The following is a 1,153,433-nucleotide window of genomic DNA, read 5'->3' as shown; positions in this document are numbered from 1 at the left end:
ATCAACAATATTACTGCCCTAGATATGAGGTAACTAGGATTTGTCAAGTAGTATGAATTATTAGTAAAAAAACAAAATTAGGAATCCTTTTCTTTCTTTATAAACTAAAAACATTTTTATAAATGAACACCATTTCTTCACTCCATTTTCTCATACCTACACCCTCATTTCTCTCTCAAAATACTCCTAACTTCATACTTGATCATCTCCAAGCATTTTCCCCATCATTTAGCTTCAATTACAAGCCTTAAACACCATAAGAAAACTCTTTCAAGAACATATCAAAATAACCACTCATTTGAAGAAGTTTACTTCCAACCTTTTGATCTAACTCCACCACTATTTGATTCCAAGATTATTTCTTATCTTTTGCAGTAACTTTATCCAAGTAACTTGAGGTAGTAACCTTGTTCATAATCTTATTCAATTCATATTCATATAGCTATCTTATTTTGTGGTATAAAATTTTAACAACAAGAACATAGTTTGAATGATTTCAAACTTGTTCGCAAACTAAATAGATCCTTCTAACTTGACTTTTAAAACACTTCAAGACCTGTAATATATCATAATGATATGCTAACCTAACAAGATATAACTTGGTTTTACAAAGAACATCTTAAAAACTGAATCTACGTCGTCGGAGTGCAACCGGGGGCTGTTTTGGGTTGGATAATTAAAAACCATTTTAACTTTGAATTGGAAGTTCATGTTCTGGAAAAATGATATTTCTTATGAATATGTTAACACATAAAAATTTCATGGTTTAACTCAAAGTGTAAGTATTTTTAGAAAAATGATCATTAAATGTTGTTTTTATGATGGAAAATGATCACTTTCATAAGTTTCACCAAAGTTTGACCTATAACCTATGATTTTGAATTCAAACTAAGGTATTTTCAGTTCATATTCTTAAAATTTGACTCGATACAAGGAAGTGGCAAGTTGAACCAACAAAAACGGAGTTGTAATGAAGAAACTACGACTAAAACAAGATTGGGTATCCGAAGCTAGTTTAGCTACGAAAATATTTGGAGAAAAAGTAAATTAATCATATCTTTTCTAATTAATATGATATTTTATATATAATTACTTATGATTTGATTTTATATATTTCAGGACCACCCGTAAACAACACGAGAAGATTAATCATAAGACCTCATGATTGTACGCAACACGTCATTTGACAACACGGTACTTTATGTACGCAACACGTCATTTGACAACATGGTACCATGGGTCGAGATTAATTCTGATCAATACGAATATGATGGGGTCTTTATTTATTTTATTTAAGCAACTAATTGTGGACCACTAACATCGGACTGCTAACTACGGACTAAGAAAATATTAAAAGTATTAAAAGTATATATATATATGTAACGATTACTTAAAAAGAAAATATGTTGATATATTATATATATGGTTAGGTTCGTGATATCTATCGGAGACCAAGTCGAATTAAATACCTTCAAGGCAAAAGTGAGTTTCATTTGCTCCCTTTTTAATTGCTTTTGCAATATATATTTTTGGGCTGAGAATACATGCGCTGCTTTTATAAATGTTTACAAAATAGACACAAGTACTTAAAAATATATTCTACATTGAGTTGTACCACTGGCATATTTCCCTGTAGCTTGGTAACTACTATTTACATGGGTATTGTAAACGCGAATCCTGTTGATAGATCTATCGGGCCTGACAACCCCAACCGGACTGGACGACTAGTATTCAACGGTTGCACAGTACTTCGTTTTGGTGACTACACTTGGTACGGTGTAGTGAGATTTCATAATAAAGGGAATATGCGACGTTGATTAAATGTTAAGTATGGTTACCAAGTGCTCAACCACTTAGAATGCTTTACATACACTTGCGAGTGTATTATGTTTATGATTATGAAATCTTGTGGTCTATTAACATATTGAAATGATTGTTATGATAAACCTATGAACTCACCAACCTTTTAGTTGACACTTTAAAGCATGTTTATTCTCAGGTACGAATTAAGTCTTCCGCTGTGCATTTGCTCAATATAAGGACATTACTTGGAGCCGATCATCGCAATGGGACCAAATGTTGATGACTTCGTCCAGGTGGATTAGGACGGGTCCTTTCAGATTTAGTCACCGTTTTTTTTCAAATCGTGTATTTTTTTCAAGATCTATCTAATGACAAACTGCCATAGGCAGTTTGTCCCAAATATTTTTCAAAACGAGGCCTCGAAAGCCCATAATTTTGCCTTTTTGACTGTTTTGAATATCATTCCTATTATTTATTTTGTGTATGCATGACTTAGCATGGTACATATTGTTTTAAGGCCAATTATTTCACTCGGAATGTAATTATGTATAACACATATAAATTTGAATTTAATGTCACTTCATTAAACACGCTTTTTTAAATCATTAACATGCGCCGCCAGATGGAGTACTATTTGGCGGCGGATAACCTTCGGTTTCAGATTATGCTGAAATTCTCGAGATCACCCTAAAATGACCCTAACATCAAGCCTCTTGGATAGTGTCTTGACATTCGAGGTCGTCAGGATGCCGAAAAAAGACATCTTACTCATTTTTAATCTTCTCTTTGAACGTTTTTAGTTTATATCGTATTATTTGTTTTGTGTATGCATGACTTAGCATGGTATATATCGTTTTAAGGCTTATTATTTCGCTCGCAATGCAAATATATATAACGGGTATAAATTTGAATCTTATGTCACTTCATTAAACACGTTTTTTAAATCATTAGTATGCGCCGCCAGATGGAATACCATTTGGCGGTGCATAACCTTCGGTTTTAGATTGTGCTGAAATTCTCAACATCACCGTAAAACGGCCGAACGAGCAAGACTTTCTGAACGTGCTTTCCATTCGAGGTCGTCTAGATTCCAAAAAATACATCTTTCCTAGCAAAATCGCACCACGCACCAAACACCATCGACGGTTCGTGGTGCTTGGTGTTTTGTGTCTTTGTCCAAAATATTCGATCTATCGTTTCTTTTGACTCGTAGCTCCTATTTAGTCACCGTTTTTTTTCAAATCATGTATTTTTTTCAAGATCTATCTAATGGCAAACTGCCGTAGGCGGTTTGTCCCAAATATTTTTCGAAACGAGGCCTCGAAAACCCTTAATTTTGCCTTTTTTGACCGTTTTGAATTTCATTCATATTATTTCTTTTGTGTATGCATGACTTAGCATGGTACATATTGTTTTAAGGCCTATTATTTCACTCGGAATATAAATATGTATAACGCATATAAATTTGAATATAATGTCACTTCATTAAACACGCTTTTTTAAATCATTAACATGCGCCGCCAGATGGAGTACTATTTGGCGGCGCATAACCTTCGGCTTCAGATTATGCTGAAATTCTCGAGATTACCCTAAAATGACCCTAACATCAAGCCTCCTGGATAGTGTCTTGACATTCGAGGTCGTCAGGATGCCGAAAAAAGACATTTTACTCATTTTTAATCTTCTCTTTCAACGTTTTCATTTTATATCGTATTATTAGTTTTGTGTATGCATGACTTAGCATGGTATATATTGTTTTAAGGCATATTATTTCACTCGCAATGCAAATATGTATAACGGGTATAAATTTGAATCTAATGTCACTTCATTAAACACGTTTTTTAAATCATTAGTATGCGCCGCCAGATGGAATACCATTTGGCAGCGCATAACCTTCAGTTTCTGATTGTGCTGAAATTCTCAAGATCACCGTAAAATGGCCGAACGAGCAAGACTTTCTGAACGTGCTTTCCATTCGAGGTCGTCTAGATTCCAAAAAATATATCTTTCCTCACAAAATCGCACCACGCACCACACACCATCGACGGTTCGTGGTGCTTGGTGTTTTGTGACTTTGTCCAAAATGTTCGATCTATCGTATCTTTTGACTCGTAGCTCCGATTTAGTCACCATTTTTTTAAATCATGTATTTTTTCAAGTTCTATCCGTTGGCAAACTTCCGTAGGCAGTTTGTCCCAATCATTTTTCAAACGAGGCCTCGAAAACTCTTAATTTTGCCTTTTTGATAGTTTTGAATTTCATTCATATTATTTCTTTTGTGTATGCATGACTTAGCATGGTACATATTTTTTTAAGGCCTATTATTTCACTCGGAATGTAATTATGTATAACGCATATAAATTTGAATATAATGTCACTTTATTAAACACGCTTTTTTAAATCATTAGCGGCGCATAACCTTCGGCTTCAGATTATGCTAAAATTCTCAAGAACACCCAAAAATGACCCTAACATTAAGCCTCCTGGATAATGTCCTGACATTCTAGGTCGTCAGGATGCCGAAAAAAGATATTTTACTCATTTTTAATCTTCTCTTTGAACGTTTTCAGTTTATATCGTATTATTAGTTTTTTGCATGCATGACGTAGCATGGTATATATCGTTTTAAGGCCTATTATTTCACTCGCAATGCAAATATGCATAACGGGTATAATTTTGAATCTAATGTCACTTCATTAAACACGTTTTTTAAATCATTAGTTTGCGCCGCCAGATGGAATACCATTTGGCGGCGCATAACCTTCGGTTTCAGATTGTGCTGAAATTCTCAAGATCACCGTAAAACGGCCGAACGAGCAAGACTCTCTGAACTTGATTTCCATTCGAGATCATCTAGATTCCAAAAAAGACATATTTCTTTGCAAAATTGCACCACACCCCTAACACCACTGACGGTTCATGGTGCTTGGTGTTTTGTGTCTTTGTCCAAAATGTTCGATCTATCGTATCTTTTGACTCGTAGCTCCAATTTAGTCACCATTTTTTTCTCAAATCATGTGTTTTTTTTCAAAATCTATCTAATGGCAAACTGCCGTAGGCGGTTTGTCCCAAATATTTTTCGAAACAAGGCCTCGAAAGCCCTTAGTTTTGCCTTTTTGACCGTTTTGAATTTCATTCATATTATTTATTTTGTGTATGCATAACTTAGCATGGTACATATTGTTTTAAGGCCAATTATTTCACTCGAAATGTAATTATGTATAACACATATAAATTTGAATCTAATGTCACTTCATTAAACAGCTTTTTTAAATCATTAACATGCGCCGCCAGATGGAGTACTATTTGGCGGCGCATAACCTTCGGCTTCAGATTATGCTGAAATTCTCGAGATCACTCTAAAATGACCCTAACATCAAGCCTTCTGGATAGTGTCTTGACATTCGAGGTCGTCAGGATGCCGAAAAATGACATTTTACTCATTTTTAATCTTCTCTTTCAACGTTTTCAGTTTATATCGTATTATTAGTTTTGTGTATGCATGACTTAGCATGGTATATATTGTTTTAAGGCCTATTATTTCACTCGCAATGCAAATATGTATAACGGGTATAAATTTGAATATAATGTCACTTCATTAAGCACGTTTTTTAAATCATTAGTATGCGTCGCCAGATGGAATACCATTTGGCGGCGCATAACCTTCGGTTTCAGATTTTGCTGAAATTCTCAAGATCACCGTAAAACGGCCGAACGAGAAAGACTCTCTGAACGTGCTTTCCATTCGAGATCGTCTAGATTCCAAAAAATACATCTTTCCTCGCAAAATCGAACCACGCACCAAACACCATCGAAGGTTCGTGGTGCTTCGTGTTTTGTGTCTTTGTCCAAAATGTTCGATCTATTGTATCTTTTGACTAGTAGCTCTGATTTAGTCACCACTTTTTTAAATCGTGTATTTTTTTCAAGATCTATCCGTTGGGACACTGCTATAGGCGGTTTGTCCCAAATATTTTTTGAAACGAGGCCTCGAAAACCCTTCATTTTGCCCTTTTGACCGTTTTAAATTTCATTCATATTATTTCTTTTGTGTATGCATGACTTAGCATGGTACATATTGTTTTAAGGCCTATTATTTCGCTCGGAGTGTAATTATGTATAACGCCTATAAATTTGAATATAATTTCACTTCATTAAACACGCTTTTTTAAATCATTAACATGCGCCGCCAGATGGAGTACTATTTGGCGGCGCATAACCTTCGTCTTCAGATTATGCTGAAATTCTCGAGATCACCCTAAAATGACACTAACATCAAGCCTCCTGGATAGTGTCTTGACATTCGAGGTCGTCAGGATGCCTAAAAAAGACATTTTACTCATTTTTAATCTTCTCTTTCAACGTTTTCAGTTTATATCGTATTATTAGTTTTGTGTATGCATGACTTAGCATGGTATATATTGTTTTAAGGCCTATTATTTCGCCCGCAATTCAAATATGTATAATGGGTATAAATTTGAATCTAATGTCGCTTCATTAAACACGTTTTTTAAATCATTAGTATGCGCCGCCAGATGGAATACCATTTAGCGGCGCATAACCTTCGGTTTCAGATTGTGTTGAAATTCTCAAGATCACCGTAAAACGGCCAAACGAGCAAGACTTTCTGAACGTGCTTTCCATTCGAGGCCGTCTAGATTCCGAAAAATACATCTTTCCTCACAAAATCGCACCACGCACCAAACACCATCGGCGGTTCGTGGTGCTTGGTGTTTTGTGTCTTTGTCCAAAATGTTCGATCTATCGTTTCTTTTGACTCATACCTCCGATTTAGTCACCGTTTTTTTTAAATCATGTATTTTTTCAAGATCTATCCGGTGGCAAACTGCCGTAGGTGGTTTGTGAAATGTCCCGTTCTTATTGATTAAAAACGTTCCATATTAATTGATTTCGTTGCGAGGTTTTGACCTCTATATGAGACGTTTTTCAAAGACTGCATTCATTTTAAAACAAACCATAACCTTTATTTCATCAATAAAGGTTTAAAAAGCTTTACGTAGATTATCCAATAATGATAATCTAAAATATCATGTTTACACACGACCATTACATAATGGTTTACAATACAAATATGTTACAACAAAATAAGTTTCTTGAATGCAGTTTTTACACAATATCATACAAGCATGGACTCCAAATCTCGTCCTTATTTAAGTATGCGATAGCGGAAGCTCTTAATAATCACCTGAGAATAAACATGCTTAAAACGTCAACAAAAATGTTGGTGAGTTATAGGTTTAACCTATATATATATCAAATCATAATAATAGACCACAAGATTTCATATTTCAATACACATCCCATACATAGAGATAAAAATCATTCATATGGTGAACACCTGGTAACCGACATTAACAAGATGCATATATAAGAATATCCCCATCATTCCGAGACACCCTTCGGATATGATATAAATTTCGAAGTACTAAAGCATCCGGTACTTTGGATGGGGTTTGTTAGGCCCAATAGATCTATCTTTAGGATTCGCGTCAATTAGGGTGTCTGTTCCCTAATTCTTAGATTACCAGACTTAATAAAAAGGGGCATATTTGATTTCGATAATTCAACCATAGAATGTAGTTTCACGTACTTGTGTCTATTTTGTAAATCATTTATAAAACCTGCATGTATTCTCATCCCAAAAATATTAGATTTTAAAAGTGGGACTATAACTCATTTTCACAGATTTTTACTTCGTCGGGAAGTAAGACTTGGCCACTGTTGATTCACGAACCTATAACAATATATACATATATATCAAAGTATGTTCAAAATATATTTACAACATTTTTAATATATTTTGATGTTTTAAGTTTATTAAGTCAGCTGTCCTCGTTAGTAACCTACAACTAGTTGTCCACAGTTAGATGTACAGAAATAAATCGATAAATATTATCTTGAATCAATCCACGACCCAGTGTATACGTATCTCGGTATTGATCACAACTCAAACTATATATATTTTGGAATCAACCTCAACCCTGTATAGCTAACTCCAACATTCACATATAGAGTGTCTATGGTAGTTCCGAAATATATATAGATGTGTCGACATGATAGGTCGAAACATTGTATACGTGTCTATGGTATCTCAAGATTACATAATATACAATACAAGTTGATTAAGTTATGGTTGGAATAGATTTGTTACCAATTTTCACGTAGCTAAAATGAGAAAAATTATCCAATCTTGTTTTACCCATAACTTCTTCATTTTAAATCCGTTTTGAGTGAATCAAATTGCTATGGTTTCATATTGAACTCTATTTTATGAATCTAAACAGAAAAGGTATAGGTTAGTCAGAAAAATAAGTTACAATTCGTTTTTGTAAAGGTAGTCATTTCAGTCGAAAGAACGACGTCTAGGTGACCATTTTAGAAAACATACTTCCACTTTGAGTTTAACCATAATTTTTGGATATAGTTTCATGTTCATAATAAAAATCATTTTCTCAGAATAACAACTTTTAAATCAAAGTTTATCATAGTTTTTAATTAACTAACCCAAAACAGCCCGCGGTGTTACTACGACGGCGTAAATCCGGTTTTACGGTGTTTTTCGTGTTTCTAGGTTTTAAATCATTAAGTTAGCATATCATATAGATATAGAACATGTATTTAGTTGATTTTAAAAGTCAAGTTAGAAGGATTAACTTTTATTTGCGAACAAGTTTAGAATTAACTAAACTATGTTCTAGTGATTACAAGTTTAAACCTTCGAATAAGATAGCTTTATATGTATGAATCGAATGATGTTATGAACATCATTACTACCTTAAGTTCCTTGGATAAACCTACTGGAAAAGAGAAAAGTGGATCTAGCTTCAACGGATCCTTGGATGGCTCGAAGTTCTTGAAGCAGAATCATGACACGAAAACAAGTTCAAGTAAGATCATCACTTGAAATAAGATTGTTATAGTTATAGAAATTGAACCAAAGTTTGAATATGATTATTACATTGTATTAGAATGATAACCTACTGTAAGAAACAAAGATTTCTTGAGGTTGGATGATCACCTTACAAGATTGGAAGTGAGCTAGCAAACTTGAAAGTATTCTTGATTTTATGTAACTAGAACTTGTAGAATTTATGAAGAACACTTAGAACTTGAAGATAGAACTTGAGAGAGATCAATTAGATGAAGAAAATTGAAGAATGAAAGTGTTTGTAGGTATTTTTGGTCGTTGGTGTATGGATTAGATATAAAGGATATGTAATTTTGTTTTCATGTAAATAAGTCATGAATGATTACTCATATTTTTGTAATTTTATGAGATATTTCATGCTAGTTGCCAAATGATGGTTCCCACATGTCTTAGGTGACTCACATGGGCTGCTAAGAGCTGATCATTGGAGTGTATATACCAATAGTACATACATCTAAAAGCTGTGTATTGTACGAGTACGAATACGGGTGCATACTAGTAGAATTGTTGATGAAACTGAATGAGGATGTAATTGTAAGCATTTTTGTTAAGTAGAAGTATTTTGATATGTGTATTGAAGTCTTTCAAAAGTGTATAAATACATATTAAAACACTACATGTATATACATTATAACTGAGTCGTTAAGTCATCGTTAGTCGTTACATGTAAGTGTTGTTTTGAAACCTTTAGGTTAACGATCTTGTTAAATGTTGTTAACCCAATGTTTATAATATCAAATGAGATTTTAAATTATTATATTATCATGATATTATCATGTATTAATATCTCTTAATATGATATATATACATTAAATGTCTTTACAACGATAATCGTTACATATATGTCTCGTTTAAAAATCATTAAGTTAGTAGTCTTGTTTTTACATATGTAGTTCATTGTTAATATACTTAATGATATGTTTACTTATAATTTAACATAATTAACCAAGTGTATCAATATCTTAATATGATTCATATGTACCTAGTAAGACGTTGTTATAACGATAATCGTTATATATATCGTTTTCGAGTTTCTTAAATTAATAGTCTCATTTTTATGTTTATAACTCATTGTTAAAATACCTAATGAGATACATACTTATAATAAAATCATGTTAACTATATATATAACCATATATATGTCATCGTATAGTTTTTACAAGTTTTAACGTTCGTGAATCACCGGTCAACTTGGGTGGTCAATTGTCTATATGAAACATATTTCAATTAATCAAGTCTTAACAAGTTTGATTGCTTAACATGTTGGAAACATTTAATCATGTAAATATCAATCTCAATTAATATATATAAACATGGAAAAGTTCGGGTCACTACAGTACCTACCCGTTAAATAATTTTGTCCCGAAATTTTAAGTTGTTGAAGGTGTTGACGAATCTTCTGGAAATAGATGCGGGTATTTCTTCTTCATCTGATCTTCACGCTCCCAGGTGAACTCGGGTCCTCTACGAGCATTCCATCGAACCTTAAAAATTGGTATCTTGTTTTGCTTAAGTCTTTTAACCTCACGATCCATTATTTCGACGGGTTCTTCGATGAATTGGAGTTTTTCGTTGATTTGGATTTCATCTAACGGAATAGTGAGATCTTCTTTAGCAAAACATTTCTTCAAATTCGAGACGTGGAAAGTGTTATGTACAGCCGCGAGTTGTTGAGGTAACTCAAGTCGGTAAGCTACTGGTCCGACACGATCAATAATCTTGAATGGTCCAATATACCTTGGATTTAATTTCCCTCGTTTACCAAATCGAACAACGCCTTTCCAAGGTGCAACTTTAAGCATGACCATCTCTCCAATTTCAAATTCTATATCTTTTCTTTTAATGTCAGCGTAGCTCTTTTGTCGACTTTGGGCGGTTTTCAACCGTTGTTGAATTTGGATGATCTTCTCGGTAGTTTCTTGTATAATCTCCGGACCCGTAATCTGTCTATCCCCCACTTCACTCCAACAAATCGGAGACCTGCACTTTCTACCATAAAGTGCTTCAAACGGCGCCATCTCAATGCTTGAATGGTAGCTGTTGTTGTAGGAAAATTCTGCTAATGGTAGATGTCGATCCCAACTGTTTCCGAAATCAATAACACATGCTCGTAGCATGTCTTCAAGAGTTGGTATCGTCCTTTCGCTCTGCCCATCAGTTTGTGGATGATAGGCAGTACTCATGTCTAGACGAGTTCCTAATGCTTGCTGTAATGTCTGCCAGAATCTTGAAATAAATCTGCATCCCTATCAGAGATAATAGAGATTGGTATTCCATGTCTGAAGACGACTTCCTTCAAATACAGTCGTGCTAACTTCTCCATCTTGTCATCTTCTCTTATTGGCAGGAAGTGTGCTGATTTGGTGAGACGATCAACTATTACCCAAATAGTATCAAAACCACTTGCAGTCCTTGGCAATTTAGTGATGAAATCCATGGTAATGTTTTCCCATTTCCATTCCGGGATTTCGGGTTGTTGAAGTAGACCTGATGGTTTCTGATGCTCAGCTTTGACCTTAGAACACGTCAAACATTCTCCTACGTATTTAGCAACATTGGCTTTCATACCCGGCCACCAAAAATGTTTCTTGAGATCCTTGTACATCTTCCCCGTTCCAGGATGTATTGAGTATCTGGTTTTATGAGCTTCTCTAAGTACCATTTCTCTCATATCTCCAAATTTTGGTACCCAAATCCTTTCAGCCCTATACCGGGTTCCGTCTTCCCGAATATTAAGATGTTTCTCCGATCCTTTAGGTATTTCATCCTTTAAATTTCCCTCTTTTAAAACTCCTTGTTGCGCCTCCTTTATTTGAGTAGTAAGGTTATTATGAATCATTATATTCATAGATTTTACTCGAATGGGTTCTCTGTCCTTCCTGCTTAAGGCATCGGCTACCACATTTGCTTTCCCCGGGTGGTAACGAATCTCAAAGTCGTAATCATTCAATAATTCAATCCACCTACGCTGCCTCATATTCAGTTGTTTCTGATTAAATATGTGTTGAAGACTTTTGTGGTCGATATATATAATACTTTTGACCCCATATAAGTAGTGCCTCCAAGTCTTTAATGCAAAAACAACCGCGCCTAATTCCAAATCATGCGTCATATAATTTTGTTCGTGAATCTTCAATTGTCTAGACGCATAAGCAATCACCTTCGTTCGTTGCATTAATACACAACCGAGACCTTGCTTTGATGCGTCACAATAAATCACAAAATCATCATTCCCTTCAGGCAATGACAATATAGGTGCCGTAGTTAGCTTTTTCTTCAATAACTGAAACGCTTTCTCTTGTTCATCATTCCATTCAAATTTCTTCCCTTTATGCGTTAATGCAGTCAAGGGTTTTGCTATTCTGGAAAAGTCTTGGATGAACCTTCTGTAGTAACCAGCTAGTCCTAAAAACTGGCGTATGTGTTTCGGAGTTTTCGGGGTTTCCCACTTTTCAACAGTTTCTATTTTTGCCGGATCCACCTTAATACCTTCTTTGTTCACTATGTGACCGAGGAATTGAACTTCTTCCAACCAAAATGCACACTTTAAAAACTTAGCGTACAATTCTTCCTTCCTCAATACTTCTAACACCTTTCTCAAATGTTCACCGTGTTCTTGGTCATTCTTTGAGTAAATAAGTATGTCATCAATGAAAACAATGACAAACTTGTCAAGGTATGGTCCACACACTCGGTTCATAAGGTCCATGAACACAGCTGGTGCATTAGTTAAACCAAACGACATGACCATAAACTCGTAATGACCGTAACGTGTTCTGAAAGCAGTCTTCGGAATATCATCTTCTTTCACCCGCATTTGATGATACCTGGAACGTAAGTCAATCTTTGAATAAATAGACGAGCCTTGTAGTTGATCAAATAAGTCGTCGATTCTCGGTAGTGGGTAGCAGTTCTTGATGGTAAGTTTGTTCAACTCTCGGTAGTCGATACACAACCTGAATGTACCATCTTTCTTCTTGACAAACAAAACAGGAGCTCCCCACGGTGATGTGCTTGGTCGAATGAAACCACGCTCTAAAAGTTCTTGTAATTGGCTTTGCAGTTCTTTCATCTCGCTGGGTGCGAGTCTGTAAGGAGCACGAGCTATTGGTGCAGCTCCTGGTACAAGATCTATTTGAAATTCAACGGATCGATGTGGTGGTAATCCCGGTAATTCTTTCGGAAATACATCGGGAAATTCTTTTACAATGGGAACATCATTGATGCTCTTTTCTTCAGTTTGTACTTTCTCGACGTGTGCTAGAACAGCATAGCAACCTTTTCTTATTAGTTTTTGTGCCTTCAAATTACTAATAAGATGTAGCTTCGTGTTGCCCTTTTTTCCGTACACCATTAAGGGTTTTCCTTTTTCTCATATAATGCGAATTGCATTTTTGTAACAAACGATCTCTGCTTTCACTTCTTTCAACCAGTCCATACCGATTATCACATCAAAACTCCCTAACTCTACTGGTATCAAATCAATCTTAAATGTTTCGCTAACCAGTTTGATTTCTCGATTCCGACATATATTATCTGCTGAAATTAATTTACCATTTACTAATTCGAGTAAAACTTTACTATCCAAAGGCGTCAATGGATGACTTAATTTAGCACAAAAATCTCTACTCATATAGCTTCTATCCGCACCCGAATCAAATAAAACGTAAGCAGATTTATTGTCAATAAGAAACGTACCCGTAACAAGCTCCGGGTCTTCTTGTGCCTCTGCCGCATTAATATTGAAAACTCTTCCGCGGCCTTGTCCATTCGTGTTCTCCTGGTTCGGGCAATTTCTAATAATGTGGCCCGGTTTTCCACATTTATAACAAACTACATTGGCATAACTTGCTCCGACACTACTTGCTCCGCCATTACTCGTTCCGACACCATTTGTTCCTTTCGTTCTATTAACCCCTGGTCCGTAGACCTCACACTTCGCCGCGCTATGACCATTTCTTTTACACTTGTTGCAAAATTTGGTGCAGAACCCCGAGTGATACTTTTCACACCTTTGGCATAGCTGCTTCTGATTGTTGTTGTTGTTGCGGTTATTATTGTTGTTGGGATGATTGTTGTAGTTGCTGTTGTTGTTGTTGTTGTTGTTGTTGTTGGGCCGTTTGTTGTAGTTGCGATTGATGTTGCGATTGTTGGGATAATTGTTGCGATTATTGTTGTAATTGCTGTTGTTGTTGTATTGGTGATTCTTATCACCGTTTTCCTCCCACTTTCTTTTGACTTGCTTCACATTGGCCTCTTCAGCAGTCTGTTCTTTAATTCTTTCTTCAATCTGCTTCACTAGTTTGTGAGCCATTCTACATGCCTGTTGTATGGAGGCGGGCTCGTGTGAACTTATATCTTCTTAGATTCTTTCCGGTAATCCTTTCACAAACGCGTCGATCTTCTCTTCCTCATCTTCGAACGCTCCCGGACACAATAGGTACAATTCTGTGAATCGTCTTTCGTACGTGGTAATATCAAATCCGTGGGTTCGTAACCCTCTAAGTTCTGTCTTGAGCTTATTGACCTCGGTTCTGGGACGGTACTTCTCGTTCATGAAGTGCTTGAATGCTGACCACGGTAGTGCGTACGCATCATCTTGTCCCACTTGCTCTAGATAGGTATTCCACCATGTTAACGCAGAACCTGTGAAGGTATGCGTAGCGTACTTTACTTTGTCCTCTTCAGTACACTTACTTATGGCAAACACCGATTCAACCTTCTCGGTCCACCGTTTCAATCCGATCGGTCCTTCGGTTCCATTAAATTCCAAAGGTTTGCAGGCAGTGAATTCTTTGTAGGTGCATCCTACACGATTTCCTGTACTGCTAGATCCAAGGTTATTGTTGGTATGTAGCGCAGCCTGTACTGCGGCTATGTTTGAAGCTAGAAAAGTACGGAATTCCTCTTCATTCATATTCACGGTGTGTCGAGTAGTCGGTGCCATTTCCTTCAAAATAGTCAAATGGAACAAGTTAATCATACAGAATATTAAGAGTAGTTGATAGTATTTCGTAGCATAATATGAACTCATTTATAAAAGCTTTTTCTTCATATTAGCGTTTTATAAGTTTAAATTCGGGTAGTACCTACCCGTTAAGTTCATACTTAGTAGCTAATATACAATTCAACTACTACAATTCTATATGAAAAACTGATTATAATAATATTTCGCGTTCAAAATTTTACACAATATTTTACAAACTTACAATACCGCTTATTTTACATATAGCATGAAATATAGCACACAATAAATTTGATACAAGATGGTTGTGAAGATAATTCTAGCTAGTACACAAGTCGTTCAGCAAAGGCAATAAAGACACGTAATTCATACGTCCAGAAACAAGTCATGCATTCTGGTTTTACTAGGACTACTTCCCATCCTTGGTCTTGTGGAACATAACCGTTATGGCTGTTGATAAGACAGCGTGTTGTAACGTCGTCAAAGGGACGAGGGTTATGTAATGTCCAACAGTCCCGTAACAATCTAAAGACCTCATTTCTTACCCCAATTACCGACTCCGTCACTTGTGGGAACATTTTGTTTAATAGTTGTAGCCCGATGTTCTTGTTCTCACTTTGGTGAGAAGCGAACATTACTAATCCGTAAGCGTAACATGCTTCTTTATGTTGCATGTTACCCGCTTTTTCTAAATCACGAAGTCCAATATTCAGATATATTGAGTCAAAATAATTTCTTAACCCATTGCGTAAAATAGCATTTGGGTTCCCCGCAATATATGCGTCAAAGTAAACACATCGTAACTTATGGATTTCCCAATGTGATATCCCCCATCTTTCGAACGAAAGCCTTTTATAAACCAAGGCATTCTTGGAACGTTCTTCGAATGTCTTACAAACTGATCTCGCCTTAAATAGTTGTGCCGAAGAATTCTGACCGACTCTAGACAAGATTTCATCAATCATGTCTCCGGGTAGGTCTCTTAAAATATTGGGTTGTCTATCCATTTTGTGTTTTTATACTGTAAAATAGACAAGAGTTAGATTCATAAAAAAAAAAAATATACTTATTAATACAAGCAATTTTTACATATATCATAAAGCATAAGCACACTATATTACATATATTACACCACACGAATACAACTATCTTATTCCGACTCGCTTGTTTCTTCTTCTTCGGTTTTGGTTCGTTTTGCCAAGTTTCTAGGGATATATGATGTTCCCCTAATACGAGCCGTTATTTTCCACATTGGTTTAGAAAAACCTGGTGGTTTAGAGGTTCCCGGGTCATTGTTACAACTTAAGGACTTCGGGGGTTGACGATACATATAAAGTTCATCGGGGTTGGAATTAGATTTCTCTATTTTTATGCCCTTTCCCTTATTATTTTCTTTTGCCTTTTTAAATTCAGTTGGGGTAATTTCTATAACATCATCGAAATTCTCGTCGGAATCCGATTCATCGGAGAATTGGTAATCTTCCCAATATTTTGCTTCCTTGGCGGAAACACCATTGACCATAATTAACCTTGGTCGGTTGGTTGAGGATTTTCTTTTACTTAACCGTTTTATTATTTCCCCAACCGGTTCTATTTCTTCATCCGGTTCCGATTCTTCTTCCGGTTCCGATTCTTCTTCCGGTTCCGACTCTTCTTCCGGTTCCTCTTCGGGAACTTGTGAATCAGTCCACGAATCATTCCAATTTACATTTGACTCTTCATTATTATTAGGTGAGTCAATGGGACTTGTTCTAGAGGTAGACATCTGTCACATAATATCAAACGCGTTAAGAGATTAATATACCACATAATATTCACATGTTAAAAATATAAAGTTTCCAACAAAATTTGTTAAGCAATCATTTTTCAAGTAAACACGGTCGAAGTCAAGACTCACTAATGCATCCTAACAAACTCGATAAGACACACTAATGCAAAATTCTGGTTCTCTAAGACCAACGCTCGGATACCAACTGAAATGTCCCGTTCTTATTGATTAAAAACGTTCCATATTAATTGATTTCGTTGCGAGGTTTTGACCTCTATATGAGACATTTTTCAAAGACTGCATTCATTTTAAAACAAACCATAACCTTTATTTCATCAATAAAGTTTTAAAAAGCTTTACGTAGATTATCCAATAATGATAATCTAAAATATCCTGTTTACACACGACCATTACATAATGGTTTACAATACAAATATGTTACAACAAAATAAGTTTCTTGAATGCAGTTTTTAGACAATATCATACAAGCATGGACTCCAAATCTCGTCCTTATTTAAGTATGCGATAGCGGAAGCTCTTAATAATCACCTGAGAATAAACATGCTTAAAACGTCAACAAAAATGTTGGTGAGTTATAGGTTTAACCTATATATATATCAAATCATAATAATAGACCACAAGATTTCATATTTCAATACACATCCCATACATAGAGATAAAAATCATTCATATGGTGAACACCTGGTAACCGACATTAACAAGATGCATATATAAGAATATCCCCATCATTCCGGGACACCCTTCGGATATGATATAAATTTCGAAGTACTAAAGCATCCGGTACTTTGGATGGGGTTTGTTAGGCCCAATAGATCTATCTTTAGGATTCGCGTCAGTTAGGGTGTCTGTTCCCTAATTCTTAGATTACCAGACTTAATAAAAAGGGGCATATTCAATTTCGATAATTCAACCATAGAATGTAGTTTCACGTACTTGTGTCTATTTTGTAAATCATTTATAAAAGCTGCATGTATTCTCATCCCAAAAATATTAGATTTTAAAAGTGGGACTATAACTCACTTTCACAGATTTTTACTTCGTCGGGAAGTAAGACTTGGCCACTGTTGATTCACGAACCTATAACAATATATACATATATATCAAAGTATGTTCAAAATATATTTACAACATTTTTAATATTTTTGATGTTTTAAGTTTATTAAGTCAGCTGTCCTCGTTAGTAACCTACAACTAGTTGTCCACAGTTAGATGTACAGAAATAAATCGATAAATATTATCTTGAATCAATCCACGACCCAGTGTATACGTATCTCGGTATTGATCACAACTCAAACTATATATATTTTGGAATCAACCTCAACCCTGTATAGCTAACTCCAACATTCACATATAGAGTGTCGATGGTTGTTCCGAAATATATATAGATGTGTCGACATGATAGGTCGAAACATTGTATACGTGTCTATGGTATCTCAAGATTACATAATATACAATACAAGTTGATTAAGTTATGGTTGGAATAGATTTGTTACCAATTTTCACGTAGCTAAAATGAGAAAAATTATCCAATCTTGTTTTACCCATAACTTCTTCATTTTAAATCCGTTTTGAGTGAATCAAATTGCTATGGTTTCATATTGAACTCTATTTTATGAATCTAAACAGAAAAGGTATAGGTTTATAGTCAGAAAAATAAGTTACAAGTCGTTTTTGTAAAGGTAGTCATTTCAGTCGAAAGAACGACATCTAGATGACCATTTTAGAAAACATACTTCCACTTTGAGTTTAACCATAATTTTTGGATATAGTTTCATGTTCATAATAAAAATCATTTTGTCAGAACAACAACTTTTAAATCAAAGTTTATCATAGTTTTTAATTAACTAACCCAAAACAGCCCGCGGTGTTACTACGACGGCGTAAATCCGGTTTTACGGTGTTTTTCGTGTTTCTAGGTTTTAAATCATTAAGTTAGCATATCATATAGATATAGAACATGTATTTAGTTGATTTTAAAAGTCAAGTTAGAAGGATTAACTTTTATTTGCGAACAAGTTTAGAATTAACTAAACTATGTTCTAGTGATTACAAGTTTAAACCTTCGAATAAGATAGCTTTATATGTATGAATCGAATGATGTTATGAACATCATTACTACCTTAAGTTCCTTGGATAAACCTACTGGAAAAGAGAAAAATGGATCTAGCTTCAACGGATCCTTGGATGGCTCGAAGTTCTTGAAGCAGAATCATGACACGAAAACAAGTTCAAGTAAGATCATCACTTGAAATAAGATTGTTATAGTTATAGAAATTGAACCAAAGTTTGAATATGATTATTACATTGTATTAGAATGATAACCTACTGTAAGAAACAAAGATTTCTTGAGGTTGGATGATCACCTTACAAGATTGGAAGTGAGCTAGCAAACTTGAAAGTATTCTTGATTTTATGTAACTAGAACTTGTAGAATTTATGAAGAACACTTAGAACTTGAAGATAGAACTTGAGAGAGATCAATTAGATGAAGAAAATTGAAGAATGAAAGTGTTTGTAGGAATTTTTGGTCGTTGGTGTATGGATTAGATATAAAGGATATGTAATTTTGTTTTCATGTAAATAAGTCATGAATGATTACTCATATTTTTGTAATTTTATGAGATATTTCATGCTAGTTGCCAAATGATGGTTCCCACATGTGTTAGGTGACTCACATGGGCTGCTAAGAGCTGATCATTGGAGTGTATATACCAATAGTACATACATCTAAAAGCTGTGTATTGTACGAGTACGAATACGGGTGCATACTAGTAGAATTGTTGATGAAACTGAATGAGGATGTAATTGTAAGCATTTTTGTTAAGTAGAAGTATTTTGATAAGTGTATTGAAGTCTTTCAAAAGTGTATAAATACATATTAAAACACTACATGTATATACATTTTAACTGAGTCGTTAAGTCATCGTTAGTCATTACATGTAAGTGTTGTTTTGAAACCTTTAGGTTAACGATCTTGTTAAATGTTGTTAACCCAATGTTTATAATATCAAATGAGATTTTAAATTATTATATTATCATGATATTATCATGTATGAATATCTCTTAATATGATATATATACATTAAATGTCTTTACAACGATAATCGTTACATATATGTCTCGTTTAAAAATCATTAAGTTAGTAGTCTTGTTTTTACATATGTAGTTCATTGTTAATATACTTAATGATATGTTTACTTATCATTTAACATAATTAACCAAGTGTATCAATATCTTAATATGATTCATATGTACCTAGTAAGACGTTGTTATAACGATAATCGTTATATATATCGTTTTCGAGTTTCTTAAATTAATAGTCTCATTTTTATGTATATAACTCATTGTTAAAATACCTAATGAGATACATACTTATAATAAAATCATGTTAACTATATATATATAACCATATATATGTCATCGTATAGTTTTTACAAGTTTTAACGTTCGTGAATCACCGGTCAACTTGGGTGGTCAATTGTCTATATGAAACATATTTCAATTAATCAAGTCTTAACAAGTTTGATTGCTTAACATGTTGGAAACATTTAATCATGTAAATATCAATCTCAATTAATATATATAAACATGGAAAAGTTCGGGTCACTACAGTTTGTGCCAAATATTTTTTGAAACGAGGCCTCGAAAACCCTTAATTTTGCCTTTTTGGCAGTTTTGAATTTATTCATATTATTTCTTTTGTGTATGCATGACTTAGCATGGTACATATTGTTTTAAGGCCTATTATGTAGTGACACGAACTTTTCCATGTTTATATATATTAATTGAGATTGATATTTACATGATTAAATGTTTCCAACGTGTTAAGCAATCAAACTTGTTAAGACTTGATTAATTGAAATATGTTTCATATAGACAATTGACCACCCAAGTTGACCAGCGATTCACGAACGTTAAAACTTGTAAAAACGACATGACGATATATATATGGATATACATATGGTTAGCATGAGATTATGATAAGTAAGTATCTCCATAAGTATATTAACAATGAGTTATATACATATAAACAAGACTACTAACTTAAGGATTTCGAAACGAGACATATATGTAACGATTATCGTTGTAACGACATTTAAATGTATATATATCATATTAAGATATATTAATATATCATAATATCATGATAATATAATAATTTAACATCTCATTAGATATAATAAACAATGGGTTAACAACATAAATTGAGATCGTTAACTTAAAGGTTTCAAAACAACACTTACATGTAACGACTAACGATGACTTAACGACTCAGTTAAAATGTATATACATGTAGTGTATTTAGATGTATTAAAATACTTTTGGAAGACTTCAAGACATATATCAAAACACTCATACTTAACGAAAATGGTTACAGTTACTTTCCCATTCTTTTCTTTCATCAAGAATTCTAGTCGTATTCTTACCCGTATTATACACAGCTTCAAAACGTACTTACTATGGGTATATACCAATAGGAACTAGCATGGGATTCCAATCTTGATTATGTCACGTATGACTAATCAATTTTAACTTCTACCATGAGCTAGTCAACTAACTAGAACTCCTTTTAACCCTACTCACCACTCACCAATTACCACTCATCATTCACTCCATTTCACTTCCAATTCTCTTTCTAATTCTCTCTCAACACACACACACACACTATTATGAACGTATTTTTCCAGTAGTTAATTATCATCTTCATCAAAAATCACTTCAATAATCAAGCTATAATCATCATTGGAAGAACACTTCAAGAACACTTCAAAAATCCCTTCAAGTTTACTAATTTACTTCCAAGCTTTCTAATCCATTCCAAGTAATCATCTAAGATCAAGAAACCTTTACTATATACAGTAGGTTATCTTTCTTATTCAAGGTAATATTCATATTCAAACTTTGATTCAATTTCTATAACTATAAACTATCTTAATTCGAGTAAAAATCTTACTTGAACTTGTTTTTGTGTCATGATCCTACTTCAAGAACTTTCAAGCCATCCAAGATCCTTTGAAGCTAGATCATTTCTTGTCACTTCCAGTAGGTTTACCTACTAAACTTGAGGTAGTAATGATGTTCATAATATCATTTGATTCATATATATAAAACTATCTTATTCGAAGGTTTAAACTCGTAATCACTAGAACATAGTTTAGTTAATTCTAAACTTGTTCGCAAACAAAAGTTAATCCTTCTAACTTGACTTTTAAAATTAACTAAACACATGTTCTATATCTATATGATATGCTAACTTAATGATTTAAAACTTGAAAACACGAAAAACACCGTAAAACCGGATTTACGCCGTCGTAGTAACACCGCGGGCTGTTTTGGGTTAGTTAATTAAAAACTATGATAAACTTTGATTTAAAAGTTGTTATTCTGAGAAAATGATTTTTATTATGAACATGAAACTATATCCAAAAATAATGGTTAAACTCAAAGTGGAAGTATGTTTTCTAAAATGGTCATCTAGACGTCGTTCTTTCGACTGAAATGACTACCTTTACAAAAACGACCTGTAACTTATTTTTCCGACTATAAACCTATACTTTTTCTATTTAGATTCATAAAATAGATTTCAATATGAAACCATAGCAATTTGATTCACTCAAAACGGATTTAAAATGAAGAAGTTATGGGTAAAACAAGATTGGATAATTTTTCTCATTTTAGCTACGTGAAAATTGGTAACAAATCTATTCCAACCATAACTTAATCAACTTGTATTGTATATTATGTAATCTTGAGATACCATAGACACGTATACAATGTTTCGACCTATCATGTCGACACATCTACATATATTTCGGAACAACCATAGACACTCTATATGTGAATGTTGGAGTTAGCTATACAGGGTTGAGGTTGATTCCAAAATATGTATAGTTTGAGTTGTGATCAATACTGAGATACGTATACACTGGGTCGTGGATTGATTCAAGATAATATATATCGATTTATTTCTGTACATCTAACTGTGGACAACTAGTTGTAGGTTACTAATGAGGACAGCTGACTTAATAAACTTAAAACATCAAAATGTATTAAAAGTGTTGTAAATATATTTTGAACATACTTTGATATATATGTACATATTTGTTACAGGTTCGTGAATCGACCAGTGGCCAAGTCTTACTTCCCGACGAAGTAAAAATATGTGAAAGTGAGTTATAGTCCCACTTTAAAAATCTAATATTTTTGGGATGAGAATACATGCAGGTTTTATAAATGATTTACAAAATAGACACAAGTACGTGAAACTACATTCTATGGTTGAATTATCGAAATCGAATATGCCCCTTTTTATTAAGTCTGGTAATCTAAGAATTAGGGAACAGACACCCTAATTGACGCGAATCCTAAAGATTGATCTATTGGGCCTAACAAACCCCATCCAAAGTACCGGATGCTTTAGTACTTCGAAATTTATATCATATCCGAAGGGTGTCCCGGAATGATGGGGATATTCTTATATATGCATCTTGTTAATGTCGGTTACCAGGTGTTCACCATATGAATGATTTTTATCTCTATGTATGGGATGTGTATTGAAATATGAAATCTTGTGGTCTATTGTTACGATTTGATATATATAGGTTAAACCTATAACTCACCAACATTTTTGTTGACGTTTAAAGCATGTTTATTCTCAGGTGAATATTAAGAGCTTCCGCTGTTGCATACTAAAATAAGGACAAGATTTGGAGTCCATGTTTGTATGATATTGTGTAAAAACTGCATTCAAGAAACTGATTTCGATGTAACATATTTGTATTGTAAACCATTATGTAATGGTCGTGTGTAAACAGGATATTTTAGATTATCATTATTTGATAATCTACGTAAAGCTTTTTAAACCTTTATTTATGAAATAAAGGTTATGGTTTGTTTTAAAAATGAATGCAGTCTTTGAAAAACGTCTCATATAGAGGTCAAAACCTCGCAACGAAATCAATTAATATGGAACGTTTTTAATCAATAAGAACGGGACATTTCAGTTGGTATCCGAGCGTTGGTCTTAGAGAACCAGAATTTTACATTAGTGTGTCTTATCGAGTTTGTTAGGATGCATTAGTGAGTCTGGACTTCGACCGTGTTTACTTGAAAAATGATTGCTTAACAAATTTTGTTGGAAACTATATATTTTTAACATGTGAATATTATGTGATATATTAATCTCTTAACGCGTTTGATATTATGTGATAGATGTCTACCTCTAGAACAAGTCCCATTGACTCACCTAATAATAATGAAGAGTCAAATATAAATTGGAATGATTCGTGGACTGATTCACAAGTTCCCGAAGAGGAACCGGAAGAAGAGTCGGAACCGGAAGAAGAATCGGAACCGGAAGAAGAATCGGAACCGGATGAAGAAATAGAACCGGTGGGGGAATAATAAAACGGTTAAGTAAAAGAAAATCCTCAACCAACCGACCAAGGTTAATTATGGTCAATGGTGTTTCCGCCAAGGAAGCAAAATATTGGGAGGATTACCAATTCTCCGATGAATCGGATTCTGACAAGAATTCCGATGATGTTATAGAAATTACCCCAACTGAATTTAAAAAGGCAAAAGAAAATAATAAGGGAAAGGGCATAAAAATAGAGAAATCTAATTCCAACCCCGATGAACTTTATATGTATCGTCAACCCCCGAAGTCCTTAAGTTGTAACAATGACCCGGGAACCTCTAAACCACCAGGTTTTTCTAAACCAATGTGGATAACGACGGCTCGTATTAGGGGAACATCATATATCCCTAGAAACTTGGCAAAACAAACCAAAACCGAAGAAGAAGAAACAAGCGAGTCGGAATAAGATAGTTGTATTCGTGTGGTGTAATATAAGTAATATAGTGTGCTTATGCTTTATGATATATGTAAAAATTGCTTGTATTAATAAGTATTTTTTTTATGAATCTAACTCTTGTCTATTTTACAGTATAAAAACACAAAATGGATAGACAACCCAATATTTTAAGAGACCTACCCGGAGACATGATTGATGAAATCTTGTCTAGATTAGGTCAGAATTCTTCGGCACAACTATTTAAGGCGAGATCAGTTTGTAAGACATTCGAAGAACGTTCCAAGAATGCCTTGGTTTATAAAAGGCTTTCGTTCGAAAGATGGGGATATCACAATGGGAAATCCATAAGTTACGATGTGTTTACTTTGACGCATATATTGCGGGGAACCCAAATGCTATTTCACGCAATGGGTTAAGAAATTATTTTGACTCAATATATCCGAATATTGGACTTCGTGATTTAGAAAAAGCGGCTAACATGCAACATAAAGAAGCATGTTATGCTTACGGATTAGTAATGTTCGCTTCTCACCAAAGTGAGAACAAGAACATCGGGCTACAACTATTAAACAAAACGTTCCCACAAGTGACGGAGTCGGTAATTAGGGTAAGAAATGAGGTTTTTAGATTGTTACGGGACTGTTGGACATTACGTAACCCTCGTTCCTTTGACGACGTTACAACACGCTGTCTTATCAACGGCCATAATGGTTATGTTCTACAAGACCAAGGATGGGAAGTAGTCCTAGTAAAACCAGAATGCATGACTTGTTTCTGGATGTATGAATTACGTGTCTTTATTGCCTTTGCTGAACGACTTGTGTACTAGCTAGAATTATCTTCACAACTATCTTGTATCAAAGTTATTGTGTGCTATATTTCATGCTTTATGTAAAATAAGCGGTATTGTAAGTTTGTAAAATATTGTATAAAAGTTTGAACGCGAAATATTATTATAATCAGTTTTTCATATAGAATTGTAGTAGTTGAATTGTATATTAGCTACTAAGTATGAACTTAACGGGTAGGTACTACCCGAATTTAAACTTATAAAACGCAAATATGAAGAAAAAGCTTTTATAAATGAGTTCATATTATGCTACGAAATACTATTAACTACTCTTAATATTCTGTATGATTAACTTGTTCCATTTGACTATTTTGAAGGAAATGGCACCAACTACTCGACACACCGTGAATATGAATGAAGAGGAATTCCGTACTTTTCTAGCTTCAAACATAGCCGCAGTACAGGCTGCGCTACATACCAACAATAACCTTGGATCTAGCAGTACAGGAAATCGTGTAGGATGCACCTACAAAGAATTCACTGCCTGCAAACCTTTAGAATTTGATGGAACCGAAGGACCGATCGGATTGAAACGGTGGACCGAGAAGGTCGAATCGGTGTTTGCCATAAGTAAGTGTACTGAAGAGGACAAAGTAAAGTACGCTACGCATACCTTCACAGGTTCTGCGTTAACATGGTGGAATACCTATCTAGAGCAAGTGGGACAAGACGATGCGTACGCACTACCGTGGTCAGCATTCAAACACTTGATGAACGAGAAGTTCCGTCCCAGAACCGAGGTCAATAAGCTCAAGACAGAACTTAGAGGGTTACGAACCCAAGGATTTGATATTACCACGTACGAAAGACGATTCACAGAATTGTGCCTATTGTGTCCGGGAGCGTTCGAAGATGAGGAAGAGAAGATCGACGCGTTTGTGAAAGGATTACCGGAAAGAATCCAAGAAGATACAAGTTCACACGAGCCCGCCTCCATACAACAGGCATGTAGAATGGCTCACAAACTAGTGAACCAGATTGAAGAAAGAATTAAAGAACAGACTGCTGAAGAGGCCAATGTGAAGCAAGTCAAAAGAAAGTGGGAGGAAAACGGTGATAAGAATCACCAATACAACAACAACAGCAATTACAACAATAATCGCAACAATTATCCCAAAAATCGCAATATCAATCGCAACTACAACAAACGGCCCAACAACAACAACAACAACAACAACAACTACAACAATCATCCCAACAACAATAATAACCACAACAACAACAACAATTAGAAGCAGCTATGCCAGAGGTGTGAAAAGTATCACTCGGGGTTCTGCACCAAATTTTGCAACAAGTGTAAAAGAAATGGTCATAGCGCGGCGAAGTGTGAAGTCTACGGACCAGGGGTTAATAGACCGAAAGGAACAAATGGTGTCGGAACGAGTAATGGCGGAGCAAGTAGTGTCGGAGCAAGTTATGCCAATGTAGTTTGTTATAAATGTGCAAAACCGGGCCACATTATTAGAAATTGCCCGAACCAGGAGAACACGAATGGACAAGGCCGCAGAAGAGTTTTCAATATTAATGCGGCAGAGGTACAGGAAGACCCGGAGCTTGTTACGGGTACGTTTCTTATTGACAATAAATCTGCTTACGTTTTATTTGATTCGGGTGCGGATAGAAGCTATATGAGTAGAGATTTTTGTTCTAAATTAAGTTGTCCATTGACGCCTTTGGATAGTAAATTCTTACTCGAATTAGCAAATGGTAAATTAATTTCAGCAGATAATATATGTCGGAATCGAGAAATTAAACTGGTTAGCGAAACATTTAAGATTGATTTGATACCAGTAGAGTTAGGGAGTTTTGATGTGATAATCGGTATGGACTGGTTGAAAGAAGTGAAAGTAGAGATCGTTTGTTACAAAAATGCAATTCGCATTATACGATAAAAAGGAAAACCCTTAATGGTGTACGGAGAAAAGGGCAACACGAAGCTACATCTTATTAGTAATTTGAAGGCACAAAAACTAATAAGAAAAGGTTGCTATGCTGTTCTAGCACACGTCAAAAAAGTACAAACTGAAGAAAAGAGCATCAATGATGTTCCCATTGCAAAAGAATTTCCCGATGTATTTTCGAAAGAATTACCGGGATTACCCCCACATCGATCCGTTGAATTTCAAATAGATCTTGTACCAGGAGCTGCACCAATAGCTCGTGCTCCTTACAGACTCGAACCTAGCGAGATGAAAGAACTGCAAAGCCAATTACAAGAACTTTTAGAGCGTGGTTTCATTCGACCAAGCACATCACCGTGGGGAGCTCCTGTTTTGTTTGTCAAGAAGAAAGATGGTACATTCAGGTTGTGTATCGACTACCGAGAGTTGAACAAACTTACCATCAAGAACCGCTACCCACTACCGAGAATCGACGACCTATTTGATCAACTACAAGGCTCGTCTATTTATTCAAAGATTGACTTACGTTCCGGGTATCATCAAATGCGGGTGAAAGAAGATGATATTCCAAAGACTGCTTTCAGAACACGTTACGGTCATTACGAGTTTATGGTCATGACATTTGGTTTAACTAATGCACCAGCTGTGTTCATGGACCTTATGAACCGAGTGTGTCGACCATACCTTGACAAGTTTGTCATTGTTTTCATTGATGACATACTTATTTACTCAAAGAATGACCAAGAACACGGTGAACATTTGAGAAAGGTGTTAGAAGTATTGAGGAAGGAAGAATTGTACGCTAAGTTTTCAAAGTGTGCATTTTGGTTGGAAGAAGTTCAATTCCTCGGTCACATAGTGAACAAAGAAGGTATTAAGGTGGATCCGGCAAAGATAGAAACTGTTGAAAAGTGGGAAACCCCGAAAACTCCGAAACACATACGCCAGTTTTTAGGACTAGCTGGTTACTACAGAAGGTTCATCCAAGACTTTTCCAGAATAGCAAAACCCTTGACTGCATTAACGCATAAAGGGAAGAAATTTGAATGGAATGATGAACAAGAGAAAGCGTTTCAGTTATTGAAGAAAAAGCTAACTACGGCACCTATATTGTCATTGCCTGAAGGGAATGATGATTTTGTGATTTATTGTGATGCATCAAAGCAAGGTCTCGGTTGTGTATTAATGCAACGAACGAAGGTGATTGCTTATGCGTCTAGACAATTGAAGATTCACGAACAAAATTATACGACGCATGATTTGGAATTAGGCGCGATTGTTTTTGCATTAAAGACTTGGAGGCACTACTTATATGGGGTCAAAAGTATTATATATACCGACCACAAAAGTCTTCAACACATATTTAATCAGAAACAACTGAATATGAGGCAGCGTAGGTGGATTGAATTATTGAATGATTATGACTTTGAGATTCGTTACCACCCGGGGAAGGCAAATGTGGTAGCCGATGCCTTGAGCAGGAAGGACAGAGAACCCATTCGAGTAAAATCTATGAATATAATGATTCATAATAACATTACTACTCAAATAAAGGAGGCACAACAAGGAGTTTTAAAAGAGGGAAATTTAAAGGATGAAATACCCAAAGGATCGAAGAAGCATCTTAATATTCGGGAAGACGGAACCCGGTATAGGGCTGAAAGGATTTGGGTACCAAAATTTGGAGATATGAGAGAAATGGTACTTAGAGAAGCTCATAAAACCAGATACTCAATACATCCTGGAACGGGGAAGATGTACAAGGATCTCAAGAAACATTTTTGGTGGCCGGGTATGAAAGCCGATGTTGCTAAATACGTAGGAGAATGTTTGACGTGTTCTAAGGTCAAAGCTGAGCATCAGAAACCATCAGGCCTACTTCAACAACCCGAAATCCCAGAATGGAAATGGGAAAACATTACCATGGATTTCATCACTAAATTGCCAAGGACTGCAAGTGGTTTTGATACTATTTGGGTAATAGTTGATCGTCTCACCAAATCAGCACACTTCCTGCCAATAAGAGAAGATGACAAGATGGAGAAGTTAGCACGACTATATTTGAAGGAAGTCGTCTCCAGACATGGAATACCAATCTCTATTATCTCTGATAGGGATGGCAGATTTATTTCAAGATTCTGGCAGACATTACAGCAAGCATTAGGAACTCGTCTAGACATGAGTACTGCCTATCATCCACAAACTAATGGGCAGAGCGAAAGGACGATACAAACGCTTGAAGACATGCTACGAGCATGTGTTATTGATTTCGGAAACAGTTGGGATCGACATCTACCGTTAGCAGAATTTTCCTACAACAACAGCTACCATTCAAGCATTGAGATGGCGCCGTTTGAAGCACTTTATGGTAGAAAGTGCTGGTCTCCGATTTGTTGGAGTGAAGTGGGGGATAGACAGATTACGGGTCCGGAGATTATACAAGAAACTACCGAGAAGATCATCCAAATTCAACAACGGTTGAAAACCGCCCAAAGTCGACAAAAGAGCTACGCTGACATTAAAAGAAAAGATATAGAATTTGAAATTGGAGAGATGGTCATGCTTAAATTTGCACCTTGGAAAGGCGTTGTTCGATTTGGTAAACGAGGGAAATTAAATCCAAGGTATATTGGACCATTCAAGATTATTGATCGTGTCAGACCAGTAGCTTACCGACTTGAGTTACCTCAACAACTCGCGGCTGTACATAACACTTTCCACGTCTCAAATTTGAAGAAATGTTTTGCTAAAGAAGATCTCACTATTCCGTTAGATGAAATCCAAATCAACGAAAAACTTCAATTCATCGAAGAACCCGTCGAAATAATGGATCGTGAGGTTAAAAGACTTAAGCAAAATAAGATACCAATTGTTAAGGTTCGATGGAATGCTCGTAGAGGACCCGAGTTCACCTGGGAGCGTGAAGATCAGATGAAGAAGAAATACCAGCATCTATTTCCAGAAGATTCATCAACACCTTTAACAGCTTAAAATTTCGGGACGAAATTTATTTAACGGGTAGGTACTGTAGTGACCCGAACTTTTCCATGTTTATATATATTAATTGAGATTGATATTTACATGATTAAATGTTTCCAATGTGTTAAGCAATCAAACTTGTTAAGACTTGATTAATTGAAATATGTTTCATATAGACAATTGACCACCCAAGTTGACCGGCGATTCACGAACGTTAAAACTTGTAAAAACAACATGTCGATATATATATGGATATACATATGGTTAACATGAGATTATGATAAGTAAGTATCTCCATAAGTATATTAACAATGAGTTATATACATATAAACAAGACTACTAACTTAAGGATTTCGAAACGAGACATATATGTAACGATTATCGTTGTAACGACATTTAAATGTATATATATCATATTAAGATATATTAATATATCATAATATCATGATAATATAATAATTTAACATCTCATTAGATATAATAAACAATGGGTTAACAACATTAATTGAGATCGTTAACTTAAAGGTTTCAAAACAACACTTACATGTAACGACTAACGATGACTTAACGACTCAGTTAAAATGTATATACATGTAGTGTATTTAGATGTATTAAAATACTTTTGGAAGACTTCAAGACATATATCAAAACACTCATACTTAACGAAAATGGTTACAGTTACTTTCCCATTCTTTTCTTTCATCAAGAATTCTAGTCGTATTCTTACCCGTATTATACACAGCTTCAAAACGTATTTACTATGGGTATATACCAATAGGAACTAGCATGGGATTCCAATCTTGATTATGTCATGTATGACTAATCAATTTTAACTTCTACCATGAGCTAGTCAACTAACTAGAACTCCTTTTAACCCCACTCACCACTCACCAATTACCACTCATCATTCACTCCATTTCACTTCCAATTCTCTTTCTAATTCTCTCTCAACACACACACACTATTATGAACGTATTTTTCCAGTAGTTAATCATCATCTTCATCAAAAATCACTTCAAGAATCAAGCTTTAATCATCATAGGAAGAACACTTCAAGAACACTTCAAAAATCCCTTCAAGTTTACTAATTTACTTCCAAGCTTTCTAATCCATTCCAAGTAATCATCTAAGATCAAGAAACCTTTATTATATACAGTAGGTTATCTTTCTTATTCAAGGTAATATTCATATTCAAACTTTGATTCAATTTCTATAACTATAAACTATCTTAATTCGAGTAAAAATCTTACTTGAACTTGTTTTTGTGTCATGATCCTACTTCAAGAACTTTCAAGCCATCCAAGATCCTTTGAAGCTAGATCATTTCTTGTCACTTCCAGTAGGTTTACCTACTAAACTTGAGGTAGTAATGATGTTCATAACATCATTCGATTCATATATATAAAACTATCTTATTCGAAGGTTTAAACTCGTAATCACTAGAACATAGTTTAGTTAATTCTAAACTTGTTCGCAAACAAAAGTTAATCCTTCTAACTTGACTTTTAAAATTAACTAAACACATGTTCTATATCTATATGATATGCTAACTTAATGATTTAAAACCTGAAAACACGAAAAACACCGTAAAACCGGATTTACGCCGTCGTAGTAACACCGCGGGCTGTTTTGGGTTAGTTAATTAAAAACTATGATAAACTTTGATTTAAAAGTTGTTATTCTGAGAAAATGATTTTTATTATGAACATGAAACTATATCCAAAAATTATGGTTAAACTCAAAGTGGAAGTATGTTTTCTAAAATAGTCATTTAGACGTCGTTCTTTCGACTGAAATGACTACCTTTACAAAAACGACTTGTAACTTATTTTTCCGACTATAAACCTATACTTTTTCTGTTTAGATTCATAAAATAGAGTTCAATATGAAACCATAGCAATTTGATTCACTCAAAACGGATTTAAAATGAAGAAGTTATGGGTAAAACAAGATTGGATAATTTTTCTCATTTTAGCTACGTGAAAATTGGTAACAAATCTATTCCAACCATAACTTAATCAACTTGTATTGTATATTATGTAATCTTGAGATACCATAGACACGTATACAATGTTTCGACCTATCATGTCGACACATCTACATATATTTCGGAACAACCATAGACACTCTATATGTGAATGTTGAAGTTAGCTATACAGGGTTGAGGTTGATTCCAAAATATGTATAGTTTGAGTTGTGATCAATACTGAGATACGTATACACTGGGTCGTGGATTGATTCCAGATAATATTTATCTATTTATTTCTGTATATCTAACTGTGGACAACTAGTTGTAGGTTACTAACGAGGACAGCTGACTTAATAAACTTAAAACATCAAAATATATTAAAAGTGTTGTAAATATATTTTGAACATACTTTGATATATATGTATATATTGTTATAGGTTCGTGAATCAACCAGTGGCCAAGTCTTACTTCCCGACGAAGTAAAAATCTGTGAAAGTGAGTTATAGTCCCACTTTTAAAATCTAATATTTTTGGGATGAGAATACATGCAGGTTTTATAAATGATTTACAAAATAGACACAAGTACGTGAAACTACATTCTATGGTTGAATTATCGAAATCGAATATGCCCCTTTTTATTAAGTCTGGTAATCTAAGAATTAGGGAACAGACACCCTAATTGACGCGAATCCTAAAGATAGATCTATTGGGCCTAACAAACCCCATCCAAAGTACCAGAAGCTTTAGTACTTCGAAATTTATATCATATCCGAAGGGTGTCCCGGAATGATGGGGATATTCTTATATATGCATCTTGTTAATGTCGGTTACCAGGTGTTCACCATATGAATGATTTTTATCTCTATGTATGGGATGTGTATTGAAATATGAAATCTTGTGGTCTATTGTTACGATTTTATATATATAGGTTAAACCTATAACTCACCAACATTTTGGTTGACGTTTAAAGCATGTTTATTCTCAGGTGAATATTAAGAGCTTTCGCTGTTGCATACAAAAATAAGGACAAGATTTGGAGTCCATGTTTGTATGATATTGTGTAAAAACTGCATTCAAGAAACTGATTTCGATGTAACATATTTGTATTGTAAACCATTATGTAATGGTCATGTGTAAATAGGATATTTTAGATTATCATTATTTGATAATCTAAGTAAAGCTTTTTAAACCTTTATTTATGAAATAAAGGTTATGGTTTGTTTTAAAAATGAATGTGTTGGGATTTAACAAGTTTTAAAACTCTTAAAACCATTTAAGATTATAATCAAAACGGAAGCGTGTAATTACAAATTAAACTTGTTAATCTTTAAACCAATTAAAGTTAAATCCCACAAGGATCAAGTTATGAAATCATGCTTACAATTAACAAGAAAAGAAGTGATTCAATACCTCCTCAAAACCAAGTTTGAGGGCTATTTTGAAGGCTTAAGATGATGATGAAGATGATAGAACAATACACCAAACCACCCTTGAGTTGGTTAAACCTTTATCACCATAAAACTTTGTTTGAAACCCACTTTTCTGCACTTGAGAAAACCGAACAGCAGCAGCAGTATTTGAGCTGAAATGTTTGATGAAAATGATGACTTAAAAGCTTCTAACTTGAAGCCTTAAGTGTAGTATACCCCAAGCTTTGAATACCAACACCACCCTTTGTATTTAGTTAGGATATAGAACACTTGAATGTGATAAAATAGCAAGCAAAGGAACCCCCTTTGAGTTCAAAACAGTTCGGCAATATGGACTGCAGAACCAGAATTTTGAAGCCTCTTTTATGTGTGTTATTCACTCTCTCTTGAGTCAAGGCCTTGGTTAATACATTAGCATGCACCTTGGCACTTGTGTGTTATTAAAAGTAAACATTAACAAGGCATGCTTGTGAGTCTTGGAGTCACAAATTCTGCACTATCTATATTATATATAACAATGTATTTATACATATATATAAACTAGATATATATATAAAACATGTATATATTTTTATGTTACTTTTATATTTTATAAACCCTTTTATAAAATATAACACAATATAATCATTTAAACTTATAAACAATTATGTATAAATTATCCAAATAATTTATCTCAAGTGATAACATTTTGAAAAACTGATTTTCTAAAATCCAAGTGTCGCGTATTTATTTAATGATCCATTCATTAAGATTAAATACGATTAAGGTGTCGGCAAGCTTGTTATTGGGTATGACCCGACTTGGATCATAACACATTAGCCACATTAATTTAATATGTCTCTCGGGCATACGAAATACCTTCAATCTCCCACTTGCACGAGAAACATATGAATTAATGCAAGTGATGGATACCACCTAACGACCGTCCATCACCCCCAATATGTTATGACTTTGTGCCATTCAATAACATCATCCCTTTCGAGTTCCCATCTCGAATATGAATAGGTGAATCTTTCATTATTTTCTTTCGTCCTAGATGTCATGTTAAATCCAAGAGACACAGAGTGATCACTCTCTTTCTAGATTTAACTTTATCAGGCCTTAGACATCTGACACTCAACGAATAAGAGGGACAAATTCCATCTTGACTACATACGTCCTAAATATGTACCTTGCATTGTACCTGAGCTCTTCCTTATGAACTACCATATTTCAGAATAGCGAAGGAAAGAATCAAGGCACAATACTTGGTAAATATCTGAACCCAATATGTATCTCAGGTCAGAGGATACAATGATATTCGCCTTTACTCAAGATTACATGTGATCAACCACAAAGGCTCCATTTAGTAAGTCTTGAGGGCGGGTCTTCCCATATTTGTATCCTACAAATATCTATAAACCTTGGTTGCAACCTTGCACCACATTCATCCCGTGAATGTATACCAATCCGAGTTCATAATAGTCTAAACCTCACATTTGCTCCCACAAACGTGATCGACTACGGAATTTAGAATAATTACTTATTCATGGATAAAATATGCAAAATAGGAACATAACTCAAAATAAATTAATACCATAATTATATTTAGTGAGTTTGAACAATTTCGTTCCGTTACAATACTTAAAACAGATCATTACCAATCACTAGAATATCGAAGCCCTAATGCACAAACATGTCCTGCATGTTTTGATCCATGTAAGAGCTTCATGAGAGGATCCGCTATATTAAGATCTGTGTGAACTTTGCGAATACATATCTTTCCTTTTTCAACTTCATCCCTTATGTAGTTGAATCTCCGCTCAATGTGACGGGTCTTTTGGTGAGCACGAGGTTCCTTGATTTGAGCAATCGCACCTTCGTTGTCACAAAAGATCTCAAGAGGGTCTTGAATGGTAGGGACCACTCCTAAGTCGTCGATGAATTTCTTCATCCATGCAGCTTCCTGAGCTGCCAATGAGGCGACAATGTACTCTGACTCTGTAGTGGATAATGCAACAACATCCTGTTTTGAACTCTTCCAAGAGACCGCACCTCCATTTAATGTGAAGACATAACCGGATTGTGATCGAGAATCATCTCGATCAGTTTGGAAACTCGCGTCTACGTAACCCTTTACAGCGAGTTCCTCCTCACCAGACCCATATATCAGAAACATATCCTTAGACCTCCTAAGGTATTTCAATATACTTTTAACAGCAATCCAATGACTGTTTCCTGGGTTATTCTGGTATCTACTTGTCAGGCTAAGAGCGCATGACACATCCGGTCTAGTGCATATCATTGCATACATGATTGACCCAATGGCAGAAGCATATGGGACTTTCTTCATTCTCTCCTGTTCATCTTTCGTGGTGGGGCACTGAGATGAACTGAGAAGTGTTCCCTTTTGAATAGGTACCAAACCTTTCTTAGAGTTCTCCATCTTGAACCTTTTCAAGATCTTTTCAATGTATGCACTTTGATTTAAACCTATCAGTTTCTTGGATCTATCCCTGTAGATCCCAATCCCCAAAACGTATTGTGCTTCTCCAAGATCCTTAATGGAGAAGCATTTGCTTAACCAAGTTTTAACACCTTGCATTGCCGGAATATCATTTCCAAATAACAATATATCATCCACATATAGTACAAGGAACATGATAGTGCTCCCACTAGCTTTCTTGTATACACAAGCTTCATCACCATTTTTAATGAAGCCAAATTTCTTGGCCTCCTCATTAAAACGATGATTCCACATTCTAGATGCTTGTTTCAATCCGTAGATTGACTTCTTTAACTTGCATACCTTTTTAGGATATTTCGGATCAACAAAACCCTCAGGTTGAACCATATAGACATCTTCCTCAAGATGTCCGTTTAAGAAAGTGGTCTTGACATCCATCTGGCATATTTCATAATCATAATGAGCAGCAATGGCAAGTAATATCCTAATAGACTTTAGCATCGCCACAGGCGAAAAAGTTTCATCATAGTCAACCCCTTGAGTTTGAGTGAAACCTTTTGCTACAAGTCTAGATTTATATGTATCCAAGTTTCCATGTATGTCGGTTTTCATTTTGAACAGCCATTTACAATCAACTAGCCTAGAGCCAGGAGGTTGCGCAACAAGTTCCCAAACTTGGTTGTCATACATGGATTGCATCTCAGCGTTCATGGCTTCCTGCCATTTATCTTTATCAATCCTTGATAAAGCATCTTGGTAGTTTATTGGTTCATCCAAATCAACCACATAGCAACCATCCATGAGAAACCCATATCTCTCAGGAGGATTACTAATCCTACCAGATCTGCGAACGTCTTGTGTATTTTGATCATCCATCTGATCACTCTCAACATTTTCATGTTGAGTGCTAGTGTCAGCCAATTGTGTATCATCTACTTGATCTTGAACCTCTTCAAGATCTATCTTCCTTTCACTTTTGCCTTCCATTAGGAACTCAGTTTCAAGGAATTCAGCCTTCCGAGCAACAAATACATTCTGCTCGGAAGGATCATAGAAATAGTATCCCATATCATCCTTGGGATATCCTATGATGATACACTTCGTGGATCGAGCATTCAACTTATTAGGGACGTAACGCTTAGGGTAAGCTTCACATCCCCATACCTTTAAGTATGATAGAGATGGAGGTTTTCCAAACCACATCTCATGAGGTGTTCGTTCCACTTTCTTGGTTGGGGCCATATTTAAAATACGAGCCACTGAGCATAGACAATAACCCCAGAATGATAGAGGTAACGAGCTTCTAGCCATCATAGATCGAACCATATCCATTAGGGTTCGGTTCCTCCTTTCGGACACACCATTAAGCTGTGGTGTCCCGGGTGGAGTAAGTTGCGAGATAATCCCACAACTTCTAAGATGATCTTGGAAGGCATCGCTTAGGTATTCACCTCCTCTATCGGTTCGAAGTACCTTAATTGTCTTATTGAGTTAATTTTGTACTTCGTTTTGATACTCTTTGAATGCTTCCAAAGTTTCGTCCTTATGTCTTAACAAGTAGACATATCCGAAACGACTGAAGTCATCAATGAAAGTAACGAAGTATCTTTCACCATTCCTAGCTATGGGCTTAAAGGGTCCACATACATCCAAATGTATTAATCCCAATAAGTCCTTAGCCCTTTCGTAGGTCCCTTTGAAAGGTGCTTTAGTCATTTTGCCTTGTAAACAAGATTCACATACATCAAACGAGTCTAGTTCATTTGATTTCAAAAGACCATTCTTTTGGAGTGTATGCATTCGATTCTTGTTTATGTGACCAAGGCGACAATGCCATAAGTAGGAATCACTCAAATCCATTTTGAGCTTCTTGGTGCTTGCTTGGTATATTGAGCTATCAAATGATGTGCTATCATGAACCAATTCATAAATACCATTCAAAGGCGAGGCCTTAAAATAGAACATATCATTCAAAAAGACATGGATATCATCATTAATAAAATTAAGATTAAAACCACAATGTCTTAAACGGGAAACAGAAATAATGTTTCGACATAAATCCGGTGCATACAAAACATTGTTCAAAATAAGTTCCAAACCACTTGGAAGTTTTAATACAAAGTCTCCTTGAGCCTTCACTTGCACTTTGGCTCCATTACCCATATAGAGACTTGATGTTCCCGCCTTATGATCACTTCTTTTGAACCCCTGCAAAGAATTACAAATATGAGTTCCACATCCAGTGTCTAATACCCATGTATTAGAAGAAGTAATACTAAGCTCTATATATACCATATATATATTACCTGAGGTTTGCCCTGCATCCCTCTTGTCCTTCAACCCCTTAAGATAGACCGGACAGTTTCGTTTCCAATGACCCATCTCACCACAACCGAAACATGGGTCTTCCTTGGGGTTTGTCTTCTCGGCTATCTTTTGCTTCTTAGCCTTGTTGATGGTTGGGGTAACCATCTTCCCTTTCCCTTTGCCTTGATAGGGGGTCCTTTTCTCTTAGCCACCTTTGGCTTAGAGGTGTTACCTTTAGATCCACCTTGATCGATTGCTAACACGGGTAAAGCCCTTTTACCCATGCTAGTTTCCGCCGTTCTAAGCATACCGTGAAGCTCACCTATGCTCTTATCCATCCCATTCATATTGTAATTAATTACAAATTGATCAAACCTTTTTGATAGGAAGTTAAGGATAAGATCGGTGGCTAACTCATTTGATATGTTTAGGTTAAGGCGGTTAGCACGATCAATAAGGCTCTTCATCTTAAGCACATAAGATGAAACCGATTGGGTATCATCCATACGACAAGCATGTAGCGCCCGAACGGTCTCGAAACACTCGACACGTGCTTGTTGAAGGAACATCTCCTTCAATTGCGTTATCATGTCGTATGCACTATGATGCTCGAAATCCTTTTGGAGTTCGGGAATCATAGTCCCAAGCATTAGGCATGAGACTTGAAGGGAGTCGTGGCAATACTTATCGTAAGAGGCCATTGCTTCCACATCATTCTCATCCAGTTGATCGGGAATGGGGTCCTCAAGTACATACGCTTTATCCTCTTGTTTGAGGACAATTCGAAGATTGCGGAACCAATCCATAAAGTTTGTATGGTTGAGTTTGTCTTTCTCTAAGAGAGACCTTAATGATAGGTTGTTCATGTTAAGTGGTGCGTTTTGAATGTTGTTGTTATTATTGGTGGCCATCTACAAAATTAACAAAGTTCGTTTAAGTATCGATTTTAATTTAACATTCAATACCCTTTAAATTCAATTGAATTATCAAATTCTAGAATCCAACGGTAAACCAAATTTCGGTTAGGTGACCTTTATCCCGCAATTTGATTTAGCTAGGTAGTCAATAAATGACAATTGCAATCCATTTGCAACTTCTAGAGTATGGGATCATGCAATCCTTTTGCATGGCATATTTATCCCATCAACGCCTATTTGTTCCTCATGCTTCGGTGACCCTAAGTTCATGATTCCCAAATCAAGTCGTCCTACTTGTATAGACTTGTAAATTTAACATACAAGTGGTTAGGTGACCTTTATCCCACAAGCATGCGAAATTTACCTTAATCATATTAGTTTGCTCATAACGGTTAGGTGACCTTTATCCCATCATGAGTTCCCTAATACTTTTAAGTGTCACACAATAGGATGGCGTTAAACTTGTTTACCTTGTTTGTAAAAGGGATTTAAGTTTTCATTAATTCTAGTTTGAGAAAACTTTTATGCCATACACCAACATGCATTTAGTGTTTGGTACTTATGAAAAACCAATTTCATGTCTTGTAATTGAGCCAATTACTTGATATAAACCAATTTATATATGTTATCCTTTTCTTGTTCCTAATAACCATTTATTAAGGTCTTTAGTTTCCTTTTCAACTTAACCATTTAAATTGCCGTTTTGCATGTCGTTAATACGTCTAATTTAACCAATTAAATTGTCGTTTTGTTTGTTGTTAACTTGTGTGGTTAATTTGTTGCAATCAAACATACAATCCATAAACATACAAACAACTACACATGCAAAATAAGTATGTTCACAATCTAGCCATTTTGGTGGACATTTGTTTAGCCGAAAACAAATGCCACCGGTTAAGGGGTTATAACACAAAGCAAGAGATTTCCAATCTCCCACTTAACCTTGCATCCAAATGCTCCTTGTGTTCTTCAAGTCTTCATCATCTTGTATCTTCATTTTTACAAAATATGTATCCTAATACATTTTTATCTAGAAAATGAAAATACAACCTATTCTATTTTACATACCAAATGTAAAACAAATTACATAGCCAAAATAATAATTAATACATGCCAAATGAATAATTATTACAAATCAATTGAATGAATTAACATTACATACAAATGAATATACCAATCATTCAACCAAACATGCAATCAACACAAGGTCTAGGCCAAGATTGTGAACATCAACATGCAACCAAATATGAACCAAATGGAAGAGCCCAAACCCACTTTTGGACCCTAACCAATTCGGCACTCAACACAAACCCACCCAAATCCAACAATTTTTGCATTCTTCTTTCATGCATGTACTTAGAATGCAAAGTTGATGGGTTTTAAAACAACAATTCGAAGCATATTTCAACAACTTCGGCTCTAGATACCATTGTTGGGATTTAACAAGTTTTAAAACTCTTAAAACCATTTAAGATTATAATCAAAACGGAAGCGTGTAATTACAAATTAAACTTGTTAATCTTTAAACCAATTAAAGTTAAATCCCACAAGGATCAAGTTATGAAATCATGCTTACAATTAACAAGAAAAGAAGTGATTCAATACCTCCTCAAAACCAAGTTTGAGGGCTATTTTGAAGGCTTAAGATGATGATGAAGATGATAGAACAATACACCAAACCACCCTTGAGTTGGTTAAACCTTTATCACCATAAAACTTTGTTTGAAACCCACTTTTCTGCACTTGAGAAAACCGAACAGCAGCAGCAGTATTTGAGCTGAAATGTTTGATGAAAATGATGACTTAAAAGCTTCTAACTTGAAGCCTCAAGTGTAGTATACCCCAAGCTTTGAATACCAACACCACCCTTTGTATTTAGTTAGGATTTAGAACACTTGAATGTGATAAAATAGCAAGCAAAGGAACCCCCTTTGAGTTCAAAATAGTTCGGCAATATGGACTGCAGAACCAGAATTTTGAAGCCTCTTTTATGTGTGTTATTCACTCTCTCTTGAGTCAAGGCCTTTGTTAATACATTAGCATGCACCTTGGCACTTGTGTGTTATTAAAAGTAAACATTAACAAGGCATGCTTGTGAGTCTTGGAGTCACAAATTCTGCACTATCTATATTATATATAACAACGTATTTATACATATATATAAACTAGATATATATATATAAAACATGTATATATTTTTATGTTACTTTTATATTTTATAAACCCTTTTATAAAATATAACACAATATAATCATTTAAACTTATAAACAATTATGTATAAATTATCCAAATAATTTATCTCAAGTGATAACATTTTGAAAAACTGATTTTCTAAAATCCAAGTGTCGCGTATTTATTTAATGATCCATTCATTAAGATTAAATACGATTAAGGTGTCAGCAAGCTTGTTATTGGGTATGACCCGACTTGGATCATAACACATTAGCCACATTAATTTAATATGTCTCTCGGGCATACGGAATACCTTCAGAATGCAGTCTTTGAAAAACGTCTCATATAGAGGTCAAAACCTCGCAACGAAATCAATTAATATGGAACGTTTTTAATCAATAAGAACGGGACATTTCATATTATTTCACTTTCAATGTAATTATGTATAACGTATATAAATTTGAATCTAATGTCACTTCATTAAACACGCTTTTTTAAATCATTAACATGCGCCGCCAGATGGAGTACTATTTGGCAGCGCATAACCTTCGGTTTCAGATTATGCTGAAATTCTCGAGTTCACCCTAAAATGACCCTAACATCAAACCTCCTGGATAGTGTCTTGACATTTGAGGTCGTCAGGATGCCGAAAAAAGACATTTTACTCATTTTTAATCTTCTCTTTGAACGTTTTAAGTTTATATCGTATTATTAGTTTTGTGTATACATGACTTAGTATGGTATATATCGTTTTAAGGCTTATTATTTCACTCGCAATGCAAATATGTATAATGGGTATAAATTTGAATCTAATGTCACTTCATTAAACACGTTTTTTAAATCATTAGTATGCGCCGCCAGATGAAATACCATTTGGCAGCGCATAACCTTCGGTTTCAGATTGTGCTGAAATTCTCAAGATCACCGTAAAATGGCCGAACGAGCAAGACTCTCTGAACGTGCTTTCCATTCGAGATCGTCTAGATTCCAAAAAAGACATCTTTCTTCGCAAAATCACACCATGCCCCAAACACCACCGACGGTTCGTGGTGCTTGGTGTTTTGTGTCTTTGTCCAAAATGTTCGATCTATCGTATCTTTTGACTCGTAGCTCTGATTTAGTCACCATTTTTTTTTAAAATCGTGTATTTTTTTCAAGATCTATCTAATGGCAAACTGCCGTAGGAGGTTTGTCCCAAATATTTTTTGAAACGAGGCCTCGAAAGCCCTTAATTTTGCCTTTTTGTCCAGTTTGAATTTCATTCCTATTATTTATTTTGTGTATGCATGACTTAGCATGGTACATATTGTTTTAAGGCCTATTATTTCACCCGAAATGTAATTATGTATAATGCATATAAATTTGAATATAATGTCACTTCATTAAACACGCTTTTTTAAATCGTTAACATGCGCTGCCGGATGGAGTACTATTTGGCGGCGCATAACCTTCGGCTTCAGATTATGCTGAAATTCTCGAGATCACCCTAAAATGACCCTAACATCAAGCCTCCTGGATAGTGTCTTGACATTCGAGGTCGTCAGGATGCCGAAAAAAGACATTTTAATCATTTTTAATCTTCTCTTTCAACGTTTTCAGTTTATATGGTATTATTAGTTTTGTGTATGCATGACTTAGCATGGTATATATTGTTTTAAGGCCAATTATTTCACTCGCAATGCAAATATATATAACGGGTATAAATTTGAATCTAATGTCACTTCATTAAACATGTTTTTTAAATCATTAGTATGCGCCGCCAGATGGAATACCATTTGGCGGCGCATAACCTTTGGTTTCAGATTGTGCTGAAATTCTCAAGATCACCGTAAAACGGCCGAACGAGCAAGACTTTCTAAACGTGCTTTCCATTCGAAGTCATCTAGATTCTGGAAAATACATCTTTCCTCGCAAAATCGCACCACGCACCAAACACCATCGACGGTTCGTGGTGCTTGGTGTTTTGTGTCTTTGTCCAAAATGTTCGATCTATCGTTTCTTTTGACTCGTACCTCCAATTTAGTCACCGTTTTTTTTTAAATCGTATATTTTTTCAAGATCTATCCGATGGCAAACTGCCATATGCGGTTTGTGTCATAACCCGTCCTAAACCATAAGGACAAATATAATAACATATGATTTCATCGCGAGGTATTGACCTCTATATGAGACATTTTTCAAAGAAAACTGCATTCGTTTTTACAATACAAACCATAACTTTTATTAAAATACAAGGTTTAAACAACATAATAATGATTATTGTTTAGCGATAATGTTAGCCTTACAATCATTATATGTGATGATAACAATACGATTTCCAACATATTTTACATTACAAATCCTCCGATATGCAGTTTTATTTTTGACATAAATATGAATACTCTAGATCTTGCTTAAATTCAACATGATGCAGCGGAAGCTTTTAGTCATCACCTGAGAATAAACATGCTTAAAACGTCAACATAAAGTTGGTGAGATATAAGTTTAATGCCGGCAGCGTTATAAATATAGACCACAAGATTTCATATATAAACGTTTTAATAAAAATATTCTAAGTTGTTGAGCACTTGATAACCATACTTAACATTTAATCAACGTCGCATATTCCCTTTATTATGAAATCTTACTACACCGTACCAAGTGTCGTCACCGAAACGAAGTACTGTGCAACCGTTGAATACTGATCGTCCGGTCCAGTTGGGGTTGTCAGGCCCGATAGATCTATCAACAGGATTCGCGTTTACAATACCTCATGTAAATAATAGTTACCAGGTGACAGGGAAGTATGCCAGTGGTACAACTCAACGTAGAATATATATTTTTAATCACTTGTGTCCATAACGTAAATCATAAAATGCATGTATTCTCATCCCGAAATATTTAGAGTTTAAAAGTGGGACTATATACTCACTTTTTCCTTGAAGGTATTTAACACGACTTGGTCTTCGATAGATATCACGAACCTAACCATATATATAATATATCAACATATTTTCTTTTCAAGTAATCGTTATATATATATATATATATATATATATATATATATATATATATATATATATATATATATATATATATATATATATATACTTATTATACTTTTAATATTTTCTTAGTCCGTAGTTAGCAGTCTGTTGTTAGTGGTCCATAATTAGTTGCTCAATAAAATAAATAAAGACCCCATCGTATTCGTATTGATCAGAATTAATCTCGACCCATGGTACCATGTTGTCAAATGATGTGTTGCGTACATAAAGTACCGTGTTGTCAAATGACGTGTTGCGTACAATCATGAGGTCTTATGATTAATCTTCTCGTGTTGTTTACGAGTGGTCATGAAATATATAAAATCAAATCATAAGTAATTATATATAAAATATCATATTAATTAGAAAAGATATGATTAATTCACTTTTTCTCCAAATATTTTCGTAGCTAAACTAGCTTCGGATACCCAATCTTGTTTTAGTCGTAGTTTCTTCATTACAACTCCGTTTTTGTTGGTTCAACTTGCCACTTCCTTGGATCGAGTCAAATTTAAAGAATATGAACTGTAAATATCTTGTTTTACATTCGGAATCACAGGTTATAGTTCAAACTTTAGGTGAATCTTATGAAAGTAATCATTTTTGTCATAAAAACAATATCTAGATAGAAATATTTACACTTTGAGTTAAACCATGAAATTTTTATGTGTTAACATATTCATAAGAAATATCATTTTTCCAAGATATGAACTTCCAATTCAAAGTTTAAAATGGTTTTTTTAATTATCCAACCCAAAACAGCCCCCGGTTGCACTCCGACGACGTAGATTCAGTTTTAAGGTGTTCTTTGTAAAAACAAGTTGTATCTTGTTAAGTTAGCATATCATTATGATATATTACAAGTCTTGAAGTGTTTTAAAAGTTAAGTTAGAAGGATCTATTTAGTTTGAGAACAAATTTGAAATCATTCAAACTATGTTCTTGTTGTTAAATTTTTACAACTCAAAATAAGATAGCTATATAAATATGAATCGAATAAGGTTATGAACAAGGTTACTACCTCAAGTTACTTGGACAAAGATACTACAAAAAGATAAGAAATAATCTTGAAATCAAAGAGTGGTGGAGTTAGATCAAAAGGTTGGAAGTAAACTTGTATACTTGGAAGGATTATTGAAGTGTTCTTGAAAGGAATTTCTTATGATTATTAAGGCTTGTTTTGAAGCTAAATCTTCATGGTAACTTGCTAAATTGAAGTAGGTTAATTAAGGCTTGTAAGTAGGTGAATTAGAGAGTAATTTAGGAGTAAGAATGGTGAGCTAAACATGGTATGGTGATGGCCTTTAAAAACGTGGCCAAGGGGGGGACAAGAACAAAAATGTAGTTTGTTATTTCGTATATTTAGTCAAGCTAACTTCCAATTCCTAATTACCTCTCCTTGAGGGCAGTAACAAGGGCTGATTAGTTGTTGATTAGGATGTTGATTTGATATGTATATACCAATAGTAAATATGTATAGAAGCTGGGTATGATACGGGTGCATATACCCTAGATATACGTATAAAAATCTTGAGAAAACGAAACGATGATTCAAATATAGCTATCTTTTGTAAATATACTTATATTGTTTTATGTATAAAATCCCTTTAAAAGTGATTAAATACATATCTATACGATACATGTATAAGCATTATAAGTTATATGTATTTATGTCAAAGAACGTTACGTATAGTTATCGTTTTGAAAACTTAAGTTAGTAGTTTCAAAATATACTTATAACTCATTGTTATTAGTACACAATGAGATGTTAAACCATCCTTAGATCATGTTAAATATATATAAATACATATATATACATAAATGTATAATTATCGTATGTTATATAGTTCGTGATATCATCGGTCAAATTGGACGGTCAACCGTTGTGTAAAACCCTTTTCAAAAACATAAGTCTCAACAATTTAGATTGCTTATCATGTTGGTAAGGTTTAATTTATGTTAATATTAATCTCATAAGTATAAAATGATCGGAAAATTCCGGGTCGTTACAGTACCTACCCGTTAAATAAATTTCGTCCCGAAATTTTAAAATTGTACCTATTTTGCGTCATCGGTAAACAAATGTGGGTACTTTTGTTTCATCTGATCCTCTCATTCCCAAGTAAACTCGGGACCCCTTCGAGCATTCCAACGAACCTTAACGATTGGTATGTTGCTCTGCTTGAGCCGTTTAACTTCATGGTCCATGATTTCGACTGGTTCTTCTATGAATTGTAGTTTCTCGTCGATTTGGATTTCTTCAAGAGGAATGGTGAGATCTTTCTTTGCAAGAGACTTCTTAAGGTTTGAAACGTGAAGTATATTATGTACTCCGGCGTGTTGTTGCGGTAACTCGAGTCAATAAGCTACCGGTCCGATGCGTTCGATGATCTTGAACGGGCCTACATACCTTGGGTTCAGTTTAACTCTTTTTCCAAAACGTATTACACCTTTCCAAGGTGACACCTTTAGCATAACCATGTCACCGATCTGAAATTCTAATGGTTTCCTTCAGACATCGGCGTAGCTCTTTTGGCGACTACGGGTTGTTTTCAATCTCTCCTTGATTTGTACTATATTCTCAGTAGTTTCGTGTATGATCTCGGGACCAGTTAATCGTCGATCTCCTACTTCATTCCAACAGATAGGGGATCTACACTTCCTTCCATACAGTGCTTCGAATGGTGCAGCTTTAATGCTCGCATGATAACTATTATTATACGAGAATTCTGCTAATGGTAGATATTTATCCCATCCGTTTCCAAAATCGATCACACATGCCCTGAGCATGTCTTCAAGAGTCTGAATTGTTCTTTCACTTTTCCTGTCAGTTTGTGGATGATATGCGGTGTTCATATCCAAACGAGTTCCCAGGGCCTCCTGTAGTGATTGCCAGAACTTTGATATAAATCTACTATCACGATCGAATATAATGGAAATAGGCATTCCATGCCTTGAAACAATTTCCTTTATGTATAATCGTAATAGTTTCTCCATTCTATCCGTTTCTTTTATAGGCAAGAAATGTGCATATTTGGTGAGACGATCAACTATTACCCAAATGGTGTCATAACCCCAGGCAGTCTTAGGTAACTTTGTGATAAAATCAATGGTAATACCGTCCCACTTCCATTCTGGGATTTCTGGTTATTGAAGTAACCCTGACGGCTTCTGGTGTTCTGCTATGACTTTGGAACAAGTTAAACATTCCCCAACATATGTTGCAACGTCTGTCTTTAAATTAGGCCACCAATAATGCGTCTTAAGATCTTGGTACATCTTTCCAATTCTAGGATGTATCGAGTATCTTGTCTTATGCGCCTCATTCAATATCAACTTCCTTAATCCACCCAACTTCGGTACCCAAATACGGTTTGCAAAATATCGAATTCATCTTCCCGTATAACGAGTTGCTTCTCATACTTCTTCATTATTTCATTTCCTATGTTTTCTTTAGTAAGAGCTTCTCGTTGAGCCTCTTTGATTTGTGAGTTGAGAGTCATGCGAATTTTTATGTTCATCGCTCGTACTCGAATTGGTTCTCGTTCCTTTCTGCTTAGAGCGTCGGCCACTACATTCGCTTTCCCGGGATGATAGCGAATCTCACAATCATAGTCGTTTATCAGGTCGACCCACCTACGTTGCCTCATGTTTAGCCGTTTCTGATCGAAAATATGTTGAAGGCTTTTATGATCGGTAAACACAGTGCATTTAACCCCATATAAGTAGTGTCTCCATATCTTCAATGCAAAAACTACTGCTCCCAATTCTAGATCATGCATCGTGTAATTCCCCTCTAGAATCTTCAATTGACGAGATGCGTATGCAATAACTTTCTTTCGTTGCATAAGGACGCAACCAAAACCTTGTCGCGAAGCGTCACCATATATCTCAAAATCATCGGTCCCTTCAGGTAACGATAAAATAGGTGATGTAGTCAACTTCTTCTTCAGTAATTGAAATGCACTCTCCTGCTCAGAAGTCCATTCGTACTTCTTCCCTTTTTGCGTTAACGCTGTTAATGGTTTAGCTATTCGGGAAAAATCTTGAATAAACCTTCTATAATAACCGGGTAAACACAGTGCATTTAACCCCATATAAGTAGTGTCTCCATATCTTCAATGCAAACACTACTGCTCCCAATTCTAGATCATGCGTCGTGTAATTCCGCTCGTGAATCTTCAATTGACGAGATACGTATGAAATAACTTTCTTTCATTGCATAAGGACGCAACCAAAACCTTGTCGCGAAGCGTCACAATATATCTCAAAATCATCGTTCCCTTCAGGTAACGATAAAATAGGTGCTGTAGTCAACTTCTTCTTCAGTAATTGAAATGCACTCTCCTGCTCAGAAGTCCATTCGTACTTCTTCCCTTTTTGCGTTAACGCTGTTAATGGTTTAGCTATTCGGGAAAAATCTTGAATAAACCTTCTATAATAACCGGCTAAACCCAAAAATCGGCGTATCTGCGTTGGTGTCTTAGGAGTCTCCCATTTTTCAATGGCCTCAATTTTAGCTGGGTCAACCTGAATTCCTTTGCTACTAACAACGTGGCCAAGAAATTGCACTTCTTTCAACCAAAACGCACACTTAGAAAATTTGGCGTATAACTGTTCTTTTCTTAACAATTCTAATACCAACCTTAAATGCTGCTCATGCTCTTGCTCATTTTTGGAATAGATGAGAATATCATCAATGAAAACGATAACAAACTTATCTAGATACGGACTACAAACTCGATTCATGAGGTCTATGCATACAGCTGGTGCATTCGTTATTCCAAACGGCATGACCAAAAATTCGTAATGACCGTAGCGTGTCCGGAAAGCAGTTTTCGGAATATCTTCTTCTTTGACACGTAGTTGATGATAGCCCGATCTTAAGTCGATTTTCGAGTACACACATGATCCTTGCAGTTTATCAAATAAGTCATCAATTCTCGGTAGTGGATACCGATTCTTGATAGTTAACTTATTTAATTCACGATAATCTATACACATCCTAAAAGATACATCTTTCTTTTTAACAAATAAATTGGAGCTCCCCACGGTGAAGTACTTGGTCGTATGAATCCTCGGTCCAGTAATTCTTTTAACTGACTCTGAAGTTCTTTTAACTCGGATGGTGCAAGTCTATATGGAGCACGAGCAACCGGTGCAGCTCCTGGTACAAGATCTATTTGAAATTCTACAGACCTGAAAGGAGGTAGTCCCGGTAATTCTTTCGGAATTACATCGGGAAAGTCTCTTACTACATTTACATCGTTAATATTCCTCTCATTTTCTTCAACTTTCTTTACATGTGCTAGGATGGCATAACATCCCTTTTCTAAGCACTTTCGAGCTTTCAAGCAGCTAATGAGATTTAGGTTTGGGTTACCTTTATCTCCGTAAATCATTATCATTGATTTATCCTTTCGAGGAATACGAATTGCCTTTTCAGCACACACCACTTCGACTCCTACTTTGGACATCCAGTCTTTGCCGATAATTACGTCAAAACTTCCTAATTCTATGGGTATCAAATCAATCTTGAATGTTTCTCCGGCTTAATTTATTTTACAATCACGGCAAATTTTATCGGCTTTAATTAGTTTACCATTAGCTAACTCAATCATGTACTTAGCATCTAGAGATAATGATGAACAATTCAATTTAGCGTAAAAGTCTCTACACACGTAACTTCTATCGGCACCAGTATCAAATATAATAGATGCTGATAAGTTATTAATGATAAACGTACCCGTAACAAGCTCCGGGTCTTCACACCCCTCTCTAGCATTAATAATAAATGCTCTTCCACGTGCAGATCCGTTATTCTTCTCTGGATTCGGGCACTGGCTCTTATAATGACCCTGTTTCCCACACCCATAACAGGTAACAGTGGCCAAGGCAGTTCCATTTGCATTGGTGGCAGGAGTCTTGGTGCCATTTGTATTTGTAATAGGAATCCTACCATCTTCAGCAAGATGACCCCTTCGATAACAATTATTGCATACCACATTACAATAACCAGAGTGATGTTTGTGGCATCTGTTACATAAAGGATTTTATCCTTTGTAACCTAAGCTTGAACCACTACCCACACCTTGCGTGGTTTCTTGTTTCTTGTTGGATTGTTGATTACCTTCCCACTTTCTTTTGTTTTCCAATGTCTTGACATCGGTGTTCTTATCCAGAATAATCTGGTCCATCAACTCGTTTGCCATGGTGATGGCTTCATGAATAGTCTTGGGTTTCGATGCTGTAACATTTGCCTTGACATTTTTAGGCAAACCATCTTTGTACAGTTCTATCTTCCGTTCTTCGGTTGGTACCAATTCGGGACATAGCAAAGCTAATTCCATGAATCGCTGATTGTAGTTGGTGAGTTCATTACCAACAACTTTCAAGCTTCGTAATTCAGCTTCCAACTTCCTATCCTCGTTCTTTGGACAATACTCGTTGATTAGCATTGTTTTGAATTCTTCCCAGGGAGTATCATAAGCTACATCTCCTCCTACGGCCTTCACATAGTATTTTCACCACGTGAGTGCACTATCTTGTAAGGTGCACGATGCATACTTGGTCATGTCCTTCTCAATACAACCACTGATTTTAAACACAGACTCAATATTTTCAATCCACCGGGTTAAACCGATCGGTCCTTATGTTTCACTGAATGATGAGGGCTTGCAACCTTGAAAAGTTTTGTAAGTACATCCCACACGATTATTTCGGTTAATTGTAGCACCTCTCGCAGCCTCGACCCATAACATTCTGTCGTTCACTCACTGATTGATGAGTTCCTCGATTTCTTGTTCCGTCATTCAGTTCAATCGCGCCATAATCTTCAATAAGAATGAAAAAAAATAATTATTCACATGGAATATTATAGATGTAGTATGTATTTACAGTACATCGTAGCTTATTAATAATATGAACTAGTTATTATTATAAAAGCCTTTTCTTCTTATTAGCATTTTATAATTATATCTAGGGTAGTACCTACCCATTAAAGTTCATACTTAATAGCTTAGTACGAAAATCAATTACTACCACCCAAATAATACTCAACCATGGAAAATTATTGCATTTCACACTTCACTATTTTACATATGCTTATCTTACATCAAACATTAAACAACCCACACTAGTAATATTATACAAAACGTTATATGATCCCATGGTTTAAAACAACAGCGTATCATTTAACCCAAAACATTTGTGTTCAAAGAAATCACTTAAAGATTATCTTGACTGTCTCCCTGCATTTTGGCTGAGGGGCTGAAGAACTGAATGCCAGGATAGAACTAATAGGAATAGCGGGAATAGGGGTGGAAGTGTCTGGTGGAGTTGGTGCCACAACATCCTCACTAAACTCGGGATTTGGATTTTCCAATTCAGTAGCCTTTCGTTTCTTTACTCTTTCGAACTTGTCTTTCGTAATTTCCTGTATTTCTTCCTCCTCAGGATCACTTTCCGGTTCCTCTTCAATTGATTCATCCGAAAATTGTGAGTCTTCCCCAAAGGTGTCGTTTTCATCATCGGACAGGTTAATGACTGGAACACCATCTGAAGATTCTGGTTCGGAGTCGCTGAATGTGATAACAAGTTCTAAGTCAGACATCTATCACATAACAACTAGCACGTTAGTACCACATAATATTTAAATATTAATTTTTAACCAACAAGGATAAGCAATAGTTTTCTAAATCAAACACGGTCAAAGTCCAGACTCACTAATGTATCTTAACAAACTCGATAAGACACACTAATGCAAATTTTCTGGTTCTCTAAGACCAACGCTCTGATACCACATGTCATAACCCGTCCTAAACCATAAGGACAAATATAATAACATATGATTTCATCGCGATGTATTGACCTCTATATGCGACATTTTTCAAAGAAAACTGCATTCGTTTTTACAATACAAACCATGACTTTTATTAAAATACAAGTTTTAAACAACATAATAATGATTATCGTTTATCGATAATCTTAGCCTTACAAACATTACATGTGAAGATAACAATACGATTTCCAACATATTTTACGTTACAAATCCTCCGATATGCAGTTTTATTTTTGACACAAATATGCATACTCCAGATCTTGCTTAAATTCAACATGATGCAGCGGAAGCTTTTAGTTATCACCTGAGAATAAACATGCTTAAAACGTCAACATAAAGTTGGTGAGATATAGGGTTAATGCCGGCAGCGTTATAAATATTGACCACAAGATTTCATATATAAACATTTTAATAAAAATATTCTAAGTTGTTGAGCACTTGATAACCATACTTAACATTTAATTAACGTCGCATATTCCCTTTATTATGAAATCTTACTATACCGTACCAAGTGTAGTCACTGAAACGAAGTACTGTGCAACCGTTGAATACTGGTCGTCCAGTCCGGTTGGGGTTGTCAGGCCCGATAGATCTATCAACAGGATTCGCGTTTACAATACCTCATGTAAATAGTAGTTACCAAGTTACAGGGAAGTATGCCAGTGGTACAACTCAACGTAAAATATATATTTTTAATCACTTGTGTCCATAACGTAAATCATAAAATGCATGTATTCTCATCCCGAAATATTTAGAGTTTAAAAGTGGGACTATATACTCACTTTTGCATTGAAGGTATTTAACATGACTTGGTCTCCGATAGATATCACGAACCTAACCATATATATAATATATCAACATATTTTCTTTTCAAGTAATCGTTATATATATATATATATATATATATATATATATATATATATATATATATATATATATATATATATATATATATATATATATATATACTTATTATACTTTTAATATTTTCTTAGTCCGTAGTTAGCAGTCTGTTGTTAGTGGTCCACAATTAGTTACTCAATAAAATAAATAAAGACCCCATCGTATTCGTATTGATCAGAATTAATCTTGACCCATGGTACCATGTTGTCAAATGACGTGTTGCGTACATAAAGTACCGTGTTGTCAAATGACGTGTTGCGTACAATCATGAGGTGTTATGATTAATCTTCTCGTGTTCTTTACGGGTGGTCCTGAAATATATAAAATCAAATCATAAGTAATTATATATAAAATATCATATTAATTAGAAAAGATATGATTAATTCACTTTTTCTCCAAATATTTTCGTAGCTAAACTAGCTTCGGATACCCAATCTTGTTTTAGTCGTAGTTTCTTCATTACAACTCCATTTTTGTTGGTTCAACTTGCCACTTCCTTGGATCGAGTCAAATCATGAAATTTTAAGAATATGAACTGTAAATACCTTGGTTTACATTCGGAATCACAGGTTATAGTTCAAACTTTAGGTAAATGTTATGAAAGTAATCATTTTTGTCATAAAAACAATATCTAGATAAAAATATTTACACTTTGAGTTAAACCATGAAATTTTTATGTGTTAACATATTCATAAGAAATATCATTTTTCCAAGATATGAACTTCCAATTCAAAGTTTAAAATAGTTTTTTAATTATCCAACCCAAAACAGCCCCCGGTTGCACTCCGACGACGTAGATTCAGTTTTAAGGTGTTCTTTGTAAAAACTAGTTGTATCTTGTTAAGTTAGCATATAATTATGATATATTACAAGTCTTTAAGTGTTTTAAAAGTTAAGTTAGAAGGATCTATTTAGTTTGCGAACAAATTTGACATCATTCAAACTATGTTCTTGTTGTTAAAATTTTACAACACAAAATAAGATAGCTATATAAATATGAATCGAATAAGGTTATGAACAAGGTTACTACCTCAAGTTACTTGGACAAAGTTACTGCAAAAGATAAGAAATAATCGTGGAATCAAAGAGTGGTGAAGTTAGATCAAAAGGTTGGAAGTAAACTTGTATACTTGGAAGGATTATTGAAGTGTTCTTGAAAGGAATTTCTTAAGATGATTAAGGCTTGTTTTGAAGCTAAATCTTCATGGTAACTTGCTGAATTGAAGTAGGTTCATTAAGGCTTGTAAGTAGGTGAATTAGAGAGTAATTTATGAGTAAGAACGGTGAGCTAAACATGGTATGGTGATGGCCTTTAAAAACGTGGCCAAGGGGGGACAAGAACAAAAATGTAGTTTGTTATTTTGTATATTTAGTCAAGCTAACTTCCAATTCCTAATTACCTCTCCTTGAGGGCAGCAACAAGGGCTGATTACGTGTTGATTAGGATGTTGATTTGATGTGTATATACTAATAGTAAATACGTATAGAAGCTGGGTATGATACGGGTGCATATACCCTAGATATACATATAAAAATCTTGAGAAAACGGAACGAGGATTAAAATATAGCTATCTTTTGTAAATATACTTATATTGTTTTATGTATAAAAGCCCTTTAAAAGTGATTAAATACAAATCTATACGATACATGTATAAGCATTATAAGTTATATGTATTTATGTCAAAGAACGTTACGTATAGTTATCGTTTTGAAAACTTAAGTTAGTAGTTTCAAAATATACTTATAACTCATTGTTATTAGTACACAATGAGATGTTAAACCATCCTTAGATCATGTTAAATATATATAAATACATATATATACACAAATGTATAATTATCATATGTTATATAGTTCGTGATATCATCGGTCAAATTGGACGGTCAACCGTTGTGTAAAACTCTTTTCAAAAACATAAGTCTCAACAATTTAGATTGCTTATCATGTTGGTAAGGTATAATTTATGTAAATATTAATCTCATAAGTATAAAATGATCGGAAAATTCCGGGTCGTTACAGTACCTACCCGTTAAATAAATTTCGTCCCGAAATTTTAAAATTGTACCTATTTTGCGTCATCGGTAAACAAATGTGGGTACTTTTGTTTCATCTGATCCTCTCATTCCCAAGTAAACTCGGGACCCCTTCGAGCATTCCAACGAACCTTAATGATTGGTATGTTGCTCTGCTTGAGCCGTTTAACTTCATGGTCCATGATTTCGACTGGTTCTTCTATGAATTGTAGTTTCTCGTCGATTTGGATTTCTTCAAGAGGAATGGTGAGATCTTCCTTTGCAAGAGACTTCTTAAGGTTTGAAACGTGAAGTATATTATGTACTCCGGCGTGTTATTGCGGTAACTCGAGTCGATAAGCTACCGGTCCGATGCGTTCGATGATCTTGAACGGGCCTACATACCTTGGGTTCAGTTTAACTCTTTTTCCAAAACGTATTACACCTTTCCAAGGTGACACCTTTAGCATAACCATGTCACCGATTTGAAATTCTAATGGTTTCCTTCAGACATCGGCGTAGCTCTTTTGGCGACTACGGGTTGTTTTCAATCTCTCCTTGATTTGTACTATCTTCTCAGTAGTTTCGTGTATGATCTCGGGACCAGTTAATCGTCGATCTCCCACTTCATTCCAACAGATAGGGGATCTACACTTCCTTCCATACAGTGCTTCGAATGGTGCAGCTTTAATGCTCGCATGATAACTATTATTATACGAGAATTCTGCTAATGGTAGATATTTATCCCATCCGTTTCCAAAATCGATCACACATGCCCTGAGCATGTCTTCAAGAGTCTGAATTGTTCTTTCACTTTTCCCGTCAGTTTGTGGATGATATGCGGTGTTCATATCCAAACGAGTTCCCAGGGCCTCCTGTAGTGATTGCCAGAACTTTGATATAAATCTACTATCACGATCGAATATAATGGAAATAGGCATTCCATGCCTTGAAACAATTTCCTTTATGTATAATCCTAATAGTTTCTCCATTCTATCCGTTTTTTTTATAGGCAAGAAATGTGCAGATTTGGTGAGACGATCAACTATTACCCAAATGGTGTCATAACCCCAGGCAGTCTTAGGTAACTTTGTGATGAAATCCATGGTAATACCGTCCCACTTCCATTCTGGGATTTCTGGTTGTTGAAGTAACCCTGACGGCTTCTGGTGTTCTGCTATGACTTTGGAACAAGTTAAACATTCCCCAACATATGTTGCAACGTCTGTATATATATATATATATATATATATATATATATCCAATAATTCATCTTAAGATCTTGGTACATCTTTCCAATTCCAGGATGTATCGAGTATCTTGTCTTATGCGCCTCATTCAATATCAACTTCCTTAATCCACCCAACTTCGGTACCCATATACGGTTTGCAAAATATCAAATTCCGTCTTCCCGTATAACGACTTGCTTCTCATACTTCTTCATTATTTCATTTCCTATGTTTTCTTTAGTAAGAGTTTCTCGTTGAGCCTCTTTGATTTGTGAGTTGAGATTCATGCGAATTTTTATGTTCATTGCTCGTACTCGAATTGGTTCTCGTTCCTTTCTACTTAGAGCATCGGCCACTACATTCGCTTTCCCGGGATGATAGCGAATCTCACAATCATAGTCGTTTATCAGCTCGACCCACCTACGTTGCCTCATGTTCAGCTGTTTCTGATCGAAAATATGTTAACGGCTTTTATGATCGGTAAACACAGTGCATTTAATCCCATATAAGTAGTGTCTCCATATCTTTAATGCAAACACTACTAATGCAAACACTACTGCTCCCAATTCTAGATCATGCGTCATGTAACTCCGCTCGAGAATCTTCAACTGACGAGATGCGTATGCAATAACTTTCTTTCGTTGCATAAGGACGCAACCAAAACCTTGTCACGAAGCGTCACAATATATCTCAAAATCATCGTTCCCTTCAGGTAACGATAAAATAGGTGATGTAGTCAACTTCTTCTTCAGTAATTGTAATGCACTCTCCTGCTCAGAAGTCCATTCGTACTTCTTCCCTTTTTGCGTTAACGCTGTTAATGGTTTAGCTATTCGGGAAAAATCTTGGATAAACCTTCTATAATAACCGGGTAAACACAGTGCATTTAACCCCATATAAGTAGTGTCTCCATATCTTCAATGCAAACACTACTGCTCCCAATTCTAGATCATGCGTCGTGTAATTCCGCTCGTGAATCTTCAATTGACGAGATGCGTATGCAATAACTTTCTTTCGTTGCATAAGGACGCAACCAAAACCTTTTCGCGAAGCGTCACAATATATCTCAAAATCATCGTTCCCTTCAGGTAACGATAAAATAGGTGCTTTAGTCAACTTCTTCTTCAGTAATTGAAATGCACTCTCCTGCTCAGAAGTCCATTCGTACTTCTTCCCTTTTTGTGTTAAGGCTGTTAATGGTTTAGCTATTCGGGAAAAATCTTGAATAAACCTTCTATAATAACCGGCTAAACCCAAAAATTGGCGTATCTGCGTTGGTGTCTTAGGAGTCTCCCATTTTTCAATGGCCTCAATTTTAGCTGGGTCAACCTGAATTCCTTTGCTACAAACAACGTGGCCAAGAAATTGCATTTCTTTCAACCAAAACGCACACTTAGAAAATTTGGCGTATAACTGTTCTTTTCTTAACAATTCTAATACCAACCTTAAATGCTGCTCATGCTCTTGCTCATTTTTTGAATAGATGAGAATATCATCAATGAAAATGATAACAAACTTATCTAGATATGGACTACAAACTCGATTCATGAGGTCCATGAATACAGCTGGTGCATTCGTTAATCCAAACGGCATGACCAAAAATTCGTAATGACCGTAGCGTGTCCGGAAAGCAGTTTTCAGAATATCTTCTTCTTTGACACGTAGTTGATGATAGCCCGATCTTAGGTCGATTTTCGAGTACACACATGATCCTTGCAGTTGATCAAATAAGTCGACAATTCTCGGTAGTGGATACCAATTCTTGATAGTTAACTTATTTAATTCACGATAATCTATACACATCCTAAAAGATCCATCTTTCTTTTTAACAAATAAAATTGGAGCTCCCCACGGTGAAGTACTTGGTCGTATGAATCCTCGGTCCAGTAATTCTTTTAACTGACTCTGAAGTTCTTTTAACTCGGACGGTGCAAGTCTATATGGAGCACGAGCAACCGGTGCAGCTCCTGGTACAAGATCTATTTGAAATTCTACAGACCTGAAAGGAGGTAGTCCCGGTAATTCTTTCGGAAATACATCGAGAAAGTCTCTTACTACATTTACATCGTTAATATTCCTCTCCTTTTCTTCAACTTTCTTTACATGTGCTAGGATGGCATAACATCCCTTTTCTAAGCACTTTCGAGCTTTCAAGCAGCTAATGAGATTTAGGTTTGGGTTACCTTTATCTCCGTAAATCATTATCATTGATTTATCCTTTCGAGGAATACGAATTGCCTTTTCAGCACACACCACTTCGACTCCTACTTTGGACATCCAGTCCATGCCGATAATTACGTCAAAACTTCCTAATTCTATGGGTATCAAATCAATCTTGAATGTTTCTCCGGCTTAATTTATTTTACAATCACGGCAAATTTTATCGGCTTTAATTAGTTTACCATTAGCTAACTCAATCATGTACTTAGCATCTAGAGATAATGATGAACAATTCAATTTAGCGTAAAAGTCTCTACACACATAACTTCTATCGGCACCAGTATCAAATATAATAGATGCTGATAAGTTATTAATGATAAACGTACCCGTAACAAGCTCCGGGTCTTCACACGCCTCTCTAGCATTAATAATAAATGCTCTTCCACGTGCAGATCCGTTATTCTTCTCTGGATTCAGGCACTTGCTCTTATAATGACCCTGTTTCCCACACCCATAACAGAAAACAGTGGCCAAGGCAGTTCCATTTGCATTGGTGGCAGGAGTCTTGGTGCTATTTGTATCTGTAACAGGAATACTACAATCTTCAGTAAGATGACCCCTTCGATTACAATTATTGCATACCACATTACAATAACCAGAGTGATGTTTGTGGCATCTGTTACATAAAGGATTTCGTCCTTTGTAACCTGAGCTTGAACCACTACCCACACCTTGCGTGGTTTCTTGTTTCTTGTTGGATTGTTGATTACCTTCCCACTTTCTTTTGTTTTCCGATGTCTTGAAATCGTTGTTCTTATCCAGAATAATCTGGTCCATCAACTCGTTTGCCATGGTGATGGCTTCATGAATAGTCCTGGGTTTCGATGCTGTAACATTTGCCTTGACATTTTTAGGCAAACCATCTTTGTACAGTTCTATCTTCCGTTCTTCGGTTGGTACCAATTCGGGACATAGCAAAGCAAATTCCATGAATCGCTGATTGTAGTTGGTGAGTTCAGTACCAACAACTTTCAGGCTTCGTAATTCAGCTTCCAATTTCCTAACCTCGTTCCTTAGACAATACTCGTTGATTAGCATTGTTTTGAATTCTTCCTAGGGAGTATCATAAGCTACATCTCCTCCTACAGCCTTCACATAGTTTTTCCACCACGTGAGTGCACTATCTTGTAAGGTGCACGATGCATACTTGGTCATGTCCTTCTCAATACAACCACTGATTTTAAACAGACTCAATCTTTTTGATCCATCGGGTTAAACCGATCGGTCCTTATGTTCCACTGAATGATGAGGGCTTGCAACCTTGAAAAGTTTTGTAAGTACATCCCACACGAGGATTTGGGTTAACTGCAGCACCTCTCGCAGCCTCGACCCATAACATTCTGTCGTTCACTCGCTGATTGATGAGTTCCTCGATTTCTTGTTCTGTCATTTGTTTCAATCGCGCCATAATCTTCAATAAGAATGAAAAAAAAATAATTATTCACATGGAATATTATAGATGTAGTATGTATTTACAGTACATCATAGCTTATTAATAATATGAACCAGTTATTATTATAAAAGCCTTTTCTTCTTATTAGCGTTTTATAATTATATCTAGGGTAGTACCTACCCATTAAAGTTCATACTTAATAGCTTAGTACGAAAATCAATTACTACCACCCAAATAATACTCAACCATGGAAAATTATTGCATTTCACACTTCACTATTTTACATATGCTTATCTTACATCAAACATTAAACAAACCACACTAGTAATATTATACAAAACATTATATGATCCCATGGTTTAAAACAACAGCGCATCATTTAACCCAAAACGTTTGTGTTCAAAGAAATCGCTTAATGGTTATCTTGACTGTCTCCCTGCGTTTTGGCTGAGGGGCTGAAGAACTGGATGTTGGGATAGAACTAATAGGAATAGCGGGAATATTGGTGGAAGTGTCTGGTGGAGTTGGTGCCACAACATCCTCACTAAACTCGGGATTTGGATTTTCCAATTCAGTAGCCTTTCGTTTCTTTCCTCTTTCGAACTTGTCTTTCGTAAATTCCTGTATTTCTTCCTCCTCAGGATCACTTTCCGGTTCCTCTTCAATTGATTCATCCGAAAATTGTGAGTCTTCCCCAAAGGTGTCGTTTTCATCATCGGACAGGTTAATGACTGGAACACCATCTGAAGATTCTGGTTCGGAGTCGCTGAATGTGATAACAAGTTCTAAGCCAGACATCTATCACATAACAACTCGCACGTTAGTACCACATAATATTTACATATTAATTTTTAACCAACAAGGATAAGCAATAGTTTTCTAAATCAAACACGGTCAAAGTCCAGACTCACTAATGCATCCTAACAAACTCGATAAGACACAATAATGCAAATTTTCTGGTTCTCTAAGACCAACGCTCTGATACCACATGTCATAACGCGTCCTAAACCATAAGGACAAATATAATAACATATGATTTCACCGCGAGGTATTGACCTCTATATGCGACATTTTTTCAAAGAAAACTGCATTCGTTTTTACAATACAAACCATAACTTTTATTAAAATACAAGGTTTAAACAACATAATAATGATTATCGTTTGGCGATAATCTTAGCCTTACAAACATTACATGTGATGATAACAATACGATTTCCAACATATTTTACATTACAAATCCTCCGATATGCAGTTTTATTTTTGACACAAATATGCATACTCCAGATCTTGCTTAAATTCAACATGATGCAGCGGAAGCTTTTAGTTATCACCTGAGAATAAACATGCTTAAAACGTCAACATAAAGTTGGTGAGATATAGGTTTAATGCCGGCATCGTTATAAATATAGACCACAAGATTTCATATATAAACGTTTTAATAAAAATATTCTAAGTTGTTGAGCACTTGATAAACATACTTAACATTTAATCAACGTCGCATATTCCCTTTATTATGAAATCTTACTACACCGTACCAAGTGTAGTCACCGAAACGAAGTACTGTGCAACCGTTGAATACTGGTCGTCCAGTCCGGTTGGGGTTGTCAGGCCCGATAGATCTATCAACAGGATTCGCGTTTACAATACCTCATGTTAATAGTAGTTACCAAGTTACAGGGAAGTATGCCGGTGGTACAACTCAACGTAGAATATATATTTTTAATCACTTGTGTCCATAACGTAAATCATAAAATGCATGTATTCTCATCCCGAAATATTTAGAGTTTAAAAGTGGGACTATATACTCACTTTTGCCTTGAAGGTATTTAACACGACTTGGTCTCCGATAGATATCACGAACCTAACCATATATATAATATATATCAACATATTTTCTTTTTAAGTAATCGTTATATATATATATATATATATATATATATATATATATATATATATATATATATATATATATATATATATATATATATATATATATATATATATATATATATATATACTTATTATACTTTTAATATTTTCTTAGTCCGTAGTTAGCAGCCTGTTGTTAGTGGTCCACAATTAGTTGCTCAATAAAATAAATAAAGACCCCATCGTATTCGTATTGATCAGAATTAATCTCGACCCATGGTACCATGTTGTCAAATGACGTGTTGCGTACATATAGTACCGTGTTGTCAAATGACGTGTTGCGTACAATCATGAGGTCTTATGATTAATCTTCTCGTGTTGTTTACGGGTGGTCCTGAAATATATAAAATCAAATCATAAGTAATTATATATAAAATATCTTATTAATTAGAAAAGATATGATTAATTCACTTTTTCTCCAAATATTTTGGTAGCTAAACTAGCTTCGGATACCCAATATTGTTTTAGTCGTAGTTTCTTCATTACAACTCCGTTTTTGTTGGTTCAACTTGCCACTTCCTTGGATCGAGTCAAATTTTAAGAATATGAACTGTAAATACCTTGGTTTACATTCGGAATCACTGGTTATAGTTCAAACTTTAGGTGAATCTTATGAAAGTAATCATTTTTGTCATAAAAACAATATCTAGATAAAAATATTTACACTTTGAGTTAAACCATGAAATTTTTATGTGTTAACATATTCATAAGAAATATCATTTTTTAATTATCCAACCCAAAACAGCCCCCGGTTGCACTCCGACGACGTAGATACAGTTTTAAGGTGTTCTTTGTAAAAACAAGTTGTAATATGTTAAGTTAGCATATCATTATGATATATTACAAGTCTTAAAGTGTTTTAAAAGTTAAGTTAGAAGGATCTATTTAGTTTGCGAATAAATTTGAAATCATTCAAACTATGTTCTTGTTGTTAAAATTTTACAACACAAAATAAGATAGCTATATAAATATGAATCGAATAAGGTTACTATGAAATGTCCCGTTCTTATTGATTAAAAACATTCCATATTAATTGATTTCGTTGCGAGGTTTTGACCTCTATATGAGACGTTTTTCAAAGACTGCATTCATTTTTAAAACAAACCATAACCTTTATTTCATAAATAAAGGTTTAAAAAGCTTTACGTAGATTATCAAATAATGATAATCTAAAATATCCTGTTTACACACGACCATTACATAATGGTTTACAATACAAATATGTTACAACAAAATAAGTTTCTTGAATGCAGTTTTTACACAATATCATACAAGCATGGACTCCAAATCTCGTCCTTATTTAAGTATGCGACAGCGGAAGCTCTTAATAATCACCTGAGAATAAACATGCTTAAAACGTCAACAAAAAATGTTGGTGAGTTATAGGTTTAACCTATATATATCAAATCATAATAATAGACCACAAGATTTCATATTTCAATACACATCCCATACATAGAGATAAAAATCATTCATATGGTGAACACCTGGTAACCGACATTAACAAGATGCATATATAAGAATATCCCCATCATTCCGGGACACCCTTCGGATATGATATAAATTTCGAAGTACTAAAGCATCCGGTACTTTGGATGGGGTTTGTTAGGCCCAATAGATCTATCTTTAGGATTCGCGTCAATTAGGGTGTCTGTTCCCTAATTCTTAGATTACCAGACTTAATAAAAAGGGGCATATTCGATTTCGATAATTCAACTATAGAATGTAGTTTCACGTACTTGTGTCTATTTTGTAAATCATTTATAAAACCTGCATGTATTCTCATCCCAAAAATATTAGATTTTAAAAGTGGGACTATAACTCACTTTCACGGATTTTTTTTTACTTCGTCGAGAAGTAAGACTTGGCCACTGTTGATTCACGAACCTATAACAATATATACATATATATTAAAGTATGTTCAAAATATATTTACAACACTTTTAATATATTTTGATGTTTTAAGTTTATTAAGTCAGCTGTCCTCGTTAGTAACCTACAACTAGTTGTCCACAGTTAGATGTACAAAAATAAATCGATAAATATTATCTTGAATCAATCCACGACCCAGTGTATACGTATCTCAGTATTGATCACAACTCAAACTATATATATTTTGGAATCAACCTCAACCCTTTATAGCTAACTCCAACATTCACATATAGAGTGTCTATGGTTGTTCCGAAATATATATAGATGTGTCGACATGATAGGTCGAAACATTGTATACGTGTCTATGGTATCTCAAGATTACATAATATACAATACAAGTTGATTAAGTTATGGTTGGAATAGATTTGTTACCAATTTTCACGTAGCTAAAATGAGAAAAATTATCCAATCTTGTTTTACCCATAACTTCTTCATTTTAAATCCGTTTTGAGTGAATCAAATTGTTCTGGTTTCATATTGAACTCTATTTTATGAATCTAAACAGAAAAAGTATAGGTTTATAGTCGGAAAAATAAGTTACAAGTCATTTTTGTAAAGGTAGTCATTTCAGTCGAAAGAACGACGTCTAGATGACCATTTTAGAAAACATACTTCCACTTTGAGTTTAACCATAATTTTTGGATATAGTTTCATGTTCATAATAAAAATAATTTTCTCAGAATAACAACTTTTAAATCAAAGTTTATCATAGTTTTTAATTAACTAACCCAAAACAGCCCGCGGTGTTACTACGACGGCGTAAATCCGGTTTTACGGTGTTTTTCGTGTTTCCAGGTTTTAAATCATTAAGTTAGCATATCATATAGATATAGAACATGTGTTTAGTTAATTTTAAAAGTCAAGTTAGAAGGATTAACTTTTGTTTGCGAACAAGTTTAGAATTAACTAAACTATGTTCTAGTGATTACGAGTTTAAACCTTCGAATAAGATAGTTTTATATATATGAATCGAATGATGTTATGAACATCATTACTACCTCAAGTTTAGTAGGTAAACTTACTGAAAGTGACAAGAAATGATCTAGCTTCAAAGGATCTTGGATGGCTTGAAAGTTCTTGAAGTAGGATCATGACACAAAAACAAGTTCAAGTAAGATTTTTACTCGAATTAAGATAGTTTATAGTTATAGAAATTGAATCAAAGTTTGAATATGAATATTACCTTGAATAAGAAAGATAACCTACTGTATATAACAAAGTTTTCTTGATCTTAGATGATTACTTGGAATGGATTAGAAAGCTTGGAAGTAAATTAGTAAACTTGAAGGGATTTTTGAAGTGTTCTTGAAGTGTTCTTCCTATGATGATTATAGCTTGATTCTTGAAGTGATTTTTGATGAAGATGATGATTAACTACTGGAAAAATACGTTCATAATAGTGTGTGTGTGTGTGTTGAGAGAGAATTAGAAAGAGAATTGGAAGTGAAATGGAGTGAATGATGAGTGGTAATTGGTGAGTGGTGAGTGGGGTTAAAAGGAGTTCTAGTTAGTTGACTAGATCATGGTAGAAGTTAAAATTGATTAGTCATACATGACATAATCAAGAGTGGAATCCCATGCTAATTCCTATTTGTATATACCCATAGTAAGTACGTTTTGAAGCTGTGTATAATACGGGTAATGTAACGACCCTGGTTTTTCCAACGTTATTTATTAATAATTATTATTATTAATACGCTTGATTAAACGAATGTATGTTATTACATTTACATGTTGCTTTAATTGCCCGTACTTGAACTTTAAATGCCCGAAACGTCTTTGTGACACCCGGAACTTGCACGAATAATATTTTAAGATATTATTTACATTCATGATTAATTTTATTAATCATTTTAATTAACTAAGATGGTTAGTTAATTACTTGGGCTTAAGTTGGACTTATTTGGATTATTTGCAACTTGGGCTTTAATTAGTGTAATGGACTCTTGAATAAGACTCACAAGCCCACCCTACTTCTTTTAATGGACATTAAGCCCACTCTTGCATACTTGTAAGTATCATTTAAACCTAAACTAACTAGTTACTTGCTTAAGGAATCTAGTTGCCTTATAATCCCCATGAACACCACCCTTTTATCCAACTTTTTCAAGCTTTTCATTCAAGTGACCAACAAACAAACCTCTTCCCCTTTTTTGCTGCAGAATGCCGAGTTTTAGATGGCCATTTAGTGGTGTTTGATTTCATTTTTCCTTCATCACTCTCACTTGTATGCTCTCTCAAAAACACACACACTTTACTTGCAAATTCCCTCAAACTTTCTTCTCTTTTTCTCTCATACTTGTAAGTGTTTGAAACAACTTCTTTTCTTCTTTCTTTGTTGATAAAAACTGATTTCATAGACTTTCATCATCATCATTTGTTGTTCTTTGTTACTTGTCTTTGATTTCTTGTCAATTACTAGTTGTTATTTACTTACTTACTTGTTATTCTTTACTAGTTACAAGATCAAACTTTCTAGTTTTGATTCTTCATAATATCTTGTATTTATCAAGAACATCCAAGAACATAATCTATCTAGTTATGTTCTACATATTTTGTTTCAAAAGATTTAAAGTTTATAATCTTTATAATTGTTACTTGTGTTCTTGTTTGTTGTATGTTACTAGAATACCACCTTCATGGTTGGTTTAGGCTTATCTTTCATTTTCTTTATTTCTTATTGTTAGTTGCTTACTACACATTTAAACAAGGACATGAAACCAACAAGAGCTTACACTTTGGTGCAAGTATCATGGATCCAACACTTGGTTGTGATCTTTCTTAGTGTTCATGAACTTGTTCATAAACTTACATGTAACCTTGGTTCATCAAACACTTACAACACTTGCACTTGAGTTATGATGGACAAACCTTGGTCAAAATGATGTTAACACATCAACGAGTTGTACACTTGAAGCTATACGCATCAAGGATGAGAACCGTGATGAACATCAAGCACCGAGACAACCGGAACTCTCCAAAACCCACTGCATTCTGTCCAAAAGTTTCTGACCTACTGCTTCTGGAACAGACCAGTAGACCTGGGCTGTTCTAACCTTGATTTTTAGATAGAAATTTTCGAGTAGATAACTTTTCATATAGGACTCGTCTTAATCCGAGTTACGGTTTAGGATTTATGGCCCTCCGATCGTTACCATGTCTTTTAACGTTGTGCAAAAATTTCTGACCTACTCGCACTTAGACCGTCGCCACGGTCAAACCAAGACGAGTTTGCTTCTGTAAATTTTACCACACTTAAGGGACTCATAGACGGAGCCATGACCACTGGTCTCACCTTAATTCAGTAAGGGTAGAGGCCGTGGTGACTGACCGAAGTCAGCCTTTGTTTTAAACGACTTTCATAAACGAGTCTTACTTGTTACCTTTTGTTTAATGATGATTGATGATGACCCTTATGACCTTAATTACGTACTTGTAAACCTTTTGAAACGACTTATTGACTTAGTGCTATTTGACTTAGGTTGAGGACGTTTGGACCGTTACTTGCACACCACTTTCCCGACTACTACCTTACCGTTACTTCTAATCATTGTGAGTTATAGCATTCCCTTTTTACTTTAACTTATTTTGGGAACTGAGAATACATGCGGATTTTATGTTTTACATACTAGGCACGAGTACATAAACTTTATATATGTGTGGGTTATACAACGGCAGAAACATTCCCTTTAGCTCGGTAACGTTTAATCATTGGTTTTTGAACCGTGAACGCGAATCTTAGATATGGATCCATAGGGTTTGACATCCCCACTCGGGCTAGTAGCGCTAGCATTTAACGAGTGTTTAATACTTCGAGGTTATACGCACTTGCCAAGTGCACTTTAAGGGGGTACATTAAACGTTAAGTTAGTTACCGGGTGCCCACGGTTAAGCATATACTTTTACATACTTTTGAAACGCTCGTTGTAGCACTGAAATCTCGTGGCCTACTTACATTACTGTTATACTTAAACTATAGCTCACCAACCTTTGTGTTGACCTTTTTAAGCATGTATTTTCTCAGGTGTTTGAAGTCGCTTCCGCTATCTTACTAGTCGTGCTGTAGAACCCGCTGCCTAGAGTTGTTATCGCATGACTACTTATGTTGCATTCAAACTTTTTACTTATGAACTTATGTTATGTAACGACCATTATGGTCACGTACACTTATTTAATGCTTCTACTTAGCGAAGCATACTTTTGATTTGTAAAACAATTGACGTATGTTATGACGTCACTTTTATTTATGAATGTAAACTCTGTTTTGAAAACGCATATAGTACTTAACCTTGTAATGATCCTGTTGTTGATGGTCCGTACATGATGATTTAGTACGGGGCGTCACATTTGGTATCAGAGCATTGGTTGTAGGGAATTAGGATGCATTAGTGAGTCTAAGACCGACCCGAGTAGGATTCACTAATAGGGCTAATCTACAACTTGTTAGTTTACTTGTTTCCGCTGAACTTACTGCATGCTGCTGCTCACTTTTACTGCTATATGCCGTATGCTACTACGTGATTTCACTACTGCATGCTATTACTTGCTTTCGATTGCATGCTAGTTTCGTACGATTACTGATATTGCCATGCTACTTATTGTTATACATGATTTAAACTGTTGGCCTATTATTTGCTTGCTTTATGACATACTGACATGGAAAATTTATTTTTCCTTGTTCAGATGTCGGACGTTCCACCTACTGACATCCCGAGCGGCTCAGGCCCCGTTGTTCCACCCACTGCTGCACCTGTTGCTGCTGCTGCTGCTGCCGACATTCCGGCCCCGACACCCACTGGCGACCCCGGTGCCTCTAGTTCTGGAGCTAGCTCTAGTGTGCCTATCCCGGCGTCTTCTTCCAGACCCCTGAGGCAACTGGCTCGCATTGGTGGCATGGAGATCCCCGCAGAGTTCGGGGAAGGTCCCTTCCGTAATCACTGGCACACACCTTGCCGACGCACTGCCGACGGCCGCTTAACCGTGATTACGCCAGGCCGACACCGACAGATGTTGGCCGCTTTCGGATATGTTGAGCCACCCGCGCCACCACCGCATGATTCAGACGACGGTTCTTCCACCGATGCTTCTGCAGACGACACCTCATCTGATGACTCCAGTGATGAGGAGGATCCCGCTGACCGACCGATTCAGGCACCTTCTACCCCGCCGAAGAAGCGGTATCGCTTCGCTGGCATAATTCCTGGTCGTACTGTCACTGACGCTTATGGTCGGCGTCGTAGGATCACTGCTCGTAAACGGCTGGTGCCGTACCCCGCCGACCCACTGATATTACCGTCTCCACCCAGAGCCGGACCATCCACTTCAGCACCACCGGCTCCACCTGCACCGCCAGCACCACCTGCCCCACCATCTTCCTCTAATGAGGAAATGAGGCGGGAGATTGAGATTCTCCAGACTCGAGTTACTGAGCTCGAGGAGCAGTTGGCTCATGTTTTGGACATCTTGTACCCACCATCGCCGTAGGACTTTGTACTAGATTCTGTATTGTAATCTCTTTTGTAATTTCATATTTCACATATGTAATGCACGAACTTATTGTAATGTATGAACTTATTATCATTAATGAATGGAATTTGTGTTGCTTACTTCTTGCGCAAGTGTTCTATTTACGTTATCATATCATGGTTTTGTGGTACTTATATATGCTTGCATTACTTGATCAACATGTGTTGTGCTGTTTTCATGTTGGTTGTTATATACTATATTATTATTATTTGCATAATGGATTTTGACTTGAGTCAAAATGTTTGTATAGAACATCATGGCCAACGGGAGATCTATCCCCACTGCGGCACAAATTGAAGAAATGATTAACGAGCGAGTCGCTGCTGCACTAGCTGAAAGACAACCCCAAGTTCCACCACCACCGCCTGTCAATCCACCTGTCGTCCGAGATGGGTGTACTTACAAGGAATTTCAAAACTGCAAGCCACACTACTTCAGTGGCACTGAGGGACCCGTCGGTCTCACCAGATGGTTCGAAAAGTTGGAATCGGTATTCAGGGTTAGCAATTGTTCTGAGGCTAACAAAACGAAATTTGCATCTTGCACGCTGTCTGATGGCGCGCTCACATGGTGGAATACCATGGCCCAAGCGAAAGGAATTGATGAGGCGTATGCTACGCCTTGGGAAGAATTTAAATGTGCTATGATCGAGGAATACAGTCCGAGAACCGAGATTCAAAAGATGGAAATCGAATTTATGCAATTGAAAACCGTAGGGAACGACCTTAACAGCTACAACCGTAGGTTTTTGGAATTGGCTCTTATGTGTCCAACCATGGTCACCCCCGAATTTAAGCGTTTGGAGAAATACTTCTCGGGACTTCCTAAGTCCATCAAGGGTAATGTTACCTCATCCAAGCCACCAAGTGTTCCCGAAGCAATGCGCATGGCGCATACTCTCTTGAATCAAATCATCCTTGACGAGCCGGAGAAGGCTAAGTTTGAAACTGTTAGTGGTGAAAAGAGGAAATGGGACAACAACCACAACAACAACAGGGGTAGGAACTATGATCAAAACCCGGCAAAACGACATGAAGGGTTCAGGCAAAACAACAACATACACAACAACAACACCAACCCCAACAACAACAACCGCACCAATCCGAACTACAAAGGAACCTTACCACAATGCAATAGGTGCTACAAGCACCACACTGGGTATTGCAATGTTATCTGTGAGAAGTGCCAACGATCTGGACATGTTGGCAAGGATTGCAAGGTTACCACTTTGAATGTGAAGCCAAACCACAACAACAATGGGCCTAAGAAGTGTTATGAATGTGGAAAGACGGGCCATTTCAGAAACGAGTGCCCTAACAAGCGTAAGGATGGCGGACCACTGTAGTGACCCGAACTTTTCCATGTTTATATATATTAATTGAGATTGATGTTTACATGATTAAATGTTTCCAACATGTTAAGCAATCAAACTTGTTAAGACTTGATTAATTGAAATAGGTTTCATATAGACAATTGACCACCCAAGTTGACCGGTGATTCACGAACGTTAAAACTTGTAAAAAAAAAACTATGTGATGACATATATATGGTTATATATACAGTTAACATGATATTATGATAAGTAAACATATCATTAATTATATTAACAATGAACTACATATGTAAAAACAAGACTACTAACTTAATGATTTTGAAACGAGCCATATATGTAACGTTTATCGTTGTAACGACATTTAATGTATATATATCATATTAAGAGATATTCGTACATCATAATATCATGATAATATAATAATTTAAAATCTCTTTTGATATTATAAACATTGGGTTAACAACATTTAACAAGATCGTTAACCTAAAGGTTTCAAAACAACACTTACATGTAACGACTAACGATGACTTAACGACTCAGTTAAAATGTATATACATGTAGTGTTTTAATATGTATTTATACACTTTTGAAAGACTTCAATACACTTATCAAAATACTTCTACTTAACAAAAATGCTTACAATTACATTCTCGTTCAGTTTCATCAACAATTCTACTCGTATGCACCCGTATTCGTACTCGTACAATACACAGCTTTTAGATGTATGTACTATTGGTATATACACTCCAATGATCAGCTCTTAGCAGCCCATGTGAGTCACCTAACACATGTGGGAACCATCATTTGGCAACTAGCATGAAATATCTCATAAGATTACAAAAATATGAGTAATCATTCATGACTTATTTACATGAAAACAAAATTACATATCCTTTATATCTAATCCATACACCAACGACCAAAAACACCTACAAACACTTTTATTCTTCAATTTTCTTCATCTAATTGAACTCTCTCAAGTTCTATCTTCAAGTTCTAAGTGTTCTTCATAAATTCCAAAAGTTCTAGTTTCATAAAATCAAGAATACTTTCAAGTTTGCTAGCTCACTTCCAATCTTGTAAGGTGATCATCCAACCTCAAGAAATCTTTGTTTCTTACAGTAGGTTATCATTCTAATACAAGGTAATAATCATATTCAAACTTTGGTTCAATTTCTATAACTATAACAATCTTATTTCAAGTGATGATCTTACTTGAACTTGTTTTCGTGTCATGATTTTGCTTCAAGAACTTTGAGCCATCCAAGGATCCATTGAAGCTAGATCCATTTTTCTCTTTTCCAGTAGGTTCATCCAAGGAACTTAAGGTAGTAATGATGTTCATAACATCATTCGATTCATACATATAAAGCTATCTTATTCGAAGGTTTAAACTTGTAATCACTAGAACATAGTTTAGTTAATTCTAAACTTGTTCGCAAACAAAAGTTAATCCTTCTAACTTGACTTTTAAAATCAACTAAACACATGTTCTATATCTATATGATATGCTAACTTAATGATTTAAAACCTGGAAACACGAAAAACACCGTAAAACCGGATTTACGCCGTCGTAGTAACACCGCGGGCTGTTTTGGGTTAGTTAATTAAAAACTATGATAAACTTTAATTTAAAAGTTGTTATTCTGAGAAAATGATTTTTATTATGAACATGAAACTATATCCAAAAATTATGGTTAAACTCAAAGTGGAAGTATGTTTTCTAAAATGGTCATCTAGACGTCGTTCCTTCGACTGAAATGACTACCTTTACAAAAACGACTTGTAACTTATTTTTCCGACTAGAAACCTATACTTTTTTTGTTTAGATTCATAAAATAGAGTTCAATATGAAACCATAGCAATTTGATTCACTCAAAACGGATTTAAAATGAAGAAGTTATGGGTAAAACAAGATTGGATAATTTTTCTCATTTTAGCTACGTGAAAATTGGTAACAAATCTATTCCAACCATAACTTAATCAACTTGTATTATATATTATGTAATCTTGAGATACCATAGACACGTATACAATGTTTCGACCTATCATGTCGACACATCTATATATATTTCGGAACAACCATAGACACTCTATATGTGAATGTTGGAGTTAGCTATACAGGGTTGAGGTTGATTCCAAAATATATATAGTTTGAGTTGTGATCAATACTGAGATACGTATACACTGGGTCGTGGATTGATTCAAGATAATATTTATCGATTTATTTCTGTACATCTAACTGTGGACAACTAGTTGTAGGTTACAAACGAGGACAGCTGACTTAATAAACTTAAAACATCAAAATATATTAAAAGTGTTGTAAATATATTTTGAACATACTTTGATATATATGTATATATTGTTATAGGTTCGTGAATCAACCAGTGGCCAAGTCTTACTTCCCGACGAAGTAAAAATCTGTGAAAGTGAGTTATAGTCCCACTTTTAAAATCTAATATTTTTGGGATGAGAATACATGCAGGTTTTATAAATGATTTACAAAATAGACACAAGTACGTGAAACTACATTCTATGGTTGAATTATCGAAATCGAATATGCCCCTTTTTATTAAGTCTGGTAATCTAAGAATTAGGGAACAGACACCCTAATTGACGCGAATCCTAAAGATAGATCTATTGGGCGTAACAAACCCCATCCAAAGTACCGGATGCTTTAGTACTTCGAAATTTATATCATATCCGAAGGGTGTCCCGGAATGATGGGGATATTCTTATATATGCATCTTGTTATGGTCGGTTACCAGGTGTTCACCATATGAATGATTTTTATCTCTATGTATGGGATGTGTATTGAAATATGAAATCTTGTGGTCTATTGTTACGATTTGATATATATAGGTTAAACCTATAACTCACCAACATTTTTGTTGACGTTTTAAGCATGTTTATTCTCAGGTGATTATTAAGAGCTTCCGCTGTCGCATACTTAAATAAGGACAAGATTTGGAGTCCATGCTTGTATGATATTGTGTAAAAACTGCATTCAAGAAACTTATTTTGTTGTAACATATTTGTATTGTAAACCATTATGTAATGGTCGTGTGTAAACAGGATATTTTAGATTATCATTATTTGATAATCTACGTAAAGCTTTTTAAACCTTTATTGATGAAATAAAGGTTATGGTTTGTTTAAAAATGAATGCAGTCTTTGAAAAACGTCTCATATAGAGGTCAAAACCTCGCAACGAAATCAATTAATATGGAACGTTTTTATTCAATAAGAACGGGACATTTCAGTTGGTATCCGAGCGTTGGTCTTAGAGAACCAGAAATTTTGCATTAGTGTGTCTTATCGAGTTTGTTAGGATGCATTAGTGAGTCTGGACTTTGACCGTGTTTTCTTTAAAAATGATTGCTTAACATTTTTGTTGGAAACTATATATTTTTAACATATGAATATTATGTGATATATTAATCTCTTAACGTGTTTGATATTATGTGATAGATGTCTACCTCTAGAACAAGTCCCATTGACTCACCTAATAATAATGAAGAGTCAAATGTAAATTGGAATGATTTGTGGACTGATTCACAAGTTCCCGAAGAGGAACCGGAAGAAGAGTCGGAACCGGAAGAAGAATCGGAACCGGAAGAAGAATCGGAACCGGATGAAGAAATAGAACCGGTGGGGGAAATAATAAAACGGTTAAGTAAAAGAAAATCCTCAACCAACCGACCAAAGTTAATTATGGTCAATGGTGTTTCCGCCAAGGAAGCAAAATATTGGGAGGATTACCAATTCTCTGATGAATCGGATTCCGACGAGAATTCCGATGATGTTATAGAAATTACCCCAACTGAATTTAAAAAGGCAAAAGAAAATAATAAGGGAAAGGGCATAAAAATAGAGAAATCTAATTCCAACCCCGATGAACTTTATATGTATCGTCAACCCCCGAAGTCCTTAAGTTGTAACAATGACCCGGGAACCTCTAAACCACCAGGTTTTTCTAAACCAATGTGGACAACGACGGCTTGTATTAGGGGAACATCATATATCCCTAGAAACTTGGCAAAACGAACCAAAACCGAAGAAGAAGAAACGAGCGAGTCGGAATAAGATAGTTGTATTCGTGTGGTGTAATATATGGAATATAGTGTTCTTATGCTTTATGATATATGTAAAAATTGCTTGTATTAATAAGTATTTTTTTTTATGAATCTAACTCTTGTCTATTTTACAGTTTAAAAACACAAAATGGATAGACAACCCAATATTTTAAGAGACCTACCCGGAGACATGATTGATGAAATCTTGTCTAGAGTCGGCCAGAATTCTTCGGCACAACTATTTAAGGCGAGATCAGTTTGTAAGACATTCGAAGAACGTTCCAAGAATGTCTTGGTTTATAAGAGACTTTCGTTTGAAAGATGGGGGATATCACATTGGGAAACCCATAAGTTACGATGTGTTTACTTTGACGCATATATTGCGGGGAACCCAAATGCTATTTTACGCAACGGGTTAAGAAATTATTTTGACTCAATATATCCGAATATTGGACTTCGTGATTTAGAAAAAGCGGCTAACATGCAACATAAAGAAGCATGTTATGCTTACGGATTAGTAATGTTCGCTTCTCACCAAAGTGAGAACAAGAACATCGGGCTACAACTATTAAACAAAACGTTTCCACAAGTGACGGAGTCGGTAATTGGGGTAAGAAATGAGGTTTTTAGATTATTACGGGACTGTTGGACATTACGTAACCCTCGTCCCTTTGATGACGTTACAACACGCTGTCTTATCAACGGCCATAACGGTTATGTTGCACAAGACCAAGGATGGGAAGTAGTCCTAGTAAAACCAGAATGCATGACTTGTTTCTGGACGTATGAATTACGTGTCTTTATTGCCTTTGCTGAACGACTTGTGTACTAGCTAGAATTGTCTTCACAACTATCTTGTATCAAAGTTATTGTGTGCTATATTTCATGCTTTATGTAAAATAAGCGGTATTGTAAGTTTGTAAAATATTGTATAAAAGTTTGAACGCGAAATATTATTATAATCAGTTTTTCATATAGAATTGTAGTAGTTGAATTGTATATTAGCTACTAAGTATGAACTTAACGGGTAGGTACTACCCGAATTTAAACTTATAAAACGCTAATATGAAGAAAAAGATTTTATAAATGAGTTCATATTATGCTACGAAATACTATTAACTACTCTTAATATTCTGTATGATTAACTTGTTCCATTTAACTATTTTGAAGGAAATGGCACCGACTACTCGACACACCGTGAATATGAATGAAGAGGAATTCCGTACTTTTCTAGCTTCAAACATAGCCGCAGTACAGGCTGCGCTACATACCAACAATAACCTTGGATCTAGCAGTACAGGAAATCGTGTAGGATGCACCTACAAAGAATTCACTGCCTGCAAACCTTTGGAATTTGATGGAACCGAAGGACCGATCGGATTGAAACGGTGGATCGAGAAGGTTGAATCGGTGTTTGCCATAAGTAAGTGTACTGAAGAGGACAAAGTGAAGTACGCTACGCATACCTTCACAGGTTCTGCGTTAACATGGTGGAATACCTATCTAGAGCAAGTGGGACAAGATGATGCGTACGCACTACCGTGGTCAGCATTCAAGCACTTGATGAACGAGAAGTACCGTCCCAGAACCGAGGTCAATAAGCTCAAGACAGAACTTAGAGGGTTACGAACCCAAGGATTTGATATTACCACGTACGAAAGACGATTCACAGAATTGTGCCTATTGTGTCCGGGAGCATTCGAAGATGAGGAAGAGAAGATCGACGCGTTTGTGAAAGGATTACCGGAAAGAATCCAAGAAGATATAAGTTCACACGAGCCCGCCTCCTTACAACAGGCATGTAGAATGGCTCACAAACTAGTGAACCAGATTGAAGAAAGAATTAAAGAACAGACTGCTGAAGAGGCCAATGTGAAGCAAGTCAAAAGAAAGTGGGAGGAAAACGGTGATAAGAATCACCAATACAACAACAACAGCAATTACAACAATAATCGCAACAATTATCCCAACAATCGCAACATCAATCGCAACTACAACAAACGGCCCAACAACAACAACAACAACAACAACAACAACAACTACAACAATCATCCCAACAACAATAATAACCGCAACAACAACAACAATCAGAAGCAACTATGCCAAAGGTGTGAAAAGAATCACTCGGGGTTCTGCACCAAATTTTGCAACAAGTGTAAAAGAAATGGTCATAGCGCGGCGAAGTGTGAGGTCTACGGACCAGGGGTTAATAGAACGAAAGGAACAAATGGTGTCGGAACGAGTAATGGCGGAGCAAGTAGTGTCGGAGCAAGTTATGCCAATGTAGTTTGTTATAAATGTGGAAAACCAGGCCACATTATTAGAAATTGCCCGAACCAGGAGAACACGAATGGACAAGGCCGTGGAAGAGTTTTCAATATTAATGCGGTAGAGGCACAGGAAGACCCGGAGCTTGTTACGGGTACGTTTCTTATTGACAATAAATCTGCTTACGTTTTATTTGATTCGGGTGCGGATAGAAGCTATATGAGTAGAGATTTTTGTGCTAAATTAAGTTGTCCATTGACGCCTTTGGATAGTAAATTTTTACTCGAATTAGCAAATGGTAAATTAATTTCAGCAGATAATATATGTCGGAATCGAGAAATTAAACTGGTTAGCGAAACATTTAAGATTGATTTGATACCAGTAGAGTTAGGGAGTTTTGATGTGATAATCGGTATGGACTGGTTGAAAGAAGTGAAAGCGGAGATCGTTTGTTACAAAAATGCAATTCGCATTATACGAGAAAAAGGAAAACCCTTAATGGTGTACGGAGAAAAGGGCAACACGAAGCTACATCTTATTAGTAATTTGAAGGCACAAAAACTAATAAGAAAAGGTTGCTATGCTGTTCTAGCACACGTCGAGAAAGTACAAACTGAAGAAAAGAGCATCAATGATGTTCCCATTGCAAAAGAATTTCCCGATGTATTTCCGAAAGAATTACCGGGATTACCCCCACATCGATCCGTTGAATTTCAAATAGATCTTGTACCAGGAGCTGCACCAATAGCTCGTGCTCCTTACAGACTCGCACCCAGCGAGATGAAAGAACTGCAAAGCCAATTACAAGAACTTTTAGAGCGTGGTTTCATTCGACCAAGCACATCACCGTGGGGAGCTCCTGTTTTGTTTGTCAAGAAGAAAGATGGTACATTCAGGTTGTGTATCGACTACCGAGAGTTGAACAAACTTACCATCAAGAACCGCTACCCACTACCGAGAATCGACGACTTATTTGATCAACTACAAGGCTCGTCTGTTTATTCAAAGATTGACTTACGTTCCGGGTATCATCAAATGCGGGTGAAAGAAGATGATATTCCAAAGACTGCATTCAGAACACGTTACGGTCATTACGAGTTTATGGTCATGCCGTTTGGTTTAACTAATGCACCAGCTGTGTTCATGGACCTTATGAACCGAGTGTGTGGACCATACCTTGACAAGTTTGTCATTGTTTTCATTGATGACATACTTATTTACTCAAAGAATGACCAAGAACACGGTGAACATTTGAGAAAGGTGTTAGAAGTATTGAGGAAGGAAGAATTGTACGCTAAGTTTTCAAAGTGTGCATTTTGGTTGGAAGAAGTTCAATTCCTCGGTCACATAGTGAACAAAGAAGGTATTAAGGTAGATCCGGCAAAGATAGAAACTGTTGAAAAGTGGGAAACCCCGAAAACTCCGAAACACATACGCCAGTTTTTAGGACTAGCTGGTTACTATAGAAGGTTCATCCAAGACTTTTCCAGAATAGCAAAACCCTTGACTGCATTAACGCATAAAGGGAAGAAATTTGAATGGAATGATGAACAAGAGAAAGCGTTTCAGTTATTGAAGAAAAAGCTAACTACGGCACCTATATTGTCATTGCCTGAAGGGAATGATGATTTTGTGATTTATTGTGACGCATCAAAGCAAGGTCTCGGTTGTGTATTAATGCAACGAACGAAGGTGATTGCTTATGCGTCTAGGCAATTGAAGATTCACGAACAAAATTATACGACGCATGATTTGGAATTAGGCGCGGTTGTTTTTGCATTAAAGACTTGGAGGCACTACTTATATGGGGTCAAAAGTATTATATATACCGACCACAAAAGTCTTCAACACATATTTAATCAGAAACAACTGAATATGAGGCAGCGTAGGTGGATTGAATTATTGAATGATTACGATTTTGAGATTCGTTACCACCCGGGGAAGGCAAATGTGGTAGCCGATGCCTTGAGCAGGAAGGATAGAGAACCCATTCGAGTAAAATCTATGAATATAATGATTCATAATAACATTACTACTCAAATAAAGGAGGCGCAACAAGGAGTTTTAAAAGAGGGAAATTTAAAGGATGAAATACCCCAAGGATCGGAGAAGCATCTTAATATTCGGGAAGACGGAACCCGGTATAGGGCTGAAAGGATTTGGGTACCAAAATTTGGAGATATGAGAGAAATGGTACTTAGAGAAGCTCATAAAACCAGATACTCAATACATCCTGGAACGGGGAAGATGTACAAGGATCTCAAGAAACATTTTTGGTGGCCGGGTATGAAAGCCGATGTTGCTAAATACGTAGGAGAATGTTTGACGTGTTCTAAGGTCAAAGCTGAGCATCAAAAACCATCAGGTCTACTTCAACAACCCGAAATCCCGAAATGGAAATGGGAAAACATTACCATGGATTTCATCACTAAATTGCCAAGGACTGCAAGTGGTTTTGATACTATTTGGGTAATAGTTGATCGTCTCACCAAATCAGCACACTTCCTACCAATAAGAGAAGATGACAAGATGGAGAAGTTAGCACGACTGTATTTGAAGGAAGTCGTCTCCAGACATGGAATACCAATCTCTATTATCTCTGATAGGGATGGCAGATTTATTTCAAGATTCTGGCAGACATTACAGCAAGCATTAGGAACTCGTCTAGACATGAGTACTGCCTATCATCCACAAACTGATGGGCAGAGCGAAAGGACGATACAAACGCTTGAAGACATGCTACGAGCATGTGTTATTGATTTCGGAAACAGTTGGGATCGACATCTACCGTTAGCAGAATTTTCCTACAACAACAGCTACCATTCAAGCATTGAGATGGCGCCGTTTGAAGCACTTTATGGTAGAAAGTGCAGATCTCCGATTTGTTGGAGTGAGGTGGGGGATAGACAGATTACGGGTCCGGAGATTATACAAGAAACTACCGAGAAGATCATCCAAATTCAACAACGGTTGAAAACCGCCCAAAGTCGACAAAAGAGCTACGCTGACATTAAAAGAAAAGATATAGAATTTGAAATTGGAGAGATGGTCATGCTTAAAGTTTCACCTTGGAAAGGCGTTGTTCGATTTGGTAAACGAGGGAAATTAAATCCAAGGTATATTGGACCATTCAAGATTATTGATCGTGTCGGACCAGTAGCTTACCGACTTGAGTTACCTCAACAACTCGCGGCTGTACATAACACTTTCCACGTCTCGAATTTGAAGAAATGTTTTGCTAAAGAAGATCTCACTATTCCGTTAGATGAAATCCAAATCAACGAAAAACTCCAATTCATCGAAGAACCCGTCGAAATAATGGATCGTGAGGTTAAAAGACTTAAGCAAAACAAGATACCAATTGTTAAGGTTCGATGGAATGCTCGTAGAGGACCCGAGTTCACCTGGGAGCGTGAAGATCAGATGAAGAAGAAATACCCGCATCTATTTCCAGAAGATTCGTCAACACCTTCAACAGCTTAAAATTTCGGGACGAAATTTATTTAACGGGTAGGTACTGTAGTGACCCGAACTTTTCCATGTTTATATATATTAATTGAGATTGATGTTTACATGATTAAATGTTTCCAACATGTTAAGCAATCAAACTTGTTAAGACTTGATTAATTGAAATAGGTTTCATATAGACAATTGACCACCCAAGTTGACCGGTGATTCACGAACGTTAAAACTTGTAAAAAAAAAACTATGTGATGACATATATATGGTTATATATACAGTTAACATGATATTATGATAAGTAAACATATCATTAATTATATTAACAATGAACTACATATGTAAAAACAAGACTACTAACTTAATGATTTTGAAACGAGCCATATATGTAACGTTTATCGTTGTAACGACATTTAATGTATATATATCATATTAAGAGATATTCGTACATCATAATATCATGATAATATAATAATTTAAAATCTCTTTTGATATTATAAACATTGGGTTAACAACATTTAACAAGATCGTTAACCTAAAGGTTTCAAAACAACACTTACATGTAACGACTAACGATGACTTAACGACTCAGTTAAAATGTATATACATGTAGTGTTTTAATATGTATTTATACACTTTTGAAAGACTTCAATACACTTATCAAAATACTTCTACTTAACAAAAATGCTTACAATTACATTCTCATTCAGTTTCATCAACAATTCTACTCGTATGCACCCGTATTCGTACTCGTACAATACACAGCTTTTAGATGTATGTACTATTGGTATATACACTCCAATGATCAGCTCTTAGCAGCCCATGTGAGTCACCTAACACATGTGGGAACCATCATTTGGCAACTAGCATGAAATATCTCATAAGATTACAAAAATATGAGTAATCATTCATGACTTATTTACATGAAAACAAAATTACATATCCTTTATATCTAATCCATACACCAACGACCAAAAACACCTACAAACACTTTTATTCTTCAATTTTCTTCATCTAATTGAACTCTCTCAAGTTCTATCTTCAAGTTCTAAGTGTTCTTCATAAATTCCAAAAGTTCTAGTTTCATAAAATCAAGAATACTTTCAAGTTTGCTAGCTCACTTCCAATCTTGTAAGGTGATCATCCAACCTCAAGAAATCTTTGTTTCTTACAGTAGGTTATCATTCTAATACAAGGTAATAATCATATTCAAACTTTGGTTCAATTTCTATAACTATAACAATCTTATTTCAAGTGATGATCTTACTTGAACTTGTTTTCGTGTCATGATTTTGCTTCAAGAACTTTGAGCCATCCAAGGATCCATTGAAGCTAGATCCATTTTTCTCTTTTCCAGTAGGTTCATCCAAGGAACTTAAGGTAGTAATGATGTTCATAACATCATTCGATTCATACATATAAAGCTATCTTATTCGAAGGTTTAAACTTGTAATCACTAGAACATAGTTTAGTTAATTCTAAACTTGTTCGCAAACAAAAGTTAATCCTTCTAACTTGACTTTTAAAATCAACTAAACACATGTTCTATATCTATATGATATGCTAACTTAATGATTTAAAACCTGGAAACACGAAAAACACCGTAAAACCGGATTTACGCCGTCGTAGTAACACCGCGGGCTGTTTTGGGTTAGTTAATTAAAAACTATGATAAACTTTAATTTAAAAGTTGTTATTCTGAGAAAATGATTTTTATTATGAACATGAAACTATATCCAAAAATTATGGTTAAACTCAAAGTGGAAGTATGTTTTCTAAAATGGTCATCTAGACGTCGTTCCTTCGACTGAAATGACTACCTTTACAAAAACGACTTGTAACTTATTTTTCCGACTAGAAACCTATACTTTTTTTGTTTAGATTCATAAAATAGAGTTCAATATGAAACCATAGCAATTTGATTCACTCAAAACGGATTTAAAATGAAGAAGTTATGGGTAAAACAAGATTGGATAATTTTTCTCATTTTAGCTACGTGAAAATTGGTAACAAATCTATTCCAACCATAACTTAATCAACTTGTATTATATATTATGTAATCTTGAGATACCATAGACACGTATACAATGTTTCGACCTATCATGTCGACACATCTATATATATTTCGGAACAACCATAGACACTCTATATGTGAATGTTGGAGTTAGCTATACAGGGTTGAGGTTGATTCCAAAATATATATAGTTTGAGTTGTGATCAATACTGAGATACGTATACACTGGGTCGTGGATTGATTCAAGATAATATTTATCGATTTATTTCTGTACATCTAACTGTGGACAACTAGTTGTAGGTTACAAACGAGGACAGCTGACTTAATAAACTTAAAACATCAAAATATATTAAAAGTGTTGTAAATATATTTTGAACATACTTTGATATATATGTATATATTGTTATAGGTTCGTGAATCAACCAGTGGCCAAGTCTTACTTCCCGACGAAGTAAAAATCTGTGAAAGTGAGTTATAGTCCCACTTTTAAAATCTAATATTTTTGGGATGAGAATACATGCAGGTTTTATAAATGATTTACAAAATAGACACAAGTACGTGAAACTACATTCTATGGTTGAATTATCGAAATCGAATATGCCCCTTTTTATTAAGTCTGGTAATCTAAGAATTAGGGAACAGACACCCTAATTGACGCGAATCCTAAAGATAGATCTATTGGGCGTAACAAACCCCATCCAAAGTACCGGATGCTTTAGTACTTCGAAATTTATATCATATCCGAAGGGTGTCCCGGAATGATGGGGATATTCTTATATATGCATCTTGTTATGGTCGGTTACCAGGTGTTCACCATATGAATGATTTTTATCTCTATGTATGGGATGTGTATTGAAATATGAAATCTTGTGGTCTATTGTTACGATTTGATATATATAGGTTAAACCTATAACTCACCAACATTTTTGTTGACGTTTTAAGCATGTTTATTCTCAGGTGATTATTAAGAGCTTCCGCTGTCGCATACTTAAATAAGGACAAGATTTGGAGTCCATGCTTGTATGATATTGTGTAAAAACTGCATTCAAGAAACTTATTTTGTTGTAACATATTTGTATTGTAAACCATTATGTAATGGTCGTGTGTAAACAGGATATTTTAGATTATCATTATTTGATAATCTACGTAAAGCTTTTTAAACCTTTATTGATGAAATAAAGGTTATGGTTTGTTTAAAAATGAATGCAGTCTTTGAAAAACGTCTCATATAGAGGTCAAAACCTCGCAACGAAATCAATTAATATGGAACGTTTTTATTCAATAAGAACGGGACATTTCAGCCACCACGTGCTAGAGCCTTCAATGTTAATGCAAGGGACGCTCGCGACAACCCCGACTTGGTGACAGGTATATTCAAGATCAACAATCTTTTAGCTTCTGTCCTATTTGATACTGGTGCCGATAGGAGCTATGTGTGTAGACATTTTTGTGATAAGTTAGATTGGTCGTTAGTTCCTTTGAAGGAAAGTATGCTTGTCGAGGTCGCCATTGGAAAACTTGAAAAGGTTGACCATATTAGTCGTGGAGCTATTATCAACATAGCTGGTGCAGATTTCGAAATTGATTTGATACCTATCAAACTGGGAAGTTTTGACGTGATCGTCGGTATGGATTGGTTGAGCAAGATAAAGGCCGATGTTATCTGTGGAGATAAAGCACTTCGCATACCACAAGGAGATGGTGAACCACTGGTTATCTATGGAGAGAGATGTACCTCGAAGTTGAACCTCATTAGTTGCGTGAAAGCGCAAAAGATTATGAAGAAGGGACGCTTTGCTGTCCTAGCACATGTGAAAGCGGTAGAAACTGAAGTGAAGAGCGTGAACGACGTTCGAATTGTGAACGAATTTTCTGATGTCTTCCCAGAGGAATTGCCTGGATTACCACCGCAGAGAGCAGTAGAGTTTCAGATTGACTTAGTGCCAGGAGCTGCACCTGTAGCTCGCGCACCTTATAGACTCGCACCTTCCGAGATGCAAGAATTACAGAGCCAACTACAAGAGCTATTAGATCGAGGGTTTATCCAACCAAGCTTCTCGCCTTGGGGCGCACCTGTGTTGTTTGTAAAGAAGAAGGATGGATCCTTCCGTATGTGTATCGACTACCGTGAACTCAACAAATTGACTATCAAGAATCGATATCCTCTTCCACGAATTGATGACCTTTTTGATCAACTACAAGGATCGAGCGTTTATTCAAAGATCGATTTGCGATCCGGATATCACCAGCTGAGGGTGAAGGAAAGTGACGTGATGAAAACTGCATTCAGGACCCGTTATGGTCATTATGAGTTCCTCGTGATGCCATTCGGTTTGACAAATGCACCTGCCGTGTTCATGGATCTCATGAATCGTGTCTGCAAGCCTTACTTGGATAAGTTTGTTATCGTCTTCATAGATGATATCCTCATCTACTCTAAGAGCGAAGAAGAACATGAGCAACACCTTCGGCTTGTGCTTGAACTCTTAAGACAAGAGCAACTTTACGCCAAATTCTCCAAGTGCGAATTTTGGTTGAAGGAAGTACAATTTTTGGGTCATGTTGTGAGCGACCAGGGTATCAAAGTTGATCCCGCCAAGATTGAAGCCATCAGCAAGTGGGAGACCCCCACTACTCCAACGCATATCCGCCAATTTCTAGGTCTCGCCGGTTATTATCGAAGGTTTATCGAAGGATTTTCTCTGATTGCGCGTCCTTTGACCGCACTGACTCACAAGGGCAAGAAGTTCATTTGGGAACCCACACACGAATCAGCATTCCAAACTTTGAAGAAGAAGTTAACCTCCGCACCTATCCTATCACTTCCTGAAGGCAGTGACGACTTTGTTGTTTATTGCGATGCATCGAAGAGTGGTTTTGGTTGTGTACTGATGCAACGATCAAAGGTTATTGCCTATGCCTCCCGCCAATTGAAGATTCACGAGCGGAACTACACTACACATGATCTTGAACTTGGAGCCGTTGTCTTTGCACTCAAATTGTGGAGACATTATTTGTATGGAACTAAGAGCACTATCTTCACCGATCACAAGAGTCTCCAGCACATCTTCGGTCAGAAGCAATTGAATATGAGACAGCGTCGATGGATCGAGACGCTCAACGACTACGATTGTGAACTCCGTTATCACCCTGGCAAGGCCAATGTTGTAGCTGACGCTTTAAGCCGAAAGGAGAGGACGGCACCTCTCCGTGTTAGGGCTCTGAACATCACCATCCATTCGAACCTCAACAACCAGATCAGAGTAGCCCAAGTTGAGGCTCTCAAGGAGGAGAACATATCTCACGAGCATTTGAACATACTTGTCTCTCGATTCGAGGTTAGAGAGTCTGGACTCCGATGTTATGCCGGAAGAATTTGGGTACCTTACTATGGAGATCTACGAAGCCTGATACTTGATGAAGCACACAAATCGAGATATTCGATTCACCCCGGTGCAGGTAAGATGTACCACGACCTTAAAGAACAGTATTGGTGGCCGAATCTTAAGAAGGACGTTGCGACTTATGTTGGCAAGTGTTTGACTTGCTCGAAGGTTAAAGCCGAACATCAGAGACCTTCTGGGTTACTTCAACAGCCGGAAATCCCACAATGGAAGTGGGAAAGGATCACAATGGATTTCATTACTAAGCTGCCGAAGACGGTGGGCGGATGCGATACTATTTGGGTTATTGTTGACCGCCTCACCAAATCTGCACACTTCCTAGCGATGAAGGAAACTGATACAATGGAAAGACTTGCTCACCTGTACATCAAAGAGGTTGTATCTCGTCATGGTGTACCTTTATCAATCATCTCTGATCGCGATCCCCGTTTTGCTTCCAGATTTTGGCGTTCTTTGCAAGAAGCCATGGGAACTCGTCTTGACATGAGTACTGCTTATCATCCTCAGACTGACGGGCAAAGCGAACGAACGATTCAGACCTTGGAGGACATGCTGCGTGCATGTGTCATTGATTTTGGAAAGGCCTGGGAAAGGCATTTGCCACTCGCCGAATTCTCGTACAATAACAGTTATCACTCAAGCATTAATGCTGCACCTTTTGAAGCATTGTATGGTCGTAAGTGCCGATCTCCTATTTGTTGGGCCGAAGTAGGCGAAAAGCAAATCACCGGACCCGAGGTAGTTCACGAAACCACGGAGAAGATTGCTCAAATCCAAGCTAGACTTAAGACTGCCCGTGATCGCCAAAAGAGCTATGCCGATCTTAAACGGAAAGACTTTGAATTTAATGTTGGTGATCGTGTAATGTTGAAGGTTGCACCTTGGAAAGGTGTGATCCGTTTTGGAAAACGTGGAAAGTTGAACCCACGATACATTGGTCCATTCGAGATCTTGGAACGTGTTGGACCAGTTGCATACCGTTTGGATCTACCAGCACAATTGAGCTCAGTTCATCCTACCTTCCATGTGTCAAACTTGAAGAAGTGTCTTGCTGCACCCGAACTCATCATACCATTGGAAGAACTTACTATTGATGACAAACTCCACTTTGTGGAGGAACCTGTTGAGATTATGGATCGTGAGATCAAAACTTTGAAACGCAACAAGATTCCGATTGTACGAGTACGATGGAATTCCAAACGAGGACCTGAGTTTACTTGGGAACGAGAGGATCAAATGATGCGGAAATATCCTCATCTTTTCCCGACTCCTCCGTCTACTTCAGCTTAAATTTCGGGACGAAATTTTCTTTAACAGGTGGGTAATGTAACGACCCTGGTTTTTCCAACGTTATTTATTAATAATTATTATTATTAATACGCTTGATTAAACGAATGTATGTTATTACATTTACATGTTGCTTTAATTGCCCGTACTTGAACTTTAAATGCCCGAAACGTCTTTGTGACACCCGGAACTTGCACGAATAATATTTTAAGATATTATTTACATTCATGATTAATTTTATTAATCATTTTAATTAACTAAGATGGTTAGTTAATTACTTGGGCTTAAGTTGGACTTATTTGGATTATTTGCAACTTGGGCTTTAATTAGTGTAATGGACTCTTGAATAAGACTCACAAGCCCACCCTACTTCTTTTAATGGACATTAAGCCCACTCTTGCATACTTGTAAGTATCATTTAAACCTAAACTAACTAGTTACTTGCTTAAGGAATCTAGTTGCCTTATAATCCCCATGAACACCACCCTTTTATCCAACTTTTTCAAGCTTTTCATTCAAGTGACCAACAAACAAACCTCTTCCCCTTTTTTGCTGCAGAATGCCGAGTTTTAGATGGCCATTTAGTGGTGTTTGATTTCATTTTTCCTTCATCACTCTCACTTGTATGCTCTCTCAAAAACACACACACTTTACTTGCAAATTCCCTCAAACTTTCTTCTCTTTTTCTCTCATACTTGTAAGTGTTTGAAACAACTTCTTTTCTTCTTTCTTTGTTGATAAAAACTGATTTCATAGACTTTCATCATCATCATTTGTTGTTCTTTGTTACTTGTCTTTGATTTCTTGTCAATTACTAGTTGTTATTTACTTACTTACTTGTTATTCTTTACTAGTTACAAGATCAAACTTTCTAGTTTTGATTCTTCATAATATCTTGTATTTATCAAGAACATCCAAGAACATAATCTATCTAGTTATGTTCTACATATTTTGTTTCAAAAGATTTAAAGTTTATAATCTTTATAATTGTTACTTGTGTTCTTGTTTGTTGTATGTTACTAGAATACCACCTTCATGGTTGGTTTAGGCTTATCTTTCATTTTCTTTATTTCTTATTGTTAGTTGCTTACTACACATTTAAACAAGGACATGAAACCAACAAGAGCTTACACTTTGGTGCAAGTATCATGGATCCAACACTTGGTTGTGATCTTTCTTAGTGTTCATGAACTTGTTCATAAACTTACATGTAACCTTGGTTCATCAAACACTTACAACACTTGCACTTGAGTTATGATGGACAAACCTTGGTCAAAATGATGTTAACACATCAACGAGTTGTACACTTGAAGCTATACGCATCAAGGATGAGAACCGTGATGAACATCAAGCACCGAGACAACCGGAACTCTCCAAAACCCACTGCATTCTGTCCAAAAGTTTCTGACCTACTGCTTCTGGAACAGACCAGTAGACCTGGGCTGTTCTAACCTTGATTTTTAGATAGAACTTTTCGAGTAGATAACTTTTCATATAGGACTCGTCTTAATCCGAGTTACGGTTTAGGATTTATGGCCCTCCGATCGTTACCATGTCTTTTAACGTTGTGCAGAAATTTCTGACCTACTCGCACTTAGACCGTCGCCACGGTCAAACCATGACGAGTTTGCTTCTGTAAATTTTACCACACTTAAGGGACTCATAGACGGAGCCATGACCACTGGTCTCACCTTAATTCAGTAAGGGTAGAGGCCGTGGTGACTGACCGAAGTCAGCCTTTGTTTTAAACGACTTTCATAAACGAGTCTTACTTGTTACCTTTTGTTTAATGATGATTGATGATGACCCTTATGACCTTAATTACGTACTTGTAAACCTTTTGAAACGACTTATTGACTTAGTGCTATTTGACTTAGGTTGAGGACGTTTGGACCGTTACTTGCACACCACTTTCCCGACTACTACCTTACCGTTACTTCTAATCATTGTGAGTTATAGCATTCCCTTTTTACTTTAACTTATTTTGGGAACTGAGAATACATGCGGATTTTATGTTTTACATACTAGGCACGAGTACATAAACTTTATATATGTGTGGGTTATACAACGGCAGAAACATTCCCTTTAGCTCGGTAACGTTTAATCATTGGTTTTTGAACCGTGAACGCGAATCTTAGATATGGATCCATAGGGTTTGACATCCCCACTCGGGCTAGTAGCGCTAGCATTTAACGAGTGTTTAATACTTCGAGGTTATACGCACTTGCCAAGTGCACTTTAAGGGGGTACATTAAACGTTAAGTTAGTTACCGGGTGCCCACGGTTAAGCATATACTTTTACATACTTTTGAAACGCTCGTTGTAGCACTGAAATCTCGTGGCCTACTTACATTACTGTTATACTTAAACTATAGCTCACCAACCTTTGTGTTGACCTTTTTAAGCATGTATTTTCTCAGGTGTTTGAAGTCGCTTCCGCTATCTTACTAGTCGTGCTGTAGAACCCGCTGCCTAGAGTTGTTATCGCATGACTACTTATGTTGCATTCAAACTTTTTACTTATGAACTTATGTTATGTAACGACCATTATGGTCACGTACACTTATTTAATGCTTCTACTTAGCGAAGCATACTTTTGATTTGTAAAACAATTGACGTATGTTATGACGTCACTTTTATTTATGAATGTAAACTCTGTTTTGAAAACGCATATAGTACTTAACCTTGTAATGATCCTGTTGTTGATGGTCCGTACATGATGATTTAGTACGGGGCGTCACAGGTAAGAATACGACTAGAATTCTTGATGAAAGAAAAGAATGGGAAAGTAACTGTAACCATTTTCATTAAGTATGAGTGTTTTGATATATGTCTTGAAGTCTTCCAAAAGTATTTTAATACATCTAAATACACTACATGTATATACATTTTAACTGAGTCGTTAAGTCATCGTTAGTCGTTACATGTAAGTGTTGTTTTGAAACCTTTAAGTTAACGATCTCAATTAATGTTGTTAACCCATTGTTTATTATATCTAATGAGATGTTAAATTATTATATTATCATGATATTATGATATATTAATATATCTTAATATGATATATATACATTTAAATGTCGTTACAACGATAATCGTTACATATATGTCTCGTTTCGAAATCCTTAAGTTAGTAGTCTTGTTTATATGTATATAACTCATTGTTAATATACTTATGGAGATACTTACTTATCATAATCTCATGTTAACCATATGTATATCCATATATATATCGTCATGTCGTTTTTACAAGTTTTAACGTTCGTGAATCGCCGGTCAACTTGGGTGGTCAATTGTCTATATGAAACATATTTCAATTAATCAAGTCTTAACAAGTTTGATTGGTTAACATGTTAGAAACATTTAATCATGTAAATATCAATCTCAATTAATATATATAAACATGGAAAAGTTCGGGTCACTACAGTACCTACCCGTTAAATAAATTTCGTCCCGAAATTTTAAGCTGTTGAAGGTGTTGACGAATCTTCTGGAAATAGATGCGGGTATTTCTTCTTCATCTGATCTTCATGCTCCCAGGTAAACTCGGGTCCTCTACGAGCATTCCATCGAACCTTAACAATTGGTTTCTTGTTTTGCTTAAGTCTTTTAACCTCACGATCCATTATTTCGACGGGTTCTTCGATGAATTGAAGTTTTTCGTTGATTTGGATTTCATCTAACGGAATAGTGAGATCTTCTTTAGCAAAACATTTCTTCAAATTCGAGACGTGGAAAGTGTTATGTACAGCCGCGAGTTGTTGAGGTAACTCAAGTCGGTAAGCTACTGGTCCGACACGATCAATAATCTTGAATGGTCCAATATACCTTGGATTTAATTTCCCTCGTTTACCAAATCGAACAACGCCTTTCCAAGGTGCAACTTTAAGCATGACCATCTCTCCAATTTCAAATTCTATATCTTTTCTTTTAATGTCAGCGTAGCTCTTTTGTCGACTTTGGGCGGTTTTCAACCGTTGTTGAATTTGGATGATCTTCTCGGTAGTTTCTTGTATAATCTCCGGACCCGTAATTTGTCTATCCCCCACTTCACTCCAACAAATCGGAGACCTGCACTTTCTACCATAAAGTGCTTCAAACGGTGCCATCTCAATGCTTGAATGGTAGCTGTTGTTGTAGGAAAATTCTGCTAACGGTAGATGTCGATCCCAACTGTTTCCGAAATCAATAACCATGCACGTAGCATGTCTTCAAGCGTTTGTATCGTCCTTTCGCTCTGCCCATCAGTTTGTGGATGATAGGTAGTACTCATGTCTAGACGAGTTCCTAATGCTTGCTGTAATGTCTGCCAGAATCTTGAAATAAATCTACCATCCCTATCAGAGATAATAGAGATTGGTATTCCATGTCTGGAGATGACTTCCTTCAAATACAGTCGTGCTAACTTCTCCATCTTGTCATCTTCTCTTATTGGCAGGAAGTGTGCTGATTTGGTGAGACGATCAACTATTACCCAAATAGTATCAAAACCACTTGCAGTCCTTGGCAATTTAGTGATGAAATCCATGGTAATGTTTTCCCATTTCCATTCCGGGATTTCGGGTTGTTGAAGTAGACCTGATGGTTTCTGATGCTCAGCTTTGACCTTAGAACACGTCAAACATTCTCCTACATATTTAGCAACATCGGCTTTCATACCCGGCCACCAAAAATGTTTCCTGAGATCCTTGTACATCTTCCCCGTTCCAGGATGTATTGAGTATCTGGTTTTATGAGCTTCTCTAAGTACCATTTCTCTCATATCTCCAAATTTTGGTACCCAAATCCTTTCAGCCCTATACCGGGTTCCGTCTTCCTGAATATTAAGATGCTTCTCTGATCCCTTGGGTATTTCATCCTTTAAATTTCCCTCTTTTAAAACTCCTTGTTGCGCCTCCTTTATTTGAGTAGTAAGGTTATTATGAATCATTATATTCATAGATTTTACTCGAATGGGTTCTCTGTCCTTCCTGCTCAAGGCATCGGCTACCACATTTGCCTTCCCTGGGTGGTAACGAATCTCAAAGTCGTAATCATTCAACAATTCAATCCACCTACGCTGCCTCATATTCAGTTGTTTCTGATTAAATATGTGTTGAAGACTTTTGTGGTCGGTATATATAATACTTTTGACCCCATATAAGTAGTGCCTCCAAGTCTTTAATGCAAAAACAACCGCGCCTAATTCCAAATCATGCGTCGTATAATTTTGCTCGTGAATCTTCAATTGTCTAGACGCATAAGCAATCACCTTCGTTCGTTGCATTAATACACAACCGAGACCTTGCTTTGATGCATCACAATAAATCACAAAATCATCATTCCCTTCAGGCAATGACAATATAGGTGCCGTAGTTAGCTTTTTCTTCAATAATTGAAACGCTTTCTCTTGTTCATCATTCCATTCAAATTTCTTCCCTTTATGCGTTAATGCAGTCAAGGGTTTTGCTATTCTGGAAAAGTCTTGGATGAACCTTCTGTAGTAACCAGCTAGTCCTAAAAACTGGCGTATGTGTTTCGGAGTTTTCGGGGTTTCCCACTTTTCAACAGTTTCTATCTTTGCCGGATCCACCTTAATACCTTCTTTGTTCACTATGTGACCGAGGAATTGAACTTCTTCCAACCAAAATGCACACTTTGAAAACTTAGCGTACAATTCTTCCTTCCTCAATACTTCTAACACCTTTCTCAAATGTTCACCGTGTTCTTGGTCATTCTTTGAGTAAATAAGTATGTCATCAATGAAAACAATGACAAACTTGTCAAGGTATGGTCCACACACTCGGTTCATAAGGTCCATGAACACAGCTGGTGCATTAGTTAAACCAAATGGCATGACCATAAACTCGTAATGATCATAACGTGTTCTGAAAGCAGTCTTTGGAATATCATCTTCTTTCACCCGCATTTGATGATACCCGGAACGTAAGTCAATCTTTGAATAAACAGACGAGCCTTGTAGTTGATCAAATAAGTCGTCGATTCTCGGTAGTGGGTAGCGGTTCTTGATGGTAAGTTTGTTCAACTCTCGGTAGTCGATACACAACCTGAATGTACCATCTTTCTTCTTTACAAACAAAACAGGAGCTCCCCACGGTGATGTACTTGGTCGAATGAAACCATGCTCTAAAAGTTCTTGTAATTGGCTTTGCAGTTCTTTCATCTCGCTGGGTGCGAGTCTGTAAGGAGCACGAGCTATTGGTGCAGCTCCTGTTACAAGATCTATTTGAAATTCAACGGATCGATGTGGGGGTAATCCCGGTAATTCTTTCGGAAATACATCGGGAAATTCTTTTGCGACGGGAACATCATTGATGCTCTTTTCTTCAGTTTGTACTTTCTCGACGTGTGCTAGAACAGCATAGCAACCCTTTCTTATTAGTTTTTGTGCCTTCAAATTACTAATAAGATGTAGCTTCGTGTTGCCCTTTTCTCCGTACACCATTAAGGGTTTTCCTTTTTCTTGTATAATGCGAATTGCATTTTTGTAACAAACGATCTCTGCTTTCACTTCTTTCAACCAGTCCATACCTATTATCACATCAAAACTCCCTAACTCTACTGGTATCAAATCAATCTTAAATGTTTCGCTAACCAGTTTAATTTCTCGATTCCGACATACATTATCTGCTAAAATTAATTTACCATTTGCTAATTCGAGTAAAAATTTACTATCTAAAGGCGTCAATGGACAACTTAATTTAGCACAAAAATCTCTACTCATATACCTTCTATCCGCACCCGAATCAAATAAAACGTAAGCAGATTTATTGTCAATAAGAAACGTACCCGTAACAAGCTCCGGGTCTTCGTGTGCCTCTGCCGCATTAATATTGAAAACTCTTCCGCGGCCTTGTCCATTCGTGTTCTCCTGGTTCGGGCAATTTCTAATAATGTGGCCCGGTTTTCCACATTTATAACAAACTACATTGGCATAACTTGCTCCGACACTACTTTCGCCATTACTCGTTCCGACACCATTTGTTCCTTTCGTTCTATTAACCCCTGGTCCGTAGACCTCACACTTCGCCGCGCTATGACCATTTCTTTTACACTTGTTGCAAAATTTGGTGCAGAACCCCGAGTGATACTTTTCACACCTTTGGCATAGCTGCTTCTGATTGTTGTTGTTGTTGCGGTTATTATTATTGTTGGGATGATTGTTGTAGTTGCTGTTGTTGTTGTTGTTGTTGTTGTTGTTGTTGTTGTTGTTGGGCCGTTTGTTGTAGTTGCGATTGATGTTGCGATTGTTGGGATAATTGTTGCGATTATTGTTGTAATTGCTGTTGTTGTTGTATTGGTGATTCTTATCACCGTTTTCCTCCCACTTTCTTTTGACTTGCTTCACATTGGCCTCTTCAGCAGTCTGTTCTTTAATTCTTTCTTCAATCTGGTTCACTATTTTGTGAGCCATTCTACATGCCTGTTGTATGGAGGCGGGCTCGTGTGAACTTATATCTTCTTGGATTCTTTCCGGTAATCCTTTCACAAACGCGTCGATCTTCTCTTCCTCATCTTCGAATGCTCCCGGACACAATAGGCACAATTCTGTGAATCGTCTTTCGTACGTGGTAATATCAAATCCTTGGGTTCGTAACCCTCTAAGTTCTGTCTTGAGCATATTGACCTCGGTTCTGGGACGGTACTTCTCGTTCATCAAGTGCTTGAATGCTGACCACGGTAGTGCGTACGCATCGTCTTGTCCCACTTGCTCTAGATAGGTATTCCACCATGTTAATGCAGAACCTGTGAAGGTATGCGTAGCGTACTTTACTTTGTCCTCTTCAGTACACTTACTTATGGCAAACACCGATTCGACCTTCTCGGTCCACCGTTTCAATCCGATCGGTCCTTCGGTTCCATCAAATTCCAAAGGTTTGCAGGCAGTGAATTCTTTGTAGGTGCATCCTACACGATTTCTTGTACTGCTAGATCCAAGGTTATTGTTGGTATGTAGCGCAGCCTGTACTGCGGCTATGTTTGAAGCTAGAAAAGTACGAATTCCTCTTCATTCATATTCACGGTGTGTCGAGTAGTCGGTGCCATTTCCTTCAAAATAGTCAAATGGAACAAGTTTAATCATACAGAATATTAAGAGTAGTTAATAGTATTTCGTAGCATAATATGAACTCATTTATAAAAGCTTTTTCTTCATATTAGCATTTTATAAGTTTAAATTCGGGTAGTACCTACCCGTTAAGTTCATACTTAGTAGCTAATATACAATTCAACTACTACAATTCTATATGAAAAACTGATTATAATAATATTTCGCGTTCAAACTTTTATACAATATTTTACAAACTTACAATACCACTTATTTTACATAAAGCATGAAATATAGCACACAATAACTTTGATACAAGATAGTTGTGAAGATAATTCTAGCTAGTGCACAGGTCGTTCAGCAAAGGCAATAAAGACACGTAATTCATACGTCCAGAAACAAGTCATGCATTCTGGTTTTACTAGGACTACTTCCCATCCTTGGTCTTGTGGAACATAACCGTTATGGCCATTGATAAGATAGCGTGTTGTAACGTCGTCAAAGGGACGAGGGTTACGTAATGTCCAACAGTCCCGTAACAATCTAAAAACCTAATTTCTTACCCCAATTACCGACTCCGTCACTTGTGGAAAGGTTTTGTTTAATAGTCGTAGCCCGATGTTATTGTTCTCACTTTGGTGAGAAGCGAACATTACTAATCCGTAAGCATAACATGCTTCTTTATGTTGCATGTTAGCCGCTTTTTCTAAATCACGAAGTCCAATATTCGGATATATTGGGTCAAAATAATTTCTTAACCCATTGCGTAAAATAGCATTTGGGTTCCCCGTAATATATGCGTCAAAGTAAACACATCGTAACTTATGGATTTCCCAATGTGATATCCCCCATCTTTCGAACGAAAGCCTTTTATAAACCAAGGCATTCTTGGAACGTTCTTCGAATGTCTTACAAACTGATCTCGCCTTAAATAGTTGTGCCGAAGAATTCTGACCAACTCTAGACAAGATTTCATCAATCATGTCTCCGGGTAGGTCTCTTAAAATATTGAGTTGTCTATCCATTTTGTGTTTTTATACTGTAAAATAGACAAGAGTTAGATTCATAAAAAAAATACTTATTAATACAAGCAATTTTTACATATATCATAAAGCATAAGCACACTATATTACATATATTACACCACACGAATACAACTATCTTATTCCGACTCGCTTGTTTCTTCTTCTTCGGTTTTGGTTCGTTTTGCCAAGTTTCTATAGATATATGATGTTCCCCTAATACGAGCCGTTATTTTCCACATTGGTTTAGAAAAACCTGGTGGTTTAGAGGTTCCCGGGTCATTGTTACAACTTAAGGACTTCGGGGGTTGACGATACATATAAAGTTCATCGGGGTTGGAATTAGATTTCTCTATTTTTATGCCCTTTCCCTTATTATTTTCTTTTGCCTTTTTAAATTCAGTTGGGGTAATTTCTATAACATCATCGGAATTCTTTTCGGAATCCGATTCATCGGAGAATTGATAATCCTCCCAATATTTTGCTTCCTTAACCATTTTATTATTTCCCCCACCGGTTCTATTTCTTCATCCGGTTCCGATTCTTCTTCCGGTTCCGACTCTTCTTCCGGTTCCTCTTCGGGAACTTGTGAATCAGTCCACGAATCATTCCAATTTACATTTGACTCTTCATTATTATTAGGTGAGTCAATGGGACTTGTTCTAGAGGTAGACATCTATCACATAATATCAAACGCGTTAAGAGATTAATATATCACATAATATTCACATGTTAAAAATATATAGTTTCCAACAAAATTTGTTAAGCAATCATTTTTCAAGTAAACACGGTCGAAGTCCAGACTCACTAATGCATCCTAACAAACTCGATAAGACACACTAATGCAAAATTCTGGTTCTCTAAGACCAACGCTCTGATACCAACTGAAATGTCCCGTTCTTATTGATTAAAAACGTTCCATATTAATTGATTTCGTTGCGAGGTTTTGACCTCTATATGAGACGTTTTTCAAAGACTGCATTCATTTTTAAAACAAACCATAACCTTTATTTCATAAATAAAGGTTTAAAAAGCTTTACGTAGATTATCAAATAATGATAATCTAAAATATCCTGTTTACACACGACCATTATATAATGGTTTACAATACAAATATGTTACAACAAAATAAGTTTCTTGAATGCAGTTTTTACACAATATCATACAAGCATGGACTCCAAATCTCGTCCTTATTTAAGTATGCGACAGCGGAAGCTCTTAATAATCACCTGAGAATAAACATGCTTAAAACGTCAACAAAAAATGTTGGTGAGTTATAGGTTTAACCTATATATATCAAATCATAATAATAGACCACAAGATTTCATATTTCAATACACATCCCATACATAGAGATAAAAATCATTCATATGGTGAACACCTGGTAACCGACATTGTAATGACCCGCACTTTTTCGATCGTTCTATACTTATAAGATTAATATTTATATAAATTAAACCTTACCAACATGATAAGCAATCCAAATTGTTGAGATTTATGTTTCCGAAAAGAGTTTTACACAACGTTTGACCGTCTAGTTTGACCGATGATATCACGAACTATACAATATATGATAATTATACGTTTGTGTATATATATGTATATATACATATTTAACATGATTAATGAATGTTTTAATATCTCATTTTGTATTAATAACAATAAGTTATAAGTATATTATGAAACTACTAACTTAAGTTTTCAAAACGATAACCATACGTAACGTTATTTGACATAAATACTTATAACCTATAATGTTTATACATATATCGTATATGTAATGTATTTAATCACTTTTAAGGACTTAAATACATAAAATCATATAAGTGTATTCACAAAAGATAGCTATATTTGAATCCTCATTCTATTTTTCACAAGATTTCTATACGTATATCTAGAGTATATGTACTCGTATCATACCTAACTTCTATACGTATTTACTATTGGTATATACACATCAAATCACCACCTAACTAGCCCTTGTTACTGCCCTAAGGTAGAGGTAATTGCTTTTGTATGATTGTTTGACAAATACACAAGATTACAAGCTTAAAATTTTGTCCTTGCTCCCCCCTTTGTCACGTTTTTAAGGACCAACACCAAACCATTTTTAGCTCACCATTCTTACTCTTAAACCACTCTCTAATTCACCTACTTACAAGTTCTAAGAACTCCATAATCATTCAGCAAGAAACCTTGAAGATCTAGCCATAGAAACAAGCTTTAAACACCATAAGAAAACCCTTACAAAAACACTTCAAGAATTCTTCCAAGAACACAAACTTACTTCCAATCTTTCATCCAATTCCATCACCCTTTTGGTTCTAGGTTCTTACTCTTCTTTTACAGCAACCTTGTCCAAGGAACTTGAGGTAGTAACTATGTTCATAACCTTATTCGATTCATATATATATAGCTATCTTATTTTGTGGTATAAAATTTTAACAACAAGAACATAGTTTGAATGTTTTCAAACTTGTTTGCAAACTAAATAGATCCTTCTAACTTAACTTTTAAAATACTTCAAGACCTATAATATATCTTAAATATATGCTAATTTAACAAGGTTTAACTTGGTTTTTCAAAGAACACCTTAAAAACTGTTTTTACGACGTCGGAGTGTAACCGGGGGCTGTTTTGGGTTGGATAATTAAAAACCATCTTAAACTTTGAATTGGAGGTTTATTTTCTGGAAAAAATGATTTTTACTATGAATATGTTAACGCATAAAAATTTTATGATTTAACTCAAAGTATAAGTATTTTTAGAAAAATAATCATTTAAGGTTGTTTACATGATGGAAAATGATTAACTTCATAAGTTTCACCAAAGTTTGACCTATGACCTGTGATTTCGAATACAAACTAAGGTATTTACAGTTCATATTCTTAAAGAGGGACTCGATCCAAGGAAGTGGCAAGTTGAACCAACGAAAACGGAGTTGTAACGAAGAAACTATGACCAAAACGAAATCGGATATCCAAGACTAATTTAGCTACGTGATTAATTGGAAAAAAAATTAAATAAATCACATCTTTCTAAAATAACATGATATTTTATATATATGTACTCATAATTTAATTTTATATGGTTCAGGATCACCCGTAAACAATACGAGAAGATTAATCATAAGATCCCATGATTGTACGCAACACGTCATTTGACAACACCGGTACTTTATGTACGCAACACGTCATTTGACAACACCGGTACCGTGGGTCAAGATTAATCTCGACCAATACATATACGATGGGGTTTTTATTTATTTCATTGGGGGTTTATTAATCACCTAAAAATGAACCATTTAAAATTGAATTACTAACATCGAACTGCTAACTACGGACTAAGGAATTATTAAAAGTATTATAAGTATATATATGTGACGATTGTTTAAAAAGAAAAGGTATTGATATATTATATATGGTTAGGTTTGTGATATCAATCGGAGACCAAGTCAAAATTACATATCTTCAAGACGAAAGTGAGTATATAGTCCCACTTTTAAACTCTAAATATTTCGGGATGAGAATACATGTATTTTATGTTTTACGATATGGACACAAGTAACTGAAAAATATATTCTACGTTGAGTTGTACCACTGGCATACTTCCCTGTAGATTGGTAACTGTTATTTACAGCGGTATTGTAAACGCGAATCCTGTTGATAGATCTATCGGGCCTGACAACCCCAACCGGACTGGACGACCAGTATTCAACGGTTGCACAGTACTTCGTTTCGTGACTACACTTGGTACGGTATAGTAAGATTTCATAATAAAGGGAATATGCGACGTGATTAAATATTAAGTATGGTTACCAAGTGCTCAACCACTTAGAATATTTTTATTAAAACGTTTATATATGAAATCTTGTGGTCTATATATATATATTGCTGCCGGCATTAAACCTATATCTCACCAACTTTATGTTGACGTTTTAAACATGTCTATTCTCAGGTGATAATTAGAAGCTTCCGCTGCAACATGTTGAATTTAAGCAAGATCTTGAGTATGCATATTTGTGTCAAAAATAAAACTGCATATCCGAGGAATTGTAATGTAAAATATGCTAGAAATCGTATTGTTATCATCACATGTAAAGTTTGTAAGTCTAAGATTATCTCTAAACGATAATCATCTTTATATTGTCTAAAGCTTGTATTAAAATAAGAGTTATGGTTTGTAATGTAAAATAAATGCAGTTGTTCTTTTAAAAATGTCGCATATAGAGGTCAATACCTCGCAATGAAATCATACGTTATCTAACTCGTTCTTATGGTTAAGGACGGGTTATGACATGTGGTATCAGAGCGGTGGTCTTAGCGAACCAGGTTTGCATTAGTGTGTCTAACCGATAAGTCGTTAGGATACATTAGTAAGTCTGGACTTTGACCGGGTCTGATTTAAAAACCATTGCTTATCATTGTTGGTTAAAATTTATATGTAAATATTATGTAGTACTAATGGGTTAGTTGTTGTGTGATAGATGTCGGGCTCAAAACTTGTTATCACATTCAGCGACTCCGAACCAGAATCTTCAGATGGTGTTCCAGTCATTAACCTATCCGATGACGAAAATAATATCTTTGGGGAAGACTCACAAATTCCGGATGAACCGACTATAGAGAACCCGGAAAGTGAACCCGAGGAGGAAAGTGAACCCGAGGAGGAAAGTGAACCCGAGGAAGAAATACAGGAAATTACAAAAGACAAGTTCGAACTAGAAAAGAAACGAAAGGCTAATGAATTAGAAAATTCAAATCCCGAGTTTAGTAAGGATGATGTGGCACCAACTCCACTAGACACTACCACCCCTATTCCCGCTATTCCTATTCGTTCTATCCAGGCATCCAGTTCTTCAGTCCCACAGCCAAAATATAGGCAGACAGCTAGGATAAGCGTTAGGCGATTCATTGAACCTAAACGTCTTAGAAAATAGACCAAACGATGCGCTGCCGTATTAAACCATGGGATCATATAATGTTTTGTATAATATTATTAGTGTGGTTTGCTTAATGTTCGATGTAAGATAAGCATATGTAAAATAGTGAAGTGTGAAATGCAATAATTTTCCATGGTTAAGTATTATTTAGATGGTAGTAATTGATTCTGTACTAAGCTATTAAGTATGGACATTAACGGGTAGGTACTACCCTAGATATAATTATAAAACGCTAATAAGAAGAAAAGGCTTTTATAATAATACCTGGTTCATATTATTAATAAGCTATAATGTACTGTAAATATACACTACATCTATAATATTCCATGTGAATAATTATTTTCTTTTCATTCTTATAGAAGAATATGGCGCGATTGAACCGAATGACGGAACAAGAAATCCAGGAACTCATCAATCAGCGAGTGAACGACAGAATGTTATGGGTCGAGGCTGCAAGAGGTGCTGCAGTTAACCCAAATCCTCGTGTGGGGTGCACTTACAAAACTTTTCAAGCTTGCAAGCCCTCATCATTCAGTGGAACAGAAGGACCGATCGGTTTAACCCGGTGGATAGAAAAGATGGAGACTGTGTTTAAAATCAGTGGTTGTGCTGAAAAGGACATGACCAAGTATGCATCGTGCACTTTACAAGATAGTGCACTCACGTGGTGGAAAAATTATGTGAAGGCTGTAGGAGGAGATGTAGCTTATGATACTCCGTGGGAAGAATTCAAAACAATGTTAATCAACGAATATTGTCCAAGGAACGAGGTTAGGAAGTTGGAAGATGAGTTACGAAGTCTGAAGGTTATTGGTACTGAAATCACCAACTACAATCAGGGATTCATGGAATTAGTTTTGCTATGTCCTGAATTGGTTCCAACCGAAGAACGGAAGATTGAAATGTACAAAGATGGTTTGCCCAAAAAGGTCAAGGCAAATGTTACAGCATCGAAACCTAAGACAATTCATGAAGCTATAACCATGGCAAACGAGCTAATGGATCAGGTCATCATGGATAAGAAAGTATCCAATACTGATGTGAAGGTATCAGGTAACAAAAGAAAGTGGAATGGAAATTATGATCGAGGTAACCAACAACAATCTTTTAAGAAACAAGAAAACACGCAAGGTGCGGGTAGTGGTTTAAGCTTTGGTTATAAAGGACAAAATCCTTTATGCAACCGATGCCACAAACATCACTCTGGTTACTGTAATGTGGTATGCAACAAATGTAATCGAAAGGGTCATCTTGCTGAAGATTGTAGGGCTGTCGTTACAAATATAAATGGTACCAAGACTCCTGCCACCAATGCAAATAGAACTGCTTTGGCTACCATTACTTGTTTTGGGTGTGGAAAACAAGGTCACTATAAGAGCCAGTGCCCGAATCCAGAGAAGAATATCGGACCTGCACGTGGGAGAGCATTTGTTATTAATGCTAGAGAGGCATGTGAAGACCCGGAGCTTGTTACGGGTACGTTTACCATTAATAACTTATCCGCATCTATTATATTTGATACTGGTGCTGATAGAAGTTACGTGTGTAGAGACTTTCACGCTAAATTGAATTGTTCATCATTACCTCTAGATGCTAAGTACATGATTGAGTTAGCTAATGGTAAACTAATTAAAGCCGATAAAATTTGCCGTGATTGTAAAATAAATTTAGCCGGAGAAACATTTAAGATTGATTTGATACCCGTAGAATTAGGAAGTTTTGATGTAATAATCGGCATGGACTGGATGTCCAAAATAGGAGCTGAAGTTGTGTGCGCCAAGAAGGCAATTCGCATTCCTCGTAAGGATAAAACGCCAGTAATGATTTATGGAGAGAAGGGTAACTCAAAGCTAAAACTCATTAGTTATTTGAAAGCTCATAAGTGCTTGAAGAAAGGGTGCTATGCTATCTTAGCACATGTTAATAAAGTCGAAAAGAAAGAAAAAGAGAAGTGCATCAATGACGTGCCTGTGGCAAGAGATTTTCCTGAAGTATTTCTGGAAGAGTTGCCGGGATTACCTCCATTTAGATCTGTAGAATTTCAAATAGATCTTGTACCAGGAGCTGCACCGGTTGCCCGTGCTCCATATAGACTTGCACCGTCCGAGTTAAAAGAACTTCAGAGTCGGTTAAAAGAATTACTGGATCGTGGATTCATACGACCAAGTACTTCACCGTGGGGAGCTCCAATTTTATTCGTCAAGAAGAAAGACGGATCTTTCCGAATGTGTATAGATTATCGTGAATTAAATAAGTTAACTATCAAGAATCGGTATCCACTACCGAGAATTGACGACTTATTTGATCAACTCCAAGGATCATGTGTGTACTCGAAAATTGACCTAAGATCGGGCTATCATCAATTACGTGTCAAAGAAGAAGATATACCGAAAACTGCTTTTGGGACACGTTACGCTCATTACGAATTTTTGGTCATGCCGTTTGGATTGACGAATGCGCCAGCTGTATTCATGGACCTCATGAATCGAGTTTGTAGTCCATATTTAGATAAGTTTGTTATTGTTTTCATTGATGACATTCTTATCTATTCCAAGAGTGAGCAAGAGCATGAGCAGCATTTAAGTTTAATATTAGAGTTGTTGAGAAAAGAACAGCTATACGCTAAATTTTCTAAGTGTGCTTTCTGGTTGAAAGAAGTGCAATTTCTTGGCCACGTTGTTAGTAGCAAAGGAATTCAGGTTGATCCAGCAAAAATTGAAGCCATTGAAAAATGGGAGACTCCTAAGACACCAACGCAGATACGCCAATTTTTGGGTTTAGCCGGTTATTATAGAAGGTTTATTCAAGATTTTTCCCGAATAGCTAAGCCGTTGACAGCGTTAACGCAAAAAGGGAAGAAATATGAATGGACTTCTGAGCAGGAGAGTGCATTTCAATTACTGAAAAAGAAGTTGACTACGGCGCCTATTTTATCGTTACCAGAAGGGAACGATGATTTTGAAATATATTGTGACGCTTCGCGACAAGGTTTTGGTTGCGTTCTTATGCAACGGAAGAAAGTTATTGCATACGCATCCCGACAATTAAAGATTCACGAGCGGAATTATACGACGCATGATCTAGAATTAGGAGCAGTCGTGTTTGCATTGAAGATATGGAGACACTACTTGTATGGGGTTAAATGCACTGTGTTTACTGATCATAAAAGCCTTCAACATATTTTCGATCAAAAACAGCTGAACATGAGGCAACGTAGGTGGGTTGAGTTAATAAATGACTATGATTGTGAAATTCGTTATCATCCCGGGAAAGCGAACGTGGTGGCTGACGCTCTAAGCAGAAAGGAACGAGAACCAATTCGAGTACGAGCGATGAACATAAAAATTCGCATGAATCTCAACTCACAAATCAAAGAAGTTCAACGAGAAGCACTTACTAAAGAAAATATAGGAAATGAAATAATGAAGAAGTATGAGAAGCAACTCGTTATACGGGAAGATGGAATTCGATATTTTGCAAATCGTATTTGGGTACCGAAGTTGGGTGGATTAAGGAAGTTGATATTGAATGAGGCACATAAGACAAGATACTCGATACATCCTGGAGTTGGAAAGATGTACCAAGATCTTAAGACACATTATTGGTGGCCTAATTTAAAGACAGACGTTGCAACATATGTTGGGGAATGTTTAACTTGTTCCAAAGTCAAAGCTGAACACCAAAAGCCGTCAGGGTTACTTCAACAACCAGAAATCCCAGAATGGAAATGGGATGGTATTACCATGGATTTCATCACGAAGTTACCAAAGACTGCCTGGGGATACGACACCATTTGTGTGATTGTTGATCGTCTCACCAAGTCTGCACATTTCTTGCCTATAAAGGAAACGGATAGAATGGAGAAACTATTACGATTGTATATAAAGGAAATTGTTTCAAGGCATGGAATACCTATTTCCATTATATCCGATCGTGATAGTAGATTTACCTCAAAGTTCTGGCAATCACTACAGGAGGCACTAGGAACTCGTTTGGATATGAGTACCGCATATCATCCGCAAACCGACGGGCAGAGTGAAAGAACGATTCAGACTCTTGAAGACATGCTCAGGGCATGTGTGATCGATTTTGGAAACGGATGGGATAAATATCTACCATTAAAGCTGCGCCATTCGAAGCATTGTACGGAAGGAAGTGTAGATCTCCTATTTGTTGGAATGAAGTAGGAGATCGACAATTAACTGGTCCCGAGATCATACACGAAACGACTGAGAAGATAGTACAAATCAAGGAGAGATTGAAAACAGCCCGTAGTCGCCAAAAGAGCTACGCCGATGTTCGAAGGAAACCATTAGAGTTTCAGATCGGTGACTTGGTTATGTTAAAGGTGTCACCGTGGAAAGGTGTAATACGCTTCGGAAAAAGGGGTAAACTGAACCCAAGATATGTAGGCCCGTTCAAGATTATCGAACGCATTGGACCGGTAGCTTATCGACTCGAGTTACCACAACAACTCGCCGGAGTACATAATACATTTCACGTCTCAAACCTTAAGAAGTGTCTTGCAAAGGAAGACCTCACCATTCCTCTTGAAGAAATCCATGTCGACGAGAAACTACAATTCATCGAAGAACCAATCGAAATCATGGATCGTGAAGTTAAACGGCTCAAGCAGAGCAACATACCGATCGTTAAGGTTCGTTGGAATGCTCGAAGGGGTCCCGAGTTTACTTGGGAACGAGAGGATCAAATGAAACAAAAATAACCACACTTGTTTTCCGATGACGCAAAATAGGTACAATTTTAAAATTTCGGGACGAAATTTATTTAACGGGTAGGTACTGTAATGACCCGCACTTTTTCGATCGTTCTATACTTATAAGATTAATATTTATATAAATTAAACCTTACCAACATGATAAGCAATCCAAATTGTTGATATTTATGTTTCCGAAAAGAGTTTTACACAACGTTTGACCGTCTAGTTTGACCGATGATATCACGAACTTACAATATATGATAATTATACGTTTGTGTATATATATGTATATATACATATTTAACATGATTAATGAATGTTTTAATATCTCATTTTGTATTAATAACAATAATTTATAAGTATATTATGAAACTACTAACTTAAGTTTTCAAAACGATAACCATACGTAACGTTATTTGACATAAATACTTATAACCTATAATGTTTATACATATATCGTATATGTAATGCATTTAATCACTTTTAAGGACTTAAATACATAAAATCATATAAGTGTATTCACAAAAGATAGCTATATTTGAATCCTCATTCTATTTTTCACAAGATTTCTATACGTATATCTAGAGTATATGTACTCGTATCATACCTAACTTCTATACGTATTTACTATTGGTATATTGTAACGACCCGGAAATTTCCGACCAAATTTAAACCTTAAACTCTATATGTTTCCGACACGATAAGCAAAAACCTTAATGTTGAGTCTAGAAAGTTTGAAATCTATATTCGGATAATTAGTTACCCTTTGACCAAGCCTGACGATTCACGAACATTTATGTGTATATACGATATATACTTATTAATTAATAGCATTAGCAAGTATTAGATATGTAATAATTGATTTGGATATAAGATTACTATATTTATCGGGAATGGATAGTGAGAAAATTTTGTTTAATAGTTAATGATCGATTTTTATACCATTATGACTGAATTAAATAATTATAATTTATCTGAAGACTTTTATCCGCCCCTGATTTACAGCGGACTACGAAATACTATCCATTTAAACTGTCGGCACATTAATCCAATAAAGAAACTGCTAAATCAATTGATTTAGTAAATTATGGTTTTTCATTTCCAACGTTCTATATGTATCACATGTTAATGTTTCTATATCCTTGACTTTCACCACCATTATTTATCTATATTATATTTATATACATATTCCAATGCAAATTGAAGACATATTATTCTTTTCTTGTATCCTGTCATTTTCACCTTCCACTTGAATTTGGCTTTACCGTTTAACACATTGCAAATTCGATTAATATTCTTTGCTTGTGGGGTTGGTTTAATTTTTTTTAAGATTTCTTATATATGCATCAATCACGAGCATACCTTCCACCATTTAACTACTAATGATGCAGTGTATATTGTATTTTCTTTAGACCACTTGCTTCCTTGTTATGTTGTCTAAGAGAATCACCAACATAAACCTACAACTCCATCACCTACAACTATCTCCCACCATCTTCATGAACTTCAATCACCATTCCATAGTCACCCTAAACAGCCGTGTGCACCATCCTCCGCCACCCCACCATCACGACAGTCTATCACCACACAACTCTACCATGAACCCTTACTACCACCATAACTATCATAGTCCATCTGTTTTTCTCTCTCGCATCTTTCTCTATGTCTGGTCCAAGAATTACCAAAACACACACCATAACCATCATTGTGAACCACCACATCACAGACCACGTTCACCTTTCCTCACCAAATGAACTCATCACCTTTCACCGTAGCACAACTACTCTCACCAATTCTTCAATCGCCAAAACTGATTAACCGGTTACTGCTATGATTCTTTATGTTTTTGGTCCAACGAGAACTCCATCACCACCCTACAACAATCGTCACTACTACCATGAGCACAACCGCCACTAACCATCACTAAAAATCACCACCTCGCCGCCCTCAACCTCACTCACTCTCTCTCTTCTTTTCTCTCTTAATCTCTATGGTAAACTACCAATTCTGTCACATATATGTTTCTGTTTATGATTCTATCGAAAACTAAACAACCCCATAACTACTTCTTCTGATTAAACTGAACACCATATCATCTCTTTAATCCTTCTCTTTTCCTTTTCTTTCTCCTGCAAGTCACGACTAATATAGTTGTTTCTATTCGATAAAGCAACTTCTGCTACTGTTATGTGATTACTTCTACTACTGTTCGGTTCCTATTTCGGTTTAAGGTCACTCACGGCTAGGTTCTATGCAAACCGAATTAGATGATGATACAATATCGGCTATGATTTATTAATGATGTGAGGATAACGATGATGATCGGTGATGGCGGCTATAATGTGTCCCTATCTGTTTCTATGCGACTAAAATCACAAATATGATTTCACCCATTTCCCTAGTTCACGAACTGAATAATGAACTCATAAGTGGGCTAGTGAAAATTTTGGGCTTATAATATTATTGCTGGGCCGAGGTTTTAATTGGGCCGAAATTACTGATTTAGACCAGAGTAATGGTAATTATGGCGGGATAAATATTATACGGGGTAATTATAAACAGAAAAACAAAACATAGCTGGATGGTTTAGAGGTGGATTTGGGAAGAGGAGGTCTCGGGTTCGATTCCAGCTGGTGATTTTTTTTTTAGAAACCGATTTTGAGGTAGCCTTCATTTTTAGTCATTACTATGATTATTATTATTATTATTATTATTATTATTATTATTATTATATGAAAATTTCCTATTTTTAATAATTTTAAGATAATTATTATTATTGTAATTATCATTTATTTTTAAACATTTAAAATTATGATTTTAACATTATTATTATTACAACAATAATTATTTTAAAAGATATAATTATTATGTATAACACAAATATAACTAATATCACAAACTATTATGTTTTAAATATATTAACTAATATAATATTATTAGATATCATATGTATATAATATAATCTATAGTAAGTATTAAAATAACTATATAAAAGGATATTAATTATACTAGATTATAAAACATATAAACTTAATTGATTAATATTATGTGTTAATATATATATACATAATTGATATAGGTTCGTGAATCGAAGGCCAACCTTATACGTGTTCAATGATGTTATATGTATTTTTACTACAAAATACATTAGGTGAGTATATAGTCCCACTTTTAAACTCTAAATATTTCGGGATGAGAATACATGTATTTTATGTTTTACGATATGGACACAAGTAACTGAAAAATATATTCTACGTTGAGTTGTACCACTGGCATACTTCCCTGTAGCTTGGTAACTAATATTTACAGCGGTATTGTAAACGCGAATCCTGTTGATAGATCTATCGGGCCTGACAACCCCAACCGGACTGGACGACCAGTATTCAACGGTTGCACAGTACTTCGTTTCGTGACTACACTTGGTACGGTGTAGTAAGATTTCATAATAAAGGGAATATGCGACGTGATTAAATGTTAAGTATGGTTACCAAGTGCTCAACCACTTAGAATATTTTTATTAAAATGTTTATATATGAAATCTTGTGTTCTATAGTTATTACGCTGCTAGCATCAAACCTATATATCTCACCAACTTTATGTTGACGTTTTTAAGCATGTTATTCTCAGGTACGAATTAAGTCTTCCGCTGTGCATTAGCTCACACTAAGGATACTACTTGGAGTCAATCATCGCAATGGGACCAAATGTTGAAGATTTCGTCCAGGTGGATAAGGACGGGTCTTTACAGGTGGTATCAGAGCGGTGGTCTTAGCGAACCAGGTCTTGCATTAGTGTGTCTGACTGGTAATTGTTAGGATACATTAGTGAGTCTGGGCTTTGACCGTGTCTACCTGTCAAAAAGTTTTGCTTATCATTTCTAGTCGAAAACCATATGCTTATCATCCTTAGGGAATTGCCTGCTTATCATTCTTTAGTCTAGACACGTCTTACTGCATTTAGTGCATCGATAGTGTATAGACAAAAATTCATATCTTAGCGCATCTGTAGACTTGCTTGTCATATGCCGTAGGTTCCTCTGTAGGCTACGAAATCTTTGGTATTATATATAGATAATCTATGAGGTTAGAATATCATTCTATATTCAAAAATCATTTCACATCGAAGATCCTTCTCATTCACCAAATTGCCCTCTTGACGATGAACTTGAAAGCACTTACTGGCGAACCTGTTCGAGAAACCATTTACCCTCTCATTTCTAGAATATCCCGTCACGATTAGATAATATCCTATATTTCGAATCTTACTCACCCGCTCGTTTCAATCGTCAATCATCCCGTAGTACTAGAAGAAGTTAACGAACTATGCGCTCGCGTAACAGGCTTTGGAGAACCTGGTGCGAAGGTTACGAACACCAGCAGCATAATCAGTACCACCATCATCGACGTCGACAGTACCCTTATCACCCTCAATCACAACCGCGTCGTAAACTTTAACATCACAATCTGTACCTCGGATATCAACATCACACGCCTCAATATCACCATCTGTACTTCGAGTATGATCTTCGTTCTACATCGATTAACTTCGCTTTACATATCGTTCTACCTCATTTATCTTCGTTCGACATGACGATTATGTAATCTCTAATGTTTTAGAGATCATGTAATCTAGTAATAACAATAAATCGAATATGAGTTTAATATCCTATTGACTCATTAAATTCACAATTTCATCCGAAGAAAATATATATGCAAGTATATTTTCATGAAGATTGTAATTAAAAATTCTTTCGTACAAACTGTTAATGTTGAAAATATTTTAACGGGTGGGTAGTACCCGAGGAATATTTAGAATTCACATTAATAAGTTACACTGTACATTCTTCGAATCTGATTCAACGATCACTTACTATCCTACTTACAACTACCGATATACGTATCCGTTCACCACAGAATAACCATTTCTACTCAAATTTCATATTTGGATTTTGACCTATCAGAATCAAACAAGTGGCATAATGAAGAAAACATTGGACAAAAATAAAAATTGTTAGAAACAAACGGATTAACTAATTGAAATTTGGTTAGGATTCCACGCTAACTGTTCCGGCTAACTGTTCCCAGCTAACTGATTAACATTTAATTTATCGCAATTTACATTCTCGCAATTTTATTTATCGTCATTTAAATTCTGTTATTTACTTTTACGCACTTTAAACGGGACACGTATGCAAGGTTACGACTTATCATATCGACACATCTATATATATATTTCGGAACAACCATAGACACTCTATATGTGAAGGTGGGAGTTGGCTATACAGGGTCGGAGTTGATTCCAAAATATATATATACTTTGAGTTGTGATCGACACCGAGACCGGTACACGGGTCACGATACGTATTAATTATGTATATTAAATTATATATGAATATATTGAACTGTTGAACTATTGGACAATCGCACTACTAGACTGCCAACTTTGGGACAATTAAAATGAATTAAAATGTTGATTATAACATATGAAACTAAACAATTCTTCAAGTTTGCCACTTGATTTCATCTCAAACCTCATTTGTACCTCAACAGTTACAATCCGCGTTCAAACCTATCATGATTCTTAAAAACACCTCGATTGAGAAGTTGAACCAGCCGCATCTCGTCTACGAAAGAAAGATTTATGCATACAGATTTGCACCTGAAAAACCTTCGAAACATAAGTTATAGTTAAAACGTATTCGCGTCGAATTCCTTATCATACATTATCAAAAACAATCATACAATTCAAGAAGCTAATTTTGTCACAGCTCCACTTCGACTTCTCAGTAAAACCACTTTTATTATAATCTTAATATATACGCATCCTTTTGCCGTCGTTACTGGAGAACCTTTTTCCACCATACTACCATCAGCGTTTAATCATCTAAAAACACAAATCTCTTAAAATCACCACGGTTTGAAAACCAATGACCCAAATTCGTTAACTTTGAAAATACTGACGAAGCAGCATGTTGTAGAAGGTCTTAATGACCAAAAAGTTGATGATAAAGAAGGAGGTGTTAGGAACACCCGATGGGAAAATTTGGTATTGAAAATCAGATTGAGCTAACCATGAAAGAGACCAAGGAAAAATACAAGGACCAAACTTTGTATTTAAAGAATCCAGATGATTCTGTTTCCGATGAAATCTTTAGTGAACATCTTGTTTCTGAATCTAAACCCTTACGGGTAAATCTTCATCATCATCCTTTGATATTAGAAATTCCAAGATATCATCGTATCTTTCATATCCTCAATATTTCTGGAAATATTTTCACAACTATTCTTATCTGCAATCATTTACCTCTCCGTAATATCTGCGTTATAATATGAAAGAAACTGTGTTAGTTTCTAAAACTCTGAAACCTTCGAAATTAAAATATGAGTATTTTGAAGTAGTGTTGGGAACTGATGCATGAATTAGTATAATATAATGAAACTTGATCAACTTCATTATATTACAGTAACTCATGTTGAGTTTCTAATGAAGCATGATGATTCATAGTACCATCATCATGTGCCATGTCACACGGCTCTTACATTCTATCCAATTCCGAAACGTATTAAGAACATATCATCTTGATAGTTCTATTTTCCTGGATATACTGGTAATTTGACAAATCAAAATCGTTCCATTACCATTTCTTTCATAGAGCATTATCTATGTTCATTTCGAATTTTATACTTACGAATTTCGGACCAACACTCGCTTGACTCGAAGTAAGGAAGGAGGTGGATTTATAGTAAAATATCCGACAAAGAAATAAAAAAAAGATTGCCGCATTAAATCAAAGAAGATCCCGATCGCCGAAAAATCAAATCTTATTACGTAAGATTTTCTTTAAATCCCGTAAAATCCGGAAATCAATCCTAATCACGCCATGTGTTGAAACGATTCCATATTTACTCATTTCATTCTTTTGTGATAGCTTCACTCATGCGCTTCACATGATCGAATCGTTTTATCCATATCTTCCAATAATGATAAAACTCTATTATTACCTTATATTCGTCATGAAAACATTCTTATTGTTATTTATGACAACCTCTACCAAATTTCGGGGACGAAATTTCTTTAACGGGGAGGTACTGTAACGACCCGGAAATTTCCGACCAAATTTAAACCTTAAACTCTATATGTTTCCGACACGATAAGCAAAAACCTTAATGTTGAGTCTAGAAAGTTTGAAATCTATATTCGGATAATTAGTTACCCTTTGACCAAGCCTGACGATTCACGAACATTTATGTGTATATACGATATATACTTATTAATTAATAGCATTAGCAAGTATTAGATATGTAATAATTGATTTGGATATAAGATTACTATATTTATCGGGAATGGATAGTGAGAAAATTTTGTTTAATAGTTAATGATCGATTTTTATACCATTATGACTGAATTAAATAATTATAATTTATCTGAAGACTTTTATCCGCCCCTGATTTACAGCGGACTACGAAATACTATCCATTTAAACTGTCGGCACATTAATCCAATAAAGAAACTGCTAAATCAATTGATTTAGTAAATTATGGTTTTTCATTTCCAACGTTCTATATGTATCACATGTTAATGTTTCTATATCCTTGACTTTCACCACCATTATTTATCTATATTATATTTATATACATATTCCAATGCAAATTGAAGACATATTATTCTTTTCTTGTATCCTGTCATTTTCACCTTCCACTTGAATTTGGCTTTACCGTTTAACACATTGCAAATTCGATTAATATTCTTTGCTTGTGGGGTTGGTTTAATTTTTTTTAAGATTTCATATATATGCATCAATCACGAGCATACCTTCCACCATTTAACTACTAATGATGCAGTGTATATTGTATTTTCTTTAGACCACTTGCTTCCTTGTTATGTTGTCTAAGAGAATCACCAACATAAACCTACAACTCCATCACCTACAACTATCTCCCACCATCTTCATGAACTTCAATCACCATTCCATAGTCACCCTAAACAGCCGTGTGCACCATCCTCCGCCACCCCACCATCACGACAGTCTATCACCACACAACTCTACCATGAACCCTTACTACCACCATAACTATCATAGTCCATCTGTTTTTCTCTCTCGCATCTTTCTCTATGTCTGGTCCAAGAATTACCAAAACACACACCATAACCATCATTGTGAACCACCACATCACAGACCACGTTCACCTTTCCTCACCAAATGAACTCATCACCTTTCACCGTAGCACAACTACTCTCACCAATTCTTCAATCGCCAAAACTGATTAACCGGTTACTGCTATGATTCTTTATGTTTTTGGTCCAACGAGAACTCCATCACCACCCTACAACAATCGTCACTACTACCATGAGCACAACCGCCACTAACCATCACTAAAAATCACCACCTCGCCGCCCTCAACCTCACTCACTCTCTCTCTTCTTTTCTCTCTTAATCTCTATGGTAAACTACCAATTCTGTCACATATATGTTTCTGTTTATGATTCTATCGAAAACTAAACAACCCCATAACTACTTCTTCTGATTAAACTGAACACCATATCATCTCTTTAATCCTTCTCTTTTCCTTTTCTTTCTCCTGCAAGTCACGACTAATATAGTTGTTTCTATTCGATAAAGCAACTTCTGCTACTGTTATGTGATTACTTCTACTACTGTTCGGTTCCTATTTCGGTTTAAGGTCACTCACGGCTAGGTTCTATGCAAACCGAATTAGATGATGATACAATATCGGCTATGATTTATTAATGATGTGAGGATAACGATGATGATCGGTGATGGCGGCTATAATGTGTCCCTATCTGTTTCTATGCGACTAAAATCACAAATATGATTTCACCCATTTCCCTAGTTCACGAACTGAATAATGAACTCATAAGTGGGCTAGTGAAAATTTTGGGCTTATAATATTATTGCTGGGCCGAGGTTTTAATTGGGCCGAAATTACTGATTTAGACCAGAGTAATGGTAATTATGGCGGGATAAATATTATACGGGGTAATTATAAACAGAAAAACAAAACATAGCTGGATGGTTTAGAGGTGGATTTGGGAAGAGGAGGTCTCGGGTTCGATTCCAGCTGGTGATTTTTTTTTTAGAAACCGATTTTGAGGTAGCCTTCATTTTTAGTCATTACTATGATTATTATTATTATTATTATTATTATTATTATTATATGAAAATTTCCTATTTTTAATAATTTTAAGATAATTATTATTATTGTAATTATCATTTATTTTTAAACATTTAAAATTATGATTTTAACATTATTATTATTACAACAATAATTATTTTAAAAGATATAATTATTATGTATAACACAAATATAACTAATATCACAAACTATTATGTTTTAAATATATTAACTAATATAATATTATTAGATATCATATGTATATAATATAATCTATAGTAAGTATTAAAATAACTATATAAAAGGATATTAATTATACTAGATTATAAAACATATAAACTTAATTGATTAATATTATGTGTTAATATATATATACATAATTGATATAGGTTCGTGAATCGAAGGCCAACCTTATACGTGTTCAATGATGTTATATGTATTTTTACTACAAAATACATTAGGTGAGTATATAGTCCCACTTTTAAACTCTAAATATTTCGGGATGAGAATACATGTATTTTATGTTTTACGATATGGACACAAGTAACTGAAAAATATATTCTACGTTGAGTTGTACCACTGGCATACTTCCCTGTAGCTTGGTAACTAATATTTACAGCGGTATTGTAAACGCGAATCCTGTTGATAGATCTATCGGGCCTGACAACCCCAACCGGACTGGACGACCAGTATTCAACGGTTGCACAGTACTTCGTTTCGTGACTACACTTGGTACGGTGTAGTAAGATTTCATAATAAAGGGAATATGCGACGTGATTAAATGTTAAGTATGGTTACCAAGTGCTCAACCACTTAGAATATTTTTATTAAAATGTTTATATATGAAATCTTGTGTTCTATAGTTATTACGCTGCTAGCATCAAACCTATATATCTCACCAACTTTATGTTGACGTTTTTAAGCATGTTATTCTCAGGTACGAATTAAGTCTTCCGCTGTGCATTAGCTCACACTAAGGATACTACTTGGAGTCAATCATCGCAATGGGACCAAATGTTGAAGATTTCGTCCAGGTGGATAAGGACGGGTCTTTACATATATACACATCAAATCACCACCTAACTAGCCCTTGTTACTGCCCTAAGGTAGAGTTAATTGCTTTTGTATGATTGTTTGACAAATACACAAGATTACAAGCTTAAAATTTTGTCCTTGCTCCCCCCTTTGTCACGTTTTTAAGGACCAACACCAAACCATTTTTAGCTCACCATTCTTACTCTTAAACCACTCTCTAATTCACCTACTTACAAGTTCTAAGAACTCCATAATCATTCAGCAAGAAACCTTGAAGATCTAGCCATAGAAACAAGCTTTAAACACCATAAGAAAACCCTTACAAAAACACTTCAAGAATTCTTCCAAGAACACAAACTTACTTCCAATCTTTCATCCAATTCCATCACCCTTTTGGTTCTAGGTTCTTACTCCTCTTTTACAGCAACCTTGTCCAAGGAACTTGAGGTAGTAACTATGTTCATAACCTTATTCGATTCATATATATATAGCTATCTTATTTTGTGGTATAAAATTTTAACAACAAGAACATAGTTTGAATGTTTTCAAACTTGTTTGCAAACTAAATAGATCCTTCTAAATTAACTTTTAAAATACTTCAAGACCTATAATATATCTTAAATATATGCTAATTTAACAAGGTTTAACTTGGTTTTTCAAAGAACACCTTAAAAACTGTTTTTACGACGTCGGAGTGTAACCGGGGGCTGTTTTGGGTTGGATAATTAAAAACCATCTTAAACTTTGAATTGGAGGTTTATTTTCTGGAAAAAATGATTTTTACTATGAATATGTTAACGCATAAAAATTTTATGATTTAACTCAAAGCAATAGTATTTTTAGAAAAATAATCATTTAAGGTTGTTTACATGATGGAAAATGATTAACTTCATAAGTTTCACCAAAGTTTGACCTATGACCTGTGATTTCGAATACAAACTAAGGTATTTACAGTTCATATTCTTAAAGAGGGACTCGATCCAAGGAAGTGGAAAGTTGAACCAACGAAAACGGAGTTGTAACGAAGAAACTATGACCAAAACGAAATCGGATATCCAAGACTAATTTAGCTACGTGATTAATTGGAAAAAAAATTAAATAAATCACATCTTTCTAAAATAACATGATATTTTATATATATGTACTCATAATTTAATTTTATATGGTTCAGGATCACCCGTAAACAATACGAGAAGATTAATCATAAGATCCCATGATTGTACGCAACACGTCATTTGACAACACCGGTACTTTATGTACGCAACACGTCATTTGACAACACCGGTACCGTGGGTCAAGATTAATCTCGACCAATACATATACGATGGGGTTTTTATTTATTTCATTGGGGGTTTATTAATCACCTAAAAATGAACCATTTAAAATTGAATTACTAACATCGAACTGCTAACTACGGACTAAGGAATTATTAAAAGTATTATAAGTATATATATGTGACGATTGTTTAAAAAGAAAAGGTATTGATATATTATATATGGTTAGGTTTGTGATATCAATCGGAGACCAAGTCAAAATTACATATCTTCAAGACGAAAGTGAGTATATAGTCCCACTTTTAAACTCTAAATATTTCGGGATGAGAATACATGTATTTTATGTTTTACGATATGGACACAAGTAACTGAAAAATATATTCTACGTTGAGTTGTACCACTAGCATACTTCCCTGTAGCTTGGTAACTGTTATTTACAGCGGTATTGTAAACGCGAATCCTGTTGATAGATCTATCGGGCCTGACAACCCCAACCGGACTGGACGACCAGTATTCAACGGTTGCACAGTACTTCGTTTCGTGACTACACTTGGTACGGTGTAGTAAGATTTCATAATAAAGGGAATATGCGACGTGATTAAATGTTAAGTATGGTTACCAAGTGCTCAACCACTTAGAATATTTTTATTAAAACGTTTATATATGAAATCTTGTGGTCTATATATATATATTGCTGCCGGCATTAAACCTATATCTCACCAACTTTATGTTGACGTTTTAAACATGTCTATTCTCAGGTGATAATTAGAAGCTTCCGCTGCAACATGTTGAATTTAAGCAAGATCTTGAGTATGCATATTTGTGTCAAAAATAAAACTGCATATCCGAGGAATTGTAATGTAAAATATGCTAGAAATCGTATTGTTATCATCACATGTAAAGTTTGTAAGTCTAAGATTATCGCTAAACGATAATCATCTTTATATTGTCTAAAGCTTGTATTAAAATAAGAGTTATGGTTTGTAATGTAAAATAAATGCAGTTGTTCTTTTAAAAATGTCGCATATAGAGGTCAATACCTCGCAATGAAATCATACGTTATCTAACTCGTTCTTATGGTTAAGGACGGGTTATGACAGACATTAACAAGATGCATATATAAGAATATCCCCATCATTCCGGGACACCCTTCGGATATGATATAAATTTCGAAGTACTAAAGCATCCGGTACTTTGGATGGGGTTTGTTAGGCCCAATAGATCTATCTTTAGGATTCGCGTCAATTAGGGTGCCTGTTCCCTAATTCTTAGATTACCAGACTTAATAAAAAGGGGCATATTCGATTTCGATAATTCAACCATAGAATGTAGTTTCACGTACTTGTGTCTATTTTGTAAATCATTTATAAAACTTGCATGTATTCTCATCCCAAAAATATTAGATTTTAAAAGTGGGACTATAACTCACTTTCACGGATTTTTTTTTACTTCGTCGAGAAGTAAGACTTGGCCACTGTTGATTCACGAACCTATAACAATATATACATATATATTAAAGTATGTTCAAAATATATTTACAACACTTTTAATATATTTTGATGTTTTAAGTTTATTAAGTCAGCTGTCCTCGTTAGTAACCTACAACTAGTTGTCTACAGTTAGATGTACAGAAATAAATCGATAAATATTATCTTGAATCAATCCATGACCCAGTGTATACGTATCTCAGTATTGATCACAACTCAAACTATATATATTTTGGAATCAACCTCAACCCTGTATAGCTAACTCCAACATTCACATATAGAGTGTCTATGGTTGTTCCGAAATATATATAGATGTGTCGACATGATAGGTCGAAACATTGTATACGTGTCTATGGTATCTCAAGATTACATAATATACAATACAAGTTGATTAAGTTATGGTTGGAATAGATTTGTTACCAATTTTCACGTAGCTAAAATGAGAAAAATTATCCAATCTTGTTTTACCCATAACTTCTTCATTTTAAATCTGTTTTGAGTGAATCAAATTGCTATGGTTTCATATTGAACTCTATTTTATGAATCTAAATAGAAAAAGTATAGGTTTATAGTCAGAAAAATAAGTTACAAGTCGTTTTTGTAAAGGTAGTCATTTCAGTCGAAAGAACGACGTCTAGATGACCATTTTGGAAAACATACTTCCACTTTGAATTTAACCATAATTTTTGGATATAGTTTCATGTTCATAATAAAAATCATTTTATCAGAATAAAAACTTTTAAATCAAAGTTTATCATAGTTTTTAATTAACTAACCCAAAACAGCCCGCGGTGTTACTACGACGGCGTAAATCCGGTTTTACAGTGTTTTTCGTGTTTCCAGGTTTTAAATCATTAAGTTAGCTTATCATATAGATATAAAACATGTGTTTAGTTAATTTTAAAAGTCAAGTTAGAAGGATTAACTTTTGTTTGCGAACAAGTTTAGAATTAACTAAACTATGTTCTAGTGATTACGAGTTTAAACCTTCGAATAAGATAGTTTTATATATATGAATCGAATGATGTTATGAACATCATTACTACCTCAAGTTTAGTAGGTAAACCTACTGGAAGTGACAAGAAATGATCTAGCTTCAAAGGATCTTGGATGGCTTGAAAGTTCTTGAAGTAGGATCATGACACAAAAACAAGTTCAAGTAAGATTTTTACTCGAATTAAGATAGTTTATAGTTATAGAAATTGAATCAAAGTTTGAATATGAATATTACCTTGAATAAGAAAGATAACCTACTGTATATAACAAAGGTTTCTTGATCTTAGATGATTACTTGGAATGGATTAGAAAGCTTGGAAGTAAATTAGTAAACTTGAAGGGATTTTTGAAGTGTTCTTCCTATGATGATTATAGCTTGATTCTTGAAGTGTTTTTTGATGAAGATGATGATTAACTACTGGAAAAATACGTTCATAATAGTGTGTGTGTGTTGAGAGAGAATTAGAAAGAGAATTGGAAGTGAAATGGAGTGAATGATGAGTGGTAATTGGTGAGTGGTGAGTGGGGTTAAAAGGAGTTCTAGTTAGTTGACTAGCTCATGGTAGAAGTTAAAATTGATTAGTAATACATGACATAATCAAGAGTGGAATCCCATGCTAGTTCCTATTGTTATATACCCATACTAAGTACGTTTTGAAGCTGTGTATAATACGGGTAAGAATACGACTAGAATTCTTGATGAAAGAAAAGAATGGGAAAGTAACTGTAACCATTTTCGTTAAGTATGAGTGTTTTGATATATGTCTTGAAGTCTTCCAAAAGTATTTTAATACATCTAAATACACTACATGTATATACATTTTAACTGAGTCGTTAAGTCATCGTTAGTCGTTACATGTAAGTGTTGTTTTGAAACCTTTAAGTTAACGATCTCAATTAATGTTGTTAACCCATTGTTTATTATATCTAATGAGATGTTAAATTATTATATTATCATGATATTGTGATATATTAATATATCTTAATATGATATATATACATTTAAATGTCGTTACAACGATAATCGTTACATATATGTCTCGTTTCGAAATCCTTAAGTTAGTAGTCTTGTTTATATGTATATACCTCATTGTTAATATACTTATGGAGATACTTACTTATCATAATCTCATGTTAACCATATGTATATCCATATATATATCGTCATGTCGTTTTTACAAGTTTTAACGTTCGTGAATCGCCGGTCAACTTGGGTGGTCAATTGTCTATATGAAACATATTTCAATTAATCAAGTCTTAACAAGTTTGATTGCTTAACATGTTGGAAACATTTAATCATGTAAATATCAATCTCAATTAATATATATAAACATGGAAAAGTTCGGGTCACTACATACTACCTCAAGTTACTTGGACAAAGTTACTGCAAAAGATAAGAAATAATCTTAGAATCAAAGAGTGGTGGAGTTAGATCAAAAGGTTGGAAGTAAACTTGTATACTTGGAAGGATTATTGAAGTGTTCTTGAAAGGAATTTCTTATGATGATTAAGGCTTGTTTTGAAGCTAAATCTTCATGGTAACTTGCTGAATTGAAGTAGGTTCATTAAGGCTTGTAAGTAGGTGAATTAGAGAGTAATTTAGGAGTAAGAATGGTGAGCTAAACATGGTATGGTGATGGCCTTTAAAAACGTGGCCAGGGGGGACAAGAACAAAAATGTAGTTTGTTATTTTGTATATTTAGTCAAGCTAACTTCCAATTCCTAATTACCTCTCCTTGAGGGCAGCAACAAGGGCTGATTACATGTTGATTAGGATGTTGATTTGATGTGTATATACCAATAGTAAATACATATAGAAGCTGGGTATGATACGGGTGCATATACCCTAGATATACGTATAAAAATCTTGAGAAAACGGAACGAGGATTCAAATATAGCTATCTTTTGTAAATATACTTATATTGTTTTATGTATAAAAGCCCTTTAAAAGTGATTAAATACATATCTATACGATACATGTATAAGTATTATAAGTTATATGTATTTATGTCAAAGAACGTTACGTATAGTTATCGTTTTGAAAACTTAAGTTAGTAGTTTCAAAATATACTTATAACTCATTGTTATTAGTACACAATGAGATGTTAAACCATCCTTAGATCATGTTAAATATATATAAATACATATATATACACAAACATATAATTATCGTATGTTATATAGTTCGTGATATCATCGGTCAAATTGGACGGTCAACCGTTGTGTAAAACTCTTTTCAAAAACATAAGTCTCAACAATTTAGATTGCTTATCATGTTGGTAAGGTTTAATTTATGTAAATATTAATCTCATAAGTATAAAATGATCGGAAAATTCCGGGTCGTTACAGTTTGTCCCAAATATTTTTCGAAACGAGGCCTCGAAAACCCTTAATTTTGCCTTTTTTGGCCATTTTGAATTTCATTCATATTATTTCTTTTGTGTATGCATGACTTAGCATGGTACATAATGTTTTAAGGCCTATTATTTCACTTGAAATGTAATTATGTATAACGTATATAAATTTGAATCTAATACCACTTCATTAAACACGCTTTTTTATATCATTAACATGCGCCACCATATGGAGTACTATTTGGCGACGCATAACCTTCGGCTTCAGATTATGCTGAAATTCTCGAGATCACCCTAAAATGACCCTAACATCAAGCCTCCTGGATAGTTTCTTGACATTCGAGGTCGTCAGGATGCCGAAAAAAGACATTTTACTCATTTTTAACTTCTCTTTGAACGTTTTTAGTTTATATCGTATTATTAGTTTTGTGTATGCATGACTTAGCATGGTATACATCATTTTAAGGCTTATTATTTCACTCGCAATGCAAATATGTATAACGGGTATAAATTTGAATATAATGTCACTTCATTAAACACGTTTTTTAAATCATTAGTATGCGCCGCCAGATGAAATACCATTTGGCGGCGCATAACCTTCGGTTTCAGATTGTGCTGAAATTCTCAAGATCACCGTAAAACGGCCGAACGAGCAAGACTTTCTGAACGTGCTTTCCATTCGAGGTCGTCTAGATTCCGAAAAATACATCTTTCCTTGCAAAATCGCACCACGCACCAAACACCATTGACGGTTCGTGGTGCTTGGTGTTTTGTGTCTTTTTCCAAAATGTTCGATCTATCGTATCTTTTGACTCATAGCTCCGATTTAGTCACCGTTTTTTTCAAATCGTGTGTTTTTTTTCAAAATCTATCTAATGGCAAACTGCCGTAGGCGGTTTGTCCCAAATATTTTTCGAAACGAGGCCTCGAAAGCCCTTAGTTTTGCCTTTTTGACCGTTTTGAATTTCATTCATATTATTTATTTTGTGTATGCATCACTTATCATGGTACATATTGTTTTAAGGCCAATTATTTCACTCAAAATGTAATTATGTATAACACATATAAATTTGAATCTAATGTCACTTCATTAAACAGCTTTTTTAAATCATTAACATGCGCCGCCAGATGGAGTACTATTTGGCAGCGCATAACCTTCTGCTTCAAATTTTGCAGAAATTCTCGACATCACCATAAAATGACCCTAACATCAAGCCTTCTGGATAGTGTCTTGACATTCAAGGTCTTCAGGATGCCGAAAAATGACATTTTACTCATTTTTAATCTTCTCTTTCAACGTTTTCAGTTTATATCGTATTATTAGTTTTGTGTATGCATGACTTAGCATGGTATATATTGTTTTAAGGCCTATTATTTCACTCGCAATGCAAATATGTATAACGGATATAAATTTGAATCTAATGTCACTTCATTAAACACGTTTTTTAAATCATTAGTATGCGTCGCCAGATGGAATACCATTTGGCGGCGCATAACCTTCGGTTTCAGATTTTGCTGAAACTCTCAAGATCACCGTAAAACGGTCGAACGAGAAAGACTCTCTGAACGTGCTTTCCATTCGAGATCATCTAGATTCCGAAAAATACATCTTTCCTCGCAAAATCGCACCACGCACCAAACACCTTCGATGGTTCGTGGTGCTTGGTGTTTTGTGTCTTTGTCCAAAATGTTCGATCTATTGTATCTTTTGACTCGTAGCTCTGATTTAGTCACCGTTTTTTTTAAATCGTGTATTTTTTCAAGATCTATCCATTGGGAAACTGCCTTAGGAGGTTTGTCCCAAATATTTTTTGAAACGAGGCCTCGAAAACCCTTAATTTTGCGTTTTTGACCGTTTTGAATTTCATTCATATTATTTCTTTTGTGTATGCATGACTTAGCATGGTACATATTGTTTTAAGGCCTATTATTTCACTTGGAATGTAATTATGTATAACGCCTATAAATTTGAATATAATGTCACTTCATTAAACACGCTTTTTTAAATCATTAACATGCGCCGCCAGATGGAGTACTATTTGGCGGCGCATAACCTCCGTCTTCAGATTATGCTGAAATTCTCGAGATCACCCTAAAATGACCCTAACATCAAGCCTCCTGGATAGTGTCTTGACATTCGAGGTCGTCAGGATGCCTAAAAAAGACATTTTACTCATTTTTAATCTTCTCTTTCAACGTTTTCAGTTTATATTGTATTATTAGTTTTGTGTATGCATGACTTAGCATGGTATATATCGTTTTAAGGCTTATTATTTCATTCGCAATGCAAATATGTATAACGGGTATAAATTTGAATCTTATGTCACTTCATTAAACACGTTTTTTAAATCATTAGTATGCGCCGCCAGATGGAATACCATTTGGCGGCGCATAACCTTCGGTTTCAGATTGTGCGGAAATTCTCAAGATCACCGTAAAACGGCCGAACGAGCAAGACTTTCTGAACGTACTTTCCATTCAAGGTCGTCTAGATTCCGAAAAATACATCTTTCCTAGCAAAATCGCACCACGCACCAAACACCATCGACGGTTCGTGGTGCTTGGTGTTTTGTGTCTTTGTCCAAAATGTTCGATCTATCGTTTCTTTTGACTCGTACCTCCGATTTAGTCTCCGTTTTTTTCAAATCGTGTATTTTTTTAAGATCTATCTGTTGGCAAACTGCCGTAGGTGGTTTGTCCCAAATATTTTTTGAAACGAGACCTCGAAAGCCCTCAATTTTGCCTTTTTTAACCGTTTTGAATTTCATTCATATTATTCCTTTTGTGTATGCATGACTTAGCATGGTACATATTGTTTTAAGGCCTATTATTTCACTCACAATGTAATTATGTATAACGCATATAAATTTGAATCTAATATCAATTTATTAAACACACTTTTTTAAATCATTAATATGCGCCGCCAGATGGAGTACCTTTTGGCGGCGCATAACCTTCGGTTTCAGGTTATGCTGAAATTCTCGAGATCACCCTAAAACGACCTTAACATCAAGCCTCCTGGATAGTGTCTTGACATTCGAGGTCATCAGAATGCCGAAAAAGGACATTTTACTCATTTTTAATGTTCTCTTTGAACGTTTTCAGTTTATATCGCATTATTAGTTTTGTGTACGCATGACTTAGCATGGTATATATAGTCTTAAGGCCAATTACTTCACTCGCAATGAAAATATGTATAACGGGTATAAATTTGAATCTAATGTCACTTCATTAAACACGTTTTTTAAATTATTAGTATGCGCCGCTAGATGGAGTACCATTTGGCGGCGCATAACCTTCAGTTTCAGATTGTGCTGAAATTCTCAATATCACCGTAAAACGGCCGAACGAGCAAGACTCTCTGAACGTGCTTTCCATTCGAGGTCGTCTAGATTCCGATAAATACATCTTTCCTCGCACAATTGCACCACGCACCAAACACCACCTACGGTTCGTGGTGCTTGGTGTTTTGTGTCTTTGTTGAAAATGTTCAATCTATCGTATATTTTGACTCGTGGCTCCGATTTAGTCACCATTTTTTTTTCAAATCGTGTATTTTTTCAAGATCTATCCGTTGGCAAACTTCCGTATGCGGTTTGTCCCAAATATTTTTCGAAATGAAGCCTCGAAATCCCTTTAATTTTTCCTTTTTGACTGTTTTGAATTTCATTCATATTATTCCTTTTGTGTATCATTGACTTAGCATGGTACATATTGTTTTAAGGCCTATAATTTCACCCTCAATGTAATTATGTATAACGGATATAAATTTGAATCTAATGTCACTTCATTAAACACGCTTTTTTAAATCATTAATATGCGCCGCCAGATGGACTACCATTTGGCGGCGCATAACCTTCAGTTTCAGATTGTGCTGAAATTCTCAAGATCACCGTAAAACGGCCGAACGAGCAAGACTCTCTGAACGTGCTTTCTATTTGAGGTCGTCTAGATTCCGAAAAAGACATCTTTCCTCGCAAAATCACACCACGTACCAAACACCACCGACGGTTTTTGGTGCTTGGTGTTTTGTGTCTTTGTCGAAAATGTTCAATCTATCGTATCTTTTGACTCATGGTTCCGATTTAGTCACCGTTTTTTTTTCAAATCGTGTATTTTTTTTCAAGATCTATCCGTTGGCAAACTGCCGTAGGCGGTTTGTCCCAAATATTTTTCGAAACGAGGCCTCGAAAGCCCTTAATTTGGCCTTTTTTGACCGTTTTGAATTTCATTCATATTATTCCTTTTGTGTATGATTGACTTAGAATGGTACATATTGTTTTAAGGCCTATTAATTCACTCTCAATGTAATTATGTATAACGCATATAAATTTGAATCTAATGTCACTTCATTAAACACGCTTTTTAAATCATTAATATGCGCCGCCAGATGGAGTACCATTTGGCGGCGCATAACCTTCGGTTTCAGATTATGCTAAAATTCTCGAGATCACCCTAAAACGACCCTAACATGAAGCCTCCTGGATAGCGTCTTGACATTCGAGGTCATCATAATGCCGAAAAAGACATTTAACTCATTTTTAATGTTCTCTTTGAACGTTTTCAGTTTATATCGTATTATTAGTTTTGTGTATGCATGACTTAGCATGGTATATATCGCTTTAAGGCCTATTATTTCACTCGCAATGAAAATATGTATAACGGGTATAAATTTGAATCTAATGTCACTTCATTAAATGCGTTTTTTAAATCGTTAGTATACGCCGCCAGATGGAATACCATTTGGCGCCGCACAACCTTCGGTTTTAGATTGTGCTAAAATTCTCAAGATCACCGTAAAACGGCCGAACGAGCAAGACTCTCTGAACGTGCTTTCCATTCGAGGTCGTCTAGAATCCGAAAAAGACATCTTTCCTCGCAAAATCGCACCACGCACCAAACACCACCGACGGTTCGTGGTGCTTGGTGTTTTGTGTCTTTGTCCAAAATGTTCGATCTATCGTATCTTTTGACTCGTAGCTCTAATTTAGTCACCGTTTTTTTCAAATCATGTATTTATTTAAGATCTATCCATTGTCAAACTGCCGTAGGCGGTTTGTCCCAAATATTTTTCGAAACGAGACCTCGACAGCCCTCAATTTTGCCTTTTTTGACCATTTTGAATTTCATTCATATTATTCCTTTTGTGTATGCATGACTTAGCGTGGTACATGTGGTGACACGGGAATTTTCAACCAAATTTAAACTTGATCTTCAGCTGAAACCGACACGATAAACAAAGTCTGAAATAATAAAGTCTCAAAAACTTTGAACCATGTTCATGTATACATTTGACCTTTGACTATTCCTGACGATTCACGAATCAATGTGTATCTAATAATATATATATATATATATATATATATATATATATATATATATATATATATATATATATATATATATACACACACATAGGTGTATATATAATAATTAAAAAGTATACGTTCATTAATTAGAATTAAAAATGTAAGATAACAATCGAAATAATTAAGTTGTTATAAAAATAAATATATATAAGTAGATATATGATAAATCTATATAGTTATAGATATAAAAGATTTCTATATTGAAGTATTTATAAAATATATAAATAATACATATTCAATAGATGTAATCGTATAGTATATAATATAAATTGTAATATAATTATATTAAAAGTAATTACAAGTTAATTATAATTATTATATGATTATTATTACATTTATTATTATTATTAATATTAATATCAATATCATTAAAACTATAATACTGAAATTGTTACATTTGATTTGTTAATAACATTATCACTAGTGGTAAGAATTGTAATTTTAACTATATGATTAATATTAATAATGCTGTTAAATATTATTATTACCATTTTCATTAAAGATTATTATTATTATTATAAATTATTATTATTATCATTATTGTAATTGTGATTATTAGAAAACAAAACATTTTATTATTACTAACATTAATAATGTGATTATTATCATGTTTATTATTTGCATTATTATTATTTATTTATTATTATAATTACTAATCTTATTATTAATATTAGTAATATCATTATTACTAAATTTATTATAATACAACTAATTATCATTATCCCTCATAAAAATTATTACTACTACTTATATATCAGTATTTTTATTATAATTATTAATATTAATAGTAGTATTATTATTAAGATATTTACTTATTAATAATTGATATTAAATATTATATATAAAAGCAGATTACACGTAACATTTCCATCTCTATCTGTTTCCTTCTATTTCTTTTCCTGTTTTCCTGTTCTACTCGTGTTCTATTGTCGAGCTTATCACCATTACAGGTCAATCTATCTCTATTATTTACAACATTTATTTAACATCACTGCAAATTGAATAATTTGAAGAACACAGTTTTATTTTTTTTTCTCCCTCTGTACGCTTCATCGTTTTTCTATTAATTCAATTTCGAGTCTTTTAACAAAATCTATAAATGTCATCGTGTTAGGAATCCAATACTTAATGTATCTGCAAAATTTCACAACTCAATTTCTTCTATCGATCACGAATTTTGGGAGTCAAACTTTTGTTTTCAAAAGTCAACTAATACGTTCTTCGTAAAATTCAAGATTTCTGTGATGAATTAAGATAAGTTAATGAATCTAATAGTTTCAGAAGGTGAATTGAAACCTATTTCGTTTTATAACTTCTGTCTCAAACGTTGCTAATCTCTAAATCAATTTTTTTTAAACCGTCGCACAAGCAGCGAGTTTTAATTTTTTTTTCTTTTGTTGTTGATCAATGACTCAATTTATAGTTTTAATAGACGTTTACAAGTCCTAAATAAAACCGCGAATTGTTATTGCGAGTAGTGATGTTGGTTGAATCATTAGAGCCGATGGAGAAGAAGATATAACACGAAAATTTTGGGTTTAATAAAATAGATACGGGGTAAGAGTCAGATAAGCAAAACAGAAGGACTGGCTGTATAGTGTGGTGCGTGAATGGGAGGTCTCGGGTTCGAGCCTCGTTCGGTGCATTGTTTTTAGGGTATACTTTTCTTCTATTTCCATATTTATTATTTCATTATTATTATTATTATTATTATTATTATTAATTATTATTATTATTATAATTATTATAATTGTTATGATTACTACAATTATTATTAATATTGGTATTAGTATTATTAATTCTATCATAGTAATTATTGTTATCATTAATATTAATATTATGAATGTTACTATCAATATTACTAAAAGAATTATAATTAGAATTTAATACTTATTAGTATTATCATTACTAATATTATTATTGTTAATATTATTATTGTCATTATTATTAGTATTATAATTATTATCATTATTAGCCTTAGTAATAAAAGTGTTACTTTTAGAATTGTTAATATTATCATTAATATTTGTATTAGAAACAATTAGGAATTATTATTAATAAAAGTATTATTATTATTAAAACATTACCATTAGAATTAAGATTGTTATAATTATTATGATCAAGTATTATGTACAAATATCAAAAATTATTATTTTCACTACCATTATTATTAAATTATACAGTTTGTCAAAAACTACTGATATTATCATTATGAGATTTATAAGTAAAAACTATCATTAATATTATTATTAACAAAAATTATTAACTTTAATATATTTTATTAGTAACACTAAGTATTATCATGATTATCATTTTTACTCATATTAATATTATTTTTAGTACTATTATAACTACTACTATAATATACAACTGATATATATATATATATATATATATATATATATATATATATATATATATATTAAAAATATATTAATACACCTATAACATAATAAAAATTAATATATTTATATAACAAAATGAAATAAATGAAACATATATATATATATATATATATATATATATATATATATATATATATATATATATATATATATATATATATATATACTATTAATATAAAAAGACTAATAAATTTATATGTATAATTGTTTGATTACAACTATGTATATTAATAAATATACAAATGATATAGGTTCGTGAATCCGAGGCCAACCCTGCATTGTTCAAATGTCGTCATATGTATTTTACTACAAAATACAGTACATTGAGTTTCATTATTCGCTTTTTATATACATTTTTGGGCTGAGAATACATGCAAATGCTTTATTAACTGTTTTACAAAATTTATATGCGTGAGTTTCATTATTCCATTTTTATATACATTTTTGAGCTGAGAATACATGCAAATGCTTTATTAACTGTTTTACAAAATTTATATGCGTGAGTTTCATTATTCCCTTTTTATATACATTTTTGGGCTGAGAATACTTGCAAATGCTTTATTAACTGTTTTACAAAATTTATATGCGTGAGTTTCATTTGCCCTTTTTACTCTTTACATTTTTGGGCTGAGAATACATGCAAATACTTTATTAACTGTTTTACAATATTTATATGCGTGAGTTCAATTGCTCCCTTTTACTCTTTATATTTTTGGGACTGAGAATACATGCGCTGTTTTTACAACTACTTTATTAAATGCTTTGAAATATATTTTAAACTGCGAATACATGAAATGATTTTATAAATATTTGATGAGATAGACACAAGCAAAACATTCCTCGAATGAATTATTATGCAGACAGAAGTTCTGCGGATTATTATTGAATTATGTGGACATGATAATTGCCACCATTGAATTATGTGGACATGATAATTGCCACCATTGAATTATGTGGACATGATAATTGCCACTATTAAATTATGTGGACATGATAATTGCCACCAGTTGATTTGAATGTTATATATCGAGAGAATGATTTTATACACAGGTTATGTGTATGTTATTTTTGTGCACAAGATATGTGTACGGTTACTATGATTTATGAAAATGGTTTCGTACACGAGAAAGATGTACTGTATTTAAAAGATATAGCATGTACATTACAGGTGGGTATAGGATTCGGGCCCATTTGTACCATGCAGGATTTAAATCTTGTGGTCTATCAAAATGATGAATTTTATTGTTTACGATAAACTTATGAACTCACCAACCTTTTGGTTGACACTTTAAAGCATGTTTATTCTCAGGTATGAAAGAAGTCTTCCGCTGTGCAATTATTCATTTAAAAGATATTACTTGGAGTCATTCATGACATATTTCAAAAGACGTTGCATTCGAGTCGTCGAGTTCATCAAGATTATTATTTAGTCAACTATAGTTGAATATATTATGAAATGATTTGCATGTCATCAGTTTTTGATATAAAGCAAGTTTGTCTTTTAAAAACGAATGCAATGTTTGTAAAATGTATCATATAGAGGTCAAGTACCTCGCGATGTAATCAACTATTGTGAATCGTTTGTAATTGATATGGACTTTGTCCGGATGGATTAGGACGGGTCTTGACAGTTGGTATCAGAGCGGAGGTCTTAGCGAATCAGGTCTTGCATTGGTATGTCTAACTGATAGTTGTTAGGATGCCTTAATGAGTTTGGACTTCGACCGTGTCTGCATGTCAAAAGTTTTGCTTATCATTTCGTGTCGAAAATTACCTGCTTATCATTCTTAAGGAATCACTTGCTTATCATTCTTAATCTAGACATATCTTACTACCTGGATTGCATGAATAGTGTATAGACAAAATTTATATCTTAACGTATCTGCTACTTCATATCTTAGCGTATCTGTCACTATAACTTTGCCTGACATTTTCCGTAGATTCCTCCGTAACTTATGGGATTTTAGTATTATATATGCATATGTAAATTATGTATTGCAGGGTACTAATCTACATCCTATTCTACTCCTTATCGAAAATCCTTCATCTGATCGTACGAGATGAATCCCTCAACCAGTTCGAATTCCTCGGATTTCGACAGCTATTCCAATATGGAGTTTCATATAAGCTCCGAAAGCAGCGTCACCAGAATGAATCAACCAATCAGCCATCCCCAGTTTATCTGATGGGTTCGTAGTCAACTTAATCAATGGAGACACGAAGAAGGCGATCCCTTCCACCAACTGAATTCACCTCTTGATGAAGAACCTGAAGCACTTACCGGCGAACCTGTTTGTAATACTATTTTCTCTCTCATTTCCTGAATATCACGCCAAGATTAAATTCTATCTAAAATTCTAAACCTTATTCATTCGCTCGTTCCAATCGACAATCACCCCGGAATATTAGAAGAAGTCAACAAACTTCGTGCTTGAAAAATAAATTTGGAGAATATGGTGCAAAATGTACCAGCTTCAGCAACATCACCAGCACCAACAGTACCATCAGTAACAGCACTAGTAGCATGAACAATCCATGCCTCAACATCTTATTCTGTACCTCGAGTATAATCATTGTTCTACGTATCGTTCTACATCGATTATCTTCGTTCTTCATGCCGATTAAGTAATCTCTAATGTTTTAGAGATTATGTATTCTAGTTCTAACGATAAATCAAATGAGTTTAATATCATATTAACTCATTAAATCCATGATTACATCTGAAGAAAATATATATGTATTTATATGTTTTCATAAAGATTGTAATTAAAAATTCTTTCGTACAAAGTGGTAATTGTGAAAATATTTTAACGGGTAGGTAATACCCGAGGAATATTCATATTTCACATTAATAAATAAACTGTACATTCTTTCAAATCTAACTCAACAGTCATTTACTATCCTACTTACATCCACAAGATATACGAATCCGTTCACCACAGAATAACCATTTTCATTCAATTTCATAATTGGATTTTGATCTATCAGAATCCAACAAGTGGCATAATGAAGAAAACACTGGACAAAATAAAATTTGTTAGAAACAAACAAATTAACTACGAGAAAAATGTTGTTAAGAATCCACGCTAACTGTTCCAGCTAATTGTTCCTAGCTAACTGATTACATTTTATTTATCGCAATTTACATTCTCGCAATTTTATTTATCGTCATTTAATTTCTGTTATTTACTTTACGCACTTTATTTATCGTCATTTAATTTTTGTTATTTATTTTTACGCACTTTAAATATCGGGACACGTATACAAGGTTTTGACATATCATATCGACGCATCTATATATATTATTTGGAATAACCATAGACACTCTATATGCAGTAATGCGGGAGTTAGCTATACATGGTTGAGGTTGATTCTACAATAATATATATAGTTTGAGTTGTGATCGAGTCTGAGACATGTACACGGGTCACGATACGTATTAATTAATTCGAATATTATATATTAAACTATATATGAATTATTGGACTATCAACTAAGGACTGCTATTATTGGACAATTAAAATGAATTAAAATATTGATTATAACATATGAAACTAAACAATTCTTCAAGTTTGCCACTTGATTTCATCTTAAACCTCATTTGTATCTTGACGAATCCAATCTGTGTTCAAACATTTCATGATTCTTGAAAAACACCTCAATCGAGAGAATAAACCAACCACACTTCATTTACAGGAGAAAATATTGGTCATATAATTGTACACCTGAAAATACTCGGAACCTGACTAAACGTTTAACACGTATCTGTGCTAATTCTTTTAGTGTTATTATTACCCAAAATAACTTGGTGATTCCTTTCAAAGTAACAAATTTTGTCACAGCTCTAGCAAGTCAACTTCAACTTTTCGTTTGAAATAATCTTATTATAACTTTGTTATATATGCGTGCTCTTTATTGTTACCGGGGAACCTTTTATATTCCACCATATTACCAACAGCCAGACCAGTAACCTCGTTGATTCTTGGCTTAAATCTCTCTGATAAATCATTATATATATTTTTTTTCATTGAAACCCTATCATATACTCATCCGCATCTTGTAATGAGAAGTGCCATACCAATTACCGGGAATCAGTAAGCAGTACTTTGAAAACTCACAGCATATCTACATCAATAGTTATATGTATAACATTTATCTCTTAGAATTATGATCTTTCATTCTGAAATTCTGAAAAGCACTCAGTCTACAAATCAATACTCTGAATGTTGAAAAAGCTGAATGAAACAGCAGAAACCGTAGACAACCGTAAACGACCTTAATCATTGAAAGTTTGATGATAAAGAATAATATGTTGGAAAAGCTCAGAAAAGTTAGAACTGGAAAACGGAATGAGCTAACCACGAAGGAGACCAAGGATAAATACAAGGAACATACCATATATTCAAAGAATCCAGGTAATTCTGGATCCGATGAAACCTTCAACGAATATCTTGCTCTGTACTCATGTTAAAATCTTGCGGAAAATCTTCCTCATCAACCATCGAACTTAGAAATTCCAAAATATCATCATTAATATCTTCGATATATCTGAGGATATTTTCATAAATATTCTCGTCCAAAATTATATACATCTTCGTGCTTCTTGTGTATCATTATGTTGGAAACATTCAATAGGAAATTTAGTACCAAAAAGAGGATTATGCGAAACTATGAAGGAAGCCGTGGACAAATCACAAAGAATAAGTTTGACTTCAAAGAATCTAAATGATTCAATGTCTGCTGAAGTCTTTAGCAAATATCTTGCTCATTACCCTAAACCCTTGCGGACAATAGTCTCCATCATCCTCTGATCTTAGATATTCAAAGATATTATCATGTCTTTCATTATAAATATCTTCGATATTTCTGAATATATTTTCATAACTAATCTTATCTGAAATCATTAATCTCTTCGTGCTATCAGTGTTACATCATATAGAAACTGTTAGTTTCTATATTCTATAAATTTTCGAGCTTAAAATATGAATGTCATTAAAGTAATGTTGGGAACTGATGCATGAGTTAGTACAATATAATGACACTTGATCAACGTGATTATATTACAGTAAGTCATGCTGAGTTTTTAATGGGACGTGATGATTCACATATCATAACGTCATCACGTACCATGTTACATAACTCTTTCATTCTGCTTAACTTCTGAACATATCAAGAAAGTATATTCTTGATAGTTCTATTCTCAGTGATTCAGGTAATTTGACAAATCAAATCGTGCTATTACGTTCTTTCTTGTTTAGAACATTAAGTTCATTCTAAGTTCCATACCTATGAATTCTGGACCGTTACTTGCAAAAAAAAAACAAAAGCATGAAGCTCCGAAATACAAGGGGGAATATAAAGCCCGATAACAACACATAAATTACAAACCGTGGATATTAATACGAATAGCAATATAAAGACACGGTAGAATTAAGAATAGTATTACCCCAAAGTAATAGTAGAAGTAACCAGATTCTTCTGATGGAAGATTGAAAAGAAGGATGACAGAAATGATAATTAGAAAAATATCAAGAATTAGAACTAGATTAAGCATTTTTACAATCCTTTGGATGTATGAATTAAGGAAAAAATATAGGAATGGTGAAAATAATGAAATGAAAGAGGTAAATTTATAATGGAAGTATCCTATAGGGCAATCGAGGCAGATGACCGCATTTAATTATAGAGATCTTAATTTCCTTATTCGCCGAAGGATCAAATCTTTTAAATCTCGAAGATTTTCTTTAAATCCCTTGAATTCCGGAATTCAACCAAGACAACGTCAAAAGTTAAAACGAAACTTCATTTATTCATTTCAATCTTTTGTGATAGCTTCATTCGTGCTCTTCGAATAATCGAATTATTTTATCTGTATTATTCAATAATGATAAGACTCTAATTATCAGCTCATATTCGTCAGGAAAACATATTTATTGTTAGCCATGACGACCTCACTCAAATTTCGGGATGAAATTTCTTTAACGGGTAGGTACTGTGATGACCCGGAAATTTCCTACCAAATTTAAACTTGATCTTCAGCTGAAACCGACACTATAAACAAAGTCTGAAATAATAAAGTCTCAAAAACTTTGAACCGTGTTCATGTATACATTTGACCTTTGACTATTCCTGACGATTCACGAATCAATGTGTATCTAATAATATATATATATATATATATATATATATATATATATATATATATATATATATATATATATATATATATATATACATAGGTGTATATATAATAATTAAAAAGTATACATTCATTAATTAGAATTAAAAATGTAAGATAATAATCGAAATAATTAAGTTGTTATAAAAATATATCTATATAAGTAGATATATGATAAATCTATATAGTTATAGATATAAAAGATTTCTATATTGAAGTATTTATAAAATATATAAATAATACATATTCAATAGATGTAATCGTATAGTATATAATATAAATTGTAATATAATTATATTAAAAGTAATTACAACTTAATTATAATTAATATATGATTATTATTACATTTATTATTATTATTAATATTAATATCAATATTATTAAAACTATAATACTGAAATTGTTACATTTGATTTGTTAATAACATTATCACTAGTGGTAAGAATTGTAATTTTAACTATATGATTAATATTAATAATACTGTTAAATATTATTATTACCATTTTCATTAAAGATTATTATTATTATTATTATGATTATTGTAATTTTGATTATTAGAAAACAAAACATTTTATTATTACTAACATTAATAATGTGATTATTATCATGTTTATTATTTGCATTATTATTATTCATTTATTATTATAATTACTAATATTATTATTAATATTAGTAATATCATTATTACTAAATTTATTATATATATATATATATATATATATATATATATATATATATATATATATATATATATATATATATATATATATATATTGCTATTACAATACAACTAATTATCATTATCCCTCATAAAAATTATTACTACTTCTAATATATCAGTATTTTTATTATAATTATTAATATTAATAGTAGTATTATTATTAAGATATTTACTTATTAATAATTGATATTAAATATTAAATATTATATATAAAAGCAGATTACACGTAACATGTCCATCTCTATCTGTTTCCTTCTATTTCTTTTCCTATTTTCCCGTTCTACTCGTGTTCTATTGTCGAGCTTATCACCATTATAGGTCAATCTATCTCTATTATTTACAACATTTATTTAACATCATTGCAAATCGAATAATTTGAAGAACACAATTTTATTTTTTTATTTTTTTTCTCCCTCTGTACGCTTCATCATTTTTCTATTAATTCAATTTCGAGTCTTTTAACAAAATCTATAAATGTCATCGTGTTAGGAATCCAATACTTAATGTATCTGCGAAATTTCACAACTCAATTTCTTCTATCGATCACGAATTTTGGGAGTCAAACTTTTGTTTTCAAAAGTCAACTAATACGTTCTTCGTAAAATTCAAGATTTCTGTGATGAATTAAGATAAGTTAATGAATCCAATAGTTTCAGAAGGTGAATTGAAACCTATTTCGTTTTATAACTTCTGTCTCAAACGTTGCTAATCTCTAAATCAATTTTTTTTAAACCGTCGCACAAGCAGCGAGTTTTAATTTTTTTTTCTTTTGTTGTTGATCAATGACTCTATTTATAGTTTTAATAGACGTTTACAAGTCCTAAATAAAACCACGAATTGTTATTGCGAGTAGTGATGTTGGTTGAATCATTAGAGCCGATGGAGAAGAAGATATAACACGAAAATTTCGGGTTTAATAAAATAGATACGGGGTAAGAGTCAGATAAGCAAAACAGAAGGACTGGCTATATGGTGTGGTGCGTGAACGGGAGGTCTCGGGTTCGAGCCTCGTTCGGTGCATTTTTTTTAAGGTATACCTTTTCTTCTATTTCCATAATTATTATTTCATTATTATTATTATTATTATTATTATTATTATTATTATTATTATTATTATTATTATTATTATTATTATTATTATTATTATAATTATTATAATTGTTATAATTACTACAATTATTATTAATATTGGTATTAGTATTATTAATTCTATCATAGTAATTATTGTTATCATTAATATTAATATTATGAATGTTACTATCATTATTACTAAAAGTATTATAATTAGAATTTAATACTTATTAGTATTATCATTACTAATATTATTATTGTTAATATTATTATTGTCATTATTATTAGTATTATCATTATTATCATTATTAGCCTTAGTAATAAAAGTGTTACTTTTAGAATTGTTATTATTATCATTAATATTTGTATTAGAAACAATTAGGAATTATTATTAATAAAAGTATTATTATTATTAAAAGATTAACATTAGAATTAAGATTGTTATAATTATTATGATCAAGTATTATGTAAAAATATCAAAAATTATTATTTTCATTACCATTATTATTAAATTATACAGTTTGTCAAAAACTACTGATATTATCATTATGAGATTTATAATTAAAAACTATCATTAATATTATTATTAACAAAAATTATTAACTTTAATATATTTTATTAGTAACACCAAGTATTATCATGATTATCATTTTTACTCATATTAATATTATTTTTAGTACTATTATAACTACTACTATAATATACAACTGATATATATATATATATTAAAGATATATTAATACACCTATAACATAATAAAAATTAATATATTTATATAACAAAATGAAATAAATGAAACATATATATATATATATATATATATATATATATATATATATATATATATATATATATATACTATTAATATAAAAAGACTAATAAATTTATATGTATAATTGTTTGATTACAACTATGTATATTAATAAAAATACAAATGATATAGGTTCGTGAATCCGAGGCCAACCCTGCATTGTTCAAATGTCGTCATATGTATTTTACTACAAAATACAGTACAGTGAGTTTCATTATTCCCTTTTTATATACATTTTTGGGCTGAGAATACATGCAAATGCTTTATTAACTGTTTTACAAAATTTATATGCGTGAGTTTCATTATTCCCTTTTTATATACATTTTTGGGCTGAGAATACATTCAAATGCTTTATTAACTGTTTTACAAAATTTATATGCGTGAGTTTCATTATTCCCTTTTTATATACATTTTTGGGCTGAGAATACATGCAAATGCTTTATTAACTGTTTTACAAAATTTATATGCGTGAGTTTCATTTTCCCTTTTTACTCTTTACATTTTTGGGCTGAGAATACATGCAAATACTTTATTAACTGTTTTACAATATTTATATGCGTGAGTTTATTTGCTCCCTTTTACTCTTTATATTTTTGAGACTGAGAATACATGCGCTGTTTTTACAACTGCTTTATTAAATGCTTTGAAATATATTTTAAACTGCAAATACATGAAATGCTTTTATAAATGTTTGACGAGATAGACACAAGCAAAGCATTCCTCGAATGAATTATTATGCAGACAGAAGTTCTGCGGATTATTATTGAATTATGTGGACATGATAATTGCCACCATTGAATTATGTGGACATGATAATTGCCACCATTGAATTATGTGGACATGATAATTGCCACCATTAAATTATGTGGACATGATAATTGCCACCAGTTGATGTGAATGTTATATATCGAGAGAATGATTTTATACACAGGTTATGTGTATGTTATTTTTGTGCACAAGATATGTGTACGGTTACTATGATTTATGAAAATGGTTTCGTACACGAGAAAGATGTACTGTATTTAAAAGATATAGCATGTACATTACAGGTGGGTATAGGATTCGGGCCCATTTGTACCATGCAGGATTTAAATCTTGTGGTCTATCAAAATGATGAATTTTATTGTTTACGATAAACTTATGAACTCACCAACCTTTTGGTTGACACTTTAAAGCATGTTTATTCTTAGGTATGAAAGAAGTCTTCTGCTGTGCAATTGCTCATTTAAAAGATATTACTTGGAGTCATTCATGACATATTTCAAAAGACGTTGCATTCGAGTCGTCGAGTTCATCAAGATTATTATTTAGTTAATTATAGTTGAATATATTATGAAATGATTTGCATGTCGTCAGTTTTTGATATAAAGCAAGTTTGTCTTTTCAAAACGAATGTAATGTTTGTAAAATGTATCATATAGAGGTCAAGTACCTCGTGATGTAATCAACTATTGTGAATCGTTTGTAATCGATATGGACTTTGTCCGGATGGATTAGGACGGGTCTTGACAGTACATATTGTTTTAAGGCCTATTCTTTCACTCGCAATGTAATTATGTATAAGGCATATAAATTTGAATCTAATATCACTTTATTAAACACGCTTTTTTAAATCATTAATATGCGCCGCCAGATGGAGTACCATTTGGTGGCGCAAAACCTTCGGTTTCAGATTATGCTGAAATTCTCAAGATCACCCTAAAATGACCTTAACATCAAGCCTCCTGGATATTGTCTTGACATTCGAGGTCGTCAGAATGCCGAAAAAGTCATTTTACTCATTTTTAATGTTCTATTTGAACGTTTTCAGTTTATATCGGATTATTAGTTTTGTGTACGCATGACTTAGAATGGTATATATCGTCTTAAGGCCAATTATTTCACTCTCAATGAAAATATGTATAATGGGTATAAATTTGAATCTAATGTCACTTCATTAAACGCATTTTTTGAATCATTAGTATGCGCCACCTGATGGAGTACCATTTGGCGGCGCATAACCTTCGGTTTCAGATTGTACTGAAATTCTCAATATCACCGTAAAACGGCCGAACGAGCAAGACTTTCTGAACGTGCTTTCTATTCGAGGATGTCTAGATTCCAAAAAAGACATCTTTCCTCGCAAAATCGCACCACGCACCAAACACCACCGACGGTTTGTGGTGCTTGGTGTTTTGTGTCTTTGTCGAAAATGTTCAATCTATCGTATATTTTAACTCGTGGCTCCGATTTAGTCTCCGTTTTTTTAAATTGTGTATTTTTATCAAGAACTATCCGTTGGCAAACTGCCGTAGGCGGTTTATAACAAATATTTTTCAAAACGAGACCTCGAAAGCCCTCAATTTTGCCTTTTTGACCGTTTTGAATTTCATTCATATTATTCCTTTTGTGTATGCATGAGTTAGCATGGTACATATTGTTTTAAGGCCTATTATTTCACTCGCAATGTAATAATATATAACGCATATAAATTTGAATGTAATATCACTTTATTAAACACGTTTTTTTAAATCATTAATATGCGCTGCCAGATGGAGTACCATTTGGCGGCGCATAACCTTCGGTTTCAGATTATGCTGAAATTCTCGAGATCACCCTTAAACGACCTTAACATCAAGCCTCCTGGATAGTGTCTTGACATTCGAGGTAGTCAGAATGCCTAAAAAAGACAAATTACTCATTTTTAATGTTCTCTTTGAACGTTTTCAGTTTATATCGCATTATTAGTTTTGTGTACGCATGACTTAGCATGGTATATATCGTTTTAAGGCCTATTATTTTACTCGCAATGAAAATATGTATAACGGGTATAAATTTGAATCTAATGTCACTTCATTAAACATGTTTTTTAAATCATTAGTATGTGTCGCCAGATAGAGTACCATTTGGTGGCGCATAACCTTCGGTTTCAGATTGTGCTGAAATTCTCAAGATCACCGTAAAACGTCCAAATGAGCAAGACTCTCTGAACGTGCTTTCCATTTGAGGTGGTCTAGATTTCGAAAAAGACATCGTTCCTCGCAAAATCTCATCACGCACCAAACACCACTGACGGTTCATGGTGCTTGGTGTTTTGTGTCCTTGTCGAAAATGTTCAATCTATCGTATATTTTGACTCGGGGCTCCGATTTAGTCATCGTTTTTTTTTTTCAAATCGTGTATTTTTTCAAGATCTATCCGTTGGCAAACTGCCGTAGGCGGTTTGTCCCAAATATGTTTCGAAACGAGGCCTCGAAAGCCCTTTAATTTTTCCTTTTATGACCGTTTTGAATTTCATTCATATTATTCCTTTTGTGTATGATTGACTTAGCATGGTACATATTGTTTTAAGTGTAGTGACCCGAACTTTTTCATGTTTATATATATATTAAATGAAATTGTTATTTACATGATTAAGTGTTTCCAACATGTTAAGCAATCAAACTTGTTAAGACCTGATTAATTGAAATAGGTTTCATATAGACAATTGACCACCCAAGTTGACCGGTGATTCACCAACGTTAAAACTTGTAAAAACTATATGATGACATATATATGGTTATATATATAGTTAACATGATATTATGATAAGTAAACATATCATTAAGTATATTAACAATGAACTACATATGTAAAAACAAGACTACTAACTTAATGATTTTGAAACGAGACATATATGTAACGATTATCGTTGTAACGACATTTAATATATATATATATATATATCATATTAAGAGATATTCGTACATCATAATATCATGATAATATAATAATTTAAAATCTCATTTGATATTATAAACATTGGGTTAACAACATTTAACAAGATCGTTAACCTAAAGGTTTCAAAACAACACTTACATGTAACAACACTTACATGTAACAAAAATGCTTACAATTACATCCTCATTCAGTTTCATCAACAATTCTACTCGTATGCACCCGTATTCGTACTCGTACAATACACATCTTTTAGATGTATGTACTATTGGTATATACACTCCAATGATCAGCTCTTAGCAGCCCATGTGAGTCACCTAACACATGTGGGAACCATCAATTGGCAACTAGCATGAAATATCTCATAAAATTACAAAAATATGAGTAATCATTCATGACTTATTTACATGAAAACAAAATTACATATCCTTTATATCTAATCCATACACTAACGACCAAAAACACCTACAAACACTTTCATTCTTCAATTTTCTTCATCTAATTGATCTCTCTCAAGTTCTATCTTCAATTTCTAAGTGTTCTTCATAAATTCTACAAGTTCTAGTTTCATAAAAATCAAGAATACTTCCAAGTTTGCTAGCTTACTTCCAATCTTGTAGAGTGATCATCCAACCTCAAGAAATCTTTCTTATTTACAGTAAGATATCTTTCTAATATAAGGTAATACTCATATTCAAACTTTGATTCAATTTCTATAACTAAAACAATCTTATTTCGAGTGGAAATCTTACTTGAACTTGTTTTCGTGTCATGATTCTACTTCAAGAACTTTCAAGCCATCCAAGATCCTTTGAAGCTAGATCCATTTGTCTCTTTTCCAGTAGGTTTATCCACAAAACTTGAGGTAGTAATGATGTTCATAACATCAGTCAATTCATACATATAAAGCTATCTTATTCAAAGGTTTAAACTTGAAATCACTAGAACATAGTTTAGTTAATTCTAAACTTATTCGCAAACAAAAGTTAATCCTTCTAACTTGACTTTTAAAATCAACTAAACACATGTTCTATATCTATATGATATGCTAACTTAATAATTTAAAACCTGGAAACATGAAAAAAACACCGTAAAACTGGACATACGCCGTCGTAGTAACACCGCGGGCTGTTTTGGGTTTGATAATTAAAAACTGTGATAAACTTTGACTTAAAAGTTGTTCTTCTGGGAAAATAATTTTTCTTATGAACATGAAACTATATCCAAAAATCATGGTTAAACTCAAAGTGGAAGTATGTTTTTCAAAATGGTCATCAAGACGTCGTTCTTTCGACTGAAATGACTACCTCTTACAAAAACGACTTGTAACTTATATTTCCGACTATAAACCTATACTTTTTCTGTTTAGATTCATAAAATAGAGTTCAATATGAAACCATAACAATTTGATTCATTCAAAACGGATTTAAAATGAAGAAGTTATGGGTAAAACAAGATTGGATATTTTTATTTTTGTAGCTACGGGAAATATTAACAATTCTATACAAATCATATCCTAGCTAACTTATATTGTATTATACATGTATTCTAATATATTATGTAATCTTGGGATACCATATACACGTATGCAAATGTTTTGACATATCATATCGACCCATGTATATATATTATTTGGAACAACCATAGACACTCTATATGCAGTAATGTTGGAGTTAGCTATACAGGGTTGAGGTTGATTCTAAAAATTTATATACTTTGAGTTGTGATCTAGCCTGAGACGTGTATACACTGGGTCGTGGATTGATTCAAGATAATATATATATCGATTTATTTCTGTACATCTAACTGTGGACAACTAGTTGTAGGTTACTAACGAGGACAGCTGACTTAATAAACTTAAAACATCAAAATGTATTAAAAGTGTTGTAAATATATTTTGAACATACTTTGATATATATGTACATATTTGGTATAGGTTCGTGAATCGACCAGTGGCCAAGTCTTACTTCCCGACGAAGTAAAAATCTGTGAAAGTGAGTTATAGTCCCACTTTTAAAATCTAATATTTTTGGGATGAGAATACATGCAGGTTTTATAAATGATTTACAAAATAGACACAAGTACGTGAAACTACATTCTATGGTTGAATTATCGAAATCGAATATGCCCCTTTTTATTAAGTCTGCTAATCTAAGAATTAGGGAACAGACACCCTAATTGACGCGAATCCTAAAGATAGATCTATTTGGCCTAACAAACCCCATCCAAAGTATCAGATGCTTTAGTACTTCAAAATTTATATCATATCCGAAGGGTGTCCCGGAATGATGGGGATATTCTTATATATGCATCTTATTAATGTCGGTTACCAGGTGTTCACCATATGAATGATTTTTATCTCTATGTATGGGATGTATATTAAAATATGAAATCTTGTGGTCTATTGTTACGATTTGATATATATAGGTTAAACCTATAACTCACCAACATTTTTGTTGACGTGTTAAGCATGTTTATTCTTAGGTGATTATTAAGAGCTTCCGCTGTCGCATACTTAAATAAGGATAAGATTTGGAGTCCATGCTTGTACGATATTGTGTAAAAACTGCATTCAAGAAACTTATTTCGTTGTAATATATTTGTATTGTAAACCATTATGTAATAGTCGTGTGTAAACAGGATATTTTAGATTATCATTATTTGATAATCTAAGTAAAGCTTTTTAAACCTTTATTGATGAAATAAAGGTTATGGTTTGTTTTAAAATGAATGCAGTCTTTGAAAAACGTCTCATATAGAGGTCAAAACCTCGCAACGAAATCAATTAATATGGAACGTTTTTAATCAATAAAAACGGGACATTTCAGTTGGTATCAGAGCGTTGGTCTTAGAGAACCATAATTTTGTATTAGTATGTCTTATCGAGTTTGTTAGGATGCATTAGTGAGTCTGGACTTCGACCGTGTTTACTTGAAAAATGATTGCTTAACAAATTTTGTGATAGATGTATACCTCTAGAACAAGTCCCATTGACTCACCTAATAATAATGAAGAGTCAAATGTAAATTGGAATGATTCGTGGACTGATTCACAAGTTCCCGAAGAGGAACCGGAAGAAGAATCGGAACCGGAAGAAGAATCAGAACCGGAAGAAGAAATAGAACCAGTGGGGGAAATAATAAAATGGTTAAGTAGAAGAAAATCCTCAACCAACCGACCAAAGTTAATTATGGTCAATGGTGTTTCCGCCAAGGAAGCAAAGTATTGGTAGGATTACCAATTCTCCGATGAATCGGATCCCGACAAGGATTCCGATGATGTTATAGAAATTACCCCAACACATTTTAATAAGGCAAAAGAGAACAATAAGGGAAAGGGCATAAAAATAGAGAAATTTGATTCCAAACCCGATGAACTTTATATGTATCGTCAACACCCGTATTTCTTAAGTTGTGACAATAACCCGGGAACCTCTAAACCACCATGTTTTTCTAAACCAATATGGAAAATGAAGGCTCGTATTAGGGGAACATCATATATCCCCAGAAACTTGGCAAAACGAACCAAAACTGAAGAAGAAGAAACGAGCGAGTCGGAATAAAATAGTTGTATTTGTGTGGTGTAATATATGTAATATAGTGTGCTTATGCTTTATGATATATGTAAAAATTGCTTGTATTAATAAGTATTTTTTTTATGAATCTAACTCTTGTCTATTTTACAGTATAAAAACACAAAATGGATAGACAACCCAATATTTTAAGAGACCTACCTGGAGACATGATTGATGAAATCTTGTCTAGAGTCGGTCAGAATTCCTCGGCACAACTATTTAAGGCGAGATCAGTTTGTAAGACATTCGAAGAACGTTCCAAGAATGCCTTGGTTTATAAAAGGCTTTCGTTCGAAAGATGGGGGATATCACATTGGGAAATCCATAAGTTACGATGTGTTTACTTTGACGCATATATTGCGGGGAACCCAAATGCTATTTTACGCAACGGGTTAAGAAATTATTTTGACTCAATATATCCGAATATAGGACTTTGTGATTTAGAGAAAGCGGCTAACATGCAACATAAAGAAGCATGTTATGCTTACGGGTTAGTAATGTTCGCTTCTCACCAAAGTGAGAACAGGGACATCGGGCTACAACTATTAAACAAAACTTTTCCACAAGTGACGGAGTCGGTAATTGGGGTAAGAAATGAGGTTTTTAGGTTATTACGAGACTGTTGGTCATTACATAACCTTCATCCTTTTGACAACGTTACAACACATTGTCTTACTATCGGTCACAACGGTTATGTTCCACAAAATCAAGGATGGGAAGTGGTATTAGTAAAACCAGAATGCATGACTTGTTTCTGGACGTATGAATTATGTGTCTTTATTGCCTTTGCTGAACGCCTTATTTATTAACTAGAATTATCTTCGCAACTACTTTGTATCAAAGTTTTATTTGCTATATTTCATGCTATATGTAAAATAGCGGTATTGTAAGTTTGCAAGTTATTGTAAAAAGGTTTGAATATGATATATTTTTTTTTGTAATTAGTTTTTCATATATAATTGTAGTAGTTGAAATGGTATGTTAGCTACTAAGTATGAACTTAACGGGTAGGTACTACCCGAATTAAAGAGTATAAAATGCTAATATGAAGAAAGAACTTTTATAAATAAGTTCATATTACGCTACGAAATACTATTGACTACTCTTGATATTCTATATGATTAACTCGTTTCATTTGACTATTTTTGAAGGAAATGACACCGACTACTCGACACACCTTGAATATGAGCGAAGAGGAATTTCGTGCCTTTCTTGCTTCAAACATAGCCGCAGTACAGGCCGCGCTACATACCAACAATAACTCTAAATCTAGCAATACAGCTAACGGCGCAATAAATCGTGTAGGATGCTCCTACAAGGAATTCACTGCCAGCAAACCTTCAGAATTTGATGGGACTGAAGGATCAATCGGATTGAAACGGTGGACCGAGAAAGTTGAATCGGTCTTTGCCATAAGTAAGTGTGCTGAAGGAGACAAAGTGAAGTACGCTACGCATACCTTCACAGGTATTGCGTTAACATGGTGGAATACCTATCTAGAGTAAGTGGGATAAGATGCTGCTTACGAGCTACCGTGGTCAGCATTCAAGCACTTGATGAACGAGAAGTACCGTCCTAGAACCGAGGTCAATAAGCTCAAGTCAGAACTTAGAGGGTTACGAACACAGGGATTCGATATTAATTCGTACGAAAGACGATTCACAGAATTGTGCCTATTGTGTCCGAGAGCATTTTTGAATATGAGGAAGAGAAGATCGATGCGTTTGTGAAAGGGTTACCGGAGAGAATCCAAGAAGATATAAGTTCACACGAGCCTGCCTCCATACAAAAGGCATGTAGAATGGCTCACAAACTAGTGACCCAGATTGAGGGAAGAATTAAAGAACAGGCGGCCGAAGAGGCCAACGTGAAGCTAGTCAAAAGAAAGTGGGAGGAAAACGGTGATAAGAGTCACCAAAACAACAACAACTATCCCAACAATCGCAACATCAATCGCAACTACAACAAACGGCAAAACAACAACAACAAAAACTACAACAATCATTCCAACAACAATAACAACCGCAACAACAACAACAATCAGAAGCAGCTATGCCAAAGGTGTGAAAAGTATCACTCGGGGTTCTGCACCAAATTTTGCAACAAGTGTAAAAGAAATGGTCATAGCGCGACGAAGTGTGAGGTCTACGGACCAGGGGTAAACAGAATGAAAGGAACAAATGGTGTCGGAACGAGTAATGGCGGAGCAAGTAGTGTCGGAGCAAGCTATGCCAATGTAGTTTATTATAAATGTGGAAAACCGGGCCACATTATTAGAAATTGCCCGAACCAGGAGAACACGAATGGACAAGGCCGCGGAAGAGTTTTCAATATTAATGCAACAGAGGCACATGAAGACCCGGAGCTTGTTACGGGTACGTTTCTTATTGACAATAAATCTGCTTACGGTTTATTTTATTCGGGTGCGGATAGAAGCTATATGAGTAGAGATTTTTGTGCTAAATTAAGTTGTCCATTGATGCCTTTGGATAGTAAATTTTTACTCGAATTAGCAAATGGTAAATTAATTTCAGCAGATAATATATGTCGGAATCGAGAAATTAAACTGGTTAGCGAAACATTTAAGATTGACTTGATACCAGTAGAGTTAGGGAGTTTTGATGTGATAATCGGTATGGACTGGTTGAAAGAAGTGAAAGCAGAGATCGTTTGTTACAAAAATGCAATTCGCATTATACGAGAAAAAGGAAAACCCTTAATGGTGTACGGAGAAAAGGGCAACACAAAGCTACATCTTATTAGTAATTTGAAGGCACAAAAACTAATAAGAAAAGGTTGCTATGTTGTTCTAGCACACGTCGAGAAAATACAAACTGAAGAAAAGAGCATCAATGATATTCCCGTCGCAAAAGAATTTCCCGATGTATTTCCGAAAGAATTACTGGGATTACCCCCACATCGATCCGTTGAATTTCAAATAGATCTTGTACCAGGAGCTGCACCAATAGCTCGTGCTCCTTACAGACTGGCACCCAGTGAGATAAAAGAACTGCAAAGCCAATTACAAGAACTTTAGAACGTGGTTTCATTCGACCAAGCACATCACCGCGGGGAGCTCCTGTTTTGTTTGTCAAGAAGAAAGATGGTACATTCAGGTTGTGTATCGACTACCGAGAGTTGAACAAACTTACCATCAAGAACCGCTACCCACTACCGTGAATCGACGACTTATTTGATCAACTACAAGGCTCATCTGTTTATTCAAAGATTGACTTACGTTCCGGGTATCATCAAATGCGGGTGAAAGAAGATGATATTCCAAAGACTGCTTTCAGAACACGTTACTGTCATTACGAGTTTATGGTCATGCCGTTTGGTTTAACTAATGCACCAGCTGTGTTCATGGACCTTATGAACCGAGTGTGTGGACCATACCTTGACAAGTTTGTCATTGTTTTCATTGATGACATACTTATTTACTCAAAGAATGACCAAGAACACGGTGAACATTTGAGAAAGGTGTTAGAAGTATTGAGGAAGGAAGAATTGTACGCTAAGTTTTCAAAGTGTACATTTTGGTTGGAAGAAGTTCAATTCCTCGGTCACATAGTGAACAAAGAAGGTATTAAGGTGGATCCGATAAAGATAGAAACTGTTGAAAAGTGGGAAACCCCAAAAACTCCGAAACACATACGCCAGTTTTTAGGACTAGCTGGTTACTACAGAAGGTTCATCCAAGACTTTTCCAGAATAGCAAAACCCTTGACTGCATTAACGCATAAAGGGAAGAAATTTGAATGGAAGGATGAACAAGAAAACGCGTTTCAGTTATTGAAGAAAAAGCTAACTACGGCACCTATATTGTCATTGCCTGAAGGAAATGATGATTTTGTGATTTATTGTGACGCATCAAAGCAAGGTCTCGATTGTGTATTAATGCAACGAACGAAGGTGATTGCTTATGCGTCTAGACAATTGAAGATTCACGAATAAAATTATACGACGCATGATTTGGAATTAGGCGCGGTTGTTTTTGCATTAAAGACTTGGAGGCACTACTTATATGGGGTCAAAAGTATTATATATACCGACCACAAAAGTCTTCAACACATATTTAATCAAAAACAACTGAATATGAGGCAGCGTAGGTGGATTGAATTATTGAATGATTACGACTTTGAGATTTGTTACCACCCGGGGAAGGCAAATGTGGTAGCCGACGCCTTGAGCAGGAAGGACAGAGAACCCATTCGAGTAAAATCTATGAATATAATGATTCACAATAACATTACTACTCAAATAAAGGAGGCGCAACAAGGAGTTTTAAAAGAGGGAAATTTAAAGGATGAAATACCCAAAAGATCGGAGAAGCATCTTAATATTCGGGAAGACGGAACCCGGTATAGGGCTGAAAGGATTTGGGTACCAAAATTTGGAGATATGAGAGAAATGGTACTTAGAGAAGCTCATAAAACCAGATACTCAATACATCCTGGAACGGGGAAGATGTACAAGGATTTGAAGAAACATTTTTGGTGGCCGGGTATGAAAGCTGATGTTGCTAAATACGTAGAAGAATGTTTGACGTGTTCTAAGGTCAAAGTTGAGCATCAGAAACCATTAGGTCTACTTCAATAACCCAAAATCCCGGAATGGAAATGGGAAAACATTACCATGGATTTCATCACTAAATTGCAAAGGACTGCAAGTGGTTTTGATACTATTTGGGTAATAGTTGATCCTCTCACCAAATCAGCACACTTCCTGCCAATAAGAGAATATGACAAGATGGAGAAGTTAGCACGACTGTATTTGAAGGAAGTTGTCTCCAGACATGGAATACCAATCTTTATTATCTCTGATAGGGATGGCAGATTTATTTCAAGATTCTGGCAGACATTACGGCAAGCATTAGGAACTCGTCTAGACATGAGTACTGCCTATCATCCACAAATTGATGGGCAGAGCGAAAGGACGATACAAACACTTGAAGACATGCTACGAGCATGTGTTATTGATTTCGGAAACAGTTGGGATCAACATCTACCGTTAGCAGAATTTTCCTACAACAACAGCTACCATTCAAACATTGAGATGGCACCGTTTGAAGAACTTTATGGTAGAAAGTGCAGGTCTCAGATTTGTTGGATTGAAGTGGGGGATAGACAGATTACGGGTCCAGAGATAATACAAGAAACTAACGAGAAGATCATCTAAATTCAACAACGGTTGAAAACCGCCCAACGTCGACAAAAGAGCTACGCTGACATTAAAAGAAAAGATATAGAATTTGAAATTGGATAGATGGTCATGCTTAAAGTTGCACCTTGGAAAGGCGTTGTTCGATTTGTTAAACGAGGGAAATTAAATCCAAGGTATATCGGACCATTCAAGATTATTGTTCGTGTCGGACCAGTAGCTTACCGACTTGAGTTACCTCAACAACTCGCGGCTTTACATAACACTTTCCACGTCTCAAATTTGAAGAAATGTTTTGCTAAATAAGATCTCACTATTCCGTTAGATGAAATCCAAATCAACGAAAAACTTCAATTCATCGAAGAACCCGTCGAAATAATGGATCGTGAGGTTAAAAGACTTAAGCAAAACAAGATACCAATTGTTAAGGTTCGATGGAATGCTCGTAGAGGACCCGAGTTCACCTGGGAATGAGAAGATTAGATGAAGAAGAAATACACGCATTTATTTCCAGAAGATACGTCAACACCTCCAACTGCTTAAAATTTCGGGACGAAATTTATTTAACGGGTAGGTACTGTAGTGACCCGACCTTTTCCATGTTTATATATATATTAAATGAAATTGTTATTTACATGATTAAGTGTTTCCAACATGTTAAGCAATCAAACTTGTTAAGACCTGATTAATTGAAATAGGTTTCCTATAGACAATTGACCACCCAAGTTGACCGGTGATTCACGAACGTTAAAACTTGTAAAAACTATATGATGACATATATATGGTTATATATATAGTTAACATGATATTATGATAAGTAAACATATCATTAAGTATATTAACAATGAACTACATATGTAAAAACAAGACTACTAACTTAATGATTTTGAAACGAGACATATATGTAACGATTATCGTTGTAACGACATTTAATGTATATATATCATATTAAGAGATATTCGTACATCATAATATCATGATAATATAATAATTTAAAATCTCATTTGATATTATAAACATTGGGTTAACAACATTTAACAAGATCGTTAACCTAAAGGTTTCAAAACAACACTTACATGTAACGACTAACGATGACTTAACGACTCTGTTAAAATGTATATACATGTAGTGTTTTAATATGTATTCATACTCTTTTGAAAGACTTCAAGACACTTATCAAAATACTTCTACTTAATAAAAATGCTTACAATTACATCCTCGTTCAGTTTCATCAACAATTCTACTCGTATGCACCCGTATTCGTACTAGTACAATACACAGCTTTTAGATGTATGTACTATTGGTATATACACTCCAATTATCAGCTCTTAGCAGCCCATGTGAGTCACCTAACACATGTTGGAACCATCATTTGGAAATTAGCATGAAATATCTCATAAAATTACAAAAATATGAGTAATCATTCATGACTTATTTACATGAAAACAAAATTACATATCCTTTATATCTAATCCATACACCAACGACCAAAAACACCTACAAACACTTTCATTCTTCAATTTTCTTCATCTAATTGATCTCTCTCAAGTTCTATCTTCAATTTCTAAGTGTTCTTCATAAATTCTACAAGTTCTAGTTTCATAAAAATCAAGAATACTTCCAAGTTTGCTAGCTTACTTCCAATCTTGTAGAGTGATCATCCAACCTCAAGAAATCTTTCTTATTTACAGTAAGATATCTTTCTAATATAAGGTAATACTCATATTCAAACTTTGATTCAATTTTTATAACTATAACAATCTTATTTCGAGTGAAAATCTTACTTGAACTTGTTTTCGTGTCATGATTCTACTTCAAGAAGTTTCAAGCCATCCAAGATCCTTTGAAGCTAGATCCATTTGTATCTTTTCTAGTAGGTTTATCCATAAAACTTGAGATAGTAATGATGTTCATAACATCAGTCGATTCATACATATAAAGCTATCTTATTCGAAGGTTTAAACTTGAAATCACTAGAACATAGTTTAGTTAATTCTAAACTTATTAGCAAAAAAAAGTTAATCCTTCTAACTTGACTTTTAAAATCAACTAAAAATATGTTCTATATCTATATGATATGCTAACTTAATGATTTAAAACCTGGAAACACGAAAAAACGCCGTAAAACTGGACATACGCCGTCGTAGTAACACCGCGGGCTGTTTTGGGTTTGATAATTAAAAACTATGATAAACTTTGATTTAAAAGTTGTTCTTCTGGGAAAATGATTTTTCTTATGAACATGAAACTATATCCAAAAATCATGGTTAAACTCAAAGTGGAAGTATGTTTTTCAAAATGGTCATCAAGACGTCGTTCTTTCGACTGAAATGGCTACCTCTTACAAAAACGACTTGTAAATTATATTTCCGACTATAAACCTATACTTTTTCTGTTTAGATTCATAAAATAGAGTTCAATATGAAACCATAACAATTTGATTCACTCAAAACGGATTTAAAATGAAGAAGTTATGGGTAAAACAAGATTGGATATTTTTATTTTTGTAGCTACGGGAAATATTAACAATTCTATACAAATCATATCCTAGCTAACTTATATTGTATTATACATGTATTCTAATATATTATGTAATCTTGGGATACCATAGACACGTATGCAAATGTTTTGACATATCATATCGACCCATGTATATATTATTTAGAACAACCATAGACAATCTATATGCAGTAATGTTGGAGTTAGCTATACAGGGTTGAGGTTGATTCCAAAAATATATATACTTTGAGTTGTGATCTAGCCTGAGACGTGTATACACTAGGTCGTGGATTGATTCAAGATAATATATATATCGATTTATTTCTGTACATCTAACTGTGGACAACTAGTTGTAGGTTACTAACGAGGACAGCTGACTTAATAAACTTAAAACATCAAAATGTATTAAAAGTGTTGTAAATATATTTTGAACATACTTTGATATATATGTACATATTTGTTACAGGTTCGTGAATCGACCAGTGGCCAAGTCTTACTTCCCGACGAAGTAAAAATCTGTGAAAGTGAGTTATAGTCCCACTTTAAAAATCTAATATTTTTGGGATGAGAATACATGCAGGTTTTATAAATGATTTACAAAATAGACACAAGTACGTGAAACTACATTCTATGGTTGAATTATCGAAATCGAATATGCCCCTTTTTATTAAGTCTGCTAATCTAAGAATTAGGGAACAGACACCCTAATTGACGCGAATCCTAAAGATAGATCTATTGGGCCTAACAAACCCCATCCAAAGTATCGGATGCTTTAGTACTTCGAAATTTATATCATATCCGAAGGGTGTCCCGGAATGATGGGGATATTCTTATATATGCATCTTGTTAATGTTGGTTACCAGGTGTTCACCATATGAATGATTTTTATCTCTATGTATGGGATGTATATTGAAATATGAAATCTTGTGGTCTATTGTTACGATTTGATATATATAGGTTAAACCTATAACTCACCAACATTTTTGTTGACGTTTTAAGCATGTTTATTCTCAGGTGATTATTAAGAGCTTCCGATGTCGCATACTTAAATAAGGACAAGATTTGGAGTCCATGCTTGTATGATATTGTGTAAAAACTGCATTCAAGAAACTTATTTCGTTGTAATATATTTGTATTGTAAACCATTATGTAATAGTAGTGTGTAAACAGGATATTTTAGATTATCATTATTTGATAATCTACGTAAAGCTTTTTAAACCTTTATTGATGAAATAAAGGTTATGGTTTGTTTTAAAATGAATGCAGTCTTTGAAAAACGTCTCATATAGAGGTCAAAACCTCGCAACGAAATCAATTAATATGGAACGTTTTTAATCAATAAGAACGGGACATTTCATTAAGGCCTATTATTTCACTCTCAATGTAATTATGTATAACATATATAAATTTGAATCTAATGTCACTTCAATAAACACGCTTTTTTAAATCATTAATATGCGTCGCCAGATGGGGTACCATTTGGCGGTGCATAACCTTCGGTTTCAGATTATGCTCCTGGATAGTGTCTTGATATTTGAGGTCATCAGAATGCGGTAAAAAGACATTTAACTCATTTTTAATGTTCTCTGTGAACGTTTTCAGTTTATATCGTATTATTAGTTTTGTGTATGCATGACTTAGCATGGTATATAACGCTTTAAGGCCTATTATTTCACACGCAATGAAAATATGTATAACGGGTATAAATTTAAATCTAATGTCACTTCATTAAACCCTTTTTTTAAATCGTTAGTATGCGCCGCCAGATGGAATACCATTTGGCGGCGCACAACCTTCGGTTTAAGAATGTGCTGAAATTCTCAAGATCACCGTAAAACGGCCGAACGAGTAAGAATCTCTGAACGTGCTTTCCATTCGAGGTTGTCTAGATTCCGGAAAAGACATCTTTCCTCGCAAAATCGCACCACGCACCAAACACCACCGACGGTTCGTGGTGCTTGTTGTTTTGTGTCTTTGTCCAAAATGTTCGATCTATCGTATCTTTTGACTCGTAGCTCTGATTTAGTCACCGTTTTTTTCATATCGTGTATTTTTTTAAGATCTATCCATTGTCAAACCTCCGTAGGCGGTTTGTCCCAAATATTTTTTGAAATGAGACCTCGAAAACCCTCAATTTTGCCTTTTTGACCGTTTTGAATTTCATTCATATTATTCCTTTTGTGTATGCATGACTTAGCATGGTACATATTGTTTTAAGGCCTATTATTTCACTCACAATGTAATTATGTATAACGCATATAAATTTGAATCTAATATCACTTTATTAAACACACTTTATTAAATCATTAATATGCGCCGCCATATGGAGTACCTTTTGGCGGCGCATAACCTTCGGTTTCAGGTTATGCTGAAATTCTCGAGATCACCCTAAAACGACCTTAACATCAAGCCTCCTGGATAGTGTCTTGACATTCGAGGTCATCAGAATGCCGAAAAAAGACATTTTACTCATTTTTAATGTTCTCTTTGAACGTTTTCAGTTTATATCGCATTATTAGTTTTGTGTACGCATGACTTAGCATGTTATATATCGTTTTAAGGCCTATTATTTCACTCGCAATGAAAATATGTATAACGGGTATAAATTTGAATCTAATGTCACTTCATTAAACATGTTTTTTAAATCATTAGTATGCGTCGCAAGATAGAGTACCATTTGGTGGCGCATAACCTTCGGTTTCAGATTGTGCTGAAATTCTCAAGATCACCGTAAAACGTCCGAACGAGCAAGACTCTCTGAACGTGCTTTCCATTCGAGGTGGTCTAGATTCCAAAAAAGACATCGTTCCTCGCAAAATCGCATCACGCACCAAACACCACCGACGGTTCATGGTGCTTGGTGTTTTGTGTCCTTGTCTAAAATGTTCAATCTATCGTATATTTTGACTCGTGGCTCCGATTTAGTCATCATTTTTTTTTTCAAATCGTGTATTTTTTCAAGATCTATCCGTTGGGAAACTGCCATAGGCGGTTTGTCCCAAATATGTTTCGAAACGAGGCCTCGAAAGCCCTTTAATTTTTCCTTTTATGAACGTTTTGAATTTCATTCATATTATTCCTTTTGTGTATGATTGACTTAGCATGGTACATATTGTTTTAAGGCCTATTATTTCACTCTCAATGTAATTATATATAACATATATAAATTTGAATCTAATGTCACTTCATTAAACACGCTTTTTTAAATCATTAATATGCGCCGCCAGATGGAGTACCATTTGGCGGTGCATAACCTTCGGTTTCAGATTATGCAGAAATTCTCGAGATCACCCTAAAACGACCCTAACATCAAGCCTCCTGGATAGTGTCTTGACATTTGAGGTCGTCAGAATGCTGAAAAAAGACATTTAACTCATTTTTAATGTTCTTTGTGAACGTTTTCAGTTTATATCGTATTATTAGTTTTGTGTATGCATGACTTAGCATGGTATATATCGCTTTAAGGCCTATTATTTCACACGCAATGAAAATATGTATAACGGGTATAAATTTGAATCTAATGTCACTTCATTAAACACGTTTTTTAAATCGTTAGTATGCGCCGCCAGATGGAATACCATTTGGCGGCGCACAACCTTCGGTTTCAGATTGTGCTGAAATTCTCAAGATCACCGTAAAACGGCCGAACGAGCAAGAATCACTGAACGTGCTTTCTATTCGAGGTCGTCTAGATTCCGGAAAAGACATCTTTCCTCGCAAAATCGCACCACGCACTAAACACCACCGACGGTTTGTGGTGCTTGTTGTTTTGTGTCTTTGTCTAAAATGTTCGATCTATCGTATCTTTTGACTCGTAGCTCTGATTTAGTCACCGTTTTTTTCAAATCGTGTATTTTTTTAAGATCTATCCGTTGGCAAACCGCCGTAGGCGGTTTGTCCCAAATATTTTTTGAAACGAGACCTCGAAAGCCCTCAATTTTGCCTTTTTGACCGTTTTGAATTTAATTCATATTATTTCTTTTGTGTATGCATGACTTAGCATGGTACATATTGTTTTAAGGCCTATTATTTCACTCACAATGTAATTATGTATAACGCATATAAATTTGAATCTAATATCACTTTATTAAACACACTTTTTTAAATCATTAATATGCGCCGCCAGATGGAGTACCTTTTGGCGGTGCATAACCTTCGGTTTCAGGTTATGCTGAAATTATCGAGATCACCCTAAAACGACCTTAACATCAAGCCTCCTGGATAGTGTCTTGACATTCGAGGTCATCAAAATGCCGAAAAAAGACATTTTACTCATTTTTAATGTTCTCTTTGAACGTTTTCAGTTTATATCGCATTATTAGTTTTGTGTACGCATGACTTAGCTTGGTATATATCGTCTTAAGGCCAATTATTTCACTCGCAATGAAAATATGTATAACGGGTATAAATTTGGTTATAATGTCACTTCATTAAACACGTTTTTTAAATCATTAGTATCCGCCGCCACATGGAGTACCATTTGGCGGCGCATAACCTTCAGTTTCAGATTGTGCTGAAATTCTCAATATCACCGTAAAACGGCCGAACGAGCAAGACTCTCTGAACGTGCTTTCCATTCGAGGTCGTCTAGATTCCGAAAAAGACATCTTTCCTCGCAAAATCGCACCACGCACCAAACACCACCGCCGGTTCGTGGTGCTTGGTGTTTTGTTTCTTTGTAGAAAATGTTCAATCTATAGTATATTTTGACTCGTGGCTCCGATTTAGTCACCATTTTTTTTCAAATCGTGTATTTTTTCAAGATCTATCCGTTGGCAAACTTCCGTATGCAGTTTGTCCCAAATATTTTTCGAAATGAGGCCTCCAAAGCCCTTTAATTTTGCCTTTTTGACCGTTTTGAATTTCATTCATATTATTCCTTTTGTGTATCATTGACTTAGCATGGTACATATTGTTTTAAGGCCTATAATTTCACTCTCAATGTAATTATGTATAACGCATATAAATTTGAATCTAATGTCACTTCATTAAACACGCTTTTTTAAATCATTAATATGCGCCACCAGATGGACTACCATTTGGCGGCGCATAACCTTCGGTTTCAGATTGTGCTGAAATTCTCAAGATCACCGTAAAATTGCCGAACGAGCAAGACTTTCTGAACGTGCTTTCCATTCGAGGTCGTCTAGATTCCGAAAAAGATATCTTTCCTCGTAAAACCGCACCACGCACCAAACACCACCGACGGTTCGTGGTGCTTGGTGTTTTGTGTCTTTGTCGAAAATGTCCAATCTATCGTATCTTTTGACTCGTGGTTCCGATTTAGTCACCAGTTTTTTTTCAAATCGTGTATTTTTTTCAAGATCTATCCGTTGGCAAACTGCCGTAGGTGGTTTGTCCCAAATATTTTTCGAAATGAGGCCTCGAAAGCCCTTAATTTGGCCTTTTTGACCGTTTTGAATTTCATTCATATTATTTGTTTTGTGTATGATTGACTTAGAATGGTACATATTGTTTAAACTCTTATTATTTCACTCTCAATGTAATTATGTATATGAAGGTTTTTCGTATGCCCGAGAGACATATTTAATTAATGTGGCTAATATGTTATCATCCAAGTCGGGTCATACCCAATAACAAGCTTACTGACACCTTAAACGTATTCAAGCTTAACGATTAAATCATTAAGTAAATATGCGACACTTGGATTTTAGAAAATCGGTTTTTCTAAAATGTTATCACTTGAGATAAATTATTTGGATAATTTATATATAATTGTTTATAAAATTAAATGATTATATTGTGTTATATTTTATAAAAGGTTTATAAAATATAAAAGTAACATAAAAGATATACATGTTTTATATATATATCAAGGTTATATATATATATAAAAACATTGTTATATATAAGATATAGTGCAGATTTTTGTCTATCCAATACTCACATGCTAGTCTTATTTTGTTACTTTTAAGGCTACACAAGTCCATATAGGCATGGGCAACTCATGTACCAAGAAAGGACTTATTCTCTCAAGTGAAACAATAGATAAATGAGCTTAAAAAAAACTGCACAAAAGGGGAGCTGCTGTCCATTTCTGGCCGTGGGGTTTTTAGTTCATAAAGGGGTTCTAAATTTTTTTACAAGCTCAATTAAGTGTCCAAAATCCTAACCACATATAGGAAGGTGTTGGTGATTAAAGCTTGGGGTATTACTTGCTTGAGGCTTCAAGTTAGAGGCTTTATTCCATCATCTTTATCAACCATATTGCTGTCCAAATTCAGCTCCTAACTCATCTTAGAGGAGGTATAATCTTCTTCCTTCTTTGTTATATGTAAGCATTATTTCATAATTGATAACTATATGGGATTCAATTAAAATGATTATGCATATAAACTTGTTTTCTTAGTAATTATGCTTCCGCTTGTTATAACTTAAAACGAATTGGTTTCATGATTTTATTAATATTAAGAAACTTGTTATTATGTTGAATTCCATCAATGGTATCTAGAGCCGAAGTCTATGAAATATGCTTCTTATATATGGTCTTTAAAACCCACCAACTTTGCATTCTATGTACATGCATGAAAGTAGAATGTAAAAATATTCGGGTTTGGGTGGGTTCATGATTTTGGCCGAATTTTAAGGGTTCCAAAAGTGGGTTTGGAACTTGCAAATTGGTCTTATTTGTTGTATATTGTAGTTCACAATCAATGCCTTGACCTTATGATGTATGCATGTATGATTGAATGGATATTTGTTTGGTTGAATGTATGTAATATTCATTCAATTTGGCTTGTAAAATTAATTATTCATTTGGTATGTAATATTAATTTTGGTTATGTAATTTATTTTATATTTGGCATTTAAAATAGATTAGGATGTATTTTCATTTTCTAGACAAAATGTATTAGGTTATATATTTTTTGTAAAAAGAAATGAAGATTCAAGATGATGATGGAAGAACACAAGATGGAGCATATGGATGCAAGATTAAGTGGGAGATTTTGAAAAATCTCTTACTTTGTGATCTAACCCTTTAGGTGACACTTGTTTTCGGCTAAACAAGTGTCCACCACCTTGGCTTGATTGTGAACATTGTTGTTATGCATGCTTGTATGATTATTGTGTTTGTATGTTTGGATGATACACGTAAAATCACATGTTAACAACTTGCAAAATGACATTATAATTGGTTATATTAGAAACAACATAAGGACTTAATAAATGGTTATTAAGAGCAACAAAAGGATAACATATAAAATGGTTTATACAAGTTTATTGGATATAAAACTTGACATGAAAAATGGACTTTCAAATGGACACACACTAAATGCATGTTAGTGTATGGAAATTGTGTTTTCTTATACTAGAATAAAGAAAACTTAAAAATCCCTTTAATACTAAAACAAGGCAAACAAGTTAAACGCCATCCTTTTGTGTGACACTTAGGCATATTAGGGAACTCATGATGGGATAAAGGTCACCTAACCATTATGAGCAAACTAATATGATTAACGTAAATTTCGCATACAAGTGGGATAAAGGTCACCTAACCGCTTGTTTGTTAAATTTACAAGTTTACACAAGTAGGACGACTTGATTTGGGAATCATGAACTTAGGGTCACCGAAGCATGAGGAACAAATAGGCGTTGATGGGATAAATATGCCATACAAAAGGATTGCATGATCCCATAATTTAGAAGTTGCAAAAGGATTGCAATTGTCATTATGACTACCTAGCTAAATCAAATAATGGGATAAAGGTCACCTAACCGAAATTTGATTTACCGTTGGATTCTAATATTTAATAAGTCAATTAAAATATAAAAGGGTATTGTTTATTAAATTTAAAATCAATACTTAAATGAACTTTGTTAAATTTTGTAGATGGCCGCCAATAACAACAACAACACGCAAAATGCACCAATTAACTTACACAACCTATCGTTAAGGTCACTCCTCGAGAAAGACAAACTCAACCATACGAACTTTATGGATTGGTTCCGTGTGACGACCCGAAAATTTCCGACCAAATTTAAACTTAACCTTTATATGTTTCCGACACGATAAGCAGAATTTGTAATGTTGAATCTCAAAAAGATTGGAACTACATTAATGTAATCAATTACCCTTTGACCGTGTTCGACGATTCACGAACAATTATGAGTATATAGATATGTATATATAATATATAATATTAACTGAAAACATTAACAAAGTATTAGATATATGATACTTTACATGAACGTATTTGTTTCGATATATTTATCGACAGAATTAAGAGATAATATCAAATGATTGAATTATCAGATACATTATGATATGATTACGGGCCTATGTTATGAGGTCCACTGTGATTTAAGAAATCTATTCTTTTTGACAACATTCGGAAAATGGTAAAGTGATTTATAAATAAGAACAAATGTGTAAATTAACGGGAACTAGACAAGGGTTAGTGGAAATTCCTGTTTAATTTCCAAGGCATGTTTTATAATATTTTCCTCGTGACCTTGATAAGATAACTATGTTAACTTTCATTTTATTTAATATGAAAATAAGAACGTGGAGTGTAAATAACTTAGATGTTGGATATCGACAAGTTAAGTAACTCGACATTTTTCATTAAGATGATTTCATACGTTTATTTAACCTTTGGACTTTATCCCTTGCTTCACCAACAGACTGTAATTTAAAAACTTGAAACTATTAATTATGAATATATATAATTCTACTTTTCTAAAATGTTTTGTGGTATAACGATTTCCATTATTTTAACCTTTTAACAAAATGATTCTTAAATATATTTAGTTTTGGAAAACAAAATTTTCATATTTATTTGATTTAGTTTCAAAAGTACAAAAAACGTTTTCAGTTTAAAAAGAACTTTATTATTAAAACATATATATCTTTTATAAATATCTAGAACCGCTTTTGACAACTCATTACTTAACCAGTATGATAAAGATAACGATATTTATATTTTATTTTATTAAATATATATAACGATTTAAATTAATATTATATATATTTATACGCGTATTATACGTATATAGTTTTATACTTTTACTATACTTTAACTTTACCTTTACTTTACTTTTATTTTATTTTAACTTTAATAATTCATACTTTAATAATTCACTTTAATAATTCACTTTAATAATTCATACTTTAATAATTCACTTTAATAATTCACTTTAATAATTCATACTTTAATAATTCACTTTAATAATTCACTTTAATAATTCACTTTAATAATTCATACTTTAATAATTCACATTAATAATTCACTTTAATAATTCAAAAATCTATTATAAATAGAATTCAATAGGTTTCATTATTTCATAGAAACTTGAAAATGTATTTCTCTAAACTCTCTCAATCGAATTACATATATATATATATATATATTTTTGTATTATTTCAAGATATTATTAGTATACATAAAATACTACGAAGGAGTTATACTCGGACGATTTCAAAAATAAGTTTTCAAACGGGATAGAGCTAAGGAAATTATGGGTTATAGTTATGGAGGTTATGGGTATTGATTGAGGGTATTGCTCGTGAGGTCAACCTAACGTTTATCATTTTCGTTGCGTCTACGTACTTTCCTACAATATTGAATCACAATATTGATACGTTCGTGAATCCGAGATAAACCTTGCACTTGTTCAGTGCCGTCATATACATAATTGCTACGAAATACAGTATTGTGAGTTTCATTTGCTCCCTTTTTAATTGCTTTTGCAATATATATTTTTGGGCTGAGAATACATGCGCTGTTTTATAAATGTTTTACGAAGTAGGCACAAGTACTAAAACTAATTCTATGTGGGTTTAAACCAGTAATATACCCTTAGCTTGGTAACATTAAACTACTTGTCTATGTACGGTAGGCGCGAATCCTAAAGATAGATCTATTGGGCCTGACAAACCCCATCCTGACTATGGGATGCTTTAGTACTTCGAGGTTATTTTAAACACACCTGATCTGGTGTACTTCAGACGGTAAAACATGAATGTTAAGGCTTGTTACCGGGTGCCTACAACTTATAGAATAATTTTAAACACTTGCGAGTGTACGGATATTTATGGAAACTGAAATCTTGTGGTCTATTACTATTACGGAAATGATTGATTATGATAAACTAATGAACTCACCAACCTTTTGGTTGACACTTTAAAGCATGTTTATTCTCAGGTATTAAAGAAATCTTCCGCTGTGCATTAGCTCATTTTAAGGATATTACCTGGAGTCATTCATGACATACTTTGAAAGACGTTGCATTCGAGTCGTTGAGTTCATCAAGATTAATATTAAGTCAATTATAGTTGGATGTAATATGAAATGGTATGCATGCCGTCAATTTTTGATGTAAAGAAAGTTTGTCTTTTAAAAACGAATGCAATGTTTGTAAAACGTATCATATAGAGGTCAAATACCTCGCGATGTAATCAACTATTGTGAATCGTTTATAATGTATATGAACGGGTCCTTTAAGTTGGTATCAGAGCGGTGGTCTTAGTGAACCAGGTCTTGCATTAGTGTGTCTAACTGATAGTTGTTAAGATGCATTAGTGAGTCTGGACTTCGACCGTGTCTGCATGTCAAAAGTTTTGTTTATCATTTTTAGTCGGAAATCATCTACTTACCATCCTTAGGAAATTACCTGCTTATCATTCTTAGTCTAGACACGTCTTGCTGCATTGATTGCATGAATAGTGTATAGACAAAATTCATATCTTAGCGTATCTGCTAAATCATATCTTATCGTATCTATTAACGTAAACTTTGCCTGACATATTCCGTAAATTCCTCCGTAATCTATGAAATCTTTTGATCTATATATATAGATATTCTATGTAGTTAGAATACCACCCGATAGCCGGAAAATCATTTCGTATCGAAAAATCCTTTATCAAATCGTCCGAAATGGAATTCGTCATCAGTTCAAGTTCCTCGGATTCCGAAATGGAATCCCACTCAAGCTCCGAAAGCAGTGTGACTGGAATGGATCAACCAATCAGCCATCATCTATTCTGGATGAATTGGGGATGGGTTCGTAGCCTCCTTAATCATTGGAGACAAGAAGAAGGCGATCCTTTCCATCCACCACATTGCCCTCTTGGCAATGAACCTGAAGCACTTACCGGCGAACCTGTTCGAAACACCATTTTCTCTCATTTCCAGAGTATCTCGTCATGATTATATACTACACCAAATTCTAGATCTTATTTATCCGCTCGTCCAAACCGACAATCACCCAGGTGTAATAGAAGAAGTCAACGAGCTTCGCGCTCGGGTAGTGGCTTTGGAGAATATGGTGCAAAGGTTACAAACACCAGCAGCAGCACCAGCAATATAACAAGTACCACCATCAACAACATCAACAGTACCATTACCACCACCAACAACAACCGCATCGCAAACCTCAACTTCACAATCTGTCCCATGAGCATCGACGTCATACGCCCTGTAGATACTAAGGAATACCACAACGATGAAGTATTGATTCATAACTTCATTGGGAAAACATTCTACGACGATTATGTAATTTCTAAAGTTTATAAATTATCTATCCTAGCCTTAACCATTAATCAAGTGAGTTTAATTTAATATTAACTCATTAAATCTATATTACATCTGAAGAAATATACACATATATTTTCATAAAGACTGTAATAAAATTCTTTTGTACAAAATATTAATTGTGACATTTTTTTTAACGGGTAGGTAATACCCGAGAAATATATAAATTCACAATTAATATGTTACATTCTTCGAATCTGATTCAGCAGATCATCCATTATACACCCTACTTTCGCAACAATATACATTCTTTTATAGAAATCAAAACAACCATACTCATTCAAAAATCTAATTACATATTCTGATTTTGAAATCGCCGAATTCAATTCAAGTTATAACCGGTATCATCACTCTTAGATTCTTACATCTTTCAAAGCTATACTTTAACTTCAAAATTGTGTTAGAACATCGTATGTATATTAACGATTATAATCTGTGTTCAAACCCTTCGAAATACCTGAAGACACTTCAAATAATGAACAATCGAGATGATGATCCAACCACATGTTATCCACAGTTACGTACCTGAAAAACTCTTGAAACTAAAGTCATAATTTAACATGTATCCATGTCAGACCTTTTGACATTTACTAGCTAAAATAACTTTTCAATCCCTTCTAAAAATAGACGGTTTTGTCACAGCTCCAGCAAACCAACTTCAATTGTTCAATCGAATAAGCCTTATTATAATGATTACCCCTTCATCATTATTACCGGGGAACCTTTCATATCTCGCCACATTTGCAGTAAACTTATTAACAACTTCATTGATCTTTGACTTTCCAAAAAATCTTTATATTTATCAAAACCCCATCATTTACTCATCTGCATCTTGTAACGAGAATTGCCATACGAATCATCAGAAATTAGCAATTAGTATTTTGAAATCTCGCAGCATGTCTACACCAACAATTATATGTGTCTATCTTCTGGACTTATATACTTTGAATGTGAAGTTTCTGAAAAACACCCTAAACTGCGAACTAGTTCTCGAAATTCTGATGAAGCAGCATAAACTATAAACGACTTTAATAATAAAAAGTTTTATGATAAAGAGTAGTGTGTTAGCAAAGCTCAGAAAAAGAGAAGATTTGGTACTGAAAAATACGGATTGAGCAAACCATGAAGAAGGCTGTGGATAAATCACAAGGACGAAATCTACCTTCAAAGAATCTAAATGATTCCATGTCTGCTGAAGTCATTATCGAATACCTTGCTCCTGACTCTAAACCCTTATGGATAATATTCTTCATCATCCTCTGATATTAGAAATTTTAAGATATCATCGTATCTTTCATTATAAATATCCTTCATATTTCTGAAGATATTTCCACAATAATTATTCTTATCTGAAATCATTTACCTCTTCGTGCTGTCTGTATTACATCATAAAAGAAACTATTTTAGTTTCTAAATTCTGAAACTTTCGAATTTAAAATAGGAATATTTTTGAAGTAGTGTTGGGAACTGAAGCATGAACTAGTATAATATAATGACACTTGATCAACGTGATTATATTACAGTAAGTCATGCTGAGTTTCTAAATGGAACGCGATGATTCACAGATTATAACGTCATCATGTTCTATGTTACACGACTCTTGTATTCTCTTTAACTTCTAAAATATCAAGAAAATATTTCTTGATGATTCGGCCTTATCCGAGGTATTCTAGTAATTTGACAAGTTAAGATCATGCCATTACAATTTCCTTCTTAGAACATTAACAATGTTCATTCCGAAATTCATATATGCGAATTCTGGACCATTACAAGCGGTGCTTAATCGCAAGAAGAAGACACGAAAGGACAAAACTCCGAAATAGAAATTGGGGTATAAATCGCAGCAAATAAAAGAGAGCATTAATTGGGGATGACAATGATTATAGAAGACAGAAGCAGGGACATCGAAATATAAGGGAAGATATAAAACCCAACAACAACCCAGAAACTATAAACCGTATATATCGATGCATATAGCAATATAAAGACACGGGAGAACAAAAAAACACTATAAAACCAAGAGTATAGTAGAAGTAAATAGATTCTTCCGGAAGTAGATGAAAAAGAAGAGCGACAGATATGAAAGTGAGGAATATATCGAGAATCAGCACTGGATGAAGCATATTGACGAATAATTTTAAAGTAAGAATTGAGGAAGAAAGAATAGAAGGTGTGAATTAAAAGGAAACGAAGGAGGTGGATTTATAGTGAAATATCCGACAGAAAAATCGAGATGAATCATCGCATTAAATCGAATAGGATCATAATTTCCTTAATCATCGAAGAATCAAATCCTATATAGATTACAAAGATTTTCTTTAATCCGGAGATCAACCGTGATGACGTCAAAAGATAAGACGAATCCCTATTTTCTCATTTCACTCTTTTACGATAGCTTCACTCATACGTTTCGAGTAATCGAATTATTTTATCCATATTTCTCAATCATGATAAAACCCTATGAATCAACTTATATTCGTCATAATAACATTCTTATTGTTAGCCATGACGACCTCGATCAAATTTCGGGAAAAATTTCTTTAACGGGTAGGTACTGTGACGACCCGAAAATTTCCGACCAAATTTAAACTTAACCTTTATATGTTTCCGACACGATAAGCAGAATTTGTAATGTTGAATCTCTAAAAGTTTGGAACTACATTCATGTAATCAATTACCCTTTGACCGTGTTCGACGATTCACGAACAATTATGAGTATATAGATATGTATATATAATATATAATATTAACTGAAAACATTAACAAAGTATTAGATATATGATACTTTACATGAACGTATTTGTTTCGATATATTTATCGACAGAATTAAGAGATAATATCAAATGATTGAATTATCAGATACATTATGATATGATTACGGGCCTATGTTATGAGGTCCACTGTGATTTAAGAAATCTATTCTTTTTGACAACATTCGGAAAATGGTAAAGTGATTTATAAATAAGAACAAATGTGTCAATTAACGGGAACTAGACAAGGGTTAGTGGAAATTCCTGTTTAATTTCCAAGGCATGTTTTATAATATTTTCCTCGTGACCTTGATAAGATAACTATGTTAACTTTCATTTTATTTAATATGAAAATAAGAACGTGGAGTGTAAATAACTTAGATATTGGATATCGACAAGTTAAGTAACTCGACATTTTTCATTAAGATGATTTCATAGGTTTATTTAACCTTTGGACTTTATCCCATGCTTCACCAACAGACTGTAATTTAAAAACTTGAAACCTATTATGAATATATATAATTCTACTTTTCTAAAATGTTTTGTGGTATAACGATTTCCATTATTTTAACCTTTTAACAAAATGATTCTTAAATATATTTAGTTTTGGAAAACAAAATTATCATATTTATTTGATTTAGTTTTAAAAGTGCAAAAAACGTTTTCAGTTTAAAAAGAACTTTATTATTAAAACGTATATATCTTTTATAAATATCTAGAACCGCTTTTGACAACTCATTACTTAACCAGTATGATAAAGATAACGATATTTATATTTTATTTTATTAAATATATATAACGATTTAAATTAATATTATATATATTTATACGCGTATTATACGTATATAGTTTTATACTTTTACTATACTTTAACTTTACCTTTACTTTACTTTTATTTTATTTTAACTTTAATAATTCATACTTTAATAATTCACTTTAATAATTCACTTTAATAATTCATACTTTAATAATTCACTTTAATAATTCATACTTTAATAATTCACTTTAATAATTCATACTTTAATAATTCATACTTTAATAATTCACTTTAATAATTCATACTTTAATAATTCAAAAATCTATTATAAATAGAATTCAATAGGTTTCATTATTTCATAGAAACTTGAAAATATATTTCTCTAAACTCTCTCAATCGAATTACATATATATATATTTTTTTGTATTATTTCAAGATATTATTAGTATACATAAAATACTACGAAGGAGTTATACTCGGACGATTTCAAAAATAAGTTTTCAAACGGGATAGAGCTAAGGAAATTATGGGTTATAGCTATGGAGGTTATGGGTATTGATCGAGGGTATTGCTCGTGAGGTCAACCTAACGTTTATCATTTTCGTTGCGTCTACGTACTTTCCTGCAATATTGAATCACAATATTGATACGTTCGTGAATCCGAGATAAACCTTGCACTTGTTCAGTGCCGTCATATACATAATTGCTACGAAATACAGTATTGTGAGTTTCATTTGCTCCCTTTTTAATTGCTTTTGCAATATATATTTTTGGGCTGAGAATACATGCACTGTTTTATAAATGTTTTACGAAGTAGGCACAAGTACTAAAACTAATTCTATGTGGGTTTAAACCAGAAATATACCCTTAGCTTGGTAACATTATACTACTTGTCTATGTACGGTAGGCGCGAATCCTAAAGATAGATCTATTGGCCCTGACAAACCCCATCCTCACTATGGGATGCTTTAGTACTTCGAGGTTATTTTAAACACACCTGATCTGGTGTACTTCAGAGGGTAAAACATGAATGTTAAGGCGTGTTACCGGGTGCCTACAACTTATAGAATACTTTTAAACACTTGCAAGTGTACGGATATTTATGGAAACTGAAATCTTGTGGTCTATTACTATTACGAAAATGATTGATTATGATAAACTAATGAACTCACCAACCTTTTGGTTGACACTTTAAAGCATGTTTATTCTCAGGTATTAAAGAAATCTTCCGCTGTGCATTAGCTCATTTTAAGGATATTACCTGGAGTCATTCATGACATACTTTGAAAGACGTTGCATTCGAGTCGTTGAGTTCATCAAGATTAATATTAAGTCAATTATAGTTGGATGTAATATGAAATGGTATGCATGCCGTCAATTTTTGATGTAAAGAAAGTTTGTCTTTTAAAAACGAATACAATGTTTGTAAAACGTATCATATAGAGGTCAAATACCTCGCGATGTAATCAACTATTGTGAATCATTTATAATGTATATGAACGGGTCCTTTCATTCCGCAATCTTAGGATTGTCCTCAAACTTGAGGATAAGGTGTATGTGTTGGAAGACCCCATTCCCGATCAACCCGACGAGGATGATACAGAAGGCATGGCTTATTGGGATAAGTATTGCGCCGATTCGGTGCAAGTCGCTTGCCTAATGCTTGGGACTATGATACCCGAACTCCAAAAGGATTTCGAGCATCATACTGCATACGACATGATCACGCAATTGAAGGAGATGTTCCTTCAACAAGCACGTGTCGAGCGCTTCGAGACCGTTCGAGCGCTTCATGCATGTCATATGGACGACTCCCAATCCGTTTCATCTTATGTCCTCAAGATGAAAAGCCTCATTGATTGCGCAAACCGTCTTAATCTCAATATATCTAATGAACTAGCCACGGATCTTATCCTAAACTCCTTGTCAAAGAGGTTTGACCAATTTGTAATTAATTACAATATGAATGGGATGGATAAGACCATTGGCGAACTTCATGGCATGCTTAGGACGGCGGAAACTAGCATGGGTAAGAGGGCTTCACCCATGCTAATGATCAATGATGGTGGGTCCAAAGGTAACAACACCTCTAAGTCAAAGGCGGCTAAGAGAAAAGGACCCGCCCATCAAGGCAAGGGAAAGGGGAGGATGGTTACCCCAACCAAAAACAAGAACAAGAAGCAAAAGGTTTCCGGACAAGCAAACCCCAAGGAAGACCCGTGCTTCGGTTGCGGTGAAATGGATCACTGGAAACGCAACTGCCCGGTCTACCTTAAGGAGTTGAAGGAAAAGAGGGATGCGGGGCAATCCTCAGGTAATATATATATGGTATATATAGAGCTTAGTATTACTTCTTTTAATATATGAGTATTAGACACTGGATGTGGAACTCACATTTGCAATTCTTTGCAGGGGTTCAAAAGAAGTAGCAAGCAAGCGGGAACATCAAGTCTCTTTATGGGTAATGGAGCCAAAGTGCAAGTGAAGGCTCAAGGAGACTTTGTATTAAAGCTTCCAAGTGGTTTGGAACTTATTTTAAACAATGTTTTGTATGCACCGGATTTATGTCGAAACATTATTTCAGTTTCTCGTTTAAAACAATGTGGTTTTTATCTTAATTTTGTTAATGATGATATCCACATTTATTTAGATAATGTATTCTATTTTAAGGCTTCGCCTTCAAATGGAATTTATGAATTGGTTCATAATGACACATCATCTAGTAGCTCAATATACCATACTAGCACCAATAAACTCAAAAGGGATTTGAGTGATTCCTACTTATGGCATTGTCGCCTTGGTCACATAAACAAGAATCGAATGCATACACTCCAAAAAAATGGCCTTTTGAAATCAAATGAACTAGACTCGTTTGATGTATGTGAATCTTGTTTACAAGGAAAAATGACTAAAGCACCTTTCAAAGGGACCTACGAAAGGGCTAAGGACTTATTGGGATTAATACATTCGGATGTATGTGGACCCTTTAAGCCCATAACTAGGAATGGTGAAAGATACTTCATTACTTTCATTGATGACTTCAGTCATTTCGGATATGTCTACTTGTTAAGACATAAGGACGAAACTTTTGAAGCATTCAAAGAGTATCAAAACGAAGTACAAAATCAACTCAATAAGACAATCAAGGTACTTCGTACCGATAGAGGAGGTGAATACCTAAGCGATGCCTTCCAAGATCATCTTAGAAGTTGTGGGATTATCTCGCAACTTACTCCACCCGGGACACCACAGCTTAATGGTGTGTCCGAAAGGAGGAACCGAACCCTAATGGATATGGTTCGATCTATGATGGCTAGAAGCTCGTTACCTCTATCATTTTGGGGTTATTGTCTATGCTCCACGGCTCGTATTTTAGATATGGCCCCAACCAAGAAAGTGGAACGAACTCCTCACGAGATGTGGTTTGGAAAACCTCCTTCTATATCATACTTAAAAGTGTGGGGATGTGAAGCTTATCCTAAGCGTTACGTCCCTAAAAAGTTGAATGCTTGATCCACGAAGTGTATCTTTATAGGATATCCCAAGGATGATATGGGATACTATTTCTATGATCCATCCGAGCAGAATATATTTGTTGCTCGAAAGGCGGAATTCCTTGAAACTAAGTTCCTCATGGAAGGAAATAGTGAAAGGAAGATAGATCTTGAGGAGGTTCAAGATCAATTAGATGATACACAATTGGTTGACACTAGCACTCAACAAGAAAATGTTAAGAATGATCAAATGGATGATCAAAATATACAAGATGTTCGCAGATATGGTAGGATTAGTAATCCACCTGAGAGATATGGGTTTCTTATGGATGGTTGCTATGTGGTTGATTTGGATGAACCAACAAACTACCAAGATGCTTTATCAAGGATTGATAAAGATAAATGGCAGGAAGCCATGAATGCTGAGATGCAATCCATGTATGACAACCAAGTTTGGGAACTTGTTACACAACCGACTGGCTCAAGGCTAGTTGATTGTAAATGGCTTTTCAAAATGAAAACCGACATACATGGAAACTTGGATACATATAAAGCTAGACTTGTAGCAAAAGGTTTCACTCAAACTCAAGGGGTTGACTATGATGAAACTTTTTCACCTGTGGCAATGCTAAAGTCTATTAGGATATTATTTGCCATTGCTGCTCATTATGATTATGAAATATGGCAAATGGATGTCAAGACCGCTTTCCTAAATGGATATCTTGTGGAAGATGTCTAAATGGTTCAGCCTGAAGGTTTTGTTGATCCGAAATATCCTAAAAAGGTATGCAAGTTAAATAAGTCAATCTACGGATTGAAACAAGCATCTAGAATGTGGAATCATCGTTTTAATGAGGAAGCCGAGAAATTTGGCTTCATTAAAAATGGTGATGAAGCTTGTGTATATAAGAAAGCTAGTGGGAGCACTATCATGTGGATGATATATTGTTATTTGGAAATGATATTCCGGAAATGCAAGGAGTTAAAACTTGGCTAAGTAAATGCTTCTCCATTAAGGATCTTGGAGAAGCACAATACGTTTTGGGGATTGGGATCTACAGGGATAGATCCAAGAAATTGATAGGTTTGAATCAAAGTGAATACATTGAAAAGATCTTGAAAAGGTTCAAGATGGAGAACTCTAAGAAAGGTTTGGTACCTATTCAAAGAGGAACGCTCCTTAGTTCATCTCAGTGTCCCACCACGAAAGATGAACAGGAGAGAATGAAGAAAGTTACATATGCGTCTGCCATTAGGTCAATCATGTATGCAATGATATGCACTAGACCGGATGTGTCATGCGCTCTTAGCCTGACAAGTAGATACCAGAATAACCCAGGAAACAGTCATTGGATTGCTGTTAAAAGTATATTGAAATACCTTAGGAGGACTAAGGATATCTTTCTTATATACGGGTCTGGTGAGGAGGAACTTGCAGTAAAGGGTTACGTGGACGCGAGTTTCCAAACTGATCGAGATGATTTGTAGTGACCCGAACTTTTCCATGTTTATATATATTAATTGAGATTGATATTTACATGATTAAATGTTTCCAACATGTTAAGCAATCAAACTTGTTAAGACTTGATTAATTGAAATATGTTTCATATAGACAATTGACCACCCAAGTTGATCGGTGATTCACGAACGTTAAAACTTGTAAAAACTATATGATGACATATATATGGATATATATATATATAGTTAACATGATACTATGATAAGAAAACATATCATAAAGTATATTAACAATGAACTACATATGTAAAAACAAGACTACTAACTTAATGATTTTTAAACGAGACATATATGTAACGATTATCGTTGTAAAGACATTTAATGTATATATATCATATTAAGAGATATTCATACATGATAATATCATGATAATATAATAATTTAAAATCTCATTTGATATTATAAACATTGGGTTAACAACATTTAACAAGATTGTAATGACCCGGACTTTTCCGATCGTTCTATACTTATGAGATTAATATTTACATAAATTTAACCTTACCAACATGATAAGCAATCCAAATTGTTGAGACTTATGTTTTTGAAAAGAGTTTTACACAACGTTTGACCGTCTAGTTTGACCGATGATATCACGAACTATACAATATATGATAATTATACATACATATTTAACATGATCTAAGGATGTTTTAATATCTCATTTTGTATTAATAACAAAAAGTCATAAGTATATTTTGAAACTACTAACTTAAGTTTTCAAAACAATAACCATACGTAACGTTATTTGACATAAATACTGATGATTTATAATGTTTATACATATATCGTATAAGTAATGTATTTAATCATTTTTAAAGGGCTTTTATACATAAAACAATATAAGTATATTTACAAAAGATAGTTATATTTGAATTCTCGTTCCGTTTCCTCAATAATCCTATACGTATATCTAGGGTACTATACACAGCTTCTAGAAGTATTTACTATTGGTATATACCAATAGAAATCTTCAATTATTGGAATAATATGTCATTCATGACATAATAAATTTTAACTTATCTTAGATATTTTCACTAAAAACCAAATTTTCAAGCCTATAAATAAGCACCATTTCTAACTCATTTTTACACATTCATTTTCCAAATTTTACTTCCAATTTTCACACACACTTGCAAGAACTCTCTCAACTTTTATTTTACTACTTCTTTCCAGCAACTTTACATTTTAAACTTGAGGTAAAAACTCTACTTCAACTCTTTTTCAATTCATATATTTATAGCTATATATATAAGAGTTTATAAACTAGAACATAGTTTGAATGATTTCAAACTTGTTTGCAAACTAAATAGATCCTTCTAACTTAACTTTTAAAATACTTCAAGACCTGTAATATAACTTAAAAATATGCTAATTTAACAAGGTATAACTTGGTTTTTCAAAGAACACCTTAAAAACTGTTTTTATGACGTCGGGGTGCAACCGGGGGCTGTTTTGGGTTGGATAATTAAAAACCATCTTAAACTTTGAATTGGAGGTTTATTTTCTGGAAAAATGATTTTTACTATGAATATGATAACACATAAAAATTTCATGATTTAACTCAAAGTATAAGTTTTTTTAGAAAAATAATCATTTAAGGTTGTTTACATGATGGAAAATGATTAACTTCATAAGTTTCACTAAAGTTTGACCTATGACCTGTGATTTCGAATACAAACTAAGGTATTTACAGTTTATAGTCTTAAAGAGGGACTCGATCCAAGGAAGTGGCAAGTTGAATCAACGAAAACGGAGTTGTAACGAAGAAACTATGACCAAAACGAGATCGGATATCTAAGACTAGTTTGGCTACGAAAATAATTGGAGAAAATTAAATAAATCACATCTTTTTAAAATAACATGATATTTTATATATATGTACTCATAATTTAATTTTATATGGTTCAGGATCACCCGTAAACAATATGAGAAGATTAATCATAAGATCTCATGATTGTACGCAACACGTCATTTGACAACACCGGTACTTTATGTACGCAACACGTCATTTGACAACACCGGTACCATGGGTCAAGATTAATCTCGACCAATACATATACGATGGGGGTTTTTATTTATTTCATTGGGGGTTTATTAAACACCTAAAAATGAACCATTAAAATTGAATTACTAACATCGGACTGCTAACTACGGACTAAGAAATTATTAAAACTATTAAAAGTATAAAAAGTATATATATGTGACGATTGTTTAAAATAGAAATATATTGATAAACTATATATGGATAGGTTCGTGATATCAATCGGAGACCAAGTCGAAATTACATATCTTCAAGACGAAAGTGAGTATATAGTCCCATTTTTAAACTCTAAGTATTTCGGGATGAGAATACATGTATTTTATGTTTTACGTTATGGACACAAGTAACTGAAAAATATATTCTACGTTGAGTTGTACCACTGGCATACTTCCCTGTAGCTTGGTAACTAATATTTACAGCGGTATTGTAAACGCGAATCCTGTTGATAGATCTATCGGGCCTGACAACCCCAACCGGACTGGACGACCAGTATTCAACGGTTGCACAGTACTTCGTTTCGTGACTACACTTGGTACGGTGTAGTAAGATTTCATAATAAAGGGAATATGCGACGTGATTAAATGTTAAGTATGGTTACCAAGTGCTCAACCACTTAGAATATTTTTATTAATCTGTTTATATATGAAATCTTGTGGTCTATATATATATTGCTGCAGGCACTAAACCTATATCTCACCAACTTTATGTTGACGTTTTAAACATGTTTATTCTCAGGTGATAATTAGAAGTTTCCGCTGCATTATGTTGAATTTGAGCAGGATCTTGCGTACGCATATTTGTGTCAAAAATAAAACTGCATACCCGAGGATCTGTGTTGTAAAATATGCTAGAAACCGTGTTGTTATCATTATATGTAAAGTTTGTAAGTCGAAGATTATCGCTAAACGATAATCATTTTTATGTTGTCCAAAGCTTGTAACAAAAATAAGAATCATGGTTTGTAATGTATAATATATGCAGTTTTTCTTTTAAAAATGTCGCATATAGAGGTCAATACCTCGCAATGAAATCATACGTTATTTAACACGTTCTTATGGTTAAGGACGGGTTATGACATGTGGTATCAGAGCGGTGGTCTTAGCGAACCAGGTTTGCATTAGTGTGTCTAACCGATAAGTCGTTAGGATACATTAGTAAGTCTGGACTTTGACCGGGTCTGATTTAAAAACCATTGCTTATCATTGTTGGTTAAAATTTATATGTAAATATTATGTAGTACTAATGGGTTAGTTGTTGTATGATAGATGTCGGGCTCACAACTTGTTATCCCATTCAGCGACTCCGAACCAGAATCTTCAGATGGTGTTCCAGTCATTAACCTATCCGATGACGAAAATGATATCTTTGGGGAAGACTCACAAATTCCGGATGAACCAACTATAGAGAACCCGGAAAGTGAACCCGAGGAGGAAAGTGAACCCGAGGAGGAAAGTGAACCCGAGGAAGAAATACAGGAAATTACAAAAGACGAGTTCGAACTAGGAAAGAAACGAAAGGCTAATGAATTAGAAAATTCAAATCCCGAGTTTAGTGAGAATGATGTGGCACCAACTCCACTAGACACTACCACCCCTATTCCCGCTATTCCTATTCGTTCTATCCCGGCATCCAGTTCTTCAGTCCCACAGCCAAAATATAGGCATACAGCCAGGATAAGCGTTAAGCGATTCTTTGAACCTAAACGTCCTAGAAAATAGACCAAACGATACGCTGCCGTATTAAACCATGGGATCATATAATGTTTTGTATAATATTATTAGTGTGGTTTGCTTAATGTTCGATGTAAGATAAGCATATGTAAAATAGTGAAGTGTGAAATGCAATAATTTTCCATGGTTAAGTATTATTTAGATTGTAGTAATTGGTTCGGTACTAAGCTATTAAGTATGAACATTAACGGGTAGGTACTACCCTAGATATAATTATAAAACGCTAATAAGAAGAAAAGGCTTTTATAATAATACCTGGTTCATATTATTAATAAGCTATAATGTACTGTAAATATACACTACATCTATAATATTCCATGTGAATAATTATTTTCTTTTCATTCTTATAGAAGAATATGGCGCGATTGAACCGAATGACGGAACAAGAAATCCAGGAACTCATCAATCAGCGAGTGAACGACAGAATGTTATGGGTCGAGGCTGCAAGAGGTGCTGCAGTTAACCCAAATCCTCGTGTGGGGTGCACTTACAAAACTTTTCAAGCTTGCAAGCCCTCATCATTCAGTGGAACAGAAGGACCGATCGGTTTAACCCGGTGGATAGAAAAGATGGAAACTGTGTTCAAAATCAGTGGTTGTGTTGAAAAGGACATGACCAAATACGCATCGTGCACTTTACAAGATAGTGCACTCACGTGGTGGAAAAATTATGTGAAGGCTGTAGGAGGAGATGTAGCTTATGATACTCCGTGGGAAGAATTCAAAACAATGTTAATCAATGAATATTGTCCAAGGAACGAGGTTAGGAAGTTGGAAGATGAGTTACGAAGTCTGAAGGTTATTGGTACTGAAATCACCAACTACAATCAGCGATTCATGGAATTAGTTTTGCTATGTCCTGAATTGGTTCCAACCGAAGAACGGAAGATTGAAATGTACAAAGATGGTTTGCCCAAAAAGGTCAAGGCAAATGTTACAGCATCGAAACCTAAGACAATTCATGAAGCTATAACCATGGCAAACGAGCTAATGGATCAGGTCATTTTGGATAAGAAAGCATTCAATACTGATGTGAAGGTATCAGGTAACAAGAGAAAGTGGAATGGAAGCTATGATCGAGGTAATCAACAACAAACTTTTAAGAAACAAGAAACCCCAAAAGGTGCGGGTAGTGGTTCAGGTTTTGGTTACAAAGGACAAAGTCCTTTATGCAACCGATGTCACAAACATCACTTTGGTTACTGTAGTGTGGTATGCAACAAATGTAATCGACAGGGTCATCTTGCTGAAGATTGTAGGGCTCTCATTACGAATACAAATGGTGCCAAGACTCCTGCCACCAACGCAAATAGAACTGCTTTGGCTACCATTACTTGTTTTGGGTGTGGAAAACAAGGCCACTATAAGAGCCAGTGCCCGAATCCAGAGAAGAATATCGGACCTGCACGTGGAAGAGCATTTGTTATTAATGCTAAAGAGGCATGTGAAGACCCGGAGCTTGTTACGGGTACGTTTACCATTAATAACTTATCCGCATCTATTATATTTGATACTGGTGCTGATAGAAGTTACGTGTGTAGAGACTTTCACGCTAAATTGAATTGTTCATCATTACCTCTCGATGCTAAGTACATGATTGAGTTAGCTAATGGTAAACTAATTAAAGCCGATAAAATTTGCCGTGATTGTAAAATAAATTTAGCCGGAGAAACGTTTAAAATTGACTTGATACCCGTAGAATTAGGAAGTTTTGATGTAATAGTCGGCATGGACTGGATGTCCAAAATAGGAGCTGAAGTTGTGTGCGCCAAGAAGGCAATTCGCATTCCTCGTAAGGATAAAACGCCAGTAATGATTTATGGAGAGAAGGGTAACTCAAAGCTAAAACTCATTAGTTATTTGAAAGCTCAAAAGTGCTTGAAGAAAGGGTGCTATGCTATCTTAGCACATGTTAATAAAGTCGAAACAAAGGAAAAAGTGAAGAGCATCAATGACGTGCCTGTGGCAAGAGATTTTCCTGAAGTCTTTCCGAAAAAGTTGCCGGGATTACCTCCATTTAGATCTGTAGAATTTCAAATAGATTTAGTACCAGGAGCTGCACCAGTGGCTCGTGCTCCATATAGACTTGCACCGTCCGAGTTAAAAGAACTTCAGAGTCAGTTAAAAGAATTACTGGATCATGGATTCATACGACCAAGTACTTCACCGTGGGGAGCTCCGATTCTATTTGTTAAAAAGAAAGATGGATCTTTTAGGATGTGTATAGATTATCGTGAATTAAATAAGTTAACTATCAAGAATCGGTATCCACTACCGAGAATTGACGACTTATTTGATCAACTCCAAGGATCACGTGTGTACTCAAAAATTGAATTAAGGTCGGGCTATCATCAATTACGTGTCAAAGAAGAAGATATACCGAAAACTGCTTTTCGGACACGTTATGGTCATTACGAATTTTTGGTTATGCCGTTTGGATTGACGAATGCGCCAGCTGTATTCATGGACCTCATGAATCGAGTTTGTAGTCCGTATTTAGATAAGTTTGTTATCATTTTCATTGATGATATTCTTATCTATTCCAAGAGTGAGCAAGAGCATGAAGAGCATTTAAGGTTGATATTAGAGTTGTTGAGAAAAGAACAACTATATGCTAAATTTTCTAAGTGTGCTTTTTGGTTGAAAGAAGTTCAATTTCTTGGCCACGTTGTTAGTAGCAAAGGAATTCAGGTTGATCCAGCAAAAACTGAAGCCATTGAAAAATGGGAGACTCCTAAGACACCAATGCAGATACGCCAATTTTTGGGTTTAGCCGGTTATTATAGAAGGTTTATTCAAGATTTTTCCCGAATAGCTAAGCCGTTGACAGCGTTAACACAAAAAGGGAAGAAATATGAATGGACTTCTGAGCAGGAGAGTGCATTTCAATTACTAAAGAAGAAGTTAACTACGGCGCCTATATTATCGTTACCAGAAGGGAACGATGATTTTGAAATATATTGTGACGCTTCGCGACAAGGTTTTGGTTGCGTTCTTATGCAACGGAAGAAAGTTATTGCATACGCATCCCGACAATTGAAGATTCACGAGCGGAATTATACGACGCATGATCTAGAATTGGGAGCAGTTGTGTTTGCACTGAAGATGTGGAGACACTATTTGTATGGGGTTAAATTCACTGTGTTTACTGATCATAAAAGCCTTCAACATATTTTTGATCAGAAACAATTGAACATGAGGCAACGTAGGTGGGTCGAGTTAATAAACGACTATGATTGTGAAATTCGTTATCATCCCGGGAAGGCGAACGTGGTGGCCGATGCTTTAAGCAGAAAGGAACGAGAACCAATTCGAGTTCGAGCGATGAACATAAAAATTCGCATGAATCTCAACTCACAAATCAAAGAAGTTCAACGAGAAGCACTTACTAAAGAAAATATAGGAAATGAAATAATGAAGAAGTATGAGAAGCAACTCGTTATGCGGGAAGATGGAATTCGATATTTTGCAAATCGTATTTGGGTACCGAAGTTGGGTGGATTAAGGAAGTTGATATTAAATGAGGCACATAAGACAAGATACTCGATACATCCTGGAGTTGGAAAGATGTACCAAGATCTTAAGACACATTATTGGTGGCCTAATTTAAAGACAGACGTTGCAACATATGTTGGGGAATGTTTAACTTGTTCCAAAGTCAAAGCTGAACACCAAAAGCCGTCAGGGTTACTTCAACAACCAGAAATCCCAGAATGGAAATGGGATGGTATTACCATGGATTTCATCACGAAGTTACCAAAGACTGCCTGGGGATACGACACCATTTGGGTGATTGTTGATCGTCTCACCAAGTCTGCACATTTCTTGCCTATAAAGGAAACGGATAGAATGGAGAAACTATTACGATTGTATATAAAGGAAATTGTTTCAAGGCATGGAATACCTATTTCCATTATATCTGATCGTGATAGTAGATTTACCTCAAAGTTCTGGCAATCACTACAGGAGGCCCTAGGAACTCATTTGGATATGAGCACCGCGTATCATCCGCAAACCGACGGGCAGAGTGAAAGAACGATTCAGACTCTTGAAGACATGCTCAGGGCATGTGTGATCGATTTTGGAAACAGATGGGATAAGTATTTACCGTTAGCAGAATTCTCGTATAATAATAGTTATCATGCGAGCATTAAAGCTGCGCCATTTGAAGCACTGTATGGGAGGAAGTGTAGATCTCCTATCTGTTGGAATGAAGTAGGAGATCGACAATTAACTGGTCCCGAGATCATACATGAAACTACTGAAAAGATAGTACAAATCAAGGAGAGATTGAAAACAGCCCGTAGTCGCCAAAAGAGCTACGCCGATGTTCGAAGGAAACCATTAGAGTTTCAGATCGGTGACATGGTTATGTTAAAGGTGTCACCGTGGAAAGGTGTAATACGCTTCGGAAAAAGGGGTAAACTGAACCCAAGATATGTAGGCCCGTTCAAGATCATCGAACGCATTGGACCGGTAGCTTATCGACTCGAGTTACCGCAACAACTCGCCGGAGTACATAATACCTTTCACGTCTCAAACCTTAAGAAGTGTCTTGCAAAGGAAGACCTCACCATTCCTCTTGAAGAAATCCATGTCGACGAGAAACTACAATTCATCGAAGAACCAATCGAAATCATGGATCGTGAAGTTAAACGGCTCAAGCAGAGCAACATACCGATCGTTAAGGTTCGTTGGAATGCTCGAAGGGGTCCCGAGTTTACTTGGGAACGAGAGGATCAAATGAAACAAAAGTATCCACACTTGTTTCCCGATGACGCAAAATAGGTACAATTTTAAAATTTCGGGACGAAATTTATTTAACGGGTAGGTACTGTAATGACCCGGACTTTTCCGATCGTTCTATACTTATGAGATTAATATTTACATAAATTTAACCTTACCAACATGATAAGCAATCCAAATTGTTGAGACTTATGTTTTTGAAAAGAGTTTTACACAACGTTTGACCGTCTAGTTTGACCGATGATATCACGAACTATACAATATATGATAATTATACATACATATTTAACATGATCTAAGGATGTTTTAATATCTCATTTTGTATTAATAACAAAAAGTCATAAGTATATTTTGAAACTACTAACTTAAGTTTTCAAAACAATAACCATACGTAACGTTATTTGACATAAATACTGATGATTTATAATGTTTATACATATATCGTATAAGTAATGTATTTAATCATTTTTAAAGGGCTTTTATACATAAAACAATATAAGTATATTTACAAAAGATAGTTATATTTGAATTCTCGTTCCGTTTCCTCAATAATCCTATACGTATATCTAGGGTACTATACACAGCTTCTAGAAGTATTTACTATTGGTATATACCAATAGAAATCTTCAATTATTGGAATAATATGTCATTCATGACATAATAAATTTTAACTTATCGTAGATATTTTCACTAAAAACCAAATTTTCAAGCCTATAAATAAGCACCATTTCTAACTCATTTTTACACATTCATTTTCCAAATTTTACTTCCAATTTTCACACACACTTGCAAGAACTCTCTCAACTTTTATTTTACTACTTCTTTCCAGCAACTTTACATTTTAAACTTGAGGTAAAAACTCTACTTCAACTCTTTTTCAATTCATATATTTATAGCTATATATATAAGAGTTTATAAACTAGAACATAGTTTGAATGATTTCAAACTTGTTTGCAAACTAAATAGATCCTTCTAACTTAACTTTTAAAATACTTCAAGACCTGTAATATAACTTAAAAATATGCTAATTTAACAAGGTATAACTTGGTTTTTCAAAGAACACCTTAAAAACTGTTTTTATGACGTCGGGGTGCAACCGGGGGCTGTTTTGGGTTGGATAATTAAAAACCATCTTAAACTTTGAATTGGAGGTTTATTTTCTGGAAAAATGATTTTTACTATGAATATGATAACACATAAAAATTTCATGATTTAACTCAAAGTATAAGTTTTTTTAGAAAAATAATCATTTAAGGTTGTTTACATGATGGAAAATGATTAACTTCATAAGTTTCACTAAAGTTTGACCTATGACCTGTGATTTCGAATACAAACTAAGGTATTTACAGTTTATAGTCTTAAAGAGGGACTCGATCCAAGGAAGTGGCAAGTTGAATCAACGAAAACGGAGTTGTAACGAAGAAACTATGACCAAAACGAGATCGGATATCTAAGACTAGTTTGGCTACGAAAATAATTGGAGAAAATTAAATAAATCACATCTTTTTAAAATAACATGATATTTTATATATATGTACTCATAATTTAATTTTATATGGTTCAGGATCACCCGTAAACAATATGAGAAGATTAATCATAAGATCTCATGATTGTACGCAACACGTCATTTGACAACACCGGTACTTTATGTACGCAACACGTCATTTGACAACACCGGTACCATGGGTCAAGATTAATCTCGACCAATACATATACGATGGGGGTTTTTATTTATTTCATTGGGGGTTTATTAAACACCTAAAAATGAACCATTAAAATTGAATTACTAACATCGGACTGCTAACTACGGACTAAGAAATTATTAAAACTATTAAAAGTATAAAAAGTATATATATGTGACGATTGTTTAAAATAGAAATATATTGATAAACTATATATGGATAGGTTCGTGATATCAATCGGAGACCAAGTCGAAATTACATATCTTCAAGACGAAAGTGAGTATATAGTCCCATTTTTAAACTCTAAGTATTTCGGGATGAGAATACATGTATTTTATGTTTTACGTTATGGACACAAGTAACTGAAAAATATATTCTACGTTGAGTTGTACCACTGGCATACTTCCCTGTAGCTTGGTAACTAATATTTACAGCGGTATTGTAAACGCGAATCCTGTTGATAGATCTATCGGGCCTGACAACCCCAACCGGGCTGGACGACCAGTATTCAACGGTTGCACAGTACTTCGTTTCGTGACTACACTTGGTACGGTGTAGTAAGATTTCATAATAAAGGGAATATGCGACGTGATTAAATGTTAAGTATGGTTACCAAGTGCTCAACCACTTAGAATATTTTTATTAAACTGTTTATATATGAAATCTTGTGGTCTATATATATATTGCTGCCGGCACTAAACCTATATCTCACCAACTTTATGTTGACGTTTTAAACATGTTTATTCTCAGGTGATAATTAGAAGTTTCCGCTGCATTATGTTGAATTTGAGCAGGATCTTGCGTACGCATATTTGTGTCAAAAATAAAACTGCATACCCGAGGATCTGTGTTGTAAAATATGCTAGAAACCGTGTTGTTATCATTATATGTAAAGTTTGTAAGTCGAAGATTATCGCTAAACGATAATCATTTTTATGTTGTCCAAAGCTTGTAACAAAAATAAGAATCATGGTTTGTAATGTATAATATATGCAGTTTTTCTTTTAAAAATGTCGCATATAGAGGTCAATACCTCGCAATGAAATCATACGTTATTTAACACGTTCTTATGGTTAAGGACGGGTTATGACATGTGGTATCAGAGCGGTGGTCTTAGCGAACCAGGTTTGCATTAGTGTGTCTAACCGATAAGTCGTTAGGATACATTAGTAAGTCTGGACTTTGACCGGGTCTGATTTAAAAACCATTGCTTATCATTGTTGGTTAAAATTTATATGTAAATATTATGTAGTACTAATGGGTTAGTTGTTGTATGATAGATGTCGGGCTCAAAACTTGTTATCACATTCAGCGACTCCGAACCAGAATCTTCAGATGGTGTTCCAGTCATTAACCTATCCGATGACGAAAATGATATCTTTGGGGAAGACTCACAAATTCCGGATGAACCAACTATAGAGAACCCGGAAAGTGAACCCGAGGAGGAAAGTGAACCCGAGGAGGAAAGTGAACCCGAGGAAGAAATACAGGAAATTACAAAAGACGAGTTCGAACTAGGAAAGAAACGAAAGGCTAATGAATTAGAAAATTCAAATCCCGAGTTTAGTGAGAATGATGTGGCACCAACTCCACTAGACACTACCACCCCTATTCCCGCTATTCCTATTCGTTCTATCCCGGCATCCAGTTCTTCAGTCCCACAGCCAAAATATAGGCATACAGCCAGGATAAGCGTTAAGCGATTCTTTGAACCTAAACGTCCTAGAAAATAGACCAAACGATACGCTGCCGTATTAAACCATGGGATCATATAATGTTTTGTATAATATTATTAGTGTGGTTTGCTTAATGTTCGATGTAAGATAAGCATATGTAAAATAGTGAAGTGTGAAATGCAATAATTTTCCATGGTTAAGTATTATTTAGATTGTAGTAATTGGTTCGGTACTAAGCTATTAAGTATGAACATTAACGGGTAGGTACTACCCTAGATATAATTATAAAACGCTAATAAGAAGAAAAGGCTTTTATAATAATACCTGGTTCATATTATTAATAAGCTATAATGTACTGTAAATATACACTACATCTATAATATTCCATGTGAATAATTATTTTCTTTTCATTCTTATAGAAGAATATGGCGCGATTGAACCGAATGACGGAACAAGAAATCCAGGAACTCATCAATCAGCGAGTGAACGACAGAATGTTATGGGTCGAGGCTGCAAGAGGTGCTGCAGTTAACCCAAATCCTCGTGTGGGGTGCACTTACAAAACTTTTCAAGCTTGCAAGCCCTCATCATTCAGTGGAACAGAAGGACCGATCGGTTTAACCCGGTGGATAGAAAAGATGGAAACTGTGTTCAAAATCAGTGGTTGTGTTGAAAAGGACATGACCAAATACGCATCGTGCACTTTACAAGATAGTGCAATCACGTGGTGGAAAAATTATGTGAAGGCTGTAGGAGGAGATGTAGCTTATGATACTCCGTGGGAAGAATTCAAAACAATGTTAATCAATGAATATTGTCCAAGGAACGAGGTTAGGAAGTTGGAAGATGAGTTACGAAGTCTGAAGGTTATTGGTACTGAAATCACCAACTACAATCAGCGATTCATGGAATTAGTTTTGCTATGTCCTGAATTGGTTCCAACCGAAGAACGGAAGATTGAAATGTACAAAGATGGTTTGCCCAAAAAGGTCAAGGCAAATGTTACAGCATCGAAACCTAAGACAATTCATGAAGCTATAACCATGGCAAACGAGCTAATGGATCAGGTCATTTTGGATAAGAAAGCATTCAATACTGATGTGAAGGTATCAGGTAACAAGAGAAAGTGGAATGGAAGCTATGATCGAGGTAATCAACAACAAACTTTTAAGAAACAAGAAACCCCAAAAGGTGCGGGTAGTGGTTCAGGTTTTGGTTACAAAGGACAAAGTCCTTTATGCAACCGATGTCACAAACATCACTTTGGTTACTGTAGTGTGGTATGCAACAAATGTAATCGACAGGGTCATCTTGCTGAAGATTGTAGGGCTCTCGTTACGAATACAAATGGTGCCAAGACTCCTGCCACCAACGCAAATAGAACTGCTTTGGCTACCATTACTTGTTTTGGGTGTGGAAAACAAGGCCACTATAAGAGCCAGTGCCCGAATCCAGAGAAGAATATCGGACCTGCACGTGGAAGAGCATTTGTTATTAATGCTAAAGAGGCATGTGAAGACCCGGAGCTTGTTACGGGTACGTTTACCATTAATAACTTATCCGCATCTATTATATTTGATACTGGTGCTGATAGAAGTTACGTGTGTAGAGACTTTCACGCTAAATTGAATTGTTCATCATTACCTCTCGATGCTAAGTACATGATTGAGTTAGCTAATGGTAAACTAATTAAAGCCGATAAAATTTGCCGTGATTGTAAAATAAATTTAGCCGGAGAAACGTTTAAAATTGACTTGATACCCGTAGAATTAGGAAGTTTTGATGTAATAGTCGGCATGGACTGGATGTCCAAAATAGGAGCTGAAGTTGTGTGCGCCAAGAAGGCAATTCGCATTCCTCGTAAGGATAAAACGCCAGTAATGATTTATGGAGAGAAGGGTAACTCAAAGCTAAAACTCATTAGTTATTTGAAAGCTCAAAAGTGCTTGAAGAAAGGGTGCTATGCTATCTTAGCACATGTTAATAAAGTCGAAACAAAGGAAAAAGTGAAGAGCATCAATGACGTGCCTGTGGCAAGAGATTTTCCTGAAGTCTTTCCGGAAAAGTTGCCGGGATTACCTCCATTTAGATCTGTAGAATTTCAAATAGATTTAGTACCAGGAGCTGCACCAGTGGCTCGTGCTCCATATAGACTTGCACCGTCTGAGTTAAAAGAACTTCAGAGTCAGTTAAAAGAATTACTGGATCATGGATTCATACGACCAATACACTTATCAAAATACTTCAATACACTTATCAAAATACTTCTACTTAACAAAAATGCTTACAATTACATCCTCGTTCAGTTTCATCAACAATTCTACTCGTATGCACCCGTATTCGTACTCGTACAATACACAGCTTTTAGATGTATGTACTATTGGTATATACACTCCAATGATCAGCTCTTAGCAGCCCATGTGAGTCACCTAACACATGTGGGAACCATCATTTGGCAACTAGCATGAAATATCTCATAAAATTACAAAAATATGAGTAATCATTCATGACTTATTTACATGAAAACAAAATTACATATCCTTTATATCTAATCCATACACCAACGACCAAAAACACCTACAAACACTTTCATTCTTCAATTTTCTTCATCTAATTGATCTCTCTCAAGTTCTATCTTCAAGTTCTAAGTGTTCTTCATAAATTCCAAAAGTTCTAGTTTCATAAAATCAAGAATACTTTCAAGTTTGCTAGCTCACTTCCAATCTTGTAAGGTGATCATCCAACCTCAAGAAATCTTTGTTTCTTACAGTAGGTTATCATTCTAATACAAGGTAATAATCATATTCAAACTTTGGTTCAATTTCTATAACTATAACAATCTTATTTCAAGTGATGATCTTACTTGAACTTGTTTTCGTGTCATGATTCTGCTTCAAGAACTTCGAGCCATCCAAGGATCCATTGAAGCTAGATCCATTTTTCTCTTTTCCAGTAGGTTTATCTAAGGAAATTAAGGTAGTAATGATGTTCATAACATCATTCGATTCATACATATAAAGCTATCTTATTCGAAGGTTTAAACTTGTAATCACTAGAACATAGTTTAGTTAATTCTAAACTTGTTCGCAAACAAAAGTTAATCCTTCTAACTTGACTTTTAAAATCAACTAAACACATGTTCTATATCTATATGATATGCTAACTTAATGATTTAAAACCTGGAAACACGAAAAACACCGTAAAACCGGATTTACGCCGTCGTAGTAACACCGCGGGCTGTTTTGGGTTAGTTAATTAAAAACTATGATAAACTTTGATTTAAAAGTTGTTATTCTGAGAAAATGATTTTTATTATGAACATGAAACTATATCCAAAAATTATGGTTAAACTCAAAGTGGAAGTATGTTTTCTAAAATGGTCATCTAGACGTCGTTCTTTCGACTGAAATGACTACCTTTACAAAAACGACTTGTAACTTATTTTTCCGACTATAAACCTATACTTTTTCTGTTTAGATTCATAAAATAGAGTTCAATATGAAATCATAGCAATTTGATTCACTCAAAACGGATTTAAAATGAAGAAGTAATGGGTAAAACAAGATTGGATAATTTTTCTCATTTTAGCTACGTGAAAATTGGTAACAAATCTATTCCAACCATAACTTAATCAACTTGTATTGTATATTATGTAATCTTGAGATACCATAGACACGTATACAATGTTTCGACCTATCATGTCGACACATCTATATATATTTCGGAACAACCATAGACACTCTATATGTGAATGTTGGAGTTAGCTATACAGGGTTGAGGTTGATTCCAAAATATATATAGTTTGAGTTGTGATCAATACTGAGATACGTATACACTGGGTCGTGGATTGATTCAAGATAATATTTATCGATTTATTTCTGTACATCTAACTGTGGACAACTAGTTATAGGTTACTAACGAGGACAGCTGACTTAATAAACTTAAAACATCAAAATATATTAAAAGTGTTGTAAATATATTTTGAACATACTTTAATATATATGTATATATTGTTATAGGTTCGTGAATCAACAGTGGCCAAGTCTTACTTCCCGACGAAGTAAAAATCTGTGAAAGTGAGTTATAGTCCCACTTTTAAAATCTAATATTTTTGGGATGAGAATACATGCAGGTTTTATAAATGATTTACAAAATAGACACAAGTACGTGAAACTACATTCTATGGTTAAATTATCGAAATCGAATATGCCCCTTTTTATTAAGTCTGGTAATCTAAGAATTAGGGAACAGACACCCTAATTGACGCGAATTCTAAAGATAGATCTATTGGGCCTAACAAACCCCATCCAAAGTACCGGATGCTTTAGTACTTCGAAATTTATATCATATCCGAAGGGTGTCCCGGAATGATGGGGATATTCTTATATATGCATTTTGTTAATGTCGGTTACCAGGTGTTCACCATATGAATGATTTTTATCTCTATGTATGGGATGTGTATTGAAATATGAAATCTTGTGGTCTATTGTTACGATTTGATATATATAGGTTAAACCTATAACTCACCAACATTTTTGTTGACGTTTAAAGCATGTTTATTCTCAGGTGAATATTAAGAGCTTCCGCTGTTGCATACTAAAATAAGGACAAGATTTGGAGTCCATGTTTGTATGATATTGTGTAAAAACTGCATTCAAGAAACTGATTTCGATGTAACATAATTGTATTGTAAACCATTATGTAATGGTCGTGTGTAAACAGGATATTTTAGATTATCATTATTTGATAATCTACGTAAAGCTTTTTAAACCTTTATTTATGAAATAAAGGTTATGGTTTGTTTTAAAAATGAATGCAGTCTTTGAAAAACGTCTCATATAGAGGTCAAAACCTCGCAACGAAATCAATTAATATGAAACGTTTTTAATCAATAAGAACGGGACATTTCAGTTGGTATCAGAGCGATGAACGATTATGGTTGGAGTGTATATATTTAGTTTTTAACATATGAATATTATGTGATATATTAATCTCTTAACGTGTTTGATATTATGTGATAGATGTCTACCTCTAGAACAAGTCCCATTGACTCACCTAATAATAATGAAGAGTCAAATGTAAATTGGAATGATTTGTGGACTGATTCACAAGTTCCCGAAGAGGAACCGGAAGAAGAGTCGGAACCGGAAGAAGAATCGGAACCGGATGAAGAAATAGAACCGGTGGGGGAAATAATAAAACGGTTAAGTAAAAGAAAATCCTCAACCAACCGACCAAAGTTAATTATGGTCAATGGTGTTTCCGCCAAGGAAGCAAAATATTGGGAGGATTACCAATTCTCCGATGAATCGGATTCCGACGAGAATTCCGATGATGTTATAGAAATTACTCCAACTGAATTTAAAAAGGCAAAAGAAAATAATAAGGGAAAGGGCATAAAAATAGAGAAATCTAATTCCAACCCCGATGAACTTTATATGTATCGTCAACCCCCGAAGTCCTTAAGTTGTAACAATGACCCGGGAACCTCTAAACCACCAGGTTTTTCTAAACCAATGTGGACAACGACGGCTCGTATTAGGGGAACATCATATATCCCTAGAAACTTGGCAAAACGAACCAAAACCGAAGAAGAAGAAACGAGCGAGTCGGAATAAGATAGTTGTATTCGTGTGGTGTAATATATGTAATATAGTGTTCTTATGCTTTATGATATATGTAAAAATTGCTTGTATTAATAAGTATTTTTTTTTTATGAATCTAACTCTTGTCTATTTTACAGTTTAAAAACACAAAATGGATAGACAACCCAATATTTTAAGAGACCTACCCGGAGACATGATTGATGAAATCTTGTCTAGAGTCGGCCAGAATTCCTCGGCACAACTATTTAATGCGAGATCAGTTTGTAAGACATTCGAAGAACGTTCCAAGAATGTCTTGGTTTATAAGAGACTTTCGTTTGAAAGATGGGGGATATCACATTGGGAAACCCATAAGTTACGATGTGTTTACTTTGACGCATATATTGCGGGGAATCCAAATGCTATTTTACGCAACGGGTTAAGAAATTATTTTGACTCAATATATCCGAATATTGGACTTCGTGATTTAGAAAAAGCGGCTAACATGCAACATAAAGAAGCATGTTATGCTTACGGATTAGTAATGTTCGCTTCTCACCAAAGTGAGAACAAGAACATCGGGCTACAACTATTAAACAAAACGTTTCCACAAGTGACGGAGTCGGTAATTGGGGTAAGAAATGAGGTTTTTAGATTATTACGGGACTGTTGGACATTACGTAACCCTCGTCCCTTTGACGACGTTACAACACGCTGTCTTATCAACGGCCATAACGGTTATGTTGCACAAGACCAAGGATGGGAAGTAGTCCTAGTAAAACCAGAATGCATGACTTGTTTCTGGACGTATGAATTACGTGTCTTTATTGCCTTTGCTGAACGACTTGTGTACTAGCTAGAATTATCTTCACAACTATCTTGTATCAAAGTTATTGTGTGCTATATTTCATGCTTTATGTAAAATAAGCGGTATTGTAAGTTTGTAAAATATTGTATAAAAGTTTGAACGCGAAATATTATTATAATCAGTTTTTCATATAGAATTGTAGTAGTTGAATTGTATATTAGCTACTAAGTATGAACTTAACGGGTAGGTACTACCCGAATTTAAACTTATAAAGCGCTAATATGAAGAAAAAGCTTTTATAAATGAGTTCATATTATGCTACGAAATACTATTAACTACTCTTATTATTCTGTATGATTAACTTGTTCCATTTAACTATTTTGAAGGAAATGGCACCGACTACTCGACACACCGTGAATATGAATGAAGAGGAATTCCGTACTTTTCTAGCTTCAAACATAGCCGCAGTACAGGCTGCCCTACATACCAACAATAACCTTGGATCTAGCAGTACAGGAAATCGTGTAGGATGCACCTATAAAGAATTCACTGCCTGCAAACCTTTGGAATTTGATGGAACCGAAGGACCGATCGGATTGAAACGGTGGACCGAGAAGGTCGAATCGGTGTTTGCCATAAGTAAGTGTACTGAAGAGGACAAAGTAAAGTACGCTACGCATACCTTCACAGGTTCTGCGTTAACATGGTGGAATACCTATCTTTTGCAAGTGGGACAAGACGATGCGTACGCACTACCGTGGTCAGCATTCAAGCACTTGATGAACGAGAAGTACCGTCCCAGAACCGAGGTCAATAAGCTCAAGACAGAACTTAGAGGGTTACGAACCCAAGGATTTGATATTACCACGTACGAAAGACGATTCACAGAATTGTGCCTATTGTGTCCGGGAGCATTCGAAGATGAGGAAGAGAAGATCGACGCGTTTGTGAAAGGATTACCGGAAAGAATCCAAGAAGATATAAGTTCACACGAGCCCGCCTCCATACAACAGGCATGTAGAATGGCTCACAAACTCGTGAACCAAATTGAAGAAAGAATTAAAGAACAGACTGCTGAAGAGGCCAATGTGAAGCAAGTCAAAAGAAAGTGGGAGGAAAACGGTGATAAGAATCACCAATACAACAACAACAGCAATTACAACAATAATCGCAACAATTATCCCAACAATCGCAACATCAATCGCAACTACAACAAACGGCCCAACAACAACAACAACAGCAACTACAACAATCATCCCAACAACAATAATAACCGCAACAACAACAACAATCAGAAGCAGCTATGCCAAAGGTGTGAAAAGAATCACTCGGGGTTCTGCACCAAATTTTGTAACAAGTGTAAAAGAAATGGTCATAGCGCGGCGAAGTGTGAGGTCTACGGACCAGGGGTTAATAGAACGAAAGGAACAAATGGTGTCGGAACGAGTAATGGCGGAGCAAGTAGTGTCGGAGCAAGTTATGCCAATGTAGTTTGTTATAAATGTGGAAAACCGGGCCACATTATTAGAAATTGCCCGAACCAGGAGAACACGAATGGACAAGGCCGTGGAAGAGTTTTCAATATTAATGCGGCAGAGGCACAGGAAGACCCGGAGCTTGTTACGGGTACGTTTCTTATTGACAATAAATCTGCTTACGTTTTATTTGATTCGGGTGCGGATAGAAGCTATATGAGTAGAGATTTTTGTGCTAAATTAAGTTGTCCATTGACGCCTTTGGATAGTAAATTTTTACTCGAATTAGCAAATGGTAAATTAATTTCAGCAGATAATATATGTCGGAATCGAGAAATTAAACTGGTTAGCGAAACATTTAAGATTGACTTAATACCAGTAGAGTTAGGGAGTTTTGATGTGATAATCGGTATGGACTGGTTGAAAGAAGTGAAAGCAGAGATCGTTTGTTACAAAAATGCAATTCGCATTATACGAGAAAAAAAGAAAACCCTTAATGGTGTACGGAGAAAAGGGCAACACGAAGCTACATCTTATTAGTAATTTGAAGGCACAAAAACTAATAAGAAAAGGTTGCTATGCTGTTCTAGCACACGTCGAGAAAGTACAAACTGAAGAAAAGAGCATCAATGATGTTCCCGTCGCAAAAGAATTTCCAGATGTATTTCCGAAAGAATTACCGGGATTACCCCCACATCGATCCGTTGAATTTCAAATAGATCTTGTACCAGGAGCTGCACCAATAGCTCGTGCTCCATACAGACTCGCACCCATCGAGATGAAAGAACTGCAAAGCCAATTACAAGAACTTTTAGAGCGTGGTTTCATTCGACCAAGCACATCACCGTGGGGAGCTCCTGTTTTGTTTGTCAAGAAGAAAGATGGTACATTCAGGTTGTGTATCGACTACCGAGAGTTGAACAAACTTACCATCAAGAACCGCTACCACTACCGAGAATCGACGACTTATTTGATCAACTGCAAGGCTCGTCTGTTTATTCAAAGATTGACTTACGTTCCAGGTATCATCAAATGCGGGTGAAAGAAGATGATATTCCAAAGACTGCTTTCAGAACACGTTACAGTCATTACGAGTTTATGGTCATGCCGTTTGGTTTAACTAATGCACCAGCTGTGTTCATGGACCTTATGAACCGAGTGTGTGGACCATACCTTGACAAGTTTGTCATTGTTTTCATTGATGACATACTTATTTACTCAAAGAATGACCAAGAACACGGTGAACATTTGAGAAAGGTGTTAGAAGTATTGAGGAAGGAAGAATTGTACGCTAAGTTTTCAAAGTGTGCATTTTGGTTGGAAGAAGTTCAATTCCTCGGTCACATAGTGAACAAAGAAGGTATTAAGGTGGATCCGGCAAAGATAGAAACTGTTGAAAATTGGGAAACCCCGAAAACTCCGAAACACATATGTCAGTTTTTAGGACTAGCTGTTTACTACAGAAGGTTCATCCAAGACTTTTCCAGAATAGCAAAACCCTTGACTGCATTAACGCATAAACGGAAGAAATTTGAATGGAATGATGAACAAGAGAAAGCGTTTCAGTTATTGAAGAAAAAGCTAACTACGGCACCTATATTGTCATTGCCTGAAGGGAATGATGATTTTGTGATTTATTGTGACGCATCAAAGCAAGGTCTCGGTTGTGTATTAATGCAACGAACGAAGGTGATTGCTTATGCGTCTAGACAATTGAAGATTCACGAACAAAATTATACGACGCATGATTTGGAATTAGGCGCGGTTGTTTTTGCATTAAAGACTTGGAGGCACTACTTATATGGGGTCAAAAGTATTATATATACCGACCACAAAAGTCTTCAACACATATTTAATCAGAAACAACTGAATATGAGGCAGCGTAGGTGGATTGAATTGTTGAATGATTACGACTTTGAGATTCATTACCACCCGGGGAAGGCAAATGTGGTAGCCGATGCCTTGAGCAGGAAGGACAGAGAACCCATTCGAGTAAAATCTATGAATATAATGATTCATAATAACCTTACTACTCAAATAAAGGAGGCGCAACAAGGAGTTTTAAAAGAGGGAAATTTAAAGGATGAAATACCCAAGGGATCGGAGAAGCATCTTAATATTCGGGAAGACGGAACCCGGTATAGGGCTGAAAGGATTTGGGTACCAAAATTTGGAGATATGAGAAAAATGGTACTTAGAGAAGCTCATAAAACTAGATACTCAATACATCCTGGAACGGGGAAGATGTACAAGGATCTCAAGAAACATTTTTGGTGGCCGGGTATGAAAGTCGATGTTGCAAAATACGTAGGAGAATGTTTGACGTGTTCTAAGGTCAAAGCTGAGCATCAGAAACCATCAGGTCTACTTCAACAACCCGAAATCCCGAAATGGAAATGGGAAAACATTACCATGGATTTCATCACTAAATTGCCAAGGACTGCAAGTGGTTTTGATACTATTTGGGTGATAGTTGATCGTCTCACCAAATCAGCACACTTCCTACCAATAAGAGAAGATGACAAGATGGAGAAGTTAGCACGACTGTATTTGAAGGAAGTCGTCTCCAGACATGGAATACCAATCTCTATTATCTCTGATAGGGATGGCAGATTTATTTCAAGATTCTGGCAGACATTACAGCAAGCATTAGGAACTCGTCTAGACATGAGTACTGCCTATCATCCACAAACTGATGGGCAGAGCGAAAGGACGATACAAATGCTTGAAGACATGCTACGAGCATGTGTTATTGATTTCGGAAACAGTTGGGATCGACATCTACCGTTAGCAGAATTTTCCTACAACAACAGCTACCATTCAAGCATTGAGATGGCGCCGTTTGAAGCACTTTATGGTAGAAAGTGCAGGTCTCCGATTTGTTGGAGTGAAGTGGGGGATAGACAGATTACGGGTCCGGAGATTATACAAGAAACTACCGAGAAGATCATCCAAATTCAACAACGGTTGAAAACCGCACAAAGTCGACAAAAGAGCTACGCTGACATTAAAAGAAAAGATATAGAATTTGAAATTGGAGAGATGGTCATGCTTAAAGTTGCACCTTGGAAAGGCGTTGTTCGATTTGGTAAACGTGGGAAATTAAATCCAAGGTATATTGGACCATTCAAGATTATTGATCGTGTCGGACCAGTAGCTTACCGACTAGAGTTACCTCAACAACTCGCGGCTGTACATAACACTTTCCACGTCTCGAATTTAAAGAAATGTTTTGCTAAAGAAGATCTCACTATTCCGTTAGATGAAATCCAAATCAACGAAAAACTTCAATTCATCGAAGAACCCGTCGAAATAATGGATCGTGAGGTTAAAAGACTTAAGCAAAACAAGATACCAATTGTTAAGGTTCGATGGAATGCTCGTAGAGGACCCGAGTTCACCTGGGAGCGTGAAGATCAGATGAAGAAGAAATACCCGCATCTATTTCCAGAAGATTCGTCAACACCTTCAACAGCTTAAAATTTCGGGACGAAATTTATTTAACGGGTAGGTACTGTAGTGACCCGAACTTTTCCATGTTTATATATATTAATTGAGATTGATATTTACATGATTAAATGTTTCCAACATGTTAAGCAATCAAACTTGTTAAGACTTGATTAATTGAAATATGTTTCATATAGACAATTGACCACCCAAGTTGATCGGTGATTCACGAACGTTAAAACTTGTAAAAACTATATGATGACATATATATGGATATATATATATAGTTAACATGATACTATGATAAGAAAACATATCATAAAGTATATTAACAATGAACTACATATGTAAAAACAAGACTACTAACTTAATGATTTTTAAACGAGACATATATGTAACGATTATCGTTGTAAAGACATTTAATGTATATATATCATATTAAGAGATATTCATACATGATAATATCATGATAATATAATAATTTAAAATCTCATTTGATATTATAAACATTGGGTTAACAACATTTAACAAGATCGTTAACCTAAAGGTTTCAAAACAACACTTACATGTAACGACTAACGATGACTTAACGACTCAGTTAAAATGTATATACATGTAGTGTTTTAATATGTATTTATACACTTTTGAAAGACTTCAATACACTTATCAAAATACTTCTACTTAACAAAAATGCTTACAATTACATCCTCGTTCAGTTTCATCAACAATTCTACTCGTATGCACCCGTATTCGTACTCGTACAATACACAGCTTTTAGATGTATGTACTATTGGTATATACACTCCAATGATCAGCTCTTAGCAGCCCATGTGAGTCACCTAACACATGTGGGAACCATCATTTGGCAACTAGCATGAAATATCTCATAAAATTACAAAAATATGAGTAATCATTCATGACTTATTTACATGAAAACAAAATTGCATATCCTTTATATCTAATCCATACACCAACGACCAAAAACACCTAAAAACACTTTCATTCTTCAATTTTCTTCATCTAATTGATCTCTCTCAAGTTCTATCTTCAAGTTCTAAGTGTTCTTCATAAATTCCAAAAGTTCTAGTTTCATAAAATCAAGAATACTTTCAAGTTTGCTAGCTCACTTCCAATCTTGTAAGGTGATCATCCAACCTCAAGAAATCTTTGTTTCTTACAGTAGGTTATCATTCTAATACAAGGTAATAATCATATTCAAACTTTGGTTCAATTTCTATAACTATAACAATCTTATTTCAAGTGATGATCTTACTTGAACTTGTTTTCGTGTCATGATTCTGCTTCAAGAACTTCGAGCCATCCAAGGATCCATTGAAGCTAGATCCATTTTTTTCTTTTCCAGTAGGTTTATCCAAGGAAATTAAGGTAGTAATGATGTTCATAACATCATTCGATTCATACATATAAAGCTATCTTATTCGAAGGTTTAAACTTGTAATCACTAGAACATAGTTTAGTTAATTCTAAACTTGTTCGCAAACAAAAGTTAATCCTTCTAACTTGACTTTTAAAATCAACTAAACACATGTTCTATATCTATATGATATGCTAACTTAATGATTTAAAACATGGAAACACGAAAAACACCGTAAAACCGGATTTACGCCGTCGTAGTAACACCGCGGGCTGTTTTGGGTTAGTTAATTAAAAACTATGATAAACTTTGATTTAAAAGTTGTTATTCTGAGAAAATGATTTTTATTATGAACATGAAACTATATCCAAAAATTATGGTTAAACTCAAAGTGGAAGTATGTTTTCTAAAATGGTCATCTAGACGTCGTTCTTTCGACTGAAATGACTACCTTTACAAAAACGACTTGTAACTTATTTTTCCGACTATAAACCTATACTTTTTCTGTTTAGATTCATAAAATAGAGTTCAATATGAAACCATAGCAATTTGATTCACTCAAAACGGATTTAAAATGAAGAAGTAATGGGTAAAACAAGATTGGATAATTTTTCTCATTTTAGCTACGTGAAAATTGGTAACAAATCTATTCCAACCATAACTTAATCAACTTGTATTGTATATTATGTAATCTTGAGATACCATAGACACGTATACAATGTTTCGACCTATCATGTCGACACATCTATATATATTTCGGAACAACCATAGACACTCTATATGTGAATGTTGGAGTTAGCTATACAGGGTTGAGGTTGATTCCAAAATATATATAGTTTGAGTTGTGATCAATACTGAGATACGTATACACTGGGTCGTGGATTGATTCAAGATAATATTTATCGATTTATTTCTGTACATCTAACTGTGGACAACTAGTTATAGGTTACTAACGAGGACAGCTGACTTAATAAACTTAAAACATCAAAATATATTAAAAGTGTTGTAAATATATTTTGAACATACTTTAATATATATGTATATATTGTTATAGGTTCGTGAATCAACAGTGGCCAAGTCTTACTTCCCGACGAAGTAAAAATCTGTGAAAGTGAGTTATAGTCCCACTTTTAAAATCTAATATTTTTGGGATGAGAATACATGCAGGTTTTATAAATGATTTACAAAATAGACACAAGTACGTGAAACTACATTCTATGGTTAAATTATCGAAATCGAATATGCCCCTTTTTATTAAGTCTGGTAATCTAAGAATTAGGGAACAGACACCCTAATTGACGCGAATTCTAAAGATAGATCTATTGGGCCTAACAAACCCCATCCAAAGTACCGGATGCTTTAGTACTTCGAAATTTATATCATATCCGAAGGGTGTCCCGGAATGATGGGGATATTCTTATATATGCATTTTGTTAATGTCGGTTACCAGGTGTTCACCATATGAATGATTTTTATCTCTATGTATGGGATGTGTATTGAAATATGAAATCTTGTGGTCTATTGTTACGATTTGATATATATAGGTTAAACCTATAACTCACCAACATTTTTGTTGACGTTTAAAGCATGTTTATTCTCAGGTGAATATTAAGAGCTTCCGCTGTTGCATACTAAAATAAGGACAAGATTTGGAGTCCATGTTTGTATGATATTGTGTAAAAACTGCATTCAAGAAACTGATTTCGATGTAACATAATTGTATTGTAAACCATTATGTAATGGTCGTGTGTAAACAGGATATTTTAGATTATCATTATTTGATAATCTACGTAAAGCTTTTTAAACCTTTATTTATGAAATAAAGGTTATGGTTTGTTTTAAAAATGAATGCAGTCTTTGAAAAACGTCTCATATAGAGGTCAAAACCTCGCAACGAAATCAATTAATATGGAACGTTTTTAATCAATAAGAACGGGACATTTCATGATTCTCGATCACAATCCGGTTATGTCTTCACGTTAAATGGAGGTGCGGTCTCTTGGAAGAGTTCAAAACAGGATGTTGTTACATTATCCACTACAGAGTCGGAATACATTGCCGCCTCACTGGCAGCTCAGGAAGCTGCATGGATGAAGAAATTCATCGACGACTTAGGAGTAGTCCCTTCCATTCAGGACCCTCTTGAGATCTTTTGTGACAACGAGGGTGCAATTGCTCAAATCAAGGAACATCGTGCTCACCAAAAGACCCGTCACATTGAGTGGAGATTCAACTACATAAGGGATGAAGTTGAAAAGGGAAAGATATGTATTCGCAAAGTTCACACAGATATTAATATAGCGGATCCTCTCACGAAGCTCTTACATGGAGCAAAACATGCAGGACATGTTTGTGCATTAGGGCTTCAATATTCTAGTGATAGGTCATGATCTGTTTTAAGTATTGTAACGGAATGAAATTTGTTCAAACTCATTAATATAATTATGGTATTAATTTATTTTGAGTCATGTTCCTATTTTGCATAATTTTATCCATGAATAAGTAGTTATTCTAAATTCCGTAGTCGAACACATTCGTGGGAACAAGTGTGAGGTTTAGACTATTATGAACTTGAATTGGTATACATTCACGGACTGAATGTGGGGCAAGGTTGCTACCAAGGTTCATAGATATTTGTGGGATGCAAATATTGGAAGACCCGCCCTCAAGATTTACTAAATGGAGCCTTTGTGGTTGATCACATGTAATCTTGAGTAAAGGCAAATATCATTGTATCCTCTGACCTGAGATACATATTGGGTTCGGATAGTTACCAAGTATTGTGCCTTGATTCTTTCCTTCACTATTCTGAAATATGGTAGTTCATAAGGAAGAGTTCAGGTATAATGCAAGGTGTATATTTAGGACGTATGTAGTCAAGATGGAATTTGTCCCTCTTATTCGTTGAGAGTCAGATGTCTAAGGCCTGATAAAGTTAAATCTAAAAGGGAGTGATCACTCTGTATCCCTTGGATTTAACATGACATCTAGGATGAAAGGATATAATGAAAAGAGTCATCTATTCATATTCGAGATGGGAACTCGAAAAGGATGATGTTATTGAATGGCACATAGTCATAACATGTTGGGGGTGATGGACGGTAGTTAGGTGTGTCCGTCGCTTGCATTAATTTCTTATGTTTCTCGTGCAAGTGGGAGATTGAGGTTTTTCGTATGCCCGAGAGACATATTTAATTAATGTGGCTAATATGTTATGATCCAAGTCGGGTCATACCCAATAACAAGCTTACCGACACCTTAAACGTATTCAAGCTTAACGATTAAATCATTAAGTAAATACGCGACACTTGGATTTTAGAAAATCGGTTTTTCTAAAATGTTATCACTTGAGATAAATTATTTGGATAATTTATATATAATTGTTTATAAAATTAAATGATTATATTGTGTTATATTTTATAAAAGGTTTATAAAATATAAAAGTAACATAAAAGATATACATGTTTTATATATATATCAAGGTTATATATATATATAAAAACATTGTTATATATATAAGATATAGTGCAGATTTTTGTCTATCCAAGACTCACATGCTAGTCTTATTTTGTTACTTTTAAGGCTACACAAGTCCATATAGGCATGGGCAACTCATGTACCAAGAAAGGACTTATTCTCTCAAGTGAAACAATAGATAAATGAGCTTAAAAAAAACTGCACAAAAGGGGAGCTGCTGTCCATTTCTGGCCGTGGGGTTTTTAGTTCATAAAGGGGTTCTAAATTTTTTTTACAAGCTCAATTAAGTGTCCAAAATCCTAACCACATATAGGAAGGTGTTGGTGATTGAAAGCTTGGGGTATTACTTGCTTGAGGCTTCAAGTTAGAGGCTTTATTCCATCATCTTTATCAACCATATTGCTATCCAAATTCAGCTCCTAACTCATCTTAGATGAGGTATAATCTTCTTTCTTCTTTGTTATATGTAAGCATTATTTCATAACTTGATAACTATATGGACTTCAATTAAAATGGTTATGCATATAAACTTGGTTTCTTAGTAATTATGCTTCCGCTTGTTATAACTTAAAACGAATTGGTTTCATAATTTTATTTATATTAAGAAACTTGTTAGTATGTTGAATTCCATCAGTATAACGCATATAAATTTGAATCTAATGTCACTTCATTAAACATGCTTTTTAAATCATTAATATGTGCCGCCAGATGGAGTACCATTTGGCGGCGCATAACCTTCGATTTCAGATTATGCTGAAATTCTCGAGATCACCCTAAAATGACCCTAACATCAAGCCTCCTGGATAGTGTTTTGACATTTGAGGTCGTCAGAATGTCAAAAAAAGACATTTAACTCATTTTTAATGTTCTCTTTGAACGTTTTCAGTTTATATCGTATTATTAGTTTTGTGTATGCATGACTTAGCATGATACATATTGTTTTAAGGCCTATTATTTCACTCGCAATGAAAATATAAATAACGGGTATAAATTTGAATCTAATGTCACTTCATTAAACACGCTTTTTAAATCATTAGTATGCGCCGCCAGATGGAGTACCATTTGGCAGCGCATAACCTTCGATTTCAGATTATGCTGAAATTCTCAAGATCACCCTAAAACGACCTTAACATCAAGCCTCCTGGATATTGTCTTGACATTCGAGGTCGTCAGAATGCCGAAAAAAGACATTTTACTCATTTTTAATGTTCTCTTTGAACGTTTTCAATTTATATCGCATTATTAGTTTTGTGTACGCATGACTTAGCATGGTATATATCGTCTTAAGGCCAATTATTTCACTCGCAATGAAAATATGTATAACGGGTATAAATTTGAATCTAATGTCACTTCATTAAACGCATTTTTTAAATCATTAGTATGCGCCACCAGATGGAGTACCATTTGGCGGCGCATAACCTACGGTTTCAGATTGTGCTGAAATTCTCAATATCACCGTAAAACGGCCGAACGAGCAAGACTTTCTGAACGTGCTTTCTATTCGAGGATGTCTAGATTCCGAAAAAGACATCTTTCCTCAGAAAATGGCACCACGCACCAAACACCACCGACGGTTCGTGGTGCTTGGTGTTTTGTATCTTTGTCGAAAATGTTCAATCTATCGTATATTTTGACTCGTGGCTCCGATTTAGTCTCCGTTTTTTTTAAATTGTGTATTTTATTAAGATCTATCCGTTGGCAAACTGCCGTAGGCGGTTTATAACAAATATTTTTCGAAAACAGACCTCGAAAGCCCTCAATTTTGCCTTTTTGACCGTTTTGAATTTCATTCATATTATTCCTTTTGTGTATGCATGACTTAGCATGGTACATATTGTTTTAAGGCCTATTATTTCACTCGCAATGTAATTATGTATAACGCATATAAATTTGAATCTAATATCACTTTATTAAACACAATTTTTTAAATCATTAATATGCGCCGCCAGATGGAGTACCTTTTGGCGGCGCATAACCTTCGGTTTCAGGTTATGCTGATATTCTCGAGATCACCCTAAAACGACCTTAACATCAAGCCTCCTGGATAGTGTCTTGACATTTGAGGTCGTCAAAATGCCGAAAAAAGACATTTTACTCATTTTTAATGTTCTTTTTGAACGTTTTCAGTTTATATCGCATTATTAGTTTTGTGTACGCATGACTTAGCATGGTATATATCGTCTTAACGCCAATTATTTCACTCGCAATGAAAATATGTATAACGGGTATAAATTTGAATCTAATGTCACTTCATTAAACACTTTTTTAAATCGTTAGTATGCGCCGCCAGATGGAATACCATTTGGCGGCGCACAACCTTCGGTTTCAGATTGTGCTGAAATTCTCAAGATCACCGTAAAATGGCCGAACGAGCAAGACTCTCTGAACGTGCTTTCCATTCGAGGTCGTCTAGATTCAAGAAAAGACATCTTTCCTCGAAAAATCGCACCACGCACCAAACATCACCGACGGTTCGTGGTGATTGGTGTTTTGTGTCTTTGTCCAAAATGTTCGATCTATCGTATCATTTGACTCGTAGCTCTGATTTAGTCACCGTTTTTTTCAAATCGTGTATTTTTTTAAGATCTATCCGTGGGCAAACTTCCGTAGGCGGTTTGTCCCAAATATTTTTTGAAACGAGACCTCGAAAGCCCTCAATTTTGCCTTTTTGACCGTTTTGAATTTCATTCATATTATTCCTTTTGTGTATGCATGACATAGCATGGTACATATTATTTTAAGGCCTATTATTTCACTCACAATGTAATTATGTATAACACATATAAATTTGAATCTAATATCACTTTATTAAACACACTTTTTTAAATCATTAATATGCGCCGCCAGATGGAGTACCTTTTAACGGCGCATAACCTTCGGTTTTAGATTATGCTGAAATTCTCGAGATCACACTAAAACGACCTTAACATCAAGCCTCCTGGATAGTGTCTTGACATACGAGGTCGTCAGAATGCCGAAAAAGACATTTTACTCATTTTTAATGTTCTCTGTGATCGTTTTCAGTTTATATCGCATTATTAGTTTTGTGTACGCATGACTTAGCATGGTATATATCGTATTAAGGCCAATTATTTCACTCGAAATGAAAATATGTATAACGGGTATAAATTTGAATCTAATGTCACTTCATTAAACACGTTTTTTAAATCATTAGTATGCGCCGCCAGATGGAGTACCATTTGGTGGCGCATAACCTTCGGTTTCAGATTGTGCTGAAATTCTCAATATCACCGTAAAACGGTCGAACGAGCAAGACTCTCTGAATGTGCCTTCTATTCGAGGTCGTCTAGATTCCGAAAAAGACATCTGTCCTCGCAAAATCGTACCACGCACCAAACACCACCGACGTTTCGTGGTTCTAGGTGTTTTGTGTCTTTGTCAAAAATGTTCAATCTATTGTATATTTTGACTCCTGGCTCTGATTTGGTCACCATTTTTTTTTCAAGTCGTGTATTTTTTCAAGATCTATCCGTTGGCAAACTGCCATATGCGGTTTGTCCCAAATATTTTTCGAAATGAGGCCTCGAAAGCCCTTTAATTTTGCCTTTTTGACCGTTTTGAATTTCATTCATATTATTCCTTTTGTGTATCATTTAATTAGCATGGTACATATTGTTTTAAGGCCTATAATTTTACTCTCAATTTAATTATGTATAACGCATATAAATTTGAATCAAATGTCACTTCATTAAACACGCTTTTTTAAATCATTAATATGTGCCGCCAGATGGACTACCATTTGGCGGCGCATAACCTTCGGTTTCAGATTGTGCTGAAATTCTCAAGATCACCCTAAAATGACCCTAACATCAAGCCTCCTGGATAGTGTCTTGACATTCGAGGTCGTCAGAATGCCGAAAAAAGACATTTAACTCATTTTTAATGTTCTCTTTGAACGTTTTCAGTTTATATCGTATTATTAGTTTTGTGTATGCATGACTTAGCATGGTATATATCGGTTTAAGGCCTATTATTTCACTCTCAATGAAAATATGTATAACGGGTATAAATTTGAATCTAATGACACTTCATTAAACACGTTTTTTAAATCGTTAGTATGCGCCGCCAGATGGAATACCATTTGGCGGCGCACTACCTTCGGTTTCAGATTATGCTGAAATTCTCAAGATCACCGTAAAACGGTCGAATGAGCAAGACTCTCTGAATGTGCTTTCCATTCGAGGTTTTCTAGATTTCGGAAAAGACATCTTTCCTAGCAAAATCGCACCACACACCAAACACCACCGACGGTTCGTGGTGCTTGGTGTTTTGTGTCTTTGTCCAAAATGTTCGATCTATCATATCTTTTGACTCGTAGCTCTGATTTAGTCACCGTTTTTTTCAAATCGTGTATTTTTTTAAGATCTATCCGTTGGCAAACTGCCGTAGGCGGTTTGTCCCAAATATTTTGTGAAACGAGACCTCGAAAGCCCTCAATTTTGCCTTTTTTGACCGTTTTGAATTTCATTCATATTATTCCTTTTGTGTATGCATGACTTAGCATGGTACATATTGTTTTAAGGCCTATTATTTCACTCACAATGTAATTATATATAACGCCTAAATATTTGAATCTAATATCAATTTATTAAACACACTTTTTTAAATCATTAATATGCGCCGCCAGATGGAGTACCTTTTGGCGGCGCATAACCTTCGGTTTCAGGTTATGCTGAAATTCTCGAGATCACCCTAAAACGACCTTAACATCAAGCCTCCTGGATAGTGTCTTGACATTCGAGGTCATCAGAATGCCGAAAAAAGACATTTTACTCATTTTTAATGTTCTCTTTGAATGTTTTCAGTTTATATCGCATTATTAGTTTTGTGTACGCATGACTTAGCATGGTATATATCGTCTTAAGGCCAATTATTTCACTCGCAATGAAAATATGTATAACGGGTATAAATTTGAATCTAATATCACTTCATTAAACACGTTTTTTAAATCTTTAGTATGCGCCGCCAGATGGAGTACCATTTGGCGGCGCATAACCTTCAGTTTCAGATTGTGCTGAAATTCCCAATATCACCGTAAAATGGCCGAACGAGCAAGACTCTCTGAACGTGCTTTCCATTCGAGGTCGTCTAGATTCCGAAAAAGACATCTTTCCTCGCAAAATCGCACCACGCACCAAACACCACCGACGTTTCGTGGTTCTTGGTGTTTTGTGTCTTTGTCGAAAATGTTCAATCTATAGTATATTTTGACTCCTGGCTCCGATTTAGTCACCATTTTTTTTTTCAAGTCGTGTATTTTTTCAAGATCTATCCGTTGGCGAACTGCCGTAGGCTGTTTGTCCCAAATATTTTTCGAAATGAGGCCTCGAAAGCCCTTTAATTTTGCCTTTTTGACTGTTTTGAATTTCATTCATATTATTCCTTTTGTGTATCATTGACTTAGTATGGTACATATTGTTTTAAGGCCTATTATTTCACTTTCAATGTAATTATGTATAACGCATATAAATTTTAATCTAATGTCACTTCATTAAACACGCTTTTTTAAATCATTAATATGCGCCGCCAGATGGACTCCCATTTGGCGGCGCATAACCTTCGGTTTCAGATTGTGCTGAAATTCTCAAGATCACCTTAAAACGGCCGAACGAGCAAGACTCTCTGAACGTGCTTTCCATTCGAGGTCGTCTAGATTCTGAAAAAGACATCTTTCCTCGCAAAATCGCACCACGCACCAAACACCACCGACGGTTCGTGGTGCTTGGTGTTTTGTGTCTTTGTCGAAAATGTTCAATCTATCGTATCTTTTGACTCGTGATTCCGATTTTGTCACCGTTTTTTTTTCAAATCGTGTATTTTTTTTCAAGATCTATCCGTTGGCAAACTGCCGTAGGCGGGTTGTCCCAAATATTTTTGGAAACGAGGCCTCGAAAGCCCTTAATTTGGCCTTTTTTGACCGTTTTGAATTTCATTCATATTATTCCTTTTGTGTATGATTGACTTAGAATGGTACATATTGTTTTAAGGCCTATTATTTCACTCTCAATGTAATTATGTATAACGCATATAAATTTGAATCTAATGTCTGAATTGTCCCGTTCTTATTGATTAAAAACGTTCCATATTAATTGATTTCGTTGCGAGGTTTTGACCTCTATATGAGACGTTTTTCAAAGACTGCATTCATTTTAAAACAAACCATAACCTTTATTTCATCAATAAAGGTTTAAAAAGCTTTACGTAGATTATCAAATAATTATAATCTAAAATATCCTGTTTACACACGACCATTACATAATGGTTTACAATACAAATATGTTACAACAAAATAAGTTTCTTGAATGCAGTTTTTACACAATATCATACAAGCATGGACTCCAAATCTCGTCCTTATTTAAGTATGCGACAGCGGAAGCTCTTAATAATCACCTGAGAATAAACATGCTTAAAACGTCAACAAAAATGTTGGTGAGTTATAGGTTTAACCTATATATATCAAATCGTAACAATAGACCACAAGATTTCATATTTCAATACACATCCCATACATAGAGATAAAAATCATTCATATGGTGAACACCTGGTAACCGACATTAACAAGATGCATATATAAGAATATCCCCATCATTCCGGGACACCCTTCGGATATGATATAAATTTTGAAGTACTAAAGCATCCGGTACTTTGAATGGGGTTTGTTAGGCCCAATAGATCTATCTTTAGGATTCGCGTCAATTAGGGTGTCTGTTCCCTAATTCTTAGATTACCAGACTTAATAAAAAGGGGCATATTCGATTTCGATAATTCAACCATAGAATGTAGTTTCACGTACTTGTGTCTATTTTGTAAATCATTTATAAAACCTGCATGTATTCTCATCCCAAAAATATTAGATTTTAAAAGTGGGACTATAACTCACTTTCACAGAATTTTACTTCGTCGGGAAGTAAGACTTGGCCACTGGTTGATTCACGAACCTATAACAATATATACATATATATCAAAGTATGTTCAAAATATATTTACAACACTTTTAATATATTTTGATGTTTTAAGTTTATTAAGTCAGCTGTCCTCGTTAGTAACCTACAACTAGTTGTCCACAGTTAGATGTACAGAAATAAATCGATAAATATTATCTTGAATCAATCCACGACCCAGTGTATACGTATCTCAGTATTGATCACAACTCAAACTATATATATTTTGGAATCAACCTCAACCCTGTATAGCTAACTCCAACATTCACATATAGAGTCTCTATGGTTGTTCCGAAATATATATAGATGTGTCGACATGATAGGTCGAAACACTGTATACGTGTCTATGGTATCTCAAGATTACATAATATACAATACAAGTTGATTAAGTTATGGTTGGAATAGATTTGTTACCAATTTTCACGTAGCTAAAATGAGAAAAATTATCCAATCTTGTTTTACCCATAACTTCTTCATTTTAAATCCGTTTTGAGTGAATCAAATTGCTATGGTTTCATATTGAACTCTATTTTATGAATCTAAATAGAAAAAGTATAGGTTTATAGTCGGAAAAATAAGTTACAAGTCGTTTTTGTAAAGGTAGTCATTTCAGTCGAAAGAACGACGTCTAGATGACCATTTTAGAAAACATACTTCCACTTTGAGTTTAACCATAATTTTTGGATATAGTTTCATGTTCATAATAAAAATCATTTTCTCAGAATAACAACTTTTAAATCAAAGTTTATCATAGTTTTTAATTAACTAACCCAAAACAGCCCGCGGTGTTACTACGACGGCGTAAATCCGGTTTTACGGTGTTTTTCGTGTCTCCAGGTTTTAAATCATTAAGTTAGCATATCATATAGATATAGAACATGTGTTTAGTTGATTTTAAAAGTCAAGTTAGAAGGATTAACTTTTGTTTGCGAACAAGTTTAGAATTAACTAAACTACGTTCTAGTGATTACAAGTTTAAACCTCCGAATAAGATAGCTTTATATGTATGAATCGAATGATGTTATGAACATAATTACTACCTTAAGTTCCTTGGATAAACCTACTGGAAAAGAGAAAAATGGATCTAGCTTCAACGGATCCTTGGATGGCTCGAAGTTCTTGAAGCAGAATCATGACACGAAAACAAGTTCAAGTAAGATCATCACTTGAAATAAGATTGTTATAGTTATAGAAATTGAACCAAAGTTTGAATATGATTATTACCTTGTATTAGAATGATAACCTACTGTAAGAAACAAAGATTTCTTGAGGTTGGATGATCACCTTACAAGATTGGAAGTGAGCTAGCAAACTTGAAAGTATTCTTGATTTTATGTAACTAGAACTTGTAGAATATATGAAGAACACTTAGAACTTGAAGATAGAACTTGAGAGAGATCAATTAGATGAAGAAAATTGAAGAATGAAAGTATTTGTAGGTGTCTTTGGTCGTTGGTGTATGGATTAGATATAAAGGATATGTAATTTTGTTTTCATGTAAATAAGTCATGAATGATTACTCATATTTTTGTAATTTTATGAGATATTTCATGCTAGTTGCCAAATGATGGTTCCCACATGTGTTAGGTGACTCACATGGGCTGCTAAGAGCTGATCATTGGAGTGTATATACCGATAGTACATACATCTAAAAGCTGTGTATTGTACGAGTACGAATACGGGTGTATACGAGTAGAATTGTTGATGAAACTAAACGAAGATGTAATTGTAAGCATTTTTGTTAAGTAGAAGTATTTTGATAGGTGTATTGAAGTCTTTCAAAAGTGTATAAATATATATTAAAACACTACATGTATATACATTTTAACTGAGTCGTTAAGTCATCGTTAGTCGTTACATGTAAGTGTTGTTTTGAAACCTTTAGGTTAACGATCTTGTTAAATGTTGTTAACCCAATGTTTATAATATCAAATGAGATTTTAAATTATTATATTATCATGATATTATCATGTATGAATATCTCTTAATATGATATATATATACATTAAATGTCTTTACAACGATAATCGTTACATATATGTCTCGTTGAAAAATCATTAAGTTAGTAGTCTTGTTTTTACATATGTAGTTCATTGTTAATATACTTAATGATATGTTTACTTATCATAGTATCATGTTAACTATATATATATCCATATATATGTCATCATATAGTTTTTACAAGTTTTAACGTTCGTGAATCACCGGTCAACTTGGGTGGTCAATTGTCTATATGAAACATATTTCAATTAATCAAGTCTTAACAAGTTTGATTGCTTAACATGTTAGAAACATTTAATCATGTAAATATCAATCTCAATTAATATATATAAACATGGAAAAGTTCGGGTCACTAAAGTACCTACCCGTTAAATAAATTTCGTCCCGAAATTTTAAGCTGTTGAAGGTGTTGACGAATCTTCTGGAAATAGATGCGGGTATTTCTTCTTCATCTGATCTTCATGCTCCCAGGTGAACTCGGGTCCTCTACGAGCATCCCATTGAACCTTAACAATTGGTATCTTGTTTTGCTTATGTCTTTAACTTCACGATCCATTATTTCGACGGGTTCTTCGATGAATTGGAGTTTTTCGTTGATTTGGATTTCATCTAACGAAATAGTGAGATCTTCTTTAGCAAAACATTTCTTCAAATTCGAGACGTGGAAAGTGTTATGTACAGCCGCGAGTTGTTGAGGTAACTCAAGTCGGTAAGCTACTGGTCCGACACGATCAATAATCTTGAATGGTCCAATATACCTTGGATTTAATTTCCCTCGTTTACCAAATCGAACAACGCCTTTCCAAGGTGCAACTTTAAGCATGACCATCTCTCCAATTTCAAATTCTATATCTTTTCTTTTAATGTCAGCATAGCTCTTTTGTCGACTTTGGGCAGTTTTCAACCGTTGTTGAATTTGGATGATCTTCTCGGTAGTTTCTTGTATAATCTCCGGACCCGTAATCTGTCTATCCCCCACTTCACTCCAACAAATTGGAGACCTGCACTTTCTACCATAAAGTGCTTCAAACGGCGCCATCTCAATGCTTGAATGGTAGCTGTTGTTGTAGAAAAATTCTGTTAACGGTAGATGTCGATCCCAACTGTTTCCGAAATCAATAACACATGCTCGTAGCATCTCTTCAAGCGTTTGTATCGTCCTTTCACTCTGCCCATCAGTTTGTGGATGATAGGCAGTACTCATGTCTAGACGAGTTCCTAATGCTTGCTGTAATGTCTGCCAGAATCTTGAAATAAATCTATCATCCCTATCAGAGATAATAGAGATTGGTATTCCATGTCTGGAGACGACTTCCTTCAAATACAGTCGTGCTAACTTCTCCATCTTGTCATCTTCTCTTATTGGCAGGAAGTGTGCTGATTTGGTGAGACGATCAACTATTACCCAAATAGTATCAAAACCACTTGCAGTCCTTGGCAATTTAGTGATGAAATCCATGGTAATGTTTTCCCATTTCCAATCCGGTATTTCGGGTTGTTGAAATAGACCTGATGGTTTCTGATGCTCAGCTTTGACCTTAGAACACGTCAAACATTCTCCTACGTATTTAGCAACATCGGCTTTCATACCCGGCCACCAAAAACGTTTCTTGAGATCCTTGTACATCTTCCCCGTTCCAGGATGTATTTAGTATCTGGTTTTATGAGCTTCTCTAAGTACCATTTCTCTCATATCTCCAAATTTTGGTACCCAAATCCTTTCAACCCTATACCGGGTTCCGTCTTCCCGAATATTAAGATGCTTCTCCGATCCTTTGGGTATTTCATCCTTTAAATTTCCCTCTTTTAAAACTCCTTGTTGCGCCTCCTTTATTTGAGTAGTAAGGTTATTATGAATCATTATATTCATAGATTTTACTCGAATGGGTTCTCTGTCCTTCCTGCTCAAGGCATCGGCTACCACATTTGCCTTCTCCGGGTGGTAACGAATCTCAAAGTCGTAATCATTCAATAATTCAATCCACCTACGCTGCTTCATATTCAGTTGTTTCTGATTAAATATGTGTTGAAGACTTTTGTGGTCGGTATATATAATACTTTTGACCCCATATAAGTAGTGCCTCCAAGTCTTTAATGCAAAAACAACCGCGCCTAATTCCAAATCATGCGTCGTATAATTTTGTTCGTGAATCTTCAATTGTCTAGACGCATAAGCAATCACCTTCGTTCGTTGCATTAATACACAACCGAGACCTTGCTTTGATGCGTCACAATAAATCACAAAATCATCATTCCCTTCAGGCAATGACAATATAGGTGCCGTAGTTAGCTTTTTCTTCAATAACTGAAACGCTTTCTCTTGTTCATCATTCCATTCAAATTTCTTCCCTTTATGCGTTAATGCAGTCAACGGTTTTGCTATTCTGGAAAAGTCTTAGATGAACCTTCTGTAGTAACCAGCTAGTCCTAAAAACTGGCGTATGTGTTTCGGAGTTTTCGGGGTTTCCCACTTTTCAACAGTTTCTATCTTTGCCGGATCCACCTTAATACCTTCTTTGTTCACTATGTGACCGAGGAATTGAACTTCTTCCAACCAAAATGCACTTTGAAAACCTAGCGTACAATTCTTCCTTCCTCAATACTTCTAACACCTTTCTCAAATGTTCACCGTGTTCTTGGTCATTCTTTGAGTAAATAAGTATGTCATCAATGAAAACAATGACAAACTTGTCAAGGTATGGTCCACACACTCGGTTCATAAGGTCCATGAACACAGCTGGTGCATTAGTTAAACCAAACGGCATGACCATAAACTTGTAATGACCGTAACGTGTTCTGAAAGCAGTCTTTGGAATATCATCTTCTTTCACCCGCATTTGATGATACCCGGAACGTAAGTCAATCTTTGAATAAACAGACGAGCCTTGTAGTTGATCAAATAAGTCGTCGATTTTCGGTAATGGGTAGCGGTTCTTGATGGTAAGTTTGTTCAACTCTCGGTAGTCGATACACAACCTGAATGTACCATCTTTCTTCTTGACAAACAAAATAGGAGCTCCCCACGGTGATGTGCTTGGTCGAATGAAACCACGCTCTAAAAGTTCTTGTAATTAGTTTTGCAGTTCTTTCATCGCACTGGGTGCGAGTCTGTAAGGAGTACGAGCTATTGGTGCAGCTCCTGGTACAAGATCTATTTGAAATTCAACGGATCGATGTGGGGGTAATCCCGGTAATTCTTTCGGAAATACATCGGGAAATTCTTTTGCAATGGGAACATCATTGATGCTCTTTTCTTCATTTTGTACTTTCTTGACGTGTGCTAGAACATCATAGCAACCTTTTCTTATTAGTTTTTGTGCCTTCAAATTACTAATAAGATGTAGCTTCGTGTTGCCCTTTTCTCCGTACACCATTAAGGGTTTTCCTTTTTCTCGTATAATGCGAATTGTATTTTTGTAACAAACGATCTCTGCTTTCACTTCTTTCAACCAGTCCATACCGATTACAACAACAACAACAGTACCCAATACCACTTGAGTGGTGTATGGGGGAGGTGAGATGTAGACAATCCTTCCCTTATCCGAGAATAAAAACAAGTCATTTCTCCACCCAGAAAAGTAGAGAAAGTCATCCCTCTCTTTATTCGGCGGATAAAGAGATTGCTTCCGAGTGGACCTCCGGCCTTTTTTTATTTATTTATAAAAATAGTAAAAAAAAAAAAAAAAAAAAAAAAAATATATATATATATATATATTGAGACGCCATGAAAATGATAGAATCAAAATTTCATGGGTTTAAAAGTCTCCCTGAAAATCAATTTAGGCTCTAAGCGGCTAAAAAATAAAAATACTAATACTAATACAGTCCATACCGATTATCACATCAAAACTCCCTAACTCTACTGGTATCAAATCAATCTTAAATGTTTCGCTAACCAGTTTAATTTCTCGATTCCGACATATATTATCTGCTGAAATTAATTTACCATTTGCTAATTCGAGTACAAATTTACTATCCAAAGGCGTCAATGGACAACTTAATTTAGCACAAAAATCTCTACTCATATAGCTTCTATCCGCACCCGAATCAAATAAAACGTAAGCAGATTTATTGTCAATAAGAAACGTACCCGTAACAAGCTCCGGGTCTTCCTGTGCCTCTGCCGCATTAATATTGAAAACTCTTCCGCGGCCTTGTCCATTCGTGTTCTTCTGGTTCGGGCAATTTCTAATAATGTGGCCCGGTTTTCCACATTTATAACAAACTACATTGGCATAACTTGCTCCGACACTACTTGCTCCGCCATTACTCGTTCAGACACCATTTGTTCCTTTCGTTCTATTAACCCCTGGTCCGTAGACCTCACACTTCACCGCGCTATGACCATTTCTTTTACACTTGTTGCAAAATTTGGTGCAGAACCCCGAGTGATACTTTTCACACCTTTGGCATAGCTGCTTCTGATTGTTGTTGTTGTTGCGGTTATTATTGTTGTTGGGATGATTGTTGTAGTTGCTGTTGTTGTTGTTGTTGTTGTTGTTGTTGTTGGGCCGTTTGTTGTAGTTGCGATTGATGTTGCGATTGTTGGGATAATTGTTGCGATTATTATTGTAATTGCTGTTGTTGTTGTATTGGTGATTCTTATCACCGTTTTCCTCCCACTTTCTTTTGACTTGCTTCACATTGGCCTCTTCAGCAGTCTGTTCTTTAATTCTTTCTTCAATCTGGTTCACTAGTTTGTGAGCCATTCTACATGCCTGTTGTATGGAGGCGGGCTCGTGTGAACTTATATCTTCTTGGATTCTTTCCGGTAATCCTTTCACAAACGCGTCGATCTTCTCTTCCTCATCTTCGAATGCTCCCGGACACAATAGGCACAATTCTGTGAATCGTCTTTCGTACGTGGTAATATCAAATCCCTGGGTTCGTAACCCTCTAAGTTCTGTCTTGAGCTTATTGACCTCGGTTCTGGGACGGTATTTCTCGTTCATCAAGTGCTTGAATGCTGACCACGGTAGTGCATACGCATCGTCTTATCCCACTTGCTCTAGATAGGTATTCCACCATGTTAACGCAGAACCTGTGAAGGTATGCGTAGCGTACTTCACTTTGTCCTCTTCAGTACACTTACTTATGGCAAACACCGATTCAACCTTCTCGGTCCACCGTTTCAATCCGATCGGTCATTCGGTTCCATCAAATTCCAAAGGTTTGCAGGCAGTGAATTCTTTGTAGGTGCATCCTACATGATTTCCTGTACTGCTAGATCCAAGGTTATTGTTGGTATGTAGCGCAGCCTGTACTGCGGCTATGTTTGAAGCTAGAAAAGTACGGAATTCCTCTTCATTCATATTCACGGTGTGTCGAGTAGTCGGTGCCATTTCCTTCAAAATAGTTAAATGGAACAAGTTAATCATACAGAATATTAAGAGTAGTTAATAGTATTTCGTAGCATAATATGAACTCATTTATAAAAGCTTTTTCTTCATATTAGCGTTTTATAAGTTTAAATTCGGGTAGTACCTACCCGTTAAGTTCATACTTAGTAGCTAATATACAATTCAACTACTACAATTCTATATGAAAAACTGATTATAATAATATTTCGCGTTCAAACTTTTACACAATATTTTACAAACTTACAATACCGCTTATTTTACATATAGCATGAAATATAGCACACAATAAATTTGATACAAGATGGTTGTGAAGATAATTCTAGCTAGTACACAAGTCGTTCAGCAAAGGCAATAAAGACACATAATTCATACGTTCAGAAACAAGTCATGCATTCTGGTTTTACTAGGATTACTTCCCATCCTTGGTCTTGTGGAACATAACCGTTATGGCCGTTGATAAGACAGCGTGTTGTAACGTCGTCAAAGGGACGAGGGTTACGTAATGTCCAACAGTCCCGTAACAATCTAAAAACCTCATTTCTTACCCCAATTACCGACTCCGTCACTTGTGGGAACGTTTTGTTTAATAGTTGTAGCCCGATGTTCTTGTTCTCACTTTGGTGAGAAGCGAACATTACTAATCCGTAAGCATAACATGCTTCTTTATGTTGCATGTTAGCCGCTTTTTCTAAATCACGAAGTCCAATATTCGGATATATTGAGTCAAAATAATTTCTTAACCCATTGCGTAAAATAGCATTTGGGTTCCCCGCAATATATGCGTCAAAGTAAACACATCGTAACTTATGGATTTCCCAATGTGATATCCCCCATCTTTTATAAACCAAGGCATTCTTGGAACGTTCTTCGAATGTCTTACAAACTGATCTCGCCTTAAATAGTTGTGCCGAAGAATTCTGACCGACTCTAGACAAGATTTCATCAATCATGTCTCCGGGTAGGTCTCTTAAAATATTGGGTTGTCTATCCATTTTATGTTTTTATACTGTAAAATAGACAAGAGTTAGATTCATAAAAAAAAATACTTATTAATACAAGCAATTTTTACATATATCATAAAGCATAAGCACACTATATTACATATATTACACCACACGAATACAACTATCTTATTTCGACTCGCTTGTTTCTTCTTCTTCGGTTTTGGTTCGTTTTGCCAAGTTTCTAGGGATATATGATGTTCCCCTAATACGAGCCGTCATTTTCCACATTGGTTTAGAGAAACCTGGTGGTTTAGAGGTTCCCGGGTCATTGTTACAACTTAAGGACTTCGGGGGTTGACGATACATATAAAGTTCATCGGGGTTGGAATTAGATTTCTCTATTTTTATGCCCTTTCCCTTATTATTTTCTTTTGCCTTTTTAAATTCCGTTGGGGTAATTTCTATAACATCATCGGAATTCTCGTTGGAATCCGATTCATCGAAGAATTGGTAATCCTCCCAATATTTTGCTTCCTTGGCGGAAACACCATTGACCATAATTAACCTTGGTCGGTTGGTTGAGGATTTTCTTTTACTTAACCGTTTTATTATTTCCCCCACCGGTTCTATTTCTTCATCCGGTTCCGATTCTTCTTCCGGTTCCGATTCTTCTTCCGGTTCCGACTCTTCTTCTGGTTCCTCTTCGGGAACTTGTGAATCAGTCCACGAATCATTCCAATTTACATTTGACTCTTCATTATTATTAGGTGAGTCAATGGGACTTGTTCTAGAGGTAGACATCTGAAAGGACCGGTCCTAATCCTCCCGGACGTAGTCTTCAACAGTTGGTCCCATTGCGATGATCGACTCCAAATAATATCTTTAATATGAGCAAATGCACAGCGGAAGACTTAATTCGTACCTGAGAATAACATGTTTTAAAATGTCAACATAAAGTTGGTGAGATATATAGGTTTAATGCTAGCAGCGATATAACAATGGACCACAAGATTTAAAGTTTATAAACATAATACACTCGCAAGTGTATGAAAAGCATTCTAAGTAGTGGGCACCCGGTAACTAGCCTTAACAAGAGTGTGTACCCCTGAGTTATAATAATATGTGCACCGAATCAAGTGCGTTCCGTTAACCTCGAAGTACTAAACACCCGTTCTTCTAGTTTACTAGAACAACATCTGGGTGGGGGTGTAAAACCCGATAGATCTATCTTTAGGATTCGCGCCTACCAGTTCATAAACCAATAGTTAAAGTTACCAAGCTAGGGGATTTTTGATTCAAACCCATGTAGAACGTAATTTTAGTCACTTGTGTCCATAACGTAAGTCATTTATAAAAATAGCGCATGTATTCTCAGCCCAAAAATATTTAAAGTTTAAAAAAGGAAACTATATACTCACCATACTGTATTTTGTAGTAAAAATACAACTAACATCATTGAACAAATGTAGGGTTGGCCTCGGATTCACGAACCTATATCATTTTTGTATGTTAAAACATGTAATCTCAATTTAACAACTTATTTTTATATGTATATATATCCAATATACACTATAGTACTTATTTTTATTTTAGTAATAAAATTGTTAATCAAAAGTTTTAAATATAAGTTCTGTGTTATATTATTATTATAAATACAATTAACAGAATGGTAGATAATATTAATATGGTTGTATTTAGAATGTATATACTTATACAAATATCATTTGTTTGTTAAAAGATAATTGTTATAATGATACTAAAATAATATTTATAATAAAAAATGATATTAACGATAATACTTAATATTAACAATAATAATAATGTTAATAAAAATAATAATAACAATAATAAAGAAAAAAAAAATATATTAACTACCTTATGTATAGGCCTTAAAAAGAATGGTTTGTCACAAACGAGACTCGAACCCGCGACCTCACGAATAACGCAAACACCCTAGACCATCCATCCGCTCTCACTTTTCTGTTATTATACCCAACAGTTATTAATTTAAACCGTATATATCTGTTTATATACATCATCTTCTTCAATTGCCATTTAACCCGAGATCAAACCAGATTTCGATTTAATTACCCTTTTTAGTTTTAGGACATGAAATTCATACAGAACGATTTAAATGGTGAATTAAATTTTGATATAAACGAAATAAAGTTAGAAGAACAGAGGCTGTTGCTCGACGAAATATAAATAAAAACTCAAATGCCATTTTTAAGATTTAGATCGTTTTACTTAAAAACTCCTACATAAACTAGGTAGTAAATCGTTCCTAAAAACTTCTGGAACCATTAATTTGACTTCAACTGTAACAGTTTACTCGAATTTGGTCTTTGAATGAAGTATGACTTTTGTAAAATTAAAACTTTAATTTGAAAATTTGAACTCGTTACCGTGAATTGAGTCTTTATATTTTTCAGAAAGATCAAAAGAGTGATTCCTAACGATTCTGCAATTACAGATTTTTCATCCTCAATCGAAATCCGAATTGGAGTAAATTGCAATCGTACAGGGGATAGAACTCGGTTATTCTCCCTTTTTTTTTTTTTATCAGATAAATGAAACTGAAAGTTGTAATTGGTATTTGATGGTGGAACTGATATATAGATAAACTGGAGGATCGTGTCTTTTTTTATGAAGAAGAGAACAAATCGATGCTTCACGGGTAATACAGGATATTTAGGATAGAAACAAAATAAATAATAAAAAAAATGAAATTGATAGATACAGGTATATATCATATGCGTGTTATATTATATCAGTATTATTAATTTTCAGTATTTATTTATTTAGACCTAATATTTATATATATATCTGTATTTAATTGTAGTTATACATTATTTGTATTGTATTTATATATTATAATTAATCTTACTAATATAACAATAATATTACGCTTAATAATAAAATTTATTTAGTGATATCCTAATAATAATATTATTATTAATTATAATAATAATAACAGCTATAAAATTTGTAACCGCAATTTTTAATCATAATATTACTGATTATAATAATACTAATATCGTTAATGATAATGATAGTATGTCAATTTATATATCAAATTCTATATCTATATAATATTAATATTATTAATACCGATTTATTATATATAAAAAAAATTAATATCGTATTTTAATTTGTAAGTAAGTTTAATAGGTTGATATTGCGTATTATTAACTATATAATATTTGATAACTATCTACTATATATATAATAACTTGCATTGATAGTTTACTTTATATATATTTTATATATATATATGTATACATAATACAATATACACTTAACATTAATTAAGTATAGGAATCATATATATTTATTTTTACATATTTATTTACTCATAAATGTTCGTGAATCGTCAGGCTTGGTCAAAAGGGTAACTAGTTATCCGAATATAGATTTCAAACATTCTAGACTTAACATTAAGGTTTTTTTTTTTTTTTGCTTATCGTGTCGGAAACATATAGAGATTATGGTTTAAATTTGGTCGGAAATTTCCGGGTCGTTACAGTACCCACCCGTTAAAGAAATTTCGTCCCCGAAATTTGGTAGAGGTTGTCATAAATAACAATAGGAATGTTTTCATGATAATATGAGGTAATAATAGAGTTTTATCCGTGTCGAGAGATATTAGATAAAACGATTCGATCATGTGAAGTGTACGAGTGAAGCTATCACAAAAGAGTGAAATGAGTGAATATGGAATTGTTTTAACCGATGACATGATTAGGATTGATTTTCGGAATTTATGGGATTTAAAGAAAATCTTATATAATAAGATTTGGTTCTTCGGCGATCAGGATTTTCTTTGATTTAATGCGGCAATCTGTTTTGATTTCTCTGTCGAATATTTCACTATAAATCTACCCCCTTCGTTTCCTTATTTCCATATCCCACATCTTCTACTTTTTCTCCTAAATTCTTACTTTAAACATTCGTCAATATGCTCCATCCCATTCTGATTCTTGATATACTCTTAATTTTCACATCCGTCGTTCTTCTTTTTCATCTACCACCAGAAAAATCTACTTATTTCTACTATACTCTTGTGTTTATAGTGTTTCTAATTCTCCCGTGTCTCTATATTGCTATCTGCATTGATATACACGGTTTGTAAATTCTGGGTGGTTGTTGGGTTTTATATCTTCCCGTTCTCGAGTCAAGCGAGCAAGGGTTCGGAATTCGTAGGTATGAAATTTGGAATGAACATAGCTAATGCTCTTAGAAAGAAATGGTAATATCATGATTTTGACTTGTCAGATTACCAGAATACCCTGGATAAGATAGAACTATCAAGATGATATATTCTTGATATGTTTGGAGATTGGATAGAATGTAAGAGCCGTGTAACATGGCATATGATGATGGTACTGTAAATCATCACATTCCATTAGAAACTCAACATGACTTACTGTAATATAATGAAGTTGATCAAGTTTCATTATATTATACTAATTCATGCATCAGTTCCCAACACTACTTCAAAACATTCATGTTTTAAACTCAGAGATTTCAGGATTTAGAAACTAACACAGTTTCTTTTATGTTGTAACGCAGATATAAATGATTTCGGATGTTATGAAAATATCTTCAGAGATATTGAGGATATTTATATTGAAAGGCACGATGATATCTTAGGTTTTCTATCATCGATGGATAACGAGGAAAATTTGTTTGTGAAGGTTTAGAATAAGAAGTAAGGTGTGTATTAACGATCTCGATAGACACTAAATCATTTGGATCCTTTGAAGGCAAGTTCCATTCTTTGTGATTTATTCACAACCTCTTTCATACTTTGCTCCGTCTATTTTTCAATTCTAACCCTTTCTATTTTTCTGAACTTTTCCAATATACTGTACTTTATCGTCAAGCTTTTGACTGTTAAGGTGGTTTTTTTTTTTTTTTTTTTTTTTTTTTTTTTTTTTTTTTTTTGCTGCTTCATTAGCTTTTCAAGAACTACTTCACAGTTCAAGGTGTTTTTCAGAAACTTCACATTCGAAGTATGAAATTCTTAGGGATAAACGTTGTAGGTATAACTGAAGAAGTTCTGCGAGATTTTTAAAATACTAATTGCGGATTTTGCCAAAGAGATAACGGCGAAGGAACAAGGTATAGATATCGAGATTATAATAGGAACGAAGTGGAGCTGTGACAAAATTAGCTTCCTGAAAAGAAATTGTAGGGTTGTTTTTGCTAATAAATGGCAAAGGATTCAACACAATATGTGTTAAACTATGAATTTGGATTCGAGAGTTTTTCAGGTGCATAAATCTTTTCTTTCGTATATGAAGTGCGGCGGGTTCAACTTCTCGATCGAGGTGTTTTCAGATGAAAAAGTTGTGAATGCGAATTGTAATCGTCAAGATACGAATAAGGTTTGTGATAAAATCAAGTGGCAAACTTGAAGATTAGTTTTAGTTTCATATGTTATAATCAGCATTTTAACTCATTTTAATTGTCCAAAGTTAGCATTCCAATGGTCCGATTGCGCAATGATTCAATAGATTCATATATATGTTAGATATATAATATTCGAATTACTTAATACATATTATGACCCGTGTACCGGTCTCGGTGTCGATCACAACTCAAAGTATATATATATTTTGGAATCAACTCCGACCCTGTATAGCCAACTCCCACCTTCACATATAGAGTGTCTATGGTTGTTCCGAAATATATATATAGATGGGTCAATATGATAGGTCGAAACCTTGTATACGTGTCCCGTTATTTAAAGTGCGTAAAAGTAAATAACAGAAATTAAATAACGATAAATAAAATTGCGAGAATGTAAATTGCGGAAATTAAATTGCGATAAATTAAATGTTAATCAGTTAGCTGGGAACAGTTAGCCGGAACAGTTAGCGTGAAATCCTATCACAATTTCAATTAATTAATTCATGTGTTTCTAACCAATTTTATTATATCCAATGTTTTCTTCATTATGCCACTTGTTGAATTCTGACAGGTCAAAATCCAAATATGAAATTTGAGCAGAAATGGTTATCTTATGGTGAACGGATACGTATATCGATGGTTGTAAATAGAATAACAAATGACCGTTGAATCAGATTCGGAGAATGTTCAGTGTAACTTATTAATGTGAATTCTAAATATTCCTCGGGTACTACCCACCCGTTAAAATATTTTCATCATTAACAGTTTGTACGAAAGAAATTTTTAATTACAATCTTTACGAAAATATACTTACATATATATTTTCTTCAGATGTAATTATGGATTTATGAGTCAATAAGATATTAAACTCATTTGATTTATCGCTTGTACTAGATTACATGATCTCTAGAACATTAGAAATTACATAATCGCCATGTCGAACGAAGAATAATGAGGTAGATCGATACGTAAAGTGAAGATAATCGATGTAGAACGATATGTAGAACAAAAATCATACTCGAAGTTCAGATGGTGATATTGAGGTTCATGATGTTGATATCCGAGGTACAGATTATGATGTTGAGATTTACGATATGATTGTGGTTGGGGTGTTAAGAGTATTTTCGGCGTTGATGATGATGATACGGATTATGCTGCTGGTGCTGCTGCTGGTGTTTGTAACCTCCGCACCAGATTCTCCAAAGCCATTACTCGAGCACGTAGTTCGTTGACTTTTTATATTATATCGGAATGGTTGACGATTGAAACGAGCGGGTGAGTAAGATTCGAAATATAGGATAATATATATAATCGTAACGGGATACTCTAGAAATGAGAGGGTAAATGGTTTCTCTAACAGGTTCACCGGTAAGTGTTTCAGGTTCATCGCCAAAAGGACAATTTGGTGGATGAGAAGGATCTTCGATGTGAAATGATTTTCCCGATGTCGGATGATATTCTAACTATATAGAATATCTATATATATAATCCTAAAGATTTCGTAGACTACGGAGGAATTTGCGGCATATAACAGGCAAATCTACGGAGGCAATAAGATATGGATTATCAGAGATGCTAAGATATGAATTTTGTCTATACACTATCAATGCAGCAAATGCAGTAAGACGTGTCTAGACTTATGAATGATAAGTAGGCAATTTCCTAAGGATGATAAGCAGATGATTTCCGACTAGAATGATAAACAAAACTTTTTGACAGGCAGACACGGTCAAAGTCCAGACTCATTACTGTATTCTAACAATTACTAGTCAGACACACTAATGCAAGGCCTGGTTCACTAAGACCAACGCTCTGATACCAACTGAAAGGACCGGTCCTAATCCTCCCGGACGTAGTCTTCAACAGTTGGTCCCATTGCGATGATCGACTCCAAATAATATCTTTAATATGAGCAAATGCACAGCGGAAGACTTAATTCGTACCTGAGAATAACATGTTTTAAAATGTCAACATAAAGTTGGTGAGATATATAGGTTTAATGCTAGCAGCGATATAACAATGGACCACAAGATTTAAAGTTTATAAACATAATACACTCGCAAGTGTATGAAAAGCATTCTAAGTAGTGGGCACCCGGTAACTAGCCTTAACAAGAGTGTGTACCCCTGAGTTATAATAATATGTGCACCGAATCAAGTGCGTTCCGTTAACCTCGAAGTACTAAACACCCGTTCTTCTAGTTTACTAGAACAACATCTGGGTGGGGGTGTAAAACCCGATAGATCTATCTTTAGGATTCGCGCCTACCAGTTCATAAACCAATAGTTAAAGTTACCAAGCTAGGGGATTTTTGATTCAAACCCATGTAGAACGTAATTTTAGTCACTTGTGTCCATAACGTAAGTCATTTATAAAAATAGCGCATGTATTCTCAGCCCAAAAATATTTAAAGTTTAAAAAAGGAAACTATATACTCACCATACTGTATTTTGTAGTAAAAATACAACTAACATCATTGAACAAATGTAGGGTTGGCCTCGGATTCACGAACCTATATCATTTTTGTATGTTAAAACATGTAATCTCAATTTAACAACTTATTTTTATATGTATATATATCCAATATACACTATAGTACTTATTTTTATTTTAGTAATAAAATTGTTAATCAAAAGTTTTAAATATAAGTTCTGTGTTATATTATTATTATAAATACAATTAACAGAATGGTAGATAATATTAATATGGTTGTATTTAGAATGTATATACTTATACAAATATCATTTGTTTGTTAAAAGATAATTGTTATAATGATACTAAAATAATATTTATAATAAAAAATGATATTAACGATAATACTTAATATTAACAATAATAATAATGTTAATAAAAATAATAATAACAATAATAAAGAAAAAAAAAATATATTAACTACCTTATGTATAGGCCTTAAAAAGAATGGTTTGTCACAAACGAGACTCGAACCCGCGACCTCACGAATAACGCAAACACCCTAGACCATCCATCCGCTCTCACTTTTCTGTTATTATACCCAACAGTTATTAATTTAAACCGTATATATCTGTTTATATACATCATCTTCTTCAATTGCCATTTAACCCGAGATCAAACCAGATTTCGATTTAATTACCCTTTTTAGTTTTAGGACATGAAATTCATACAGAACGATTTAAATGGTGAATTAAATTTTGATATAAACGAAATAAAGTTAGAAGAACAGAGGCTGTTGCTCGACGAAATATAAATAAAAACTCAAATGCCATTTTTAAGATTTAGATCGTTTTACTTAAAAACTCCTACATAAACTAGGTAGTAAATCGTTCCTAAAAACTTCTGGAACCATTAATTTGACTTCAACTGTAACAGTTTACTCGAATTTGGTCTTTGAATGAAGTATGACTTTTGTAAAATTAAAACTTTAATTTGAAAATTTGAACTCGTTACCGTGAATTGAGTCTTTATATTTTTCAGAAAGATCAAAAGAGTGATTCCTAACGATTCTGCAATTACAGATTTTTCATCCTCAATCGAAATCCGAATTGGAGTAAATTGCAGTCGTACAGGGGATAGAACTCGGTTATTCTCCCTTTTTTTTTTTTATCAGATAAATGAAACTGAAAGTTGTAATTGGTATTTGATGGTGGAACTGATATATAGATAAACTGGAGGATCGTGTCTTTTTTTATGAAGAAGAGAACAAATCGATGCTTCACGGGTAATACAGGATATTTAGGATAGAAACAAAATAAATAATAAAAAAAATGAAATTGATAGATACAGGTATATATCATATGCGTGTTATATTATATCAGTATTATTAATTTTCAGTATTTATTTATTTAGACCTAATATTTATATATATATCTGTATTTAATTGTAGTTATACATTATTTGTATTGTATTTATATATTATAATTAATCTTACTAATATAACAATAATATTACGCTTAATAATAAAATTTATTTAGTGATATCCTAATAATAATATTATTATTAATTATAATAATAATAACAGCTATAAAATTTGTAACCGCAATTTTTAATCATAATATTACTGATTATAATAATACTAATATCGTTAATGATAATGATAGTATGTCAATTTATATATCAAATTCTATATCTATATAATATTAATATTATTAATACCGATTTATTATATATAAAAAAAATTAATATCGTATTTTAATTTGTAAGTAAGTTTAATAGGTTGATATTGCGTATTATTAACTATATAATATTTGATAACTATCTACTATATATATAATAACTTGCATTGATAGTTTACTTTATATATATTTTATATATATATATGTATACATAATACAATATACACTTAACATTAATTAAGTATAGGAATCATATATATTTATTTTTACATATTTATTTACTCATAAATGTTCGTGAATCGTCAGGCTTGGTCAAAAGGGTAACTAGTTATCCGAATATAGATTTCAAACATTCTAGACTTAACATTAAGGTTTTTTTTTTTTTTTGCTTATCGTGTCGGAAACATATAGAGATTATGGTTTAAATTTGGTCGGAAATTTCCGGGTCGTTACAACATCTATCACATAATATCAAACACGTTAAGAGATTAATATATCACATAATATTCACATGTTAAAAATATATAGTTTCCAACAAAATTTTTTAAGCAATCATTTTTCAAGTAAACACGGTCGAAGTCCAGACTCACTAATGCATCCTAACAAACTCGATAAGACACACTAATGCAAAATTCTGGTTCTCTAAGACCAACGCTCGGATACCAACTGAAATGTCCCGTTCTTATTGATTAAAAACGTTCCATATTAATTGATTTCGTTGCGAGGTTTTGACCTCTATATGAGACGTTTTTCAAAGACTGCATTCATTTTAAAACAAACCATAACCTTTATTTCATCAATAAAGGTTTAAAAAGCTTTACGTAGATTATCAAATAATGATAATCTAAAATATCCTGTTTACACATGACCATTACATAATGGTTTACAATACAAATATGTTACAACAAAATAAGTTTCTTGAATGCAATTTTTACACAATATCATACAAGCATGGACTCCAAATCTCGTCCTTATTTAAGTATGCGACAGTGGAAGCTCTTAATAATCACCTGAGAATAAACATGCTTAAAACGTCAACAAAAATGTTGGTGAGTTATAGGTTTAACCTATATATATCAAATCGTAACAATAGACCACAAGATTTCATATTTCAATACACATCCCATACATAGAGATAAAAATCATTCATATGGTGAACACCTGGTAACCGACATTAACAAGATGCATATATAAGAATATCCCCATCATTCCGGGACACCCTTCGGATATGATATAAATTTCGAAGTACTAAAGCATCTGGTACTTTGGATGGGGTTTGTTAGGCCCAATAGATCTATCTTTAGGATTCGCGTCAATTAGGGTGTCTGTTCCCTAATTCTTAGATTACCAGACTTAATAAAAAGGGGCATATTCGATTTCGATAATTCAACCATAGAATGTAGTTTCACGTACTTGTGTCTATTTTGTAAATCATTTATAAAACCTGCATGTATTCTCATCCCAAAAATATTAGATTTTAAAAGTGGGACTATAACTCACTTTCACAGAATTTTACTTCGTCGGGAAGTAAGACTTGGCCACTGGTTGATTCATGAACCTATAACAATATATACATATATATCAAAGTATGTTCAAAATATATTTACAACACTTTTAATATATTTTGATGTTTTAAGTTTATTAAGTCAGCTGTCCTCGTTAGTAACCTACAACTAGTTGTCCACAGTTAGATGTACAGAAATAAATCGATAAATATTATCTTGAATCAATCCACGACCTAGTGTATACGTATCTCAGTATTGATCACAACTCAAACTATATATATTTTGGAATCAACCTCAACCCTGTATAGCTAACTCCAACATTCACATATAGAGTGTCTATGGTTGTTCCGAAATATATATAGATGTACATGATAGGTCGAAACATTGTATACGTGTCTATGGTATCTCAAGATTACATAATATACAATACAAGTTGATTAAGTTATGGTTGGAATAGATTTGTTACCAATTTTCACGTAGCTAAAATGAGAAAAATTATCCAATCTTGTTTTACCCATAACTTCTTGATTTTAAATCCGTTTTGAGTGAATCAAATTGCTATGGTTTCATATTGAACTCTATTTTATGAATATAAACAGAAAAAGTATAGGTTTATAGTCAGAAAAATAAGTTACAAGTCGTTTTTGTAAAGGTAGTCATTTCAGTCAAAAGAACGACGTCTAGATGACCATTTTAGAAAACATACTTCCACTTTGAGTTTAACTATAATTTTTGGATATAGTTTCATGTTTATAATAAAAATCATTTTCTCAGAATAACAACTTTTAAATCAAAGTTTATCATAGTTTTTAATTAACTAACCCAAAACAGCCCGCGGTGTTACTACGACGGCGTAAATTCGGTTTTACGGTGTTTTTCGTGTCTCCAGGTTTTAAATCATTAAGTTAGCATATCATATAGATATAGAACATGTGTTTAGTTGATTTTAAAAGTCAAGTTAGAAGGATTAACTTTTGTTTTCGAACAAGTTTTGAATTAACTAAACTACGTTCTAGTGATTACAAGTTTAAACCTTCGAATAAGATAGCTTTATATGTATGAATCGAATGATGTTATGAACATCATTACTACCTTAAGTTCCTTGGATAAACCTACTGGAAAAAAGAAAAATGGATCTAGCTTCAACAGATCCTTGGATGGCTCGAAGTTCTTGAAGCAGAATCATGACACGAAAACAAGTTCAAGTAAGATCATCACTTGAAATAAGATTGTTATAGTTATAGAAATTGAACCAAAGTTTGAATATGATTATTACCTTGTATTAGAATGATAACCTACTGTAAGAAACAAATATTTCTTGAGGTTGGATGATCACCTTACAAGATTGGAAGTGAGCTAGCAAACTTGAAAGTATTATTGATTTTATGTAACTAGAACTTGTAGAGTATATGAAGAACACTTAGAAATTGAAGATAGAACTTGAGAGAGATCAATTAGATGAAGAAAATTGAAGAATGAAAGTGTTTGTAGGTGTCTTTGGTCGTTGGTGTATGGATTAGATATAAAGGGTATGTAATTTTGTTTTCATGTAAATAAGTCATGAATGATTACTCATATTTTTGTAATTTTATGAGATATTTCATGCTAGTTGCCAAATGATGGTTCCTACATGTGTTAGGTGACTCACATGGGCTGCTAAGAGCTGATCATTGGAGTATATATACCAATAGTACATACATCTAAAAGCTGTGTATTGTACGAGTACGAATACGGGTGCATACGAGTAGAATTGTTGATGAAACTAAACGAGGATGTAATTGTAAGCATTTTTGTTAAGTAGAAGTATTTTGATAAGTGTCTTGAAGTCTTTCAAAAGTGTATGAATACATATTAAAACCCTACATGTATATACATTTTAACTGAGTCGTTAAGTCATCGTTAGTCGTTACATGTAAGTGTTGTTTTGAAACCTTTAGGTTAACGATCTTGTTAAATGTTGTTAACCCAATGTTTATAATATCAAAAGAGATTTTAAATTATTATATTATCATGATATTATCATGTATGAATATCTCTTAATATGATATATATACATTAAATGTCTTTACAACGATAATCGTTACATATATGTCTCGTTTAAAAATCATTAAGTTAGTAGTCTTGTTTTTACATATGTAGTTCATTGTTAATATACTTAATGATATGTTTACTTATCATAGTATCATGTTAACTATATATATATCCATATATATGTCATCATATAGTTTTTACAAGTTTTAACGTTCGTGAATCACCGGTCAACTTGGGTGGTCAATTGTCTATATGAAACATATTTCAATTAATCAAGTCTTAACAAGTTTGATTGCTTAACATGTTGGAAACATTTAATCATGTAAATATCAATCTCAATTAATATATATAAACATGGAAAAGTTCGGGTCACTACAATGTCACTTCATTAAACGCGCTTTTTAAATCATTAATATGCGCCGCCAGATGGAGTACCATTTGGCGGCGCATAACCTTCGGATTCAGATTATGCTGAAATTCTCGAGATCACCCTAAAACGACCCTAACATCAAGCCTCCTAGATAGTGTCTTGACATTCGAGGTCGTCAGAATGCCAAAAAAAGACATTTAACTCATTTTTAATGTTCTCTTTGAACGTTTTCAGTTTATATCGTATTATTAGTTTTGTGTATGCATGACTTAGCATGGTATATATCGCTTTAAGGCCTATTATTTCACTCGCAATGAAAATATGTATAACGGGTATAAATTTGAATCTAATGTCACTTCATTAAATACGTTTTTCAAATCGTTAGTATGCGCCGCCAGATGGAATACCATTTGGCGGCGCACAACCTTCGGTTTTAGATTGTGCTGAAATTCTCAAGATCACCGTAAAACGGCCGAACGAGCAAGACTCTCTGAACGTGCTTTCCATTCGAGGTCGTCTAGATTCTGAAAAAGACATCTTTCCTCGCAAAATCGCACCACGCACCAAACACCACCGATGGTTCGTGGTGCTTGGTGTTTTGTGTCTTTGTCCAAAATGTTCGATCTACCGTATCTTTTGACTCGTAGCTCTAATTTAGTCACCGTTTTTTTTCAAATCATGTATTTATTTAAGATCTATCCATTGTCAAACTGCCATAGGCGGTTTGTCCCAAATATTTTTCGAAACGAGACCTCGACAGCCCTTAATTTTGCCTTTTTTGACCGTTTTGAATTTCATTCATATTATTCCTTTTGTGTATGCATGACTTAGCATGGTACATATTGTTTTAAGGCCTATTATTTCACTCGCAATGTAATTCTATATAACTCATATAAATTTGAATCTAATATCACTTTATTAAACACGCTTTTTTAAATCATTAATATGCGCCGCCAGATGGAGTGCCATTTGGCGGCGCAAAACCTTCGGTTTCAGATTATGCTGAAATTCTCAAGATCACCCTAAAACGACCTTTACATCAAGCCTCCTGGATATTATCTTGACATTCGAGGTCGTCAGAATGCCGAAAAAAGACATTTTACTCATTTTTAATGTTCTCTTTGAAAGTTTTCAGTTTATATCGCATTATTAGTTTTGTGTACGCATGACTTAGCATGGTATATATCGTCTTAAGGCCAATTATTTCACTCGCAATGAAAATATGTATAATGGGTATAAATTTGAATCTAATGTCACTTCATTAAACACATTTTTTAAATCATTAGTATGCGCCACCAGATGGAGTACCATTTGGCGGCGCATAACCTTCGGTTTCAGATTGTACTGAAATTCTCAATATCACCATAAAACGGCCGAACGAGCAAGACTTTCTGAACGTGCTTTCTATTCGAGGACGTCTAGATTCCGAAAAAGACATCTTTCCTCGCAAAATCGCACCACGCACCAAACACCACCAACGGTTCGTGGTGCTTGGTGTTTTGTGTCTTTGTCAAAAATGTTCAATCTATCGTATATTTTGACTCGTGGCTCCGATTTAGTCTCCGTTTTTTTAAATTGTGTATTTTATCAAGATCTATCTGTTGGCAAACTGCCGTAGGTGGTTTATAACAAATATTTTTCAAAACGAGACCTCGAAAGCCCTCAATTTTGCCTTTTTGACCGTTTTGAATTTCATTCATATTATTCCTTTTGTGTATGCATGAGTTAGCATGGTACATATTGTTTTAAGGCCTATTATTTCACTCGCAATGTAATAATATATTGTAGTGACCCGAACTTTTCCATGTTTATATATATATTAAATGAAATTGTTATTTACATGATTAAGTGTTTCCAACATGTTAAGCAATCAAACTTGTTAAGACTTGATTAATTGAAATAGGTTTCATATAGACAATTGACCACCCAAGTTGACCTGTGATTCACGAACGTTAAAACTTGTAAAAACTATACGATGACATATATATGGTTATATATATAGTTAACATGATTTTATTATAAGTATGTATCTCATTAGGTATTTTAACAATGAGTTATAACAACGTCTTACTAGGTACATATGAATCATATTAAGATATTGATACACTTGGTTAATTATGTTAAATGATAAGTAAATATATTATTAAGTGTATTAACAATGAAATACATATGTAAAAATAAGACTACTAACTTAATGATTTCGAAACGAGACATATATGTAACGATTATCGTTGTAACGACATTTAACTGTATATATATCATACTAAGATATATTATATATCATAATATCATGATAATATAACAATTTAACATCTCATTTGTTATAATAAACAATGGGTTAACAAAATTCAACAAGATCGTTAACCTAAAGGTTTCAAAACAACATTTACATGTAACGACTAACGATGACTTAACGACTCAGTTAAAATGTATATACATGTAGTGTTTTAATATGTATTCATATACTTTTTAAAGACTTCAAGACACTTATCAAAATACTTCTACTTAACAAAAATGCTTACAATTACATCCTCGTTCAGTTTCATCAACAATTCTACTCGTATGCACCCGTATTCGTACTCGTACAATACACAGCTTTTAGATGTATGTACTATTGGTATATACACTCCAATGATCAGCTCTTAGCAGCCCATGTGAGTCACCTAACACATGTGGGAACTATCATTTGGCAACTAGCATGAAATATCTCATAAAATTACAAAAATATGAGTACTCATTCATGACTTATTTACATGAAAACAAAATTACATATCCTTTATATCTAATCCATACACCAACGACCAAAAAAACCTACAAACACTTTCATTCTTCAATTTTCTTCATCTAATTGATCTCTCTCAAGTTCTATCTTCAAGTTCTAAGTGTTCTTCATAAATTCCAAAAGTTCTAGTTTCATAAAATCAAGAATACTTCCAAGATTGCAAGTTTACTTCCAAGTTTTCTAAATCCATTCCAAGTAATCATCCAAGATTAAGAAACCTTTGTTACTTACAGTAGGTTATCTTTCTAATACAAGATAATAATCATATTCAAACTTTAATACAATTTCTATAACTATAACAATCTTATTTCGAGTGGAAATCTTACTTGAAATTGTTTTCGTGTCATGATTCTGCTTCAAGAACTTTCAAGCCATCCAAGGATCCTTTGAAGCTAGATCTATTTTTCTCATTTCCAGTAGGTTTATCCAAGGAACTTGAGGTAGTAATGATTTTCATAACATCATTCGATTCATACATATAAAGCTATCTTATTCGAAGATTTAAACTTGTAATCACTAGAACATAGTTTAGTTAATTCTAAACTTGTTCGCAAATAAAAGTTAATCCTTCTAACTTGACTTTTAAAATCAACTAAACACATGTTCTATATCTATGTGATATTCTAACTTAATGATTTAAAACATGGAAACACGAAAAACACCGTAAAACCGGATTTACGCCGTCGTAGTAACACCGCGGGCTGTTTTGGGTTAGTTAATTAAAAACTATGATAAACTTTGATTTAAAAGTTGTTATTCTGGGAAAATGATTTTTATTATGAACATGAAACTATATCCAAAAATTATTGTTAAACTCAAAGTGGAAGTATGTTTTCTAAAATTGTCATCTAGACGTTGTTCTTTCGACTGAAATGACTACCTTTACAAAAACGACTTGTAACTTATTTTTCCGACTATAAACCTATACTTTTTCTATTTAGATTCATAAAATAGAGTTCAATATGAAACCATAGCAATTTGATTCACTCAAAACGGATTTAAAATGAAGAAGTTATGGGTAAAACAAGATTGGATAATTTTTCTCATTTTAGCTACGTGAAAATTGGTAACAAATCTATTCCAACCATAACTTAATCAACTTGTATTGTATATTATGTAATCTTGAGATACCATAGACACGCATACAATGTTTTGACCTATCATGTCGACACATCTATATATATTTCGGAACAACCATAGACACTCTATATGTGAATGTTGGAGTTAGCTATACAGGGTTGAGGTTGATTCCAAAATATATATAGTTTGAGTTGTGATCAATACTGAGATACGTATACACTGGGTCGTGATTGATTCAAGATAATATTTATCGATTTATTTCTGTACATCTAACTGTGGACAACTAGTTGTAGGTTACTAACGAGGACAGCTGACTTAATAAACTTAAAACATCAAAATATATTAAAAGTGTTGTAAATATATTTTGAACATACTTTGATATATATGTATATATTGTTATAGGTTCGTGAATCAACCAGTGGCCAAGTCTTACTTCTCGACGAAGTAAAAATCTGTGAAAGTGAGTTATAGTCCCACTTTTAAAATCTAATATTTTTTGGGATGAGAATACATGCAGGTTTATAAATGATTTACAAAATAGACACAAGCACGTGAAACTACATTCTATGGTTGATTTATCGAAATCGAATATGCCCCTTTTTATTAAGTCTGGTAATCTAAGAATTAGGGAACAGACACCCTAATTGACGCGAATCCTAAAGATAGATCTATTGGGCCTAACAAACCCCATCCAAAGTACCGGATGCTTTAGTACTTCGAAATTTATATCATATCCGAAGGGTGTCCCGGAATGATGAGGATATTCTTATATATGCATCTTGTTAATGTCGGTTACCAAGTGTTCACCATATGAATGATTTTTATCTCTATGTATGGGATGTGTATTGAAATATGAAATCTTGTGGTCTATTGTTACGATTTGATATATATAGGTTAAACCTATAACTTACCAACATTTTTGTTGACGTTTAAAGCATGTTTATTCTCAGGTGAATACTAAGAGCTTCCGCTGTTGCATACTAAAATAAGGACAAGATTGGGAGTCCATGTTTGTATGATATTGTGTAAAAACTGCATTCAAGAAACTGATTTCGATGTAACATATTTGTATTGTAAACTATTATGTAATGGTCGTGTGTAAACAGGATATTTTAGATTATCATTATTTGATAATCTACGTAAAGTTTTTTAAACCTTTATTTATGAAATAAAGGTTATGGTTTGTTTTAAAAATGAATGCAGTCTTTGAAAAATGTCTCATATAGAGGTCAAAACCTCGCAACGAAATCAATTAATATGGAACGTTTTTAATCAATAAGAACGGAACATTTCAGAATGGTATCAGAGCCACTCATGTGCCGTTGGGGGTGGTGGGGCAAACCTCATCGAGGACGATGAGTCCCTTGGGGGGGGTGAATGTAACACCCTAGGCAAATCCCACATCGCCCACATACATGAGTGATCATGGGATTATAAGGTAATACTCACGCTTAAATGACACAACGCGTTTTGGGACCACAGGCAGAGCGGATGTGTGAGTACGCTGCAGTTAAGCGTGCTCGGGCGAGAGCACTACCAGGATGGGTGACCTCCTGGGAAAGTGCTTCTCGTGTGTGGTCGCTAAGAAAAAGCTGTGCGCCTGCGGGCAAAGCGGACAATATTGTGGTCATGTTAAGCTGGGGTGTTACAGAATGGTATCCGAGCGTTGGTCTTAGAGAACCAGAAAATTTGCATTAGTGTGTCTTATCGAGTTTGTTGGGATGCATTAGTGAGTCTGGACTTCGACCGTGTTTTCTTTAAAAATGATTGCTTAACATTTTTGTTGGAAACTATATATTATTAACATGTATATATTATGTGATATATTAATCTCTTAACATGTTTGATATTGTGTGATAGATGTCTACCTCTAGCACAAATCCCATTGACTCACCTAATAATAATGAAGAGTCGAATATATATTGGACTGATTCACAAGTTCCTGAAGAAGAACCGGAAGAAGAATCAGAACCGGAAGAAGAATCAGAACCGGAAGAGGAGGAACCGGAGGAGGAAATAGAACCGGTGGGGGAAATAATAAAACGGTTAAGTAAAAGAAAATCCTCAACCAACCGACCAAGGTTAATTATGGTCAATGGTGTTTCCGCCAAGGAAGCAAAATATCGGGAGGATTACCAATTCTCCGATGAATCGGATTCCGACGAGAATTCCGATGATGTTATAGAAATTACCCCAACTGAATTTAAAAAGGCAAAAGAAAATAATAAGGGAAAGGGCATAAAAATAGAGAAATCTAATTCCAACCCCGATGAAATTTATATGTATCGTCAACCCCCGAAGCCCTTAAGTTGTAACAATGACCCGGGAACCTCTAAACCACCAGGTTTTTCTAAACCGTTGTGGAAAACGACAGCTCGTATTAGGGGAACATCATATATCCCTAGAAACTTGGCAAAATGAACCAAAATCGAAGAAGAAGAAACAAGCGAGTCGGAATAAGATAGTTGTATTCGTGTGGTGTAATATATGTAATATAGTGTGCTTATGCTTTATGATATATGTAAAAATTGCTTGTATTAATAAGTATTTTTTTTATGAATCTAACTCTTGTCTATTTTACAGTATAAAAACACAAAATGGATAGACAACCCAATATTTTAAGAGACCTACCCGGAGACATGATTGATGAAATCTTGTCTAGAGTCGGTCAGAATTCTTCGGCACAACTATTTAAGGCGAGATCAGTTTGTAAGACATTCGAAGAACGTTCCAAGAATGCCTTGGTTTATAAAAGGCTTTCGTTCGAAAGATGGAGGATATCACATTGGGAAATCCATAAGTTACGATGTGTTTACTTTGACGCATATATTGCGGGGAACCCAAATGCTATTTTATGCAATGGGTTAAGAAATTATTTTGACTCAATATATCAGAATATTGGACTTCGTGATTTAGAAAAAGCGGCTAACATGCAACATAAAGAAGCATGTTATGCTTACGGATTAGTAATGTTCGCTTCTCACCAAAGTGAGAACAAGAACATCGGCCTACAACTATTAAACAAAACGTTCCCACAAGTGACGGAGTCGGTAATTGGTGTAAGAAATGAGGTTTTTAGATTGTTACGGGACTGTTGGACATTACGTAACCCTCGTCCCTTTGACGACGTTACAACACGCTGTCTTATTAACGGCCATAACGGTTATGTTCCACAAGACCAAGGATGGGAAGTAATCCTAGTAAAACCAGAATGCATGACTTGTTTCTGGACGTATGAATTACGTGTCTTTATTGCCTTTGCTGAACGACTTGTGTACTAGCTAGAATTATCTTCACAACCATCTTGTATCAAATTTATTGTGTGCTATATTTCATACTATATGTAAAATAAGCGGTATTGAAAGTTTGTAAAATATTGTGTAAAAGTTTGAACGCGAAATATTATTATAATCAGTTTTTCATATAGAATTGTAGTAGTTGAATTGTATATTAGCTACTAAGTATGAACTTAACGGGTAGGTACTACCCGAATTTAAACTTATAAAACGCTAATATGAAGAAAAAGCTTTTATAAATGAGTTCATATTATGCTACGAAATACTATTAACTACTCTTAATATTCTGTATGATTAACTTGTTCCATTTGACTATTTTGAAGGAAATGGCACCGACTACTCGACACACCGTGAATATGAATGAAGAGGAATTCCGTACTTTTCTAGCTTCAAACATAGCCGCAGTACAGGCTGCGCTACATACCAATAATAACCTTGGATCTAGCAGTACAGGAAATCGTGTAGGATGCACCTACAAAGAATTCACTGCCTGCAAACCTTTGGAATTTGATGGAACCGAAGGACCGATCAGATTGAAACGGTGGACCGAGAAGGTCGAATCAGTGTTTGCTATAAGTAAGTGTACTGAAGAGGACAAAGTGAAGTACGCTACGCATACCTTCACAGGTTCTGCGTTAACATGGTGGAATACCTATCTAGAGCAAGTGGGACAAGACGATGCGTACGCACTACCGTGGTCAGCATTCAAGCACTTGATGAACGAGAAGTACCGTCCCAGAACCGAGGTCAATAAGCTCAAGACAGAACTTAGAGGGTTACGAACCCAAGGATTTGATATTACCACGTACGAAAGACGATTCACAGAATTGTGCCTATTGTGTCCGGGAGCATTCGAAGATGAGGAAGAGAAGATCGACGCGTTTGAGAAAGGATTACCGGAAAGAATCCAAGAAGATATAAGTTCACACGAGCCCGCCTCCATACAACAGGCATGTAGAATGGCTCACAGACTAGTGAACCATATTGAAGAAAGAATTAAAGAACAGACTGCTGAAGAGGCCAATGTGAAGCAAGTCAAAATAAAGTGGGAGGAAAACGGTGATAAGAATCCCCAATACAACAACAACAGCAATTACAACAATAATCGCAAAAATTATCCCAACAATCGCAACATCAATCGCAACTACAACAAACGGCCCAACAACAACAACAACAACAGCAACTACAACAATCATCCCAACAACAATAATAACCGCAACAACAACAACAATCAGAAGCAGCTATGCCAAAGGTGTGAAAAGTATCACTCGGGGTTCTGCACCAAATTTTGCAACAAGTGTAAAAGAAATGGTCATAGCGCGGCGAAGTGTGAGGTCTACGGACCAGGGGTTAATAGAACGAAAGGAACAAATGGTGTCAGAACGAGTAATGGCAGAGCAAGTAGTGTCGGAGCAAGTTATGCCAATGTAGTTTGTTATAAATGTGGAAAACCGGGCCACATTATTAGAAATTGCCCGAACCAGGAGAACACGAATGGACAAGGCCGCGGAAGAGTTTTCAATATTAATGCAGCAGAGGCACAGGAAGACCCGGAGCTTGTTACGGGTACGTTTCTTATTGACAATAAATCTGCTTACGTTTTATTTGATTCGGGTGCGGATAGAAGCTATATGAGTAGAGATTTTTGTGCTAAATTAAGTTGTCCATTGACGCCTTTGGATAGTAAATTTTTACTCGAATTAGCAAATGGTAAATTAATTTCAGCAGATAATATATGTCGGAATCGAGAAATTAAACTGGTTAGCGAAACATTTAAGATTGATTTGATACCAGTAGAGTTAGGGAGTTTTGATGTGATAATCGGTATGGACTGGTTGAAAGAAGTGAAAGAAGAGATCGTTTGTTACAAAAATGCAATTCGCATTATACGAGAAAAAGGAAAACCCTTAATGGTGTACGGAGAAAAGGGCAACACGAAGCTACATCTTATTAGTAATTTGAAGGCACAAAAACTAATAAGAAAAGGTTGCTATGTTGTTCTAGTACACGTCGAGAAAGTACAAACTGAAGAAAAGAGCATCAATGATGTTCCCATTGCAAAAGAATTTCCCGATGTATTTCCGAAAGAATTACCGGGATTATCCCCACATCGATCCGTTGAATTTCAAATAGATCTTGTACCAGGAGCTGCACCAATAGCTCGTGCTCCTTACAGACTCGCACCCAGCGAGATGAAAGAACTGCAAAGCCAATTACAAGAACTTTTAGAGCGTGGTTTCATTCGACCAAGAACATCACCGTGGGGAGCTCCTATTTTGTTTGTCAAGAAGAAAGATGGTACATTCAGGTTGTGTATCGACTACCGAGAGTTGAACAAACTTACCATCAAGAACCGCTACCCACTACCGAGAATCGACGACTTATTTGATCAACTACAAGGCTCGTCTGTTTATTCAAAGATTGACCTACGTTCCGGGTATCATCAAATGCGGGTGAAAGAAGATGATATTCCAAAGACTGCTTTCAGAACACGTTACGGTCATTACGAGTTTTTGGTCATGCCATTTGGTTTAACTAATGCACCAGCTGTGTTCATGGACCTTATGAACCGAGTGTGTGGATCATACCTGACAAGTTTGTCATTGTTTTCATTGATGACATACTTATTTACTCAAAGAATGACCAAGAACACGGTGAACATTTGAGAAAGGTGTTAGAAGTATTGAGGAAGGAAGAATTGTACGCTAAGTTTTCAAAGTGTGCATTTTGGTTGGAAGAAGTTCAATTCCTCGGTCACATAGTGAACAAAGAAGGTATTAAGGTGGATCCGGCAAAAATAGAAACTGTTGAAAAGTGGGAAACCCCAAAAACTCCGAAACACATATGCCAGTTTTTAGGAATAGCTGGTTACTACAGAAGGTTCATCCAAGACTTTTCCAGAATAGAAAAACCCTTGACTGCTTAACGCATAAAGGGAAGAAATTTGAATGCAATGATGAACAAGGGAAAGCGTTTCAGTTATTGAAGAAAAAGCTAACTACGGCACCTATATTGTCATTGCCTGAAGGGAATGATGATTTTGTGATTTATTGTGACGCATCAAAGCAAGGTCTCGGTTGTGTATTAATGCAACGAACGAAGGTGATTGCTTATGCGTCTAGACAATTGAAGATTCACGAACAAAATTATACGACGCATGATTTGGAATTAGGCGCGGTTGTTTTTGCATTAAAGACTTGGAGGCACTACTTATATGGGGTCAAAAGTACTATATATACCGACCACAAAAGTCTTCAACACATATTTAATCAGAAACAACTGAATATGAGGCAGCGTAGGTGGATTGAATTGTTGAATGATTACGACTTTGAGATTCGTTACCACACGGGAAAGGCAAATGTGGTAGCCGATGCCTTGAGCAGGAAGGACAGAGAACCCATTCGAGTAAAATCTATGAATATAATGATTCATAATAACCTTACTACTCAAATAAAGGAGGCGCAACAAGGAGTTTTAAAAGAGGGAAATTTAAAGGATGAAATACCCAAGGGATCGGAGAAGCATCTTAATATTCGAGAAGACGGAACCCGGTATAGGGCTGAAAGGATTTGGGTACCAAAATTTGGAGATATGAGAGAAATGGTACTTAGAGAAGCTCATAAAACCAGATACTCAATACATCCTGGAACAGGGAAGATGTACAAGGATCTCAAGAAACATTTTTGGTGGCCGGGTATGAAAGCCGATGTTGCTAAATACGTAGGAGAATGTTTGATGTGTTCTAAGGTCAAAGCTGAGCATCAGAAACCATCAGGTCTACTTCAACAACCCGAAATCCCAGAATGGAAATGGGAAAACATTACCATGGATTTCATCACTAAATTGCCAAGGACTGCAAGTGGTTTTGATACTATTTGGGTAATAGTTGATCGTGTCACCAAATCAGCACACTTCCTGCCAATAAGAGAAGATGACAAGATGGAGAAGTTAGCACGACTGTATTTGAAGGAAGTCGTCTCCAGACATGGAATACCAATCTCTATTATCTCTGATAGGGATGGCAGATTTATTTCAAGATTCTGGCAGACATTACAGCAAGCATTAGGAACTCGTCTAGACATGAGTACTGCCTATCATCCACAAACTAATGGGCAGAGCGAAAGGACGATACAAACGCTTGAAGACATGCTACGAGCATGTGTTATTGATTTCGGAAACAGTTGGGATCGACATCTCCCGTTAGCAGAATTTTCCTACAACAACAGCTACCATTCAAGCATTGAGATGGCGCCGTTTGAAGCACTTTATGGTAGAAAGTGCAGGTCTCCGATTTGTTGGAGTGAAGTAGGGGATAGACAGATTACGGGTCCGGAGATAATACAAGAAACTACCGAGAAAATCATCCAAATTCAACAAAGATTGAAAACCGCCCAGAGTCGACAAAAGAGCTACGCGGACAGTAAAAGAAAAGATATAGAGTTTGAAATTGGAGAAATGGTCATGCTTAAGGTTTCACCTTGGAAAGGCGTTGTTCGATTTGGTAAACGGGGGAAACTAAATCCAAGGTACATTGGACCATTCAAGATTATTGATCGTGTCGGACCAGTAGCTTACCAACTGGAGCTACCTCAACAACTCGCGGCTGTACATAACACTTTCCACGTCTCAAATTTGAAGAAATGTTTTGCTAAAGAAGATCTCACTATTCCGTTGGACGAAATCCAAATCAATGAAAAACTTCAATTCATTGAAGAACCCGTCGAAATAATGGATCGTGAGGTTAAGAGACTTAAACAAAACAAGATACCGATTGTTAAGGTTCGATGGAATGCTCGTAGAGGACCCGAGTTCACCTGGGAGCCTGAAGATCAGATGAAGAAGAAATACCCGCATTTATTTCCAGAAGATACGTCAACACCTCCAACTGCTTAAAATTTCGGGACGAAATTTATTTAACAGGTAGGTACTGTAGTGACCCGAACTTTTCCATGTTTATATATATATTAAATGAAATTATTATTTACATGATTAAGTGTTTCCAACATGTTAAGCAATCAAACTTGTTAAGACTTGATTAATTGAAATAGGTTTCATATAGACAATTGACCACCCAAGTTGACCGGTGATTCACGAACGTTAAAACTTGTAAAAACTATACGATGACATATATATGGTTATATATATAGTTAACATGATTTTATTATAAGTATGTATCTCATTAGGTATTTTAACAATGAGTTATATACATAAAAATGAGACTATTAATTTAAGAAATTCGAAAACGATATATATAACGATTATCGTTATAACAACGTCTTACTAGGTACATATGAATCATATTAAGATATTGATACACTTGGTTAATTATGTTAAATGATAAGTAAATATATTATTAAGTGTATTAACAATGAAATACATATGTAAAAATAAGACTACTAACTTAATGATTTCGAAACGAGACATATATGTAACGATTATCGTTGTAACGACATTTAACTGTATATATATCATACTAAGATATATTATATATCATAATATCATGATAATATAACAATTTAACATCTCATTTGTTATAATAAACAATGGGTTAACAACATTCAACAAGATCGTTAACCTAAAGGTTTCAAAACAACATTTACATGTAACGACTAACGATGACTTAACGACTCAGTTAAAATGTATATACATGTAGTGTTTTAATATGTATTCATACACTTTTGAAAGACTTCAAGACACATATCAAAATACTTCTACTTAACAAAAATACTTACAATTACATCCTCGTTCAGTTTCATCAACAATTCTACTCGTATGCACCCGTATTCGTACTCGTACAATACACAGCTTTTAGATGTATGTACTATTGGTATATACACTCCAATGATCAGCTCTTAGCAGCCCATGTGAGTCACCTAACACATGTGGGAACCATCATTTGGCAACTAGCATGAAATATCTCATAAAATTACAAAAATATGAGTAATCATTCATGACTTATTTACATGAAAACAAAATTACATATCCTTTATATCTAATCCATACACCAACGACCAAAAACACCTACAAACACTTTCATTCTTCAATTTTCTTCATCTAATTGATCTCTCTCAAGTTCTATCTTCATGTTCTAAGTGTTCTTCATAAATTCCAAAAGTTCTAGTTTCATAAAATCAAGAATACTTCCAAGATTGCAAGTTTACTTCCAAGTTTTCTAAATCCATTCCAAGTAATCATCCAAGATTAAGAAACCTTTGTTACTTACAGTAGGTTATCTTTCTAATACAAGGTAATAATCATATTCAAACTTTAATTCAATTTTTATAACTATAACAATCTTATTTCGAGTGGAAATTTTACTTGAAATTGTTTTCGTGTCATGATTCTGCTTCAAGAACTTTCAAGCCATCCAAGGATTCTTTGAAGCTAGATCTATTTTTCTCATTTCCAGTAGGTTTATCCAAGCAACTTGAGGTAGTATTGATGTTCATAACATCATTCAATTCATACATATAAAGCTATCTTATTCGAAGGTTTAAACTTGTAATCACTAGAACATAGTTTAGTTAATTCTAAACTTGTTCGCAAATAAAAGTTAATCCTTCTAACTTGACTTTTAAAATCAACTAAACACATGTTCTATATCTATATGATATGCTAACTTAATGATTTAAAACCTAGAAACACGAAAAACACCGTAAAACCGGATTTACGCCGTGGTAGTAACACCGCGGGCTGTTTTGGGTTAGTTAATTAAAAACTATGATAAACTTTGATTTAAAAGTTGTTATTCTGGGAAAATGATTTTTATTATGGACATGAAACTATATCCAAAAATTATTGTTAAACTCAGAGTGGAAGTATGTTTTCTAAAATTGTCATCTAGACGTCGTTCTTTCGACTGAAATGACTACCTTTACAAAAATGACTTGTAACTTATTTTTCCGACTATAAACCTATACTTTTTCTGTTTAGATTCATAAAATAGAGTTCAATATGAAACCATAGCAATTTGATTCACTCAAAACGGATTTAAAATGAAGAAGTTATGGGTAAAACAAGATTGGATAATTTTTCTCATTTTAGCTACGTGAAAATTGGTAACAAATCTATTCCAACCATAACTTAATCAACTTGTATTGTATATTATGTAATCTTGAGATACCATAGACACGTATACAATGTTTCGACCTATCATGTCGACACATCTATATATATTTCGGAACAACCATAGACACTCTATATGTGAATGTTGGAGTTAGCTATACAGGGTTGAGGTTGATTCCAAAATATATATAGTTTGAGTTGTGATCAATACTGAGATACGTATACACTGGGTCGTGGATTGATTCAAGATAATATTTATCGATTTATTTCTGTACATCTAACTGTGGACAACTAGTTGTAGGTTACTAACGAGGACAGCTGACTTAATAAACTTAAAACATCAAAATATATTAGAAGTGTTGTAAATATATTTTGAACATACTTTGATATATATGTACATATTTGTTATAGGTTCGTGAATCTACCAGTGGCCAAGTCTTACTTCCCGACGAAGTAAAAATCTGTGAAAGTGAGTTATAGTCCCACTTTTAAAATCTAATATTTTTGGGATGAGAATACATTCAGGTTTTATAAATGATTTACAAAATAGACACAAGTACGTGAAACTACATTCTATGGTTGAATTATCGAAATCGAATATGCCCCTTTTTATTAAGTCTGGTAATCTAAGAATTAGGGAACAGACACCCTAATTGAAGCGAATCCTAAAGATAGATCTATTGGGCCTAACAAACCCCATCCAAAGTACCGGATGATTTAGTACTTCGAAATTTATATCATATCCCAAGGGTGTCCCGGAATGATGGGGATATTCTTATATATGCATCTTGTTAATGTCGGTTAACAGGTGTTCACCATATGAATGATTTTTATCTCTATGTATGGGATGTGTATTGAAATATGAAATCTTGTGGTCTATTATTATGATTTGATATATATAGGTTAAACCTATAACTCACCAACATTTTTGTTGACGTTTTAAGCATGTTTATTCTCAGGTGATTATTAAGAGCTTCCGCTGTCGCATACTTAAATAAGGACGAGATTTGGAGTCCATGCTTGTATGATATTGTGTAAAAACTGCATTCAAGAAACTTATTTTGTTGTAACATATTTGTATTGTAAACCATTATGTAATGGTCGTGTGTAAACAGGATATTTTAGATTATCATTATTTGATAATCTATGTAAAGCTTTTTAAAACCTTTATCTATGAAATAAAGGTTATGGTTTGTTTTAAAAATGAAAGCAGTCTTTGAAAAACGTCTCATATAGAGGTCAAAACCTCGCAACGAAATCAATTAATATGGAACGTTTTTAATCAATAAGAACGGGACATTTCAGTTGGTATCCGAGCGTTGGTCTTAGAGAACCAGAATTTTGCATTAGTGTGCCTTATCGAGTTTGTTAGGATGCATTAGTGAGTCTGGACTTCGACCGTGTTTACTTGAAAAATGATTGCTTAACAAATTTTGTTGGAAACTATATATTTTTAACATGTGAATATTATGTGATATATTAATCTCTTAACGCGTTTGATATTATGTGATAGATGTCTACCTCTAGAACAAGTCCCATTGACTCACCTAATAATAATGAAGAGTCAAATGTAAATTGGAATGATTCGTGGACTGATTCACAAGTTCCCGAAGAGGAACCGGAAGAAGAGTCGGAACCGGAAGAAGAATCGGAACCGGAAGAAGAATCGGAACCGGATGAAGAAATAGAACTGGTGGGGGAAATAATAAAACGGTTAAGTAAAAGAAAATCCTCAACCAACCGACCAAGGTTAATTATGGTCAATGGTGTTTCTGCCAAGGAAGCAAAATATTGGGAGGATTACCAATTCTCCGATGAATCGGATTCCGACGAGAATTCCGATGATGTTATAGAAATTACCCCAACTGAATTTAAAAAGGCAAAAGAAAATAATAAGGGAAAGGGCATAAAAATAGAGAAATCTAATTCCAACCCCGATGAACTTTATATATATCGTCAACCCCCGAAGTCCTTAAGTTGTAACAATGACCCAGGAACCTCTAAACCACCAGGTTTTTCTAAACCAATGTGGAAAACTACGGCTCGTATTAGGGGAACATCATATATCCCTAGAAACTTGGCAAAACGAACCAAAACCGAAGAAGAAGAAACAAGCGAGACTGAATAAGATAGTTGTATTCGTGTGGTGTAATATATGTAATATAGTGTGCTTATGCTTTATGATATATGTAAAAATTGCTTGTATTAATAAGTATTTTTTTTATGAATCTAACTCTTGTCTATTTTACAGTATAAAAACACAAAATGGATAGACAACTCAATATTTTAAGAGACCTACCCGGAGACATGATTGATGAAATCTTGTCTAGAGTCGGTCAGAATTCTTCGGCACAACTATTTAAGGCAAGATCAGTTTGTAAGACATTCGAAGAACATTCCAAGAATGCCTTGGTTTATAAAATGCTTTCGTTCAAAAGATGGGGGATATCACATTGGGAAATCCATAAGTTACGATGTGTTTACTTTGACGCATATATTGCGGGGAACCCAAATGCTATTTTACGCAATGGGTTAAGAAATTATTTTGACTCAATATATCTGAATATTGGACTTCGTGATTTAGAAAAAGCGTCTAACATGCAACATAAAGAAGCATGTTATGCTTACGGATTAGTAATGTTCGCTTCTCACCAAAGTGAGAACAAGAACATCGGGCTACAACTATTAAACAAAACGTTCCCACAAGTGACGGAGTCGGTAATTGGGGTAAGAAATGAGGTTTTTAGATTATTACGGGACTGTTGGACATTACGTAACCCTCGTCCCTTTGACGACGTTACAACACGCTGTCTTATCAACGGCCATAACGGTTATGTTCCACAAGACCAAGGATGGGAAGTAATCCTAGTAAAACCAGAATGCATGACTTGTTTCTGGACGTATGAATTACGTGTCTTTATTGCCTTTACTGAATGACTTGTGTACTAGCTAGAATTATCTTCACAACCATCTTGTATCAAATTTATTGTGTGCTATATTTCATGCTGTATGTAAAATAAGCAGTATTGTAAGTTTGTAAAATATTGTGTAAAAGTTTGAATGCGAAATATTATTATAATCAGTTTTTCATATAGAATTGTAGTAGTTGAATTGTATATTAGCTACTAAGTATGAACTTAACGGGTAGGTACTACCCAAATTTAAACTTATAAAACGCTAATATGAAGAAAAAGCTTTTATAAATAAGTTCATCTTATGCTACGAAATACTATTAACTACTCTTAATATTCTGTATGATTAACTTGTTCCATTTGACTATTTTGAAGGAAATGGCACCGACTACTCGACACACCGTGAATATGAATGAAGAGGAATTCCGTACTTTTCTAGCTTCAAACATAGCCGCAGTACAGGCTGCGCTACATGCAGTGACCCGAACTTTTCCATGTTTATATATATTAATTGAGATTGATATTTACATGATTAAATGTTTCCAACATGTTAAGCAATCAAACTTGTTAAGGATTGATTAATTGAAATATGTTTCATATAGACAATTGACCACCCAAGTTGACCGGCGATTCACGAACGTTAAAACTTGTAAAAACGACATGACGATATATGGATATACATATGGTTAACATGAGATTATGATAAGTAAGTATCTCCATAAGTATATTAACAATGAGTTATATACATATAAACAAGACTACTAACTTAAGGATTTCGAAACGAGACATATATGTAACGATTATCGTTGTAACGACATTTAAATGTATATATATCATATTAAGATATATTAATATATCATAATATCATGATAATATAATAATTTAACATCTCATTAGATATAATAAACAATGGGTTAACAACATTAATTGAGATCGTTAACTTAAAGGTTTCAAAACAACACTTACATGTAACGACTAACGATGACTTAACGACTCAGTTAAAATGTATATACATGTAGTGTATTTAGATGTATTAAAATACTTTTGGAAGACTTCAAGACATATATCAAAACACTCATACTTAACGAAAATGGTTACAGTTACTTTCCCATTCTTTTCTTTCATCAAGAATTCTAGTCGTATTCTTACCCGTATTATACACAGCTTCAAAACGTACTTACTATGGGTATATACCAATAGGAACTAGCATGTGATTCCACTCTTGATTATGTCATGTATGACTAATCAATTTTAACTTCTACCATGAGCTAGTCAACTAACTAGAACTCCTTTTAACCCCACTCACCACTCACCAATTACCACTCATCATTCACTCCATTTCACTTCCAATTCTCTTTCTAATTCTCTCTCAACACACACACACACACACTATTATGAACGTATTTTTACAGTAGTTAATCATCATCTTCATCAAAAATCACTTCAAGAATCAAGCTATAATCATCATAGGAAGAACACTTCAAGAACACTTCAAAAATCCCTTCAAGTTTACTAATTTACTTCCAAGCTTTCTAATCCATTCCAAGTAATCATCTAAGATCAAGAAACCTTTGTTATATACAGTAGGTTATCTTTCTTATTCAAGGTAATATTCATATTCAAACTTTGATTCAATTTCTATAACTATAAACTATCTTAATTCGAGTAAAAATCTTACTTGAACTTGTTTTTGTGTCATGATCCTACTTCAAGAACTTTCAAGCCATCCAAGATCCTTTGAAGCTAGATCATTTCTTGTCACTTCCAGTAGGTTTACCTACTAAACTTGAGGTAGTAATGATGTTCATAACATCATTCGATTCATATATATAAAACTATCTTATTCGAAGGTTTAAACTCGTAATCACTAGAACATTGTTTAGTTAATTCTAAACTTGTTCGCAAATAAAAGTTAATCCTTCTAACTTGAATTTTAAAATTAACTAAACACATGTTCTATATCTATATGATATGCTAACTTAATGATTTAAAACCTGGAAACACGAAAAACACCGTAAAACCGGATTTACGCCGTCGTAGTAACACCGCGGGCTATTTTGGGTTAGTTAAATAAAAACTATGATAAACTTTGATTTAAAAGTTGTTATTCTGAGAAAATGATTTTTATTATGAACATGAAACTATATCCAAAAATTATGGTTAAACTCAAAGTGGAAGTATGTTTTCTAAAATGGTCATCTAGACGTCGTTCTTTCGACTGAAATGACTACCTTTACAAAAACGACTTGTAACTTATTTTTCCGACTATAAACCTATACTTTTTCTGTTTAGATTCATAAAATACAGTTCAATATGAAACCATAGCAATTTGATTCACTCAAAACGGATTTAAAATGAAGAAGTTATGGGTAAAACAAGATTGGATAATTTTTCTCATTTTAGCTACGTGAAAATTGGTAACAAATCTATTCCAACCATAACTTAATCAACTTGTATTGTATATTATGTAATCTTGAGATACCATAGACACGTATACAATGTTTCGACCTATCATGTCGACACATCTATATATATTTCGGAACAACCATAGACACTCTATATGTGAATGTTGGAGTTAGCTATACAGGGTTGAGGTTGATTCCAAAATATATATAGTTTGAGCTGTGATCAATACTGAGATACGTATACACTGGGTCGTGGATTGATTCAAGATAATATTTATCGATTTATTTCTGTACATCTAACTGTGGACAACTAGTTGTAGGTTACTAACGAGGACAGATGACTTAATAAACTTAAAACATCAAAATATATTAAAAGTGTTGTAAATATATTTTGAACATACTTTAATATATATGTATATATATGTATATATTGTTATAGGTTCGTGAATCAACAGTGGCCAAGTCTTACTTCTCGACGAAGTAAAAATCTGTGAAAGTGAGTTATAGTCCCACTTTTAAAATCTAATATTTTTGGGATGAGAATACATGCAGGTTTTATAAATGATTTACAAAATAGACACAAGTACGTGAAACTACATTCTATGGTTGAATTATCGAAATCGAATATGCCCCTTTTTATTAAGTCTGGTAATCTAAGAATTAGGGAACAGACACCCTAATTGACGCGAATCCTAAAGATAGATCTATTGGGCCTAACATGAAATGTCCCGTTCTTATTGATTAAAAACGTTCCATATTAATTGATTTCGTTGCGAGGTTTTGACCTCTATATGAGACGTTTTTCAAAGACTGCATTCATTTTAAAACAAACCATAACCTTTAGTTCATCAATAAAGGTTTAAAAAGCTTTACGTAGATTATCAAATAATGATAATCTAAAATATCCTGTTTACACACGACCATTACATAATGGTTTACAATACAAATATGTTACAACAAAATAAGTTTCTTGAATGCAGTTTTTACACAATATCATACAAGCATGGACTCCAAATCTCGTCCTTATTTAAGTATGCGATAGCGGAAGCTCTTAATAATCACCTGAGAATAAACATGCTTAAAACGTCAACAAAAATGTTGGTGAGTTATAGGTTTAACCTATATATATTAAATCATAATAATAGACCACAAGATTTCATATTTCAATACACATCCCATACATAGAGATAAAAATCATTCATATGGTGAACACATGATAACCGACATTAACAAGATGCATATATAAGAATATCCCCATCATTCCGGGAAACCCTTCGGATATGATATAAATTTCGAAGTACTAAAGCATCCGGTACTTTGGATGGGGTTTGTTAGGCCCAATAGATCTATCTTTAGGATTCGCGTCAATTAGGGTGTCTGTTCCCTAATTCTTAGATTACCAGACTTAATAAAAAGGGGCATATTCGATTTCAATTATTCAACCATAGAATGTAGTTTCACGTACTTGTGTCTATTTTGTAAATTATTTATAAAACCTGCATGTATTCTCATCCCAAAAATATTAGATTTTAAAAGTGGGACTATAACTCACTTTCACAGATTTTTACTTCGTCGGGAAGTAAGACTTGGCCACTGGTTGATTCACTAACCTATAACAATATATACATATATATCAAAGTATGTTCAAAATATATTTACAACACTTTTAATATATTTTGATGTTTTAAGTTTATTAAGTCATCTGTCCTCGTTAGTAACCTACAACTAGTTGTCCACAGTTAGATGTACAGAAATAAATCGATAAATATTATCTTGAATCAATCCACGATCCAGTGTATACGTATCTCAGTATTGATCACAACTCAAACTATATATATTTTGGAATCAACCTCAACCCTGTATAGCTAACTCCAACATTCACATATAGAGTGTCTATGGTTGTTCCGAAATATATATAGATGTGTCGACATGATAGGTCGAAACATTGTATACGTGTCTATGGTATCTCAAGATTACATAATATACAATACAAGTTGATTAAGTTATGGTTGGAATAGATTTGTTACCAATTTTCACGTAGCTAAAATGAGAAAAATTATCCAATCTTGTTTTACCCATAACTTCTTCATTTTAAATCCGTTTTGAGTGAATCAAATTGCTATGGTTTCATTTTGAACTCTATTTTATGAATATAAACAGAAAAAGTATAGGTTTATTGTTGGGAAAATAAGTTACAAGTCGTTTTTGTAAAGGTAGTCATTTCAGTCGAAAGAACGACGTCTAGATGACCATTTTAGAAAACATACTTCCACTTTGAGTTTAACCATAATTTTTGGATATAGTTTCATGTTCATAATAAAAATCATTTTCCCAGAATAAAAACTTTTAAATCAAAGTTTATCATAGTTTTTAATTAACTAACCCAAAACAGCCCGCGGTGTTACTACGACGGCTTAAATCTGATTTTACGGTGTTTTTCGTGTTTCCAAGTTTTAAATCATTAAGTTAGCATATCATATAGATATAGAACATGTGTTTAGTTGATTTTAAAAGTCAAGTTAGAAGGATTAACTTTTGTTTGCGAACAAGTTTAGAATTAACTAAACTATGTTCTAGTGATTACAAGTTTAAACCTTCGAATAAGATAGCTTTATATGTATGAATCGAATGATGTTATGAACATCATTACTACCTTAAGTTACTTGGATAAATCTACTGGAAAAGAGAAAAATGGATCTAGCTTCAACGGATCCTTGGATGGCTCGAAGTTCTTGAAGCAGAATCATGACACGAAAACAAGTTCAAGTAAGATCATCACTTGAAATAAGATTGTTATAGTTATAGAAATTGAACCAAAGTTTGAATATGATTATTACCTTGTATTAGAATGATAACCTACTGTAAGAAACAAATATTTCTTGAGGTTGGATGATCGCCTTACAAGATTGGAAGTGAGCTAGCAAACTTGAAAGTATTCTTGATTTTATGAAACTAGAACTTTTGGAATTTATGAAGAACACTTAGAAGTTGAAGATAGAACTTGAGAGAGATCAATTAGATGAATAAAATTGAAGAATGAAAGTGTTTGTAGGTGTTTTTGATCGTTGGTGTATGGATTAGATATAAAGGATATGTAATTTTGTTTTCATGTAAATAAGTCATGAATGATTACTCATATTTTTGTAATTTTATGAGATATTTCATGCTAGTTGCCAAATGATGGTTCCCACATGTGTTAGGTGACTCACATGGGCTGCTAAGAGCTGATCATTGGAGTGTATATACCAATAGTACATACATCTAAAAGCTGTGTATTGTACGAGTACGAATACGGGTGCATACGAGTAGAATTGTTGATGAAACTGAACGAGGATGTAATTGTAAGCATTTTTGTTAAGTAGAAGTATTTTGATAAGTGTATTGAAGTCTTTCAAAAGTGTATAAATACATATTAAAACACTACATGTATATACATTTTAACTGAGTCATTAAGTCATCTTTAGTCGTTACATGTAAGTGTTGTTTTGAAACCTTTAGGTTAACGATCTTGTTAAATGTTGTTAACCCAATGTTTATAATATCAAATGAGATTTTAAATTATTATATTATCATGATATTATCATGTATGAATATCTCTTAATATGATATATATACATTAAATGTCTTTACAACGATAATCGTTACATATATGTCTCGTTTAAAAATCATTAAGTTAGTAGTCTTGTTTTTACATATGTAGTTCATTGTTAATATAATTAATGATATGTTTACTTATCATAGTATCATGTTAACTATATATATATCCATATATATGTCATCATATAGTTTTTACAAGTTTTAACGTTCGTGAATCACCGGTCAACTTGGGTGGTCAATTGTCTATATGAAACATATTTTAATTAATCAAGTCTTAACAAGTTTGATTGCTTAACATGTTGGAAACATTTAATCATGTAAATATCAATCTCAATTAATATATATAAACATGGAAAAGTTCGGGTCACTACATGTAACGACCCGGAAATTTCCGACCAAATTTAAACTCTAATCTCTATATGGTTTCGACACGATAAGCAAAAACCCTAAAGTTGACCCGCACTTTTTCGATCGTTCTATACTTATAAGATTAATATTTACATAAATTAAACCTTACCAACATGATAAGCAATCCAAATTGTTGAGACTTATGTTTTCGAAAAGAGTTTTACACAACGTTTGACCGTCTAGTTTGACCGATGATATCACGAACTATACAATATATGATAATTATACGTTTGTGTATATATATGTATATATACATATTTAACATGATCTAAGAATGTTTTAATATCTCATTTTGTATTAATAACAATAAGTTATAAGTATATTTTGAAACTACTAACTTAAGTTTTCAAAACGATAACCATACGTAACGTTATTTGACTTAAATACTTATGACCTATAATGTTTATACATATATCGTATAAGTAATGTATTTAATCACTTTTAAAGACTTAAATACATAAAACAATATAAGTATATTTACAAAAGATAGCTATATTTGAATCCTCGTTCCGTTTTCTCAAAGATTTCTATACGTATACCTAGGGTATATGTACCCGTATCATACGCAGCTTCTAGATGTATTTACTATTGGTATATACCAATAAAAATCTGCTCCTTAGCAGCCTTAAATGATTAAGAGACATGTGGAACCAACCATTTGTCAAGTAGCATGAATTATTTAGCAAGAAAACAAAGTTAGGTATTTTTTTTTCCTTTATAACCTAAAAACGTTTTTATGCATGCACACCATTTCTTCACCCCATTTTCTTATACTTACACTTCCATTTCTCTCTCAAAATACTCTTAACTTCATACTTGATCATCTCCAAGCATTTTCCCCATCATTTAGCTTCAAAAACCTTACTTAAACACCATAAGAAAACCATACAAAAACACTTCAAGAAATCCTTCCAAGAACACAAACTTACTTCCAATCTTTCATCCAATTCCATCACCCTTTTGGTTCTAGCTTTTTACTCCTCTTTTACAGAAACCTTGTCCAAGGAACTTGAGGTAGTATCTATGTTCATAACCTTATTCGATTCATATATATATAGCTATCATATTTTGTGGTATACAATTTTAACAACAAGAACATAGTTTGAAAGTTTTCAAACTTGTTTGCAAACTAAATAGATCCTTCTAACTTAACTTTTAAAATAATTCAAGACCTGTAATATAACTTAAATATATGCTAACTTAACAAGGTATAACTTGGTTTTTCAAAGAATATCTTAAAAACTGTTTTTACGACGTCGGAGTGTAACCGGGGACTGTTTTGGGTTGGATAATTAAAAACTATCTTAAACTTTGAATTGGAGGTTTATGTTCTGGAAAAATGATTTTTACTATAAATATGTTAACACATAGAAATTTCATGATTTAATTCAAAGTATAAGTATTTTTAGAAAAATGGTCATTAAGTGTTATTTTTTTGTAACAAAAATGTTTAACTTCATAAGTTTCACTAAAGTTTCACCTATGCCGTGTGATTTTGAATACAAACCAAGGTATTTTCAGTTCATAGTCTTAAAGAGGGACTCGATCCAATGAGATGGCAATTTGAATCAACGAAAACGGATTTGTAACGAAGAAACTATGACCGAAACAAAATTGGTTATCCTAGACTTGTTTAACTTCGGGATTAATTGGGAAAAATTAAATAAATCACATATTTCTAAGATAACATGATATTTTATATATATGTACTTATAATTCAATTTTATATGGTTCAGGATCACCCGTAAACAACACGAGAAGATTAATCATAAGATCCCATGTTTGTACGCAACACGTCATTTGACAACACCGGTACTTTATGTACGCAACACGTCATTTGACAACACCGGTACCGTGGGTCAAGATTAATCTCGACCAATACATATACGATGGGGTTTTATTTATTTCGTTGGGGGTTTTATTTATTTCATTGCGGGTATATTAAACATCTAAAAATGAACCATTAAAATTGAATTACTAACAACGAGCTGCTAACTACGGACTAAGGAATTATTCAAAGTATTAAAAGTATAACAAGTATATATATGTGACGTTTGTTTAAAAAGAAAAGGTATTGATATATTATATATGGATAGGTTCGTGATATCAACCGGAGACCAAGTCAAATTATATATATCTTCAAGACGAAAGTGAGTATATAGTCCCACTTTTAAACTCTAAATATTTCGGGATGAGAATACATGTATTTTATGTTTTACGTTATGGACACAAGTAACTGAAAAATATATTCTACGTTGAGTTGTACCACTGGCATACTTCCCTGTAGCTTGGTAACTAATATTTACAGCAGTATTGTAAACGCGAATCCTGTTGATAGATCTATCGGGCCTGACAACCCCAACCGGACTGGACGACCAGTATTCAACGGTTGCACAGTACTTCGTTTCGTGACTACACTTGGTACAGTGTAGTAAGATTTCATATTAAAGGGAATATGCGACGTGATTAATTGTTAAGTATGGTTACCAAGTGCTCAACCACTTAGAATATTTTTATTAAAATGTTTATATATGAAATCTTGTGGTCTATATTTATATCGCTGTCGACATTAAACCTATATCTCACCAACTTTATGTTGACATTTTAAAGCATGTTATTCTCAGGTATGAATTAAGTCTTCCGCTGTGCATTATCTCGTACTAAGGATACTACTTGAGGCCATTAAGGACTTATATCATAAGGCGTTGCATTCGAGTCATTGAAGTTCATAGAGACTATTATTAAGTAAATGGCGGTTTAGGTCATTTGAATATTATGAAATGTCAGGCGAATATGTCAATTATGGATGTAACTATAGATTGTCTTTTAAGAATAAATGCAACGTTTGTAAGATGTATCATATAGAGGGCAAGTACCTCGCAATGTTATCAACTATTGTAATTCGTTTGTAATCAATATGGACAACGTCCGGATGATTAGTTTCGGATCCTTTCAGTTGGTATCAGAGCGTTGGTCTTAGCGAACCAGGCCTTGCATTAGTGTGTCTAACTAGTAGTTGTTAGGATACATTAAGTGAGTCTGGACTTTGACCGTGTCTGCCTGTCAAAAGTTTTGCTTATCAATCCTAGTCGGAAATCATCTGCTTATCATTCTTAGGGAACTGCCTGCTTATCATTCTTAAGTCTAGACACGTCTTACTGCATTTAGTGCATCGATAGTGTATAGACAAAATTCATATCCTAGCGTATCTGTTACTATAGACATTGCCTGACGTATTTCAAAGATTCTCCGTAATTCATGGGATTTTGATATTATATATACATATGTAAATTATGTATTGAAGAGTACCAAACCCAACTCCTATAATCTATTCCAAACCAAAAATTCATTTCTCCGACCATACAAGATGGATTCTTCATCCAGCTCAAATTCCTCTGACTTCGATAGCTTCGCCGATATGGATTTCCATTCGAGCTCCGAGAACAGCGTTACCGGAATGGATCAACCAATTTCCCATCATCTATTCTGGATGAATTGGGGATGGGTTCGTAATATACTAAATTTCTGGAGGCAAGAAGAAGGTGATCCATTCCATCCACCAAATTGTCCTCTTAACGATGAACCTGAAGCACTTACCGGCGAACCTATTCGAAACACCATTTTCTCGCTCATTTCTAAAGTATCTCGTCATGATTACATACTATCCCATATTTCAAATCTTGTTCATTCGCTCGTTCCAACCGTCAATCATCCCGGTATAATAGAAGAAGTCAACAAACTCCGTGCTCGGGTAGTGGTTTTGGAGAATATGGTGCGAAGGTTACAAACACCAACAGCAGCACCAGCAGCATAATCCGTACTACCATCGTCAACGTTGACAGTACCTTTATCACCCCAATCACAACCGCGCCTTAAATCTCAACATCACAATCTGTATCTTGAATATCAACATCACACGACTCAATATCTATACTTCGAGTATGATCTTCGTTCTATATATCGTTCTACATCGATTATCTTCGCTTTACGTATCGTATGACGATTATGTAATTTCTAAAGTCTTAGAGATTATGTAATCTGGAATTAACGATAAATCAAATGAGTTTAATATCTTATTGACTCATTAAATCTATGATTATCTCTGAAGAAAATATATATGCAAGTATATTTTCATAAAGATAGTAATTAAAAATTCCTTCGTACAAACTATTAATGATGAAAATATTTTAACGGGTGGGTAGTACCCGAGGAATATTTAGAATTCACATTAATAAGTTATATTGTACATTCTTGAATCTGATTCAACGGTTATCTATTATCTTACTTACAACCACCGATATTCGTATCCGCTCACCCCAGAATAACCATTTTCAATCAAATTTCATATTCGGATTTTGACCTACCAGAATCCAACAAGTGGCATAAAGAAGAAAACATTGGACAAAATAAAAAAAAAATTGTTAGAAACACACGATTTAACTAATTAAAAATCTATTAAGGATTCCACGCTAACTGTTCCGGCTAACTCTGGACAATTAAAATGAATTAAAATGTTGATTGTAACATATGAAGCTAAACAATTCTTCAAGCTTGCCACTTGATTTTATCTTAAACCTCATTCGTAACTTGACGATTACAATTCGCATTCAAATCCTTTCATGATTCCTGAAAACACCTCGACCGAGAAGTTGAACCCGCCGCACCTCGCCTACGGAATGAAGATTTATACATACAGTTATACACCTGAAGAACTCTCGAACCCAAATTCATAATTTAACACATAACGTATTGAATCCTTTGCCATTTATTAGCAAGAACAACCCTACAATTCCTTTTCAAGAAGCTAATTTTGTCACAGCTCCACTTCGACTTTTCAGTGAGATTATTTCTATTATAATCATGATATTTATACCTTGTCCTTTCGCCGTCATTACCGGAAAACCTTTTATATCCCTCGACAACATCAACAGGTGCACCAGCAGATCGTTATCCTTTTGGCGAAATCAACAATCAGTATTTTGAAAATCTCGCGGAACTTCTTCCATCATATCTATAATATCTATCCCTAAGAATTTCATAATCTGAACGTGAAGTTTCTGAAAAACACCCGGGACTATGAAATAGTTCTTGAAATGCTAACGAAGCAGCAAAAACTGTAAACGACTTTAACGGTCAAAAGTTTGATGACAAAGAATAGTAAGGTGGTAAAGCTGAAAAAAAAAAGTTTGGAACTAGAAAACGGATGAAGCAAAGTATGAAAGAGGCTGTGGATAAATCACAGGGACTGAACCTGCTCTCAAAGAATACAAACGATTCCGTACCTGCTGAAACCGTCAGTAAGAACCCTACTCTTTATTCAAAACCCTGCCCGGATGATATTTTTCATCATCATCTTATCTTAGATATTATAAGATATCTTCATATCATTCGTTATACATATTTTTCATATTTCTGGAGATATTTTTACAACTATTCCTATCTGCGATCATTTATCTCTCCGTAACATCTGCGTTACAATATAAAAGAAACTGTGTTAATTTCTAAACTCTGAAACCTCCGAGATTAAAATATAAATGATTTGAAGTAGTGTTGGGAACTGATGCATGAATTAGTATAATATAATGAAACTTGATCAACTTCATTATATTACAGTAAGTCATGTTAAGTTTCTAATGGAATGTGATGATTCACAGTACCGTCATCATGTGCCATGTTACACGGCTCTTACATTCTATCAAGTCTCCAAACATATTAGAACGTATCACCTTGATAGTTCTATTTTTCCGGAATATTCGAGTAATTTAACGAATCAAGATCGTGCCATTACAATTTCATTCTAAAACCAATAGCTAGGTTCATTCCAAATTTCCTACCTACGAATTTCGGACCATTGTTCGCTTGGCTCGAGGACAGGAAGAAGAAACGAAGGGACAAAACCTCAGAATATAAATAGGAACATAAACCACAGCAAATAAGAGAGAGCATTAACCGTGGATGACAATGATTTTAAGGGACGGGAGTAGGAACATCGAAATATAAGGGAAGGTATAAAACCTAACAACAACCCCGAAACTACAAACCGTGCATATCAATACGTATTGCAACGTAAAGGCACGGGAGAATTAAAAACATTATAATTCCAAGGAAAGGATAAAAGAGAATAGATTCTTCTGGTGATAGATGAAAAAGAAGAATGAAAGATATGAAAGTTAGAAATATAACAAGGATTAGAATGGGATGGAGCATATTAGCGAATGTCTTAAAGTAGGAACTAAAGAGAAAGAATAGAAGATGTGGGAAGAAAGAAAGGGAAGGAGGTAAATTTATAGTGAAATATTCGACAAAGAAATCAAAACAGATTGCCGCGTTAAATCAAAGAAGATCCTGATCGCCGCAAAACTAAATCTTATTACATAAGATTTTCTTTAAAACCCTTAAATCCCGGAAATCGATCATAATCACGTCATCGGTTACAACAATTCTATATTTACTCATTTCACTCTTTTGTGATAGCATCGCTCGTGCGTCTCACATAACCGAATCGTTTTATCTAAATCTTTCAATAATGATAAAATTTCATTATTACCTCATATTCGTCATGAAAACATTCCTATTGTTATTTATGACAACCTCTACCAAATTTCGAGGACGAAATTTCTTTAACGGGTGGGTACTGTAACGACCCGGAAATTTCCGACCAAATTTAAACTCTAATCTCTATATGGTTCCGACACGATAAGCAAAAACCCTAAAGTTGACCCGCACTTTTTCGATCGTTCTATACTTATAAGATTAATATTTACATAAATTAAACCTTACCAACATGATAAGCAATCCAAATTGTTGAGACTTATGTTTTCGAAAAGAGTTTTACACAACGTTTGACCATCTAGTTTGACCAATGATATCACGAACTATACAATATATGATAATTATACGTTTGTGTATATATATATGTATATATACATATTTAACATGATCTAAGAATGTTTTAATATCTCATTTTGTATTAATAACAATAAGTTATAAGTATATTTTGAAACTACTAACTTAAGTTTTCAAAACGATAACCATACGTAACGTTATTTGACTTAAATACTTATGACCTATAATGTTTATACATATATCGTATAAGTAATGTATTTAATCACTTTTAAAGACTTAAATACATAAAACAATATAATTATATTTACAAAAGATAGCTATATTTGAATCCTCGTTCCGTTTTCTCAAAGATTTCTATACGTATACCTAGGGTATATGTACCCGTATCATACGCAGCTTCTAGATGTATTTACTATTGGTATATACCAATAAAAATCTGCTCCTTAGCAGCCTTAAATGATTAAGAGACATGTGGAACCAACCATTTGTCAAGTAGCATGAATTATTTAGCAAGAAAACAAAGTTAGGTATTTTTTTTTCCTTTATAACCTAAAAACGTTTTTATGCATGCACACCATTTCTTCACCCCATTTTCTTATACTTACACTTCCATTTCTCTCTCAAAATACTCTTAACTTCATACTTGATCATCTCCAAGCATTTTCCCCATCATTTAGCTTCAAAAACCTTACTTAAACACCATAAGAAAACCATACAAAAACACTTCAAGAAATCCTTCCAAGAACACAAACTTACTTCCAATCTTTCATCCAATTCCATCACCCTTTTGGTTCTAGCTTTTTACTCCTCTTTTACAGAAACCTTGTCCAAGGAACTTGAGGTAGTATCTATGTTCATAACCTTATTCGATTCATATATATATAGCTATCATATTTTGTGGTATACAATTTTAACAACAAGAACATAGTTTGAAAGTTTTCAAACTTGTTTGCAAACTAAATAGATCCTTCTAACTTAACTTTTAAAATACTTCAAGACCTGTAATATAACTTAAATATATGCTAACTTAACAAGGTATAACTTGGTTTTTCAAAGAATATCTTAAAAACTGTTTTTACGACGTCGGAGTGTAACCGGGGACTGTTTTGGGTTGGATAATTAAAAACTATCTTAAACTTTGAATTGGAGGTTTATGTTCTGGAAAAATGATTTTTACTATAAATATGTTAACACATAGAAATTTCATGATTTAATTCAAAGTATAAGTATTTTTAGAAAAATGGTCATTAAGTGTTATTTTTTTGTAACAAAAATGTTTAACTTCATAAGTTTCACTAAAGTTTCACCTATGCCGTGTGATTTTGAATACAAACCAAGGTATTTTCAGTTCATAGTCTTAAAGAGGGACTCGATCCAATGAGATGGCAAGTTGAATCAACGAAAACGGATTTGTAACGAAGAAACTATGACCGAAACAAAATTGGTTATCCTAGACTTGTTTAACTTCGGGATTAATTGGGAAAAATTAAATAAATCACATATTTCTAAGATAACATGATATTTTATATATATGTACTTATAATTCAATTTTATATGGTTCAGGATCACCCGTAAACAACACGAGAAGATTAATCATAAGATCCCATGTTTGTACGCAACACGTCATTTGACAACACCGGTACTTTATGTACGCAACACGTCATTTGACAACACCGGTACCGTGGGTCAAGATTAATCTCGACCAATACATATACGATGGGGTTTTATTTATTTCGTTGGGGGTTTTATTTATTTCATTGCGGGTATATTAAACATCTAAAAATGAACCATTAAAATTGAATTACTAACAACGAGCTGCTAACTACGGACTAAGGAATTATTCAAAGTATTAAAAGTATAACAAGTATATATATGTGACGTTTGTTTAAAAAGAAAAGGTATTGATATATTATATATGGATAGGTTCGTGATATCAACCGGAGACCAAGTCAAATTATATATATCTTCAAGACGAAAGTGAGTATATAGTCCCACTTTTAAACTCTAAATATTTCGGGATGAGAATACATGTATTTTATGTTTTACGTTATGGACACAAGTAACTGAAAAATATATTCTACGTTGAGTTGTACCACTGGCATACTTCCCTGTAGCTTGGTAACTAATATTTACAGCGGTATTGTAAACGCGAATCCTGTTGATAGATCTATCGGGCCTGACAACCCCAACCGGACTGGACGACCAGTATTCAACGGTTGCACAGTACTTTGTTTCGTGACTACACTTGGTACAGTGTAGTAAGATTTCATATTAAAGGGAATATGCGACGTGATTAATTGTTAAGTATGGTTACCAAGTGCTCAACCACTTAGAATATTTTTATTAAAATGTTTATATATGAAATCTTGTGGTCTATATTTATATCGCTGTCGACATTAAACCTATATCTCACCAACTTTATGTTGACATTTTAAAGCATGTTATTCTCAGGTATGAATTAAGTCTTCCGCTGTGCATTATCTCGTACTAAGGATACTACTTGAGGCCATTAAGGACTTATATCATAAGGCGTTGCATTCGAGTCATTGAAGTTCATAGAGACTATTATTAAGTAAATGGCGGTTTAGGTCATTTGAATATTATGAAATGTCAGGCGAATATGTCAATTATGGATGTAACTATAGATTGTCTTTTAAGAATAAATGCAACGTTTGTAAGATGTATCATATAGAGGGCAAGTACCTCGCAATGTTATCAACTATTGTAATTCGTTTGTAATCAATATGGACAACGTCCGGATGATTAGTTTCGGATCCTTTCACTACAGTACCTACCCGTTAAATAAATTTCGTCCCGAAATTTTAAGCTGTTGAAGGTGTTGCCGAATCTTCTGGAAATAGATGCGGGTATTTCTTCTTCATCTGATCTTCACACTCCCAGGTGAACTCGGGTCCTCTACGAGCATTCCATCGAACCTTAACAATTGGTATCTTGTTTTGCTTAAGTCTTTTAACCTCACGATCCATTATTTCGACGGGTTCTTCGATGAATTGAAGTTTTTCGTTGATTTGGATTTCATCTAACGGAATAGTGAGATCTTCTTTAGCAAAACATTTCTTCAAATTCGAGATGTGGAAAGTGTTATGTACAGTCGCGAGTTGTTGAGGTAACTCAAGTCGGTAAGCTACTGGTCCGACACGATCAATAATCTTGAATGGTCCAATATACCTTGAATTTAATTTCCCTCGTTTACCAAATCGAACAACGCCTTTCCAAGGTGCAACTTTAAGCATGACCATCTCTCCAATTTCAAATTATATATCTTTTCTTTTAATGTCAGCGTAGCTCTTTTGTCGACTTTGGGCGGTTTTCAACCGTTGTTGAATTTGGATGATCTTCTCGGTAGTTTCTTATATAATCTCCGGACCCGTAATCTATCTATCCCCAATTTCACTCCAACAAATCGGAGACCTGCACTTTCTACCATAAAGTGTTCAAACGGCGCCATCTCAATGCTTGAATGGTAGCTGTTGTTATAGGAAAATTCTGCTAACGGTAGATGTCGATCCCAACTGTTTCCGAAATCAATAACACATGCTCGTAGCATGTCTTCAAGCGTTTGTATCATCCTTTCGCTCTGCCCATCAGTTTGTGGATGATAGGCAGTACTCATGTCTAGACGAGTTCCTAATGCTTGCTGTAATGTCTCCCAGAATCTTGAAATAAATCTGCCATCCCTATCAGAGATAATAGAGATTGGTATTCCATGTCTGGAGACGACTTCCTTCAAATACAGTCGTGCTAACTTCTCCATCTTGTCATCTTCTCTTATTGGCAGGAAGTGTGCTGATTTGGTGAGACGATCAACTATTACCCTAATAGTATCAAAACCACTTGCAGTCCTTGGCAATTTAGTGATGAAATCCATGGTAATGTTTTCCCATTTCCATTCCGGGATTTCGGGTTGTTGAAGTAGACCTGATGGTTTCTGATACTTAGCTTTGACCTTAGAACACGTCAAACATTCTCCTACGTATTTAGCAACATCGGCTTTCATACCTGGCCACCAAAAATGTTTCTTAAGATCCTTGTACATCTTCCCAGTTCCAAGATGTATCGAGTATCTGGTTTTATGAGCTTCTCTAAGTACCATTTCTCTCATATCTCCAAATTTTGGTACCCAAATCCTTTCAGCCCTATACCGGGTTCCGTCTTCCCGAATATTAAGATGCTTCTCCGATCCTTTGGGTATTTCATCCTTTAAATTTCCATTTTTTAAAACTCCTTGTTGCGCCTCCTTTATTTGAGTAGTAAGGTTATTATGAATCATTATATTCATAGATTTTACTCGAATGGGTTCTCTGTCCTTCCTGCTCAAGGCATCGGCTACCACATTTGCCTTCCCCGGGTGGTAACGAATCTCAAAGTCGTAATCATTCAATAATTCAATCCACCTACGCTGCCTCATATTCAGTTGTTTCTAATTAAATATGTGTTGAAGACTTTTGTGGTCGGTATATATAATACTTTTGACCCCATATACGTAGTGCCTCCAAGTCTTTAATGCAAAAACAACCGCGCCTAATTCCAAATCATGCGTCGTATAATTTTGTTCGTGAATCTTTAATTGTCTAGACGCATAAGCAATCACCTTCGTTCGTTGCATTAATACACAACCGAGACCTTGCTTTGATGCGTCACAATAAATCACAAAATCATCATTCCCTTCAGGCAATGATAATATAGGTGCCGTAGTTAGCTTTTTCTTCAATAACTGAAACGCTTTCTCTTGTTCATCATTCCATTCAAATTTCTTCCCTTTATGCGTTAATGCAGTCAAGGGTTTTGCTATTCTAGAAAAGTCTTAGATGAACCTTCTGTAGTAACCAGCTAGTCCTAAAAACTGGCGTATGTGTTTCGGAGTTTTACTTTTCAACAGTTTCTATCTTTGCCGGATCCACCTTAATACCTTCTTTGTTCACTATGTGACCGAGGAATTGAACTTCTTCCAACCAAAATGCACACTTTGAAAACTTAGCGTACAATTCTTCCTTCCTCAATACTTCTAACACCTTTCTCAAATGTTCACCGTGTTCTTTGTCATTCTTTGAGTAAATAAATATGTCATCAATGAAAACAATGACAAACTTGTCAAGGTATGGTCCACACACTCGGTTCATAAGGTCCATGAACACAGCTGGTGCATTAGTTAAACCAAATGGCATGACCATAAACTCGTAATGACCGTAACGTGTTCTGAAAGCAGTCTTTGGAATATCATCTTCTTTCACCCGCATTTGATGATACCCGGAACGTAAGTCAATCTTTGAATAAACAGACGAGCCTTGTAGTTGATCAAATAAGTCGTCGATTCTCGGTAGTGGGTAGCGGTTTTTGATGGTAAGTTTGTTCAACTCTCGGTAGTCGATACACAACCTGAATGTACCATCTTTCTTCTTGACAAACAAAACAGGAGCTCCCCACGGTGATGTGCTTGGTCGAATGAAACCACGCTCTAAAATTTCTTGTAATTGGCTTTGCAGTTCTTTCATCTCACTGGGTGCGAGTCTGTAAGGAGCACGAGCTATTGGTGCAGCTCCTGGTACAAGATCTATTTGAAATTCAACGGATCGATGTGGGGGTAATCCCGGTAATTCTTTCGGAAATACATCGGGAAATTCTTTTGCAATGGGAACATCATTGATGCTCTTTTCTTCAGTTTGTACTTTCTCGACGTGTGCTAGAACAGCATAGCAACCTTTTCTTATTAGTTTTTGTGCCTTCAAATTACTAATAAGATGTAGCTTCGTGTTGCCCTTTCCTCCGTACACCATTAAGGGTTTTCCTTTTTCTCGTATAATTCGAATTGCATTTTTGTAACAAACGATCTCTGCTTTCACTTCTTTCAACCAGTCCATACCGATTATCACATCAAAACTCCCTAACTCTACTGGTATCAAATCAATCTTAAATGTTTCGCTAACCAGTTTAATTTCTCGATTCCGACATATATTATCTACTGAAATTAATTTACCATTTGCTAATTCGAGTAAAAATTTACTATCCAAAGGCATCAATGGAAAACTTAATTTAGCATAAAAATCTCTACTCATATAACTTCTATCCGCACCCGAATCAAATAAAACGTAAGCAGATTTATTGTCAATAAGAAACGTACCCGTAACAAGCTCCGGGTCTTCCTGTGCCTCTGCCGCATTAATATTGAAAACTCTTCCGCGGCCTTGTCCATTCATGTTCTCCTGGTTCGGGCAATTTCTAATAATGTGGCCCAGTTTTCCACATTTATAACAAACTACATTGGCATAACTTGCTCCGACACTACTTGCTCCGCCATTACTCGTTCCGACACCATTTGTTCCTTTCGTTCTATTAACCCCTGGTCCGTAGACCTCACACTTCGCCGCGCTATGACCATTTCTTTTACACTTGTTGCAAAATTTGGTGCAGAACCCCGAGTGATACTTTTCACACCTTTGGCATAGCTGCTTCTGATTGTTGTTGTTGTTACGGGTATTATTGTTGTTGGGATGATTGTTGTAGTTGCTGTTGTTGTTGTTGTTGTTGTTGTTGTTGTTGTTGTTGTTAGGCCGTTTGTTGTAGTTGCGATTGATGTTGCGATTGTTGGGATAATTGTTGCGATTATTGTTGTAATTGTTGTTGTTGTTGTATTGGTGATTCTTATCACCGTTTTCCTCCCACTTTCTTTTGACTTGCTTCACATTGGCCTCTTCAGCAGTCTGTTCTTTAATTCTTTCTTCAATCTGGTTCACTAGTTTGTGAGCCATTCTACATGCCTGTTGTATGGAGGCGGGCTCGTGTGAACTTATATCTTCTTGGATTCTTTCCGGTAATCCTTTCACAAACGCGTCGATCTTCTCTTCCTCATCTTCGAATGCTCCCGGACACAATAGGCACAATTCTGTGAATCTTCTTTCGTACGTGGTAATATCAAATCCTTGGGTTCGTAACCCTCTAAGTTCTGTCTTGAGCTTATTGACCTCGGTTCTGGGACGGTACTTCTCGTTCACCAAGTGCTTGAATGCTGACCACGGTAGTGCGTACGCATCGTCTTGTCCCACTTGCTCTAGATAGGTATTCCACCATGTTAACGCAGAACCTGTGAAGGTATGCGTAGCGTACTTCACTTTGTCCTCTTCAGTACACTTACTTATGGCAAACATCGATTCGACCTTCTCGGTCTACCGTTTCAATCTGATCGGTCCTTCGGTTCCATCAAATTCCAAAGGTTTGCAGGCAGTGAATTCTCTGTAGGTGCATCCTACATGATTTCCTGTACTGCTAGATCCAAGGTTATTGTTGGTATGTAGCGCAGCCTGTACTGCGGCTATGTTTGAAGCTAGAAAAGTACGGAATTCCTCTTCATTCATATTCACGGTGTGTCGAGTAGTCGGTGCCATTTCCTTCAAAATAGTCAAATGGAACAAGTTAATCATACAGAATATTAAGAGTAGTTAATAGTATTTCGTAGCATAATATGAACTCATTTATAAAAGCTTTTTCTTCATATTAGCGTTTTATAAGTTTAAATTCGGGTAGTACCTACCCGTTAAGTTCATACATAGTAGCTAATATACAATTCAACTACTACAATTCTATATGAAAAACTGATTATAATAATATTTCACGTTCAAACTTTTACACAATATTTTACAAACTTACAATACCACTTATTTTACATATAGCATGAAATATAGCACACAATAAATTTGATACAAGATGGTTGTGAAGATAATTCTAGCTAGTACACAAGTCGTTCAGCAAAGGCAATAAAGACACGTAATTCATACGTCCAGAAACAAGTCATGCATTCTGGTTTTACTAGGATTACTTCCCATCCTTGGTCTTGTGGAACATAACCGTTATGGCCGTTGATAAGACAGCGTGTTGTAACGTCGTCAAAGGGACTAGGGTTACGTAATGTCCAACAGTCCCGTAACAATCTAAAAACCTCATTTCTTACCCCAATTACCGACTCCGTCACTTGTGGGAACGTTTTGTTTAATAGTTGTAGCCCGATGTTCTTGTTCTCACTTTGGTGAGAAGCGAACATTACTAATCCGTAAGCATAACATGCTTCTTTATGTTGCATGTTAGCCGCTTTTTCTAAATCACGAAGTCCAATATTCGGATATATTGAGTCAAAATAATTTCTTAACCCATTGCGTAAAATAGCATTTGGGTTCCCCGCAATATATGCGTCAAAATAAACACATCGTAACTTATGGATTTCCCAATGTGATATCCTCCATCTTTCGAACGAAAGCCTTTTATAAACCAAGGCATTCTTGGAACGTTCTTCGAATGTCTTACAAACTGATCTCGCCTTAAATAGTTGTGCCGAAGAATTCTGACCGACTCTAGACAAGATTTCATCAATCATGTCTCCGGGTAGGTCTCTTAAAATATTGGGTTGTCTATCCATTTTGTGTTTTTATACTGTAAAATAGACAAGAGTTAGATTCATAAAAAAAATACTTATTAATACAAGCAATTTTTTTTTACATATATCATAAAGCATAAGCACACTATATTACATATATTACACCACACGAATACAACTATCTTATTCCGACTCGCTTGTTTCTTCTTCTTCAGTTTTGGTTCGTTTTGCCAAGTTTCTAGGGATATATGATGTTCCCCTAATACGAGCCGTCGTTTTCCACATTGGTTTAGAAAAACCTGGTGGTTTAGAGGTTCCCGGGTCATTGTTACAACTTAAGGACTTCGGGGGTTGACGATACAAATAAAGTTCATCGGGGTTGGAATTAGATTTCTCTATTTTTATGCCCTTTCCCTTATTATTTTCTTTTGCCTTTTTAAATTCAGTTGGGGTAATTTCTATAACATCATCGGAATTCTCGTCGGAATCCGATTCATCGGAGAATTGGTAATCCTCCCAATATTTTGCTTCATTGGCGGAAACACCATTGACCATAATTAACCTTGGTCGGTTGGTTGAGGATTTTCTTTTACTTAACTATTTTATTATTTCCCCCACCGGTTCTATTTCTTCATCCGGTTCCGATTCTTCTTCCGGTTCCGATTCTTCTTCCGGTTCCGACTCTTCTTCCGGTTCCTCTTCGGGAACTTGTGAATCAGTCCACGAATCATTCCAATTTACATTTGACTCTTCATTATTATTAGGTGAGTCAATGGGACTTGTTCTAGAGGTAGACATCTATCACATAATATCAAACGCGTTAAGAGATTAATATATCACATAATATTCACATGTTAAAAATATATAGTTTCCAACAAAATTTGTTAAGCAATCATTTTTCAAGTAAACACGGTCGAAGTCCAGACTCACTAATGCATCCTAACAAACTCGATAAGACACACTAATGCAAAATTCTGGTTCTCTAAGACCAACGCTCGGATACCAACTGAAATGTCCCGTTCTTATTGATTAAAAACGTTCCATATTAATTGATTTCGTTGCGAGGTTTTGACCTCTATATGAGACGTTTTTCAAAGACTGCATTCATTTTAAAACAAACCATAACCTTTATTTCATCAATAAAGGTTTAAAAAGCTTTACGTAGGTAATCAAATAATGATAATCTAAAATATCCTGTTTACACACGACCATTACATAATGGTTTACAATACAAATATGTTACAACAAAATAAGTTTCTTGAATGCAGTTTTTACACAATATCATACAAGCATGGACTCCAAATCTCGTCCTTATTTAAGTATGCGACAGCGGAAGCTCTTAATAATCACCTGAGAATAAACATGCTTAAAACGTCAACAAAAATGTTGGTGAGTTATAGGTTTAACCTATATATATCAAATCATAATAATAGACCACAAGATTTCATATTTCAATACACATCCCATACATAGAGATAAAAATCATTCATATGGTGAACACCTGATAACCGACATTAACAAGATGCATATATAAGAATATCCCCATCATTCCGGGACACCCTTCGGATATGATATAAATTTCGAAGTACTAAATCATCCGGTACTTTGGATGGGGTTTGTTAGGCCCAATAGATCTATCTTTAGGATTCGCGTCAATTAAGGTGTCTGTTCCCTAATTCTTAGATTACCAGACTTAATAAAAAGGGGCATATTCGATTTCGATTATTCAACCATAGAATGTAGTTTCACGTACTTGTGTCTATTTTGTAAATTATTTATAAAACCTGCATGTATTCTCATCCCAAAAATATTAGATTTTAAAAGTGGGACTATAACTCACTTTCACAGATTTTTACTTCGTCGGGAAGTAAGACTTGGCCACTGGTTGATTCACGAACCTATAACAATATATACATATATATCAAAGTATGTTCAAAATATATTTACAACACTTTTAATATATTTTGATGTTTTAAGTTTATTAAGTCAGCTGTCCTCGTTAGTAACCTACAACTAGTTGTCCACAGTTAGATGTACAGAAATAAATCGATAAATATTATCTTGAATCAATCCACGACCCAGTGTATACGTATCTCAGTATTGATCACAACTCAAACTATATATATTTTGGAATCAACCTCAACCCTGTATAGCTAACTCCAACATTCACATATAGAGTGTCTATGGTTGTTCCGAAATATATATAGATGTGTCGACATGATAGGTCGAAACATTGTATACGTGTCTATGGTATCTCAAGATTACATAATATATAATACAAGTTGATTAAGTTATGGTTGGAATAGATTTGTTACCAATTTTCACGTAGCTAAAATGAGAAAAATTATCCAATCTTGTTTTACCCATAACTTCTTCATTTTAAATCCGTTTTGAGTGAATCAAATTGCTATGGTTTCATTTTGAACCCTATTTTATGAATCTAAACAGAAAAAGTATAGGTTTATAGTTGGAAAAATAAGTTACAAGTCGTTTTTGTAAAGGTAGTCATTTCAGTCGAAAGAACGACGTCTAGATGACCATTTTAGAAAACATACTTCCACTTTGAGTTTAACCATAATTTTTGGATATAGTTTCATGTTCATAATAAAAATCATTTTCCCAGAATAAAAACTTTTAAATCAAAGTTTATCATAGTTTTTAATTAACTAACCCAAAACAGCCCGCGGTGTTACTACGACGGCGTAAATCCGATTTTACGGTGTTTTTCGTGTTTCCAAGTTTTAAATCATTAAGTTAGCATATCATATAGATATAGAAAATGTGTTTAGTTGATTTTAAAAGTCAAGTTAGAAGGATTAACTTTTGTTTGCGAACAAGTTTAGAATTAACTAAACTATGTTCTAGTGATTACAAGTTTAAACCTTCGAATAAGATAGCTTTATATGTATGAATCGAATGATGTTATGAACATCATTACTACCTTAAGTTACTTGGATAAACCTACTGGAAAAGAGAAAAATGGATCTAGCCTCAATGGATCCTTGGATGGCTCGAAGTTCTTGAAGCAGAATCATGACACGAAAACAAGTTCAAGTAAGATCATCACTTGAAATAAGATTGTTATAGTTATAGAAATTGAACCAAAGTTTGAATATGATTATTACCTTGTATTAGAATGATAACCTACTGTAAGAAACAAAGATTTCTTGTGGTTGGATGATCACCTTACAAGATTGGAAGTGAGCTAGCAAACTTGAAAGTATTCTTGATTTTATGAAACTAGAACTTTCGGAATTTATGAAGAACACTTAGAACTTGAAGATAAAACTTGAGAGAGATCAATTAGATGAATAAAATTGAAGAATGAAAGTGTTTGTAGGTGTTTTTGGTCGTTGGTGTATGGATTAGATATAAAGGATATGTAATTTTGTTTTCATGTAAATAAGTCATGAATGATTACTCATATTTTTGTAATTTTATGAGATATTTCATGCTAGTTTCCAAATGATGGTTCCCACATGTGTTAGGTGACTCACATGGGATGCTAAGAGCTGATCATTGGAGTGTATATACCAATAGTACATACATCTAAAAGCTGTGTATTGTACGAGTACGAATACGGGTACATACGAGTAGAATTGTTGATGAAACTGAACGAGGATGTAATTGTAAGCATTTTTGTTAAGTAGAAGTATTTTGATAAGTGTATTGAAGTCTTTCAAAAGTGTATAAATACATATTAAAACACTACATGTATATACATTTTAACTGAGTCGTTAAGTCATCGTTAGTCGTTACATGTAAGTGTTGTTTTGAAACCTTTAGGTTAACGATCTTGTTAAATGTTGTTAACCCAATGTTCATAATATCAAATGAGATTTTAAATTATTATATTATCATGATATTATTGAAATGTCCCGTTCTTATTGATTAAAAACGTTCCATATTAATTGATTTCGTTGCGAGGTTTTGACCTCTATATGAGACGTTTTTCAAAGACTGCATTCATTTTTAAACAAACCATAACCTTTATTTCATCAATAAAGGTTTAAAAAGCTTTACGTAGATTATCAAATAATGATAATCTAAAATATCCTGTTTACACACGACCATTACATAATGGTTTACAATACAAATATGTTACAACAAAATAAGTTCCTTGAATGCAGTTTTTACACAATATCATACAAGCATGGACTCCAAATCTTGTCCTTATTTAAGTATGCGACAGCGGAAGCTCTTAATAATCACCTGAGAATAAACATGCTTAAAACGTCAACAAAAATGTTGGTGAGTTATAGGTTTAACCTATATATATCAAATCGTAACAATAGACCACAAGATTTCATATTTCAATACACATCCCATACATAGAGATAAAAATCATTCATATGGTGAACACCTGGTAACCGACAATAACAAGATGCATATATAAGAATATCCCCATCATTCCGGGACACCCTTCGGATATGATATAAATTTCGAAGTACTAAAGCATCCGGTACTTTGGATGGGGTTTGTTAGGCCCAATAGATCTATCTTTAGGATTCGCGTCAATTAGGGTGTCTGTTCCCTAATTCTTAGATTACCAGACTTAATAAAAAGGGGCATATTTGATTTCGATAATTCAACCATAGAATGTAGTTTCACGTACTTGTGTCTATTTTGTAAATCATTTATAAAACCTGCATGTATTCTCATCCCAAAAATATTAGATTTTAAAAGTGGGACTATAACTCACTTTCACAGATTTTTACTTCGTCGGGAAGTAAGACTTGGCCACTGGTTGATTCACGAACCTATAACAATATATACATATATATCAAAGTATGTTCAAAATATATTTACAACACTTTTAATATATTTTGATTTTTTAAGTTTATTATGTCAGCTGTCCTCGTTAGTAACCTACAACTAGTTGTCCACAGTTAGATGTACAGAAATAAATCGATAAATATTATCTTGAATCAATCCACGACCCAGTGTATACGTATCTCAGTATTGATCACAACTCAAACTATATATATTTTGGAATCAACCTCAACCCTGTATAGCTAACTCCAACATTCACATATAGAGTGTCTATGGTTGTTCCGAAATATATATAGATGTGTCGACATGATAGGTCGAAACATTGTATACGTGTCTATGGTATCTCAAGATTACATAATATATAATACAAGTTGATTAAGTTATGGTTGGAATAGATTTGTTACCAATTTTCACGTAGCTAAAATGAGAAAAATTATCCAATCTTGTTTTACCCATAACTTCTTCATTTTAAATCCGTTTTGAGTGAATCAAATTGCTATGGTTTCATATTGAACTCTATTTTATGAATCTAAACAAAAAAAGTATAGGTTTCTAGTCGGAAAAATAAGTTACAAGTCGTTTTTGTAAAGGTAGTCATTTCAGTCGAAAGAACGACGTCTAGATGACCATTTTAGAAAACATACTTCCACTTTGAGTTTAACCATAATTTTTGGATATAGTTTCATGTTCATAATAAAAATCATTTTCTCAGAATAACAACTTTTAAATCAAAGTTTATCATAGTTTTTAATTAACTAAACCAAAACAGCCCGCGGTGTTACTACGACGGCGTAAATCCGGTTTTACGGTGTTTTTCGTGTTTCCAGGTTTTAAATCATTAAGTTAGCATATCATATAGATATAGAACATGTGTTTAGTTGATTTTAAAAGTCAAGTTAGAAGGATTAACTTTTGTTTGCGAACAAGTTTAGAATTAACTAAACTATGTTCTAGTGATTACAAGTTTAAACCTTCGAATAAGATAGCTTTATATGTATGAATGGAATGATGTTATGAACATCATTACTACCTTAAGTTCCTTGGATGAACCTACTGGAAAAGAGAAAAATGGATCTAGCTTCAATGGATCCTTGGATGGCTCAAAGTTCTTGAAGCAAAATCATGACACGAAAACAAGTTCAAGTAAGATCATCACTTGAAATAAGATTGTTATAGTTATAGAAATTGAACCAAAGTTTGAATATGATTATTACCTTGTATTAGAATGATAACCTACTGTAAGAAACAAAGATTTCTTGAGGTTGGATGATCACCTTACAAGATTGGAAGTGAGCTAGCAAACTTGAAAGTATTCTTGATTTTATGAAACTAGAACTTTTGGAATTTATGAAGAACACTTAGAACTTGAAGATAGAACTTGAGAGAGTTCAATTAGATGAAGAAAATTGAAGAATGAAAGTGTTTGTAGGTGTTTTTGGTCGTTGGTGTATGGATTAGATATAAAGGATATGTAATTTTGTTTTCATGTAAATAAGTCATGAATGATTACTCATATTTTTGTAATCTTATGAGATATTTCATGCTAGTTGCCAAATGATGGTTCCCACATGTGTTAGGTGACTCACATGGGCTGCTAAGAGCTGATCATTGGAGTGTATATACCAATAGTACATACATCTAAAAGCTGTGTATTGTACGAGTACGAATACGGGTGCATACGAGTAGAATTGTTGATGAAACTGAACGAGAATGTAATTGTAAGCATTTTTGTTAAGTAGAAGTATTTTGATAAGTGTATTGAAGTCTTTCAAAAGTGTATAAATACATATTAAAACACTACATGTATATACATTTTAACTGAGTCGTTAAGTCATCGTTAGTCGTTACATGTAAGTGTTGTTTTGAAACCTTTAGGTTAACGATCTTGTTAAATGTTGTTAACCCAATGTTTATAATATCAAAAGAGATTTTAAATTATTATATTATCATGATATTATGATGTACGAATATCTCTTAATATGATATATATACATTAAATGTCGTTACAACGATAAACGTTACATATATGTCTCGTTTCAAAATCATTAAGTTAGTAGTCTTGTTTTTACATATGTAGTTCATTGTTAATATAATTAATGATATGTTTACTTATCATAATATCATGTTAACTATACATATAACCATATATATGTCATCATATAGTTTTTTTACAAGTTTTAACGTTCGTGAATCACCGGTCAACTTGGGTGGTCAATTGTCTATATGAAACCTATTTCAATTAATCAAGTCTTAACAAGTTTGATTGCTTAACATGTTGGAAACATTTAATCATGTAAATATCAATCTCAATTAATATATATAAACATGGAAAAGTTCGGGTCACTACAGTACCTACCCGTTAAATAAATTTCGTCCCGAAATTTTAAGCTGTTGAAGGTGTTGACGAATCTTCTGGAAATAGATGCGGGTATTTCTTCTTCATCTGATCTTCACGCTCCCAGGTGAACTCGGGTCCTCTACGAGCATTCCATCGAACCTTAACAATTGGTATCTTGTTTTGCTTAAGTCTTTTAACCTCACGATCCATTATTTCGACGGGTTCTTCGATGAATTGGAGTTTTTCGTTGATTTGGATTTCATCTAACGGAATAGTGAGATCTTCTTTAGCAAAACATTTCTTCAAATTCGAGACATGGAAAGTGTTATGTACAGCCGCGAGTTGTTGAGGTAACTCAAGTCGGTAAGCGACTGGTCCGACACGATCAATAATCTTGAATGGTCCAATATACCTTGGATTTAATTTCCCTCGTTTACCAAATCGAACAACGCCTTTCCAAGGTGAAACTTTAAGCATGACCATCTCTCCAATTTCAAATTCTATATCTTTTCTTTTAATGTCAGCATAGCTCTTTTGTCGACTTTGGGCGGTTTTCAACCGTTGTTGAATTTGGATGATCTTCTCGGTAGTTTCTTGTATAATCTCCGGACCCGTAATCTGTCTATCCCCCACCTCACTCCAACAAATCGGAGACCTGCACTTTCTACCATAAAGTGCTTCAAACGGCGCCATCTCAATGCTTGAATGGTAGCTGTTGTTGTAGGAAAATTCTGCTAACGGTAGATGTCGATCCCAACTGTTTCCGAAATCAATAACACATGCTCGTAGCATGTCTTCAAGCGTTTGTATCGTCCTTTCGCTCTGCCCATCAGTTTGTGGATGATAGGCAGTACTCATGTCTAGACGAGTTCCTAATGCTTGCTGTAATGTCTGCCAGAATCTTGAAATAAATCTGCCATCCCTATCAGAGATAATAGAGATTGGTATTCCATGTCTGGAGACGACTTCCTTCAAATACAGTCGTGCTAACTTCTCCATCTTGTCATCTTCTCTTATTGGTAGGAAGTGTGCTGATTTGGTGAGACGATCAACTATTACCCAAATAGTATCAAAACCACTTGCAGTCCTTGGCAATTTAGTGATGAAATCCATGGTAATGTTTTCCCATTTCCATTCCGGGATTTCGGGTTGTTGAAGTAGACCTGATGGTTTCTGATGCTCAGCTTTGACCTTAGAACACGTCAAACATTCTCCTACGTATTTAGCAACATCGGCTTTCATACCCGGCCACCAAAAATGTTTCTTGAGATCCTTGTACATCTTCCCCGTTCCAGGATGTATTGAGTATCTGGTTTTATGAGCTTCTCTAAGTACCATTTCTCTCATATCTCCAAATTTTGGTACCCAAATCCTTTCAGCCCTATACCGGGTTCCGTCTTCCCGAATATTAAGATGCTTCTCCGATCCTTTGGGTATTTCATCCTTTAAATTTCCCTCTTTTAAAACTCCTTGTTGCGCCTCCTTTATTTGAGTAGTAATGTTATTATGAATCATTATATTCATAGATTTTACTCGAATGGGTTCTCTATCCTTCCTGCTCAAGGCATCGGCTACCACATTTGCCTTCCCCGGGTGGTAACGAATCTCAAAATCGTAATCATTCAATAATTCAATCCACCTACGCTGCCTCATATTCAGTTGTTTCTGATTAAATATGTGTTGAAGACTTTTGTGGTCGGTATATATAATACTTTTGACCCCATATAAGTAGTGCCTCCAAGTCTTTAATGCAAAAACAACCGCGCCTAATTCCAAATCATGCGTCGTATAATTTTGTTCGTGAATCTTCAATTGTCTAGACGCATAAGCAATCACCTTCGTTCGTTGCATTAATACACAACCGAGACCTTGCTTTGATGCGTCACAATAAATCACAAAATCATCATTCCCTTCAGGCAATGACAATATAGGTGCCGTAGTTAGCTTTTTCTTCAATAACTGAAATGCTTTCTCTTGTTCATCATTCCATTCAAATTTCTTCCCTTTATGCGTTAATGCAGTCAAGGGTTTTGCTATTCTGGAAAAGTCTTGGATGAACCTTCTGTAGTAACCAGCTAGTCCTAAAAACTGGCGTATGTGTTTCGGAGTTTTCGGGGTTTCCCACTTTTCAACAGTTTCTATCTTTGCCGGATCCACCTTAATACCTTCTTTGTTCACTATGTGACCGAGGAATTGAACTTCTTCCAACCAAAATGCACACTTTGAAAACTTAGCGTACAATTCTTCCTTCCTCAATACTTCTAACACCTTTCTCAAATGTTCACCGTGTTCTTGGTCATTCTTTGAGTAAATAAGTATGTCATCAATGAAAACAATGACAAACTTGTCAAGGTATGGTCCACACACTCGGTTCATAAGGTCCATGAACACAGCTGGTGCATTAGTTAAACCAAACGGCATGACCATAAACTCGTAATGACCGTAACGTGTTCTGAAAGCAGTCTTTGGAATATCATCTTCTTTCACCCGCATTTGATGATACCCGGAACGTAAGTCAATCTTTGAATAAACAGACGAGCCTTGTAGTTGATCAAATAAGTCGTCGATTCTCGGTAGTGGGTAGCGGTTCTTGATGGTAAGTTTGTTCAACTCTCGGTAGTCGATACACAACCTGAATGTACCATCTTTCTTCTTGACAAACAAAACAGGAGCTCCCCACGGTGATGTGCTTGGTCGAATGAAACCACGCTCTAAAAGTTCTTGTAATTGGCTTTGCAGTTCTTTCATCTCGCTGGGTGCGAGTCTGTAAGGAGCACGAGCTATTGGTGCAGCTCCTGGTACAAGATCTATTTGAAATTCAACGGATCGATGTGGGGGTAATCCCGGTAATTCTTTCGGAAATACATCGGGAAATTCTTTTGCAATGGGAACATCATTGATGCTCTTTTCTTCAGTTTGTACTTTCTCGACGTGTGCTAGAACAGCATAGCAACCTTTTCTTATTAGTTTTTGTGCCTTCAAATTACTAATAAGATGTAGCTTCGTGTTGCCCTTTTCTCCGTACACCATTAAGGGTTTTCCTTTTTCTCGTATAATGCGAATTGCATTTTTGTAACAAACGATCTCCGCTTTCACTTCTTTCAACCAGTCCATACCGATTATCACATCAAAACTCCCTAACTCTACTGGTATCAAATCAATCTTAAATGTTTCGCTAACCAGTTTAATTTCTCGATTCCGACATATATTATCTGCTGAAATTAATTTACCATTTGCTAATTCGAGTAAAAATTTACTATCCAAAGGCGTCAATGGACAACTTAATTTAGCACAAAAATCTCTACTCATATAGCTTCTATCCGCACCCGAATCAAATAAAACGTAAGCAGATTTATTGTCAATAAGAAACGTACCCGTAACAAGCTCCGGGTCTTCCTGTGCCTCTACCGCATTAATATTGAAAACTCTTCCACGGCCTTGTCCATTCGTGTTCTCCTGGTTCGGGCAATTTCTAATAATGTGGCCTGGTTTTCCACATTTATAACAAACTACATTGGCATAACTTGCTCCGACACTACTTGCTCCGCCATTACTCGTTCCGACACCATTTGTTCCTTTCGTTCTATTAACCCCTGGTCCGTAGACCTCACACTTCGCCGCGCTATGACCATTTCTTTTACACTTGTTGCAAAATTTGGTGCAGAACCCAGAGTGATTCTTTTCACACCTTTGGCATAGTTGCTTCTGATTGTTGTTGTTGTTGCGGTTATTATTGTTGTTGGGATGATTGTTGTAGTTGCTGTTGTTGTTGTTGTTGTTGTTGTTGGGCCGTTTGTTGTAGTTGCGATTGATGTTGCGATTGTTGGGATAATTGTTGCGATTATTGTTGTAATTGCTGTTGTTATTGTATTGGTGATTCTTATCACCGTTTTCCTCCCACTTTCTTTTGACTTGCTTCACATTGGCCTCTTCAGCAGTCTGTTCTTTAATTCTTTCTTCAATCTGGTTCACTAGTTTGTGAGCCATTCTACATGCCTGTTGTATGGAGGCGGGCTCGTGTGAACTTATATCTTCTTGGATTCTTTCCGGTAATCCTTTCACAAACGCGTCGATCTTCTCTTCCTCATCTTCGAATGCTCCCGGACACAATAGGCACAATTCTGTGAATCGTCTTTCGTACGTGGTAATATCAAATCCTTGGGTTCGTAACCCTCTAAGTTCTGTCTTGAGCTTATTGACCTCGGTTCTGGGACGGTACTTCTCGTTCATCAAGTGCTTGAATGCTGACCACGGTAGTGCGTACGCATCATCTTGTCCCACTTGCTCTAGATAGGTATTCCACCATGTTAACGCAGAACCTGTGAAGGTATGCGTAGCGTACTTCACTTTGTCCTCTTCAGTACACTTACTTATGGCAAACACCGATTCAACCTTCTCGGTCCACCGTTTCAATCCGATCGGTCCTTCGGTTCCATCAAATTCCAAAGGTTTGCAGGCAGTGAATTCTTTGTAGGTGCATCCTACACGATTTCCTGTACTGCTAGATCCAAGGTTATTGTTGGTATGTAGCGCAGCCTGTACTGCGGCTATGTTTGAAGCTAGAAAAGTACGGAATTCCTCTTCATTCATATTCACGGTGTGTCGAGTAGTCGGTGCCATTTCCTTCAAAATAGTTAAATGGAACAAGTTAATCATACAGAATATTAAGAGTAGTTAATAGTATTTCGTAGCATAATATGAACTCATTTATAAAAGCTTTTTCTTCATATTAGCGTTTTATAAGTTTAAATTCGGGTAGTACCTACCCGTTAAGTTCATACTTAGTAGCTAATATACAATTCAACTACTACAATTCTATATGAAAAACTGATTATAATAATATTTCGCGTTCAAACTTTTATACAATATTTTACAAACTTACAATACCGCTTATTTTACATAAAGCATGAAATATAGCACATAATAACTTTGATACAAGATAGTTGTGAAGACAATTCTAGCTAGTACACAAGTCGTTCAGCAAAGGCAATAAAGACACGTAATTCATACGTCCAGAAACAAGTCATGCATTCTGGTTTTACTAGGACTACTTCCCATCCTTGGTCTTGTGCAACATAACCGTTATGGCCGTTGATAAGACAGCGTGTTGTAACGTCATCAAAGGGACGAGGGTTACGTAATGTCCAACAGTCCCGTAATAATCTAAAAACCTCATTTCTTACCCCAATTACCGACTCCGTCACTTGTGGAAACGTTTTGTTTAATAGTTGTAGCCCGATGTTCTTGTTCTCACTTTGGTGAGAAGCAAACATTACTAATCCGTAAGCATAACATGCTTCTTTATGTTGCATGTTAGCCGCTTTTTCTAAATCACGAAGTCCAATATTCGGATATATTGAGTCAAAATAATTTCTTAACCCGTTGCGTAAAATAGCATTTGGGTTCCCCGCAATATATGCGTCAAAGTAAACACATCGTAACTTATGGGTTTCCCAATGTGATATCCCCCATCTTTCAAACGAAAGTCTCTTATAAACCAAGACATTCTTGGAACGTTCTTCGAATGTCTTACAAACTGATCTCGCCTTAAATAGTTGTGCCGAAGAATTCTGGCCGACTCTAGACAAGATTTCATCAATCATGTCTCCGGGTAGGTCTCTTAAAATATTGGGTTGTCTATCCATTTTGTGTTTTTAAACTGTAAAATAGACAAGAGTTAGATTCATAAAAAAAATACTTATTAATACAAGCAATTTTTACAAATATCATAAAGCATAAGCACACTATATTACATATATTACACCACACGAATATAACTATCTTATTCCGACTCGCTCGTTTCTTCTTGTTCGGTTTTGGTTCGTTTTGCCAAGTTTCTAGGGATATATGATGTTCCCCTAATACGAGCCGTCGTTATCCACATTGGTTTAGAAAAACCTGGTGGTTTAGAGGTTCCCGGGTCATTGTTACAACTTAAGGACTTCGGGGGTTGACGATACATATAAAGTTCATCGGGGTTGGAATTAGATTTCTCTATTTTTATGCCCTTTCCCTTATTATTTTCTTTTGCCTTTTTAAATTCAGTTGGGGTAATTTCTATAACATCATCGGAATTCTCGTCGGAATCCGATTCATCGGAGAATTGGTAATCCTCCCAATATTTTGCTTCCTTGGCGGAAACACCATTGACCATAATTAACCTTGGTCGGTTGGTTGAGGATTCTCTTTTACTTAACCGTTTTATTATTTCCCCCACCGGTTCTATTTCTTCTTCCGGTTCCGATTCTTCTTCCGGTTCCGATTCTTCTTCCGGTTCCGACTCTTCTTCCGGTTCCTCTTCGGGAACTTGTGAATCAGTCCACGAATCATTCCAATTTACATTTGACTCTTCATTATTATTAGGTGAGTCAATGGGACTTGTTCTAGAGGTAGACATCTATCACATAATATCAAACACGTTAAGATATTAATATATCACATAATATTCATATGTTAAAAATATATAGTTTCCAACAAAAATGTTAAGCAATCATTTTTAAAGAAAACACGGTCGAAGTCCAGACTCACTAATGCATCCTAACAAACTCGATAAGACACACTAATGCAAATTTTCTGGTTCTCTAAGACCAACGCTCGGATACCAACTGAAATGTCCCGTTCTTATTGATTAAAAACGTTCCATATTAATTGATTTCGTTGCGAGGTTTTGACCTCTATATGAGACGTTTTTCAAAGACTGCATTCATTTTTAAACAAACCATAACCTTTATTTCATCAATAAAGGTTTAAAAAGCTTTACGTAGATTATCAAATAATGATAATCTAAAATATCCTGTTTACACACGACCATTACATAATGGTTTACAATACAAATATGTTACAACAAAATAAGTTCCTTGAATGCAGTTTTTACACAATATCATACAAGCATGGACTCCAAATCTTGTCCTTATTTAAGTATGCGACAGCGGAAGCTCTTAATAATCACCTGAGAATAAACATGCTTAAAACGTCAACAAAAATGTTGGTGAGTTATAGGTTTAACCTATATATATCAAATCGTAACAATAGACCACAAGATTTCATATTTCAATACACATCCCATACATAGAGATAAAAATCATTCATATGGTGAACACCTGGTAACCGACAATAACAAGATGCATATATAAGAATATCCCCATCATTCCGGGACACCCTTCGGATATGATATAAATTTCGAAGTACTAAAGCATCCGGTACTTTGGATGGGGTTTGTTAGGCCCAATAGATCTATCTTTAGGATTCGCGTCAATTAGGGTGTCTGTTCCCTAATTCTTAGATTACCAGACTTAATAAAAAGGGGCATATTTGATTTCGATAATTCAACCATAGAATGTAGTTTCACGTACTTGTGTCTATTTTGTAAATCATTTATAAAACCTGCATGTATTCTCATCCCAAAAATATTAGATTTTAAAAGTGGGACTATAACTCACTTTCACAGATTTTTACTTCGTCGGGAAGTAAGACTTGGCCACTGGTTGATTCACGAACCTATAACAATATATACATATATATCAAAGTATGTTCAAAATATATTTACAACACTTTTAATATATTTTGATTTTTTAAGTTTATTATGTCAGCTGTCCTCGTTAGTAACCTACAACTAGTTGTCCACAGTTAGATGTACAGAAATAAATCGATAAATATTATCTTGAATCAATCCACGACCCAGTGTATACGTATCTCAGTATTGATCACAACTCAAACTATATATATTTTGGAATCAACCTCAACCCTGTATAGCTAACTCCAACATTCACATATAGAGTGTCTATGGTTGTTCCGAAATATATATAGATGTGTCGACATGATAGGTCGAAACATTGTATACGTGTCTATGGTATCTCAAGATTACATAATATATAATACAAGTTGATTAAGTTATGGTTGGAATAGATTTGTTACCAATTTTCACGTAGCTAAAATGAGAAAAATTATCCAATCTTGTTTTACCCATAACTTCTTCATTTTAAATCCGTTTTGAGTGAATCAAATTGCTATGGTTTCATATTGAACTCTATTTTATGAATCTAAACAAAAAAAGTATAGGTTTCTAGTCGGAAAAATAAGTTACAAGTCGTTTTTGTAAAGGTAGTCATTTCAGTCGAAAGAACGACGTCTAGATGACCATTTTAGAAAACATACTTCCACTTTGAGTTTAACCATAATTTTTGGATATAGTTTCATGTTCATAATAAAAATCATTTTCTCAGAATAACAACTTTTAAATCAAAGTTTATCATAGTTTTTAATTAACTAAACCAAAACAGCCCGCGGTGTTACTACGACGGCGTAAATCCGGTTTTACGGTGTTTTTCGTGTTTCCAGGTTTTAAATCATTAAGTTAGCATATCATATAGATATAGAACATGTGTTTAGTTGATTTTAAAAGTCAAGTTAGAAGGATTAACTTTTGTTTGCGAACAAGTTTAGAATTAACTAAACTATGTTCTAGTGATTACAAGTTTAAACCTTCGAATAAGATAGCTTTATATGTATGAATGGAATGATGTTATGAACATCATTACTACCTTAAGTTCCTTGGATGAACCTACTGGAAAAGAGAAAAATGGATCTAGCTTCAATGGATCCTTGGATGGCTCAAAGTTCTTGAAGCAAAATCATGACACGAAAACAAGTTCAAGTAAGATCATCACTTGAAATAAGATTGTTATAGTTATAGAAATTGAACCAAAGTTTGAATATGATTATTACCTTGTATTAGAATGATAACCTACTGTAAGAAACAAAGATTTCTTGAGGTTGGATGATCACCTTACAAGATTGGAAGTGAGCTAGCAAACTTGAAAGTATTCTTGATTTTATGAAACTAGAACTTTTGGAATTTATGAAGAACACTTAGAACTTGAAGATAGAACTTGAGAGAGTTCAATTAGATGAAGAAAATTGAAGAATGAAAGTGTTTGTAGGTGTTTTTGGTCGTTGGTGTATGGATTAGATATAAAGGATATGTAATTTTGTTTTCATGTAAATAAGTCATGAATGATTACTCATATTTTTGTAATCTTATGAGATATTTCATGCTAGTTGCCAAATGATGGTTCCCACATGTGTTAGGTGACTCACATGGGCTGCTAAGAGCTGATCATTGGAGTGTATATACCAATAGTACATACATCTAAAAGCTGTGTATTGTACGAGTACGAATACGGGTGCATACGAGTAGAATTGTTGATGAAACTGAACGAGAATGTAATTGTAAGCATTTTTGTTAAGTAGAAGTATTTTGATAAGTGTATTGAAGTCTTTCAAAAGTGTATAAATACATATTAAAACACTACATGTATATACATTTTAACTGAGTCGTTAAGTCATCGTTAGTCGTTACATGTAAGTGTTGTTTTGAAACCTTTAGGTTAACGATCTTGTTAAATGTTGTTAACCCAATGTTTATAATATCAAAAGAGATTTTAAATTATTATATTATCATGATATTATGATGTACGAATATCTCTTAATATGATATATATACATTAAATGTCGTTACAACGATAAACGTTACATATATGTCTCGTTTCAAAATCATTAAGTTAGTAGTCTTGTTTTTACATATGTAGTTCATTGTTAATATAATTAATGATATGTTTACTTATCATAATATCATGTTAACTATACATATAACCATATATATGTCATCATATAGTTTTTTTACAAGTTTTAACGTTCGTGAATCACCGGTCAACTTGGGTGGTCAATTGTCTATATGAAACCTATTTCAATTAATCAAGTCTTAACAAGTTTGATTGCTTAACATGTTGGAAACATTTAATCATGTAAATATCAATCTCAATTAATATATATAAACATGGAAAAGTTCGGGTCACTACAATTATCATGTATGAATATCTCTTAATATGATATATATATACATTAAATGTCTTTACAACGATAATCGTTACATATATGTCTCGTTTAAAAATCATTAAGTTAGTAGTCTTGTTTTTACATATGTAGTTCATTGTTAATATAATTAATGATATGTTTACTTATCATAGTATCATGTTAACTATATATATATATCCATATATATGTCATCATATAGTTTTTACAAGTTTTAACGTTCGTGAATCACCGGTCAACTTGGGTGGTCAATTGTCTATATGAAACATATTTCAATTAATCAAGTCTTAACAAGTTTGATTGCTTAACATGTTGGAAACATTTAATCATGTAAATATCAATCTCAATTAATATATATAAACATGGAAAAGTTCGGGTCACTACATAACAAACCCCATCCAAAGTACCGGATGCTTTAGTACTTCGAAATTTATATCATATCCGAAGGGTGTCCCGGAATGATGGGGATATTATTATATATGCATCTTGTTAATGTCGGTTACCAGGTGTTCACCATATGAATGATTTTTATCTCTATGTATGGGATGTGTATTGAAATATGAAATCTTGTGGTCTATTGTTACGATTTGATATATATAGGTTAAACCTATAACTCACCAACATTTGTGTTGACGTTTAAAGCATGTTTATTCTCAGGTGAATATTAAGAGCTTCCGCTGTTGCATACTAAAATAAGGACAAGATTTGGAGTCCATGTTTGTATGATATTGTGTAAAAACTGCATTCAAGAAACTGATTTCGATGTAACATATTTGTATTGTAAACCATTATGTAATGGTCGTGTGTAAACATGATATTTTAGATTATCATTATTTGATAATCTACGTAAAGCTTTTTAAACCTTTATTTATGAAATAAAGGTTATGGTTTGTTTTAAAAATGAATGCAGTCTTTGAAAAACGTCTCATATAGAGGTCAAAACCTCGCGACGAAATCAATTAATATGGAACGTTTTTAATCAATAAGAACGGGACATTTCAGTTGGTATCCGAGCGTTGGTCTTAGAGAACTAGAATTTTTCATTAGTGTGTCTTATCGAGTTTGTTAAGATGCATTAGTGAGTCTGGACTTCGACCGTGTTTACTTGAAAAATGATTGCTTAACAAATTTTGTTGGAAACTATATATTTTTAACATGTGAATATTATGTGATATATTAATCTCTTAACGCGTTTGATATTATGTGATAGATGTCTACCTCTAGAACAAGTCCCATTGACTCACCTAATAATAATGAAGAGTCAAATGTAAATTGGAATGATTCGTGGACTGATTCACAAGTTCCCGAAGAGGAACCGGAAGAAGAGTCGGAACCAGAAGAAGAATCGGAACCGGAAGAAGAATCAAAACCGGATGAAGAAATAGAACCGGTGGGGGAAATAATAAAACGGTTAAGTAAAAGAAAATCCTCAACCAACCGACCAAGGTTAATTATGGTCAATGGTGTTTCCGCTAAGGAAGCAAAATATTGGGAGGATTACCAATTCTCCGATGAATCGGATTCTGACGAGAATTCCGATGATGTTATAGAAATTACCACAACTGAATTTAAAAAGGCAAAAGAAAATAATAAGGGAAAGGGCATAAAAATAGAGAAATCTAATTCCAACCCCGATGAACTTTATATGTATCGTCAACCCCCGAAGTCCTTAAGTTGTAACAATGACCCGGGAACCTCTAAACCACCAGGTTTTTCTAAACCAATGTGGAAAACGACGGCTCGTATTAGGGGAACATCATATATCCCTAGAAACTTGGCAAAACGAACCAAAATCGAAGAAGAAGAAACAAGCGAGTCGGAATAAGATAGTTGTATTCGTGTGGTGTAATATATGTAATATAGTGTGCTTATGCTTTATGATATATGTAAAAATTGCTTGTATTAATAAGTATTTTTTTTATGAATCTAACTCTTGTCTATTTTACAGTATAAAAACACAAAATGGATAGACAACCCAATATTTTAAGAGACCTACCCGGAGACATGATTGATGAAATCTTGTCTAGAGTCGGTCATAATTCTTCGGCACAACTATTTAAGGCGAGATCAGTTTGTAAGACATTCGAAGAACGTTCCAAGAATGCCTTGTTTTATAAAAGGCTTTTGTTCGAAAGATGGGGGATATCACATTGGGAAATCCATAAGTTACGATGTGTTTACTTTGACGCATATATTGCGGGGAACCCAAATGCTAATTTACGCAATGGGTTAAGAAATTATTTTGACTCAATATATCCGAATATTGGACTTCGTAATTTAGAAAAAGCGGCTAACATGCAACATAAAGAAGCATGTTATGCTTATGGATTAGTAATGTTCGCTTCTCACCAAAGTGAGAACAAGAACATCGGCCTACAACTATTAAACAAAATGTTCCCACAAGTGACGGAGTCGGTAATTGGGGTAAGAAATGAGGTTTTTAGATTGTTACGGGACTGTTGGACATTACGTAACCCTCGTCCCTTTGACGATGTTACAACACGTTGTCTTATCAACGGCCATAACGGTTATGTTCCACAAGACCAAGGATGCATGACTTGTTTCTGGACGTATGAATTACGTGTCTTTATTGCCTTTGCTGAACGACTTGTGTACTAGCTAGAATTATCTTCACAACTATCTTGTATCAAAGTTATTGTGTGCTATATTTCATGCTTTATGTAAAATAAGCGGTATTGTAAGTTTGTAAAATATTGTATAAAAGTTTGAACGCGAAATATTATTATAATCAGTTTTTCATATAGAATTGTAGTAGTTGAATTGTATATTAGCTACTAAGTATGAACTTAACGGGTAGGTACTACCCGAATTTAACCTTATAAAACGCTAATATGAAGAAAAAGATTTTATAAATGAGTTCATATTATGCTACGAAATACTATTAACTACTCTTAATATTCTGTATGATTAACTTGTTCCATTTGACTATTTTGAAGGAAATGGCACCGACTACTCGACACACCGTGAATAAGAATGAAGAGGAATTCCGTACTTTTCTAGCTTCAAACATAGCCGCAGTACAGGCTGCGCTACATACCAACAATAACCTTGGATCTAGCAGTACAGGAAATCGTGTAGGATGCACCTACAAAGAATTCACTGCCTGCAAACCTTTGGAATTTGATGGAACCGAAGGACCGATCGGATTGAAACGATGGACCGAGAAGGTCGAATCGGTGTTTGCCATAAGTAAGTGTACTGAAGAGGACAAAGTAAAGTACGCTACGCATACCTTCACAGGTTCTTCGTTAACATGGTGGAATACCTATCTAGAGCAAGTGGGACAAGACGATGCGTACGCACTACCGTGGTCAGCATTCAAGCACTTGATGAACGAGAAGTACCGTCCCAGAACCGAGGTCAATAAGCTCAAGACAGAACTTAGAGGGTTACGAACCCAAGGATTTGATATTACCACGTACGAAAGACAATTCACAGAATTGTGCCTATTGTGTCCGGGAGCATTCGAAGATGAGGAAGAGAAGATCGACGCGTTTGTGAAAGGATTACCGGAAAGAATCCAAGAAGATATAAGTTCACACGAGCCCGCCTCCATACAACAGGCATGTAGAATGGCTCACAAACTAGTGAACCAGATTGAAGAAAGAATTAAAGAACAGACTGCTGAAGAGGCCAATGTGAAGCAAGTCAAAAGAAAGTGGGAGGAAAACGGTGATAAGAATCACCAATACAACAACAACAGCAATTACAACAATAATCGCAACAATTATCCCAACAATCGCAACATCAATCGCAACTACAACAAACGGCCCAACAACAACAACAACAAAAACAACAGCAGCAACTACAACAATCATCCCAACAACAATAATAACCGCAACAACAACAACAACAACAACAATCAGAAGCAGCTATGCCAAAGGTGTGAAAAGTATCACTCGGGGTTCTGCACCAAATTTTGCAACAAGTGTAAAAGAAATAGTCATAGTGCGGCGAAGTGTGAGGTCTACGGACCAGGGGTTAATAGAACGAAAGGAACAAATTGTGTCGGGACGAGTAATGGCGGAGCAAGTAGTGTCGGAGCAAGTTATGCCAATGTAGTTTGTTATAAATGTGGAAAACCGGGCCACATTATTAGAAATTGCCCGAACCAGGAGAACACGAATGGACAAGGTCGCGAAAGAGTTTTCAATATTAATGCGGCAGAGGCACAGGAAGACCCGGAGCTTATTACGGGTACGTTTCTTATTGACAATAAATCTGCTTACGTTTTATTTGATTCGGGTGCGGATAGAAGCTATATGAGTAGAGATTTTTGTGCTAAATTAAGTTGTCCATTGACGCCTTTGGATAGTAAATTTTTACTCAAATTAGCAAATGGTAAATTAATTTCAGCAGATAATATATGTCGGAATCGAGAAATTAAACTGGTTAGTGAAACATTTAAGATTGACTTGATACCAGTAGAGTTAGGGAGTTTTGATGTGATAATCGGTATGGACTGGTTGAAAGAAGTGAAAGCAGAGATCGTTTGTTACAAAAATGCAATTCGCATTATACGAGAAAAAGGAAAACCCTTAATGGTGTACGGAGAAAAGGGCAACACGAAGCTACATCTTATTAGTAATTTGAAGGCACAAAAACTAATAAGAAAAGGTTGCTATGCTGTTCTAGCACACATCGAGAAAGTACAAACTGAAGAAAAGAGCATCAATGATGTTCCCATCGCAAAAGAATTTCCCGATGTATTTCTGAAAGAATTACCGGGATTACCCCCACATCGATCCATTGAATTTCAAATAGATCTTGTACCAGGAGCTGCACCAATAGCTCGTGCTCCTTACAGACTCGCACCCAGCGAGATGAAAGAACTGCAAAGCCAATTACAAGAACTTTTAGAGCATGGTTTCATTCGACCAAGCGCATCACCGTGGGGAGCTCCTGTTTTGTTTGTCAAGAAGAAAGATGGTACATTCAGGTTGTGTATCGACTACCGAGAGTTGAACAAACTTACCATCAAGAACCGCTACCCACTACCGAGAATCGACGACTTATTTGATCAACTACAAGGCTCGTCTGTTTATTCAAAGATTGACTTACGTTCCGGGTATCATCAAATGCGGGTGAAAGAAGATGATATTCCAAAGACTGCTTTCAGAACACGTTACGGTCATTACGAGTTTATGGTCATGCCATTTGGTTTAACTAATGCACCAGCTGTGTTCATGGACCTTATGAACCGAGTGTGTGGACCATACCTTGACAAGTTTGTCATTGTTTTCATTGATCACATACTTATTTACTCAAAGAATGACCAAGAACACGGTGAACATTTGAGAAAGGTGTTAGAAGTATTGAGGAAGGAAGAATTGTACGCTAAGTTTTCAAAGTGTGCATTTTGGTTGGAAGAAGTTCAATTCCTCGGTCACATAGTGAACAAAGAAGGTATTAAGGTGGATCCGGCAAAGATAGAAACTGTTGAAAAGTGGGAAACCCCGAAAACTCCGAAACACATACGCCAGTTTTTAGGACTAGCTGGTTACTACAGAAGGTTCATCCAAGACTTTTCCAGAATAGCAAAACCCTTGACTGCATTAACGCATAAAGGGAAGAAATTTGAATGGAATGATGAACAAGAGAAAGCGTTTCAGTTATTGAAGAAAAAGCTAACTACGGCACCTATATTGTCATTGCCTGAAGGGAATGATGATTTTGTGATTTATTGTGACGCATCAAAGCAAGGTCTCGGTTGTGTATTAATGCAACGAACGAAGGTGATTGCTTATGCGTCTAGACAATTGAAGATTCACGAACAAAATTATACGACGCATGATTTGGAATTAGGCGCGGTTGTTTTTGCATTCAAGATTAGAGGCACTACTTATATGGGGTCAAAAGTATTATATATACCGACCACAAAAGTCTTCAACACATATTTAATCAGAAACAACTGAATATGAGGCAGCGTAGGTGGATTGAATTGTTGAATGATTACGACTTTGAAATTCGTTACCACCCGGGGAAGGCAAATGTGGTAGCCGACGCCTTGAGCAGGAAGGACAGAGAACCCATTCGAGTAAAATCTATGAATATAATGATTCACAATAACCTTACTACTCAAATAAAGGAGGCGCAACAAGGAGTTTTAAAAGAGGGAAATTTAAAGGATGAAATACCCAAAGGATCGGAGAAGCATCTTAATATTCGGGAAGAGGGAACCTGGTATAGGGCTGAAAGGATTTGGGTACCAAAATTTGGAGATATGAGAGAAACGGTACTTAGAGAAGCTCATAAAACCAGATACTCAATACATCCTGGAACGGGGAAGATGTACAAGGATCTCAAGAAACATTTTTGGTGGCCGGGTATGAAAGCCGATGTTTCTAAATATGTAGGAGAATGTTTGACGTGTTCTAAGGTCAAAGCTGAGCATCAGAAACCATCAGGTCTACTTCAACAACCCGAAATCCCGGAATGGAAATGGGAAAACATTACCATGGATTTCATCATTAAATTGCCAAGGACTGCAAGTGGTTTTGATACTATTTGGGTAATAGTTGATCGTTGAAATGTCCTGTTCTTATTGATTAAAAACGTTCCATATTAATTGATTTAGTTGTGAGGTTTTGACCTCTATATGAGACGTTTTTCAAAGACTGCATTCATTTTTAAAACAAACCATAACCTTTATTTCATAGATAAAGGTTTTAAAAAGCTTTACGTAGATTATCAAATAATGATAATCTAAAATATCCTGTTTACACACGACCATTACATAATGGTTTACAATACAAATATGTTACAACAAAATAAGTTTCTTGAATGCAGTTTTTACACAATATCATACAAGCATGGACTCCAAATCTAGTCCTTATTTAAGTATGCGACAGCGGAAGCTCTTAATAATCACCTGAGAATAAACATGCTTAAAATGTCAACAAAAATGTTGGTGAGTTATAGGTTTAACCTATATATATTAAATCATAATAATAGACCACAAGATTTCATATTTCAATACACATCCCATACATAGAGATAAAAATCATTCATATGGTGAACACCTGGTAACCGACATTAACAAGATGCATATATAAGAATATCCCCATCATTCCGGGACACCCTTCGGATATGATATAAATTTCGAAGTAGTAAAGCATCCGGTACTTTGGATGGGGTTTGTTTGGCCCAATAGATCTATCTTTAGGATTCGCGTCAATTAGGGTGTCTGTTCCCTAATTCTTAGATTAACAGACTTAATAAAAAGGGGCATATTCGATTTCGATAATTCAACCATAGAATGTAGTTTCACGTACTTGTGTCTATTTTGTAAATCATTTATAAAACATGCATGTATTCTCATCCCAAAAATATTAGATTTTAAAAGTGGGACTATAACTCACTTTCACAGATTTTTACTTCGTCGGGAAGTAAGACTTGGCCACTGGTCGATTCACGAACCTATAACAAATATGTACATATATATCAAAGTATGTTCAAAATATATTATAGTGGAAGTAGGATTTCATCACTCAAAGTGGAAGTATGTTTTCTAAAATGGTCATCTAGACGTCGTTCTTTCGACTGAAATGACTACCTTTACAAAAACAACTTGTAACTTATTTTTCCGACTATAAACCTATACTTTTTCTGTTTAGATTCATAAAATAGAGTTCAATATGAAACCATAGCAATTTGATTCACTCAAAACGGATTTAAAATGAAGAAGTTATGGGTAAAACAAAATTGGATAATTTTTCTCATTTTAGCTACGTGAAAATTGGTAACAAATCTATTCCAACCATAACTTAATCAACTTGTATTGTATATTATGTATTCTTGAGATACCATAGACACGTATACAATGTTTCGACCTATCATGTCGACACATCTATATATATTTCGGAACAACCATAGACACTCTATATGTGAATGTTGGAGTTAGCTATACAGGGTTGAGGTTGATTCCAAAATATATATAGTTTGAGTTGTGATCAATACTGAGATACGTATACACTGGGTCGTGGATTGATTCAAGATAATATTTATCGATTTATTTCTGTACATCTAACTGTGGACAACTAGTTGTAGGTTACTAACGAGGACAGCTGACTTAATAAACTTAAAACATCAAAATGTATTAAAAGTGTTGTAAATATATTTTGAACATACTTTGATATATATGTACATATTTGTTATAGGTTCGTGAATCGACCAGTGGCCAAATCTTACTTTCCGACGAAGTAAAAATCTGTGAAAGTGAGTTATAGTCCCACTTTTAAAATCTAATATTTTTGGGATTAGAATACATGCAGGTTTTATAAATGATTTACAAAATAGACACAAGTACGTGAAACTACATTCTATGGTTGAATTATCGAAATCGAATATGCCCCTTTTTATTAAGTCTGGTAATCTAAGAATTAGGGAACAGACACCCTAATTGACGCGAATCCTAAAGATAGATCTATTGGGCCTAACAAACCCCATCCAAAGTACCGGATGCTTTACTACTTCGAAATTTATATCATATCCGAAGGGTGTCCCGGAATGATGGGGATATTCTTATATATGCATCTTGTTAATGTCGGTTACCAGGTGTTCACCATATGAATGATTTTTATCTCTATGTATGGGATGTGTATTGAAATATGAAATCTTGTGGTCTATTATTATGATTTGATATATATAGGTTAAACCTATAACTCACCAACATTTTTGTTGACATTTTAAGCATGTTTATTCTCAGGTGATTATTAAGAGCTTCCGCTGTCGCATACTTAAATAAGGACTAGATTTGGAGTCCATGCTTGTATGATATTGTGTAAAAACTGCATTCAAGAAACTTATTTTGTTGTAACATATTTGTATTGTAAACCATTATGTAATGGTCGTTTGTAAACAGGATATTTTAGATTATCATTATTTGATAATCTACGTAAAGCTTTTTAAAACCTTTATCTATGAAATAAAGGTTATGGTTTGTTTTAAAAATGAATGCAGTCTTTGAAAACGTCTCATATAGAGGTCAAAACCTCGCAACGAAATCAATTAATATGGAACGTTTTTAATCAATAAGAACAGGACATTTCAACGATCAACTATTACCCAAATAGTATCAAAACCACTTGCAGTCCTTGGCAATTTAGTGATGAAATCCATGGTAATGTTTTCCCATTTCCATTCTGGGATTTCGGGTTGTTGTAGTAGACCTGATGGTTTTTGATGCTCAGTTTTGACATTAGAACACGTCAAACATTCTCCTACGTATTTAGCAACATCGGCTTTCATACCCGGCCACCAAAAATGTTTCTTGAGATCCTTGTACATCTTCCCCGTTCCAAGATGTATTGAGTATCTGGTTTTATGAGCTTCTCTAAGAACCATTTCTCTCATATCTCCAAATTTTGGTACCCAAATCCTTTCAGCCCTATACCTGTAGTGACCCGAACTTTTCCATGTTTATATATATTAATTGAGATTTATATTTACATGATTAAATGTTTCCAACATGTTAAGCAATCAAACTTGTTAAGACTTGATTAATTGAAATATGTTTCATATAGACAATTGACCACCCAAGTTGACCGGTGATTCACGAACGTTAAAACTTGTAAAAACTATATGATGACATATATATGGATATATATATACTTAACATGATACTATGATAAGTAAACATATCATTAAGTATATTAACAATGAACTACATATGTAAAAACAAGACTACTAACTTAATGATTTTTAAACGAGACATATATGTAACGATTATCGTTGTAAAGACATTTAATGTATATATATCATATTAAGAGATATTCATACATGATAATATCATGATAATATAATAATTTAAAATCTCATTTGATATTATAAACATTGGGTTAACAACATTTAACAAGATCGTTAACCTAAAGGTTTCAAAACAACACTTACATATAACGACTAACGATGACTTAACGACTCAGTTAAAATGTATATACATGTAGTGTTTTAATATGTATTTATACACTTTTGAAAGACTTCAATACACTTATCAAAATACTTCTACTTAACAAAAATTCTTACAATTACATCCTCGTTCAGTTTCATCAACAATTCTACTCGTATGCACCCGTATTCGTACTCGTACAATACACAGCTTTTAGATGTATGTACTATTGGTATATACACTCCAATGATCAGCTCTTAGGAGCCCATGTGAGTCACCTAACACATGTGGGAACCATCATTTGGCAACTAGCAAGAAATATCTCATAAAATTACAAAAATATGAGTAATCATTCATGACTTATTTACATGAAAACAAAATTACATATCCTTTATATCTAATCCATACACCAACGACCAAAAACACCTACAAACACTTTCATTCTTAAATTTTCTTCATCTAATTGATCTCTCTCAAGTTCTATCTTCAAGTTCTAAGTGTTCTTCATAAATTCCAAAAGTTCTAGTTTCATAAAATCAAGAATACTTTCAAGTTTGCTAGCTCACTTCCAATCTTGTAAGGTGATCATCCAACCTCAAGAAATCTTTGTTTCTTACAGTAGGTTATCATTCTAATACAAGGTAATAATCATATTCAAACTTTGGTTCAATTTCTATAACTATAACAATCTTATTTCAAGTGATGATCTTACTTGAACTTGTTTTCGTGTCATGATTCTGCTTCAAGAACTTCGAGCCATCCAAGGATCCATTGAAGCTAGATCCATTTTTCTCTTTTCCAGTAGGTTTATCCAAGGAACTTAAGGTAGTAATGATGTTCATAACATCATTCGATTCATACATATAAAGCTATCTTATTCGAAGGTTTAAACTTGTAATCACTAGAACATAGTTTAGTTAATTCTAAACTTGTTCGCAAATAAAAGTTAATCCTTCTAACTTGACTTTTAAAATCAACTAAACACATGTTCTATATCTATATGATATGCTAACTTAATGATTTAAAACCTGGAAACACGAAAAACACCGTAAAACCGGATTTACGCCGTCGTAGTAACACCGCGGGCTGTTTTGGGTTAGTTAATTAAAAACTATGATAAACTTTGATTTAAAAGTTGTTATTCTGAGAAAATGATTTTTATTATGAACATTAAACTATATCCAAAAATTATGGTTAAACTCAAAGTGGAAGTATGTTTTCTAAAATGGTCATCTAGACGTCGTTCTTTCGACTGAAATGACTACCTTTACAAAAACGACTTGTAACTTATTTTTCCGACTATAAACCTATACTTTTTCTGTTTAGATTCATAAAATAGAGTTCAATATGAAACCATAGCAATTTGATTCACTCAAAACGGATTTAAAATGAAGAAGTTATGGGTAAAACAAGATTGGATAATTTTTCTCATTTTAGCTACGTGAAAATTGGTAACAAATCTATTCCAACCATAACTTAATCAACTTGTATTGTATATTATGTAATCTTGAGATACCATAGACACGTATACAATGTTTCGACCTATCATGTCGACACATCTATATATATTTCGGAACAACCATAGACACTCTATATGTGAATGTTGGAGTTAGCTATACAGGGTTGAGGTTGATTCCAAAATATATATAGTTTGAGTTGTGATCAATACTGAGATACGTATACACTGGGTCGTGGATTGATTCAAGATAATATTTATCAATTTATTTCTGTACATCTAACTGTGGACAACTAGTTGTAGGTTACTAACAAGGACAGCTGACTTAATAAACTTAAAACATCAAAATATATTAAAAGTGTTGTAAATATATTTTGAACATACTTTGATATATATGTATATATTGTTATAGGTTCGTGAATCAACCAGTGGCCAAGTCTTACTTCCCGACGAAGTAAAAATCTGTGAAAGTGAGTTATAGTCCCACTTTTAAAATCTAATATTTTTGGGATGAGAATATATGCAGGTTTTATAAATGATTTACAAAATAGACACAAGTACGTGAAACTACATTCTATGGTTGAATTATCGAAATCGAATATGCCCCTTTTTATTAAGTCTGGTAATCTAAGAATTAGGGAACAGACACCCTAATTGACGCGAATCCTAAAGATAGATCTATTGGGCCTAACAAACCCCATCCAAAGTACCGGATGCTTTAGTACTTCGAAATTTATATCATATTCGAAGGGTGTCCCGGAATGATGGGGATATTCTTATATATGCATCTTGTTAATGTCGGTTACCAGGTGTTCACCATATGAATGATTTTTATCTCTATGTATGGGATGTGTATTGAAATATGAAATCTTGTGGTCTATTATTATGATTTGATATATATAGGTTAAACCTATAACTCACCAACATTTTTGTTGACGTTTTAAGCATGTTTATTCTCAGGTGATTATTAAGAACTTCCGCTGTCGCATACTTAAATAAGGACGAGATTTGGAGTCCATGCTTGTATGATATTGTGTAAAAACTGCATTCAAGAAACTTATTTTGTTGTAACATATTTGTATTGTAAACCATTATGTAATAGTCGTGTGTAAACAGGATATTTTAGATTATCATTATTTGATAATCTACGTAAAGCTTTTTAAAACCTTTATCTATGAAATAAAGGTTATGGTTTGTTTTAGAAATGAATGCAGTCTTTGAAAAATGTCTCATATAGAGGTCAAAACCTCGCAACGAAATCAATTAATATGGAACGTTTTTAATCAATAAGAACGGGACATTTCAGTTGGTATCCGAGCGTTGGTCTTAGAGAACCAGAATTTTGCATTAGTGTGTCTTATCGAGTTTGTTAGGATGCATTAGTGAGTCTGGACTTCGACCGTGTTTATTTGAAAAATGATTGCTTAACAAATTTTGTTGGAAACTATATATTTTTAACATGTGAATATTATGTGATATATTAATCTCTTAACGCGTTTGATATTATGTGATAGATGTCTACCTCTAGAACAAGTCCCATTGACTCACCTAATAATAATGAAGAGTCAAATGTAAATTGGAATGATTCGTGGACTGATTCACAAGTTCCCGAAGAGGAACCGGAAGAAGAGTCGGAACCGGAAGAAGAATCGGAACCGGAAGAAGAATCAGAACCGGATGAAGAAATAGAACCGGTGGGGGAAATAATAAAACGGTTAAGTAAAAGAAAATCCTCAACCAACCGACCAAAGTTAATTATGGTCAATGGTGTTTCCGCCAAGGAAGCAAAATATTGGGAGGATTACCAATTCTCCGATGAATCGGATTCCGACGAGAATTCCGATGATGTTATAGAAATTACCCCAACTGAATTTAAAAAGGCAAAAGAAAATAATAAGGGAAAGGGCATAAAAATAGAGAAATCTAATTCCAACCCCGATGAACTTTATATGTATCGTCAACCCCCGAAGTCCTTAAGTTGTAACAATGACCCGGGAACCTCTAAACCACCAGGTTTTTCTAAACCAATGTGGATCACGACGGCTCGTATTAGGGGAACATCATATATCCCTAGAAACTTGGCAAAATGAACCAAAACCGAAGAAGAAGAAATGAGCGAGTCGGAATAAGATAGTTGTATTCGTGTGGTGTAATATATGTAATATAGTGTGCTTATGCTTTATGATATATGTAAAAATTGCTTGTATTAATAAGTATTTTTTTATGAATCTAACTCTTGTCTATTTTACAGTTTAAAAACACAAAATGGATAGACAACCCAATATTTTAAGAGACCTACCCGGAGACATGATTGATGAAATCTTGTCTAGAGTCGGTCAGAATTCCTCGGCACAACTATTTAAGGCGAGATCAGTTTGTAAGATATTCGAAGAACGTTCCAAGAATGTCTTGGTTTATAAGAGACTTTCGTTTGAAAGATGGGGGATATCACATTGGGAAACCCATAAGTTACGATGTGTTTACTTTGACGCATATATTGCGGGGAACCCAAATGCTATTTTACGCAACGGGTTAAGAAATTATTTTGACTCAATGTATCCGAATATAGGACTTCATGATTTAGAAAAAGCGGCTAACATGCAACATAAAGAAGCATGCTATGCTTACGGGTTAGTAATGTTTGCTTCTCACCAAAGTGAGAAAAAGAACATCGGGCTACAGCTATTAAACAAAACGTTCCCACAAGTGACGGAGTCGGTAATTGGGGTAAGAAATGAGGTTTTTAGATTGTTACGGGACTGTTGGACATTACGTAACCCTCGTCCCTTTGACGACATTACAACACGCTGTCTTATCAACGGCCATAACGGTTATGTTCCACAAGACCAAGGATGGGAAGTAGTCCTAGTAAAACCAGAATGCATGACTTGTTCCTGGACGTATGAATTACGTGTCTTTATTGCCTTTGCTGAACGGCTTGTGTATTAGCTAGAATTATATTCACAACTATATCTTGTATCAAAGTTATTGGGTGCTATATTTCATGCTTTATGTAAAATAAGCGGTATTGTAAGTTTGTAAAATATTGTATAAAAGTTTGAACGCGAAATATTATTATAATCAGTTTTTCATATAGAATTGTAGTAGTTGAATTGTATATTAGCTACTAAGTATGAACTTAACGGGTAGGTACTACCCGAATTTAAACTTATAAAACGCTAATATGAAGAAAAAGCTTTTATAAATGAGTTCATATTATGCTACGAAATACTATTAACTACTCTTAATATTCTGTATGATTAACTTGTTCCATTTGATAATTTTGAAGGAAGTGGCAACGACTACTCGACACACCGTGAATATGAATGAAGAGGAATTCCGTACTTTTCTAGCTTCAAACATAGCCGCAGTACAGGCTGCGCTACATACAAACAATAACCTTGGATCTAGCAGTACAGGAAATCGTGTAGGATGCACCTACAAAGAATTCACTGCCTGCAAACCTTTGGAATTTGATGGAACCGAAGGACCGATCGGATTGAAACGGTGGACCGAGAAGGTTGAATCGGTGTTTGCCATAAGTAAGTGTACTGAAGAGGACAAAGTGAAGTACGCTACGCATACCTTCACAGGTTCTGCGTTAACATGGTGGAATACCTATCTAGAGCAAGTGGGACAAGATGATGCGTACGCACTACCGTGGTCAGCATTCAAGCACTTAATGAACGAGAAGTACCGTCCCAGAACCGAGGTCAATAAGCTCAAGACAGAACTTAGAGGGTTACGAACCCAAGGATTTGATATTACCACGTACGAAAGACGATTCACAGAATTGTGCCTATTATGTCCGGGAGCGTTCGAAGATGAGGAAGAGAAGATCGACGCGTTTGTGAAAGGATTACCGGAAAGAATCCAAGAAGATATAAGTTCACACGAGCCCGCCTCCATACAACAGGCATGTAGAATGGCTCACAAACTAGTGAATCAGATTGAAGAAAGAATTAAAGAACAGACTGCTGAAGAGGCCAATGTGAAGCAAGTCAAAAGAAAGTGGGAGGAAAACGGTGATAAGAATCACCAATACAACAACAACAGCAATTACATCAATAATCGCAACAATTATCCCAACAATCGCAACATCAATCGCAACTACAACAAACGGCCCAACAACAACAACAACAACAAAAACAACAACAACAGCAACTACAACAATCATCCCAACAACAATAATAACCGCAACAACAACAACAATCAGAAGCAGCTATGCCAGAGGTGTGAAAAGTATCACTCGGGGTTCTGCACCAAATTTTGCAACAAGTGTAAAAGAAATGGTCATAGCGCGGCGAAGTGTGAGGTCTACGGACCAGGGGTTAATAGAACGAAAGGAACAAATGGTGTCGGAACGAGTAATGGCGGAGCAAGTAGTGGCGGAGCAAGTTATGCCAATGTAGTTTGTTATAAATGTGGAAAACTGGGCCACATTATTAGAAATTGCCCGAACCAGGAGAACACGAATGGACAAGGCCGCGGAAGAGTTTTCAATATTAATGCGGCAGAGGCACAGGAAGACCCGGAGCTTGTTACGGGTACGTTTCTTATTGACAATAAATCTGCTTACGTTTTATTTGATTCGGGTGCGGATAGAAGCTATATGAGTAGAGATTTTTGTGCTAAATTAAGTTGTCCATTGACGCCTTTGGATAGTAAATTTTTACTCGAATTAGCAAATGGTAAATTAATTTCAGCAGATAATATATGTCGGAATCGAGAAATTAAACTGGTTAGCGAAACATTTAAGATTGATTTGATACCAGTAGAGTTAGGGAGTTTTGATGTGATAATCGGTATGGACTGGTTGAAAGAAGTGAAAGCAGAGATCGTTTGTTACAAAAATGCAATTCGCATTATACGAGAAAAAGGAAAACCCTTAATGGTGTACGGAGAAAAGGGCAACACGAAGCTACATCTTATTAGTAATTTGAAGGCACAAAAACTAATAAGAAAAGGTTGCTATGCTGTTCTAGCACACGTCGAGAAAGTACAAACTGAAGAAAAGAGCATCAATGATGTTCCCATTGCAAAAGAATTTCCCGATGTATTTCCGAAAGAATTACCGGGATTACCCCCACATCGATCCGTTGAATTTCAAATAGATCTTGTACCAGGAGCTGCACCAATAGCTCGTACTCCTTACAGACTCGCACCCAGCGAGATGAAAGAACTACAAAGCCAATTACAAGAACTTTTAGAGCGTGGTTTCATTCGACCAAGCACATCACCGTGGGGAGCTCCTGTTTTGTTTGTCAAGAAGAAAGATGGTACATTCAGGTTGTGTATCGACTACCGAGAGTTGAACAAACTTACCATCAAGAACCGCTACCCACTACCGAGAATCGATGACTTATTTGATCAACTACAAGGCTCGTCTGTTTATTCAAAGATTGACTTACGTTCCGGGTATCATCAAATGCGGGTGAAAGAAGATGATATTCCAAAGACTGCTTTCAGAACACGTTACGGTCATTACGAGTTTATGGTCATGCCGTTTGGTTTAACTAATGCACCAGCTGTGTTCATGGACCTTATGAACTGAGTGTGTGGACCATACCTTGACAAGTTTGTCATTGTTTTCATTGATGACATACTTATTTACTCAAAGAATGACCAAGAACACGGTGAACATTTGAGAAAGGTGTTAGAAGTATTGAGGAAGGAAGAATTGTACGCTAAGTTTTCAAAGTGTGCATTTTGGTTGGAAGAAGTTCAATTCCTCGGTCACATAGTGAACAAAGAAGGTATTAAGGTGGATCCGGCAAAGATAGAAACTGTTGAAAAGTGGGAAACCCCGAAAACTCCGAAACACATACGCCAGTTTTTAGGACTAGCTGGTTACTACAGAAGGTTCATCCAAGACTTTTCCAGAATAGCAAAACCCTTGACTGCATTAACGCATAAAGGGAAGAAATTTGAATGGAATGATGAACAAGAGAAAGCGTTTCAGTTATTGAAGAAAAAGCTAACTACGGCACCTATATTGTCATTGCCTGAAGGGAATGATGATTTTGTGATTTATTGTGACGCATCAAAGCAAGGTCTCGGTTGTGTATTAATGCAACGAACGAAGGTGATTGCTTATGCGTCTAGACAATTGAAGATTCACGAACAAAATTATACGACGCATGATTTGGAATTAGGCGCGGTTGTTTTTGCATTAAAGACGTGGAGGCACTACTTATATGGGGTCAAAAGTATTATATATACCGACCACAAAAGTCTTCAACACATATTTAATCAGAAACAACTAAATATGAGGCAGCGTAGGTGGATTGAATTATTGAATGATTACGACTTTGAGATTCGTTACCACCCGGGGAAGGCAAATGTGGTAGCCGATGCCTTGAGCAGGAAGGACAGAGAACCCATTCGAGTAAAATATATGAATATAATGATTCATAATAACCTTACTACTCAAATAAAGGAGGCGCAACAAGGAGTTTTAAAAGAGGGAAATTTAAAGGATGAAATACCCAAAGGATCGGAGAAGCATCTTAATATTCGGGAAGACGGAACCCGGTATAGGGCTGAAAGGATTTGGGTACCAAAATTTGGAGATATGAGAGAAATGGTACTTAGAGAAGCTCATAAAACCAGATACTCAATACACCCTGGAACGGGGAAGATGTACAAGGATCTCAAGAAACATTTTTGGTGGCCGGGTATGAAAGCCGATGTTGCTAAATACGTAGGAGAATGTTTGACGTGTTCTAAGGTCAAAGCTGAGCATCAGAAACCATCAGGTCTACTTCAACAACCCGAAATCCCGGAATGGAAATGGGAAAACATTACCATGGATTTCATCACTAAATTGCCAAGGACTACAAGTGGTTTTGATACTATTTGGGTAATAGTTGATCGTCTCACCAAATCAGCACACTTCCTACCAATAAGAGAAGATGACAAGATGGAGAAGTTAGCACGACTGTATTTGAAGGAAGTCGTCTCCAGACATGGAATACCAATCTCTATTATCTCTGATAGGGATGGCAGATTTATTTCAAGATTCTGGCAGACATTACAGCAAGCATTAGGAACTCGTCTAGACATGAGTACTGCCTATCATCCACAAACTGATGGGCAGAGCGAAAGGACGATACAAACGCTTGAAGACATGCTACGAGCATGTGTTATTGATTTCGGAAACAGTTGGGATCGACATCTACCGTTAGCAGAATTTTCCTACAACAACAGCTACCATTCAAGCATTGAGATGGCGCCGTTTGAAGCACTTTATGGTAGAAAGTGCAGGTCTCCGATTTGTTGGAGTGAAGTGGGGGATAGACAGATTACGGGTCCGGAGATTATACAAGAAACTACCGAGAAGATCATCCAAATTCAACAACGGTTGAAAACCGCCCAAAGTCGACAAAAGAGCTACGCTGACATTAAAAGAAAAGATATAGAATTTGAAATTGGAGAGATGGTCATGCTTAAAGTTTCACCTTGGAAAGGCGTTGTTCGATTTGGTAAACGAGGGAAATTAAATCCAAGGTATATTGGACCATTCAAGATTATTGATCGTGTCGGACCAGTAGCTTACCGACTAGAGTTACCTCAACAACTCGTGGCTGTACATAACACTTTCCACGTCTCGAATTTGAAGAAATGTTTTGCTAAAGAAGATCTCACTATTCCGTTAGATGAAATCCAAATCAACGAAAAACTTCAATTCATCGAAGAACCCGTCGAAATAATGGATCGTGAGGTTAAAAGACTTAAGCAAAACAAGATACCAATTGTTAAGGTTCGATGGAATGCTCGTAGAGGACCCGAGTTCACCTGGGAGCGTGAAGATCAGATGAAGAAGAAATACCCGCATCTATTTCCAGAAGATTCGTCAACACCTTCAACAGCTTAAAATTTCGGGACGAAATTTATTTAACGGGTAGGTACTGTAGTGACCCGAACTTTTCCATGTTTATATATATTAATTGAGATTGATATTTACATGATTAAATGTTTCCAACATGTTAAGCAATCAAACTTGTTAAGACTTGATTAATTGAAATATGTTTCATATAGACAATTGACCACCCAAGTTGACCGGTGATTCACGAACGTTAAAACTTGTAAAAACTATATGATGACATATATATGGATATATATATACTTAACATGATACTATGATAAGTAAACATATCATTAAGTATATTAACAATGAACTACATATGTAAAAACAAGACTACTAACTTAATGATTTTTAAACGAGACATATATGTAACGATTATCGTTGTAAAGACATTTAATGTATATATATCATATTAAGAGATATTCATACATGATAATATCATGATAATATAATAATTTAAAATCTCATTTGATATTATAAACATTGGGTTAACAACATTTAACAAGATCGTTAACCTAAAGGTTTCAAAACAACACTTACATATAACGACTAACGATGACTTAACGACTCAGTTAAAATGTATATACATGTAGTGTTTTAATATGTATTTATACACTTTTGAAAGACTTCAATACACTTATCAAAATACTTCTACTTAACAAAAATGCTTACAATTACATCCTCATTCAGTTTCATCAACAATTCTACTCGTATGCACCCGTATTCGTACTCGTACAATACACAGCTTTTAGATGTATGTACTATTGGTATATACACTCCAATGATCAGCTCTTAGCAGTCCATGTGAGTCACCTAACACATGTGGGAACCATCATTTGGCAACTAGCAAGAAATATCTCATAAAATTACAAAAATATGAGTAATCATTCATGACTTATTTACATGAAAACAAAATTACATATCCTTTATATCTAATCCATACACCAACGACCAAAAACACCTACAAACACTTTCATTCTTAAATTTTCTTCATCTAATTGATCTCTCTCAAGTTCTATCTTCAAGTTCTAAGTGTTCTTCATAAATTCCAAAAGTTCTAGTTTCATAAAATCAAGAATACTTTCAAGTTTGCTAGCTCACTTCCAATCTTGTAAGGTGATCATCCAACCTCAAGAAATCTTTGTTTCTTACAGTAGGTTATCATTCTAATACAAGGTAATAATCATATTCAAACTTTGGTTCAATTTCTATAACTATAACAATCTTATTTCAAGTGATGATCTTACTTGAACTTGTTTTCGTGTCATGATTCTGCTTCAAGAACTTCGAGCCATCCAAGGATCCATTGAAGCTAGATCCATTTTTCTCTTTTCCAGTAGGTTTATCCAAGGAACTTAAGGTAGTAATGATGTTCATAACATCATTCGATTCATACATATAAAGCTATCTTATTCGAAGGTTTAAACTTGTAATCACTAGAACATAGTTTAGTTAATTCTAAACTTGTTCGCAAATAAAAGTTAATCCTTCTAACTTGACTTTTAAAATCAACTAAACACATGTTCTATATCTATATGATATGCTAACTTAATGATTTAAAACCTGGAAACACGAAAAACACCGTAAAACCGGATTTACGCCGTCGTAGTAACACCGCGGGCTGTTTTGGGTTAGTTAATTAAAAACTATGATAAACTTTGATTTAAAAGTTGTTATTCTGAGAAAATGATTTTTATTATGAACATGAAACTATATCCAAAAATTATGGTTAAACTCAAAGTGGAAGTATGTTTTCTAAAATGGTCATCTAGACGTCGTTCTTTCGACTGAAATGACTACCTTTACAAAAACGACTTGTAACTTATTTTTCCGACTATAAACCTATACTTTTTCTGTTTAGATTCATAAAATAGAGTTCAATATGAAACCATAGCAATTTGATTCACTCAAAACGGATTTAAAATGAAGAAGTTATGGGTAAAACAAGATTGGATAATTTTTCTCATTTTAGCTACGTGAAAATTGGTAACAAATCTATTCCAACCATAACTTAATCAACTTGTATTGTATATTATGTAATCTTGAGATACCATAGACACGTATACAATGTTTCGACCTATCATGTCGACACATCTATATATATTTCGGAACAACCATAGACACTCTATATGTGAATGTTGGAGTTAGCTATACAGGGTTGAGGTTGATTCCAAAATATATATAGTTTGAGTTGTGATCAATACTGAGATACGTATACACTGGGTCGTGGATTGATTCAAGATAATATTTATCAATTTATTTCTGTACATCTAACTGTGGACAACTAGTTGTAGGTTACTAACAAGGACAGCTGACTTAATAAACTTAAAACATCAAAATATATTAAAAGTGTTGTAAATATATTTTGAACATACTTTGATATATATGTATATATTGTTATAGGTTCGTGAATCAACCAGTGGCCAAGTCTTACTTCCCGACGAAGTAAAAATCTGTGAAAGTGAGTTATAGTCCCACTTTTAAAATCTAATATTTTTGGGATGAGAATACATGCAGGTTTTATAAATGATTTACAAAATAGACACAAGTACGTGAAACTACATTCTATGGTTGAATTATCGAAATCGAATATGCCCCTTTTTATTAAGTCTGGTAATCTAAGAATTAGGGAACAGACACCCTAATTGACGCGAATCCTAAAGATAGATCTATTGGGCCTAACAAACCCCATCCAAAGTACCGGATGCTTTAGTACTTCGAAATTTATATCATATCCGAAGGGTGTCCCGGAATGATGGAGATATTCTTATATATGCATCTTGTTAATGTCGGTTACCAGGTGTTCACCATATGAGTGATTTTTATCTCTATGTATGGGATGTGTATTGAAATATGAAATCTTGTGGTCTATTATTATGATTTGATATATATAGGTTAAACCTATAACTCACCAACATTTTTGTTGACGTTTTAAGCATGTTTATTCTCAGGTGATTATTAAGAACTTCTGCTGTCGCATACTTAAATAAGGACGAGATTTGGAGTCCATGCTTGTATGATATTGTGTAAAAACTGCATTCAAGAAACTTATTTTGTTGTAACATATTTGTATTGTAAACCATTATGTAATAGTCGTGTGTAAACAGGATATTTTAGATTATCATTATTTGATAATCAACGTAAAGCTTTTTAAAACCTTTATCTATGAAATAAAGGTTATGGTTTGTTTTAAAAATGAATGCAGTCTTTGAAAAATGTCTCATATAGAGGTCAAAACCTCGCAACGAAATCAATTAATATGGAACGTTTTTAATCAATAAGAACGGGACATTTCAATACCGGGTTCCGTCTTCCCGAATATTAAGATGCTTCTCCGATCCTTTGGGTATTTCATCCTTTAAATTTCCCTCTTTTAAAACTCCTTGGTGCGCCTCCTTTATTTGAGTAGTAAGGTTATTGTGAATCATTATATTCATAGATTTTACTCGAATGGGTTCTCTGTCCTTCCTGCTCAAGGCGTCGGCTACCACATTTGCCTTCCCCGGGTGGTAACGAATTTCAAAGTCGTAATCATTCAACAATTCAATCCACCTACGCTGCCTCATATTCAGTTGTTTCTGATTAAATATGTGTTGAAGACTTTTGTGGTCACTATATATAATACTTTTGACCCCATATAAGTAGTGCCTCCAAGTCTTTAATGCAAAAACAACCGCGCCTAATTCCAAATCATGCGTCGTATAATTTTGTTCGTGAATCTTCAATTGTCTAGACGCATAAGCAATCACCTTCGTTCGTTGCATTAATACACAACCGAGACCTTGCTTTGATGCGTCACAATAAATAACAAAATCATCATTCCCTTCAGGCAATGACAATATAGGTGCCGTAGTTAGCTTTTTCTTCAATAACTGAAACGCTTTCTCTTGTTCATCCTTCCATTCAAATTTCTTCCCTTTATGCGTTAATGCAGTCAAGGGTTTTGCTATTCTGTCAAAGTCTTGGATGAACCTTCTGTAGTAAACAGCTAGTCCTAAAAACTGGCGTATGAGTTTCGGAGTATTCGGGGTTTCCCACTTTTCAATAGTTTCTATCTTTGCCGGATCCACCTTAATACCTTCTTTGTTCACTATGTGACCGAGGAATTGAACTTCTTCCAACCAAAATGCACACTTTGAAAACTTAGCTTACAATTCTTCCTTCCTCAATACTTCTAACACCTTTCTCAAATGTTCGCCGTGTTCTTGGTCATTCTTTGAGTAAATAAGTATGTCATCAATGAAAACAATGACAAACTTGTCAAGGTATGGTCCACACACTCGGTTCATAAGGTCCATGAACACAGCTGGTGCATTAGTTAAACCAAACGGCATGACCATAAACTCGTAATGACCGTAACGTGTTCTGAAAGCAGTCTTTGGAATATCATCTTCTTTCACTCGCATTTGATGATACCCGGAACGTAAGTCAATCTTTGAATAAACAGACTAGCCTTGTAGTTGATCAAATAAGTCGTCAATTCTCGGTAGTGGGTAGTGGTTCTTGATGGTAAGTTTGTTCAACTCTCGGTAGTCGATACACGACCTGAATGTACCATCTTTCTTCTTGACAAACAAAACAGGAGCTCCCCACGGTGATGTGCTTGGTCGAATGAAACCACGCTCTAAAAGTTCTTGTAATTGGCTTTGCAGTTCTTTCATCTCGCTGGGTGCGAGTCTGTAAGGAGCACGAGCTATTGGTGCAGCTCCTGGTACAAGATCTATTTGAAATTCAACGGATCGATGTGGGGGTAATCCCGGTAATTCTTTAGGAAATACATCGGGAAATTCTTTTGCGACGGGAACATCATTGATGCTCTTTTCTTCAGTTTGTACTTTCTCGACGTGTGCTAGAACAGCATAGAAACCTTTTCTTATTAGTTTTTGTGCCTTCAAATTACTAATAAGATGTAGATTCGTGTTGCCCTTTTCTCCGTACACCACTAAAGATTTTCCTTTTTCTCGTATAATGCAAATTGCATTTTTGTAACAAACGATCTCTGCTTTCACTTCTTTCAACCAGTCCATACCGATTATCACATCAAAACTCCTTAACTCTACTGGTATCAAGTCAATCTTAAATGTTTCGCTAACCAGTTTAATTTCTCGATTCCGACATATATTATCTGCTGAAATTAATTTACCATTTTGCTAATTCGAGTAAAAATTTACTATCCAAAGGTATCAATGGACAACTTAATTTAGCACAAAAATCTCTACTCATATAGCTTCTATCCGCACCCGAATCAAATAAAACGTAAGCAGATTTATTGTCAATAAGAAACGTACCCGTAACAAGCTCCGGGTCTTTCTGTGTCTCTGCCGCATTAATATTGAAAACTCTTCCGCGGCTTTGTCCATTCGTATTCTCCTGGTTCGGGCAATTTCTAATAATGTGGCCCAGTTTTCCACATTTATAACAAACTACATTAGCATAACTTGCTCCGACACTACTTGCTCCGCCATTACTCGTTCCGACACCATTTGTTCCTTTCGTTCTGTTAACCCCTGGTCCATAGACCTCACACTTCGCCGCGCTATGACCATTTCTTTTACACTTGTTGCAAAATTTGGTGCAGAACCCCGAGTGATACTTTTCACACCTTTGGCATAGCTGCTTCTGATTGTTGTTGTTGTTGCGGTTGTTATTGTTGTTGGAATGATTGTTGTAGTAGTTGTTGTTGTTGTTTTGCCATTTGTTGTAGTTGCAATTGATGTTGCGATTGTTGGGATAGTTGTTGTTGTTTTGGTGACTCTTATCACCGTTTTCCTCCCACTTTCTTTTGACTAGCTTCACGTTGGCCTCTTCGGCCGCCTGTTCTTTAATTCTTCCCTCAATCTGGTTCACTAGTTTGTGAGCCATTCTACATGCCTTTTATATGGAGGCAGGCTCGTGTGAACTTATATCTTCTTGGATTCTCTCCGGTAACCCTTTCACAAACGCGTCGATCTTCTCTTCCTCATCTTCGAACGCTCTCGGACACAATAGGCACAATTCTGTGAATCGTCTTTCGTACAAAGTAATATCGAATCCCTGTGTTCGTAACCCTCTAAGTTCTGACTTGAGCTTATTGACCTCGGTTCTAGGACGGTACTTCTCGTTCATCAAGTGCTTGAATGCTGACCACGGTAGCGCGTAAGCAGCATCTTGTCCCACTTGCTCTAGATAGGTATTCCACCATGTTAACACAATACCTATGAAGGTATGCGTAGTGTACTTCACTTTGTCTCCTTTAGCACACTTACTTATGGCAAAGACCGATTCAACTTTCTCGGTCCACCGTTTCAATCCGATTGGTCCTTCGGTCCCATCAAATTCTGAAGATTTGCAGGTAGTGAAATCCTTGTAGGAGCATCCTACAAGTTTCTTGCACCGTTAGCTGTATTGCTAGATTCAGAGTTATTGTTGGTATGTAGCGCAGCCTGTACTGCCGCTATGTTTGAAACAAGAAAGGCACGAAATTCCTCTTCGCTCATATTCAAGGTGTGTCGAGTAGTCGGTGCCATTTCCTTCAAAATAGTCAAATGAAATGAGTTAATCATATAGAATATCAAGAGTAGTCAATAGTATTTCGTAGCGTAATATGAACTTATTTATAAAAGCTCTTTCTTCATATTAGCATTTTATACTCTTTAATTCGGGTAGTACCTACCCGTTAAGTTCATACTTTGTAGCTAACATACCATTTCAACTACTACAATTCTATATGAAAAACTAATCACAAAAAAAAAAATATATCATATTCAAACCTTTATACAATAACTTGCAAACTTACAATACCGCTATTTTACATATAGCATGAAATATAGCACATAAAACTTTGAAACAAAGTAGTTGCGAAGATAATTCTAGTTAATAAATAAGGCGTTCAGCAAAGGCAATAAAGACACGTAATTCATACGTCCAGAAACAAGTTATGCATTCTGGTTTTACTTATACCACTTCCCATCCTTGGTTTTGTGGAACATAACCGTTGTGACCGATAGTAAGACAATGTGTTGTAACGTTGTCAAAAGGATGAAGGTTACGTAATGACCAACAGTCTCGTAATAACCTAAAAACCTCATTTCTTACCCCAATTACCGACTCCGTCACTTGTGGGAACATTTTGTTTAATAGTTGTAGCCCGATGTTCTTGTTCTCACTTTGGTGAGAAGCGAACATTACTAACCCATAAGCATAACATGCTTCTTTATGTTGCATGTTAGCCACTTTTTCTAAATCACGAAGTCCTATATTCGGATATATTAAGTCAAAATAATTTCTTAACCCGTTGCGTAAAATAGCATTTGGGTTCCCCGCAATATATGCGTCAAAGTAAACACATCATAACTTATGGATTTCCCAATGTGATACCCCCCATCTTTCGAACGAAACCCTTTTATAAACCAAGACATTCTTGGAACGTTCTTCGAGTGTCTTACAAACTGATCTCGCCTTAAATAGTTGTGCCGAGGAATTCTGACCAACTCTAGACAAGATTTCATCAATCATGTCTCCGGGTAGGTCTCTTAAAATATTGGGTTATCTATCCATTTTGTGTTTTTATACTGTAAAATAGACAAGAGTTAGATTCATAAAAAAAATACTTATTAATACAAGCAATTTTTACATATATCATAAAGCATAAGCACACTATATTACATATATTACACCACACGAATACAACTATCTTATTCCGACTCACTCGTTTCTTCTTCTTCGGTTTTGGTTCGTTTTTCTAAGTTTCTAGGGATATATGACGTTCTCCTAATACGAACCGTCGTTTTCCACATTGGTTTAGAAAAACCTGGTGGTTTAGAGGTTCCCGGGTTATTGTCACAACTTAAGAAATACGGGTGTTGCCGATACATATAAAGTTCATCGGGTTTGGAATCAAATTTCTCTATTTTTATGCCCTTTCCCTTATTGTTCTCTTTTGCCTTATTAAATTGTGTTGGGGTAATTTCTATAACATCATCGGAATCCTTTTCGGGATCCGATTCATCGGAGAATTGGTAATCCTCCCAATACTTTGCTTCCTTGGCGGAAACACCATTGACCATAATTAACTTTGGTCGGTTGGTTGAGGATTTTCTTCTACTTAACCATTTTATTATTTCCCCCACTGGTTCTATTTCTTCTTCCAGTTCCGATTCTTCTTCCGGTTCCGACTCTTCTTCCAGTTCCTCTTCGGGAACTTGTGAATCAGTCCACGAATCATTCCAATTTACATTTGACTCTTCATTATTATTAGATGAGTCAATGGGACTTGTTCTAGAGGTAGACATCTATCACATAATATCAAACACGTTAAGAGATTAATATATCACATAATATTCACATGTTAAAAATATATAGTTTCCAACAAAATTTGTTAAGCAATCATTTTTCAAGTAAACACGGTCGAAGTCCAGACTCACTAATGCATCCTAACAAACTCGATAAGATACACTAATGCAAAATTCTGGTTCTCTAAGACCAACGCTCGGATACCAACTGAAATGTCCCGTTCTTATTGATTAAAAACGTTCCATATTAATTGATTTCGTTGCGAGGTTTTGACCTCTATATGAGACATTTTTCAAAGACTGCATTCATTTTAAAACAAACCATAACCTTTATTCCATCAATAAAGGTTTAAAAAGCTTTACGTAGATTATCAAATAATGATAATCTAAAATATCCTGTTTACACACGACTATTACATAATGGTTTACAATACAAATATGTTACAACGAAATAAGTTTCTTGAATGCAGTTTTTACACAATATCATACAAGCATGGACTCCAAATCTTGTCCTTATTTAAGTATGTGACAGCGGAAACTCTTAATAATCACCTGGGAATAAACATGCTTAAAACGTCAACAAAAATGTTGGTGAGTTATAGGTTTAACCTATATATATATATCAAATCGTAACAATAGACCACAAGATTTCATATTTCAATATACATCCCATACATAGAGATAAAAATCATTCATATGGTGAACACCTGGTAACCGACATTAACAAGATGCATATATAAGAATATCCCTATCATTCCGGGACACCCTTCGGATATGATATAAATTTCGAAGTACTAAAGCATCTGGTACTTTGGATGGGGTTTGTTAGGCCCAATAGATCTATCTTTAGGATTCGCGTCAATTAGGGTGTCTGTTCCCTAATTCTTAGATTACCAGACTTAATAAAAAGGGGCATATTCGATTTCGATAATTCAACCATAGAATGTAGTTTCACGTACTTGTGTCTATTTTGTAATTCAGTTATAAAACCTGCATGTATTCTCATCCCAAAAATATTAGATTTTAAAAGTGGGACTATAACTCACTTTCACAGATTTTTACTTCGTCGAGAAGTAAGACTTGGCCACAGGTCGATTCACAAACCTATAACAAATATGTACATATATATCAAAGTATGTTCAAAATATATTTACAACACTTTTAATACATTTTGATGTTTTAAATTTATTAAGTCAGCTGTCCTCGTTAGTAACCTACAACTAGTTGTCCACAGTTAGATGTACAGAAATAAATCGATATATATTATCTTGAATCAATCCATGACCCAGTGTATACACGTCTCAGGCTAGATCACAACTCAAAGTATATATATTTTTGGAATCAACCTCAACCCTGTATAGCTAACTCCAACATTACTGCATATAGATTGTCTATGGTTGTTCCAAATAATATATATACATGGGTCGATATGATATGTCAAAACATTTGCATACGTGTCTATGGTATCCCAAGATTACATAATATATTAGAATACATGTATAATACAATATAAGTTAGCTAGGATATGATTTGTATAGAATTGTTAATATTTCCCGTAGCTACAAAAATAAAAAATATCAAATATTGTTTTACCCATAACTTCTTCATTTTAAATCCGTTTTGAGTGAATCAAATTGCTATGGTTTCATATTGAACTCTATTTTATGAATATAAATAGAAAAAGTATAGGTTTATAGTCAGAAATATAAGTTACAAGTTGTTTTTGTAAGAGGTAGTCATTTCAGTCGAAAGAACGACGTCTTGATGACCATTTTGAAAAACATACTTCCACTTTGAGTTTAACCATGATTTTTATATATAGTTTCATGTTCATAATAAAAATCATTTTCCCAGAAAAACAACTTTTGAATCAAAGTTTATCATAGTTTTTAATTATCAAACCCAAAATAGCCCGCGGTGTTACTACGACGGCGTATGTCCAGTTTTACGGTGTTTTTCGTGTTTCCAGGTTTTAAATCATTAAGTTAGCATATCATATAGATATAGAACATGTGTTTAGTTGATTTTAAAAGTCAAGTTAGAAGGATTAACTTTTGTTTGCAAACAAGTTTAGAATTAACTAAACGATGTTCTAGTGATTTCAAGTTTAAACCTTCGAATAAGATAGCTTTATATGTATGAATCAAATGATGTTATGAACATCATTACTACCTCAAGTTTTGTGGATTAACCTACTGGAAAAGAGACAAATGGATCTAGCTTCAAAGGATCTTGGATTGCTTGAAAGTTCTTGAAGTAGAATAATGACACGAAAACAAGTTCAAGTAAGATTTTCACTCGAAATAAGATTGTTATAGTTATAGAAATTGAATCAAAATTTGAATATGAGTATTACCTTATATTAGAAAGATATCTTACTGTAAATAAGAAAGATTTCTTGTGGTTGGATGATGAAAGGACCCGTCCTAATCCATCTGGACGAAGTCACCAACAACTGGTTCCATTGCGATGATCGACTCCAAATACTGTCTTTAAAATGAGCAAATGCACAGCGGAATGTTTCTTTCATACCTGAGAATAAACATGCTTTCAAGTGTCAACCAAAAGGTTGGTGAGTTCATTAGTTTAACATAAATAATCATTGCATAATTTTAATAGGCCACAAGATTTCATATTTCCATTTCTCATAAACATACGTCCCATGCATAGAGACAAAAATATCATTCATATGGGTTGAACATCTGGTAACCGACATTCACAATATACGTATAAGAATATCCCCATCATTCCGGGATCCTCCTTCGGACATGATATAAATTTCGAAGTACTAAAGCATCCGGTACTTTGGATGGGGCTTGTTGGGCCCGATAGATCTATCTTTAGAGTTCGCGTCAATTAGGGTGTCTGTTCCCTAATTCTTAGATTACCAGACTTAATAAAAAGGGGCATATTCGATTTCGATCATTCAACCATATAATGTAGTTTCAATTACTTGTGTCTATTTCGTAAAACAGTTATAAAAACAGCGCATGTATTCTCAGTCCCAAAAATATATATTGCAAAAGCATTTAAAAAGGGAGTAATGGAACTCACACATATAAATATTGTAAAATAGTTAATAAAGCATTTGCATGTATTCTCAGCCCAAAAATGTAAAGAGTAAAAAGGGAGCAAATGAAACTCACCTAATGTATTTTGTAGTAAAAATACATAGAACGACATTGAACAAGTATAGGGTTGGCCTCGGATTCACGAACCTATATCATGTATATATATTAACACATATAATGGTAATCGAATAAATTTATGTATTATTAGTGATTTAATTCTTATTTTAATTATGTGTTTTATTAATAACCTAATTAATTACATTTATTAATATTTATTATAAAAATATTAGTATAGATATGATATTTGTAGTAAATACGGTTTTATATAACTAACAGTTATTTGATAAAATAATAATGTTAATTATAATAAATAAAAAGTTGTTTTATTTTATAATAATAATAGTAATAATAATAATAATGATAATTTTTATAAAAATGTTACTAATAATAATAATGATAGAAAAGAAAAAAAAATGATAATTTTAAATAATAGTTTTTTTAATAATGATAATAATAATACTAATAATAATAATAATAATAATAATAATAATAATAATAATAATAATAATAATAATAATAATAATAATAATAATAATAATAATAATCAAAATAATAAAAATGCTACCTTCATGTAACAAGCTTAAAGAAAGACAATCGCCACTGCCCGGACTCGAACCCAAAACCTCTTGTTCACCCACCAAACACCCAAACCATTGAACCAATATTCTTATCAGTTAATATTCGCGACTACCTAATTAATACATACAAATCTGCATAGCATATCCTTCATAAACTCATCATCATTTTCGAACTTCAAGGCTCAAAATAAATAATAACTCTCGGCCCACAACCTTCATTCCTAAACCTGCTAAAAAATGTAACAAGGCCCAATACATAAACCCTTTTACGGCCCAATAATATGGGTGATAGTAATTCGGTCCAATAACATAAATAAGAATATGGTTTGAAATTGAAAAGGAAATGGGTAGTTATCTCACTGTACGTATCATTACTTTAGAAAATGGAGTAGGTGGTCATTCTTATCATTCAATATCCAGTAGCTTCTTGTACCTCAATTATCATACGGCTTAATATGATATTCTCATCATTTAAACCCTATCATCATAATTATATCATCTAAATCATAATCATACTTATCTTTAACATCATTACCTCATCATTATTAATTACTCATCATATATCGTGATCATTCATATCATATCATTATCAACATTACTCGTCACCTTCTATACACTTGCAAAATTTTACACCGGCCCAATAGTGTCTCACAAGTCCAACTAGAAAACCAAAAAAAATAACGACCCAAATAATTTAGCCAAGTTCACGGCTCAAATTTAATAAACAAGTGCATGACCCAATTGTATTAAATAATAAGACTTTGCTTTATGCTTTAATTGATTAGTATAGAACATCAATATGTCCACTTGCCTTATTAAGTTTCATCATGGAGTCAATCACCATCATTATTGTTAAATCACCATCTCTAATATAATATTATATTGATATTTTTGATAACCAGGAAACTTATTTGCAGCAGCAGAAAACAAAACATAAGTTTTGATATAGATGATGTGGTGTCACGGTTTTGATGGTTTATGTTAGCAGATTCATGAAGGACGTAAATAGATGCAGTTGAACTGTTTCATAATAGCGATGGGTGATGATTAAAAGGTGGTGTTTTTAAAATGGTGGTGATGTTCGTGTGGAGGTTGTGATATCGTAGGGTGGCATATGATGGTGGTGATATAATAGATGAAAGGTGGGTGGTGTTTGAATAAAGGTGGTGGTTCTCATCGTGAAATGATGGGGGATCGATGGCATCTGTGATGGTGGTTGTGGGGTGTTCAAGGATGGTGGTTGAGTGAGACGGTTATGGTGATGGCTCATGAACCGAATAGTAATTAGAAATAATGGTCTCGTGGCTGCCATCGATGGTGCAACAGCATCATGTTTGTGTGGTGGCGTGTATGTGTATTATTGATAATAAGAATGAAGTGGTGAACAATGGTTTTTAGGATAATTGTATTATTCGTGTTTTTCATTCGAGGTACAACACGAGCGACGAGAGTAACAACATCGAAAGAAGTATCAGTAGGTGATTGGAATTGATGATGGATTGTATTGGTGATTCTAACTATCACACATGTATATAAATATAAATAAGAGACATGTAATAATAATGATTAATAATAATAATAATATTATAATATTTCTATACTCTTGATGATTATAAATGAAACAGAATGAGAATTGAAAAGGAACAGATGGTGGGGCAGTTGATATAGAAGGAAAACAGAAAGGAAACTCAAGTGGGTCTTGTTCGATCAGTGAAAAGAATATCCGGAAATAAACAATACCAAATATATGCAAGTGGGGTTTTATAATTGAGGCATACAGCTACAATTCATGTAATTTGGTCTTGTGTGTGGTACATCCATAATATAATATATGAGTGATAAATAATGAAAGACAATGGATTCAGTTAATTGTATATATCACATGGTAAACAGCCGTAAGTCTTGGATTATTCTACCGACACTATTTTCACGAACTGGGTTTCGTACTCCGTTGTCAACCAGTGGCGGATAAAAGTCTTTCGAAAAATCTAATATTTTTAAATTAACTATATTTATTTATTTTGGTCATTATGGTATAAAATTTGATCATAAATTATTAAACATAAATTAACTCATTGTCCACGCCCGATCCTGGATAAAATATAAAAAGTGTTGAAATTTATTAATTAGCTTCTAAATATATTTTTAATAAGCCTAAAGTTTATATAGCTCATTTTTGGATCACCGTTTATATTAAAATCACATAAGTTCGTAATTAACTTGTTTAATATTCATCGAATAGCAGTCGAGTGTTACCGTCATTTAATAAATAACTTCGAAATCACAAAATATATATTTAATATACTTTATATATATATAGATATGTCTTAAATAATAATTATCATAATATCATATTTTTATTTTATTTTATATATTTAGTTTTAATGACAACATCATATAATATTTCAATTTATATTTCAAATTATTATTATATTAAATATCTATGTATCTATTTACAAATAGTGGTTCGTGAATCGTCGTGAGCAGTCGATGGTCAATTGAATATATAAACAGTTCAAAATTTTTGAGACTCAACATTACGGAATTTGCTTATCGTGTCGAAATCATATAAAGATTAAGTTTAAATTTGGTCGAAAATTCCCGGGTCGTCACAGTACCTACCCGTTAAAGAAATTTCGTCCCGAAATTTGAGTGAGGTGGTCATGGTTAACAATAAAAATGTTTTCATGACGAATATGAGTTGATAAATAGAGTTTTATTATCATTGAATATTATGGATAAAATGATTCGATTAATCGAAGAGCACGAATGAAACTATCATGAGAGAGGTCCCAACGGGCATCGTCCACCTTTGCCCAAAAACTTGCCCAAATTTTTAGCCGTTAGTAAAAAAAAATTCCAACGGCTATCCCAACGGTCACTTTTATACTATATAAACACCAACCATATACTTCATTTTATACACTCAAACATATATTTCTTTTATATTTCCATCTTTCTCAAGATCAAAATCAAACACTCCCAAACTACCAAATGTTAACACTTCCCCCAATGATTGTTTCCTTCGATGTTCATTACGGAGGTGATTTCCTTAATCATATGAAGGAATATGAGTGGGGCGACAGTATTTTGTTTGAAGATATCGACATTCGTGATGTTGGTTTACAAGATTTGCTATCCTTTCTGAAGGAAGAAATTCCGTGTGAATTCACGTCTGTGTTCTTTTATAAAGACGATTATGATGCGGATTGTAGGGCAATTTTTCTGTGTACCGATGATCAATGGTACTTTATAAAAGATACCATTGAAGATCGCGGTAAACGCATTTCTTTGTATGCGGTTCTTGAAGATGAAGAGACGTTGGGTTATCGTTACCTCGATGAATCAGCCGAAGCAGCAGTTGAGGCATCAAGAGAAATACCGATGTCTCCAGAGTACCTCACGGATGGTGAAATGACTGGTGAACGCTACTTTGCAGATGACAATTGACGACGACGAGTAGTTTGATTGTAATCTTTTAACTTTTAATTGTCGTGATGATTTAATTTTTAATTATTGTAATTTCAGTGTTGTTGTCGAGTTTTATATCTTCCTTTATGTTTCGGAGCTCTTTGTCTTTTTAATCTCCTCTCGATCTCTAGTAAAACGAGTAATGGTCTAGAATTTGTAAGTATGGAGTTTCGAATGAATTTTATGTTATAATCAAGAAAGAACGTAATAGCACGATTTGATTCGTCAAATTACCAGAATCATTGAGAATAGAGTTATCAAGAATATACTTTCTTGATATGTTCAGAAGTTAATTAGAATGAAAGAGTTATGTGATATGACACATAATGGTGGTATGATCTACTGTGAACCATCATGTCCCATTAGAACTCAGCATGACTTACTGTAATATAATCACATTGATCAAGTGTCATTATATTATACTAACTCATGCATCAGTTCCCAACACTACTTCAAAACATTCGTATTTTAAACTCGAAAATTTACAGAATATAGAAACTAACAGTTTCTATATGATGTAACACTGATAGCACGAAGAGATTAATGATTTCAGATATGATTAGTTATGAAAATATCTTCAGAAATATGGAGGATATTTATAATGAATGATACGATGATATCTTGGAATTTCTAATATCGATGGATGATGAAGAAGATTTATCCGTAAGGGTTTAGATTCGGAAGCAAGGTATTCGATAAAGATTTCATCAGAAACAGAATCATTTGGATTCTTTGGAGTCAAACTTATTCTTTGTGATTTGTCCACGGCTTTCTTCATAATTTCGCATAATCTGCTTTTCGGTACTAAACTTTCTATTGAATGTTTCCAATATAATGATACACAGGAAGTACGAAGAGGTATATAATTTCGGACGAGAATATTTATGAAAATATCCTCAGAAATATCGAAGATATTGATGATGATATTTTGGAATTTCTAAGCTCGATGGTTGATGGACAAAGATTTTTCCGCAAGATTTTAACATGACTTCGGAGCAAGATATTCTCTAAAGATTTCAACGGATCCAGAATTACCTGAATCCTTTGAATATAGGGTTTGGTCCTTGTATTTGTCCTTGGTCTCCTTCATGGGTAGCTAAATCTGTTTTTCAATTCCCAATTTTCTATCGAGCGTTCCTAACACTCCTTTCTTTATCATCAAACTTTTGGCCGTTTAGACCATCTACCATATTTCTGTTTCCTCTGCATTAAATGCTATGATATCCGAATCATCGGTTATTAATCCGAGGTGGTTTTAGGAGAATTGTGTTTTTAGATGATTAAACGCTGATGGTAATATGGTGGAATATGGAAGGTTCCCTGGTAACAATAAAAGAGCACGCGTATATATCAACGTTATAATAAGGTTGTTTCGTACGAAAAGTCGAAATTGTTTTGCTGGAGCTGTGACAAAATTGACTACTTTGCAAAGGGATTGCAAAGTTTTTTTGTTTTTTTTTTTTTTTTTTTTTTTTTTGCTAATAAATGCCAAAGGATCTGATGTGGCTACGTGTTAAACTTTTACTCAGTTGTTGAGAGTTTCTCAGGTGCATAACTATATGCATAAATTTTTCCTTCCGTAGATGAAGTGCGGTTGATTCATCCTATCGATTGAGGTGTTTTCAAGAATCATGAAAGTTTGAACGCAGATTGGAATCGTCAAGATACAAATGAGGTTTAAGTTGAAATCAAGTGGCAAACTTAAAGAGATGTTTAGTTTCATATGTTATAATCAATATTTTAATTCATTTTAATTGTCCAATGTCATTAGTCCACAGTTCATATTCCACAATTTGTAGTACAACAATTCATATATAGTTTAATATATAATATTCGAATTAATTAATATGTATCATGACCCGTGTACATGTCTCAGACTCGATCACAACTCAAGCTATATATATTATTGTAGAATAACCTCAACCCTGTATAGCTAACTCCCGCATTACTGCATATAGAGTGTCCATGGTTATTCCAAATAATATATATAGATGGGTCGATATTGTAGTGACCCGAACTTTTCCATGTTTATATATATTAATTGAGATTGATATTTACATGATTAAATGTTTCCAACATGTTAAGCAATCAAACTTGTTAAGACTTGATTAATTAAAATATGTTTCATATAGACAATTGACCACCCAAGTTGACCGGTGATTCACGAACGTTAAAACTTGTAAAAACTATATGATGACATATATATGGATATATATATAGTTAACATGATACTATGATAAGTAAACATATCATTAAGTATATTAACAATGAACTACATATGTAAAAACAAGACTACTAACTTAATGATTTTTAAACGAGACATATATGTAACGATTATCGTTGTAAAGACATTTAATGTATATATATCATATTAAGAGATATTCATACATGATAATATCATGATAATATAATAATTTAAAATCTCATTTGATATTATAAACATTGGGTTAACAACATTTAACAAGATCGTTAACCTAAAGGTTTCAAAACAACACTTACATGTAACGACTAACGATGACTTAACGACTCAGTTAAAATGTATATACATGTAGTGTTTTAATATGTATTTATACACTTTTGAAAGACTTCAATACACTTATCAAAATACTTCTACTTAACAAAAATGCTTACAATTACATCCTCGTTCAGTTTCATCAACAATTCTACTCGTATGCACCTGTATTCGTACTCATACAATACACATCTTTTAGATGTATGTACTATTGGTATATACACTCCAATGATCAGCTCTTAGCAGCCCATGTGAGTCACCTAATACATGTGGGAACCATCATTTGTTAACTAGCATGAAATATCTCATAAAATTACAAAAATATGAGTAATCATTCATGACTTATTTACATGAAAACAAAATTACATATCCTTTATATCTAATCCATACACCAACGATCAAAAACACCTACAAACACTTTCATTCTTCAATTTTCTTCATCTAATTGATCTCTCTCAAGTTCTATCTTCAAGTTCTAAGTGTTCTTCATAAATTCCAAAAGTTCTAGTTTCATAAAATCAAGAATACTTTCAAGTTTGCTAGCTCACTTCCAATCTTGTAAGGTGATCATCCAACCTCAAGAAATCTTTGTTTCTTACAGTAGGTTATCATTCTAATACAAGGTAATAATCATATTCAAACTTTGGTTCAATTTCTATAACTATAACAATCTTATTTCAAGTGATGATCTTACTTGAACTTGTTTTCGTGTCATGATTCTGCTTCAAGAACTTCGAGCCATCCAAGGATCCGTTGAAGCTAGATCCATTTTTCTCTTTTCCAGTAGGTTTATCCAAGGAACTTAAGGTAGTAATGATGTTCATAACATCATTCGATTCATACATATAAAGCTATCTTATTCGAAGGTTTAAACTTGTAATCACTAGAACATAGTTTAGTTAATTCTAAACTTGTTCGCAAACAAAAGTTAATCCTTCTAACTTGACTTTTAAAATCAACTAAACACATGTTCTATATCTATATGATATGCTAACTTAATGATTTAAAACCGGGAAACACGAAAAACACCGTAAAACCGGATTTACGCCGTCGTAGTAACACCGCGGGATGTTTTGGGTTAGTTAATTAAAAACTATGATAAACTTTTATTTAAAAGTTGTTATTCTGAGAAAATGATTTTTATTATGAACATGAAACTATATCCAAAAATTATGGTTAAACTCAAAGTGGAAGTATGTTTTCTAAAATGGTCATCTAGACGTCGTTCTTTCGACTGAAATGACTACCTTTACAAAAACGACTTGTAACTTATTTTTCCGACTATAAACCTATACTTTTTCTGTTTAGATTCATAAAATAGGGTTCAATATGAAACCATAGCAATTTGATTCACTCAAAACGGATTTAAAATGAAGAAGTTATGGGTAAAACAAGATTGGATAATTTTTCTCATTTTAGCTACGTGAAAATTGGTAACAAATCTATTCCAACCATAACTTAATTAACTTGTATTGTATATTATGTATTCTTGAGATACCATAGACACGTATACAATGTTCCGACCTATCATGTCGACACATCTATATATATTTCGGAACAACCATAGACACTCTATATGTGAATGTTGGACTTAGCTATACAGGGTTGAGGTTGATTCCAAAATATATATAGTTTGAGTTGTGATCAATACTGAGATACGTATACACTGGGTCGTGGATTGATACAAGATAATATTTATCGATTTATTTCTATACATCTAACTGTGGACAACTAGTTGTAGGTTACTAACGAGGACAGCTGACTTAATAAACTTAAAACATCAAAATATATTAAAAGTGTTGTAAATATATTTTGAACATACTTTGATATATATGTATATATTGTTATAGGTTCGTGAATCAACCAGTGGCCAAGTCTTACTTCCCGACGAAGTAAAAATCTGTGAAAGTGAGTTATAGTCCCACTTTTAAAATCTAATATTTTTGGGATGAGAATACATGCAGGTTTTATAAATGATTTACAAAATAGACACAAGTACGTGAAACTACATTCTATGGTTGAATTATCGAAATCGAATATGCCCCTTTTTATTAAGTCTGGTAATCTAAGAATTAGGGAACAGACACCCTAATTGACGTGAATCCTAAAGATAGATCTATTGGGCTTAACAAACCCCATCCAAAGTACCGGATGCTTTAGTACTTCGAAATTTATATCATATCCGAAGGGTGTCCCGGAATGATGGGGATATTCTTATATATGCATCTTGTTAATGTCGGTTACCAGGTGTTCACCATATGAATGATTTTTATCTCTATGTATGGGATGTGTATTGAAATATGAAATCTCGTGGTCTATTATTATGATTTGATATATATAGGTTAAACCTATAACTCACCAACATTTTTGTTGACGTTTTAAGCATGTTTATTCTCAGGTGATTATTAAGAGCTTCCGCTGTCGCATACTTAAATAAGGACGAGATTTGGAGTCCATGCTTGTATGATAGTGTGTAAAAACTGCATTCAAGAAACTTATTTTGTTGTAACATATTTGTATTGTAAACCATTATGTAATGGTCGTGTGTAAACAGGATATTTTAGATTATCATATTTTGATAATCTACGTAAAGCTTTTTAAAACCTTTATCTATGAAATAAAGATTATGGTTTGTTTTCAAAATGAATGCAGTCTTTGAAAAACGTCTCATATAGAGGTCAAAACCTCGCAACGAAATCAATTAATATGGAACGTTTTTAATCAATAAGAACGGGACATTTCAGTTGGTATCCAAGCGTTGGTCTTAGAGAACCAGAATTTTGCATTAGTGTGTCTTATCGAGTTTGTTAGGATGCATTAGTGAGTCTGGACTTCGACCGTGTTTACTTGAAAAATGATTGCTTAACAAATTTTGTTGGAAACTATATATTTTTAACATGTGAATATTATGTGATATATTAATCTCTTAACGCGTTCGATATTATGTGATAGATGTCTACCTCTAGAACAAGTCCCATTGACTCACCTAATAATAATGAAGAGCCAAATGTAAATTGGAATGATTCGTGGACAGATTCACAAGTTCCCGAAGAAGAACCGGAAGAAGAGTCGGAACCGGAAGAAGAATCGGAACCGGAAGAAGAATCGGAACCGGATGAAGAAATAGAACCGGTGGGGGAAATAATAAAACGGTTAAGTAAAAGAAAATCCTCAACCAACCGACCAAGGTTAATTATGGTCAATGGTGTTTCCGCTAAGGAAGCAAAATATTGGGAGGATTACCAATTCTCCGATGAATCGGATTCCGACGAGAATTCCGATGATGTTATAGAAATTACCCCAACTGAATTTAAAAAGGCAAAAGAAAATAATAAGGGAAAGGGCATAAAAATAGAGAAATCTAATTCCAACCCCGATGAACTTTATATGTATCGTCAACCCCCGAAGTCCTTAAGTTGTAACAATGACCCGGGAACCTCTAAACCACCAGGTTTTTCTAAACCAATGTGGATAACGACGGCTCGTATTAGGGGAACATCATATATCCCTAGAAACTTGGCAAAACGAACCAAAACCGAAGAAGAAGAAACAAGCGAGTCAGAATAAGATAGTTGTATTCGTGTGGTGTAATATATGTAATATAGTGTGCTTATGCTTTATGATATATGTAAAAATTGCTTGTATTAATAAGTATTTTTTTATGAATCTAACTCTTGTCTATTTTACAGTATAAAAACACAAAATGGATAGACAACCCAATATTTTAAGAGACCTACCCGGAGACATGATTGATGAAATCTTGTCTAGAGTCGGTCAGAATTCTGCCGCACAACTATTTAAGGCGAGATCAGTTTGTAAGACATTCGAAGAAAGTTCCAAGAATGCCTTGGTTTATAAAAGGCTTTCGTTCGAAAGATGGGGGATATCACATTGAGAAATCCATAAGTTACGATGTGTTTACTTTGACGCATATATTGCGGGGAACCCAAATGCTATTTTACGCAATGGGTTAAGAAATTATTTTGACTCAATATATCCGAATATTGGACTTCGTGATTTAGAAAAAGCGGCTAACATGCAACATAAAGAAGCATGTTACGCTTACGGATTAGTAATGTTCGCTTCTCACCAAAGTGAGAACAAGAACATCGGGCTACAACTATTAAACAAAACGTTCCCACAAGTGACGGAGTCGGTAATTGGGGTAAGAAATGAGGTTTTTAGATTGTTACGGGACTGTTGGACATTACGTAACCCTCGTCCCTTTGACGACATTACAACACGCTGTCTTATCAACGGCCATAACGGTTATGTTCCACAAGACCAAGGATGGGAAGTAATCCTAGTAAAACCAGAATGCATGACTTGTTTCTGGACGTATGAATTACGTGTCTTTATTGCCTTTGCTGAACGACTTGTGTACTAGCTAGAATTATCTTCACAACCATCTTGTATCAAATTTATTGTGTGCTATATTTCATGCTATATGTAAAATAAGCGGTATTGCAAGTTTGTAAAATATTGTGTAAAAGTTTGAACGCGAAATATTATTATAATCAGTTTTTCATATAGAATTGTAGTAGTTGAATTGTATATTAACTACTAAGTATGAACTTAACGGGTAGGTACTACCCGAATTTAAACTTATAAAACGCTAATATGAAGAAAAAGCTTTTATAAATGAGTTCATATTATGCTACGAAATACTATTAACTACTCTTAATATTCTGTATGATTAACTTGTTCCATTTGACTATTTTGAAGGAAATGGCACCGACTACTCGACACACCGTGAATATGAATGAAGAGGAATTCCGTACTTTTCTAGCTTCAAACATAGCCACAGTACAGGCTGCGCTACATACCAACAATAACCTTGGGTCTAGCAGTACAGGAAATCGTGTAGGATGCACCTACAAAGAATTCGCTGCCTGCAAACCTTTGGAATTTGATGGAACCGAAGGACCGATCGGATTGAAACGGTGGACCGAGAAGGTCGAATCGGTGTTTGCCATAAGTAAGTGTAATGAATAGGACAAAGTGAAGTACGCTACGCATACCTTCACAGGTTCTGCGTTAACATGGTGGAATACCTATCTAGAGCAAGTGGGACAAGACGATGCATACGCACTACCGTGGTCAGCATTCAAGCACTTGATGAACGAGAAGTACCGTCCCAGAACCGAGGTCAATAAGCTCAAGACAGAACTTAGAGGGTTACGAACCCAAGGATTTGGTATTACCACGTACGAAAGACGATTCACAGAATTGTGCCTATTGTGTCCGGGAGCATTCGAAGATGAGGAAGAGAAGATCGACGCGTTTGTGAAAGGATTACCGGAAAGAATCCAAGAAGATATAAGTTCACACGAGCCCGCCTCCATACAACAGGCATGTAGAATGGCTCACAAACTAGTGAACCAGATTGAAGAAAGAATTAAAGAACAGACTGCTGAAGAGACCAATGTGAAGCAAGTCAAAAGAAAGTGGGAGGAAAACGGTGATAAGAATCACCAATACAACAACAACAGCAATTACAACAATAATCGCAACAATTATCCCAGCAATCGCAACATCAATCGCAACTACAACAAACGGCCCAACAACAACAACAACAACAACAACAATAGCAGCAACTACAACAATCATCCCAACAACAATAATAACCGCAACAACAATAACAATCAGAAGCAGCTATGCCAAAGGTGTGAAAAGTATCACTCGGGGTTCTGCACCAAATTTTGCAACAAGTGTAAAAGAAATGGTCATAGCGCGGCGAAGTGTGAGGTCTACGGACCAGGGGTTAATAGAACGAAAGGAACAAATGGTGTCGGAACGAGTAATGGCGGAGCAAGTAGTGTCGGAGCAAGTTATGCCAATGTAGTTTGTTATAAATGTGGAAAACCGGGCCACATTATTAGAAATTGCCCGAACCAGGAGAACACGAATGGACAAGGCCGCGGAAGAGTTTTCAATATTAATGCAGCAGAGGCACAGGAAGACCCGGAGCTTGTTACGGGTACGTTTCTTATTGACAATAAACCTGCTTACTTTTTATTTGATTCGGGTGCGGATAGAAGCTATATGAGTAGAGATTTTTGTGCTAAATTAAGTTGTCCATTGACGCCTTTGGATAGTAAATTTTTACTCGAATTAGCAAATGGTAAATTAATTTCAGCAGATAATATATGTCGGAATCGAGAAATTAAACTGGTTAGTGAAACATTTAAGATTGACTTGATAACAGTAGAGTTAGGGAGTTTTGATGTGATAATCGGTATGGACTGGTTGAAAGAAGTGAAAGCAGAGATCGTTTGTTACAAAAATGCAATTCGAATTATACGAGAAAAAGGAAAACCCTTAATGGTGTACGGAGAAAAGGGCAACACGAAGCTACATCTTATTAGTAATTTGAAGGCACAAAAACTAATAAGAAAAGGTTGCTATGCTGTTCTAGCACACGTCGAGAAAGTACAAACTGAAGAAAAGAGCATCAATGATGTTCCCATCGCAAAAGAATTTCCCGATGTATTTCCGAAAGAATTACCGGGATTACCCCCACATCGATCCGTTGAATTTCAAATAGATCTTGTACCAGGAGCTGCACCAATAGCTCGTGCTCCTTACAGACTCGCACCCAGCGAGATGAAAGAACTGCAAAGCCAATTACAAGAACTTTTAGAGCGTGGTTTCATTCGACCAAGCACATCACCGTGGGGAGCTCCTGTTTTGTTTGTCAAGAAGAAAGATGGTACATTCAGGTTGTGTATCGACTACCGAGAGTTGAGAAAACTTACCATCAAGAACCGCTACCCACTACCGAGAATCGACGACTTATTTGATCAACTACAAGGCTCGTCTGTTTATTCAAAGATTGACTTACGTTCCGGGTATCATCAAATGCGGGTGAAAGAAGATGATATTCCAAAGACTGCTTTCAGAACACGTTACGGTCATTACGAGTTTATGGTCATGCCGTTTGGTTTAACTAATGCACCAGCTGTGTTCATGGACCTTATGAACCGAGTGTGTGGACCATACCTTGACAAGTTTGTCATTGTTTTCATTGATGACATACTTATTTACTCAAAGAATGACCAAGAACACGGTGAACATTTGAGAAAGGTGTTAGAAGTATTGAGGAAGGAAGAATTGTACGCTAAGTTTTCAAAGTGTGCATTTTGGTTGGAAGAAGTTCAATTCCTCGGTCACATAGTGAACAAAGAAGGTATTAAGGTGGATCCGGCAAAGATAGAAACTGTTGAAAAGTGGGAAACCCCGAAAACTCCGAAACTCATACGCCAATTTTTAGGACTAGCTGGTTACTACAGAAGGTTCATCCAAGACTTTTCCAGAATAGCAAAACCCTTGACTGCATTAACGCATAAAGGGAAGAAATTTGAATGGAATGATGAACAAGAGAAAGCGTTTCAGTTATTGAAGAAAAAGCTAACTACGGCACCTATATTGTCATTGCCTGAAGGGAATGATGATTTTGTGATTTATTGTGACGCATCAAAGCAAGGTCTCGGTTGTGTATTAATGCAACGAACGAAGGTGATTGCTTATGCGTCTAGACAATTGAAGATTCACGAACAAAATTATACGACGCATGATTTGGAATTAGGCGCGGTTGTTTTTGCATTAAAGACTTGGAGGCACTACTTATATGGGGTCAAAAGTATTATATATACCGACCACAAAAGTCTTCAACACATATTTAATCAGAAACAACTGAATATGAGGCAGCGTAGGTGGATTGAATTATTGAATGATTACGACTTTGAGATTCGTTACCACCCGGGGAAGGCAAATGTGGTAGCCGATGCCTTGAGCAGGAAGGATAGAGAACCCATTCGAGTAAAATCTATGAATATAATGATTCATAATAACCTTACTACTCAAATAAAGGAGGTGCAACAAGGAGTTTTAAAAGAGGGAAATTTAAAGGATGAAATACCCAAAGGATCGGAGAAGCATCTTAATATTCGGGAAGACGGAACACGGTATAGGGCTGAAAGGATTTGGGTACCAAAATTTGGAGATATGAGAGAAATGGTACTTAGAGAAGCTCATAAAACCAGATACTCAATAAATCCTGGAACGGGAAAGATGTACAAGGATCTCAAGAAACATTTTTGGTGGCCGGGTATGAAAGCCGATGTTGCTAAATACGTAGGAGAATGTTTGACGTGTTCTAAGGTCAAAGCTGAGCATCAGAAACCATCAGGTCTACTTCAACAACCCGAAATCCCGGAATGGAAATGGGAAAACATTACCATGGATTTCATCACTAAATTGCCAAGGACAGCAAGTGGTTTTGATACTATTTGGGTAATAGTTGATCGTCTCACCAAATCAGCACACTTCCTGCCAATAAGAGAAGATGACAAGATGGAGAAGTTAGCACGACTGTATTTGAAGGAAGTCGTCTCCAGACATGGAATACCAATCTCTATTATCTCTGATAGGGACGGTAGATTTATTTCAAGATTCTGGCAGACATTACAGCAAGCATTAGGAACTCGTCTAGACATGAGTACTGCCTATCATCCACAAACTGATGGGCAGAGCGAAAGGACGATACAAACGCTTGAAGACATGCTACGAGCATGTGTTATTGATTTCGGAAACAGTTGGGATCGACATCTACCATTAGCAGAATTTTCCTACAACAACAGCTACCATTCAAGCATTGAGATGGCGCCGTTTGAAGCACTTTATGGTAGAAAGTGCAGGTCTCCGATTTGTTGGAGTGAAGTGGGGGATAGACAGATTACGGGTCCGGAGATTATACAAGAAACTACCGAGAAGATCATCCAAATTCAACAACGGTTGAAAACCGCCCAAAGTCGACAAAAGAGCTACGCTGACATTAAAAGAAAAGATATAGAATTTGAAATTGGAGAGATGGTCATGCTTAAAGTTGCACCTTGGAAAGGCGTTGTTCGATTTGGTAAACGAGAGAAATTAAATCCAAGGTATATTGGACCATTCAAGATTATTGATCGTGTCGGACCAGTAGCTTACCGACTTGAGTTACCTCAACAACTCGCGGCTGTACATAACACTTTCCACGTCTCGAATTTGAAGAAATGTTTTGCTAAAGAAGATCTCACTATTCCGTTAGATGAAATCCAAATCAACGAAAAACTTCAATTCATCGAAGAACCCGTCGAAATAATGGATCGTGAGGTTAAAAGACTTAAGCAAAACAAGATACCAATTGTTAAGGTTCAATGGAATGCTCGTAGAGGACCCGAGTTCACCTGGGAGCGTGAAGATCAGATGAAGAAGAAATACCCGCATCTATTTCCAGAAGATTCGTCAACACCTTCAACAGCTTAAAATTTCGGGACGAAATTTATTTAACAGGTAGGTACTGTAGTGACCCGAACTTTTCCATGTTTATATATATTAATTGAGATTGATATTTACATGATTAAATGTTTCCAACATGTTAAGCAATCAAACTTGTTAAGACTTGATTAATTAAAATATGTTTCATATAAACAATTGACCACCCAAGTTGACCGGTGATTCACGAACGTTAAAACTTGTAAAAACTATATGATGACATATATATGGATATAGATATACTTAACATGATACTATGATAAGTAAACATATCATTAAGTATATTAACAATGAACTACATATGTAAAAACAAGACTACTAACTTAATGATTTTTAAACGAGACATATATGTAACGATTATCGTTGTAAAGACATTTAATGTATATATATCATATTAAGAGATATTCATACATGATAATATCATGATAATATAATAATTTAAAATCTCATTTGATATTATAAACATTGGGTTAACAACATTTAACAAGATCGTTAACCTAAAGGTTTCAAAACAACACTTACATGTAACGACTAACGATGACTTAACGACTCAGTTAAAATGTATATACATGTAGTGTTTTAATATGTATTTATACACTTTTGAAAGACTTCAATACACTTATCAAAATACTTCTACTTAACAAAAATGCTTACAATTACATCCTCGTTCAGTTTCATCAACAATTCTACTCGTATGCACCTGTATTCGTACTCGTACAATACACAGCTTTTAGATGTATGTACTATTGGTATATACACTCCAATTATCAGCTCTTAGCAGCCCATGTGAGTCACCTAACACATGTGGGAACCATCATTTGGCAACTAGCATGAAATATCTCATAAAATTACAAAAATATGAGTAATCATTCATGACTTATTTACATGAAAATAAAATTACATATCCTTTATATCTAATCCATACACCAACGACCAAAAACACCTACAAACACTTTCATTCTTCAATTTTCTTCATCTAATTGATCTCTCTCAAGTTCTATCTTCAAGTTCTAAGTGTTCTTCATAAATTCCAAATGTTCTAGTTTCATAAAATCAAGAATACTTTCAAGTTTGCTAGCTCACTTCCAATCTTGTAAGGTGATCATCCAACCTCAAGAAATCTTTGTTTCTTACAGTAGGTTATCATTCTAATACAAGGTAATAATCATATTCAAACTTTGGTTCAATTTCTATAACTATAACAATCTTATTTCAAGTGATGATCTTACTTGAACTTGTTTTCGTGTCATGATTCTGCTTCAAGAACTTCGAGCCATCCAAGGATCCGTTGAAGCTAGATCCATTTTTCTCTTTTCCAGTAGGTTTATCCAAGGAACTTAAGGTAGTAATGATGTTCATAACATCATTCGATTCATACATATAAAGCTATCTTATTCGAAGGTTTAAACTTGTAATCACTAGAACATAGTTTAGTTAATTCTAAACTTGTTCACAAACAAAAGTTAATCCTTCTAACTTGACTTTTAAAATCAACTAAACACATGTTCTATATCTATATTATATGCTAACTTAATGATTTAAAACCTGGAAACACGAAAAACACCGTAAAACCGGATTTACGCCGTCGTAGTAACACCGCGGGATGTTTTGGGTTAGTTAATTAAAAACTATGATAAACTTTGATTTAAAAGTTGTTATTCTGAGAAAATGATTTTTATTATGAACATGAAACTATATCCAAAAATTATGGTTAAATTCAAAGTTGAAGTATGTTTTCTAAAATGGTCATCTAGACGTCGTTCTTTCGACTGAAATGACTACCTTTACAAAAACGACTTGTAACTTATTTTTCCGACTATAAACCTATACTTTTTCTGTTTAGATTCATAAAATAGGGTTCAATATGAAACCATAGCAATTTGATTCACTCAAAACGGATTTAAAATGAAGAAGTTATGGGTAAAACAAGATTGGATAATTTTTCTCATTTTAGCTACGTGAAAATTGGTAACAAATCTATTCCAACCATAACTTAATCAACTTGTATTGTATATTATGTAATCTTGAGATACCATAGACACGTATACAATGTTTCGACCTATCATGTCGACACATCTATATATATTTCGGAACAACCATAGACACTCTATATGTGAATGTTGGACTTAGCTATACAGGGTTGAGGTTGATTCCAAAATATATATAGTTTGAGTTGTGATCAATACTGAGATACGTATACACTGGGTCGTGGATTGATACAAGATAATATTTATCGATTTATTTCTATACATCTAACTGTGGACAACTAGTTGTAGGTTACTAACGAGGACAGCTGACTTAATAAACTTAAAACATCAAAATATATTAAAAGTTTTGTAAATATATTTTGAACATACTTTGATATATATGTATATATTGTTATAGGTTCGTGAATCAACCAGTGGCCAAGTCTTACTTCCCGACGAAGTAAAAATCTGTGAAAGTGAGTTATAGTCCCACTTTTAAAATCTAATATTTTTGGGATGAGAATACATGCAGGTTTTATAAATGATTTACAAAATAGACACAAGTACGTGAAACTACATTCTATGGTTGAATTATCGAAATCGAATATGCCCCTTTTTATTAAGTCTGGTAATCTAAGAATTAGGGAACAGACACCCTAATTGACGCGAATCCTAAAGATAGATCTATTGGGCTTAACAAACCCCATCCAATGTACCAGATGCTTTAGTACTTCGAAATTTATATCATATCCGAAGGGTGTCCCGGAATGATGGGGATATTCTTATATATGCATCTTGTTAATGTCGGTTATCAGGTGTTCACCATATGAATGATTTTTATCTCTATGTATGGGATGTGTATTGAAATATGAAATCTTGTGGTCTATTATTATGATTTGATATATATAGGTTAAACCTATAACTCACCAATATTTTTGTTGACGTTTTAAGCATGTTTATTCTCAGGTGATTATTAAGAGCTTTCGCTGTCGCATACTTAAATAAGGACGAGATTTGGAGTCCATGCTTGTATGATATTGTGTAAAAACTGCATTCAAGAAACTTATTTTGTTGTAACATATTTGTATTGTAAACCATTATGTAATGGTCGTGTGTAAACAGGATATTTTAGATTATCATATTTTGATAATCTACGTAAAGCTTTTTAAAACCTTTATCTATGAAATAAAGATTATGGTTTGTTTTCAAAATGAATGCAGTCTTTGAAAAACGTCTCATATAGGTCAAAACCTCGCAACGAAATCAATTAATATGGAACGTTTTTAATCAATAAGAACGGGACATTTCAGATATGATATTGTAACATCCCGCGTTTTTCCGTTAAATTTATTTTAACACCGTTTTTTTTTTAAAATAATACCTTTCGTTATTTAAATTCGTAGTTTCCGTTGACTAACGTTCATAATATTTCCGTTATTTAATTATAACATCACTCATTTACTCGAGCGTTTTCAAAATATTCGTTCGGTAAAATCCCGCACCCGCTTCTAAACTCGAGGGACTAAAATTGACACGGGGCAAACTAGTTGACTAGGTCAACTAGTCCACCCCAATCACCACCATTCAACCATCTCCCTCTCTCTCTCTTTCTCTCTAGCAAGAACACACACAAACCCCAACTTCATAAAATCATCATCTAAATCCGGATCGGGAAGCAAACTTCAAAACAAATTACATATTTGTGATCCTCTCATCATCCTCTTCGATTTGGTACCAAATTCATCCATTTTGGGTAACTTTCTAAAATCACTAATTTTCTTTAAATTCGTGTTTTTGACTTGAAATTGTGTTAGTTAGTGTCTATGGCTCGTGTATAATATGAATATATGTTTTGTTTGCTCGATTTGTTGATTTGAGTAACTAGTTTGAATTTTTGAAGTGGGTTAGCTTAATCTTTGATTTTGGATGATTAAAAGTTGTTTAATTGTTAAAGTTCATGTTTTAATTGTGTTACTAGTATCACTAGCTTCGTTTTTATGCGTAGGTTGATTAAGGAAACTTCAAAAACATGAATATTGATTTTTGCGGATTTTGGTTAGGGTTTGATAGACTTAAAACAAGCTTTTGATGTTTCAAATGCCATGAAATGTTATTAGTAAGTGTTTAGATGCAATGTATGCTTAATTACCTTCGAAACGGCATATCGTATGTGTAAATTGGATTCCCGAATCATAAAATACGTTTTACGAACTTGAAACTTTGAAAATAAACCTTCCTTGATCAATTGACGAGTTTTCGGTTATTGTAAATGATGTTTTGTTTGATGATATGTGGTTAGTTGTATTGCTCGTCAAAATACCTTTCCGGGGATATAAGATATATGTTTTGGTTGTTTGCGGATCATAAATGGTGAATGTTTGATGTTTGGTTCGTGCATACTTTGAAAAACTGACCAGAAATCTCTGACCAGATGGTGGCGCGGCGCGCCCCATCCCCGCGCGGCGCGCGGATTGGCCTGGCCAGATTCTGCTTTGTTTGGCGCATTTCACGCGAAATGTTTGACTAGCTATCGACCTCCGATTCACATGAAACTTGTTTTAATATACTTGTATATGAATATTTAGCATAGAAAAATAGTCCGGGACCCGACCCGAACGTGTTGACTTTTTTGTTGACTTTGACCAAGTTTGACTTTTAGTCAAACTTAACCAAACTTTTATACAATCGATCTAACATGCTTTTGTACGTGATTCTTGCATGAAACTTGACAACGTGATTCACATGCTATACTATTCGAGTCGTATTGAGCCATAGGACTAATTGAACACATTTCACCCGACCTTGTGTCGTAACCGGTTAATTGATACAACTTACTTGTTTAGGTCAAGGCTAAGCAACTTTCATGCATACGTTACTTTGTGAAGTACTTTTATACTCGTGCACTCGAGGTGAGATCATAGTCCCATCTTTCAACAACTTTTATACTTTTAAATTATGGGATGAGAAACATATACAGTTTTTATACTACATACTTTATTACTTTGAACACAAGTACAAGGAAACAAACATTCCACAGCGAGTTAGAACAAAAACCCTCAATTCGATTATCATTAGTTACACTTGCAGGGTGTAAGCGAGAACTTATATTGTGTGGCCATACGGGTTTGACAAACCCTCATTACGGACGGTTCGCTACCGTCTACGGATGAAATATATTTTCGAGAAACAGTGTATGTTCTAACACTATTGTGATGGGGTTCTATGGAAGGAAACGTTAAGTCTTGATAATTGGGTGCTCGCGAACAATACTTTTGGAATGCAAACGATTTTGATAATCAACTATGGGAATACTAAATCTTGTGGTTCAAAAACAACGTTTACAAACACCTATGATTTCACCAACGTTTTTCGTTGACAGTTTTCTATATGTTTCTCAGGTTCATACTTGGCTATTTGATACATGCTTCCGCGTACACTCATACTTGCTTGGAGTCGAGCATACATGCATACACTCTGATTACTTGCTTGGAGTCAAGCATACATACATACATACGCTAGTGATAGCACCTTTGGATTCAAACATATTGTTTACATACTTACGCTATTTATAGCAACTGTGATTTTCAACTTATATTATGTCGCAAGTTATGTCATTTATACTTTACAACTTTTGTAAACTTAGACTTGTTGTCGAACGGTTTTGTAAACTAAACTTGCAAGTCTTGTACCTTTCAAATGAATGCGACATAATTTTGGTCAAACGAGTCTCATATAGGGACTGCGACCACGCAACGGGACCTAAGTTAACGGCGCCGTCAATAACGGTTTTGGTTGGGTCGTTACAAGTGGTATCAGAGCGTTGGTTGTAGGGAACTAGGACGTGCATTAGTGTGTCTAACAGAGTCGTTAGGACGCATTAGTGAGTCTAGACTACAACCGGATAGTTAGAATTTGCATTCTGACATACATTTGCTATAGATAGCACTTACTTGACTACTTGTGCATTATACTTGAATCATTCTTAGGCAAACTTTTTAATGGTACCCAACCTTCATCATACGAACTCGTATTCCGCCACTTTTTGGTAACATACGTAAATTCATGATTCATACACGTATGGATGACGACGACTTCATTAGTCACACTTGTTCGGGAACTCTGTCTCCCAGATTGTTATTTGCCACCGTTTCAACTTACTATCGGTTTCCCACTGGTGTTTCTTACTATCTACTTTTGGTGTTACTACCATCACTACTCTAGGTGAGTATCGTCATCAACATTTACCACTACGGTTGCGTGCTACTCGTTATCATGACTCGTTACCCTTTTCATACCTGAATACCTTATTGTCTGACTCGAACCACATTGCCGTGGACAATCATTTATACACTTCCCTCGGGGAACGCTTCTTTATAGTTGCACTAATTCTTTCGATTCAATACGAGTCACGTTAGAGACGTTGTTACACTTTGTTTATTTTAAACTTCACGATTGCACGAACTTGAATCTATAGAGTGATGTGGGAATGGAGGTATGAGTTAGCGTAATATAACGACACTCGATCAACGTGGTTATATTACGGTAAGACATACCAAAGTTCTAGTGACACGTGATGGTGGTTAGACTCGATCAACCTAAACACCACCATGTGCCATGTACATAACTTCATCCTTTCAGGTTTGGACATCCGAAAACTCCGAGAATATTTATAACAACCATACCGGGGACACACCTTCAATTATTGTCAAATTATATTTATGCTTCCGAATGAATTACCGATTCCATTCGACTTCAACCGTATGTCACGCGGGTATACTAGCTCGTCCTCGCGCAGTCTTATTGACTAACTACAATTTACTCGTTATGCTCGCATCGAGGCGGAAACTTCTCTCGCCTTACACTCGTAATTCTGGTTCAGGAAATCTTTTATTTTAAATTCTCAATGGAGAGAGACTCTCCACGTTATACTAGTATTCACCTCGAGGGTGAATAGTTCCGACGAACGTTTTTCTTTCAGAAACCGAGGAGAACTTGCCCCGACGAACGTTTTTGGAAATCGATAAATCTTCCGCGACGCGAATTTTCTTGAGAAACTTGTCCTAGCTAACGTTTTCAATTCCTAGCAAACTTGTTCAATATGCCTTAGGGAAATGTACCCCGTTTCGGATCGAGATCCTCGTTTCACTTCTAGATTTTGGAGTACCTTACAAAAAGCCTCGGGACCGCGTTTAGACATGGGTACCGCGTATCATCCACAAACCGACGGACCAAGCAAACATATGATTCAAACCTTGGAAACCGTAATACGAATTTGTATTACTAACTTCAAATTTACTTGAGGAAAGTATTTTCCTTTAGCTTAATCCTCGTACTACAATGATCTTCATTCGAGCTTTAACGTCACACCTTTTGAAACCACATGTGACCGGAAACGTCATTCTCCTTTGACGAACCAAATAAACGATGATCAATTCACCGGGGCCGAGTTTATTCGAAAAAAATTTATTCATATTCAGGTAAAACCCTACGCGACTCGTAACCACCAAGAGCTACGCCGATGTTAGACGTAAACGTTTCAAATTCAACGTGGGAAACCGCGTCACGTTAAGAGTCGCACCTTGGAAAGGTGCAATCCGTTTCGGAAAAACGTAGGAAGCTAAATCCGCTATATTTTGATCCTTTAAATTCTTGGGGTGTTTTGGACCCGTCGCTAGCCGTTTAGACTTTTCCGACTCATTTTGGGTCTCCGTTTATCCTACATTCGATGTATCAACTCAAAGACGTGTTTTGCGAAACGAGAACTTGTTATCTCCTTTGATGAACTCACTATCGACGATAAACCTCACTTCCTAGGAGGACCGGTTGAAACCATGAATCATGGAAGCCAAACCTTAAAACAACATATGATCCCGACCGTCAAAATTCGTGGAAATACTCAAGGACGTACCTTCACTTATTCGTAGAATTTACAACGCAAGATCTTGAGTAAGATTCAACAACTACTACTTCCAACTAAATTTCGGGACGAAATTTCTTTTGAGGCGTGGATAATGTAACATCCCGCGTTTTTCCATTAAATTTATTTTAACACCGTCTTTTTTTTAAAATAATACCTTTCGTTATTTAAATTCGTAGTTTCCGTTGACTAACGTTCATAATATTTCCGTTATTTAATTATAACATCACTCATTTACTCGAGCGTTTTCAAAATATTCGTTCGGTAAAATCCCGCACCCGCTTCTAAACTCGAGGGACTAAAATTGACACGGGGCAAACTAGTTGACTAGGTCAACTAGTCCACCCCAATCACCACCATTCAACCATCTCCCTCTCTCTCTCTTTCTCTCTAGCAAGAACACACACAAACCCCAACTTCATAAAATCATCATCTAAATCCGGATCGGGAAGCAAACTTCAAAACAAATTACATATTTGTGATCCTCTCATCATCCTCTTCGATTTGGTACCAAATTCATCCATTTTGGGTAACTTTCTAAAATCACTAATTTTCTTTAAATTCGTGTTTTTGACTTGAAATTGTGTTAGTTAGTGTCTATGGCTCGTGCATAATATGAATATATGTTTTGTTTGCTCGATTTGTTGATTTGAGTAACTAGTTTGAACTTTTGAAGTGGGTTAGCTTAATCTTTGATTTTGGATGATTAAAAGTTGTTTAATTGTTAAAGTTCATGTTTTAATTGTGTTACTAGTATCACTAGCTTCGTTTTGATGCATAGGTTGATTAAGGAAACTTCAAAAACATGAATAATGATTTTTGCGGATTTTGGTTAGGGTTTGATAGACTTAAAACAAGCTTTTGATGTTTCAAATGCCATGAAATGTTATTAGTAAGTGTTTAGATGCAATGTATGCTTAATTACCTTCGAAACGGCATATCGTATGTGTAAATTGGATTCCCGAATCATAAAATACGTTTTACGAACTTGAAACTTTGAAAATAAACCTTCCTTGATCAATTGACGAGTTTTCGGTTATTGTAAATGATGTTTTGTTTGATGATATGTGGTTAGTTGTATTGCTCGTCAAAATACCTTTCCGGGGATATAAGATATATGTTTTGGTTGTTTGCGGATCATAAATGGTGAATGTTTGATGTTTGGTTCGTGCATACTTTGAAAAACTGACCAGAAATCTCTGCCCAGATGGTGGCGCGGCGCGCCCCATCCCCGCGCGGCGCGCGGATTGGCCTGGCCAGATTCTGCTTTGTTTGGCGCATTTCACGCGAAATGTTTGACTAGCTATCGACCTCCGATTCACATGAAACTTGTTTTAATATACTTGTATATGAATATTTAGCATAGAAAAATAGTCCGGGACCCGACCCGAACGTGTTGACTTTTTTGTTGACTTTGACCAAGTTTGACTTTTAGTCAAACTTAACCAAACTTTTATACAATCGATCTAACATGCTTTTGTACGTGATTCTTGCATGAAACTTGACAACGTGATTCACATGCTATACTATTCGAGTCGTATTGAGCCATAGGACTAATTGAACACATTTCACCCGACCTTGTGTCGTAACCGGTTAATTGATACAACTTACTTGTTTAGGTCAAGGCTAAGCAACTTTCATGCATACGTTACTTTGTGAAGTACTTTTATACTCGTGCACTCGAGGTGAGATCATAGTCCCATCTTTCAACAACTTTTATACTTTTAAATTATGGGATGAGAAACATATACAGTTTTTATACTACATACTTTATTACTTTGAATACAAGTACAAGGAAACAAACATTCCACAGTGAGTTAGAACAAAAATCCTCAATTCGATTATCATTAGTTACACTTGCAGGGTGTAAGCGAGAACTTATATTGTGTGGCCATACGGGTTTGACAAACCCTCATTACGGACGGTTCGCTACCGTCTACGGATGAAATATATTTTCGAGAAACAGTGTATGTTCTAACACTATTGTGATGGGGTTCTATGGAAGGAAACGTTAAGTCTTGATAATTGGGTGCTCGCGAACAATACTTTTGGAATGCAAACGATTTTGATAATCAACTATGGGAATACTAAATCTTGTGGTTCAAAAACAACGTTTACAAACACCTATGATTTCACCAACGTTTTTCGTTGACAGTTTTCTATATGTTTCTCAGGTTCATACTTGGCTATTTGATACATGCTTCCGCGTACACTCATACTTGCTTGGAGTCGAGCATACATGCATACACTCTGATTACTTGCTTGGAGTCAAGCATACATACATACATACGCTAGTGATAGCACCTTTGGATTCAAACATATTGTTTACATACTTACGCTATTTATAGCAACTGTGATTTTCAACTTATATTATGTCGCAAGTTATGTCATTTATACTTTACAACTTTTGTAAACTTAGACTTGTTGTCGAACGGTTTTGTAAACTAAACTTGCAAGTCTTGTACCTTTCAAATGAATGCGACATAATTTTGGTCAAACGAGTCTCATATAGGGACTGCGACCACGCAACGGGACCTAAGTTAACGGCGCCGTCAATAACGGTTTTGGTCGGGTCGTTACAGATATGTCAAAACTTTGTATACGTGTCCCGATACTTAAAGTGCGTAAAATAAATAACAGAAATTAAATGACGATAAATAAAATTGCGAGAATATAAATTGCCATAATTAAATTGCGATAAATAAAATGTAATCAATTAGCTAGGAACAGTTAGCTAGGAACAGTTAGCGTGGATTCTTAACAAAATTCTTCCCATAGTTCAATTGTTTGTTTCTAACAAATTTTATTTTGTTCAATGTTTTCTTCATTATGCCACTTGTTTGATTCTGATAAGTCAAAATCCAAATATGAAATTGAATGAAAATGGTTATTCTGTGGTGAACGAATACGTATATCGGTGAATGTAAGTAGGATAGTAAATGACTGTTGAATCAGATTCGAAGAATGTACAGTGTAACTTATTAATGTGAAATCTACATATTCCTCGGGTATTACCTACCCGTTAAAATATTTTCACCATTAACAGTTTGTACAATAAAAATTTTAATTACAATCTTTATGAAAACATATATACATATATATTTTCTTCAGACGTAATCATGGATTTAATGAGTCAATGTGATATTAAACTTATCAGATTTACGGCTAGAACTAGAGTACATAATCTCGAAAACATTAGAGATTACATAATCGCCATGGAGGACGAAGATAGTTTATATAGAACGATTCGTAGAACGATGATTATGTTTGAGGTATAGATTGCAAGGTTGAGACGTGTGATGATGTTGTTGTTGTTGGTACTGGTGTTACCGGTGCTGTTGCTGAAGCTGGTAGGTTTTGCACCACGTTTTCCAAATTGATTACTCGAGCGCGAAGCTCGTTGACTTCTTCCATTATTCTCGTATGATTGACGGTCGGAACGTGTGGATGAATAAGGTTTAGAAATTTAGATAGAATATAATCATGGCGAGCTACTCTGGAAATGAGTGTGAAAATGGTGTTTCGAATGGGTTCGCCGGTAAGTGCTTCAGGTTCTTTATCAAGAGTGCAGGTTGGTGGGTGGAAAGGATCGCCTTCTTCTCGTCTCCATCGGTTAAGTAGGCCACGAACCCATCAAATGAATTGGTTGATTCATTCTGGTGACACTGCTTTCGAAGCTTCGGTGAACATCCATGTCGGAATAGCTGTCGGAATTCGAGGAACTTGAACTAGTGGCGAGTTCCATTTCGTACGATTGAATAAAGAATTTTCGATATGAAATGATTTTCGGATATCGGATGGTATTCTAATTACATAGAATATTTATATATATATAGAACAAAAGATTTCCTTAGATTACGGAGGAATTTACAAGAATATGTCAGGCAAAGTTTACAGTAACAGATACGCTAAGATATGAATTTTGTCTATACACTATTCATGCAATCTTTGCAGTAAGGTATGTCTAGACTAAGAATGGTAAGCAGGTAATTTCCTAAGGATGATAAACAGATGATTTCCGATAAAAATGATAAGCAAAACTTTTGACATGCAGACACGGTCGAAGTCCAGACTTACTAATGCATCCTAACGACTATCAGTTAGACACACTAATGCAAGACCTGGTTCACTAAGACCACCGCTCTGATACCAACTGAAAGGACCCGTCCTAATCCATCTGGACTGTAGTGACCCGAACTTTTCCATGTTTATATATATTAATTGAGATTGATGTTTACATGATTAAATGTTTCCAACATGTTAAGCAATCAAACTTGTTAAGACTTGATTAATTGAAATAGGTTTCATATAGACAATTGACGACCCAAGTTGACCGGTGATTCACGAACGTTAAAACTTGTAAAAAACTATATGATGACATATATATGGTTATATATATAGTTAACATGATATTATGATAAGTAAACATATCATTAATTATATTAACAATGAACTACATATGTAAAAACAAGACTACTAACTTAATGATTTTGAAACGAGACATATATGTAACGTTTATCGTTGTAACGACATTTAATGTATATATATCATATTAAGAGATATTCGTACATCATAATATCATGATAATATAATAATTTAAAATCTCTTTTGATATTATAAACATTGGGTTAACAACATTTAACAAGATCGTTAACCTAAAGGTTTCAAAACAACACTTACATGTAACGACTAACGATGACTTAACGACTCAGTTAAAATGTATATACATGTAGTGTTTTAATATGTATTTATACACTTTTGAAAGACTTCAATACACTTATCAAAATACTTCTACTTAACAAAAATGCTTACAATTACATTCTCGTTCAGTTTCATCAACAATTCTACTCGTATGCACCCGTATTCGTACTCGTACAATACACAGCTTTTAGATGTATGTACTATTGGTATATACACTCCAATGATCAGCTCTTAGCAGCCCATGTGAGTCACCTAACACATGTGGGAACCATCATTTGGCAACTAGCATGAAATATCTCATAAGATTACAAAAATATGAGTAATCATTCATGACTTATTTAAATGAAAACAAAATTACATATCCTTTATATCTAATCCATATACCAACGACCAAAAACACCTACAAACACTTTCATTCTTCAATTTTCTTCATCTAATTGAACTCTCTCAAGTTCTATCTTCAAGTTCTAAGTGTTCTTCATAAATTCCAAAAGTTCTAGTTTCATAAAATCAAGAATACTTTCAAGTTTGCTAGCTCACTTCCAATCTTGTAAGGTGATCATCCAACCTCAAGAAATCTTTGTTTCTTACAGTAGGTTATCATTCTAATACAAGGTAATAATCATATTCAAACTTTGGTTCAATTTCTATAACTATAACAATCTTATTTCAAGTGATGATCTTACTTGAACTTGTTTTCGTGTCATGATTTTGCTTCAAGAACTTTGAGCCATCCAAGGATCCATTGAAGCTAGATCCATTTTTCTCTTTTCCAGTAGGTTCATCCAAGGAACTTAAGGTAGTAATTATGTTCATAACATCATTCGATTCATACATATAAAGCTATCTTATTCGAAGGTTTAAACTTGTAATCACTAGAACATAGTTTAGTTAATTCTAAACTTGTTCGCAAACAAAAGTTAATCCTTCTAACTTGACTTTTAAAATCAACTAAACACATGTTCTATATCTATATGATATGCTAACTTAATGATTTAAAACCTGGAAACACAAAAAACACCGTAAAACCGGATTTACGCCGTCGTAGTAACACCGCGGGCTGTTTTGGGTTAGTTAATTAAAAACTATGATAAACTTTGATTTAAAAGTTGTTATTCTGAGAAAATGATTTTTATTATGAACATGAAACTATATCCAAAAATTATGGTTAAACTCGAAGTGGAAGTATGTTTTCTAAAATGGTCATCTAGACGTCGTTCTTTCGACTAAAATGACTACCTTTACAAAAACGACTTGTAACTTATTTTTCCGACTAGAAACCTATACTTTTTTTGTTTAGATTCATAAAATAGAGTTCAATATGAAACCATAGCAATTTGATTCACTCAAAACGGATTTAAAATGAAGAAGTTATGGGTAAAACAAGATTGGATAATTTTTCTCATTTTAGCTACGTGAAAATTGGTAACAAATCTATTCCAACCATAACTTAATCAACTTGTATTATATATTATGTAATCTTGAGATACCATAGACACGTATACAATGTTTCGACCTATCATGTCGACACATCTATATATATTTCGGAACAACCATAGACACTCTATATGTGAATGTTGGAGTTAGCTATACAGGGTTGAGGTTGATTCCAAAATATATATAGTTTGAGTTGTGATCAATACTGAGATACGTATACACTGGGTCGTGGATTGATTCAAGATAATATTTATCGATTTATTTCTGTACATCTAACTGTGGACAACTAGTTGTAGGTTACTAACGAGGACAGCTGACTTAATAAACTTAAAACATCAAAATATATTAAAAGTGTTGTAAATATATTTTGAACATACTTTGATATATATGTATATATTGTTATAGGTTCGTGAATCAACCAGTGGCCAAGTCTTACTTCCCGACGAAGTAAAAATCTGTGAAAGTGAGTTATAGTCCCACTTTTAAAATCTAATATTTTTGGGATGAGAATACATGCAGGTTTTATAAATGATTTACAAAATAGACACAAGTACGTGAAACTACATTCTATGGTTGAATTATCGAAATCGAATATGCCCCTTTTTATTAAGTCTGGTAATCTAAGAATTAGGGAACAGACACCCTAATTGACGCGAATCCTAAAGATAGATCTATTGGGCCTAACAAACCCCATCCAAAGTACCGGATGCTTTAGTACTTCGAAATTTATATCATATCCGAAGGGTGTCCTGGAATGATGGGGATATTCTTATATATGCATCTTGTTATTGTCGGTTACCAGGTGTTCACCATATGAATGATTTTTATCTCTATGTATGGGATGTGTATTGAAATATGAAATCTTGTGGTCTATTGTTACGATTTGATATATATAGGTTAAACCTATAACTCACCAACATTTTTGTTGACGTTTTAAGCATGTTTATTCTCAGGTGATTATTAAGAGCTTCCGCTGTCGCATACTTAAATAAGGACAAGATTTGAAGTCCATGCTTGTATGATATTGTGTAAAAACTGCATTCAAGAAACTTATTTTGTTGTAACATATTTGTATTGTAAACCATTATGTAATGGTCGTGTGTAAACAGGATATTTTAGATTATCATTATTTGATTATCTACGTAAAGCTTTTTAAACCTTTATTGATGAAATAAAGGTTATGGTTTGTTTAAAAATGAATGCAGTCTTTGAAAAACGTCTCATATAGAGGTCAAAACCTCGCAACGAAATCAATTAATATGGAACGTTTTTAATCAATAAGAACGGGACATTTCAGTTGGTATCCGAGCGTTGGTCTTAGAGAACCAGAAAATTTGCATTATTGTGTCTTATCGAGTTTGTTAGGATGCATTAGTGAGTCTGGACTTCGACCGTGTTTTCTTTAAAAATGATTGCTTAACATTTTTGTTGGAAACTATATATTTTTAACATATGAATATTATGTGATATATTAATCTCTTAACGTGTTTGATATTATGTGATAGATGTCTACCTCTAGAACAAGTCCCATTGACTCACCTAATAATAATGAAGAGTCAAATGTAAATTGGAATGATTTGTGGACTGATTCACAAGTTCCCGAAGAGGAACCGGAAGAAGAGTCGGAACCGGAAGAAGAATCGGAACCGGAAGAAGAATCGGAACCGGATGAAGAAATAGAACCGGTGGGGGAAATAATAAAACGGTTAAGTAAAAGAAAATCCTCAACCAACCGACCAAAGTTAATTATGGTCAATGGTGTTTCCGCCAAGGAAGCAAAATATTGGGAGGATTACCAATTCTCCGATGAATCGGATTTCGACGAGAATTCCGATGATGTTATAGAAATTACCCCAACTGAATTTAAAAAGGCAAAAGAAAATAATAAGGGAAAGGGCATAAAAATAGAGAAATCTAATTCCAACCCCGATGAACTTTATATGTATCGTCAACCCCCGAAGTCCTTAAGTTGTAACAATGACCCGGGAACCTCTAAACCACCAGGTTTTTCTAAACCAATGTGGACAACGACGGCTCGTATTAGGGGAACATCATATATCCCTAGAAACTTGGCAAAACGAACCAAAACCGAAGTATAAGAAACGAGCAAGTCGGAATAAGATAGTTGTATTCGTGTGGTGTAATATATGGAATATAGTGTTCTTATGCTTTATGATATATGTAAAAATTGCTTGTATTAATAAGTATTTTTTTTTTATGAATCTAACTCTTGTCTATTTTACAGTTTAAAAACACAAAATGGATAGACAACCCAATATTTTAAGAGACCTACCCGGAGACATGATTGATGAAATCTTGTCTAGAGTCGGCCAGAATTCTTCGGCACAACTATTTAAGGCGAGATCAGTTTGTAAGACATTCGAAGAACGTTCCAAGAATGTCTTGGTTTATAAGAGACTTTCGTTTGAAAGATGGGGGATATCACATTGGGAAACCCATAAGTTACGATGTGTTTACTTTGACGCATATATTGCGGGGAACCCAAATGCTATTTTACGCAACGGGTTAAGAAATTATTTTGACTCAATATATCCGAATATTGGACTTTGTGATTTAGAAAAAGCGGCTAACATGCAACATAAAGAAGCATGTTATGCTTACGGATTAGTAATGTTCGCTTCTCACCAAAGTGAGAACAAGAACATCGGGCTACAACTATTAAACAAAACGTTTCCACAAGTGACGGAGTCGGTAATTGGGGTAAGAAATGAGGTTTTTAGATTATTACGGGACTGTTGGACATTACGTAACCCTCATCCCTTTGATGACGTTACAACACGCTGTCTTATCAACGGCCATAACGGTTATGTTGCACAAGACCAAGGATGGGAAGTAGTCCTAGTAAAACCAGAATGCATGACTTGTTTCTGGACGTATGAATTACGTGTCTTTATTGCCTTTGCTGAACGACTTGTGTACTAGCTAGAATTGTCTTCACAACTATCTTGTATCAAAGTTATTGTGTGCTATATTTCATGCTTTATGTAAAATAAGCGGTATTGTAAGTTTGTAAAATATTGTATAAAAGTTGAACGCGAAATATTATTATAATCAGTTTTTCATATAGAATTGTAGTAGTTGAATTGTATATTAGCTACTAAGTATGAACTTAACGGGTAGGTACTACCCGAATTTAAACTTATAAAACGCTAATATGAAGAAAAAGCTTTTATAAATAAGTTCATATTATGCTACGAAATACTATTAACTACTCTTAATATTCTGTATGATTAACTTGTTCCATTTAACTATTTTGAAGGAAATGGCACCGACTACTCGACACACCGTGAATATGAATGAAGAGGAATTCCGTACTTTTCTAGCTTCAAACATAGCCGCAGTACAGGCTGCGCTACATACCAACAATAACCTTGGATCTAGCAGTACAGGAAATCGTGTAGGATGCACCTACAAAGAATTCACTGCCTGCAAACCTTTGGAATTTGATGGAACCGAAGGACCGATCGGATTGAAACGGTGGACCGAGAAGGTTGAATCGGTGTTTGCCATAAGTAAGTGTACTGAAGAGGACAAAGTGAAGTACGCTACGCATACCTTCACAGGTTCTGCGTTAACATGGTGGAATACCTATCTAGAGCAAGTGGGACAAGATGATGCGTACGCACTACCGTGGTCAGCATTCAAGCACTTGATGAACGAGAAGTACCGTCCCAGAACCGAGGTCAATAAGCTCAAGACAGAACTTAGAGGGTTACGAACCCAAGGATTTGATATTACCACGTACGAAAGACGATTCACAGAATTGTGCCTATTGTGTCCGGGAGCATTCGAAGATGAGGAAGAGAAGATCGACGCGTTTGTGAAAGGATTACCAGAAAGAATCCAAGAAGATATAAGTTCACACGAGCCCGCCTCCATACAACAGGCATGTAGAATGGCTCACAAACTAGTGAACCAGATTGAAGAAAGAATTAAAGAACAGACTGCAGAAGAGGCCAATGTGAAGCAAGTCAAAAGAAAGTGGGAGGAAAACGGTGATAAGAATCACCAATACAACAACAACAGCAATTACAACAATAATCGCAACAATTATCCCAACAATCGCAACATCAATCGCAACTACAACAAACGGCCCAACAACAACAACAACAACAACAACAACTACAACAATCATCCTAACAACAATAATAACCGCAACAACAACAACAATCAGAAGCAGCTATGCCAAAGGTGTGAAAAGAATCACTCGGGGTTCTGCACCAAATTTTGCAACAAGTGTAAAAGAAATGGTCATAGCGCGGCGAAGTGTGAGGTCTACGGACCAGGGGTTAATAGAACGAAAGGAACAAATGGTGTCGGAACGAGTAATGGCGGAGCAAGTAGTGTCGGAGCAAGTTATGCCAATGTAGTTTGTTATAAATGTGGAAAACCAGGCCACATTATTAGAAATTGCCCGAACCAGGAGAACACGAATGGACAAGGCCGTGGAAGAGTTTTCAATATTAATGCGGTAGAGGCACAGGAAGACCCGGAGCTTGTTACGGGTACGTTTCTTATTGACAATAAATCTGCTTACGTTTTATTTGATTCGGGTGCGGATAGAAGCTATATGAGTAGAGATTTTTGTGCTAAATTAAGTTGTCCATTGACGCCTTTGCATAGTAAATTTTTACTCGAATTAGCAAATGGTAAATTAATTTCAGCAGATAATATATGTCGAAATCGAGAAATTAAACTGGTTAGCGAAACATTTAAGATTGATTTGATACCAGTAGAGTTAGGGAGTTTTGATGTGATAATCGGTATGGACTGGTTGAAAGAAGTGAAAGCGGAGATCGTTTGTTACAAAAATGCAATTCGCATTATACGAGAAAAAGGAAAACCCTTAATGGTGTACGGAGAAAAGGGCAACACGAAGCTACATCTTATTAGTAATTTGAAGGCACAAAAACTAATAAGAAAAGGTTGCTATGCTGTTCTAGCACACGTCGAGAAAGTACAAACTGAAGAAAAGAGCATCAATGATGTTCCCATTGCAAAAGAATTTCCCGATGTATTTCCGAAAGAATTACCGGGATTACCCCCACATCGATCCGTTGAATTTCAAATAGATCTTGTACCAGGAGCTGCACCAATAGCTCGTGCTCCTTACAGACTCGCACCCAGCGAGATGAAAGAACTGCAAAGCCAATTACAAGAACTTTTAGAGCGTGGTTTCATTCGACCAAGCACATCACCGTGGGGAGCTCCTGTTTTGTTTGTCAAGAAGAAAGATGGTACATTCAGGTTGTGTATCGACTACCGAGAGTTGAACAAACTTACCATCAAGAACCGCTACCCACTACCGAGAATCGATGACTTATTTGATCAACTACAAGGCTCGTCTGTTTATTCAAAGATTGACTTACGTTCCGGGTATCATCAAATGCGGGTGAAAGAAGATGATATTCCAAAGACTGCTTTCAGAACACGTTACGGTCATTACGAGTTTATGGTCATGCCGTTTGGTTTAACTAATGCACCAGCTGTGTTCATGGACCTTATGAACCGAGTGTGTGGACCATACCTTGACAAGTTTGTCATTGTTTTCATTGATGACATACTTATTTACTCAAAGAATGACCAAGAACACGGTGAACATTTGAGAAAGGTGTTAGAAGTATTGAGGAAGGAAGAATTGTACGCTAAGTTTTCAAAGTGTGCATTTTGGTTGGAAGAAGTTCAATTCCTCGGTCACATAGTGAACAAAGAAGGTATTAAGGTGGATCCGGCAAAGATAGAAACTGTTGAAAAGTGGGAAACCCCGAAAACTCCGAAACACATACGCCAGTTTTTAGGACTAGCTGGTTACTACAGAAGGTTCATCCAAGACTTTTCCAGAATAGCAAAACCCTTGACTGCATTAACGCATAAAGGGAAGAAATTTGAATGGAATGATGAACAAGAGAAAGCGTTTCAGTTATTGAAGAAAAAGCTAACTACGGCACCTATATTGTCATTGCCTGAAGGGAATGATGATTTTGTGATTTATTGTGACGCATCAAAGCAAGGTCTCGGTTGTGTATTAATGCAACGAACGAAGGTGATTGCTTATGCGTCTAGACAATTGAAGATTCACGAACAAAATTATACGACGCATGATTTGGAATTAGGCGCGGTTGTTTTTGCATTAAAGACTTGGAGGCACTACTTATATGGGGTCAAAAGTATTATATATACCGACCACAAAAGTCTTCAACACATATTTAATCAGAAACAACTGAATATGAGGCAGCGTAGGTGGATTGAATTATTGAATGATTACGATTTTGAGATTCGTTACCACCCGGGGAAGGCAAATGTGGTAGCCGATGCCTTGAGCAGGAAGGATAGAGAACCCATTCGAGTAAAATCTATGAATATAATGATTCATAATAACATTACTACTCAAATAAAGGAGGCGCAACAAGGAGTTTTAAAAGAGGGAAATTTAAAGGATGAAATACCCAAAGGATCGGAGAAGCATCTTAATATTCGGGAAGACGGAACCCGGTATAGGGCTGAAAGGATTTGGGTACCAAAATTTGGAGATATGAGAGAAATGGTACTTAGAGAAGCTCATAAAACCAGATACTCAATACATCCTGGAACGGGGAAGATGTACAAGGATCTCAAGAAACATTTTTGGTGGCTGGGTATGAAAGCCGATGTTGCTAAATACGTAGGAGAATGTTTGACGTGTTCTAAAGTCAAAGCTGAGCATCAGAAACCATCAGGTCTACTTCAATAACCCGAAATCCCGGAATGGAAATGGGAAAACATTACCATGGATTTCATCACTAAATTGCCAAGGACTGCAAGTGGTTTTGATACTATTTGGGTAATAGTTGATCGTCTCACCAAATCAGCACACTTCCTACCAATAAGAGAAGATGACAAGATGGAGAAGTTAGCACGACTGTATTTGAAGGAAGTCGTCTCCAGACATGGAATACCAATCTCTATTATCTCTGATAGGGATGGCAGATTTATTTCAAGATTCTGGCAGACATTACAGCAAGCATTAGGAACTCGTCTAGACATGAGTACTGCCTATCATCCACAAACTAATGGGCAGAGCGAAAGGACGATACAAACGCTTGAAGACATGCTACGAGCATGTGTTATTGATTTCAGAAACAGTTGGGATCGACATCTACCGTTAGCAGAATTTTCCTACAACAACAGCTACCATTCAAGCATTGAGATGGCGCCGTTTGAAGCACTTTATGGTAGAAAGTGCAGGTCTCCGATTTGTTGGAGTGAGGTGGGGGATAGACAGATTACGGGTCCGGAGATTATACAAGAAACTACCGAGAAGATCATCCAAATTCAACAACGGTTGAAAACCGCCCAAAGTCGACAAAAGAGCTACGCTGACATTAAAAGAAAAGATATAGAATTTGAAATTGGAGAGATGGTCATGCTTAAAGTTTCACCTTGGAAAGGCGTTGTTCGATTTGGTAAACGAGGGAAATTAAATCCAAGGTATATTGGACCATTCAAGATTATTGATCGTGTCGGACCAGTAGCTTACCGACTTGAGTTACCTCAACAACTCGCGGCTGTACATAACACTTTCCACGTCTCGAATTTGAAGAAATGTTTTGCTAAAGAAGATCTCACTATTCCGTTAGATGAAATCCAAATCAACGAAAAACTCCAATTCATCGAAGAACCCGTCGAAATAATGGATCGTGAGGTTAAAAGACTTAAGCAAAACAAGATACCAATTGTTAAGGTTCGATGGAATGCTCGTAGAGGACCCGAGTTCACCTGGGAGCGTGAAGATCAGATGAAGAAGAAATACCCGCATCTATTTCCAGAAGATTCGTCAACACCTTCAACAGCTTAAAATTTCGGGACGAAATTTATTTAACGGGTAGGTACTGTAGTGACCCGAACTTTTCCATGTTTATATATATTAATTGAGATTGATGTTTACATGATTAAATGTTTCCAACATGTTAAGCAATCAAACTTGTTAAGACTTGATTAATTGAAATAAGTTTCATATAGACAATTGACCACCCAAGTTGACCGGTGATTCACGAACGTTAAAACTTGTAAAAAACTATATGATGACATATATATGGTTATATATATAGTTAACATGATATTATGATAAGTAAACATATCATTAATTATATTAACAATGAACTACATATGTAAAAACAAGACTACTAACTTAATGATTTTGAAACGAGACATATATGTAACGTTTATCGTTGTAACGACATTTAATGTATATATATCATATTAAGAGATATTCGTACATCATAATATCATGATAATATAATAATTTAAAATCTCTTTTGATATTATAAACATTGGGTTAACAACATTTAACAAGATCGTTAACCTAAAGGTTTCAAAACAACACTTACATGTAACGACTAACGATGACTTAACGACTCAGTTAAAATGTATATACATGTAGTGTTTTAATATGTATTTATACACTTTTGAAAGACTTCAATACACTTATCAAAATACTTCTACATAACAAAAATGCTTACAATTACATTCTCGTCCAGTTTCATCAACAATTCTACTCGTATGCACCCGTATTCGTACTCGTACAATACACAGCTTTTAGATGTATGTACTATTGGTATATACACTCCAATGATCAGCTCTTAGCAGCCCATGTGAGTCACCTAACACATGTGGGAACCATCATTTGGCAACTAGCATGAAATATCTCATAAGATTACAAAAATATGAGTAATCATTCATGACTTATTTAAATGAAAACAAAATTACATATCCTTTATATCTAATCCATACACCAACGACCAAAAACACCTACAAACACTTTCATTCTTCAATTTTCTTCATCTAATTGAACTCTCTCAAGTTCTACTTCAAGTTCTAAGTGTTCTTCATAAATTCCAAAAGTTCTAGTTTCATAAAATCAAGAATACTTTCAAGTTTGCTAGCTCACTTCCAATCTTGTAAGGTGATCATCCAACCTCAAGAAATCTTTGTTTCTTACAGTAGGTTATCATTCTAATACAAGGTAATAATCATATTCAAACTTTGGTTCAATTTCTATAACTATAACAATCTTATTTCAAGTGATGATCTTACTTGAACTTGTTTTCGTGTCATGATTTTGCTTCAAGAACTTTGAGCCATCCAAGGATCCATTGAAGCTAGATCCATTTTTCTCTTTTATAGTAGGTTCATCCAAGGAACTTAAGGTAGTAATGATGTTCATAACATCATTCGATTCATACATATAAAGCTATCTTATTCGAAGGTTTAAACTTGTAATCACTAGAACATAGTTTAGTTAATTCTAAACTTGTTCGCAAACAAAAGTTAATCCTTCTAACTTGACTTTTAAAATCAACTAAACACATGTTCTATATCTATATGATATGCTAACTTAATGATTTAAAACCTGGAAACACAAAAAACACCGTAAAACCGGATTTACGCCGTCGTAGTAACACCGCGGGCTGTTTTGGGTTAGTTAATTAAAAACTATGATAAACTTTGATTTAAAAGTTGTTATTCTGAGAAAATGATTTTTATTATGAACATGAAACTATATCCAAAAATTATGGTTAAACTCAAAGTGGAAGTATGTTTTCTAAAATGGTCATCTAGACGTCGTTCTTTCGACTGAAATGACTACCTTTACAAAAACGACTTGTAACTTATTTTTCCGACTAGAAACCTATACTTTTTTTGTTTAGATTCATAAAATAGAGTTCAATATGAAACCATAGCAATTTGATTCACTCAAAACGGATTTAAAATGAAGAAGTTATGGGTAAAACAAGATTGGATAATTTTTCTCATTTTAGCTACGTGAAAATTGGTAACAAATCTATTCCAACCATAACTTAATCAACTTGTATTATATATTATGTAATCTTGAGATACCATAGACACATATACAATGTTTCGACCTATCATGTCGACACATCTATATATATTTCGGAACAACCATAGACACTCTATATGTGAATGTTGGAGTTAGCTATACAGGGTTGAGGTTGATTCCAAAATATATATAGTTTGAGTTGTGATCAATACTGAGATACGTATACACTGGGTCGTGGATTGATTCAAGATAATATTTATCGATTTATTTCTGTACATCTAACTGTGGACAACTAGTTGTAGGTTACTAACGAGGACAGCTGACTTAATAAACTTAAAACATCAAAATATATTAAAAGTGTTGTAAATATATTTTGAACATACTTTGATATATATGTATATATTGTTATAGGTTCGTGAATCAACCAGTGGCCAAGTCTTACTTCCCGACGAAGTAAAAATCTGTGAAAGTGAGTTATAGTCCCACTTTTAAAATCTAATATTTTTGGGATGAGAATACATGCAGGTTTTATAAATGATTTACAAAATAGACACAAGTACGTGAAACTACATTCTATGGTTGAATTATCGAAATCGAATATGCCCCTTTTTATTAAGTCTGGTAATCTAAGAATTAGGGAACAGACACCCTAATTGACGCGAATCCTAAAGATAGATCTATTGGGCCTAACAAACCCCATCCAAAGTACCGGATGCTTTAGTACTTCGAAATTTATATCATATCCGAAGGGTGTCCCGGAATGATGGGGATATTCTTATATATGCATCTTGTTATTGTCGGTTACCAGGTGTTCACCATATGAATGATTTTTATCTCTATGTATGGGATGTGTATTGAAATATGAAATCTTGTGGTCTATTGTTACGATTTGATATATATAGGTTAAACCTATAACTCACCAACATTTTTGTTGACGTTTTAAGCATGTTTATTCTCAGGTGATTATTAAGAGCTTCCGCTGTCGCATACTTAAATAAGGACAAGATTTGGAGCCCATGCTTGTATGATATTGTGTAAAAACTGCATTCAAGAAACTTATTTAGTTGTAACATATTTGTATTGTAAACCATTATGTAATGGTCGTGTGTAAACAGGATATTTTAGATTATCATTATTTGATAATCTACGTAAAGCTTTTTAAACCTTTATTGATGAAATAAAGGTTATGGTTTGTTTAAAAATGAATGCAGTCTTTGAAAAACGTCTCATATAGAGGTCAAAACCTCGCAACGAAATCAATTAATATGGAACGTTTTTAATCAATAAGAACGGGACATTTCATGGACGAAGTCACCAACAACTGGTTCCATTGCGATGATCGACTCCAAATACTGTCTTTAAAATGAGCAAATGCACAGCGGAATGTTTCTTTCATACCTGAGAATAAACATGCTTTCAAGTGTCAACCAAAAGGTTGGTGAGTTCATTAGTTTTACATAAATAATCATTGCATAATTTTAATAGACCACAAGATTTCATATTTCCATTTCTCATAAACATACGTCCCATGCATAGAGACAAAAATATCATTCATATGGGTTGAACATCTGGTAACCGACATTCACAATATACGTATAAGAATATCCCCATCATTCCGGGATCCTCCTTCGGACATGATATAAATTTCGAAGTACTAAAGCATCCGGTACTTTGGATGGGGCTTGTTGGGCCCGATAGATCTATCTTTAGAGTTTGCGTCAATTAGGGTGTCTGTTCCCAAATTCTTAGATTACCAGACTTAATAAAAAGGGGCATATTCGATTTCGATCATTCAACCATATAATGTAGTTTCAATTACTTGTGTCTATTTCGTAAAACAGTTATAAAAACAGCGCATGTATTCTCAGTCCCAAAAATATATATTGCAAAAGCATTTAAAAAGGGAGTAATGGAACTCACACATATAAATATTGTAAAATAGTTAATAAAGCATTTGCATGTATTTTCAGCCCAAAAATGTAAAGAGTAAAAAGGGAGCAAATGAAACTCACCTAATGTATTTTGTAGTAAAAATACATAGAACGACATTGAACAAGTATAGGGTTGGCCTCGGATTCACGAACCTATATCATGTATATATATTAACACATATAATGGTAATCGAATAAATTTATGTATTATTAGTGATTTAATTCTTATTTTAATTATGTGTTTTATTAATAACCTAATTAATTACATTTATTAATATTTATTATAAAAATATTAGTATAGATATGATATTTGTAGTAAATACGGTTTTATATAACTAACAGTTATTTGATAAAATAATATTGTTAATTATAATAAATAAAAAGTTGTTTTATTTTATAATAATAATAGTAATAATAATAATAATGATAATTTTTATAAAAATGTTACTAATAATAATAATGATAGAAAAGAAAAAAAAATGATAATTTTAAATAATAGTTTTTTTAATAATGATAATAATAATACTAATAATAATAATAATAATAATAATAATAATAATAATAATAATAATAATAATAATAATAATAATAATAATAATAATAATAATAATAATAATAATAATAATAATAATAATAATAATAATAATAATAATAATAATAATAATAATAATAATAATAATCAAAATAATAAAAATGCTACCTTCATGTAACAAGCTTAAAGAAAGACAATCGCCACTGCCCGGACTCGAACCCAAAACCTCTCGTTCACCCACCAAACACCCAAACCATTGAACCAATATTCTTATCAGTTAATATTTGCGACTACCTAATTAATACTTACAAATCTGCATAGCATATCCTTCATAAACTCATCATCATTTTCGAACTTCAAGGCTCAAAATAAATAATAACTCTCGGCCCACAACCTTCATTCCTAAACCTGCTAAAAAATGTAACAAGGCCCAATACATAAACCCTTTTACGGCCCAATAATATGGGTGATAGTAATTCGGTCCAATAACATAAATAAGAATATGGTTTGAAATTGAAAAGGAAATGGGTATTTATCTCACTGTACGTATCATTACTTTAGAAAATGGAGTAAGTGGTCATTCTTATCATTCAATATCCAGTAGCTTCTTGTACCTCAATTATCATACGGCTTAATATGATATTCTCATCATTTAAACCCTATCATCATAATTATATCATCTAAATCATAATCATACTTATCTTTAACATCATCACCTCATCATTATTAATTACTCATCATATATCGTGATCATTCATATCATATCATTATCAACATTACTCGTCACCTTCTATACACTTGCAAAATTTTACACCGGCCCAATAGTGTCTCACAAGTCCAACTAGAAAACCAAAAAAAATAACGACCCAAATAATTTAGCCAAGTTCACGGCTCAAATTTAATAAACAAGTGCATGACCCAATTGTATTAAATAATAAGACTTTGCTTTATGCTTTAATTGATTAGTATAGAACATCAATATGTCCACTTGCCTTATTAAGTTTCATCATGGAGTCAATCACCATCATTATTGTTAAATCACCATCTCTAATATAATATTATATTGATATTTTTGATAACCAGGAAACTTATTTGCAGCAGCAGAAAACAAAACATAAGTTTTGATATAGATGATGTGGTGTCACGGTTTTGATGGTTTATGTTAGCAGATTCACGAAGGACGTAAATAGATGCAGTTGAACTGTTTCATAATAGCGATGGGTGATGATTAAAAGGTGGTGTTTTTAAAATGGTGGTGATGTTCGTGTGGAGGTTGTGATATCGTAGGGTGGCATATGATGGTGGTGATATAATAGATGAAAGGTGGGTGGTGTTTGAATAAAGGTGGTGGTTCTCATCGTGAAATGATGGGGGATCGATGGCATCTGTGATGGTGGTTGTGGGGTGTTCAAGGATGGTGGTTGAGTGAGACGGTTATGGTGATGGCTCATGAACCGAATATTAATTAGAAATAATGGTCTCGTGGCTGCCATCGACAGTGCAACAGCATCATGTTTGTGTGGTGGCGTGTATGTGTATTATTGATAATAAGAATGAAGTGGTGAACAATGGTTTATAGGATAATTGTATTATTCGTGTTTTTCATTCGAGGTACAACACGAGCGACGAGAGTAACAACATCGAAAGAAGTATCAGTAGGTGATTGGAATTGATGATGGATTGTATTGGTGATTCTAACTATCACACATGTATATAAATATAAATAAGAGACATGTAATAATAATGATTAATAATAATAATAATATTATAATATTTCTATACTCTTGATGATTATAAATGAAACAGAATGAGAATTGAAAAGGAACAGATGGTGGGGCAGTTGATATAGAAGGAAAACAGAAAGGAAACTCAAGTGGGTCTTGTTCGATCAGTGAAAAGAATATCCGGAAATAAACAATACCAAATATATGCAAGTGGGGTTTTATAATTGAGGCATACAGCAACAATTCATGTAATTTGGTCTTGTGTGTGGTACATCCATAATATAATATATGAGTGATAAATAATGAAAGACAATGGATTCAGTTAATTGTATATATCACATGGTAAACAGCCGTAAGTCTTGGATTATTCTACCGACACTATTTTCACGAACTGGGTTTCGTACTCCGTTGTCAACCAGTGGCGGATAAAAGTCTTTCGAAAAATCTAATATTTTTAAATTAACTATATTTATTTATTTTGGTCATTATGGTATAAAATTCGATCATAAATTATTAAACATAAATTAACTCATTGTCCACGCCCGATCCTGGGTAAAATATAAAAAGTGTTGAAATTTATTAATTAGCTTCTAAATATATTTTTAATAAGCCTAAAGTTTATATAGCTCATTTTTGGATCACCGTTTATATTAAAATCACATAAGTTTGTAATTAACTTGTTTAATATTCATCGAATAGCAGTCGAGTGTTACCGTCATTTAATAAATAACTTCGAAATCACAAAATATATATTTAATATACTTTATATATATATAGATATGTCTTAAATAATAATTATCATAATATCATATTTTTATTTTATTTTATATATTTAGTTTTAATGACAACATCATATAATATTTCAATTTATATTTCAAATTATTATTATATTAAATATCTATGTATCTATTTACAAATAGTGGTTCGTGAATCGTCGTGAGCAGTCGATGGTCAATTGAATATATAAACAGTTCAAAATTTTTGAGACTCAACATTACGGAATTTGCTTATCGTGTCGAAATCATATAAAGATTAAGTTTAAATTTGGTCGAAAATTCCCGGGTCGTCACAGATGATCACTCTACAAGATTGGAAGTAAGCTAGCAAACTTGGAAGTATTCTTGATTTTATGAAACTAGAACTTGTAGAATTTATGAAGAACACTTAGAACTTGAAGATAGAACTTGGGAGAGATCAATTAGATGAATAAAATTGAAGAATGAAAGTGTTTGTAGGTGTTTTTGGTCGTTGGTGTATGGATTAGATATAAAGGATATGTAATTTTGTTTTCATGTAAATAATTCATGAATGATTACTCATATTTTTGTAATTTTATGAAATATTTCATGCTAGTTGCCAAATGATGGTTCCCACATGTGTTAGGTGACTCAAATGGGCTACTAAGAGCTGATCATTTGAGTGTATATACCAATAGTACATACATCTAAAAGCTGTGAATTGTACGAGTACAAATACGGGTGCATACGAGTAAAATTGTTGATGAAACCGAACGAGGATGTAATTGTAAGCATTTTTGTTAAGTAGAAGTATTTTGATAAGTGTCTTGAAGTCTTTCAAAAGTGTATGAATACATATTAAAACACTACATGTATATACATTTTAACTGAGTCGTTAAGTCATCGTTAGTCGTTACATGAAAGTGTTGTTTTGAAACCTTTAGGTTAACGATCTTGTTAAATGTTGTTAACCCAATGTTTATAATATCAAATGAGATTTTAAATTATTATATTATCATGATATTATGATGTACGAATATCTCTTAATATGATATATATACATTAAATGTCGTTACAACGATAATCATTACATATATGTCTCGTTTCAAAATCATTAAGTTAGTAGTCTTGTTTTTACAAATGAAGTTCATTGTTAATATACTTAATGATATGTTTACTTATCATAATATCATGTTAACTATATATATAACCATATATATGTCATCATATAGTTTTTACAAGTTTTAACGTTCGTGAATCACCGGTCAACTTGGGTCGTCAATTGTCTATATGAAACCTATTTCAATTAATCAAGTCTTAACAAGTTTAATTGCTTAACATGTTGGAAACACTTAATCATGTAAATAACAATTTCATTTAATATATATATAAACATGGAAAAGTTCGGGTCACTACAGTACATATTTTTTTAAGGCCTATTATTTCACTCGCAATGTAATTATGTATAACGCATATAAGTGTGAATCTAATATCACTTTATTAAACACGTTTTTTAAAATCATTAATATGCGCTGCCAGATGGAGTACCATTTGGTGGCGCATAACCTTTGGTTTCAGATTATGCTGAAATTCTCGAGATCACCCAAAAAAGACCCTAACATCAAGCCTCCTGGATAGTTTCTTGACATTCAAGGTCGTCAGAATGCCGAAAAAAGACATTTTACTCATTTTTAATGTTCTCTTTGAACGTTTTCAGTTTATATCGTAACATTAGTTTTGTGTACGCATGACTTAGCATGTTATATATCGTTTTAAGGCCTATTATTTCACTCACAATGAAAATATGTATAACGGGTATAAAATTGAATCTAATGTCACTTCATTAAACACGTTTTTTAAATCGTTAGTATCCATTTGGCGGCGCATAACCTTCGATTTCAGATTGTGCTGAAATTCTCAAGATCACCGTAAAACGGCCGAACGAGCAAGACTCTATGAACGTGCTTTCCATTCGAGGTCGTTTAGATTCCGAAAAAGACATCTTTTCTCGCAAAATTGCACCATGCACCAAACACCACCGACGGTTCGTGGTGCTTGGTGTTTTGTGTCTTTGTCGAAAATGTTCAATCTATCGTATCTTTTGACTCGTGGCTCCGATTTAGTCACCGTTTTTTTTTTCAAATCATGTATTTTTTTCAAGATCTGTCCGTTCGCAAACTACAGTAGGCGGTTGTCCCAAATATTTTTCGAAACGAGGCCTCGAAATCCCTTAATTTGGCCTTTTTGACCGTTTTGAATTTCATTCATATTATTCCTTTTGTGTATGATTGACTTAGCATTGTACATATTGTTTTAAAGCTTATTATTTCACTCTCAATGTAATTATGTATAACGCATATAAATTTCAATCTAATTGATGAAACATGACTAGGAACTGCGAGATCAACATGTTTAATTCACACAAAGGCGGAATTAGTGAATCAAACCAATCAAAGTGAATATGGGTAGCTTTTTGGGATTAAATTAGTCAAACCACAACAAGGATTGTGATTAGATTAATGCCTAGAGCTATTATTCACTACCAGGAGTGATTTGGGTTGAGAGAGAAACGGATCAGGTGAACCAGATCTGAGTGATTGTGTGTGAGAGAGGCTTAACCTAAAATGAAGAACATAAGACTTTATATACCCCTACTGTTGACTCACCCGTACGAGTCATCCATCACTCCTATGAGTTGGCTTCATCAGCCGTACGGGTGATCACTCACTCGTGTCTTTTCATTCAGGTTATAATTATGACTTAGCTCAGCATCAACCGTGCGTATGAGCCTGTAAGCTGTACGAGTGATGCTTCACTCGTACGTCTGACTAAGTCTAACATAGTCAAACATCCGTATCGTGTTCCTGCAGTACCTGTAACCACATACAAACACAGATAGGATAATAACGAACGATCATGGTATCCCATAAACTGAAGTATCTGCAATGGACGTAGGTTAGATGTCTAGGTACTTACATAAAATGCATCACCAACTCCCCCTAGGACCTAGACCATCGATTACAATAAAGTAAACGTCCATGAAATACATATAAATCTAAAAGTAGCATCAGTCTAATATCAATTACATTTCCAGATTCTCTCTCTCTCCAAAATACATCATCATCAAAAACAAAAACAAACAAACAAAAAATTACTAACTAGCATCACAGTATCCGACACACATCAGCTCGCTTGAACTTGGTTTGAACTTTGAGCATCACTTTCTCTGTTGAGGTATGCATAGTGGACATCGATCACACATTGATATCTCATAGCTTCCTCCTTTCGATCGTCTCTGAATGTAATGTGATGGCGGTGAAGAGTCTCCACATCAAATATCGACAAGTTCCTCAGCCACATAGGATCTAGAATCCTCACATTGTCGAACTGTATGCTTCCATCATCCTTCTCAATTGCATTCAAGATCACTGCTTCTTCCGACAACTCATCATAGAACCACCATCTGAAATTCTTACAGATGGGTAATGGCATCAAGGGAGATTGTTTCATATACTTAGCTGGACGGAACTTAACAACACGGATAGGTCCTCCCTTAGAATTTTTCTTTGTCGGGTGTATGGAAAACCTAGCGGCCGTTGACTTAAAGATGTCCCATTTCCCTGTCTTGTACTCATATCCGAGTTTTCTCTGAAATAATCTGGAAAGGTCAAAATCTTCAGCGTTCAACATCTTCAGCTTAGCAAGTTGCATGATCTCGAAGTACGATAGAGTTTTGAAGTGACTTGGACGTGCCATATAATCAACTCCTCCTTCCCTCTTGATCGCAAAACAATTGATCTCCTTGAAATAGCCCCAACTTAAAATTTTACCCTTGGAGTACTTCTTGGTTCTTTTACCCTTCTCATAGAAACTGACAAACTTCTGCTCGAGCACTGGCTTATCTACTTGATCAGGGTTAACAACGTTCTGTCTCCACCAACTTTGACGATCTTCGTCTTCCTTAACGTTTCTATTCACTTTAACCCTATCACGTTTGAACCATTCATTAATCTCATTCCATGTCTCGGCTTTAGCTTGTTCGGCTCGGAGTTTCTTATCCTTCAATTCAGTTTCTTTTCTTTCTTTCTCAACGAGCAGTTTCTCATGTCGGATCTTCTTGTTCCTTTCTATCATAACATCCACTTCTTTAACTTGTTGTTTGTATACCTCCCTAGCCTTTTCTAACTCAATTAAGTTCTTTCTTTTCTCATCACAGCTCAGATTGAAGAAGTCACTTAAGGTGTTGAGTGACGGATGCGAATATGGCTCAAGCGAAGGCATAATAATCTCAACTTCTTCTTATTCTTCTTCTTCTTTATCATCATCAGATTCTGTTACAAATTCGTCTTCGAATTCAATAATCACATCCTCTTTCAAACTTTCTTTACCAACAAAATCTTCACTCTTCTCATCTTCGAACAGATCAAAATCACTTAAGTTGATATTTTGGATTGATTCGGGAGGGATACTTGATAATGACTCTTCTTGTGGAGCCTTGTTTTCAGCTTCAGCTGTTTCTGCATTCTCCGTATCATTTTCGCTGTCATATGCTAGAGCAGCAAGCTGTTCCATTGGAAATTTACTTGGTAGAACGTCCCCCTTTTCTGCATCATTAAAAAAATTTGAATAATTCATATAATATTCAGCAGTAAAGACCTCACCACTGTAGTGACCCGAACTTTTCCATGTTTATATATATAATAAATGAAATTGTTATTTACATGATTAAGTGTTTCCAACATGTTAAGCAATCAAACTTGTTAAGACTTGATTGATTGAAATAGGTTTCATATAGACAATTGACCACCCAAGTTGACCGGTGATTCACGAACGTTAAAACTTGTAAAAACTATATGATGACATATATATGGATATATATATATATATATATATATATATATATATATATATATATATATATATATATATATATATATATATATATATATATAGTTAACATGATATTATGATAAGTAAACATATCATTAAGTATATTAACAACGAACTACATATGTAAAAGCAAGACTACTAACTTAATGATTTTGAAACGAGACATATATGTAACGATTATCGTTGTAACGACATTTAATGTATATATATCATATTAAGAGATATTCATACATCATAATATCATGATAATATAATAATTTAAAATCTCATTTGATATTATAAACATTGGGTTAACAACATTTAACAAGATCGGTAACCTAAAGGTTTCAAAACAACACTTACATGTAACGACTAACGATGACTTAACGACTCAGTTAAAATGTATATACATGTAGTGTTTTAATATGAATTCATACACTTTTTAAAGACTTCAAGACACTTATCAAAATACTTCTACTTAACAAAAATTCTTACAATTACATCCTCGTTCAGTTTCATCAACAATTCTACTCGTATGCACCCGTATTCGTACTCGTACAATACACAGCTTTTAGATGTATGTACTGTAGTGACCCGAACTTTTCCATGTTTATATATATATTAAATGAAATTGTTATTTACATTATTAAGTGTTTCCAACATGTTAAGCAATCAAACTTGTTAAGACTTGATTAATTGAAATAGGTTTCATATAGACAATTGACCACCCAAGTTGACCGGTGATTTACGAACGTTAAAACTTGTAAAAACTATATGATGACATATATATGGTTATATATATAGTTACCATGATATTATGATAAGTAAACATATCATTAAGTATATTAACAATGAACTACATATGTAAAAACAAGACTACTAAATTAATGATTTTGAAACGAGACATATATGTAACGATTATCGTTGTAACCACATTTAATGTATATATATCATATTAAGAGATATTCATACATCATAATATCATGATAATATAATAATTTAAAATCTCTTTTGATATTATAAACATTGGGTTAACAACATTTAACAAGATCGTTAACCTAAAGGTTTCAAAACAACACTTACATGTAACGACTAACGATGACTTAACGACTCAGTTAAAATGTATATACATGTTGGGTTTTAATATGTATTCATACACTTTTGAAAGGCTTCAAGACACTTATCAAAATACTTCTACTTAACAAAAATTCTTACAATTACATCCTCGTTCAGTTTCATCAACAATTCTACTCGTATGCACCCGTATTCGTACTCGTACAATACACAGCTTTTAGATGTATGTACTATTGGTATATACACTCCAATGATCAGCTCTTGGCAGCCCATGTGAGTCACCTAACACATGTGGGAACCATCATTTGGTAACTAGCATGAAATATCTCATAAAATTACAAAAATATGAGTAATCATTCATGACTTATTTACATGAAAACAAAATTACATATCCTTTATATCTAATCCATACACCAACGACCAAAAACACCTACAAACACTTTCATTCTTCAATTTTCTTCATCTAATTGATCTCTATGAAGTTCTATCTTCAAGTTCTAAGTGTTCTTCATAAATTCCAAAAGTTCTAGTTTCATAAAATCAAGAATACTTCCAAGATTGCAAGTTTACTTCCAAGTTTTCTAAATCCATTTCAAGTAATCATTCAAGATCAAGAAACCTTTGTTACTTACAGTAGGTTATCTTTCTAATACAAGGTAATAATCATATTCAAACTTTAATTCAATTTCTATAACTATAACAATCTTATTTCGAGTGGAAATCTTACTTGAAATTGTTTTCGTGTCATGATTCTGCTTCAAGAACTTTCAAGCCATCCAAGGATCCTTTGAAGCTAGATCCATTTTTCTTATTTCCAGTAGGTTTATACAAGGAACTTGAGGTAGTAATTGTTCATAACATCATTCGATTCATACATATAAAGCTATCTTATTCAAAGGTTTAAACTTGTAATAACTAGAACATAGTTTAGTTAATTCTAAACTTGTTCGCAAATAAAAGTTAATCCTTCTAACTTGACTTTTAAAATCAACTAAACACATGTTCTATATCTATATGATATGCTAACTTAATGATTTAAAACCTAGAAACACAAAAAACACAGTAAAACCGGATTTACGCCGTCGTAGTAACACCGCGGGCTGTTTTGGGTTAGTTAATTAAAAACTATGATAAACTTTGATTTAAAAGTTGTTATTTTGGGAAAATGATTTTTATTATGAACATGAAACGATATCCAAAAATTATGATTAAACTCAAAGTGTAAGTATGTTTTCTAAAATGGTCATCTAGACATAGTTCTTTCGACTGAAATGACTACCTTTACAAAAACAACTTGTAACTTATTTTTCCAACTATAAACCTATACTTTTTATGTTTAGATTCATAAAATAGAGTTCAATATGAAACCATAGCAATTTGATTCACTCAAAACGGATTTATAATGAAGAAGTTATGAGTAAAACAAGATTGGATAATTTTTCTCATTTTAGCTACGTGAAAATTGGTAACAAATCTATTCCAACAATAACTTAATCAACTTGTATTGTATATTATGTAATCTTGAGATACCATAGACACGTATACAATGTTTCGACCTATCATGTCGATACATCTATATATATTTCGGAACAACCATAGACACTCTATATGTGAATGTTGGAGTTAGCTATACAGGGTTGAGGTTGATTCCAAAATATATATAGTTTGAGTTGTGATCAATACTGAGATACGTATACACTGGGTCGTGGATTGATTCAAGATAATATTTATCGATTTATTTCTGTACATCTAACTGTGGACAACTAGTTGTAGGTTACTAACGAGGACAGCTGACTTAATAAACTTAAAACATCAAAATATATTAAAAGTGTTGTAAATATATTTTGAACATACTTTGATATATATGTATATATTGTTATAGGTTCGTGAATCAACCAGTGGCCAAGTCTTACTTCCCGACGAAGTAAAAATCTGTGAAAGTGAGTTATAGTCCCACTTTTAAAATCTAATATTTTTGGGATGAGAATACATGCAGGTTTTATAAATGATTTACAAAATAGACACAAGTACGTGAAACTACATTCTATGGTTGAATTATCGAAATCGAATATGCCCCTTTTTATTAAGTCTGGTAATCTAAGAATTAGGGAACAGACACCCTAATTGACGCGAATCCTAAAGATAGATCTATTGTGTAGTGACCCGAACTTTTCCATGTTTATATATATTAATTGAGATTGATATTTACATGATTAAATGTTTCCAACATGTTAAGCAATCAAACTTGTTAAGACTTGATTAATTGAAATATGTTTCATATAGACAATTGACCACCCAAGTTGACCGGTGATTCACGAACGTTAAAACTTGTAAAAACTATATGATGACATATATATGGATATATATATAGTTAACATGATACTATGATAAGTAAACATATTATTAAGTATATTAACAATGAACTACATATGTAAAAACAAGACTACTAACTTAATGATTTTTAAACGAGACATATATGTAACGATTATCGTTGTAAAGACATTTAATGTATATATATCATATTAAGAGATATTCATACATGATAATATCATGATAATATAATAATTTAAAATCTCATTTGATATTATAAACATTGGGTTAACAATATTTAACAAGATCGTTAACCTAAAGGTTTCAAAACAACACTTACATGTAACGACTAACGATGACTTAACGACTCAGTTAAAATGTATATACATGTAGGGTTTTAATATGTATTCATACACTTTTGAAATACTTCAATACACTTATCAAAATACTTCTACTTAACAAAAATGCTTACAATTACATCCTCGTTCAGTTTCATCAACAATTCTACTCGTATGCACCCGTATTCGTACTCGTACAATACACAGCTTTTAGATGTATGTACTATTGGTATATACACTCCAATGATCAGCTCTTGGTAGCCCATGTGAGTCACCTAACACATGTGGGAACCATCATTTGGCAACTAGCATGAAATATCTCATAAAATTACAAAAATATGAGTAATCATTCATGACTTATTTACATGAAAACAAAATTACATATCCTTTATATCTAATCCATACACCAACGACCAAAAACACCTACAAACACTTTCATTCTTCAATTTTCTTCATCTAATTGATCTCTATGAAGTTCTATCTTCAAGTTCTAAGTGTTCTTCATATATTCTACAAGTTCTAGTTACATAAAATCGAGAATACTTTCAAGTTTGCTAGCTCACTTCCAATCTTGTAAGGTGATAATCCAACCTCAAGAAATATTTGTTTCTTACATTAGGTTATCATTCTAATACAAGGTAATAATCATATTCAAACTTTGGTTCAATTTCTATAACTATAAACTATCTTAAATCGAGTAAAAATCTTACTTGAACTTGTTTTTGTGTCATGATCCTACTTCAAGAACTTTCAAGCCATCCAAGATCCTTTGAAGCTAGAATATTTCTTGTCACTTCCAGTAGGTTTACCTACTAAACTTGAGGTAGTAATGATGTTCATAACATCATTCGATTCATATATATAAAACTATCTTATTCGAAGGTTTAAACTCGTAATCACTAGAACATAGTTTAGTTAATTCTAAACTTGTTCACAAACAAAAGTTAATCCTTCTAACTTGAATTTTAAAATTAACTAAACACATGTTATATATCTATATGATATGCTAACTTAATGATTTAAAACCTGGAAACACGAAAAACACCGTAAAACCGGATTTACACCGTCGTAGTAACACCGCGGGCTGTTTTGGGTTAGTTAATTAAAAACTATGATAAACTTTGATTTGAAAGTTGTTATTCTGGGAAAATGATTTTTATTATGAACATGAAACGATATCCAAAAATTATGGTTAAACTCAAAGTGTAAGTATGTTTTCTAAAATGGTCATCTAGACGTAGTTCTTTCGACTGAAATGACTACCTTTACAAAAACGACTTGTAACTTATTTTTCCGACTATAAACCTATACTTTTTATGTTTATATTCATAAAATAGAGTTCAATATGAAACCATAGCAATTTGATTCACTCAAAACGGATTTAAAATGAAGAAGTTATGGGTAAAACAAGATTGGATAATTTTTCTCATTTTAGCTACGTGAAAATTGGTAACAAATCTATTCCAACAATAACTTAATCAACTTGTATTGTATATTATGTAATCTTGAGATACCATAGACACGTATACAATGTTTCGACCTATCATGTCGATACATCTATATATATTTCGGAACAACCATAGACACTCTATATGTGAATGTTGGAGTTAGCTATACAGGGTTGAGGTTGATTCCAAAATATATATAGTTTGAGTTGTGATCAATACTGAGATACGTATACACTGGGTCGTGGATTGATTCAAGATAATATTTATCTATTTATTTCTGTACATCTAACTGTGGACAACTAGTTGTAGGTTACTAACGAGGACAGCTGACTTAATAAACTTAAAACATCAAAATATATTAAAAGTGTTGTAAATATATTTTGAACATACTTTGATATATATGTATATATTGTTATAGGTTCGTGAATCAACCAGTGGCCAAGTCTTACTTCCCGACGAAGTAAAAATCTGTGAAAGTGAGTTATAGTCCCACTTTTAAAATCTAATATTTTTGGGATGAGAATACATGCAGGTTTTATAAATGATTTACAAAATAGACACAAGTACGTGAAACTACATTCTATGGTTGAATTATCGAAATCGAATATGCCCCTTTTTATTAAGTCTGGTAATCTAAGAATTAGGGAACAGACACCCTAATTGACGCGAATCCTAAAGATAGATCTATTGTGTAGTGACCCGAACTTTTCCATGTTTATATATATTAATTGAGATTGATATTTACATGATTAAATGTTTCCAACATGTTAAGCAATCAAACTTGTTAAGACTTGATTAATTGAAATATGTTTCATATAGACAATTGACCACCCAAGTTGACCGGTGATTCACAAACGTTAAAACTTGTAAAAACTATATGATGACATATATATGGATATATATATAGTTAACATGATACTATGATAAGTAAACATATTATTAAGTATATTAACAATGAACTACATATGTAAAAACAAGACTACTAACTTAATGATTTTTAAACGAGACATATATGTAACGATTATCGTTGTAAAGACATTTAATGTATATATATCATATTAAGAGATATTCATACATGATAATATCATGATAATATAATAATTTAAAATCTCATTTGATATTATAAACATTGGGTTAACAATATTTAACAAGATCGTTAACCTAAAGGTTTCAAAACAACACTTACATGTAACGACTAACGATGACTTAACGACTCAGTTAAAATGTATATACATGTAGGGTTTTAATATGTATTCATACACTTTTGAAAGACTTCAATACACTTATCAAAATACTTCTACTTACCAAAAATGCTTACAATTACATCCTCGTTCAGTTTCATCAACAATTCTACTCGTATGCACCCGTATTCGTACTCGTACAATACACAGCTTTTAGATGTATGTACTATTGGTATATACACTCCAATGATCAGCTCTTGGCAGCCCATGTGAGTCACATAACACATGTGGGAACCATCATTTGGCAACTAGCATGAAATATCTCATAAAATTACAAAAATATGAGTAATCATTCATGACTTATTTACATGAAAACAAAATTACATATCCTTTATATCTAATCCATACACCAACGACCAAAAACACCTACAAACACTTTCATTCTTCAATTTTCTTCATCTAATTGATCTCTATGAAGTTCTATCTTCAAGTTCTAAGTGTTCTTCATATATTCTACAAGTTCTAGTTACATAAAATCAAGAATACTTTCAAGTTTGCTAGCTCACTTCCAATCTTGTAAGGTGATCATCCAACCTCAAGAAATCTTTGTTTCTTACATTAGGTTATCATTCTAATACAAGGTAATAATCATATTCAAACTTTGGTTCAATTTCTATAACTATAAACTATCTTAAATCGAGTAAAAATCTTACTTGAACTTGTTTTTGTGTCATGATCCTACTTCAAGAACTTTCAAGCCATCCAAGATCCTTTGATGCTAGAATATTTCTTGTCACTTCCAGTAGGTTTACCTACTAAACTTGAGGTAGTAATGATGTTCATAACATCATTCGATTCATATATATAAAACTATCTTATTCGAAGGTTTAAACTCGTAATCACTAGAACATAGTTTAGTTAATTCTAAACTTGTTCGCAAACAAAAGTTAATCCTTCTAACTTTACTTTTAAAATTAACTAAACACATGTTCTATATCTATATGATATGCTAACTTAATGATTTAAAACCTGGAAACACGAAAAACACCGTAAAACCGGATTTACGCCGTCGTAGTAACACCGCGGGCTGTTTTGGGTTAGTTAATTAAAAACTATGATAAACTTTGATTTAAAAGTTGTTATTCTGGGAAAATGATTTTTATTATGAACATGAAACGATATCCAAAAATTATGGTTAAACTCAAAGTGTAAGTATGTTTTCTAAAATGGTCATCTAGACGTAGTTCTTTCGACTGAAATGACTATCCCTTTACAAAAACGACTTGTAACTTATTTTTCCGACTATAAACCTATACTTTTTATGTTTATATTCATAAAATAGAGTTCAATATGAAACCATAGCAATTTGATTCACTCAAAACGGATTTAAAATGAAGAAGTTATGGGTAAAACAAGATTGGATAATTTTTCTCATTTTAGCTACGTGAAAATTGGTAACAAATCTATTCCAACAATAACTTAATCAACTTGTATTGTATATTATGTAATCTTGAGATACCATAGACACGTATACAATGTTTCGACCTATCATGTCGATACATCTATATATATTTCGGAACAACCATAGACACTCTATATGTGAATGTTGGAGTTAGCTATACAGGGTTGAGGTTGATTCCAAAATATATATAGTTTGAGTTGTGATCAATACTGAGATACGTATACACTGGGTCGTGGATTGATTTAAGATAATATTTATCGATTTATTTCTGTACATCTAACTGTGGACAACTAGTTGTAGGTTACTAACGAGGACAGCTGACTTAATAAACTTAAAACATCAAAATATATTAAAAGTGTTGTAAATATATTTTGAACATACTTTGATATATATGTATATATTGTTATAGGTTCGTGAATCAACCAGTGGCCAAGTCTTACTTCTCGACGAAGTAAAAATCTGTGAAAGTGAGTTATAGTCCCACTTTTAAAATCTAATATTTTTGGGATGAGAATACATGCAGGTTTTATAAATGATTTACAAAATAGACACAAGTACGTGAAACTACATTCTATGGTTGAATTATCGAAATCGAATATGCCCCTTTTTATTAAGTCTGGTAATCTAAGAATTAGGGAACAGACACCCTAATTGACGCGAATCCTAAAGATAGATCTATTGGGCCTAACAAACCCAATCCAAAGTACCGGATGCTTTAGTACTTCAAAATTTATATCGTATCCGAAGGGTGTCCCGGAATGATGGGGATATTCTTATATATGCATCTTGTTAATGTCGGTTACCAGGTGTTCACCATATGAATGATTTTTATCTCTATGTATGGGATGTGTATTGAAATATGAAATCTTGTGGTCTATTATTATGATTTGATATATATAGGTTAAACCTATAACTCACCAACATTTTTGTTGACGTTTTAAGCATGTTTATTCTCAGGTGATTATTAAGAGCTTCCGCTGTCGCATACTTAAATAAGGACGAGATTTGGAGTCCATGCTTGTATGATATTGTGTAAAACTGCATTCAAGAAACTTATTTTGTTGTAACATATTTGTATTGTAAACCATTATGTAATGGTCGTGTGTAAACATGATATTTTAGATTATCATTATTTGATAATCTACGTAAAGCTTTTTAAACCTTTATTGATGAAATAAAGGTTATGGTTTGTTTTAAAATGAATGCAGTCTTTAAAAAACATCTCATATAGAGGTCAAAACCTCGCAACGAAATCAATTAATATGGAACGTTTTTAATCAATAAGAACGGGACATTTCAGTTGGTATCCGAGCGTTGGTCTTAGAGAACCAGAATTTTGCATTAGTGTGTCTTATCGAGTTTGTTAGGATACATTAGTGAGTCTGGACTTCGACCGTGTTTACTTGAAAAATGATTACTTAACAAATTTTGTTGGAAACTATATATTTTTAACATGTGAATATTATGTGATATATTAATCTCTTAACGCGTTTGATATTATGTGATAGATGTCTACCTCTAGAACAAGTCCCATTGACTCACCTAATAATAATGAAGAGTCAAATGTAAATTGGAATGATTCGTGGACTGATTCACAAGTTCCCGAAGAGGAACCGGAAGAAGAGTCGGAACCAGAAGAAGAATCGGAACCGGAAAAAGAATCAGAACCGGATGAAGAAATAGAACCGGTGGGGGAAATAATAAAATGGTTAAGTAAAAGAAAATCCTCAACCAACCGACCAAGGTTAATTATGGTCAATGGTGTTTCCGCTAAGGAAGCAAAATATTGGGAGGATTACCAATTCTCCGATGAATCGGATTCTGACGAGAATTCCGATGATGTTATAGAAATTACCCCAACTGAATTTAAAAAGGCAAAATAAAATAATAAGGGAAAGGGCATAAAAATAGAGAAATCTAATTCCAACCCCGATGAACTTTATATGTATCGTCAACCCCCGAAGTCCTTAAGTTGTAACAATGACCCGGGAACCTCTAAACCACCAGGTTTTTCTAAACCAATGTGGAAAACGACGGCTCGTATTAGGGGAACATCATATATCCCTAGAAACTTGGCAAAACGAACCAAAACCGAAGAAGAAGAAACAAGCGAGTCGGAATAAGATAGTTGTATTCGTGTGGTGTAATATATGTAATATAGTGTGCTTATGCTTTATGATATATGTAAAAATTGCTTTTGTATTAATAAGTATTTTTTTTTTTTATGAATCTAACTCTTGTCTATTTTACAGTATAAAAACACAAAATGGATAGACAACCCAATATTTTAAGAGACCTACCCGGAGACATGATTGATGAAATCTTGTCTAGAGTCGGTCAGAATTCCTCAGCACAACTATTTAAGGCGAGATCAGTTTGTAAGACATTCGAAGAACGTTCCAAGAATGCCTTGGTTTATAAAAGGCTTTCGTTCGAAAGATGGGTGATATCACATTGGGAAATCATAAGTTACGATGTGTTTACTTTGACGCATATATTGCGGGGAACCCAAATGCTATTTTACGCAACGGGTTAAGAAATTATTTTGACTCAATATATCCGAATATTGGACTTCGTGATTTAGAAAAAGCGGCTAACATGCAACATAAAGAAGCATGTTATGCTTACGGATTAGTAATGTTCGCTTCTCACCAAAGTGAGAACAAGAACATCGGCCTACAACTATTAAACAAAACGTTCCCACAAGTGACGGAGTCTGTAATTGGGGTAAGAAATGAGGTTTTTAGATTGTTACGGGACTGTTGGACATTACGTAACACTCTTCCCTTTGACGATGTTACAACACGATGTCTTATCAACGGCCATAACGGTTATGTTCCACAAGACCAAGGATGGGAAGTAATCCTAGTAAAACCAGAATGCATGACTTGTTTCTGGACGTATGAATTACGTGTCTTTATTGCCTTTGCTGAACGACTTGTGTACTAGCTAGAATTATCTTCACAACTATCTTGTATCAAAGTTATTGTGTGCTATATTTCATGCTTTAGGTAAAATAAGCGGTATTGTAAGTTTGTAAAATATTGTATAAAAGTTTGAACGCGAAATATTATTATAATCAGTTTTTCATATAGAATTGTAGTAGTTGAATTGTATATTAGCTACTAAGTATGAACTTAACGGGTAGGTACTACCCGAATTTAAACTTATAAAACGCTAATATGAAGAAAAAGCTTTTATAAATGAGTTCATATTATGCTACGAAATACTATTAACTAATCTTAATATTCTGTATGATCAACTTGTTCCATTTGACTATTTTGAAGGAAATGGCACCGACTACTCGACACAACGTGAATATGAATGAAGAGGAATTCCGTACTTTTCTAGCTTCAAACATAGCCGCAGTACAGGCTGCGCTACATACCAACAATAACCATGGATCTAGCAGTACAGGAAATCGTGTAGGATGCACCTACAAAGAATTCACTGCCTGCAAACTTTTGGAATTTGATGTAACCGAAGGACCGATCGGATTGAAACGGTGGACCGAGAAGGTCGAATAGGTGTTTGCCATAAGTAAGTGTACTGAAGAGGACAAAGTGAAGTACGCTTCGCATACCTTCACAAGTTCTGCGTTAACATGGTGGAATACCTATCTAGAGCAAGTGGGACAAGATGATGCGTACGCACTACCGTGGTCAGCATTCAAGCACTTGATGAACGAGAAGTACCGTCCCAGAACCGAGGTCAATAAGCTCAAGACAGAACTTAGAGGGTTACGAACCCAAGGATTTGATATTACCACGTACGAAAGACGATTCACAGAATTGTGCCTATTGTGTCCGGGAGCATTCGAAGATGAGGAAGAGAAGATCGACGCGTTTGTGAAAGGATTACCGGAAAGAATCCAAGAAGATATAAGTTCACACGAGCCCGCCTCCATACAACAGGCATGTAGAATGGCTCACAAACTAGTGAACCAGATTGAAGAAAGAATTAAAGAACAGACTGCTGAAGAGGCCAATGTGAAGCAAGTCAAAAGAAAGTGGGAGGAAAACGGTGATAAGAATCACCAATACAACAACAACAGCAATTACAACAATAATCGCAACAATTATCCCAACAATCGCAACATCAATCGCAACTACAACAAACGGCCCAACAACAACAACAACAACAACAACAAACAACAACAACAACAACAACAACAACAACAACAACAACAACAACAACAACAACAACAACAACAACAACAACAGCAACTACAACAATCATCCCAACAACAATAATAACCGCAACAACAACAACAATCAGAAGCAGCTATGCCAAAGGTGTGAAAAGTATCACTCGGGGTTCTGCACCAAATTTTGCAACAAGTGTAAAAGAAATGGTCATAGCGCGGCAAAGTGTGAGGTCTACGGACCAGGGGTTAACAGAACGAAAGGAACAAATGGTGTCGGAACGAGTAATGGCGGAGCAAGTAGTGTCGGAGCAAGTTATGCCAATGTAGTTTGTTATAAATGTGGAAAACCGGGCCACATTATTAGAAATTGCCCGAACCAGGAGAACACGAATGGACAAGGCCGCGGACGAGTTTTCAATATTAATGCAGCAGAGGCACAGGAAGACCCAGAGCTTGTTACGGGTACATTTCTTATTGACAATAAATCTGCTTACGTTTTATTTGATTCGGGTGCAGATAGAAGCTATATGAGTAGAGATTTTTGTGCTAAATTAAGTTGTCCATTGACGCCGTTGGATAGTAAATTTTTACTCGAATTAGCAAACGGTAAATTAATTTCAGCAGATAATATATGCCGGAATCGAGAAATTAAACTGGGTAGCGAAATATTTAAGATTGATTTGATACCAGTAGAGTTAGGGAGTTTTGATGTAATAGTTGGCATGGACTGGCTGAAGAAGGTGAAAGCAGAGATCGTATGTTATAAAAATGCAATTCGCATTGTACGAGAAGAAGGAGAATGTAGTGACCCGAACTTTTCCATGTTTATATATATATTAAATGAAATTGTTATTTACATGATTAAGTGTTTCCAACATGTTAAGCAATCAAACTTGTTAATACTTGATTAATTGAAATAGTTTCATATAGACAATTGACCACCCAAGTTGACCGATGATTCACGAACGTTAAAACTTGTAAAAATTATATGATGACATATATATGGATATATATATATAGTTAACATGATACTATGATAAGTAAACATATCATTAAGTATATTAATAATGAACTACATATGTAAAAACAAGACTACTAACTTAATGATTTTTAAACGAGACATATATGTAACGATTATCGTTGTAAAGACATTTAATGTATATATATCATATTAAGAGATATTCATACATGATAATATCATGATAATATAATAATTTAAAATCTCATTTGATATTATAAACATTGGGTTAACAACATTTAACAAGATCGTTAACCTAAAGGTTTCAAAACAACACTTACATGTAACGACTAACGATGACTTAACGACTCAGTTAAAATGTATATACATGTAGTGTTTTAATATGTATTGATACACTTTTGAAAGACTTCAATACACTTATCAAAATACTTCTACTTAATAAAAATGCTTACAATTACATCCTCGTTCAGTTTCATCAACAATTCTACTCGTATACACCCGTATTCGTACTCGTACAATACACAGCTTTTAAATGTATGTACTATTGGTATATACACTCCAATGATCAGCTCTTAGCAGCCCATGTGAGTCATCTAACACATGTGGGAACTATAATTTGGCAACTAGCATGAAATATCTCATAAAATTACAAAAATATGAGTAATCATTCATGACTTATTTACATGAAAACAAAATTACATATCCTTTATATCTAATCCATACACCAACGACCAAAAACACCTACAAACACTTTCATTCTTCAATTTTCTTCATCTAATTGATCTCTCTCAAGTTCTATCTTCAAGTTCTAAGTGTTCTTCATATATTCTACAAGTTCTAGTAACATAAAATCAAGAATACTTTCAAGTTTGCTAGCTCACTTCCAATCTTGTAAGGTGATCATCCAACCTCAAGAAATATTTGTTTCTTACAGTAGGTTATCATTCTAATACAAGGTAATAATCATATTCAAACTTTGGTTCAATTTCTATAACTATAACAATCTTATTTCAAGTGATGATCTTACTTGAACTTATTTTCGTGTCATGATTCTGCTTCAAGAACTTCGAGCCATCCAAGGATCCGTTGAAGCTAGACCCATTTTTCCCTTTTCCAGTAGGTTTATCCAAGGAACTTAAGGTAGTAATGATGTTCATAATATCATTCGATTCATACATATAAAGCTATCCTATTCGAAGGTTTAAACTTGTAATCACTAGAACATAGTTTAGTTAATTCTAAAATTGTTCGCAAATAAAAGTTAATCCTTCTAACTTGACTTTTAAAATCAAAAAAACACATGTTCTATATCTATATGATATGCTAACTTAATGATTTAAAACATGGAAACACGAAAAACACCGTAAAACCGGATTTACGTCGTCGTAGTAACACCGCGGGCTGTTTTGGGTTAGTTAATTAAAAACCATGATAAACTTTGATTTAAAAGTTGTTATTCTGAGAAAATGATTTTTATTATGAACATGAAACTATATCCAAAAATTATGGTTAAACTCAAAGTGGAAGTATGTTTTCTAAAATGGTCATCTAGACGTCGTTCTTTCGACTGAAATGACTACCTTTACAAAAACGACTTGTAACTTATTTTTCCGACTATAAACCTATACTTTTTCTGTTTAGATTCATAAAATAGAGTTCAATATGAAACCATAGCAATTTGATTCACTCAAAACGGATTTAAAATGAAGAAGTTATGGGTAAAACAAGATTGGATAATTTTTCTCATTTTAGCTACGTGAAAATTAGTAACAAATCTATTCCAACTATAACTTAATCAACTTGTATTGTATATTATGTAATCTTGAGATACCATAGACACGTATACAATGTTTCGACCTATCATGTCGACACATCTATATATATTTCGGAACAACCATAGACACTCTATATGTGAATGTTGGAGTTAGCTATACAGGGTTGAGGTTGATTCCAAAATATATATAGTTTGAGTTGTGATCAATACTGAGATACGTATACACTGGGTCGTGGATTTATTCAAGATAATATTTATCGATTTATTTCTGTACATCTAACTGTGGACAACTAGTTGTAGGTTACTAACGAGGACAGCTGACTTAATAAACTTAAAACATCAAAATATATTAAAAGTGTTGTAAATATATTTTGAACATACTTTGATATATATGTATATATTGTTATAGGTTCGTGAATCAACCAGTGGCCAAGTCTTACTTCCCGACGAAGTAAAAATCTGTGAAAGTGAGTTATAGTCCCACTTTTAAAATCTAATATTTTTGGGATGAGAATACATGCAGGTTTTATAAATGATTTACAAAATAGACACAAGTACGTGAAACTACATTCTATGGTTGAATTATCGAAATCGAATATGCCCCTTTTTATTAAGTCTGGTAATCTAAGAATTAGGGAATAGACACCCTAATTGACGCGAATCCTAAAGATAGATCTATTGGGCCTAACAAACCCCATCCAAAGTACCGGATGCTTTAGTACTTCGAAATTTATATCATATCCGAAGGGTGTCCCGGAATGATGGGGATATTCTTATATATGCATCTTGTTAATGTCGGTTACCAGGTGTTCACCATATGAATGATTTTTATCTCTATGTATGGGATGTGTATTGAAATATGAAATCTTGTGGTCTATTGTTATGATTTGATATATATAGGTTAAACCTATAACTCATCAACATTTTTGTTGACGTTTAAAGCATGTTTATTCTCAGGTGAATACTAAGAGCTTCCGCTGTTGCATACTAAAATAAGGACAAGATTTGGAGTCCATGTTTGTATGATATTGTGTAAAAACTGCATTCAAGAAACTGATTTCGATGTAACATATTTGTATTGTAAACCATTATGTAATGGTCGTGTGTAAACAGGATATTTTAGATTATCATTATTTGATAATCTACGTAAAGCTTTTTAAACCTTTATTTATGAAATAAAGGTTATGGTTTGTTTTAAAATGAATGCAGTCTTTGAAAAATGTCTCATATAGAGGTCAAAACCTCGCAACGAAATCAATTAATATGGAACGTTTTTAATCAATAAGAACGGGACATTTCAGTTGGTATCCGAGCGTTGGTCTTAGAGAACCAGAATTTTGCATTAGTGTGTCTTGTCGAGTTTGTTAGGATGCATTAGTGAGTCTGGACTTCGACCGTGTTTACTTGAAAAATGATTGCTTAACAAATTTTGTTGGAAACTATATATTTTTAACATGTGAATATTATGTGATATATTAATCTCTTAACGCGTTTGATATTATGTGATAGATGTCTACCTCTAGAAAAAGTCCCATTGACTCACCTAATAATAATGAAGAGTCAAATGTAAATTGGAATGATTCGTGGACTGATTCACAAGTTCCCGAAGAGGAACCGGAAGAAGAGTCGGAACCGGAAGAAGAATCGGAACCGGAAGAAGAATCGGAACCGGATGAAGAAATAGAACCGGTGGGGGAAATAACAAAACGGTTAAGTAAAGGAAAATCCTCAACCAACCGACCAAGGTTAATTATGGTCAATGGTGTTTCCGCCAAGGAAGCAAAATATTGGGAGGATTACCAATTCTCCGATGAATCGGATTCCGACGAGAATTCCGATGATGTTATAGAAATTACCCCAACTGAATTTAAAAAGGCAAAAGAAAATAATAAGGGAAAGGGCATAAAAATTGAGAAATCTAATTCCAACCCCGATGAACTTTATATGTATCGTCAACCACCGAAGCCCTTAAGTTGTAACAATGACCCGGGAACCTCTAAACCACCAGGTTTTTCTAAACCGTTGTGGAAAACGACAGCTCGTATTAGGGGAACATCATATATCCCTAGAAACTTGGCAAAACGAACCAAAACCGAAGAAGAAGAAACGAGCAAGTCAGAATAAGATAGGTGTATTCGTGTGGTGTAATATATGTAATATAGTGTGCTTATGCTTTATGATATATGTAAAAATTGCTTATATTAATAAGTAATTTTTTTTATGAATCTAACTCTTGTCTATTTTACAGTATAAAAACACAAAATGGATAGACAACCCAATATTTTAAGAGACCTACCCGGAGACATGATTGATGAAATCTTATCTAGAGTCGGTCAGAATTCCTCGGCACAACTATTTAAGGCGAGATCAGTTTGTAAGACATTCGAAGAACGTTCCAAGAATGTCTTGGTTTATAAGAGACTTTCGTTTGAAAGATGGGGGATATCACATTGGGAAACCCATAAGTTACGATGTGTTTACTTTGACGCATATATTGCGGGGAACCCAAATGCTATTTTACGCAACGGGTTAAGAAATTATTTTGACTCAATGTATCCGAATATAGGACTTCATGATTTAGAAAAAGCGTTTAACATGCAACATAAAGAAGCATGCTATGCTTACGGGTTAGTAATATTCACTTCTCACCAAAGTGAGAAAAAGAACATCGGGCTACAACTATTAAACAAAACGTTCCCACAAGTGACGGAGTCGGTAATTGGGGTAAGAAATGAGGTTTTTAGGTTATTACGAGACTTTTGGTCATTACGTAACCCTCGTCCCTTTGACGACGTTACAACACGCTATCTTATCAACGGCCATAACGGTTATGTTCCACAAGACCAAGGATGGGAAGTAGTCCTAGTAAAACCAGAATGCATGACTTGTTTCTGGACGTATGAATTACGTGTCTTTATTGCCTTTGCTGAACGACTTGTGTACTAGCTAGAATTATCTTCACAACTATCTTGTATCAAAGTTATTGTGTGCTATATTTCATGCTTTATGTAAAATAAGCGGTATTGTAAGTTTGTAAAATATTGTATAAAAGTTTGAACGCGAAATATTATTATAATCAGTTTTTCATATAGAATTGTAGTAGTTGAATTGTATATTTGCTACTAAGTATGAACTTAACGGTTAGGTACTACCCGAATTTAAACTTATAAAACGCTAATATGAAGAAAAAGCTTTTATAAATGAGTTCATATTATGCTACGAAATACTATTAACTACTCTTAATATTCTGTATGATTAACTTGTTCCATTTGACTATTTTGAAGGAAATGGCACCGACTACTCGACACACCGTGAATATGAATGAAGAGGAATTCTGTACTTTTCTAGCTTCAAACATAGCCGCAGTACAGGCTGCGCTACATACCAACAATAACCTTGGATCTAGCAGTACAGGAAATCGTGTAGGATGCACCTACAAAGAATTCACTGCCTGCAAACCTTTGGAATTTGATGGAACCGAAGGACCGATCGGATTGAAACGGTGGACCGAGAAGGTCGAATCGGTGTTTGCCATAAGTAAGTGTACTGAAGAGGACAAAGTGAAGTACGCTACGCATACCTTCACAGGTTCTGCGTTAACATGGTGGAATACCTATCTAGAGCAAGTGGGACAAGATGATGCTTACGCACTACCGTGGTCAGCATTCAAGCACTTGATGAACGAGAAGTACCATCCCAGAACCGAGGTCAATAAGCTCAAGACAGAACTTAGAGGGTTACGAACCCAAGGATTTGATATTACCACGTACGAAAGACGATTCACAGAATTGTGCCTATTGTGTCCGGGAGCATTCGAAGATGAGGAAGAGAAGATCGACGCGTTTGTGAAAGGATTACCAGAAATAATCCAAGAAGATATAAGTTCACACGAGCCTGCCTCCATACAACAGGCATGTAGAATGGCTCACAAACTAGTGAACCAGATTGAGGAAAGAATTAAAGAACAGATGGCTGAAGAGGCCAATGTGAAGCAAATCAAAAGAAAGTGGGAGGAAAACGGTGATAAGAATCACCAATACAACAACAACAGCAATTACAATAATAATCGCAACAATTATCCCAACAATCGCAACATCAATCGCAACTACAACAAACGGCCCAACAACAACAACAACAACAACAACAATAACAACAACAACAGCAACTACAACAATCGTCCCAACAACAATAACAATCGCAACAACAACAACAATCAGAAGCAGCTATGCCAAAGGTGTGAAAAGTATCACTCGAGGTTCTGCACCAAATTTTGCAACAAGTGTAAAAGAAATGGTCATAGCGCGGCGAAGTGTGAGGTCTACGGACCAGGGGTTAACAGAACGAAAGGAACAAATTTTGTCGGAACGAGTAATGACAGAGCAAGTAGTGTCGGAGCAAGTTATGCCAATGTAGTTTGTTATAAATATGGAAAACCGGGCCACATTATTAGAAATTACCCGAACCAGGAGAACACGAATGGACAAGGCCGCGGAAGAGTTTTCAATATTAATGTGGCAGAGGCACATGAAGACCCGGAGCTTGTTACGGGTACGTTTCTTATTAACAATAAATCTGCTTACGTTTTATTTGATTCGGGTGCGGATAGAAGCTATATGAGTAGAGAGTTTTGTGCTAAATTAAGTTGTCCATTGACGCCGTTGGATAGTAAATTTTTACTCGAATTAGCAAATGGTAAATTAATTTCAGCAGATAATATATGTCGGAATCGAGAAATTAAACTGGTTAGCGAAACATTTAAGATTGACTTGATACCAGTAGAGTTAGGGAGTTTTGATGTGATAATCGGTATGGACTGGTTGAAAGAAGTGAAAACAGAGATCGTTTGTTACAAAAATGCAATTCGCATTATACGAGAAAAAGGAAAACCCTTAATGGTGTACGGAGAAAAGGGCAACATGAAGCTACATCTTATTAGTAATTTGAAGGCACAAAAACTAATAAGAAAAGGTTGCTATGCTGTTCTAGCACACGTCAAGAAAGTACAAACTGAAGAAAAGTGCATCAATGATGTTCCCGTCGCAAAAGAATTTCCCGATGTATTTCTGAAAGAATTACCGGGACTACCTCCACATCGATCTGTTGAATTTCAAATAGATCTTGTACCAGGAGCTGCACCAATAGCTCATGCTCCTTATAGACTCGCACCCAGCGAGATAAAAGAACTGCAAAGCCAACTGCAAGAACTATTAGAACGTGGTTTCATTCGACCAAGCACATCAACATGGGGAGCTCCTGTTTTGTTTGTCAAGAAGAAGGATGGTACATTTAGGTTGTGTATTGACTACAGAGAGTTGAACAAACTTACCATCAAGAACCGCTACCCACTACGAGAATCGACGACTTATTTGATCAACTACAAGGCTCGTCTGTTTATTCAAAGATTGACTTACGTTCCGGGTATCATCAAATGCGGGTGAAAGAAGATGATATTCCAAAGACTGCTTTCAGAACACGTTACGGTCATTACGAGTTTATGGTCATGCCATTTGGTTTAACTAATGCACCAGCTGTGTTCATGGACCTTATGAACTGAGTGTGTGGACAATACCTGGACAAGTTTATCATTGTTTTCATTGATAACATACTTATTTACTCAAAGAATGACCAAAAACACGGTGAACATTTGAGAAAGGTGTTCGAAGTATTAAGGAAGGAAGAATTGTATGCTAAATTTTCAAAGTGTGCATTTTGGTTGGAAGAAGTTCAATTCCTCGGTCACATAGTGAACAAAAAAGGTATTAAGGTGGATCCGGCAAAGATAGAAACTGTTGAAAAGTGGGAAACCCCGAAAACTCCGAAACACATACGCCAGTTTTTAGGACTAGCTGGTTACTACAGAAGGTTCATCCAAGACTTTTCCAGAATAGCAAAACCTTTGACTGCATTAACGCATAAAGGGAAGAAATTTGAATGGAAGGATGAACAAGAGAAAGCGTTTCAATTATTGAAGAAAAAGCTAACTACGGCACCTATATTGTCATTGCCTGAAGGGAATGATGATTTTGTGATTTATTGTGACACATCAAAGCAAGGTCTCGGTTGTGTATTAATGCAACGAACGAAGGTGTTTGCTTATGCGTCTAGACAATTGAAGATTCACGAGCAAAATTATACGACGCATGATTTGGAATTAGGCGCGGTTGTTTTTGCATTAAAGACTTGGAGGCACTACTTATATGGGGTCAAAAGTATTATATATACCGACCACAAAAGTCTTCAACACATATTTAATCAGAAACAACTGAATATGAGGCAGCGTAGGTGGATTGAATTGTTGAATGATTACGACTTTGAGATTCGTTACCACCCGGGAAAGGAAAATGTGGTAGCCGACGCCTTGAGCAGGAAGGACAGAGAACCCATTCGAGTAAAATCTATGAATATAATGATTCATAATAACCTTACTACTCAAATAAATGAGGCGCAACAAGGTGTTTTAAAAGAGGGAAATTTAAAGGATGAAATACCCAAAGGATCGGAGAAACATCTTAATATTCGGGAAGATGGAACCCTGTATAGGGCTGAAAGGATTTGGATACCAAAATTTGGAGATATGAGAGAAATGGTACTTAGAGAAGCTCATAAAACCAGATACTTAATACATCCTGGAACGGGGAAGATGTACAAGGATCTCAAGAAACATTTTTGGTGGCCGGGTATGAAAGCCGATGTTGCTAAATACGTAGGAGAATATTTGACGTGTTCTAAGATAAAAGCTGAGCATCAGAAACCATCAGGTCTACTTCAACAACCCGAAATCCCGAAATGGAAATGGGAAAACATTACCATGGATTTCATCACTAAATTGCCAAGGACTGCAAGTGGTTTTGATACTATTTGGGTAATAGTTGATCGTCTCACCAAATCAGCACACTTCCTGCCAATAAGAGAAGATGACAAGATGGAGAAGTTAGCACGACTGTATTTGAAGGAAGTCGTCTCCAGACATGGAATACCAATCTCTATTATCTCTGATAGGGATGGCAGATTTATTTCAAGATTCTGGCAGACATTACAGCAAGCATTGGGAACTCGTCTAGACATGAGTACTGCCTATCATCCACAAACTGATGGGCAGAGCGAAAGGACGATACAAACGCTTGAAGACATGCTACGAGCATGTGTTATTGATTTCGGAAACAGTTAGGATCGACATCTACCGTCAGCAAAATTTTCCTACAACAACAGCTACCATTCAAGCATTGAGATGGCGTCGTTTGAAGCACTTTATGGTAGAAAGTGCAGGTCTCCGATTTGTTGGAGTGAAGTGGGGGATAGACAGATTACGGGTCCGGAGATAATACAAGAAACTACCAAGAAGATCATCCAAATTCAACAACGGTTGAAAACTGCCCAAAGTCGACAAAAGAGCTACGCTGACATTAAAAGAAAAGATATAGAATTTGAAATTAGAGAGATGGTCATGCTTAAAGTTGCACCTTGGAATGGAGTTGTTCGATTTGGTAAACGAGGGAAATTAAATCCAAGGTATATTGGACCATTCAAGATTATTGATCGTGTCGGACCAGTAGCTTACCGACTTGAGTTACCTCAACAACTCGCGGCTGTACATAACACTTTCCACGTCTCGAATTTGAAGAAATGTTTTGCTAAAGAAGATCTCACTATTACGTTAGATGAAATCCAAATCAACGAAAAACTTCAATTTATCGAAGAACCCGTCGAAATAATGGATCGTGAGGTTAAAAGACTTAAGCAAAACAAGATACCAATTGTTAAGGTTAGATGGAATGCTCGTAGAGGACCCGAGTTCACCTAGGAATGAGAAAATCAGATGAAGAAGAAATACCCGCATTTATTTCCAGAAGATACGTCAACACCTCCAACTGCTTAAAATTTCGGAACGAAATTTATTTAACGGGTAGGTACTGTAGTGACCCGAACTTTTCCATGTTTATATATATATTAAATGAAATTGTTATTTACATGATTAAGTGTTTCCAACATGTTAAGCAATCAAACTTGTAAGACTTGATTAATTGAAATAGGTTTCATATAGACAATTGACCACCCAAGTTTACCGGTGATTCACGAACGTTAAAACTTGTAAAAATTATATGATGACATGTATATGAATATATATATATAGTTAACATGATACTATGATAAGTAAACATATCATTAAGTATATTAATAATGAACTACATATGTAAAAACAAGACTACTAACTTAATGATTTTTAAACGAGACATATATGTAACGATTATCGTTGTAAAGACATTTAATGTATATATATCATATTAAGAGATATTCATACATGATAATATCATGATAATATAATAATTTAAAATCTCATTTGATATTATAAACATTGGGTTAACAACATTTAACAAGATCGTTAACCTAAAGGTTTCAAAACAACACTTACATGTAACGACTAACGATGACTTAACGACTCAGTTAAAATGTATATACATGTAGTGTTTTAATATGTATTTATACACTTTTGAAAGACTTAAATACACTTATCAAAATACTTCTACTTAACAAAAATGCTTACAATTACATCCTCGTTCAGTTTCATCAACAATTCTACTCGTATACACCCGTATTCGTACTCATACAATACACAGCTTTTAGATGTATGTACTATTGGTATATACACTCCAATGATCAGCTCTTAGCAGCCCATGTGAGTCATCTAACACATGTGGGAACTATCATTTGGCAACTAGCATGAAATATCTCATAAAATTACAAAAATATGAGTAATCATTCATGACTTATTTACATGAAAACAAAATTACATATCCTTTATATCTAATCCATACACCAACGACCAAAAACACCTACAAACACTTTCATTCTTCAATTTTCTTCATCTAATTGATCTCTCTCAAGTTCTATCTTCAATTTCTAAGTGTTCTTCATATATTCTACAAGTTCTAGTTACATAAAATCAAGAATACTTTCAAGTTTGCTAACTCACTTTCAATCTTGTAAGGTGATCATCCAACCTCAAGAAATCTTTGTTTCTTACAGTAGGTTATCATTCTAATAGAAGGTAATAATCATATTCAAACTTTGGTTCAATTTCTATAACTATAACAATCTTATTTCAAGTGATGATCTTACTTGAACTTGTTTTCGTGTCATGATTCTGCTTCAAGAACTTCGAGCCATCCAAGGATCCGTTGAAGCTAGATCCATTTTTCTCTTTTCCAGTAGGTTTATCCAAGGAACTTAAGGTAGTAATAATGTTCATAACATCATTCGATTCATACATATAAAGCTATCTTATTCGAAGGTTTAAACTTGTAATCACTAGAACATAGTTTAGTTAATTCTAAACTTGTTCGCAAATAAAAGTTAATCCTTCTAACTTAACTTTTAAAATCAACTAAACACATGTTCTATATCTATATGATATGCTAACTTAATTATTTAAAACCTGGAAACACGAAAAACACCGTAAAACCGGATTTACGCCGTCGTAGTAACACAACGGGCTGTTTTGGGTTAGTTAATTAAAAACTATGATAAACTTTGATTTAAAAGTTGTTATTCTGAGAAAATGATTTTTATTATGAACATGAAACTATATCCAAAAATTATGGTTAAACTCAAAGTGGAAGTATGTTTTCTAAAATGGTCATCTAGACGTCGTTCTTTCGACTGAAATGACTACCTTTACAAAAATAACTTGTAACTTATTTTTCCGACTATAAACCTATACTTTTTCTGTTTAGATTCATAAAATAGAGTTCAATATGAAACCATAGCAATTTGATTCACTCAAAACGGATTTAAAATGAAGAAGTTATGGGTAAAACAAGATTGGATAATTTTTCTCATTTTAGCTACGTGAAAATTAGTAACAAATCTATTCCAACTATAACTTAATCAACTTGTATTGTATATTATGTAATCTTGAGATACCATAGACACGTATACAATGTTTCGACCTATCATGTCGACACATCTATATATATTTCGGAACAACCATAGACACTCTATATGTGAATGTTGGAGTTAGCTATACATGGTTGAGGTTGATTCCAAAATATATATAGTTTGAGTTGTGATCAATACTGAGATACGTATACACTGGGTCGTGGATTTATTCAAGATAATATTTATCGATTTATTTCTGTACATCTAACTGTGGACAACTAGTTGTAGGTTACTAACGAGGACAGCTGACTTAATAAACTTAAAACATCAAAATATATTAAAAGTGTTGTAAATATATTTTGAACATACTTTGATATATATGTATATATTGTTATAGGTTCGTGAATCAACCAGTGGCCAAGTCTTACTTCCCGACGAAGTAAAAATCTGTGAAAGTGAGTTATAGTCCCACTTTTAAAATCTAATATTTTTGGGATGAGAATACATGCAGGTTTTATAAATAATTTACAAAATAGACACAAGTACGTGAAACTACATTCTATGGTTGAATTATCGAAATCGAATATGCCCCTTTTTATTAAGTCTGGTAATCTAAGAATTAGGGAACAGACACCCTAATTGACTCGAATCCTAAAGATAGATCTATTGGGCCTAACAAACCCTATCCAAAGTACCAGATGCTTTAGTACTTCGAAATTTATATCATATCCGAAGGGTGTCCAGGAATGATAGGGATATTCTTATATATGCATCTTGTTAATGTCGGTTACCAGGTGTTCACCATATGAATGATTTTTATCTCTATGTATGGGATGCGTATTGAAATATGAAATCTTGTGGTCTATTGTTACGATTTGATATATATAGGTTAAACCTATAACTCACCAACATTTTTGTTGACGTTTAAAGCATGTTTATTACTAGGTGAATACTAAGAGCTTCCGCTGTTGCATACTAAAATAAGGACAAGATTTGGAGTCCATGTTTGTATGATATTGTGTAAAAACTGCATTCAAGAAACTGATTTCGATGTAATATATTTGTATTGTAAACCATTATGTAATGGTCGTGTGTAAACAGGATATTTTAGATTATCATTATTTGATAATATACGTAAAGCTTTTTAAACTTTTATTTATGAAATAAAGGTTATGGTTTGTTTTAAAAATGAATGCAGTCTTTGAAAAACGTCTCATATAGAGATCAAAACCTCGCAACGAAATCAATTAATATGGAACGTTTTTAATCAATAAGAACGGGACATTTCATGTAATATTGGTATATACACTCTAATGATCAGCTCTTAGCAGCCCATGTGAGTCACCTAACACATGTGGGAACCATCATTTGGCAACTAGCATGAAATATCTCATAAAATTACAAAAATATGAGTAATCATTCATGACTTATTTACATGAAAACCAAATTACATATCCTTTATATCTAATCCATACACCAACTACCAAAAACACCTACAAACACTTTCATTCTTCAATTTTCTTCATCTAATTAATCTCTCTCAAGTTCTATCTTCAAGTTCTAAGTGTTCTTCATAAATTCTACAAGTTCTAGTTTCATAAAACCGAGAATACTTCCAAGTTTGCTAGCTTACTTCCAATCTTGTAGAGTGATCATTCAACCTCAATAAATCTTTCTTATTTACAGTAAGATATCTTTCTAATATAAGGTAATACTCATATTCAAACTTTGATTCAATTTCTATAACTATAACAATCTTATTTCGAGTGAAAATCTTACTTGAACTTGTTTTCGTATCCAAGATCCTTTGAAGCTAGATCCATTTGTCTCTTTTCCAGTAGGTTTATCCACAAAACTTGAGGTAGTAATGATGTTCATAACATCATTCAATTCATACATATAAAGCTATCTTAATCGAAGGTTTAAACTTGAAATCACTAGAACATAGTTTAGTTAATTCTAAACTTGTTCGCAAACAAAAGTTAATCCTTCTAAATTGACTTTTAAAATCAACTAAACACATGTTCTATATCTATATTATATGCTAACTTAATGATTTAAAACTTGGAAACACGAAAAACACCGTAAAACTGGACATACGCCGTCGTAGTAACACCGCGGGCTGTTTTGGGTTTGATAATTAAAAACTATGATAAACTTTGATTTAAAAGTTGTTCTTCTGGGAAAATGATTTTTCTTATGAACATGAAACTATATCCAAAAATCATGGTTAAACTCAAAGTGGAAGTATGTTTTTCAAAATGGTCATCAAGACGTCGTTCTTTCTACTGAAATGACTACCTCTTACAAAAATGACTTGTAACTTATATTTCCGGCTATAAACCTATACTTTTTCTGTTTAGATTCATAAAATAGAGTTCAATATGAAACCATAGCAATTTGATTCACTCAAAACGGATTTAAAATGAAGAAGTTATGGGTAAAACAAGATTGGATATTTTTTGATTTTGTAGCTACGGGAAATATTAACAATTCTATACAAATCATATCCTAGCTAAATTATATTGTATTATACATGTATTCTAATATATTATGTAATGTTGGGATACCATAGACACGTATGCAAATGTTTTGACATATCATATCGACCCATGTATATATATTATTTGGAACAACCATAGACACTCTATATGCAGTAATGTTGGAGTTAGCTATACAGGGTTGAGGTTGATTCCAAAAATATATATACTTTGAGTTGTGATCTAGCCTGAGACGTGTATACACTGGGTCATGGATTGATTCAAGATAATATATATCGATTTATTTCTGTACATCTAACTGTGGACAACTAGTTGTAGGTTACTAACGAGGACAGCTGACTTAATAAACTTAAAACATCAAAATGTATTAAAAGTGTTGTAAATATATTTTGAACATACTTTGATATATATGTACATATTTGTTATAGGTTCGTGAATCGACCAGTGGCCAAGTCTTACTTCACGACGAAGTAAAAATCTGTGAAAGTGAGTTATAGTCCCACTTTTAAAATCTAATATTTTTGGGATGAGAATACATGCAGGTTTTATAAATGATTTACAAAATAGACACAAGTACGTGAAACTACATTCTATGGTTGAATTATCGAAATCGAATATGACCCTTTTTATTAAGTCTGGTAATCTAAGAATTAGGGAACAGACACCCTAATTGACGCGAATCCTAAAGATAGATCTATTGGGCCTAACAAACCCCATCCAAAGTACCGGATGCTTTAGTACTTCGAAATTTTTATCATATCCGAAGGGTGTCCCGGAATGATGGGGATATTCTTACATATGCATCTTGTTAATGTCGATTACCAGGTGTTCACCATATGAATGATTTTTATCTCTATGTATGGGATGTGTATTGAAATATGAAATCTTGTGGTCTATTGTTACGATTTGATATATATAGGTTAAACCTATAACTCACCAAAATTTTTGTTGACGTTTAAAGCATGTTTATTCTCAGGTGAATATTAAGAGCTTTCGCTGTTGCATACTAAAATAAGGACAAGATTTGAAGTCCATGTTTGTATGATATTGTGTAAAAACTGCATTCCAAAAACATATGTCGATGTAATATATTTCTATTGTAAACCATTATGTAATGGTCGTGTGTAATCAGTATATTTTAGATTATCATTATTTGATAATCTACGTAATGTTTTTTTTAAACCTTTATTGATAAAATAAAGGTTATGGTTGTTTTAAAAATGAATGCAGTCTTTGAAAAACGTCTCATATAGAGGTCAAAACCTCGCAAAGAAATCAATTAATATGGAATGTTTATAATCAATATGAACGGGACATTTCAGTCATATTCATTAAAACTTCGAATATGTATCACTAACGGTATATCAAAAGAGGGTCATCTAGTTCCAGCATCTTCTTCATCATCTTTTTCATCACCTTCTCCCAAATCAGAAGAATACTCTTCTTGTCTCTCCTTAATCAACTTTGTTTTACCAGAGGTAAGCTGTTCAATCTTTTCAGTTAACTTCTTCAACTTCTCCCTGTTCGTACTCTTAATCGTCAAAAACTTCTTCTTCAACTTATCTGTCCTTACCTTCTGACGGTCCAGTCTATCAGATAACCTCTTGTTCTCTTCCACCAACGATTCAATCTTAGCGTTACTGATCTTCTTCTCCTCAGTAGCTTGATTCTCCAAATTGGTTATTTTTGTGACCAAAGACATCAACAGATTTTGCTGAGTCTTATATTCATCTGATGTCACGACCCGGAAATTTCCGACCAAATTTAAACTTAATTTCATATGGTTTCGACATGATGAGCAAAGTCTATTTAATTGAATCTTAAAATCTTGAACTGTTGTTATGCATTCAGTTAACATTTGACTATTTTTGACGATTCACGAACAATTATTTGTAAATAGATACATATGTATCTAAATATTATAAATTGAAATATTATTTGAAATAATATATGATTTATTTGTTGGAAATAAATATGTAAAATTATATGCGATATAATAAAAACTATTATTATAAATATATAGATAAATGAATACATACATAAAAATCAGATTTATTTATAAAATCAGTACAACCTCAACATAATTACTAGTATCATTTATTTTAGGACAATTATAAATAACAGCGGTATTATTATTATTATTAATAAAATCAGTAATATTATTAAAGTATTTATATTTAATAATTATTAAACATTATATATAAAAATCAAATTGATCAAATAACTCGATCTGTTATCCATCACAATCGGGTTGGACAAAAAATTTCTTTAGTTCCTGTTCACGAATTTGTTTCTGTCTGATGAGTATTGATTTCAATCCAAGATGCCAGCTAATTTATTTGTCAATCACATTTAACTTGTATTTTTTTTTTGTTATTATATATTCGGTGCTCCTTGTCTGATTGAGAAAAATGAACCACAATCAATATATAACTGTATTTCCTTCTTCTTACTTCTATTAGGACATTGATCATCACACCCATATCCACCATGAAATATATGAACGAAGAGGATGGTAACGTTGATGATTGTTAAATTAATGATGATGAGCAAGATAAAGCTGTGATCGAATTCATATAGGAAGATAAACAATTTAAGATGATAATGACATGGTTAAGATTAAATTAAAAATGATGAGGTTAGACAAGTTGATTAAGCAGACGTATAGGTTATACAGTTATTAACGCAAGATATTACAGAAAAACATTAGTGGTTCAATGGTAGAAGTTGTGGGTGTTTAACCAAGAGGTTTTGGTTCGAGCCCGAGCAAGGGCACTATATTTTTTTTAGTCTATTCTCATGAGGTATAATTTTATTATCATTATTTTCAGTAATATGATTTTTTTTATATAAAATTTTATTTGCATTATTTTTATTATCAGTATTATTATCATTAGTAATATTATTATTACAGTATTTTTATTGCTACAAACAAAATGGTTATTAATATTATCAAAATTATTATTTTTTATTATCACTATTAAGATTATTATTATTAATGTACTAAATAAATTATATATATATATATATATATATATATATATATATATATATATATATATATATATATATAAGAAAAATATATTTACTACATATAACATAACTATATTATTTCTTTTATAATAAATATTAATAAATGTAATTAATAAGGTTATTAAAGAAACACATAGTTAGTAACAATTAAATCACTAATGATATATAAATTTGTTCGATTACAATTATATGTGTTAATATATATATAAATGATATAGGTTCGTGAATCCAAGGCCAACCCTGCATTGTTCAGTATCGTCGTATGAATATTTTTACTACAAAATATTGTAGAGTGAGTTTCATTTGCTCCCTTTTTAATTGCTTTTGCAATATATATTTTGGGGCTGAGAAAAAAATGCGCTGCTTTTATAAATGTTTACGAAATAGACACAAGTACTTAAAATACATTCTACGTTGAGTTGTACCACTGACATATTTCCCTGTAGCTTGGTAACTAATATTTACATGGGTATTGTAAACGCGAATCCTGTTGATAGATCTATCGGGCCTGACAACCCCAACCGGACTGGACGATCAGTATTCAACGGTTGCACAGCACTTCGTTTCGTTACTACACTTGGTACAGTGTAGGGAGATTTTATAATAAAGGGAATATGCGACGTTGATTAAATGTTAAGTATGGTTACCAAGTGCTCAACCACTTAGAATACTTTACATACACTTGCGAGTGTATTATGTTTATAATTATGAAATCTTGTGGTCTATTAATATATTGAAATGATTGTTACGATAAACCTATGAACTCACCAACCTTTTGGTTGACACTTTTAAGCATGTTTATTCTCAGGTACGAATTAAGCCTTCCGCTATGCATTTGCTCATTTTAAAGATACTACATGGAGTCGTTTATGGCATGTAGAGTTCAGTATCTCGCAATGGGACCATATGTTGCAGACTTCGTCCAGGAGGATTAGGTCGGGGTCTTTACAGGTGGTATCAGAGCTGTGGTCTTAGTGAATCAGGTCTTGCATTAGTGTGTCTAACTGATAGTTGTTTAGATGCATTAGTGAGTCTGGACTTCGACCGTGTCTGCATGACACAAGTTTTGCTTATCATTTCGTGACGAAAATTACCTGCTTATCATTCTTAATCTAGACATATCTTACTGCCTGGATTGCATGAATAGTGTACAGACAAAAAAAATTCATATCTTAGCGTATCTATTACTGTAGACTTTGCCTGACAGCTTCCGTAGATTCCTCCGTAACTTATGAGATTTTAGTAATATATATGCATATGTAAATTATGTATTGCAGGGTACTAATCTACATCCTATAATCTATTTCTTATCGAAAATCCTTCATCTGATCATACAAGATGAATCCCTTAACCAGTTTGAGTCCCTCAGATTTCGATAACTATTCCGATAGTTATTCCGACAGCTATTCCGACATGGATGTTCATCTAAGCTCAGAAAGCTGTGTCACCAGAATGAATCAACCAATTCATCTGATGGGTTCGTAGTCTACTTAATCATTGGAGACAAGAAGAAGCGATCCCTTTCATCCACCATATTGTCCGCTGGGCGAAGAACTTGAAGCATTCACCGGCGAACCAATTCGAAACACCATTTTCACTCTCATTTCTCGAATACCTCGCCACGATTATATTCTATATAAAATTCTAAACCTTATTCATTCACTCATTCCGACCGACAATCATCCCGGAGTAATACAAGAAGTCAAAGAACTCCGCGCTCGAGTAATCAATTTGGAGAATATGGTGCAAAATTTACCAGCTTCAGCAACATCATCGGCACCAACAGTACCATCAGTAACAGCACCAGTATCACCACCATCCAGCAACAGCAACATCCGCATCTCACACCTCAAATTCACAATCTGTCCCACGAATATCAACATCATACGCACCATAGATACCAAGGAGTACCAACAACAACAATCGATGAAGTATTGATCCATAACTTCGTTAATATTCTACGTAGAATATGTGGTTTCTAAAAGTTTTAGAGATTATTTATTCTAGATCAAACCGAAAATCAAATGAGATTAATATTATATTAACTCATTAAATCCATGATTACATCTGAAGAGAATATATATGTAAGTATATTTTCATAAAGATTGTAATTAAAAATTCATTCGTACAAACTGTTAATGGTGAAAATAATTTAATGGGTAGGTAATACCCGAGGAATATTTTGATTTCACATTAATAAGTTACACTGTACATTCTTCGAATCTGATTCTACAGTCATTTACTATCCTACTTACACCGATATACGAATTTGTACACCACAAAATAACCATTTTCTTTCAATTTCATATTTTGATTTTGACTTCTCAGAATTCAACAAGTGGCATAATGAAGAAAACATTTGACAAAATAAAATTTGTTAGAAACAAACAAATTAACTATGAGAAAATTTTTGTTAAGAATTCACGCTAACTGTTCCAGCTAACTGTTCCTAGCTATCAGATTACATTTATTTATCGCAATTTTATTTATCGTCATTTAATTTCTGTTATTTATTTTACGCACTTTAAATATCGGGACACGTATACAAGGTTTTGGCATATCATATCGACGCATCTATATATATTATTTGGAATAACCATAGACACTCTATATGCAGTAATGATCGAGTTCTCTATACAGGGTTGAGGTTGATTCTATAATAATATATATAGTTTGAGTTGTGATCGAGTCTGAGACGTATACGGGTCACGACACGTATTAATTAATTCGAATATAATATATTAAACTATATATGAATTACTGGACTGTTAACATTAGACTATCGACTGTGGACTAATAACATTGGACAATTAAAAAGAATTAAAATATTGATTATAACATATGAAACTAAACAATTCTTCAAGTTTGCCACTTGATTTCATCTTAAACCTCAATTGTATCTTGACAATTACAATATGCGCTCAAACCTTTCATGATTCTTGAAAACACCTCGATCGAGAGGATGAACCAGCCGCACTTCATCTACGGAAGAAAAGATTGATGCATATAGTTATGCACCTGAAAAACCCTCGGAAACTGAGTAAACGATTAACACGTAGCTGTGCTAATTCCTTTAGTGTTATTATTACCCAAAATAATTTGGTAATCCCTTTCAAAGTAGCAAATTTTGTCACAGCTCCAGCAAGTCAACTCCGACTTTTCATCCGAAACAACCTTATTATAACCTTGATATATATGCGTGCTCTTTATTGTTAATCGGAGAACCTTTTATATTATACCGTATTACCATCAATGTTTAATCATTTAAAGACACAATTCTCCTGAAACCACCTCAGATTGATAACTGATGATTCAGATATCGTAGTATTGAATGCAAAGGAAACAGAAAAATGATAAATGGTTTAAACGGCCAAAGGTTTGATGATAAAGAAAGGAGTGTTAGAAACTCTCAATAGAAAATTTAGCACCGAAAAGCAGATTATGCGAAACTATAAAGGAAGCCGTGGACAAATCACAAAGAATAGGTTTGACTTCAAAGAATCCAAATAATTCAATGCCTGCTGAAGTCTTTAGCGAATATCTTGCTCCTTACTTTAAACCCTTACGAACAATAGTCTCCATCATCCTCTGATCTTAGATATTCAAAGATATCATCGTATTTTTCATTATAAATATCCTCGATATTTCTGAATATATTTTCAGAACTAATCTTATCTGGAATCATTTATCTCTTTGAGCTATCAGGGTTACATCATATGAGAAACTATTAGTTTCTATATCTTGCGAACCTTCGAATTTAAAATATGAATTATTTTGAAGTAGTGTTGGGAACTGATGCATGAGTTAGTATAATATAATGACACTTGGCCAACGTAATTATATTACAGTAAGTCATGCTGAATTTCTAATGGAACGTGATGAGTCACCGATCACCCCTCATCATGTGCCATGTTACATGACTCTTTCATTCTACTTAATTTCTAAGTATATCACGGAATTATTTCCTTGATAATTATGTTCTTCTGTAATTCCAACAATTGCTAATGAATCGTGCTATTACATTTTCTTTCTGATTAGAAGATTTTCCTTAAATTCCTTGAATTTCGGAAATCCACCATGACTACGTCAAAAGTTAAGACGAACCTTAATTTTATCATTTCACTCTTTTGCAATAGCTTCACTCATACTCTTCGAATAATCGAATTATTTTATCCATATTGCTCAATGTTGATAAAACCCTATTTTGTCAACTCTTATTCGTCATGAAAACATTTTTATTGTTAGCCATGACGACCTCACTAAAATTTCGGGACGAAATTTCTTTAACGGGTAGGTACTGTCACGACCCGGAAATTTCCGACCAAATTTAAACTTAATTTCATATGGTTTCGACATGATGAGCAAAGTCTATTTAATTGAATCTTAAAATCTTGAACTGTTGTTATGCATTCAGTTAACATTTGACTATTTTCAACGATTCACGAACAATTATTTGTAAATAGATACATATGTATCTAAATATTATAATTTGAAATATTATTTGAAATAATATATGATTTATTCGTTGGAAATAAATATGTAAAATTATATGCGATATAATAAAAACTATTATTATAAATATATAGATAAATGAATACATACATAAAAATCAGATTTATTTATAAAATCAGTACAACCTCAACATAATTACTAGTATCATTTATTTTAGGACAATTATAAATAACAGCTGTATTATTATTATTAATAATAAAATCAGTAATATTATTAAAGTATTTATATTTAATAATTATTAAACATTATATATAAAAATCAAATTAATCAAATAACTCGATCTGTTATCCATCACAATCGGGTTAGACAAAAAATTTCTTTAGTTCCTGTTCACGAATTTGTTTCTGTCTGATGAGTATTGATTTCAATCCAAGATGCCAGCTAATTTATTTGTCAATCACGTTTAACTTGTATTTTTTTGTTATTATATATTCGGTGCTCCTTGTCTGATTGAGAAAAATGAACCACAATCAATATATAACTGTATTTCCTTCTTCTTAATTCTATTAGGACATTGATCATCACACCCATATCCACCATGAAATATATGAACGAAGAGGATGGTAACGTTGATGATTGTTAAATTAATGATGATGAGCAAGATAAAGCTGTGATCGAATTCATATAGGAAGATAAACAATTTAAGATGATAATGACATGGTAAAGATTAAATTAAAAATGATGAGGTTAGACAAGTTGATTAAGCAGACGTATAGGTTATACAGTTATTAACACAAGATATTACAGAAAAACATTAGTGGTTCAATGGTAGAAGTTGTGGGTGTTTAACCAAGAGGTTTTGGTTCGAGCCCGAGCAAGGGCACTATTTTTTTTTTAGTCTATTCTCATGAGGTATAATTTTATTATCATTATTTTCACTAATATGATTTTTTTTATATAAAATTTTATTTACATTATTTTTATTATCAGTATTATTATCATTAATAATATTATTATTACAGTATTTTTATTGCTACAAACAAAATGGTTATTAATATTATCAAAATTATTATTTTTCATTATCACTATTAAGATTATTATTATTAATGTACTAAATAAATATTATATATATATAAGAAAAATATATTTACTACATATAACATAACTATATTATTTCTTTTATAATAAATATTAATAAATGTAATTAATAAGGTTATTAAAGAAACACATAGTTAGTAACAATTAAATCACTAATGATATATAAATTTGTTCGATTACAATTATATGTGTTAATATATATATAAATGATATAGGTTTGTGAATCCAAGGCCAACCCTGCATTGTTCAGTATCGTCGTATGAATATTTTTACTACAAAATATTGTAGAGTGAGTTTCATTTGCTCTCTTTTTAATTGCTTTTGCAATATATATTTTTGGGCTGAGAAAAAAATGCGCTGCTTTTATAAATGTTTACGAAATAGACACAAGTACTTAAAATACATTCTACGTTGAGTTGTACCACTGACATATTTCCCTGTAGCTTGGTAACTAATATTTACATGGGTATTGTAAACGCGAATCCTGTTGATAGATCTATCGGGCCTGACAACCCCAACCGGACTGGACGATCAGTATTCAACGGTTGCACAGTACTTCATTTTGTTACTACACTTGGTACAGTGTAGGGAGATTTCATAATAAAGGGAATATGCGATGTTGATTAAATGTTAAGTATGGTTACCAAGTGCTCAACCACTTAGAATGCTTTACACACACTTGCGAGTGTATTATGTTTATAATTATGAAATCTTGTGGTCTATTAATATATTGAAATGATTGTTACGATAAACCTATGAACTCACCAACCTTTTGGTTGATACTTTTAAGCATGTTTATTCTCAGGTACGAATTAAGTCTTCCGCTATGCATTTGCTCATTTTAAAGATACTACATGGAGTCGTTTATGGCATGTAGAGTTCAGTATCTCGCAATGGGACCATATGTTGAAGACTTCGTCCAGGAGGATTAGGTCGGGGTCTTTACATCTGATGTAACCTGAGGTGTTGTTGTGGCAGGTTTTGGTGAGGTAACAACAGCCCTTGCATCCTTCATGAAATCGGATGGCTTTCTCTGAGCTTGTTGCCTTGAACCTCCTTGTGATGATCTCTGAGGTGACTCATAAGAATACTTTGTTCTTTTCTCCTTCTTCTTTAGTTGCTCTGCAGTCATAGGATCCTTTCCTTTTCTCTTCCTTTGAATCAAACTGGCATCCTCCTCTGTCGCTTCATCATCACCTTCGATAATCTCATCATCAACATTACCTCCTCCTTGGACTTTACCAGCAGCTTTCTGATTATCACCCTCACCTTCCTCATCTGTAACTTCATAGTTAGAGTCTAAATCCTCATTCTTCTAAGCATTACCTGCTGGACATCGATAGTTCTCCTTGATAAGATGATAAATGAGCTTTCCATTCTGCGGAAAGTAATCGGATTCATTGGCTTCAGGTGGATAATATCCTCTTCAAGCTTAGGTAGATCAGGTACATCATCATTAATGATTAATTGTAGAAAACGGGCGTATATCAGATACTTCTAGGAAGAACTGAAGTGGTTTGCCTTGAAATAGTAGAAAACAAAACCCGAAAAATCATATGGAGCCTTGAGAACAAGTGCCACAAACATACTTTACACTTTCTCGTTCAGCTTGTTAAAACCAGACTTGCGTCCACTCAAACAATGCATGATTACATGAGCAAGATATCTAAACTGCGGTGGCAGACATGTCTTCACCAGCTCAGATTTTCCAACAAGGTAACCAGAATAAGCACATCTTCTGAAACAGCCATGCATTCGTTCTCTACTAATAGTCATATAGGAGCAGTTCTCATCATTGAACCCCAAAATCCTTCTAATCACATTCTTAGAAACAGTAATATCATGACCTTGAATCTTACTGACAAGCTTATCTTCATCAACATCCAACACATCATTTCTCCAGAACTCTCTCTGATGACTGTAGTATGCAGTGCATTCAGTAGAAATAGCAGTGTGTATCCTTGATCTCCTAAGAAATTCAATAATCTTCTTAAAGTGAGAACCTCTCTCTAAAGTAGTGTCATAGAGAGCGACTTGATTGTTCAGTTCACCCATCTCTAGAAGAATCTCTTGCTGAGCAGGTGGGATGACTGGATTCACTTGAGGATTCGCTTGTGGATTAACTTGTTGCTCCCCTTGTCCTTCAATGTTATCAACTGGAATGTTTACTTGTTGTTCTGCCATCTGATGATATCTAAACAGAAACTGAAACATTTACAGAACAGTTAGATATATAAATCAATCACCATAAAACATTAAAGCATTTGCATCAAAGTTTCATAAATATGTTGAAAAGGATAAAAACGTGCGAGTGATAGTGTCACATGTGCGGCTGAGAGATTAACCGTGCGAGTGATATAGTCACTCGTGTCACTGTTGACACGTTTGAGCATTAATATGGTTTCAGACAGGGTACACGGCTGATGCAAAAATTCTAAGCGCGTAAATCAACCGTGTGGTGACTCGTGTGGTTAATCACACGTGTCAGCTCTTGCAGACGAGTGATAAACAAAATCAAGACAAACGAGTGAGCTCAAATGGTCCACACGGTTGATCATCAACCATGTACTGACTCGTGCGAGTCATGTCTCACGCGTGCGGATGATGTCACTCGTGCATGTCTGATGAAACCCGATATTAAATGCCTTTTTAAATCATCAAAATCACATAATCGAACGTTTTATGGACCGATTTACATCACAATAGCATAATAAGGTTCCGATTAATATAAAACAATAGCAAACTCAGTTCAAAACAAGCTCAAATTACACAAAATTCGATTTATAACCCTAAGGGTTTTGAATCACACAAACAACAAATTAAGCAACTAAAACTTGATGAAATTGTACGTAATAGGTGGCGCTGGGTTCGTCTAATGATGTTTAACGTTTGTTACAAAAGAATGCTTGATCGGTGATGATCGAAAATAGAGAGAGAAAAAGTATTGGGTGCACAAGTGTGAGCTGTTGAGCTCATCATCCCTATTTATACTCTCGTGATCAACCGTGTGGTTGATCACACGATCCACCATCAAACGCGCTTCTCACCTAGATCACACGTGCGTGTGACCCAATTGTCTTAGGACAAGTTGATCAGGGTCATCTGTGATGACCCGGGAATTTCCGATAAAATTTAAACTTAATCTTTATAGGATTTCGACAAGATAAGCAAAGTCTGTAATATTGAGTCTCAAAAATTTTGAACTGTTTACATGGAATTATTTGACCTTTGACTATTACCGATGATTCACGAACAATTGTGTGTAAATAAATATATATATTATTAACTATGAATCTAGATGTATGATTTCTATAAATAAATATTATCTATTAATAAATTTAATTACAAGTTAAAATAAAGGTTATATAAATATTAGTATCATTACTTTCATTAATAATAATATCTGTATTATCAATATTATTTGTAATATAAAAATATGGATATGAAATTTAATACATATAACTTGTTAGATCTTAATTATTAATTATATAATTATCAGGTTATTATTATTACCATTATCATTAATAATCATTATTAAATATTGTTATCTTTAAACATCATTGTTAATATTAAAATTATTAGTATTATCCAACTATTGTTATTGTTATTATAATGCAACTTATTAGTATTAGATTTGTCATTAATATTTTTAATATGATAATAATAATTATTATCATTATTATTAATATTATTAATATATTATTAAATATTAATATTAATTAAATAAATAAATAAATAAATAAAATATATAACAAATTGGGAATTAGACCATCATTGAATTTTTTGTTTCAAATGATTCTTTGTCGACCAATAACCTACTACACAACAAAATTAGTTAAAGATCCCTATCATCCTTTTACAATTTTATTTTTTCTGTTTTGGCTGTGTTAAGAAGATCGAACCATTTTTTTTTATAAACTTAACCGATCCCTTCATAATATGGATTGTTCAGCTTAAACCATCACAGTTTAACCATCTCCTATCATTATCAATTGTTGCATACCTCTATTCGAAAAACCAACACAAACACTTATAGACCATTTGTCTTGCCTGTTATTGTAACCAAGAACAACCTTGACAAACCTTCATTAATCATCACCATTTCACTGCTATCATTCTAAGTTCGACCACCACCATGCTCAACCATGACCACCGAAACTTTCTTCACCATTACTTTAGAAACCCACTTTAGCTACACCCGTCACTAACTATCACCTCATCATTTATTTATTTATCTATCTATTTTCGCTATTACTGTGATCAAATATAACCATCAAACCCATAACACCACCTTCGTTATCCTCATCTAACCCAACCCAACACCACTGTGAACCGCCTGTTACTATCCTATACGACCACATGCCACCACCTTTTGATCGTGTTATACTTTAGTTCTTTCTTCTCTTCCTGTCGTTGGGCTGTACCAAGAACCACCCCTACCTCTCTCTATCTATCTCTCTCACCATTCAAATCATAAAACCCAAGAACATATTAAACCCGTTGTCTTCGGACCAAACCTGTCATCACCGAGACACCAAAACAATTGAGCTGTTACTGTTGTCCGTTAGCTTAAAATCACCATCGGTCTGCTATAATACCTACTATCCTGTATTTTTTATTCCTCTTTCTGACTTCCATTCCCTGCTGTAAATCACTGTTCGAACAACAATAAAGCTGTTGTACACATATTAATTAAAATCGCAGGTATTAAGGTTAGTGATAAGTAAAGGTGCCGTTGAATAGAGAAGTGATGCATGATTATCGATGATGACTGCTGCACATTTGTTTTCTTTTTTCTTGTGGCAGACAACAAATAACATATAATCCACTTGGAATATTTAATGAGATAGTGGGTTGTACTTCTTTTTCCTGCCATACTCCTTTTCGCTAAAAAAAAAATAGATATAACGGTACCGATTACCCTTTCTGTTTGGATTTCCAAATTATACGGGCCATAAATAGAATAGAGATTTCTTAGAGGATTTCTCTTTGGTCATTTAATTGTTATCAAATTGGGTTGCTTCTGGATCGTGAACTTGTGTTATTGGGCCGTGACCCAACTTCCGTTTTGCTGATTGGATTTATAGATAAATGAAGATGATATTGATTCTATAACAGTGAGATGATACACTATGATATTAAAGGTGTTGTTATGAATAAAGATGAGGATGATAAGAGATAACAAGTATGATGATGATGATAATGATTTAAGGTAATGATGACAATGATGAGGATAAATGTTAAGAAAAATGATAACGGTTTTACATGCATTAAATAATTAAAGACACGAGATATGACAAGATTCGGTTATTGATTAGTTGGTTTAGGTGTGTGGTTGGATGAACGAGAGGTCTCGGGTTCAAACCCCCACTTGGGCATTTGTTTTTAGAACTATTTCATTGAGGTAGTAATTTTATCTCTATTTATTATTATTATTATTATTATTGTTGTTGTTATTAAGTAATTATTATTATCATAAGTATTATTATTATTATTATTATTATTATTATTATTATTATTATTATTATTATTATTATTATTATCAATTATCAATATTATTATTATTATACTACTAATATTATAATATACATAATAAGAAAAAAATAGAAAATATGGTAAACACATAAGCTATCTTTATAAATAGATTATATTTATAAGTAATATAAATATTAACAAATATTAAAACAATTTTTTTTAATACTAATTTAACTTATATAAGCTTAAGTACATATTAATAGATTTTAAATAAGTGTTTAGCATTTTAATTAACTTTTAATTAATAAAAATATTAAGACGAATATAAAAGTAAATATATACATACATAACAATTATAATATATATAGTACCAATATAGGTTATTTATTATTTGATATATATTACTGATATAGGTTCATGAATCTGAGGCCAATCATACACTTATTCAATGTCGTCATATGTATTTTTACTACAAAATACAGTATGGTGAGTTTCATTTACTCCCTTTTTACTTATTACATTTTTGGGCTGAGAATACATGCAAATGCTTTATTAATTGTTTTACAATATTTATATGTGTGAGTTTCATTTGCCCTTTTTACTCTTTACGTTTTGGGCTGAGAATACATGCAAATGCTTTATTAACTGTTTTACAATATTTATATGCGTGAGTTTCATTAATCCCTTTTTAAATGCTTTTGCAATATATATTTTTGGGACTGAGAATGCATGCGCTGTTTTTTATAAATGCTTTACGAAATGGACACAAGTGTTTGAAACTACATTATATGGTTGAATGATCGAAATCGAATATGCCCCTTTTTATATAGTCTGGTAATCTAAGAATTAGGGAACAAAAACCCTAATTGACGCGAACTCTAAAGATAGATCTATCGGGCCCAACAAGCCCCATTCAAAGTACCGGATGCTTTAGTACTTCGAAATTTATATCATGTCCGATGGAGGATCCCGGAATGATGGGGATATTCTTATATGCATCTTGTGAATGTCGGTTACCAGGTGTTCAATCCATATGAATGATATTTTTGTCTCTATGCATGGGACGTTTGTTTTGAGAATTGGAAATATGAAATCTTGTGGCCTATTAATATTATGAACTGATTATTTATGTTAAACTAATGAACTCACCAACCTTTTGGTTGACACTTTAAAGCATGTTTATTCTCAGGTATGAAAGAAATCTTCCGCTGTGCATTTGCTCATTTTAAGGATATTACTTGAAGTCATTCATGACATATTTCAAAAGACGTTGCATTCGAGTCGTCGAGTTCATCAAGATTATTATTAAGTTAATTATAGTTAGATATATTATGAAATGGTATGCATGCCGTCAACTTTCAATGTAATGAAAGATTGTCTTTTCAAAAACGAATGCAATGTTTGTAAAATGTATCATATAGAGGTCAAATACCTCGCGATGTAATCAACTGTTATGAATCATTTATAATCGATATGGACTTCGTCCGGATGGATTAGGACGGGTCCTTTCATCATCCGTACGGTTAACCTCAAACGTGTGGTCAATCGTACGGTTCACACATCAAACGTGCGAGTGAGCACTTAGGCAATTTTAAAACTTCAAAATTTTACAACCTTAGGATTTCGACTCGTTTGTCAATCTTATATCTAACAATCACTTTCAACTTGAGTCAAAAATCACTAAACCTTTAAGAAATGATCATTAACACTTAGGCAGATAAAATCCTAACCTAAACAAGGTTATTACTCTAATCATTCTTTGTTCCAAGAGTAAATCCTACAGTGTAATGTCAACTAAAATTCATTAGCAATCAAAATCATCAATGTCCTTCAAACAGTCACAAGTTCTACGAACTTCTATCTCATAGATTTGGTGGCCCAATATCTTGATTTCAACAAAGTTCTTTTAGATGTCGTTATGCACTCAAAGGATAATCAGAAAAACAAGGAAATGATAAAATCTTTATGGATTTTCTGATGCAAAATGTCATGTAACTAAAATTATGCAAATGAAAGACATTCTATCATGAAATGCAATAACATGCAAACCAAAATCTTTTTGTTGTTTTATAGATTACAATGCAAACAAAATAATAGAACAGATATATAAGACATACAAATCCACATTTTTTTTTGTAAGCAAGATGATTAACTATTTTAAAATGGATCAGAACTGACATATTGAATCAATTTCTGTTGTTCATTCCTAATTATCCACTCTATGTCTATTGTCATGCAATTACTGATATCAATCCTCATTAAACATGAACATATTCATTTCAGACACTTCGACAATCATGTTGGCATTAATTACTTGAACACTATAGAGAAATAATTTTTTAGATCATGCTAAGTTCATTAATCCTTGATTCTTCCATCACATATGATTGTGCGTTTTTATTAGGTTGTCAATTCATTACAAGTAACTTTCCGTTATCTCTTTCCATGTACTTCATTCAAATTGAACAGGATGGTTCTCACGACATTTTGAATAACCCTGTCAGCCTTTGGCTTCTACCAATGTGTTCACAATCTTCAATCTAGTTGGCTCGGCTGATCTCAGAGTATATTGGATTATCCGAATAGGCGCATTATTTACCGCGGGGATTGGTCTACAGTTAAAGCAGACTTGCCTGATGACCAGTCATCACACGAAATAAATCTCGAGGCCCTTAATTTCTTTATGTTCAAGTTATCATGGAAAACAGAATCGAAAGTTAAACTTTCAAAACTAAGTATTAGAGTATATCTAGGTAAGTATCTTTCCAACTTACAGTCTTAATGGATATAACTCTATATTGCAGACGACAATAATCTTGATAGTTCTGTGTGAACGTCGTGATTAACAATTCAAGTTACACGGGGGCGTCACACTAAGAATGATCTGAGTTCTTTATGAGCACATCATGAATCAGCATTCTTCATACTTTCAGGACTTTGCCATCTTGATACGCCAATTTTATTGACATTGAATTTCTTTTGATATTTTGATTTTTCAGCATATCACTGACTTTTGATATATTGATTTTGAACGCCATCATGAATGGATTTTCCATTTTTATGCATGAACTCATGTTTCTTTGTTGTGTGCTCAGATCACTCGAAGGTGTTCTTCCTTAAATGCTTAAACGGTCCGCAATAAGGAGTTATACTTTTCGACCTTAAGTGAGAAGGGACACTTACTTTCGACGCAAACTAATTTTCTCTGTATTTTCAGGGTTTAGTTTCGATTATTAAGTCTCAGGCCCGTGACAACGTGGTATGCACCAGCCAAACAGATAATCCTCAACCCCTTAAATGAACTATTGAATGTCCCATTCATAGCTGTGAAGCTGAATTGGTAGAGCAACGTTGAATATTGCTTGGGGACATCCAACACCAACTTTCTCTAACGATTATCAATTTTGATAGGGGATACCCTCAACCGACTGTTGAGTTCCTCAACAACTATCATTTCATACAGTTTTGGAGATAATTAGATGATTACCTTCAAATGCTACAGATCGTCCATGACTTCTGAATCTTAGATGATCATTATTCTGATTATGATTGTCTAATACCAAGAATTCATAAGTCGCGTCTATCAATACATCACACAACAGATAGACATAAATGTTCAAATCAGTCATTACTAATCAAATATATCAATTCTCAGTACAGTAGTTTCTTCATCTCCAACATATTAATCAAAACAAGCTCATTTTCGGATTTTTCAACTTTTTAAGATTTTCTGGTGAGGCATTTTTCACTTTTTAGGTATTTTCTGCTGATAACATATACTCCCCCTAAAATGCTGAAATATAAAATCTTTATGTGTTTTAGCATTTTAACCAAACAGAAAATAACTACAGACTAGCATGCAAACATGAAATAAATCATGCAAAGGAATGCAAACAGAAAGCAAAAATATGCAATACAGATAATTAAAACAATTAAAAATCTACATGTCATGCATCCTATATGCAAAGTCTAAAAGGTTGACTAACCCTCATACGCAACATCCGAAATTACTTTGTCTCAATCAACAATGCCATTCATCTCTAGTAGGAGTAAGAACCTAGGTTTATCAAAAGCCTTAGTGAATAGGTCAGCCCTTTGGTCCTTAGTACCTATTCTCTTAACCTCAATAATCTTCTTCTCATGACAATCCCTAAGAAAATGATATTTAACACCTATGTGTTTGGTCTTACAATGTTGCACAGGATTCTTAGTAATTGCTATTGCAGCAGTATTATCAATATAAAGAGGAGAGAAAGAGATTCTTAGCCCGTAATCACGAAGTTGTTGTTGGATCCAAACAACTTGCGAACAACAACTAGCAGTAGCTATATATTCAGCTTCACACGTGGAAAGGGCAACTGCAGTTTGTTTCTTGCACTGCCAGGTCACCAGCCTTTCACCTAGAAATTGACATCCTCCTGATGTAGACTTGTTGTTGATTTTGTAACCAGCATAATCTGAATCGCTGTAAGCCACAAGATCAAACTTCTCATTGTTCGAATACCAGATTCCGAGATTTGGCGAATGCAACAGATAACGTAGAATTCTTTTGGCAGCTGTAAGATGAACTGTATTCGGATTAACTTGATAACGAGCACACAGACATGTTGCGAACATAATATCTGGCCTGGACGCAGTGAGATACATGAGCGATCCGATGATTGCTCGATAATATGTAGGATCAACAGGTTCTCCTTCGAACTCTAGCGAAATACCATGATTCACAGCTAACGGAGTTGACACAGGACGTTCTTGAGTCATACCGAATCGTTCGAGTATATCATTTACATACTTTGCTTGATGAAGAAAAATACCATTACTAGTCTGTTCGACTTATAACCAAGAAAGTAGTGTAAGAGACCCAATTTACTCATTTCGAACTCGTCTTTCATCACCTGTTCGAACTCATCAACGAGTTCCTGCTTAGTAGCACCGAAGATAATATCGTCAACATAAATCTGGACTAAAATAATGTCGTCATCTTGAACTTTTGTGAATAGAGTACAGTCTACCGTGCCCATTTGGTATCCTTTTTTAATCAGATAACTCGATAACCGTCCGTACCAAGCTCTAGGAGCTTGATGTAAACCATAAAGGGCTCGACGTAATCGGTAAACTTTGTCAGGATGAAGATGATCTTCAAAACCCGGAGGTTGACTGATATATACTCTTTCATTTAGCTTGCCATATAGAAATGCACTCTTAACATCCATTTGATAAAATTTAAACTTCATAAAAGACGCGAAAGTCAAGAAAATGTGAATCGCTTCCAATCTGGCAACAGGAGCGAAAATCTCATCGTAATCAAATTCAGGATCTTGCTGGTAACCTTTAGCAACTATTCTTGCTTTGTTACATGTAACATTGTGAAACAACCCCAAACCGTTTAACCAAAAACGGAGTACTTTTTTTTTTTTTTTTTTTGTTAGGTCCCAATATCACCCAAGTATACAAACCATTTCGAAATAGTTATCCATATACAATTTATCATAATAACACGTTAAACATTTTATCTCGACTCTTGGTTTACAATGACACCATACATCCTTACGAGAATGTATTTCACATACAAGGTTTGACTCGACACAACCAAACGATGCGACCTCGAAACATTTATACAACACCACGGTTAAGACACAATAGCCCAACCCGATACCAAGAGCATAATCCCGAGGATCTACAAAATCCCCAATCCAAATCCATATCCGAAAGCTACCCCATAGAGCCCAAGCGCTACTACGCAACTAGTCTATCAACTAGCTAGCTTCACAATCACAATACCTGTAAAAAGGTAAACAACGAGAGGGGTAAGCTAACGCTTAGTGAATGCAATAATTATACATATACATATATAATCTACTTACTTGCAAACACTTACACAATACCGCATACAAGCTAGCAATTCGACAGCCATGCAAACATCATGCATAAACTACTATCCACAATTCACAAGAAGCTAGCAACAACAATAGCATATAGTTCACAATTTAATATGCTAAATACAAATTCACTCAACCATGGTTAACCAATCGTACAAGGGAACGGTACTTGAAAGACCATCGGAGTTCATAACATCCATTAGTGTTACTTAAACACCGCGTAATCACTAATCCCCCGGGTGATGTCTTGAACACCGCGACTAACTCACCCCCATGACAATGTGGCGTCTTGAACACCGCGACGATTCCACATGTCAATCAAAACAATGAGTGGTGTCTTGAACACCGCGACAATTCCACTCCCATGACAATGTGATGTCTTGAACACCACGACAATACCACATGTCAATCAAACAATGAGTAGTGTCTTGAGCACCGCGACAATGCTACTCGTTACTTAGAATGTGGTGTCTTGAACACCGCGACAATACCACATGTCAATCAAACAATGAGTAGTGTCTTGAGCACCGCGACAATGCTACTCGTTACTTAGAATGTGGTGTCTTGAACACCGTGACAATTCCACATTCATATCACACAAATAAATACATTATATACGTACACGCATAATTATTCCACTCACCTCGAGATGCATGCACAAGTCATGTATGTAAAGTCGCCACCAAACGCAACCGAGCAAGCTTTTACCTATAATATACATATAGGTATTCACACAATCAACACACATTCCCTTCAAGAGAATTTGACGCAAACACCCTTAACCAAGGGTTTATACCTACCTCCACAATCCACCCATTTAGACACCTAAGTGCAAAATACACCTTTTTATACATTTAACGACACCCGAAGGTCCAAAACTAACGAGACTAGTTCCCGCGTTCCCGAAATACCCAAATACATCAACTTTAGCCATTAAATGCATACTATCTTGTATATTGCCCAAAAACCCGTTTCATGGTTGACCAAGTTTGACTTTATTGGTTAAAATACCAATTTCAACCCGAAATCATTTCTCACGTTCACTTTCATTCAAAAATGCCATTTAACACTTAACAAAAAGTGTTTAACATCCATTTAATTCAATTTAGTGTCATTACCAAATTTGACCCAATCAAAGTCGACCCATTTTGACCTAAGTCTCAAAAACGCCCAAAATCACTAACGACTAGTGATTATATTACCAAAACACCAAATAACACCTAAAACAAGTATTTACATACTTAATTCACCAAAACTTGACTCAAAACCCATTTTGACACATAAACCCTAATTTTGACCCATTACAAAATTAGTCAACTCAAACTTTATTTGGGATCGAAAAGGTACGTACACATCATGTAACTCAAACAACGTCCAGTTTTCTTCGACATTCGAACAAGCAACACGTGTACGCTTGGTACACTTCATGCACTCATCGTACAATCATCTTTATACTATTATACAACCAAGTATGAACATTCTAAAGATCAATCAAGTACCTCAGACATGTATGAAGAAAAACGGGATGTTACAACTCTCCCCCACTTAAATTCAATCACGTCCTCGTGATCCTAGTCACTTAACTAATCCGAACCTACACTCTATAGTCCTCCGACACACATCCAAACTCGATGTCTGCAACAATTCCATTAACAATTTCCATTAATCCGAAGTTTTCACCACACGCTAATAATCCCTAGCGTGCATTACCGCAACAAGCGATATTTCACGCGCTCAACGTTCAAGCTGCCTCCATTAAAACTCTGCACTTTAACGGTCCATAACGCAACACTCAACCGGTCAATCAAGTATGTTCTCTATTTCAAGAACCAACCTCCCTCATTTCCGCAACCGGATTATTCCTTCAACGAAGAAATTTCGGTATCACCAAAATAATCACTCTAGGGAACACAAACTTTCCCATTGATCGATCCGCACACGATCACCAGTCTCTGGATTAATCCAGGACGACAATAATACACCACGAACTAGGAAAATCATCAACACTCGACACAGGGTTTCTCCTCCAAACCCTACAACGCATCCATACCCTACGGCTCCTTAGTACTAGCATGGAAACTATTCGTGTACTAGAATCCTGTCAATGGCGAATTATTATCCCGACAATTCGCAATTCGTCACACGACCCTTAAAATATTCACCGACGTCGGGTGAACCCTACTACCTAGACCGTCCATAAAGGATGGCCTTGACATTTCCATGCAACCAACGGGTCGCATCACTAGGGAACACACTCTCGCAAACAAACAACAACCGCGTGTCTCGACGTGAGACAAACAGAACCGGCGCTCCCCGCCTCACAACCATCCACAAAGTGGAATAATCCACTGAAAATTCTCACGATCACGTTTCCCGACAGGGAAAATACAGTATTCACTGTCATCTCGAACTCGTACTCACTTGACAGTACTATCCGAGTTTCACATCTACCCAAATTATTATCACGAGAGCACCCACAATAACAATTACATTCTCTCACTTCCGTGATCTCAAACTTCACACTTGGTCTCATACTGCACCTTGGTACTACACGACCACCTTACTTAAGAGGTCTTACACTTCACTTGATCTAGTACCACGGGAGCTTCCTCGGGTGGCAGTAAAAACTCCCCCACTTAGGATCTAGCTCCACATTCTTACCGCAAAGATGATAACATCCCGCGGAATTACCATTCCACAACACACATGATCATTCTCATCACTTAATCATAAACACCGAATCACTGCAAATTCACTTTAGGCTCTCAGAGCCGTCATACAAAATTACCGGAGGTGTCGTACACGCGACGACTTCGCACCTTCATACCACAAATCACAATCGACTGCCTTAATCGTTCGCAAGGCGAACTCCGCCAAAGTCCCACATACGTCTCTATGCCTAAGCATACGTCATTCCGATTAATCAATCGTACATCTCAGTCGAGATCGCCCGACCTTCCACGCAACGAACCCTTACCAACAATTGCTCACTCCCATGGAGAAGAGTGACCAATCCGACACAATAATTGCATCGACCGCAATATCAACACTTCATCTTAACCTTCGGCCTAACCGTCCATGAACTCCATTACCAGCTCACCGGTTATCTTCACCCATATAACACTTAAGAGCAACAAGATTCGCTCATCAGTCACTTCCCAAGAAGTATTTACCGAAATGCTCTTAAACTCCGACTTTCTTAACCGTCGAATTACAATCACTCGTCGATCACTGTTGTAATCTCTGCTACTTCTAAGGGCATCTCACGGGCACCCTAAGCACAGAGTGATCACACCATCACCGGAGTTGAACATTACACTAGCAGGTATAAGAAGGCACCTGACGCAGTGTCATGCAGACTCCCACCACAATCTACCGAAATTTAGAAACTCGATCTTTGGGTTTCATACACCCGATGTCACCCATTTTACCACAATAATAACTCGAAGTCACACCTATCCGACAAACCTTACAGTTTATTGTCTTCTTGAAAGTTTCTAGCGATCACACGCTACACACACCACAAGGCCAAAACAACATAGCCTAACGAAACCTTTCATCCAATCACTAAGGGGATGCTTGGAAACACCAAGTCTTACATCCTTTCTACACCTCGATAAAACCACTACTACAAGGGGTATTCCCTTAAGAATGTTGCCCTATAATCAACAACACACTAACGCAACCATCGTTATACGGGTCCCACTCCCATGAGTTTAATGACCCAAGGACTCCCCGATTCGCCAATTCCAAGGCGACACACACAACAAGAATCCTAACACGATTCTCTAACCACACACTCTACCGAGTGTAACTCAAAACTACAATCATTAAACTTGTCGCATTCCATTACGGAATTCAAGTCCTCGTCGCACACACACAAGAGTAATTTCGTCATCCCAGTTACGATGGGTAACTAAAACCAATCACAATCTCAACAGTGCACCCACTACCCAGGGTGACTAAGCACGCACCAAAGTCGTGAGTTGGCTCGCTCACTTAACTAACCGAATCCATCGTACACTTCCCGACTCACAAAGAACCTGATGTGACAACAAGCACATCACTCGAGACTACTATACCCTAGGAACCAATAGAAGATTCCTAATTCGTCCCGTTCTACCCCAACCATGCCACGTTTCCTCCGTTCGGTACTTGTCATGTCATGCTTAGTGTCAAGATACACTTTCGTAATAATGGTGATCGGTCATTATTACAAATGTGTACCTTACCATTTCCACACGGTCACGCAAAGTACTTTACCCGGACTGACGCAACATTCACACAAAATAACACGCGATAAATTCTAGTACCCGAATGACCAAAGTCCTTACGTGAACTTGATCACTCAAAACCGTCAAACATACGAATCTCTCTAATAGATTCATTCCTAGGATACCACACAAAAGATACATGTATATATATATACACCTATATACAATATAATAATAAATGTACACAAGTACACTGCAACCACAAGTCAACCTACATCCTAGGTGACTATCACTAAAACAATGTCCACGTTCGCCTACTTACATTAGGCACTAGCTATCTAAGGCACTAATTCACACATGAAATAAGGCCCCACATAATCACACTTTTGACAAAAATAAGTCCTAGTTAGTCACCTACTCTAAGGCACTAACAAATCTCAATCCGACCCGTATTCCTACAAGTCCCGCAAATAACGCACATCCGTCAAAAGTCTAAGACTAGGCACCTATTCCAAGGTCACCTAATTCCCTTAGACTATGCTCTGATACCACTTGAAACAACCCCAAACCGTTTAACCAAAAACGGAGTACTTTTTTTTTTTTTTTTTTGTTAGGTCCCAATATCACCCAAGTATACAAACCATTTCGAAATAGTTATCCATATACAATTTATCATAATAACACGTTAAACATTTTATCTCGACTCTTGGTTTACAATGACACCATACATCCTTACGAGAATGTATTTCACATACAAGGTTTGACTCGACACAACCAAACGATGCGACCTCGAAACATTTATACAACACCACGGTTAAGACACAATAGCCCAACCCGATACCAAGAGCATAATCCCGAGGATCTACAAAATCCCCAATCCACATCCATATCCGAAAGCTACCCCATAGAGCCCAAGCGCTACTACGCAACTAGTCTATCAACTAGCTAGCTTCACAATCACAATACCTGTAAAAAGGTAAACAACGAGAGGGGTAAGCTAACGCTTAGTGAATGCAATAATTATACATATACATATATAATCTACTTACTTGCAAACACTTACACAATACCGCATACAAGCTAGCAATTCGACAGCCATGCAAACATCATGCATAAACTACTATCCACAATTCACAAGAAGCTAGCAACAACAATAGCATATAGTTCACAATTTAATATGCTAAATACAAATTCACTCAACCATGGTTAACCAATCGTACAAGGGAACGGTACTTGAAAGACCATCGGAGTTCATAACATCCATTAGTGTTACTTAAACACCGCGTAATCACTAATCCCCCGGGTGATGTCTTGAACACCGCGACTAACTCACCCCCATGACAATGTGGCGTCTTGAACACCGCGATGATTCCACATGTCAATCAAAACAATGAGTGGTGTCTTGAACACCGCGACAATTCCACTCCCATGACAATGTGATGTCTTGAACACCGCGACAATACCACATGTCAATCAAACAATGAGTAGTGTCTTGAGCACCGCGACAATGCTACTCGTTACTTAGAATGTGGTGTCTTGAACACCGCGACAATACCACATGTCAATCAAACAATGAGTAGTGTCTTGAGCACCGCGACAATGCTACTCGTTACTTAGAATGTGGTGTCTTGAACACCGTGACAATTCCACATTCATATCACACAAATAAATACATTATATACGTACACGCATAATTATTCCACTCACCTCGAGATGCATGCACAAGTCATGTATGTAAAGTCGCCACCAAACGCAACCGAGCAAGCTTTTACCTATAATATACATATAGGTATTCACACAATCAACACACATTCCCTTCAAGAGAATTTAACGCAAACACCCTTAACCAAGGGTTTATACCTACCTCCACAATCCACCCATTTAGACACCTAAGTGCAAAATACACCTTTTTATACATTTAACGACACCCGAAGGTCCAAAACTAACGAGACTAGTTCCCGCGTTCCCGAAATACCCAAATACATCAACTTTAGCCATTAAATGCATACTATCTTGTATATTGCCCAAAAACCCGTTTCATGGTTGACCAAGTTTGACTTTATTGGTTAAAATACCAATTTCAACCCGAAATCATTTCTCACGTTCACTTTCATTCAAAAATGCCATTTAACACTTAACAAAAAGTGTTTAACATCCATTTAATTCAATTTAGTGTCATTACCAAATTTGACCCAATCAAAGTCGACCCATTTTGACCTAAGTCTCAAAAACGCCCAAAATCACTAACGACTAGTGATTATATTACCAAAACACCAAATAACACCTAAAACAAGTATTTACATACTTAATTCACCAAAACTTGACTCAAAACCCATTTTGACACATAAACCCTAATTTTGACCCATTACAAAATTAGTCAACTCAAACTTTATTTGGGATCGAAAAGGTACGTACACATCATGTAACTCAAACAACGTCCAGTTTTCTTCGACATTCGAACAAGCAACACGTGTACGCTTGGTACACTTCATGCACTCATCGTACAAACATCTTTATACTATTATACAACCAAGTATGAACATTCTAAAGATCAATCAAGTACCTCAGACATGTATGAAGAAAAACGGGATGTTACACATTGCCATCTTCGTCGAATTTGCACTTCCAAACCCATTTGAGGTCGATTACTTTCGCACCATGCGGCTTAGTAACTAACTTCCAAATATCTAGACGATGGAATTGCTGAATTTCTTCTTGCATAGCCATCACCCAATCAATATGCTTCAAAGCTTCTTTTGTTGTCTTTGGCTCTGTTCTAGAAATATGACATGAGTACTCGTAATATGCAGCAGTAGTTTTCATATGAGAATCAACTTGACCATCAAACTGAACTTGTCTTCTTGTCCTAACACATGCATTCGGATCTCCAATTATATTTTCTCTAGGATGAGCAGCTGTAGTTCTAGGAACTGGGTGTGCAGGAACAAGTATTTCTTGATGTAGATTCGTGGTATCTCCATCTTCAGGATTATCAGAATTGTCACTCGAAATATCAGATCCGCAGGTATCGTACACTGGATCAACATCTTGATCTGAATCTTGTGCTGGTTCAACGATAGTAGGTAATGGAGTTGGAGTAGGTGCAGACACTTCTGGCTCGTTCTGTAAATCAAACAGCATTTGTAACTCTACATCATTCTCCATCTGATCTGGAGCAAGATTAAATGAATCAATCAGCTCATCATAGTTGTAGATCCAAGGATGACTTTTGGTAGCAGTCTTTGTGAAATTTCATTTGACGTCAACTTCAGAACATTCTTCAACACATCTCGTTTCATTGTTGAAAACTCTCTTGTTAGGAGAACTGTAACCGAGAAATACTCCAGTAACCACTTTTGAATCAAACTTACTTCCGGGATTTCTTTTCAAAATGGTGCACGGCGCACCAAATGGTTCTAGATGCTTCAATGATGGTTTTCTCCCATGTAATAACTCATAGCATGTTTTACCCAGTCGTTTAACAGTTAATACTCGATTCATAATGTAACAAGCATTTGCAACAGCTTCACCTCAAAAATGAACATGTAAAGATGAATAAGCTAGCATAGTTCTAGCAGTCTCAATCAAAACCCTATTCTTCCTTTCAGCAACACCATTCATCTGTGGAGCATATGCAGAACTGAACTGCATATTGATACCTTTTTTGATACAAAAACCTGCAAGAAACTGATTCTTGAATTCTGTACCATTGTCGCAACGAATCTTTCTAACTTTCAAATTAAAACCTATCTCTAATCGATTGATTAGCACTTTCAAGTTCTCAAACGTATCAGACTTCTCTTTCAAGAACATTACCCAAGAGAATCTTGAATAATCATCAGTTACCACCAGACAATACTTACTTCCATCAATGCTTTCAAAACGGATTGGACCGAAAAGATCCATATGTAACAATTCAAGTGGAGCAGAGATAGGATTGTACTTCACCAACTTATGAGCTTTCTTGCTCTGCTTACCCTTCTTACACGGAACACATGTTCCTGGGATCTGAAAAGATCGAAGATCAACACCTTCTACAAGATTGTTGTGAACCAGATTGTTCATCTTCTGAAAACTTAAATGACCCATGCGTTTGTGCCATGTAATAGAATCTTGTTCAGTCACTTTAGAAACAAAAGCTTAATGATGTTCAGCAGTTGAAGTAGCAACATTCATATCTAGCATGTATAAATCAGCTTGTCTAGGAGCCTTCATCAAAATCATTTCTGGAGGAAGCACAAACTCTGGTTTCAAAATGTAGCTAAAATTGTCATCAAATGCTACTTTGAAAGATTTTTCACAGATTTGTGAAACCGACAACAAATTGTTTGCAAGCTCTTTACAATAGTTTACTTTGTCGAAACTAACTTTATCATTCTTCAATAAACCTTGAGCTGAAATGTGACCTCGTTTATCTCTAGCAAATGCAACATAACCTCCCTTAATTGGGTGTACATCCGAGAGAAGAGATAGATGTCCTGTCATATGTCTCGAAGCGCCGCTAACTACTATACAGGTGTTGTTTGCAGGTAGCCTGGTTCCCTGCATATCACATTAAAAGAGTTAATTGATAATGGGAACCCACGCCCGGACGGTAGTAGGTTGTCCATTAACACCCATAGCTTGAACTTCCATCCATTTCCCATTTGAGTCATGTGGAACCTCATCGTCTAAAACCATAAACATAGACAGTTTAGAAGTAGCAACATTTCTCTTCTGGTTTTTCACATTCTGCTCATCTTCAAAGCGATTTGCTCGTGGTCTGGTATGGGAAAAATATTTCCTACGACTAGCCTTTTGTGAAGGTGATCGTGCCTTAAATTCATAGGCTTTACCTCGATCACTTGATGCGGCATCTCTTGCCTCGGTATCCTTCTTAGGAACCTTCATCTTCACAGGGAAAATTGACCTATTGAAGTTCTTTCTCTTATAGTCTCCATAGACAACATTTGTCGTATGTCTTCTAGTGGGAACTTCATCACGAACAGGTGAACCTATTCTGTGAACATGAGGTGATCGGTGATCATCATATGTGAGGTCAATCTTACGTCATGGTGTTCTATACCTTGTAGGATAGTTAGCAGCAATGTGTCCAAACACATCACAACTAAAACATTGTCTAAATTCTCTATATCCTCTAGATTGATATTGATTATTAGAGTTAGAGGAAGAGGGATCATATATTTTTGCAGACACAGGAGAAACGTTTGACCTCTTTCTAGGAACAGATTTAGATACAAATTTAGATACAGGTTTAGGTGTAACCGGTGGAACCACTCTATTAGCAAACTTTGGATTTTTCATAATCCGAATTGGCTCATCAGGTGTTATCACCTTCCTTTTCTCCGACTTATCTCCTAGGCCAGTTTTCTTATCTTCCTCATGATCTAAAGATCCTTCAGTTGTATCATCAGAAGGTGCATTCTCAGTTGAGCTACACTTTTTGTTCTTCTCAACATAGTCCTCATAACTAGGTGGAATACAGTCTTCTGGTCGTCCATCAACAACATTTGCATTAACAAATTTGTTCTGAAACGGTGGAGCTGCGGCCTTTAATCCAATACCTTTTCCCTTGGTGCCATTTAATTCCACCATTAATGCATTCCATTGTGACGCACTTGAAATGTCCCGTTCATATTGTTTATAAACGTTCCATATTAATTGATTTCATAGCGAGGTTTTGACCTCTATATGAGACGTTTTTCAAAGACTGCATTCATTTTTAAAACAACCATAACCTTTATTTTATCTATAAAGGTTTAAAAAGCATTACGTAGATTATCAAATAAAGATAATCTAAAATATACTCTTTACACACGACCATTACATAATGGTTTACAATAAGAATATATTACATCAAAAATAAGTTTCTTGAATGCAGTTTTTACATAATATCATACAAGCATGGACTCCAAATCTTGTCCTTATTTTAGTATGCAACAGCAGAAACTCTTAATAATCACCTGAGAATAAACATGCTTAAAACATCGACAAAAATGTTGGTGAGTTAGAGGTTTAACCTATATATCATCAAATCATAATAATAGACCACAAGATTTCATATTTCAATATACATCCCATACATAGAGATAAAATTCATTCATATGGTGAACACCTGGTAACCGACATTAACAAGATGCATATAAGAATATCCCCTATCATTCTGGGAAATCCTTCGAACATGATATAAACGAATTCGAAGTACTAAAGCATCCGGTACTTTGGATGGGGTTCGTTAGGCCCAATAGATCTATCTTTAGGATTCGCGTCAATTAGTAGATTGGTTTACTAATTCTTAGGTTACCAAGCAAAAGAGGCATATTCGGCTTCGATCATTCACCCATATAATGTAGTTTCAATTACTTGTGTCTATTTCGTAAAACATTTATAAAACTGCATGTATTCTCATCCCAAAATATTAGATTTTAAAAATGGGACTATAACTCACTTTCACAGATTTTTTACTTCGTCGGGAAGTAAGACTTGGCCACTGGTCGATTCATGAACCTATAACAAATATGTACATATATATCAAAGTATGTTCAAAATATATTTATAACATTTTTAATACATTTTACTGTTTTAAGTTTATTAAGTCACCTGTCCTCGTTAGTAACCTACAACTAGTTGTCCACAGTTAGATGTACAGAAATAAATCGATATATATTATCTTGAATCAATCCACGACCCAGTGTATACACGTCTCAGGCTAGATCACAACTCAAAGTATATATATTTTTAGAATCAACCTCAACCCTGTATAGCTAACTTCAACATTACTGCATATAGAGTGTCTATGGTTGTTCCAAATAATATATATACATGGGTCGATATGATATGTCAAAACATCTGCATACGTGTCTATGGTATCTCAAGATTACATAATATATTAGAATACATGTATAATATAATATAAGTTAGCTAGGATATGATTTGTATAGAGTTGTTACAATATTTCCCGTAGCTACAACAATCAGAAAATATCCAATCTTGTTTTACCCATAACTTCTTCGTTTTAAATCTGTTTTGAGTGAATCAAATTGCCATGGTTTCATATTGAACTATATTTTATGAATCTAAACATAAAAAGTATAGGTTTATAGTCAGAAATATAAGTTAAAAGTCATTTTTGTAAAGGTAGTCATTTCAGTCGAAAGAACGACGTCTAGATGACAATTTTAGAAAACATACTTCCACTTTGAGTTTAACCATGATTTTTGGATATAGTTTCATGTTCATAAGAAAAATAATTTTTCCAGAAGAAAAACTTTTAAATCAAAGTTTAACATAGTTTTAATTAACTAACCCAAAACAGCCTGCGGTGTTACTACGACGGCGTATATCCGGTTTTACGGTGTTTTTCGTGTTTTCCGATTTTAAATCATTAAGTTAGCATATCATATAGATATAGAACATGTGTTTAGTTGATTTTAAAAGTCAAGTTAGAAGGATTAATTTTTGTTTGCGAACAAGTTTAGAATTAACTAAACTATGTTCTAGTGATTACATGTTCAAATCTTCGAATAAGATAGTTTTATATGTATGAATCGAATGATGTTATGAACATCATTACTACCTCAAGTTTAGTAGGTAAACCTACTGTAAGTGACAAGAAATGATCTAGCTTTAAAGGATCTTGGATGGCTTAAAAGTTCTTGAAGTAGAATCATGACACGAAAACAAGTTCAAGTAAGATTATCACTCAAATTAAGATAGTTATAGTTATAGGAATTGAATCAAAGTTTGTATATGAGTATTACCTTTATTTATAATGATATCTTACTATAAACAACAAGGATTTCTTGAGGCTGGATGATCACTTTACAGGATTGGAAGTGAGCTTGTAAACTTGAAAGTATTCTTGATTTTATGAAACTATAACTTGTAGAATTTATGAAGAACACTTACAACTTGAAGATGGAACTTGAGAGAGATCAATTAGATGAAGAAAATTGAAGAATGAAAGTGTTTGTAGGTGTTTTTGGTCGTTGGTATATGGATTAGATATAAAGGATATGTAATTTTGTTTTCATGTAAATAAGTCATGAATGATTACTCATATTTTTGTAATTTTATGAGATATTTCATGCTAGTTGCCAAATGATGGTTCCCACATGTGTTAGGTGACTCACATGGGATACTAAGAGCTGATCATTGGAGTGTATATACCAATAGTACATACATCTAAAAGCTGTGTATTGTACGAGTACGAATACGGGTGCATACAAGTAAAATTGTTGATGAAATTGAAGGAGGATGTAATTGTAAACATTTTTGTTAAGTAGAAGTGTTTTGATAAGTGTCTTGAAGTCTTTCAAAAGTGTATAAATACATATTAAAACACTACATGTATATACATTTTAACTAAGTCGTTAAGTCATCGTTAGTCGTTACATGTAAATGTTGTTTTGAAACCTTTAGGTTAACGATCTTGTTAAATGTTGTTAACCCATTGGTTATTATATATAAAGAGATGTTAAATTATTACATTATCATGATATTATGATATATTATTATATCTTAGTATGATATATATACAGTTAAATGTTGTTACAACGATAATCGTTACATATGTGTCTCGTTTCAAAATCATTAAGTTAGTTGTCTTGTTTTTACATATATAGTTCATTGTTAATACACTTAATGACATGCTTACTTATCATTTATCATGATTAAACATAGTGTATCAATATCTTAATATGATTCATATGTATTTAGTAAGACGTTGTTATAACGATAATCGTTATATATATCGTTTCGTGTTTCTTAATTCAATAAACTCAATTTTATGTATATAACTCATTGTTAAAATACCTAATGAGATACTTAATTATCATAATATCTTGTTAACTATATATATAATCATATATATGTCATCATATAGTTTTTACAAGTTTTAACGTTCGTGAATCACCGGTCAACTTGGGTGGTCAATTGTCTATATGAAACCTATTTCAATTAATCAAGTCTTAACAAGTTTGATTGCTTAACATGTTGGAAACACTTAATCATGTAAATATCAATTTCATTTAATATATATAAACATGGAAAAGTTCGGGTCACTACAGCACTTGCCCAACATTTCATCTTAATTGACATAGCTTCTAAATCAGCTTTAACACATTCATTCTCTTTCTTCAATTCGTTTATTGTGTCAACACGTTTAACTAAAGCTTGATTTATATCAAAGTTATAACATTTCAGATCGTGAAGTTGTTTTTTATGAACTTTGATTTGCTCTTTCAACTCATTTTCAACCTTAGTGGTCACATGGTCAGCATGCCATTTTTCTTTCATTTCCGCATATGCCTTAGTTAAATTATCTATTGTTACCTTAGATTCAGCACATTTAACACATTCAACAACAGTAGATAGATCAGAAGATACCTGTTGAGCATTATTTGATGAGGAAGTCTCAACCATAAATGCAAAGAAATCTATCTTCTTCCTATCATCGAGCTCATCTTCTGATTCTGACGAGTCTGTAAGAAACTATGAAGTATCAGCATCTTTCCCCAAATGACTACTCAAGTTTATCCCATATATCCTTAGCTCTTGTCAAACCAGAAACTTTTTCAAGATCACTAGCTGATAAGCACATTTTTAATAAGTCAACTGCTTGATTGTTCAATGCTTCAAAATCAGTTTGATCTACCCCAGTATGATCAGCTTTATCTTCAATCTCTGATTCTGACGTCTTGTCTGAATCATCAATTTCTAAATTTACACTCTCGAGATCTGAACATTCAACCAAAAGAACTAACATCTCCAATTCAACAGCAATCATTCTACCCCATTCGTCTAATTCCTTATCAGCATCAACTAATGTTTCTTCACTATGATCTGCTTCTAGACTATCTTCAAACACTGAGGTATCACCATACTTATCCTTCCAACTGTTGAAGTAGTAGTCCTCTGATGATGTCGGTGAAATACTTCCAGATTCAGGTGTACGAGGAACTGAATCACGTGCCTTTTTGAATTTGCTCACAACTTGCTTCTGAACCTTCTCTCTTCGAATGGTTCTTGACAATTCTTCAGCTCTCTCAGCACGAGCAGTCAGCTTCTCAATTATGTTTTGACTTGTGACGCAGTCTTCTTCTACTTCGGTGATCTTTGCCATGTTGGCTTTAGGTTGCTGGTTAGCCACATTTAACTTCATAGACCAATCATCATCATCTCCATGAATAACAACCAAAGCTTTGTTCGGACTTTCAGTTGCATCAGCTTCATTTAATTTATCAGTAATGTAGATCTCACGTTTAGTTGAATGACTCTTAGAACTGTAGTTCTGATTCTTGAACAGATTACGATTACCCTGCTTCTTCTGTTTTGTGCACTGTCTTGAAAAATGACCTAGTTCTCCACAGTTGTAACAAGTAACAGAATTCATATCAAAACTCAGTTTTGTATCTTTAGTCAGACTGATCGGTTTCCCAATTCGCTCTTCATAATCTCTAGCACGTGTCACAAGATTTGCCATACCCCACATAATATCCATCTTCTCGGTTTCGTTCTTATCAAGTTGATGATAATCTTCAGTTGTTAGATGAATATTACCTACGCGACCATCAAGATAACTATCATAAGAATTAACAAGTCTTGACAGCAAAGCTATATCTTCACTAATCTTTTCTTTCCCGACTTTCCTCATGTTTTCGATCTTAAGTGCAGAAAGAACATCTGATGCAGTCGGCGTAGATGACTCAGTAGTATTCGAAGTAGGCTGTGATAGATTGTTGAGTGAACATGGTGAAACCTGTGGTGGATACGAAGTTTGTTGAATAGGTGTACTGCTAACATTTAAACCATACATATTCTGATTGTTAGTGGCAAAAGCTGTTTGAAATGGTGCATGAGCCGACTTGGGCGGTGTGTAACCATTTGGACAGTACATTTTGGGGTCTTGAACTTTTTTAGACCTCTTGACTTTGTTTAACAACTCTAGTTCTTCTTCCTGAAGTCTTGCGATAAATGAGTTCACTGCAGCAGTAGCTAATTCTCCACTAGTTTTCATAGTTAATACAAAACCATTCCATTCTAAAGGTAATGCTCCAGCTAGACATGTCACTTTGTCTTCTCTTCAATAGTTACATCATGCTTATGTATTTCAGCTAGCAAATGACGATATCTTTCAACCAATTCTGTAATAGACTCTCCAACTTGCCAGTGAAAACGATCAAACTCAGCTTTCAGCTCTAAACCTTTTCTCGTTCTGTAAGAAGAATTTCCTTCATTGAAAGTACGAAGTGCTTCCCATATCTTGAATGAATTATCATGACACAGAAATTGATGGAAAACCGGACCATCAAGAGCACTTGTCAAATTATAGTACATCTTTTTCTCCAAGTTATACTCCTCACGTTTTTTAGAAGGCATGTTGTGTAATGTATACAACTCATTCGTAACTGGTGAACGTGGCCATTGAAATTCCATTTCAATGTACTTCCAAAGCTTCGTGTCCTGACCATCAGACCAAATCTTAAACCTTGACTTCCAAGTAGAATAATTATCCATATTCAGTAACCTCAGACATTTCGTACCACTTCCTGATTCACTCTCAGCAAGGAGTAATCGTTGAGTCATATTTGTAATGCTCTGAACTAACGGTGCGGCCAATGCGTAATCATTTGAATTAAACATCTTGAAAACTTTACCAAAGGGTAAACCGTGCGGTTCATGTTATCAATCGTACGTGTGATAGTATCAACCGTACGTGTGAAAGTATCAACCGTACGTGTCACAAACTCAAGCGTACGTGTTACTACTTAACCAACAAACCTAACACTAAGAATCACCGTGCAAGTGACAATCACCCGTGTGAATACTCGTACGTGTCACAATTAACCGTTTGATCACCCGTGTGATCAAACTGTAGTCACTTAACCTCAAAAGGTTATGCTAATCCGTGCGTGTGAGTTCACGAGTGACAATCAACCGTGTGGTCAATCGTACGTGTGATCAAAAAGTTTGACCCACTAGTGTGAACTTCTGTTCAGCTCAAATCACCCAAAAACCTTAAAAATTGATGTTAAACCTCAATTTCTTCATCCAAAAGCTGTATTAACACTAAAAAAACATAAACACACTCTCTAATTACAATTACACACGTAAAAATGATTCCTTTTTAATTAAAATACTTTTATCTCAAAAACCCAAATAATAAACCCTATTAATCACCAAAAATCACTTGATGATGTTGAAATCACAACCAATACTCTGATACCAATGCTGAAACATGACTAGGAACTTCGAGATCAACAGGTTTAATTCACACAAAGGCGGAATTAGTGAATCAAACCAATCAAAGTGAATATGGGTAGCTTTTTGGGATTAAATTAGTCAAACCACAACAAGAATTGTGATTAGATTAATGCCTAGAGCTATTATTCACTACCAGGAGTGATTTGGGTTGAGAGAGAAACGAATCAGGTGAACCAGATCTGAGTGATTGTGCGTGAGAGAGGCTTAACCTAAAATGAAGAACATAAGACTTTATATACCCCTGCTGTTGACTCACCCGTACGAGTCATCCATCACTCGTACGAGTTGGTTTCATCAGCCGTACGGGTGATCACTCACTCGTGTCTTTTCATTCAGGTTATAATTATGACTTAGCTCAGCATCAACCGTGCGTATGAGCCTGTCAGCCGTACGAGTGATGCTCCACTAGTACATCTGACTAAGTCTAACATAGTCAAACATCCGTATCGCGTTCTTGCAGTACCTGTAACCACATACAAACACAGATAGGTTAATAACGAGCGATCATGGTATCCCATAAACTGAAGTACCTGCAATGGACGTTGGTTAGATGTCTAGGGACTTACATAAATGCATCAACACTAATGTCACTTCATTAAACACGCTTTTTTAAATCATTAATATGCGTCGCCAGATGGAGTACCATTTGGCGGTGCATAACCTTCGGTTTCAGATTATGCTGAAATTCTCGAGATCACCCTAAAATGACCCTAACATCAATCCTCCTGGATAGTGTCTTGACATTCGAGGTCATTGAAAAAAAGACATTTAACTCATTTTAAATGTTCTCTTTGAATGTTTTCAGTTTATATCGTATTATCAGTTTTGTGTATGCATGATTTAGCATGGTATATATCGGTTTAAGGCCTATTATTTCACTCTCAATGAAAATATTTATAACGGGTATAAATTTGAATCTAATGTCACTTCATTAAACACGTTTTTTAAATCGTTAGTATGCGCCGCCAGATGGAATACCATTTGGCGGCGCACAACCTTCGATTTCAGATTGTGCTGAAATTCTCAAGATCACCGTAAAACGGCCGAACGCGCAAGACTCTCTGAACGTGCTTTCCATTCGAGGTCGTCTAGATTCCGAAAAAGACATCTTTCCTCGCAAAATCTCACCACGCACCAAACACCACCGACGGTTCGTGGTGCTTGGTGTTTTGTGTCTTTGTCCAAAATGATCGATCTACATATCTTTTGACTCGTAGCTCTGATTTAGTCACCGTTTTTTTCAAATCGTGTATTTTATTAAGATCTATCGATTGGCAAACTGCCGTAGGCGGTTTGTCCCAAATAATTTTCGAAACGAGACCTCGAAAGCCCTCAATTTTGCCTTTTTTGACCGTTTTGAATTTCATTCATATTATTCCTTTTGTGTATGCATGACTTAGCATGGTACATATTGTTTTAAGGCCTATTATTTCACTCGTAATGTAATTATGTATAACGCATATAAGTTTGAATCTAATATCACTTTATTAAACACGCTTTTTAAAATCCTTAATATGCACCGAAAGATGGATTACCATTTGGCGGCGCATAACCTTCGGTTTCAGATTATGCTGAAATTCTCGAGATCACCCGAAAACGACCCTAACATCAAGCCTCCAGGATAGTGTCTTGACATTCGAGGTCGTCTGAATGCCGAAAAAAGACATTTAACTCATTTTTAACGTTCTCTTTGAACGTTTTCAGTTTATATCGTAATATTAGTTTTGTGTACGCATGACTTAACATGTTATATGTCGTTTTAAGGCCTATTATTTCACTCGCAATGAAAATATGTATAACGGATATAAAATTGAATCTAATGCAACTTCATTAAACACGTTTTTTAAATCGTTAGTATGCGCCGCCAGATGGACTACCATTTGGCGGCGCATAACCTTCGGTTTCAGATTGTGCTGAAATTCTCAAGATCACCGTAAAACGGGCGAACGAGCAAGACTCTCTGAATGTACTTTCCATTCGAGGTCATCTAGATTCCGAAAAAGACATCTTTCCTCGCAAAATCGCACCACACACCAAACACCACCGACGGTTCGTGGTGCTTGGTGTTTTGTGTCTTTGTCGAAAATGTTCAATCTATCGTATCTTTTGACTCGTGGCTCCGATTTAGTCACCGTGTTTTTCAAATCGTGTATTTTTTTCAAGATCTATCCGTTGGCAAACTGCCATAGGCGGTTTGTGTAGTGACCCGAACTTTTCCATGTTTATATATATTAATTGAGATTGATATTTACATGATTAAATGTTTCCAACATGTTAAGCAATCAAACTTGTTAAGACTTGATTAATTGAAATATGTTTCATATAGACAATTGACCACCCAAGTTGATCGGTGATTCACGAACGTTAAAACTTGTAAAAACTATATGATGACATATATATGGATATATATATATATAGTTAACATGATACTATGATAAGAAAACATATCATAAAGTATATTAACAATGAACTACATATGTAAAAACAAGACTACTAACTTAATGATTTTTAAACGAGACATATATGTAACGATTATCGTTGTAAAGACATTTAATGTATATATATCATATTAAGAGATATTCATACATGATAATATCATGATAATATAATAATTTAAAATCTCATTTGATATTATAAACATTGGGTTAACAACATTTAACAAGATCGTTAACCTAAAGGTTTCAAAACAACACTTACATGTAACGACTAACGATGACTTAACGACTCAGTTAAAATGTATATACATGTAGTGTTTTAATATGTATTTATACACTTTTGAAAGACTTCAATACACTTATCAAAATACTTCTACTTAACAAAAATGCTTACAATTACATCCTCGTTCAGTTTCATCAACAATTCTACTCGTATGCACCCGTATTCGTACTCGTACAATACACAGCTTTTAGATGTATGTACTATTGGTATATACACTCCAATGATCAGCTCTTAGCAGCCCATGTGAGTCACCTAACACATGTGGGAACCATCATTTGGCAACTAGCATGAAATATCTCATAAAATTACAAAAATATGAGTAATCATTCATGACTTATTTACATGAAAACAAAATTACATATCCTTTATATCTAATCCATACACCAACGACCAAAAACACCTACAAACACTTTCATTCTTCAATTTTCTTCATCTAATTGATCTCTCTCAAGTTCTATCTTCAAGTTCTAAGTGTTCTTCATAAATTCCAAAAGTTCTAGTTTCATAAAATCAAGAATACTTTCAAGTTTGCTAGCTCACTTCCAATCTTGTAAGGTGATCATCCAACCTCAAGAAATCTTTGTTTATTACAGTAGGTTATCATTCTAATACAAGGTAATAATCATATTCAAACTTTGGTTCAATTTCTATAACTATAACAATCTTATTTCAAGTGATGATCTTACTTGAACTTGTTTTCGTGTCATGATTCTGCTTCAAGAACTTCGAGCCATCCAAGGATCCATTTAAACTAGCTCCATTTTTCTCTTTTCCGGTAGGTTTATCCAAGGAAATTAAGGTAGTAATGATGTTCATAACACCATTCGATTCATACATATAAAGCTATCTTATTCGAAGGTTTAAACTTGTAATAACTAGAACATAGTTTAGTTAATTCTAAACTTGTTCGCAAACAAAAGTTAATCCTTCTAACTTGACTTTTAAAATCAACTAAACACATGTTCTATATCTATATGATATGCTAACTTAATGATTTAAAACCTGGAAACACGAAAAACACCGTAAAACCGGATTTACGCCGTCGTAGTAACACCGCGGGCTGTTTTGGGTTAGTTAATTAAAAACTATGATAAACTTTGATTTAAAAGTTGTTATTCTGAGAAAATGATTTTTATTATGAACATGAAACTATATCCAAAAATTATGGTTAAACTCAAAGTGGAAGTATGTTTTCTAAAATGGTCATCTAGACGTCGTTCTTTCGACTGAAATGGCTACCTTTACAAAAACGACTTGTAACTTATTTTTCCGACTATAAACCTATACTTTTTCTGTTTAGATTCATAAAATAGAGTTCAATATGAAACCATAGCAATTTGATTCACTCAAAACGGATTTAAAATGAAGAAGTTATGGGTAAAACAAGATTGGATAATTTTTCTCATTTTAGCTACGTGAAAATTGGTAACAAATCTATTCCAACCATAACTTAATCAACTTGTATTGTATATTATGTAATCTTGAGATACCATAGACACGTATACAATGTTTCGACCTATCATGTTGACACATCTATATATATTTCGGAACAACCATAGACACTCTATATGTGAATGTTGGAGTTAGCTATACAGGGTTGAGGTTGATTCCAAAATATATATAGTTTGAGTTGTGATCAATACTGAGATACGTATACACTGGGTCGTGGATTGATTCAAGATAATATTTATCGATTTATTTCTGTACATCTAACTGTGGACAACTAGTTATAGGTTACTAACGAGGACAGCTGACTTAATAAACTTAAAACATCAAAATATATTAAAAGTGTTGTAAATATATTTTGAACATACTTTAATATATATGTATATATTGTTATAGGTTCGTGAATCAACAGTGGCCAAGTCTTACTTCCCGACGAAGTAAAAATCTGTGAAAGTGAGTTATAGTCCCACTTTTAAAATCTAATATTTTTGGGATGAGAATACATGCAGGTTTTATAAATGATTTACAAAATAGACACAAGTACGTGAAACTACATTCTATGGTTGAATTATCGAAATCGAATATGCCCCTTTTTATTAAGTCTGGTAATCTAAGAATTAGGGAACAGACACCCTAATTGACGCGAATCCTAAAGATAGATCTATTGGGCCTAACAAACCCCATCCAAAGTACCGGATGCTTTAGTACTTCGAAATTTATATCATATCCGAAGGGTGTCCCGGAATGATGGGGATATTCTTATATATGCATCTTGTTATTGTCGGTTACCAGGTGTTCACCATATGAATGATTTTTATCTCTATGTATGGGATGTGTATTGAAATATGAAATCTTGTGGTCTATTGTTACGATTTGATATATATAGGTTAAACCTATAACTCACCAACATTTTTGTTGACGTTTAAAGCATGTTTATTCTCAGGTGAATATTAAGAGCTTCCGCTGTTGCATAATAAAATAAGGACAAGATTTGGAGTCCATGTTTGTATGATATTGTGTAAAAACTGCATTCAAGAAACTGATTTCGATGTAACATATTTGTATTGTAAACCATTATGTAATGGTCGTGTGTAAACAGGATATTTTAGATTATCATTATTTGATAATCTACGTAAAGCTTTTTAAACCTTTATTTATGAAATAAAGGTTATGGTTTGTTTTAAAAATGAATGCAGTCTTTGAAAAACGTCTCATATAGAGGTCAAAACCTCGCAACGAAATCAATTAATATGGAACGTTTTTAATCAATAAGAACGGGACATTTCAGTTGGTATCAGAGCGTTGGTCTTAGAGAACCAGAAAATTTGCATTAGTGTGTCTTATCGAGTTTGTTAGGATGCATTAGTGAGTCTGGACTTCGACCGTGTTTTCTTTAAAAATGATTGCTTAACATTTTTGTTGGAAATTATATATTTTTAACATATGAATATTATGTGATATATTAATCTCTTAACGTGTTTGATATTATGTGATAGATGTCTACCTCTAGAACAAGTCCCATTGACTCACCTAATAATAATGAAGAGTCAAATGTAAATTGGAATGATTTGTGGACTGATTCACAAGTTCCCGAAGAGGAACCGGAAGAAGAGTCGGAACCGGAAGAAGAGTCGGAACCGGAAGAAGAATCGGAACCGGAAGAAGAATCGGAACCGGATGAAGAAATAGAACCGGTGGGGGAAATAATAAAACGGTTAAGTAAAAGAAAATCCTCAACCAACCGACCAAAGTTAATTATGGTCAATGGTGTTTCCGCCAAGGAAACAAAATATTGGGAGGATTACCAATTCTCCGATGAATCGGATTCCGACGAGAATTCTGATGATGTTATAGAAATTACCCCAACTGAATTTAAAAAGGCAAAAGAAAATAATAAGGGAAAGGGCATAAAAATAGAGAAATCTAATTCCAACCCCGATGAACTTTATATGTATCGTCAACCCCCGAAGTCCTTAAGTTGTAACAATGACCCGGGAACCTCTAAACCACCAGGTTTTTCTAAACCAATGTGGACAACGACGGCTCGTATTAGGGGAACATCATATATCCCTAGAAACTTGGCAAAACGAACCAAAACCGAAGAAGAAGAAACGAGCGAGTCGGAATAAGATAGTTGTATTCGTGTGGTGTAATATATGTAATATAGTGTTCTTATGCTTTATGATATATGTAAAAATTGCTTGTATTAATAAGTATTTTTTTATGAATCTAACTCTTGTCTATTTTACAGTTTAAAAACACAAAATGGATAGACAACCCAATATTTTAAGAGACCTACCCGGAGACATGATTGATGAAATCTTGTCTAGAGTCGGCCAGAATTCTTCGGCACAACTATTTAAGGCGAGATCAGTTTGTAAGACATTCGAAGAACGTTCCAAGAATGTCTTGGTTTATAAGAGACTTTCGTTTGAAAGATGGGGGATATCACATTGGAAAACCCATAAGTTACGATGTGTTTACTTTGACGCATATATTGCGGGGAACCCAAATGCTATTTTACGCAACGGGTTAAGAAATTATTTTGACTCAATATATCCGAATATTGGACTTCGTGATTTAGAAAAAGCGGCTAACATGCAACATAAAGAAGCATGTTATGCTTACGGATTAGTAATGTTCGCTTCTCACCAAAGTGAGAACAAGAACATCGGGCTACAACTATTAAACAAAACGTTTCCACAAGTGACGGAGTCGGTAATTGGGGTAAGAAATGAGGTTTTTAGATTATTACGGGACTGTTGGACATTACGTAACCCTCGTCCCTTTGATGACGTTACAACACGCTGTCTTATCAACGGCCATAACGGTTATGTTGCACAAGACCAAGGATGGGAAGTAGTCCTAGTAAAACCAGAATGCATGACTTGTTTCTGGACGTATGAATTACGTGTCTTTATTGTCTTTGCTGAACGACTTGTGTACTAGCTAGAATTGTCTTCACAACTATCTTGTATCAAAGTTATTGTGTGCTATATTTCATGCTTTATGTAAAATAAGCGGTATTGTAAGTTTGTAAAATATTGTATAAAAGTTTGAACGCGAAATATTATTATAATCAGTTTTTCATATAGAATTGTAGTAGTTGAATTGTATATTAGCTACTAAGTATGAACTTAACGGGTAGGTACTACCCGAATTTAAACTTATAAAATGCTAATATGAAGAAAAAGCTTTTATAAATGAGTTCATATTATGCTACGAAATACTATTAACTACTCTTAATATTCTGTATGATTAACTTGTTCCATTTGACTATTTTGAAGGAAATGGCACCGACTACTCGACACACCGTGAATATGAATGAAGAGGAATTCCGTACTTTTCTAGCTTCAAACATAGCCGTAGTACAGGCTGCGCTACATACCAACAATAACCTTGGATCTAGCAGTACAGGAAATCGTGTAGGATGCACCTACAAAGAATTCACTGCCTGCAAACCTTTGGAATTTGATGGAACCGAAGGACCGATCGGATTGAAACGGTGGACCGAGAAGGTTGAATCGGTGTTTGCCATAAGTAAGTGTACTGAAGAGGACAAAGTGAAGTACGCTACGCATACCTTCACAGGTTCTGCGTTAACATGGTGGAATACCTATCTAGAGCAAGTGGGACAAGATGATGCGTACGCACTACCGTGGTCAGCATTCAAGCACTTGATGAACGAGAAGTACCGTCCCAGAACCGAGGTCAATAAGCTCAAGACAGAACTTAGAGGGTTACGAACCCAAGGATTTGATATTACCACGTACGAAAGACGATTCACAGAATTGTGCCTATTGTGTCCGGGAGCATTCGAAGATGAGGAAGAGAAGATCGACGCGTTTGTGAAAGGATTACCGGAAAGAATCCAAGAAGATATAAGTTCACACGAGCCCGCCTACATACAACAGGCATGTAGAATGGCTCACAAACTAGTGAACCAGATTGAAGAAAGAATTAAAGAACAGACTGCTGAAGAGGCCAATGTGAAGCAAGTCAAAAGAAAGTGGGAGGAAAACGGTGATAAGAATCACCAATACAACAACAACAGCAATTACAACAATAATCGCAACAATTATCCCAACAATCGCAACATCAATCGCAACTACAACAAACGGCCCAACAACAACAACAACAACAACAGCAACTACAACAATCATCCCAACAACAATAATAACCGCAACAACAACAACAATCAGAAGCAGCTATGCCAAAGGTGTGAAAAGAATCACTCGGGGTTCTGCACCAAATTTTGCAACAAGTGTAAAAGAAATGGTCATAGCGCGGCGAAGTGTGAGGTCTACGGACCAGGGGTTAATAGAACGAAAGGAACAAATGGTGTCGGAACGAGTAATGGCGGAGCAAGTAGTGTCGGAGCAAGTTATGCCAATGTAGTTTGTTATAAATGTGGAAAACCAGGCCACATTATTAGAAATTGCCCGAACCAGGAGAACACGAATGGACAAGGCCGTGGAAGAGTTTTCAATATTAATGCGGTAGAGGCACAGGAAGACCCGGAGCTTGTTACGGGTACGTTTCTTATTGACAATAAATCTGCTTACGTTTTATTTGATTCGGGTGCGGATAGAAGCTATATGAGTAGAGATTTTTGTGCTAAATTAAGTTGTCCATTGACGCCTTTGGATAGTAAATTTTTACTCGAATTAGCAAATGGTAAATTAATTTCAGCAGATAATATATGTCGGAATCGAGAAATTAAACTGGTTAGCGAAACATTTAAGATTGATTTGATACCAGTAGAGTTAGGGAGTTTTGATGTGATAATCGGTATGGACTGGTTGAAAGAAGTGAAAGCGGAGATCGTTTGTTACAAAAATGCAATTCGCATTATACGAGAAAAAGGAAAACCCTTAATGGTGTACGGAGAAAAGGGCAACACGAAGCTACATCTTATTAGTAATTTGAAGGCACAAAAACTAATAAGAAAAGGTTGCTATGCTGTTCTATCACACGTCGAGAAAGTACAAACTGAAGAAAAGAGCATCAATGATGTTCCCATTGCAAAAGAATTTCCCGATGTATTTCCGAAAGAATTACCGGGATTACCCCCACATCGATCCGTTGAATTTCAAATAGATCTTGTACCAGGAGCTGCACCAATAGCTCGTGCTCCTTACAGACTCGCACCCAGCGAGATGAAAGAACTGCAAAGCCAATTACAAGAACTTTTAGAGCGTGGTTTCATTCCACCAAGCACATCACCGTGGGGAGCTCCTGTTTTGTTTGTCAAGAAGAAAGATGGTACATTCAGGTTGTGTATCGACTACCGAGAGTTGAACAAACTTACCATCAAGAACCGCTACCCACTACCGAGAATCGATGACTTATTTGATCAACTACAAGGCTCGTCTGTTTATTCAAAGATTGACTTACGTTCCGGGTATCATCAAATGCGGGTGAAAGAAGATGATATTCCAAAAACTGCTTTTAGGACGCGTTATGGTCATTACGAGTTTATGGTTATGCCGTTTGGATTGACTAACGCACCAGCTGTGTTCATGGACCTTATGAACCGAGTGTGTGGGCCATATCTTGACAAGTTTGTCATTGTTTTCATCGATGACATACTTATTTACTCAAAGAATGATCAAGAGCACGAAGAACATTTGAGAAAAGTGCTAGAAGTATTGATGAAAGAAAAACTGTACGCTAAGTTTTCAAAGTGTGCATTTTGGTTGGAAGAAGTTCAATTCCTCGGTCACATAGTGAACAAAGAAGGTATCCAGGTGGACCCGACAAAGATCGAAACCGTTGAAAAGTGGGAAACCCCGAAAACTCCGAAACACATACGCCAGTTTTTAGGACTAGCTGGTTACTATAGAAGGTTCATCCAAGACTTTTCTAGAATAGCAAAACCCTTGACTGCATTAACGCATAAAGGGAAGAAATTTGAATGGAATGATGAACAAGAGAAAGCGTTTCAGTTATTGAAGAAAAAGCTAACTACGGCACCTATATTGTCATTGCCTGAAGGGAATGATGATTTTGTGATTTATTGTGATGCATCAAAGCAAGGTCTCGGTTGTGTATTAATGCAACGAACGAAGGTGATTGCTTATGTGTCTAGACAATTGAAGATTCACGAACAAAATTATACGACGCATGATTTGGAATTAGGCGCGGTTGTTTTTGCATTAAAGACTTGGAGGCACTACTTATATGGGGTCAAAAGTATTATATATACCGACCACAAAAGTCTTCAACACATATTTAATCAGAAACAACTGAATATGAGGCAGCGTAGGTGGATTGAATTATTGAATGATTACGACTTTGAGATTCGTTACCACCCGGGGAAGGCAAATGTGGTAGCCGATGCCTTGAGCAGGAAGGACAGAGAACCCATTCGAGTAAAATCTATGAATATAATGATTCATAATAACCTTAATACTCAAATAAAGGAGGCGCAACAAGGAGTTTTAAAAGAGGGAAATTTAAAGGATGAAATACCCAAAGGATCGGAGAAGCATCTTAATATTCGGGAAGACGGAACCCGGTATAGGGCTGAAAGGATTTAGGTACCAAAATTTGGAGATATGAGAGAAATGGTACTTAGAGAAGCTCATAAAACCAGATACTCAATACATCCTGGAACGGGGAAGATGTACAAGGATCTCAAGAAACATTTTCGGTGGCCGGGTATGAAAGCCGATGTTGCTAAATACGTGGGAGAATGTTTGATGTGTTCTAAGGTCAAAGCTGAGCATCAGAAACCATCAGGTCTACTTCAACAACCCGAAATCCCGGAATGGAAATGGGAAAACATTACCATGGATTTCATCACTAAATTGCCAAGGACTGCAAGTGGTTTTGATACTATTTGGGTAATAGTTGATCGTCTCACCAAATCAGCACACTTCCTGCCAATAAGAGAAGATGACAAGATGGAGAAGTTAGCACGAATGTATTTGAAGGAAGTCGTCTCCAGACATGGAATACCAATCTCTATTATCTCTGATAGGGATGGCAGATTTATTTCAAGATTCTGGCAGACATTACAGCAAGCATTAGGAACTCGTCTAGACATGAGTACTGCATATCATCTACAAACTGATGGGCAGAGCGAAAGGACGATACAAACGCTTGAAGACATGCTACGAGCATGTGTTATTGATTTCGGAAACAGTTGGGATCGACATCTACCATTAGCAGAATTTTCCTACAACAACAGCTACCATTCAAGCATTGAGATGGCGCCGTTTGAAGCACTTTATGGTAGAAAGTGCAGGTCTCCGATTTTTTGGAGTGAAGTGGGGGATAGACAGATTACGGGTCCGGAGATTATACAAGAAACTACCGAGAAGATCATCCAAATTCAACAACGGTTGAAAACCGCCCAAAGTCGACAAAAGAGCTACGCTGACATTAAAAGAAAAGATATAGAATTTGAAATTGGAGAGATGGTCATGCTTAAAGTTGCACCTTGGAAAGGCGTTGTTCGATTTGGTAAACAAGGGAAATTAAATCCAAGGTATATTGGACCATTCAAGATTATTGATCGTGTCGGACCAGTAGCTTACCGACTAGAGTTACCTCAACAACTCGCGGCTGTACATAACACTTTCCACGTCTCGAATTTAAAGAAATGTTTTGCTAAAGAAGATCTCACTATTCCATTAGATGAAATCCAAATCAACGAAAAACTTCAATTCATCGAAGAACCCGTCGAAATAATGGATCGTGAGGTTAAAAGACTTAAGCAAAACAAGATACCAATTGTTAAGGTTCGATGGAATGCTCGTAGAGGACCCGAGTTCACCTGGGAGCGTGAAGATCAGATGAAGAAGAAATACCCGCATCTATTTCCAGAAGATTCGTCAACACCTTCAACAGCTTAAAATTTCGGGACGAAATTTATTTAACGGGTAGGTACTGTAGTGACCCGAACTTTTCCATGTTTATATATATTAATTGAGATTGATATTTACATGATTAAATGTTTCCAACATGTTAAGCAATCAAACTTGTTAAGACTTGATTAATTGAAATATGTTTCATATAGACAATTGACCACCCAAGTTGATCGGTGATTCACGAACGTTAAAACTTGTAAAAACTATATGATGACATATATATGGATATATATATATATAGTTAACATGATACTATGATAAGAAAACATATCATAAAGTATATTAACAATGAACTACATATGTAAAAACAAGACTACTAACTTAATGATTTTTAAACGAGACATATATGTAACGATTATCGTTGTAAAGACATTTAATGTATATATATCATATTAAGAGATATTCATACATGATAATATCATGATAATATAATAATTTAAAATCTCATTTGATATTATAAACATTGGGTTAACAACATTTAACAAGATCGTTAACCTAAAGGTTTCAAAACAACACTTACATGTAACGACTAACGATGACTTAACGACTTAGTTAAAATGTATATACATGTAGTGTTTTAATATGTATTTATACACTTTTGAAAGACTTCAATACACTTATCAAAATACTTCTACTTAACAAAAATGCTTACAATTACATCCTCGTTCAATTTCATCAACAATTCTACTCGTATGCACCCGTATTCGTACTCGTACAATACACAGCTTTTAGATGTATGTACTATTGGTATATACACTCCAATGATCAGCTCTTAGCAGCCCATGTGAGTCACCTAACACATGTGGGAACCCTCATTTGGCAACTAGCATGAAATATCTCATAAAATTACAAAAATATGAGTAATCATTCATGACTTATTTACATGAAAACAAAATTACATATCCTTTATATCTAATCCATACACCAACGACCAAAAACACCTACAAACACTTTCATTCTTCAATTTTCTTCATCTAATTGATCTCTCTCAAGTTCTATCTTCAAGTTCTAAGTGTTCTTCATAAATTCCAAAAGTTCTAGTTTCATAAAATCAAGAATACTTTCAAGTTTGCTAGCTCACTTCCAATCTTGTAAGGTGATCATCCAACCTCAAGAAATCTTTGTTTCTTACAGTAGGTTATCATTCTAATACAAGGTAATAATCATATTCAAACTTTGGTTCAATTTCTATAACTATAACAATCTTATTTCAAGTGATGATCTTACTTGAACTTGTTTTCGTGTCATGATTCTGCTTCAAGAACTTCGAGCCATCCAAGGATCCATTGAAGCTAGATCCATTTTTCTCTTTTCCAGTAGGTTTATCCAAGGAAATTAAGGTAGTAATGATGTTCATAACATCATTCGATTCATACATATAAAGCTATCTTATTCGAAGGTTTAAACTTGTAATCACTAGAACATAGTTTAGTTAATTCTAAACTTGTTCGCAAACAAAAGTTAATCCTTCTAACTTGACTTTTAAAATCAACTAAACACATGTTCTATATCTATATGATATGCTAACTTAATGATTTAAAACCTGGAAACACGAAAAACACCGTAAAACCGGATTTACGCCGTCGTAGTAACACCGCGGGCTGTTTTGGGTTAGTTAATTAAAAACTATGATAAACTTTGATTTAAAAGTTGTTATTCTGAGAAAATGATTTTTATTATGAACATGAAACTATATCCAAAAATTATGGTTAAACTCAAAGTGGAAGTATGTTTTCTAAAATGGTCATCTAGACGTCGTTCTTTCGACTGAAATGGCTACCTTTACAAAAACGACTTGTAACTTATTTTTCCGACTATAAACCTATACTTTTTCTGTTTAGATTCGTAAAATAGAGTTCAATATGAAACCATAGCAATTTGATTCACTCAAAACGGATTTAAAATGAAGAAGTTATGGGTAAAACAAGATTGGATAATTTTTCTCATTTTAGCTACGTGAAAATTGGTAACAAATCTATTCCAACCATAACTTAATCAACTTGTATTGTATATTATGTAATCTTGAGATACCATAGACACGTATACAATGTTTCGACCTATCATGTCGACACATCTATATATATTTCGGAACAACCATAGACACTCTATATGTGAATGTTGGAGTTAGCTATACAGGGTTGAGGTTGATTCCAAAATATATATAGTTTGAGTTGTGATCAATACTGAGATACGTATACACTGGGTCGTGGATTGATTCAAGATAATATTTATCGATTTATTTCTGTACATCTAACTGTGGACAACTAGTTATAGGTTACTAACGAGGACAGCTGACTTAATAAACTTAAAACATCAAAATATATTAAAAGTGTTGTAAATATATTTTGAACATACTTTAATATATATGTATATATTGTTATAGGTTCGTGAATCAACAGTGGCCAAGTCTTACTTCCCGACGAAGTAAAAATCTGTGAAAGTGAGTTATAGTCCCACTTTTAAAATCTAATATTTTTGGGATGAGAATACATGCAGGTTTTATAAATGATTTACAAAATAGACACAAGTACGTGAAACTACATTCTATGGTTGAATTATCGAAATCGAATATGCCCCTGTTTATTAAGTCTGGTAATCTAAGAATTAGGGAACAGACACCCTAATTGACGCGAATCCTAAAGATAGATCTATTGGGCCTAACAAACCTCATCCAAAGTACCGGATGCTTTAGTACTTCAAAATTTATATCATATCCGAAGGGTGTCCCGGAATGATGGGGATATTCTTATATATGCATCTTGTTATTGTCGGTTACCAGGTGTTCACCATATGAATGATTTTTATCTCTATGTATGGGATGTGTATTGAAATATGAAATCTTGTGGTCTATTGTTACGATTTGATATATATAGGTTAAACCTATAACTCACCAACATTTTTGTTGACGTTTAAAGCATGTTTATTCTCAGGTGAATATTAAGAGCTTCCGCTGTTGCATAATAAAATAAGGACAAGATTTGGAGTCCATGTTTGTATGATATTGTGTAAAAACTGCATTCAAGAAACTGATTTCGATGTAACATATTTGTATTGTAAACCATTATGTAATGGTCGTGTGTAAACAGGATATTTTAGATTATCATTATTTGATAATCTACGTAAAGCTTTTTAAACCTTTATTTATGAAATAAAGGTTATGGTTTGTTTTAAAAATGAATGCAGTCTTTGAAAAACGTCTCATATAGAGGTCAAAACCTCGCAACGAAATCAATTAATATGGAACGTTTTTAATCAATAAGAACGGGACATTTCAGTTTGCCCCAAATATTTTTCGAAACGAGGCCTCGAAATCCCTTAATTTGGCCTTTTTGACCATTTTGAATTTCATTCATATTATTCCTTTTGTATATGATTGACTTGGCATTGTACATATTATTTTAAAGCCTATTATTTCACTTTCAATGTAATTATGTATAACGCATATAAATTTGAATCTAATGTCACTTCATTAAACACGCTTTTTTAAATCATTAATATGCGCCGCCAGATGGAGTACCATTTGGCGGCGCATAACCTTCGGTTTCAGATTATGCTGAAATTCTCGAGATCACCCTAAAACGACCCTAACATCAAGCCTCCTGGATAGTGTCATGACATTCGAGGTCGTTAGAATGCCGAAAAAAGACATTTAACTAATTTTTAATGTTCTCTTTGAACGTTTTCAGTTTATATCGTATTATCAGTTTTGTGTATGCATGACTTAGCATGGTATATGTAGAAACCCGAACTAATCCTCCCGGACGGAATCTTCAACAGTTGGTCCCATTGCGATGATCGACTCCAAATAGGGTCCTTAATATGAGCTATTGCACAGCGGAAGACTTATTTCGTACCTGAGAATAACATGCTTTAAAAGGTCAACATAAAGTTGGTGAGATATAGGTTTGATGCTAGCAGCGTTATAACTATGGACCACAAGATTTCATGTTTATAAACATAATACACTCGCAAGTGTATGAAAAGCATTCCAAGCAGTGGGCACCCGGTAACTAGCCTTAACAAGAGTGTGTACCCCTGAGTTATAATAATATGTGCACCGAATCAAGTGCGTTCCGTTAACCTCGAAGTACTAAACACCCGTTCTTCTAGTTTACTAGAACAACATCTGGGTGGGGGTGTAAAACCCGATAGATCTATCTTTAGGATTCGCGCCTACCAGTTCATAAACCAATAGTTAAAGTTACCAAGCTAGAGGATTTTTGATTCAAACCCATGTAGAACGTAATTTTAGTCAATTGTGTCCATAACGTAAATCATTTATAAAAATAGCGCATGTATTCTCAGCCCAAAAATATTTAAAGTTTAAAAGGGACTATATACTCACCTAATGTATTTTGTAGTAAAAATACATATAGCATCATTAAACAAATGTAGGGTTGGCCTCGGATTCACGAACCTATATTAATCATATTTATATTAAAACATATCATTGTAATCGAACAAATTTACGTATTATTCTTAGTAACATAAATATTATATCTAATACTTTATTGGTGGCATTAATAATTTAATTACGTATTTTTACTTTATTTACCTTAGATAAATAATTATTATTTATTTTAAAATTACTACTACTTACAAAAATGATAATAATTTGTACTATTTCATAATGATAATAATAAAAATATCCTTTTTATTAGTAATGTTAAATTTATAAAAAAATATATTTTATAATAATATCATAAATAATGCATAATTATGATAATAATACTAATACTAAATATAATAGTAATAATCAAAATTATATTAATAATAATGTTAATATTAATAATAATAATAATAATAATAATAATAATAATATAATAATAATAATGATATTAATGACAAAGGCTACCTTAGAAGAAATTATCCCAAAAAATATATGCAGCTCCAGGGACTCGAACCCTGGACCTCTCGGAACCCGACACCATGTCTTAACCATCCATCTGTTTCTCAATATCTGTTCTATTCCATAATCCGTTTCTATTTAACCATATTATTTCTTTTATCCTAGTTCATCTTCCTCACCATGTCTTCGATTGTCCAGAGCAATTAATAACCTCAATTTCTAGTTCGAATTTATAATATAAAATTTAAATACAGAAAACCAGTGATTGAGTTGTATTAACAGATCAAGAAAAAGAAAATAAAATAAGAAATCGGATACATAACAGTTCATTGAAGAACTCGATAGCCTCAAATATCAAAATTGATTTTTAATGCGTTTTAGCTCGCGACTTCTACACGAAAAAGGTTCTAAATTATTCGTAAAATCATTCTTCATCATCGATTGAGCCTGAATCGTTAACAGGACATCAAATTTTTACTTTGAACAAATCTGTTGACTGTTCGAAAATAACTTTGACTTTGAAAATTCGAAGTCGTTTTGAAGATTGGATACCTGATATTTTGAAGAAAGACTCACGTAATGATTTAGAGAACTTCTGCATTCATGGATTTTGAAATATGTTTTGAATTCGAGTTATGACCTAAAAGGTAACACGACAGGGCAGGCTCCTGATTTCCATTTTTTTTTTAATTCGATCAGATGACAATAACTGGTTTTATATTTGACAGTGGTAATCGATAACTGAAAAATACTGATTGATTCCTATATAATCGAGTTGTGCACCGACAGGTTCTCACGAGTACACAGAGTTTCAAAGGAAAAACAATAGTTCTGATAATGATATACGCTGTAATCAGATTCTATATATCTTTTATTTAATATATTATTATTATTAATAATCACAAGTGGCTCCTATATATCAGATAAAAAAAATGAAAAGAAACAGATAAATAAAAAGACAGCTCAAATCTGTATTTGTATTTAATTTACGCGAATAAATATTCTACTGATTTTTATTTGAATAATTTTATATAATACTTAGTATAGCTGTTTTACCGAGTAACTCTATATTTATATAAGTTTAGTGTTAAGTAATTTATTGTTTTCAATAAAATCCATTAATGTTATTAATTTTGTAAAAATAATATTGATAATAATAATAAAAATACTATAGTTAATAATAATAATATCAATAATAATAATAATTATATTAATTATAATTTATTAAAATCTAAAATAATAATTATAACAGTGATAATAATAATAATCTTATTAATGATAATATTAATTATTTTTAATGTTCAATAAAGTATTTATATCTAATAATACTCCTACTTAATCATAATAATTAAAATTACAACTTTACTACTGGTTATAATAATAATAACGATGTTAACAGTGATACAATAATATTAGTAATTGTAATAACTCAATGTACCAATCTTTATAAAATAAGTCTTAATAGTATTATTAATATCGAATATAATGATGTAACAACTATACTTGTATTTATATATATATATATATATAATTAATTATTAGTTTACAACAATGGTTCGTGAATCGTTGAGCACAGTCAGAGAGTAACTGATTATCCGAAAATAGATTTTCTAGACTCAACAATGGGGTTTTTGCTTATCGTGTCGGAAACATATAGAGATTAGGGTTTAAATTTGGTCGGAAATTTCCGGGTCGTTACAGTACCCACCCGTTAAAGAAATTTCGTCCCCGAAATTTGGTAGAGGTTGTCATAAATAACATTAGGAATGTTTTCATGACGAATATGAGGTAATATAGAAGTTTTATCATTATTGGAAAATATAGATCAAACGATTCGATCATATGAAGCGCACGAATGGAGTTATCATAAAAGAGTGAAATGAGTAAATATGGATTCGTTCAAACCGATGACGTGGTTATGATTGATTTCTGGGATTTAAGGGTTTTAAAGAAAATCTTATGTAATAAGATTTGGTTCTGCGGTGATCAGGATCTTCTTTGATTTAACGCGGCAATCTGTTTTGATTTCTTTGTCGGATATTTCACTTATAAATCTACCTCCTCCGTTTTCTTATTCTTCACACCTTCTATTCTTTCTTCCTCTACTCATTCCTTGAAATGCTTCATCCAATCCTGATTCTTATTATACTTCTAACTTTCATATCTTTCATTCTTCTCTTTCATTTGCCGCCAGAAGAATCTATTCACTTTTATGATTTCCTCGGAATTATAATGTTTCTAATTCTCCCGTGTCTTTACGTTGCAATACATATTAATATACACGGTTTGTAATTTCTGAGTGGTTGTTGAGTTTGATATCTTCCCTTATACTTCGATGTTCCTGCTTCTGTCTTCTATAATTATTGTCATCCACAGTTAATACTCTCTTCTATTTGCTGCGATTTATATTTCAATTTATATTTCGGGACATTGTCCCTTCGTTTCTTCTTCCTGTCCTCAAGTCAAGCGAGAAATGATTCGAAATTCGTAGGTATGAAAATTGGAATGAACATAGCTAATGTTCTCAGAAATAGATGGTAATGGCACGATGTTAATTTATCAAATTACCAGAATTCAGAAGTGAAAATAGAACTATCAGAAAGATATGTTCTCGATATATTTGAAAATTGAGTAAAATGTAAGAGTCGTGTAACATGGCACATGATGACGGTACTGTGAATCATCACATTCCATTAGGAACGCAACGTGACTTACTGTAATATAATGAAGTTGATCAAGTTCCATTATATTATACTAATTCACGCATCAGTTCCCAACACTGCTTCAAAACATTCATATTTTAAACTTTAAGATTTCAGAATTTAGAAACTACCACAGTTTCTTTTATGTTGTAACGCAGATATTACGGGGAGATAGATGATTGCAGATAGGAATAGCTGTGAAAATATCTTTAGAATTATGGAGAATATGTATAGCGGAAAATATGAAAATATCTTATAATATCTAAGATAAGATGATGATGAATAATATCATCTGAAAAAGTTTAGAATAAGGAGTAGGGTTCATACTGACGGTTTCAACAGACACTGAATCATTTGCATTATTTGAAGGCAGGTTCATTCCTTGTATTTGTTCTTTGTTTCCTTCACGGTTAGCTCAATCCATTTTTTTTTTTTTTTTCAGCACTAAATTTTCTATCGAGCGTTCCTAACATTCCTTTCTTTATCATCAAACTTTTGGCCATTTACGCCATCTAAAATTTTACTGTTTCCTCTGCATTTAATGCAGTCATATCTGAATCGTCGATTATCAATCCGAGGTGTTTTTGAGCGAATTGTGTTTTTAGATGATTAAATGCTGATGATAAAATGGCGGAGTATGAAAGGTTCCCCGGTAACGATGAGAAAAACCAATCGTATATATCAAAGTTATAATAAGACTTTTTCGAATGAAAGGTCGAAGTTGTTCTGCTGAAGCTGTGACAAAATTGGCTACTTTGAAAAGGAATCGTAAGGTTGTTTTTGCTAATAAATGCTAAAGAATTCGTCGCGGTACGTGTTAAACTATGACTTTGGGTTCAAGAGTTTTTCATGTGTATAAATCTTTTCTTCTGTAGATGAAGTGCGGTTGGTTCAACTTCTCGATTGAGGTATTTTCAAGAATCCTGATAGGTTTGTACGCGGATTGTAAACGTCGAGATACAAATGAGGTTTAAGATGGAATCAAGTGGCAAGCTTGAAGAATTATTTAGTTTCATATGTTATAATCAATATTTTAATTTAATTCATTTTAATTGTCCAAAGTTAGCAGTCTAATAGTCTGATGGTTCAATGATTCATATATAATTTAATATATAATATTCGAATTACATAATACGTATCGTGACCCGTGTACCGGTCTCGGTGTCGATCACAACTCAAAGTATATATATATTTTGGAATCAACTCCGACCCTGTATAGCCAACTCCAACATTCACATATAGAGTGTCTATGGTTGTTCCGGAATATATATATAGATGGGTCGATATGATAGGTCGAAACCTTGTATACGTGTCCCGTTATTTAAAGTGCGTAAAATAAATAACAGAACTTTAAATGACAATAAACTAAATTGCGATAAAATGTAATACGGAATTAACAGTTAGCTGGGAACAGTTAACTAGGAACAGTTAGCGTGGAATCCTTAACAGATTTCAATTAGTTAATTCGTGTGTTTCTAACAATTTTTAATTTGTCCAATGTTTCTTCTTTATGCCACTTGTTGGATTCTGATAGGTAAAAATCCAAATTTGAAATTGAAATGGAAATGGTAAATCTGGGGTGAACAGATACGTATATCGGTGATTGTAAGTAGGATAGCAAATGTCCGTTGAATCAGATTCGAAGAATGTACAGTGTAACTTATTAATGTGAATTCTAAATATTCCTCGGGTACTACCCACCCGTTAAAATATTTTCATCACTAACGGTTTGTACAAAAGAATTTTTAATTACAATCTTTATGAAAATATACTTGCATATATATTTTCATCGGATGTAATCATGGATTTAATGAGTCAATAAGATATTATACTCATTTGATTTATTGTTAGCACTTGATTACATGATCTCTAAAACATTAGAGATTACATAATTGCCATATCGAATGAAGGTAAATGAGGTAGAACAATACGTAGAACGAAATTAATCGATGTAGAACGATATGTAGAACGAAGATCATACTCGACGTACAGATGGTAATATTGAAGCGTGTGATGTTGGTACCCGAGATACAGATCGTGATGTTAAGATTTACGACGTGATTGTGGTTGAGGGTGATATGGGTACTGTCGGTGTTGATGATGGTGGTACGGATTATGCTGCTGGTGCTGCTGCTGGTGTTTGTAACCTTCGCACCATATTCTACAAAGCCGTCACGCGAGCGCGAAGTTTCGTTAACTTCTGCTAGTACACCGGGATGATTGGTGGTTGGAGTGAGCGAATGAACAAGATCTGAAATATGGGATAGTATATAATCGTGACGAGATACTCTAGAAATGAGAGAGAAAATGGTTTCTCGAACAGGTTCGCCGGTAAGTGCTTCAGGTTCATCGCCAAGAGGGCAATTTGGTGGATGGAAGGGATCACCCTCTTCATGTCTCCAGTGACTTAGTATATTACGAACCCACCCCCAATTCATCCAGAATAGATGATGGGAGATTGGTTGATCCGTTCCGGTGATGCTGCCTTCGGAGCTTGAATGAAAATCCATATCGGCATAGCCGTCATAATCTGAGGAATTCGAACTAGATGCGGAATCCATCTTGTATAATCGGAAAAATGAATTTTTGGTATGAAATAGATTATAGAAGTTAGATTTGGTACTCTTCTATACATACTTTACATATGTATATATAATACCAAAATCCCGTAAATTACGGAGAATCTTTGAAAATATGTCAACTAAAGTCCAAAGTAACAGATATGCTAAGATATGAATTTTGTCTATACACTATCGATGCACTAAATGCAGTAAGACGTGTCTAGACTTATGAATGATAGGCAGGCAATTTCCTAAGGATGATAAGCAGATGATTTCCGACTAGAAATGATAAGCAAAACTTTTGACAGGCAGACACGGCCAAAGTCCAGACTCATTAATGTATTCTAACAACTACTAGTCAGACACACTAATGTAATACCTGGTTCACTAAGACCAACGCTCTGATACCAACTGTAGAAACCCGAACTAATCCTCCCGGACGGAATCTTCAACAGTTGGTCCCATTGCGATGATCGACTCCAAATAGGGTCCTTAATATGAGCTATTGCACAGCGGAAGACTTATTTCGTACCTGAGAATAACATGCTTTAAAAGGTCAACATAAAGTTGGTGAGATATAGGTTTGATGCTAGCAGCGTTATAACTATGGACCACAAGATTTCATGTTTATAAACATAATACACTCGCAAGTGTATGAAAAGCATTCCAAGCAGTGGGCACCCGGTAACTAGCCTTAACAAGAGTGTGTACCCCTGAGTTATAATAATATGTGCACCGAATCAAGTGCGTTCCGTTAACCTCGAAGTACTAAACACCCGTTCTTCTAGTTTACTAGAACAACATCTGGGTGGGGGTGTAAAACCCGATAGATCTATCTTTAGGATTCGCGCCTACCAGTTCATAAACCAATAGTTAAAGTTACCAAGCTAGAGGATTTTTGATTCAAACCCATGTAGAACGTAATTTTAGTCAATTGTGTCCATAACGTAAATCATTTATAAAAATAGCGCATGTATTCTCAGCCCAAAAATATTTAAAGTTTAAAAGGGACTATATACTCACCTAATGTATTTTGTAGTAAAAATACATATAGCATCATTAAACAAATGTAGGGTTGGCCTCGGATTCACGAACCTATATTAATCATATTTATATTAAAACATATCATTGTAATCGAACAAATTTACGTATTATTCTTAGTAACATAAATATTATATCTAATACTTTATTGGTGGCATTAATAATTTAATTACGTATTTTTACTTTATTTACCTTAGATAAATAATTATTATTTATTTTAAAATTACTACTACTTACAAAAATGATAATAATTTGTACTATTTCATAATGATAATAATAAAAATATCCTTTTTATTAGTAATGTTAAATTTATAAAAAAATATATTTTATAATAATATCATAAATAATGTATAATTATGATAATAATACTAATACTAAATATAATAGTAATAATCAAAATTATATTAATAATAATGTTAATATTAATAATAATAATAATAATAATAATAATAATAATATAATAATAATAATGATATTAATGACAAAGGCTACCTTAGAAGAAATTATCCCAAAAAATATATGCAGCTCCAGGGACTCGAACCCTGGACCTCTCGGAACCCGACACCATGTCTTAACCATCCATCTGTTTCTCAATATCTGTTCTATTCCATAATCCGTTTCTATTTAACCATATTATTTCTTTTATCCTAGTTCATCTTCCTCACCATGTCTTCGATTGTCCAGAGCAATTAATAACCTCAATTTCTAGTTCGAATTTATAATATAAAATTTAAATACAGAAAACCAGTGATTGAGTTGTATTAACAGATCAAGAAAAAGAAAATAAAATAAGAAATCGGATACATAACAGTTCATTGAAGAACTCGATAGCCTCAAATATCAAAATTGATTTTTAATGCGTTTTAGCTCGCGACTTCTACACGAAAAAGGTTCTAAATTATTCGTAAAATCTTTCTTCATCATCGATTGAGCCTGAATCGTTAACAGGACATCGAATTTTTACTTTGAACAAATCTGTTGACTGTTCGAAAATAACTTTGACTTTGAAAATTCGAAGTCGTTTTGAAGATTGGATACCTGATATTTTGAAGAAAGACTCACGTAATGATTTAGAGAACTTCTGCATTCATGGATTTTGAAATATGTTTTGAATTCGAGTTATGACCTAAAAGGTAACACGACAGGGCAGGCTCCTGATTTCCATTTTTTTTTTAATTCGATCAGATGACAATAACTGGTTTTATATTTGACAGTGGTAATCGATAACTGAAAAATACTGATTGATTCCTATATAATCGAGTTGTGCACCGACAGGTTCTCACGAGTACACAGAGTTTCAAAGGAAAAACAATAGTTCTGATAATGATATACGCTGTAATCAGATTCTATATATCTTTTATTTAATATATTATTATTATTAATAATCACAAGTGGCTCCTATATATCAGATAAAAAAAATGAAAAGAAACAGATAAATAAAAAGACAGCTCAAATCTGTATTTGTATTTAATTTACGCGAATAAATATTCTACTGATTTTTATTTGAATAATTTTATATAATACTTAGTATAGCTGTTTTACCGAGTAACTCTATATTTATATAAGTTTAGTGTTAAGTAATTTATTGTTTTCAATAAAATCCATTAATGTTATTAATTTTGTAAAAATAATATTGATAATAATAATAAAAATACTATAGTTAATAATAATAATATCAATAATAATAATAATTATATTAATTATAATTTATTAAAATCTAAAATAATAATTATAACAGTGATAATAATAATAATCTTATTAATGATAATATTAATTATTTTTAATGTTCAATAAAGTATTTATATCTAATAATACTCCTACTTAATCATAATAATTAAAATTACAACTTTACTACTGGTTATAATAATAATAACGATGTTAACAGTGATACAATAATATTAGTAATTGTAATAACTCAATGTACCAATCTTTATAAAATAAGTCTTAATAGTATTATTAATATCGAATATAATGATGTAACAACTATACTTGTATTTATATATATATATATATATATATAATTAATTATTAGTTTACAACAATGGTTCGTGAATCGTTGAGCACAGTCAGAGAGTAACTGATTATCCGAAAATAGATTTTCTAGACTCAACAATGGGGTTTTTGCTTATCGTGTCGGAAACATATAGAGATTAGGGTTTAAATTTGGTCGGAAATTTCCGGGTCGTTACAGTATATATCGGTTTAAGGCCTATTATTTCACTCGCAATGAAAATATTTATAACGGGTATAAATTTGAATCTAATTTTACTTCATTAAACACGTTTTGTTAAATCGTTAGTATGCGCGCCAGATGGAATACCATTTGGCGGCGCACAACCTTCGATTTCAGATTGTGCTGAAATTCTCAAGATCACCGTAAAACAGCCGAACGAGCAAGACTCTCTGAACGTGCTTTCCATTTGAGGTCGTCTAGATTCCAAAAAAGACATCTTTCCTCGCAAAATCGCACCGCGCACCAAACACCACCGACGGTTCATGGTGCTTGGTGTTTTGTGTCTTTGTCCAAAATGTTCGATATATCGTATCTTTTGAATCGTAGCTCTGATTTTGTCACCGTTTTTTTTCAAATCGTGTATTTTTTTGTAAGATCTATCGATTGGAAAAATTCCGTAGGCAGTTTGTCCCAAATATTTTTCGAAACGAGACCTCGAAAGTCCTCAATTTTGCCTTTTTGACCGTTTTGAATTTCATTCATATTATTCCTTTTGTGTATGCATGACTTAGCATGGTACATATTGTTTTAAGGCCTATTATTTCACTCGCAATGTAATTATGTATAATGCATATAAATTTGAATCTAATATCACCTTATTAAACACGCTTTTTAAATCGTTAATATGCGCCGCCAGATGGAGTACCATTTGGCGGCGCATAACATTCGGTTTCAGATTATGCTGAAATTCTCAAGATCACCGTAAAACGGCCGAACGAGCAAGACTTTCTGAACGTGCTTTCCATTCGAGGTCGTCAAGATTCCAAAAAAGACATCTTTCCTCGTAAAATCGCACCACGCACCAAACACCACCGACGGTTCGTGGTGCTTAGTGTTTTGTGTTTATGTCGAAAATGTTCAATCTATGGTATCTTTTGACTCGTGGTTTTGATTTAATAACCCTTTTTTTTTCAACATGTGTATTTTTTTCAAGATCTATCCGTTGGCAAACTGTCGTAGGCGGTTGTCCCAAATATTTTTCGAAACGAGGCCTCGAAATCTCTTAATTTGGCCTTTTTGACCGTTTTGAATTTCATTCATATTATTCCTTTTGTGTATGATTGACTTAGCATTATACATATTGTTTTAAAGCCTATTATTTCACTTTCAATGTAATTATGTATAACGCATATAAATTTGAATCTAATGTCACTTCATTAAACACTCTTTTTTAAATCATTAATATGCGCCGCCAGATGGAGTACCATTTGGCGGCGCATAACCTTCAGTTTCAGATTATGCTGAAATTCTCGAGATCACCCTAAAATGACCCTAACATCAAGCCTCCTGGATAGTGTCTTGACATTCAAGGTCGTCAGAATGCCAAAAAAGACATTTAACTCATTTTTAATGTTCTCTTTGAACGTTTTCAGTTTATATCGTATTATTAGTTTTGTGTATGCATGACTTAGCATGGTATATATCGGTTTAAGGCCTATTATTTCACTCTCAATGAAAATATGTATAACGGGTATAAATTTGAATCTAATGTCACTTCATTAAACACGTTTTTTAAATCGTTAGTATGCGCCGCCAGATGGAATACCATTTGGCGGCGCACAACCTTCGGTTTCAGATTGTGCTGAAATTCTCAAGATCACCGTAAAACGGCCGAACGCGCAGGACTCTCTGAATGTGCTTTCCATTCGAGGTCATCTAGATTCCGAAAAAGACATCTTTCCTCGCAAAATCGCACCACGCACCAAACACCACCTACGGTTCGTGGTGCTTGGTGTTTTGTGTCTTTGTCCAAAATGTTCGATCTATCGTATCTTTTGACTCGTAGCTCTGATTTAGTCACCGTTTTTTTCAAATCATGTATTTTTTTTAAGATCTGTCTGTTGGCAAACTACCATAGGCGGTTTGTTCCAAATATTTTTTGAAACGAGACCTCAAAAGCCCTCAATTTTGTCTTTTTTGACCGTTTTGAATTTCCTTCATATTATTCCTTTTGTGTATGCATGACTTAGCATGGTAAATATTGTTTTAAGGCCTATTATTTCACTCACAATGTAATTATGTATAACGCATATAAATTTGAATCTAATATCACTTTATTAAACACACTTTTTTAAATCATTCTTATGCGCCGCCAGATGGAGTACCTTTTGGCGGCGCATAACCTTCGGTTTCAGGTTATGCTGATATTCTCGAGATCACGCTAAAACGACCTTAACATCAAGCCTCCTGGATAGTGTCTTGACATTAGAGTTCGTCAGAATGTCGAAAAAAGACATTTTACTCATTTTTAATGTTCTCTTTAAACGTTTTCAGTTTATATCGCATTATTAGTTTTGTGTACGCATGACTTAGCATGGTATATATCGTCTTAAGGCCAATTATTTCACTCGCAATGAAAATATGTATAACGGGTATAAATTTGAATCTAATGTCACTTCATTAAACACGTTTTTTAAATCATTAGTATGCGCCGCCAGATGGAGTACCATTTGGCGGGGCATAACCTTCGGTTTCAGATTGTGCTGAAATTCTCATTATCACCGTAAAACGGCCAAACAAGCAAGACTCTCTGAACGTGCTTTCCATTCGAGGTCGTCTAGATTCCGAAAAACACATCTTTCCTCGCAAAATCGCACCACGCACCAAACACCACCGACGGTTCGTGGTTCTTGGTGTTTTGTGTCTTTGTCGAAAATGTTCAATCTATCGTATATTTTGACTCCTGGCTCCGATTTAGTCACCATTTTTTTCAAATCGTGTATTTTTTCAAGATCTATCTGTTGGCAAACTGCCGTAGGCTATTTGTCCCAAATATTTTTCGAAATGAGGCCTCGAAAGCCCTTTAATTTTGCCTTTTTGACTGTTTTGAATTTCATTCATATTATTCCTTTTGTGTATCATTGACTTAGCATGGTACATATTGTTTTAAGGCCTATTATTTCACTCTCAATGTAATTATGTATAACGCATATAAATTTGAATCTAATGTCACTTCATTAAACACGATTTTTTAAATCATTAATATGCGCCGCCATATGGACAACCAATTGGCGGCGCATAACCTTCGGTTTCAGATTGTGCTGAAATTCTCGAGATCACCCTAAAATGACCGTAACATCAAGCCTCCTGGATAGTGTCTTGATATTCGAGTTCATCAGAATGCCGAAAAAAGACATTTAACTCATTTTTAATGTTCTCTTTGAACGTTTTCAGTTTACATCGTATTATTAGTTTTGTGTATGCATGACTTAGCATTGTATATATCGGTTTAAGGCCTATTATTTCACTCTCAATGAAAATATGTATAACGTTTATAAATTTGAATCTAATATCACTTCATTAAACATGTTTTTTAAATCGTTAGTATGCGCCGCCAGATGGAATACCATTTGGCGGCGCACAACCTTCGGTTTCAGATTGTGCTGAAATTCTCAAGATCACCGTAAAATGGCCGAACGAGCAAGACTCTCTGAACGTGCTTTCCATTCGAGGTCGTCTAGATTCCGGAAAAGACATCTTTCCTCGCAAAATCGCACCACGCATTAAACACCACCGACGGTTCGTGGTGCTTGGTGTTTTGTGTCTTTGTCCAAAATGTTCGATCTATCGTATCTTTTGACTCGTAGCTCTGATTTATTCACCGTTTTTTTCAAATCGTGTATTTTTTTAAGATCTATCCGCTGGAAAACTTCCGTAGGCGGTTTTTCCCAAATATTTTTTGAAACGAGACCTCGAAAGCCTCAATTTTGCCTTTTTGACCTTTTTGAATTTCATTCATATTATTCCTTTTGTGTATGCATGACTTAGCATGGTACATATTGTTTTAAGGCCTATTATTTCACTCGCAATGTAATTATGTATAACGCATATAAATTTGAATCTAATATCACTTTATTAAACACACTTTTTTAAATCATTAATATGCGCCTCCAGATGGAGTACCTTTTGGCGGCGCATAACCTTCGGTTTCAGATTATGCTGAAATTCTCGAGATCACCCTAAAACGACCTTAACATCAAGCCTCCTGGATAGTGTCTTGACATTCGAGGTCGTCAGAATGCCGAAAAAAGACATTTTACTCATTTTTAATGTTCTCTTTGAACTTTTTCAGTTTATATCGCAATATTAGTTTTGTGTACGCATGACTTAGCATGGTATATATCGTCTTAAGGCCAATTATTTCACTCACAATGAAAATATGTATAACGGGTATAAATTTGAAACTAATGTCACTTCATTAAACACGTTTTTTAAATCATTAGTATGCGCCGCCTGATGGAGTACCATTTGGCGGCGCATAACCTTCGGTTTCAGATTGTGCTGAAATTCTCAATATCACCGTAAAACGACCGAACGAGCAAGACTCTCTGAACGTGCTTTCCATTCGAGGTCGTCTAGATTCCGAAAAAGACATCTTTCCTCGCAAAATCGCACCACGCACCAAACACCACCGACGGTTCGTGGTTCTTGGTGTTTTGTGTCTTTGTCGAAAATGTTCAATCTATCGTATATTTAGACTCCTGGCTCCGATTTAGTCACCATTTTTTTTTAAAATCGTGTATTTTTTCAAGATCTATCCGTTGGCAAACTACCGTAGGCTGTTTGTCCCAAATATTTTTCGAAATGAGGCCTCTAAAGCCCTTTAATTTTGCATTTTTGACTGTTTTGAATTTCATTCATATTATTCCTTTTGTGTATCATTGACTTAGCATGGTACATATTGTTTTAAGGCCTATTATTTCACTCTCAATGTAATTATGTATAACGCATATAAATTTGAATCTAATGTCACTTCATTAAACACGCTTTTTTAAATCATTAATATGCGCCGCCAGATGGACTACCATTTGGCGGCGCATAAGCTTTGGTTTTAGATTGTGCTGAAATTCTCGAGATCACCCTAAAATGACCCTAACATCTAGCCTCCTGGATAGTGTCTTGACATTCGAGGTCGTCAGAATGCCGAAAAAAGACATTTAACTCATTTTTAAGGTTCTCTTTGAACGTTTTTAGTTTATATCGTATTATTTGTTTTGTGTATGCATGACTTAGCATGGTATATATCGGTTTAAGGCCTATTATTTCACTATCAATGAAAATATGTATAACGGGTATAAATATGAATCTAATGTCACTTCATTAAACACATTTTTTAAATCGTTAGTATGCGCCGCCAGATGAAATACCATTTGGCTGTGCTCAACCTTCGGTTTCAGATTGTTCTGAAATTCTCAAGATCACCGTAAAACGGCCGAATGCGCAAGACTCTCTGAACGTGTTTTCCATTCGAGGTCGTCTAGATTCCGAAAAAGACATCTTTACTCGCAAAATCACACCACGCACCAAACACCACCAACGGTACGTGGTGCTTGGTGTTTTGTGTCTTTGTCCAAAATGTTCGATCTATCGTATCTTTTGACTCGTAGCTCTGATTTAGTCACCGTTTTTTTCAAATCGTGTACCTTTTTAAGATATATCCGTTGGAAAACTGCCGTAGGCGGTTTGTCCCAAATATTTTTTGAAACGAGACCTCGAAAGCCCTCAATTTTGCCTTTTTTGACCGTTTTGAATTTCATTCATATTATTCCTTTTGTGTATGCATGACTTAGCATGGTACATATTGTTTTAAGGCCTATTATTTCACTCGCAATGTAATTATGTATAACGCACATAAATTTAAATCTAATATCGCTTTATTAAACACACTTTTTTAAATCATTAATATGCGCCGCCAGATGGAGTACCTTTTGGCGGCGCATAACCTTCGGTTTCAGGTTATGCTGATATTCTCGATATCACCCTAAAACGCCCTAACCTCAATCCTCCTGGATAGTGTTTTGACATTCGAGGTCGTCAGAATGACGAAAAAAGACATTTTACTCATTTTTAATGTTCTCTTTGAACGTTTTCAGTTTATATCGCATTATTAGTTTTGTGTACGCATGACTTAGCATGGTATATATCGTCTTAAGGCCCATTATTTCACTCGCAATGAAAATATGCTTAACGGGTATAAATTTGAATCTAATGTCACTTCATTAAACACGTTTATTAAATCATTAGTATGCGTCGCCAGATGGAGTACCATTTGGCGGCGCATAACCTTCGGTTTCAGATTGTGCTGAAATTCTCAATATCACCGTAAAATTGCCGAACGAGCAAGACTACCTGAACGTACTTTCCATTCTAGGTCGTCTAGATTCTGAAAAAGAGATCTTTCCTCTCAAAATCCCACCACGCACCAAACACCACCGACGGTTCGTGGTTCTTGGTGTTTTGTGTCTTTGTCGAAAATGTTCAATCTATTGTATATTTTGACTCCTGGCTCCGATTTAGTCACAATTTTTTTTTCAAATCGTGTATTTTTTCAAGATCTATCCGTTGGCAAACTGCCGTAGGCTGTTTGTCCCAAATATTTTTTGAAACGAGACCTCGAAAGCCCTCAATTTTGCCTTTTTTGACCGTTTTGAATTTCATTCATAATATTCCTTTTGTGTATGCATGACTTAGTATGGTACATATTGTTTTAAGGCCTATTATTTCACTCACAATGTAATTATGTATAATGCATATAAATTTGAATCTAATATCACTTTATTAAACACACTTTTTTAAATCATTAATATGCGCCGCCAGATGGAATACCTTTTGGCGGCGCATAACCTTCGGTTTCAGATTATGCTGAAATTCTCGAGATCACCCTAAAATGACCTTAACATCAAGCCTCCTGGATAGTGTCTTGACATTCGAGGTCGTCAGAATGCCGAAAAAAGACATTTTACTCATTTTTAATGTTCTCTTTGAACGTTTTCAGTTTATATCGCATTATTAGTTTTGTGTACGCATGACTTAGCATGGTATATATCATCTTAAGGCCAATTATTTCACTCGCAATGAAAATATGTATAACGGGTATAAATTTGAATCTAATGTCACTTCATTAAACACGTTTTTTAAATCATTAGTATGCGCCACCAGATGGAGAACCATTTGGCGGTGCATAACCTTCGGTTTCAGATTGTGCTGAAATTCTCAATATCACCGTAAAACGGCCAAACGAGAAAGACTCTCTGAACATGCTTTCCATTCGAGGTCGTCTAGATTCCGAAAAAGTCATCTTTTCTCGCAAAATCGCACCACGCACCAAACACCACCGACGTTTCGTGGTTCTTGGTGTTTTGTGTCTTTGTCGAAAATGTTCAATCTATCATATATTTTGACTCCTGGCTCCGATTTAGTCACCATTTTTTTTTCAAATCCTGAATTTTTTCAAGATCTATCCGTTGGCAAACTGCCGTAGGCTGTTTGTCCCAAATATTTTTCGAAATGAGGCCTCGAAAGCCCTTTAATTTTTCCTTTTTGACTGTTTTGAATTTCATTCATATTATTCCTTTTGTGTATCATTGACTTAGCATGGTACATATTGTTTTAAGGCCTATTATTTCACTCTCAATTTAATTATGTATAACGCATATAAATTTGAATCTAATGTCACTTCACTAAACACGCTTTTTTAAATCATTAATATGCGCCGCCAGATGGACTATCATTTGGAGGCGCATAACCTTCGGTTTCAGATTGTGCTGAAATTCTCGAGATCACCCCAAAATGACCGTAACATCGAGCCTCTTGGATAGTGTCTTGACATTCGAGGTCGTCAGAATGCCGATAAAAGACATTTAACTCATTTTTAATGTTCTCTTTGAACGTTTTCAGTTTATATCGTATTATTAGTTTTGTGTGTGCATGACTTAGCATGGTATATATCGGTTTAAGTCCTATTATTTCACCCTCAATGAAAATATGTATAACGGATATAAATTTGAATCTAATGTCACTTCATTAAACACGTTTTTTAGATCGTTAGTATGCGCCGCCAGATGGAATACCATTTGGCGGCGCACAACCTTCGGTTTCAGATTGTGCTGAAATTCTCAAGATCACCGTAAAACGGCTGAACGAGCAAGACTCTCTGAACGTACTTTCCATTCGAGGTCGTCTAGATTCCGGAAAAGACATCTTTCCTTGAAAAATCGCACCACGCACCAAACACCACCGACGGTTTGTGGTGCTTGGTGTTTTGTGTCTTTGTCCAAAATGTTCGATCTATCGTATCTTTTGACTCGTAGCTCAGATTTAGTCACCATTTTTTTCAAACCGTGTATTTTTTTAAGATCTATCCGTGGGCAAACTTCCGTAGGCGGTTTGTCCCAAATATTTTTTGAAACGAGACCTCGAAAGCCCTCAATTTTGCCATTTTTGACTGTTTTGAATTTCATTCATATTATTCCTTTTGTGTATGCATGACTTAGCATGGTACATATTGTTTTAAGGCCTATTATTTCACTCACAATGTAATTATGTATAACGCATATAAATTTGAATCTAATATCACTTTATTAAACACACTTTTTTAAACCATTAATATGCGCCGCCAGATGGAGTACCTTTTAACGGCGCATAACATTCGGTTTCAGATTATGCTGAAATTCACGAGATCACCCTAAAACGACCTTAACATCAAGCCTCCTGGATAGTGTCTTGACATTCGAGGTCGTCAGAATGCCGAAAAAAGACATTTTACTCATTTTTAATTTTCTCTTTGAACGTTTCGAGTTTATATCGCATTATTAGTTTTGTGTACGCATGACTTAGCATGGTATATATCGTCTTAAAGCCAATTATTTCACTCGCAATAAAAATATGTATAACGGGTATAAATTTGAATCTAATGTCACTTCATTAAACACGTTTTTTAAATCATTAGTATGCGCCGCCAGATGGAGTACCATTTGGCGGCGCATAACCTTCGGTTTCAGATTGTGCTGAAATTCTCAATATCACCGTAAAACGGCCGAACGAGCAAGACTCCCTGAACGTGCTTTCCATTCTAGGTCGTCTAGATTCCGAAAAAGACATCTTTCCTCTCAAAATCGCACCACGCACTAAACACCACCGACGATTCGCGGTTCTTGGTGTTTTGTGTCTTTGTCGAAAATGTTCAATCTATCCTATATTTTGACTCCTGGCTCCGATTTAGTCACCATTTTTTTTTCAAATCGTGTATTTTTTCAAGATTTATCCGTTGGCAAACTGCCGTAGGCTGTTTGTCCCAAAAATTTTTCGAAACGAGACCTCGAAAGCCCTCAATTTTGCCTTTTTGACAGTTTTGAATTTCATTCATATTATTCCTTTTGTGTATGCATGACTTAGCCTGGTACATATTGTTTTAAGGCCTATTATTTCACTCACAATATAATTATGTATAACGCATATAAATTTGAATCTAATATCAATTTATTAAACACACTTTTTTAAATCATTAATATGCGCCGCCAGATGGAGTACCTTTTGGCGGCGCATAACCTTCGATTTCAGATTATGCTGAAATTCTCGAGATCACTCTAAAACGACCTTAACATCAAGCCTCCTGGATAGTGCCTTGAGATTCGAGGTCGTCAGAATGCCGAAAAAGACATTTTACTCATTTTTAATGTTCTCTTTAAACGTTTTCAGTTTATATCGCATTACTAGTTTTGTGTACGCATGACTTACCATGGTATATATCATCTTTAGGCCAATTATTTCACTCGCAATGAAAATATGTATAACGGGTATAAATTTGAATCTAATGTCACTTCATTAAACACGTTTTTTAAATCATTAGTATGCGCCGCCAGATGGAGAACCATTTGGCGGCGCATAACCTTCGGTTTCAGATTGTGCTGAAAATCTCAATATCACCGTAAAACGGCTGAACGAGCAAGACTCTCTGAACGTGCTTTCCATTCGAGGTCGTCTAGATTCCGAAAAAGACATCTTTCCTTGGAAAATTGCACCACGCACCAAACACCACCGACGGTTCGTGGTTCTTGGTGTTTCGTGTCTTTGTCAAAAATGTTCAATCTATCGTATATTTTGACTACTGGCACCGATTTAGTCACCATTTTTTTTCAAATCGTGTATTTTTTTAAGATCTATCCGTTGGCAAATTGCCGTATGCTGTTTGTCCCAAATATTTTTCGAAATGAGGCCTCGAAAGCCCTTATATTTTGCCTTTTTGACTGTTTTGAATTTCATTCATATTATTCCTTTTGTGTATCATTGACTTAGCATGGTACATATTATTTTAAGGCCTATTATTTCACTCTAAATGTAATTATGTATAACGCATATAAATTTGAATCTAATGTCACTTCATTAAACACGCTTTTTTAAATCATTAATATGCGCCGCCAGATGGACTATCATTTGGCGGCGCATAACCTTCGGTTTCAGATTGTGCTGAAATTCTCGAGATCACCCTAAAATGACCCTAACATCGAGCCTCCTGGATAGTGTCTTGACATTCGAGGTCGTCAGAATGCTGATAAAAGACATTTAACTCATTTTTAATGTTCTCTTTGAACGTTTTCAGTTTATATCGTATTATTAGTTTTGTGTGTGCATGACTTAGCATGGTATATATCGGTTTAAGGCCTATTATTTCACTCTCAATGAAAATATGTATAACGGGTATAAATTTGAATCTAATGTCACTTCATTAAACACATTTTTTAAATCGTTAGTATGCGCCGCCAGATGGAATACCATTTGGCGGCGCACAACCTTCGGTTTCAGATTGTGCTGAAATTTTCAAGATCACCGTAAAACGGCCGAACGAGCAAGACTCTCTGAACGTACTTTCCATTCAAGGTCGTCTATATTTTGAAAAAGACATCTTTCCTCGAAAAATCGCACCACGCACCAAACACCACCGACGGTTCGTGGTGCTTGGTGTTTTGTGTCTTTGTCCAAAATGTTCGATCTATCGTATCTTTTGACTCGTAGCTCTGATTTAGTCACCGTTTTTTTAAAATCGTGTATTTTTTTAAGATCTATCCGTGGGCAAACTTCCGTAGGCGGTTTGTCCCAAATATTTTTTTGAAACGAGACCTCGAAAGCCCTCAATTTTGCCTTTTTTAACCGTTTTGAATTTCATTCATATTATTCCTTTTGTGTATGCATGACTTAGCATGGTACTTATTGTTTTAAGGCCTATTATTTCACTCACAATGTAATTATGTATAACGCATATAAATTTGAATCTAATATCAATTTATTAAACATACTTTTTTAAATCATTAATATAAGCCGCCAGATGGAGTACCTTTTGGCGGCGCATAACCTTCGGTTTCAGGTTATGCTGAAATTCTCGAGATCACCCTAAAACGACCTTAACATCAAGCCTCATGGATAGTGTCTTGACATTCGAGGTCGTCAGAATGCTGAAAAAAGACATTTTACTCATTTTTAATGTTCTCTTTGAACGTTTTCAGTTTATATCGCATTATTAGTTTTGTGTACGCATGACTTAGCATGGTATATATCGTCTTAAGGCCAATTACTTCACTTGCAATTAAAATATGTATAACGGGTATAAATTTGAATCTAATGTCACTTCATTAAACACGTTTTTTAAATCATTAGTATGCGCCGCCAGATGGAGTACCATTTTGTAGTGACCCGAACTTTTGCGAACCTTTCTATGATTATATGTTTAATGAAAACTATATTTACATGATTAAATGTTTCCAACATGTTAAGCAATCAAACTTGTTAAGACTTGATTAATTGAAATAGGTTTCATATAGACAATTGATCACCCAAGTTGACCGGTGATTCACGAACGTTAAAATTTGTAAAAACACTATATGATGACATATATATGGGTATATATATAGTTAACATGATATTATGATAAGTAAACATATCATTAAGTATATTAACAATGAACTACATATGTAAAAGCAAGACTACTAACTTAATGATTTTGAAACGGGACATATATGTAACGATTATCGTTGTAACGACATTTAATGTATATATATCATATTAAGAGATATTCATACATCATATTATCATGATAATATAATAATTTAAAATCTCATTTGATATTATAATCATTGGGTTAACAACATTTAACAAGATCGTTAACCTAAAGGTTTCAAAACAACACTTACATGTAACGACTAACGATGACTTAACGACTCAGTTAAAATGTATATACATGTAGTGTTTTAATATGTATTCATACACTTTTGAAAGACTTCAAGACACTTATCAAAATACTTCTACTTAACAAAAATGCTTACAATTACATCCTCGTTCAGTTTCATCAACAATTCTACTCGTATGTACCCGTATTTGTACTCGTACAATACACAGCTTTTAGATGTATGTACTATTGGTATATACACTCCAATGATCAGCTCTTAGTAGCCCATGTGAGTCACCTAACATATGTGGGAACCATAATTTGGCAACTAGCATGAAATATCTCATAAAATTACAAAAATATGAGTAATCATTCATGACTTATTTACATGAAAACAAAATTACATATCCTTTATATCTAATCCATACACCAACGACCAAAAACACCTACAAACACTTTCATTCTTCAATTTTCTTCATCTAATTGATCTCTCTCAAGTTCTAACTTCAATTTCTAAGTGTTCTTCATAAATTCTACAAGTTCTAGTTACATAAAATCAAGAATACTTTCAAGTTTGCTAGCTCACTTCCAATCTTGTAAGGTGATCATCCAACCTCAAGAAATCTTTGTTTATTACAGTAGGTTATCATTCTAATACAAGGTAATAATCATATTCAAACTTTGGTTCAATTTCTATAACTATAACAATCTTATTTCAAGTGATGATCTTAATTGAATTTGTTTTCGTGTCATGATTCTGCTTCAAGAACTTCGAGCCATCCAAGGATCCGTTGAAGCTAGATCCATTTTTCTCTTTTCCAATAGGTTTATCCAAGGAACTTAAGGTAGTAATGATGTTCATAACATCATTCGATTCATACATAAAAAGCTATCATATTCGAAGTTGTAAACTAGTAATCACTAGAACATAGTTTAGTTAATTCTAAACTTGTTCGCAAATAAAATTAATCCTTATAACTAAACTTTTAAAATCAACTATACACATGATCTATATCTATATGATATGCTAACTTAATGATTTAAAACCCGGAAACACGATAAACACCATAAAACCGGATTTACGTCGTCGTAGTTACAACCGGGGGCTGTTTTGGTTTGGATAATTAAAAACTATGAAAAACTTTGATTTAAAAGCTATACTTCTGGAAAAATGATTTTTCTTATGAACATGAAACCATATCCAAAAATCATGGTTAAACTCAAAGTGAAAGTATGTTTTTCAAAACAGTCATCAAGATGTCGTTCTTTCGACGGAAATGACTACCTCTTTAAACAACGACTATAAACCTATACCTTTTCTGTTTAGTTTCATAAATTCAAGTTCAATACGAAATCGTGGCCACTTAAATCACTCAAAACAGATTAGAAACGAAGAAATGGCAAGCAAAACAAAATTGATAAAACTACTCATTTTAGCTACGTGAAAATTGGCAACAAATCTATTCCAACCATAACTTAATCAACTTGTATTGCATATTATGTAATCTTGAGATACCATAGACACGTATACAATGTTTCGACCTATCATGTCGACACATCTATATATATTTCGGAACAACCATAGACACTCTATATGTGAATGTTGAAGTTAGCTATACAGGGTTGAGGTTGATTCCAAAATATATATAGTTTGAGTTGTGATCAATACTGAGATATGTATACACTGGGTCGTGAATTGATTCAAGATAATATATATCGATTTATTTCTGTACATCTAACTGTGGACAACTAGTTGTAGGTTACTAACGAGGACAGCTGACTTAATAAACTTAAAACATCAAAATGTATTAAAAGTACATGCAGGTTCGTGAATCGACCAGTGGACAAGTCTTACTTCCCGATGAAGTAAAAAATCTGTAAAAGTGAGTTATAGTCCCACTTTTAAAATCTAATATTTTTGGGATTAGAATACATGCAGGTTTTATAAATGATTTACAAAATAGACAAAAGTACGTGAAACTACATTCTATGGTTGAATTATCGAAATCGAATATGCCCCTTTTTATTAAGTCTGGTAATCTAAGAATTAGGGAACAGACACCCTAATTGACCCGAATCTTAAAGATAGATCTATTGGGCCTAAAAAACCTCATCCAAAGTACTGGATGCTTTAGTACTTCGAAATTTATATCATATCCGAAGGGTATCCCGGAATGATGGGGATATTCTTAAATATGCATCTTGTTAATGTCGGTTACCAGGTATTCACCATATAAATGATTTTTATCTCTATGTATGCGATGTGTATTGAAATATGAAATCTTGTGGTCTATTATTATGATTTGATAATATATAGGTTAAACCTATAACTCACCAACATTTTTGTTGACATTTTTGCTTCCGCTATCGCATACTTAAATAAGGACGAGATTTGGAGTCCATGTGTAGTGACCCGAACTTTTCCATGTTTATATATATTAATTGAGATTGATATTTACATGATTAAATGTTTCCAACATGTTAAGCAATCAAACTTGTTAAGACTTGATTAATTGAAATATGTTTCATATAGACAATTGACCACCCAAGTTGACCGGTGATTCACGAACGTTAAAACTTGTAAAAACTATATGATGACATATATATGGATATATATATAGTTAACATGATACTATGATAAGTAAACATATCATTAAGTATATTAACAATGAACTACATATGTAAAAACAAGACTACTAACTTAATGATTTTTAAACGAGACATATATGTAACGATTATCGTTGTAAAGACATTTAATGTATATATATATCATATTAAGAGATATTCATACATGATAATATCATGATAATATAATAATTTAAAATCTCATTTGATATTATAAACATTAGGTTAATAACATTTAACAAGATCGTTAACCTAAAAGTTTCAAAACAACACTTACATGTAACGACTAACGATGACTTAACGACTCAGTTAAAATGTATATACATGTAGTGTTTTAATATGTATTTATACACTTTTGAAAGACTTCAATACACTTATCAAAATACTTCTACTTAACAAAAATGCTTACAATTACATCCTCGTTCAGTTTCATCAACAATTCTACTCGTATGCACCCGTATTCGTACTCGTACAATACACAGCTTTTAGATGTATGTACTATTCGTATATACACTCCAATGATCAGCTCTTAGCAGCCCATGTGAGTCACCTAACACATGTGGGAACCATCATTTGGCAACTAGCATGAAATATCTCATAAAATTACAAAAATATGAGTAATCATTCATGACTTATTTACATGAAAACAAAATAACATATCCTTTATATCTAATCCATACACCAACGACCAAAAACACCTACAAACACTTTCATTCTTCAATTTTCTTCATCTAATTGATCTCTCTCAAGTTCTATCTTCAAGTTCTAAGTGTTCTTCATAAATTCCAAAAGTTCTAGTTTCATAAAATCAAGAATACTTTCAAGTTTGCTAGCTCACTTCCAATCTTGTAAGGTGATCATCCAACCTCAAGAAATCTTTGTTTCTTACAGTAGGTTATCATTCTAATACAAGGTAATAATCATATTCAAACTTTGGTTCAATTTCTATAACTATAACAATCTTATTTCAAGTGATGATCTTACTTGAACTTGTTTTCGTTTCATGATTCTGCTTCAAGAACTTCGAGCCATCCAAGGATCCATTGAAGCGAGATCCATTTTTCTCTTTTCCAGTAGGTTCATCCAAGGAACTTAAGGTAGTAATGATGTTCATAACATCATTCGATTCCTACATATAAAGCTATCTTATTCGAAGGTTTAAACTTGTAATCACTAGAACATAGTTTAGTTAATTCTAAACTTGTTCGCAAACAAAAGTTAATCCTTCTAACTTGACTTTTAAAATCAACTAAACACATGTTCTATATCTATATGATATGCTAACTTAATGATTTAAAACCTGGAAACACGAAAAACACCGTAAAACCGGATTTACGCCGTCGTAGTAACACCGCGGGCTGTTTTGGGTTAGTTAATTAAAAACTATGATAAACTTTGATTTTAAAGTTTTTATTCTGAGAAAATGATTTTTATTATGAACATGAAACTATATCCAAAAATTATGATTAAACTCAAAGTGGAAGTATGTTTTCTAAAATGGTCATCTAGACGTCGTTCTTTCGACTGAAATGACTACCTTTACAAAAACGACTTGTAACTTATTTTTCCGACTATAAACCTATACTTTTCTGTTTATATTCATAAAATAGAGTTCAATATGAAACCATAGCAATTTGATTCACTCAAAACGGATTTAAAATGAAGAAGTTATGGGTAAAACAAGATTGGATAATTTATCTCATTTTAGCTACGTGAAAATTGGTAACAAATCTATTCCAACCATAACTTAATCAACTTGTATTGTATATTATGTAATCTTGAGATACCATAGACACGTATACAATGTTTCGACCTATCATGTCGACACATCTATATATATTTCGGAACAACCATAGACACTCTATATGTGAATGTTGGAGTTAGCTATACAGGGTTGAGGTTGATTCCAAAATATATATAGTTTGAGCTGTGATCAATACTGAGATACGTATACACTGGGTCGTGGATTGATTCAAGATAATATTTATCGATTTATTTCTGTACATCTAACTGTGGACAACTAGTTGTAGGTTACTAATGAGGACAGCTGACTTAATAAACTTAAAACATCAAAATATATTAAAAGTGTTGTAAATATATTTTGAACATACTTTGATATATATGTATATATTGTTATAGGTTCGTGAATCAACCAGTGGCCAAGTCTTACTTCCCGACGAAGTAAAAATCTGTGAAAGTGAGTTATAGTCCCACTTTTAAAATCTAATATTTTTGGGATGAGAATACATGCAGGTTTTATAAATGATTTACAAAATAGACACAAGTACGTGAAACTACATTCTATGGTTGAATTATCGAAATCGAATATGCCCCTTTTTTATTAAGTCTGGTAATCTAAGAATTAGGGAACAGACACCCTAATTGACGCGAATCCTAAAGATAGATCTATTGGGCCTAACAAACCCCATCCACAGTACCGGATGCTTTAGTACTTCGAAATTTATATCATATCCGAAGGGTGTCCCGGAATGATGGGGATATTCTTATATATGCATCTTGTTAATGTCGGTTACCAGGTGTTCACCATATGAATGATTTTTATCTCTATGTATGGGATGTGTATTGAAATATGAAATCTTGTGGTCTATTGTTATGATTTGATATATATAGGTTAAACCTATAACTCACCAACATTTTTGTTGACGTTTTAAGCATGTTTATTCTCAGGTGATTATTAAGAGCTTCCGCTGTCGCATACTTAAATAAGGACAAGATTTGGAGTCCATGCTTGTATGATATTGTGTAAAAACTGCATTCAAGAAACTGATTTCGATGTAACATATTTGTATTGTAAACCATTATGTAATGGTCGTGTGTAAACAGGATATTTTAGATTATCATTATTTGATAATCTACGTAAAGCTTTTTAAACCTTTATTTATGAAATAAAGGTTATGGTTTGTTTTAAAAATGAATGCAGTCTTTGAAAAACGTCTCATATAGAGGTCAAAACCTCGCAACGAAATCAATTAATATGGAACGTTTTTAATCAATAAGAACGGGACATTTCAGTTGGTATCCGAGCGTTGGTCTTAGAGAACCAGAATTTTGCATTAGTGTGTCTTATCGAGTTTGTTAGGATGCATTAGTGAGTCTGGACTTCGACCGTGTTTACTTGAAAAATGATTGCTTAACAAATTTTGTTGGAAACTATATATTTTTAACATGTGAATATTATGTGATATATTAATCTCTTAACGCGTTTGATATTATGTGATAGATGTCTACCTCTAGAACAAGTCCCATTGACTCACCTAATAATAATGAAGAGTCAAATGTAAATTGGAATGATTCGTGGACTGATTCACAAGTTCCCGAAGAGGAACCGGAAGAAGAGTCGGAACCGGAAGAAGAATCGGAACCGGAAGAAGAATCGGAACCGGATGAAGAAATAGAACCGGTGGGGGAAATAATAAAACGGTTAAGTAAAAGAAAATCCTCAACCAACCGACCAAGGTTAATTATGGTCAATGGTGTTTCCGCCAAGGAAGCAAAATATTGGGAGGATTACCAATTCTCCGATGAATCGGATTCCGACGAGAATTCCGATGATGTTATAGAAATTACCCCAACTGAATTTAAAAAGGCAAAAGAAAATAATAAGGGAAAGGGCATAAAAATAGAGAAATCTAATTCCAACCCCGATGAACTTTATATGTATCGTCAACGCCCGAAGTCCTTAAGTTGTAACAATGACCCGGGAACCTCTAAACCACCAGGTTTTTCTAAACCAATGTGGACAACGACGGCTCGTATTAGGGGAACATCATATATCCCTAGAAACTTGGCAAAACGAACCAAAACCGAAGAAGAAGAAACGAGCGAGTCGGAATAAGATAGTTGTATTCGTGTGGTGTAATATATGTGATATAGTGTTCTTATGCTTTATGATATATGTAAAAATTGCTTGTATTAATAAGTATTTTTTTTATGAATCTAACTCTTGTCTATTTTACAGTTTAAAAACACAAAATGGATAGACAACCCAATATTTTAAGAGACCTACCCGGAGACATGATTGATGAAATCTTGTCTAGAGTCGGCCAGAATTCCTCGGCACAACTATTTAAGGCGAGATCAGTTTGTAAGACATTCGAAGAACGTTCCAAGAATGTCTTAGTTTATAAGAGACTTTCGTTTGAAAGATGGGGGATATCACATTGGGAAACCCATAAGTTACGATGTGTTTACTTTGACGCATATATTGCGGGGAACCCAAATGCTATTTTACGCAACGGGTTAAGAAATTATTTTGACTCAATATATCCGAATATTGGACTTCGTGATTTAGAAAAAGCGGCTAACATGCAACATAAAGAAGCATGTTATGCTTACGGATTAGTAATGTTCGCTTCTCACCAAAGTGAGAACAAGAACATCGGGCTACAACTATTAAACAAAACGTTTCCACAAGTGACGGAGTCGGTAATTGGGGTAAGAAATGAGGTTTTTAGATTATTACGGGACTGTTGGACATTACGTAACCCTCGTCCCTTTGACGACGTTACAACACGCTGTCTTATCAACGGCCATAACGGTTATGTTGCACAAGACCAAGGATGGGAAGTAGTCCTAGTAAAACCAGAATGCATGACTTGTTTCTGGACGTATGAATTACGTGTCTTTATTGCCTTTGCTGAACGACTTGTGTACTAGCTAGAATTATCTTCACAACTATCTTGTATCAAAGTTATTGTGTGCTATATTTCATGCTTTATGTAAAATAAGCGGTATTGTAAGTTTGTAAAATATTGTATAAAAGTTTGAACGCGAAATATTATTATAATCAGTTTTTCATATAGAATTGTAGTAGTTGAATTGTATATTAGCTACTAAGTATGAACTTAACGGGTAGGTACTACCCGAATTTAAACTTATAAAACGCTAATATGAAGAAAAAGCTTTTATAAATGAGTTCATATTATGCTACGAAATACTATTAACTACTCTTAATATTCTGTATGATTAACTTGTTCCATTTGACTATTTTGAAGGAAATGGCACCGACTACTTGACACACAGTGAATATGAATGAAGAGGAATTCCGTACTTTTCTAGCCTCAAACATAGCCGCAGTACAGGCTGCGCTACATACCAACAATAACCTTGGATCTAGCAGTACAGGAAATCGTGTAGGATGCACCTACAAAGAATTCACTGCCTGCAAACCTTTGGAATTTGATGGAACCGAAGGACCGATCGGATTGAAACGGTGGACCGAGAAGGTCGAATCGGTGTTTGCCATAAGTAAGTGTACTGAAGAGGACAAAGTGAAGTACGCTACGCATACCTTTACAGGTTCTGCGTTAACATGGTGGAATACCTATCTAGAGCAAGTGGGACAAGACGATGCGTACGCACTACCGTGGTCAGCATTCAAGCACTTGATGAACGAGAAGTACCGTCCCAGAACCGAGGTCAATAAGCTCAAGACAGAACTTAGAGGGTTACGAACCCAAGGATTTGATATTACCACGTATGAACGTCGATTCACAGAATTGTGCCTATTGTGTCCGGGAGCATTCGAAGATGAGGAAGAGAAGATCGACGCGTTTGTGAAAGGATTATCGGAAAGAATCCAAGAAGATATAAGTTCACACGAGCCCGCCTCCATACAACAGGCATGTAGAATGGCTCACAAACTCGTGAACCAAATTGAAGAAAGAATTAAAGAACAGACTGCTGAAGAGGCCAATGTGAAGCAAGTCAAAAGAAAGTGGGAGGAAAACGGTGATAAGAATCACCAATACAACAACAACAGCAATTACAACAATAATCGCAACAATTATCCCAACAATCGCAACATCAATCGCAACTACAACAAACGGCCCAACAACAACAACAACAGCAACTACAACAATCATCCCAACAACAATAATAACCGCAACAGCAACAACAATCAGAAGCAGCTATGCCAAAGGTGTGAAAAGAATCACTCGGGGTTCTGCACTAAATTTTGCAACAAGTGTAAAAGAAATGGTCATAGCGCGGCGAAGTGTGAGGTCTACGGACCAGGGGTTAATAGAACGAAAGGAACAAATGGTGTCGGAACGAGTAATGGCGGAGCAAGTAGTGTCGGAGCAAGTTATGCCAATGTAGTTTGTTATAAATGTGGAAAACCGGGCCACATTATTAGAAATTGCCCGAACCAGGAGAACACGAATGGACAAGGCCGTGGAAGAGTTTTCAATATTAATGCGGCAGAGGCACAGGAAGACCCGGAGCTTGTTACGGGTACGTTTCTTATTGACAATAAATCTGCTTACGTTTTATTTGATTCGGGTGCAGATAGAAGCTATATGAGTAGAGATTTTTGTGCTAAATTAAGTTGTCCATTGACGCCTTTGGATAGTAAATTTTTACTCGAATTAGCAAATGGTAAATTAATTTCAGTAGATAATATATGTCGGAATCGAGAAATTAAACTGGTTAGCGAAACATTTAAGATTGATTTAATACCAGTAGAGTTAGGGAGTTTTGATGTGATAATCGGTATGGACTGGTTGAAAGAAGTGAAAGCAGAGATCGTTTGTTACAAAAATGCAATTCGCATTATACGAGAAAAAGGAAAACCCTTAATGGTGTACGGAGAAAAGGGCAACACGAAGCTACATCTTATTAGTAATTTGAAGGCACAAAAACTAATAAGAAAAGGTTGTTATGCTGTTCTAGCACACGTCGAGAAAGTACAAACTGAAGAAAAGAGCATCAATGATGTTCCCGTCGCAAAAGAATTTCCTGATGTATTTCCGAAAGAATTACCGGGATTACCCCCACATCGATCCGTTGAATTTCAAATAGATCTTGTACCAGGAGCTGCACCAATAGCTCGTGCTCCTTACAGACTCGCACCCAGCGAGATGAAAGAACTACAAAGCCAATTACAAGAACTTTTAGAGCGTGGTTTCATTCGACCAAGCACATCACCGTGGGGAGCTCCTGTTTTGTTTGTCAAGAAGAAAGATGGTACATTCAGGTTGTGTATCGACTACCGAGAGTTGAACAAACTTACCATCAAGAACCGCTACCCACTACCGAGAATCGATGACTTATTTGATCAACTACAAGGCTCGTCTGTTTATTCAAAGATTGACTTACGTTCCGGGTATCATCAAATGCGGGTGAAAGAAGATGATATTCCAAAGACTGCTTTCAGAACACGTTACGGTCATTACGAGTTTATGGTCATGCCGTTTGGTTTAACTAATGCACCAGCTGTGTTCATGGACCTTATGAACCGAGTGTGTGGACCATACCTTGACAAGTTTGTCATTGTTTTCATTGATGACATACTTATTTACTCAAAGAATGACCAAGAACACGGTGAACATTTGAGAAAGGTGTTAGAAGTATTGAGGAAGGAAGAATTGTACGCTAAGTTTTCAAAGTGTGCATTTTGGTTGGAAGAAGTTCAATTCCTCGGTCACATAGTGAACAAAGAAGGTATTAAGGTGGATCCGGCAAAGATAGAAACTGTTGAAAAGTGGGAAACCCCGAAAACTCCGAAACACATACGCCAGTTTTTAGGACTAGCTGGTTACTACAGAAGGTTCATCCAAGACTTTTCCAGAATAGCAAAACCCTTGACTGCATTAACGCATAAAGGGAAGAAATTTGAATGGAATGATGAACAAGAGAAAGCGTTTCAGTTATTGAAGAAAAAGCTAACTACGGCACCTATATTGTCATTGCCTGAAGGGAATGATGATTTTGTGATTTATTGTGATGCATCAAAGCAAGGTCTCGGTTGTGTATTAATGCAACGAACGAAGGTGATTGCTTATGCGTCTAGACAATTGAAGATTCACGAACAAAATTATACGACGCATGATTTGGAATTAGGCGCGGTTGTTTTTGCATTAAAGACTTGGAGGCACTACTTATATGGGGTCAAAAGTATTATATATACCGACCACAAAAGTCTTCAACACATATTTAATCAGAAACAACTGAATATGAGGCAGCGTAGGTGGATTGAATTATTGAATGATTACGACTTTGAGATTCGTTACCACCCGGGGAAGGAAAATGTGGTAGCCGATGCCTTGAGCAGGAAGGACAGAGAACCCATTCGAGTAAAATCTATGAATATAATGATTCATAATAACATTACTACTCAAATAAAGGAGGCGCAACAAGGAGTTTTAAAAGAGGGAAATTTAAAGGATGAAATACCCAAAGGATTTGAGAAGCATCTTAATATTTGGGAAGATGGAACCCGGTATAGGGCTGAAAGGATTTGGGTACCAAAATTTGGAGATATGAGAGAAATGGTACTTAGAGAAGCTCATAAAACCAGATACTCAATACATCCTGGAACGGGGAAGATGTACAAGGATCTCAAGAAACATTTTTGGTGGCCGGGTATGAAAGCCGATGTTGCTAAATACGTAGGAGAATGTTTGACGTGTTCTAAGGTCAAAGCTGAGCATCAGAAACCATCAGGTCTACTTCAACAACCCGAAATCCCGGAATGGAAATGGGAAAACATTACCATGGATTTCATCACTAAATTGCCAAGGACTGCAAGTGGTTTTGATACTATTTGGGTAATAGTTAACCGTCTCACCAAATCAGCACACTTCTTGCCAATAAGAGAAGATGACAAGATGGAGAAGTTAGCACGACTGTATTTGAAGGAAGTCATCTCCAGACATGGAATACCAATCTCTATTATCTCTGATAGGGATGGCAGATTTATTTCAAGATTCTGGCAGACATTACAGCAAGCATTAGGAACTCGTCTAGACATGAGTACTGCCTATCATCCACAAACTGATGGGCAGAGCGAAAGGACGATACAAACGCTTGAAGACATGCTACGAGCATGTGTTATTGATTTCGGAAACAGTTGGGATCGACATCTACCGTTAGCAGAATTTTCCTACAACAACAGCTACCATTCAAGCATTGAGATGGCGCCGTTTGAAGCACTTTATGGTAGAAAGTGCAGGTCTCCAATTTGTTGGAGTGAAGTGGGGGATAGACAGATTACGGGTCCGGAGATTATACAAGAAACTACCGAGAAGATCATCCAAATTCAACAACGGTTGAAAACCGCCCAAAGTCGACAAAAGAGCTACGCTGACATTAAAAGAAAAGATATAGAATTTGAAATTGGAGAGATGGTCATGCTTAAAGTTGCACCTTGGAAAGGCGTTGTTCGATTTGGTAAACGAGGGAAATTAAATCCAAGGTATATTGGACCATTCAAGATTATTGATCGTATCGGACCAGTAGCTTACCGACTAGAGTGACCTCAACAACTCGCGGCTGTACATAACACTTTCCACGTCTCGAATTTAAAGAAATGTTTTGCTAAAGAAGATCTCACTATTCCGTTAGATGAAATCCAAATCAACGAAAAACTTCAATTCATCGAAGAACCCGTCGAAATAATGGATCGTGAGGTTAAAAGACTTAAGCAAAACAAGATACCAATTGTTAAGGTTCGATGGAATGCTCGTAGAGGACCCGAGTTCACCTGGGAGCATGAAGATCAGATGAAGAAGAAATACCCGCATCTATTTCCAGAAGATTCGTCAACACCTTCAACAGCTTAAAATTTAGGGACGAAATTTATTTAACGGGTAGGTACTGTAGTGACCCGAACTTTTCCATGTTTATATATATTAATTGAGATTGATATTTACATGATTAAATGTTTCCAACATGTTAAGCAATCAAACTTGTTAAGACTTGATTAATTGAAATATGTTTCATATAGACAATTGACCACCCAAGTTGACCGGTGATTCACGAACGTTAAAACTTGTAAAAACTATATGATGACGTATATATGGATATATATATAGTTAACATGATACTATGATAAGTAAACATATCATTAAGTATATTAACAATGAACTACATATGTAAAAACAAGACTACTAACTTAATGATTTTTAAACGAGACATATATGTAACGATTATCGTTGTAAAGACATTTAATGTATATATATATCATATTAAGAGATATTCATACATGATAATATCATGATAATATAATAATTTAAAATCTCATTTGATATTATAAACATTAGGTTAATAACATTTAACAAGATCGTTAACCTAAAAGTTTCAAAACAACACTTACATGTAACGACTAACGATGACTTAACGACTCAGTTAAAATGTATATACATGTAGTGTTTTAATATGTATTTATACACTTTTGAAAGACTTCAATACACTTATCAAAATACTTCTACTTAACAAAAATGCTTACAATTACATCCTCGTTCAGTTTCATCAACAATTCTACTCGTATGCACCCGTATTCGTACTCGTACAATACACAGCTTTTAGATGTATGTACTATTGGTATATACACTCCAATGATCAGCTCTTAGCAGCCCATGTGAGTCACCTAACACATGTGGGAACCATCATTTGGCAACTAGCATGAAATATCTCATAAAATTACAAAAATATGAGTAATCATTCATGACTTATTTACATGAAAACAAAATAACATATCCTTTATATCTAATCCATACACCAACGACCAAAAACACCTACAAACACTTTCATTCTTCAATTTTCTTCATCTAATTGATCTCTCTCAAGTTCTATCTTCAAGTTCTAAGTGTTCTTCATAAATTCCAAAAGTTCTAGTTTCATAAAATCAAGAATACTTTCAAGTTTGCTAGCTCACTTCCAATCTTGTAAGGTGATCATCCAACCTCAAGAAATCTTTGTTTCTTACAGTAGGTTATCATTCTAATACAAGGTAATAATCATATTCAAACTTTGGTTCAATTTCTATAACTATAACAATCTTATTTCAAGTGATGATCTTACTTGAACTTGTTTTCGTGTCATGATTCTGCTTCAAGAACTTCGAGCCATCCAAGGATCCATTGAAGCGAGATCTATTTTTCTCTTTTCCAGTAGGTTTATCCAAGGAACTTAAGGTAGTAATGATGTTCATAACATCATTCGATTCCTACATATAAAGCTATCTTATTCGAAGGTTTAAACTTGTAATCACTAGAACATAGTTTAGTTAATTCTAAACTTGTTCGCAAACAAAAGTTAATCCTTCTAACTTGACTTTTAAAATCAACTAAACACATGTTCTATATCTATATGATATGCTAACTTAATGATTTAAAACCTGGAAACACGAAAAACACCGTAAAACCGGATTTACGCCGTCGTAGTAACACCGCGGGCTGTTTTGGGTTAGTTAATTAAAAACTATGATAAACTTTGATTTTAAAGTTTTTATTCTGAGAAAATGATTTTTATTATGAACATGAAACTATATCCAAAAATTATGATTAAACTCAAAGTGGAAGTATGTTTTCTAAAATGGTCATCTAGACGTCGTTCTTTCGACTGAAATGACTACCTTTATAAAAACGACTTGTAACTTATTTTTCTGACTATAAACCTATACTTTTCTGTTTAGATTCATAAAATAGAGTTCAATATGAAACCATAGCAATTTGATTCACTCAAAACGGATTTAAAATGAAGAAGTTATGGGTAAAACAAGATTGGATAATTTTTCTCATTTTAGCTACGTGAAAATTGGTAACAAATCTATTCCAACCATAACTTAATCAACTTGTATTGTATATTATGTAATCTTGAGATACCATAGACACGTATACAATGTTTCGACCTATCATGTCGACACATCTATATATATTTCGGAACAACCATAGACACTCTATATGTGAATGTTGGAGTTAGCTATACAGGGTTGAGGTTGATTCCAAAATATATATAGTTTGAGTTGTGATCAATACTGAGATACGTATACACTGGGTCGTGGATTGATTCAAGATAATATTTATCGATTTATTTCTGTACATCTAACTGTGGACAACTAGTTGTAGGTTACTAACGAGGACAGCTGACTTAATAAACTTAAAACATCAAAATATATTAAAAGTGTTGTAAATATATTTTGAACATACTTTGATATATATGTATATATTGTTATAGGTTCGTGAATCAACCAGTGGCCAAGTCTTACTTCCCGACGAAGTAAAAATCTGTGAAAGTGAGTTATAGTCCCACTTTTAAAATCTAATATTTTTGGGATGAGAATACATGCAGGTTTTATAAATGATTTACAAAATAGACACAAGTACGTGAAACTACATTCTATGGTTGAATTATCGAAATCGAATATGCCCCTTTTTTATTAAGTCTGGTAATCTAAGAATTAGGGAACAGACACCCTAATTGACGCGAATCCTAAAGATAGATCTATTGGGCCTAACAAACCCCATCCAAAGTACCGGATGCTTTAGTACTTCGAAATTTATATCATATCCGAAGGGTGTCCCGGAATGATGGGGATATTCTTATATATGCATCTTGTTAATGTCGGTTACCAGGTGTTCACCATATGAATGATTTTTATCTCTATGTATGGGATGTGTATTGAAATATGAAATCTTGTGGTCTATTGTTATGATTTGATATATATAGGTTAAACCTATAACTCACCAACATTTTTGTTGACGTTTTAAGCATGTTTATTCTCAGGTGATTATTAAGAGCTTCCGCTGTCGCATACTTAAATAAGGACAAGATTTGGAGTCCATGCTTGTATGATATTGTGTAAAAACTGCATTCAAGAAACTGATTTCGATGTAACATATTTGTATTGTAAACCATTATGTAATGGTCGTGTGTAAACAGGATATTTTAGATTATCATTATTTGATAATCTACGTAAAGCTTTTTAAACCTTTATTTATGAAATAAAGGTTATGGTTTGTTTTAAAAATGAATGCAGTCTTTGAAAAACGTCTCATATAGAGGTCAAAACCTCGCAACGAAATCAATTAATATGGAACGTTTTTAATCAATAAGAACGGGACATTTCACCATGCTTGTATGATATTGTGTAAAAACTGCATTCAAGAAAACTTATTTCGTTGTAACATATTTGTATTGTAAACCATTATATAATGGTCGCGTGTAAACAGGATATTTTAGATTATCATTATTTGATAATCTACGTAAAGCTTTTTAAGCCTTTTTGTATGAAATAAAGGTTTGGTTTGTTTTAAAATGAATGCAGTCTTTGAAAAACGTCTCATATAGAGGTCAAAACCTAGCAACGAAATCAATTAATATGGAACGTTTTTAATCAATAAGAACGGGACATTTCAGTTGGTATCTGAGCGTTGGTCTTAGAGAACCAGAATTTTGCATTAGTGTGTCTTATCGAGTTTGTTAGGATGCATTAGTGAGTCTGGACTTCGACCGTGTTTACTTGAAAAATGATTGCTTAACAAATTTTGTTGGAAACTATATATTTTTAACATGTGAATATTATGTGATATATTAATCTCTTAAAGTGTTTGATATTATGTGATAGATGTCTACCTCTAGAACAAGTCCCATTGACTCATCTAATAATAATGAAGAGTCAAATGTAAATTGGAATGATTCGTGGACTGATTCACAAGTTCCCGAAGAGGAACCGGAAGAAGAGTCGGAACCGGAAGAAGAATTGGAACCGGAAGAAGAATCGGAACGGGAAGAAGAAATAGAACCAGTGGGGGAAATAATAAAATGGTTAAGTAGAAGAAATCCTCAACCAACCGACCAAAGTTAATTATGGTCAATGGTGTTTCTGCCAAGGAAGCAAAGTATTGGGAGGATTACCAATTCTCCGATGAATCGGATCCCGAAAAGGATTCCGATGATGTTATAGAAATTACCCCAACACAATTTAATAAGGCAAAAGAGAACAATAAGAGAAAGGGCATAAAAATAGAGAAATTTGATTCCAAACCCGATGAACTTTATATGTATCGTCAACACCCGTATTTCTTAAGTTGTGACAATAACCCGGGAACCTCTAAACCACCAGGTTTTTCTAAATCAATGTGGAAAACGACGGCTCGTATTAGGGGAACATCATATATCCCTAGAAACTTGGCAAAACGAACCAAAACTGAAGAAGAAGAAACGAGCGAGTCGGAATAAGATTGTTGTATTCGTGTGGTGTAATATATGTAATATAGTGTGCTTATGCTTTATGATATATGTAAAAATTGCTTGTATTAATAAGTATTTTTTTTTATGAATCTAACTCTTGTCTATTTTTTACAGTATAAAAATACAAAATGGATAGACAACCCAATATTTTAAGAGACCTACCTGGAGACATGATTGATGAAATCTTGTCTAGAGTCGGTCAGAATTCCTCGGCACAACTATTTAAGGCGAGATCAGTTTGTAAGACATTCGAAGAACGTTCCAAGAATGCCTTGGTTTATAAAAGGCTTTCGTTCGAAAGATGGGGGATATCACAATGGGAAATCCATAAGTTACGATGTGTTTACTTTGACGCATATATTGCGGGGAACCCAAATGCTATTTTACGCAACGGGTTAAGAAATTATTTTGACTCAATATATCCGAATATAGGACTTCGTGATTTAGAAAAAGAGGCTAACATGCAACATAAAGAAGCATGTTATGCTCACGGGTTAATAATGTTCGCTTCTCACCAAAGTGAGAACAAGAACATCGGGCTACAACTATTAAACAAAACGTTCCCACAAGTGACAGAGTCGGTAATTGGGGTAAGAAATGAGGTTTTTAGATTGTTACAGGACTGTTGGACATTACGTAACCCTCGTCCCTTTGACGACGTTACAACACGCTGTCTTATCAACGTCCATAACGGTTATGTTCCATAAGACCAAGGATGGGAAGTAGTCCTAGTAAAACCAGAATGCATGACTTGTTTCTGGACTTATGAATTACGTGTCTTTATTGCCTTTGTTGAACGACTTGTGTACTAGCTAGAATTATCTTCACAACCATCTTGTATCAAATTTATTGTGTGCTATATTTCATGCTATATGTAAAATAAGCGGTATTGTAAGTTTGTAAAATATTGTGTAAAAGTTTGAACGCGAAATATTATTATAATCAGTTTTTCATATAGAATTGTAGTAGTTGAATTGTATATTAGCTACTAAGTATGAACTTAACGGGTAGGTACTACCCGAATTTAAACTTATAAAATGCTAATATGAAGAAAAAGCTTTTATAAATGAGTTCATATTATGCTACGAGATACTATTGACTACTCTTAATATTCTATATGATTAACTTGTTTCATTTGACTATTTTGAAGGAAATGGCACCAACTACTCGACACACCTTGAATATGAGCGAATAGGAATTTCTTGCCTTTCTTGCTTCAAACATAGCCGCAGTACAGGCTGCGCTACATACCAACAATAACCTTGGATCTAGCAGTATAGGAAATCATGTAGGATGCACCTACAAAGAATTCATTGCCTGCAAACCTTTGGAATTTGATGGAACCGAAGGACCAATCGGATTGAAACGGTGGACTGAGAAGGTCGAATCGGTATTTGCCATAAGTAAGCGTACTGAAGAGGACAAAGTGAAGTACGCTAGCATACCTTCACAGGTACTGCGTTAACATGGTGGAATACCTATCTAGAGCAAGTGGGAGAAGATGATGCTTTCGCACTACCGTGTTCAGCATTCAAGCACTTGATGAATGACAAGTACCGTCCCAGAATCGAGGTCAATAAGCTCAAGACAGAACTTAGAGGGTTACGAACCCAAGGATTTGATATTACCACGTATGAAAGACAATTCACAGAATTGTGCCTATTGTGTCTGGGAGCGTTCGAAGATGAGGAAGAGAAGATCGACGCGTTTGTAAAAGGATTACCGGAAAGAATCCAAGAAGATATAAGTTCACACGAGCCCGCCTCCATACAACAGGCATGTAGAATGGCTCACAAACTAGTGAACCAGATTGAGGAAAGAATTAAAGAACAGGCGGCTGAAGAGGCCAATGTGAAGCAAGTCAAAAGAAAGTGGGAGGAAAACGGTGATAAAAATCACCAATACAACAACAGCAATTACAACAATAATCGCAACAACTATCCCAACAATCGCAACATCAATCGCAACTACAACAAACGGCCCAACAACAACAACAACAACAACAACAACAGCAACTACAACAATCATCCCAACAATAATAACAACCGCAACAACAAAAATAATCAGAAGCAGCTATGCCAAAGGTGTGAAAAGTATCACTCGGGGTTCTGCACCAAATTTTGCAACAAGTGTAAAAGAAATGGTCATAGCACGGCGAAGTGTGAGGTCTACGGACCAGGGGTTAATAGAACGAAAGGAACAAATGGTGTCGGAACGAGTAATGGTGGAGCAAATAGTGTTGGAGCAAGTTATGCCAATGTAGTTTGTTATAAATGTGGAAAACCGAGCCACATTATTAGAAATTGCCCGAACCAGGAGAACACGAATGGACAAGGCCGCCGAAGAGTTTTCAATATTAATGCGGCAGAGGCACAGGAAGACCCAGAGCTTGTTACGGATACGTTTCTTATTGACAATAAATCTTCTTACGTTTTATTTGATTTGGGTGCGGATAGAAGCTATATGAGTAGAGATTTTTGTGCTAAATTAAGTTGTCCATTGACGCCGTTGGATAGTAAATTTTTACTCGAATTAGCAAACGGTAAATTAATTTCAGCAGATTAAATATGCCGAAATCGAGAAATTAAACTGGGTAGCGAAATATTTAAGATTGATTTGATACCAGTAGAGTTAGGGAGTTTTGATGTAATAGTTGGCATGGACTGGCTGAAGAAGGTGAAAGCAGAGATCGTATGTTATAAAAATGCAATTCGCATTATACGAGAAGAAGGAGAACCCTTAATGGTGTACGGAGAAAAGGGCAACACGAAGCTACATCTTATTAGTAATTTGAAGGCACAAAAACTAATAAGAAAAGGTTGCTATGCTGTTCTAGCACATGTCGAGAAAGTACAAACTGAAGAAAAGAGCATCAATGATGTTTTTGTCGCAAAAGAATTTCTCGATGTATTTCCGAAAGAATTACCGGGACTACCTCCACATCGATCTGTTGAATTTCAAATAGATCTTGTACCAGGAGCTGCACCAATAGCTCGTGCTCCTTACAGACTCGCACCCAGCGAGATGAAAGAACTGTAAAGCTAACTGCAAGAACTATTAGAACGTGGTTTCATTCGACCAAGCACATCACCATGGGGAGCTCCTGTTTTGTTTGTCAAGAAGAAAGATGGTACATTTAGGTTGTGTATTGACTACAGAGAGTTGAACAAACTTACCATCAAAAACTGTTATCCACTGCCGAGAATTGACGACTTATTTGATCAACTACAAGGCTCGTCGATTTATTCGAAGATCGATTTACGTTCTGGATATCATCAAATGTGAGTAAAGGAGGATGATATTCCAAAAACTGCTTTTAGGACCCGTTATGGTCATTACGAGTTTATGGTTATGCCGTTTGGATTGACTAACGCACCAGAGGTGTTCATGGACCTTATGAACCGAGTGTGTGGGCCATATCTTGACAAGTTTGTCATTGTTTTCATCGATGACATACTTATTTACTCAAAGAATGATCAAGAGCACGAAGAACATTTGAGAAAAGTGCTAGAAGTATTGAGGAAAGAAAAACTGCACGGTAAGTTTTCAAAGTGTGCATTTTGGTTGGAAGAAGTTCAATTCCTCGGTCACATAGTGAACAAAGAAGGTATCCAGGTGGACCCGACAAAGATAGAAACCGTTGAAAAGTGGGAAACCCCAAAAACTCGGAAGCATATACGTCAATTTTTAGGATTGGCTGGTTACTACAGAAGATTCATCCAAGATTTCTCCAAAATAGCAAAACCCTTGACTGCATTAATGCATAAAGGGAAGAAATTTGAATGGAAGGATGAACAAGAGAAGGCGTTTCAGTTATTGAAGAAAAAGCTAACTATGGCACCTATATTGTCATTGCCTGAAGGGAATGATGATTTTGTGATATATTGTGACGCGTCAAAGCAAGGTCTCGGTTGTGTATTAATGCAACGAACGAAGGTAATTGCTTATGCGTCTAGACAATTGAAGATTCACGAGCAAAATTATACGACGCATGATTTGAATTAGGCGCGGTTGTTTTTGCATTAAAGACTTAGAGGCACTACTTATATGGGGTCAAAAGTATTATATATACCGACCACAAAAGTCTTCAACACATATTTAATCAGAAACAACTGAACATAAGGCAGCGTAGGTGGATTGAATTGTTGAATGATTATGACTTTGAGATTCGTTACCACCCGGGGAAGGCAAATGTGGTAGCCGACGCCTTGAGTAGAAAGGACAGAGAACCCATTCGAGTAAAATCTATGAATATAATGATTCACAATAACCTTACTACTCAAATAAAGGAGGCGCAACAAGGACTTTTAAAAGAGGGAAATTTAAAGAATGAAATACCCAAAGGATCGGAGAAACATCTTAATATTCGCGAAGATGGAACCCAGTATAGGGCTGAAAGGATTTGGTTACCAAAAATTGGAGATATGAGAGAAATGGTACTTAGAGAAGCTCATAAAACCAGATACCCAATACATCCTGGAACGGGGAAGATGTACAAGGATCTCAAGAAACATTTTTGGTGGCCAGGTATGAAAGCCGATGTTGCTAAATACGTAGGGGAATGTTTGACGTGTTCTAAGGTCAAAGCGGAGCATCAGAAACCATCAGGTCTACTTCAACAACCCGAAATCCCGGAATGGAAATGGGAAAACATTACCATGAATTTCATCACTAAATTGCCAAGGACTGCAAGTGGTTTTGATACTATTTAGGTAATAGTTGATCGTCTCACCAAATCAGCACACTTCCTGCCAATAAGAGAAGATGACAAGATGGAGAAGTTAGCACGACTATATTTGAAAGAAGTCATCTCCAGACATGGAATACCAATCTCTATTATCTCTGATATGGATGGCAGATTTATTTCAAGATTCTGGCAGACATTACAGCAAGCATTAGGAACTCATCTAGACATGAGTACTACCTATCATCCACAAACTGATGGGCAGAGTGAAAGGACAATACAAACGCTTGAATACATGCTACGAGCATGTGTTATTGATTTCAGAAACAGTTGGGATCGACATCTACCGTTAGCAGAATTTTCCTACAACAATAGCTACCATTCAAGCATTGAGATGGCTCCGTTTGAAGCACTTTATGGTAGAAAGTGCCGGTCTCCGATTTGTTGGAGTGAAGTGGGGGATAGACAGATTACGGGTCCGGAGATAATACAAGAAACTACTGAGAAGATCATCCAAATTCAACAACGGTTGAAAACCGCCCAAAGTCGACAAAAAAGCTACGCTGACATTAAAAGAAAAGATATAGAATTTGAAATTGGAGAGATGGTCATGCTTAAGGTTGCACCTTGGAAAGGTGTTGTTCGATTTGGTAAACGAGAGAAATTAAATCCAAGGTATATTGGACCATTCAAGATTATTGATCGTGTCGGACCAGTAGCTTACCGACTTGAGTTACCTCAACAACTCGCGGCTGTACATAACACTTTCCACGTCTCGAATTTGAAGAAATGTTTTGCTAAAGAAGATCCCACTATTCCGTTGGACAAAATCCAAATCAATGAAAAACTTCAATTCATTGAAGAACCCATTGAAATAAAGGATCGTGAGGTTAAGAGACTTAAACAAAACAAGATACCGATTGTTAAGGTTCGATGGAATACTCGTAGAGGACCCGAGTTCACCTGGGAACGAGAAGATCAGATGAAGAAGAAGTACCCACACTTATTTCCAGAAGATGAGCCAACACCTCCAATCGCTTAAAATTTCGGGACGAAATTTATTTAACGAGTAGGTACTGTAGTGACCCGAACTTTTCCGAACCTTTCTATGATTATATGTTTAATGAAAACTATATTTACATGATTAAATGTTTCCAACATGTTAAGCAATCAAACTTGTTAAGACTTGATTAATTGAAATAGGTTTCATATAGACAATTGACCACCTAAGTTGACCGGTGATTCACGAACGTTAAAACTTGTAAAAAACTATATGATGACATATATATGGATATATATATATAGTTAACATGATATTATGATAAGTAAACATATCATTAAGTATATTAACAATGAACTACATATGTAAAAGCAAGACTACTAACTTAATGATTTTGAAACGAGACATATATGTAACGATTATCGTTGTAACGACATTTAATGTATATATATCATATTAAGAGATATTCATACATCATATTATCATGATAATATAATAATTCAAAATCTCATTTGATATTATAAACATTGGGTTAACAACATTTAACAAGATCGTTAACCTAAAGGTTTCAAAACAACACTTACATGTAACGACTAACGATGACTTAACGACTCAGTTAAAATTTATATACATGTAGTGTTTTAATATGTATTCATAAACTTTTGAAAGACTTCAAGACACTTATCAAAATACTTCTACTTAACAAAAATGTTTACAATTACATCCTCGTTCAGTTTCATCAACAATTCTACTCGTATGTACTCGTATTCGTACTCGTACAATACACAGCTTTTAGATGTATGTACTATTGGTATATACACTCCAATGATCAGCTCTTAGTAGCCCATGTGAGTCACCTAACACATGTGGGAACCATCATTTGGCAACTAGCATGAAATATCTCATAAAATTACAAAAATATGAGTAATCATTCATGACTTATTTACATGAAAACAAAATTACATATCCTTTATATCTAATACATACACCAACGACCAAAAACACATACAAACACTTTCATTCTTCAATTTTCTTCATCTAATTGATCTCTCTCAAGTTCTAACTTCAAGTTCTAAGTGTTCTTCATAAATTCTACAAGTTCTAGTTACATAAAATCAAGAATACTTTCAAGTTTGCTAGCTCACTTCCAATCTTGTAAGGTGATCATCCAACCTCAAGAAATCTTTGTTTCTTACAGTAGGTTATCATTCTTATACAAGTTAATAATCATATTCAAACTTTGGTTCAATTTCTATAACTATAACAATCTTATTTCAAGTGATGATCTTACTTGAACTTGTTTTCGTGTCATGATTCTGCTTCAAGAACTTCGAGCCATCCAAGGATCCGTTGAAGCTAGATCCATTTTTCTATTTTCCAGTAGGTTTATCCAAGGAACTTAAGGTAGTAATGATATTCATAACATCATTCGATTCATACATAAAAAGCTATCATATTTGAAGTGGTAAACTAGTAATCACTAGAACATAGTTTAGTTAATTTAAACTTGTTCGCAAATAAAATTAATCCTTCTAACTACACTTTTAAAATCAACTATACACATGATCTATATCTATATGATATGCTAACTTAATGATTTAAAACCCGGAAACACCATAAAACCGGATTTACGCCGTCGTAGTTACAACCGGGGGCTGTTTTGGTTTGGATAATTAAAAACTATGAAAAACTTTGATTTAAAAGCTATACTTCTGGGAAAATGATTTTTCTTATGAACATGAAACCATATCCAAAAATCATGGTTAAACTCAAAGTGAAAGTATGTTTTTCAAAACAGTTATCAAGATGTCGTTCTTTCGACGGAAATGACTACCTCTTTCAAAAACGACTTGTAACTTGTATTTACGACTATAAACCTATATCTTTTCTGTTTAGTTTCATAAATTCAAGTTCAATACGAAACCGTGGCCGCTTAAATCACTCAAAAAGGATTAGAAATGAAGAAATGGCGAGCAAAACAAAATTGGTAAAAACTACTCATTTTAGCTACGTGAAAATTGGTAACAAATCTATTCCAACCATAACTTAATCAACTTGTATTGTATATTATGTAATCTTGAGATACCATAGACACGTATACAATGTTTCGACCTATCATGTCGACACATCTATATATATTTCGGAACAACCATAGACACTCTATATGTGAATGTTGGAGTTAGCTATACAGGGTTGAGGTTGATTCCAAAATATATATAGTTTGAGTTGTGATCAATACTGAGATACGTATACACTGGGTCGTGGATTGATTCAAGATAATATTTATCGATTTATTTCTGTACATCTAACTGTGGACAACTAGTTGTAGGTTACTAACGAGGACAGCTGACTTAATAAACTTAAAACATCAAAATATATTAAAAGTGTTGTAAATATATTTTGAACATACTTTGATATATATGTATATATTGTTATAGGTTCGTGAATCAACCAGTGGCCAAGTCTTACTTCCCGACGAAGTAAAAATCTGTGAAAGTGAGTTATAGTCCCACTTTTAAAATCTAATATTTTTGGGATGAGAATACATGCAGGTTTTATAAATGATTTACAAAATAGACACAAGTACGTGAAACTACATTCTATGGTTGAATTATCGAAATCGAATATGCCCCTTTTTTATTAAGTCTGGTAATCTAAGAATTAGGGAACAGACACCCTAATTGACGCGAATCCTAAAGATAGATCTATTGGGCCTAACAAACCCCATCCAAAGTACCGGATGCTTTAGTACTTCGAAATTTATATCATATCCGAAGGGTGTCCCGGAATGATGGGGATATTCTTATATATGCATCTTGTTAATGTCGGTTACCAGGTGTTCACCATATGAATGATTTTTATCTCTATGTATGGGATGTGTATTGAAATATGAAATCTTGTGGTCTATTGTTATGATTTGATATATATAGGTTAAACCTATAACTCACCAACATTTTTGTTGACGTTTTAAGCATGTTTATTCTCAGGTGATTATTAAGAGCTTCCGCTGTCGCATACTTAAATAAGGACAAGATTTGGAGTCCATGCTTGTATGATATTGTGTAAAAACTGCATTCAAGAAACTGATTTCGATGTAACATATTTGTATTGTAAACCATTATGTAATGGTCGTGTGTAAACAGGATATTTTAGATTATCATTATTTGATAATCTACGTAAAGCTTTTTAAACCTTTATTTATGAAATAAAGGTTATGGTTTGTTTTAAAAATGAATGCAGTCTTTGAAAAACGTCTCATATAGAGGTCAAAACCTCGCAACGAAATCAATTAATATGGAACGTTTTTAATCAATAAGAACGGGACATTTCACCATGCTTGTATGATATTGTGTAAAAACTGCATTCAAGAAAACTTATTTCGTTGTAACATATTTGTATTGTAAACCATTATATAATGGTCGCGTGTAAACAGGATATTTTAGATTATCATTATTTGATAATCTACGTAAAGCTTTTTAAGCCTTTTTGTATGAAATAAAGGTTTGGTTTGTTTTAAAATGAATGCAGTCTTTGAAAAACGTCTCATATAGAGGTCAAAACCTAGCAACGAAATCAATTAATATGGAACGTTTTTAATCAATAAGAACGGGACATTTCAGTTGGTATCTGAGCGTTGGTCTTAGAGAACCAGAATTTTGCATTAGTGTGTCTTATCGAGTTTGTTAGGATGCATTAGTGAGTCTGGACTTCGACCGTGTTTACTTGAAAAATGATTGCTTAACAAATTTTGTTGGAAACTATATATTTTTAACATGTGAATATTATGTGATATATTAATCTCTTAAAGTGTTTGATATTATGTGATAGATGTCTACCTCTAGAACAAGTCCCATTGACTCATCTAATAATAATGAAGAGTCAAATGTAAATTGGAATGATTCGTGGACTGATTCACAAGTTCCCGAAGAGGAACCGGAAGAAGAGTCGGAACCGGAAGAAGAATTGGAACCGGAAGAAGAATCGGAACGGGAAGAAGAAATAGAACCAGTGGGGGAAATAATAAAATGGTTAAGTAGAAGAAATCCTCAACCAACCGACCAAAGTTAATTATGGTCAATGGTGTTTCTGCCAAGGAAGCAAAGTATTGGGAGGATTACCAATTCTCCGATGAATCGGATCCCGAAAAGGATTCCGATGATGTTATAGAAATTACCCCAACACAATTTAATAAGGCAAAAGAGAACAATAAGAGAAAGGGCATAAAAATAGAGAAATTTGATTCCAAACCCGATGAACTTTATATGTATCGTCAACACCCGTATTTCTTAAGTTGTGACAATAACCCGGGAACCTCTAAACCACCAGGTTTTTCTAAATCAATGTGGAAAACGACGGCTCGTATTAGGGGAACATCATATATCCCTAGAAACTTGGCAAAACGAACCAAAACTGAAGAAGAAGAAACGAGCGAGTCGGAATAAGATTGTTGTATTCGTGTGGTGTAATATATGTAATATAGTGTGCTTATGCTTTATGATATATGTAAAAATTGCTTGTATTAATAAGTATTTTTTTTTATGAATCTAACTCTTGTCTATTTTTTACAGTATAAAAATACAAAATGGATAGACAACCCAATATTTTAAGAGACCTACCTGGAGACATGATTGATGAAATCTTGTCTAGAGTCGGTCAGAATTCCTCGGCACAACTATTTAAGGCGAGATCAGTTTGTAAGACATTCGAAGAACGTTCCAAGAATGCCTTGGTTTATAAAAGGCTTTCGTTCGAAAGATGGGGGATATCACAATGGGAAATCCATAAGTTACGATGTGTTTACTTTGACGCATATATTGCGGGGAACCCAAATGCTATTTTACGCAACGGGTTAAGAAATTATTTTGACTCAATATATCTGAATATAGGACTTCGTGATTTAGAAAAAGAGGCTAACATGCAACATAAAGAAGCATGTTATGCTCACGGGTTAATAATGTTCGCTTCTCACCAAAGTGAGAACAAGAACATCGGGCTACAACTATTAAACAAAACGTTCCCACAAGTGACAGAGTCGGTAATTGGGGTAAGAAATGAGGTTTTTAGATTGTTACAGGACTGTTGGACATTACGTAACCCTCGTCCCTTTGACGACGTTACAACACGCTGTCTTATCAACGTCCATAACGGTTATGTTCCATAAGACCAAGGATGGGAAGTAGTCCTAGTAAAACCAGAATGCATGACTTGTTTCTGGACTTATGAATTACGTGTCTTTATTGCCTTTGTTGAACGACTTGTGTACTAGCTAGAATTATCTTCACAACCATCTTGTATCAAATTTATTGTGTGCTATATTTCATGCTATATGTAAAATAAGCGGTATTGTAAGTTTGTAAAATATTGTGTAAAAGTTTGAACGCGAAATATTATTATAATCAGTTTTTCATATAGAATTGTAGTAGTTGAATTGTATATTAGCTACTAAGTATGAACTTAACGGGTAGGTACTACCCGAATTTAAACTTATAAAATGCTAATATGAAGAAAAAGCTTTTATAAATGAGTTCATATTATGCTACGAGATACTATTGACTACTCTTAATATTCTATATGATTAACTTGTTTCATTTGACTATTTTGAAGGAAATGGCACCAACTACTCGACACACCTTGAATATGAGCGAATAGGAATTTCTTGCCTTTCTTGCTTCAAACATAGCCGCAGTACAGGCTGCGCTACATACCAACAATAACCTTGGATCTAGCAGTATAGGAAATCATGTAGGATGCACCTACAAAGAATTCATTGCCTGCAAACCTTTGGAATTTGATGGAACCGAAGGACCAATCGGATTGAAACGGTGGACTGAGAAGGTCGAATCGGTATTTGCCATAAGTAAGCGTACTGAAGAGGACAAAGTGAAGTACGCTAGCATACCTTCACAGGTACTGCGTTAACATGGTGGAATACCTATCTAGAGCAAGTGGGAGAAGATGATGCTTTCGCACTACCGTGTTCAGCATTCAAGCACTTGATGAATGACAAGTACCGTCCCAGAATCGAGGTCAATAAGCTCAAGACAGAACTTAGAGGGTTACGAACCCAAGGATTTGATATTACCACGTATGAAAGACAATTCACAGAATTGTGCCTATTGTGTCTGGGAGCGTTCGAAGATGAGGAAGAGAAGATCGACGCGTTTGTAAAAGGATTACCGGAAAGAATCCAAGAAGATATAAGTTCACACGAGCCCGCCTCCATACAACAGGCATGTAGAATGGCTCACAAACTAGTGAACCAGATTGAGGAAAGAATTAAAGAACAGGCGGCTGAAGAGGCCAATGTGAAGCAAGTCAAAAGAAAGTGGGAGGAAAACGGTGATAAAAATCACCAATACAACAACAGCAATTACAACAATAATCGCAACAACTATCCCAACAATCGCAACATCAATCGCAACTACAACAAACGGCCCAACAACAACAACAACAACAACAACAACAGCAACTACAACAATCATCCCAACAATAATAACAACCGCAACAACAAAAATAATCAGAAGCAGCTATGCCAAAGGTGTGAAAAGTATCACTCGGGGTTCTGCACCAAATTTTGCAACAAGTGTAAAAGAAATGGTCATAGCACGGCGAAGTGTGAGGTCTACGGACCAGGGGTTAATAGAACGAAAGGAACAAATGGTGTCGGAACGAGTAATGGTGGAGCAAATAGTGTTGGAGCAAGTTATGCCAATGTAGTTTGTTATAAATGTGGAAAACCGAGCCACATTATTAGAAATTGCCCGAACCAGGAGAACACGAATGGACAAGGCCGCCGAAGAGTTTTCAATATTAATGCGGCAGAGGCACAGGAAGACCCAGAGCTTGTTACGGATACGTTTCTTATTGACAATAAATCTTCTTACGTTTTATTTGATTTGGGTGCGGATAGAAGCTATATGAGTAGAGATTTTTGTGCTAAATTAAGTTGTCCATTGACGCCGTTGGATAGTAAATTTTTACTCGAATTAGCAAACGGTAAATTAATTTCAGCAGATTAAATATGCCGAAATCGAGAAATTAAACTGGGTAGCGAAATATTTAAGATTGATTTGATACCAGTAGAGTTAGGGAGTTTTGATGTAATAGTTGGCATGGACTGGCTGAAGAAGGTGAAAGCAGAGATCGTATGTTATAAAAATGCAATTCGCATTATACGAGAAGAAGGAGAACCCTTAATGGTGTACGGAGAAAAGGGCAACACGAAGCTACATCTTATTAGTAATTTGAAGGCACAAAAACTAATAAGAAAAGGTTGCTATGCTGTTCTAGCACATGTCGAGAAAGTACAAACTGAAGAAAAGAGCATCAATGATGTTTTTGTCGCAAAAGAATTTCTCGATGTATTTCCGAAAGAATTACCGGGACTACCTCCACATCGATCTGTTGAATTTCAAATAGATCTTGTACCAGGAGCTGCACCAATAGCTCGTGCTCCTTACAGACTCGCACCCAGCGAGATGAAAGAACTGTAAAGCTAACTGCAAGAACTATTAGAACGTGGTTTCATTCGACCAAGCACATCACCATGGGGAGCTCCTGTTTTGTTTGTCAAGAAGAAAGATGGTACATTTAGGTTGTGTATTGACTACAGAGAGTTGAACAAACTTACCATCAAAAACTGTTATCCACTGCCGAGAATTGACGACTTATTTGATCAACTACAAGGCTCGTCGATTTATTCGAAGATCGATTTACGTTCTGGATATCATCAAATGTGAGTAAAGGAGGATGATATTCCAAAAACTGCTTTTAGGACCCGTTATGGTCATTACGAGTTTATGGTTATGCCGTTTGGATTGACTAACGCACCAGAGGTGTTCATGGACCTTATGAACCGAGTGTGTGGGCCATATCTTGACAAGTTTGTCATTGTTTTCATCGATGACATACTTATTTACTCAAAGAATGATCAAGAGCACGAAGAACATTTGAGAAAAGTGCTAGAAGTATTGAGGAAAGAAAAACTGCACGGTAAGTTTTCAAAGTGTGCATTTTGGTTGGAAGAAGTTCAATTCCTCGGTCACATAGTGAACAAAGAAGGTATCTAGGTGGACCCGACAAAGATAGAAACCGTTGAAAAGTGGGAAACCCCAAAAACTCGGAAGCATATACGTCAATTTTTAGGATTGGCTGGTTACTACAGAAGATTCATCCAAGATTTCTCCAAAATAGCAAAACCCTTGACTGCATTAATGCATAAAGGGAAGAAATTTGAATGGAAGGATGAACAAGAGAAGGCGTTTCAGTTATTGAAGAAAAAGCTAACTATGGCACCTATATTGTCATTGCCTGAAGGGAATGATGATTTTGTGATATATTGTGACGCGTCAAAGCAAGGTCTCGGTTGTGTATTAATGCAACGAACGAAGGTAATTGCTTATGCGTCTAGACAATTGAAGATTCACGAGCAAAATTATACGACGCATGATTTGAATTAGGCGCGGTTGTTTTTGCATTAAAGACTTAGAGGCACTACTTATATGGGGTCAAAAGTATTATATATACCGACCACAAAAGTCTTCAACACATATTTAATCAGAAACAACTGAACATAAGGCAGCGTAGGTGGATTGAATTGTTGAATGATTATGACTTTGAGATTCGTTACCACCCGGGGAAGGCAAATGTGGTAGCCGACGCCTTGAGTAGAAAGGACAGAGAACCCATTCGAGTAAAATCTATGAATATAATGATTCACAATAACCTTACTACTCAAATAAAGGAGGCGCAACAAGGACTTTTAAAAGAGGGAAATTTAAAGAATGAAATACCCAAAGGATCGGAGAAACATCTTAATATTCGCGAAGATGGAACCCAGTATAGGGCTGAAAGGATTTGGTTACCAAAAATTGGAGATATGAGAGAAATGGTACTTAGAGAAGCTCATAAAACCAGATACCCAATACATCCTGGAACGGGGAAGATGTACAAGGATCTCAAGAAACATTTTTGGTGGCCAGGTATGAAAGCCGATGTTGCTAAATACGTAGGGGAATGTTTGACGTGTTCTAAGGTCAAAGCGGAGCATCAGAAACCATCAGGTCTACTTCAACAACCCGAAATCCCGGAATGGAAATGGGAAAACATTACCATGAATTTCATCACTAAATTGCCAAGGACTGCAAGTGGTTTTGATACTATTTAGGTAATAGTTGATCGTCTCACCAAATCAGCACACTTCCTGCCAATAAGAGAAGATGACAAGATGGAGAAGTTAGCACGACTATATTTGAAAGAAGTCATCTCCAGACATGGAATACCAATCTCTATTATCTCTGATATGGATGGCAGATTTATTTCAAGATTCTGGCAGACATTACAGCAAGCATTAGGAACTCGTCTAGACATGAGTACTGCCTATCATCCACAAACTGATGGGCAGAGTGAAAGGACAATACAAACGCTTGAATACATGCTACGAGCATGTGTTATTGATTTCAGAAACAGTTGGGATCGACATCTACCGTTAGCAGAATTTTCCTACAACAATAGCTACCATTCAAGCATTGAGATGGCTCCGTTTGAAGCACTTTATGGTAGAAAGTGCCGGTCTCCGATTTGTTGGAGTGAAGTGGGGGATAGACAGATTACGGGTCCGGAGATAATACAAGAAACTACTGAGAAGATCATCCAAATTCAACAACGGTTGAAAACCGCCCAAAGTCGACAAAAAAGCTACGCTGACATTAAAAGAAAAGATATAGAATTTGAAATTGGAGAGATGGTCATGCTTAAGGTTGCACCTTGGAAAGGTGTTGTTCGATTTGGTAAACGAGAGAAATTAAATCCAAGGTATATTGGACCATTCAAGATTATTGATCGTGTCGGACCAGTAGCTTACCGACTTGAGTTACCTCAACAACTCGCGGCTGTACATAACACTTTCCACGTCTCGAATTTGAAGAAATGTTTTGCTAAAGAAGATCCCACTATTCCGTTGGACGAAATCCAAATCAATGAAAAACTTCAATTCATTGAAGAACCCATTGAAATAAAGGATCGTGAGGTTAAGAGACTTAAACAAAACAAGATACCGATTGTTAAGGTTCGATGGAATACTCGTAGAGGACCCGAGTTCACCTGGGAACGAGAAGATCAGATGAAGAAGAAGTACCCACACTTATTTCCAGAAGATGAGCCAACACCTCCAATCGCTTAAAATTTCGGGACGAAATTTATTTAACGAGTAGGTACTGTAGTGACCCGAACTTTTCCGAACCTTTCTATGATTATATGTTTAATGAAAACTATATTTACATGATTAAATGTTTCCAACATGTTAAGCAATCAAACTTGTTAAGACTTGATTAATTGAAATAGGTTTCATATAGACAATTGACCACCTAAGTTGACCGGTGATTCACGAACGTTAAAACTTGTAAAAAACTATATGATGACATATATATGGATATATATATATAGTTAACATGATATTATGATAAGTAAACATATCATTAAGTATATTAACAATGAACTACATATGTAAAAGCAAGACTACTAACTTAATGATTTTGAAACGAGACATATATGTAACGATTATCGTTGTAACGACATTTAATGTATATATATCATATTAAGAGATATTCATACATCATATTATCATGATAATATAATAATTCAAAATCTCATTTGATATTATAAACATTGGGTTAACAACATTTAACAAGATCGTTAACCTAAAGGTTTCAAAACAACACTTACATGTAACGACTAACGATGACTTAACGACTCAGTTAAAATTTATATACATGTAGTGTTTTAATATGTATTCATAAACTTTTGAAAGACTTCAAGACACTTATCAAAATACTTCTACTTAACAAAAATGTTTACAATTACATCCTCGTTCAGTTTCATCAACAATTCTACTCGTATGTACTCGTATTCGTACTCGTACAATACACAGCTTTTAGATGTATGTACTATTGGTATATACACTCCAATGATCAGCTCTTAGTAGCCCATGTGAGTCACCTAACACATGTGGGAACCATCATTTGGCAACTAGCATGAAATATCTCATAAAATTACAAAAATATGAGTAATCATTCATGACTTATTTACATGAAAACAAAATTACATATCCTTTATATCTAATACATACACCAACGACCAAAAACACATACAAACACTTTCATTCTTCAATTTTCTTCATCTAATTGATCTCTCTCAAGTTCTAACTTCAAGTTCTAAGTGTTCTTCATAAATTCTACAAGTTCTAGTTACATAAAATCAAGAATACTTTCAAGTTTGCTAGCTCACTTCCAATCTTGTAAGGTGATCATCCAACCTCAAGAAATCTTTGTTTCTTACAGTAGGTTATCATTCTTATACAAGTTAATAATCATATTCAAACTTTGGTTCAATTTCTATAACTATAACAATCTTATTTCAAGTGATGATCTTACTTGAACTTGTTTTCGTGTCATGATTCTGCTTCAAGAACTTCGAGCCATCCAAGGATCCGTTGAAGCTAGATCCATTTTTCTATTTTCCAGTAGGTTTATCCAAGGAACTTAAGGTAGTAATGATATTCATAACATCATTCGATTCATACATAAAAAGCTATCATATTTGAAGTGGTAAACTAGTAATCACTAGAACATAGTTTAGTTAATTTAAACTTGTTCGCAAATAAAATTAATCCTTCTAACTACACTTTTAAAATCAACTATACACATGATCTATATCTATATGATATGCTAACTTAATGATTTAAAACCCGGAAACACCATAAAACCGGATTTACGCCGTCGTAGTTACAACCGGGGGCTGTTTTGGTTTGGATAATTAAAAACTATGAAAAACTTTGATTTAAAAGCTATACTTCTGGGAAAATGATTTTTCTTATGAACATGAAACCATATCCAAAAATCATGGTTAAACTCAAAGTGAAAGTATGTTTTTCAAAACAGTTATCAAGATGTCGTTCTTTCGACGGAAATGACTACCTCTTTCAAAAACGACTTGTAACTTGTATTTACGACTATAAACCTATATCTTTTCTGTTTAGTTTCATAAATTCAAGTTCAATACGAAACCGTGGCCGCTTAAATCACTCAAAAAGGATTAGAAATGAAGAAATGGCGAGCAAAACAAAATTGGTAAAAACTACTCATTTTAGCTACGTGAAAATTGGTAACAAATCTATTCCAACCATAACTTAATCAACTTGTATTGTATATTATGTAATCTTGAGGTACCATAGACACGTATACAATGTTTTGACCTATCATGTCGACACATCTATATATATTTCGGAACAACCATCGACACTCTATATGTGAATGTTGGAGTTAGCTATACAGGGTTGAGGTTGATTCCAAAATATATATAGTTTGAGTTGTGATCAATACTGAGATATGTATACACTGGGTCGTGGATTGATTCAAGATAATATATATCGATTTATTTCTGTACATCTAACTGTAGACAACTAGTTGTAGGTTACTAACGAGGACAGCTGACTTAATAAACTTAAAACATCAAAATGTATTAAAAGTGTTGTAAATATATTTTGAACATACTTTGATATATATGTACATATTTGTTATAGGTTCGTGAATCGACCAGTGGCCAAGTCTTACTTCCCGACGAAGTAAAAAATCTGTAAAAGTGAGTTATAGTCCCACTTTTAAAATCTAATATTATTGGGATGAGAATACATGCAGGTTTTATAAATGATTTACAAAATAGACACAAGTACGTGAAACTACATTCTATGGTTGAATTATCGAAATCGAATATGCCCCTTTTTATTAAGTCTGGTAATCTAAGAATTAGGGAACAGACACCCTAATTGACGCGAATCCTAGAGATAGATCTATTGGGCCTAACAAACCTCATCCGAAGTACCGGATGCTTTAGTACTTCGAAATTTATATCATATCCGAAGGGTGTCCCGGAATGATGGGGATATTCTTAAATATGCATCTTGTTAATGTCGGTTACCAGGTGTTCACCATATGAATGATTTTTATCTCTATGTATGGGATGTGTATTGAAATATGAAATCTTGTGGTCTATTATTATGATTTGATAATATATAGGTTAAACCTATAACTCACCAACATTTTTGTTGACGTTTTAAGCATGTTTATTCTCAGGTGATTATTAAGAGCTTTCGCTATCGCATACTTAAATAAGGACGAGATTTGGAGTTCATGCTTTTATGATAGTGTAAAAACTGCATTCAAGAAAACTTATTTCGTGGTAACATATTTGTATTGTAAACCATTATGTAATGGTCGCGTGTAAACAGGATATTTTAGATTATCATTATTTGATAATCTACGTAAAGCTTTTTAAACCTTTATTGATGAAATAAGGTTATGGTTTGTTTTAAAATGAATGCAGTCTTTGAAAAACGTCTCATATAGAGGTCAAAACCTCACAACGAAATCAATTAATATGGAACGTTTTTAATCAATAAGAACGGGACATTTCACATTTGGCGGCGCATAACCTTCAGTTTCAGATTGTGCTGAAATTCTCAATATCACCGTAAAACGGCCGAACGAGCAAGACTCTCTGAACGTGCTTTCCATTCGAGGTCGTCTAGATTCCGAAAAAGACATATTTTCTCGCAAAATCGCACCACGCACCAAACACCACCGACGGTTCGTGGTGCTTGGTGTTTTGTGTCTTTGTCAAAAATGTTCAATCTATCGTATATTTTGACTCGTGGCTCCGATTTTGAAATGTCCCGTTCTTATTGATTAAAAACGTTTCATATTAATTGATTTAGTTGCGAGGTTTTGACCTCTATATGAGACGTTTTTCAAAGACTGCATTCATTTTAAAACAAACCATAACCTTTATTTCATCAATAAAGGTTTAAAAAGCTTTACGTAGATTATCAAATAATGATAATCTAAAATATCCTGTTTACACACGACCATTACATAATGGTTTACAATACAAATATGTTACAACAAAATAAGTTTCTTGAATGCAGTTTTTACACAATATCATACAAGCATGGACTCCAAATCTCGTCCTTATTTAAGTATGCGACAGCGGAAGCTCTTAATAATCACCTGAGAATAAACATGCTTAAAACGTCAACAAAAATGTTGGTGAGTTATAGGTTTAACCTATATATATCAAATCATAATAATAGACCACAAGATTTCATATTTCAATACACATCCCATACATAGAGATAAAAATCATTCATATGGTGAACACCTGGTAACCGACATTAACAAGATGCATATATAAGAATATCCCCATCATTCCGGGACACCCTTCGGATATGATATAAATTTCGAAGTACTAAAGCATCCGGTACTTTGGATGGGGTTTGTTAAGCCCAATAGATCTATCTTTAGGATTCGCGTCAATTAGGGTGTCTGTTCCCTAATTCTTAGATTACCAGACTTAATAACAAGGGGCATATTCGATTTCGATAATTCAACCATAGAATGTAGTTTCACGTACTTGTGTCTATTTTGTAAATCATTTATAAAACCTGCATGTATTCTCATCCCAAAAATATTAGATTTTAAAAGTGGGACTATAACTCACTTTCACAGATTTTTACTTCGCCGGGAAGTAAGACTTGGCCACTGTTGATTCACGAACCTATAACAATATATACATATATATTAAAGTATGTTCAAAATATATTTACAACACTTTTAATATATTTTGATGTTTTAAGTTTATTAAGTCAGCTGTCCTCGTTAGTAACCTATAACTAGTTGTCCACAGTTAGATGTACAGAAATAAATCGATAAATATTATCTTGAATCAATCCATGACCCAGTGTATACGTATCTCAGTATTGATCACAACTCAAACTATATATATTTTGGAATCAACCTCAACCCTGTATAGCTAACTCCAACATTCACATATAGAGTGTCTATGGTTGTTCCGAAATATATATAGATGTGTCGACATGATAGGTCGAAACATTGTATACGTGTCTATGGTATCTCAAGATTACATAATATACAATACAAGTTGATTAAGTTATGGTTGGAATAGATTTGTTACCAATTTTCACGTAGCTAAAATGAGAAAAATTATCCAATCTTGTTTTACCCATAACTTCTTCATTTTAAATCCGTTTTGAGTGAATCAAATTGCTATGATTTCATATTGAACTCTATTTTATGAATCTAAACAGAAAAAGTATAGGTTTATAGTCGGAAAAATAAGTTACAAGTCGTTTTTGTAAAGGTAGTCATTTCAGTCGAAAGAACGACGTCTAGATGACCATTTTAGAAAACATACTTCCACTTTGAGTTTAACCATAATTTTTGGATATAGTTTCATGTTCATAATAAAAATCATTTTCTCTGAATAACAACTTTTAAATCAAAGTTTATCATAGTTTTTAATTAACTAACCCAAAACAGCCCGCGGTGTTACTACGACGGCGTAAATCCGGTTTTACGGTGTTTTTCGTGTTTCCAGGTTTTAAATCATTAAGTTAGCATATCATATAGATATAGAACATGTGTTTAGTTGATTTTAAAAGTCAAGTTAGAAGGATTAACTTTTGTTTGCGAACAAGTTTAGAATTAACTAAACTATGTTCTAGTGATTACAAGTTTAAACCTTCGAATAAGATAGCTTTATATGTATGAATCGAATGATGTTATGAACATCATTACTACCTTAAGTTCCTTGGATAAACCTACTGGAAAAGAGAAAAATGGATCTAGCTTCAATGGATCCTTGGATGGCTCGAAGTTCTTGAAGCAGAATCATGACACGAAAACAAGTTCAAGTAAGATCATCACTTGAAATAAGATTGTTATAGTTATAGAAATTGAACCAAAGTTTGAATATGATTATTACCTTGTATTAGAATGATAACCTACTGTAAGAAACAAAGATTTCTTGAGGTTGGATGATCACCTTACAAGATTGGAAGTGAGCTAGCAAACTTGAAAGTATTCTTGATTTTATGAAACTAGAACTTTTGGAATTTATGAAGAACACTTAGAACTTGAAGATAGAACTTGAGAGAGATCAATTAGATGAAGAAAATTGAAGAATGAAAGTGTTTTTAGGTGTTTTTGATCGTTGGTGTATAGATTAGATATAAAGGATATGTAATTTTGTTTTCATGTAAATAAGTCATGAATGATTACTCATATTTTTGTAATTTTATGAGATATTTCATGCTATGTAACGACCCGCACTTTTTCGATCATTCTATACTTATAAGATTAATATTTACATAAATTAAACCTTGCCAACATGATAAGCAATCCAAATTGTTGAGATTTATGTTTCCGAAAAGAGTTTTACATAACGTTTGACCGTCTAGTTTGACCGATGATATCACGAACTATACAATATATGATAATTATACGTTTGTGTATATATATGTATATATACATATTTAACATGATTAAAGAATGTTTTAATACCTCATTTTATATTAATAACAACAAGTTATATGTGTATTTTGAAACTACTAACTTAAGTTTTCAAAACGATAACAATACGTAACGTTATTTGACATATATACTTAAGACTTATAATGTTATACATATATTGTATAAGTAATGTATTTAATTACTTTTAAAGAACTTAAATACATAAAACCATATAAGTGTATTCACAAAAGATAGCTATATTTGAATCCTCATTTCATTTTTCACAAAATTTCTATACGTATACCTAGAGTATTTGTACTCGTATCATACCTAGCTCCTATACGTATTTACTAATAGTAAATACACATCAAAATCACCACCTAACCAGCCATTATTCATGCCCTTAGAGCTAGGTAATTACTTTTGGATGATTACTTGACTAATTAACAAAATTACAAACTAAAAATCTTATCATGTATTACATGATACACGTTTTTTTTAGGTTATAAGTATCACCATTTCTAGTTCATTTTCTAACCTCATTTTTAGCTAAAACACACACTCTTTCTTACTCTCTAAACTCCATAACAACCCAGCAAAATTCCATAAAGATCTAGCTTCAAAAACCATACTAAAACACCATAAGAAAACCATACAAAAACATTTCAAGAAAACCCTCCAAGAACACCAACTTACTTCCAATCTTTCATCCACTTCTATCACCCTTTTGATTCTAGCTTCTTACTCCTCTTTTACAGCAAACTTATCCAAGGAACTTGAGGTAGAATCTATGTTCATAACCTTATTCAATTCATATATATATAGCTATCTTATTTTGTGGTACAAAAGTTTAACAACAAGAACATAGTTTGAATGTTTTCAAACTTGTTGCAAACTAAATAGATCCTTCTAACTTAACTTTTAAAATACTTCAAGACCTGTAATATAACTTATGTATATGCTAATTTAACAAGGTAAAACTTGGTTTTTCAAAGTATAAGTATTTTTAGAAAAATGGTCATTAAATGATTTTGTTATAACAAAAATGTTTAACTTCATATGTTTCACTAATGTTTCACTTATGCCGTATGATTTTGAATACAAACCAAGGTATTTACAGTTCATAGTCTTAAAGAAGAACTCGATCCAAGAAGATGGCAATTTGAATCAACGAAAACGGACTTGTAACGAAGAAACTATGACCGAAACAAAATTGGCTATCCTAGACATTTTCAACTTCGGGATTCATTGGAAAAATTTACATAAAATCACATACTTCTAAGATAACATGATATTTTATATATATGTACTCATAATTCAATTTCATATGGTTCAGGATCACCCGTAAGCAACACGAGAAGATTAATCATAAGATCCCATGATTGTACGCAACACGTCATTTGACAACACCGGTACCATGGGTCAAGATTAATCTCGACCAATACATATACGTTGGGGTTTTATTTATTTCGTTGGGGGTTTTATTTATTGCGGGTATATTAAACATCTAAAAAATGAACCATTAAAAATTGAATTGCTAACCTCGGACAGCTAACTTCGGACTAAGGAAATATTCAAAGTATTAAAAGTATAACAAGTATATATATATATAACGTTTGTTTTAAAATGAAAACATATTGATATATTATATATGGATAGGTTCGTGATATCAACCGGAAGACCGAGTCAAATTATATATCATCAAGACAAGAGTGAGTATATAGTCCCACTTTTAAACTCTAAATATTTCGGGATGAGAATACATGTATTTTATGTTTTACGATATGGACACAAGTAACTGAAAAATATATTCTACGTTGAGTTGTACCACTGGCATACTTCCCTGTAGCTTGGTAACTAATATTTACAGCGGTATTGTAAACGCGAATCCTGTTGATAGATCTATTGGGCCTGACAACCCCAACCGGACTGGACGACCAGTATTCAACGGTTGCACAGTACTTCGTTTTGTGACTACACTTGGTACGGTGTAGTAAGATTTCATATTAAAGGGAATATGCGACGTGAAAATGTTAAGTATGGTTACCAAGTGCTCAACCACTTAGAATACTTTTATTAAACTGTTTATATACGAAATCTTGTGGTCTATATATATATTGCTGCCGGCATTAAACCTATATCTCACCAACTTTATGTTGACCTTTTTAAAACATGTCTATTCTCAGGTGATTTCTAAAGCTTCCGCTGCATCATGTTGGATCTAACCAGGATCTTGCGTACGCATGTTTGTGTCAAAAATAAAACTGCATATCCGAGATGTTGTATTGTAAAATATGCTAAAAACCGTGTTGTTGTCATCATTTGTAAAGTTTGTAAGTCGAAGATTATCGCTAAACGTTAATCTTCTTTTTATTGTCTTAAGCTTGTAACAAAAATAATGGTTGTGGTTTGTAATGTATAATATATGCAGTTTTTTCTTTTAAAAATGTCTCATATAGAGGTCAATACCTCGCAATGAAATCATACGTTATCTAACGCGTTCTTATAGTTAAGGACGGGTTATGACATGTGGTATCAGAGCGTTGGTCTTAGCGAACCAGGTTTGCATTAGTGTGTCTAACCGAGAAGTCGTTAGGATACATTAGTAAAGTCTGGACTTTGACCGGGTCTGATTTTAAAAAAAAAAAAAAAAAAACCATTGCTTACCACTGTTGGTTAAAATTTATATGTAAATATTATGTAAGTACTAATGGGTTAGTTGTTATGTGATAGATGTCGGGCTCGAAACTTATTATCACATTCAGCGACTCCGAATCAGAACCTTCAGATTGTGTTTCAGTCATTAACATATCCGATGACGAAAGTGGTATTTTTGGGGAAGACTCACAAATTCCGGATGAACCAACTATAGAGAACCCGGAAAGTGAACCCGAGGAGGAAAGTGAACCCGAAGAGGAAAGTGAACCCGAAGAAGAAAGTGAACCCGAGGAAGAAATACAGGAAATTACAAAAGACGAGTTCGAACTAGGAAAGAAACGAAAGGCTAATGAATTAGAAAATTCAAATCCTGAGTTTAATGAGAATGATGTGGCACCAATTCCACTCAACACTACCACCCCTATCCCCGCTATTCCTATTAGTGCTATCCCCGCATCTAGTTCTTCGGCTCCTCAGCCAAAACGTAGGCAGACAGCTAGGATAAGCGTTAGGCCATTCATTGGAACTAAACGCCCTAGAAAATAGACCGAACGATGCACTGCCGTATTAAGCCATGGAATCAAATAATGTTTTGTATAATATTATTAGTGTGGTTTGTTTAATGTTCGATGTAAGATAAGCATATGTAAAATAGCGAAGTATGAAATGCAATAATTTTCCATGGTTAAGTATTATTTAGATTGTAGTAATTGATTCTGTACTAAGCTATTAAGTATGAACATTAACGGGTAGGTACTACCCTAGATATAATTATAAAACGCTAATAAGAAGAAAAGGCTTTTATAATAATACCTGGTTCATATTATTAACAAGCTATAAATGTACTATAAATACACACTACATCTATAATATTCCATGTGAATAATTATTTTCTTTCATTAGGAAATGGCGCGATTGAATCGAATGACGGAACAAGAACTCGAGGAACTCATCAACCAGCGAGTGAACGACAGAATGTTATGGGTTGAGGCTGCAAGAGCTGCTGCAGTTAACCCAAATCCTCGTGTAGGATGTACTTACAAGACTTTCCAAGCTTGCAAACCTTCATCATTCAGTGGAACGGAAGGACCGATCGGTTTAACCCGATGGATAGAAAAGATGGAGACGGTGTTTAAAATCAGTGGTTGTGATGAAAAAGACATGACCAAGTTTGCATCGTGCACTTTACAAGATAGTGCACTCACATGGTGGAAGAATTATGTGAAGGCGGTAGGAGGAGATGTAGCTTATGATACTCCATGGGAAGAATTCAAAGCAATGATAATCACCGAGTATTGTCCAAGGAATGAGGTTATTAAGTTAGAAGATGAGTTACGAAGTTTGAAGGTGGTTGGTACTGAAATCACCAACTACAATCAGCGATTCATGGAATTGGTTTTACTATGTCCTGAATTGGTTCCAACCGAAGCACGGAAGATTGAAATGTACAAAGGTGGTTTGCCCAAAAAGGTCAAGGCAAACGTTACGGCGTCGAAACCTAAGACAATTCATGAAGCTATAACCATGGCGAACGAGTTAATGGATCAGGTCATTCTGGATAAGAAAGCATTCACTACTGAGGTGAAGGTATCGAGTAACAAAAGGAAGTGGAACGGAAATTATGATCGAGGTTACCAACAGCAATCTTTTAAGAAATCAGAAACCCCGAAAGGTGCGGGTAGCGGTTCAGGCTTTGGTTACAAAGGACAAAGTCCTTTATGCAACCGTTGTCACAAACATCACTTTGGTTACTGTAGTGTGTTGTGCACCAAATGCAATCGACAGGGACATCTTGCTGAAGATTGTAAGGCTCTCGTTACAAATGCAAATGGTAACAAGACTCCTGCCACCAACGCAAATAGAACTGCTTTGGCTAACATTACTTGTTTTGGGTGTGGAAAACAAGGTCACTATAAGAGCCAGTGCCCGAATCAGAATGGTGAACCTGCACGTGGAAGAGCGTTTGTTATTAATGCTAGAGAGGCACGAGAAGACCCGGAGCTTGTTACGGGTACGTTTACCATTAATAACTTATCAGCATCTATTTTATTTGATACTGGCGCCGACAGAAGTTATGTGAGTAGAAATTTTTACACTAAATTGAATTGTTCATCATTACCTCTAGATGCTAAGTACTTGATTGAGTTAGCTAATGGTAAACTAATTAAAGCCGATAAAATTTGTCGTGATTGTGAAATAAATCTAGCCGGAGAAACGTTTAAAATCGACTTAATACCCGTAGAATTAGTAGGTTTTGATGTAATAGTCGGCATGGACTGGATGTCCAAAATAGGAGCGGAAGTTGTTTGTGCTAAGAAGGCAATTCGTATTCCTGGTAAGGATAAAATACCGGTGATGATTTATGGAGAGAAGGGTAATTCAAAGCTAAAACTCATTAGCTGTTTGAAAGCCAAGAAGTGTTTAGAAAAGGGATGTTACGCTATTTTAGCACATGTTAATAAAGTCGAAAAGAAAGAAAAGTGCATCAACGACGTGCTTGTGGCAAGAGATTTTCCTGAAGTTTTTCCGGAAGAATTGCCGGGATTACCTCCATTTAGATCGGTAGAATTTCAAATAGATTTAGTACCAGGAGCTGCACCAGTGGCTCGTGCTCCATATAGACTTGCACCGTCCGAGTTAAAAGAACTTCAAAGTCAGTTAAAAGAATTACTGGATCGTGGATTTATACGACCGAGTACTTCACCGTGGGGAGCTCCAATTTTGTTTGTTAAGAAGAAAGATGGATCTTTTAGGATGTGTATAGACTATCGTGAATTAAATAAGTTAACTATCAAGAATCGATATCCACTACCGAGAATTGATGACTTATTTGATCAATTGCAAGGATCATGTGTTTATTCGAAAATCGACTTAAGATCGGGCTATCATCAACTACGCGTTAAAGAAGAGGACATTCCGAAAACTGCTTTTCGGACACGTTATGGTCATTACGAATTTTTGGTTATGCCGTTTGGATTGACGAATGCGCCAGCTGTATTCATGGACCTCATGAATCGAGTTTGTAGTCCGTATTTAGATAAGTTTGTTATCGTTTTCATTGATGATATTCTTATCTATTCCAAGAGTGAGCAAGAGCATGAAGAGCATTTAAGGTTGATATTGGAGTTGTTAAGAAAAGAACAGCTATATGCTAAATTTTCCAAGTGTGCTTTTTGGTTGAAAGAAGTGCAATTTCTTGGCCATGTTGTTAATAGCGAAGGAATTCAGGTTGATCCAGCAAAAACTGAAGCTATTGAAAAATGGGAGACTCCTAAGACACCAACACATATACGCCAATTTTTGGGTTTAGCCGGTTATTATAGAAGGTTTATTCAAGATTTTTCCCGAATAGCTAAGCCGTTGACAGCGTTAACGCAAAAAGGGAAGAAATATGAATGGACTTCTGAGCAGGAGAGTGCATTTCAATTACTGAAAAAGAAGTTGACTACGGCGCCTATTTTATCGTTACCAGAAGGGAACGATGATTTTGAAATATATTGTGACGCTTCGCGACAAGGTTTTGGTTGTGTTCTTATGCAACGGAAGAAAGTTATTGCATTCGCATCCCGACAATTGAAGATTCACGAGCGAAATTATACGACGCATGATCTAGAATTGGGAGCAGTCGTGTTTGCATTGAAGATGTGGAGACACTACTTGTATGGGGTTAAATTCACTGTGTTTACTGATCATAAAAGCCTTCAACATATTTTTGATCAGAAACAATTGAACATGAGGCAACGTAGGTGGGTCGAGTTAATAAACGACTATGATTGTGAAATTCGTTATCATCCCGGGAAAGCGAATGTGGTGGCTGACACACTAAGCAGAAAGGAACGAGAACCAATTCGAGTACGAGCGATGAACATAAAAATTCGCATGAATCTCAACTCACAAATCAAAGAAGTTCAACGAGAAGCACTTACTAAAGAAAATAAAGGAAATGAAATAATGAAGAAGTATGAGAAGCAACTCGTTATGCGGGAAGATGGAATTCGATATTTTGCAAATCGTATTTGGGTACCGAAGTTGGGTGGATTAAGGAAGTTGATATTGAACGAGGCACATAAGACAAGATACTCGATACATCCTGGAGTTGGAAAGATGTATCAAGATCTTAAGACACGTTATTGGTGGCCTAACTTAAAGACCGACGTTGCAACATATGTTGGGGAATGTTTGACTTGTTCCAAAGTCAAAGCAGAACATCAAAAGCCGTCAGGGTTACTTCAACAACCAGAAATCCCAGAATGGAAATGGGATGGTATTACCATGGATTTCATCACGAAGTTACCAAAGACTGCCTGGGGATACGACACCATTTGGGTAATTGTTGATCGTCTTACCAAATCTGCACATTTCTTGCCTATAAAGGAAATAGATAGAATGGAGAAACTATTACGATTGTATATAAAGGAAGTTGTTTCAAGGCATGGAATACCTATTTCCATTATATCCGATCGTGATAGTAGATTTACCTCAAAGTTTTGGCAATCACTACAGGAGGCACTAGGAACTCGTTTGGATATGAGTACCGCATATCATCCGCAGACCGACGGGCAGAGTGAAAGAACAATTCAGACTCTTGAAGACATGCTCAGGGCATGTGTGATTGATTTTGGAAACGGATGGGATAAATATCTACCGTTAGCAGAATTCTCATATAATAATAGTTATCATGCGAGCATTGGAGCTGCGCCATTCGAAGCATTGTATGGAAGGAAGTGTAGATCTCCTATCTGTTGGAATGAAGTAGGAGATCGACAATTAACTGGTCCCGAGATCATACATGAAACGACTGAGAAGATAGTGCAAATCAAGGAGAGATTAAAAACAGCCCGCAGTCGCCAAAAGAGCTACGCCGATGTCCGAAGGAAACCATTAGAGTTTCAGGTCGGGGACATGGTTATGCTAAAGGTGTCACCTTGGAAAGGTGTGATACGTTTTGGAAAAAGGGGTAAACTGAACCCAAGGTACGTAGGCCCGTTTAAGATCATCGAACGCATTGGACCGGTAGCTTATCGACTCGAGTTACCGCAACAACTCGCCGGAGTACATAATACCTTTCACGTCTCGAACCTTAAGAAGTGTCTTGCAAAGGAAGACCTCACCATTCCTCTTGAAGAAATCCATGTCGACGAGAAACTACAATTCGTCGAAGAACCAATCGACATCATGGACCGTGAAGTTAAACAGCTCAAACAGAGCAATATACCGATTGTTAAGGTTCGTTGGAATGCTAGAAGAGGTCCCGAGTTTACGTGGGAACGAGAGGATCAGATGAAACGAAAGTATCCGCATTTGTTTCTCGATGACGCAAAATAGGTACAATTTTAAAATTTCGGGACGAAATTTATTTAACGGGGAGGTAATGTAACGACCCGCACTTTTTCGATCATTCTATACTTATAAGATTAATATTTACATAAATTAAACCTTGCCAACATGATAAGCAATCCAAATTGTTGAGATTTATGTTTCCGAAAAGAGTTTTACATAACGTTTGACCGTCTAGTTTGACCGATGATATCACGAACTATACAATATATGATAATTATACGTTTGTGTATATATATGTATATATACATATTTAACATGATTAAAGAATGTTTTAATACCTCATTTTATATTAATAACAACAAGTTATATGTGTATTTTGAAACTACTAACTTAAGTTTTCAAAACGATAACAATACGTAACGTTATTTGACATATATACTTAAGACTTATAATGTTATACATATATTGTATAAGTAATGTATTTAATTACTTTTAAAGAACTTAAATACATAAAACCATATAAGTGTATTCACAAAAGATAGCTATATTTGAATCCTCATTTCATTTTTCACAAAATTTCTATACGTATACCTAGAGTATTTGTACTCGTATCATACCTAGCTCCTATACGTATTTACTAATAGTAAATACACATCAAAATCACCACCTAACCAGCCATTATTCATGCCCTTAGAGCTAGGTAATTACTTTTGGATGATTACTTGACTAATTAACAAAATTACAAACTAAAAATCTTATCATGTATTACATGATACACGTTTTTTTTAGGTTATAAGTATCACCATTTCTAGTTCATTTTCTAACCTCATTTTTAGCTAAAACACACACTCTTTCTTACTCTCTAAACTCCATAACAACCCAGCAAAATTCCATAAAGATCTAGCTTCAAAAACCATACTAAAACACCATAAGAAAACCATACAAAAACATTTCAAGAAAACCCTCCAAGAACACCAACTTACTTCCAATCTTTCATCCACTTCTATCACCCTTTTGATTCTAGCTTCTTACTCCTCTTTTACAGCAAACTTATCCAAGGAACTTGAGGTAGAATCTATGTTCATAACCTTATTCAATTCATATATATATAGCTATCTTATTTTGTGGTACAAAAGTTTAACAACAAGAACATAGTTTGAATGTTTTCAAACTTGTTGCAAACTAAATAGATCCTTCTAACTTAACTTTTAAAATACTTCAAGACCTGTAATATAACTTATGTATATGCTAATTTAACAAGGTAAAACTTGGTTTTTCAAAGTATAAGTATTTTTAGAAAAATGGTCATTAAATGATTTTGTTGTAACAAAAATGTTTAACTTCATATGTTTCACTAATGTTTCACTTATGCCGTATGATTTTGAATACAAACCAAGGTATTTACAGTTCATAGTCTTAAAGAAGAACTCGATCCAAGAAGATGGCAATTTGAATCAACGAAAACGGACTTGTAACGAAGAAACTATGACCGAAACAAAATTGGCTATCCTAGACATTTTCAACTTCGGGATTCATTGGAAAAATTTACATAAAATCACATACTTCTAAGATAACATGATATTTTATATATATGTACTCATAATTCAATTTCATATGGTTCAGGATCACCCGTAAGCAACACGAGAAGATTAATCATAAGATCCCATGATTGTACGCAACACGTCATTTGACAACACCGGTACCATGGGTCAAGATTAATCTCGACCAATACATATACGTTGGGGTTTTATTTATTTCGTTGGGGGTTTTATTTATTGCGGGTATATTAAACATCTAAAAAATGAACCATTAAAAATTGAATTGCTAACCTCGGACAGCTAACTTCGGACTAAGGAAATATTCAAAGTATTAAAAGTATAACAAGTATATATATATATATAACGTTTGTTTTAAAATGAAAACATATTGATATATTATATATGGATAGGTTCGTGATATCAACCGGAAGACCGAGTCAAATTATATATCATCAAGACAAGAGTGAGTATATAGTCCCACTTTTAAACTCTAAATATTTCGGGATGAGAATACATGTATTTTATGTTTTACGATATGGACACAAGTAACTGAAAAATATATTCTACGTTGAGTTGTACCACTGGCATACTTCCCTGTAGCTTGGTAACTAATATTTACAGCGGTATTGTAAACGCGAATCCTGTTGATAGATCTATTGGGCCTGACAACCCCAACCGGACTGGACGACCAGTATTCAACGGTTGCACAGTACTTCGTTTTGTGACTACACTTGGTACGGTGTAGTAAGATTTCATATTAAAGGGAATATGCGACGTGAAAATGTTAAGTATGGTTACCAAGTGCTCAACCACTTAGAATACTTTTATTAAACTGTTTATATACGAAATCTTGTGGTCTATATATATATTGCTGCCGGCATTAAACCTATATCTCACCAACTTTATGTTGACCTTTTTAAAACATGTCTATTCTCAGGTGATTTCTAAAGCTTCCGCTGCATCATGTTGGATCTAACCAGGATCTTGCGTACGCATGTTTGTGTCAAAAATAAAACTGCATATCCGAGATGTTGTATTGTAAAATATGCTAAAAACCGTGTTGTTGTCATCATTTGTAAAGTTTGTAAGTCGAAGATTATCGCTAAACGTTAATCTTCTTTTTATTGTCTTAAGCTTGTAACAAAAATAATGGTTGTGGTTTGTAATGTATAATATATGCAGTTTTTTCTTTTAAAAATGTCTCATATAGAGGTCAATACCTCGCAATGAAATCATACGTTATCTAACGCGTTCTTATAGTTAAGGACGGGTTATGACATGCTAGTTGCCAAATGATGGTTCCCACATGTGTTAGGTGACTCACATGGGCTGCTAAGAGCTGATCATTGGAGTGTATATACCAATAGTACATACATCTAAAAGCTGTGTATTGTACGAGTACGAATACGGGTGCATACGAGTAGAATTGTTGATGAAACTGAACGAGGATGTAATTGTAAGCATTTTTGTTAAGTAGAAGTATTTTGATAAGTGTATTGAAGTCTTTCAAAAGTGTATAAATACATATTAAAACACTACATGTATATACATTTTAACTGAGTCGTTAAGTCATCGTTAGTCGTTACATGTAAGTGTTGTTTTGAAACCTTTAGGTTAACGATCTTGTTAAATGTTGTTAACCCAATGTTTATAATATCAAATGAGATTTTAAATTATTATATTATCATGATATTATCATGTATGAATATCTCTTAATATGATATATATACATTAAATGTCTTTACAACGATAATCGTTACATATATGTCTCGTTTAAAAATCATTAAGTTAGTAGTCTTGTTTTTACATATGTAGTTCATTGTTAATATACTTAATGATATGTTTACTTATCATAGTATCATGTTAACTATATATATATCCATATATATGTCATCATATAGTTTTTACAAGTTTTAACGTTCGTGAATCACCGGTCAACTTAGGTGGTCAATTGTCTATATGAAACATATTTCAATTAATCAAGTCTTAACAAGTTTGATTGCTTAACATGTTGGAAACATTTAATCATGTAAATATCAATCTCAATTAATATATATAAACATGGAAAATTTCGGGTCACTACAGTACCTACCCGTTAAATAAATTTCGTCCCGAAATTTTAAGCTGTTGAAGGTGTTGACGAATCTTCTGGAAATAGATGCGGGTATTTCTTCTTCATCTGATCTTCACGCTCCCAGGTGAACTCGGGTCCTCTACGAGCATTCCATCGAACCTTAACAATTGGTATCTTGTTTTGCTTAAGTCTTTTAACCTCACGATCCATTATTTCGACGGGTTCTTCGATGAATTGAAGTTTTTCGTTGATTTGGATTTCATCTAACGGAATAGTGAGATCTTCTTTAGCAAAACATTTCTTTAAATTCGAGACGTGGAAAGTGTTATGTACAGCCGCGAGTTGTTGAGGTAACTCTAGTCGGTAAGCTACTGGTCCGACACGATCAATAATCTTGAATGGTCCAATATACCTTGGATTTAATTTCCCTCGTTTACCAAATCGAACAACGCCTTTCCAAGGTGCAACTTTAAGCATGACCATCTCTCCAATTTCAAATTCTATATCTTTTCTTTTAATGTCAGCGTAGCTCTTTTGTCGACTTTGGGCGGTTTTCAACCGTTGTTGAATTTGGATGATCTTCTCGGTAGTTTCTTGTATAATCTCCGGACCCGTAATCTGTCTATCCCCCACTTCACTCCAACAAATCGGAGACCTGCACTTTCTACCATAAAGTGCTTCAAACGGCGCCATCTCAATGCTTGAATGGTAGCTGTTGTTGTAGGAAAATTCTGCTAACGGTAGATGTCGATCCCAACTGTTTCCGAAATCAATAACACATGCTCGTAGCATGTCTTCAAGCGTTTGTATCGTCCTTTCGCTCTGCCCATCAGTTTGTAGATGATAGGCAGTACTCATATCTAGACGAGTTCCTAATGCTTGCTGTAATGTCTGCCAGAATCTTGAAATAAATCTGCCATCCCTATCAGAGATAATAGAGATTGGTATTCCATGTCTGGAGACGACTTCCTTCAAATACAGTCGTGCTAACTTCTCCATCTTGTCATCTTCTCTTATTGGTAGGAAGTGTGCTGATTTGGTGAGACGATCAACTATTACCCAAATAGTATCAAAACCACTTGCAGTCCTTGGCAATTTAGTGATGAAATCCATGGTAATGTTTTCCCATTTCCATTCCGGAATTTCGGGTTGTTGAAGTAGACCTGATGGTTTCTGATGCTCAGCTTTGACCTTAGAACACGTCAAACATTCTCCTACGTATTTAGCAACATCGGCTTTCATACCCGGCCACCAAAAATGTTTCTTGAGATCCTTGTACATCTTCCCCGTTCCAGGATGTATTGAGTATCTGGTTTTATGAGCTTCTCTAAGTACCATTTCTCTCATATCTCCAAATTTTGGTACCCAAATCCTTTCAGCCCTATACCTGGTTCCGTCTTCCCGAATATTAAGATGCTTCTCCGATCCTTTGGGTATTTCATCCTTTAAATTTCCCTCTTTTAAAACTCCTTGTTGCGCCTCCTTTATTTGAGTAGTAATGTTATTATGAATCATTATATTCATAGATTTTACTCGAATGGGTTCTCTGTCCTTCCTGCTCAAGGCATCGGCTACCACATTTGCCTTCCCCGGGTGGAAACGAATCTCAAAGTCGTAATCATTCAATAATTCAATCCACCTACGCTGCCTCATATTCAGTTGTTTCTGATTAAATATGTGTTGAAGACTTTTGTGGTCGGTATATATAATACTTTTGACCCCATATAAGTAGTGCCTCCAAGTCTTTAATGCAAAAACAACCGCGCCTAATTCCAAATCATGCGTCGTATAATTTTGTTCGTGAATCTTCAATTGTCTAGACGCATAAGCAATCACCTTCGTTCGTTGCATTAATACACAACCGAGACCTTGCTTTGATGCATCACAATAAATCACAAAATCATCATTCCCTTCAGGCAATGACAATATAGGTGCCGTAGTTAGCTTTTTCTTCAATAACTGAAACGCTTTCTCTTGTTCATCATTCCATTCAAATTTCTTCCCTTTATGCGTTAATGCAGTCAAGGGTTTTGCTATTCTGGAAAAGTCTTGGATGAACCTTCTGTAGTAACCAGCTAGTCCTAAAAACTGGCGTATGTGTTTCGGAGTTTTCGGGGTTTCCCACTTTTCAACAGTTTCTATCTTTGCCGGATCCACCTTAATACCTTCTTTGTTCACTATGTGACCGAGGAATTGAACTTCTTCCAACCAAAATGCACACTTTGAAAACTTAGCGTACAATTCTTCCTTCCTCAATACTTCTAACACCTTTCTCAAATGTTCACCGTGTTCTTGGTCATTCTTTGAGTAAATAAGTATGTCATCAATGAAAACAATGACAAACTTGTCAAGGTATGGTCCACACACTCGGTTCATAAGATCCATGAACACAGCTGGTGCATTAGTTAAACCAAACGGCATGACCATAAACTCGTAATGACCGTAACGTGTTCTGAAAGCAGTCTTTGGAATATCATCTTCTTTCACCCGCATTTGATGATACCCGGAACGTAAGTCAATCTTTGAATAAACAGACGAGCCTTGTAGTTGATCAAATAAGTCATCGATTCTCGGTAGTGGGTAGCGGTTCTTGATGGTAAGTTTGTTCAACTCTCGGTAGTCGATACACAACCTGAATGTACCATCTTTCTTCTTGACAAACAAAACAGGAGCTCCCCACGGTGATGTGCTTGGTCGAATGAAACCACGCTCTAAAAGTTCTTGTAATTGGCTTTGTAGTTCTTTCATCTCGCTGGGTGCGAGTCTGTAAGGAGCACGAGCTATTGGTGCAGCTCCTGGTACAAGATCTATTTGAAATTCAACGGATCGATGTGGGGGTAATCCCGGTAATTCTTTCGGAAATACATCGGGAAATTCTTTTGCGATGGGAACATCATTGATGCTCTTTTCTTCAGTTTGTACTTTCTCGACGTGTGCTAGAACAGCATAGCAACCTTTTCTTATTAGTTTTTGTGCCTTCAAATTACTAATAAGATGTAGCTTCGTGTTGCCCTTTTCTCCGTACACCATTAAGGGTTTTCCTTTTTCTCGTATAATGCGAATTGCATTTTTGTAACAAACGATCTCTGCTTTCACTTCTTTCAACCAGTCCATACCGATTATCACATCAAAACTCCCTAACTCTACTGGTATCAAATCAATCTTAAATGTTTCGCTAACCAGTTTAATTTCTCGATTCTGACATATATTATCTGCTGAAATTAATTTACCATTTGCTAATTCGAGTAAAAATTTACTATCTAAAGGCGTCAATGGACAACTTAATTTAGCACAAAAATCTCTACTCATATAGCTTCTATCCGCACCCGAATCAAATAAAACGTAAGCAGATTTATTGTCAATAAGAAACGTACCCGTAACAAGCTCCGGGTCTTCCTGTGCCTCTGCCGCATTAATATTGAAAACTCTTCCGCGGCCTTGTCCATTCGTGTTCTCCTGGTTCGGGCAATTTCTAATAATGTGGCCCGGTTTTCCACATTTATAACAAACTACATTGGCATAACTTGCTCCGACACTACTTGCTCCGCCATTACTCGTTCCGACACCATTTGTTCCTTTCGTTCTGTTAACCCCTGGTCCGTAGACATCACACTTCGCCGCGCTATGACCATTTCTTTTACACTTGTTGCAAAATTTGGTGCAGAACCCCGAGTGATACTTTTCACACCTTTGGCATAGCTGCTTCTGATTGTTGTTGTTGTTGCGGTTATTATTGTTGTTAAGATGATTGTTGTGGTTGTTGTTGTTGTTGTTGTTGTTGGGCCGTTTGTTGTAGTTGCGATTGATGTTGCGATTGTTAGGATAGTTGTTGCGATTATTGTTATAATTGCTGTTGTTGTTGTATTGGTGATTCTTATCACCGTTTTCCTCCCACTTTCTTTTGACTTGCTTCACATTGGCCTCTTCAGCAGTCTGTTCTTTAATTCTTTCTTCAATCTGGTTCACTAGTTTGTGAGCCATTCTACATGCCTGTTGTATGGAGGCGGGCTCGTGTGAACTTATATCTTCTTGGATTCTTTCCGGTAATCCTTTCACAAACGCGTCGATCTTCTCTTCCTCATCTTCGAATGCTCCCGGACACAATAGGCACAATTCTGTGAATCGTCTTTCGTACGTGGTAATATCAAATCCTTGGGTTCGTAACCCTCTAAGTTCTGTCTTGAGCTTATTGACCTCGGTTCTGGGACGGTACTTCTCGTTCATCAAGTGCTTGAATGCTGACCACGGTAGTGCGTACGCATCGTCTTGTCCCACTTGCTCTAGATAGGTATTCCACCATGTTAACGCAGAACCTGTGAAGGTATGCGTAGCGTACTTCACTTTGTCCTCTTCAGTACACTTACTTATGGCAAACACCGATTCAACCTTCTCGGTCCACCGTTTCAATCCGATCGGTCCTTCGGTTCCATCAAATTCCAAAGGTTTGCAGGCAGTGAATTCTTTGTACGTGCATCCTACACGATTTCCTGTACTGCTAGATCCAAGGTTATTGTTGGTATGTAGCGCAGCCTGTACTGCGGCTATGTTTGAAGCTAGAAAAGTACGGAATTCCTCTTCATTCATATTCACGGTGTGTCGAGTAGTCGGTGCCATTTCCTTCAAAATAGTTAAATGGAACAAGTTAATCATACAGAATATTAAGAGTAGTTAATAGTATTTCGTAGCATAATATGAACTCATTTATAAAAGCTTTTTCTTCATATTAGCGTTTTATAAGTTTAAATTCGGGTAGTACCTACCCGTTAAGTTCATACTTAGTAGCTAATATACAATTCAACTACTACAATTCTATATGAAAAACTGATTATAATAATATTTCGCGTTCAAACTTTTATACAATATTTTACAAACTTACAATACCGCTTATTTTACATAAAGCATGAAATATAGCACACAATAAATTTGATACAAGATAGTTGTGAAGATAATTCTAGCTAGTACACAAGTCGTTCAGCAAAGGCAATAAAGACACGTAATTCATACGTCCAGAAACAAGTCATGCATTCTGGTTTTACTAGGACTACTTCCCATCCTTGGTCTTGTGCAACATAACCGTTATGGCCGTTGATAAGACAGCGTGTTGTAACGTCGTCAAAGGGACGAGGGTTACGTAATGTCCAACAGTCCCGTAACAATCTAAAAACCTCATTTCTTACCCCAATTACCGACTCCGTCACTTGTGGGAACGTTTTGTTTAATAGTTGTAGCCCGATGTTCTTGTTCTCACTTTGGTGAGAAGTGAACATTACTAATCCGTAAGCATAACATGCTTCTTTATGTTGCATGTTAGCCGCTTTTTCTAAATCACGAAGTCCAATATTCGGATATATTGAGTCAAAATAATTTCTTAACCCATTGCGTAAAATAGCATTTGGGTTCCCCGCAATATATGCGTCAAAGTAAACACATCGTAACTTATGGGTTTCCCAATGTGATATCCCCCATCTTTCAAACGAAAGTCTCTTATAAACCAAGACATTCTTGGAACGTTCTTCGAATGTCTTACAAACTGATCTCGCCTTAAATAGTTGTGCCGAGGAATTCTGACCGACTCTAGACAAGATTTCATCAATCATGTCTCCGGGTAGGTCTCTTAAAATATTGGGTTGTCTATCCATTTTGTGTTTTTAAACTGTAAAATAGACAAGAGTTAGATTCATAAAAAAATACTTATTAATACAAGCAATTTTTACATATATCATAAAGCATAAGAACACTATATTACATATATTACACCACACGAATACAACTATCTTATTCCGACTCGCTCGTTTCTTCTTCTTCGGTTTTGGTTCGTTTTGCCAAGTTTCTAGGGATATATGATGTTCCCCTAATACGAGCCGTCGTTGTCCACATTGGTTTAGAAAAACCTGGTGGTTTAGAGGTTCCCGGGTCATTGTTACAACTTAAGGACTTCAGGGGTTGACGATACATATAAAGTTCATCGGGGTTGGAATTAGATTTCTCTATTTTTATGCCCTTTCCCTTATTATTTTCTTTTGCCTTTTTAAATTCAGTTGGGGTAATTTCTATAACATCATCGGAATTCTCGTCGGAATCCGATTCATCAGAGAATTGGTAATCCTCCCAATATTTTGCTTCCTTGGCGGAAACACCATTGACCATAATTAACTTTGGTCGGTTGGTTGAGGATTTTCTTTTACTTAACCGTTTTATTATTTCCCCCACCGGTTCTATTTCTTCATCCGGTTCCGATTCTTCTTCCGTTTCCGATTCTTCTTCCGGTTCCGACTCTTCTTCCGGTTCCTCTTCGGGAACTTGTGAATCAGTCCACAAATCATTCCAATTTACATTTGACTCTTCATTATTATTAGGTGAGTCAATGGGACTTGTTCTAGAGGTAGACATCTATCACATAATATCAAACACGTTAAGATATTAATATATCACATAATATTCATATGTTAAAAATATATAGTTTCCAACAAAAATGTTAAGCAATCATTTTTAAAGAAAACACGGTCGAAGTCCAGACTCACTAATGCATCCTAACAAACTCGATAAGACACACTAATGCAAATTTTCTGGTTCTCTAAGACCAACGCTCTGATACCAACTGAAATGTCCCGTTCTTATTGATTAAAAACGTTTCATATTAATTGATTTAGTTGCGAGGTTTTGACCTCTATATGAGACGTTTTTCAAAGACTGCATTCATTTTAAAACAAACCATAACCTTTATTTCATCAATAAAGGTTTAAAAAGCTTTACGTAGATTATCAAATAATGATAATCTAAAATATCCTGTTTACACACGACCATTACATAATGGTTTACAATACAAATATGTTACAACAAAATAAGTTTCTTGAATGCAGTTTTTACACAATATCATACAAGCATGGACTCCAAATCTCGTCCTTATTTAAGTATGCGACAGCGGAAGCTCTTAATAATCACCTGAGAATAAACATGCTTAAAACGTCAACAAAAATGTTGGTGAGTTATAGGTTTAACCTATATATATCAAATCATAATAATAGACCACAAGATTTCATATTTCAATACACATCCCATACATAGAGATAAAAATCATTCATATGGTGAACACCTGGTAACCGACATTAACAAGATGCATATATAAGAATATCCCCATCATTCCGGGACACCCTTCGAATATGATATAAATTTCGAAGTACTAAAGCATCCGGTACTTTGGATGGGGTTTGTTAAGCCCAATAGATCTATCTTTAGGATTCGCGTCAATTAGGGTGTCTGTTCCCTAATTCTTAGATTACCAGACTTAATAACAAGGGGCATATTCGATTTCGATAATTCAACCATAGAATGTAGTTTCACGTACTTGTGTCTATTTTGTAAATCATTTATAAAACCTGCATGTATTCTCATCCCAAAAATATTAGATTTTAAAAGTGGGACTATAACTCACTTTCACAGATTTTTACTTCGTCGGGAAGTAAGACTTGGCCACTGTTGATTCACGAACCTATAACAATATATACATATATATTAAAGTATGTTCAAAATATATTTACAACACTTTTAATATATTTTGATGTTTTAAGTTTATTAAGTCAGCTGTCCTCGTTAGTAACCTATAACTAGTTGTCCACAGTTAGATGTACAGAAATAAATTGATAAATATTATCTTGAATCAATCCACGACCCAGTGTATACGTATCTCAGTATTGATCACAACTCAAACTATATATATTTTGGAATCAACCTCAACCCTGTATAGCTAACTCCAACATTCACATATAGAGTGTCTATGGTTGTTCCGAAATATATATAGATGTGTCGACATGATAGGTCGAAACATTGTATACGTGTCTATGGTATCTCAAGATTACATAATATACAATACAAGTTGATTAAGTTATGGTTGGAATAGATTTGTTACCAATTTTCACGTAGCTAAAATGAGAAAAATTATCCAATCTTGTTTTACCCATAACTTCTTCATTTTAAATCCGTTTTGAGTGAATCAAATTGCTATGATTTCATATTGAACTCTATTTTATGAATCTAAACAGAAAAATTATAGGTTTATAGTCGGAAAAATAAGTTACAAGTCGTTTTTGTAAAGGTAGTCATTTCAGTCGAAAGAACGACGTCTAGATGACCATTTTAGAAAACATACTTCCACTTTGAGTTTAACCATAATTTTTGGATATAGTTTCATGTTCATAATAAAAATCATTTTCTCTGAATAACAACTTTTAAATCAAAGTTTATCATAGTTTTTAATTAACTAACCCAAAACAGCCCGCGGTGTTACTACGACGGCGTAAATCCGGTTTTACGGTGTTTTTTGTGTTTCCAGGTTTTAAATCATTAAGTTAGCATATCATATAGATATAGAACATGTGTTTAGTTGATTTTAAAAGTCAAGTTAGAAGGATTAACTTTTGTTTGCGAACAAGTTTAGAATTAACTAAACTATGTTCTAGTGATTACAAGTTTAAACCTTCGAATAAGATAGCTTTATATGTATGAATCGAATGATGTTATGAACATCATTACTACCTTAAGTTCCTTGGATAAACCTACTGGAAAAGAGAAAAATGGATCTAGCTTCAATGGATCCTTGGATGGCTCGAAGTTCTTGAAGCAGAATCATGACACGAAAACAAGTTCAAGTAAGATCATCACTTGAAATAAGATTGTTATAGTTATAGAAATTGAACCAAAGTTTGAATATGATTATTACCTTGTATTAGAATGATAACCTATTGTAAGAAACAAAGATTTCTTGAGGTTGGATGATCACCTTACAAGATTGGAAGTGAGCTAGCAAACTTGAAAGTATTCTTGATTTTATGAAACTAGAACTTTTGGAATTTATGAAGAACACTTAGAACTTGAAGATAGAACTTGAGAGAGATCAATTAGATGAAGAAAATTGAAGAATGAAAGTGTTTTTAGGTGTTTTTGATCGTTGGTGTATAGATTAGATATAAAGGATATGTAATTTTGTTTTCATGTAAATAAGTCATGAATGATTACTCATATTTTTGTAATTTTATGAGATATTTCATGCTAGTTGCCAAATGATGGTTCCCACATGTGTTAGGTGACTCACATGGGCTGCTAAGAGCTGATCATTGGAGTGTATATACCAATAGTACATACATCTAAAAGCTGTGTATTGTACGAGTACGAATACGGGTGCATACGAGTAGAATTGTTGATGAAACTGAACGAGGATGTAATTGTAAGCATTTTTATTAAGTAGAAGTATTTTGATAAGTGTATTGAAGTCTTTCAAAAGTGTATAAATACATATTAAAACACTACATGTATATACATTTTAACTGAGTCGTTAAGTCATCGTTAGTCGTTACATGTAAGTGTTGTTTTGAAACCTTTAGGTTAACGATCTTGTTAAATGTTGTTAACCCAATGTTTATAATATCAAATGAGATTTTAAATTATTATATTATCATGATATTATCATGTATGAATATCTCTTAATATGATATATATACATTAAATGTCTTTACAACGATAATCGTTACATATATGTCTCGTTTAAAAATCATTAAGTTAGTAGTCTTGTTTTTACATATGTAGTTCATTGTTAATATACTTAATGATATGTTTACTTATCATAGTATCATGTTAACTATATATATATGTCATCATGTTAACTATATAATATAACTCCGTCAAGTTTCTATGAAATAATGAAACCTATTGAATTCTATTTATAATAGATTTTTAAATTATTAAAGTGAATTATTAAAGTATGAATTATTAAAGTGAATTATTAAAGTGAATTATTAAAGTATGAATTATTAAAGTGAATTATTAAAGTATGAATTATTAAAGTAAATTATTAAAGTATGAATTATTAAAGTGAATTATTAAAGTATCAATTATTAAAGTGAATTATTAAAGTATGAATTATTAAAGTGAATTATTAAAGTATGAATTATTAAAGTGAATTATTAAAGTATGAATTATTAAAGTTAAAGTAAAGTAAAAGTAAAGTAAAGGTAAAGTTAAAGTATAGTAAAAGTATAAAACTATGTACGTATAATACGCGTATAAAAATATATATAATATTAATTTAAATCGTTATATATATATATATATATATATATATATATATATATATATATATATATATATATATATATATATATATATATATATATATATATATATATATATATAATTAAAAAAATATAAATATCGTTATCTTTATCATACTGGTTAAATAATGAGTTGTAAAAAAAAATAGATTTCTTAAATCACAGTGGACCTCATAACATAGGCCCGTAATCATATCATAATGTATCTGATAATTCAATCATTTGATATTATCTCTTAATTCTGTCGATAAATATATCGAAACAAATATGTTTATGTAAAGTATCATATATCTAATACTTTGTTAATGTTTTCAGTTAATATTATATATTTTATACATATCTATATACACATAATTGTTCGTGAATCGTCGAACACGGTCAAAGGGTAATTGATTACATGAATGTAGTTCTAAACTTTTTGAGATTCAACATTACAAATTCTGCTTATCGTGTCAGAAACATATAAAGGTTAAGTTTAAATTTGGTCGGAAATTTCCGAGTCGTCACAACTACCATTTGGCGGCGCATAACTTTCGGTTTCAGATTGTGCTGAAATTCTCAAGATCACCGTAAAACGGCCGAACGAGCAAGACTCTCTGAACGTGCTTTCCATTCGAGGTCGTCTAGATTCCGAAAAAGACATCTTTCCTCGCAAAATCGCACCACGCACCAAACACCACCGACGGTTCGTGGTGCTTGGTGTTTTGTGTCTTTGTCGAAAATGTTCAATCTATCGTATCTTTTGACTCGTGGCTCCGATTTAGTCACCGTTTTTTTTTCAAATCGTGTATTTTTTTTCAAGATCTATCCGTTGGCAAACTTTCGTAGGCGGTTTGTCCCAAATATTTTTCGAAACGAGGCCTCGAAAGCCCTTAATTTGGCCTTTTTTGACCGTTTTGAATTTCATTCATATTATTCCTTTTGTGTATGATTGACTTAGCATGGTACATATTGTTTTAAGGCCTATAATTTCACTCTCAATGTAATTATGTATAACGCATATAAATTTGAATCTAATATCACTTTATTAAACACGCTTTTTTAAATCATTAATATGCGCCGCCAGATGGAGTACCATTTGGCGGCGCAAAACCTTCGGTTTCAGATTATGCTGAAATTCTCAAGATCACCCTAAAACAACCTTAACATCAAGCCTCCTGGATATTGTCTTGACATTCGAGGTCGTCAAAATGCCGAAAAAAGACATTTTACTCATTTTTAATGTTCTTTTTGAACGTTTTCAGTTTATATCGCATTATTAGTTTTGTGTACGCATGACTTAGCATGGTATATATCGTCTTAAGGCCAATTATTTCACTCGCAATGAAAATATGTATAACGGGTATAAATTTGAATCTAATGTCACTTCATTGAACGCATTTTTTAAATCATTAGTATGCGCCACCAGATGGAGTACCATTTGGCGGCGCATAACCTTCGGTTTCAGATTGTACACCGTAAAACGGCCGACCGAGCAAGACTTTCTGAACGTGATTTCTATTCGAGGACGTCTAGATTCCGAAAAAGACATCTTTCTTCGCAAAATCGCACCACGCACCAAACACCACCGACGGTTCGTGGTGCTTGGTGTTTTGTGTCTTTGTCGAAAATGTTTAATCTATCGTATATTTTGACTCGTGTCTCCGATTTAGTCTCCGTTTTTTTAAATTGTGTATTTTATCAAGATCTATCCGTTGACAAACAGCCGTAGGCGGTTTATAAAAAATATTTTTCGAAACAAGACCTCGAAAGCCCTCAATTTTGCCTTTTTGACCGTTTTGAATTTCATTCATATTATTCCTTTTGTGTATGCATGAGTTAGCATGGTACATATTGTTTTAAGGCCTATTATTTCACTCGCAGTGTAATAATATATAACGCATATAAATTTGAATGTAATATCACTTTATTAAACACGCTTTTTTAAATCATTAATATGCGCTGCCAGATGGAGTACCATTTGGCGGCGCATAACCTTCGGTTTCAGATTATGATGAAATTCTCGAGATCACCCTTAAACGACCTTAACATCAAGCCTCCTGGATAGTGTCTTGACATTCGAGGTAGTCAGAATGCCGAAAAAAGACAAATTACTCATTTTTAATGTTCTATTTGAACGTTTTCTGTTTATATCGCATTATTAGTTTTGTGTACGCATGACTTAGCATGGTATATATCGTTTTAAGGCCTATTATTTCACTCTCAATGAAAATATGTATAACGGGTATAAATTTGAATCTAATGTCACTTCAATAAACATGTTTTTTAAATCATTAGTGTGCGTCGCCAGATAGAGTACCATTTGGTGGCGCATAACCTTCGGTTTCAGATTGTGCTGAAATTCTCAAGATCACCGTAAAACGTCCGGACGAGCAAGACTCTCTGAACGTGCTTTCCATTCGAGGTGGTCTAGATTCCAAAAAAGACATCGTTCCTCGCAAAATCGCATCACGCACCAAACACCACCGACGGTTCATGGTGCTTGGTGTTTTGTGTCCTTGTCGAAAATGTTCAATCTATCGTATATTTTGACTCGTGGCTCCGAGTTAGTCATCATTTTTTTTTCAAATCGTGAATTTTTTCAAGATCTATCCGTTGGCAAACTGCCGTAGGCGGTTTGTCCCAAATATGTTTCGAAACGAGGCCTCAAAAGCCATTTAATTTTTCCTTTTATGACCTTTTTGAATTTCATTCATATTATTCCTTTTGTGTATGATTGACTTAGCATGGTACATATTGTTTTAAGGCCTATTATTTCACTCTCAATGTAATTATGTATAACATATATAAATTTGAATCTAATGTCACTTCATTAAACACGCTTTTTTAAATCATTAATATGCGCCGCCAGATGGAGTACCATTTGGCGGCGCATAACCTTCGGTTTCAGATTATGCTGAAATTCTCGAGATCACCCTAAAACGACCCTAACATCAAGCCTCCTGGATAGTGTCTTGACATTTGAGGTCGTCATAATGCTGAAAAAAGACATTTAACTCATTTTTAATGTTCTCTTTGAACGTTTTCAGTTTATATCGTATTATTAGTTTTGTGTATGCATGACTTAGCATGGTATATATCGCCTTAAGGCCTATTATTTCACACGCAATGAAAATATGTATAATGGGTATAAATTTGAATCTAATGTCACTTCATTAAACACGTTTTTTAAATCGTTAGTATGCGCCGCCAGATTGAATACCATTTGGCGGCACACAACCTTCGGTTTCAGATTGTGCTGAAATTCTCAAGATCACCGTAGAACGGCCGAACGAGCAAGACTCTCTGAACGTGCTTTCCATTCGAGGTCGTCTAGATTTCGGAAAAGACATCTTTCCTCGCAAAATCGCACCACGCACCAAACACCACCGACGGTTCTTGGTGCTTGTTGTTTTGTGTCTTTGTCCAAAATGTTTGATCTATCGTATCTTTTGACTCGTAGCTCTGATTTAGTCACCGTTTTTTTCAAATCGTGTATTTTTTTAAGATCTACGGCAGTTTGCCCCAAATATTTTTTGAAACGAGACCTCGAAAGCCCTCAATTTTGCCTTTTTTGACCGTTTTGAATTTCATTCATATTATTCCTTTTGTGTATGCATGACTTAGCATGGTACATATTGTTTTAAGGCCTATTATTTCACTCACAATGTAATTATGTATAACGCATATAAATTTGAATCTAATATCACTTTATTAAACACACTTTTTTAAATCATTAATATACGCCGCCAGATGGAGTACCTTTTGGAGGCGCATAACCTTCGGTTTCAGGTTATGCTGAAATTCTCGAGATCATCCTAAAACGACCTTAAAATCAAGCCTCCTGGATAGTGTCTTGACATTCGCGGTCGTCAGAATGCCGAAAAAAGACATTTTACTCATTTTTAATGTTCTCTTTGAACGTTTTCAGTTTATATCGCATTATTAGTTTTGTGTACGCATGACTTAGCATGGTATATATCGTCTTAAGGCCAATTATTTCACTCGCAATGAAAATATGTATAACGGGTATAAATTTGAATCTAATGTCACTTCATTAACCACGTTTTTTAAATTATTAGTATGCGCCGCCAGATGGAGTACCATTTGGCGGCGCATAACCTTCGGTTTCAGATTGTGCTGAAATTCTCAATATCACCGTAAAACGGTCGAACGAGCAAGACTCCCTGAACATGTTTTCCATTTGAGGTCGTCTAGATTCCGAAAAAGACATGTTTCCGTTCAAAATCGCACCATGCACCAAACACCACCGACGATTCGTGGTGCTTGGTGTTTTGTGTCTTTGTCCAAAATGTTCGATCTATCGTATCTTTTGACTCGTAGCTCCGATTTACTAACCGTTATTTTTTCAAATCGTGTATTTTTCAAGATCTATCCGCTGGCAAACTGCCTTAGGCGGTTTTTCGCAAATATTTTTCGAAATGAGACCTCGAAAGCCCTCAATATTGCCTTTTTTGACTGTTTTGAATTTCATTCATATTATTCCTTTTGTGTATCATTGACTTAGCATGGTACATATTGTTTTAAGGCCTATTATTTCACTCTCAATGTAATTATGTATAACGCATATAAATTTGAATCTAATGTCACTTCATTAAACACGCTTTTTTAAATCATTAATATGCGCCGCCAGATGGACTACCATTTGGCGGCGCATAACCTTTGGTTTCTGATTGTGCTGAAATTCTCGAGATCACGCTAAAATGACCCTAACATCAAGCCACCTAGATAGTGTCTTGACATTCGAGGTCGTCAGAATGCCGAAAAAGACATTTAACTCATTTTTTATGTTCTCTTTGAACGTTTTCAGTTTATATCGTATTATTAGTTTTGTGTATGCATGACTTAGCATGGTATATATCGGTTTAAGGCCTATTATTTCACTCTCAATGAAAATATGTATAACGGGTATAAATTTGAATCTAATGTCACTTCATTAAACACTTTTTTTAAATCGTTAGTATGCGCCGCCAGATGGAATACCTTTTGGCGGCGCACAAGCTTCGATTTCAGATTGTGCGGAAATTCTCAAGATCACCGTAAAATGGCCGAACGAGCAAGACTCTCTGAACGTGCTTTCCATTCGAGGTTGTCTAGATTCCGGAAAAGACATCTTTCCTCAAAAAATCGTACCACGCAACAAACACCACCGACGGTTCGTGATGCTTGGTGTTTTGTATCTTTGTCCAAAATGTTCGATCTATCGTATCTTTTGACTCGTAGCTCTGATTTAGTCACCGTTTTTTTCAAATCGTGTATTTTTTTAAGATCTATCAGTGGGCAAACTTCCGTAGGCGGTTTGTGAAATGTCCCGTTCTTATTGATTAAAAACGTTCCATATTAATTGATTTCGTTGCGAGGTTTTGACCTCTATATGAGACGTTTTTCAAAGACTGCATTCATTTTTAAACAAACCATAACCTTTATTTCATCAATAAAGGTTTAAAAAGCTTTACGTAGATTATCAAATAATGATAATCTAAAATATCCTGTTTACACACGACCATTACATAATGGTTTACAATACAAATATGTTACAACAAAATAAGTTTCTTGAATGCAGTTTTTACACAATATCATACAAGCATGGACTCCAAATCTTGTCCTTATTTAAGTATGCGACAACGGAAGCTCTTAATAATCACCTGAGAATAAACATGCTTAAAACGTCAACAAAAATGTTGGTGAGTTATAGGTTTAACCTATATATATCAAATCGTAACAATAGACCACAAGATTTCATATTTCAATACACATCCCATACATAGAGATAAAAATCATTCATATGGTGAACACCTGGTAACCGACAATAACAAGATGCATATATAAGAATATCCCCATCATTCCGGGACACCCTTCGGATATGATATAAATTTCGAAGTACTAAAGCATCCGGTACTTTGGATGGGGTTTGTTAGGCCCAATAGATCTATCTTTAGGATTCGCGTCAATTAGGGTGTCTGTTCCCTAATTCTTAGATTACCAGACTTAATAAAAAGGGGCATATTCGATTTCGATAATTGAATGTAGTTTCACGTACTTGTGTCTATTTTGTAAATCATTTATAAAACCTGCATGTATTCTCATCCCAAAAATATTAGATTTTAAAAGTGGGACTATAACTCACTTTCACAGATTTTTACTTCGTCGGGAAGTAAGACTTGGCCACTGGTTGATTCACGAACCTATAACAATATATACATATATATCAAAGTATGTTCAAAATATATTTACAACACTTTTAATATATTTTGATGTTTTAAGTTTATTAAGTCAGCTGTCCTCGTTAGTAACCTACAACTAGTTGTCCACAGTTAGATGTACAGAAATAAATCGATAAATATTATCTTGAATCAATCCACGACCCAGTGTATACGTATCTCAGTATTGATCACAACTCAAACTATATATATTTTGGAATCAACCTCAACCCTGTATAGCTAACTCCAACATTCACATATAGAGTGTCTATGGTTGTTCCGAAATATATATAGATGTGTCGACATGATAGGTCGAAACATTGTATACGTGTCTATGGTATCTCAAGATTACATAATATATAATACAAGTTGATTAAGTTATGGTTGGAATAGATTTGTTACCAATTTTCACGTAGCTAAAATGAGAAAAATTATCCAATCTTGTTTTACCCATAACTTCTTCATTTTAAATCCGTTTTGAGTGAATCAAATTGCTATGGTTTCATATTGAACTCTATTTTATGAATCTAAACAAAAAAAGTATAGGTTTCTAGTCGGAAAAATAAGTTACAAGTCGTTTTTGTAAAGGTAGTCATTTCAGTCGAAAGAACGACGTCTAGATGACCATTTTAGAAAACATACTTCCACTTTGAGTTTAACCATAATTTTTGGATATAGTTTCATGTTCATAATAAAAATCATTTTCTCAGAATAACAACTTTTAAATCAAAGTTTATCATAGTTTTTAATTAACTAACCCAAAACAGCCCGCGGTGTTACTACGACGGCGTAAATCCGGTTTTACGGTGTTTTTCGTGTTTCCAGGTTTTAAATCATTAAGTTAGCATATCATATAGATATAGAACATGTGTTTAGTTGATTTTAAAAGTCAAGTTAGAAGGATTAACTTTTGTTTGCGAACAAGTTTAGAATTAACTAAACTATGTTCTAGTGATTACAAGTTTAAACCTTCGAATAAGATAGCTTTATATGTATGAATCGAATGATGTTATAAACATCATTACTACCTTAAGTTCCTTGGATGAACCTACTGGAAAAGAGAAAAATGGATCTAGCTTCAATGGATCCTTGGATGGCTCAAAGTTCTTGAAGCAAAATCATGACACGAAAACAAGTTCAAGTAAGATCATCACTTGAAATAAGATTGTTATAGTTATAGAAATTGAACCAAAGTTTGAATATGATTATTACCTTGTATTAGAATGATAACCTACTGTAAGAAACAAAGATTTCTTGAGGTTGGATGATCACCTTACAAGATTGGAAGTGAGCTAGCAAACTTGAAAGTATTCTTGATTTTATGAAACTAGAACTTTTGGAATTTATGAAGAACACTTAGAACTTGAAGATAGAACTTGAGAGAGTTCAATTAGATGAAGAAAATTGAAGAATGAAAGTGTTTGTAGGTGTTTTTGGTCGTTGGTGTATGGATTAGATATAAAGGATATGTAATTTTGTTTTCATGTAAATAAGTCATGAATGATTACTCATATTTTTGTAATCTTATGAGATATTTCATGCTAGTTGCCAAATGATGGTTCCCACATGTGTTAGGTGACTCACATGGGCTGCTAAGAGCTGATCATTGGAGTGTATATACCAATAGTACATACATCTAAAAGCTGTGTATTGTACGAGTACGAATACGGGTGCATACGAGTAGAATTGTTAATGAAACTGAACGAGAATGTAATTGTAAGCATTTTTGTTAAGTAGAAGTATTTTGATAAGTGTATTGAAGTCTTTCAAAAGTGTATAAATACATATTAAAACACTACATGTATATACATTTTAACTGAGTCGTTAAGTCATCGTTAGTCGTTACATGTAAGTGTTGTTTTGAAACCTTTAGGTTAACGATCTTGTTAAATGTTGTTAACCCAATGTTTATAATAACAAAAGAGATTTTAAATTATTATATTATCATGATATTATGATGTACGAATATCTCTTAATATGATATATATACATTAAATGTCGTTACAACGATAAACGTTACATATATGTCTCGTTTCAAAATCATTAAGTTAGTAGTCTTGTTTTTACATATGTAGTTCATTGTTAATATAATTAATGATATGTTTACTTATCATAATATCATGTTAACTATATATATAACCATATATATGTCATCATATAGTTTTTTACAAGTTTTAACGTTCGTGAATCACCGGTCAACTTGGGTGGTCAATTGTCTATATGAAACCTATTTCAATTAATCAAGTCTTAACAAGTTTGATTGCTTAACATGTTGGAAACATTTAATCATGTAAATATCAATCTCAATTAATATATATAAACATGGAAAAGTTCGGGTCACTACAGTACCTACCCGTTAAATAAATTTCGTCCCGAAATTTTAAGCTGTTGAAGGTGTTGACGAATCTTCTGGAAATAGATGCGGGTATTTCTTCTTCATCTGATCTTCACGCTCCCAGGTGAACTCGGGTCCTCTACGAGCATTCCATCGAACCTTAACAATTGGTATCTTGTTTTGCTTAAGTATTTTAACCTCACGATCCATTATTTCGACGGGTTCTTCGATGAATTGGAGTTTTTCGTTGATTTGGATTTCATCTAACGGAATAGTGAGATCTTCTTTAGCAAAACATTTCTTCAAATTCGAGACGTGGAAAGTGTTATGTACAGCCGCGAGTTGTTGAGGTAACTCAAGTCGGTAAGCTACTGGTCCGACACGATCAATAATCTTGAATGGTCCAATATACCTTGGATTTAATTTCCCTCGTTTACCAAATCGAACAACGCCTTTCCAAGGTGAAACTTTAAGCATGACCATCTCTCCAATTTCAAATTCTATATCTTTTCTTTTAATGTCAGCGTAGCTCTTTTGTCGACTTTGGGCGGTTTTCAACCGTTGTTGAATTTGGATGATCTTCTCGGTAGTTTCTTGTATAATCTCCGGACCCGTAATCTGTCTATCCCCCACCTCACTCCAACAAATCGGAGACCTGCACTTTCTACCATAAAGTGCTTCAAACGGCGCCATCTCAATGCTTGAATGGTAGCTGTTGTTGTAGGAAAATTCTGCTAACGGTAGATGTCGATCCCAACTGTTTCCGAAATCAATAACACATGCTCGTAGCATGTCTTCAAGCGTTTGTATCGTCCTTTCGCTCTGCCCATCAGTTTGTGGATGATAGGCAGTACTCATGTCTAGACGAGTTCCTAATGCTTGCTGTAATGTCTGCCAGAATCTTGAAATAAATCTGCCATCCCTATCAGAGATAATAGAGATTGGTATTCCATGTCTGGAGACGACTTCCTTCAAATACAGTCGTGCTAACTTCTCCATCTTGTCATCTTCTCTTATTGGTAGGAAGTGTGCTGATTTGGTGAGACGATCAACTATTACCCAAATAGTATCAAAACCACTTGCAGTCCTTGGCAATTTAGTGATAAAATCCATGGTAATGTTTTCCCATTTCCATTCCGGGATTTCGGGTTGTTGAAGTAGACCTGATGGTTTCTGATGCTCAGCTTTGACCTTAGAACACGTCAAACATTCTCCTACGTATTTAGCAACATCGGCTTTCATACCCGGCCACCAAAAATGTTTCTTGAGATCCTTGTACATCTTCCCCGTTCCAGGATGTATTGAGTATCTGGTTTTATGAGCTTCTCTAAGTACCATTTCTCTCATATCTCCAAATTTTGGTACCCAAATCCTTTCAGCCCTATACCGGGTTCCGTCTTCCCGAATATTAAGATGCTTCTCTGATCCTTTGGGTATTTCATCCTTTAAATTTCCCTCTTTTAAAACTCCTTGTTGCGCCTCCTTTATTTGAGTAGTAATGTTATTATGAATCATTATATTCATAGATTTTACTCGAATGGGTTCTCTATCCTTCCTGCTCAAGGCATCGGCTACCACATTTGCCTTCCCCGGGTGGTAACGAATCTCAAAATCGTAATCATTCAATAATTCAATCCACCTACGCTGCCTCATATTCAGTTGTTTCTGATTAAATATGTGTTGAAGACTTTTGTGGTCGGTATATATAATACTTTTGACCCCATATAAGTAGTGCCTCCAAGTCTTTAATGCAAAAACAACCGCGCCTAATTCGAAATCATGCGTCGTATAATTTTGTTCGTGAATCTTCAATTGTCTAGACGCATAAGCAATCACCTTCGTTCGTTGCATTAATACACAACCGAGACCTTGCTTTGATGCATCTCAATAAATCACAAAATCATCATTCCCTTCAGGCAATGACAATATATGTGCCGTAGTTAGCTTTTTCTTCAATAACTGAAACGCTTTCTCTTGTTCATCATTCCATTCAAATTTCTTCCCTTTATGCGTTAATGCAGTCAAGGGTTTTGCTATTCTGGAAAAGTCTTGGATGAACCTTCTGTAGTAACCAGCTAGTCCTAAAAACTGGCGTATGTGTTTCGGAGTTTTCGGGGTTTCCCACTTTTCAACAGTTTCTATCTTTGCCGGATCCACCTTAATACCTTCTTTGTTCACTATGTGACCGAGGAATTGAACTTCTTCCAACCAAAATGCACACTTTGAAAACTTAGCGTACAATTCTTCCTTCCTCAATACTTCTAACACCTTTCTCAAATGTTCACCGTGTTCTTGGTCATTCTTTGAGTAAATAAGTATGTCATCAATGAAAACAATGACAAACTTGTCAAGGTATGGTCCACACACTCGGTTCATAAGGTCCATGAACACAGCTGGTGCATTAGTTAAACCAAACGGCATGACCATAAACTCGTAATGACCGTAACGTGTTCTGAAAGCAGTCTTTGGAATATCATCTTCTTTCACCCGCATTTGATGATACCCGGAACGTAAGTCAATCTTTGAATAAACAGACGAGCCTTGTAGTTGATCAAATAAGTCGTCGATTCTCGGTAGTGGGTAGCGGTTCTTGATGGTAAGTTTGTTCAACTCTCGGTAGTCGATACACAACCTGAATGTACCATCTTTCTTCTTGACAAACAAAACAGGAGCTCCCCACGGTGATGTGCTTGGTCGAATGAAACCACGCTCTAAAAGTTCTTGTAATTGGCTTTGCAGTTCTTTCATCTCGCTGGGTGCGAGTCTGTAAGGAGCACGAGCTATTGGTGCAGCTCCTGGTACAAGATCTATTTGAAATTCAACGGATCGATGTGGGGGTAATCCCGGTAATTCTTTCGGAAATACATCGGGAAATTCTTTTGCAATGGGAACATCATTGATGCTCTTTTCTTCAGTTTGTACTTTCTCGACGTGTGCTAGAACAGCATAGCAACCTTTTCTTATTAGTTTTTGTGCCTTCAAATTACTAATAAGATGTAGCTTCGTGTTGCCCTTTTCTCCGTACACCATTAAGGGTTTTCCTTTTTCTCGTATAATGCGAATTGCATTTTTGTAACAAACGATCTCCGCTTTCACTTCTTTCAACCAGTCCATACCGATTATCACATCAAAACTCCCTAACTCTACTGGTATCAAATCAATCTTAAATGTTTCGCTAACCAGTTTAATTTCTCGATTCCGACATATATTATCTGCTGAAATTAATTTACCATTTGCTAATTCGAGTAAAAATTTACTATCCAAAGGCGTCAATGGACAACTTAATTTAGCACAAAAATCTCTACTCATATAGCTTCTATCCGCACCCGAATCAAATAAAACGTAAGCAGATTTATTGTCAATAAGAAACGTACCCGTAACAAGCTCCGGGTCTTCCTGTGCCTCTACCGCATTAATATTGAAAACTCTTCCACGGCCTTGTCCATTCGTGTTCTCCTGGTTCGGGCAATTTCTAATAATGTGGCCTGGTTTTCCACATTTATAACAAACTACATTGGCATAACTTGCTCCGACACTACTTGCTCCGCCATTACTCGTTCCGACACCATTTGTTCCTTTCGTTCTATTAACCCCTGGTCCGTAGACCTCACACTTCGCCGCGCTATGACCATTTCTTTTACACTTGTTGCAAAATTTGGTGCAGAACCCCGAGTGATTCTTTTCACACCTTTGGCATAGTTGCTTCTGATTGTTGTTGTTGTTGCGGTTATTATTGTTGTTGGGATGATTGTTGTAGTTGCTGTTGTTGTTGTTGTTGTTGTTGTTGTTGTTGTTGGGCCGTTTGTTGTAGTTGCGATTGATGTTGCGATTGTTGGGATAATTGTTGCGATTATTGTTGTAATTGCTGTTGTTGTTGTATTGGTGATTCTTATCACTGTTTTCCTCCCACTTTCTTTTGACTTGCTTCACATTGGCCTCTTCAGCAGTCTGTTCTTTAATTCTTTCTTCAATCTGGTTCACTAGTTTGTGAGCCATTCTACATGCCTGTTGTATGGTGGCGGGCTCGTGTGAACTTATATCTTCTTGGATTCTTTCCGGTAATCCTTTCACAAACGCGTCGATCTTCTCTTCCTCATCTTCGAATGCTCCCGGACACAATAGGCACAATTCTGTGAATCGTCTTTCGTACGTGGTAATATCAAATCCTTGGGTTCGTAACCCTCTAAGTTCTGTCTTGAGCTTATTGACCTCGGTTCTGGGACGGTACTTCTCGTTCATCAAGTGCTTGAATGCTGACCACGGTAGTGCGTACGCATCATCTTGTCCCACTTGCTCTAGATAGGTATTCCACCATGTTAACGCAGAACCTGTGAAGGTATGCGTAGCGTACTTCACTTTGTCCTCTTCAGTACACTTACTTATGGCAAACACCGATTCAACCTTCTCGGTCCACCGTTTCAATCCGATCGGTCCTTCGGTTCCATCAAATTCCAAAGGTTTGCAGGCAGTGAATTCTTTGTAGGTGCATCCTACACGATTTCCTGTACTGCTAGATCCAAGGTTATTGTTGGTATGTAGCGCAGTCTGTACTGCGGCTATGTTTGAAGCTAGAAAAGTACGGAATTCCTCTTCATTCATATTCACGGTGTGTCGAGTAGTCGGTGCCATTTCCTTCAAAATAGTTAAATGGAACAAGTTAATCATACAGAATATTAAGAGTAGTTAATAGTATTTCGTAGCATAATATGAACTCATTTATAAAAGCTTTTTCTTCATATTAGCGTTTTATAAGTTTAAATTCGGGTAGTACCTACCCGTTAAGTTCATACTTAGTAGCTAATATACAATTCAACTACTACAATTCTATATGAAAAACTGATTATAATAATATTTCGCGTTCAAACTTTTATACAATATTTTACAAACTTACAATACCGCTTATTTTACATAAAGCATGAAATATAGCACACAATAACTTTGATACAAGATAGTTGTGAAGACAATTCTAGCTAGTACACAAGTCGTTCAGCAAAGGCAATAAAGACACGTAATTCATACGTCCAGAAACAAGTCATGCATTCTGGTTTTACTAGGACTACTTCCCATCCTTGGTCTTGTGCAACATAACCGTTATGGCCGTTGATAAGACAGCGTGTTGTAACGTCATCAAAGGGACGAGGGTTACGTAATGTCCAACAGTCCCGTAATAATCTAAAAACCTCATTTCTTACCCCAATTACCGACTCCGTCACTTGTGGAAACGTTTTGTTTAATAGTTGTAGCCCGATGTTCTTGTTCTCACTTTGGTGAGAAGCGAACATTACTAATCCGTAAGCATAACATGCTTCTTTATGTTGCATGTTAGCCGCTTTTTCTAAATCACGAAGTCCAATATTCGGATATATTGAGTCAAAATAATTTCTTAACCCGTTGCGTAAAATAGCATTTGGGTTCCCCGCAATATATGCGTCAAAGTAAACACATCGTAACTTATGGGTTTCCCAATGTGATATCCCCCATCTTTCAAACGAAAGTCTCTTATAAACCAAGACATTCTTGGAACGTTCTTCGAATGTCTTACAAACTGATCTCGCCTTAAATAGTTGTGCCGAAGAATTCTGGCCGACTCTAGACAAGATTTCATCAATCATGTCTCCGGGTAGGTCTCTTAAAATATTGGGTTGTCTATACATTTTGTGTTTTTAAACTGTAAAATAGACAAGAGTTAGATTCATAAAAAAAATACTTATTAATACAAGCAATTTTTTTTACATATATCATAAAGCATAAGAACACTATATTCCATATATTACACCACACGAATACAACTATCTTATTCCGACTCGCTCGTTTCTTCTTCTTCGATTTTGGTTCGTTTTGCCAAGTTTCTAGGGATATATGATGTTCCCCTAATACGAGCCGTCGTTGTCCACATTGGTTTAGAAAAACCTGGTGGTTTAGAGGTTCCCGGGTCATTGTTACAACTTAAGGACTTCGGGGGTTGACGATACATATAAAGTTCATCGGGGTTGGAATTAGATTTCTCTATTTTTATGCCCTTTCCCTTATTATTTTCTTTTGCCTTTTTAAATTCAGTTGGGGTAATTTCTATAACATCATCGGAATTCTCGTCGGAATCCGATTCATCGGAGAATTGGTAATCCTCCCAATATTTTGCTTCCTTGGCGGAAACACCATTGACCATAATTAACTTTGGTCGGTTGGTTGAGGATTTTCTTTTACTTAACCGTTTTATTATTTCCCCCACCGGTTCTATTTCTTCATCCGGTTCCGATTCTTCTTCCGGTTCCGATTCTTCTTCCGGTTCCGACTCTTCTTCCGGTTCCTCTTCGGGAACTTGTGAATCAGTCCACAAATCATTCCAATTTACATTTGACTCTTCATTATTATTAGGTGAGTCAATGGGACTTGTTCTAGAGGTAGACATCTATCACATAATATCAAACACGTTAAGAGATTAATATATCACATAATACTCATATGTTAAAAATATATAGTTTCCAACAAAAATGTTAAGCAATCATTTTTAAAGAAAACACGGTCGAAGTCCAGACTCACTAATGCATCCTAACAAACTCGATAAGACACACTAATGCAAATTTTCTGGTTCTCTAAGACCAACGCTCGGATACCAACTGAAATGTCCCGTTCTTATTGATTAAAAACGTTCCATATTAATTGATTTCGTTGCGAGGTTTTGACCTCTATATGAGACGTTTTTCAAAGACTGCATTCATTTTTAAACAAACCATAACCTTTATTTCATCAATAAAGGTTTAAAAAGCTTTACGTAGATTATCAAATAATGATAATCTAAAATATCCTGTTTACACACGACCATTACATAATGGTTTACAATACAAATATGTTACAACAAAATAAGTTTCTTGAATGCAGTTTTTACACAATATCATACAAGCATGGACTCCAAATCTTGTCCTTATTTAAGTATGCGACAACGGAAGCTCTTAATAATCACCTGAGAATAAACATGCTTAAAACGTCAACAAAAATGTTGGTGAGTTATAGGTTTAACCTATATATATCAAATCATAATAATAGACCACAAGATTTCATATTTCAATACACATCCCATACATAGAGATAAAAATCATTCATATGGTGAACACCTGGTAACCGACAATAACAAGATGCATATATAAGAATATCCCCATCATTCCGGGACACCCTTCGGATATGATATAAATTTCGAAGTACTAAAGCATCCGGTACTTTGGATGGGGTTTGTTAGGCCCAATAGATCTATCTTTAGGATTCGCGTCAATTAGGGTGTCTGTTCCCTAATTCTTAGATTACCAGACTTAATAAAAAGGGGCATATTCGATTTCGATAATTCAACCATAGAATGTAGTTTCACGTACTTGTGTCTATTTTGTAAATCATTTATAAAACCTGCATGTATTCTCATCCCAAAAATATTAGATTTTAAAAGTGGGACTATAACTCACTTTCACAGATTTTTACTTCGTCGCGAAGTAAGACTTGGCCACTGGTTGATTCACGAACCTATAACAATATATACATATATATCAAAGTATGTTCAAAATATATTTACAACACTTTTAATATATTTTGATGTTTTAAGTTTATTAAGTCAGCTGTCCTCGTTAGTAACCTACAACTAGTTGTCCACAGTTAGATGTACAGAAATAAATCGATAAATATTATCTTGAATCAATCCACGACCCAGTGTATACGTATCTCAGTATTGATCACAACTCAAACTATATATATTTTGGAATCAACCTCAACCCTGTATAGCTAACTCCAACATTCACATATAGAGTGTCTATGGTTGTTCCGAAATATATATAGATGTGTCGACATGATAGGTCGAAACATTGTATACGTGTCTATGGTATCTCAAGATTACATAATATATAATACAAGTTGATTAAGTTATGGTTGGAATAGATTTGTTACCAATTTTCACGTAGCTAAAATGAGAAAAATTATCCAATCTTGTTTTACCCATAACTTCTTCATTTTAAATCCGTTTTGAGTGAATCAAATTGCTATGGTTTCATATTGAACTCTATTTTATGAATCTAAACAAAAAAAGTATAGGTTTCTAGTCGGAAAAATAAGTTACAAGTCGTTTTTGTAAAGGTAGTCATTTCAGTCGAAAGAACGACGTCTAGATGACCATTTTAGAAAACATACTTCCACTTTGAGTTTAACCATAATTTTTGGATATAGTTTCATGTTCATAATAAAAATCATTTTCTCAGAATAACAACTTTTAAATCAAAGTTTATCATAGTTTTTAATTAACTAACCCAAAACAGCCCGCGGTGTTACTACGACGGCGTAAATCCGGTTTTACGGTGTTTTTCGTGTTTCCAGGTTTTAAATCATTATGTTAGCATATCATATAGATATAGAACATGTGTTTAGTTGATTTTAAAAGTCAAGTTAGAAGGATTAACTTTTGTTTGCGAACAAGTTTAGAATTAACTAAACTATGTTCTAGTGATTACAAGTTTAAACCTTCGAAAAAGATAGCTTTATATGTATGAATCGAATGATGTTATGAACATCATTACTACCTTAAGTTCCTTGGATGAACCTACTGGAAAAGAGAAAAATGGATCTAGCTTCAATGGATCCTTGGATGGCTCAAAGTTCTTGAAGCAAAATCATGACACGAAAACAAGTTCAAGTAAGATCATCACTTGAAATAAGATTGTTATAGTTATAGAAATTGAACCAAAGTTTGAATATGATTATTACCTTGTATTAGAATGATAACCTACTGTAAGAAACAAAGATTTCTTGAGGTTGGATGATCACCTTACAAGATTGGAAGTGAGCTAGCAAACTTGAAAGTATTCTTGATTTTATGAAACTAGAACTTTTGGAATTTATGAAGAACACTTAGAACTTGAAGATAGAACTTGAGAGAGTTCAATTAGATGAAGAAAATTGAAGAATGAAAGTGTTTGTAGGTGTTTTTGGTCGTTGGTGTATGGATTAGATATAAAGGATATGTAATTTTGTTTTCATGTAAATAAGTCATGAATGATTACTCATATTTTTGTAATCTTATGAGATATTTCATGCTAGTTGCCAAATGATGGTTCCCACATGTGTTAGGTGACTCACATGGGCTGCTAAGAGCTGATCATTGGAGTGTATATACCAATAGTACATACATCTAAAAGCTGTGTATTGTACGAGTACGAATACGGGTGCATACGAGTAGAATTGTTGATGAAACTGAACGAGAATGTAATTGTAAGCATTTTTGTTAAGTAGAAGTATTTTGATAAGTGTATTGAAGTCTTTCAAAAGTGTATAAATACATATTAAAACACTACATGTATATACATTTTAACTGAGTCGTTAAGTCATCGTTAGTCGTTACATGTAAGTGTTGTTTTGAAACCTTTAGGTTAACGATCTTGTTAAATGTTGTTAACCCAATGTTTATAATAACAAAAGAGATTTTAAATTATTATATTATCATGATATTATGATGTACGAATATCTCTTAATATGATATATATACATTAAATGTCGTTACAACGATAAACGTTACATATATGTCTCGTTTCAAAATCATTAAGTTAGTAGTCTTGTTTTTACATATGTAGTTCATTGTTAATATAATTAATGATATGTTTACTTATCATAATATCATGTTAACTATATATATAACCATATATATGTCATCATATAGTTTTTTACAAGTTTTAACGTTCGTGAATCACCGGTCAACTTGGGTGGTCAATTGTCTATATGAAACCTATTTCAATTAATCAAGTCTTAACAAGTTTGATTGCTTATGTAACGACCCGGAAATTTCCGACCAAATTTAAACCCTAATCTCTATATGTTTCCGACACGATAAGCAAAAACCTTAATATTGAGTCTAGAAAAATAGAAATCTATATTTGGATAACTAGTTACCCTTTGACCAAGCCTGACGATTCACGAATGATTGTAAAAAAAAATATATATATATATATATATATATATATATATATATATATATATATATATATATATATATATATATATATATATATATATATAAATATATAAATAGGGCAATATATTGAATGAATTTAAAATTCACATAAATCTTTAATGTTAATAAAGTACTTAATATTATATTTGAGAAAATTTGCTTCAATATATATATAATTAACATATTATTTATTTGACATTTAAAATATAATTACATATGTGGTAATAAATGTATATGTATAATATATATGATTATTATTATTATTATTATTATTATTATTATATCACTATAGGTATCAATATTAGTTTTATGGATATTATTAATTATTATTTTTATCATTTATATTATAATTATTTGTGTATTTAATATAATTGGTATTTTTATTAAAATTAATAATATTATCAGAATTTCTATTTGCATTTATATTTAGTAATTAATTGTATTTAATATAAAATATAATCTATATAATGACATAAATTCTGCGTGATCAGATACCAGTCGTTTTCATTTTTTTATTTTTTTGCTCTTTTCCTGCTATGTCCGTGATTAGTGGTCGATGCATGCATCTGTATATCTATCCATCGAATATTTAGGTATATTTATAAACCCATTTTAGCTCATTACCAATTATTAATTGTAGACTATAACTGCAAACCCTGAGTGAATTCGTCTGTGGTAAAACCATCTAAACGTTTTCCATATTTAACACACATTAGTATAACATCTGGTATCCTTTTATATCTATTGAATTAAACAGAAGGCAAGAAAGAACCTGTGTTACCCTCTGTTCATGGTCGAATTATCAAAAAATGATGATTTCGTGGTTAAGTTAAAAATCTATAAACGAAAGGATGTTAGGAATCCTTCTTAAAAACTGCTTGTAAAATCATGAATCCCAATTTTTTTTATTCAATTCGAATTTTCAAAAGTCAAGGTTTGTTCTTAAAAGTCAAACGATTTGTTCATAAAGAAATTCGAGATCATGTTTACGTTTTGAATTAAATTGAGGATCCAGAAAGGTTGTAGGGATGATTTAACACCTTTTTCATGTTATAAAGTTTATCTAAAACCTTCAAAAATTTCGAATTAGGTTTTGAGTTCATACGAACTCCTTAATACTCATTTTCAGTTTCTGTTTGTTTTCCTTAAACGTTTTAAGTAATGGAAACAATTTACTAGACGTTTTTTTTTTATAAGTTCTAAATCCCGAAACTGATAAACAGATTTGTTGTGTTGAGCCTTGGTCGAATGTTTTTGGGAAGAAGAAGGAGAGGGAGGCATAGAATATACGGGTTTAATTTATTTATGGGTGTATGAAATCAGAAAATGGGGCTATGGCCCAACGGTTTGGAGTGTTAGTGTGTTATCATGAGATCCCGGGTTCGAGTCCCCTCTGGTGCATATTTTTATAGGGTATATCTTTTCTTCTCATTTTCATTAATATCATTACTAATATTATTATTATTATTATTATTATTATTATCATTATCATTATCATTATTATTATTATTATTATTATTATTATTATTATTATAAGTAAAATTGTTAATATTATCATAATTATTACTAATAGAATTATCATTAATATGTATTGTTATCAAAAATTTATTATTCTTATTATTATTAGTAAACTTTTCATTTTATTAAAAACAATTATTTTTATCACTATTATTATTTTTAGTATTATTACAATTACTATTTTTAGCAAACGAATGTTATATGTATATATAACAAAAAAAATATATATATATATTACAAAACAACTAATACTACATACTAATATGTTTTTAACTAATATATTACCAATTAGATTGATAAAACTTAAATTACATTATATATCATATATTTATTATAAGTAAAATTATAATTAAAGATATTAATTGTAATAAATTATAAAATATAAGTAAATAAGTTGATTAAATGGATTATGTGTTAATATATATGTAACTGTTATAGGTTCGTGAATCCGAGTCCAACTTTATATGTGTTCAATGATGTTATATGTATTTTTACTACAAAATACATTAGGTGAGTATATAGTCCCACTTTTAAACTCTAAATATTTCGGGATGAGAATACATGTATTTTATGTTTTACGCTATGGACACAAGTAACTGAAAAATATATTCTACGTTGAGTTGTACCACTGGCATACTTCCCTGTAGCTTGGTAACTAATATTTACAGCGGTATTGTAAACGCGAATCCTGTTGATAGATCTATCGGGCCTGACAACCCCAACCGGACTGGACGACCAGTATTCAACGGTTGCACAGTACTTCGTTTCGTGACTACACCTTGGTACGGTGTAGTAAGATTTCATAATAAAGGGAATATGCGACGTGATTAAATGTTAAGTATGGTTACCAAGTGCTCAAACACTTAGAATATTTTTATTAAAATGTTTACACATGAAATCTTGTGGTCCATAGTTATAATGTTGCTAGCATCAAACCTATATATCTCACCAACTTTATGTTGACGTTTTAAAACATGTTATTCTCAGGTACGAATTAAGTCTTCCGCTGTGCATTAGCTCATATTAAAGATATCATTTGGAATCGATCATCGCAGTGGGACCAACTGTTGAAGACTTCGTCCGGGAGGATAAGGTCGGGTTTCTACAGCTTAACATGTTGGAAACATTTAATCATGTAAATATCAATCTCAATTAATATATATAAACATGGAAAAGTTCGGGTCACTACAGTTTGTCCCAAATATTTTTTGAAACGAGACCTCGAAAGCCCTCAATTTTGCCTTTTTTGACCGTTTTGAATTTCATTCATATTATTCCTTTTGTGTATGCATGACTTAGCATGGTACATATTGTTTTAAGGCCTATTATTTCACTCACAATGTAATTATGTATAACGCATATAAATTTGAATCTTATATCACTTTATTAAACACACTTTTTTAAATGATTAATATGCGCCGCCAGATGGAGTACCTTTTAACGGCGCATAACCTTCGGTTTCAGATTATGCTAAAATTCTCGAGATCACCCTAAAACGACCTTAACATCAAGCCTCCTGGATAGTGTCTTGATATTCGAGGTCGTCAGAATGCCGAAAAAAGACATTTTACTCATTTTTAATGTTCTCTTTGATCGTTTTCAGTTTATATCGCATTATTAGTTTTGTGTACGCATGACTTAGCATGGTATATATCGTCTTAAGGCCAATTATTTCACTCGCAATGAAAATATGTATAACGGGTATAAATTTGAATCTAATGTCACTTCATTAAACACGTTTTTTAAATCATTAGTATGCGCCGCCAGATGGAGTACCATTTGGGGGCGCATAACCTTCGGTTTCAGATTGTGCTGAAATTCTCAATATCACCGTAAAACGGCCGAACGAGCAAGACTCTCTGAACGTGCCTTCCATTCGAGGTCGTCTAGATTCTAAAAAAGACATCTTTCCTCGCAAAATCGCACCACGCACCAAACACCACCGACGTTTCGTGGTTCTTGGTGTTTTGGGTCTTTGTCGAAAATGTTCAATCTATCGTTTATTTTGACTCCTGGCTCCGATTTAGTCACCATTTTTTTTTCAAGTCGTGTATTTTTTCAAGATCTATCCATTGGCAAACTGCCATAGGCTGTTTGTCCCAAATATTTTTCGAAATGAGGCCTCGAAAGCCCTTTAATTTTGCCTTTTTGACTGTTTTGAATTTCATTCATATTAATTCTTTTGTGTATCATTGACTTAGCATGGCACATATTGTTTTAAGGCCTATTATTTAATTATGTATAACGCATATAAATTTTAATCTAATGTCACTTCATTAAACACGCTTTTTTAAATCATTAATATGCGCCGCCAGATGGAGTACCATTTGGCGGCGCAAAACCTTCGGTTTCAGATTATGCTGAAATTCTCAAGATCACCCTAAAACAACCTTAACATCAAGCCTCCTGGATATTGTCTTGACATTCGAGGTCGTCAAAATGCCGAAAAAAGACATTTTACTCATTTTTAATGTTCTTTTTGAACGTTTTCAGTTTATATCGCATTATTAGTTTTGTGTACGCATGACTTAGCATGGTATATATCGTCTTAAGGCCAATTATTTCACTCGCAATGAAAATATGTATAACGGGTATAAATTTGAATCTAATGTCGCTTCATTGAACGCATTTTTTAAATCATTAGTATGCGCCACCAGATGGAGTACCATTTGGCGGCGCATAACCTTCGGTTTCAGATTGTACACCGTAAAACGGCCGACCGAGCAAGACTTTCTGAACGTGATTTCTATTCGAGGACGTCTAGATTCCGAAAAAGACATCTTTCTTCGCAAAATCGCACCACGCACCAAACACCACCGACGGTTCGTGGTGCTTGGTGTTTTGTGTCTTTGTCGAAAATGTTTAATCTATCGTATATTTTGACTCGTGTCTCCGATTTAGTCTCCGTTTTTTTAAATTGTGTATTTTATCAAGATCTATCCGTTGACAAACAGCCGTAGGCGGTTTATAAAAAATATTTTTCGAAACAAGACCTCGAAAGCCCTCAATTTTGCCTTTTTGACCGTTTTGAATTTCATTCATATTATTCCTTTTGTGTATGCATGAGTTAGCATGGTACATATTGTTTTAAGGCCTATTATTTCACTCGCAGTGTAATAATATATAACGCATATAAATTTGAATGTAATATCACTTTATTAAACACGCTTTTTTAAATCATTAATATGCGCTGCCAGATGGAGTACCATTTGGCGGCGCATAACCTTCGGTTTCAGATTATGATGAAATTCTCGAGATCACCCTTAAACGACCTTAACATCAAGCCTCCTGGATAGTGTCTTGACATTCGAGGTAGTCAGAATGCCGAAAAAAGACAAATTACTCATTTTTAATGTTCTATTTGAACGTTTTCTGTTTATATCGCATTATTAGTTTTGTGTACGCATGACTTAGCATGGTATATATCGTTTTAAGGCCTATTATTTCACTCTCAATGAAAATATGTATAACGGGTATAAATTTGAATCTAATGTCACTTCAATAAACATGTTTTTTAAATCATTAGTGTGCGTCGCCAGATAGAGTACCATTTGGTGGCGCATAACCTTCGGTTTCAGATTGTGCTGAAATTCTCAAGATCACCGTAAAACGTCCGGACGAGCAAGACTCTCTGAACGTGCTTTCCATTCGAGGTGGTCTAGATTCCAAAAAAGACATCGTTCCTCGCAAAATCGCATCACGCACCAAACACCACCGACGGTTCATGGTGCTTGGTGTTTTGTGTCCTTGTCGAAAATGTTCAATCTATCGTATATTTTGACTCGTGGCTCCGAGTTAGTCATCATTTTTTTTTCAAATCGTGAATTTTTTCAAGATCTATCCGTTGGCAAACTGCCGTAGGCGGTTTGTCCCAAATATGTTTCGAAACGAGGCCTCAAAAGCCATTTAATTTTTCCTTTTATGACCTTTTTGAATTTCATTCATATTATTCCTTTTGTGTATGATTGACTTAGCATGGTACATATTGTTTTAAGGCCTATTATTTCACTCTCAATGTAATTATGTATAACATATATAAATTTGAATCTAATGTCACTTCATTAAACACGCTTTTTTAAATCATTAATATGCGCCGCCAGATGGAGTACCATTTGGCGGCGCATAACCTTCGGTTTCAGATTATGCTGAAATTCTCTAGATCACCCTAAAACAACCCTAACATCAAGCCTCCTGGATAGTGTCTTGACATTTGAGGTCGTCATAATGCTGAAAAAAGACATTTAACTCATTTTTAATGTTCTCTTTGAACGTTTTCAGTTTATATCGTATTATTAGTTTTGTGTATGCATGACTTAGCATGGTATATATCGCTTTAAGGCCTATTATTTCACACGCAATGAAAATATGTATAATGGGTATAAATTTGAATCTAATGTCACTTCATTAAACACGTTTTTTAAATCGTTAGTATGCGCCGCCAGATTGAATACCATTTGGCGGCGCACAACCTTCGGTTTCAGATTGTGCTGAAATTCTCAAGATCACCGTAGAACGGCCGAACGAGCAAGACTCTCTGAACGTGCTTTCCATTCGAGGTCGTCTAGATTTCGGAAAAGACATCTTTCCTCGCAAAATCGCACCACGCACCAAACACCACCGACGGTTCTTGGTGCTTGTTGTTTTGTGTCTTTGTCCAAAATGTTTGATCTATCGTATCTTTTGACTCGTAGCTCTGATTTAGTCACCGTTTTTTTCAAATCGTGTATTTTTTTAAGATCTACGGCAGTTTGCCCCAAATATTTTTTGAAACGAGACCTCGAAAGCCCTCAATTTTGCCTTTTTGACCGTTTTGAATTTCATTCATATTATTCCTTTTGTGTATGCATGACTTAGCATGGTACATATTGTTTTAAGGCCTATTATTTCACTCACAATGTAATTATGTATAACGCATATAAATTTGAATCTAATATCACTTTATTAAACACACTTTTTTAAATCATTAATATACGCCGCCAGATGGAGTACCTTTTGGAGGCGCATAACCTTCGGTTTCAGGTTATGCTGAAATTCTCGAGATCATCCTAAAACGACCTTAAAATCAAGCCTCCTGGATAGTGTCTTGACATTCGCGGTCGTCAGAATGCCGAAAAAAGACATTTTACTCATTTTTAATGTTCTCTTTGAACGTTTTCAGTTTATATCGCATTATTAGTTTTGTGTACGCATGACTTAGCATGGTATATATCGTCTTAAGGCCAATTATTTCACTCGCAATGAAAATATGTATAACGGGTATAAATTTGAATCTAATGTCACTTCATTAACCACGTTTTTTAAATTATTAGTATGCGCCGCCAGATGGAGTACCATTTGGCGGCGCATAACCTTCGGTTTCAGATTGTTCTGAAATTCTCAATATCACCGTAAAACGGTCGAACGAGCAAGACTCCCTGAACATGTTTTCCATTTGAGGTCGTCTAGATTCCGAAAAAGACATGTTTCCGTTCAAAATCGCACCATGCACCAAACACCACCGACGGTTCGTGGTGCTTGGTGTTTTGTGTCTTTGTCCAAAATGTTCGATCTATCATATCTTTTGACTCGTAGCTCCGATTTACTAACCGTTATTTTTTCAAATCGTGTATTTTTCAAGATCTATCCGCTGGCAAACTGCCTTAGGCGGTTTTTCGCAAATATTTTTCGAAATGAGACCTCGAAAGCCCTCAATATTGCCTTTTTTGACTGTTTTGAATTTCATTCATATTATTCCTTTTGTGTATCATTGACTTAGCATGGTACATATTGTTTTAAGGCCTATTATTTCACTCTCAATGTAATTATATATAACGCATATAAATTTGAATCTAATGTCACTTCATTAAACACGCTTTTTTAAATCATTAATATGCGCCGCCAGATGGACTACCATTTGGCGGCGCATAACCTTTGGTTTCTGATTGTGCTGAAATTCTCGAGATCACGCTAAAATGACCCTAACATCAAGCCACCTAGATAGTGTCTTGACATTCGAGGTCGTCAGAATGCCGAAAAAGACATTTAACTCATTTTTTATGTTCTCTTTGAACGTTTTCAGTTTATATCGTATTATTAGTTTTGTGTATGCATGACTTAGCATGGTATATATCGGTTTAAGGCCTATTATTTCACTCTCAATGAAAATATGTATAACGGGTATAAATTTGAATCTAATGTCACTTCATTAAACACTTTTTTTAAATCGTTAGTATGCGCCGCCAGATGGAATACCTTTTGGCGGCGCACAAGCTTCGATTTCAGATTGTGCGGAAATTCTCAAGATCAACGTGCTTTCCATTCGAGGTTGTCTAGATTCCGGAAAAGACATCTTTCCTCAAAAAATCGTACCACGCAACAAACACCACCGACGGTTCGTGATGCTTGGTGTTTTGTATCTTTGTCCAAAATGTTCGATCTATCGTATCTTTTGACTCGTAGCTCTGATTTAGTCACCGTTTTTTTCAAATCGTGTATTTTTTTAAGATCTATCAGTGGGCAAACTTCCGTAGGCGGTTTGTCCCAAATATTTTTTGAAACGAGACCTCGAAAGCCCTCAATTTTGCCTTTTTTGACCGTTTTGAATTTCATTCATATTATTCCTTTTGTGTATGCATGACTTAGCATGGTACATATTGTTTTAAGGCCTATTATTTCACTCACAATGTAATTATGTATAACGCATATAAATTTGAATCTTATATCACTTTATTAAACACACTTTTTTAAATGATTAATATGCGCCGCCAGATGGAGTACCTTTTAACGGCGCATAACCTTCGGTTTCAGATTATGCTAAAATTCTCGAGATCACCCTAAAACGACCTTAACATCAAGCCTCCTGGATAGTGTCTTGATATTCGAGGTCGTCAGAATGCCGAAAAAAGACATTTTACTCATTTTTAATGTTCTCTTTGATCGTTTTCAGTTTATATCGCATTATTAGTTTTGTGTACGCATGACTTAGCATGGTATATATCGTCTTAAGGCCAATTATTTCACTCGCAATGAAAATATGTATAACGGGTATAAATTTGAATCTAATGTCACTTCATTAAACACGTTTTTTAAATCATTAGTATGCGCCGCCAGATGGAGTACCATTTGGGGGCGCATAACCTTCGGTTTCAGATTGTGCTGAAATTCTCAATATCACCGTAAAACGGCCGAACGAGCAAGACTCTCTGAACGTGCCTTCCATTCGAGGTCGTCTAGATTCTAAAAAAGACATCTTTCCTCGCAAAATCGCACCACGCACCAAACACCACCGACGTTTCGTGGTTCTTGGTGTTTTGGGACTTTGTCGAAAATGTTCAATCTATCGTTTATTTTGACTCCTGGCTCCGATTTAGTCACCATTTTTTTTTCAAGTCGTGTATTTTTTCAAGATCTATCCATTGGCAAACTGCCATAGGCTGTTTGTCCCAAATATTTTTCGAAATGAGGCCTCGAAAGCCCTTTAATTTTGCCTTTTTGACTGTTTTGAATTTCATTCATATTAATTCTTTTGTGTATCATTGACTTAGCATGGCACATATTGTTTTAAGGCCTATTAGTTAATTATGTATAACGCATATAAATTTTAATCTAATGTCACTTCATTAAACACGCTTTTTTAAATCATTAATATGCGCCGCCAGATGGACTACCATTTGGCGGCGCATAACCTTCGGTTTCAGATTGTGCTGAAATTCTCGAGATCACCCTAAAATGACCCTAACATCAAGCCTCCTGGATAGTGTCTTGACATTCGAGGTCGTCAGAATGCCGAAAAAAGACATTTAACTCATTTTTAATGTTCTCTTTGAACGTTTTCAGTTTATATCGTATTATTAGTTTTGTGTATGCATGACTTAGCATGGTATATATCGGTTTAAGGCCTATTATTTCACTCTCAATGAAAATATGTATAACAAGTATAAATTTGAATCTAATGTCACTTCATTAAACACGGTTTTTAAATCGTTAGTATGCGCCGCCAGATGGAATACCATTTGGCGGCGCACAACCTTCGGTTTCAGATTGTGCTGAAATTCTCAAGATCACCGTAAAACGGCCGAACGAGCAAGACTCTATGAACGTGCTTTCCATTCGAGGTCGTCTAGATTCCGTAAAAGACATCTTTCCTCAAAAAATCGCACCACGCACCAAACACCACCGACGGTTCGTGGTGCTTGGTGTTTTGTGTCTTTGTCCAAAATGTTCGATCTATCGTATCTTTTGACTCGTAGCTCTGATTTAGTCACTGTTTTTTTCAAATCGTGTATTTTTGTAAGATCTATCCTTTGGCAAGCTACCGTAGGCGGTTTGTCCCAAATATTTTTTGAAACGAGACCTCGAAAGCCCTCAATTTTGCTTTTTTGACCGTTTTGAATTTCATTCATATTATTCCTTTTGTGTATGCATGACTTAGCATGGTACATATTGTTTTAAGGCCTATTATTTCACTCACAATGTAATTATATATAACACATATAAATTTGAATCTAATATCAATTTATTAAACACACTTTTTTAAATCATTAATATGCGCCGCCAGATGGAGTAACTTTTGGCGGCGCATAACCTTCGGTTTTAGGTTATGCTAAAATTCTCGAGATCACCCTAAAAAGACCTTAACATCAAGCCTCCTGGATAGTGTCTTGACATTCGAGGTCATCAGAATGCCGAAAAAGACATTTTACTCATTTTTAATGTTCTCTTTGAACGTTTTCAGTTTATATCGCATTATTAGTTTTGTGTACGCATGACCTAGCATGGTATATATCGTCTTAAGGCCAATTATTTCACTCGCAATGAAAATATGTATAACGGGTATAAATTTGAATCTAATGTCACTTCATTAAACACGTTTTTTAAATCATTAGTATGCGTCGCCAGATGGAGTACCATTTGGCGGCGCATAACCTTCAGTTTCAGATTGTGCTGAAATTCTTAATATCACCGTAAAACGGCCGAACGAGCAAGACTCTCTGAACGTGCTTTCCATTTGAGATCGTCTAGATTCCGAAAAAGACATCTTTCCTCGCAAAATCACACCACGCACCAAACACCACCGACGGTTCGTGTTGCTTCATGTTTTGTGAAAGGACCCGTTCATATACATTATAAACGATTCACAATAGTTGATTACATTGTGAGGTATTTGACCTCTATATGATACATTTTACAAACATTGCATTCGTTTTTAAAAGACAATCTTTCTTTACATCGAAAATTGACAGTCATGCATACCATTTCATAATATCCACTATCCAACTATAAATTGATTTAATAATAATCTTTGATGAACTCAATGACTCGAATGCAACGTTCTTCGAAATATGCTATGAAAGACTCCAAGTAATATCTTTAAAATGAGCAAATGCACAGCGGAAGATTTCTTTAACACCTGAGAATAAACATGCTTTATAGTGTCAACCAAAAGGTTGGTGAGTTCATTAGTTTATCATAATCATTTATTTCCATCATTTTAATAGACCACAAGAATTTCATTTCCAGTTCTCATAAATATACGTCCCATGCATAGAGACAAAAATAATCATTCATATGGTGAACACCTGGTAACCGACATTAACTAGATACATATAAGAATATCCCCTATCATTCCGGGATCCTCCTTCGGACATGATATAAATTTCGAAGTACTAAAGCATCCGGTACTTTGGATGGGGTTTGTTAGGCCCAATAGATCTATCTTTAGGATTCGCGTCAATTAGGGTGTCTGTTCCCTAATTCTTAGATTACCAGACTTTAATAAAAAATGGCATATTCGATTTCGATAATTCAACCATAGAATGTAGTTTCAATTACTTGTGTCTATTTCGTCAAACATTTATAAAAGCGCATGTATTCTCAGTCCCAAAAATATAAAGGGTAAAAAGGCAAATGAAACTCACCATACTGTATTTCGTAGTAAAAATACATATAACGTCATTGAACAAGTGCAAGGTTGGCCTCGAATTCACGAACCTAAATTAATTATATATATTTATGTGTTGGTCAATATTTGTCTAACAAATTAGGTCAAGTCATAGTGTACCACAATCCTAATGCTCGAGACTAATATGCAAAAGTCAACAAAAGTAAACTTAACTCAAAATAATTTCCAAAAATCTATACATGATTAATATATAGTTTAAATATTGTCGTTTTATATTTTTAAATATTTTTAAAAGATTTATTAGAGTAAATAATATAATTTATTTATTAATAAATAAAATTTTATATTAAATTTATATAATAAAATATACTTTTATATATATTAAGTAATAAAATTTATAGGGTTCATTTAATATCATAAAGATAATATGATAGGTATTATTAAAGTAAGTTATTACACGTAGTAAAATATGTTTGTATCACATATTTATTTGATAAAATAATATCTATAATGATAGTAAGTAAAAGTTGTAATATTTTGTAATCATAATTATTATTATAAAAATATCAATATTTATAATTACTAATATGATATTATGATAAAACGATAATTCTAATTATGATAACTTTAATATTTACGATAATTTTTAATATTATCTTTAAAATAATAATTCTATTTAAAATAATAATAATAATGATATTTTATAGTAACAATGACATTTCTATTAAAATGATAATTTTTGTTAAAATGATAGTTTTAATACTAACGACACTTTTAATAATAATAGTAATGATAAAAATAATAAGAACGATAATTTTATCTAAATCAATATCTTATAATATTTTAATTTCATCATGATACTCTTACTCATTATTTCCTAATCGTTTCGTTTAATAGCTTTTAATCGTCTTTTATATCGTGTTCATAATAATGATAATAATAGTAATCAAAATAATTAGGTGTTACAAATATTTGTTTTAGTTACACTAATATTAATAATGATAGTTACTATAACATTATTAATGATAATACTAATAATTATCTTAATGATAATATAGTAATAATAATAATAACAATAACAATAACCATTTTTAAATAATATATATATATATATATTAATAATAATAATAATAATAATAATACTAATACTACTACTACTACTACTACTAATAATAATAATAATAATAATAATAATAATAATAATAATAATAATAATAATAATAATAATAATAATAATAATAATAATAATAATTGGATAATAATAATAATACTAATTATAACTTTAACGATAATAACGATAGTAATAATAAAACAAAATAACAATTTTTAATGATAAATCCCTTTTATTGATAAAGATAATAATAATCATAATAATAAGATAAAACTAGAACGACGATAAAAACGACGGTAATAATAATCATTTTTAATAAAAATATCGAAAATTCAATTGATTATAACTTCTAATCCGTTCATCGAAACCATTCGATATCTAAAGGAAAAGTTCTTAATTTTTCGCTAGCTTTCCAAGGACATTCATATATTATACCTTATCTCAACCGCAAGTGTAACTAATTCAAGATTCAACCAAACATGTCTAAGGGAAATATCAAAAGTACAAGCATGCATAATCCTAAATACTCGAGCACTAGTCAGGGATACACTATTAGTATGTAAAAGTTAAATTATGACTACTCACGTATCAATATTGAGATTCAATATTGCAGGAAACGTACATAGACGCAACGGAAATGATAAACACTATATTGACCTTACGAGCATACCCATGAACCATACTCAATCACCTCCATAGCTATAACCCATAATTTCCTTAATCCTATCCTACTCGAAAAACAATTTCGAAACCACTCGGACAGCACTCCGTCGTAATATTTTATGTATACTAATAATTTCTTGAAATAATACGGAGTAAATATATATATGTAAATCGATTGAGAGAGTTTAGAGAAAAATATTTTCAAGTTTCTATGAAATAATGAAACGTATTGAATTCTATTTATAATAGATTTTTGAATTATTAAAGTGAATTATTAAAGTATGAATTATTAAAGTGAATTATTAAAGTTAAAGTAAAGTAAAAATAAAGTAAAGGTAAAGTTTAAGTATAGTAAAAGTACAAAACTATGTACGTATAATACGCGTATAAATATATATAATATTAATTTAAATCGTTATATATATTTAATAAAATAAAATATAAATATCGTTATCTTTATCATATTAGTTAAGTAATGAGTTGTCAAAAGAGGTTCTAGATATTTATAAAAGTTATATACATTTTAATAATAAAGTTCTTTTTAAACTGAAAACTTTTTTGTACATTTGAAACTAAATAGATCAATCGAGTCTTTATGAGATTCAATCTTCCACTATCCTTTGTCTAGTTCTCAATGATTGACAATTTGTTCTTATTTATAAATCACTTTACCATTTTACGAATATTGTTAAAATGGAAAGATTTCTCAAATCAACGTGGGCCTTTCAACAGAGACTTGTAATCATAATTCAATATATCTGATAATTCAATCATTTGATCTTATCTTCTAATTCCATTAATAAACATTTTGAAACAGATACAATCATATAAAGTATTTAATCTAATATTTTGTTTACGTTTCAAGTTATAATATATATACACATATACATATATAATCATATTCGTTTAATGGTTCGTGAATCGTTGGAACTTGGTCGAGGTTGAATGAATGTATGAACATAGTTTAAAATTCTTGAAATTTAACTTAACAAATATTGCTTATCGTGTCAGAAACATATAAAGATTAAAGTTTAAATTTGGTTGGAAATTTCCGGGTTGTCACAGTACCTACCCGTTAAAGAAATTTCATCCCGAAATTTGAGTGGAAAGGTCGTGAATGATAATAAGTATGTTTTCATGATGCATACGGGCTGAAAATTAGAGTTTTATCATCAACGAATAATTTGGATAAACAATCCATTTATATGAAGAGTACGAATGAAGCTAACATAGAAGAGTGAAATGAGTAAGTGTAGATTCATCTTATCATTTGACGTATATATGATTGATTCCCAGATTTCAAGGGATTTGAAGAAAATCTTCTTAATAAGATTTGACTCTCCGGTAATCAAGGGAATTAGGATCCGCTTTAAATGTGATCGTCCATTTTAATTGTTCTGTAAGAGATTTTCTTATAAATTCACCTCCTTCATTTCCTTACAACTCACACCTTCTGTTGATGCATTTTATGCAAGTCCCTAGACATCTACCCACGTCCATTGCAGGTACAACAATTTACAGGCCACCATGATTGCTCGTTATTATCCTATCCGTGTTTGTATGTGGTTACAGGAACTGCAGGAATGAGATTTAGATGTTTGACTATGTTAGACTTAGTCAGACGTACGAGTGAAGCCTCACTAGTACAGCTGACAGGCTCATACGCACGGTTGATGCTGATCTAAGTCACAATTACAACCTAAATGAGAAGACACGAGTGAGTGATCACCCGTACGGCTGATGAAGCCAACTCGTACGTGTGATGAATGAATCATATGGGTGAGTCAACAGCAGGGGTATATAAAGTCTTATGTTCTTCATTTTAGGTTAAGCCTCTCATTTATTACACACACTCAGATCTAGTGAGCTCCTCCGATTCTCTCTCAGTCCAAATCACCCAGGTGGTGAATAATAGCTCTAGGTGTTGATCTAATCACACTTGATTTAGTTGTGATTTGACTAAATTAATCAAAAAAAAAAAAACTTAACCTATTCACTAGAGGGTTTGATTCACTTATTCCGCCATTGTGTGAGTTAAATCTGTTGATTTCTAAGTTCCTAGTCATGTTTTATCACCTTCTATTCTTTCCCCCTCAACTCATATTTTAAAGTATTCATCAATATGCTCCATCCAGTTCTGATTCTCGATATACTTCTAACTTTCATATCGATCATTCTTCTTTTTCATCTACCGCCGGAAGAATCTATTTACTTCTACTATACTCTTGGGTTTATAGTGTTTCTAGTTCTCCCGTGTCTTTATATTGCTATATGCATCGATATATATGGTTTATAATTTCTGGTTTGTCGTTGGGCTTTATATGTTCCCTTATATTTCAAAGTCTCTGCTTCTGTCTTCTATAATCATTATCATTCACAGTTAATGCTCTCTTTTATTTGCTGCAATTTATACCCCAATTTCTATTTCGGAGTTTTGTCCTTTCGTTTCTTCTTCTTGCGATTAAGCAATGCTTGTAATGGTCCAGAATTTGCAGATGTGAATTTTGGAATGAACATTGTTAATGTTCTAGGAAGGAAATTGTGATGGCACGATCTTGATTTGTCGAATTACTAGAATACCTTGGAAAAGGCCGAATCATCAAGAAATATTTTCTTGATATTTTAGAGGTTAAATAGAATACAAGAGTCGTATAACATGGTACATGATGATGTTATGATCTGTGAATCATCACGTTCCATTTAGAAACTCAGCATGACTTACTGTAATATAATCACGTTGATCAAGTGTCATTATATTATACTAATTCATGCTTCAGTTCCCAACACTACTTCAAAATATTCCTATTTTAAACTTGAATGATTCAGAATTTAGAAACTAAAATAGTTTCTTTTATGATGTAATACAGATAGCACGAAGAGGTAAATGATTTCAAATAAGAAAAATTAAGAAAAATATCTTCAGAAACATGGAGGATATTTATAATGAAAGATATGATGATATTTTAGAATTTCTAATATCAGAGGATGATGAAGAATATTGTCCGCAGGGGTTTAGAGTCAGGAGCAAGGTATTCGTTAATGACTTCAGCAGGTACTGAATCATTTGGATCCTTTGAAGTCAGGTTCAGTCTTTGTAATTTGTCCACAACCTCCTTCCTACTTTGCTCAGTCCGTTTCCCAGTTCCAAAACTTCTCTTTTTCTGCACTTTGCCAGCACACTTCATCATTATCATCCAGCTTTTACCGTTTAAAGTCGTTTATAGTTTTTGCTGCTTCATCAGCATTTTTTTTCGGAGAACCAATTCGTAGTTCGGAGTATTTTTCAGAAACTTCACATTCAAATTAAGTCCAGAAGATAGACGTTATATATACACATATAACTGTTGGCGTAGACATGCTGCGATATTTCAAAATACTGATTGCTAATTCCCAATGATTCATATGGCAATTCTCATTACAAGATGCGAATGAGTAAATGATGGGGTTTCAATGAATAATTATAATGACTTTTTGGAGAGGCTAAAGTCAAAGGGTAATGAAGTTGTTGGTACATCTGCTAATAATGTGGTGGAATGTAAAAGGTTTCCTGGTAACGATGGTGTATATCTCAAGGTTATAATAAGGTTAGTCTGACAGAAAAGTCGAAGTTGACTTGCTGGAGCTGTGACAAAACTGGCTACTTTGAATAGGAGTCGCAAAGTTATTTTTGTTAATAAATGCCAAAGAATCTGACGCGGATACGTTGTTTAAACTTTTACTTTGGTTTCAAGAGTTTTTCGGGTACATAACCGTGGGTAACATGTGGTTGGATCATCATCTCGATTGCTCATCATTCGAAGTGTCTTCAGAAATTTTCGAAGGGTTTGAACACAGATTGTAATCGTTAACATACATTTGATGTTCTAACACAGTTTTGAAGTCAAAATATAGCTTGTGAAAGATGTAAGGATCTAAGAGTGATGATTTTGGTCATATCTCGAGTTGAATTTTGAGATTTTAAAATCAGAATATGTAATTAAATTTTGAATGAGTATGGTTGTTTTGATTTCTATAAAAGAATGTATATTGTTGTGAAAGTAGGGAGTATAATGTAGTGACCTGAACTTTTCCATGTTTATATATATTAATCGAGATTGATATTTACATGATTAAATGTTTCCAACATGTTAAGTAATCAAACTTGTTAAGACTTGATTAATTGAAATATGTTTCATATAGACAATTGACCACCCAAGTTGACCGGTGATTCACGAACGTTAAAACTTGTAAAAACTATATGATGACATATATATGGATATATATATATAGTTAACATGATACTATGATAAGTAAACATATCATTAAGTATATTAACAATGAACTACATATGTAAAAAACAAGACTACTAACTTAATGATTTTAAACGAGACATATATTTAACGATTATCGTTCTAAAGACATTTAATGTATATATATCATATTAAGAGATATTCATACATGATAATATCATGATAATATAATAATTCAAAATCTCAATTGATATTATAAACATTGGGTTAACAACATTTAACAAGATCGTTAACCTAAAGGTTTCAAAACAACACTTACATGTAACGACTAACGATGACTTAACGACTCAGTTAAAATGTATATACATGTAGTGTTTTAATATGTATTTATACACTTTTGAAAGACTTCAATACACTTATCAAAATACTTCTACTTAACAAAAATTCTTACAATTACATCCTCGTTCAGTTTCATCAACAATTCTACTCGTATGCACCCGTATTCGTACTCGTACAATACACAGCTTTTAGATGTATGTACTATTGGTATATACACTCCAATGATCAGCTCTTAGCAGCCCATGTGAGTCACCTAACACATGTGGGAACCATCATTTGGCAACTAGCATGAAATATCTCATAAAATTACAAAAATATGAGTAATCATTCATGACTTATTTACATGAAAACAAAATTACATATCCTTTATATCTAATCCATACACCAACGACCAAAAACACCTACAAACACTTTCATTCTTCAATTTTCTTCATCTAATTGATCTCTCTCAAGTTCTATCTTCAAGTTCTAAGTGTTCTTCATATATTCTACAAGTTCTAGTTACATAAAATCAAGAATACTTTCAAGTTTGCTAGCTCACTTCCAATCTTGTAAGGTGATCATCCAACCTCAAGAAATCTTTGTTTCTTACAGTAGGTTATCATTCTAATACAAGGTAATAATCATATTCAAACTTTGGTTCAATTTCTATAACTATAACAATATTATTTCAAGTGATGATCTTACTTGAACTTGTTTTCGTGTCATGATTCTGTTTCAAGAACTTCGAGCCATCCAAGGATCCGTTGAAGCTAAATCCATTTTTCTCTTTTCCAGTAGGTTTATCCAAGGAACTTAAGGTAGTAATGATGTTCATAACATCATTCGATTCATACATATAAAGCTATCTTATTCAAAGGTTTAAACTTGTAATCACTAGAACATAGTTTAGTTAATTCTAAACTTGTTCGCAAACAAAAGTTAATCCTTCTAACTTGACTTTTAAAATCAACTAAACACATGTTCTATATCTATATGATATGCTAACTTAATGATTTAAAACCTGAAAACACGAAAAACACCGTAAATCCGGATTTACGCCGTCGTAGTAACACCGCGGGCTGTTTTGGGTTAGTTAATTAAAAACTATGATAAACTTTGATTTAAAAGTTGTTATTCTGAGAAAATGATTTTTATTATGAACATGAAACTATATCCAAAAATTATGGTTAAACTCAAAGTGAAAGTATGTTTTCTAAAATGGTCATCTAGACGTCGTTCTTTCGACTGAAATGACTACCTTTACAAAAATGACTTGTAACTTATTTTTCCGACTATAAACCTATACTTTTTCTGTTTAAATTCATAAAATAGAGTTCAATATGAAACCATATCAATTTGATTCACTCAAAACGGATTTAAAATGAAGAAGTTATGGGTAAAACAAGATTGGATAATTTTTCTCATTTTAGCTACGTGAAAATTGGTAACAAATCTATTCCAACCATAACTTAATCAACTTGTATTATATATTATGTAATCTTGAGATACCATAGACACGTATACAATGTTTCGACCTATCATGTCGACACATCTATATATATTTCGGAACAACCATAGACACTCTATATGTGAATGTTGGAGTTAGTTATACAGGGTTGAGGTTGATTCCAAAATATATATAGTTTGAGTTGTGATCAATACTGAGATACGTATACACTGGGTCGTGGATTGATTCAAGATAATATTTATCGATTTATTTCTGTACATCTAACTGTGGACAACTAGTTGTAGGTTACTAACGAGGACAGCTGACTTAATAAACTTAAAACATCAAAATATACTAAAAGTGTTGTAAATATATTTTGAACATACTTTGATATATATGTATATATTGTTATAGGTTCGTGAATCAACCAGTGGCCAAGTCTTACTTCCCGACGAAGTAAAAATCTGTGAAAGTGAGTTATAGTCCCACTTTTAAAATCTAATATTTTTGGGATGAGAATACATGCAGGTTTTATAAATGATTTACAAAATAGACACAAGTACGTGAAACTACATTCTATGGTTGAATTATCGAAATCGAATATGCCCCTTTTTATTAAGTCTGGTAATCTAAGAATTAGGGAACAGACACCCTAATTGACGCGAATTCTAAAGATAGATCTATTGGGCCTAACAAACCCCATCCAAAGTACCGGATGCTTTAGTACTTCGAAATTTATATCATATCCGAAGGGTGTCCCGGAATGATGGGGATATTCTTATATATGCATCTTGTTAATGTCGGTTACCAGGTGTTCACCATATGAATAATTTTTATCTCTATGTATGGGATGTGTATTGAAATATGAAATCTTGTGGTCTATTGTTACGATTTGATATATATAGGTTAAACCTATAACTCACCAACATTTTTGTTGACGTTTAAAGCATGTTTATTCTCAGGTGAATATTAAGAGCTTCCGCTGTCGCATACTTAAATAAGGACGAGATTTGGAGTCCATGCTTGTATGATATTGTGTAAAAACTGCATTCAAGAAACTTATTTTGTTGTAACATATTTGTATTGTAAACCATTATGTAATGGTCGTGTGTAAACATGATATTTTAGATTATCATTATTTGATAATCTACGTAAAGCTTTTTAAACCTTTATTTATGAAATAAAGGTTATGGTTTGTTTTAAAAATGAATGCAGTCTTTGAAAAACGTCTCATATAGAGGTCAAAACCTCGCAACGAAATCAATTAATATGGAACGTTTTTAATCAATAAGAACGGGACATTTCAGTTGGTATCCGAGCGTTGGTCTTAGAGAACCATAATTTTGCATTAGTGTGTCTTATCGAGTTTGTTAGGATGCATTAGTGAGTCTGGACTTCGACCGTGTTTACTTGAAAAATGATTGCTTAACAAATTTTGTTGGAAACTATATATTTTTAACATGTGAATATTATGTGATATATTAATCTCTTAATGCGTTTGATATTATGTGATAGATGTCTACCTCTAGAACAAGTCCCATTGACTCACCTAATAATAATGAAGAGTTAAATGTAAATTGGAATGATTCGTGGACTGATTCACAAGTTCCCGAAGAGGAACCGGAAGAAGAGTCGGAACCGGAAGAAGAATCGGATCCGGAAGAAGAATCGGATCCGGAAGAAGAAATAGAACCGATGGGGTAAATAATAAAACGGTTAAGTAAAAGAAAATCCTCAACCAACCGACCAAGGTTAATTATGGTCAATGGTGTTTCCGCCAAGGAAGCAAAATATTGGGAGGATTACCAATTCTCCGATGAATCGGATTCCGATGAGAATTCCGATGATGTTATAGAAATTACCCCAACTGAATTTAAAAAGGCAAAAGAAAATAATAAGGGAAAGGGCATAAAAATAGAGAAATCTAATTCCAACCCCGATGAACTTTATATGTATCGTCAACCCCAGAAGTCCTTAAGTTGTAACAATGACCCAGGAACCTCTAAACCACCAGGTTTTTCTAAACCAATGTGGAAAATTACGGCTCGTATTAGGGGAACATCATATATCCCTAAAAACTTGGCAAAACGAACCAAAACCGAAGAAGAAGAAACAAGCGAGTCGGAATAAGATAGTTGTATTCGTGTGGTGTAATATATGTAATATAGTGTGCTTATGCTTTATGATATATGTAAAAATTGCTTGTATTAATAAGTATTTTTTTTATGAATCTAACTCTTGTCTATTTTACAGTATAAAAACACAAAATGGATAGACAACCCAATATTTTAAGAGACCTACCCAGAGACATGATTGATGAAATCTTGTCTAGAGTCGGTCAGAATTCTTCGGCACAACTATTTAAGGCGAGATCAGTTTGTAAGACATTCGAAGAACGTTCCAAGAATGCCTTGGTTTATAAAAGGCTTTCGTTCGAAAGATGGAGGATATCACATTGGGAAATCCATAAGTTACGATGTGTTTACTTTGACGCATATATTGCGGGGAACCCAAATGCTATTTTAAGCAATGGGTTAAGAAATTATTTTGACTAAATATATCCGAATATTGGACTTCGTGATTTAGAAAAAGCAGCTAACATGCAACATAAAGAAGCATGTTATGCTTACGGATTAGTAATGTTCGCTTCTCACCAAAGTGAGAACAAGAACATCGCCCTACAACTATTAAACAAAACGTTCCCACAAGTGACGGAGTCGGTAATTGGGGTAAGAAATGAGGTTTTTAGATTGTTACGGGACTGTTGGACATTACGTAACCCTCGTCCCTTTGACGACGTTACAACACGCTGTCTTATCAACGGCCATAACGGTTATGTTCCACAAGACCAAGGATGGGAAGTAGTCCTAGTAAAACCAGAATGCATGACTTGTTTCTGGACGTATGAATTACGTGTCTTTATTGCCTTTGCTGAACGACTTGTGTACTAGCTAGAATTATCTTCACAACTATCTTGTATCAAAGTTATTGTGTGCTATATTTCATGCTTTATGTAAAATAAGCGGTATTGTAAGTTTGTAAAATATTGTATAAAAGTTTGAACGCGAAATATTATTATAATCAGTTTTTCATATAGAATTGTAGTAGTTGAATTGTATATTAGCTACTAAGTATGAACTTAACGGGTAGGTACTACCCGAATTTAAACTTATAAAACGCTAATATGAAGAAAAAGCTTTTATAAATGAGTTCATATTATGCTACGAAATACTATTAACTACTCTTAATATTCTGTATGATTAACTTGTTCCATTTGACTATTTTGAAGGAAATGGCACCGACTACTCAACACACCGTGAATATGAATGAAGAGGAATTCCGTACTTTTCTAGCTTCAAACATAGCCGCAGTACAGGCTGCGCTACATACCAACAATAACCTTGGATCTAGCAGTACAGGAAATCGTGTAGGATGCACCTACAAAGAATTCACTGCCTGCAAACCTTTGGAATTTGATGGAACCGAAGGACCGATCGGATTGAAACGGTGGAACGAGAAGGTCGAATCGGTGTTTGCCATAAGTAAGTATACTGAAGAGGACAAAGTAAAGTACGCTACGCATACCTTCACAGGTTCTGCGTTAACATGGTGGAATACCTATCTAGAGCAAGTGGGACAAGACGATGCGTACGCACTACCTTGGTCAGCATTCAAGCACTTGATGAACGAGAAGTACCGTCCCAGAACCGAGGTCAATAAGCTCAAGACAGAACTTAGAGGGTTACGAACCTAAGGATTTGATATTACCACGTACGAAAGACGATTCACAGAATTGTGCCTATTGTGTCCGGGAGCATTCGAAGATGAGGAAGAGAAGATCGACGCGTTTGTGAAAGGATTACCGGAAAGAATCCAAGAAGATATAAGTTCACACGAGCCCGCCTCCATACAACAGGCATGTTGAATGGCTCACAAACTAGTGAACCAGATTGAAGAAAGAATTAAAGAACAGACTGCTGAAGAGGCCAATGTGAAGCAAGTCAAAAGAAAGTGGGAGGAAAACGGTGATAAGAATCACCAATACAACAACAACAGCAATTACAACAATAATCGCAACAATTATCCCAACAATCGCAACATCAATCGCAACTACAACAAATGGCCCAACAACAACAACAATAACAACAACAACAACAGCAACTACAACAATCATCCCAATAACAATAATAACCGCAATAACAACAACAATCAGAAGCAGCTATGCCAAAGGTGTGAAAAGTATCACTCGGGGTTCTGCACCAAATTTTGCAACAAGTGTAAAAGAAATGGTCATAGCGCGGCGAAGTGTGAGGTCTACGGACCAGGGGTTAATAGAACGAAAGGAACAAATGGTGTCGGAACGAGTAATGGCGGAGCAAGTAGTGTCAGCAAGTTATGCCAATGTAGTTTGTTATAAATGTGGAAAACCGGGCCACATAATTAGAAATTGCCCGAACCAGGAGAACACGAATGGACAAGGCCACGGAAGAGTTTTCAATATTAATGCGGCAGAGGCACAGGAAGACCCGGAGCTTGTTACGGGTACGTTTCTTATTGACAATAAATCTGCTTACGTTTTATTTGATTCGGGTGTGGATAGAAGCTATATGAGTAGAGATTTTTGTGCTAAATTAAGTTGTCCATTGATGCCTTTGGATAGTAAATTTTTACTCGAATTAGCAAATGGTAAATTAATTTCAGCAGATAATATATGTCGAAATCGAGAAATTAAACTGGTTAGCGAAACATTTAAGATTGACTTGATACCAGTAGAGTTAGGGAGTTTTGATGTGATAATCGGTATGGACTGGTTGAAAGAAGTGAAAGCAGAGATCGTTTGTTACAAAAATGCAATTCGCATTATACGAGAAAAAGGAAAACCCTTAATGGTGTACGGAGAAAAGGGCAACACGAAGCTACATCTTATTAGTAATTTGAAGGCACAAAAACTAATAAGAAAAGGTTTCTATGCTGTTCTAGCACACGTCGAGAAAGTACAAATTAAAGAAAAGAGCATCAATGATGTTCCCGTCGCAAAAAAAAATTTCCCGATGTATTTCCGAAGGAATTACTGGGATTACCCCCACATCGATCCGTTGAATTTCAAATAGATCTTGTACCAGGAGCTGCACCAAAAGCTCGTGCTCCATACAGACTCACACCCAGCGAGATGAAAGAACTGCAAAGCCAATTACAAGAACTTTTAGAGCATGGTTTCATTCGACCAAGCACATCACCGTGGGGAGCTCCTGTTTTGTTTGTCAAGAAGAAAGATGGTACATTCAGGTTGTGTATCGACTACCGAGAGTTAAACAAACTTACCATCAAGAACCGCTACCCACTACCGAGAATCGATGACTTATTTGATCAACTACAAGGCTCGTCTATTTATTCAAAGATTGACTTACGTTCCGGGTATCATCAAATGCGGGTGAAAGAACATGATATTCCAAAGACTGCTTTCAGAACACGTTACGGTCATTACAAGTTTATGGTAATGCCATTTGGTTTAACTAATGCACCAGCTGTGTTCATGGACCTTATGAACCGAGTGTGTGGACCATACCTTGACAAGTTTGTCATTGTTTTCATTGATGACATACTTATTTACTCAAAGAATGACCAAGAACACGGTGAACATTTGAGAAAGGTGTTAGAAGTATTGAGGAAGGAAGAATTGTACGCTAAATTTTCAAAGTGTGCATTTTGGTTGGAAGAAGTTCAATTCCTCGGTCACATAGTGAACAAAAAAGGTATTAAGGTGGATCCGGCAAAGATAGAAACTGTTAAAAAGTGGGAAACTCCGAAAACTCCGAAACACATACGCCAGTTTTTAGGACTAGCTGGTTACTACAGAAGGTTCATCCAAGATTTTTCCAGAATAGCAAAACCCTTGACTACATTAACGCATAAAGGGAAGAAATTTGAATGGAAGGATGAACAAGAGAAAGCGTTTCAGTTATTGAAGAAAAAGCTAACTACGGCACCTATATTGTCATTGCCTAAAGGGAATGATGATTTTGTGATTTATTGTGACGCATCAAAGCAAGGTCTCGGTTGTGTATTAATGCAACGAACGAAGGTGATTGCTTATGCGTCTAGACAGTTGAAGATTCACGAGCAAAATTATACGACGCATGATTTGGAATTAGGCGCGGTTGTTTTTGCATTAAAGACTTGGAGGCACTACTTATATGGGGTCAAAAGTATTATATATACCGACCACAAAAGTCTTCAACACATATTTAATCAGAAACAACTGAATATGAGGCAGCGTAGGTGGATTGAATTGTTGAATGATTACGACTTTGAGATTCGTTACCACCCGGGGAAGGCAAATGTGGTAGCAGATGCCTTGAGCAGGAAGGACAGAGAACCCATTCGAGTAAAATCTATGAATATAATGATTCATAATAACCTTACTACTCAAATAAAGGAGGCGCAACAAGGAGTTTTAAAAGAAGGAAATTTAAAGGATGAAATACTCAAAGGATCGGAGCAGCATCTTAATATTCGGGAAGACGGAACCCGGTATAGGGCTGAAAGGATTTGGGTACCAAAATTTGGTAATATGAGAGAAATGGTACTTAGAGAAGCTCATAAAACCAGATACTCAATACATCCTGGAACGGGGAAGATGTACAAGGATCTCAAGAAACATTTTTGGTGGCCGGGTATGAAAGCCGATGTTGCTAAATATGTAGGAGAATGTTTGACGTGTTCTAAGGTCAAAGCTGAGCATCAGAAACCATCAGGTCTACTTCAACAACCCAAAATCCCGGAATGGAAATGGGAAAACATTACCATGGATTTCATCACTAAATTGCCAAGGACTGCAAGTGGTTTTGATACTATTTGAGTAATAGTTGATCGTCGCACCAAATCAGCACACTTCCTGCCAATAAGAGAAGATGACAAGATAGAGAAGTTAGCACGACTGTATTTGAAGGAAGTCATCTCCAGACATGGAATACCAATCTCTATTATCTCTGATAGGGATGGCAGATTTATTTCAAGATTCTGGCAGACATTACAGCAAGCATTAGGAACTCGTCTAGACATGAGTACTGCCTATCATCCACAAACTGATGGGCAGAGCGAAAGGACGATACAAATGCTTAAAGACATGCTACGAGCATGTGTTATTGATTTCGGAAACAGTTGGGATCGACATCTACCGTTAGCAGAATTTTCCTACAACAACAGCTACCATTCAAGCATTGAGATGGCGCCGTTTGAAGCACTTTATGGTAGAAAGTGCAGGTCTCCGATTTGTTGGAGTGAAGTGGGGGATAGACAGATTACGGGTCCGGATATTATACAAGAAACTACCGAGAAGATCATCCAAATTCAACAACGGTTGAAAACCGCCCAAAGTCGACAAAAGAGCTACGCTGACATTAAAAGAAAAGATATAGAATTTGAAATTGGAGAGATGGTCATGCTTAAAGTTGCACCTTGGAAAGGCGTTGTTCGATTTGGTAAACGAGGGAAATTAAATCCAAGGTATATTGGACCATTCAAGATTATTGATCGTGTCGGACCAGTAGCTTACCGACTTGAGTTACCTCAACAACTCGTGGCTGTACATAACACTTTCCACGTCTCGAATTTGAAGAAATGTTTTGCTAAAGAAGATCTCACTATTCTGTTAGATGAAATCCAAATCAACGAAAAACTTCAATTCATCGAAGAACCCGTCGAAATAATGGATCGTGAGGTTAAAAGACTTAAGCAAAACAAGATACCAATTGTTAAGGTTCGATGGAATGCTCGTAGAGGACTCGAGTTCACCTGGGAGCGTGAAGATCAGACGAAGAAGAAATACCCGCATCTATTTCCAGAAGATTCGTCAACACCTTCAACAGCTTAAAATTTCGGGACGAAATTTATTTAACGGGTAGGTACTGTAGTGACCCGAACTTTTCCATGTTTATATATATTAATTGAGATTGATATTTACATGATTAAATGTTTCCAACATGTTAAGTAATCAAACTTATTAAGACTTGATTAATTGAAATATGTTTCATATAGACAATTGACCACCCAAGTTGACCGGTGATTCACGAACGTTAAAACTTGTAAAAACTATATGATGACATATATATGGATATATATATATATATAGTTAACATGATACTATGATAAGTAAACATATCATTAAGTATATTAACAATGAACTACATATGTAAAAAACAAGGCTACTAACTTAATGATTTTTAAACGACACATATATGTAACGATTATCGTTCTAAAGACATTTAATGTATATATATCATATTAAGAGATATTCATACATGATAATATCATGATAATATAATAATTCAAAATCTCAATTGATATTATAAACATTGGGTTAACAACATTTAACAAGATCGTTAACCTAAAGGTTTCAAAACAACACTTACATGTAACGACTAACGATGACTTAACGACTCAGTTAAAATGTATATACATGTAGTGTTTTAATATGTATTTATACACTTTTGAAAGACTTCAATACACTTATCAAAATACTTCTACTTAACAAAAATGCTTACAATTACATCCTCGTTCAGTTTCATCAACAATTCTACTCGTATGCACCCGTATTCGTACTCGTACAATACACAGCTTTTAGATGTATGTACTATTGGTATATACACTCCAATGATCAGCTCTTAGCAGCCCATGTGAGTCACCTAACACATGTGGGAACCATCATTTGGCAACTAGCATGAAATATCTCATAAAATTACAAAAATATGAGTAATCATTCATGACTTATTTACATGAAAACAAAATTACATATCCTTTATATCTAATCCATACACCAACGACCAAAAACACCTACAAACACTTTCATTCTTCAATTTTCTTCATCTAATTGATCTCTCTCAAGTTCTATCTTCAAGTTCTAAGTGTTCTTCATATATTCTACAAGTTCTAGTTATATAAAATCAAGAATACTTTCAAGTTTGCTAGCTCACTTCCAATCTTGTAAGGTGATCATCCAACCTCAAGAAATCTTTGTTTCTTACAGTAGGTTATCATTCTAATACAAGGTAATAATCATATTCAAACTTTGGTTCAATTTCTATAACTATAACAATATTATTTCAAGTGATGATCTTACTTGAACTTGTTTTCGTGTCATGATTCTGTTTCAAGAACTTCGAGCCATCCAAGGATCCGTTGAAGCTAAATCCATTTTTCTCTTTTCCAGTAGGTTTATCCAAGGAACTTAAGGTAGTAATGATGTTCATAACATCATTCGATTCATACATATAAAGCTATCTTATTCAAAGGTTTAAACTTGTAATCACTAGAACATAGTTTAGTTAATTCTAAACTTGTTCGCAAACAAAAGTTAATCCTTCTAACTTGACTTTTAAAATCAACTAAACACATGTTCTATATCTATATGATATGCTAACTTAATGATTTAAAACCTGAAAACACGAAAAACACCGTAAAACCGGATTTACGCCGTCGTAGTAACACCGCGGGCTGTTTTGGGTTAGTTAATTAAAAACTATGATAAACTTTGATTTAAAAGTTGTTATTCTGAGAAAATGATTTTTATTATGAACATGAAACTATATCCAAAAATTATGGTTAAACTCAAAGTGGAAGTATGTTTTCTAAAATGGTCATCTAGACGTCGTTCTTTCGACTGAAATGACTACCTTTACAAAAACGAATTGTAACTTATTTTTCCGACTATAAACCTATACTTTTTCTGTTTAGATTCATAAAATAGAGTTCAATATGAAACCATAGCAATTTGATTCACTCAAAACGGATTTAAAATGAAGAAGTTATGGGTAAAACAAGATTGGATAATTTTTCTCATTTTAGCTACGTGAAAATTGGTAACAAATCTATTCCAACCATAACTTAATCAACTTGTATTGTATATTATGTAATCTTGAGATACCATAGACACGTATACAATGTTTCGACCTATCATGTCGACACATCTATATATATTTCGGAACAACCATAGACACTCTATATGTGAATGTTGGAGTTAGCTATACAGGGTTGAGGTTGATTCCAAAATATATATAGTTTGAGTTGTGATCAATACTGAGATACGTATACACTGGGTCGTGGATTGATTCAAGATAATATTTATCGATTTATTTCTGTACATCTAACTGTGGACAACTAGTTGTAGGTTACTAACGAGGACAGGTGACTTAATAAACTTAAAACATCAAAATATACTAAAAGTGTTGTAAATATATTTTGAACATACTTTGATATATATTTATATATTGTTATAGGTTCGTGAATCAACCAGTGGCCAAGTCTTACTTCCCGACGAAGTAAAAATCTGTGAAAGTGAGTTATAGTCCCACTTTTAAAATCTAATATTTTTGGGATGAGAATACATGCAGGTTTTATAAATGATTTACAAAATAGACACAAGTACGTGAAACTACATTCTATGGTTGAATTATCGAAATCGAATATGCCCCTTTTTATTAAGTCTGGTAATCTAAGAATTAGGGAACAGACACCCTAATTGACGCGAATTCTAAAGATAGATCTATTGGGCCTAACAAACCCCATCCAAAGTACCGGATGCTTTAGTACTTCGAAATTTATATCATATCCGAAGGGTGTCCCGGAATGATGGGGATATTCTTATATATGCATCTTGTTAATGTCGGTTACCAGGTGTTCACCATATGAATGATTTTTATCTCTATGTATGGGATGTGTATTGAAATATGAAATCTTGTGGTCTATTGTTACGATTTGATATATATAGGTTAAACCTATAACTCACCAACATTTTTGTTGACGTTTAAAGCATGTTTATTCTTAGGTGAATATTAAGAGCTTCCGCTGTCGCATACTTAAATAAGGACGAGATTTGGAGTCCATGCTTGTATGATATTGTGTAAAAACTGCATTCAAGAAACTTATTTTGTTGTAACATATTTGTATTGTAAACCATTATGTAATGGTCATGTGTAAACAGGATATTTTAGATTATCATTATTTGATAATCTACGTAAAGCTTTTTAAACCTTTATTTATGAAATAAAGGTTATGGTTTGTTTTAAAAATGAATGCAGTCTTTGAAAAACGTCTCATATAGAGGTCAAAACCTCGCAACGAAATCAATTAATATGGAACGTTTTTAATCAATAAGAACGGGACATTTCATATAATGGATGATTTGCTGAATCAGATTCGAAGAATGTAACATATTATTTGTGAATTTATATATCTCTCGGGTATTACCTACCCGTTAAAAAAAAATTCACAATTAATATTTTGTACAAAAGAATTTTATTACAGTCTTTATGAAAAAATATATATATATGTATATTTTCTTCAGATGTAACATAGATTTAATGAGTTAATGTTAAATTAAACTCATTTGATTTACGGTTGAAACTAGAATTGAATAATCCCTAAAGGCTTTAAAAAGTACAGAACTTTTACGCAGTATTTCTTTAATGACATTGAAATTATGAATCAATACTTCGTTATTTGTTGATGTATGATGTTCGGTTCGTGGAATTCTTGTGAATTTCGCAAAGTACGAATGATGTTATCTGAAAAGTTTCGGGTACATCGATGATGAAAGTGTAAAATCAAATATATACTTGATTTATTATGAATTGGAATTTTGTTGAATTGCGACAGAGATTGTAGTTAACGCTGGTTAAGTTGCGGCCGAAGGACGTACATTATTGCATATTTGTAATATGAATTAACCGAGTAGTTAAGATTCACACACAATAGCTTAGCACGGAAAGATTTATTTCAATATATATATATATATATATATATATATATATATATATATATATATATATATATATAATATACATATAATTTCTTCAGAGGGAATGAGTTAATTCTTCATAACTCGTTGATACAATATACACGTTATTGATTTGTAATGATGTCCACAGTGATTCTTGAACTGACGGAGTTTGTGATGTTATCTGTGTTGTTGATTCGGATGTTGACTGTACTGACGATGCTGGTAACGCTGACGGTACTGTAAATGATGTTGGTAAAGCAAGTTTAGCTTGTTAATCACACACCATTTTTGTCAGGGTTTCTACTCTTCCTTCTATCATTTTGGTTCGCTTAACTGATTTATGGTTAGGGCTAGATTAGATAATCTCTAAGACTTTAGAGATTACATAATCGCCGCGGAATGTTTCTCCAATGAAGTTATGAATTAATACTTCATCAGTTATTGTTGTTGGTACTCCTTGGTATCTATGGTGCGTATGACGTTGATGCTCGTGGGACAGATTGTGAAGTTGAGGTTTACGACGCGGTTGTGGTTGGAGGTGGTAATGGTACTGTTGGCATTGATGATGGTGGTACTGGTTATGCTGCTGATGCTGCTGCTGGTGTTTGTAATCTCTGCACCATATTCTCCAAAGCCACTACCCGAGCGCGAAGCTCGTTGACTTCTTCTATTACACCGGGGTGATTGTCGGTTCGGACGAGCGGATAAATAAAATCTAAAATTTGATGTAATATATAATCGTGACGAGATACTCTGGAAATGAGCGAGAAAATGGTGTTTCGGACAGGTTCGCCGGTAAGTGCTTCAGGTTCTTCGTCAAGAGGGCAATGTGGTGGATGGAAGGGATCACCTTCTTCTTGTCTCCAATGATTGAGGAGGCTACGAACCCATCCCCAATTCATCCAGAATAGGTGATTACTGATTGGTTGATCTATTCCGGTCACACTGCTTTCGGAGCTTGAATGAGATTTCATTTCGAAATCTGAGTGACTTGAACTGATGACGAATTCCATTTCGTACAATTGGATAAAGGATATTTTTTTTTTGATATGAAATGATTTTAGCTAACGGATGGTATTCTAATTACATAGAATATATATATATATATATATATATATATATATATATATATATATATATATATATATATATATATATATATATATATATATATATATATATATATATATATATATATATATATATATATATATATATATATATATATATATATATATATATATATATATATATATATATATATATATATAGATCAAAAGATTTCGTAGATTACGGAGGACTTTCCGGGATATGTCAGGCAAAGTTTAAAGTAACAGATACGATAAGATATGATTTAGTAGATATGCTAAGATATGAATTTTTGTCTATACACTATTCATTCAATCAATGCAGCAAGACGTGTCTTAGACTAAAAATGATAAGCAGGTATTTTCCCGAGGATGATAAGTAGTTAATTTTCGACACAAAATGATAAGCAAAACTTTTGACATGCAGACACGGTCGAAGTCCAGACTCACTAATGCATCCTATCGACTTATCAGTTAGACACACTAATACAGACCTGGTTCGCTAAGACCACCGCTCTGATACCAACTGAAAGGATCCATTCATATACATTATAAACGATTCACAATAGTTGATTACATTGCGAGGTATTTGACCTCTATATGATACATTTTACAAACATTGCATTCGTTTTTAAAAGACAATCTTTCTTTACATCGAAAATTGACAGTCATGCATACCATTTCATAATATCCACTATCCAACTATAAATTGATTTAATAATAATCTTTGATGAACTCAATGACTCGAATGCAACGTTCTTCGAAATATGCTATGAAAGACTCCAAGTAATATCTTTAAAATGAGCAAATGCACAGCGGAAGATTTCTTTAACACCTGAGAATAAACATGCTTTATAGTGTCAACCAAAAGGTTGGTGAGTTCATTAGTTTATCATAATCATTTATTTCCATCATTTTAATAGACCACAAGAATTTCATTTCCAGTTCTCATAAATATACGTCTCATGCATAGAGACAAAAATAATCATTCATATGGTGAACACCTGGTAACCGACATTAACTAGATACATATAAGAATATCCCTTATCATTCCGGGATCCTCCTTCGGACATGATATAAATTTCGAAGTACTAAAGCATCTGGTACTTTGGATGGGGTTTGTTAGGCCCAATAGATCTATCTTTAGGATTCGCGTCAATTAGGGTGTCTGTTCCCTAATTCTTAGATTACCAGACTTTAATAAAAAATGGCATATTCTATTTCGATAATTCAACCATAGAATGTAGTTTCAATTACTTGTGTCTATTTCGTCAAACATTTATAAAAGCGCATGTATTCTCAGTCCCAAAAATATAAAGGGTAAAAAGGTAAATGAAACTCACCATACTGTATTTCGTAGTAAAAATACATATAACGTCATTGAACAAGTGCAAGGTTGGCCTTGGATTCACGAACCTAAATTAATTATATATATTTATGTGTTGGTCAATATTTGTCTAACAAATTAGGTCAAGTCATAGTGTACCACAATCCTAATGCTCGAGACTAATATGCAAAAGTCAACAAAAGTAAACTTGACTCAAAATAATTTCCAAAAATCTATACATGATTAATATATAGTTTAAATATCGTCGTTTTATATTTTTAAATATTTTTAAAAGATTTATTAGAGTAAATAATATAATTTATTTATTAATAAATAAAATTTTATATTAAATTTATATAATAAAATATACTTTTATATATATTAAGTAATAAAATTTATAGGGTTCATTTAATATCATAAAGATAATATGATAGGTATTATTAAAGTAAGTTATTACACGTAGTAAAATATGTTTGTATCACATATTTATTTGATAAAATAATATCTATAATGATAGTAAGTAAAACTTGTATTATTTTGTAATAATAATTATTATTATAAAAATATCAATATTTATAATTACTAATATGACATTATGATAAAACGATAATTCTAATTATGATAACTTTAATATTTACGATAATTTTTAATATTATCTTTAAAATAATAATTCTATTTAAAATAATAATAATAATAATGATATTTTATAGTAACAATGACATTTCTATTAAAATGATAATTTTTGTTAAAATGATAGTTTTAATACTAACGACACTTTTAATAATAATAGTAATGATAAAAATAAAAAGAACGATAATTTTATCTAAATCAATATCTTATAATATTTTAATTTCATCATGATACTCTTACTCATTATTTCCTAATCGTTTCGTTTAATAGCTTTTAATCGTCTTTTATATCGTGTTCATAATAATGATAATAATAGTAATCAAAATAATTAGGTGTTACAAATATTTGTTTTAATTACAATAATATTAATAATGATAGTTACTATAACATTATTAATGATAATACTAATAATTATCTTAATGATAATATAGTAATAATAATAATAACAATAACAATAACCATTTTTAAATAATATATATATATTAATAATGATAATAATAATAATAATACTAATACTAATACTAATAATAATAATAATAATAATAATAATAATAATAATAATAATAATAATAATAATAATAATTGGATAATAATAATAATACTAATTATAACTTTAACGATAATAACGATAGTAATAATAAAACAAAATAACAATTTTTAATGATAAATCCCTTTTATTGATAAAGATAATAATAATCATAATAATAAGATAAAACTAGAACGACGATAAAAATGACGATAATAATAATCATTTTTAATAAAAATATCGAAAATTCAATTGATTATAACTTCTAATCCGTTCATCGAAACCATTCGATATCTAAAGGAAAAGTTTTTAATTTTTCGCTAGCTTTCCAAGGACATTCATATATTATACCTTATCTCAACCGCAAGTGTAACTAATTCAAGTTTCAACCTAACCTGTCTAAGGGCAATATCAAAAGTACAAGCATGCATAATCCTAAATACTCGAGCACTAGTCAGGGATACACTATTAGTATGTAAAAGTTAAATTATGAGTACTCACGTATCAATATTGAGATTCAATATTGCAGGAAACGTACGTAGACGCAACGGAAATGATAAACACTATATTGACCTCACGAGCATACCCATGAACCATACTCAATCACCTCCATAGCTATAACCCATAATTTCCTTAATCCTATCCTACTCGAAAAACAATTTCGAAACCACTCGGACAGCACTCCGTCGTAATATTTTATGTATACTAATAATTTCTTGAAATAATACGGAGTAAACATATATATGTAAATCAATTGAGAGAGTTTAGAGAAAAATATTTTCAAGTTTCTATGAAATAATGAAACCGATTGAATTCTATTTATAATAAATTTTTGAATTATTAAAGTGAATTATTAAAGTATGAATTATTAAAGTGAATTATTAAAGTATGAATTATTAAAGTGAATTATTAAAGCATGAATTATTAAAGTGAATTATTAAAGTTAAAGTAAAGTAAAAATAAAGTAAATGTAAAGTTAATAGTAAAAGTATAAACTATGTACGTATAATACGCGTATAAATATATATAATATTAATTTAAATCGTTATATATATTTAATAAAATAAAATATAAATATCGTTATCTTTATCATACTAGTTAAGTAATGAGTTTTCAAAAGTGGTTCTAGATATTTATAAAAGTTATATACGTTTTAATAATAAAGTTCTTTTTAAACTGAAAACGTTTTTATACGTTTGAAACTAAATAGATCAATCGAGTCTTTATGAGATTCAATCTTCCACTATCCTTTGTCTAGTTCTCAATGATTGAAAATTTGTTCTTATTTATAAATCACTTTACCATTTTTCGAATATTGTTAAATGGAAAGATTTCTCAAATCAACGTGGGCCTTTCAACAGAGACTTGTAATCATAATTCAATATATCTGATAATTCAATCATTTGATCTTATCTTCTAATTCCATTGATAAACATTTTGAAAAAGATACAATCATATAAAGTATTTAATCTAATATTTTGTTTACGTTTCAAGTTATAATATATATACACATATACATATATAATCATATTCGTTTAATGGTTCGTGAATCGTTGGAACTTGGTCGAGGTTGAATGAATGTATGAACATAGTTTAAAATTCTTGAAATTTAACTTAACAAATATTGCTTATCGTGTCAGAAACATATAAAGATTAAAGTTTAAATTTGGTTGGAAATTTCCGGGTTGTCACATTTTGTGTCTTTGTCGAAAATGTTCAATCTATCGTATATTTTGACTCGTGGCTCCGATTTAGTCACCATTTTTTTTCAAATCGTGTATTTTTCAAGATCTATCCGTTGGTAAACTACCATATGCGGTTTTTCCCAAATATTTTTTGAAATGAGGCCTCGAAAGCCCTTTAATTTTGCCTTTTTGACCGTTTTGAATTTCATTCATATTATTCCTTTTGTGTATCATTGACTTAGCATGGTACATATTTTTTTAAGGCCTATAATTTCACTCTCAATGTAATTATGTATAACGCATATAAATTTGAATCTAATGTCACTTCATTAAACAAGCTTTTTTAAATCATTAATATGCGCCGCCAGATGGACTACCATTTGGCGGCGCATAACCTTCGGTTTCAGATTGTGCTGAAATTCTCAAGATCACCCTAAAATGACCCTAACATCCAGCCTCCTGGATAGTATCTTGACATTCGAGGTCGTCAGAATGCCGAAAAAATACATTTAACTCATTTTTAATGTTCTCTTTGAACGTTTTCAGTTTATATCGTATTATTAGTTTTGTGTATGCATGACTTAGCATGGTATATATCGATTTAAGGCCTATTATTTCACTCTCAATGAAAATATGTATAACGGGTATAAATTTGAATCTAATGTCACTTCATTAAACACTTTTTTTAAATTGTTAGTATGCGCCGCCAGATGGAATACCATTTGGCGGCGCTCAACCTTCAGTTTCAGATTGTGCTGAAATTCTTAAGATCACCGTAAAACGGCCGAACGAGCAAGACTCTCTGAATGTGCTTTCCATTCGAGGTCGTCTAGATTCCGGAAAAGACATCTTTCCTCGAAAAATCGCACAACGCACCAAACACCACCGACGGTTCGTGATGCTTGGTGTTTTGTGTCTTTATCCAAAATGTTCGATCTATCGTATCTTTTGACTCGTAGCTCTGATTTAGTCACCGTTTTTTTTCAAATCGTGTATTTTTTTAAGATCTATCCGTGGGCAAACTTCCGTAGGCGGTTTGTCCCAAATATTTTTTAAAACGAGACCTCGAAAGCCCTCAATTTTGCCTTTTTTGACCGTTTTGAATTTCATTCATATTATTCCTTTTGTGTATGCATGACTTAGCATGGTACATATTGTTTTAAGGCCTATTATTTCAGTAGCAATGTAATTATGTATAACGCATATAAATTTGAATCTAATATCACTTTATTAAACACACTTTTTTAAATCATTAATATGCGACGCCAGATGGAGTACCTTTTGGCGGCACATAACCTTCGGTTTCAGGTTATGCTGAAATTCTCGAGAACACCCTAAAACGACCTTAACATCAAGCCTCCTGGATAGTGTCTTGACATTGGAGGTCATCAGAATGCCTAAAAAGACATTTTACTCATTTTTAATGTTCTCTTTGAACGTTTTCAGTTTATATCGCATTATTAGTTTTGTGAACGCATGACTTAGCATGGTATATATCATCTTAAGACCAATTATTTCACTCGCAATGAAAATATGTATAACGGGTATAAATTTGAATCTAATTTCACTTCATTAAGCACGTTTTTTAAATCATTAGTATGCGCCGCCAGATGGAGTACCATTTGGCGGCGCATAACCTTCAGTTTCAGATTGTGCTGAAATTCTCAATATCACCGTAAAACAGCCGAAAGAGCAAGACTCTCTGAATGTGCTTTCCATTCGAGGTCGTCTAGATTCCGAAAAAGACATCTTTCCTCGCAAAATCGCACCACGCACCAAACACCGCCGATGGTTCGTGGTGCTTGGTGTTTTGTGTCCTTGTTGAAAATGTTCAATCTATCGTATATTTTGACTCGTGGCTCTGATTTAGTTATTGTTTTTTTTTTTTTCAACTCGTGTATTTTTTCAAGATCTATCCGTTGGCAAACTGCCATAGGCGGTTTGTCCCAAATATGTTTCGAAACGAGGCCTCGAAAGCCCTTTAATATTTCATTTTATGACCGTTTTGAATTTCATTCATATTATTCCTTTTGTGTATGATTGACTTAGTATGGTACATATTAGTTTAAGGCCTATTATTTCACTCTCAATGTAATTATGTATAACATATATAAATTTGAATCTAATGTCACTTCATTAAATACGCTTTTTTAAATCATTAATATGCGCCGCCAGATGGACTACCATTTGGCGGCGCATAACCTTCAGTTTCAGATTGTGCTGAAATTTTCAAGATCACCGTAAAATGGCCGAACGAGCAAGATTCTCTGAACGTGCTTTCCATTTGAGGTCGTCTAGATTCTGAAAAAGACATCTTTCCTCGCAAAATCGCACCACGCACCAAACACCACCGACGGTTCGTGGTGCTTGGTGTTTTGTGTCTTTGTCGAAAATGTTCAATCTATCGTATCTTTTGACTCGTGGTTCCGATTTAGTCACCGTTTTTTTCAAATCGTGAATTTTTTTCAAGATCTATTCGTTGGCAAACTGCCGTAGGTGGTTTGTCCCAAATATTTTTCAAAACGAGGCCTCGAAAGCCCTTAATTTGGCCTTTTTGACCGTTTTGAATTTCATTCATATTATTCCTTTTGTGTATGATTGACTTAGAATGGTATATATCGCTTTAAGGCCTATCATTTCACTCGCAATGAAAATATGTATAACGGGTTAAATTTGAATCTAATGTCACTTCATTAAATACGTTTTTTAAATCGTTAGTATGCGCCGCCAGATGGAATACCATTTGGCGGCGTACAACCTTCGGTTTCAGATTGTGCTGAAATTCTCAAGATCACCGAAAACGGCGGAACGAGCAAGACTCTCTGAACGTGCTTTCCATTCGAGGTCATCTAGATTCTAAAAAAGACATCTTTCCTCACAAAATCACACCATGCACCAAACACCACCGATGGTTCGTGGTGCTTGGTATTTTGTGTCTTTGTCCAAAATGTTCGATCTATCGTATCTTTTGACTCGTAGCTCTGATTTAGTCACCGTTTTTTTTTCAAATCATGTATTTATTTAAGATCTATCCATTGGCAAACTTCTGTTTGCGGTTTGTCCCAAATATTTTTCGAAACGAGACCTCGAAAGCCCTCAATTTTGCCTTTTTGACCGTTTTGAATTTCATTCATATTATTCCTTTTGTGTATGCATGACTTAGCATGGTACATATTGTTTTAAGGCCTATTATTTCACTCGCAATGTAATTATGTATAACGCATATAAATTTGAATCTAATATCACTTTATTAAACACGCTTTTTTAAATCATTAATATGCGTCACCAGATGGAGTACCATTTGGCGGCGCATAACCTTCGGTTTCAGATTATGCTGAAATTCTCAAGATCACCCTAAAACGACCTTAACATCAAGCCTCCTGGATATTGTCTTGACATTCGAGGTCGTCAGAATGCCGAAAAAAGACATTTTACTCATTTTTAATGTTCTCTTTGAACGTTTTCAGTTTATATCGCATTATTAGTTTTGTGTACGCATGACTTAGCATGGTATATATCGTCTTAAGGCCAATTATTTCACTCGCAATGAAAATATGTATAACGGGTATAAATTTGAATCTAATGTCACTTCATTAAACGCATTTTTTAAATCATTAGTATGCGCCACCAGATGGAGTATCATTTGGCGGCGCATAACCTTCGGTTTCAGATTGTGCTGAAATTCTCAATATCACCGTAAAACGGCCGAACGAGCAAGACTTTCTGAACGTGATTTCTATTCAAGGACATCTAGATTCCGAAAAAGACATCTTTCCTCGCAAAATCGCACCACGCACCAAACACCACCGACGGTTCGTGGAGCTTGGTGTTTTGTGTCTTTGTCGAAAATGTTCAATCTATCGTATATTTTGACTCGTGGCTCCGATTTAGTCTCCGTTTTTTTAAATTGTGTATTTTATCAAGATCTATCCGTTGGGAAACTACCGTAGGCGGTTTATAACAAATATTTTTCGAAACCAGACCTCGAAAGCCCTCAATTTTGCCTTTTTGACCGTTTTGAATTTCATTCATATTATTCCTTTTGTGTACGCATGAGTTAGCATGGTACATATTGTTTTAAGGCCTATTATTTCACTCGCAATGTAATTATGTATAATGTATATAAATTTGAATGTAATATCACTTTATTAAACACGCTTTTTTAAATCATTAATATGCGCTGCCAGATGGAGTACCATTTGACGGCGCATAACCTTCGGTTTCAGATTATGCTGAAATTCTCGAGATCACACTTAAACGAACTTAACATCAAGCCTCCTGGATAGTGTCTTGACATTCGGGGTAGTCAGAATGCCGAAAAAAGACAAATTACTCATTTTTAATGTTCTCTTTGATCGTTTTCAGTTTATATCGCATTATTAGTTTTGTGTACGTATGACTTAGCATGGTATATATCGTTTTAAAGCCTATTATTTCACTCGCAATGAAAATATGTATAACGGGTATAAATTTGAATCTAATGTCACTTCATTAAACATGTTTTTAAATCATTAGTATGCGTCGCCAGATAGAGTACCAATTGGTGGCGCATAACCTTCGGTTTCAGATTGTGCTGAAATTCTCAAGAACACCGTAAAACATCCGAACGAGCAAGACTCTCTGAACGTGATTTCCATTTGAGGTGGTCTAGATTCCGAAAAAGACATCTTTCCTCGCAAAATCGCATCACCACCAAACACCACCGACGGTTCGTGGTGCTTGGTGTTTTGTGTCCTTGTTGAAAATGTTCAATCTATCGTATATTTTGACTCGTGGCTCTGATTTAGTTATTTTTTTTTTTTCAACTCGTGTATTTTTTCAAGATCTATCCGTTGGCAAACTGCCATAGGCGGTTTGTCCCAAATATGTTTCGAAACGAGGCCTCGAAAGCCCTTTAATTTTTCATTTTATGACCGTTTTGAATTTCATTCATATTATTCCTTTTGTGTATGATTGACTTAGTATGGTACATATTGTTTTAAGGCCTATTATTTAACTCTCAATGTAATTATGTATAACATATATAAATTTGAATCTAATGTCACTTCATTAAACAAGCTTTTTTAAATCATTAATATTCGCCGCCGGATGGAGTACCATTTGGCGGTGCATAACCTTCGGTTTCAGATTATGCTGAAATTCTCGAGATCACCCTAAAACGACCCTAACATCAAGCCTCCTGGATAGTGTCTTGACATTTGAGGTCGTCAGAATGCTGAAAAAAGACATTTAACTTATTTTTAATGTTCTCTGTGAAAGTTTTCAGTTTATATCGTATTATAAGTTTTGTGTATGCATGACTTAGCATGGTATAAACACGTTTTTTAAATCGTTAGTATGCGCCGCCACATGGAATACCATTTGGCGGCGCACAACCTTCGGTTTCAGATTGTGCTGAAATTCTCAAGATCACCGTAAAACGGCCGAACGAGCAAGACTCTCTGAATGTGCTTTCCATTCGAGGTCGTCTAGATTCCGAAAAAGACATCTTTCCTCACAAAATCGCACCACGCACCAAACACCACCGACGGTTTGTGGTGCTTGGTGTTTTGTGTCTTTGTCTAAAATGTTCGATCTATCGTATCTTTTGACTCGTAGCTCTGATTTAGTCACCTTTTTTTTTAAATCATGTATTTATTTAAGATCTATCCGTTGGCAAACTTCCGTAGGCGGTTTGTCCCAAATATTTTTCGAAACGAGACCTCGAAAGTCCTCAATTTTGCCTTTTTTGACCGTTTAGAATTTCATTCATATTATTCCTTTTGTGTATGCATGACTTAGCATGGTACATATTGTTTTAAAGCCTATTATTTCACTCGCAATGTAATTATGTATAACGCATATAAATTTGAATCTAATATCACTTTATTAAACACGCTTTTTTAAATCATTAATATGCTCCGCCAGATGGAGTACCATTTGGCGGCGCATAACCTTCGGTTTCAGATTATGCTGAAATTCTCAAGATCACCCTAAAACTACTTTAACATCAAGTCTCCTGGATATTGTCTTGACATTTGAGGTCGTCAGAATGCCGAAAAAAACATTTTACTCATTTTTAATGTTCTCTTTGAACGTTTTCAGTTTATATCGCATTATTAGTTTTGTGTACGCATGACCTAGCATGGTATATATCGTCTTAAGGCCAATTATTTCACTCGCAATGAAAATATGTATAACGGGTATAAATTTGAATCTAATGTCACTTCATTAAATGCGTTTTTTAAATCATTAGTATGCGCCACCAGATGGAGTACCATTTGGCGGCGCATAACCTTCGGTTTCAGATTGTGCTGAAATTCTCAATATCACCGTAAAACGGCCGAAGGAACAAGACTCTCTGAACGTGCTTTCTATTCGAGGACATCTAGATTCCAAAAAAGACATCTTTCCTCGAAAAATCGTACCACGCACCAAACACCACCGACGGTTCGTGGTGCTTGGTGTTTTGTGTCTTTGTCGAAAATGTTCAATCTATCGTATATTTTGACTCGTGGCTCTGATTTAGTCTTCGTTTTTTTTAAATTGTGTATTTTATCAAGATCTATCCGTTGGAAAACTGTCGTAGGCGGTTTATCCCAAATATTTTTCGAAACGAGACCTCAAAAGCCCTCAATTTTGCTTTTTTGACCGTTTTGAATTTCATTCATATTATTCCTTTTGTGTATGCATGAGTTAGCATGGTACATATTGTTTTAAGGCCGATTATTTCACTCGCAATGTAATTATGTATAACGCATATAAATTTGAATGTAATATCACTTTATTAAACACGCTTTTTTAAATCATTAATATGCGCTGCGAGATGGAGTACCATTAGGCGGCGCATAACCTTCGGTTTCAGATTATGCTGAAATTCTTGAGATCACCCTTAAACGACCTTAACATCAAGCCTCCTGGATAGTGACTTGACATTCGAGGTCGTCAGAATGCCGAAAAAAGATAAATTACTCATTTTTAATGTTCTCTTTGAACGTTTTCAGTTTATATTGCATTATTAGTTTTGTGTACGCATGACTTAGCATGGTATATATCGTTTTAAGGCCTATTATTTCACTCGCAATGAAAATATGTATAACGGGTATAAATTTGAATATAATGTCACTTCATTAAACATGTTTTTTAAATCATTAGTATGCGTCGCCAGATAGAGTACCATTTGGTGGCGCATAACCTTCGGTTTCAGATTATGCTGAAATTCTCAAGATCACCGTAAAATGTCCGAACGAGCAAGACTCTCTGAACGTGCTTTCCATTCGAGGTGGTCTAGATTCTGAAAAATACATCTTTCCTCGCAAAATCGCATCACCACCAAACACCACCGACGGTTCGTGGTGCTTGGTGTTTTGTGTCCTTGTCGAAAATGTTCAATCTAACGTATATTTTGACTCGTGGCTCCGATTTAGTTATCGTTTTTTTCAAATCGTGTATTTTTTCAAGATCTATCCTTTGGCAAACTGCCGTAGGCGGTTTGTCCCAAATATGTTTCGAAACGAGGCCTCGAAAGCCCTTTAATTTTTCCTTTTATGACCGTTTTGAATTTCTTTCATATTATTCCTTTTGTGTATGATTGACTTAGCATGGTACATATTGTTTTAAGGGCTATTATTTCACTCTCAATGTAATTATGTAATTATGTACATATTGTTTTGAGACCTTCGGTTTCAGATTATGCTGAAATTCTCGAGGTTACCCTAAAACGACCCTAACATCAAGCCTCCTGGATAGTGTCTTGACATTTGAGGTCGTCAGAATGCCAAAAAAAGACATTTAACTCATTTTAATGTTCTCTATGAACGTTTTCAGTTTATATCGTATTATTAGTTTTGTGTATGCATGACTTAGCATGGTATATGTAGTGACCCGAAGTTTTCCGAACCTTTCTATGATTATATGTTTAATGAAAACTATATTTACATGATTAAATGTTTCCAACATGTTAAGCAATCAAACTTGTTAAGACTTGGTTAATTGAAACGGAAATTTTGTAAACGTCTGATTACCCAGTTTGACCAATGATTCACGAACGCTATAAGTTGTATATGACATGATGATACATAAATGAATAAATATATATGTTTAACATGATATAATGATCATCAAGTATCTCATTAAAAATAGTAACAATAAGTTATATACTTAAAAAGGAGACTATTGATGTATGAAACTCGAAACGATACATATAACGATTATCGTTATAACCACGTCTTACTAAATATATATGAAGCATATTAATACATTGTTATATTATATATAACATGATAATATGATAATTAAATATATCATTAAGTGTATTAACAATGAACTACATAAGTAAAAACAAGATTACTAACTTAAGGATTTCGAAACGAGACATATATGTAACGATTATCGTTGTAACGACATTTAAATGTATATATAATATTAAGATATATCAATATATCATAATATCATGATAATATAATAATTTAAAATCTCATTTGATATTATAAACTTTGGGTTAACAACATTTAACAAGATCGTTAACCTAAAGGTCTCAAAACAACACTTACATGTAACGACTAACGATGACTTAACGAGTCGGTTAAAATGTATATACATGTAGTGTTTTAATATGTATTCATACATTTTTGAAAGACTTCAAGACACTTATCAAAATACTTCTACTTAACAAAAATGCTTACAATTACATCCTCGTTCAGTTTCATCAACAATTCTACTCGTATGCACCCGTATTCGTACTCGTACAATACACAGCTTTTAGATGTATGTACTATTGGTATATACACTTCAATGATCAGCTCTTAGCAGCCCATGTGAGTCACCTAACACATGTGGGAACCATCATTTGGCAACTAGCATGAAATATCTCATAAAATTACAAAAATATGAGTAATCATTCATGACTTATTTACATGAAAACAAAATTACATATTGATGTCGTAGGGGGTGTATACAAAATAGTATTATTTTTAGTGCGAAATACTATTAAATATGCTACAATTTTACACAAGTTATTTATTTATTTATCGAGTGGATATACTTAAACCTTGCTACAACACTTATAGGCAGTGTACCTAATCGTATTATAGTATAGTTTTTAGTAAGTCCGGTTCGTTCCACAGGGAGCTCGTGAAGTATAACACTATATTTTTTTACACACAATAATTGTAAAAATACAAATATATATATATATATATATAAGTAATATTATTATTATAAAGGGGGGTTTTTACCGTTTAATGACCGGTTTGTCGATTTTAAAACTTTAGTCGCAGTTAAAACCAAATGTAAAATATTAAAAATAAATACAAGACTTAAATTAAAGCATAAAGTAAATAACGATAATGAAATTGCGAATAATAAAAGTGCGATAAAATAAACTTGCGATAATTAAAAAGTACGATAATTAAAGGTGCAATTAAATACAATAACAATAAAAATGCGAATATTAGAAGTGCAATTAAATATAAAATAAAGGAAATAAAAGAATTATGCTTATTTAAACTTCCGTAATCGGCGCCAAAAATACTTGATGTCGTAGGGGGTGTATACAAAATAGTATTATTTTTAGTGCGAAATACTATTAAATATGCTACAATTTTACACAAGTTATTTATTTATTTATCGAGTGGATATACTTAAACCTTGCTACAACACTTATAGGCAGTGTACCTAATCGTATTATAGTATAGTTTTTAGTAAGTCCGGTTCGTTCTACAGGGAGCTCGTGAAGTATAACACTATATTTTTTTACACACAATAATTGTAAAAATACAAATATATATATATAAGTAATATTATTATTATAAAGGGGGGGTTTTACCGTTTAATGACCGGTTTGTCGATTTTAAAACTTTAGTCGCAGTTAAAACCAAATGTAAAATATTAAAAATAAATACAAGACTTAAATTAAAGCATAAAGTAAATAACGATAATGAAATTGCGAAAAATAAAAGTGCGATAAAATAAACTTGCGATAATTAAAAAGTACGATAATTAAAAGTGCAATTAAATACAATAACAATAAAAATGCGAATATTAGAAGTGCAATTAAATATAAAATAAAGGAAATAAATGAATTATGCTTATTTAAACTTCCGTAATCATGATGTTTGACGTGTTGATTTTAGTTTTATGCCCATGGGTTAATTGTCCTTTTGTCCTGGATTATTTAATATGTTCGTCTGGTTTTTGTCCATAACAGTCCATCAGTCATAAATATAAAGTGCGAGTGTCCTCGTCAAATTATTCTTATACCCGAAGTTAAATATTCCAACTAATTGGGGACTTAAACTGTAACAAGATTTTAATACTTTGTTTAGTAATTACACCAGGATGTCGACTGAGTGTAACCCAAGGTTTTAATATTTTGTTATCAATTATACCAAGTGTCCTTGTACATAATTTCACCCCTGTTTTAATTATTCTAGTGGCTATTAATCCATTCCCGTGTCCGGTTAGATGAACGATTATTCGTACATATAAATACCCCGCCCATCGTGTCCTATTGAGTGTATATGGTAATTTATAGGGACGCCCAATTGTAAATCTTTATATTAACATTAACAAACTATCATTTAGTTAAACAAATATAAAGCCCATTAATAGCCCATAGTCTAATTTCCACAAGTGTCGTTCTTTTGTCCAAACCCCAATTATGGTACAAAGCCCAATTACCCAATTTTAGTAATTAGCCCAACATCATGATTACTTCGTTTTAAATAAGCATAATAATAACTTAGCTACGAGACATTAATGTAAAAAGGTTGAACATAACTTACAATGATTAAAAATAGCGTAGCGTTACACGGACAGAATTTCGACTTACACACTCAAACGATCTCTATCATAAATCTTATTATTATCATAATTTAAAATTAAAATTAAGATTATTGCTATATCTTATTAAGTTAACATTATGATAGAGATATAGAATATAGATATTGATAATTGATATTGATAATAGATAGATGGATCGATATATAGATAGAAAATATGATCGAAAAAGGTATCCCTAAAATTGATCGTAAATCATCGCCTTTTATAGGCAAAATATGAAATTGAATTTTCATTTACGACCCCTGAACTATGCTCAATTAACATCTTTTTATTATTTAATATTATTCTTATTATGAATTATTTAAATATTATATTTTATTCTTGTGCATAGTTGACTCGTAATTTTTACACCGTTGCGTCGAGCGTTGAGAGTTGACTCATGTCCTGGTTCCGGATTTTCGAACGCCCTTGCGTACTATTTTATATCGTGTACTTTGTGTTTTGTAACTTGTACTCTTGTCATTTTTAGACGTTCTTCATCAATAATTTGAACCTTTTTGATTGTATCTTGTACTTTTGAGCTGTTTGGACCTTTGTGTCTTCAATTCGTCGTTTTCGCCTTTTGTCTTCGCACTTATTTAATATAAACGAATATTACTTGAAAATGGAACAATATCAACTAAAATCTTGTCTTTCTTGGGGAATAATGCTATAAAATATGTGTTCATTTTTGGCATTATCAATATTCCCACACTTAAGCGTTGCTTGTCCTCAAGCAATATAGTCTTGAAAAACACTTGAATCACTTCTTTATTCTTCACACTTTGTACATCAGTGATTTCAATACGGCGGTATGAACAATGGTAGTAACAATGTAGTTAAAGGTGGGTGTGTCTTTTATAGTTGCCTCGGGTTTAGGTCAACGACACTGGCAATCAAATAGCCGATTTACTTTCGGTTTCCAAAGCAAAGTGCACATTTGAAAGGCGGTTTACAGTCCCACATGACTATAAAAATGTAGATCCTTTAGGGAAATTGGATCTTTATGAAAACATTTGATCTTTTGAAAATTCATGCTAGATTTTACCCTAGACAAGTTTTCTGATTTGATCCATCATTCGGTGTTGCAAAATATATTTGTGGATCAATATTTTGGCTAAAACTTTTAGGCTCGTGTAATCCACTACTATCCCGGTATCGGATAGCACACATCCAGTTTACTTGTTCCGTATATTACCTTTCGGTAAACTACCGTCCGGTTGTAAAGGAAAGCGATGAACAAGAAACTGTTAAGGCAATGTCCCGTGACATGCTTTTAATTATGGTCTATAACGTGTCGGACGCAATTACTATCCTTGGTAGGAGCAATAGTAAAGCTCACCCTTATGATTTTTCGGTATGGCACAAGGTCCTGTCTTTGACCACTATGCAACCACCGTTCTTACGGTTGACACCCGATTTGGTTCAGGTGACCTAATGAATTCCAGGTGAATTCCTAGGATTTTACGTTCAATGGTAATGAACGCATTGAAAATAGGGTTTTCAGAAAACAAATCGGTTTGTAATTTTTGATCAAAATATTTTCTCGTTCAAGCTCGAGTTTAGATATCATTGAATTCTATGAGTTTGTAATTCTCAATCTTTAAGGTCAATCTCAAGGATTGAGTAATATCAGTCTTAAAAGCTGATTTTTAATCTTTAAGGAGATTATCCTTTCTGGGGATCTGATTCATTAGTCTTATCTAGCTAATTTGCATGGTGCCCCCCCATTGTACAAGATAAATCCTTCTCATGGTTAGGATAAATCTGACCACTTGGCGACCCTGTTTAATGCTGAGGTCCGTGGATTTCCTGCTGATTTTAGTGATGACTTTTCTAGATTTTTCGTCAACCTACAGCTGATCTGGACGACAACTTCATGACCTAAATCAAGAAGCGCGCTTCTTTTTCGGAAGACTTTACTTCCTTTTAATGATGGAATTGATTCATCGTGTAGATCCATCTCTTCTTTTCTTTCATCGGGTAAAACAGTTTAGTTTAGTCCAAAGCAAAAGTATTTTCAGTTATTTGTTACAGATAGATGTTACATATGTTTAAGATAACTTGGTAAATTTTCCCACACTTGGCTTTTATTTTCCTTTTTATCGTCCTCTATTCCATTTTAAATGAATTTTAACATTTTGGTTTGTTTCTCAATTTATGTCCTTTCCGAGGTAATAATAATTTCGGTGTTAAAACCTAGTTTTATCGTTCATAAATATGTATAAACATGATTTTGAGTTCATTTAATTGAAAATTTTGAAAATTTTTACTAGAATTGGGTAGTCAGTATATAAGACTAGGACTGTTCTTTATTATCAGAGAGCACTAGATTCTAATACAACTACTGCTTTACTAGTATTTTTAATGGTAACCAAGTGTATAAAGTAAAAAAATTTTAAAATCCGAAAGAATTTAACCCCTTCCCACACTTAAGATCTTGTAATGCCCTCATTTGCAAGAAATCAGTAACAATTTAAATTATTAAGGGTGATTTGCGTAGAAAAATGATTAAATTTTACCAAAGTTTCCAAACATATTGGATTTTTTTTTTTAGAAATCTTTAACTTATAAAAAAAATATTAATTAATTTTAAAAATTTGTTTCTCTTGTTATTTAGGACGAGGTCGTTTCGGATCGATGTCCTAGTCCGTCCTTCGACAAAATTTTAAAATTTGTCTTTTTGTAGCGATTGTTTTAAAAGCTAAGATTTTTAGGGTTTTTTTTATTTTTTATGTTTTTTATGTTTTTGGCATACTTTAATTCAATAAGATTAAAAATAATGATAATAAAGGTTCTCGTCCCTCCCTCGGGTAAAGCAATTTCGGTTCAATGACCTAGTCTTCAACTTACGACGAATTTTAAAAATCATATTTTTAACTTAATGAGATAAAGTAAATTTTTGTTTTTAAATTCACACAATTTAAATATAAAATTCAAAATTAATATTAAAAATTCACACCAAACTTAAAATTTGAAATGCATAAAATTAAAAAATTCATATTTTAAAAATTAAAAATTCACACCAAACTTAATTTAAAAATTCATATTATAAATTCACACCAAACTTATATTAATTTTTCAAATATTTACAATTTTAAATATATTGTTTTTACAAAGTTTACAATATTAATTTAAGATTTATATATTAATTTTAAAAACATGGTAGAAATAAAATTAAAAATCTTTTTGGCTTTTTATCCCACTTTAATCAATCAAATATTATCAAAAATATGCGCCCCTCTTTTCGGTAAAGTAATTTCGGTTCCAAGACCTAATTTAACTCATGACGAATTTTTGAAATATTTTGGGTTGATTGATTAAAGATATTTATACCTTAAGAATAAACGTTAAATTTCGCAGTGATGTAATAAATTTTTGAATGATATCAATAATTTCGGTCGCCAAACCTAATTTTATTTAATACCAATTTAATACTTTTTAGCGAACAAATTAGCGTTTATTATCAAAAGGTTAAAAATAAAAATAAATAAAAAATAAAAACTGTACAGACTTACCTGTGAGATAGTATTCTTAGTTATATGATCTATCCCATTAATAAGATAGTCGGTTTAATTGGTTTTCCATAGCTACATAGGCGTAACCTCGAGCATTCAGTGTCTTTTCTTCTAAACATATGAACGGTCCGTCTCTACATAAAGTAACAAATTCGGTATTTGAATAGGTTTGATTATTTGAACATTTACCTCCATGTGACCATTTTCCGCATTTGTGACATCTTTCAAGGTGTCGTGCTCTTCTTTTCGCTGCGGATTTTGATTTCCCTTTACCAAATTGTAACTTATTATCTTCGCATCTGGATTCTTTTCTTACTCCGTCCAATCTTTCTCTGATTACTGATACTATTTCACTCGGTAGTGTGTCATTTTTACGTTTAGTGATCAAAGCGTGTAGCATTAGACCATGGTTTAGTTCACAGGCAGTCTTCATTTCCTAAAAAAAATAAAAAATTCAGAATGGGGGGAGAAGACTAGTTCTTTAGGGTCTGCTAGGGAAAGACCATTCGGGTTCCATTTTCGAGAACTACATGAAAACAGACAATCTAACTCTAACAGAAATACATATTATCCTTTAAAGACTTGATTCTCCCCACACTTAGTTAGCTGTGGTATCGAAATTGTGATTAACTTCATTGTCGAATTCCATCGGACTATCTATGTAGTGTTTAACTCTGTGACCATTAACTTTAAATTCAATCCCATTTGAATTTATTAATTCTATCGTTCCGTATGGGAAAACTCTTTTGACTATGAATGATCCAGACCATCTTGATTTCAATTTTCCAGGAAATAGCTTGAATCGTGAATTGAAAAGAAGAACTCTGTCTCCTTCTTTAAATTCTTTTAAACTTCTGATTCTTTTATCATGCCATTTCTTCGTTCTTTCCTTATAGATTAACGAATTTTCGTATGCTTCATGTCTTAATTCTTCTAATTCGTTTAGTTGACTTAATCGTAGACGTCCGGCTTCATGTAAATCAAGATTACATGTCTTCAAAGCCCAAAATGCTTTGTGTTCAATTTCTACTGGAAGATGACATGCTTTTCCATAAACAAGTCTAAAAGGTGTGGTTCCAATTGGAGTTTTGTAGGCTGTTCTAAAAGCCCAGAGTGCATCCTCCAATTTAATGGACCATTCCTTTGGATTTGATCCTACGGTTTTCTCTAGAATACGTTTTAAAGCTCGGTTGATATTTTCAACTTGTCCACTTGTTTGGGGATGATATGCGGTGGAGATTTTATGAGTTACTCCATATCTTTTAAGAACTTTCTCAAGTTGATTATTACAGAAATGAGTACCCCGATCACTTATCAAAGCTTTCGGTGTTCCAAACCTTGCAAAAAGACGTTTTAAAAAGTTGACTACAACTCGTGCATCGTTAGTTGGGAGAGCTTGTGCTTCCGCCCATTTAGATACATAATCAATGGCTACGAGTATATATAGATTATTATGAGATTTTGGAAATGGACCCATAAAGTCAATACCCCAAATGTCAAATACTTCACATACTTGGATGACATTTTGTGGCATTTCATCACGTTGACTTATTTTTCCGGCCCTTTGACAAGCATCACAGGATTTGCAAAGAAAGTGTGCGTCTTTGTAAATTGTAGGCCAATAGAATCCAGCATCATAAACTTTTCTTGCTGTTAGTTGAGGCCCATAATGCCCTCCTGTTGGTCCTGTGTGACAATGGTTTAATATTTTACTACCTTCATCTCCAAATACACATCGGCGTATTATTCCATCGGGACAACTTTTAAACAGATGTGGATCTTCCCAGAAATAGTGTTTTATATCACTGAAGAATTTCTTTCGTCTTTGGTACGATAATCCTTTTTCAAGGAATCCACAAACTAAGTAGTTTGCATAGTCTGCAAACCATGGTATTTCTTTATAATCTATCTTCAATAGATATTCATCAGGAAAGTTGTCTTTTATGGCTGATTCATTTAGAACTTCTAAATCGGGATTTTCAAGACGAGAAAGATGATCAGCGGCGAGATTTTCTGCTCCTCTTTTATCTCGGATTTCAATATCAAACTCTTGTAAGAGTAAGATCCAACGGATTAATCTTGGTTTAGCATCTTGTTTTGAAAATAGGTATCTAAGAGCAGAATGGTCGGTATAGACCACCGTTTTTGCTAGAACGAGATATGATCGAAATTTGTCAAAAGCAAAGACAATAGCAAGGAGTTCTTTTTCAGTAGTTGTATAGTTTGTTTGTGTTCCTTGTAACGTCTTACTAGCATAATATATAGGTTGAAATCGTTTTTCAATCCTTTGTCCTAAAACGGCTCCCATTGCAAAATCACTTGCATCGCACATTAGTTCAAATGGTAGATTCCAATTTGGTGTTATCATGATCGGCGCATTAGTGAGTTTTTCTTTAAGAATATTAAAAGATTTGATACACTCATTTGAAAAGATGAATGGAGCATCCTTTTCTAGGAGTTTATTCATAGGAGTGGCAATTTTAGAAAAATCTTTTATGAAACGTCGGTAAAAACCGGCATGCCCTAGAAAACTCCTAACTCCTCTAACATTGGTGGGATGTGGAAGTTTAGAAATTACATCTACTTTAGCTCTATCTACTTCAATTCCTTTCTTTGAAATTTTATGACCAAGAACGATGCCTTCTTTAACCATGAAATGGCATTTCTCCCAATTAAGAACTAGATTTGATTGCTCTTATCTAATAAGCATTCGTTCAAGATTAACTAAACATGATTCAAATGTATCACCGAAGACTGAAAAGTCATCCATGAAAACTTCCATGCATTCTTCTATCATGTCGTGAAAAATTGCCATCATGCACCTTTGAAAGGTTGCAGGGGCGTTGCAAAGTCCAAATGGCATGCGTTTGTAAGCAAAAGTACCATAAGGGCATGTGAACGTGGTTTTCTCTTGATCTTCGGGTGCTATTGGAATTTGAAAATATCCGGAAAATCCATCTAGAAAACAATAGTAACTATTTCCGGCTAATCTTTCCAACATTTGATCAATGAAAGGTAAGGGAAAGTGATCTTTTCTGGTGGCGTCATTTAATTTTCTATAATCAATACACACACGCCATCCTGTTACAGTCCTAGTAGGAATAAGCTCATTTTTCTCATTTGTAATGACAGTCATGCCACCCTTCTTAGGTACGCATTGAACTGGGCTTACCCATGGACTATCAGAAATTGGATATATCAAACCTGCATCTAGCAGTTTAATAATCTCTTTCTTAACTACATCTTGCATATTAGGATTTAGTCTTCGTTGGCATTGCACATACGTTTTATGACCTTCTTCCATAAAGATTTTATGTGTGCAATACGAAGGACTTATTCCTTTAATATCATGAATCTTCCATGCAATGGCTGGTTTATGAGCTTTCAACACAGAAATGAGTTGTGATTTCTCATTTTCAGTAAGAGAAGACGATATTATTACAGGTAATTCAGATTCACCATGTAAATAAGCGTATTCCAAATGGTTTGGAAGTGGCTTTAACTCTAATTTCGGAGGTTCTTCTATCGATGATTTGTATCGATATTTGTCTTCTTCTTTTAGCATTTGAATTTCTTCTGTTGTTGGTTTATATCCATTAGCTATAAGTGTAGCTAACATTTCAGCTTCATCAATTGGTTCATTACCTTCTCCTAAAGAACATTCTCCTGTTCCTTGTAATTCTGGAAATTCTTCTAATAATTCTGCATGTGCATCTATAGTTTGAATATAATAACATGTATCATCTGCAGATTGCGGTTGTTGCATTGCTCTATCAACTGAAAAGGTAACACTCTCGTCCTCTATACTTAGGGTCAGTTTCTTACCGAACACGTCTATCATTGCTTTAGCCGTGTTTAAGAATGGTCTTCCTAATATGAGAGGAACTTGAGAAACTTCTTCCATGTCCAAAACAACAAAATCTACTGGAAATACTAAAGTACCAACTTTAACTAGCATGTTCTCCATTATCCCTCTAGGATATTTTATTGATCGATCGGCTAGTTGTATGCTTATTCTTGTTGGTTTCAATTCTCCAAGGTCTAGTTTAGCGTATAGTGAATACGGCATTAAATTTATACTAGCACCTAAATCTGCTAATGCTTCTATTGAACTAAGACTACCCAGAAAACATGGAATTGTGAAACTTCCTGGATCAGATAGTTTTACTGGTATCTTATTCAACAGTACTGCTGAACAATTAGCATTCATAGTAACAGCCGAGAGTTCTTCCATTTTCTTTCTATTCGTGATCAGATCTTTCAAGAATTTAGCATATCTAGGCATTCCTGAAATCACATCAATGAAAGGAAGATTTACATTTATCTGTTTAAACATATCCAAGAATTTGGATTGCTCGGCTTCAAGTTTCTCTTTCTTCATTTTACTCGGATAAGGAAGTGGTGGTTGATATGGTTTAACATAAGGTTTATCCTTAACTGTGTTATCTTCATTAACCTTTTCAACTACCAGTTCTTTTTCCTTATCTTGATCAGGTTGTGGTTCTTGTGGAGTAGGAATAGTTTCATCAGAAGTTACAGGTATTTCAGGTGGTTTAAGTGTTGTACCACTTCTTGTGGTAATAGCTTTAGCTGTTTCATTCCGGGGGTTAGCATTTGTATCACTAGGTAGACTTCCCGGTTTTCTTTCACCTATTAACCTTGCTAGGTTACTTACTTCTTGTTCCAGATTTTGAATAGAAGCTTGTTGATTTCTAAATGCTTGAGCATTTTGTTCATTGGTTTGTTTTTGAGATGTGAAAAATTGCGTTTGAGTTTCAACTAGCTTCGTCATCATATCTTCTAAATTCGGCTTTTTATCATCGGTTTGTTGTGGTGGTTTGTTTTGAAAATTTGGTCTTTGCTGATTGTAATTATTATTGGATACTTGTTGATTGCTAGGACCTTGTTGGTTGTTGTATGGAATATTTCGGTTATAATTCTGGTTTTGATTGTAAATCGGTCTTGGCGGTTGATAATTATTCTGATAATTATTTCCAGGCCTTTGGTTTATGTATGAAATATTCTCTCTTTGTTCCATTGTTAATTCAATACTGAGACAATCTTTTGTCAAATGTGGTCCTCCACACTGCTCACAACTAATTCGTATTGAGTGAATATCTTTAGTCATCTTTTCCATTCGTCTCTCCACAGCATCTATCTTTGCGGAAATGGAATCTAAGTCATGGCTAGAATCGGCTCTAGCTGCTTTAGATGATCTAATGATATCTTTTTCTTGATGCCACTCATGTGAGTGGGAAGCAGTGTTATCAATAATTTTGTAAGCATCAGTTTCGGTTTTCTTCATAATAGAACCACCAGCTGCTATATCTATGTCTTTTCTTGTTGTGATGTCGCATCCTTGGTAGAATATTTGTACTATTTGACAGGTGTCTAAACCATGTTGCGGACATCCTCTTAATAACTTTCCATATCTTGTCCACGCCTCATATAGAGTTTCATTTGGTTTATGTGTGAACGTAACAATTTCTGCTTGAAGTCTTACGGCTTTAGATGCAGGAAAGAATTGTTTAAGAAATTTGTCAACTAAAACATCCCATGTATCGATCGCCCCTTCAGGTAACGATTCCAACCAATCTTTGGCTTCTCCCTTTAAAGTCCAGGGAAATAACATGAGATATATCTGTTCATCCTCCACTTCTCGAATTTTAAATAGTGTGCAGATCCTATTAAAGGTACGTAGATGTTCATTTGGATCTTCCTTCGGCGCACCACTAAATTGGCATTGATTAGTCACCATGTGTAGAATTTGTCCTTTGATTTCATAATCTGGCGCATTAATGTCAGGATGAGTAATTGCGTGACCTTGGCCAGTGCATTTAGCTCTCATTCGGTCTTCCATACTTAAAGGTTCCAGATTTTCCATAATTGAATTTGTTGAATCGGTATCACTAGATGATTATGATTTAATGGTTCGTTCCTCAACAATCTCTGTTTGAATGATTGGTGGCTCCGGAGGAAAGTTTAGTGGTTCAGGATCTACGAACCGTTCCTGAATATTCTCCGGATTCTCAATTGTGAGGTCGGGTTCAAAAAATGGATTATCGGAAATTTGAACTGAAGTACTTGGTCGACTGGATGACGATTCTAAAGAAAAATCAACGGCGGTTATATTTGCTAAATGTCTTGATCTAGTTACAGGTGGTGAACGTACAAAAGGTGGTGAACGTCTTGCTCGGTGCATTCACTGAATATCCTATTAGTTTTTAAAAAGGAAAGAAAAATTATATAAGTTATCCAATCAATAGACTTTTCTGATTTTGCCCACGTTTCGAATAGCCAAAAGATGCAGCAGAGGGGCAGGATTCGTTTGGTCTCAATATAATTGAGGACTGTTTGGCTCCAATAACCCGGTCCACGTACAAATCCAACTATTACTACGAACCAGAAAATTTTGATGTCTATCAATTTAACCACTTAAAATAAATTTTCGTAATTTTAAGAAATTTAGAGAAGAAGTAGAAAAAATTCTAAGTCCTAAAAACTAGAATGGCGAGAAATAAGAGAGAAAAAGAGTGCGCGTCGAAAAGTGTCGAAAAATGAAAAAGACGAAGAGTGGTTTGTAAACACGCGGTTAATCCAACCTTATAACTATCACTATCTTAAAATTAAAACTACAAATAGAGATCACTAATTGGAATTGTAATTGATACATAGGTAAACGGCGTCGAAAGATAAATAAAAATAAGAAAGTAGCACGAAAAATGGCGTCGCAAAATTCTAAAGCGCCTAAAACTTAGTTTAAGGAATAAGCACTTAAGGGATTTTACGGCAAAGCCTAAAAATTCTAGAAGTAAAAAAAATACTACGGCAAAAAACTAGACTTAATACTAAAAGTTGTAACTATAGTCTAAAAATCTAAAGATAATAAAACTTAAAATAAATTATTTTTTTTTATATATAGACAAAATCTTAAAAATATATTTTTTTTTAGTTTTTTTTTTATTTTATTAAATTTTTTTTTACAAGGAAAATCTAAATTACAAAAACTAAAGAAAACTAAAATTACTAAACTAAGTGGGTATACGGTAAACACCAGTACGTGCAGAAATAAGTTGATGTGGTGAATGGGATTTCGTAAATGGGATTTCTTAAATTAAAGACAACTGGTTAGAGAGCAATAGTTAAATTAAATAATGACACCAAGTTTCCAAAAACTTAATTGTTAAATTAATGACAACTTGTAATAATTGTTAAATTAATGACAACTTTTCAATCGACAGAACAAAAGGTTTTTTTTATATATATATATATATATATATATGTGTGTGTAAATTTAGAACTAAAAAAAAAATCTATACTATATTATCACCCGAGATATTACTAATAAAAAAAAAACTAGTCTTCTACTCACTCAAAAAACAACACACTTAATTAATTTGTCCCCTGCGTCTTCTTTATTTTTGGTGAGTCACACAAGTGAAAATAAAGTTTGGCCAAAAGTAAGAGGATGGGTCCACTTTAACAATTCCCTTACTTCTTTCTTGTTCCTTGTCTGACTTGCCGACACCAACACAGTACACAAACAATTAATTACTTATTAACCTCTAACTTCTTTTCTTTTCTTTTCTTTTCTTTGTTGTAGTAGACAAAAATAACTTATTAAGGGGTGTTTGGATTTAATTATGTTGTTTGATAACGTAATAATCAGTTAATCGGATTTTGAGTGTTTGGGCAAATTAAATTATCTAATAACTTAACAAGTAAAATGACCAGATAACCCTTCTTCAAAAATAAAATGATATGTTGTCCAAGATTAATAACAATAGTAATCGTAATACTCCGTATAACATTTGTAGTGTGATAACAACACTAATGAATAAATAGTTATTCAAACAATTAAAAGTCAAATAAAAAATAGTGATGAAATAAATGTGACATACAGTAAAACTAATGGCATTACTTCGTATAATAAATAATAAATTAATAATAATAAAGAGGTTTAAAAAGTTTTTATGTTAAAGGGATATAAATGTAAATTACATGGCAAGAATCATATACATGGAAATCGCGTTTTGTAACAGTGACTCATATGTCACTTATTGATTTCCACGATTTGGAGGCTTTAAAACGCAAAAAAAAAAAAAAAATCGATTTTTTTACTTTTATTTCCCAAACACTATAACAAGATTATTTGTGGTTTCAAAACGCAATAATTAAAAAATCAGCATGAAAACGTGAATCCAAACACCCTCCAACACTCCACACACATTTTTTTTTACGGATTTTAATATTAATTTTGTATAATACTATTTAGAACTTGTAAATTAAAATGAAATGGAAACAGACGAATTGAGTTGTTTACGTTGTGTGTTCAAAAGTAAATTGTCAGGGAATCTTTTTAATTACCCAAGAGCATGTCTTTATTTTTAGTAAAAAAATTCTCCTTTTTAAGCGCAAAATCTATGTGAGTGTGTTATGTAATATATTAAATAATACTCCCTTACAAAATAAGAAATTATATTATATATTTTTACAAAAATATAGTTTTAATAAAATATAGCATTTTTTACCGAGTTCCCCGGCAGCGGCGCCAAAAATACTTGATGTCGTAGGGGGTGTATACAAAATAGTATTATTTTTAGTGCGAAATACTATTAAATATGCTACAATTTTACACAAGTTATTTATTTATTTATCGAGTGGATATACTTAAACCTTGCTACAACACTTATAGGCAGTGTACCTAATCGTATTATAGTATAGTTTTTAGTAAGTCCGGTTCGTTCCACAGGGAGCTCGTGAAGTATAACACTATATTTTTTTACACACAATAATTGTAAAAATACAAATACATATATATATATATATATATATATATATATATATATATATATATATATATATATATATATATATATATATATAAGTAATATTATTATTATAAAGGGGGGTTTTTACCGTTTAATGACCGGTTTGTCGATTTTAAAACTTTAGTCGCAGTTAAAACCAAATGTAAAATATTAAAAATAAATACAAGACTTAAATTAAAGCATAAAGTAAATAACGATAATGAAATTGCGAATAATAAAAGTGCGATAAAATAAACTTGCGATAATTAAAAAGTACGATAATTAAAAGTGCAATTAAATACAATAACAATAAAAATGCGAATATTAGAAGTGCAATTAAATATAAAATAAAGGAAATAAAAGAATTATGCTTATTTAAACTTCCGTAATCATGATGTTTGACGTGTTGATTTTAGTTTTATGCCCATGGGTTAATTGTCCTTTTGTCCTGGATTATTTAATATGTCCCTCTGGTTTTTGTCCATAACAGTCCATCAGTCATAAATATAAAGTGCGAGTGTCCTCGTCAAATTATTCTTATACCCGAAGTTAAATATTCCAACTAATTGGGGACTTAAACTGTAACAAGATTTTAATACTTTGTTTAGTAATTACACCAGGATGTCGACTGAGTGTAACCCAAGGTTTTAATATTTTGTTATCAATTATACCAAGTGTCCTTGTACATAATTTCACCCCTGTTTTAATTATTCTAGTGGCTATTAATCCATTCCCGTGTCCGGTTAGATGAACGATTATTCGTACATATAAATACCCCGCCCATCGTGTCCGATTGAGTGTATATGGTAATTTATAGGGACGCCCAATTGTAAATCTTTATATTAACATTAACAAACTATCATTTAGTTAAACAAATATAAAGCCCATTAATAGCCCATAGTCTAATTTCCACAAGTGTCGTTCTTTTGTCCAAACCCCAATTATGGTACAAAGCCCAATTACTCAATTTTAGTAATTAGCCCAACATCATGATTACTTCGTTTTAAATAAGCATAATAATAACTTAGCTATGAGACATTAATGTAAAAAGGTTGAACATAACTTACAATGATTAAAAATAGCGTAGCGTTACACGGACAGAATTTCGACTTACACACTCAAACGATCTCTATCGTAAATCTTATTATTATCATAATTTAAAATTAAAATTAAGATTATTGTTATATCTTATTAAGTTAACATTATGATAGAGATATAGAATATAGATATTGATAATTGATATTGATAATAGATAGATGGATCGATATATAGATAGAAAATATGATCGAAAAAGGTATCCCTAAAATTGATCGTAAATCATCGCCTTTTATAGGCAAAATATGAAATTGAATTTTCATTTACGACCCCTGAACTATGCTCAATTAACAACTTTTTATTATTTAATATTATTCTTATTATGAATTATTTAAATATTATATTTTATTCTTGTGCATAGTTGACTCGTAATTTTTACACCGATGCGTCGAGCGTTGAGAGTTGACTCATGTCCTGGTTCCGGATTTTCGAACGCCCTTGCGTACTATTTTATATCGTGTACTTTGTGTTTTGTAACTTGTACTCTTGTCATTTTTAGACGTTCTTCATCAATAATTTGAACCTTTTTGATTGTATCTTGTACTTTTGAGCTGTTTGGACCTTTGTGTCTTCAATTCGTCATTTTCGCCTTTTGTCTTATCACTTATTTAATATAAACGAATATTACTTGAAAATGGAACAATATCAACTAAAATCTTGTCTTTCTTGGGGAATAATGCTATAAAATATGTGTTCATTTTTGGCATTATCACATATCCTTTATATCTAATCCATACACCAACGACCAAAAATACCTACAAACACTTTCATTCTTCAATTTTCTTCATCTAATTGATCTCTCTCAAGTTCTAACTTCAAGTTCTAAGTGTTATTCATAAATTCTACAAGTTCTAGTTACATAAAATCAAGAATACTTTCAAGTTTGCTAGCTCACTTCCAATCTTGTAAGGTGATCATCCAACCTCAAGAAATCTTTGTTTCTTACAGTAGGTTATCATTCTAATACAAGGTAATAATCATATTCAAACTTTGGTTCAATTTCTATAACTATAACAATCTTATTTCAAGTGATGATCTTAATTGAATTTGTTTTCGTGTCATGATTCTGCTTCAAGAACTTCGAGCCATCCAAGGATCCGTTGAAGCTAGATCCATTTTTCTCTTTTCCAGTAGGTTTATCCAAGGAACTTAAGGTAGTAATAATGTTCATAACATCATTCGATTCATACATAAAAAGCTATCATATTCGAAGTGGTAAACTAGTAATCAATAGAACATAGTTTAGTTAATTCTAAACTTGTTCGCAAATAAAATTAATCCTTCTAACTACACTTTAAAAAACAACTATACACATGATATATATCTATATGATATGCTAACTTAATGATTTAAAACCCAGAAACACGATAAACACCATAAAACCGGATTTACGCCGTCGTAGTTACAACCGGGGGCTGTTTTGGTTTGGATAATTAAAAACTATGAAAAACTTTGATTTAAAAGCTATACTTCTGGGAAAATGATTTTTCTTATTAACATGAAACCATATCCAAAAATCATGGTTAAACTCAAAGTGAAAGTATGTTTTTCAAAACAGTCATCAAGATGTCGTTCTTTCGACGGAAATGACTACCTCTTTCAAAAACGACTTGTAACTTGTATTTACAACTATAAACCTATACCTTTTCTGTTTAGTTTCATAAATTCAAGTTCAATAAGAAACCGTGGCCACTTAAATCACTCAAAACCGATTAGAAACGAAGAAATGGCGAGCAAAACAAAATTGGTAAAAACTACTCATTTTAGCTACGTGAAAATTGGTAACAAATCTATTCCAACCATAACTTAATCAACTTGTATTGTATATTATGTAATCTTGAGATACCATAGACACGTATACAATGTTTCGACCTATCATGTCTGAAATGTCCCGTTCTTATTGATTAAAAACGTTCCATATTAATTGATTTCGTTGCGAGGTTTTGACCTCTATATGAGACGTTTTTCAAAGACTGCATTCATTTTTAAACAAACCATAACCTTTATTTCATCAATAAAGGTTTAAAAAGCTTTACGTAGATTATCAAATAATGATAATCTAAAATATCCTGTTTACACACGACCATTACATAATGGTTTACAATACAAATATGTTACAACAAAATAAGTTCCTTGAATGCAGTTTTTACACAATATCATACAAGCATGGACTCCAAATCTTGTCCTTATTTAAGTATGCGACAGCGGAAGCTCTTAATAATCACCTGAGAATAAACATGCTTAAAACGTCAACAAAAATGTTGGTGAGTTATAGGTTTAACCTATATATATCAAATCGTAACAATAGACCACAAGATTTCATATTTCAATACACATCCCATACATAGAGATAAAAATCATTCATATGGTGAACACCTGGTAACCGACAATAACAAGATGCATATATAAGAATATCCCCATCATTCCGGGACACCCTTCGGATATGATATAAATTTCGAAGTACTAAAGCATCCGGTACTTTGGATGGGGTTTGTTAGGCCCAATAGATCTATCTTTAGGATTCGCGTCAATTAGGGTGTCTGTTCCCTAATTCTTAGATTACCAGACTTAATAAAAAGGGGCATATTCGATTTCGATAATTCAACCATAGAATGTAGTTTCACGTACTTGTGTCTATTTTGTAAATCATTTATAAAACCTGCATGTATTCTCATCCCAAAAATATTAGATTTTAAAAGTGGGACTATAACTCACTTTCACAGATTTTTACTTCGTCGGGAAGTAAGACTTGGCCACTGGTTGATTCACGAACCTATAACAATATATACATATATATCAAAGTATGTTCAAAATATATTTACAACACTTTTAATATATTTTGATTTTTTAAGTTTATTATGTCAGCTGTCCTCGTTAGTAACCTACAACTAGTTGTCCACAGTTAGATGTACAGAAATAAATCGATAAATATTATCTTGAATCAATCCACGACCCAGTGTATACGTATCTCAGTATTGATCACAACTCAAACTATATATATTTTGGAATCAACCTCAACCCTGTATAGCTAACTCCAACATTCACATATAGAGTGTCTATGGTTGTTCCGAAATATATATAGATGTGTCGACATGATAGGTCGAAACATTGTATACGTGTCTATGGTATCTCAAGATTACATAATATATAATACAAGTTGATTAAGTTATGGTTGGAATAGATTTGTTACCAATTTTCACGTAGCTAAAATGAGAAAAATTATCCAACCTTGTTTTACCCATAACTTCTTCATTTTAAATCCGTTTTGAGTGAATCAAATTGCTATGGTTTCATATTGAACTCTATTTTATGAATCTAAACAAAAAAAGTATAGGTTTCTAGTCGGAAAAATAAGTTACAAGTCGTTTTTGTAAAGGTAGTCATTTCAGTCGAAAGAACGACGTCTAGATGACCATTTTAGAAAACATACTTCCACTTTGAGTTTAACCATAATTTTTGGATATAGTTTCATGTTCATAATAAAAATCATTTTCTCAGAATAACAACTTTTAAATCAAAGTTTATCATAGTTTTTAATTAACTAAACCAAAACAGCCCGCGGTGTTACTACGACGGCGTAAATCCGGTTTTACGGTGTTTTTCGTGTTTCCAGGTTTTAAATCATTAAGTTAGCATATCATATAGATATAGAACATGTGTTTAGTTGATTTTAAAAGTCAAGTTAGAAGGATTAACTTTTGTTTGCGAACAAGTTTAGAATTAACTAAACTATGTTCTAGTGATTACAAGTTTAAACCTTCGAATAAGATAGCTTTATATGTATGAATGGAATGATGTTATGAACATCATTACTACCTTAAGTTCCTTGGATGAACCTACTGGAAAAGAGAAAAATGGATCTAGCTTCAATGGATCCTTGGATGGCTCAAAGTTCTTGAAGCAAAATCATGACACGAAAACAAGTTCAAGTAAGATCATCACTTGAAATAAGATTGTTATAGTTATAGAAATTGAACCAAAGTTTGAATATGATTATTACCTTGTATTAGAATGATAACCTACTGTAAGAAACAAAGATTTCTTGAGGTTGGATGATCACCTTACAAGATTGGAAGTGAGCTAGCAAACTTGAAAGTATTCTTGATTTTATGAAACTAGAACTTTTGGAATTTATGAAGAACACTTAGAACTTGAAGATAGAACTTGAGAGAGTTCAATTAGATGAAGAAAATTGAAGAATGAAAGTGTTTGTAGGTGTTTTTGGTCGTTGGTGTATGGATTAGATATAAAGGATATGTAATTTTGTTTTCATGTAAATAAGTCATGAATGATTACTCATATTTTTGTAATCTTATGAGATATTTCATGCTAGTTGCCAAATGATGGTTCCCACATGTGTTAGGTGACTCACATGGGCTGCTAAGAGCTGATCATTGGAGTGTATATACCAATAGTACATACATCTAAAAGCTGTGTATTGTACGAGTACGAATACGGGTGCATACGAGTAGAATTGTTGATGAAACTGAACGAGAATGTAATTGTAAGCATTTTTGTAAAGTAGAAGTATTTTGATAAGTGTATTGAAGTCTTTCAAAAGTGTATAAATACATATTAAAACACTACATGTATATACATTTTAACTGAGTCGTTAAGTCATCGTTAGTCGTTACATGTAAGTGTTGTTTTGAAACCTTTAGGTTAACGATCTTGTTAAATGTTGTTAACCCAATGTTTATAATATCAAAAGAGATTTTAAATTATTATATTATCATGATATTATGATGTACGAATATCTCTTAATATGATATATATACATTAAATGTCGTTACAACGATAAACGTTACATATATGTCTCGTTTCAAAATCATTAAGTTAGTAGTCTTGTTTTTACATATGTAGTTCATTGTTAATATACTTAATGATATGTTTACATATCATAATATCATGTTAACTATATATATAATCATATATATGTCATCATATAGTTTTTACAAGTTTTAACGTTCGTGAATCACCGGTCAACTTGGGTGGTCAATTGTCTATATGAAACCTATTTCAATTAATCAAGTCTTAACAAGTTTGATTGCTTAACATGTTGGAAACATTTAATCATGTAAATATCAATCTCAATTAATATATATAAACATGGAAAAGTTCGGGTCACTACAGTACCTACCCGTTAAATAAATTTCGTCCCGAAATTTTAAGCTGTTGAAGGTGTTGACGAATCTTCTGGAAATAGATGCGGGTATTTCTTCTTCATCTGATCTTCACGCTCCCAGGTGAACTCGGGTCCTCTACGAGCATTCCATCGAACCTTAACAATTGGTATCTTGTTTTGCTTAAGTCTTTTAACCTCACGATCCATTATTTCGACGGGTTCTTCGATGAATTGGAGTTTTTCGTTGATTTGGATTTCATCTAACGGAATAGTGAGATCTTCTTTAGCAAAACATTTCTTAAAATTCGAGACGTGAAAAGTGTTATGTACAGCCGCGAGTTGTTGAGGTAACTCAAGTCGGTAAGCTACTGGTCCGACACGATCAATAATCTTGAATGGTCCAATATACATTGGATTTAATTTCCCTCGTTTACCAAATCGAACAACGCCTTTCCAAGGTGAAACTTTAAGCATGACCATCTCTCCAATTTCAAATTCTATATCTTTTCTTTTAATGTCAGCGTAGCTCTTTTGTCGACTTTGGGCGGTTTTCAACCGTTGTTGAATTTGGATGATCTTCTCGGTAGTTTCTTGTATAATCTTCGGACCCGTAATCTGTCTATCCCCCACCTCACTCCAACAAATCGGAGACCTGCACTTTCTACCATAAAGTGCTTCAAACGGCGCCATCTCAATGCTTGAATGGTAGCTGTTGTTGTAGGAAAATTCTGCTAACGGTAGATGTCGATCCCAACTGTTTCCGAAATCAATAACACATGCTCGTAGCATGTCTTCAAGCGTTTGTATCGTCCTTTCGCTCTGCCCATCAGTTTGTGGATGATAGGCAGTACTCATGTCTAGACGAGTTCCTAATGCTTGCTGTAATGTCTGCCAGAATCTTGAAATAAATCTGCCATCCCTATCAGAGATAATAGAGATTGGTATTCCATGTCTGGAGACGACTTCCTTCAAATACAGTCGTGCTAACTTCTCCATCTTGTCATCTTCTCTTATTGGTAGGAAGTGTGCTGATTTGGTGAGACGATCAACTATTACCCAAATAGTATCAAAACCACTTGCAGTCCTTGGCAATTTAGTGATGAAATCCATGGTAATGTTTTCCCATTTCCATTCCGGGATTTCGGGTTGTTGAAGTAGACCTGATGGTTTCTGATGCTCAGCTTTGACCTTAGAACACGTCAAACATTCTCCTACGTATTTAGCAACATCGGCTTTCATACCCGGCCACCAAAAATGTTTCTTGAGATCCTTGTACATCTTCCCCGTTCCAGGATGTATTGAGTATCTGGTTTTATGAGCTTCTCTAAGTACCATTTCTCTCATATCTCCAAATTTTGGTACCCAAATCCTTTCAGCCCTATACCGGGTTCCGTCTTCCCGAATATTAAGATGCTTCTCCGATCCTTTGGGTATTTCATCCTTTAAATTTCCCTCTTTTAAAACTCCTTGTTGCGCCTCCTTTATTTGAGTAGTAATGTTATTATGAATCATTATATTCATAGATTTTACTCGAATGGGTTCTCTGTCCTTCCTGCTCAAGGCATCGGCTACCACATTTGCCTTCCCTGGGTGGTAACGAATCTCAAAGTCGTAATCATTCAATAATTCAATCCACCTACGCTGCCTCATATTCAGTTGTTTCTGATTAAATATGTGTTGAAGACTTTTGTGGTCGGTATATATAATACTTTTGACCCCATATAAGTAGTGCCTCCAAGTCTTTAATGCAAAAACAACCGCGCCTAATTCCAAATCATGCGTCGTATAATTTTGTTCGTGAATCTTCAATTGTCTAGACACATAAGCAATCACCTTCGTTCGTTGCATTAATACACAACCGAGACCTTGCTTTGATGCATCACAATAAATCACAAAATCATCATTCCCTTCAGGCAATGACAATATAGGTGCCGTAGTTAGCTTTTTCTTCAATAACTGAAACGCTTTCTCTTGTTCATCATTCCATTCAAATTTCTTCCCTTTATGCGTTAATGCAGTCAAGGGTTTTGCTATTCTGGAAAAGTCTTGGATGAACCTTCTGTAGTAACCAGCTAGTCCTAAAAACTGGCGTATGTGTTTCGGAGTTTTCGGGGTTTCCCACTTTTCAACAGTTTCTATCTTTGCCGGATCCACCTTAATACCTTCTTTGTTCACTATGTGACCGAGGAATTGAACTTCTTCCAACCAAAATGCACACTTTGAAAACTTAGCGTACAATTCCTCCTTCCTCAATACTTCTAACACCTTTCTCAAATGTTCACCGTGTTCTTGGTCATTCTTTGAGTAAATAAGTATGTCATCAATGAAAACAATGACAAACTTGTCAAGGTATGGTCCACACACTCGGTTCATAAGGTCCATGAACACAGCTGGTGCATTAGTTAAACCAAACGGCATGACCATAAACTCGTAATGACCGTAACGTGTTCTGAAAGCAGTCTTTGGAATATCATCTTCTTTCACCCGCATTTGATGATACCCGGAACGTAAGTCAATCTTTGAATAAACAGACGAGCCTTGTAGTTGATCAAATAAGTCGTCGATTCTCGGTAGTGGGTAGCGGTTCTTGATGGTAAGTTTGTTCAACTCTCGGTAGTCGATACACAACCTGAATGTACCATCTTTCTTCTTGACAAACAAAACAGGAGCTCCCCACGGTGATGTGCTTGGTCGAATGAAACCACGCTCTAAAAGTTCTTGTAATTGGCTTTGCAGTTCTTTCATCTCGCTGGGTGCGAGTCTGTAAGGAGCACGAGCTATTGGTGCAGCTCCTGGTACAAGATCTATTTGAAATTCAACGGATCGATGTGGGGGTAATCCCGGTAATTCTTTCGGAAATACATCGGGAAATTCTTTTGCAATGGGAACATCATTGATGCTCTTTTCTTCAGTTTGTACTTTCTCGACGTGTGCTAGAACAGCATAGCAACCTTTTCTTATTAGTTTTTGTGCTTTCAAATTACTAATAAGATGTAGCTTCGTGTTGCCCTTTTCTCCGTACACCATTAAGGGTTTTCCTTTTTCTCGTATAATGCGAATTGCATTTTTGTAACAAACGATCTCCGCTTTCACTTCTTTCAACCAGTCCATACCGATTATCACATCAAAACTCCCTAACTCTACTGGTATCAAATCAATCTTAAATGTTTCGCTAACCAGTTTAATTTCTCGATTCCGACATATATTATCTGCTGAAATTAATTTACCATTTGCTAATTCGAGTAAAAATTTACTATCCAAAGGCGTCAATGGACAACTTAATTTAGCACAAAAATCTCTACTCATATAGCTTCTATCCGCACCCGAATCAAATAAAACGTAAGCAGATTTATTGTCAATAAGAAACGTACCCGTAACAAGCTCCGGGTCTTCCTGTGCCTCTACCGCATTAATATTGAAAACTCTTCCACGGCCTTGTCCATTCGTGTTCTCCTGGTTCGGGCAATTTCTAATAATGTGGCCTGGTTTTCCACATTTATAACAAACTACATTGGCATAACTTGCTCCGACACTACTTGCTCCGCCATTACTCGTTCCGACACTATTTGTTCCTTTCGTTCTATTAACCCCTGGTCCGTAGACCTCACACTTCGCCGCGCTATGACCATTTCTTTTACATTTGTTGCAAAATTTGGTGCAAAACCCCAAGTGATTCTTTTCACACCTTTGGCATAGTTGCTTCTGATTGTTGTTGTTGTTGCGGTTATTATTGTTGTTGGGATGATTGTTGTAGTTGCTGTTGTTGTTGTTGTTGTTGTTGTTGTTGGGCCGTTTGTTGTAGTTGCGATTGATGTTGCGATTGTTGGGATAATTGTTGCGATTATTGTTGTAATTGCTGTTGTTGTTGTATTGGTGATTCTTATCACCGTTTTCCTCCCACTTTCTTTTGACTTGCTTCACATTGGCCTCTTCAACAGTATGTTCTTTAATTCTTTCTTCAATCTGGTTCACTAGTTTGTGAGCCATTCTACATGCCTGTTGTATGGAGGCGGGCTCGTGTGAACTTATATCTTCTTGGATTCTTTCCGGTAATCCTTTCACAAACGCGTCGATCTTCTCTTCCTCATCTTCGAATGCTCCCGGACACAATAGGCACAATTCTGTGAATCGTCTTTCGTACGTGGTAATATCAAATCCTTGGGTTCGTAACCCTCTAAGTTCTGTCTTGAGCTTATTGACCTCGGTTCTGGGACGGTACTTCTCGTTCATCAAGTGCTTGAATGCTGACCACGGTAGTGCGTACGCATCATCTTGTCCCACTTGCTCTATATAGGTATTCCACCATGTTAATGCAGAACCTGTGAAGGTATGCGTAGCGTACTTCACTTTGTCCTCTTCAGTACACTTACTTATGGCAAACACCGATTCAACCTTCTCGGTCCACCGTTTCAATCCGATCGGTCCTTCGGTTCCATCAAATTCCAAAGGTTTGCAGGCAGTGAATTCTTTGTAGGTGCATCCTACACGATTTCCTGTACTGCTAGATCCAAGGTTATTGTTGGTATGTAGCGCAGCCTGTACTGCGGCTATGTTTGAAGCTAGAAAAGTACGGAATTCCTCTTCATTCATATTCACGGTGTGTCGAGTAGTCGGTGCCATTTCCTTCAAAATAGTTAAATGGAACAAGTTAATCATACAGAATATTAAGAGTAGTTAATAGTATTTCGTAGCATAATATGAACTCATTTATAAAAGCTTTTTCTTCATATTAGCGTTTTATAAGTTTAAATTCGGGTAGTACCTACCCGTTAAGTTCATACTTAGTAGCTAATATACAATTCAACTACTACAATTCTATATGAAAAACTGATTATAATAATATTTCGCGTTCAAACTTTTATACAATATTTTACAAACTTACAATACCGCTTATTTTACATAAAGCATGAAATATAGCACACAATAACTTTGATACAAGATAGTTGTGAAGACAATTCTAGCTAGTACACAAGTCGTTCAGCAAAGGCAATAAAGACACGTAATTCATACGTCCAGAAACAAGTCATGCATTCTGGTTTTACTAGGACTACTTCCCATCCTTGGTCTTGTGCAACATAACCGTTATGGCCGTTGATAAGACAGCGTGTTGTAACGTCATCAAAGGGACGAGGGTTACGTAATGTCCAACAGTCCCGTAATAATCTAAAAACCTCATTTCTTACCCCAATTACCGACTCCGTCACTTGTGGAAACGTTTTGTTTAATAGTTGTAGCCCGATGTTCTTGTTCTCACTTTGGTGAGAAGCGAACATTACTAATCCGTAAGCATAACATGCTTCTTTATGTTGCATGTTAGCCGCTTTTTCTAAATCACGAAGTCCAATATTCGGATATATTGAGTCAAAATAATTTCTTAACCCGTTGCGTAAAATAGCATTTGGGTTCCCCACAATATATGCGTCAAAGTAAACACATCGTAACTTATGGGTTTCCCAATGTGATATCCCCCATCTTTCAAACGAAAGTCTCTTATAAACCAAGACATTCTTGGAACGTTCTTCGAATGTCTTACAAACTGATCTCGCCTTAAATAGTTGTGCCGAAGAATTCTGGCCGACTCTAGACAAGATTTCATCAATCATGTCTCCGGGTAGGTCTCTTAAAATATTGGGTTGTCTATCCATTTTGTGTTTTTAAACTGTAAAATAGACAAGAGTTAGATTCATAAAAAAAATACTTATTAATACAAGCAATTTTTACATATATCATAAAGCATAAGAACACTATATTCCATATATTACACCACACGAATACAACTATCTTATTCCGACTAGCTCGTTTCTTCTTCTTCTTCGGTTTTGGTTCGTTTTGCCAAGTTTCTAGGGATATATGATGTTCCCCTAATACGAGCCGTCGTTGTCCACATTGGTTTAGAAAAACCTGGTGGTTTAGAGGTTCCCGGGTCATTGTTACAACTTAAGGACTTCGGGGGTTGACGATACATATAAAGTTCATCGGGGTTGGAATTAGATTTCTCTATTTTTATGCCCTTTCCCTTATTATTTTCTTTTGCCTTTTTAAATTCAGTTGGGGTAATTTCTATAACATCATCGGAATTCTCGTCGAAATCCGATTCATCGGAGAATTGGTAATCCTCCCAATATTTTGCTTCCTTGGCGGAAACACCATTGACCATAATTAACTTTGGTCGGTTGGTTGAGGATTTTCTTTTACTTAACCGTTTTATTATTTCCCCCACCGGTTCTATTTCTTCATCCGGTTTCGATTCTTCTTCCGGTTCCGATTCTTCTTCCGGTTCCGACTCTTCTTCCGGTTCCTCTTCGGGAACTTGTGAATCAGTCCACAAATCATTCCAATTTACATTTGACTCTTCATTATTATTAGGTGAGTCAATGGGACTTGTTCTAGAGGTAGACATCTATCACATAATATCAAACACATTAAGAGATTAATATATCACATAATATTCATATGTTAAAAATATATAGTTTCCAACAAAAATGTTAAGCAATCATTTTTAAAGAAAACACGGTCGAAGTCCAGACTCACTAATGCATCCTAACAAACTCGATAAGACACACTAATGCAAATTTTCTGGTTCTCTAAGACCAACGCTCGGATACCAACTGAAATGTCCCGAAATTTTTGATTAAAAACGTTCCATATTAATTGATTTCGTTGCGAGGTTTTGACCTCTATATGAGATGTTTTTCAAAGACTGCATTCATTTTTAAACAAACCATAACCTTTATTTCATCAATAAAGGTTTAAAAAGCTTTACGTAGATTATCAAATAATGATAATCTAAAATATCCTGTTTACACACGACCATTACATAATGGTTTACAATACAAATATGTTACAACAAAATAAGTTCCTTGAATGCAGTTTTTACACAATATCATACAAGCATGGACTCCAAATCTTGTCCTTATTTAAGTATGCGACAGCGGAAGCTCTTAATAATCACCTGAGAATAAACATGCTTAAAACGTCAACAAAAATGTTGGTGAGTTATAGGTTTAACCTATATATATCAAATCGTAACAATAGACCACAAGATTTCATATTTCAATACACATCCCATACATAGAGATAAAAATCATTCATATGGTGAACACCTGGTAACCGACAATAACAAGATGCATATATAAGAATATCCCCATCATTCCGGGACACCCTTCGGATATGATATAAATTTCGAAGTACTAAAGCATCCGGTACTTTGGATGGGGTTTGTTAGGCCCAATAGATCTATCTTTAGGATTCGCGTCAATTAGGGTGTCTGTTCCCTAATTCTTAGATTACCAGACTTAATAAAAAGGGGCATATTCGATTTCGATAATTCAACCATAGAATGTAGTTTCACGTACTTGTGTCTATTTTGTAAATCATTTATAAAACCTGCATGTATTCTCATCCCAAAAATATTAGATTTTAAAAGTGGGACTATAACTCACTTTCACAGATTTTTACTTCGTCGGGAAGTAAGACTTGGCCACTGGTTGATTCACGAACCTATAACAATATATACATATATATCAAAGTATGTTCAAAATATATTTACAACACTTTTAATATATTTTGATTTTTTAAGTTTATTATGTCAGCTGTCCTCGTTAGTAACCTACAACTAGTTGTCCACAGTTAGATGTACAGAAATAAATCGATAAATATTATCTTGAATCAATCCACGACCCAGTGTATACGTATCTCAGTATTGATCACAACTCAAACTATATATATTTTGGAATCAACCTCAACCCTGTATAGCTAACTCCAACATTCACATATAGAGTGTCTATGGTTGTTCCGAAATATATATAGATGTGTCGACATGATAGGTCGAAACATTGTATACGTGTCTATGGTATCTCAAGATTACATAATATATAATACAAGTTGATTAAGTTATGGTTGGAATAGATTTGTTACCAATTTTCACGTAGCTAAAATGAGAAAAATTATCCAATCTTGTTTTACCCATAACTTCTTCATTTTAAATCCGTTTTGAGTGAATCAAATTGCTATGGTTTCATATTGAACTCTATTTTATGAATCTAAACAAAAAAAGTATAGGTTTCTAGTCGGAAAAATAAGTTACAAGTCGTTTTTGTAAAGGTAGTCATTTCAGTCGAAAGAACGACGTCTAGATGACCATTTTAGAAAACATACTTCCACTTTGAGTTTAACCATAATTTTTGGATATAGTTTCATGTTCATAATAAAAATCATTTTCTCAGAATAACAACTTTTAAATCAAAGTTTATCATAGTTTTTAATTAACTAAACCAAAACAGCCCGCGGTGTTACTACGACGGCGTAAATCCGGTTTTACGGTGTTTTTCGTGTTTCCAGGTTTTAAATCATTAAGTTAGCATATCATATAGATATAGAACATGTGTTTAGTTGATTTTAAAAGTCAAGTTAGAAGGATTAACTTTTGTTTGCGAACAAGTTTAGAATTAACTAAACTATGTTCTAGTGATTACAAGTTTAAACCTTCGAATAAGATAGCTTTATATGTATGAATGGAATGATGTTATGAACATCATTACTACCTTAAGTTCCTTGGATGAACCTACTGGAAAAGAGAAAAATGGATCTAGCTTCAATGGATCCTTGGATGGCTCAAAGTTCTTGAAGCAAAATCATGACACGAAAACAAGTTCAAGTAAGATCATCACTTGAAATAAGATTGTTATAGTTATAGAAATTGAACCAAAGTTTGAATATGATTATTACCTTGTATTAGAATGATAACCTACTGTAAGAAACAAAGATTTCTTGAGGTTGGATGATCACCTTACAAGATTGGAAGTGAGCTAGCAAACTTGAAAGTATTCTTGATTTTATGAAACTAGAACTTTTGGAATTTATGAAGAACACTTAGAACTTGAAGATAGAACTTGAGAGAGTTCAATTAGATGAAGAAAATTGAAGAATGAAAGTGTTTGTAGGTGTTTTTGGTCGTTGGTGTATGGATTAGATATAAAGGATATGTAATTTTGTTTTCATGTAAATAAGTCATGAATGATTACTCATATTTTTGTAATCTTATGAGATATTTCATGCTAGTTGCCAAATGATGGTTCCCACATGTGTTAGGTGACTCACATGGGCTGCTAAGAGCTGATCATTGGAGTGTATATACCAATAGTACATACATCTAAAAGCTGTGTATTGTACGAGTACGAATACGGGTGCATACGAGTAGAATTGTTGATGAAACTGAACGAGAATGTAATTGTAAGCATTTTTGTTAAGTAGAAGTATTTTGATAAGTGTATTGAAGTCTTTCAAAAGTGTATAAATACATATTAAAACACTACATGTATATACATTTTAACTGAGTCGTTAAGTCATCGTTAGTCGTTACATGTAAGTGTTGTTTTGAAACCTTTAGGTTAACGATCTTGTTAAATGTTGTTAACCCAATGTTTATAATATCAAAAGAGATTTTAAATTATTATATTATCATGATATTATGATGTACGAATATCTCTTAATATGATATATATACATTAAATGTCGTTACAACGATAAACGTTACATATATGTCTCGTTTCAAAATCATTAAGTTAGTAGTCTTGTTTTTACATATGTAGTTCATTGTTAATATACTTAATGATATGTTTACATATCATAATATCATGTTAACTATATATATAATCATATATATGTCATCATATAGTTTTTACAAGTTTTAACGTTCGTGAATCACCGGTCAACTTGGGTGGTCAATTGTCTATATGAAACCTATTTCAATTAATCAAGTCTTAACAAGTTTGATTGCTTAACATGTTGGAAACATTTAATCATGTAAATATCAATCTCAATTAATATATATAAACATGGAAAAGTTCGGGTCACTACAATGTCGACACATCTATATATATTTCGGAACAACCATAGACACTCTATATGTGAATGTTGGAGTTAGCTATACAGGGTTGAGGTTGATTCCAAAATATATATAGTTTGAGTTCTGATCAATACTGAGATATGTATACACTGGGTCGTGGATTGATTCAAGATAATATATATCGATTTATTTCTGTACATCTAACTGTGGACAACTAGTTGTAGGTTACTAACGAGGACAGCTGACTTAATAAACTTAAAACATCAAAATGTATTAAAAGTGTTGTAAATATATTTTAAACATACTTTGATATATATGTACATATTTGTTATAGGTTCGTGAATCGACCAGTGGCCAAGTCTTACTTCCCGATGAAGTAAAAAATCTGTAAAAGTGAGTTATAGTCCCACTTTTAAAATCTAATATTTTTGGGATGAGAATACTTGCAGGTTTTATAAATGATTTACAAAATAGACACAAGTACGTGAAACTACATTCTATGGTTGAATTATCGAAATCGAATATGCCCCTTTTTATTAAGTTTGGTAATCTAAGAATTAGGGAACAGACACCCTAATTGACGCGAATCTTAAAGATAGATCTATTGGGCCTAACAAACCTCATCCAAAGTACCGGATGCTTTAGTACTTCAAAATTTATATCATATCCGAAGGGTGTCCCGGAATGATGGGGATATTCTTAAATATGCATCTTGTTAATGTCGGTTACCAGGTGTTCACCATATAAGTGATTTTTATCTCTATGTATGGGATGTGTATTGAAATATGAAATCTTGTGGTCTATTATTATGATTTGATAATATATAGGTTAAACCTATAACTCACCAACATTTTTGTTGACGTTCTAAGCATGTTTATTCTCAGGTGATTATTAAGAACTTCCGCTATCGCATACTTAAATAAGGACAAGATTTGGAGTCCATGCTTGTATGATATTGTGTAAATACTGCATTCAAGAAACTTATTTCGTTGTAACATATTTGTATTGTAAAGCATTATGTAATGGTCGCGTATAAACAGGATATTTTAGATTATCATTATTTGATAATCTACGTAAAGCTTTTTAAACCTTTATTGATGAAATAAAGGTTATGGTTTGTTTTAAAATGAATGCAGTCTTTGAAAAACGTCTCATATAGAGGTCAAAACCTCGCAACGAAATCAATTAATATGGAACGTTTTTAATCAATAAGAAAGGGACATTTCAGTTGGTATCCGAGCGTTGGTCTTAGAAAACCAGAATTTTGCATTAATGTGTCTTATCGAGTTTATTAGGATGCATTAGTGAGTCTGGACTTCGACCGTGTTTACTTGAAAAATGATTGCTTAACAAATTTTGTTGGGTATATTTTTAACATGTGAATATTATGTGATATATTAATCTCTTAACGCGTTTGATATTATGTGATAGATGTCTACCTCTAGAACAACTCCCATTGACTCACCTAATAATAATGAAGAGTCAAATGTAAATTGGAAAGATTCGTGGACCGATTCACAAGTTCCCGAAGAGGAACCGGAAGAAGAGTCAGAACCGGAAGAAGAATCGGAACCGGAAGAAGAATCGGAACCGAAAGAAGAAATAGAACCAGTGGGGGAAATAATAAAACAGTTAAGTAGAAGAAAATTCTCAACCAACCGACCAAAGTTAATTATGGTCAATGGTGTTTCCGCCAAGGAAGCAAAGTATTGGGAGGATTACCAATTCTCCGATGAATCGGATCCCGACAAGGATTCCGATGATGTTATAGAAATTACCCCAACACAATTTAATAAGGCAAAAGAGAAAAATAAGGGAAAGGGCATAAAAATACAGAAATTTGATTCCAAACCCAATGAACTTTATATGTATCGTCAACACCCGTATTTCTTAAGTTGTGACAATAACCCGGGAACTTCTAAACCACCAGGTTTTTCTAAACCAATGTGGAAAATGACAGCTCGTATTAGGGGAACATCATATATGAAATGTCCCGTTCTTATTGATTAAAAACGTTCCACATTAATTGATTTCGTTGCGAGGTTTTGACCTCTATATGAGACGTTTTTCAAAGACTGCATTCATTTTAAAACAAACCATAACCTTTATTTCATCAATAAAGGTTTAAAAAGCTTTACGTAGATTATCAAATAATGATAATCTAAAATATCCTGTTTACACGCGACCATTACATAATGGTTTACAATACAAATATGTTACAACGAAATAAGTTTCTTGAATGCAGTATTTACACAATATCATACAAGCATGGACTCCAAATCTCGTCCTTATTTAAGTATGCAACAGCGGAAGCTCTTAATAATCACCTGAGAATAAACATGCTTAAAACGTCAACAAAAATGTTGGTGAGTTATAGGTTTAACCTATATATTATCAAATCATAATAATAGACCACAAGATTTCATATTTCAATACACATCCCATACATAGAGATAAAAATCATTAATATGGTGAACACCTGGTAACCGACATTAACAAGATGCATATTTAAGAATATCCCCATCATTCCGGGACACCCTTCGGATATGATATAAATTTTGAAGTACTAAAGCATCCGGTACTTTGGATGGGGTTTGTTAGGCCCAATAGATCTATCTTTAGGATTCGCGTCAATTAGGGTGTCTGTTCCCTAATTCTTAGATTACCAGACTTAATAAAAAAGGGCATATTCGATTTTGATAATTCAACCATAGAATGTAGTTTCACGTACTTGTGTCTATTTTGTAAATCATTTATAAAACCTGCATGTATTCTCATCCCAAAAATATTAGATTTTAAAAGTGGGACTATAACTCACTTTCACAGATTTTTACTTCGTCGGGAAGTAAGACTTGGCCACTGGTTGATTCACGAACCTATAACAATATATACATATATATCAAAGTATGTTCAAAATATATTTACAATACTTTTAATACATTTTAATGTTTTAAGTTTATTAAGTCAGCTGTCCTCGTTAGTAACCTACAACTAGTTGTCCACAGTTAGATGTACAGAAATAAATCGATAAATATTATCTTGAATCAATCCACGACCCAGTGTATACGTATCTCAGTATTGATCACAACTTAAACTATATATATATTTTGGAATCAACCTCAACCCTGTATAGCTAACTCCAACATTCACATATAGAGTGTCTATGGTTGTTCCGCAATATATATATAGATGGGTCGACATGATAGGTCGAAACATTGTATACGTGTCTATGGTATCTCAAGATTACATAATATACAATATAAGTTGATTAGGTTATGGTTGGAATAGATTTATTACTAACTTTCACGTAGGTAAAATGAGCAGTTTTTATCAATCTTGTTTTACTCGCCATTTCTTAGTTTCTAATCCATTTTGAGTGATTCCAGTGGCCACGGTTTCGTATTGAACTTAACTTTATGAATCTAAATAGAAAAAGTATAAGTTTATAGTCGGAAATACAAGTTACATGTCGTTTTTGAAAGAGGTAGTCATTTCCGTCGAAAGAACGACATCTTGATGACCATTTTGAAAAACATACTTTCACTTTGAGTTTAACCATGATTTTTGGATATAGTTTCATGTTCATAAGAAAAATAATTTTTCCAGAAGTCTAGCTTTTAAATCAAAGTTCTTCTTAGCTTTTAATTATCCCAACCAAAACAGCCCCCGGTTTTACTACGACGGCGTATATCCAGTTTTATGGTGTTTATCGTGTTTCCGGGTTTTAAATCATTAAGTTAACATATCATATAGATATAGAACATGTGTTTAGTTGATTTTAAAAGTCTAGTTAGAAGGATTAACTTTATTTGCGAATAAGTATAGAATTAACTAAACTATGTTCTAGTGATTACAAGTTTATAACGTTGAATAAGACAGCTTTTTATGTATGAATCGAATGATGTTATGAACATCATTACTACCTCAAGTTCCTTGGATAAACCTACTGGAAATGAAAAAAATGGATCTAGCTTCAAAGGATCCTTGGATGGCTTGAAAGTTCTTGAAGCAGAATCATGACACGAAAACAATTTCAAGTAAGATTTCCACTCGAAATAAGATTGTTATAGTTATAGAAATTGAATTAAAGTTTGAATATGATAATTACCTTGTATTAGAAATATAACCTACAGTAAATAACAAAGGTTTCTTGATCTTGGATGATTACTTGGAATGGATTTAGAAAACTTGGAAGTAAACTTGCAATCTTGGAAGTATTCTTGATTTTATGAAACTAGAACTTTTGGAATTTATGAAGAACACTTAGAACTTGAAGATAGAACTTGAGAGAGATCAATTAGATGAAGAAAATTGAAGAATGAAAGTGTTTGTAGGTGTTTTTGGTCGTTGGTGTATGGATTAGATATAAAGGATATGTAATTTTGTTTTCATGTAAATAAGTCATGAATGATTACTCATATTTTTGTAATTTTATGAGATATTTCATGCTAGTTGCCAAATGATGGTTCCCACATGTGTTAGATGACTCACATGGGCTGCTAAGAGCTGATCATTGGAGTGTATATACCAATAGTACATACATCTAAAAGCTGTGTATTGTACGAGTACGAACACGGGTGCATACGAGTAGAATTGTTGATGAAACTGAACGAGGATGTAATTGTAAGCATTTTTGTTAAGTAGAAGTATTTTGATAAGTGTCTTGAAGTCTTTCAAAAGTGTATGAATACATATTAAAACACTACATGTATATACATTTTAACTGAGTCGTTAAGTCATCGTTAGTCGTTACATGTAAGTGTTGTTTTGAAACCTTTAGGTTAACGATCTTGTTAAGTGTTGTTAACCCAATGTTTATAATATCAAATGAGATTTTAAATTATTATATTATCATGATATTATGATGTATAAATATCTCTTAATATAATATATATACATTAAATGTCGTTACAACGATAATCGTTACATATATGTCTCGTTTCAAAATCATTAAGTTAGTAGTCTTGTTTTTACATATGTAGTTCATTGTTAATATACTTAATGATATGTTTACTTATCATAATATCATGTTAACTATATATATATCTTTATATATATGTCATCATATAGTTTTTACAAGTTTTAACGTTCGTGAATCACCGGTCAACTTGGGTGGTCAATTGTCTATATGAAACCTATTTCAATTAATCAAGTCTTAACAAGTTTGATTGCTTAACATGTTGGAAACACTTAATCATGTAAATAACAACTTCATTTAATATATATATATATATATATATATATATATATATATATATATATATATATATAAACATGGAAAAGTTCGGGTCACTACAGTACCTACCCGTTAAATAAATTTCGTCCCGAAATTTTAAGCAGTTGGAGGTGTTGACGTATCTTCTGGAAATAAATGCGGGTATTTCTTCTTCATCTGATCTTCTCATTCCCAGGTGAACTCGGGTCCTCTACGAGCATTCCATCGAACCTTAACAATCGGTATCTTGTTTTGTTTAAGTCTCTTAACCTCACGATCCATTATTTCGACGGGTTCTTCAATGAATTGAAGTTTTTCGTTGATTTGGATTTCGTCCAATGGAATAGTGAGATCTTCTTTAGCAAAACATTTCTTCAAATTCGAGACGTGGAAAGTGTTATGTACATTCGCAAGTTGTTGAGGTAACTCAAGTCGGTAAGCTACTGGTCCAACACGATCAATAATCTTGAATGGTCCAATATACCTTGGATTTAATTTCCCTCGTTTACCAAATCGAACAACACCTTTCCAAGGTGCAACCTTAAGCATGACCATCTCTCCAATTTCAAATTCTATGTCTTTTCTTTTAATGTCGGCGTAGCTCTTTTGTCGACTTTGGGAGGTTTTTAACCGTTGTTGAATTTGGATGATCTTCTCGGTAGTTTCTTGTATTATCTCCGGACCCGTAATCTGTCTATCCCCCATTTCACTCTAACAAATCGGAGACCTGCACTTTCTACCATAAAGTGATTCAAATGGCGCCATCTCAATACTTGAATGATAGCTGTTGTTGTAGGAAAATTCTGCTAACGGTAGATGTCGATCCCAACTATTTCCGAAATCAATAACACATGCTCGTAGCATGTCTTCAAGCGTTTGTATCGTCCTTTCGCTCTGTCCATCAGTTTGTGGATGATAGGCAGTACTCATGTCTAGACGAGTTCCTAATGCTTGCTGTAATGTCTGCCAGAATCTTGAAATAAATCTGCCATCCCTATCAGAGATAATAGAGATTAGTATTCCATGTCTGGAGACGACTTCCTTCAAATACAGTCGTGCTAACTTCTCCATCTTGTCATCTTCCCTTATTGGCAGGAAGTGTGCTGATTTGGTGAGACGATCAACTATTACCCAAATAGTATCAAAACCACTTGCAGTCCTTGGCAATTTAGTGATGAAATCCATGGTAATGTTTTCCCATTTCCATTCCGGGATTTCGGGTTGTTGAAGTAGACCTGATGGTTTCTGATGCTCAGCTTTGACCTTAGAACACGTCAAACATTCTCCTACATATTTAGCAACATCGGCTTTCATACCCGGCCACCAAAAATGTTTCTTGAGATCCTTGTACATCTTCCCCGTTCCTGGATGTATTGAGTATCTGGTTTTATGAGCTTCTCTAAGTACCATTTCTCTCATCTCTCCAAATTTTGGTACCCAAATCCTTTCAGCCCTATACCGGGTTCCGTCTTCCCGAATATTAAGATGCTTCTCCGATCCTCTGGGTATTTCATTCTTTAAATTTCCCTCTTTTAAAACTCCTTGTTGCGCCTCCTTTATTTGAGTAGTAAGGTTATTTTGAATCATTATATTCATAGATTTTACTCGAATGGATTCTCTGTCCTTCCTGCTCAAGGCGTCGGCTACCACATTTGCCTTCCCCGGGTGGTAACGAATCTCAAAGTCGTAATCATTCAACAATTCAATCCACCTACGCTGCCCCATATTCAGTTGTTTCTGATTAAATATGTGTTGAAGAATTTTGTGGTCGGTATATATAATACTTTTGACCCCATATAAGTAGTGCCTCCAAGTCTTTAATGCAAAAACAACCGCGCCTAATTCCAAATCATGCGTCCTATAATTTTGTTCATGAATCTTCAATTGTCTAGACGCATAAGCAATCACCTTCGTTCGTTGCATTAATACACAACCGAGACCTTGCTTTGATGCGTCACAATAAATCACAAAATCATCATTCCCTTCAGGCAATGACAATATAGGTGCCGTAGTTAGCTTTTTCTTCAATAACTGAAACGCTTTCTCTTGTTTATCCTTCCATTCAAATTTCTTCCCTTTATGCGTTAATGCAGTCAAGGGTTTTGTTATTCTGGAAAAGTCTTGGATGAACCTTCTGTAGTAACCAGCTAGTCCTAAAAACTGACGTATGTGTTTCGGAGTTTTCGGGGTTTCCCACTTTTCAACAGTTTCTATCTTTGCCGGATCCACCTTAATACCTTCTTTGTTCACTATGTGACCGAGGAATTGAACTTCTTCCAACAAAAATGCACACTTTGAAAACTTAGCGTACAATTCTTCCTTCCTCAATACTTCTAACACCTTTCTCAAATGTTCACCGTGTTCTTGGTCATTCTTTGAGTAAATAAGTATGTCATCAATGAAAACAATGACAAACTTGTCAAGGTATGGTCCACATACTCGGTTCATAAGGTCCATGAACACTGCTGGTGCATTAGTTAAACCAAACGGCATGACCATAAACTCGTAATGACCGTAACGTGTTCTGAAAGCAGTCTTTGGAATATCATCTTCTTTCACCCGCATTTGATGATACCCGGAACGTAAGTCAATCTTTGAATAAACAGACGAGCCTTGTAGTTGATCAAATAAGTCGTCGATTCTTGGTCGTGGGTAGCGGTTCTTGATGGTAAGTTTGTTCAACTCTCGGTAGTCGATACACAACCTGAATGTACCATCTTTCTTCTTGACAAACAAAACAGGAGCTCCCCACGGTGATGTGCTTGGTCGAATGAAACCACACTCTAAAAGTTCTTGTAATTGGCTTTGCAGTTCTTTCATCTCGCTGGGTGCGAGTCTGTAAGGAGCACAAGCTATTGGTGCAGCTCCTGGTACAAGATCTATTTGAAATTCAACAGATCGATGTGGAGGTAGTCCCGGTAATTCTTTCGGAAATACATCGGGAAATTCTTTTGCGACAAAAACATCATTGATGCTCTTTTCTTCAGTTTGTACTTTCTCGACATGTACTAGAACAACATAGCAACCTTTTCTTATTAGTTTTTGTGCCTTCAAATTACTAATAAGATGTAGCTTCGTGTTGCCCTTTTCTCCGTACACCATTAAGGGTTCTCCTTCTTCTCATACAATGCGAATTGCATTTTTATAACATACGATCTCTGCTTTCACCTTCTTCAGCCAGTCCATGCCAACTATTACATCAAAACTCCCTAACTCTACTGGTATCAAATCAATCTTAAATATTTCGCTACCCAGTTTAATTTCTCGATTCCGGTATATATAATCTGCTGAAATTAATTTACTGTTTGCTAATTCGAGTAAAAATTTACTATCCAATGGCGTCAATGGACAACTTAATTTAGCACAAAAATCTCTACTCATATAGCTTCTATCCGCACCCGAATCAAATAAAACATAAGCAGATTTATTTTGAAACGTACCCGTAACAAGCTCCGGGTCTCCCTGTGCCTCTGCCGCATTAATATTGAAAACTCTTTCGCGGCCTTGTCCATTCGTGTTCTCCTGGTTCGGGCAATTTCTAATAATGTGACCCGGTTTTCCACATTTATAACAAACTACATTGGCATAACTTGCTCCGACACTACTTGCTCCACCATTACTCGTTCTGATACCATTTGTTCCTTTCGTTCTGTTAACTCCTGGTCCGTAGACCTCACACTTCGCTGCGCTATGACCATTTCTTTTACACTTGTTGCAAAATTTGGTGCAGAACCCTGAGTGATACTTTTCACACCTTTGGCATAGCTGCTTCTGATTGTTGTTGTTGTTGTGGTTATTATTGTTGTTGGGATGATTGTTGTAGTTGTTGTTGTTGTTGTTGTTGTTGGGCCGTTTGTTGTAGTTGCGATTGATGTTGCGATTGTTGGGATAGTTGTTGCGATTATTGTTGTAATTGCTGTTGTTGTTGTTGTATTGGTGATTCTTATCACCATTTTCCTCCCACTTTCTTTTGACTTGCTTCACATTGGTCTCTTCAGCAGTCTCTTCTTTAATTCTTTCTTCAATCTGGTTTACTAGTTTGTGAGCCATTCTACATGCCTGTTGTATGGAGGCGGGCTCGTGTGAACTTATATCTTCTTGGATTCTTTCCGGTAATCCTTTCACAAACGCATCGATCTTCTCTTCCTCATCTTCGAACGCTCCCGGACACAATAGGCATAATTCTGTGAATCGTCTTTTGTATGTGGTAATATCAAATTCTCGGGTTCGTAACCCTCTAAGTTCTGTCTTGAGCTTATTGACCTCGATTCTGGGACGGTACTTCTCGTTCATCAAGTGCTTGAATGCTGACCACGGTAGTACGTAAGCATCATCTTGTCCCACTTGCTCTAGATAGGTATTCCACCATGTTAACGCAGAACCTGAGAAAGTATGCGTAGCGTACTTCACTTTGTCCTCTTTAGTACACTTACTTATGGCAAACACCGATTCGACCTTCTCGGTCCACCGTTTTAATCCGATCGGTCCTTCAGTTCCATCAAATTCCAAAGGTTTGCAGGTAGTGAATTCTTTGTAGGTGCATCCTACACGATTTCCTGTACTGCTAGATCCAAGGTTATTGTTGGTATGTAGCGCAGCCTGTACTGCGGCTATGTTTGCAGCAAGAAAGGTACGAAATTCCTCTTCGCTCATATTCATGGTTTGTCGAGTAGTCGGTGCCATTTCCTTCAAATAGTCAAATGAAACAAGTTAATCATACAGAATATTAAGAGTAGTCAATAGTATCTCGTAGCATAATATGAACTCTTTTATAAAAGCTTTTTCTTCATATTAGCGTTTTATAAGTTTAAATTCGGGTAGTACCTACCCGTTAAGTTCATACTTAGTAGCTAATATACAATTCAACTACTACAATTCTATATGAAAAACTGATTATAATAATATTTCGCGTTCAAACTTTTATACAATATTTTACAAACTTACAATACCGCTTATTTTACATAAAGCATGAAATATAGCACACAATAACTTTTATACAAGATAGTTGTGAAGATAATTCTAGCTAGTACACAAGTCGTTCAGCAAAGGCAATAAAGACACGTAATTCATACATCCAGAAACAAGTCATGCATTCTGGTTTTACTAGGACTACTTCCCATCCTTGGTCTTGTGGAACATAACCGTTATGGCCGTTGATAAGACAGCGTGTTGTAACGTCGTCAAATAGCATTGCGTAATTTCTTAACCCATTGCGTAAAATAGCATTTGGGTTCCCCGCAATATATGCGTCAAAGTAAACACATCGTAACTTATGGATTTCCCAATGTGATATCCCCCATCTTTCGAACGAAAGCCTTTTATAAACCAAGGCATTCTTAGAACGTTCTTCGAATGTCTTACAAACTGATCTCGCCTTAAATAGTTGTGCCGAAGAATTCTGACCGACTCTAGACAAGATTTCATCAATCATGTCTCCGGGTAGGTCTCTTAAAATATTGGGTTGTCTATCCATTTTGTGTTTTTATACTGTAAAATAGACAAGAGTTAGATTCATAAAAAAAAATACTTATTAATACAAGCAATTTTTACATATATCATAAAGCATAAGCACACTATATTACATATATTACACCACACGAATACAACTATCTTATTCCGACTCGCTTGTTTCTTCTTCTTCGGTTTTGGTTCGTTTTGCCAAGTTTCTAGGGATATCTGATTTTCCCCTAATACGAGCCGTCGTTTTCCACATTGGTTTAGAAAAACCTGGTGGTTTAGAGGTTCCCGGGTCATTGTTACAACTTAAGGACTTCGGGGGTTGACGATACATATAAAGTTCATCGGGGTTGGAATTAGATTTCTCTAATTTTATGCCCTTTCCCTTATTATTTTCTTTTTCCTTTTTAAATTCAGTTGGGGTAATTTCTATAACATCATCGGAATTCTCGTCGGAATCCGATTCATCGGAGAATTGGTAATCCTCCCAATATTTTGCTTCCTTGGCGGAAACACCATTGACCATAATTAACCTTGGTCGGTTGGTTGAGGATTTTCTTTTACTTAACCGTTTTATTATTTCCCCCACCGGTTCTATTTCTTCATCCGGTTCCGATTCTTCTTCCGGTTCCGATTCTTCTTCCGGTTCCGACTCTTCTTCCGGTTCCTCTTCGGGAACTTGTGAATCAGTCCACGAATCATTCCAATTTACATTTGACTCTTCATTATTATTAGGTGAGTCAATGGGACTTGTTCTAGAGGTAGACATCTATCACATAATATCAAACGCGTTAATAGATTAATATATCACATAATATTCACATGTTAAAAATACATAGTTTCCAACAAAATTTGTTAAGCAATCATTTTTCAAGTAAACACGGTCGAAGTCCAGACTCACTAATGCATCCTAACAAACTCGATAAGATACACTAATGCAAAATTCTGGTTCTCTAAGACCAACGCTCGGATACCAACTGAAATGTCCCGTTCTTATTGATTAAAAACGTTCCATATTAATTGATTTCGTTGCGAGGTTTTGACCTCTATATGAGACGTTTTTCAAAGACTGCATTCATTTTAAAACAAACCATAACCTTTATTTCATCAATAAAGGTTTAAAAAGCTTTACGTAGATTATCAAATAATGATAATCTAAAATATCCTGTTTACACACGACTATTACATAATGGTTTACAATACAAATATGTTACAACAAAATAAGTTTCTTGAATGCAGTTTTTACACAATATCATACAAGCATGGACTCCAAATCTCGTCCTTATTTAAGTATGCGACAGCGGAAGCTCTTAATAATCACCTGAGAATAAACATGCTTAAAACGTCAACAAAAATGTTGGTGAGTTATAGGTTTAACCTATATATATCAAATCATAATAATAGACCACAAGATTTCATATTTCAATACACATCCCATACATAGAGATAAAAATCATTCATATGGTGAACACCTGGTAACCGACATTAACAAGATGCATATATTAGAATATCCCCATCATTCCGGGACACCCTTCGGATATGATATAAATTTCGAAGTACTAAAGCATCCGGTACTTTGGATGGGGTTTGTTAGGCCCAATAGATCTATCTTTAGGATTCGCGTCAATTAGGGTGTCTGTTCCCTAATTCTTAGATTACCAGACTTAATAAAAAGGGGCATATTCGATTTCGATAATTCAACCATAGAATGTAGTTTCACGTACTTGTGTCTATTTTGTAAATCATTTATAAAACCTGCATGTATTCTCATCCCAAAAATATTAGATTTTAAAAGTGGGACTATAACTCAATTTCACAGATTTTTACTTTGTCGGGAAGTAAGACTTGGCCACTGGTTGATTCACGAACCTATAACAATATATACATATATATCAAAGTATGTTCAAAACATATTTACAACACTTTTAATATATTTTGATGTTTTAAGTTTATTAAGTCAGCTGTCCTCGTTAGTAACCTACAACTAGTTGTCCACAGTTAGATGTATAGAAATAAATCGATAAATATTATCTTGAATCAATCCACGACCCAGTGTATACGTATCTCAGTATTGATCACAACTCAAACTATATATATTTTGGAATCAACTTCAACCCTGTATAGCTAACTCCAACATTCACATATAGAGTGTCTATGGTTGTTCCGAAATATATATAGATGTGTCGACATGATAGGTCGAAACATTGTATACGTGTCTATGGTATCTCAAGATTACATACTATACAATACAAGTTGATTAAGTTATGGTTGGAATAGATTTGTTACCAATTTTCACGTAGCTAAAATGAGAAAAATTATCCAATCTTGTTTTACCCATAACTTTTTCATTTTAAATCCGTTTTGAGTGAATCAAATTGCTATGGTTTCATATTGAACTCTATTTTATGAATATAAACAGAAAAAATATAGGTTTATAGTCGGAAAAATAAGTTACAAGTCATTTTTGTAAAGGTAGTCATTTCAGTCGAAAGAACGACGTCTAGATGACCATTTTAGAAAACATACTTCCACTTTGAGTTTAACCATAATTTTTGGATATAGTTTCATGTTCATAATAAAAATCATTTTCTCAGAATAACAACTTTTAAATCAAAGTTAATCATACTTTTTAATTAACTAACCCAAAACAGCCCGCGGTGTTACTACGACGGCGTAAATCCGGTTTTACGGTGTTTTTCGTGTTTCCAGGTTTTAAATCATTAAGTTAGCATATCATATAGATATAGAATATGTGTTTAGTTGATTTTAAAAGTCAAGTTAGAAGGATTAACTTTTGTTTGCGAACAAGTTTAGAATTAACTAAACTATGTTCTAGTGATTACAAGTTTAAACCTTCGAATAAGATAGCTTTATATGTAAGAATCGAATGATGTTATGAACATCATTACTACCTTAAGTTCCTTAGATAAACCTACTGGAAAAGAGAAAAATGGATCTAGCTTCAACGGATCCTTGGATGGCTCGAAGTTCTTGAAGCAGAATCATGACACGAAAACAAGTTCAAGTAAGATCATCACTTGAAATAAGATTGTTATAGTTATAGAAATTGAACCAAAGTTTGAATATGATTATTACCTTGTATTAGAATGATAACCTACTGTAAGAAACAAAGATTTCTTGAGGTTGGATGATCACCTTACAAGATTGGAAGTGAGCTAGCAAACTTGAAAGTATTCTTGATTTTATGTAACTAGAACTTGTAGAATATATGAAGAACACTTAGAACTTGAAGATAGAACTTGAGAGAGATCAATTAGATGAATAAAATTGAAGAATGAAAGTGTTTGTAGGTGTTTTTGGTCGTTGGTGTATGGATTAGATATAAAGGATATGTAATTTTGTTTTCATGTAAATAAGTCATGAATGATTACTCATATTTTTGTAATTTTATGAGATATTTCATGCTAGTTGCCAAATGATGGTTCCCACATGTGTTAGGTGACTCACATTGGCTGCTAAGAGCTGATCATTGGAGTGTATATACCAATAGTACATACATCTAAAAGCTGTGTATTGTACGAGTACGAATACGGGTGCATACGAGTAGAATTGTTGATGAAACTGAACGAGGATGTAATTGTAAGCATTTTTGTTAAGTAGAAGTATTTTGATAAGTGTATTGAAGTCTTTCAAAAGTGTATAAATACATATTAAAACAATACATGTATATACATTTTAACTGAGTCGTTAAGTTATCGTTAGTCGTTACATGTAAGTGTTGTTTTGAAACCTTTAGGTTAACGATCTTGTTAAATGTTGTTAACCCAATGTTTATAATATCAAATGAGATTTTAAATTATTATATTATCATGATATTATCATGTATGAATATCTCCTAATATGATATATATACATTAAATGTCTTTACAACGATAATCGTTACATATATGTATCGTTTAAAAATCATTAAGTTAGTAGTCTTGTTTTTACATATGTAGTTCATTGTTAATATACTTAATGATATGTTTACTTATCATAGTATCATGTTAACTATATATATATCCATATATATGTCATCATATAGTTTTTACAAGTTTTAACGTTCGTGAATCACCGGTCAACTTGGGTGGTCAATTGTCTATATGAAACATATTTCAATTAATCAAGTCTAAACAAGTTTGATTGCTTAACATGTTGGAAACATTTAATCATGTAAATATCAATCTCAATTAATATATATAAACATGGAAAAGTTCGGGTCACTACACCATCATTCCGGGACACCCTTCGGATATGATATAAATTTCGAAGTACTAAAGCATCTGGTACTTTGGATGGGGTTTGTTAGGCCCAATAGATCTATCTTTAGGATTCGCGTCAATTAGGGTGTCTGTTCCCTAATTCTTAGATTACCAGACTTAATAAAAAGGGGCATATTCGATTTTGATAATTCAACCATAGAATGTAGTTTCACGTACTTGTGTCTATTTTGTAAATCATTTATAAAACCTGCATGTATTCTCATCCCAAAAATATTAGATTTTAAAAGTGGGACTATAACTCACTTTCACAGATTTTTACTTCGTCGGGAAGTAAGACTTGGCCACTGGTTGATTCACGAACCTATAACAATATATACATATATATCAAAGTATGTTCAAAATATATTTACAATACTTTTAATACATTTTAATGTTTTAAGTTTATTAAGTCAGCTGTCCTCGTTAGTAACCTACAACTAGTTGTCCACAGTTAGATGTACAGAAATAAATCGATAAATATTATCTTGAATCAATCCACGACCCAGTGTATACGTATCTCAGTATTGATCACAACTCAAACTATATATATATTTTGGAATCAACCTCAACCCTGTATAGCTAACTCCAACATTCACATATAGAGTGTCTATGGTTGTTCCGCAATATATATATATAGATGGGTCGACATGATAGTTCGAAACATTGTATACGTGTCTATGGTATCTCAAGATTACATAATATACAATATAAGTTGATTAGGTTATGGTTGGAATAGATTTATTACTAACTTTCACGTAGGTAAAATGAGTAGTTTTTATCAATCTTGTTTTACTCGCCATTTCTTAGTTTCTAATCCATTTTGAGTGATTCCAGTGGCCACGGTTTCATATTGAACTTAACTTTATGAATCTAAATAGAAAAAGTATAAGTTTATAGTCGAAAATACAAGTTACAAGTCGTTTTTGAAAGAGGTAGTCATTTCCGTCGAAAAAATGACATCTTGATGACCATTTTGAAAAACATACTTTCACTTTGAGTTTAACCATGATTTTTGGATATAGTTTCATGTTCATAAGAAAAATCATTTTTCCAGAAGTATAGCTTTTAAATCAAAGTTCTTCTTAGCTTTTAATTATCCCAACCAAAACAGCCCCCGATTTTACTACGACGGCGTATATCCAGTTTTATGGTGTTTATCGTGTTTTCGGGTTTTAAATCATTAAGTTAGCATATCATATAGATATAGAACATGTGTTTAGTTGATTTTAAAAGTCTAGTTAGAAGTATTAACTTTATTTGTGAACAAGTTTAGAATTAACTAAACTATGTTCTAGTGATTACAAGTTTATAACGTTGAATAAGACAGCTTTTTATGTGTGAATCGAATGATGTTATGAACATCATTACTACCTCAAGTTCCTTGGATAAACCTACTGTAAATGAGAAAAATAGATCTAGCTTCAAAGGATCCTTGGATGGCTTGAAAGTTCTTGAAGCAGAATCATGACACGAAAACAATTTCAAGTAAGATTTCCACTCGAAATAAGATTGTTATAGTTATAGAAATTGAATTAAAGTTTGAATATGATTATTACCTTGTATTAGAAAGATAACCTACTGTAAGTAACAAAGGTTTCTTGATCTTGGATGATTACTTGGAATGGATTTAGAAAACTTGGAAGTAAACTTGCAATCTTGGAAGTATTCTTGATTTTATGAAACTAGAACTTTTGGAATTTATGAAGAACACTTAGAACTTGAAGATAGAACTTGAGAGAGATCAATTAGATGAAGAAAATTGAAGAATGAAAGTGTTTGTAGGTGTTTTTGGTCATTGGTGTATGGATTAGATATAAAGGATATGTAATTTTGTTTTCATGTAAATAAGTCATGAATGATTACTCATATTTTTGTAATTTTATGAGATATTTTATGCTAGTTGCCAAATGATGGTTCCCACATGTGTTAGGTGACTCACATGGGCTGCTAAGAGCTGATCATTGGAGTGTATATACCAATAGTACATACATCTAAAAGCTGTGTATTGTACGAGTACGAATACGGGTGCAAACGAGTAGAATTGTTGATGAAACTGAACGAGGATGTAATTGTAAGCATTTTTGTTAAGTAGAAGTATTTTGATAAGTGTCTTGAAGTCTTTCAAAAGTGTATGAATACATATTAAAACACTACATGTATATACATTTTAACTGAGTCGTTAAGTCATCGTTAGTCGTTACATGTAAGTGTTGTTTTGAAACCTTTAGGTTAATGATCTTGTTAAATGTTGTTAACCCAATATTTATAATATCAAATGAGATTTTAAATTATCATATTATCATGATATTATGATGTATAAATATCTCTTAATATAATATATATACATTAAATGTCGTTACAACGATAATCATTACATATATGTCTCGTTTCAAAATCATTAAGTTAGTAGTCTTGTTTTTACATATGTAGTTCATTGTTAATATACTTAATGATATGTTTACTTATCATAATATCATGTTAAATATATCATTAAATGTATTAACAATGAACTGCATAAGTAAAAACAAGACTACTAACTTAAGGATTTCGAAACGAGACATATATGTAACAATTATTGTTGTAACGACATTTAAATGTATATATATTATATTAAGATATATTAATATATCATAATATCATGATAATATAATAATTTAAAATCTCATTTGATATTATAAACTTTGGGTTAACAACATTTAACAAGATCGTTAACCTAAAGGTCTCAAAACAACACTTACATGTAACGACTAATGATGACTTAACGACTAAGTTAAAATGTATATACATGTATTGTTTTAATATGTATTCATACACTTTTTAAAGACTTCAAGACACTTATCAAAATACTTCTACTTAAAAAAATGCTTACAATTACATCCTCGTTCAGTTTCATCAACAATTCTACTCGTATGCACCCGTATTCATACTCGTACAATACACAGCTTTTAGATGTATGTACTATTGGTATATACACTCCAATGATTAGCTCTTAGTAGCCCATTTGAGTCACCTAACACATGTGGGAACCATCATTTGGCAACTAGCATGAAATATCTCATAAAATTACAAAAATATGAGTACTCATTCATGACTTATTTACATGAAAACAAAATTACATATCCTTTATATCTAATCCATACACCAACGACCAAAAACACCTACAAACACTTTCATTCTTCAATTTTCTTCATCTAATTGATCTCTCTCAAGTTCTAACTTCAAGTTCTAAGTGTTCTTCATAAATTCTACAAGTTCTAGTTACATAAAATCAAGAATACTTTCAAGTTTGCTAGCTCATTTCCAATCTTGTAAGGTGATCATCCAACCTAAAGAAATCTTTGTTTCTTAAAGTAGGTTATCATTCTAACACAAGTTAATAATCATATTCAAACTTTGGTTCAATTTCTATAACTATAACAATCTTATTTCAAGTGATGATCTTACTTGAACTTGTTTTCGTGTCATGATTCTGCTTCAAGAACTTCGAGCCATCCAAGGATCCGATGAAGCTAGATCCATTTTTCTATTTTCCAGTAGGTTTATCCAAGGAACTTAAGGTAGTAATGATGTTCATAACATCATTCGATTCATACATAAAAAGCTATCATATTCGAAGTGGTAAACTAGTAATCATTAGAACATAGTTTAGTTAATTCTAAACTTGTTCGCAAATAAAGTTAATCCTTCTAACTACACTTTTAAAATCAACTATACACATGATCTATATCTATATGATATGCTAACTTAATGATTTAAAACCCGGAAACACGATAAACACCATAAAACCGGATTTACGCCGTCGTAGTTACAACCGGGGGCTGTTTTGGTTTGGATAATTAAAAACTATGAAAAACTTTGATTTAAAAGCTATACTTCTGGGAAAATGATTTTTCTTATGAACATAAAACCATATCCAAAAATCATGGTTAAACTCAAAGTGAAAGTATGTTTTTCAAAACAGTCATCAAGATGTCGTTTTTTCGACGGAAATGACTACCTCTTTCAAAAACGACTTGTAACTTGTATTTCCGACTAAAAACCTATACCTTTTCTGTTTAGTTTAATAAAGTCAAGTTCAATACAAAACCGTGGCCACTTAAATCACTCAAAACGGATTAGAAACGAAGAAATGGCGAGCAAAACAAAATTGGTAAAAACTACTCATTTTAGCTACGTGAAAATTGGTAACAAATATATTCCAACCATAACTTAATCAACTTGTATTGTATATTATGTAATCTTGAGATACCATAGACACGTATACAATGTTTCGACCTATCATGTCGACACATCTATATATATTTCAGAACAACCATAGACACTCTATATGTGAATGTTGGAGTTAGCTATACAGGGTTGAGGTTGATTCCAAAATATATATAGTTTGAGTTGTGATCAATACTGAGATATGTATACACTGGGTCGTGGATTGATTCAAGATAATATATATCAATTTATTTCTGTACATCTAACTGTGGACAACTAGTTGTAGTTTACTAACGAGGACAGCTGACTTAATAAACTTAAAACATCAAAATGTATTAAAAGTGTTGTAAATATATTTTGAACATACTTTGATATATATGTACATATTTGTTATAGGTTCGTGAATCGACCAGTGGCCAATTCTTACTTCCCGATGAAGTAAAAACTCTGTGAAAGTGAGTTATAGTCTCACTTTTAAAATATAATATTTTTGGGATGAGAATACATGCAGGTTTTATAAATGATTTACAAAATAGACACAAGTACGTGAAACTACATTCTATGGTTGAACTATCGAAATCGAATATGCCCCTTTTTATTAAGTCTGGTAATCTAAGAATTAGGGAACAGATACCCTAATTGATGCGAATCCTAAAGATAGATCTATTTGGCCTAACAAACCCCATCCAAAGTACCGGATGCTTTAGTACTTCGAAATTAATATCATATCTGAAGGGTGTCCCGGAATGATGGGGATATTCTTAAATATGCATCTTGTTAATGTCGGTTACCAGGTGTTCACCATATGAATGATTTTTATCTCTATATATGGGATGTGTATTGAAATATGAAATCTTGTGGTCTATTATTATGATTTGATAATATATAGGTTAAACCTATAACTCACCAACATTTTTGTTGACGTTTTAAGCATGTTTATTCTCAGGTGATTATTAAGAGCTTCTGCTGTCGCATACTTAAATAAGGACGAGATTTGGAGTCCATGCTTGTATGATATTGTGTAAAAACTGCATTCAAAAAACTTATTTCGTTGTAACATATTTGTATTGTAAACCATTATGTAATGGTCGTGTGTAAACAGGATATTTTAGATTATCATTATTCGATTATCTACGTAAAGCTTTTTAAACCTTTATTGATGAAATAAAGGTCATGGTTTGTTTTAAAATGAATGCAGTCTTTAAAAAACGTCTCATATAGAGGTCAAAACCTCGCAACAAAATCAATTAATATGGAACGTTTTTAATCAATAAGAACGGGAGATTTCAGTATATATCGCTTTAAGGCCTATTATTTCACTCGCAATGAAAATATGTATAACGGGTATAAATTTGAATCTAATGTCACTTCATTAAACACGTTTTTTAAATCGTTAGTATGCGCCGCAGATGGAATACCATTTGACGGCGCACAACCTTCGGTTTCAGATTGTGCTGAAATTCTCAAGATCAACGTAAAATGGCCGAATGAGTAAGACTCTCTGAACGTGCTTTCCATTCGAGGTCGTCTAGATTCCGAAAAAGACATCTTTCCTTGCAAAATCGCACCACGCACCAAACACCACCGACGGTTCATGGTGCTTGGTGTTTTGTGTCTTTGTCCAAAATGTTCGATCTATCGTATCTTTTGACTCGTAGCTCACTGTTTTTTTCCAAATCATGTATTTTTTTAAGATCTATCCTTTGGAAAACTGCCATAGGCGGTTTATCCCAAATATTTTTCGAAACGAGACCTCGAAAGCCCTCAATTTTGCCTTTTTTGACCATTTTGAATTTCATTCATATTATTCCTTTTGTGTATGCATGACTTAGCATGGTACATAATGTTTTAAGGCCTATTATTTCACTCGCAATGTAATTATGTATAACGCAAATAAATTTGAATCTAATATCACTTTATTAAACACGTTTTTTTAAATCATTAATATGCGCCGCCAGATGGAGTAGCATTTGGCGGCGCATAACCTTCGGTTTCAGATTATGCTGAAATTCTCGAGATCGCCCTAAAACGACCTTAACATCAAGCCTCCTGGATAGTGTCTTGACATTCGAGGTCATCAGAATGCCGAAAAAAGACATTTTACTCATTTTTAATGTTCTCTTTGAACGTTTTCAGTTTATATCGCATTATTAGTTTTGTGTACGCATGACTTAGCATGGTATGTATCGTTTTAAGGCCTATTATTTCACTCTCAATGAAAATATATATATATCACGGGTATAAATTTGAATCTAATGTCACTTCATTAAACACATTTTTTAAATCATTAGTATGCGCCGCCAGATGGAGTACCATTTGGCGGCGCATAACCTTCGGTTTCAGATTGTGCTGAAATTCTCAAGATCATCGTAAAACGGCCGAACGAGCAAGTCTCTCTGAATGTGCTTTCCATTCGAGGTCGTCTAGATTCCGAAAAAGACATCTTTCCTCGTAAAATCACACCATGCAACAAACACCACCGACGGTTCGTGGTGCTTGGTGTTTTGTGTCTTTGTCGAAAATGTTCAATCTATCGTATATTTTGACTCGTGGCTCCGATTTAGTCACCGCTTTTTTTCAAATCGAGTATTTTTTTCAAGATCTATCCGTTGACAAACTGTCGTAGGCGGTTTGTCCCAAATATTTTTTGAAACGAGGCCTCGAAAGCCCTTTAATTTTGCCTTTTTTTGACCGTTTTGAATTTCATTCATATTATTCCTTTTGTGTATGATTGACTTAGCATGATACATATTGTTTTAAGGACTATTATTTCTCTCTCAATGTAATTATGTATAACGCATATAAATTTGAATCTAATGTCACTTCATTAAACACGGTTTTTTAAATCATTAATATGCGCCGCCAGATAGAGTACCCATTGGCGGCACATAACCTTCGGTTTCAGATTATGCAAAAATTCTCGAGATCACCCTAAAATGACCCTAACATCAAGCCTCCTGGATAGTGACTTGACATTCGAGGTCGTCAGGATGCCAAAAAAGACATTTTACTCATTTTTAATGTTCTTTTTGAACGTTTTCAGTTTATATCGTATTATTAGTTTTCTGTATGCATGACTTAGCACGGTATATATCGTTTTAAGGCCTATTATTTCAGTCGCAATGCAAATATGTATAACGCGTATAAATTTGAATCTAATGTCACTTCATTAAACACGTTTTTTTTAATCATTAGTATGCCCTGCCAGATGGAGTACCATTTGGCGGAACATAACCTTCGGTATCAGATTGTGCTGAAATTCTCAAGATCATCCTAAAATGACCCTTACGTCAAGACTCTTGGAAAGTGTCTTGACATTCGAGGTCATCAGGATGCCGAAAAAAGACATTTTACTCAGTTTTAATGTTCTCTTTGAACGTTTTCAGTATATATCGTATTCTTAGTTTTGTGTATTCATGACATAGCATGGTATATATCGTTTTAAGGCCTATTATTTCACTCGCAACGCAAATATGTATAACGGGTATAAATTTAAATCTAATGTTACATCATTAAACACGTTTTTTAAATCATTAGTATGCGCCGCCAGATGGAGTACCATTTGGCGGCGCATAACCTTCGGTTTTAGATTGTGCTGAAATTCTCAAGATCACCGTAAAACGGCTAAACGAGAAAGACTCTCTGTACGTGCTTTCCATTCGAGGTCATCTAGATTCCGAAAAAGACATCTTTCCTCTCAAAATCGCACCACGCACCAAACACCACCGGCGGTTCGTGGTGCTTGGTGTTTTGTGTCTTTGTCCAAAATGTTTGATCTATCGTATCTTTGACTCGTAGTTACGATTTAGTCACCGTTTTTTTCAAATCGTGTATTTTTTTCAAGATCTATCCGTTGGCAAACTGCCGTAGGCGGTTTGTCCCAAATATTTTTTGAAACGAGACCTCGAAAGCCCTCAATTTTGCCTTTTTTGACCGTTTTGAATTTCATTCATATTATTCCTTTTGTGTATCATTGACTTAGCATGGTACATATTGTTTTAAGGCCTATAATTTCACTCTCAATGTAATTATGTATAACGCATATAAATTTGAATCTAATGCCACTTCATTAAACAAGCTTTTTTAAATCATTAATATGCGCCGCCAGATGGACTACCATTTGGCGGCGCATAACCTTCGGTTTCAGATTGTGCTGAAATTCTCAAGATCACCCTAAAATGACCCTAACATCAAGCCTCCTGGATAGTATCTTGACATTCGAGGTCGTCAGAATGCCGAAAAAAGACATTTAACTCATTTTTAATGTTCTCTTTGAACGTTTTCAGTTTATATGGCATTATTAGTTTTGTGTGCGCATTACTTAGCATGGTATATATCGTCTTAAGGCCAATTATTTCACTCGCAATGAAAATACGTATAACGGGTATAAATTTGAATCTAATGTCACTTCATTAAACGCATTTTCTAAATCATTAGTATGCGCCACCAGATGGAGTACCATTTTGCGGCGCATAACCTTCGGTTTCAGATTGTGCTGAAATTCTCAAGATCACCGTAAAACGGCCGAACGAGCAAGATTCTCTGAATGTGCTTTCCATTCGAGGTCGTCTAGATTCCAAAAAAGACATCTTTCCTCGTAAAATCGCACCACGCACCAAACACCACCGACGGTTCATGGTGCTTGGTATTTTGTGTCTTTGTCGAAAATGTTCAATCTAACGTATCTTTTGACTCGTGGTTCCGATTTAGTCACCGTTTTTTTCAAATCGTGTATTTTTTCAAGATCTATCCGTTGGCAAATTGCCGTAGGCGGTTTGTCCCAAATATTTTTCGAAACGAGGCCTCGAAAGCCCTTAATTTGGCCTTTTTGACCGTTTTGAATTTCATTCATATTATTCCTTTTGTGTATGATTGACTTAGAATGGTACATGTAGTGACCCGAACTTTTCCATGTTTATATATATATATATATATATATATATATATATATATATATATATATATATATATATATATATATATATATATATATATATAAATGAAATTGTTATTTACATGATTAAGTATTTCCAACATGTTAAGCAATCAAACTTGTTAAGACTTGATTAATTGAAATAGGTTTCATATAGACAATTGACCACCCAAGTTGACCGGTGATTCACGAACGTTAAAACTTGTAAAAACTATACGATGACATATATATGGTTATATATATAGTTAACATGATTTTATTATAAGTATGTATCTCATTAGGTATTTTAACAATGAGTTATATACATAAAAATGAGACTATTAATTTAAGAAACTCGAAAACGATATATATAACGATTATCGTTATAACAACGTCTTACTAGGTACATATGAATCATATTAAGATATTGATACACTTGGTTAATTATGTTAAATGATAAGTAAATATATTATTAAGTGTATTAACAATGAAATACATATGTAAAAATAAGACTACTAACTTAATGATTTTGAAACGAGACATATATGTAACGATTATCGTTGTAACGACATTTAACTGTATATATATCATACTAAGATATATTATATATCATAATATCATGATAATATAACAATTTAACATCTCATTTGTTATAATAAATAATGGGTTAACAACATTCAACAAGATCGTTAACCTAAAGGTTTCAAAACAACATTTACATGTAACGACTAACGATGACTTAACGACTCAGTTAAAATGTATATACATGTAGTGTTTTAATATGTATTCATACACTTTTGAAAGACTTCAAGACACTTATCAAAATACTTCTACTTAACAAAAATGCTTACAATTACATCCTCGTTCAGTTTCATCAACAATTCTACTCGTATGCACCCGTATTCATACTCGTACAATACACAGCTTTTAGATGTATGTACTATTGGTATATAAACTCCAATGATCAGCTCTTAGCAGCCCATGTGAGTCACCTAACATATGTGGGAACCATCATTTGGCAACTAGCATAAAATATCTCATAAAATTACAAAAATATGAGTAATCATTCATGACTTATTTACATGAAAACAAAATTACATATCCTTTATATCTAATCCATACACCAACGACCAAAAACACCTACAAATACTTTCATTCTTCAATTTTCTTCATCTAATTGATCTCTCTCAAGTTCTATCTTCAAGTTCTAAGTGTTCTTCATAAATTCCAAAAGTTCTAGTTTCATAAAATCAAGAATACTTCCAAGATTGCAAGTTTACTTCCAAGTTTTCTAAATCCATTCCAAGTAATCATCCAAGATCAAGAAACCTTTGTTACTTACAGTAGGTTTTCTTTCTAATACAAGGTAATAATCATATTCAAACTTTAATTCAATTTCTATAACTATAACAATCTTATTTCGAGTGGAAATCTTACTTGAAATTGTTTTCGTGTCATGATTCTGCTTCAAGAACTTTCAAGCCATCCAAGGATCCTTTGAAGCTAGATCTATTTTTCTCATTTCCAGTTGGTTTATCCAAGGAACTTGAGGTAGTAATGATGTTCATAACATCATTCTATTCATACATATAAAGCTATCTTATTCGAAGGTATAAACTTATAATCACTAGAACATAGTTTAGTTAATTCTAAACTTGTTCGCAAATAAAAGTTAATCCTTCTAACTTGACTTTTAAAATCAACTAAACATATGTTCTATATCTATATGATATTCTAACTTAATGATTTAAAACCTGGAAACACGAAAAACACCGTAAAACCGGATTTACGCCGTCGTAGTAACACCGCGGGCTGTTTTGGGTTAGTTAATTAAAAACTATGATAAACTTTGATTTAAAAGTTGTTATTCTGGGAAAATGATTTTTATTATGAACATGAATCTATATCCAAAAATTATGGTTAAACTCAAAGTGGAAGTATGTTTTCTAAAATGGTCATCTAGACGTCGTTCTTTCGACTGAAATGACCACCTTTACAAAAATGACTTGTAACTTATTTTTCCGACTATAAACCTATACTTTTTCTGTTTAGATTCATAAAATAGAGTTCAATATGAAACCATAGCAATTTGATTCACTCAAAACGGATTTAAAATGAAGAAGTTATGGGTAAAACAAGATTGGATAATTTTTCTCATTTAGCTACGTGAAAATTGGTAACAAATCTATTCCAACCATAACTTAATCAACTTGTATTGTATATTATGTAATCTTGAGATACCATAGACACGTATACAATGTTTCGACCTATCATGTCGACACATCTATATATATTTCGGAACAACCATAGACACTCTATATGTGAATGTTGGAGTTAGCTATACAGGGTTGAGGTTGATTCCAAAATATATATAGTTTGAGTTGTGATCAATACTGAGATACGTATACATTGGGTCGTGGATTGATTCAAGATAATATTTATCGATTTATTTCTGTACATCTAACTGTGGACAACTAGTTGTAGGTTACTAACGAGGACAGCTGACTTAATAAACTTAAAACATCAAAATATATTAAAAGTGTTGTAAATATATTTTGAACATACGTTGATATATATGTATATATTGTTATAGGTTCGTGAATCAACCAGTGGCCAAGTCTTACTTCCCGACGAAGTAAAAATCTGTGAAAGTGAGTTATAGTCCCACTTTTAAAATCTAATATTTTTGGGATGAGAATACATGCAGGTTTTATAAATGATTTACAAAATAGATACAAGTACGTGAAACTACATTCTATGGTTGAATTATCGAAATCGAATATGCCCCTTTTTATTAAGTCTGGTAATCTAAGAATTAGGGAACAGACACCCTAATTGACGCGAATCCTAAAGATAGATCTATTGGGCCTAACAAACCCCATCCAAAGTACCGGATGCTTTAGTACTTTGAAATTTATATCATATCCGAAGGGTGTCCCGGAATGATGGGGATATTCTTATATATGCATCTTGTTAATGTCGGTTACCAGGTGTTCACCATATGAATGATTTTTATCTCTATGTATGGGATGTGTATTGAAATATGAAATCTTGTGGTCTATTATTATGATTTGATAATATATAGGTTAAACCTATAACTCACCAACATTTTTGTTGACGTTTTAAGCATGTTTATTCTCAGGTGATTATTAAGAGCTTCCGCTGTTGCATACTTAAATAAGGACGAGATTTGGAGTCCATGCTTGTATGATATTGTGTAAAAACTTCATTCAAGAAACTTATTTCGTTGTAACATATTTGTATTGTAAACCATTATGTAATGGTCGTGTGTAAACAGGATATTTTAGATTATCATTATTTGATAATCTACGTAAAGCTTTTTAAACCTTTATTTATGAAATAAAGGTTATGGTTTGTTTTAAAAATGAATGCAGTCTTTGAAAAACGTCTCATATAGAGGTCAAAACCTCGCAACGAAATCAATTAATATGGAACGTTTTTAATCAATAAGAACGGGACATTTCAGTTGGTATCCGAGCGTTGGTCTTAGAGAACCAGAAATTTGCATTAGTGTATCTTATCGAGTTTGTTAGGATGCATTAGTGAGTCTGGACTTCGACCGTGTTTTCTTTAAAAATGATTGCTTAACATTTTTGTTTGAAACTATATATTATTAACATGTATATATTATGTGATATATTAATCTCTTAACATGTTTGATATTGTGTGATAGATGTCTACCTCTAGCACAAATCCCATTGACTCACCTAATAATAACGAAGAGTCAAATATATATTGGACTGATTCACAAGTTCCCGAAGAAGAACCGAAAGAAGAATCAGAACCGGAAGAAGAATCAGAACCGGAAGAGGAGGAACCGGAGGAGGAAATAGAACCGGTGGGGGAAATAATAAAACAGTTAAGTAAAAGAAAATCTTCAACCAACCGACCAAGGTTAATTATGGTCAATGGTGTTTCCGCCAAGGAAGCAAAATATTGGGAGGATTACCAATTCTCCGATGAATCGGATTCCGACGAGAATTTCGATGAAGTTATAGAAATTACCCCAACTGAATTTAAAAAGGCAAAAGAAAATAATAAGGGAAAGGGCATAAAAATAGAGAAATCTAATTCCAACCCCGATGAACTTTATATGTATCGTCAACCCTCGAAGCCCTTAAGTTGTAACAATGACCCGGGAACCTCTAAACCACCAGGTTTTTCTAAACCGTTGTGGAAAACGACACCTCGTATTAGGGGAACATCATAAATCCCTAGATACTTGGCAAAACAAACCAAAACCGAAGAAGAAGAAGAAACGAGCGAGTCGGAATAAGATAGTTGTATTCGTGTGGAGTAATATATGTAATATAGTGTGCTTATGCTTTATGATATATGTAAAAATTGCTTGTATTAATAAGTATTTTTTTTTTTATGAATCTAACTCTTGTCTATTTTACAGTATAAAAACACAAAATGGATAGACAACCCAATATTTTAAGAGACCTACCCGGAGACATGATTGATGAAATCTTGTCTAGAGTAGGTCAGAATTCTTCGGCACAACTATTTACGGCGAAATCAGTTTGTAAGACATTCGAAGAATGTTCCAAGAATGTCTTGGTTTATAAGAGACATTCGTTTGAAAGATGGGGGATATCACATTGGGAAACCCATAAGTTACGATGTGTTTACTTTGACGCGTATATTGCGGGGAACCCAAATGCTATTTTACGCAACGGGTTAAGAAATTATTTTGACTCAAAGTATCCGAATATAGGACTTCATGATTTAGAAAAAGCGGTTAACATGCAACATAAAGAAGCATGCTATGCTTACGGGTTAGTAATGTTCGCTTCTCACCAAAGTGAGAAAAAGAACATCGGGCTACAACTATTAAACAAAACGTTGCGAAAAGTGACGGAGTCGGTAATTGGGGTAAGAAATGTGGTTTTTAGGTTATTACGAGACTGTTGGTCATTACGTAACCCTCATCCCTTTGACGACATTACAACACACTGTCTTATCAACGGCCATAACGGTTATGTTCCACAAGACCGAGGATGGGAAGTAGTCCTAGTAAAACCAGAATGCATGACTTGTTTCTGGACGTATGAATTACGTGTCTTTATTGCCTTTGCTGAATGACTTGTGTACTAGCTAGAATTATCTTCACAACTATCTTGTATCAAAGTTATTGTGTGCTATATTTCATGCTTTATGTAAAATAAGCGGTATTGTAAGTTTGTAAAATATTGTATAAAAGTTTGAACGCGAAATATTATTATAATCAGTTTTTCATATAGAATTGTAGTAGTTGAATTGTATATTAGCTACTAAGTATGAACTTAACGGGTAGGTACTACCCGAATTTAAACTTATAAAACGCTAATATGAAGAAAAAGCTTTTATAAATGAGTTCATATTATGCTACGAAATACTATTAACTACTCTTAATATTCTGTATGATTAACTTGTTCCATTTGACTATTTTGAAGGAAATGGCACCGACTACTCGACGCACCGTGAATATGAATGAAGAGGAATTTCGTACTTTTCTAGCTTCAAACATAGCCGCAGTACAGGCTGCGCTACATACCAACAATAACCTTGGATCTAGCAGTACAGGAAATCGTGTAGGATGCACCTACAAAGAATTCACTGCCTGCAAACCTTTGGAATTTGATGGAACCGAAGGACCGATCGGATTGAAACGGTGGACCGAGAAGGTCGAATCGGTGTTTGCCATAAGTAAGTGTACTGAAGAGGACAAAGTGAAGTACGCTACGCATACCTTCACAGGTTCTGCGTTAACATGGTGGAATACCTATCTAGAGCAAGTAGGACAAGATGATGCGTACGCACTACCGTGGTCAGCATTCAAGCACTTGATGAACGAGAAGTACCGTCCCAGAACTGAGGTCAATAAGCTCAAGACAGAACTTAGAGGGTTACGAACCCAAGGATTTGATATTACCACGTACGAAAGACGATTCACAGAATTATGCCTATTGTGTCCGGGAGCGTTCGAAGATGAGGAAGAGAAGATCGACGCGTTTGTGAAAGGATTACCGGAAAGAATCCAAGAAGATATAAGTTCACACGAGTCCTCCTCCATACAACAGGCATGTAGAATGGCTCACAAACTAGTGAACCAGATTGAAGAAAGAATTAAAGAACAGACTGCTGAAGAGACCAATGTGAAGCAAGTCAAAAGAAAGTGGGAGGAAAACGGTGATAAGAATCACCAATACAACAACAACAGCAATTACAACAATAATCGCAACAATTATCCCAACAATTGCAACATCAATCGCAACTACAACAAACGGCCGAACAACAACAACAACAACAACAACAACAACAACAACAACAACAACAACAACAACAACAACAACAACAACAACAACAACAACAACAACAACAACAACAACAACAATCTCAACAACAACAACAACAATCAGAAGCAGCTATGCCAAAGGTGTGAAAAGTATCACTCGGGGTTCTGCACCAAATTTTGCAACAAGTGTAAAAGAAATGGTCATAGCGCGGCGAAGTGTGAGGTCTATGGACCAGGGGTTAACAGAACGAAAGGAACAAATGGTGTCGGAACAAGTAATGGCGGAGCAAGTAGTGTCAGAGCAAGTTATGCCAATGTAGTTTGTTATAAATGTGGAAACCGGGCCACATTATTAGAAATTGCCCGAACCAGGAGAACACGAATGGACAAGGCCGCGAAAGAGTTTTCAATATTAATGCGGCAGAGGCACAGGAAGACCCGGAGCTTGTTACGGGTACGTTTCTTATTGACAATAAATCTACTTACGTTTTATTTGATTCGGGTGCGGATAGAAGCTATATGAGTAGAGATTTTTGTGCTAAATTAAGTTGTCCATTGACGCCGTTGGATAGTAAAGTTTTACTCGAATGAGCAAACGGTAAATTAATTTCAGCAGATAATATATGCCGGAATCGAGAAATTAAACTGGGTAGCGAAATATTTAAGATTGATTTAATACCAGTAGAGTTAGGGAGTTTTGATGTAATAGTTGGCATGGACTGGCTGAAGAAGGTGAAAGCAGAGATCGTATGTTATAAAAATGCAATTCGCATTGTACAAGAAGAAGGAGAACCCTTAATGGTGTACGGAGAAAAGGGCAACATGAAGCTACATCTTATTAGTAATTTGAAGGCACAAAAACTAATAAGAAAAGGTTGCTATGCTGTTCTAGCACACGTCGAGAAAGTACAAACTGAAGAAAAGAGCATCAATGATGTTCCCGTCGCAAAAGAATTTCCCGATGTATTTCCGAAAGAATTACCGGGACTACCTCCACATCGATCTGTTGAATTTCAAATAGATCTTGTACCAGGAGCTGCACCAATAGCTCGTGCTCCTTATAGACTCGCACCCAGCGAGATGAAAGAACTACAAAGCCAACTGCAAGAACTATTAGAACGTGGTTTCATTCAACCAAGCACATCACCATGGGGAGCTCCTGTTTTGTTTGTCAAGAAGAAGGATGGTACATTTAGGTTGTGTATTGACTACAGAGAGTTGAACAAACTTACCATCAAAAACCATTATCCACTTCCGAGAATTGACGACTTATTTGATCAACTACAAGGCTCGTCGGTTTATTCGAAAATCGATTTACGTTCTGGATATCATCAAATGCGAGTAAAGGAGGATGATATTCCAAAAACTGCTTTTAGGACGTGTTATGGTCATTACGAGTTTATGGTTATGCCGTTTGGATTGACTAACGCACCAGCTGTGTTCATGGACCTTATGAACCGAGTGTGTGGGCCATATCTTGACAAGTTTGTCATTGTTTTCATCGATGACATACTTATTTACTCAAAGAATGATCAAGAACACGAAGAACATTTGAGAAAAGTGCTAGAAGTATTGAGGAAAGAAAAACTGTATGCTAAGTTTTCAAAGTGTGCATTTTGGTTGGAAGAAGTTCAATTCCTCGGTCACATATTGAACAAAGAAGGTATAAAGGTGGACCCGGCAAAGATCGAAACCGTTGAAAAGTGGGAAACCCCAAAAACTCCGAAGCATATACGTCAATTTTTAGGATTGGCTGGTTACTACAGAAGATTCATCCAAGATTTCTCCAAAATAGCAAAACCCTTGACTGCATTAACGCATAAAGGGAAGAAATTTGAATGGAAGGATGAACAAGAGGAGGCATTTCAATTATTGAAGAAAAAGCTAACTACGGCACTAATATTGTCATTGCCTGAAGGGAATAATGATTTTGTGATTTATTGTGACGCATCAAAGCAAGGTCTCGGTTGTGTATTAATGCAACGAACAAAGATGATTGCTTATGCGTCTAGACAATTGAAGATTCACGAGCAAAATTATACGACGCATGATTTGGAATTAGGCGCGGTTGTTTTTGCATTAAAGACTTGGAGGCACTATTTATATGGGGTCAAAAGTATTATATATACCGACCACAAAAGTCTTCAACACATATTTAATCAGAAACAACTGAATATGAGGCAGCGTAGGTGGATTGAATTGTTGAATGATTACGACTTTGAGATTCGTTACCACCCAGGGAAGGCAAATGTGGTAGCTGACGCCTTGAGCAGAAAGGACAGAGAACCCATTCGAGTAAAATCTATGAATATAATGAATCAAACTAACCTTACTACTCAAATAAAGGAGGCGCAACAAGGAGTTTTAAAAGAGGGAAATTTAAAGGATGAAATACCCAAAGGATCAGAGAAGCATCTTAATATTCAGGAAGACGGAACCCGGTATAGGGCTGAAAGAATTTGGGTACCAAAATTTGGAGATATGAGAGAAATGGTACTTAGAGAAGCTCATAAAACCTGATACTCAATACATCCTGGAACGGGGAAGATGTACAAGGATCTTAAGAAACATTTTTGGTGGCCAGGTATGAAAGCCGATATTGCTAAATATGTAGGAGAATGTTTGACGTGTTCTAAGGTCAAAGCTGAACATCAGAAACCATCAGGTCTACTACAACAACCTGAAATCCCGGAATGGAAATGGGAAAACATTACCATGGATTTCATTACTAAATTGCCAAGGACTGCAAGTGGTTATGATACTATTTGGGTAATAGTTGATCGTCTCACCAAGTCAGCACACTTCCTGCCAATAAGAGAAGATGACAAGATAGAGAAGTTAGCACGACTGTATTTGAAGGAAGTCATCTCCAGACATGGAATACCAATCTCTATTATCTCTGATAGGGATGGCAGATTTATTTCAAGATTCTGGCAGACATTACAGTAAGCATTGGGAACTCGTCTAGACATGAGTACTGCCTATCATCCACAAACTGATGGGCAGAGTGAAAGAACCATACAAACGCTTGAATACATGCTACGAGCTTGTGTTATTGATTTCGGAAACAGTTGGGATCGACATCTACCGTTAGCAGAATTTTCCTACAACAACAGCTACCATTCAAGCATTGAGATGGCGCCGTTTGAAGCACTTTATGGTAGAAAGTTCAGGTCTTCGATTTGTTGGAGTGAAGTGGGGGATAGACAGATTACGGGTCTAGAGATAATACAAGAAACTACCGAGAAAATCATCCAAATTCAACAAAGATTGAAAACCGCCCAGAGTCGACAAAAGAGCTACGCGGACAGTAAAAGAAAAGATATAGAATTTGAAATTGGAGAGATGGTCATGCTTAAAGTTGCACCTTGGAAAGGCGTTGTTCGATTTGGTAAACGAGGGAAATTAAATCCAAGGTATTTTGGACCATTCAAGATTATTGATCGTGTCGGACCAGTAGCTTACCGACTTGAATTACCTCAACAACTCACGGCTGTACATAACACTTTCCACGTCTCGAATTTGAAGAAATGTTTTTCTAAAGAAGATCTCACTATTCCATTAGATGAAATCCAAATCAACGAAAAACTTCAATTCAACGAAGAACCCGTCGAAATAATGGATCGTGAGGTTAAAAGACTTAAGCAAAACAAGATACCAATTGTTAAGGTTCGATGGAATGCTCGTAGAGAACCCGAGTTCACCTGGGAATGAGAAGACCAGATGAAAAAGAAATACCCACATTTATTTCCAGAAGATACGTCAACACCTCCAACTGCTTAAAATTTCGGGATGAAATTTATTTAACGGGTAGGTACTGTAGTGACCCGAACTTTTCCATGTTTATATATATATTAAATGAAATTGTTATTTACATGATTAAGTATTTCCAACATGTTAAGCAATCAAACTTGTTAAGACTTGATTAATTGAAATAGGTTTCATATAGACAATTGACCACCCAAGTTGACCAGTGATTCACGAACGTTAAAACTTGTAAAAACTATACGATGACATATATATGGTTATATATATAGTTAACATGATTTTATTATAAGTATGTATCTCATTAGGTATTTTAACAATGAGTTATATACATATAAATGAGACTATTAATTTAAGAAACTCGAAAACGATATATATAACGATTATCGTTATAACAACGTCTTACTAGGTACATATGAATCATATTAAGATATTGATACACTTCGTTAATTATGTTAAATGATAAGTAAATATATTATTAAGTGTATTAACAATGAAATACATATGTAAAAATAAGACTACTAACTTAATGATTTCGAAACGAGACATATATGTAACGATTATCGTTGTAACGACATTTAACTGTATATATATCATACTAAGATATATTATATATCATAATATCATGATAATATAACAATTTAACATCTCATTTGTTATAATAAATAATGGGTTAACAACATTCAACAAGATCATTAACCTAAAGGTTTCAAAACAACATTTACATGTAACGACTAACGATGACTTAACGACTCCGTTAAAATGTATATACATGTAGTGTTTTAATATGTATTCATACACTTTTGAAAGACTTCAAGACACTTATCAAAATACTTCTACTTAACAAAAATGCTTACAATTACATCCTCGTTCAGTTTCATCAACAATTCTACTCGTATGCACCCGTATTCGTACTCGTACAATACACAGCTTTTAGATGTATGTACTATTGGTATATGAACTCCAATGATCAGCTCTTAGCAACCCATTTGAGTCACCTAACACATGTGGGAACCATCATTTGGAAACTAGCATAAAATATCTCATAAAATTACAAAAATATGAGTAATCATTCATGACTTATTTACATGAAAACAAAATTACATATCCTTTATATCTAATCCATACACCAACGACCAAACACACCTACAAACACTTTAATTCTTCAATTTTCTTCATCTAATTGATCTCTCTCAAGTTCTATCTTCAAGTTCTAAGTGTTCTTCATAAATTCCAAAAGTTCTAGTTTCATAAAATCAAGAATACTTCCAAGATTGCAAGTTTACTTTCAGGTTTTCTAAATCCATTCCAAGTAATCATCCAAGATCAAGAAACCTTTGTTACTTACAGTAGGTTATCTTTCTAATAAAAGTTAATAATCATATTCAAACTTTAATTCAATTTCTATAACTATAACAATCTTATTTCGAGTGGAAATCTTACTTGAAATTGTTTTCGTGTCATGATTCTGCTTCAAGAACTTTCAAGCCATCCAAGGATCCTTTGAAGCTAGATCTATTTTTCTCATTTCCAGTAGGTTTATCCAAGGAACTTGAGGTAGTAATGATGTTCATAACATCATTCTATTCATACATATAAAGCTATCTTATTCGAAGGTTTAAACTTGTAATCACTAGAACATAGTTTAGTTAATTCTAAACTTGTTCTCAAATAAAAGTTAATCCTTCTAACTTGACTTTTAAAATCAACTAAACAGATGTTCTATATCTATATGATATGCTAACGTAATGATTTAAAACCTGGAAACACGAAAAACACCGTAAAACCGGATTTACGCCGTCGTAGTAACACCGCGGGCTGTTTTGGGTTAGTTAATTAAAAACTATGATAAACTTTGATTTAAAAGTTGTTATTCTGGGAAAATGATTTTTATTATGAACATGAAACTATATCCAAAAATTATGGTTAAACTCAAAGTTGAAGTATGTTTTCTAAAATGGTCATCTAGACGTCGTTCTTTCGACTGAAATGACTACCTTTACAAAAATGACTTGTTACTTATTTTTCCGACAATAAACCTATACTTTTTCTATTTAGATTCATAAAATAGAGTTCAATATGAAACCATAGCAATTTGATTCACTCAAAACGGATTTAAAATGAAGAAGCTATGGGTAAAACAAGATTGGATAATTTTTCTCATTTTAGATACGTGAAAATTGGTAACAAATCTATTCCAACCATAACTTAATCAACTTGTATTGTATATTATGTAATCTTGAGATACCATAGACACGTATACAATGTTTTGACCTATCATGTCGACACATCTATATATATTTCGGAACAACCATACACACTCTATATGTGAATGTTGGAGTTAGCTATACAGGGTTGAGGTTGATTCCAAAATATATATAGTTTGAGTTGTGATCAATACTGAGATACGTATACACTGGGTCGTGGATTGATTCAAGATAATATTTATCGATTTATTTCTGTACATCTAACTGTGGACAACTAGTTGTAGGTTACTAATGAGGACAGCTGACTTAATAAACTTAAAACATCAAAATATATTAAAAGTGTTGTAAATATATTTTGAACATACGTTGATATATATGTATATATTGTTATAGGTTCGTGAATCAACCAGTGGCCAAGTCTTACTTCCCGACGAAGTAAAAATATGTGAAAGTGAGTTATAGTCCCACTTTTAAAATCTAATATTTTTGGGATGATAATACATGCAGGTTTTATAAATGATTTACAAAATAGACACAAGTACGTGAAACTACATTCTATGGTTGAATTATCGAAATCGAATATGTCCCTTTTTATTAAGTCTGGTAATCTAAGAATTAGGGAACAGACACCCTAATTGACGCGAATCCTAAAGATAGATCTATTGGGCCTAACAAACCCCATCCAAAGTACCGGATGCTTTAGTACTTCGAAATTTATATCATATCCGAAGGGTGTCCCGAAATGATGGGGATATTCTTATATATGCATCTTGTTAATGTCGGTTACCAGGTGTTCACCATATGAATGATTTTTATCTCTATGTATGGGATGTGTATTGAAATATGAAATCTTGTGGTCTATTGTTATGATCATATATATATAGGTTAAACCAATAACTCACCAACATTTTTGTTGACGTTTAAAGCATGTTTATTCTCAGGTGAATACTAAGAGCTTCCGCTGTTGCATACTAAAATAAGGACAAGATTTGGAGTCCATGTTTGTATGATATTGTGTAAAAACTGCATTCAAAAAACTGATTTCGATGTAACATATTTGTATTGTAAACCATTATGTAATGGTCGTGTGTAAACAGGATATTTTAGATTATCATTATTTGATAATCTACGTAAAGCTTTTTAAACCTTTATTTATGAAATAAAGGTTATGGTTTGTTTTAAAAATGAATGCAGTCTTTGAAAAACGTCTCATATAGAGGTCAAAACCTCGCAACGAAATCAATTAATATGGAACGTTTTTAATCAATAAGAACGGGACATTTCAGTACATATAGTTTTAAATCCTATTATTTTACTCTCAATGTAATTATGTATAACGCATATAAATTTGAATCTAATGTCACTTCATTAAACACGCTTTTTAAATCAATAATATGCGCCGCCAGATGGAGTACCATTTGGCGGCGCATAACCTTCGGTTTCAGATTATGCTGAAATTCTCGAGATCACCCTAAAACGACCCTAACATCAAGCCTCCTGGATAGTGTTTTGACATTTGAGGTCGTCAAATGCCGAAAAAGGACATTTAACTCATTTTTAATGTTCTCTTTAAACGTTTTCAGTTTATATCGTATTATTAGTTTTGTGTATGCATGACTTAGCATGGTATATATCGCTTTAAGGCCTATTATTTCACTCGCAATGAAAATAGGTATAACGGGTATAAATTTGAATCTAATGTCTCTTCATTAAATACGTTTTTAAATCGTTAGTATGCGCCGCCAGATGGAATACCATTTGGCGGCGCACAACCTTCGGTTTCAGATTGTGCTGAAATTCTTAAGATCACCGTAAAACGGCCGAACGAGCAAGACTCTCTGAACGTGCTTTCCATTCGAGGTCGTCTAGATTCCGAAAAAGACATCTTTCCTCGCAAAATCGCACCACGCACCAAACACCACCGATGGTTCGTGGTGCTTGGTGTTTTGTGTCTTTGTCCAAAATGTTCGATCTATCGTATCTTTTGACTCATAGCTATGATTTAGTCACCTTTTTTTCAAATCATGTATTTATTTAAGATCTCCATTGGCAAACTGCCGTAGGCGGTTTGTTCCAAATATTTTTCGAAACGAGGCCTCGAAAGCCCTCAATTTTGCCTTTTTTGACCGTTTTGAATTTCATTCATATTATTCCTTTTGTGTATGCATGACTTAGCATGGTACATATTGTTTTAAGGCCTATTATTTCACTTGCAATGTAATTATGTATAACGCATATAAATTTGAATCTAATATCACTTTATTAAACACGCTTTTTTAAATCATTAATATGCGCCGCCAGATGGAGTACCATTTGGCGGCGCATAACCTTCGGTTTCAGATTATGCTGAAATTCTCAAGATCACCTTAAAACGACCTAAACATCAAGCCTCCTGGATATTTTCTTGACATTCGAGGTCGTCAGAATGCCGAAAAAAGACATTTTACTCATTTTTAATGTTCTCTTTGAACGATTTCAGTTTATATCGCATTATTTGTTTTGTGTACGCATGACTTAGCATGGTACATATCGTCTTAAGGCCAATTATTTCACTCGCAATGAAAATATGTATAACGGGTATAAATTTGAATCTAATGTCACTTCATTAAATGCATTTTTTAAATCATTAGTATGCGCCACCAGATGGAGTACCATTTGGCGGCGCACAACCTTCGGTTTCAGATTGTGCTGAAATTCTCAAGATCACCGTAAAACGGCCGAACGAGCAAGACTCTCTGAACGTGCTTTCCATTCAAGGTCGTCTAGATTCCGAAAAAGACATCTTTCCTCGCAAAATCGCACCACGCACCAAACACCTCCGACGGTTCATGGTGCTTGGTGTTTTGTGTCTTTGTCGAAAATGTTCAATCTATCGTATATTTTGACTCGTGGCTCCGATTTAGTCTCCGTTTTTTTTTAAATTGTGTATTTTTATCAAGATCTATCTGTTGGCAAACTGCCGTAGGCGGTTTATAACACATATTTTTCGAAACCAGACCTCGAAAGCCCTCAATTTTGCCTTTTTGACCGTTTTGAATTTCATTCATATTATTCCTTTTGTGTATGCATGACTTAGCATGGTACATATTGTTTTAAAGCCTATTATTTCACTCGCAATGTAATTATGTATAACACATATAAATTTGAATGTAATATCACTTTATTAAACACGTTTTTTAAATCATTAATATGCGCTGCCAGATGGAGTACCATTTGACGGCGCATAACCTTCGGTTTCAGATTATGCTGAAATTCTCGAGATCACCCTTAAACGACCTTAACATCAAGCCTCCTGGATAGTGTCTTGACATTCGAGGTAGTCAGAATGCCGAAAAAATACAAATTACTCATTTTTAATGTTCTCTTTGATCGTTTTCCGTTTATATCGCATTATTAGTTTTGTGTACGCATGACTTAGCATGGTATATATCGTTTTAAAGCCTATTTTTTCACTCGCAATGAAAATATGTATAACGGGTATAAATTTGAATCTAATGTCACTTCATTAAACATGTTTTTTAAATCATTAGTATGCGTCGCCAGATAGAGTACCATTTGGTGGCGCATACCATTTGGTGGTGCCAAGTATCTAGGGATATATGATGTTCCCCTAATACGAGCTGTCGTTTTCCACAACGGTTTAGAAAAACCTGGTGGTTTAGAGGTTCCCGGGTCATTGTTACAACTTAAGGGCTTCGAGGGTTGACGATACATATAAAGTTCATCGGGGTTGGAATTAGATTTCTCTATTTTTATGCCCTTTCCCTTATTATTTTCTTTTGCCTTTTTAAATTCAGTTGGGGTAATTTCTATAACTTCATCGGAATTCTCGTCGGAATCCGATTCATCGGAAAATTGGTAATCCTCCCAATATTTTGCTTCCTTGGCGGAAACACCATTGACCATAATTAACCTTGTCGGTTGGTTGAAGATTTTCTTTTACTTAACTGTTTTATTATTTCCCCCACCGGTTCTATTTCCTCCTCCGGTTCCTCCTCTTCCGGTTCTGATTCTTCTTCCGGTTCTGATTCTTCTTTCGGTTCTTCTTCGGGAACTTGTAAATCAGTCCAATATATATTTGACTCTTCGTTATTATTAGGTGAGTCAATGGGATTTGTGCTAGAGGTAGACATCTATCACACAATATCAAACATGTTAAGAGATTAATATATCACATAATATATACATGTTAATAATATATAGTTTCCAACAAAAATGTTAAGCAATCATTTTTAAAGAAAACACGGTCGAAGTCCAGACTCACTAATGCATCCTAACAAACTCGATAAGATACACTAATGCAAATTTCTGGTTCTCTAAGACCAACGCTCGGATACCAACTGAAATGTCCCGTTCTTATTGATTAAAAACGTTCCATATTAATTGATTTCGTTGCGAGGTTTTGACCTCTATATGAGACGTTTTTCAAAGACTGCATTCATTTTTAAAACAAACCATAACCTTTATTTCATAAATAAAGGTTTAAAAAGCTTTACGTAGATTATCAAATAATGATAATCTAAAATATCCTGTTTACACACGACCATTACATAATGGTTTACAATACAAATATGTTACAACGAAATAAGTTTCTTGAATGCAGTTTTTACACAATATCATACAAGCATGGACTCCAAATCTCGTCCTTATTTAAGTATGCGACAGCGGAAGCTCTTAATAATCACCTGAGAATAAACATGCTTAAAACGTCAACAAAAATGTTGGTGAGTTATAGGTTTAACCTATATATTATCAAATCATAATAATATACCACAAGATTTCATATTTCAATACACATCCCATACATAGAGATAAAAATCATTCATATGGTGAACACCTGGTAACCGACATTAACAAGATGCATATATAAGAATATCCCCATCATTCCGGGACACCCTTCGGATATGATATAAATTTCAAAGTACTAAAGCATCCGGTACTTTGGATGGGGTTTGTTAGGCCCAATAGATCTATCTTTAGGATTCGCGTCAATTAGGGTGTCTGTTCCCTAATTCTTAGATTACCAGACTTAATAAAAAGGGGCATATTCAATTTCGATAATTCAACCATAGAATGTAGTTTCACGTACTTGTGTCTATTTTGTAAATCATTTATAAAACCTGCATGTATTCTCATCCCAAAAATATTAGATTTTAAAATTGGGACTATAACTCACTTTCACAGATTTTTACTTCGTCGGGAAGTAAGACTTGGCCACTGGTTGATTCACGAACCTATAACAATATATACATATATATCAAAGTATGTTCAAAATATATTTATAACACTTTTAATATATTTTGATGTTTTAAGTTTATTAAGTCAGCTGTCCTCGTTAGTAACCTACAACTAGTTGTCCACGGTTAGATGTATAGAAATAAATCGATAAATATTATCTTGAATCAATCCACGACCCAGTGTATACGTATCTCAGTATTGATCACAACTCAAACTATATATATTTTGGAATCAACCTCAACCCTGTATAGCTAACTCCAACATTCACATATAGAGTGTCTATGGTTGTTCCGAAATATATATAGATGTGTCGACATGATAGGTCGAAACATTGTATACGTGTCTATGGTATCTCAAGATTACATAATATACAATACAAGTTGATTAAGTTATGGTTGGAATAGATTTGTTACCAATTTTCACGTAGCTAAAATGAGAAAAATTATCCAATCTTGTTTTACCCATAACTTCTTCATTTTAAATCCGTTTTGAGTGAATCAAATTGCTATGGTTTCATAATGAACTCTATTTTATGAATCTAAACAGAAAAAGTATAGGTTTATAGTCGTAAAAATAAGTTACAAGTCGTTTTTGTAAAGGTAGTCATTTCAGTCGAAAGAACGACGTCTAGATGACCATTTTAGAAAACATACTTCCACTTTGAGTTTAACCATAATTTTTGGATATAGTTTCATGTTCATAACAAAAATCATTTTCTCAGAATAACAACTTTTAAATCAAAGTTTATCATATTTTTTAATTAACTAACCCAAAACAGCCCGCGGTGTTACTACGACGGCGTAAATCCGGTTTTACGGTGTTTTTCGTGTTTCCAGGTTTTAAATCATTAAGTTAGTATATCATATAGATATAGAACATGTGTTTAGTTAATTTTAAAAGTCAAGTTAGAAGGATTAACTTTTGTTTTCGAACAAGTTTAGAATTAACTAAACTATGTTCTAGTGATTACGAGTTTAAACCTTCGAATAAGATAGTTTTATATATATGAATCGAATGATGTTATGAATATCATTACTACCTCAAGTTTAGTAGGTAAACCTACTGGAAGTGACAAGAAATGATCTAGCTTCAATGGATCTTGGATGGCTTGAAAGTTCTTGAAGTAGGATCATGACACAAAAACAAGTTCAAGTAAGATTTTTACTCGAATTAAGATAGTTTATAGTTATAGAAATTGAATCAAAGTTTGAATATGAATATTACCTTGAATAAGAAAGATAACCTACTGTATATAACAAAGGTTTCTTGATCTTAGATGATTACTTGGAATGGATTAGAAAGCTTGGAAGTAAATTAGTAAACTTGAAGGGATTTTTGAAGTGTTCTTGAAGTGTTCTTCCTATGATGATTATAGCTTGATTATTGAAGTGATTTTTGATGAAGATGATGATTAACTACTGGAAAAATACGTTCATAATAGTGTGTGTGTGTTGAGAGAGAATTAGAAAGACAATTGGAAGTGAAATGGAGTGAATGATGAGTGGTAATTGGTGAGTGGTGAGTGGGGTTAAAAAGAGTTCTAGTTAGTTGACTAGCTCATGGTAGAAGTTAAAATTGATTAGTAATACATGACATAATCAAGAGTGGAATCCCATGCTAGTTCCTATTGGTATATACCCATATTAAGTACGTTTTGAAGCTGTGTATAATACGGGTAAGAATACGACTAGAATTCTTGATGAAAGAAAAGAATGGGAAAGTAACTGTAACCATTTTCGTTAAGTATGAGTGTTTTGATATATGTCTTGAAGTCTTCCAAAAGTATTTTAATACATCTAAATACACTACATGTATATACATTTTAACTGAGTCGTTAAGTCATCGTTAGTCGTTACATGTAAGTGTTGTTTTGAAACCTTTAAGTTAACGATCTCAATTAATGTTGTTAACCCATTGTTTATTATATCTAATGAGATGTTAAATTATTATATTATCACAATATTATGATATATTAATATATCTTAATATGATATATATAGATTTAAATGTCGTTACAACGATAATCGTTACATATATGTCTCGTTTCGAAATCCTTAAGTTAGTAGTCTTGTTTATATGTATATAACTCATTGTTAATATACTTATGGAGATACTTACTTATCATAATCTCATGTTAACCATATGTATATCCATATATATATCGTCATGTCATTTTTACAAGTTTTAACGTTCGTGAATCGCCGGTCAACTTGGGTGGTCAATTGTCTATATGAAACATATTTCAATTAATCAAGTCTTAACAAGTTTGATTGCTTAACATGTTGGAAACATTTAATCATGTAAAAATCAATCTCAATTAATATGTATAAACATGTAAAAGTTCGGGTCACTACAGTACTTACCCGTTAAATAAATTTCGTCCCGAAATTTTAAGCTGTTGAAGGTGTTGACGAATCTTCTGGAAATAGATGCGGTTATTTCTTCTTCATCTGATCTTCATGCTCCCAGGTGAACTCGGGTCCTCTACGAGCATTCCATCGAACCTTAACAATTGGTATCTTGTTTTGCTTAAGTCTTTTAACCTCACGATCCATTATTTCGACGGGTTCTTCGATGAATTGGAGTTTTTCGTTGATTTGGATTTCATCTAACGGAATAGTGAGATCTTCTTTAGTAAAACATTTCTTCAAATTCGAGACGTGGAAAGTGTTATGTACAGCCGCGAGTTGTTGAGGTAACTCAAGTCGGTAAGCTACTGGTCCGACACGATCAATAATCTTGAATGGTCCAATATACCTTGGATTTAATTTCCCTCGTTTACCAAATCGAACAACGCCTTTCCAAGGTGCAACTTTAAGCATGACCATCTCTCCAATTTCAAATTCTATATCTTTTCTTTTAATGTCAGCGTAGCTCTTTTGTCGACTTTGGGCGGTTTTCAACCGTTGTTGAATTTGGATGATCTTCTCGGTAGTTTCTTGTATAATCTCCGGACCCGTAATCTGTCTATCCCCCACTTCACTCCAACAAATCGGAGACCTGCACTTTCTACCATAAAGTGCTTCAAACGGCGCCATCTCAATGCTTGAATGGTAGCTGTTGTTGTAGGAAAATTCTGCTAATGGTAGATGTCGATCCCAACTGTTTCCGAAATCAATAACACATGCTCGTAGCATGTCTTCAAGCGTTTGTATCGTCCTTTCGCTCTGCCCATCAGTTTGTGGATGATAGGCAGTACTCATGTCTAGACGAGTTCCTAATGCTTGCTGTAATGTCTGCCAGAATCTTGAAATAAATCTGCCATCCCTATCAGAGATAATAGAGATTGGTATTCCATGTCTGGAGACGACTTCCTTCAAATACAGTCGTGCTAACTTCTCCATCTTGTCATCTTCTCTTATTGGCAGGAAGTGTGCTGATTTGGTGAGACGATCAACTATTACCCAAATAGTATCAAAACCACTTGCAGTCCTTGGCAATTTAGTGATGAAATCCATGGTAATGTTTTCCCATTTCCATTCTGGGATTTCGGGTTGTTGAAGTAGACCTGATGGTTTCTGATGCTCAGCTTTGACCTTAGAACACGTCAAACATTCTCCTACGTATTTAGCAACATCGGCTTTCATACCCGGTCACCAAAAATGTTTCTTGAGATCCTTGTACATCTTCCCCATTCTAGGATGTATTGAGTATCTGGTTTTATGAGCTTCTCTAAGTACCATTTCTTTCATATCTCCAAATTTTGGTACCCAAATCTTTTCAGCCCTATACCGGGTTCCATCTTCCCGAATATTAAGATGCTGCTCCGATCCTTTGGGTATTTCATCCTTTAAATTTCCTTCTTTTAAAACTCCTTGTTGCGCCTCCTTTATTTAAGTAGTAAGGTTATTATGAATCATTATATTCATATATTTTACTCCAATGGGTTCTCTGTCCTTCCTGCTCAAGGCATCGGCTACCACATTTGCCTTCCCCGGGTGGTAATGAATCTCAAAGTCATAATCATTCAACAATTCAATCCACCTACGCTGCCTCATATTCAGTTGTTTCTGATTAAATATGTGTTGAAGACTTTTGTGGTCGGTATATATAATAATTTTGACCCCATATAAGTAGTGCCTCCAAGTCTTTAATGCAAAAACAACCGCGCCTAATTCCAAATCATGCGTCGTATAATTTTGTTCGTGAATCTTCAATTGTCTAGACGCATAAGCAATCACCTTCGTTCGTTGCATTAATACACAACCGAGACCTTGCTTTGATGCGTCACAATAAATCACAAAATCATCATTCCCTTCAGGCAATGACAATATAGGTGTCGTAGTTAGCTTTTTCTTCAATAACTGAAACGCTTTCTCTTGTTCATCATTCCATTCAAATTTCTTCCCTTTATGCGTTAATGCAGTCAAGGGTTTTGCTATTCTGGAAAAGTCTTGGATGAACCTTCTATAGTAACCAGCTAGTCCTAAAAACTGGCGTATGTGTTTCGGAGTTTTCGGGGTTTCCCACTTTTCAACAGTTTCTATCTTTGCCGGATCCACCTTAATACCTTCTTTATTCACTATGTGACCGAGGAATTGAACTTCTTCCAACCAAAATGCATACTTTGAAAACTTAGCGTACAATTCTTCCTTCCTCAATACTTCTAACACCTTTCTCAAATGTTCACCGTGTTCTTGGTCATTCTTTGAGTAAATAAGTATGTCATCAATGAAAACAATGACAAACTTGTCAAGGTATGGTCCACACACTCGGTTCATAAGGTCCATGAACACAGCTGGTGCATTAGTTAAACCAAACGGCATGACCAAAAACTCGTAATGACCGTAACGTGTTCTGAAAGCAGTCTTTGGAATATCATCTTCTTTCACCCGCATTTGATGATACCCGGAACGTAAGTCAATCTTTGAATAAACAGACGAGCTTTGTAGTTGATCAAATAAGTCGTCGATTCTCGGTAGTGGGTAGCGGTTCTTGATGGTAAGTTTGTTCAACTCTCGGTAGTCGATACACAACCTGAATGTACCATGTTTCTTCTTGACAAACAAAACAGGAGCTCCCCACGGTGATGTGCTTGGTTGAATGAAACCACGCGGTAAAAGTTCTTGTAATTGGCTTTGCAGTTCTTTCATCTCGCAGGGTGCGAGTCTGTAAGGAGCACGAGCTATTGGTGCAGCTCCTGGTACAAGATCTATTTGAAATTCAACGGATCGATGTGAGGGTAATCCCGGTAATTCTTTCGGAAATACATCGGGAAATTCTTTTGCGACGGGAACATCATTGATGCTCTTTTCTTCAGTTTGTACTTTCTCGACGTGTGCTAGAACAGCATAGCAACCTTTTCTTATTAGTTTTTGTGCCTTCAAATTACTAATAAGATGTAGCTTCGTGTTGCCCTTTTCTCCGTACACCATTAAGGGTTTTCCTTTTTCTCGTATAATGCGAATTGCATTTTTGTAACAAACAATCTCTGCTTTCACTTCTTTCAACCAGTCCATACCGATTATCACATCAAAACTCCCTAACTCTACTGGTATCAAATCAATCTTAAATGTTTCGCTAACCAGTTTAATTTCTCGATTCCGACATATATTATCTGCTGAAATTAATTTACCATTTGCTAATTCGAGTAAAAATTTACTATCCAAAGGCGTCAATGGACAACTTAATTTAGCACAAAAATCTTTACTCATATAGCTTCTATCCGCACCCGAATCAAATAAAACGTAAGCAGATTTATTGTCAATAAGAAACGTAGCCGTAACAAGCTCCGGGTCTTCCTGTGCCTCTGCCGCATTAATATTGAAAACTCTTCCTCGGCCTTGTCCATTCGTGTTCTCCTGGTTCGGGAAATTTCTAATAATGTGGCCCGGTTTTCCACATTTATAACAAACTACATTGGCATAACTTGCTCCGACACTACTTGCTCCGCCATTACTCGTTCCGACACCATTTGTTCCTTTCATTCTATTAACCCCTGTTCCGTAGACCTCACACTTCGCCGCACTATGACCATTTCTTTTACACTTGTTGCAAAATTTGGTGCAGAACCCCGAGTGATAGTTTTCACACCTTTGGCATAGCTGCTTCTGATTGTTGTTGTTGTTGCGGTTATTATTGTTATTGGGATGATTATTGTAGTTGCTGTTGTTGTTGTTGTTGTTGTTGGGCCGTTTGTTGTAGTTGCGATTGATGTTACGATTGTTGGGATAATTGTTGCGATTATTGTTGTAATTGCTGTTGTTGTTGTATTGGTGATTCTTATCACCATTTTCCTCCCACTTTCTTTTGACTTGCTTCGCATTGGCCTCTTCAGCAGTCTGTTCTTTAATTCTTTCTTCAATCTGGTTCACTAGTTTGTGAGCCATTCTACATGCCTGTTGTATGGAGGCGGGCTCGTGTGAACTTATATCTTCTTGGATTCTTTCCGGTAATCCTTTCACAAACGCATCGATCTTCTCTTCCTCATCTTCGAATGCTCCCGGACACAATAGGCACAATTCTGTGAATCGTCTTTCGTACGTGGTAATATCAAATCCTTGGGTTCGTAACCCTCTAAGTTCTGTCTTGAGCTTATTGACCTCGGTTCTGGGACGGTACTTCTCGTTCATCAAGTGCTTGAATGCTGACCACGGTAGTGCGTACGCATCGTCTTGTCCCACTTGCTCTAGATAGGTATTCCACCATGTTAACGTAGAACCTGTGAAGGTATGCGTAGCGTACTTCACTTTGTCCTCTTCAGTACACTTACTTATGGCAAACACCGATTCGACCTTCTCGGTCCACCGTTTCAATCCGATCGGTCCTTCGGTTCCATCAAATTCCAAAGGTTTGCAGGCAGTAAATTCTTTGTAGGTGCATCCTACACAATTTCCTGTACTGCTAGATCCAAGGTTATTGTTGGTATGTAGCGCAGCCTGTACTGCGGCTATGTTTGAAGCTAGAAAAGTACGGAATTCCTCTTCATTCATATTCACGGTGTGTCGAGTAGTCGGTGCCATTTCCTTCAAAATAATCAAATAGAACAAGTTAATCATACAGAATATTAAGAGTAGTTAATAGTATTTCGTAGCATAATATGAACTCATTTATAAAAGCTTTTTCTTCATATTAGCGTTTTATAAGTTTAAATTCGGGTAGTACCTACCCGTTGAGTTCATACTTAGTAGCTAATATACAATTCAACTACTACAATTCTATATGAAAAACTGATTATAATAATATTTCGCGTTCACACTTTTATACAATATTTTACAAACTTACAATACCGGCACATGAGTGGCTCTGATACCAACTGAAATGTCCCGTTCTTATTGATTAAAAAACGTTCCATATTAATTGATTTCGTTGCGAGATTTTGACCTCTATATGAGACGTTTTTCAAAGACTGCATTCATTTTAAAACAAACCATAACCTTTATTTTATCAATAAAGGTTTAAAAAGCTTTACGTAGATTATCAAATAATGATAATCTAAAATATCCTATTTACACACGACCATTACATAATGGTTTACAATACAAATATGATACATCGAAATTAGTTTCTTGAATGCAGTTTTTACACAATATCATACAAACATGGACTCCAAATCTTGTCCTTATTTTAGTATGCAACAGCGGAAGCTCTTAATATGCACCTGAGAATAAACATGCTTTAAACGTCAACAAAAATGTTGGTGAGTTATAGGTTTAACCTATATATATCAAATCGTAACAATAGACCACAAGATTTCATATTTCAATACACATCCCATACATAGAGATAAAAATCATTCATATGGTGAACACCTGGTAACCGACATTAACAAGATGCATATATAAGAATATCCCCATCATTCCGGGACACCCTTCGGATATGATATAAATTTCGAAGTACTAAAGCATCCGGTACTTTGGATGGGGTTTGTTAGGCCCAATAGATCTATCTTTAGGATTTGCATCAATTAGGGTGTCTGTTCCCTAATTCTTAGATTACCAGACTTAATAAAAAGGGGCATATTCGATTTCGATAATTCAACCATAGAATGTAGTTTCACGTACTTGTGTCTATTTTGTAAATCATTTATAAAACCTGCATGTATTTTCATCCCAAAAATATTAGATTTTAAAATTGGGACTATAACTCACTTTCACAGATTTTTTACTTCGTCGGGAAGTAAGACTTGGCCACTGGTTGATTCACGAACCTATAACAATATATACATATATATCAAAGTATGTTCAAAATATATTTATAACACTTTTAATATATTTTGATGTTTTAAGTTTATTAAGTCAGCTGTCCTCGTTAGTAACCTACAACTAGTTGTCCACGGTTAGATGTATAGAAATAAATCGATAAATATTATCTTGAATCAATCCACGACCCAGTGTATACGTATCTCAGTATTGATCACAACTCAAACTATATATATTTTGGAATCAACCTCAACCCTGTATAGCTAACTCCAACATTCACATATAGAGTGTCTATGGTTGTTCCGAAATATATATAGATGTGTCGACATGATAGGTCGAAACATTGTATACGTGTCTATGGTATCTCAAGATTACATAATATACAATACAAGTTGATTAAGTTATGGTTGGAATAGATTTGTTACCAATTTTCACGTAGCTAAAATGAGAAAAATTATCCAATCTTGTTTTACCCATAACTTCTTCATTTTAAATCCGTTTTGAGTGAATCAAATTGCTATGGTTTCATAATGAACTCTATTTTATGAATCTAAACAGAAAAAGTATAGGTTTATAGTCGGAAAAATAAGTTACAAGTCATTTTTGTAAAGGTAGTCATTTCAGTCGAAAGAACGACGTCTAGATGACCATTTTAGAAAACATACTTCCACTATGAGTTTAACCATAATTTTTGGATATAGTTTCATGTTCATAATAAAAATAATTTTCTCAGAATAACAACTTTTAAATCAAAGTTTATCATATTTTTTAATTAACTAACCCAAAACAGCCCGCGGTGTTACTACGACGGCGTAAATCCGGTTTTACGGTGTTTTTTGTGTTTCCAGATTTTAAATCATTAAGTTAGCATATCATATAGATATAGAACATGTGTTTAGTTAATTTTAAAAGTCAAGTTAGAAGGATTAACTTTTGTTTGCGAACAAGTTTAGAATTAACTAAACTATGTTCTAGTGATTACGAGTTTAAACCTTCGAATAAGATAGTTTTATATATATGAATCGAATGATGTTATGAACATCATTACTACCTCAAGTTTAGTAGGTAAACCTACTGGAAGTGACAAGAAATGATCTAGCTTCAAAGGATCTTGGATGGCTTGAAAGTTCTTGAAGTAGGATCATGACACAAAAACAAGTTCAAGTAACATTTTTACTCGAATTAAGATAGTTTATAGTTATAGAAATTGAATCAAAGTTTGAATATGAATATTACCTTGAATAAGAAAGATAACCTACTGTATATAACAAAGGTTTCTTGATCTTAGATGATTACTTGGAATGGATTAGAAAGCTTGGAAGTAAATTAGTAAACTTGAAGGGATTTTTGAAGTGTTCTTCCTATGATGATTATAGCTTGATTATTAAAGTGATTTTTGATGAAGATGATGATTAACTACTGGAAAAATACGTTCATAATAGTGTGTGTGTGTGTGTTGAGAGAGAATTAGAAAGAGAATTGGAAGTGAAATGGAGTAAATGATGAGTGGTAATTGGTGAGTGGTGAGTGGGGTTAAAAGGAGTTCTAGTTAGTTGACTAGCTCATGGTAGAAGTTAAAATTGATTAGTCATACATGACATAATCAAGAGTGGAATCCCATGCTAGTTCCTATTGGTATATACCCATAGTAAGTACGTTTTGAAGCTGTGTATAATACGGGTAAGAATACGACTAGAATTCTTGATGAAAGAAAAGAATGGGAAAGTAACTGTAACCATTTTCGTTAAGTATGAGTGTTTTGATATATGTCTTGAAGTCTTCCAAAAGTATTTTAATACATCTAAATACACTACATGTATATACATTTTAACTGAGTCGTTAAGTCATCGTTAGTCGTTACATGTAAGTGTTGTTTTTAAACCTTTAAGTTAACGATCTCAATTAATGTTGTTAACCCATTGTTTATTATATCTAATGAGATGTTAAATTATTATATTATCATGATATTATGATATATTAATATATCTTAATATGATATATATATATATATATATATATATATATATTTAAATGTCGTTACAACGATAATCGTTACATATATGTCTCGTTTCGAAATCCTTAAGTTAGTAGTCTTGTTTATATGTATATAACTCATTGTTAATATACTTATGGAGATACTTACTTATCATAATCTCATGTTAACCATATGTATATCCATATATATATCGTAATGTCGTTTTTACAAGTTTTAACGTTCGTGAATCGCCGGTCAACTTGGGTGGTCAATTGTCTATATGAAACATATTTCAATTAATCAAGTCTTAACAAGTTTGATTTCTTAACATGTTGGAAACATTTAATCATGTAAATATCAATCTCGATTAATATGTATAAACATAGAAAAGTTCGGGTCACTACATAAGACTCTCTGAACGTGCTTTCCATTCGAGGTCATCTAGATTCCGAAAAAGACATCTTTCCTCGCAAAATCGCACCACGCACCAAACACCACCGACGGTTCATGGTGCTTGGTGTTTTGTGTCTTTGTCTAAAATGTTCGATCTATCGTATCTTTTGACTCGTAGCTATGATTTAGTCACCGTTTTTTCCAAATCGTGTATTTTTTTAAGATCTATCCATTGGAAAACTGCCGTAGGCGGTTTATCCCAAATATTTTTCGAAACGAGACCTCGAAAGCCCTCAATTTTGCCTTTTTGACCGTTTTGAATTTCATTCATATTATTCCTTTTGTGTATGCATGACTTAGCCTGGTACATAATGTTTTAAGGCCTATTATTTCACTCGCAATGTAATTATGTATAACGCATATAAATTTGAATCTAATATCACTTTATTAAACACGTTTTTTTAAATCATTAATATGCGCCGCCAAATGGAGTACCATTTGGCGGCGCATAACCTTCGGTTTCAGATTATGCTGAAATTCTCGAGATCGCCCTAAAACGACCTTAACATCAAGCCTCCTGGATAGTGTCTTGACATTCGAGGTCATCAGAATGCTGAAAAAAGACATTTTACTCATTTTTAATGTTCTCTTTGAACGTTTTCAGTTTATATCGCATTATTAGTTTTGTGTACGCATGACTTAGCATGGTATATATCGTTTTAAGGCCTATTATTTCACTCTCAATGAAAATATATATATATCACGGGTATAAATTTGAATATAATGTCACTTCATTAAACACGTTTTTTAAATCATTAGTATGCGCCGCCAGATGGAGTACCATTTGGCGGCGCATAACCTTCGGTTTCAGATTGTGCTAAAATTCTCAAGATCACCGTAAAACGGCCGAACGAGCAAGACTCTCTGAATGTGCTTTCCATTCGAGGTCGTCTAGATTCCGAAAAAGACATCTTTCCTCGTAAAATCGCACCACGCAACAAACACCACCGACGGTTCGTGGTGCTTGGTGTTTTGTGTCTTTGTCGAAAATGTTCAATCTATCGTATATTTTGACTCGTGGCTCCGATTTAGTCACCGCTTTTTTTTCAAATCGAGTATTTTTTTCAAGATCTATCCGTTGGCAAACTGTCGTAGGCGGTTTTTCCCAAATATTTTTCAATACGAGGCCTCGAAAACCCTTTAATTTTGCCTTTTTTGACCGTTTTGAATTTCATTCATATTATTCTTTTTGTGTATGATTGACTTAGCATGATACATATTGTTTTAAGGCCTATTATTTCTCTCTCAATGTAATTATGTATAACGCATATAAATTTGAATCTAATGTCACTTCATTAAACACAGTTTTTTAAATCATTAATATGCGCCGCCAGATAGAGTACCCATTGGCGGCGCATAACCTTCGATTTCAGATTATGCAAAAATTCTCGAGATCACCCTAAAATGACCCTAACATCAAGCCTCCTGGATAGTGTCTTGACATTAGAGGTCGTCAGGATGCCGAAAAAAGACATTTTACTTATTTTTAATGTTCTTTTTGAACGTTTTCAGTTTATAACGTATTATTAGTTTTCTGTATGCATGACTTAGCACGGTATATATCGTTTTAATTTGTATTAAGTCTGGTAATCTAAGAATTAGGGAACAGACACCCTAATTGACGCGAACTCTAAAGATAGATCTATCGGGCCCAACAAGCCCCATCCAAAGTACCGGATGCTTTAGTACTTCGAAATTTATATCATGTCCGAAGGAGGATCCCGGAATGATGGGGATATTCTTATATGTATATTGTGAATGTTGGTTACCAGGTGTTCAATCCATATGAATGATATTTTTGTCTCTATACATGGGACGTTTATTTATGAGAAATGAAAATCTTGTGGTCTATTAAAATGATGGAAATGATTATTTATGTTAAACTAATGAACTCACCAACCTTTTGGTTGACACTTTAAAGCATGTTTATTCTCAGGTATGAAAGAAATCTTCCGCTGTGCATTAGCTCATTTTAAGGATATTATTTGGAGTCATTCATGGTGAAATGTCCTGTTCTTATTGATTAAAAACGTTCCATATTAATTGATTTCGTTGCAAGGTTTTGACCTCTATATGAGACGTTTTTCAAAGACTGCATTCATTTTTAAAACAAACCATAACCTTTATTTCATAGATAAAGGTTTTAAAAAGCTTTACGTAGATTATCAAATAATGATAATCTAAAATATCCTGTTTACACACGACCATTACATAATGGTTTACAATACAAATATGTTACAACAAAATAAGTTTCTTGAATGCAGTTTTTACACAATATCATACAAGCATGGACTCCAAATCTCGTCCTTATTTAAGTATACGACAGCGGAAGCTCTTAATAATCACCTGAGAATAAACATGCTCAAAACGTCAACAAAAATGTTGGTCAGTTATAGGTTTAACCTATATATATCAAATCATAATAATAGACCACAAGATTTCATATTTCAATACACATCCCATACATAGAGATAAAAATCATTCATATGGTGAACACATGGTAATCGACATTAACAAGATGCATATATAAGAATATCCCCATCATTCCGGGACACCCTTCGGATATGATATAAATTTCGAAGTATTAAAGCATCCGGTACTTTGGATGGGGTTTGTTAGGCCCAATAGATCTATCTTTAGGATTCGCGTCAATTAGGGTGTCTGTTCCCTAATTCTTAGATTACCAGACTTAATAAAAAGGGGTATATTCGATTTCGATAATTCAACCATAGAATGTAGTTTCACGTACTTGTGTCTATTTTGTAAATCATTTATAAAACCTGCATGTATTCTCATCCCAAAAATATTAGATTTTAAAAGTGGGACTATAACTCACTTTCACAGATTTTTACTTCGTCGGGAAGTAAGACTTGGCCACTGGTTGATTCACGAACCTATAACAATATATACATATATATCAAAGTATGTTCAAAATATATTTACAACACTTTTAATATATTTTGATGTTTTAAGTTTATTATGTCAGCTGTCCTCGTTAGTAACCTACAACTAGTTGTCCACAGTTAGATGTACAGAAATAAATCGATAAATATTATCTTGAATCAATCCACGACCCAGTGTATACGTATCTCAGTATTGATCACAACTCAAACTATATATATTTTGGAATCAACCTCAACCCTGTATAGCTAACTCCAACATTCACATATAGAGTGTCTATGGTTGTTCCGAAATATATATAGATGTGTCGACATGATAGGTCGAAACATTGTATACGTGTCTATGGTATCTCAAGATTACATAATATACAATACAAGTTGATTAAGTTATGGTTGGAATAGATTTGTTACCAATTTTCACGTAGCTAAAATGAGAAAAATTATCCAATCTTGTTTTACCCATAACTTCTTCATTTTAAATCCGTTTTGAGTGAATCAAATTGCTATGGTTTCATATTGAACTATATTTTATGAATCTAAACAGAAAAAGTATAGGTTTATAGTCGGAAAAATAAGTTACAAGTCGTTTTTGTAAAGGTAGTCATTTCAGTAGAAAGAACGACGTCTAGATGACCATTTTAGAAAACATACTTCCACTTTGAGTTTAACCATAATTTTTGGATATAGTTTCATGTTCATAATAAAAATCATTTTCTCAGAATAACAAATTTTAAATTAAAGTTTATCATAGTTTTTAATTAACTAACCCAAAACAGCCCGCGGTGTTACTACGACGGCGTAAATCCGATTTTACGGTGTTTTTCGTGTTTCCAGGTTTTAAATCATTAAGTTAGCATATCATATAGATATAGAACATGTGTTTAGTTAATTTTAAAAGTCAAGTTAGAAGGATTAACTTTTGTTTGCGAACAAGTTTAGAATTAACTAAACTATGTTCTAGTGGTTACGAGTTTAAACCTTCGAATAAGATAGTTTTATATATATGAATCAAATGATGTTATGAACATCATTACTACCTCAAGTTTAGTAGGTAAACCTACTGGAAGTGACAAGAAATGATCTAGCTTCAAAGGATCTTGGATGGCTTGAAAGTTCTTGAAGTAGGATCATGACACAAAAACAAGTTCAAGTAAGATTTTTACTCGAATTAAGATAGTTTATAGTTATAGAAATTGAATCAAAGTTTGAAAATGAATATTACCTTGAATAAGAAAGATAACCTACTGTATATAACAAAGGTTTCTTGATCTTAGATGATTACTTGGAATGGATTAGAGAAGCTTGGAAGTAAATTAGTAAACTTGAAGGGATTTTTGAAGTGTTCTTGAAGTGTTCTTCCTATGATGATTATAGCTTGATTCTTGAAGTTATTTTTGATGAAGATGATGATTAACTACTGGAAAAATACGTTCATAATAGTGTGGGTGTGTTGAGAGAGAATTAGAAAGAGAATTGGAAGTGAAATGGAGTGAATGATGAGTGGTAATTGGTGAGTGGTGAGTGGGGCTAAAAGGAGTTCTAGTTAGTTGACTAGCTCATGGTAGAAGTTAAAATTGATTAGTCATACATGACATAATCAAGAGTGGAATCCCATGCTAGTTTCTATTGGTATATACCCATAGTAAGTACGTTTTGAAGCTGTGTATAATACGGGTAAGAATACAACTAGAATTCTTGATGAAAGAAAAGAATGGGAAAGTAACTGTAACCATTTTCGTTAAGTATGAGTGTTTTGATATATGTCTTGAAGTCTTCCAAAAGTATTTTAATACATCTAAATACACTACATGTATATACATTTTAACTGAGTCGTTAAGTCATCGTTAGTCGTTACATGTAAGTCATCGTTAGTCGTTAAGTCATGTTAACTCATTGTTTATTATATCTTATGAGATTTTAAATTATTATATTATCATGATATTATGATATATTAATATATCTTAATATGATATATATACATTTAAATGTCGTTACAACGATAATCGTTACATATATGTCTCATTTTGAAATCCTTAAGTTAGTAGTCTTTTTTATATGTATATAACTCATTGTTAATATACTTATGGAGATACTTACTTATCATAATCTCATGTTAACCATATGTATATCCATATATATATCGTCATGTCGTTTTTACAAGTTTTAACGTTCGTGAATCGCCGGTCAACTTGAGTGGTCAATTGTCTATATGAAACATATTTCAATTAATCAAGTCTTAACAAGTTTGATTGCTTAACATGTTGGAAAAATTTAATCATGTAAATATCAATCTCAATTAATATATATAAACATGGAAAAGTTCGGGTCACTACAGTACCTACCCGTTAAATAAATTTCGTCCCGAAATTTTAAGCTATTGAAGGTGTTGACGAATCTTCTGGAAATAGATGTGGGTATTTCTTCTTCATCTGATCTTCACGCTCCCAGGTGAACTCGGGTCCTCTACGAGCATTCCATCGAACCTTAACAATTGGTATCTTGTTTTGCTTAAGTCTTTTAACCTCACGATCCATTATTTCGACGGGTTCTTCGATGAATTGGAGTTTTTCGTTGATTTGGATTTCATCTAACGGAATAGTGAGATCTTCTTTAACAAAACATTTCTTCAAATTCGAGACGTGGAAAGTGTTATGTACAGCCGCGAGTTGTTGAGGTAACTCAAGTCGGTAAGCTACTGGTCCGACACGATCAATAATCTTAAATGGTCCAATATACCTTGGATTTAATTTCCCTCGTTTACCAAATCGAACAACGCCTTTCCAAGGTGCAACTTTAAGCATGACCATCTCTCCAATTTCAAATTCTATATCTTTTCTTTTAATGTCAGCGTAGCTCTTTTGTCGACTTTGGGCGGTTTTCAACCGTTGTTGAATTTGGATGATCTTCTCGGTAGTTTCTTGTATAATCTCCGGACCCGTAATCTGTCTATCCCCCATTTCACTCCAACAAATCGGAGACCTGCACTTTCTACCATAAAGTGCTTCAAACGGCGCCATCTCAATGCTTGAATGGTAGCTGTTGTTGTAGGAAAATTCTGCTAACGGTAGATGTCGATCCCAACTGTTTCTGAAATCAATAACACATGCTCGTAGCATGTCTTCAAGCGTTTGTATCGTCCTTTCGCTCTGCCCATCAGTTTGTGGATGATAGGCAGTACTCATGTCTAGACGAGTTCCTAATGCTTGCTGTAATGTCTGCCAGAATCTTGAAATAAATCTGCCATCCCTATCAGAGATAATAGAGATTGGTATTCCATGTCTGGAGACGACTTCCTTCAAATACAGTCGTGCTAACTTCTCCATCTTGTCATCTTCTCTTATTGGCAGGAAGTGTGCTGATTTGGTGAGATGATCAACTATTACCCAAATAGTATCAAAACCACTTGCAGTCCTAGGCAATTTAGTGATGAAATCCATGGTAATGTTTTCCCATTTCCATTCTGGGATTTTGGGTTGTTGAAGTAGACCTGATGGTTTCTGATGCTCAGCTTTGACCTTAGAACACGTCAAACATTCTCCTACGTATTTAGCAACATCGTCTTTCATACCCGGCCACCAAAAATGTTTCTTGAGATCCTTGTACATCTTCCCCGTTCCAGGATGTATTGAGTATCTGGTTTTATGAGCTTCTCTAAGTACCATTTCTCTCATATCTCCAAATTTTGGTACCCAAATCCTTTCAGCCCTATACCGGATTCCGTCTTCCCGAATATTAAGATGCTGCTCCGATCCTTTGGGTATTTCATCCTTTAAATTTCCTTCTTTTAAAACTCCTTGTTGCGCCTCCTTTATTTGAGTAGTAAGGTTATTATGAATCATTATATTCATAGATTTTACTCGAATGGGTTCTCTGTCCTTCCTGCTCAAGGCATCGGCTACCACATTTGCCTTCCCTGGGTGGTAACGAATCTCAAAGTCGTAATCATTCAACAATTCAATCCACCTACGCTGCCTCATATTCAGTTGTTTCTGATTAAATATGTGTTGAAGACTTTTGTGGTCGGTATATATAATACTTTTGACCCCATATATGTGGTGACCCGAACTTTTCCATGTTTATATATATTAATTGAGATTGATATTTACATGATTAAATGTTTCCAACATGTTAAGCAATCAAACTTGTTAAGACTTGATTAATTGAAATATGTTTCATATAGACAATTGACCACCCAAGTTGACCGGCGATTCACGAACGTTAAAACTTGTAAAAACGACATGACGATATATATATGGATATACATATGGTTAACATGAGATTATGATAAGTAAGTATCTCCATAAGTATATTAACAATGAGTTATATACATATAAACAAGACTACTAACTTAAGGATTTCGAAACGAGACATATATGTAACGATTATCGTTGTAACGACATTTAAATGTATATATATATCATATTAAGATATATTAATATCATGATAATATAATAATTTAACATCTCATTAGATATAATAAATAATGGGTTAACAACATTAATTGAGATCGTTAACTTAAAGGTTTCAAAACAACACTTACATGTAACGACTAACGATGACTTAACGACTCAGTTAAAATGTATATACATGTAGTGTATTTAGATGTATTAAAATACTTTTGGAAGACTTCAAGACATATATCAAAACACTCATACTTAACGAAAATGGTTACAGTTACTTTCCCATTCTTTTCTTTCATCAAGAATTCTAGTTGTATTCTTACCCGTATTATACACAGCTTCAAAACGTACTTACTATGGGTATATACCAATAGGAACTAGCATGGGATTCCACTCTTGATTATGTCATGTATAACTAATCAATTTTAACTTCTACCATGAGCTAGTCAACTAACTAGAACTCCTTTTAACCCCACTTACCACTCACCAATTACCACTCATCATTCACTCCATTTCACTTCCAATTCTCTTTCTAATTCTCTCTCAACACACACACACACACTATTATGAACGTATTTTTCCAGTAGTTAATCATCATCTTCATCAAAAATCACTTCAAGAATCAAGCTATAATCATCATAGGAAGAACACTTCAAGAACACTTCAAAAATCCCTTCAAGTTTACTAATTTACATCCAAGCTTTCTAATCCATTCCAAGTAATCATCTAAGATCAAAAAACCTTTGTTATATACAGTAGGTTATCTTTTTTATTCAAGGTAATATTCATATTCAAACTTTGATTCAATTTCTATAACTATAAACTATCTTAATTCGAGTAAAAATCTTACTTGAACTTGTTTTTGTGTCATGATCCTACTTCAAGAACTTTCAAGCCATCCAAGATCCTTTGAAGCTAGATCATTTCTTGTCACTTCCAGTAGGTTTACCTACTAAAATTGAGGTAGTAATGATGTTCATAACATCATTCGATTCATATATATAAAACTATCTTATTCGAAGGTTTAAACTCGTAATCACTAGAACATAGTTTAGTTAATTCTAAACTTGTTCGCAATAAAAAGTTAATCCTTCTAACTTGACTTTTAAAATTAACTACACACATGTTCTATATCTATATGATATGCTAACTTAATGATTTAAAACCTGGAAACACGAAAAACACCGTAAAACCGGATTTACGCCATCGTAGTAACACCGCGGGCTGTTTTGGGTTAGTTAATTAAAAACTATGATAAACTTTGATTTAAAAGTTGTTATTTTGAGAAAATGATTTTTATTATGAACATGAAACTATATCCAAAAATTATGGTTAAACTGAAAGTGGAAGTATATTTTCTAAAATGGTCATCTAGACGTCGTTCTTTCGACTGAAATGACTACCTCTACAAAAACGACTTGTAACTTATTTTTCCGACTATAAACTTATACTTTTTCTGTTTAGATTCATAAAATAGAGTTCAATATGAAACCATAGCAATTTGATTCACTCAAAACGGATTTAAAATGAAGAAGTTATGGGTAAAACAAGATTGGATAATTTTTCTCATTTTAGCTACGTGAAAATTGGTAACAAATCTATTCCAACCATAACTTAATCAACTTGTATCTTATATTATGTAATCTTGAGATACCATAGACACGTATACAATGTTTCGACCTATCATGTCGACACATCTATATATATTTCGGAACAACCATAGACACTCTATATGTGAATGTTGGAGTTAGCTATACAGGGTTGAGGTTGATTCCAAAATATATATAGATTGAGTTGTGATCAATACTGAGATACATATACACTGGGTCGTGGATTGATTCAAGATAATATTTATCGATTTATTTCTGTACATCTAACTGTGGACAACTAGTTGTAGGTTACTAACGAGGACAGCTGACTTAATAAACTTAAAACATCAAAATATATTAAAAGTGTTGAAAATATATTTTGAACATACTTTAATATATATGTATATATTGTTATAGGTTCGTGAATCAACAGTGGCCAAGTCTTACTTCTCGACGAAGTAAAAATCTGTGAAAGTGAGTTATAGTCCCACTTTTAAAATCTAATATTTTTGGGATGAGAATACATGCAGGTTTTATAAATGATTTACAAAATAGACACAAGTACGTGAAACTACATTCTATGGTTGAATTATCGAAATCGAATATGCCCCTTTTTATTAAGTCTGGTAATCTAAGAATTAGGGAACAGACACCCTAATTGACGCGAATCCTGAAGATAGATCTATTGGGCCTAACAAACCAATCTAAAGTACCGGATGCTTTAGTACTTCGAAATTTATATCATATCCGAAGGGTGTCCCGGAATGATGGGGATATTCTTATATATGCATCTTGTTAATTTCGGTTACCAGGTGTTCACCATATGAATGATTTTTATCTCTATGTATGGGATGTGTATTGAAATATGAAATCTTGTGGTCTATTGTTACGATTTGATATATATAGGTTAAACCTATAACTCACCAACATTTTTGTTGACGTTTAAAGCATGTTTATTCTCAGGTGAATATTAAGAGCTTCCGCTGTTGCATACTAAAATAAGGACAAGATTTGGAGTCCATGTTTGTATGATATTGTGTAAAAACTGCATTCAAGAAACTGATTTCGATGTAACATATTTGTATTGTAAACCATTATGTAATGGTCGTGTGTAAACAGGATATTTTAGATTATCATTATTTGATAATCTACGTAAAGCTTTTTAAACCTTTATTTATAAAATAAAGGTTATGGTTTGTTTTAAAAATGAATGCAGTCTTTGAAAAACGTCTCATATAGAGGTCAAAACCTCGCAACGAAATCAATTAATATGGAACGTTTTTAATCAATAAGAACGGGACATTTCAGTTGGTATCCGAGCGTTGGTCTTAGAGAACCAGAATTTTGCATTAGTGTGTCTTATCGAGTTTGTTAGGATGCATTAGTGAGTCTGGACTTCGACCGTGTTTACTTGAAAAATGATTGCTTAACAAATTTTGTTGGAAACTATATATTTTTAACATGTGAATATTATGTGATATATTAATCTCTTAACGCGTTTGATATTATGTGATAGATGTCTACCTCTAGAACAAGTCCCATTGACTCACCTAATAATAATGAAGAGTCAAATGTAAATTGGAATGATTCATGGACTGATTCACAAGTTCCCAAAGAGGAACCGGAAGAAGAGTCGGAACCGGAAGAAGAATCGGAACCGGAAGAAGAATCGGAACCGGATGATGAAATAGAACCGGTGGGGGAAATAATAAAATGGTCAAGTAAAAGAAAATCCTCAACCAACCGAATAAGGTTAATTATAGTCAATGGTGTTTCCGCCAAGGAAGCAAAATATTGGGAGGATTACCAATTCTCCGATGAATCGGATTCTGACGAGAATTCCGATGATGTTATAGAAATTACCCCAACTGAATTTAAAAAGGCAAAAGAAAATAATAAGGGAAATGGCATAAAAATAGAGAAATCTAATTCCAACCCCGATGAACTTTATATGTATCGTCAACCCCCGAAGTCCTTAAGTTGTAACAATGACCCGGGAACCTCTAAACCACCAGGTTTTTCTAAACCAATGTGGAAAATAACGGCTCGTATTAGGGGAACATCATATATCCCTAGAAACTTGGCAAAACGAACCAAAACCGAAGAAGAAGAAACAAGTGAGTCGGAATAAGATAGTTGTATTCGTGTGGTGTAATATATGTAATATAGTGTACTTATGATTTATGATATATGTAAAAATTTCTTGTATTAATAAGTATTTTTTTTTATGAATCTAACTCTTGTCTATTTTATAGTATAAAAACACAAAATGGATAGACAACCCAATATTTTAAGAGACCTACCCGGAGACATGATTGATGAAATCTTGTCTAGAGTCGGTCAGAATTCTTCGGCACAACTATTTAAGGCGAGATCAGTTTGTAAGACATTCGAAGAACGTTTCAAGAATGCCTTGGTTTATAAAAGGCTTTCGTTCGAAAGATGGGGGATATCACATTGGGAAATCCATAAGTTACGATGTGTTTACTTTGACGCATATATTGCGGGGAACCCAAATGCTATTTTATGCAATGGGTTAAGAAATTATTTTGACTCAATATATCCGAATATTGGACTTCGTGATTTAGAAAAAGCGGCTAACATGCAACATAAAGAAGCATGTTATGCTTACGGATTAGTAATGTTCGCTTCTCACCAAAGTGAGAACAAGAACATCGGCCTACAACTATTAAACAAAACGTTCCCACAAGTGACGGAGACGGTAATTGGGGTAAGAAATGAGGTTTTTAGATTGTTACGGGACTGTTGGACATTATGTAACCCTCGTCCCTTTGATGACGTTACAACACGCTGTCTTATCAACGGCCATAACAGTTATGTTCCACAAGACCAAGGATGGGAAGTAGTCCTAGTAAAACCAGAATGCATGACTTGTTTCTGGACGTATGAATTACGTGTCTTTATTGCCTTTGCTGAACGACTTGTGTACTAGCTAGAATTATCTTCACAACTATCTTGTATCAAAGTTATTTTGTGCTATATTTCATGCTTTATGTAAAATAAGCGGTATTGTAAGTTTGTAAAATATTGTATAAAAGTTTGAACGCGAAATATTATTATAATCAGTTTTTCATATAGAATTGTAGAGTTGAATTGTATATTAGCTACTAAGTATGAACTTAACGGGTAGGTACTACCCGAATTTAAACTTATAAAACGCTAATATGAAGAAAAAGCTTTTATAAATGAGTTCATATTATGCTACGAAATACTATTAACTACTCTTAATATTCTGTATGATTAACTTGTTCCATTTGACTCTTTTGAAGGAAATGGCACCGACTACTCGACACACCGTGAATATGAATGAAGAGGAATTCTGTACTTTTCTAGCTTCAAACATAGCCGCAGTATAGGCTGAGCTACATACCAACAATAACCTTGGATCTAGCAGTACAGGAAATCGTGTAGGATGCACCTACAAAGAATTCACTGCCTGCAAACCTTTGGAATTTGATGGAACCGATGGACCGATCGGATTGAAACGGTGGACCGAGAAGGTCGAATCGGTGTTTGCCATAAGTAAGTGTACTGAAGAGGACAAAGTAAAGTACGCTACACATACCTTCACAGGTTCTGCGTTAACATGGTGGAATACCTATCTAGAGCAAGTGGGACAAGACGATGCGTACGCACTACCGTGGTCAGCATTCAAGCACTTGATGAACGAGAAGTACCGTCCCAGAACCGAGGTCAATAAGCTCAAGACAGAACTTAGAGGGTTACGAACCCAAGGATTTGATATTACCACGTACGAAAGACGATTCACAGAATTGTGCCTATTGTGTCCGAGAGCATTCGAAGATGAGGAAGAGAAGATCGACGCGTTTGTGAAAGGATTACCGGAAAGAATCCAAGAAGATATAAGTTCACACGAGCCCGCCTCCATACAACAGGCATGTAGAATGGCTCACAAACTAGTGAACCAGTTTGAAGAAAGAATTAAAGAACAGACTGCTGAAGAGGCCAATGTGAAGCAAGTCAAAAGAAAGTGGGAGGAAAACGGTGATAAGAATCACCAATACAACAACAACAGCAATTACAACAATAATCGCAACAATTATCCCAACAATCGCAACATCAATCGCAACTACAACAAACGGCCCAACAACAACAACAACAACAACAACAACAGCAATTACAACAATCATCCCAACAACAATAATAACCGCAACAACAACAACAATCAGAAGCAGCTATGCCAAAGGTGTGAAAAGTATCACTCGGGATTCTGCACCAAATTTTGCAACAAGTGTAAAAGAAATGGTCATAGCGCGGCGAAGTGTGAGGTCTACGGACCAGGGGTTAATAGAACGAAAGGAACAAATGGTGTCAGAACGAGTAATGGCGGAGCAAGTAGTGTCGGAGCAAGTTATGCCAATGTAGTTTGTTATAAATGTGGAAAACCAGGCCACATTATTAGAAATTTCCCGAACCAGGAGAACACGAATGGAAAAGGCCGCGGAAGAGTTTTCAATATTAATGCGGCAGAGGCACAGGAAGACCCAGAGCTTGTTACGGGTACGTTTCTTATTGACAATAAATCTGCTTACGTTTTATTTGATTCGGGTGTGGATAGAAGCTATATGATTAGAGATTTTTGTGCTAAATTAAGTTGTCCATTGACGCCTTTAGATAGTAAATTTTTACTCGAATTTGCAAATGGTAAATTAATTTCAGCAGATAATATATGTCGGAATTGAGAAATTAAACTGGTTAGCGAAACAGTTAAGATTGACTTGATACCAGTAGAGTTAGGGAGTTTTGATGTGATAATCGGTATGGACTGGTTGAAAGAAGTGAAAGCAGAGATCGATTGTTACAAAAATGCAATTCGCATTATACGAGAAAAAGGAAAACCCTTAATGGTGTACGGAGAAAAGAGCAACACGAAGCTACATCTTATTAGTAATTTGAAGGCACAAAAACTAATAAGAAAAGGTTACTATGTTGTTCTAGCACACGTCGAGAAAGTACAAACTAAAGAAAAGAGCATCAATGATGTTCCCGTCGCAAAAGAATTTCCCGATGTATTTCCGAAAGAATTACCGGGATTACCCCCACATCGATCCGTTGAATTTCAAATAGATCTTGTACCAGGAGCTGCACCAATAGCTCGTGCTCCTTACAGACTCGCACCCAGCGAGATGAAAGAACTGCAAAGCCAATTACAAGAACTTTTAGAGCGTGGTTTCATTCGACCAAGCACATCACCGTGGGGAGCTCCTGTTTTGTTTGTCAAGAAGAAAGATGGTACATTCAGGTTGTGTATCGACTACCGAGAGTTGAACAAACTTACCATCAAGAACCGCTACCCACTACCGAGAATCGACGACTTATTTGATCAACTACAAGGCTCGTCTGTTTATTCAAAGATTGACTTACGTTCCGGGTATCATCAAATGCGGGTGAAAGAAGATGATATTCCAAAGACTGCTTTCAGAACACGTTACGGTCATTACGAGTTTATGGTCATGCCGTTTGGTTTAACTAATGCACCAGCTGTGTTCATGGACCTTATGAACCGAGTGTGTGGACCATACCTTGAGAAGTTTGTCATTATTTTCATTGATGACAACCAAGAACACGGTGAACATTTGAGAAAGGTGTTAGAAGTATTGAGGAAGGAAGAATTGTACGCTAAGTTTTCAAAGTGTGCATTTTGGTTGGAAGAAGTTCAATTCCTCGGTCACATAGTGAACAAAGAAGGTATTAAGGTGGATCCGGCAAAGATAGAAACTGTTGAAAAGTGGGAAACTCCAAAAACTCCGAAACACATACGCCAGTTTTTAGGACTAGCTAGTTACTACAGAAGGTTCATCCAAGACTTTTCCAGAATAGCAAAACCCTTGACTGCATTAACGCATAAAGGGAAGAAATTTGAATGGAAGGATAAACAAGAGAAAGCGTTTCAGTTATTGAAGAAAAAGCTAACTACGGCACCTATATTGTCATTGCCTGAAGGGAATGATGATTTTGTGATTTATTGTGACGCATCAAAGCAAGGTCTCGGTTGTGTATTAATGCAACGAACGAAGGTGAATGCTTATGCATCTATGTCATAACCCGTCCTTAACCATAAGAACGTGTTAGATAACGTATGATTTCATTGCGAGGTATTGACCTCTATATGCGACATTTTTAAAAAGGAAAACTGCATATATTATACATTACAAACCAAACCATTATTTTTGTTACAAGCTTTAGACAATAAAAAGATGATTATCGTTTAACGATAATCTTCGACTTACAAACTTTACAAATGATAATAACAACACGATTTCTAGCATATTTTACAACACACGTCCTCGGATATGCAGTTTTATTTTTGACACAAATATGAGTACGCATGATCCTGCTTAGATTCAACATAATGCAGCGGAAGCTTTAATTATCACCTGAGAATAAACATGTTTAAAAACGTCAACATAAAGTTGGTGAGATATAGGTTTAGTGCGCAGCAATATATATATATATATATAGACCACAAGATTTCGTATATAAACATTTCAATAAAAATATTCTAAGTGGTTGAGCACTTGGTAACCATACTTAACATTTAATCACGTCGCATATTCCCTTTATTATGAAATCTTACTACACCGTACCAAGGTGTAGTCACGAAACGAAGTACTGTGCAACCGTTGAATACTGGTCGTCCAGTCCGGTTGGGGTTGTCAGGCCCGATAGATCTATCAACAGGATTCGCGTTTACAATACCGCTGTAAATATTAGTTACCAAGCTACAGGGAAGTATGCCAGTGGTACAACTCAACGTAGAACATATTTTTCAGTTACTTGTGTCCATATCGTAAAACATAAAATACATGTATTCTCATCCCGAAATATTTAGAGTTTAAAAGTGGGACTATATACTCACTCTTGTCTTGATGATATAAATAATTTGACTCGGTCTTCCGGTTGATATCACGAACCTATCCATATATAATATATCAATATGTTTTCATTTTTAAACAAACGTTATAAATATATACTTGTTATACTTTTAATACTTTGAATAATTCCTTAGTCCGTAGTTAGCAGTCCGATGTTAGTAATTCAATTTTAATGGTTCATTTTTAGATGTTTAATATACCCGCAATGAAATAAATAAAACCCCCAACGAAATCAATAAAACCCCATCGTATATGTGTTGGTCGAGATTAATCTTGACCCATGGTACCGGTGTTGTCAAATGACGTGTTGCGTACATAAAGTACCGGTGTTGTCAAATGACGTGTTGCGTACAATCATGGGATCTTATGATTAATCTTCTCGTGTTGCTTACGGGTGATCCTGAACCATATAAAATTGAATTATAAGTACATATATATAAAATATCATGTTATCTTAGAAATATGTGATTTATATCATTTTTTTCCAATTGATCCCGTAGTTGAAATGATCTAGGATAACCAATTTTGTTTCGGTCATAGTTTCTTCGTTACAAATCCGTTTTCGTTGATTCAAATTGCCATCTTCTTGGATCGAGTTCTTCTTTAAGACTATGAACTGTAAATACCTTGGTTTGTATTCAAAATCATACGGCATAAGTGAAACATTAGTGAAACATATGAAGTTAAACATTTTTGTTACAACAAAATCATTTAATGACCATTTTTCTAAAAATACTTATACTTTGAAAAACCAAGTTTTACCTTGTTAAATTAGCATATACATAAGTTATATTACAGGTCTTGAAGTATTTTAAAAGTTAAGTTAGAAGGATCTATTTAGTTTGCAAACAAGTTTGAAAACATTCAAACTATGTTCTTGTTGTTAAACTTTTGTACCACAAAATAAGATAGCTATATATATATGAATCGAATAAGGTTATGAACATAGATTCTACCTCAAGTTCCTTGGATGAAGTTGCTGTAAAAGAGAAGTAAGAAGCTAGAATCAAAAGGGTGATAGAAGTGGATGAAAGTTTGGAAGTAAGTTGGTGTTCTTGGAAGGTTTTCTTGAAGTGTTTTTGTATGGTTTTCTTATGGTGTTTTAGTATGGTTTTTGAAGCTAGATCTTTATGGAACTTTGCTGGATTGTTATGGAGTTTAGAGAGTAAGAAAGAGTGTGTGTTTTTAGTTAAGAGATTGAAGTAAAAATGAATCAAAAATGATGATACATATATACTCCTAAAAATGTGATCTTTAAGGATAACATGACAAAATTCTAGTTTGTATTTTTGTAATTAGTCTTGCAATGATTCAAAAGTAATTACCTTATACATAAGGCATGAATAAGGGCTGGTTAGGTGGTGATTTGATGTGTATATACCAATAGTAAATACGTATAGAAGCTTGGTATGATACGAGTACAAATACTCTAGGTATACGTATAGAAATTTTGTGAAAAATGGAATGAGGATTCAAATATAGCTATCTTTTGTGAATACACTTATATGATTTTATGTATTTAAGTTCTTAAAAGTGATTAAATACATTACTTATACAATATATGTATAAACATTATATGTCTTAAGTATTTATGTCAAATAACGTTACGTATAGTTATCGTTTTGAAAACTTAAGTTAGTAGTTTCAAAATACACATATAACTTGTTGTTATTAATATAAAATGAGGTATTAAAACATTCCTTAATCATGTTAAATATGTATATATACATATATATACACAAACGTATAATTATCATATATTGTATGGTTCGTGATATCATCGGTCAAACTAGACGGTCAAACGTTGTGTAGAACTCTTTTCGGAAATATCAGTCTCGACAATTTGGATTGCTTATCATGTTGGCAAGGTTTAATTTATGTAAATATTAATCTTATAAGTATAGAATGATCGAAAAAGTGCGGGTCGTTACATTACCTCCCCGTTAAATAAATTTCGTCCCGAAATTTTAAAATTGTACCTATTTTGCGTCATCGAGAAACAAGTGTGGATACTTTTGCTTCATCTGATCCTCTCGTTCCCAAGTAAACTCAGGACCTCTTCTAGCATTCCAACGAACCTTAACAATCGGTATATTGCTCTGTTTGAGTTGTTTAACTTCACGGTCCATGATTTCGATTGGTTCTTCGACGAATTGTAGTTTCTCGTCGACATGGATTTCTTCAAGAGGAATGGTAAGGTCTTCCTTTGCAAGACACTTCTTAAGGTTTGAGACGTGAAAGGTATTATGTACTCCGGCGAGTTGTTGTGGTAACTCGAGTCGATAAGCTACCGGTCCAATGCGTTCGATGATCTTAAACGGGCCTACGTACCTTGGGTTCAGTTTACCCCTTTTGCCGAAACGTATTACACCTTTCCAAGGTGACACCTTTAGCATAACCATGTCCCCAACCTGAAACTCTAATGGTTTCCTTCGAACATCGGCGTAGCTCTTTTGGCGACTACGGGCTGTTTTCAATCTCTCCTTGATTTGCACTATCTTCTCAGTCGTTTCATGTATGATCTCGGGACCAGTTAAATGTCGATCTCCTACTTCATTCCAACAGATAGGAGATCTACACTTCCTTCCGTACAATGCTTCGAATGGCGCAGCTCCAATGCTCGCATGATAACTATTATTATACGAGAATTCTGCTAACGGTAGATATTTATCCCATCCGTTTCCAAAATCGATCACACATGCCCTGAGCATGTCTTCAAGAGTCTGAATTGTTCTTTCACTCTGCCCATCGGTCTGCGGATGATATGCGGTACTCATATCCAAACGAGTTCCTAGTGCCTCCTGTAGTGATTGCCAAAACTTTGAGGTAAATCTACTATCACGATCGGATATAATGGAAATAGGTATTCCATGCCTTGAAACAACTTCCTTTATATACAATCGTAATAGTTTCTCCATTCTATCTGTTTCCTTTATAGGCAAGAAATGTGCAGACTTGGTGAGATGATCAACAATCACCCAAATGGTGTCGTATCCCCAGGCAGTCTTTGGTAACTTCGTGATGAAATCCATGGTAATACCATCCCATTTCCATTCTGGGATTTCTGGTTGTTGAAGTAACCCTGACGGCTTTTGATGTTCTGCTTTGACTTTGGAACAAGTCAAACATTCCCCAACATATGTTGCAACGTCGGTCTTTAAGTTAGGCCACCAATAATGCGTCTTAAGATCTTGATACATCTTTCCAACTCCAGGATGTATCGAGTATCTTGTCTTATGTGCCTCGTTCAATATTAACTTCCTTAATCCACCCAACTTCGGTACCCAAATACGATTTGCAAAATATCGAATTCCATCTTCCCGCATAACGAGTTGCTTCGCATACTTCTTCATTATTTCACTTCCTATATTTTCTTTAGTAAGTGCTTCTCGTTGAACTTCTTTGATTTGTGAGTTGAGATTCATGCGAATTTTTATGTTCATCGCTCGTACTCGAATTGGTTCTCGTTCTTTCCTGCTTAAAGCATCAGCCACCACATTCGCCTTCCCGGGATGATAACGAATTTCACAATCATAGTCGTTTATTAACTCGACCCACCTACGTTGCCTCATGTTCAATTGTTTCTGATCAAAAATATGTTGAAGGCTTTTATGATCAGTAAACACAGTGAATTTAACCCCATACAAGTAGTGTCTCCACATCTTCAATGCAAACACGACTGCTCCTAATTCTAGATCATGCGTCGTATAATTTCGCTCGTGAATCTTCAATTGTCGGGATGCGAATGCAATAACTTTCTTCCGTTGCATAAGAACACAACCAAAACCTTGTCGCGAAGCGTCACAATATATTTCAAAATCATCGTTCCCTTCTGGTAACGATAAAATAGGCGCCGTAGTTAACTTCTTCTTCAGTAATTGAAATGCGTTCTCCTGCTCCGAGGTCCATTCATATTTCTTCCCTTTTTGCGTTAATGCTGTCAACGGCTTAGCTATTCGAGAAAAATCTTGAATAAACCTTCTATAATAACCGGCTAAACCCAAAAATTGGCGTATCTGCATTGGTGTCTTAGGAGTCTCCCATTTTTCAATAGCTTCAGTTTTTGCTGGATCAACCTGAATTCCTTCGCTATTAACAACGTGACCAAGAAATTGCACTTCTTTCAACCAGAAAGCACACTTAGAAAATTTAGCATAAAGTTGTTCTTTTCTCAACAATTCCAGTATCAACCTTAAATGCTCTTCATGCTCTTGCTCACTCTTGGAATAGATAAGAATATCATCAATGAAAACGATAACAAACTTATCTAAATACGGACTACAAACTCGATTCATGAGGTCCATGAATACAGCTGGCGCATTCGTCAATCCAAACGGCATAACCAAAAATTCGTAATGACCATAACGTGTCCGAAAAGCAGTTTTCGGAATATCCTCTTCTTTGACGCGTAGTTGATGATAGCCCGATCTTAAGTCGATTTTCGAATAAACACATGATCCTTGCAATTGATCAAATAAGTCATCAATTCTTGGTAGTGGATACCGATTCTTGATAGTTAACTTATTTAATTCACGATAGTCTATACACATCCTAAAAGATCCATCTTTCTTCTTAACAAACAAAATTGGAGCTCCCCACGGTGATGTACTTGGTCGTATGAATCCACGGTCCAATAATTCTTTTAACTGACTTTGAAGTTCTTTTAATTCGGACGGTGCAAGTCTATATGGAGCACGAGCCACTGGTGCAGCTCCTGGTACTAAATCTATTTGAAATTCTACCGATCTAAATGGAGGTAATCCCGACAATTCTTCCGGAAAAACTTCAGGAAAATCTCTTGCCACAGGCACGTCGTTGATGCACTTTTCTTTCTTTTCGACTTTATTAACATGTGCTAAAATAGCGTAACATCCCTTTTCTAAACACTTCTTGGCTTTCAAACAGCTAATGAGTTTTAGCTTTGAATTACCCTTCTCTCCATAAATCATCACTGGCATTTTATCCTTACCAGGAATACGAATTGCCTTCTTGGCACAAACAACTTCCGCTCCTATTTTGGACATCCAGTCCATGCCGACTATTACATCAAAACCTCCTAATTCTACGGGTATTAAGTCGATTTTAAACGTTTCTCCGGCTAAATTTATTTCACAATCACGACAAATTTTATCGGCTTCAATTAGTTTACCATTAGCTAACTCAATCAAGTACTTAGCATCTAAAGGTAATGATGAACAATTCAATTTAGTGTAAAAATTTATACACACGTAGCTTCTATCGGCGCCAGTATCAAATAAAATAGATGTTGATAAGTTATTAATGGTAAACGTACCCGTAACAAGTTCCGGGTCTTCTCGTGCCTCTCTAGCATTAATAACAAACGCTCTTCCACGTGCAGGTCCGCCATTCTGATTCGGGCACTGACTCTTATAGTGACCTTGTTTTCCACAACCAAAACAAGTAATGGTAGCCAAAGCAGTTCTATTTGCGTTGGTGGTAGGAGTCTTGTTGCCATTTGTAACGAGAGCCTTACAATCTTCCGCAAGATGACCTTGTCGATTACACTTGGTGCATAACACACTACAGTAACCAAAGTGATGTTTGTGGCAACGGTTGCATAAAGGACTTTGTCCTTTATAACCAAAACCTGAACCACTACTCGCACCTTGCGTGTTTTCTTGTTTCTTAAAAGATTGTTGTTGGTTACCTCGATCATAATTTCCATTCCACTTTCTTTTGTTACCTGATACCTTCACATCAGTATTGGATACTTTCTTATCCATGATGACCTGATCCATTAGCTCGTTTGCCATGGTTATATCTTCATGAATTGTCTTAGGTTTCGATACTGTAACATTTGCCTTGACCTTTTTGGGCAAACCAGCTTTGTACATTTCAATCTTCCGTTCTTCGGTTGGAACCAATTCAGGACATAGCAAAACCAATTCCATGAATCGCTGATTGTAGTTGGTGATTTCAGTACCAACCACCTTCAAACTTCGTAACTCATCTTCTAACTTAATAACCTCATTCCTTGGACAATACTCGGTGATTATCATTGCTTTGAATTCTTCCCATGGAGTATCATAAGCTACATCTCCTCCTACCGCCTTCACATAATTCTTCCACCATGTGAGTGCACTATCTTGTAAAGTGCACGATGCAAACTTGGTCATGTCTTTTTCATCACAACCGCTGATTTTGAACACCGTCTCCATCTTTTCTATCCATCGGGTTAAACCGATAGGTCCTTCCGTTCCACTGAATGATGATGGCTTGCAAGCTTGGAACGTCTTGTAGGAGCATCCTACACGAGGATTTGGATTAACTGCAGCAGCTCTTGCAGCCTCAACCCATAACATTCTGTCGTTCACTCGCTGGTTGATGAAGTCCTCGACTTCTTGTTCCGTCATTCGATTCAATCGCGCCATTTCCTAATGAAAGAAAATAATTATTCACATGGAATATTATAGATGTAGTGTGTATTTATAGTACATTATAGCTTATTAATAATATGAACTAGGTATTATTATAAAAGCCTTTTCTTCTTATTAGCGTTTTATAATTATATCTTGGGTAGTACCTACCCGTTAATGTTCATACTTAATAGCTTAGTACAGAATCAATTACTACAATCTAAATAATACTTAACCATGGAAAATTATTGCATTTCATACTTCAATATTTTACATATGCTTATCTTACATCGAACATTAAGCAAACCACACTATTAATATTATACAAAACATTATTCGGTTCCATGGTTTGACACAGCAGCGCATCGTTTGATCTATTTTCTAGGACGTTTAGACACAAAGATTTGCTTAACGCTTATCCTAACTGTCTGCCTATATTTTGGCTGTGGGACTGAAGAACTGGATGCCGGGACAGAACGAATAGGAATAGCGGGGATAGGGGTGGTAGTGTTGAGTGGAATTGGTGCCACATCATTCTCATTAAACTCGGGATTTGGATTTTCTAATTCATTAGCCTTTCGTTTCTTTCCTAGTTCGAACTCGTCTTTTGTAATTTCCTGTATTTCTTCCTCGGGTTCACTTTCCTCCTCGGGTTCACTTTCCTCCTCGGGTTCACTTTCCTCCTCGGGTTCACTTTCCTCCTCGGGTTCACTTTCCGGGTTCTCTATAGTTGGTTCATCCGGAAATTGTGAGTCTTCCCCAAGGATATCATTTTCGTCATCGGACAGGTTAATGACTGGAACGCCATCTGAAGATTCTGATTCGGAGTCGTTGATTGTGATAACAATTTTTGAGCTCGACATCTATCACACAACAACTAACCCATTAGTACTTATATAATATTTACATATAAATTTTAACCAACAGTGATAAGCAATGGTTTTTTTTTTTTTTAAATCAGACCCGGTCAAAGTCCAGACTTTACTAATGTATCCTAACGACTTATCAGTTAGACACACTAATGCAAACCTGGTTCGCTAAGACCACCGCTCTGATACCACATGTCATAACCCGTCCTTAACCATAAGAACGTGTTAGATAACGTATGATTTCATTGCGAGGTATTGACCTCTATATGCGACATTTTTAAAAAGGAAAACTGCATATATTATACATTACAAACCAAACCATTATTTTTGTTACAAGCTTTAGACAATAAAAAGATGATTATCGTTTAACGATAATCTTCGACTTACAAACTTTACAAATGATAATAACAACACGATTTCTAGCATATTTTACAACACACGTCCTCGGATATGCAGTTTTATTTTTGACACAAATATGAGTACGCATGATCCTGCTTAGATTCAACATAATGCAGCGGAAGCTTTAATTATCACCTGAGAATAAACATGTTTAAAAACGTCAACATAAAGTTGGTGAGATATAGGTTTAGTGCGCAGCAATATATATATATATATATATAGACCACAAGATTTCGTATATAAACATTTCAATAAAAATATTCTAAGTGGTTGAGCACTTGGTAACCATACTTAACATTTAATCACGTCGCATATTCCCTTTATTATGAAATCTTACTACACCGTACCAAGGTGTAGTCACGAAACGAAGTACTGTGCAACCGTTGAATACTGGTCGTCCAGTCCGGTTGGGGTTGTCAGGCCCGATAGATCTATCAACAGGATTCGCGTTTACAATACCGCTGTAAATATTAGTTACCAAGCTACAGGGAAGTATGCCAGTGGTACAACTCAACGTAGAACATATTTTTCAGTTACTTGTGTCCATATCGTAAAACATAAAATACATGTATTCTCATCCCGAAATATTTAGAGTTTAAAAGTGGGACTATATACTCACTCTTGTCTTGATGATATAAATAATTTGACTCGGTCTTCCGGTTGATATCACGAACCTATCCATATATAATATATCAATATGTTTTCATTTTTAAACAAACGTTATAAATATATACTTGTTATACTTTTAATACTTTGAATAATTCCTTAGTCCGTAGTTAGCAGTCCGATGTTAGTAATTCAATTTTAATGGTTCATTTTTAGATGTTTAATATACCCGCAATGAAATAAATAAAACCCCCAACGAAATCAATAAAACCCCATCGTATATGTGTTGGTCGAGATTAATCTTGACCCATGGTACCGGTGTTGTCAAATGACGTGTTGCGTACATAAAGTACCGGTGTTGTCAAATGACGTGTTGCGTACAATCATGGGATCTTATGATTAATCTTCTCGTGTTGCTTACGGGTGATCCTGAACCATATAAAATTGAATTATAAGTACATATATATAAAATATCATGTTATCTTAGAAATATGTGATTTATATCATTTTTTTCCAATTGATCCCGTAGTTGAAATGATCTAGGATAACCAATTTTGTTTCGGTCATAGTTTCTTCGTTACAAATCCGTTTTCGTTGATTCAAATTGCCATCTTCTTGGATCGAGTTCTTCTTTAAGACTATGAACTGTAAATACCTTGGTTTGTATTCAAAATCATACGGCATAAGTGAAACATTAGTGAAACATATGAAGTTAAACATTTTTGTTACAACAAAATCATTTAATGACCATTTTTCTAAAAATACTTATACTTTGAAAAACCAAGTTTTACCTTGTTAAATTAGCATATACATAAGTTATATTACAGGTCTTGAAGTATTTTAAAAGTTAAGTTAGAAGGATCTATTTAGTTTGCAAACAAGTTTGAAAACATTCAAACTATGTTCTTGTTGTTAAACTTTTGTACCACAAAATAAGATAGCTATATATATATGAATCGAATAAGGTTATGAACATAGATTCTACCTCAAGTTCCTTGGATGAAGTTGCTGTAAAAGAGAAGTAAGAAGCTAGAATCAAAAGGGTGATAGAAGTGGATGAAAGTTTGGAAGTAAGTTGGTGTTCTTGGAAGGTTTTCTTGAAGTGTTTTTGTATGGTTTTCTTATGGTGTTTTAGTATGGTTTTTGAAGCTAGATCTTTATGGAACTTTGCTGGATTGTTATGGAGTTTAGAGAGTAAGAAAGAGTGTGTGTTTTTAGTTAAGAGATTGAAGTAAAAATGAATCAAAAATGATGATACATATATACTCCTAAAAATGTGATCTTTAAGGATAACATGACAAAATTCTAGTTTGTATTTTTGTAATTAGTCTTGCAATGATTCAAAAGTAATTACCTTATACATAAGGCATGAATAAGGGCTGGTTAGGTGGTGATTTGATGTGTATATACCAATAGTAAATACGTATAGAAGCTTGGTATGATACGAGTACAAATACTCTAGGTATACGTATAGAAATTTTGTGAAAAATGGAATGAGGATTCAAATATAGCTATCTTTTGTGAATACACTTATATGATTTTATGTATTTAAGTTCTTAAAAGTGATTAAATACATTACTTATACAATATATGTATAAACATTATATGTCTTAAGTATTTATGTCAAATAACGTTACGTATAGTTATCGTTTTGAAAACTTAAGTTAGTAGTTTCAAAATACACATATAACTTGTTGTTATTAATATAAAATGAGGTATTAAAACATTCCTTAATCATGTTAAATATGTATATATACATATATATACACAAACGTATAATTATCATATATTGTATGGTTCGTGATATCATCGGTCAAACTAGACGGTCAAACGTTGTGTAGAACTCTTTTCGGAAATATCAGTCTCGACAATTTGGATTGCTTATCATGTTGGCAAGGTTTAATTTATGTAAATATTAATCTTATAAGTATAGAATGATCGAAAAAGTGCGGGTCGTTACAATCTAGACAATTGAAGATTCACGAGCAAAATTATACGACGCATGATTTGGAATTAGGCACGGTTGTTTTTGCATTAAAGACTTGGAGGCACTACTTATATGGGGTCAAAAGTATTATATATACCGACTACAATAGTCTTCAACACATATTTAATCAGAAACAACTGAATATGAGGCAGCGTAGGTGGATTGAATTGTTGAATGATTACGACTTTGAGATTCGTTACCACCCGGGGAAGGCAAATGTGGTAGCCGATGCCTTGAGCAGGAAGGACAGAGAACCCATTCGAGTAAAATCTATGAATATAATGATTCATAATAACCTTACTACTCAAATAAAGGAGGCGCAACAAGGAGTTTTAAAAGAAGGAAATTTAAAGGATGAAATACCCAAAGGATCGGAGTAGCATCTTAATATTCGGGAAGACGGAACCCGGTATAGGGCTGAAAGGATTTGGGTACCAAAATTTGGAGATATGAGAGAAATGGTACTTAGAGAAGCTCATAAAACCAGATACTCAATACATCCTGGAACGGGGAAGATGTACAAGGATCTCAAGAAACATTTTTGGTGGCCGGGTATGAAAGCCGATGTTGCTAAATACGTAGGAGAATGTTTGACGTGTTCTAAGGTCAAAGCTGAGCATCAGAAACCATCAGGTCTACTTCAACAACCCGAAATCCCAGAATGGAAATGGGAAAACATTACCATAGATTTCATCACTAAATTGCCAAGGACTGCAAGTGGTTTTGATACTATTTGGGTAATAGTTGATCGTCTCACCAAATCAGCACACTTCCTGCCAATAAGAGAAGATGACAAGATGGAGAAGTTAGCACGACTGTATTTGAAGGAAGTCATCTCCAGACATGGAATACCAATCTCTATTATCTCTGATAGGGATGGCAGATTTATTTCAAGATTCTGGCAGACATTACAGCAAGCATTAGGAACTCTTCTAGACATGAGTACTGCCTATCATCCACAAACTGATGGTGAAAGGACCCGTCCTAATCCATTCGTACGAAGTCCATATCGATTATAAACGATTCACAACAGTTGATTACATCGCGAGATACTTGACCTCTATATGATACATTTTACAAATATTGCATTCGTTTTTGAAAATACAATCTTTCATTACATTGAAAGTTGACGGCATGCATACCATTTCATAATATATCTAACTATAATTAACTTAATAATAATCTTGATGAACTCGACGACTCGAATGCAACGTCTTTTGAAATATGTCATGAATGACTCCAAGTAATATCCTTAAAATGAGCAAATGCACAGCGAAAGATTTCTTTCATACCTGAGAATAAACATGCTTTCAAGTGTCAACCAAAAGGTTGGTGAGTTCATTAGTTTGACATAAATAATCATTTCGTAATTTTAATAGACCACAAGATTTCATATTTCTATTTCTCATAAACATACGTCCCATGCATAGAGACAAAATATCATTCATATGGATTGAACACCTGGTAACCGACATTCACAATATACATATAAGAATATCCCCATCATTACGGGATCCTCCTTCGGACATGATATAAATTTCGAAGTACTAAAGCATCCGGTACTTTGGATGGGGCTTGTTGGGCCCGATAGATCTATCTTTAGAGTTCGCGTCAATTAGGGTGTCTGTTCCCTAATTCTTAGATTACCAGACTTAATAAAAAGGGTATATTCGATTAGATAATCCAACCATAGAATGTAGTTTCGATTACTTGTGTCTATTTCGTAAAACAGTTATAAAAGCAGCGCATGTATTCTCAGTCCCAAAAATATATATTGTAAAAGCATTTAAAAAGGGATTAATGAAACTCACAGTACTGTATTTTGTAGTAAAAATACATATGACGACATTGAACAATGCAGGGTTGGCCTCAGATTCACGAACCTATATTATTCGTATACTCATTAATACATATACTCGTAACTGAACAAATTCATATTATATATCTTTTTATTATATTTTATATATATATATAGTTTGTATACCTATTTAATTTTATTAGTATTATCTTAAAACTACCTAATTTGTTATATATAAGTATTTATATAAAAAATGTTATTATGTTTGATATATGGTTATAAAATTATGATATATATATATATATATATATATATATATATATATATATATATATATATATATATATATATATATATATATATATATATATATAATAAATATATTCTATGTACATTATTTATCTATTAAAATGATAGTTATGATTATATTAATGATAATACATGTGATAATTATAGTGCTAATACTAACAATATTGATATTGATAAAACTAGTAATAAATGTTGTTCATAATACTTAATAAATATAACAATTCTAATAATAATACTAATACTAATAATCATAAATTGATACTAATAGTATTAATATTATCAATCGTATCATTTTCATAATAATAATAACAATAATAATCATAATCATATCAATGATAATAATACTAAAATGGCAAGGTCAATATTATTAGTGATACCTATAACACTACTAATGATAATTTCAGCATAATAGTTGTAATAATAATATCTTAACAATAATAATAATAATATTCAGTTTTAGAGTTATAATCCTAACAATAATAATATTTAATATTTGTATTAGTAATAATGGTAACAATAATACTACTCATAATATCAATAATTAATCATAGCAATAATAATAATAATAAAAATAAAATTCATTATAATAATAATAATAATCATATTTATAATAGTAATACTACATATATTAATATTGATAATAATAACAATAATATTAAGTAGAGATAATAATATTTGTAATAATAATAATTTTAACAATAACGATTAACACAAGCAATACAATCATAATAACAATAATAACAATAATAATAATAATAATAATAATAATAATAATAATAATAATAATAATAATAATAATAATAATAATAATAATAATAATAATAATAATAATAATAATAACTTTAGACTTGAAAACTACCTCAATTAAGCCTAAAAAAATATAGCTGCCTCCTGCAGGGATCGAACCTAAGACCTCTTGAAAACCCAAACCCATGCTTAACCATCACGCTGCTGCTACATTTCTGTTTTAGAACTCCATCTTAAACTATATTACCCGTTTTATTCTGTCCCATTCCCTCTTTGCTTAAAAAAAATAAAAATTTCGCCTGCCAGGATTAAACATGCGACCACTAGTTTAACCAAACCATCCCTAAACCATTGTACCATCACTTGTTTTTCTGTTTTAATATACAACAGCTCTATATATACTCGTTTTTCTGTCTTTTCTACTTCTTCACAAAATAACCGAATCCAAATCCAACTAAAACAAAATCGTGTATTACCATATCAAATTAGAACTTAATATCCATCATAAAAATACTTATTTGCGATTAACTGATTTGAAAAAAAAAAAATAAAGATGTACAGCTTGCTGCTCGTCGAGGTTATAAAAAAAAAATTTGATTTTTGACTTCGATCAAGTAATTGTATATGGTCATAACATGAAAGAGTTTGTAAATCATTAATAGAAACTATTGAAATCATCCATTTAAATCGAATCATCACATAACTTTTTAATTTGATCTAAGAACACAGTTTGACTTTTTTTTTTGTTTTTAAAACTTTGACCTCGAAATTCTTGATTGTTTCTTCGAATTAGCTTTTGAAATTTTGAAGAAAGTTTCAAGCAATGAATTAGAATGTTTCTGCAATTCCACTTTCCTTCAATTTGTTTCGAATCAAATTTATGTTTAAATGGGTTTAGTTTATTACCGAATGAAGAGGGAGAAAAAAAAATAATAACAAAAAAAAGGCGAATGATTGATCTGAGTAGCTGAGGAAATTATATGGTGTCGTTTGTTTGCTAAACTCCAAGTATTACTTGATCAAAGTGGGTGAATGATATGGACATCAAGAATCACGAGCCTAATATGAAAAGCAGAAACAACAAGGACAAATAAGACTGCTGATGATATATATATATATATTTTACGCCTATTTATTTATATATCCTCTTTTATCTGCAATTTATTTGAGTTTTCTTTAGTTATATCTATATTTATATACTCCGTATCTGAATTTGATATATTCCATCATTTATATATATCTGTGTTTATATTATTGTTCCTAATATTTGTATATATCTTTATTTATAAATTATATTTATTTATCTATAATAACTAAACTTATTAATTAATTCATATAACAATATTAATAATATTCTTATTATCATAACTATTAATAATAAAATTTATGGTAATATAATGGTAATAATAATACTTAATTGAATCCAAGTGAATTGACAAGAAATAGATTAGTCGACATTAAATTGAAAGAAAGAAGAAGAGGAAAGTTGTAAGTGATAAGAAACAGATTACATATAATTCCATCGATAAATATATTGGACAAATGTGTTCATATAATGTATTATTCATTTAAATACTTTGTTAACATTTCAAGTTATAATATATTCACATATATTTATATATAATCATATCCATTTAATTAATGGTTCGTGAATCATCGAAATTTGGTCGAGGTTTAATGTATACATGAACATAGTTCAAAGTTTTTGAGACTCATCTAACAGCCTTTGCTTATCGTGTCGGAAACATATAAAGATTAAGTTTAAATTTGGTCGGAAATTCCCGGGTCGTCACAGTACCTACCCGTTAAAGAAATTTCGTCCCGAAATTTGAGTGTGGTCGTCATGGCTAACAATAAAAATGTTTTCATGACTAATATGAGTTGATAAATAGAGTTTTATCATTATTGAGTAATACAGATAAAACAATCTGATTATTCGAAGCGTATGAGTGAAGTTATCACAAAAGTTTGAGATAGAGATTTAACTTTTGACGTAGCCACGTGAATTTTCCGGAAATCAAGGGATTAAAGCAAATCTTCGAAATCTAAAAGATTTGATTCTTCGGCGAGTAAGGAAATTAAGATCTCTATAATTAAATACGGTGATCTGCCTCGATTACTCCGTCTGATATTTCCATTATAAATTAAACTCTTCCTTCCCATTTTTCTCACCATTCCTATACTTTCTTTCTCAGTTCATATATCCAAAAGATTGTAAAAATGCTTAATCCGGTTCTAATCCTCGTCCTTCTTCTGTCAATCACTTCTGTCTTCCTCCTTTTTCATCTATCACAGGAGGAATCTGCTTTCTTCTACTTTGCCCTTGGGGTTATAGTGTTCTTAATTCTCCCGTGTCTTTATGTTGCGATAAACATTGATATATACGGTTTGTAATTTATGTGTTATTATCGGGTTTTATATCTTCTCTTATACTTCGAAGTCCTTGCTTCTGTTTTCTATAATCATTGTCATCCCCAGTTAATACTCCCCCCTATTTGCTGCGATTTTTACTCTAATTTCTATTTCGGAGCTTTGTCCCTTCGTTTCTTCTTCTTGCAATTGGCATCTCTTGTAATGGTCCAAAATTTGTAGATATAAGTTTCAGAATGAACATTGTTAATGTTCTAAGAAAGAAACGGTAATAGTATAATTTGACTTGTCAAATTACCAGAATATCCGAGAAAAGACCGAATTATCAAGAAAAATATTTTCTTGAAATGTTTAGAGGTTAAATAGAATACAAGAGTCGTGTAACATGACACATGATGACGGTACTATGAATCATCACGTTCCATTAGAAACTCATCATGAATTACTGTAATATAATTACGTTGATCAAGTATCATTATATTATACTAACTCATGCATCAGTTCCCAACATTACTTCAATAACATTCATATTTTAAGCTCGAAAGTTTATAGAATATAGAAACTAACAGTTTCTATATGATGTAATACTGATAGCACGAAGAGATTAATGATTTCAGATAAGAATAGTTACAAAAATATCTCCAGGAATATGGAGGATATTTATAATGAAAGATACGATAATATCTTTGAATATTTAAGATCAGAGGATGATGGAAACTATTGTCCGCAAGGGTTTAGAGCAAAGAGCAAGATATTTGCCAAAGACTTTAGCAGGCATTGAATCATTTGGATTCTTTGAAGTCAAACTTATTCTTTGTGATTTGTCCACGGCTTTCTTCATAGTTTCGCATAAGCTGCTTTTCGGTACTAAATTTTCTATTGAATGTTTCCAATATAATGATACACAGGAAGCACGAGGAGGTATATAATTTAGGATGAGAATATTTATGAAAATATCCTCAGAAATATCGAAGATATTGATGATGATATTTTAGAATCTCTAAGTTCGATGGTTGATGGAGAAAGATTTTTCGCAAGGTTTTAACATGACTTCGGAGCAAGATATTTTCTAAAGGTTTCAACGAATTCAGAATTATCTGGATTCTTTGAATATAGGGTATGGTCCTTGTATTTGTCCTTGGTCTCCTTCATGGTTAACTCTATCCGTTTTTCAGTTCCAATGTTTCTGAGCTTTTCTAACATATTATTCTTTATCATCAAACTTCCGACGATTAAGGTCATTTACGGTTGTCTACAGTTTCTGCTGCTTTATTCAGCTTTTTCAACACTCAGAGTATTAATTCGCAGACTGGGTGCTTTTTCAGAATTTCAGAATGAAAGATCATAGTTCTAAGAGATAAATGTTATATGTATACATATAACTGTTGATGTAGAAACGTTGCGAGATTTAAAATACTGATTTGCTGATTCCCGGTAAGGCAATTCTTGTTACAAAACGAGGATGAGTATATGATAGGGTATTTATGAATAAATATAATGATTTTTCAGAGAGATTTAAACCAAGAAGCAACGAGGTTGCTAGTACGTCTACTAGTAATATGGTAGAATATGAAAGGTTCCTTGGTAACAATAAAAGAGCACGCGTATATATCAACGTTATAATAAGGTTGTTTCGTACGAAAAGTTAAAGTTGTCTTGCTGGAGCTGTGACAAAACTGGCTATCTCGAACAGCAGATGAAAGTTATTTTTGGTAATAATAATGCTAAAGGAATTAGCACAGCTACGTGTTAAACGTTTACTCAGGTTCCGAGTGTTTTCAGGTGCATAACTATATGCATAAATCTTTTCTCCCATAAATGAAGTGTGGTTGGTTCATCCTCTCGATCGAGGTGTTTTCAAGAATCATGAAAGGTTTGAACGCAGAATGTAATCGTGAAGATACAAATGATGTTTAAGACGAAATCAAGTGGCAAACTTGAAGAATTGTTTAGTTTCATATATTTTAATCAATATTTTAATTCATTTTAATTATTTAATGTTATTAGTCCACAATCGATAGTCCACAGTTGACAGCCCAATAATTCATATATATAGTTTAATATATAATATTCGAATTAATTAATACGTGTCGTGACCCGTATACGTCTCAGACTCGATCACAACTCAAACTATATATATTATTGTAGAATGAACCTCAACCCTGTATAGAGAACTCGATTATTACTGCATATAGAGTGTCTATGGTGATTCCAAATAATATATATAGATGCGTCGATATGATATGTCAAAATGTTGAATACATGTCCCGATATTTAAAGTGCGTAAAATAAATAACAGAAATTAAATAACGATAAATAAAGTGCGTAAAGTAAATAATAGAATTTAAATAACAATAAATAAAATTGTGAGAATTAAATTGCTATAAAATAAATTGCGATAAATAAAATGTAATACGGAATTAACAGTTAGCTAGGAACAGTTAGCTAGGATTTTGTTTGCGTGGATTCTTAACAAAATTTCATGTTGTTAATTAGTCTGTTTCTAATCAATTTTTATTGTGTTTATTATTTCTTCATTATGCCACTTGTTTGATTCTGGTAAGTCAAAATCCAAATATGAAATTGAATTTGAATAAAAATGGTTATTCTGTGGTGAACGGATTCGTATATCGGTAGATGTAAATAGAATAGTAAATGGATATTTAATCAGATTCGAAGAATGTACAGTATAACCTATTAAAGTGAAATCTAAATATTACTCGGGTATTACCTACCCGTTAAAATATTTTCACGATTAACAGTTTATACGAAAGAATTTTTAATTACAATCTTTATGAAAATATACTTACAGATATATTTTCTTCAGATGTAATCATAGATTTAATGAGTTAATATAATATTAATCTCATTTGATTTACCGTTAGGACTAGAATATATAATCTCTAAAACATTGAAGATTACATAATTGTCATGTCGAACGAAGATAAATGATGTAGAACGTTTCGCAGATTGATGATTATGCTCGAGGTACATAATTAGATGTTGAGGTGTATGATGTGAACTTGAGTTGTTGGTGGTACTGGTATTGATGTTGGTGCTGGTGATGTTGCTGAAGCTGGTACGTTTTGCACCATATTCTCCAAATTGATTACTAGAGCGCGAAGTTCATTGACTTCTTGTATTACTCCGGGATGATTGTCGGTCGGAATGATCGGATGAATAAGGTTTAGAATCTGAGTTATGATATAGTCGTGGCGAGATATTCGAGAAGTGAGGGTGAAAATGGTGTTACGAACAGGTTCGCCGGTAAGTGCTTCAGGTTCTTCGCCAAAAGGTGAATTCGGTTAGTGGAAGGGATCGCCTTCTGCGCGTCTCCATTGATTAAGTCAACTACGAATCCATCAGATGAATTTGGGGATGACTGATTGATTGATTCATTCTGGTGACACCTCTTTCGGAGCTTAGGTGAATATCCATGTCGGATTAACTGTCGAAATAACTATCGGAATAGTTATCGAAATCAGAGGGACTCGAACTGGTTGAGGGATTCATCTCGTACGATTAGATGAAGAATTTTCGATAAGAAATAGATTATAGGATGTAGATTAGTACCTTGCAATACATAATTTACATATGCATATAAAATACTAAAATCCCATAAGTTACGGAGGAATCTACGAAAGTTGTTCAGGCAAAGATAACAATAACAGATATGCCAAGATATAAAGTAGTAGATACGCTAAGATATGAAGTTTGTCTATACACTATTCATGCAGTCAATGCAGTAAAATGTGTTTAGACTAAGAATGATAAGCAAGTGATTCCCTAAGAATGATAAGCAGGAAATTTTCGACACGAAATGATAAGCAAAATTTTCGACATGCAGACACGGTCGGAGTCCAGACTCACTAATGTATCCTAACAACTTATCAGTTAGACACACTAATACAGACCTGGTTCGCTAAGACCACTGCTCTGATACCAACTGAAAGGACCCGTCCTAATCCATTCGGACGAAGTCCATATCGATTATAAACGATTCACAACAGTTGATTACATTGCGAGATACTTGACCTCTATATGATACATTTTACAAATATTGCATTCGTTTTTGAAAAGACAATCTTTCATTACATTGAAAGTTGACGGCATGCATACCATTTTATAATATATCTAACTATAATTAACTTAATAATAATCTTGATCAACTCGACGACTCGAATGCAACGTCTTTTGAAATATGTCATGAATGACTCCAAGTAATATCCTTAAAATGAGCAAATGCACAGCGAAAGATTTCTTTCATACCTGAGAATAAACATGCTTTCAAGTGTCAACCAAAAGGTTGGTGAGTTCATTAGTTTGACATAAATAATCATTTCATAATTTTAATAGACCACAAGATTTCATATTTCTATTTCTCATAAACATACGTCCCATGCATAGAGACAAAATATCATTCATATGGATTGAACACCTGGTAACCGACATTCACAATATACATATAAGAATATCCCCATCATTCCGGGATCCTCCTTCGGACATGATATAAATTTCGAAGTACTAAAGCATCCGGTACTTTAGATGGGGCTTGTTGGGCCCGATAGATCTATCTTTAGAGTTCGCGTCAATTAGGGTGTCTGTTCCCTAATTCTTAGATTACCAGACTTAATAAAAAGGGCATATTCGATTAGATAATCCAACCATAGAATGTATTTTGATTACTTGTGTCTATTTCGTAAAACAGTTATAAAAGCAGCGCATGTATTCTCAGTCCCAAAAATATATATTGCAAAAGCATTTAAAAGGGGATTAATGAAACTCACAGTACTGTATTTTATAGTAAAAATACATATGACGACATTGAACAATGCAGGGTTGGCCTCGGATTCAAGAACCTATATTATTCGTATACTCATTAATACATATACTCGTAACTGAACAAATTCATATTATATATCTTTTTATTATATTTTATATATATATAGTTTGTATACCTATTTAATTTTATTAGTATTATCTTAAAACTACCTAATTTGTTATATATAAGTATTTATATAAAAAATTTTATTATGTTTGATATATGTTTATAAAATTATGATATATATATAATAAATATATTCTATGTACATTATTTATCTATTAAAATGATAGTTATGATTATATTAATGATAATACATGTGATAATTATAGTGCTAATACTAACAATATTGATATTAATAATACTAGTAATAAATGTTGTTCATAATACTTAATAAATATAACAATTCTAATAATAATACTAATACTAATAATCATAAATTGATACTAATAGTATTAATATTATCAATCGAATCATTTTCATAATTATAATAACAATAATAATCATAATCATATCAATGATAATAATACTAAAATGGCAAGGTCAATATTATTAGTGATACCTATAACACTACTAATGATAATTTCAGCATAATAGTTGTAATAATAATATCTTAACAATAATAATAATAATATTCAGTTTTAGAGTTATAATCCTAACAATAATAATATTTAATATTTGTATTAGTAATAATGGTAACAATAATACTACTCATAATATCAATAATTAATCATAGCAATAATAATAATAATAAAAATAAAATTCATTATAATAATAATAATAATCATATTTATAATAGTAATACTACATATATTAATATTGATAATAATAACAATAATATTAAGTAGAGATAATAATATTTGTAATAATAATAATTTTAACAATAACGATTAACACTAGCAATACAATCATAATAACAATAATAACAATAATAATAATAATAATAATAATAATAATAATAATAATAATAATAATAATAATAATAATAATAATAATAATAATAATAATAATAATAATAATAATAATAATAATAATAATAATAATAATAATAATAATAATAATAATAACTTTAGACTTGAAAACTACCTCAATTAAGCCTAAAAAAATATAGCTGCCTCCTGCAGGGATCGAACCTAAGACCTCTTGAAAACCCAAACCCATGCTTAACCATCACGCTGCTGCTACATTTCTGTTTTAGAACTCCATCTTAAACTATATTACCCGTTTTATTCTATCCCATTCCCTCTTTGCTTAAAAAAAAAATTTCGCCTGCCAGATTGAACATGCGACCACTAGTTTAACCAAACCATCCCTAAACCATTGTACCATCACTTGTTTTTCTGTTTTAATATACAACAGCTCTATATATACTCGTTTTTCTGTCTTTTCTACTTCTTCCCAAAATAACCGAATCCAAATCCAACTAAAACAAAATCGTGTATTACCATATCAAATTAGAACTTAATATCCATCATAAAAATACTTATTTGCGATTAACTGATTTGAAAAAAAAACTAAATAAAGATGTACAGCTTGCTGCTCGTCGAGGTTATAAAAAAAAATTGATTTTTGACTTCGATCAAGTAATTGTATATGGTCATAACATGAAAGAGTTTGTAAATCATTAATAGAAACTATTGAAATCATCCATTTAAATCGAATCATCACATAACTTTTTAATTTGATCTAAGAACACAGTTTGACTTTTTTTTTGTTTTTAAAACTTTGACCTCGAAATTCTTGATTGTTTCTTCGAATTAGCTTTTGAAATTTTGAAGAAAGTTTCAAGCAATGAATTAGAATGTTTCTGCAATTCCACTTTCCTTCAATTTGTTTCGAATTAAATTTATGTTTAAATGGGTTTAGTTTATTACCGAATGAAGAGGGGGAAAAAAAAATAATAACAAAAAAAGGCGAATGATTGATATGAGTAGCTGAGGAAATTATATGGTGTCGTTTGTTTGCTAAACTCCAAGTATTACTTGATCAAAGTGGGTGAATGATATGGACATCAAGAATCACGAGCCTAATATGAAAAGCAGAAACAACAAGGACAAATAAGACTGCTGATGATATATATATATATATATATATATATATATATATATATATATATACATATATATATATATATATATATATATATATATATATATATATATATATATATATATATATTTTACGCCTATTTATTTATAAATCCTCTTTTATCTGCAATTTATTTGAGTTTTCTTTAGTTATATCTATATTTATATACTCCGTATCTGAATTTGATATATTCCATCATTTATATATATCTGTGTTTATATTATTGTTCCTAATATTTGTATATATCTTTATTTATAAATTATATGTATTTATCTATAATAACTAAACTTATTAATTAATTCATATAACAATATTAATAATATTCTTATTATCATAACTATTAATAATAAAATTTATGGTAATATAATGGTAATAATAATACTTAATTGAATCCAAGTGAATTGACAAGAAATAGATTAGTCGACATTAAATTGCGAGAAAGAAGAAGAGGAAAGTTGTAAGTGATAAGAAACAGATTACATATAATTCCATCGATAAATATATTGGACAAATGTGTTCATATAATGTATTATTCATTTAAATACTTTGTTAACATTTCAAGTTATAATATATTCACATATATTTATATATAATCATATCCATTTAATTAATGGTTCGTGAATCGTCGAAATTTGGTCGAGGTTTAATGTATACATGAACATAGTTCAAAGTTTTTGAGACTCATCTAACAGACTTTGCTTATCGTGTCGGAAACATATAAAGATTAAGTTTAAATTTGGTCGGAAATTCCCGGGTCGTCACAGATGGGCAGAGCGAAAGGACGATACAAACGCTTGAAGACATGCTACGAGCATGTGTTATTGATTTCGGAAACAGTTGGGATCGACATCTACCGTTAGCAGAATTTTCCTACAACAACAGCTACCATTCAAGCATTGAGATGGCGCCGTTTGAAGCACTTTATGGTAGAAAGTGCAGGTCTCCGATTTGTTGGAGTGAAGTGGGGGATAGACAGATTACGGGTCCGGAGATTATACAAGAAACTACCGAGAAGATCATCCAAATTCAACAATGGTTGAAAACAGCCCAAAGTCGACAAAAGAGTTACGCTGACATTAAAAGAAAAGATATAGAATTTAAAATTGGAGAGATGGTCATGCTTAAAGTTGCACCTTGGAAAGGCGTTGTTCGATTTGGTAAACGAGGGAAATTAAATCCAAGGTATATTGGACCATTCAAGATTATTGATCGTGTCGGACCAGTAGCTTACCGACTTGAGTTACCTCAACAACTCGCGGCTGTACATAACACTTTCCACGTCTCGAATTTGAAGAAATATTTTGCTAAAGAAGATCTCACTATTCCGTTAGATGAAATCCAAATCAACGAAAAACTCCAATTCATCGAAGAACCCGTCGAAATAATGGATCGTGAGGTTAAAAGACTTAAGCAAAACAAGATACCAATTGTTAAGGTTTGATGGAATGCTCGTAGAGGACCCGAGTTCACCTGGGAGCGTGAAGATCAGATGAAGAAGAAATACCCGCATCTATTTCCAGAAGATTCGTCAACACCTTCAACAGCTTAAAATTTCGGGACAAAATTTATTTAACGGGTAGGTACTGTGGTGACCCGAACTTTTCCATGTTTATATATATTAATTGAGATTGATATTTACATGATTAAATGTTTCCAACATGTTAAGCAATCAAACTTGTTAAGACTTGATTAATTGAAATATGTTTCATATAGACAATTGACCACCCAAGTTGACCGGCGATTCACGAACGTTAAAACTTGTAAAAATGACATGACGATATATATATGGATATACATATGGTTAACATGAGATTATGATAAGTAAGTATCTCCATAAGTATATTAACAATGAGTTATATACATATAAACAAGACTACTAACTTAAGGATTTCGAAACGAGACATATATGTAACGATTATCGTTGTAACGACTTTTAAATGTATATATATCATATTAAGATATATTAATATCATGATAATATAATAATTTAACATCTCATTAGATATAATAAACAATGGGTTAACAACATTAATTGAGATCGTTAACTTAAAGGTTTCAAAACAACACTTACATGTTACGACTAACGATGACTTAACGACTCAGTTAAAATGTATATACATGTAGTGTATTTAGATGTATTAAAATACTTTTGGAAGACTTCAAGACATATATCAAAACACTCATACTTAACGAAAATGGTTACAGTTACTTTCCCATTCTTTTCTTTCATCAAGAATTCTAGTCGTATTCTTACCCGTATTATACACAGCTTCAAAACGTACTTACTATGGGTATATACCAATAGGAACTAGCATGGGATTCCACTCTTGATTATGTCATGTATAACTAATCAATTTTAACTTCTACCATGAGCTAGTCAACTAACTAGAACTCCTTTTAACCCCACTCACCACTCACCAATTACCACTCATCATTCACTCCATTTCACTTCCAATTCTCTTTCTAATTCTCTCTCAACACACACACACACACACACACACTATTATGAACGTATTTTTCCAGTAGTTAATCATCATCTTCATCAAAAATGACTTCAAGAATCAAGCTATAATCATCATAGGAAGAACACTTCAAGAATACTTCAAAAATCCCTTCAAGTTTACTAATTTACTTCCAAGCTTTCTAATCCATTCCAAGTAATCATCTAAGATCAAGAAACCTTTGTTATATATAGTAGGTTATCTTTTTTATTCAAGGTAATATTCATATTCAAACTTTGATTCAATTTCTATAACTATAAACTATCTTAATTCGAGTAAAAATCTTACTTGAACTTGTTTTTGTGTCATGATCCTACTTCAAGAACTTTCAAGCCATCCAAGATCCTTTGAAGCTAGATCATTTCTTGTCACTTCCAGTAGGTTTACCTACTAAAATTGAGGCAGTAATGATGTTTATAACATCATTCGATTCATATATATAAAACTATCTTATTCGAAGGTTTAAACTCGTAATCACTAGAACATAGTTTAGTTAATTCTAAACTTGTTCACAAACAAAAGTTAATCCTTCTAACTTGACTTTTAAAATTAACTACACACATGTTCTATATCTATATGATATGCTAACTTAATGATTTAAAACCTGGAAACACGAAAAACACCGTAAAACCGGATTTACGCTAACACCGCGGGCTGTTTTGGGTTAGTTAATTAAAAACTATGATAAACTTTGATTTAAAAGTTGTTATTCTGAGAAAATGATTTTTATTATGAACATGAAACTATATGACGACATTGAACAATGCAGGGTTGGCCTCGGATTCACGAACCTATATTATTCGTATACTCATTAATACATATACTCGTAACTGAACAAATTCATATTATATATCTTTTTATTATATTTTATATATATATAGTTTGTATACCTATTTAATTTTATTAGTATTATCTTAAAACTACCTAATTTGTTATATATAAGTATTTATATAAAAAATGTTATTATGTTTGATATATGTTTATAAAATTATGATATATATATAATAAATATATTCTATGTACATTATTTATCTATTAAAATGATAGTTATGATTATATTAATGATAATACATGTGATAATTATAGTGCTAATACTAACAATATTGATATTGTTAATACTAGTAATAAATGTTGTTCATAATACTTAATAAATATAACAATTCTAATAATAATACTAATACTAATAATCATAAATTGATACTAATAGTATTAATATTATCAATCGTATCATTTTCATAATTATAATAACAATAATAATCATAATCATATCAATGATAATAATACTAAAATGGCAAGGTCAATATTATTAGTGATACCTATAACACTACTAATGATAATTTCAGCATAATAGTTGTAATAATAATATCTTAACAATAATAATAATAATATTCAGTTTTAGAGTTATAATCCTAACAATAATAATATTTAATATTTGTATTAGTAATAATGGTAACAATAATACTACTCATAATATCAATAATTAATCATAGCAATAATAATAATAATAAAAATAAAATTCATTATAATAATAATAATAATCATATTTATAATAGTAATACTACATATATTAATATTGATAATAATAACAATAATATTAAGTAGAGATAATAATATTTGTAATAATAATAATTTTAACAATAACGATTAACACTAGCAATACAATCATAATAACAATAATAACAATAATAATAATAATAATAATAATAATAATAATAATAATAATAATAATAATAATAATAATAATAATAATAATAATAATAATAATAATAATAATAATAATAATAATAATAATAATAATAATAATAATAATAATAATAACTTTAGACTTGAAAACTACCTCAATTAAGCCTAAAAAAATATAGCTGCCTCCTGCAGGGATCGAACCTAAGACCTCTTGAAAACCCAAACCCATGCTTAACCATCACGCTGCTGCTACATTTCTGTTTTAGAACTCCATCTTAAACTATATTACCCGTTTTATTCTGTCCCATTCCCTCTTTGCTTAAAAAAAATAAAAATTTCGCCTGCCAGGATTGAACATGCGACCACTAGTTTAACCAAACCATCCCTAAACCATTGTACCATCACTTGTTTTTCTGTTTTAATATACAACAGCTCTATATATACTCGTTTTCTGTCTTTTCTACTTCTTCCCAAAATAACCGAATCCAAATCCAACTAAAACAAAATCGTGTATTACCATATCAAATTAGAACTTAATATCCATCATAAAAATACTTATTTGCGATTAACTGATTTGAAAAAAAAAATAAATAAAGATGTATAGCTTGCTGCTCGTCGAGGTTATAAAAAAAAAAATTTGATTTTTGACTTCGATCAAGTAATTGTATATGGTCATAACATGAAAGAGTTTGTAAATCATTAATAGAAACAATTGAAATCATCCATTTAAATCGAATCATCACATAACTTTTTAATTTGATCTAAGAACACAGTTTGACTTTTTTTTTGTTTTTAAAACTTTGACCTCGAAATTCTTGATTGTTTCTTCGAATTAGCTTTTGAAATTTTGAAGAAAGTTTCAAGCAATGAATTAGAATGGTTCTGCAATTCCACTTTCCTTCAATTTGTTTCGAATCAAATTTATGTTTAAATGGGTTTAGTTTATTACCGAATGAAGAGGGAGAAAAAAAAATAATAACAAAAAATAGGCGAATGATTGATCTGAGTAGCTGAGGAAATTATATGGTGTCGTTTGTTTGCTAAACTCCAAGTATTACTTGATCAAAGTGGGTGAATGATATGGACATCAAGAATCACGAGCCTAATATGAAAAGCAGAAACAGCAAGGACAAATAAGACTGCTGATGATATATATATATATATATATATATATATATATATATATATATATATATATATATATATATATATATATATATATATATATATATATTTTACGCCTATTTATTTATATATCCTCTTTTATCTGCAATTTATTTGAGTTTTCTTTAGTTATATCTATATTTATATACTCTGTATCTGAATTTGATATATTCCATCATTTATATATATCTGTGTTTATATTATTGTTCCTAATATTTGTATATATCTTTATTTATAAATTATATGTATTTATCTATAATAACTAAACTTATTAATTAATTCATATAACAATATTAATAATATTCTTATTATCATAACTATTAATAATAAAATTTATGGTAATATAATGGTAATAATAATACTTAATTGAATCCAAGTGAATTGACAAGAAATAGATTAGTCGACATTAAATTGCGAGAAAGAAGAAGAGGAAAGTTGTAAGTGATAAGAAACAGATTACATATAATTCCATCGATAAATATATTGGACAAATGTGTTCATATAATGTATTATTCATTTAAATACTTTGTTAACATTTCAAGTTATAATATATTCACATATATTTATATATAATCATATCCATTTAATTAATGGTTCGTGAATCGTCGAAATTTGGTCGAGGTTTAATGTATACATGAACATAGTTCAAAGTTTTTGAGACTCATCTAACAGACTTTGCTTATCGTGTCGGAAACATATAAAGATTAAGTTTAAATTTGGTCGGAAATTCCCGGGTCGTCACAGATGGGCAGAGCAAAAGGACGATACAAACGCTTGAAGACATGCTACGAGCATGTGTTATTGATTTCGGAAACAGTTGGGATCGACATCTACCGTTAGCAGAATTTTCCTACAACAACAGCTACCATTCAAGCATTGAGATGGCGCCGTTTGAAGCACTTTATGGTAGAAAGTGCAGGTCTCCGATTTGTTGGAGTGAAGTGGGGGATAGACAGATTACGGGTCCGGAGATTATACAAGAAACTACCGAGAAGATCATCCAAATTCAACAACGGTTGAAAACAGCCCAAAGTCGACAAAAGAGTTACGCTGACATTAAAAGAAAAGATATAGAATTTGAAATTGGAGAGATGGTCATGCTTAAAGTTGCACCTTGGAAAGGCGTTGTTCGATTTGGTAAACGAGGGAAATTAAATCCAAGGTATATTGGACCATTCAAGATTATTGATCGTGTCGGACCAGTAGCTTACCGACTTGAGTTACCTCAACAACTCGCGGCTGTACATAACACTTTCCACGTCTCGAATTTGAAGAAATGTTTTGCTAAAGAAGATCTCACTATTCCGTTAGATGAAATCCATAATCAACGAAAAACTCTAACTCATCGAAGAACCCGTCGAAATAATGGATCGTGAGGTTAAAAGACTTAAGCAAAACAAGATACCAATTGTTAAGGTTCGATGGAATGCTCGTAGAGGACCCGAGTTCACCTGGGATCGTGAAGATCAGATGAAGAAGAAATACCCGCATCTATTTCCAGAAGATTCGTCAACACCTTCAACAGCTTAAAATTTCGGGACGAAATTTATTTAACGGGTAGGTACTGTGGTGACCCGAACTTTTCCATGTTTATATATATTAATTGAGATTGATATTTACATGATTAAATGTTTCCAACATGTTAAGCAATCAAACTTGTTAAGACTTGATTAATTGAAATATGTTTCATATAGACAATTGACCACCCAAGTTGACCGGCGATTCACGAACGTTAAAACTTGTAAAAATGACATGACGATATATATATGGATATACATATGGTTAACATGAGATTATGATAAGTAAGTATCTCCATAAGTATATTAACAATGAGTTATATACATATAAATAAGACTACTAACTTAAGGATTTCGAAACGAGACATATATGTATCGATTATCGTTGTAACGACTTTTAAATGTATATATATCATATTAAGATATATTAATATCATGATAATATAATAATTTAACATCTCATTAGATATAATAAACAATGGGTTAACAACATTAATTGAGATCGTTAACTTAAAGGTTTCAAAACAACACTTACATGTAACGACTAACGATGACTTAACGACTCAGTTAAAATGTATATACATGTAGTGTATTTAGATGTATTAAAATAATTTTGGAAGACTTCAAGACATATATCAAAACACTCATACTTAACGAAAATGGTTACAGTTACTTTCCCATTCTTTTCTTTCATCAAGAATTCTAGTCGTATTCTTACCCGTATTATACACAGCTTCAAAACGTACTTACTATGGGTATATACCAATAGGAACTAGCATGGGATTCCACTCTTGATTATGTCATGTATAACTAATCAATTTTAACTTCTACCATGAGCTAGTCAACTAACTAGAACTCCTTTTAACCCCACTCACCACTCACCAATTACCACTCATCATTCACTCCATTTCACTTCCAATTCTCTTTCTAATTCTCTCTCAACACACACACACACACACACTATTATGAACGTATTTTTCCAGTAGTTAATCATCATCTTCATCAAAAATGACTTCAAGAATCAAGCTATAATCATCATAGGAAGAACACATCAAGAACACTTCAAAAATCCCTTCAAGTTTACTAATTTACTTCCAAGCTTTCTAATCCATTCCAAGTAATCATCTAAGATCAAGAAACCTTTGTTATATACAGTAGGTTATCTTTTTTATTCAAGGTAATATTCATATTCAAACTTTGATTCAATTTCTATAACTATAAACTATCTTAATTCGAGTAAAAATCTTACTTGAACTTGTTTTTGTGTCATGATCCTACTTCAAGAACTTTCAAGCCATCCAAGATCCTTTGAAGCTAGATCATTTCTTGTCACTTCCAGTAGGTTTACCTACTAAAATTGAGGCAGTAATGATGTTCATAACATCATTCGATTCATATATATAAAACTATCTTATTCGAAGGTTTAAACTCGTAATCACTAGAACATAGTTTAGTTAATTCTAAACTTGTTCGCAAACAAAAGTTAATCCTTCTAACTTGACTTTTAAAATTAACTACACACATGTTCTATATCTATATGATATGCTAACTTAATGATTTAAAACCTGGAAACACGAAAAACACCGTAAAACCGGATTTACGCCGTCGTAGTAACACCGCGGGCTGTTTTGGGTTAGTTAATTAAAAACTATGATAAACTTTGATTTAAAAGTTGTTATTCTGAGAAAATGATTTTTATTATGAACATGAAACTATATCCAAAAATTATGGTTAAATTCAAAGTGGAAGTATATTTTCTAGAATGGTCATCTAGACGTCGTTCTTTCGACTGAAATGACTACCTCTACAAAAACGACTTGTAACTTATTTTTCCGACTATAAACCTATACTTTTTCTGTTTAGATTCATAAAATAGAGTTCAATATGAAACCATAGCAATTTGATTCACTCAAAACGGATTTAAAATGAAGAAGTTATGGGTAAAACAAGATTGGATAATTTTTCTCATTTTAGCTACGTGAAAATTGGTAACAAATCTATTCCAACCATAACTTAATCAACTTGTATTGTATATTATGTAATCTTGAGATACCATAGACACGTATACAATGTTTCGACCTATCATGTCGACACATCTATATATATTTCGGAACAACCATAGACACTCTATATGTGAATGTTGGAGTTAGCTATACAGGGTTGAGGTTGATTCCAAAATATATATAGTTTGATTTGTGATCAATACTGAGATACATATACACTGGGTCGTGGATTGATTCAAGATAATATTTATCGATTTATTTCTGTACATCTAACTGTGGACAACTAGTTGTAGGTTACTAACGAGGACAGCTGACTTAATAAACTTAAAACATCAAAATATATTAAAAGTGTTGTAAATATATTTTGAACATACTTTAATATATATATGTATATATTGTTATAGGTTCGTGAATCAATAGTGGCCAAGTCTTACTTCTCGACGAAGTAAAAATCTGTGAAAGTGAGTTATAGTCCCACTTTTAAAATCTAATATTTTTGGGATGAGAATACATGCAGGTTTTATAAATGATTTACAAAATAGACACAAGTACGTGAAACTACATTCTATGGTTGAATTATCAAAATCGAATATGCCCCTTTTTATTAAGTCTGGTAATCTAAGAATTAGGGAACAGACACCCTAATTGACGCGAATCCTGAAGATAGATCTATTGGGCCTAACAAACCCCATCCAAAGTACCGGATGCTTTAGTACTTCGAAATTTATATCATATCCGAAGGGTGTCCCGGAATGATGGGGATATTCTTATATATGCATCTTGTTAATGTCGGTTACCAGGTGTTCACCATATGAATGATTTTTATCTCTATGTATGGGATGTGTATTGAAATATGAAATCTTGTGGTCTATTGTTACGATTTGATATATATAGGTTAAACCTATAACTCACCAACATTTTTGTTGACGTTTCAAGCATGTTTATTCTCAGGTGAATATTAAGAGCTTCCACTGTTGCATACTAAAATAAGGACAAGATTTGGACTCCATGTTTGTATGATATTGTGTAAAAACTGCATTCAAGAAACTGATTTCGATGTAACATATTTGTATTGTAAACCATTATGTAATGGTCGTGTGTAAACAGGATATTTTAGATTATCATTATTTGATAATCTACGTAAAGCTTTTTAAACCTTTATTTATGAAATAAAGGTAATGGTTTGTTTTAAAAATGAATGCAGTCTTTGAAAAACGTCTCATATAGAGGTCAAAACCTCGCAACGAAATCAATTAATATGGAACGTTTTTAATCAATAAGAACGGGGCATTTCAATATAAGTAGTGCCTCCAAGTCTTTAATGCAAAAACAACCGCGCCTAATTCCAAATCATGTGTCGTATAATTTTGCTCGTGAATCTTCAATTGTCTAGACGCATAAGCAATCACCTTCGTTCGTTGCATTAATACACAACCGAGACCTTGCTTTGATGCGTCACAATAAATCACAAAATCATCATTCCCTTCAGGCAATGACAATATAGGTGCCGTAGTTAGCTTTTTCTTCAATAACTGAAACGCTTTCTCTTGTTCATCATTCCATTCAAATTTCTTCCCTTTATGCGTTAATGCAGTCAAGGGTTTTGCTATTCTGGAAAAGTCTTGGATGAACCTTCTGTAGTAACCAGCTAGTCCTAAAAACTGGCGTATGTGTTTCGGAGTTTTCGGGGTTTCCCACTTTTCAACAGTTTCTATCTTTGCCCGATCCACCTTAATACCTTCTTTGTTCACTATGTGACCGAGGAATTGAACTTCTTCCAACCAAAATGCACACTTTGAAAACTTAGCGTACAATTCTTCCTTCCTCAATACTTCTAACACCTTTCTCAAATGTTCACCGTGTTCTTGGTCATTCTTTGAGTAAATAAGTATGTAATCAATGAAAACAATGACAAACTTGTCAAGGTATGGTCCACACACTCGGTTCATAAGGTCCATGAACACAGCTGGTGCATTAGTTAAACCAAACGGCATGAACATAAACTCGTAATGACCGTAACGTGTTCTGAAAGCAGTCTTTGGAATATCATCTTCTTTCACCCGCATTTGATGATACCCGGAACGTAAGTCAATCTTTGAATAAACAGACGAGCCTTGTAGTTGATCAAATAAGTCGTCGATTCTCGAAAGTGGGTAGCGGTTCTTGATGGTAAGTTTATTCAACTCTCGGTAGTCGATACACAACCTGAATGTACCATCTTTCTTCTTGACAAACAAAACAGGAGCTCCCCACGGTGATGTGCTTGGTCGAATGAAACCACGCTCTAAAAGTTCTTGTAATTGGCTTTGTAGTTCTTTCATCTCGCTGGGTGCGAGTCTGTAAGGAGCACGAGCTATTGGTGTAGCTCCTGGTACAAGATCTATTTGAAATTCAACGGATCGATGTGGGGGTAATCCCGGTAATTCTTTCGGAAATACGTCAGGAAATTCTTTTGCAATGGGAACATCATTGATGCTCTTTTCTTCAGTTTGTACTTTTTTGACGTGTGGTAGAACAGCATAGCAACCTTTTCTTATTAGTTTCTGTGCCTTCAAATTACTAATAAGATGTAGCTTCATGTTGCCCTTTTCTTCGTACACCATTAAGGGTTTTCCTTTTTCTCGTATAATGCGAATTGCATTTTTGTAACAAACGATCTCTGCTTTCACTTCTTTCAACCAGTCCATACTGATTATCACATCAAAACTCCCTAACTCTACTGGTATCAAGTCAATCTTAAATGTTTCGCTAACCAGTTTAATTTCTCGATTCCGACATATATTATCTGCTGAAATTAATTTACCATTTGCTAATTCGAGTAAAAATTTACTATCCAAAGGCGTTAATGGACAACTTAATTTAGCACAAAAATCTCTACTCATATAGCTTCTATCCGCACCCGAATCAAATAAAACGTAAGCAGATTTATTGTCAATAAGAAACGTACCCGTAACAAGCTCCGGGTCTTCCTGTGCCTCTGCCGCATTAATATTGAAAACTCTTCCGCGGCCTTGTCCATTCGTGTTCTCCTGGTTTGGGCAATTTCTAATAATGTGGCCCGGTTTTCCACATTTATAACAAACTACATTGGCATAACTTGCTCCGACACTACTTGCTCCGCCATTACTCATTCCGACACCATTTGTTCCTTTCGTTCTATTAACCCATGGTCCGTAGACCTCACACTTCGCCGCGCTATGACCGTTTCTTTTACACTTGTTGCAAAATTTGGTGCAGAACCCCGAGTGATACTTTTCACACCTTTGGCATAGCTGCTTCTGATTGTTGTTGTTGTTGCGGTTATTATTGTTGTTGGGATGATTGTTGTAGTTGTTGTTGTTGTTGTTGTTGTTGTTGTTGTTGTTTTTGTTGGGCCGTTTGTTGTAGTTGCGATTGATGTTGCGATTGTTGGGATAATTGTTGCGATTATTGTTGTAATTGCTGTTGTTGTTGTGTTGGTGATTCTTATCACCGTTTTCCTCCCACTTTCTTTTGACTTGCTTCACATTGGCCTCTTCAGCAGTCTGTTCTTTAATTCTTTCTTCAATCTGGTTCACTAGTTTGTGAGCCATTCTACATGCCTGTTTTATGGAGGCGGGCTCGTGTGAACTTATATCTTCTTGGATTCTTTCCGGTAATCCTTTCACAAACGCGTCGATCTTCTCTTCCTCATCTTCGAATGCTCCCGGACACAATAGGCACAATTCTGTGAATCGTCTTTCGTAGTTGGTAATATCAAATCCTTGGGTTCGTAACCCTCTAAGTTCTGTCTTGAGCTTATTGACCTCGGTTCTGGGATGGTACTTCTCGTTCATCAAGTGCGTACGCATCGTCTTGTCCCACTTGCTCTAGATAGGTATTCCACCATGTTAACGCAGAACCTGTGAAGGTATGCGTAGCGTACTTTACTTTGTCCTCTTCAGTGCACTTACTTATGGCAAACACAGATTCGACCTTCGTGGTCCACCGTTTCAATCCGATCGGTCCTTCGGTTCCATCAAATTCCAAAGGTTTGCAGGCAGTGAATTCTTTGTAGGTGCATCCTACACGATTTCCTGTACTGCTAGATCCAAGGTTATTGTTGGTATGTAGCGCAGCCTGTACTGCGGCTATGTTTGAAGCTAGAAAAGTACGGAATTCCTCTTCATTCATATTCACGGTGTGTCGAGTAGTCGGTGCCATTTCCTTCAAAATAGTTAAATGGAAAAGTTAATCATATAGAATATTAAGAGTAGTTAATAGTATTTCGTAGCATAATATGAACTCATTTATAAAAGCTTTTTCTTCATATTAGCGTTTTATAAGTTTAAATTCGGGTAGTACCTACCCGTTAAGTTCATACTTAGTAGCTAATATACAATTCAACTACTACAATTCTATATGAAAAACTGATTATAATAATATTTCGCGTTCAAACTTTTATACAATATTTTACAAACTTACAATACCGCTTATTTTACATAAATCATGAAATATAGCACACAATAACTTTGATACAAGATAGTTGTAAAGATAATTCTAGCTAGTACACAAGTCGTTCAGCAAAGGCAATAAAGACACGTAATTCATACGTCCAGAAACAAGTCATGCATTCTGGTTTTACTAGGACTACTTCCCATCCTTGGTCTTGTGGAACATAACCGTTATGGCCGTTGATAAGACAGCGTGTTGTAACGTCGTCAAAGGGATGAGGGTTACGTAATGTCCAACAGTCCCGTAACAATCTAAAAACCTCATTTCTTACCCCAATTACAGACTCCGTCACTTGTGGGAACGTTTTGTTTAATAGTTGTAGGCCGATGTTCTTGTTCTCACTTTTGTGAGAAGCGAACATTACTAATCCGTAAGCATAACATGCTTCTTTATGTTGCATGTTAGCCGCTTTTTCTAAATCACGAAGTCCAATATTCGGATATATTGAGTCAAAATAGTTTCTTAACCCATTGCGTAAAATAGCATTTGGGTTCCCCGCAATATATGCGTCAAAGTAAACACATCGTAACTTATGGATTTCCCAATGTGATATCCCCCATCTTTCGAACGAAAGCCTTTTATAAACCAAGGCATTCTTGGAACGTTCTTCGAATGCCTTACAAACTGATCTCGCCTTAAATAGTTGTGCCGAAGAATTCTGACCGACTCTAGACAAGATTTCATCAATCATGTCTCCGGGTAGGTCTCTTAAAATATTGGGTTGCCTATCTATTTTGTGTTTTTATACTGTAAAATAGACAAGAGTTAGATTCATAAAAAAAATACTTATTAATACAAGCAATTTTTACATATATCATAAAGCATAAGCACACTATATTACATATATTACACCACACGAATACAACTATCTTATTCCGACTCGCTTGTTTCTTCTTCTGCGGTTTTGGTTCGTTTTGCCAAGTTTCTAGGGATATATGATGTTCCCCTAATACGAGCCATCGTTATCCACATTGGTTTAGAAAAACCTGGTGGTTTAGAGGTTCCCGGGTCATTGTTACAACTTAAGGACTTCGGGGGTTGACGATACATATAAAGTTCATCGGGGTTGGAATTAGATTTCTCTATTTTTATGCCCTTTCCCTTATTATTTTCTTTTGCCTTTTTAAATTCAGTTGGGGTAATTTCTATAACATCATCGGAATTCTCGTCGGAATCCGATTCATCGGAGAATTGGTAATCCTCCCAATATTTTGCTTCCTTGGCGGAAACACCATTGACCATAATTAACCTTGGTCCGTTGGTTGAGGATTTTCTTTTACTTAACCGTTTTATTATTTCCCCCACCGGTTCTATTTCTTCATCCGGTTCCGATTCTTCTTCCGGTTCCGATTCTTCTTCCAGTTCCGACTCTTCTTCCGGTTCCTCTTCGGGAACTTGTGAATCAGTCCACGAATCATTCCAATTTACATTTGACTCTTCATTATTATTAGGTGAGTCAATGGGACTTGTTCTAGAGGTAGACATCTATCACATAATATCAAACGCGTTAAGAGATTAATATATCACATAATATTCACATGTTTAAAATATATAGTTTCCAACAAAATTTGTTAAGCAATCATTTTTCAAGTAAACACGGTCGAAGTCCAGACTCACTAATGCATCCTAACAAACTCGATAAGACACACTAATGCAAAATTCTGGTTCTCTAAGACCAACGCTCGGATACCAACTGAAATGTCCCGTTCTTATTGATTAAAAACGTTCCATATTAATTGATTTCGTTGCGAGGTTTTGACCTCTATATGAGACGTTTTTCAAAGACTGCATTCATTTTTAAAACAAACCATAACCTTTATTTCATAGATAAAGGTTTTAAAAAGCTTTACGTAGATTATCAAATAATGATAATCTAAAATATCCTGTTTACACACGACCATTACATAATGGTTTACAATACAAATATGTTACAACAAAATAAGTTTCTTGAATGCAGTTTTTACACAATATCATACAAGCATGGACTCCAAATCTCGTCCTTATTTAAGTATACGACAGCGGAAGCTCTTAATAATCACCTGATAATAAACATGCTTAAAACGTCAACAAAAATGTTGGTGAGTTATAGGTTTAACCTATATATATCAAATCATAATAATAGACCACAAGATTTCATATTTCAATACACATCCCATACATAGAGATAAAAATCATTCATATGGTGAACACCTGGTAATCGACATTAACAAGATGCATATATAAGAATATCCCCATCATTCCGGGACACCCTTCGGATATGATATAAATTTCAAAGTACTAAAGCATCCGGTACTTTGGATGGGGTTTGTTAGGCCCAATAGATCTATCTTTAGGATTCGCGTCAATTAGGGTGTCTGTTCCCTAATTCTTAGATTACCAGACTTAATAAAAAGGGGCATATTCGATTTCGATAATTCAAAAATAGAATGTAGTTTCACGTACTTGTGTCTATTTTGTAAATCATTTATAAAACCTGCATGTATTCTCATCCCAAAAATATTAGATTTTAAAAGTGGGACTATAACTCACTTTCACAGATTTTTACTTCGTCGGGAAGTAAGACTTGGCCACTGGTTGATTCACGAACCTATAACAATATATACATATATATCAAAGTATGTTCAAAATATATTTACAACACTTTTAATATATTTTGATGTTTTAAGTTTATTAAGTCAGCTGTCCTCGTTAGTAACCTACAACTAGTTATCCACAGTTAGATGTACAGAAATAAATCGATAAATATTATCTTGAATCAATCCATGACCCAGTGCATACGTATCTCAGTATTGATCACAACTCAAACTATATATATTTTGGAATCAACCTCAACCCTGTATAGCTAACTCCAACATTCACATATAGAGTGTCTATGGTTGTTCCGAAATATATATAGATGTGTCGACATGATAGGTCGAAACATTGTATATGTGTCTATGGTATCTCAAGATTACATAATATACAATACAAGTTGATTAAGTTATGGTTGGAATAGATTTGTTACCAATTTTCACGTAGCTAAAATGAGAAAAATTATCCAATCTTGTTTTACCCATAACTTCTTCATTTTAAATCCGTTTTGAGTGAATCAAATTGCTATGGTTTCATATTGAACTCTATTTTATGAATCTAAACAGAAAAAGTATAGGTTTATAGTCGGAAAAATAAGTTACAAGTCGTTTTTGTAAAGGTAGTCATTTCAGTCGAAAGAACGACGTCTAGATGACCATTTTAGAAAACATACTTCCACTTTGAGTTTAACCATAATTTTTGGATATAGTTTCATGTTCATAATAAAAATCATTTTCTCAGAATAACAACTTTTAAATTAAAGTTTATCATAGTTTTTAATTAACTAACCCAAAACAGCCCGCGGTGTTACTACGACGGCGTAAATCCGGTTTTACGGTGTTTTTCGTGTTTCCAGGTTTTAAATCATTAAGTTAGCATATCATATAGATATAGAACATGTGTTTAGTTAATTTTAAAAGTTAAGTTAGAAGGATTAACTTTTGTTTGCGAACAAGTTTAGAATTAACTAAACTATGTTCTAGTGATTACGAGTTTAAACCTTCGAATAAGATAGTTTTATATATATGAATCGAATGATGTTATGAACATCATTACTACCTCAAGTTTAGTAGGTACACCTACTAGAAGTGACAAGAAATGATCTAGCTTCAAAGGATCTTGGATGGCTTGAAAGTTCTTGAAGTAGGATCATGACACAAAAACAAGTTCAAGTAAGATTTTTACTCGAATTAAGATAGTTTATAGTTATAGAAATTGAATCAAAGTTTGAATATGAATATTACCTTGAATAAGAAAGATAACCTACTGTATATAACAAAGGTTTCTTGATCTTAGATGATTACTTGGAATGGATTAGAAAGCTTGGAAGTAAATTAGTAAACTTGAAGGGATTTTTGAAGTGTTCTTGAAGTGTTCATCCTATGATGATTATAGCTTGATTCTTGAAGTGATTTTTGATGAAGATGATGATTAACTACTGGAAAAATACGTTCATAATAGTGTGGATGTGTTGAGAGAGAATTAGAAAGAGAATTGGAAGTGAAATGGAGTGAATGATGAGTGGTAATTGGTGAGTGGTGAGTGGGGTTAAAAGGAGTTCTAGTTAGTTGACTAGCTCATGGTAGAAGTTAAAATTGATTAGTCATACATGACATAATCAAGAGTGGAATCCCATGCTAGTTTCCATTGGTATATACCTATAGTAAGTACGTTTTGAAGCTGTGTATAATACGGGTAAGAATACGACTAGAATTCTTGATGAAAGAAAAGAATGAGAAAGTAACTGTAACCCGTTAAGTATGATTGTTTTGATATATGTCTTGAAGTCTTCCAAAAGTATTTTAATACATCTAAATACACTACATGTATATACATTTTAACTGAGTCGTTAAGTCATCGTTAGTCGTTACATGTAAGTGTTGTTTTGAAACCTTTAAGTTAACGATCTCAATTAATGTTGTTAACCCATTGTTTATTATATCTTATGAGATGTTAAATTATTATATTATCATGATATTATGATATATTAATATATCTTAATATGATATATATACATTTAAATGTCGTTACAACGATAATCGTTACATATATGTCTCGTTTCGAAATCCTTAAGTTAGTAGTCTTGTTTATATGTATATAACTCATTGTTAATATACTTATGGAGATATTTACTTATCATAATCTCATGTTAACCATATGTATATCCATATATATATCATCATGTCGTTTTTACAAGTTTTAACGTTCGTGAATCGCCAGTCAACTTGGGTGGTCAATTGTCTATATGAAACATATTTCAATTAATCAAGTCTTAACAAGTTTGATTGTTTAACATGTTGGAAACATTTAATCATGTAAATATCAATCTCAATTAATATATATAAACATGGAAAAGTTCGGGTCACTACACATGGCATATTTCGAAAGACGTTGTATTCGAGTCGTTGAGTTCATCAAGATTATTATTAAGTTAAATATAGTTGGATGTATTATGAAATGGTATGCATAATGTCAACTTTCGATGAAAAGAAAGTTTGTCTTTTAAAAACGAATGCAATGTTTGTAAAATGTATCATATAGAGGTCAAATACCTCGCGATGTAATCAACTATTGTGAATCGTTTATAATCGATATGGACTTCGTCCGGATGGATTAGGATGGGTCGCTTCATTTGGTAAGAAACTGACCCTAAGTATAGAGGACGAGGGTGTTACCTTTTCAGTTGATAGAGCCATGCAACAACTGCAATCTGCAGATGATACATGTTATTATATTCAAACTATAGATTCACATGCAGAATTGTTAGAAGAATTTCCATAATTACAAGGAACAGGAGAATGTTCTTTAGAAGAAGGAACTAAACCAATTAATGAAGCTGAAATGTTAGCCACACTCATGGCTAATGAATACGAACCAACAACAGAAGAATTTAAAATGTTAAAAGAAGAAGACAGATATCGATACAAATAATCGATAGAAGAACCACCGACATTAGAGTTAAAGCCACTTTAAACCATTTGGAATACGCTTATTTACATGGTGAATCTGAATTACCTGTAATAATATCATCTTCTCTTACTGAAAATGAAAAATCTCAACTCATTTATGTGATAAAAGCTCATAAACCAGCTATTGCATGGAAGATTCATGACATTAAAGGCATAATTCCTTCGTATTGCACACATAAAATCCTTATGGAGGAAGGTCATAAAACGTATGTGCAACTCCAACGAAGACTAAATCCTAATATGCAAGATGTTGTTAAGAAAAAAATTATTAAACTGCTAGATGCAGGTTTAATTTATCCAATCTCTGATAGTCCATGGGTAAGCCCAGTTCAATGCGTACCTAAGAAGGGTGGCATGACTGTCATCACAAATGAAAAAAATGAGCTTATTCCTACAAGGACTGTAACAGGATGACGTGTTTGTATAGATTATAGAAAATTAAATGACGCCACCAGAAAAGATCACTTTCCCTTACCTTTCATTGATCAAATGTTGGAAAGGTTAGCTGGAAATAGTTACTATTATTTTCTTGACGGTTTCTCCGGATACTTTCAAATTCCAATAGCACCCGAAGATCAAGAGAAAACCACATTCACGTTACCTTATGGTACTTTTGCTTATAAACGCATGCCATTTGGACTTTGCAATGCCCCTGCAACCTTTCAAAGGTGTATGATGGCGATTTTTCATGACATGATAGAAGAATGCATGGAAGTTTTCATGCATGACTTTTCAGTCTTTGGTGATACATTTGAATCATGTCTAGTTAATCTTGAACGAATGCTTATTAGATGCAAACAATCAAATCTAGTTCTTAATTGGGAGAAATGCCATTTCATGTGAAATGTCCCGTTCTTATTGATTAAAAACGTTCCATATTAATTGATTTCGTTGCGAGGTTTTGACCTCTATATGAGACGTTTTTCAAAGACTGCATTCATTTTAAAACAAACCATAACCTTTATTTCATAGATAAAGGTTTTAAAAAGGTTTACGTAGATTATCAAATAATGATAATCTAAAATATCATGTTTACACACGACCATTACATAATGGTTTACAATACAAATATGTTACAACAAAATAAGTTTCTTGAATGCAGTTTTTACACAATGTCATACAAGCATGGACTCCAAATCTTGTCCTTATTTAAGTATGCGACAGCGGAAGCTCTTAATAATCACCTGAGAATAAACATGCTTAAAATGTCAACAAAAATGTTGGTGAGTTATAGGTTTAACCTATATATATCAAATCATAATAATAGACCACAAGATTTCATATTTCAATACACATCCCATACATAGAGATAAAAATCATTCATATGGTGAACACCTGGTAACCGACATTAACAAGATGCATATATAAGAATATCCCCATCATTCCGGGACACCCTTCGGATATGATATAAATTTCGAAGTACTAAAGCATCCGGTACTTTGGATGGGGCTTGTTGGGCCCGATAGATCTATCTTTAGGATTCGCGTCAATTAGGGTGTCTGTTCCCTAATTCTTAGATTACCAGACTTAATAAAAAGGGGCATATTCGATTTCGATAATTCAACCATAGAATGTAGTTTCACGTACTTGTGTCTATTTTGTAAATCATTTATAAAACCTGCATGTATTCTCATCCCAAAAATATTAGATTTTAAAAGTGGGACTATAACTCACTTTCACAGATTTTTACTTCGTCGGGAAGTAAGACTTGGCCACTGGTTGATTCACGAACCTATAACAATATATGCATATATATCAAAGTATGTTCAAAATATATTTATAACACTTTTAATATATTTTGATGTTTTAAGTTTATTAAGTCAGCTGTCCTCGTTAGTAACCTACAACTAGTTGTCCACAGTTAGATGTACAGAAATAAATCGATAAATATTATCTTGAATCAATCCACGACCCAGTGTATACGTATCTCAGTATTGATCACAACTCAAACTATATATATTTTGGAATCAACCTCAACCCTGTATAGCTAACTCCAACATTCACATATAGAGTGTCTATGGTTGTTCCGAAATATATATAGATGTGTCGACATGATAGGTCGAAACATTGTATATGTGTCTATGGTATCTCAAGATTACATAATATACAATACAAGTTGATTAAGTTATGGTTGGAATAGATTTGTTACCAATTTTCACGTAGCTAAAATGAGAAAAATTATCCAATCTTGTTTTAAACATAACTTCTTCATTTTAAATCCATTTTGAGTGAATCAAATTGCTATGGTTTCATATTGAACTCTATTTTATGAATCTAAACAGAAAATGTATAGGTTTATAGTCGGAAAAATAAGTTACAAGTCGTTTTTGTAAAGGTAGTCATTTCAGTCGAAAGAACGACGTCTAGATGACCATTTTAGAAAACATACTTCCACTTTGAGTTTAACCATAATTTTTGGATATAGTTTCATGTTCATAATAAAAATCATTTTCTCATAATAACAACTTTTAAATCAAAGTTTATCATAGTTTTTAATTAACTAACCCAAAACAGCCCGCGGTGTTACTACGACAGCGTAAATCCGGTTTTACGGTGTTTTTCGTGTTTCCAGGTTTTAAATCATTAAGTTAGCATATCATATAGATATAGAACATGTGTTTAGTTGATTTTAAAAGTCAAGTTAGAAGGATTAACTTTTGTTTGCGAACAAGTTTAGAATTAACTAAACTATGTTCTAGTGATTACAAGTTTAAACCTTCGAATAAGATAGCTTTATATGTATGAATCGAATGATGTTATGAACATCATTACTACCTTAAGTTCCTTGGATAAATCTACTGGAAAAGAGAAAAATGGATCTAGCTTCAATGGATCCTTGGATGGCTCGAAGTTCTTGAAGCAGAATCATGACACGAAAACAAGTTCAAGTAAGATCATCACTTGAAATAAGATTGATATAGTTATAGAAATTGAACCAAAGTTTGAATATGATTATTACCTTGTATTAGAATAATAACCTACTGTAAGAAACAAAGATTTCTTGAGGTTGGATGATCACCTTACAAGATTGGAAGTGAGCTAGCAAACTTGAAAGTATTCTTGATTTTATGAAACTGGAACTTTTGGAATTTATGAAGAACACTTAGAACTTGAAGATAGAACTTGAGAGAGATCAATTAGATGAAGAAAATTGAAGAATGAAAGTGTTTGTAGGTGTTTTTGGTTGTTGGTGTATGGATTAGATATAAAGGATATGAAATTTTGTTTTCATGTAAATAAGTCATGAATGATTACTCATATTTTTGTAATTTTATGAGATATTTCATGCTAGTTTCCAAATGATGGTTCCCACATGTGTTAGGTGACTCACATGGGCTGCTAAGAGCTGATCATTGGAGTGTATATACCAATAGTACATACATCTAAAAGCTGTGTATTGTACGAGTACGAATACGGGTGCATACGAGTAGAATTGTTGATGAAACTGAACGAGGATGTAATTGTAAGCATTTTTGTTAAGTAGAAGTATTTTGATAAGTGTCTTGAAGTCTTTCAAAAGTGTATGAATACATATTAAAACACTACATGTATATACATTTTAACTGAGTCGTTAAGTCATCGTTAGTCGTTACATGTAAATGTTGTTTTGAAACCTTTAGGTTAACGATCTTGTTAAATGTTGTTAACCCAATGTTTATAATATCAAAAGAGATTTTAAATTATTATATTATCATGATATTATGATGTAAGAATATCTCTTAATATGATATATATATACATTAAATGTCGTTACAACGATAATCGTTACATATATGTCTCGTTTCAAAATCATTAAGTTAGTAGTCTTGTTTTTACATATGTAGTTCATTGTTAATATACTTAATGATATGTTTACTTATCATAATATCATGTTAACTATATATATAACCATATATATGTCATCATATAGTTTTTACAAGTTTTAACGTTCTTGAATCACCGGTCAACTTGGGTGGTCAATTGTCTATATGAAACCTATTTCAATTAATCAAGTCTTAACAAGTTTGATTGCTTAACATGTTGGAAACATTTAATCATGTAAATATCAATCTCAATTAATATATATAAACATGGAAAAGTTCGGGTCACTACAGTACCTACCCGTTAAATAAATTTCGTCCCGAAATTTTAAGCTGTTGAAGGTGTTGACGAATCTTCTGGAAATAGATGCGGGTATTTCTTCTTCATCTGATCTTCACGCTCCCAGGTGAACTCGGGTCCTCTACGAGCATTCCATCGAACCTTAACAATTGGTATCTTGTTTTGCTTAAGTCTTTTAACCTCACGATCCATTATTTCGACGGGTTCTTCGATGAATTGAAGTTTTTCGTTGATTTGGATTTCATCTAACGGAATAGTGAGATCTTCTTTAGCAAAACATTTCTTCAAATTCGAGACGTGGAAAGTGTTATGTACAGCCGCGAGTTGTTGAGGTAACTCAAGTCGGTAAGCTACTGGTCCGACACGATCAATAATCTTGAATGGTCCAATATACCTTGGATTTAATTTCCCTCATTTTCCAAATCGAACAACGCCTTTCCAAGGTGCAACTTTAAGAATGACCATCTCTCCAATTTCAAATTCTATATCTTTTCTTTTAATGTCAGCGTAGCTCTTTTGTCGACTTTGGGCGGTTTTCAACCGTTGTTGAATTTGGATGATCTTCTCGGTAGTTTCTTGTATAATCTCCGGACCCGTAATCTGTCTATCCCCCACTTCACTCCAACAAATCGGAGACCTGCACTTTCTACCATAAAGTGCTTCAAACGGTGCCATCTCAATGCTTGAATGGTAGCTGTTGTTGTAGGAAAATTCTGCTAACGGTAGATGTCGATCCCAACTGTTTCTGAAATCAATAACACACGCTCGTAGCATGTCTTCAAGCGTTTGTATCATCCTTTCGCTCTGCCCATCAGTTTGTGGATGATAGGCAGTACTCATGTCTAGACGAGTTCCTAATGCTTGCTGTAATGTCTGCCAGAATCTTGAAATAAATCTGCCATCCCTATCAGAGATAATAGAGATTGGTATTCCATGTCTGGAGACGACTTCCTTCAAATACAGTCGTGCTAACTTCTCCATCTTGTCATCTTCTCTTATTGGCAGGAAGTGTGCTGATTTGGTGAGACGATCAACTATTACCCAAATAGTATCAAAACCACTTGCAGTCCTTGGCAATTTAGTGATGAAATCCATGGTAATGTTTTCCCATTTCCATTCTGGGATTTCGGGTTGTTGAAGTAGACCTGATGGTTTTTGATGCACAGCTTTGACCTTAGAACACGTCAAACATTCTCCTACATATTTAGCAACATCGGCTTTCATACCCGGCCACCAAAAATTTTTCTTGAGATCCTTGTACATCTTCCCCGTTCCAGGATTTATTGAGTATCTGGTTTTATGAGCTTCTCTAAGTACCATTTCTCTCATATCTCCAAATTTTGGTACCCAAATCCTTTCAGCCCTATACCGGGTTCCGTCTTCCCGAATATTAAGATGCTTCTCCGATCCTTTGGGTATTTCATCCTTTAAATTTCCCTCTTTTAAAACTCCTTGTTGTGCCTCCTTTATTTGAGTAGTAATATTATTATGAATCATTATATTCATAGATTTTACTCGAATGGGTTCTCTGTCCTTCCTGCTCAAGGCATCGGCTACCACATTTGCCTTCCCCGGGTGGTAACGAATCTCAAAGTCGTAATCATTCAACAATTCAATCCACCTACGCTGCCTCATATTCAGTTGTTTCTGATTAAATATGTGTTGAAGACTTTTGTGGTCGGTATATATAATACTTTTGACCCCATATAAGTAGTGCCTCCAAGTCTTTAATGCAAAAACAACCGCGCCTAATACCAAATCATGCGTCGTATAATTTTGTTCGTGAATCTTCAATTGTCTAGACGCATAAGCAATCACCTTCGTTCGTTGCATTAATACACAACCGAGACCTTGCTTTGATGCGTCACAATAAATCACAAAATCATCATTCCCTTCAGGCAATGACAATATAGGTGCCGTAGTTAGCTTTTTCTTCAATAACTGAAACGCTTTCTCTTGTTCATCCTTCCATTCAAATTTCTTCCCTTTATGCGTTAATGCAGTCAAGGGTTTTGCTATTCTGGAAAAGTCTTGGATGAACCTTCTGTAGTAACCAGCTAGTCCTAAAAACTGGCGTATGTGTTTCGGAGTTTTCGGGGTTTCCCACTTTTCAACAGTTTCTATCTTTGCCGGATCCACCTTAATACCTTCTTTGTTCACTATGTGACCGAGGAATTGAACTTCTTCCAACCAAAATGCACAATTTGAAAACTTAGCGTACAATTCTTCCTTCCTCAATACTTCTAACACCTTTCTCAAATGTTCACCGTGTTCTTGGTCATTCTTTGAGTAAATAAGTATGTCATCAATGAAAACAATGACAAACTTGTCAAGGTATGGTCCACACACTCGGTTCATAAGGTCCATGAACACAGCTGGTGCATTAGTTAAACCAAATGGCATGACCATAAACTCGTAATGACCGTAACGTGTTCTGAAAGCAGTCTTTGGAATATCATCTTCTTTCACCCGCATTTGATGATACCCGGAACGTAAGTCAATCTTTGAATAAACAGACGAGCCTTGTAGTTGATCAAATAAGTCGTCGATTCTCGGTAGTGGGTAGCGGTTCTTGATGGTAAGTTTGTTCAACTCTCGGTAGTCGATACACAACCTGAATGTACCATCTTTCTTCTTGACAAACAAAACAGGAGCTCCCCACGGTGATGTGCTTGGTCGAATGAAACCACGCTCTAAAAGTTCTTGTAATTGGCTTTGCAGTTCTTTCATCTCACTGGGTGCGAGTCTGTAAGGAGCACGAGCTATTGGTGCAGCTCCTGGTACAAGATCTATTTGAAATTCAACGGATCGATGTGGGGGTAATCCCGGTAATTCTTTCGGAAATACATCGGGAAATTCTTTTGCGACGGGAACATCATTGATGCTCTTTTCTTCAGTTTGTACTTTCTCGACGTGTGCTAGAACAGCATAGCAACCTTTTCTTATTAGTTTTTGTGCCTTCAAATTACTAATAAGATGTAGCTTCGTGTTGCCCTTTTCTCCGTACACCATTAAGGGTTTTCCTTTTTCTCGTATAATGCGAATTGCATTTTTGTAACAAACGATCTCTGCTTTCACTTCTTTCAACCAGTCCATACCGATTATCACATCAAAACTCCCTAACTCTACTGGTATCAAGTCAATCTTAAATGTTTCGCTAACCAGTTTAATTTCTCGATTCCGACATATATTATCTGCTGAAATTAATTTACCATTTGCTAATTCGAGTAAAAATTTACTATCCAAAGGCGTCAATGGACAACTTAATTTAGCACAAAAATCTCTACTCATATAGCTTCTATCCGCACCCGAATCAAATAAAACGTAAGCAGATTTATTGTCAATAAGAAACGTACCCGTAACAAGCTCCGGGTCTTCCTGTGCCTCTGCCGCATTAATATTGAAAACTCTTCCGCGGCCTTGTCCATTCGTGTTCTCCTGGTTCGGGCAATTTCTAATAATGTGGCCCGGTTTTCCACATTTATAACAAACTACATTGGCATAACTTGCTCCGACACTACTTGCTCCACCATTACTCGTTCCGACACCATTTGTTCCTTTCGTTCTATTAACCCCTGGTCCGTAGACCTCACACTTCGCCGCGCTATGACCATTTCTTTTACACTTATTGCAAAATTTGGTGCAGAACCCCAAGTGATACTTTTCACACCTTTGGCATAGCTGCTTCTGATTGTTGTTGTTGTTGCGGTTATTATTGTTGTTTGGATGATTGTTGTAGTTGCTATTGTTGTTGTTGTTGTTGTTGTTGGGCCGTTTGTTGTAGTTGCGATTGATGTTGCGATTGTTGGGATAATTGTTGCGATTATTGTTGTTGTTGTATTGGTGATTCTTATCACCGTTTTCCTCCCACTTTCTTTTGACTTGCTTCACATTGGCCTCTTCAGCAGTCTGTTCTTTAATTCTTTCTTCAATCTGGTTCACTAGTTTGTGAGCCATTCTACATGCCTGTTGTATGGAGGCGGGCTCGTGTGAACTTATATCTTCTTGGATTCTTTCCGGTAATCCTTTCACAAACGCGTCGATCTTCTCTTCCTCATCTTCGAATGCTCCCGGACACAATAGGCACAATTCTGTGAATCGTCTTTCGTACGTGGTAATATCAAATCCTTGGGTTCGTAACCCTCTAAGTTCTGTCTTGAGCTTATTGACCTCGGTTCTGGGACGGTACTTCTCGTTCATCAAGTGCTTGAATGCTGACCACGGTAGTGCGTACGCATTGTCTTGTCCCACTTGCTCTAGATAGGTATTCCACCATGTTAATGCAGAACCTGTGAAGGTATGCGTAGCGTACTTCACTTTGTCCTCTTCAGTACACTTACTTATGGCAAACACCGATTCGACCTTCTCGGTCCATCGTTTCAATCCGATCGGTCCTTCGGTTCCATCAAATTCCAAAGGTTTGCAGGCAGTGAATTCTTTGTAGGTGCATCCTACACGATTTCCTGTACTGCTAGATCCAAGGTTATTGTTGGTATGTAGCGCAGCCTGTACTGCGGCTATGTTTGAAGCTAGAAAAGTACGGAATTCCTCTTCATTCATATTCACGGTGTGTCGAGTAGTCGGTGCCATTTCCTTCAAAATAGTCAAATTGAATCAAGTTAATCATACAGAATATTAAGAGTAGTTAATAGTATTTCGTAGCATAATATGAACTCATTTATAAAAGCTTTTTCTTCATATTAGCATTTTATAAGTTTAAATTCGGGTAGTACCTACCCGTTAAGTTCATACTTAGTAGCTAATATACAATTCAACTACTACAATTCTATATGAAAAACTGATTGTAATAATATTTCGCGTTCAAACTTTTATACAATATTTTACAAACTTACAATACCGCTTATTTTACATAAAGCATGAAATATAAAACACAATAACTTTGATACAAGATAGTTGTGAAGATAATTCTAGCTAGTACACAAGTCGTTCAGCAAAGGCAATAAAGACACGTAATTCATACGTCCAGAAACAAGTCATGCATTCTGGTTTTACTAGGACTACTTCCCATCCTTGGTCTTGTGGAACATAACCGTTATGGCCGTTGATAAGACAGCGTGTTGTAACATCATCAAAGGGACGAGGGTTACGTAATGACCAACAGTCTCGTAATAACCTAAAAACTTCATTTCTTACCCCAATTACCGACTCCGTCACTTGTGGGAACGTTTTGTTTAATAGTTGTAGCCCAATGTTCTTGTTCTCACTTTGGTGAGAAGCGAACATTACTAACCCGTAAGCATAACATGCTTCTTTATGTTGCATGTTAGCCGCTTTTTCTAAATCACGAAGTCCTATATTCGGATATACTGAGTCAAAATAATTTCTTAACCCGTTGCGTAAAATAGCATTTGGGTTCCCCGCAATATATGCGTCAAAGTAAACACATCGTAACTTATGGATTTCCCAATGTGATATTCCCCATCTTCCGAACGAAAGCCTTTTATAAACCAAGGCATTCTTGGAACGTTCTTCGAATGTCTTACAAACTGATCTCGCCTTAAATAGTTGTGCCGAGGAATTCTGACCGACTCTAGACAAGATTTCATCAATCATGTCTCCGGGTAGGTCTCTTAAAATATTGGGTTGTCTATCCATTTTGTGTTTTTATACTGTAAAATAGACAAGAGTTAGATTATAAAAAAAATACTTATTAATACAAGCAATTTTTTTTTACATATATCATAAAGCATAAGCACATTATATTACATATATTACACCACACGAATATAACTATCTTATTCCGACTCGCTCGTTTCTTCTTGTTCGATTTTGGTTCGTTTTGCCAAGTTTCTAGGGATATATGATGTTCTCCTAATACGAGCCGTCGTTATCCACATTGGTTTAGAAAAACCTGGTGGTTTAGAGGTTCCCGGGTCATTGTTACAACTTAAGGACTTCGGGGGTTGACGATACATATAAAGTTCATCGGGGTTGGAATTAGATTTCTCTATTTTTATGCCCTTTCCCTTATTATTTTCTTTTGCCTTTTTAAATTCAGTTGGGGTAATTTCTATAATATCATCGGAATTCTCGTAGGAATCCGATTCATCGGAGAATTGGTAATCCTCCCAATATTTTGCTTCCTTGGCGGAAACACCATTGACCATAATTAACCTTGGTCGGTTGGTTGAGGATTCTCTTTTACTTAACCGTTTTATTATTTCCCCCACCGGTTCTATTTCTTCTTCCGGTTCCGATTCTTCTTCCGGTTCCGATTCTTCTTCCGGTTCCGACTCTTCTTCCGGTTCCTCTTCGGGAACTTGTGAATCAGTCCACGAATCATTCCAATTTACATTTGACTCTTCATTATTATTAGGTGAGTCAATGGGACTTGTTCTAGAGGTAGACATCTATCACATAATATCAAACACGATAAGAGATTAATATATCACATAATATTCATATGTTAAAAATATATAGTTTCCAACAAAAATGTTAAGCAATCATTTTTAAAGAAAACACGGTCGAAGTCCAGACTCACTAATGCATCCTAACAAACTCGATAAGACACACTAATGCAAATTTTCTGGTTCTCTAAGACCAACGCTCGGATACCAACTGAAATGTCCCGTTCTTATTGATTAAAAACGTTCCATATTAATTGATTTCGTTGCGAGGTTTTGACCTCTATATGAGACGTTTTTCAAAGACTGCATTCATTTTAAAACAAACCATAACCTTTATTTCATAGATAAAGGTTTTAAAAAGGTTTACGTAGATTATCAAATAATGATAATCTAAAATATCCTGTTTACACACGACCATTACATAATGGTTTACAATACAAATATGTTACAACAAAATAAGTTTCTTGAATGCAGTTTTTACACAATGTCATACAAGCATGGACTCCAAATCTCGTCCTTATTTAAGTATGCGACAGCGGAAGCTCTTAATAATCACTGAGAATAAACATGCTTAAAACGTCAACAAAAATGTTGGTGAGTTATAGGTTTAACCTATATATATCAAATCATAATAATAGACCACAAGATTTCATATTTCAATACACATCCCATACATAGAGATAAAAATCATTCATATGGTGAACACCTGGTAACCGACATTAACAAGATGCATATATAAGAATATCCCCATCATTCCGGGACACCCTTCGGATATGATATAAATTTCGAAGTACTAAAGCATCCGGTACTTTGGATGGGGCTTGTTGGGCCCGATAGATCTATCTTTAGGATTCGCGTCAATTAGGGTGTCTGTTCCCTAATTCTTAGATTACCAGACTTAATAAAAAGGGGCATATTCGATTTCGATAATTCAACCATAGAATGTAGTTTCACGTACTTGTGTCTATTTTGTAAATCATTTATAAAACCTGCATGTATTCTCATCCCAAAAATATTAGATTTTAAAAGTGGGACTATAACTCACTTTCACAGATTTTTACTTCGTCGGGAAGTAAGACTTGGCCACTGGTTGATTCACGAACCTATAACAATATATGCATATATATCAAAGTATGTTCAAAATATATTTACAACACTTTTAATATATTTTGATGTTTTAAGTTTATTAAGTCAGCTGTCCTCGTTAGTAACCTACAACTAGTTGTCCACAGTTAGATGTACAGAAATAAATCGATAAATATTATCTTGAATCAATCCACGACCCAGTGTATACGTATCTCAGTATTGATCACAACTCAAACTATATATATTTTGGAATCAACCTCAACCCTGTATAGCTAACTCCAACATTCACATATAGAGTGTCTATGGTTGTTCCGAAATATATATAGATGTGTCGACATGATAGGTCGAAACATTGTATATGTGTCTATGGTATCTCAAGATTACATAATATACAATACAAGTTGATTAAGTTATGGTTGGAATAGATTTGTTACCAATTTTCACGTAGCTAAAATGAGAAAAATTATCCAATCTTGTTTTACCCATAACTTCTTCATTTTAAATCCATTTTGAGTGAATCAAATTGCTATGGTTTCATATTGAACTCTATTTTATGAATCTAAACAGAAAATGTATAGGTTTATAGTCGGAAAAATAAGTTACAAGTCGTTTTTGTAAAGGTAGTCATTTCAGTCGAAAGAACGACGTCTAGATGACCATTTTAGAAAACATACTTCCACTTTGAGTTTAACCATAATTTTTGGATATAGTTTCATGTTCATAATAAAAATCATTTTCTCATAATAACAACTTTTAAATCAAAGTTTATCATAGTTTTTAATTAACTAACCCAAAACAGCCCGCGGTGTTACTACGACAGCGTAAATCCGGTTTTACGGTGTTTTTCGTGTTTCCAGGTTTTAAATCATTAAGTTAGCATATCATATAGATATAGAACATGTGTTTAGTTGATTTTAAAAGTCAAGTTAGAAGGATTAACTTTTGTTTGCGAACAAGTTTAGAATTAACTAAACTATGTTCTAGTGATTACAAGTTTAAACCTTCGAATAAGATAGCTTTATATGTATGAATCGAATGATGTTATGAACATCATTACTACCTTAAGTTCCTTGGATAAACCTACTGGAAAAGAGAAAAATGGATCTAGCTTCAATGGATCCTTGGATGGCTCGAAGTTCTTGAAGCAGAATCATGACACGAAAACAAGTTCAAGTAAGATCATCACTTGAAATAAGATTGATATAGTTATAGAAATTGAACCAAAGTTTGAATATGATTATTACCTTGTATTAGAATGATAACCTACTATAAGAAACAAAGATTTCTTGAGGTTGGATGATCACCTTACAAGATTGGAAGTGAGCTAGCAAACTTGAAAGTATTCTTGATTTTATGAAACTGGAACTTTTGGAATTTATGAAGAACACTTAGAACTTGAAGATAGAACTTGAGAGAGATCAATTAGATGAAGAAAATTGAAGAATGAAAGTGTTTGTAGGTGTTTTTGGTCGTTGGTGTATGGATTAGATATAAAGGATATGTAATTTTGTTTTCATGTAAATAAGTCATGAATGATTACTCATATTTTTGTAATTTTATGAGATATTTCATGCTAGTTTCCAAATGATGGTTCCCACATGTGTTAGGTGACTCACATGGGCTGCTAAGAGCTGATCATTGGAGTGTATATACCAATAGTACATACATCTAAAAGCTGTGTATTGTACGAGTACGAATACGGGTGCATACGAGTAGAATTGTTGATGAAACTGAACGAGGATGTAATTGTAAGCATTTTTGTTAAGTAGAAGTATTTTGATAAGTGTCTTGAAGTCTTTCAAAAGTGTATGAATACATATTAAAACACTACATGTATATACATTTTAACTGAGTCGTTAAGTCATCGTTAGTCGTTACATGTAAATGTTGTTTTGAAACCTTTAGGTTAACGATCTTGTTAAATGTTGTTAACCCAATGTTTATAATATCAAAAGAGATTTTAAATTATTATATTATCATGATATTATGATGTACGAATATCTCTTAATATGATATATATACATTAAATGTCGTTACAACGATAATCGTTACATATATGTCTCGTTTCAAAATCATTAAGTTAGTAGTCTTGTTTTTACATATGTAGTTCATTGTTAATATACTTAATGATATGTTTACTTATCATAATATCATGTTAACTATATATATAACCATATATATGTCATCATATAGTTTTTACAAGTTTTAACGTTCTTGAATCACCGGTCAACTTGGGTGGTCAATTGTCTATATGAAACCTATTTCAATTAATCAAGTCTTAACAAGTTTGATTGCTTAACATGTTTGAAACATTTAATCATGTAAATATCAATCTCAATTAATATATATAAACATGGAAAAGTTCAGGTCACTACATCATGGTTAAAGAAGACATCGTTCTTGGTCATAAAATTTCAAAGGAAGGAATTGAAGTGGATAGAGCTAAAGTAGATGTAATTGCTAAACTTCCACATTCCACCAATGTTAGAGGAGTTAGGAGTTTTCTAGGGCATGCCGGTTTTTACTGACGTTTCATAAAAGATTTTTATAAAATTGCCACTCCTATGAATAAACTCCTAGAAAAGAATGCTCCATTCATCTTTTCAGATGAATGCATCAAATCTTTTAATATTCTTAAAGAAAAACTCACTAATGCGCCGATCATGATAAATCCAAATTGGAATCTACCATTTGAACTCATGTGCGATGCTAGTGATTTTGCAATGGGAGCCGTTTTAGGATAAAGGATGGAAAAACGATTTCGATCTATTTATTACGCTAGTAAGACATTACAAGGAGCACAAACGAATTACACAACTACTGAAAAAGAACTCCTTGATATTGTCTTTGCTTTTGACAAATTTCTTTCATATCTCGTTCTAGCTAAAACGGTGGTCTATACCGACCATTCTGCTCTTAGATACCTATTTTCAAAACAAGATGCCAAACCACGATTAATCCGTTAGATCTTACTCTTACAAGAGTTCGATATTGAAATCCGAGACAAAAAGGGAGCAGAAAATCTAGCAGCTGATCATCTTTCTAGTCTTGAAAATCCTGAATTAGAAGTTCTAAATGAATCGGCCATACAAGATAACTTTCCTGATGAATATCTATTGAAGATAGATTTTAATAAAATTCCATGATTTGCAGACTATGCAAACTATTTAGTATGTGGATTCCTTGAAAAAGGGTTGTCGTACCAAAAATGAAAGAAATTCTTTAGTGATATAAAACACTATTTTTGAGAAGATCCACATTTGTTTAAAAGTTGTCCCGATAGAATAATACGCCGATATGTATTCGGGGATGAAGCCAGTCAAATCTTAAACCATTGTCACACAGGACCAATAGGAGGGCATTATGGGCCTCAACTCACAGCACACCTTCTTTGTAAATCCTGCGATGCTTGTCAAAGGGCCGAAAAAATAAGTCAACGTGATGAAATGCCACAAAATGTCATTCAAGTATGTGAAGTATTTGACGTTTGGGGTATTGACTTTATGGGTCCATTTCCAAAATCTCATAATAATCTCTACATTCTCGTTGCCATTGATTATGTATCTAAATGGGCGGAAGCACAAGCTCTCCCAACTAACGATGCACGAGTTGTAGTCAACTTCTTAAAACGTCTTTTTGCTAGGTTCGGAACACCGAAAGCTTTAATATGAAAGGACCCATCCTAATCCATCCGGATGAAGTCCGTATCGATTATAAACGATTCACAATAGTTGATTACATCGTGAGGTACTTGACCTCTATATGATACATTTTACAAACATTGCATTCGTTTTTGAAAAGACAATATTTCATTACATCAAAAGTTGATGGTATGCATACCATTTCATAGTATATCCAACTATAATTGACTTAATACTAATCTTGATGAACTCAACGACTCGAATGCAACGTCTTTTGAAATATATCATGAATGACTCCAAGTAATATCTTTAAAATGAGCAATTTGCACAGCGGAAGACTTCTTTCATACCTGAGAATTAACATGCTTTAAAGTGTCAACCAAAAGGTTGGTGAGTTCATTAGTTTAACATAAATAATCATTTCATAATTTTAATAGACCACAAGATTTCATATTTCCATTTGTCATAAACATACGTCCCATGCATAGAGACAAAATATCATTCATATGGATTGAACACCTGGTAACCGACATTCACAATATACATATAAGAATATCCCCATCATTCCGGGATCCTCCTTCGGACATGATATAAATTTCGAAGTACTAAAGCATCCGGTACTTTAGATGGGGCTTGTTGGGCCCTATAGATCTATCTTTAGGATTCGCGTCAATTAGGGTGTCTGTTCCCTAATTCTTAGATTACCAGACTTAATAAAAAGGGGCATATTCGGTTTAATAATCCAACCATAGAATGTAGTTTCAATTACTTGTGTCTATTTCGTAAAACAGTTATAAAAGCAGCGCATGTATTCTCAGTCCCAAAAATATATATTGCAAAAGCATTTAAAAAGGGAGCAAATGAAACTCACGCATATAAATATTGTAAAACAGTTAATAAAGCATTTGCATGTATTCTCAGCTCAAAAATGTAATGAGTAAAAAGGGAATCAAATGAAACTCACGCATATAAATATTGTAAAACAGTTATTAAAACATTGCATGTATTCTCAGCCCAAAAATGTAATGAGTAAAAGGGAGAAAATGAAACTCACGCATATAAATATTGTAAAACAGTTATTAAAACATTGCATGTATTCTCAGCCCAAAAATGTACTGAGTAAAAAGGAGCAAATGAAACTCACCTATTGTATTTTGTAGTAAAAATACATATGACGACACTGAACAATGTAGGGTTGGCCTCGGATTCACGAACCTATATCATTTGTGTATATATATTAATACACATAATCATCTTCGAATAGTTTATATATATAACCTATTAATGGTATTATTTTTATATTAAAAAAATATATTTATATTTCATATATTCTTTTTATATAAAATAAAATATTTAGTTATGTTATATGTGTTAAGTATATATATTTATGTATTTCGTTTGTTTATCAAAACAGCAGTTCTAATTGTAATAAATTAATATTAGTAAAATAATGATAATAATAATAATAATACGTCATTTGAATCTTAATTACAATTTTTATCATTTTCATGTTAACATTTATATTCATATTTATAATTCTTATCTTTATAATTGTTACTTTAACATTATCATTTATAACTTTTATTTTCATAAACTTAATAATTCTAACAATAGTGGTAATGATAATACTAATAATAATATTAGTAATATTGATAATAATACTTATAATAATAAATATAATAGTAATAATACTATCAATAATAATAATGATATTAACAAAAATAATAATAATAAAAATATGCTACCTTTAAGAATAAGCTTCCTAAAAATAAAACTGCCGTTGCCCGACCTCGAACCCGCGACCTCCCGCTCCCTTGCAAACACTCCCAGACCACTCAACTGCTCCATACTTTTCTGATTAATCCCAGATTATAAATTATATAACCCGTATTTCGGTTCGGCCCAACAGGAAACTCTTGGCCCATGAATTAAATGGCAAGCCCAATCATTAATTGGTTTATAAGCCCAATAAACAATTAATGGGAGTCGTGGTTTCACTGTAAAAAAAAAAAAAACGATAGCAGCGGTCATCAAAATACTCCGGTTCTTCTTCATCGTGATAACCTAATTATCGTATCATTAACTTCATTAATTTCGTCATCATCAACAAATAGTCACCATCATTATCTCGACCATCAACTTCGATGATCATCATCTTCGTTATCATTATCTCGCATCATCACCATCAATATCATCATTATCAACATAGTATCATTCCATCATCATCATCTAACTGCATCATCGATCATCATCATCGTTTTCTTTATTACCTATTATTATCATGATCACCTATCGTAGTCAAGCCATTATAATCCTAATCATACGTAACCATTATTCACTATCTATTATCTTCATTATTCTGTATTCATAATCTTCATCTATAAACCGTTCATCTTAATTAGTAAACAAGTGTATGGGTTTGCTAGGTTAGCCTTGAAATTTAAGCCTAATTCAATAAGCCCAAGAGTAATTTCGTTGGGCTGCTGCTACTTAAACCCAAATTGAATAGGAGTCCAAAATATATAAGCAACAAGTGGAAGAGGTAAAGTTATAAGTGTTGGCAAAAAGAAAAAGTAATACACAGTGGCTGCTAGAACACGACATAAATTGTAGTTTCTTCTTTTTCATCATCATTCATTGTTACTGTCGTCAAAACTGCAGCAGCGAGATACAAGTTGGCGATGGTTGAAGTAAATAAATAAAAATATAAAGAAAGTGTAGCATCTGAATTGAGTCAACAGGAATTAGTGGGTGAGTCTTGGTGGTGAATAAAACATCTTCTTTATTAAATCATCATCATCGTCCTTGTTGTCCCCATAATAGTACACAGGAAGAAAATAAAGAACATAACTGCAGCAGAAACCTTTATCGGTGATAGTTACATCGTGCAGCAACAATTTTTGTTAAACAAAAACGAGCATGTAGCAGCTGTGGGGTTTTCGAAGGTGTTTCTTGGTCTGGTTCAAATATACAGCAGGAACAGATGCAGGAGTAGAACAACGATGGGGTTTGAGGGTTATTCAATGGTGTATCACGAAGAGGTGAGAGAGAGAGAGAGAGAGAGAGAGCTGGGGGTAGAGAGCGAGGAGATTGAGAGATGGATCGTGTGGTTTAGTGTGGTGGTGTCTCGGAGGTAACCAGAAGTGGTTGCTATGGTGGTGTTGGTGTGGGGTTCTTGTCAAACAATAACACAAATATTAGTGGCTCGTTGGTGAGGTTGTGATAATGAGTGATCGAGTCAAAGATGGGGATGGATGTAAATGGTAACCGAATGAATTAGAACCTATTATGCAGTGGAGTTGGGAAGTGGGGTGATATCTCTATATGCCTTGTGCATATATATATATAGAATATATATATTCTGTACAATTAATGTGATGAAAGAGACAAAACCCAAATAGTAACTTAAATCATTACTTTGAGCGAATCAAATAGATGGATTTCTGATAACAGAAAAGGAATCTCACTTTTTCTTTGTTTGTACAGTAACGCATTCAATTATAATATGATTCACGGATTTATTTGATGTCCATTTGAATCAATCAACTATAGTTTAACTTTAATAAATAAATGAATTTGAAATCAATTTATTAATATTACAAACGTGCCCAATACCAGAAGTCAATTATATCTGCCGACAGTTTCATTATGATAGTATTTCGTAGTACATTGTTAATTAGTGGCGGATAAAAGTATTCAGAAATATTCCAAATTTTTAAATTAAATAGTTTTATTTATTTTGGTCATTATGGTCTAAAATTTGATCACTAATTTATTAAATAAAAAATTACATCAACTGTCCCTCTCAATTCTGGGTAAAATATAAAAAGTTTTAAAATTTAACAAACAGGTCCTAAATACATTTTTAATAAGTCTATAATTTATTAAACTCATTTTCGGATCACCGTTTAATTTAAAATCACACAAGTTTGTATTTAACTTGCTTAATAGCGATCGACTGACAAACAAGTGCTATTATTGTTTACGAAATAAATTCGGAACTATATTTATGTATTCAATATACCTTATTTATATATATAGATATGTTTTAAATAATAGTTATTATATATTATTTTATTTTACATAGTTAATTATAATATACTTTAAATTATTATTTATATATATATATATATATATATATATATATATATATATTTAAATATATACGTATCTATTTACAAATAGTTGTTCGTGAATCGTTCGGGAGTAGTCAAAGGTCAAATGATATTATGAATATAGTTTACAAACTTTGTTACTCAACATTACAGACTTTGCTTATCGTGTCGAAATCATATAAAGTTTAAGTTTAAATTTGGTCAAAAATTCCCGGGTCATCACAGTACCTACCCGTTAAAGAAATTTCGTCCCGAAATTTAAGTGAGATGGTCATGGCTAACAATAAAAATGTTTTTATGACGAATATGTATTGATAAATAGAGTTTTACCATCATTGAGTAATATGGATAAACAATTCGATTATTCGAAGAGTACGAATGAAACTATCACAAAAGAGTGAAATAAAGAAGTAAAGATTTGTCTTAGCTTTTGACGTGGTCAGGTTGAATTTAGAAAATTTGGTGCGTCATAGCTTTTGATGTAGAGGGTTGAATTTAGAAAATAAGGCACGTCTTAACTTTTGACGTTGCCTTGGTTGAATTCCGGAATTTAAGGGATTTAAAAGAAAATCTTGGAAATCTATAAGATCTGATTCTTCGGCGAATAAGGAAATTAAGATCTCTCTAATTAAATACGGTGATCTGCTTCGATTACTCTGTCTGATTTCCATTATAAATTAAACTCTCCCGTTCCGTTATTCTCACCATTCCTATATTTTCCTTCTTGTTTCATACATCCAAAAGATTCTAAAAATGCTTAATCCAGTTCTGATCCTTGTCCTCATCCTTACTATCGTAACAATCATTCTCCTTTTCCAACTTCCACCAGAGGAATCTGCTTTCTTCTACTTCGCCCTGGGGATTATAATGTTTTTAATTCTCCCGTGTCTTTTTGTTGTGATACACATTGATATACACGGTTTGTAATTTATATGTTGTTATCGGGCTTTATATTCTCTCTTATATTTCAAAGCTCTATGCTTTTATTTTCTCTTCCCGACTTCAAGTCAAGCGAATAATGGTCCAGAATTTGTAGATATAGAGTTTCGAATGATTATAATGTTCTAAGCAGGAAGGAACATGATAGCACGATTTGATTTTCAAATTTATCAACATCATGGTATAGAACTATCAAGAATATATATTCTTGATATGTTCAGAAGTTACGCAGAATGAAAGAGTTTTGTAACATGGCTCTTGATGACGTTATGATCTGTGAATCATCACGTCTCATTAGAAACTCAGCATGACTTACTATAATATAATCACGTTGATCAAATGTCATTATATTATACTAACTCATGCATCAGTTCCCAACATTACTTCAATAACATTCATATTTTAAGCTCGAAAGTTTACAGAATATAGAAACTAACAGTTTCTATATGATGTAACACTGATAGCACTAATAGATTAATGATTCAGATAAAAATAGTTATGAAAATATCTTCAGAAATATGGAGGATATTTATAATGAAAGATACGATGATATCTTGGAATTTCTAAGATCAGAGGATGATGAAGAATATTGTCCGCAAGAGTTTAGAGTAAGGAGTAAGATATTCGCTAAAGACTTCAGCAGGTATTGAATCATTTGGATTCTTTAAAGTCAAACTTATTCTTTGTGATTTGTCCACGGCTTCCTTCATAGTTTCGCATAATCCGTTTTTCGGTACTAAATTTTCTATTGAGAGTTTTCCAATATAATGATACACTGGAAGCACGAAGAGGTATATAATTTCGGACGAGAATATTTATGAAAATATCCTCAGAAATATCGAAGATATTGATGATGATATTTTGGAATTTCTAAGTTCGATGGTTGATGGAGAAAGATTTTCCGCAAGATTTTAACATGACTTCGGAGCAAGATATATTCTCTAAAGATTTCAACGGATCCAGAATTATCTAGATTCTTTGAATATAGGGTATGGTCCTTGTATTTATCCTTGGTCTCCTTCATGGTTAACTCTATCCGTTTTCCAGTATCAACGTTTCTGAGTTTTTTTTTTTCAACATATTATTCTTTATCATCAAACTTCCGACGTCTAAGGTCGTTTATGGTTGCCTACAGTTTCTGCTACTTCATTCAGCTTTTTCAACATTCAGAGTATCAATTCGTAAACTGGGTGCCTTTTCAAAATTTCAGAATTGAAGATCGTAATTCTAGGAGATAATTGTTATACGTATACATATAACTATTGATGTAGAAATGCTACGAGATTCGAAATACTGATTGCTGATTCCCGGTAATTGGTATGGCAATTATTGTTACAGGGTATAGATGAATACAAGATGGGGTTTCAATTAATATAGTGATTTTTCGGAAAGTCCAAATTCATTGAAGTTGCTGGTAATTTTACTGCTAATATGGTTTTATATAAATGGTTCTCCGGTAACGATGACGACAGGCAAACTTATATATCGAGGTTATAATAAGGCTAATTCGAATAGAAGTTGAAGTTGTCTTGTTGGAGCTGTGACAAAATTGGCTAATCTGAAAAGGTATCGCAAAGTTATTTTTGCTAATAAATGCCAAAGGATCTGACGCGGCTACGTGTTAAACTTTTACTCAGTTGCCGAGAGTTTCTCAGGTGCATAACTATATGCATAAATCTTTCTTTCTGTAGATGAAGTGCGGTTGATTCATCCTATCGATTGAGGTGTTTTCAAGAATCATGAAAGGTTTGAACGCAGATTGTAATCGTGATGATACGAATGGGGTTTAAAATGAAATCATGTGGCAAACTTGAAGAAGTGTTTAGTTTCATATGTTATAATCAATATTTTAATTCATTTTAATTGTCCAGTGTTGGTAGTCCACAGTTGATAGTCCACAGTAACAGTCCAATAATTCATATATAGTTTAATATATAATATTCGAATTAATTAATACGTATCGTGACCCGTATACGTCTCAGACTCGATCACAACTCAAAGTATATATATTATTATAGAATCAACCTCAACCCTGTATAGCTAACTCCCGCATTACTGTATATAGAGTGTTTATGGTTATTCCAAATAATATATATAGATGGGTCGATATGATATGTCAAAACGTTGTATACGTGTCCCGATATTTAAAGTGCATAAAATAAATAACAGAATTTAAATGACGATAAATAAAATTGAGAGAATATAAATTACGATAAATAAACTGCGATAAATAAATTGCGATAATTAAATTGCGATAAATAAATTGCGATAAAATAAAATGTAATACGAAATTAACAGTTAGCTAGGAACAGTTAGCTAGGATTTTTGTTAGCGTGGATTCTTAACAAAATTTCTCATAGTTAATTAGTCTGTTTCTAACAAATGTTATTTTATCAAATGTTTTCTTCATTATGCCACTTGTTGGATTCTGATAGGTCAAAATCCAAATTTAAAATTTAATGAAAATGGTTACTCTGCGGTGAACTGATACGGATACCGGTGGAAGTAAGTAGGATAGTGAATAACTGTGGAATCAGATTCGAAGAATATACAGTGTAACTTATTAATATGAAATTTAAATATTCCTCGGGTATTACCTACCCGTTAAAATATTTTCACCATTAACAGTTTGTACAAAAGAATTTTTAATTACAATCTTTATGAAAACATATATACATATATATTTTCTTCAGATGTAATCATGGATTTAATGAGTCAATATGATATTAAACTCATTTGATTTATCATTAGAACAAGAATATATAATCTCTAAAACATTAGAGATTACATAATCGCCATGTCGAACAAAGATAAATGATGTAGAACGATTCGTAGAACAATAATTATATTCAAGGTACAAAATGAGATGTCGAGGCATGGATTGTTGATGGTACTGGTGTTGTTACTGATGGTACTGTTGATGCCGGTGATGTTGCTGAAGCTGGTACATTTTGCACCATATTCTCCAAATTGATTATTCGAGCGCGAAGTTCGTTGACTTATTACTCCAGGATGATTGTCGGTCGGAACGAGCGGATGAATAAGGTTTAGAATTGTGGATATTTCGTAATCGTTACGAGCTATTCAGGAGATGAGAGTGAAAATGATGTTCCGGACTAGTTCGCCGGTAAGTGCTTCAGATTCTTCACCAAGAGGTGAATCTGGTTGGTGGAAGAGATCGCCTTCTTCGCGTCTCCATTGATTAAGTCGGCTACGAACCCATCAGATGAATTGAGGATGGCTGATTGATTGATTTATTCTGGTGACACCGCTTTCGGAGCTTAGGTGAATATCCATGTCGGAATAGCTGTCGGAATAACTATCGGAATAGCTATCGAAATCTGAGGGACTCGAACTTGTTGCGGGATTCATATCTTACGATCAGATGAAGGATTTTCGATAAGAAATAGATTATAGGATGTAGATTAGTACCCTGCAATACATAATTTACATATGCATATATAATACTAAAATTTCCATAAGTTATGGAGGAGTCTACGGAAGCTGTCAGGCAAAGGTAACCATAACAGATACGCTAAGATATGAATTTATCCATACACTATTCATGCAATCAATGCAGTAAAACGTGTCTAGACTAAGAATAATGAGCAGGTAATTTCCTAAGGATGATAAGCAGATGATTTCCGACAAAAATGATAAGCAAAACTTTTGACATGCAGACACAATCGAAGTCCAGACTCACTAATGCATCCTAACGACTTCTCAGTCAGACACACTAATGCAGACCTAGTTCGCTAAGACCACCGCTCTGATACCAACTGAAAGGACCCGTCCTAATCTATCTGGACGAAGTCCGTATCAATTATAAACGATTCACAATAGTTGATTACATCGCGAGGTACTTGACCTCTATATGATACATTTTACAAACATTGCATTCGTTTTTGAAAAGACAATATTTCATTACATCGAAAGTTGACGGTATGCATACCATTTCATAATATATCTAACTATAATTGACTTAATACTAATCTTGATGAACTCAACGACTCGAATGCAACGTCTTTTGAAATATATCATGAATGACTCCAAGTAATATCTTTAAAATGAGCAATTTGCACAGCGGAAGACTTCTTTCATACCTGAGAATTAACATGCTTTAAAGTGTCAACCAAAAGGTTGGTGAGTTCATTAGTTTAACATAAATAATCATTTCATAATTTTAATAGACCACAAGATTTCATATTTCCATTTGTCATAAACATACGTCCCATGCATAGAAACAAAATATCATTCATATGGATTGAACACCTGGTAACCGACATTCACAATATATATATAAGAATATCCCCATCATTCCGGGATCCTCCTTCGGACATGATATAAATTTCGAAGTACTAAAGCATCCGGTACTTTGGATGGGGCTTGTTGGGCCCGATAGATCTATCTTTAGGATTCGCGTCAATTAGGGTGTCTGTTCCCTAATTCTTAGATTACCAGACTTAATAAAAAGGGGCATATTCGGTTTAATAATCCAACCATAGAATGTAGTTTCGATTACTTGTGTCTATTTCGTAAAACAGTTATAAAAGCAGCGCATGTATTCTCAGTCCCAAAAATATATATTGCAAAAGCATTTAAAAAGGGAGCAAATGAAACTCACGCATATAAATATTGTAAAACAGTTAATAAAGCATTTGCATGTATTCTCAGCTCAAAAATGTAATGAGTAAAAAGGGAATCAAATGAAACTCACGCATATAAATATTGTAAAACAGTTATTAAAACATTGCATGTATTCTCAGCCCAAAAATGTAATGAGTAAAAGGGAGCAAATGAAACTCACGCATATAAATATTGTAAAACAGTTATTAAAACATTGCATGTATTCTCAGCCCAAAAATGTAATGAGTAAAAGGGAGCAAATGAAACTCACCTATTGTATTTTGTAATAAAAATACATATGACGACACTGAACAATGTAGGGTTGGCCTCGGATTCACGAACCTATATCATTTGTGTATATATATTAATACACATAATCATCTTCGAATAGTTTATATATATAACCTATTAATGGTATTATTTTTATATTAAAAAAATATATTTATATTTCATATATTCTTTTTATATAAAATAAAATATTTGGTTATGTTATATGTGTTAAGTATATATATTTATGTATTTCGTTTGTTTATCAAAACAGCAGTTCTAATTGTAATAAATTAATATTAGTAAAATAATGATAATAATAATAATAATACGTCATTTGAATCTTAATTACAATTTTTATCATTTTCATGTTAACATTTATATTCATATTTATAATTCTTATCTTTATAATTGTTACTTTAACATTATCATTTATAACTTTTATTTTCATAAACTTAATAATTCTAACAATAGTGGTAATGATAATACTAATAATAATATTAGTAATATTGATAATAATACTTATAATAATAAATATAATAGTAATAATACTATCAATAATAATAATGATATTAACAAAAATAATAATAATAAAAATATGCTACCTTTAAGAATAAGCTTCCTAAAAATAAAACTGTCGTTGCCCGACCTCGAACCCGCGACCTCCTGCTCCCTTGCAAACACTCCCAGACCACTCAACTGCTCCATACTTTTCTGATTAATCCCAGATTATAAATTATATAACCCGTATTTCGGTTCGGCCCAACAGGAAACTCTCGGCCCATGAATTAAATGGCAAGCCCAATCATTAATTGGTTTATAAGCCCAATAAACAATTAATGGGAGTCGTGGTTTCACTGTAAAAAAAAAAAAAAACGATAGCAGCGGTCATCAAAATACTCCGGTTCTTCTTCATCGTGATAACCTAATTATCGTATCATTAACTTCATTAACTTCGTCATCATCAACAAGTAGTCACCATCATTATCTCGACCATCAACTTCGATGATTATCATCTTCGTTATCATCATCTCCCACCATCACCATCAATATCATCATTATCAACATAGTATCATTCCATCATCATCATCTAACTGCATCATCGATCATCATCATCGTTTTCTTTATTACCTATTATTATCATGATCACCTATCGTAGTCAAGCCATCATAATCCTAATCATACGTAACCATTATTCACTATCTATTATCTTCATTATTCTGTATTCATAATCTTCATCTATAAACCGTTCATCTTAATTAGTAAACAAGTGTATGGGTTTGCTAGGTTAGCCTTGAAATTTAAGCCTAATTCAATAAGCCCAAGAGTAATTTCGTTGGGCTGCTGCTACTTAAACCCAAATTGAATAGGAGTCCAAAATATATAAGCAACAAGTGGAAGAGGTAAAGTTATAAGTGTCGGCAAAAAGAAAAAGTAATACACAGTGGCTGCTAGAACACGACATAAATTGTAGTTTCTTCTTTTTCATCATCATTCATTGTTACTGTCGTCAAAACTGCAGCAGCGAGATACAAGTTGGCGATGGTTGAAGTAAATAAATAAAAATATAAAGAAAGTGTAGCATCTGAATTGAGTCGACAGGAATTAGTGGGTGAGTCTTGGTGGTGAATAAAACATCTTCTTTATTAAATCATCATCATCGTCCTTGTTGTCCCCATAATAGTACACAGGAAGAAAATAAAGAACATAACTGCAGCAGAAAACTTTATCGGTGATAGTTACATCGTGCAGCAACAATTTTTGTTAAACAAAAACGAGCATGTAGCAGCTGTGGGGTTTTCGAAGGTGTTTCTTGGTATGGTTCAAATATACAGTAGGAACAGATGCAGGAGTAGAACAACGATGGGGTTTGAGGGTTATTCAATGGTGTATCACGAAGAGGTGAGAGAGAGAGAGAGCTGGGGGTAGAGAGCGAGGAGATTGAGAGATGGATCGTGTGGTTTAGTGTGGTAGTGTCTCGGAGGTAACCAGAAGTGGTTGCTATGGTGGTGTTGGTGTGGGGTTCTTGTCAAACAATAACACAAGTATTAGTGGCTTGTTGGTGAGGTTGTGATAATGGGTGATCGAGTCAAAGATGGGGATGGATGTAAATGGTAACCGAATGAATTAGAACCTATTATGCAGTGGAGTTAGGAAGTGGGGTGATATCTCTATATGCCTTGTGCATATGTATATATAGAATATATATATTCTGTACAATTAATGTGATGAAGGAGCAAAACCCAAATAGTAACTTAAATCATTACTTTGAGCGAATCAAATAGTTGGATTTCTGATAACAGAAAAGGAATCTCACTTTTTCTTTGTTTGTACAGTAACGCATTCAATTATAATATGATTCACGGATTTATTTGATGTCCATTTGAATCAATCAACTACAGTTTAACTTTAATAAATAAATGAATTTGAAATCAATTTATTAATATTACAAACGTGCCCAATACCAGAAGTCAATTATATCTGCCGACATTTTCATTATGATAGTATTTCGTAGTACGTTGTTAATTAGTGGCGGATAAAAGTATTCAGAAATATTCCAAATTTTTAAATTAAATAGTTTTATTTATTTTGGTCATTATGGTCTAAAATTTGATCACTAATTTATTAAATAAAAAATTACATCAACTGTCCCTCTCAATTCTGGATAAAATATAAAAAGTTTTAAAATTTAACAAACAGGTCCTAAATACATTTTTAATAAGTCAATAATTTATTAAACTCATTTTCGGATCACCGTTTAAATTAAAATCACACAAGTTTGTATTTAACTTGCTTAATAGCGATCGACTGACAAACAAGTGCTATTATTGTTTACTAAATAAATTCGGAACTATATTTATGTATTCAATATACCTTATTTATATATATAGATATGTTTTAAATAATAGTTATTATATATTATTTTATTTTACATAGTTAATTATAATATACTTTAAATTATTATTTATATATATATATATATATATATATATATATATATATATATATATATATATATATATATATATATATATATATATATATATATATATATATATATATATATATATATATATATTTAAATATATACGTATCTATTTACAAATAGTTGTTCGTGAATCGTTCGGGAGTAGTCAAAGGTCAAATGATATTATGAATATAGTTTACAAACTTTGTTACTCAACATTACAGACTTTGCTTATCGTGTCAAAGTCATATAAAGTTTAAGTTTAAATTTGGTCGAAAATTCCCAGGTCATCACATAATAAGTGATCGGGGTACTCATTTTTGTAATAATCAACTTGAGAAAGTTCTCAAAAGATATGGAGTAACTCATAAAATCTCAACCGCGTATCATCCATAGATAAGTGGACAAGTTGAAAACACCAACCGAGCATTAAAACGTATTCTAGAGAAAACCGTAGGATCAAATCCGAAGAAATGGTCCATGAAATTGGAGGAAACACTCTGGGCTTTTAGAACAGCCTACAAAACTCCAATTGGAACCACACCTTTTAAACTCGTTTACGGAAAAGCATGTCATCTTCCAGTAGAAATTGAACATAAAGCATTTTGGGCTTTGAAGACATGTAATCTTGATTTACATGAAGCCGGACGTCTACGGTTAAGTCAATTAAACGAATTAGAAGAATTAAGACATGAAGCATACGAAAATTCGTTAATCTATAAGGAAAGAACGAAGAAATGGCATGATAAAAGAATCAGAAGTTCAAAAGAATTTAAGGAAGGAGACAGAGTTCTTCTTTTCAATTCACGATTCAAGCTATTTCCTGGAAAATTGAAATCAAGATGGTCTGGACCATTCATAGTCAAAAGAGTTTTTCCATATGGAATAATAGAGTTGATAAATTCAAATGGGATTGAATTTAAAGTTAATGGTCACAGAGTTAAACATTACATACATGATCCAATGGAAGTTGACAACGAAGTTAATCACAATTTCGACACCACAGCTAACTAAGTGTGGGAAGATTCGAATCTTTTAAGGGTAATATATATTTCTGTTAGAGTTAGATATTCTGTTTTCGTGTAGTTTCCGAGAATGGAATCCGAATGGTCTTTCCCTAGCAGACCCTAAAGAACTAGTCTTCTCCCTCCATTCTGAATTTTTATTTTTTTAAGTTTTACGAGATGAAGAATTCTTTTGATCTGAACCATGGTCTATACACGCTTTGATTAAACGTAATAATGACACACTCCCGAGTAACCTGGTGTTAGTAATAAGAGGCAGATGAGACGAAGTAAGGAAAGAACTCAGGAAAGATCATCATAAGACACATTTTGGTAAAGGAAAATCAAAATCCGCAACAAAAAGAAGAGCACGACACCTTGAAAGATGTCATAAATGCGTAAAATGGTCACACGAAGGTAAATGTTCGAACAATCAAACATATTCAAATACCGAATTTGTTACTCTATACAGAGAAGGACCGTTCATATGTTTAGAAGAAAAGATATTGAAGAATTGAGGTTACGCTTATGTAGCTATGGAAAACCAAATCACACGACTCTCCTATGAGTCAGCTAAAGCAGGTCTCTGAGAATTCTTTCTCACAGGTAAGTATGTACAGTATTTATTTTTATTTTTATTTATTGCTTTTAACCTTTTGATAATAAACGCTGAATCATTCGCTATAAAGTCATGTGGGACTGTAAACCACAACGTTACTATCATTGTTCATACCGCCAAATCGAAATCACTTATGTACAAAGTGTGAAGAATAAAGAAGTGATTCTAGTATTTTTATTTCAAGATTATATTGCTTGAGGACAAGCAACGCTCAAGTGTGGGAATATTTGATAATGCTAAAAACGAACATATATTTCATATCATTATCCCTCGAGAAAGACAAGCTTTTAGTTGCAATTGTTCTATTTACAAGTGATATTCGTTTAAATAATAAAAGGTGAAGACAAAAGACAGATTCGACAATTTGAAGACGCAAATGACCAAAAAGCTAAAAAGTACAAAGTACAATCAATTGTGGTTCAAATTATTGATGAGAAACGTCTAGAAATTACAATAGTACGAGCCGCAAAACGCAAAGTACAAGATATTAAATTGTACGCAAGGACGTTCGAAAATCCTGAACCGGGACCAGAGTCAACTCTCAATGAAATGCCCCGTCCTAATCCATCTGGACGAAGTCACTAACATTTGATCCCAGAGCGATGATCGACTCCAAGTAATGTCCTTAAAAATGAGCAAATGCACAGCGGAAGATTTCTTTCATACCTGAGAATAAACATGATTTCAAGTGTCAACCAAAAGGTTGGTGAGTTCATAGGTTTATCTTAAAACAATAAAATTCATCATTTTGATAGACCACAAAATTTAAATGCTGCATGGTACAAATGGGCCCGAATCCTATACCCACCTGTAATGTACATGCTATATCTTTTAAATACAGTACATCTTTCTCATGTACGAAACCATTTTCATAAATCATAGTAACCGTACACATATGTTGTGCACAAAAATAACATACACATAACCTGTGTATAAAATCATTCTCTCGATATATAACATTCACATCAACTGGTGGCAATTATCATGTCCACATAATTCAATGGTGGCAATTATCATGTCCACATAATTCAATGGTGGCAATTATCCTGTCCACATAATTCAATAATAATCCGCAGAACTTCTATCTTCATAATAATTCATTCGAGGAATGTTTTGCTTGTGTCTATCTCGTCAAACATTTATAAAAGCATTTCATGTATTCGCAGTCCAAAATATATTTCAAAAGCATTTAATAAAGCAGTTGTAAAAATAGCGCATGTATTCTCAGTCCCAAAAATATAAAGAGTAAAAGGGAGCAAATGAAACTCACGCATATAATTATTGTAAAACAGTTAATAAAGTATTTGCATGTATTCTCAGCCCAAAAAATGTAAAGAGTAAAAGGGATTTAAAATGAACTCACGTAATGTATTTTGTAGTAAAAATACATATGACGACATTGAACAAGTGCAGGGTTGGCCTCAGATTCACGAACCTATTATCATTTGTATATTTATCAATATACATAGTTGAAATCGAGCAAGTTTATATATTTTATTATTAATAATATACTTGTTATATTATGTTATTTAATATATTTAGTTTATATATATTTTATATAACTACTAATTATATCATCCATTATAGCATATTACAATTTATATTAAGGTCTATATATGATAAAAAATATATATTTTATATATTAATTGAAATCTTTTATAGTTTATTTAATATCATTTTAACAACAAATATATAGTGATATGTAATTTTCATATTATTGTAATGTATATTTTTTTTATATGTAAAAATATTCGTTTGTACTAGAACTGATAATGATAAGAATGATAGTAATAATATTAGTAATTGTAGTAATACTGAAAATATTAATTTTAATAATAATAAAGATAATAACTTTACTAATAATGTTAGATTCTTTGATAAAAGTAATAGTTCTGGTAAACTGATAACTTTGAAAGTTTTTAGTCAAAATAACACTTCTAATAGAATTGATAATAATAATAATAATAATAACTTCAATAATGATAATAATAACGATATTAATAATAATAATACTCCTAATAATAATGATAATGATATTAACAGTAGTTTTCAAGTATGACAGAAAGTTTATTAATAATGTTAATGAAAATAATATTTTTGATAATAATACTCAATACATAATAATAATAATAATAATAATAATAATAATAATAATAATAATAATAATAATAATAATAATAATAATAATAATAATAAAAATAATAATAATAATAATAATAATAATAATAATAATAATAATAATAATAATAATAATAATAATAATAATAATAATAATAATAATAATAATAATCCTAATTATGATTATAATACATGCACTAATAATAATGATAATGATAATATTCTTAATTTGATTTATGATAATGATACTCCTAAATACTAAGGGTAATAATAATTATTATCATGGTAATAATAACAATAACTAATAATAATAATAATAATGATAACAATAACAATAATAATAATAATAATAATAATAATAATAATAATAATAATAATAATAATAATAATAATAATAATAATAATAATAATAATAATAATAATAATAATAATAGTAATAAAATAGAGAACTACCTTAGAAAAAGGCTTCAAAGAAAATGTGCCTCACCCGAGGCTCGAACCCCCGACTCTCGCACACTCAACACCCTCATAACCATCTGATCTAACCTATCTTTCTGTTTTTAAACAACCCAGAATTTATTATAACTCATATGTCTGTTTTTCCTAATTTTCTTTCTTCGTCTTCATACTGAAATCGACCAGAACTCCAATACAGATAACAACGAATTTAGCAATTAGTTTTTGGGTTTAAACTTTATACAGAAAACAATTAGATGCGTTTTTTGACTAATTACAACATCAAATAACTAATTTAAACAATACTGAAACAGAAAAAAATATATGTATTAACTTAAAATCGATTTTGACATTAGAAGCTGTTATGGACTATGATCACTAAATGAAAAAGGTTTTAATTCGTCTCAGTAAACTTTTGGTAGTCTCAATTTAACAAGAATCATCAAGACCCCTTTGAATTTCCACGAAGAACCAAGTTTTGACTTTTTAAAATCGAGACTTTGACTCTGAAATTCAGGCCCGTTAAAAGGAATTGAAAGTTAAGCCTTTGCAGAAAGATCAACTAAAAGATTCCTAACACAATGGTATTAATAGATTTTCAAATTCAAATCGATTTCTAGGTTTTTATTTAAAACCTGTCGTAACAAGGTGTTCTAGCTCTTTTAAAAAAATCAGTTTAATAACTGTTATGAGTGGTAATTTGTGATAAAAAGTTGATTGACTTGATCATTATATGTAAATTGTGAGTGTATCGCAGATTATTCGAACCAAAGGGTATCAAACAAAACCTTATACAGCAGATGGGGAATAAATGAAATAAAAAAAAACTGATGTCGACCCCTAAATGAATGTTACTCGTGATTATGGACAGGAATCGACATACAAGATTTTAAGGACAGAAAAAAATATTACAGATATGCAATAAGAGTTTAGACATTTTAATTATCAGTAAATATATGTAATAGTATTCCTTTAATTACTCTTATAAATATATAACTGTATATTTTTATATATTCTTATGTATATATCAAATTAAATTTTTGTAATATTACCTATAATATAATTCTATAATAATAGTTAATAATAATAGTAATAATACAAATAGTAATAATTATATTAATAATAATAATGATAATGTTAATTACTAATAATACTGTTAATAATAATATTAATAATACTTATGTTAAATAATAATAATAATAGTAATAGTACTAATAATTATTTTAATAATAATAATAATAAATAAATAGGTTGCTAATAAAAAAAATGATAATAATAACATTGATAATTATAATGAATTGTATTATTTTCTAACTATAATAATAATAATGATTATAATAACAATAATGAATAATAATAACTAAAATCATAATTTTACTACTAATTATAATAATAATGTTATGATAACAACATAACAAGTCAAATGTATTTAATTTCATATCTATATATTATATATATAATAATAAATTTTATTATATCTTATATTATTTTATTTTACAAAATTAATTCTAACAACTAAATAATATAATATTTCCAATTATATTTCGAATTAATATATATATTTATATTTTTAAATATATATATATATATATATCTATTTACAAATAGTTGTTCGTGAATCGACTAGAATAGTCGAAGGTCAAATGATTACATGAATATAGTTCCAAACTTTTTGAGACTCAATATTACAGACTTTGCCTATCGTGTCAGAATCGTATAAAGATTAAGTTTAAATTTCATCAGAAATTCCTGGGTCGTCACAGTACCTACCCGTTAAAGAAATTTCGTCCCGAAATTTGAGTAAGGTGGTCATGGCTAACAATAAAAATGTTCTCATGACAAATATGAGTTGATAATTAGAGTTTTATCATCATTGGGTAATATAGATAAAATGATTCGATTAATCGAAGCGTATGAATGAAGCTATCACAAAAGATCGAGATGAAGAAATGGAGATTTTCCATAACTTTTGACATAGTCGCAATTTTATTCCGGAATTCAAGGGATTTAAAGAAAATTTTCGAAATCTGAGAGATTTGATTCTTCGGCGAATAAGGAGATTAAGATCTCTATAATTAAATACGGTGATCTGCCTCGATTACTATGTCTGATATTTCCATTATAAAATAAGCTCTTACGTTCCATTATTCTCACCATTTCTATACTTTCTTTCTTAGTTCATACATACAAAAGATTGTGAAAATACTTAATCCAATTCTAATCCCTGATATTTTTCTCATCATCATTTCTGTCATCCTTTTTTTCAATCTTCCATCAGAAGAATCTGTTTACTTCTACTATTACCTTGGGTGATACTATTCTTAATTATACCGTGTCTTTATATTGCTGTTCGTATTAATATCTATGACTTGTAACCCCCGTGTTGTTATTGGGCCTTATATTTTCTCTTATATTTTGGATCTCTTTGCCTTTTTATTATCCTCTCGATCTCTAGTAAAGTGAGTAACGGTCCAGAATTGGTAAGTATGAAGCTTTGAATGAGCTTAATGTTCTAAACAAGAAAGAACGTAATTGCACGATTTGATTTGTCAGATTACCTGAATCAATGAGAATAGAACTATCAAGAATATAGTTTCTTGATATGTTTAGAAGTTAATCAGAATGAAAGAGTTATGTAACATGACACGTGATGACGTTATAATCTGTGAATCATCATGTTCCATTTAGAAACTCAGCATGACTTACTGTAATATAATCACATTGATCAAGTGTCATTATATTATACTAACTCATGCATCAGTTCCTAACATTACTTCAATAACATTCATATTTTAAGCTCGAAAGTTTACATAATATAGAAACTAACAGTTTCTATATGATGTAACACTGATAGCACGAAGAGAGTAATGATTTCAGATAAGAATAGTTATGAAAATATCTTCAGAAATATGGAGGATATTTATAATGAAAAATACGATAATATTTTTGAATATCTAAGATCAGAGGATGATGGAGACTATTGTCCGTAAGGGTCTAGAGTAAGGAGCAAGATATTCGCTAAAGACTTCAGCAGGCATTGATTTATTTGGATTCTTTGAAGTCAAACTTATTCTTTGTGATTTATCCACGGCTTCCTTCATAGTTTCGCATAATCCGCTTTTCGGTACTAAATTTTCTATTGAGTGTTTCCAATAATCCATTCTTTATCATCAACTTTCGATGGTTAAGGTCGTGTACAGTTTTTGCTGCTGTATTCAGCTTTTTTCAGAATTTGTGGTATTGATTTGTAGACTGGGTGCTTTTTAGGATTTCGGAATGAAAGATCATAATTCTAAGAGATAATTGTTATATGTATACATATATCGGTTGATGTAGAAATGCTGCGAGATTCAAAATACTGATTGCTGATTCCCTGGAATTGGTATGGCAGTTCTCGTTACAAGATACGGATGAGTATATGATAGGGTTTCAACGAATATAATGATTTTTCGGAAATTCAAAGATCAATGAAGTTGCTGGTAAGTTTACTGCTAAAGTGGTGGGACATAAACGATCCCTCAATAACGATGACGAAAGGCAACTTATATATCGAGGTTATAATAAGGCAAATTCGAATGAAAGTTGAAGTTGATTTGCTGAAGCTATGACAAAATTGGCTAATTTAGAAAGAGATTGTATGGCTATTTTTGGTAATAGCAACGTCAAAGAAGCTAGCACAGATACGTGATAAATGTTTACTCAGGTTCCAAGAGATACGTGATAAATGTTTCCTTCCATAAATGAAGTGCGGTTGGTTCATCCTCTCGATTGAGGTGTTTTCAAGAATTAATAAAGATTTGAACGCAGATTGTAATCGTCAGATACAATGAGGTTTAAGATGAATCAAGTGGCAAACTTGAAGAAATGTTTAGTTTCATATGTTTTAATCAATATTTTAATTCATTTTAATTGTCCAATGTTATTAGTCCACAGTCGATAGTCCACAGTTGACAGTACAATAATTCATATAAGATTTAATATATAATATTCGAATTAATTAATACGTATCGTGACTCGTGTACATGTCTCAGACTCGATCACAACTCAAACTATATATATTATTGTAGAATCAACCTCAACCCTGTATAGAGAACTCGATCATTACTGCATATAGAGTGTCTATGGTGATTCCAAATAATATATATAGATGTGTCAATATGATATGTCAAAACTTTGTATACGTGTCCCGATATTTAAAGTGCGTAAAATAAATAACAGAAATTAAATGACGATAAATAAAGTGCGTAAAGTAAATAACAGAAATTAAATGACGATAAATAAAATTGCAAGAATTAAAATTGCGATAATTAAATTGCGATAAATAAATTACGATAAATAAATTGCGATAAATAAAATATAATCAGTTAGCTGGGAACAGTTAGCTAGGAACAGTTAGCGTAGATTCTTAACAAAATTTTTCTCATAGTTAATTCGTTTGTTTCTAACAAATTTTATTTTGTCAAATGTTTTCTTCATTATGTCACTTGTTGGATTCTGATAGGTCAAAATCCAAATATGAAATTGAATGAAAATGGTTATTCTATGGTGAACGGATTCGTATATTAGTGGATGTAAGTAGGATAGTAAATGACTGTTGGATTAGATTTGAAAGAATGTACAGTGTACTTATTAATGTAAAATCTAAATATTCCTCGGGTATTACCTACCCGTTAAAATATTTTCACCATTAACAGTTTATATGAAAGAATTTTTAATTACAAACTTTATGAAAAAATATATGTACATATATATTTTCTTCAAATGTAATCATGGATTTAATGAGTCAATATGATATTAAACTCATTTGATTTACCGTTAGAACAAGAATACATAATCTCTAAAACATTAGAGATTACATAATCGTCATGTCGAACGAAGATAGATGATGTAGAACGATACGTAGAACGAAGATCATACTCGAAGTACAGATGGTGATATTGAGGCATGGATTTTTGATGGTACTGATACTGTTATTGATGGTACTACTGGTGTCGGTGATGTTGCTGATGATGGTACATTTTGCACTATATTTTTCAAGGATACAACTCGGGCGCGAAGCTCGTTGACTTCTTCTATTATACCGGGATGATTGTCGGTTCGGACGAGCGAATGAATGAGGTTTAGAATCTGAGATAATATATGATCGTGACGAGATTCTCTATAAATGAGAGAGAAAATGGTGTCTCGAACAGATTCGCCGGTAAACGCTTCAGGTTCATTGTCAAGAGGTGAATTCTGTTGGTGAAAGGGATCGCCTTCTTCGCGTCTCCATTGATTAAGTCGACTACGGACCCATAAGATGAATTGGGGATGGTTGATTGATTGATTCATTATGGTGACACCGCTTTCGGAGCTTAGGTGAATATCCATGTCAGAATAGCTGTCGGAATAACTATCGGAATAGCTATCGAAATCTGAGGGACTCGAACTGGTTGAGGAATTCATCTCGTACGATCAGATGAAGGATTTTCGATAAGAAATAGATTATAGGATGTAGATTAGTACCCTGCAATACATAATTTACATATGCATATATAATACTAAAATCCCATAAGTTACGGAGGAATCTACTGAAGCTGTTAGGCAAAGGTAACAATAACAGATACGCTAAGATATGAATTTATCTATACACTGTCTATGCAATAGAGGCAGTAAGACATGTCTAGACTAAGAATGATAAGCAACTAATTTTCTAAGGATGATAAGTAGATAATTTTCGACATGAATGATAAGCAAAACTTTTGACATGCAGACACGGTCAAATTCCAGACTCACTAATGCATCCTAACGACTTATCAGTTAGACACACTAATGCAGAACCGGTTCGCTAAGACCACCGCTCTGATACCAACTGAAATGCCCCGTCCTAATCCATATGGACGAATTCATCAACATTTGATCCCAGAGCGATGATCGACTCCAAGTAATGTCCTTAAAAATGAGCAAATGCACAGTGAAAGATTTCTTTCATACCTGAGAATAAACATGCTTTCAAGTGTCACCAAAAGGTTGGTGAGTTCATAGGTTTATCTTAAAATAATAAAATTCATCATTTTGATAGACCACACAATTTAAATGCTGCATGGTACAAATGGGCCCGAATCCTATACCCACCTGTAATGTACATGCAATATCTTTTAAATACATTACATCTTTCTCGTGTACGAAACCATTTTCATAAATCATAGTAACCGTACACATATCTTGTGGACAAAAATAACATACATATAACCTGTGTATAAAATCATTCTCTCGATATATAACATTCACATCAACTGGTGGCAATTATCATGTCCACATAATTCAATGGTGGCAATTATCATGTCCACATAATTCAATGATGGCAATTATCATGTCCACATAATTCAATGGTGGAAATTATCCTGTCCACATAATTCAATAATAATTCGCAGAACTTCTGTCTGCATAATAATTCATTCGAGGAATGTTTTGCTTGTGTCTATCTCGTCAAACATTTATAAAAGCATTTCATGTATTCGCAGTCCAAAATATATTTCAAAAGCATTTAATAAAGCAGTTGTAAAAATAGCGCATGTATTCTCAGTCCCAAAAATATAAAGAGTAAAAGGGAGCAAATGAAACTCACGCATATAATTATTGTAAAACAGTTAATAAAGTATTAGCATGTATTCTCAGCCCAAAAAATGTAAAGAGTAAAAGGGATTTAAAATGAACTCACGTAATGTATTTTGTAGTAAAAATACATATGACGACATTAAACAAGTGCAGGGTTGGCCTCGGATTCACGAACCTATTATCATTTGTATATTTATCAATATACATAGTTGAAATCGAGCAAGTTTATATATTTTATTATTAATAATATACTTGTTATATTATGTTATTTAATATATTTAGTTTATATATTTTATATAACTACTAATTATATCATCCATTATAGCATATTACAATTTATATTAAGGTCTATATATGATAAAAAAATATATATTTTATATATTAATTGATATCTTTTATAGTTTATTTAATATCATTTTAACAACAAATATATAGTGATATGTGATTTTCATATTATTGTAATGTATATTTTTTTTATATATAAAAATATCTGTTTGTACTAGAACTGATAATGATAAGAATGATGGTAATAATATTAGTAATTGTAGTAATATTGAAAATATTAATTTTAATAATAATAAAGATAATAACTTTACTAATAATGTTAGATTCTTTGATAAAAGTAATAGTTCTGGTAAAATGATAACTTTGAAAGTTTTTAGTCAAAATAACACTTCTAATAGAATTGATAATAATAATAATAATAACTTCAATAATGATAATAATAACGATATTAAAAATAATAATACTCCTAATAATAATGATAATGATATTAACAGTAGTTTTCAAGTATGACAGAAAGTTTATTAATAATGTTAATGAAAATAATATTTTTGATAATAATACTCAATACATAATAATAATAATAATAATAATAATAATAATGATAATAATAATAATAATAATAATAATAATAATAATAATAATAATAATAATAATAATAATAATAATAATAATAATAATAATAATAATAATAATCCTAATTATGATTATAATACATGTACTAATAATAATGATAATGATAATATTCTTAATTTGATTTATGATAATGATACTCCTAAATACTAAGGGTAATAATAATTATTATCATGGCAATAATAACAATAACTAATAATAATAATAATAATAATAATAATAATAATAATAATAATAATAATAATAATAATAATAACAACAACAATAACAATAATAATAATAATAATAATAATAATAATAATAATAATAATAATAATAATAATAATAATAATAATAATAATAATAATAATAATAATAATAATAATAATAATAAAATAGAGAACTACCTTAAAAAAAGGCTTCAAAGAAAATGTGCCTCACCCGAGGCTCGAACCCCTGACCTCTCGCACACTCAACACCCTCATAACCATCTGATCTAACCTATCTTTCTGTTTTTAAACAACCCAGAATTTAATATAACTCATATGTCTGTTTTTCCTAATTTTCTTTCTTCTTCTTCATACTGAAATCGACCAGAACTCCAATCCAGATAACAACGAATTTAGTAATTAGTTTTTGGGTTTAAATTTTATACAGAAAACAATTAGATGCATTTTTTGACTGATTACAACATCAAATAATTAATTTAAACAATACTGAAATAGAAAAAAATATGTATTAACTTAAAATCGATTTTGACATTAGAAGCTGTTATGGACTATGATCACTAAATGAAAAAGGTTTTAATTAGTCTCAGTAAACTTTTGGTAGTCTCAATTTAACAAATCATCAAGACCCCTTTGAATTTCCACGAAGAACTAAGTTTTGACTTTTTAAAATTGAGACTTTGACTCAGAAATTCAGGCTCGTTAAAAGGAATTGAAAGTTAAGACTTTGCAGAAAGATCAACTAAAAGATTCCTAACACAATGGTATTAATAGATTATCAAATTCAAATCAATTTCTAGGTTTTGATTTAAAACCTGTCGTAACAGGGTGTTCCAGCTCTTTTAAAAAAAATCAGTTTAATAACTGTTATGAGTGGTAATTTGTGATAAAAAGTTGATTGACTTGATCATTATATGTAAATTGTGAGTGTATCACAGATTATTCGAACCAAAGGGTATCAAACAAAACCTTATACAGCAGATGGGGAATAAATGAAATAAAAAAAAACTGATGTCGACCCCTAACTGAATGTTACTCGTGATTATGGACAGGAATCGACATACAAGATTTTAAGGACAGAAAAAAAAATATTACAGATATGCAATAAGAGTTTAGACGTTTTAATTATCAGTAAATATATGTAACAGTATTCCTTTAATTACTCTTATAAATATATAACTGTATATTTTTATATATTCTTATGTATATATGAAATTAAATTTTTGTAATATTACCTATAATATAATTCTATAATAATAGTTAATAATAATAATAATAATAATACAAATAGTAATAATTATATTAATAATAATAATAATAATGATAATGTTAATTACTAATAATACTGTTAATAATAATATTAATAATACTTATGTTAAATAATAATAATAATAATAATAATAGTACTAATAATTAGTTTAATAATAATAATAAATAAATAGGTTGCTAATAAAAAAAAATGATAATAATAACATTGATAATTATAATGAATTGTATTATTTTCTAACTATAATAATAATAATAATGATTATAATAACAATAATGAATAATAATAACTAAAATCATAATTTTGCTACTAATTATAATAATAATGTTATGATAACAACATAACAAGTCAAATGTATTTAATTTCATATCTATTTATTATATATAATAATAAATTTTATTATATCTTATATTATTTTATTTTACAAAATTAATTCTAACAACTAAATAATATAATATTTCCAATTATATTTCGAATTAATATATATATTTATATTTTTAAATATATATATATATATATATCTATTTACAAATAGTTGTTCGTGAATCGACGAGAACAGTCGAAGGTCAAATGATTACATGAATATAGTTCCAAACTTTTTGAGACTCAACATTACAGACTTTGCCTATCGTGTCGGAATCGTATAAAGATTAAGTTTAAATTTGGTCAGAAATTCCCGGGTCATCACACTCAATGCGCGACGCAACGGATTAAAAATTACAAGTCAACTATGCCATTGAATATAATATAATATATAATTAATTCTTAAAATTATATATATATATATATTATATTATATATTAAAACCATCGGCAAACAAGAAAACAAAAGCATTTGGGCTGGATCCAGCGGCCATGCGATCGCATGGCCTGGAAGAACAAAACCCATGCGATTGCATGGCCCCAAAAGTTGGGTCAGGTCCTATAAATTTCGCATGTTTTGGCCGAATTTTACACACATAATTCAATCTCTCACTCTCTACGATATATATATATATATATATATATATATATATATATATATATATATATATATATATATATATATATATATATATATATATATAATTTTAATTTTAATTTAAGATTAATAATAATAAGGTTATGTTAGCGAATATTGTAAGTGTGTAAGTCGAAATTCTGTCCGTGTAACGCTACGCTATTATTAATCATTGTAAGTTATGTTCAACGTTTTTAAATTAATGTCTCGTAGCTAAGTTATTATTATGCTTATTTAAATCGAAGTAATCGTGATGTTGGGCTAAATATTAAAGACGGGGTAATTGGGCTTTGTACCATAATTGGGGTTTGGACAAAAGAACGACACTTGTGGAAATTGGACTATGGGCTATTAATGGGCTTTATATTAACTAAACGATACCTCGTTAATTTAATATAAAGATTACAATTTGACGTATCTATATATAACCACATACGCTTAATCGGGTATGTGGGCGGGATATCTATAAATACGAATTAGCATTCATTTTACCGGATACGGGAATGGATTAATAGTTAATGGACTCATTAAAACAGGGGTGGATTACATTCAAAGGTAATTGGTGTAATTGTTAACAAAGTAATAAAACCTTGGATTACACGCAGTCGATAACCTGGTGTATTCATTAAACAAAGTATTAAGACCTTGTTACACTTCGAATCCCCAATTAGTTGGAATATTTGACTTCGGGTATAAGGATAATTTGAAGAAGACTCTCGCACTTTATATTTATGACTGATGGACTATTATGGACAAAATCGTATGGACATATCGAATAATCCAGGACAAAGAACAATTAACCCATGGTAATAAACTAAAATCAACACATCAAACATCATGATTATGGAAGTTTAAATAAGCATACTTCCTTTATTTCATATTTCATCGCACTTTTATTTACCGTCATTTTATTTATCGCACTTTTAATTATCGTACTTTTTAATTATCGCAATTTTATTTACCGTCATTTAATTTATCGCACTTTAATTATTGTCATTTACTTTACGCTTTAAATTAAGTTATATTTATTTTTAATATTTTACATTAGGTTTTAACTGCGACTAAAGTTTTAAAATCGACAAACCGGTCATTAAACGGTAAAAACCCCCTTTTATAATAATAATACTACTAATATATATATATATATATATATATATATATATATATATATATATATATATATATATATATATATATATATATATATATATATATATATATATATATATATATATATATATATATATATATATAACGTAAGTTACAGTGAAGGCTCGCGAAGTAGACAGCAAGCAAGAGCTTCTCAGCCCCCTATTCTATTAGTCAAGCGCTAGCGCGCCCCTCTCTCTAAAGGGGCGTAAGCACTTTACTCATAAAGAACATAACCAATACAGGGAACAAGGGAATACCGGACCATATCTGCTTTTACGCCATGACAATCTCACTCGAATTACGGGGACCTACACATATTAGTACAGTATACCGGGGTCCCCGGCCAGAACCTTATTAATATCATTATATTTATCACTAATAGAATTATTAACATTATTACCTTTATTAGTAATATTAAATACTATAATTATTATCACTTTTACCAATATTAAAATAATTTTAGTATCGTTATAATTACTATTTTTAAATATAATTTAAACATATAGCGTTAAACTTGGCTAGTTCCATGTGGACGAACCGGACTTACTAAAAACTACACTACTGTACAATTAGGTACACTGCCTATAAGTGTTGTAGCAAGCTTTAGGTATATCTACTCTATAAATAAATAAATAACTTGTGTAAAATTGTATCGTATTTAATAGTTTTTCATAATAAATATATAACTATTTCGTATCCCTTCGCTTTAACATCAGTATGAATGACATATCATGGTATATATCGTTTTAAGGCCTATTATTTCACTCGCAATGCAAATATGTATAACGGATATATATTTGAATCTAATGTCACTTCATTAAACATGTTTTTTTAAATCAATAGTATGCTCCGCCAAATAGAATACCATTTGGCGGCGCATAACCTTCGGTTTCAGATTATGCTGAAATTCTTAAGATCACTGTAAAACGACCGAACGAGTAAGACTCTCTGAACGTGCTTTCCATTCGAGGTCGTCTAGATTCCGAAAAAGAAATGTTTCCTCACAAAATCGCACCATGCACCAAACACCACCGACGGTTCGTGGTGCTTGGTGTTTTGTGTCTTTGTCCAAAATGTTCGATCTATCGTATCTTTTGACTCGTAGCTCCAATTTACTCACCATTTTTTTCTAATCGTGTATTTTTCAAGATCTATCCGCTGGCAAACTACCTTAGGTGGTTTTTCACAAATATTTTTCGAAATGACACCTCGAAAGCCCTCAATATTGCCTTTTTTGACCGTTCTGAATTTCATTCATATTATTCCTTTTTGTGTATGCATGACTTAGCATGGTACATATTATTTTAAGGCTTATTATTTCACTCGCAATGTAATTATGTATAACGCGTATAAATTTGAATCTAATGTCACTTCACTAAACACGCTTTTTTAAATCATTAATATGCGCTGCCAGATGGAGTACCATTTGGCGGCGCATAACCTTCGGTTTCAGATTATGCTGAAATTCTCGAGATCGCCTAAAACGACCCTAACATCAAGCCTCCTGGATAGTGTCTTGACATTTGAGGTCATCATGATGCCGAAAAAAGACATTTTACTCATTTTTAATGTTCTCTTTGAACGTTTTCAGTTTATATCGTATTATTAGTTTTATGTATGCATGACTTACCATGGTATATATCGTTTTAAGGCCTATTATTTCACTCGCAATGCAAATACGTATAACGGGTATAAATTTGAATCTAATGTCACTTCATTAAACACGTTTTTTTTAATCATTAGTATGCGCCGCCGGATAGAGTAACATTTGGCGGCGCATATCCTTTGGTTTCAGATTGTGCTGAAATTCTCAATATAACCCTAAAACGGCCGAAAGAGCAAGACTCTCTAAACATGCTTTCCATTCGAGGTCATCTAGATTCCGAAAAACACATCTTTCCTCGCAAAATCGCACCACGCACCGAACACCACCGACTGTTCGTGGTGCTTGGTGTTTTGTGTCTTTGGCCAAAATGTTCAATCTATCGTATCTTTTGACTCGTAGCTCCGATTTAGTCACCGTTTTTTTTCAAATCGTGTATTTTTTTCAAGATCTATCCATTGGAAAATTGCCTTAGGTGGTTTGTCCCAAATATTTTTCGAAACGAGTCCTCGAAAGCCTTCAATTTTGCCTTTTTCGATTTTTGCCGTTTTGAATTTCATTCATACTATTCCTTTTGTGTATGCATGACTTAGAATGGTACATATTGTTTTAAGGCCTATTATTTCACTCACAATGTAATTATGTATAACGCATATAAATTTGAATCTAATCTCAATTCATTAAACACGCTTTATTAAATCATTAATATGTGCCGCCAGATGGAGTACCATTTGGCGGCGCATAACCTTCGGTTTCGGATTATGCTGAAATTCTCGAGATCACCCTAAAACGACCCTAACATCAAGCCTCCTGGATAGTGTCTTGACATTCGAGGTCGTCAGGATGCCAAAAAAAGACATTTTACTCATTTTAATGTTCTCTTTGAACGTTTTCAGTTTATATCGTATTATTAGTTTTGTGTATGCATGACTTAACATGGTATATTTCGTTTTAACGCCAATTATTTCACTCGAAATGCAAATATGTATAGCGGGTATAAATTTAAATCTAATGTCACTTCATTAAACACTTTTTTTAATCATTAGTATGCGCCGCCAGATGGAGTACCATTTGACGGCGCATAACCTTCGGCTTCAGATTATGTGGAAATTCTCAAGATCACCCTGAACGAGGAAGATTCTCCGAACGTGTTTGACATTCGAGGTCCTCTAGATTCCGAAAATACATCTTTCCTCACAAAATCACACCACGCACCAAACGCCATCGACGGTTCGTGGTGCTTGGTGTGTTGTGTCTCTGGCCAAAATGTTCGATCTATCGTATCTTTTGACTCGTAGCTCCGATTTAGTCACCCTTTTTTCAAATCGTCTATTTTTTCAAGATCTATCCATTAGCAAACTGCCGGAGGCGGTTTGTCCCAAATATTTTTAGAAACGAGACCTCGAAAGTCATAAATTTTGCCTTTTTTCAATTTTGACCGTTTTGAATTTCATTCATATTATTCCTTTTGTGTATGAATGACATTGCATGGTATATATCGTTTTAAGGCCTATTATTTCACTCGCAATGCAAATATGTATAACGGATATATATTTGAATCTAATGTCACTTCATTAAACACGTTTTTTTAAATCATTAGTATGCTCCGCCAAATGAAATACCATTTGGCGGCGCATAACCTTCGGTTTCAGATTATGCTGAAATTCTCAAGATCACCGTAAAACGGCCAAACGAGCAAGACTCTCTGAACGTGATTTCCATTCGAGGTCGTCTAGATTCCGAAAAAGACATGTTTCCTCGGAAACTCGCACCATGCACCAAACACCACCGACGGTTCGTGGTGCTTGGTGTTTTGTGTCTTTGTCCAAAATGTTCGATCTATCGTATCTTTTGACTCGTAGCTCCGATTTAGTCACCTTTTTTTTTTTTCAAATCGTGTATTTTTTTAAGATCTATCCATTGGCAAACTGCCTTAGGCAGTTTGTCCCAAATATTTTTTGAAACGAGACCTCGAAAGCCTTCAATTTTGCCTTTTTCGATTTTTACCTTTTTGAATTTCATTCATACTATTCCCCCACCGGTTCTATTTCTTCATCCGGTTCCGATTCTTCTTCCGGTTCCGATTCTTCTTCTGGTTCCGACTCTTCTTCCGGTTCCTCTTCGGGAACTTGTGAATCAGTCCACGAATCATTCCAATTTACATTTGACTCTTCATTATTATTAGGTGAGTCAATGGGACTTGTTCTAGAGGTAGACATCTATCACATAATATCAAACGCGTTAAGAGATTAATATATCACATATTATTCACATGTTAAAAATATATAGTTTCCAACAAAATTTGTTAAGCAATCATTTTTCAAGTAAACACGGTCGAAGTCCAGACTCACTAATGCATCCTAACAAACTCGATAAGACACACTAATGCAAAATTCTGGTTCTCTAAGACCAACGCTCGGATACCAACTGAAATGTCCCGTTCTTATTGATTAAAAACGTTCCATATTAATTGATTTCGTTGCGAGGTTTTGACCTCTATATGAGACGTTTCTCAAAGACTGCATTCATTTTAAAACAAACCATAACCTTTATTTCATCAATAAAGGTTTAAAAAGCTTTACGTAGATTATCAAATAATGATAATCTAAAATATCCTGTTTACACACGACCATTACATAATGGCTTACAATACAAATATGTTACAACAAAATAAGTTTCTTGAATGCAGTTTTTACACAATATCATACAAGCATGGACTCCAAATCTCGTCCTTATTTAAGTATGCGACAGCGGAAGCTCTTAATAATCACCTGAGAATAAACATGCTTAAAACGTCAACAAAAATGTTGGTGAGTTATAGGTTTAACCTATATATATCAAATCGTAACAATAGACCACAAGATTTCATATTTCAATACACATCCCATACATAGAGATAAAAATCATTCATATGGTGAACACCTGGTAACCGACATTAACAAGATGCATATATAAGAATATCCCCATCATTCCGGGACACCCTTCGGATATGATATAAATTTCGAATTACTAAAGCATCAGGTACTTTGGATGGGGTTTGTTAGGCCCAATAGATCTATCTTTAGGATTCGCCTCAATTAGGGTGTCTGTTCCCTAATTCTTAGATTACCAGACTTAATAAAAAGGGGCATATTCGATTTCGATAATTCAACCATAGAATGTAGTTTCACGTACTTGTGTCTATTTTGTAAATCATTTATAAAACCTGCATGTATTCTCATCCCAAAAATATTAGATTTTAAAAGTGGGACTATAACTCACTTTCACAGATTTTTACTTCGTCGGGAAGTAAGACTTGGCCACTGGTTGATTCACGAACCTATAACAATATATACATATATATCAAAGTATGTTCAAAATATATTTACAACACTTTTAATATATTTTGATGTTTTAAGTTTATTAAGTCAGCTGTCCTCGTTAGTAACCTACAACTAGTTGTCCACAGTTAGATGTACAGAAATAAATCAATAAATATTATCTTGAATCAATCCACGACCCAGTGTATACGTATCTCAGTATTGATCACAACTCAAACTATATATATTTTGGAATCAACCTCAACCCTGTATAGCTAACTCCAACATTCACATATAGAGTGTCTATGGTTGTTCCGAAATATATATAGATGTGTCGACATGATAGGTCGAAACATTGTATACGTGTCTATGGTATATCAAGATTACATAATATACAATACAAGTTGATTAAGTTATGGTTGGAATAGATTTGTTACCAATTTTCACGTAGCTAAAATGAGAAAAATTATCCAATCTTGTTTTACCCATAACTTCTTCATTTTAAATCCGTTTTGAGTGAATCAAATTGCTATGGTTTCATATTGAACTCTATTTTATGAATCTAAACAGAAAAAGTATAGGTTTATAGTCGGAAAAATAAGTTACAAGTCATTTTTGTAAAGGTAGTCATTTCAGTCGAAAGAACGACGTCTAGATGACCATTTTAGAAAACATACTTCCACTTTGAGTTTAACCATAATTTTTGGATATAGTTTCATGTTCATAATAAAAATCATTTTCTCAGAATAACAACTTTTAAATCAAAGTTTATCATAGTTTTTAATTAACTAACCCAAAACAGCCCGCGGTGTTACTACGACGGCGTAAATCCGGTTTTACGGTGTTTTTCGTGTCTCCAGGTTTTAAATCATTAAGTTAGCATATCATATAGATATAGAACATGTGTTTAGTTGATTTTAAAAGTAAAGTTAGAAGGATTAACTTTTGTTTGCGAACAAGTTTAGAATTAACTAAACTATGTTCTAGTGATTACAAGTTTAAACCTTCGAATAAGATAGCTTTATATGTATGAATCGAATGATGTTATGAACATCATTACTACCTTAATTTCCTTGGATAAACCTACTGGAAAAGAGAAAAATGGATCTAGCTTCAACGGATCCTTGGATGGCTCGAAGTTCTTGAAGCAGAGTCATGACACGAAAACAAGTTCAAGTAAGATCATCACTTGAAATAAGATTGTTATAGTTATAGAAATTGAACCAAAGTTTGAATATGATTATTACCTTGTATTAGAATGATAACCTACTGTAAGAAACAAAGATTTCTTGAGGTTGGATGATCACCTTACAAGATTGGAAGTGAGCTAGCAAACTTGAAAGTATTCTTGATTTTATGAAACTAGAACATTTGGAATTTATGAAGAACACTTAGAACTTGAAGATAGAACTTGAGAGAGATCAATTAGATGAAGAAAATTGAAGAATGAAAGTGTTTGTAGGTGTTTTTGGTCGTTGGTGTATGGATTAGATATAAAGGATATGTAATTTTGTTTTCATGTAAATAAGTCATGAATGATTACTCATATTTTTGTAATTTTATGAGATATTTCATGCTAGTTGCCAAATGATGGTTCCCACATGTGTTAGGTGACTCACATGGGCTGCTAAGAGCTGATCATTGGAGTGTATATACCAATAGTACATACATCTAAAAGCTGTGTATTGTACGAGTACGAATACGGGTGCATACGAGTAGAATTGTTGATGAAACTGAACGAGGATGTAATTGTAAGAATTTTTGTTAAGTAGAAGTATTTTGATAAGTGTCTTGAAGTCTTTCAAAAGTGTATGAATACATATTAAAACACTACATGTATATACATTTTAACTGAGTCGTTAAGTCATCGTTAGTCGTTACATGTAAATGTTGTTTTGAAACCTTTATGTTAACGATCTTGTTAAATTTTGTTAACCCAATGTTTATAATATCAAAATAGATTTTAAATTATTATATTATTATGATATTATGATGTACGAATATCTCTTAATATGATATATATACATTAAATGTCGTTACAACGATAATCGTTACATATATGTCTCGTTTCAAAATCATTAAGTTAGTAGTCTTGTTTTTACATATGTAGTTCATTGTTAATATACTTAATGATATGTTTACTTATCATAATATCATGTTAACTATATATATAACCATATATATGTCATCATATAGTTTTTACAAGTTTTAACGTTCGTGAATCACCGGTCAACTTGGGTGGTCAATTGTCTATATGAAACATATTTCAATTAATCAAGTCTTAACAAGTTTGATTGCTTAACATGTTGGAAATATTTAATCATGTAAATATCAATCTCAATTAATATATATAAACATGGAAAAGTTCGGGTCACTACAGTACCTACCCGTTAAATAAATTTCGTCCCGAAATTTTAAGCTGTTGAAGGTGTTGACGAATCTTCTAGAAATAGATGCGGGTATTTCTTCTTCATCTGATCTTCACGCTCCTAGGTGAACTTGGGTCCTCTATGAGCATTCCATCGAACCTTAACAATTGGTATCTTGTTTTGCTTAAGTCTTTTAACCTCACGATCCATTATTTCGACGGGTTCTTCGATGAATTGAAGTTTTTCGTTGATTTGGATTTCATCTAACGGAATAGTGAGATCTTCTTTAGCAAAACATTTCTTCAAATTCGAGACATGGAAAGTGTTATGTACAGCCACGAGTTGTTGAGGTAACTCAAGTCGGTAAGCTACTGGTCCGACACGATCAATAATCTTGAATGGTCCAATATACCTTGGATTTAATTTCCCTCGTTTACCAAATCGAACAACGCCTTTCCAAGGTGCAACTTTAAGCATGACCATCTCTCCAATTTCAAATTCTATATCTTTTCTTTTAATGTCAGCGTAGCTCTTTTGTCGACTTTGGGCGGTTTTCAACCGTTGTTGAATTTGGACGATCTTCTCGGTAGTTTCTTGTATAATATCCGGACCCGTAATCTGTCTATCCCCTACTTCACTCCAACAAATCGGAGACCTGAACTTTCTACCATAAAGTGCTTCAAACGGCGCCATCTCAATGCTTGAATGGTAGCTGTTGTTGTAGGAAAATTCTGCTAACGGTAGATGTCGATCCCAACTGTTTCCGAAATCAATAACACATGCTCGTAGCATGTCTTCAAGCTTTTATATGGTCCTTTCGCTCTGCCCATCAGTTTGTGGATGATAGGAAGTACTCATGTCTAAACGAGTTCCTAATGCTTGCTGTAATGTCTGCCAGAATCTTGAAATAAATCTACCATCCCTATCAGAGATAATAGAGATTGGTATTCCATGTCTGGAGACGACTTCCTTCAAATACAGTCGTGCTAACTTCTCCATCTTGTCATCTTCTCTTATTGGCAGGAAGTGTGCTGATTTGGTGAGACGATCAACTATTACCCAAATAGTATCAAAACCACATGCAGTCCTTGGCAATTTAGTGATGAAATCCATGGTAATATTTTCCCATTTCCATTCCGGGATTTCGGGTTGTTGAAGTAGACCTGATGGTTTCTGATGCTCAGCTTTGACCTTAGAACACGTCAAACATTCTCCTACGTATTTAGCAACATCGAATTTCATACCCGGCCACCAAAAATGTTTCTTGAGATCCTTGTACATTTTCCCCGTTCCAGGATGTATTGAGTATCTGGTTTTATGAGCTTCTCTAAGTACCATTTCTCTCATATCTCCAAATTTTGGTACCCAAATCCTTTCAGCCCTATACCGGGTTCCGTCTTCCCGAATATTAAGATGCTGCTCCGATCCTTTGGGTATTTCATCCTTTAAATTTTCTTCTTTTAAAACTCCTTGTTGCGCCTCCTTTATTTGAGTAGTAAGGTTATTATGAATCATTATATTCATAGATTTTACTCGAATGGGTTCTCTGTCCTTCGTGCTCAAGGCATCGGCTACCACATTTGCCTTTCTCAGGTGGTAACGAATCTCAAAGTCGTAATCATTCAACAATTCAATCCACCTACGCTGCCTCATATTCAGTTGTTTCTGATTAAATATGTGTTGAAGACTTTTGTGGTCGGTATATATAATACTTTTGACCCCATATAAGTAGTGCCTCCAAGTCTTTAATGCAAAAACAACCGCGCCTAATTCCAAATCATGCGTCGTATAATTTTGTTCGTGAATCTTCAATTGTCTAGACGCATAAGCAATCACCTTCGTTCGTTGCATTAATACACAACCGAGACCTTGCTTTGATGCGTCACAATAAATCATAAAATCATCATTCCCTTCAGGCAATGACAATATAGGTGCCGTAGTTAGATTTTTCTTCAATAACTGAAACGCTTTCTCTTGTTCATCCTTCCATTCAAATTTCTTCCCTTTAAGCGTTAATGTAGTCAAGGGTTTTGCTATTCTGGAAAAGTCTTGGATGAACCTTCTGTAGTAACCAGCTAATCCTAAAAACTGGCGTATGTGTTTCGGAGTTTTTGGGGTTTCCCACTTTTCAACAGTTTCTATCTTTGCCGGATCCACCTTAATACCTTTTTTGTTCACTATGTGACCGAGGAATTGAACTTCTTCCAACCAAAATGCACACTTTGAAAATTTAGCGTACAATTCTTCCTTCCTCAATACTTCTAACACCTTTCTCAAATGTTCACCGTGTTCTTGGTCATTCTTTGAGTAAATAAGTATGTCATCAATGAAAACAATGACAAACTTGTCAAGGTATGGTCCACACACTCGGTTCATAAGGTCCATGAACACAGCTGGTGCATTAGTTAAACCAAACGGCATGACCATAAACTCGTAATGACCGTAACGTGTTCTGAAAGCAGTCTTTGGAATATCATCTTCTTTCACCCGCATTTGATGATACCCGGAACGTAAGTCAATCTTTGAATAAACAGACGAGCCTTGTAGTTGATCAAATAAGTCGTCGATTCTTGGTAGTGGGTAGCGGTTCTTGATGGTAAGTTTGTTCAACTCTCGGTAGTCGATACACAACCTGAATGTACCATCTTTCTTCTTGACAAACAAAACAGGAGCTCCCCACGGTGATGTGCTTGGTCGAATGAAACCACGCTCTAAAAGTTCTTGTAATTGGCTTTGCAGTTCTTTCATCTCGCTGGGTGCGAGTCTGTAAGGAGCACGAGCTATTGGTGCAGCTCCTGGTACAAGATCTATTTGAAATTCAACGGATCGATGTGGGGGTAATCCCGGTAATTCTTTCGAAAATACATCGGGAAATTCTTTTGCAATGGGAACATCATTGATGCTTTTTTCTTCAGTTTGTACTTTCTCGACGTGTGCTAGAACAGCATAGCAACCTTTTCTTATTAGTTTTTGTGCCTTCAAATTACTAATAAGATGTAGCTTCGTGTTGCCCTTTTCTCCGTACACCATTAAGGGTTTTCCTTTTTCTCGTATAATGCGAATTGCATTTTTGTAACAAACGATCTCTGCTTTCACTTCTTTCAACCAGTCCATACCGATTATCACATCAAAACTCCCTAACTCTACTGGTATCAAGTCAATCTTAAATGTTTCGCTAACCAGTTTAATTTCTCGATTCCGACATATATTATCTGCTGAAATTAATTTACCATTTGCTAATTCGAGTAAAAATTTACTATCCAAAGGCGTCAATGGACAACTTAATTTAGCACAAAAATCTCTACTCATATAGCTTCTATCCGCACCCGAATCAAATAAAACGTAAGCAGATTTATTGTCAATAAGAAACGTACCCGTAACAAGCTCCGGGTCTTCCTGCGCCTCTGCCGCATTAATATTGAAAACTCTTCCGCGGCCTTGTCCATTCGTGTTCTCCTGGTTCGGGCAATTTTTAATAATATGGCCCGGTTTTCCACATTTATAACAAACTACATTGGCATAACTTGCTCCGACACTACTTGCTCCGCCATTACTCGTTCCGACACCATTTGTTCCTTTCGTTCTATTAACCCCTGGTCCGTAGACCTCACACTTCGCCGCGCTATGACCATTTCTTTTACACTTGTTGCAAAATTTGGTGCAGAACCCCGAGTGATACTTTTCACACCTTTGGCATAGCTGCTTCTGATTGTTGTTGTTGTTGCGGTTATTATTGTTGTTGGGATGATTGTTGTAGTTGCTGTTGTTGTTGTTGTTGGGCCGTTTGTTGTAGTTGCGATTGATGTTGCGATTGTTGGGATAATTGTTGCGATTATTGTTGTAATTGCTGTTGTAGTTGTATTGGTGATTCTTATCACCGTTTTCCTCCCACTTTCTTTTGACTTGCTTCACATTGGCCTCTTCAGCAGTCTGTTCTTTAATTCTTTCTTCAATCTGGTTCACTAGTTTGTGAGCCATTCTACATGCCTGTTGTATGGAGGCGGGCTCGTGTGAACTTATATCTTCTTGGATTCTTTCCGGTAATCCTTTCACAAACGCGTCGATCTTCTCTTCCTCATCTTCAAATGCTCCCGGACACAATAGGCACAATTCTGTGAATCGTCTTTCGTACGTGGTAATATCAAATCCTTGGGTTCGTAACCCTCTAAGTTCTGTCTTGAGCTTATTGACCTCGGTTCTGGGACGGTACTTCTCGTTCATCAAGTGCTTGAATGCTGACCACGGTAGTGCGTACGCATCGTCTTGTCCCACTTGCTCTAGATAGGTATTCCACCATGTTAACGCAGAACCTGTGAAGGTATGCGTAGCGTACTTTACTTTGTCCTCTTCAGTACACTTACTTATGGCAAACACCGATTCGACCTTCTCGGTCCACCGTTTCAATCCGATCGGTCCTTCGGTTCCATCAAATTCCAAAGGTTTGCAGGCAGTGAATTCTTTGTAGGTGCATCCTACACGATTTCTTGTACTACTAGATCCAAGGTTATTTTTGGTATGTAGCGCAGCCTGTACTGCGGCTATGTTTGAAGCTAGAAAAGTACAGAATTCCTCTTCATTCATATTCACGGTGTGTCGAGTAGTCGGTGCCATTTCCTTCAAAATAGTCGAATGGAACAAGTTAATCATACAGAATATTAAGAGTAGTTAATAGTATTTCGTAGCATAATATGAACTCATTTATAAAAGCTTTTTCTTCATATTAGCATTTTATAAGTTTAAATTCGGGTAGTACCTACCCGTTAAGTTCATACTTAGTAGCTAATATACAATTCAACTACTACAATTCTATATGAAAAACTGATTATAATAATATTTCGCGTTCAAACTTTTATACAATATTTTACAAACTTACAATACCGCTTATTTTACATAAAGCATGAAATATAGCACACAATAACTTTGATACAAGATAGTTGTAAAGATAATTCTAGCTAGTACACAAGTCGTTCAGCAAAGGCAATAAAGACACGTAATTCATACGTCCAGAAACAAGTCATGCATTCTGGTTTTACTAGGACTACTTCCCATCCTTGGTCTTGTGGAACATAACCGTTATGGCTGTTGATAAGACAGCGTGTTGTAACGTCGTCAAAGGGACGAGGGTTACGTAATGTCCAACAGTCCCGTAACAATCTAAAAACCTCATTTCTTACCCCAATTACCGACTCCGTCACTTGTGGGAATGTTTTGTTTAATAGTTGTAGCCCGATGTTCTTGTTCTCACTTTGGTGAGAAGCGAACATTACTAATCCGTAAGCATAACATGCTTCTTTATGTTGCATGTTAGCCGCTTTTTCTAAATCACGAAGTCCAATATTCGGATATATTGAGTCAAAATAATTTCTTAACCCATTGCGTAAAATTGCATTTGGGTTCCCCGCAATATATGCGTCAAAGTAAACACATCGTAACTTATGGATTTCCCAATGTGATATCCCCCATCTTTCAAACGAAAGCCTTTTATAAACCAAGGCATTCTTGGAACGTTCTTCGAATGTCTTACAAACTGATCTCGCCTTAAATAGTTGTGCCGAAGAATTCTGACCGACTCTAGACAAGATTTCATCAATCATGTCTCCGGGTAGGTCTCTTAAAATATTGGGTTGTCTATCCATTTTGTGTTTTTATACTGTAAAATAGACAAGAGTTAGATTCATAAAAAAAAATACTTATTAATACAAGCAATTTTTACATATATCATAAAGCATAAGCACACTATATTACATATATTACACCACACGAATACAACTATCTTATTCCGACTCACTTGTTTCTTCTTCTTCGGTTTTGGTTCGTTTTGCCAAGTTTCTAGGGATATATGATGTTCCCCTAATACGAGCCGTCGTTATCCACATTAGTTTAGAAAAACCTGGTGGTTTAGAGGTTCCCTGGTCATTATTACAACTTAAGGACTTCGGGGGTTGACGATACATATAAAGTTCATCGGGGTTGGAATTAGATTTCTCTATTTTTATGCCCTTTCCCTTATTATTTTCTTTTGCCTTTTTAAATTTAGTTGGGGTAATTTCTATAACATCATCGGAATTCTCGTCAGAATCCGATTCATCGGAGAATTGGTAATCCTCCCAATATTTTGCTTCCTTAGCGGAAACACCATTGACCATAATTAACCTTGGTCGGTTGGTTGAGGATTTTCTTTTACTTAACCGTTTTATTATTTCCCCCACCGGTTCTATTTCTTCATCCGGTTCCGATTCTTCTTCCGGTTCCGATTCTTCTTCTGGTTCCGACTCTTCTTCTGGTTCCTCTTCGGGAACTTGTGAATCAGTCCACGAATCATTCCAATTTACATTTGACTCTTCATTATTATTAGGTGAGTCAATGGGACTTGTTCTAGAGGTATACATCTTTCACATAATATCAAACGCGTTAAGAGATTAATATATCACATATTATTCACATGTTAAAAATATATAGTTTCCAACAAAATTTGTTAAGCAATCATTTTTCAAGTAAACACGGTCGAAGTCCAGACTCACTAATGCATCCTAACAAACTCGATAAGACACACTAATGCAAAATTCTGGTTCTCTAAGACCAACGCTCGGATACCAACTGAAATGTCCCGTTCTTATTGATTAAAAACGTTCCATATTAATTGATTTCGTTGCGAGGTTTTGACCTCTATATGAGACGTTTCTCAAAGACTGCATTCATTTTAAAACAAACCATAACCTTTATTTCATCAATAAAGGTTTAAAAAGCTTTACGTAGATTATCAAATAATGATAATCTAAAATATCCTGTTTACACACGACCATTACATAATGGCTTACAATACAAATATGTTACAACAAAATAAGTTTCTTGAATGCAGTTTTTACACAATATCATACAAGCATGGACTCCAAATCTCGTCCTTATTTAAGTATGCGACAGCGGAAGCTCTTAATAATCACCTGAGAATAAACATGCTTAAAACGTCAACAAAAATGTTGGTGAGTTATAGGTTTAACCTATATATATCAAATCGTAACAATAGACCACAAGATTTCATATTTCAATACACATCCCATACATAGAGATAAAAATCATTCATATGGTGAACACCTGGTAACCGACATTAACAAGATGCATATATAAGAATATCCCCATCATTCCGGGACACCCTTCGGATATGATATAAATTTCGAATTACTAAAGCATCCGGTACTTTGGATGGGGTTTGTTAGGCCCAATAGATCTATCTTTAGGATTCGCGTCAATTAGGGTGTCTGTTCCCTAATTCTTAGATTACCAGACTTAATAAAAAGGGGCATATTCGATTTCGATAATTCAACCATAGAATGTAGTTTCACGTACTTGTGTCTATTTTGTAAATCATTTATAAAACCTGCATGTATTCTCATCCCAAAAATATTAGATTTTAAAAGTGGGACTATAACTCACTTTCACAGATTTTTACTTCGTCGGGAAGTAAGACTTGGCCACTGGTTGATTCACGAACCTATAACAATATATACATATATATCAAAGTATGTTCAAAATATATTTACAACACTTTTAATATATTTTGATGTTTTAAGTTTATTAAGTCAGCTGTCCTCGTTAGTAACCTACAACTAGTTGTCCACAGTTAGATGTACAGAAATAAATCAATAAATATTATCTTGAATCAATCCACGATCCAGTGTATACGTATCTCAGTATTGATCACAACTCAAACTATATATATTTTGGAATCAACCTCAACCCTGTATAGCTAACTCCAACATTCACATATAGAGTGTCTATGGTTGTTCCGAAATATATATAGATGTGTCGACATGATAGGTCGAAACATTGTATACGTGTCTATGGTATCTCAAGATTACATAATATACAATACAAGTTGATTAAGTTATGGTTGGAATAGATTTGTTACCAATTTTCACGTAGCTAAAATGAGAAAAATTATCCAATCTTGTTTTACCCATAACTTCTTCATTTTAAATCCGTTTTGAGTGAATCAAATTGCTATGGTTTCATATTGAACTCTATTTTATGAATCTAAACAGAAAAAGTATAGGTTTATAGTCAGAAAAATAAGTTACAAGTCGTTTTTGTAAAGGTAGTCATTTCAGTCGAAAGAACGACGTCTAGATGACCATTTTAGAAAACATACTTCCACTTTGAGTTTAACCATAATTTTTGGATATAGTTTCATGTTCATAATAAAAATCATTTTCTCAGAATAACAACTTTTAAATCAAAGCTTATCATAGTTTTTAATTAACTAACCCAAAACAGCCCGCGGTGTTACTACGACGGCGTAAATCCGGTTTTACGGTGTTTTTCGTGTCTCCAGGTTTTAAATCATTAAGTTAGCATATCATATAGATATAGAACATGTGTTTAGTTGATTTTAAAAGTCAAGTTAGAAGGATTAACTTTTGTTTGCGAACAAGTTTAGAATTAACTAAACTATGTTCTAGTGATTACAAGTTTAAACCTTCGAATAAGATAGCTTTATATGTATGAATCGAATGATGTTATGAACATAATTACTACCTTAATTTCCTTGGATAAACCTTCTGGAAAAGAGAAAAATGGATCTAGCTTCAACGGATCCTTGGATGGCTCGAAGTTCTTGAAGCAGAATCATGACACGAAAACAAGTTCAAGTAAGATCATCACTTGAAATAAGATTGTTATAGTTATAGAAATTGAACCAAAGTTTGAATATGATTATTACCTTGTATTAGAATGATAACCTACTGTAAGAAACAAAGATTTCTTAAGTTGGATGATCACTTTACAAGATTGGAAGTGAGCTAGCAAACTTGAAAGTATTCTTGATTTTATGAAACTAGAACTATTGGAATTTATGAAGAACACTTAGAACTTGAAGATAGAACTTGAGAGAGATCAATTAGATGAAGAAAATTGAAGAATGAAAGTGTTTGTAGGTGTTTTTGGTCGTTGGTGTATGGATTAGATATAAAGGATATGTAATTTTGTTTTCATGTAAATAAGTCATGAATGATTACTCATATTTTTGTAATTTTATGAGATATTTCATGCTAGTTGCCAAATGATGGTTCCCACATGTGTTAGGTGACTCACATGGGCTGCTAAGAGCTGATCATTGGAGTGTATATACCAATAGTGCATACATCTAAAAGCTGTGTATTGTACGAGTACGAATACGGGTGCATACGAGTAGAATTGTTGATGAAACTGAACGAGGATGTAATTGTAAGCATTTTTGTTAAGTAGAAGTATTTTGATAAGTGTCTTGAAGTCTTTCAAAAGTGTATGAATACATATTAAAACACTACATGTATATACATTTTAACTGAGTCGTTAAGTCATCGTTAGTCGTTACATGTAAATGTTGTTTTGAAACCTTTAGGTTAACGATCTTGTTAAATGTTGTTAACCCAATGTTTATAATATCAAAAGAGATTTTAAATTATTATATTATTATGATATTATGATGTACGAATATCTCTTAATATGATATATATACATTAAATGTCGTTACAACGATAATCGTTACATATATGTCTCGTTTCAAAATCATTAAGTTAGTAGTCTTGTTTTTACATATGTAGTTCATTGTTAATATACTTAATGATATGTTTACTTATCATAATATCATGTTAACTATATATATAACCATATATATATCATCATATAGTTTTTACAAGTTTTAACGTTCGTGAATCACCGGTCAACTTGGGTGGTCAATTGTCTATATGAAACATATTTCAATTAATCAAGTCTTAACAAGTTTGATTGCTTAACATGTTGGAAACATTTAATCATGTAAATATCAATCTCAATTAATATATATAAACATGGAAAAGTTCGGGTCACTACAGTATATATCGTTTTAACGCCTATTATTTCACTCGAAATGCAAATATGTATAGCGGGTATAAATTTGAATCTAATGTCACTTCATTAAACATTTTTTTTTAATCATTAGTATACGCCGCCAGATGGAGTACCGTTTGACGGCGCATAACCTTCAGTTTCAGATTGTGCGAAAATTCTCAAGATCACCCTAAAACGTCCGAATGAGGAAGATTCTCCGAACGTGTTTGACATTCGAGGTCGTCTAGATTCCGAAAAGACATCTTTCCTCGCAAAATCACACCACGCACCAAACGCCACCGATAGTTCGTGGTGCTTGGTGTGTTGTGTCTCTGGCCAAAATGTTCGATCTATCGTATCTTTTGACTCGTAGCTCCGATTTAGACACCGTTTTTTCAAATCGTCTATTTTTTCAAGATCTATCCGTTAGCAAACAGCCGTAGGCGTTTTGTCCCAAATATTTTTTGAGACGAGACCCCGAAAGTCATAAATTTTGCCTTTTTTCAATTTTGACCGTTTTGAATTTCATTCATATTATTCCTTTTGTGTATGAATGACGTAGCATGGTATATATCGTTTTAAGGCCTATTATTTCACTCGCAATGCAAATATGTATAATGGATATATATTTGAATCTAATGTCACTTCATTAAACACGTTTTTTAAATCATTTGTATGCTCCGCCAAATGGAATACCATTTGGCGGCGCATAACCTTCAGTTTCAGATTATGCTGAAATTCTCAAGATCACCGTAAAAGGGCCGAACGAGCAAGACTCTTTGAACGTGCTTTCCATTCGAGGTCGTCTAGATTTCGAAAAAGACATGTTTCCTCGCAAAATCGCACCATGCACCAAACACCACTGACGGTTCGTGGTGCTTGGTGTTTTGTGTCTTTGTCCAAAATGTTCGATCTATCGTATCTATTGACTCGTAGCTCCGATTTAGTCACCGTTTTTTTTCAAGTCGTGTATTTTTCAAGATCTATCCGCTGACAAACTGCCTTAGGCAGTTTTTCCCAAATATTTTTCTAAACGAGACCTCGAAAGCCCTCAATATTGCCTTTTTTGACCGCTCTGAATTTCATTCATATTATTCCTTTAAGTATATGCATGACTTACCATGGTACATATTATTTAAGGCCTATTATTTCACTCGCAATGTAATTATGTATAACGCTTATAAATTTGAATCTAATGTCATTTCACTAAACACGCTTTTTTAAATCATTAATTTGCGCCGCCAGATGGAGTATCATTTGGCGGCGCATAACCTTCGGTTTTAGATTATGCTGAAATTCTCGAGATCACCTTTTTGTATATGAATGACTTAGCATGGTACATATTATTTTAAGGCCTATTATTTCACTCGCAATGTAATTATGTATAACGCGTATAAATTTGAATCTAATGTCACTTCACTAAACACGCTTTTTTAAATCATTAACTTGCGCCGCCAGATGGAGTATTATTTGGCGGCGCATAACCTTCGGTTTCAGATTATGCTGACATTCGAAGTCATCAGGATGCCGAAAAAAGACATTTTACTCATTTTAATGTTCTCTTTGAACGTTTTCAGTTTATATCGTATTATTAGTTTTGTGTATGCATGACTTAGCATGGTATATATCGTTTTAAGGACTATTATTTCACTTGCAATGCAAATACTTATAACGGGTATAAATTTGAATCTAATGTCACTTCATTAAACACGTTTTTTTTAATCATTAGTATGCGCCGCCAGATGGAGTACCATTTGGCGGCGCATATCCTTCGGTTTCAAATTCTGCTGAAATTCTCAAGATTACCCTAAAACGGCCGAAAGAGCAAGACTCTCTAAACGTGCTTGCCATTCGAGGTCGTCTAGATTCCAAAAAATACATCTTTCCTCGCAAAATTGCACCACGCACCGAACACCACCGACGTTTCGTGGTGCTTGGTGTTTTGTGTCTTTGGCCAAAATGTTCAATCTATCGTATCTTTTGACTCGTAGCTCCGATTTAGTCACCGTTTTTTTTAAATCGTGTATTTTTTCAAGATATATCCATTGGCAAACTGCCTTAGGTGGTTTGTCCCAAATATTTTTCGAAACGAGACCTCGAAAGCCTTCAATTTTGCCTTTTTTGATTTTTACCGTTTTGAATTTCATTCATACTATTCCTTTTGTGTATGCAAGACTTAGCATGGTACATATTGTTTTAAGGCCTATTATTTCGCTCGCAATGTAATTATGTATAACGCATATAAATTTGAATCTAATGTCAATTCATTAAACACGCTTTTTTAAATCATTAATATGTGCCGCCAGATGGAGTACCATTTGGCGGCGCATAACCTTCGGTTTCGGATCATGCTGGAATTCTCGAGATCACCCTAAAACGACCCTAACATCAAGCCTCCTGGATAGTGTCTTGACATTCAGATTATGCTGACATTCGAAGTCATCAGGGTGCCGAAAAAAGACATTTTACTCATTTTAATGTTCTCTTTGAACGTTTTCAGTTTATATCGTATTATTAGTTTTGTGTATGCATGACATAGCATGGTATATATCGTTTTTAGGCCAATTATATCACTCACAATGCAAATATGTATAACGGGTATAAATTTGAATCTAATGTCACTTCATTAAACACGTTTTTTTAATCATTAGTATGCGCCGCCAGATGGAGTACCATTTGGCGGCGCATAACCTTCGGTTTCAGATTGTGCTGAAATTCTCAAGATCACCCTGAACGGCCGAACGAGCAAGACTCTCTGAACGTGCTTGCCATTCGAGGTCGTCTAGATTCCGAAAAAGACATCTTTCCTCGCAAAATCACACCACGCACCAAACACCACCGACGGTTCGTGGTGCTTGGTGTTTTGTGTCTTTCGCCAAAATGTTCGATCTATCGTATCTTTTGACTCGTAGCTCCGATTTAGTCACCGTTTTTTTTCAAATCGTGTATTTTTTCAAGATCTATCCATTGGCAAACTTCCTTAGGCTTTTTCCCAAATATTATTCGAAACAAGACCTCGAAAGCCTTCAAATTTACCTTTTTTTGATTTTGACAGTTTTGAATTTCATTCATATTATTCCTTTTGTGTATGCATGACTTAGCAAGGTACATATTATTTTAAGGCCTATTATTTCACTCGCAATGTAATTATGTATAACTCATATAAATTTGAATCTAATGTCACTTCATTAAACACGCTTTTTTAAATCATTAATATGCGCTGCCAGATGGAGTACCATTTGGCGGCGCATAACCTTCGGTTTCAGATTATGCTGAAATTCTCGAGGTTACACTAAAATGGCCCTTACATCAAGACTCCTGGATAGTGTCTTGACATTCAAGGTCGTCAGGATGCCGAAAAAAGACATTTTACTCATTTTTAATGTTCTCTTTGAACGTTTTCAGTTTATATCGTATTCTTAGTTTTGTGTATGAATGACATAGCATGGTATATATATCGTTTTAAGGCCTATTATTTCACTCGCAATGTAAATATGTATAACGGATATAAATTTGAATCTAATGTCACTTTATTAAACACATTTTTTTAAATCATTAGTATGCTCCGCCAAATGGAATACCATTTGGCGGCGCATAACCTTCGGTTTCAGATTGTGCTGAAATTCTCAAGATCACCATAAAATGGCCGAACGAGCAAGACTCTCTGAACATGATTTCCATTCGAGGTCGTCTAGATTCCGAAAAAGACATGTTTCCACGCAAAATCGCACCATGCACCAAACACCACCGACAGTTCGTGGTGCTTGGTGTTTTGTGTCTTTGTTCAAAATGTTCGATCTATCGTATCTTTTGATTCGTTGCTCCGATTTAGTCACCGTTTTTTTTCAAATCGTTTTTTTTTTTCAAGATCTATCCGCTGGAAAACTGCCTTAGGCAGTGTGTCGCAAATATTTTTCAAAACGAGACCTCCAAAGCCCTCAATTTTGCCTTTTTGACCGTTCTGAATTTCATTCATATTATTCCTTTTTGTGTATGCATGACTTAGCATGGTACATATTATTTTAAGGCATATTATTTCACTCACAATGTAATTATATATAACGCATATAAATTTGAATCTAATGTCACTTCACTAAACACGCTTTTTCAAATCATTAATATGCGCCGCCAGATGGAGTACCATTTGGCGGCGCATAACCTTCGGTTTCAGATTATGCTGAATTTCTCGAGATCACCCAAAAACGACCCTAACATTAAGCGTGCTGGATAGTTTCTTGACATTCGAGGTCGTCAGGATGCCGAAAAAAGACATTTCACTCATTTTTAATGTTCTCTTTGAACGTTTTCAGTTTATATCGTATTATTAGTTTTGTGTATGCATGACTTAGCATGGTATATATCATTTTAAGGCCTATTATTTAACTCGCAATTCAAATATGTATAACGGGCATAAATTTAAATCTAATGTAACTTCATTAACCACGTTTTTTTAATCATTAGTATGCGCCGCCAGATGGAGTACCATTTGGCGGCGCATAACCTTCGGTTTCAGATTGTGCTGAAATTCTAACGATCACCCTGAACGGCCGAACGAGCAAAACTCTCTGAACGTGCTTGCCATTCGAGGTCGTCTAGATTCAAAAAATAAAAAAAATTCCTCGCAAAATCGCACCACGCGCCAAACACCACTGACGGTTCGTGGTACTTGGTGTTTTGTGTCTTTGGTCAAAATGTTCGATCTATCGTATCTTTTGACTCGTAGCACCGATTTAGTCACCGTTTTTTTTCAAATCGTGTATTTTTCCAAGATCTATCCATTGGCAAACTTCCTTAGGCGGTTTGTCTCAAATATTTTTCGAAACAAGACCTCGAAAGCCTTCAATTTTACCTTTTTTGATTTTGACCGTTTTGAATTTCATTCATATTATTCCTTTTGTGTATGCATGACTTAGCATGGTGCATATTCTTTTAAGGCCTATTATTTCACTTGTAATGTAATTATGTATAATGCATATAAATTTGAATCTAATGTCACTTCATTAAACACGCTTTTTTAAATCATTAATATGCGCTGCCAGAAGGAGTACCATTTGACGGCGCATAACCTTCGGTTTCAAATTATCCTGAAATTCTCGAGGTCACCCTAAAATGACCCTTACATCAAGACTCCTGGATAGTGTCTGGACATTCGACGTCATCAGGATGCCGAAAAAAGACATTTTACTCATTTTTAATGTTCTCTTTGAACGTTTTCAGTTTATATCGTATTCTTAGTTTTGTGTATGCATGACATAGCATGGTATATATCGTTTTAAGGCCTATTATCTCACTCGCAATGCACATATGTATAACGGGTATAAATTTTAATCTAAAATCACACTGACTAACACGTTTTTTTTAAATCATTAGTATGATCCGCCAAATAGAATACCATTTGGCGGCGCATAACCTTCGGTTTCAGATTGTGCTGAAATTCTCAAGATCACCGTAAAACGGCCGAACGAGTAAGACTCTCTGAACAAGCCTTCCATTCGAGGTCGTCTAGATTCTAAAAAAAGACATCTTTCCTCGCAAAATCGCACCACGCACCAAACACCACCGACGGTTCGTGGTGCTTGGTGTTTTGTGTCTTTGTCCAAAATGTTCGATCTATCGTATCTTTTGACTCGTAGCTCCGATTTAGTCACCGTTTTTTTTCAAATTGTGTATTGTTTTCAAGATCTATCCGTTGGCAAACCGCCGTAGGCGGTTTGTCCCAAATATTTTTCGAAACGAGACCTCGAAAGCCCTCAATTTTGCCTTTTTGACCGTTTTGAATTTCATTCATATTATTCCTTTTGTGTATGCATGACTTAGCATGCTACATATTATTTTAAGGCCTATTATTTCACTCGAAATGTAATTATGTATAACGCATGTAAATTTGAATCTAATGTCACTTCATTAAACACACTTTTTTAAATCATTAATATGCGTCGCCAGATGGATTACCATTTGGCGGCGCATAACCTTCGGTTTCAGATTATGCTGAAATTCTCGAGATCACCCTAAACAACCCTAACATCAAGCCTCCTGGAAAGTGTCTTGACAATCGAGTTAGTCAGGATGCTGAAAAAAGACATTTTACTCATTTTTAATGTTCTCTTTGAAAGTTTTCAGTTTATATCGTATTATTAGTTTTGTATATGCATGACTTAGCATGGTATATATCGTTTTCAGGACTATTATTTCACTCGCAATGCAAATATGTATAACGGGTATAAATTTGAATCTAATGTCACTTCATTAAACACGTTTTTTTAATCATTAGTATGCGCCGCCAGATGGAGTACCATTTGGCGGATAACCTTCGGTTTCAGATTGTGTTGAAATTCTCACGATCACCCTAAAACGGCCGAACGAGCAAGACTCTCCGAACATGATTGCCTTTCGAGGTCGTCTAGATTCCGAAAAAGACATCTTTCCTTGAAAAATCGCACCACGCACCAAACACCACCGACGGTTCGTGGTGCTTGGTGTTTTGTGTCTTTGGCCAAAATGTTCGATCTATCGCATCTTTTGACTCGTAGCTCCGATTTAGTCACCGTTTTTTTTTCAAACCCTGTATTTTTTTCAAGATCTATCGGCTGGCAAACTTCCGTAGGCGGTTTGCCCCAAATATTTTTTGAAACGAGACCTCGAAAGCCTTCAATTTTGCCTTTTTTGATTTTAACCATTTTGAATTTCATTCATATTATTCCTTTTGTGTATGCATGACTGAAGGTACAGTTGAAACGAACGATTTATTTCGTGAGGTGTCGTTTGGCCGTAGGACGTCTGATTCAGTTGATCAAAGTAGCACATGAAATGTCCCGTTCTTATTGATTAAAAACGTTCCATATTAATTGATTTCGTTTCGAGGTTTTGACATCTATATGAGACGTTTTTCAAAGATTGCATTCATTTTAAAACAAACCATAACCTTTATCTCATCAATAAAGGTTTAAAAAGCTTTACGTAGATTATCAAATAATGATAATCTAAAATATCCTGTTTACACACGACCATTACATAATGGTTTACAATTCAAATATGTTACAACAAAATAAGTTTCTTGAATGCAGTTTTTACACAATATCATACAAGCATGGACTCCAAATCTCGTCCTTATTTAAGTATGCGACAGCGGAAGCTCTTAATAATCACCTGAGAATAAACATGCTTAAAACGTCAACAAAAATATTGGTGAGTTATAGGTTTAACCTATATATATCAAATCATAATAATAGACCACAAGATTTCATATTTCAATACACATCCCATACATAGAGATAAAAATCATTCATATGGTGAACACCTGGTAACCGACAATAACAAGATGCATATATAAGAATATCCCCATTATTCCGGGACACCCTTCGGATATGATATAAATTTCAAAGTACTAAAGCATCCGGTACTTTGGATGGGGTTTGTTAGGCCCAATAGATCTATCTTTAGGATTCGCGTCAATTAGGGTGTCTGTTCCCTAATTCTTAGATTACCAGACTTAATAAAAAGGGGCATATTCGATTCCGATAATTCAACCATAGAATGTAGTTTCACGTACTTGTGTCTATTTTGTAAATCATTTATATAACCTGCATGTATTCTCATCCCAAAAATATTAGATTTTAAAAGTGGGACTATAACTCACTTTCACAGATTTTTACTTCGTCGGGAAGTAAGACTTGGCCACTGGTTGATTCACGAACCTATAACAATATATACATATATATCAAAGTATGTTCAAAATATATTTACAACACTTTTAATATATTTTGATGTTTTAAGTTTATTAAGTCAGCTGTCCTCGTTAGTAACCTACAACTAGTTGTCCACAGTTAGATGTACAGAAATAAATCGATAAATATTATCTTGAATCAATCCACGACCCAGTGTATACGTATCTCAGTATTGATCACAACTCAAACTATATATATTTTGGAATCAACCTCAACCCTGTATAGCTAACTCCAACATTCACATATAGAGTGTCTATGGTTGTTCCGAAATATATATAGATGTGTCGACATGATAGGTCGAAACATTGTATACGTGTCTATGGTATCTCAAGATTACATAATATACAATACAAGTTGATTAAGTTATGGTTGTAATAGATTTGTTACCAATTTTCACGTAGCTAAAATGAGAAAAATTATCCAATCTTGTTTTACCCATAACTTCTTCATTTTAAATCCGTTTTGAGTGAATCAAATTGCTATGGTTTCATATTGAACTCTATTTTATGAATCTAAACAGAAAAAGTATAGGTTTATAGTCGTAAAAATAAGTTACAAGTCGTTTTTGTAAAGGTAGTCATTTCAGTCGAAAGAACGACGTCTAGATGACCATTTTAGAAAACATACTTCCACTTTGAGTTTAACCATAATTTTTGGATATAGTTTCATGTTCATAATAAAAATCATTTTCTCAGAATAACAACTTTTAAATCAAAGTTTATCATAGTTTTTAATTAACTAACCCAAAACAGCCCGCGGTGTTCAATCCGGTTTTACGGTGTTTTTCGTGTTTCCAGGTTTTAAATCATTAAGTTAGCATATCATATAGATATAGAACATGTGTTTAGTTGATTTTAAAAGTCAAATTAGAAGGATTAACTTTTGTTTGCGAACAAGTTTAGAATTAACTAAACTATGTTCTAGTGATTACAAGTTTAAACCTTCGAATAAGATAGCTTTATATGTATGAATCGAATGATGTTATGAACATCATTACAACCTTAAGTTCTTGGATAAACCTATTGGAAAAGAGAAAAATGGATTTAGCTTCAACGGATCCTTGGATGGCTCGAAGTTCTTGAAGCAGAATCATGACACGAAAACAAGTTCAAGTAAGATTATCACTTGAAATAAGATTGTTATAGTTTTAAAAATTGAACCAAAGTTTGAATATGATTATTACCTTGTATTAGAATGATAACCTACTGTAAGAAACAAAGATTTCTTGAGGTTGGATGATCACCTTACAAGATTGGAAGTGAGTTAGCAAACTTGAAAGTATTCTTGATTTTATGTAACTAGAACTTGTAGAATATATGAAGAACACTTAGAACTTGAAGATAGAACTTGAGAGAGATCAATTAGATGAAGAAAATTGAAGAATAAAAGTGTTTGTAGGTGTTTTTGGTCGTTGGTGTATGGATTAGATATAAAGGATATGTAATTTTGTTTTCATGTAAATAAATCATGAATGATTACTCATATTTTTGTAATTTTATGAGATATTTCATGCTAGTTGCCAAATGATGGTTCCCACATGTGTTAGGTGACTCACATGGTCTGCTAAGAGCTGATCATTGAAGTGTATATACCAATAGTACATACATCTAAAAGCTGTGTATTGTACGAGTACGAATACGGGTGCATACGAGTAGAATTGTTGATGAAACTGAACGAGGATGTAATTGTAAGCATTTTTGTTAAGTAGAAGTATTTTGATAAGTGTATTTAAGTCTTTCAAAAGTGTATAAATACATATTAAAACACTATATGTATATACATTTTAACTGAGTCGTTAAGTCATCGTTAGTCGTTACATGTAAGTGTTGTTTTGAAACCTTTAGGTTAACGATCTTGTTAAATGTTGTTAACCCAATGTTTATAATATCAAATGAGATTTTAAATTATTATATTATCATGATATTATCATGTATGAATATCTCTTAATATGATATATATACATTAAATGTCTTTACAACGATAATCGTTACATATATGTCTCGTTTAAAAATCATTAAGTTAGTAGTCTTGTTTTTACATATGTAGTTCATTGTTAATATACTTAATGATATGTTTACTTATCATAGTATCATGTTAACTATGTATATATCCATATATATGTCATCATATAGTTTTTACAAGTTTTAACGTTCGTGAATCATCGGTCAACTTGGGTAGTCAATTGTCTATATGAAACATATTTCAATTAATCAAGTATTAACAAGTTTGATTGCTTAACATGTTGGAAACATTTAATCATGTAAATATCAATCTCAATTAATATATATAAACATGGAAAAGTTCGGGTCACTACAGTACCTACCCGTTAAATAAATTTCGTCCCGAAATTTTAAGCTGTTGAAGGTGTTGACGAATCTTCTGGAAATAGATGCGAGTATTTCTTCTTCATCTGATCTTCACGCTCCCAGGTGAACTCGGGTACTCTACGAGCATTCCATCGAACCTTAACAATTGGTATCTTGTTTTGCTTAAGTCTTTTAACCTCACGATCCATTATTTCGACGGGTTCCTCGATGAATTGAAGTTTTTCGTTGATTTGGATTTCATCTAACGGAATAGTGAGATCTTCTTTAGCAAAACATTTCTTCAAATTCGAGACGTGGAAAGTGTTATGTACAGCCGCGAGTTGTTGAGGTAACTCAAGTCAGTATGCTACTGGTCCGACACGATCAATAATCTTGAATGTTCCAATATAACTTGGATTTAATTTCCCTCGTTTACCAAATCGAACAACGCCTTTCCAAGGTGCAACTTTAAGCATGACCATCTCTCCAATTTCAAATTCTATATCTTTTCTTTTAATGTCAGCGTAGCTCTTTTGTCGACTTTGGGCGGTTTTCAACCGTTGTTGAATTTGGATGATCTTCTCGGTAGTTTCTTGTATAATCTCCTGACCCGTAATCTGTCTATCCCCCACTTCACTCCAACAAATCGGAGACCTGTACTTTCTACCATAAAGTGCTTCAAACGGCGCCATCTCAATGCTTGAATGGTAGCTGTTGTTGTAGGAAAATTCTGCTAATGGTAGATGTCGATCCCAACTATTTCCTGAAGGTATTTCGTATGCCCGAGAGACATATTAAATTAACGTGGCTGACGTGTTATGATCCAAGTCGGGTCATACCCAATAACAAACTTACCGACACCTTATTCGTCTTTGATTTTAACGATTGGTTCATTGATCAAATACGCGACACTTGAACTTCAAGAAAAATGGTTTTCTGAAATATTACTTGATGTGTATATATTTATATATATAAATTATGGATTAATTTATATATAACAAGAGTTTAAATTATTTATAGGTTAAATAATTTATTTTGTTATGTTACATTTTATAAAGTTTTGGTTTTATAAAATAAATGTACATAACAAATATATATGTATATGGAAGTTTTATAAAAGTTTTATAAAATTCAACTTATATAAAACTCATCTTATAAAACAAATGGGAAAGGGCCTTGGGGAATGAGAAGCACATGCTCTAGGCTTAGAATCTTTGACCCATGCTTTCCCATTTCCATATACATGTAACATGACTCTTTGAGAAACACACACATGCAATATACTTAAAAAAAAACTGCACAAAAACCTTGAAAATCTGCTGCTGCTGCCGTGGGGTATTGGGAGCTCAAAGGGGTTCATAAATTTGGTTTTTGCAAGTTTAATTCAAGTGTTAAAAATCCTAACCAAAGTACAAGGTGTTGGTGCAAAGTTTGGGGTATAACTACTTGAGGTTTCATACTTTTGGAGCTCCATTCATCATCATCTTCATCATCATCTATCAACAAGCTAGGAGAAGGTATAAACACTTTTCTTACTTGTAGTTTGTAAGTATGTTTCACAACTTGATCCTAATTGGGATTTAACTTTAATTGGTTAAAGATTAACATGTTATAAAATGGTAATTACATGCTTCCGCTTTTAATTGATTCTTAAATGGTTTTAAGTATAATGGAACTTGTTAAATCCCAACAATGGTATCTAGAGCCGAGGTTGTTGAAATATGCTTCGAGATGATTATTAAACCCACTATAATTTTGCATTCTATGAACATGCATGAAGTAGAATGTAAAATTTTCGGTTTTGGGTGGTTGTCATTTTGGCCAAAATCACTTGTGATTCTGCATTTTGTACTGCCAATCACTTGTGATTCTGTACTGCCAATCACTTGTGATTCTGTACTGCCGATCACTTGTGATTCTGTGTTGCCGATCACTTGTGATTCTGTATTGCCAATCACTTGTGATTCTGTATTGCCTATCACTTATGTTGATGATGTTCACAATCTAAGCCTTGACCTTGTGTTTGGTTGCATGCATGGTTGATTGATATTTATTCAATTGGTTTGTAATAATATTTATTCATTTGGCATGTAATAATTCATTTGGTTATGTAATTTATTTTATATTTGGTATGTAAAATAGATTAGGTTGTAATTTCATTTTTTAGACAAAATGTATTAGGATATATTTTGTAAAATGATGAAGAATGATGAAGACTTGAAGAACACATGAAGAAGCATTTGGATGCAAGGTTAAGTGGGAGATTTGAAATCTCCTACTTTGTGTTATAACCCCTTATCCGGTGGCATTTGTTTTCGGCTAAACAAATGTCTACCAAAATGGCTTGATTGTGAACATTTTTGTTTTGCATGCATGGTTGTTTATTGTATGATTGTGGATTGTATGGTTGTATGCTACAAGTTAATCACACAAGTTAACAACAAGCAAAATGGCAATTTAATTGGTTAAATTATACATTAATTAACGACATGCAAAACATCAATTTAAATGGTTAAATTAAAAATGGCTAAAAGGACATTAATAAACGGTTATTAAGATCATGATTAGGATCATATATATAAAATGGTTTATAGACATGAAATTGGCTTTTCATAATGAACTATACACCAAATGCATGTTGGTGTATGGCAAATGTTTTCTTAAACTAGAATTTATGAAAACTTAAAATCCCTTAACTAAAACAAGGTAAACAAGTTAAACGCCATCCTTTTGTGGAAACACTTAGACATATTAGGAATCTCTTGATGGGATAAAGGTCACCTAACCGTCATGAGTGAACTAATATGAATAAGGTACACTTCGCATACATGTGGGATAAAGGTCACCTAACCACTTGTATGTTAAGTCTACATGTTTACACAAGTAGGACGACTTGATTTAGGAATCATGAACTTAGGGTCACCGAAGCATGAGGAACAAATAGGCGTTGATGGGATAAATATGCCATGCAAAAGGATTGCATGATCCCATAACTTAGAAGTTGCAAAAGGATTGCAATTGTCACATAAATGACTACCTAGCTAAATCAAATAACGGGATAAAGGTCACCTAACCGAAATTTGATTTACCGTTGGGTTCTAAGATTTAATAAAACAATTAAAAATAAAAGGGTATTGTTTATTAAATTTAAAATCGATACTTAAACGAACTTTGTTAATTTTGTAGATGGCCGCAAATAACAACAACATGCAAAATGCACCACTTAACCTAAACAACCTATCATTAAGGTCTCTCCTCGAGAAAGACAAACTCAACCATACGAACTTTATGGATTGGTTCCGTAATCTTAGGATTGTCCTCAAACTTGAGGACAAAGCGTATGTGTTGGAGGACCCTATTCCCGACCAACCGGATGAGGAAGATATAGAGGGCATGGCTTATTATGACAAGTATTGCGCCGATTCGGTGCAAGTCGCTTGTCTAATGCTTGGGACTATGATACCCGAACTCCAAAAGGATTTCGAACATCATAGTGCATATGACATGATTACGCAATTGAAGGAGATGTTCCTTCAACAAGCACGTGTCGAGCGCTTCGAAACGGTTCGAGCGCTACATGCATGTCGTATGGATGACACCCAATCCGTCTCCTCTTATGTCCTCAAAATGAAGAGCCTTATTGATCGTGCTAACCGTCTTAACCTAAACATATCAAATGAGTTAGCCACCGATCTTATCCTTAATTCCCTATCAAAAAGGTTTGATCAATTTGTAATTAATTACAATATGAATGGGATGGATAAGAGCATAGGTGAGCTTCACGGTATGCTTAGAACGGCAGAAACTAGCATGGGTAAAAGGGCTTTACCCGTGTTAGCAATCGATCAAGGTGGGTCCAAGGGTAATACCTCTAAGCCAAAGGTGGCTAAGAGAAAAGGACCCGCCTATCAAGGCAAAGGGAAGGGGAAGATGGTTACCCCAACCATCAACAAGGCCAAGAAGCAAAAGGTCACCGAGAAGGCAAACCCCAAGGAAGACCCATGTTTCGGTTGCGGTGAGATGGGTCATTGGAAACGAAACTGTCCGGTCTACCTTAAGGAGTTGAAGGACAATAAGAATGCAGGGCAAACCTCAGGTAATATATATATGGTATATATAGAGCTAAGTATTACTTCTTCTAATACATGGGTATTAGACACTGGATGTGGAACTCATATTTGCAATTCTTTGCAGGGGTTCAAAAGAAGTGATCATAAGGCGGGAACATCAAGTCTCTATATGGGCAATGGTGCAAAGGTGCATGTTAAAGCTCAAGGAGATTTTATTTTGAAGCTTCCAAGCGGATTGGAACTTATTTTAGAAAATGTTTTGTATGCTCCGGATTTGTGTAGAAACATTATTTCTATTTCTCGCTTAAAACAATGTGGTTACGTTGTTAATTTTATTGATGATGATATTCATGTTTCTAAAGATAATGTATTCTATTTCAAGGCTTCGCCTTCAAATGGAATTTATGAATTGGTTCATGATGACACATCATCTAGTAGCTCAATGTACCATACAAGCACCAAGAAACTCAAAAGGGATTTGAGTGATTCCTACTTATGGCATTGTCGCCTTGGTCACATAAACAAGAACCGAATACATACACTTCAAAAGAATGGACTTTTGAAATCAATTGAAATGGATTCGTTTGAAGTATGTGAATCTTGTTTACAAGGCAAGATGACTAAAGCACCTTTCAAAGGGACCTATGAAAGGGCTAAAGATTTATTGGGATTAATACATTCGGATGTATGTGGACCCTTTAAACCCATGACTAGGAAAGGTGAAAGATACTTTGTTACTTTCATTGATGACTTTAGTCGTTTCGGATATGTCTACTTATTAAGACACAAGGACGAAACTTTTGAAGCATTCAAAGAATATCAAAATGAAGTACAAAATCAACTCAATAAGACAATTAAGGTACTACGTACCGATAGAGGAGGTGAATACCTAAGCGATGCCTTCCAAGATCATCTTAGGAGTTGTGGGATTATCTCACAACTTACTCCACCCGGAACACCCCAACTTAATGGAGTTTCCGAAAGGAGGAACCGAACCCTAATGGATATGGTTCGATCTATGATGGCAAGAAGCTCGTTGCCTCTATCATTTTGGGGTTATTGTCTAAGCTCCGCGGCTCGTATTTTAAATATGGCCCCAACCAAGAAGGTGGAACGAACTCCTCATGAGATGTGGTTTGGAAAACCTCCTTCTCTTTCATACTTGAAAGTATGGGGATGTGAAGCTTATCCTAAGCGTTATGTAGCAAATAAGCTACATGCTCGATCCACAAAGTGTATCTTCATAGGATATCCCAAAGATGACATGGGATATTACTTCTATGATCCATCCGAGCAAACCGTATTTGTTGCTCGGAAAGCGGAATTCCTTGAAACCAAGTTCCTTATGGAAGGTGATGGTGAAAGGAAGATAGATCTTGTAGAGGTACAAGATCAAGCCGATGATACACAATTGGTTGGCACTAGTACTCAACATGAGGATGTTGAAAATGATCAAGTGGATGATCAAGGTACACAAGACGTTCGAAGATCTAGTAGGATTAGTAATCCTCCCGAGAGATATGGGTTTCTCGTGGAAGGTTGCTATACGGTTGATTTGGATGAACCGACAAACTACAAAGATGCTTTATCAAGAATTGATAAAGATAAATGGCAGGAAGCCATGAACGCCGAGATGCAATCCATGTATGAAAACCAAGTTTGGGAACTTGTTGTGCAACCTCCTAGCTCCAAGCTAGTTGATTGCAAATGGCTTTTCAAGAAGAAAACCGACATACATGGAAACTTGGATACATACAAAGCTAGACTTGTAGCAAAAGGTTTCACTCAAACTCAAGGGGTTGATTATGATGAAACTTTCTCGCCAGTAGCAATGCTAAAGTCTATTAGGATATTATTTGCCATTGCTGCTCACTATGACTATGAAATATGGCAAATGGATGTCAAAACCGCTTTCCTAAATGGATATCTTATGGAAGATGTCTATATGGTCCAGCCTAAAGGTTTTGTTGATCCAAAATATCCTAAAAGTGTATGCAAGTTAAAGAAGTCAATCTACGGATTGAAACAAGCATCTAGAATGTGGAATCATCGTTTTAATGAGGAAGCCGAGAAATTTGGCTTCATTAAAAATGGTGATGAAGCTTGTGTATATAAGAAAGCTAGTGGGAGCACTATCATGTTCCTTGTACTATATGTGGATGATATATTATTATTTGGGAATGATATTACCACAATGCAAGGAGTCAAAACTTGGCTAAAGAGTTGCTTCTCCATTAAGGATCTTGGAGATGCACAATACATATTGGGGATAGGGATCTATAGGAATAGATCCAAGAGATTGATAGGTTTAAGTCAAAGTACATACATTGATAAAATCTTGAAAAGGTTCAAGATGGAAAACTCTAAGAAAGGTTTGGTACCTATTCAAAGAGGAACCGTTCTCAATTCATCTCAGTGTCCTACCACGAAAGATGAACAAGAGAGAATGAAGAAAGTCCCATACGCATCTGCTATTGGGTCTATCATGTATGCGATGATATGTACTAGACCGGATGTGTCATGCGCTCTAAGCTTGACAAGTAGATACCAGAATAACCCAGGAAACAGTCATTGGATTGCTGTTAAAAGTATATTGAAATACCTTAGGAGAACTAAGGATATGTTTCTAATATATGGGTCTGGTGAGGAGGAACTCGCCGTAAAAGGTTACGTGGACGCGAGTTTCCAAACTGATCGAGATGACTCTCGATCACAATCCGGTTATGTCTTCATGTTAAATGGTGGTGCGGTCTCTTGGAAGAGTTCGAAACAGGAGGTTGTTGCGTTATCCACTACAGAGTCGGAGTACATTGCCGCCTCACTGGCAGCTCAGGAAGCTGCATGGATGAAGAAATTCATCGACGACTTAGGAGTGGTCCCTTCCATTCAGGACCCTCTTGAGATCTTTTGTGACAACGAGGGTGCGATTGCTCAAATCAAGGAACCTCGTGCCCATCAAAAGACTCGTCACATTGAGCGGAGATTCAACTACATAAGGGATGAAGTTGAAAAAGGAAAGATATGTATTCGCAAAGTTCATACAGATCATAATATTGCGGATCCACTCACGAAGCTTTTACATGGGCCAAAACATGAGGGACATGTTTGTGCATTAGGGCTTCGATATTCTAGTGATTGGAATTGATCTATTTTATGTATTGTAACGGAACGAATTAGTTCAAACTCATTAATATAATTATGGTATTAATTTATTTATGAGTCATGTTCCAATTTTGCATATTTTATCCATGAATAAACTATTATTCTAAATTCCGTAGTTGATCACATTTGTGGGAACAAGTGTGAGGTTTAGACTATTATGAACTCGGATTGGTATACATTCATAGGTTGAATGTGGGGCAAGGTTGCAACCAAGGTTCATAGATATTTGTGGGAAACAAATATTGGAAGACCCGCTCTCAAGAATTACTGTATAGAGCCTTTGTGGTTGATCACATGTAATCTTGAGTAAAGGCGAATATCATTGTATCCTCTGACCTGAGATACATATTGGGTTCGGATATTCACCAAGTACTGTGCCTTGATTCTTTCCTTCGCTATTCTGAAACATGGTAGTACATAAGAACGAACTCAGGTATATTACAAAGTGTATATCTAGGACGTATGTAGTCAAGATGGAATTTGTCCCTCTTATTCGTTGAGAGTCAGATGTCTAAGGCCTGAAAAGTTAAATCTATAAGAGAGTGATCACTCTGTATCTCTTGGATTTAACATGACATCTAGGACGAAAGGAAATAATGAAAGATTCACCTAATCATGTTCGAGATGGGAACTCGAAAGGGATGATGTTATTGAATGGCACAAAGTCATAACATATTAGGGGTGATGGACGGTGTGTTAGGCTGTATCCATCACTTGCATTAATTTCTTATGTTTCTCGTGCAAGTGGGAGATTGAAGGTATTTCGTATGCCCGAGAGACATATTAAATTAACGTGGCTGACGTGTTATGATCCAAGTCGGGTCATACCCAATAACAAACTTACCGACACCTTATTCGTCTTTGATTTTAACGATTGGTTCATTGATCAAATACGCGACACTTGAACTTCAAGAAAAATGGTTTTCTGAAATATTACTTGATGTGTATATATTTATATATATAAATTATGGATTAATTTATATATAACAAGAGTTTAAATTATTTATAGGTTAAATAATTTATTTTGTTATGTTACATTTTATAAAGTTTTGGTTTTATAAAATAAATGTACATAACAAATATATATGTATATGGAAGTTTTATAAAAGTTTTATAAAATTCAACTTATATAAAACTCATCTTATAAAACAAATGGGAAAGGGCCTTGGGGAATGAGAAGCACATGCTCTAGGCTTAGAATCTTTGACCCATGCTTTCCCATTTCCATATACATGTAACATGACTCTTTGAGAAACACACACATGCAATATACTTCAAAAAAAACTGCACAAAAACCTTGAAAATCTGCTGCTGCTGCCGTGGGGTATTGGGAGCTCAAAGGGGTTCATAAATTTGGTTTTTGCAAGTTTAATTCAAGTGTTAAAAATCCTAACCAAAGTACAAGGTGTTGGTGCAAAGTTTGGGGTATAACTACTTGAGGTTTCATACTTTTGGAGCTCCATTCATCATCATCTTCATCATCATCTATCAACAAGCTAGGAGAAGGTATAAACACTTTTCTTACTTGTAGTTTGTAAGTATGTTTCACAACTTGATCCTAATTGGGATTTAACTTTAATTGGTTAAAGATTAACATGTTATAAAATGGTAATTACATGCTTCCGCTTTTAATTGATTCTTAAATGGTTTTAAGTATAATGGAACTTGTTAAATCCCAACATTTCCGAAATCAATAACACATGCTCATAGGTGTCTTCAAGCATTTGTATCGTCCTTTCGCTCTGCCCATCAGTTTGTGGATGATAGGCAGTACTCATGTCTAGACGAGTTCCTAATGCTTGCTGTTATGTCTGCCAGAATCTTGAAATAAATATGCCATCCCTATCAGAGATAATAGAGATTGGTATTCCATGTCTGGAGACGACTTCCTTCAAATACAGTCGTGCTAACTTCTCCATCTTGTCATCTTCTCTTATTGGTAGGAAGTGTGCTGATTTGGTGAGACGATCAACTATTACCCAAATAGTATCAAAACCACTTGCAGTCCTTGGCAATTTAGTGATGAAATCCATGGTAATGTTTTCCCATTTCCATTCCGGGATTTCGGGTTGTTGAAGTAGACCTGATGGTTTCTGATGCTCAGCTTTGACCTTAGAACACGTCAAACATTCTCCTACGTATTTAGCAACATCGGCTTTCATACCCGGCCACCAAAAATGTTTCTTGAGATCCTTGTACATCTTCCCCGTTCCAGGATGTATTGAGTATCTGGTTTTATGAGCTTCTCTAAGTACCATTTCTCTCATATCTCCAAATTTTGGTACCCAAATCCTTTTAGCCCTATACCGGGTTCCGTCTTCCCGAATATTAAGATGCTTCTCCGATCCGTTGGGTATTTCATCCTTTAAATTTCCCTCTTTTAAAACTCCTTGTTGCGCCTCCTTTATTTGAGTAGTAAGGTTATTATGAATCATTATATTCATAGATTTTACTCGAATGGGTTCTCTGTCCTTCCTGCTCAAGGCATCGGCTACCACATTTGCCTTCCCCGGGTGGTAACGAATCTCAAAGTCGTAATCATTCAATAATTCAATCCACCTATGCTGCCTCATATTCAGTTGTTTCTGATTAAATATGTGTTGAAGACTTTTGTGGTCGGTATATATAATACTTTTGACCCCATATAAGTAGTGCCTCCAAGTCTTTAATGCAAAAACAACCGCGCCTAATTCCAAATCATGCGTCGTATAATTTTGTTCGTGAATCTTCAATTGTCTAGACGCATAAGCAATCACCTTCGTTCGTTGCATTAATACACAACCGAGACCTTGCTTTGATGCATCACAATAAATCACAAAATCATCATTCCCTTCAGGCAATGACAATATAGGTGCCGTAGTTAGCTTTTTCTTCAATAACTGAAACGCTTTCTCTTGTTCATCATTCCATTCAAATTTCTTCCCTTTATGCGTTAATGCAGTCAAGGGTTTTGCTATTCTGGAAAAGTCTTGGATGAACCTTCTGTAGTAACCAGCTAGTCCTAAAAACTGGCGTATGTGTTTCGGAGTTTTCGGGGTTTCCCACTTTTCAACAGTTTCTATCTTTGCCGGATCCACCTTAATACCTTCTTTGTTCACTATGTGACCGAGGAATTGAACTTCTTCCAACCAAAATGCACACTTTGAAAACTTAGCGTACAATTCTTCTTTCCTCAATACTTCTAACACCTTTCTCAAATGTTCACCGTGTTCTAGGTCATTCTTTGAGTAAATAAGTATGTCATCAATGAAAACAATGACAAACTTGTCAAGGTATGGTCCACACACTCGGTTCATAAGGTCCATGAACACAGCTGGTGCATTAGTTAAACCAAACGGCATGACCATAAACTCGTAATGACCGTAACGTGTTCTAAAAGCAGTCTTTGGAATATCATCTTCTTTCACCCGCATTTGATGATACCCGGAACATAAGTCAATCTTTGAATAAACAGACGAGCCTTGTAGTTGATCAAATAAGTCGTCGATTCTCGGTAGTGGGTAGCGGTTCTTGATGGTAAGTTTGTTCAACTCTCGGTAGTCGATACACAACCTGAATGTACCATCTTTCTTCTTGACAAACAAAACAGGAGCTCCCCACGGTGATGTGCTTGGTCGAATGAAACCACGCTCTAAAAGTTCTTGTAATTGGCTTTGCAGTTCTTTCATCTCGCTGGGTGCGAGTCTGTAAGGAGCACGAGCTATTGGTGCAGCTCCTGGTACAAGATCTATTTGAAATTCAACGGATCGATGCGGGGGTAATCCCGGTAATTCTTTCGGAAATACATCGGGAAATTCTTTTGCAATGGGAACATCATTGATGCTCTTTTCTTCAGTTTGTACTTTCTCGACGTGTGCTAGAACAGCGTAGCAACCTTTTCTTATTAGTTTTTGTGCCTTCAAATTACTAATAAGATGTAGCTTCGTGTTGCCCTTTTCTCCGTACACCATTAAGGGTTTTCCTTTTTCTCGTATAATGCGAATTGCATTTTTGTAACAAACGATCTCTGCTTTCACTTCTTTCAACCAGTCCATACCGATTATCACATCAAAACTCCCTAACTCTACTGGTATCAAATCAATCTTAAATGTTTCGCTAACCAGTTTAATTTCTCGATTCCGACATATATTATCTGCTGAAATTAATTTACCATTTGCTAATTCGAGTAAAAATTTACTATCCAAAGGCGTCAATGGACAACTTAATTTAGCACAAAAAACTTTACTCATATAGCTTCTATCCGCACCCGAATCAAATAAAACGTAAGAAGATTTATTGTCAATAAGAAACGTACCCGTAACAAGCTCCGGGTCTTCCTGTGCCTCTGCCGCATTAATATTGAAAACTCTTCTGCGGCCTTGTCCATTCGTGTTCTCCTGGTTCGGGCAATTTCTAATAATGTGGCCCTGTTTTCCATATTTATAACAAACTACATTGGCATAACTTGCTCCGACACTACTTGCTCCGCCATTACTCGTTCCGACACCATTTGTTCCTTTCGTTCTATTAACCCCTGGTCCGTAGACCTCACACTTCGCCGCGCTATGACCATTTCTTTTACACTTGTTGCAAAATTTGGTGCAGAACCCCGAGTGATACTTTTCACACCTTTGGCATAGCTGCTTCTGATTGTTGTTGTTGTTGCAGTTATTATTGTTGTTGGGATGATTGTTGTAGTTGCTGTTGTTGTTGTTGTTGTTGTTGGGCCGTTTGTTGTAGTTGCGATTGATGTTGCGATTGTTGGGATAATTGTTGCGATTATTGTTGTAATTGCTGTTGTTGTTGTATTGGTGATTCTTATCACCGTTTTCGTCCCACTTTCTTTTGACTTGCTTCACATTGGCCTCTTCAGCAGTCTGTTCTTTAATTCTTTCTTCAATCTGGTTCACTAGTTTGTGAGCCATTCTACATGCCTGTTGTATGGAGGCGGGCTCGTGTGAACTTATATCTTCTTGGATTCTTTCCGGTAATCCTTTCACAAACGCGTCGATCTTCTCTTCCTCATCTTCGAATGCTCCCGGACACAATAGGCACAATTCTGTGAATCGTCTTTCGTACGTGGTAATATCAAATCATTGGGTTCGTAAACCTCTAAGTTCTGTCTTGAGCTTATTGACCTCGATTCTGGGACGGTACTTCTCGTTCATCAAGTGCTTGAATGCTGACCACGGTAGTGCGTACGCATCGTCTTGTCCCACTTGCTCTAGATAGGTATTCCACCATGTTAACGCAGAACCTGTGAAGGTATGCGTAGCGTACTTCAATTTGTCCTTTTCAGTACACTTACTTATGGCAAACACCGATTCGACCTTCTCGGTCCACCGTTTCAATCCGATCGGTGAAATGTCCCGTTCTTATTGATTAAAAACGTTCCATATTAATTGATTTCGTTGCGAGGTTTTGACCTCTATATGAGACGTTTTTCAAAGACTGCATTCATTTTTAAAACAAACCATAACCTTTATTTCATAAATAAAGGTTTAAAAAGCTTTACGTAGATTATCAAATAATGATAATCTAAAATATCCTGTTTACACACGACCATTACATAATGGTTTACAATACAAATATGTTACATCGAAATCAGTTTCTTGAATGCAGTTTTTACACAATATCATACAAACATGGACTCCAAATCTTGTCCTTATTTTAGTATGCAACAGCGGAAGCTCTTAATATTCATCTGAGAATAAACATGCTTTAAACGTCAACAAAAATGTTGGTGAGTTATAGGTTTAACCTATATATATCAAATCGTAACAATAGACCACAAGATTTCATATTTCAATACACATCCCATACATAGAGATAAAAATCATTCATATGGTGAACACCTGGTAACCGACAATAACAAGATGCATATATAAGAATATCCCCATCATTCCGGGACACCCTTCGGATATGATATAAATTTCGAAGTACTAAAGCATCCGGTACTTTGGATGGGGTTTGTTAGGCCCAATAGATCTATCTTTAGGATTCGCGTCAATTAGGGTGTCTGTTCCCTAATTCTTAGATTACCAGACTTAATAAAAAGGGGCATATTCGATTTCGATAGTTCAACCATAGAATGTAGTTTCACGTACTTGTGTCTATTTTGTAAATCATTTATAAAACCTGCATGTATTCTCATCCCAAAAATATTAGATTTTAAAAGTGGGACTATAACTCACTTTCACAGATTTTTACTTCGTCGGGAAGTAAGACTTGGCCACTGTTGATTCACGAACCTATAACAATATATACATATATATTAAAGTATGTTCAAAATATATTTACAACACTTTTAATATATTTTGATGTTTTAAGTTTATTAAGTCAGCTGTCCTCGTTAGTAACCTACAACTAGTTGTCCACAGTTAGATGTACAGAAATAAATCGATAAATATTATCTTGAATCAATCCACGACCCAGTGTATACGTATCTCAGTATTGATCACAACTCAAACTATATATATTTTGGAATCAACCTCAACCCTGTATAGCTAACTCCAACATTCACATATAGAGTGTCTATGGTTGTTCCGAAATATATATAGATGTGTCGACATGATAGGTCGAAACATTAGATACGTGTCTATGGTATCTCAAGATTACATAATATACAATACAAGTTGATTAAGTTATGGTTGGAATAGATTTGTTACCAATTTTCACGTAGCTAAAATGAGAAAAATTATCCAATCTTGTTTTACCCATAACTTCTTCATTTTAAATCCGTTTTGAGTGAATCAAATTGCTATGGTTTCATATTGAACTCTATTTTATGAATCTAAACAGAAAAGTATAGTTTTATAGTCGGAAAAATAAGTTACAAGTCGTTTTTGTAAAGGTAGTCATTTCAGTCGAAAGAACGACGTCTAGATGACCATTTTAGAAAACATACTTCCACTTTGAGTTTAACCATAATTTTTGGATATAGTTTCATGTTCATAATAAAAATCATTTTCTCAGAATAACAACTTTTAAATCAAAGTTTATCATAGTTTTTAATTAACTAACCCAAAACAGCCCGCGGTGTTACTACGACGGCGTAAATCCGGTTTTACGGTGTTTTTCGTGTTTCCAGGTTTTAAATCATTAAGTTAGCATATCATATAGATATAGAACATGTGTTTAGTTGATTTTAAAAGTCAAGTTAGAAGGATTAACTTTTGTTTGCGAACAAGTTTAGAATTAACTAAACTATGTTCTAGTGATTACAAGTTTAAACCTTCGAATAAGATAGCTTTATATGTATGAATCGAATGATGTTATGAACATCATTACTACCTTAATTTCCTTGGATAAACCTACTGGAAAAGAGAAAAATGGATCTAGCTTCAATGGATCCTTGGATGGCTCGAAGTTCTTGAAGCAGAATCATGACACGAAAACAAGTTCAAGTAAGATCATCACTTGAAATAAGATTGTTATAGTTATAGAAATTGAACCAAAGTTTGAATATGATTATTACCTTGTATTAGAATGATAACCTACTGTAAGAAACAAAGATTTCTTGAGGTTGGATGATCACCTTACAAGATTGGAAGTGAGCTAGCAAACTTGAAAGTATTCTTGATTTTATGAAACTAGAACTTTTGGAATTTATGAAGAACACTTAGAACTTGAAGATAGAACTTGAGAGAGATCAATTAGATGAAGAAAATTGAAGAATGAAAGTGTTTGTAGGTGTTTTTGGTCGTTGGTGTATGGATTAGATATAAAGGATATGTAATTTTGTTTTCATGTAAATAAGTCATGAATGATTACTCATATTTTTGTAATTTTATGAGATATTTCATGCTAGTTGCCAAATGATGGTTCCTACATGTGTTAGGTGACTCACATGGGCTGCTAATAGCTGATCATTGGAGTGTATATACCAATAGTACATACATCTAAAAGCTGTGTATTGTACGAGTACGAATACGGGTGCATACGAGTAGAATTGTTGATGAAACTGAACGAGGATGTAATTGTAAGCATTTTTGTTAAGTAGAAGTATTTTGATAAGTGTATTGAAGTCTTTCAAAAGTGTATAAATACATATTAAAACACTACATGTATATACATTTTAACTGAGTCGTTAAGTCATCGTTAGTCGTTACATGTAAGTGTTGTTTTGAAACCTTTAGGTTAACGATCTTGTTAAATGTTGTTAACCCAATGTTTATAATATCAAATGAGATTTTAAATTATTATATTATCATGATATTATCATGTATGAATATCTCTTAATATGATAAATATACATTAAATGTCTTTACAACGATAATCGTTACATATATGTCTCGTTTAAAAATCATTAAGTTAGTAGTCTTGTTTTTACATATGTAGTTCATTGTTAATATACTTTATGATATGTTTTCTTATCATAGTATCATGTTAACTATATATATATATATCCATATATATGTCATCATATAGTTTTTACAAGTTTTAACGTTCGTGAATCACCGATCAACTTGGGTGGTCAATTGTCTATATGAAACATATTTCAATTAATCAAGTCTTAACAAGTTTGATTGCTTAACATGTTGGAAACATTTAATCATGTAAATATCAATCTCAATTAATATATATAAACATGGAAAAGTTCGGGTCACTACAGTACCTACCCGTTAAATAAATTTCGTCCCGAAATTTTAAGCTGTTGAAGGTGTTGACGAATCTTCTGGAAATAGATGCGGGTATTTCTTCTTCATCTGATCTTCACGCTCCCAGGTGAACTCGGGTCCTCTACGAGCATTCCATCGAACCTTAACAATTGGTATCTTGTTTTGCTTAAGTCTTTTAACCTCACGATCCATTATTTCGACGGGTTCTTCGATGAATTGAAGTTTTTCGTTGATTTGGATTTCATCTAACGGAATAGTGAGATCTTCTTTAGCAAAACATTTCTTTAAATTCGAGACGTGGAAAGTGTTATGTACAGCCGCGAGTTGTTGAGGTAACTCTAGTCGGTAAGCTACTGGTCCGACACGATCAATAATCTTGAATGGTCCAATATACCTTGGATTTAATTTCCCTCGTTTACCAAATCGAACAACGCCTTTCCAAGGTGCAACTTTAAGCATGACCATCTCTCCAATTTCAAATTCTATATCTTTTCTTTTAATGTCAGCGTAGCTCTTTTGTCGACTTTGGGCGGTTTTCAACCGTTGTTGAATTTAGATGATCTTCTCGGTAGTTTCTTGTATAATCTCCGGACCCGTAATCTGTCTATCCCCTACTTCACTCCAACAAATCAGAGACCTGCACTTTCTACCATAAAGTGCTTCAAACGGCGCCATCTCAATGCTTGAATGGTAGCTGTTGTTGTAGGAAAATTCTGCTAACGGTAGATGTCGATCCCAACTGTTTCCGAAATCAATAACACATGCTCGTAGCATGTCTTCAAGCGTTTGTATCGTCCTTTCGCTCTGCCCATCAGTTTGTGGATGATAGGCAGTACTCATGTCTAGACGAGTTCCTAATGCTTGCTGTAATGTCTGCCAGAATCTTGAAATAAATCTGCCATCCCTATCAGAGATAATAGAGATTGGTATTCCATGTCTGGAGACGACTTCCTTCAAATACAGTCGTGCTAACTTCTCCATCTTGTCATCTTCTCTTATTGGTAGGAAGTGTGCTGATTTGGTGAGACGATCAACTATTACCCAAATAGTATCAAAACCACTTGCAGTCCTTGGCAATTTAGTGATGAAATCCATGGTAATGTTTTCCCATTTCCATTCCGGGATTTCGGGTTGTTGAAGTAGACCTGATGGTTTCTGATGCTCAGCTTTGACCTTAGAACACGTCAAACATTCTCCTACGTATTTAGCAACATCGGCTTTCATACCCGGCCACCAAAAATGTTTCTTGAGATCCTTGTACATCTTCCCCGTTCCAGGATGTATTGAGTATCTGGTTTTATGAGCTTCTCTAAGTACCATTTCTCTCATATCTCCAAATTTTGGTACCCAAATCCTTTTAGCCCTATACCGGGTTCCGTCTTCCCGAATATTAAGATGCTTCTCCGATCCGTTGGGTATTTCATCCTTTAAATTTCCCTCTTTTAAAACTCCTTGTTGCGCCTCCTTTATTTGAGTAGTAATATTATTATGAATCATTATATTCATAGATTTTACTCGAATGGGTTCTCTGTCCTTCCTGCTCAAGGCATCGGCTACCACATTTGCCTTCCCCGGGTGGTAACGAATCTCAAAGTCGTAATCATTCAATAATTCAATCCACCTACGCTGCCTCATATTCAGTTGTTTCTGATTAAATATGTGTTGAAGACTTTTGTGGTCGGTATATATAATACTTTTGACCCCATATAAGTAGTGCCTCCAAGTCTTTAATGCAAAAACAACCGCGCCTAATTCCAAATCATGCGTCGTATAATTTTGTTCGTGAATCTTCAATTGTCTAGACGCATAAGCAATCACCTTCGTTCGTTGCATTAATACACAACCGAGACCTTGCTTTGATGCATCACAATAAATCACAAAATCATCATTCCCTTCAGGCAATGACAATATAGGTGCCGTAGTTAGCTTTTTCTTCAATAACTGAAACGCTTTCTCTTGTTCATCATTCCATTCAAATTTCTTCCCTTTATGCGTTAATGCAGTCAAGGGTTTTGCTATTCTGGAAAAGTCTTGGATGAACCTTCTGTAGTAACCAGCTAGTCCTAAAAACTGGCGTATGTGTTTCGGAGTTTTCGGGGTTTCCCACTTTTCAACAGTTTCTATCTTTGCCGGATCCACCTTAATACCTTCTTTGTTCACTATGTGACCGAGGAATTGAACTTCTTCCAACCAAAATGCACACTTTGAAAACTTAGCGTACAATTCTTCCTTCCTCAATACTTCTAACACCTTTCTCAAATGTTCACCGTGTTCTTGGTCATTCTTTGAGTAAATAAGTATGTCATCAATGAAAACAATGACAAACTTGTCAAGGTATGGTCCACACACTCGGTTCATAAGGTCCATGAACACAGCTGGTGCATTAGTTAAACCAAACGGCATGACCATAAACTCGTAATGACCGTAACGTGTTCTGAAAGCAGTCTTTGGAATATCATCTTCTTTCACCCGCATTTGATGATACCCGGAACGTAAGTCAATCTTTGAATAAATAGACGAGCCTTGTAGTTGATCAAATAAGTCGTCGATTCTCGGTAGTGGGTAGCGGTTCTTGATGGTAAGTTTGTTCAACTCTCGGTAGTCGATACACAACCTGAATGTACCATCTTTCTTCTTGACAAACAAAACAGGAGCTCCCCACGGTGATGTGCTTGGTCGAATGAAACCACGCTCTAAAAGTTCTTGTAATTGGCTTTGCAGTTCTTTCATCTCGCTGGGTGTGAGTCTGTAAGGAGCACGAGCTATTGGTGCGGCTCCTGGTACAAGATCTATTTGAAATTCAACGGATCGATGTGGGGGTAATCCCGGTAATTCTTTCGGAAATACATCGGGAAATTCTTTTGCAATGGGAACATCATTGATGCTCTTTTCTTCAGTTTGTACTTTCTCGACGTGTGCTAGAACAGCATAGCAACCTTTTCTTATTAGTTTTTGTGCCTTCAAATTACTAATAAGATGTAGCTTCGTGTTGCCCTTTTCTCCGTACACCATTAAGGGTTTTCCTTTTTCTCGTATAATGCGAATTGCATTTTTGTAACAAACGATCTCCGCTTTCACTTCTTTCAACCAGTCCATACCGATTATCACATCAAAACTCCCTAACTCTACTGGTATCAAATCAATCTTAAATGTTTCGCTAACCAGTTTAATTTCTCGATTCCGACATATATTATCTGCTGAAATTAATTTACCATTTGCTAATTCGAGTAAAAATTTACTATCCAAAGGCGTCAATGGACAACTTAATTTAGCACAAAAATCTCTACTCATATAGCTTCTATCCGCACCCGAATCAAATAAAACGTAAGCAGATTTATTGTCAATAAGAAACGTACCCGTAACAAGCTCCGGGTCTTCCTGTGCCTCTACCGCATTAATATTGAAAACTCTTCCACGGCCTTGTCCATTCGTGTTGTCCTGGTTCGGGCAATTTCTAATAATGTGGCCTGGTTTTCCACATTTATAACAAACTACATTGGCATAACTTGCTCCGACACTACTTGCTCCGCCATTACTCGTTCCGACACCATTTGTTCCTTTCGTTCTATTAACCCCTGGTCCGTAGACCTCACACTTCGCCGCGCTATGACCATTTCTTTTACACTTGTTGCAAAATTTGGTGCAGAACCCCGAGTGATTCTTTTCACACCTTTGGCATAGCTGCTTCTGATTGTTGTTGTTGTTGCGGTTATTATTGTTGTTGGGATGATTGTTGTAGTTGCTGTTGTTGTTGTTGTTGTTGTTGTTGTTGGGCCGTTTGTTGTAGTTGCGATTGATGTTGCGATTGTTGGGATAATTGTTGCGATTATTGTTGTAATTGCTGTTGTTGCTGTATTGGTGATTCTTATCACCGTTTTCCTCCCACTTTCTTTTGACTTGCTTCACATTGGCCTCTTCAGCAGTCTGTTCTTTAATTCTTTCTTCAATCTGGTTCACTAGTTTGTGAGCCATTCTACATGCCTGTTGTATGGAGGCGGGCTCGTGTGAACTTATATCTTCTTGGATTCTTTCCGGTAATCCTTTCACAAACGCGTCGATCTTCTCTTCCTCATCTTCGAATGCTCCCGGACACAATAGGCACAATTCTGTGAATCGTCTTTCGTACGTGGTAATATCAAATCCTTGGGTTCGTAACACTCTAAGTTCTGTCTTGAGCTTATTGACCTCGGTTCTGGGACGGTACTTCTCGTTCATCAAGTGCTTGAATGCTGACCACGGTAGTGCGTATGCATCATCTTGTCCCACTTGCTCTAGATAGGTATTCCACCATGTTAACGCAGAACCTGTGAAGGTATGCGTAGCGTACTTCACTTTGTCCTCTTCAGTACACTTACTTATGGCAAACACCGATTCAACCTTCTCGGTCCACCGTTTCAATCCGATCGGTCCTTCGGTTCCATCAAATTCCAAAGGTTTGCAGGCAGTGAATTCTTTGTAGGTGCATCCTACACGATTTCCTGTACTGCTAGATCCAAGGTTATTGTTGGTATGTATCGCAGCCTGTACTGCGGCTATGTTTGAAGCTAGAAAAGTACGGAATTCCTCTTCATTCATATTCACGGTGTGTCGAGTAGTCGGTGCCATTTCCTTCAAAATAGTTAAATGGAACAAGTTAATCATACAGAATATTAAGAGTAGTTAATAGTATTTCGTAGCATAATATGAACTCATTTATAAAAGCTTTTTCTTCATATTAGCGTTTTATAAGTTTAAATTCGGGTAGTACCTACCCGTTAAGTTCATACTTAGTAGCTAATATACAATTCAACTACTACAATTCTATATGAAAAACTGATTATAATAATATTTCGCGTTCAAACTTTTATACAATATTTTACAAACTTACAATACCGCTTATTTTACATTGAAAGGATCCGAAACTAATCATCCGGACATCGTCCATATAGATTAAAAACGAATTACAATAGTTGATAACATCGCGAGGTACTTGACCTCTATATGATACATTTTACAAACGTTGCATTTATTTCTTAAAGGCAATCTATTATTACATCGAGAGTTGACATATTAGCCTAACATTTTATAACAACCAAATGATCTAATCTGCCATTTTCATAACAATAGTCTTTAATGAACTTCAATGACTCGAATGCAACGTCCTTGTATCATAGCTTAAATGGTCCCAAGTAGTATCCTTAACATGAGCTAATGCACAGCGGAAGACTTAATTCGTACCTGAGAATAACATGCTTTAAAACGTCAACATAAAGTTGGTGAGATATATAGGTTTGATGCTAGCAGCGTTATAACAATGGACCACAAGATTTCGTATATAATCATTTCAATAAAAATATTCTAAGTGGTTGAGCACTTGGTAACCATACTTAACATTTAATCACGTCGCATATTCCCTTTAATATGAAATCTTACTACACCGTACCAAGGTGTAGTCGCAAAACGAAGTACTGTGCAACCGTTGAATACTGGTCGTCCAGTCCGGTTGGGGTTGTCAGGCCCGATAGATCTATCAACAGGATTCGCGTTTACAATACCGCTGTAAATATTAGTTACCAAGCTACAGGGAAGTATGCCAGTGGTACAACTCAACGTAGAATATATTTTTCAGTTACTTGTGTCCATAATGTAAAACATAAAATACATGTATTCTCATCCCGAAATATTTAGAGTTTAAAAGTGGGACTATATACTCACTGTTGTCTCGAAGATATATATATTTTTGACTTGGTCTTCCGGTTGATATCACGAACCTATCCATATATAATATATCAATATATTTTCATTTTAAACAAACATCTCGTATATATATTTATAATACTTTTAATACTTTGAATAATTCCTTAGTCCGTAGTTAGCGTTTCGATGTTAGTAATTCAATTTTAATGGTTCATTTTTAGATGTTTAATATACCCGCAATAAATAAACCCCCAACGAAATAAATAAAACTCCCATAAAACCCCATCGTATATGTGTTGGTCGAGATTAATCTTGACCCATGGTACCGGTGTTGTCAAATGACGTGTTGCGTACATAAAGTACCGGTGTTGTCAAATGACGTGTTGCGTACAATCATGGGATCTTATGATTAATCTTCTCGTGTTGTTTACGGGTGATCCTGAACCATATGAAATTGAATTATGAGTACATATATATAAAATATCATGTTATCTTAGAAATATGTGATTTATATCTTTTTTTCCAATTGATCCCGTAGTTGAAATGATCTAGGATAACCAATTTTGTTTCGGTCATAGTTTCTTCGTTACAAGTCCGTTTTCGTTGATTCAAATTGCCATCTTCTTGGATCGAGTTCTTCTTTAAGACTATGAACTGTAAATACCTTGGTTTGTATTCAAAATCATACGGCATAAGTGAAACATTAGTGAAACATATGAAGTTAAACATTTTGTTACAAAAAAAAATCATTTAATGACCATTTTTCTAAAAATACTTATACTTTGAAAAAACCAAGTTTTACCTTATTAAATTAGCATATATTTAAGTTATATTACAGGTCTTGAAGTATTTTAAAAGTTAAGTTAGAAGGATCTATTTAGTTTGCAAACAAGTTTGAAAACATTCAAACTATGTTCTTGTTGTTAAACTTTTGTACCACAAAATAAGATAGCTATATATATATGAATCGAACAAGGTTATGAACATAGATTCTACCTCAAGTTCCTTGGATAAGTTTGCTGTAAAAGAGGAGTAAGAAGCTAGAATCAAAAGGGTGATAGAAGTGGATGAAAGATTGGAAGTAAGTTGGTGTTCTTGGAAGGTTTTCTTGAAGTGTTTTTGTATGGTTTTCTTATGGTGTTTATGTAAGGTTTTTGAAGCTAGATCTTCTTAGAACTTTACTGAATTGTTGAAGGTGTTTAAGGGTTATAAGTGTGTGTGTTTTAGCTAGGAGATTGAAGTAGTAAATGAATCAAAATGATGATACATATATACTCCTAAAAATGTGATCTTTAAGGATAACATGACAAAATTTTAGTTTGTAATCTTATGTATTTGTCAAACAATAATACAAAAGCAATTACCTTATACCTAGGGTAGTAACAAGGGCTGGTTAGGTGGTGATTTGATGTGTATATACCAATAGTAAATACGTATAGAAGCTAGGTATGATACGAGTACAAATACTCTAGATATACGTATAGAAATTTTGTGAAAAATGGAATGAGGATTCAAATATAGCTATCTTTTGTGAATACACTTATATGATTTTATGTATTTAAGTCTTAAAAGTGAGTAAATACATTACTTATACGATATATGTATAAACATTATAAGTCTTAAGTATTTATGTCAAATAACGTTACGTATAGTTATCGTTTTGAAAACTTAAGTTAGTAGTTTCAAAATATACTTATAACTTATAGTTTTTGATACAAAATAAGATATTAAAACATTCATTAATCATGTTAAATATGTATATATACATATATATACGCAAACGTATAATTATCATATATTGTATAGTTCGTGATATCGTCGGTCAAACTAGACGGTCAAACGTTGTGTAAAACTCTTTTCGGAAATATAAATCTCGATAATTTGGATTACTTATCATGTTGGTAAGTTTTAATTTATGTAAATATTAATCTTATAAGTATAGAACGATCGAAAAAAAATGCGGGTCAACTTTAGGGTTTTTGCTTATCGTGTCGGAACCATATAGAGATTAGAGTTTAAATTTGGTCGGAAATTTCCGGGTCGTTACAGTACCCATCCGTTAAAGAAATTTCGTCCTCGAAATTTGGTAGAGGTTGTCATAAATAACCATAGGAATGTTTTCATGACGAATATGAGGTAATAATGAAATTTTATCATTATTGAAAGATTTAGATAAAACGATTTGGTTATGTGAGACGCACGAGCGAAGCTATCACAAAAAAAAAAAAAATGAAATGAGTAAATATGGAATCGTTTTTAATCGATGACGTGGTTTAGCATTGATTTCCGGGATTTAAGGGATTTAGGAAAAATCTTACGTAATAAGATTTGGTTATTCGGCGATCAGAATCTTCTTTGATTTAATGCGGTAATCTGTTTCGATTTCTCTGTCGGATATTTCACTATAAATCCACCCCTTCGTTTCCTTATTTTTCACAACTCGCATCTTCTACTCTTTCTCCTTAATTCCTACTTTAAGGTATCCTTTGAAATGCTTCATCCCGTTCTGATTTTTGTTATACTTCTAACTTTTATATCTTTCATTCTTCTCTTCCATCTACCGCCAGAAGAATCTATTCACTTTTATGATTTTCTTGGAATTATAATGTTTCTAATTCTCCCGTGTCTTTACGTCGCCATACGTATTGATATACATGGTTTGTAGTTTCTGGGTGGTTGTTGGGTTTGATATCTTTCCTTATACTTCGATGCTCCTGCTTCTGTTTCCCATAATCATTGTCATCCATAGTTAATATTCTCTCCTATTTGCTGTGATCTATACCCCAATTTCTATTTTGGGACTTTGTCCCTTCGTTTCTTCTTCCCGTCCTTGAGTCAAGCAATCAATAGTTCGGAATTCGTAGGTATAAAATTTGGAATGAACCTAGCTATTGGTTTTAGAATAAAATTGTAATGGCACGATCTTGATTCGTTAAATTACTCGAATATTCCGGAAAAATAGAACTATCAAGGTGATACGTTCTAATATGTTTGGAGACTTGATAGAATGTAAGAGCCGTGTAACATGGCACATGATGACGGTACTGTGAATCATCACATTCCATTAGAAACTTAACATGACTTACTGTAATATAATGAAGTTGATCAAGTTTCATTATATTATACTAATTCATGTATCAGTTCCCAACACTACTTCAAAACATTCCTATTTTAAACTTGAAGGTTTTAGAACTTAGAAACTAACACAGTTTCTTTTATATTGTAACGCAGATATTACGGAGAAATACATGATTTTGGATAAGAACAGTTGTGAGAATATCTCCAGAAATATGGAGGATATGTATAACAAAAGATATGAAGATATCTTATAATATCTAAGATAAGATGATGATGAAGAATATCATCGGGAAAGGTTTAGGATAAGGGGTAGGTTTTTTTTTTACTAATGGTTTCAGCAAGCACTGAATCGTTTGAATCCTTTGAAAGCAGATTCAGTTCTTGTGATTTATCTACATCCTCTTTCATACTTTGCTCAATCCGTTTTCCAGTTCCAACTCTCCTCTTTTTCTAAGCTTTACCAATACAATGTACTTCATCATTAAACTTTTGACTGTTAAAGTCGTTTACAGTTTTTTTTTTTTTTTTTTTTTTTTTTTTTTCTGTTTCTTCAGCATTTCAAGAACTACTTCATAGTCCAGGATGTTTTTCAGAACTTCACATTCGAAAAATGTAATTCTTAGGGATAGTCGTTCTCGGTATAACTGGGAGAATTTCTACGAGATTTTCAAAATACTGATTGCGGGTTTCGCCAAAGAGATAACGAGTTGCTGGTACGTCTGCTGATGATGTTGTGAAAAAGGTTCTCCGGTAACAACGTCGAAAGGACAAAGTATAAATATCGAGATTATAATAGGAGTAGTCTCACTGAGAAGTCGAAGTGGAGCTGTGACAAAATTAGCTTCTTGAAAAGGAATCGTATGATTGTTTTTGATAATGAATGATAAGGAATTCGACGCGGATACGTTTTAACTATAACTTCGGTTTCGAAAATTTTTCAGGTGCATCACTGTATGCATAAATCTTTCTTCCGTAAACGAGGTGCGGCTGGTTCAACTTCTCGATCGAGGTGTTTTCAAGAATCATGAAAAGATTTGAATGAGGATTATAATTGTCGAAGTACAAATGAGGTTTAGGATGAAATCAAGTGGCAAAATTGAAGAATTGTTTAGTTTCATATGTTATAATCAACATTTTATTTCATTTTAATTGTCCAATGTTTCTTCTTTATGCCACTTGTTGGATTTGGATAGGTAAAAAAAAAATTCAAATATGAAATTTAAATGGAAATGGTTATTCTGGGGTGAACGGATACGTATATCGATGGTTGTAAGTAAAATAACAAATGACCGTTGAATCAGATTCAAGAATGTACAATATAACTTATTAATGTGAATTCTAAATATTCCTCGGGTACTACCCACCCGTTAAAATATTTTCATCATTATTAGTTTGTACGAAGGAATTTTTAATTACTATCTTTATGAAAATATACTTGCATATATATTTTCTTCAGAGATAATCATAGATTTAATGAGTCAATAAGATAATAAACTCATTTGATTTATCGTTAATTCTAGATTACATAATCTCTAAGACTTTAGAAATTACATAATCGTCATACGATACGTAAAGCGAAGATAATCGATGTAGAACGATATATAGAACGAAGATCATACTCGAAGTACAGATATTGAGTCGTGTGATGTTGATATTCGAGATACAGATTGTGATGTTGAGATTTTGGGGGTGACAAGAGTACTGTCGGCGTTGATGATGGTGGTATAGATTATGCTGCTGGTGCTGCTGCTGGTGTTTGTAACCTTCGCACCGTATTTTCTAAAGCCACTACCCGAGCGCGAAGCTCGTTGACTTCTTCTATTATACCGGGATGATTGACTGTTGGAACGAGCGAATGAACAAGATTCGAAATATGGGATAGTATGTAATCATGACGAGATACTCTAGAAATGAGCGAGAAAATGGTGTTTCGAATAGGTTCACCGGTAAGTGCTTCAAGTTCATCGTTAAGAGGACAATTTGGTGGATGGAATGGATCACCTTCTTCTTGCCTCCAGAGATTTAGTATATTACGAACCCATCCCCAATTCATCCAAAATAGATGATGGGAAATTGGTTGATCCATTCCGGTGACGCTGTTCTCGGAGCTCGAATGGAAATCCATATCGGCGTAGCTATCGAAGTCGGAGGAATTCGAACTGGATGAAGAATCCATCTTGTATAGTCGGAGAAGTGAATTTTTGGTTTGGAATAGATTATAGGAGTTGGGTTTGGTACTCTTCAATACATAATTTACATATGTATATATAATATCAAAATCCCATGAATTACGGAGAATCTTTGAAATACGTCAGGCAATGTCTATAGTAACAGATACGCTAAGATATGAATTTTGTCTATACACTATCGATGCACTAAATGCAGTAAGACGTGTCTAGACTTAAGAATGATAAGCAGGCAGTTCCCTAAGGATGATAAGCAGATGATTTCCGACTAGAATTGATAAGCAAAACTTTTGACAGGCAGACACGGTCAAAGTCCAGACTCACTTAATGTATCCTAACAACTACTAGTTAGACACACTAATGCAAGGCCTGGTTCGCTAAGACCAACGCTCTGATACCAACTGAAAGGATCCGAAACTAATCATCCGGACATCGTCCATATAGATTAAAAACGAATTACAATAGTTGATAACATCGCGAGGTACTTGACCTCTATATGATACATTTTACAAACGTTGCATTTATTTCTTAAAGGCAATCTATTATTACATCGAGAGTTGACATATTAGCCTAACATTTTATAACAACCAAATGATCTAATCTGCCATTTTCATAACAATAGTCTTTAATGAACTTCAATGACTCGAATGCAACGTCCTTGTATCATAGCTTAAATGGTCCCAAGTAGTATCCTTAACATGAGCTAATGCACAGCGGAAGACTTAATTCGTACCTGAGAATAACATGCTTTAAAACGTCAACATAAAGTTGGTGAGATATATAGGTTTGATGCTAGCAGCGTTATAACAATGGACCACAAGATTTCGTATATAATCATTTCAATAAAAATATTCTAAGTGGTTGAGCACTTGGTAACCATACTTAACATTTAATCACGTCGCATATTCCCTTTAATATGAAATCTTACTACACCGTACCAAGGTGTAGTCGCAAAACGAAGTACTGTGCAACCGTTGAATACTGGTCGTCCAGTCCGGTTGGGGTTGTCAGGCCCGATAGATCTATCAACAGGATTCGCGTTTACAATACCGCTGTAAATATTAGTTACCAAGCTACAGGGAAGTATGCCAGTGGTACAACTCAACGTAGAATATATTTTTCAGTTACTTGTGTCCATAATGTAAAACATAAAATACATGTATTCTCATCCCGAAATATTTAGAGTTTAAAAGTGGGACTATATACTCACTGTTGTCTCGAAGATATATATATTTTTGACTTGGTCTTCCGGTTGATATCACGAACCTATCCATATATAATATATCAATATATTTTCATTTTAAACAAACATCTCGTATATATATTTATAATACTTTTAATACTTTGAATAATTCCTTAGTCCGTAGTTAGCGTTTCGATGTTAGTAATTCAATTTTAATGGTTCATTTTTAGATGTTTAATATACCCGCAATAAATAAACCCCCAACGAAATAAATAAAACTCCCATAAAACCCCATCGTATATGTGTTGGTCGAGATTAATCTTGACCCATGGTACCGGTGTTGTCAAATGACGTGTTGCGTACATAAAGTACCGGTGTTGTCAAATGACGTGTTGCGTACAATCATGGGATCTTATGATTAATCTTCTCGTGTTGTTTACGGGTGATCCTGAACCATATGAAATTGAATTATGAGTACATATATATAAAATATCATGTTATCTTAGAAATATGTGATTTATATCTTTTTTTCCAATTGATCCCGTAGTTGAAATGATCTAGGATAACCAATTTTGTTTCGGTCATAGTTTCTTCGTTACAAGTCCGTTTTCGTTGATTCAAATTGCCATCTTCTTGGATCGAGTTCTTCTTTAAGACTATGAACTGTAAATACCTTGGTTTGTATTCAAAATCATACGGCATAAGTGAAACATTAGTGAAACATATGAAGTTAAACATTTTGTTACAAAAAAAAATCATTTAATGACCATTTTTCTAAAAATACTTATACTTTGAAAAAAACCAAGTTTTACCTTATTAAATTAGCATATATTTAAGTTATATTACAGGTCTTGAAGTATTTTAAAAGTTAAGTTAGAAGGATCTATTTAGTTTGCAAACAAGTTTGAAAACATTCAAACTATGTTCTTGTTGTTAAACTTTTGTACCACAAAATAAGATAGCTATATATATATGAATCGAACAAGGTTATGAACATAGATTCTACCTCAAGTTCCTTGGATAAGTTTGCTGTAAAAGAGGAGTAAGAAGCTAGAATCAAAAGGGTGATAGAAGTGGATGAAAGATTGGAAGTAAGTTGGTGTTCTTGGAAGGTTTTCTTGAAGTGTTTTTGTATGGTTTTCTTATGGTGTTTATGTAAGGTTTTTGAAGCTAGATCTTCTTAGAACTTTACTGAATTGTTGAAGGTGTTTAAGGGTTATAAGTGTGTGTGTTTTAGCTAGGAGATTGAAGTAGTAAATGAATCAAAATGATGATACATATATACTCCTAAAAATGTGATCTTTAAGGATAACATGACAAAATTTTAGTTTGTAATCTTATGTATTTGTCAAACAATAATACAAAAGCAATTACCTTATACCTAGGGTAGTAACAAGGGCTGGTTAGGTGGTGATTTGATGTGTATATACCAATAGTAAATACGTATAGAAGCTAGGTATGATACGAGTACAAATACTCTAGATATACGTATAGAAATTTTGTGAAAAATGGAATGAGGATTCAAATATAGCTATCTTTTGTGAATACACTTATATGATTTTATGTATTTAAGTCTTAAAAGTGAGTAAATACATTACTTATACGATATATGTATAAACATTATAAGTCTTAAGTATTTATGTCAAATAACGTTACGTATAGTTATCGTTTTGAAAACTTAAGTTAGTAGTTTCAAAATATACTTATAACTTATAGTTTTTGATACAAAATAAGATATTAAAACATTCATTAATCATGTTAAATATGTATATATACATATATATACGCAAACGTATAATTATCATATATTGTATAGTTCGTGATATCGTCGGTCAAACTAGACGGTCAAACGTTGTGTAAAACTCTTTTCGGAAATATAAATCTCGATAATTTGGATTACTTATCATGTTGGTAAGTTTTAATTTATGTAAATATTAATCTTATAAGTATAGAACGATCGAAAAAAAATGCGGGTCAACTTTAGGGTTTTTGCTTATCGTGTCGGAACCATATAGAGATTAGAGTTTAAATTTGGTCGGAAATTTCCGGGTCGTTACATACATAAAGCATGAAATATAGCACACAATAACTTTGATACAAGATAGTTGTGAAGACAATTCTAGCTAGTACACAAGTCGTTCAGCAAAGGCAATAAAGACACGTAATTCATACGTCCAGAAACAAGTCATGCATTCTGGTTTTACTAGGACTACTTCCCATCCTTGGTCTTGTGCAACATAACCGTTATGGCCGTTGATAAGACAGCGTGTTGTAACATCATCAAAGGGACGAGGGTTACGTAATGTCCAACAGTCCCGTAATAATCTAAAAACCTCATTTCTTACCCCAATTACCGAATCCGTCACTTGTGGAAACGTTTTGTTTAATAGTTGTAGCCCGATGTTCTTGTTCTCACTTTGGTGAGAAGCGAACATTACTAATCCGTAAGCATAACATGCTTCTTTATGTTGCATGTTAGCCGCTTTTTCTAAATCACGAAGTCCAATATTCGGATATATTGAGTCAAAATAATTTCTTAACCCGTTGCGTAAAATAGCATTTGGGTTCCCCGCAATATATGCGTCAAAGTAAACACATCGTAACTTATGGGTTTCCCAATGTGATATCCCCCATCTTTCAAACGAAAGTCTCTTATAAACCAAGACATTCTTGGAACGTTCTTCGAATGTCTTACAAACTGATCTCGCCTTAAATAGTTGTGCCGAAGAATTCTGGCCGACTCTAGACAAAATTTCATCAATCATGTCTCCGGGTAGGTCTCTTAAAATATTGGGTTGTCTATCCATTTTGTGTTTTTAAACTGTAAAATAGACAAGAGTTAGATTCATAAAAAAAATACTTATTAATACAAGCAATTTTTACATATATCATAAAGCATAAGAACACTATATTACATATATTACACCACACGAATACAACTATCTTATTCCGACTCGCTCGTTTCTTCTTCTTCGGTTTTGGTTCGTTTTGCCAAGTTTCTAGGGATATATGATGTTCCCCTAATACGATCCGTCGTTGTCCACATTGGTTTAGAAAAACCTGGTGGTTTAGAGGTTCTCGGGTCATTGTTACAACTTAAGGACTTCGGGGGTTGACGATACATATAAAATTCATCGGGGTTGGAATTAGATTTCTCTATTTTTATGCCCTTTCCCTTATTATTTTCTTTTGCCTTTTTAAATTCAGTTGGGGTAATTTCTATAACATCATCGGAATTCTCGTCGGAATCTGATTCATCGGAGAATTGGTAATCCTCCCAATATTTTGCTTCCTTGGCGGAAACACCATTGACCATAATTAACTTTGGTCGGTTGGTTGAGGATTTTCTTTTACTTAACTGTTTTATTATTTCCCCCACCGGTTCTATTTCTTCATCCGGTTCCAATTCTTCTTCCGGTTCCGATTCTTCTTCCGGTTCCGACTCTTCTTCCGGTTCCTCTTCGGGAACTTGTGAATCAGTCCACAAATCATTCCAATTTACATTTGACTCTTCATTATTATTAGGTGAGTCAATGGGACTTGTTCTAGAGGTAGACATCTATCACATCTATCACATAATATCAAACACGTTAAGAGATTAATATATCACATAATATTCATATGTTAAAAATATATAGTTTACAACAAAAATGTTAAGCAATCATTTTTAAAGAAAACACGGTCGAAGTCCAGACTCACTAATGCATCCTAACAAACTCGATAAGACACACTAATGCAAATTTTCTGGTTCTCTAAGACCAACGCTCTGATACCAACTGAAATGTCCCGTTCTTATTGATTAAAAACGTTCCATATTAATTGATTTCGTTGCGAGGTTTTGACCTCTATATGAGACGTTTTTCAAAGACTGCATTCATTTTTAAAACAAACCATAACCTTTATTTCATAAATAAAGGTTTAAAAAGCTTTACGTAGATTATCAAATAATGATAATCTAAAATATCCTGTTTACACACGACCATTACATAATGGTTTACAATACAAATATGTTACATCGAAATCAGTTTCTTGAATGCAGTTTTTACACAATATCATACAAACATGGACTCCAAATCTTGTCCTTATTTTAGTATGCAACAGCGGAAGCTCTTAATATTCACCTGAGAATAAACATGCTTTAAACGTCAACAAAAATGTTGGTGATTTATAGGTTTAACCTATATATATCAAATCGTAACAATAGACCACAAGATTTCATATTTCAATACACATCCCATACATAGAGATAAAAATCATTCATATGGTGAACACCTGGTAACCGACAATAACAAGATGCATATATAAGAATATCCCCATCATTCCGGGACACCCTTCGGATATGATATAAATTTCGAAGTACTAAAGTATCCGGTACTTTGGATGGGGTTTGTTAGGCCCAATAGATCTATCTTTAGGATTCGCGTCAATTAGGGTGTCTGTTCCCTAATTCTTAGATTACCAGACTTAATAAAATGGGGCATATTCGATTTCGATAATTCAACCATAGAATGTAGTTTCACGTACTTGTGTCTATTTTGTAAATCATTTATAAAACATGCATGTATTCTCATCCCAAAAATATTAGATTTTAAAAGTGGGACTATAACTCACTTTCACAGATTTTTACTTCGTCGGGAAGTAAGACTTGGCCACTGTTGATTCACGAACCTATAACAATATATACATATATATTAAAGTATGTTCAAAATATATTTACAACACTTTTAATATATTTTGATGTTTTAAGTTTATTAAGTCAGCTGTCCTCGTTAGTAACCTACAACTAGTTGTCCACAGTTAGATGTACAGAAATAAATCGATAAATATTATCTTGAATCAATCCACGACCCAGTGTATACGTATCTCAGTATTGATCACAACTCAAACTATATATATTTTGGAATCAACCTCAACCCTGTATAGCTAACTCCAACATTCACATATAGAGTGTCTATGGTTGTTCCGAAATATATATAGATGTGTCGACATGATAGGTCGAAACATTGTATACGTGTCTATGGTATCTCAAGATTACATAATATACAATACAAGTTGATTAAGTTATGGTTGGAATAGATTTGTTACCAATTTTCACGTAGCTAAAATGAGAAAAATTATCCAATCTTGTTTTACCCATAACTTCTTCATTTTAAATCCGTTTTGAGTGAATCAAATTGCTATGGTTTCATATTGAACTCTATTTTATGAATCTAAACAGAAAAGTATAGGTTTATAGTCGGAAAAATAAGTTACAAGTCGTTTTTGTAAAGGTAGTCATTTCAGTCGAAAGAACGACGTCTAGATGACCATTTTAGAAAACATACTTCCACTTTGAGTTTAACCATAATTTTTGGATATAGTTTCATGTTCATAATAAAAATCATTTTCTCAGAATAACAACTTTTAAATCAAAGTTTATCATAGTTTTTAATTAACTAACCCAAAACAGCCCGCGGTGTTACTACGACGGCGTAAATCCGGTTTTACGGTGTTTTTCGTGTTTCCAGGTTTTAAATCATTAAGTTAGCATATCATATAGATATAGAACATGTGTTTAGTTGATTTTAAAAGTCAAGTTAGAAGGATTAACTTTTGTTTGCGAACAAGTTTAGAATTAACTAAACTATGTTCTAGTGATTACAAGTTTAAACCTTCGAATAAGATAGCTTTATATGTATGAATCGAATGATGTTATGAACATCATTACTACCTTAATTTCCTTGGATAAACCTACTAGAAAATAGAAAAATGGATCTAGCTTCAATGGATCCTTGGATGGCTCGAAGTTCTTGAAGCAGAATCATGACACGAAAACAAGTTCAAGTAAGATCATCACTTGAAATAAGATTGTTATAGTTATAGAAATTGAACCAAAGTTTGAATATGATTATTACCTTGTATTAGAATGATAACCTACTGTAAGAAACAAAGATTTCTTGAGGTTGGATGATCACCTTACAAGATTGGAAGTGAGCTAGCAAACTTGAAAGTATTCTTGATTTTATGAAACTAGAACTTTTGGAATTTATGAAGAACACTTAGAACTTGAAGATAGAACTTGAGAGAGATCAATTAGATGAAGAAAATTGAAGAATGAAAGTGTTTGTAGGTGTTTTTGGTCGTTGGTGTATGGATTAGATATAAAGGATATGTAATTTTGTTTTCATGTAAATAAGTCATGAATGATTACTCATATTTTTGTAATTTTATGAGATATTTCATGCTAGTTGCCAAATGATGGTTCCCACATGTGTTAGGTGACTCACATGGGCTGCTAAGAGCTGATCATTGGAGTGTATATACCAATAGTACATACATCTAAAAGCTGTGTATTGTACGAGTACGAATACGGGTGCATACGAGTAGAATTGTTGATGAAACTGAACGAGGATGTAATTGTAAGCATTTTTGTTAAGTAGAAGTATTTTGATAAGTGTATTGAAGTCTTTCAAAAGTGTATAAATACATATTAAAACACTACATGTATATACATTTTAACTGAGTCGTTAAGTCATCGTTAGTCGTTACATGTAAGTGTTGTTTTGAAACCTTTAGGTTAACGATCTTGTTAAATGTTGTTAACCCAATGTTTATAATATCAAATGAGATTTTAAATTATTATATTATCATGATATTATCATGTATGAATATCTCTTAATATGATATATATACATTAAATGTCTTTACAACGATAATCGTTACATATATGTCTCGTTTAAAAATCATTAAGTTAGTAGTCTTGTTTTTACATATGTAGTTCATTGTTAATATACTTTATGATATGTTTTCTTATCATAGTATCATGTTAACTATATATATATATCCATATATATGTCATCATATAGTTTTTACAAGTTTTAACGTTCGTGAATCACCGATCAACTTGGGTGGTCAATTGTCTATATGAAACATATTTCAATTAATCAAGTCTTAACAAGTTTGATTGCTTAACATGTTGGAAACATTTAATCATGTAAATATCAATCTCAATTAATATATATAAACATGGAAAAGTTCGGGTCACTACAATCGGTCCTTCGGTTCCATCAAATTCCAAAGGTTTGCAGGCAGTGAATTCTTTGTAGGTGCATCCTACACGATTTCCTGTACTGCTAGATCCAAGGTTATTGTTGGTATGTAGCGCAGCCTGTACAGCGGCTATGTTTGAAGCTAGAAAAGTACGGAATTCCTCTTCATTCATATTCACGGTGTGTCGAGTAGTCGGTGCCATTTCCTTCAAAATAGTCAAATGGAACAAGTTAATCATACATCATATTAAGAGTAGTTAATAGTATTTCGTAGCATAATATGAACTCATTTATAAAAGCTTTTTCTTCATATTAGCGTTTTATAAGTTTAAATTTGGGTAGTACCTACCCGTTAAGTTCATACTTAGTAGCTAATATACAATTCAACTACTACAATTCTATATGAAAAACTGATTATAATAATATTTCGCGTTCAAACTTTTACACAATATTTTACAAACTTACAATACCGCTTATTTTACATATAGCATGAAATATAGCACACAATAAATTTGATACAAGATGGTTGTGAAGATAATTCTAGCTAGTACACAAGTCGTTCAGCAAAGGCAATAAAGACACGTAATTCATACGTCCAGAAACAAGTCATGCATTCTGGTTTTACTAGGATTACTTCCTATCCTTGATCTTGCGGAACATAACCGTTATGGCCGTTGATAAGACAGTGTGTTGTAACGTCGTCAAAGGGACGAGGGTTACGTAATGTCCAACAGTCCCGTAACAATCTAAAAACCTCATTTCTTACCCCAATTACCGACTCCGTCACTTGTGGGAATGTTTTGTTTAATAGTTGTAGCCCGATGTTCTTGTTCTCGCTTTGGTGAGAAGCGAACATTACTAATCCGTAAGCATAACATGCTTCTTTATGTTGCATGTTAGCCGCTTTTTCTAAATCACGAAGTCCAATATTCGGATATATTGAGTCAAAATAATTTCTTAACCCATTGCGTAAAATAGCATTTGGGTTCCCCGCAATATATGCGTCAAAGTAAACACATCGTAACTTATGGATTTCCCAATGTGATATCCCCCATCTTTCGAACGAAAGCCTTTTATAAACCAAGGCATTCTTGGAACATTCTTCGAATGTCTTACAAACTGATCTCGCCTTAAATAGTTGTGCTGAGGAATTCTGACCGACTCTAGACAAGATTTCATCAATCATGTCTCCGGGTAGGTCTCTTAAAATATTGGGTTGTCTATCCATTTTGTGTTTTTATACTGTAAAATAGACAAGAGTTAGATTCATAAAAAAAATACTTATTAACACAAGAAATTTTTACATATATCATAAAGCATAAGTACACTATATTACATATATTACACCACACGAATACAACTATCGTATTCCGACTCGCTCGTTTCTTCTTCTTCGGTTTTGGTTCGTTTTTTCAAGTTTCTAGGGATATATTATGTTCCCCTAATACGAGCCGTCGTTTTCCACATTGGTTTAGAAAAACCTGGTGGTTTAGAGGTTCCCGGGTCATTGTTACAACTTAAGGACTTCGGGGGTTGACGATACATATAAAGTTCATCGGGGTTGGATTTAGATTTCTCTATTTTTATGCCCTTTCCCTTATTATTTTCTTTTGCCTTTTTAAATTCAGTTGGGGTAATTTCTATAACATCATCGGAATTCTCGTCGGAATCCGATTCATCGGAGAATTGGTAATCCTCCCAATATTTTGCTTCCTTGGCGGAAACACCATTGACCATAATTAACCTTGGTCGGTTGGTTGAGGATTTTCTTTTACTTAACCGTTTTATTATTTCCCCCACCGGTTCTATTTCTTCATCTGGTTCCGATTCTTCTTCCGGTTCCGACTCTTCTTCCGGTTCCTCTTCGGGAACTTGTGAATCAGTCCACGAATCATTCCAATTTATATTTGACTCTTCATTATTATTAGGTGAGTCAATGGGACTTGTTCTAGAGGTAGACATCTATCACATAATATCAAACGCGTTAAGAGATTAAAATATCACATAATATTCACATGTTAAAAATATATAGTTTCCAACAAAATTTGTTAAGCAATCATTTTTCAAGTAAACACGGTCGAAGTCCAGACTCACTAATGCATCCTAACAAACTCGATAAGACACACTAATGCAAAATTCTGGTTCTCTAAGACCAACGCTCGGATACCAACTGAAATGTCCCATTCTTATTGATTAAAAACGTTCCATATTAATTGATTTCGTTGCGAGGTTTTGACCTCTATATGAGACGTTTTTCAAAGACTGCATTCATTTTAAAACAAACCATAACCTTTATTTCATCAATAAAGGTTTAAAAAGCTTTACGTAGATTATCAAATAATGATAATCTAAAATATCCTGTTTACACACGACCATTACATAATGGTTTACAATTCAAATATGTTACAACAAAATAAGTTTCTTGAATGCAGTTTTTACACAATATCATACAAGCATGGACTCCAAATCTCGTCCTTATTTAAGTATGCGACAGCGGAAGCTCTTAATAATCACCTGAGAATAAACATGCTTAAAACGTCAACAAAAATGTTGGTGAGTTATAGGTTTAACCTATATATATCAAATCATAATAATAGACCACAAGATTTCATATTTCAATACACATCCCATACATAGAGATAAAAATCATTCATATGGTGAACACCCGGTAACCGACATTAACAAGATGCATATATAAGAATATCCCCATCATTCCGGGACACCCTTCGGATATGATATAAATTTTGAAGTACTAAAGCATCCGGTACTTTGGATGGGGTTTGTTAGGCCCAATAGATCTATCTTTAGGATTCGCGTCAATTAGGGTGTCTGTTCCCTAATTCTTAGATTACCAGACTTAATAAAAAGGGGCATATTCGATTTCGATAATTCAACCATAGAATGTAGTTTCACGTACTTGTGTCTATTTTGTAAATCATTTATATAACCTGCATGTATTCTCATCCCAAAAATATTAGATTTTAAAAGTGGGACTATAACTCACTTTCACAGATTTTTACTTCGTCGGGAAGTAAGACTTGGCCACTGGTTGATTCATGAACCTATAACAATATATACATATATATCAAAGTATGTTCAAAATATATTTACAACACTTTTAATATATTTTGATGTTTTAAGTTTATTAAGTCAGCTGTCCTCGTTAGTAACCTACAACTAGTTGTCCACAGTTAGATGTACAGAAATAAATCGATAAATATTATCTTGAATCAATCCATGACCCAGTGTATACGTATCTCAGTATTGATCACAACTCAAACTATATATATTTTGGAATCAACCTCAACCCTGTATAGCTAACTCCAACATTCACATATAGAGTGTCTATGGTTGTTCCGAAATATATATAGATGTGTCGACATGATAGGTCGAAACATTGTATACGTGTCTATGGTATCTCAAGATTACATAATATACAATACAAGTTGATTAAGTTATGGTTGGAATAGATTTGTTACCAATTTTCACGTAGCTAAAATGAGAAAAATTATCCAATCTTGTTTTACCCATAACTTCTTCATTTTAAATCCGTTTTGAGTGAATCAAATTGCTATGGTTTCATATTGAACTCTATTTTATGAATCTAAACAGAAAAAGTATAGGTTTATAGTCGGAAAAATAAGTTACAAGTCGTTTTTGTAAAGGTAGTCATTTCAGTCGAAAGAACGACGTCTAGATGACCATTTTAGAAAACATACTTCCACTTTGAGTTTAACCATAATTTTTGGATATAGTTTCATGTTCATAATAAAAATCATTTTCTCAGAATAACAACTTTTAAATCAAAGTTTATCATAGTTTTTAATTAACTAACCCAAAACAGCCCGCGGTGTTACTACGACGGCGTAAATCCGGTTTTACGGTGTTTTTCGTGTTTCCAGGTTTTAAATCATTAAGTTAGCATATCATATAGATATAGAACATGTGTTTAGTTGATTTTAAAAGTCAAGTTAGAAGGATTAACTTTTGTTTGCGAACAAGTTTAGAATTAACTAAACTATGTTCTAGTGATTACAAGTTTAAACCTTCGAATAAGATAGCTTTATATGTATGAATCGAATGATGTTATGAACATCATTACTACCTTAAGTTCCTTGGATAAACCTATTGGAAAAGAGAAAAATGGATCTAGCTTCAACGGATCCTTGGATGGCTCGAAGTTCTTGAAGCAGAATCATGACACGAAAACAAGTTCAAGTAAGATCATCACTTGAAATAAGATTGTTATAGTTATAGAAATTGAACCAAAGTTTGAATATGATTATTACCTTGTATTAGAATGATAACCTACTGTAAGAAACAAAGATTTCTTGAGGTTGGATGATCACCTTACAAGATTGGAAGTGAGTTAGCAAACTTGAAAGTATTCTTGATTTTATGTAACTAAAACTTGTAGAATATATGAAGAACACTTAGAACTTGAAGATAGAACTTGGGAGAGATCAATTAGATGAAGAAAATTGAAGAATGAAAGTGTTTGTAGGTGTTTTTGGTCGTTGGTGTATGGATTAGATATAAAGGATATGTAATTTTGTTTTCATGTAAATAAATCATGAATGATTACTCATATTTTTGTAATTTTATGAGATATTTCATGCTAGTTGCCAAATGATGGTTTCCACATGTGTTAGGTGACTCACATGGTCTGCTAATAGCTGATCATTGGAGTGTATATACCAATAGTACATACATCTAAAAGCTGTGTATTGTACGAGTACGAATACGGGTGCATACGAGTAGAATTGTTGATGAAACTGAACGAGGATGTAATTGTAAGCATTTTTGTTAAGTAGAAGTATTTTGATAAGTGTATTGAAGTCTTTCAAAAGTGTATAAATACATATTAAAACACTACATGTATATACATTTTAACTGAGTCGTTAAGTCATCGTTAGTCGTTACATGTAAGTGTTGTTTTGAAACCTTTAGGTTAACGATCTTGTTAAATGTTGTTAACCCAATGTTTATAATATCAAATGAGATTTTAAATTATTATATTATCATGATATTATCATGTATGAATATCTCTTAATATGATATATATACATTAAATGTCTTTACAACGATAATCGTTACATATATGTCTCGTTTAAAAATCATTAAGTTAGTAGTCTTGTTTTTACATATGTAGTTCATTGTTAATATACTTAATGATATGTTTACTTATCATAGTATCATGTTAACTATGTATATATCCATATATATGTCATCATATAGTTTTTACAAGTTTTAACGTTCGTGAATCACCGGTCAACTTGGGTAGTCAATTGTCTATATGAAACATAGTTCAATTAATCAAGTCTTAACAAGTTTGATTGCTTAACATGTTGGAAACATTTAATCATGTAAATATCAATCTCAATTAATATATATAAACATGGAAAAGTTCGGGTCACTACAGCACACAGTGGTTTTGTTTATTTATATTATGCGGAGCCTAAATTTACTTTTACTTTCTAAGGTGTAAAAGGTGTAAGTTAACCTAGTGTCGCGTTTTTTATGGATTAACGAATTGAAGATTAAGTGGATAATTGTCTTTTAGTTAAATTACCTAGATAAAGGATAGTAGTTGGTTTAAGCTACAAGTCCTAAGTACGGAAAAGTAAATAAGTGGAAGGATACTCGGAGTATGCAGATCAGGGAAATGTTGACCAAGATATCAGTGTTGGGTTAGAGAAAGGTAATTATGCTTATGTTAAGACTATGCTTGGAATGATATAGATCTGGTTGGATGAGCCAATTACATAGACCTACTTGTCTCTAAACTCTCAGAGTTCTCTTTGAGCAGTGAGAAGTATGTCACTTGGTTGTCTAATTGAAAGGTAGCTATACCTTGGAGGTTATCCTCAGTAAAGTACTAGTTTTATTAGTGAGTTGACCTCTAATCCTAACCCTCGTTATCAGTTTAGTTAACTAAATAACAACGTGACGTGTTGATTGAACACTGATCACAAACGGAAGGAATCCGTTGGTTTAAGTTGGCAAAACCTTAAGTGAAAACTAACAATCATTCCATCATACTAATGAGATCATATCAATTCAAATATTATACAGCATTATCATTGATATACTGGTGGTGAAGCAGATAGAAACCTAATAAATACCTAAACAGTTGGTATGACTATGTCCTAAGGCAACAATCACAGAAGAACATGCAATAGGCTTGGGTCAAATAGTGAAGGTACTAACTAGATCTTACCAGCTCCTAAGAAGTCTCTTCGGAACAGTCAATAGGCATACTAGGTCATTCATGTCTCAATTCCTAAGTTCCGTGTCCTAAAAGCGCATTAAATGCCTCTCGGGAACTCCGGCCATACCGAGTTCATAGAATCTTCAGATACAGTATAACCAGGGGTCTTAATCCTATGAAGTAGCTAATTTCATATAGGTGGAAACATCCTGATTACAACCTAGATTGGTCAATCCTTGAGATTGTAGTGACCCGAACTTTTTCATGTTTATATATATTAATTGAGATTGATATTTACATGATTAAATGTTTCCAACATGTTAAGCAATCAAACTTGTTAAGACTTGATTAATTGAAATATGTTTCATATAGACAATTGACCACCCAAGTTGACCGGTGATTCACGAACGTTAAAACTTGTAAAAACTATATGATGACATATATATGGATATATATATAAACATGATACTATGATAAGTAAACATATCATTAAGTATATTAACAATGAACTACATATGTAAAAACAAGACTACTAACTTAATGATTTTTAAACGAGACATATATGTAACGATTATCGTTGTAAAGACATTTAATGTATATATATCATATTAAGAGATATTCATACATGATAATATCATGATAATATAATAATTTAAAATCTCATTTGATATTATAAACATTGGGTTAACAACATTTAACAAGATCGTTAACCTAAAGGTTTCAAAACAACATTTACATTTAACGATGAACGATGACTTAACGACTAAGTTAAAATGTATATACATGTAGTGTTTTAATATGCATTTATACACTTTTGAAAGACTTCAATACACTTATCAAAATACTTCTACTTAACAAAAATTCTTACAATTACATCCTCGTTCAGTTTCATCAACAATTCTACTCGTATGCACCCGTATTCGTACTCGTACAATACACAGCTTTTAGATGTATGTACTATTGGTATATACACTCCAATGATCAACTCTTAGCAGCCCATGTGAGTCACTTAACACATGTGGGAACCATCATTTGGCAACTAGCATGAAATATCTCATAAAATTACAAAAATATGAGTAATCATTCATGACTTATTTACATGAAAACAAAATTACATATCCTTTATATCTAATCCATACACCAACGACCAAAAAAACCTAAAAACACTTTCATTTTCAATTTTCTTCATCTAATTGATCTCTCTCAAGTTCTATCTTCAAGTTCTAAGTGTTCTTCATAAATTCCAAAAGTTCTAGTTTCATAAAATCAAGAATACTTCCAAGATTGCAAGTTTACTTCCAAGTTTTCTAAATCCATTCCAAGTAATCATCCAAGATCAAGAAACCTTTGTTACTTACAGTAGGTTATCTTTCTAATACAAGGTAATAATCATATTCAAACTTTAATTCAATTTCTATAACTATACCAATCTTATTTCGAGTGGAAATCTTACTTGAAATTGTTTTCGTGTCATGATTCTGCTTCAAGAACTTTCAAGCCATCCAAGGATCCTTTGAAGCTAGATCTATTTTTCTCATTTCTAGTAGGTTTATCCAAGGAACTTGAGGTAGTAATGATGTTCATAACATCATTCGATTCATACATATAAAGCTATCTTATTCGAAGGTTTAAACTTGTAATCACTAGAACATAGTTTAGTTAATTCTAAACTTGTTCGCAAATAAAAGTTAATCCTTCTAACTTGACTTTTAAAATCAACTAAACACATGTTCTATATCTATATGATATGCTAACTTAATGATTTAAAACCTAGAAATACGAAAAAACACCGTAAAATCGGATTTACGCCGTCGTAGTAACACCGCGGGCTGTTTTGGGTTAGTTAATTAAAAACTATGATAAACTTTGATTTAAAAGTTGTTATTCTGGGAAAATGATTTTTATTATGAACATGAAACTATATCCAAAAATTATGGTTAAACTCAAAGTGGAAGTATGTTTTCTAAAATGGTCATCTAGACGTCGTTCTTTCGACTGAAATGACTACCTTTACAAAAATGACTTGTAACTTATTTTTCCGACTATAAACCTATACTTTTTCTGTTTAGATTCATAAAATAGAGTTCAATATGAAACCATAGCAATTTGATTCACTCAAAACGGATTTAAAATGAAGAAGTTATGGGTAAAACAAGATTGGATAATTTTTCTCATTTTAGCTACGTGAAAATTGGTAACAAATCTATTCCAACCATAACTTAATCAACTTGTATTGTATATTATGTAATCTTGAGATACCATAGACACGTATACAATGTTTCGACCTATCATGTCGACACATCTATATATATTTCTGAACAACCATAGACACTCTATATGTGAATGTTGGAGTTAGCTATACAGGGTTGAGGTTGATTCCAAAATATATATAGTTTGAGTTGTGATCAATACTGAGATACGTATACACTGGGTCGTGGATTGATTCAAGATAATATTTATCGATTTATTTCTGTACATCTAACTGTGGACAACTAGTTGTAGGTTACTAACGAGGACAGCTGACTTAATAAACTTAAAACATCAAAATATATTAAAAGTGTTGTAAATATATTTTGAACATACTTTCATATATATATATCTATATATTGTTATAGGTTCGCGAATCAACCAGTGGCCAAGTCTTACTTCCCGACGAAGTAAAAATCTGTGAAAGTGAGTTATAGTCCCACTTTTAAAATCTAATATTTTTGGGATGAGAATACATGCAGGTTTTATAAATGATTTACAAAATAGACACAAGTACGTGAAACTACATTCTATGGTTGAATTATCGAAATCGAATATGCCCCTTTTTATTAAGTCTGGTAATCTAAAAATTAGGGAACAGACACCCTAATTGACGCGAATCCTAAAGATAGATCTATTGGGCTTAACAAACCCCATCCAAAGTACCGGATGCTTTAGTACTTCGAAATTTATATCATATCCGAAGGGTGTCCCGGAATGATGGGGATATTCTTATATATGCATCTTGTTAATGTCAGTTACCAGGTGTTCACCATATGAATAATTTTTATCTCTATGTATGGGATGTGTATTGAAATATGAAATCTTGTGGTCTATTGTTACAATTTGATATATATAGGTTAAACCTATAACTCACCAACATTTTTGTTGACGTTTAAAGCATGTTTATTCTCAGGTGAATACTAAGAGCTTCCGCTGTTGTATACTAAAATAAGGACAAGATTTGGAGTCCATGTTTGTATGATATTGTGTAAAAACTGCATTCAAGAAACTGATTTCGATGTAACATATTTGTATTGTAAACCATTATGTAATGGTCGTGTGTAAACAGGATATTTTAGATTATCATTATTTGATAATCTACGTAAAGCTTTTTAAACCTTTATTTATGAAATAAAGGTTATGGTTTGTTTTAAAAATGAATGCTGTCTTTGAAAAACGTCTCATATAGAGGTCAAAACCTCGCAACGAAATCAATTAATATGGAACGTTTTTAATCAATAAGAACGGGACATTTCAGTTGGTATCAGAGCGTTGGTCTTAGAGAACCAGAATTTTGCGTTAGTGTGTCTTATCGAGTTTGTTAGGATGCATTAGTGAGTCTGGACTTCGTCCGTGTTTACTTGAAAAATGATTGCTTAACAAATTTTGCTGGAAACTATATATTTTTAACATGTGAATATTATGTGATATATTAATCTCTTAACGCGTTTGATATTATGTGATAGATGTCTACCTCTAGAACAAGTCCCATTGACTCACCTAATAATAATGAAGAGTCAAATGTAAATTGGAATGATTCGTGGACTGATTCACAAGTTCCCGAAGAGGAACCGGAAGAAGAGTCGGAACCGGAAGAAGAATCGGAACCAGAAGAAGAATCGGAACCGGAAGAAGAATCGGAACCGGATGAAGAAATAGAACCGGTGGGGGAAATAATAAAACGGTTAAGTAAAAGAAAATCCTCAACCAACCGACCAAGGTTAATTATGGTCAATGGTGTTTCCGCCAAGGAAGCAAAATATTGGTAGGATTACCAATTCTCCGATGAATCGGAGTCCGACGAGAATTCCGATGATGTTATAGAAATTACGCCAACTGAATTTAAAAAGGCAAAAGAAAATAATAAGGGAAAGGGCATAAAAATAGAGAAATCTAATTCCAACCCCGATGAACTTTATATGTATCGTCAACCCCCGAAGTCCTTAAGTTGTAACAATGACCCGGGAACCTCTAAACCACCAGGTTTTTCTAAACCAATGTGGAAAACGACGGCTCGTATTAGGGGAACATCATATATCCCTAGAAACTTGGCAAAACGAACCAAAACCGAAGAAGAAGAAACAAGCGAGTCGGAATAAGATAGTTGTATTCGTGTGGTGTAATATATGTAATATAGTGTGCTTATGCTTTATGATATATGTAAAAATTGCTTGTATTAATAAGTATTTTTTTATGAATCTAACTCTTGTCTATTTTACAGTATAAAAACACAAAATGGATAGACAACCTAATATTTTAAGAGACCTACCCGGAGACATGATTGATGAAATCTTGTCTAGAGTCGATCAGAATTCTTCGGCACAACTATTTAAGGCGAGATCAGTTTGTAAGACATTCGAAGAACGTTCCAAGAATGCCTTGGTTTATAAAAGGCTTTCGTTCGAAAGATGGGGGATATCACATTGGGAAATCCATAAGTTACGATGTGTTTACTTTGACGCATATATTGCGGGGAACCCAAATGCTATTTTACACAATGGGTTAAGAAATTATTTTGACTCAATATATCTGAATATTGGACTTCGTGATTTAGAAAAAGCGGCTAACATGCAACATAAAGAAGCATGTTATGCTTACGGATTAGTAATGTTCGCTTCTCACCAAAGTGAGAACAAGAACATCGGGCTACAACTATTAAACAAAACGTTCCCACAAGTGACGGAGTCGGTAATTGGGGTAAGAAATGAGGTTTTTAGATTGTTACGGGAATGTTGGACATTACGTAACCCTCGTCCCTTTGACGACGTTACAACACGCTGTCTTATCAACGGCCATAACGGTTATGTTCCACAAGACCAAGGATGGGAAGTAGTCCTAGTAAAACCAGAATGCATGACTTGTTTCTGAACGTATGAATTACGTGTCTTTATTGCCTTTGCTGAACGACTTGTGTACTAGCTAGAATTATCTTCACAACTATCTTGTATCAAAGTTATTGTGTGCTATATTTCATGCTTTATGTAAAATAAGCGGTATTGTAAGTTTGTAAAATATTGTATAAAAGTTTGAACGCGAAATATTATTATAATCAGTTTTTCATATAGAATTGTAATAGTTGAATTGTATATTAGCTACTAAGTATGAACTTAACGGGTAGGTACTACCCGAATTTAAACTTATAAAACGCTAATATGAAGAAAAAGCTTTTATAAATGAGTTCATATTATGCTACGAAATACTATTAACTACTCTTAATATTCTGTATGATTAACTTGTTCCATTTGACTATTTTGAAGGAAATGGCACCGACTACTCGACACATCGTGAATATGAATGAAGAGGAATTCCGTACCTTTCTAGCTTCAAACATAGCCGCAGTACAGGCTGCGCTACATACCAACAATAACCTTGGATCTAGCAGTACAGGAAATCGTGTAGGATGCACCTACAAAGAATTCACTGCCTGCAAACCGTTGGAATTTGATGGAACCGAAGGACCGGTCGGATTGAAACGGTGGACCGAGAAGGTCGAATCGGTGTTTGCCATAAGTAAGTGTACTGAAGAGGACAAAGTGAAGTACGCTACGCATACCTTCACAGGTTCTGCGTTAACATGGTGGAATACCTATCTATAGCAAGTGGGACAAGATGATGCGTACGCACTACCGTGGTCAGCATTCAAGCACTTGATGAACGAGAAGTACCGTCCCAGAACCGAGGTCAATAAGCTCAAGACAGAACTTAGAGGGTTACGAACCCAAGGATTTGATATTACCACGTACGAAGGATGATTCACAGAATTGTGCCTATTGTGTCCGGGAGCGTTCGAAGATGAGGAAGAGAAGATCGACGCGTTTGTGAAAGGATTACCGGAAAGAATCCAAGAAGATATAAGTTCACACGAGCCCGCCTCCATACAACAGGCAAGTAGAATGGCTCACAAACTAGTGAACCAGATTGAAGAAAGAATTAAAGAACAGACAGCTGAAGAGGCCAATGTGAAGCAAGTCAAAAGAAAGTGGGAGGAAAACGGTGATAAGAATCACCAATACAACAACAATAGAAATTACAACAATAATCGCAACAATTATCCCAAAAATCGCAACATCAATCGCAACTACAACAAACGGCCCAACAACAACAACAACAACAACAACAACAACAACAACAACAACAGCAACTACAACAATCATCCCAACAACAATAATAACCGCAACAACAACAACAACAATCAGAAGTAGCTATGCCAAAGGTGTGAAAAGTATCACTCGGGGTTCTGCACCAAATTTTGCAACAAGTGTAAAAGAAATGGTCATAGCGCGGTGAAGTGTGAGGTCTACGAACCAGGGGTTAATAGAACGAAAGGAATAAATGGTGTCGGAACGAGTAATGGCGGAGCAAGTAGTGTCGGAGCAAGTTATGCCAATGTAGTTTGTTATAAATGTGGAAAACCGGGCCACATTATTAGAAATTGCCCGAACCAGGAGAACACGAATGGACAAGGCCGCGGAAGAGTTTTCAATATTAATGCGGCAGAGGCACAGGAAGACCCGGAGCTTGTTACGGGTACGTTTCTTATTGACAATAAATCTGCTTACGTTTTATTTGATTCGGGTGCGGATAGAAGCTATATGAGTCGAGATTTTTGTGCTAAATTAAGTTGTCCATTGACGCCTTTGGATAGTAAATTTTTACTCGAATTAGCAAATGGTAAATTAATTTCAGCAGATAATATATGTCGGAATCGAGAAATTAAACTGGTTAGCGAAACATTTAAGATTGATTTGATACCAGTAGAGTTAGGGAGTTTTGATGTGATAATCGGTATGGACTGGTTGAAAGAAGTGAAAGCAGAGATCTTTTGTTACAAAAATGCAATTCGCATTATACGAGAAAAAGGAAAACCCTTAATGGTGTACGGAGAAAAGGGCAACACGAAGCTACATCTTATTAGTAATTTGAAGGCACAAAAACTAATAAGAAAAGGTTGCTATGTTGTTCTAGCACACGTCGAGAAAGTACAAACTGAAGAAAAGAGCATCAATGATGTTCCCATTGCAAAAGAATTTCCCGATGTATTTCCAAAAGAATTACCGGGATTACCCCCACATCGATCCGTTGAATTTCAAATAGATCTTGTACTAGGAGCTGCACCAATAGCTCGTGCTCCTTACAGACTCGCACCCAGCGAGATGAAAGAACTGCAAAGCCAATTACAAGAACTTTTAGAGCGTGGTTTCATTCGACCAAGCACATCACCGTGGGGAGCTCCTGTTTTGTTTGTCAAGAAGAAAGATGGTACATTCAGGTTGTGTATCGACTACCGAGAGTTGAACAAACTTACCATCAAGAACCGCTACCCACTACCGAGAATCGATGACTTATTTGATCAACTACAAGACTCGTCTGTTTATTCAAAGATTGACTTACGTTCTGGGTATCATCAAATGCGGGTGAAAGAAGATTATATTCCAAAGACTGCTTTCAGAACACGTTACGGTCATTACGAGTTTATGGTCATGCCGTTTGGTTTAACTAATGCACCAGCTGTGTTCATGGACCTTATGAACCGAGTGTGTGGACCATACCTTGACAAGTTTGTCATTGTTTTCATTGATGACATACTTATTTACTCAAAGAATGACCAAGAACACGGTGAACATTTGAGAAAGGTGTTAGAAGTATTGAGGAAGGAAGAATTGTATGCTAAGTTTTCAAAGTGTGCATTTTGGTTGGAAGAAGTTCAATTCCTCAGTCACATAGTGAACAAAGAAGGTATTAAGGTGGATCCGGAAAAGATAGAAACTGTTGAAAAGTGGGAATCCCCGAAAACTCCGAAACACATACGCCAGTTTTTAGGACTAGCTGGTTACTACAGAAGGTTCATCCAAGACTTTTCCAGAATAGCAAAACCCTTGACTGCATTAACGCATAAAGGAAAGAAATTTGAATGGAATGATGAACAAGAGAAAGCGTTTCAGTTATTGAAGAAAAAGCTAACTATGGCACCTATATTGTCATTGCCTGAAGGGAATGATGATTTTGTGATTTATTGTGACGCATCAAAGCAAGATCTCGGTTGTGTATTAATGTAACGAACGAAGGTGATTGCTTATGCGTCTAGACAATTGAAGATTCACGAACAAAATTATACGACGCATGATTTGGAATTAGGCGCGGTTGTTTTTGCATTAAAGACTTGGAGGCACTACTTATATGGGGTCAAAAGTATTATACATACCGACCACAAAAGTCTTCAACACATATTTAATAAGAAACAACTGAATATGAGGCAGCGTAGGTGGATTGAATTATTGAATGATTACGACTTTGAGATTCGTTACCACCCAGGGAAGGCAAATGTGGTAGCCGATGCCTTGAGCAGGAAGGACAGAGAACCCATTCGAGTAAAATCTATGAATATAATGATTCATAATAACATTACTACTCAAATAAAGGAGGCGCAACAAGGAGTTTTAAAAGAGGGAAATTTAAAGGATGAAATACCCAAAGGATCGGAGAAGCATCTTAATATTCGGGAAGATGGAACCCGGTATAGGGCTGAAAGGATTTGGGTACCAAAATTTAGAGATATGAGAGAAATGGTACTTAGAGAAGCTCATAAAACCAGATACTCAATACATCCTGGAACAGGGAAGATGTACAAGGATCTCAAGAAACATTTTTGGTGGCCAGGTATGAAAGCCGATATTGCTAAATACGTAGGAGAATGTTTGACGTGTTCTAAGGTCAAAGCTGAGCATTAGAAACCATCAAGTCTACTTCAACAACCCGAAATCCCGGAATGGAAATGGGAAAACATTACCATGGATTTCATCACTAAATTGCCAAGGACTGCAAGTGGTTTTGATACTATTTGGGTAATAGTTGATCGTCTCACCAAATCAGCACACTTCCTGCCAATAAGAGAAGATGACAAGATAGAGAAGTTAGCACGACTGTATTTGAAGGAAGTCATCTCCAGACATGGAATACCAATCTCTATTATCTCTGATAGGGATGGCAGATTTATTTCAAGATTCTGGAAGACATTACAGCAAGCATTAGGAACTCGTCTAGACATGAGTACTGCCTATCATCCACAAACTGATGGGCAGAGCGAAAGGACGATACAAACGCTTGAAGACATGCTACGAGCATGTGTTATTGATTTCGGAAACAGTTGGGATCGACATCTACCGTTAGCAGAATTTTCCTACAACAACAGCTATCATTCAAGCATTGAGATGGCGCCGTTTGAAGCACTTATGGTAGAAAGTGTAGGTCTCCGATTTGTCGGAGTGAAGTGGAGGATAGACAGATTACGGGTCCGGAGATAATACAAGAAACTACTGAGAAAATCATCCAAATTCAACAAAGATTGAAAACCGCCCAGAGTCGACAAAAGAGCTACGCGGACAGTAAAAGAAAAGACATAGAGTTTGAAATTGGAGAAATGGTCATGCTTAAGGTTTCACCTTGGAAAGGCGTTGTTCGATTTGGTAAACGAGGGAAACTAAATCCAAGGTGCATTGGACCATTCAAGATTATAGATCGTGTCGGACCAGTAGCTTACCAACTGGAGCTACCTCAACAACTCGCGGCTGTACATAACACTTTCCACGTCTCGAATTTGAAGAAATGTTTTGCTAAAGAAGATCTCACTATTCCGTTAGATGAAATCCAAATCAACGAAAAACTTCAATTCATCGAAGAACCCGTCGAAATAATGGATCGTGAGGTTAAAAGACTTAAGCAAAACAAGATACCAATTGTTAAGGTTCGATGGAATGCTCGTAGAGGACCCGAGTTCACCTGGGAGCATGAAGATCAGATGAAGAAGAAATATCCGCATCTATTTCCAGAAGATTCGTCAACACCTTCAACAGCTTAAAATTTCGGGACGAAATTTATTTAACGGGTAGGTACTGTAGTGACCCGAACTTTTCCATGTTTATATATATTAATTGAGATTGATATTTACATGATTAAATGTTTCCAACATGTTAAGCAATCAAACTTGTTAAGACTTGATTAATTGAAATATGTTTCATATAGACAATTGACCACCCAAGTTGACCGGTGATTCACGAACGTTAAAACTTGTAAAAACTATATGATGACATATATATGGATATATATATATAGTTAACATGATACTATGATAAGTAAACATATCATTAAGTATATTAACAATGAACTACATATGTAAAAACAAGACTACTAACTTAATGATTTTTAAACGAGACATATATGTAACGATTATCGTTGTAAAGACATTTAATGTATATATATCATATTAAGAGATATTCATACATGATAATATCATGATAATATAATAATTTAAAATCTCATTTGATATTATAAACATTGGGTTAACAACATTTAACAAGATCGTTAACCTAAAGGTTTCAAAACAACACTTACATGTAACGACTAACGATGACTTAACGACTCAGTTAAAATGTATATACATGTAGTGTTTTAATATGTATTTATACACTTTTGAAAGACTTCAATACACTTATCAAAATACTTCTACTTAACAAAAATGCTTACAATTACATCCTCGTTCAGTTTCATCAACAATTCTACTCGTATGCACCCGTATTCGTACTCGTACAATACACAGCTTTTAGATGTATGTACTATTGGTATATACACTCCAATGATTAGATCTTAGCAGCCCATGTGAGTCACCTAACACATGTAGGAACCATAATTTGGCAACTAGCATGAAATATCTCATAAAATTACAAAAATATGAGTAATCATTCATGACTTATTTACATGAAAACAAAATTACATATCCTTTATATCTAATCCATACACCAACGACCAAAAACACCTACAAACACTTTCATTCTTCAATTTTCTTCATCTAATTGATCTCTCTCAAGTTCCATCTTCAAGTTCTAAGTGTTCTTCATAAATTCCAAAAGTTCTAGTTTCATAAAATCAAGAATACTTCCAAGATTGCAAGTTTACTTCCAAGTTTTCTAAATCCATTCCAAGTAATCATCCAAGATCAAGAAACCTTTGTTACTTACAGTAGGTTATCTTTCTAATACAAGGTAATAATCATATTCAAACTTTAATTCAATTTCTATAACTATAACAATCTTATTTCGAGTGGAAATCTTACTTGAAATTGTTTTCGTGTCATGATTCTGCTTCAAGAACTTTCAAGCCATCCAAGGATCCTTTGAAGCTAGATCTATTTTTCTCATTTCCAGTAGGTTTATCCAAGGAACTTGAGGTAGTAATGATGTTCATAACATCATTCGATTCATACATATAAAGCTATCTTATTCGAAGGTTTAAACTTGTAATCACTAGAACATAGTTTAGTTAATTCTAAACTTGTTCGCAAATAAAAGTTAATCCTTCTAACTTGACTTTTAAAATCAACTAAATACATGTTCTATATCTATATGATATACTAACTTAATGATTTAAAACCTGGAAACACGAAAAACACCGTAAAATCGGATTTACGCCGTCGTAGTAACACCGCGGGCAGTTTTGGGTTAGTTAATTAAAACTATGATAAACTTTGATTTAAAATTTGTTATTCTGGGAAAATGATTTTTATTATGAACATGAAACTATATCCAAAAATTATGGTTAAACTCAAAGAGGAAGTATGTTTTCTAAAATGGTCATCTAGACGTCGTTCTTTCGACTGAAATGACTACCTTTACAAAAATGACTTGTAACTTATTTTTCCGACTATAAACCTATACTTTTTCTGTTTAGATTCATAAAATAGAGTTCAATATGAAACCATAGCAATTTGATTCACTCAAAACGGATTTAAAATGAAGAAGTTATGGGTAAAACAAGATTGGATAATTTTTCTCATTTTAGCTACGTGAAAATTGGTAACAAATCTATTCCAACCATAACTTAATCAACTTGTATTGTATATTATGTAATCTTGTGATACCATAGACACGTATACAATGTTTCGACCTATCATGTCGACACATCTATATATATTTCGGAACAACTATAGACACTCTATATGTGAATGTTGGAGTTAGCTATATAGGGTTGAGGTTGATTCCAAAATATATATAGTTTGAGTTGTAATCAATACTGAGATACGTATACAATGGGTTGTGGATTGATTCAAGATAATATTTATCGATTTATTTCGGTACATCTAACTGTGGACAACTAGTTGTAGGTTACTAACGAGGACAGCTGACTTAATAAACTTAAAACATCAAAATATATTAAAAGTGTTGTAAATATATTTTGAACATACTTTGATATATATGTATATATTGTTATAGGTTTGTGAATCAACCAGTGGCCAAGTCTTACTTCCCGACGAAGTAAAAATCTGTGAAAGTGAGTTATAGTCCCACTTTTAAAATCTAATATTTTTGGGATGAGAATACATGCAGGTTTTATAAATGATTTACAAAATAGACACAAGTACGTGAAACTACATTCTATGGTTGAATTATCGAAATCGAATATGCCCCTTTTTATTAAGTCTGGTAATCTAAGAATTAGGGAACAGATACCCTAATTGACGTGAGTCCTAAAGATAGATCTATTGGGCTTAACAAACCCCATCCAAAGTACCGGATGCTTTAGTACTTCAAAATTCATATCATATCCGAAGGGTGTCCCGGAATGATGGGGATATTCTTATATATGCATCTTGTTAATGTCGGTTACCAGGTGTTCACCATATGAATGATTTTTATCTCTATGTATGGGATGTGTATTGAAATATGAAATCTTGTGGTCTATTGTTACAATTTGATATATATAGGTTAAACCTATAACTCACCAACATTTTTGTTGACGTTTAAAGCATGTTTATTCTCAGGTGAATACTAAGAGCTTCCGCTGTTGCATACTAAAATAAGGACAAGATTTGGAGTCCATGTTTGTATGATATTGTGTAAAACTGCATTCAAGAAACTGATTTCGATGTAACATATTTGTATTGTAAACCATTATGTAATGGTCGTGTGTAAACAGGATATTTTAGATTATCATTATTTGATAATCTACGTAAAGCTTTTTAAACCTTTATTTATGAAATAAAGGTTATGGTTTATTTTAAAAATGAATGCAGTCTTTGAAAAACGTCTCATATAGAGGTCAAAACCTCGCAACGAAATCAATTAATATGAGACGTTTTTAATCAATAAGAACGGGACATTTCAGAGATGCTAGCATACAAATCTATCAGACTTCCTAGTTCAGCATTACGACAGTAATCGTACTAAATTAACATAATTACGCTAACCCAAACTTCTATCATGGCAACATATAGATTAATTAAGCTATCATGGTAATATCGGAACACATTATTAAACATAAAAAGTAAGAACACATGTTTAATACAAAAGACAAGTGTTTCGAATAAAAACCTAAAAAGACCGAAGAAATCTGCTCGAGATTGCAGGGACTCGCCGGGATATCCTCTGGAAAATAAAAGCTAAGCTAACTACTACTAAAAACTAACTAAAAGCTTGAAAATATAAAGTGAATTACAAATTGAGTGTGTGTTGAAATGGATGGAGAAAGCCCTTTAAATAGACTTGGATTTGGCCTGCAAACGGCTGGCAGGCCGTTTGGCATGCCGTTTGGCAGGCCATTTGCAGGGGCCGTTTACCAGGCCAGCCCGTTTGCAGGGGTCGTTTGTATGACCCGTTTGGCAGGCCATTTTGAGCCAGGCAAGCCGTTTGGTAGGCCGTTTTGAGCCAGGCAAGCCGTTTGGTAGGCCGTTTGGCTTGCCTAGTCACCTGAATTTCCTGGATCGTAACTTGATTTCTTATCTTTCAACCTTTTCGCTCTAGAATCTTCGTTTTAGCTCCATTTTACTTGATTCTTTTTACATCGCTTTCGTAATTACTTAATCTACAAAATCAACTAAAAAGCGAGAACTTTGCGGATAAAGTTTGAATCTTTATTGTTCTAGGGCTTAACATTGGGGGTAAAAATGTGACTTTTTGGCCGATATCAAATACCCCACACTTGTCTTTGCTTGTCCTGATGCAAAAAGCGGGAATATAAGGTTCTTTATAATAGATTCTCCCTTGCCCTACCCGTGGATCTTTTTATTATACCTTCATCAGAAGTCATCACATCTTTCGAAAGTATTAGAAAAAGTTTCGAGCTTCGATGATTTGGTCGCAAGATTTCAATTGCTTCCATAGTGAAAAAGGCGTACTTTTCAACTCTCAGATGTAGAGTATACATGATCAGGCTCCTCACAAGCGGATCACACATATCACTCAAGTGTTTAGGGTGTCCTATTATAATTGTATTGTCGCTCAGAAGCCAGTCGTGTGTGACGACCCGGGAATTTCTGACTAAATTTAAACTTAATCTTTATATTATCTCGACACGATAAGCAAAGTCTATAATGTTGAATCTCAAAAATTTTGGAAATTATATTCATGTAATCAATTAACCTTTGACTGTTCTCAAATGTATATATGAATGATTATATATGTAAATAATTATATTTATAATAAACTAAATATGTTACTGAACTATTATAAGATAACATAAAATAATCAAAACCTGTTATTTGAATATGTAGAGTATATTGAATATAAATGGTTTCGAACATGAATTGTCAACATTAACAAAGAATCAAATGTATACCTTGAATTATTTGTTTTAATATAAATAATTAATATAATTATCTAAATAATAAAACTTAATATTTAAAACAATATTATATATATATATATAATAATTGAATATATAAATATATATATGATTTCAATACATAATTAATAATTATATTGTAATATATTAAAATGTTAAATAGTCAATTAATAATGTGTAAGATTAGTATACTAAATTTTATTATCAAGTTATAAATTTATTGTTGAATTTATATTGTTATTATTACTTTTATTATTATTATTATCAATATTAATATTAATATTAAAATCAGTACTATTAATAGTATTAATTTCAATATATATAACATATAAATATGAAATTAGATATATATATATATATATATATATATATATATATATATATATATATATATATATATATATATATATATATATATATATATATATATATATATATATATATATATATATATTTATACATATATATATATATATATATATATATATATAATCTTATATATTATTATTACTTATATCATTATTATCATATAATTAGTATTATTATTATTATCAATAATAATATTGTTATTATCATTTTTATAATTATTATTATGATTACTTATTATTATTATTTCTGTTATTATTAATATTGTACTATTATTAGTTTTATATCATTAGTATTATTTTATTATCTGTATTTATAATATTAAAAGTATTAATATTATTAATATGTTTATTAAATATTAAGACTAATATATATATAAAAAGGCAGATATATAAAATACGCGTATATTCTGTTTCCCCATCTTTATCAGTTTATTTATTTTTTTGTTGTTTTGTTCCTGCCTTTCTGTTTGCTCGTGACTTCCATCGATGTAGCAACCCTACAAAAACCAAATCGATCAATTCATGATACAGCTTCAATCAATCAATTGCACTTTATATTATTTATGCTGCAATTTAGAAAAAAAAAAGGAAAACCAAACAGAATACTAGAAACTTATTTTTTTCTTCTTCTTTCTCTCTATTCGTGGTCCTTTGTAGCCAAAAATCGAATTCAAAGCTTTTGTAAAAATCTAAAAATGCGGTTGTATTAGGAATCTTATAATGAAACTATCTGCAAATTCGCAGATCAAGGGTTAATTCTTGAGTCAAAGTTTTTAAATCAAAAAGTCAAAATTTGTTCTTTGATTAAATTCGAATTATCTGTTTTAATTGAAGTCAAATTGATAATTTATAATTATTATAGGAATCATTTGTAACACAAACTATGTTATGATCTTTCTCTGAAACGATCTTGAACTCAAAATCAATATATATATTTTTTTCACTCGTCGAACAGCAGCTACTGCTGCCTTTTTTTATTTTTTATTTTTATTTTTATTTTTTTTTGGTAATCTATATAACCATATCTGATTTCTTCTGTTTTATTTTAAACACATTCAAATCATTTGCTGTTAGGATATTAATTATGGATTCAGTTATAGAATTACGAAGGAGATGAATATAGACTGATAATATGTACAGTTTAAGTATAAATGAGTTTGAGATTAAATCACAAAAACAGTTATGGAGTATTGGTTAGAGGGTGGTGTTGGTGACCGGGAGGTCTCGGGTTCGAGTCCCGGCGATGGAGTTCTTTTTATTGAACTTTTCTTCAAAGGTTGTAACCCTTTTATTTTATTGATTATTATTATTATTATTATTATTATTATTATTATTATTATTATTATTATTATTATTATTATTATTATTATTATTATTATTATTATTATTATTATTATTATTATTGTTATTATAACTATTATGTTATTGTTATTAGTGTTATCATTAGTATTATTAAAATTGAGATATGTATTATTATGAGTATGATTATTAATATTGATTAGTATTATGGTATTACTAATTAGTATCTATATTTGTATTAGTAAGATGATTAATAAAATTATTAGCCTTAATATAGTTTATATTATTACTAGTATTATTATTAAGTAGCATTAATTATTCTTATTATTATCAGTAGTATTATTATAAATATTATTGATACTATTATTATTATTAAATTTATCATCTTAATTATTATTATCATTATTATGATCATGATTATTATTAATATCATTTTATAAATATTAGAATTCTTATTATTAACATAAGTATATTATTAAATATTTGTATTATCACCATATTTACGATTATTATTAATAAAAATGATTATCATTATCAATATGATTATTATTATTATTAGGTTTAAGTTAATTATTTGTATTACTATAATAATTCAATTACATATTATTATCATTAAAATGAGTACTATTATCATAATTATTATTATTATTATTATTATTATTATTATTATTATTATTATTATTATTATTATTATTATTATTATTATTATTATTATTATTATCATCAATTAATATCAATATTAAGATCATTATTATTATTATTACCACTAATATGATTATAAGTATTATTATTTATATTATAATGAGTATTATTATTAGGTAATTACTAAAATCACTATCATAACTATAATTAACAGTAAAATTAATATTTTTACGATATCATCATTATTATCATTAATATCATTATTATTATCACTAATAGAATTATTAACATTATTATCCTTAATAAAATATTATATATTATCATTTTTACCACTACTAATAGTAATTAGTATTATTATAATTTTAACAAACAAATTATATATATAAAAATATGTATATATTTAATACATATAACATAATAAAATTAATATTTCTATATATAAAATGAATAAATGAAACATATAAATTATTAATATAAAAAGGAAATAACTAATAATTTTATATATATATAAATTTGTTCGATTCCAATTATGTGTGTTAATATATATACAAATGATATAGGTTCATGAATCCGAGGCAAACCTGTGATGACCCGTGAATTTCCGCCCAAATTTAAACTTAATCTTTACATGATCCTGACACGATAAGCAATGTCTGTAATGTTAAGTTTCAAAATTTTTAAACTGTTTACATGGACTCATTTAACCTTTAACTATTTCCGAAGATTCACGAACATTATCTGTAAATAAATATGTATATATATATATATATATATATATATATATATATATATATATATATATATATATATATATATATATATATATATATATATATATATAAGAAATTACTACACAATATAAGTAGTATATTATATTGTTGTATAAAAATTAAACATTTAATATAATATTATATAATACTAATAACAAAATTTAAGTACAAGTTAAAATATTAAAGTATATTATTATCATTTTTATTATTATTACCATTATTATTAATTATCATTAATTTTTTTTAATTATTATTAACATTATTATATCAGCATTTTTTCATTTAGTTATTTGATATTATAATTAATTCCATTATTATTATTAGTAATTTTATTTAACATATTTATAATTATTAGATAATAATTCAAATGAAGGCATGGTGATTGGAAATCAGTAATAGGAAATTGTACGATTCAGTTAGCTTTCATTATCTAATATATTCTTTATCTATAATTGGTATACTAGAAACCAAATGCAGATTCCAATCAAAATCATTCTTTTTGTTATAATTCAGTAGGCTTATAACTACCTTTAGTGGCCTAGTTCTTGACTGTAGACTACTAATAAGTATATAGAGAGAATATGAGAGAATATGAGAGAATATATTTAGTGTGTGTTTTATAAACTCATAACACACATATTTATACTCAAAAAAATCTACTATACAATATCTATAATAATAATAAAATTAACATCCAATTTAACTTTTATAACACTCCCCCTTGGATGAAAATTTTATTAGAGAATAACTAGTACTGCCTCGTTAAAAACCTTGTTAAAGAAAACCCATTGGGATAAAACTTTAGCTAAGGGAAAAAGAGTGCAGCATAGAGTTGACTCCCCTTCAAGTAGGTAACGCCTGAATTGTTACATCTTCTGAACATGCCTCATGCCAATATTATGAATGTGTGTTCTGAAAATAGCAGTTGGAAGTGCTTTGGTGAAAAGGTCAGCAGAGGTTTTACTTGACTGAATATATCTCATTTCAATCTGGTTGTCCTTAATGAGATTTTGAGTGTATGAGAAGAATCTAGGAGGTATGTGTTTTGTTCGGTCACTTTTGATATACCCTTCTTTCATCTGTGTTATGCAAGCTACATTATCTTCATAGATAGTTGTTGGACTTTTATCGCGTTCTAGTCCACAAGAATCAGTAATGAGTTGTGTCATTGATCTCAACCAAAAACATTCCCGAGTAGCTTCATGTAATGCGATCACTTCGGCATGATTTGATGATGTTGCAACAAGTGTTTGTTTTTGAGAACGCCATGATATTGCGGTACCTCCATTTAGGAATACATATCCATTTTGAGATTTAGCTTTATGTGGATCAGATAAATAACCTGCATCTGCATAACCAACCAAATCTTGTTTCGATTCGTTAGAATAAAATAATCCTAAATCAGTAGTTCCTCGAAGGTATCAAAATATGTGTTTGATCCCATTCCAGTGTCTTTTGGTAGGAGCTGAGCTGAACCTTGCCAACAAATTAACTGCAAAAGAAATGTCAGATCTTGTACAATTTGTAAGATACATAAGAGCTCCAATTGCACTAAGATATGGTACTTCTGGTCCTAGGATATCTTCATGATCTTCACAGGGAAGAAATGGATCAGTGTCAACATTAAGTGATCTAACAACCATAGGAATACTTAATGGTTTTGCCTTGTCCATATTAAAACATTTTAAAATCTTTTCAGTATATGTTGTTTGATGTACAAGTAAACCATTAGGAATATGTTCAATTTGTAAACCAAGGCAATACTTGGTTTTTCCGAGATCTTTCATTTCAAATTCTTTCTTTAGAAGTTGAATGGCTTCATGGATCTCCTTTTTTGTACCTATGATATTAAGACCATTGACATAAATAACTACGATATATATCTGGTCATTGTTTTCATAATTAAAACACATGTGCAAATAAGTTTATATGTATACACTTTTCTTATCAAGTAATCACTTAATCCGTTATACTATTGTATCAACCCATATAAAAATCTTTGTGATTCAATGGAATACATTTCTTTAGGTTTTGCGTTAGATGTTTCTGATACCTTAAACCCTTTAGGTATATTCATATATATCACTATCAAGTGATCCATATAGATAAGTAGTAACAACATCCATGAGATGCATTTAAGTAACTACCAGGTTGATTAAGTATCTAATAAGTAATTGTATCCATTACATAAGGATAAGTTTTCCTCATAATTCATTTCTGGTCTTTGTGGGAAACCTTGAGTTACAAGTCTAGTTTTGCCTTGTATCTTCATTTGCACATTTCTTTTTCGGATAAAAATTCATTTATATCCCATACGTTTCACATCTTTAAAAGTGATAACGATTGATCTGAAAACTTTTCTTTTATTGAGTGATTCTAATTCAGCTCGTATTGCTCCTTTCTGTTGAGCTCAATCATGTCTATTTTGATATTCAATGATAGATTTTGGTTCCAGATCATCATCTTTATTCATGATGTCATTGTAACATTATATGAAAATATCTCATCAAGATTTTTCATTTCATTTCAGTTTCATAATATTGCATAATTTATTGCAATTTATGTATTTACATTTATCAATATCCTCTGCAGAAGGAGTATTGATTTGTGGTTCTTGTTGAACACTTTCTTTTACCTCATTATCAGCTGATTTTCTTTTTCGAGGATTTTTATCTTTAGAACCAATTGGTCTCCCACGTTTCTGCCGTAGCAAAGACTCATGAGTGACATTATTACCAGCTTTTGTAATTTCAATTCTAGCTGAAGCATTTACTGCTGGTATATATGATTTAGTCACTTATTTTTTGTATCTTTAAATGCATAAAGTAATTAATTTGCAAGTTCTTGCATATGCATTATATTTGAACTTTCTTTTTGCATTCTTTTGTGCGATGATCAATATTCCTTAATTGATGTTCACACCATGAAACATCATTTTATTTATATTTCATTTCTCCCCCTAATATAGGGAACAATGTTTCATTAAAGTGACAATTGACAAAACTTGCTGTAAAAACATCACCCGTCATGGGTTCAATATATCTTATGATTGAAGATGTTTCATATCTAACATATATTTCAATCCTTCTTTGAGGAACCATTTGTTGTGGTTGTTCAATTAAAAATACACTGCACAACCAAATGTTCTAAGATGGAAAATATTTGGTCTCCACCAAAATTAAGTTGGTAATGGAGAATATTTATAACTTGCACTTGATTTAATGCGAATTAATGTCACATCATGTAAATTTACATGTCCCCATATAAATATTGAGAGTTTTGTACTCATTTCTAATTGTCTAGTTATTAGCTGTAAGCGTTTATCTATTGATTCAGCTAAACCAATTTTGTGTATGCACATGAGCAACTGGATGTTCAACAACAATCCTTGTAGACATATAATAATCATTAAAAGCTTGAGATATTAACTCACCAGCATTATCAAGTCTCATCCTTTTAATGGTGTAATCAGATTAATGTGTTCTTAATTTAATAATTTGTGCAAGAAACTTTGCAAATGCCATATTATGGCTTGATAACACACAAACATGAGACCATGCGTTAGATGCGTCTATTAGAAAAATGGTCCACATGATGGATGAATTGGTCCATATATATACCCTTGAATTCTTTCAAGAAACATTGGTGATTATTTCTCAATGTGCTTTTCATTAATCGCCATATGTGATTTTCATTAATCACCATATGTGTTTTTCGTTAATCACTATATGTGCTTTTCATTAATCACTATTTGTGCTTTTCATTAATCACCATATGTGATTTTCATTAATCACCATATGTGCTTTTCATCATATATCATTTTCACCATATGCGCTTTTAATCATATGTGCTGCGCTTTTCGTCATATGTACTTTTCATTATATGCGCTTTTAATTATATGCGATGCGCTTTTCATCATATGCGCTTTTATCATATGCGCTTTTAATCATATGCGCTGCGCTTTTCATCATATGCGCTTTTTATCATATGCGCTTTTAATCCTATGCGCTTTTCGGTGCTACATAGATATTTCTCATTTTCAATTATCATTGACTGATAATTATATCCATTATGATATATATCAGAGAAACTTAACAAATTTCTCTTTGATTTGGGAGAAAACAAGACATTGTTTACCAAAAAATTCGTACCATTTGGTAATATGAAATTTTGCCTTTTTCGTTTCTTATATCAAGTTTGCAAGAGCTGATATAGTATTTATAATTCCTTCATTTGATTTAAATCAATGAAATATTTCTTAGATTTGATCATAGTGTGTATGTTACTACTATCTGCAATACATAGGTCTTTACCATTTAATTGATGTTGTATTTCTGCAGGATTCATACTAAAACTTCAAATAAGATATGCAAATAATGAGTTATATTTCAGCAAGATAATCAAATTATATTACCTGCAAACAAGTTATAATATGAAGTACATAAAAGATAACACTTAATAAAACATATGCGTTATGGTCTAAAACCATTTATTTATGAGTGATACATAAAAAAACTAGGCATCTTAGAAAGGTAGCTCAGGGTTAATTTAATCAAGATTTGTCAACAGATTCACTCTCGTTTTCTTTTCTTTTGGGACTTATTTGTAGAGCTAAACAAGATGTTCATGTATTCAAGAAATACTAGACTGGTGATCTACGTTACCAGATCATTAATAAGAATCTCCGGAATTCTTATAAGAGCGTCTACTAATATCTTTAATTTTATTCTTTCATGGATCACTGTTATTATTTTTTATTTTTTATTTTATTTTTTATTATTTTTTATTTTTTTATTTTATTTTTTTGATAATTAATATCGTATCTATCTTTGAGTATTTTCCATAATACACTTGGATTTTCGATCATATAATATGTAGATTCTAAGGACTCGTCAATATGTTTGCTAAGAAAAATACTTACTATTGCTTTCTCTTGTTCGGAATAATTGTTATTTTCATTCAGGGTTTCTAAAATACAGTTTGATTCGAGATGTTTTTCTACATTCATAACCCATGTTAAGTAGTTGTTCCCACTTGTTCTAAATGAGCAAATTTAAGCCTTTTCAAATTCGACATTTTCTATTATCATAAAGATGAATAACATAAATCATAATCATAATCAACTTCTATTCATAGACAAATAATAAAATGAAATTAGAATCATTTTAAATTCATAAGCAGCAAACAACAGAATAATGGTATGATTACAAATAATAAAACCACAAGGGCAGGATAGAATATAGGTTCACCCGGTGGTATATTAGCAACAATGATGATAGTTAATATGACCAATACAATAGGGAAAATCATCCTTGTGTGAATCATTTTTACAAAAACTTTTTGAGAGTAGTAATCTGAAAAATGAAGATTGATTTGTGAAAATGTGAAAACGGAGATGTTTATTTTATATTTGAAAAATATAGTTGTTGTAACGTCGTCAGTTGACGTTAACAACCGTTATGTATATATGACCGTTGTAACGTCGTTAGTTGACGTTAACGAATAAAGTCACTATATCAAAACGCGTATGAGTAATATAAAGGACAAGATTTTTTTTTCTTATTTTAACTTTTAAGATTTACTTTTAATAAAAATACAAACTACTTTTTCTTATTTTAACTTTTAGGATTTACTTTTAATAAAAATACAAACTACTTTTTCTTATTTTAACTTTTAAGATTTACTTTTAATAAAAATACAAACTACTTTTCTTATTTTAACTTTTAAGATTTATTTTTAATAAAAATACAAACTACTTTTTCTTATTTTAACTTTTAAGATTTACTTTTAATAAAAATACAAACTACTTTTTTTTATTTTAACTTTTAAGATTTACTTTTAAGAATAAACATTAGTATGCATGAAATAAATAATGATTAATTGCATAAGTAATCATAAATGTTAGATAACATATAAAGACCCCATCGTATTCGTATTGATCGGAATTAATCTCGACCCATGGTACCGTGTTGTCAAATGACGTGTTGCGTACATAAAGTACCGTGTTGTCAAATGACGTGTTGCGTACAATCATGAGGTCTTATTAACATAAATATAAATGTTAGTGAAGTTAATAAGAGTCAGATTACAGAAAATATAATTCAGGCGGTATAACCGACCATATATAACTTAAATAACATAAATATAAATGTTAGTGAAGTTAATGAAAGTTAGTTTACAGAAATATAATTCAGGCGGTATAACCGACCATATATAACTTAAATAACATAAATATAAATGTTAGTGAAGTTAATAAAAGTTAGATTACAGAAATATAATTCAGGCGGTATAACCGACCATATATAACTTAAATAACATAAATATAAATGTTAGTGAAGTTAATAAAAGTTAGATTACAGAAATATAATTCAGGTGGTATAACCGACCATATATAACTTAAATAACATAAATATAAATGTTAGTGAAGTTAATAAAAGTTAGATAATTTCTTACCTTGATTAGTGACGTGTGCTTGCTTAGATAAACCTTGATTATACGGAGCACTTCGTGCTGATAACGTGTTATAATTCAGTAGGCTTATAACTACCTTTAGTGGCCTAGTTCTTGACTGTAGACTACTAATAAGTATATAGAGAGAATATGAGAGAATATATTTAGTGTGTGTTTTATAAACTCATAACACACATATTTATACTCAAAAAATCTACTATACAATATCTATAATAATAATAAAATTAACATAAAATTTAACTTTTATAACACTTTTTATATTTTCTCTGTACTAGTTTTGTTTGAGCATAATATGTCGATATCCACTACTTTCTTTTTTATATGCAATCTATACATATACATATCTATGGAGGTACCCACACAAAACAAAAACCCATTTGAGTTCATGCATTTTTCTTCTTTCTTATTAGACTTAAACCACCTTCTTTGTGAACCACACCACCTCTCTCTCTTATCCTGTTCTATCTCTCTCTTTATCAAACTTGCTTTGTGAAACTTGAAAACCACCCAAGACTCCTAGTAGAAAATAAAGCTCGAGAACAAACGAAACGATAGTTTAGTTTCTAGTCACAAAGAATCAGGAACGACCATCACATTCACCTTAAGTCGCCACAAACCACCACAACAAACGGTCAATATAACCACCATGGTTCCAACGTGATTATATACTCAAATTCTTATTTGTTTAAACCACCTTGATCACTTTTTATCATTAAATCGCCATCGTCTTAAAACACCCAAACCACCATCGTTTTGATTTACTTTTGATTACCCATTTCCTTTATCAAACCCATGTAACTCACCTTATTTTCTGATTTAGCTGTAACATCAAACACTCCCATTTCGTTTACATAAGCAGCTAGAACAATCACTGTTATCACTCACCCTCTTCGTGAACATCATCATCAAACAAACAGCTACATATATATATATATATATATATATATATATATATATATATATATATATATATATATATATATATATATATATATATATATATATATATATATATATATTTATTACTTCTACTGTGTTGTTACTTTCTATTTTCAGATCGAACGAGGTTGATATTGATAAAAGAATGATAATGATACTCGACTGCCATAACAGTTGCTGCTATGCTGTAAGTTTCTGTTTTATACAACCCATAAACCACCACCATTCGCCACCCTAAACCGCCCCAGAAACACCCCAACAACCCCGTCACCTGCTGTTGCTCGCTACTGCAGTAACAAGCCCAGCTTTTGTTGTTAAAACCCACCATGATCGAACCACAACTGCAGATTCTGTTTCCTGTCTCCATTTATACTTCTGTTATCATAACGATGGTGAATATAGTGAAACAAAAAGGGATAGTAAGTGACTCTAATGATTGATAATGAATGTTGTTAGTGGAGGATGAGTTGTAAAGAAGAAAATGTTACATGTGATCATACTTAACCTATTTAAAAAATATACAAAGTATTATTATTATCGAAATCTGTCTATTATGTTTACGTTATGGAAAATGACATAGAGATGATGGAAGCATGATGAAACCATGATTTCATGTTAATTAAGGTCATCGATGTTTAGATTATAAGATAATGATTGATGATGAGGATTAAAATTGTTGAATGATCAAGTAGTTAAATGGGTTTAAAAAGATTGGGCAGGAAAATATGAGTTAAATATATTTAGTATACTACATATTTCAGAAAAGTATCAGGCAGCTCAATGGTTCAATGATTCAGGAAGGTGTTGGTGATTTTCGAAAGGTCCTGGGTTCAAATCCAGGCTGCTGCAATCTATTTTTTTATCAATAAATAGCTGCATAGATTGGGCTTGTGTAGATTGGGCTATCATAATCGGTTTACACTTGGGCCGATTTCTCTTCAGTTGGGTTAGTTGATTTCTGTTGGGTAATAACCTTGATACATGTTAAATTGGGCCATATTATATTGAGGCCGAGACCCATTTATGGTTGCTGTGAAGATGATGCCACGATGGAGATGAGAGACAAAAAGAGTGTGATTAAAAAAAATGAAAACAGGAATCGAATTATAAGAAAAATAAGTCCTAAGTATTTCAGAAATAAAACGATGGAAGAATGGTTAAGGGTGTTGGGGTTATACGAGAGATCGCGAGTTCGAGCCTAGTTTTGGTCATTCTTTTTACTAAAAGCCTTGAAAGGTAGTTTTCTAATTGTTGTTGTTATTATTATTATTATTATTATTATTATTATTATTATTATTATTATTATTATTATTATTATTATTATTATTATTATTATTATTATAAGCATTAATCTTAAGTAGTATAATTATTGATATTATCATTATTAATAAGATTTCTATTATTATTAGTATAAGTGTTATTATTGTTATCATTAAGGATTATTATTATTATTAGTATGAAAATAATATAAGTTATCACTAATTTAATTAATATTACCATTAGTATCACTTTTGTAACTAGTATTATTATTATTATTATTATTATTAAACCCAAATATCATTATTAGCAAAATCATCATTATTATTAACATTATCATTATTTTTAAAGTTATTATTATTATTATTATTATTATTATTATTATTATTTTAAAGTTATTATTATTATTATTATTATTATTATTATTATTATTATTATTATTATTATTATTATTATTATTAATAAATCATTATTATTAAAACTATCATTAACAATAAAAGTAATATTTTTACATTTATTATTATTAATAACCTTATTATCATTACCAATAATAGAATCATTAACATTACTATCGTATTAATAATATTAAGTATTATAATCATTTTACCACTATTAATATTATTTTGGTCTTATTATAACTACTATTATTAATATACAAATGATATATTTAATACACATAACATAACAAAAATTTAATATATTTTTAAATACAAAATGAATATAAGAAAACATATATATATTATCAATATAAAAAGGATAGAATTAATAAATCTATATTTGTTCGATTACAACTATGCATATTAATAAGTATACAAATGATATAGGTTCGTGAATCCGAGGCCAACCCTATACTTGTTCAATGTCGTTCTATGTATTTTTACTACAAAATACAGTATGGTGAGTTCATTTAATCCCTTTTTACTCATTACATTTTTGGGCTGAGAATACATGCAAATGCTTTATTATCTGTTTTACCATATTTACATGCGTGAGTTTCATTTGCTCCCTTTTTAAATGCTTTTGTAATATATATTTTTGGGACTGAGAATACATGCGCTGCTTTTATAACTGTTTTACGGAATAGACACAAGTACTTAAAATTACATTCTATGGTTGAATTATCGAAATCGAATATGCCCCTTTTATTAAGTCTGGTAATCTAAGAATTAGGGAACAGACACCCTAATTGACGCGAACTCTAAAGATAGATCTATCGGGCCCAACAAGCCCCATCCAAAGTACCGGATGCTTTAGTACTTCGAAATTTTATATCATGTCCGAAGGAGGATCCCGGAATGATGGGGATATTCTTATATGCATATTGTGAATGTCGGTTACCAGGTGTTCAATCCATATGAATGATATTTTTGTCTCTATGCACGGGACGTATGTTTATGAGAAATGGAAATATGAAATCTTGTGGTCTATTAAAATTATGAAATGATTATTTATGTTAAACTAATGAACTCACCAACCTTTTGGTTGACACTTGAAAGCATGTTTATTCTCAGGTACGAAAGAAATCTTCTGCTGTGCATTTGCTCATTTTATAGATATTACTTGGAGTCATTCCGGGCATATTTCAAAAAACGTTGCATTCGAGTCGTCGAGTTCATCAAGATTATTGTTAAGTCAATTATAGTTAGATATATTATGAAATGGTATGCATGCCTATCAACTTTCGATGAAATGAGAGATTGTCTTTTCAAAAACGAATGCAATGTTTGTAAAATGTATCATATAGAGGTCAAATACCTCGTGATGTAATCAACTGTTGTGAATCGTTTATAATCGATATGGGCTTCGTCCGGATGGATTAGGACGGGTTTTTACAGTTGGTATCAGAGCGGTGGTCTTAGTGAACCAGGTCTTGCATTAGTATGTCTAACTGATAGTCGTTAGGATGCATTAGTGAGTCTGGACTTCGACCGTGTTTGCATGTCAAAAGTTTTGCTTATCAATTCTAGTCGGAAATCATCTGCTTATCATCCTTAGAAAATTATCTGCTTATCATTCTTAGTCTAGACACATCTTACTGCAATGATTGCATGAATAGTGTATAGACAAAAATCCATATCTTAGCGTATCTGTCACTGTAGACTTTATCTGACACGTTTCCTTAATTTTCTCCGTAATTCACGGGATCTTTGGAAGTATGTATAGATATTCTATATATAGTTACAATATCATTCGATATTAGAAAAATCATTTCATACCAAAACCCTTTAACTGATCATGAGAGATGGATCCTACACCTAGCTTGGATTCCATTAGTTCCGGAAGCGATTTCGAGATGTATATTGAAGCAGACTCCGAAGTCAATGAACCAGAAGTGCCTCAACCATTTAGTTATTTTTCTTTCTGGAGAAGATGGGGGTGGGTCTGAGACTTACTCACTCAATGGAGAAATGAAGAAGGCGAGCCCTACCGCGAACCAAACTTACCTTCTAACATCGGAGAAAATGATGTACTCACTGGTGAACCTATGCGCGACACTGTATTCACCCTTCTTGCTAAAGTTTTCCACCTCGAAGGTCGCGTTACTGCAATCTCAGAAAATATTCAACCTTTACTTCCGAATACCAATCGAAGGGGAATATTAGAAGAAGTTAGGGAACTTCGAATTGATAATCAAGATCTATCGAATCAGATGAGTGGATGGATAGAAATGATAGAGGGTAGGATAGAAACCCTGACAAGAATGGTGCGTAATCTACAAGCTATACTTACTACACCAACATCATCACCAACCTTAGCACCAACAACACTTGTAGCACCGACAGCAACAGTACCACCATCAGCAGCACCAGCAGCATAACCAGTACCAACAACAACAACACCATCACACGTCTCAACCTCGCAATCTATACTTCAAGCATAATCATCGTTCCACGAATCATTCTACATAAACTATCTTCGTCCTTCATGGTGATCATGTAATATCCAATGTTTTAGAGATTATGTACTCTAGTTCTAGCCGTAAATCTAATGAGTTTAATATCACATTGACTCATTAAATCCATGATTACATCTGAAGAAAATATATATGTATATATATTTTCATAAAGATTGTAAATAAATAAAAAAAAAATTCTTTTGTACAAACTGTTAAGGATGAAAATATTTTAACGGGTAGGTAATACCCGAGGAATATTTAAAATTTCACATTAATAAGTTACATTGTACATTCTTCAAATCTGATTCAACAGTCATTTTCTATCCTACTTACATCCACAGATAAATGAATCCGTTCACCACAGAATAACCATTTCCATTCAAATTTCATATTTGGATTTTGACCTATCAGAATCCAACAAGTGGCATAATGAAGAAAACATTTGACGGAATAAAATTTGTTAGAAATAAACTAATTAACTATGAGAAATGTTGTTAAGAATCCACGCTTACAAAATCCTAGCTAACTGTTCCTAGCTAACTGTGGACTAATCAACTGAGGACTACCAACAGTGAACAATTAAAATGAATTAAAATATTGATTATAACATATGAAACTAAATAATACTTCAAGTTTGCCACTTGATTTCATCTTAAACCTCATTTGTATCTTGACAATTACAATATGCGTTCAAACCTTTCGTGATTCTTGAAAACACCTCAATCGGGAAGATGAATCAACCGCACTTCATCTACGGAAGAAAAGATTTACGCATATAGTTATGCACCTGAAAAATTCTCGGAAGCTATATTAATGTTTAACACATATCTGTGCTAGCTTCTTGGAATTGTTATTTCCTAAAATCACAAAGCAAATTCTTTTCAAATTAGCCAATTTTGTGACAGCTCCAGCAAATCAACTTCATTTGTTTAATACGAATCAACCTTACTATAACAATTTTTTTCGTTCATCATTGTTACCGGGAAACCGTTTATATCTTACCACATTAGCAGTAAATTTACCAACAACTCCGTAGATCTTTGACTTTTTGAAGAATCACTATATTCAGTGAAACCCTATCAGTTACTCATTTACATCTTATAACGAGAATTATTATACCAACTATCGGGAATCAACAAATCAGTATTCTGAAATCTCGCAGCATATCTACATCAACAGTTTTATGTATACATATAACATTTATCTTTTAGAACTATGATCTTCCATTCTGAAATTTTGAAAAGGCACCCAGTTTACGAATCGATACTCTGAATGTTGAAAAAGCTGAATGAAGTAGCAGCTGTAGGCAACTGTAAACGACCTTAGTCGTCGGAAGTTTGATGATAAAGAATAATATGTTGGAAAAGCTCAGAAACGTTGGAACTGGAAAACGGAAAGAGTTAACCATGAAGGAGACCAAGGACAAATACAAGGACCATACCCTATATTCAAAGAATCCAGATAATTCTGGATCCGTTGAAATCTTTAGAGAATATCTTGCCCCGAAGTCATGTTAAAATCTTACGGAGAAATCTTTCTCCATTAACCGTCGAACTTAGAAATTCCAAAATATCATCATCAATATCTTCGATATTTCTGAGGATATTTTCATAAATATTCTCTTCCGAAATTATATACCTCTTCGTGCTTCCTGTGTATCATTATAATGGAAACATTCAGTAGAAAATTTAGTACCGAAAAGCAGATTATGCGAAACTATGAAGAAAGCCGTGGAAAAATCACAAAGAATAAGTTTGACTTCAAAGAATCCAAATGATTCAATTTCTGCTAAAGTCTTTAGTGAATATCTTGCTCCTTATTCTAAACCCTTGCAGACAATAGTTTCTATCATCCGCTGATCTTAGATATTCCGAGATATTATCGTAACTTTCATTATAAATATCCTCCATATTTCTAGAGATATTTTTATAACTATTCTTATCTGAAATCATTAATCTCTTCGTGCTATCAGTACTACATCATATAGAAACTGTTAGTTTCTATATTCTGTAAACTTTCGAGCTTAAAATATGAATGTTATTGAAGTAATTTTGGGAACTGATGCATGAGTTAGTATAATATAATGACACTTGATCAACGTGATTATATTACAGTAAGTCATGCTGAGTTTCTAATTGGACGCGATGATTCACAGATCCTAATGTCATCACGTGCCATGTTACATAACTCTTTCATTATGTTTAACTTCTGAACATATCAAGAAAGTATTTTCTTGATAGTTCTATTCTCAGTGATTCTGGTAATTTGATAAATCAAATCGTGCTAATACATTAGTTCTTATTTAGAACATGATGTTTATTCGAAATTCCATACTTACGAATTCTGGACCATTACTCGCTTTACTAGAGGTCGGGAGGATAATAAAAAGGCAAAGAGCTCCAAAATATAAGAGAAAATATAAAGCCCAACAACAACACCGAAATTACAAACCGTGAATATCAGTGCATATAGCAATATAAAGACACGGAAGGATTATAAATACAATAATCCCTAAAGCATAGTAGAAATAAACGGATTCCTCCGGTGGAAGTTGGAAAAGGAGAATGATTGTTGCGATAATTAGGATAAGGACAAGGATCAGAACTGGATTAAGCATTTCACGATCTTTTGAATTTGGGAATTGAGTATTGAAGTGGTGAAGATTAATGGAATGGAAAGGGTAAAATTTATAGTGAAAATATCAGATAGAGTAATCGAGGCAGATCACCGTATTTAATTATATAGAACTTAATCTCCTTATTCGCCGAAGAATCAAATCTCTTAGATTTCGAAGATTTTCTTTAATTCCCTTGAATTCCGGAATTCAATTGCAACTACGTCAAAAGTTATGGAAAATCTCCATTTCTTCATCTCAATCTTTTGTGATAACTTCATTCATACGCTTCGATTAATCGAATCATTTTATCCATGTTATTCAATGATAATAAAACCCTATTTATCAACTCATATTCGTCATGAAAATATTTTTATTGTTAACCATGACCACCTCACTCAAATTTCGGGACGAAATTTCTTTAACGGGTAGGTACTGTGATGACCCGTGAATTTCTGACCAAATTTAAACTTAATCTTTACATGATCCTGACACGATAAGCAATGTCTGTAATGTTAAGTTTCAAAATTTTTAAACTGTTTACATGGACTCATTTAACCTTTAACTATTTCCGACGATTCACGAACATTATCTGTAAATAAATATGTATATTATATATATATATATATATATATATATATATATATATATATATATATATATATATATATATATATATATATATATATATATATATATATATATATATATAAGAAATTACTACACAATATAAGTAGTATATTATATTGAATGTATAAACATTAAACATTTAATATAATATTATATAATACTAATAACAAAATTTAAGTACAAGTTAAAATATTAAAGTATATTATTATCATTTTTATTATGATTACCATTATTATTAATTATCATTAATTTTTTTTAATTATTATTAACATTATTATATCAGCATTTTTTCATTTAGTTATTTGATATTATAATTAATTCCATTATTATTATTAGTAATTTTATTTAACATATTTATAATTATTAGATAATAATTCAAATGAAGGCATGGTGATTGGAAATCAGTAATAGGAAATTGTACGATTCAGTTAGCTTTCATTATCTAATATATTCTTTATCTATAATTGGTATACTAGAAACCAAATGCAGATTCCAATCAAAATCATTCTTTTTATATTTTCTCTGTACTAGTTTTGTTTGAGCATAATATGTCGATATCCACTACTTTCTTTTTTATATGCAATCTATACATATACATATCTATGGAGGTACCCACACAAAACAAAAACCCATTTGAGTTCATGCATTTTTCTTCTTTCTTATTAGACTTAAACCACCTTCTTTGTGAACCACACCACCTCTCTCTCTTATCCTGTTCTATCTCTCTCTTTATCAAACTTGCTTTGTGAAACTTGAAAACCACCCAAGACTCCTAGTAGCAAATAAAGCTCGAGAACAAACGAAACGATAGTTTAGTTTCTAGTCATAAAGAATCAGGAACGACCATCACATTCACCTTAAGTCGCCACAAACCACCACAACAAATGGTCAATATAACCACCATGGTTCCAACGTGATTATATACTCAAATTCTTATTTGTTTAAACCACCTTGATCACTTTTTATCATTAAATCGCTATCGTCTTAAAACACCCAAACCACCGTCGTTTTGATTTACTTTTGATTACCCATTTCCTTTATCAAACCCATGTAACTCACCTTATTTTCTGATTTAGCTGTAACATCAAACACTCCCATTTCGTTTACATAAGCAGCTAGAACAATCACTGTTATCACTCACCCTCTTCGTGAACATCATCATCAAACAAACAGCTACATATATATATATATATATATATATATATATATATATATATATATATATATATATATATATATATATATATATATATATATATATATATATATATATATATATATATATATATATATATATATATATATATATATATATATATATTTTATTACTTCTACTGTGTTGTTACTTTCTATTTTCAGATCGAACGAGGTTGATATTGATAAAAGAATGATAATGATACTCGACTGCCATAACAGTTGCTGCTATGCTGTAAGTTTCTGTTTTATACAACCCATAAACCACCACCATTCGCCACCCTAAACCGCCCCAGAAACACCCCAACAACCCCGTCACCTGCTGTTGCTCGCTACTGCAGTAACCAGCCCAGCTTTTGTTGTTAAAACCCACCATGATCGAACCACAACTGCAGATTCTGTTTCCTGTCTCCATTTATACTTCTGTTATCATAACGATGGTGAATATAGTGAAACAAAAAGGGATAGTAAGTGACTCTAATGATTGATAATGAATGTTGTTAGTGGAGGATGAGTTGTAAAGAAGAAAATGTTACATGTGATCATACTTAACCTATTTAAAAAATATACAAAGTATTATTATTATCGAAATCTGTCTATTATGTTTACGTTATGGAAAATGACATAGAGATGATGGAAGCATGATGAAACCATGATTTCATGTTAATTAAGGTCATCGATGTTTAGATTATAAGATAATGATTGATGATGAGGATTAAAATTGTTGAATGATCAAGTAGTTAAATGGGTTTAAAAAGATTGGGCAGGAAAATATGAGTTAAATATATTTAGTATACTACATATTTCAGAAAACTATCAGGCAGCTCAATGGTTCAATGATTCAGGAAGGTGTTGGTGATTTTCGAAAGGTCCTGGGTTCGAATCCAGGCTGCTGCAATCTATTTTTTTTATCAATAAATAGCTGCATAGATTGGGCTTGTGTAGATTGGGCTATCATAATCGGTTTACACTTGGGCCGATTTCTCTTCAGTTGGGTTAGTTGATTTCTGTTGGGTCGTAACCTTGATACATGTTAAATTGGGCCATATTATATTGAGGCCGAGACCCATTTATGGTTGCTGTGAAGATGATGCCACGATGGAGATGAGAGACAAAAAGAGTGTGATTAAAAAAAAATGAAAACAGGAATCGAATTATAAGAAAAATAAGTCCTAAGTATTTTAGAAATAAAACGATGGAAGAATGGTTAAGGGTGTTGGGGTTATACGAGAGATCGCGAGTTCGAGCCTAGTTTTGGTCATTCTTTTTACTAAAAGCCTTGAAAGGTAGTTTTCTAATTGTTATTATTATTATTATTATTATTATTATTATTATTATTATTATTATTATTATTATTATTATTATTATTATTATTATTATTATTATTATTATTATTATTATTATTATTATTATTATTATAAGCATTAATCTTAAGTAGTATAATTATTGATATTATCATTATTAATAAGATTTCTATTATTATTAGTATAAGTGTTATTATTGTTATCATTAAGGATTATTATTATTATTAGTATGAAAATAATATAAGTTATCACTAATTTAATTAATATTAGCATTAGTATCACTTTTGTAACTAGTATTATTATTATTATTATTAAACCCAAATATCATTATTAGCAATATCATTATTATTATTAACATTATCATTATTTTTAAAGTTATTATTATTATTATTATTATTATTATTATTATTATTATTATTATTAATAAATCATTATTATTAAAACTATCATTAACAATAAAAGTAATATTTTTACATTTATTATTATTAATAACCTTATTATCATTACCAATAATAGAATCATTAACATTACTATCGTATTAATAATATTAAGTATTATAATCATTTTACCACTATTAATATTATTTTGGTCTTATTATAACTACTATTATTAATATACAAATGATATATTTAATACACATAACATAACAAAAATTTAATATATTTTTAAATACAAAATGAATATAAGAAAACATATATATATTATCAATATAAAAAGGATAGAATTAATAAATCTATATTTGTTCGATTACAACTATGCATATTAATAAGTATACAAATGATATAGGTTCGTGAATCCGAGGCCAACCCTATACTTGTTCAATGTCGTTCTATGTATTTTTACTACAAAATACAGTATGGTGAGTTCATTTAATCCCTTTTTACTCATTACATTTTTGGGCTGAGAATACATGCAAATGCTTTATTATCTGTTTTACCATATTTACATGCATGAGTTTCATTTGCTCCCTTTTTAAATGCTTTTGTAATATATATTTTTGGGACTGAGAATACATGCGCTGCTTTTATAACTGTTTTACGGAATAGACACAAGTACTTAAAATTACATTCTATGGTTAAATTATCGAAATCGAATATGCCCCTTTTATTAATTCTGGTAATCTAAGAATTAGGGAACAGACACCCTAATTGACGCGAACTCTAAAGATAGATCTATCGGGCCCAACAAGCCCCATCCAAAGTACCGGATGCTTTAGTACTTCGAAATTTTATATCATGTCCGAAGGAGGATCCCGGAATGATGGGGATATTCTTATATGCATATTGTGAATGTCGGTTACCAGGTGTTCAATCCATATGAATGATATTTTTGTCTCTATGCACGGGACGTATGTTTATGAGAAATGGAAATATGAAATCTTGTGGTCTATTAAAATTATGAAATGATTATTTATGTTAAACTAATGAACTCACCAACCTTTTGGTTGACACTTGAAAGCATGTTTATTCTCAGGTACGAAAGAAATCTTCCGCTGTGCATTTGCTCATTTTATAGATATTACATGGAGTCATTCCGGGCATATTTCAAAAAACGTTGCATTCGAGTCGTCGAGTTCATCAAGATTATTGTTAAGTCAATTATAGTTAGATATATTATGAAATGGTATGCATGCCTATCAACTTTCGATGAAATGAGAGATTGTCTTTTCAAAAACGAATGCAATGTTTGTAAAATGTATCATATAGAGGTCAAATACCTCGTGATGTAATCAACTGTTGTGAATCGTTTATAATCGATATGGGCTTCGTCCGGATGGATTAGGACGGGTTTTTACAAAACCCTGCATTGTTCAATTGTCCAATGTCGTCATATGTATTTTTACTACAAAATACAGTATGGTGAGTTTCATTTGCCTTTTTTTACCCTTTATATTTTTGGGCTGAGAATACATGCGCAATTTTTATAAATGTTTTACAAAATAGACACAAGTAATCGAAACTACATTATATGGTTGAATGATCGAAGCCGAATATGCCCCTTTTTGCTTGGTAGCCTAAGAATTAGGGAACATCACTAATTTTGAGAATTAGTGCACGCCTAATTGACGCGAATCCTAAAGATAGATCTATTAGGCCTAACGAACCCCATCCAAAGTACCGGATGCTTTAGTACTTCGATGTTGTTTTATTTCATTTCCGAAGGATTTCCCGGAATGATAGGGGATATTCTTATATGCATCTTGTTAATGTCGGTTACCAGGTGTTCAATCCATATGAATGATTATTTTTGTCTCTATGCATGGGACGTATATTTATGAGAACTGAAAATGAAATCTTGTGGTCTATTAAAATTATGAAATGATTGTTTATGTCAAACTAATGAACTCACCAACCTTTTGGTTAACACTTTAAAGCATGTTTATTCTCAGGTATGAAAGAAATCTTCCGCTGTGCATTTACTCGTTTTAGAGATATTACTTGGAGTCATTCATGACATATTTCAAAAGACGTTACATTCTAGTCGTTGAGTTCATCAAGATTGATACTAAGTCAATTATAGTTGGATATATTATGAAATAGTATACATGTCGTCAACTTTCGATGTAATGAAAGTTTGTCTTTTAAAAAATGAATGCAATGTTTGTAAAATGTATCATATAGAGGTCAATGTAACGACCCGGATTTTTCCGCTAATATATAGAAGATTAATATTTACATAATTAATGTTTCCAATATGTTAATCAATCAAACTCATTAAGATTTGGTTATTTGAAATGAATTTTATACAAATGTTTGGCCACCCAGTTTGTCTGACGATTCACGAACGTCATAACTCGAAATAATTATATAATGATGTATATATGGATATATATATATATACTTATGATTTCATAAAATGATATTTGTATCTCATTACATATAATAACAATTGGTTATATACATAAAATGAGATTACTAACTTAAAGACTTCGAGATTATATACATATATATATAACGATTAACGTTGTAATAACTTCTAAATTAAAATGTATGTATATGTATTGTATTAATATGTATTAATACACTTTTGAAGGACTTAAACATATATACTAACATACTTATACTCAACAAAGATATCTATACTCATAATCTCATTCAATTCCATCAAGAATTCTATTCGTATTCATTCGGTATTTACACCCTTATCATACCCAGCTTCCATACTTAAATACTATGAGTATATACCAATATGAAATACCAATTATAGCCTCCTTAGTAGCCCTATGAGTCACAATACAAGGATAAACATGATGGAGACTTGTGGGAACCAACATTTAACTTCTAGTTTGCATTATTATGCTATATTCTAAATTTTGATAAAGTCTCTTAACCATATGCATGAACCATGACTTTTAACACTCTTTTTACTCATTCGTATCAGCTATTTAACTTACCTTCATTCTCATAATACTCACACACAAGAACTCCAAGTATTCTCTCCATTTCTTACTCTTTAAACACTCTTTAAACACACATACTTCAAGTACTAGAAAATCTTCATTCACTTTGATCATAAACTAGCTTCAAGAACACTTTGTTAACTCATCTACTCCTCTTTATAAAGGTATGAATCATATATAAGCTTTGGTTCAATTCATATACTTATAACTATCTTAATTCAAGATAGAAATCTTATTCGAACTTTTGTTCATTCTACGATTCTACTCCAAGGATTACAAGACATCAAGGATATCTTTGATCACAAGAGTATCATCTTATTTTCTCAGCAACTTTGTTCATTTAATTTGAGGTAGTCACCTTATTCATAATCTTTTTCGATTCATATCCATATAGCTATCTTATTATGAGTTTATAACTTACAACAACAAGAACATAGTTTAGATTAATTCTAAACTTGTTCACAAACAAATTTAATCCTTCTAACTTGACTTTTAAAATACTTCAACACATGTATTATGACAGTATGTCAAGCTAACATAAGGATACAAAACTTGTAAACACGAAGAACACCTTAAAACTGAACATACGCCGTCATAGATCATCGGGGGCTGTTTTGGGTTTAATTTTAAAAACCTATCTTAAACTTTGAATTAAAAGATTTCCTTTGGTGAATAATCTTATTTTATATGGATATGAAATATATCCAAAATCCATGGTTAAACTCTAAGTGGAAGTATGTTTTTCAAAAGGGTCATCAAGATGTCGTTCTTACGACGGATATGACTATCTTCTCTTATTTGACACCTAAGCTGTATTTTCGACAATAAACTTATACTTTTTATGTTAAGATTAATAATATTGAGTTCGATACGAAACCATGGCAACTCGAATCACTCAAAACGGATTTGTAACGAAGAAATTATGGGTAAAACAAAATTGGATATTTTTGCTTGTTTTTAGCTACGGTTTTGATTAATAAAAATGGATGCTAACCATATCCTAGCTAACTTACCTTGTATCCTACATGTATTTATACATGTCTTGTTCCTGAACTTATGGAAATACAATTTATAATAGTCGTGATTAAGTTCTACGACAATATATTATAGTCTTAATAAAAATCGTAAGACATCATATATATATATATATATATATATATATATATATATATATATATATATATATATATATATATATATATATATATATATATATATATATGACTTGATCACCGTGGATCCGTATACAGCGTTTTGACATATCATTTTGATCTCTTCTATATATATTATTGGAACGAACTATAAGACACCATTTGCAGTAATTTCGAGTTAGCTGTGGGTCGAAGTGAATTCCAAAATATTATATACTTTGAGTTGTGATCGAGCCTGAGACATGTATACAATGGGTCGCGGATTGCTTCAGACAATATACATATTATGTGTCTTATTATATTAAGACAATATATTATAGTGTTAGTGAATTCTAACACAATATACGCATTTATATTTATATATATATATATATACTGTTAGACTATTGGACTACTGGACTACGAACGTTGGACTACTAACAATGGACAATTAAAATTATCACAAGTATCATAAGTATGGAATATTAATTATATTTATATATATATATATATATATATATATATATATATATATATATATATATATATATATATATATATATATATATATATCTTGACACAAGAATATTATTATTAGGTTCGTGAATTTGTTAAAAGGCCAAGTCTTATCACCATCTATTCAAAAATCATCACAAGTGAGTTATAGTCCCATTTTTACTATCTAAATTATTTTGGGATGAGAATACATGCAAATTTATAAATGTTTTACAAAATAAGCACAAGTTCATGAAACTACATTCTACGACTGTTTTGTTATACCGGATATCTGTACTTATTATTATTATGCTTGGTAACCTAAGAATTAGTGAAAAACACTAATTGACGCGAATCCTAAAGGTAGATCTACGGGCACCAACCACCCGCATTTTCGAATAGTGGAAATGCTTTAGTACTTCGAAGGGTTCTTGTCATACATTTGAATAGTGGAATGTATGATGCCAGATATCTTAAGCGCTCTATGTTAAGGTCGGTTACCAGGCGACTCATCGTATGAATGATTTTTGCAGTTGTAATGATCCTGCGCATTTAATTAAATGAAATCTTGTGGCTTATTAAATGTTATGATTATTATATAGAAATTAAACCTATGACTCACCAACATTTTTGTTGACGTTTTAAGCATGTTTATTCTTAGGTGAATATTAAAAACGCTTCCGCTGTCGTATGCCAACCCAAGGTCAAGATTTGGAGTCGGCATAATTGTTTATATTATTTAAACTAGCATTCGGAGTATTTGTTGTAATATATTTGATCATATTGTAATGGGTTTTGTAAAAACTTATTTATTTGAGGAGATTGTCTTTGATAGACAATCTAAATTATGTCATTAAGACCTTTATTCAATAATAAAGGTTATGGTTATTTTTAAAAACGAATGCAAGATTTGAAAAACGTCTCATATAGAGGTCAAAACCTCGCAAAGAAACCAATTAATATGAAACGTTTATAATTAATATGAACGGGGCATTTCAGTTGGTATCCGAGCGTTGGTCTTAGAGAATCAGAAAATTTTTCATTAGTGTGTCTAACTGATTTTTGATGCATTAGTGAGTCTGGACTTCGACCGTAATTATTTTAAAAATGATTGCTTAATATAATTGTTGGAAACATAAGATTATTAACATATAAATATTATAAGATATATCATTCTCTTAACGTGCCTACTATTATGTGATAGATGACTTCATCCGATCATATAAGCATCTCTAGTGATTCAGATTTCATTTACTTATCAAGTGATTCGGAGGCTGAGTCAAAGCATACGACTTATGAACCAACAGAAAAGGTTCCAGAAGAGGATCCAGAAGAAGATCCCGAAGAGGAACCCGAAGAAGAGGATCCTGAAGAAGTTGTGGAAATTACTGAACCACAACGTGATTTGGGAAAATCTTTGGCTGTTATACCCGATCCCAAACCCGATGAACCTATTATGACTCAAAATGTTTGTGATCATCCACCTGAACCACCTAAGAGACCAGTTTATAAAATGACCACTCGTATAACGACTGTTGGTTTTGCTCCCAAACAGTTAGCTGAAAGAACCAATTGGGAGGAATTGGAAAAAGAACTATCCAAACGAAAATTCAAGCGTTTGGCCAAGAAAGAAACAACGTCAACATCTAAGAAATCTCGCCGTTCTTAAACCATCGGCAGCTATCCTGTATTCCATGCATTGTATAATATGTATTATATTGTGTGTTTAAGTTTGTAAGAAAATCCGCAATGTAATTTTCCTTATGATTGTATAATAATAAGAATAAGCATGGAAGGTTTATTATTATTATTACAACTTATTATTACGTAGTAACGTAATAACTTACCATAGTTTTTCATATTAGAATTTTAGTAGTTAATTTGTGTGTTAGCTGCTAAGTATGAACATTATTATAGTTATAAAACGCTAATATGAAGAAAAGGCTTTTATAATAATAAGTTCATATTAAGCTACAAAATACTTTTTGGCTACTTCTAAAATTCTATATGATTAACTCAGTCGGCTATTTTTTAAGGAAATGGCTCCTCCAGCTACTAGACAACAACAATTGAACACAGAAGAACTTCAAGCTTTCGCTGCAAATATGGCTGCAGTGATGAATGCAATGAACAACAATAACCAATCGGGTTCCAGCAGTGGAGGAAACAATGACAACCGGGTAGGATGTTCCTATAAAGATTTTATGGCCTGCAAACCCAATGAGTTTGAAGGAACTGAAGGACCCGTTGGACTAAAGCGGTGGACAGAGAAGGTTGAAGCCGTGTTCGCAATCAGCAACTGCGCAGAAGAGGATAAAGTTAAGTATGCCACACATACTTCCAGGGGTACTGCTTTGACATGGTGGAATACCTACATGGATTACGTAGGACAGAATACCGCCTACGCACTTCCATGGTCCGCTTTCAAGCAAATGATGACGGAAGAGTACCGTCCCAGAACCGAAATCAACAAGCTCAAGGTAGATCTTAAAGCACTGACAACCCAAGGGTTAGATGTCACTACCTACGAGCGACGTTTCAATGAACTGGCTTTAATGTGTCCTGGAGCATTTGAGGACGAAGAAGCAAAAATTGAAGCATTCATAAAAGGGTTGCCGGAACGAATTCAAGAGCATGTAGGTGCTAACGACCCTGCAACAATGCAGAAAGCGAGCCGTATAGCCCACAAATTGATAGGCCAAATTACAGGAAGGATAAAGAAAGAAGCGGCCGAGGAGGCCATAATGAAATAGGGAAAAAGAAAGTGGGAGGAAAGCAGTGATCAGGGTCACCGGTACAACAACAACAATCAAAACAACAACTACAACAACAATCGCAACCACCCCAACAACAACAATAATCGCAACAACAACCGCAACAACCATCCCAATAATAATAACAACAACAACAATCCCAATCACAACAATAACAACAACAAACGAATCAACAACAATAACCCTAACAACAACAACAACGACAATAAAAGGCAAAGAACTATATGCCCCAGCTGTGATACGTTTCATCCGGAATGGTTTTGTAGAGAATTATGTACCAAGTGTAATAGGAATGGCCATATTGCGGCAAAGTGTGAAGTCTACGGACCAAATAGAAACAAAGGAGTAAATAATGCCGGAACAAATAATAACGGCATTGTTTGCTATGGATGTGGAAAACCGGGCCATACCATAAACCAGTGCAGGAATGGAAATAGGCAAGGTCGTGGGAGAGCCTTCAACATTAATGGGGAGAAAGCACAGGAAGACCCGGAGCTTGTTACGGGTACGTTTCTTATCAACAATACACCTGCTTATGTTTTATTTGATTCGGGTGCCGATAGAAGTTATATGAGTAGAGAATTTTGTGCCAAATTAAATTGCTCGTTAACGCCTTTGGATAAAAAGTGTATAGTTGAAGTAGCAAACGGTAAACTAATTAAGGTTGATAAAATTTGCCGAAATCGAAAAATTAGTTTGGTTAGCGAAACGTTTGCAATTGATTTAATACCGGTGGAATTGGGAAGCTTCGACGTAATTATTGGAATGGACTGGATGTCCAAGGTGAAAGCCGAAGTTGTTTGTCATGAGAAGGCGATTCGCATTCCGAGAGAAAACGGGTTACCCTTAATGGTGTACGGAGAAAAGGGAAATGCCAAATTAAATCTTATTAGTAGTTTGAAGGCGCGCAAACTAATAAGAAAAGGTTACTATGCCATACTAGCACACGTCGAGAAGGTTGAAAAAGAAGAAAAGAAAATCGATGACGTTCCTGTTGCAAGAGAATTTCCTGAGGTGTTTTCGGACGAATTACCGGGACTACCTCCACAACGATCCGTTGAATTTCAAATAGATCTTGTACCAGGAGCCGCACCAATAGCTCGTGCTCCATATAGACTTGCGCCCACTGAAATGAAAGAATTACGAAATCAGCTACAAGAATTATTAGAACGTGGTTTTATCCGACTGAGTACGTCACCATGGGGAGCTCCAATTTTGTTCGTTAAAAAGAAAGATGGGTCTTTTTGCATGTGTATCGATTACCGTGAGCTGAACAAAGTAACCATCAAAAACCGATACCCTTTACCCCGAATCGACGACCTATTTGATCAACTCCAAGGTTCGAGCGTATACTCCAAAATCGACTTAAGATCAGGTTATCATCAACTGAGGGTTAAAGAAGTCGATATACCAAAAACAGCCTTCAGAACTCATTATGGCCATTACAAATTCATGGTTATGCCATTCGGTCTAACCAATGCACCCGCAGTTTTCATGGATCTCATGCACCGAGTATGTAGTCCATATTTAGATAAGTTTGTTATTGTCTTTATTGATGACATTCTTATCTATTCGAAGAATAACCAAGAACACGAACAACACTTGAGACTTGTATTAGAGTTCTTAAGAAAAGAACAACTTTATGCAAAATTCTCTAAGTGCGCTTTTTGGTTAAATGAAGTACAATTTATTGGCCACGTAGTCAGTAGTAATGGAATCAAAGTTGATCCCGCCAAGATCGAAGCCATCAAAAATTGGGAAACCTCGAAAACTCCAACGCAAATACGTCAATTTTTGGGTTTAGCCGGTTATTATAGGAGATTTATTCAAGATTTCTCTCGAGTAGTCAAACCTTCAACTGCCTTGACACACAAGGGGAAAAAGTATGAATGGACTTCCGAACAAGAGGGTGCCTTCCAATTGTTGAAAAAGAAGTTGACTACGGCACCTATTTTATCGTTACCTGATGGAATAGAAGATTTTGTTATATACTGCGACGCATCAAGAATGGGTTTTGGGTGTGTTCTTATGCAACGGAAGAAGGTGATTGCATATGCTTCTCGACAACTCAAAATTCATGAACAAAACTACACCACACATGATCTGGAATTGGGCGCCGTTGTTTTTGCATTAAAGATGTGGAGACATTATCTATATGGGGTCAAGTTTATTGTATACATCGACCACAAAAGTCTCCAACATATTTTAAATCAAAAGCAACTAAATATGAGGCAGCGTAGGTGGGTTGAGCTGTTAAATGATTATGATTATGAAATCCGTTACCACCCAGGGAAAGCGAATGTGGTAGCCAATGCCTTGAGTCGAAAGGAAAGAGAACCTATTCGAGTAAAAGCTATGAACATGATTATTCATACTAATCTTACTACTCGAATAAAAGAGGCACAACATGTAGTGACCCGAACTTTTCCATGTTTATATATATTAATTGAGATTGATATTTACATGATTAAATGTTTCCAACATGTTAAGCAATTAAACTTGTTAAGACTTGATTAATTGAAATATGTTTCATATAGACAATTGACCACCCAAGTTGACCGGTGATTCACGAACGTTAAAAACTATATGATGACATATATATGGATATATATATATAGTTAACATGATACTATGATAAGTAAACATATCATTAAGTATATTAACAATGAACTACATATGTAAAAACAAGACTACTAACTTAATGATTTTTAAACGAGACATATATGTAACGATTATCGTTGTAAAGACATTTAATGTATATATATCATATTAAGAGATATTCATACATGATAATATCATGATAATATAATAATTTAAAATCTCATTTGATATTATAAACATTGGGTTAACAACATTTAACAAGATCGTTAACCTAAAGGTTTCAAAACAACACTTACATGTAACGACTAACGATGACTTAACGACTCAGTTAAAATGTATATACATGTAGTGTTTTAATATGTATTTATACACTTTTGAAAGACTTCAATACACTTATCAAAATACTTCTACTTAACAAAAATGCTTACAATTACATCCTCGTTCAGTTTCATCAACAATTCTACTCGTATGCACCCGTATTCGTACTCGTACAATACACACCTTTTAGATGTATGTACTATTGGTATATACACTCCAATGATCAGCTCTTAGCAGCTCATGTGAGTCACCTAACACATGTGGGAACCATCATTTGGCAACTAGCATGAAATATCTCATAAAATTACAAAAATATGAGTAATCATTCATGACTTATTTACATGAAAACAAAATTACATATCCTTTATATCTAATCCATACACCAATGACCAAAAACACCTACAAACACTTTCATTCTTCAATTTTCTTCATCTAATTGATCTCTCTCAAGTTCTATCTTCAATTTCTAAGTGTTCTTCATAAATTTCAAAAGTTCTAGTTTCATAAAATCAAGAATACTTCCAAGATTGCAAGTTTACTTCCAAGTTTTCTAAATCCATTCCAAGTAATCATCCAAGATCAAGAAACCTTTGTTACTTACAGTAGGCTATCTTTCTAATACAAGGTAATAATCATATTCAAACTTTAATTCAATTTCTATAACTATAACAATCTTATTTCGAGTGGAAATCTTACTTGAAATTGTTTTCGTGTCATGATTCTGCTTCAAGAACTTTCAAGCCATCCAAGGATCCTTTGAAGCTAGATCTATTTTTCTCATTTCCAGTAGGTTTATCCAAGGAACTTGAGGTAGTAATGATGTTCATAACATCATTCGATTCATACATATAAAGCTATCTTATTCGAAGGTTTAAACTTGTAATCACTAGAACATAGTTTAGTTAATTCTAAACTTGTTCGCAAATAAAAGTTAATCCTTCTAAATTGACTTTTAAAATCAACTAAACACATGTTTTATATCTATATGATATGCTAACTTAATGATTTAAAACCTGGAAACACGAAAAACACCGTAAAACCGGATTTACGCCGTCGTAGTAACACCGCGGGCTGTTTTGGGTTAGTTAATTAAAAACTATGATAAACTTGGATTTAAAAGTTGTTATTCTGAGAAAATGATTTTTATTATGAACATGAAACTATATCCAAAAATTATGGTTAAACTCAAAGTGGAAGTATGTTTTCTAAAATGGACATCTATACGTCGTTCTTTCGACTGAAATGACTACCTTTATAAAACGACTTGTAACTTATTTTTCTGACTATAAACCTATAATTTTTCTGTTTAGATTCATAAAATAGAGTTCAATATGAAATCATAACAATTTGATTCACTCAAAACGGATTTAAAATGAAGAAGTTATGGGTAAAACAAGATTGGATAATTTTTCTCATTTTAGCTACGTGAAAATTGGTAACAAATCTATTCCAACCATAACTTAATCAACTTGTATTGTATATTATGTAATCTTGAGATACCATAGACACGTATACAATGTTTCGACCTATCATGTCGACACATCTATATATATTTCGGAACAACCATAGACACTCTATATGTGAATGTTGGAGTTAGCTATACAGGGTTGAGGTTGATTCCAAAATATATATAGTTTGAGTTGTGATCAATACTGAGATACGTATACACTGGGTCGTGGATTGATTCAAGATAATATTTATCGATTTATTTCTGTACATCTAACTGTGGACAACTAGTTGTAGGTTACTAACGAGGACAGCTGACTTAATAAACTTAAAACATCAAAATATATTAAAAGTGTTGTAAATATATTTTGAACATACTTTGATATATATGTATATATTGTTATAGGTTCGTGAATCAACCAGTGGCCAAGTCTTACTTCCCGACGAAGTAAAAAATCTGTGAAAGTGAGTTATAGTCCCACTTTTAAAATCTAATATTTTTGGGATGAGAATACATGCAGGTTTTATAAATGATTTACAAAATAGACACAAGTACGTGAAACTACATTCTATGGTTGAATTATCGAAATCGAATATGCCCCTTTTTATTAAGTCTGGTAATCTAAGAATTAGGGAACAGACACCCTAATTGACGCGAATCCTAAAGATAGATCTATTGGGCCTAACAAACCCCATCCAAAGTACCGGATGCTTTAGTACTTCGAAATTTATATCATATCCGAAGGGTGTCCCGGAATGATGGGGATATTCTTATATATGCATCTTGTTAATGTCGGTTACCAGGTGTTCACCATATGAATGATTTTTATCTCTATGTATGGGATGTGTATTGAAATATGAAATCTTGTGGTCTATTATTATGATTTGATATATATAGGTTAAACCTATAACTCACCAACATTTTTGTTGACGTTTTAAGCATGTTTATTCTCAGGTGATTATTAAGAGCTTCCGCTGTCGCATACTTAAATAAGGACGAGATTTGGAGTCCATGCTTGTATGATATTGTGTAAAAACTGCATTCAAGAAACTTATTTTGTTGTAACATATTTGAATTGTAAACCATTATGTAATGGTCGTGTGTAAACAGGATATTTTAGATTATCATTATTTGATAATCTACGTAAAGCTTTTTAAACCTTTATTGATGAAATAAAGGTTATGGTTTGTTTTAAAATGAATGCAGTCTTTGAAAAACGTCTCATATAGAGGTCAAAACCTCGCAACGAAATCAATTAATATGGAACGTTTTTAATCAATAAGAACGGGACATTTCACAACAGGAGGCTTTGAAGGAAGGAATTTTTGGAAAGGAAATACCCAAAGGATTAGAAAAACAGCTTAATATTCGGGAATACGGAAACAGGTATTTAGCTGAAAGAATTTGGATACCAAAGAATGGGGATTTGAGGAAAGTGGTACTAGATGAAGCACATAAAACCAGATATTCAATACATCCCGGAATGGGGAAAATGTACCAAGACCTCAAGAGAAACTTTTGGTGGCCAGGAATGAAGGCCGATATAGCCACATATGTAGGAGCATGTTTGACTTGTTCTAAAGTCAAAGCTGAACATCAGAAACCATCGGGTCTACTCCAACAACCTGAAATCCCAGAATGGAAATGGGAAAACATTACCATGGATTTCATTGCTAAGTTACCGAGAACCGCAGGTGGTTATGATATGATTTGGGTAATAGTCGATCGTCTTACTAAGTCAGCACACTTTCTGCCAATAAAAGAAGAGGATGGTATAGAGAAATTAGCACGATTATACCTGAAAAAAGTTGTTTCTAGACATGGTATACCAATCTCTGTTATCTCTGATCGTGATAGCAGATTTACTTCCAGATTCTGGCAGGCATTACACGAAGCGTTGGGAACTTATCTAGATTTAAGTACTCCCTATCATCCACAAACTGATGGGCAGAGTGAAAGAACGATTCAGACACTCGAAGACATGCTACGAGCATGTGTTATTGATTTTGAAAGCAGTTGGGATCGACATCTACCGTTAGCTTAGTTTTCCTACAACAACAGCTACCATTCTAATATTGAGGCGGCACCATTCGAGGCACTTTATGGTAGGAAGTGCAGGTCTTCGATTTGTTTGAGTGGTGTGGGGGATAAATAGATTACAGGTCCAGAAATTATCCAAGAAACCACCGATAAAATCATTCAGATTCAGCAACGATTGAAAACAGCCCGGAGTCGACAAAAGAGTTATGCAGATTTTAGGAGAAAACCTTTAGAGTTTGAGGAGGGTGATATGGTTATGCTTAAGGTATCACCTTGGAAAGGTGTTATTTGTTTTGGAAAGCGGGGGAAATTGAGCCCAAGATACAATGGGCCATTCAAGATTGAAAAACGCATTAAGCCGGTGGCCTATCGACTTGAGCTACCTCCACAATTAGAAAATATTCACGACACCTTTTAGGTTTCAAACCTGAAGAAATGCCTAGCTACCGAAGATCTCATTATCCCTTTAGATGAAATTAATATTGACGAGAAACTAAATTTCGTCGAAGAACCCGTCAAAATTATGGATCGTGAGGTCAAACGACTCAAACAAAGTAAGATACCAATCGTTAAGGTTTGATGGAATGCTCATAGAGGACCTAAATTTACTTGGGAATGAGAAGACCAAATGAAGCTGAAGTACCCACATTTGTTTCCCGATATCGCACGTTAACTAGGTACAATTCTAAATTTCGGGGCGAAATTTAATTTAACGGGTGTGTAATGTAACGACCCGGATTTTTCCGCTAATATATAGAAGATTAATATTTACATAATTAATGTTTCCAACATGTTAAGCAATCAAACTCATTAAGATTTGGTTATTTGAAATGAATTTTATACAAATGTTTGGCCACCCAGTTTGTCTGACGATTCACGAACGTCATAACTCGAAATAATTATATAATGATGTATATATGGATATATATATATATATATATATATATATATATATATATATATATATATATATATATATATATATATATACTTATGATTTGATAAAATGATATTTAAGTATCTCATTACATATAATACAATTGGTTATATACATAAAATGAGATTACTAACTTAAAGACTTCAAGATTATATACATATATATATATATAACGATTAACGTTGTAATAACTTCTAAATTAAAATGTATGTATATGTATTGTATTAATATGTATTAATACACTTTTGAAGGACTTAAACATATACACTAACATACTTATACTCAACAAAGATAGCTATACTCATAATCTCATTCAATTCCATCAAGAATTCTATTCGTATTCATTCGGTATTTACACCTGTATCATACCCAGCTTCCATACTTAAATACTATGAGTATATACCAATATGAAATACCAATTATAGCCTCCTTAGCAGCCCTATGAGTCACAAGACAAGGATAAACATGATGGAGACTTGTGGGAACCAACATTTAACTTCTAGTTTGCATTATTATGCTATATTCCAAATTTTGATAAAGTCTCTTAACCATATGCATGAACCACGACTTTTAACACTATTTTTACTCATTCATATCAGCTATTTAACTTACCTTCACTCTCATAATACTCACACACAAGAACTCCAAGTATTCTCTCCATTTCTTACTCTTTAAACACTCTGTAAACACACATACTTCAAGTACTAGAAAATTTTCATTCACTTTGATCATAAACTAGCTTCAAGAACACTTTATTAACTCATCTACTCCTCTTTATCAAGGTAAGAATCATATATAAGATTTGGTTCAATTCATATACTTATAACTATCTTAATTCAAGATAGGAATCTTATTCGAACTTTTGTTCATTCTACGATTCTACTCCAAGGATTACAAGCCATCAAGGATATCTTTGATCACAAGATTATCATCTTATTTTCTCATCAACTTTGTTCATTTAATTTGAGGTAGTCACCTTATTCATAATCTTTTTCGATTCATATCCATATAGCTATCTTATTATGAGTTTATAACTTACAACAACAAGAACATAGTTTAGATTAATTCTAAACTTGTTCACAAACAAATTTAATCCTTCTAACTTGACTTTTAAAATACTTTAACACATGTATTATGATAGTATGTCAAGCTAACATAAGGACATAAAACTTGTAAACACGAAGAACACCTTAAAACTGAACATACGCCGTCATAGATCATCGGGGGCTGTTTTGGGTTTAATTTTAAAAACCTATCTTAAACTTTGAATTAAAAGATTTCCTTTGGTGAAAAATCTTATTTTATATGGATATGAAATATAACCAAAATCCATGGTTAAACTCTAAGTGGAAGTATGTTTTTCAAAAGGGTCATCAAGATGTCGTTCTTACGACGGATATGACTATCTTCTCTTATTTGACACCTAAGCTGTATTTTCGACTATAAACTTATACATTTTCTGTTAAGATTAATAATGTTGAGTTCGATACGAAACCATGGCAACTCAAATCAATCAAAACGGATTTGTAACGAAGAAATTATGGGTAAAACAAAATTGGATATTTTTGCTTGTTTTTAGCTACGGTTTTGATTAATAAAAATGGATGCTAACCTTATCCTAGCTAACTTACCTTGTATCCTACATGTATTTATACATGTCTTGTTCCCGAACTTATGGAAATACAATTTATAATAGTCGTGATTAAGTTCTACGACAATATATTATAGTCTTACTAAAGATCGTAAGACACCATATATATATATGACTTGATCACCGTGGATCCGTATACAGCGTTTTGACATATCATTTTGATTTCTTCTATATATATTATTGGAGCGAACTATAAGACACCATTGGCAGTAATTTCGAGTTAGCTGTGGGTCGAAGTGAATTCCAAAATATTATATACTTTGAGTTGTGATCGAGCCTGAGACATGTATACAATGGGTCGCGGATTGCTTCAGACAATATACATATTATGTGTCTTATTATATTAAGACAATATATTATAGTGTTAGTGAATTCTAACACAATATACGCATTTATATTTATATATATATATATGTATATATATATATATATGTATATATATATATATATATGTATATATATATATATATGTATATATATATATATATATATATATATATGTATATATACACTGTTGGACTATTGGAGTACGAACGTTGGACTACTAACAATGGACAATTAAAATTATCACAAGTATCATAAGTATGGAATATTAATTATATATATATATATATATATATATATATATATATATATATATATATATATATATATATATATATATATATATCTTGACACAAGAATATTATTATTAGGTTCGTGAATTTGTCAAAAGGCCAAGTCTTATCACCATCTATTCGAAAATCATCACAAGTGAGTTATAGTCCCATTTTTACTATCTAAATTATTTTGGGATGAGAATACATGCAAATTTATAAATGTTTTACAAAATAAGAACAAGTTCATGAAACTACATTCTACGACTGTTTTGTTATACCGGATATCTGTACTTATTATTATTATGCTTGGTAATCTAAGAATTAGTGAAAAACACTAATTGACGTGAATCCTAAAGGTAGATCTACGGGTACCAACCACCCCCATTTTCGAATAGTGAAAATGCTTTAGTACTTCGAAGGGTTCTTGTCATACATTTGAATAGTGGAATGTATGATGCCAGATATCTTAAGCGCTCTATGTTAAGGTCGTTTACCAGGCGACTCATCGTATGAATGATTTTTGCAGTTGTAATGATCCTGCGCATTTAATTAAATGAAATCTTGTGGCTTATTAAATGTTATGATTATTATATAGAAATTAAACCTATGACTCACCAACATTTTTATTGACGTTTTAAGCATGTTTATTCTCAGGTGAATATTAAAAATGCTTCCGCTGTCGTATGCCAACCCAAGGTCAAGATTTGGAGTCGGCATAATTGTTTATATTGTTTAAACTTGCATTCGGAGTATTTGTTGTAATATATTTGATCATATTGTAATGGGTTGTGTAAAAACTTATTTATTTGAGGAGATTGTCTTTGATAGACAATCTAAATTATGTCATTAAGACCTTTATTCAATAATAAAGTTTATGATTGTTTTTAAACATGAATGCAAGATTTGAAAAACGTCTCATATAGAGGTCAAAACCTCACAAAGAAACCAATTAATATGAAACGTTTATAATTAATATGAACGGGGCATTTCAGTCAAGTACCTCGCGATGTAACCAAATGTAATGTATTCGTCCAGATGGATTTGGATGGGTCGTTAGAGTTGGTATCAGAGCGGTGGTCTTAGCGAACCAGGTCTTGCATTAGTGTGTCTAACGGATAGTTGTTTAGATGCATTAGTGGGTCTGGACTTCGACCGTGTCTGCATGTCAAAAGTTTTGCTTATCATTTAGTGTCAAAAATTACCTGCTTATCATTCTTAGGGAATTATTTTCTTATCATCCTTAAAGTCTAGACACGTCTTATTGCCTCTATTGCATAGACAGTGTATACATAAATTCATATCTTAGCGTATCTGTTATTGTTACCTTTGACTGACAGCTTTTGTAGATTCCTCCGTAACTTATGGGATTTTAGTATTATATATGCATATGTAAATTATGTATTTCAGAGTACTAATCTACATCCTATAATCTATTTCTTATCGAAAATCCTTCATCTGATCGTACGAGATGAATCCCTCAACCAGTTCGAGTCCCTTAGATTCTGACAGCTATTCCGATAGTTATTCCGACAGCTATTCCGATATGGATTTCCACTGGAACCCCGAAAGCAGTGTAACCAGAATGGAGCAACCAATCAGCCATCCCCAATTCATCTGATGGGTTCATAGTAGACTTAATCAATGGAAACGCGAAGAAGGCGATCCTTTTCACCAACCGAATTTACCTCTTGACGATGAACCTAAAGCACTTATCGACGAACCTATCCGAAACACCATTTTCAGCCTCATTTCCAAGGTAGCTCGTCACGATTATATTCTATCTAAGATTCTAAACCTTATTCATGTGTTCGTTTCGACCGACAATCATCCTGGAGTAATGGAAGGAGTCAACGAACTTCGCGCTCGAGTAATCAATTTGGAGAAAATGGTGCAAAACTTACCAGCTTCAGCAACATCACCGGCACTAATAGTACCATCAGTAACAGTACCAGTACCAGTACCATCAACAATCCATGTCTCAACATCTCATTCTGTACCTCGAGTATAATCATCGTTCTACGTATCGTTCCACATCAGTTATCTTCATTCTACATGACGATTATATAATCTCTAATGTTTTAGAGATTATGTATTCTGGTTCTAACGGTAAATCAAATGAGTTTAATGTTATATTAACTCATTAAATCCTTGATTACATCTGAAGAAAATATATATGTATATATATTTTCATAAAGATTGTAATTAAAAATTCTTTTGTACAAACTGTTAATGGTGAAAACATTTTAACGGGTAGGTAATACCCGAGAAATATTTAAATTTCACATTAATAAGTTACACAGTACATTCTTCCAATCTGATTCAACAGTCATTTACTATCCTACTTACATCTACAGATATACTTATCCATTCACCGCAGAATAACCATTTTCATTCAATTTCATATTTGGTTTAGACCTATCAGAATCCAACAAGTGGCATAATGAAGAAAATATTTGACAGAATAATATTTGTTAGAAACAAACGAATTAACTATATGAAATTCTGTTAAGAATCTACGCTAACAAAATCCTAGCTAACTGTTCCTAGCTAACTGTTAATTCCGTATTACATTTTATTTATCGCAATTTAATTATCGCAATTTATTTATCACAATTTAAATTCTCGCAATTTTATTTATTGTCATTTAATTTCTGTTATTTACTTTACGTACTTTATTTATCGTCATTTAATTTCTGTTATTTATTTTACGCACTTTAAATATTGGGACACGTATACAAGGTTTTGACATATCATATCGACACATCTATATATATTATTTGGAATCACCATAGACACTCTATATGCAGTAATGCAGGAGTTAGCTATACAGGGTTGAGGTTGATTCTACAATAATATATATAGTTTGAGTTGTGATCGAGTCTGAGACATGTACACGGGTCACGATACGTATTAATAAATTCGAATATTATATATTAAATTATATATGAATTATTGGACTGATAACTGTGGACTATCGACTGTGGACTAATGACATTGGACAATTAAAATGAATTAAAATATTGATTATAACATATGAAACTAAATAATTCTTCAAGTTTGCCACTTGATTTCATCTTAAACCTCATTTGTATCTTGACAATTACAATCTGCGATTCAAACCTTTCATGATTCTTGAAAACATCTCAAGCAAGAGAATGAACCAACCGCACTTCATCTACGGAAGGAAAGATTTATGCATATAGCTATGCACCTGAAAAACTCTCGGGAACTGAGTAAACGTTTAACACGTAGCTGTGCTAACTCTTTTAGCATTATTATTACCGAAAACAACTTTTCAATTTCTTTCCAAATTAGCCAAATTTGTCACAGCTTCAACAAGTCAACTTCGACTTTTCATTCAAAATAACCTTATTATAACCTTGATATATATGCGTGCTCTTTTGTTGTTACCGGGGAACCTTTTATATCCCACCATATTATCAGTAGACGTACCAACAACCTCGTTGCTCCTTGGTTTAAATCCCTCTGACAAATTACTATATTTATCTATTGAAGTCTCATCATGTACTCATCCGCATATTGTTACAAGAATTGCCATACCAATTACCGGGAATCAGCAAATCTGTATTGTGAGTCTCGCAACGTTGTCACATCAACAGTTATATGTATCCATATAACATTTATCTCTTAGAATTATGATCTTCCATTCTGAAATTCTGAAAAGCACTCAGTCTACAAATCAATACTCTGAATGTTGAAAAAGCTGAATGAAGCAGCAGAAACCGTAGACAACCGAAAACGACCTTATTCATCGGAAGTTTGATGATAAGGAATAGTATGTTGGAAAAGCTCAGAAAAGTTGGAACTGGAAAACGGATTGAGCTAACCACTAAGGAGACTAAGGACAAATACAAGGACCACACCCTATATTCAAAGAATCCAGGTAATTCTGGATCCGTTGAAATCTTTAGAGAATATCTTGCTCCTAAGTCATGTTAAAATCTTGCGGAAAAATTTTCTTCATCAACCTTCGAACTTGGAAGTTCCAAAATATCATCATAAATATCTTCGATATTTCTGAGGATATTTTCATAAATATTCTCGTCCGAAATCATATACCTCTTCGTGCTTCCTGTGTTTCATTATATTGGAAACTTCTGTAAAATCTAAGTTTAATTTATGATTGAATTCTGGAGAAATGTAAAGAAATTGATGCATGAATTAGTATAATATAATGACACTTGATCAACGTGATTATATTACAGTAAGTCATGCTGAGTTTCTAATGGAACGTGATGATTCACAGATCATAACGTCATCATGTGCCATGTTACATAACTCTTTCATTCTGCTTAACTTCTGAACATATCAAGAAAGTATATTCTTGATAGTTCTATTCTCATTAATTTTGGTAATTTGACAAATCAAATCGTACTATTACGTTCTTTCTTGTTTAGAACATTAAGTTCATTCGAAACTACATACTTATGAATTCTGGATCATTACTCGCTAACTAGAGGTCAAGAAGAGAATAAAAAGGCAAAGAGCTCTAAAATATAAGTGAAAATATAAAGCCCAATAACAACACGGAGGTTACAAACCGTAGATATTAATACGAATAACAATATAAAGACACGGTAGGATTAAGAATAGTATCACCTCAAGGTAATAGTATAAGTAAACAGATTTTTCTGGTGGGAGATTGAAAAGAAGGATGACAGAAATGATAATTAGGAAAATATCAAGGATTAGAACGGGACTAAGCATTTTCACAATCTTTTGGATGTATGAACTAAGAAAGAAAGTATAGGAATGGTGAGAATAATGGAACGGAGGAGTTTAATTTATAATGGAAATATCAGATAGAGTAATCGAGGCAGATCACCGTATTTAATTATAGAGATCTTAATCTCCTTATTCGCCGAAGAATCAAATCTCTTAGATTTCAAAGATTTTCTTTAAATCCCTTGAATTCCGGAATTCAATTGCGACTACGTCAAAAGTTATGGAAAATCTCCATTTCTTCATCTCGATCTTTTGTGATAGCTTCATTCATACGCTTCGAGTAATCGAATCATTTTATCCATATTACTCAATGATGATAAAACTTTATTTATCAACTCATATTCGTCATGAAAACATTTTTACTGTTAACCATGACCACCACACTCAAATTTCGGGACGAAATTTCTTTAACGGGTAGGTACTGTGACGACCCGGGAATTTCCGACTAAATTTAAACTTAATATTTATATTATCTCGACACGATAAGCAAAGTCTATAATGTTGAATCTCAAAAATTTTGGAAATTATATTCATGTAACCAATTAACCTTTGACTGTTCTCGACGATTCACGAACCTTTAATGTATATATGAATGATTATATATGTAAATAATTATATTTATAATAAACTAAATATGTTACTGAACTATTATAAGATAACATAAAATAATCAAAACCTGTTATTTGAATATGTAGAGTATATTGAATATAAATGGTTTCGAACATGAATTGTCAACATTAACAAAGAATCAAATGTATACCTTGAATTATTTGTTTTAATATAAATAATTAATATAATTATCTAAATAATAAAACTTAATATTTAAAACAATATTATATATATATAATAATTGAATATATAAATATATATATGATTTCAATACATAATTAATAATTATATTGTAATATATTAAAATGTTAAATAGTCAATTAATAATGTGTAAGATTAGTATAGTAAATTTTATTATCAAGTTATAAATTTGTTGTTGAATTTATATTGTTATTATTACTTTTATTATTATTATTGTCAATATTAATATTAATATTAAAATCAGTACTATTAATAGTATTAATTTCAATATATATAACATATAAATATGAAATTAGATATATATATATATATATATATATATATATATATATATATATATATATATATATATATATATATAATCTTATATATTAATATTACTTATATCATTATTATCATATAATTAGTATTATTATTATTATTATTATCATTTTTATAATTATTATTATGGTTACTTATTATTATTATTTCTGTTATTATTATTAATATTGTACTATTATTAGTTTTATGTCATTAGTATTATTTTATTATCTGTATTTATAATATTAAAATTATTAATATTATTAATATGTTTATTAAATATTAAGACTAATATATATAAAAAGGCAAATATATAAAATACGCGTATATTCTGTTTCCCCATCTTTATCAGTTTATTTATTTTTTTGTTGTTTTGTTCCTGCCTTTCTATTTGCTCGTGACTTCCATCGACGTAGCAACCCTACAAAAACTAAATAGATCAATTCATGATACAGCTTCAATCAATCAATTGCACTTTATATTATTTATGCTACAATTTAGAAGAAAAAAAAAAGGAAAACCAAACAGAATACTAGAAACTTATTTTTTTTTCTTCTTCTTTCTCTTTGTTCGTGGTCCTTTGTAGCCAAAAATCGAATTCAAAGCTTTTGTAAAAATCTAAAAATGCGGTTATATTAGGAATCTCATAATGAAACTATCTGCAAATTCTCAGATTCTAATTCGCTAAATCAAGGGTTAATTCTTGAGTCAAAGTTTTTAAATCAAAAAGTCAAAATTTGTTCTTTGATTAAATTCGAATTATCTGTTTTAATTGAAGTCAAATTGATAATTTATAATGATTATAGGAATCATTTGTAACACAAACTATGTTATGATCTTTCTCTGAAACAATCTTGAACTCGAAATCAATATTTTTTTTATTTTTTTTTTGTTTTCACTCGTCGAACAGCAGCTACTGCTGCCTTTTTTATCTTTTTTTTATTTTTATTTTTTTAGTAATCTATATAACCATATCTGATTTCTTCTGTTTTGTTTTAAACACATTCAAATCGTTTGCTGTTAGGATATTAATTATGGATTCAGTTATAGAATTACGAAGGAGATGAATATAGACTAATAATACGTACAGTTTAAGTATAAATGAGTTTGAGATTAAATCAGAAAAACAGTTATGGAGTATTGGTTAGAGGGTGGTGTTGGTGACTGGGAGGTCTCGGGTTCGAGTCCCGGCAATGGCGTTCTTTTTATTGAGCTTTTCTTCAAAGGTTGTAACCCTTTTATTTTATTGATTATTATTATTATTATTATTATTATTATTATTATTATTATTATTATTATTATTATTATTATTATTATTATTATTATTATTATTATTATTATTATTATTATTATAACTATTATGTTATTGTTATTAGTGTTATCATTAGTATTATTAAAATTGAGATATGTATTATTATGAGTATGATTATTAATATTGATTAGTATTATGGTATTACTAATTAGTATCTATATTTGTATTAGTAACATGATTAATAAAATTATTAGCCTTAATATAGTTTATATTATTACTAGTATTATTATTAAGTAGCATTAATTATTCTTATTATTATCAGTAGTATTATTATAAATATTATTGATACTATTATTATTATTAAATTTATCATCTTAAGTATTATTATCATTATTATGATCATGATTATTATTAATATCATTTTATAAATATTAGAATTCTTATTATTAACATAAGTATATTATTAAATATTAGTATTATCACCATATTTACGATTATTATTAATAAAAATGATTATCATTATCAATATGATTATTATTATTATTATTAGGGTTAAGTTAATTATTTGTATTACTATAATAATTCAATTACATATTATTATCATTAAAATGAGTACTATTATCATAATTATTATTATTATTATTATTATTATTATTATCATCATTAATATCAATATTAAGATCATTATTATTATTATTACCACTAATATGATTATAAGTATTATTATTTATATTATAATGAGTATTATTATTAGGTAATTACTAAAATCACTATCATAACTATAATTAACAGTAAAATTAATATTTTTACGATATCATCATTATTATCATTAATATCATTATTATTATCACTAATAGAATTATTAACATTATTATCCTTAATAAAATATTAGATATTATCATTTTTACCACTACTAATAGTAATTAGTATTATTATAATTTTAACAAACAAATGATATATATAAAAATATGTATATATTTAATACATATAACATAATAAAATTAATATTTCTATATATAAAATGAATAAATGAAACATATAAATTATTAATATAAAAAGGAAATAACTAATAATTTTATATATATATATATATATATATATATATATATATATATATATATATATATATATATATATATATATATATATATATATATATATATATATATATATATATATATATATATATATATATATATATATATATATATATATATAAATTTGTTCGATTCCAATTATGTGTGTTAATATATATACAAATGATATAGGTTCGTGAATCCAAGGTAAACCCTGCATTGTTCAATTGTCCAATGTCGTCATATGTATTTTTACTACAAAATACAGTATGGTGAGTTTCATTTGCCTTTTTTTTACCCTTTATATTTTTGGGCTGAGAATACATGCGCAATTTTTATAAATGTTTTACAAAATAGACACAAGTAATCGAAACTACATTATATGGTTGAATGATCGAAGCCGAATATGCCCCTTTTTGCTTGGTAGCCTAAGAATTAGGGAACATCACTAATTTTGAGAATTAGTGCACGCCTAATTGACGTGAATCCTAAAGATAGATCTATTGGGCCTAACGAACCCCATTCAAAGTACCGGATGCTTTAGTACTTCGATGTTATTTTATATCATGTCTTAAGGATTTCCCGGAATGATAGGGGATATTATTATATGCATCTTGTTAATGTCGGTTACCAGGTGTTCAATCCATATGAATGATTATTTTTGTCTCTATGCATGGGACGTATATTTATGAGAACTGAAAATGAAATCTTGTGGTCTATTAAAATTATGAAATGATTGTTTATGTTAAACTAATGAACTCACCAACCTTTTGGTTAACACTTTAAAGCATGTTTATTCTCAGGTATGAAAAAAATCTTCCGCTGTGCATTTACTCGTTTTAGAGATATTACTTGGAGTCATTCATGACATATTTCAAAAGACGTTACATTCAAGTCGTTGAGTTCATCAAGATTGATACTAAGTCAATTATAGTTGGATATATTATGAAATAGTATACATGTCGTCAACTTTTGATGTAATGAAAGTTTGTCTTTTAAAAATGAATGCAATGTTTGTAAAATGTATCATATAGAGGTCAAGTACCTTGCGATGTAACCAAATGTAATGTATTCGTCCAGATGGATTTGGACGGGTCGTTAGATCGTGTAACAGTTCTCATCCTAGGCTTGGTAAAGCATCGATATCTCCACTAGTTAAGTAAGGACGCACTGATCTTCTTCCTAGGCATTCTTTCAAGAGGAAGATGGGTTGTAGGGTTTGGTTGGGAATGGATTGGTGAAAGGTATCCAGATCTTTTGATTTTGAGAGAATTGATAGACTTTGATTCTTCAGAGTATCCACTTTTAGATAGAGAACGGCTTTGGAATCCGTAAAAGTTTTATTCGAAAGAGGCGTATTTTGCTAAGACTTTGTCTAGAATTTTCTTTAGCTCCTCCGGTATCCTTCTTTAGGGCAACTTCTTGGGTTTTTCTTTGCCTTTATTGTAGTGACCCGAACTTTTCCATGTTTATATATATTAAATGAAATTATTATTTACATGATTAAGTATTTCCAACATGTTAAGCAATCAAACTTGTTAACACTTGATTAATTGAAATAGGTTTCATATAGACAATTGACCACCCAAGTTGACCGGTGATTCACGAACGTTAAAACTTGTAAAAACTATATGATGACATATATATGATTATATATATAGTTAATATGATATTATGATAAGTAAGTATCTCATTAGGTATTTGAACAATGAGTTATATACATAAAATTGAGTTTATTGAATTAAGAAACTCGAAACGGTATGTATAACGATTATCGTTATAACAACGTCTTACTAAATACATATGAATCATATTAAGATATTGATACACTATGTTTAATCATGATAAATTATAAGTAAACATGTCATTAAGTGTATTAACAATGAACTACATATGAAAAAACAAGACTACTAACTTAAGGATTTCGAAACGAGACATATATGTAACGATTATCGTTGTAATAACATTTAACTGTATATATATATCATACTAAGATATATTAATATATCATAATATCATGATAATGTAATAATTTAACATCTCATTAGATATAATAACCATTAGGTTAACAACATTTAACATGATCGTTAACTTAAAGGTTTCAAATCAACATTTACATGTAACGACTAACGATGACTTAACGACTCAGTTAAAATGTATATACATGTAGTGTTTTAATATATATTCATACACTTTTGAAAGACTTCAAGACACTTATCAAAATACTTCTACTTAACAAAAATTCTTACAATTACATCCTCGTTCAGTGTATGCACCCGTATTCGTACTCGTACAATACACAGCTTTTAGATGTATGTACTATTGGTATATACACTCTAATGATCAGCTCTTAGCAGCCCATGTGAGTCACCTAACACATGTGAGAACTATCATTTGGCAACTAGCATGAAATATCTCATAAAATTACAAAAATATTAGTAATCATTCATGACTTATTTACATGTAAACAAAATTACACATCCTTTATATCTAATCCATATACCAATGACCAAAAACACCTACAAACACTTTCATTCTTCAATTTTCTTCATCTAATTGATCTCTCTCAAGTTCTATCTTCAAGTTCTAAGTGTTCTTCATAAATTCTATAAGTTCTAGTTTCATAAAATCAAGAATACTTCCAAGTTTGCTAACTTACTTCCAATCTTGTAAAGTGATCATCCAACCTCAAGAAATCTTTCTTATTTATAGTAAGATATCTTTCTAATACAAGGTAATACTCATATTCAAACTTTGATTCAATTTCTATAACTATAACAATCTTATTTCGAGTGGAAATCTTACTTGAACTTGTTTTCGTGTCATGATTCTGCTTCAAGAACTTTCAAGCCATCCAAAGATCCTTTAAAGCTAGATCTATTTTTCTCATTTTTAGTAGGTTTATCCACAAAACCTGAGGTAGTAATGATGTTCATAACATCATTCGATTCATACATATAAAGCTATCTTATTCGAAGGTTTAAACTTGAAATCACTAGAACATAGTTTAGTTAATTCTAAACTTGTTCGCAAACAAAAGTTAATCCTTCTAACTTGACTTTTAAAATCAACTAAACACATGTTCTATATCTATATTATATGCTAACTTAATTATTTAAAATCGAAAAACACGAAAAACACCGTAAAATCGGATATACGCCGTCGTAGTAACACCGCGGGCTGTTTTGGGTTAGTTAATTAAAAACTATGATAAACTTTGATTTAAAAGTTGTTCTTCTGGGAAAATGATTTTTCTTATGAACATAAAACTATATCCAAAAATCATGGTTAAACTCAAAGTGAAAGTATGTTTTCCAAAATGGTCATCTAGACGTCGTTCTTTCGATTGAAATGACTACCTTTACAAAAATGACTTTTAACCTGTATTTCTGACTATAAAATTATACTTTTTATGTTTAGATTCATAAACTTAAGTTAAATATGAAACCATAGCAACTTGAAACACTCAAAACGGATTTAAAACGAAGAAGTTAAGGGAAAACAAGATTGGATATCTTTGCTTGTTGTAGCTACGTGAAAATTGGTAACAAATCTATATTAATCATATCCTGGCTAACTTATACTGTATTATACATGTATTCTAATATATTATGTAATCTTGGGATACCATAGACACGTATGCAAATGTTTTGACATATCATATCGACCAATCTATATATATTATTTGGAACAACCATAGACACTCTATATGCAGTAATGTTGGAGTTAGCTATACAGGGTTGATTTTGATTCCAAAATATATATACTTTGAGTTGTGATCTAGCCTGAGACGTGTATACACTGGGTCGTGAATTGATTCAAGATAATATATATCAATTTATTTCTCTACATTTAACTATGGACAACTAGTTGTAGGTTACTAACGAGGACAGCTGACTTAATAAACTTAAAACATCAAAATGTATTAAAAGTGTTGTAAATATATTCTGAACATACTTTAGTATATATGTACATATTTGTTATAGGTTCGTGAATCGACTAGTGGCCAAGTCTTACTTCCCGACGAAGTAAAAAATCTGTGAAAGTGAGTTATAGTCCCACTTTTAAAATCTAATATTTTGGGATGAGAATACATGCAGTTTTATAAATGTTTTACGAAATAGACACAAGTAAATGAAACTACATTATATGGGTGAATGATCGAAGCCGAATATGCCCCTTTTGCTTGGTAACCTAAGAATTAGTAAACCGATCTACTAATTGACACGAATCCTAAAGATAGATCTATTGGGCCTAACGAACCCCATCCAAAGTACCGGATGCTTTAGTACTTCGATGTTGTTTTTATCATGTCCGAAGGATTTCCCGGAATTATAGGGGATATTCTTATATGCATCTTGTTAATGTTGGTTACCAAGTGTTCACCATATGAATGATTTTTTTATCTCTATGTATGGGATGTATATTGAAATATGAAATCTTGTGGTCTATTATTATGATTTGATAATATATAGGTTAAACCTATAACTCACCAACATTTTTGTTGACGTTTTAAGAATGTTTATTCTCAGGTGATTATTAAGAGCTTCCGCTGTTGCATACTAAAATAAGAACAAGATTTGGAGTCCATCCTTGTATGATATTATGTAAAAACTGCATTCAAGAAACTTATTTTTGATGTAATATATTTTTATTGTAAACCAATGGTCGTGTGAAAACGGTATATTTTAGATTATCATTATTTGATAATCTACGTAATGCTTTTTAAACCTTTATAGATAAAATAAAGGTTATGGTTGTTTTAAAAATGAATGCAGTCTTTGAAAAACGTCTCATGTAGAGGTCAAAACCTCGCGACGAAATCAATTAATATGGAACGTTTATAATCAATATGAACGGGACATTTCAGTTGGTATCCGAGCGTTGGTCTTAGAGAACTAGAAAATTGCATTAGTATGTCTTACCGAGTTTGTTAGGATGCATTAGTGAGTCTGGACTTCGACCGTGTTTTTCTTCAAAAACGATTGCTTAACATTTTTTTGTTAGAAACTATATATTATTAACATGTAAATATTATGTGATATATTAATCTCTTAATGTGTTTGATATTGTGTGATAGATGTCTACCACTAGTACAAATCTCATCGATTCACCTAATAATAATGAAAAGTCGAATATATTTTGGGAAGATTCACAAATTCCCGAAGAGGAACCGGAAGAAGAGGAACCGGAAGAGGAGGAACCAGAAGAAGAGGAACCGGAAGAGGAGGAACCAGAAGAGGAGGAACCGGAAGAAGAAGAGGTTCGGGAGGAAGAAATATTGATACCTATAGTAAATCGATTAAATAAAATAAAATCCTCAACCAACAGACCAAAGTTAATAATGGTCAATGGTGTTTCCGCCGACGAAGCAAAATATTGGGAAGATTACCAATTTTCCGATGAATCGGATCCCGATGAGGATTCCGATGATGTTATAGAAATTACCTCGACCCAATTTAATAAAGCGAAAGAAAATAATAAGGGAAAAGGTATAAAAATAGAGAAACCCGATTCCAACCCCGATGAACTTTATATGTATCGACAACATCCGTATTTCCTAAAATGTAACAATGACCCGGGAACCTCTAAACCACCAGGTGTCTCTAAACCATTGTGGAAAATGACGGCTCGTATTAGAGGAACACCATATATTCCTAGAAAATTAGGAAAACGAACCAAGTCCGAAGAAGAAGAAACCAGTGATTCAGATTAGAGGGTTGTAATCATGGTGTATATTATATGTATTGTAGTGTGCTTGTACTTTTATATTCTATGTAAAAATTGCTTGTATTATTTGTTAATTATCTTTTACGAATATAATCCTTGTCTATTTTACAGTATAAAAACAAAATGGACGTTAAGGGTAGACAACCGAATATTTTAGAAGATCTACCAGAGGATATGATTGAGGAAATCTTGTCTAGAGTTGGTCAGAATTCATCAGCACAATTAATTATGGCAAAATTAACTTGTCAAACATTTGAAAGACTTTCCAGAAATGCCTTAGTTTATAAAAGGCTTTCCTTTAATAGGTGGGGTATATCGCATTGGGGAGACCGTAAGTTACGCCATGTTTTCTTTAAAGCGTTAAATGCGGGGAACCCAAATGCAATTTTACGCTACGGATTAAGAACCTATTTTGACTTAACATATCCCAACATAGGATTTCGTGAATTAGAAAGAGCTTCTAACATGCAACATAAAGAAGTATGTTATGCTTACGGGTTAGTGATGTTCGCTTCTTACCAAAGTGAGAAAAAGAACATCGGATTGCAACTTTTAAATAAAACCTTCCCACAAGTGACGGATTCATTAGTTGGGGTGAGAAACAAGGTTTTTAGATTATAACGGGGCTGTTAGACATTACGAAACCCTCGTCCTTTTGACGACATTACAATATGCTGCCTAGCCAATGGTCATAACGTTAATTTTCCACAAGACCAAGGATGGGAAGTCATCTTAGTAAAACCAGAATGCATGACTTGTTTCTGGACTTATGAATTACGTGTCTTTATTTCCTTTGCTGAACAACTTGCGTATTAACTAGGTTTATCTTCAAAACTGTCCTGTATCAAAGTGTACTATATTTCATGTTATATGTAATATAGCGAAGTTGTAAGTTTGAAGAATATTTGTATGTGATATATTATTATAATCAGTTTTTCATATGGAATTGTAGTAGTTGAATTGTATATTATGTAGTGACCCGAACTTTTCCATGTTTATATATATATTAAATGAAATTTTTATTTACATGATTAAGTGTTTCCAACATGTTAAGCAATCAAACTTGTTAAGACTTGATTAATTGAAATAGGTTTCATATAGACAATTGACCACCCAAGTTGACCGGTGATTCACGATTGTTAAAACTTGTAAAAACTATACGATGACATATATATAGTTATATATATAGTTAACATGATTTTATTATAAGTATGTATCTCATTAGGTATTTTAACAATGAGTTATATACATAAAAATGAGACTATTAATTTAAGAAACTCAAAAACGATATATATAACGATTATCGTTATAACAACGTCTTACTAGGTACATATGAATCATATTAAGATATTGATACACTTGGTTAATTATGTTAAATTATAAGTAAATATATTATTGAGTGTATTAACAATGAAATACATATGTAAAAATAAGACTACTAACTTAATGATTTCGAAACGAGACATATATGTAACGATTATCGTTGTAACAACATTTAACTGTATATATATCATACTAAGATATATTATATATCATAATATCATGATAATATAACAATTTAACATCTCATTTGTTATAATAAACAATGGGTTAACAACATTCAACAAGATCGTTAACCTAAAGGTTTCAAAACAACATTTACATGTAACGACTAACGATGACTTAACGACTCAGTTAAAATGTATATGCATGTAGTGTTTTAATATATATTCATACACTATTGAAAGACTTCAAGACACTTATTAAAATACTTCTACTTAACAAAAATTCTTACAAATACATCCTCGTTCAGTTTCATCAACAATTCTACTCGTATGCACCCGTATTCGTACTCGTACAATACACAGCTTTTAGATGTATGTACTATTAGTATATATACTCCAATGATCAGCTCTTAGCAGCCCATGTGAGTCACCTAACACATGTGGGAACCATAATTTGGAAACTAGCATGAAATATCTCATAAAATTACAAAAATATGAGTAATCATTCATGACTTATTTACATGAAAACAAAATTACATATCCTTTATATCTAATCCATACACCAACGACCAAAAACACCTACAAACACTTTCATTCTTCAATTTTCTTCATCTAATTGATCTCTCTCAAGTTCTATCTTCAAGTTCTAAGTGTTCTTCATAAATTCAAAAAGTTCTAGTTTCATAAAATCAAGAATACTTCCAAGATTGCAAGTTTACTTCCAAGTTTTCTAAATCCATTCCAAGTAATCATCCAAGATCAAGAAACCTTTGTTACTTACAGTATGTTATCTTTCTAATACAAGGTAATAATCATATTCAAACTTTAATTCAATTTCTATAACTATAACAATCTTATTTCGAGTGGAAATCCTACTTGAAATTGTTTTCGTGTCATGATTCTGCTTCAAGAACTTTCAAGCCATCCAAGGATCCTTTGAAGCTAGATCTATTTTTCTCATTTCTAGTAGGTTTATCCAAGGAACTTTAGGTAGTAATGATGTTCATAACATCATTCGATTCATACATATAAAGCTATCTTATTCGAAGGTTTAAACTTGTAATCACTAGAACATAGTTTAGTTAATTCTAAACTTGTTCGCAAATAAAAGTTAATCCTTCTAACTTGACTTTTAAAATAAACTAAACACATGTTCTATATCTATATGATATGCTAACTTAATGATTTAAAACCTGGAAACACGAAAAACACCGTAAAATCGGATTTACGCCGTCGTAGTAACACCGCGGGCTGTTTTGGGTTAGTTAATTAAAAACTATGATAAACTTTGATTTAAAAATTTTTATTCTGGGAAAATGATTTTTATTATGAACATGAAACTATATCCAAAAATTATGATTAAGCTCAAGGTGGAAGTATGTTTTCTAAAATGGTCATCTAGACGTCGTTCTTTCGACTGAAATGACTACCTTTACAAAAACGACTTGTAACTTATTTTTCCCACTATAAACCTATACTTTTTCTATTTAGATTCATAAAATAGAGTTCAATATGAAACCATAGCAATTTGATTCACTCAAAACGGATTTAAAATGAAGAAGTTATGGGTAAAACAAGATTGGATAATTTTTCTCATTTTAGCTACGTGAAAATTGGTAACAAATCTATTCCAACCATAACTTAATCAACTTGTATTGTATATTATGTAATCTTGAGATACCATAGACACGTATACAATGTTTCGACCTATCATGTCGACACATCTATATATATTTCGGAACAACTATAGACACTCTATATGTGAATGTTGGAGTTAGCTATAGAGGGTTGAGGTTGATTCCAAAATATATATAGTTTGAGTTGTGATCAATACTGAGATACGTATACACTGGGTCGTGGATTGATTCAAGATAATATTTATCGATTTATTTCTGTACATCTAACTGTGGACAACTAGTTGTAGGTTACTAACGAGGACAGCTGACTTAATAAACTTAAAACATCAAAATATATTAAAAGTATTGTAAATATATTTTGAACATACTTTAATATATATGGATATATTGTTAGAGGTTCGTGAATCAACCAGTGGCCAAGTCTTACTTCCCGACGAAGTAAAAATCTGTGAAAGTGAGTTATAGTCCCACTTTTAAAATCTAATATTTTTGGGATGAGAATACATGCAGGTTTTATAAATGATTTACAAAATAGACACAAGTACGTGAAACTACATTCTATGGTTGAATTATCGAAATCGAATATGCCCCTTTTTATTAAGTCTGGTAATCTAAGAATTAGGGAACAGACACCCTAATTGACGCGAATCCTAACGATAGATCTATTGGGCCTAACAAACCCCATCCAAAGTACCGGATGCTTTAGTACGTCGAAATTTATATCATATCCGAAGGGTGTCCCGGAATGATGGGGATATTCTTATATATGCATCTTGTTAATGTCGGTTACCAGGTGTTCACCATATGAATGATTTTTATCTCTATGTATGGGATGTGTATTGAAATATGAAATCTTGTGGTCTATTGTTACGATTTGATATATATAGGTTAAACCTATAACTCACCAACATTTTTGTTGACGTTTAAAGCATGTTTATTCTCAGGTGAATACTAAGAGCTTCCGCTGTTGCATACTAAAATAAGGACAAGATTTGGAGTCCATGTTTGTATGATATTGTGTAAAAACTGCATTCAAGAAACTGATTTCGATGTAACATATTTGTATTGTAAACCATTATGTAATGGTCGTGTGTAAACAGGATATTTTAGATTATCATTATTTGATAATCTACGTAAAGCTTTTTAAACCTTTATTTATGAAATAAAGGTTATGGTTTGTTTTAAAAATGAATGCAGTCTTTGAAAAACGTCTCATATAGAGGTCAAAACCTCGCAACGAAATCAATTAATATGGAAAGTTTTTATTCAATAAGAACGGAACATTTCAGTTGGTATCCGAGCGTTGGTCTTAGAAAACCAGAAAATTTGCATTAGTGTGTCTTATCGAGTTTTTTAGGATGCATTAGTGAGTCTGGACTTCGACCGTGTTTTCTTTAAAAATGATTGCTTAACATTTTTGTTGGAAACTATATATTATTAACATGTATATATTATGTGATATATTAATCTCTTAACATGTTTGATATTGTGTGATAGATGTCTACCTCTAGCACAAATCCCATTGACTCACCTAATAATAACGAAGAGTCGAATATATATTGGACTGATTCACAAGTTCCCGAAGAAGAACCGGAAGAAGAATCAGAACCGGAAGAAGAATCAGAACCGGAAGAGGAGGAACCGGAGGAGGAAATAGAACCGGTGGGGGAAATAATAAAACGGTTAAGTAAAAGAAAATCCTCAACCAACCGACCAAGGTTAATTATGGTCAATGGTGTTTCCGCCAAGGAAGCAAAATATTGGGAGGATTACCAATTCTCCGATGAATCGGATTCCGACGAGAATTTCGATGATGTTATAGAAATTACCCCAGCTTAATTTAAAAAGGCAAAAGAAAATAATAAGGGAAAGGGCATAAAAATAGAGAAATCTAATTCCAACCCCGATGAACTTTATATGTATCGTCAACCCCCGAAGCCCTTAAGTTGTAACAATGACCCGGGAACCTCTAAACCACCAGGTTTTTCTAAACCGTTGTGGAAAATGACAGCTCGTATTAGGGGAACATCATATATCCCTAGAAACTTGGCAAAACGAACCAAAACCGAAGAAGAAGAAACGAGCGAGTCGGAATAAGATAGTTGTATTCGTGTGGTGTAATATATGTAATATAGTGTGCTTATGCTTTATGATATATGTAAAAATTGCTTGTATTAATAAGTATATTTTTTTATGAATCTAACTCTTGTCTATTTTACAGTATAAAAACATAAAATGGATAGACAACCCAATATTTTAAGAGACCTACCCGGAGACATGATTGATGAAATCTTGTCTAGAGTCGGTCAGAATTCTTCGGCACAACTATTTACGGCGAAATCAGTTTGTAAGACATTCGAAGAACGTTCCAAGAATGTCTTGGTTTATAAGAGACTTTCGTTTGAAAGATGGGGGATATCACATTGGGAAACCCATAAGTTACGATGTGTTTACTTTGACGCATATATTGCGGGGAACCCAAATGCTATTTTACGCAACGGGTTAAGAAATTATTTTGACTCAATGTATCCGAATATAGGACTTCATGATTTAGAAAAAGCGGCTAACATGCAACATAAAGAAGCATGCTATGATTACGGGTTAGTAATGTTCGCTTCCCACTAAAGTGAGAAAAAGAACATCGGGCTACAACTATTAAACAAAACGTTCCCACAAGTGACGGAGTCGGTAATTGGGGTAAGAAATGAGGTTTTTAGGTTATTACGAGACTGTTGGTCATTACGTAACCCTCGTCCCTTTGACGACGTTACAACACGCTGTCTTATCAACGGCCATAACGATTATGTTCCACAAGACCAAGGATGGGAAGTAGTCCTAGTAACACCAGAATGCATGACTTGTTTCTGGACGTATGAATTACGTGTCTTTATTGCCTTTGCTGAACGACTTGTGTACTAGCTAGAATTATCTTCAAAACTATATTTTATCAAAGTTATTGTGTGCTATATTTCATGCTTTATGTAAAATAAGCGGTATTGTAAGTTTGTAAAATATTGTATAAAAGTTTGAACGCGAAATATTATTATAATTAGTTTTTCATATAGAATTGTAGTAGTTGAATTGTATATTAGCTACTAAGTATGAACTTAACGGGTAGGTACTACCCGAATTTAAACTTATAAAACGCTAATATGAAGAAAAAGCTTTTATAAATGAGTTCATATTATGCTACGAAATACTATTAACTACTCTTAATATTCTGTATGATTAACTTGTTCCATTTGACTATTTTGAAGGAAATGGCACCGACTACTCGACACACCGTGAATATGAATGAAGAGGAATTCCGTACTTTTCTAGCTTCAAACATAGCCGCAGTACAGGCTGTGCTACATACCAACAATAACCTTGGATCTAGCAGTACAGGAAATCGTGTAGGATGCACCTACAAAGAATTCACTGCCTGCAAACCTTTGGAATTTGATGGAACCGAAGGACCGATCGAATTGAAACGGTGGACCGAGAAGGTCGAATCGGTGTTTGCCATAAGTAAGTGTACTGAAGAGGACAAAGTGAAGTATGCTACGCATACCTTCACAGGTTCTGCGTTAACATGGTGGAATACCTATCTAGAGCAAGTGGGACAAGATGATGCGTACGCACTACCGTGGTCAGCATTCAAGCACTTGATGAACGAGAAGTACCGTCCCAGAACCGAGGTCAATAAGCTCAAGACAGAACTTAGAGGGTTACGAACCCAAGGATTTGATATTACCACGTACGAAAGACGATTCACAGAATTGTGCCTATTGTGTCCGAGAGCGTTCGAAGATGAGGAAGAGAAGATCGATGCGTTTGTGAAAGGATTACCGGAAAGAATCCAAGAAGATATAAGTTCACACGAGCCCGCCTCCATACAACCGGCATGTAGAATGGCTCACAAACTAGTGAACCAGATTGAGGAAAGAATTAAAGAACAGACGGCTGAAGCGGCCAATGTGAAGCAAGTCAAAAGAAAGTGGGAGGAAAACGGTGATAAGAATCACCAATACAAAAACAATAGCAATTACAATAATAATCGCAACAATTATCCCAACAATCGCAACATCAATCGCAACTACAACAAACAGCCCAACAACAACAACAACAACAACAACAACAATAATAGCAACTACAACAATCATCCCAACAACAATAACAACCGCAACAACAACAACAATCAGAAGCAGCTATGCCAAAGGTGTGAAAAGTATCACTCGGGGTTCTGCACCAAATTTTGCAACAAGTGTAAAAGAAATGGTCATAGCGCGGCAAAGTGTGAGGTCTACGGACCAGGGGTTAATAGAACGAAAGGAACAAATGGTGTCGGAACGAGTAATGGCGGAGCAAGTAGTGTCGGAGCAAGTTATGCCAATGTAGTTTGTTATAAATGTGAAAAACCGAGCCACATTATTAGAAATTGCCCGAACCAGGAGAACACGAATGGACAAGGCCGCGGAAGAGTTTTCAATATTAATGCAGCAGAGGCACAGGAAGACCCGGAGCTTGTTACGGGTACGTTTCTTATTGACAATAAATCTGCTTACGTTTTATTTGATTCGGGTGCGGATAGAAGCTATATGAGTAGAGATTTTTGTGCTAAATTAAGTTGTCCATTGACGCCGTTGGATAGTAAATTTTTACTCGAATTAGCAAACGGTAAATTAATTTCAGCAGATAATATATGCCGGAATCGAGAAATTAAACTGGGTAGCGAAATATTTAAGATTGATTTGATACCAGTAGAGTTAGGGAGTTTTGATGTAATAGTTGGCATGGACTGGCTGAATAAGGTGAAAGCAGAGATCGTATGTTATAAAAATGCAATTCGCATTGTACGAGAAGAAGGAGAACCCTTAATGGTGTACGGAGAAAAGGGCAACATGAAGCTACATCTTATTAGTAATTTGAAGGCACAAAAACTAATAAGAAAAGGTTGCTATGCTGTTCTAGCACACGTCGAGAAAGTACAAACTGAAGAAAAGAGCATCAATGATGTTCCCGTCGCAAAAGAATTTCCCGATGTATTTTCGAAAGAATTACCGGGACTACCTCCACATCGATCTGTTGAATTTCAAATAGATCTTGTACCAGGAGCTGCACCAATAGCTCGTGCTCCTTATAGACTCTCACCCAGCGAGATGAAAGAACTGCAAAGCCAACTGCAAGAACTATTAGAACGTGGTTTCATTCGACCAAGCACATCACCATGGGGAGCTCCTGTTTTGTTTGTCAAGAAGAAGGATGGTACATTTAGGTTGTGTATTGACTACAGAGAGTTGAACAAACTTACCATCAAAAACCGTTATCCACTGCCGAGAATTGACGACTTATTTGATCAACTACAAGGCTTGTCGGTTTATTCGAAGATCGATTTACGTTCTGGATATCATCAAATTCGAGTAAAGGAGGATGATATTCCAAAAACTGCTTTTAGGACGCGTTATGGTCATTACGAGTTTATGGTTATGCCGTTTGGATTGACTAACGCACCAGCTGTGTTCATGGACCTTATGAACTGAGTGTGTGGGCCATATCTTGACAAGTTTGTCATTGTTTTCATCGATGACGTACTTATTTACTCAAAGAATGATCAAGAGCATGAAGAACATTTGAGAAAAGTGCTAGAAGTATTGAGGAAAGAAAAACTGTACGCTAAGATTTCAAAGTGTGCATTTTGGTTGGAAGAAGTTCAATTCCTCGGTCACATAGTGAATAAAGAAGGTATCCAGGTGGACCCGGCAAAGATCGAAACCGTTGAAAAGTGGGAAACCCCAAAAACTCCGAAGCATATACGTCAATTTTTAGGATTGGCTGGTTACTACAGAAGATTCATCCAAGATTTCTCCAAAATATCAAAACCCTTGACTGCATTAACGCATAAAGGGAAGAAATTTGAATGGAAAGATGAACAAGAGAAGGCGTTTCAATTATTGAATAAAAAGCTAACTACGGCACCTATATTGTCATTGCCTGAAGGGAATGATGATTTTGTGATTTATTGTGACGCATTCAAAGCAAGGTCTCGGTTGTGTATTAATGCAACGGACGAAGGTGATTGCTTATGCGTCTAGATAATTGAAGATTCATGAGCAAAATTATACGACGCATGATTTGGAATTAGGCGCGGTTATTTTTGCATTAAAGACTTGGAGGCACTACTTATATGGGGTCAAAATTATTATATATACCGACCACAAAAGTCTTCAACACATATTTAATCAGAAACAACTGAATATGAGGCAGCGTAGGTGGATTGAATTGTTGAATGATTACGACTTTGAGATTCGTTACCACCCGGGGAAGGCAAATGTGGTAGCCGACGCCTTGAGCAGAATGGACAGAGAACCCATTCGAGTAAAATCTATGAATATAATGATTCACACTAACCTTACTACTCAAATAAAGGAGGCGCAACAAGGAGTTTTAAAAGAGGGAAATTTAAAGGATGAAATACCCAAAGGACCGGAGAAGCATCTTAATATTCGGGAAGATGGAACCCGGTATAGGGCCGAAAGAATTCGGGTACCAAAATTTGGAGATATGAGAGAAATGGTACTTAGAGAAGCTCATAAAACCAGATACTCAATACATCCTGGAATGGGGAAGATGTACAAGGATCTTAAGAAACATTTTTGGTGGCCAGGTATGAAAACCGATATTGCTAAATATGTAGGAGAATGTTTGACGTGTTCTAAGGTCAAAGCTGAACATCAGAAACCATCAGGTCTACTACAACAACATGAAATCCCGGAATGGAAATGGGAAAACATTACCATGGATTTCATTACTAAATTGCCAAGGACTGCAAGTTGTTATGATACTATTTGGGTAATAGTTGATCGTCTCACCAAGTCAGCACACTTCCTGCCAATAAGAGAAGATGACAAGATGGAGAAGTTAGCACGACTGTATTTGAAGGAAGTCGTCTCCAGACATGGAATACCAATCTCTATTATCTCTGATAGGGATGGCAGATTTATTTCAAGATTCCGGTAGACATTACAGCAAGCATTGGGAACTCGTCTAGACATGAGTACTGCTATCATCCACAAACTGATGGGCAGAGCGAAAGGATGATACAAACGCTTGAAGACATGCTACGAGCTTGTGTTATTGATTTCGGAAATAGTTGGGATCGACATCTACCGTTAGCAGAATTTTCCTACAACAACAGCTACCATTCAAGCATTAAGATGGCGCCGTTTGAAGCACTTTATGGTAGAAAGTGCAGGTCTCCAATTTGTTGGAGTGAAGTGGGGGATAGACAGATTACGGGTCCGGAGATAATATAAGAAACTACCCAGAAAATCATCCAAATTCAACAAAGATTGAAAATCGCCCAGAGTCGACAAAAGAGCTACGCGGACAGTAAAAGAAAAGATATAGAGTTTGAAATTAGAGAAATGGTCATGCTTAAGGTTTCACCTTGGAAAGGCGTTGTTCGATTTGGTAAACGGGGGAAACTAAATCCAAGGTACATTAGACCATTCAAGATTATAGATCGTGTCGGACCAGTAGCATACCAACTGGAGCTACCTCAACAACTCGCGGCTGTACATAACACTTTCCACGTCTCAAATTTGAAGAAATGTTTTGCTAAAGAAGATCTCACTATTCCGTTGGACGAAATCCAAATCAATGAAAAACTTCAATTCATTGAAGAACCCGTCGAAATAATGGATCGTGAGGTTAAGAGACTTAAACAAAACAAGATACCGATTGTTAAGGTTCGATGGAATGCTCGTAGAGGACCCGAGTTCACCTGGGAGCATGAAGATCAGATGAAGAAGAAATACCCGCATTTATTTCCAGAAGATACATCAACACCTCCAACTGCTTAAAATTTCGGGACGAAATTTATTTAACGGGTAGGTACTGTAGTGACCCGAACTTTTCCATGTTTATATATATATTAAATGAAATTGTTATTTACATGATTAAGTGTTTCCAACATGTTAAGCAATCAAACTTGTTAAGACTTGATTAATTGAAATAGGTTTCATATAGACAATTGACCACCCAAGTTGACCGGTGATTCACGAACGTTAAAACTTGTAAAAACTATACGATGACATATATATGGTTATATATATAGTTAACATGATTTTATTATAAGTATGTATCTCATTAGGTATTTTAACAATGAGTTATATACATAAAAATGAGACTATTAATTTAAGAAACTCGAAAACGATATATATAACGATTATCGTTATAACAACGTCTTACTAGGTACATATGAATCATATTAAGATATTGATACACTTGGTTAATTATGTTAAATGATAAGTAAATATTTTATTAAGTGTATTAACAATGAAATACATATGTAAAAATAAGACTACTAACTTAATGATTTCGAAACGAGACATATATGTAACGATTATCGTTGTAACGACATTTAACTTTATATATATCATACTAAGATATATTATATATCATAATATCATGATAATATAACAATTTAACATCTCATTTGTTATAATAAATAATGGGTTAATAACATTCAACAAGATCGTTAACCTAAAGGTTTCAAAACAACATTTACATGTAACGACTAACGATGACTTAACGACTCAGTTAAAATGTATATACATGTAGTGTTTTAATATGTATTCATACACTTTTGAAAGACTTCAAGACACTTATCAAAATACTTCTACTTAACAAAAATGCTTACAAATACATCCTCGTTCAGTTTCATCAACAATTCTACTCGTATGCACCCGTATTCGTACTCGTACAATACACAGCTTTTAGATGTATGTACTATTGGTATATACACTCCAATTATCAGCTCTTAGCAGCCCATGTGAGTCGCCTAACACATGTGGGAACCATCATTTGGCAACTAGCATGAAATATCTCATAAAATTACAAAAATATGAGTAATCATTCATGACTTATTTACATGAAAACAAAATTACATATCCTTTATATCTAATCCATACACCAACGACCAAAAACACCTACAAACACTTTCATTCTTCAATTTTCTTCATCTAATTGATCTTTCTCAAGTTCTATCTTCAAGTTCCAAGTGTTCTTCATAAATTCCAAAAGTTCTAGTTTCATAAAATCAAGAATACTTCCAAGATTGCAAGTTTACTTCCAAGTTTTCTAAATCCATTCCAAGTAATCATCCAAGATCAAGAAACCTTTGTTACTTACAGTAGGTTATCTTTCTAATACAAGGTAATAATCATATTCAAACTTTAATTCAATTTCTATAACTATAACAATCTTATTTCGAGTGGAAATCTTACTTGAAATTGTTTTCGTGTCATGATTCTGCTTCAAGAACTTTCAAGCCATCCAAGGATCCTTTGAAGCTAGATCTATTTTTCTCATTTCCAGTAGGTTTATCCAAGGAACTTGAGGTAGTAATGATGTTCAAAACATCATTCGATTCATACATATAAAGCTATCTTATTCGAAGGTTTAAACTTGTAATCACTAGAACATAGTTTAGTTAATTCTAAACTTGTTCACAAATAAAAGTTAATCCTTCTAGCTTGACTTTTAAAATTAACTAAACACATGTTCTATATCTATATGATATGCTAACTTAATGATTTAAAACCAGGAAACACGAAAAACACCGTAAAATCGGATTTACGTCGTCGTAGTAACACCGCGGGCTGTTTTGGGTTAGTTAATTAAAAACTATGATAAACTTTGATTTAAAAATTGTTATTCTGGGAAAATGATTTTTATTATGAACATGAAACTATATCCAAAAATTATGGTTAAACTCAAAGTGGAAGTATGTTTTCTAAAATGGTCATCTAGACGTCGTTCTTTCGACTAAAATGACTACCTTTACAAAAATGACTTGTAACTTATTTTTCCGACTATAAACCTATACTTTTTCTGTTTATATTCATAAAATAGAGTTCAATATGAAACCATAGCAATTTGATTCACTCAAAACGGATTTAAAATGAAGAAGTTATGGGTAAAACAAGATTGGATAATTTTTCTCATTTTAGCTATGTGAAAATTGGTAACAAATCTATTCCAACCATAACTTAATCAACTTGTATTGTATATTATGTAATCTTGAGATACCATAGACACGTATACAATGTTTTGACCTATCATGTCGACACATCTATATATATTTCGGAACAACCATAGACACTCTATATGTGAATGTTGGAGTTAGCTATACAGGGTTGAGGTTGATTCCAAAATATATATAGTTTGAGTTGTGATCAATACTGAGATACGTATACACTGGGTTGTGGATTGATTCAAGATAATATTTATCGATTTATTTCTGTACATCTAACTGTGGACAACTAGTTGTAGGTTACTAACGAGGACAGCTGACTTAATAAACTTAAAACATCAAAATATATTAAAAGTATTGTAAATATATTTTGAACATACTTTGATATATATGTATATATTGTTATAGATTCGTGAATCAACCAGTGGCCAAGTCTTACTTCCCGACGAAGTAAAAATCTGTGAAAGTGAGTTATAGTCCCACTTTTAAAATCTAATATTTTTGGGATGAGAATACATGCAGGTTTTATAAATGATTTACAAAATAGACACAAGTACGTGAAACTACATTCTATGGTTGAATTATCGAAATCGAATATGCCCCTTTTTATTAAGTCTGGTAATCTAAGAATTAGGGAACAGACACCCTAATTGACGCGAATCCTAAAGATAGATCTATTGGGCCTAACAAACCCCATCCAAAGTACCGGGTGCTTTAGTACTTCGAAATTTATATCATATCCGAAGGGTGTCCCGGAATGATGGGGATATTCTTATATATGCATCTTGTTAATGTCGGTTACCAGGTGTTCACCATATGAATGATTTTTATCTCTATGTATGGGATGTGTATTGAAATATGAAATCTTGTGGTCTATTGTTACGATTTGATATATATAGGTTAAACCTATAACTCACCAACATTTTTGTTGACGTTTAAAGCATGTTTATTCTCAGGTGAATACTAAGAGCTTCCGCTGTTGCATACTAAAATAAGGACAAGATTTGGAGTCCATGTTTGTATGATATTGTGTAAAAACTGCATTCAAGAAACTGATTTCGATGTAACATATTTGTATTGTAAACCATTATGTAATGGTCGTGTGTAAACAGGATATTTTAGATTATCATTATTTGATAATCTACGTAAAGCTTTTTAAACCTTTATTTATGAAATAAAGGTTATGGTTTGTTTTAAAAATGAATGCAGTCTTTGAAAAACGTCTCATATAGAGGTCAAAACCTCGTAACGAAATCAATTAATATGGAATGTTTTTAATCAATAAGAACGGGACATTTCATATTAGCTACTAAGTATGAACTTAACGGGTAGGTAGTACCCGAATTTAAACTTATAAAACGCTAATATGAAGAAAAAGCTTTTATAAATGAGTTCATATTATGCAACGAAATACTATTGACTACTCTTAATATTCTGTATGATTAACTCGATTCAGTTGGCTATTTTGAAGGAAATGGCACCGACTACTCGACACACCATGAATATGAGCGAAGTGAAATTTCGTACCTTTCTTGCTGCAAACATAGCCGCAGCACAGGCTGCGCTACATACCAACAATAACTCTGAATCTAGCAATGCAGCTAACGGTGCAAGAAATCGTGTAGGATGCTCCTACAAAGAATTCACTGCCTGCAAACCTTTGGAATTTGATGGAACCGAAGGACCAATTGGATTGAAACGGTGGACCGAGAAAGTCGAATCGATGTTTGCCATAAGTAAGTGTACTGAAGAGGACAAAGTTAAGTACGCTACACATACCTTCACAGGTACTGCGTTAACGTGGTGGAACACCTATCTTGAACAGGTAGGACAAAATGCTGCTTACGCACTACCGTGGTCGGCATTTAAGCAATTGATGAACGAGCAGTACCGTCCTAGAAACGAAATCAATAAACTCAATGCAGAACTTAAGGAGTTACGAACACAAGGGTTCGACGTTACCACATATGAATGACAATTCACAGAGTTGTGCCTATTGTGTGCGAAAGCATTCGAAGATGAAGAAGAGAAGATCGACGCATTTGTAAAAGGGTTACCAGTAAGGATTCAAGAAGATGTGAGTTCAAATGAGCCCGCTTCTATACAGAAGGCAAGTCGAATGGCTCATAAACTCATAAATCAGATTGAGGGAAGAATTAAAGAGCAGGCGGTCGAAGAAGCCAACACGAAACAACTCAAGTGGAAGTGGGAGGAAAACGGTGACAAGAGTCACCAGTACAACAACAACAACAATTACAACCACAATCGCAACAACTATCCCAACAACCGCAACAACAATCGTAACAATAACCGAAATCCTAACAATAACTACAACAAACATCCCAACAACAACCTCAATAACAACAACGGCAATAAAAACCAAAAACAGCCATGTCATAGGTGTGAAGAAAATCATCAGGGGTTTTGCACGACATTTTGCAACAGGTGTAAAAGAAATGGTCATAGCACGACAAAGTGTGAGGTCTACGGACCAAAGTTTAACAGAACTAAAGGAACAAATAATGTCGGAACAAGTAATGCCGAAACGAATAGTGTCGGAGCAAGTAATACCAACCCTGTTTGTTATAAATGTGGAAAACTGGGCCACATTATTAGAAATTGCATGAATAAGAGGAATACTAATGGGCAGGGCCGTGGAAGAGTTTTCAATATTAATGCGGCAGAAGCACAGGAAGACCCGGAGCTTGTTACAGGTACGTTTCTTATTGACGATAAATCTGCTTATGTTTTATTTGATTCGGGTGCGGATAGAAGCTATATGAGTAGAGAATTTTGTGCTAAATTAAGTTGCCCATTGACGCCTTTGGATAATAAATTTTTACTCGAATTAGCAAATGGTAAATTAATTTCAGCAGATAATATATGTCGGGATAGAGAAATTAAACTGGGTGATGAAACGTTTAAGATTGATTTAATACCAGTCGATTTAGGGAGTTTTGATGTAATAATTGGCATGGACTGGTTGAAGAAGGTAAGAGCAGAGGTCGTTTGTTACAAAAATGTGATTCGCATTATGCGTGAAAAAGGAAAACCTTTAATGGTGTACGGAGAAAAGAACAACGCGAAGTTAAATCTTATTAGTAGTTTGAAGGCGTAAAAACTAATAAGAAAAGGTTGTTACGTCATTCTAGCACACATCGAGGAAGTTAAACCTGAAGAAAAGAACAACAGTGATGTTCCCGTCGCAAAAGAATTTTCCGATGTATTTCCGAAAGAATTACCGGGATTACCCCCACATCGATCCGTTGAATTTCAAATAGACCTTGTACCAGGAGCTGCACCAATAGCTCGTACTCCATACAGACTCGCACCCAGCAAAATGAAAGAATTACAAAGTCAGTTACAAAAACTTTTAGAGCGTGGTTTCATTCGACCAAGCACATCACCATGGGGAGCACCTGTTTTGTTTGTCAATAAGAAAGATGGTACATTCAGGTTGTGTATCGACTACTGAGAGTTGAACAAACTTACCATCAAGAACTGCTACCCACTATCGAGAATCAATGACTTATTTGATCAATTACAAGGCTCGTCTGTTTATTCGAAGATCGATTTACGTTCTGGATATCATCAAATGCGGGTGAAGGAGGATGATATTCCAAAGACTGCTTTTAGGACGCGTTACGGTCATTACGAGTTTATGGTTATGCCGTTTGGATTGACTAACGCACTAGCTGTGTTCATGGACCTCATGAACCGAGTGTGTGGGCCATATCTTGACAAATTAGTCATTGTTTTCAACGATGACATACTTATTTACTCGAAGAATGATCAAGAGCACGAAGAACATTTGAGAAAAGTGCTAGAGTTGCTGAGAAAAGAAAAATTGTACGCTAAGTTTTGAAAGTGTGCATTTTGGTTGGAAGAAGTTCAATTCCTCGGTCACATAGTGAACAAAGAAGGTATTCAGGTGGATCCAGCAAAGATTGAAAAGTTGAAAAGTGGGAAACCCCGAAAACTCCGAAACACATACGCCAATTTTTAGGGCTGGCTGGTTATTACAGGAGATTCATCCAAGATTTTTCAAAAATAGCAAAACCCTTGACTGCATTAACGCATAAAGGGAAAAAATTTGAATGGAAGGATGAATAAGAGAAAGCGTTTCAATTATTGAAGAAAAAGTTAACTACGGCACCTATATTGTCAATACCTGAAGGGAATGATGATTTTGTGATATATTGTGACGCCTCAAAGCAAGGTCTCGGTTGTGTATTAATGCAACGAATGAAGGTAATTGCTTATGCATCTAGACAATTGAAGATTCACGAGCAGAATTATACGATGCATGATTTGGAATTAGGCGTGGTTGTTTTTGCATTAAAGACTTGGAGGCACTACTTATATGGGGTCAAAAGTATTATATATACCGACCACAAATGTCTTCAACACATATTTAATCAGAAACAACTGAATATGAGGCAGCGTAGGTGGATTGAATTATTGAATGATTACGACTTTGAGATTCGTTACCACCTGGGGAAGGCAAATGTGGTAGCCGACGCCTTGAGCAGAAAGGACAGAGAACCCATTCGAGTAAAAGCTATGAATATAATGATTCACACTGACCTTACTACTCAAATAAAGGAGGCGCAACAAGGAGTTTTAAAAGAGGGAAATTTGAAGGATGAAATACCCAAAGGATCGGAGAAGCATCTTAATATTCGGGAAGACGGAACCCGGTATAGGGCTGGAAGAATTTGGGTACCAAAATTTGGAGATATGAGAGAAATGGTACTTAGAGAAGCTCATAAAACCAGATACTCAATACATCCTGGAACGGGGAAGATGTACAAGGATCTCAAGAAATATTTTTGGTGGACGGGTATGAAAGCCGATGTTGCTAAATACGTAGGAGAATATTTGACGTGTTCTAAGGTCAAAGCGGAGCATCAGAAACCATCATGTCTACTTCAAGAATCCGAAATCCCGAAATGGAAATAGGAAAACATTACCATGGATTTCATCACTAAATTGCCAAGGACTGCAAGTGGTTTTGATACTATTTGGGTAATAGTTGATCGTCTCACCAAATCAGCACACTTCCTGCCAATAAGAGAAGATGACAAGATGGAGAAGTTAGCACGACTGTATTTGAAGGAAGTCGTCTCCAGACATGGAATACCAATCTCTATTATCTCTGATAGGGATGGCAGATTTATTTCAAGATTCTGGCAAACATTACAGCAAGCATTAGGAACTCGTCTAGACATGAGTACTGCCTATCATCCACAAATTGATGGGCAGAGCGAAAGGACAATACAAACGCTTGAAGACATGCTACGAGCATGTGTTATTGATTTCGGAAACAGTTGGGATCGACATCTACCGTTAGCAGAATTTTCCTACAACAACAGCTACCATTCAAGCATTGAGATGGCGCTGTTTGAAGCACTTTATGGTAAAAAGTGCAGGTCTCTGATTTGTTGGAGTGAAGTGGGGGATAGACAGATTACGGGTCCAGAGATAATACAAGAAACAACCGAGAAGATCATCCAAATTCAACAACGGTTGAAAACCGCCCAAAGTCGATAAAAGAGCTACGCCGACATTAAAAGAAAAGATATAGAATTTGAAATTGGAGGGATAGTCATGCTTAAGGTTGCACCTTGGAAAGGCGTTGTTCGATTTGGTAAACGAGGGAAATTAAATCCAAGGTATATATGACCATTCAAGATTATTGATCGTGTCGGACCAGTAGCTTACCGACTTGAATTACCACAACAACTCGCGGATGTACATAACACTTTCCACGTCTCAAATTTGAAGAAATGTTTTGCTAAAGAAGATCTCACTATTCCGTTAGACGAAATAAAAATCAACGAAAAACTTCAATTCATCGAAGAACCCGTCGAAATAATGGGTCGTGAGGTTAAAAGACTTAAGCAAAACAAGATACCAATTGTTAAAGTTCGATGGAATGCTCGTAGAGGACCTGAGTTCACCTGGGAATGAGAAGATAAGATTAATAAGAAATACCCGCACTTATTTCCAGAAGATACGTCAACACCTCCAACTGCTTAAAATTTCGGGACGAAATTTATTTAACGGGTAGGTACTGTAGTGACCCGAAATTTTCCATGTTTATATATATTAAATGAAATTGTTATTTACATGATTAAGTGTTTCCAACATGTTAAGGAATCAAACTTGTTAAGACTTGATTAATTGAAATAGGTTTCATATAGACAATTGACCACCCAAGTTGACCGGTGATTCACGAACGTTAAAACTTGTAAAAACTATATGATGACATATATATGATTATATATATAGTTAACATGATATTATGATAAGTAAGTATTGTAACATCCCGCCTTTTTCCGTTAAATTTATTTTTAACACCGTCTTTTTCTTTTAAATAATACATTTCGTTATTTAAATTCGTAGTTTCCGTTGACTAACGTTCATAATAATTCCGTCATTTAATTATAACATCTCTCGTTAACTTGCGTTTTAAAAATATTCGATCGGTTAAATCCCGCACCCGCTTTGAAACTCGAGGGACCGGAGTTGCCAAATGGGCAAACTAGTTGACTAGGTCAACTAGTCAACCCATTTTTCCACCATTTCCATCATCTCCCTCTCTCTCTCTTTCTCTCTAGCAAGAACACACACAAACCCCAACTTCATAGATTCATCATCTAAATTCGGATCGGGAAGCAAACTACAAAACAAATTACATATTTGGAATCCTCTCTTCATCCTCTACAATTTGATACCAACTTCATCTCGTTTGGGTAACATTTCTAAAACTCTAGATTTCTCTAAATTCGTGTTTTTGATTTGAAATGGTGTTAGTTAGTGTCTATGGCTCGTGTCTAGCATGAATATATGTTTTGTTTGCTCGATTTGTGGTTTGGAGTAACTAGTTTGAACATTTGAAATGGGTGTGCTAAATCTTTGATTTTGGATGAGTTAAAGTTGTTAGATTGTTAAAGTGCATGTTTTAATTGTGTTACTAGTATCATTAGCCACATTTGGATGTGTAGGTTGATTAAGAAAACTTCAAAAACCCGATTAATGATCTTGTGATGTTTGACTAGGGTTTGATAGTTCTTGACATGAACTTTTGATGCTTGAATGCCATTAAATGTTAATTGTTAGTGTTTAGTAGTAATGTATGCTTCATTACCTTCAAAACGGCATATCGTATGTGTAAATTGGATTCCCGAAGCATAAAATACGTTTTACGAACTTGAAACTTTGAAAATGGACTTAAATGATCACTTGACGAGAAATCGGTTATGGAAAATGTTGTTTTTGTTTGATGAAACATGTTTAGTTGTGTTCCTTGTCAAAAGAGCTTTCCAACGGTATAAGATACGCTTTCTAATTGTTTACGGTTTGCGTTTTGCGTTTGTTTGAAGTTTTGACCAAGACTTGAACCTTGAAAACGACCTGACACCAGACCATGTGTTATGTCGCGGCGCGACACCCCTTGCCGCGGCGCGACATTTGCCTTATCCAGATTCTGTCCAACTTTTCCATTTTATCAAAAATGTTTGCCATGTTCTAGACCTCCAATTCACATGCAACTTGTTTTAACATGCTTATATATGAATAACTAGCATAGAAAATTTGTCCGAGACCCGACCCGAACGTGTTGACTTTTTCGTTGACTTTGACCAAGTTTTACTTTTAGTCAAACTTAACCAAACTTTTATACAATCATTCTAACATGCTTTTATACTTGTTTCTTGTATGAAACTTGACAACGTGATCCACATGCTATACTTAATCGAGTCGTAACGAGCCATAGGACTAATTGAACACATTTCACCCGACCTTGTGTCGTAACCGGTTAATTGATATAACTTACTTGTTTAGGTCAAGGCTAAGCAACTTTCATGCACACGTTTACTTGTTGAAGTACCTTTATACTCGTGCACTCGAGGTGAGATCATAGTCCCACTTTTTACTCTTTTGAACTTACTTTTGGGATGAGAAAACATAAACGATTCTTTTGAACTAAGTGAACACAAGAACGGGAAAACAAACATTCTACATACGAGTTTAGAACGAAAATCCTCAATCCGATTATCATTAGTTACATCAGATGGTGTAAGCGAGAACTTATGTTATATGGCCATATTGGGTTGACAACCCTCATCCTTGACGGTTCGCTACCGTCTACGGATGAAATATATTTTCGGGAACAGTGTTGTTCTAGCACTAATTGATGGGGTATTCAACGGACGGAACGTTAAGCTTTGATAATTGGGTGCTCGTGAATATTAACTTTTAGAATGTACTACTATTATTTCAACTTTGCAAATCTTGTGGTTCGACTTACTTTACTTTTACTCACTTACTTAAACCTATGATTTCACCAACGTTTTTGCGTTGACAGATTCTTCTATGTTTTCTCAGGTTTTCACATGGCTATTTGTTACATGCTTCCGCACTCTTTGATTACTTGATTGGAGTCTACCATGCATGCATACGCTAGGGATAGCACTTTTGGATTCAAACTTTTGTTTACATACTTACGCTATTTATAGCAACTGTGTTTTTCAACTTATATTATGTCGCGAGTTATTTCATTTATACTTTATAACTTTTGTAAACTTAGACTTGTTGTCGAACGGTTTTGTAAACTAAACTTGCAAGTCTTGTACCTTTCAAATGAATGCGACATAATTTTGGTCAAACGAGTCTCATATAGGGACTACGACCACGCAATGGGACCTAAGTTAACGGCGCCGTCAATAACGGTTTTGGTCGGGTCGTTACAAGTGGTATCAGAGCGTAGGTTGTAGGGAACTAGGACGTGCATTAGTGTGTCTGACAGAGTCGTTAGGACGCATTAGTGAGTCTAGACTACAACCGGATAGTTAATCATTGCATTCTGACATACATTTGCTATAGATAGCACTTACTTGACTACTTGTGCATTATACTTGAATCATTCTTAGGCAAACTTTTTAATGGTACCCAACCTTCATTATACGAACTCGTATCCTGCCACTTTAGTTCGGGAACTCTGACTCCTTGGTTGTTTTTCCTCCCGTCTCATCTTACTATCCATGAATATTGTAAAGTCACTGTCACTGCTCTAGATGAGTATCGTCATCAACATTTATCGCTACGGTTGAGTATTACTTGTTATCATGACTCGTTACTCTTTTCATACCTAAATACAATATTGTTTGAATTGAACCGATTTGACGTGAACAATCATTTATACACTTCCCACGGGGAAACGCTTCCTTAGATTTGCAGAAATTCTTTCGATTCAATACGAGTCACGTTAGGGACGTTGTTACACTTTGTTTATTTTAAACTTCACGATTACACGAACTTGAATCTATAGAGTGATGTGGGAATGGAGGTATGAGTTAGCGTAATATAACGACACTCGATCAACGTGGTTATATTACGGTAAGACATACCAAAGTTCTAGTGACGCGTGATGGTGGTTAGACTCGATCAACCTAAACACCACCATGTGCCATGTACATGACTTCATCTTTTCAGGTTTGGACATCCGAAAACTCCGAGAATATTTATAACAACCATACCGGGGACACACCTTCAGTTATTGTCAAATTATATTTATGCTTCCGAATGAATTACCGATTCCATTCGACTTCAACCGTATGTCACACGGGTATACTAGCTCGTCCTCGCGCAGTCTTATTGACTAACTACAATTTACTCGTTATGCTCACATCGGGGCGGGAACTTCTTTTGCATCACCCTCGTACTTCCGGTTCAGGAGGTCCTTATTCTAAATTCTCAATGGAGAGCGACTCTTCACGTCATACAAGTATTCGCCGCGAGGGTGGATAGTCCTAACAATCGTTTTCAAAACCCGATAAGAACTTGCCCCGACGAACGTTTTTGGAAACCGATAAATCTTCTGCGACGCGAATTTTCTTGAGAAACTTGTCCTAGCTAACGTTTTCAATTCCTAGCAAACTTGTTCGATATGCCTTAGGGAAATGTACCCCGTTTCGGATCGAGATCCTCGTTTCACTTCTAGATCTTGGAGTACCTTACAAAAAGCCTCGGGACCGCGTTTAGACATGAGTACCGCGTACCATCCACGACCCGACGGACCGAACAAACATGCGATTTAAACCTTGGAAACCATAATACAAGTTTGTATTACTAACTTCAAATTTACTTGAGAAAAGTATTTTCCTTTAACCGAATCCTCGTACTACAATGATTTTCATTCGAGTTTTAACGTCACTCCTTTTGAAACCACATGTGACCGGAAACGTCATTCTCTTTTGTCGAACAAAGTAAACGATGATCAATTCACCGGGGCCGAGGTTGTTCATGAGCAACCGAGAAAATTTATTCATATTCAGGCAAAACCCTACGCGACTCGTAATCACCAAGAGCTACGCCAATGTTAGACGTAAACATTTCAAATTCCACGTGGGAAACCGCGTCACGTTAAGAGTCGCACCTTGGAAAGGTGCAATCCGTTTCAGGAAGACGTAGAAAGCTAAATCCGCGATATTTTGATCCTTTAAATTCTTGGGGTGTTTTGGACCCGTCGCTAGCCGTTTAGACTTTTCCGACCCATTTTGAGTCTCCGTTTATCCTACATTCGATGTATCAACTCAAAGACGTGTTTTGCGAAACGAGAACTTGTTATCTCCTTTGATGAACTCACTATCGACGATAACCCTCACTTCCTAGGAGGACCGGTTGAAACCATAAATCGTGAAGCCAAACCTTAAAACAACATATGATCCCGACCGTCAAAATTCGTTGAAATACTCAAGGACGTACTTCTCCCTTATTCGTAGAATTTACAACGCAAGATCTCGAGTAAGATTCAACAACTACTACTTCCAACTAAATTTCGGGACGAAATTTCTTTTGAGTTGTGGATAATGTAACATCCCGCCTTTTTCCGTTAAATTTATTTTTAACACCGTCTTTTTCTTTTAAATAATACATTTCGTTATTTAAATTCGTAGTTTCCGTTGACTAACGTTCATAATAATTCCGTCATTTAATTATAACATATCTCGTTAACTTGCGTTTTAAAAATATTCGATCGGTTAAATCCCGCACCCGCTTTGAAACTCGAGGGACCGGAGTTGCCAAATGGGCAAACTAGTTGACTAGGTTAACTAGTCAACCCATTTTTCCACCATTTCCATCATCTCCCTCTCTCTCTCTTTCTCTCTAGCAAGAACACACACAAACCCCAACTTCATAGATTCATCATCTAAATTCGGATCGGGAAGCAAACTACAAAACAAATTACATATTTGGAATCCTCTCTTCATCCTCTACAATTTGATACCAACTTCATCTCGTTTGGGTAACATTTCTAAAACTCTAGATTTCTCTAAATTCGTGTTTTTGATTTGAAATGGTGTTAGTTAGTGTCTATGGCTCGTGTCTAGCATGAATATATGTTTTGTTTGCTCGATTTGTGGTTTGGAGTAACTAGTTTGAACATTTGAAATGGGTGTGCTAAATCTTTGATTTTGGATGAGTTAAAGTTGTTAGATTGTTAAAGTGCATGTTTTAATTGTGTTACTAGTATCATTAGCCACATTTGGATGTGTAGGTTGATTAAGAAAACTTCAAAAACCCGATTAATGATCTTGTGATGTTTGACTAGGGTTTGATAGTTCTTGACATGAACTTTTGATGCTTGAATGCCATTAAATGTTAATTGTTAGTGTTTAGTAGTAATGTATGCTTCATTACCTTCAAAACTGCATATCGTATGTGTAAATTGGATTCCCGAAGCATAAAATACGTTTTACGAACTTGAAACTTTGAAAATGGACTTAAATGATCACTTGACGAGAAATCGGTTATGGAAAATGTTGTTTTTGTTTGATGAAACATGTTTAGTTGTGTTCCTTGTCAAAAGAGCTTTCCAACGGTATAAGATACGCTTTCTAATTGTTTACGGTTTGCGTTTTGCGTTTGTTTGAAGTTTTGACCAAGACTTGAACCTTGAAAACGACCTGACACCAGACCATGTGTTATGTCGCGGCGCGACACCCCTTGCCGCGGCGCGACATTTGCCTTGTCCAGATTCTGTCCAACTTTTCCATTTTATCAAAAATGTTTGCCATGTTCTAGACCTCCAATTCACATGCAACTTGTTTTAACATGCTTATATATGAATAACTAGCATAGAAAATTTGTCCGAGACCCGACCCGAACGTGTTGACTTTTTCGTTGACTTTGACCAAGTTTGACTTTTAGTCAAACTTAACCAAACTTTTATACAATCATTCTAACATGCTTTTATACTTGTTTCTTGTATGAAACTTGACAACGTGATCCACATGCTATACTTAATCGAGTCGTAACGAGCCATACGACTAATTGAACACATTTCACCCGACCTTGTGTCGTAACCGGTTAATTGATATAACTTACTTGTTTAGGTCAAGGCTAAGCAACTTTCATGCACACGTTTACTTGTTGAAGTACCTTTATACTCGTGCACTCGAGGTGAGATCATAGTCCCACTTTTTACTCTTTTGAACTTACTTTTGGGATGAGAAAACATAAACGATTCTTTTGAACTAAGTGAACACAAGAACGGGAAAACAAACATTCTACATACGAGTTTAGAACGAAAATCCTCAATCCGATTATCATTAGTTACATCAGATGGTGTAAGCGAGAACTTATGTTATATGGCCATATTGGGTTGACAACCCTCATCCTTGACGGTTCGCTACCGTCTACGGATGAAATATATTTTCAGGAACAGTGTTGTTCTAGCACTAATTGATGGGGTATTCAACGGACGGAACGTTAAGCTTTGATAATTGGGTGCTCGTGAATATTAACTTTTAGAATGTACTACTATTATTTCAACTTTGCAAATCTTGTGGTTCGACTTACTTTACTTTTACTCACTTACTTAAACCTATGATTTCACCAACGTTTTTGCGTTGACAGATTCTTCTATGTTTTCTCAGGTTTTCACATGGCTATTTGTTACATGCTTCCGCACTCTTTGATTACTTGATTGGAGTCTACCATGCATGCATACGCTAGGGATAGCACTTTTGGATTCAAACTTTTGTTTACATACTTACGCTATTTATAGCAACTGTGTTTTTCAACTTATATTATGTCTCGAGTTATTTCATTTATACTTTATAACTTTTGTAAACTTAGACTTGTTGTCGAACGGTTTTGTAAACTAAACTTGCAAGTCTTGTACCTTTCAAATGAATGCGACATAATTTTGGTCAAACGAGTCTCATATAGGGACTACGACCACGCAATGGGACCTAAGTTAACGGCGCCGTCAATAACGGTTTTGGTCGGGTCGTTACAAGTATCTCATTAGGTATTTTAACAATGAGTTATATACATAAAATTGAGTTTATTGAAGTAAGAAACTCGAAACGGTATATATAACGATTATCGTTATAACAACGTCTTACTAAATACATATGAATCATATTAAGATATTGATACACTATGTTTAATCATGATAAATGATAAGTAAACATGTCATTAAGTGTATTAACAATGAACTACATATGTAAAAACAAGACTACTAACTTAAGGATTTCGAAACGAGACATATATGTAACGATTATCGTTGTAATAACATTTAACTGTATATATATCATACTAAGATATATTAATATATCATAATATCATGATAATGTAATAATTTAACATCTCATTAGATATAATAAACATTGGGTTAACAACATTTAACATGATCGTTAACTTAAAGGTTTCAAATCAACATTTACATGTAACGACTAACGATGACTTAACGACTCAGTTAAAATGTATATACATGTAGTGTTTTAATATGTATTCATACACTTTTGAAAGACTTCAAGACACTTATCAAAATACTTCTACTTAACAAAAATGCTTACAATTATATCCTCATTCAGTTTTATCAACAATTCTACTCATATGCACCCGTATTCGTACTCGTACAATACACAGCTTTTAGATGTATGTACTATTGGTATATACACTACAATGATAAGCTCTTAGCAGCCCATGTGAGTCACCTAACATATATGGGAACCATCATTTGGCAACTAGCATGAAATATCTCATAAAATTACAAAAATATTAGTAATCATTCATGACTTATTTACATGTAAACAAAATTACACATCCTTTATATCTAATCCATATACCAATGACCAAAAACACCTACAAACACTTTCATTCTTCAATTTTCTTCATCTAATTGATCTCTCTCAAGTTCTATCTTCAAGTTCTAAGTGTTCTTCATAAATTCTATAAGATCTAGTTTCATAAAATCAAGAATACTTCCAAGTTTGCTAGCTTACTTCCATTCTTGTAAAGTGATCATCCAACCTCAAAAAATCTTTCTTATTTATAGTAAGATATCTTTCTAATACAAGGTAATACTCATATTCATACTTTGATTCAATTTCTATAACTATAACAATCTTATTTCGAGTGAAAATCTTACTTGAACTTGTTTTCGTGTCATGATTCTGCTTCAAGAACTTTCAAGCCATCCAAGGATCCTTTGAAGCTAGATCTATTTTTCTCATTTCCAGTAGGTTTATCCACAAAACCTGAGGTAGTAATGATGTTCATAACATCATTCGATTCATATGTATAAAACTACGTTATTCGAAGGTTTAAACTTAAAATCACTAGAACATAGTTTAGTTAATTCTAAACTTGTTCACAAACAAAAGTTAATCTTCTAACTTGACTTTAAAAATCAACTAAACACATGTTCTATATCTATATGATATGCTAACTTAATGATTTAAAACCGAAAAACACGAAAAACACCGTAAAACCGGATATACGCCGTCGTAGTAACACCGCGGGCTGTTTTGGGTTAGTTAATTAAAAACTATGATAAACTTTGATTTAAAAGTTGTTCTTCTGGGAAAATGATTTTTCTTATGAACATGAAACTATATCCAAAAATCATGGTTAAACTCAAAGTGAAAGTATGTTTTCCAAAATGGTCATCTAGACGTCATTCTTTCGACTGAAATGACTACCTTTACAAAAATGACTTGTAATCTATATTTCTGACTATAAACTTATACTTTTTCTATTTAGATTCATAAACTTAAGTTCAATATGAAACCATAGCAACTTGAAACACTCAAAACGGATTTAAAACGAAGAAGTTATGGGTAAAACAAGATTAGATATTTTTGCTTGTTGTAGCTACGTGAAAATTGGTAACAAATCTATATTAATCATATCCTAACTAACTTATACTGTATTATACATGTATTCTAATATATTATGTAATCTTGGGATACCATAGACACGTATGCAAATGTTTTGACATATCATATCGACCCATCTATATATATTATTTGGAACAACCATAGACACTCTATATGCAGTAATGTTGGAGTTAGCTATACAGGGTTGAGGTTGATTCCAAAAATATATATACTTTGAGTTGTGATCTAGCCTGAGACGTGTATACACTGGGTCGTGGATTGATTCAAGATAATATATATCAATTTATTTCTGTACATTTAACTATGGACAACTAGTTGTAGGTTACTAACGAGGACAGCTGACTTAATAAACTTAAAACATCAAAATGTATTAAAAGTGTTGTAAATATATTTTGAACATACTTTAATATATATGTACATATTTGTTATAGGTTCGTGAATCGACCAGTGGCCAAGTCTTACTTCCCGACGAAGTAAAAAATCTGTGAAAGTGAGTTATAGTCCCACTTTTAAAATCTAATATTTTGGGATGAGAATACATGCAGTTTTATAAATGTTTTATGAAATAGACACAAGTAAATGAAACTACATTATATGGGTGAATGATCGAAGCCGAATATGCTCCTTCTGCTTGGTAACCTAAGAATTAGTAAACCGATCTACTAATTGACGCGAATCCTAAAGATAGATCTATTGGGCCTAACGAGCCCCATCCAAAGTACCGGATGCTTTAGTACTTCGATGTTGTTTTTATCATGTCCGAAGGATTTCCCGGAATTATAGGGGATATTCTTATATGCATCTTGTTAATGTCGGTTACCAAGTGTTCACCATATGAATGATTTTTTTATCTCTATGTATGGGATGTATATTGAAATATGAAATCTTGTGGTCTATTATTATGATTTGATAATATATAGGTTAAACTTATAACTCACCAACATTTTTGTTGACGTTTTAAGCATGTTCATTCTCAGGTGATTATTAAGAGCTTCCGCTGTTGCATACTAAAATAAGGACAAGATTTGGAGTCCATCCTTGTATGATATTATGTAAAAACTGCATTCAAGAAACTTATTTTTGATGTAATATATTCTTATTGTAAACCATTATGTAATGGTCGTGTGTAAACGGTATATTTTATATTATCATTATTTGATAATCTACGTAATGATTTTTAAACCTTTATAGATAAAATAAAGGTTATGGTTGTTTTAAAAATGAATGCAGTCTTTGAAAAACGTCTCATATAGAGGTCAAAACCTCGCGACGAAATCAATTAATATGGAACGTTTATAATCAATATGAACGGGACATTTCATTTATTTCTAAAGACTTTGCTCTTTCATCAAACATATTTTTTTTCGACATACCCTTTATTCATAAATTTTGTCTTTTGTTCCTGGTGCCCAGAGAGGAAGTGATAATCCACTGAAAATAGGTCTTTGACCTATAAAAAACAATCAGGGGTTCGGAATCTTTCAACATGTGCTTTTGAAGCGAATTTGTTCGATCTATCTCTTTATTAATCTCTGGATCTTTTTGATAAATGGAAGGGGAATGAAGGTGAATGGTGTATTTTAGGAGTGAGTTTGGGGTGAATATTTTTGATTCATCAACTCTTTATGTGAGTTGGTTGGTTTAAATTGCGTGGGTGGAAACGGAAATGGATGGCTTTTTGTCTTCTCTATTCAGAATGATTTTAGAAGGAGTATCGCACCTGTACCACGTATGGCGCTTACTAACCATTGGTCTTGAAACGTATGTCAGAACCAAGTTCTAACTTGAACCATACATCGGCACGCTCATCAATTGAAATGACAAAGCACTGTAGATTTGATGGGTCATACAGATACTTTGGGTCCAAGATTCCTTACCTTTTGGGAGTAGGGGTCGTGCTTGATCATGCGTAGCCTTTTACATATTTTCTTTAAAAGAAATCTTTTGACACAAAAACATAAGTTTCAGCTTAATGGTTCCGTTCTAATGAATGTTCCGAAAACCGATTTATAGCAATTTTATTTGATCTGTTTGGGCAAAAACAAGGTAACAATTTTTTTTGAAATCACCCAATATCCATTGCTTAATTACTTTTTAGACAAAAGAATTTTTCAAAACTTGGCATTTTAAGGTTACTCGTCCCTTAAAACTTTACCGTCCTTTAAACCTTTACCCATTACCCCATACTTAGAAGAACATTGTCCCTAATGTTCTCTGAAGAAGAATATTTTAATACTTTATAAATTAAGGACATTGTCTTCTAAAATCTCTAAGTTAGTTGCGGGGGTTACCCCACACTTAGAGATTTTAGTGCGTAATAATCAAAATAAGTTTGAGGAAGGATTACTTCCCTATGGTCGTGTTACTTTCCTAGTGTTGGGCCTTCCTACGGTCAGTCTCCTAATTACTGAAAAGGACCAGTCTCTTTTGATAAGATTTCTGCATCAAGAACAAAAAGAGAAAGGCAGCATTTCCACTATATATAACTTTTTAGTACAATGCTTCAAAAAAACTAAAAGTAAAACAAAGTAGTCTACGGAATACTATCGTGGTCAATGTGCTGAGTCGGCGTTGTGAAATATCCAAAGAGATCACCATCATCCTCTAGTCTCGGCAAATACTCAAATGGTTGCCCTATATCCAACTCAGGGCCTAGTAGTGAATCCAGACAGAGGTCTGGGCAACTCCAGGTGTGATAGGCTCGGGAAAGGTTCCTCATCAGGTATGTTCTCGGTGATCTCAAATACCTGGGCCGTGGGTGGCTCAACTGATATGGGAATCGTGACTAGGTAACAACCCTCAGGTAGCTCAGTGACTGGGACTGGCTCGGTGACTGGAGCAGGCGGCATGATGGAAATAGGAGTACCATGTGCTGGGATGGCAGCTGAAGCAACTGAGTGAACTGAGGCCGGTGTGGAACGCCTGGGGGTAGCTTGTCATGTTGGCTGAACACCTCGCACTAGCCTAAATAATGATGGGCCCAGAGTACTGCGCGACATCCCCTCGCGCTGAAGGTATGCTCTAAGAGCTCGATAGAGCCTCTGTTGGTCTCTGAGTAATGCCCATGTAACATCAAGATCATTCAAGGTGGCTCCATAGTGTATCACCGTCTGTGGCTCATGTGTCTCTAGTAGCTGTGGGTGCTTAGCAGGTCTCCTGGCTAAACGTATAGATCGTCGAACAAGGGGAGCTGGCGGTGTTGTGCCAATGTCCTCCTCAACACTCTCCAATATCAATCACCTTGGGCCTAATTGCCCTGTTGATGGCATGTTCTAATTAGCACTGCTTCCGGATGAATAAACTCTAGGAATTCTCCTCCTACGAACTGGGATGTAAACTGAAGCTCCTGAACTTGGCATTTTTTCCTGAACACATTCAACAAACTTATAAGTACTAAGCGCAAGAATGGCACTTAGTTCTTAACACACAGAGATAATATTTTTATAGACTGAAAATAATTGAAATAAAAATAAAAATAAAAAGGATAAGCAAGCGGTGCCTCCCAAGAGCGCTTTGTGTATCAAGTCATTACAGCTCGACTTTTCTTTGTCAGATCTTTAGAATGGATCAAAGGAGAAGAGGTGCTCCTCCTTATCGTGGTCTTCTATATAAGCTTTTAGCCGGTGGCCGTTGACTTTGAAGTTGCCAGTAGGTCCTTCCAATTCCACGGCTCCGTGTGGAAAAGCATGTACAACTTTGTATGGGCCACTCCATCTTGATCTAAATTTTCCAGCGAACTTCTTGAACCGGGAATTAAAGAGCGGAACTTTATCTCCAGGAGCGAATTTTGTAGGGATCAATTTTGCATCATGTGTAAGCTTCGTTCGTTCCTTGTAGATGTATGACGTTTCGTATGCTTGGTCTCTTAATTCGGCGAGTTGGTTCATCTGCATCTTTCGATGCTTAGCGGTAACTGAGGGATCGAGGTTGCAGGTCTTCAGTGCCCAGAGAGCTTTATATTCGAGTTCCAGTGGAAGGTGACAGGCTTTTCTATAGATCATTCGGTAGGGTGTAGTCCCTAGAGGATTCTTGTAAGCAGTCCAAAATGCCCACAGAGCATCGTCTAGTTTCTCGGCCCATTTATTTCCATGATGGCCAACAGTGCGTTCTAGGATTCTCTTGAGTGCTCTGTTCTTGACCTCTGCTTGTCTGTTAGTCTGCGGATGATAGGCAGTGGACATTTTGTGGGTAACTCAGTATTGTTGCATCACCTTCATAAATTGAGTATTGTAGAAGTGTGTTCCTCTATCACTTATTATAGCGCGGGGAGCTCCAAATCGGCAGAAGAGTCTCTTCAGGAAGTTGGTGACGACCTTGGCATCATTGGTTGGAAATGCTTGGGCTTCGACCCATCTGAAGACATAATCTACTACTACGAGGACATATTCTTTCCTATTAGACTTTGAGAATGGCCCCATAAAGTCTAATCCCCATATATGGAAGATCTCGCAAGCTTGGATATTAGTCCGAGGCATCTCATTCTTCACATAGATAATACCTTGCCTTTGGCATGCGTTTCAACGCTTTACAAGCTCTTGCGCACTTCGGAATATAGACGGCCAATAAAATCCTGATTCATAGACTTTTCTTGCGGTTAACTTTGCTCCATGATGACCTCCAGTTGGTCCGTGGTGACATTGTGAAGAATCCCTGCTGCTTGTTTTTCATCTACGCACCTCTTGATTATCTGATCAGGGCAAATTCTAAACAGGTAAGGATCTTCCTAATAGTAGTACTTGGCATCCCTGAAGAACTTCCGTCTTCGGGATGTGCTCATTCCCTTCTGTACTACTTCGGCAACTAGGTAGTTAGCCATGTCGACATACCAAGGAGTATCAGTGAATTGTGATCCTATGTGAGTTTGTCGTAAACTCATAAGCTGTTCTTCTGGAAATTTATCTCTGATATCTTGTTCAGCAAGTTGTTCCATTGCTGGGTTCTCCAAACGACTAAGATGGTCTGCTGCGACGTTCTCTGCTCCTTTCTTATCTTTAATCTCAATATCGAATTCCTGAAGGAGTAAGATCCATCGTAGGAGTCTTGGTTTAGCGTCTTGCTTAGTGAATAGATATTTGAGGGCTGAATGATCTTTATAAATCGTATTTTAGGACAGGATGAGATAGGAATGGAATTTGTCGAAGGCAAATACTACAGCTAGCAGCTCCTTTTCCGTGGTAGTGTAATTCTCTTGAGCTCCGGTTAAGGTTTTGCTGGCTTAATAGATTTGATGAAAGTGTTTATCTGTCCGTTGTCCGAGTACAGATCCAACTGCGAAGTCACTTGCATCATACATGATTTCAAATGGTAAACTCCAATCAGGAGCTATCATGATGGGCGCATGTGTTACCTGTTCCTTCAGATAGTTGAATGCTTTTCTACATTCTTCATCGAAGACAAACGGAACTTCCTTTCCTAGGAGATGAGTGAGAGGTCGTGTGACCTTTGAGAAATCCTTAATGAAGCGTCGGTAAAAACCGGCGTGTCCAAGGAAACTCCTTACCACTTTTACTGTGGTAGGTTCTGGAAGTTTAGTAATGGTCTCAATCTTAGCCTTATCAACTTCTATTCCTGCTTTTGAAATCTTATGTCCTAAAACTATCCCTTCTTTAACCATGAAATGACATTTTTCCCAATTCAGAACTAAATTTGAATCTTCACACCGGGTGAGCATCTTATCAAGGTTAGAAAGGCACGAATCAAAGGTACTACCAAAGACTGAGAAGTCGTCCATGAAGACTTCCATACAACGTTCAATCATGTCGTGAAATATTGCTACCATGCATTGCTGGAATGTAGTTGGTGCATTGCATAACCCAAAGGGTATGCGTCGATACGCAAATGTTCCTTAAGGACAGGTAAAGGTTGTCTTTTCTTGGTCCTTTGGATCGAGGGGGATCTGAAAGTAGCCAAAAAAACCGTCAAGACATTGTTAACATCGACTGGAAATCTACCAGGCCTCAACGTCAAACAGGGAAACTCGTAGTCAGGCTTATCTCAATGAGGGAGATTTTCTACTTAAATAGGGAGCGCACCATGATACACAAAATGTCAGTGATTGATCAGATCTCCAGTGGATAACCTCCGGAAAGGTAAGATATCAGCTTTTAAGCCTGATGAACCTCAATCTTTATGATTGATCTAACGGATTAGACGATCACCTCATGATTATCAATGATATCTGGAAGTAATGTGTATCCTCCTAAGTACATTATTTTCTTACCGACATCTCGCGATGTTAGGTACTGTGGGAGGCATTGGCTTGACCAATCGTGGGGTAGCACATATGGTTCGTTGGTTCGTTTGCTCGGTTCATGGATTCCATTTGTATCCTGGTTCATATTGAAAAGATATTTTAAGGTCCGAGATTTGTTTTCACTTATTTGGATTATATATTTGGAGTATTTCGTTCGAGTTATTATGTTATGCCGAATACATGTGTGAGAAGTTAGATGTTTGGGGATTACAAGTGGAAGTCATAAGGTTATTATTTTCCTCCAAAATCGTACCCACGCTAGTTGCTTGATTTGGTTCATGTTCGATTGGTTCTACATATTATTTTTTAAAGACTTATTTATATGGTAGAAGATATTTTCGAGTCGATATTGATTGAGGACAAGCAAAACTCTAGTGTGGGGTGATTTGATATTGCATAATTCAACTATGTTTATCTTAGCATTATCCGTCATATTTTGGTCCTTTGGATACGATTTGGAGGCTATTTGTTGTGATTCTTAGTAAGTTGAAGATTTGGAGCACATTGGTTATTTATCGCGAAAATCATGTTATTTTGGTGTATTATTAGAGCACGTATGTTTTCGTGAGTAAAAAGTTGGTTATCGGGGTGTTTCGTGGTTTAAAAGTGTTAGAAAAGTCAAGAAAGCAAGTTTTTAAAGGTGTATGACACACCCTTTAAGTATGTAGGCGCGCATCTATGAAGAAAACGAAATCAGCGGGATTACACACTATATGTGTGGCGCAACCCCATTTAAATTCGGCGCGCATATGCAGTTTTTGACGGTGCGCGGCGCGCCATTTTTAGTGTGCAGAGCGCAAGAGTATTTTCGGGCATGCGCGGCGCGCCACTTTTAGTGTGCAGTGCCATGGTGATTTGTAAATGTGCGGCGCGACTTGTTTATGCACGGCGCGCAGGCTCGCGTGGCAGGGGTCTAATCCGAAATTTTTAGCAGTTTTACTATATTATGTTACCCTAATTGCTCATAACTTATCTCAGTCGATTTTGGGAGCTATAGAGGCGATTTTTAGGTGGTTGGAGGAGAACTCCACACCATCTAATCATCTTAATCATTACAAGATCAAGCTTCAATCTTTCTATCATTCAAGATCATCTCTAGGTTTAATCCTTGTTCAAACAACAATGGTTTCCTCTATGTTTTTTATTATTGTTTCTAGTATGATTGTTGGCTAAATCTTTTGTCTACTTGGGCTAAATACTATGTTGGATGCTATTTTTATTGATTGATTGATACACATATGATGTTTTAATGTTTTGAGTGAATTGATTTCTTATTGATGATATTGGTTTAAATTGATTGATATATACAATTGTTCTGATAAAGTGAACACTAGATGGAGTATGTTGTGTATGTTTTCAATAACTGAATCTATTACTAATGAAATTGGTTGTGATTGTCTAATTTGGTGACGCAAATATAGAGTCTGTTATAACTGATTAAGGTGGTAATTTGGGTTAGGTGATTTGGGCAATTATTGGACCAAGGGGTTGAATTAATTAATTCAATAGTTGAAATAAGTATAGGCTGTTTGTTGCTAAAGAGAACTCTAAGTAACAGCTCTTAACCTTAATTCATTCAATTTACTTAGCCACAAGCAAAGAGGTCTTTGGTGAAAGGGAACCCTAAGCCAATAAATCCCAACTTGAAAAGTTTACTAAAAGAGAACTCTGGGTGAACAGGTAGGGTAAATTGCATGTGTGTTGATAATTAATCAGGACTTAATTTTAACGCATTCAGCATAGTGAATAGAGCCTAGGTAGACATACTACCCATTATCTGATTTAAATCTATCTTATTCCGTTTTATTAATATAAAACACCAAAAATATTGTTTTATTTTATCACTTCTTTTGATTTGGCTAATCGTTAAATAGCCACAAATAAGTATTCGTACTATCCTTTATTTCATTTCTTGTTTAGTTAAATACAATTAGTGATTTAATCTTGAATTGCGCTAAATAGTGTCCTTGGAACAATACTCGGATTTACCAATATATATACTGCTACACGATCGGGTACACTGCTCGTTAGTGTGAATCTTAATAAACGGTATTTTCCTAATATAAATAATAAATATGATTTTACACATCAAGTTTTTAGCGCCACTGCCGGGGACAGTTGTGTTAATTTGAGATTATTTGCTTTTTGTGATTATTTGAGTTTTTATTATTATTTTTAGGTGGTTTATTTATTCCTTGTTCGTTGCTATTTTGAGTCGGTACGTTTAATCTGCTTGTTAGTTGTGTTTCGAAGGTTACAGGTTGTATATGCCCGATACTCGTTCTTCTGGTAATCCGTTGTTTAGACCATATCCAAAACCAGAAAGAATTCTTTGGAGAGTGAACACAGATCAGTCAGGTACAGTGGATTCATCTAGTCGAATTGTTATACCATTAGATAGTGAAGTTGAAACAGTTATTCCTCCAACACCTGAAGTACGTATAATGGGGGATCAAACTCATATTATGGCTACTAAGATAAAGGCTTTAACAACCCGTCCATATCGAATATAAACGAATTATAATAGTTGATTACATCGTGAGGTATTTGATCTCTATATGATACATTTAACAAACATTGCATTCATTTTTAAAAGACAAACTTTCATTTCATCGAATATTGACAGGTATGCATACCATTTCATAATATCTCAACTATAAATGACCTAATCTGCCATTTGTTTAATAATTATCTTTATTGAACTCAATGACTTGAATGCAACGTCTTTTGAAATATGCCATGAATGACTCCAAGTAATATCTTTAAATTGAGCTAATGCACAGCGGAAGATTTCTTTAATACCTGAGAATAAACACGCTTTAAAGTGTCAACCAAAAGGTTGGTGAGTTCATTAGTTTATCAAAATTCATAAATCTCATATTTTTAATAGACCACAAGATTTAAATTCCATCTTTCATAAACATAATCTCGTATCAGGCATTTCGCAAACTGCATAGAGATAAAAATCATTTTCATAAACATAATCTCGTATCAGGCATTTCGCAAACTGCATAGAGACAAAAATCATTTTTATAAACATAATCTCGTATCAGGCATTTTGCAAAATGCATAGAGATAAAAGTCATTCATACGCATTACAAACACCTGGTAATCGACCTTAACAACATGCATATAGAATATCCCCCGCATACCGGCATTTCGCAAACGGTCATGCAAAGACATACAATTAGGCCACTCTTTTAAATATGATGGTTATGTACACCTCACAAACAGATCATATCTTTTAAAGCTGGCGGTTGTATACCTATTTCGAAGTACTAAAGCAGTTCAAATTCTCTGACTTGGGCTCGTTAGTGCCCATAGATCTATCTTTAGGATTCGCGTCAATTTGGAGATCGGTTTCCAAATTCTTAGATTACCAGACTATAAAGGGGTGATATCCGGTGTACGTCATAATAACTCATTCGTAGAATGTTTTTAAGTACTTATGTTTATTCCGTAAAATATTTAAAAAAATTGTGCATGTATTCTCAGCCCAAAAATGTAAAGGGTAAAAAGGCAAATGAAACTCACCATGCTGTATTTCGTAGTAAAAATACATATAACATTATTGAATAAGTGTAAGATTGGCCTCGGATTCACGAACCTATATTAAGTATATATATTTATATGTTGGTTAATATTTATCAAACAATTTAGGTCAAGTCATAGTGTATCACCATCCTAATGATCGAGACTAATATGCAAAAGTCAACAAAAGTCAATTTGACTCAAAATGATTTCCAAAATTTATACTTGATTGTTATGTAGTTTAAATGTCATCGTTTTATATTTTTAAATATTTAAAAGATTTTATTAGAGTAAATAATATAATTTATTTATTATAATAAAAATATACTTTTATATATCTTAAGTAGTAAAATTTATAAAGTTCATTTAATATCATAAAAATAATATGATAGGTAGTATTAATGTGATTATATTACACTTAGAAAAATATCTTTGAATTACATATTTATTTGATAAAATAATATAAATAATAATAATAGTAAGTAAAACTTGTATTATTTTGTAATAATAATTATTATTATTCTACTAATAATAATAACAATATTTATATTTATGAAAATTGATATTATGATAAAATGATAATTCTTAATAATAAAAATAATGAAATTTTATATTAACAATGATATTCCTATTAAAGTAATAATTTTGTAAAAATGATAGTTTTAATAATACTTTTAATAATAATAGTGATACAAATAATGAAAAACGATAATTTTATCAAAATCAATATCTTACGATATTTAAATTCCATCATGATACTCATACTTATTACTTCCTAATCGATTCGTTTAATAGCTTTTAATCGTCTTTTATATCGCGTTCATTTTAATGATAATAATAGTAATCATAATAGTTAAGTGTTTCTAATATTAATCTTAATTATAATAATACTAATAATAATAAATATTATGATAATGATAATATTAATAACTATTTTAATGATAATAATAATAATAATAATAATAATAATAATAATAATAATACTAATTATAAATTTAACAGTAATAACGATAGTAATAATAATAAAATAACAATTTTTAATGAAAATACTTTTTATTGATAATGATAATAATAATAATAATAATAACAATAATAATAATAATAATAATAATAATAATAATAATAATAATAATAATAATAATAATAATAATAATAATAATAATAATAATAATAATAATAATAATAATAATAATAATAATTTGATAAAAACTAGAACGACGATAATAACGACGATAATAATAATCATTTTTACAAAAATTCAATTGACTATAACTTCTAATCCGTTCATCGAAACCATTCAATATCTAAATGAAAAGTTCTTAATTTTTCGCTAGCTTTCCAACGACATGCATATCTTATACCTTATCTCAAATGCATAAGTAACTAATTCAAGATTCAACTTGGCCTATCTAATGGCAATATCAAAAGTACAAGCATGCATAATCCTAAATACTCGAGCACTAGTCAGGGATACACTAATAATATATAAAGGTTAAGTTATGAGTGCTCACGTATCAATATTGAGATTCAATATTGCAGGAAAGGTACGTAGATACAACGGAGATGATAAACACTAGGTTGACCTCACGAACAACACCCATGAACCACACCCATAACCTCCATAGCTATAACCCATAATTTCCTTAGCTCTATCCCGCTCCTAAAAACTTGTTTTTGAAAACTCATTTTGGATCACTCGAGTAGCACTCCGTCGTAGTATTTTATGTATATATTAATACTAATATTAATGCTATTAATAATAATAATAATAATATGATTAATAATAATAATATTAATATTAATTATAATTATAATAATAATAATAATAAATATCAATAATAATACGAAGTGTGTGAAGAAAATGATTTAGAGAACTAGTTCGATCGAGTTTTATAGTATGTGGCCACCAACCCCTTACCATGCGATCACATGGGATTAAAGGGGCACAGCCATGCGATCGCATGGCCCCTCTGTCATGCACTCCATCGTTTTATCTTCTTCTGCCGACAGTTTTAATAATTAATATATATTTATATATTTAATTTATATAATTATTTATATATTTTATAATATTTACGTGCATAGTTAATTTGTAAAATTTATCCTAATGACTTGGATGTTGTCACTCGACTCATGTCCTGGTTCCGGTTTCCCAAACGCTATTTCGTACGCTTAGAAAACTAACACTTTACGTTAAGCGACGTGTACCTTTATTAATAATTAGACTTAAATTAATGGAAAACTAACCTACTCAAAGTGTAACTTAATCTTTTGAGTGTTTTGGTCATTTACTTCTATAAATCATAATCCCGTTATTTATCAAAGCATATTTAATAATATTAGTTTAAATCAAAACGTTTTATGACTAATTTGATATTATTATTCATCACTTTGTAAAATATAAATACATTTTCATTTAAAAATATAAACTTGTACATATCGTATATAATGGAAATATTAATGTAATAATATAATATTTAGTTTTTCAAAACTAATAATAGTTCAAAACTTTATTTTAGATTCGTTTAGAAAATCTTATAACACGTAACGTTTATACTTTAAACTTAATGTGATATAATTCATTTATGCGCCAACGTTTAGTTTAATTTCCTTAAACTTTCTAAATAATATATCTTAATATCGATCAAATCAAATAACAAGTGTTGCTATCATTTACATAACTAATTTGTAATCATATATATATTTAATATGCATAAACACATTTTAAATATACATTGCAAGTTATTTATATGTCTAACAATTAATATTCAACTTACGTTATTTAACAAAGACATTTTAATAACCAAGTCATATTATATCGAAAATGGTTTTCGCACGTTTGAAAATAGATCAATCAAGTAGTATGAAATTCAATTATCCACTAACATTTGCCTGACACTAGATAAGTGATACTTTGTTCTCATTTGAAAATCACTTTATCATTTATTCTGAATACCGTTAAAAAGAAACGATTTCTCAAATCAACGTGGACCTCATAATAGAGACTCGTAATCATAATTCAATGTATCTGATAATTCAATCATATGATATTATCTTTTAATTCCATCAATAATTATATTAATCAAATATCGAAACAAACTCGTTTATGTAAAGTATTATATATCTAATACTTTGTTAACATTTTCAATTAATAAGTATATATTATATATAGATTTCAGTATACACATACATGTTCGTGAATCGTCAGGCATGGTCAATGGATGATTGATTACATGAATATAGTTTTAAACTTTTCGAGACTCAACATTACAAATTTTGCTTATCGTGTCGGAAACATATAAAGATTAAAGTTTAAATTTGATCGGAAATTTTCGGGTCATCACAGTACCTACCCGTTAAAGAAATTTCGTCCCGAAATTTGATCGAGGTCATCATGGCTAACTATAAAAATGTTTTCATGACGAATATGAGTTGATAAATAGAGTTTTATCATCATTGAGTAATATAGATAAAACAATTTGATTATGCGAAGAGTATAAGCAAAGCTATCATAAGAGAGTGAAATGAGTAAATGTATATTCGTTTTAACCGATGATGTGGTTACGATTGATTTCCGGAATTCATGGGATTTAAAGAAAATCTTCATAATAAGATTTGGTTCTTCGGTGATTAAGGAAATCAGGATCTTCTTTGATTAAATGCAATAATCTACTTTGATTGCTCTGTCGGATATTTCACTATAAATCCACCCCCATTCGTTTCTTTATTTTCCACCACTCACATCTTATATTCTTCCTCCCTTGATTCATATTTTAAAACATTTATTAATATGCTCCATCCAGTACTTATTCTTGATATACTCTTAACTTTCATATCTGTCATTCTTCTTTTTCATCTTCCACCGAAAGAATCTATTTACTTCTACTATACCCTTGGGTTTATAGTGTTTTTAGTTCTCCCGTGTCTTTATATCGCTATATGCATCGATATATACGGTTTGTAATTTCTGGGTTGTCATTGGGCTTTATATCTTCCCTTATATTTTAAAGTCCCTGCTTCTGACTTCTATAATCATTATCATCCACAGTTAATGCTCTCTCCTATTTACTACGATTTATACTCCCATTTTTATTTCGGAGATTCATTCTTTTGTTTTCTCTTCCCGACTTTAAGTCAAGCGGATAATGGTCCAGAATTCGTAGGTATGAAGTTTTGGGTGAACATAATTAATGTTCTAAGAAGAAAATCAAATTGGCACGATCTTGATTTGGTAAATTACCAGAATATCCGAAAAGATAGGACTATCAAGAAAATATTTTCTTGCTATGTTTGGAGATTGGGTGGAATGTAAGAGTCCTGTAAATGGCACATGATGATGGTATGTTCTGTGAATCATCACCTTCCATTAGGAACTCAGCATGACTTACTGTAATATAATCACGTTGATCAAGTGTCATTATATTATACTAACTCATGCTTCAGTTTCCAACATTACTTCAATAACATTCGTATTTTAAATTTGAAATATTTAGAATTTAGAAACTAATACAGTTTCTTTTATGTTGTATTGTAGATATTACGAAAAAATAAATGATTTCAGATAAGAATAGTTGTGAAAATATATTCAGAAATATCGAAGATATTTATAATGAAAGATACGATAATATCTTAGAATTTCTAACATCGATGGATGATGAAGAAGATTTGTCTGTGAAGGTTTAGAATAAGAAGTAACGTGTTTGCTAACGATTTCAGCAAACACTGAATCATTTGGATCCTTTGAAGGTGGATTTCGTCCTTGTGATTTGTCCACAGCCTCCTTCATGGGTTGTTCAACTGTTTTTCAGTACCAAATCTTCTCTTTTTCTGAGCTTTACCAACACACTTGTCACGACCCGGAAAATTCCGACTAATTTTAAACCAAATTCTCGATATGATTTAATATTTTTGAGACGATAAGCAAAGTCTGTTAGGTTAGATCTCAAAAATTTTGAACTGTTTCATATATTCAATTGACCTTCGACTGTTCTCGACGATTCACGGACAATTATGTGTATATAGATATGTATATATGTGTAAATATAAATATTTCTTGTAAATATATAAAATTATATTAAATCTAATTGTTTAAAAAATATTTAATATATTTATTTTAGTAGTTAAAACTTGCGATTAAAAGCGTTTGCATATAGAAAGAGAATATATTAAAAATAATTGATTTCGAACCTAATTATTAAACGTCAGTGACACTCGGTTGACGTTTCGTTAGTTTTAATATAGATACAATACACGTTCATGAAAGATTAAAATAAAAGTTGGAGTGTAAATTGATTATGAAGCTTTTAGATTTGTTAAAAGTATTTTTACCTTTTTAAGTTTAAATATTAGTACTCCGTACATATTAATCGGAACATAAAATAAATAATTTTCGAACCTTTTTGATCAGGTTTCAAACAGGTAATGAGTGGAATAATTAAATATATTTAATCTAAAAATTTGGGATTTTTAAGAATACTTTTATACGTTAACTGTTTAGCAATGGACACGATAGCACCCTGTGTAAGGTATCGGTAGAATTATTGCAAGCTGATGACGGCTAAACTATTACAATTATCATTTTATTTACTTTACTGTGCATCATGTGATTCTAACTCCATTATTACATTACTTATTATTATAATTATTAATTATTATAATTATATAAATATGTTTGTAAGGAAATATAGAGTTGAGATACATAGATAAACCATCTTTTTTTTTTCCCGTTTTATTTTCTTTGTGATCCACCCTCAACTACACCATCGAGGCATACACCACCCATGACCACCGGAGAACACCATAAACCGCCACCATCATCCTCCATATCTCACCGTCTTCCTCTTCCTTTTTCTGCAAAAATACGACATCACCACCACTTAATTCTTCTCTCTCTTCTCTTTTGATTACGGTAGCAAGAACTATCACCACCTTAATGTAGTGACCCGAACTTTTCCATGTTTATATATATTAATTGAGATTGATATTTACATGATTAAATGTTTCCAACATGTTAAGCAATCAAACTTGTTAAGACTTGATTAATTGAAATATGTTTCATATAGACAATTGACCACCCAAGTTGACCGGTGATTCACGAACGTTAAAACTTGTAAAAACTATATGATGACATATATATAGATATATATATATATATAGTTAACATGATACTATGATAAGTAAACATATCATTAAGTATATTAACAATGAACTACATATGTAAAAACAAGACTACTAACTTAATGATTTTTAAACGAGACATATATGTAACGATTATCGTTGTAAAGACATTTAATGTATATATATCATATTAAGAGATATTCATACATGATAATATCATGATAATATAATAATTTAAAATCTCATTTGATATTATAAACATTGGGTTAACAACATTTAACAAGACCGTTAACCTAAAGGTTTAAAAACAACACTTACATGTAACGACTAACAATGACTTAACGACTCAGTTAAAATGTATATACATGTAGTGTTTTAATATGTATTTATACACTTTTGAAAGACTTCAATACACTTATCAAAATACTTCTACTTAACAAAAATGCTTACAATTACATCCTCGTTCAGTTTCATCAACAATTCTACTCGTATGCACCCGTATTCGTACTCGTACAATACACAGCTTTTAGATGTATGTACTATTGGTATATACACTCCAATGATCAGCTCTTAGCAGCCCATGTGAGTCACCTAACACATGTGGGAACCATCATTTGGCAACTAGCATGAAATATCTCATAAAATTACAAAAATATGAGTAATCATTCATGACTTATTTACATGAAAACAAAATTACATATCCTTTATATCTAATCCATACACCAACGACCAAAAACACCTACAAACACTTTCATTCTTCAATTTTCTTCATCTAATTGATCTCTCTCAAGTTCTATCTTCAAGTTCTAAGTGTTCTTCATATATTCTACAAGTTCTAGTTACATAAAATCAAGAATACTTTCAAGTTTGCTAGCTCACTTCCAATCTTGTAAGGTGATCATCCAACCTCAAGAAATCTTTGTTTCTTACAGTAGGTTATCATTCTAATACAAGGTAATAATCATATTCAAACTTTGGTTCAATTTCTATAACTATAACAATCTTATTTCAAGTGATGATCTTACTCGAACTTGTTTTCGTGTCATGATTCTGCTTCAAGAACTTCGAGCCATCCAAGGATCCGTTGAAGCTAGATCCATTTTTCACTTTTCCAGTAGGTTTATCCAAGGAAATTAAGGTAGTAATGATGTTCATAACATCATTCGATTCATACGTATAAAGCTATCTTATTCGAAGGTTTAAACTTGTAATCACTAGAACATAGTTTAGTTAATTCTAAACTTGTTCGCAAACAAAAGTTAATCCTTCTAACTTGACTTTTAAAATCAACTAAACACATGTTCTATATCTATATGATATGCTAACTTAATGATTTAAAACCTGAAAACACGAAAAACACCGTAAAACCGGATTTACGCCGTCGTAGTAACACCGCGGGCTGTTTTGGGTTAGTTAATTAAAAACTATGATAAACTTTGATTTAAAAGTTGTTATTCTGAGAAAATGATTTTTATTATGAACATGAAACTATATCCAAAAATTATGGTTAAACTCAAAGTGGAAGTATGTTTTCTAAAATGGTCATCTAGACGTCGTTCTTTCGACTGAAATGACTACCTTTACAAAAACGACTTGTAACTTATTTTTCCGACTATAAACCTATACTTTTTCTGTTTAGATTCATAAAATAGAGTTCAATATGAAACCATAGCAATTTGATTCACTCAAAACGGATTTAAAATGAAGAAGTTATGGGTAAAACAAGATTGGATAATTTTTCTCATTTTAGCTACGTGAAAATTGGTAACAAATCTATTCCAACCATAACTTAATCAACTTGTATTGTATATTATGTAATCTTGAGATACCATAGACACGTATACAATGTTTCGACCTATCATGTCGACACATCTATATATATTTCGAAACAACCATAGACACTCTATATGTGAATGTTGGAGTTAGCTATACAGGGTTGAGGTTGATTCCAAAATATATATAGTTTGAGTTGTGATCAATACTGAGATACGTATACACTGGGTCGTGGATTGATTCAAGATAATATTTATCGATTTATTTCTGTACATCTAACTGTGGACAACTAGTTGTAGGTTACTAACGAGGACAGCTGACTTAAGAAACTTAAAACATCAAAATATATTAAAAGAGTTGTAAATATATTTTGAACATACTTAGATATATATGTATATATTGTTATAGGTTCGTGAATCAACCAGTGGCCAAGTCTTACTTCCCGACGAAGTAAAAATCTGTGAAAGTGAGTTATAGTCCCACTTTTAAAATCTAATATTTTTGGGATGAGAATACATGCAGGTTTTATAAATGATTTACAAAATAGACACAAGTACGTGAAACTACATTCTATGGTTGAATTATCGAAATCGAATATGCCCCTTATTATTAAGTCTGGTAATCTAAGAATTAGGGAACAGACACCCTAATTGACGCGAATCCTAAAGATAGATCTATTGGGCCTAACAAACCCCATCCAAAGTACCGGATGCTTTAGTACTTCGAAATTTATATCATATCCGAAGGGTGTCCCGGAATGATGGGGATATTCTTATATATGCATCTTGTTAATGTCGGTTACCAGGTGTTCACCATATGAATGATTTTTATCTCTATGTATGGGATGTGTATTGAAATATGAAATCTTGTGGTCTATTATTATTATGATTTGATATATATAGGTTAAACCTATAACTCACCAACATTTTTGTTGATGTTTTAAGCATGTTTATTCTCAGGTGATTATTAAGAGCTTCCGCTGTCACATACTTAAATAAGGACGAGATTTGGAGTCCATGCTTGTATGATATTGTGTAAAAACTGCATTCAAGAAACTTATTTTGTTGTAACATATTTGTATTGTAAACCATTATGTAATGGTCGTGTGTAAACAGGATATTTTAGATTATCATTATTTGATAATCTACGTAAAGCTTTTTAAACCTTTATTGATGAAATAAAGGTTATGGTTTGTTTTAAAATGAATGCAGTCTTTGAAAAACATCTCATATAGAGGTCAAAACCTCGCAACGAAATCAATTAATATGGAACGTTTTTAATCAATAAGAACGGGACATTTCAGTTGGTATCAGAGCGTTGGTCTTAGAGAACCAGAATTTTGCATTAGTGTGTCTTATCGAGTTTGTTAGGATGGATTAGTGAGTCTGGACTTCGACCGTGTTTACTTGAAAAATGATTGCTTAACAAATTTTGTTGGAAACTATATATTTTTAACATGTGAATATTATGTGATATATTAATCTCTTAACGCGTTTGATATTATGTGATAGATGTCTACCTCTAGAACAAGTCCCATTGACTCACCTAATAATAATGAAGAGTCAAATGTAAATTGGAATGATTCCTGGACTGATTCACAAGTTCCCGAAGAGGAACCGGAAGAAGAGTCGGAACCGGAAGAAGAATCGGAACCGGAAGAAGAATCGGAACCGGATGAAGAAATAGAACCGGTGGGGGAAATAATAAAACGGTTAAGTAAAAGAAAATCCTCAACCAACCGACCAAGGTTAATTATGGTCAATGGTGTTTCCGCCAAGGAAGCAAAATATTGGGAGGATTACCGATTCTCCGATGAATCGGATTCCGACGAGAATTCCGATGATGTTATAGAAATTACCCCAACTGAATTTAAAAAGGCAAAAGAAAATAATAAGGGAAAGGGCATAAAAATAGAGAAATCTAATTCCAACCCCGATGAACTTTACATGTATCGTCAACCCCCGAAGTCCTTAAGTTGTAACAATGACCCGGGAACCTCTAAACCACCAGGTTTTTCTAAACCAATGTGGATAACGAAGGCTCGTATTAGGGGAAAATCATATATCCCTAGAAACTTGGCAAAACGAACCAAAACCGAAGAAGAAGAAACAAGTGAGTCGGAATAAGATAGTTGTATTCATGTGGTGTAATATATGTAATATAGTGTGCTTATGCTTTATGATATATGTAAAAATTGCTTGTATTAATAAGTATTTTTTTTTATGAATCTAACTCTTGTCTATTTTACAGTATAAAAACGCAAAATGGATAGACAACCCAATATTTTAAGAGAGCTACCCGGAGACATGATTGATGAAATCTTGTCTAGAGTCGGTCAGAATTCCTCGGCACAACTATTTAAGGCGAGATCAGTTTGTAAGACATTCGAAGAACGTTCCAAGAATGTCTTGGTTTATAAGAGACTTTCGTTTGAAAGATGGGGCATATCACATTGGGAAACCCATAAGTTACGATGTGTTTACTTTGACGCATATATTGCGGGGAACCCAAATGCTATTTTACGCAACGGGTTAAGAAATTATTTTGACTCAATGTATCCGAATATAGGACTTCATGATTTAGAAAAAGCGGCTAACATGTAACATAAAGAAGCATGCTATGCTTATGGGTTAGTAATGTTCGCTTCTCACCAAAGTGAGAAAAAGAACATCGGGCTACAGCTATTAAACAAAACGTTCCCACAAGTGACGGAGTCGGTAATTGGGGTAAGAAATGAGGTTTTTAGATTGTTACGGGACTGTTGGACATTACGTAACCCTCGTCCCTTTGACGACGTTACAACACGCTGTCTTATCAACGACCATAATGGTTATGTTCCACAAGACCAAGGATGGGAAGTAGTCCTAGTAAAACCAGAATGCATGACTTGTTTCTGGATGTATGAATTACGTGTCTTTATTGCCTTTGCTGAACGACTTGTGTACTAGCTAGAATTATCTTCACAACTATCTTGTATCAAAGTTATTGTGTGCTATATTTCATGCTTTATGTAAAATAAGCGGTATTGTAAGTTTGTAAAATATTGTATAAAAGTTTGAACGCGAAATATTATTATAATCAGTTTTTCATATAGAATTGTAGTAGTTGAATTGTATATTAGCTACTAAGTATGAACTTAACGGGTAGGTACTACCCGAATTTAAACTTATAAAACGCTAATATGAAGAAAAAGCTTTTATAAATGAGTTCATATTATGCTACGAAATACTATTAACTACTCTTAATATTCTGTATGATTAACTTGTTCCATTTAACTATTTTGAAGGAAATGGCACCGACTACTCGACACACCGTGAATATGAATGAAGAGGAATTCCGTACTTTTCTAGCTTCAAACATAGCCGCAGTACAGGCTGCGCTACATACCAATAATAACCTTGGATCTAGCAGTACAGGAAATCGTGTAGGATGCACCTACAAAGAATTCACTGCCTGCAAACCTTTAGAATTTGATGGAACCGAAGGACCGATCGGATTGAAACGGTGGACCGAGAAGGTCGAGTCGGTGTTTGCCATAAGTAAGTGTACTGAAGAGGACAAAGTGAAGTACGCTACGCATACCTTCACAGGTTCTGCGTTAACATGGTGGAATACCTATCTAGAGCAAGTGGGACAAGACGATGCGTACGCACTACCGTGGTCAGCATTCAAGCACTTGATGAACGAGAAGTATCGTCCCAGAACCGAGGTCAATAAGCTCAAGACAGAACTTAGAGGGTTACGAACCCAAGGATTTGATATTACCACGTATGAAAGACGATTCACAGAATTGTGCCTATTGTGTCCGGGAGCGTTCGAAGATGAGGAAGAGAAGATCGACGCGTTTGTGAAAGGATTACCGGAAAGAATCCAAGAAGATATAAGTTCACACGAGCCCGCCTCCATACAACAGGCATGTAGAATGGCTCACAAACTAGTGAACCAGATTGAAGAAAGAATTAAAGAACAGACCGCTGAAGAGGCCAATGTGAAGCAAGTCAAAAGAAAGTGGGAGGAAAACGGTGATAAGAATCACCAATACAACAACAACAGCAATTATAACAATAATCGCAACAACTATCCTAACAATCGCAACATCAATCGCAACTACAACAAACGGCCCAACAACAACAACAACAACAACAGCAACCACAACAATCATCTTAACAACAATAATAACTGCAACAACAACAACAATCAGAAGCCGCTATGCCAAAGGTGTGAAAAGTATCACTCGGGGTTCTGCACCAAATTTTGCAACAAGTGTAAAAGAAATGGTCATAGCGCGGCGAAGTGTGATGTCTACGGACCAGGGGTTAATAGAACGAAAGGAACAAATGGTGTCGGAACGAGTAATGGTGGAGCAAGTAGTGTCGGAGCAAGTTATGCCAATGTAGTTTGTTATAAATGTGGAAAACCGGGCCACATTATTAGAAATTGTCCGAACCAGGAGAACACAAATGGACAAGGCCGCGGAAGAGTTTTCAATATTAATGCGGCAGAGGCACAGGAAGACCCGGAGCTTGTTACGGGTACGTTTCTTATTGACAATAAATCTGCTTACGTTTTATTTGATTCGGGTGCGGATAGAAGCTATATGAGTAGAGATTTTTGTGCTAAATTAAGTTGTCCATTGACGCCTTTGGATAGTAAATTTTTACTCGAATTAGCAAATGGTAAATTAATTTCAGCAGATAATATATGTCGGAATCGAGAAATTAAACTGGTTAGCGAAACATTTAAGATTGATTTGATACCAGTAGAGTTAGGGAGTTTTGATGTGATAATCGGTATGGACTGGTTGAAAGAAGTGAAAGCAGAGATCGTTTGTTACAAAAATGCAATTCGCATTATACGAGAAAAAGGAAAACCCTTAATGGTGTACGGAGAAAAGGGCAACACGAAGCTACATCTTATTAGTAATTTGAAGGCACAAAAACTAATAAGAAAAGGTTGCTATGCTGTTCTAGCACACGTCGAGAAAGTACAAACTGAAGAAAAGAGCATCAATGATGTTCCCGTCGCAAAAGAATTTCCCGATGTATTTCCGAAAGAATTACCGGGATTACCCCCACATCGATCCGTTGAATTTCAAATAGATCTTGTACCTGGAGCTGCACCAATAGCTCGTGCTCCTTACAGACTCGCACCCAGCGAGATGAAAGAACTACAAAGCCAATTACAAGAACTTTTAGAGCGTGGTTTCATTCGACCAAGCACATCACCGTGGGGAGCTCCTGTTTTGTTTGTCAAGAAGAAAGATGGTACATTCAGGTTGTGTATCGACTACCGAGAGTTGAACAAACTTACCATCAAGAACCGCTACCCACTACCGAGAATCGACGACTTATTTGATCAACTACAAGGCTCGTCTGTTTATTCAAAGATTGACTTACGTTCCGGGTATCATCAAATGCGGGTGAAAGAAGATGATATTCCAAAGACTGCTTTCAGAACACGTTACGGTCATTACGAGTTTATGGCCATGCCGTTTGGTTTAACTAATGCACCAGCTGTGTTCATGGACCTTATGAACCGAGTGTGTGGACCATACCTTGACAAGTTTGTCATTGTTTTCATTGATGACATACTTATTTACTCAAAGAATGACCAAGAACACGGTGAACATTTGAGAAAGGTGTTAGAAGTATTGAGGAAGGAAGAATTGTACGCTAAGTTTTCAAAGTGTGCATTTTGGTTGGAAGAAGTTCAATTCCTCGGTCACATAGTGAACAAAGAAGGTATTAAGGTGGATCCGGCAAAGATAGAAACTGTTGAAAAGTGGGAAACCCCAAAAACTCCGAAACACATACGCCAGTTTTTAGGACTAGCTGGTTACTACAGAAGGTTCATCCAAGACTTTTCCAGAATAGCAAAACCCTTGACTGCATTAACGCATAAAGGGAAGAAATTTGAATGGAATGATGAACAAGAGAAAGCGTTTCAGTTATTGAAGAAAAAGCTAACTACGGCACCTATATTGTCATTGCCTGAAGGGAATGATGATTTTGTGATTTATTGTGACGCATCAAAGCAAGGTCTCGGTTGTGTATTAATGCAACGAACGAAGGTGATTGCTTATGCGTCTAGACAATTGAAGATTCACGAACAAAATTATACGACGCATGATTTGGAATTAGGCGCGGTTGTTTTTGCATTAAAGACTTGGAGGCACTACTTATATGGGGTCAAAAGTATTATATATACCGACCACAAAAGTCTTCAACACATATTTAATCAGAAACAACTGAATATGAGGCAGCGTAGGTGGATTGAATTGTTGAATGATTACGACTTTGAGATTCGTTACCACCCGGGGAAGGCAAATGTGGTAGCCGATGCCTTGAGCAGGAAGGACAGAGAACCCATTCGAGTAAAATCTATGAATATAATGATTCATAATAACCTTACTACTCAAATAAAGGAGGCGCAACAAGGAGTTTTAAAAGAGGGAAATTTAAAGGATGAAATACCCAAAGGATCGGAGAAGCATCTTAATATTCGGGAAGACGGAACCCGGTATAGGTCTGAAAGGATTTGAGTACCAAAATTTGGAGATATGAGAGAAATGGTACTTAGAGAAGCTCATAAAACCAGATACTCAATACATCCTGGAACGGGGAAGATGTACAAAGATCTCAAGAAACATTTTTGGTGGCCGGGTATGAAAGCCGATGTTGCTAAATACGTAGGAGAATGTTTGACGTGTTCTAAGGTCAAAGCTAAGCATTAGAAACCATCAGGTCTACTTCAACAACCCGAAATCCCGGAATGGAAATGGGAAAACATTACCATGGATTTCATCACTAAATTGCCAAGGACTGCAAGTGGTTTTGATACTATTTGGGTAATAGTTGATCGTCTCCCCAAATCAGCACACTTCCTGCCAATAAGAGAAGATGACAAGATGGAGAAGTTAGCACGACTGTATTTGAAGGAAGTCATCTCCAGACATGGAATACCAATCTCTATTATCTCTGATAGGGATGGCAGATTTATTTCAAGATTCTGGCAGACATTACAGCAAGCATTAGGAACTCGTCTAGACATGAGTACTGCCTATCATCCACAAACTGATGGGCAGAGCGAAAGGACGATACAAACGCTTGAAGACATGCTACGAGCATGTGTTATTGATTTCGGAAACAGTTGGGATCGACATCTACCGTTAGCAGAATTTTCCTACAACAACAGCTACCATTCAAGCATTGAGATGGCGCCGTTTGAAGCACTTTATGGTAGAAAGTGCAGGTCTCCAATTTGTTGGAGTGAAGTGGGGGATAGACAGATTACGGGTCCGGAGATTATACAAGAAACTACCGAGAAGATCATCCAAATTCAACAACGGTTGAAAACCGCCCAAAGTCGACAAAAGAGCTACGCTGACATTAAAAGAAAAGATATAGAATTTGAAATTGGAGAGATGGTCATGCTTAAAGTTGCACCTTGGAAAGGCGTTGTTCGATTTGGTAAACGAGGGAAATTAAATCCAAGGTATATTGGACCATTCAAGATTATTGATCGTGTCGGACCAGTAGCTTACCGACTAGAGTTACCTCAACAACTCGCGGCTGTACATAACACTTTCCACGTCTCGAATTTGAAGAAATGTTTTGCTAAAGAAGATCTCACTATTCCGTTAGATGAAATCCAAATCAACGAAAAACTTCAATTCATCGAAGAACCCGTCGAAATAATGGATCGTGAGGTTAAAAGACTTAAGCAAAACAAGATACCAATTGTTAAGGTTCGATGGAATGCTCGTAGAGGACCCGAGTTCACCTGGGAGCGTGAAGATCAGATGAAGAAGAAATACCCACATCTATTTCCAGAAGATTCGTCAACACCTTCAACAGCTTAAAATTTCGGGACGAAATTTATTTAACGGGTAGGTACTGTAGTGACCCGAACTTTTCCATGTTTATATATATTAATTGAGATTGATATTTACATGATTAAATGTTTCCAACATGTTAAGCAATCAAACTTGTTAAGACTTGATTAATTGAAATATGTTTCATATAGACAATTGACCACCCAAGTTGACCGGTGATTCACGAACGTTAAAACTTGTAAAAACTATATGATGGCATATATATAGATATATATATATATATAGTTAACATGATACTATGATAAGTAAACATATCATTAAGTATATTAACAATGAACTACATATGTAAAAACAAGACTACTAACTTAATGATTTTTAAACGAGACATATATGTAACGATTATCGTTGTAAAGACATTTAATGTATATATATCATATTAAGAGATATTCATACATGATAATATCATGATAATATAATAATTTAAAATCTCATTTGATATTATAAACATTGGGTTAACAACATTTAACAAGACCGTTAACCTAAAGGTTTAAAAACAACACTTACATGTAACGACTAACGATGACTTAACGACTCAGTTAAAATGTATATACATGTAGTGTTTTAATATGTATTTATACACTTTTGAAAGACTTCAATACACTTATCAAAATACTTCTACTTAACAAAAATGCTTACAATTACATCCTCGTTCAGTTTCATCAACAATTCTACTCGTATGCACCTGTATTCGTACTCGTACAATACACAGCTTTTAGATGTATGTACTATTGGTATATACACTCCAATGATCAGCTCTTAGCAGCCCATGTGAGTCACCTAACACATGTGGGAACCATCATTTGGCAACTAGCATGAAATATCTCATAAAATTACAAAAATATGAGTAATCATTCATGACTTATTTACATGAAAACAAAATTACATATCCTTTATATCTAATCCATACACCAACGACCAAAAACACCTACAAACACTTTCATTCTTCAATTTTCTTCATCTAATTGATCTCTCTCAAGTTCTATCTTCAAGTTCTAAGTGTTCTTCATATATTCTACAAGTTCTAGTTACATAAAATCAAGAATACTTTCAAGTTTACTAGCTCACTTCCAATCTTGTAAGGTGATCATCCAACCTCAAGAAATCTTTGTTTCTTACAGTAGGTTATCATTCTAATACAAGGTAATAATCATATTCAAACTTTGGTTCAATTTCTATAACTATAACAATCTTATTTCAAGTGATGATCTTACTCGAACTTGTTTTCGTGTCATGATTCTGCTTCAAGAACTTCGAGCCATCCAAGGATCCGTTGAAGCTAGATCCATTTTTCTCTTTTACAGTAGGTTTATCCAAGGAAATTAAGGTAGTAATGATGTTCATAACATCATTCGATTCATACGTATAAAGCTATCTTATTCGAAGGTTTAAACTTGTAATCACTAGAACATAGTTTAGTTAATTCTAAACTTGTTCGCAAACAAAAGTTAATCCTTCTAACTTGACTTTTAAAATCAACTAAACACATGTTCTATATCTATATGATATGCTAACTTAATGATTTAAAACCTGGAAACACGAAAAACACCGTAAAACCGGATTTACGCCGTCGTAGTAACACCGCGGGCTGTTTTGGGTTAGTTAATTAAAAACTATGATAAACTTTGATTTAAAAGTTGTTATTCTGAGAAAATGATTTTTATTATGAACATGAAACTATATCCAAAAATTATGGTTAAACTCAAAGTGGAAGTATGTTTTCTAAAATGGTCATCTAGACGTCGTTCTTTCGACTGAAATGACTACCTTTACAAAAACGACTTGTAACTTATTTTTCCGACTATAAACCTATACTTTTTCTGTTTAGATTCATAAAATAGAGTTCAATATGAAACCATAGCAATTTGATTCACTCAAAACGGATTTAAAATGAAGAAGTTATGGGTAAAACAAGATTGGATAATTTTTCTCATTTTAGCTACGTGAAAATTGGTAACAAATCTATTCCAACCATAACTTAATCAACTTGTATTGTATATTATGTAATCTTGAGATACCATAGACACGTATACAATGTTTCGACCTATCATGTCGACACATCTATATATATTTCGGAACAACCATAGACACTCTATATGTGAATGTTGGAGTTAGCTATACAGGGTTGAGGTTGATTCCAAAATATATATAGTTTGAGTTGTGATCAATACTGAGATACGTATACACTGGGTCGTGGATTGATTCAAGATAATATTTATCGATTTATTTCTGTACATCTAACTGTGGACAACTAGTTGTAGGTTACTAACGAGGACAGCTGACTTAAGAAACTTAAAACATCAAAATATATTAAAAGTGTTGTAAATATATTTTGAACATACTTTGATATATATGTATATATTGTTATAGGTTCGTGAATCAACCAGTGGCCAAGTCTTACTTCCCGACGAAGTAAAAATCTGTGAAAGTGAGTTATAGTCCCACTTTTAAAATCTAATATTTTTGGGATGAGAATACATGCAGGTTTTATAAATGATTTACAAAATAGACACAAGTACGTGAAACTACATTCTATGGTTGAATTATCGAAATCGAATATGCCCCTTATTATTAAGTCTGGTAATCTAAGAATTAGGGAACAGACACCCTAATTGACGCGAATCCTAAAGATAGATCTATTGGGCCTAACAAACCCCATCCAAAGTACCGGATGCTTTAGTACTTCGAAATTTATATCATATCCGAAGGGTGTCCCGGAATGATGGGGATATTCTTATATATGCATCTTGTTAATGTCGGTTACCAGGTGTTCACCATATGAATGATTTTTATCTCTATGTATGGGATGTGTATTGAAATATGAAATCTTGTGGTCTATTATTATTATGATTTGATATATATAGGTTAAACCTATAACTCACCAACATTTTTGTTGATGTTTTAAGCATGTTTATTCTCAGGTGATTATTAAGAGCTTCCGCTGTCACATACTTAAATAAGGACGAGATTTGGAGTCCATGCTTGTATGATATTGTGTAAAAACTGCATTCAAGAAACTTATTTTGTTGTAACATATTTGTATTGTAAACCATTATGTAATGGTCGTGTGTAAACAGGATATTTTAGATTATCATTATTTGATAATCTACGTAAAGCTTTTTAAACCTTTATTGATGAAATAAAGGTTATGGTTTGTTTTAAAATGAATGCAGTCTTTGAAAAACGTCTCATATAGAGGTCAAAACCTCGCAACGAAATCAATTAATATGGAACGTTTTTAATCAATAAGAACGGGACATTTCACTTAACAACCTTCTAACTCCACCACTCAGCCACCACCGTTACTACCATAACCTTCCACTACACCTACGTTAATCACCTCTCCCTCTCATCATCTCTCTCTCTCTCTCTCTCTCTCGTTTTGATTTTAGTTCAAACAACCGAAGGAACATCACCACCACAACCTCAACTATCGAACAGCAGCTTTGCTGCAACCTTGCTACTCGTATGTTTCTGTTTTAAACGCAACCCATAACCGTACCCTCTTGCTCGACTGCTATAGTAGCGGTTGTTTCTGTTATGGTTGAAACTTTACCACCGTAAAACCCTTCACAATCACCACCATTACTTTGATCACCACCCCATTAACCGTCACTTATCACCACTATTTTTCTCTCTCTACTCTCTCTCTACAAGAATCTAAACCACAACTATGACCTGCAATCCCGTATTGTTGCTAATTCTATCGATTTGTAAACTAAACTAAACCCTACCGTTGATCGAGCTGCTACGATCTCTTCATTTTTTTTTCTGTTTCGTTGCATTTAAAAACCGCCACCCCATACATTGTTACGGCTGCTGCGTTTCTTCTTTTCTGTTTCGAACAAAAATATTGGTGATGATATATCGATGACGATGAATAGAGTATGAAGATGAGTATGATCATGGTGGTGATGAAATAGGAAGTTGGTGAATTATAAATCTAATAAAAAAAATCGTGTTACAGTACTTCATACTCGAGTTATTTTTTTTCTTTTATGCTTTCCAGCTATTGAGGTATGATACAAATTGGGGCCACCATGGTTCTTTTATTTGTTGGCCATTATTTTGATTAGTTGAGCTTAGACAATTTATTTGGGCCGAACAATTTATTTTGGACTTCAAATAGATGGGTTTAGCTGTGGGCCGAAAGATTTGGGCCAGACTTTAGAGGTGGTCGAGCTGTTTTGCTTATAAGAGAGGTTGAGGATAGTAAACAGTAATCGTGATCAAGGTGATGTATATGATGGTGTTGTGATTTACGATTATGATTAGGAGTTATGATTATGAATTGATTAGAATCATGATAAAGATATTGTGATATATGATGACGAAGATATAGTATTAAGATGATGAGAATCTTGAATGATGGAGATAATTGGGTCTTGTTTAATAAAGAAGAAAAATAAGTGAAAACAGAAAAATCGAAGTTAACTAAAAATTAATATGGGGTTGTGGGTGTTTTAGCGAGAGGTCTCAGGTTCGAGCCTGGGCAGTGGCAATTTTTTTAGGAAGCTTATTTGATCATTTAAAGGTAGTATTATCATAATCATTATTATCATTTTTATTAAAAGTAATATTTTTATTATCATTTTTATTAAAATTATTATTAGTAATAAAATTATCATTATCATTAAAATTATCATTTATTATTAAATTTAATATTATTATTAAAACTATTATTTTTATTAAATTTATCATTATTATTAGAATTACCATTATTTTTATTTTTATTACAATTATCATTATTTTAGTATTATTATAATTATTATATTAGTAAACAAATAATGTTTTTATAAAACAATATTTATCATATTACATACTAATATTTTTTTTAAATTAAAATATTATTATTATTTAAGTTACATATAATATATAAAAATATCCTAATATAATCATATATACAAAACTTTAATACATTATATATATTTTAGTTAAAACAATTTAATATGAATGTAATATACAAATTAAGCATCTATTTAAAATACCTAATTAGATGTAACTAAGTTATTTATTAACAAATATTAATATACGAATCTGTTTAAATGTTATTATATGAGTTAATATATATACATATATATGATATAGGTTCGTGAATCCGAGGTCAATCCTACACTTGTTAAATGTCGTCATATGTATTTTTACTACAAAATACAGTATGGTGAGTTTCATTTGCTCCCTTTTTAATTGCTTTTGCAATATATATTTTTGGGCTGAGAATACATGCGCTGCTTTTATAAATGTTTACAAAATAGACACAAGTACTTAAAAATATATTCTACGTTGAGTTGTACCACTGGCATACTTCCCTGTAGCTTGGTAACTACTATTTACATGGGTATTGTAAACGCGAATCCTGTTGATAGATCTATCGGGCCTGACAACCCCAACCGGACTGGACGACCAGTATTCAACGGTTGCACAGTACTTCGTTTTGGTGACTACACTTGGTACGGTGTAGTGAGATTTCATAATAAAGGGAATATGCGACGTTGATTAAATGTTAAGTATGGTTACCAAGTGCTCAACCACTTAGAATGCTTTACATACACTTGCGAGTGTATTATGTTTATATTATGAAATCTTCTGGTCTATTAATATATTGAAATGATTGTTATGATAAACCTATGAACTCACCAACCTTTTGGTTGACACTTTTAAGCATGTTTATTCTCAGGTACAAGTTAAGTCTTCCGCTGTGCATTAGCTCATTTTAAGGATATTACTTGGAGTTGATCATCGTAATGGGACCAAATGTTGAAGACTTCGTCCAGGTGGGTAAGGACAGGTCCTCACAGGTGGTATCAGAGCGGTGGTCGTAGCGAACCAGGTCTTGCATTAGTGTGTCTAACTGATAGTTGTTAGGATGCCTTAGCAAGTCTGAACTTCGACCTTAGCTGCATATTATAAGTATTGTAATATCATTCCTAGTGGAAAATTACCTGCTAATCATTCCTAAGTCTAGACACGACTTCCTGCACTTATTTGATAGATAGTTTACAGATAAATTCATATCTTAGCGTATCTGCTAATTCATATTTTAGCGTATCTGTTACTGTAGACTTTATCTGGCACGTTTCTTTAAATCCCTTCGTAATCTACGGGATCTTCTGTACTATATATATAGATATTCTATGTAATTAGAATATCATCCGATATCCGAAATTCATTTCATACCAAAAACCCTTTATCTAACCTTATCAAATGAAACTCAACACTAGTTCAAATCCCTCGGATTCCGATATGAAGTCCCACTCCAGCTCCGAAAGCAGCGTCACCATAATGAATCAATCAATCAGCCATCCTCAATTTATCTGATGAGTTTGTAGTCAACTTAACCAATGGAGACGAGAAGAAGGTGATCCTTTTCACCCACCAACCTGCACCCTGGGCGAAGAACCCGAAACACTTACCGGCGAACCTGTTCGAAACACCATTTTTACCTTCAGTTCCCGAATATCTCGTCACGATTATATTCTATCTATAATTCTAAACTTTATTCATCCGCTTGTTCCGACCGCCAATCATCCCGGAGTAATAGAAGAAGTCAACGAGCTTCACGTTCGAGTCATGGCGTTGGAGAATATGATGCAAAACTTACTAGCACCAGCAACATCACCGACATCAATAGTACCACCAGCATTGGCATCATTACCACCAATAACACAAGCCTCAACATTACATGCCTCAATATCACTACTTGTACTTCGAGTATGATCTTCGTTCTATATATCGTTCAACATCGATTATCTTCGTTCTACGTATCGTTCTATCTACTTTATCTTCGTTCTACGTATCGTTCTACATCATTTATCTTCATTTTACATGGCAATTATGTAACCTCTAAAATTTTAGAGATTATATATTCTTGTTCTAACGGTAAATCAAATGAGTTTAATATCTTATTGACTCATTAAATCCATGATTACATCTGAAGAAAATATATATGTATGTATATTTTCATAAAGATTGTAATTAAAAATTCTTTTGTACAAACTGTTAATCGTAAAAATATTTTAACGGGTAGGTAATACCCGAGGAATATTTGGATTTCACATCAATCAGTTACACTATATATTCTGCGAATCTGATTCAACAGTCATTTACTATCCTACTTACATCCACCGATATACGTATCTGTTCACCACAAAATAACCATTTTCATTCAATTTCATATTTGGATTTTGACCTATCAGAATCCAACAAGTGGCATAATGAAGAAAACATTGGACAAAATAAAATTTGTTCGAAACAAACGAATTAACTAATTGAAATTTTGTTAAGAATCCACGCTAACTGTTCCTAGCTAACTGGTTACATTTTATTTCTCGCAATTTATATTCTCGCAATTTTATTTATCGTCATTTAATTTCTGTTATTTACTTTACGCATTTAATTTATCGTCATTTAATTTCTGTTATTTATTTTACGCACTTTAAATATCGGGACACGTATACAAGGTTTTGACATATCATATCGACGCATCTATATATATTATTTGGAATAACCATAGACACTCTATATGCAGTAATGCGGGAGTTAGCTATACAGGGTTGAGGTTGATTCTCAAATAATATATATACTTTGAGTTGTGATCGAGTCTGAGACATGTACACGGGTCACGATACGTATTAATTAATTCGAATATTATAAATTAAATTATATATGAATTATTGGACTGTTAACTGTGGACTATCGATTGGGACTATCAACATTGGACAATTAAAAAAAATGAATTAAAATATTAATTATAACATATGAAACTAAACAATTCTTCAAGTTTGCCACTTGATTTCATCTTAAACCTCATTCGTATCTTGACGATTACAATCTGCGTTCAAACCTTTCACGATTCTTGAAAACACCTCGATCGAGAGGATGAACCAGCCGCACTTCATCTACGGAAGAAAAGATTGATGCATATAGTTATACACCTGAAAAACCCTCGAAAACTGAGTAAACGTTTAACACGTAGCTGTACTAATTCCTTTAGTGTTATTATTACCCAAAATGATTTGGTAATCCCTTTCAAAGTAGCAAATTTTATCACAACTCCAGCAAGTCAACTCTGACTTTTTATTTGAAATAACCTTAATATAACCTTGATATATATGCGTACTCTTTATTGTTACTGGATAATCTTTTATATTCCACCATATTACCATCAGCGTTTAATCATCCAAAAACACAAATCTCCTGAAACCACCTCGGTTTGAAAACCGATGACCCAGATCCGTTAACTTTGAAAATGCTGACGGAGCAGCATGTTGTAGATGGTCTTAATTGCCAAAAGTTGATGATAAAGAAGGAAGTGTTAGGGACGCCCGATAGAAAATTTGGTACTGAAAAACGGATTGACTAACCATGAAGGAGACCATGGACAAATACAAGGACCAAACCCTATATTTAAAGAACTCATGTAATTCTGGATCCGATGAAATCTGTAGAGAATATCTTGCTCCTAAGTCATGTTAAAATCTTGCGGAAAATTTTTCATCATCATCTTTCGAACTTAGAAATTCCAAAATATCATCATAAAGATCTTCGATATTCTTGAGGATACCTTCACAGCTAGTCTTGTCCGAAATTATTTATCTCTTCGTGCTATCTATATTACATCATAAAAGAAACTGTTTTAGTTTCTATATTCTGTAACAATCGAGTTTAAATTATGAATGTTTTTGGAGAAGTGTAGGGAATTGAAGCATGAGTTAGTATAATATAATGATGTCAGGCCAACGTGATTATATTACAGTAAGTCATGATGAGTTTCTAATGAAATGTGATGATGGTTCACAATAGATCATACCACCATCATGAGTCATGTTACATAACTCTACTTAATTACTAAGCATATCACGGACATATTTCCTTGATATTTCTGTTCTTCCGTAATTTCAACAGTTTGCTAATAAATCGTGCTATTTCATTTTCCTTCTGAATAAAAGATTTCCTTAAATTCCTTGAATTCCGAAAATCCACCATGACTACGTCAAAAGTTCAGACGAAACTTTTCACTCTTTTGTGATAGCTTCACTTGTACGCTTCACCTGATCGAATCGTTTTATCTATATTAATCAATAATGATAAAACTCTAATTATCAACTCTTATTTGTCATGAAAACGTTTTTAGTATTAGCCATGACGACCTCGATCAAATTTCGGGGACGAAATTTCTTTAACGGGTAGGTACTGTCACGACCCGGAAAATTCCGACTAATTTTAAACCAAATTCTCGATATGATTTAATATTTTTGAGACGATAAGCAAAGTCTGTTAGGTTAGATCTCAAAAATTTTGAACTGTTTCATATATTCAATTGACCTTCGACTGTTCTCGACGATTCACGGACAATTATGTGTATATAGATATGTATATATGTGTAAATATAAATATTTCTTGTAAATATATAAAATTATATTAAATCTAATTGTTTAAAAAATATTTAATATATTTATTTTAGTAGTTAAAACTTGCGATTAAAAGCGTTTGCATATAGAAAGAGAATATATTAAAAATAATTGATTTCGAACCTAATTATTAAACGTCAGTGACACTCGGTTGACGTTTCGTTAGTTTTAATATAGATACAATACACGTTCATGAAAGATTAAAATAAAAGTTGGAGTGTAAATTGATTATGAAGCTTTTAGATTTGTTAAAAGTATTTTTACCTTTTTAAGTTTAAATATTAGTACTCCGTACATATTAATCGGAACATAAAATAAATAATTTTCGAACCTTTTTGATCAGGTTTCAAACAGGTAATGAGTGGAATAATTAAATATATTTAATCTAAAAATTTGGGATTTTTAAGAATACTTTTATACGTTAACTGTTTAGCAATGGACACGATAGCACCCTGTGTAAGGTATCGGTAGAATTATTGCAAGCTGATGACGTCTAAACTATTACAATTATCATTTTATTTACTTTACTGTGCATCATGTGATTCTAACTCCATTATTACATTACTTATTATTATAATTATTAATTATTATAATTATATAAATATGTTTGTAAGGAAATATAGAGATGAGATACATAGATAAACCATCTTTTTTTTTTCCCGTTTCATTTTCTTTGTGATCCACCCTCAACTACACCATCGAGGCATACACCACCCATGACCACCGGAGAACACCATAAACCGCCACCATCATCCTCCATATCTCACCGTCTTCCTCTTCCTTTTTCTGCAAAAATACGACATCACCACCACTTAATTCTTCTCTCTCTTCTCTTTTGATTATGGCAGCAAGAACTATCACCACCTTAACAACCTTCTAACTCCACCACTCAGCCACCACCGTTACTACCATAACCTTCCACTACACCTACGTTAATCACCTCTCCCTCTCATCATCTCTCTCTCTCTCTCTCTCTCGTTTTGATTTTAGTTCAAACAACCGAAGGAACATCACCACCACAACCTCAACTATCGAACAGCAGCTTTGCTGCAACCTTGCTACTCGTATGTTTCTGTTTTAAACGCAACCCATAACCGTACCCTCTTGCTCGACTGCTATAGTAGCGGTTGTTTCTGTTTTGGTTGAAACTTTACCACCGTAAAACCCTTCACAATCACCACCATTACTTTGATCACCACCCCATTAACCGTCACTTATCACCACTATTTTTCTCTCTCTACTCTCTCTCTACAAGAATCCAAACCACAACTATGACCTGCAATCCCGTATTGTTGCTAATTCTATCGATTTGTAAACTAAACTAAACCCTACCGTTGATCGAGCTGCTACGATCTCTTCATTTTTTTCTGTTTCGTTGCATTTAAAAACCGCCACCCCATACACTGTTACGGCTGCTGCGTTTCTTCTTTTCTGTTTCGAACAAAAATATTGGTGATGATATATCGATGACGATGAATAGAGTATGAAGATGAGTATGATCATGGTGGTGATGAAATAGGAAGTTGGTGAATTATAAATCTAATAAAAAAAATCGTGTTACAGTACTTCATACTCGAGTTATTTTTTTTCTTTTATGCTTTCCAGCTATTGAGGTATGATACAAATTGGGGCCACCATGGTTCTTTTATTTGTTGGCCATTATTTTGATTAGTTGAGCTTAGACAATTTATTTGGGCCGAACAATTTATTTTGGACTTCAAATAGATGGGTTTAGCTGTGGGCCGAAAGATTTGGGCCAGACTTTAGAGGTGGTCGAGCTGTTTTGCTTATAAGAGAGGTTGAGGATAGTAAACAGTAATCGTGATCAAGGTGATGTATATGATGGTGTTGTGATTTACGATTATGATTAGGAGTTATGATTATGAATTGATTAGAATCATGATAAAGATATTGTGATATATGATGACGAAGATATAGTATTAAGATGATGAGAATCTTGAATGATGGAGATAATTGGGTCTTGTTTAATAAAGAAGAAAAATAAGTGAAAACAGAAAAATCGAAGTTAACTAAAAATTAATATGGGGTTGTGGGTGTTTTAGCGAGAGGTCTCAGGTTCGAGCCTGGGCAGTGGCAATTTTTTTAGGAAGCTTATTTGATCATTTAAAGGTAGTATTATCATAATCATTATTATCATTTTTATTAAAAGTAATATTTTTATTATCATTTTTATTAAAATTATTATTAGTAATAAAATTATCATTATCATTAAAATTATCATTTACTATTAAATTTAATATTATTATTAAAACTATTATTTTTATTAAATTTATCATTATTATTAGAATTACCATTATTTTTATTTTTATTACAATTATCATTATTTTAGTATTATTATAATTATTATATTAGCAAACAAATAATGTTTTTATAAAACAATATTTATCATATTACATACTAATATTTTTTTAAAATTAAAATATTATTATTATTTAAGTTACATATAATATATAAAAATATCCTAATATAATCATATATACAAAACTTTAATACATTATATATATTTTAGTTAAAACAATTTAATATGAATGTAATATACAAATTAAGCATCTATTTAAAATACCTAATTAGATGTAACTAAGTTATTTATTAACAAATATTAATATACGAATCTGTTTAAATGTTATTATATGAGTTAATATATATACATATATATGATATAGGTTCGTGAATCCGAGGTCAATCCTACACTTGTTAAATGTCGTCATATGTATTTTTACTACAAAATACAGTATGGTGAGTTTCATTTGCTCCCTTTTTAATTGCTTTTGCAATATATATTTTTGGGCTGAGAATACATGCGCTGCTTTTATAAATGTTTACAAAATAGACACAAGTACTTAAAAATATATTCTACGTTGAGTTGTACCACTGGCATACTTCCCTGTAGCTTGGTAACTACTATTTACATGGGTATTGTAAACGCGAATCCTGTTGATAGATCTATCGGGCCTGACAACCCCAACCGGACTGGACGACCAGTATTCAACGGTTGCACAGTACTTCGTTTTGGTGACTACACTTGGTACGGTGTAGTGAGATTTCTTAATAAAGGGAATATGCGACGTTGATTAAATGTTAAGTATGGTTACCAAGTGCTCAACCACTTAGAATGCTTTACATACACTTGCGAGTGTATTATGTTTATGATTATGAAATCTTCTGGTCTATTAATATATTGAAATGATTGTTATGATAAACCTATGAACTCACCAACCTTTTGGTTGACACTTTTAAGCATGTTTATTCTCAGGTACAAGTTAAGTCTTCCGCTGTGCATTAGCTCATTTTAAGGATATTACTTGGAGTTGATCATCGCAATGGGACCAAATGTTGAAGACTTCGTCCAGGTGGGTAAGGACGGGTCCTCACAACACTATTCTTTATCATCAAACTTTTGACTGTTAACGTCGTTTACAGTTTTTTTGCTGCTTCATCAGCATTTTTCCAATTTCGGAGGACTAGTTCATAGTTTGGGATATTTTTCAGAAACTTCACATTCAAGTATGTAAGTCTTGGATATAAACGTTATATGTATACATATAATTGTTAAAGTGAAAGTGCTGCGAGATTCGAGATTGATGATTCCCGGTAGTTGGTATGGCAATTATTGTTACAGGATGTAGGTGAGTACATGATTGGGTTTCGATGAATAAGTATAGTGACTTTTCGGAGAGACTTAAGTCGAAGGTTAATGAAGTTGTTGATAAGTTTACTGCTAATGTGGCGAGATATGAAAGGTTCCCCAGTAACAATGATGAAGGGGTAATTGTTATAATAAGGTTTATTCGTATAAACAAATGAAGGTGATTTGCTGGAGCTGTGACAAAACTGTCTATTTTGGAAAGAGATTGAAAAATTATATTTGGTAATAAATGTCAAAGGATCTGACACGGATACGTGTTAAACTATAACTTTGGTTTCGAGAGCTTTTCAGGTGCATGACGGTGGGTAATATGTGGTTGGATCATCATCTCGCGTGTCTTCAGGAATTTCGAAGGATTTGAACACAAATTTTAAACGTTAATATTCTTATGATGTTCTAGGATTTTGAATGATACAATTATTTTTCTGGGTTCCATGAATAGAAATGAGGTTCTAGGACAGTTTTGAAGTCAAAGTATAGTTTTGAAAGATGTAGGAATCTAAGAGTGATGATTTTGGTTATATCTCGAATTGAATTCCAAGATTTCAAAATCAGAATATGTAATTAGATTCGAGTGAGTATGGTTGTTTTGATTTCTATAGAAGAATGTGTATTGTTGTGAAAGTAGGGAGTATAGTTAATGATTGTTGAATCAGAATCGAAGAATGTAATATATTAATTATGAATTTAAATATCTCTCGGGTATTACCTACCCGTTAAAAAATTTCACAAGTAATGTTTTATACCAGAGAATTTTATCACAATCTTTATGAAAATATAAGTATATTTTCTTCGGATGTAATACAGATTTAATGAGTTAATATCATACTATGCTCATTTGATTTTTCGGCTTGAATTAGAAATGAATAATCTCTAAAACATTAGAGATTACATAATCTTCGCGGAGTATTTTACTAATGTATCGATACTTCAATATTTATTTTTATTTATATTCCTCGGTGAAGGATGTGGATATTCATGGAATTCTTGTGAACTTTTCGGAGCACAAATGATGTTTTCTAAAAAAAATTTCGAGCATAACGAAGATGAAAGTGTAAAATCAAACATATGTTTAAATAATACACTTGGTTTATTATGAAATGAAATTCATTGAATTGAAACAGAGATTGTAGTTAACGATGGTTAGATTGTTAACGAAGGATGTACATCATAGCATATTAGTATATGAATTAACCGAGTAGTATCTACTCTTTTTCAATTCATACAATAGCTTAGTATGAAAGATTTATTATAGTTTCAGAGTTCATATATATAAAATATATATATAATTTCTTCAGAAAGAATGAGTTAATACTTCATAACTCGTTGATACAATATACTCGTTGTTGATTCGTAATGATTTCCACAGTGATTCTTGAACTGGCGGAGTTTGTGATGTTATAGGTGCTGTTGATTCTGACGATGCTGACGTCACTGACTATGCTGGTGATGCTAACGGTACTGTTGATGCTGCTGGTAAAACAAGTCTAGCTTGTAAATCGCGCACCATTCTTGTCAGGGTTTCGATTCTTCTCTCCATCATCTCTGTCCACTTATCTGATTTATGGTTAAGGCTGAAATAGATAATCTCTAAGACTTTAGAGATTACATAATCACCGCAGAATATTTCTCCGATGAAGTTATGAATCAATACTTCATCGTTTGTTGTTATTGGTACCCCTTGGTATCTATGGTGTGTGTGATGTTGATATCCGATGTACATATTGTGATGTTGAGGTGTGTGATGCGGATGTGATTGTTGGTGGTGGTAATGATACTGTTGGTGTTGATGATGGTGATACCGTTGATGCCGGTGATGCTGCTGGTGCTTAGGGTATTGAGACTTGTGATGTTGATGTCACTGGCGGTACCGGTTATGCTGCTGGTGCTGCTGATGGTGTTTGTAACCTTCACACCATATTCTCCAAAGCCACTACCCGAGCGCGAAGCTCGTTGACTTCTTCTATTACACCGGGGTGATTGTCGGTTCGGACGAGTGGATAAATAAAATCTAGAATTTGATGTAGTATATAATCGTGATGAGATACTCTGGAAATGAGAGAGAAAATGGTGTCTCGAACAGGTTCGCCGGTAAGTGCTTCAGGTTCATCGCCTAGAGGGTAATTTGGTGGATGGAAGGGATCACCTTCTTCTTGTCTCCAATGATTGAGGAGGCTACAAACCCATCCCCAATTCATCCAGAATAGATGATGGCTAATTGGTTGATCCATTCCGGTCACACTGTTTTCAGAGCTCGAATGGAAATCCATATCGGAATAGCTGTCGGAATCTGAGGAATTCGAACTGGTTGAGGGATCCATCTCGTATGATCAAGGGAATGAATTTTTGATATGAAATAGATTATAGGAGTTAGATTTGGTATTCTTCAATACATAATTTACATATGTATAAATAATACCAAAATCCCATAAATTACGGAGGAATCTTTGAAAAATGTCAGTCAAAGTTCACAGTAACAGATATGCTAAGATAAGAATTCGTCTATACACTATTATGCAATAAATGCAGGAAAACGCGTCTAGACTTAAGAATAATAAGCAGGTAATTTCCTAAGGATGGTAAGTAGATGATTTTCGACTAGAAATGATAAGCAAAACTTTTTACATGCAGACACGGTCGAAGTCCAGACTCACTAATGCATCTTAACGACTATTTGTTAGACACACTAATGCAAGACCTGGTTCGCTAAGACCACCGCTCTGATACCAACTTTAACAACCCGTCCATATCGAATATAAACGAATTATAATAGTTGATTACATCGTGAGGTATTTGACCTCTATATGATACATTTAACAAACATTGCATTCATTTTTAAAAGATAAACTTTCATTTCATCGAATATTGACAGGTATGCATACCATTTCATAATATCTCAACTATAAATAACCTAATCTGCCATTTGTTTAATAATTATCTTTATTGAATTCAATGACTTGAATGCAACGTCTTTTGAAATATGCCATGAATAACTCCAAGTAATATCCTTAAATTGAGCTAATGCATAGTGGAAGATTTCTTTAATACGTGAGAATAAACACGCTTTAAAGTGTCAACCAAAAGGTTGGTGAGTTCATTAGTTTATCAAAATTCATAAATCTCATATTTTTAATAGATCACAAGATTTAAATTCCATCTTTCATAAACATAATCTCGTATCAGGCATTTCGCAAACTGCATAGAGATAAAAATCATTTTCATAAACATAATCTCGTATCAGGCATTTCGCAAACTGCATAGAGACAAAAATCATTTTTATAAATATAATCTCGTATCATGCATTTTGCAAACTGCATAGAGATAAAAGTCATTCATACGAACTACAAACACCTGGTAATCGACCTTAACAAGATGCATATAGAATATCCCCCGCATACCGGCATTTCGCAAACGGTCATGCAAAGACATACAATCAGGCCACTCTTTTAAATATGATGGTTGTATACACCTCACAAACAGATCATATCTTTTAAATCTGGCGGTTGTATACCTATTTCGAAGTACTAAAGCAGTTCAAATTCTCTGACTGGGGATCGTTAGTGCCCATAGATCTATCTTTAGGATTCACGTCAATTTGGAGATCGGTTTCCAAATTCTTAGATTACCAGACTATAAAGGGGTGATATCCGGTGTACGTCATAATAACTCATTCGTAGAATGTTTTTAAGTACTTGTGTCTATTCCGTAAAACATTTATAAAAATTGTGCATGTATTCTCAGCCCAAAAATGTAAAGCGTAAAAAGTCAAATGAAACTCACCATACTGTATTTCGTAGTAAAAATACATATAACATCATTGAATAAGTGTAAGGTTGGCCTCGGATTCACGAACCTATATTAAGTATATATATTTATATGTTGGTCAATATTTATCAAATAATTTAGGTCAAGTCATAGTGTATCACCATCCTAATGCTCGAGACTAATTTGCAAAAGTCAACAAAAGTCAATTTGACTCAAAATGATTTCCAAAATTTATACTTGATTGTTATGTAGTTTAAATATCATCGTTTTATATTTTTAAATATTTAAAAGATTTTATTAGAGTAAATAATATAATTTATTTATTATAATAAAAATATACTTTTATATATCTTAAGTAGTAAAATTTATAAGGTTCATTTAATATCATAAAAATAATATGATAGGTAGTATTAATGTGATTATATTACACTTAGAAAAATATCTTTGAATTACATATTTATGTGATAAAATAATATCGATAATAATAATAGTAAGTAAAACTTGTATTATTTTGTAATAATAATTATTATTATTCTACTAATAATAATAACAATATTTATATTTACGAAAATTGATATTATGATAAAATGATAATTCTTAATAATAAAAATAATGAAATTTTATATTAACAATGATATTCCTATTAAAGTAATAATTTTGTAAAAATGATAGTTTTAATAATACTTTTAATAATAATATTGATAAAAATTATGAAAAACGATAATTTTATCTAAATCAATATCTTACGATATTTAAATTTCATCATGATACTCATACTTATTACTTCCTAATCGATTCGTTTAATAGCTTTTAATCATCTTTTATATCGCGTTCATTTTAATGATAATAATAGTAATCATAATAGTTAAGTGTTACTAATATTAATCTTAATTATAATAATACTAATAATAATAAATATTATGATAATGATAATACTAATAACTATTTTAATGATAATAATAATAATTATAATTATAATAATTATAACTTTAACGGTAATAACGATAGTAATAATAATAAAATAACAATTTTTAATGATAATACTTTTTATTGATAATGATAATAATAATAATAATAATAATAATAATAATAATAATAATAATAATAATAATAATAATTTGATAAAAACTAGAACGACGATAATAACGACGATAATAATAATCATTTTTACAAAAATTCAATTGACTATAACTTCTAATCCGTTCATCGAAACCATTCGATATCTAAATGAAAAGTTCTTAATTTTTCGCTAGCTTTCCAACGACATGCATATCTTATACCTTATCTCAACCGCATATGTAACTAATTCAAGATTCAACATGGTCTATCTAATGGCAATATCAAAAGTACAAGCATGCATAATCCTAAATACTCGAGCACTAGTCAGGGATACACTAATAATATATAAAGGTTAAGTTATGAGTGCTCTCGTATCAATATTGAGATTCAATATTGCAGGAAAGGTACGTAGACGCAACGGAGATGATAAACACTAGGTTGACCTCACGAACAACACCCATGAACCACACCCATAACCTCCATAGCTATAACCCATAATTTCCTTAGCTCTATCCCGCTCCTAAAAACTTGTTTTTGAAAACTCATTTTGGATCACTCGAGTAGCACTCCGTCGTAGTATTTTATGTTAATATTAATACTAATATTAATACTATTAATAATAATAATAATACGATTAATAATAATAATATTAATATTAATAATAATTATAATAATAATAATAAATATCAATAATAATACGGAGTGTGTGAAGAAAATGATTCAGAGAACCAGTTCGATCGAGTTTTATAGTATGTGGCCACCAACCCCTTGCCATGCGATTGCATGGGATTAAAGGGGCACAGCCATGTGATCGCATGGCCCCTCTGTCATGCACTCCATCGTTTTATCTTCTTCTGCCGACAGTTTTAATAATTAATATATATTTATATATTTAATTTATATAATTATTTATATATTTTATAATATTTACGTGCATAGTTAATTTGTAAAATTTATCCTAATGACTTGGACGTTGTCACTCGACTCATGTCCTGGTTTCGGTTTCCCAAACGCTATTTCGTACGCTTAGAAAACTAACACTTTACGTTACGTGACGTGTACCTTTATTAATAGTTAGACTTAAATTAATGGAAAACTAACTCACTCAAAGTGTAACTTAATCTTTTGAGTGTTTTGATCATTTACTTCTATAAATCATAGTCTCGTTATTTATCAAAGCATATTTAATAATATTAGTTTAAATCAAAACGTTTTATGACTAATTTGATATTATTATTCATCACTTTGTAAAATATAAATACATTTTCATTTAAAAATATAAACTTGTACATATCGTATATAATGGAAATATTAATGTAATAATATAATATTTAGTTTTTCAAAACTAATAATAGTTCAAAACTTTATTTTAGATTCGTTTAGAAAATCTTATAACACGTAACGTTTATACTTTAAACTTAATGTGATATAATTCATTTATGCGCCAACGTTTAGTTTAATTTCCTTAAACTTTCTAAATAATATATCTTAATATCGATCAAATCAAATAACAAGTGTTGCTATCGTTTACATAACTAATTTGTAATCATATATATATTTAATATACATAAACACATTTTAAATATACATTGCAAGTTATTTATATGTCTAACAATTAATATTCAACTTACGTTATTTAACAAAGACATTTTAATAACCAAGTCATATTATATCGAAAATCATTTTTGCACGTTTGAAAATAGATCAATCAAGTAGTATGAAATTCAATTCTCCACTAACATTTGTCTGACACTAGATAAGTGATACTTTGTTCTCATTTGAAAATCACTTTATCATTTATTCTGAATACCGTTAAAAAGAAATGATTTCTCAAATCAACGTGGACCTCATAATAGAGACTCGTAATCATAATTCAATGTATCTGATAATTCAATCATATGATATTATCTTTTAATTCCATCAATAATTATATTGATCAAATATCGAAACAAACTCGTTTATGTAAAGCATTATATATCTAATAGTTTGTTAACGTTTTCAATTAATAAGCATATATTATATATTATATATAGATATCAGTATACACATACATGTTCGTGAATCGTCAGGCATGGTCAATGGGTGATTGATTACATGAATATAGTTTCAAACTTTTCGAGACTCAACATTACAGATTTTGCTTATCGTGTCGGAAACATATAAAGATTAAAGTTTAAATTTGATCAGAAATTTCCGGTTCAACACAAAGGCTACCCGAGTTGGCCAAGGTAATTCGATCACTCAACCAGCAGTGACTACTACATTTGAGATTAAGGGGCCGATTTTGGAAATGATCAACAGTAAATGTCAGTTTAGTGTTAAGCCTAATGAGGATGTGAATGAGCATATTTGAATCTTCAAGGGAATGTGTGGTTTGTTTAAGATTCGAGACGTTCTAGATGAGGTGGTTTATTTGAGGCTTTTCCCGTGGACGCTAATGGGTGACGCGAATATAGAGTCTGTTATAACTGATGAATGTGGTAATTTGGGTTAGGTGATTTGCGCAATTACTGGACCAAGGGGTTGAATTTATTAATCCAATAGTTGAAATAAGTATCAGTTGTTTGTTGCTAAAGAGAACTTTAAGTAACAGCTCTTAACCTTAATTCAGCCAATTTACTTAGCCACAAGCAAAGAGGTCTTTGGTGAAAGGGAACCCTAAGCCAATAAATCATAGCTTGAAAAGTTTACTAAAAGAGAACTCTGGGTGAACAAGTAGGGTAAATTGCATGTGTGTTGATAATTAATCGGGACATAATTTTAACGCATCCAGCATAGTGAATAGAGCCTAGGTTACTTCTCATTATCTGATTTAAATCTATCTTATACCGTTTTATTAATATAAAACACCAAAAATATTGTTTTTATTTTATCACTTCTTTTGATTTGGCTAATCGTTAAATAGCCACAAACAATTATTCGTACTTTCCTTTATTTCATTTTCTATTTAGTTAATTACAATTAGTGATTTAATCTTGAATTGCGCTAAATACTGTCCTTGGAACGATACTCGGATTTACCAATATATATACTGCTATACGATCGTGTACACTGCTCGTTAGTGTGAATCTTAATAAACGGTATTTTCCTAATATAAATAATAGACATGATTTTACACATCAAAGTACTATATGCATTAAGTTCATGATTCTCCTTGGTTGTGTTCTTTTGATAGTGACATGTCATGACCAAAGAGGGAAGTCTAACATTCTTGGATACAAGTCTTGATAACCAATTGAAGTAATCTCATATTTGTCATAATCTTTTGTTTGTTTTTAACACACTTGCTTAAGTTCTATTGGTTGGTCAACATGTCATTGATGAAAATAACCCAATTAATCACTAAGTATGTTATTATCTATCTTTATGCTTGCACATGGATTAACTAGATGCGTTTATGATGTCTTACCTAGTGAAACAAATAAATTCAATTAAGAATGTTGTAGACATTATGTTAATCAATACTAAACCATTCTTAGACACGTTGCTAAACTTAAACATGCTCCTTTTGATATTTCAATATGCGTGTTAATAATTCTTTAAGCACTTAAGACCATTTGATTATGACTCATCAATTGTTATCAACCAAGTTACACTCAATGAATTTGGGTAGGCTAAGCATACATTTGTAATTTAATAACTTATAGCAAGACAAAGTTCATTCATACATATTAAATGAGTATAAGTAAGTTGGCAAATAGTACATAATCAAGTAATACTCGTGTAATAATAGTAAGTAGTCAAGTAATACTTATGTAATGACTAGCAAGAGATCACTTAGTGCTTAATCTAGGATTAAACACATAATGGTGACATAGTCATACATTAAGGCTATGTAAGTTTACTTGCAATATGACACTTTGCAAGATTAAAGTATAAGTATACATTAATGTCCAGCACATTTACAAGGAAGGAGCAACTCTTGATTGGGACTTGATGACCATCCTAAGTATGTCTAGATATATTTTAAGAGCACAAGTTATTTTGTAACACTTATGTGTTATCCTTAATCAAGGTTAAAATGTCATTAAGATGTCATTAGGTGTGATTAATCAAGATTAACGTTCTAGTGACCAAAACTCTTTTGGTTATGAAGAGGGCAACTATTATAAGCATATTGAAAAAGGTTTCATGAATTATAGATATCCCGAAGTGGTAAAACTTTATTTGGTCAAGAGATTTGGATAGAACAAACTGCGGTCGATCCACAATCAGCCGTGGAGTCGACTGTGTACCTGGTTACTCATAAACCAAAGTACAAGACTCCCAATGACTGACATGCGGTCGATCGTGGACCCAAACCGTGTGACACTTGAGCTTTGTATTCTGTTTGTTTTTTCTAATGTTTTCACTCTAAGCTTCATTTGGTTTGGTCTTTTGCTAGAGTAAGTGTGGATTAGTGAACTTGTATATTTATGTCAAGATGTCTACCATCACTTTTGGTTATGTGCATGTGTCATCATCAAAACACTTATTATCGTCGGTTAAGATTAATATTATCGTTAAGTATAAACCAACATTCTCCCCCCAACAAAAATGATTTTGTTGTCTGACACAATTGAAACAGGACATGGTATTGTCTACAAACATTTGAAACAGGACACAGTGTTGTCTACAAACATTTGAAACATGACATTTGTTGTCTACAAACTTTTGATATGAAACCTTTTTGGTCTAATACTGATAAACGTTTACTGATATCTGATTTACGATAATGATTTATGAATACTGATTTCAGATACTTATTTCTAATAACTGATTTCTGAATACTGAGTTCGGATACTGATTACTAATAAACGATTTCTAATAACTGATTTCTGAAAACTGATTTCTGAAACATACTGGTATTTGTTTACTTAAACCTGTAGATTCACTCAACTTTTTGTTGACCCGTTTTGCATGTTTTATCTCAGGTATTTATTGCTTTCGCTGTAGAACTTTGCTGTTACTTAGAAGTCAAGTCATGCACTGGGACCAAAATCAACATCCGCATCAATGGCGATTTTGACAGGGTGTTACAAATTTTGAAGATATAAATAATATAAAACAAATTAGTAAAACAAAAAAAACAAAAAAAAATATCGCATCAATATTCTACTAAAACCAACACAAAAAACCCACACCACCACTACTCCACCTCAAAAAAAAAAAAAAAAAAAAAAAAAAAACATGTCTTAGTCACAATAAAAGTGCAAAAAGCAAGAAACACGAGTAAGAAACGCTACTTACCACTTCAAATGGTTTTAGTGAACTTTTTCCCTTAACCAGATTTTGAACAATAAAGTATATTATATATTATATATTAAATATTATAATTTATAAATTATAATAGAAATTAATTAACATACAACCTTATTGTAATTGTAATTAAGACTATACGGCGTATTAGTGTATACATAAAAAAAAAAAAAAAAAAGTGGCTTGAAAATAGGTTTAGCTTCCATTTATTGGTTAGGATTGGTTTGACTTGGGTTTGATTTACGATAAGACTCATAGCCTAGCTCCATATCAACTTTAAGATGTTTCTTCTTGCGACTTCCACCAGATTGACATTTTGTTCGCCACCTACTTTCTCTCACTTTCTGCGGTCAACACTGACTTATACCCAGACGCAGAGGTACATGGACTTCTATGGGGGCCTGTGACACCATTAAACCTGCAAGAAATTATACAAATATAAAATAACAGAAGGTATGCATTGTCGTTCAACGTTTTTTTTTTATTTTTTTCAAAATTGTCGTTCGGACTTCTCTTTGGTCAAAGATTGTGGCCATCCCTGCTGAAAATTTGGGCCCAACGAGGACTTTAACTTTCCTTTTTTTTATGTATTAAGTTATTAGTTATAAAAAAATTATAATAAAAAAGTTTTACATATAAATTAATTTGTAGTTTCAAAATATTAATTTTTATAATAATAATTCTTTTTAAATTTTTCTAACGATAAGTTATTAGATAATGTGCATAAATGAGGTATACATAACAATTACGGAGTATTATTTACTTTCATTTAACGAATTATTATTTTTTCTATAAATTAATCGCCTAAATTATTCTTGTTTGTTTGGTTAAAGTTTGCTAAATTAAATTATGCACATTTCACAGGTTTAACTAGATTTTTTCTATAATTTGTTTTATTTTGTAAACACCTTAGGGGATATTATAGTGGGAAACATATATTTTGTACAACGATAATCTTCACGGCAACAACAACGCACTTTGGCCCAGCGAAACGAGCCGCGCCATTTTCTAGTTCCCATATAATAAGTGAATGTAGTGCATATTATTTGAATATTTCATAACTGGCAGTTTGGCCCATCAAATAATCAATATACCCACCACTTCAATCGATACATTGTTAAAGCCCAAGTCTGCGAGTTGTACCCTTTTTAAATTTATATATCTTTAATCTCAAAGATAGATGACATAGATTATATATATATATAATAATAACTCATGACATTGATATCTCATCGTATTCTTCAAGTTAGCTACCGGGAATAATTTATATATAACTATGATTTATTCATTCAAGAAATACTTAAGCTTGTGATTTTTTAAATTCATCAAGGTAACTATCTGTAACTTTAATATTTACTATTTTGTGTTATTTACTATTTTAGAGTTTATTAGAGCACCAGGAGTGGGGGTGTGTCACTCACCCGTCTCCCCCATGTCACTTAGTGACACCACTCCCCACTCAAGTCACTTTTGCCCTTTTACCCCAACTCAGTCTCCCTCACGACGGATGTTACCCCTTTTTTTATTTTTGCTTTTTTTCAAAGGAATAAATTATTAAATATAATAAAATATTATTTTAACACACTAATTGACATAAGTCACCACTCCCCACTTTTTCTGACTCAACAAGTCACGCCTAACATGTCAATTAACCTGGGTCACCACTCCCAATGCTCTTAGGAGTACTTTATAGGTTTTATGCGTAAATCAGTTTTATAATTCTAAAATAATATCTTATTTTCTGTTTTTTTATGTATTTTATGTATATGTATATGCTATCTCTTTTAAACATTATAAGAGGATCATTATCTTTTATCATTAAAGAAGCTAACACCTTTATGACCATAAGAATATGATTAACTTTTAATCAAAACCATTCATTTTTCCTATTAGCTAACAAAAAAACTAGATTAGCTAATCATCCAGTTAAATGACTAAAATACCCTAACATTTAATTGTAATCTACAACATCTACCACTCAATTAACCTCCTAAATCGGAATCCACCGAAGAAATAATAATTCCGTAATCAAATCAACATGAACTATACGCTTCATGCCCTAAAAATCTACAGCCTCGTCTTTTATGTAATCGTTATTTTCTGTATGATCGATTTTCATCCTTATGCAAGGTATACGATTGATTATCTTTAATTTGATCTGTTTCTTAATTTGTTTGCTTATCAAAGAAATTAGGTTTGAAACATACAAACTAAAATACAAATCATCATTTGCTACGAATACGTTCCAAAGTCAATACATGTAACAAGAGAGCTTTTGACGTATGTACATATTAAATTAATTTCATCTTCTACATGATTTAGGTACATACTAAAAGAAATCATCATTTGTTAGTGGATGTCAATGTTGAAATCGTGGAATGGGATGCTATAAATGTTTTACGTGAAGGTGTAGAGAAAGGCATCGTGCTACGATGTTTATTGTTGGTAGCCATGGTTATGGGCCAATTAAAAGGTAATCATTAATTAATATAAACAAATCTTACGAATGTATCAATGGATTAAACCTATGTTCGAGTACTTAAAAAGTATAAATAATCGATTTTGATTTTTTGATCTTGAGTTTGTAGGGCTGTTTTGGAAGTGACTATTTTACTCATCATGCCCACTACATTGTGATGAATGCTGAATTTTGATTGAAGATTTTATGGATGGAAGTTTATGCAGAAGTAATGGAATTATGGTATGAAGATCAAATACACATCATAATCAAAATAGTATTTTCTATTTTGTCAGTACATGATATAGGTAACTAAAGTCTTTATATCTTGGTATCAAACTGTCAAAAAATAGGAAACAGGTCCGGATTTGTTAACGGGACATAATGGGTTTTATTTGTACCCTGATTGCATTTAATAATATTATACTATATACTAAAGTAATTTGAGATTGTATAGTGAAGGAAAGATTTAACATTGTTACTGGGTGAAGTTACAGAATGTTTTAAACCATAAGGAGGATTGGTGCAGATTCACTGATGGTATGATTGAGGTTTTGTTGACTTTTCTGAGTCAAAGAGTGTTTTGGGATAGGAGACATTACCACTAAATGATAAAATCGTAAGAGTATATGCTTATGGTAGGTTCTAACTCACGAGGTTTCCCATATGGTGAAGTTGTGGTCTTAAAATCCTCTTTGGTAATCAAAGAAATTGTCATCAAAGTTGGTATAAGTTGAAAATTATTGGTCAAAAGGATTAGTAGAGTCTACTTCAAGTTAATTGAAATGATACAATAAATGGATTTGCTGGAATATGGCTTTGATTAGCTATTGGATTGGCCAAATAGTGAGAGTCAAATTTACTGATATGAAAGTTGTAGTTTTGTTAAATGGATTGTTGGGCACATGTGTATGCTGAAATGTCCCGTTCTTATTGATTAAAAACGTTCCATATTAATTGATTTCGTTGCGAGGTTTTGACCTCTATATGAGACGTTTTTCAAAGACTGCATTCATTTTTAAAACAAACCATAACCTTTATTTCATAAATAAAGGTTTAAAAATCTTTATGTAGATTATCAAATAATGATAATCTAAAATATCCTGTTTACACACAACCATTACATAATGGTTTACAATACAAATATGTTACATCGAAATCAGTTTCTTGAATGCAGTTTTTACACAATATCATACAAACATGGACTCCAAATCTTGTCCTTATTTTAGTATGCAATAGCGGAAGCTCTTAGTATTCACCTGAGAATAAACAAGCTTTAAACGTCAACAAAAATGTTGGTGAGTTATAGGTTTAACCTATATATATCAAATCGTAACAATAGACCACAAGATTTCATATTTCAATACACATCCCATACACAGAGATAAAAATCATTCATATGGTGAACACCTGGTAACCGACATTAACAAGATGCATATATAAGAATATCCCCATCATTCCGGGACACCCTTCGGATATGATATAAATTTCGAAGTACTAAAGCATCTGGTACTTTGGATGGGGTTTGTTAGGCCCAATAGATCTATCTTTAGGATTCGCGTCAATTAGGGTGTCTGTTCCCTAATTCTTAGATTACCAGACATAATAAAAAGGGGCATATTCGATTTCGATAATTCAACCATAGAATGTAGTTTCACGTACTTGTGTCTATTTTGTAAATCATTTAAAAAAACCTGCATGTATTCTCATCCCAAAAATATTAGATTTTAAAAGTGGGACTATAACTCACTTTCACAGATTTTTACTTCGTCGGGAAGTAAGACTTGGCCACTGGTTGATTCACGAACCTATAACAATATATACATATATATCAAAGTATGTTCAAAATATATTTACAACACTTTTAATATATTTTGATGTTTTAAGTTTATTAAGTCAGCTGTCCTCGTTAGTAACCTACAACTAGTTGTCCACAGTTAGATGTACAGAAATAAATCGATAAATATTATCTTGAATCAATCCACGACCCAGTGTATACGTATCTCAGTATTGATCACAACTCAAACTATATATATTTTGGAATCAACCTCAACCCTGTATAGCTAACTCCAACATTCACATATAGAGTGTCTATGGTTGTTCCGAAATATATATAGATGTGTCGACATGATAGGTCGAAACATTGTATACGTGTCTATGGTATCTCAAGATTACATAATATACAATACAAGTTGATTAAGTTATGGTTGGAATAGATTTGTTACCAATTTTCACGTAGCTAAAATGAGAAAAATTATTCAATCTTGTTTTACCCATAACTTCTTCATTTTAAATCCGTTTTGAGTGAATCAAATTGCTATGGTTTCATATTGAACTCTATTTTATGAATCTAAACAGAAAAAGTATAGGTTTATAGTCGGAAAAATAAGTTACAAGTCGTTTTTTTAAAGGTAGTCATTTCAGTCGAAAGAACGACGTCTAGATGACCATTTTAGAAAACATACTTCCACTTTGAGTTTAACCATAATTTTTGGATATAGTTTCATGTTCATAATAAAAATAATTTTCCCAGAATAACAACTTTTAAATCAAAGTTTATCATAGTTTTTAATTAACTAACCCAAAACAGCCCGCGGTGTTACTACGACGGCGTAAATCCGGTTTTACGGTGTTTTTCATGTTTTCAGGTTTTAAATCATTATGTTAGTATATCATATAGATATAGAACATGTGTTTAGTTGATTTTAAAAGTCAAGTTAGAAGGATTAACTTTTATTTGCGAACAAGTTTAAAATTAACTAAACTATGTTCTAGTGATTACAAGTTTAAACCTTCAAATAAGATAGCTTTATATGTATGAATCGAATGATGTTATGAACATCATTACTACCTCAAGTTCCTTGGATAAACCTACTGAAAATGAGAAAAATAGATCTAGCTTCAAAGGATCCTTGGATGGCTTGAAGTTCTTGAAGCAGAATCATGACACGAAAACAATTTCAAGTAAGATTTCCACTCGAAATAAGATTGTTATAGTTATAGAAATTGAATTAAAGTTTGAATATGATTATTACCTTATATTAGAAAGATAACCTACTGTAAGTAACAAAAGTTTCTTGATCTTGGATGATTACTTGGAATGGATTTAGAAAACTTGGAAGTAAACTTGCAATCTTGGAAGTATTCTTGATTTTATGAAACTAGAACTTTTGGAATTTATGAAGAACACTTAGAACTTGAAGATAGAACTTGAGAGAGATCAATTAGATGAAGAAAATTTAAGAATGAAAGTGTTTGTAGGTGTTTTTGGTCGTTGGTGTTTGGATTAGATATAAAGAATATGTAATTTTGTTTTCATGTAAATAAGTCATGAATGATTACTCATATTTTTGTAATTTTATGAGATATTTCATGCTAGTTGCCAAATGATGGTTCCCACATGTGTTAGGTGACTCACATGGGCTGCTAAGAGCTGATCATTAGAGTGTATATACCAATAGTACATACATCTAAAAGCTGTGTATTGTACGAGTACGAATACGGGTGCATACGAGTAGAATTGTTGATGAAACTGAACGAGGATGTAATTGTAAGCATTTTTGTTAAGTAGAAGTATTTTGATAAGTGTCTTGAAATCTTTCAAAAGTGTATGAATACATATTAAAACACTACATGTATATACATTTTAACTGAGTCGTTAAGTCATCGTTAGTCGTTACATGTAAATGTTGTTTTGAAACCTTTAGGTTAACGATCTTGTTGAATGTTGTTAACCCATTGTTTATTATAACAAATGAGATGTTAAATTATTATATTATCATGATATTATGATATATAATATATCTTAGTATGGTATATATACAGTTAAATGTCGTTACAACGATAATCGTTACATATATGTCTCGTTTCGAAATCATTAAGTTAGTAGTCTTATTTTTACATATGTGTTTCATTGTTAATACACTTAATAATATATTTACTTATCATTTAACATAATTAACCAAGTGTATCAATATCTTAATATGATTCATATGTACCTAGTAATACGTTGTTATAACGATAATCGTTATATATATCGTTTTCTAGTTTCTTAAATTAATAGTCTCATTTTTATGTATATAACTCATTGTTAAAATACCTAATGAGATACATACTTATAATAAAATCATGTTAACTATATATATAACCATATATATGTCATCGTATAGTTTTTACAAGTTTTAACGTTCGTGAATCATCGGTCAACTTGGGTGGTCAATTGTCTATATGAAACCTATTTCAATTAATCAAGTCTTAACAAGTTTGATTGCTTAACATGTTGGACACACTTAATCATGTAAAATAACAATTTCATTTAATATATATATAAACATGGAAAAGTTCGGGTCACTACAGTACCTACCCGTTAAATAAATTTCGTCCCGAAATTTTAAGCAGTTGGAGGTGTTGACGTATCTTCTGGAAATAAATGCGGGTATTTCTTCTTCATCTGATCTTCTCATTCCCAGGTGAACTCGGGTCCTCTACGAGCATTCCATCGAACCTTAACAATTGGTATCTTGTTTTGCTTAAGTCTTTTAACCTCACGATCCATTATTTCGACGGGTTCTTCGATAAATTGAAGTTTTTCGTTGATTTGGATTTCATCTAACGGAATAGTGAGATCTTCTTTAGCAAAACATTTCTTCAAATTCGAGACGTGGAAAGTGTTATGTACAGCCACGAGTTGTTGAGGTAACTCAAGTCGGTAAGCTACTGGTCCGACACGATCAAAAATCTTGAATGGTCCAATATACCTTGGATTTAATTTCCCTCGTTTACCAAATCGAACAACGCCTTTCCAAGGTGCAACTTTAAGCATGACCATCTCTCCAATTTCAAATTCTATATCTTTTCTTTTAATGTCAGCGTAGCTCTTTTGTCGACTTTGGGCGGTTTTCAACCGTTGTTGAATTTGGATGATCTTCTCGGTAGTTTCTTGTATTATCTCCGGACCCGTAATCTGTCTATCCCCCACTTCACTCCAACAAATCGGAGACCTGCACTTTCTACCATAAAGTGCTTCAAACGGCTCCATCTCAATGCTTGAATGGTAGCTGTTGTTGTAGGAAAATTCTGCTAACGGTAGATGTCGATCCCAACTGTTTCCTAAATCAATAACACATGCTCATAGCATGTCTTCAAGCGTTTGTATCGTCCTTTCACTCTGCCCATCAGTTTGTGGATGATAGGCAGTACTCATGTCTAGACGAGTTCCTAATGCTTGCTGTAATGTCTGCCAGAATCTTGAAATAAATCTGCCATCCCTATCAGAGATAATAGAGATTGGTATTCCATGTCTGGAGACGACTTCCTTCAAATACAGTCGTGTTAACTTCTCCATCTTGTCATCTTCTCTTATTGGCAGGAAGTGTGCTGACTTGGTGAGACGATCAACTATTACCCAAATAGTATCATAACCACTTGCAGTCCTTGGCAATTTAGTAATGAAATCCATGGTAATGTTTTCCCATTTCCATTCCGGGATTTCAGGTTGTTGTAGTAGACCTGATGGTTTCTGATGTTCAGCTTTGACCTTAGAACACGTCAAACATTCTCCTACATATTTAGCAATATCGGCTTTCATACCTGGCCACCAAAAATGTTTCTTAAGATCCTTGTACATCTTCCCCGTTCTAGGATGTATTGAGTATCTGGTTTTATGAGCTTCTCTAAGTACCATTTCTCTCATATCTCCAAATTTTGGTACCCAAATTCTTTCAGCCCTATACCGGGTTCCGTCTTCCCGAATATTAAGATGCTTCTTCGATCCTTTGGGTATTTCATCCTTTAAATTTCCCTCTTTTAAAACTCCTTGTTGCGCCTCCTTTATTTGAGTAGTAAGGTTAGTGTGAATCATTATATTCATAGATTTTACTCGAATGGGTTCTCTATCCTTTCTGCTCAAGGCGTCGGCTACCACATTTGCCTTCCCCGGGTGGTAACGAATCTCAAAGTCGTAATCATTCAACAATTCAATCCACCTACGCTGCCTCATATTCAGTTGTTTCTGATTAAATATGTGTTGAAGACTTTTGTGGTCGTTATATATAATACTTTTGACCCCATATAAGTAGTGCCTCCAAGTATTTAATGCAAAAACAACCGCGCCTAATTCCAAATCATGCGTCGTATAATTTTGCTCGTGAATCTTCAATTGTCTAGACGCATAAGCAATCACCTTCATTCGTTGCATTAATACACAACCAAGACCTTTCTTTGAAGCGCCACAATAAATCACAAAATCATCATTCCCTTCAGGCAATGACAATATAGGTGCCGTAGTTAGCTTTTTCTTCAATAACTGAAACGCTTTCTCTTGTTCATCCTTCCATTCAAATTTCTTCCCTTTATGCGTTAATGCAGTCAAGGGTTTTGCTATTCTGGAAAAGTCTTGGATGAACATTCTGTAGTAACCAGCTAGTCCTAAAAACTGGCGTATGTGTTTCGGAGTTTTCGCGGTTTCCCACTTTTCAACAGTTTCTATCTTTGCCGGATCCACCTTAATACCTTTTTTGTTTACTATGTGACCGAGGAATTGAACTTCTTCCAACCAAAATGCACACTTTGAAAATTTAGCGTACAATTCTTCCTTCCTCAATACTTCTAACACCTTTCTCAAATGTTCACCGTGTTCTTGGTCATTCTTTGAGTAAATAAGTATGTCATCAATGAAAACAATGACAAACTTGTCAAGGTATGGTCCACACACTCGGTTCATAAGGTCCATGAACACAGCTGGTGCATTAGTTAAACCAAACGGCATGACCATAAACTCGTAATGACCGTAACGTGTTCTGAAAGCAGTCTTTGGAATATCATCTTCTTTCACCCGCATTTGATGATACCCGGAACGTAAGTCAATCTTTGAATAAACAGACGAGCCTTGTAGTTGATCAAATAAGCCTTCGATTCTCGGTAGTGGGTAGCGGTTCTTGATGGTAAGTTTGTTCAACTCTCGGTAGTCGATACATAACCTGAATGTACCATCTTTCTTCTTGACAAACAAAACAGGAGCTCCCCACGGTGATGTGCTTGGTCGAATGAAACCACGCTCTAAAAGTTCTTGTAATTGGCTTTGCAGTTCTTTCATCTCGCTGGGTGCGAGTCTGTAAGGAGCACGAGCTATTGGTGCAGCTCCTGGTACAAGATCTATTTGAAATTCAACGGATCGATGTGGGGGTAATCCCGGTAATTCTTTCAGAAATACATCGGGAAATTTTTTTGCGACGGGAACATCATTGATGCCCTTTTCTTCAGTTTGTACTTTCTCGATGTGTGCTAGAACAGCATAGCAACCTTTTCTTATTAGTTTTTGTGCCTTCAAATTACTAATAAGATGTAGCTTTGTGTTGCCCTTTTCTCCGTACACCATTAAGGGTTTTCCTTTTTCTCGTATAATGCGAATTGCATTTTTGTAACAAACGATCTCTGCTTTCACTTCTTTCAACCAGTCCATACCGATTATCACATCAAAACTCCCTAACTCTACTGGTATCAAGTCAATCTTAAATGTTTCGCTAACCAGTTTAATTTCTCGATTCCGACATATATTATCTGCTGAAATTAATTTACCATTTGCTAATTCGAGTAAAAATTTACTATCCAACAGCGTCAATGGACAACTTAATTTAGCACAAAAATCTCTACTCGTATAGCTTCTATCCGCACCCGAATCAAATAAAACGTAAGCAGATTTATTGTCAATAAGAAACGTACCCGTAACAAGCTCCGGGTCTTCCTGTGCCTCTGCCGCATTAATATTGAAAACTCTTCCGCAGCCTTGTCCATTCGTGTTCTCCTGGTTCGGGCAATTTCTAATAATGTGGCCCGGTTTTCCACATTTATAACAAACTACATTGGCATAACTTGCTCCGACACTACTTGCTCCGCCATTACTCATTCTGACACCATTTGTTCCTTTCGTTCTGTTAACCCCTGGTGCGTAGACCTCACAATTCACCGCGCTATGACCATTTCTTTTACACTTGTTGCAAAATTTGGTGCAGAACCCCGAGTGATACTTTTCACACCTTTGGCATAGCTGCTTCTGATTGTTGTTGTTGTTGCGATTGTTATTGTTGTTGGGACGATTATTGTTGTTGTTGTTGTTATTGTTGTTGTTGTTGTTGTTGTTGTTGTTGTTGTTGTTGTTGTTGTTGTTGGGCCGTTTGTTGTAGTTGCGATTATTGGGATAATTGTTGCGATTATTATTGTAATTGCTATTGTTGTTGTATTGGTGATTCTTATCACCGTTTTCCTCCCACTTTCTTTTGACTTGCTTCACATTGGCCTCTTCAGCCGTCTGTTCTTTAATTCTTTCCTCAATCGGGTTCACTAGTTTGTGAGCCATTCTACATGCCTGTTGTATGGAGGCGGGCTCGTGTGAACTTATATCTTCTTGGATTCTTTCCGGTAATCCTTTCACAAACGCGTCGATCTTCTCTTCCTCATCTTCGAACGCTCCCGGATACAATAGGCAAAATTCTGTGAATCGTCTTTCGTACATGGTAATATCAAATCCTTGGGTTCGTAACCCTCTAAGTTCTGTCTTGAGCTTATTGACCTCGGTTCTGGGACGGTACTTCTCGTTCATGAAGTGCTTGAATGCTGACCACGGTAGTGCATAAGCATCATCTTGTCCCACTTGCTCTAGATAGGTATTCCACCATGTTAACGCAGAACCTGTGAAGGTATGCGTAGCGTACTTCACTTTGTCCTCTTCAGTACACTTACTTATGGCAAACACCGATTCAACCTTCTCGGTCCACCGTTTCAATCCGATCGGTCCTTCGGTTCCATCAAATTCCAAAGGTTTGCAGGCAGTGAATTCTTTGTAGGTGCATCCTACACGATTTCCTGTACTGCTAGATCCAAGGTTATTGTTGGTATGTAGCGCAGCCTGTACTGCGGCTATGTTTGAAGCTAGAAAAGTACGGAATTCCTCTTCATTCATATTCACGGTGTGTCGAGTAGTCGGTGCCATTTCCTTCAAAATAGTCAAATGGAACAAGTTAATCATACAGAATATTAAGAGTAGTTAATAGTATTTCGTAGCATAATATGAACTCATTTATAAAAGCTTTTTCTTCATATTAGCGTTTTATAAGTTTAAATTCGGGTAGTACCTACCCGTTAAGTTCATACTTAGTAGCTAATATACAATTCAACTACTACAATTCTATATGAAAAACTGATTATAATAATATTTCGCGTTCAAACTTTTATACAATATTTTACAAACTTACAATACCGCTTATTTTACATAAAGCATGAAATATAGCACACAATAACTTTGATACAAGATAGTTGTGAAGATAATTCTAGCTAGTACACAAGTCGTTCAGCAAAGGCAATAAAGACACGTAATTCATACGTCCAGAAACAAGTCATGCATTCTGGTTTTACTAGGACTACTTCCCATCCTTGGTCTTGTGGAACATAATCGTTATGGCCGTTGATAAGACAGTGTGTTGTAACGTCGTCAAAGGGACGAGGGTTACGTAATGACCAACAGTCTCGTAATAACCTAAAAACCTCATTTCTTACCCCAATTACCGACTCCGTCACTTGTGGGAACGTTTTGTTTAATAGCTGTAGCCCGATGTTCTTTTTCTCACTTTGGTGAGAAGCGAACATTACTAACCCGTAAGCATAACATGCTTCGTTATGTTGCATGTTAGCCGCTTTTTCTAAATCATGAAGTCCTATATTCGGATACATTGAGTCAAAATAATTTCTTAACCCGTTGCGTAAAATAGCATTTGGGTTCCCCGCAATATATGCGTCAAAGTAAACACATCGTAACTTATGGGTTTCCCAATGTGATATCCCCCATATTTCAAACAAAAGTCTCTTATAAACCAAGACATTCTTGGAACGTTCTTCGAATGTCTTACAAACTGATCTCGCCTTAAATAGTTGTGCCGAGGAATTCTGACCGACTCTAGACAAGATTTCATCAATCATGTCTCCGGGTAGGTCTCTTAAAATATTGGGTTGTCTATCCATTTTGTGTTTTTAAACTGTAAAATAGACAAGAGTTAGATTCATACAAAAAAATATTTATTAATACAAGCAATTTTTACATATATCATAAAGCATAAGCACACTATATTACATATATTACACCACACAAATACAACTATCTTATTCCAACTCGCTCGTTTCTTCTTCTTCGGTTTTGGTTCGTTTTGCCAAGTTTCTAGGGATATATGATGTTCCCCTAATACTAGTTGTCGTTTTCCACAACGGTTTAGAAAAACCTGGTGGTTTAGAGGTTCCCGGGTCATTGTTACAACTTAAGGACTTCGGGGGTTGACGATACATATAAAGTTCATCGGGGTTGGAATTAGATTTCTCTATTTTTATGCCATTTCCCTTATTATTTTCTTTTACTTTTTTAAATTCAGTTGGGGTAATTTCTATAACATCATCGGAATTCTCGTCGGAATCCGATTCATCGGAGAATTGGTAATCCTCCCAATATTTTGCTTCCTTAGCGGAAACACCATTGACCATAATTAACCTTGGTCGGTTGGTTGAGGATTTTCTTTTACTTAACCGTTTTATTATTTCCCCCACCGGTTCTATTTCCTCCTCCGGTTCCTCCTCTTCCGGTTCTGATTCTTCTTCCGGTTCTGATTCTTCTTCCGGTTCCTCTTCGGGAACTTGTGAATCAGTCCAATATATATTCGACTCTTCATTATTATTAGGTGAGTCAATGGGATTTGTGCTAGAGGTAGACATCTATCACACAATATCAAACATGTTAAGAGATTAATATATCACATAATATATACATGTTAATAATATATAGTTTTCAACAAAAATGTTAAGCAATCATTTTTAAAGAAAACACGGTCGAAGTCCAGACTCACTAATGCATCCTAACAAACTCGATAAGACACACTAATGCAAATTTTCTGATTCTCTAAGACCAACGCTCGGGTACCAACTGAAATGTCCCGTTCTTATTGATTAAAAATGTTCCATATTAATTGATTTCGTTGCGAGGTTTTGACCTCTATATGAGACGTTTTTCAAAGACTGCATTAATTTTTAAAACAAACCATAACCTTTATTTCATAAATAAAGGTTTAAAAATCTTTACATAGATTATCAAATAATGATAATCTAAAATATCCTGTTTACACACAACCATTACATAATGGTTTACAATACAAATATGTTACATCGAAATCAGTTTCTTGAATGCAGTTTTTACACAATATCATACAAACAAGGACTCCAAATCTTGTCCTTATTTTAGTATGCAACAGCGGAAGCTCTTAGTATTCACCTGAGAATAAACATGCTTTAAACGTCAACAAAAATGTTGGTGAGTTATAGGTTTAACCTATATATATCAAATTGTAACAATAGACCACAAGATTTCATATTTCAATACACATCCCATACATAGAGATAATAATCATTCATATGGTGAACACCTGGTAACCGACATTAACAAGATGCATATACAAGAATATCCCCATCATTCCGGGACACCCTTCGGATATGATATAAATTTCGAAGTACTAAAGCATCCGGTACTTTGGATGGGGTTTGTTAGGCCCAATAGATCTATCTTTAGGATTCGCGTCAATTAGGGTGTCTGTTCCCTAATTCTTAGATTACCAGACTTAATAAAAAGGGGCATATTCGATTTCGATAATTCAACCATAGAATGTAGTTTCACGTACTTGTGTCTATTTTGTAAATCATTTAAAAAAAACCTGCATGTATTCTCATCCCAAAAATATTAGATTTTAAAAGTGGGACTATAACTCACTTTCACAGATTTTTACTTCGTCGGGAAGTAAGACTTGACCACTGGTTGATTCATGAACCTATAACAATATATACATATATATCAAAGTATGTTCAAAATAGATTTACAACACTTTTAATATATTTTGATGTTTTAAGTTTATTAAGTCAGCTGTCCTCGTTAGTAACCTACAACTAGTTGTCCACAGTTAGATGTACAGAAATAAATCGATAAATATTATCTTGAATCAATCCACGACCCAGTGTATACGTATCTCAGTATTGATCACAACTAAAACTATATATATTTTGGAATCAACCTCAACCCTGTATAGCTAACTCCAACATTCACATATAGAGTGTCTATGGTTGTTCCGAAATATATATAGATGTGTCGACATGATAGGTCGAAACATTGTATACGTGTCTATGGTATCTGAAGATTACATAATATACAATACAAGTTGATTAAGTTATGGTTGGAATAGATTTGTTACCAATTTTCACGTAGCTAAAATGAGAAAAATTATCCAATCTTGTTTTACCCATAACTTCTTCATTTTAAATCCGTTTTGAATGAATCAAATTGCTATGGTTTCATATTGAACTCTATTTTATGAATCTAAACAGAAAAAGTATAGGTTTATAGTCAGAAAAATAAGTTACAAGTCGTTTTTGTAAAGGTAGTCATTTCAGTCGAAAGAACGACGTCTAGATGACCATTTTAGAAAACATACTTCCACTTTGAGTTTAACCATAATTTTTGGATATAGTTTCATGTTCATAATAAAAATCATTTTCCCAGAATAAAAACTTTTAAATCAAAGTTTATCATAGTTTTTAATTAACTAACCCAAAACAGCCCGCGGTGTTACTACGACGGCGTAAATCCGGTTTTATGGTGTTTTTCATGTTTCCAGGTTTTAAATCATTAAGTTAGCATATCATATAGATATAGAACATGTGTTTAGTTGATTTTAAAAGTCAAGTTAGAAGGATTAACTTTTATTTGCGAACAAGTTTAGAATTAACTAAACTATGTTCTAGTGATTACAAGTTTAAACCTTCGAATAAGATAGCTTTATATGTATGAATCGAATGATGTTATGAACATCATTACTACCTCAAGTTCCTTGGATAAACCTACTGGAAATGAGAAAAATAGATCTAGCTTCAAAGGATCCTTGGATGGCTTGAAAGTTCTTGAAGCAGAATCATGACACGAAAACAATTTCAAGTAACATTTCCACTCGAAATAAGATTGTTATAGTTATAGAAATTGAATTAAAGTTTGAATATGATTATTACCTTGTATTAGAAAGATAACCTACTGTAAGTAACAAAGGTTTCTTGATCTTGGATGATTACTTGGAATGGATTTAGAAAACTTGGAAGTAAACTTGCAATCTTGGAAGTATTCTTGATTTTATGAAACTAGAACTTTTGGAATTTATGAAGAACACTTAGAACTTGAAGATAGAACTTGAGAGAGATCAATTAGATGAAGAAAATTGAATAATGAAAGTGTTTGTAGGTGTTTTTGGTCGTTGGTGTATGGATTAGATATAAAGGATATGTAATTTTGTTTTCATGTAAATAAGTCATGAATGATTACTCATATTTTTGTAATTTTATGAGATATTTCATGCTAGTTGCCAAATGATGGTTCCCACATGTGTTAGGTGACTCACATGGGCTGCTAAGAGTTGATCATTAGAGTGTATATACCAATAGTACATACATCTAAAAGCTGTGTATTGTACGAGTACGAATACGGGTGCATACGAGTAGAATTGTTGATGAAACTGAACGAGGATGTAATTGTAAGCATTTTTGTTAAGTAGAAGTATTTTGATAAGTGTCTTGAAGTCTTTCAAAAGTGTATGAATACATATTAAAACACTACATGTATATACATTTTAACTGAGTCGTTAAGTCATCGTTAGTCGTTACATGTAAATGTTGTTTTGAAACCTTTAGGTTAACGATCTTGTTGAATGTTGTTAACCCATTGTTTATTATAACAAATGAGATGTTAAATTATTATATTATCATGATATTATGATATATAATATATCTTAGTATGGTATATATACAGTTAAATGTCGTTACAACGATAATCGTTACATATATGTCTCGTTTCGAAATCATTAAGTTAGTAGTCTTATTTTTACATATGTATTTCATTGTTAATACACTTAATAATATATTTACTTATAATTTAACATAATTAACCAAGTGTATCAATATCTTAATATGATTCATATGTACCTAGTAAGACGTTGTTATAACGATAATCGTTATATATATCGTTTTCGAGTTTCTTAAATTAATAGTCTCATTTTTATGTATATAACTCATTGTTAAAATACCTAATGAGATACATACTTATAATAAAATCATGTTAACTATATATATAACCATATATATGTCATCGTATAGTTTTTACAAGTTTTAACGTTCGTGAATCACCGGTCAACTTGGGTGGTCAATTGTCTATATGAAACCTATTTCAATTAATCAAGTCTTAACAAGTTTGATTGCTTAACATGTTGGAAACACTTAATCATGTAAAATAACAGTTTCATTTAATATATATATAAACATGGAAAAGTTCGGGTCACTACATATGCAAGTCAGATTTTTTTCATGTACTTTATCATATACAATCTCTTTCATTTCCCTTATATTAGTCACTGGATTTCACATTGTATATATAATATGGCTGCTGTATAAACGAGTACAAATTGCCACTGCAGGAAAGAAAATTATTATTGGATTTATATTATGCAATGTACAATCTTGAAGATCACGTATTTGTTTTTTACTTTTATTTGTACATATAAAGAATTACATCTATGAAGTATCAAACATTCTATATTCTGCTGCTATCAAAACTCAATTCAAATACTTCAAGTAAAAATTTTAATTATGCAATCCGCGAATTCGCGGGTATTAAACTAGTTTTTGCATTATAATTAAATATTTAATAGCTATTGATATTAGAGATGCAAGACACACTAGATAATTTTGTACTCACTCATTGGAAGCTTGTAAAATCATACTGTATGTGCTTAGTCGAATGAATGATGATTCTCTTAACTGTTATCTTCTTATTGCCATAGTAAGAAAAACACATGTTATCGTTACAAATAAAACAAACATGAATCGTTTCCAACGAAAAAAATATCATAAAGGACATTTATGTTAAAAGTTAAATTTTTGTGACTCGATATATTTATGTATTATTTTTGTGACACTAATCAACTAAAATCCTGACTCAACTCCTCTTTATACCACCTTATATAATAGATAGAGAGTGGCATGTGAGTTGGTTTGGAGTTAGGTTCGATAGGTCCGGATTAGCTAATTGAAGTGTGAAGTTACTATTCACTCCATACCTATATACATTTTATTTAAATTTAATATTTACACTTTACACCCTGTAGTTTTTACTGTTCGATTCTAGCCCCGTATATTTCCAGTTTATTTCTATCCCAATTTTACACGTTGAACTCTCCATAAATCTTTTTATGATTCTAGCCCCCGTCAATTTTCAATTTGTCCCCTTCTTATTTTCTTAAACAATTTTATGTTCCTCTCACTTTTCTACATCACTTTTATATATATTTAAAACACTCTAACATTTTTTTTTATTTTAAAATACTCATTACAACTATAACAATCATAACTTGTATTTAAACGATACAATTACATACTGTCAGGATTATCAATACAAATACATTTCGTGCTTCGGCATGGATAACCCAGAAACGTATTAGTGTACCAAAGTATATTAACTTCATCATGACCATCACCTATTATACGTAGGTAACTCATCCCAAACTTTCGGTTCATCTCTGGGTTCAACTTCAAGGTGTTCAAATTCATCTTCATCTAATTCGGTCGATAAAGGTGATATCCCTAATTCAAATTCTTCTCTTATGATAGTATTTGTAATGTATTTAGCGATATAACCTTCAAAGCTTGTTAAATTTTGTATCATATCAATAATAACTTACAACCTCTTTTTACTCGACTTCCTTATGATCTCGTACCTCATCCCACATTCTAGATTCTTTATCACTAAGTTTATTAATTATATCATTTTGTTTCATTGTTTCCTATAGTGAACATTGTTCAAACTTCGAATCCATCTCATTATATTCTTTTTTTTTTAAGATCCATTATCTCACTTTCTACATCATGTTTACTATATTCTTCGATTATCGTTATCCATGTATTTTTGCTTGCTACTTTTCTCATTTTGATCAACCAAGAGCCTTTATCTTCAGTGTTTTAGCGGCTTTACGATAATTGACATCCGTATGACATTGTCCAACAAATCTTACGGCCTAAAGTATTAGCAGATTTGTCCCTTTAACTAGATATGGAACAATAAAGTATATTATAATAGAAATTATATATCATACAACCTTATTGGACCATATTATAGACAAAATTATATTAACATACACATCAAAAAGAAGTGGCTTGAAAATAGGTTTGGCTTCTATTTCCAAGGGGTAGTGATATTTCCAAATTGATTTTTGATAGATCCACATAGAAGTACTAACATATTCTTAAATGATGTTTTATACAAGTTTTATGTTAAAATTTATCTGAGGGTATTATAGGAAAATAGCATAAAAAAGTTGTTGATCTATCAAAAGCATATTTGAAAATATCAACTCCCCCTTTCAAGTTATGATTGATTTGACTAGGGTTTGATTTGTATACTCATAGCCTAACTTCATACCAACTTTACCTTTAAGATGTTTCTTCTTGCGACTTCCACCAGATTGACATTTTGTTCGCCACCAACTGTTTATCACTTTCTGCAATCAGCATCGACTTATACCTTCTTATATAATCAATAGCGAGTGGCATGGGAGTTGGTTTGGAGTTAGGTGTGATAGGTTCGGATTGGCTAAGTGAGGTATGGAGTTACATTTTACACTCTCCAATTATTATTGTCGGATTCTAGCCCCGCATATTTTCCATATTTTCAGTTTCTCCCCTTCCCAATTTTTCTACTTTGAACCATAAGAATTCTTTTTATTATTTTAGGCCCCGTCAAGTTTCAATTTTCGCTCTTCCCAATTTTTTTAATTTTTTTTAAGCCCACCAACTTCCCCACCTCATTTTTTTTTATTTTAAACCCTATAACCTTTTTATTTAATAATTTCTTCCCTTAAGTTTATCTACAGTGTTTCTTTAACAACTATTTCTTTTAAACTTCTTTACCTACATTATATATATATATATATATATATATATATATATATATATATATATATATATATTTATATATATATATATATATTATCAAAAGAAGAAAAACAAAACCACTGTATATTTTCTACAAATATAATAGATGTTTGGTATGTTGAAACGGATTATTGATTTATAGGTTATGTTAGACTCATTAAAGTTAAAATATTTTAATTGAAAATATATATTTAGGTACTACAAAAAACTTTCTGTACGTGTCACAGCAGTGGCCGCCGCAACACGTAATTGTCCACTTCCTATTTTATAATCATTCCAGCCATATTGAAATTTACATAATGATGTGTAGCTAGATCTTGTTATTAGTTTAGTGAAATTGAAAAATAAAGAGAACATAACCATTCCATAGGAACCAGAGTGCTTGTATTGTTGGCTCAATCGAGAACATCACTCTTTGTATTATCATAAAACAAAACCGTGTAACCTAAGTTGAAATTTTTGTTTTCGAAAAGTGATAACACAATTCAAAGCGATACACATTCATTGAATTCTATACCCTTCTACACGGTTTCGTCCAACGATTTATATTTCAATGATGGCTACTTTGACGCATGTGAAGTTTAATTTATCCAAACTTGATAAGTTCGGAAGAGTGATTTTCATAGATGACAAAAGAATATGCCCTTCTTTCTTACAATTATGAATGTGGTGCATGTTACGAGTACACCAATCTTCGAAGATGGTGGTGATGACGATGTTGTGAAACATATTTAGAGAAGAAATGTGATGGTTACTGTGATGATAAGTGTAAGAGAAATGAAGCAGCTAAAGATGCCTCATTTACTCTTCGTGATGAAGATAATGTTGGTGATCATGACGAAAATCATGTGGGGCCATTCTTAAAAAGTCAATCTTTAGTCCTCCTTTGGTTGATAGGAAAAATTGTCGGATCTTCTTCGATTTCTTCTTTTGACTCGCCTAAAGTTTACTCAATTTGGTCTCGCACGGGAAAGTACGTGCATTTCGAACAAGTTCACGACAAACTTCTTAAGCTGCGCTCGCGAAGAGAAAAGCTTCCTTAGTCGCAAAGAAGTTTGACTTTTCTTAATTTTATATGTATCATTTTGATCATTTTGATAGGTACTTTATGTATCGTTTTGATAGATACTTTTATATTTTTGGATTAAAGTTCGTTGGTATTTTGGTAATATATAGTTTTACTCCGTATTTTTTTACTACGGAGTAAATAAAAAAATTTAAAAATGCTTTACATTGAAAATTTTAAGTTAATTACACTGATGGTTCCTGTGATCTTGGTCAAATTACGTCGCTGGTCCTTAACTCTTAAAAGTTATAAGCTTCGTCCTTGTGGTTTTAAGTCCAAACGGCGGTGGTCCCTGTGGTCTTGATTAAATTATGTCGCTAGTCCCTAACTCTTAAAAATTATATGTTGCGTCCATGTGGTTTTAAGTTCAAACGGCGGTGGTCCTTTTTTAAACTTCCGTCAAATGTCTCTGTTACATGGAAACACGTGATGATAACATTATATCTAAAAATGTAATTTAAATACGTACTCTTTGATATTAAACACTATATACCGAATAAAATTCCAAACGTCATTTTCTAGGGTTCTATTGTTACTTATCGAGTTCCACTCGATGCAAGCTTTAGGGTTCAATTCGGTTAGGGTTTATTCAATTTAACGATCGTTAAGGCAATTAATTCGTTACGATGAGGTGTTATTGCGGAAGTCATGCCATTATTCTATAGTAAAACCTTATAAAAGTATGAGACGTAGTATGAGATTTTCCCTATAAATAAAAGTAAACACTTTTGGGACAATTCAAAATACTAATATTTGATATTTCTAGTGAGACGTGGTATTTTTCTATAGTAAAATCTTATATAAACAATAAATTATTCTTAGTAGACATAGTAAGTATAAAACCAGAATTATTAGTTCTGTCGTTTTCTCAAAATTAATTAGTTTATGTATAAACATTCAAATTTTATACATTGCCAATTGTCTAAAACACTTGCTGAGATGTAACTTGTGACACAATGCATAAATTTAAACAAGATTACAGGACCACCGCAGTTTGGACTTAAAATCACAGGGACGAAGCATATAATTTTCAAGAGTTAGACGTAATTTAACCAAGACCACATGGACTATTGCCGTTTAGACTTAAAACCACATGGCCGAAGCATATAATTATTTAGAGTTAGGGACTAGCGACGTAATTTAATCATGACCACAGGGACCATCTGTGTAATTACTGAAGGTATTTCGTATGCCCGAGAGACATATTAAATTAATGTGGCTAATATGTTATGATCCAAGTCGGGTCATACCCAATAACAAACTTACCGACACCTCATACGTATTTGATCTTAACGATTGGATCATTAAACAAATACGCAACACTTGAATTTTAGAAAATCGGGTTTCTAAAATATTATCACTTGAGATAAATTATTTGAATAATTTATATATAATTGTTTATGGGTTTAAATGATTATATTGTGTTATATTTTATAAAAGGTTTTATAAAATATATAAGTAACAAAATAATACATAAGTTTATAATAAGTTTATAAACTTACATGTATTATTATTAAACAAATATGTGGCAGAATTTTGGACTCCAAGGAAGGGCTCACATGCTTGTTTTGTTACTTTTAATACTACACAACTCCTCATAAGCATGCTTAACACTTCTACCAAGTATTGCACTTATTCTCTCAAGTGAAACACATCAAAATACTTGAAAAAAAAACTGCATAATCCTCTTAAAATTAGCTGCTGGTGCCGTGGGGTTTTGGTAGCCAAAAGAGGTTCATAATTTGATTTTTGAAAGTTCATTTCAAGTAAAAATAAATCCTAACCAAAAGCTAGGGTGTTGGTGCACAAGTTTGGGGTATAACAACTTGAGGTTTCATTCTTTTGGAGCTCCATTCATCATCATCATCTTCATCATTTACTAGCAAGCTTGGAGTAGGTATAATCTCTTTACTTGCTTGTAGTTTGTAAGTATGTTTCACAACTTGATCCTAATTGGGATTTAACTTTAATTGGTTAAAGATTAACATGTTCTAAAATGGTAATTAACATGCTTCCGCTTTCTTAATTCTTAAAATGGTTTAAGTATATTATGAACTTGTTAAATCCCAACAATGGTATCTAGAGCCGAAGTTGATGGAATATGCTTCGAGATGATTTATTATACACACTATATATTTTGCATTTTATGTACATGCATGAAAGGAAAATGCAAGAATTATAGTTTTGGGTGGGTTCCTAATTATGGCCGAATTTAAGGGGTTCCAAATTGGTTTTGGAACTTGCCATTTGGTCATATTTTGTTGTATGTTGAAGTTCACAATCAAGCCTTGACCTTATGTTTGAATGTATGCATGTTTGGTTGATTTATTATTCATTCATTTAGTTTGTAATAATATTTATTCAATTTGGTTTGTAATATTATTATTTTGGTTATGTAATTTATTTTATATTTGGTATGTAAAATAGATTAGGTTGTATTTTCATTTTTTTAGACAAAATGTATTAGGATATATTTTGTAAAATGATGAAGACGATGAAGACTTGAAGAACACATGAAGAAGCATTTGGATGCAAGATTAAGTGGGAGATTTAAAATCTCCTACTTTGTGTTATAACCCCTTTACCGGTGGCATTTGTTTTCGGCTAAACAAATGTCCACCAAAATGGCTTGATTGTGAACATATGATTTTGCATGCGTGGTTGTTTTGTATGATTATGTGGATTGTATGTTTGTATGCTACAAGTTAATCACACAAGTTGACAACAAGCTAAAATGTAAATTTAATTGGTTAAATTAGACATTATTAACGACATGCAAAACGACAATTTAAATGGTTAAATTAAAAACGGCTAAAAGGACATTAATAAACGGTTATTAACAAACATGATAAGGATCATATATATAAAATGGTTTATTATCAAAGTAGTAAAATTGGATTTATTACATGACATGAAAATGGATTTCAAATGAACCATACACTAAATGCATGTTGGTGTATGGTATAATAGTTTTCTCAAACTAGAATTAAAGGAAACTTAAAACCCTTTACACACTAGGTTAACAAGTTTAAACGTCATCCTTTTGTGTGACACTTGAAAATATTAGGGAACTCATAATGGGATAAAGGTCACCTAACCGTTATGAACAAACTAATATGATTAAGGTGAATTTCGCACACTTGTGGGATAAAGGTCACCTAACCACTTGTATGTTAAATTTACACGTTTACACAAGTAGGACGACTTGATTTGGAAATCATGAACTTAGGGTCACCAAAGCATGAGGAACAAATAGGCGTTGATGGGATAAATATGCCATGCAAAAGGATTGCATGATCCCATAACTTAGAAGTTGCAAAAGGATTGCAATTGTCATACAATGACTACCTAGCTAAATCAAATGACGGGATAAAGGTCACCTAACTGAAATTTGGTTTACCGTTGGATTCTAATATTTAATAAATATCAATTGATTTTAAAGGGTATTGATTGTTAAATTAAAATTGATACTTAAATAACTTTGTTAAATTTTGTAGATGGCCGCCAATAACAACAACATTCCGAACGCACCAATAAACTTTAACAACCTATCGTTGAGGTCAATCCTCCAAAAAGAAAAACTCAACCATACGAACTTCATGGATTGGTTTCGCAATCTAAGAATTGTCCTCAAACTAGAGGATAGGGCGTATGTGTTGGAAGACCCCATTCCCGATCAACCGGACGAGGATGATACGGAAGGCATGGCCTATTGGGAGAAATATTGCATCGATTCATTGCAAGTTTCTTGCCTCATGCTTGGGACTATGATACCCGAACTCCAAAAGGACTTCAAGCATCATAATGCATATGACATGATCACACAGTTGAAGGAGATGTTCCTTCAACAAGCTCGTGTCGAGCGCTTTGAAACGGTCCGAGCGCTTCATGCATGTCGGATGGAAGACACCCAATCCGTTTCATCTTATGTCCTTAAGATGAAAAGTCTTATTGATCGAGCAAACCGTCTAAATTGCAATGTGTCTAATGAATTAGCCACAGACCTTATCCTTAACTCATTGTCAAAGAGGTTTGACACATTCGTGTTAAACTATAACATGAATGGTTGGGATAAAAGCATTGGCGAATTACATGCTATGCTTAAGACGGCAGAAGTAAGCATGGGTAAAAGGGCTTCACCCGTGTTTACGATCAATGAAGGCGGGTCCAAAAACCATAACACTCCTAAACCAAAGGCGGCTAAAAGGAAAGGACCCGCCTGCCAAGGCAAGGGCAAGGGAAAGGGGAAGCTGGTTACCCCAACCAACAACAACAAGAAGCAAAAAGTTGCCGGAAAGGCTAACCTCAAGGAAGATCCGTGCTTCGGTTGCGGTGAAATGGGTCACTGGAAACGAAACTGCCCGACCTACCTTAAGGAGTTGAAGGAAAAGAGGGATGCAGGGCAAACCTCAGGTAATGTATATATGGTATACATTGAGCTTAGTATTACTTCTTCTAATACATGGGTATTAGACACAGGATGTGGAACTCATATTTGCAATACTTTGCAGGGGTTCAAAAGAAGTGATCAAGATGCGGGAACGACAAGTCTCTTCATAGGAAATGGAGCAAGGGTGCAAGTGAAAGCTCAAGGAGACTTTGTTTTAAAGCTACCAAGTGGTTTGGAGCTTGTTTTGAAAAATGTTTTGTATGCACCCGATTTATCTCGAAACATTATTTCTGTATCCCGTTTGAAACAATATGGTTTTAATCTTAATTTCATTAATGATGATATCCATGTTTCTTTAGATAATGTGTTCTATTTTAAGGCTTTGCCTTCGAATGGTATTTATGAATTGGTTCATGATGACACATCATACAATAGCTCAATATACCATGCAAACACCAAGAAACTCAAAAGGGATTTGAGTGATTCCTACTTATGGCAATGTCGCCTTGGTCACATAAACAAGAACCGAATGCATACACTTCAAAAGAATGGACTTTTGAAATCAAATGAACTAGACACGTTTGATGTATGTGAGTCTTGTTTACAAGGCAAAATGACTAAAGCACCTTTCAAAGGGACCTATGAAAGGGCTAAGGACTTATTGGGATTAATACATTCGGATGTATGTGGACCCTTTAAGCCCATAACTAGGAATGATGAAAGATACTTCGTTACTTTCATTGATGACTTCAGTCGTTTCGGATATGTCTACTTATTAAGACACAAGGATGAAACTTTTGAAGCATTCAAGGAATATCAAAACGAAGTACAAAATCAACTCAATAAGACAATCAAGGTACTTCGTACCGATAGAGGAGGTGAATACCTAAGCAATGCTTTCCAAGATCATCTTAAAAGTTGTGGGATTATCTCGCAACTTACTCCTCCTGGAACACCCCAACTTAATGGAGTTTCCGAAAGGAGGAACCGAACCCTAATGGATATGGTTCGATCTATGATGGCTAGAAGCTCGTTACCTCTATCATTTTGGGGTTATTGTCTATGCACCGCGGCTCGTATTTTAAATATGGCCCCAACCAAGAAAGTGGAACGAACTCCTCATGAGATGTGGTTTGGAAAACCTCCATCTCTATCATACTTAAAGGTATGGGGATGTGAAGCTTATCCTAAGCGTTACATCCCTAATAAGTTAAATGCTCGATCCACAAAGTGTATCTTCATAGGATATCCCAAGGATAATATGGGATATTATTTCTATGATCCTTCCGAGCAAAATGTATTTGTTGCTCGGAAGGCTGAATTCCTTGAAACTAAATTCCTACTGGAAGGTGATAGTGAAAGGAAGATAGATCTTGAAGCCGTTCAAGATCAAGTAGATGATACACAATTGGTTAACACTAGCACTCAACATGAAAATGTTGAAAATGATCAAATGGATGATCAAAATACACAAGACGTTCGCAGATCTGGTAGGATTAGTAATCCTCCTGAGAGATATGGGTTTCTCATGGATGGTTGCTATGTGGTTGATTTGGATGAACCAACAAACTACCAAGATGCTTTATCAAGGATTGATAAAGATAAATGGCAGGAAGCCATGAACGCTGAGATGCAATCCATGTATGACAACCAAGTTTGGGAACTTGTTACACAACCTACTGGCTCAAGGCTAGTTGATTGTAAATGGCTTTTCAAAATGAAAACCGACATACATGGAAACTTGGATACATATAAAGCTAGACTTGTAGCAAAAGGTTTCACTCAAACTCAAGGGGTTGACTATGATGAAACTTTTTCGCCTGTGGCAATGCTAAAGTCTATTAGGATATTACTTGCCATTGCTGCTCATTATGATTATGAAATATGGCAATGGATGTCAAGACCGCTTTTCTAAATGGACATCTTGAGGAAGATGTCTATATGGTTCAGCCTGAAGGTTTTGTTGATCCAAAATATCCCAAAAGGGTATGCAAGTTAAAGAAGTCAATCTACGGATTGAAACAAGCATCTAGAATGTGGAATCATCGTTTTAATGAGGAGGCCAAGAAATTTGGCTTCATTAAAAATGGTGATGAAGCTTGTGTATACAAGAAAGCTAGTGGGAGCACTATCATGTTCCTTGTACTATATGTGGATGATATATTGTTATTTGGAAATGATATTCCGGCAATGCAAGGAGTTAAAACTTGGCTAAGTAAATGCTTCTCCATTAAGGATCTTGGAGAAGCACAATACGTTTTGGGGATTGAGATCTACAGGAATAGATCCAAGAAACTGATAGGTTTAAATCAAAGTGCATACATTGACTTGAAAAGGTTCAAGATGGACAACTCTAAGAAAGGTTTGGTACCTATTCAAAGAGGAACGCCTCTCAGTTCATCTCAGTGTCCTACCACGAAAGATGAACAAGAGAGAATGAAGAAAGTCCCGTACGCATCTGCTATTAGGTCAATCATGTATGCAATGATATGCACTAGACCGGATGTGTCATGCGCTCTTAGCCTGACAAGTAGATACCAGAATAACCCAGGAAACAGTCATTGGATTGCTGTTAAAAGTATATTGAAATACCTTAGGAGGACTAAGGATATGTTTCTAATATATGGGTCTGGTGAGGAGGAACTCGCTGTAAAAGGTTACGTGGACGCGAGTTTCCAAACTGATCGAGATGATTCTCGATCACAATCCGGTTATGTCTTCACGTTAAATGGAGGTGCAGTCTCTTGGAAGAGTTCAAAACAGGATGTTGTTGCTTTATCCACTACAGAGTCGGAGTACATCGCCGCATCATTGGCAGCTCAGGAAGCTGCATGGATGAAGAAATTCATCGACGACTTAGGAGTAGTCCCTTCCATTCAGGACCCTCTTGAGATCTTTTGTGACAACGAGGGTGCGATTGCTCAAATCAAGGAACCTCGTGCTCACCAAAAGACCCGTCACATTGAGCGGAGATTCAACTACATAAGGGATGAAGTTGAAAAGGGAAATATATGTATTCGCAAAGTTCACACATATCTTAATATAGCGGATCCTCTCACGAAGCTCTTACATGGATCAAAACATGCAGGACATGTTTGTGCATTAGGGCTTCGATATTCTAGTGATTGGTCATGATCTGTTTTAAGTATTGTAACGGAACGAAATTGTTCAAACTCATTAATATAATTATGGTATTAATTTATTTTGAGTTATGTTCCTATTTTGCATATTTTATCCATGAATAAGTAATTATTCTAAATTCCGTAGTCAATCACATTTGTGGGAGCAAATGTGAGGTTTAGACTATTATGAACTCAGATTGGTATACATTCACGGGATGAATGTGGTGCAAGGTTGCAACCAAGGTTCAAAGATATTTGTGGGATACAAATATTGGAAGACCCGCCCTCAAGACTTACTAAATGGAGCCTTTGTGGTTGATCACATGTAATCTTGAGTAAAGGCGAATATCATTGTATCCTCTGACCTGAGATACATATTAGATTAGGATATTTACCAAGTATTGTGCCTTGATTCTTTCCTTCATTATTCTGAAATATGGTAGTTCATAAGGAAGAGCTCAGGTGTGATACAAAGTATATATCTAGGATGTATGTAGTCAAGATGGAATTTGTCCCTCTTATTCGTTGAGAGTCAGATGTCTAAGGCTTGATAAAGTTAAATCTAAAAGAGAGTGATCACTCTGTATCTCTTGGATTTAACATGACATCTAGGATGAAAGGATATAATGAAAAGATTCACCTAATCATATTCGAGATGGGAACTCGAAAAGGATGATGTTATTGAATGGCACAAAGTCATAACATATTGGGGGTGATGGACGGTCGTTAGGTGGTATCCATCACTTGCATTAATTTCCTATGTTTCTCGTGCAAGTGGGAGATTGAAGGTATTTCGTATGCCCGAGAGACATATTAAATTAATGTGGCTAATATGTTATGATCCAAGTCGGGTCATACCCAATAACAAACTTACCGACACCTCATACGTATTTGATCTTAACGATTGGATCATTAAACAAATACGCAACACTTGGATTTTAGAAAATCGGGTTTCTAAAATATTATCACTTGAGATAAATTATTTGGATAATTTATATATAATTGTTTATGGGTTTAAATGATTATATTGTGTTATATTTTATAAAAGGTTTTATAAAATATATAAGTAACAAAATAATACATAAGTTTATAATAAGTTTATAAACTTTTATAAACTTACATGTATTATTATTAAACAAATATGTGGCAGAATTTTAGACTCCAAGGAAGGGCTCACATGCTTGTTTTGTTACTTTTAATACTACACAACTCCTCATAAGCATGCTTAACACTTCTACCAAGTATTGCACTTATTCTCTCAAGTGAAACACATCAAAATACTTGAAAAAAAACTGCATAATCCTCTTAAAATCAGCTGCTGGTGCCGTGGGGTTTTGGTAGCCAAAAGAGGTTCATAATTTGATTTTTGCAAGTTCATTTCAAGTAAAAATAAATCCTAACCAAAAGCTAGGGTGTTGGTGCACAAGTTTGGGGTATAACAACTTGAGGTTTCATTCTTTTGGAGCTCCATTCATCATCATCATCTTCATCATTTACTAGCAAGCTTGGAATAGGTATAATCTCTTTACTTGCTTGTAGTTTGTAAGTATGTTTCACAACTTGATTCTAATTGAGATTTAACTTTAATTGGTTAAAGATTAACATGTTCTAAAATGATAATTAACATGCTTCCGCTTTCTTAATTCTTAAAATGATTTAAGTATATTATCAATTATCAACTTGTTAAATCGCAACAATTACATCCTTTATATATCGCAAGTCCAAGTGAGAAAATTCAAAGCATTTACTGTACTATGCAAAGACATAACGGAGACGTACCAAAGAAACAATAAAAACTTCTAAAACCTCTAACAACCACCGCTACTACCACCGGCGAAGTCACCGGCGATTTCAAATATAAATTCCTTGTGCCGTAGAAGGTAGTATCAATTTCAATATCAGTTTTAATATTGAATTTCGAATTTCGAATTTCGATATCCGATCTACAGTTTCCCTAATTTACATCAATCACCATAATTTCTGTTAATTTTGCCCTATGTTCGTTGTTTTTTAGACTGAAATTTAATTATACGTCGTTTACGTTGTCGATCTATCAATCGATTATTGTTCTTGATTGAACTTGATGTATACTGGAGTTGTATAATTTCTCCATAAATTAATCAGCGTTTTTTGTTATATATGGTATCTCATTTTGTTTCAGATCCGAATTGTTCATTTTGTTGATAATAATACAAATGATAAAGTATAGAGATCGATTTATTGTTATGTTTATTGTGTGTTACTATATAATAGTGGTACTTTTAATAAAGTTGTGATGTGTATGGTTTATGGCCGATAAGATATCATAAAGGAGTTAACTTTTGGGGTCTGAGTTTCTGTTATACTTGTAAGAGTTGTATTGATATTGCATTACAATATTACCATATTACCCAATAGATATAACATTTTATCTTATATAGATTTAAAGATATGGATATAGGGGTAAAGATATAGATATATGTGTATATATATATATATATATATATATATATGTATATATGTTCTTACATTTCGTAAAATATGTATTGCAGTTTATACGTATAACTAGCTAGCAAGAAACTGTTAGTTTGTCTGGATTTGTACTGAAATCGCTTGCATTTGACAATGAAGAGCGGTGAACGAGCTGTGAATATTGCTCTAGCAGGTTCCCTTTTTTTTTTTTTTGGTTCTGAAAATGATCATTTATTATTTTATAATGGAAGAATTTATTTACCATAGCATGTTGGTTTTTCAGGTCTCACCCTGCTACCTCTAGTTATGAAAGTAGACCCAAATGTGAATGTCATATTGACTGCCAGCCTCACAGTTTTTGTCGGTTGTTACCGTTCTGTAAAACCTACACCTCCTACTGTAAGTGTACAGATTTCATGTTTTATATCTTACCAAGTTTTGTATTTTTGATCCTCTTTTGTGGTTGACATGTAATCTTACCTGTATCTCGTTTACACAGGAGACAATGTCTAATGCACATGCCATGCGTTTCCCTGTAGTTGGCAGTGCAATGCTTATGTCTTTGTTCTTGCTCTTTAAGTTCCTGTCAAAAGACTTGGTTAATGCTGTCCTGACATCCTACTTCTTCGTACTTGGCATCCTCGCACTTTCGTATGTTTTTTTTTTTTTTTTTTTTTCTTTTTCTATTTTTGTAGAGTTGTACACCAAGTAAATACTCGTAATATATTCTAATTCTACTTATCACTCTTCTCCTTTGAATCTTTTACTGTAGGGCAACACTCTTACCTGCAATCAGGCGTTTTTTACCTACCAAGTGGAATGAAGATGTTATTCACTGGAAGTTCCCATATTGTCAGTGTTAACATTCCTTATCCAGCAACATTTTTGTTATAACTTATAACCCTTGTTTTGGTTGCTTATGCTTTATTGATTTTCTGTATAATATTCCGTTCACGTTTAAAGTTTAGGAACTAAATAGTTGTTGGATTTCAGTTTTAGTTTTCCTGCACTTGCTAAGCAATGTTAATTGAGAAATCATTAGGTTACTTATGTTTTCTTATGATGTTTAATTACCTTACGTATTTCTTTAAATCGTGTTGACAGCTATGGATGTTGAGTTTACGACATCTCAAGTCATTGCTTCAATTCCTGGGACCTTTTTTTGTTTGTGGTATGTTGTACAGAAGCATTGGCTGGCTAACAATATTTTGGGTCTTGCATTCTGCATCCAGGTATGATAATGCTACTGTATATTACTTTAAAAAGAGGATATAATTTTCTATTTGGTGTGTCTAAATTATAGTACAACCTGCTTCAACCGTGTCCTGTATTTTACCTATAAGGAAGTAAAATTTGAAGCTCATTTATCATTCCTTGTCTTTATATGGTTGTGTTAAAGAATTGAATCTGTAGGAAAATGTGAATGGTGCGAGCATTGAAAATGACCTTAGTGTTCACTTTTTGACTATCAACGTGGCCTTCATTTGATAAATATATGTTACTCCGTATATGTTATGAAACAACAATGTTCATATTGCTTTATAATTGCCAAACTGTTATATTGAAGTATGGGCATCAAAGGGCACTTATAATGAATATAAGTATGTGGAAGGGAGTACACAACTGTTCCTGTTCATTTGCTACAATCTGCATGAGTTTCATATGTGTGTGTATGGAATTTTTTGTTTTTCCTATTCCGTGTTTTGTTCCCGTTTAAAGCAAAGTTAGGAAATTGTTATGAACCTATCCCATACCGGGCCCATCTCAAGCCATAAGGTGTAGAACTCACTCCCCAAAGCTAGCTTGTAGGAGGAGGGGACAAGTAGAATTATAAGCCTCCAACCTAGCCTACATTTGGCTGACGTGGGTTTATAACAGAAACCCCATTAAATTATTCATATTTATTCATATGCTATTATGATAAAAGATCAATTTATGCTAAATTTTTGTACTTCGTTTTGCTTTTGTTTTTTTATGTGTGTTTCTGCATTATCTTATCTTCTTTATACTATTTGTACCTTTCGCAGGGAATAGAAATGCTTTCTCTTGGCTCATTCAAGACTGGTGCCATTTTGCTGGTAAGGAAGGTCTTTTTGGATACAATCAACTTGTACTTGTTGTTAAACATGTGATTTATCTGGTGCTACCATAATCTAAATCTGCAGTGTGGACTTTTTTTCTATGATATATTCTGGGTTTTCTTTACCCCAGTGATGGTCAGCGTTGCCAGGTCATTTGATGCACCTATAAAGGTACAGTATTAACAATGGATGTAATTGGCTGGTCCGTATCAAATTTTGACGTTTTTCGTTAGCTGAACTGGTTTCTGATTACTTTGCAGCTTCTGTTCCCTACTAGAGATGCAGTACGTCAGTTTTCTATGCTTGGTTTAGGTGACATTGTTATTCCTGGTATGTGATTAAGACATCATGTGTGTACTAATTTTATAATTCTAAAAGTACTTGTCTTTATTTACATATCTGTAATTCTGTATGTTGGTCATCAGGCATTTTTGTAGCCTTGGCATTGAGATTTGATGTCTCAAGAGGAAGAAAGAGTAACTACTTCAAAAGTGCATTTATTGGATATGCAGTTGGTGTGATCCTTACGATTATTGTCATGAACTGGTTTCAAGCTGCACAGGTTAGTATCTTTTAGTCATGTTGAATAAAACGATTTTTACTACTTTAATATGGGTAAATCTTTTGGTTTTATCTAATTGACCGAAAATCTAATGCTGACTTTTGTTTTAGCCTGCTCTGTTATACATTGTACCTGCGGTTATTGGGTTCTTGGCTGTGCATTGCATGTGGAATGGGGAAGTCAAAGCGGTAAGCCTTGATATTTACACTAGAAATGTTTTTTCACATGTTTGAAAGATCATTGTAGATATGTCAAATTAGCAGGTCAGGCAGGGTGTGTTAAAACGGTTTTTGGGTCATAACATGTTAAGCACTTGTAAAAAGGATCCGGGTTGGTATGGGTAGCCCAGATATATATTTTGCTGATGTACTTAATTGTGTAATATCTTAATACAAAAATTACCATACTCGTTTACTAAACTGTATTTTGAATTAAAGCAATTTAGAAAGTACTTGCTTTAAATACACTTCACATGACTTTTGACACTTATTCATTTTATACTATTTAGATATACTTGTTTAAACTGTTATGTGATAAGAATAATCCTTATGTTGGTGTTGGCTTTTGGCAGTTACTGGAGTTTGATGAGTCAAAATTAGCTATCAGCGGTGACGGTGTTGTGGATGAGAATACAAGCAAAAAAGTAGAGTGAGATGAAAATCTGACCTATAAAATTTAGTTATTGACTATAGGAGGATACATGTTTTTTCAATTTTCTTTTATACTTTTGTTACATGTCATTATAACTCCAATCTTTTTGGTTAACTTATGCAAGTATTTTTTGGAGTTGAACTTTTTCTTTGGTATTGGAGGTTTAACCTCATCGACTTTTTCAATCTTCAACATTTTGATATGCTAGGTAGAGTCAGCTTCTAATAGAAGCTGTAGGCCAGATGACCAAGTAAATAGTTAACCAGTACATCAGTATGTACTACCCTTTCAAAGAGTCATTTAGGAAATTATTACGTTTCATCGCTTGAAGAAGGCATCTGTTGTAGACCTTTGATGACCCAAACTCCTGGCTGGGTTAATTTGGCAGTTATCAAGTTATCTGAACAGGGATTTGGATTTGTAATCTTGTTATTTGTGGTGTTCTTAACATCTGTGAATCTGGATGTATACTTGTGGTTTTAGTCGTAAAGCGTATCGCAAGGTCTTTAGTGACAGATACTACATAAAAATGGGTAAAATTAAAACTCGCTTTTTCAGGCGGCTGGTTGCTATTCAAGACGCTTGGGTGAAATGTCACGGTATGGGTAATGCTGTTTGATACATTGTGTTTGCAATCTCTGAGTTCGAGTATCAGACGAATACAAAAATGAAGACTTGCGTTTGCTTTAAGTAAGAATTAAGTTGAGACGGTTAACAAAAATCTTATCGTAGCTGTGCTTAATTGTATTAAGTAGTATAATGTCGTATTTAGAACTTTAAAATGTAATTACTATGTGTCTCTTACGTGTGCATTAGGGGAAAAATGTTAGCAACATAAAACTATGTAAAGCCTTCTACATGTAATGAAAATACCAGACGAAGTGTCTAATTATACTTATGGTCCTTTGTTTTCAGATAGAAAGACACCAAATTCTCCGCGAAGCCCTATCTTTCGAAGGACTTCAAATATAACTAGCTATCTTTTTCTTTTCATTAAAATTATCTATTTAATTAAAGATTGAACGAATTAAATTTTTTGTGTTCAGCGGAAAAGGAGTTATTTTTTAACCCGATGTACACGAGCCCTTGGTGTTTATACTAATACTTCTAATAGTTTCCCAATTCAAAGTTACGTTGCCACGACTAATTTACTTCTTTTTTACCACACGACTGTTGTCTAAAATTTATTTTACACTTTCATCATCACTAGATGGTTGACGTCGCAATATTCTTACAAACCGTTGCAACATAACTCAATAGTTACCCGTCACCTTTGATGCTGTGAGCTCCACGTGCAGGTTTATCCTTGGGTACGTCAGGATTTTATGCTTATCTACAACTCTGATCACCGGGTACGTCAGGTATTCTCCTTTTCCTCTCGAGCATAGGTCGCCATGTCACACATGAAGTTCTAGTGGATGTGTTTCACATGAAAAACGGAGATAAGGTATCTCTGTCAATCTACACTTTTGAGATAATATTATTATAAGACGTCACATGTTTAAACTTCATTAGCAACAACATTTTGGGGTTATTAGAGAAAAGGTCAGATGCGATCATATGATAATTTGATCACACAGTGTACATTTAAGTAAAATACTCGCATTCTTGACAAAATGTATAGATGGACAGGGACACCCAAACCCGTGTTTTCTTCAAAGAATACCAAACTTACTTCGTAAGAGTCTAACACATGTAAAATACATCAACTGAATATCCCTCATGTGAAGGAACGGGTATCATCCCACACATTGTCAAGGGTGGATTATATTTGTCAAGAGTGAGACTCTAACTTGTACCTATTTTGGCAAAGACTTTTCACACGGTGAAACTCAACTTCTGAGGCAGCGAGTACTATTAAGCTATTAGCTCATTGATAAAGCATTCCTCAAGCAACTTTAACATGAAAAACCTACTCAGTTTATTTAAATAGTCTACATCTACATATACAATACAATTATACATTATATACACTATTTATTATAATAAAAAAAGCATAATCATAATCATAATCATAATAATCATAATTATATTATATTATAATTATAATTATAATTATAATTATAATTATAATTATAATTATAAGCTATAATTATAACCCGAAGATCACTGTGGTTCTATTCAAAATCTTGTACAAAAATAAAGGATGCCAAAATATAAAAAATAAAAATAAAAAATCACAATTAAAAGGAGAGCAATATAAAACCACAAAAACATTGGTTGGTTGGTAAAATACCCTATACCAGCGCCCCCTTCCCATCACAATACACTCTTTTTCGTTTCTACAGAAGACACAGGGTGTGTGTAGACACACAATTTCAATCCAACTAAAACCACTTTTTTTTGTTTTTTTCAAGCGATAAATGGATTCAGACTACGGAGTTCCACGCGAGCTTTCTAATCTACAAAAGACTCGATCGTTATACAAACCTGAACTTCCTCCTTGTCTTCAGGTTTATTATTAATATTTGTTTTATTCAGATTTATTTTCATATAATTTGTATAATAATGTATATATAATATAAATATATATACTTGTGTATGTATTGGCATTGTATTTGTTTTGTAAGGTTTAGTACGGATCGAATCAAGGATTCGTGAATGTAAAGTTTATGAATATTCGTTGATCCGATGCAATTGAAGTATATCTGTCTCGTGCAGATCACGTGAGACCTTTTGTTGTAGTTGCTGTTTTCTTTATTGGTGTCACCTCTTTGGATGCTTTGTGAATACTTTGAGATCCACTTTATCACTTAGTCTGTTTTAATAGTTATGTATAGTGTTTGTATGCATGTATTTAATTTTAATATCACATTTATAAATAAACAGATATATAACAGTTTTATTTTTTAATTTTTTTTGTTGGAGATTTGTGAGTTTATAGCTTGAGAGTGATTTAATGTTACAAAATGCAGTAATTTTGTTTAGGTTGTGCAAGAGTGATGTGTATGGTTGACTCTTGTGGACACATCATACGTAATCTTTTTTCAGTTGGACATCAATGCTTATTTAGAGATTTGAGTTATATGCTTATATTAGATATTAATTGAAATATATTTTTAAGCTCAAGTTGCTCATTTGCGAGTTCGAGTTCGAGTTCTGTAATATTGTTTCACCGCTCGACCTTTAGCTAGCATAAGCTCGTTTATGCTCGAGATATTAAGTTAAAGTCTTCTGTATAAACTAGGCCTGTTTGACTTGTTTAGCTCAATAGACTTATTTGACTCAAAATAATTGAACGAGTTTAAAACAAGCCGAATCGAATATTCAGCTCACCTCAGCTAGTAAACCTAATTGAACAGTAACCTTATCTTGACTGAAGCTTAAATACTACAAAACTGAAATGCCAATTCAAGCTAAACACGCTAGCCCGGGTAGCTTGTTAAATTTTCGACTGATTTATTATGCCCCTATTACCGAGAGTGATTGTGGTTACTTGGTTATGTATTAATGGTTATTTATAATTTATTATCAAATTAATGAGTTATAAGATTATTGAGAAATCTTTAAAATTATCTAAGCAGCTGTTTTATTGTGATTATCTGTTTTATTGCGACTTGGCTGTCATTTAGAGCCTAAATTGAACTTCATGCAGTTTTAAAACCCATGGAAATTTGATTATACCATTTTCATGGCGTCTCGAATTTTTATTTTTTAACCTACTTATCGGCCGGAGGATCATTCGGAAGCAATCTCTCTATCCATAGAATATTAAGAGGGAGGACTTTCTTTACTCTTGACGTGTTTCACTCCGGGTAAAGAAATGACTTCTCTTTATTCTAGGATAGGGGAAGAATTGTCTACATCTTACCTCCCCCATACCCCACTTTTGTGGGATTGGGTTTTGTTGTTTCAATGATATACTGGATGGATTATTAACATGTTTTATGGGTTGGTGCATAGGGAACTACTGTGAGAGTAGAGTTTGGTGACGCAACTGCTGCAGCTGATCCTGCTGGTGCTAATGCAATAGCTCGATCATTTCCTCACACTTATGGTCGACCTCTTGCTCATTTTTTCAGAGAGACATCTAAAACAGCCAACGCTCAGACTATTAGTGAGCATCCTGCAGTGAGGTGCGGTTTGTTTTCTTATTTCTTTTTAATAGTAGCTCACAGTACTTCAGTTTTAGATAAAAAAATGTTCGCAGATTTTAGTGAAGAACACTCTTATTCTGTATATGAACGCCGCTTTAATAGATTTCTGTTCCATCATGAATGTGTGTGATACGTTATCATGTATTGTTCAAATAATTACATGTCATCTGCAAACCAGGAATCTCATTTAGGGCTTTAGTGTTTAAAAAGATTAATTTTTTGTTTTTATAATTGCTCACCTCAAAAAAGTTCTGTTTTATCATAATTTTGTGAATTTGATCTTACAATACTTCCTTCTTACTTTTTTTTTTCTATCAGGGTTGGATTGGTGTTCTGTGGTAGACAATCTCCTGGCGGACATAACATTGTATGGGGTCTTCATGAAGCTCTCAAAATTCACAACCCTAAGAGTACTTTGCTTGGTTTTTTGGGTAAGCATTCACTCATTTCATGTGCTGTTATTTTGAACGTGGGTTTAATTTTAGGGGTGGGTAGATGGTAAATTCGATACTCAAGGATTGTGTTATGCGTGTAATTAGGTGGTTCTGAAGGTTTGTTTGCTCAAAAAACTCTCGAGATCACAGATGATATCCTTGCAACCTACAAAAATCAAGGTATTTATGCGAAATTATGAAATTTTGTAATATGCGTTTTATTATTTGCTCGTTGAAGTACTTACATTTTTTTACTATTAATCCTTTGAAGGTGGTTATGACTTGTTGGGACGAACCAAGGATCAAATTAGAACAACGGAACAAGTAAATTCCGCTATGACAGCTTGCAAGGCTTTGAACTTGGATACCCTAGTCATTGTTGGAGGTACATTTATGAACTATGATGAAAGACAATTATCGAGAATAACTTTTTGTCATGTTGTTTACTAACTCATGCTTTCTTGTAGGCGTAACGTCTAATACTGATGCTGCTCAGCTTGCTGAGACCTTTGCTGAAGCAAAATGTGCTACAAAGGTAGTTATAAGGTTTATATAATGTTGAGACTATATTAGGGATTGAAGTTAAAAGTCTATCCTTCATAGGCAATGTATTACAATCTTTTGAAATGTAATAAGTTATTTATGGACTGAGATGTGTCACATACTATGATTTATTTTGCATTGTATTTGCAAGATTGTTGACGGTGTTTCCTTCTCCACAGGTGATTGGAGTACCAGTTACCTTAAATGGAGATCTTAAGAACCAGTTTGTTGAAGCAAATGTTGGATTTGATACTATATGCAAGGTAGAGATCTGAAAGTTTCAACTCCATCCATAGTGATAATTCTAGTGTATTCAATTGTTATGATTTATGGTTCTCCTATGCTAGTGTTGTATTACCATAGCAACACATTTAATGAAATGATTCAGACGAAATGAGTATCATACATATCTTCTGAATAAACTGAGATGTTTAAGTTTTGTTAACATAAATCCTTTTGTTATTTGGTGTTAACTGTTATCAAAATGCTTTCTTACCTGTAGTCACCGATTTGGTTTTCCTTTAGGTTAACTCTCAACTCATCAGCAACGTCTGCACAGATGCTCTTTCCGCTGAAAAGGTAAGCCCTCTTAGACTCCTATCAAGTAATGTTGATAATCTTTAATACACTCATATTGCCTTCAATAGGGAGTTAGCAAGGTGGGCTCAACAAGCAATTCTTTGGTGTGGGTCGAAATAGGCCGGGTTGATCTGAAAATACTTTTCGTCTACTTTTTAGATCTTTAAATAACTAATTAGCTTCTTAAAGTGTTTGTGAAAAATAGTATATTTTTTTGATAATATAATTTTATGAATAAGATGATTTTAATGGTTTTATGTATTTGTAAATATTACTTTGGGCGACTTTCGACCTATTTGATCAATTTTCCCCATTTTCTTTAAGCTAGTTATGATTGTACCTGCTTGACTTGTTAGTGATAAAACATAGCCTGAATTGATTTCATTGGGTTAAAATTACCACCTTTAACCTAATATCATTCCGAAGTTTAATTCTCATGTCTTCTTGCTTTTATGATACTTAACACATCAATATCTTGTTAAATCGCCTTCTTTCTTTGTAGTACTACTATTTTATCCGGCTAATGGGTAGGAAGGCTTCTCATGTTGCTGTGGAGTGCACTCTGCAGTCACACCCTAATATGGTGCACTTACGTTCCCTTCCATTTTATAAATTTTTTATATTTTTCTGTTATGCTTTTTGTTCCTCGAATTAATAGTCTGTATCTTCTTTGTAGGTTATCCTTGCTGAAGAAGTTGCTGCTTCAAAGCTTACCCTTTTTGACTTAACCAAACAGATCTGTGATGCCGTGCAAGCCAGAGCAGGGCAAGGTATGTGATGGTATTTGAAGCTTCTAGAGGTGACAATATTGACCCACTTATACGTGATTTGTTGTAATCAGGTTGCGTTTCTTCTCAAATACATCAAATAAAAAAATTTGGCTAGTAAGGGAGTGGGTCATTTGGGTTTAAAGTTGACCAACGTTTATTTCTATTACATAAAATCACAAAAGTCTTTTATTCGGAGATTTAATATGGTTTTTAGACACGACAACACATCAATTTTCTATATTTGCGATTAATACTCGGTGCTTGTTGATATTAGCATAGCTCTTAATCTTTTGTTTGACGTTCAGACAAGAATCATGGTGTCATCCTACTTCCCGAAGGGCTTATAGAAAGCATCCCTGAAGTTTTTGCACTATTACAGGTAACTACACTTGGCAGAGTAATTCTCTTTTATGTATTCGCTTTTATTTAGGGTCTATCATATTTTCCAGCAAGCACTTAATAAACCAATTGATGACCCGTAAGTTTTATTAGGCAGCATTTAGATCATTAAGGTTGTTTTCCTTTTTCTTTCATTAGAGCCAGGATTCAATAAACATTTTAAAAACACTCTTTTAAGTACCCTGTTAGTATATGAATATGAATTGCGATATGATTACTTTATATTGTTTTTTTCAAATGTCAAAGTAGAAAGATCTAAACACATTTTAGAAAATTAAATTATCTGTTTTCTCAAACAAATTGAATACTTCGACATTGAACATGTTGTTGTCTCTTAGATGACACTGTTCTGTTCTTTATATGAGTTTTCAGTACCAAAGGGCCCTTGGCCTAGCGGTATCTCGAGGTCATGGGTTCAAGTCCTAATATGACATTATGTATATATTTGTGAATAAAATTCATTTTGGGTGTGTGAGTTTGCCTTTCTAAAAAAAGTAAAAATATTAAATTGCATATTTCGTTTCCATAGCTATGAAATTTTTGCTGGATGTTATGATATTAATGAGTTGTCATTTCAGGAAATTCATAGTCTTCTTCGACAAGGCGTCTCTGCTGATAATATATCAACAAAATTGTCGCCCTGGGCATCTGCCTTGTTTGAATTTATGCCGCCATTTATTAGGAAACAGGTTCAGTTTAACATAATGCTAAACATTACAAAAAACCCATATCTTAAACCTGTATACTAGTTCTCATATGAATAATCTTTATTGTTGCAGCTTCTTCTTCATCCCGAATCAGATGACTCAGCCCAGTTGTCTCAGGTTCTTCATCCATGACCTTCATAATACCATAAACTTATTACAAACTGTGTTTCACAAACATTGATTGTTGCATACATTGTTTTTTAGATTGAGACCGAGAAGCTTCTGGCTGAACTTGTGGAAGCAGAAATCAACAAACGATTGGTACGATTATGACTTGAAGCTACAAGTTTTTAAACTACAATCATAGCTTATATACATATAACATAAATGACATGCTAATATGAAAATTTGAATATGCAAACAGAAAGAAGGTACATACAAGGGGAAGAAATTTAATGCCATATGCCACTTTTTTGGCTACCAAGCTCGGGGTTCTTTGCCTTCCAAGTTTGATTGTGACTATGCCTATGTAAGTTCAAATTTAGCCAATAAATGTGAATATTCGGACGTAAAATCTAGCTACCGCTTTACCTTAATTCAAAACAATTATATTGTAGGTCCTTGGGCATATATGTTACCATATTCTTGCAGCTGGTTTGAATGGTTATATGGCAACTGTCACAAACTTGAAGAATCCTTCAAACAAATGGCGATGTGGTGCTGCTCCAATAACGGTAGGGTTGGGTATTGGGTCAAAATGGGTTGGGAATTGGGTCAAAATGGGTTAAAAATTAGAATGAATGGAAGCTGGTTGGGTTGAACCACAAACACCTTCTTGTCAATTTTTATTTTTATTTTTTTACTTAAAATTTAATGTGTTAAACTGATTACAAAAACTATTTTATTTTAAGAGTTGAGTTCAAATGAAAATATGAAATTTGTTGAGGATTAAGAACAGAAACCTCTAGTTGTAGGGGTTGGAGTAGTAAATCTAATGAAACCCATGTCCTCCCCTTTAAAAAAAATAAATATCTCAAATACGGCTAGTAAACAAATTATAAAAGTATCACTTAGATATCATTTTTATCTTTTCAATTATGGAGTATCAGTTATGTGTTATGCTTTCTGATACTCTAATTTTTTCTGTTTTTTCTTGGGTTTAAAATATCTTACCGTATAGTATCACATGTATATCTGTGTAATATCACATGTATCACATGGGATATTGTGTAATATAACATGTGGCTATAATTGAGTTTTTTTATCTAATCTTTTTTCTTGTCAAATAAAACTATATACATGTGATTTAAATTTTAAGTTCGCATATGATCAAAACTACAACTAATGTGATTAAACACCAAAACGATAATATATCTGAATTATGATTAAACGTGGTTATGGCAATGGTCACATGTGAATATGTGATAAACACTCGTAGCTTTGAAATTGACATATGATGGATTCAATCATGATGTATGAATTAAATACTAAAAGTTAAGACTTTTAACTCTTTGATCTGCTTCAATATATGGACTAATGAATTATTTTGATTGGACTGTCTAGACTATGATGACCGTAAAGCATTATGGTCGCGGCTCAGGGGCTGCAACAATTGGTAAACCGGTTGTTCATCCTGCTACTGTCGATTTAAGAGGCAAAGTATACGAGTATGTCAAGTTTCATTTCACTTTATTAAAATATCTAACTAAACTAAAAGTATTATACTATAATGGAAGGAACATTATGAAATTTGGTGCAGGCTGCTTCGAAAGAATGCAAGTAGATTCTTGATGGATGATATTTACCGAAACCCTGGACCCCTTCAGTTTGAAGGCCCAGGTGCTGATTCTAAGGCTGTCAGCTTGTGTGTCGAGGACTTGGATTACATGGGCCGTATCAAGGAATTGAACGACTATCTTGATAAGGTATATTATTATATCATATTATATTATATTTTAATTTTATTATATGTTATTCATTCTTTAGTGTTTGTCACATGTTAGTCATCTCTTTAGTATGTGTCAAATGACCAGGAACGTTTTTTACTATCCGTTATCTTTTGTAAACAATATTATTATTATTATCATGTCAAATATGGTCACAAAGGTCTTATTAATTTTGGTAATACACTAAATTTATGAATAAATTTGTATAGGTAAGAACGATTGTGAAGCCAGGATGTTCTCAAGACGTTCTGAAAGCTGCATTGAGTGCCATGTCTTCGGTGACTGACGTTCTTTCTGTCATGACCTCACAAAGCCTAGAATAACAAATCATTACGGCTGCTGATTTCTAGCATTTAATTATATGGTTTTAACTTTATTTTCTTAGTTTTGGGATGAGTTTCTTATTTTTTGTCTAAGGCAAACAGTTAGATTTCGGATACTGGTATTGACATTATGTAGTTTTTGTTTCCTGGGTCTGGTTTTTGGAAGTTTTAAAAATGAGAAACAATGCATACATTTTGTCAATCTTTAGCATTTTTTTGGGTTTTAAAGAGAAACAATGCATACTTTGTCAGTTTTTAGCATTTTTTGGGTCTTGAAGGACCAACAGTTTAGCAGTAGCTGCATATTGTGTAGTTGCACTTGCTGCCAAAATGGACAGGTTGACAGTTAAATTTTTCGAGCATTTTCTTAGCTTTTTTGTATCTGAATCTGAAAATATGTTTGCAAATATATATTTTCAATACATTCCAGATGCTTTTTAAGTGCTTGGCCTTCTTCACTCTTTTGGCATGTTTCATCATAAGAATTTAACCTTTAGACCAAGTGAACTGATGTGTATGTTTTTCTACATTTTATAGTAATATTTTAGTGAATTATTTGTTTATTACGTAGAGAATTATTATTATTCTTTTACAACACTATGGACAAGTACCCCCATATTCCCACTATGGTGATTCCATGTCAGCATCCTTTACGTGTTTCTTGCAGCTATAAGACCATTCTTAACCATGACGTTATGTCATAGTATCACTGTCTATCACATCAGCGCTTTCCTTCGATTACTAATCAAAGACTAACTGCTAACAACCATACCGAAGTTGTGATGTGGTCCATCGGTTGGTGGTCTGCCTCCTTTAGGGGAGGTCAGGAGTTCGACCCCCTTGGCTACATATTAAAAACACAATTTCATCACTGCCATGAAGTATCCACCCATGACACCTTTCCCATATCGTTTGGGGGGTAAAGGGGAGGGGGTGAGGGGGGTTTTACTTGACCGTATCGGTTTCAAGATTTCCTCCCGAGCAGCTATGGGGGCTATGAAAAGAATGTCAGCTTGTTTAGAAAGAGAGCAATCAACTGTTTTAATTCAAACATATATAAATTCAAAACAATTGGTTAAAATACCAAAAAGAATCCCTTGAAATCAAATAGTACCACCACAACAGTGGTTACTAGAAGAGGCAAACCCTCCTTTTGTCCCAGAGGAAAGGGAATTAGAAGAAATAATAGAAACTCCAGATGGAGATGTTGAAATACGATTATCATCAGCAAGGACGGTAAGAGTACCTTCTAGTTTAGGTTAGAACTGAATCGCCTAGACTAAGAAAATCAAAGTCCTTTGTAGAAACAATTCCTTATTCGAGAGGAACTCAATATGAATCAGCAAAACCCTCGGTTAGTGGGATAAGGAGAACCTCTGAACAGGTTTTCCAGCCACAATATCACTCAGGGTCTTCTGATCATAATCCCATGGAAGTCGAAGAAGTGAGAGTCAAGTCTCCTACTTTTTCGGATATGGGATATAGCATCAATATGCTTAGTAAAGCGGAAGATTATTATCTTAGTGACAAAGTAAAAGCTAAATGTAGATAATTATATTATATGATTCTCCAAAAAATGAAGAAAAAAGAAATCTTTTTCGGGCTCTGCCTGAAAAGCTAAAAACATATCTCCATATTCGATATAATGTTTACGTAAAAGAAAATGGAGTTATTGATTTCTTTGAATTCATGAATATTAGCAAAGAAAGTTTATTAACCATAAATGAGGCGAGATTAAAAGTTTTCTTTATTGAAAACCGGTCCTCATAAGAAATCTATTCACCCTCCAGAGTGTAATTTAAGGTTGATGATACGGAAGTGAGGGCGACGCCTTATAGGGTAACTGGTGAGTTAGTATCAGTTGTTCAACAGAATAATTATACTAACCAGTGCTTACAAACGATTGGAGCACAAACCACTAGAATTGAAGATATGTTGATTAATCATAGTGCTAGAACCACTAAGCAAATGGTTAAACCAATTGAAAGAAATGAAAAAATTGAAAAGCCAATTAATATGAGGCTTATGGCTTCATCATCATTAAATTTTAATCTTGGAAATAATTCAAGAAATTTAGAGTTAATTAATGAATTAACTAAAAGACTTAAAAGTCTTAAAGTAAGTCAAAAAGCAAAGGTTAATGAAATGGTTTCTTCATCGAAAGAAAATCAAGATACAACTCATGAAGCTTTTGTTTTATCTAAAGAAAATGAGAGTGTTTCTGAATATACTGATGATTCAGATAATTCTGAAGATTCTCATAGAATTGAAGTTAAAACTTTAGAAAAAGTTTTTCTTTCCGAACCCGTGAAAGGAAAAGCTATGCAGATTAATAACACTGCAATTAATTACCAGGATACTAAGATAATAGTTCCTTCAAAGCCATATTATCCTAGGCCTTCACCAATTGATCTTCTATATGAAGAACCAAAGGAATTTAATCTAGTCCACTTCGATGGAAATTCCTTACAAGAATGGAATATAGATGGCATGAGTGAATATCAAACTAAATCAGTATTACATTACATGATGATATTCGCTACAACTGCTAAAATTAAAGGAAATAGTGATTCCAAATTGCCGAAGCAATAGTTGCCAGTTTTAATGGACAACTACGAGGCTGGTGGGATTTTACACTTTCCGATGAGGCTAAAAGTCAAGTTAAGAATGTTGTAAAACATGAACAATCTCCAGATCAAGCTAGTACATCTGTATTAGTTTCATATTGTGTTAATACATTAGTTTTTACAATAGCTGCACATTTTATCGGAGCTACACATCTTCAATTAGATGTAAATTATGAGCAGTTATTAAATCTAAGATGTCCAGATTTATCCCACTTCAAGTGGTCTAAAGATGAATTCTTTACCAGAGTCTTTTCTAGACCCGATTCTAGTCAAGACATTTGGAAAGAAAAATTCATTTCTGGCCTTCCTCATTGGTTTGCAGAAAGGGTTAGAAATAGAATTAAGCAAAAGAATGCAGGGATAATTCCCTATTCAGAATTCACATTTGGTGAATTAGCAGCAGAAATTACCGCGAAAGGAGTTTTAGTATGCAATGAGTTAAAATTCCAAGACTGACAAAAGAAGATGTCAAGACATCAAATAGTTGGTAATTTCTGTGAGCAAATCTATGATATCCACCTTTAAAAAGTGTGCCAAAGAAAAATAATTGGAGAAAAAATGATTATAAGAGACAAAATAAGAATCAAAAGAAATCTTATCTTAAAGATAAGAACCAATTTTATGTCAAAAGAAAACGACATAAAGAAAGTGTAAAGAAAAAGCAAAGCATTATATGTTATAGGTGTGGCAAGCAAGGTCACGTGGCTAATAACTGTAAATATAAAAAGATTAATAATCTTATGATAGATGACGACAAAGCTTTAGCTGTCATCTACAGTCAAGATTCGTCCGAAGATATGGACATATATGTTATCTCTAATGATGACACGTCAGATTATTTATCTGCTGACTCAGATAGATCAAATAATTGTGATGGTCAATGCGACTATTACAAAGCAATTTGTAGAAGAAATGGTTTATGTGTTTTGAAAAAATCAGAAAATATTATGTTAGATTTTATTGATAAAATAACTGATCCAGATAGTCGAGGTTTATTATGGAGCAATATTTTAGTAGCCTTAAAGAAGGAGAATCATCAACGACTCCTTTACAAAAGGAAATAAAAATAAGAAATCTAGAGGAAAATTATAGTTTACAACCAGTCTTAGATAAATTAATTAAGACTAAAGAAAAAGAGCCAACGGTTCCCGATTTAAAAAGGGAAGTTAATCAACTAAAAGTTGAAATTAGAGAATTAAAATAGTTAGTTCCAAAAGTTAAGGAATTAACGGAAAGAGTTAATACTCTTGAAATATCTAATGAGATAAAGCACGATGATGATAAAAAGAAAAGTTTATCATTTATTAATCTTATAGATAAAGTGATCACTTATAAGTGGTATTCAAAAGTTTGTAGTTTATAAAAAGTTGGTTATTGAAATAATCGCTCTTACAGATTCAGGAGCAGATTTAAACTGTGTTAACGAAGGGTTAATACCTTCTAAATATTTTTCAAAGGCTACACAATTGTTATATACAGCTGATGGTTCGGGTTTAGCAACAAACTATAAACTATCAGATGCAGCAATTTGTGTAGATGGTGTATGTTTAGAAATGCTGTTTATAATGGTTAAGAATTTATCTCAAGAAGTCATTCTTGAAAATCCTTTTTACATATGTTATTTCCTATTCAACATGTTTCAATAAAAGGGATAATAGCAAATGTAGAAGAAAAGAAGATTAATTTTAAGTTTATTTTCAACCTAAATATCATGAGATTAATAATATTAAATCTCATATAAAAGCGAAAGAAAGATTTTTATTTTCTTTATCATAAGAAATTTCTTATAAGAAAATTGATGAGCAAATCGCAAAAAATTATGTAAAGATTAAATCTTTACAAAGAAATACGGAAATTAGTGATAACAATGTCTTATTAGACCAAGGGCCACATCATGGAGATATTAAGCATTTTATTAATGCACTTATAATAACTTATCACATTATGAATGCTTATAGCATAATTTTAATATATCTTTCCAACATCGGTATAACGACCTGACTTTTTCGACTTTTATTTATATTTATTACTTTCACGAAACTGCGTATTTGTGCGTACTAATTTAGATTTTATTCTGGGATCATTAATTATGTTAATTACTTTCGTTAATGCCTTACAACGTGTTTTTAAGTATTTAGTTGCTTAACATGATCCTTGAATGCATTTACGACCGTTAGTGTCACTTATTGTTTAAAACGAGCCACGTACTTGGTGCACGTTAAACTTTTGTCATAATTGGAATATTATGACTACGTAAACATAATTTTTATTTATTCACGACCATTACTTGGCTTTATGGTTCCTTAATTATGCTTAGTGTTTACTAATGCTTACTAGTTACCTTAATGGACTTAACACCTTAATGGACTTCCATGGCCTAACCTACTCAACTTAGTGGACCACTTAATGGGTTAATTAGCCCATGTAATTATAATTAAGTCCATGTAAATAATTAGACAAGTATCATGCATGCTTATGTACCAAGGCTTGCATTATGTCTCAAACCACCCAACATGTCAACATCACCTAGTACCACCACCATGGACCACACCAAGCCACACCACATGAGGCCAAGATAGTCCCCCCACCCCTCCCCAAACCGTCGGCCTACAACCACCCACACCACCACTTCATTTTTTTTTTAAATCTCACTTCATTCTCTCATTTCATTTCATTCAAACACACACACTTCTCTCTACTTTCTCACTCTAAAGTTTTCTCTCAATTACTTGAAGAACTTGTAAGTTCTTGATTTCTTTTTCTTTCTTTTCTTACTTTAATTCATGAATCATCATCATCATGAACAAAGATTCAAGTTTTGTAACTTGAATCTTCATTACTCTTGTAAGATTTAACTTTGTTTTGAAGAATCTTCAAGAACATGAAGGATTCAAGCTTTTTAGCTTTGAATCTTCATAATCTTGTTAGATCTAAGTTACTAACTTAAGATTCTCTTTAATTGTGTTTAAAGATCAAAACCTATGTTTATGATCTTCATGTAACTTGTAGATCCAACACTTTACTTTATGGATCTTCAAGAAAGTTTGAAATACAAGCTTACTAGCTTGAAGTTTCTACCAAAAGCTAGTTAGGATCAAAAGTTTACTAACTTATGATCTTCTTTAGTTTGTTGTACTTTAGATTTGTGACTTATATTTTCATTAAACAAAAGATACAGGATTACTAGCTTGAGATCTCATAAGTATTGTTAGGAATTCAAGCTCTTTAGCTTAGGGTTTCATTTTTTTGTTTGATCTAAGTTGTGTAACTTATGATCTTCTACTTTGTTTAAACAAACTCACTAGCTTATGTTCACTTTACAAGATCTAAGTTTTATAACTTATGGTTGTGTAAAAGTTGAAAGTCTAAGTGTTATGACTTAGGGTTTCACCAAGAACATGAGATCTAGACTTTTTAGTCTAAGGTCTTTAATACTTAGCTAAGATCTAAGTTCTATAGCTTAAGGTCTTGCTTATTTAGTTTGATTCAAAGTTTATAGCTTAATAGAACTTGTACTTGTGTTGAAACTAAGAAATTGATGTAACTTTGGTTCATCACCTTGCTCAACTCTCACATGAGTTGTGTTTTATTTCTTAGTCTTAACTTTGTGTGTTGATGGTTAAACCTTGGTTAAAGTGATGCTAAAACATCAAGAGTTGTACACTTGAGGCTTATACGCATCAAGGATGAGAACCGTGATGAGCATCAAACACCAAGAAACCCACCGGAGCACTTGCTTTCTGTATTTCAGGGTCTGATCAGGCTCCTGGGCTTCTATAAAAGTTGATTTCCAGATATTTCGGTTCTAGTAGATGACTTTTCATTTAAGACTCGTCTTAATACGATATACGGTTTAGGATTTATAGCCTTCCGAAAGTCACTACGCCCTTGTAACGACGTGCTGAAAAATTCTGACCTACTCGCGCTTGGACCGTCGCCACGGCCAAATGACATCGAGTTCGGATCTGAAAATCGGATAGCGGGAAAATGACTCACATACGGAGCCTTGGTCACTGACCGCGCATCATTTAAGTTTATATAGAGGTCTTAGCATCTGAACGAAGTCAGCCTTTGTTTCGATCTCTATTCTTGATTGAAAACTTACTTTACTTTTTAAGTACGATGATGATGATGATACTTAAGACTTAATTTATTTATTTATAAACCTTTTGGGATGATTTACTGACTTAGTAACCTTTGACTTAGGTTGACAAACTTTCGGACCGACTTACTCGTTTACTTATTCGTACCGATTTTACTGCACTTTCACTGTGAGTTATAGCTTCCTTTTTACTTCAACTATTTTTGGGACTGAGAATACATGCGCTTTTTATGTTTTACTTACTAGGCACGAGTACTTAAACTTTATATATGTGTGGGTTATATAACGGCATAAACTTTCCCCTTAGCTCGGTAACGTTTAGTCATTGGTTTTGGAACCTGTGAACGCGAATCTTAGATATGGATCCATAGGGTTTGACATCCCCACTCGGGCTAGTCGCGCTAGCATTTAATGGGTGTTTAATACTTAGTAAACTTACGCACTCGCCAAGTGTACTTTTAGGGGGTGATATTTACGTTAAGTTAGTTACCAAGTGCCCACGTTTAAGCATATACTTTTCATACTGTTTTGAATACGAAATCTCGTGGCCTACATTAAATTACTGTTATTGTAACACCCCGTTTTCCCGTGCGCATCTAAAGGTACGTACTTAATCAATAGTACGCTTATAACTTACTCGTTATGTGATTAAATGAACTAAGTGTTAGTTATATGTAAGTGCATATATGTATATGTATATATATATAGGTATATTAAAATGCATGCGCGTACGCATTTATGAATGTGTCGTGATTGGCGTCGAGTCGTGTGAGACTTAAGGTTGAGGTTTAGACGTGCATAGGAAGGGTGAAAGTTGTTGTGCTTGTGTTTGAACCTTCGTTTTATGATTTGTAGTCGAAGTGACCAGACCTAGATTAACGTCGCGCCGCGACAAACGGGGCCGCGCCGCGATAAACAAAGCAAATCCAGATCAGAACTTGAGCTAAGAAGGGTGGTTTTTCCTTCTTTATGTCGCGCCGCGACAAAGGTGCCGCGCTGCCGCAATTCTGCAGTTCTGACTCCGAATTTCCACTTAAAATTAAATAGGGTTTAGGGGCAATTTGGTCTTTTCGCGTGTAGATCTGGATGGAGCCTTTAATATCAATCACTTATTCTTTATTCTCATTTCTTTTCCTTTTTCTTTCTTAATTTCCTCTCAAATCCTAAAACCCACTTAGATTAAACTTAAGATTTGAAGGTGAAGTTTTGTGAATCAATCCTAGAAGCGAGAATTAAAGTTGCTCATCGTATCTCTAGCTACACATTCATAGTCTTGGTAAGTTCTAACTCTAAGTCTTGAGTTTTAACTAGTTTAAACTAGGGTTTGGTTCATATGGAACTAGTGTGACCCATTTGAGGGTTAAATGGGTGGGTTTTTGGGTTGGATTGTTGAAAGGAAATCCTAAATAGCTATTATCTAGGGTTTGGTCTAGTGATTTGAGGATATAAGTGCTAAATGATGTTGTTAGTCATTAATGCACTTTTGAAATGATGAAAGAGTTGTTATTGTGTAAGTTTGACTTGATTTGTGAGTCAAAGAGTCAAAAGTACACTAGTTGGCCTAATTGGGTGAAATGGGTATGAAATACACCAAGTTTATGTTAGTTGATGTTATTAAACCCTAATCACTAGCTTTTAGTGATTTATGACGAGGCATGGCCATTAATGGGCGGTTTTGGTGTAGTTGAGTCTTTTAATGCAAACGGGTCATTAAATGCTCAAGGGTTGTGGTTGGCATTTAATTCAACTAGTTTGTATGTTAATAAATGCATAATGTAATAGGTACCTTACATTGAAGGTTTGCAAGCTCGGTTAGCTTTCACAAGAGTCTTGAGGTGAGTGGAATGATTATACATGTGTGTATATAATGTATCTATTTTTAGGGCGGGGGATGGGGCTGGGTATACGTGTTTATACCACCAAGAGTTAGTGATATATTTCGTTGTACACTAATGATGGATATTTCGTTGTCCAAATTTCCCAAGAGTTAGTGATATATTTTGTTGTACACTAACGATTTCTTGAACGGATATTTCGTTGTCCGTGTCGCCTTGGGGTTAGTGATATATTTCGTTGTACACTAACGGTCGTTATGAACACCGATGGGAAATTCGAAGTACCATTCCCTTGTGTGTTGGTTAACTTTAATTACGCGTTGTCTTGTAGTATATTATATCATTCGGGTTATATATATGCGATGGTTTGTGCTAGTTTGTGACCTTGAAGGGTTTAGAGTTATACTTGCAATGGTATGCTATGTATATTGTTAGCGTGTATGAGGTATTTGTGTAAGTGCTTGCAAGTAGGTGTATTATATTTGTATATGTATAATTATTGCATTCACTAAGTGTTAGCTTACCCTCTCATTGTTTATCTTTTTAGATGCAGGCGCAGTTAAGGGCAAGGGGGTTATCGGACATTAGGTGTTCCGTGATGATGCTTTGTTGGAGTATTGATGTGGGCTCAACGTTTTGGGTAGTTTAGTCCCAAACCATGCTTGAAGTGTCGTTTAGATTGTAAACTATCATTTTGTAATGGGTCAAACTTGTACAAAACTTTATTCGTGGCCACGTGCCTTTTGTAAACAATTAAATGTTGTGCGTTTTAATTGGAACTCGTGTAATGGGTTACATATCTATTTGGCGTGTAATTGTGTTGTATAAAAAAAAAAATTTATCGTATGGATTGCGGGTTGGGTTGTTACAAGTGGTATCAGAGCATGGTCTAAGGGATTTAGGTGACTTGAGATAGGCGCCTAGACTTAGACTTTTGTGTTGTTGAATTATATGCGGGACTTGTAGGACTAAGGGTCGGTGTGGGGTTTGATTAGTACTTTGAGGCATAGGTGGACTAACTATGCTATATTATGATGATACTAATCGTGTGTTATTGTGTTGAACGTCGAGCAAGATGGTTGTGATACGTTTGAGCATGGCACGGCATGTGAGCGTAATAGTGAGTCGCGACCACTATTACGGTTGCAAGTCAAGTCAAACAAGGATGTGCGACAAGTATCGAGCTAGATGTGGTGTGTGTGCGGTCATATGCATAGGTATATATGTGTATTAAATTGTTGGTGATGTCTAATCCATTTTTAATCTTTAGAATGAAGACGAGAAAAGGAACGAATACGAATGGCAATGGTGGTCCCCCTCATGTGGAGGAAGATGAGATGACTACCAAGATTGAGACCGCTTTAGAAAACTATGTTTCGGTTTTCTCCCAAAGGGTTAAACAAATATTCGAAGAGTCGGTTTCGGAACAAATCGTCGATATGATTCAAGAACGAATGACTAATGCCGTTAAAGAAGAAGTTGAAAGGAGGTTTCCTAGACCTCAAAATGTGGGCGAGTTGGAGTTTAGCTATAAGAACTTCTTGGCGACTAAGCCTCCTCACTTTCACGGGGATCCTGACCCCATGAAGAGTGCGGCTTGGATTTTCGATGTTGAAGGTTGTTTTCGCATGACCGAGTGACCTCCCGAAAAGAAAACAAGGCTTGCTACTAGTTTGTTAAGGGGCCATGCTAAAGATTGGCTCGATGGCAAGATTGACATGGTGGGTGATGCGGTTTTTGTAGGGTTATCTTGGGCGGATTTCAAGAAGGAGTTTTTCCTTGAATATCGTACGCAAGCGGATCTTTCCAAATTGCGCAACGAGTTAAGGAACATGCGTCAAGGGTCTTTGGACCTAAACACTCTTAAAACTAACTTTCTCGCCAAGGCACGTTTTTGCCCCGAGTATGCGGGAAATGATCAAATGCTAATGGAAGACTTTCATGAAACCCTTAGAGATGATTTGAAGGGTAAAATTAGTATCGGTCATGTTGAGACTTTTGCTAAGCTTTTGGCGGTGGCGAAGGGGTTTGAAGCGCAAGCTCCGAGTCCGGTTAGTTATGCACCAAGTAAAAGAAAGTTTGAAGCTTCTAGTTTTTCGAACAAGAAGAGTAAAGGATTATCCGAAAGTGTTGGTAGCGTGAAGAAGGGTGCTCCTAGTGTTCATGTGACCACATGTTACAATTGTGGGCAAAAAGGTCACTACTCTCGTGATTGCCCAAAACCGCGTACTAATGTGATCACATGTTTTAATTCTCAACAAGAAGGGCACCGAAAGTCGGAGTGTCCCGAACTCTGAAATGATCAAGTTAAGAGAATAGAGAAGGCGGCGGGGTCGGCTAGGGGATGTAATTATTTGATGACCAATGACGAAGCCAAGCAATCCAATGAAGTCGTTTCAGGTACTTTCATGGTTAACTCTAATCCGGCAAGGATTCTATTTGATAGCGGTGCAAATTTATCGTTTGTGTCTCCAAAATTTGTGCCTAAACTTAATAAACCGTTAGCTAAGTAAAGTCGTCCGGTAGAAGTCGAAATAGCGGATGGCAAGACGGTGCTAGTGGTTGATGTGTGTAAGAATTGTAATGTTCTGTTTGGTTCCGAGAACTTTAATATTGATCTCATTCCGATGACGTTGGGTGATTTTGATATCGTGGTTGGTATGGATTGGCTCGATCATAATAGAGCCGATATTGCGTGCCATGAAAAATCCATTCGTGTGAAGACCCCAAGTGGGGGAGAGTTAATTATTCATGGTGATAAACGAAGGAGACCGGTGCCGATATGAACTTTTGCACGGGCATGTTGTCTCGTTGTTACCGGTGGCATGGCTTTCCTTGCTCATGTTGTTGATACTCATGATGAGCCACCACCTATTCGTGAAATTACGGTGGTAAGTGAATTTGAAGATGTTTTTCCAGACGAATTACCGGGCGTTCCGGAGGAAAGACAAGTCGAGTTCCGCATTGAGTTGGTTCCGGGAGCTACTCCCATTGTTAAAACTCCTTATCGTTTAGCACCAACGGAAATGCAAGAGTTGTTGAATCAAATTCAAGAGTTACTTGAGAAGGGTTTTATTCGACCGAGTGCTTCGCCATGGGGTGCTCCGGTTTTACTCGTGAAAAATAAGGATGGAAGTATGCAGATATGTATCGATTATCGGGAGTTAAATAAAGTGACGATCAAAAATCGTTATCCGTTGCCTAGGATTGACGATTTATTTGACCAACTTCAAGGCGCTACGTACTTCTCTAAAATTGACCTACAGTCCGGCTATCATCAAATGCGGGTCCGTGAGGAAGATATACGGCCTTTCGTACGCGTTACGGGCATTTTGAATTTTTGGTTATGCCTTTTGGTCTTACGAATGCACCGGCGGCATTCATGGATCTTATGAACCGAGTGTGCCAACCTATGTTGGACAAGTCAGTAATTGTGTTCATTGACGATATTCTTGTCTATTCTAAGAGCATGACAGAACATGAACACCACTTGCGCGAAGTATTGAAGACGTTGAAAAAAGAGAAGTTGTATGATAAATTCTCAAAATGTGAATTTTGGCTAAGGGAGGTTCAATTCCTTGGCCATATTGTGAACAAGGATGGTATTCAAGTAGATCCGGGGAAGATAGAGACGGTGAAGGATTGGGGACGACCGACTACGCCTACGGAAATCCGAAGTTTTCTCGGATTTGCCGGTTACTATCGTCGGTTTATCCAAGACTTTTCTAAGATTGCTTCTCCATTGACGAAATTGACGAGGAAGAATACGAGGTTCAATTTGGAGAACGAACAAGAAATCGCTTTTCAATGGTTGAAAGAGAAATTGTGTAAGGCTCCGGTCTTAGTATTGCCGGAAGGTGTAGATGATATGACGGTCTATTGTGATGCTTTTTTGAATGGGCTCGGGTGTGTTCTAATGCAATGAGGTAAAGTCATCGCTTACGCCTCTCGCCAATTAAAGGAACATGAAAGGAGATACCCGACCCATGATCTCGAATTAGCGGCGGTGGTCCATGCTTTGAAAACTTGGCGCCATTACTTGTATGGTGTCAAGTGTACGATTTATTCGGATCACAAGAGTTTGAAACACCTTTTTGATCAATGGGATTTGAATTATCGTCAACGTAGATGGATGGATGTGGTGAAAGACTATGATTGTGAGATACTTTACCACCCGGGTAAAGCGAACGTGGTTGCGGATGCGTTGAGTTGAAAAAGTCAACATTCGGCGACACGTGTAGGGTCGTTGCGGGTATCAATTACTAACTACTTTCTCGCAAAGCTTGGTGAAGTTCAAATAGAGGCTTACGTTCACAACAAGCATGCGGAATGAATCGTGGGGCTATCGGAATCCATTACTATGGGTTAGCGCGGGTTGTTTTCTTTTCAAGAAAGAGTATGGGTGCCAAAGATGGGTGATTTCTGAAAGGTGCTTCTTGATGAAGCGCATAAGTCTAAATATTCTATTCATCCGGGTGCGACAAAGATGTACCTCGATTTGAAGAAAGATTATTGGTGGCCGGGCATGAAGCGCGATGTTGTTGAGTGTGTTGAGCAATGCGTCACGTGTTTGCAAGTTAAAGCCGAACACCAAAATCCGTATGGTAAGTTGCAACCGCTAGAAATTCTGATGTGGAAGTAGGAGCATATTACTATGGATTTTATTACCAAGTTGCCGAAAACGGCAAGAACCCAATTTGACACTATTTGGGTGATTGTCGATAGATTGACGAAGAGTGCGTTGTTTCTTCCTATTAAAGAAGCAATTTCGTTGGAGGCGCTCGTGAAGATGTTCATTAAAGAGGTGATATCAAGACATGGCGTTACCGCGTCTATTGTTTCGGATCGGGACACGCGTTTTACTTCTCGATTTTGGAAGAAGTTTCATGAAGACATGGGTACGAGGGTGAATATGAGTACGGCGTATCATCCTCAAACGGATGGTCAAACCGAACGTACGAATCAAACATTGGAGGATATGTTACGTGCGTGTATTATTGATTTTGGCGATAGTTGAGACGAACATTTGCCATTGGTAGAATTCTCGTACAATAATAGTTTTCACTCTAGTATTGGAATGCCACCTTATGAGATGTTATACGGTAGGAGGTGTCGAACCCCGATTTGTTGGGGTGAAGTGGGTCAAAGGGAAGTCGAGAGCAACGACTTGGTATTGGAGACAAATAGCAAAATCGATATGATTCGGGCTCGTTTAAAGGCGGCACAAGATAGACAAAAGTCTTACGTCGATAAACGTAGGTGACCGATCGAATTTGAAGAAGGCGATATGGTGATGCTTAAGGTTTCGCCGTGGAAGGGTATTATTCGGTTTCAAAAACGGGGAAAGTTAGCTCCTCGGTTTATTGGGCCATTTAAGATTTTGGCTCGTGTTGGTGAAGTTGCTTATCGGTTGGAATTACCCGAAGAGCTTGCGGGGATCCACAATACATTTCATGTTTCCCATCTCCGTAAGTGTCTTGCGGATGATTCTTCATGGATGCCACTAGATGAGATCGAGTTAAATAACAAGTTGGAGTATGTCGAAGAGCCGATTGCCATACTTGATGAAAAGGTAAAAACGTTGCGTAACAAAGAGGTGAGGACCTTTAAAGTCCAATGGCATCGTAGTAAAGGTTTCGAGTGTACTTGGGAGGCCGAAGAATTTGTGTTGGTTTATCTTCCCTCGTGTCATGCGGCTTGGATCGCGAGGACGCAATCCGGTTCAAGTGGGGGAGAGTTGTAACACCCCGTTTTCCCGTGCGCGTCTAAAGGTACGTACTTAATCAATAGTACGCTTATAACTTACTCGTTATGTGATTAAATGAACTAAGTGTTAGTTATATGTAAGTGAATATATGTATATGTATATATATATATATATATATATATATATATATATATATATATATATATATATATAGGTATATTCGAATGCGTGCGCGTACGCGTTTATGAATGTGTCGTGATTGGCGTCGAGTCGTGTGAGACTTAAGGTTGAGGTTTAGACGTGCATAGGAAGGGTGAAAGTTGTTGTGCTTGTGTTTGAACCTTCGTTTTATGATTTGTAGTCGAAGTGACCAGACCTAGGCTAACGTCGCGCCGCGACAAACGGGTCCGCGCCGCGACAAACAAAGCAAATCCAGATCAGAACTTGAGCTAAGAAGGGTGGTTTTTCCTTCTTTATGTCGCGCCGCGGCAATTCTGCAGTTCTGACTCCGAATTTCCACTTAAAATTAAATAGGGTTTAGCGGCAATTTGGTCTTTTCGCGTGTAGATCTGGATGGAGCCTTTAATATCAATCACTTATTCTTTATTCTCATTTCTTTTCCTTTTTCTTTCTTAATTTCCTCTCAAATCCTAAAACCCACTTAGATTAAACTTAAGATTTGAAGGTGAAGTTTTGTGAATCAATCCTAGAAGCGAGAATTAAAGTTGCTCATCGTATCTCTAGCTACACATTCATAGTCTTGGTAAGTTCTAACTCTAAGTCTTGAGTTTTAACTAGTTTAAACTAGGGTTTGGTTCATATGGAACTAATGTGACCCATTTGAGGGTTAAATGGGTGGGTTTTGGGTTGGATTGTTGAAAGGAAACTCTAAATAGCTATTATCTAGGGTTTGGTCTAGTGATTTGAGGAAATAAGTGCTAAATGATGTTGTTAGTCATTAATGCACTTTTGAAATGATGAAAGAGTTGTTATTGTGTAAGTTTGACTTGATTTGTGAGTCAAAGAGTCAAAAGTACACTAGTTGACCTAATTGCGTGAAATGGGTATGAAATGCACCAAGTTTATGTTAGTTGATGTTATTAAACCCTAATCACCAGCTTTTAGTGATTTATGACGAGGCATGGCCATTAATGGGCGGTTTTGGTGTAGTTGAGTCTTTTAATGCAAACGGGTCATTAAATGCTCAGGGGTTGTGGTTGGCATTTAATTCAACTAGTTTGTATGTTAATAAATGCATAATGTAATAGGTACGTTACATTGAAGGTTTGCAAGCTCGGTTAGCTTCCACAAGAGTCTTGAGGTGAGTGGAATGATTATACATGTGTGTATATAATGTATCTATTTGTAGGGCGGGGGATGGGGCCGGGTATACGTGTTTATACCACTAAGAGTTAGTGATATATTTCATTGTACACTAATGATGGATATTTCGTTGTCCAAATTGCCCAAGAGTTAGTGATATATTTCGTTGTACACCAACGATTTCTTGAACGGATATTTCGTTGTCCGTGTCGCCTTGGGGTTGGTGATATATTTCGTTGTACACTAACGGTCTTTAGGCACACCGATGGGAAATTCGAAGTACCATTCCCTTGTGTGTTGGTTAACTTTAATTACGCGTTGTCTTGTAGTATATTATATCATTCGGGTTATATATATGCGATGGTTTGTGCTAGTTTGTGACCTTGAAGGTTTTGGAGTTATACTTGCAATGGTATGCTATGTATATTGTTAGCGTGTATGAGGTATTTGTGTAAGTGCTTGCAAGTAGGTGTATTATATATGTATATGTATAATTATTGCATTCACTAGCTTACCCTCTCGTTGTTTATCTTTTTAGATGCAGGCGCAGTTAAGGGCAAGGGGGTTATCAGACATTAGGTGTTCCGTGATGATGCTTTGTTGGAGTATTGATGTGGGCCCAACATTTTAGGTAGTTTAGTCCCAAACCATGCTTGAAGTGTCATTTGGATTGCAAACTATCATTTTGTAATGGGTCAAACTTGTACAAAACTTTATTCGTGGCCACGTGCCTTTTGTAAACAATTAAATGTTGTGCGTTTTAATTGGAACTCATGTAATGGGTTACATATCTATTTGGCGTGTAATTGTATTGTATAAAAAAAAATTTATCGTATGGATTGCGGGTTGGGTTGTTACAGTTATAATTAAACTATAGCTCACCAACATTCGTGTTGACTTTTTAAGCATGTTATTTCTCAGGTGCTTAGACGTTTGTCGCTTTCGCTGTACTAGACTCTCGGTGTTAGATTTCCGCTGCTTATTTAGAGATGTCTTAAACATGGAACTTTTTACTTTGCATTCAAAACTTATGTTACATTTGAACAATGGCTTTGTAATGACCTTCGTGTCACGTACTTGTGTTAACGCTTTCTATTCGTAGAATAATGCTATCTTTTGTAAAACGTTATCTTTCCACGAATGCAAACTTGTTTTAAAACAGCATATAGTGTTGTAACCTTGTAATGGACCTGTTGTTGATGATCCGTACACGTTAATTTTGTACAGGACATCACATTTGGTATCAGAGAATTGGTTGTAGGGAATTAGGTTGCATTAGTGAGTCTTGACCGAGCCGAGTAGGATTCGCTAATAGGACTAATCTACAACTTGCTTGTTTACTAGTTACTGCGGAACTTGCTGCATGCTACTGCTTACTTTTACTGCAATGTGAACTTACTGTATGCTACTGTTTATTCTCACTACTGCATGCTACTATCTGCCTTTGATTGCATGTTACTTTTGTTTAATACTGTTAATATTGCCATGCTATGTACTGCTAGGATGCTGTAGTGCCTAATTACGTGCTTGCTCTATGTCTTACTGACATGGAAAAAGTTATTTTTCCTTGGTCAGATGTCGGACATACCGCCTATTATCGTTGATTTGGAGAGTGACTCAGATTCATCTGCTGCTTCGCCTACTATTGTTGCTGATTCACTGCTACCCTTTGATGACTCTGGAGGCTCATCTTCTGGAGATAGTGGACATGCGCTTGACCTGATGGACGTCTCGGACGGAGACAAGGATCCAGAGGAGATTCCAGCTCCACCCAGCCCTAGGCTCCCGGGGCCACAGCACCATTCCGGTGGTTCTGTGATCCCTGGGGGAAACGGGGACGGTCCTTTCCATAATGAGCGTGGACATTGGGTTAGACGCATCGTTGACGGACGAGTCGTGCCGATTCCACCTGGCAGATATCGACTTATGACCACCAGCCAGGAACATCCACCCTCAGATGATTCAGACGATTCATCATCCGATGACACCAGCGAGGAGGATCCCGAGGAGTGTGATGACCCGGGAATTTCCGACCAAATTTAAACATAATCTTATATGATTCGACTCGATAAGCAAAGTCTATTAAACCGAGTCTCATTATGTTTGAACTATTTCATGATAACATTTGACCTTTAACTATTTCCGACGATTCACGAACCTTTAATTGTAACTAAGAATGTAAATATAAATAATTATATATAAAACTAATTATATTAGTATTAATGAACTATTAAGTAATTTTGTTATTATAAAAGATAACATTTAATAACTAAAGATTTTCATTTTGAATATATATAGTATATTGTATATAAATGATTCAAACATATTTTACCAACGTTATCAAAATATTAAATGTACAATGTTATACTTTGTAGTTAATTGTTTAATATACATAATTAATCATCTACTCAACATTTAAAACATGATTTTATATATATGGTAGTATACATATATACATAAATATAACTATATATATATGATTTTATACATAATTATTATATTATGTATATGTAGAAATTTATAATATATCTATGATGAAATAATGTACTATTTTAATAGATATATATAATACTTACATATATAAAACATTTATATTTTTCATAATTACATACATAAGTATAATATAATTAGTATGTAAATAAATATTATAATATATTTATATTAAAATGCATAAATATATAATATTCAGTATATGTTACAATACATATTACATAATTATTAAATATTACATAATAATAGATGATATTAATAAATTAAATTTAAATACAAATATAGTTGTTGTAGTAATGTTATTTGTATCGTCAAATATCAATATTTGTATTCATAATATCACTTTATATCATATAAAGATGAAATTGGATGTATAAATTAGATTATTATTACTAATATTATTATTATCGATAAAATATTAATATTATCATAATTAGTATGGTATTATTATTATTATTATTATTATTATTATTATTATTATTATTATTATTATCATTTTTACAATTATTATTATCATTAATATTATATTTATCATTATTATTAATTTTATTAATATTATTAGATATTAATAGTATTGTTATTATATATTATTATTATTATTATTAATTAAAAAAAACAGTAGGGATCTATATTATACGCTTGACCTCTGTATCCTTTATCTCTATTATTATTATTTTTTTTGTTTCTTTCCTGCTCCAAACTCGTGAACCTGTGTTGACATTTTCTCCATTTTTTATCAACCGATCTCTATTATTACAAAATGATTATGTATAATTGCAAATCAAATAAAAAGGAAATCCAATGGGATTAAAGAGCACAGCGATATTTTTTTTTCTTCTTCTCTGCACGCTCCAATTTTTTTTCCTCTTAATTCAATTTCGAATAAAGTTTCAAAATCTAAAAATGCAGAAAGGTTAGAAATCTTTCTTTGAATCTATCTGCAAAATCTCAACTCTCAAATCTTTATATCGATCTTGAATTTTGAAGTCAAAGTTTAGTTTAAAAAAAGTCAACAATTGTTCTTGAGACAAATTCGCGTTCGTGTATATGTTTCTGATCAAATTGACGATTCCAGTAGTTTTTATACATGTTTAGAAAACTATTTCGTGTTATAAACATTATCTATAATGTTATCTATTACGAAATCAATTTTTTTTGTTTTGTTCCAAGAACCGACGCTGCAGTAGGCCTTTAGTGTTTTTTTTTTTTTTATTTTAGAACCCAAATTATTTTTTTTTCTGTAATGTTTTGAAGCTTTAAAAGGAACCCTGATTTTTTTTTTTTTTTTTTTGGTTATTGATGTTTTGTTGAATCCATGAGACTTGTGGAGAAGAAGAGGAATAGAAGAAAAACAGTTTATATATAAAATTTAAATTCGATATTAGTACAGAGAATCAGAATTGGTGGGATGGTCGAGAGTGTTTGCGTGTGAGCATGTGGTCACGAGATCGAGTCCAGAGGACGGTAGTTTCTTTTTTTTTTTTGAAACTCTTTTCATGTGAGGTAGTTTTCTTTTCTAATTTTATTATTGTTATTATATATTAATTATTATTAGTATTATTATTATTATTGTGATTATTTTGATTGTTATTGTTATTGTTATTATTAGTATCATACTTGTTATCATATTTGAAAGTATTATAGACATTACTATTATTATTATGATAGGTATTAATAATATTATTATTAGTAATAAACTTATCATTTTAGTATTTTATCATCATTAGGATTATGATTATCATTATTATTATTATGAAGGAAATAAAAATATATTATTATCATCAATATTAGAATTTGTACCGGTTTATAAATAATAGTATCATCAGTACATTTACAATTAATAATATCATATTTATCAGTATCATCATTAATATTTACTAGTATTATTATGATTATCATTTATCATTTTATAAATATTAGAACCCTTATTATTAACATAAGTATGGTATTAGTATTAATATTATTTTAGAGTTATTATTATTAGTATCATTAACAGTTATCATTTTCATTTTTTTTGCTATTAGTATTATCATTATTAATAAAATTATTATTATTATTAGTAAATCATTATTATCTAAATTATTATTTTAACAAATAAATCTTTTGTACACTATATATATACTTATGGTATATACTAGGATTGTATTAATAATTCACATAACAAACTAATAAAATTTCATAAATACAATACTAACCACAAATATATGTATATAAATATATTAATGTCACTATTTATATAAACGTAAATCATTATAGATATATATACATAAAATCGATATATATATATATATATATAAAATATAACTTAAAATATAATATAAGTATACGTTTTAAAATAAAGGTTAGAATAAATTCTACAAAACTATAATATATAAATAATACATATTAATAAATGAAATTTTGTAACTTACATTATACGTATTAATATATACACAATTGATATAGGTTCGTGAATCTGAGGCCAACCCTGCATTGTTCAATGACGTCATATGTATTTTTACTACAAAATACAGTATCGTGAGTTTCATTTGATCCCCTTTTACTCTTTACATTTTTGGGGCTGAGAATACATGCAAATGTTTTATTAACCGTTTTACAATAAATATATGCGTGAGTTTCATTTGCTCCCTTTTTAAATGCTTTTGCAATATATATTTTTTGGACTGAGAATACATGCGCTTTTATAAATGCTTTACGAAATAGACACAAGTACTGAAAACTACATTCTATGGCTGGATTATTAAACCGAATATGCCCCTTTTTAGTCTGATAATCTAAGAATTAGGGAACAGACACCCTAATTGACGCGAACTCTAAAGATAGATCTATCGGGCCCAACAAGCCCCGTCCAAAGTACCAGATGCTTTAGTACTTCGAAACTTATATCATGTCCGAAGGAGGATCCCGGAATGATGGGGATATTCTTATATGCATTTTGTGAATGTCGGTTACCAGGTGTTCAATCCATATGAATGATATTTTTGTCTCTATGCATGGGACGTATGTTTATGAGAAATGGAAATCTGAAATCTTGTGGTCTATTAAAATGATGGAAACGATTGTTTAAGTTAAACTAATGAACTCACCAACCTTTTGGTTGACACTTTAAAGCATGTTTATTCTCAGGTACGAAAGAAATCTTCCGCTGTGTATTTGCTCATTTTATAGATATTACTTGGAGTCATTCATGGCATATTTCAAAAGACGTTGCATTCGAGTCGTCGAGTTCATCAAGATTATTATCAAGTCAATTATAGTTGGATATATTATGAAATGGTATGCATGCCTGTCAACTTTCGATGTAATGAAAGTTTGTCTTTTCAAAAACGAATGCAATGTTTGTAAAATGTATCATATAGAGGTCAAGTATCTCGCGATGTAATCAACTGTTGTGAATCGTTTATAATCGATATGGACTTCGTCCGGATGGATTAGGACGGGTCTTCACAGTTGGTATCAGAGCGGTGGTCTTAGCGAACCAGGTCTTGCATTAGTGAGTCTAACTGATAGTCGTTAGAATGCATTAATGAGTCTGGACTTCGACCGTGTTTGCATGTCAAAAGTTTTGCTTATCATTTAGTGTCGAAAAATTATTTACTTATCATCCTTAAAGTCTAAGACACGTCTTACTGCCTTTATTGCATAGACAGTGTATAGTTAAATTCATATCTTAGCGTATCTGTTATTGTTACCTTTGCCTGACAGCTTCCGTAGATTCCTCCGTAGCTTATGGGATTTTAGTATTATATATGCATATGTAAATTATGTATTGCAGGGTACTAATCTACATCCTATAATCTATTTCTTATCGAAAATCCTTCATCTGATCGTACGAGATGAATCCCTCAACCAGTTCGAGTCCATCTGATTTCGATAGCTATTTCGATAGTTATTCCGACAGCTATTTCGATATGGATTTCCACTCGAGCTCCGAAAGCAGAGTAACCGGAATGAATCGATCAATTAGCCATCATCTATTCTGAATGAATTGGAGATGGGTTCGTAGTCGACTTAATCAATGGAAACGCGAAGAAGGCGATCATTTCCACTAACCAAATTCACCTCTTGACAATGGACCTAAAACGTTTACCGGCGAACCTGTTCGAGACACCATTTTCTCTCTCATTTCCAAAGTATCTCATCACGATCATATACTATCTCAGATTCTAAACCTCATTCATCCGCTCGTCCGAACCGACAATCATCCCGGTGTAATAGAAGAAGTTAACGAACTTCGCGCATAAGTTGTAGTCTTGGAAAATATGGTGCAAAACGTACCAGCTTCATCCAAATCACCGGCACCAACGGTACCACCAACAACCCAAATTTCAATATCACATGCCTCAACATCTCAATCTATACCTCGAGTATAATCATCATTCTACATGACATTCTACATCAGTTATCTTCGTTCGACATGGTGATTATGTAATCTCTAATGTTTTAGAGATTATTTATTCTAGTTCCAACTGAAAACTAAATGAGTTTAATATCATGTTAACTCATTAAATTCATGATTACATCTGAAGAAAATATATATGTATATATGTTTTCATAAAGATTGTAATTAAAAATTCTTTTGTACAAACTGTTAATAATAAAAATATTTTAACGGGTAGGTAATACCCGAGGAATATTTAAATTTCACATTAATAAGTTACACTGTATATTCTTCGAATCTGATTCAACAGTTATTCAATATCCTATTTACAACCACCGGGATACTTATCCGTTCACCAAAGAATAACTATTTTCATTCAAATTCAATTTCATATTTGAATTTTGACCTATCAGAATCCAACAAGTGGCATAATGAAGAAATAATGGACACAATAAAAATTGATTAGAAACAGACTAATTAACAATATTAAATTTTATTAAGAAACCACGCTAACAAAATCCTAGCTAACTGTTAATTCCGTATTACATTTTATTTATCGCAATTTATTTATCGCAATTTATTTTATCGCAATTTATATTCTCGCAATTTTATTTATTGTCATTTAATTTCTGTTATTTACTTTACGCACTTTATTTATCGTCATTTAATTTCTGTTATTTATTTTACGCACTTTAAATATCGGGACACGTATACAAGGTTTTGACATATCATATCGACACATCTATATATATTATTTGGAATCACCATAGACACTCTATATGCAGTAATGATCGAGTTCTCTATACAGGGTTGAGGTTGATTCTATAATAATATATATACTTTAAGTTGTGATCGAGTCTGAGACATGTACACGGGTCACGATACGTATTAATTAATTCAAATATTATATATTAAACTATATATGAATGATTGCACTGTCAACTGTGGACTATCGACTGTGGACTAATAACATTGGACAATTAAAATGAATTAAAATATTGAATATAACATATGAAACTAAACAATTCTTCAAGTTTGCCACTTGATTTCGTCTTAAACCTCATTTGTATCTTCACGATTACATTCTGCGTTCAAACCTTTCATGATTCTTGAAAACACCTCAATCGATAGGATGAATCAACCGCACTTCATCTACGGAAGGAAAGATTTATGCATATAGTTATGCACCTGAGAAACTCTCGGCAATTGAGTAAAAGTTCAACACGTAGCCGCGTCAGATCCTTTGGCATTTATTAACAAAAACAACTTTGCGATCCCTTTTCAAAATTAGCCAATTTTGTCACAACTCCAACAAGTCAACTTCGACTTTTCGTACGAAACAACCTTATTATAACGTTTATATATACGCGTGCTCTTTTATTGTTACCAGGTAACCTTTCATATTCCATCATATTACCATCAGCGTTTAATCATCTAAAAACACAATTCTCCTGAAACCACCTCGGATTAATAACCGATGATTCAGATATCATAGCATTAAATGCAGAGGAAACAGAAAAATGGTAGATGGTCTAAACGGACAAAAGTTTGATGATAAAGAAAGGAGTGTTAGGAACGCTCGATAGAAAATTGGGTATTGAAAAACAGATTGAGTTACCCATGAAGGAGACCAAGGACAAATACAAGGACCAAATCCTATATTCAAAGGATTCAGGTAATTCTGGATCCGTTGAAATCTTTAGAGAATATCTTGCTCCGAAGTCATGTTAAAATCTTGCGGAAAATCTTTCTCCATCAACCGTCGAACTTAGAAATTCCAAAATATCATCATCAATATCTTTGATATTTCTGAGGATATTTTCATAAATATTCTCGTCCGAAATTATATACCTCTTCGTACTTCCTGTGTATCAATATATTGGAAACATTCAATAGAAAATATAGTACCGAAAAGCAGATTATGCGAAACTATGAAGAAAGCCGTGGATAAATCACAAAGAATAAGTTTGACTTCAAAGAATCCAAATAATTCAATGTCTGCTAAAGTCTATAGTGAATAACTTGCTCCTTACTCTAAACCCTTGCAGACAATAGTTTCTATCATCCTCTGATCTTAGATATTCTGAGATATTATCGTACCTTTCATTATAAATATCCTCCATATTTCTGGAGATATTTTTATAACTATTCTTATCTGAAATCATTAATCTTTTCGTGCTATCAGTATTACATCATATAGAAACTGTTAGTTTCTATATTCTGTAAATTTTCAAGCTTAAAATATGAATGTTATTGTAGTAATGATGGGAACTGATGCATGAGTTAGTATAATATAATGACACTTGATCAACGTGATTATATTACAGTAAGTCATGCTGAGTTTCTAAATGAAACGTGATGATTCACAGATCATAACGTCATCATGTGCCATGTTACATAACTCTTTCATCCTACTTAACTCCGTAACAAATCAAGAAAATGTATTCTTGATGGTTCTATCTTCCGTGATGTTGATAAATTTGAAAATCAAATCGTGCTATCACGTTCCTTCATGCTTAGAACATTATAATCATTCGAAACTCTATATCTATAAATTCTGGACCATTATTCGCTTGACTTGAAGTCGGGAAGAGAAAACAAAAGCATAGAGCTTTGAAATATAAGGGAGAATATAAAGTCCGATAACAACACATAAATTACAAACCGTGTATATCAATGTTTATCGCAACATAAAGACACAGGAGAATTAAAAACATTATAATCCCGAGGGCGAAGTAGAAGAAAGCAGATTCCTCTGGTGGAAGTTGGAAAAGGAGAATGATTGTTGCGATAGTAAGGATGAGGACAAGGATCAGAACTGGATTAATCATTTTCAGAATCTTTTGGATGTATGAACTAAGAAAGAAAGTATAAGAATGGTGAGAATAATGGAAAGGAAGAGCTTAATTTATACTGGAAATATCAGACGTAGTAATCGGGGCAGATCACCGTATTTAATTAAAGAGATCTTAATTTCCATAAATCCCGAAGAATCAGATTTTATAGATCTTCAAGATTTTCTTTAAATCCCTTAAATTCCGGAATTCAACCAAGGCAATGTCAAAAGTTAAGACGCGCCTTATTTTCTAAATTCAAACCTGACTACGTCAAAAGTTAAAAACAAATCTTTGTTTCTCATTTCATCCTTTTGTGAATAGCTTCATTCGCACTCTTCGAATAATTGAATTATTTTTATCCATATTACTCAATGATGATAAAACTCAAGTTATCAACTCATATTCGTCAGGAAAACATATTTATTGTTAGCTATGACGACCTCACTCAAATTTCGGGACGAAATTTCTTTAACGGGTAGGTACTGTGATGACCCGGGAATTTCCGACCAAATTTAAACATAATCTTATATGATTCGACTCGATAAGCAAAGTCTATTAAACCGAGTCTCATTATGTTTGAACTATTTCATGATAACATTTGACCTTTAACTATTTCCGACGATTCACGAACCTTTAATTGTAACTAAGAATGTAAATATAAATAATTATATATAAAACTAATTATATTAGTATTAATGAACTATTAAGTAATTTTGTTATTATAAAAGATAACATTTAATAACTAAAGATTTTCATTTTGAATATATATAGTATATTGTATATAAATGATTCAAACATATTTTACCAACGTTATCAAAATATTAAATGTACAATGTTATACTTTGTAGTTAATTGTTTAATATACATAATTAATCATCTACTCAACATTTAAAACATGATTTTATATATATGGTAGTATACATATATACATAAATATAACTATATATATATGATTTTATACATAATTATTATATTATGTATATGTAGAAATTTATAATATATCTATGATGAAATAATGTACTATTTTAATAGATATATATAATACTTACATATATAAAACATTTATATTTTTCATAATTACATACATAAGTATAATATAATTAGTATGTAAATAAATATTATAATATATTTATATTAAAATGCATAAATATATAATATTCAGTATATGTTACAATACATATTACATAATTATTAAATATTACATAATAATAGATGATATTAATAAATTAAATTTAAATACAAATATAGTTGTTGTAGTAATGTTATTTGTATCGTCAAATATCAATATTTGTATTCATAATATCACTTTATATCATATAAAGATGAAATTGGATGTATAAATTAGATTATTATTACTAATATTATTATTATCGATAAAATATTAATATTATCATAATTAGTATGGTATTATTATTATTATTATTATTATTATTATTATTATTATTATCATTTTTACAATTATTATTATCATTAATATTATATTTATCATTATTATTAATTTTATTAATATTATTAGATATTAATAGTATTGTTATTATATATTATTATTATTATTATTAATTAAAAAAAACAGTAGGGATCTATATTATACGCTTGACCTCTGTATCCTTTATCTCTATTATTATTATTTTTTTTGTTTCTTTCCTGCTCCAAACTCGTGAACCTGTGTTGACATTTTCTCCATTTTTTATCAACCGATCTCTATTATTACAAAATGATTATGTATAATTGCAAATCAAATAAAAAGGAAATCCAATGGGATTAAAGAGCACAGCGATATTTTTTTTTCTTCTTCTCTGCACGCTCCAATTTTTTTTTCTCTTAATTCAATTTCGAATAAAGTTTCAAAATCTAAAAATGCAGAAAGGTTAGAAATCTTTCTTTGAATCTATCTGCAAAATCTCAACTCTCAAATCTTTATATCGATCTTGAATTTTGAAGTCAAAGTTTAGTTTAAAAAAAGTCAACAATTGTTCTTGAGACAAATTCGCGTTCGTGTATATGTTTCTGATCAAATTGACGATTCCAGTAGTTTTTATACATGTTTAGAAAACTATTTCGTGTTATAAACATTATCTATAATGTTATCTATTATAAAATCAATTTTTTTTGTTTTGTTCCAAGAACCGACGCTGTAGTAGGCCTTTAGTGTTTTTTTTTTTTTTTATTTTAGAACCCAAATTATTTTTTTTTCTGTAATGTTTTGAAGCTTTAAAAGGAACCCTGATTTTTTTTTTTTTTTTTTTTTTGGTTATTGATGTTTTGTTGAATCCATGAGACTTGTGGAGAAGAAGAGGAATAGAAGAAAAACAGTTTATATATAAAATTTAAATTCGATATTAGTACAGAGAATCAGAATTGGTGGGATGGTCGAGAGTGTTTGCGTGTGAGCATGTGGTCACGAGATCGAGTCCAGAGGACGGTAGTTTCTTTTTTTTTTTTGAAACTCTTTTCATGTGAGGTAGTTTTCTTTTCTAATTTTATTATTGTTATTATATATTAATTATTATTAGTATTATTATTATTATTGTGATTGTTTTGATTGTTATTGTTATTGTTATTATTAGTATCATACTTGTTATCATATTTGAAAGTATTATAGACATTACTATTATTATTATGATAGGTATTAATAATATTATTATTAGTAATAAACTTATCATTTTAGTATTTTATCATCATTAGGATTATGATTATCATTATTATTATTATGAAGGAAATAAAAATATATTATTATCATCAATATTAGAATTTGTACCGGTTTATAAATAATAGTATCATCAGTACATTTACAATTAATAATATCATATTTATCAGTATCATCATTAATATTTACTAGTATTATTATGATTATCATTTATCATTTTATAAATATTAGAACCCTTATTATTAACATAAGTATGGTATTAGTATTAATATTATTTTAGAGTTATTATTATTAGTATCATTAACAGTTATCATTTTCATTTTTTTTGCTATTAGTATTATCATTATTAATAAAATTATTATTATTATTAGTAAATCATTATTATCTAAATTATTATTTTAACAAATAAATCTTTTGTACACTATATATATACTTATGGTATATACTAGGATTGTATTAATAATTCACATAACAAACTAATAAAATTTCATAAATACAATACTAACCACAAATATATGTATATAAATATATTAATGTCACTATTTATATAAACGTAAATCATTATAGATATATATACATAAAATCGATATATATATATATATATATATAAAATATAACTTAAAATATAATATAAGTATACGTTTTAAAATAAAGGTTAGAATAAATTCTACAAAACTATAATATATAAATAATACATATTAATAAATGAAATTTTGTAACTTACATTATACGTATTAATATATACACAATTGATATAGGTTCGTGAATCCGAGGCCAACCCTGCATTGTTCAATGACGTCATATGTATTTTTACTACAAAATACAGTATCGTGAGTTTCATTTGATCCCCTTTTACTCTTTACATTTTTGGGGCTGAGAATACATGCAAATGTTTTATTAACCGTTTTACAATAAATATATGCGTGAGTTTCATTTGCTCCCTTTTTAAATGCTTTTGCAATATATATTTTTTGGACTGAGAATACATGCGCTTTTATAAATGCTTTACGAAATAGACACAAGTACTGAAAACTACATTCTATGGCTGGATTATTAAACCGAATATGCCCCTTTTTAGTCTGATAATCTAAGAATTAGGGAACAGACACCCTAATTGACGCGAACTCTAAAGATAGATCTATCGGGCCCAACAAGCCCCGTCCAAAGTACCAGATGCTTTAGTACTTCGAAACTTATATCATGTCCGAAGGAGGATCCCGGAATGATGGGGATATTCTTATATGCATTTTGTGAATGTCGGTTACCAGGTGTTCAATCCATATGAATGATATTTTTGTCTCTATGCATGGGACGTATGTTTATGAGAAATGGAAATCTGAAATCTTGTGGTCTATTAAAATGATGGAAACGATTGTTTAAGTTAAACTAATGAACTCACCAACCTTTTGGTTAACACTTTAAAGCATGTTTATTCTCAGGTACGAAAGAAATCTTCCGCTGTGTATTTGCTCATTTTATAGATATTACTTGGAGTCATTCATGGCATATTTCAAAAGACGTTGCATTCGAGTCGTCGAGTTCATCAAGATTATTATCAAGTCAATTATAGTTGGATATATTATGAAATGGTATGCATGCCTGTCAACTTTCGATGTAATGAAAGTTTGTCTTTTCAAAAACGAATGCAATGTTTGTAAAATGTATCATATAGAGGTCAAGTATCTCGCGATGTAATCAACTGTTGTGAATCGTTTATAATCGATATGGACTTCGTCCGGATGGATTAGGACGGGTCTTCACAAGGAGGATTCTGAGGAGGACTCCGAGGAGGAGCCCGTGCAGCCACCCTCTGCCCCGCCGAAGAAGCGGTACCGCTTCGATGGTACTGTTATTCCAGGGGTTAATGGAGGTAAGCAGTTCATGAACTCACGTGGACTGTTGGTTAGGGTCACCGCCCGTAAGCGGGTTGTGCCATATTCTGCTAATCCATTCGTGCGTAAGGTCACTCGTTATGCGCCATCTACTTCTGGCACTGCACGATCTGCACCATCTGCACCACCGGCGCCACTTGCACGATCTGCACCATCTGCACCACCTACCCCACCAGCATCTCCCACCGTCGAGGAGCTGACGAGGGAAGTGCATACCCTCCGTGCTCGGGTAACTGAGCTCGAGGACTAGATGACCCACCTGGTGGACATCATTTACCCACCATCACCATAGGGCTATTGTATTAGATTTCGTTATGTAATCCCGTTAGTAGTTTCTTGTTTTATTCATGTATTGTACGAACCTTATGGAGATGTATGCAACTTTCTTATTAATGAATGGAAATTAATGTTGTTTAATTATTGTACGATGTTTATTTAAGTTATTGCATGTTGGCTTTTGTGCTATCTGCTGCTGTTTTCCATGCTTAGTTATCGTGTTTTGTGTTGATTCCATATTGGTTACCATATACTATAATATTATGACTTATTGAATGCTGGATTTTGACTTAAGTCAAAATTTTGTTTAGAAGATCAATGGCAAACGGAAGAGTTCCAAGGGAAACGCCCACAACGGCACAGATTGAGGAGATGATAGCTGCTCGAGTAGCTACAGCTATGGCGGATGTCAACCCCCAAGCTCCACCGGCTAACCAGAACATTCATAACGGATGCACTTATAAGGAATTTCAGAGTTGCAAGCCCCACAATTTCAGTGGTATTGAAGGGCCAGTTAGGCTGACTAGATGGTTTGAAAAGTTGGAAGCTGTTTTCCGCGTGAGCAACTGTTCCAAAGCTAACAAAACTAAGTACGTCACCTGCACGCTGTCGGACGGCGCTTTAAGCTGGTGGAACACACTCGCCCAGGCCAAGGGAATTGACGAGGCTTATGCTACACCATGGGAGGAGTTTAAGCAGGCTATGATCAAGGAGTACTACCCCAGAACCGAAATTCAGAAGATGGAAGCGGAGTTTTGGGAACTGAAAGTTGTAGGGACTGATCTTGATGGCTATAACCGAAGGTACTTGGAGTTAGCTTTGATGTGCCCCACGATGGTTACTCCTAAATTTAAGCGAATGGAACGGTATTTGTGGGGACTTCCCAAGACCATTCAGGGAAATGTCACCTCTTCGAAACCAGCAGATGTCCCGGAAGCTATGCGTATGGCGCACACCCTGATGAATCAAATTAACCAACAAGAGCCAGAAAAAGTGAAATCGAAATTGGGAGCTAGTAATGGGAAACGTAAGTGGGACGGAAACAAGGGAAAAGTCTTTGATCAAAACCCAGCTAAGAGGTATGAGAATTTCAAGGGAAACAACGACTGGAGGAACCCTAACCCAAACCCTAGCTCGAACCATAACTACAAAGGTAGCCTTCCACAGTGCAAGAGATGCTACAAGCATCATATTGGGTACTGCAACGTGGTATGTGAAAAGTGTTAGCGGACTGGACATATCATCAAGGATTGCAAGATCAACCCCTCAACTGGGAGAACAAATCCGAATGGGCCAAAGAAATGCTTTGAATGCGGCCAGCAAGGTCACTTTAAGAATGAATGTCCGAACAAGAAGAAGGATGGCGGGCCAGCACGTGGAAGAGTCTTCAACATGAACGCCATGGATGCCCGTGAGGATCCTGACTTGGTCACAGGTACATTCACTATTAATAAACTATTAGCTTCTGTCTTGTTTGATACTGGTGCCGATAGGAGTTATGTAGATATACACTTTTGCTCTAAGATAGATTGGTCGTTAGTACCTTTGAAGGAGAGTATGCTTGTTGAAGTAGCCAATGGGAAACTTGAGAAAGTTGACCAAATTAGCCAATGAGGTATTATAAACTTAGCTAGAGTGGAATTTGCAATAGATTTGATACCCATTAAGTTGAGAAGCTTTGATGTGATAGTTGGCATGGACTGGTTGTCCAAAGTACAAGCAGAAGTCATCTGTGGAGAAAAGATTATTCGTATACCACGCGAAGACGGTGTGCCATTAATTATATACGGGGAGAGATGTAGCCCAAAGTTGAACCTTATTAGCTGCATGAAGGCACAAAAGATTATGAAAAAGGGGTGTTTTGCTGTTCTAGCGCACGTAAAGAAGTTAGAAATGGAGGAGAAAAGCGTAGATGATGTACGAATTGTGAACGAATTTCCCGACGTCTTTCCAGAAGAATTTCCAGGATTACCCCCACCGATATCAGTAAAGTTTCAGATTAATCTAGTACCCGGAGTCACACCTGTAGCTCGCGCACCTTATTGACTCGCACCTTCCGAAATGCAAGAGTTGCAGAGTCAACTACAAGAACTGCTAGACCGTGGATATATCCAATGTAGTGACCCGGAAAATTTCGACTAATTTTAAAACAAACTCTCGATACGATTTAATATCTTTGACATGATAAGCATAGTCTGTTAGGTTGAGTCTCAAAAATTTTGAACTGTTTCATATATTGACCTTCGACTGTTCCCGAAGATTCACGAACAACTAGTTGTAAATAGATGCATATATATATATATATATATATATATATATATATATATATATATATATATATATATATATATATATATAATAATTTGAAATATTAATTGATATAATATATGATTTAATTTTTATGAAATAAATATATAAAACAATATGCGATGTAATGAAAACTACTATCCTAAATATATAGATATGTATATATATGAAAATATAAATATTTCTTGTAAATATATAAAATTATATTAAATATAATTGTTTAAAAATATATAATATATTTATTTTAGTAGTTAAAACTCGCCATTTAAAAGTGTTTGCATATAGAAAGAGAATATATTAAAAATAATTGATTTCGAGCCTAATTAGTAAACGTCAGTGACACTCGGTTGATGTTTCATTAGTTTTAATATAGATATAATATACGTTCATGAATGATTAAGATAAAAGTTAGACTGTAAATTGATTACGAAGATTTTAGATTTGTTAAAAATATTTTTACATTTCTAAGTTTAAACATTAGTACTTCGTACATATAAATTGGAACAGAAAATAAACAATTATTGAACCTTTTTGACCAGGTTTCAAACAGTTAATGAGTGAAATAATTAATTATATTTAATCTAAAAGTTTGGGATTTTTAGGAACACTTTTATACGACAACTGTTTAGCAATGGACACGAAATAATATCCGAAGTCATTAATAATACTGACAACCTCCGATGGCTTTCCTGTTTCTTTTAATTTTTCAACATGTGTTTAATTTTATTATTTTATTATTATTATTAATTATTAATTATTATAAATTATTATCTGTATCATATTACACATATATAGATATAGGTACAACACTTGAGATATTAAACACACCCATTTGCATTCACCATTGGCTACCACCACCAAGGTCACCTGCAACCACCGGCCACCCACAACCGCCATACACCACCACTATTCAACATCACCTTCGTAAACCGTTGCCATCTCCCACCATAACCGCTACATCATCACCATCTTCTCACCACCTCACCGTCGACAACCATCCACCATTGTCACCGCCACCCTACAGCAACCATACTACCACAACCGCTTCAAATCAAAAGATCAAACTCATTTTTTTTTGTTTCTTGATCGACAAACCAAATCACCTCGTCACCACATCTAACCCAAACACCCACTTACTCGATTTATTTAATTTTTTTTTTCTGTTTTTGTTTCGATAACTAAACCACCACCACAAACCACCTTGGGTCTCGGTTATGTTTATTTGATCTTCGCCCGAATCCATCACAACCCAAAACCTCGTTAACTATTCCTATTTTTGTTCAACTGACCACCGGAGCACTACCATAAAATGAACCACCATCTCCGTCGACTGATACACGTTTCTGTTCTATTTTTCTGTTTTTGCGAAAGATAAATGAAAATGATAATATGTAGAAGAAGATAAATAGTGAATATGAATGACGAAGGTGACTAAATGATTAGAATGAAAATGGTGATATGCATGATGAAGTAGACAACGTAGGACTATGCTACTGTAGTTCCTGTTTTATTTCTGACACAGTGAAGACGAGAAGGAATAAAATAATAGATAAAGTGGGTATGATATTGGTGAAATAACGATGAAGGTAAGATGACTGAGTGAATGATGACGTATGCAGGTTCTGTGATGATGAGCGACGAGAATATACAACTATTTCCAACACTTTTTTTTATTCCTCTTTATTCGGCCTATTTAACAACCAAGCCAATATCAAATTTTTAAGCATTGGCCCAATGTAATCGGACCAATACGAAGCCCATAAATATCACGGTTATTCAAGTGCACTTGTTCTTAGTTTCTCGATGATTTCATTTCTCTGGTTGGTTCATTCTCCGAATCAATATATTTAAATTACTTGAACTGATAAAGCATGAAAAAGAGGGACGGAGTAATGGTTAGGGGTGTTTGGGTGTTCAAGAGGTCACAGGTTCGAGTCTTGAATGAGACAATTCTTTTTAGAAAACTTCCTAAGGGTATACACTCTTATTTTTTTCTGTGTTATTATTATTATTATTATTATTGTTATTGTTATTATTATTGCTATTGTTAGTAATTATAATTGTTATTATATACATACTAAGATTAATAACATAACTGTTATTATTAATAATATTACTATCATTATCATTATTAGTATTATCACTAAATATTATTATTATTAGTATTAAAATAGTTAAAATTATTATTATTATTAAATATTAAGTATTATTATCAAAATAATTATTACCATCATTACTAAATTTTTCATTTTATTAAAAACTACTGTAATTATCATTATTATAAGATTTATTATCAAAACCATCATTAACGGTAAAGATTAATATTTTTATAGTTATTATTATACCATTATATTCATCACTAAGATTATTAACACTATTATTTTTATTAGTAATATTAGGTCATCAATATTATCATTTTTACCATTACAAATATTATCTTAGTATTACTACAATTACTAGTTTTAACAAACAAATGATATATATGTATAAATATATTTAACATACATAACTTAACTATATTAATACTTTTTCATACAAAATAAATACATTTAATAAAATAATGAAAAATATATAAGTTAATAATATAAAAATTATATAATTAATAATAATATATATATTTATTTGATTACGAATATATGTGTTAATAAATATACAATTGATATAGGTTCGTGAATCCAAGGTCAACCCTGCATTATTCAATTTAGTCATATGTATTTTTACTACAAAATACAGTATGGTGAGTTCATTTGATTCCCTTTTACTCTTTACATTTTTGGAACTGAGAATATATGCGCTGTTTTTACAACTGCTTTATTAAATGCTTATGAAATATATTTTTGAACTGCAAATACATGAAATGCTTTTATAAATGTTTGACGAGATAGACACAAGCAAAACATTCCTCGAATGAATTATTATGCAGACAGAAGTTCTGTGGATTATTATTGAATTAGTTGGACGTTATAATTGCCACTAATTATTGTGAATATTTCCCCTGATTATTATTGCTTGGTAACCTAAGAATTAGAAACGGGTATGGCCCTAATTCACGTGAATCCTAAAGGTAGCTACCGGGTTTAACACCCCCACCCAGAATGTTCACTAGACGGAAAGGGCTAGTGGGCGTGGTGTTTAGTACTTTGAAGTTTATATGATTATTATACAGACGAGATGTACTGTTTTGGGGATATTATTATGCGCATTATATGTTAAGGTCGGTTATCAAGCCAAGCTATGAAAGCAATGAAAAGTGAATGTTATGTATCGAGAGAATGATTTTATACACAGGTTATGTGTATGTTATTTTTTTATGCACGAGGTATGTGTACGATTACTAAGATTTATGAAAGATGATTTTGTACACAAAAAAGGTGTACTGTATTTAAAAGATATCGCATGTACATTACAGGTGGGTATAGGATTCGGGCCCATTTATACCATGCAGGATTTAAATCTTGTGGTCTATCAAAATGATGAATTTTATTGTTTTATGATAAACTTATGAACTCACCAACCTTTTAGTTGACACTTGAAAGCATGTTTATTCTCAGGTATGAAAGAAACCTTCCGCTGTGCATTAGCTCATTTTAAAGACATTATTTGGAGTCGATCATCGCAATGGGACCAGATGTTGGTAACTTCGTCCAGATGGATTAGGACGGGGTATGACATGTGGTATCAGAGCGGTGGTCTTAGCGAACCAGGTCTTGCATTAGTGTGTCTAACTGATAGTTGCTTAGATGTATTAGTGAGTCTGGACTTCGACCGTGTCTGTATGTCAAAAGTTTTGCTTATCATTTCTAGTCGGAAATCATCTCCTTATCATCCTTAGGAAATTACCTGCTTATCATTCTTAGTCTAGACACATCTTACTGCATTGATTGCATGAATAGTATAGACAAATTCATATCTTAGCGTATCTGTTAATGTAGACTTTATCTGACACGTTCCCGTAATTTCCTCCGTAATCTACAGGATCTTTTGTACTATGTATAGGTATTCTATGTAATTAGAATATCATCCGATTTCCAAAAATCATTTTATATTGAAAAACCCTTTACTCAATCGTATGAAATGGAACTCGCCATTAGTTCAAGTCCCTCGGATTTCGACAGCTATTCCAACATGGATGTTCACCTAAACTCCAGAAGCAGCGTCACCAGAATGAATCAACCAATCAGCCATCCCCAATTCATCTGATGGGTTCGTAGTCGACTTAACCGATGGAGACGAGAATAAGGCAATCCTTTCCACCCACCAACTTGCACTCTTGGCAAAGAACCTGAAGCATTTACCGGCGAATCCATTAGATACACCATTTTCACACTCATTTTCCGAATATCTCGCCACGATTATATTCTATCTAAAATTCTAAACCTTATTCATTCGCTCATTTCGACCGACAATCATTTCGGAATAATAGAAGAAGTCAACGAACTTCGCGCTTGTCACGACCCTACTTTTTCCGTTATCTTTTACCGTTAATTATTTAACGACCGTTAACTGTTAATTGGGTTACGTCATTTCATGACCTATATTATTATTTTAGTAATAATATATTAATTATTATGTGTTATGTGAATATATGTATTCATATTTTAAATCGTACGTTTATACGAATCGCGAATTTCTATCCGGCGAATCTTTTCGGTTTTCAAACCAACGATCGCGTTTTTGGGATATTTAAATCCTAAATATTTTAAATATGATATTTTAAGGTCATATAATTATATAGGGTATTTATATTTATTTTTCGTCGCGCGTTTGTTATCTTTCCGAATTTTTAATCGCGTAAGTGCGTTTTCGCGTTTCGGGTTTCGTTCGGGCTTTCGGGCCACAAGCTTTTAAACATTTAGCAATTTTAGGCCATGAGACCCACCCCCATGACCCCATTCGGCCGACCCATCAAGGGAGGGAGTATACTCCCTTGATTTTTCTATTTTTCCCATTTAATTTTTACTTTCCACTTTCTAATCAAACCTAATCTTATTTTTGCTCTCTTCCTCCCTTTTTTTCTTCCCCTTGACGTCTCCCAACACCACACTAACATCATCATCTTCATCAATTTTCATAGCTTGGATCAAGGATTGTTATACATCAACGCGTTCCTCGTTCCGTTCTCTACGCGATTATACTTCTCGTTTCTTGATTAGGGTATAAAACCTAACCCTAGAACTTTTAATTTTTCCTTACTTTTTTGTATTTTGATGATTTATTAATAGTATGATGATTATTAGTTGTTGTAATGTTGATTGTATGCGTAGAATTGCTCGTTTACATATGTTTTCGGTTTGATATAATTTGGACAGCAGATTTTTCGTGTGTTTCTGACTTTGTAACTGATATAAAAGTTAAAATAAAGTATATAAATGAGTTCCTCTCATCAAGACATTAATTTTAGACACCGGATTCATGTCGTTTCGATTCCCGGAACCCTGGTTATGATCAAAGTGGTATTTTGTTAAGATTGAATGTGATTTTGGTATGAACCAGATTTGGTCCGACTTTGTGACCATATTTGGTGACTTTAGGGTGTGTTATTGTGTTAGGACCGATGGTGGGGCGAACTTTCATGTTCGGGTCATCTCAGTCCGAGCCACGAATCACCCGTTACGTCCAAAACACGTTTTTGATTGAATTGAAGTCCAAGTGGTGTATTGGCTGTATAACACGACTTGTGGACTGTTCTTGGGGTGTTATTGAGTGTACCAAAGTGTCGGGTGGTTTACTTAGGCGGAGATATATGTAAGGCTCGCCGAAAACCGACACCCGGGGCTCAGGATACGACCCGATGAACTTTTGATTTAAAACTTTTGATTAATTATTAAACTTAGGATATAAATAATGGATTTCATTATAATTTAGTTACTTATGATAAAAAAAAGGTAATTATTATTATTTACAACTTATGATATAAATTTATTATATCATTTAATTAATATTTATGATTTAATTAACTTTTTAATTAAACATATGATTAATAATACTTCATTATTAATGAAAAATACTTATGATAAGTATTAAACTTATATTATGAGATTATTATAATAAGACTTATAATAAGGATTAAATCATTATTTAATTATTATAAGACTTAGTTATTATTTAATTATAATTTAATTATTAAATACTTATGATTTAATAATTATAATTAGAAACTTATGATATGATTAATAATTCATTATTAATTAATAATACTTATGATATGATTTAAAAATTATTATTAATTAATAATACTTACATTATGACTAATATTTAATTAATTAATTAAATACTTATGTTATATTAATTATATCATTTAAACTTATATTAACTTTAATAATTCATTTTAATTTAATTAAACTTATGTTATGACATAATTAGACATATTTAACTTTAATAAACGTTATAACTTATATTATTATTATAACTTACACTTTTAAAATTAACGTTGACCATGTTTGACCAAGGTTGACGTTTGAGTTGACTTTCGGTTGACTTTGACTTTTAGTTGACTTTTGTTGACTTTCTAATTAAGGAAACTTTCCTAACTTATAAACTTTCCTAAAATAGCAGCTTTCTAAATTTGGAAACTTTCCAAAAATAGAAACTTTCCAAAAATAGAAACTTTCCAAAAATAGAAACTTTCCAAAAATGGAAACCTGCTAAAAATAGAAACTTTCTAAAAATAGAAAGTGTGTGTCCGTAAGCTGTTCCGATCAAACCGATGCATATTGAGTATTGTTCTATGATTACTTGCAACATGTACAATAACTATCATACTAAGACTTGACCTAAGTTAGTTATTTATATCGACCTGCTTTATTTATAGGTCGGCGTTGTGATCATTCCTGATCACTGTACTACATTCGCTGTTCGCTTAATTGTGTTGTTTACTTCATTACTTTTAAGGTGAGTTATAGTCTCGTTTTTACATACTTTTCAAAGTATATTTCTGGGATGTGATTACATGCATTTTATTCACGTTTAGACACAAGTGACAATTAAATTTAAATTATTTATTGTGAGTTGGACAAAAATATTCCCTAGTCTGGTAACTGTAATCATTGGTTTCTACCGGTGAAGGCGAATCCTACGGATAGATCTATCGGGTTTGACAACCCCATTTCGAGCTAGTCGCGCTAGCAATTTATAATCGAAATGTTTAGTACTTCGTATTTTGTTGTAGATACACTGTCCAGTGTATATTTTTTTATTGTGTTTGGCAAGGGTAAATAAAGGGTTAAGTGGTTACTAGGTGGCTCATTGATAATGGAATAATGTTTAATGTTTTCTAACATTTTTAAATCTTGTGGTCTAAAGTTTATTCAATTATTTAAACCTATAATTCACTCAACCTTTGTGTTGACAGTTTACTCGTATGTTTTCACAGGTACTTGAGTTTATGTGATGCTTCCGCTGTGTTTAGAAGAGTCTGCATGCATTTGGGCAGATTTTTATGAAACAATTTATGAAACTTTGGCTTGCATTCGGTTTTTGAATAATTAATACTTGTGGGTTATTGACAATGTTTTTGTGTCAACTTTGGATTATTAATATGTTGAGTTACTTTTAAACTACATATTTTGGTATGCTTTCCTTTTTGGGAAACTTTTGAAATAAAAGAATGCAATGTCATTTATTAAATTCATTTAAGTTCGATCAAGCTGTGGGACCAAGTGACGGAGCCGTTAAGTGTTTTGACGGGGCCATCACAGTTGGTATCAGAGCTCTGGTTGTAGGGAACTAGGTGGTCTTAATGTGGTCAACCCGTGGTTCTTAGGGTGCATTAGAGTCTAGTCTACAGCCCGACCCTTTTGCTATAGCATTATTATGCATTTCATTTCGGATGTGTTATATCATTAGAATTTATATCTTTTGGTATGTGGTTTGCGGTTTTACTATTTGCAGATGTCGACTTCGAGCGATAACTCAGTTGCTGCTCCTGCTCCTCCGGCTGCTGCCAGACGCCGTGATGATCAACTGGAGATCGATGATCCTGTTCACTACTACTTTTCCACCCTTACCCATATGAACAGGGCTTACAATGAAGTGACGCGTATTAATGCTCTCAGTGATTGTATGCGTACTTTGCCACATAACGAGATGATGGACCAAATACGAGCTAGTATGGATTCGTTTGTTAGCTTCAAGAACAATGTTGGGATCGAGAGTCGTAAGCGTAACCGTGAAGTTGACGCTAGGTTCGAGGCTCTAGAGAGCACAGTTCGTGGTTTGAAGGAAGAGTTGGAAGAAGTGAAAGGAAAGTTGCGGAAGTATGAGCCTTCTGCTGAGACTCATGCTGGCCCAGCTTATCACACCCGCTCTAAGCAGATGTGATATGATGATTCATGATTGATAATTTATTTCATAAGACTTAATGTCCTTTCATACATACATTTTTGGGTTATGTACGACGTTTTGCTGAGGATTTTATTAAGATTTTGTTATGGGATGTTTTTCATTATGTATGGATGGTTATTTTTATGACATCTATTATCATTATCACATTTTATTTCTGATGTTGTGACTCTTGGCATGTTATATTATGCGTAATGTAGATCATGTATGTTAGGTGCTATGTATGTTGTATGATGTTATCATAAAATATGTATGCATGTGGTGGTTATTTCTATAACAATCATAACTGTCATGTTATTAGTCATAGTGGTTACTGACTATTATTTTAATGGTTAATCTTTTCATGTTCGATCTATTCCTTTATAACACTGGTATTATTCTTAGTACTAACGGTTGTGTTATTCTGTTTTGAAGATCATGCCTCCTAGAGAGTCCAACGAAGCCCGTATCCAGCGTCTTGTTACCGAAGGGATAGCTGCTGCTATGGCAGCGAATGCTAATGCAAATGCTAATGCGAACAACAATCAGGTGGGATGCTCCCATAAAACGTTCATGGCTAGTCACCCACAGGAATTCAGTGGTACAGAAGGACCCATAGGACTTACCCGCTGGTTCGAGAAAATCGAGTCTATTTTCAGGGTTAGTCGAGTCCGAGAGGAGGACATGATTAGTTTTGCTAGCTGCACTTTGAAGGATAGTGCATTGACCTGGTGGAACAACTTGGTTAACAGTTTGGGTAATGATGTGGCTTATGGGTTAACTTGGAATAATTTCAAGGAAAGAATGATCACCCGTTACCGTCCTAGGGGTGAGCTTAAGAAGTTAGAGGTTGAACTTAAAAACTTGAAAATGAAGGGCACCGAATTAGATGCCTACGAGCAGAGATTCTTTGAGTTGACTTTGTTGTGCCCTAATGTTTATGACGATGAGAATCTTAAGATTGAAGCTTACATTGATGGGTTGTCCGAGAATATTGAACATAGAGTTGAATCTAGTGAGCCCCAGACTATTGAGGCCGCGATGTCAATGGCTCATAAGTTGAATGATAAGATCTTGAGAAGAAGCAAGGCTGCTGTAACCGAACCTAGTGAAGAGGCTGTTAAGAAAGCTGATAATGGGAAGAGAAAGTGGGATAATAACCGCAATCAAAACCAGAGTCAGCAGAAAAAGCAGGACACTTCTGGTTCGAATAACCGCAGTCAGCGTGTGTGTCCACGTTGTTACAAGGCTCGTGATGGTTTCTGTACCGTGACTTGCAAGAGGTGTTCCAAACAGGGACACATTGCTAAGGATTGTACGGTGCTTCTTTCGGGTTCTATTGCTCCTGCCTCAGGTGGTAATAATGCTGGTAATAGAGGTGGTAATGGTAATGGCAATGGAAAGTCGAATAATGGTGGTAATCCGAGAGTTTGTTACGAGTGTGGGAAGCCGGGGCATTTCCGTGATGCCTGTCCCAACAAGAAGACTGCAGAGACTGCGCGTGGTAGAGCGTTCAACATTAACGCTAGGGATGCTGAGGAAGATCCTAAACTTGTTACTGGTACGTTCTCGGTCTACGATTTATCAGTTTATGTACTATTTGATTCAGGGGCTGATTTGAGTTTTGTGTCGAGTAAATTAAGTCCAAAAATCAAAACATTGTTAACTCCTTTAGACAATACGTATGTTGTTGAAATAGCTAATGGTAAGGTACTCACTGCTAAGACTGTGCATCATAAGTGTAATATTAGTTTAGCTGGTAGAGATTTTGAGATAGATTTGGTACCGATTGAGCTTGGTAGTTTTGATGTTGTTATTGGGATGGATTGGTTATCTGCAAATCGTGCTGAGATTGTGTGTTATGATAAAGCTATTCGTATTACTAATGTGGTTGGAGAGCCGCTGATGGTTCTTGGAGATAAGAAATGCCGACAGTTAAATCTTATTAGCTGTTTGAAATTTCTTAAACATCTTCGCAAAGGCTGTCATGCTATTCTAGCTCATGTTGTTGATTCCGAAAGAGAAACGAAGAGTGTTGGAGATGTTCATATTGTTAGAGTTTTTTCCGAGGTATTTCCCAAAGATTTACCTGGCCTTCCGCCGCAACGCGCGGTAGAATTTCAAATTGATCTTGTTCCCGGTGCTGCTCCCGTAGCACGTGCTCCTTATCGTCTTGCGCCTTCTGAACTTCAAGAATTGTCAAGTCAACTCCGTGAGTTGTTAGACAAAGGTTTTATTCATCCTAGTTAGTCCCCTTGGGGAGCTCCTGTTCTGTTTGTTAAGAAGAAGGATGGTTCTTTTCGTTTGTGCATTGATTATTGTGAGTTGAACAAGCTTACTATTAAAAACCGTTATCCCCTTCTGAGAATTGATGATCTGTTCGATCAGCTTCAGGGTTCATCTGTTTATTCAAAAATTGATATTCGTTCCGGCTATCATCAGTTGCGTGTTAAAGAATCTGATGTTTCGAAAACTGCTTTTCGCACCCGTTACGGTCACTTTGAGTTTCTTGTTATGTCGTTCGGATTGACAAATGCACCTGCTGTGTTCATGGACCTCATGAACCGTGTGTGTAGACCCTATCTAGACAAGTTCGTTATTGTGTTTATCGACGACATCCTTATTTATTCGAAGAGTGATGAAGAGCACGAGGAACATTTGAAGTTAGTGCTTGATCTGTTGAGGAAAGAAGAGTTGTACGCTAAGTTCTCTAAGTGTGCGTTCTGGTTACGAGAAGTTCAATTCCTTGGACACATTGTTAGTAAACAAGGGATACAAGTTGATCCTGCTAAGATTGAGGCGATTGAAAAGTGGGAAACTCCAAAAACTCCTACTCATATTCATCAGTTCCTAGGATTGGCAGGTTACTATCAAAGGTTCATTCAATATTTCTCTCGTATAGCAAAAACTTTGACTGCTTTAACGCATAAAGGGAAGAAGTACGAGTGGAAGGATGAACAAGAGACTACTTTTCAGATTTTAAAGAAGAAGTTGACTTTGTTGTTTATTGTGATGCTTCGCGTCAAGGATTTGGTTGTGTTTTGATGCAACGAAAGAAAGTTATTGCGTATGCATCACGTCAGTTGAAGATTCACGAGCAGAACTATACAACTCATGATTTAGAGTTGGGGGCCGTTATTTTTGCACTTAAGATTTGGAGACATTATTTGTATGGGGTCAAGAGACTGTGTACACAGATCACAAAAGTCTTCAACATATCCTCGATCAGAAACAGTTGAACATGAGACAACGAAGATGGATTGAGACGTTGAATGATTACGATTGTGAACTTTTGTATCATCCGGGTAAGGCCAATGTTGTGGCTAATGTGTTGAGTCATAAAGAAAGGGCTGAACCTCGCAGGTCTAGGGCCTTGAATATGACAATTAGAACAAACCTCGCAAGGCAGATTCTTGAGGTACAACAAGAAGCCTTAAAGGAAGAGAATTTTGTGAAAGAGAACGTAAGAGGTATGGCTAAGAAATTTGAGATTCGAGCAGATGGTACTAGGTACTTTGCAGGACGTCTTTGGGTTTCGAAGTTTGGTGAACTGTGACAACTTGTTTTAGATGAGGCTCATAAGTCTAGGTACTCTATTCATCCTGGTTCAGGAAAGATGTATCATGATCTTAAGGAGCTATATTGGTGGCCAAATTTGAAAGGTGATGTGGCTACGTATGTGGCTAAGTGTTTGACCTATGCTAAGGTTAAAGCTGAACATCAAAAACCATCTGGACTGTTGGTACAACCCGAGATTCCCGAGTGGAAGTGGGAAGGAATTACGATGGATTTTATTACTAAGTTACCGAGAGTTGCGGGTGGCTATGACACTATTTGGGTGATTGTAGATCGACTCACTAAGTTGGCTCACTTTTTTCCAATCAGGGAAACAGATTCAATGGAGAAGCTTACTCGTTTGTACTTGAAGGAGATTGTTTCTAGGCATGGTGTTCCTGTATCCATTATTTCGGACCGAGACAGTCGATTTGTATCGAGGTTTTGGCGATCTTTATAGTAAGCCTTGAGAACTAGGTTAGATATGAGCACCGCTTATCATCCCCAAACGGATGGTCAGAGTAAAAGGACCATTCAGACGTTGGAAGATATGTTGCGAGCGTGTGTTATTGATTTTGGTAATGGGTGGGATAAATATTTGCCGCTAGCTGAGTTTTCTTATAACAACAGTTATCACGCAAGTATTCAAGCCGCACCGTTTGAAGCTCTGTACGGTAGGAAGTGTAGGTCTCATGTCTGTTGGAATGAGGTTGGGGATGCTCAACTCATAGGTCTAGAAATTATTCACGAGACTACCGAGAAGATTGCACAGATTAAGGAAAGGTTGAGAACCGGTAGAAGTCGGCAAAAGAGTTATGCCGATAGGGGAAGGAAAGATGTGGAATTTCAAGTTGGTGATCGTGTTATGTTAAAGGTTTCACCTTGGAAGGGTGTGATCCGTTTTGGTAAAAGGGGAAAGCTAAGTCCTCGCTTTGTTGGACCGTTTGAGATTGTTGAAAGAGTTGGACCGGCCGCTTATCGTTTGAAGTTGCCACAAGAACTCAGTGCTGTTCACGATGTTTTTCATGTATCGAACTTAAAGAAGTGTTTGGCCGAAGCCGACAAGACTATTCCTTTGGAAGAACTTCATGTTGATAAGCAACTACACTTTATTGAGGAACCTATTGAAATTATGGATCGAGAAGTTAAGACTCTTAAGCAGAGCCGAATTCCTATTGTCCGGGTTAGATGGAACGCCAAACGCGGTCCCGAGTTCACTTGGGAGCGTGAAGATCAAATGAAGTAGAAGTACCCGCATTTGTTTCCAGATGCTGAGTCAACCCCTGCACTTGCTTAAATTTCGGGACCAAATTTCCGTAACGGGAAGGTACTGTCACGACCCTACTTTTTTCGTTATCTTTTACCGTTAATTATTTAATGACCGTTAACTGTTAATTGGGTTACGTCATTTCATGACCTATATTATTATTTTAGTAATAATATATTAATTATTATGTGTTATGTGAATATATGTATTCATATTTTAAATCGTACGTTTATACGAATTGCGGATTTCTATCCGGCGAATCTTTTCGGTTTTCAAACCAACGGTCGCGTTTTTGGGATATTTAAATCCTAAATATTTTAAATATGATATTTTATGGTCATATAATTATATAGGGTATTTATATTTATTTTTTGTCGCGCGTTTGTTATCTTTCCGAATTTTTAATCGCGTAAGTGCGTTTTCGCGTTTCGGTTTTCGTTCGGGCTTTCGGGCCACAAGCTTTTAAACATTTAGCATTTTGGGCCATGGAACCTGTAGTGACCCGAACTTTTCCATGTTTATATACATTAATTGAGATTGATGTTTACATGATTAAATGTTTCCAACATATTAAGCAATCAAACTTGTTAAGACTTGATTAATTGAAATAGGTTTCATATAGACAATTGACCACCCAAGTTGACCGGTGATTCACGAACGTTAAAACTTGTAAAAAAACTATATGATGACATATATATAGTTATATATATAGTTAACATGATATTATGATAAGTAAACATATCATTAATTATATTAACAATGAACTACATATGTAAAAACAAGACTACTAACTTAATGATTTTGAAACGAGACATATATGTAACGTTTATCGTTGTAACGACATTTAATATATATATATCATATTAAGAGATATTCGTACATCATAATATCATGATAATATAATAATTTAAAATCTCTTTTGATATTATAAACATTGGGTTAACAACATTTAACAAGATCGTTAACCTAAAGGTTTCAAAACAACACTTACATGTAACGACTAACGACGACTTAACGACTCAGTTAAAATGTATATACATGTAGTGTTTTAATATGTATTTATACACTTTTGAAAGACTTCAATATACTTATCAAAATACTTCTACTTAACAAAAATGTTTACAATTACATTCTCGTTCAGTTTCATCAACAATTCTACTCGTATGCACCCGTATTCGTACTCGTACAATACACAGCTTTTAGATGTATGTACTATTGGTATATACACTCCAATGATCAGCTCTTAGCAGCCCATGTGAGTCACCTAACACATGTGGGAACCATCATTTGGCAACTAGCATGAAATATCTCATAAGATTACAAAAATATGAGTAATCATTCATGACTTATTTACATGAAAACAAAATTACATATCCTTTATATCTAATCCATACACCAACGACCAAAAACACCTACAAACACTTTCATTCTTCAATTTTCTTCATCTAATTGAACTCTCTCAAGTTCTATCTTCAAGTTCTAAGTGTTCTTCATAAATTCCAAAAGTTCTAGTTTCATAAAATTAAGAATACTTTCAAGTTTGCTAGCTCACTTCCAATCTTGTAAGGTGATCATCCAACCTCAAGAAATCTTTGTTTCTTACAGTAGGTTATCATTCTAATACAAGGTAATAATCATATTCAAACTTTGGTTCAATTTCTATAACTATAACAATCTTATTTCAAGTGATGATCTTACTTGAACTTGTTTTCGTGTCATGATTTTGCTTCAAGAACTTTGAGCCATCCAAGGATCCATTGAAGCTAGATCCATTTTTTCTCTTTTCCAGTAGGTTCATCCAAGGAACTTAAGGTAGTAATGATGTTCATAACATCATTCGATTCATACATATAAAGCTATCTTATTCGAAGGTTTAAACTTGTAATCACTAGAACATAGTTTAGTTAATTCTAAACTTGTTCGCAAACAAAAGTTAATCCTTCTAACTTGACTTTTAAAATCAACTAAACACATGTTCTATATCTATATGATATGCTAACTTAATGATTTAAAACCTGGAAACACGAAAAACACTGTAAAACCGGATTTACGCCGTCGTAGTAACACCGCGGGCTGTTTTGGGTTAGTTAATTAAAAACTATGATAAACTTTGATTTAAAAGTTGTTATTCTGAGAAAATGATTTTTATTATGAACATGAAACTATATCCAAAAATTATGGTTAAACTCAAAGTGGAAGTATGTTTTCTAAAATGGTCATCTAGACGTCGTTCTTTCGACTGAAATGACTACCTTTACAAAAACGACTTGTAACTTATTTTTCCGACTAGAAACCTATATTTTTTTTGTTTAGATTCATAAAATAGAGTTCAATATGAAACCATAGCAATTTGATTCACTCAAAACGGATTTAAAATGAAGAAGTTATGGGTAAAACAAGATTGGATAATTTTTCTCATTTTAGCTACGTGAAAATTGGTAACAAATCTATTCCAACCATAACTTAATCAACTTGTATTATATATTATGTAATCTTGAGATACCATAGACACGTATACAATGTTTCGACCTATCATGTCGACACATCTATATATATTTCGGAACAACCATAGACACTCTATATGTGAATGTTGGAGTTAGCTATACAGGGTTGAGGTTGATTCCAAAATATATATAGTTTGAGTTGTGATCAATACTGAGATACGTATACACTGGGTCGTGGATTGATTCAAGATAATATTTATCGATTTATTTCTGTACATCTAACTGTGGACAACTAGTTGTAGGTTACTAACGAGGACAGCTGACTTAATAAAATTAAAACATCAAAATATATTAAAAGTGTTGTAAATATATTTTGAACATACTTTGATATATATGTATATATTGTTATAGGTTCGTGAATCAACCAGTGGCCAAGTCTTACTTCCCGACGAAGTAAAAATCTGTGAAAGTGAGTTATAGTCCCACTTTTAAAATCTAATATTTTTGGGATGAGAATACATGCAGGTTTTATAAATGATTTACAAAATAGACACAAGTACGTGAAACTACATTCTATGGTTGAATTATCGAAATCGAATATGCCCCTTTTTATTAAGTCTGGTAATCTAAGAATTAGGGAACAGACACCCTAATTGACGCGAATCCTAAAGATAGATCTATTGGGCCTAACAAACCCCATCCAAAGTACCGGATGCTTTAGTACTTCGAAATTTATATCATATCCGAAGGGTGTCCCGGAATGATGGGGATATTCTTATATATGCATCTTGTTATTGTCGGTTACCAGGTGTTCACCATATGAATGATTTTTATCTCTATGTATGGGATGTGTATTGAAATATGAAATCTTGTGGTCTATTGTTACGATTTGGTATATATAGGTTAAACCTATAACTCACCAACATTTTTGTTGACGTTTTAAGCATGTTTATTCTCAGGTGATTATTAAGAGCTTCCGCTGTCGCATACTTAAATAAGGACAAGATTTGGAGTCCATGCTTGTATGATATTGTGTAAAAACTGCATTCAAGAAACTTATTTTGTTGTAACATATTTGTATTGTAAACCATTATGTAATGGTCGTGTGTAAACAGGATATTTTAGATTATCATTATTTGATAATCTACGTAAAGCTTTTTAAACCTTTATTGATGAAATAAAGGTTATGGTTTGTTTAAAAATGAATGCAGTCTTTGAAAAACGTCTCATATAGAGGTCAAAACCTCGCAACGAAATCAATTAATATGGAACGTTTTTAATCAATAAGAACGGGACATTTCAGTTGGTATCAGAGCGTTGGTCTTAGAGAACCAGAAAATTTGCATTAGTGTGTCTTATCGAGTTTGTTAGGATGCATTAGTGAGTCTGGACTTCGACCGTGTTTTCTTTAAAAATGATTGCTTAACATTTTTGTTGGAAACTATATATTTTTAACATATGAATATTATGTGATATATTAATCTCTTAACGTGTTTGATATTATGTGATAGATGTCTACCTCTAGAACAAGTCCCATTGACTCACCTAATAATAATGAAGAGTCAAATGTAAATTGGAATGATTTGTGGACTGATTCACAAGTTCCCGAAGAGGAACCGGAAGAAGAGTCGGAACCGGAAGAAGAATCGGAACCGGAAGAAGAATCGGAACCGGATGAAGAAATAGAACCGGTGGGGGAAATAATAAAACGGTTAAGTAAAAGAAAATCCTCAACCAACCGACCAAAGTTAATTATGGTCAATGGTGTTTCCGCCAAGGAAGCAAAATATTGGGAGGATTACCAATTCTCCGATGAATCGGATTCCGACGAGAATTCCGATGATGTTATAGAAATTACCCCAACTGAATTTAAAAAGGCAAAAGAAAATAATAAGGGAAAGGGCATAAAAATAGAGAAATCTAATTCCAACCCCGATGAACTTTATATGTATCGTCAACCCCCGAAGTCCTTAAGTTGTAACAATGACCCGGGAACCTCTAAACCACCAGGTTTTTCTAAACCAATGTGGACAACGACGGCTCGTATTAGGGGAACATCATATATCCCTAGAAACTTGGCAAAACGAACCAAAACCGAAGAAGAAGAAACGAGCGAGTCGGAATAAGATAGTTGTATTCGTGTGGTGTAATATATGGAATATAGTGTTCTTATGCTTTATGATATATGTAAAAATTGCTTGTATTAATAAGTATTTTTTTTATGAATCTAACTCTTGTCTATTTTACAGTTTAAAAACACAAAATGGATAGACAACCCAATATTTTAAGAGACCTACCCGGAGACATGATTGATGAAATCTTGTCTAGAGTCGGCCAGAATTCTTCGGCACAACTATTTAAGGCGAGATCAGTTTGTAAGACATTCGAAGAACGTTCCAAGAATGTCTTGGTTTATAAGAGACTTTCGTTTGAAAGATGGGGGATATCACATTGGGAAACCCATAAATTACGATGTGTTTACTTTGACGCATATATTGCGGGGAACCCAAATGCTATTTTACGCAACGGGTTAAGAAATTATTTTGACTCAATATATCCGAATATTGGACTTCGTGATTTAGAAAAAGCGGCTAACATGCAACATAAAGAAGCATGTTATGCTTACGGATTAGTAATGTTCGCTTCTCACCAAAGTGAGAACAAGAACATCGGGCTACAACTATTAAACAAAACGTTTCCACAAGTGACGGAGTCGGTAATTGGGGTAAGAAATGAGGTTTTTAGATTATTACGGGACTGTTGGACATTACGTAACCCTCGTCCCTTTGATGACGTTACAACACGCTGTCTTATCAACGGCCATAACGGTTATGTTGCACAAGACCAAGGATGGGAAGTAGTCCTAGTAAAACCAGAATGCATGACTTGTTTCTGGACGTATGAATTACGTGTCTTTATTGCCTTTGCCGAACGACTTGTGTACTAGCTAGAATTGTCTTCACAACTATCTTGTATCAAAGTTATTGTGTGCTATATTTCATGCTTTATGTAAAATAAGCGGTATTGTAAGTTTGTAAAATATTGTATAAAAGTTTGAACGCGAAATATTATTACAATCAGTTTTTCATATAGAATTGTAGTAGTTGAATTGTATATTAGCTACTAAGTATGAACTTAACGGGTAGGTACTACCCGAATTTAAACTTATAAAACGCTAATATGAAGAAAAAGCTTTTATAAATGAGTTCATATTATGCTACGAAATACTATTAACTACTCTTAATATTCTGTATGATTAACTTGTTCCATTTAACTATTTTGAAGGAAATGGCACCGACTACTCGACACACCGTGAATATGAATGAAGAGGAATTCCGTACTTTTCTAGCTTCAAACATAGCCGCAGTACAGGCTGCGCTACATACCAACAATAACCTTGGATCTAGCAGTACAGGAAATCGTGTAGGATGCACCTACAAAGAATTCACTGCCTGCAAACCTTTAGAATTTGATGGAACCGAAGGACCGATCGGATTGAAACGGTGGACCGAGAAGGTTGAATCGGTGTTTGCCATAAGTAAGTGTACTGAAGAGGACAAAGTGAAGTACGCTACGCATACCTTCACAGGTTCTGCGTTAACATGGTGGAATACCTATCTAGAGCAAGTGGGACAAGATGATGCGTACGCACTACCGTGGTCAGCATTCAAGCACTTGATGAACGAGAAGTACCGTCCCAGAACCGAGGTCAATAAGCTCAAGACAGAACTTAGAGGGTTACGAACCCAAGGATTTGATATTACCACGTACGAAAGACGATTCACAGAATTGTGCCTATTGTGTCCGGGAGCATTCGAAGATGAGGAAGAGAAGATCGACGCGTTTGTGAAAGGATTACCGGAAAGAATCCAAGAAGATATAAGTTCACACGAGCCCGCCTCCATACAACAGGCATGTAGAATGGCTCACAAACTAGTGAACCAGATTGAAGAAAGAATTAAAGAACAGACTGCTGAAGAGGCCAATGTGAAGCAAGTCAAAAGAAAGTGGGAGGAAAACGGTGATAAGAATCACCAATACAACAACAACAGCAATTACAACAATAATCGCAACAATTATCCCAACAATCGCAACATCAATCGCAACTACAACAAACGGCCCAACAACAACAACAACAACAACAACAGCAACTACAACAATCATCCCAACAACAATAATAACCGCAACAACAACAACAATCAGAAGCAACTATGCCAAAGGTGTGAAAAGAATCACTCGGGGTTCTGCACCAAATTTTGCAACAAGTGTAAAAGAAATGGTCATAGCGCGGCGAAGTGTGAGGTCTACGGACCAGGGGTTAATAGAACGAAAGGAACAAATGGTGTCGGAACGAGTAATGGCGGAGCAAGTAGTGTCGGAGCAAGTTATGCCAATATAGTTTGTTATAAATGTGGAAAACCAGGCCACATTATTAGAAATTGCCCGAACCAGGAGAACACGAATGGACAAGGCCGTGGAAGAGTTTTCAATATTAATGCGGTAGAGGCACAGGAAGACCCGGAGCTTGTTACGGGTACGTTTCTTATTGACAATAAATCTGCTTACGTTTTATTTGATTCGGGTGCGGATAGAAGCTATATGAGTAGAGATTTTTGTGCTAAATTAAGTTGTCCATTGACGCCTTTGGATAGTAAATTTTTACTCGAATTAGCAAATGGTAAATTAATTTCAGCAGATAATATATGTCGGAATCGAGAAATTAAACTGGTTAGCGAAACATTTAAGATTGATTTGATACCAGTAGAGTTAGGGAGTTTTGATGTGATAATCGGTATGGACTGGTTGAAAGAAGTGAAAGCGGAGATCGTTTGTTACAAAAATGCAATTCGCATTATACGAGAAAAAGGAAAACCCTTAATGGTGTACGGAGAAAAGGGCAACACGAAGCTACATCTTATTAGTAATTTGAAGGCACAAAAACTAATAAGAAAAGGTTGCTATGCTGTTCTAGCACACGTCGAGAAAGTACAAACTGAAGAAAAGAGCATCAATGATGTTCCCATTGCAAAAGAATTTCCCGATGTATTTCCGAAAGAATTACCGGGATTACCCCCACATCGATCCGTTGAATTTCAAATAGATCTTGTACCAGGAGCTGCACCAATAGCTCGTGCTCCTTACAGACTCGCACCCAGCGAGATGAAAGAACTGCAAAGCCAATTACAAGAACTTTTAGAGCGTGGTTTCATTCGACCAAGCACATCACCGTGGGGAGCTCCTGTTTTGTTTGTCAAGAAGAAAGATGGTACATTCAGGTTGTGTATCGACTACCGAGAGTTGAACAAACTTACCATCAAGAACCGCTACCCACTACCGAGAATCGACGACTTATTTGATCAACTACAAGGCTCGTCTATTTATTCAAAGATTGACTTACGTTCCGGGTATCATCAAATGCGGGTGAAAGAAGATGATATTCCAAAGACTGCTTTCAGAACACGTTACGGTCATTACGAGTTTATGGTCATGCCGTTTGGTTTAACTAATGCACCAGCTGTGTTCATGGACCTTATGAACCGAGTGTGTGGACCATACCTTGACAAGTTTGTCATTGTTTTCATTGATGACATACTTATTTACTCAAAGAATGACCAAGAACACGGTGAACATTTGAGAAAGGTGTTAGAAGTATTGAGGAAGGAAGAATTGTACGCTAAGTTTTCAAAGTGTGCATTTTGGTTGGAAGAAGTTCAATTCCTCGGTCACATAGTGAACAAAGAAGGTATTAAGGTGGATCCGGCAAAGATAGAAACTGTTGAAAAGTGGGAAACCCCGAAAACTCCGAAACACATACGCCAGTTTTTAGGACTAGCTGGTTACTACAGAAGGTTCATCCAAGACTTTTCCAGAATAGCAAAACCCTTGACTGCATTAACGCATAAAGGGAAGAAATTTGAATGGAATGATGAACAAGAGAAAGCGTTTCAGTTATTGAAGAAAAAGCTAACTACGGCACCTATATTGTCATTGCCTGAAGGGAATGATGATTTTGTGATTTATTGTGACGCATCAAAGCAAGGTCTCGGTTGTGTATTAATGCAACGAACGAAGGTGATTGCTTATGCGTCTAGACAATTGAAGATTCACGAACAAAATTATACGACGCATGATTTGGAATTAGGCGCGGTTGTTTTTGCATTAAAGACTTGGAGGCACTACTTATATGGGGTCAAAAGTATTATATATACTGACCACAAAAGTCTTCAACACATATTTAATCAGAAACAACTGAATATGAGGCAGCGTAGGTGGATTGAATTATTGAATGATTACGATTTTGAGATTCGTTACCACCCGGGGAAGGCAAATGTGGTAGCCGATGCCTTGAGCAGGAAGGATAGAGAACCCATTCGAGTAAAATCTATGAATATAATGATTCATAATAACATTACTACTCAAATAAAGGAGGCGCAACAAGGAGTTTTAAAAGAGGGAAATTTAAAGGATGAAATACCCAAAGGATCGGAGAAGCATCTTAATATTCGGGAAGACGGAACCCGGTATAGGGCTGAAAGGATTTGGGTACCAAAATTTGGAGATATGAGAGAAATGGTACTTAGAGAAGCTCATAAAACCAGATACTCAATACATCCTGGAACGGGGAAGATGTACAAGGATCTCAAGAAACATTTTTGGTGGCCGGGTATGAAAGCCGATGTTGCTAAATACGTAGGAGAATGTTTGACGTGTTCTAAGGTCAAAGCTGAGCATCAGAAACCATCAGGTCTACTTCAACAACCCGAAATCCCGGAATGGAAATGGGAAAACATTACCATGGATTTCATCACTAAATTGCCAAGGACTGCAAGTGGTTTTGATACTATTTGGGTAATAGTTGATCGTCTCACCAAATCAGCACACTTCCTACCAATAAGAGAAGATGACAAGATGGAGAAGTTAGCACGACTGTATTTGAAGGAAGTCGTCTCCAGACATGGAATACCAATCTCTATTATCTCTGATAGGGATGGCAGATTTATTTCAAGATTCTGGCAGACATTACAGCAAGCATTAGGAACTCGTCTAGACATGAGTACTGCCTATCATCCACAAACTGATGGGCAGAGCGAAAGGACGATACAAACTCTTGAAGACATGCTACGAGCATGTGTTATTGACTTCGGAAACAGTTGGGATCGACATCTACCGTTAGCAGAATTTTCCTACAACAACAGCTACCATTCAAGCATTGAGATGGCGCCGTTTGAAGCACTTTATGGTAGAAAGTGCAGGTCTCCGATTTGTTGGAGTGAGGTGGGGGATAGACAGATTACGGGTCCGGAGATTATACAAGAAACTACCGAGAAGATCATCCAAATTCAACAACGGTTGAAAACCGCCCAAAGTCGACAAAAGAGCTACGCTGACATTAAAAGAAAAGATATAGAATTTGAAATTGGAGAGATGGTCATGCTTAAAGTTTCACCTTGGAAAGGCGTTGTTCGATTTGGTAAACGAGGGAAATTAAATCCAAGGTATATTGGACCATTCAAGATTATTGATCGTGTCGGACCAGTAGCTTACCGACTTGAGTTACCTCAACAACTCGCGGCTGTACATAACACTTTCCACGTCTCGAATTTGAAGAAATGTTTTGCTAAAGAAGATCTCACTATTCCGTTAGATGAAATCCAAATCAACGAAAAACTCCAATTCATCGAAGAACCCGTCGAAATAATGGATCGTGAGGTTAAAAGACTTAAGCAAAACAAGATACCAATTGTTAAGGTTCGATGGAATGCTCGTAGAGGACCCGAGTTCACCTGGGAGCGTGAAGATCAGATGAAGAAGAAATACCCGCATCTATTTCCAGAAGATTCGTCAACACCTTCAACAGCTTAAAATTTCGGGACGAAATTTATTTAACGGGTAGGTACTGTAGTGACCCGAACTTTTCCATGTTTATATACATTAATTGAGATTGATGTTTACATGATTAAATGTTTCCAACATATTAAGCAATCAAACTTGTTAAGACTTAATTAATTGAAATAGGTTTCATATAGACAATTGACCACCCAAGTTGACCGGTGATTCACGAACGTTAAAACTTGTAAAAAAACTATATGATGACATATATATAGTTATATATATAGTTAACATGATATTATGATAAGTAAACATATCATTAATTATATTAACAATGAACTACATATGTAAAAACAAGACTACTAACTTAATGATTTTGAAACGAGACATATATGTAACGTTTATCGTTGTAACGACATTTAATATATATATATCATATTAAGAGATATTCGTACATCATAATATCATGATAATATAATAATTTAAAATCTCTTTTGATATTATAAACATTGGGTTAACAACATTTAACAAGATCGTTAACCTAAAGGTTTCAAAACAACACTTACATGTAACGACTAACGACGACTTAACGACTCAGTTAAAATGTATATACATGTAGTGTTTTAATATGTATTTATACACTTTTGAAAGACTTCAATATACTTATCAAAATACTTCTACTTAACAAAAATGTTTACAATTACATTCTCGTTCAGTTTCATCAACAATTCTACTCGTATGCACCCGTATTCGTACTCGTACAATACACAGCTTTTAGATGTATGTACTATTGGTATATACACTCCAATGATCAGCTCTTAGCAGCCCATGTGAGTCACCTAACACATGTGGGAACCATCATTTGGCAACTAGCATGAAATATCTCATAAGATTACAAAAATATGAGTAATCATTCATGACTTATTTACATGAAAACAAAATTACATATCCTTTATATCTAATCCATACACCAACGACCAAAAACACCTACAAACACTTTCATTCTTCAATTTTCTTCATCTAATTGAACTCTCTCAAGTTCTATCTTCAAGTTCTAAGTGTTCTTCATAAATTCCAAAAGTTCTAGTTTCATAAAATTAAGAATACTTTCAAGTTTGCTAGCTCACTTCCAATCTTGTAAGGTGATCATCCAACCTCAAGAAATCTTTGTTTCTTACAGTAGGTTATCATTCTAATACAAGGTAATAATCATATTCAAACTTTGGTTCAATTTCTATAACTATAACAATCTTATTTCAAGTGATGATCTTACTTGAACTTGTTTTCGTGTCATGATTTTGCTTCAAGAACTTTGAGCCATCCAAGGATCCATTGAAGCTAGATCCATTTTTTCTCTTTTCCAGTAGGTTCATCCAAGGAACTTAAGGTAGTAATGATGTTCATAACATCATTCGATTCATACATATAAAGCTATCTTATTCGAAGGTTTAAACTTGTAATCACTAGAACATAGTTTAGTTAATTCTAAACTTGTTCGCAAACAAAAGTTAATCCTTCTAACTTGACTTTTAAAATCAACTAAACACATGTTCTATATCTATATGATATGCTAACTTAATGATTTAAAACCTGGAAACACGAAAAACACTGTAAAACCGGATTTACGCCGTCGTAGTAACACCGCGGGCTGTTTTGGGTTAGTTAATTAAAAACTATGATAAACTTTGATTTAAAAGTTGTTATTCTGAGAAAATGATTTTTATTATGAACATGAAACTATATCCAAAAATTATGGTTAAACTCAAAGTGGAAGTATGTTTTCTAAAATGGTCATCTAGACGTCGTTCTTTCGACTGAAATGACTACCTTTACAAAAACGACTTGTAACTTATTTTTCCGACTAGAAACCTATATTTTTTTTGTTTAGATTCATAAAATAGAGTTCAATATGAAACCATAGCAATTTGATTCACTCAAAACGGATTTAAAATGAAGAAGTTATGGGTAAAACAAGATTGGATAATTTTTCTCATTTTAGCTACGTGAAAATTGGTAACAAATCTATTCCAACCATAACTTAATCAACTTGTATTATATATTATGTAATCTTGAGATACCATAGACACGTATACAATGTTTCGACCTATCATGTCGACACATCTATATATATTTCGGAACAACCATAGACACTCTATATGTGAATGTTGGAGTTAGCTATACAGGGTTGAGGTTGATTCCAAAATATATATAGTTTGAGTTGTGATCAATACTGAGATACGTATACACTGGGTCGTGGATTGATTCAAGATAATATTTATCGATTTATTTCTGTACATCTAACTGTGGACAACTAGTTGTAGGTTACTAACGAGGACAGCTGACTTAATAAAATTAAAACATCAAAATATATTAAAAGTGTTGTAAATATATTTTGAACATACTTTGATATATATGTATATATTGTTATAGGTTCGTGAATCAACCAGTGGCCAAGTCTTACTTCCCGACGAAGTAAAAATCTGTGAAAGTGAGTTATAGTCCCACTTTTAAAATCTAATATTTTTGGGATGAGAATACATGCAGGTTTTATAAATGATTTACAAAATAGACACAAGTACGTGAAACTACATTCTATGGTTGAATTATCGAAATCGAATATGCCCCTTTTTATTAAGTCTGGTAATCTAAGAATTAGGGAACAGACACCCTAATTGACGCGAATCCTAAAGATAGATCTATTGGGCCTAACAAACCCCATCCAAAGTACCGGATGCTTTAGTACTTCGAAATTTATATCATATCCGAAGGGTGTCCCGGAATGATGGGGATATTCTTATATATGCATCTTGTTATTGTCGGTTACCAGGTGTTCACCATATGAATGATTTTTATCTCTATGTATGGGATGTGTATTGAAATATGAAATCTTGTGGTCTATTGTTACGATTTGGTATATATAGGTTAAACCTATAACTCACCAACATTTTTGTTGACGTTTTAAGCATGTTTATTCTCAGGTGATTATTAAGAGCTTCCGCTGTCGCATACTTAAATAAGGACAAGATTTGGAGTCCATGCTTGTATGATATTGTGTAAAAACTGCATTCAAGAAACTTATTTTGTTGTAACATATTTGTATTGTAAACCATTATGTAATGGTCGTGTGTAAACAGGATATTTTAGATTATCATTATTTGATAATCTACGTAAAGCTTTTTAAACCTTTATTGATGAAATAAAGGTTATGGTTTGTTTAAAAATGAATGCAGTCTTTGAAAAACGTCTCATATAGAGGTCAAAACCTCGCAACGAAATCAATTAATATGGAACGTTTTTAATCAATAAGAACGGGACATTTCAGAACCCACCCCCATGACCCCATTCGGCCGACCCATCAAGGGAGGGAGTATACTCCCTTGATTTTTCTATTTTTCCCATTTAATTTTTACTTTCCACTTTCTAATCAAACCTAATCTTATTTTTGCTCTCTTCCTCCCTTTTTTTCTTCCCCTTGCCATCACCCAACACCACACTAACATCATCATCTTCATCAATTTTCATAGCTTGGATCAAGGATTGTTATACATCAACGCGTTCCTCGTTCCGTTCTCTACGCGATTATACTTCTCGTTTCTTGATTAGGCCTAGAACTTTTAATTTTTCCTTACTTTTCTGTATTTTGATGATTTATTAATAGTATGATGATTATTAGTTGTTGTAATGTTGATTGTATGCATAGAATTGCTCGTTTACATATGTTTTCGGTTTGATATAATTTGGACAGCAGCTTTTTTGTGTGTTTCTGACTTTGTAACTGATATAAAATTTAAAATAAAGTATATAAATGAGTTCCTCTCATCAAGACATTAATTTTAGACACCAGATTCATGTCGTTTCGATTCCCGGAACCCTAGTTATGATCAAAGTGGTATTTTGTTAAGATTGAATGTGATTTTGGTATGAACCAGGTTTGGTCCGACTTTGTGACCATATTTGGTGACTTTAGGGTGTGTTATTATGTTAGGACCAATGGTGGGGCGAACTTTCATGTTCGGGTCATCTCAGTCCGAGCCACGAATCACCCGTTACGTCCAAAACACGTTTTTGATTGAATTGAAGTCCAAGTGGTTTATTGGCTGTATAACACGACTTGTGGACTGTTCTTGGGGTGTTCTTGAGTGTACCAAAGTATCGGCTGGTTTACTTAGGCGGAGATATATGTAAGGCTCGCCGAAAACCGACACCCGGGGCTCAGGATACGACCCGATGAACTTTTGATTTAAAACTTTTGATTAATTATTAAACTTAGGATATAAATAATGGATTTCATTATAATTTAGTTACTTATGATAAAAAAAGGTAATTATTATTATTTACAACTTATGATATATATTTATTATATCATTTAATTAATATTTATGATTTAATTAACTTTTTAATTAAACATATGATTAATAATACTTCATTATTAATGGAAAATACTTATGATAAGTATTAAACTTATATTATGAGATTATTATAATAAGACTTATAATAAGGATTAAATAATTATTTAATTATTATAAGACTTAGTTATTATTTAATTATAATTTAATTATTAAATACTTATGATTTAATAATTATAATTAGAAACTTATGATATGATTAATAATTCATTATTAATTAATAATACTTATGATATGATTTAAAAATTATTATTAATTAATAATACTTACATTATGACTAATATTTAATTAATTAATTAAATACTTATGTTATATTAATTATATCATTTAAACTTATATTAACTTTAATAATTCATTTTAATTTAATTAAACTTATGTTATGACATAATTAGACATATTTAACTTTAATAAACGTTATAACTTATATTATTATTATAACTTACACTTTTAAAATTAACGTTGACCATGTTTGACCAAGGTTGACTTTTGAGTTGACTTTCGGTTGACTTTGACTTTCAGTTGACTTTTGTTGACTTTCTAATTAAGGAAACTTTCCTAACTTATAAACTTTCCTAAAATAGCAGCTTTCTAAATTTGGAAACTTTCCAAAAATAGAAACTTTCCAAAAATAGAAACTTTCCAAAAATAGAAACTTTCCAAAAATGGAAACCTGCTAAAAATAGAAACTTTCTAAAAATAGAAAGTGTGTGTCCGTAAGCTGTTCCGATCAAACCGATGCATATTGAGTATTGTTCTATGATTACTTGCAACATGTACAATAACTATCATACTAAGACTTGACCTAAGTTAGTTATTTATATCGACCTGCTTTATTTATAGGTCGGCGTTGTGATCATTCCTGATTACTGTACTACATTCGCTGTTCGCTTAATTGTGTTGGTTACTTCATTACTTTTAAGGTGAGTTATAGTCTCGTTTTTACATACTTTTCAAAGTATATTTCTGGGATGTGATTACATGCATTTTATTCACGTTTAGACACAAGTGACAATTAAATTTAAATTATTCATTGTGAGTTGGACAAAAATATTCCCTAGTCTGGGAACTGTAATCATTGGTTTCTACCGGTGAACGCGAATCCTACGGATAGATCTATCGGGTTTGACAACCCCATTTCGAGCTAGTCGCGCTAGCAATTTATAATCGGAATGTTTAGTACTTCGTATTTTGTTGTAGATACACTGTCCAGTGTATATTTTTTTATTGTGTTTGGCAAGGGTAAATAAAGGGTTAAGTGGTTACCAGGTGGCTCATTGATAATGGAATAATGTTTAATGTTTTCTAACATTTTTAAATCTTGTGGTCTAAAGTTTATTCAATTATTTAAACCTATAATTCACTCAACCTTTGTGTTGACAGTTTACTCGTATGTTTTCATAGGTACTTGAGTTTATGTGATGCTTCTGCTGTGTTTAGAAGAGTCTGCATGCATTTGGGCAGATTTTTATGAAACAATTTATGAAACTTTGGCTTGCATTCGGTTTTTGAATAATTAATACTTGTGGGTTGTTGACAATGTTTTGTGTCAACTTTGGATTATTAATATGTTGAGTTACTTTTAAACTACATATTTTGGTATGCTTTCCTTTTTGGGAAACTTTTAAAATAAAAGAATGCAATGTCATTTATTAAATTCATTTAAGTTCGATCAAGCTGTGGGACCAAGTGACGGAGCCGTTAAGTGTTTTTATGGGGCCATCACAGCGCTCGAGAAATAAATTTGGAGAATATGGTTCAAAACCTACTAGCTTCAACAACAGCACCGGCAACATCAGTACCACCAACAACAACATCTGCAGCACAAGCGTCAACACTACACGTCTCAAACTCACAGTCTGTACCTCCAGCATAATTATCATACTATATGATGTCCTACATCGGTTATCTTCATTCGAGATGACAATTATGTAATCTCTAATGTATTAGAGATTATATATTCTTGTTTTAACGGAAAATCAAATGAGTTTAATATCATATTAACTCATTAAATCTATGATTACATCTGAAGAAAATATATATGTAAGTATATTTTCAAAAAGATTGTAATTAAAAATTCTTTCGTACAAACTGTTAATGGTCAAAATATTTTAACGGGTAGGTAATACCCGAGGAATATTTAGATTTCACCTTAATAAGTTACACTGTACATTCGTTGAAGCTGATTCAACAGTCATCTACTATCCTACTTACAACCACCGATATACGAATCCGTTCACTGCAGAATAACTATTTTTATCCAATTTCATATTTGGATTTTGATTTATCAAAATCCAACAAGTGGCATAATGAAGAAAACATTGGACAAAATAAAATTTGTTAGAAACAAACAAATTAATTATGAGAAATTTTGTTAAGAATCCACGCTAACTGTTCCTAGCTAACTCTTAATTATGTATTACCTTTTATTTATCGCAATTTATTTATCGCAATTTTAATTCTCGCAATTTTATTTATCGTCATTCAATTTCTGTTATTTATTTTACGCACTTTAAATATCAGGACACGTATACAAGGTTTTGACATATCATATCGACGCATCTATATATATTATTTAGAATAACCATAGACACTCTATATGCAGTAATGCTGGAGTTAGCTATACAGGGTTGAGGTTGATTCTACAATAATATATATAGTTTGAGTTGTGATCGAGTCTGAGACATGTACACGGGTCACGATACGTATTAATTAATTCAAATATTATATATGAATTATTGGACTGTTAACTGTAGACTATTGACTGTGGACGAATAATATTGGACAATTAAAATGAATTAAAATACTGATTATAACATATGAAACTAAATAATTCTTCAAGTTTTCCACTTGATTTCATCTTAAACCTCATTGGTATTTTGACGGTTACAATCTGTGTTCAAACCTTTCATAATTCTTGAAAACACCTCAATCGAGAGGATGAACCAACCGCACTTTATCTACGGAAGAAAAGATTGATACATATAGTTATGCACCTGAAAATATTCGAAACCTGAGTAAACATTTAACATGTATTTGTGCTATCCCCTTTGGCGTTGTTCTTACCGAAAATAAATTGGTAATCCCTTTCAAAGTAGTAAATTTTGTCACAGCTCCAGCAATTAAAATCTGACTTTTCGTCCTAAACAACCTTATTATAACCTTGATATATATGCGTACTCTTTATAGTTACTGAGGAACCTTTATATTCCACCATATTACCATCAGTGTTTAATCATCTAAAAATACAATTCTCCTGAAACCACCTCAGATTGATAACCGAAGATTCAGATATCGTAGCATTAAATGCAGAGGAAACAGAAAATTGTAGATGGACTAAACGGCCAAAAGTTTGATGATAAGGAAGGGAGTGTTGGGAACGCTCGATAAAAAAAAATTTGGTACTGAAAAAAAAACGGATTGATCTAACCCTGAAGGAGGCCGAGAAAAAAAAAAATACAAGGACCAAACTCTATATTCAAAGAATCCAGGTAATTCTGGATCCAAGGAAATCTTCAGTAAATATCTTTCTTCGAAGTCATGTTAAATCTCGTGAAAAATCTTTCTTCATCAACCATCGAACTTAGAAATTCAAAAATATCATCATAAATATCTTCGATATTTCTGAAGATATTTTCATAAATATTCTCGTCCGAAATTATTTATCTCTTCGTGCTATCCATACTACATCATAAAGGAAACTACTTTAGTTTCTAAATTTCTTTAAAATTCGTGTTTGAATTATGAATGATTTTGAAGAAGTGTTGGAAATTGATGCATGAGTTAGTATAATATAATGACACTTGATCAACATGATTATATTACAGTAAGTCATGCTGAGTTTCTAATGGAACGTGATGATTCACAGACCATACCATCATCATGTACCATGTTACATGACTCTTACATTCTATCTAATCTATAACCATATCAAGAACATATTTTCTTGATAGTTCTATCTTTTCCATGATGTCTGGTAATTTAACAAATCAGATCGTGCTAATACAAATTCTTTCTTAGAACATTAGCCATATTCATTCGAAGCACCATACCTACGAATTCTGGACCATTACTTGTTATAATTAGGTTCGAGAAGAGAATAAAAAGGCAAAGAGCTCCGAATTATAAGGGAAAATGTAAATCCCGTTAACAACACATAAATTACAAACCGTGTACATCAATGTTTATCGTAACATAAAGACACGGGAGAATTAAAAATACTATAACCCCAAGGGCGAAGTAGAAGTAAACAGATTCCTCTGGTGGAAGTTGGAGAAGGAGAATGATTGTTTCGATAGTCAGGATAAGGACAAGGATTAGAACGGGATTAAGCATATTCACAATCTTTTGAAATTGGGAATTGAGTATAGGAATGATAAAAAATAATGGAACGGAAAAAGTTTAATTTATAATGAAGATACCAGACAGAGTAATCGAGGCAGATCACCGTATTTAATTATAGAGATCTTAATTTCATTACTCGCCGAAGAATCAAATCTTTTAGATTTAGAAGATTTTCTTTAAATCCCGTGAATTTCGAAATTCAATCGTGACTACGTCACCGGTTAAGTCGAATCTTCATTTACTCATTTCACTCTTTTGTGATAGCTTCATTCGTACTCTTCGAATAGTCGAATTGTTTTATCCATATTACTCAATGATGATAAAACTCTATTTATCAACTCATATTCGTCATGAAAACATTTTTATTGTTAGCCATGACCACCTCACTCAAATTTCGGGACGAAATTTCTTTAACGGGTAGGTACTGTAGTGACCCGGAAAATTTTGACTAATTTTAAAACAAACTCTCGATACGATTTAATATCTTTGACACGATAAGCAAAGTCTGTTAGGTTGAGTCTCAAAAATTTTGAACTGTTTCATATATTGACCTTCGACTGTTCCCGAAGATTCACGAACAACTAGTTGTAAATAGATGCATATATATATATATATATATATATATATATATACACACATATATATATGTATATATATATATATGTATATACATATATATATATATGTATATACATATATATATATATGTATATATATATATGTATATATATATATTTATATATATATACATATATATATATATATATATATATATATATATATATATATATATATATATATATATATATATATATATATATATATATATATATATATATATATATGTATATATATATATGTATATATATATATGTATATACATATATGTATATATATATATATATATAATAATAATTTGAAATATTATTTGATATAATATATGATTTAATTTTTATGAAATAAATATATAAAACAATATGCGATGTAATGAAAACTACTATCCTAAATATATAGATATGTATATATATGAAAATATAAATATTTCTTGTAAATATATAAAATTATATTAAATATAATTTGTTTAAAAATATATAATATATTTATTTTAGTAGTTAAAACTTGCTATTTAAAAGTGTTTGCATATAGAAAGAGAATATATTAAAAATAATTGATTTCGAGCCTAATTAGTAAACGTCAGTGACACTCGGATGACGTTTCATTAGTTTTAATACAGATATAATACACGTTCATGAATGATTAAGATAAAAGTTAGACTATAAATTGATTACGAAGATTTTAGATTTGTTAAAAATATTTTTACATTTCTAAGTTTAAACATTAGTACTTCGTACATATAAATTAGAACAGAAAATAAACAATTATTGAACTTTTTTGACCAGGTTTCAAACAGTTAATGAGTGAAATAATTAATTATATTTAATCTAAACGTTTAGGATTTTTAGGAACACTTTTATACGACAACTGTTTAGCAATGGACACGAAATAATATCCAAAGTCATTAATAATACTGACAAGCCTCCGATGGCTTTCCTGTTTCTTTTAATTTTTCAACATGTGTTTAATTTTATTATTATTATTATTAATTATTAATTATTATTAATTATTATCTGTATCATATTACACATATATAGATATAGGTACAACACTTGAGATATTAAACACACCCACTTGTATTCACCATTGGCTACCACCACCAAGGTCACCTGCAACCACCGGCCACCCACAACTGCCATACACCACCACTATTCAACATCACCTTCGTAAACCATCGCCATCTCCCACCATAATCGCCACATCATCACCATCTTCTCACCACCTCACCGTCGACAACCATCAACCATTGTCACCGCCACCCTATAGCAACCATACTACCACAACCGCTTCAAATCAAAAGATCAAACTCATTTTTTTTGTTTCTTGATCGACAAACCAAATCACCTCGTCACCACATCTAACCCAAACACCCACTTGCTCGATTTATTTAATTTTTTTTTTCTGTTTTTGTTTCGATAACTAAACCACCACCACGAACCACCTTGGGTCTCGGTTATGTTTATTTGATCTTCGCCCGAATCCATCACAACCCACAACCTCGTTAACTATTCCTATTTTTGTTCAACTGACTACCGGAGCACTACCATAAAATGAACCACCATCTCCGTCGACTGATACATGTTTATGTTCTATTTTTCTATTTTTGCGAAAGATAAACGTAAATGATAATATGTAGAAGAAGATAAATAGTGAATATGAATGATGAAGGTGACTAAATGATTAGAATGAAAATGGTGATATGCATGATGAAGTAGACAACGTAGGACTATGCTACTGTAGTTCCTGTTTTATTTCTGATACAGTGAAGACGAGAAGGAATAAGATGATAGATAAAGTGGGTATGATATTGGTGAAATAACGATGAAGGTAAGATGACTGAGTGAATGATGACGTATGCAGGTTCTGTGATGATGAGCGATGAGAATATACAGCTATTTCCAACACTTTTTTTGATTCATCTTTATTCAGCCTATTTAACAACCTAGCCAATATCAAAATTTTAAGCATTGGCCCAATGTAATCGACCCAATACGAAGCCCATAAATATCACGATTATTCAAGTGCACTTGTTCTTAGTTTCTCGATGATTTCATTTCTCTGGTTGGTTCATTCTCCGAATCAATATATTTAAATTACTTGAACTGATAAAGCACGAAAAAGAGGGACGGAGTAATAGTTAGGGGTGTTTGGGTGTTCAAGAGGTCACAGGTTCGAGTCTTGAATGAGACAATTCTTTTTAGAAAACTTCCTAAGGGTATACACTCTTATTTTTTTGTGTGTTATTATTATTATTATTATTATTATTATTATTATTATTATTATTATTATTGTTATTGTTTTTGTTATTATTATTGCTATTGTTAGTAACTATAATTGTTATTATATACATACTAAGATTAATAACATAACTGTTATTATTAATAATATTACTATCATTATCATTATTAGTATTATCACTAAATATTATTATTATTAGTATTAAAATAGTTAAAATTATTATTATTATTAAATATTAAGTATTATTATCAAAATAATTATTACCATCATTACTAAATTTTTCATTTTATTAAAAACTACTGTAATTATCATTATTATAAGATTTATTATCAAAACCATCATTAACGGTAAAGATTAATATTTTTATAGTTATTATTATACCATTATATTCATCACTAAGATTATTAACACTATTATTTTTATTAGTAATATTAGGTCATCAATATTATCATTTTTACCATTACAAATATTATTTTAGTATTACTACAATTACTAGTTTTAACAAACAAATGATATATATGTATAAATATATTTAACATACATAACTTAACTATATTAATACTTTTTCATACAAAATAAATACATTTAATAAAATAATGAAAAATATATAAGTTAATAATATAAAATTATCTCATTAATAATAATATATATATTTATTTGATTACGAATATATGTGTTAATAAATATACAATTGATATAGGTTCGTGAATCCAAGGTCAACCCTGCATTATTCAATTTAGTCATATGTATTTTTACTACAAAATACAGTATGGTGAGTTCATTTGATTCCCTTTTACTCTTTACATTTTTGGGACTGAGAATATATGGGCTGTTTTTACAACTGCTTTATTAAATGCTTATGAAATATATTTTTGAACTGCGAATACATGAAATGCTTTTATAAATGTTTGACGAGATAGACACAAGCAAAACATTCCTCGAATGAATTATTATGCAGACAGAAGTTCTATGGATTATTATTGAATTAGTTGGACGTTATAATTGCCACTAATTGTTGTGAATATTTCCCCTAATTATTATTGCTTGGTAACCTAAGAATTAGAAACGGGTATGGCCCTAATTCACGTGAATCCTAAAGGTAGCTACCGGGTTTAACACCCCCACCCAGAATGTTCACTAGACGGAAAGGGCTAGTGGGCGTGGTGTTTAGTACTTCGAAGTTTATATGATTATTATACAGACGAGATGTTCTGTTTTGGGGATATTATTATGTGCATTATATGTTAAGGTCGGTTACCCAGCCAAGCTATGAAAGCAATGAAAAGTGAATGTTATGTATCGAGAGAATGATTTTATACACAGGTTATGTGTATGTTATTTTTGTGCACGAGGTATGTGTACGATTACTAAGATTTATGAAAGATGATTTTGTACACGAAAAAGGTGTACTGTATTTAAAAGATATCGCATGTACATTACAGGTGGGTATAGGATTCGGGCCCATTTGTACCATGCAGGATTTAAATCTTGTGTTCTATCAAAATGATGAATTTTATTGTTTTATGATAAACTTATGAACTCACCAACCTTTTGGTTGACACTTGAAAGCATGTTTATTCTCAGGTATGAAAGAAACCTTCCGCTGTGCATTAGCTCATTTTAAAGACATTATTTGGAGTCGATCATCGCAATGGGACCAGATGTTGGTAACTTCGTCCAGATGGATTAGGACGGGGTATGACATGTGGTATCAGAGCGGTGGTCTTAACGAACCAGGTCTTGCATTAGTGTGTCTAACTGATAGTTGCTTAGATGCATTAGTGAGTCTGGACTTCGACCGTGTCTGTATGTCAAAAGTTTTGCTTATCATTTCTAGTCGGAAATCATCTGCTTATCATCCTTAGGAAATTACCTGCTTATCATTCTTAGTCTAGACACATCTTACTGCATTGATTGCATGAATAGTATAGACAAATCCATATCTTAGCGTATCTGTTACTGTAGACTTTATCTGACACGTTCCCGTAATTTCCTCCGTAATCTACGGGATCTTTTGTACTATGTATAGGTATTCTATGTAATTAGAATATCATCCGATATCCGAAAATCATTTTATATTGAAAAACCCTTTACTCAATCGTACGAAATGGAACTCGCCATTAGTTCAAGTCCCTCGAATTTCGACAGCTATTCCAACATGGATGTTCACCTAAACTCCGGAAGCAGCGTCTCCAGAATGAATCGTCCAATCAGCCATCCCCAATTCATCTGATGGGTTCGTAGTCGACTTAACCGATGGAGACGAGAAGAAGGCAATCCTTTCCACCCACCAACATGCACTCTTGGCAAAGAACCTGAAGCATTTACCGGCGAATCCATTAGAAACACCATTTTCACACTCATTTTTCGAATATCTCGCCACAATTATATTCTATCTAATATTCTAAACCTTATTCATTCGCTCGTTCCGACCGACAATCATTTCGGAATAATAGAAGAAGTCAACGAACTTCACGCTCGAGAAATAAATTTGGAGAATATGGTGCAAAACCTACCAGCTTCAGCAACAGCACCGGCAACACTAGTACCACCAACAACAACATCCACAGCACAAGCGTCAACATTACACATCTCAAACTCACAGTCTGTACCTCCAGCATAATTATCATACTATATGATGTCCTACATCGATTATCTTCATTCGATATGACAGTTATGTAATCTCTAATGTATTAGAGATTATATATTCTTGTTTTAACGAAAGATCAAATGAATTTAATATCATATTAACTCATTAAATCTATGATTACATCTGAAGAAAATATATATGTAAGTATATTTTCATAAAGATTGTAATTAAAAATTCTTTCGTACAAACTGTTAATGGTGAAAATATTTCTCATGAACACTTGAACATTCTCGTCTCTCGATTCGAAGTCAAGGAGACTGGACTCCGATATTTTACCGGAAGAATTTGGGTGCCTAGTTATGGGGATTTACAAAGCCTTATTCTAGACGAAGCCCACAAGTCAAGATATTCGATTCATCCAGGAGCCGGTAAGATGTACCACGATCTCAAGGAACAGTATTGGTGGCCAAATCTTAAGAAGGATGTTGCTACTTACGTTGGGAAGTGTTTGACTTGTTCAAAGGTTAAGGCTGACCATCAAAGGCCATCCGGGTTACTTCAGCAACCTAAAATCCCGCAATGGAAGTGGGAAAGGATAACATTGGACTTCATTATGAAACTACCAAAGACGGTGGGCGGATACGATACCATCTGGGTTATTATTGACCGTCTTACCAAATCTGTTCACTTCCTAGCCATGAAAGAAACTGATATGATGCAAAAACTTGCTCAACTATACATAAAGGAAATTGTATCTCGTCATGGTGTGCCCTTATCGATTATTTCAGACCGAGATGCCCGTTTTGCCTCTAGATTTTGGCGTTCCTTACAAGAAGCTTTGGGAACACGTCCCGACATGATTACCGCATATCACCCGCAGACCAACGGACAAAGCGAACCCACGATTTAAAATTTGGAGGACATGTTGTGTGCATGTGTTATTGATTTCGGAAAAGCTTGAGAGAAGCATTTACCGCTAGCCGAATTTTCTTACAACAACAGCTATCATTCGAGTATTAATGCCGCACCTTTCGAAGCGTTGTATGGCCGCAAGTGTTGTTCTCCTATTTGTTGGGCCGAAGTGGGTGAAAATCAAATCACCGGACCCGAACTCGTTCATGAAACAACTGAGAAGATTGTTCAAATTCAAGCAACGCTCAAAACGGCCCGTGATCGCCAAAAGAGCTATGCTGACCTTAAACGTAAAGATTTCGAATTTCAAGTGGGTGACCACGTAATGTTGAAAGTCGCACCTTGGAAAGGTGTAATCCGTTTTGAAAAGCACGGAAAGTTAAATCCGTGATACATTGGTCCTTTTGAAATCTTGGAGCGTATTGGACCCGTTGCTTACCGTTTAGATCTTCTGACTTAATTGAGCTCCGTTCATCCTACCTTCCACGTATCAAATCTGAAGAAGTGTCTTGCTGAACCAGAACTTGTCATACCACTAGAGGAGCTTATGATTGATGACAAACTCCACTTCGTGGAAGAACCTGTTGAAATTATTGACCGTGAGGTCAAGACTTTGAAACACAACAAGATTCCAATTGTCCGAGTCCGTTGGAATGCTAAGCGAGGACCTGAGTTTACTTGGGAACGAGAGGATCAATGCAGAAGTATCCTCACCTTTTCCCGACTCCACCATCTACCTCAGCTTAAAATTTTGTGACGAAATTTTCTTTAACAGGTGGGTAATGTAACGACCCGACTTTTTTGACTTTATTTATATTTATTACTTTCACGAAACTGCATAGGTGAGGGATTTATGTTAATTACTTTTGTTAATGCCTTACAACGTGTTTTTAATTATTTAGTTGCTTAACATGATCCTTGAATGCATTTACGACCGTTAGTGTCACTTATTGTTTAAAACGAGCTACGTACTTGATACACGTTAAACTTTTGTCATAATTGGAATATTATGACTACGTAAACATAATTGTTATTTATTCACGACCATTACTTGGCTTTATGGTTTGGTAATTATGCTTAGTGTTTACTAATGCTTACTAGTTACCTTAATGGACTTAACACCTTAATGGACTTCCATGGCCCAACCTACTCAACTTAGTGGACCACTTAATGGGTTAATTAGCCCATGTAATTATAATTAAGTCCATGTAAATAATGAAACAGGTATCATGCATGCTTATGTACCAAGGCTTGCATTATGTCTCAAACCACCCAACATGTCAACATCACCTAGTACCACCACCATGGACCACACCAAGCCACACCACATGAGGCCAAGATGGTCCCCCCACCCCTCCCCAAATCGTCGGCCTACAACCACCTACACCACCACTTCATTTTTTTAAATCTCACTTCATTCTCTCATTTCATTTCATTCAAACACACACACTTCTCTCTACTTTCTCACTCTAAAGTTTTCTCTCAATTACTTGAAGAACTTGTAAGTTCTTGATTTATTTTTCTTTCTTTTCTTACTTTAATTCATGAATCATCATCATCATGAACAAAGATTCAATTTTTGTAACTTGAATCTTCATTACTCTTGTAAGATTTAACTTTGTTTTGAAGAATCTTCAAGAACATGAAGGATTCAAGCTTTTTAGCTTTGAATCTTCATAATCTTGTTAGATCTAAGTTACTAACTTAAGATTCTCTTTAATTGTGTTTAAAGATCAAAACCTATGTTTATGATCTTCATGTAACTTGTAGATCCAACACTTTACTTTATGGATCTTCAAGAAAGTTTGAAATACAAGCTTACTAGCTTGAAGTTTCTACCAAAAGTTAGTTAGGATCAAAAGTTTACTAACTTATGATATTCTTTAGTTTGTTGTACTTTAGATTTGTGACTTGTGTTTTCATTAAACAAAAGATACAAGCTTACTTGTGACGCCCCGTACAAAACCATCGTGTACGATTAGTCAACAACAGGATCTTTACATGGTCAAGTACTACATGTCGTTTGAAAACTAGTTTGCATTCATAAAAAGACATAGCGTTTACAAAAGATAACGTGATACAAAGGTCGTTACAAAGTCATTATTTGAAAATAACATAAACTACGAATGCAAAAGAAAAGTTCCATGATTGAGACATCTCTAAGTTATGCAGCGAATATCTAACACAGCAGGTCCTTAACAGCACGTCTAAACAGCATGACAGCAAGTCTAACAGCGGAAGCAACAAACCTCTAAGCACCTGAGAAAACATGCTTAAAAACGTCAACGATAATGTTGGTGAGCTATAGTTTAAGTTGTAACAGTAATATATGATTGACCACGAGATTTCAATGTTTCAAAATAGTATGAAAAATATATGTATAACCGTGGGCACATGGTAACTAGACTTAACGTAAATATAAATATCACCCCCTAAAAGTACACCTGGCGGGTGCGTATGTCCTCGAAGTATTAAACACCCGTTAAATGCTAGTGCGACTAGCCCGAGTGGGGATGTCAAACCCTATGGATCCATATCTAAGATTCGCATCTACCGGTTCAAAAACCAATAGTTAAACGTTATCGTGCTAAGGGGAAAGTTTATGCCGTTATATAACCCACACATATATAAAGTTTAGATACTCGTGCCTAGTATGTAAAACGTAAAAAGCGCATGTATTATCAGTCCTAAAATAGTTAAATTAAAAAGGGAAGCTATAACTCATAGTGAATAAGCAATACAAGTCGATACGAAAGTGTGCAAGTAGTAAGTCGGTCCGAAAGGTCGACAACCTAAATCAAAGGTTACTTATCCAGGTATGGCTTGCATACACGATTCATGTGTAGTGACCCGAACTTTTCCATGTTTATATATATTAATTGAGATTGATATTTACATGATTAAATGTTTCCAACATGTTAAGCAATCAAACTTGTTAAGACTTGATTAATTGAAATATGTTTCATATAGACAATTGACCACCCAAGTTGACCGGTTATTCACGAACGTTAAAACTTGTAAAAACTATATGATGACATATATATGGATATATATATATAGTTAACATGATACTATGATAAGTAAACATATCATTAAGTATATTAACAATGAACTACATATGTAAAAACAAGACTACTAACTCAATGATTTTTAAACGAGACATATATGTAACGATTATCGTTGTAAAGACATTTAATGTATATATATCATATTAAGAGATATTCATACATGATAATATCATGATAATATAATAATTTAAAATCTCATTTGATATTATAAACATTGGGTTAACAACATTTAACAAGATCGTTAACCTAAAGGTTTCAAAACAACACTTACATGTAACGCCTAACGATGACTTAACGACTCAGTTAAAATGTATATACATGTAGTGTTTTAATATGTATTTATACACTTTTGAAAGACTTCAATACACTTATCAAAATACTTCTACTTAACAAAAATGCTTACAATTACATCCTCGTTCAGTTTCATCAACAATTCTACTCGTATGCACCCATATTCGTACTCGTACAATACACAGCTTTTAGATGCATGTACTATTGGTATATACACTCCAATGATCAGCTCTTAGCAGCCCATGTGAGTCACCTAACACATGTGGGAACCATCATTTGGCAACTAGCATGAAATATCTCATAAAATTACAAAAATATGAGTAATCATTCATGACTTATTTACATGAAAACAAAATTACATATCCTTTATATCTAATCCATACACCAACGACCAAAAACACCTACAAACACTTTCATTCTTCAATTTTCTTCATCTAATTGATCTCTCTCAAGTTCTATCTTCAAGTTCTAAGTGTTCTTCATATATTCTACAAGTTCTAGTTACATAAAATCAAGAATACTTTCAAGTTTGCTAGCTCACTTCCAATCTTGTAAGGTCATCATCCAACCTCAAGAAATCTTTGTTTCTTAAAGTAGTTTATCATTCTAATACAAGGTAATAATCATATTCAAACTTTGGTTCAATTTCTATAACTATAACAATCTTATTTCAAGTGATGATCTTACTTGAACTTGTTTTCGTGTCATGATTCTGCTTCAAGAACTTCGAGCCATCCAAGGATCCGTTGAAGCTAGATCCATTTTTCTCTTTTCCAGTAGGTTTATCCAAGGAACTTAAGGTAGTAAAGATGTTCATAACATCATTTGATTCATATATATAAAGCTATCTTATTCGAAGGTTTAAACTTGTAATCACTAGAACATAGTTTAGTTAATTCTAAACTTGTTCGCAAACAAAAGTTAATCCTTCTAACTTGACTTTTAAAATCAACTAAATACATGTTCTATATCTATATGATATGCTAACTTAATGTTTTAAAACCTGGAAACACGAAAAACACCGTAAAACTGGATTTGCGCTGTCGTAGTAACACCGCGGACAGTTTTGGGTTAGTTAATTAAAAACTATGATAAACCTTGATTTAAAAGTTGTTATTCTGAGAAAATGATTTTTATTATGAAAATGAAACTATATCCAAAAATTATGGTTAAACTCAAAGTGGAAGTACGTTTTCTAAAATGGTCATCTAGACGTCGTTCTTTCGACTGAAATGACTACCTTTACAAAAATGACTTGTAACTTACTTTTCCGACTATAAACCTATACTTTTTCTGTTTAGATTCATAAAATAGAGTTCAATATGAAACCATAGCAATTTGATTCACTCAAAACGGATTTAAAATGAAGAAGTTATGGGTAAAACAAGATTGGATAATTTTTCTCATTTTAGCTACGTGAAAATTGGTAACAAATCTATTCCAACCATAACTTAATCAACTTGTATTGTATATTATGTAATCTTGAGATACCATAGACACGTATACAATGTTTCGACCTATCATGTCGACACATCTATATATATTTCGGAACAACCATAGACACTCTATATGTGAATGTTGGAGTTAGCTATACAGGGTTGAGGTTGATTCCAAAATATATATAGTTTGAGTTGTGATCAATACTGAGATACGTATACACTGGGTCGTGGATTGATTCAAGATAATATTTATCGATTTATTTCTGTACATCTAACTGTGAACAACTAGTTGTAGGTTACTAACGAGGACAGCTGACTTAATAAACTTAAAACATCAAAATATATTAAAAGTGTTGTAAATATATTTTGAACATACTTTGATATATATGTATATATTGTTATAGGTTCGTGAATCAACCAGTGGCCAAGTCTTACTTCCTGACGAAGTAAAAATCTGTGAAAGTGAGTTATAGTCCCACTTTTAAAATCTAATATTTTTGGGATGAGAATACATGCAGGTTTTATAAATGATTTACAAAATAGACACAAGTACGTGAAACTACATTCTATGGTTGAATTATCGAAATCAAATATGCCCCTTTTTATTAAGTCCGGTAATCTAAGAATTAGGGAACAGACACCCTAATTGACGTGAATCCTAAAGATAGATCTATTGGGCCTAACAAACCCCATCCAAAGTACCGGATGCTTTAGTACTTCGAAATTTATATCATATCCGAAGGGTGTCCCGGAATGATGGGGATATTCTTATATATATGCATCTTGTTAATGTCGGTTACCAGGTGTTCACCATATGAATGATTTTTATCTCTATGTATGGGATGTGTATTGAAATATGAAATCTTGTGGTCTATTATTATGATTTGATATATATAGGTTAAACCTATAACTCACCAACATTTTTGTTGACGTTTTAAGCATGTTTATTCTCAGGTGATTATTAAGAGCTTCCGCTGTCGCATACTTAAATAAGGACGAGATTTGGAGTCCATGCTTGTATGATATTGTGTAAAAACTGCATTCAAGAAACTTATTTTGTTGTAACATATTTGTATTGTAAACCATTATGTAATGGTCGTGTGTAAATAGGATATTTCATATTATCATTATTTGATAATCTACGTAAAGCTTTTTAAACCTTTATTGATGAAATAAAGGTTATGGTTTGTTTTAAAATGAATGCAGTCTTTGAAAAACGTCTCATATAGAGGTCAAAACCTCGCAACGAAATCAATTAATATGGAACATTTTTAATCAATAAGAACGGGACATTTCATCATGAGGTCCATGAATACAGCGGGTGCGTTGGTTAAACCGAACGGCATCACGAGAAACTCATAATGACCATAGCGGGTTCTGAACGCAGTCTTCATCACATCACTCTCCTTCACCCTCAACTGGTGATAACCGGATCGCAAATCGATCTTAGAGTAAACACTTGATCCTTGCAGCTAATCAAAAAGATCGTCAATTCGGTGAAGAGGATATCGGTTCTTGATCGTCAATTTGTTGAGTTCGCGGTAGTCAATACACATGCGAAAAGATCCGTCCTTCTTCTTCATAAATAGAACAGGCGCGCCCCAAGGCGATGAACTCGGTTGGATAAATCCACGGTCTAGCAATTCCTGCAGTTGACTCTGCAACTCTTGCAGTTCGGAAGGTGCTAGTCGATAAGGTGCGCGAGCTTTGGGTGCAGCTCCTGGCACTAGATCGATCTGGAACTCCACGGCTCTTGGTGGCGGTAATCCAGGCAGTTCTTCCGGAAAGACGTCGGGGAATTCATCCACGATTCGCACATCATTCACGCTCTTCTCTTCTGTTTCTAAAGCCTTCACGTGTGCTAAAACAGCAAGACGTCCTTTCTTCATGATCTTCTGCGCTTTCATACAACTAATGAGGTTCAGCTCCGAGTTACATCTCTCTCTGTATATAACCAGTGGCTCACCATCTCCTTGTGGTATACGAAGATCTTTATCTCCACAGATAATGTCGGCCCTCACTTTGGTCAACCAGTCCTTGCCGACAATCACGTCAAAGCTTCCCAATTTGATGGGTATCAAGTCAATTGTGAAATCCACACCAGCTATGTTGATAACAGCTCCTCGGCCAATTTGGTCGACTTTCTCAAGTTTCCCATTGGCTACCTCAACTAGCATACTCTCCTCTAAAGGCACTAACGACCAATCTATCTTAGAGCAAAAGTGTCTACAAACATAGCTCCTATCGGCACCAGTATCAAATAGGACAGAAGCTAATAGATTGTTGATAGTGAATATACCTGTAACCAAGTCGGGGTTCTCACGGGCATCTCTTGCATTTACATTGAAAGCTCTTCCACGCGGGGGTCCACCGTCCTTTCGCTTGTTGGGACACTCATTCCTGAAGTGGCCCTGTTGTCCACACTCATAACACTTTCTTGGTCCATTGGGGTTGGTCCTCACAGCTGGGATGGGAATCTTGCAGTCCTTTCCAATATGTTCGGTCCTTTTGCACTTTTCACAGACCATATTACAGTACCCGGTATGGTGCTTGTAGCACTTCTTGCACTGCGGTAGAGTACCCTTGTAGTTGGGGTTCGAGCTAGGGGTCGGGTTGGGGTTCCTTCCGTCGTTATGCCTCTTAGCGGGGGTTTGATCATAGACTCTCCCCTTGTTGTTGTCCCACTTACGCTTCTCACCACTGGCTCCCGATTCGGATTTTGCCTTTTCCGATTCCTTGCTGATAATTTGGTTAATAAGGGTTTGAGCCATGCGCATAGCTGTCGGGATGTTGGGTGGATTAGAAGAGGTGACATTTCCTTGAATGGACTTGGGAAGTCCCCACAAGTATCGCTCCATTCTCTTAAATTCCGTGGTAACCATCGTGGGACACATCAGCGCTAATTCCAGATACCTACAGTTGTAACCATCAAGATCGTTTCCCACAACCTTCAACTCCCAGAACTCAGCCTCCATTTTCTGTATCTATGCTCTGGGGCAATACTCTTTGATCAGGGCTCCCTTAAATTCTTTCCACGGAGTGGCATAAGCCTCGTCAATACCCTTAGCTTGAGCCAGTATGTTCCACCAGGTTAGGGCGCCGTCTGACAGCGTACATGAAGCATACTTGGTTTTGTTTGCCTCTGAGCAGTTGCTTACATGGAACACAGCTTCTAATTTCTCAAACCACCTAGTCAGACCAACTAGCCCCTCAGTACCACTAAAGTTGTGGGGCTTGCAGCTTTGAAACTCTTTGTATGTGCACCCGTTACGAATGGGTTGGTTAACTGGTGGAGCTGGGGGTTGATTTCCGCAATAGCTGCGGCTACTCTTTCAGCAATCATTTTCTCAATTTGTGCTGCTGTGGGCACCGCTCTTCCGTTAGTCATTGCTCTTCTAAACAGAAATTTTGACTTAAGTCAAAATCCAGCATTTAATAAATAATAATATAGTATATGGCAACCAACATGGAATCAACGCAACACATGTTAACTAAGTAATGCAACTAGATACAGATACCACAGAAACACCATATAGTAACGTAATTAGAACACCGTACAAAAAGTAAACAACACTAAGTTCCATTCATTAATAATAAGTAGCATACATCCGCATAAGTTGGTACAGTACATGAGTAAAATATGAAACTACAAACGAGATTACATAATGAAATCTACTACAATGCCCCATGGTGACGGTGGGTAAAGGATGTCCATTACGTGGGACATCTGATCCTCGAGCTCAGTTACCCGAGCACGGAGGATCTCCACTTCCCTCGTCAGTTCCTCGACGGAGGGAGATGGTGGGGCAGGCGGTGCAGATGTACAGGTGGTGCAGATGGTCCAGCGCCAGAAGTAGATGGTGCGTAACGGTAAGCCTTACGCACAAATGGATCGGCAGGATACGACACAACCCGCTTGCGGGCGGTGACCCTAGTCCTCAGTCCATGTGCGTTAACGGACAACCTACCTCCGTTAACCCTTGGAATAACGGTACCATCGAAACGATACCGCTTCTTCGGCAGGGTAGAGGGTGGCTACACGGGTGCCTCCTCAGGGTCCTCGTCGGAATCCTCATCACTGGAGTCATCAGAGGATGAGTCTTCGGATGATGAGTCATCGAAAACAGCTGGAGGTGGCGGCGCTCGGTGGCCTGTAGTCATAATCCGGTATCTGAAAGGCGGAATCGGCACGACACGTCCATCGGGAAGGCGTCTACACCAATGGTTATGCTCATTACGGAACGGAACGTCCCCGTATTCCCCGGGAATCATAGCACCACCGGGATGGGGCTGTGGCTCTGGAGGTACTGGGATGAGTGGAGCTGGAATCTCTGGTGGATCCTCATGTCCGTCTGAGATAATCACTGGGTCGGGTACATGGCTGCTGGCTCCGGAGGACGAAGCGCCAGGGTGACTGGAGGGTGTTGACAACGGGATCTGAGAATCGCCAACAATGGCAGGTGAGGTGGCGGATGTGTCTGAGCCGCTCTCCAAAATGACAACGGGCGGGATATCCAACATCCGAACAGGGAAAAATAACTTTTTCTGTGTCAGTAAGTCATAAAGCAACCACGTATTAGGTACTACAGCAACCTAGGTTATCTAAAACAGTCTACAGCATGGCAATAATAACAACGCTAAACAGAAACAACATGTGAAAGCAGATAGTAATCATGCAATAGCGGAAATAAGCATACAGCAAGTTCACATGGCAGTAAAGATAAGCAATAGCATGCAGTAATATCACATAGCAGTAAAAGTAATCAGTAGCATGCAGTAAGTTCCTCAGAAACAAGTAAACTAGCAAGTTGTAGATTAGTCCTATTAGTGAATCCTACTTGGTCCGGTCTAGACTCACTAATGCAACCTAATTCCCTACAACCAATGCTCTGATACCAAATGTGACGCCCCGTACAAAACCATCGTGTATGATTCGTCAACAACAGGATCTTTACACGGTCAAGTACTACATGCCGTTTGAAAACCAGTTTGTATTCATAAAAAGACATAGCATTTACAAAAGATAACGTGACACAAAGGTCGTTACAAAGTCATTATTTGAAAATAACATAAACTACGAATGCAAAAGAAAAGTTCCATGATTGAGACATCTCTAAGTTATGCAGAGAATATCTAACACAGCAGGTCCTTAACAGCAAGTCTAAACAGCATGACAGCAAGTCTAACAGCGGAAGCAACAAACCTCTAAGCACCTGAGAAAACATGCTTAAAAACGTCAACGATAATGTTGGTGAGCTATAGTTTAAGTTGTAACAGTAATATAAGATTGACCACGAGATTTCAATGTTTCAAAACAGTATGAAAAGTATATGTATAACCGTGGGCACATGGTAACTAGACTTAACGTAAATATAAATGTAGTGACCCGAACTTTTCCATGTTTATATATATTAATTGAGATTGATATTTACATGATTAAATGTTTCCAACATGTTAAGCAATCAAACTTTTTAAGACTTGATTAATTGAAATATGTTTCATATAGACAATTGACCACCCAAGTTGATCGGTGATTCACGAACGCTAAAACGTGTAAAAACTATATGATGACATATATATGGATATATATATATAGTTAACATGATACTATGATAAGAAAACATATCATAAAGTATATTAACAATGAACTACATATGTAAAAACAAGACTACTAACTTAATAATTTTTAAACGAGACATATATGTAACGATTATCGTTGTGAAGACATTTAATGTATATATATCATATTAAGAGATATTCATACATGATAATATCATGATAATATAATAATTTAAAATCTCATTTGATATTATAAACATTGGGTTAACAACATTTAACAAGATCGTTAACCTAAAGGTTTCAAAACAACACTTACATGTAACGACTAACGATGACTTAACGACTCAGTTAAAATGTATATACATGTAGTGTTTTAATATGTATTTATACACTTTTGAAAGACTTCAATACACTTATCAAAATACTTCTACTTAACAAAAATGCTTACAATTACATCCTCGTTCAGTTTCATCAACAATTCTACTCGTATGCACCCGTATTCGTACTCGTACAATACACAGCTTTTAGATGTATGTACTATTGGTATATACACTCCAATGATCAGCTCTTAGCAGCCCATGTGAGTCACCTAACACATGTGGGAACCATCCTTTGGCAACTAGCATGAAATATCTCATAAAATTACAAAAATATGAGTAATCATTCATGACTTATTTACATGAAAACAAAATTACATATCCTTTATATCTAATCCATACACCAACGACCAAAAACACCTACAAACACTTTCATTCTTCAATTTTCTTCATCTAATTGATCTCTCTCAAGTTCTATCTTCAAGTTCTAAGTGTTCTTCATAAATTCCAAAAGTTCTAGTTTCATAAAATCAAGAATACTTTCAAGTTTGCTAGCTCACTTCCAATCTTGTAAGGTGATCATCCAACCTCAAGAAATCTTTGTTTCTTACAGTAGGTTATCATTCTAATACAAGGTAATAATCATATTCAAACTTTAGTTCAATTTCTATAACTATAACAATCTTATTTCAAGTGATGATCTTACTTGAACTTGTTTTCGTGTCATGATTCTGCTTCAAGAACTTCGAGCCATCCAAGGATCCATTGAAGCTAGATCCATTTTTCTCTTTTCCAGTAGGTTTATCCAAGGAAATTAAGGTAGTAATGATGTTCATAACATCATTCGATTCATACATATAAAGCTATCTTATTCGAAGGTTTAAACTTGTAATCACTAGAACATAGTTTAGTTAATTCTAAACTTGTTCGCAAACAAAAGTTAATCCTTCTAACTTGACTTTTAAAATCAACTAAACACATGTTCTATATCTATATGATATGCTAACTTAATGATTTAAAACCTGGAAACACGAAAAACACCGTAAAACCGGATTTACGCCGTCGTAGTAACACCGCGGGCTGTTTTGGGTTAGTTAATTAAAAACTATGATAAACTTTGATTTAAAAGTTGTTATTCTGAGAAAATGATTTTTATTATGAACATGAAACTATATCCAAAAATTATGGTTAAACTCAAAGTGGAAGTATGTTTTCTAAAATGGTCATCTAGACGTCGTTCTTTCGACTGAAATGACTACCTTTACAAAAACGACTTGTAACTTATTTTTCCGACTATAAACCTATACTTTTTATGTTTAGATTCATAAAATAGAGTTCAATATGAAACCATAGCAATTTGATTCACTCAAAACGGATTTAAAATGAAGAAGTTATGGGTAAAACAAGATTGGATAATTTTTCTCATTTTAGCTACGTGAAAATTGGTAACAAATCTATTCCAACCATAACTTAATCAACTTGTATTGTATATTATGTAATCTTGAGATACCATAGACACGTATACAATGTTTCGACCTATCATGTCGACACATCTATATATATTTCGGAACAACCATAGACACTCTATATGTGAATGTTGGAGTTAGCTATACAGGGTTGAGGTTGATTCCAAAATATATATAGTTTGAGTTGTGATCAATACTGAGATACGTATACACTGGGTCGTGGATTGATTCAAGATAATATTTATCGATTTATTTCTGTACATCTAACTGTGGACAACTAGTTATAGGTTACTAACGAGGACAGCTGACTTAATAAACTTAAAACATCAAAATATATTAAAAGTGTTGTAAATATATTTTGAACATACTTTAATATATATGTATATATTGTTATAGGTTCGTGAATCAACAGTGGTCAAGTCTTACTTCCCGACGAAGTAAAAATCTGTGAAAGTGAGTTATAGTCCCACTTTTAAAATCTAATATTTTTGGGATGAGAATACATGCAGGTTTTATAAATGATTTACAAAATAGACACAAGTACGTGAAACTACATTCTATGGTTGAATTATCGAAATCGAATATGCCCCTTTTTATTAAGTCTGGTAATCTAAGAATTAGGGAACAAACACCCTAATTGACGCGAATCCTAAAGATAGATCTATTGGGCCTAACAAACCCCATCCAAAGTACCGGATGCTTTAGTACTTCGAAATTTATATCATATCCGAAGGGTGTCCCGGAATGATGGGGATATTCTTATATATGCATCTTGTTATTGTCGGTTACCAGGTGTTCACCATATGAATGATTTTTATCTCTATGTATGGGATGTGTATTGAAATATGAAATCTTGTGGTCTATTGTTACGATTTGATATATATAGGTTAAACCTATAACTCACCAACATTTTTGTTGACGTTTAAAGCATGTTTATTCTCAGGTGAATATTAAGAGCTTCCGCTGTTGCATACTAAAATAAGGACAAGATTTGGAGTCCATGTTTGTATGATATTGTGTAAAAACTGCATTCAAGAAACTGAATTCGATGTAACATATTTGTATTGTAAACCATTATGTAATGGTCGTGTGTAAACAGGATATTTTAGATTATCATTATTTGATAATCTACGTAAAGCTTTTTAAATCTTTATTTATGAAATAAAGGTTATGGTTTGTTTTAAAAATGAATGCAGTCTTTGAAAAACGTCTCATATAGAGGTCAAAACCTCGCAACGAAATCAATTAATATGGAACGTTTTTAATCAATAAGAACGGGACATTTCAGTTGGTATCAGAGCTGGTTTAATGCCGTTTATTAGCGGGTTAATCGTAGAGGGGGTTCTCACAGTGTTACCTGTGACGAAGCATTGGCTCTTACTCCTCGCGGTCCCTATTAGGGTTGGCTGTACGTTGCCGAGAGGCGGGCCGTAAAATCAGTCTCTGAGGTACGCTCAGTGGTCACCAGGCAGTTAGCTGGGAAGGCACTGAGTGGGATGCGTCCCCACTATATTTCAGTTGGTATCAGAGCGTTGGTCTTAGAGAATCAGAAAATTTGCATTAGTGTGTCTTATCGAGTTTGTTAGGATGCATTAGTGAGTCTGGACTTCGACCGTGTTTTCTTTAAAAATGATTGCTTAACATTTTTGTTGGAAACTATATATTTTTAACATATGAATATTATGTGATATATTAATCTCTTAACGTGTTTGATATTATGTGATAGATGTCTACCTCTAGAACAAGTCCCATTGACTCACCTAATAATAATGAAGAGTCAAATGTAAATTGGAATGATTTGTGGACTGATTCACAAGTTCCCGAAGAGGAACTGGAAGAAGAGTCGGAACCGGAAGAAGAATCGGAACCGGAAGAAGAATCGGAACCGGATGAAGAAATAGAACCGGTGGGGGAAATAATAAAACGGTTAAGTAAAAGAAAATCCTCAACCAACCGACCAAAGTTAATTATGGTCAATGGTGTTTCCGCCAAGGAAGCAAAATATTGGGAGGATTACCAATTCTCCGATGAATCGGATTCCGACGAGAATTCCGATGATGTTATAGAAATTACCCCAACTGAATTTAAAAAGGCAAAAGAAAATAATAAGGGAAAAGGCATAAAAATAGAGAAATCTAATTCCAACCCCGATGAACTTTATATGTATCGTCAACCCCCGAAGTCCTTAAGTTGTAACAATGACCCGGGAACCTCTAAACCACCAGGTTTTTCTAAACCAATGTGGACAACGACGGCTCGTATTAGGGGAACATCATATATCCCTAGAAACTTGGCAAAACGAACCAAAACCGAAGAAGAAGAAACGAGCGAGTCGGAATAAGATAGTTGTATTCGTGTGGTGTAATATATGTAATATAGTGTTCTTATGCTTTATGATATATGTAAAAATTGCTTGTATTAATAAGTATTTTTTTATGAATCTAACTCTTGTCTATTTTACAGTTTAAAAACACAAAATGGATAGACAACCCAATATTTTAAGAGACCTACCCGGAGACATGATTGATGAAATCTTGTCTAGAGTCGGCCAGAATTCTTCGGCACAACTATTTAAGGCCAGATCAGTTTGTAAGACATTCGAAGAACGTTCCAAGAATGTCTTGGTTTATAAGAGACTTTCGTTTGAAAGATGGGGGATATCACATTGGGAAACCCATAAGTTACGATGTGTTTACTTTGACGCATATATTGCGGGGAACCCAAATGCTATTTTACGCAACGGGTTAAGAAATTATTTTGACTCAATATATCCGAATATTGGACTTCGTGATTTAGAAAAAGCGGCTAACATGCAACATAAAGAAGCATGTTATGCTTACGGATTAGTAATGTTCGCTTCTCACCAAAGTGAGAACAAGAACATCGGGCTACAACTATTAAACAAAACGTTTCCACAAGTGACGGAGTCGGTAATTGGGGTAAGAAATGAGGTTTTTAGATTATTACGGGACTGTTGGACATTACGTAACCCTCGTCCCTTTGATGACGTTACAACACGCTGTCTTATCAATGGCCATAACGGTTATGTTGCACAAGACCAAGGATGGGAAGTAGTCCTAGTAAAACCAGAATGCATGACTTGTTTCTGGACGTATGAATTACGTGTCTTTATTGCCTTTGCTGAACGACTTGTGTACTAGCTAGAATTGTCTTCACAACTATCTTGTATCAAAGTTATTGTGTGCTATATTTCATGCTTTATGTAAAATAAGCGGTATTGTAAGTTTGTAAAATATTGTATAAAAGTTTGAACGCGAAATATTATTATAATCAGTTTTTCATATAGAATTGTAGTAGTTGAATTGTATATTAGCTACTAAGTATGAACTTAACGGGTAGGTACTACCCGAATTTAAACTTATAAAACGCTAATATGAAGAAAAAGCTTTTATAAATGATTTCATATTATGCTACAAAATACTATTAACTACTCTTAATATTCTGTATGATTAACTTGTTCCATTTAACTATTTTGAAGGAAATGGCACCGACTACTCGACACACCGTGAATATGAATGAAGAGGAATTCCGTACTTTTCTAGCTTCAAACATAGCCGCAGTACAGGCTGCGCTACATACCAACAATAACCTTGGATCTAGCAGTACAGGAAATCGTGTAGGATGCACCTACAAAGAATTCACTGCCTGCAAACCTTTGGAATTTGATGGAACCGAAGGACCGATCGGATTGAAACGGTGGACCGAGAAGGTTGAATCGGTGTTTGCCATAAGTAAGTGTACTGAAGAGGACAAAGTGAAGTACGCTACGCATACCTTCACAGGTTCTGCGTTAACATGGTGGAATACCTATCTAGAGCAAGTGGGACAAGATGATGCGTACGCACTACCGTGGTCAGCATTCAAGCACTTGATGAACGAGAAGTACCGTCCCAGAACCGAGGTCAATAAGCTCAAGACAGAACTTAGAGGGTTACGAACCCAAGGATTTGATATTACCACGTATGAAAGACGATTCACAGAATTGTGCCTATTGTGTCCGGGAGCATTCGACGATGAGGAAGAGAAGATCGACGCGTTTGTGAAAGGATTACCGGAAAGAATCCAAGAAGATATAAGTTCACACGAGCCCGCCTCCATACAACAGACATGTAGAATGGCTCACAAACTAGTGAACCAGATTGAAGAAAGAATTAAAGAACAGACTGCTGAAGAGGCCAATGTGAAGCAAGTCAAAAGAAAGTGGGAGGAAAACGGTGATAAGAATCACCAATACAACAACAACAGCAATTACAACAATAATCGCAACAATTATCCCAACAATCGCAACATCAATCGCAACTACAACAAACGGCCCAACAACAACAACAACAACAACAACAACAACTACAACAATCATCTCAACAACAATAATAACCGCAACAACAACAACAATCAGAAGCAGCTATGCCAAAGGTGTGAAAAGAATCACTCGGGGTTCTGCACCAAATTTTGCAACAAATGTAAAAGAAATGGTCATAGCGCGGCGAAGTGTGAGGTCTACGGACCAGGGGTTAATAGAACGAAAGGAACAAATGGTGTCGGAACGAGTAATGGCGGAGCAAGTAGTGTCGGAGCAAGTTATGCCAATGTAGTTTGTTATAAATGTGGAAAACCAGGCCACATTATTAGAAATTGCCCGAACCAGGAGAACACGAATGGACAAGGCCGTGGAAGAGTTTTCAATATTAATGCGGTAGAGGCACAGGAAGACCCGGAGCTTGTTACGGGTACGTTTCTTATTGACAATAAATCTGCTTACGTTTTATTTGATTCGGGTGCGGATAGAAGCTATATGAGTAGAGATTTTTGTGCTAAATTAAGTTGTCCATTGACGCCTTTGGATAGTAAATTTTTACTCGAATTAGCAAATGGTAAATTAATTTCAGCAGATAATATATGTCGGAATCGAGAAATTAAACTGGTTAGCGAAACATTTAAGATTGATTTGATACCAGTAGAGTTAGGGAGTTTTGATGTGATAATCGGTATGGACTGGTTGAAAGAAGTGAAAGCGGAGATCGTTTGTTACAAAAATGCAATTCGCATTATACGAGAAAAAGGAAAACCCTTAATGGTGTACGGAGAAAAGGGCAACACGAAGCTACATCTTATTAGTAATTTGAAGGCACAAAAACTAATAAGAAAAGGTTGCTATGCTGTTCTAGCACACGTCGAGAAAGTACAAACTGAAGAAAAGAGCATCAATGATGTTCCCATTGCAAAAGAATTTCCCGATGTATTTCCGAAAGAATTACCGGGATTACCCCCACATCGATCCGTTGAATTTCAAATAGATCTTGTACCAGGAGCTGCACCAATAGCTCGTGCTCCTTACAGACTCACACCCAGCGAGATGAAAGAACTGCAAAGCCAATTACAAGAACTTTTAGAGCGTGGTTTCATTCGACCAAGCACATCACCGTGGGGAGCTCCTGTTTTGTTTGTCAAGAAGAAAGATGGTACATTCAGGTTGTGTATCGACTACCGAGAGTTGAACAAACTTACCATCAAGAACCGCTACCCACTACCGAGAATCGACGACTTATTTGATCAACTACAAGGCTCGTCTGTTTATTCAAAGATTGACTTACGTTCCGGGTATCATCAAATGCGGGTGAAAGAAGATGATATTCCAAAGACTGCTTTCAGAACACGTTACGGTCATTACGAGTTTATGGTCATGCCGTTTGGTTTAACTAATGCACCAGCTGTGTTCATGGACCTTATGAACCGAGTGTGTGGACCATACCTTGACAAGTTTGTCATTGTTTTCATTGATGACATACTTATTTACTCAAAGAATGACCAAGAACACGGTGAACATTTGAGAAAGGTGTTAGAAGTATTGAGGAAGGAAGAATTGTACGCTAAGTTTTCAAAGTGTGCATTTTGGTTGGAAGAAGTTCAATTCCTCGGTCACATAGTGAACAAAGAAGGTATTAAGGTGGATCCGGCAAAGATAGAAACTGTTGAAAAGTGGGAAACCCCGAAAACTCCGAAACACATACGCCAGTTTTTAGGACTAGCTGGTTACTACAGAAGGTTCATCCAAGACTTTTCCAGAATAGCAAAACCCTTGACTGCATTAACGCATAAAGGGAAGAAATTTGAATGGAATGATGAACAAGAGAAAGCGTTTCAGTTATTGAAGAAAAAGCTAACTACGGCACCTATATTGTCATTGCCTGAAGGGAATGATGATTTTGTGATTTATTGTGATGCATCAAAGCAAGGTCTCGGTTGTGTATTAATGCAACGAACGAAGGTGATTGCTTACGCGTCTAGACAATTGAAGATTCACGAACAAAATTATACGACGCATGATTTGGAATTAGGCGCGGTTGTTTTTGCATTAAAGACTTGGAGGCACTACTTATATGGGGTCAAAAGTATTATATATACCGACCACAAAAGTCTTCAACACATATTTAATCAGAAACAACTGAATATGAGGCAGCGTAGGTGGATTGAATTATTGAATGATTACGACTTTGAGATTCGTTACCACCCGGGGAAGGCAAATGTGGTAGCCGATGCCTTGAGCAGGAAGGACAGAGAACCCATTCGAGTAAAATCTATGAATATAATGATTCATAATAACATTACTACTCAAATAAAGGAGGCGCAACAAGGAGTTTTAAAAGAGGGAAATTTAAAGGATGAAATACCCAAAGGATCGGAGAAGCATCTTAATATTCGGGAAGACGGAACCCGGTATAGGGCTGAAAGGATTTGGGTACCAAAATTTGGAGATATGAGAGAAATGGTACTTAGAGAAGCTCATAAAACCAGATACTCAATACATCCTGGAACGGGGAAGATGTACAAGGATCTCAAGAAACATTTTTGGTGGCAGGGTATGAAAGCCGATGTTGCTAAATACGTAGGAGAATGTTTGACGTGTTCTAAGGTCAAAGCTGAGCATCAGAAACCATCAGGTCTACTTCAACAACCCGAAATCCCGGAATGGAAATGGGAAAACATTACCATGGATTTCATCACTAAATTGCCAAGGACTGCAAGTGGTTTTGATACTATTTGGGTAATAGTTGATCGTCTCACCAAATCAGCACACTTCCTACCAATAAGAGAAGATGACAAGATGGAGAAGTTAGCACGACTGTATTTGAAGGAAGTCGTCTCCAGACATGGAATACCAATCTCTATTATCTCTGATAGGGATGGCAGATTTATTTCAAGATTCTGGCAGACATTACAGCAAGCATTAGGAACTCGTCTAGACATGAGTACTGCCTATCATCCACAAACTGATGGGCAGAGCGAAAGGACGATACAAACGCTTGAAGACATGCTACGAGCATGTGTTATTGATTTCGGAAACAGTTGGGATCGACATCTACCGTTAGCAGAATTTTCCTACAACAACAGCTACCATTCAAGCATTGAGATGGCGCCGTTTGAAGCACTTTATGGTAGAAAGTGCAGGTCTCCGATTTGTTGGAGTGAAGTGGGGGATAGACAGATTACGGGTCCGGAGATTATACAAGAAACTACCGAGAAGATCATCCAAATTCAACAACGGTTGAAAACCGCCCAAAGTCGACAAAAGAGCTACGCTGACATTAAAAGAAAAGATATAGAATTTGAAATTGGAGAGATGGTCATGCTTAAAGTTGCACCTTGGAAAGGCGTTGTTCGATTTGGTAAACGAGGGAAATTAAATCCAAGGTATATTGGACCATTCAAGATTATTGATCGTGTCGGACCAGTAGCTTACCGACTAGAGTTACCTCAACAACTCGCGGCTGTACATAACACTTTCCACGTCTCGAATTTAAAGAAATGTTTTGCTAAAGAAGATCTCACTATTCCGTTAGATGAAATCCAAATCAACGAAAAACTTCAATTCATCGAAGAACCCGTCGAAATAATGGATCGTGAGGTTAAAAGACTTAAGCAAAACAAGATACCAATTGTTAAGGTTCGATGGAATGCTCGTAGAGGACCTGAGTTCACCTGGGAGCGTGAAGATCAGATGAAGAAGAAATACCCGCATCTATTTCCAGAAGATTCGTCAACACCTTCAACAGCTTAAAATTTCGGGACGAAATTTATTTAACGGGTAGGTACTGTAGTGACCCGAACTTTTCCATGTTTATATATATTAATTGAGATTGATATTTACATGATTAAATGTTTCCAACATGTTAAGCAATCAAACTTTTTAAGACTTGATTAATTGAAATATGTTTCATATAGACAATTGACCACCCAAGTTGATCGGTGATTCACGAACGCTAAAACTTGTAAAAACTATATGATGACATATATATGGATATATATATATATAGTTAACATGATACTATGATAAGAAAACATATCATAAAGTATATTAACAATGAACTACATATGTAAAAACAAGACTACTAACTTAATAATTTTTAAACGAGACATATATGTAACGATTATCGTTGTGAAGACATTTAATGTATATATATCATATTAAGAGATATTCATACATGATAATATCATGATAATATAATAATTTAAAATCTCATTTGATATTATAAACATTGGGTTAACAACATTTAACAAGATCGTTAACCTAAAGGTTTCAAAACAACACTTACATGTAACGACTAACGATGACTTAACGACTCAGTTAAAATGTATATACATGTAGTGTTTTAATATGTATTTATACACTTTTGAAAGACTTCAATACACTTATCAAAATACTTCTACTTAACAAAAATGCTTACAATTACATCCTCGTTCAGTTTCATCAACAATTCTACTCGTATGCACCCGTATTCGTACTCGTACAATACACAGCTTTTAGATGTATGTACTATTGGTATATACACTCCAATGATCAGCTCTTAGCAGCCCATGTGAGTCACCTAACACATGTGGGAACCATCCTTTGGCAACTAGCATGAAATATCTCATAAAATTACAAAAATATGAGTAATCATTCATGACTTATTTACATGAAAACAAAATTACATATCCTTTATATCTAATCCATACACCAACGACCAAAAACACCTACAAACACTTTCATTCTTCAATTTTCTTCATCTAATTGATCTCTCTCAAGTTCTATCTTCAAGTTCTAAGTGTTCTTCATAAATTCCAAAAGTTCTAGTTTCATAAAATCAAGAATACTTTCAAGTTTGCTAGCTCACTTCCAATCTTGTAAGGTGATCATCCAACCTCAAGAAATCTTTGTTTCTTACAGTAGGTTATCATTCTAATACAAGGTAATAATCATATTCAAACTTTGGTTCAATTTCTATAACTATAACAATCTTATTTCAAGTGATGATCTTACTTGAACTTGTTTTCGTGTCATGATTCTGCTTCAAGAACTTCGAGCCATCCAAGGATCCATTAAAGCTAGATCCATTTTTCTCTTTTCCAGTAGGTTTATCCAAGGAAATTAAGGTAGTAATGATGTTCATAACATCATTCGATTCATACATATAAAGCTATCTTATTCGAAGGTTTAAACTTGTAATCACTAGAACATAGTTTAGTTAATTCTAAACTTGTTCGCAAACAAAAGTTAATCCTTCTAACTTGACTTTTAAAATCAACTAAACACATGTTCTATATCTATATGATATGCTAACTTAATGATTTAAAACCTGGAAACACGAAAAACACCGTAAAACCGGATTTACGCCGTCGTAGTAACACCGCGGGCTGTTTTGGGTTAGTTAATTAAAAACTATGATAAACTTTGATTTAAAAGTTGTTATTCTGAGAAAATGATTTTTATTATGAACATGAAACTATATCCAAAAATTATGGTTAAACTCAAAGTGGAAGTATGTTTTCTAAAATGGTCATCTAGACGTCGTTCTTTCGACTGAAATGACTACCTTTACAAAAACGACTTGTAACTTATTTTTCCGACTATAAACCTATACTTTTTATGTTTAGATTCATAAAATAGAGTTCAATATGAAACCATAGCAATTTGATTCACTCAAAACGGATTTAAAATGAAGAAGTTATGGGTAAAACAAGATTGGATAATTTTTCTCATTTTAGCTACGTGAAAATTGGTAACAAATCTATTCCAACCATAACTTAATCAACTTGTATTGTATATTATGTAATCTTGAGATACCATAGACACGTATACAATGTTTCGACCTATCATGTCGACACATCTATATATATTTCGGAACAACCATAGACACTCTATATGTGAATGTTGGAGTTAGCTATACAGGGTTGAGGTTGATTCCAAAATATATATAGTTTGAGTTGTGATCAATACTGAGATACGTATACACTGGGTCGTGGATTGATTCAAGATAATATTTATCGATTTATTTCTGTACATCTAACTGTGGACAACTAGTTATAGGTTACTAACGAGGACAGCTGACTTAATAAACTTAAAACATCAAAATATATTAAAAGTGTTGTAAATATATTTTGAACATACTTTAATATATATGTATATATTGTTATAGGTTCGTGAATCAACAGTGGCCAAGTCTTACTTCCCGACGAAGTAAAAATCTGTGAAAGTGAGTTATAGTCTCACTTTTAAAATCTAATATTTTTGGGATGAGAATACATGCAGGTTTTATAAATGATTTACAAAATAGACACAAGTACGTGAAACTACATTCTATGGTTGAATTATCGAAATCGAATATGCCCCTTTTTATTAAGTCTGGTAATCTAAGAATTAGGGAACAGACACCCTAATTGACGCGAATCCTAAAGATAGATCTATTGGGCCTAACAAACCCCATCCAAAGTACCGGATGCTTTAGTACTTCGAAATTTATATCATATCCGAAGGGTGTCCCGGAATGATGGGGATATTCTTATATATGCATCTTGTTATTGTCGGTTACCAGGTGTTCACCATATGAATGATTTTTATCTCTATGTATGGGATGTGTATTGAAATATGAAATCTTGTGGTCTATTGTTACGATTTGATATATATAGGTTAAACCTATAACTCACCAACATTTTTGTTGACGTTTAAAGCATGTTTATTCTCAGGTGAATATTAAGAGCTTCCTCTGTTGCATACTAAAATAAGGACAAGATTTGGAGTCCATGTTTGTATGATATTGTGTAAAAACTGCATTCAAGAAACTGAATTCGATGTAACATATTTGTATTGTAAACCATTATGTAATGGTCGTGTGTAAACAGGATATTTTAGATTATCATTATTTGATAATCTACGTAAAGCTTTTTAAATCTTTATTTATGAAATAAAGGTTATGGTTTGTTTTAAAAATGAATGCAGTCTTTGAAAAACGTCTCATATAGAGGTCAAAACCTCGCAACGAAATCAATTAATATGGAACGTTTTTAATCAATAAGAACGGGACATTTCAATAAATATCACCCCCTAAAAGTACACATGGAGGGTGCTTATGTCCTCGAAGTATTAAACACCCGTTAAATGCTAGCGCGACTAGCCCGAGTGGGGATGTCAAACCCTATGGATCCATATCTAAGATTTGCGTATACCGGTTCAAAAACTAATAGTTAAACATTACCGTGCTAAGGGGAAAGTTTATGCCGTTATATAACCCACACATATATAAAGTTTAGGTACTCGTGCCTAGTATGTAAAACGTAAAAAGCACATGTATTCTTAGTCCCAAAATAGTTAAAGTAAAAAGGGAAGCTATAACTCATAGTGAATAAGCAATACAAGTCGATACAAAAGTGTGCAAGTAGTAAGTCGGTCCGAAAGGTCGTCAACCTAAATCAAAGGTTACTAGGTTAGTAGGTTGTCTTTATAAGTTCTAATAGTGCATAAAATAAGTTGAAGTGTCATCATCATCATCATTCATCATCATAAAAGCTAAGTAAGTTTGACAAGAATAGAGATCGAAATAATAGGCTGACTTCGGTCAGTTGTTACGACCTCTACCTAAATCGAAAAGATGCGTAGTCAGTGGCTATGGCTCCGTATATGAGTGCATTAACCTCTGACCAATTTTCAGAACCTAACTCGTATTCATTTGACCGTGGCGATGGTTTAATTGTGAGTAGGTCAGAAATTTTAGCACAACGTTACAACAGTATAGTGACTTTCGGAGGGCCGTAAATCCTAAACCGTAGCTCGGATTAAGACAAGGCCTAAACGGAAAATCATCTACTCGAACCGAACTAACTGAAAATTAACTTTCCAGTAGCCCAGGTGGTCTGATCAGATACGAAAAACAGTAGGTAAGGTGCTCCGGTGGGGTTCTTAGTACTTGATGCTCATCACGGTTCTCATCCTTGATGCTTGTAGCTTCAAGTGTACAACTCGTTGATGGGTTAGCATCACTTTTGACCAAGATTCTACCATCAATACACAATATGTTAAGACCAAGTAATAACACAACTCATTTAAGAGTCTTAGATGGATGATGAACCAAGGTTACATCATATCCTTAGTCTTAACACAATTACAAGTTACATTTACAACTAAAGCTACAAACTTTACATCAATTAAACAAGTATGAACATAATCTAAGTCAAATGAGGTGATGGAACCCTAAGCTAGAGAGCTTGGATCCTTTTCACACAAGTTGCAAGGTTACAAAGCTAGAAAGCTTGAACCTTTAGTGTTCTTGAAGATCTTGAAGCATAAAGCTTGGATCTTTAAGTTATATGAAGACCATAAACATAAGTTTTGATCTTTATAACAAAATAATGAGATCATAAGTTAGAAAACTTAGATCCATCAAAAGATATGAAGATTCAAGCTAGAAAGCTTGCATCTTGGTTGTTCTTGAAGATCTTGAAGCATAAAGCTTAGATCTTTAAGTTACATGAAAATTACAAACACAAGTTTGAATCTTTATAACAAAATAACAAGATTAAAGTAAAAAGATTTAGATCTATAAAGTAGGTGAAGATTCAATGCTAGAAAGCTTGAATCTTCCATGTTCTTGAAGGATTCAAATCCAAGTTTGAATCTACAAGATGTAATCAAGATCAAATCTAAAAAGCAAGACCTTTAAATGATGATGATGATTTCGTGGTGATGAGAAGGAGAAGAAGAAAAGTTCAAAATACTTACACTTTTAGAGAGAGAAAGAACTAGAGAGAATTAGAGAGTGTGTGTGTGTGAATTACAAATGAAAGCAAGTGTAAAATGGATGAAATAAGGCTAGTATTTATAGGTGAATGAGGGAGGGGAGGGGTGAAGGTGGCCGTGATTTTTGGAGGGGGACAAGGGGGACAAAAATTTGCTTTTTGGTTAATGGTTGTCTAAAGTTGGTGCTTATGTTATGATCTCATGCAACATTAAGGATAATACTTGACACAAATGCTAGTATGTTCCCTCTAATAAATGGGAATTTTTCTTACTTATTATTGGGTCACTAGTAATTAATAAGTGGGCTAAATAAATGGGCTACTAGCTAGAGTAGGGTGGGCTTAAGTCCAACAAGGTAGAAAGTCCAACAAGACTAACTAGTAAGCATAATTAAATTACTACGCATAATTAAGCATCCATAAACCCAAGTAATTATTATTATAAAATAATAATTAAGATTTTGCAGTCATAATATTCCGATTACGACAAAAGTTAAACGTGTGCGCAGTTCGCCGTTTATTCGAAACGTTAAGTGACACTAACGGTCATAAAGGTTTTTGGTGGTCAAGTTAAGTATCCTATGTACTCTAAGGCACGTTTTAACAAATAAATGAAAGTAAACCATGTATATAAAGGTTCCAGAGTATAAAGTAGCACAGTACGCACAAATACGCAGTTTCGCTAAAATCACAAGGCACAGAAACAAGTCGAAAAAGCCGGGTCGTTACATTACTAGCTTGAGATCTCATAAGTATTGTTAGGAATCCAAGCTCTTTAGCTTAGGGTTTCATTTTTTTATTTGATCTAAGTTGTGTAACTTATGATCTTCTACTTTGTTTAAACAAACTCACTAGCTTATGTTCACTTTACAAGATCTAAGTTTCATAACTTATGGTTGTGTAAAAGTTGAAAGTCTAAGTGTTATGACTTAGGATTTCACTAAGAACATAAGATCTAGACTTTTTAGTCTAAGGTCTTTAATACTTAGCTAAGATCTAAGTTCTATAGCTTAAGGTCTTGCTTATTTTGTTTGATTCAAAGTTTAGAGCTTAATAGAACTTGTACTTGTGTTGAAACTAAGAAATTGATGTAACTTTGGTTCATCACCTTGCTCAACTCTCACATGAGTTGTGTTTTATTTCTTAGTCTTCACTATGTGTGTTGATGGTTAAACCTTGGTTAAAGTGATGCTAAAACATCAAGAGTTGTACACTTGAGGCTTATACGCATCAAGGATGAGAACCGTGATGAGCATCAAACACCAAGAAACCCACCGGAGCACTTGCTTTCTGTATTTCAGGGTCTGATCAGGCTCCTGGGCTTCTAGAAAAGTTGATTTCCAGATATTTCGGTTCTAGTAGATGACTTTTCATTTAAGACTCGTCTTAATCCGATATACGGTTTAGGATTTATAGCCTTCCGAAAGTCACTACGCCCTTGTAACGACGTGCTGAAAAATTCTGACCTACTCGCGCTTGGACCATCGCCACGGCCAAACGACATCGAGTTCGGATCTGAAAATCGGATAGCGGTAAAAGGACTCACATACGGAGCCTTTTTCACTGACTGCAAGTCATTTCATTTTATATAGAGGTCGTAGCAGCTGAACGAAGTCAGCCTTTGTTTCGACCTCTATTCTTGATTGAAAACTTACTTTACTTTTTACGTACGATGATGATGATGATGATGATACTTAAGACTTAATTTATTTATTTCTGACTTAGTAACCTTTGACTTAGGTTGACGACCTATCAGACCGACTTACTCGCTTACTTATTCGTACCGATTTTACTGCACTATCACTGTGAGTTATAGCTCCCTTTTTACTTCAACTATTTTTGGGACTGAGAATACATGCGTATTTTATGTTTTACTTACTAGGCACGAGTACTTAAACTTTATATTTGTGTGGGTTATATAACAGCATAAACTTTCCCCTTAGCTCGGTAACGTTTAGTCATTGATTTTTGAACCTGTCAACGCGAATCTTAGATATGGATACATAGGGTTTGACATCCCCACTCGGGCTAGTCGCGCTAGCATTTAACGGGTGTTTAATATTTCGTAAACTTACGAACTCGCCAAGTGTACTCTTAAGGGGTGATATTTACGTTAAGTTAGTTACCAAGTACCCACGGTTAAGCATATACTTTTCATACTGTTTTGAATATGAAATCTCGTGGCCTACATTACATTACTGTTATAATTAAACTATAGATCATCAACATTAGTGTTGACTTTTTAAGCATGTTATTTCTCAGGTGCTTAGACGTTTGTCGCTTCCGTTGTACTAGACTCTCGGTGTTAGATTTCCACAGCTTATTTAGAGATGTCTCAAACATGGAACTTTTTACTTTGCATTTAAAACTTATGTTACATTTGAACAATGGCTTTGTAATGACCTTCGTGCCACGTACTTGTGTTAATGCTTTCTATTCATAGAAGCATGCTATCTTTTGTAAAATGTTATCTTTCCACGAATGCAAACTTGTTTTAAAATAGCATATAGTGTTGTAACCTTGTAATGGACATGTTGTTGATGATCCGTACACATTAATTTTGTACGGGGCATCACAATCGGGAAAAGCATAAGAGATAATTGCTATATTATTAAAAATGTTATGACATTTAAACAGTGTTATATGTGGAAGACTATATTGTCTATTCTGAAATCTTTGCCTATAAAAGGAGATCAATATCTCTATGAAATCTTAACAAAAAATTTCTACAAATTTACTATGAGTGAAAGCTCTCAAAGTTCGCTGAAGAAAAGGGCTTATGAGTCTAGATCCTCAAAAAACTCTAATAAAGGAAAAGAAAAAGTTCCTGAAGAAGACAGGTTATCTCCAGAGGCTTATAAGCTAGCAGTCTCAGCAAACTCTATTCAAGAACATATTTATCCTTATGTCCCAAATTCTACTAAACTAGAATTGGTAGTCGAAAATAAATATACTGAGTTAAACCCATATGAGATCGCTGATTTGTACACTAGGTATTGAGGTATCTCACAAAATTACCCAAAAGAGTGTACATATTATCAACAGGTTTTATTGCAAACCGGTTCAATTTATCTAGATCCCATGGCTAGAGGAACATCTAGAGAATGGGCTTATACCAAGTTCATAATTAGAAAAGTTATCTCGCCAGACGATTGGTTTGGAGATTTATTTATCTCTAGGAAAATAAGCGCTAATCCAGGCACATATAATTACTTTGATTATATGCAAGTTTGGGAATCTGCCTTATATTACAACAATAGGCAGAAGAAATTTAGTTGGTGGATTCAATTCTAACTAGAAGAGCCAAGAAAACCATTTCCTATTTGGTTTCTAAATTGGTTCCAAAATTGGGGATTATATCCTATTATCTTTCCTATTAAAATTGGAAAAATATTCAAAGAATTTGTTAATGCAAATTCCTCTATGAAAAATCATAGTCACAGATTATGTTTTACTTCTTTTTATCAAATCCCTTGGATTATCAGGTGGGAATTTTGTAACGACTCGACTTTTTCGACTTATATATTTATGCTTATAACTTTCACGAAACTGCGTATTTGTGCGTACTGAGCTATATTATATTCTGGGATCATTATTCATGTTGATTACTTTCGTTTATATTTTAGAACGTGTTATTAAGTACGTAGTTACTTAACTTGATCCTCGGATACTTTTATGACCGATAGTGTCACTGGACGTTTAGAACGAGCTATGCACCATGTACACGATTAATTTTGGTCATAATTGGAATATTATGACTACGTAAAACTAATTGTTATTTTCTAATGACAATTACTTGGCTTATTGGTTGCTTAATTACGCTTAGTAATTTACTAATGCACACCAGTTAGTCTTGTTGGACTTTCTACCTTATTGGACTTAAGCCCACCCTACTCTAGTTATTGGACTTTTAAGTTAGTCAACTTTAAATGGATTATGACCCATTAAGAAGTAGGACAAAACCCCATTAATATGAGCCAACATACTAGCATTTTTGTTAACCATTACCACACATGTTGCCTGGGATCCCAACAATAATCACCACCTTTAGACCACCACTAAGCAAAAAGCAAAAGTTGTTCCCCTTTTGTCCCCCCAAACCCACGGCCAAACACCCCCACCACCACTATAAATATCAAGCTCATTTCTCCCATTTCACACTTGATCTCATTCACATTTTACATACACTTGCTCTATAATTCTCTCTCTAGTCTTTCTCACACTAAAAATGGCAAGTTTTAAATTTTCTTCTTCTTCTTCTTTTCTTCTTATACACGACATCATCATCATCTTCACAAGATCAAGCTTTTTAGCTTTTTGATCTTGTTATATCTTGAAGATTCAAACTTTGATTTGAATCCTTCAAGAACATGAAAGATTCAAGCTTTCTAGCTTTGAATCTTCATTATTTTGATGGATCTAAGCTTTATAGCTTAAGATCACTTTATTTTTGTTAAAAGATCAAAACTTGTGTTTATGATCTTTATGTAACTTGTAGATCTAGCTTTTTGCTTTAAGGATCCTCAAGAACATTAAAGATCCAAGCTTTCTAGCTTAGGATTTTATTATTTTGTTTAGATCTTAGCTTTTTAGCTTATGGTCTCATTACTTTCACTAGATCTTAGCTTTCTAGCTTATGGTCTCATTAATCTTGTAAAAATCCAAGCTTTCTAGCTTAGGGTTTCTTAATACTTGAGATCTAAGTTATTATTGTAGATCTCACTTACTTGGAACCTTTTATGATTTTTATGGTGATAAAAATCAAGTCTTCATCATCTCATATGATGAAGATGCATAAACTTGTGTCAAAAGGACAAAGGTTGAAGCTTTATGATGTTTATGCAATAAAGAGACAACCTTGATGTTCAAAACTTGTAGAATGTTAGCTTTTACTCTTAGTTGTGTGTTGATGGTTGAAACTTGGTCAAAGTGATGCTAAAACATCAAGAGTTGTACACTTGAAGCTTACACGCATCAAGGATGAGAACCGTGATGAGCATCAAGCACCAAGAAACCCACCGGAGCACTTGTTTACTATTTTTCGGGGTCTGATCAGACACCTGGGACTTCTGGAAAGTTGATTTTCAGATAGTTCGTTTCGATTAGATGAATTTTCGTTCAAGACTCTCTCCTAAATCCGATATACGGTTTAGGATTTATAGCCTTCCGAAAAATCACTACGCCTTTGTAACGACGTGCTGAAAATTCTGACCTACTCGCGCTTGAACCGTCGCCACGGTCAAATGACATCGAGTTAGGATCTGAAAATTGGACAGCGGTACAAGGACTCACATACGGATCCTTGGCCACTGACCACGCATCTTTTCGGTTTGTATAGAGGTCGTAGCAGCTGTCTGAATTCAGCCTTTTGTTTCGATCTCTATTCTTGTTGAAAACTTACTTTATCTTTTACGAATCATGATGATGATGATGATACTTATGGCTTAACTTATTCACTTTTAAACTTTTGGGGACAATATACTGACTTAGTAACCTTTGACTTAGGTTGAGGACCTTTCGGACCGACTTACTACTTGCATACTTTTCATATCGACTTTATCGCACATTCACTGTGAGTTATAGCTCCCTTTTACTTTAACTATTTTTGGGACTGAGAATACATGCACTTTTTATGTTTTACATACTAGACACGAGTACTTAAACTTTATATATGTGTGGGTGACATAACGGCAAAAAGATTCCCCTTAGCTCGGTAACGTTTAGTCATTGGTTTATGAACCGGTGAACGCGAATCTTAGATACGGATCCATAGGGTTTGACATCCCCACTCGGGCTAGTCGCGCTAGCATTCAACGGGTGTTTAATACTTCGTAAACTTACACACTTGCCAGCTGTACTTTTAAGGGGTGATATTACTTGTTAAGTTAGTTACCGGGTGCCCACGGATAAGCATATACTTTTCATACTATTTTGAATACGAAATCTTGTGGTCTACATTACATTACTGATTACAAACAAACTATAGCTCACCAACATTCGTGTTGACTTTTTAAGCATGTATTTCTCAGGTGCTTAGACATTGTTGCTTTCGCTGTTAGACTTGTTGTTATAGTCTTGGTGTTATAGACTTGCTGTTACAGACTCGCTGTGTTAGACTTTCGCTGCATTACTTAGAGATGTCTCAATCATGGAACTTTTACTTTGCATTCACAACTTATGTTACATTTGAACAATGGCTTTGTAATGACCTTTGTGTCACGTACTTATGTTAATGTTTTCTATTCTTAGAAGCACGTTATCTTTGTAAAACATTTGACGTTGGTAAAGACGTCACCTTTTCATGAATGCAAAACTTGTTTTAAAACAGCATGTAGTATTGTACTGTGTAATGGACCTGTTGTTGATGATCCGTACACGTTGATTTTGTACGGGGCATCACAAATTTGTTATAGCAGGAAAAAGTGGAGAAAAGTGGGGCGAGAGCCTTAATATTGTTCCTTGGCTATCCAGAAGAATTTTATCTAAATGGTGGAACAAGTATGATTTTATTAACAGTCAAATTTTTGCCAATGAAGGATTAAATCCTTTGAAAAGAAGATTCCTCGGTTACCATCGCCAGCGCTTGAAGAAAAGAAATAAGTTTTGTCTGAACTTCTTCAAGATTTAATGGGTAACTATTCAATAGAAGAATTGATCAACCAGCTAAAAAGCATTAAAGATAGCAACAAAATGGAAGAAAGTTGTTCGGGGTCCACAGAGAAAGGGATGATAGACGATACGTTTCAAGATGGTCAAGATCCCTTCGATCTATGAAAGCTTTGGATCCTATCTACTTTATTAAAGTAGAAATTATTGTATGTAAATTATTGTAGTCCAGTTATTGTAGTGTGTCGGCAATAAATGCCATTTTATCTTTTGTAATAGCATTTAAACCACGTGTCTATGGGGCCCAATGTGCACCGGCTTGGTTAATGCCTGTCGCGTTCTAGTGTTCTAGTTAGTGCGTCTACTATAGAGCTTGCTTTGCCCCTCTATATAATGGGAGCAAATTTCATTTGTTAGGCATTCGAATTTTTAGTATCATTTTCACTTTGTAAGTTTGAGTCTTGTATAATATTTAATAGTAATAAAAGTTTACTTTTTAAATCTTCATTGTTTTCCATTTACTTTACTAACTTTAATATTAAATCTCATTTAACTTAAATTAGTTTTTATTTATCTATCATTAGTACTTTTTATGTTTTAAATATTGTTTATACTTTTTAGTCCCCATTAGAGTTAGAGTAGATCCGTCGTGTCCTGGTATCAGAGCCCGAACGACATAACCCCTTTAGAGTTAGAGTCGATAGAGTAAGTGTAGATCCGTCGTGTCCGGGTATTAGAGCCAAGTAGCAGGGGAGAGGAGATTAGCAAGATTATTCTTGTTAAACTGAAGTGAAACTGAAGGTTTTGCCTTCTCAAATCGCGTCTGTAGTAGCACGTCGCCGTTAGCCAGGTTGAGCGTTTAGGCATTTTTTGCGTAAACCTGCAGTAAAGAGTTTCGTTGACAGTGATCTCCGGAATACCATGAATAAGATTGGTAAGTTTTTATCTTCCGTAGTTGGTTCTAGTACTAATAACGATAGAGATAATAATAAAAATAAAGAAATATTATTGTATAATAATATAGATAGAAGACTAAGTAATTGGAATATACCAACTACTAGTCTTTCTAATGTATATAACTTAGGAATCTTTAGATTAAAATCAGAATTTGTAATAAAAACCGTTGAAGATGTGATTTCTATTACTCAAGGAATTAAAAGTTTTCAATTTTTATCGGAAAATCTTATTAGATATCATCAAGAATCATTTAAATTCTTACATATAGGAATGGTTCAAGTGGGGTTAAAGCCTACAACTAGAGATGGTTTAAATACGTTTGCACTTATTAGTGTAAGAGATAAAAGACATAGAAAATTTAAAGATTCATTATTAGGTTTGGTTGAAGCAAGTTTATCTACATGCCCTATAGATTTTACTTGTGTGCCAAATCTGACTTTATCTTTGTCAGATCCAAACTTACTTAAGGCAGTAAGTCTATATATTAAAATCGATGGATTCGATATGGATCAAGGATCAGAGAATTTAATATTGGTTTATAGAATTCATTACAAAGTGATGAATACTATAACCTCGGATATGAAAAGAATGCCAGATTTGGTTAAAGTACCAAAAAGAATCCCTTGGGATCAAATAGTACCACCACAACAGTGGTTACTAGGGCTGTATTCTCGAGTTTTTTTTATAACAAAAAGGAAAGGAAACCGACAGATTAAAAAATAACAGTGATTCTCAAGTTTTTATTTTAAGTGGAACGGAGAAGAGAGTAGAGGATTAGAAAGGATAGTATAGTTATATTTTATTAACAACACTCTCCGCCCATATTTGGACGGATTAGGGATGATAGTAAAACACTCTCATCTCCTTTCTTTTCCACTCCTTTCAGCTGAAAAATAAACTCGAGAATACAGCGTAGAAGAGGTAAAACCTCCTTTAGAGTAAGAGTAGATCCGTCGTGTCTTGATCGTTTGGGGGGTAAAGGGGAGGGGGTGAGGGGGTTTTACTTGACCGTATCGGTTTCAAGATTTCCTCCCAAGTAGCGATGGGGGAGGGGTTATTATCGCTGCATCGGTATAGTCGAAACGGGAGATGATCGCAACGGGTGGTTTAGTCCCCCTCGGGTGATCCCAATCGCTGTTAAAAAAAACAACCATAACATACCCATCACACATTTCCTTACACCCACTAAATTAATTAATTATTTACGAGTACAAGTTTAAAAGCATTATGTATAACAAAATAATGTAACCGGTCCGTGATTCAATTTGTCATCCAACGAAAATTTGAAGCACGGTGAAACAACCACTAACCATTGGCTTGTTGTTAATATAGTTGTGAGTGGTTGGCAGATCCAACCACGAACCGTTAAGAGTGGCCTAACAAAATGAAAGAAATATTTGAAGGTGGTGGTCCATGAAATTTAAGAAGTCTTTTTAGGAAGAAAAGATAAAAAGAGAAAATAGTTACAGATTTTAACAAATTGATTGCAATTAAAATGTCATTTCTTCTGAGATTTATATAGTCTTTTAATTAGAGTTGGTACAATCACTTAAAGCCTCATGAGTAAGGATGATAACGGATGTTCGATCCATCGAATATTTATCCGATCCAATTCATTTAAATGTATATGGATGATCTAAATGAATAACAAAAGGATATGGATGATATGAAAAATTAGTGGGTCGGATATGAATGACAATTTATCACTGGAAATACATATATACATATAAATATATACGCATTATTTACATATCTTTATATATGTGTACTACTCCGTATAAATTACTAAAATGTTATCAAAAATATAGGTTTTGAAGATACAACTATGTAAAAAGTGTTGAATTTATATATCTTATATACAACAACAACAACAACAACAACAACAACAACAACAACAACAACAACAACAACAACAACAACAACAACAACAACAACAACAACAACAACAACAATGTCCAATCCCACGAATGTAGGGTATGGGAGAGGTGGAGTGTAGACAATCATTCCTCGAACTCTAGAGTAGAAGGAAGTCACTACTCCACCCGTAGGTATAGAGCCCATGACTAGATAAGATCGTCCCTCCCTCTACTCGAGAGCCAAGAGATTGCTTCCTAAAGGAGCTCCGGCCAGGAATGCTCCTCAAAATGAAATAGTGCCGGCGTACGTACCTGCAAGAGTTATGTGCACCTAGAAATATGCAACCATACAAAGTAGCCATAAATGAAAACACAAATAGTAGTAATGCAAAACAATATGACAGATAGCATGGATAATACAAAGTGCAGAAATATGTAAATCCAAGTAGACCTGCAAACAATCAAAATGCACAGCCACACACTGTAGTGACCCGTCCTAATCCATCCGGATGAATACATTACATTTGGTTACATTGCGAGGTACTTGACCTCTATATGATACATTTTACAAACATTGCATTCGTTTTTAAAAGACAAACTTTCATTACATCAAAAGTTGACGGCATGCATACCATTTCATAATATATCCAACTATAATTGACTTAATAATAATCTCGATGAACTCAACGACTCGAATGCAACGTCTTTTGAAATATGTCACGAATGACTTGAAGTAATATCTCTAAAATGAGCAAATGCACAGCGGAAGATTTCTTTCATACCCGAGAATAAACATGCTTTAAAGTGTCAACCAAAAGGTTGGTGAGTTCATAAGTTTATCGTAAACAATAAAATTTATCATTTTTGATAGACCACAAGATTTAAATCCTGCATGGTACAAATGGGCTCGAATCCTATACCCACCTGTAATGTACATACGATATCTTTTAAATACAGTACACTTTTCTCGTGTACGAAATCATCTTTTATAAATCTTAGTAACCGTACACATATCTTGTGCACAAAAATAACATACACATAACCTGTGTATAAAATCATTCTCTCGATACATAACATTCACTTTTCATTGCTTTCATAGCTTGGCTTGGTAACCGACCTTAACATATAATACGCATAATAATATCCCCAAAACAGAACATCTCGTCTGTATAATAATCATATAAACTTCGAAGTACTAAACACCACGCCCACTAGCCCTTCCGTCTAGTGAACATTCTGGGTGGGGGTGTTAAACCCGGTAGCTACCTTTAGGATTCGCATCAATTAGGCGTGCACTAATTCTCAAAATTAGTGATGTTCCCTAATTCTTAGGTTACCAAGCAATAATAATCAGGGGAAAAATATTCATATCAACTGTGGCAATTATCACGTCTACATAATTCAATGGTGGTAATTATCACTTTCACATAATTCATTCGAGGAATGTTTTGCTTGTGTCTATCTCGTCAAACATTTATAAAAGCATTTCATGTATTCGCAGTTCAAAATGTATTTCAAAAGCATTTAATAAAGCAGTTGTAAAAGTAGCGCATGTATTCTCAGTCCCAAAAATGTAAAGAGTAAAAGGGAATCAAATGAACTCACCCTACAATATTTTGTAGTAAAAATATTCATACGACGATACTGAACAATACGGGGTTGACCTCGGATTCACAAATCTATATCATTTATATATATATTAACACATATAATGGTAATCGAACAACTTTATATATATTTAGTTATGTGTTAAGATTAATATTCATATATAATTTTATTAATACTTATAATATATCATAATGCTTATTTGATATATGATTTAATTAACGTTATATCAATATAAATGATATTATATTAGTTAAAATATAATATTATGTAATGTTAGTATACATAAATATATTTTTATATAAATATCTTATGTTCGAAAAATTTAATAATTGTAACAATACTAAGTTAAGAATAATAATAATAATAATAATAATAATAATAATAATAATAATAATAATAATAATAATAATAATAATAATAATAATAATAATAAGAATAATAATAATAATAATAATAATAATAATAAAAATAATAATAATAATAATAATAATAATAATAATAATAATAATAATAATAATAATAATAATAATAATAATAATAATAATAATAATAATAATAATAATAATAATAATAATAGTAATAATAATAATAATGTTACTTTTTAATAATGAAAATGTTAATAAAGAAAATGATAATTTTTAATGATAACAAAATAATAATTTTAGTAAGAATGATACTTTTAATAATAATAGTAGTTTTTAATAAAAAAGATAAGTTTAATAATAACGATAATGAAAATGATAATTTTGATAATAATACTTAATACTTTATAATAATAATAATAGTAATAATAATTTTAACTATAATCTTAATATTAATAATACATGATAATTAATACATGTATTAGTAATGATAATAATAATAATAATAATAATTGTAATACTAATAATAACAACAATAATAGTAAAATGATGATAATAATAATAATAATAATAATAATAATAATAATAATAATAATAATAATAATAATAATAATAATAATAATAATAATAATAATAATAATAATAATAATAATAATAATAATAATAATAATAATAACAACAACAATAATACTACCTTAAATGAAAAGCTTCCAAAAACAAAAGTGTCGATGCCCAGGCTCGAACCCATGACCTCCTGCTCACATACAAACACAGCAACCAGTCGAGTTAAAGTGTCTTTCTATATTATTTCCGTAACCAACCCAATATAACCCGTATTTCCACATCCTCCTGACTTCACCAATTTTAATTCGGCCCAGGCCTTATTCAACCCAACATGTAATACTCATTTTGCCATTTAATAAACCCAATTATAATTTAATGAGCCCAACAATAATTAAACAGTCCATTTAACATAAAAAGGGTTACGGTTATAACTATTTATTGTTTACAGGAACCTCATCACATCGACTTTTTATCATCATCTTCATCGATGCTTCATCTCATCATCATAATTCTAGTATCATTATGATCACGTAATCATTATCATCATCATTCTTGTATCATCATCAACATCAATCAAACATCGTCTATCATTATCATCATTACCGATCATCATCATCGTGATCATCTTCAACATCACATCATCTTCTTCGAGTCAACATCTTTACACAAACAACCGAAGCAGTAGTGTTTTTGGTGGGTTTCATGGGTTTCGTGAATATTAAACCGAACAAGTGGGTTTCATTGATGGTTCGATGATGGCTGTGGTGTTTGTGTGGTGTGTTCTCGGACAGAAAGTAAAACAGGAAAGCGAGTAGCAGTTGCAGGAGGTGGTTCGTGGTGGTTGTGGATGACTGTAACAGAAAAATAGAAACATAACTATAGCAGCAGCAGGTGGCATGTGATGGAGGCGATTGGATGGTGGTTGTGGTGGTTTTAGGGTGGCGGTCTTTAAACAGAACAGAAACTCGTCACTGTAGCAGAAGTTGGAGGCACATTAATGGATGTTCTTCGATGATGGTTGTTTCTCGGTTAAACAGGAAATCGATAGCAGTAGAAACTAAGTCATAAATTAAAGTAAAGTTTGGTTTTGGGTTTTAATCAAACCGGAAACAACTGCAGCAATAATATTTAATGGGTTTCGATAATTTGAGCAGGAAACAAGACAATTTAAGTGGGTTTACGAATAAGAGAGGGAGGAAAGATGAAGAGAGAGAGAGAGAAGGTGGTTGTTCTTGGTGGCTCACGATTGAAGAAGGGTGGTTTACGGTGGTCATGGGTGGTGACCGGTTGGTGATCAACGAAGGGAGGAGGGTGGCTCAAGACAGAAAAAGTAAATGGTTAGTAGGTGGTTGAAATATGGGTTTGTGTGTGTCTTGTGCTATGTATATGCATAATATATAGATAGTCAGAGGTTGAATATTATATATATACATATAATATAATTGAGGTTAAATGAATCAAAAGACACAGTGACCAGAACAGTATAGCAGCCTTGGTTTTAGAATTATGTGCTGACAGTTTACACGGGTTATTATATCGTGCCCCGTTGTTCACTCAGTGGCGAATAAAAAGTACTCTGAAAAATCTCATATTTTTATAATAATTATCTTTATTTATTTCAGTCACTATGGTATAAAATTCGATCATTAATTTATTAAATAAAAATTACATCAACTGTCCCTCTCAATTTTGGGTAAAATATAAAAAGTGATGAAATTTATTAATTAGATCCTAAATATATTTTTAATAAGCCTAAAATTTATCTAGCTCATTCTCGGATCTCCGTTTATTTTATAATCACATAAGTTCGAATTTAACTTTCTTAATAACTATCAAGATGACAAACGAGTATTACAATTAGTTAATATTTATTTATTTTTTATATACTTTATTTATATAAATACATTTTAATATCAAGTTTTATTATATAACTAAATATATTAAATATATTTTCAAATAAATAAATTTAATATTTAATCTTATATATTTACAATTAATATTCATGTACATACATATATATATATATATATATATATATATATATATACATATATATATATATATATATATATATATATATATATATATATATATATATATATATATATATATATATATATATATGTATCTATTTACAAATAGTTGTTCGTGAATCGTCGGGATTGGTCGAAGGTCAATTGAATAAATGAAACAGTTCAAAATTTTTGAGATTCAACCTAATAGACTTTGCTTATCGTGTCAGAATTATGAAATCGTATCGTGAGTTTGGTTCAAAATTAGTCGAAATTTTCCGGGTCATGACAGTCCTACCCGTTAAAGAAATTTCGTCCCGAAATTTGATTGAGGTCGCCATGGCTAACAATAAAAATGTTTTCATGACGAATATGAGTTGATAAATAGAGCTTTATCATTTTTGATTAATATAGATAAAATGATTCGGTTACTCGAAGAGTACGAGTGAAGCTATCGCAAAAGATTGAAATAAAGACATAGAGATTCATCTTAACTTTTGATGTAGTTACGCTTGATTTATGGAATTTAAGGAATTTACAGAAATCTTGTGATCAGAAAGAAAATCTAATAGCACGATTTATTAGCAAACTGTTGGAATTACGGAAGAACAGAAATATCAAGGAAATATTTCCGTGATATGCTTAGAGATTAATTAGAATGAAAGAGTTATGTAACATGGCACATGATGAGAGTATGATCTGTGAATCATCATCACGTTCCATTAGAAACTCAGCATGACTTACTATAATATAACAACGTTGGCCTGATGTCATTATATTATACTAACTCATGCTTCAATTCCCAACATTTCTCTAGGAAATCATTCATAATTTAAACTCGAATTTTACAGAATATAGAAACTAAAACAGTTTCCTTTATGATATATTATAGATAGCACGAAGAGATAAATGATTAAATGATTTTAGATAAAAAATAGTTATGAAAATATCTTCAGAATTATCGAAGATATTTATAATGAAAGATACGATGATATCTTAGAATTTTCTAATATCAAAGGATGATGAAGAAATTCGTCCGCAAGGATTTAGAGTAAGGAGCAAGGTATTAGCTAAAGATTTCATCAGCTTTTTTTTTCAAAACTCAAAAAAACTGATTCATAGGCTAAAGCGCTTTTCAGAAATTCAGAATTGAAGTTTTGTAAATCCAGGAGATAGAATATATATATATATATATATATATATATATATATATATATATATATATATATATATATATATATATATATATATATATACTTATATATATAATTGTTGTCGTAGAATCGCTGAGGAATTCGAGATTATCGATTGATGCCTCCCGGTATTTGGTATGGTAATTATCGTTACAAGATGCCGATGAGTTCATGATAAGACTTCAATAGATAAATATAGTGATTTGTCGGAGAGATTTAAGCCAAGGAGCAACAAGGTTGCTGGTACGTCTGCTGGTAATATGGTGGAATATAAAAGCTTTCCCGGTAACAATAAAAGAGTACGCATATATATCAAGGTTATAATAAGGCTTATTTGAATGAAAGGTCGATGTTGATTTGCTGGAGCTGTGACAAAATTGGCTAATTTGAAAAGGAATTGCAAAGTTATTTTCGATATTAACAACGTCAAAGGAGCTAGCACAGGTATGTGTTAAACATTTACTCAGGTTCTGAGTGTTTTCAGATGCATAACTATATGCATAAGTTCTTCCTTTCGTAGATGAAGTGCGGTTGGTTCATCCTCTCGTTTGAGGTATTTTCAAGAATCATGAAAGGTTTGAACGCAGATTGGAATCGTCAAGGTACAAATGAGGTTTAAGATGAAATCAAGTGGAAACTTGAAGAATTGTTTAGTTTCATATGTTATAATCGGTATTTTAATTCATTTTAATTATCCAATGTTTGTAGTCCACTGTTGATAGTCCACAATTAACAGTCCAATAATTCATATATGGCTTAATATATAATATTTGAATTAATTAATACGTATCGTGACCCGTGTACATGTCTCAGACTCGATCACAACTCAAAGTATATATATTATTGTAGAATCAACCTCAACCCTGTATAGCTAACTCCAGCATTACTGCATATAGAGTGTCTATGGTTATTCCAAATAATATATATAGATGCGTCGATATGATATGTCAAAACCTTGTATACGTGTCCTGATATTTAAAGTGCGTAAAATAAATAACAGAAATTAAATGACAATAAATAAAATTGCTAGAATTTAAATTGCGATAAATAGATTGCGATAATTAAATGTAATCAGTTAGCTAGGATCAGTTAGCTAGGAACAGTTAGTGTGGATTCTTAACAAAATTCCTTATAGTTAATTTGTTTGTTTCTAACAAATTTTATTTTGTCAAATGTTTTCTTCATTATGCCACTTGTTGGATTCTGATAAGTCAAAATCTAAATATGAAATTGAATGGAAATGGTTATTCTGCGGCGAATGGATATGTATATCTGTGGATGTAAGTAGGATAGTAATTGACTGTTGAAACAGTGTAACTTATTAATGTGAAATTTAAATATTTCTCGGGTATTACCTACCCATTAAAATATTTTCACCATTAACATTTTGTACAAAAAAATTTTAATTACAATCTTTATGAAAGCATATATACATATATATTTTCTTCAGATGTAATCATGGATTTAATGAGTCAATGTGATATTAAATTCATCTTATTTATGATTAGAACTATGATACATAATCTCTAAAACATTAGAGATTACATAATCGCCATGTAAAATGAAGATAAATGATGTAGATCGATTCGTAGAACGATGATTAGGAGTGTGATGTTGAAACTTGGGTTGTTGGTGGTACTGGTATTGATGTTGGTGGTATTGTTGGTGCCGGTGATGTTGCTGAAGCTGGTACGTTTTACACCATATTTTCCAAGACTACAACTCGGGCGCGACGCTCGTTGACTTCTTCCATTATTCCGGGATGATTGTCGATTGTAACGAGTAGATGAATAAGGTTTAGAATTGTGGGTAGAATATAATTGTGACGAGTTACCCTGGAAATGAGAGAGAAAATGGTATTACGGACAGGTTCGCTGGTAAGTGCTTCAGGGTCTTCGTCAAGAGGTGAATTCGGTTGATGGAAGGGATTGCCTTCTTCTCGCCTCCACTGATTAAGTCGACTACGAACCTATCAGATGAATTGGGGATGGATGATTGATTGATTCATTCTGGTGACACTACTTTCGGAGTTTAGGTGAACATCCATGTCAGAATAGCTGTCGGAATCCGAGGAATTCGAACTGGTTGAGGGATTCATCTCGTACGATCAGATGAAGTATTTTCGATAAGAAATAGATTATAGGATGTAGATTAGTACCCTGCAATACATAATTTACATATGCATATATAATATTAAAATCCCATAAGTTACGGAGGAATCTACGGAATCTGTCAGGCAAAGGTAACAATAACAGATACGCTAAGATATGAATTAGCAGATACGCTAAGATATGAATTTGTCTATACGCTATTCATGCAATCAATACAGTAAGATGTGTCTAGACTAAGAATGATAAGCAGGTAATTTCCTAAGGATGATAAGCAGGTAATTTTCGACACGAAATGATAAGCAAAACTTTTGACATGCAGACACGGTCGAAGTCCAGACTCACTAATGCATCTTAACAACTATCAGTTAGACACACTAATGCAAGACCTGTTTCGCTAAGACCACCGCTCTGATACCACCTGTAGTGACCCGTCCTAATCTATCCAGACGAATACATTACATTTGGTTACATCGCGAGGTACGTGACCTCTATATGATACATTTTACAAACATTGCATTCGTTTTTAAAAGACAAACTTTCATTACATCAAAAGTTGACGGCATGCATACCATTTCATAATATATCCAACTATAATTGACTTAATAATAATCTCGATGAACTCAACGACTCGAATGCAACGTCTTTTGAAATATGTCATGAATGACTTGAAGTAATATCTCTAAAATGAGCAAATGCACAGCGGAAGATTTCTTTCATACCCGAGAATAAAGATGCTTTAAAGTGTCAACCAAAAGGATGGTGAGTTCATAAGTTTATCGTAAACAATAAAATTCATCATTTTTGATAGACCACAAGATTTAAATCCTGCATGGTACAAATGGGCCCGAATTCTATACCCACCTATAATGTACATGCGATATCTTTTAAATACAGTACACCTTTCTCGTGTACGAAATCATCTTTCATAAATCTTAGTAACCGTACACATATCTTGTGCACAAAAATAACATACATATAACCTGTGTATAAAATCATTCTCTCGATGCATAACATTCACTTTTCATTGCTTTCATAGCTTGGCTTGGTAACCGACCTTAACATATAATGCGCATAATAATATCCCCAAAACAGAACATCTCATCTGAATAATAATCATATAAACTTCGAAGTACTAAATACCACGCCCACTAGCCCTTCCGTCTAGTGAACATTCTGGGTGGGGGTGTTAAACCCGGCAGCTACCTTTAGGATTCGCGTCAATTAGGCGTGCACTAATTCTCAAAATTAGTGATGTTCCCTAATTCTTAGGTTACCAAGCAATAATAATCAGGGGAAAAATATTCATATCAACTGTGGTAATTATCACGTCCACATAATTCAATGGTGGCAATTATCACGTCCACATAATTCATTTGAGGAATGTTTTGCTTGTGTCTATCTCTCAAACATTTATAAAAGCATTTCATGTATTCGCAGTTCAAAATGTATTTCAAAAGTGTTTAATAAAGCAGTTGTAAAAGTAGCGCATGTATTCTCAGTCCCAAAAATGTAAAGAGTAAAAGGGAATCAAATGAACTCACCCTACAATATTTTGTAGTAAAAATATTCATACGACGATACTGAACAATACGGGGTTGACCTCGGATTCACAAACCTATATATATTAACACATATAATGGTAATCGAACAACTTTATATATATTTAGCTATGTATTAAGATTAATATTCATATATAATTTTATTAATACTTATAATATATCATAATGCTTATTTGATATATGATTTAATTAACGTTATATCAATATGAATGATATTATATTAGTTAAAATATATTATAATGTAGTGTTAGTATACATAAATATATTTTTATATAAATATCTTATGTTCGAAAAATTTAATAATTGTAACAATACTAAGTTAAGAATAATAATAATAATAATATTAATAATAATAATAATAATAATAATAATAATAATAATAATAATAATAATAATAATAATAATAATAATAATAATAATAATAATAATAATAATGATAGTAATAATAGTAATAATAATAATAAAAATATTACTTTTTAATAATGAAAATATAAATAAAGAAAATGATAATTTTTAATGATAACAAAATAATAATTTTAGTAAGAATGATACTTTTAATAATAATAGTAGTTTTTAATAAAAAAGATGTAACGACCCGGAAATTTCCGACCAAATTTGAACCTTAACCTTTATATATTTTCGACACGATAAGCAAAATCTGTAATTTTGAGTCTAGAAAGTTTGAAATCTATATTTGGATAATTAGATTACCCTTGACCAAGCCTGGCGATTCACGAACCACCATCTGTAAATAAATATATGTATATATTTAATTGAAATAGAAACTTATATGATATTACTATAAAACTATATATATATATAAATTGAGGTATTGTATGTGATTGTTGATAAAATTAATTATTTAAAATAAAATAAAAATATGATATTTTTATTAGATACACGTTTGTTTATTAGTGTTATATTATTATTATTATTATTATTATTATTATTATTATTATTATTATTATTATTATTATTATTATTATTATTATTATATTGAAATAGTGATGAAATTTAAAATTCACGGAATTGATTACTGTTTAATATTGGTCACATATCAATTTTTTTTATTTGTCTTCACATCATTGTTTTTGATTCTTTAGCCATTTATATATATACATATACCCACATGTAGTTAGAAAGGATAATCATCTATGTTTCTAGTTATTTCTTCTTCACTACCCTCACCACCTATCTCTCTTATTCTTCCTTGATTTCTTTTTCGTGAACTATCATCCACTATCGAGAGCCATCTTGGTCCTTTTCCTCTCCATCACCAAACCGTCACCACCCTTGTTCTCACAACCTCACCAAGAACAACTAAGATACACCCATATACAACCACCACCTTAATCACCATGTTCATCACCACCGCTGACCTAATCATCACCATAGCACCACCTCACCACTCTCTCTTAATATCTCTCTTTTATTGAATCACTATCTATTTTATTTAGCCATCGATAAACACCAAACCCATTTGTTTTTTTCTGTGTTTTATTTCTAGTTCAAATCGATCAACAACAACCATGTACTTTTATAATCATTCCTATTTCGATTGGACAACACCAAACACACTGAAAAACTGCAAGCCTGCAGTTTATATTTTCTGTTTTTCCGTTTATTCAAGCAACCACTTGAATGCATCGAAACAGATCGATCTCTTTCTTGTTTGAATATAAAACCTATCATGATTATCTTCGTTAAAAACCATCACCAGACCACCTGTAAATAACTGTGGATACCATCGAAATATCTAAGAACACCAATACTGGTATTGATTACGATTCACTTTGATAAGGATAATGATAATCGAAACATGACAATTTAGTACATGTAAAGAAATGGGTTGGTTAGCTTTCAAAGGATACGGCCCACCCATAACATCAATACAAAAGAAAAACTAATAATGGCCGACAACCCTAAATTGAGTCGACCCCTTTTGAATATTAAAAGAATACAGGATATCGAATTGGGGTATAGAAATTGTTTGTGGGATATCTTTTTTATCAAGCACGTACGCAATTAAATTAGTAAGCTAATCGGGCTACTGGACCGATTACAAGTGGGCTTCTATGCTTTGAATACTAGTTGGGCCGAATTAATATGGTAAAGTCTGAAAGATAAGAAATTTCGGGTTATGTAAATTGGGTACCTGTTAAAATCAGAAAAACGAGTGCAGATCAGTTGGTTAGGGATATGGTGTGGGAGCAAGAGGTCTTAGGTTCGAGTTTCGTTTGGGACATTTTTTTTGAGGAGCTTTAAAAGGTAGTTTCCATTTTTTTTAAAACTATTATTATTATTATTATTATTATTATTATTATTATTATTATTATTATTATTATTATTATTATTTATGTTAAGTATTATTACCATAATTAAATCCAATTATCATTATTTTTATTAGTAATATGATTATTGTGTTGTTATTATTATACTTATTATTATTACTATCATTCGTAATAAAATCATTATTTTGTTATCACTAAACTATCAATAATATTACAAATAGATATTTTTATAAACCAATATATTACGCTATAATTATTATTAAAAGATTATAACTAACAGTTATCAATTAATATATAAAAATATATTTTTATCGTATATAAACTCTAATATAAATTATTATTATTAATATGTTATAATGGAAAATAAAAATAGTTATATAAAATGTATAAAGTAAATATATTTAAATCTATTCGATTTCGATTATGTGTATTAATAGATATCCAAATGATTTAGGTTCGTGAATCGAAGGCCAACCTTATACGTGTTCAATGATGTTATATGTATTTTTACTACAAAATACAGTATGGTGAGTATATAGTTCCCTTTTAAACTCTTAATATTTTTGGGCTGAGAATACATGCGTTGTTTGTATAAATGATTTACGTTATGGACACAAGTGATCAAAAATAAATTCTACGTTGAGTTGTACCATGGCATATCTCTTTATACTTGGTAACTGCTAATTACGTGAGGAGCGTAAACGCGAATCCTGTTGATAGATCTATCGGGCCTGACAACCCCAACCGGGCTGGACGACCAGCATTTAACAGTTGCACAGTACTTCGTTCTCGTTACTACACTTGGTACGGTGTAGGGTTTATTTAAGAGTATGCTGCTGTGACTTTTAGTTAAGTATGGTTACCAAGTGCTCAACGACTTTTCATACACGAGGAGTGTATTATATATAAACATGAAATCTTGTGGTCCAAAGTTATAACACTGCTAGCATCAAACCTATATATCTCACCAACTTTATGTTGACATTTTAAAGAATGGTATTCTCAGGTACGAATTAAGTCTTCCGCTGTGCATTTGCTCATGTTAAGGACATTACTTGGAGTCGATCATCGCAATGAAACCAGATACTGATGATTTCGTCCAGGTGGATAAGGACGGGTTGTTACAGAATGGTATCAGAGCATTGGTCTTAGCGAACCAGGCCTTGCATTAGTGTGTCTAACTAGTAGTTGTTAGGATACATTAGTGAGTCTGGACTTTGACCGTGTCTACATGTCAAAAGTTTTGCTTATCATTTATAGTCGGAAATCATCTGCTTATCATCCTTAGGGAATTGCCTGCTTATCATTCACAAGTCTAGACACGTCTTACTGCATTTACTGCATTGATAGTGTATAGACAAAATTCATATCTTAGCATATCTGATAATCTATATCTTAGCGCATCCGTAGACTTGCCTGACATATACCGTAAATTTCTCCGTAGTCTACGAAATCTTTAGAACTATATATAAAAATATTCTATATAGTTAGAATATCATCCGATATCTGAAAATCATTTCACATCGAAGATCACTTCCATCCACAAAATTTCCCTCTTGGCGATGAACCTGAAGCACTTTCTGGCGAACCTATTCGAAATACCATTTCTCTCTCATTTCTAGAGTATCCCGTCATGATTATATACTATCCCATATTTCGAACCTTATTCATCCGCTCGCTCCAACCGCCAACCATCCCGGTATAATAAAAGAAGTAAACGAACTCTGCGCTCGCGTGACGGATTTGGAGAATATGGTGCGAAGGTTACAAACACCAGCAGCAGCACCAGCAGCATAATTAGCACCACCATCATCAACGACAACAGTACCCTTATCACCCCAATCACAATCGAGCCGTAACTCTCAACATCACAATCTGTATCTCGGATATCAACCGCACCACGTGCCTCAATATCACCATCTGAACTTCGAGTATGATCTTCGTTCTACATATCGTTCTACATCGATTATATTCGCTTTACGTATCGTTCTATCTCATTTATCTTCGTTCGACATGACGATTATGTAATCTCTAATGTTTTAGAGACCATGTAATCAAGTACTAACGATAAAACAAATGAGTTTAATATCTTATTGACTCATTAGATCCATGATTACATCTGAAGAAAATATATATGCAAGTATATTTTCATAAAGATTGTAATTAAAAAAAAAAAAAATTCTTTCGTACAAACTGTTAATGATGAAAATATTTTAACGGGTAGGTAATACCGAGGAATACTTAGATTTCACATTAATAAGTTACATTGTACATTCTTCAAATCTGATTCGACGATCATTTACTATCCTACTTACAACCACCGATATACGTATCCGTTCACCACAGAATAACCATTTCCATTCAAATTTCATAATTGGATTTCGACCTATCAGAATCCAACAAGTGGCATTGATAATGCTAAAAACGAACATATATTTCATAGCATTATTCCTCAAGAAAGACAAGCTTTTAGTTGCAATTGTTCTATTTACAAGTGATATTCGTTTAAATAATAAAAGGTGAAGACAAAAGACAGATTCGACGAATTGAAGACGCAAACGACCAAAAAGCTCAAAAGAACAAAAGACAATCAAAAAGGTTCCAATTATTGATAAGAAACGTCTCGAAATTACAAGAGTACAAGATTCAAAACGCAAAGTACAAGATATAAAATTGTACGCAAGGACGTTCGAAAATCCGGAACTGGGACCAGAGTCAACTCTTAACGCTCGACGCAACAGACTAAAAATTACAAGTTAACTATGTATATAAATATAATATAATATATAATTAATTATATTAATTATATATATATTATATTTATATATAAAAAACCGTCGGCAGAGAAACTCCAAGGGTGTGAGCTGTAATTTCTATCTCCGCGACTCGCGGAGTTTGAAGAGGCTTTTGCCGCGAGTCGCGGAGCCCCAAATTTCAACTCTGGCTATAAAGCAAACCGAATTCTGATCATTTTTCATATTCTATTTTCTCTCTTCTCTATCTATACGATATATATATATATATAATTTATATTTTAATTTTAATTTTAATTATAATTCTAATAATAAGGGTATGTTAGCGAATGTTGTAAGGGTGTAAGTCGAAATTCTGTCCGTGTAACGCTACGCTATTTTTAATCATTGTAAGTTATGTTCAACCTTTTTATATTAATGTCTCGTAGCTAAGTTATTATTATGCTTATTTAAAACAAAGTAATCATGATGTTGGGCTAATTACTAAAATTGGGTAATTGGGCTTTGTACCATAATTGGGGTTTGGACAAAAGAACGACACTTGTGGAAATTAGACTATGGGCTATTAATGGGCTTTATATTTGTTTAACTAAATGAAAGTTTGTTAATGTTAATATAAAGATTTACAATTGGGCGTCCCTATAAATTACCATATACACTCGATCGGACACGATGGGCGGGGTATTTATATGTACGAATAATCGTTCATTTAACCGGACACGGGAATGGATTAATAGCCACTAGAATAATTAAAACAGGGGTGAAATTACATTCAAGGGTAATTGGTGTAATTGTTAACAAAGTAGTAAAACCTTGGTTTACACGCAGTCGATAACCTGGTGTATTCATTAAACAAAGTATTAAAACCTTGTTACAATTCGAATCCCCAATTAGTTAGAATATTTAACTTCGGGTATAAGAATAATTTGATGAGGACACTCGCACTTTATATTTATGACTGATGGACTGTTATGGACAAAAACCAGACGGACATATTAAATAATCCAGGACAAAGGACAATTAACCCATGGGCATAAAACTAAAATCAACACGTCGAACATCATGATTACGGAAGTTTAAATAAGCATAATTCTTTTATTTCATATTTAATTTCTTTTATTTTATATTTAATTGCACTTCTAATTATCGCACTTTTATTTATTGTTATTTAATCGCACTTTTAATTATCGTACTTTTTAATTATCGCAATTTTATTTTATCGCACTTTTATTATTCGCAATTTCATTATCGTTATTTACTTTACGCTTTAATTTAAGTCTTGTATTTATTTTATATTTTACATTAGGTTTTAACTGCGACTAAAATCTTAAAATCGACAAACCGGTCATTAAACGGTAAAAACCCCCCTTTATAATAATAATATTACTTATATATATGTTTGTATTTTTATAAAAGTAAACTAATATAGCGTTGAGCTTTGTTTAAAGATTTCCCTGTGGAATGTACCGGAGTTACTAAAAACTACACTACTGTACGATTAGGTACACTGCCTATAAGTGTTGTAGCAAGGTTTAAGTATATCCATTCTATAAATAAATAAATATCTTGTGTAAAATTGTATCGTATTTAATAGTGTTTTCTGCTAAAATTAATAACTATTTTATATACACCTCGCATAACATCAAGTATTTTTGGCGCCGCTGCCGGGGAATTATCTTAATAGCCGGAAGCGCAACGCTAATATAAAAAAAAAAAAAAAAGATTTTTAGTTACTTTTATTAAAAATTCGTTTTTGTAAAAATACGTTTTAATTATTCGAAAATATAAAAAGAAAAACAAAAATATATGTATTTTTAAGATTTTGTTAAATATTTAAGTTTTATAAGTTTCTTTATTTTTATTTTAGTTTATAAAAATATAAGTTTTATTTTAAAATCTTTTATTTATTTAAAAACAGAAAACAGAAAATAAAATTAAAAAAAAAAAAAACGCGTCGAATTTGAAACCTGTCAGCTGAATTTTTGAACCCCGCGACTCGCGGGGTTTTCTTCATTAATTACCGCGACTCGCGGAGGGTATCTGACAGGCGACAGGAAGCCCTAATTCAGCATTAATGACGGTAATTATTAATTAATTATTATTAAACCCTAATTAAGTAGTATTATTATTAGTTTTATTTTTATTTTTACTTTTTATTTAATTTATGTATTTAGTATTAATTAGTTTTATTAAATTGTAAAATTAGTAGTTTTATTAAATAAATAATATAAAAATAATATTTTTATAAAAATTGTAATTTTTACAACTTTTTGTATATTTTTATATTTTGTCCCTTTTTAATCGTTGTAGCGTAATATTTGTATTTTTTAGCTCATATTTAATTTTAAACTTAGTTTTAGCTATAGTTATTTTTACTCCTAGATTTTTAGGCTTTGCCGTAGAATTCCTTAAGTGCTTTTTCTTTAGACTAAGATTTAGGTGCTTTAGAATTTTGCGACGCCTTTTTAAGTTTTAGTTTCTTTTTAAATTATTTCCATTTGGGATTTAGTTTTTCCTGTAAGCTTTAATATTTTTAGACCTTTTACTATGTATCAATTATCATTCCAATTAGTAATCTCAATTTGCGATTATAATTTTAAGTTAGTTGTAGTAATAAGGTTAGGTTAGTTAAGTATTTTTAAGTTTTTATAAGTTTCTTTTATTTTTCCGTCACCTTTTATTTTTCAACCATTTTTTCTTTTTCGACCTTTTGCGACGAACTCTTTTTCTCTCTTATTTCTCGCCATTCTAGTTTTTAGGACTTAGAATTTTTTTCTACTTCTTATCTAAATTTCTTAAAATTTCGAAAATTTATTTTAAGTGGTTAAATTAATAGACATCAAAATTTTCTGGTTCGTAGTAATAGTTGGATTTGTACGTGGACCGGGTTATTGGAGCCAAACAGTCCTCAATTATATTGAGACCAAACGAATCCTGCCCCTCTGCTGCATCTTTTGGCTATTCGAAACGTGGGCAAAATCAGAAAAGTCTATTAAATGGATAACTTATTATAATTTTTCTTTCCTTTTAAAAACTAATAGGATATTCAGTGAATGCACCGAGCAAGACGTTCATCACCTTTTGTACGTTCACCACCTGTAACTAGATCAAGACATCGTTTAACAAATATAACCGCCGTTGATTTTTCTTTAGAATCGTCATCCAGTCAACCAAGTACTTCAGTTCAAATTTCCGATAATCCATTTTTTGAACCCAACCTCACAATTGAGAATCCAGAAAATATTCAGGAACGGTTCGTAGATCCTGAACCACTAAACTTTCCTCCGGAACCACCAATCATTCAAACAGAGATTGTTGAGGAACGAACCATTAAATCAGAATCATCTAGTGATACCGATTCAACAAATTCAATTATGGAGAATCTGGAACCTTTAAGTATGGAAGACCGAATGAGAGCTAAACGCACTGGCCAAGGTCACGCAATTACTCATCCAGACATTAATGCGGCAGATTATGAAATCAAAGGACAAATTCTACACATGGTGACTAATCAATGCCAATTTAGTGGTGCGCCGAAGGAAGATCCAAATGAACATCTACGTACCTTTAATAGAATCTGCACACTATTTAAAATACGAGAAGTGGAGGATGAACAGATATATCTCATGTTATTTCCCTGGACTTTAAAGGGAGAAGCCAAAGATTGGTTGGAATCGTTACCTGAAGGGGCGATCGATACATGGGACGTTTTAATTGACAAATTTCTTAAACAATTCTTTCCTGCATCTAAAGCCGTAAGACTTCAAGCAGAAATTGTTACGTTCACACAGAAACCAAATGAAACTCTATATGAGGCGTGGACAAGATATGGAAAGTTATTAAG

The 1,153,433-nt window shown here is 33.8% G+C and overlaps 2 protein-coding genes across 2 annotated transcripts; both read left to right on the top strand.

The window, feature by feature from the left end:
• Positions 1–1,015,831: 1,015,831 nt before the first annotated feature.
• LOC139892902 (signal peptide peptidase-like) lies at positions 1,015,832–1,019,985 on the top strand. Its single transcript, XM_071876028.1, has 12 exons — positions 1,015,832–1,015,965; positions 1,016,617–1,016,729; positions 1,016,820–1,016,935; positions 1,017,036–1,017,187; positions 1,017,309–1,017,388; positions 1,017,641–1,017,768; positions 1,018,564–1,018,614; positions 1,018,702–1,018,788; positions 1,018,878–1,018,947; positions 1,019,043–1,019,179; positions 1,019,290–1,019,367; positions 1,019,751–1,019,985. Exons 2-12 carry the CDS (start codon positions 1,016,690–1,016,692, stop codon positions 1,019,829–1,019,831), a joined length of 1,020 nt encoding a protein of 339 aa, XP_071732129.1. The 5' UTR covers positions 1,015,832–1,015,965; positions 1,016,617–1,016,689; the 3' UTR covers positions 1,019,832–1,019,985.
• Positions 1,019,986–1,022,074: 2,089 nt separating this feature from the next.
• On the top strand, positions 1,022,075–1,029,750 carry LOC139892901 (pyrophosphate--fructose 6-phosphate 1-phosphotransferase subunit alpha-like). Its single transcript, XM_071876027.1, has 19 exons — positions 1,022,075–1,022,283; positions 1,023,734–1,023,906; positions 1,024,246–1,024,358; positions 1,024,467–1,024,541; positions 1,024,633–1,024,746; positions 1,024,829–1,024,896; positions 1,025,084–1,025,167; positions 1,025,430–1,025,483; positions 1,025,986–1,026,066; positions 1,026,160–1,026,253; positions 1,026,559–1,026,632; positions 1,027,231–1,027,341; positions 1,027,432–1,027,476; positions 1,027,564–1,027,620; positions 1,027,724–1,027,828; positions 1,027,917–1,028,033; positions 1,028,863–1,028,966; positions 1,029,059–1,029,224; positions 1,029,455–1,029,750. Exons 1-19 carry the CDS (start codon positions 1,022,194–1,022,196, stop codon positions 1,029,566–1,029,568), a joined length of 1,839 nt encoding a protein of 612 aa, XP_071732128.1. The 5' UTR covers positions 1,022,075–1,022,193; the 3' UTR covers positions 1,029,569–1,029,750.
• The last annotated feature ends 123,683 nt before the right edge of the window (positions 1,029,751–1,153,433 follow it).

This window comes from Rutidosis leptorrhynchoides, chromosome 2, assembly GCF_046630445.1.
Source record: "Rutidosis leptorrhynchoides isolate AG116_Rl617_1_P2 chromosome 2, CSIRO_AGI_Rlap_v1, whole genome shotgun sequence".
Taxonomy (NCBI): Eukaryota; Viridiplantae; Streptophyta; class Magnoliopsida; order Asterales; family Asteraceae; genus Rutidosis; species Rutidosis leptorrhynchoides.
This window is presented reverse-complemented; position numbering and strand designations above follow the sequence as displayed.

What these genes read in the sequence shown, in the direction of transcription:
- LOC139892902 (XM_071876028.1), top strand. Translation starts at nt 1,016,690, where the DNA reads ATGAAGAGCGGTGAACGAGCTGTGAATATTGCTCTAGCAG. An exon ending in CTTGGCATCCTCGCACTTTC is followed by an intron (nt 1,017,188 to 1,017,308) that starts GTATGTTTTTTT and finishes CTTTTACTGTAG; the next exon opens with GGCAACACTCTTACCTGCAA. An exon ending in AGACTGGTGCCATTTTGCTG is followed by an intron (nt 1,018,615 to 1,018,701) that starts GTAAGGAAGGTC and finishes CTAAATCTGCAG; the next exon opens with TGTGGACTTTTTTTCTATGA.
- LOC139892901 (XM_071876027.1), top strand. Translation starts at nt 1,022,194, where the DNA reads ATGGATTCAGACTACGGAGTTCCACGCGAGCTTTCTAATCTACAAAAG. An exon ending in TACCCTAGTCATTGTTGGAG is followed by an intron (nt 1,024,747 to 1,024,828) that starts GTACATTTATGA and finishes GCTTTCTTGTAG; the next exon opens with GCGTAACGTCTAATACTGAT. An exon ending in GCAAGCCAGAGCAGGGCAAG is followed by an intron (nt 1,026,254 to 1,026,558) that starts GTATGTGATGGT and finishes TTTGACGTTCAG; the next exon opens with ACAAGAATCATGGTGTCATC.